The sequence below is a fragment of the Elephas maximus genome, chromosome 19 (assembly GCF_024166365.1).
Source record: "Elephas maximus indicus isolate mEleMax1 chromosome 19, mEleMax1 primary haplotype, whole genome shotgun sequence".
Classification (NCBI taxonomy): Eukaryota; Metazoa; Chordata; class Mammalia; order Proboscidea; family Elephantidae; genus Elephas; species Elephas maximus.
In genome coordinates this window covers 32,716,863-33,847,757 of record NC_064837.1, presented here as the reverse complement: position 1 = coordinate 33,847,757, position 1,130,895 = coordinate 32,716,863, and the positions used below count along the sequence as shown (strand labels likewise).

Genomic DNA, 1,130,895 nt, shown 5'->3' with positions numbered 1-1,130,895 from the left:
TGACCCTTTGGTTAGCAGCCCTAGCACTTAACCACTACGCCACCAAGGTTTCCTTTTTAGTTTTTGTTGGTTTAGTATTTGAACATGTTTGGTAGAGGGTCAGTGAAAAAGGGAGACCCTCAAGGAGTTGGAGTGACACAGTGGCTGCAACAAGGGGTTCAAACATTGATTGCGAAGATGGTGCAGGACCGGGCAGTGTTACGTTCTGTTGTACACAGGCTCCCTGTGAGGCGCAACCGACTCCAGAGCAGCTAACGACAGTATTTGCCCTCAGTTTAGGTTGTACAAAAAATACTTTTTAAAAATAAGCATCATTTGGCGAGATCATGATTATCCTCGTCTTTGTATACGTCTTGGCAAAGAAAAAACTGGTCTCCGGAGGGGTAGAAGGTGGGTAAGCCACAGTGGAGGTAGAAGGAATCCGGGACTGGAGACGTCGAGAGCGTGCCCCCAGCGGAATCTGGCCATCGGGAAAAGCCTCGGAGACTTAAGGCTTGAATACTGTAGCCAGTTGTCTTAGAACCGTTTCGCCTAATTTGCCTCACAGTCTTTGATACTCCAGCTACTGTCAAGTTCGGAAATTTAAACTGAGTGGCACTAACGAATGCTCAGAGAACTCGGCAAGGCGTTTCCTTTTCGTTGCTCTACAAACTTTAAGAGTGAGATTTCGGGTTTCCAAGGAAGCTGGTGCCGGGGTGAAATCACCGATTTCAAAAGTCAAGCGGAGAAAGCGCTTTCCCTTCAAAGCCCAAATATCTGCGGCTGCAGCTCACTTTTCTACTGATTTACCTTCCGGTGCCGCCAAGTATCTTGGGGCTCTTCTTATCTCGGAGGCGTGGATTGGGTGTTCAGCGCGCCCGCCGACTATTTTTGCGCCAGGATTGGTCGCTTGATTTCCGCTCTAGATGGGTGATTGGCTGTCAACTCGCTCGGCGATTGGGTGCTGGGAGTCGAGGGGTGGGAGGCGGGAATTCTTCGGAAACGGTGTTGCTGAGGGGGTTTCACAAGACTTGGAGCGGAGAAAAGGTAAAGCCGCCCCGAATCCGGGATGAGGAGAGGGGAGTAGCGACCCCTGAGGAAGGGGGAGAGTGGAGGCTTGTGTCCTTTCGTCTCTGCCAGGGCTCCGCATGATTTGCTCTCAGAAATCGGCGTCCTTTTCTCCCGTGCATCAGTATTGCTTCGGTTTTCCTCAGGACCGCCAAGCCTGTCTGTCCGAGGGGGGGCGCCAAGCCTGCCGGGGGGGGTGCCTTCTGTTTTTGCCCAAGTCCCTTTGCAGGCCCATCGGTGTTGACTGGATCACCTGGTCCTTGGGGATCACAACTGCCTGTGAGAGGAGGGAAGCGTGGGGAAGAAAACCTGGGTAGAAGGGGACCCCTTCCCTGCCGCCCTGGAGCGGTGATTAGCCCGGGTTTCCGTGTTACCTCTTGGCGGGAGGGGGCGCCAGGAGGCGGTCGGTTCGTTTGCCCTTTCTGCAATGTTGCGGGGAGAGCTACCCGTGTACGAGATGCGCGTTGCCACAGCTGGGCTGGGATGGATAGATTTCTAGGTTAAAGCTGAGTTACTACGGTGGCCTTGAGTTGTTGGTTCGCACTGAGGTTAGTATTCCACCAAATCCCGTTCTTAGAGCTTTATAGAAAGAATCACAAAACTTTAGAAATGGAAAGTACTTTAGTAGAATACTGGTTCTTAACTTTCGGAACAACACAAGCTGTGATTAGGTTTATTACTGGCTTCATAATCTGTTGTATTGCTGTATTATAATTTAACCATCACTCCACCCCTAGATTGAAGTTACCATTTTTTCGCTACTGCAAAATAATTCCTCAATTGATAACATTTTCAGCTTTTGTTTTCTCTATTTTCAGTTATTTCCTTAAGATATATTTATGGAAGTGAGAAATCTATGGACTTTCTCCTCAGAAGAGTGCAATCATGCACAGAAATTTCTGCATGCAATTTCAAGAGGTCACAGTTTCTGAATTACCCATAGAGATCCGAGGTTAAAAACAGTGGTTAGAGGAGGCGGCATTAAAGTGAATACTTTCTCTGTGTCAGATACTGGATTAGGCACATTCTGTACATTATTTAATTCTTAACTCAGTACTTGACTAAATATTATTAATATACATGAAAACCTTATCAGGTAGTTAGTATTATTGCCATCTTACAGATGAATAAACAGGCTCAAGAGAGGTTAACTGTGTAACATAGTGGAATTCAGATTTAGGTCTGCCTTGCTCCAGAGCCCATCCTCTTTCCACCATACCTTAAACCAAAAACCAAACCCACTGCCGTGGAGTCCATTCCGACTCATAGCGACTCCATAGGACAGAGTAGAACTGCCCCATAGAGTTTCCAAGGAGCGCCTGGCAAATTTGAACTGCCAGGCTTTTGGTTATCAGTCGTAGCACTGTACCTTACCTTACTGACCTTTAAATAAGAATTATTGAGCACCCTCTATGTTCCAAGGCACTTTCTTCCTTACAGCAACTTTTAAATTAAAGATTATTACAATGAAGGGTCTCAGTACAGAGAAGTGAAAAGACATCTGAGTTGCTGTCAGACCTGACCTAGAATCTAAACTTCCCGACTGCTGGTCCACAGCTTTTTCCTTCTAACCAGAAGACTGCAGAAAGGAAAAACAGAAAGGGACAGAATAGGAGGAGAAAAAGAGTGGTGCTATGGAGTTGGAAAGATCAGGAATCTCTCTCTATAGATCGATTATATCTGATCAAATTTGTAATAAGAGCGCATGTTTAATTGGGTACCTAATGTCCTTTTAGCACATTATTTCATTTAATCTTTGTAACAATCCTATGAACCAAAAAAAAAAAAAACCAAACCCATTGCCATCGAGTCGATTCTGACTCATAGTGATCCTATAGGACAGAGTAGAACTGCCCCATATGGTTTCCAAGGAGCCGACCTTTTGGTTAGCAGCCATAGCACTTAACAACTGTACCACCAGTTGTTTCCACAATCCTATAAGGTAGATGCTATTACTGTCCTTATTTTACGGATGAGAACACCAAGGCCTAGGGAAGTAACTCGCCCAAGGTCATACCACTAATACATGGCGGAGCAGGGATGCAAAGCCAGACTTGTCAGACTACAAGGCCCGTGTTCTCCAACGCTGTGATTTTATGTTTGTTATTTCCTGTTGTGTTGGCTCTGACTCATGGCACCATTGTGTACGACAGAACAAAAAGTTGCCAAGTTTTGGGACATGTTCCTGATTGTTGGTGTGTTTGAGTCCATTTGTGGCTATTGTGTAGTGCTTTCCAGCTTGAAGGGCTCATCTGCCTGTACTATGTAAGACAATGTTCTGTTACGTGTGTTAGTTATCTAGTGCTGGTGTAACAGAAATACCACAAGTGGTGGCTTTAACAATGGAAGTTTATTTTCTCACAGTTTAGGAGACTAGAAGTTGAAATTCAGGGTGCTAGGTATAGGGGAAGGCGTTCTGTCTCTGTTGGCTTTGGAGGAAGGTCCTTGTCTCTTTGAGCTTCTGCTTCTAGGTGATCTTTGTGTGGCTTAGCATCTCTCTTCCCCCAATATCTCTTCTCTCACTTCCTTGTTTAATTTCTTTTATATCTAAAAAGAGATTGATTTAAGATACACCCCACACTAATCCTTTCTCATTAACATAATAAAGGCAACTCATTCCCAAATGGGATTATAACCACAGGTATAGAAGTAAGGATTTACAACACACATTTTTGGGAGACACACTTCAATCCATAATGTATTTTCATTGGCTGATTTTCAGAAAGAAATTGCCAGGCCTGTCTCCTTGGTCTGTCTTAGTCTGGAAGCTCTGCTGAAACCTGTCCACCATGGGTGACTCTGCTGGTATTTGAAGTACTGGTAGTATGGCTTCCAGCATCATAGCAACACTCAAGCCACTACAGTATAACAAACTGACAGAAACTCTTTTGCTTCTATTTGTTTTGTTTATATATTTGTTAATTCCAGTTTTTATTTCCAGACTTCTATCCTAGTGTTGATTGTCTGGTTTTCTTTGAGTATCGTAGTTTCAATATTGATTTTTCATTTTTGTTGCAGTTGGGAATCCGAAATAAATAAGAAAGCATGATGTCTTCAGTATGGTCTGAATATACAATTGGTGGGGTGAAGATTAACTTTCCTTGTAAGGCTTATCCATCACAGCTTGCTATGATGAATTGTGTAAGTGATTTTTAGAAGTTTTAAGTCTTTATTAAGATACAGATGCTTGTGATCCATAATATATTTTGAGTTTGACTGCATTCATTTTCTTAGATAGTAAATGGATTGGGAATATTTTCTCAGCTCATTTGGAAGAACATGAAAAAAAATCTAACCTTTGGCAAAATAAATACTCTTGATCACTAAACTGTATATGTCTGTGGTTAGGAGGCAAAGGAGAGCATTGTAAGAAATGTTCTCATTCATTTGGAACATCTATTTACTAAATTATTGCTTTCAACAAAGTATTTACTGTCTCATACACAGAATACTTTGTTTTTTCACCATTAATTTTTTTTGAAGTATTTTGATCATACAGAAAATTAACATGCAAACTTGTGTAAATCAACTTTCCTGCTTTGTTAAATCTTAATATTTTAGTATAATGTCTTGTTTGCTAGTAACAGAGGTTACCAGTATCCTCAATTTGGTCTTTATCTTTCCCAGCATATTTTAATGTTTTTATTACATATGTATGTATCCATAAATAATATATAGTATTATTTTACATATTTTAAACTTGGTGTAATGTTATGATACTATGTTTATCTTCCTGCAGAACTTGATTTTTTTGACTTAATGTTATTTTTAAGATGTAGCTCTTTTGATTGTTGATACATTTTAATGACTGTATAGTATTCTATTGTTATGAATATACCAGAATTTGTCCATTTTTCTATTGATGGACATTTAGATTGTTTACATTCTTTTACAATGACGAACAGTGCTGCTGTGAGCTTCTTATACACGCTTTCTTGTGTTCATGTGGGAAAGGTTTCAACGATGTACCTAGGACTGAACTTGCTGGAAGTGGGCATCTTCAACTTTACTAGAAATTTTTGTACAAATGGTTATAACAGCGTACACTGTCACTAGCAGTATCCCCCATTGAGTTTTCATCAAAGATATTCATAGGTATTAGTGTTTTGCAGACATGAAGATATTTGCATAATTAAGGCACAGATTGCTTTCTTCATTTTTTTCTCTCGTGATTGATATACTTGTAAGTCCCATGTAATTTCAGGGAGAGGCATAAAGGAATAAAGTCCAGATTTAACTAAATACTAGTTCTTTCTTTTCATATTGCTGTGTTCCTTGGAGTGCAGCCTCACGTCTTGCTATTTGTACTTCTGAGGGAGAGAGACCCTAATAAAGTAAAATGCTTATTGATTTTTTAAAATTGTTTTTGTGTTAATAGATTGTCAGAGGATTAAACAGTAAGCAACATTGTTTGTTGGAGAGCCCCACAGGAAGTGGGAAAAGCTTAGCCTTACTTTGTTCGGCTTTAGCATGGCAGCAGTCTCTTAGTGGTAAGTAGTTGGTTGATACCTTCAAGTTGCCCACTGGGACCTGAAAGTACTCTTTATTCAGAATGGTTCAGCCATGTTCTAGTTAATTTAAATATTCTCTTTTTAAGATATTTCTTTATAAAAAATATTTATACTAGGTTATATATCTTCCAAAAGAGTTTCAATATAGGAAAATATATTTAGTCCAAAAATAATGTTGAATATAATTTAGTCTTTTATGTGATGATTCAAAGAGTACATAAGAATCTTGGAATGCTTAGAATTATGAAAATAATTAGATGATAATTTGTATGTAAAATATGTAAGAGATGGGACTGTTACAGTGCTATAATATATACTAAAAGTTTTTTTTTTTTTTGAGTAAATGCTTTAATATATTTGTTTATCTGTCCCTTCCTCATAACATTAGCACATGGGATACATATATAAAAAAATTCTAGTTGAGCTTTCTACTTCTTTGGATGCCAGATAAGCAGAAGTTTATTGTAATGTTATTTGTGTGAATTCATGTTATTTTTATTACTTTTACTTTATTTGGTAAGAAATGCCTGGCAATGTTTTCTTTTATTGAAAAACTATGTAATCTACATAATGAATTTGAAATACAATATTGGCGGTATTTTAGTTACAAAATCAGATGGCTTTGGCCTAATGTATTAGGAGAATTTGAAGTTAATCATGGGGGGTTGTGTGTGTGTGTATACATATATATATATTTTTTTACTGATAAGACTGTATTAAAAATAAACTAAATATTTTATACATTATTGGTGGCCCATTTTGATTGTTGAGTTACTCTTTGGGAAAAAAATGAGATTATCAGGTAGTAACTTAAACTTTTAATGGGCGAGCTCTGAAAAACAGAATTAGTAGTGTTTATGAGGTGCGAGTGGGAATATGATATCAGTACTATTTACAACAAGTAAATTATTTTGCTTTTTTTGGTATATTTGAAATGTAGGCCTATTAAAATTCTATATTATATTTGGAATTAAAATTTACCCATTTTATTGAATTAAAATACTAATCTTAAAATGTATTTTGATACACTTTTGAAAATTGATACATCAAAAAACATGTTTCTTTTTGAAGTAAAAGTGTAAGGAAGTGTAAGTGAGAAATGATTTAACCCCTAGTTTACATTATTATTTAATATCTTGAACTTTCAAATTCTCCCTTTAGGGAAATAACAGTAATTAGGAACGTTGTTTAAGTATTCGTTTCAGTCCTTCTGCTTGATTTTTAAATGTATCTCAGTATGAACCAATATTTGAATAGCTATGTTTTGATTACATTCTTAATCTTGATCTATTAGATTTTTATAGACTAATTATGATAAATTCTCTATAAATGATTACTGATATAAAATTGTTGATAAATTCTCTATAAAAGTTTCTGGCATAAATGTTTCTCCCTGTCCTAATTTGATGCTGCAGATAGGGTGACCAACTTGTCCTGGTTTGCCAGGTATTCTCTTGGTTTTAGCACCGGAAGTCCCATATCCTGGGAATCCCCTCAACCCTGGATAAACCAGGATGGTTGTTCACCCTGGCTGCTGACAGAGATGAATTTTTTTATCTTAGACATATTATAAATCAAGATTCTTTACTTTTTAGGGAAGCCAGTGGATGAGGGCTTAAGTAAAAAGGCTGAAGTACCACCATCATGTAGTTGTACATGCCATTCAAAGAATTTTCCTAACAATGACATTATGAACCCAGGAACATCACACCATTTTGGTAGTCCAAGTACACCACCTTCTGAAAGAAATATCACTTCATCAACTTGTCAAGGTAATTTATATTTTGTTTAAGGCCATTGGTATCTATAATAGGAGCCTTAATTATTGCTGTTACTTAGGTAAATTAGATTAGCACAATTGATTGTGCATTTCTGGATAATTTCTCTGGAATTATTTTAAAACAACACCTAAAGTGGTCAGAAACCCTTGGACTGTTTCATCTGTAGTTTGACTTAATTTATTTGGATATTTTTTGAGGAAAACAAGGCAAAATAAATAGTATTTAGAAATTAATGTTATACGTAGTCAGTACTGTTAGTTATATATTAGAATCCCCTTACAAAACGTACTGATTTGTATCTTAAAACATCTAATTAGCCTCTGTCTTAGTTATCTAGTGCTGCTATAACAGAAATATCACAAGTGGATGGCTTTAACAAAGAGAAGTTTATTTCGTCATAGTAAAGTAGGCTAAAGTCCAAATTTTTAGGGTGTCAGCTCCAGAGGGAGGCTGTATCCCTCTGTCAGCCTTGTCATCAATCTTCCCCTGGACTAGGAGCTTCTTTGTGCGGGGGGCCCGGATCCAAAGGGTGAGCTCTACTCCTAGCACTGCCTTCTTGGTGGTATGAGGTCCCCTGGTCTCTGCTCACTTCTCTCTTTTATATCTCAGGAGATTGCCTCAAGACACAATCCAATTTTGTAGATTGAGTCCTGCCTCACTAACACAACTGCCGCCCATCCTCCCTCATGAACATCATAGAGACCAGATTTACAACATATAGGAAAACCACACAATACTGGGAATCATGTCCCAGCCAAATTGATACATGCATTTTTGGGGGGACATAATTCAATCCAGGACAGCCTTATTCATTTATTCCTGATGAAGTTTGCCTGACTTTCTGAGGCCAGTATCCTATATGAATATCAGGTGGGTTTTAAGTGTGATCCTTACACAAAAAACAAACCCGTTGCCATCGAGGCAATTCTGAGTCATAGCGACCCTATAGGACAGAGTAGAGTTTCCAAGGAGCACCTGGTGGATTTGAACTGCCGACCTTTTGATTAGCAGCCGTAGTTCTTAACCACAGCGCCACCAGGGTTTCCAAGTGTGATCCTTAAGTAGTTCTTAATAGATTTATTTAAGAGAAATATATTAAGGATGGCATGATTATGTATGGTTTTTATCTTTCTTCTGCCTTTGACTATATGGAAAGAATTAACCACTGTTTACCCAAGCCAGAAACCTAGGAGACATCCTGGATACTTCGTTCTTCCTTATCCCTCCATGCAAATCTCCATCTCCATTAATACCACCCTAGTCCAAACTGGCATCATCTCTTGTTTAGAGCATACAGTCACTTCTTTTCCTGCATTCGTTCATGCCATTCCTTAACTAATCACTGACAGGGAGAAAGAGGTTGCCATGATTGGTTTAAGCATAAACAGTATCCACTTCCTAATATCACATATGGAATCAGCACACAACTCTGTGGAAGAAGGTAGATGCTTGAACTAGAGTGAAGTTCTATTAAGAATGAGGAAGAGTCTGTTAACCTAGAACTAAAACCATTCCCAAACCCAATTCTTCAGAGAAAGATTAGACTGTACCATAAAACACAAAATAATAACTCATGAAGAGTGTTCAAATAGATTAAAAAAAAAAAAAACTTTTTTTTTTTTTTTTTTTACATGAGACTAAATGGGCAGCTCGTGTCCAGAGGTGGGGTGAGAAGGCAGAAAGGGATAGGAGATAAGTGAATGGACAAGGAAACCAGGGGTGGAAAGGGGGAGTGTGCTGTCACATATAGGGGTTTCACGTAGGGTCACATGACAATATGTGTATAAATTTTTATATGAGAAATTAACTTGAATTGTAAACTTCCACCGAAAGCACACGCACACACAAAGAAGAATGAGGAAGAAAAAAACAAACCCACTGCTCTCAAGTCGATTCTGACTCATAGTGATCCTATAGACCAGAGTAGAACTGCCCCTTAGAGTTTCCAAGGAATGCTTGGTGGATTTGAACTGCTGACCTCTTGGTTAGCAGCCATAACACTTAACCACTACGCCACCAGGGTTTCCGAATGAAGAAGAGGCAGGAGAATAGATCTTGGATAGATGACCAGTTGTGTGTTCTATACTATGTTGGACCTCAATCCTTTTGGCTTTCGTTCAGTTCCTTCTAAGGGTCATGCTTTCTCCTGCCTAAGAGCCTTTGCTTGTATTAGTCTCACTTTTGAACGAAGTGCCATCTTCAACTTGTTATCCTACTCTTTTTTAGATTGAGCTTAAATGTCACTTTCTTGGGGGCACCGACCCTGACTTTTCTGCCAGATTAGATTTGATCTCCCTATTATATGCTGTTATCTTACTGTGTACCTCTCTTTCATAACACTTGATGCAGTTTGTATTATACAAGCGTTTGTGTGCGTCTTTTACCTCTGGGGAAAGCAGAGACTATTAAATCTCTTCTTCTCCCAGAGGACTATATCCTTCACAAGGTCAGGGGCTAATAAGATATAACCCACATAAGAGAGTACACAAATCCTTAGTGTTTATAGCTTAACAAATTTTCACAAAGTGAACACACTGTGTACTACCTATACAACGGCTGATATTTTTTTTTTGGAAATGGTTTACCAGAACTTTCATGGTGCCTCTGAGTGGACTCGAACCTCAAGCCTTTCACTTAGAAGCAGAATGTGTTAACCATTTGCACCACCCAGGGACTCCAACATTCTTGTTAACACTTGATGTTTTCAGTCCTTTTAATTTTAGCTGTTCTACATGTGTGATGTTTTAGTTGGCATTTCTCTGGTTACTAATGAGGTTGGGCATCTTTTTATCTGTTTTTTGGCCATTTGAATATCATCTTTAGTGAAATGACTATTCGAGTTGTTTGCCCATTTTTCTGTTGGGTTTTTTCTTACTGATTCCTAGGAGTTTTTTTTTTTTTTAATCTGGATACATCTCATTTCTTTTAACTTTGTATCTTGAAGACTTAACTCCTCCATTATACTTCCTGCAAGTTTCCCTGCTGTAAAGAAGAGGAAGATACGCCTTTTTGTATATCCAGATAATGTGATTTTTGTTTTTATGAATTCAGAATGGCCTCATTTGGCACATGGCAGTTCACTTTTTCTAAAACTAAATTGTCATTTAGGGTAGACATTCCCTAACTTTTAATAAGCCAGCAACCCTGTACAAGTTAACTTTGATTTATTTGGGTCCGGGTTTCTCAGCAGTGGCACTATTGACATTTTGAGTGGGATAATTATTTGTTGTGGGGGCTATCCCGTGCATATAGGATGTTTAGCAGCATCCCCGGCCTGTGCTCACTAAATGCCAGTAGCACTCCCCCATCCTATTTGTGACAACCAAAAATGTCTCCAGACATTGCCAAGTGTCCCCTGGCATGGTATATGTGTGTTGTCATTGTCACGGTTGAGAATCACTGATCTAGGTTTGTTTAGTGATTGTTTTACCAGGCTAGCTAGGAAATTACAGAGCTCAAACTTACATGTGTTATCTAAAATATACAGCAACCTTACAGGACGGAGTAGAACTGCCCCATAGGGTTTCCAAGGAGCAGCTGGTGGATTTGAACTGCCGACCTTTTGGTTAGCAGCCACCAGGGCTCATATATATATGTATATCAGATATATATATATGCAAAGGACTAAGAAGAGTCAAGATACTTTTGAAGAAACAGGTCAAGGTCAGAGGACTTGATCTACCAGATATCCTGTATCTTACCGGATAGCTACCAGATAAAGCTGTAGTAATTAAGACCATTCAGCCGTGGCACGGTGATAGACCAATGGAATAGAGTAGAAAATCAAAACTCAGGGCCATATATATCCAGAAACTTGATTTTTTAAAATAGAAGTTCCACGACAGAGCAGAAGGATAAGGAGGGACTTTTCCATAAATGGTGTTGGGACTACTGGATGTTCATACAGAAAAAATTGAGTTACATTGAGGCTGGGCCACTCACTAACTATGATATTGGGCAAAGTATTTGACTTTTTTTAAACCGAGGATTCATATTTGTAAAGTGGGGGTACTTAGTATTGTTTCGTGATTTAAGAATTCATTGATAACCTCGAGAATGAACTTTCAGTATTGTGGGATTAATAAACAATTTATAGGAGCTTGATTCTACTGTATTTTTAGCCTAAAGAGTATTAAGAAGGTTAGTAGGAAAGGAACATTGAGACATTTTGTAAAGAGAGATTTTTATAGAAATGAAGTACATTTTCTTGAGAGAATTTTTTAGTTATATTTCTTAAACCATGGTATTGGTATGTTTACAAAAGCATAAATCTATTTAAAAAAATAAAAATTGGGCTTTTCCTATTGAAAACGTATTTCTCAAAATATATCTTTGTTAGAGTAAACAGAATGGTAAGGAAGTGCTTTTAAGCATGTTTAGCTTTTCATACTTTAAACCATGTTATGGTATTTTTAGAAATAAGTTTTACCTCTTGGTCTCAATTTTCTTTTAGAAAAATTGCCTAAGTTATCTATGCTAATTTTTTATGACTTTTTATAAAGATTCTCCTGAAAAAAACACACTGGCTGCAAAGTTATCTGCCAAGAAGCAGGCATCTGTGTGCAGAAATGAAAATGATGATTTTCAAGTAGACAAGAAAAGAATTCGCCTCTTAGAAACTACACAGCAGGTAAACAGAGTTTATGGGCAGTGAAGTAATCCAGTTAGTTATATCTGAACAAGGTAGTCAAGTATCGATCAAGTTTTCAATGGTACCTTTGGAGATTAGTTGGGTCATGTCACAGACATAGTTCAACGGTAGTTTGTTGCAACTTCATTTTATACAGTTACTTGTTACAGAGGAGTTTGTAATTACTTCAGATTATTCACAGGAATGTGTCATTAAAGTGAATCTGCATGGTGCTTGCTTATATATTAGGAATTTGACAGTAAAATATTTACTTAAGGCAAATCATGTATATTGGTAATATAGGTACTTTATACTTTTCAACTCATTTGTTCTTTTTATCCAATAATGACATCTATTGGCCAAAACACTTTTGATATGAATATTCATATAATGATATTTTTGGTCTTGACAGTTTTAGTATATTTACAAAGTTTACTCTTATTTATTGATTTATTGTATTGCTACATGATAAGATACACGTATTTCTAAAAATTATTAGAAGACTTGAATTACCAGATATTTTAAATGAAGTGTGCTTTTCATTGATGAGCACAGTGTTTCTCACAGAATTCGTAGGGAGACTAGGATTTTAATAGACTCAGTTGCAAATATAAAAGGTGATTTATTAATTAGCATATAATTTGTAGGTAAGTGAGTATACTGAAAAGATTTGCATTCTTATATAGTTTAGATATTTCATTCATAGCCTTTATTAATAAATAAACGTTGTTTTTAGAAATAGAATAGTTTCCTTATTTTTGAAAAAGTACCATTCCAAATGAAGTATGAACCTATAGAGATCCACCACCCCCCCTGACAAATGTGTACCTAGAGTTGGATCTTGTGAGGTAGGGCCCAACATAAAAATTTTGTTCTCTGACTTTGTTGGCTCTTATTTCTTTTTTGGTAGGGATGGCATTATCACTAACAAAAAAACCAACCTCTTGCTGTTGAGTCGATTCTGACTCATAGTGACCCTGTAGGACAGAGTAGACCTGCACCATAGGAGCGGTGGTGGATTCAAACTGTCTACCAACCTTTTCGTTAGCAGCTGAGCTCTTAACTGTTGTGCCACTAGGGCTCCGGCATCATCACTAGAAATGCTTTATTTATTTATTTTTTTACGTATAGCTTAAGTAAACAGATTTTCGGCAAGTAGGAAAAGCAGAGAGACAGTTTGGAAAGAAAGCTTAATGTTATTATAAAAGAAATTTTAAGCAAAAGACAACTTGAATTATCAGATATCTAGTAAGCAACAGTAATAGTAGTAATCAAGTGATTTATTCTATCATGTAGGAAGTCTTGAATATTTATATTAAATTCATTCTGAGTTCTTTTCAGTGCAGAACAAGGCTTCAAATTTTGATTTTTATTTTCCAATTAGATATGTAATTGGACCCTGCTATAATCCAATAAATAGTTAGTGCCCATATGGTGGGACTATTTTATGTGAAGATCATTTTACACAACTGTAATTTTCATATGTCATTAATTAAAGCTATTTTGGCCGCAATTTAAGAGGTATTACAGAATCGATTTGACGGCACTGGGTTTGGTTTTTTTTTTTTTGGCTGTGTTCTGTATTTCATTTAAGTGTTATAGTGAGGTGCCTATTTGTGTTTTTAAAAAAGGTATTTGACTATTGCCAATTAGAAATAGTTACCGTTTCTTTTTATTTTATGCAGAAAACATCCATAGAGCTATTTTGACCTTTGTGAACAACTAGCCTTTTTAGTTTATATTCGACTTCATTTTGGTTCTGTGTTTACAGATTAGAAAACGTCATTCTTTTGAAAAGGAAGTACACCATTTGGATGCAAAAGTTGCTTCAGGAAAGGCAGTAAAACTCAACTCTCCATCAGGAACCACAAACTCCTTTTCTCTACAAACTGTATGTATTTATGCCATTGTTCAGCTTAAAGAAAGGTGAATTTGCTAAATCCATTTTTGAAAAAAAGAGGAAGAAAAGTATAATATAAAGAACGCTCTCTGCTTCTGATATGTGAGGTGGTAAAATCCCTATCCTCTCTGTGCCTCAGTTTCCTTGTTTATAAAATGAGAGAACAGGACTAGAGAGAGAACTGGAAATTCTTTTCCTGTTCTATATTCTAATGTTTGTAAACTCCACTTCCCTGAAGTTCTTTCTGTATCCTTTAGGATAGTAGTTCTCAAGGAATGGTCCAGCAACCTCTTGAGGTTCTTGAGATTTTTTCTGGAGGTCTTCAAGGTCAAAACTGTTTTCATATAATAGTATTCAGATGCTATTTGTCTTTTTTACTGTCTTGGCATTGGCCCTGATAGTACAAAAGCAATGCTGGGTATATTTCCTGGTGCCTTAGCACAAATCAAGGTAGTGGCACCAACCTGTATTAGTAATATTTTCTGCACCATTATTAACTCACATTTTTTTTTAAAGCCGATTTCATTCAAGAATGCTCTTGATGGAGCAGTATAAATTACTTGAAAGAATGACTGACAGATTAACTATGGTAATTCTTGAAAATGAATAAAGTGAGCCTGATAGTATTTGAGCTTTTAAGTAAAAATCAGAATTTTGAAAACCTTGCGTATGTCACTGAGCTTAGCAGTTTTCTGATGAAATTGTTGATGATATCAGTGGTGAATGTGACGTTTTCAAGTTGTAAATATGTCAACATTTGTAAAATTTGCAAAACTCAGTGAGCCAAGTATTTTCGAAATGACCAGTGCATGATACACAAAATCATGCTTGGAAAAGATCCATGCTAAGTGCAAGATCGACCCTGGACTCCGTGCCCCCCACCCTCTTCTCTCTCAGGCAATTGCAGATTTGTTTTCAATCACTGTAGATTAGTTTATATTTCCAGCATTCTGTATAAATGGAACGTTGTTGTGTGCTGCCAAGATAATTCTGACTCAGTGATCCTATAGGATAGAGTAGGTTTTCCAAGACTGGAAAACTTTATGGGAGCAGATCACCAGGTCTTTTCTCTTGCAGAGTGGCTGGTGGGCTCACACTGCTGACCTTTCAATTAGCAGCCAAGTGCTTAAGCATTGTGCTACCATGTATAAAACCCAAACCAAACCCACTGCCATCGAGTCGATTCCGACTCATAGCGACCTTATAGGACAGAGTAGAACTGCCCCATAGAGTTTCCAAGGAGCATCTGGCAGATTTGAACTGCCGACCTCTTGGTTAGCAGCTGTAGCACTTAACCACTATGCCACCAGGGTTCCCCCACCATGTATAAAAAAAAAAAAATGTATAAGGATTCCTTATATTCTGACCCATGACAGCTGCGTGTATTATAGAGTAGAACTACTCCATAGGGCTTTCTTGTCTATAATCTTTATGGAAACAGATTATAAGAGTTCCTTATAAATGGAATACCAAAACCAAACCTACTTCCATCAAGTAGATTCCTACTCATAGTGACTATATAGGACAGAACAGAACTTCCCTGAAGGGTTTCCAACGCTACAATCTTTACGGAAGCAGATTGCCACATCTTCCTTCTGCAGAGCAGTTGGTGGGTTTGAACCACCAACCTTTTGGGTAACAGCTGAGTGCTTAACCACTGTGACACCACAGCTCCTTATACATGGAATCATCTCTGGTAATTTTTGAATGGATTCTGGATATTGTGAATTTTACTTTTTTGGGTGCTGAGTATTATTGTATTTTTATAAATACTCTTGAGTTTTGTTATACGATGCAGTTCAGTTACTTGGAATCAGTTTGACCCTTTTGAGTCTTGCTTTTAAGATAAGTTAGGTGGGACCAGAGCAGGGTTTAGTTTTGGGCTATTACAATTGAGAAAAGGTGTTTCTGAGTCCTCTACCTAATGTCTCATAAATTGTATGGTTTTCTAATCTGGCTGGTGAGAACAGGCACTGTTGCCGGGCCCTGTGTGAATGTCTATAATAGTTTTTGGGGGTTCTTTCTCCTGTCTTGCGTAGTTTCCTCACTGGCATGCTCTGATCAGTAGTTTACTGCATACTTAAGTGGAACTCTGCAGATTTCCAGAGTTTGTTCTTTGTGCAGTTCTCTCTGCTTTAGTTCTCTTCTATGAACTCCAGTTGCCTTGGTCCCTGGACCCTCAGCAGTGTCTCTTCAACTGAGGGAGTCCTGGGAATCCCAATGCCATAGCCTAGAAACTCTATCAAGACAATAAACTGGCGCAGTCATAGCGCCTACCTCATTTGTTTCCTGTTTATCAGGGATTACTCTTTTTCCTTTCCTGATGTCTAGTGTTTTTTTTTTTTTTTTAATTTTTATTGTGCTTTAAGTGAAAGTTTGCAAAATCAAGTCAGTCTCTCATACAAAAGTTTATATACACCTGGCTATATACTCCTAATTGGTCTCCTCCTAATGAAACAGCACACTCCGTCCCTCCACACTCTCTTTTCGTGTCCGTTCAGCCAGCTTCTAGCCCTCTCTACCTTCTCATCTCCCCTCCAGATAGGAGATGCCAACACAGTCTCATGTGTCTACTTAATCCAAGAAGCTCATTCTTTACTAGTATCATTTTCTATCCCATTGTGCAGTCCAATCCCTGTCTGAAGAGTTGGCTTTGGGAATGGTTCCTGTCTTGGGCTAACGGAAGGTCTAGGGACCATGACCACTGGGGTCCTTCTAGTCTCAGTCAGACCATTAAGCCTGGTCTTTTTGAGAATTTGGAGTCTGCATCCTACTGCCCTCCTACACCCTCACGGGTTCTCCATTGTGTTCCATCAGGGCAGTCATCGGTTGTAGCCAGGCACCATCTAGTTCTTCTGGTCTCAGGCTGATGTAGTCTCCAGTTTATGTGGCCGTTTTTGTCTTTTGGGTTCATAATTACCTTGTGTCTTTGGTGTACCTCATTCTCCTTTGCTCCAGGTGGTTTGAAACCAATTGATGCATCTTAGATGGCCGCTTGCTAGCGTTTAAGACCCCAGACGCCACTCTCCAAAGTGGGATGCAGAATGATTTCTTAATAGATTTTATTATGCCAATTGACTTAGCTGTCCCCTGAAACCATGGTCCCCAAGCCCCTGCCCCTGCTATGCAGGCCTTCAAAGCATTCAGTTTATTCAGGAAACTTCTTTGTTTTTGGTTTAGTCCAGTTCTGCTGACCTCGCCTATATTGTGTGTTGTCTTTCCCTTCACCTGAAATAGTTCTTATCTACTATCTAATTAGTGAAAACCCCTGTCCCTCCCTCCCTCCCCGCTCTCCTAACTATCAAAGAATATTATCTTCTCTGTTTAAACTATGTCTTGAGTTCTTATGATAGTGTTCTTATGCAATATTTGCCCTTTTGCAGCTGACTAATTTCACTCAGCATAATGCCTTCCAGGTTCCTCCATGTTATGAAATGATTCACGGTTTCATCATTGTTCTTTATCGATGCATAGTATTACATTGTGTGTATATACCTTAATTTATTTATCCATTAATCCATTGATGGGCACTTCAGTTGCTTCCATCTTTTTGCTATTGTAAACAGTGCCACAATGAACGTGGGTTTGCATATATCTGTTCATGTAAAGGCTCTTATTTCTCTAAGTTATATTCCAAGGAGTGGGATTGCTGGATCGTATGATAGTTCTATTTCTAGCTTTAAGTGAAATTTTACAAATCAAGCCAGTCTCTTACACAAAAATTTAAAAAAATTTTTTTACTGTGCTTTAAGTGAAAGTTTACAAATCAAGCCAGTCTCTTACACAAAAACTTACATACACCTTGCTACGTACTCCCAGCTGCTACCCCCCGCCCCCCGCCGCCATGAAACAGCCCGCTCCCTCCCTCCTTCCACTCTCTCTTTTCGTGTGCATTTCGCCAGCTTCTAACTCCCTCTACCCTCTGATCTCCCCTCCAGGCAGGAGTTGCCAACATAGTCTCAAGTGTCCATGTGATCCAAGAAGCTCACTCCTCACCAGCATCCCTCTCCATCCCATTGTCCAGTCTAATCCCTGTCTGAAGAGTTGGCTTTGGGAATGGTTCCTGACCTGGGCCAACAGAAGGTCTGGGGGCCATGACCACCGGGGTCCTTCTAGTCTCAGTCAGACCATTAAGCCTGGTCTTTTTATGAGAATTTGGGGTCTGCATCCCACTGTTCTCCTGCTCCCTCAGGGGTTGTCTGTTGTGTTCCCTGTCAGGGCAGTCATCGGTTATAGTGGGGCACCATCTAGTTCTTTTGGTCTCAGGCTGATGTAGTCTCTGGTTTATGTGGCCCTTTCTGTCACTTGGGCTCGTAATTACCTAGTGTCCTTGGTGTTCTTCATTCTCCTTTGCTCCAGGTGGGTTGAGACCAGTTGACGCATCCTAGATGGCTGCTGGCTAGCGTTTAAGACTCCAGACGTCACACTCCAAAGTGGGATGTAGAATGATTTCTTAATAGATTTTATTATGCCAATTGACTTAGCTGTCCCCTGAAACCATGGTCCCGAAGCCCCTGCCCCTGCTACGCTGGCCTTCAAAGCATTCAGTTTATTCAGGAAACTTCTTTGCTTTTGGTTTAGTCCAGTTGTGCTGCCTTGCCTATATTGTGTGTTGTCTTTGCTGTCACCTAAAGTAGTTCTTACCTACTACCTAATTATAGAAAACCCCTGTGCCTCCCTCCCTTCCCCCTCTTGAACCATCAGGGAATATTTTCTTTTCTGTTTAAACTGTTCCTTGAGTTCTTATGATAGTGTTCTTATGCAATATTTGTCCTTTTGCAACTGACGAATTTCACTCAGCATAATGCCTTCCAGATTCCTCCATGTTATGAAATGATTCACGGTTTCATCATTGTTCTTTATCGATGCGTAGTATTCTGTTGTGTGAATATACCGTAATTTATCCATTGATGGGCATCTTGGTTGCTTCCATCTTTTTGCTATTGTAGACAGTGCTGCAGTGAACATGAGTGTGCATGTATCTGTTTGTATAAAGGCTCTTACTTCTCTAGGATATATTCTGAGGAGTGGGATTGCTGGATCGTATGGTAATTCTATTTCTAGCTTTTTAAGGAAACGGCAAATCAATTTCCAAAGTGGTTGTACCATTTTACTTTCCCACCAGCAGTGTATAAGTGTTCCAGCCTCTCCACAACCTCTCCCACATTTATTATTTTGTGGCTTTTGGATTAATGCCACCCTTGTTGGAGTAAGATGGAATCTCATTGTAGTTTTGATCTGCATTTCTCTAATGGCTAATGGTCGTGAACATTTCCTCATGTATCTGTTAGCTACCTGAATGTCTTCTTTAGTGGAGTGTTTGTTCATATCTTTTGCCCGTTTTTTTGATTGGGTTATTTGTCTTTTTGTAGTTGAGTTTTTGCAGTATTATATAAACTTTAAAGATCAGGTGCTGATCGGAAATACCATAGCTAAAAACTTTTTTCCCAGTCTGTAGGTAATCTTTTTACTCTTTTGGTGAAGTCTTTGGATGAGCATAGGTGTTTGATTTTTAGGAGCTCCCAGTTAACTAGTTTCTCTTCTGCATTGTTGGAAATGTTTTGTATACCATTTATGCCGTGTATCAGGGCTCCTAATGTTGTCCTATTTTTTCTTCCATGATCTTTTTCATCTTAGAGTTTGTATTTCGGTCTTTGATCCATTTTGAGTTCGTTTTTGTGCATGGTGTGAGGTATGGGTCTTGTTTCATTTTTTTGCAGACAGATATCCAGTTATGCCAGCACCATTTCTTAAAAAGACTGTCTTTTCCCCATTTAACTGACTTTGGGCCTTTGTCAAATATCAACTGCTCATATGTAGATGGGTTTATGTCTGGATTCTCAATTGTGTTCCATTGGTCTATGTATCTGTTGTTGTAGCAGTACCAGGCTGTTTGGACTACTGTGGCAGTATAATAGGTTCTAAAATCAGGTAGAGCGAGGCCTTCCTCTTTGTTCCTGATGTCTAGTGTTTTAAAAACTATTGTTTCATATATTTTGTTTGTATTTTATTTTAGTTTTGAAAGCCTTGTAGTAGAAGTCCTCTCAGAAGCTTTTAATGTTAAATTGTCTCTATTATAGTAAACTATGTGTTTAGCTTTGCGAGCAAGTATTTTCTCACTAGTTTTCTTTCACAGTACCTTGTTTTCTTCATTAAAAAAACAAAAACAAAAACCTATTACCATTGAGTTGATTCTGACCCATGACGACAGCGTGTGTTACAGAGTAGAACTACTCCATTGGGTTTTCTAGTCTATAATCTTTATGGAAACAGATCACCAGTCCTTTCTTTCATGATGCCACTGGGTAGGTTTGAACTGCCAACCTGTAGGTTACTAGTCAAGCATGAACTGTTTGTGCCACCCAGGAACCTATTTTCTTCATAGCCTGTACGATTATCTGAAATTATTTGTTTACTTGTTAATTATCTATCTGCCTGGTTAGAATGTAAAGTCAGTCTTTTTCATATGTGTCCCTGGTGCCTAAAACAACAGTATATGACAGATATTACTTGCTCCGTAAATATTTGTCAGTTATCTCTTGTTGAATTCTTACACAGATACTATTGTTCTTCCCATTTTGCAGATAAAGGAACTGTCTGAGAAGTAAGTAACTTGCCTAAGGTTACAAAGTTGTTAAATGGTGGAGCTAAATCCTGCCTAAGCAGTCTGATTCCTGGCAAATGCTCTATTATACATTCTCTCTAAAATACCTCTCAGATGTCCTGGAGTCATCTAAGCAGGGTTCTAACACCAAGATAAGGAAAGAAATATTACATAGGAGCCTGAAGGATAAAGAAAGCAAATGTAGAAGAAGTGATTAGTAACAGTTAAAATAAGAGAGAGAAGCAGGATTTTTTTCTTTGAATTGGTTAAGAGATGGACTCTGCAGTCAGACTGCCTGGGTTTTAATTACAGCTCTGCTGTTTACTAGCTGTGTAACCATGATTAAGTATTTAAACTTTTACTACTTCAGTTTCTCCATTTTAAATGGGGATATTAATAGTACTTACCTCACAAGCCTGTTAAAGGGATCAAACAAGTTAATACTTATAAAGGTCTTAGGATATATCGGGCACATCTTAGAGTTTGTTAAGTGGTAACTGGTGGTGGTGGTAGCAGCAGCAGCAGCAACAAATAGTTATATTTTTGTAGTTGTTATCTTTAAATGCTGCAGATAAAAGGTATTATGTAATATTGATTAATAATAGTATTAATTCTGAGGAATTAGGCTTGTTGTTGTTGTTAGGTGCCCTTGAGTCGGTTCCGACACATAGCGACCCTATGCACAACAGAACGAAACACTGCCTGGTCCTGCGCCATCCTTAAAATTGTTACGCTTGAGCCCATTGTTGCAGCCACTGTGTCAGTTCACCTCGTTGAGGGTCTTCCTCTTTCACGCTGACCCTGTACTCTGCCAAGCATGATGTCCTCCAGGGACTGATCCCTCCTGACAACATGTCCAAAGTATGTAAGATGCAGTCTCACCATCCTCGCCGCTAAGGAGCATTCTGGTTGTACTTCTTTCAAGACAGATTTGTTCGTTCTTTTGGCAGTCCATGGTATATTCAATATTCTTCGCCAACACCACAATTCAAAGGCATCAGTTCTTCTTCGGTCTTCCTTTTTCATTGTCCAGCTTTCACATGCGTATGACGCGATTGAAAATACCATGGCTTGCGTCAGGTGCACCTTAGTCTTCAAGGTGACGTCTTTGCTCTTCAACACTTTGAAGAGGTCCTTTGCAACAGATTTACCCAATGCAATGAGTCTTTTGATTACTTGACTGCTGCTTCCATGGGTGTTGATTGTGGATCCAAGTAAAATGAAATCCTTGACAACTTGAGTTTTTTCTCCGTTTATCATGATGTTGCTCATTGGTCCAGTTGTGAGGATTTTTGTTTTCTTTATGTTAAAGTGCAATCCATACTGAAGACTCTGGTCTTTGATCTTCATTAGTAAGTGCTTCAAGTCCTTTTCACTTTCAGCAAGCAAGGTTGTGTCATCTCTGTAACGCAGGTTGTTAATGAGTGTTCCTCCAGTCCTGATACCCCATTCTTCATATAGTCCAGCTTCTTGTACTATTTGCTCAGCAGATAGATTGAATAGAGGTGGTGAAAGAATATAACCCTGATGCCCACCTTTTCTGACTTTAAACCAATCAGTATCCCCTCTTCTGTCCAAACAACTGTCTCTTGATCTATGTAAAGGTTCCTCATGAGCACAATTAAGTGCTGGAATTCCCATTCTTCGCAATGTTATCCATAATTTGTTACGATCCACACAGTCGAATGCCTTTGCATAGTCAATAAAGCAAAGGTAAACATCTTTCTGGTATTCTCTGCTTTCAGCCAGGATCCATCTGACATAAGCAATGATATCCCTGGTTCCACATGCTCTTCTGAAACCGGCCTGAATTTCTGGCAGTTCCGTGTCGATATACTGCTGCAGCCATTTTTGAATGACCTTCAGCAAAATTTTTCTTGTGTATAATATTAATGATATTGTTCTATAATTTCCACATTTGGTTGGATCACCTTTCTTAGGAACAGGCATAAATATGGATCTCTTCCAGTCAGTTGGCCAGGAACCTGTTTCCATATTTCTTTGCATAGACGAGCGAGCACCTCCAGGGCTGCATCCATTTGTTGAAACATCTCAATTGATATTCCATCAGTTCCTGGAGCCTTGTTTTTCGCCAGTGCCTTCAGAGCAGCTTGGACTTTTTCCTTCAGTACCATCGACTCCTGATCATATGCTACCTCTTGAAATGGTTGTACATTGACTAATTCTTTTTGGTATAATGACTCTGTATATTCCTTCCATCTTCTTTTGATGCTTCCTACTTTGTTTAATATTTTCCCCATAGAATCCTTCACTGTTGCCACTCGAGGCTTGAATTTTTTCTTCAGTTCTTTCAGCTTGAGAAATGCTGAGCATGTTCTTCCCTTTTGGTTTTCCATTTCCAGCTCTTTGCACGTGTCATTATAATACTTTGTCTTCTCAAACCGAAATTTGAAATCTTCTGTTCAGTTCTTTTACTTCATCAATTCTTCCTTTTGCTTTAGCTGCTTGACGTTTGAGAGCAAGTTTCAGAGGCTCCTCTGACATCCATCTTGGTCATTTCTTTCTTTCCTGTCTTTTCAATGACCTCTTGCTTTCTTCATGTATGATGTCCTTGATGTCATTCCACAACTCGTCTGGTCTTCGGTCACTAGTGTTCAATGCATCAAATCTGTTCTTGAGATGGTCTCTAAATTCAGGTGGGATATGCTCAAGGTCATGTTTTGGCTCTCGTGGACTTGCTCTGATTTTCTTCAGTTTCAGCTTGAACTTGATATGAGCAATTGATGGTCTCTTCCACAGTTGGCCCCTGGCCTTGTTCTGACTGATGATATTGAGCTTTTCTGTCATCTCTTTCCACAGATGTAGTCAATTTGATTTCTGTGTGTTCTTTCTGGCGAGGTCCATGTGTATACTTGCCGTTCATGTTGGTGAAAGAAGGTATTTGCAATGAAGAAGTCGTTGGTCTTGAAGAATTCTATCGTTCAATCTTTGGCATTGTTTCTGTCAGCAAGGCCATATTTCCCAACTCCTGATCCTTCTTCGTTTCCGACTTTCGCATTCCAATCACAGGTAATTATCAATGCATCTTGATTGCATGTTCTATCTATTTCAGACTGCAGCAGCTGATAAAAATGTTTTATTTGTACATCTTTGGCTCTAGTGGTTGGTGCATAAATTTGAATAATAGTTGTATTAAGTGGTCTTCCTCGTAGGCATATGGATATTATCCTATCATTGACAGAGTTAATGCTGCAGATAAAAGGTATTATATAATATTGATTAATAATAGTAATATTAATTCTGAGGAATTAGGCTTATTGCTAAATAAATATTTGTATAATTGTTTTTTAAAGATATTTATAACTGAAATCTGCCTGTTTAGGGTTAGACCACTTAACCATAAGCAAAGCTTCCATGCTCTTGGCTGAGTAACTTAATCTTAAAGACAAGTTCTTTGACTGGTTTTTCCTTTTGGCTATGTAGTATGTTTCATAGTACGTTGATACTATGGCCTCCTCATCGGAGTAAGGTGTAACTATATCTGTGTATCTATATCTTTATATCAGTTTTATTTTTAAACCAGAAATTAAATGTTTTCATCCTGGGCTTAAGGTGGCATAATTCTACATTTATTTAGAAATACAGTAATTTTTCATAGGTGGGCCATTTATTACTCATAATGTTAAAGGTATGGCTTTCTGAACAATTTTTAATAAACTTGAATGAGCTAAATCTCTCCATTAAATCTAATAACTCAAATGATAACATTTTACTAGTGTGATACAGGTGATATATGCCATGCTAATTAAACACTAGTAAATTCATTAGACATCAAAGCACTTTTGCAATGAACTCTGATATTTGTTGTTTTGTTGGTAGTCTGTAGTGAACAGCAGAGTATATGATGTACTTCTATGCACTTTTTGAATATTTAGGGAAGAAAACCCCACAAATACTTAGAGAAAATGGCTTATATTTTTAATTTGACTTTTTTCCTTCTAACAGAGAAATAGGATAGTTATAATAGAAATATGATTAGTACAGATTATATAATTGTAATGAATGTGAATGTCTTTGTTTTGTAATTCAGTAAATGTTGTAAATTTTAGTGAATTGTTAAAAAAAAAGACCCTGTAGTTTTGGCTATCATCATAATTTTAAAAGCTTTTGACTTTTTTTGCAAATTTCATGTATCTTTAGCATTGAACAATACATCTAGTTTTTCAGAGAACCAGAACTGATCATCTTCATGAATATAAGAAAGAATAATGGGGATATAAGTAGAAGTAATTTATTCAAAGAAAGGGTTCTTTGGGTATTGTAGAGGAGTTTTTCTTTTTTCCTTCTAGAAACTTTACTTTGGTTGCTGGTATAACATTACTTAGTCTTTGCAAGGTGTCTTGTTATAAATCACATAAGTGTTTTTTGTATATTATGGAATAACTGATTTTGTAAAGAGGTAGAAGAAAAAACACATAGTTCCATGCATACTAATTTCATAAGATTTAATATTTTACAGCAGCGTCTGATACTAGTTTATCAACGAAACTTTTAGATAAAGCAATTGAAAAAATGCAGCCCATTTTATGGAACTTTTCTTATGTTGACAGTTCTTTTATCCTTACAAAGGTAGAAATGTTATAGACTTCATACTTTTAAAATCTGCAGTTGTATTATTTTTGACATACTTTCCCTCATAAACGGGGAGCTCTGGAGGCATAGTGGTTAAGAGCTCAGCTGCAAACCAAAAGGTCGGCAGGTCAAATCCACCAGCTCCTCTTTGGAAACCCGGGGGCAGTTCTACTCTGCATGTAGGGTTGCTATGAGTCCGGATCAACTCTACACAATGCGTTTGATTTTTTGGTTTGGTTTCTTCATAAATTAAATGAAAAATTAGTTTAATGCTTTTTGTAAATGTGACGTTAAATTTTTCAGGTATTTCTTTCAAATTTTCATAATATTAGAAAAATTTAGTTTCTGACATAACTGGTTGGGTTGGAGAATTGGGTAATTGTCTCTATCTTCCTATTATCACCAGTCTCACTATCTCTTCAAGTAAAAAAATGAATGTCAGTCACTTCTCTTATATAAATTATCTTCCAGTATCTACTGTTTGTTCCTTTTCCTTATGTTTTAGATTCATTTTCTAATACAGGTAATTTGTATGTGGAAGGTCTAGTCGGGCATAAGTCTCCACATAGTTTTAAGTAAATTATGGCTAAAAAAAATTATATTTTTTAGTATGTTATCATTCTGGTGTTACTTTGTTCCACCATTCATAATCATTTTTTTGAGAATTTATATTCTTTTCTTTAGTAATTCCTTACAGTGGGCAAAGTATTGTCACAGACACATTGTTATGCTTGTTCCTTATTTTAATTTATTCATAAAATAAATACTAACATTCTCTATATACTTTAATAAAACTAGTATCGTTTGATTTTGTACCAAAACTGTTGCCATCGAGTTGATTCCAACTCATAGTGATCCTGTAGGATAGAGTAGAACTGTCCATAGGTTTTCCAAGGAGCGCCTGGTGGATTTAAATTGCAACCTTTTGGTTAGCAGCTGCAGCTCATAACCACTGTGCCACTAGGGTTTCCTTGGTTGCATTTATTATTCTTTTAATTGATTACTTTTGCTTGGTGTGTTGAAGAGACTTGGGGCCAGCAGAGTGCGCTGTTGACGTTTGGATAAAGTCTTTGTTGATGGGGGAGACCTTGGGCTGTTATATTCCTTTTTCTTTCTCCTGTACACCAGCCTTTTTTTCCCCCCTTTCTTTTTTTTAAACTATTTAAGATGTTCTCTAGCATCTCAGGAGAAAATGACCAGAATAATTTTCTCGAAATTATTTTACAGGTCATTTTCTCACAGTTTTAATTTACTTTTATTTACCGTAACTAACATAACTGCCTGTATAGTAATATGATGCTTGCTATGTATCAAACACTCTTCTGAACGCTTTAAGAAATATTAACTCACCTGGCAAATACAGGCTCAGGTGAGTTAATGCTTATTGTCAAGTTCTTTTAACATATTTGCGGGTTTGACAGTTTTCAGAATAAAACAATTAAAAGAATTTAAGTCAATCCTTGTAACAACTCTGTGACTCAAAAAAACCCCAAACCCGTTGGCTGTCCAGTCAATTCCATTTCTAAATTTTTTCATCACCCTTAACAGAAACTCAGGGAGCCCTGATGGTGCAGTGGTTAAGTGCTTGGGTGCTGACTGAACTGAAAAGGTTGGTGGATCAAATCCACTAGCAGCTCTATGGGAGAAAAGACCTGGCAATCTGTCCCCATAAAAACTACTGTGTAGGAAACCCTGTAGGGCTATTGTGAATAATTTGCTGTGTTTCTAGTCTTAAGGTTTAAGCTAAGGTGATTGATCTTCAGCCTTTTTTCCCCATAAAATAAACATCGAAAGACATACGTTTCCCTTTTTAGCACTGCTTTATCCACATCCCACAAATTTTGATGTTGTGTTACTTTTTTTGTAATATCCCTTGTGATTTCTTTTTGAGACAAGGTTTACTTAGAAGTCTAAATAAACACTAAATAAGTGTTTTTCCCCCAGGTATTTTCCTCTCATTGACTCCTAATATAATTTTGTCTGATTAGAGAACATATTTTATATGATTCTAGTCCTTTTAAATTTAATCTAGCTTGGCAAATTTGCCATGAGTTCTTGGAAAGAATGTGTGTTCTGTTATTCAGCATTGTTGCTGTTAGGTTCCGTCAAGTCAGTTCCAACTCATAGTGATGCTATGCACAACTGAACGAAACACTGCCTGGTCCTGCGCTATCCTCACAGTTGTTGCTATGCTTGAGCTCATTGTTGCAGCCACTGTGTCAGTCCATCTCGTTGAAGGTCTTCCTGTTTTTCGCTGACCCTCTGTTTTACAAAGCAAGATTTCCTTCTCCAGGGATTGATCCTTCCCGATAATATGTCCAGAGTATGTGAGACAGTGTCACCAACTTTGCTTCTTAGGAGCATTCTGGTTGTACTTGTTCATTCTTTTGGCAGTCCATGGTATATTCAGTATTCTTCGCGAGCACCACAATTCAAAGACGTCATTTCTTCTTTGGCCTTCATTATTCATTGTCCAGCTTTCACATGCATATGAGGCAATTGAAAACACCATGGCTTGGGTCAGGTGCACCTTAGCCCTCAAAGTGACATCTTTGTTTTTCAACACTTTGAAGAGGTCCTTTGCAGCAGATTTGCCCTATGCAACGTGTCTTTTGATTTTTTGACTGCCGCTTCCATGGATGTTGATTATGTATCCAAGTAAAATGAAACCCTTGACAACCTCAGTCTTTTCTGCATTTATTATGATGTTGGTCATTGGTCCAGTTGTGAGGATTTTTGTTTTCTTTATGTTGAGGTGCAATCCATACTGAAGGTTCTGGTCTTTGATCTTCATAAGTAAGTGCTTCAAGTCCTCTTCACTTTTAACAAGCAAGGTTGTGTCATCTGCATAATGCAGGTTGTTAACGAGTGTTCCTCCAATCCTGATGCCTCATTCTTCTTCATACAGTCCAGCTTCTCAGACTGTTTGCTCAGCATACAGGTTGAATGTTGTTGTTGTTAGGTGTCGTCGAGCTGGTTCCGACTCATAGTGACCCTATGCACAACTGAACGAAACACTGCCCAGTCCTGTGCCATCCTTAAAATCGTTGTTAGGCTTGAGCTCATTGTTGCAGCCACTGTGTCAATCCACCTCGTTGAGGGTCTTCCTCTTTTCCACTGACCCTGTACTTGGCCAAGCATAATGTCCTTCTCCAGGGACTTATCCCTCCTGACAACATGTCCAAAGTATGTAAGACACAGTCTTGTAATCCTTGCCTCTAAGGAGCATTCTGGCAGCACTTCTTCCAAGACAGATTTGTTCGTTCTTTTGGCAGTCCATGGTATATTCAATATTCTTCGCCAACACCACAATTCAAAGGCGTCAACTCTTCTTCGGTCTTCCTTATTCACTTTCCAGCTTTCACATGCATATGATGTGATTGAAAATACCATGGCTTGCGTCAGGTGCACCTTAGTCTTCAAGGTGACGTCTTTGCTCTTCAACACTTTGAAGAGGTCCTTTGCAGCAGATTTGCCCAGTGCAATGCGTCTTTTGATTTCTTGACTGCTGCTTTCATGGGTGTTGATTGTGGATCCAAGTAAAATGAAATCCTCGACAACTTCAATCTTTTCTCCATTTATCATGATGTTGTTTATTGGTCCAGTTGTGAGGATTTTTGTTTTCTTTATGTTGAAGTGCAATCCATACTGAAGGTTCTGGTCTTTGATCTTCATTAGTAAGTGCTTCAAGTCCTCTTCACTTTCCACAAGCGAGGTTGTGTCATTTGCATAATGCAGGTTGTTAATGAATCTTCCTCCAGTCCTGATGCCCTGTTCTTCTTCATATAATCCAGCTTCTCGTAATATTTGTTCAGCATACAGATTAAATAGTTATGGTGAAAGAATACAACCCTGACGCACACCTTTCCTGACTTTAAACCAATCAGTATCCCCTTGTTCTGTCCAAACAACTACCTCTTGATCTATGTAAAGGTTCCTCATGAGCACGATTAAGTGCTGGAATTCCCATTCTTCACAATGTTATCCATGGTTTGTTATGATCCACACAGTCGAATGCCTTTGCATAGTCAATAAAGCAAAGGTAAACATCTTTCTGGTATTCTCTGCTTTCAGCCAGGATCCATCTGACATCAGCAATAATATCCCTGGTTCCACATCCTCTTCTGAAACCAGACTGAATTTCTGGCAGTTCCCTGTTGATATACTGCTGCAGCCGCTTTTGAATGATCTTCAGCAAAATTTTGCTTGTGTGTGATATTGATGATATTGTTCTATAATTTCCACATTTGGTTGGATCATCTTTCTTGGGAATAGGCATAAATATGGATCTCTTCCAGTCAGTTGGTCAGGAACCTGTCTTCCATATTTCTTGGCATAGACGAGTGAGCACCTCCAGCGTTGCATCTGTTTGTTGAAACATCTCAATTGATAATCCATCAATTCCTGGAGCCTTGTTTTTCACCAATGCCTTCAGAGCGGCTTGGACTTCTTCCTTCAGTACCATCGGTTCCTGATCCCATGCCACCTCTTGAAATGGTTGAATATCGACTAATTCTTTTTGGTATAATGACTCTGTATATTCCTTCCATTTTCTTTTGATGCTTCCTGCATTGTTTAATATTTTCCGCGTAGAATCCTTCACTATTTCAACTCGAGGCTTGAATTTTTTTTTCAGTTCCTTCAGCTTGAGAAACGCCGCGTGTGTTCTTCCCTTTTGGTTTTCCATCTCCAGCTCTTTGTACATGTCATTATAATACTTTACTTTGTCTTCTCGAGAGGCCCTTTGAAATCTTTTGTTCAGTTCTTTTACTTCATCAATTCTTCCTTTTCCTTTAGTTGCTCCACATTTGAGAGCAAGTTTCAGAGTCTCCTCTGACATCCATCCTGGTCTTTTCTTTCTTTGCTGTCTTTTCAGTGGCCTCTTGTTTTCTTCATGTATGATGTCCTTTATGTCATTCCACAACTCGTCTGGTCTTCGGTCACTAGTGTTCAATGCATCAAATCTATTCTTGAGATGGTCTCTAAATCAGGTGGGATATACTCAAGGTCATATTTTGGCTCTCGTGGACTTGCTCTGATTTTCTTCAGTTTCAGCTTGAACTTGCATATGAGCAATTGATGGTCTGTTCACAATTGCGCCCTGGCCTTTTTCTGACTGATGATATTGAGCTTTTCCGTCATCTCTTTCCACAGATGTAGTCAATTTGATTTCTGTGCATTCCATCTGGTGAGATCTGTGTGTATCGTTCCCGTTTATGTTGGTAAAAGAAGGTATTTGCAATGAAGAAGTCGTTGGTCTTGCAAAATTCTATCATTCGATCTGCGGCATTGTTTCTGTCACCAAGGCCATTTTTCGAACTACTGATCCTTCTTCTTTTTTCCCAACTTTTGCGTTCCAATCAGCAGTAATTATCAATGCGTCTTGATTGCATGTTCAATGAATTTCAGACTGCAGCAGCTGATAAAAATCTTCTATTTCTTCACCTTTGGCCCTAGTGGTTGGTGCGTAAATTTGAATAATAGTCATATTAACTGGTCTTCCTTGTAGGCGTATGGGTATTATCCTATCACTGGCAGCGTTGTACTTCAGGATAGATCTTGAAACATTCTTTTTGACAATGAATGCAACAGCATTCCTCTTTGAGTTATCATTCCCAGCATAGTAGACTATATGATTGTCTGTTTCAAAATGGCCAATACCAGTCCATTTCAGCTCACTAATGCCTAGGGTATCGATGTTTATGCATTCCATTTCTTTTTTGACGATTTCCAATTTTCCTAGATTCATGATCTGTACATTCCAGGTTCCGATTATTAATGGATGTTTGCAGCTGTTTCTTCTCACTTTGAGTCATGCCACATCAGCAAATGAAGGTCCGGAAAGCTTGACTCCATCCATGTCATTAAGGTCGACTCTACTTTGAGGAGGCAGCTCTTCCCCAGTCATCTTTTGAGTGCCTTCCAACCTGGGGCACTCATCTTCCAGCACTATATCAGACAGTGTTCTTACCGTGGGGGTTTGTGTGTTGCTGTGATGCTGGAAGCAGCTGCCACCGGTATTACAGATACCAGCAGGGTCACCCGTGGAGGACAGGTTTCAGCTGAACTTCCAGACTAAGACAGACTAGGAAGAAAGGCCTGGCAGTCTACTTCTGAAAAGCATTAGCCAGTGAAAACGTTATGAATAGCACTGGAACAGGTTGAATAGGTATGGTGAAAGAATATAACCCTGACTCACACCTTTCCTGACTTTAAACCATACAGTGTCCCCTTGTTCTGTTTTAATGAATGCCTCTTGGTTCATGTACAGATTCCCCATGAGCACTATTCAATGTTCCGGAATTCCCATTCTCCACCATGTTATCCATAATTTGAAATGATCCACACAGTCAAATACCTTAGTATAGTCAATAAAACTCAGGTAAACATCTTTCTGGTATTCTCTGCTTTCAGCCAGGATCCATCTGACATCAACAATGATATCCCTTGCTCCATGTCCTCGTTTAAATCTGGCCTGAATTTCTGACAGTTCCCTGTGTATAAAGTGCTGCAGCCGCTTTTGAATGATCTTCAGCAAAATTTTGCTTGCATGTGATATTAATGAGATAGTCTGATAATTTTTGTTTTTGTTTTCACTGGGTTTAGTTTGATAATTTAATAAGTTGCATAGTTTGATAATTTGGAAACCCTGGTGGCTTAATGGTTAAGTGCTACGGCTGCTAACCGAAGGATCGGCAGTTCTAATCCACCAGACGCTCCGTGGAAACTCTATGGGGCAGTTCTACTCTGTCCTATAGGGTCGCTATGAGTCGGAATGGACTCGACCGTACTGGGTTTGGTTTTGGTTTTTTTGTGGTCTTTCTGTGTTTAACTTTTTTTTTTTTTAAATAATTTTTATTGTGCTTTAAGTGAAAGTTTATGTTTAACTTTTTTGAGGAACTGCCAAACTGTTTTCCACAGAAGCTGTACCATTTTATAATCTCACCAGCAATGGATGAGGGTTCCAGTTTTTCATATCCTTGCCAATACCTTTTGTTTTCCATTTTTTAAATCATAATCATCCTAGCACATTTACCTGATGGCCAGTGATGTTGTGTATGTTTTCATGTGCTTGTTGGTCATTTGCTATTCTCTTTGGTGAAATGTCTGTTCAAGCCCTTTGCCCACTTTTTGATTGGATTGTTTGTCTTTTTTGTTGTTAAGTTGTGAGTGTTATGGATATGGAACCCTTATCCAACATATGGTTTCCAAAAATTTTCTCCCAATCTGTAGGTTGTCTCTTTAGTTTTTTGATAAAGTCTTACAATTTAAATCTGGAAATTATTCTGGTAACTAGTATGAGTTATGAACATAACTTCTTTTTCAGAGTTGCCACCCAGTTGCTCTAGTATCACTGATTGATTAATGTTTCTTTTGCCTGGTGATTTGAGATGCCACCTTTATGCCTTCAGGATATTCTAAATTCCTAATGTATGTGGGGTTATTTCTGAACTTTCTATTCTATTTTCCATTGGCCTATCTAGTTATAGGCCAGTACCACACTGTTTTGATTATATTGTAGCTTAAAATATTCTGTGTATCCAGTTCCTCCTATTTACTCTTACTCTTTTAAAAAAGTATTTTGGTTTCTTGCTTGTTTATTTTTTTACGTATGTATTTTAGAAAGGAGTCTTGGTAGTGCAATGGTTAATCACCTGGCTGCTAACAGAAAGGTCAGTGGTTCGAACTTATTAGCATCTCTGCAGGAGAAAAGACCTGGTGATCTGTTCTCCTAAAAATTACAGCCTAGGAAACCCTGTGGAGCAGTTCTTCTCTGAAATATGTCACTACAAGTCAGAATTGGCTCGACGGCACAAAACAACAACATATGTTTTAGAATTAGCCTGTCTAGTTAAAAAATATTCTTGGTATATTTTTATAGATTATTTGAGGGAGAATTGACACCTTTGTGATGGTAAGTCTTCCTATTCAAGACCATGCTATATGTTTCCATTTTTTTTTCTTTTTTCTTTCCTTGAATAGTATTAAACATTTTCTTAATAATTTAAAAAATCTATTGTTAAGTCGATTGCTAGGTATATTATCTTTTATTTTCTTGTAATTGTGTTTTTTTTTTCCTATTCCTTTTTTAAATTAGTTGTGGTATTCTGTTTATTAATTTTGTACGCAGCCACATTACTGAATTCTCTTATTATTTTTAAGTTTCAGTAAGTTTTCTCAGATTTTCAAGTATACACTTGTGTCTTCTGCAAATAGTGATAATTTTACTTCTTTTGGAGCTTTATGTATCTAATTTCTTATTTGGATTGTATTGGGTAGTATCTTAAGAATAAGTGTTAAGTAATAAAGATAATAGATAGAATGACCATGTAATTTATTGTCCACACAAGGGCACTTTTGAGAATGAAGGTCAGGGTTGGGGGGGGTCACTATTAATAATTAATCTGAAACAACAGGTATTAACTAGAATTGTCCTGGGAAGTGTGGACACATTTGTCTTATTGAAGGCCTTAAAGAATGCTTCTAGTGTGTTTCCCTATTAAGCATGATACTGACTTTTTGAATACATATGTATAATTCTATGGCTGTCCAGTTGATACTGACTCACAGTGACCGTACAGGACAGAGTAGAACTGCCCCATAGGGTTTCCAAGCTGTAATCTTTACGGAAGCAGACTGCCACATCTTTCTCCTGCAGAGTGGCTGGGGAGTTCAAACCATCAACTTTTCGGTTAGCAACTGAGTGCTTAACCTCTATGCCACCAGGGCTCCTTGAATATGAATATGTATGTGTGTATATGGAAACCCTGGTGGTGTAGTGGCTAAGTGTTACGGCCGCTAACCAAGAGGTCAGCAGTTCGAATCCACCAGGCGCTCCTTGGAAACTCTGTGGGGCAGTTCTACCCTGTCCAATACTATGAGTCGGAATCTACTCGACGGCAGTGGGTTTTTTGGTTTGGGTTTTTGTGTGTGTATATATGTATAGAAGTATGTATATATATGCACACAGATATGTGCACACACATTTATAATTCATTGTTTCAATATTCATTTAGTGAGATTGCTCTCTTGACATTTTTGGCAAAAGTTCATTTAGGTCTTGTTTGGATCACTGTTAGGCTTCTTTATAAAAAATAATTTTAAACTTCTCTTAGTTTTAAAAAAAATTTATTAAGGAAATTTCATACATAGAGGCACAGAGGACAATATAATGAACCCCCTTGTAATCATTATTCAGCAATTAACAGTCTTTTGCCATTGAAATGCAGCTTTGTTTTTTCCTTTCTTTTTTCAGGTGGTGAGGGAGGAGAGAGTGAGGGACTGGAGCATTTTAAAGCAAATATCAGACATCACCATTTTCACCCACAAATAATTTAGTACATATCTTTTACAGATTAAGCCTTTAAAAAAAAAATAGCAATGACGTCTTAAATATAACATTATAACTAAAAGAATTTACAGTAATTCTTTAATTTGTCTCATATGTAGTCTGTGTATTGCTGTCCTTGATAGTTGCAAAAATGTCATTTTAGAGTTGGATTTTTTAAAAATCAGAATCCAAACAAAATCCATACCTGACATTTCTCTTACAAGGATGCCATTTATGTGTTTAAAAAACTGCATTATTTATCTTGTAGAATTTACTCTATTCAGGATTTGGTTAATTGTATTCTCATAGTATCATTTAAGATAGTCCTCTATCCCCATATTTTCAGTACAGATAGTTCTAGAGATTGAATTAGATTTAGGTTTGATTTTGTTATTGTTTTTCCTCAAGAATAACGCATTTGTTGTTGTTCATAGGCCTGTCGAGTTGTTTTTTGACTTGTAGAGATCCAATGTGACAGAGTAGAACTGCCCCATAGGGTTTTCTAGGCTGTAATCTTTATGAGAGCAGATTGCCTTGTCTTTTTTCCGCAGAGCCACTGGGTAGGTTTAAACTGCCAAACTTTTGGTTAGCAGCCGAGGGCTTAACCATTGTGCCACTAGGGCTCCTTAGAATAATACTTAGTGCCATATGTTTACTGTTACATCATTCAGGAGGCAAATAATGTCCAGTGGTCCTTCTTTATAATAATAGATCAGAATTATGTTTTCATGCCATTTAATTTTCTTATACAATATTATTTTTATTGTGATGAAGATATACATAACAAAATATGGGTCAACTGAACAATTTCTACATGTACAATTCATTGACATTGATTACATTCTTTAAGTTGTGCAACCATTCTCACCATCCTTTTCCAAATTATTCCACTACTATTAACATAAACTCAATGCCCCCTAACAAAAACTCACCCTTTGCCTCCCCTTGTCTCCCACTCCTGCTAACCACTAATAATCTTTGGTTTCTAGATATTTGCTTATTTCATATAAGTGAGATGATACATACAATCTTTTTGCAACTGATTGATGTAAATGATAGTGTATGCCCTAAGAAATCTCAGCATGATATTTCCGAGGTTCATTCATGTTGTGGCATACATCAAGATTTCATTTCTCTTTATAGCTGAGTGTGTATATACCACATATTCTTTATCAATTCATCGGTTGACAGATGTATCAGTTGTTTTCACCTTTTGGCTATTGTGAAAAGTATAGCAATGAACATTGGTGTACAGATTTCTGTTTGCATTCCTGTCTTCACTTCTTTTGGGTGTATGCCTAGGCTTGGAATTGTTGGATAATATGGTAGTTCTGTGTTCAACTTTTTTTTTTTTATTGTACTTTAGATGCAGGTTTACAGGGCAAGCTAGTTTCTTGCTAAACAGTTAGTGCAAATATTGTTTTATGACATTTGTTAACAAACCCACGACATGTCAACACTCTCTCTTCTTGACCTTGTTGTTGTAAGGTACCATTAAGTCAGTTCTGACTTATAGCAACACTATGCACAACAGAATGAAACACTGCCTGGTCCTGTGCCATCCTTACAATCATTTTTATGCTTGAGCCCATTGTTGCAGCCACTGTGTCAATCCACCTCATTGAGGGTCTTCCTCTTTTTCACTGACCCTGTACTTGGCCAAGCATGGCGCCCTTCCCCAGGAACTGATCCCGCATGACAACATGTCCAAAGTATATAAGACACAGTCTTACCATCCTTGCTTCTAAGGAGCATTCTTTTTGTACTTCTTCCAAGATAGATTTGTTTATTCTTTTGGCAGTCCATGGTATAGTCAATATTCTTTGCCAACACCACAATTCAAAGGCATCAGTTCTTCTTTGGTCTTCCTTATTCATTGTCCAGCTTTTGCATGCATATGAAGTGATTGAAGACACCATGGGTTGGGTCAGGTGCACCTTAGTCTTCAGGGTGACATCTTTGCTTTTTAACACTTGAAAGAGGTCCTTTGCAGCAGATTTGCCCAATGCAATGCATCTTTTGATTTTTTGACTGCTGCTTCTATGGCTATTGATTGTGGATCCAAGTACAATGAAATCCTTGGCAACTTCAATCTTTTCTCCATTTATCATGATGTTGTTTATTGATCCAGTTGTGAGGATTTTTGTTTTCTTTATGTTGAAGTGCAATCCATTCTGAAGGCTGTGGTCTTTGATCTTCATTAATAAGTGCTTCAAGTCCTCTTCACTTTCAGCAAGCAAGGTTGTGTCATCTGCATAATGCAGGTTGTTAATGAGTCTTCCTCCAATCCTGATTCCCCATTCTTTTTCATATAGTCCAGCTTCTTGGATTATTTGCTCAGCATACACATCGAATAGGTATGATGAAAGGATACCACCCTGACACACACACCTTTCCTGACTTTAAACCACTCAGTATCCCCTTGCTCTGACCGAACAACTGCCTCTTGATCTATCTGTGATCATGAGCACAATTAAGTGTTCTAGAATTCCCATTCTTTGTAAAGTTATCAGTAATTTGTTATGATCCACACAGCCAAATGCATTTGCATAGTCAATAAAACACAGGTAAACATCCTTCTGGTATTCCCTACTTTCAGCCAGGATCCATCTGACATCAGTAATGATATCCCTGGTTCCACATCCTCTTCTGAAACCAGACTGAATTTCTGGCAGTTCCCTGTCTATATCCTGCTGCAGCCACTTAATTTTGCCTACATGGGATATTAATGATATTGTTCGATAATTTGTGCATTCAGTTGGATCACCTTTCTTGGGTATAGGCATAAATATGGATCTCTTCCAGTCAGTTGGCCAGGAAGCTGTTTTCCATATTTCTTGGCATAGATGAGTGAGCGCTTCCAGCGTTGCATCTGTTTGTTGAAACATCTCAGTTGATATGCTGTCAATTCCTAGTGCCTTGTTTTTCGCCAGTTCTTTCAGTGCAGCTTGAACTTCTTCCTTTAGTACCATCAGTCCCTGATCATATGCTGCCTCTTGAAATGGTTGAACATTGACTATCTTTTTGGTATAATGACTCTGTGTATTCCTTCAATCTTCTTTTGATGCTTCCTGCATCATTTAATATTTTCCCCCATAGAACCCTTCACTATTGCAGCTTGAGGCTTGAATTTTTTCTTCAGATCTTTCAGCTTGAGAAATGCTGAGCATGTTCTTCCCTTTTGGTTTTCCATCTCCAGCTCTTTGCACATGTCATTATAATTACTTTGTCTTTTCAAGCTGCCCTTTAAAATCTTCTGTTCAGTTCTTTTACTTCATTGTTTTTTCATTTTACTTTAGCTGTTCACCGTTCAAGAGCAAGTTTCAGAGTCTCCTCTGACATCCGTCTTGGTCTTTTGTTTCTTTCCAGTCTTTTCAGTGACTGCTTGCTTTCTTCATGGATGATGTCCTTGATGTCATTCCACAACTTGTCTGGTCTTTGGTCATTAATGTTCAAATGTGTCAAATGTATTCCTGAGATGGTTTAAATTCGGGTGGGATATACTCAAGGTCATATTTTGGCTCTCGTGGACTTGCTTTGATTTTCTTCAGTTTCAGCTTGAACTTGCATATGAGCAGCTGATGGTCTGTTCCACAGTTGGCCCCTGGCCTTGTTTTGACTGATGATATTGAGCTTTTCCATCTGGCAAGGTCCATGTGTATAGTAGCTGTTTATGTTGGTGCAAAAAGGTATTTGCAATGAAGAAGTCAGACAGGGAATTGCCAGAAATTCAAGCTGGATTTAGAAAAGGACATGGAACCAGGAATATCATTGCCGATGTCAGATGGATCCTGGATGAAAGTAGAGAACACTAGATAGATGTTTACATGTGTTTTATTGACTGCGCTAAGGTATTCAACTGTGTGGATCATAACAAATTATGGAGAACGTTACCGAGAATGGGAATTCCGGAACACTTAATTTTGCTCATGAGGAATATGTACATGGATCAAGAGGCGGTCGTTTGAACAGAACAAGGGGATACTGCATGGTTTAAAGTCAGGAAAGGTGTGCATCAGTGTTATATTGTTTCATCATACCTATTCAGTCTGTATGCTGAGCAAATAATCCTAGAAGCTGGACTATATGAAGAAGAATAGGGTATCAGGATTGGAGGAAGACTCATTAACAACCTGGATTATGCAGATGACAGAACCTTGCTTGTTGAAAGTGAAGAGGACTTGAAGCATTTACTGATGAAGATCAAAGACCCCAGCCTTCAGTATGGATTATACTTCAACATAAAGGAGACAAAAATCCTCACAACTGGACCAGTAAGCAACAACATGATAAGTGGAGAAAAGATTGAGTTTGTGAAGGACTTCATTTTACCTGGATGCATTATCAACACCCTTGGAAGCAACAGCCAAAAAATCAAAAGATGCATTGCTAGGGCAAATCGGCTGCAAAATACCTTTTCAAAGTGTTGAAAAGCAAACAAAGATGTCACCTTGAAGACTAAGGTGCGCCTGACCCAAGCCATGGTGTTTTCGATTACCTCATATGCATGCAAAAGCTGGACGATGAATAAGGAAGACTGAAGAAGAATTGGTGCCTTTGAATTGTGGTGTTGGCAAAGAATATTGAATATACCATGGACTGCCAAAAGAATGAACAAATCTATCTTGGAAGAAGTACAACCAGAATGTTCCTTAGAAGCAAAGATGGTGCAACTACGTCTCACATACTTTGTACATATTATCCGGAGGAATCAATCCCTGGAGAAGGACATCATGCCTGGTAAAGTAGAGGGTCAGCAATTGACACAGTGGCTGCGGCATTGGGCTCAAGCATCACAACAGTTGTGAGGGTTATGCAGGACCGGGCAGTGTTTTATTTTTTAGTGGAACTGGTCGCTATGAGTTGGAACCGACTTGACGGCACCTAACAACAGCAACAACAATGCCTAGTGATTGCGAGCATTTCCTTATGTGTCTGTTGGTTGCTGTAATATCTTCCTTGGTGAAATGTTTGTTGATTTCATTTGCCCATTTTTTAATTGCATTTTTCGTCTTTTTGTTGTAGAGGTGTTGTATTTTCCTGTAGATTTTAGAGATGAGACCTTTGTGTGATTTGTAATAGCCAAAAATTTTTTCCCAGTCTGTAGGTTCTGTTTTAACTCTTTCAGTGAAGTCTTTTGATGAGCATAGGTGTTTAATTTTTAGAAGATCCCAGTTAACTAGCTTATCTTCTGGAGTTTGTGTATTGTTGGTTATGGTTTGTATCCTGTTAATGCTATGTATTAGGGCCTCTTGCAATGATCCTATTTTATTTTCTATGAACTTTATGGTTTTTGGCTTTATATTTAGGTCTTTGATCCATTTTGAATTAGGTTTTGTGTAGGGTGTGAGGTATCAGCCCTGTTTCATTTTTTTGCAAATGGACATTCAGTTTTGCTAGCACCGTTTGTTAAAAAGACTGTCTTTTCCCCATTTATGGACTTTGGGCTGTTGTAGAAGATCAGGTGACCATAGGTGGATGGATTTACATCTGGGTTTCTACTTCTGTTCCATTAGTCAATGTATCTATCATTGTACCAGTACCAGGCTGTTTTAACTACCGTAGCTGTATAATAGGTTCTGAGGTCAGATAGTGCAAGTCCTCTTACTTTATTCTTCTTCTTCTGTAGTGTTTTACTTACCTGGGGCTTCTTCCCATTCCATATAAAGTTAATGATTAGTTTTTCCATTTCTTTAAAGAATATTAGTGGTATTTGGACCAGGATTGCATTGTATCTATAAATTGCTTTGGGTAAAGTTGTCATTTTCAGATTGTTGAGTCTATCTATCTATGAGCATAGTATGTTTTTCCATTTATATAGCTCTCTTTTGGTTTCTGCAGTAGTGTATTGTAGTTTTCTTTGTATGGGTCTTTTACATCCCTGGTTAGATTTTTTCCTAAGTATTTTTTTTTAGTGGCTATTATGAATGGTATTGCTTTCCTGATTTCCTTTTCATTGTTCTCTTTATTGGTGTATAGGAATCCAACTGATTTTTGTATGTTTATTATGTATCCGGCTACTCTACTGAATCTTTCTATTAGTTTCTATTAGTTCTCGTGGAGTCTTTAGGTTTTCTATGTATAGTATCATATCATCTGCAAATAAGGACAGTTCAACTTCTTCATTACCAATTTGGATGCCCTTTATTTCTTTTTCTTGCCTTATTGCTCTAGCTAGGACTTCCAGGACAATGTTAAACAGGAGTGGTGATAAAGGGCATCCTTGTCTTGTTCTTGTTCTCAAGGAGAATGTTTTCAGCCTCTCTCCATTAAGAATGATGTTAGCTGTTTGTTTTGTATAGATGCCCTTTGTTATGTTGAGAAATTTCTCTTTTGTACCTATTTTATTGAGAGTTTTTATTAGGACTGGGTGTTGGACTTTTTCGAATACCTTTTCTGCATCGATTGAGATGACCATGTGATTCTTTCCTTTTATTTATGTGGGGGATTATGTTGATTGATTTCCTAATGTTGAACCATCCTTGCATACCTGGTATGAATCCTACTTGGTCATGGTGTTTTTTTTTTTTAAATATATAATGCTGAATTCTATTGGCTAGAATTTTGTTGATAATTTTTGCATCTATATTCATGAGAGATATTGGTCTGTAACTTTCTTTTTTGTGGCGTCTTTGCCTGGTTTTGGTATCAGGGTTATTGTGGCTTCATAGACTGAATTTCAAAGTATCGCTTCCTTTTCTATGCTCTGAAATAGTTTGAGTAGTACTGGTTTAAGTTCTTTTCTGAATGTTTGGTAGAATTCTCCAGTGAAGCCATCTGTGCCAGGGCTTTTTTGGGGGGGAGTTTTTTTGGGTTTTTTTTACCTTTTCATTCTCTTTTGTTATGGGTCTGTTCAGATTTTCAACATCATTTTGTGTAAATTTAGGTAGGTTATGTGTTTCTCAAAATTTGTCCCATTTCGCCTAGGTTTTCAAATTTGTTGAAGTATAGTTTTTCATAATAATCTGTTATGATCCTTTTTATTTCAGTTGGGTCTGTTGTAATGTCCCCCAATTTCATTTTTATTTGGGTTATTTGCACCCTCTCCTCTTTCTCTTCTGTCACTCTGTCACTTTGGCCAGTGGTTTGTCAATTTTATTGATCGTTTCAAAGAACCAGCTTTTGATTTTTTATTCTTTATATTGTTTTTCTGTTCTGTAATTCATTTATTTCTAGTCTGATCTTTATTATTTCCTTTCTTCTGGTGGCTGTGGGTTTTTTTTTTTTTTTTGCTGTTCTCTTTCTGTTTGAGTTGTGTAGCTAATGCTTTGATTTTATCCTTTTCTTTTTTGATGTGTACATCTATTGCTATAAATTGAACTGTGAGTATTGCATTTGCTGTGTCCCAAAGGTTTTGGTATGATGTATTTCATTGTATTCTGGAGAATTTTCCATGTACATTAGAAAAGAATGTATACTTTGTAGCTGTTGGGTGGAGAGTTCCATATATGTCTATGAGGTCAAGTTGGCAGATTGTGCTCTTTAGCTCTTCTGTATCTTTGTTGAGTTTCTTTCTAGATGTTCTGTCCTTTACCAAGAGTGGCCTGTTGATGTCTCCTACTACTATTGTGGAGCTATCAATTTTTCTTTTCAGTGTTGTTAGAGTTTCTTTTATGTATTTTGGAGCCCAGTCATTAGGTGTGTAGATGTTTATTACGGTTATGTTTTCCCTTTAATCATTATATAGTGCCCTTCTTTGTTTTATATGGTGAATTTTGTTTTAAAGTCTGTTTTATCTGAGATTAGTACTGCTAATTCTGTTCTTTTTTGGTAGCTGTTTTCTTGATATATATTTTTTCCATCCTTTGATGTTTAATAAATTTATGTCTTTGTTTCTCAGGTGTGTCTCTTGTAGACAGCATATTGATGGATCCTGTTTTTTGTCCATTCTGTCACTCTCTGTCTCTGGATGAGTGCATTTAGGCCATTTATATTCAGTGTAGTTATTGATAGGTGTGAGTTTATTGCAGTCATTTTATAGTGCTTTTTTTGTGGTGCTGACATTTTCTTTGTTTCTCTTACTCTCCTGTGCTGAATTCCTTTTGTTTGTGGCTTTTTTTTTTTCCATTTCTTTTGCTTTTGTAGATTTCGTTTTTACTGAGACTTTATGTTTTTCCTCTTTATTTTGATGAGTAGGTTTGTTAACTTTCTTTGTAGTTACCTTGAAATTTACCCTTATCTTCCTAGGTTTGAACCAGTCTATCGTGACTTGGTATCGCCTTGCCTTCCCCTCCATTAGAAAGCTCTATACCTACACTGTTTATTCTCTCTTTTATTGTTCTGACCTCGTTGTCATTTACAGATTAACCTCTCTGGTTCCCTGTTGTAATTCTTTTGGTTTTAGATAGTCCTTGAGAGTTCATTTCCTAGGTTGATATCTGGCTCGTGCAATCTTGCGTCCTAGGTTCAGGCTGTGATCTGCTGTTGTTTGTTCTCAAACTGAAGGACTCCCTTTAATAATTCTTATAAATTTGGTTTGGTTTTTACATATTCCCTTAATTTCTGTTTATCTGGAAATGTCCTAATTTCACCGTCATATTTGAACAAGAGTTTTGCAGGATATATTATTCTTGGTTGGCAGTTTTTTTCTTTCGAGGTTTTGTATATGTCATCACATTGCCTTCTTGCCTGCGTGGTTTCTGTTGACTAATCAGAGCTTAGTCTTATTGTTTCCCCTCTGTATGCGACTTTTTGTTTTTCTTGAGCTGCTCTCAGGATTCTTTGTCTTTGGTTTTAGCAAGTGTGATTATGATATGCCTTGGTCATCTTCTTTTAGGGTCTATCCTATATGGGGTTGAGCTTCTTGGGTGGTCAGTTTTTCATCTTTCATGATATATGTTCAACTTTTTGAGGAACTGCCAAACTGTTTTTCGTAGTGGGTGTAACATTCTATGTCATTTTTCGTGACTGTATTGCATTCTAAATGAATGACTGTTTTGTAATTTGTGTTTATAATTTCCTATAGCTGAATGTCTAGGTAGGGGTCTTTTTCATTCATTGTACTAGTTACTCAGTAGGTTTTATTATATTGAAGACTCAGCGCCTTCTTTAATTTAGGAAAATTCCCTTTGTTACTTCAACCCTTCTATTGTTTTCAGCAATTAGATTTTTAATCTCGAAGGATATACTATTTTCTTGAATACATTAATGAGAGTTTAGTTTTTTGTCTTTGTCATTTTTTTCCAAATGACCCCTAAGTAATATGAGTTTTAACCAGAGTGAATTTTCATTTGTTTTACTGTGGTCTTTATCTCTTTTAAGCTGTTGGTTTTCTCGTATGCTGATCATCTGTAATCATCAGTTTATATTTAAGGCAGAAGGATTGGGTTGTGGGTGTAGGCTTTTTTCAGCTTTTGGGTCAATTGAATGTTTCGTAGCTAGATATTGGAACATAGTAAAGGCAAAAGTATTTTTTTAATTAGGCAGGGAACTGGTTATGAGGCTGTGGGCCTTTCAGAAGTGAGAATGAGGTGGACTGAATTCAGAGAAGTTAACACCTAAGCCTGCATTCATCCTAGAAGCTTAAGCTTTCTCATATATTTTATTCTGTTTCTTTAGAGAAAGAGGCATTTGGTGTCTACTAACTGCCTGCAGTTCTGTAACAGGGAGTGGAAGAGATAGGTAGGGATGCTCATTAGGTCAGTTTTCCTGCTTGTCAAATCAACCCTACTTATCACTCTCTTCCTTCATTGTACCTGCTAACTGAGTAGGGTTCCATTGAGCAAGATGGTTCCCAACTCCCTTTAGCACCAAACCTTTTGCCATCAAGTCTATTCCGACTCATAGTGACCCTATAGAACAGAGTAGAACTGCCCCATAGGGTTTCTAAGGAGCAGCTGGTGGATACAAACTGCTGCCCTTTTGGTTCGCAGCCAAACTCTTAACCACTGCACCACCAGGGCTACCCTGTTGGCACACTTGCCATGAATTCCATGCCCCAGTTTTATCCACCTGTTTTATTGTTAGCTGCTCCTAAATTTCTAGAAATGTGTTGAACTCCTTCATTTATTGGTGAATCCTTCCTCCGTATTCTTGGTTGTTATGGCTTTATTCCTTTTTGTACTTCTATACTAGGAGTTGGAAACCCTGGTGGTGTAATGGTTAAGCACTGTGGCTGCTAACTAAAAGGTCGGCAGTTCAAATCCACCAGGTGCTCCTCGGAAACCCTGTGGGGGCAGTTCTACTCTCTCCTATAGGGCTGCTATGGGTCAGAATAGACTCAGTGGCAAAGGGTTTGGTTTTTTATTTTTGGTATACTAAGAGTTGGCAACTTTAATGATCACCAGACAGGTGACATGAATGAATGAAGGAGGCTAGTATAAGTGCATGTGATTACATTGTTTGAGTGACAGGGAGTGTGATATCTGAAGAGTATGCCCTATCTAAATGTTTACTCAGTTGACTCAGCATTGGCTGATTGCTTCTCTGAAGGGATGTAGTAGGCCCAGTGCTGCCAATCATCTAGTTTTTCAAAGAAGCCAAAACTGTGGATTTTCATCTCACAATTTTTAAGTGGTTCAGATTTTTAAAACCCTGTGCGGCCATTCAAAACACAATTGTCAACCAGAGACATTTTTTGTGGGCTGCCAGTTTCAGACCTCAATTGCAACCTAATTTTATTTCAGTGGTGTTTTAGGAGGGATGGCAGGCAAATGTGTGTGCCTAATCAATCTACCATATTGGACTAGAAGTCTCATGGCTCCAGTTTTGATGTATTAATCTTTAATCCATGTGTAAATTATTTTGTTGTAATGTGGGAAGTAGGATCTAACTAATTTTTTCCAAACAGTCATTTGTTTAAATATTAATCAGATAATTTTCTTAGTGATTTGAAATGCCAGCTGACTTAATCAGAGGTGGCTTGTTTACAAAATAGAAACTCACTCAAAGATCAAGCAGGAGATACAGCTGTCCTCATTGGAATGCTGATGTTTTTAGGGAGCTTCTCTGTTCTTTTTGGGGCCTCAAGTGTGTCATCTCTGCCTCTCTCTGCAGAGTTTTCTCATTTTTTTCTAGACTGGCTTTTCTGGTCATTTATCCTCTTTCATATGACCTTTTGTGACATCTCAAAAGAGAAGGCTTAAAGTCTATGAAATGTTCTGGTTCTGTTCCCTGTAGTTAATAATTCAGTCGTAATGTCCCGAATACAAATTCCTAGGAAAGTGAATCTACCGTAATTGGTCTTACAAGTTAGGCATTCCTTCCTGATCTAATCAGTATACCTGGGAGTGTGTGTAGGCATGCTCATGCGTTATTAATGTGGGTATTGAGTCTACTCTTTCAGTAGGGGCTAGAGAGGATGTGCTGTTTTCAGAGAAAAGGGCTGGACACATGTCCACATAGGTCCCTTGTGCAGCATCTTTATTGTATATACTAAATTCATACACGTGTAAGAATATATGTCCTCCTTATCTTTTTCTAAAAGTTTTTGGTTATTCTTTTACTGGTTTATTTTCTAGATTAAATTTATTTTATTTTTTAAATGGTATTTTATTATGTTTTCAGTGAAAATTTACATAGCAAATTAGGTTTCTATCTGACAGTTTCTACGTAAGTTGTTCAGTGACAGTTACATTTTTCACAATGTGTCAACATTGTCAGCATTCTCATTGTGTTCTGGTTGTTCTGTTTCCAGTACTCTAGTTTCCCTCCCTCTCCCATTGTCTTCTCATCTTTGTTTTAGAGTAATTGTTGACCTTTAGTCTCATATAGTTTTTTAATGGATTTTCCCATCCTCATAGGTAATATCCTTTGTGTGCCAATATGTTATTTTGCTAAAAGGTGATCTCAGGATATTTTCGGTGGAAGGTTTAAACAGTATTTCGGGGCAGTAGTCTCAGGAGTTCTCCAGTCTCAACTGGTCCAGTAAGTCTGGACTTTTTAAGAATTTGTGTTCTGTTTCATTTTCTTCTCTTGTTCTATCCGAGTCCATCTGTTGTGGCTCCAGATTAAATTTAGAAACACTTTTCTTCAGATTGCAAAAAAAAAAAAAAAAAACTCTCTGGCATTCTTATTGGAGTTAGATAAAGATTAGAATGAAAAGCTTACTAATCTACAGAAATTGTGGATCTCGTTTTTATGAGCTGCAGCCCTGCAGAACCTGTTTTACATGGGAACAAAGTTTTACAGTATACTTTTACCTTTTGTTCTCTAACTTGAATTTACAGAGTTAACATAAACATTTCACATACACAGGCACACACACAAACACACATACACACACACAGAGTGACCATTGCAAACACTATAGGATCTAAAACCTTAGGTAATATTTCAGAGCTATGCTGTCTGATACGGTAACCATTAGCCACATGTGGCTATTTATTTAAATTAATTAAAATTAAAAATTCAGTTCCTCAGTTGTGCTAATCACATCTCAAGTGCCTGGTAGCCAAATGTGGCTACTGCTGAGTATATTGAATAGTACAGATGTAGACCTTTTCCATCATCACAGAAAGTTCTAGTGAGTAGTGCTTTTTTAGAGACTTGTATTGATAATACCAAACCCAGTGCCATCGAGTCAATTCCGACTCATAGCGACCCTACAGGACAGACTAGAACTGCCCCATAGAGTTTCCACGGGGCGCCTGGCGGATTCGAACTGCCGACCCTTTGGTTAGCAGCTGTAGCACTTAACCACTACACCACCAGGGTTTCCGTATTGATGATAACTTACATATATAATTTTAATAAAGAAACAAAAACCCCTAATATATAGGCTTTGTTTATAACATGTTGGTCAATATGTGGAAGATAACTTGATAGGATAACTTTTGTTTTCTTATTTAAAAGTTAGGTTATTGAAGAAAGTTTGAAATATACCAAAATACAATAAAGGAGAAAATAATCACCAACATTCCAAGGGATAGGATTTTTTAAAAGCCTTTCAAAGTATAATATATAAGTGCACATAAGTGTATAGTTGAATTTTGACCAACTAAATAATACTTCTACATCTTTTTTTTACCACAGTTTCTCTCTTCCTGAATTTTTTTTCATTGTTATAAAAGTATATATAACACAACATTTGCCAATTCAACATTTTTCAGGTATACAATTTAGTGATATTAATTACATTAATCATGTTGTGCAACCATCACCCCCAATCATTGTCAAATTTCCCATCACTGTAAACAGAAACTCATGCTTCCTAACACTGATCCCCCATCTGCCTCCCTCCTATGCATGGTAACTGCTAATAAACTGGTCACTAGACATTTATTCTTTTTTTATATATATAATTTCTTTTATTTTTGTTGTTGAGAATATACAGAGCAGAACATACACCATTTCAAAAATTTCTACATGTACATTTCAGTGACATTGATGACATTCTTCAAGTTGGGCAGCTATTTTCACCCTCCTTTTCTGAGTTGTTCCTCCTCTATTAACATAAGCTCACTGCCCCATAATGTTCGTATCTAATCTTTTGAGTTGCTGTTGTCAATTTGATCCCATATAAATACATCTTAAAAGAGCACAATGCTCAAGGCAGACATTCTTTACTAGGTATTCTTATTTCTTGTAAGTGATTGCCTTTTTTCCTTCAGCAGATGTTTTCAGGGTTCATCTATGTTGTAGCATGTATCAAGACTTTATTTCTTTTTATGACTGAGTAATATTCCATTGTGTGTATGTACCACTTTTTGTTTATCCATTCATCTGTCGTTGGACATTTAGATTGTTTCCACCTTTTGACTATTGTGAACAGTGCTGCATTGAACATTGGTGTACATGTGTCTGTTTGCATCGCTGCTTCAAGTCTCTTGGGTCTATACCTAGGAGTGGGATTGCTGACTCATATGGGATTTCTATGTTTAACTTTCTGAGGAACTGCCAAACTGTTTTCCACAGTGGCTGTACAATTTTGCATTCCCACCAGCAATGGATGAAGGTTCCATTTTCGCTACATACTTGTCAGCATTTGTTGTTTTCTGTTTTTTTAACCTTAATCATCCTAGTGAGAGTGAAGTGATATCTCATTGTAGTTTTCATTTGCATCTCCATAATGGCTAATATGTCGAGCATCTCTTCATGTGCTTATTGGCCATTTGTATGACTTCTCCAGTGAAATGCCAATTCATATTCTTTGCTCGTGCTTTAATTGGGTTGTTTGTCTTTTTATTGTTAAATTGTAGAGTTATTTACATATTCTGAATATTAAAACTTATTGGTCCCTGAGGGACCGAGTTACTGGGCTGAGGGCTGGGGACCATGGTCTTAGGGGACATCTAGCTCAGTTGGCATAACGTAGTTTATAAAGAAAATATTCTACATCTCACTTTGTTGAGTAAATCTGTAGGCTTAAAAGCTTGTGAGTGGCCATCTAAGATACATCTACTCATCCCACCCTGTTTGGAGCAAAGGAGAATGAAGAAAACCAAAGACGCGAGGGAAAGATTAGTCCAAAGGACTAATGGACCACAACTACCACAGCCTCAACCAGACTGAGCCCAGAACAGCTAGATGGTGCCTGGCTAGCACCACCTACTGTTCTGACAGGCATCACAATAAAGAGTCCTGGACAGAGTGGGAGAAGACTGTAGAATAAAATTCAAACCCACAAAAAAGACCAGACTTACTGGTCTGACAGAGACTGAAGAAACCCCGAGAGTATGGCCTCCAGACACCCTTTTAACTCAGTACTGAAGTCACTCCTGAAATTCACCCTTCAGCCGAAGTTTAGACAGCCCTATAAAACGGTAACACATGTAGTTCAACCATGTATACGAGACTAAATGGGCACCCAGCCCAAAAGCAAAGACAGGAAGGCAGGAAGGGTCAGGAAAACTGGATAAATGGAAATGGGAAACCTGATGTCAGGAAGCGGAGAGTGTTGATACTTCGTGGGGTTGAGAACCAGTGTCACAAAACAATTTGGGTACTAATTGTTTAACGAGAAACTGATATGTCCTGTAAACTTTCACCTAAAGCATGATTAAAAAAAAAAACTGTATCAATCATCTATCTATCTATACATATATATAAAACCTTAGCGTGTATGTGGGTCCCAAAATTTTTCTCCCATTCCGTAGGTTGTCTTTTCACTTTATTGAACAAAAATTTTTTATTTTGATGAAGCAATGTATTTATTTTGTCTTTTGCTGCTAGTACTCCAGGATTCTTTTTGATTCATATCGTGATTGCCTGGATTCCATAGTCTTGTGGTTTTGTTCAAGAAGGACACATAAAAATGTTCGTTATTATATCACATCAAGAGGTACATGATAGTAATTTGTCCCACTACTGAGGATGCAAAGTTTAACCACTTGGTCAAGGTGGTGACTACCAGATCTCTCCGTTGTAAAGGTACATTTTCCTCTTCTAATTAGTAAGTAATCTGTGGGGTGATACTTGGAGACTATGGGAATATTCTGTTGCTCAACAACTTTTCCCCCACTAATTTTAGCATCTGTTTATGTAGGCTGCCTGAATCATTTACTACATGGAAGTTGCAAAATGGTGATTTTAAAAATTCTATCGTTCCATTTACATTTATTAGCTGACGTTCTTCTGTAAGGAAGAGCTGTCCCTTTTTCTCTCCCTTTCTCATCTTTGATTCTTCTTAAACTGAGAATTCTTATGGAATAAGATTGTTCTAGTATAAATTTAGATGAAAATTATACCCTTTAGATCATCCTTGATTAATTCTACTGAAACAGACTTTTCAGAAACTGGGGCAATTGTGTTAAGGAATCTGCATTTACACTAGGCAAGAAAGTAAACAGTAAGTGGAGAGTAGGGTAACACACACTTATGGTATCAAAAAACAACCGTGAAAAGGATCTGTCTTAATGTGCTAGCCCATTGCAGTTTAACATATTGCTTACAACCTTCACAATAGAATTTGAGTGACTTCAGTTACACATTCCAGGAGACTGGCAGTCTGTTACAATCAGAGTCTGAACCTTAGAGCAGGCTAATTTACAGCGATGGGATGAAGAAAGTTGTGGATTTGTATTACACACTCTCACCTGACACTGTATCTGATCCCTCTAGCTGCTGATTGACATCTTGAATGAGCTCTTTGAAGCAAGTTCCAGCTTAATTAAAATGTTCGCTTGGTTAGCAGTGATCTGTGAAAGCCTGTGATAAATATTGAATCAGGTTCACCTGCTGGTTGCTGTGAGTGGATAAACAGCTGCTTTGTGTGGTTTAATCATGAAACTGATGGCAGAGCAGTACTACTGTTTGAATTTTTTAAAAAAGAATACTTGAAAAGCTATAGTTACGTCACTTTTGCTATCACTAGAGTGTGTGCTTATGTGAGATTTATACAACATTCAGTAACTATTTAGAAGCCTTGACAACAGCAAATGGTTGATAAAGGTTAATAATAAACCCTCTTTTTTGTGCCTCAAAGATCATAATATAATTGTATACTCATTGTCTTTTTGCCATTAGCTCTTTATGTGTCAAATTTTTTGAAATAAAGAAGAGCAATAGTTTGCTTTTTTTGCCTAGTTAATTTAGTTCATTGTAAGATTTAAGGTTATGAGGTCCAACTTCACAAATTTATTGTGTATTTTGTGGCAACTTGAAATCTTTTACATTGTACTTTTTTCATCTGTAAAATGAAGTTAGAAATCAACATTTGTGAACTATCTAAGTATTTTGACCTTATGTTAATATTAGGAAACTATGACAAATATTAAAATAGAAATGAGTTTACAAGCAGTACAGAATAATTTATCAAGTTATCTTCTTTTGACTGTCAACTTGTTTTGTTTCTTTACAGAATAAATGTGTCTTCCATTTGATTTCCATTATAAAGTGAGACATAAATTCTAAAACAAAGCCACCACCCAAATCAGTCACAAACCTCTTTGAGCACCTAATAAAAGTTAATGGACTCTCTTTTTAGACGTGCACACAAAATTGTGTCTGTAGCTTCTGGCAGATCTCAGACCCTCTACAACAGTGCATGGACTCTAAGTTAAGAACTCTTGTTCTGATAGATTAGGTTGAAAATTGTTGGTGAGGAGGGGTTAAGGTGAAAGCTATTCTGTCTTATGGTAGGCATTAAGCGGCTAAAGAGAAACCAGAATATATTTGATGTATTATGTTTCTTTTGCAGCCCTTGTAGCATTTTTCAGGTATATTTGTGAGGCATAATTCATAGCTCCAAGGATTATCTGCAATAGTGGGAATTTGTAATTCTCTACCTAAAGTTTTTATATTATTATTTCTATTATTAATTTGTTTGGAACTTTATTGGGAGAATAAAATTTTGTTTGTCGTATTCAGCCTGCTGAAAGCATTTTTTTTTAAACCTGTCTACATTTTTTTCATTGAAGCACTTAACTACTGACCATAAAGGGTGGCAGTTTGAACCCAACAGACATGCCTCGGAAGAAAGGCCTGGTAATCTGCTTCCAAAAAGTCACAGCCGTGAAAACTCCATGGAGCACAGCTCTACTCTGTAACACATAGGGTTACCATGAATCGGAATCCGCTTGATAGCAACTGTTTTTTGTGTTTTTGTTGTTTTTATAGTATTCCATTGACTGAAAAACAAAAACAAAAAAAACAGTATTTACCCATTCTTCTGCTGATATAATTAGCTTGCTTTCCTCACTGTTAAAACAGTATCGCAATGAATATTTTACTCCTATCTGTCTTGATGAGCAGGAGTTTCTCTAGTATATATACTTAGCACTGATTCGCTGCATAGTACTAATGGTTTATGCACTTGGCTGCTAACCAAAAGATTGGAGGTTTGAGTCCACCTGTAGGCCCCTAGGAAGAAAGGTCTGGTGAGCTACTGAAAAACCACTTACTGGAAACCCTGTGGGGCGCGATTCTATTCTGACACACATGGGGTCACCATGAGTTGAAATTGACTTGACAACAACCGGTTTTATACGTAGCACTGTCATACAGAGTGAAAGGAGATATGTATCTTAAATTTTACTGGACTACCACTTATTCTCCAAAGTGGATATAGTATTTGAATCAGTAATGTATGAGGATTGCTTTATTTCCTCTCCAGCACCCAATCTGGTAGATGTGAAATGGAATCTAGTTATGGTTTTAATTTGCATTTTCCTAATTACAAGTGAGATTGAGCATTAATTAGGTTGGAGATCTTTTCAGATGTTGATTGACCTTTCAGCTTTTCTCTTCTCTGACTTCCCTGTTCTTGGCCATTCTTTGGGTTTGTCTTTTTAAAATTGATTTGTTGGAGCTCTTTATGTATTATGGATACTAATCCTCAGTTGGTTCTATGTATTGCAAATACCTTCTCAGTCGGTACCCTTTTTTTTTTGAGGGCCTGTCTTTTTAAATAGAAGTTTTACATTTTAATGTGTATTATACTTGTTTACACTAAATTAATTTTACATTTACATTGAAATAGAAATTTTACATTTAATGAGAAGCTTTACATTGTATTTAAATACATTTTAACAATTTCAGTCTTTTGTGCTTTTGGTGTATTATTTACGAAATACTTCCCTACTTTTACCTCATAAAGATATTTTCCTGTGTAGGGACAGAGACCACATGGCCTGCAAAACCTAAAATATTTACCATTTGGTCTTTTATGGAAAAAGTTTCCTGACCCTTGCTCTAGCGTCTTTTATTGAGAGGTCCCCACCCACCCCAGTAGAACATAGGAGCCCTGGTGATGCAGTGGTTAAGAGCTCGGCTGCTAACCAAAAGGTTGGCAGTTCCAATCCACCAGCTGCTCCTTGGGCACCCTTTGGGGCAGTTCTACTCTGGCCTATAAGGTTGCTATGAGTTGGAATAGGTTCAATGGCAATGACTTAGGTTTGTTTTTTGGAATAGAACATAAAATGAATCATGTTAGAAAATGCTGTATTTTTTATGTAACTAATACATGCCTTCTACGTTTGTTGGCCAACCACAACCTTCCCCTTTGAGATATTTTCCTAAGTGCTGCTATGCTAATTTTTTTTACATCTTGCTGTAAAAGAACAATTAGCATAGGACAGACGCATACCTCGTGGGAGGGCGTGTTATTTGTATAAGAATATGGCATTCAGTTTAAATATTAATAAGTTGAAGTAGTTTTTGTGAAGTTTATAGCTTAATCTTAGGAATATTTTATAATTATGTTCGGAAAATAATGTACTGAGAGACTAACCTTAAACAGTTCCTTAATTCATGAGTGAGATTGCTAATTGATAGACTACAAAATCTGTAGTTTGTAGAACAACTAAAGAGTAAAGCACTCATTGTCAGTAAGATGAGGTGAGATCTTGTCATTATCTTGTGTTTGGTTTGGTATAGTGGGAATTCTAAAGGTTTTTGAATGAATGAATGAAATGAGATAGTACATATAAAGTACTTAGCACAGGTACAGCCTTAACAAATGATAGTTGTAATTCATTTAATGAATATACAAACTATGTGTCAGTCACAGCTAAAATGACTGAAAGATTAGCATCACAAAATTTTTTAACCTGGAAAAATAATGAATTGTCATGTACTTTCTCTTTTAAAAGCTAACCTGTTGTTTTTGAAGTAACTTTTTGATACCCAAAACCAAAAAACCAAACCCAGTGCTGTCGAGTCGATTCCAACTCATAGCAACCACATAGGACGGAGTAGAACTGCCCCCATAGGGTTTCCAAGGAGCGGCTGGTGGATTCGAGCTGCTGACCTCTTGGTTAGCAGCCCTAGCTCTTAACCACTGTGCCACTAGCTCCAACTTCAGATTGTGTCTATCAAATAAATAAAACATGATGAATAGGTACAATAGTTGATTTAGGGACATTAATCATAGTCCATCAATTAAAAATAAGTTTCAGTTATGTGCACAGCACCATGCTCAGTGAATGAGATAGTAAAGAATTACGGAACATCGTTGAGGTCCTCAAGGAATTTGCAGTGTGGTTGGAAAGACAATATATGTACGTGTGGAAAGTTAAGGAAAAATATGTTACTGTTTTATTGACATAGATTTCCCTTTATTTCACGTAATAAGCTTCTTTTTGGTCTCTTTTTTCCTTTTTTTGTGTATTTCTTCCTGGCAGTGAAATTAGTTTCTAACTATTTCTTTATTCTTTTCCACTTCTAAAAATATTTAATCACCATGCTTATTTTTAACTGTATTTAGGTATGGAAATAATTTTTGTGTGTATGGCGGGGAAAGATTGGAGAAAGTAACGAAACTTTAGAAGTTGACATTGTAGTATCTTATGCTATTTGAACTTCTAATTATAGCAATCTGAAAGAAATAGTGGTGAAGAGTTAGTCTTTGGTTTTAAGATTATATCTTCTAATCCTATGTAATTTTTTCAAAAAATTTAGTATCTGCCCTTATTTAGCAGGATGAGAAGGAATAAAAAGCAATTCTTAAGTACAAGAAAGTTTTTCTAAAAATCCTTCGTTGCTGATCTTCTAAGTACGGTTTTGGCTATTGCAGATTTCAGATGTATTTTTTAAACAGTTGAGTCCTGCATATGGAAATAATAACAGCAGTCACACCCACATGTATGTATCCTTTGTGTTTTTCTTTAAAAGATAATATAATTTTGCTGTTATTTGGTTGGGATTCCTAGTTTTTTGCTGAAGTAAAAGAACTCTAGACAGGTTCTAGCTGAGAGTTCAATTCTGCCACTTGGTGTAGCCACTTACTTGTACCTCTTAGAGATTACAGGTTTTTAGGAGCCCATGAGTTTTATTTCCCTTAACCTTCAGATATACTGGCTGAGAGTGAATATTTTAAAATTTGTTCTCCCATCTCTTAAAACAGTCTCTGTAAATTTCAAGAGCAAAAGCAAAAAGAGAACATTCCTATGAAAGACAAATCTTAACATTTGTAAACAGGTGCTTCTGACCGGGAGAAATACTTAGAGATATAAAATTATTCATCTAATTATTTCAGGACTCCTATATCAAATAATTTTAGAGAGAGTCCATGAAGTGTTAACCTGTTAATCGGATCGGAGGATGTTCTCACCTCCTGTCACTATCATTGAAATCATTTTTCTCGCTTTCCTGTAGCATTGAAATTTGCTGATTATAAGTACAAATAATTCTCTTTTGTTATTATATGAAATGTCTTTTTGAAACTCTGTTCTGTCACATTCAGTTTTTTCCATCTTCCAATGTGATTGTCCAAATCATTTAAATAGAAACTTCAATAGAAGTCACTTCTGAAGAAATAATTCTTCTTTAATAATGCAAAAGAAAAAAAATTAACTTCTTAGTTTCTATCTTCTACTTCCGAAACCATCCATTGAAAAACCATCTTTTTGAAGAGTCTGCCTCAAATTCATAAATGATGTAATTTCAGAGCGCTTTAAAACCTAACAAACAAGCAGGAACTTGTTTAAGTAAAATCAGCTGTGGTTTATGATTTTCTCAATTATGGAATGAAAAACAAGATTTAAGGTACCTGCTTAAAGCTGCTGTAGTGGGAGAAGTTTTCTGAAACCAGAAAACTTCCTAGTCTTTTGTTGAAGTAAAAGAACTCTAGACAGTTTCTAGCTGTGGGATCTTTTGATTTTGTTAGTACAGCTACAAGCACAACATTTTAAGATAAGCAGACCTTTCATTTAAATTATTAGTGCCAAATCCACCACTTTTACAAATAAAAAAATGTGAAATACAGAGTAGCAGGTTATAAAACTGCGTAATAACATTTCTTTTTATTTGAAAATATTTACATGAAAGATATATATATATGTGTGTATTATATATATATATATATATATATATATATAAAGATCTGTAAGTTATACACTAAGTTATTCGTGGTAGGGGAAGTTGACCTGTTGTCTGTTTCTGTGTTGTTTGAATTTTTTGTCAGGAAAAATTTTGATTCCAAAATTAAGAGTGGTTGGTAAAAAAATTAAATGGCACTGATGTTGAAAATTGTTACATCCAAAAAAAGTAGGTTGTCCAAGCCTTGAGAAAAAGTTTTATTGAATTGCTTGACAAAAGTCCACTTTATTGGGTTACCTTTTTGCTCAGATATATTTCCATATAGTGTGTAATGATTCATTGGACCCTAGCATTCTTATGTTCAGAATGAATTTAACTGTATCACGAAGAGGAGAAAAGGTGTAATTGAGTGAAAAGATTGCATTATGAAAAAGCACACTAATTCTGCTACCTCGAGTTACATTAATTCTTTTAGTATGCTAATTAATTAATGTGATAATTTCTAAGACCAAAAAGGGATTGAGTCAGAAATACATGATATAACTTGCATTCCGTTTTCTGTGTGACCATAAATTGTTGGATTTTGCAACATATGTAACATACACCACATGTCAGCTGTTTCCTGCCTCCCTGTTGACAAGAGCCCCATTCATAACTCTTCTTTTTATCCTTTCAGTGAATAAGTAATTATTCAATATAGAAGGCAGGATATTTGGAACTGGCTATTTAATGTGGCAGCAGTCGGTAATGAAATCTGCTGTTACTGGCAACCTGAGAGGGGAATGTAACAATTCCAGCATGGCTGTAACTTTATCTGCTCTGACTGACTGTTTATTTGGCACATCAGTGAACCTTTTATCCCAGTGAGTGACAGCTCCAGAGGGGTCACATTTACATCCATTCTATCATGTATTGTAATATTTAATGGCGGACAAGGTTGAGCGAGACTGGGGAGTAATTTGAACTTGCTTTTTCACTGAGTTGAGGCTAAAAGACAGCTTGATCCCCAGTATTGTGGTGTAACATGCTATGACTTAGCATTTGTTTGTGAAGGCTAATCTTACTGATTACAATTAAAAAAAAAAAAATCTTCGGTCAGGTAGAGTATTTGTTCTCCTAAACTAAAACTCTCCAGTACAAATTCTTTTAAAGCTACTGTGCAGTTTAGCTTTTTTTCTCATCTTGACCATTTCTATAAACTAACCATTTCTCAGCATTTGTCTTAAACGAGCCTTCATTCTATCTCATTTGGTGTAGTAATTGAGGCTGAGAAGTGAGTAATTATTCAGAACCTGTGGGCTCTAATATATAGCATTAAACTTTTTTTCTTTTAATTTCTAAGAATTTAGAAATGGGAGAGAAAAATCAAGGTAAATATTAACTGCATTCCTGATGTTCCATATGGTATATTTAAGAGGACATTTATATAACTATTTCAATTATGAAGTTGAATTATGAGCGAAATTGTCCAGGAAAAACTATCCTGAATGACAATTTTAGTGATAGGTTTGCATTCCATGACAGGTCATTGAATTTCAGATGTACTTGTTCCACACAAGCAGTCTGCCTTCGTTATTAAATATTAATATTTTGCATTAATTTTTGTATCTTTGCCAGGGAAGCATTTTTTCGTGATACTTTAGATTTAACTTATTTCTATTCATTTGTAAACTATGTTTAAAATGCTTTTGTTAATTAGTAAGTTATGGGATATTTAAGTAGATTATGCTCTTAACGAAAACAACACCATCGACTCTAAACTATAATATCGAAAAGTTTGCAATGAAACTTAAGCAAAACTTAAAATAGTTCTCCACTCTTATCATTATTATAATTTGTGAAAGGGGAGAATTAAAATGTACTTAAAACTGAAATTAAAAACTGGTATGTTAGAAAGCAGTACAAATATAGAAACATCATTTATAACTTAAAAACCTATTTGAAATGGAATTTTCAGGTTTTTTTTTTTCCACGCAAGTTTTAAATACTGAAATTTGTCTTTGGCATTTGTGATTCTTTACTTTTAGGTTTTGATTCCATGAGAAGTTTGATAACATTTTTTTTATGGTAGTCCTGACATTAATTTTTCTTTCCTTTGTCACAGCCCCCTGGCCACTGTTCTAGGTGCTGTTGTTCTCCTAAACAAGGAAACAGTCAAGATTCTTCAAATGCCATTAAGAAGGATCATGGAGGGAAATCGAAGATACCCAAAATATATTTTGGGACACGCACACACAAGCAGATTGCTCAGATTACTAGAGAGCTCCGGAGGACAGCGTACTCAGGGGTCCCAATGACTATTCTTTCTAGCAGGGATCATACTTGTGTCCATCCTGAAGCAGTTGGTAACTTCAACAGAAAAGAAAAATGCATGGAATTGCTAGATGGGAAAAATGTAAGTAAAGTTATTTGGTTTTAAAAAACCCAGTGCCATCGAGTCAATTCTGACTCATAGCGACCCTATAGGACAGAGTAGAACTGCTCCATAGAGTTTCCAAGGAAAAAAAATTAAGGCTGAAAAGATTCAAACTGTACAATACGTGTTTTATATGTACATTTCCACTGATAATTAAGTACTTGTAAAAATCAGATTCATTGCTAGTATTGGTATTTTTTGAAAAACTTTTACCATAAGAAAATCTTTATTGTAGTTTAAAATGATGGGTTTTGGCCCTAAAGATTGGTGGTATTTAATTCCTTGAAATTAATTTTTATTGTAGTCAGATGTCTTCTTACTATCTTCTTTTAAAATCTAACAAAAATAGTCAAACATGGATGATGTCATATACAGAGGTAAAAGTGTTTAAATGACTCAGCTTAATAATGTTTTACATATTTGAAAATTTTATTTAGGTTCTCAGTAAAATTTGAGATGTTTTTTAATTTAATGAGAAATACAATGATTACCTTGTATCATAATTCTGATTAGTTCAGACTTCTTTTCAAAAATATTAAATTATTAACTTTAAAGAGATGTTGGAGATTTTGAAATTTGTCAGGAAAATCTAGAATAAATGAATCTAGAGCAGATGGAAAAAAGGAAGTCTTTCTTACTAAAAACTTAGATAATTTTAAAATAGTTTTTTGAAAGTATTAGTTTGGGAATCTATGTACCAGGACGATAACTAAGTTACTCTAAAGTTTCAAGTCTGGAATTACACCAGAAATTATCAGTGAACTATAAATTGGTAGTATATGAAACAACCAATGGTATTTTATTATTTTTTGGAGTTGTTCTGTCTTTCATTAGTATGTTATTATAGTTGGTTCTACATAAAAAACTGAGTTTTATTTCATTAGTTTATCATCTCCTTACCATATAACATGAGAAGTTATTTTGTATTACAGTTTTTATCCTCAGTTTTTAAAAATTAGATCCTAATATTTTCAAGCTTTATTTGGGGATATTCAAAAGACACTTTAATAAATATTCAAACATTATGAGAATATGAACTATAAGTACTAAGGGCTCCAGTGGAAAAACTTAAATGACTTGTTCAGAGCCAGAAAGAAAAGGCATAATTACTGAATCAAAACCATTGTTGAAGGTCTACAATCAGATTAATTTTTTTTTAAAGTTCTTTCTAACTAAGGAATTGTGAAATGCCTTCATTCTATATATTTAACAAGTGCTTTTTAAGGAGCCATAAAAATATTAAAAAATCAAATGTTAAAAAAATATAATGAAATAGAGAAAAAATTCTTCATGATAAAACCCCAGAAATGTCATGCTTAAGTAGACACATTTCCATAAGTGGGTAACTGATCTGCTGAATTCCTCGAATGCTTGGTAACCAAAAGGTTGGCAGTTCAAATCCAGCAGGCGCTCCTTGGAAACTACAGGGCAGTTCTGTTCGGTCCTGTAGGGTTGCTATAAGTCAGAATCGACTTGAGGGCGATGGGTTTGGTTCTTTTTAGTCTATGCAAGAAGACTTGGCTGGCGTTGTCATTATCTTTTTTTTTCCACTGCGATTGAGAAGATTATTATGTAATTTGTTATCCCCATATAAATAATTGAAGGTATCTTCTTGTGGTTGTTTGTCTTCACCTAATTGCTTTCTCAGAATCTTACCTCATGGGCATACATGAACATTGCTTTTCTTGTTCCCAAGCCCTCAGGGTAATTTGGAATTGTAATGAGGGCCAATTACAAAGTCACCATAGGTGTCTGTGTTTACTATGGCTGGATTACCAAGCGAAATGATAAATAGATAACTGACAGTTTGAGTGAAAAGAGTTTAAAGTGTGATAACGCTTCTGTTGACAGACTCCCCTCAGGGTTGTGTTACACTGCTAAAATGGATGAGCTTTTCTGGTTTTGCTATCAGCCTGCACAGGAGTGTCATTCTAAGTGCCCTTAAAGTGTAAACTTTCTGATTTTTTGGCTTGATCTAAAGGCACATGTGTTTTTGTTCTCTGTTCTCTTTACTAAAGGGCCCCTATACTGGAAAAGTAATGCACTTTTCTAATTTTTGTTTCAACTAAGGAAAAAATAATCTTAACCAGAGGCAGAAATTTATATTTGAATAAGTAATACTGTCACATGGTTCAAAATTCAAAGGTACAAAGTGGTCTGTAGAGAAGAATTCTCTCACTCCTGTCCCCAAGTCACTTAGTTCTCCTTGAAAGTGACCAGTGATACCATTGCTCTCTTATATTCTGCCAGACATATTTTATGCTAATATCAGTTTAATCAGGATAGAGCTACAACAAACAACTTTAAAATATTTTTTTCAAATTAATTTGGGGTATCTGGAGCTCTATTGACTTGGAGCTCTATCTGAGTCAACTGATACAGTTTCTTTAAAATAGTTGTGATTATAAATATGGTATAATCAGTCTTTTCTGTAAAATATTTGCCTTACGATTTTAATGATGTTCCTAAAAATCTGAAATGAGCTTGTTTTATTCCTTCTATTCTAATATTGATTTACATTTCAGTTATACGTATTTGTTTTTAGGGAAAGTCCTGCTATTTTTATCATGGTGTTCATAAAATTAGAGATCAACACACATTACAGACTCTCCAAGGGATGCACGAGGCCTGGGATATAGAAGAACTTGTCAGCCTGGGGAAAAAACTAAAGGCATGTCCATATTACACAGCGCGAGAACTGATAGAAGATGCTGACATAGTGTTTTGTCCCTACAACTATCTTCTAGATGCACAAATAAGGGAAACTGTGAGTGTATATGTAAAATTTATATAACTTTTTTCCTACTTACTGAAATATAAGTGATATATGTAAAAGCTTTTAGATGTTTTAATATCTTTACTGTATTTTTTGCTTTATATTTAATTTATGAAATGTATAAACAGATTGAATTACTGAAAATATATTCTAAGGTCTATTAACTGAATTTTAGACCTAGTTATTTTAATTTCCAAAGTGATAAGTATTTTTAAGTACCCAGTCGCTAAAGGGGAAGACTATAGCAGTTTCTTAACCTCGGAATTATTGACATTTTATGCTAGATAATTCTTTGTCATGATGGGTTGTCTTATATATTGTAGGATGTTTAGCAGCATCCTTGCCTCTACACACTACATGCCAGTAGCATCCTCACAGCTGTGGCATCAAAAGTGTCTCCAGATACTGCCAGATGTCCTCGGGGTGGGAGGGAGGGCAGCAAAATTGCCCTCGGTTGAGATCCATTGAACTATCACTCTTTCCATTTATGAATAGTAGAAAGAATTATTTTGAAACAGTTCCCTGAATAAACTATGTTTTGAAGAACATATATTGGGAGAATATGCTTACATGTGCAAATTGTGCTTTCTGGGCTTTTGAGAAATAAACTGTTGATAGCATTTGTGTTTATTTGCCTGGTTTATCTTAGAGATATCCATTTGTTACAGCATAAGACAAAAAGTGAGGCGCTTGGTACATTAAATTATTATTCCTCTTTTTATTATTGACTACACAACTCTTATTAGCTTTCTGTTTTTTTAAGTTGAAAATTAATAGGCATTGTGTTTATTACCTTGGGCACTGGTGATTCAGTGGTAGAATATTTGCCTTCCGTAGGGGAGACCTGGGTTCAATTCCTGGCCAGTGCACCTCAGCCACAGCCACCAGCCATTTGGCAGTTGAGGCTTGTGTGTCGCTGTGATGCTGAACAGGTCTCAGCAGTGTTTCCAGACTAAGATGGACTAGAAGAAAGACCTGGTGCTCTGCTTCCCAAAAATAAGCCAATAAGCCAAACTCTGTGGAGCACACTGGTTTGTTGTGCATGGGTCGGCATGAGTCAAGGGCCAGCTCCACAGCAGTTCACAGTAACAACAACAACAATGTTCATTACCGTACAATCCGGCCTCTTTGCTGGGTCTTTTCACTCTGAATCATTGTACATATCAGTGCCAGGTCAGTCTTCGTAATGTTACTTTTATTACATTGTTCCCCTGCTTAAAAATCTCCAATTGCTCAGTTTGCTCATGGAATTACATTCCTATTTCTTAAGCTTACATTCAAGGTGAGCAATAGTCTGATCTTGATCTGCCTTTTTAGCCTTCTCTGCTACAGAACTCTAACCTGAACCCTTCAAAAATTCCTTCATAGTCTTTTGAGCATACCGTGTTCTTTCCTATTTCTTTGCTTTTGATGACACCTCTGTTGAAATGCCCTGCCCTCTCTTTGTCTGTCCAAATCCTACTCATCTTTTAAACCCTAGGGTATTTCCTATTTTCCATGGTTCTTTCTCAGTCCTCTTCAGCTCTCTGTGTATTATTAGTTCCTCAAAAATAATTCATTGGCAATTGCTTTGTACATTTCCTTGTTGTATCAGTCAGGGCTCTTTCAATTGCCAAGTGACACAAACCCAACTTAAAAAGACCTTAAGAAAAGACACTTGACTCTACCTTCTTTATGATGGTTGTATTCTTAGGCAAACTCTTTCCCTGTGGGAACAAAGATAACCATGAACAGCTAGCTAACCTGGAAAAAAGAACATGATCTTATATTGTTGTTGTTGTTGTTAGTTGCCATCGAATCGATTTCAACTCATAGTGACCCACGAAATTACTCTGATTGCCTTAGCTTGGGTCACGTATCCATTCCTGAACCAGTCACTGTGACCACAGAGGGATGGGCTATGAGCCTACCCCTGTTGTGAGAGTGATGATGTCCCTTGGTTAACAGTCCTGCCAGCATCAGATGGGGTTTGGGAAAGAGCAGTTCTCATAAAGAAGAGTGGTGGGACAGACTAAAATGAAACACATATACTTCACTGTATTAGTATTTTGAGGCACATTTCAATCTTGCATTGCTAGTTTTAAAGGTTTTCACTGTGTTTTAAAAATTATGTTGGAGACTCCATCATAGTGGGATTTTTTTTTTTTTTTTAATGTGGTCAGCAGAGTGCTCAGCTGCTAACCCAAAGGTTGGAGGTTTGAGTCTACCAAGCAGATGCCTTAGAAGAAAGGCCTGGTGATTTACTTCCTAAAAATGAGCCATTAAAAACCCTCTGAAGTACAATTCCACTCTGATACACACGGGGTTGCTATGAGTCAGAGGTGACTTGACGACAACTGATCAGTTATGTAGCCTGCAGTGCCTCGATCCAGGCTCACTTTACACATATTTTTTGGTTGATAGGTTTGCGGAGCGTTTTGGGATTGAAAAATGGGAAACACTAATGTTGAGCTGATATTATTTGGTTGGCCCGAGTGCTTCAGAAGTTTTATTTAAGACCTAGAATCAGTTACTTATATGATTGGCACTTGCAATATTAGCTTATAGTATAAAATTTTAAATGAAATATCTTGTCTGCTGCTGTTAAATTAGGCACTGCCTTTGGCTGAATGTTTTACAGGAAAATTCTTTTATCTTACAGATGGATATCAACCTGAAAGAACAGGTTGTCATTTTAGATGAAGCTCATAATATTGAGGACTGTGCTCGGGAATCAGCAAGTTACAGTGTAACAGAAGTTCAACTTTGGTTTGCTCGAGATGAACTAGATAGTATGGTAAACAATAATATAAGGAAGAAAGACCATGATCCCCTCCGAGCTGTGTGCTATAGTCTCATTCAGTAAGAACATTTGTGTTATCAGTGTCATTTGTGCTGCATTGTATTAAAAACATGTTTTATTATTTCAAAGTTAGTAAATTTTGATTAACTAGACTACTTGGTAAATGAGTTGTTCATTGCCAATTAAACTTTTAAAAGAAGGCTAGTCTAACTTTTGTCTTATTCAGAACAATATAATGAACATAACTAATTCTTTATTGAAATTGTAAATCTTATTCCTAATTTAGCAGGATAATTTAATAGCCCCATAGGATATGTACAGGACATTGAGTTGACTATAAACTAGCCAGGGTTTTAGTTAATGTTATTTTAAAGTTCAGGATTATGGCTTTTTTTTTTTTTTACATTTATCACAATGTGTGAACATTCTCTTTAACTGTGTTCTGTTTGTTCCATTTCCAGTACTCAAGCTTCCTTGTCCTCTTATCTCATCTTTTGAGCCAGTTTATCTGGCTTTTTTTTTTTTAAATAAGAATTTGAATTCTGCTTCATAATTTTTCTCCCATTTTATCTGGGACCAACTATTGTGACCCCTGTCAGAAGGGTCTGTGGTGGTAGCTGGGCACCATCTAGTTCTTCTGGCCTCAGGGTACATGAGGTTGTGGCTCATGTATACTTGTTTCTTCTCTCAGCTTTTGATTGCTTTCTTACTATTTTGCTCCCGGTGATTAGAGACCTGTAGCTCTGTCTTAGATGGCCACTTGCAAGCCTTTAAGACCCCAGATGTAACTTACTTCATTAGTATGCAGATCATGATTTTTATGAACTCTCTTATGTCAGTTGATTGAGTTGTCCCATGAGACTGTGACCTTAAGCCTTCAAACTTCTAATACCAATCTTGTAAGGCATTTGGTTATGTTTGAGAAGTATCTGTATATGTGTCTTCAATGAATATATGGGCCTGAACCTGCATGTTTATACTTATACATACCTATAGATACTTCTCTGTGTTCTACCTATGTACCCATATACCAATTTGCCTATACCCATCCATATGTGCTCAAACACTTGTTTTTACTTCGATTGTGTTGTGCTCTTTACATCCACATTTGGTGCCACTTTTCCCATCACTAAGATAAGTAGTCTCTACAGTATAAAACATACTTTCTCCACCCCCCTTATCTCCCTGGTAACTTCCAGGGAACATTGGCCCCTATATTTATCTATTCTTGTCTTCTTATAAAAGAGGGATCATACGGTATTTGTCCTTGTATACTTGACGTATTTTGCTTAGTGTTATGCCCTTCAGTTCCACACGTTATGATAAGTTTCCCGGACCATTGTTTTTTTATGGTTATATAACATTCCATTGTGTGTATGTACCACAATTTGCTTATCCATTCATCCACTAACGGGTACTTTGGTTGTTACCATTTATTTGCTATTATGAATAAAGCAGGTATGCACATAGGTGCATATATATGTTTGTATCATTATTTTTAGGTATCTGGAGTATATCCCTAGGAGTGGGATTGCTGGATTATAAGGTAGCTGTATGTCTGGTTTTTTGAGAAAGTGCCATAGTGTTTTCCATAGTGATTGTACCGTTTTACAGTCCCACCGCAATGTATAAGGGCTTCAATCTCCCCATATCATCACCAATATTTGTTGCTACTATTTTTTTATCAGTGCCATTTTAGCTGGGGTAAGATGGTTTCTTCTTGTAGTCTTGATTTACATCTTTGGTGGCACAGTGGTTAAGCATTTGGCTGCTAACTAAAAGTTCAGCGGTTTGAATCCATCAGCCACTCCTTGGAAACCCTATGAGGCAGTTTTACTCTGTCCTCTAGGGTCTTTATGAGTCGGAATCAACTTGACAGCAATAGGTTTTGTTTTTTTTTTTCAAATAACTAATGATCGGGAACATCTTTTCATATGCTTGTTGGCTGCTTGGATGTCCTTTTTGGTGGGAGTTCTGCTCGTGTCCTTTTCCCATTTTGTGATGAGGTTGTTTGTCTTTTTGTATGGGTTGTTGCAGATTTCTATAGATTTTAGAGATTAGACCCTTATTGGATAAGTCATTTTTGAAAGTTTTTTCCCAGTCCGTAGGCTGTCTATTTACTTTTTTAATAAAATCTTTTGGTAAACATAAGTTTTTATTCTTTATGAGGTCCCATTTATCTGTTTTGTCTTCTATTCATGTATTTGTTGTAATGTTTGTTATTATATTTTTACAAAAGATTAGGTTCCATAGTTTTCTCTCAGGAATTTTATGTTTTCCTCCAGGAATTTTATGGCTTTAGGTTTAACATTTAGGTCTTTAATCTATTTTGAGTTAGTTTTTGTGTATGGTGTGAGGTAGGGGGTCCTGTTTTATTTTTCTGTAGGTGGATATTCAGTTTTGCCGGCACCATTTGTTAAAGAGACTGTTTCTGTCCCACTGAATGGACTTTGACCCCTTGTTGAAAATCAGTTTTCTATAGACAGATGGGCTTAATTCTGAGTTTTCAGTTCTGTTCCACTGGTCTGTGTGTCCATTGTTGAACCAATACCAGGCTGTTTTGATTACAGTGGCTGTATAGTATGTTTTATATCTGGGAGTATGAGTCCTCTTGCTTTGTTCTTTTTCTTCAGTTATTGCTTTGGCTGTTTGAGGGTTGTTTCCTTTCCATATGAAGTTGGTCATTAGTTTTTCCATTTCAGTAAAGAATGTTGTTGAGATTTGTATCAGGATTGCATTGTATCTGTAGATCACTTTAGGTAGAATTGACATTTTCGCTATATTAAGTCTTCCAATCCATGAGCACAGGATATCTTTCTGTTTTTGTAGATAGTGTATAGTAGTACTGTTTTATGACTTTCATTGTATAAGTCATTTGTGTCACTGGTTAGGTTAATTCCTAGGTATTTTATTGATTTGGGGGTTATTGTAAATGATATTGTTTTCTTAATTTCTTTTTTGGAGTCGTCTTTGTTAGTGTAGAGGAACCCAACTGATTTTTGTGTGTTAATCTTATACCCTGCAACATTGCTAAAGTCTTCTGTTAATTCCAGCAGTTTTCTTGTGGAGTCTTTAGGGTCTTCTATGTGTAGATCATATCATCTGTGAAGAGAGATAATTTTACTTCTTCCATTCCAATTTGGATACCTTTTATTTCTCTTATTGCTCTGTCTAGGACTTCCAGTATAATGTCGAATAAGAATGGTGACAGTGGGCATCCTTGTCTCGTTTCTGTTCTCAAAGTGAAGGCTCTCAGCCTTTCTCTGTTGAGTATAATGTTGACTGTTGATTTTGCATATATGCCTGTGATTATGTTGAGGAGTTTCCCTTCTGAGTGTTTTTATCAGGAAAGTATGTTGAATTTTATTGAATGCCTTTTCTACATCAGTTGATATGATCATATGGTTCTTTTCCTTTGTTTTATATATGTGGTAGATTACACTGATTGCTTTTCTAATGTTAAACCACACTTATAATACTGGTATGAGTCCCACTTGATCATGGTGTATGATTTTTTTGATATGTTGCTGAGATCTGTTGGCTAGAACTTTGTTGAAAAATTTTGCATCTATGTTCATAAGGGATATTGGTCTGCAGTTTCTTTTTTTGTGATGACTTTGCCTGGTTCAGATAGTTCTCTCTTTTTTTTTTTTTTCGATTTCCTTGTTAAGTCTCTCATTTTGTTCCTCCATTTGTTTCCTGATCGCCACTATTTTGTTTTCTGTGTGGTTTTTGCTTTCTTTGAACATTATTTAGCACCATAGTGTGAAAATTATGAATTTTTGCATTATCCTGGTCTCCAGAGGAGAGATTTCCCCTTTTTTTCAAGTTTTGTTTTGATCGTGCCTTCTTCTCTTGTGATTTTGTGTGTTTTACCACCTTTGTTGAATTTGGGCTATTTTGTTATCTTTTTTTTTTGTTTTAAATTTTGTTTTCTGCTTATTGTGGGGAATGTTTCTGATTGGATGCCCTGATGATGCAGCAACCAAGCTCCCACTGCCAGCCAAAAGGCCAGGGCCTTCACCCACCGGCTGTTCTGCAGGAGAAAAATGCGACAGACCACATCTGCAAAGACTGGGAACCCCACGGGGCAGCTCCCCTCAGCCACACAGGTTCGCTATAAGTCAGAATGACTCAGTGGCAGCAGGCTTGGTATCTTCTCCTGAGAGCCACTAGATGGCATTCTTATCCTTAGGTTTTTTTTCAGTGCTGGTTCAGGAATTCTGGATGTTTGGTCTCTGGGATTTAGTATGCATGCACGAAAGGGAGGGTTTTAGCTGTTCACAGACACTGATGTACGTGGTAGAGCACGACTTTCCTGTGGTGATGGTGTGGGGGTCTATCCTTCTTTCCCTCCACTGAGCTCCTGCACAGGCACTCCCGTGGTGTCCCGCTGTGGGTTGTTTCTGTGTCACCTGTCAGTCTGAAGTATTCCCCTTGCCCTGCTGTCCTTGCAGTTTCTCCCAGTCCTAGTGCTCGTCCATCTCAGGCCTCAGTGAGATTCAACAGCACTCTCATGCAGCACCACAATTCCCCTTCGCCCCCTCCCAGTTGCGCAGCATGGCCAGCTTGCACTGCCTTGAAAAAATTCAGGATAGAGCTTCCTCAGACAAGCTCCTTTTCTGTGTTCTCTGTTTGGAATGTTACCCAGCTCCATCCCAAAATGGTTGCGATGAGTGAGCGTTCCCGATGTTAGCAAGTAGGATCTCCTGGCTTCTGTGCCAACCCCATTCCTCTTCTTCCCCACATCTGGACTCATCCTAACTGTACAATACCTCAGCTGCCCTCCGGATTTCTGAGATTTCAGTTTGTGGTTTTTTAAATCATTGTTCAGTGTGCTAATTGCTGGGGGAGTAAACAGGAGTGTCAACTCACTTCGCCATCTTGCACCGCCTCCTGGATTATGGCTTTAATTTATTGCTTTGTCCTCCATTTTGAGTAGGATTCTGATTGATGAGTTTCAATTAATCAAGATTTCAATAATCTAAAACAATAGATTTAGTTCTAATTTTATTAAAAGTTGCATCAGATAATTTCCCTCTCATTAGACATTAGGTTGTGAACTAGAATCTCTTTATCTTAGGAAAACCTCCTGCAAGCCCACATCCAATTTTATTTACTACAGGATTTTTCTGTTATTCAGAGTATACTTTAAAAAATAAAAAATTTGAATATTGTACAGTCACGTGTTTTGAACATAAACAGTATACAAATTTATGCAATAAAAATCTCCCCAACCATTTCCCCATCTGCTTAGTTCCTGTCCCCATGAACAAACTTATTGTTTAGTGCATATTTATACATACATAAACCAATATAGATATATTCTCTTATCTCCTTTTTTTACCCAGATGATGGCGTACTATACATATATTTTTCTGTATCTTGGTTTTTTTCACTTAGCAATATAGCACATCTTTCCATATCAAGCCCTGAAGAGCTTTAACAGTTTTAAAAAATGGTTGCTTAGAATTCCATTGTATGGACGTATAATAATTTACTTAACCCACCTCTATTTAATGTATATTAAGGTTGTTTCCAGCCTTTTGCTGTTACATTGCTGTAATGAGTAACTTTGAGCATACAGTGTTTCATATGCTTGCATATATATCTATAGGAAAATGCCTACAATTGGAATTGTTGACTTGAAGCACAGATGTATTTGTAATTTTGATAGATACTGCTGAAATTTACACTATATGTGGATGATTTGGGGGACTAATTTATACTTTTATAAGTAATGTATAGGAGTGTTTTTCTAGCCTGCTAGGTGAAAAATGGTATTCCAGTGTAGTTTTCATTTACATTTCTTTTAATATGAGTGAGATTAAGCTGGTAACATAGTGGCAACGGTTCAGCTGCTAATCAAAAGGTCAGCAGTTCGAATCCACCAGGCGCTTCTTGGAAACCTTGTGGGGCAGTTCTACTCTCTCCTGTAGGGTCTCTATGAGTCGGACTTGATGTGACGGCAATGAGTGATAGGTGTTGGAAGAGCTTTTCTGTCAGTTTTAGACATCTCTGCCATTTTTTGTTTTTCTTGTTATGGATCTTTTTAAAATAGATTTTTAGAAGCTTTTTATGTTTTAGAGAAATTAATCCTTTGCCTGTTATAAGAGTTGCAAATACCTTTTCCTTCATTTTTCTGTCCATTGTGTGTCTTCCTTTATAGTGTTTTTGCCAAGAGTTGTCTATAGTTGCTGAGTCTGTTTTTTCACTTTACATCCTTTGTCATCATCCCAGTGATGCTACTGTTCGTATAGTTGTATCAAAACTTCTTGTAACTAGGTTACCAGTGAACTCTATATGGCCAAATCCGAAGGTTATTTTTCTGCTCTTACCATACTCAGTCTCTCAGAAGTGTTAGATGTTGTTAGCTACTGCCTCCTTGAAAAGCATTTTCGTCTGAGCTGCCAAGGCATCTTCTGGTTTTCCTCTTCCTTCATAGGCCATTCTTTCTCAATTTCTCTTGATAATTCTTCTTATTCAGTTTGATGTTTAAATGTTGGAGTGCATCAAGACTTGGTCCCGGGACGTCATTTTTTTTCTAGCTCTGCACTTTCCCTAAATTACATAACCCCATGTCTCAGCCTAGAATATAATCTCCAATATTAAATAAAATAGAGAGGCCCTAATCTATGTCTCTAGCTTGTCCTTTTCCAGTAATGCCATTCTCATACCTCCAACTGTCTACTTACATCTCTATTTGGATATCAAATAGACATTTCAACTTCACATCCAAACCAAAACAGAGCTCCTTCCCATTCCCTATCTACTGTTTTCTCCCTGTCTTCCCCATCTAAACAAATAGTACCAACCAGTTGCTCCAATAAAAAATCTAAGTGTTATCCTTGATTACTGCTTCACTTCATCCAATTCATAAGTCAACCTTACAGGTGTCACCTGCACAATATATCCCAAGTACACTAATTTCTTTCAGTCTCCTTGTCTATCATTCTAGAATCATATCTCACCTAGGATACTGTAATGGCCTCCTAACAGGCCTCTTTCTTTCACTCTTGCTGTTCTCCTATAATCCATTCTCATTTAGAAACTGGAATCATTTTTTTAAAAATTCAAAATAGGTTCTCTCCTCTTACTCAAAATCTTCCATTTAAAGCCTTTCTATTGTGCTTTAAATATTAGAATCCAGATTCCTTGTCCTGGCTTAATATGATCTGGTTCTGGCTCATCGCTCTAACATGGTCGCACTGTTACTCCTTTTTGCCCATTGTGCTGCAACCACGCTGGCTTTCTTTCAGGTTTCAAAGAAGGAAATTTTGTTAACTATCTCAAGATCTTTATACTGTTCCTTCTGCTTGGAATGCTCTTTGTCCTGATCCTCCTATGACTGGCTACTTTTTGTATTCAATTGTTAGTGTCATCTCAGAGAGAGCTTCCTTGACATTCAACTTAAAGTGGCAATTAGATTACCTTACCCTAGTTTATCTTCATTATATTGCTTATCTCTACCCAATACTTTGTTTTTGTTTTCTGTGTCTATTTCTTTTTCTCTTTATTAGAATGTAATTTCCATCAGGATAGGGACCTTGTCTATTTTATTTACTGCGGTACATTTCCTATCCGGAACAACCTTTGGCACGGAGACTTAAACACTTACTGAATGTATGTATGTCTGTGTGTGTATGTTGATGAATGTATTTATATATTTTTAGTAATCCTCTTTTTTGTGTTAATATGTAACACTTTAATTTCTTCCCTAGGTTCTTTTGCATTTCCTTTTATGTGCATTTGGCATAAGCTCCTAAGACCTGGGTCTCAGTTAAAGGTTATTTTGGGGAGACTAGTCAAGTGAATCATTCACAAAACACAGTTGGGAAATCATGTGTATGCTTCTCTTTTCTGAATAAAAGCTTACTTTTTTAGCTATATAAATATTTATTTTGCTATATGAGAAGTGCATGCTTTTTGAAGGTTTCTTAATTAATCAACATTGGTATCCTAAGAGCTTCAGGGAATATGGGTCAATGTATAACAATAATGGCAGTCACTGATGGGATTGTTTCATTTGTTCCAGCTGGTTAGAAGCACACTCTGAACACCTTGTAGAGAGGCACTATGAGTCATCCTGTAAGATATGGAGTGGGAATGAGATGATCTTTCATTTACACAAAATGGGCATCACTTCTGCTACTTTTCCCATCTTGCAGGTAATTTTTTTTTTAGCTCTGAAATTCATGTAGTGAATTAGAAGTGATTTTATAAATATAGCAATTTAATTGTTTTTAAGTTTTATTTTATTCTCTCATTAAATCTTTAAGTGATGGTAAATTATGCTTGGAAAAATTAGCATTATTTAGTTTGAAATAAAACTTAAAGAGCTTAATTGCTTTGTTCAGAACTAAAAGGTGTCACTTTTAGGTTATAAATTAATTTCACCTGTTATAAAAGTAGTATGTTAAAATTTTGAAAAAATAAAAAGGAGATAAGAAATTTATATTTTGTTTACCTTATTTTAGAGATTATAAACCTGGAGTTCATGGATAGAGATCATGAGTGGGCTTTAGCATATTGTGTGCACAATTTTATGAATATGTACTTTTGTACATTTTTCTGGATAGAGGTTTTATAACTTTCATCATATTCTCTAAGAGGTTTTTGAATAAAAAAGGTAAGAATTATTCCTAATATAATTACTACTAGCATTCAGGGCATGTGAATATTAAAAAAATAATTTTTAAATAGACTATACTTGGGAACCCTGGTGTTGTAGTGGTTAAGAGCTATGGCTGCTGACGAAAATGTTGGCAGTTCGAACTCACCAGGTGCTTCTTGGAAACTATGGGGCAGTTCTTCTCTGTCCTATAGGGTCACTATGAGTTGGAATTGACTTGACAGCAACTGGTTAGTTTGTTTGTTTTTTAATACTTACAATTTTTGTCTTGCATTTTTTAATACCATGTGGTATTTTTCCATAATGTGATATCTTTTCATAATCTTTTTTGCATAAAGCTTTTACATTTTAAAAGTTAGTCATCCAAAAACCAAAACTAAACCCAGTGCTGTCGAGTTGATTCCGACTCATAGCGACCCTATAGGACAGAGTAGAACTGCCCCATAGAGTTTCCAAGGAGCGCTTGGTGGATTCGAACTGCTGACCCCTTGGTTAGCAGCCTTAGCACTTAACCACCACACCACCAGGGTTTCCCGAAAAGTTAGTCATACCAACAATAAAATGTATAAACAAATTGTTGTAAACTGTGGTGTATAAGGATACCCTAGTGGCGTAGTGGTTAAGTGCTATGGCTGCTAACCAAAAGGCCGGCAGTTCAGATCCACCAGGCGCTCCTTGAAAACTCTGTGGGGCGGTTCTACTCTGTTGTATAGGGTCGCTGTGAGTCGAAATCGACTTGATGGCAATGGGTTTGGCTTTTTTGTTTTTTGGTGGTGTATAAAATGGAATACTACAAAGCAATGAAAAGGAACGAACTACTGCCATGACAACAATGTAGACAAATCTTATAGACATAATGTTGAGTGAAAGAAACCAGATACAAAAGAGTACAAACTGTATGATTTCATGTTTATAAAATTTAAGAACAAACAAACCTAATTATGGTGATGGAAGTCTAAATACAGTTACCACTTGGGGAGGGGGCAATTTGGGCTGGGAAGGGCACAAGAGAACCATCTGGGATTCAAGGAATGTTCTATATCTTGAATGGATGTTAGTTACATGGGGGTGTGTGTGCATGTATGTATATATGTTTAATGAGCTGTACACTTAAGTCTACTGTATATATTATACTTCAATAAAAAATATACAAATAAAATTTATGTTCAAAGGAAATTAGAAAATACATAAAGGAACAAAGAAAAAAAATGACTCATGAACACAAATATGACATTGTTAGCATTTTTTGTCTACCCATGCCTTCTATGCATATATTTGCTTATTATATTTCTGATATGATACATGTTTGTTTGTAGCTTCTTTCATTTAACAATATGTTACGACTACTTTCCTATTTTAGGAGCTCTGGCGGTGTCTTTAAATGCTCAGCTGCTAACCAAAAGGTCAGCAGTTTGAACCCACCAGAGGCTCTGCAGGAGAAAAGAGCCGGCGGCCTGCTTCCATAAAGATTACAGGCTGGGAAACCCTATGGGGCAGTTATACTCTTTTCTATAGGGTCACTATGAATTGGAATCGACTTGATGGTACATGACAACAACAATAACAACACATTTTTCTATTTTAATAACATTATTTCACATGATTTTTAATTGGAATATAGTATTTTTGTGAGTGCTCATGCCCTAAATTATTTGATTAGTATTTGAAATTTAAATCATTGTTAGTTTTCCCGGTATAATAAATAATTCTGATATGAACATCCTTGAAAGTATATCATTGTACTTATCTTGATTATTTTCTTTGTATACCCCAGGTACTAATGCTTTGCCAATTATTGCATTACATGTACATTCTTGTGTCTATGGCTTACCTGGTTATTTAGGGTATTTTTTCCAAAGGTTCTTAGTTTTAGTGCATTCAGATTTGTCAGTCTTTTTCCTTTACGGATTGTGTTTTTTGAGTTTAGATTTTTAAGCAATATTTCCTTATCCTGTGCTATATTTTCGGAAACCCTGGTGGCATAGTAGTTAAGAGCCACGGCTGCTAACCAAGAGGTCGGCAGTTCAGATCCACCAGGCGCTCCTTGAAAAACCTGTGGGGCAGTTCTACTCTGACCTATAGGGCTGTTATGAGTCAGAACAACGGGTTTGGTGCTGTATTTTCTTCTAAAAGTTTTAAAGTCTTTTAATAAAGATTTTCAGTCTGCAGTTTATTTTTGTTAATATTGTGAAGTAAGGAATCCATTTTTTTTTCCTATATGTATAGTTGAATTATCCCAGCACCATTTACCAAGTAAGTCTACCCATTTCTCTATAATTTATAATGTTACCATTGCTCATATCTAATTTTCGTATATGTGTGGATTTAATTCTGGACTTCTGTTCAATGAATCTGCTTATCTGTCCTTGTACAATATTAAACTTTCTTATTTAGTATTTACTATAGCTTTTTTTTTTTTTTTTTATAGCTTTAGAAAAATGCCGATATTTGGTAGGGCAGATAGCCTCACCTTGTTTTTTCCTTCAGAATTATCTTGGCTCTTCTTGGCCTTACTTGGCCATTCGAATTTTTGAATTAAGTTTTAGATTTCCATGAAAAATTGTGTTGGAATAATGATTGGAAATGAATTGAATTTATGGATTAATTTGGGAAGAATTGATGTATTTAAAATATGGAGCTTTGCCATTCATAAACGGGATATAGTTCTTCATTTATTTAGCTCTTACTATATGTCTTTTAATAAAATTTTATTTTTTTGAAGACTGAGATATTTTTGGTTGGATTTATTCCTACGTAGCTTAAAGTTTCTATTGTTATTACAAATCGTATATTTAAAAAATTGAATTTTCTAATCATTAGTGTATATATAAGAATGATAGTTGATTTTTAGTTACTTACCCAGGAGTTTCTGGGAGACGCAAATGGTTAAATGCTCTACTACTAGCTGAGAGGTTGGCAGTTCAAACCCACCCACAGGCTCCTGGAAGACAGGCCTGGCAATCTACTTGCAGAAGATCTCAGCCTTGAAAACCCTTTGGAGCAGCTCTGCTCTGCACACATGGAGTTGCCATGAGCCGGAATCGACTTGACTACAATCAGTTACCACAACAGCAATCTTGTAGTCAACCACCTTGTTCAATTATCTTATGATTTTATCCATAGATTATCTTGAATTTTCTGTGGAGATAATCCTATTGTCTATTAGCGATGACCATTTTATTTTTTTCCAATTCTTTCACATTTTATTTCTTACTGCGCTAGTTAAAATTGCCTCTACAATGTTTATCACAAGCAGTGATAAAGACATCCTTGTCTTGTTTCTTACTTTAAAGCAAACGTTACTAGTGTTACACCCTTAAGTAAGATGTTTGCTGTAGGTTTTTTTTTTTCTTAATTTTTATTATTTTATTAACAGCTTTTTTGAGCTATAGAAGCCCTGGTGGTACAGTGGCTAAGTGCTCAGCTGCTAACAGAAGGGTCGGTGGTTCAAACCCACCAGCCATTCTGTGGGAGAAGGATGTGGCAGTCGGTTTCTGTAAAGATTCAAAAAACCTGGTGCCTTTGGGTCATTTCCAACTCACTCATAGAGACACCATAGGACAGAGTGAAACTGCCCCATGGGATTTCCATTGCTGTAATCTTTGCAGGAGCAGACTGCCACATCTTTCTGCCACGGAGTAGCTGGTGGGTTTGAACCACTAACTTCTTGGTTAGGAACTGAGCGCTTAACCATTGTGCCATCAGGGCTTCTTCCGTAAAAATTACAGCCTTGGAAACCCTATGGAGCAGTTTTACTCTGTTCTGTAGGGTCACTGTGAGTCAGAATCAACGTGATGGTAACAGGTTATATATATATTTTTTTTTTATTGAGATATAATTCACGTACCATAAAATTCACCCTTTTAAAGTGTTTAATTCAGTGGTTTTTGGTATACACACAGAATTTTGCAACCATTACTACTAATTTCAGAACATTTCATCACCATCAAAGGAACCTTGTACTTGTTAGCTGTCACTCCCCATTTTATCTTCCCCCACGCCCTGAAACTACTAGTGTACTTTTTGTTTCATTGGATTTGCCTACTCTGGACATTTCATATAAATGGAAAAACACAGTATGTGGCCTTTTGTGACTGGCTTCTTTCACTTAGCATAATGTTTTCAAGGTTTTCCATTCTATGAGTGCTGTAGGTTTTTTTTTTATAGGTATCTTTTATTAAGTTAAGAAAATTTCCTCTAATCCTGGTTAGCTAAAAATTTTATCATTATGATTATTGAATTTTTAAAGTTTTTACCAAAGCAACATGCATACATAATTTAGAGTCAGTTAATTCTTATAAGAAAAGCATCCCTCAGCACCACTCTTTCTTACTACTAATTTTCATTCCCTAGTGCCACATTCAACTCTTATAGTGGTTTATTCTGGTGTTTACAGCATTTTTCTAAGTAATACATAGATTCTGCTACTCTTGAGTTTTCTATTTTAGATGTTCTCTATTGAGAACATTTTCTTCCTTCTCTGCCTCTTTGCTGCCTCTCTCCCTTCCCCTTTCGCTTTCTCCCTTCTCTGTTTTCTCAGCATAGTAACATCAACATTCAGTGTGTACGTTATCATGAATATATATTATAATTTATGGTAGTAAAATCATGTAACTTACTTGATTACATTTTTATACAACTTTATGTTTCCTATGGAGTAATAATTATCTGGGTTCTTTTTTTTGCTTAGTTTTCTATTTATTCCCCATCCTAGCTGCCAAGTGTTCAGGAAACCTATCTGGAAGTGAACTGGGAGTAGTCTCATTATTCAGCATATAGAGTTTAATTTAGGGCTTCTATTTTTATTGCAATGCCTCACTTTCAGTAGTTCAGAGTCTCTATAGTTTAACAGAGTAAATTAGCAGTGTTCTGTCACTATTGCAGAGAAATACTAGCCTAGATGAAAGATTCTACTGAGGGGACTTGATTTTTTAAAAAGGAACAATTTGAAACTTGTATTTCATTAAACATTTGCAGGGCTCAATATTTTTCCAAGTTCATATTGTCTCTTTCTCTTTTGTTTTTTAATTTCTTTTTGAAAACTCTTCTGTTTGTATTCTTTAGTGTTTTGTTCAGTGGAGACTGATTTTTAGTTTTACAGATTTATATTATTTCACAATATATCTGAAAATTAAAGTTTATCTGACTTCATTTAAGTATTTTCCCACTTTATTTTCACTGAACATATATATTTTATTGTCAAACATGAGGATTGTTACTAATCTCTTATTGCTTCATTTCTCAGTTTTCTCCTTTACAGTGTGGGGAAGCATACTTTTGGTCTTCTGTTTGTCTTAAATAATGCCTGCACTTCCATCTGTATTAAAACTGTATGAACCATGTTGAAACTAATGAGCCAGTTAGCATGCGTTTTGTATTTAGCATATAGTGTTTCCTTGTGTCATTTTTTTTTTTTTCATTTTGCTTGTCATATAGTCACATTATCCTCAGCATTGGAGTTACTCCTAGGAGGTAATTTGGCATTTACGGTAGCACATCATCTCTTTTAAGTCCCAAAGAAAAACCATTTGGTACATTTCTACTTCGTTCACTACTTTTGAAGGTTTTTTTTAAAAATCCTGATTGCACAAAGAAGTAACGAACCTCCTAAATGTCTAACTTACTGAAGTGTTTTTTAACTCTGAGGAGAATTGGGCTTATATGGGAATCCAGAATGCATTGTTGGTGCTTATCTATTAATGATGTTCACCTACAATTTCAATGAGTATTTCATTTGGGTTTTATTATAGTTTTGAGAAGTCCTCCCCTCCTCCACATTGCACTTAATATGGTAATTTCTTATAGGGACATTTTTCTGCTGTCCTTCAAAAAGAAGAAAAAGTCTCATCAGTTCATGGTAAGGAGGAAGCAAGAGAAATACCTGTTATCAGTGCTTCAACTCAAGTAATGCTCAAAGGACTTTTTATGGTGCTTGACTATCTTTTTAGGCAAAATAGCAGGTAAGTGAAGATATCTGATCTGTATTTTTCTTAAAACATTAGTCTAATTGGGTGCTAATGTGTTTATTGCATACTAGTGGTTGAGAAAGTAGGAGAATCATGAACAAGTGGTATAGATATTATGTGTTTGCTGTTATTGACACAGACTCAAAGCAGTTGAAATTAGTCCTTATTTATTAAAATGACTATTGAAATCAGTAAATTAATACATTGAGTTAATTCAGCATTAAATTCATAGTGCTCCACTACTAAGTTTAAGGACTAAAGGCTATGAATTTTCTTTTAAATATGGTTTTGATTTGTTTCTTCCAGTGTCGGATGTCTTTCCTTTTGTATGAACCCTTTTTTTAAAAACCCCACTCATTGCGTCAAGTCGATTCCGACTCACAGTGACTCTATAGGACAGAGTAGAACTGCCCCACAGAGCTTCCAAGGAGCGCTTGGTGGATTCGAACTGCCAACCTTTTGTCTAGCAGCCATAACTCTTGACCACTATGCCACCAGGGTTTCTGCAGCCTCTATTTAGTATAGCGGAAAATGAAAGGCAGTCAGTTTCCCCTGTCGTACCCCTCGTTAAGAGTTCTTGGGTGGTGCAAATGATTAAGTGCGAGACCACTAACTGAAAGGTTCATGACTGGAACTCATCCAGAGGAACCTTGGAAGATAAGTTTGGTGATCTGCTTCTGAAAGGTTATAGCCTTAAAAACTCTGTGGAGTGCAGTTCTGCTCTGCAGCACATTGACTCGATGGCAACAAGACCCCTTGTTAGAGTATTACCTGGTTCCAGTATTTTTATAAAATTCTCTCCACAGATTGTTGTGTACCTGACCTGAACGTTGAGATCTGATCTCCCCAGAGGTGAAATTAACAGTAAAATATTATAATGAGGAGAAGATACGGGATACCTTTTTTTATTCTCTTTAAGCCTAGATGTTTATACTCTTTATTGGAAGGTATTATGAACTAGATGGGATCACAGAGATCATCTGGTTCATTAAAATGTCTTCACTGAAAACAGAATAAAACTGAGATCCAGATTTTAAAAGACCTTTAAAATTTTATAATTAGCTCCTAAAACATTCTTGACTTTCTGTAAAAAATTCTTTCCATTTTCCCATAAAAATAAAAAAACTGTAACCGACGTTTTAGTTTCGTTAACAGTAATATTGTTTTCTGTTTTATAACGAATCACATAACATATAGTACAAAGAGCTCTGGACAGGGAGTTAGGCAGCCTGGGTTTTAATTGTTTGAAAGTCGGGATGGGAAGTGGGTGGTGAGGGGTGAATGGTTAGATTAGATGATTTCTAGTATTCCCTGTAAGAGTGAGTTGATTTTATGATTTAATGCTTAATTTGTATCAGAATTACTGAATTTAATTAGTTGTGGGGGCTGTTGGTGGGGAAAATGTTATCTCTGAGTGGAAAGGTAACAGCACTCTCAATTAAATTTTAGTAGTTTTTATATTGTATGTAGGTGGAATATTATATGTTATAAAATTCCAGTATTTAATTACCATCATCTTTTCATCTAGATTTGCAGATGATTATAAAGTTGCTATTCAACAGACTTACTCTTGGATAAATCAGACTGATACTTCAGATAGAAACGAGTTTTTTGCTCTACCAAAAAATAAGAAACGCTCTCGACAGAAAACTGCAGTTCACGTGCTGAATTTTTGGTGCTTAAATCCAGCTGTGGTAAGCCTATTATGTTGTAAATGAAAGTTTTTTTCCTTTTGCTCAATACTGATAATTGAGTGAATGTGTTTGACTCTTCTAAACATGATTTTATGTATCAAATATTGTTTCCTTTTAGGCCTTTTCAGATATTGATGAAAAAGTTCAGACAATCGTTTTGACATCTGGAACATTATCACCGATGAAATCCTTTTCATCAGAACTTGGTGTTACGTTTACTATTCAGCTGGAGGCTAATCATGTCATTAATAACTCACAGGTTTGTACTTTTTTTAAGGTGCTCAGACTTTCTACCTAAATATCATTCTGTATAGTAATCAAATTAAAAGGTACCTGTAGTGCCAGCAAACACTGGTAAAAAGTCAACATTTCAGTTTTAAAATAAAAGAAAATTACCAGTTAGTTGATATAATCAACAAAAGGAATATTAATAAATAGCATTCCTTCAACCCAGTGAATAAAAGTACACATTTTGGATGTGGACACAGTATTGCAATACTTATTTGAATAAATTTTAGTTTTTTCTAAGAAAATTAAAAACAGAACAAAAATTGGGATTCTTTACTGTAGTTGCTGTTGTATAATTATTGGTTTATGTGTTTCTGTTTTCCATTAGACTATGGTATGTCTTTATTCTTTTTACATCCTCAGCCTTCCTTCATGCCTAGATTTATACCTGGCATTTAACAAGTGTTCATCACTTGGTTGTATATCTGAAATGGAATTAGAAGTACTCTTATGAGTCCTATGACTTAAGATTTCAATTTTTATAACAATACCTTATAAATGTTATTTTAATTTTCTGAAGAATGTTTAAATTGTCATTTTCATTTTATGGAGTAATTTAAAGTTGTCAGCTACTAATTGCTTAACACCACCTGTCTGTGTATCTAATACAATTTAAGTTCTATTAGAAAGTAGTCTGTAGACATCATGACACTTTGCTGTTAATTACTTTAGCATGTCTTTTCTAAGAACAAGGACCTTATCCTACATAACCACAATAACATGATTGCACTCAAGAAATTTAATATTAATACAATAGAGTTCTCAATCCAGATGTATAGGTAGGGGCATTTTTTGTTCTCACAATTACTTGGGAGGAACTACTGGCGTTTAGTAGATGGGGCCCCAGAGTGCTAAGCCTTCTTTATAACTAAGAATCGTGCTTCCCAGAATACCAAGTGCACCTGTTAATAAACATTGCTATAATAGTTTTTTTTTTTATAAAGAGTAGCAAAGAAAAAATACTTGTTCCCCATTTTCAGGTTGCTTTCTTGGAAATCTATGGGGCAGTTCTACTCTGTCCTACAGGGTCACTATGAGTCAGAATCAACTCAGTGGCTTCAAGTTTTTTTCTTGGTTTCTTTAAAGATACAAATAAATATGGTAAGTAATTAGTAAATTCAGCATACATTTTCTCATAAGAATGTTACTGTAGGTTATAATTGTGTCTTCATCTAATGTACAAATACCCATTTAATGTGTAATGTTGCTGGTTTGTTAGAATAATGTAGTTGTTCAGTTGTATTCTGTTGTACTATAATGTTTTCCCACAACTTTTTATTTTGAAAAATTATAAACTTCAGAAAAGTTGAAAGAATAGTATAATATAATTAATATTTTTATACCTTCATCTAGATGAATCAATTGTTAATGTTTTGTAATATTTGCTTTTCTTTCTCTGTGTATATGCGTGTGTACACACATATTTTTGGATAAACTATTAGAAAGTAGTCTGTAGGGATCATGACACTTGGCCCTTAATTACTTTAGCATGTCTCTCCTAAGAACAAGGACCTTATCTTACATAACCACGATAACATGATCACATCCAAGAAATTTAATATTGATACAGTAGAGTCAATTTTCATATTTCCCTGATTGTCCCCAGAATGTCCTTTTTTTTTTTTTTAATTCAGAATCCAGTCAAATATCATACATTGCATTTGGCTTTCAGATCTGTTTAGTTTTTCATCTAAAACAGTTTTCTTGCCCTCTTTGTTTCTTTCATAATTGTTGTTTTTAAAGAGTCCAGGTTACCAGTTATGTTGATGACTGTTTTATAATCTGGATTTGTCTGATGGTTTCCTCATGATAAGATTTTGGCAAGAATACTAGATAGGTGAAATCGCTACTTCCCATTTCATTATATTAGGAGTCACAAAAATATCACTTTGTACCCTTACTGGTTGATCATTTGGTTAAGGTGGTGTCCATCAGACCTCGCATTGTAAAGGGATATTCTATGGGTTGATGCTTTGAGACCATGTAAATATACTTTTACACAGTGGTTTTAGCATTTATTGATGATCCTCACCTTGTATTAGTTATTACATTGATAATTGCAACATGGTGATTTTCTGAGCCTGTCATTCCTTCTGCGTGTGTTAGCTGGGCATTCTTATGTAAAGAAGAGCTCCGCCTTCTGTCTTTTTATAAAGTATTAGTAAAGACTCACAGTTTTGTCTTTTATTTTAATTCAGAGTGTTATAATTCATTATAATAATTAAAAAAAAAATTGGGTGCTCAGCTTGTCCTAAATTTTGCCTTCAAACTCTTCTGTTCTTTTAACCTGTCCTTCTTAGTCTTTGAGTACTTTTTTCTTCTGCCCCAACAAGAAAGGCTCATCTTATATTTTTCCTGTCCCAGATACTAGTCTCATCTTATATTTTTCCTATCCTAGATATTAAAATCAGCCGTTTCTCCAATGAGCTTGGTTTTTGTGTGTGTGTATATATATATATATAAATTATATACGTGGTTCAGAAGTTAAAACTATGTAAAAAAGTATATTCAGGAAAATCTTAAGTCCATTCTTATTCCTTTACTGTGAGGTTTTCAACTGTCGTTTCAGTGGTAACATTCTTTCCCTCTGACCAGAAACAGGGCAGCCAGGAAAATACTTATATTCCCTGATGTAGCTGAGATACACGCTTAGCCTACTGCCTGCCCCAAATGAAGTAAAGAGAATATATCCCAGCTCTCTGAGTATGTCAGCATCTTGCTATGACCTTTGTGGCCAGTTACTCAATGTGTAGTGGAAACAAATGAGGGTCAGTTATTTACATCCATTCAGAATTCTGTGGAGGTCAGTACATGAAAATATATAAGTAGCTACATAAAGAAAGTATGTAAGAGTTAAGTTTTCTGCTAACATTGGCTAACATAGCTCGTAAGCTGACTTTATGAACATGATGGTTTTGAAAATCCAGTCTTTGCCCTATCTCGATTTATGATTCTGTTAACAATTTTCAGAGACCAGCGTGTTTACTAGAATGATAAAATTGACTACAACCATGTGAAGCCCTAACTTTTGTATTAAAAACCAATGCTTTAATGAACCTTGTAAATTAAATTCAAAATATTATAGGGCTGTTATCTTTTTCAACCATCAGTATTTGGATTACCTTTAGATTCCTAGTAAAGTTTGTTCTTTCTCCTAGTCAAATTAACTAGACTAAGGCTAGATCTGTATGAATGTGCAAATAACTAAAATTTGGTGGGTCTGATTTTCTGTTTGAGCACCAGTGAACTTGTAAAAGAGTAGTTCCTGTCATTGTTAAGTCTTAGATAATTACATGTTGCAGATCATACCCCCTGCCCCATGTTTTGGAATATCTGATTCTATTTTGGTGTATGGACCTGAAGTATTCATTTTGTTTGATCATTTATTCATCCAAGAAAAAAATTTTACATGCTTAATTTTGCAAAGCTATTGAGGAAAGAGATAAGTAAAACCCTCTTTGCCATCAAAGAACTTTCATTGTAAGAGAATCAGTGATCTGCCTAGACAAAACTTTTATAAGTTAAATCTATATAAAATTAACTAAAGGTAATAAGAAAAAAATAGCATTTTTTAAATAAATTTCTTTTAAACTTGCTTGCTCTTGTTTTGAGATATATGTAATTAAGGCTCCCAACTAAATGGTAATTTGCCTGCCTAGTTTAGACATAACTCTAATACTGAAATATTCATTTTCTAGGTTTGGGTTGGCACCATTGGATCAGGCCCCACAGGTCGGAATCTCTGTGCTACCTTCCAGCACACTGAAACATTTGAGTTCCAGGATGAAGTGGGGGCACTTTTGTTATCTGTGTGCCAGACTGTGAGCCAAGGAATTTTGTGTTTCTTGCCATCTTATAAGGTAAGGGAGTATTTGTTGTATCTTTTGCCTTTAAAAAATCACATGAAATTACACTGATAAGCTTGCTAGTGTCAGAAGCAACAGGGAAACAATTATATAGTAGTCCCCTCTTATCCACAGGGGATACATTCCAAGACTCCCAGTGGAAGCCTGAAACCACGGATAGTACTGAACCCTATATATACTGTTTTTTCCTATACATATATACCTATGATAAGGCTTAATTTATCAGTTAGGGACAGTAAGAGATTAACAACAATATCAAATAAATAGAACAGTCATAACGATATACTATAATAAAAGTTATGTGAATGTGGTCTCTCAAAATATTGACTGTACTCAGCCTTCTTCTTATGATAATGTGAGATGATGCTATTTTTTTTTTTCTTTATTAAGTCAAGAACTTTCATTGTTAAACTTAAAGGAAGCATTTTATGGCTTCTCCTTGGATTATACAAATTGCCAGCATCACTACTCTTGCACTTTGGGGCTGTTATTAAGTAAAATAAAAGTTATGTGATCACAAGCACTGTGATGCTGTAACAGTCGATGTGATAACTGAAAGGGCTACTAAGTGACTAATGGGTAGGCAGCGTATACAACGTGGATACGCTGGACAAGGGGAAGATTCACGTCTGGGGCGAGACACAAGATTTCATCATGCTACTAAGAACAGTGCACAGTTTAAAACTTACAAATAGTTCATTTCTAGAATTTTTCGTTAAATGTTTTCAGGCTGCTGTTCACTGTGGGTAACTGAAACCGTGGATAAGGGGGCCTACTGTAGTTTTCTAAACATGGTTTCACTTATTTATTGATTGACTAAGATACCAAACCAAAAATCAAGCCTGTTGCTGTCAAGTCTGTTCCAATTCACGGCAATCCTATTGGACAGAGTAGAACTGTCTTTTAGTGATTCTAAGGCTGTAATCTTTACGAAGCAGACTGTTACATCTTTCTCCTATGGAGCAGCTGGTGGGTTTGAACTGCCAGCCTTCTAGTTAGCAACAGAGTGCTTAGCCATTGTGCCACCAGGGCTCCCTTTGGCTAAGATACTGCCTGATTATTCTATCACTGTTTTACTTAAAAGCCTAAAAGACTTAAGCAATGTTATATAAGATGACTGTTTATATGTACATTATTTTTGTTATTAGGGGCAACTTAATATTTTCATAGTTGAAGGAAAATGAGCATTCTTAATTATACTTTTGAATGGTTAAGTAATCTGAATCTAAAGCCAAACTGTTTCTGTTGTTGGCTATCTTTTTGCTTCATGCATCTAGCCAGAAAAAAAATTAGTGATGTTTTCTTGTTTTTAGAGTCACTCTGGTTTTTAATAATATTTTCTTGAGTTAAATTAAAATTACATAATACATTTTGATTCTCCTGATATTCAAAGTGGAAGCCCTGGTGGTATAGTGGTTAAGAGCTACGGCTGCTACCGAAAGGTCAGCAGTTTGAATCTACCAGGCACTCCTTGGAAACCCTGTGGGACAGTTCTACCCTCTTCTGTAGGGTCGCCATGAGTTGGAATCTACTCAGTGACAACGGCTTTTGGTTTTAAGATACTCAAAGTATAGAAGCCACAGATAATATCCCACTTAATCAAAATCTAAGGTAAATTCCAATGTAGCGAAGTGGCGTTTCCTTTTATTTTTTCATAGGAAGTTATACATCTAAGGATAGAAGCAGAAGCAAGTATTATATTTGAATGACAGTGTTGTACTTTTGGCTCTCCTACTGTCTTTCCATCTATAAAAAGTGGTGTGGCATCAGACCTCGTCTAACTTCAAGGGGAGGGAAGAGAGTCAAGATCAGCATCAGCCCAAGGCTGATTCCCATTAGGTGGAGGTCAGACCTACCTCCATTCTCCAGACTTTTTTTTACCAGTTCTGACACCAGCCATCCCTCCCATGACACCCTGTACTTCTCTGCTGGGTTCCATAAGTCTTTGCAATGGCTGCACAGAACTCACAGACCATACTCATGATTATGGGGTTTACTAGGGAAATAACAGGTTACAATTCAGGATCAGGACCAACTTGGAGGTACAGGAACAACTCAGGATACAATTCTTCGACCAGGACTTCTTCTCTGCCATGCCCGCAGGCAGGCCTCAGTCTTGGCCCTTGGCCCTCACTCTTGGCCAGGCCTCTACCCTGCCCAGGCAAGTATTACAAAGCTCTTTAACTCTGCAGATAAGTGCCCTAAGGCACCCCACTCCACCAGGAAGCCGCCTACCCAAAGGCGCTCAGCTCTGTCGCTACATGGATTGGTGAACCTAACCTGCTGCCTGCTGGTCCCTTGCAACTGCCATCTCATGCCATCTTTGGTGTTATAGCTCTGTCTCTCTGTGTTGTGGGTCTAGTAGGTTCTCAGTACAGGAAACCTGGCTGCTCTTCTTTTTTTTTTTTTTAATTGTGCTTTAGGTGAAAGTTTACAGAGCAAATTATTGTATCATTAAACAGTTAATACACAGATTGTTTTGTGACATTGCCTGCCAAACCCACAATGTGTCAACACCCTCCTCTTCTCCACCCTGGGTTCCCTGTTTCCTTTCCTCTAGTTTCCCTGTCCCTTCCTGCCTTCTCATCTTTGTTTTTGGTCAGGTGTGTCCATTTAGTCTCGTACATATGATTGAACTATGAAACACATTCCTCACGTGTTATTGATTGCCTTATATACCTCTCTGATCTTTATCTGAAGGATGAACTTTGGAAGTGACTTCAGAACTGAATTAAAAGGGTGTCTGGGGGCTATACTGTCGGGATTGCTCCAGTCTCTGTCAGACCAGCAAGTTTGGTTTTTTTGAATTTGAATTTTTGTTTTTCATTTTTCTCCCGCCCTGTCCAGGATCCTCTATTGTGATCCCTGTCAGAGCAGTCGGTGGTGGTAGCTGGGCACTATCTAGCTGTTCTGGGCTCAGTCCAGTGGAGGATGTGGTAAATGTGGTCCATCAGTTCTTTGGACTAATATTTCCCTCTTGTCTTTGGTTTCCTTCATTCTCCTTTGCTGTAGCCAGGATGGGACCAGTAGATGTAGCTTAGATGCTACACACAATATTTGGATGTAGAACATTTTCTATGTTATGCCAGTTGAGCTAGATGTCCCCTGAGACCATGGTCCCCAGCCTTCAGGCCAGTAACTAATCCCCCAAGGAGTTTGGATGTGTTTGTGAAGCGTCTGTGACTCTGCCTTGGTCAAGTTGTGCTGACTTCTCTGGTATTGTGTACTGACTTATCCTTCACCACAGTTGCCACTTATCTACTATCTAGTTAGTGTTTTTTCCGTCCCTCTCCTCCTCTCTCTTATAACCATCAAAGATTGTTTCTTTTTGTGTGTCTCATGCACTATTTGTTCTTTTGGGATTAATTTATTTCACTCAGCATAATGCCCTCCAGATTCATCCATGTTGTGAGATGTTTCGCAAATTCATCATTGCTCTTTATCTTTACATAGTATTCCATTGTGTGTATATACCATAGTTTGTTTATCCATTCATCTGTTGATGGGCATTTAGGTTGTTTCCATCTTTTTGCTACTGTGAAAAATGTTACAGTGAACATGAGTGTGCATGTGTCTATTCATGTGACAGCTCTTATTTCTCTAGGATATATTCCTAGGAGTGGGATTGCTAGACTGTATGGTATTTCTATTTGTTGCTTTTTAAGGAAGTGCCATATCGTTTTCCAAAATGGTTGCAGCCTTTTACATTCCCACCAGCAGTGCCTAAGAGTTCCAATCTCCCCACAGCCTCTCCAGCGTTTGTTATTTTCTGTTTTTTTTTTACTAGTACCCTCAATGTTAGGGCAAGATGGTATCTCGTAGTTTTGATTTGCATTTCTCTAATGGCTAGTGATCATGAGCATTTCCTCATGTGTCTGTTAGCCACCTGATTGTCTTCCTTGGTGAAGTGTCTGTTCATATCCTTTGCCCGTTTTTTTTTTTTTGTGTGTGCTTTAAGTGAGTTTACAGCGCATTAGTTTTTCATACAAATGTTTATATACACATTGTTATGTGACCCTAGTTGCTATGTGTACAATGTGACAGCACACTCTCCTTCCCACCCCGGATTTCCTGTGTCATTTATCTAGCTCCTGTCCCTTTCTGCCTTCTCATTTATCTACCTGAACTAAGAAGCACATTCTTCATGAGTATCATTTTATGTCTCATAACTGAAAAAAAAAAACCCAAGCCCATTGCCATCAAGTTGATTCTAACTCATAGCAACCCTATAGGACAGAGTAGAATTCCCCCATAGAGTTTCCAGGGAGTGCCTGGTAGATTCGAACTACTGACCTTTTGGTTAGCAGCCATAGCACTTAACCACTATGCTACCAGGATTTCCATTTTGTCTCATAGTCCAGTCTAATCTTTGAAGAGTTGGCTTCGTGAATGGTTTTAGCTCTGGTTAATGGAGAGTGTGGGGGCCATGTCTTCTGGGATTCCTCCAGTCTCAGTCAGACCATTAAATCTGGTCTTTTTACATGAGTTTGTGTTCTACACCGCACTTTTCTCCTGCACCATCAGGGACCCTCTGTTGTGTTACCTGGCAGGGCGGTCATTGGTGGTAGCTGGGCACCATCTAGTTCTTCTGATCTCAGGCTGATGGAGTCTCTGGTTTATGTGGCCTTTTTTGCCTCTTGCACTGATATTTTCCTTGGGTCTTTCGTGTTCATTCTCCTTTGCCTCCAGGTAGGTTGGGACCAATTGATGCATCTTAGATAGGCCCTTACTAGGTTTTAAGACTCGAGGTGCCACTTGCCAAAGTGGGATGTAGAACATTTTCTTAATAATCTTTGTTGTGCCAGTTAACCTAGATACCCCCAGAAACCATGGTCCCTAGACTCTCGCCCCTGCTACACTGTCCCTTGAAGTGTTTGGTTGTATTCAGAAAACTTCTTAGCTTTTGGTTTAATCCAATTTTGCTGACTTCCCCTGTATTGTGTATTGTCCTTCCCTTCACCTAAGATAATTCTTATTTACTAGCTAGTTAGTGAATACCCTTCTCCCTCCCTCCCCACTGCTGAAACCATCAAAGAATGTTTTCTTCTGTTTTAAACCTTTTCTTGAGTTCATATAATAGTGGTCTCATACAATACCTGTCCTTTTGGATTTACTAATTTCACACAGCATAATGCCTTCTAGATTCATCCATGTTATGAGGTGTTTTGCGGATTCATTGTTGTTCCTTACCGTTGCATGGTATTCAATTGTGTGAATTTACTATGATTTGTTTATCCATTCATCTGTTGTTGGGCACCTAGGCTGTTTCGATCTTTTTGCTACTGTGAACAGTGCTGCAGTAAATGTGGGTGTGCATATATCTAGTTGTGCGATGGCTCCTATTCCTCTAGGATATATTCCAAGGAGTGGGATTGCTGGATCACATGGTAGTTCTATTTCTCGCTTAAGGAAGTGCCAAATTCATTTCTACCAGCAGTGTGTAAGTGTTCCAGTCTGTCCACAACCTCTCCAATGTTTATTATTTTGTATTTTTTGGATTAATGCTAGCCTTGTTGGGGTGAGATGGTATCTCATTATAGTTTTGATTTGCATTTCTCTAATGCCGTTGCCCATTTTTTAAGTGGATAATTTGCCTTTTCATTGTAGAGGTGTTAAATTTTCTTATAGATTTTAGAGATTAAAACTTTGTTGGATATGTCATAGCCAAAATTTTTTTTTTTTGCAGTTTGTAGGTTCTCTTTTCACTCTTTGAGTGATATCTTTTGATGAGCATAACTTTAATTTTTAGAAGATCCCAATTATCTAGCTTATCTTCTGGTGTTTGTATATTGTTTTAGTTATGATTTGTGTCCTATTTATGCTGTATATTAGGACCCCTAGCGCTGGTGGCATAGTAGTTAAGAGCTTGGCTAGTAACCAAAAAGTCAGCAGTTCAGATCCACCAGCTGCTCCTTGGAAACCCTATGGGGCAGTTCTACTCTGTTCTAAGGGTCATCATGAAACTCGACAGTAATGGGTTTGTTTGTTTTTTTTTTTTTTTTGGTTAATGTTGACCCTGTTTTTTCATCTATGATCTTTATAGTTTTTGGTTTTATATTTAGGTCTTGATAAATTTTGAATTCGTTTTTGTGTATGATGTGAGGTATGGGTCCTGTTTCATTTTTTTTACAGATGAACTTCCGGTTTCACCAGCACCATTTATTAAAAAGGCTGTCTTTTCCCCACTTAGTGGGCTTTGGGCCATTGTCAAAGATAAGGTGGCTGTAGGTAAATGGATTTACATCTGAGTTTTCGATTCTGTTCCATTGGTCAATATGTTTGTCGTTGGCTACTGTGGCTGTATGGTAGGTTCTGAGATTAGGTAATAGGTAATATGATGCCTCTTACTTTATTCTTTTTCTTCAATAATACTGTTCTTATTCAGGGCCTCTTTCCTTTATATATAAAGTTGGTGACTAGTTTTTTCATCTCATTAAAGAATGCTATTGGTATTTGGATCAGGATTGCATTGTACCTCAGATTGCTTGGGTAGCATTGACATTTTCACAATGTTGGGTGTCCCTATTCAGGAGCATGGTATGTTTTTCTATTTATGTAGGTCTCCTTTGGTTTCTTGCAAGAGTGTTTTGTAGTTTTCTTAGCATAGGTCTTTTACATCTCTGGTTAGATTTATTCCTAAGTATTTCCTTTTCAAAGGTCTCTTTGTTGGTGTATGGGAATCCAACTGATTTTTGTATGTTGATTTTATAGCCTGCTACTCTGCTGAATCTATTAGTTCCAGTAGTTTTCTTGTGGTGTCCTTTGGTTTCTCTAATTATAGTATCATATCATCTGCGAATAGGGATAATTTTGCTTCTTCCTTACCAATTTGAATGGCCTTTATTTCTTTTTCTTACCTTGTTGCTCTAGCTAGGACTTCCAGCACTATGTTAAATACGAGTGGTTTTAAAGAGCACCCTTTCTTTTTTCCATTCTCAGAAGGGGAATGCTTTCAGCCTCTCTCCATTGAGAATGATATTGACTGTTGATTTTGTATAAAAAAAAAAAATAGATGCCCTTTATTATGTTGAGGGATTTCCCTTCTATAACTATTTTATTAAGTTTTTATCAGGAATGTGTGTTGGACTTCATCGATTTGCCTTTTCTACATCGATTGAGATGATCATGTGATTTTTTTATTTATGTGGTAGATTACATTGATTTATTTTCTCATGTTGAACCGTTCTTGCATACCTGGCATGAATACCCACTTTGTCATGGTGTATTATTTTTTTTTACATGGTACTGAATTCTGTTGGCTAGACTTTTGTTGAGAATTTTTACATCTATATTCGTGAGAGATATTGATCTGTAATTTTCTTTTTTTGTGGTATCTTTGCCTGGCTTTGGTATCAGGGTAATGCTGGCTTTATAGAATGAATTTGAAAGTGTCCCTTCCTTTTCTATGTTCTGAAGTAGTTTGAGTTGTATTCATATGAGGTCTTCTCTGAATGTTTTGTAGAATTCTTCAGTGAAGCCTTCTGGGCCAGGACTTTTTTTGTTGAGAGTTTTTTTTTTAATTACCTTTTCAACCTCTTCTTTTGTTATGGGTGTGTTCAGATCTTCTACCTCAGCTTATGCTAGTTTAGGTAAGTAGCGTGTTTCTAGAAATCTGTCAGTTTCCTCTAGGTTTTCAAATTTGTGGGAGTACAGTTTTTATTTATAAACTCTTCTATTAGTTTCAGTAGTTTTCTGGAGGATTCCTTAGGGTTTTCTGTGTATAAGATCATGTCATCTGCAAATAGAGATAATTTTACTTCCTCCTTGCCAATCTGGATGCCCTTTATTTCTTTGTCTAGCCTAATTGCTCTGGCTAGGACTTCTAGCACAATGTTGAATAAGAGTGGTGATAAAGGGCATCCTTGTCTGGTTCCCGTTCTCAAGGGAAATGCTTTCAGGTTCTCTCCATTTAGAGTGATGTTGGCTGTTGGCTTTGCATAGATGCCCTTTATTACGTTGAGGAATTTTCCTTCAATTCCTATTTTGGTAAGAGTTTTTATCATGAATGGGTGTTGGACTTTATCAAATGCCTTTTCTGCATCAATTGATAAGATCATGTGGTTTTTGTCTTTTGTTTTATTTATATGGTGGATTACATTAATGGTTTTTCTGATATTAAACCAGCCTTGCATACCTGGTATAAATCCCACTTGATCGTGGTGAATTATTTTTTTGATATGAATTCTATTGGCTAGAATTTTGTTGAGGATTTTTGCATCTATGTTCATGAGGGATATAGGTCTGTAATTTTCTTTTTTTGGAATGTCTTTACCTGGTTTTGGTATCAGGGAGATGGTGGCTTCATAGAATGAGTTGGGTAGTATTCCATCATTTTCTATGCTTTGAAATACCTTTAGTAGTAGTGGTGTTAACTCTTCTCTGAAAGTTTGGTAGAACTCTGCCGTGAAGCCATCCGGGCCAGGGCTTTTTTTTGTTGGGATTTTTTTGATTACCATTTCAATCTCTTTTTTTGTTCTGGGTCCATTTAGTTGTTCTACTTCTGAATGTGTTAGTTTAGGTAGGTAGTGTTTTTCCAGGAATTCATCCATTTCTTCTAGGTTTGCAAATTTGTTAGAGTACAATTTTTCGTAATAATCTGATATGACTCTTTTAATTTCAGTTGGTTCTGTTGTGATGTGGCCCTTCTCGTTTCTTATTCGGGTTATTTGTTTCCTTTGCCGTATTTCTTTAGTCAGTCTATCCAATGGTTTATCGATTTTGTTAATTTTTTCAAAGAACCAGCTTTTGGCTTTGTTAATTCTTTCAATAGTTTTTCTGTTCTCTAATTCATTTAGCTCAGCTCTAATTTTTATTATTTGTTTTCTTCTGGTGCCTGATGGATTCTTTTGTTGCTCACTTTCTATTTGTTCAAGTTGTAGGGACAGTTCTCTGATTTTGGCTCTTTCTTCTTTTTGTATGTGTGCATTTATCGATATAAATTGGCCTCTGAGCACTGCTTTTGCTGTGTCCCAGAGGTTTTGATAGGAAGTATTTTCATTCTCTTTGCATTCTATGAATTTCCTTATTCCCTCCTTGATGTCTTCTATAACCCAGTCTTTTTTCAGGAGGGTATTGTTCAGTTTCCAAGTATTTGATTTCTTTTCCCTAGTTTTTCTGTTATTGATTTCTAGGTTTATTGCCTTGTAGTCTGAGAAGATGCTTTGTAATATTTTGATGTTTTGGATTCTGCAAAGATTTGTTTTATGACCTAATATGTGGTCTATTCTAGCGAATGTTCCATGTGCACTAGAAAAAAAAGTATACTTTGCATCAGTTGGGTGGAGAGTTCTGTATAAGTCGATGAGGTCAAATTGGTTGATTGTTGTAATTAGGTCTTCCATGTCTCTATTGAGCTTCTTACTGGATGTTCTGTCCTCCGAAAGTGGTGTGTTGAAGTCTCCTACTGTAATTGTGGAGATGTCTATCTCACTTTTCAGTTCTGTTAAAATTTGATTTATGTATCTTGCAGCCCTATCATTGGGTGCATAAATATTTAATATGGTTATGTCTTCCTGATCAATTGTCCCTTTTATCATTATGTAGTGTCCTTCCTGTGTCAAGTTTTTGAGGAACTGCCATTTGGGTCTGGCCTAATCACATGAGCCTTTTAAAACCAGAGAGTTTTCTCTGACTGGTTGTAGAAGAAGGTAGTGGACCTGTAATAAAGCAAACATCCATGCTGGAAAATGACTAGTTAGTGGAGGGGGCACGTGGCCATCTAGGATCTGAGAATAGTGCCAAGCCAATAAGTAGCAGGTAAATAGAATCCTTCATCCTACAGTCACAAATAAATTAATTCTGCCAACAACCAGCGAGCTTGGAAGAGAATCCAAAGTGCAAGATGAAAACCACAGCACTAGCTGACACCTTGATTTCAGCCCGTTGAGACCTTGAGTACAGAATCCAGTTGTGGTGTACCTGGACACCTGATTTATAGAAACTGTGAGATAATAAATAGGTGTTGTTTTAAGCTACTGAGTTTGTGGTAATTTCTTATGCACCAATAGAAAACTAATGCAGCACATGTGTTCATAGTGTTCTGCTGCTTGGAATCCACCCATTGGCTTTTTTATTATCCAGAAACTTTGTACTCTATATCCAGGTCAAAGATCTACTGCTCTGTTAGTATTAGGGGCTACTACTCTATATTATAGCTATCATAGTACTTACCACATTGTATTTTAAGTATTTTCGTTTTGTGTCTTGTCTACTACATTGCAAAGTAGTACTACTTCCAAAGCTCATCTTCAAGATTTATGATAACAGGTTTCAACCAACTCAGGTTGGCAGTACTTGAAAACGGAAACATTTTAGAAACATTATAGTGGCTGCTTCTTATTCATTGCCTTGTTTCAGCCTAGAGTCTACCTAGATTCTAATAGTGCAGTGCAGGAAAATTATAGTTTATTTACCAAGATTTTACAGAAAGACTAGAATTGAATTGTCTTTTTTTTTTTCTGCCTGCAGTTAATCCAACTCAGGTAAGGAATGGAACATATGAGTGAATTTGGATGAATAAATTTATTCATTCAGATTTCAGCCAATACTTAATTCTAAAACAGCAAAAACATTCAAGTATATACATTTTAACCTAATGGTTTCATTTCAGACATTGATGAACCAATTATATTGATGAATGAACAAATTCAAAATTTGTGTTTCAAAGAATTATTAATTTGTTCCATACATAAGTAGCTATTGGGCACTTACTGTTATTTCTTTAAGAGACGTCAACAAAGTAGATTGTCATGAGGAAATGTACGAGTTATTTCTGAAATTCTGTTTTATTCGAAGTTTTTACTTTGTAAGTAACATTGTGTATTTTTATCAGAATGTATCAATAAGTGATTCTGTAAGTAAATGTGTCAGGTCTTTTAACAGATTTATTAAGAGGAATGCTCTTTTTCAGAGAGGGCTATAGGATCTTTCCTTTCCATTTAGATAGCCAGCACTACAAAGGATCTTACTTCTACTTTCGGACAGTATCCCTCCATATTAGTCCTCAAAGTGCACTAGTGACTGCATCAATATTGGTTGAAAGTTTGATCCTGAAATATAACCCAGCCTCTTGAGGTGAAGATGCTGAGTCAGATATTACAAAAAAACTAGAGTATAGAAAATTGTTTCAAAAGAAATTCATATTTTTAATTTTCTCATATTTTATTTTTAAATACAGCAAGAAGTAAGAATATACCCATTTTTACTGTAAGGTTATAAAACCACTACTTTCCATTTTTATTACTATTTAAAAGGAGCTGTACTTTACTTCTTACATATGCCACCTGTAGGTACCTATCAACTGAATAATAGAGAGTAAACATTTCCTAAATATTAGTAACTCATGAAATGAATAGTGAGGAATCATCTTCAGCTGGAAAAACGTGACGGATTTTACCTATGAAATAAATTCTGTGAATAAGATTACAAAAGATGGTAGGTAGTCTGTTTAGGCAGGTCTATTAAAAGCATTAAGACTTGAGTACTGGCCATTAAAGTGAGTAAATGGCAATATTATAAAGTTAAACACATGCCAAAAAACATTTTCCAGAGGTCTGGGATTGTAACAATACCATTAATGAGGGCAAAGAGGTCCTAATGCAATTTGCACTTTCTAAAGTTTCAAAAAGAGGTTCTCAGTTAGTGCATTATTAATGTATGGAACATCTGGAACTGTGTAAAAGCTGTGGACATGGAGCACATGCAGGATTTCCCCAGCAGGTTGTGTTCTAACCGACTGCCTCCCGAGCAAGATACTGGTTTTAAGTTTGAAAACGTAAAATGGTAATATCCAGATAAGGCATAAACATTCCAGAGTGTCTGTTAATTTGTAAAACCTGACTAAAAACCAAAAATTGTCTCTGAGGTTAACAGATCCAAGTGATGTGACCACCAATTAGTAAATTAAATCATCCATATCAATATACGTGGACTAGTCTCTGTATGTGAGTAGTATTTGCCTTATATGAGCTTTTAAGTATTTTATAACAAAGACACCTCACATTTTTCATATATGTAAGTCTTAAAATCCAAGAGATGAATCTATATCTGTACTTTTCTCTAAGGTATTTGACTTTTTAGGTGCCAGCTGGGATACTTAAAAAATTTAAAAATCAATTTAGTTATCTGTGTGTTTAGTTATTTGTGTGATTTCTCTGGCAAGGTGGAAATAATTAAGATGTATAAATGTGCAATTTGAATGTCACCTGCAATGAGAATGGAAAAGCTGCAGGCCTAAATATTTTGTTATCTAAAACTGAAAATTTGGTACAGGCCATTTTCATGGAAATAATCAGTATGTTTTTGCTATACAACTGTACTCTGAATTTACATGTAGCTCCTGTATGATCTTAAAGGGAAGGCTTTTAAGGTACTTAAAAAAATCTCCACTGAAGAAATTAAACTAAAATGTTGTCTTATAATCACCAAATTCCCTCTTTTTCACAGTGTTCCTTTTAACTCCTTACCTGAACTAAAACCTGGGTATACCCAGAGGACATGCTACCTCCTTGTCAGCCCTTGTAAATTGTGGCTGTTTTTTGTCTCATGACCTGTAGTACCTTAGGTTTCATATCCTGTTTGCTCTCCATTGTTATTTCTAAACCTTTACCTCTACATTTTCTTCTTTGAAAAAAAACAAAAAGAAACAAGCAAAATAACTGACCAACAAAAAAGTCTTATCTCTGAGCTCATGCCTTTTAATCATATCCTTTCCCCTCACCTTTATTGTCACCTTACAAAACACCTGACTACTCTCTTTTTATTAAAACTTTGGCACCTGATTTTATAGATTATTTTTCATCCTCTTTCATTATTTTGGACCTTTCTTCTTCATTCATGTATTAAATTCATTCGACAAATATTTATTGAGCACTTTCTGTGTGCCTGGTAATATTCTGGGCACTTGACAATTAGCAGTGAGCAAAACAGATGAAAATAATTTTCCTTGTAGAGATTATATTTCAGCAATAAGAAGCAGAAAGATACATAATACGTAAAAAAGGTATATAATTGGTTAGATGGTGGTAACTGCTATGCAGAAAAATAAAACAAAGAAGGAGGAAAAGTGAATTCTGGGAAAACAGGGAGAGATAGCTTAGAATTTTAACTGGATAGTTTGACCTAAAGGAGGCGAGGAAGCAAATCATTCTGATTTCTGGGGCAAGAATGTTCTCTGATTTGTTTAAGCAACAAGGAGGCTAATGGGGCTGAAGCAGAATGGGGGTGGACTAGGGGAAGTAGTTAGAGATGAGGTCAGAAAAGTAGCTCGGATAAAATGCCAACAGTAAGGATGTTGATTTTATTCTAAGTGTAGGAAGCCGTTGGAGGCCTTAGACTTAATTTGAAAAGAATTATGCAGACTGCTTCATGGAAGATGGACTATAGGGAGCATAGGAAGAAGCAAGGTGACTCTTTAGGAGTCTGTTGTAATAATCTAGTGAGAGATGGTGGTAGCTTGGGTCATTGAGGTAGCAATGAAGATAGGGAGAAATGTCTGAGTCTAGATAGATCTTGAAAATGGTGCTGGCAAGATTTGCTCATGCATTGGATGTGCAATGTGATAGGAAAGGATAAAGTTTTCTTGCTGGACTGTTTTTGTTTTTTTTTTAAATTTGTATTATCCCATTATTCTCATTTATATGCATTCTTTTAGTTACCTCTGTGTTTTTGATTTCCCAATTTATTGTTGAATTCTAAACTCTTCTGTAAGTACCATGCCAGTATGTTCAACTGCTAGATCAACATTTGAATTTGGTTGTCTCCAAGGCAACAAACTTGTAATCTTTCTTCCCAGTCTTGGTCTTTTTCCAGTGGTGCTTATATAAATAAATGGTACCACAGTCTATGTTTGGATTAATTTGATACCTGCCTAGGGGGCATCTTTGAATCTTTTTCTCCCTTTCCTGTCATATCCAGTCTACCACTGTATCTTGTTAATTTAAAATCTTAAATATTCTAAAAATCTACTTGTCTTTCTCCAATATAACTTTCAGAAAGATAAAATCATGACTCAAAGGAACTATAAAGCAAACACCTGTAAAAATTTTAATCAACTTATTGAATGTTGAGGGAACCAATTCACAGAGCATTTAAGGTGCTAGGTATTTGTTATAGGCAATTCCAAAGGACTATGTATAAGGTTACTGGCCTGGCTACACAACTGGTTAGTGTATTATAGACCAATAAGTCATGCTCTTTGGGGTTGTCTTTTTCTCCTGGACAGAAATTATTTGCATTTCTACTGGACAAAAATATACAGGTTAACATACAGTTTTACTAAGTCTGGAACCTTAATCAACAGTAAACAGTAAATTGAAAAAGTGCATTTCCCTAGATAATCCTCGTGTGGGCCTTTGCCTGCATATGAAATCGAAAGTTTGTGCCACGTATCTTTTTGCCTTATTGTTAAATTTTGCGTAATTTTTCTTAACACTTTCTAATTCAAGCCACCTCTACTCTGTATTACTGAATTAGTAGCCTGATAGTACCCAAACTCCTCCTAATTTGTCCATATTATCACCAGAGAAATTTTGCTTAATCTTTATGTTTTTTAATTGTGAAATATAAATGTATTTGTATAAGTATATAAAACTAATATGTACGTTTTCTCTTTTTAATTGAATATGTACATTTTAAATGATAATAAAATAGCATCTGTGTATCCACCACCCGGAAACCCTGGTGGCATAGTGGTTAAGTGCTACGGCTGCTAACCAAAGGGTCGGCAGTTTGAATCCGCCAGACGCTCCATGGAAACTCTATGGGGCAGTTCTACTCTGTCCTATAGGGTCGCTATGAGTCAGAATTGACTCGACGGCACTGGGCTTGGTTTTTTTTGGATCTACCACCCAGCTTAAGAAATAGGATTTTACCGTTATATTAGAAGCCTCCACATCCCCCTCTCCATTCACATGCCACATCCCTAGAGATATTAGTTTTGCTCGTTTTAAAAAATAGTTTTATTTATATGTATATATGGTTTCTTACGGAAACCCTGGTGGCGTAGTGGTTAAGAACTACGGCTGCTAACCGAAAGGTCGGCGGTTTGAATCCACCAGGCACTCTTTGGAAACCGTATGGGGTGGTTCTGCTCTGTCCTATAGGGTTGCTATGAGTTGGAATCAACTCCACGGCAATGGGTTATGCATTCTTAAGCACTGCATTAGTTTTGAACTTTATATAAGTGGAATCATTATGTTATTTATCTATAATTTCCTTTGTTGAATTCAGCATCGATAGGGTTTGTGATTTGTCATTCTTGATACGTGTGATGCTAGTTTAGTCATTTTCACTATTATGTGGTATTAATTTTTATGAATATATCACAATGTAATTATTCAGTCTGCTGTTAACCGGGGACTTTCAGTTGCTTCTAGTGTTTGGCTATTAAAAAGAGTGCTGTTGTTCATATCTCCTTTTGTAAATGTACTTATTTGTAGGGTATAACTCAGAGTGGATTTGCTGGATCATAAGGAATGCATATGTTCATCTTTACTAGGTGTCTTCATTCCCTAGGGCTGCCCCAGCAAAATAGCACAAAGTGGTTGGCTTTAAAGAGCAGCAGTTTATTTTCTCACAATTCCAGAGTCTGAAATTCCAAATTCAGGGCATTGGCAGGGCATTGTTCACTCTCTGTTGGCTGTAGGGGATGATCCTTCTTTGTTGGTAGCCCCGAGTGTTTCTTGGCATTCCTTAGCTTGTAGATGAATTCTCACATGGTATCTTCCTCCTGTGTGACTGTGTTTCTGTGTCCGTTCTCATCTTCTGTAAGACAGAACAGATTAGCATTAGGACCCACCTCATTCCAGTCTGACCTCCTTTACCTTAAATGATAACCAAAGAATAACCCTATTTCCAAACAGGGTCACATTTCACAGGTGCAGGGGCTAAAATCGGATGGTTATGGGGAGGAAAGAGGTTGAATAGGTGAAGCACAGGGGATTTTTTAAGGCAGTGATAATGTAGCAGTGGAAACAGGACACTGTAAACATTTGTCAAAACCCATAGAACCTACAGCATGAAGTGTGAACCTTAATGTATATAAATTAAAAAACAACAACTACATTTTTAGGAGATCGTTGACCCCAGTATGAAATGCAGACTGTATATTATAAATGTATGGTATAACCTCACTGAATAGGGGGTGGGAGGAGGGAGGTGCTGGCCTAAGTAACTCTGGAAATAGATAGGCACTGTAAGACTAGAGACAAAAGGAACTGTACATAAGCACTTGACTGTAGCTAATAAAGTTATTTCCATTGGGAGGAAAAGTTAACAGTTCTGAAACCATAGTACATATATGCTGAAATTAAACGTTCAAATAATTGGATGACAGATAATAGGAGTCAGATTTTTTACTGTTGGAGTAGGAAGTTACAGACAAGTGAAGGGAGAGAGCTTGAATGATCCTTATGATACTAGATGAAAGCTGGAGACATCAGTATGAACTCACATTTAGCTTACTATACAAATATATAGAAGTAATTATAAAAAAATATATATATATATTCAGGTTAGTATACTGCAGTGTAATGGATATCTTTGTGTGGCATTTCTCGCCATGGCCTTTGTAACTCCCACCCAGGTGATTGTGTGGGACTCTGTGATGGGGGTAATTGTCACCTACCAAAAGAATTGGTCAGTTTTGACATCCTTCTCAGTTTGAAATGAGCCACCTCAAAGGCAGGACAGAGAAGTTCCCACCACCAAGGAAGAACAGCCAGGAGCAAGCACATCCTTTGGACCCGGCGTCCCTGTGCCGAGAAGCTCCTGGACATAGGACACAGAGAGAGAGAGAACTCAAGAAGCAGCAGCAGAGCCCCGGTAGCAGAGACCCGCAGGAGACAACACAGTGGGCTTCCCGGCCCACAGAGTGAGAAAGCTGAGTGCTTTTGGACAGAGACTGTGGGCTAGGAAGAGGCCTGTGAGGAAGAGGCTGTCCTGATGGAAGAACTGTATCTTTGAGTGTTTTTGACCCTGAGTTGTAACCTGTTACTTCCCTAATAAACCCCATAATTGTGAATATAATCTGTGAGTTTTGTGTGGCCATTGCAATGAAATATCGAACCCAGCAGAGAAGTAGAGAGTGCCGTGGGAGGGCGTCAGAGTTGATAAAAATGGCAGAGAGAGAATATGTCTGACCTTCGCTTCATAGCAGTCAGCCTTGGGCTATTAATCTTGTTCCTCCTTTTCCCTTGTGAAGTTAGAGGAGGTCAGATCCACCCCCCATGCTTGTTTACATATACACAGATATTTCCTAGCTCTCTCTACTCAGAGGGCCTGGAAGCAAGGACACTGGGGTAGCAATGAGCATATCCAGTGCTCTAATCTTGATTTAGAATACCATTCTCCAATAGATGGAAGCAGGGATGCTTGGAGAAATGGCCGATTCTAGAACTGGGGCAGGAAATATGCAAGATGAACCTGGAGAATCTTGGAGTGTTATAAAGAGGTGTTTAACAAAATGATGGGGATGTATCAAAAGGACACATGAGCCAACTGAAAGAGCTCCTAATGGCCAAAGCTGGAGCAATATGAGCAACAAAATAAATAATATATTGGGTTATAATCCAAAGTATAAAATAAATATCCATGAGTGTATAATGTTATAAAGAGGATATTTCTACATATGCATTTGTGTGTGCTGCAAATTTATCATGTATGTTATAGAGCACAGAGAGGGCACAGTTACGAAAACTTCCTAGCCATAACCAAACACTTGGAAGGACAGAGTCACTGGGCTTGATGGTTTAGGATCATAATCTTGGGGGACATCTGGGTCAATTGGCATAACATAGTCCGTAAAGACAGTATTCTACATCGTACTTTGGTGAGTAGTACCTGGGATCTTAAAAGCTTGTGGGTGGTCATGTAAGATACAACTATTAGTCTCTTACCATCCAAAGCAAAGAAGAGTAAAGGAAATTAAAGTCTCAAGGAAACAGTCCAAAGGACTAATGGGCCATATGAACCACAGCCTCCACTAGCCTGAGACCGGAAGAACTAGATGGTGCCTGGCTTCCAGTACCAAATGCCGTGATTGGGATCACAGTAGAAGGTGCCAGACAGAGTATGAGAAAAATGTACAGCAAAATTCAAATTCATGAAAAAGACCAGACTTTACTGGTCTGATAGAGACTGGTGGAACCCCCAAGACTATGGCCCTTAGACACTCTTCAAACCTGAAACTGAACCCACTCCTGGAAATCACCTTTCAGCCAAACAATAGACAGTCCTATAAAGTGAGCATTAACAGTTGTGAAGAATATGCTTCTCAGAACAATCACCCACACCAGATCAAAAGGGCAACATTTGCCCAAAAACTAAGTTCAAAAGGCAGGAAGGGGCAGGAAAGATGGGTGAATGGAAATGGGGAAATCAGGGAGGAAGTGAGTAGAATGCTGACACATCAAGGGGCTTGCAACTGTCATGAAACAAAATGTGTATAAATTGTTGAATGGGAAACTACTCTGTAAACTTTCACCCAAACCAAAAAAAAGAAAGATATGATTGAATAGATAAATAAATGGGGGAAGATGGGCAAATCTGGTCCAGAGAATTCCAAATAATTTATGTAGATAGACTCTCCCCTCAAGGAAGTGGAGCATACCTTCCCACCCTGTAAGAAGAGTCTGATATACTTGGTGACTTCCTTCTAAAGAGTACATTATGGAAAGGGGGAAGAAGAGTAACTTCACAGTGGAGAAACCTTATAAATGCTACCTCAGTTAGTTGATTAAGGTAATTTCATCACTGATAAGTCATGTTACAGTGTGATGAGAATGGCATTTCACTTCTGTGGTCTTCCTCCCCAAGGCCTGTAGCCCCTGTCTAACCATGAGAAAAAAGCACCAAACCCAAATTGAAGGACATTCTACAAAAATACCTGATTAGTACTCCTCAAAACTGTTGAGGTCATCAAAAACAAGGAAAGTCTAAGAAACTTTTGCAATCAAGAGACTAAAGAAGACAAGATAAATAAATGTCATGTGGTATCCTGGATGGGATCCTGAAACAGAAAAAAGACATTAAGTAAAAACTAAGGAAATCTGAATGAACTGGACGTTAGCTGATGTATCAGTATTGGTTCACTAGTTGTGACAAATGTACCATAGTAATGTTTACAGTACCACTTGCCATCGAGCTGATTTTGACTCAAGGAACTCTTATGAGTGTCAGAGTAAAACTGTACTCCATAGGATTTTCAGTGGCTGATTTATTGGCAGTTATCTCCAGGCCTTTTTTGTAAGATACCTCTGGGTGGATTCAAACCTCCAACCTTTCAGTTAGCAGCTGAGCACATAACTGTTTACACCACTTAGGGACTTCTCTGTTAACAGTAGGGGAACTAATATGTAATGAGTAATTGAATGAATGCACAAGCCATTTGATTCCTCAGTTGATTCAGGTTTGCCTAACTGAGGCAAACATATGGCTGACATCTTTTTCTGTATCTTCAGTTTCAGGATTTCTGTGCACAGCTCTGAATACTGTCTTATGTTGAAGATTTTTTTGCACTTTCTGTGCATTGGTGAGATACTTTGATTTAGTAACAGTGCATATTCAAAAAGCAAATCTTAATAGCCATCCGAGGAGACCTGGTGCCTCAACAGTTAAGCGTTCAACTGCTAACCGAAAGGTTTGCAGTTAGAATGCTCTCGGTGGCTCCACAGGACAAAAATGTAATGATCTGCTTCCATAAACAATACAACCTAGAAAACCCTGTGGGGCAGCTCTGCTTTGTCACATTGGGTCACTGTGAGTTGAAATTGACTTGATGGCACCTAATAACAGCAACAACAGTAGACAACTAATGAAGCATTCAAATAGAAAAGAGTTTTAGATCAATGATATCAGAACCCATTGCCTTCAAGTTGATTCTGACTCACAGCAACCCAATGTGACAGAGCAGAGCTGCCCCATAGGGTTTCCAAAGAGTGGCTGGTGGATTCAAACAGCCGACCTTTTGGTGAGCAGCTGAACGCTTAACCACTGTGCCACCAGGCCTCCTACAGATCAATGACAGCCCTACATTTTTACCTAATAGCATGGTGTTACTGTGAATTTTTATTTTTATTGATCAGGGAACCCTGATCAAAAGTAGCAATGAGCTATTTTACTGACTACTGCTAGAAAATTGATTTTATGAACTTATTAAAAAGTTTATTTCTAAAAGTAAATAAGGTTAAAATTCTAAAGCAATAAACCATCTTATAAAAAGTGATTAGTTTTTGTTCTCTAAGGAATTTTTTGGAGCTTCTTGGTACTTGGGTACATTGATTTTTTTAGTAACTTGTCCATATTTCATAGAACTTTGACAAGTAGGTAAAACAGTTCAACTTAAATCATAATAATCTCTAGAGCTTTCATCTTTTTGTTCATTTCAGGTGTTTATTATTCTATTTTCTTTGCATTTATTGTGTTTTATTTTTTAGTTTCTTGAAAAGAATGCTCAATTCATTTATTTTCAAAATTTTAAAATGTTTTTCAGAGTATATTTCTAAAAGAATACTGCCTTTGTTGCATCCCACACATTTTGAATTGTGGGGTGCTTTCTGTATCACTCAGATCTAATGAATTAATGAATTCTACTGTGTTTTCCTCTCTAAACCATATTTTTTTAAGAGTATGACTTTTGGTGTTGGGCTTATATGTTTGCTTTTTTTTTTTTAAACAACTTTACATTATTGACTTTTATTCTAAAGCCACATTGTTATTAGACTATGTGGTCAATATGATCGAGTTTCTTTGAAATTTGTTGGCAGTCCCTTTATAATTCTAGTACCTTTTTTTTTTTTTTTTTAATGTTTCATTTGTGCCTATATATTTTCTACTTCTTGGCTGCCTGAGGCTTTTTATCTATTTATACAGGCTATTAATGATGATCAAATTTTCAAACAATGAGCTTAGCTATCTATGCCATCAGTAAAATGATCTTAAATAATCTTCATTTAAGGATTCTTTAGTTAAGAATGTAAAGAAACTTCACCTTCGTTTAAAGAGACTACCCAGACAAGTTTGTTCAGTTGGACAGCAATATTCATTTTTTCTTTCTCGTTTTTAGTTATTAGAAAAATTAAAAGAACGTTGGCATTCCACTGGTCTGTGGCGTAACCTGGAGTTGGTGAAGACAGTCATTGTAGAACCACAGGGAGGAGACAAAACTGAGTTTGATGAGTTACTGCAGGTATACTATGATGCAGTCAAATACAGAGGAGAGAAAGGTAATTGAAAATAATTTCATAGCCAATGAAAAAATATTTTTTATCATACTATAAGAAGAGATTGGTGTTGTTAGAATTCTACTCATGTTATCTTGCACTTAAGAGAAAAATTATATTTTATAATCCTTCGTGAAAAGAATTCACTCATTTTTTTTTTTTTTTTTTTTTGAGTGAATTCTTTTCACCAAGGATTATAAAATACAAGACGGCACTGGGGTGGGTTTGGTGAAAAGAAAATAAGTAAAGAAATTATTTTATTTAGAGTTGTTCTCTTATGAATAGTTTCACTTGGGTATGCCAGTTCAGCATAAGAAACAGCAAGCATTCAGATATTACCCCCCAGTCTTCCTTACATCACTTGAAACATTTTGTGGAGGAGTCGAGATGCATAAATATCTTCCTTACTAGCAAAATGAACCCTATGTTTTGATACAAATAATATACCTTGTGCTTATATTCTTATATAAAGTAAGCTTGAGTTTTTAAAACATAACAAGAATCAATTTCAAAGTTAGAGAAATTACTATTAGCTGATAGTAATAATAATAATAATTTATGAACGATGCAACATCATAAAAGCCCACTGCCATCAAGTTGATTCCGACTCATAGTGACCCTATAGGACAGAGTAGAACTACTCCATAGGGTTTCCAAGGCTGTTATCTTCACCGACGCAGACTGCTGCCATCTTTTCCCTTGGAGCAGCTGGTGGGTTCAGCCAGCCTTTTGGTTAGCAGCCGAGGGCTTAACTGCCGCACCACCAGGGCTTCTTAGAGCATAATTGTTATCTTCTATGATAAGATTATGTGTGTGTATTTTAACAAGCGTGTGCATGTTTTAAATACAATATATTGATTCAGTATGTATATAGTACAAATTAAAGCTATTCTGAGAACTTTCCTTTTTAATGGTGAAAGTAATCATTGTAATTTCAGTTTTTATAAGATAATATTATTGGTTATAATTGCTCAGTTCATATGCAAGTTGCTACTGGGATGTGGCTTTACTTTCTGCTAGGAGATTCGCAGTTTGTAAATTTATTTCTACGATATTCCATCTAAATGTAATTTTGTTTCAGGTGTTTATTTAAAGACATTGAACTTTTGAAACTTTTATCTCAATAGTGTTTGGTTTTCATTTTTTGAATTTGGTACTGTGATTACTTAATCATCATTTTCAAATTGTGGATAATTTTGAGTGTGCTTTTTAAAAGGCTTTTTTTTCTGTTGTTTAAGATGGAGCGCTCCTGGTAGCTGTTTGTCGTGGGAAAGTGAGTGAGGGTCTGGATTTCTCAGATGACAATGCCCGTGCTGTCATAACAGTAGGAATTCCTTTTCCAAATGTGAAAGATCTACAGGTAGGCCATCAAAACCTTAATAAATAAAACTTATAACAACACAGAAGTCATTGATTTTGTGTGAAGTTAATTATACATTTTCTTGTATCCTCAGACGTTTTATTTTAAATCTGGTGAATCCGAATGAGTGAGAAAGGTTTAGTAGATACAGGTTTATTTTATTTTTCGCTTATATTGTCTTTAACTGAACAAGAGTGATTCTGAAATTGTGATCCATAGGTCAGGAGCATGTCTGGGAACTTGATAGAAATGCAGATTTTCAGGCCTACTACATCAGACACTCTGGAGGTAGAGCCTAACAGTTTGTGTTTTATCAAGTTTTCAGTCACAGACTTACAGGGATCCTGCCCCCCTCCCCTGCCCCCCGGGAATTCTAGGGCTCCTTTCTGCCTAACTCCCTATCTCTCCAGCACCCTTCCCTGCAGATTTCAGCAGCTCCAATCTCTTCCACCTCAGCTCAGCAGGGTCACTGTGCTCTGCCTGTATTCTAATTCTCTGCACTGTTGTCAGAAAATTATTCCCAGGAAGAGAACTTGGAATTACGGGGTTTACCTAATGAATTTCCCTTATCTCCGGTATTACAGTTCTTTGCTGCCTGGTATTTACTCCCTGAAAGCAGTTGCTTTATCTGTTTTGTTATTATTTATAATGGGAGGGATATTCATAAAACAGTTACCCCATCTTGGCCAGAAATGGGAGTTTGCCTCGTTATCACTGATTGTTTGCTAACCATTATATTTGGAAAACCTTATGGAGGTAATCTGAGGCCTCAGATGGTATTATTTTCTACCAGGCAGGATTTTCTTTTATTTCGTACAGGCATTTGAAGGTGCTAGTAATCTGAGACAAAGGCTTGAGGTTTTCTGGCCACTGAGTTGACTCCATCGAGTACAATCTATATCCGTCCTCCCAGGATTCAATCTGTTAGGGTCTCATACCAGAACAAGAGTTCTTCCATGAAACAGTATCTTCTTTAATTGTCAATATTTTACTAGGCACTGTGAGTTATATGATTTTTACTTTTATTTCCTAAGCCATAGCAGTCCTTTGGTAGCATTAGTATTAACAGTAATAAACAGTATTTCTCTGGTTAGCCCCTACCTCTTCCCATAACTATGGAGCTCTTCAAATTTTCTAAAAGTCTTCAGGGGGTGTCTCATCTGGCTTTCTCTAGATACCAGAGCCTGCATTGAGGGCACTGATGGCCATGCCCAGAGCTGAATCTCTTATTTTAAAAAGGCTAATGTTGCCTCTGACTGCTGCTACTGCTGGAGTAGTTGACATCCACTCAAGAAGACTATTGTGTCCACCATCATCAGCATGAGTGCTGTATTCCACTGAAGCTGTGTGTTGCCGATGGCTGTTGGCACTGGTGCTATCTTATCCTTTTATGATTCACTCATTATTGCACTAATGATGCCTTGTTAATTTTCCTCTTTTTGTACCACGCTCAGTTGCATTGTTTCCAAGGTCTTACATATAATTTTCCCCCCTAGAATTAGCTCTGTCAATTTTTGTTTGTATCTCTTTCTTTCATGGACCTACTCATGAGTATTTGAAAGCTGAAAAAGAAGATAAACTTTATGGTTATACTAAATATTATACTCACAGAGTAACAAGGCCTGAAAGGATTCAGATCAAACTCATAATGGTGATTGCATCTGAGAAGAGAAGGGAATGATATTGGGAGTAGTTATCAAAAGGGAATTTAACTTTTTCCATAATTTTTAAAAATTCTGTTGTGTTTTAGGTGAAAGTTTACAATGCAAATTAGTTGCTCATTCAAAAATTTATACACATTGTTTTCTGACATTGGTTGTCAGCACTGTGTCAGCACTCTCCACCTTTCCCTTTGCACCTCGGGTTCCCTGTGTCCATTTGTCCAGTTTTCCTGTCTCTTCTTGCCTTCGGGCAGATGTTACATTTGGTCTCCTATACTTGATTGAACTAAGAAGCACGTTCCTCACGTGTGTTGTTTGTTTTAGTAGGCTGTCGAATCTTTGGCTGAAAGGTAAAATTTGGGAGTGGCTTCAGTTCTGAGATAACAGGGTTCCTGGGGACCATAGTCTTGTTAGTTCCTTCAGTCTCTGTCAGAAGTCTGGTCTTTTTTTGTGAATTTGAATTTTGTTCTACATTTTTCTCCCTCTCTGTCCAGAACCCCCTATTTTGATCCCTGTAGAGTGGTGGGTGGTGGTCACCAGGTACCATTTAGTTCTTCTGGGTTCAGGCTGGTGGAGGCTGTGGTTTATGTGGTCCTTTGGACTGATGCTTTCCTTGTGTCTTTAGTTTTCTTCATTCTTCTTTGCTCTGAACGTGATGGACCAATAGATGTATTTGTAAGCTTTTAAGACCCAGACACTATTCACCAAAATAGGATGAAGAACGTTTTCTTTATGAACTATGTTATGCCAGTTGAGCTAGATGTCCCCAAGACTATGGTTCCTAGCCCTCAACCCCCAGGAACTCAGTCCTTCAAGGAGTTTGGATGTGTCTAGGAAACTTCTCTGGCTTTGCCGTGGTCAAGTTGTACTGACTTCCATGTGTGTTGTCTTCCCATCACTAAAGTTAACACTTGTCTATTATCTAGTTAGTGATTCCGCCCCCCACCTCTCCCATCCCTCATAACCATTAAAATTGTTTTTTTCTGTATGTAAACCTTTTCTTGTGTTTTCTATAACAGTGGTCTCATACAATATTTGTTCTTTTGTAATTGACTGTTTCACTTAGCGTAATGCCCTCCAGATTCAGCCATGTAGTGAGGTTTTTTGAGGATTCATCATTGTTCTTTATCACTGCATAGTATTCCATAGTACAACCACAATTCTCCTTAGAAGCAAGGATGGCGAGACCATGTCTTACATACTTTGGACATATTGTCAGGAGAGATCAATCCCTGGAGAAGGCCATCATGCTTGGTAAAGTACAGGGTAAACGAAAAAGAGAAAAACCTGCAACAAGATGGATTGACACAGTGGCTGCAACAATGGGCTCAAGCATAACAACGATTGTGGGCATGGAGCAAAACCGGGCAGTGCTTCCTTCTGTTGTACGTAGGGTTGCTATGAATTGGAACCAACTCGATGGCACCTAACAACAACAGTATTCCATTGTGTGTATATACCGTAATTTGATTATCTATTCATCTGTTGATGGGGACTTAGATTGTTTCCATCGTTTTGCTATTTTGAATAATGCTGCAGTGAACATGGGTGTGTGTATGTCTATTCATGTGACGGCTCTTATTTCTCTAGGATCTATTCCTAGGAATGGGATTGCTGAATTGGGTGGCATTTCTATTTCTAGATTTTTAAGAAGGTGCCATGTTGTTTTTCATAGTGGTGGTACCATTTTACATTCCCACCAGCAGTGTATAAGAGTTCTAGTCTCCCCGCAACCTCCCCAACATTTGTTACTTTCTTTTTTTTTTTTTTTATTAGTGCCAGTAATGTCAGGGTGAGATGGCAACTCATCATGGTTTTTTTGTTTGTTTGCTTTGTTTTTTTATTTATTGTGCTTCAAGTGAAAGTTTACAGATTGGGTCAATCTCTCATGCAAAAACTTCTACACATCTTGCTATGTACTCCTAGCTGCTTTCCTCCTAATGAGACAGCACATTCCTCCTCTCCACCCTATATTCCCCACGTCCGTTCAGCCAGCTCCTGTCCCCCTCTGCCTTCTCATCTTGCCTCCAGACAAGAGCCGCCCACATAGTCTCATGTGTCTACCGGAGCCAAGAAGCTCACTACTCATCAGTATCATTTTCTGTCTTATAGTCCAGTCCAATCCCTGTCTGGAGAGTTGGCTTTGGAAATGGTTCCAGTCTTGGGCTAACCATAACCTCCAGGGACCCTCTAGTCTCAGTCAGACCATTAAGTCTAGTCTTTTTACCGATCGTGGTTTTAATTTGCATTTCTCTCTGGTGGCACAGTGGTTAAGAGCTTGGCTGCTAACCAGAAGTTTGGCAGTTTAAACCCACCAGCTGCTCCTTGGAAACCCTACGGGGGCAGTTCTACTCTGTCCTGTAGGGTCACTATGAGTTGGGATCTACTCGATTGCGATGGGTATGGGTAATGGCTAGTGATTGTGAGCGCTTTGTCATGTATCTGTTAGCAGCCTGAATGTCTTCTTTGGTGAAGTGTCTGTTCATATCCTTTACCCCTTTTTTAACTGGATTATTTGTCTTTTTGTTTTGAAGTGTTAAAATATTCTGTAGATTTTAGAGATTAGACCCTTGTTAAATATGTCATAGCCAAAAATTTTTTCCCAATCTATAGGTTCTCTTTTTGTTTTGGTGAAGTCTTTTGATGAACTTAAGTGTTTAATTTTTAGGAGCTTCTAGTTATCTAGTTTCTCTTCTGGTATTTGTGCATTGTTGGTTATGGTTTGTGTTCTCTTTATGCCATGTGTTAGGGCCCCTAGTGTTGTTCCTTTTTTTCTTCCGTGCTGTTTATTGTTTTAGATTTCATGTTTAGATTTTTTATTCATTTGTGTATGGTATGAAGTATGGGTCCTATTTTATTTTTTTATAGAGGGACATCCAGTTTTGTCAGCACCATTTGTTAAAAAGACTGTCTTTTCCCCCATTTAATGGCCATTAATATTATCAGGCCTACGTTATTACACTAATGCTGCTTTGTTAAAGTAGAGAGAATCCCTTTCCAATCTTTTTCTTCCACACTCAGTTGTGTTGTTTCCAATGTCTTATATGAAATTTTTTCCCCTAAAATTAGTTCTTTCCATTTTTGCTTGTATCCTCTTTCTTTCATGAACCTACTCATGAATGTTTGAAAGCCGGAAAAGAAGATAAACTTTAAAAAAAAAATAGTAAATATTTGAATACTGGTTGTACTAAATAGTAAATATTTGAATACTAAATAGTATTTCAATACTAAATAAATTCACATCAAAGTCAAAATAGTGATTGCATCTGAGAAGAGAAGAAAGTGATAGTGGGAGTTATCAAAAGGGAATTTAATTTTTTTTCCATAATTTTTTTTTTTAATATTTTTAAAGCTTCCAAGAAAATATGGTGAAAGTACAGGTGTTTATTATGTTACTCTTTATACTTTATTTTGTTTTTAAATCATTAAAATTTTTTTTTTTCCATGTTACTTGAGAGAAAAAAAGTCACATTTCCCTTGTGTTTTCTCCAAGCCCACCCACCTGCAGTGATTCTGGGCGTTGTTTTTGTACCAAGCTTGAATTCTTTGTGCCGTCTTTCCTCAGGATAAGTTTTTCCCAGACAGCATCTCAGTCTGGGAAAGACACCTGGTGGTCTGCTCTGACATTCCTCAGTCATGGTCCTGCTTGTCATAGTACTGTTTGTCTGAATCCCAATGGTTCAGGTTACATAAAACAGTAAAATAACAGAAATGTCAATGAGCTCTAGATGGAGAAAGGAGGGTAGTTATAAAGGAGTTTCCTGGTGGCTCCAGGAAGAGGGAGAAGTAATCTATGTCTGTCCTCCCAGAAGCACAAACTTGGTTAACAAAAAAAGCTGACTCTTATCAACTGATAAAATAGCTGGAACCAGACCTTTCCCACTGCTGATAAGGAAAAAGGCCTATGATGTTCTACAGTGAGAACTAGTAACTAGTCTCTCATTTGTATTTTCATTTGCCTTTTTTAAGACGCATACTACACTGCCTTCATTACATTATATTTTAATGATAATAAATGTTTTATTATCTGTTAGATTGTGTTCCTTGAAGACAGGGACAATTTCTTTAACATCTTTGTATCTCTATAGTTAAAATATTTCTTTGGAACATAGCGAATGCTCAATAAATGTTGGTTGAATTAAAGATTAAATGAGGGTTTAATGTAAGTTATTAAAATTATATATGGTTTTGTTGTTTGTTTAACCTGACATTGTTATTTAAAACAACTCCTCCATTCCTAGCAACTTTAATTGAGGCATATGATCCAGCCTCTATCCATAGTTAAGGATGTTGTTGCTGTTGCTGAATCAGCTCTGACTTAGGGGGACCCCATGTGTGCAGAGTAGAACTGCACCATGGGGTTTTCAAGGCTGTGACCTTTCAGAAGCAGATCGCCAGGCATGTCTTTCGAGGCACTCCTGGGTGGATTCACACTGCCAGCCTTTTGGCTAATAGTCAGGCACTTAACTATTTGTGCCACCCAGGGACTCTTATAATTAGAGGTATGAAAATATTTAATCAGACTAAAACAGTGGCTAATGTATACTGAAAATTCAAAAATTATAATGGTCATAATGATTATTAGATGATAATGAATAAGGTGGTAGTAAACATTAATATGACTTATAATGAGGTAATAGTTTCCACAGGTCATGAATCCGGGCATGGCTTAGCTGTGTCTTCTGCACAGGGTTCCACAAAGTTGCAATCAAGGTATTGGCCATGTTGCGCTTTCATCCAGAGATGGGGTTCTCTCATTCAGGTTGTTGGCAGAATTTCGTTCCTCATGGTTGTAGGACTGAGGTCACCTGTTTTCTTGCTGATTCAGCCAGGGGCCACTCTTGGCTGCTAGCGGCTACTCACAGTTCCTTGTCTTGAAACCCTCTCATGGGCCATTAAGCAACATAGCAGCTTACTTCTTCAGGGGCAGCAGGGTAACTCTCACCCCCGTCTGCTAAAGCACAGTCTGATATAACTTAACATAACCACAACAGTAACTATCCCATTACCGTGCCACATAATGTAACCTTATCAAGGGAGCAGCAATCCCTTCATCCTTGCCGTATTCTTGATTGTCTAGATGCAAGTCACGGGTTCTACTGTGCAAAAAACAGGGAATTATACAAGGCAGGACTTTCTGAGTGTTGCCTTACAGTTAGTCTGCCGTACTCTTCTCTACAATGAGATAATGAGCCAAATGATCTTCATTAAATGGCTCTTCCAAAACTAAAACTATACTTTGAATAACTTGGCCTTAAAGTTGTACTTTTTAGGTTTTTTTTTTTTTTTTATATAGTAATACTTAATCTACTAAGCAAGAAAAAGTAGAAGCTGTTTACAAATGGAAACTTTAAATATTCAATTTCTTCATCTTTTTGTATTATTTCACTTGAATTCATATTTTAAAAGGTTAAGATTGGTGTCTGAGTTAGAAAAGTGATTTGAGTGGAGAAAAAAGGGCAATGACATTAACTTTATTATACTAATTTTTTTTCTTAAATTTGAGAAACAGATTATGGAAGTAAAAATTAAAATACATTCTAAAATACTAAGTTCAGACTCTTCTAGTATCCATGGCAGAATTTGGCTTTTAGAGAAGGAGGAAAATGTATTTTAGAGCCAAAAATATGACTTCTTTGGCTGTGACCAGGATTTCCTCTTCCCACCTTGGGGACTAGAAAATAGAGGTAGGAAAATTTCATTTTAGAGCCAAGTGTGACTTGTTTAGTTCAAGTCATAATTTATTGCACATACCTCAGGGACCTGAAAATAAAGAAACCCACTATGAAATGTTGATAATGGCCCACTCTGAAGGGCCAGCATTAAGCTAACTTTCCCAATGAAGATTTTTTTTCACTTTTCCCAGATGCTTCTGATCATTCTACAAGGACATATTTAATCATATAATAGTTACAAAGAAAACTTTCTGTGCACTAAACCAAGGTATTTGAGGGGCATTAGAGTGAGCCAAGGCCTTTATGTGACTAGAGGCTGGTAGAAAAGTATAACTCAAAAGTTGTTTACTTTTCATACAATCAAGTTATAATGGTAACAAGGCTGATCTTCTAATGAATATCTAAAGTAAATCCTTGGCCAGTTATTATGATGTCTAAGTACAGAAGCCTTTGCTTTTATATTCAACCGCATCTCAAATTGGTTGCATGGGCATAGTTTGTAATACATGAGGCATAAGATTTTCTGTTTAAAAATTGCCTTTTATCTATATTCCTTAGCATAGTTGAGTAGTATACAATGTAATTCCCTTCATGGGTAATGTGCCATGACTCCTTTGGGGAAAAATTTATTAAACCAAAGTATATGGCTAAAAATTTTAAAACTTTAAAAATACTGATGTGGTATGTTAGATTTTTGTAATCGATTTGATAAATTTTATGGTAACATTCAATATAATAAGCATTATATCTGTTTTTATAATAATTAAAATAATTTATGAAGATAATAATTACATTTTATATTTATATATTATTTCCTTTGGTAGAAACAGTGAGATGAATTACCAAAATAGATTTTATTTGGAAACTTTAAAATTCAGATAGTGATCTGATAAGCTATGTTAGTATTGGTGTAATGGCATTTAATAACCATTGTGAATTCCATTTTTTGTTAATTAAGAAAATTTCTCTCAGCTCTGAATGTATAGTCATTTGAATATATTAATTTTTTTAAATTATACTCATGATTGAAAAATACAGGTGTCTATTTTAGTTTTGTTACATTAGTTATCGACTTCTAGTTTATTTTATCAACTTTATTACAAACACACACTTACAAACACACTTATATATATCTATAGGCTTCCATTGTTGGCATTTTATAGCCCCAAAGGTTAACAGTACTAAAAAAATAGAGTACATTAAACCAGTGCTTCTAGGTGTCAAAATATTGTCAGATGGTAGCACTAGAATTCTTTTTTTTTTTAAATAATTTTTATTGTGCTTTAAGTGAAAGTTTACAAATCAAGTCAGTGTCTCACATAAAAACTTACATACACCTTACTACATACTCCCAATTACTCTCCCCCTAATGAGACAGCCTGCTCTCTCCCTCCACTCTCTCTTTTTGTGTCCATTTTCCCCAGCTTCTAACCCCCTCTACCCTCTCATCTCCCCTCCAGGCAGGAGATGCCAACATAGTCTCAAGTGTCCACTTGATCCAAGAAGCTCACTCCTCACCAGCATCCCTCTCCAACCCATCGTCCAGTCCAATCCATGTCTGAAGAGCTGGCTTCGGGAATGGTTCCTGTCCTGGGCCAACAGAAGGTCTGGGGGCTATGACCACCGGGGTCCTTCTAGTCTCAGTCAGACCATTAAGTCTGGTCTTATGAGAACTTGGGGTCTGCATCCCACTGCTCTCCTGCTTCCTCAGGGGTTCTTTGTTGTGTTCCCTGTCAGGGCAGTCATCGGTTGTAGCTGGGCACCATCTAGTTCTTCTGGTCTCAGGATGATGTAGTCTCTGGTTCATGGGGCCCTTTCTATTCTTGGGCTCATAATTACCTCGTATCCTTGTTGTTCTTCATTCTCCTTTGATCCAGGTGGGTTGAGACCAATTGATGCATCTTAGATGGCTGCTTGCTAGCGTTTAAGGCCCCAGACGCCGTTCTTCAAAGTGGGATGCAGAATGTTTTCTTAATAGACTTTATTATGCCAATTGACTTAGATGTCTCCTGAAAGTCCCCAGACCCCTGCCCCTGCTACACTGGCCTTCAAAGCATTCAGTTTATTCAGGAAACTTCTTTGCTTTGGGTTTAGTCCAGTTGTGCTGACCTCCGCTGTATTGTGTGTTGTCTTTCCCTTCACCTAAAGTAGTTCTTATCTACCAACTAATAGTACTAGAATTCTTAATTCCAACAGACTTCTTTTTAAGGAGAATGTTGTTCCTTCAGTTATTCTTGTTGTTTTGACAATTATATGAATATCCGTGAACAGAAAAATGAGAGCAAGAATGCAAAGAACTATAGTATGTTCAGACAAACTTGATTTCAAAAACAAAACTTTCTTGATATTGAAATTTTATTGTGGTAAAATAAATATAATGAAAAATTTGCCATTTCAACCATTTCCAAGTGTGACAATTACCTTCACAGTGTTGTGCAGCTGTCACCACTGTCCATTTCCAAATATTTTTTTATTACCCCAAATAGAAACTCAGTACTCCTTAAGCAATAACTCCCGTTCCTCCCTCCCCCAGCCCTCATTAATCACTAATAAACTTTTGTCTATGCATTTGCCTACTCTAAATATTTCACATACGTGTGATCAACATTTCTCCTTTTTTTAAAAACATTCATCCTTTTGTGTATGGTGTATTTCACTTAACGTGTTTTCCAGGTCCATCCATGTCATAGCATGCATCAGATCTTTATTTCTCTTTATGGCTGAATAATTTTCCATTGTACGGATGTACCACATTTTGTTTATCCATTCATATTTTGATGAATACGTGGGCTGTTTTCAACTTTCGGCTATTGTAATAATGCTGAAATGAACATTGGTGTAAACGTACCTGTTTGAGTCCCTGCCTTCAGTTTTTTTAGAGTTTATACCTAGGAGTAAAATTGCAGGGTCATATTGTAATCGTATGTTTAACTTTTTGAGGAATCACCAGTTTTCCACAGTGACTGCACCATTTTATGTTCCCACCAGCAATACTCAAGTGTTCCAGTTTCTGCACATCCTTACCAACACTTGTTAATTTCCTTTTTTTCTAATAATAGCCATCCTAGTGGGAGTGAAGTGACATCTCGTTGTGGTTTTGATTTGTATTTCCCTAATGACAAATGAAAGGAGCTCTAGTGGCACAGTGGTTAAGCGCTTAGCTGCTAACTGAAAGATTGGCAGTTTGAACCACCAGCCACTCCATGGGAGAAAGATGTGGCAGTCTGCTTCTGTAATGATTTGCAGCCTTGGAAACCCTGTGGGGCAGTTCTGCCCTGTATTACAGGCTTGCTGTGAGTCGGGATTGGCTTGACGACAGTGAGTTTTGGTTTTGGGAATGACAAATGACGTCGAGCATCTCTTTATGTACTTACTAGCCGTTTTTACGTCTTTGAAGAAATGTCTATTCAAATCCTTTGCTCATTTATAATTGGGCTATTTGTCTTTTTATTGTTGAGTTGTGGGAGTTCTTCATATATTCTGGGTATTAAATCCTTATTATATGATTCCCAAAATTTTTTCCCATTCTTTAGGTTTTTGCTTCACTGTTGATAAAGTCCTTTGATGTACAAAGTTTTTTATTTTGGCAAAGTTCAATTTATATATTTTGTCTTTTGTTCCTTATTCTTTTGGTGTCATATCTAAGAATCCTTTATCAAAAGCAAGGCCCTGAAGATTTACCTGTATGTTTTCTTTTAAGAGTTTTATGGTTTTAGTTTTTATATTTAGGTCTTTGATCCATATTGAGTCAATTTTCCTATATGGTGTGACGTATGGGTCCAACTTCATTCTTCTCTACATGGAGATCCATTGATGCCAACACCATTAGTTGAAGAGACTGTTCTTTTCCCCATTGAAAGGGCTTGGCACCTTAACACTTTTGCGTAGATTCATATATTCCTTTTGAATTATTTTAAAATTATAATTATGTTAATGATCTTGAGTATTTCCTCATTTGTTTATTCATTCCTTTAACAGACTTTTACTAAGAGCCTTGTTGTTGTTGTTGTTAGGTGCCGTCAAGTTGGCTCCGACTCATAGCAACCCTGTGTACTATAGAATGAAACACTGCCAGGTCCTGCGCCATGTGCACAATCGTTGTTATGCTTGACCCTATTGTTTTAGCCACTGTGTCAGTCCATCTCATTGAGAATCTTTTCCTTTTCAGTGACTCTGTACTTTACAAAGCATGAGGTCCTTCTCCAGGTACTGATCCTTCCTGATAACATGTCCAAAGTATGTAAGATGTAGTCTTGCCATCCTTACTTCTAAGAAGCATTCTGGTTGTACTTCTTCCAAGACAGATACGTTCATTCTTTTGGCAGTCCATGGTATATTCAGTATTCTTCGCCAACACCACGATTGGAAGGTGTAAGTTCTTCAGTCTTCCTTAGTCATTGTTCAGCTTTCGCATGCATATGATGTAATTGAAAATACCACAGCTTGAGTCAGGCACACCTTAGTCTTCAAGGTGATGTCTTTGCTTTTCAACACTTGTTGAGGTCTTTTGCAGCAGATTAGCCCAACGCTATGCACCTTTTGATTTCTTGACTGCTGCTTCTATGGGTGTTGATTGTGGATCCAAGTAAAATGAAATTCTTGATAACTTCAGTATTTTCTCCATTTATCATAATATTATTTATTGGTCACATTGTGAGAATTTTTGTTTTCTTTATGTTAAGGTGTAATCCATACTGAAGCCTGTGGTCTTTGATCTTCATCAGTGCTTCAAGTCCTCTTCACTTTCAGCAAGCAAGGTTGTGTCATCTGCATAACACAGGTTGTTATGAGCCTTCCTCCAATCCCGATGCCCCATTCTTCTTCATACAGTCCAGCTTCTTGGATCATTTGCTCAGCATACAGATTGAATAGGTATGATGAAAGGATTCAACCCTGACGCACACCTTTCCTGACTTTAAACCACGCAATATCCCTTTGTTCTCTTCCAACGACTGCCTTTTGATCTATATACAGGTTTCTAATGAGCATAATTAAGCGTTCTGGAATTCCCTTTCTTCGCAATGTTATCCATAATTTGTTCTGATCGACACAGTCAAATGTCTTTGCACAGTCAGTAAAGCACAGGTAAACATCCTTCTGGTATTCTCTGCTTTCAGCTGGGATCCATCTGACATCAGCAATGATATCCCTGGTTCCATGTCCTCTTCTGAATCTGGCCTGAATTCCTGGCAGTTCCTCGTTGATGTACAGCTGCAGCCAGTTTTGAATGGTCTTTAGCAAAATTTTACTTGCGTGTGGTTTAATGATATTGTTCGATAATTTCCACATTCGGTTGGATCACTGTTCTTGGGAACGGGTATAAATATGGATCTCTTCCAGTTGGTTGGTCAGGCAGCTGTCTTCCAAATTTCTTGGCATAGACTAATGCCTGCATCCAGAGCTCCATCTGTTTGTTGAAACATCTCAATTGATAATCCCTCAATTCCTGGAGCCTTGTTTTTCGCCAGTGCCTTCAGTGCAGCTTGAACTTCTTCCTTCAGTACCTTTGGTTCCCGATCGTACGCTAGCTCTTGAAATGGTCTAACGTCGACCAATTCTTTTTGGCATAATGACTCTTTGTTTTCCTTCCATCTTCTTTTGATGTTTCCTGTGTTGTTTAATATTTTCCCCTTCGAATCCTTCACTATTCCAACTCAGAGCTTGAATTTTTTCTTTAGTTCTTTCAGCTTGAAAAATGCCGAGCTTACTCTTCCCTTTTGGTTTTCTATCTCCAGCTTTTTGCACGTGTCGTTATAATACTTTACTTTGTTTTCTTGAGGCACCCTTTGAAATCTTCTGTTCAATTCTTTTACTTAATCATTTCTTCCTTTTGCTTTAGCTACTCAGCTTTTCAAGAGCAAGTTTCAGAGTCTCTTCTGACATCCATTTTGGCCTTTTCTTTCTTTCCTGTCTTTTTAATGACCTCTTGCTTTCTTCATGTATGGTGTCTTTGATGTCATTCCACAGCTCCTCTGGTCTTCGGTAATTAGTGTTCAACGCGTGAAATCTATTCTTGATATGGTCTCTTAAATTCAGGTGGGAGATACTCAAGGTCATACTTGGGTTCCATGAACTTGTTCTAATTTTCTTCAGTTTCACCTTGAACTTGTATGTGATCAATTCATGGTCTTCCTGCAGTCAGCCCCTGGCCTTATTCTGACTGATGATATTGAACTTTTCTGTAGTCTCTTTCCACAGATGTAGTCAATTTGATTCCTGTGTATTCCATCCGGCGAGGTCCACGTGTATGGTTGCCGTTTATGTTGTTGAAAAAAGGTATTTGTAATGAAGAAGTTGTTGGTCTTGCAAAATTCTATCATGATTTCTGGCATCGTTTCTATCACCAAGGTCATATTTTCTAACTACCGCTCCTTCTTCGCTCCCAACTTTCGTGTTCCAATCACCGGTAATTATCAATGCATCCTGATTGCATGTTTGATCAATTTCAGACTGCAGAAGCTAGTAAAATCTTCAATTTCTTCATCTTTTGCCTTAGTGGTTGGTGCGTAAATTTGAATAATATTCGTAATTACTGGTCTTCCTTGTAGGCATATGGATATTCTTCTGTCACTAACAGCATTGTACTTCAGGATAGATCTTGAAATGTTCTTTAAGGATGAATGTAACGCCATTCCTCTTCAAGTTGTCATTCCCAGCATAGTAGACTATATCATTGCCTGGTTCAAAATGGCCAATACCAGTCCATTTCAGCTCACTAATGCCTAGGATGTCAATGTTTATGCATTCTATTTCATTTTTGATGATTTCCAATTTTTCTAGATTCATAGTTCATACATTCCATGTTCCAATTTTTAATGGATATCTGCAACTGTTTCTTTTCATTTTGAGTTGTGCCGTATCAGCAAACAAAGGTCCCGAGAGCTTGACTCCATCCAGGTCATTAAGGTCAACTCTACTTTGAGGAGGCAGCTCTTCCCCAGTCGTCTTTTGAGTGCCTTCTAACCTGGGGGGCTCATCTTCCGGCTCTATATCAGACAATGTTCTGCTCCTATTCATAAGGTTTTCACTGGCTAATTCTTTTCAGAAGTAGACTGCTGTGTCCTTCTTCCTAGTCTGTCTTAGTCTGGAAACTCAGCTGAAACCTGTCCACCATGGGTAACCCTGCTGGTATATGAATACCGGTGGTATAGCTTCCAGCATCACAGCAACACGCAAACCCCCACAGTATGACAAACTGACAGACACGTGGGGGTACTAAGAGTGTATTTTGTACTAAATGTAATAGATGCAAAAATGAACAAGATGCTATCTGTACACCTGTGTTGTCTGTAATTTAGTGAAGGACATGAATGTATAACAGGCTGATTTAGTGAGTGAGGATCTGGGTGCTCAGATGTATAAGAAAAGTGAAGTTGAACAACACCTTTCACCCTCCATCATGATATCCATATACTTTCACTACTTTGCCTAAATGGGGTAGAAGATCTAGAGAGATGAGAATTGAATCTTGTTTACATTGAGATTCAAACATACAAACTTTTGATAAAATGGAATGGCACTATCAAAGGCCAGATTACATGACTATTCAGATTATAAGAAGATTATTCAGATTATAAGAAGACTATTCAGAATAATCAACCAAATATTTTTAGGGTAGAGTTCCAGCTACAATGATAGACTCTGAGGACACAATGATGTACTCCACAAACTGCCCCTTGTCTTTTGAAGCTTACAGTCTAGCAAGGAATATTGACATTAAGAAACAATTGTAGTTCTAATGAAAATTATAAGGGAAAAAATCCACAGGAACCATGAAAATATACAACAGGATCTTGACCAAGTCTTTTAGAGTCAGGAAAGTCTTTCTGAGGAAATGCTATTTAAGTTGGCACAGGAAAGAAGGCTAGGAGTTAGGTAGGTGAACATCGATAAGGGTATTTTCAGCAGAGAAAACAGCGTATGCTAAGTCCCAAGGTGAGGAAGGGAATAGCAGTTTCCCAGAAAAAAAGGAAACTGAGGTAGAGGGTAAGTTGGGGAGAATCGTGTGAATAGAGGCTGGAAGAAGTCTGGAGGAGCCAAATCACTTAGGGTGGTTATGCCATTGTAAGGATTTGGGCCTTTATTCCAAGCTCTAGGAAACCAGATCCAGGAACAGAGCCTGAGATCCTAGTGGAATGGAGTTCTGGTTATAGTGTAGCATCTGATACAGAAACCCACCTGGATCTGGTCCCCATGGTAACACATGGTTTTTGTTGGGTACTGTTGAGTCAGTTCCAATTGTGGCAACCCTGTGTACAACAGAATGAAATACTGCCAAGTCCTGTGCCATCCTTACAACCATTGCTATCCTCACTTCTAAGGAGCATTCTGTCTGTACTTCTTCCAAGACAGATTTGTTTGTTCTTCTGGCAGTCCATGGTATAGTCAGTATTCTTCACCAACATCGTAATTCAAAGGCATCAATTCTTCTTTGGTTTTCAATATTCATTGTCCAGCTTTCACATGCATATCAGACAGTTGAAAATATCTTGGCTTGGGTCAGGTGCACCTCAGTCATCAAGGTGACATCGTTGCTTTTCAACACTTGAAAGAGGTCTTTTGCAGCGGATTTGCCCAGTGTAATACATCATGTGATTTCTTGGCTGATGCTTCCATGTGCATTGATTGTGGATCCAAGTAAAAAGAAATCCTTTACAATTTCAATATTTTCTCTGTTTATCATGTTGCTTATTGGTACAGTTTTGAGGATTTTTGTTTTCTTTACGTTCAGGTGTCATCCATACTGAAGGCTGTAGTCTTTGATCTTTATCAGTAAGTGCTTCAAGTCCTCTTTGCTTTCAGCAAGCAAAGTTGTGTCATCTGCATATCGCAGGTTGTTAATGAGTCTTCCTCCAATCCTGACGCCCTGTTCTTCATAGAGTCCAGCTTCTCGGATGGTTTGCTTGGCATACATATTGAATAGTATGGCAAAAGGATACTACCCTGATGCACACCTTTCCTAATTTTAAACTGCTCAGTATCCCCTTGTTCTGTTCAAACAGTTGCCTCTTGGTCTATATACAGGTTTCTCATGAGCATAATTAAGTGTTCTGGAATTTCCATTCTTCGCGGTGTTACCCCTAACTTGTTAATGATCCACACAGTTGAATGCCTTTGCATAGTCAATAAAGCACAGGCAGACATCTTTTTGGTATTTTCTGCTTTCAGCCAGGATCCGTCTGACATCAGCAGTGATATCCCTTATTCCACATCTTCTGGATTCGGCTTGAATTTCTGGCAGTTCCCTGTTGATGTACTGCTGCAACATAATGGTTACCCCGGGGGAAATGGCAATGTGTGTAAAGTGAAAGGGCTATAATACAAACTCTTAACACTTTGGAGTCCAGCACTTGCTGTTGGAATTGTTGGAAACACTTAAATCACAGATAAGGAAGAAAAACCTTGTCACCTCTAAAGGACTAGAATAAGTTTACACTCAATTATTTAAACCATTTTTCCTCCTCAAAAATTTTTTTTTCTCCCAGCTCTCTTTTTTTAAAAGATAGTTTGGCCAAAAGTATTATTAAAAACAGGATCTAAGTATATTTTGAAATCCCAAAATTAAAATCTAGTTTAAATCTAAGTAAACTGCCTGGATTGACAACTTGTATATTTGCCTTGGGCAGTGAAAAACGAGATAACGAAACCCTTTGTTCAGATCTCTCCTGAAAACAAATAAATAAATGGATGAATTGCTGAAGTTTTTTTTTTTTTTTTAATTCTACATATGTCTTAAAGGGATATTTTAGGGTTAGATGAGGAAATATTTAAAATCACTAATTTTTGAGCAAGTTTGCTTAATAACCTTTTCCTTTATTTTTATTCTAATGTTGATGTCATTATATTTCCTTAGAAAGAAAGCCATGCCTGAATATATCTAAGTTAAACCTTTGGATAATGAATAAAACAAATAATTCCTTTCATTTTGATTTTTGAAAATTTTTTCTTTTTTTTTTCCTTTTCTTGCATTCTGGTTTTTGGAAAGAATAAGGAAGAAGTTTGTTGACCTTTATATTTTAGTTTTGCTCTCAAAGCAGGTTGAAGGCTTTAAAAAGTGAAACTATCACCCTGGGGGCTTGTAAAGTTAATTGACACTTAACTAGTCCTGTTGGCACAGAATATAATCATCAGCACAACCTGGAGGGAAGTGGTGAGATTGTTTTTTAGCTTCTCTGATAATTAAAAAAAAATTTTTTCAGAGAAGAATTGTGATTGTATTGTATTTTAATCAATTTACGTATTCAGATTGCCTTCAAGCCTACAAGGTTCAAATATGTAGTGGGTTTTGGATGAGTGTGTCGCAGGTTTTTCCTATTGTAAGGTAAAACCGCTCTTGATTGAGAACCACTGCTTTATAGTAAAATGAACATATGTGTATTGTGAATTAAAGTGAAACATTTGCATTTATTTTTAATTTTTTTATCAAGTTGAAAAAAGTCCAATAAAGCTTTTATAATCGCCTAATGTGTATTAAATACAGTAGGTGGCTTCTTGTAATAACATCAGCCCTTTGGCTTCCAGTCCTTGCTTCTGAGAGGCAGTGACTTTCACTTCTTTTAGAAAGCTACTTCATCTGGTTTTTACCTTTTTGGAAACCCTGGTGGCGTAGTGGTTAAGTGCTACGGCTGCTAACCAAAGGGTCAGCAGTTCGAATCTGCCAGGCACTCCTTGGAAACTCTATGGGGCGGTTCTACTCTGTCCTATAGGGTCGCTATGAGTTGTAGTTGACTCGATGGCACTGGGTTTGGTTTTGATATTTACCTTTTTATTTTATATTTTATCTTTATTTAATCAGCTTTAAACATTAACCATTAACTCCCTATATGCAAGATAAGGATTTTAGCTCACTCCACCTTTCCCTCTAATATCCTCCCGATATAGTTATATCACAATTTTTATTAAATCCATAGTCAATATTCATGTTATTATGACTATGAAAATATTGTTCACTGTAGTCAAATGATTCCACTTCCCTTCTTCAAGTTTATTTTTTGGAGTTAATAATTGTTGTTAACTGCCATCGACACCGACTCATGGCAACCTTATATACAACAGAAGGAAACATACAAGGCCCTGCACCATCCTCACAGTCTCCAACATGTTCTGGCTATTGTGCCAATCCATCTCACCAGGAGCTCCCATACCATCTTTGGCCCTCTGCTTCATGGAACACAATGTCCCCTTCTAATGTTTGGTACTTCCTGATGATGTGTTCAAAGCAAGTGAGTCAGACAATGTTTTGTTGTGATTGGAAGGTTCTCACTGACTAATTTTTGGAAGTAGGTTGCCAGGCCTTTCTTCCTAGTCTGTCTTAGTGTGAAAACTCCACTGGAACCTGTTCACTGTGGTGATCCTGCTGGTATTTGAAATACTGGTGGCATAATTTCCAGCATCATAGCAGCATATAAACCACCAAAGCACAACAAACTGACAGATCAGTGGTGGGGAGTTAATGATACCCACCCTTTTCCTTTTGCCTTTTAAAAGATCTTTGTCCAAATAAATTTTCTGTTATCCTCCGATAGCTCTTTAAAACAATTCTCAATACAGTTTTCTTATCAAACCTGTCAGATATTTATGTTAATTTTTCTCCTCCCTGAATCTCCTGATGTAATTCAATCAGAATTAAGTTGCTGTCTAAGCCTGCTTAGCAGTTGATATCCTGAGATTTGCCTTTACGGTTATACTAGGAATTTGATTTACCTTTCTTCAGTGTTGGATTCTCAGTTTTCTGGGTCTGAGATTTTCCTCTTGTTTCTTTCCCTTTCTTCTTTATGGTACATATCCTCCAACAGTTTCTTTATACCTCCATTTTCCTGAGCCTTTCTGGACTTCTGCAGGTTGGATTGGCTTGTTTCCCATCAGTAGCTCTGTGGGTACTTCAATTTGAACTTTTGCCTCTCTGCTTAGTCATTTACAATTTGTCCATTTGTGTTCCACAGCATATTTTGAGTTTTAGGGTTACAGATGTCTCTTAGTTTAATTGAAGATGGAGATGGCTCTTTAATTTTGGGGTCATTTTTGAAATGCAAGGGAAGAAAAAGTGCTTTTTTTTTGGTCTTTTGAAACCAGGAGTCTGTATTATTTTCAAAGATATAACATGAATTTTCAAAGTGCTATGATCCCATATGCCTTATTCCCACACTCACATGTTCACATTTGGGAAGTTCTCAATCAGGTATTTCTAACGGTTTTTTAAAGGTAGAAAATAATAATATATATATTTTTTAAATTGGATGTATATTTATATTTAGAAGATCAGTTTGGATGTGATTATAAGACTCTATATGGAAAGAACATGCTTCATTTGTTGAGCTGTGGAGATAAGTGGAATTTTAAGGTTTCAGATAGATTTTTAGTATTTTCCCAGTATTTGTTATCATTTCTCTTATATGCATACTTTTTCTTGCTCATGTTTGTTTTTATATGTCACAGTGCTTAATAATTTGAATTCTGAGACTGACACTCCTCTCATTGGGTTTCGCTTCTACTTTCTATGCCTGCCATCAGTACCAAACCTTTATGAAACTACCCTCCTTCCCCATTCCGCTTCAAGCCACATTGCTTAGTATTGCATTTGCTGGCATCCACAAGGCTTTTCCATGAGAGATCTTGCCATATTCTAGGAATATGTGTATGTATGTGTATATATATATATATATGCAGGTTTCTGTCACTTGCTGAATGGAGTACTGTTCATTACCCTTAACAAATCCTATCTCTCTTTTAATTGTTGTAAAAATATAGGTAATACAGCATTTGCCAATTCAGTATTTTTTACATGTACAATTCAGTAAAACTAATTACATTAATCATGTTGAACAACCATCACCAATATCCTTTTTTTTTTAATTCACTCCTTAGTTTATGGTTCCATTTATAGCATCACACTGATTCTTCCATAAGATTGTATTTCATTTTGTTAGTTGATATTGCTTGAAGGGTTTATTCATAATTATTGGGCTCTTGGTATGTGATTTTAACAAGGGAGGCTCTAGATTGTTAGGTAGTTGAATGAAATAATATTTAGACTGGTAAAGGATCAATCATGGACTCACTCTCGTAGATTACACCACTGAAATAAAATATTTTATATTCTCCTTTCAAAAACAGCTCATAGGTTGTAAAGTGACTGGAAAGTATTACGAAGGGTATTAAAGAATACTGATGTTAATTAGGAGTCCCTGGGTGGTGCAGATGACTGATGTGCTTGTGGGATAACAGACGTGTGGAGATTCCAGTCCACCCAGAGGGACTCAAAAGAAAGGCCTGGCGATGTGCTTCTGGAAAATCAGCCACTGGAAACCCTATAGAACATAGTTTTACTCTGGCATACGTGAGGTCGCCATGGGTCCAAGTAGACTCAATGGCAACTGGTTTAATTATTATTTCTCAGAAAGTTTAAAATCAATTGTAGAAGTTATTTAGAAAAGGGTTTATTTGAAAGCTGTTCTCTGTGTCCTGCCAATGTACATATTTTCATTGATATTTGACAGAAAAGTAGCTACTCCATTAACAGAAGGAATGTATTTTATAAGTCATCCAATTATTATTTATAAGCCACCTAAAACAGTCCTTCAGAAAGTTAGTCCAGGTGATAAAACCATGATTTGGGGCAAACAGCCTGAAGTAGTGACTAGATGGCCCTCGTAATCTCTGTCAGTCCTATGGCTCTTTATCACATACATGGAACAATATATTACGAAAGAATGTAAAGGCTACCCAAACCTACTTTGAGTTTCAGAAATATGGTATAAGTAATGACTTTCTAGCCCATTTATCTCTGTAATACGGTGCTTCATTGTTTCATGTTCATTGTCATTTCTCCAACCAACTTTGTGAGGTAAGGTTGGCAGGAATTTTTTTCTTCTTTTTACGGAGGAGGAATCTAAGAAAAGAAAATAAATGCAGGTACTGTGACTTGCCCAAGCATGAATAAAAAAAAACAAAAAAAGTTTTTTTTTTTTGCCTACCTAAATTGCTGCAAGTCTATTTACTCTTTTAAGAAGTTTTTAACTTATCCCTTTATATATATGTATGTTAAAGTTTCTCGCATGTCTTAAAGTATAAACAGTCTTTTAGAAGGAAAATGTTAATTTCTACTTTTTCTTCTTTCCTCTTAACAAATTATGTTTGCAATTAAAACAAGCTAGTATCTTATTTTTCATACTGACAAAGAGATGTTTTTGCATTATTGTTATTTAAAGCACTTATTTGGGAGTGTTTAAATGTTACCAAGTAACCGATAAACAATCCTAGGTAGAAGCTACAAGCTAAATTATAATTATTAGTAAGGCTCGTTATGTTGAAAATAGGAGATACCTGATTTGAGGGGAACATATTATGTTCTATTTTTTATATTTGAAAATTTTAGACTATTTCTTTTAACACTAACAATTTATAACATAAAGTTTAATATAGAATTCTCAGTAAAAAAGTGTCTCCTCCAAAGTAGCCTTAAAGCGTACATGAGATAAGTTAGATCACTATTAATTAAAAAAAAAAGTCATAATTCTTATTTTTTGGTAGATTGTAGTCAAGTCCTAACATGACAGGAAACATAAGTAACAATTGAAAACAATTTTTAATGTGCTTTTTTTCTTTTTTTTTTTTTTTTAAGAGCTTAACTTCTTAACTCTTGGCAGAAACCCATTTTTCTCTGTTAAAAAAATTATACTATATTTGGTTAACACAGTGTTGCAGAAATCTTGAAAATATGCCAGATGAAATAAAACCAGCTATATTCCTTTTATCTAGCTGAATCATTTCACGTATAAAATCTTATGCTGAGTTTAGAACTCTAACTATTGGAATTTATATTGTGATACTTACCCTGATAAAAGTGTTTACACTGTGATGATATGGAGTAGTGAATGTCTCTAATGCCCATTCTCTGTCTTTCAGATTTGGTTTGCTATAAATGTTTAGGTTTTAGGTTCTGTATCTTGGCTAAAGATAAAACTATTCTTCTTGAGTGTTTGCTAGACAATGTGTTTATTTTTACTGAAGCAAAGTTTTCTTAATATTTTTGATTAGTAAGTTTAGCTGTTTACCTGTTCTTAGTCTTATTTGGGGGCTTGAACTTTTGTCTTAAAGCTTACATTGAAGAAAAATTATATTCTGCCTGTGTTGATTACTTTCAGGAAGGCATTTATTACTGACATCATGTGCATATTTATAGGAATTGGGATAAAATCCATCATCATTCACGTGCAGTAGTAGTAAAGTGAAGAGATGCATATATAGGCCCAGCTCAGATTTATCCCACCATTTATTTCTTCAGAAGCCACTTTTAAAACTTATAAAAAGTGACTCTTGAATAAAGCTGTTTAAGACTAACTTGGCGTTAACCAAGTTGAAAAAATAACCTAAATTTCAAGATTGTGACCTAAATTTCTTGTTGACATATGCAGTATAATTCTTTTGGCTATTTTATATCTTCTGTTACTGCTGTAAGCAGGTTGATGATTGTCTCCAATAAAGTCAACGTATGGAGGACTTAAAGAACTTACTGTTTCATCTGAAGTATGTTACAATGTAATGGTAAAATTAGAATCCAAAACATTACTTCTGCTTCTGTGCTACCTGTCAATCAGATATTTTTACACAATTCTATAATTATTAACTCAGTCTTGATTATCTGTGTCTTTGCTATTCAGGGTCTCACTTCTACTTGTATCAGTCTGGTTAGCTTTTGATGCAGATATATTTTCATTTGTCTACAAATGACCCTATTCATGGTGATTTTCATTTTGTGTTAACTTTGAACTCCAATTATAGAAGGGAAAGGTTTTGTGAAACAATACAGTATCTGAACCAGTGGCTCACAAACTCAAGTGTGGGGCTAAACAAATCATTTAAATGAACGAGCTAGTTTAGGACAGTGGTGAAATAGCCAAGTTTTTATATAATGTCAAAAAATTAGATCATTTTTATTTATTTATTTAAACACAACTGTGGGCCTTTGGTTTGCAGCGTCTGATAAAATAGTTTGCCTTCTCCTTTGTGTTCATGCACCGCTCCAAAATTACATGTACGCTGATTTGTCAGGGTGGGAAGCTAGTAGTTTAAACTCCTTCCAGAGTGTACAATTAAGCGTAGCTTTTTTTCTATTTGGGGAAAGTCTTGTAAAATGTATGTGAAAAGTAATGTTAACTGGTCTAAAAGATCATCTTTCCAAACCACACTTGAGCTCAGTTTATGGTGTTTACTTTCTGTCAAAACACAGAAAAAACATTCACAGTTAACTTCCATAATATAAAATGTCTGTCTCATTAGGCATTAAAGAAGCATTGGTCAACAGGTATAATGTTAGACTCTATAACTAATGTGAATGTGGGCATGACCTCCCAAATAGATCAAAGACTAATCTCTTTGACAGTTACAAAATGGCAAAGCTCGCCATGGGCCTTTTGCTGCTGCACTGAAACTGTTTGTTTGGAAAGCATGCCTGAGGGATAAGGATGTGTTTATAAGGATGAGCAGGTAAAAGTAAAAGATTGTCTTTTGACATTTCAACTAATCCCTTCCAGCCTTTGGTTTACTTAACATTTAGCCTATTTGCTGGCAGGAGAAACTGGCTTTTTCACATATGCTATATGTCATTTTAAATTGGGCATTGATTTTCATGCCTGAGAATCCGTAAGTGTACAGTGAAATAGATTCTGATGTCATTAAAATGAGGCGTACTGGCTTTCTCACTTTTCTAAACCCTTAGTTGTATTTTCCCTTATTAAATGTGGTACCCCAAAGACAGTTTTTTGTTATCTATTTTTAAAAATCTGTTTCTTTATATAATAAAAATGTTTCAAAATTAGCCTCAACATATATATCTCATTTCAAAACTTTTTAAAAATCTTTCAACTAAAATAATTCCCCTAGGTAAAATATTGAAAAGGGTCATTCAGATTGTAAAAAGTATTTGACACTTTGCAAGAAATTGAAATAATGTAGTCATGCAGAAAACTTAATTTACTTTAATGAAAATAAATAATAAAAATAAAATGAGAGGTAATTTAATCTAATAGTTGCTGTATTTTCTCTAAATATTGCATTTATAACTAATACTTCCTACAGCAGCTATTATCATAGGAAGAATGATCATTATAAAGTTAGTCTGCCTGTGGTGTATGAAATTTTGAAAACCCCTAAGCTGTTATGTCTGGCAAAGGGTGAATGCCAAATTTCTTTGAAGAAAATGCTGTAAAGAAACTGCTTTAGTTACGTTTTGAGAAATAAGTAGGAAATGTATATTTTTCCCCAGTTGGATAGAATTTTTGAACTATTTTTCTCTTCAATCTTCAAATATTATGATCTACTTTATTGTTGAATTTTCAGGAATTATTTTTACATATTATCTAATGTTTTCTATGGTGCCATATTATTTATTATTTATATGACTTCAAGAAGAAGTCATCTATGGCACTTAAAGAAAAAATTATTTTCTTTATTTTCTTGTTAATAAAGTTTTCATTTAGAATTTGACAGATTCTCTTTGAAGGGATATGAAATAAAATTTCTTACCTACCAGTTTGAAAGTGACTTATCAGAAGTGTATTTATTCTCTACCTTTCTGTCAAGATGTCCTTGGTTTAAAAAGGTTAATACAGTGAGGCCTGTGAGAGCTAGAAATTGATGGGACTGCCTTGTTTTTCTGGGTCTTGCAAGTTTTCTGCCTTTGACAGGGTGCTTACAACTTTTTTGTCGCTCTCTATTAAGAATTCTGTCTCATAAATGCCCAGTGAGTTTTCCTTCTCTGACAGGTTTCCACCTTACACGGGTTCCAGCTTTCACAAGTTTTACTGTAGTATTATAGACTTTATTGTAGACTCTTGAATAGTTTTATAACTTGTTGAAACTATAAATTCTGTTAATTTATCTCAAAGGGCCACCAGTTTTCTGAGAAGGTAACTCTTTGCAGCTTTAAGCTGGTACTACAAAAATAAACTGTTTGGTAAATCTGTCCAGAAATGCTCTATAGGGGTTATTGTTTAAAGCTGACTAATTGAAGGGAACAATTCCTCCTGTATCATATTGTATTAACTAGTTGCTAGGAATCAAGAGTCCATTTCTGTGAGCTTCCAATACCAGCGGTTTGTCGTGAGTAAATTGCTGTCGTTGAATTTGAGAGCCATTTTTTACTTAATTTAATTAGATTGTTTTCTTCATTTTTTTTTCCTCTTGATTTCTTTAAGATGTATGACTTTTTATTATGGTAAAATATACTTAACAAAATTTATCATTTTAACTGTTTTTGAGTGTGTAATTCAGTGGTGTTAAGTACATTCATAAAATTGTATAACCATCACTACAGCCTATTTCCAGATCTTTTTATCATCCCAGACAAACTCTATACCCATTAGACAGTAACTCTTCATTATCCTCTCCCCCTTTCCCAACTTCACATGCATATAAGGTGATTGAAAAGACCATGGCTTGGATCAGATGCACCTCAGTCATGAAAGTGACATCTTTGCTTTTTAAAACTTTAAAGAGATCTTTGGCAGTAGATTTGCCCAATGTAAAATTCTGGGTATTAACCCTTTGTTAGATATATGATTTGCAAATATTTTTCCCATTCTGTGAGTTATCTTTTCATTCTCTTGATGTCCTTTAACGCAAGAAGTTCATAATTTTGATGGAAATCCAGTTTATCTTTTTTTTTTCTGTTATTGCCTGTGCTTTTGGTGTCATATCTAAGAATCTGTTGCCACATCAGAGGTCACGAAGCTTTTCCTCTATGTTTTCTCCTAAGAGTTTTATAGTATTAGCTCTTAGATTTAGGCCTTTGATGCATTTTGAGTTGATTCTTGAATATGGTCTGAGATCTTGATCTAGCTTTATTCCTTTGCATGTGTATATCCAGTTTTCCTAGCAGCATTTACTGAAATGAATAGTCTTGGCACCCCACTGAGTAGTCTTGGTACCCCATTGAGTAGTCTTGGCACCCCACTGAGTAGTCTTGGCACCCTTGCCAAAAATCGGTTGACCATATATATGTGAGGGTTTCTCTATGGGCTTTCTAGTCTGTTCTCTTGGTCTGTACATCTATTCTTATGCAGAGACCCCTACTGTTTTATTTTTGTAGCTTTTAATAAGTTTGTTCTTTTTCAATATTATTTTGGTTTTTCAGGGTTCCTTGAAAATCCATATGAATTTTAGAATGGGCTTTTACATTTCTGTAAAAAACACTGCTGGGATTTTAATAGAGATTTCACTGAGTCTATATATTGCTTTGGGTGGTATTGTCATCCTAATAATATTAAGTCTTCCAATCCATAAACACTGGATGCCTTTCCATTTATTTAGATCTTTTTTAATTTTGTTCAGCAATGTTTATCAGTTTCAGTGTATAAATCTTTCACCTCCTTTGTTAAATTTACTCCAGTATATTTTATTCTTTTTGATGCTATTGTAAATGAAATTGCTTTTTAAAATTTTTTTTTCAGTTTGCCCGTTGCTGGTGTATAGAAGTAGAACGGATTTTTTTTTTTTTTTAATAATTTTTATTGTGCTTTAAGTGAAAGTTTACAAATCAAGTCAGTCGGTCACATATAAGCTTATATACACCTTACTCCATGCTCCCACTTACTCTCCCCCTAATGAGTCAGCCCATTCCCTCCTTCCAGTCTCTCCTTTCGTGACGGTTTTGCCAGTTTCTAACCCTCTCTACCTTCCCATCTTTGCTGAATTTATTGGCTCCAACAGGTTTGTGTGTGTGTGTGTGTGTGTGTGTGTGTATTCAGAGTTTTCTACATATAAGATCATGTTATCTGCAAGCAGAGACCATTTTACTTCTTCTTTTCCAATTTGGGAGCCTTTTGTTTCTTTTCCTTGTGTAATTGCCTTGGCTAGAACTTTTAGTACTATGTTGACTGTTGTTGTTAGGTGCTTTCGAGTCGGTTCCGACTCACAGTGACCCTATGTACAATGGAGCAAAACGCTGCCTGGTCCTGTGCTATCCTCACAACCATACTGTGTTGACTAGAAGTGGTAAAAGTGGGTAACCATGTCTTGTTTCTGATCTTAGGGGAAAAGCTTTCAGTCTTTCATCACTGAGTATGCTGTTAGCTGTGGGTTTTTTATATATGGCCTTCATCATGTTGGAAGCCCTGGTGGTGTAGTGGTTAAGAGCTACGGCTGCTAAGCAAAAAGTTGGCAGTTCACATCCTGTCCTACAGGGCTTCTATGAGTCAGAATCAACTCAACGGCAGTGGGTTTTTGGGTTCTTCATCGTGTTGACTCAGTTTCCTTCTATTCCTAAAATATTGAGTGTTTATATTATAAAAGGGTGTTGAGTTTTGTTACCCAAACCTTTTTTCTGATCAGTTGAGTACTTTTTATTCATTGAGATGATTGTGGTTTGTTTTGGGTTTTTTTTTCCCCCCTTCATTCTGTTAGTGTGGTGTGTTACTCTGATTGATTTTCGTATGTTGAACCACCCTTGCATTCCTGAGTTAAATTCCACCTGGTGTACAGTGTATAATCCTTTTAATATGCTGCTGAATTTGGTTTGCTGGTATTTTGTTGACAATTTTTGAGTCTATATATATAAGGGATGTTGATGTACTTTTCTTGTCATGTCTTTGTTTGGCTTTGGTATCAGGTTAATGTCGGCCTCATAGAATGAATTAGGAAGACTTTTCTCCTCTTCTATTTCTTGGAAGAGTTTGAAAAGGATTGGTGTTAATTCTTCTTTAAATATTTGGTAGAATTCACCAGTGAAGCAATCTGGTTCTGGGTTTTTCTCTATGGGTATTTTTTTTTTTTAATTACTGACTCAATCTTCTTACTTGTTATAGGTCTATTTAGATTTTCTATGTCTTCTTGAGTCAGTTTTGGTAGTTTGAGTGTTTCTAGGAATTTGTGCATTTCATCTCGGTTGTCTAGTTTGTTAGAGTACAGTTGTTCATAGTAGTATCTTATAATCCTTTTTATTTAAATAAAATCGGTGATGTCCCCACTCTCATTTATGATTTTAGTAATTTGAGTTGTCTCTCTCTTTCTTTCCCTCCCATTTTTTAAAAAGTCAACCTAGTTAAAGGCTTGTCAATTTTGTCGATCTTTTCAAAGAACCAATTTTTGGTTTCATTGAGTTTCTGTGTTGTTTTTAATTCTATATTTTGATCATTTTGAAAATATTCTACAGTCACTTTCTTAATGCAATATGAGTCTAAATGAGCTTTGTGGCCTTTTAAATTCCACAGTCTGATTTAAATTATTCTATTTTTATGTGCATTATTCTTCAACTTGCTCTTTTCAGTTAATATATTTTGCTACCTTTCTATATCAATATAAATAAAATGGACTGGAGCTTGAACCTGTGTTCTAGAAGGAATTTTTCAAGTATTTAATAAGATCCTTTATAACCTGGAATGTCTCTAATTCATAGCTGAAAAAATATAGATGGTTCTACATTGTAAGACACCTAGCAATTTGCTTTGAAATGCTTCAGGGTTCCTTCTCCCTAACATATATACATACAGGAATACACGGGCAGGGGTAGATATTTTAAAAGATTGGCAAAATATTGACAATATTTGGGTAGTGGAGGTATATTAAAAAAAGTTTTTTTTGTGTTTATATAAAAATTTCCATAATAAGACATTAAAAAAAAATTCAATATAGAGGGAGTAACAGAGACCAGATTTACCCTCTAAACCAACTAAATGAATAATTCCTTTTATAAGGATCAGTTCAAAGCTGGTTCCTATGAGGTGGAGGTTAAAGATGTCCCAAATATCCAGCTTTTCCAAACTGCTGTACCACTCTATCATCTCTAACATCAACTATTCTCTCTCCCCAGAGTACTCTCCCTCTCATCTTTGGGTTCCGTGATTCACTACAATGCCTCACAGAACTCAAAAACAGTATGAAGAAAATGGCTCACACAGTTGTGGAGGCTGGCAAGTCCCAACTCCGTGGGTCAGTGGTAGGCTTCTTCCAACACCCTTGGCTGCAGGGGCTACGAACCCAAACTGGCAGTTCAAACCACAGGCTACTGGCTCACAGGCTGCAGAAGCTAGCTGATCAGGTCAGTTGATAGGCCGCTGGCCCACAGGGCCGTGGAGGCCAGTGAATCCCAGAATCGGCAGATCAGACAGCAGGCCTCTCACCAAGAACCAGAGGTCAGCTGATCACAAACCTGATGTGGGATCCAAATGCAGAGAGAGAGCCCTCAGTCACCCACACATATGTCTTAGATTCTGGTCACACTCCAGGGAAGGACGTAACTTAAGTAAGGGTGGGACTGGAGTCACACCCTCCTGCAAGGCTGTAACCCAAGGTGTACCCTGCACCGATCCTGCCTCATCGACATGTAGAGGTCAGGATCCACACACATAAAATGGAAGACAACCATATAATATTGGGAATCATAGCCTAGCCAAGTTGACGCATAACCCCAACCATCACGGCTGCGTATACCTTATTGGCATAGTCCCACTCAGTCATTGTGTGTGAGTCACAAAAACTATGGCTGGCAGAGCCATATTAAGTAATTCATTACACCGCAGGCCATCCCCTGGATCTCCTAAACACTGACCCTTTCATACTGGAAGGATTAACTTCCCCTTCCCCATCATTTTACCAGTCCAAAATGGTCATTAACAATTAGTCCTTCAGTAGGGCAAAAGAGTCCTAAGGGTGAAATTACGCAGATAGTAGCCATTCAGACCTGCTGCAGGTGTCCGTCTGATTTGATCAGGTTCTCCAAAAGTGTATCTCGTCTTTACCTTTTCTGGCCTCTGGTAAAATTTATCTTAACTCCCTTGCTCTGAGTCTCTCTCTAGTATCAGCATAATGTTAGGTTTCCCCCACTGCATAACCCATTAATTCTTTCCTTTACCTTCAGCTATTATTTCTCCTTCCATCCATTTGTCATTTATTTGTGCCCAAACTTTTCCACTTTGGGGAGGGACATCAGGTTCAGGTGCTGTACTAGACCAAATTGCTGGTAGCAAGACCAGTCTAGCAAGTTCTTCCCCTCAGTCCACTCCCATTCATGTTGGGTAGGGTTACATAGCTACAATACTAGTGGGCTATCTCACCCACTAGGCAATATGGCAGTATTCACTGTTGACCCCAATTTTGCCAGAATGGGCGGGGGGGTACAATCCATCTCATCAGGCCCTTGGGAATTCTGACATACATGTTCATGTATGGGTATAATTACAGTCTCTTGCTTAGGGGTCACTCCTGCTTCTGGCACCCGCAGCTGCATCCCTGGTCCTGGAACCCAGCATCCAGTAGGAAAAAAACAATTTTAGGTGATGTGGGGAAGAACTGTACAGTGGCACCAGCATCCTCACCTACCCTTCTTCCCCAAATCCTGCAGATAAGCATAGGAGTCTGTCCAGTGGTGATCCTGTCTTTGTCCCTCTCATGTTAAGTGTGAGCACACACTCATGAAGGCCTGTGAACCAGCCCTTAATGCCTTTACCCTCCCCCCCATTTTAGATAACGAATGTTTTAATTGCCCATTCCAATTCTCTTTCAAACCATTACTCTAGGGTGGTATGCAACATGGTACGTCCACTTAATATGATGTTTCTTGGCCCATTGATGCACCCTGTGGGCTGTAAAGTGTGTTCCTTGGTCTGATGAAATATAATTTGAACTAGGAAACTGGGTGAAATTATGAAACAGTGGTTTTCAGACACTGACTAATAGACAAAACAGGACTGAGATCCTTGAGAGGAAGGAAAGAAACAAAGTGAGCCCTACATTTGCACCAGATTATCTCCTGAAGGCAGCTATCAGGCTACAGAGCAGAGAGAGGAAACCCAAACAGGCCACACTGAGTTGAGGAGACAGAGAGAACAATTCAGGGAGGCCAAGGCAGCTAGAATTTACAGAGCAGAGTGCCAGAGAGAATGAAGGTGCACAGAGAGAAAACTCCAGATTAGCACACGCATGAGAAGAAACTACCCAAGGCCAGGAAAAAGAGTAAGCAGAACAACTCCTTGAGCTCACAAAGGGCTGGGAATAGTTTCTGTTCCCACCAGCCAGAGTAAAGAGATCTCATAATACATGGGGCATTGGATACAATCATCAGAGTAGTATCACCTTTGTAAACCCAAAAAAAAAAAACCAAACCTGTTGCCGTTGAGTTGATTCCAACGCATAGCGACCCTATTGGATGGAATAGAACTGCCCCATAGAGTTTCCAAGGAGTGCCTGGTAGTTTCGAACTGCTGACCTCTTGGTTAGCAGCTGTAGCACTTAACCACTATGCCACCAGGGTTTCCATCACCTTTGTAAAAAAAAAATTTTTTTAGTAGGGATAAATTAGCTCTAGACTTAAGACTGTTGTTGTCAGGTGCTGTTGTGGTTATTCCAACTCATAACGACCCTATGTACAACAGAACAAGACACTACCTGGTCCTGTACCATCCTCTCAATCATTGTTATGCTTGAGTCCATTGTTGCAGTCACTGTGTCAATACATCTCATTGAGGGTATTCCTTTTTTTCGCTGACCCTCTGCTTTACCAAGCATGATATCCTTCTCCAGGGACTGATCCCTCCTGATAATATGTCCAAAGTATGTGAGATGAAGTCTTGCCATCCTTGCTTCTAAGGAACATTCTGGCCATACTTCTTCCAAGGCAAATTTGTTCATTCTCTGGCAGCCTGTGGTATATTCAATATTCTTTACCAACACAATTCAAAGGCATCAATTCTTCTTTGGTCTTCCTTATTTATTGTCCAGTTTTCACATGTATGTGAGGTGATTGAAAACACCATTGCTTGGGTCAGGCGCACCTTAGTCCTTAAAGTGACATCTTTGCTTTTCAACATTTTAAAAGAGATCTTTTGCAGCAGATTTGCCCAGCGCAATGTGTTGTTTTTGACTGCTGCCTCCATGGGCAGTGATTGTGGATCCAAGTAAGATGAAATCTTAAAACTTCAGCCTTTTCTCCATTTATCATGATGTTGCTTATTGGTCTACTTGTAAAGGTTTTTGTTTTCTTTATGTTGAGTTGTAATCCATACTGAAGGCTGTGGTTTTTGATCTTCATCAGTAAGTGCTTCAAGTCCCCTTCACTTTCAGCAAGCAAGATTGTATCTTCTGCATATCAGGTTGTAATGAGTCTTCCTCAATCCTGATGACCCATTCTTCTTCATATAGCCCAGTTTCTTGGATGATTTGCTCAGCATACAGATTGAATAAGTATGGTGAAAGGACGCAACCCTGACGCATACCTTTCTTGACTTTAAACCACGCAGTATCCCCTTGTTCTATTTGAGCGACTGCCTCTTGGTCTAAGTACAGGTTTCACATGAGTGCAATTAAGTGTTCTGGAATTCTCGTTCTTTGTAATGCTACCATCATTTGTAATGATCCACACAGTCCAATGACTTTGCATAGTCAATAAAACACAGGTAAACATCTTTCTGATACTCTCTTTTTTCAGCCATGATCCACCTGGCATCAGCAATGATATCCCTTATTCCACGTCCTCTTCTGAATCTGGCTTGAATTTCTACCAGCTCCCTATTGATGTACTTCAGCAACTGCTTTTGAATAATCTTTAGCAAAATTTTACCTGTGTGTGATATTAATGATATTGTTTGATAATTTCTGCATTCTGTTGGATATCCTTTCTTTGGAATGGGTACAGATATGGATCTCTTCCAGCCAGTTGGCCAGGTAGCTGTCTTCCAGATTTCTTGCCATAGATGAGAGAGCACTTCCAGTGCTGCATCTGTTTGTGGAAACATCTCAATTGGTATTCCATCATATCCTGAAGGCTTGTTTTTCACCAGTGCCTTCAGCGCAGCCAAAACCTTTTCCTTCAGTACCATCAGTTCTTGATCACATGCTACCTCCTGAAATTCGCTGCACGTGGATGAATTTCAAAAGCATTTAGACACAAGATATTATATACTATATAATAACATTTACATGAAATTCGAGCAAAGGCATAACTATAGTAACAGAAAGCTGATCAGTGGTTGCCGGCGTCAGCAGTGGGGGAAGGGGATTGGCTGCGTAGGGATAAGAGGTAACTTTTTGGGGTGATAAAAATGTTCTGTATTATGACTGTGGTATTGTTTACATGACTGTACATTTGTCAAAAGTTATCTACTTGCACATGGAAAATTTGGGAATTTGTGAATTGTATCTGATGAAAACTGATTGAAATAATCACATAGCTAATTATATGCATGGGGGAATTTAGGAAATGTAAGAATTTTTTTAAATGTTTTAAATGAATGAAGAAAATTCAGTACTGGAAAACAGAATAAAATCTCTATCCTAGTAAACCAGCACCAGGTTTTAGTGTCTGTCAGTTTGTCATGCTTTGGTGACTTGTGTGTTATTGTGGTGCTGGAAGCTATGCCACTGATATGTCAAATACCAGCAGGATAACCCGTGGTGGGCAGGTTATAGCAGAGCTTCTAGATTAAAACAGATTAGGAAGAAAGGCCTGGCTATCTGCTTCTGAAAATTAGCCAGTAAAAACCTCATGAATCACAACAGAACATTGTCTGATTCACTTGCTTTGGACACATTATCAGGAAGGATCAATTGCTGGAGGATGTTTGGTGAAATAGAGGGCTAGCGAAGGTGAAGGAGTCCCTTGGTAAGATAGATTGGCACAATAGCCACAACAATGGACATGAACATGCCGGCAATTGTGAAGATGATGTTGAACATAAGGTTGCCAAGAGTCAGAGTCAACTATCTACCTGCAGCTATCTATCTGCACTAATAAAGTGATATTCAAAATGTTAGAAGTTAATATGGTTTTTAAGACTAATTATCTACTGTATTTTTAATATACTTTTATTAGGTTGAACTGAAGCGTCAGTACAATGACCAGCATTCAAAATTGAGAGGTCTTTTACCTGGTCGTCAGTGGTATGAAATTCAAGCATACAGGGCCTTAAACCAGGCCCTAGGTAGGTAAGTGGAGTAAAATTTAATATGTTATCATAATATTATCTGTGACCAGTATTATATGTGAAGCTAGTGTTGCTACTCTGCTGCTTATGATAAACTTGGTAAAGCTTAACTGGAACCTAAGAACTGGTATGTTTTCAATGATAGATGTCACAACTGGAAGTTGAAAACAGTAAATAGAATAAATCAGACTCAAAAGAAAACTTGAAATTTGTGAAGCTTAAAGAGGCTTTATGGTGGATCAAACAATAAATGGCATACAAATGTGCTCAGTCAATGTTTATTAAAGGAAGCTCACCCCCAACCCATAAAAGTTTTGTCTTGTGAACATCAGAACCCAGACGATGATTTTACAGATACAAAGAGACCTCCCCTGGTGAGGGGGGACTGTCAGAAAACAAAAATGATATATCAGCCAGTGTGAGGAGGTATTCAATTTCCAAAGTGTACTTGAAGTCATTGAAGGTGAGTGGAATCCTTGTAGTTGTTAAATTACTTTTACAAAATACAAACACAAAATCTGTTATACTGCCCAGTGAGGTCTTACAGTTGCATAGTTTTTTATTCTATGTAAAGAAGGCAGATGACATGAAAAAAGTCATATTCATTTTAATATCATTTCTGAGGCTTAGATAACAATGTACATTTCACACTTTCCAATGCTGTCTGCATTTATCTTACTGTGTAATTATTGTTGGTAGATAACATTGAATTGGAAGAATACTGAATAATTATCAAGAAAGTAAACATAAAATAATAGTTACTTTAAAAAAAAATAGAAATGGGCAGTAAAGCATTTTAGTAAATCATTAAAAAAAAAAAAAGAAGGGTTAAAATAAACCATAGTCATGATACTAAAGATTTAATACCAACTAAAATGAAAATTTAATTATAATACTCCATTTTCTAAGGATTCTGTACCATTAAGATTTGTACTCAATCACCATTTATACCATAATTTCATATTGTAGGACATCAACATCCATTTTATTTAAACACTGTTATAATCTCTATTTATGAAATTATAACTAAACACAGTAATAATTTTTTCTCAATGAAACCATTAGGCATTCAGATAATGCAAATAAAACAACATAGATTAAAAGTACATCATAAAAACATGATCATTTGGCATATTTGCAGTTCAGCCAGAAGATTCCCAGCTAACCATAATCTGACCTAACCAAATCTGGTATTTAGGTTTTTCTCAAGTATCTTGTATAACGAAATTAGCCCATTTGCACAGAAGCAGACCAGATGGTATTTGAATTCAGATTTGCATACACCTGACGATATATGACTGCAAGGGCTGAATTTAAGTCCCAGAACACTTCACCCACTACATTTCCATTTCTGTTGGCTTTTATTTCAGTGTGATATTCTGCAAGTCTTTTCCTTCAAACTGAGTGATTCAGTTCTCTGGTTAACCTACTGATATCCTACTGTCCTTTTCTGCCTGGAAGTCTCACTGTACTTGGCATGAAGTTGCATTGCAAATCATTCAAGTATTTTATCTGCTTACATTGTGTCTCTCTGTTGAGTGACCTGTTTATTTATTTTTAATTTTAATACTCAGCCAGTAATCTTCAGGACAGAGTGAATATATATTTAAAATTCTTCACTTTTAATCACTATATTCAACTTCAGGGAAATAAATATTCTTACCTCAGTTTATTTTTTTTCTTTAAGCGATGCCTTAAAATTCAAGAAACTATTCAAAGCAAAAGATATATTTGTAACCTACTTTGTCATTTGTAAACCTTTTTCACATTATTTCATTTTAATTCTTCCTTTATCGCTTCCAATAGCAAGGGATGTTGGTACTCCATGTTTTATGTGATTACTTAGAAAAAAAACCAGATTGAGAGAGATTAAATTACTCATCTAAAATCACATAGCTGCTCAATGGCCCTTCCCATCCTGCCAAAAAAACCCAAACCCATTGCCATTGAGCTGATTCCAACTCATAGCAACCCTATAGGACAGGGTATAACTGCCCCTTAGGGTTTCCAAGGAGCAGCTGGTGGATTCAAATTGCCAACATTTTGGTTAGGAGCTGAGCTCCTAACCACTGTGCCACCATCTTCCCATCTTGGCCCCACCTAATTCTAAATCCTCAAGGCTTGGTTTTTCAGCCTTACACCCTAACTTCTATCCACTACATTTCTCACCATCCTTTAAACATACCATATCCTTTCATCGCTCTCCGCTTTGGCACGTATGTTCTCGTGCACTTCATTTGGCGAATTTACCAATCAAACCCTTGTTAAAGGTCATGCCCTTTATGGACTTTATTTATTTCTCTATCTAGAGTTATTTACTTCCTCCTTAGTAAACCCATAGCATTTAATACATTAATACCTCATTGTATTGTCATAGTCTGTTTATATATCTGTCTCCCTCTCTAAACAAGGATTATGCATTTTTGCATTCTCAACAACCAGCAGTTCTTGGGGCATAGGTGCTGAATAAATGCTTGTAGAGTTAGTGAAAATGCTAAATTTAGTGCTTTTTCCAGTATCCCACATTGCCCAGAGAGCTTCTGGAGCTTAAAAACATGCTTTTCTACAATTTAAAAAGGCATGTTTGTTATATTGACATTTAATACTATGCTTTTAATATTTTATTAATTAAAAAAGAAATGGAGAGCCCAGCTGTCATTTTACTGATTTTCAGGGAAGCAATATCAACATACAGCAGCTTGTTATGAAAGAACATATCTTTTTAAAAATCAAACAAATATTTTATATCATTTGATAAAACTCATACACAATATGAGTTGATTGTCAGAAAAGGTGATGGTACTCTGAGTCACTTTTCTTATAAAGAATGTATCTAAAAGGTCTAAAGTAAGAAATAAATTGAGTTTTAGAAATCTTTATCTTTTTTTTTTTTTTTTTCAAGGCCATATAGGACTTTAAAGAGTGTTTGAAGTAATATATGCCTATGAAATGTAATAACAGCCTTCGGGAATATTCCAGATGGTTTCATGACCAGGTTACAACTGCAGTATGAGTTTCCTAACTGGTGTGCTTTACTAAAAGTATAATCTTTGTCTCACATGGGCATAATTTATTTGAGCAAGGCAGTATGAAAACAATGGAAAAAAAGAGAAAGTGAAACCTTTTTCTCTGAACTGTTCTGTTAACTTAAATGCCTTTCTGCCATAGGATGCTTTAAACAGAACCAAGGTGGAACCAAAATAGTGGCACCCTGGCTTTCCATTGCTTTTCAGCACTGCTGTTTAATGTTGCCAATATCCATCTACTTCCTACCCTGCCCAATTTTATAAATGGATGCCTTGGAACCTGTAGATTACTTTGATATAGTATTAAAAAAAAAAAAAAGGATATCATATAAAATTTAGATTTTTAAAGTTTCTCTGAAAAAATTGGGCATTTGTGTTAATCTCTACCCCTTCTCAAAATCCAATGGCAGTAAAGGGATAAAGATATCAAACTATAAAGTTAAAAAGAATGGGAAAGGAGACAATAGCAAGTGAGATTGTGTCAACAATTTTTAGAGCTAGAAAGCAGGTGAGTCATTCAGGTGAGTAACTGAATGACTTAGCAGGCAAGAGAAAGCTGAAATTTAAATCTGTAGTAGTAAAAGCAACAAGAACCTCAGATTCGTGCCTGGAAAAGCTTAGGACTTGAGGGTACTCTAAAAGGGTCAGTGAAGTTTAAGTGTCAATCTCCTTTTAAAAAGGAAGATTGCTTGCAAGTTAGTTTCCACCGTTAGAAGCCCCCTCCTCATCCAGGCTTACCCTCTAGAGAGGATAAAGCAGAAAAGCTTTGTATTCTTCAACACCAGTCATAGCTACCAAAAAAAAAAAAAAAAAAACCAAACCCATTGCTGTTGAGTTGAGTCTGACTCATAGCAACCCTATAGGACAGAGTAGAACTGCCCCATAGTTTCCAAGGAGTGCCTGGTGAATTTCAACTGCCGATCCTTTGGTTAGCAGCTGTAGCACTTAAACACAAGGGTTTCCACAGTCTCCGCTAAGGATGTATTAAGGATGCGGATTAAGAAAAGTCTACATACTGAATGTGAGGACCTCATCCATTTTTTTTTTTTTTTTTCTCAGCTCTGACTGGACTTACATTCAGTCTTACATTTCCAAGGCAGGAAAGTATAGTATTTCTTTCTAGAGAAAGTGACCACCCCAAGAGCAAGAGCCTACAGATAGTAGTAATAAAGTGGCTTTGTTCCCACCAGATTACCCTACAGTGAAACCTGCTGGTTATATGCCCCACCCATACATACAGAGCTGCCAATCAGCATTTTAGTGGCTTGCTCTTAAATAAGTGCAGAGTCTCTACCAGATATTCAAAGAAAGTCTCTAACATGAAAGACAAAGACTTAAACAATAACAAAACAATACAAACAAAACAAGAAGAAGGGTGGGGGGACTCAAAGGCAATAGAAACAACACAATAGAATACAACAAGGATTGGAAAACTTTTTCTGTAAAGAGCTGGACAGTATGTATTTTAAACTTGGCAGGCCAGTTACCATCTCTGTTTTTTCTTTAATCCTTTAAAAATATAAATACTATTCCTACCTTACAGGCTGTACAAAAACAAGTTATAGGCCGAATGCCCTGTGAGCTGTAGTTTGCCAACTCCTAGGATAGAAAACTTTTAAAAAAGTATCAGTAATAGCTACAGAGAAGTAAGATGTTGCCTCCATGAAACAAGATCAGAGAAGAAGAAAAAGCTTTTGGAAATTAACATGATTTTTAAATACAGAATCGGGTTTGGAAGATAAAATTGAAATTGCCCAAATCAAAAATTCTCAGAATTGAAGGACATGATATCCTGATTAAAAAGGCTCACCCAAGCACAGGTAAAGGGGTGAAAGCTACAAGGCACCTCACTGAGCAGTTTCATAATACCTGGGATACAGAAAATGTCCTAAAATCTTCCAGAGACATAAAAGACAGGCCTCATACAAAACACAGGGAATCAGAAGGGCATCAGACTTCTCAAAGCAACCCTGGAAACTAAAAGATAATTGAGACTTGTCTTCAAATTTTGAGGGAAATTTTTTAACTTACAATCTGAGTTCTCTACAAGCCAAACTATCAATTAAAGTGTAAAACAAAATAAAGCCTTCCAGTATGCAAGGACCTAAAATATTTGCTTCCAATGCACACTTTCTCAAGATGCTACTTTTTTCATCAAAATAAGAGAAATATCAAGGATACATGAAACTGGAGTTCTGATCAAGAACAGATAAAAAGATTTTCCAAAACAATTGGAAAGGGAAGCTCTGAGATGAAAGCTGTGCAGAAGACCTAGAGAATTATTAGTTCAGATTGGTTCCAGAGGATAAAGGGTTTGACCATATCGAGAAGAATTTTTATAACTTTGGCAAAGTTGGGGGTTGAATTAATGATAGAAACTGATAGATAATTAACTAATAGAAATTAATAGATAATAAATGGTAGAAATTAATGACAGTTATTAACTCAGGGGGTGGGGTGGTTCTTGTACAAGAAAGACACTCTAACCATAGTGCACTACACGGCTCAGTTGTAAATGGTATTCCACTGAATATTCAGTTACGGAAAGATTGTGATATACCTGTCTTATGAGGATGGAGGGAGTGGTGAAGTATCAGGGGAATAAGAGAAGTAAACATCTTCCATAGGCTGGAATCAATACATACTTTCTAAAGTTGAAAAACAGAAGTAGTAGTTGTATAAATGTTATTTACAAATATGGAGGTAAAAAACCAGAACTATCTAAAATGTTTTAAAGTATTTCAAATATTCTAAAATATTTCAGAAGCAATCTTCTGAGGAGTGGGAATTGGAGATGGCATGGAAAAATTCTGTTTTTCATTAAGAGTATCGTAATACTGTTTGACTTTTAAACGTGTATTACTCCAATGCCAATTAAAATTTAAAAAGCTAAAATTAATTTTTTAAAAATAGCCTGGGGTTTCAATTCCAGGTAAAATTCTAGGAGCTTCAAAATAAATAAAGTAAAAACAAACAAATCTGTAAAGAGTAACAGACAAAGCTACAATTATAGTTCAAGACTTCAACACTCCTCGATAAAAAATCTCAGTAATAGCTAGAGCTGGTAGACAGAAAACCAGCAGAGATATAGAAGGCTTGAGCAACATTATCAACCAATTGGACTGAATTAATATTATAGAGCATTTCTTCCAACAATAGCAGAATAAACATTCTTTTCAAGTACACATGCAACATTTACCAAGGTAGACCATATTCTAGGTTATAAAACAAACCCTAAGATGTTTTAAAAAAACTGAAATCATACTAAGTATTTTCTCTGACCATAGTAGAATTAAACAAAGTAGAAGTTAATAACAGATAACAGAAAAAGTTCTAAATACTTGGAAAACAAACAACATACTTTTTAAATAACCCATAGGTCAAACAGGAAGTCTCAAGGAAAATTATAAAATATTTTAAACTATATTAAACTAAAAATCAACATATCAAAATTTGTAGACTGCAGCTAATGCAATGCTCAGAGAGAAATTTATATCATTAAATGCTTATATTAGAAAAGAAGAAAGGTCTGAAATCAATAATCTAAGCTTCTATGTGAAGAAGCTAGAAAAAGAAGAACAAAATAAAGCAAATAGAAAAAAGGAAATAAAGATAAGAGCATAAGTCAGTAAAACTGAAAACAAAAAACAACAGAGGAAATCAATGAAACTAAAAGCAGGTTCTTTTGAAAAGATCAGTAAAATTGATAAACCTTTAGTAAAATTGACCAAGAAAAGGGACGGGCGGGGGGGAGAGGGACACAACAGTATCAAGAATAACAGGTGATATTACTACATACCCTGTAGACATTCAAAGGATGATATGGGAATACTGTGAAAAACTACACACTTAAATTCAACAACTTGGATGAAATGGACCAATTCCTCAAAACTCACAAACTACCAAAACTCACCCCAGATGAAATAGATAAAGTGAATAGCCCTATATCTATTAAAGAAATTGAATCCATAGTTAAAAACCTTCAGGGGAAAAACAAAACAAAACAAAACCTCAGGCCCAGATGATTTCACTGGCAAATATTACCGAGTGTTTAAGGAAATAATACCAATCGTACATGATCGCTTCCAGAAAATGGAAGATGGAACCCTTTCAACTCATTTTATGGGCCCAGCATTATACTGTTACCAAAACTTGAAAAAGACAGCACTAAAAAAAAGGGGGCAACTACAGACTAATATCCCTCATGAACCTAGGTGAAAATAATCCTCAACATGTTAGCAAACTGGGTGAAATCAAAGAAAATAGCAGAGTAAAGGACCTCCAAAAATTCTCTTCTCAAAATCAGTAACAGGCAAAATTATCAGAATCAAATTTTTCAAAACTCTGAAAATTAATCAGAGACTTACAACATTCCAGGAAGCATTTATTTGAGAAAAGTGGCTGAATCTCAGTAAGAACAGTGAATTTTGTGACATGTCAGCTTGCCCTATTTCCATCCTTCTCTCTTCATGTTCAAGGTAGCCTTAAAAACCAATAGCCCGCTATCATGGTGAAAGCCAGCAACCTGGCAGTCACTGAAAGAGGTGTTATGGGGTTGGAGCTCATTCTTAGAAAATATGTCGTTATTAACCTCACTGGAAGACCCCACTTACAAGGCTATCTTTATTTGACCTGACATGGAGCTCACTCATGCAGTTGTTTACCTTCATGGCTGCCTGAGATGGTAGATGACAGTTGGGGCAAAATAAGAAAACCAGAAAGCAGAAAAGGAAAAGCTGGGAAATGAGATGTCCATGGAGGGTTTAGAACGGGTCAGACATATTCCTGGGAATCTCCTGGGGCATATATAGGACTGTATGACCAGGAATGGGATCATATGCCATCATACTAAGGAAAGACCTCAGAAGCCCCTAAGCTCTCATCACTGGTTGACCTTCAGGCTCTGCGCAAGGAGGAAGTGAAGAATAAAGCTGAGTTGTTACCTGCAAGGTAAAGGGTTGAATGTGTCTCCCAACACACACACACCTACGCAGAACCCCTTGGCAAAGAAAGGGAGACTTACTATTTCAACATATTTAAGGAAATCTCTGTCCAGTTATTAGCTGATTACTAAGCTAACCTAGATGAGAGTTCAGTGACCACACACACATATAAAAAAAAAAAAACCCAGACTTTCCAGAATTATTTCAGAAAAGCCATTAAACAAATAACAACAAAACAACAACAATAGCAAAAACTTTGAGGACAGGAAGAATCTGATTTCCATAGTTGCCACATCATATTCTTTAAAATGTCCAGTTTTCCATTTTACAACATGAATGAATCTGGAGGGCACTATGCTGAGTGAAATAAGCCAATGACTAAAGGACAAATACTGTATGAGACCACTATTATTAAAAAAAAAAACAAGAAAAGGTTTACATACACACAGGCACACACACACATACACACAATCTTTCATGGTGACCAGGGAGGGGAGAGATGAGGAGGAGAAATCACTAACTAGATAAAACCCATTGCTGTCGAGTCAATTCTGACTCATGTTGAACCTACAGTACAGAGTAGAACTGCCCCATAGGGTTTCCAAGGAGCACCTGGTGGATTTGAACTGTTGACCTTTTGGTTAGCAGCTGTAGCTCTTAACCACTACACCACCAGGGTTTCCAACTAGATATTAGACAGTGTTAACTTTGGTTAAGGGAAATATAGCCACAGTATAGGGGAAGTCAGCACAACTTGACCAAGGTAAAGCCATAGAAGCTTCCTAGGCCCATCCAAACACCTTGAGAGACCAAGTTACAGGGGCTAGGGACCATTTTCTCAGGGGACATCTAGGTCAATTGATACAACATAGTTCATAAAGAAAGTATTCTCCATTCTACTTTGGCGAGTAGTGTCTGGGGTCTTAAAAGCTTGTGGGCAGCCATCTAAAATACAGCTATTGGTCCCATCACATTCTGAGCAAAGGAGAATGAAGAAAACCAAAGACATACGGAAAATATTATTCCAAAGAACTAATGGACCATATGAACCACGGCCTCCACCGGCCTGAGCCCAGAAAAACTAGATGGTGCCTGGCTACCACCACTGACCACTCTGACAAGGTTCACAATAGAGGGTCTCAGACAGAGCAGGAGAAAAATGTAGAACAAAATTCAGATTCACAATAAAAGGCCACACTTACTGGTCTAACAGAGACTGAAGGAACCCTCGAAAATATAGCCCCCAGGCACCCTGCTAGGCACCCTGCTAACTCAGAAGTGAAGCCACTCCCAAAGCGCACCTTTCAGCCAAAGATTAGACAGGCCTATAAAACAGACAATAACACACCTGAGGAACGTGTTTCTTAGTTCAATCAAGTATATGAGACCAAATGGGCAACACCTGCCCCAAAGCAAAGATAAGAAGGCAGGAGGGGGCAGGAAAACTGAAGGAATGGACACAGAGAACCTGCGGTGACAAGAGAAAGAGGGAAGAGTGCTGACACATTGCAGGGATTGCAACCAATGTCACAAAACAATTTGTGTATAAATTTTTGAATGAGAAACTAATTTGTGCTGTAAACTTTCACCTAAAACAGTAAAAATTTTTTAATAAAAATGCCCCATTTTAAAGAACAACAACAAAAGACAAATGCAAAGAAAGAAGAAAGTATAACCCATACATAGGGAAAAAGAGCAATCAACAGAAACTGTTCCTTAGGAAACCCAGACATTGGTTTAATGTATTCATTTAATAGACAAAGACTTTAAATCATCTATTGGAAATGTATTTTTTAAATATCTACCAGTCGTCAGTTTGGGAAACCCTGGTGGTGTAGTGGTTCAGTGCTAGGGCTGCTAACCAAAAGGTCAGCAGTTCGAATCCACCAGGCGCTCCTTGGAAACTCCACGGGGCAGTTCTACTCTGTTCTATTAAAAAAAAAAAAAAACCGAAACCAAACCCAGTGCTGTTGAGCCGATTCCGACTCATAGCGACCCTATAGGACAGGGTAGAACTGCCCCATAGAGTTTCCAAGGAGCCCCTGGTGGATTCGAACGGCAGACACTTTGGTTAGCAGCCATAGCACTTAACCACTACACCACCAGAGTTTCCACTCTGTTCTATAGGATCGCTGTAAGTCGGAATCAACTCGACAGCAAGGGTTTTTTTTTTTTTTAACTCTTCAGTTTGTTGTACATAATGTGGTGGCTTGCGTGTTGCTGTGATGCTGGAAATTATGCCACAGGTATTTCAAATATCAGCAGGGTCACCCATGGTGGACAAGTTCCAGGGAAGCTTCCAGACTAAGATGAGAAAGAAGGATCTACTTCTAAAAAATATTAGCCAGTGAAAACCTTATAAATAGCAGCAGAACATTGTAGGACATAATGGTGGAAGATAAGCCTCTCAGGTTAGCCAAAAAACCAAACCAAACCTGTTGTTGTCGAGTTGATTCCTACTTACAGTGACCCTATAGGACAGAAGAGAACTCCCCCATAGGGTTTCCAAGGAATGACTGGTGGATTCATCTTTTTGATGATGAATGCAACGCCATTTCTCTTCAATTTGTCATTCCCAGCATAGTAGACCATATGAATGTCCAATTCAAAATGGTAAATACCAGTCCATTTCAGCTCACTAGTGCCTAGGATGGAGCCCTGGTAGTATAGTGGTTAAGAGTTACAGCTGCTAACCCAAAGGTCAGCAGTTTGAATCCACCAGCCACTCCTTGGAAACTCTATGGGGCAGTTCTACTCTGTCCTATAGGGTGGCTGTCATGAATTGAATTATGTCTCCCCAAAATATTTGTCAGCTTGACTAGTCGTGATTCCCTTGTATGATTGTCTACCATTTTATCTTCTCATGTGATTTCCCTATATATTGTGAATCCTATCACTATGATGTAATAAGATGGATTAGTGGCGGTTACATCGATGAGGTCTACAAGATTAGGTAGTGTCTTAAGCCAGTAACAGCAGGGTCACCATGGTGGAATACACAGAAATCAAATTGACTACATCTGTGGAAAGAGAAGATGGAGAAGCTCAACAACATCAGTCAGAACAAGACTAGGGCCAACTGCAGAACACACCATCAATTGCTCATACGCAACTTCAAGTTGAAACTGAAAAAATGAAAACAAGTCCATGAGAGCTAAAGTACAACCTTGAATATATCCCACAGGAATTTAGAGAGCAAGTTTCAGAGTCTCAACTGACATCCATTTTGGTCTTGTCTTTCTTTCTTGTCTTTTTAACGACGTGCTCTTGAACATAGAGCAACTAAAGTGAATGGAAGAGCTGAACAGAAGATTTGAAAGGGCAGCTCAGGAAGACAAAATAAAGTATTATAATAAAATGTGCAGAGAAGTAGAGTTAGAAAACCAAAAAGGAAGAACACACTTGGCATTTCTCAAACTGAAAGAACCGAAGGAAAAATTCAAACCTTGATTTACAATATTGAATGAAGCAGGAAGCATCAAAAGAAGATGGAAGGAATACACAGTCACTGTAACAAAAAGAATTAGTTGATATTCTACCATTTCAGGAGATAGCATATGATCAAGAAGTAATGGTATTGAAGGAAGAAGTCCAAGCTGTACTGAAGGAATTGGCAAAAAAAAAAAAACAAGGTTCCAGGAATTTACAGAATACTAGTTGAAATGTTTCAACAAATGGATGCAGTGCTGGAAGCCTGCACTTGTCTATGCCAAGAAATTTGGAAGATAGCTACCTGGCCTACCGATTGGAGGAAATCCATATTTGTGCACATTCCAAAGAAAGGTAATCCACCAGAATGCAGAAATTATTGAACAATATCATTAATATTATGAGCAAGTAAAATTTTGCTGAAGATAATTCACAAATGGTTACAGCAGACATCAACAGGGAACTGCCAGAAATTCAAACTGGTTTCAGCAGAGGATGTGGAACAAGGGATATCACTGCTGATTTGCGATGGATCTTGGCTGAAAGCAGAAAATACCAGAAAGATGTTTACCTGTGTTTTATTGACTAAGCAGAGGAATTCAACTGTAAGGATTATAACAAATTATGGATAACATTGCAAAGAATGGGAACTCCAGAACAATTAATTTTACTCACGCGGAACCTGTACATACACTAAGAGGCAGTCATTCAAAGAAAGCAAGGGGATACTGCATGGTTTAAAACGAGGAAACGTGTCTGGATTGTGTCCTGTCACCACATTTATTCAGTGTGTATGCTGAGCAAATAATCCGAGAAGCTGAACTTTATGAAGAACCTGGCATCAGAATTGGAGGAAGACTCATTAACCTGCGATATGTAGATGACACAACTTTGCCTACTGAAAGTGAAGAGGACTTGAAGCACTTCCTGATGAAGATCAAAGACTACAGCCTTCAGTATAGATTACACTTCAATAGAAAGAAAACAAAAATCCACACAACTGGACCAAGAAAATACACCATGATAAATGGAGAAAAGATTGAAGTTGTCAAAGATTTCATTTTACTTGGATCCACAATCAACAATGTCCATGGAATCAGCAATCAAGAAATCACACACTGTATTATATTGGGCATATCTGCTGCAAAAGACCTCTTTAAAGTGTTGAAAAGCAAGATATCACTTAGAGGACTAAGGTGCACCTGACCCAAGCCATGGTGTTTTCAATCACCTCATATGCATGTGAAAGCTGGGCAATGAATAAGGAAGATTGAAAAAGAATTGATGCCTTTGAATTATGGTCTTGGTGAAGAATATGGAATATATCATAGACTGCCAGAAGAATGAACGAATCTGTCTTGGAAGAAGTATAAATGGAATGCTCCTTAGAAGCAAGGATGGTGAGACCTCATCTCACATACTTTGGACATGTTATCAGGAGGAACCAATCCCTGGAAAAGGTCATCATGCTTGGTAGAGTGGAGGGTCAGTGAAAAACAGGAAGACCTTCAACGAGATGGATTGATGTAGTAGCTGCAACAGTGGGCCGAAACATAGCAACAATTGTGAGGATGGCACAGGACTGGGCAGTATTTCGTTCTCTTGTACATAGGGTTACTGTGAGTTGGAACCAATTCGATGGCACCTAACAACAACAACAAGAATGTTTTAAATATGTCCAAAGAACTAAAGAAACAATATCTAAGGAACTAAAAAGAAGTATGAGAATGATGTCTTACAAAATAGAAAAATAAAAGGTAGAATTTATTAAAGAAAGAAGGACAAGTAGCAGCAGCAAATAGAAAGTCTAGAGTTGAAAAGTACAGTAACTAAAATGAAAAGTTCACTAAAGGGCAAAATTTTGCTGAAAGAAATCAAAGACCAAAATAAATGGAAAACATTTTGTATCCATGGATTGGATAATTTAATATTGTTAGGAGATCAGTACTACTCAAAGTAATCTATAGATTCAATCAATCTCTATCAAAATTCCAACAGAATTTTTTTTTTTCTATAAATGGAAAAGCCAATTCCAATTACTATAAAGCTACAGTAACTAAAACAGTCTGGTACTGTTGAAATAATATACATATGGATCACTGGAATAGAATTGAGAGCCCAGAAATAAACCCATACATCTATGGTTATAATTAATTTTCAAGAAGGGTGTCATGTCCATTCAATGGGATAAGAATAGTTTCTTCAGTGAATGATGCTGGGACAGCTAGGTCTCCACATGCAGAAGAATGAAGTTTAGCCTATACCTCACACCACATAAGAAAACTAAAATGAATCAATGATCTAAATGTAAAAACTAATATAGATACTTGTTCAAAGGAGATATACCAATAGGTAATAAGTACATGAAAAGATGCTTGATGTCATTAGTTATCAGGAAAATGCAAATGAAAACCACGATGAGATACCACTTCATACCCACTAAGATGGCTATTATCAGAAAAAAGAAAATAACAAGTATGTATATACCAAAAACCAGTTGCCACCAAATTGACTCTGATTCATGGCTACCTCACATGTGCCAGAGTAGAACTGTGCTTTATAGGGTTTTCAGTGTATGGTTTTGCAGAAGTGCATCACCAGGCCTTTCTTCCGAGATCCCTCTGGGTGGACTCGAACCTCCAATGTTTTGATTAGTAGTGAACGGTGTTAGCTGTTTCCACTACCCAGAGACTTCTCAAACTGCCTAGGCTAGATATACTAAAAAAGACAACCATAACAAGTGTTGGCGAGGATATGAAGAAATTGGAACCCTCATACATAGCTGATGGGAGTGTAAAGTAGTACAGCTGCTTTGGAAAACATTTTGGCAGTTCCTCAAAAAGGTAAACATCTAGTTACCATACCAAAACCAATTGCTGTTGAGTAAATTTCTACTTGTAGTGATGCTATAAAAAAACAGTTACCATTAAAAAAAAACCACAGCCATCCAGTCAGTGCCAACTTATAGTGACCCTTATAGGACAAAGTGGAACTGCCCCATAGAGTTTCCAAGCAGCGGCTGGTGGATCCAAACTGCAGACCTTTTGGTTAGTACCCAAGCTCTTAATCACTGTGCCACCATAAACAAAAAATTCCAGCCCTAGGCATATGCCCAAGGATTAAAAACGTGTTCATATACAAGCGTACACACAAATGCATAGCAGCATTATTCAAAATTGGCAAAAAGTAGAAACAACTCAAATGCCCATCAACTCATTAATAAATACATAACATTTTATCCCTGTAATATTATCCAGCCATATAAAACAACTCAAATGCCCATCAACTCATTAATAAATACATAACATTTTATCCCTGTAATATTATCCACGATACAATATGGGTGAACCTTTAAAACGGCGTGCTGAGTGAAGGTAGGCAGGCACAATAGGCCACATGTATGATTCTCTTTGTATGACATGTCCGGAATAATTAATTCTATAGAGACAAAAAGTAGATTAGCAGTTGCTAAGGGTTGTGAGGAGAGATTAATGGGAAGTGTCTTCTAATAGGCATGGTTTTTTTTGGCGGGGGGGTGATGAAAGTGTTCTGCAAGTAGTGATGCAGTTTGCAAAACCTTGTAAATATACTAAAAACCACTGAATTGTACACTTAAATTTTTTATTGATCATTTTAAAATAAAAGTATTTATTAAAAGAATAATGTACCGTGACCTGTCGTGGTTTATCCTAGGAATGCAAAAAAAAGAAAAACTACAGGCACACCTCGGAGATATTGAGGGTTTGGTAAAGCGAGTCACACGAATTTTTTTGTTTCCCAGTGCATATAAAGGTTATGTTTACACAGTACTGTAGCCTATTAAGTGCTGTAACATTGTTTAAAAAAAAAAAAAAAAGAATATACCTCAATTAAAAAATACTTTATTGCTAAAAAATGCCAGCTATCTTCTGAGCCTTGAGTGAGGCGTAATCTTTTTGCTGGTGGAGGATCTTGCCTCGATGTTGATGCCTGCTAACCGATCAGGGTAGTGGTTGCTGAAGGGTAGCGTGGCTGTGGCAATTTCTTAAAATAAAACAACAATGAAGTTTGCCACATCAGTTGACTCTTCCTTTCTTGAAAGATCTCTCTGTATCATGCTACGCTGTTAGGTAGCATCTTACCCACCGTACAACTTCTTTCAAAATTGGAGTAAATCCTCTGAAACACTGCCACTGCTTTATCAACTAAGTTTATGGAATGCTCCAAGTGCTTTGTTATTATTTCAGCAGTTTTCACAGCATCTTCACCAGGGGTAGATCCCATCTGAAGAAACCACTTTCTTTGCTCATCCATAAGAAGCAACTCTTCATCCGTTAAAAATTGCAGCAATTCAGTTGCATCTTCAGGCTCCACTTCTAATTCTAGTTCTCTTGCTGTTTCCACCACATCTGCAGTTACTTCCTCCACTGAAGTCTTGAACCCCTCAAAGTCATCCATGAAGGTTGGAATCAACTTCTTCCAAATTCCTGTTCATGTTGATATTTTGTTCTCCACCAGTGAATCACAAAAATTCTTAATGGCATCTAGAACGGTGAATTCTTTCCAGAAGGTTTTCAATTTACTTTGCCCAGATCCATCAGAGGAATCACTATCTATTGCAGTGATAGCCTTATGAAATTTTTTTCTTTGATTTTTATTGTGCTTTAAGTGAAAGTTTACAAATCAAGTCAGTCTCTCATACAAAAATTTATATACACCTTGCTGTATACTCCTAGTTGCTCTCCCCTAATGAGACAGCACACTCCTTACCCCCACTCTCTCTTTTTGTGTCCATTCCACCAGCTTCTGACCCCCTCTGTCCTCTCATCTCCCCTCCAGATAGGAGATGCCAACATAGTCTCATGTGTCTACTTGATCCAAGAAGCTCATTTTTCACCGGCATCATTTTCTATCCCATTGCCCAATCCAATCCCTGTCTGAAGAGTTGGCTTTGAGAATGGTTCCTGTCTTGGGCTAACAGAAGGTCTGGGGACCATGACCACTGGGGTCCCTCTAGTCTCAATCAGACCGTCAAGCCTGGTCTTTTTACAAGAATTTGGTGTCTGCATCCCACTGCTCTCCTGCTGCCTCAGGGGTTCTCTGTTGTGTCCCCTGTCAGGGCAGTCATCAGTTGTAGTGGGCACCATCTAGTTCTCCTGGTCTCAGGCTGATGTAGTCTGTGGTTTATGTGGCCCTTTCTGTCTCTTGGGCTCATAATTACCTTGTGTCTTGTTCTTCATTCTCCTTTGCTCCAGGTGGGTTGAGACCAATTGATTCATCTTAGATGGCTGCTGCAATGTAATTCTTAAATAGTAAGACTTTAAAGCCGAAATTACTCCTTGATCCATGGGCTGCAGAGTGGATGTTCTATTAGCAGGCTCGAAAACAGCATTAATCTCCTTGTGCATCTCCTTCAGAGCTCTTGGGTGACCAGGTGAACTGTCCATGTGCACTAATATTTTGAAAGGAATCTTTTTATCTGAGCAGTAGGTCTCTCGACAGTGAACTTAAAATATTGAGTAAACCATGTTGTAAACAGGTGTATTGTCATTCAAGCTTTGTTGTTCCGTTTACAGAGCACAGGCAAAGTAGGTTTAGCGTAATTCTTAAGATCCCTAGAATTTTTGGAATGGTGAATGAGCATTGACTTCAGCTTAAAGTCACCAGCTGCGTTAGCCCCTAACGAGAGAGTCAGCCCGTCCTCTGAAGCATTGAAGCCAGGGAGTGACTTCTCTCCAGCTGTGAAAGTCCTGATGGCACCTTCTTCCACTACAAGGCTGTCTCGTCTACACTGAAATTCTGTCGTTCAGTGCAGCCCCTTCATCAGTTATCCTCGCTGGATCTTCTGGGTACCTGGCTGCAGCCTCTGCATCAGCACTTGCCGCTTTACCTCGCACTTTGATGTTATGGAGATGGCTTCTTTCCGTAAACCTCATGAACCAACCTTTGCTGGCTTCAAACTTCACTTCTGCAGCTTCTTCTCCTCTCTCAGCCTTCATAGAATTGAAAAGAGTTAGGGCCTTGCTCTGGATTAGGTTTTGGCTTAAGAGAATGTTGTGGCTGGTTTGATCTTCTATCCACACCACTAAAACTTTCTCCATATCAGCAATAAGGCTGTTTCACTTTCCTATCATTTGTGTGTTCACTGGAGTAGCACTTTTTATTTCCTTCTAGAACTTATGGGTTAGAACTTTTCCTTTGAACTCACAACTTGGCTGTTTGACACAAGAGGCCTAGTTTTTGGCCTGTCTCGGCTTTGGACATATCTTCCTCCCTAAGCTTAATCATTTCTAGCTTTTGGTTAAAAGTGAGAGACGTGCAAGTCTTCCTTTCACTTGAACACTTAGAGGCCATTGTTGGATTATTAATTGGCCTAATTTCAATACCATCATGTCTCAGGGAATAGGGAGGCCCAAGGAGAGGAAGACAGCTGGGGGAAGAGCTAGTTGGTGGAGCAGTTAGAACACACACAACATTTATCGATTAAGTTCACTATCTTATATGGGCACAGTTTGTGGTGACCAAAAACAATTGTAATAGTAACGTCAAAGATTACTAATCACAGATCACCATAACAGATATAGTAATACAGAATAAAATTGTGTCCAATGTTGCAAGAATTACTAAAATGTGACACAGAGATGTGAAGTGAGCACATACTGTTGGAGAAATGGCACCAATAGACTTACCACAGACCTTCAATTTGTAAAAAATGCAATACCTGCAAAGCACAATAAAGTGAAACACAATATAACAAGATGTGCCTGCACAAAATCTTATCAATCAGTGCAAAAAAAGATTTTGACAAAATTCAACATTTATTCATGATAAAAACTCTCAGCAAACTAGCAATAAAAGATATTTACATAAAACTACAGCTAACATGTTGGTTAAAGTAAAAAGTAATCTGTGGCTAAGAAAGAAGGTCTGAAAGTATTTTTCATAGTTTTCTTGACTTTCAAAGTGGTATGCATATAACATATATGTATACACACACATATGTATATATATGCACACAAACATATATTCAATAGTTGGCAAAAGTGGAGGATTTATTGTAAATCAACTTTAATACATTGTATTGAATAGCTGCTGTATTCCTCATGATAAAGACTTTGATTAAAGGATGTATAACTGACAAATTAATTGATTTTCTAAATCTTCTGTCTGGGCAACTATAAATCTGACTTTTTTTGTATGCACTTTAGGTGAAACTTTATAAAAGAAATAATTTCTCATTCAACAATTTATACGCAAATTGTTTTGTGACATTAATTGCAATCCCTGCACACCCTAATTCCCCGTTTCCATCTGTCCGTTTTTCCTGTCCCTTCCTGCCATCTTGTCATTGCTTTTGGTAGGTGTTGCCTTTTGGTCTCGTATATATGATTGAACTAAGAAGCACGTTCCTCACGTTTGTTACTGTTTGTTTTATAGAGCTTCCTAATCTTTGGCTGAAGGGTAAACTTCTGGTATGGCTTCAGTTCTTTGTTAAAAGGATTTCCGGGGTCCACATTCTTAGGGGTTCTTCCAGTCTCTGTCAGATCAGTAAGTCTGGTCTTTTTGTGTGTGTGTGAATTTAAATTTCGTTCTACATTTCTCTTCCTCTCTGTCCAGGACCCTCTATTATGATTCCTGTCAGAGCAAGCTGGACACCGTCTTGTTCTTCTGGGCTTAGGATGGTCGAGGCTGTGGGACTTCTGATGCATTAGTCCTTTGGACTAATATTTCCCTTGTGTCTTTGGTTTTCTTCCTTCTACTTTGCTCTGGACAGGATGGAACCAGTAAATGTATCTTTTATACATTTTACTTTGGTATGCCAGTTGACCTACATGATACCCACAACCTTGGTCCCCAGCCCTCAGCCCTAGTAACTCAGTCCCTCAGAGTGTTTGGATGTGTCTGTGAAGCTTCTGTGACTTTGCCTTGGTCAAGATGTGTTGACTTCGCCTATAATGTATACTGTCTTTCTCTTCACCAAAGTTAACACTTATATACTATTTCGTTAATGATTTCCACTCCCCAACCCTCCCATCTCTCATAACCATCAAAGATTGTTTCTGTGTGTAAACTTTTTCTTGAGTTTTTATAATAGTGGCCTCATACTGTATTTGTCCTTTTGTGATTGACTTATTTCACTCAGCATAATGCCAAATTTTTTTTCGAAGTCAAGTAGGTTCTCTTTTTACTCTTTTGGTGAAGTCTTTTGATGAGCATAAGTGCTTAATTTTTAGAAGAGCAACCAGTTACCTAGTTGATCTTCTGGTGCTTGTACATTGTTAGTTATGATTTGTCTCCTATTTATGCCATATATTAGGGCCACTAGCATTGTCTCTATTTTTTTATTGTTATAGGTTTTATATTTAGGTCTTTGATCCATTTTGAATTAGTTTTTATGTATGGTGTGAGTTATGGGTCCTGTTTCTTTTTTTTTTATACAGATGGACATCCAGTTTTGCCATCACCATTGGTTAAAGAGACTGTCTTTTCCCCACTTAATGAACTTTGGTCCTTTGTGAAACATCAGCTTACTGTAGGTGGATAGATTTACGTCTAGGTTCTCGATTCTGTTCCATTGGTCTATGCATCTGTTGTTGTAACAGTGCAAGGCTATTTTGACTACTGTGGCTATATAGTAGGTTCAGAGATCAGGTAGCGTGAGGCCTCCTACTTTGTTCTTTTTCAGTAATGCTTTACTTATCCAGGGCCTCTTTCCTTTCCATCTAAAGTTGGTGATTAGTTTTTCCATCTTGTTAAAGAACGCTGTTGTTATTTGGATCAGAATTGCTTATATTTGTAGATTGCTTTGGGTAGAATCAACATTTTCACAATATTGAGTATTCCTATCCATGAACATGTATGTTTTCCCATTTATGCAGGTTTCTTTTTGTTTCTTACAGTAGTGTTTTGTTTTCTTTGTATAGGCCTTTTACATCCCTGGTCAGATTTATTCCTAAGTTTTTCTTTTTTTTTGGATGCGATTGTAAATGGTATTGTTTCCTTGATTTCCTTTTTGAAGTTCTCTTTATTGGTGTATAGGAATCCAACTGATTCTTGTATGTTTATCTTGTATACTGCTACACTTTTGAGGCTTTCTATTAGTTCCAGTAGTTTTCTTGTGGAGTCTTTGGGGTTCTCTACATGTAGTATCATATCATCTGCAAATAGGGATAGTTTTACTTCTGCTTTCCCATTTAGATGCCCTTTATTTCTTTTTCTTGTTTGCTCCACCAAGGACTTCCAGCACAATGTTAAATAGGAGTGGTGATAAAGGGCATCCTTGTCTTGTCCCCATTCTCAGAAGGAATGCTTTCAACCTCTACCTGTTGAGAACAATGTTAGCTGTTGGTTTTGTATAATGTTGCTTATTATGTTGAGGAATTTCTCCTCTATTGCTATTTTGCTCAGAGATGTTATCAGGAATGGGTGTTGGACTTTATCAAATGCCTTCTGTGTGTCAGTTGAGATGACCATGTGATTCTTTCCTTTTATTTATATGGTGGGTTACATTGATTAATTTTCTAATGTTGAACCATCCTTATGTACCTGGTATGAATCCCATTTGGCTGTGGTGTATTTTTTTTTAATATGATGCTGAATCCTATTGGTTAGAATTTTGTTAAGAATTTTTGCATCTCTATTCTTGAGAGATATTGGTCTGTAATTTTCTTTTTTTGTGGTCTTTCCCTGGCTTTGGTATCAGGGTTATGCTGGCTTTATAGAATGAATTTGAGAGTATTCCCTTCTTTTCTATGCTCTGAAATAGTTTGAGTAGTACTGGTGTGAGCTCTTCTCTGAATGTTTGATAGAATTCTCCAGTGAAGCTGTCCAGGCAAGGGCTTTTTTGGGAGTTTTTTTAAATTACCTCTTCAGTCTCTTCTCTTGATATGGGTCTGTTCATATTTTCTATCTCAGTTTGTGTTAGTTTAGCTAGATAGTGTGTTTCTAGAAATACGTCCGTTTCATCTAGGTTCTCAAATTTGTTGAAGTACAATTTTTTATAATATTCTGTTATGACAGCTGGGTCTGTTGTAATGGCCCCCATCTCATTTCTTATTTGGGTTATTTGCTTCCTCTCCTCTTTTTGCCAGTTTGGCCAGTGGTTTCTCAATTCTGTGGATCTTTCCAAAAAACCAGCTTTTGGTCTTCTTGATTTTTTCTGTTGTTTTTCTTTTCTCTATTTCATTTATTTCTACTCTAATCTTTATTTTTCCTTTCTTCTGGTGGCTGTTTGTTTCTTTTGCTGTTCTCTTTCTATTTGTTTGGATTGTAGGGCTAACATTTTGATTCTGACTTGTTCTTCTGTTTTGATATGTGTGTTTATTGCTATAAATTGACCTCTTAGCACTTTTTTTGCTTTGTTTCAAAGGTTTTAGTGTGATGTGTTTTCATTCTCATTTGATTCCAGGAATATTTTTATTCCCTCTTTAATTTCTTCTATTACCCAGTTGTTTTAAAGCAAGGTGCTATTCAGTATACATGTATTTTATTTTTATCCTTGCTTTTCCTGTTTTTGGTTTCTACTTTTATGGCATTGTGATCACAGAGAATGCTTTGTATTATTTTTGATGTTTTGGATTTTACTCAGGGTTGCTTTGTGGCCTAAAACGTGGTCTATTCTGGAGAATGTTCCATGTGTTTTGAAAAGAATGTAACTTTGCTGCTGTTGGGTGGAGTGTTCTATATAGTCTGTGAGGTCCAGTTGTTCAGTTTTGGCCCTTAGATCTTCTGTGTTTCTCCTGAGTTTCTTTCTAGCCATTCAGTACTTTATCGAGACTGGTGTGTTATAGTCTGCTACTATTATTGTGGAACTATCTATTTTTCTTTCCAGTGCTGTTAGAGTTTTTTGTTTTTTGTTTTTTTAATGTATTTTGGAGCCCTGTCGTTGGGTGCCTAGATATTTATTAAGGTTATGTCTTCTGGGTGGATTATCCCTTTAATCATTATGTAATGTCTTTCCTTATCTTTTATTGTTTATTTTGCCTTAAAGTCTATGTTATCTGAGATTAGTACTGCCACTCCTGCCTTTTTATGGTTACCATTTGCTTTATAGATATTTTTTCCATCCTTTGATTTTTAATACATTTATGTCTTTGTGTCTAAGGTGTATCTCTTATAGACAGCATATCGATGGGTCATTTTTTATCCATTGTGCCAATCTCTGTCTCTTTATGAGCTCATTTAAACCATTTACATTCAGTGTGATTATTGATAGTTATTAGTTTATTGCTATCATATTGTTGTGCTTTTTTCGCGGTGCTGATGTTTTCTTTGTTCCTCTTACCCTCCTGTGCTGATTTCCTTTTGTCAGTTTTCTTTTCTTGTGTTATTGTAGCTTTTGTGTTTACCGAGTCTTTTATGTTTTTCATCTTTTTTAATTTTGATAAGTAGGTTTGTTAACTTTCTGTGTGGTTACCTTGAAATTTACCTTTATTTTCTAAGTTTGAACAGTCTTTTATTAATTGATGTTACCTTGACATCCTCTCCATTTGGAAGTTCTTTACCTTCACTGTTGATTCCCCCTTTAATTGTTTTGACATTGTCATCATTTACAGATTGATGTTTCTGGTCCCGTTTTACGTCTTTTAGTTTTGTTTTATTATTGAGAGTTCTTTATCTAGGTTGCTAGCTGGCTGATGTTGTCCTGTGTCTTAGACACCAGCTGTCCTCTGATGTTGTTGGTTCTATCACTGAAGGACTCCCTTTAATATTTCTTGTAAGTTTGATGTGGTTTTTGTAAATTACCTTAATTTGTGTTTATCTGGAAATGTCCTAATTTTGCCATGTTATTTTCAGGATATATTATTCTTGGTTAGCAGTTTTATTCTTTCAAGATTTTATATGTCATCCCACTGCCTTCTTGCTTGCACTGAAGTAATCAGAGCTTAGTCTTATTTTTTTCCACTTTTAAGTAACATTTAGTTTTTCTTGAGCTGGTCTCAGGATTCTTTCCTTGTCTTTGGTTTTGGCAAGTGTGATTATGATGTGTCTTTGTGACTTTCTTTTTAGAGTCAGTCCTACATGGGGTTCATTGAGCTTCTTGGAGGTCAGCTTTTTGTCTTTCATGATATTTGGGAAGTTTCCTGCCAGCAAATTTTCAACAATCTTCTCTGTGTTTTCCATTTTTTCCTCCTGTACTGGAACAGTCACACTCAGATTTTTGCTCTTGATTGTATCCCACATAATTCTTAGGTTTTCTTCGTTTTTCTTTATTCCTTTGTCTGATTTTTCTTCACACAAAGTAGCGTGCATATATTTGTCTTCAATCTCACTAATCGTGTCTTCTAGTTTCATATTTGCTCCTAAAACCTTCTGTTGAGTTTCCCATTTCTGAAATTTTTTTTAATCTTTTAGATTTCTAATTGCTGTTTTTGTGTGATTTCTAATTATTTTCACATTTTATTCTTGTATTATTTTCTTGAATTCTTTTATTGGTTTGTCCTTGTTTTCCTTGATTTTGGCTATGTTTTCATTGGTTTTGTGTATGTTTTCCTTAATCTCTTTCCTTATCTCTTGGAGAGTCCTGAATATTAGTCTTTTGAATTATGTATCAGGTAGTTCCAGTGCATTTTCTTCTACTGAAAGGTCATCTGATTCTTTATTTTTGTCATTTCCTGAAGGCATCTTTTCCTGCTTTTTTATGTTTTGATATTGTCGTTGTCTCCTAGACATTAAGGTATTATTTTCTTTATTTATTGATTGTATGTTTGTTGTTTGTTTTGTCCTGGTTTTTTGTTTTGTTTTGATATGTTAGTGCAGGCAGGCCAGGTACGTTTTGCTGCATGCTCGCCTGTGGGCACGATAGTTCTCACCACCATCTCCAGGTAGGCAGAGAAGCAACAGGCAGAGTGAGCCTGCTTTACTGTACACTGGTTTGGCGAGGTGACTGAGGGCAGACTGAGTGGGCATTGTCTGTCTCCTGGTGTTGGTCCATCAGGTGGTGGTATCAGATGAGGAGTGGTATGGGCATGCTTCCCACTGTTCAACAACAGGTCAAGTGATGGGAGGGGGACAGTGCAGGCCCAGTGTGGTAGCTAGCCTGAGCGCTGGAGGTCCTCTAGCTGCAGTGGCATGTTGGGGCCCAGCTGAAAGGGGGGCTTGCATACAGGGCTAGGTGGGAGCGGTGAGAAAGAAAAGAGAAAGATTTTAGAAAGTAGCTGGCATGTGGGGGCTAGGCAGACCTGGGAGCTGGCAGGGTGGTGGGGAGGTGGCATATGAGGCTAGGTGGGAGGTAGAAAGAAAAGAAAGTAAAAGAAGAAAAAGAAAAGTGGTGGTGTGATGAGGGTGCAGCAGACTCATGGCATTGGCATGCCAGTTGCTGTCCAGCCGCAGGGCACAGCGGGGTCTGGTGGCAGGACGTGGAGGTGGCATACTGGGCTAGGTCCGAGGGAGAAGGAAAAGGAAGAGAAACAAAAACATAATAATAAAAAAAACTGGCGGCGCAGTGGGGGCCAGCAAATGGGGATGGGGTGGACCCAAGGGCCAGGTGGAAGGGAGAGGACGTGATGTGCAGAGTTAGGTGGGAGGGAAAAAAAAAAAAGGAAAGAAGAGAGAGAAACAAAAGCAAAATAAAAGAAAGCAGTAGTGGGTGGGGGCAGGACAGATCTGGGATGGCCATGGGCCAGTGGTTTTCTCACTGAGGCAGCAAGGCATGGCCCAGTAGGATGGGGTGAAGGGGGCATTTGTGGCTAGGTGGGAGGAAGGAAGGAAAGGAGACAGAGAAAAGGAAGAAAAAAAAAATGCTGACATGGCAAGAGCCGATGGGTAAGGGTGGGGCAGACCCAGGGGAGCCACGTGCTGGTGGCTCTCTCAGTGTGCAGTGCAGCCTGTTGAGAAGAGGTGGAGGCACAGGGGGTAGGTGGGTGGGAGAAAAGGAAGGAAGGGAAAAAGAGAGAGAAAAAATATATGTGGCCCTGAGGAGCCAGCTGGTGTGGGCAGGACGGGCTCGGGGTGGTGGCGAGCTGGTGCCACTCTCACCAAGCAGCGTAGCACGGCATATCAGGAAAGGGCGGAGACAGCACAGGGGGCTAGGTGGGAGGGAGAATGAAAAGGAAGAAAGGGAAAGATTTAAAAAATGGCACTGAGGGAGTCGGCTGGTCAGGGCAGGGCAGACCCGGGGCAGCAGTGAGCCCAGTGTCTCTCCGGCTGAGCAACCGTGGTCCACTGGGAAGTGGTGAAGGCAGCATACAGGGCAGAAGGGTGAGCGATGGGGAAGCATCTTTTTTTGGTTACCAGGGGCTCTTTCTCCTGTTGGGAGCTCCTTGAAGTTGCGTTCTCGTACGCCCTCTTTGGGGTCATTGCTTGCTGTGCTCCAAGATGGCAAAGCTGTGCTGCGTTAGCTGGTAGGGAATCTCGTTTTAGCTCTCCTTCTCTGTTCTCTTTCAATTTCTTCTTCCATTCAGTGCTTGATCGAATTCTTTATCCCTTAATTTAATGCTTAGGGATCCAGGATTGACGTTTGTATCTGTTTTACTTAGTTTTTCGGATTTTTGCGGCAGAGGGGCAGTATGGTGCTTCTGTCTATAGCACCGTGTTGACTCCACCTCCTTAAATCTGGCTTTTTTATTCCAGTGTTACATTTAATTGATATTTCCCCCTTTTTTCTTGTAGGTGTATTCGACACAAAAATGATTGGGGAGCTCTTATTCTAGTGGATGATCGCTTCAGAAGTAACCCAAGTCGCTATATATCTGGTAAGAGTCTTAGCTGGGATTATAATATGAACTAGTAATAATCTGTGGCATTTAATGGTTTTTTTTATTTTTAAGCCAGAGAATTGGAATTACTAGATCAGACATGAAAGATTTACATTAACTGTGGAAATCTAGCCTTTCATGCTTAGGTGTTTACAAAAAATCTTTATAGGGAAAGGATCTGGTTACCTATCAATATAGTGTTAAATCAATTAAGATTCTTCAGTTTTACGGTATATGGGATGTGGTACAGTTACATAGTAGTACTTAAATTTTTTAGCATTGCTAAGGAAAAAAGCTGTTCCACAGAAATCAATTTCCAAGAATTCTTAAGTTTTTACATTTAAGCACACAAGCACGTTTCTTTTGGCTGCTTAAGGATTCTTTATTCCTTTGTTCTCTGTTATGTGAGGCACCCTGGTGGGGCAGTGGTTAACACCTGTTGTGTTTATTTTGTTTGTTTGTTTAGAGATACTTCAGTTGTTTTAGAAGTTATATTAATCAGTGCTCAGTATTTTCTGAAAGAAAAGAAATCACTACTTCATGTAGTAAGATCAAGTCAACGGTCAGGTTTTTTTCCCACTTAAATCAACAAATATTATGTAATTATGGTTTTTATCCAGCAAGTAACACAGTCCCTTCAGAGTTGATACCAGGAATTCATCTGTTGTCAAAGGGTGAAGGATATACTTGCATCTTTACTATTACCTTTAAAGATAAAAAGTTCATACTGCACTATTATGAAGAGATGGTAAATTTTAAATTTGTTTCAGATAGCTGTGTATGGTTATGGACTATTCTACCTTTTCCATTTCAGAGTGTAATTGCTAGATATGATTTGATATTAAAATATATCAATCTGGATTAAATCAGAAAATATTGTTTTATTCACCCTCCTACCTCTTTCCACATAAAACAAGGAATTGAACTTAGATCAACGTATAACTAAAGGCAAAAATGTTAAGTGTTCATATTTAATCAGTAGGTGGAGCTCAGATACTTTCAAGTTTTCAAAAGCAAACAATGACATACTTAAAAGGCTTTCTTTGATTACAAAAAGGTAGAAATGAAAAGGTAAATACAATACTAAATTTTTTTTCCATTTTAGAGAATTTCACATTTTTATTTGGTATAATTATTTTCCCCCAAGCAAACAAAAATAAAGAACTTTAAAAGATCCACTTATTTAATTTTTTTTTTCTCTTATTTAAAAGTCTAGGACTTAAATTTTTACCTCGTGGTTCAAATTTGTTGAGAGGTCTATTGATATAAATATTTTGCATTGTATCTGTGTGCTTTTTACTTGTTTTCCTGATACTCATAAATTGTGAGTTTTCTTATTTGCTGTACTAGCACAGCAACATACACATTTCTTCTGATGACTGATTTTTGTTTAAATGTAATCTGCATAAATTTAGATTGATAGAAAAAGTCCATTTAAAAAAAACACTAAAGGAATGCATTTGAAACGGAAATATAGTGGCTAAAATTGCTTGACGCTCTAATTTGTCTTTCTCTGAACTTACCATACTACAGTAACTTTTAAAACTACCCCCAAAAGATGATGATAGTTTTAGTACCATCAGTAGGAATTATTTATTTTATAAAAAACCAAATAACTGATTCTGAGTTTCAATTTAAAGTGAGCCATACTATAAAACATCCTATAGTCTTAATGTGGTTCATTTTTATGCAGTTTTCTTGAGTCACAAGTCAGATTATGTCTGTTACAATTTATTTCTATATTAAAAAATATATAATAAAAGATCAGAATAGGATATGATTTGCCCATAAAACACTATTATTTTTTTCACCTTCCGGAACAGTTTAAGATATATTTGGAATTTGAAGGGGAAAAAAACACTAGAAAACTCTGAAATTGAAGTCTTAAATTTATTTTTGTAAAAGAAATCAAATTTCGAAAGTCGGGATAGAAGATTATATTGTTTTACAACTTCTAGTTTTCTCACAAAAAAAAGAGAGGCAGTTTTTTATGGGAAATAATGGTGCAATTAAATTTGCCATGTTCCTCAGTTATTCTCAAGTGTAGAATAATGTGTTTCCCTCTCCTCTTCTCCCACTGCTCCTTCTCTTCCTCCAATTGTCAATCAACGCATATAAAGATAAATGTTACTGATGTATGAGCATATTGTATGTACAAACATAAAAAAGGCAGGAAAAATATTGAGAACTATATTTTATAAATGCGAAATAGATTATTAGAAAACTTATCTAGGTCTTAGCTTAATATAACTCTTAGTACCTTAATAACTAAGTAACTAAATTATCCTCCCTGATTTTACTTTTTTCTTTAGGACTTTCTAAATGGGTACGGCAGCAGATTCAGCACCATTCAACATTCGAAAGTGCACTGGAGTCCTTGACTGAATTTTCCAAAAAGCATTTAAAGGTCATTGATGTATCCATACAGGACAGAAAGTCTATACAGGACAGTGAGTGTATAACTGAAGTGGCCCGTTTGAAGGACAGCACCCCAACCTCTTTATTGGAAGCAGAAAGTCATCTGTCACCAGAAAATCCTTGGGAAGATGATATAAAAATGTGTGTCCAGGAGCGTCAGTGTCCTAAAATGATAACTAAAAATTCATCACCACCAAATGGCACCATCTCCAGAAAGGAGAAAGGTATGAAATGTTCTGCCCATGTACATTTGATAGAAAAGTCTTCTGTTATTTTTAGTGAAATGAAACTTATTGTGGTATGGTTTAATTCCCTTAACTATGTTGTTTTATGATATGTTATCAGAAAATAATGAAAGAGTATGGTGTATTGGAATGGGAACTAACTTTTGCCAGGATACCTGAGCATATTTTCTGATTTGCCACTAACCATATTTGCCACCAACTAGCTTTGTGACCATAAGCAAGTCACTTAACCTTTGAGTCTTGAAAGAAACAGTAACACCTACATAGCGATCTCCCCAGGTTGTGAAGATCAAATAAAATAACAGATATGACAGCATTGTAAAGTACTATACAGATGGTAGGTGTTTTTCTAAAAAAAAAAAGGCTATGTAAAAAATTGGCCTAATTTACAGATACTTCTCTTGCATGAATTTCTTAATTCAAGAAGATGAGAGTGACTTAGTAATAAAATATTTCAAAATCTGTTAGAATATAATGGTCTGTATCAGTGGGTGGCAAACTATTGCCCATAGTCCAAATTCATCCTGCTCTCTGTTTTTGTAAATAAACTTTTATTGGAAGACAGCCACATCCTTCTATTTACATATTGCTCACGAGCAGAATTGAGTACTTGTACATATTGCACTCGAACAATAGAATTGAATAGCCACAACAGAGAACATGGCCTGTCACAAATCCTAAAATACCTACTCTCTGGCCCTTTGCAGAAAAGATCGCCAACCACTGATCTATATCTTTGAATATAATTTTAATTGTTTTAATTCATATATCATGGTAGCTTACTATATCAATTTTTAAATATTTATTTTACAGTATATGCTTCTATCCTAAATAAATGTCATAGTGAATTCAAAACCATTATATTGATAGGAAACCTAGATTATAGTTCTGGTCTGGGTACTAACCAGTTTTATACCTTTGAGCACATAATTTAGCTTTTCTGGTTGTCAGTTTCCTTATTTATTAAATAAGGGAATTAATCTAGGTCAGATTTTCTCACTGTTAGTAGATTTTCAAGGCAGATTTTTACAGCCTATTCTCTCCTTTTTTGGAGCCCTGGTGGTACAGTGGTTAAGAGCTCAGCTGCTAACCAAAACATCAGCAGTTGGAATCCACCAGCTGCTCTTTGGAAACACTGCGGGGTAGTTCTACTCTGTCCTGGAGGGTAGCTGTGAGTCACAGTCAAATCAACGGCAATGGGTTTTATTTATTCTCTCCTTTAATCTGTCTTCTTCCTCTTCCTGTTTACCTTCATTTTCTTATTCAAGCCCTTAGGTCCTTGGTGTGGAATTTGATAGTTTACAAAAAAAAGAAAAAAAAAAAGTTTACCGGAGAGCATTAAAAATTGGGCTAGGAAACATTGGAGTATCCAATATTCCTTTAGGAGTTTGCATTCTGTGCTTTAAGCTCTAAGATAGAAGTCTTGTTACTACTGATTGTGGGCTCTGCATTGTATATCCTATAGAGTTAAAGTATTTCTAATAAATAATCATTTTAATAGAACGATTTTTATATTGCCTAGGGACAGGATTAAAAGCTTTTGCCTTTTTGTATTCATAGATGATACAGTATTATCAGGAGAGTCTGTCCAGGCAATGAAAAGAGGGAAAACGGTGATTTCGAGATCCACAAGCCCAACCTTCAGCAAACAAGCAAAGAGAGTTAGTTGGCCTAGCTTCCATTCTTCTGGACAGTATTGTACTGGTAAAATACTGACTGCAGCACCTGAGCTCAGGACTTCAGAAGACTGTACCTCTAGCACTTCTACTATCAAAATAGAAAAGATGGAAAGTAAACCTGTTTTGCCACTCACTGATAAATGTGAGTCCTCATCTCTGACAGTAAACACATCACTTGAGCCATGCCCTCAATCGGAAATCACTGTTGCACCGATAAAGACTGATTTTGCTCTTACCGAAAAAGATCATCCCAAACGGCTGCTCTGCTGTGAAAAAACACTGAATCCGGACACTGAAATGTCTTTCGTAAGTGAAGAAACTAAACTTTCTACTTCAAATAGATCTTTTGAAACAGAAGCAGAAGATGAATCTGTCTATTTTACACCTGAACTTTATGATCCTATAGATATAGATGAAAAGAAAAATGAACCAGTTGAAACTGATGGAATCAGTACACTGGCTGATAATTCAAATTACATTTTAGCTGAAGACGTTTTTGAAGATGAAACTATGAAAGGAGAGGATTCAGTCAGCAAAATGAAAGCTGAGGATTGCTCAGACACAAAATTGAATAGAATCATACATATTGAAGAAAGTAAAATTGATAAACATTGATGATAATATAAAAACAACTATATAAATGAGTCGGATCTTGGAAAAACTCATGAGACAGAAATAAAGAACTTTAAATAGTCTCCTTCCAAAAATAAAGGTGCGTTCCTGGTGTTAGGTGACAGTACTTAACTTTGAAGCTATAAAAATATGTCATCATGCTTATATATTAAACTTGGTTATAAATAACAATTTACAAATTGGGTAAGTGGTTTACTTTTTTAAAAATTTGAGAGATATTTTTCATTTTAATTCATTGTCATCAGATTTTCAAAAGTATATTTTATGTTCAGAAATGTAAGTTTTACTATTCTCAACTTTTGATAAAGTGATTCATACAAAATATTTTCTTCCAACAAGTCTTCCTTAGTAAATGTGGTATAAACATAATCCACCTGAAAGATGTTTAGTGTTTTTTAGGGCCGTGTAGACTTCACATAAATATTGTATTTTATAGACTTCTTCATCCATTTGTTTTCATACATATATAAAAATTAAAAATCTAACCTAGTCATACTTCAGCCATATCTCACTGTAACTTTTACCACAGATCAGCCTGAAATTTTTTAGGAATCAAACTTTGTCTTGAAAAGTTTATCTCCCTATTAAACTTGCCTATTTATAAATAACAAGAAAACTTAAGTAAACATCATGCACTTTTTAGTTCTTTTTTTACATTTTTTGTTTGATAAATCAAAATCAAGCATGCTGTAAACAAATTTATGTAAAGTTATAGAATGCCAAATGAAGGACTCCAAATGTTTTATCCTAATTATTTAGCTTCATCATTGTGGGGGAATAAATGACATGTTCTGGTATAAAGGCTTTAGTTATGCTACTCTTGAGATACAAAACTTCATATATAAATTTGGTAAGCACCCAATTATGTAACTGCAGCTGAATACGTTCTCTTAGAGCACAGCAAGCATTTCTCTGAATTTTGGCTCTGCTTGTATTTTTGTAAATGAAGCTATGCTTCTGATCGTGGTGTTTATAAAAGATGCTCTTTTCTGATATCATTCTAAAAGTACATTCATGGATCTTTTTCTGAGTAGCATCTTGTTCAATGGATATTTAGGTGTCTTGTAAGTGATTTTTTTTTTTTTTTTTTTTTAAATTTTTATTAAGCTTCAAGTGAACATTTACCATTCCAATCAGTCTGTCACATGTAGGTTTACATACATCTTACTCCCTTCTCCCACTTGCTCTCCCCCTATTGAGTCAGCCCTTACAGTCTCTCGTTTCGTGCCAATTTTACCTTCTTCCCTCTTTCTCTATCTTCCCATCCCCCCTCCAGTCAAGAGTTGCCAACACACTCTCCCGTGTCCACCTGATTTAATTAGCTCACTCTTCATCAGTATCTCTCTCCCCCCCACTGACCAGTCCTTTTCATGCCTGATGATTTGTCTTCGGGGATGGTTCCTGTCCTGTGCCATCAGAAGTTCTGGGGAGCATTGTCTCTGGGATTCCTCTCGTCGCAATCATACCATTAGGTGTGGTCTTTTAATGAGAATTTGGGGTCTGCATCCCATTGGTCTTCCGCTCCCTCAGGAGTTGTCTGTTGTGTTCCCTGACAGGGCAGACATCGATTGTGGCCGGGCACCAACTTGTTCTTCTGGTCTCAGGATATTGTAGGTCTCTGGTTCAAGTGGCCCTTTCTGTCTCTTGGGTTCTTAGTTGTCGTGTGACCTTGGTGTTCTTCCTTTGTCTTTGCTCCCGGTGGGTTGAGACCAATTAATGTATTTTAGATGGCTGCTTGTTGGCATTTAGGACCCCAGGTGCCACAGTTCAAAGAGGGATGCAGAGTGTTTTCATAATAGAATTGTTTTGCCCATTGATTTAGAAGTCCTCTCAAACCAAGTTCCCCAGACCCCAGCCCCTGCTTCGCTATCCTTTGAAGCTTTCATTTTATCTCGGAAACCTCTTTACTTTTAATCCTGTCCAATTAGGCTGACCTTCCTTGTTTTGAGTGTTGTCTTTCCCTTCACCCAAAGCAGTTCCCATCTACAGATTGATCAATAAAAAGCCCTCTCCCTCCCTCCCTCCCTCCCTCCCCCCTTTGTAACCACAAATGTATGTGTTCTTTTCCGTTTTTTCTATTTCTCAAGATCTTATAATAGTGGTCTTATACAATATTTGTCCTTTTGCAACTGACTCATTTCGCTCAGCATAATGCCTTCCAGATTCCTCCATGTTATGAAATGTTTCAGAGATTCGTCACTGTTCTTTATCGATGCGTAGTATTCCATTGTGTGAATATACCACAATTTATTTACCCATTCGTCCGTTGATGGACATCTTGGTTGCTTCCAGCTTTTTGCTATTGTAAACAGAGCTGCAATAAACATGGGTGTGCATATATCTGTTTGTGTGAAGGGTCTTGTATTTTTAGGGTATATTCCGAGGAGTGGGATTTCTGGGTTGTATGGTAGTTCTATTTCTAACTGTTTAAGATAATGCCAGATGGATTTCCAAAGTGGTTGTACCATTTTACAATCCCACCAGCAGTGTATGAGAGTTCCAGTCTCTCCGCAGCCTCTCCAACCTTTATTATTTTGTGATTTTTGAATTAATGCCAGTCTAGTTGGTGTCAGATGGAATCTCATCGTAGTTTTAATTTGCATTTCTCTAATGACTAATGATCGAGAGCATTTTCTCATGTATCTGTTGGCTGCCTGAATATCTTCCTTAGTGAAATGTGTGTTCATATCCTTTGCCCACTTCTTGATTGGGTTGTTTGTCTTTTTGTGGGTGAGTTTTGACAGAATCATGTAGATTTTAGAGATCAGGCGCTGGTCTGAGATGTCATAGCTGAATATTCTTTCCCAGTCTGTAGGTGGTCTTTTTACTCTTTTGGTGAAGTCTTTAGATGAGCATAGGTGTTTGATTTTTAGGAGCTCCCAGTTATCGGGTTTCTCTTCATCATTTTTGGTAATGTTTTGTATTCTGTTTATGCCCTGTATTAGGGCTCCTAGGGTAGATCCTATTTTTTCTTCCAAGATTTTTATCGTTTTAGTCTTTATGTTTAGGTCTTTGATCCACTTGGAGTTAGTTTTTGTGCATGGTGTGAGGTATGGGTCCTGTTTCATTCTTTTGCAAATGGATATCCAGGTATGCCAGCACCATTTGTTAAAAAGACTATTATTTCCCCAATTGACTGACACTGGTCCTTTGTCAAATATCAGCTGCTCATACGTGGATGGATTTATATCTGGATTCTCAATTCTGTTCCATTGGTCTATGTGCCTGTTGTTGTACCAGTACCAGGCTGTTTTGACTACTGTAGCTATATAATAGGTTCTGAAATCAGGTAGGGTAAGGCCTCCCACTTTCTTCTTCTTTTTCAGTAATGTTTTGCTTATCCGGGGGTTCTTTCCTTTCCATATGAAATTAGTGATTTGTTTCTCTATTCCCTTAAAGTATGACATTGGTATTTGTATTGGAAGTGCGTTGTATGTATAAATGGCTTTTGGTAGAATAGACATTTTTACTATGTTGAGTCTTCCTATCCATGAGCAGGGTATGTTTTTCCATTTAAGTGTGTCCTTTTGAATTTCTTGTAGCAGAGTTTTATAGTTTTCTTTGTATAGGTCTTTTACATCCTTGGTAAGATTTATTCCTAAGTATTTTATCTTCTTGGGGGCTACTGTGAATGGTATTGATTTGGTTATTTCCTCTTCGGTGTTCTTTTTGTTGATGTAGAGGAATCCAAGTGATTTTTGTATGTTTATTTTATATCCTGAGACTCTTCCAAACTCTTCTATTAGTTTCAGTAGTTTTCTGGAGGATTTCTTCGGGTTTTCCATGTATACGATCATGTCATCTGCAAATAGTGATAGCTTTACTTCCTCCTTACCAATCTAAAAATCTGGATACCCTTTATTTCTTTGTCTAGCCTAATTGCCCTGGCTAGGACTTCAAGTACGATGTTGAATAAGAGCGGTGATAAAGGGCATCCTTGTCTGGTTCCCGTTCTCAAGGGAAATGCTTTCAGGTTCTCTCCATTTAGAGTGATATTGGCCGTTGGCTTTGCATATATGCCCTTTATTATGTTGAGGAATTTTCCTTCAATTCCTATTTTGGTGAGAGTTTTTATCATAAATGGGTGTTGGACTTTGTCAAATGCCTTTTCTGCATCAATTGATAAGATCATGTGGTTTTTGTCTTTTGTTTTATTTATGTGATGGATTACATTAATGGTTTTTCTGATATTAAACCAGCCTTGCATACCTGGTATAAATCCCACTTGATCAGGGTGAATTATTTTTTTGATGTGTTGTTGGATTCTATTGGCTAGAATTTTATTAAGGATTTTTGCATCTATGTTCATGAGGGATATAGGTCTAAAATTTTCTTTTTTTGTAATGTCTTTACCTGGTTTTGGTATCAGGGAGATGGTAGCTTCATAGAATGAGTTGGGTAGTATTCCGTCTTTTTCTATACTTTGAAATACCTTCAATAGTAATGGTGTTAAGTCTTCTCTGAAGGTTTGGTAGAACTCTGCAGTGAAGCCATCTGGGCCAGGACTTTTTTTTGTTGGAAGTTTTTTGATTACCGTTTCAATCTCTTTTTTTGTTATGGGTCTATTTAGTTGTTCTACTTCTGAATGTGTTAGTTTAGGTAAGTAGTGTTGTTCCAAGAATTTATCCATTTCTTCTAGGTTTTCAAATTTGTTAGAGTACAATTTTATGTAGTAATCTGATATGATTCTTTTGATTTCATTTGGTTCTGTTGTGATGTGGTCCTTCTCGTTTCTTATTCGGGTTATTTGTTTCCTTTCCTGTTTTTCTTTAGTCAGTCTAGCCAATGGTTTATCAATTTTGTTAATTTTTTCAAAGAACCAGCTTTTGGCTTTGTTAATTCTTTCAATTGTTTTTCTGTTCTCTAATTCATTTAGTTCAGCTCTAATTTTTATTATTTGTTTTCTTCGGGTGCCTGATGGATTCTTTTGTTGCTCACTTTCTATTTGCTCAAGTTGTCGGGACAGTTCTCTGATTTTGGCTCTTTCTTCTTTTTGTATGTGTGCATTTATCGATATAAATTGGCCTCTGAGCACTGCTTTTGCTGTGTCCCAGAGGTTTTGATAGGAAGTATTTTCATTCTCGTTGCTTTCTAAGAATTTCCTTATTCCCTCCTTGATGTCTTCTATAACCCAGTCTTTTTTCAGGAGGGTATTGTTCATTTTCCAAGTATTTGATTTCTTTTCCCTAGTTTTTCTGTTATTGATTTCTAGCTTCATTGCCTTGTGGTCTGAGAAGATGCTTTGTAATATTTCGATGTTTTGGATTCTGCAAAGATTTGTTTTATGCCCTAATATGTGGTCTATTCTAGAGAATGTTCCATGTGCGCTAGAAAAAAAAGTATATTTTGCAGCAGTTGGGTGGAGAGTTCTGTATAAGTCAATGAGGTCAAGTTGGTTGATTGTTGTAAGTAGGTCTTCCGTGTCTCTATTGAGCTTCTTACTGGATGTCCTGTCCTTCTCCGAAAGTGGTGTGTTGAAGTCTCCTACTATATATGTGGAGGTGTCTATCTCACTTTTCAATTCTGTTAAAATTTGATTTATGTATCTTGCAGCCCTGTCATTAGGTGCGTAAATATTTAATATGGTTATGTCTTCCTGATCAATTGTCCCTTTTATCATTATATAGTGTCCTTCTTTATCCTTTGTGGCGGATTTAAGTCTAAAGTCTATTTTGTCAGAAATTAATATTGCTACTCCTCTTCTTTTTTGCTTATTGTTTGCTTGATATATTTTTTTCCATCCTTTGAGTTTTAGTTTGTTTGTGTCTCTAAGTCTAAGGTGTGTCTCTTGTAGGCAGCATATAGATGGATCGTGTTTTTTTATCCAGTCCGTGACTCTCTGTCTCTTTATTGGTGCATTTAGTCCATTTACATTCAGCGTAATTATAGATAAGTAAGTTTTTAGTGCTGTCATTTTGATGCCTTTTCATGTGTGTTGTTGGCCATTTCATTTTTCCACATGCTTTTTTGTGCTGAGACGTTTTTCTTAGTAGCTTGTGAGATCCTCATTTTCATAATGTTTAACTTTGTGTTTATTGAGTCGTTACGTTTTTCTTGGCTTTTTTCTTGAGTTATGGAATTGATATTCCTTTTTGTGGTTACCTTTTTATTTACCCCTATTTTTCTAAGTAAAAACCTAACTTGTATCCTTCTATTTCGCCTTGTATCACTCTCCATCTGGCAGTTCAATGCCTCCTACATTTAGTCCCTCTTTTTGATTATTTTGATCGTTTATCTATTGATTTCCATGATTTCCTGTTGTGTGTATTATTTTGTTTATTTATTTATTTTTTAGAATTAGTCTTAATTTGTTTGTTTTTGTGCTTTCCCTGTTTGAGTTGCGTTGATATCAGGACGTTCTGTTTTGTGACCTTGTATTGTGCTGGAACCTGATATTAATGGTCATCAGGCCAAACAATCTCCTTTAGCATTTCTTGCAGTCTTGGTTTAGTTTTTGCAAATTCTCTAAACTTGTGTTTATCTGTAAATATCTTAATTTCTCCTTCATATTTCAGAGAGAGTTTTGCTGGATATATGATCCTTGGTTGGCAGTTTTTCTCGTTCAGTGCTCTGTATACGTCGTCCCATTCCCTTCTTGCCTGCATGGTTTCTGCTGAGTAGTCTGAACTTATTCTTATTGATTCTCCCTTGAAGGAAACCTTTCTTTTCTCCCTGGCTGCTTTTAAAATTTTCTGTTTGTCTTTGGTTTTGGCAAGTTTGATGATGATATGTCTTGGTGTTTTTCTTTTTGGATCAATCTTAAATGGGGTTCGATGAGCATCTTGGATAGATATCCTTTCTTCTTTCATGATGTCAGGGAAGTTTTGTGTCAGGAGTTCTTCAACTATTTTCTCTGTGTTTTCTGTCCCCCCTCCCTGTTCTGGGACTCCAATTACTCGTAAGTTATCCTTCTTGATAGAGTCCCACATGATTCTTAGGGTTTCTTCATTTTTTTTAATTCTTTTATCTGATTTTTTTCCAGCTATGTTGGTGTTGTTTCCCTGGTCCTCCAGAAGTCCCAGTCTACATTCTAGTTGCTCGAGTCTGCTCCTCTGACTTTCTATTGCGTTGTCAAATTCTGTAATTTTATTGTTAATCTTTTGGATTTCTACATGCTGTCTCTCTATGGATTCTTGCAACTTGTTAATTTTTCCACTATGTTCTTGAATAATCTTTTTGAGTTCTTCAACAGTTTTATCAGTGTGTTCCTTGGCTTTTTCTGCATTTATCCTAATTTCATTTGTGATATCTTTAAGCATTCTGTAAATTAGTTTTTTATATTCTGTATCTGATAATTCCAGAATTGTATCTTCATTTGGGAAAGATTTTGATTCTTTTGTTTGGGGGGTTGGAGAAGCTGTCATGGTCTGTTTCTTTATGTGGTTTGATATGGACTGCTGTCTCCGAGCCATCACTGGGAAACTAGATTTTCCAAGTAGTCAGCTAAAAAAAATGCAGTCAGATCCCTATCTGAATTCTGTCTCTGGCTCCGGGTATTCGGATGTTAATGGGGTCACCTGGGGAGGGTGGGGGAGGGATCTGAGAGCTAGGAGTGTAGCACCACAGAATATAGAGCTGAACACCACGTTCACGCTCCGCCCCCGTTCGCCAAAATCCGGGCTGGAGGGGTCCCTGGCTAGGACACTGCTTTCCTTGCTCGGAAACCAGTCCCTTCCTCCTGGGGACTTCCTCCGGTGCGCGGCACCGCTCGTGGGCACTGGGTGGGCGTTTCCCGCACGAACGGGTGGGCTCGCCCCCAGGGTCTATTCAGGCGATTATAATTAGATCCCGCGGTCACGCCCCGCTTGTGCGCGTGCCCAAATCCCAGCGGGATGACTTCCGGGTTGAGACGCTGCTTTCCCTGTTCGGGAACCAGTCACTTCCTCCCCGGGACTTCTCCTTCCGGAGCGCCACACCTCTCGCGCGAACTGGGTTGGCGTCACCTGCACGGCCAGGTGGGCCCGCCCCCTGGGTCAATTCAGGGCAATAAAAATGGACTCCGCGCTCACGCCCCGCTCGTGCGCACGCCCAAGCCCCAGCAGGGCGGCACCCCGTCTGAAACGCTACTTTCTGCGCTTCGGGACCAATCAGTTCCTCCGCACGGCCAGGTGGGCCTGCCCCCTGGGTCAATTCAGGGCAATAAAAATGGACTCCGCGCTCACGCCCCGCTCGTGCGCGCGCCCAAGCCCCGGCAAGACGGCACCCTGTCTGGGATGCTACTTTCTGCGCTTTGGGACCAATTAGTTCCTCCCGGGGACTTCTCCTTCCGGTGTGCCACACCTCTCGCGCAAACTGGGAGGGCGTCACTCGCACGACCAGGTGGTCCCGCCCCCTGGGTCAATTCAGGGTAATAAAAATGGACCCCGCGCTCATGCCCCGCCCGCGCGCGCGTGCGCGCGCGTGCCCAGATCGTAGCGGAATGGCTCCCCGTCTGGGATGCTGCTTTCCCTGTTTTGAGACCAGACACCTCCGGGGATTTCTGCCTCTGGTGTGCCGTGCCACACGCGCGGACTGGGTGCGCGTCCTCCCGCACGAACGCGTGGGCCCCGCCCTGGGGTCACTCCAGGGAAACACAGCTGACCCCCCCGCGCGCGCGCCCCGTCGGCTTCTCGCCTAACTCCCGGCGGGACAGCACCCCAGCTGGGAGGCTGTTCTCCCCCCTCTCAGATCAGTCACTGCCTCCCGGGTGTTTCTCCCTCCGGCTGCGCCCCTACGCCGCCTGCGCTAACCTACTAGGCTTCCTCCCGGGATGGGTTCGGGGGGGAAGGGGTGGGCCCCCTTTCTGTGCCGTCTGCCCCCCTGGGCTCTGCCCCCGATCGAGCTCCGAAGGTCACCTGCCCGGTGCGCTGGCTCCTAGTTCTGAAAACAGTCGCTGTCTGCCCGTATTTGTTCGTCCTCCGTCTCTAAGTCTGTGCTTGTTCAGAGTTCATAGATTGTTATGTATGTGATCGATTCCCTTGTTTTTCCGAGTCTTTGTTGCAAGAGGGATCCGCGGGAGCGTCCACCTAGTCCGCCATCTTGGCCCCCCTCCTTGTAAGTGATTTGAATTGAAATTTTATGAGCTGTTTGTGTGGTCTGTTATTTTCAAGCCAAAATTCCCCATAATCAGATATGTTTTACATTCATTCACAGAAAATGAATTATTATATAGACATATGTTTACTTTTACTTTAATCACATTTAGTTTTAATACAGCTTGTTTCTATAACATGGATGTTACAACTGTAAGCATAATTCAGTGAAATTTAAATTGATTATTTACCAGTTGGAAACACTGGTGGCATAGTGGTTAAGTACTATAGCTGTTAACCAAGAGGCTGGCAGTTCAAATCTGCCAGGCACTCCTTGGAAACTCTATGGGGCAGTTCTACTCTGTCCTACAGGGTTGCTATGAGTCGGAATCAACTCGACAGCAGTGGGTTTGGTTTTTTTTATTTACCAGTTAAAGAGTTCATCTATACCTTGGGATATATTCTATCCCACCTAGTGTTAGATATTTTTCTTAGTCGATAGGTGAGTGGTAAGTTAAAAGCACTGGATTAAAAAGTAATTTTTAAATTGTTTTGAAAGCATGCAACCATTCTCCCTTTGGTATTATTCTTACAACACATACAAGGGTAATGAGATAGTGGAAAGAATACCATGTGGAAAGCAAGAGACTTAAGATCTACTCCTGGCTCTGCCACTAATTTGCTAAGTCATGTTGGCAATCACCATGGGAATTAGTTTCATCTGTGAAATACAGAATTTAGTACTATAAAGTCATGCAAATCCCTTTCAGCTTTAAAATTCCATAATTTAAAGGATGATTTGTTGATATTATACTCTGAAGTCAATTTTCATTTGTTTTTGTTCTATAACGCTTAAAATAAAGCATGCCATTTTGTAGAAAAGGTGAAATGACTCTACCTTTAGAGAACAGTTGTATGAATATGTACATGATAACTTCAGAAACTAGGTATCTATTTTAACAATGCTGCCATTAAAACATTTTTGAGATTTTTAAAATTACCTTTTGAAGAATTGGTAAACTACATGAGAAAACTAAGCACATTATAGTCTCACCTTAGTATTATTTCCCAACTTGATCTCAAATACCATCCCCTTGCCCTAGATGTGATTGTTAAATTCTTTTTGAAATCAAATTCTCTCAGAGACTAAAAATTTCCATTACTGAAAACGTTCGTAGATATGTTCCGCAAGCTTCAAAAATAATTCCAAAAGGTATTTGAAAAATTTTGTGAGATGGTATCACCACTGAAACAGGCGTATGAACTCCTCAGGTCATGACTTTGATCAGGATGATATTATAAGAAGTAAACTACTGGCTTATCTAGAGTAGAATAGACCATTTTCATTATTGGTAATACGCTTTGTAAGAGTTATCTTAGAGAGTCAAATAAGTTAAAACAAGTAAAAGCATTTAAGAAAAATATCTGGCACATGACAAGCTGTCAGTTTTAGTTAATCAATCCCTTTTGGAGATCCAGAGTACACCCTTGCTTTGTATGAAGCTTTCCTTAATTCATAGATAAATAAACAGGTAGGTAGGTAGATAGGTAGGTAGGCAGGTAGGTAGGTAGGTAAATAAACTGATAATAAAGAATTGACATGTAGTAGAAAGGAAAATTATTTGGTTTATTTTTTAAGGTTTTTGAGATGGATAAAACAAATTGTTTATCAGATAATTTGTCTTACACATTCAATGTATATGAAATAATTAATATGATACTGAATTTATTCAAGGGCTGAAAGTATGTAGAACATACAGGCCACGAACTAGGAAAACTACCATTTGGAGAAAGGGTTTTATTCATGGAAGAAAGGTATAATGTAAAGAGTAGATGTTTCATGACTTGACATTTAAATTTTAGGTGAATCATTTAAAACTTTCTGGAATCATGTTAGAAATAAATGACAGCTCTTACTAAGGTACTACTATGTATTTAATTATTACATGGTTTTAAAGTTCAACATACAGCTTTGTTTTAATTCTTCCTTATAATTTTTCTATTCTGAACATTTTCAAAAAGCTTCCCATATTATTTTTCTCAATATGATTGTCATGTTTTTCTGTAGTAAAACACATTTAAGATACTTAATTTTAAGACTGCTTATAAAACTGGCACAGGGTATAAAACTCCTTCATAAAATCAAAGTGCCTAACTTGAAAGATTGCTTATTGGTTCTATAGTCATTTAATCTCTTAAGTGATAGCATTCTTTTTGTATTTGTTTGCCACACAATTATTTTTACTCATGTCCTTTTTATTCTCAGATTTCTCAATGAGATACATAAGATTTTACTTTAACTTTTATGAATTCTTGTAGTTTCTTGTCTGTTCCTGGGGTAAATTCAGTCAGTCTTTTGTAAATAGAAAGGCAGCTTTAATACTAAAAAGTTTCATAACAAAAAAAAAACTTCAGACCATATTAAACAATATCTAAGAAAGCTAAAGCACTTAACATAGAATATATATTTAAAAAAAAAAAAAAAACTGTTGCTGTCAAGTCAATTCCAAGTTAGAGTGACCCTATGGGACAGAGTAGAGCTGCCCCACAGGGTTTCCAAGGAGTGGCTGGTGGATTTGGACTATCTGCCAACTTTCTGGTTAGCAGCCAAACTCTTAACCACCATGCCACTATACGGCTATGAAATATACAATAAAGAACATCACTTCAAGAAATGGAAATTTAGACAAATGACCCAGGCTTATGATGCTCTAACTCTAAATGATTTTCATGTCTACAAAAAAAAGAATTTTTTTTTTTTTCTTAAGGTTTCCTTTGATAGAACCATTAGTTGCCTGGCTTTGTCTACTCCTCATTGGAGCCTTGGTGTAATATCTATGGGATCTGAGCCCGTGGATCACCTTATTTTTGAGACCACCTGTTAGAGATTCAATTATGTTCCCCAGAAGTATGTATTGTAAATCCTAACCTCTGTGCCTGGGGTTATAATCCCATTAGAGAATAGGTTGTCTTTGTTATGTTAATGAAGCAGGATTAGTGTAGAATGTATCTTGATTCAGTTTCTTTTGAGATACAAAAAAGATTAAACAAGCAAGCAGAGACAAGGGAAGAGAGATGCCAAGCCACATGAAGATTGCCCAGGAGCAGAAACTCAGAAAAGACAAGGACCTTCCTCCAGAGCTGATAAGGAAGACTTTCCATAGAGCCAGCACCCTGAACTGGGACTTCTAACCCCCTAAACCGTGAGAAAATAAATTTCTGTTTGTTAAAGCCAACCATTTGTGGTATTTCTGTTATAGCAGTACTAGATAACTAAGATACCACCTTATAATTAGTTGATTTCAGTAACTAAACCCCCTTGGACTAGGTCTAAAACACCCATCTTGTCCATATTCCACTCTGTAATGAACAGGTTTCAGTGTATTGGGAGGAAAACAAAGGCTGTATGAAACTTACTGTTTCCAGAAGTTAACCTTTGAAAATCTAACGGCAAATACTGATTGACACCTATACAAAACCAACAGCCAACATCATTCTCAATAGAGAGAGGCTTAAAGCATTCTCCAGAGAATGGGAACAAGACAAGGATGCTGTTTATCACCACTCCTATTTAACATTGTGCTGGAAGTCCTCGTAGAGCAATATGTCAAGAAAAAGAAATAAAGTACATGCAAATTGGAAAGGAAGAAGTAAGACTATCCCTATTCACAGATGATATGATACTGCACATAGAGAACCCCAAAGATTACACAAGAAAACTGCTGGAACTAATTCAGCAGAGTAGCAGAATACAAGATCAACATACAAAAATCAGTTGGATCCCTATACACCAACAAAGAGAACTTTGAAAAGAAAATGAAGAAAACAATATCATTTATTGGTGTTGTTAAGTACCAAAAATAAATGATAAATATCATTTATAACCCATAAAAAATAGCTCCTAAAAAGATAAAATACTTAGGAATAAATCTAACCAGAAATGTAGAAGACCTATACAAAGAAAACTACAAAACATTATTGTAAGAAACCAAAAGAGACCTACATAAATGAAAAAATATACCATGCTCATGGATAAAAAGACTCAACATCGTGAAAATGTCAATTCTATCCAAAGCAATCTAAGATATAATGCAATCCCAATCCAAATACTAGCAGCATTCTTTAATGAGATGGGAAAAACTAATCACCAACTTTATACGGAAAGGAAAGAGGTCCCAGATAAGCAAAGCGTTATTGAAGAAAAAGAACAAAGTAGGAGGCCTCCCACTACCTGATCTCAGAACCTACTCTACAGCGATGGTAATCAAAATAGCCTGGTACTGGTACAATAGACACGTAGACCAATGGAAGAGAATTGAGAATCTAGATGTAAATCCATCCACCTATGGTCAGCTGATCTTTGACAAAGGACCAAAGTCTATTAAATGGGGAAATGATAGTCTTTTTAACAAATAGTGCAGGCAAAACTGGATGTCCATCTGTAAAAAAATGAGACAGGACCTATAACTCACATCATACACAAAAACTAACTCAAAATGGATCAAACACCTAAATATAAAACCTAAAACAATAAAGATCATGGAAGAAAAAATAGGGACAATGCTAGGAGCCCTAATAAAACCTGCTGCTGTCAAGCCAATTCTGACTCATAGCGACCCCATAGGACAGAATAGAACTGTCCCATAGGGCTTCCAAGGAGCACCTGGTGGATTCAAACTGACCTTTTGGTTAGCAGCAGTAGCTCTTAACCTCTATGCCACCAGGGTTTCCAGGGCCCTCATATAAGGCATAAATAGGATATAAACCATAAGTAATAATGCACAAACACCAGAATATAAGCTAGATAACTGGGAGCTCCTAAAAATTCAACATTTATGTTCACTAAAAGGGTACAGACTGAGAAAAAAATTTTGGCTATGACATATCGAATAATAGTCTAATCTCTAAGATCTATGTAATACTTCAACACCTCAACAAAAAGACAAATAATCCAATTAAAAAGTGGGTAAAGGATACAGACACTTCAACAGAGAAGTATTCAGTCAGCTAACAGACCCATGAGAAAATGCTTGCAATCAGTAGCCATTAGAGAAATGTAAATCAAAACTACAATGAGATACCATCTTACCCTGACATTGCTGTCAATGAAAAAAAAAAAAAAACAGAAAATAGCAGGTATCGGAGAGGTTGCGGGAGGATTGGAGCTCTTACTCAGTGCTGGTGAGAATGTAAAATGGTACGACCACTATGGAAAACAATGTGACTCCTTAAAAAGCTAGAAACAGAAATACCATATAATCCAGCAATCCCACTCCTAGGAATACATCCTAGAGAAATAAGAGCCATCACTCAAATAGACATATGCACACCCATGTTAAATGCAGCATTATTCACAATAGCAAACGGATGGAAACAACCTAAGTGCCCATCAACAGATGCATGGATAAACAAATTATGATACATGCACACAATGGAATACTGTGCAGTGGTAAAGAACAATGTTGAATTTGCAGAACACCTCACAACATGGGTGAAATCTGGATGGCATTATGCTAAGTGAAATAAGCCAATCACAAAAGGACAAATATTGTATGAAACTACTATTATAAAAACCCAAGAAAGGGTTTACACACAGAAAAAAACAATCTTTGATGGTTACGAAGGATGAGGAGAATAAATCACTAACTAGATAGTAGACAAGTATTAACTATGGTGAAGGGAAAGACAATACACAATATAGGGGAAGCTGGCACAACTTAACCAAGGCAAAGTTATAGAAGCTTCCTAGACACATGGAAACACCTTGAGGGACTGAGTTACTGGAGCTGAGGACGGGACTGTTATCCTGGGGGACATCTAGGTGAGTTGGCATAACATAGTTCATAAAGAAAATGTTCTACTTCCAACTTTGGTGAGTAGAGTCTGGGGTCTTAAAGGCTTTTAAGTGGCCATTTAAAATACATCTATTCACTGAAACTGTTGCCCTGAGAGAATCTTTAAACCTTAAACCAAAAATACCCCCTGAAGTCCTCTTAAAACAATAGTTTAGCTTAGCTATTAAAAAAGTTCTGTCTTGAGCATTATGCTCTTTTAAGAACTATCTATATGGGATCAGAGAAACGAATCACCAACTTCATATGGAAGGGAAAGAAGCCTCGGAGAAGCAAAGCATTACTGAAAAAGAAGAAGAAAGTGGGAGGCCTCACTCTACCTGATTTCAGAACCTATTATACAGCCACAGTAGTCAGAACAGCCTGGTACTGGTACAACAACAGGCACATAGACCAGTGGAACAGAATTGAGAACCCAGATATAAATCCAACCACATATGAGCACCTGATATTTGACAAAGGACCAGTGTCATTTAATTGGGGAAAAGATAGTCTTTTTAACAAATGGTGCTGGCATAACTGGATATCCATTTGCAAAAAAATGAAACAGGACCCATACCTCACACCAAGCACAAAAACTAACTCCAAGTGGATCAAAGACCTAAACATAAAGAGTAAAACGATAAAGATCATGGAAGAAAAAATAGGGACAACCCTAGGAGCCCTAATACAAGGCATAAACAGAATACAAAACATTACCAGAAATGACGAAGAGAAACCAGATAAGATAACTGGGAGCTCCTAAAAATCAAACACCTATGCTCATCTAAAGACTTCACCAAAAGAGTAAAAAGACCACCTACAGACTGGGAAAAATTTTCAGCTATGACATCTCCGACCAGCGCCTGATCTCTAAAATCTACATGATTCTGTCAAAACTCAACCACAAAAAGACAAACAACCCAAACAAGAAGTGGGCAAAGGATATGAAGACACACTTCACTAAAGAAGATATTCAGGCAGCTAACAGACACATGAGAAAATGTTCTCGATCATTAGCCATTAGAGAAATGCAAATTAAAACTACAATGAGATTCCATCTCACTCCAACAAGGCTGGCATTAATCCAAAAAACACAAAATAATAAATGTTGGAGAGGCTGCGGAGAGATTGGAATTCTTATACACCGCTGGTGGGGATGTAAAATGGTACAACCACTTTGGAAACCTATCTGGCATTATCTTAAACAGTTAGAAATAGAACTACCATACGACCCAGAAATCCCACTCCTCGGAATATACCCTAGAGAAACAAGAGCCTTCACACAAACAGATATATGCACACCCATGTTTATTGCAGCACTGTTTACAATAGCAAAAAGCTGGAAGCAACCAAGGTGTCCATCAACAGATGAATGGGTAAATAAACTGTGGTATACTCACACAATGTAATACTACACATCGGTAAAGAACAGTGACGAATCTGTGAAACATTTCATAACATGGAGGAACTTGGAAGGCATTATGCTGAGCGAAATGAGTCAGAGGCAAAAGGACAAATATTGTATAAGACCAGTATTATAAGATCTTGAGAAATAGTATAAACTGAGAAGAACACATACTTTTGTGGTTACGAGGGGGGGAGGGAGGGAGAGGGTTTTTTACTGATTAATGAGTAGATAAGAACTGCTTTAGGTGAAGGGAGGGACAACACTCAATACATGGAAGGTCAGCCCAATTGGACTGGGCCAAAAGCAAAGAAGTTTCCAGGATAAAATGAATGCTTCAAAGGTCAGCGGAGCAAGGACGGGGGTTTGGGAACCATGCTCTAAGGCGACTTCTAAGTCAATTGGCAAAATAATTCTGTTATGAAAACATTCTACATCCCACTTTGAAATATGGCATCTGGGGTCTTAAATGCTAACAAGCGGCCATCTAAGATGCATCAATTGGTCTCAACCCACCTGGAGCAAAGGAGAATGAAGAACACCAAGGTCACACGACAACTAAGAGCCCAAGAGACAGAAAGGGCCACATGAACCAGAGACCTACATTATCCTGAGACCAGAAGAACTAGTTGGTGCCCGGCCACAACCGATGACTGTCCTGACAGGGAGCATAATAGAGAACCCCTGAGGGAGCAGGAGATCAGTGGGATGCAGACCCCAAATTCTCATAAAAAGACCATACTTAATGGTCTGACTGTGACTAGAGGAATCCCAGCGGGCATGGTCCCCAGACCTTCTGTTGGCCCAGGACAGGAACCATTCCTGAAGACAACTCATCATACATGAAAGGGACTGGACAGTGGTTAGGAGAGAGATGCTGAAGAAGAGTGAGCTAATTATATCAAGTGGACACTTGAGACTGTGTTGGCATCTCCTGTCTGGAGGGGGGATGGGAGGACAGAGAGAGTTGGAAGCTGGCAAAATTGTCACGAAAGGAGAGACTGGAAGGGCTGACTCATTAGGGGGAGAGCAAGTGGGAGTAAGGAGTAAGATGTATATAAACTTATATGTGACAGACTGACTTGATTTGTAAATGTTCACTTGAAGCTCAATAAAAGTTAAAAAAAAAAAAACTATCTATATGGGATCAAGTTGACAACAGCAACTAGAAAGTTTAGATGGGAAGTTTAGGGGGAGTGAGTATATATTAATGAGGGAGGAACAACTCAAAAAGGGGTGAGAATGGTTGTACAACTCGAAGAATGTAATCAAGCTCACCAAATTGTACGTGTAAAAACTGTTCAAAAAAAGAATGTTGACAGATTGTGATAAATGTAATGTCACTGAACAATTTGTGTGAAAATTGTCAAAAGGAACCTAACTTGCTGTGGAAACTTTCACAAAAAACTCAGTAAAATATTATTTAAAAAAAAAAATACATCTATTGATCCCATCCAGTCCAGAACAAAGGAGAATGAAGAAAACCAAAGAGACAAGGAAAATATTAGTCCAAAGGACTAATGGACCACACGAACCACAGCCTTAGTCTAGAAGAACTAAGTGATGCCCAGCTACCACCAACAACCACTCTGACAGGGATCACAATAGAGGGTCCCGGACAGAGCCGGGGGCAGGGGGGCTGGGAATGTACAACAAAATTCAGATTCACAAAGACCAGACTTACTGGTCCAACAGAGACTGAAGGAAACCCTGAGACTATGGCCCCCAGACACCCTGCTAACTCAGAACTAAAGCCACTCCTGAAGTCCACCTTTCAGCCAAAGATTAGACAGACCTATAAAACAAACAGTAACACACGTGAGGAATGTGCTTCTTAGATCAAGTATGAGAGCAAATGAGCAACACCTGCCCAAAGGCAAGGACAGGAAGGGACAGTAAAACTGGATGAAAGGACACGGGGGGTCCAGGGTATAAAGGGAAAGGGGCAGAGTACTGACACAATGTCACAAAACAGTTTGTATATAAATTTTTGAATGAGAAACCAATTTGTGCTCTGCACTTTTACCTAAAGCACCGTAAAACTTTTTTTTTTTAAAGGATATTTGTTAACGTACAATCAGGTAGATATTTTAATCGTTTTTTAAATAATAAATTTGGTGGGATTTTTTTTTTTTTGGCTCCTTTCTTTTTTAAGGAATTTTATAGAATTTTTATTATCTCATGGTTTTCCCCCAAAATTTCATCATTTCACACTAAATTATTTTACATCAGTATTTACAAAACAAAGCGCTTCATTTGGCTCCTTACTTTTACAAAGTACTAAATTATACAAACATGTCATTTGTGTAAACTAAGTTAGGTGCCATCATCTTTTATGTAATTCCTATATAGTCAAAAAGTTTTAAAGTTATTGAATACTGATTGTTGTTATTTTGGATGGAGTATTGTCTTTCCAAAATTGGTGTATTTTTCTTTTAATGTTATAGCATTCACATTTAGATGTTAACTATCCTTTCAAATGTAAGTGACCTATCTTGCCAGTCAGGACTTCATTGCATTGCTTGTGGAGCTGAATTGTCACCTAAAAAAGGAGGTAAGGACTACAAAAGCTTACTTTGTGCCTTCCTTAATATCATTGTTGGAGATTGGGCATAACCTTAAACTAAGAAATTATTTACAATATTAAAAAACAGAAAAAAAGGCATTGCCGTCAACTCGTTTCCAACTCATAGCAACCCTATAGGACAGTAAAACTGCCCCATAGTGTTTCCAAGAAGCAGCTGATGGATTCAAACTGCCAACCTTTTGGTTAGCAGCTGAGCTCTTAACCACTGTACCACCAAAGCTCCAATTAATGTAAATTATAGTAGATTGATGTATTAATTATTTCCGTATTTCAGTCTTTAAAGTTAATTGACAGTATGCATGGGCTTTGTTACCATTATACTTGGCAACATGTTCCAATTCCACTAGCTGTCTGAGCTACTTTGGGGAAGTTATCTCTCTGAGCTTCTGTTTTCTCATCTCAAAATAAGAATAAATTTAATTTCGTGAGAAACAGATAAAATGTTACGAGTATCAATATCAAGTGCATAAAATATATAGAAACCTTTTTTTGCATCAGGCAATGAGAAAGACAACATAATTTGGGATCAACGGAAAGAAGGAAATATGCCATCCTTACTTCTAAGGAGCGTTCCAGTTGTATTTCTTCTAAGACTTACTTGTTCATTCTACGAGCAGTCCATGGTATAGTCGATATTCTTTGCCAATATCATAATTCAAATGCATCAATTCTTTTTTTGTCTGTTTTTCATTGTCCTGGCTTTGCATGCATATGATGCAATTGAAAAGAGTATGGCTTTGGTCAGGCACACCTTACTCATCAAAGTGACAGCCTTGCTTTTTAGTGCTTTAAAGAAATCTTTTGTACCGGATATACCCAGTGAAATACGTCGGCTGATTTTTTGACTGCTTCTTCCATGGGCATTGATTGTGGATCTTTTACTAGTAAGACTTAAATGTTGTGATAATTTAATTTTATTTTTGTACCTCATATTTTTATATCTTAAAATGTGTGACATTGCAAAGAAAGAAAAAAAAGTTATCAAAGGAACATGGGTTCCAAGGAAAACATTCTATGTAAGATCCATAAGGACAGCGTTTTTTGTTTGTTTTTTGATCTGTGGTATTTACTGCTGTCCTCCCAATACAGTGTTTGCTGACTTAAATGAATTGAATGGAGCATTCTAATATTGATGTATTTATTTCTATCAGGACCATATCTTATGATACCTGGTTCTCATATATACCTACATCATTTGACACATTTCTAGACTCTAGCAACCTTTATCTTCTCAAAATTTTTAGTTCTTATTGCTTTATCAGTCTTTAAATCTGTCACATTTTCTCTGTTCCAATTCATTGAACCTTCATCCTTTGAGTTTTGGGACAAAAACTGTCTTTCCTTTTTCTTTTATTCTCAAGGGTGTACTTTTACCAGAAATAGTATTCTGACACAGTTGGATTCTAAACTATTAATTGTATTTCACATCAACAAATTTATTAGCAATAATGTAAGCTTTTTTTTTTTTTTTTAAGCCTTTCAATCCTATTATCCCCAGGACAAAATTAATTTTTCTTGCCTGTGTCCCCATGTAATATTTATTATATGATATTGTTTTTAATTGTATACAGTTCTGTCTCACATTCATTGTATTTGGCATTGCTCTTTCATCTGTACAGTGTTCCCTTCCTCTTCTTTACTATAAAAGGATGGGGATAGTAATAGTAGTAGTGTCAGAACATGTCTAACTTCATGGAGGATAATGAGAATCACAGTCAGCACAAAGGCGATTCCTATGAGGTGGAGGTCAGATATACCTCCGCTCTCCAACCTTTTTACTGGTTCTGACACCAGCTGTCCCTCCAACGGCACTCTCTACTTCTCATTTGGGTTTGATAATCCATTGCAATGGCCACACAGAACTCATGGACCATACTTACACTTAAGTGGCTTATTAAGGAACAGGGTACATCTCAGGATCAGAATCAGCAGACTACAACTCAGGATCAGGAAGCATGTAGGCAAAGTCTCCCTTCTTCAGTGCAGAACAGCTCTCTCAGCTCCTCCTGAACCTGTCTGTCACCACTGGCTCTGCTGCTGGGCCCCTTCTGGGCCTCTTGCTGTCTTCAGTGTTATTGCCCTTGACCAGTGTTACAGCTCTTTTAGGAGGTACCTTACCTCTTTTCTTTCTGCTTCTTCCTGCTGCTTCTCTTCCTGCTTCTTTCTGTCTGAAAAAACCTGCGGGACTGGCTGCTTAAATATACAAACTTCTTGCATGACACAGGCATGACACTCCCATAAAAGCCACAAATTTACCAATCCCCTCCCAGTAGGCCACAGATACTTTATTTGCATAGCAGGTGACAACTCACCTCATTTGCAGAGTCTATTGACCAATCCCTGCAAGGTGCATACCAATCACAGGGTAGGCTGCAGCCGAGGGCCAGGCAGAAAGTATCAAACCATCCTTGTTCTCAGGTTACCAAGGAAATGTCAATCAACCTGGACAAAAGCCCTTGGGGGTAGCAAACTAGGGCAAAGGTAACTCCTCAAGGTGAAGGGGGAAAAATCTCTCAGGCTGTTTTTCCAAAGAACCAAGGTAAAAGGCCTCCATACTTACCTTGCAAACTCCTACTCATCCTGAGAAATTCCACTAAGGCATTATTCCTCTTGAATTTACCGTGTCTTCTGGAAAAAAAAAAAAAAAAATTTTTTTCCAGACTGGCTTAAGTGTACTTCATCAGTATTTTCTTGCCCCCTACACCCCAGGGCATAACTTCAGCATATTTTCAACACTGTTGTAAGTTGTCTGTTCTCTCTTCTGTCTCCTTAAGTTTACACAAGGTAAGACCTTGTTTGTTTTTGCCATCCTTGCATCTGGTAGCATGTCTTATACATAGTGAATGCCCAATTTGTGGGACTGTGCACTTCCACAGATTGAACTGAACCATGCTATCATGAAAATGGCTATTATTTAGGTGCTACTTTGGTTCGTTTGTTATATTGTTCATTATTACCATTTTAGAATTTTAGACTAGGCAAGTACTTTAGAAGTCATCTACTTGCATCATATTGAACATGAGATAACTGAGGCCCAGAGAGATTTAGTACCTAGACCAAGGTCATGTTGAAGGTAATGTACTACAATGTTTGTTTTTAATGTACTGTAGTTCATATTAACTTGATTTTGCCACTTTCCCAAGGCATTCTTAGTGAAAGGTACAATTTTAGATAACCAAAATGTTATCAAATTAAGACATTAAGAATCCAGTCAATCACATTCTTTATGACTACATCAAGCCATAGAGTTTATTATGAGGAGTGGTATGTGTTGATTATGGCTTTTAATAATATATTTAACTGTTTCATTATTACCACTGTGTGCAATGGCCAAATTACCAAACTCTCTATAGAGTTGTCTTCTGATTGACTAACATGCACACACACAAACATGCCTTTATACATTACTGCACTCAGCAGTTTTTTTTTTTCAAAAGTTGATATACTTGGTAGTGTAATATGCCTCTTCTAAATCTTTTTCACCATATTTATTATTAGGAATTTTTTTTTTTTAACTTTTTCCAAGAATACTGGACTGATAAAAATCCAAAGAATCTTCCTGAATGTTAAATTACATTGCACAAAATCCCATTTCCATTGCTCAAGTGAGTCAGAATACAGATCAGAAGAAGAAAACTTATTTTATGTCATCAGTGACAGTGCTGCTCTTAGCCATTTAAAAACCACATTAATGGTTTATCAGACTTAAGTGAAGAATAAAGGTAAATTTACTTAATGTCTGTTCTTCTTCCTCGTCTAAAGCCTTCAAATTTAAGTGAGGCATCTTTTTCATTTTCATGTGATTTCTGAAATGGAAGCAATTTTAAAATTGCTTTTTGAATAAGTTCTGCTATTGTAAGAACTGCAAAAGAAGAACAAAGTAAAACAAGATCTCAAACTCGATTTGTACAAAACAAATGTACGAATAAGAAATGTTATGTTAGGACAAACCAGGTATCGATCCATCTGTGTCTGAGAATGACTCCCAAAAAACATTCCAAAGGCACACAGATCCAGATCATGCTTTGGTAAGCCCAACCTGGGGAGGAAGCAACCTGCAAGATAAAAGGGACAAGATTCCACCAGCTGGATTACTAGTTGCCATTGAGTCAGTTCCAACTCATGGAAACCCCATGGATGTCAGAGTAGAATTGTGCTCCACAGGGCTTTCAATAGCTGATTTTCAGAAGCAGATTACCAGGCCTTTCTTCTGAGGCACATCCAGGTGAACTTGAACTACCAACCTTTCAGTTAGCCCCTGATCACAGTTAACCGTTTGCACCATCCAAGGACTCCACCAGCTGAGTTAGCTGTCCTAAAAAAAAATGGAATGGATGCTTATATACAAAGAACTCAGAAACTTAAATCCTTTTTTCTTTGCATAAATACCTCTCAGATTGCGTACTACCCATTTGCAGTTTCCCAGCCTCCACTCAGCCACTTTCAAGGCTGCTCATCATGGCCATTTTTATTCTGCTAATACCTGTTTCTAGAGTTGGATAGAAGGGACTAGGCTACACATTATAATTTGTCCCAGGCCCTGCAGTCACCCAAGAACAATCCTAAACTCCACTGATTTCTAGAAGCAGTATGGCCAAAAGGAGCATATTAATTGTCTTTCAAAATGCTGACTTCAGATAACCCAACATATATTTTTCTATTTTCAACATCAATGAATTCATCTAAACTCTCTTTTCTACATATTTAAAATCTGAGGGTAACCAGTCCTATGATGATATCCATTCATTCAACATTTAAGTATAAAAGACATTTGAAACTGTAACTGGGATTTTTCCTGCTGCTATCCCCTCAAAACTGGACCATTCATGACAAATCTGAATGTTTACTTTGGTTACAAATGTCTGCAGAAACATCTGATCAGATCATATGGTTCTAATAATGTTCCCTTTAGTCCACTGCAGCTTTGACCAATTTCAATATTTTTTCTGGAATTGGAAATTCTTTCTTGTGGGAATGTACTCATTTAGCAAAAAAATGAATATGTGGTTGTTAATAATTTTTTGGCTTAGTGCAATATGGAAGATTGTAAGAAGGTTTATGTTCTTTATTTTTTTTTAGAACTACAACTTTATGTAGATTCATAGTCATATTGCTATATAAATTCTTCCCGTTTTCCACTTTTTACCACTGAGCTTCAAGTGGGAAACTATGTTGTTATTTTTCTGCTAAACTACTTCATCCAGTATCTCCTCATTCTGAGTTTCATTTCCTCATTTTCTTCAATGAACAATGACTTCCAAGCATAAATGTAATTCAGTCCCAAAAGAGATGAGGGAAGTTGAGTGTGTAATAGATGTTCTTTCTTGGTCTGTTGTCTTCCGTCTGCTATAACTGATCACTTCTGTTGTATAGCACCAGTAGATCCTACAGAAGGTACCAAAAACCAAACCAAACCCATTGCAATCCAGTCAATTCTGACTCATAGCGATCCTATAGGGCAGAGTATAATTGTCCCATAGGGTTTCCAAGGAGCTGCTGGTGGGTTCGAACCGCTGACCTTTTGGTTAGCAGCCAAACTCTTAACCACTGTACCACCATGGTTCCAACAGAAGGTAGCAAGTCCTTATTTAGAAGTCCCTATAAGTCATTCCCCCTACGTGTCTGTCAGTTTATTGTACTGTGGGGGCTTGTGTGTTGCTGTGATGCTGAAAGCTATGCCACCAGTATTCAGATACCAGTGGGGTAACCCATGGAGGACAGGTTTCAACTGAGCTTCCAGACTAAGACAGACTAGGAAGAAGGACCCAGCAATCTACTTCTGAAAAGCATTAGCCAGTGAAAACCTTATGAATAGCAGCAAAACATTGTCCGATATAGTGCTGGAAGATGAGCCCCCCAGGTTGGAAGGCACTCAAAAGATGACTGGGGAAATGCTGCCTCCTCAAAAAAAAAGTCGACCTTAAAGATGTGGATGGAGTAAAGCTTTCGGGACCTTCATTTGCTGATGTGGCACGACTCAAAATGAGAAGAAACAGCTGCAAACATCCATTAATAATCAGAACCTAGAATGTATGAAGTATGAATCTAGGAAAATTGGAAATCATCAAAAAAGAAATGGAATGCATAAACATCGATATCCTAGGCATTAGTGAGCTGAAATGGACTGGTATTGACCACTTTGAATCGGATAATCACATCGTCTACTATGCTGGAAATGACAACTCGAAGAGGAATGGTGTTGCATTCATCATCAAAAAGAACGTTTCAAGATCTATCCTGAAGTACAAAGCTGTCAGTGATAGGATAATATCCATACGCCTACAAGGAAGACCAGTTAATACGACTATTATTCAAATTTATGCACCAACCACTAGTGCCAAAGATGAAGAAATAGAAGATTTTTATCAGCTGCTGCAGTCTGAAATTGATCGAATATGCAATCAAGATGCATTGATAATTACTGGCGATTGGAATGTGAAAGTTGGAAACAAAGAAGGATCAGTAGTTGGGAAATATGGCCTTGGTGATAGAAACAATGCCGGAGATTGCATGATAGAATTTTGCAAGACAAATATCATCAGTCAGAACAAAGCCAGGGGCCGACTGTGGAACAGACCATCAATTGCTCATACACAAGTTCAAGCTGAAACTGAAGAAAATCAGAGCAAGTCCATGAGAGCCGAAATATGACCTTGAGTGTATCCCACCTGAATTTAGAGACAGTCTGAAGAATAGATTTGATGCATTGAACACTAGTGACCGCAGACCAGATGAGTTGTGGAATGACATCAAGGACATCATCCATGAAAAAAGCAAGAGGTCACTGAAAAGACAGGAAAGAAAGAAAAGACCAAGGTGAATGTCAGAGGAGACTCTGAAGCTTGCTCTTGAGCATCGAGCACCTAAAGCAAAAGGAAGAATTCATGAAGTAGAAGAACTGAACAAAAGATTTCAAAGGGCCTCTCCAGAAGACAAAATAAAGTATCATAATGACGTGTGCAAAGAGCTGGAGATGGAAAACCAAAAGGGAAGAACACGCTTGGCATTTCGCAAGCTGAAAGAACTGAAGAAAAAATTCAAGCCTCGAGTTGCAATAGTGAAGGATTCCATGGGGAAAATATTAAATGATGCAGGAAGCATCAAAAGAAGATGGAAGAAATACACAACTCATTATACCAAAAAGAATTAGTCGATATTCAACCATTTCAAGAGGTGGCATATGATCAGGAACCGATGGTACTGAAGGAAGAAGTCCAAGCTGATCTGAAGGCATTGGTGAAAAACAAGGCTCCAGGAATTGATGGAATATCAATTGAGATGTTTCAACAAAGAGATGCAGCGCTGGAGGTGCTCACTCATCTATGCCAAGAAATATGGAAGACAGCTTCCTGGCCAACCGACTGGAAGAGATCCATATTTATGCCTATTCCCAAGAAAGGTGATCCAACCGAATGTGGAAATTATACAACAATATCATTGATATCAAACGCAAGCAAAATTCTGCTGAAGGTCATTCAAAAATGGCTGCAGCAGTATATCGACAGGGAACTGCCAGAAATTCAGGCTGATTTCAGAAGAGGACGTGGAACCAGGGATATCATTGCTGATGTCAGATGGATCCTGGCTGAAAGCAGAGAATACCAGAAGGATGTTTACCTGTGTTTTATTGATTATGCAAAGGCATTTGACTGTGTGGATCATAACAAACTATGGATAACACTGCGAAGAATGGGAATTCCAGAACACTTAATTGTGCTCATGAGGAACCTTTACATAGATCAAGAGGCAGTTGTTCAGACAGAACAAGGGGATACTGATTGGTTTAATGTCAGGAAAGGTGTGTGTCAGGGTTGTATTCTTTCACCATACCTATTTAATCTGTATGCTGAACAAATAATACTGAGAAGCTGGACTATACGAAGAAGAATGGGCATCAAGATTGGAGGAAGACTCATTAACAGCCTGCGTTATGCAGATGACACAACATTGCTTGCTGAAAGTGAAGAGGACTTGAAGCACTTACTAGTGAAGATCACAGACCACAGCCTTCAGTATGGATTGCACCTCAACATAAAGAAAACAAAAATCCTCACAACTGGACCAGTGAGCAACATCATGATAAACGGAGAAAAGATTGAAGTTGTCAAGGATTTCATTTTACATGGATCCACAATCAACAGCCATGGAAGCAGCAGTCAAGGAATCAAAAGACTCATTGCATTGGGCAAATCTGCTGCAAACGGCCTCTTCAAAGTGTTGAAGATCAAAGATGTTGCCCTGAAGACTAAGGTGCACCTGACCCAAGCCATGGTATTTTCAATTGCATCATATGCATGTGAAAGCTGGACAATGAATAAGGAAGACCAAAGAAGAGTTGACGCCTTTGAATTGTGGTGTTGGTGAAGAATATTGAATATACCATGGACTACCAAAAAAACGAACAAATCTGTCTTAGAAGAAGTACAGCCAGAATGCTCCTTAGAGGCAAGGATGGCGAGACTGCGTCTTACATACTTTGGACATGTAGTCAGGAGGGATCAGTCCCTGGAGAAGGTCATCATGCTTGGCAGAGTACAGGGTCAGCAAAAAAGAGGAAGACCCTCAGCAAGGTGGATTGACACAGTGGCTGCAACAATGAGCTCAAGCATAACAACGATTGTGAGGATGGTGCAGGACTGGGCAATGTTTCGTTCTGTTGTGCATAGGGTGGCTATGAGTCAGAACTGACTCGATGGCACCTAACAAGAACAAGTCATTCAACAACTAGAGCTCTTCCTCCACTGAAAACTTGGAGTTTTGCTCACTTTATACAAAAGTCAGTCACAACGTAATTAAGGTTGTGGTTAAAAGCTACAGGTGCTAACCAAAAGTTTGGCAGTTCGAATCCACCAGGTGCTCCTTGGAAACTCTGTGGCGCAGTTCTGCTCTGTCCTGTAGAGTTGCTATGAGTCGGAATTGACTAGACAGCAACCGGTTTTGTTGTTGTTGTTGTTTTTTGGTTGCATATTTGAGATTTGGATTTTTTGGTAGATTGATCAACTGAAGAAATGGAGAAACTTTTCGTCCTGAGGCCAGATGTATAACAGTGATACCAGTTAAAGAAATAATACCACTTCCATAGATGTAGTACAATGTGGAAGGTTCAGCAAAATTTCTTTGTTATTTCTATATGCTGAGGGAATATTTGAAATTTTAAAAAGTTCTTTTAAAACAGCTTTTTCTTAGGAATAACACACATTTTCAGGCACTGTCCATGTACCTTCTATTACAGCCTCTGTTATGGGAACCCCCACGCATCTGTCAGTTTGCCATACTGTGGGGGTTTGTGTGGTGCTAGAAGCTATGCCACCGGTATTCAGATACCAGCAGGGCCACCCATGGAGGACAGGTTTCAGCTGAGCTTCTAAACTAAGACAGACTAGGAGGAAGGACCTGGGAGTCTACTTCTGAAAAGAATTAGCCAGTGAAAATCTTATGAATAGCAGCAGGACATTGTCTGATACAGTACCGGAAGATGAGACCCCCAGGTTGGAAGACACTCAAAATACAACTGGGGAAGAGCTGCCTCCTCAAAAAAAAAGTCAACCTTAATGACGTGGATGGAGTCAAGCTTTCACGACCTTCATTTGCTGATGTGGCACAAGTCAAAATGAGAAGAAACAGCTGCAAACAACTACTAATAATCAGAACCTGGAATGTACAAAGTATGAATCTAGGAAAATTGGAAATCATCAAAAATGAAATGAAACGCATAAAGATTGATATCCTAGGCATTACTGAGCTGAAATGATCTGGTATTGGTCATTTTGAATCAGACAATCATACGGTCTACTATGCCAGGAACAACAACTTGAGGAGGAACGGCATTGCATTCATCGTCAAAAAGAATATTTCAAGATCCATCCTGAAATACAATGCTGTCAGTGATAGGATAATATCCATACGCCTACAAAGAAGACCAGTTAATATGACTGTTACTCAAATTGGTGCACCAACCACTAAGGCCACATATGAAGAAACTGAAGGATTTTTACCAACTCCTGCATTCTGAAATTGATCGAACATGCAATCAGGATGCACTGATAATTACTGGTGATTGAAATGCAAAAGTTGGAGATGAAGAAGAAGGATCAATAGTTGGAAAATATGGCCTTGGTGATAGAAACAATGTTGGAGATTGCATGATAGAATTTTGCAAGACAAATGACTTCTTCACTGAAAACACCTTTTCTTACCAACATGAACGGTTACTATACACATGACCTTGCCATACAGAGTACACAGGAATCAAATGAACTACATCTGTGGAAAGAGAAGATGGAAAAGCTCAATATCATCAGTCAGAAAAAGGCCAGGGCCAGCTGCAGATCAGACCATCAGTTACTCATATGCAAGTTCAAGTTGAAACTGAAGAAAATCAGAACAAGTCCACAAGAGCCAAAATGCGACCTTGAGTATATCCCACCTGAATTTAGAGACCATCTCAAGAATAGATTTGATGTGTTGAACACTAATGACCGAAGACCGGACAAGTTGTGGAATGACATCGAGGACATCATACATGAAGAAAGCAAGAGGTCACTAAAAAGGCAGGCAAGAAAGAAAAGACCTAAATGGATGTCAGAGGAGACTCTGAAACTTGTTCTTGAACATCGAGTAGCTAAAGCAAAAGGAAAAAATGATGAAGTAAAAGAGCTGAACAGAAGATTTCAAAGGGCAGCTCAAGAAGACAAAGTAAATTATTCTGATGACATGTGCAAAAAGCTGGAGATAGAAAACCAAAAGGGAAGAACAGGCTCAGCATTTCTCAAGCCGAAAGAACTGAAGAAATAATTCAAGCTTCAAGTTGCAATTCTAAAGGATTCTAAAGGGAAAATATTAAATGACTCAGGAAGCATCAAAAGAAGATGAAAAGAATACGGAGTCACTATACCAAAAAGAATTGGTTGACGTTCAACGATTTCAGGAGGTAACGTATAATCGGGAACCGACAGTACTGAAGAAAGAAGTCCAAGCTGCACTGAAGACATGGGCAAAAAACAAGCCTCCAGGAATTGACGGAATACCAACTGAGATGTTTCAACAAATGGATGCAGCACTGAAAGTGCTCACTCGTCTGTGCCAAGAAATTTGGAAGATAGCTACCTGGCTAACTGCCTGGAAGAGATCCATATTTACGCCTATTCCCAAGAAAGGTGACCCAACCAAATGTGGAAATTATCAAACAATACCAGTAAAATCACTTGCAAGCAAAGTTTTACTAAAGATCATTCAAAAGCAACTGCAGCAGTATATTGACAGGGAACTGCCAGGAATTCAAGCCAGATTTAGAAGAGGATGTGGAACCAGGGATATCTTCTGATGTCAGATGGATCCTGGCTGAAAGCAGAGAACACCAGAAAGATATCTACCTGTGTTTTATTGGCTGCGCTAAAGCATTCAACTGTGTGGATCATAACAGATTATGGATAACATTGCAGAGAATGGAAATTCCCAAACACTTAATTGTGCTCATGAGGAATCTGTACGTGAATCAAAAAGCAGTCAGTCATTTGAACAGAACAAGGGGATACTGTGTGGTTTAAAGTCAAGAAAGGTGTGCGTCAGGGTTGTATTATTTCACCATATCTTTTCAGTCTGTATGCTGAGAAAATAATCCAAGAGCCTGGATTATATGAAGAAGAATGGGGCATTGGAATTGGAGGAAGACTCATTAACAGCCTATGTCACGGAGATAACACAACCTTGCTTGCATAAAGTGAAGGGGACTTAAAGCACTTACTGATGAAGGTCAAAGACCACAGCCTTCAGTATGAATTACACTTCAACATAAAGAAAACAAATCCTCACAACTGGACCAATAAGCGACATCACGATAAACAGAGAAAAGATTAAGATTGTCAAGGATTTCATTTTACTTGAATCCACAATCAACAGCCATCGAAACAGCAGTCAAGAAATCAAAAGACGCATTACTTTGGGCAAATTGGCTGCAAAATACCTCTTTTTAAAATGTTGAAAAGCAAAGATTTCACCTTGAGGACTAAGGTGTGCCTAACCCAAGCCATGTGTTTTCAATTGCCTCGTTTGCATGCAAAAGCTGGACAATGAATAGGGAGGACCGAAGAAGAATTGACACCTTTGAATTGTGGTGTTGGCAAAAAATATTAAATACACCATGGACTGCCAAAAGAACAAACAAATCTGTCTTGGAAGAAGTATAACCAGGATGCTCCTCAGAGGCAAGGATGGTGAGACTGCGTTTCACGTACTTTGGACATGTTGTCAGGAGAGATTAGTCCCTGGAGAAGGACATAATGCTTGGTGAAGTAGAGGGTCAGCGAAAAAGAGGAAGACCCTCAATAAGCTGGATTGGCACAGTGGCTGCAACAATGGGCTCAAGCATAGCAACAATTGTGAGGATGGTGCAGGACTGGGCCGTGTTTTGTTCTGTCGTGCATAGGGTTGCTGTAAGTCTGAACCGACTCGACGGCACCTATAACAACAACATAATGGGACAGAATACACTCTCATGTTTTTTATATAATCAAAGTTCCATTTTAAAATTAACCATTGTTAAAACTTTGAAAGCTATCATTTCACATTTAATTAATAGAGACAGGTTTTCTCATTGTATATTTGTTAATAGTATTCTCAGTTATGCATGATTTTATTTGAGAACAAGGAGTTACATTTTTGTCTTGAAAAAAATTTCTATTTCTTAGAGAGGCAGTAAGTCAAAGGGACGCACATGAGCTTTGGATTCGGGCATTTTAAAACCCAGCCTGTCACTTTCTAACTTTACCTTGAGCTCCCCAAAACTCAGTTTTCTCATCCATAAGATGAGGAAAATAATACATCACAGAGTTATGATAAAATTAAATAATAAATGTATATAGTTTTCATTAGCAAATGTAAGCCATTATATATTACTCTTTTTGTTAGGTTATTTTCTATACTCTTCTATACCATGTTAGACTAAAGATTCCTAAAGTTGAAATTTTCCTTTAAAAAAAAAAATTAACTAATTTTTTCAAAACCATATTATCCATTCTTACATCCACAATACTCTTAGACCTTTACAAGTGAAATTGAGACATTGAATCTGGTAGTTCACTGTTTATGAAAGGGTTTTTTTTTTTTTAGGCATGGAGACAGGTTTATCTTTAAATGCCATCTGGAATATGAAATAATGTTCTTTATCCAGCTACTTACAGTGTAGAAATTGTATCAACCAGTCGCTATTCCCATGTCCTTTAATTGGGGCTGAAATAACTGACCCCAGAAACATTGCTGAATCAAGGGTAAGCTTATATCATTTGTTCCTGAAATTTAGTGTGATGCTGCATATGCATAACTACATGTATGTTATGCCTGAAGATATATAAGGTATTGCTTTGCTACAGATAAATATGATTAACAAGGTCCATTCTCTTATGGATAAAATGTATATAGAGAGGGAGAATGTGACACACTATTCAAGATAAAATACTCCTAGATATCATTCTTTACTAAGTTTGACATTAAACTCTAAGTGTCAAAACCAAAACTAAGAAGGCATTTGTAAAGAATCATGGCTGCATAGAAAAATTAGGCTTGACCGAGCTTCCATACTGCAGTGAAATTACTTTAAAAGCTTGCATTATAAAGTAATCCTGTCTGTCTCTTCGTGTGTTTTTTAATTTGCTCATTTAAGTCTAATCAGGATTGAATGTACATTGGAGACAAAGACATGACCCAAAGATTAGCCTTGTAAAATAAAGATCAGATTTCCAACTCAATGTTAACTGCTATTGCACATGCCTACTGCAAGCATATTCAAAGTTATAATAGTAATATAAACAATTTGGTTCTAAATATAGTCCATCAAATGATGGTAGTCCTTTCAGCAAGTATGTTTTCTGAATAAGAATGGATATATTCTTGAAGTACTATGAATGACTTTAATTTTTAAAATATCAAATCCCACACAACTAACTGTAGTATGGTTTAAAAAAAAAAATTTTTTTTTTTTTTTATTGCAGTAAAGTATGGTGGTTAAGAATGTGAACTGCTTGGTGTGTGACTGGTGGGATATCAAATTCTGCTTCTGACTCTTTACTAGCTCCATGAATTTGAGAAAGATGTTTAACCTCTTTGCTTTATTTTTGTGCAAAAATGGGGAAATAATAACACCTAACTCATAGGCTTGCTATGAGAATTAAATGAGTTAATTCATATAAACCACTTAGAACAGTGCATGGCATAATGCAAGAGCTCAGTAAATATTAGCTAGCAACAACAATCATAATGATAATAATGATGTATTAATATTGATTTTTCTTTAAAATGAATCCTTTAGTTATGAAACAGCACATTAACATTCACTAACCCAACATTAAATAATGTAATTAGAAGGTAAAAATGTTTTCCCATTTCAGTGTTTACATTATTTGATGATAGCTAGACATATGAACAAATTCAGCTATAATATTCCTGTTTTAGCATCACAGAATAGTATCATAGTCCCTTAGCAACAAAAAGTGCTCTACTGCTATGGATTTTACAAGGTGAGTCTCAATACACATTCAGAGGAAATACCATTTTTAAGTATACGGTTAAATGACTGCTCACAGGAAGAGCATAGTTAAGTGCTATTCCTTTGTGGGCTGGTGAATTATTACTTACAATTAATACTTCTCTGTTGGGAAAAAAAATAGAGCTTGTCTTTCTTCCAAGGAAGGTAAAATTGGTAGTATGAGAAACTGAATAGTTCTGGCAGGATTGTATATTTTAGTTTTAAAAATTTACTCTTCCCAATTGGAAATGGAATGAAGATTTTGTAACAAGATTTTGTTCCATTGACTTGCCTGATAAGAAATTTAGATAAGAGGGTTTGGCCCTATGATACTGCCTTCAACCATAACCTTATTTTGGTGGAGATCATTGGGAATTAATTTTCAAATATCATTTTCTCTTTTATAGTTATGCCCATATCATATCCATCCATAACACACTCTTAGTAAGTTAGGAAATTATGTCACTGCTTATTACATATGTTAACTGAACATAATCATCACATATTTTCCTGAGAAGTAGCTTACTTTTTATTCTCTTGTTCAATCTTACCTATTAAAAAAAAAAAAAAAAAAAATTTTTTTTTTACCTATTAGCATACCAAAATTCATATGTTACATGATCTCAGAACCTACTATACAGCCACAGTAGTCAAAACAGCCTGGTACTGGTACAATGACAGAAACATAGACCATTGTCACAGAATCAAGAACCCAGATGTAAATCCATCCACCTTTGATCATCTGATCTTTGTCAAAGGACCAAAGCCCATTAAATGGGGGAAAAGATAGACGTTTTAACAAATGGTGCTGGCAAAATTGGGCCGGGTCCCCTTGGGGCCATGGTGGGTGGTGGGAAGGACTCCGGAGCTGGTGGGGAGGGGCCTGTGGTCCAGGCTGTGTACTCTGGGAGCTGCAGTGGGCAGAGAGAGGGGCCCAGAGTCAATGGGAGGGGGAGCCTGGGTCCAGGCTGGGACCTCTCAGGGCTACAAGGAGGGGGTGGGAGGGGTCCTGACCCAATGGGAAGGGGCCTGGGGCCCAGACCCAAGGCCCCTTCCAGCTGGATCTGGACTCCTCATGCCACCCACCCGTGGCCCCAAGGGAACCCAGCCAGGACTCCCTGCCCCTTCTTGTTGGCTCCAGACCTTCCAGCTGCCTGCCATGGCCTCAAGGGAACCCAGACCCCAGGCTCCTACCCACTGGCTACAGACCCCTCCCACTGCCCACCACATCCCTGAGGGGATTCAGCCCAAACCCCAGGCCCTTCCATGCCAGCTCAGGACCCCCACAGACTGCAGTAGCCCCACGCCAGCCTCCAGCATGGTTCACACTGCAGACAAATGACCTATCTCCACACCTTTCCTTCCTGCCGGACCTGCCCTGCTGCACCATATCTGAGTGACTGGCCCTGCACACCAGGACAAGGTAGTGAGAACTATTGTGCCCACATATGAGCAAGCAACAAAATAAACTCAGCCCACTTGCCCAACATAATGAAACCAAACAAAAAAAGCAGGAGAAAACAAACCTACTATAATAAATAAAGAAAATAATACCTGAGTGTCTTAGAGACAGCAGACAATACCAAAACATATTTAAAAAGAAAAGAGACAAAATGGCTCCAGTAAGTGACCAGAATAAAGCACCAGTTGTCCTTCCCGCAGAAGAAAAGGCACTGGAACTACCAGATAGGGAATTCAAAAGTTTAATATTCAGGGCTGTCCAAGAGATTAGGAAAGAGATCAAGGAAAATGCAGACAAAATCATGGAAAACAGAGACAAAACCAGCCAAAATCAAGAAAAACACAGAGAAAGCAGTAGAAGAATTCAGGAAAATACTACAAGAGCAAAATGTATAAATAAATAAATAATGAGAAACTATACAAAAACAGCAATTAGAAATCCAAAAGATAAACAACAAAATTTCAGAAGTGGACAACTCAATAGAAGGTTTTAGGAGCAAATATGAAGCAACAGAAGACAGAATCAGTGAAACTGAAGACAGATCCACTCTGTTTAAAGAAAAACCAGAGAGAAGAATGAAGAAAACCTAAAAACCACGTGGAATACAATCAAGAGCAAAAATCTGTGCATGATTGGAGTTCCAGAACAGGGGAGAAAATGGAAAACACAGAGAGGATCACTGAAGATTTCCTGATAGAAAACTTCCCCTAATAATATGAAAGATGAAAAGCTGCCCATCCAAGAAGCTCAACGAACCCCGTATAGGATAGACCCCAAAGAAAGTCACCGAGACATCAAATCACACTCACCAAAACCAAAGACAAAGAAATAATCCTGAAAGCAGCTCAAGAAAAATGAAAAGTCACATACAAAGGGAAAACAATAAGACTAAGCTCTGATTACTCAGCAGAAGCCATGCAGGTAAGAAGGCAATGGAATGACATTTATAAAACCTGGAAAGAACAAAATTACCAACCAAGAATAATATATCCTGCAAAACTCTCACTGAAACATGATGGCAAAATTAGGACATTTCTGGATAAACAAAAATTAAGGAGTGTGTAAAAACCAAACCAGACTTAAAAGGATTATTAAAGGAAGTCCTTCAGTTACAGAACCAACAACATCAGACAACAACCTGAATCTAGGACACAGGGTCGGTATCAGCTAGATACCAACCTAGGTAATGAACTCTCAAGGATAAAACAAAACTAAAAGATTCAAAACAGGGAGCTAGAGAAGTCAATCTGTAAATGATGACAATGTCAGAATAACAAAAATGGGAATACATGATGTAGTCATAGAACTTTCAAATGGAGAGAAAGTCAGGATAATATGAAGTAATAAAAAACTTACTTAAACTTAAAAAGGTAAGGGTAAATTTCAAAGTAACCACAAAGTTAACAAACCTACTCATCAAAAAAAAAAAGAAAGAAAGAAAAACATGAAGTCTCAGTAAACGCAGCAACTACAAAAATGAAAGAAGCAAACAAACAAAAAAATCAACAAGCAAAAGGAATCCAGGGCAGGAGAGTAAGAGGAACAAAGTAAACATCAACACCACACAAAACAGCACTACAAAATGACAGCAATAAACTCACACCTATTGATAATCACACTGAATGTAAATGGCTTAAATGCACCCATAAAGAAACAGAGAGTGAAAGAATGGTTAAAAAAAAACCAATATGCTGTCTACAAGAGACACACCTTAGACACAAAGACATAAATGTATTAAAAATCAAAGGATGAAAAATATATATATAGCAAACAGCAACGGAAAAAAAGCTGGAGTGGCAATACTAATCTCAGATAAAATACACTTTAAGGCAAAATTCACCACAAAAGACAAGGAAGGACATTACATGATGGATTAAAGAGACAGTCGACCATGATGACATGACCATAATAAGTATCTATGCACCCAATGACAGGGCTCCAAAATACATGAAACAAACTCTAGAAGCACTGAAAAAAGAAAAAGACGGTTCCAAGACAATAGTCGGAGACTTAAGCAGATCACTTTTGGTAAAGGACAGAACATCTGGAAAGAAATTCAGCAAAGATACAGAAGATCACAAGGCCACAATCAAACATCTTGACTTAATAGACATATATAGAACACTCTACCCAACAGCAGCAAAGTATATTCTTTTCCAAAGCACATGGAAAATTCTCTAGAGTAGACCACATCTTATGCCACAAAGCAGTGCTCAACAAAATCCAAAACACTGAGATAATACAAAGCATCTTCTCTGATCACAACATAAAAGCAGAAATTAATAAAAGGCAGAGCAAGGAAAAAAGATCAAATACATGGAAACTGAATAACACCTTGCTTAAAAACCAGTGCATATTAGAAGAAAAAAAAGATGTAATTAAAAAATTTCTAGAATCAAATGAGAATGAAAATACATCATGCCAAAACCTGTGGAACACAGCAAAGGCAGTGCTTGGAGGTCAATTTATTGCATTAGGCACACGCATCAAAAAAGAAGAAAGAGACAAAATCAAAACGTTAGCATTACACCTAGAACAAATAGCAAGAGAACAACAAAAAAAGACCACAGCCACCAGAAGAAAGGATAGAAAGCCACCAAAGCAGAAATAAATGAAATAGAGAATAGAAAAACAACAGAAAGAATCAACAAGACCAAAAGTGGGTTCTTTGAAAAGACCAACAAAATCAACAAACCACTGGCCAAACTGACAAAAGAAAAACAGGAAAGGAAGCAAGTAACCCAAGTAAGAAATGAAATGGGGGGCATTCCAACAGACCCAAGTGAAATAAAAAGGATCATAGCAGAGTACTATGAAAAACTGTACTCCAACAAATTTGAAAACCTGGAGAAAATTAACAAATTTCTAGAAACACACTGCCTACCTAAACTAATACAAACTAGGGTAGAAAAGCTGAACACACCCATAAAAGAGAAGAGATTGAAAAAGTAAAAAAAAAAAAAAAACTCCCAACAATGACAAAAAAAGTTCTGGCCCAAAAAAGTTTCTGGAGAATTATACCAAACATACTCAAATTATTCCAGAGCAGAGAAAAGGAAGGAATACTCTGAATTCGTTCTATGAAGCCAGCATAACCCTGATACCAAAATGAGGCAAACACCACAAAAAAGAAAATTACACACCAATATCTCTCATGAATAAAGATGCAAAATTTCTCAACAAAATTCTCACCAATAGAATTCAGCACCGTATCAAAAAAATAACACACCATGACTAAGTGGGATTCATACCAGGTATACAAGGATGGTTAACATTAGAAAATCAATCAACATAATCTACCACATAAATAAAATAAAAGAATCACGTGATCATCTCAATTGATGCAGAAAAGGCATTCAATAAAGTCCAAAACCAATTCCTGATAAAAACTCTCAATAAGATAGGTATAGAAGGGACATTCCTCAATATAATAAATGGCATCTATACAAAACCAACAGCCAACATCATTCTCAACAGAGATAGGCTGAAAACATTTCCCTTGAGGACGGAAACAAGACAAGGATGCCCTTTGTCTCCACTTCTATTTAACATAGTACTGGAAGTCCTAGCTAGAGCAATAAGTCAAAGAAATAAAGGGCATCCAGATTGGTAAGGAAGAAGTAAAACTATCCCAATTCACAGATGATATAATGACTCCACAAGAAAACTGCAGGAACTAATAGAAAGATTCAGCAGAGTAGCAGGATACAAGATCGACATACAAAAATCAGTTGATTCCTATACACCAATAAAGAGAGCTAAGAAAAGGAAATCAGGCAAGCAATACCATTTATAACAGCCTCTAAAAAAAAGAAAATACTTAGGAATAAATCTAACCAAGGACATAAAAGACCTATTCAAAGAAAACCACAAAACACTACTGCAAGAAAGCAAAAGAGATTTACATAAATGGAAAAAATACCATGCTCATGGATAGGTAGACTCGACCTTTCAAAAATGTCAATTTTACCCAAAGCAACTACCAAATACAATGCAGCTCCAGACTGAATACCAACAGCATTCTTTAACAAGATGGAAAAGCTAATCATTAACTTTATATGGAAAGAGGACCCAGATAAGTAAAGCATTATTGAAGAAAAAGAACAAAGTAGGAGGTATCGCATTACCTGACCTCAGAACCTACTATACATCTACAGTAGTCAAAACAGCCTGGTACTGGTACAACAACAGACACAGTGACCAATGGAACAGAATCCAGAACTCAGGTGTAAATCCATCTACCTATGACCACATGATTTTGACAAAGGCCCAAAGTCCATTAAATGGGAAAAACACAGTCTTTTTAACAAATGGTGCTGGCAAAACTGAATGTCCATCTGTAAAAAAATGAACAGGACCCGTACCTCACACCATACACAAAAACTAATTCAAAATGGATCAAAGACTTAAATATAAAACGAAACACTATAAAAATCACAGAAGAAAAAGGAGGGTCAAGGGGGCCAAGATGGCTGACTAGGTAGACGCTACCTCAGATCCCTCTTGCAACAAAGACTCGGAAAAACAAGTGAATCGATCACATACATGACAATCTACGAACCCTGAACAACAAACACAGATTTAAAGAGTTGACCTGAGTGACAGAGATGGAGAACGAACAACTACAGGGAAGCAGCGACTGTTTTCGGAGCCTGGAGCCAGTGTCCCAGTCAGGTAACCTTGGCGCCGGGCTTAGGACTGGGCGCAGGGGAGCTGAACACGACATCTGTGACGGCTCAAACACAGGGCGCAGCCCTAGCCTCCTGAACTGACCCCGGGAGGGGGCCCAGCCGGTCCGCGAGGGTGGCACAGCCACGCGGCTGGTGGGAGGAGAAGTCCCCGGGAGGCAGTGACTGGTTTTGGAGCCGGGAGTGCAGCATCCCAGCCGGGGAACCTTGGCACCGGGCTTTGGACTGGGCACAGGGGAGCTGAACGTGGCATCTGGTCACGGCGCAAACACAGGGCGCAGCCCTACTCCCCTGAACTAACCCCAGGAGGGGGCCCAGCCAGTCCGCGGGGGCGGCATGGCGAGGCAGCGACTGATTTGGGAGCCAGGAGTGCAGCGTCCCAGCAGAGGAACCTTGACACTGGGCTTTGGATTGGCAGCAGAGGATCTGACCGTGGCTTCAGCGGGCCAGACCCTCGGGGACAATCTCCACACAGCCAGCACACATAGGCGACATGCCCCTCTGGAATCTCAGATAAAATAGTCATCCCAAGCAAGATAAGCAACTTTGGCTATATTTCGGGGTGCTACTCTCTGCTGTTTTTCTGAATCCTCCCCTCCCCTTCCCAGGCGGCTTCATTAACATTGGAATTTCCTGAGCCAGAGGGAGAACAGCTCCGGCTCCGAGGCTTTGCTTTTCCCTTTTTTTTTTTTTTTTTGGTCTTTTCCTAACCCATTCTTCCGGCCTGAGAGAAGCAACCACAAAAAACGCAGGGACCAAAAATCCTTCCCTAATTGGACTAAAAACACAGAACCAGCTCCAGCCAAGCATATATGATCCAAATCTTGGGCTTTCATCCTTACAGGGAACAAGGTGGCTGTTATAATTCAAAGGCAGTTCTGATAGGGATCTGACTGCATTTTTTTTAGCGGATTTACTGGAAAAACAAGTTCCCCAGGTCTGATATCTCTGCTTATTCAACAGAGCCCTCCCTAACTGACCCACAACAGGGAACTGAGGGCTGAAGCTCCCCCCAGACAACCTAGCCTCTTGCCTTAGGGGTCTAAGGAGGGTGACACCTACCAATCAGTAGAGGTACTTGCATTGGGGGCCTAAGGTACAGCTGCAGAGCCCTTCCACCAAGGTGCTATAGGAATAGAGACACACCTACCTCACTGACACTTGGGGGAAGCCTGTCATCATCCTGCCCCCCCCCTGGAGTGTAAACCCCAGCTGCTAATAGAATCTGGTGCACACAACTACCACGACTACTTCTCGAGGTGGATAGGTGTTAGGGTGCAGCACACACTTGATGACCCAAAATCAGATTCTACTCAAGAATAGTGAATAGACTCAGGCATATATACCTGGCAACAGCCCAAACCAGCTGGTAATAGGTCATGAGTAAGTCAAGGGCTACAACAAACAAGACAGCACAATCTAGTAGCCCATCCACGTATATTGAAAGAAAACAAAACAAGACTCAGTGAGCAAATATAGAATAAATCACTACTATATCTTAGTGATGGCTCGGAGACAGCAGTCGATATCAAACCACATAAAGAAGCAGATCATGACAGCTTCTACAACCCCCCAAATAAAAGAATCAAAATCTTTCCCAAATGAAGATACAATCCTGGAATTATCAGATACAGAATATAAAAAACTAATTTACAGAATGCTTCAAGACATCAGGGTTGACCTCAGAAATGAAATAAGGCAAACTGCAGAAAAAGCCAAGGAACACACTGATAAAACAGTTGAAGAACTCAAAAAGATTATTCAAGAACATAGTGGAAAAATTAACAAGTTGCAAGAATCCATAGAGAGACAGTATGCAGAAATCCAAAAGATTAACAATAAAATTACAGAATTAGACAACGCAATAGGAAGTCAGAGGAGCAGACTCGAGCAATTAGAATGCAGACTGGGACATCTGGAGGACCAGGGAATTAACGCCAACATAGCTGAAAAAAAATCAGATAAAAGAATTAAAAAAAATGAAGAAACCCTAAGAATCATGTGGGACTCTATCAAGAAGGATAACTTGCATGTGATTGGAGTCCCAGAACAGGGAGGGAGGACAGAAAACACAGAGAAAATAGTTGAAGATCTCCTGACAGAAAACTTCTCTGACATCATGAAAGACGAAAGGATATCTATCCAAGATGCTCATTGAACCCCACTTAAGATTGATCCAAAAAGAAAAACACCGAGACATATTATCATCAAACTTGCCAAAACCAAAGATAAAGAGAAAATTTTTAAAGCAGCCAGGGAGAAAAGAAAGGTCTCCTTCAAGGGAGAATCAATAAGAACAAGTTCAGACTACTCAGCAGAAACCAAGCAGGCAAGAAGGCAATGGGATGACATATACAGAGCTCTGAAGGAGAAAAACTGCCAGCCAAGGATCATATATCCAGCAAAACTCTCTCTGAAATATGAAGGCGAAGTTAAGATATTTACAGATAAACACAAGCTTAGAGAATTTGCAAAAACGAAACCAAAGCTACAAGAAATACTAAAGGAAATTGTTTGGTCAGAAAACCAAAAATATCAGATACCAGCACAACACAAGGTCACAGAACAGAACATCCTGATATCAACTCAAATAGGGAAATCACAAAAACAAATAAAGATTAATTAAAAAAAAAAAAAAGCTCAAAACAGGGAATCATTGAAGTCAATATGTAAAAGATCACAATAATCAAAAAGAGGGGCTAAATACAGATGGCACAGAACTGCCATATGGAGAGGGATACAAGGCGATATAGGACAATACAAATTAGGTTTTTACTTAGAAAAATAGGGGTAAATATTAAGGTAACCACAAAGAGGTATAACAACTCCATAACTCAAAATAAAAGCCAAGAAAAACGTAATGACTCAACAAACATAAAGTCAAATACTATGAAAATGAGGATCTCACAATTTCCAAAGAAAAACGTCTCAGCACAAAAAAGTAAGTGGAAAAATGAAATTGTCAACAACACGCATAAAAAGGCATCAAAATGACAACACTAAACACTTTAAAAAAAACACTTATCTATAATTACGCTGAATGTAAATGGACTAAATGCACCAATAAAGAGACAGAGAGTCTCGGACTGGATAAAGAAACACGATCCGTCTATATGCTGACTACAAGAGACACACCTTAGACTTAGAGACACAAACTAAAACTCAAAGGATAGAAAAAAATATATCAAGCAAACAATAAGCAAAAAAGAAGAGGAGTAGCAATATTAATTTCTGACAAAATAGACTTTAAACTTAGATCCACCACAAAGGATAAAGAAAGATAGTACACAATGATAAAAGGGACAATTGATCAGGAAGATATAACCATATTAAATATTTATGCACCCAATAACAGGGCTGCAAGATACATAAATCAACTTTTAACAGAACTGAAAAGTGAGATAGACACCGCCACAATTATAGTAGGAGACTTCAACACACCACTTTCGGAGAAGTATAGGACATCCAGTAAGAAGCTCAATAGAGACACGGAAGACCTACTTACAACAATCAACCAACTTGACCTCATTGACTTATGCAGAACTCTCCACCCAACTGCTGCAAAGTATACTTTTTTTTCTAGCGCACATGGAACATTCTCTAGAATAGACCACATATTAGGTCATAAAACAAATCTTTGCAGAATCCAAAACATCAAAATATTACAAAGCATCTTCTCAGACCACAAGGCAATAAAAGTAGAAATCAATAACAGAAAAACTAGGGAAAAGAAATCAAATACTTGGAAAATGAACAATACCCTCCTGAAAAAAGACTGGGTTATAGAAGACATCAAGGAGGGAATAAGGAAATTCATAGAATGCAACGACAACGAAAATACTTCCTATCAAAACCTCTGGGACACAGCAAAAGCAGTGCTCAGAGGCCAATTTATATCGATAAATGCACACATACAAAAAGAAGAAAGAGCCAAAATCAGAGAACTGTCCCTACAACTTGAACAAATAGAAAGTGAGCAACAAAAGAATCCATCAGACACCAGAAGAAAACAAATCATAAAAATTAGAGCTGAGCTAAATGAATTAGAGAACAGAAAAACAACTGAAAGAATTAACAAAGCCAAAAGCTTGTTCTTTGGAAAAATTAACAAAATTGATAAACCATTGGCTAGACTGACTAAAGAAATACAGGAAAGGAAACAAATAACCCGAATAAGAAACGAGAAGGGCCACATCACAACAGAACCAACTGAAATTAAAAGAATCATATCAGATTATTATGAAAAATTGTACTCTAACAAATTTGAAAACCTAGAAGAAATGAATGAATTCCTGGAAAAACACTACCTTACCTACCTAAACTAACACATTCAGAAGTAGAACAACTAAATAGACCCATAACAAAAAAAGAGATTGAAATGGTAATCAAAAAACTCCCAACAAAAAAAAGCCCTGGCCCGGATGGCTATACTGCAGAGTTCTACCAAACTTTCAGAGAAGAGTTAACACCACTACTACTAAAGGTATTTCAAAGCATAGAAAATGACGGAATACTACCCAACTCATTCTATGAAGCCACCATCTCCCTGATACCAAAACCAGGTAAAGATATTACAAAAAGAAGAAAATTACAAACCTGTATCCCTCATGAACATAGATGCAAAAATCTTCAACAAAATTCTAGCCAATAGAATTCAACAACAAATCAAAAAAATAATTCACCACGACCAAGTGGGATTTATACCAGGTATGCAAGGCTGGTTTAATATTAGAAAAACCATTAATGTAATTCACCATATAAATAAAACAAACGACAAAAACCACATGATCTTATCAATTGATGCAGAAAAGGCATTTGACAAAGTCCAACACCCATTTATGATAAAAACTCTCACCAAAATAGGAATTGAAGGAAAATTCCTCAACATAATAAAGGGCACCTACGCAAAGCCAACAGCCAACATCACTCTAAATGGAGAGAGCCTGAAAGCATTTCCCTTGAGAACGGGAACCAGACAAGGATGCCCTTTATCACCGCTCTTATTCAACATTGTGCTAGAAGTCCTAGCCAGAGCAGTTAGGCCAGACAAAGAAATAAAGGGCATCCAGATTGGCAAAGAGGAAGTAAAATTATCTCTATTTGCAGATGACATGATCTTATACACAGAAAACCCCAAGGAATCCTCCAGAAAACTACTGAAACTAATAGAAGAGTTTGGCAGAGTCTCAGGTTATAAGATAAACATACAAAAATCACTTGGATTCCTCTACATCAACAAAAAGAACATCGAAGAGGAAATTACCAAATCAATACCATTCACAGTAGCCCTCAAGAAGATAAAATACTTAGGAATAAATCTTACCAAGGATGTGAAAGACCTATACAAAGAAAATTACAAAGCTCTACTACAAGAAATTAAAAAGGACATACTTAAGTGGAAAAACATACCTTGCTCATGGATAGGAAGACTTAACATAGTAAAAATGTCTATTCTACCAAAAGCCATCTATACATACAATGCACTTTCGATCCAAATTCCAATGACATTTTTTAAGGTGATGGAGAAACAAATCACCAACTTCATATGGAAGGGAAAGAAGCCTCAGAGAAGCAAAGCATTACTGAAAAAGAAGAAGAAAGTGGGAGGCCTCACTCTACCTGATTTCAGAACCTATTATACAGCCACAGTAGTCAAAACAGCCTGGTACTGGTACAACAACAGGCACATAGACCAGTGGAACAGAATTGAGAACCCAGATATAAATCCATCCACATATGAGCAGCTGATATTTGACAAAGGCCCAGTGTTATTTAATTGGGAAAAGATAGTCTTTTTAACAAATGGTGCTGGCATAACTGGATATCCATCTGCAAAAAAATGAAACAGGACCCATACCTCACACCATGCACAAAAACTAACTCCAAGTGGATCAAAGACCTAAACATAAAGACTAAAGCGATAAAGATCATGGAAGAAAAAATAGGGACAACCTTAGGAGCCCTAATACAAGGCATAAACAGAATATGAAACATTACCAAAAATGACGAAAAGAAACCAGATAACTGGGAGCTCCTAAAAATCAAACAGCTATGCTCATCTAAAGACTTCATCAAAAGAGGAAAAAGACCACCTACAGACTGGGAAAGAATTTTCAGCTATGACATCTCCGACCAGAGCCTGATCTCTAAAATCTACATGATTCTTTCAAAACTCAACCACAAAAAGACAAACAACCCAATCAAGAAGTGGGCAAAGGATATGAACACACACTTCACTAAAGAAGATATTCAGGCAGCTAACAGATACATGAGAAAATGCTCTCGATCATTAGCCATTAGAGAAATGCAAATCAAAACTACGATGAGATTCCATCTCACTCCAACAAGGCTGGCATTAATCCAAAAAACACAAAATAATAAATGTTGGAGAGGCTGCGGAGAGATTGGAACTCTTATACACTGCTGGTGGGAATGTAAAATGGTACAACCACTTTGGAAATCTATCTGGCATTATCTTAAACAGTTAGAAATAGAACTACCATACGACCCAGAAATCCCACTCCTCGGAATATACCCTAGAGAAATAAGAGCCTTCACACAAACAGATATATGCACACCCATGTTTATTGCAGCTCTGTTTACAATAGCAAAAAGCTGGAAGCAACCAAGGTGTCCATCAACGGATGAATGGGTAAATAAATTGTGGTATATTCACACAACGGAATACTACGCATCGATAAAGAACAGTGACGAATCTGTGAAACATTTCATAACATGGAGGAACCTGGAAGGTATTATGCTGAGCGAAATGAGTCAGAGGCAAAAGGACAAATATTGTATAAGACCAGTATTATAAGATCTTGAGAAATAGTATAAACTGAGAAGAACACATACTTTTGTGGTTACGAGGTGGGGAGGGAGGGAGGGTCGGAGAGGGTTTTTTACTGATTAATTAGTAGATAAGAACTGCTTTAGGTGAAGGGAAGGACAATACTCAATACATGGAAGGTCAGCTCAACTGGACTGGACCAAAAGCAAAGAAGTTTCCGGGATAAAATGAATGCTTCAAAGGTCAGCGGAGCAATGGCGGGGGTTTGAGGACCATGGTTTAAGGGGACCTCTAAGTCAATTGGCAAAATAATTCTATTACGAAAACATTCTGCATCCCACTTTGAAATGTGGCGTCTGGGGTCTTAAATGCTAACAAACGGCCTTCTAAGATGCATCAATTGGTCTCAACCCACCTGGAGCAAAGGAGAATGAAGAACACCAAGGTCACATGATAACTAAGAGCCCAAGAGACGGAAAGGGCCACATGAACCAGAGACCTACATCATCCTGAGACCAGAAGACCTAGTTGGTGCCCGGCCACAATTGACGACTGCCCTGACAGGGAGCACAATAGAGAACCCCTGAGGGAGCAGGAGATCAGTGGGATGCAGACCCCAAATTCTCATAAAAAGACCATATTTAATGGTCTGACTGAGACTAGAGGAATCCCGGCGGTCATGGCCCCCAGACCTTCTGTTAGCACAGGACAGGAACCATCCCCGAAGACAACTCATCAGATATGAAAGGGACTGTGACAGTGGGTCGGAGAGAGATGCTGATGAAGAGTGAGCTAATTATATCAGGTGGACACTTGAGACTGTGTTGGCATCTTCTGTCTGGAGGGGGGATGGGAGGATAGAGAGAGTTGGAAGCTGGCAAAATTGTCACGAAAGGAGAGACTGGAAGGGCTGACTCATTAGGGGGAGAGCAAGTGGGAGTACGGAGTAAGGTGTATATAAACTTATATGTGACAGTCTGACTTGATTTGTAAACGTTCACTTGAAGCTCAATAAAAGTTATTAAAAAAAAAAAAGGAGGGTCAACACTAGAGGTCCTAATGCATGGCATAAAAAGAATACACACCATAACTAACAACGCATAGACACCAGAAGATAAACTAAATAACTGGGAGCTCCTAAAAGTGAAACACTTATGTTCATCAAAAGACTTCACCAAAAGAGTAAAAAGACATCTACAGACTGGGGAAAATTTTTTTGCTGCAACACATCCGACAAGGGTCTAACCTATAAAATCTATATTTTAACACTTCAATAACAAAAATACAATCTGGTTAAAAAATGAGCTAAGGAAATGAACAGACACTTCACCAAAGAAGAAATTCAGGTGGCCAACAGACACATGAGGAAATACTTGTGATCATTAGCCATCAGAGAAATCAAATCAAAACTACAATGAGATACCATCTCACCCTGACATTACCGGCACGAATCAAAAAAAAAAAAAAAAAAAAACAACGGAAATTAACAAATGTTGGAGAGGTTTGGGCCCTGATGGCACAGTGGTTAATCGTTTGGCTGCTAACCAAAAAGTCAGAAGTCCAAATCCACCAGCTGCTCCGTGTAAACCATATGGGACAGTTCTACTGTCCTATTGCTTTGCTATGAGTCAGAATCGACTCAACAGCAATGGGTTTGAACAGAAGAGGTTGCAAGGAGATTGGAACTCTTATGCACTGCTGGTAAGAATGCAAAATGGTACAACCATTCTGGAAAACAATATGGCGCTTCTTTAAAAAGGTACAAATAGAAATACCATATGATCCAATGATCCCACTCCTAGAATATATCCTAGAGAAATAAGAGCCGTCACATGAATAAACATATGCACACCTGTTCATTGCTGCATTATTCACAATAGCAGAAGATGGAAAAAACCTAAGTGCCCATCAACAAATGAATGGATAATCAAACTATGGTACATACGCACGATGGAATACCACACAGTAATAAAGAACAATGATGAATCTGTGAAACATCTCACAACATGGACGAACCTGGAGGGCATTATGCTGTGTGAAATAAGTCAATCACAAAATTAGACCACTATTATAAAAACAAATGGAAATATTTCTACACAGAAAGAAACAATCTTCGATGGTTATGAAGGAGGGAGGGAAGGAGTGGGGAAGGAAAAACATCATCTAAATAGTAGATAAGTGGTAACTTTGGTAAAGGGTGAGACAGTACAGGATACTGTGGAAGTTAGCACAACTTGAGCAGGGCAGAGTGATAGAAGCTTCACAGACACATCCAAACATCCTGAGAGGCCAGACTACTGGGCTGGGGACCATGGTCTTGGGGGACATCTAGATTATTTGGCATAACATAGTCTATAAAGAAAATTTTCTAGATCCGACTGTGGTGAGTAGCGACTGGGGTCTTCATAGCCTGCAAGCGGCTGTCTAAGATACATCTACTGGTCCCATCCTGGCTGGAGCAAAAGAGAATGAAGAAGACCAAAAACAAAAGGGAAATATTAGTCCAAAGGATGAATGGACCACAACTAACACAACCTCCATCAGACTGAACCCAGAACAACTGGGTGGACCCAGCTACCACCACCAACTGCTATGGCAAGGATCATAATAGAGGGTCTTGGACAGAGCAGGAGAAAAAGGTCGAACAAAATTCAAATTCACACACACACACACACACAAAAAGATCAGGCTTGCTGGTCTGACAAAGACTAGAAACACCCCAAGAATATGGCCCCCAGACACCCTTTTAACTCAGTACTGAAGTTTTTCCTTAGGTTCACACTTTAGCCAAAGATTAGACAGGTCTAAAGGGCCAACAATATCACATATGAGGGACGTGCTTCATACTTCAATCATGAATACCAGACTAATGGACACACCAGCCCAAAAGGAAAGATGAGAAGGCGGGAAGGGGTAGGGAAACTGGATGACGGGAAACTGGATGACTGGAAACAGGAAACCTGGGGTGGAGAAGGGGAGAAGGTTGACATATTGCAGGGCTGGCAACCAGTGTTACAATACAATTTGTGTATTAACTCTTTAATGAGAAACTAATTTGCTCTGTAAACTTCCACCCAAATTGCAATACAAAATAAATTTAAATAAAAAGGCAACCCACAAAATGGGAGCAAACACCTGCAAATGATATCTTTGGTAAGGGTCTCTATCCAGAATATACAAAGAACTCTTATAATTCAAGAGCGAAGAGCCCAGTTTCTTAAACGGACAAAAGATTTGCATAAACCAGCTACCTCCACCAACTAGTCTGATAGGAATCACAATAAAGGGTTCCAGACAGAGCAGGAGAAAAATGCAGAACAAAATTCAAGTTCACAAAAACAAAAATAAAAAAACTAGACTTACTGGTCTGACGAAGACTGGAGAAACCCCGAGAGAATGGCCCCCGGGCACCCTTTTAACTCAGACTGAAGTCGCTCCTGAAATTCACCGTTCAGCCAAAGATTAGACAGGTCCATAAAACAAACAATAACTCAAGTGAGGAACGTACTTCATAGTTCATTCATGTATATTAGAATAAATGGGCACACCAGCACCAAATAAAAGACTAGAAGGCAGGAAGGGACAGGAAAACTGGATGAATGGAAACAGAGGAAGCTGGGTGGAGAAGGGGAGAGTGTTGACACAACCCAGAGTTGACAACCCATGTCACAAAACAATTTGTGTATTAATTTTTAAAATGAGAAACTTATTTGCTCTACAAATTTTCACCTAAAGCGCACATACATGTGCGTGCACACACACACACACACGCGAAGATTTGCATAGATATTTCTCCAAAGAAGATATACAAATGGATAAAAGCAGTTGAAAATATGTTCATCATACTTAGTCATTAGTGAGATGCAAATCAAAACCACAATGCAATAATGCTTAATACCTGCTAATAACCCTATAAAAAATAAAAAAGACAACAACAAGTGTTGGCAAGAATATAGAGAAATTAGAACCCTCATACATTGCTGATGAGAATGTAAAATGGGGCAGCTGCTTTGAAAAGCAGATTGGCAGTTAACTGTTTTCTTATTGAAGAAATCGTAGAGGAGAACCGGGAACTGTGACACTCATATAGTCTTCGAAGACAGAAGTGAGATTCCTGTTTGGTTTCCATTTTCAAAATAACTTAATTTTACAATTAAAATTTATAGTTCCAATATCAAAGTATAACACAGTAAAATTACCAAAGAACGCTAATCTCAAAACTCCTTCATGTGGCACATTATCTACAGGGCTACCATAGGTGAGTAAAACCTACTAGATTTTTTTTTTAATTAATTTTTATTAAGCTTCAAGTGAACATTTGATTTTTTTTTTTTACTTTTTGTTATAGAAAATTTCAAATATATATGTACAAATTACCTTAGTATATTGAAACTCCTTATACCCATGACCCAAGCTTAGTTATCAAATCTTATTTCACTTATAACTCTACCCACTTTCTTCATTCTATATTATATTGAAGCAAATTGAAGATATTGAATCATTTCATCTATAAGTATTCCAGTATTAATCTCTAAAAGATATTGCCTTTAAAAAAACCATAATGTCATTATCATATCTTTAAAAATTAACAGTAATAATTAATATAATCAAATATGCAAGAAGATTTCAAATTTCCAGTTGTCTCATAAATATTGTATCACCTTTATTTTGAAGAACATTTTCAATGTATATAAAATTCTAGGTTGGCAGTTCCCCCCACCCCAGCACTTTAAAAATGTTATTCTATTGTTTGCTGACCTCTATTATTTCTGATGAAAGGCCCACTAGTAGTAGTCTCATTCTACTGTAAGTAATATACCTTTTGTTCTTACCATTTATAATATTTTTCTTTTTATCTCTGGTTTTCATCAGTTTGACTATGATGTTCCTAGGTATGATTTTTTTTGTTGGTTTGTTTGGTATTTATCCTTCTTGGGATTTTCTGGGATTCTTGGATCTAAGGGTACATTTTTTTAATCAAATTTGGAACCATTTTATCCAGTTTTGTTCATATTATTTTTCTGCCCTGCTCTCTCCTCACCTTTTGACACCCAATTACATATCTGCTGGACATGTGTTAGCCCCCACGTGTCTGTCAGTTTGTCTTTCCGTGGGAGCTTGCATGTTGCTGTGATACTGGAAGCTATCCCACCAATATTAAGATGCCGGCAGGGTCACCCATGGAAGACGGTTTCAGCTAAGCTTCCAGACTAAGACAGACTAGCAAGAAGGACCTGGCAGTCTACCTCTGAAAAGAATTGCCAAGTGAAAACCTTACGAATAGCAGCAGAACATTGTCTGATATAGCGCGGGAAGATGAGCCCCCAAGCTGAAAGCACTCAAGAGACGACTGGGGAAGAGCTGCATCCTCAAAGTAGAGTCGACCTTAATGATGTGGATGGAGTAAAGCTTTTGGGACACAACTGCAAACATCCATTAATAATCAGAACCTGGAATGTACGAAGTATGAATCTAGGAAAATCGGAAATCATCAAAAATGAAATAGAACGCATAAACATCGATATCATAGGCATTAGTGAGCTGAAATGGACTGGTATTGGCCATTTTGAATCAGACAATTATATGCTCTGCTATGCCGGGAATGACAACTTGAAAAGGAATGGCGTTGCATTCATTGTCAAAAAGAACATTTCAAGATCTATCCTGAAGTGCAATGCTGTCAGTGATAGGATAATATCCATATGCCTACAAGGAAGACTAGCTAATAATGACTATTATTCAAATTTATGCACCAGCCACTGAGGCAAAAGATGAAGAAGTTGAAGATTTTTATCAGCTTCTGCAGTCTGAAATTGATCAAACATGCAATCAGGTTGCATTAGTAATTACTGGTGATTGGAATGCGAGAGTTGGGCACAAAGAAGAAGGATTGTTAGTTGGAAAATATGGCCTTGGTGATAGAAACAATGCTGGAGATCAAACGATAGAATTTTGCAAGACCAATGACTTCTTCATTGCAAATACCTTTTTTCACCAACATTAACAGCAGCGAAAAAAAAAATTTTTTTTTTTTATATACATGGACCTCACCAGATGGAATACACAGGAATCAAATCAACTACATTTGTGGAAAGAGACAATGGAAAAGCTCAATATCATCAGTCAGAACAAGGCGAAGGGGTGACTATGGGACAGACCATCAATTGCTCATATGAAGAAAATCAGAGCAAGTCCATGAGAGCCAAAATATGACCTTGAGTATATCCCACCTGAATTTGGAGACCATCTCAAGAATAGATTTGACATATTGAACACTGGTGACCGAAGACCGGACGAGTTGTGGAATGACTTCAAGGACATCATACATGAAGAAAGCAAGAGGTCATTGAGAAGACAGGAAAGAAAGAAAAGACGAAGATGGATGTCAGAGGAGACTCTGAAACTTGCTGTGAATGGTCAAGCTGCTAAACCAAAAGGAAGAAACGATGAAGTAGAAAAACTGAACAGGAGATTTTAAAGGGCGGCTCGAGAAGACTGAAGTATTATAATGACATGTGCAAAGAGCTGGAGATAGAAAACCAAAAGGGAAGAACAAGCTCGGCGTTTCTCAAGCTGAAAGAACTGAAGAAAAAATTCAAGGCTCGAGTTGCAATAGTGAAAGATTCTATGGGGAAAATATTAAACGATGCAGGAAGCTTCAAAAGAAGATGGAAGGAATGCACAGAGTCATTATACACAAAAGAATTAGTCAACATTCAACCATTTCAAGACATAGCATATGATCAGGAGTGGATGGTACTGAAGGAAGAAGCCCAAGCTGCACTGAAGGCATTGGCAAAAAACAAGGTTCCAGGAATTGACGGAATATCAATTGAGATGTTTCAACAAATGGATGCAGTGCTGGAAGTGTTCATTCATCTATGCCAAGAAATTTGGAAGACAGCTCCCTGGCCAACTGACTGGAAGAGATCCATATTTATGCCTATTCCCAAGAAAGGTGATCCACCTGAATGGGGAAATTATCAAACAATATCATTAATATCACGAGTAAGCACAATTTTGCTGAAGATCATTCAATAGCGGCTGCAGCAGTATATCAACAGGGAACTTCCAGAAATTCAGGCCAGATTCAGAAGAAGATGTGGAACTCAGGATATCATTGCTGATGTCAGATGGATCCCGGCTGAAAGCAGAGAATATCAGAAGGATGTTTACCTGTGTTTTGTTGACTATGCAAAGGCATTCAACTGTGTGGATCATATCAAATTATGGATAACATTGTGAAGAATGGGAATTCCAGAACACTTAATTGTGCTCATGAGGAACCTATACATAGATCAAGATGGAGTTGTTCGGACAGAACGAGGGGATACTGAGTGGTTTAAAGTCAGAAAAGGTGTGCGTCAGGGTTGTATCCTTTCACTGTACCTATTCAATCTGTTTGCTGGCTGACAAATAATCCAAGAAGCTGGCTATATGAAGAAGAACGGGGCATCAGGATTGGAGAAAGACTAACAACCTTTAAAGTGCTGCAGAGCAAAGATGTCACCTTGAAGAGTAAGGTGCCCCTGACCAAAGCCATGGTATTTTCAATCGCATCATATGCATGCGAAAGCTGGACAATGAATAAGGAAGACCAAAGAAGGAGTGATGTCTTAGAATTGTGGTGTTGGTGAAAAATATTGACTATTCCATGGACTGCCAAAAGAACAAACAAATCTGTCTTGGAAGATGTACAACCAGAATGCTCCTTAGAAGCAAGGATGGCGAGACTTTAGACATACTTTGGACATGTTGTCAGGAAGGATCAGTCCTTGGAGAAGGACATCATGCTTGGTAAATTACAGGGTCAACACAAAAGAGAATATCCTCAACGAGACGGATTGATGCAGTGGCTACAACAATGGGCTCAAACATAAAAACAATTATAAGGATGGTGCAGGACCAGGCAGCGTTCCGTTCTGTGGTACAGAGGGCCGCTATGAGTTGGAACCGACTCAACGGCACCTAACAACAACAACAGACATGTGGTATTGTCTCACAGGTCAATAAAGTTATGTTTATTTTTGGTCAGTGTTTTTTTCTCTTTTTGCTTCAGTTTGGGTAGTTTCTATTACATATCCTTCAAATTCATTCATTTTATGCAGTTTTTAATCTGTCAGTCTCATCCAGTAAGGTTTTTATTTCAGATATTGTATTTATTATTCAGCATTTAAGAGTTCTATCTTTTTCCAGTTTCCATATATCTCCTGAAATTCCCCGTTTCTTTACCCATTATATCTTTTCCAAAATTTTTAGCATATTTAAAGTCTGGTAATTCCAATATCTGGTAGTCTGGGGGATTATTTCAATTGACTAATTTTTTTGCTCTTAATTATTGGGTCACTTTTTACTGCTTTTTAACATATCTAGTTTTTATTGTATACTGGACATTCTGGATGATATGCTGTAAAAAAAAAAAAAAAGACTCCAAATTCTGTTATCTTCTTCTGAAGAATTTTTATTTTTTGTTTTTTTCCTAGCAGGCAGTTAAATTACTAGAAGATAATTTTAGTCTTGTGAAGGTTTGGTTTTCAACTTTGTTAGAGCAAGACTATTTTTATTTTGCCCTTAGTCCTGTGATGTGTCCCTTACTTGGTAGGTATACTCTTCTGGTGCTTAATAGGAAAGTCCAAGTGTTCCTCTAACTTAGTGGAACTTGAACTCATAGTTTCTTAGGGCTGCCATAACTAAAATACCTCAAAGTGCATGGTTTTAAAGAACAAAAATTTATTTTCTCACAGTTTTAGGGGCTAAAGTCTGAATCAGGGTCTTGCTGTGTTGATTCTTTCTGTGGCCTCTTTCCTAGTTTCTGCCAGCTGTTGGCAGTCTTTGGCATTCTTTTGGTACCTATAGATGCATCTGCCTCCATCATCACATGATATCTATCCTTCTCCTGTGTGTCACTCCCTTTTTATAAGATACCACTCAAAAGAAATTAGGACTGTAAGTAATTATTACACTCATTGCCATGAATCAATTCCGACTCATAGTGATCTTATAGGACAGAGTAGAACTGCCCCGTAGGATTTCCAAGGAGTGGCTAGTGGAGTCAAACTGCTGACCTTTTTATTAGCAGCCTGAGCTCTTAACCACTGTTAGGTATATTTACACAAAGAGAATGAAGGAACTACAACTATACTCAAAATGACTGAAAAATATCACAGACATAATGTTGAGAGAAAAAAGCTAGACACAAAAGAGTTATATATGATATCATTTAATTTATATAGTATCCAAAAACAGGCAAAAACCAATTTACTGTGTTTGAAGTCAAGTTAATGTGCTGGGAGAGAGGGATCTAGTGACTGGAAGTGGTCTCCAGGATGATGTTTCTTGATGCTGTTTTTTTATCTCGTTACTGGCTAATGGCTGTACTCACTTTGTGAAAATCCTTTGAGCTGTTAATCTATTATTTCTGTATTTTCTAGATGTATGTTATACTGCAAAGTTTTTGAGATACAACTTGTGATATCCTCATCTAACCTCTTCTATACTCTATTAAAAAAAAATTATTAAGTAGTGATTATTTAAGAAGCAAGCATCAAACCTCCCTGGATCCAAAGCATTTTAGGAACATGAGTATGAGTGAAACAGTACTTACAAGTTTGCCCACAGTCATTGGTAGAAAAATTTATCAATGGAATTGCTAAGTCTCCTGTGACATGATTTTATCATGCTCTCAGTGTTTAAAGATCAAACCAAAGTGATTTAAAACTTCTCTAAAAAATTACATACATTTAACTCATAAAAAAATCTAGCCTATTGTTTTCATAACTGATAGACTAATCAGCTATTGAAAAGGTAGGCTTTGAATAATAAAGATTTTGTATTTTTTTAAGGGGGATCCATGTTAACACATTTGATAAACTTTTGTCTTAATGCGCCTTTCTGGAATACCAGTCTGACCTCAATCTTAACAAAGCCTTAGTTGATGATGTTTGCTTGGTCATTTTCTCAGTCTGTGTGTTTGTTATTGAATGTTAATCAGATTCATCATTAAAGATTTCATCTGCCACGTAAATGCATAATTGGCTCTGTCTGAGTGGCTACCTTTTGTCTTGAGCAGATTGCTAAAACTGAATTAAGCATCATTAGACCAAAATGATGACCTTATTAATTTGTCCTTTACTTGTTTTCCAGCAGATTTGGTCTTATTAGTATGCAAAAGCACTATAAAGAACAGCCTTAGAAAAAGCTCATTATGAGTTTCTTTCACTTTATAGAAGGCGTTTATGACAAAAGATGCGCAAAATAATTGCTAATTGTGTTTATTATACTGTTTCTTTTTGTTTGTATGATACACCACCTTTCAGAAGCATGTGTTAAAAGCAGTACAAAAGTGGGAAATTTGTAAATTGAGCGCTGCTCTTCCAAGTCAATATATTTTATCATCCACTTTTATTGATGAACTACTACAGAGGAAAAAAAGATTAAGTATACTACTTAAATTGCATGTTAGTTTTCCCTTAAATGAATCAACAAAATAGAAATAAGCAGAAACTAATCATGAATATATATAATTTTTGAGCAAAATATTTATTAAATCCACATTTCCCTAAAACATTTTTCATACAATTGAATTTACTGAGGTTCTTCAAATATATGATCCACAGAATTTTATTTGTAAAATAATCACCTAAGTTTTTGATTTTACAAAAGAATTATATATAATGACATCTATCTTGTTCTACTTCTGTTTTTCTTGTGATATGGTAGGTTTGGTGGAAATGGAATTCTTGAAATTGGCTGTCATCTGTGATCTGACGATTTCATCATAATTGGTTTAAACAGGATGTGCTTCATACTGATGTCCAGAAGATCTTTGGTAATCTGTCTGCCCCCGGAGCTGAGACTTGGCCATAAATGAAGTTTTTGCAGCCTCAGAAATGAAATCTTCATCCAGTAAGGGTTCATTTGGGCTTAGCTCTATAATCTGGTTTAAAAGTTAGAGTAGACAGATTTAGATGGTTATCCTTCACGTTTCCTAACCAGTACGTTTAAGGGGAAGATATTTATGTTTTTATATTTTATCAAGAAACTGAATCCTCTCAAATTCATACATTGCAAATTACCTTAAACCCAAAACCCGGATGAGTTATTATCAAATATTTTATAAATAAGGCATTTACTGTTGGCTATACTAATTATTCCTATGATGTCTAAGAGAAAATATTCACTCTTTAATGGAAATATTCTGGTTGTATCTGAACCAAATTTTCTACAACACTATAAAACAGAACTGGCTTATAGAGTAGGTGATCGTTAGTCTAAATAGGCTTAGTTTCTGAAGTGCCAAAAGAATTCATTATGAGGTGAAAAGCAGTACAATATTAAATTCAGTGACATACCATCTGTTTACAAAAGATAGTGAATATTAATTGAGATAACCTAACTAAAACACTGCTCCAACAAATCTGATTAATTGACCACTTTTCTTTCAGTGCTGGATTTTTTTTTTTTAAGTTGCTCCTTGATTGTACAATACCGGTTTTCATCCACTTTGGCTATCTCACCTTTCCCATATAGGACTCATCTCCTTTGTGAAGCCTTCCCTTATTCTTGTGGCCACATTCATCCCTTTCTTTTGTGACAATGCTGCCTGTCTATTCTATACATTTAACTGCTTAATTGTATACAACCTTCGATTCTTTAATTTGTGTAAGTCTCCTATTCCTCTTGAGATGTGCTCTTCAAAAACAGCAACTCTAGCATGGATTAAAAAAAAAAATTTTTTTTTTATGTACTCAATAAATGTTTATCCAAGTGAATTATACATACCCAACAGTGTGTTTTTCCCTTCCCCTTCTCTAAATTAACTACACATCTATCATTCCTGGTGTTATTATTTTTTTATTGCTTTTTAAAATAATTTTCCCGAAGTATAAATATCTATCCTTGTAGGTGGAAATATGTATGTACTATGTATACAGTGTATTCATACAATTCATATAACAATCAATAGTGTAATTTTGTCAAAAGGCAAAGACTCCTAAAATAAACACTAACAGATACTGGGTAACTGTTAACAGAGTCTGGTTTTTTAAATCTAATTTTCAATGGGAAAGCCCCATTTTTCCTCTGATTTCAAAATGGAATTAACAAATTTCTGCTACTACTGAGCTCATAGAGATGGCATAATGTATCAGCATACTTTGAAACTTAAGCATGTACGACTGTACACTTTCAAGCAGATATAGAATATGTGTTCAAGTTATAGTTGACGCAGAGGTGGCTCACTTACCTAGAAAGAAGGTATTTGCAAAGCACTTATTTCTCTAGCATGCTAAAGGCACTCTGATGGGAGCTAATTTCATATCTGTTGTAGGCACCAAAATTCATGAAGAGCAAAAATCTAGGTAGAGCACAAGAAAAAGGAAAGACTTTAATTAAAGCAGCATATAACAGTCTAAAAGGTCACCTTGCATATGAATATGAATTACACTAGACATGACCAAAGTAATCAGAACTTTTCTCAGAATTTTGGAATTTAAGACAGTTACGCTAAAATATGTGCCTATTGCTCAATATTAAGTTGAACTATGTGAAATTGCCAATATTTGGCCTTTTTATTTAAAAAATGGCAATTTTATATGGCTTAGCCCAATAGTGTTAATGTATTGATTCATATGATAAGGTTTCATATCAAGAACAATTTTCTTGATGTTCCAATGAGGCAAGGAAGCAGGCTAAACGACTTGCCCAGGATCCCAGTGAGACAATCAAGACTTTACTCAAGTTTTGTTTTTTCTAGCTTGCCTACTATGTATCAACCAGCCACATTACTTTCATCATTGGTATACTGTATTAGCTATTCTTTAGAACATTACCTAAATCACCTCAGAACTCAGTGAATATTAATTTCTAGCCTGTACTTATATACTTAGTTAATACTCCTCTTGAATGAATACTGGTTTAGGAATCAAAAACCTGGGCTCTCATCTCAGCTTTTCCATTGTAGTTTCCTTAAAATCTAGATGAGAACAGCTTCTGGAAGACTAATTTCTTTACCCAAAATTTCTGTGAACTTTGTGGGTGTGGTTGGTAAGTTTCCATATTTACCATAAAATCCAAGCCTCTGCTGAATTTGTTCAGTTTACAAATTATTTCCTCTTCCTCCTGTAATGTCCCTGTCTCATATTGTGCTAGTAATCCAGATACAGAATTTGCCCCGTTCCTAAATATCCTTTAAAAGAGAGAGGAGAAGGAGAAAGAATACCGAGGAAAGGGAGGAAAAAAGGAGAAGGAAAGAGAAGAAACAGGAGGAAAAAGATAGAACCACCTTATTTAAGGAATCTGTGTTAAGCAATAAGCTGCTAACCAAAAGGTTGGCAGTTCAAACCCACCAGCCGCTCCACAGGAGAAAGATATGGCAGTCCGCTTCCATAAAGATTACAGCCTTGGAAACTTTATGGGACAGTTCTACTCTGTCCTATAGGGTCACTGTGAGTGGGAATTGACTCAAGAGCAACGGGTTTGGGTTTTTTGTTTGTTTCCTTGTTAATATGCATAGTGGAAGGTCCCTGGGTGGCGCAAATGGCTTGTGCTTATCTACCAACCAAAAGATTGGCAGTTTGAACCAATCTTCCCCCCAGCCACACCACAGAAGAAAGTCCTGGCAGTCTGCTTCCATAAAGATTACAGCCAAGAAAATTCTATAGAGCAGTTCTACTGTGTAGCACACGGGTCATCATGAGTCAGAATCAATTTGATGGTTTTTGGATGTATGTAGCAGGCTTTACAGCAGGCTTGGAGAGAGAGCAAGATTTAAATTGAAAGAGTATACATCAGATCGAATAGTGAGCATCCCTATTCTTTAAAGGTACCTCAGTGACACCAAGGGAGCCTAATATTCCTTCTCCTTCCTATCTTTTCTATTCTTTCTTCTGCACTACCCCTGTCTTCAAGTTCCTGCTCATTTCTAACGTAGGGCAGTTTAGCCATCACTTTCTTCGCTTTAGCTACGCATGTTCTCAGAATCTCATTTTTTATCCCCCTGTGTCCTATTGAGGTATTTTTCTAAGTAAAAATAATTGTCCTTCTAAGAAAAAATAAATTGTTTTAGCCAAAAGATAATGATTTAAAAAAAAAATTATTGTGCTTTAAGTGAAATTTTACAGCACAAATTAGTTTCTCACTCAAAAATTTATACACAAATTGTTTTGTGACAGTGGCTGCAATCCCCACAGCGTGTCAGCACTCTCCGCCTTTCTACACCGGGTTCCCTGTGTCCATTCATCCAGTTTTCCTGTCCCTTCCTGCCTTCTCATCTTTGCTCTCGGGAAGGTGTTGCCCTTTTGGTCTCTTATACTTGTTTGAGTTAAGAAGCACATTCCTCACGTATGTTATTGTTTATTTTATAGACCTGTCTAATCTTTGGCTAAAAGGTGGACTTCAGGAGTGGCTTCAGCTCTGAGTTAGCAGGGTGTCTCGTGGACATAATCTCGGGGGTTCTTTCAGTCTCTTTCAGACCAGTAAGTCTGGTCTTGTGTGTGTGCATGAATTTGAATTTTTGTTCTATTTTTCTCCTACTGTGATCTCTGTCAGAGCGGTAGGTGGTGGTAGCAGGGCACCATCTAATTCTTCTGGGCTCAAACTGGTGAAGCCTGTGGTTCATGTGGTCCAGTAGGCCTTTGGAATAATATTTTCCTTGTGTCTTTTGTTCTCTTTATTCTCCTTTGCTCCAGATGGAATGGGACAAATAGATGTATCTTAGATGGCCGCTCACAAGCTTTTAAGACCCCAGACGCTACTCACCAAAGTAGAATGTAGAACATTTTCTTTATGAGCTATGTTATGCCAATTGACCTAGATGTCCCCTGAGACAATGGTCCCCAGCCCTCATCCCCAGTAACTTGGTCCCTCAAACTGTTTGGATGTGTCTAGGAAGCTTCTATGACTTTGCCTTTGTCGAGTTGTGCTGCCTTCCCCTATATTGTGTGTTGTCTTTCCCTTCACCAAAGTTAACGCTTGTCTACTATCTAGTTAGTCATTCCCCTCCCCACCCTTTCCCTTCCTCGCAACCATCAAAGAATTAATTTTTCTGTGTGTAAACCTGTTCTTGGGTTTTTACGATAATGGTCTCATACAACATTTGTCCTTTTGTGATTGACTTATTTTACTCAGCATAATGCCCTCCAGATTCATCCACGTTGTGAGATTTTACGCAGATTCATCATCGTTCTTTATCCTTGTGTAGTATTCCATTATTTGTATGTACCATAATTTGTTTATCCATTCATCTGTATATAGGCACTTAGGTTGTTCCCATCCTTTTGCTATTGTGAATAATGCTGCAATGAACATGGGTGTGCATGTGTCTATTTGTGTGATGGCTCTTGTTTCTCTAGGATATATGCCTAGGAGTAGGATAGCTGGATTGCATGGTATTTCTATTTCTAGCTTTTTAGGTGCCATATCGTTTTCCGTAGTGGTCGTACCATTTTAAACTCCCACGCAATCGCTCCAACATTTGTTATTTTCTGTTTTTTTTTTTGGCTAGTGCCAGTAATGTTCGGGTAAGATTGTACCTCATTGTAATTTTGATTTGCATTTGTCTCATGGTTAATGATTCTGAGCATTTCCTCATGCGTGTGTTAGCCACCTGAATATCTTCTTTGGTGAAGTGTCTGTTCATATCCTTTGCCCAATTTTTAAATGGATTGTTTGTCTTTTTGTTGTTGAGGTGTTGAAATATCTTATAGATTTTATAGATTAGACCCTTGTCGCATATGTCATAGCCAAACAATTTTTCCCAGTCTGTAGGTCTCTTTTTACTCTTTTGGTGAGGTGTTTTGATGAATATAAATGTTTAATTTTTAGGAACTCCCAGTTATCTAGTTTATCTTCTGGTGTTTGTGCATTGTTAGTTATGGTTTGTTTTCTCTTTATGCCTTGTATGAGGGCCCCTAGCATTGCCCCTATTTTTTCTTCCATGATCTTTATTGTTTTAGGTTTTATATTTAGGTCTTTGGTACATTTTGAGTTATTTCTTGTGTGAGATGTGAGGTATGAATCCTGTTTCGTTTTTTTACAGGTGAACATTCAGTTTTACCAGCACTGTTTGTTAAAAAGACTGTCTTTTCCCCTTTTAATGGACTTTGGGCCTTTGTCAAAGATCGGCTGATCATAAGTGGGTGGATTTACGTCCGGGTTCTCAATTCTGTTCCATTGGTCTATGTATCTGTCGTTGTACCAGTACCAGGCTGTTTTGACTACTGTCACTGTATAGTAAGTAGGTTCTGAGATCAGGTAGTATGATGCTTCCTACTTTGTTCTTTTTTTTTTCGATAATGCTTTTTTTTATCCAGGGTCTCTTTCCTTTCCATGTAAAATTGGTGATTAAATTTTCCATCTTTTTAACGAATGCTGCTGGTGTTTGGATCAGGATTGCATTATATCTGTAGATCACATTGAGTAAAACTGACGTTTTCATGATGTTGAGTCTTCCTATCCATGAGCATGGTATGTTTTTCCATTTCTGTAGGTCTCTTTTGGATTCTTGCAATAGTGTTTTGTAATTTTCTTTGTATAGGTATTTATCTACCTGGTTAGATTTACTTCTAAGTATTTTATCTTCTTATGGGTTATTATAAATGGTAATGGCTTCCTGATTTCTTTTTCGAAGCTCTGTTTGTTGGTGTATAGGAGTCCAACTGATTTTTGTATGTTGATCTTGTATCCTACTACTGTACTGAATCTTTCTGTTAGTCCCAGTCATTTTCTTATGGAATCTTTGGGGTTCTGTATGTATAGTATCATATCATCTGCAAATAGGGATAGTTTTACTTCTTCCTTTCCAATTGGATGCCCTGTATTTCTTTTTCTTGACTTGCTGCTCTAGCTAGGATTTCCAGCACAATGTTAAGTAGGAATGGCGATAAAGGGCATCTTTGTCTTTTTTCTGTTCTCAAAGGGAAATGCTTTCAGCCTCTTTCCGTTGAGAATGATATTGGCTGTTGGTTTTCTATAGATATCCTTTATTATGTTAAGGAATTTCCCTTCTATTCCTAATTTAATGAGAGTTTTTATCAGGAATGAGCATTGGACTTTATCAAATGCCTCTCTGCATTGATTGAGGTGATCATGTGATTTTTTCTTTTGTTCTATTTATGCAGTGTATTGATTTGATTGATTTTCTGATGTTGAAGAATTCTTGCATACCTAGAATGAACCCCACTTGGTCGTGGTGTATTATTTTTTTGATAGGGTGCTGAACTCTATTGGCTGGAATTTTGTTGAGAATTTTTCCATCTATATTCATGAGAGATATTGGTCTGCAATTTTCTTTTCTTTTCTTTTTTGTAGTGTCTGCCTGGTTTTGGTATCAGGGTATGTTGGCTTCATAGAATGAATTTGGGAGTATCCCTTCCTTTTCTGTGCTCTGAAGTAGTTTGAGTAGTACTGGTGTGACTTCTTCTCTGAATGTTTGGTATAATTTTCTGGTGAAGCCATCTGGGCCAGGGCTTTTTTGTTATTGTTGGGAGTTTTTTTTTTTTTTTTAACCTCTTTGGTCTCTTCTCTTGTTATGGGTCTATTCAGATTTTCTACCTCAGTTTGTGTTAGCTTAGGTAGTTAGTGTGTTTCTAGAAATTTGTTCATTTTCTCTAGATTCTCAAATGTGTTGGAGTACAATTTTTCATAGTATTCTGTTATGACCCTTTTTATTTCAGTTGAGTCTGTTGTAATGTCCTCTATCTCATTTCTTATTTGGGTTATTTGCTTCCTCTCCTGTTTTTCTTCTGTCAGTTTGGCCAGTGGTTTGTTGATTTTGTTGATCCTTTCAAAGAACCAACTGTTGGTCTTGTTGATTCTTTCCATTGTTTTTCTGTCCTCTGTTTATTTCAGCTCTAATCTTTATTATTTCCTTTCTTCTGGTGCCTGTGGGCTTCTTTTTCCTACTCTCTATTTGTTTGAGCTGTAGAGCTAATGTTTTAATTTTGGTCAATTTTTCTTTTTTGATGTGTGCTTTTGTTGCTATAAATTGCCCTCTGAGCACTGCTTTCACAGTGTCCCAAAGGTTTTGGTATGATATGTTTTCATTCTTATTTGATTCTAGGAATTTTTTGATTCCCTCTTTAATTTCTTCTATTACCCAGGTGTTTTTAAGCACGGTGTTATCACTTTCTATGTATTTAATTTTTTTTTTTTTTTCCTGAGTCTTCCTGTTATTTATTTCTGCTTTTATGGCATTGTGGTCAGAGCGAATGCTTTGTATTATTTCAGTGTTTTGAGTTTTATTGAGGGTTGCTTTGTGGCCTAAAATGTGATCTGTTCTGGAGAATGTTCCATGTGTATTGGAAAAAAATGTGTACTTTGCTGCTGTTGGGTGGACTCTTCTGTAGATGTCTAAGAGATCAATTTGGTTGATCGTGGCCTTTAGAACTTCTGTGCCTTTGTTGAGATTCTTTTTAGATGTTTTGTCCTTTACCAAGAGTGGCATGCTAAAGTCTTCTACTATTATTGTGGAACTATTTCTTTTTTCAGTGTTTTCAGAGTTTGTTTTATGTATTTTGGAGCCCTGTTATAGAAAAAAATCCAGTGCCATCATAGATATTTATTTGAGTTATGCCTTCTTGGTGGATTGACCATTTAATCATTATATAATGTCCCTCCTTACCTTTTATGGCAGATTTTTGCCTTAAAGTCTATTTTATCTGAGATTAGTATTGCCACTCCTGCTCTTTTTTGGTTGCTGTTTGCTCGATATATTTTTTCATCCTATTATTTTTAATATATGTATGTCTTTTTGTCTAAGGAGTGTCACTTGTAGACAACATATTGATGGGTCGTGTTTCTTTTTCTTTTTTTTTCCTATCCATTCTGCCACTCTCTGTCTCTTCATGGGTGCATTTAAGCTATTTACATTCAGTGTGAGTATCAGTAGATATGAATTTATTGCCGTCATATTATTGTGCTTCGTGTGTGTGTGTGTGGTGCTGATGTTTTCTGTGTTCCTCTTACTTTCCTGTACTGAGTTCCTTTTGTTTGTGAATTTTCTTTTCTTTTGTTATTATAGATTTTGTGTTTACTGAGTCTTTATGTTTTTCTTCTTTTTTATTTTGATAAGTATGTTTGTTAACTTTTTTGTGGTTCCCTTGAAATTTACCGTTATCTTCTTAAGTTTGAATGAGTCTTTCATTGATATTGCCTTGACTTCCTCTTCATTTGAAAACTCTATACCTACACTGTTTATTCCCGCTTTTATTGTTTTGACTTTGTCATCATTTATAGATTGACACCTCTGTTTCCCTGTTTTAATTCTTTTAGCTGTTTTATTACTGAGAGTTGTTTACCTAGGTTGGTGTCTCGCTGTCCTGTGTTGTAGACTCAGGTTATTGTCTGATGTTGTTGATTCTCTAACTGAAGGACTCCCTTTAACATTTCTTATAAGTTTGCTTGGTTTTTATGAATTCTCTTATTTTCTGTTTATCTGGGAATGTCCTAATTTCACCATCATATTTGAGAAAGAGTTTTGCAAGATGTATTATTCTTGGTTGGCAGGTTTTTTTTTTTTCTTTCAAGATTTTATATATGTCATCCCATTGCCTTCTTGCCTGCATAGTTACTGCCAAGTAACCAGAGTTTAACCTTTTATTTTTTCCCTTTTGTATGTAACTTTTTGTTTTTCTTGAGCTGCTCTCAGGATTCTTTCTTTGTCTTTGGTTTTGGTGAGTATGATTATGATATACCTTGATGACTTTCTTTTGGGGTGTATCCTATATGGGGTTTATTGAGATTCTTTGATAGTCAGCTTTTTGTCTTTCATGATATTTGGGGAGTTTTCTGCTAGCAAATTTTCAACAGCCTTCTCCGTCTGTTTTGGAACTCTGATCACACACAAATTTTTGCTCTCGATTGTGTCCCACATAATTCTTAGGCTTTCTTCATTCTTTTCTGTGATTTTTCCTCAAACAAAGTGGCTTCCATGGATTTGTCTTCAGTCTCACTGATTCTGTCTTCCATTGTTTCAAATTTGCTCCTAAAACCTTCTATTGTGCTGTCCATTTCTGAAATTTACTTGTTTATCTTTTGGATATCTAGTTGTTGCTTTTTTAATGATTTCTAATTGTTTATTTATTTTGAAATTTTGTTAAATATGATGATTTTTGTCACCTTGCTACAACAAAGTGAATTTGGACAAGCCACTTGTACTCTCTAACACTTAACTTTTTCCATCTGTACATTGGGGGTATCCTACCTGATTTCCCGGTGTCTGAGGTAATAAATATCAAATAGGATATGTTTGTGTGTATATATAAAAGTGTCATGCAAACTATAAGGATCTATACTCATTAAAGAGCTTTCATGTGGAAGGGAGCATAGTATCAATAACACTGAATTTCATTTGAGGAGGACATGTGCTTACTATGTGTAAGATACTTAAAATACATTATTTATTTCTCACAACAGTATTAAATAGTCATTATCACCAATTTTACATATGAAGAAACTGAGAGAAATGCCAGGTAATTTGCCCAATGTCGGATAGCTATTAAGTAAGAGAGTCAGGATTTAAACCCAAGTCTGATTGCCTACAAAGCCTTTGGGTTTGTTAGTTCATTTATTTGTTTGTTTTTCATTACGTGACACTGCCAGATTGAGCTACTAGGTTACACTCTTTGGCAAGTCTCCTAATTTATCAAACCTTCAGGTTTTTTATTTGTAAATCAGGAATAATACCTGTGCTGCCTACTTCACAAAAATTTTTAGGAATCAAAGGAAGCACTTTGAAAATCTGAAGAAACATTTAAATTTAAGTAGTAGTATTCCATTAAGAAGAGGTAGATGCAAACAAAGTGAAAGTATATACACATACTTTAGTGAAGAAAATTTAGAATTCAAATGAAGATAATTGGGATTATTTTGTTGAGAGCCAAAAAAAAAAAAAAAATTATGTGACAATTACTTCAGCCTTTAGGGTGTCTTTGCAGCATGGCAGTCAGATCTCCCTGACCATAGGATTATATATCTGTACTTTCTGCATGCTTCTTTTATGTATGAGAATAAAAAGCAAATCATAAGACATCAAAATTACAATACATAATTTAGTCAAGAAAGTCAGTTCTAGACTATGTTCTGCAGTCAGCACTCATTCAGCTTAGGATCCTAAATCATCTATATTAACGACCCTGAGTCATTAAGAAATATTGAAACTCAGGGGACATAGAGTTCAATTGACACACTATACTTTATAAAGAAAATAATCTACATCCTACTTTGGTAAGTAGTGTCTGGGGTCTTAAAACCTTGTGAGCAGCCATCTAAGATACATCTACTGGTGCCACCCTGTGTGGAGCAAGAGAGAATGAAGAAAACCAAAGACACGAAGGAAGGTTAGTTAGAAGGACTAATGGACCACAGCTACCTCAGCTTCCACCAGACTGTGTCCAGCACAGCTGGATGGTGCTGGATCACCAGCACAATAGAGGCTCCCAGACAGAGCTGAAGAAAAATGTAGAACAAAATTCAAACTCACAAATAAAGTCCAGACTTCTGGTCTAACAGAGACTGGAGAAACCTTGAGAGCATGGCACCTGGACACCCTTTTAACTCAGTATTGAAGTCACTCCTGAGGTTCACCTTTCAGCCAAAGATTAGACAGGCCTATAAAACAAACAATAACACATGTAGTTCAACCATGTATACGAAACTAAATGGGCACACCAGCCCAGCGGCAAGGACAAGAAGGCACGAGGAGATAGGAAAGCTGGATGAATGGAAATGGGGAACCCAACATCGAGAAGGGAGGGTGTTGACACGTTGCAGGGTTGGCAACCAATGTCACAAAATGTATTGTTTAATGAGAAACTAATTTGCTTTGTAAACTTTCACCTAAAGGACAAAAACATATATATTGAGAGATTGTAAGTATACTCACTATCTCAGGAAGTGTGAGATATAATAGAAATATTTATATCAAAAAAGGGTTAAAACACATATGTGGAAAGGTTTTAAATACCAACATTTATGTACTCAAGAATTCTGTGTTTGAGGACCTATACCAATTAAGGGACAACTTGGTGGCCTAGTGGTTAAGTGCTACAGCTGCTAACCAAAGGGTCGGCAGTTCGTATCCTCCAGGCGCTCCTTGGAAACTATGGGGCAGTTCTACTCTGTCCTATAGGGTCGCTGTGAGTCGGAATGACTCAACGGCACTGGGTTTGGTTTTTTGGTTTATACCAATTCAGGTGGAGCAGTGATTAAGAGCTCCTCTGCTAACCAAAAAAGGTCTGCAGTTCGAATCTACCAGCTGCTCCTTGGAAACCCTATGGGATGGTTCTACTCTGTCCTATAGGGTTGCTATGAGTTGGCATTGACTTGACAGCAACGGTTTTGGTTTTTTGGTTTTATACCAATTAAGGAGGAGCCCTGGTGATGCAGTGGTTAAGTGCTAGGCTGCTAACCAAAAGGCCAGCAGTTTGAACCCACACAGCCACTCTGCAAGAAAAAACGAGGCATTCTGCTTTTGTAAAGATTTATAGCCTTGGAAACCCTGTGGGGTAGTTCTACGCTGTCCTATAGGGTCGCTATGAGTTGGAATCGACTCCACGGCAACTTTTTTTATATACCGATTAAGTAAGAGTTTTCTACACTTAGTTTTCCGTTGAAATGGTGAGATTTTTCTGTCTTTTAAGAAAGTTAGAATTTTTCTGAATTACAGAATTATATACCTCACTATATAGATAATGACAACTGAAATTAATAGGATTAAAATCGTTGATGGAATAAATGCTTACGATGTTTACTGTTAAAAATATATACTATACTAACATACAAAATTCTAGCAAGACCCTTTAAGCTTTAAATCAGTTATGATTATATATTATTACTTTGTTTGGGATGTCCAGGTAAGTAAAGGAACTTTAAACAAGTTTTGGAAACATGAATGTATGTGTAATTTTTCTTTGATCATTATATTCTATGACAGGAAAACTTTACAAAAGAATGTGCATATGTTTTTTACTGGCTAATATATATGTAGTTGTATTTGGGCCACTGGTTAGCTTCAGCCATTATAACTTCACATTTTCTGTGAAATCTATGAGAATAAAGCTGATGAATTTTGCCACTTAATAATACCCGATTATGTTATGGTGCAATACAATTATTAAGAAGGAAAGTTCATTTTATTTTAGAAATTTTTTGTGTTTGATTTAAAACGTCACATGCAGCTTTCTAGGGTGCTTAAAAATTAATATTTTTCCATACTGTTTTTTTGTAAATTAATTTTCCTCTCCCTCTCTAGTTGAAACTTCAAGACTGTGTAGTTCTAAACGTGAAAGCAAGATGTATTTAAGGCCTGCAAGAACAGCTGCTAAAATTAGAAATTAAAGATTGAAAGGTTGCGTATTCTGATGAAGAATCGTTGAAGTGGGCCTGTATTTTATGCTGATTGTTCATGTACTTAATCCTGATTGTGTTACCACTGACCCCGCTTTATGTAGTAACAAAATACAAATCACTTCTTTGTTATTGGTGTGGGAAACACTTCGGCTTTGTGGAAGTGAATTCAAAACATCAACAAACAGAAAAAAATAAAAGGATTGCTTCCCACATTGTAAAACTTGCATAAATTATAAAGTTAAGTCATTTGATTTCTCTGCAATCCATTTTTTTTTTATATCAAGGGCATTAAATTTTATAAAAGTTGAAAACAGATTTCTCCCAAGAACTTTAGCTACATAGTATATCAGAAAAATGAATAACTTTTAACAATAGTTTGAACAAATAGTAAACTGGAGACAAATAGAACTACGTAAACCTCAATTTGATAACATATATTAAGAAACTTATAAAGAATTATGAATCTTGCTGATTTTTATTCAATTTATCCAACAAATATTTATCAAGTGCCCACTATATACTGATTACTATATTAGGCATTGGGGATACAATGGGGAGCAAAATCAAATACTGAAGGTTATCATCCAGTGAGGGGCAGACATAAATCTAAAAATCATGCAAATAATACATAAATACAAAACTAACATAAATATTATGAAAAATATAGGGGAGCTATAAAAGGTGCCCCTGGCCTAATATGGGAAGTTGGAAAGACAGGTCAGGGAAAATGTTTCCAAGGAAATGAAATGACCTTTGTCATGAGATCTGAATGATGAGTAAAAGTTAACAAAGCAAATGGAATGGGAGTGTTGTCAGTGAAGAGAGAGTTCCCAATAGAAGGAACAGTGTGTTCAGAGATCAGATGATGGGAGGGAATCAAGCACTTTTCAAGAAAAATGTCAGGTGTAGTTGGAGAGCAAGAGAGAACAATGGAAGATGAAGTTGAAGAGGTAAGCAGGGCATAGCCATGAAGGACCTTGTAGATACTGTTAAGGATTTTGGACTATATCTTAAGAGTTACATAAAGCCACTAAAAAGTTTTAAAACCAGAAAGACAATCAGATTGAAAAAGTTTGCTATAATTGAAATGTGGATGGAAGATTGGAGATGGGCAATGAAGGATGTAGAAAAACCAGTTAGGACGCTATTGCAGCTATGAGCTGAAGTATGTCTATTGAATTTCGTGACATAGACGTCATTAGCAACTTTATCAAGAGCTATTTCAGTGGATTAAGACCAGTTGTCTTCAAGTGGCTTTCAACTCATGGTGACCCCATATGTGTCAGAGTGGAACTGTGCTCCACAGGGTTTTCAATGGCTGATTTTTCAGAAGTAGTTTTCCAAGACTTCCTTCCAGGCACTTCTGGGTGGACTCAAACCTCCAGTTTTTTGGTTAGTAGCCAAGTACATTAACCATTTGCACACCCAGGCATCCTTCAATGGATTAATGGGATGAAACTAAAATGAAGTGTGTTGAGGAGTGAGTAGCAGGTGAAGAAAAGGAGACAGTGATTATAAACTTCTTTGAAAATTGTGTCCTCATTAACTGGAAAAGGGAAAATCTCTATGAATTTGAAGTGAAAAAGACTTGAACGTGTTTAAATGTTGGTGGGAAAGATCCAGTTGAGAAGGAAAGGTTCAAGATACAGGGATAATTCATCGTGTAAGGTTTTGAAGAAGGCAGAGGGATATAGAATCCAAAACCTAGGTGGGAAGATTGGCCTTAGGTCTATGTATAGAGGAAAGGAGGAGAGGATGAATGCAGAAATAGGCTGTATTGAGAATATATTTGAAAAAAAAACAACTTTTTTTTTATATATATAATAAATATATTTGAATAAATCTGACAAATCTTGTGACTTTAACAGCTCTCAGCTATAGGTGCAGCCTCACATATAAATGTGCAAAAAATGGCTTGATAGTAGTGGAGCCGAAAGGCTCGTTCACACAGAATTTGCTAAACCAGTATGAAAAAGGGACAGAGACAAGGATATTAGATATTGGCTCTTATTGAAATGTTGGGCAATGAGAGTCTAAGATAGATAATGAGGGTAGTGAAGAAAATAGTGACTGAAAAGAAGAGGAGAAAGTAAAGAGGCTAGTGGACTAGAAGAGCCATAGTGGGAGAATATGAAAAGCAAGCTATAACTGGAGTAAGTTGTGGTCTGAGAATGATACGCCTGAAATCATGATTTTTGGAGATGGAGCAGTGGAGTAGTTTAGAATGGTGAGAGTGTCCCTTGTGTGACCATGGGAGTTTTGGCAGAGGTAGAGTGAAGGAAAGCATCAGAAATGAGGAAGAAAATAACTAAGAGGTCTGAATAATTGGATAAATTGTTCCTGTGGGTGTTGAAGTAACTCAGGATGATGGCAGCATTTTGAATGGAGAGGAGTATGGTGAGCTAAGTGTCAAAGTTGGAGGGGAAGAAGATAGTATAATTGGATGACATCAGCCTCAAAAAGCAGGGAGTTTTAAAAAAAATTTTTATTGTTGTTTGTTTTTACAAGGTGGGGAGAGTAATGCTGAAAGAAGAATATAAAAATATATATATATAGGAGTTTCTAAACTCACCTTTAGATTCTCTACCTGAGGAATATGGTATAAGAAATAAACATTCATCATTTAAGAAGGATGCAGATGAAGCAGTGACCTCAGCCAGGTTTCAGATAAGCAAGGAGATACTTTTTTTTGTTTTATTTGTTTGTTTTACTGGGTAGAGGAGTTTGCTGATTGCAGAGTCACAGTTTCAGAGGGCACGTCAGAAAAATTTTGGATGTTGGAGATGGAACAGAAAGATTACGGAGCATTATAAGATGATGGGGTGGTAGAAGACAGATTAGTTAGGTGGGAGTGAGAGACCTCCACTTTGGGATTCATAAAGAGAGAATAGGGATAAGAGTCATGATAGATTTACTCTCAGCAGTTTCTTTGAGAAGGATAGGTGGGGAGTCTCTTAGCCAAAGCAGTCAGCTCACTCACAGAGAAGTGATATTGGGCCCAGTAGTGATAAATAATTTGTGGTTTTAACTTGTATTCCATGATGTCTAATGAGATTGAGTACATTTCCTTAGGTTGGTTGGCCATTTTGATATCCTCTTTTGGGAAGTATCCATTTAAGTCTCTACCCTGTTTTTCTATAAGGTTGTCCATCTTATCTATAAGGTTTGTAGAAGTGTTTTAGGGGTCAGTGGTGGTTCAGTGGTAGATTTCTCGCCTTCCATGTGGGAAACCTGGGTTTGATTCCTGGCCAGTGCCCCTCATGAGCAGCCACCACCCATCTGTGAGTGGAGGCTTGCGTGTTGCTATGATGCTGAACAGGTTTCAGTAGAACTTCGAGACTAAGGCAGACGAGGAAGTCTACTTCCAAAAATCAGCCAATGAAACCCTGTGGATCACAACAGTCCAGTCCCCAACTATTCATGGGGCTGATGCAGGGCCAGGCAATATTTTGTTTTGTTGGTCACCAAGAATCAGGGGCCAACTCAACAGCAGCTAACAATAACAGAAGTTCTTGATATAATCTGGATAGAAGCCCTTTCACAGTTATTTATGGTACAAACATATTCTCCCATTATATGTCTCAGATTTTCACTTCCTTAAGGTGTCTTTAAATAAACAGAAGCTCTTAATTTTAATATAGTACACTTTATCAATTTCTTTCTGTATGTTTAATGCATTTTGGATTGTGTTTAAGAAAGCTTTCCCTATCCCAGTGTTATGAAGATAGTCTTTTAGATTTTATTGCTGAGCTTTGTTTATTGCTTCACCATTCACAATTAGATCTTTAGTCCACCTACAATTATTTTTTGTGTATGGCTTAAGGTATGAGTTAATACAATATCCAGTTGCCCCAACACCATTTATTGAAAAGCCTATCCTTTTGCCAGTGCTCTGCAGTGCCACCTTTGTATCCATGTATTGGTTGATCTAATTCTGGGCTCTCGATTTGCTTGCATCTGCCTACTTTTCTTTTCTTATGCCAGTAGTGCCAAAAAAAAACAACTCCACTGCCGTGGAGTGGATTCTGACTCATAGTGACCCTAGAGGACAAAGTAGAATTGCCCCATAGGGTTTCCAAGCCTTTAAATCTTTAGGAAGCAGACTGCTATATCTTTCTCCTGCAGAGTGACTGATGAGTTCCAACCAACAACCTTTCAGTTAGCAGCTGAGCACTTTAACCACTGCACAATCAGAACTCCTTTATGCCAATAGTACATGGTCTTAATTACTCTGCCTTTATAATAAATCTTGATAACTGTAAAGTAAATATTCCAACTTCTCTTTTCTTTCAAGATTGTCTTGACTATATTTAGCCCTTTGTACTTCCATATACATTTAGAAACCAGCTTTGCAATTTCCAGGGAGAGAGAAAGGAGGGAAAGACAGAGTGGGGAGGGATGGAAAGAGAAGGAGAGAGAGAAGGGAATTTGCTGAGGTTATAATTGGGTTTGCATTGAACCTATAAGTCAATTTGGAGAAAATCAATAACTTTACACATTTAAGTCTTTAGCCCATGACATGATAAACCTGTTGCCGTCGAGTCGATTCCAACTGATACTGATTCTATAGGACAGAGTAGAACTGCCTCATAGTGTTTCCAAGGAGGGCCTGGTGGATTTGAACTACTGATCTTTCGGTTAGCAGATGTAGCACTTACACTATGCCACCAGGGTTTCCATGAGCATGATATATCCCTATATTTAGTTTTGCCATGTTAACTTCTTCTTAATTTTCCATTTAAAGATATTGCACATATTTTATTGAATTTTTTCCTAGGTATTTTTAATGCTGTTGCAAATCATATCATTTGTTGTTAGTAAATAGAATTATACTTACTTTTTGATATTGACCTGGTATCCAAAGACTTTGGATTTTAAAATGTATAGTTCAGTGACATTAAGTACATTCATAATGGTTCTGTTACATTTTACTTTATGTATTTAATGATCCAACTGGGAATGCGCTGCTATGCTTTGGGAAGAAAGAGTTCATTGCTAAGGAAATGTAGGACCTGAGTAATGTGTACCATCAGAAGCCTGTACAGAACGTCCTGAGGGACTGAGAGTACTGGAAAGGGGGTGGAATATTAGGCTGAAAAAACGGTCTACTCAATTTTCTTTTAAGAGTTTTATAGCTCTTACATTTTGAGTTAATTTTTGTATATGACGTGATGTACAGGTCCAAATTAATTCTTTTGCATATGGCTGGAAACCCAATGAGACAGTTCTACTCTGTCCTATAGGGTTGCTATGAGTCAGAATCAACTCAGTGGCAATGGGTTTTTGGGTTTTATTTGCCAATGACATGACCTTGTACCTAGAAAATCCTAGATCCGTTAAAAAACTATTAGAGCTAATAAAGAAGTTCAGCCAGTTGCAGGATACATGATAAATGTATAAAGATCAATTGTATTTCTATACAGTAAACAAAAAAAAACCCAAACCTGCTGCCATCGAGTCAATTCCAACTCATAGCAACCCTATAGGACAGAGTAGACCTGCTCCATAGGGTTTCCAAGAAGTGGCTGGTGGATTCAAACTGCTGATCTTTTGGTTGGCCACAAGAGTTCCTTCTATACACTACTAATGAACAATCCAAAAATGAAATTAAGAAAACAATTTCCTTTGCAATAATATTCAAAAGAATAAAATGCATAGGGATGAACTTAACAAAAGAATTACAAAACTTATACACTGAAATCTACAAAACGTTGTTGGAAGAAATTAAAGATTTAAATAAATGGAAGTATACACCATGTTCTTGGATTGGAAGGCTGAATATTGTTAAGATGACAATATTGTCCAAACGATCTCCAGATTCAATACAATCCCTTTCAAATTCCTAATTGGCTTCTTTGCAGAAATTGACAAGATGATACTAAAATTCATATGGAAATGCAAGGGACCCAAAGTAGCCAAAATAATCTTGCAAAAAAAAAAAAAAAAACAAGGTTGGAGGAGTCATACTTCCTTATTTCAAAACTTACTGCAAAGCTACAGTAAACAAAAACTGTGTGTCATTGGCGTAAGAATAACATTGATTGATGGCAAAAAATGAGAGTCCAGAAATAAACTCATATATTTATGGTCAATTGATTTTGACATGGGTGCCAAGACAATTCAATGGGGAAAGCAGCTGCAAATGCTGCTGGTACAACCGGATAAACCCATTGCCGATTCCAACTCATAGCAACCCTATGGGACAGAATAGAACTGCCCCATAGGGTTTCCAGCCATATGCAAAAGAATTAAGTTGGACCCCTATATCACATCTTATATGAAATTAACTCAAAATGTAAGAGCTATAAAACTCTTAAAAGAAAATTGAGGTGTAAATCTTCATGAGTTTGGATTAGGCAATGGTTTTTTAGTTATGACACAAAAACACAAGCTACTGAAGAAAAAATAGACAAATTGGACTTTATCAAAATTTAAAACTTTTGTGATTAAAAGGACACTATCAAGAAAGTGAAAAGACAACTCAAAACTGAGGGAAAAGATTTATAAATCGTATATATGGTAAGGGTCTAGTATCCAGATTGTATAAAGAATTCTTGCAACTTAGTAATAAAAACACAAATAACCCAATTAAAAAGTGAAAAGGTTTAGGTAGGCGTGTCCCCAGAAAAGATAAACAAATGGCAAATAGCACATGAAAACTTGCTTATCATCATTAGTCATTGTCATGGATTGAATTGTGTCCCCCCAAAATATCTGTCAATTTAGCTGGGCCATGAATTCACAGTATTGTGTGATTATTCACCATTTTATCATCTGATGTGATTTCTCTGTGTGTTGTAAAACTGTCTTTATGATGTTGATGAGATGGGATTAGCAGCAGTTATGTTAATAAGGCAGGACTCAATCTACAAGACTGGGTTGTGTCTTGAGCCTATCTCTTTTGAGATACAAAAGAGAAAAGTAAGCAGAAAGACACGGGGACCTCATATCACCAAGAAACAAAAGCTAGGAGAATAGTACGTCCTTTGGACTCAGGGTCCCTGCACTAGGAAGCTCCTGGACCAGAGGAAGATTGATGACAAGGACCTTCCTCCAGAGCTGACAGAGAGAGAAAGCCCTCTAGTGGAGTGACACCCTGAATTTGGACTTTTAGCCTACTAGACTGTGAAAGAATAAATTTCTGTTTGTTAAAGCCATCCATTTGTGATATTTCCCATTACAGCAGTACTAGATAACTAAGACAGTCATTAAGAAAATGCAAATCAAAACAGCAATGAGATATAGAAACCAAAGATTATTAATGGATACCAGGGGTAGGAGGGAGGGGAAAAGGGAGAGTTTTTATTTGGGGGTATTGAATTTATGTTAATGGTAGTGGAATATTTTGGAAAAGGGTAGCGATAATGGTGGCACAATATCAAAAATGTGATAAATGTCATTGAACTGTAAATGTGGAAATTTTGTGTTGGTGAATGTTTTGGTGTGTATATTTTCACCATAATATATTTTTTTCCAAAAAATTAACATACCCAAAATGAACCTGTTAAAATGGGTAGTCTGTCTTAGCTATCTAGTGCTGCTATAACAGAAAAACGACAAGTGGATGGATTTAATGAAGAGAAATTTATTCTTTCACAGTTTAGGAGGCTAAAAGTCTGAATTCAGGGTGCCAGCTCTAGGGAAAGGCTTTCTCTGTCTGTTGGCTCTGGGGGTAGGTCCTCGTCACCAATCTTCCCCTAATCTAGGAGATTCTCAGGTGCAGGGACTCTGGGCCCAAAAGATGCACCCTGCTTCTGGTGCTGCTTTCTTGGTAGTATGAGGCCCCTGTGTCTCTCTGCCCACTTCTCTCCTTCATATCTCAAAAGAGATTGGCTTAAGACACAACCTAATCAACCTAACTGAGCCCTGCCTCATTACCATAACTGCCAATAATCCCACCACATTATCATAGAGGTTGGATTTACAACACCTGGGAAAATCACGTCAGATCACAAAATGGCTGATTACAGAATACTGGGAATCATTGCCTGGTCAAGTTGACACATATTTTGGGGGGACACAACTCAATGTATGACAGGTATAATCAGAGATGGATAATAACAAGTGCTGACAAGGATGTGGAGATACTGGAACCCTATGGTACAATGGATCACTTTTGAGTGGCCTTTCTTCCCATGGTCTTGTAACTCCCACTCAAGTGATTGGGCAGAACTGTGCAAATAAGGTAATTGTGACCCACCAAGGGGATTTGCCATTCTGATAAGCTTAAAAGAGAGCCAATTCCAGAGCAGAAGGAAGATCCCATCAACACCAAGGAAGAAGAGCCAGGAGCAGAGTGTGTCCTTTGGACCCAGGATCCCTGCTCTGAGAAGGTCCTGGAATTATAACGATGAAGATGGTGGGAAAAGGCCAGCAGAGAAACAGAAGCAGAAGAAGCAGGAGACTGAGTGAGAAAGCTGAGTACCTTCAGGCAGGAAGCTTGCTGGTGGAGTAGGGTGCCTTTGGGCATTTACTGGCAGAGCTAAGAGAGCTTTGTAACACTTGCCCAAGCACAGGAGAGGCCAAGAGGCCAGAGAGAAGTGTGCCTGTGGGCACAGCTGAGAAAAGTCCATCCTGATGGAAGAACTGTATCCTGAGTGTTCCTGAACCTGAATTGTAACCTGTTACTTCCATAATAAACCCCATGATCACGAGTGCTGTCTGTGAGTTCTATGTGGCCATTGCAATGAATTATCGAACTCAGCGAAGAAATAGAGAGTGCTGTGGGAGGGATGGTTGATGTCAGAATTGGTAAAGATGGTGGAGAGAAGAGGTATGTCTGACCTCCACCTCATAGGAATCAGCCTTGGCCTGTTGATTTTGATTCTTCTTCCTCCTTGTAAAGTTAGAGGAGGTCAGACACCTCCACCATGCTGTTTTTTACCAACCCTAATACATTGCTAATAGGAATGTAAAATGGTATAGCTGCTTTGGAAAACAGTTTGGCTATTTGCTAAAAAGTAAAACATAAAGTTACCGTATGACTCAGCAATTCTACTCTTAAGTATATAATCAGGAATTGAAAGCATATGCCCACACAAAAACTTGCAGATAAATGTTCATAGCAGCATTATTCATACTAGCCAAAAAGTAGAAACCCAAATTTTCATCAAATTATGAATGGAGAAACAGAATGTAGTATATGCGTAAAACAGAATATTATTCAGCCATAAAAAGAAATGAAGTACTGATTCATGCTACAACATGGATGAACCTTGAAAACATGCTAAATGAAAGAAGCTGTAAGATGCCACATATTGTATGATTTCATTTATATGAAATGTCAAGAATAGGAAAGTAGATTAATGGTTGCCTGGGGCTGAGTAAAGTAGAAAATAGAGAGTGACTGCTAATTGGTACAGTATTTCATTTTGGGGTAATGAGAATGTTCTGGAAATAGAAAATGGTGATGGCCGCATAATTTTGTGAATATACTAAAACCCACTGAATTGCACATTTTAAAATGGTGAATTTTATGACATGAATTATACCACAATTTTTTAAAATTAAGAAAAAGAATCTTACAGATCTATCCCCTAAAAAAAAAAACTAAGGCCTACTCAAATGCTCCCTTTCCCTGAAGTCCTTGTCCAGTCCTAACTTCTAAATTTTCTCCTTTAAGAATCTCCTATGTGTTACACTTTCCTGGGATTTGAGGGCTGTGCCTTTTTTCTTTAATTGTCACCTACCACCTAGTTAGGTGATTTCTTAAAAAACTAAATGTGTACTTATTATATGACCTAGCAATTGCACTGCTTGGTTTTTTATCTCAGAGAAATGAAAACTTATGTTCACAGAAAACCTATACGCAATTGTTCATAGCAGGTTTATTTGTAATAGCCCAAAACTTGGAACAACCAATATGTCCTACAATAGGTGAATGGTTGAACAAGTGTAATATGTTTTTATCATGGAATAATACTCAACAATAAAAAGGATGGACTGTTGATACACACACAAATTGGTTGTGTCTCAAGTTCATTATGCTAAATGAAAAAAGTCAGTTTCAATCATACACACTATGATTTATGTAACATTTTTGAAATGACAAAATTATAAAGATGGAAAACAGATTAATGGTCTCCAGGGATGAGAGATTGTGGTTGGTAGAGAAATTGGGTGTGGCTTTCAAGAGGTGGCATAAGGGAGATCTTTGTGGCAATGGAATAGTTCTATACCTTAACTGAGGTGGTGGTTACACAAATCTACACATTTGATAAATAGCATAGAACTATATACACACTTTATACCTATGCCCATTTCCTTGTTTGATACTGTAATATAATTATATAAGATGTAACCAATGGGGGTAACTGGGATACACAGGACTTCTCTGTACTGTTTGCCACTTCCTATGAGTCTTTTTTTTTTTAATAAAACATTTTTTAAAACTCAGTCAATGTAATTCACCGTATTAATTGATTAAAAAAGAAAAACCATATGATCAACCCTGTAGATGCAGAAAGAGCATTTGGAAAAACCCACCATCCATTCATAAACATTCTCAACAAACCACCTGAGAAAGGACATCTGTGAAAAACTTACAGCTAACAACATACTTAATTTGGTGAAAGATTAAATGCTTTCCTCTAAAATCAGGAGCAAGGTAAGGATATCTGCTATCTCTGTGCAACATTCAATTATATTCAACATTGTACTGAAGGCCCTAACCAGTGCACTGAGGAAAACAAAATTAAAGGCATACAGATTAGATAGGAATAAATGAAGCAATTTTTATTGACAGATAACATGATCATCTATGTAGAAAATCCTAAACAGTCTACAAAAAAGCTGTTAGAACTAATCAGTATGTTTAACAAATTTTTCAGGATACGAGGTCAATGTACAAAATTGTGTTTTTATATAATAGTATTTCCTTTAGCGTTGGTCCATTGGTGATGAATTCTTTCAATGTTTAGTTTTCTGGAAATGTCTTATTTCATCTTAATTTTTAAGAATATTTCCACTGGGTATAGAATTCTAGGTTGGAGTTATTTTCTTTAACCGCTTTGAAAACAGCAATCTATTGTTTTCTGACTTCCATTGTTTTTGTTGCAGTGTCATGTGTTATGTGTCCTTTTTTCCTCTAGCTACTTTTAAGGTTTTCTCTTTGTGTTTGGTTTGCCGCACTTTTGCTATGATGTTCCTAGTGTATTTTTCTGTATATTTATCTTTTCTGGGGTTCGTAGCACTTCTTGAATCTGTGACTTGATATCCTTTGTGAGTTTCAGAAAATTATCAGGCATTATCTCTTCAAATATTGTCTCTAGCCCTTTCTATCTCTTCTCTCCTGAGATTCCAAAATGAGTTCCATGACTTTTGTACTGAACTTATTCCACAGTCACCGGAAGAAACTGCCTCAAAGTGCCCTAGTCTCTCAGTGTTAATATTTTTTAGACTATTATGCCGTAAGTGTGTGCATACCGTATTGTTAGTTGTTGTTATGTGCTGTCAAGTCAGTTCTGACTCACAGTGACCCTTTGTACAACAGAACAAAACACTGCCCAGTCCTGCAACATCATGACAATCACTGCTATGTTTGAGCCCATTGTTGTAGCTACTGGGCCAATCCATCTCATTGAAGGTCTTCCTCTTTTTTGCTGACCCTCCACTTTACCAAGCATGATATCCTTCTCCAGGGACTGGTTCCTCCTGATAACACCTCCAAAGTATGTGAGAAGAAATTTTGCCATCCTCCTACTTAAGGAGCATTCTGGCTGTACTTCTTCAAGGCAGATTTGTTGGTTCTTTTGGCAGTCTGTAGTATATTCAGTATTCTTCACCAACATCATAATTCAAATGTATCAGTTCTTCTTTGTTCTTCCTTATTCATTGTCCAGTTTTTGCATGCATATGAGGTGATTGAAATTACCATAAAAAATAATTCCTTACTTAAGACTGGATAACAAAGTTTCTAAATAGCTTTCAAAAGAATAAATATATTTCTGTCTTTGTGCCTTCTTGTGAGTTAATTGGATGCTTTCACTTTAAAAAGGAAGCATCAATCTCAAATACTGTTTTGATACTTAAACTGTGTTTCACATACATGAGCTTCTATTCACCCACACTTATGGAAAAAGTCTGTATCCTTCATTTATTAGTAACAGTCAGGAGTATATGGTTGCAGACGCATATTTCTGTTTCAGCTTTTGTTTGAGCAGTTTCCAAAACATCATCCTATAGCTTTTTAGAATCTGTGCCAAATTCAGCTCAGATTAAGTTTCTTTTGTTAGAATTTCTTTTTAAAGCATCTGGATCAAAAATCATATACTTGTGCTGTATAGCAAAGGAACATTTGGAAATCATCAGAGAAATCATAATAGAGGATGATAGTACTGTATGTTTTTTCTCAGGGTAAGTGAAAGCTGGAACAAAAAAAGAATTTTTATTCAGAATTTAGAAAACACTAGGTTGATATTGTTAAAAAATTTTCAGCAGCCGATAGTGCACTTTGAAAGTGATATTATTCTACATATTATTGTTCCTAAAACTATCATGCAATATTTCTAGGTAAAAGTAAAAATTTCTGCCTTTTACCTAGTTTAAAAGTTACAAACACATGTGTTAAGAAAACATGCAAGATTAAATATTTTCAGCTAAACATCATAATTTTATTTTGTTTTTTCGCCAAATCTGAATTAGAGGCCTAATTCACCCTTTCTATCATTTTGACAAACAGCATTCATTTGAGGAAAGAGATTGTCCTAGATTTGGTTTAGATTTCATTAGATGACAATAATCTGTCTGTTCTCCTAAAAAGAAAGACCCATTTTTTTATTTTAAAAAAAAACCTCTGAGCCTTAAGTTTCTAATCTAGGATATTGTGTCATTTTTTTTAAATAGGCCAGAATTTCAAAATAAGTTTTAGAACTTTTATACCTGTGAAATAAACCTGAATCTATGGTTTGTAAGCTTTCCAGTTCATTCTAAAATGATTGATGGGTTTTGGAGAGATCATTTGACTATCCCATATATTGCCATGAGAAGGTACATTGAGGTTGTGGTCTGGAAATCCAAATGATTTAGTGGATAAGTTCCAGACTCTGGAACCAGAAGAAAAGAGTTCTTTTTCTGGCTGGAGTCTGACCTTTGTCATTGCTTCCTTCTGTGCCATTCTTAAAATGAGAAATAACTCTCTCCTCTATGTTCACTTCAAAAGGATGGTGTGAGACTATGAAATCACCATGGTACATCACAACCTAAATGTACCTTCTCGTAGGATAATCAGATGATCTCTCCCATCAATCATGAAATTATACATTGACAATTTTGTTGCTAATTAAAATGTCTGTAGTTCTTATTTTTGTGAATCAGATCTTTCAAATTGATACAGCTGTTTTTCCAAAATCCTTAATATGTATTTATTTTTCCTTATCTCATTAGCCAAGGAACATGTTAGAGAAAAGGTGGGGAGAGCCTTCAGAGAGTAAGGAAATGCACTTTTCCTTCTTTATACCCTACCTTATCTCCACCTTAAAGACACGACTAAAATGTGATGTCTGAAATATATTCAGCAATGAAGTTTTTATTGATTGATATAAATATGTTTAGCTTTGTTCAGCTGAATACTGCTGGTAGGAGTTACTGGCGTATGTAGTACATTATCTTATTACACTCATTTTATGGAAGCTGATCCTGATGGGACAGTGGAAGGAGAACTTACTCCAGCTTTCTGGAAAAGCAATTAATCCTACTGCTTATGTAGCAACCATGTCTTGGATCGCATAGGCTTGCTGGCACTCCTTCTCCTTTTATTAAAACAAAAATGCAGCTGCTGACCAGAAGTGCAGCTCTACAAGTAGGGCTTTCATCATGTTGGTAAGAGATTCATATCCAGGGTTGACATCATTTCAGCTATGGCCTTTTCATTATTAAAGTTTGGGATTTCAAGTTTGTTTATTAAAGATTTAAGGCTATGGGTTAAATCACCAAATCGAAATCCACTTATTTTCTTAGACCGTGATAAGGGGATCAGGTGTGCTGGAAAATGTATTTTTCAGATTTTATCACCAGATGAGTTACTTTAATTGTGAAATGCATTGTATTATAAAGAAGCTGACATTTATTTTTTTTCCTAAATCTTTAACATTTCTTCTTTGTAAGTAACTCTCTACATCCCTCAGTTTCTAGTAAGTACAAATAGCAAATGTTTTAGAGCAGTTTATTATTAAATGTTAGTAAAAATAGTGGCCAGGACTTTTACTTGGCCCCTTGTGGCAACTTTACTACGTACTTCATCTGTTTCTCATCACTCTCTGAAACTGATAATTCTTTGAGACATGGGGCATTCACCAATGTTTACAAAGATTTTTAACTCTCAGTATAGTCTTGGGCTAACGGACCCTCTTAATCTGCAATCCAGTTTTTTCCATGGCAGTGCATCTCTTATTGTAAAAATGAAAATTAGCAGAATGCTTTTTACCTAGGATTTATATTAAATTCCATTTTAAAAAGCAGGATTGCAATGTGTAGTTAACAAAGAGTTTTACAAAGACATAAATGAAACAGAAAGGTCCAACTGCAATATACTTTATATTTTCTTAATTTCTAATGTTTTGTGCTTTTGGCATTTTAGTTCTTATTTTCTATTAAATCATAATCTATTGGGCTTCACTTTGACCTCCATAAAAATCATTGTAGTAAAGACAGTGAATATGTATACCATGGTTTTATTCTCATGTCCTGTACATTCTGCATATGTATTAGTAGACAGTTGTTTTATTATTAATCTTGTGGTTCATTTTGTTATTTAAGATGAAAGGAAGTTTTAGAAAAAGCGTCTAGAGTAGGGGCTGTGACATCACTCTGACTTCTTTAGAGACAATTCAAATTTAGTTATGTATTGCAGGAAGTCAGATGGGAATAAATCCAAAAGTTTACAATTCTTAAGATAAAAGTCTTTGTGCTGCAGTTACAAATTCGTGTCATTGGAATAAAAAACATAGATCTTTTAAAAAATAATTTTGATAGAATTTTACATGCAGTGGTAATAAATAAACGACAGTCATATTGGATAAATCTTTTGTGGGAGTTTCAATTTGTTTCTTTCTACATCTACGCTTGTTGTTATTAGGTGCCATCGAGTCGATTCCGACTCATAGCGACCCTATGCAGAACAGAATGAAACACTGCCCTGTCCTGAGCCATACTTAGAATCGTTGTTATGCTTGAGCTCATTGTTGCAGCCACTGTGTCAATCCACCTCGTTGAGGGTCTTCCTCTTTTCCGCTGACCCTGTACTCTGCCAAGCATGATGACCTTCTCCAGGGACTGATCCCTCCTGACAACATGTCCAAAGTATGTAAGACACAGTCTCGCCATCCTTGCCTCTAAGGAGCATTCTGGCCGCACTTCTTCCAAGACAGATTTGTTCGTTCTTTTGGCAGTCCATGGTATATTCAATATTCTTCGCCAACACCACAATTCAAAGGCGTCAACTCTTCTTCGGTCTTCCTTATTCATCACCCAGCTTTCACATGCATATGAAGTGATTGAAAATACCATGGCTTAGGTCAGGCACACCTTAGTCTTCAGGGTGACATCTTTGCTCTTCAGCACTTTGAAGAGGTCCTTTGCAGCAGATTTGCCCAATGCAGTGCATCTTTTGATTTCTTGATTGCTGCTTTCACGGCTGTTGATTGTGGATCCAAGTAAAATGAAATCCTTGACAACTTCAATCTTTTCTCCTTTTATCATGATGTTGCTCATTGGTCCAGTTGTGAGGATTTTTGTTTTCTTTATGTTGAGGTGCAGTCCATACTGAAGGCTGTGGTCTTTGATCTTCATTAGTAAGTGCCTCAAGTCCTCTTCACTTTCAGCAAGCAAGGTTGCATCATCTGCATAACGCAGGTTGTTAGTCTTTCTCCAATCCTGATGCTCTGTTCTTCTTCCTATAGTCCAGCTTCTCATATTGTTTGTTCAGCATACAGATTAAATAGGTATGGTGAAAGAATACAACCCTGACACACACCTTTCCTGACTTTAAACCAATCAGTAGCCCCTCGTTCTGTCCGAACAACTGCCTCTTGATCTATGTAAAGGTTCCTCATGAGCACAATTAAGTGTTCTGGAATTCCCATTCTTCGCAATGTTACCCATAGTTTGTTATGATCCACACAGACGAATGCCTTTGCATAGCTGATAAAACACAGGTAAATATCCTGGTATTCTCTGCTTTCAGCCAGGATCCATCTGACATCAATGATGATATCCCTGGTTTCGTGTCCTCTTCTGAAACCAGCCTGAATTTCTAGCAGTTCCCTGTCGATATACTGCTGCAGCCGTTTTTGAATGATCTTCAGCAAAATTTTGCTTGTGTGTGATATTAATAATATTGTTGTATAATTTCCACATTCGGTTGGGTCACCTTTCTTGGGAATAGCCATCTACACTTAACTAGGTTTAAAGACCCATCGATGGGGTAGTGGTGGTTCAATGGTAGAATTGTCATTGTCCATGTGGGAGACCCATGTTTGATTCCTGGCCGGTGCACCTCCAACTGTCAGTGGACGCTTGTGTGTTGCTATAATGCTGACCAGCCTAGTGATCTACTTCCAAAAAATCAGCTAATGAAAACCCTATGGATCACAGTGGTCCTATCCCATTGCGTATGTGGTTGTGTGAGTCTGGGACCACTTGAGGGCAGCTAACAACAACAATGAACACCCATGATAAATGGCTACTTATTTGATACAGAATCGTAATACTCTGATTCCAGTTTTCTTGTTAACTTAAGCCTCACAAAGTAAATAACAAACAGCATACAGGGCACTTGAAATACAATTTCTCCCCACCAAAAACTATTTTTCAGTTTTAGCCAACTTATATTTATATCTATGTCACTGTAATTTGCTAACCAAAGATCAATTTTCTTCAGCCACACATTGTTGATGCCAGAAATGTAAATCTGAATACTAGACTTTCATAAGCCTGTGCTCAACATACTTATTCATTTATTATTAGTTACCATCGAGTTGATTCCGACTCATGGGGACCTCATGCTTATCCATAGTATAGTTCAAATTACAGAGATAAGATTTTCTCTAAAATAGTTTGATGCTTAAATAACAATATAATAATGATTGTGTTGTGTATGTTACATTACCAGATTTTACTGGCCCTTTGGTTAATATTACTTCCTACTGACACTACAGAGCCCTGGTGGCCCAGTGGTTAAGAGCTCAGCTGTTAACCAAAAGGCCGGCCATTCGAACCCACCAGCTGCTCCTTGGAAATCCTATGGGGCAGTTCTACTCTGTCTTATATGGTTGGGACTTGATGGCAGTGGGTTTGGGTTGGGTATTGACACTACAGACTGCCTTATGAAGAATGAAAGAATGACACTGTCCAAATCTTACAGATATGGAAACTGAGCAACCATGCTGTTTTTATTAGTGTAAGGATGGGAATTAAATTTAGATTCCCCACTAAATTCCAAGTCTGCATATCAATTACTATAATAGATGCACTGTTGTTCTCCCAAAATAATCAGAAGTCTCAAAAAGGTGTGAGATTGATAATACAGGAATGACAGAGCATTAAGTTTGAGATAAGGTTGCGAACGCCACCAACAGAAGAAATCAAGAATGATTTTTTGTTTAATTTTCTTTCATCAGCAACAACTGTCACTTTCTTTCAGTGGAACTGGCAAATGCAGCAAAACACACAGTTCTCAAGAAAGTAATAAATCTAAATATTTTAAGTAGAAAATGTGACAGGCGAGTGAAATTATTCCTGTGTTTTAGAATAATATAGACCATTAGAAGAGAGGACCAGTCATCTTAGAGGGAAAATTAAGATTAAGATAATCTAGCAAAAATTATCTTTATTTAGTTTTCTAAATTTCTTCTAAAGCGATGCAATAAAGAGAAACAAAGTATACTTTTTAATTATGTACCCCAGAAAGGCATATATTAAACTCTAAATAATCAATTACATAAAATTATAATATATGTTATATAATTTTCATATGTTATATACTTGGTGTTGTGTGTATGTGTATTGTATATACATATATACCAGGAGTGGGAGGAAAAAAGAAAAAGAAGGGGGAATAAATAAATAGAATGAAGGAAAAACCCGAGATTTTACAATAAGTCATAGGTAGAGATTAGACTATGAGGGCAAAAATACATCTAGATTTTTAAAAAACAGGTAAACATTGTTAGAATTTCACAATAGATTATTTATCATCTACTATGTGCTCAACCCCCATGTGTCTGTCAGTTTGTCGTACTCTGGGGCTTGTGTGTTGCTGTGATGCAGGAAGTTATGCCACAGGTATTCAGATACCAGCAGGGTCACCCATGGATGTTTACCTGTGTTTTATTGACTATGCAAAGGCATTCGACTGTGTGGATCATAACAAACTGTGGATAACACTGCGAAGAACGGGAATTCCAGAACACTTAATTGTGCTCATGAGGAACCTTTACATAGATCAAGATGTAGTTGTTCGGACAGAACGAGGGGATACTGAGTGGTTTAAAGTCAGAAAAGGTGTGTGTCAGGGTTGTAGCCTTTCACTGTACCTATTCAATCTGTATGCTGGCTGACAAATAATCCGAGAAGCTGGCTATATGAAGAAGAACGGGGCATCAGGATTGGAGAAAGACTAACAACCTGCATTATGCAGATGATACAACCTTGCTTGCTGAAAGTGAAGAGGACTTGAGGCACTTACTAATGAAGATCAAAGACCACAGCCTTCAGTATGGACTGCACCTCAACATAAAGAAAACAAAAATCCTCACAACTGGACCAATGAGCAACATCATGATAAAAGGAGAAAAGATTGAAGTTGTCAAGGATTTCATTTTACTTGGATCCACAATCAACAGCCGTGAAAGCAGCAATCAAGAAATCAAGAGATGCATTGCATTGGGCAAATCTGCTGCAAAGGACCTCTTCAAAGTGCTGAAGAGCAAAGATGTCACCCTGAAGACTAAGGTGTGCCTGACCTAAGCCATGGTATTTTCAATCACTTCATATGCATGTGAAAGCTGGGTGATGAATAAGGAAGACCGAAGAAGAGTTGACGCCTTTGAATTGTGGTGTTGGCGAAGAATATTGAATATACCATGGACTGCCAAAAGAACGAACAAATCTGTCTTGGAAGAAGTGCGGCCAGAATGCTCCTTAGAGGCAAGGATGGCGAGACTGTGTCTTACATACTTTGGACATGTTGTCAGGAGGGATCAGTCCCTGGAGAAGGTCATCATGCTTGGCAGAGTACAGGGTCAGCGGAAAAGAGGAAGACCCTCAACGAGGTGGATTGACACAGTGGCTGCAACAATGAGCTCAAGCATAACAACGATTGTAAGGATGGCGCAGGACCAGGCAGTGTTTCGTTCTGTTGTGCATAGGGTCGCTATGAGTCTGAACCGACTCCACGGCACCTAGCAACAACAACAACATGTGCTCAACAGTATACTAGTAAAGGAAATGAAGAAATTTAAGACACGGTCCTGGCTTTCAAAGAATGTAAAATCCAATGGGAGTGTTGATGGTATAATTTGGGAACGGATAAAGGTGATGGTCGATGATGAATATAATTATTGTCACTGAACTGTACATGTAAAGATTATTGAAATGTCACATGTTTTGTTACATGTATATTTACCACACACTTACACACACAAAAGATCCAGTGGGAGCTCCAAGGGCCAGATAAAGTTAAGCTGATATTTTGATTCGAATCCTAATGTTAGGCTGGAAGTTCTCCTTCATTTGTCTCTGCCCTTTGGACATTAAAGAAAACAGCTTAGGAGAAAGCACTTAAAGAAATACTTAAATTATTAATAGGGATACATTTGCAAGAGGTAAGATTTCTCATGCTCTTTCGATACTATCAAAATCATTTCAGATAACATCAGAATTTGATATGAAGACTTTAAACTTAAATTTTGGTGAATGCATTATTATCAGAGTTGTATAGATCAAAATTGTTTTACAATAGTGAAATTGTGGTCAGTTTGGGGCATAAAATTTGACTTTAGATGGCAAAGTGTAATGAAATTAAATTTATGTCACTATTTTTGTTTTCTTTTTATGGACTAATCATGAATCTACTGTATCACTTAAGTTAGCTCAACAGCTGGTATTGATGAAAAGATGCTGGTCTTAATCCCTAGTAAGGACAACTATAATGAACCCAGTGAAATATGCTGAAAATTTTTATAAGTCAAATCATAATATACATGTGAATTTGTCAAAAAGAATCAATAAATTAGTGGAGACAAAGTTGTGGAACTCTGAGACTAGAGTTTTGAGATTATTCTATCATTTGTTTTCAAGTTTTTTCAAGTAGCTATTTAAAAATTATATATGGGCTGTATTTACGTATCTTAGGTAGGTAGGTATTTTGCCTCATTTGTTAGTAAAAAAATCAAAGATTCCTTACTAGGAATCTTTTTTTAATCTGATAGTTTCTGGATGTGAAGAAAAATCGGGTATGATGATATTAATTTGCTGTTAACTAATGTCGTACAACATTGCTAAATGACAGTCCATCTGTCAAATTAACATCATGGCATTCTACTTGTTATTTTAATATGTTATAGAGGATGAAGTGTGTTTTTTAGATATGTTTTACATTTGCACGAAATAGTGGAAAGTACAATATATTATGTGCCTGTGCCCTGAGGAGAGTTTTTAACAAAAATAATTGAAGGTAATAAATCTTACTTCCTTTCCCTGTGTTGCCCCCCACCCCAGTATACCTTCAGAGTTATTGTATCTCTTACACACAGCAAGCCTTCCAGATAGTGACAAAGGCTGAGCGCTGTTGTGTGTATTATAGAATAAAACCCACAACACCTGCCCAAAGTTAGCTTAGCCCTGGACCATTGACTTCACAAATACCCTCTATGATGATTTTTTGATGATTTGGTCCCCTTTCCTAAGATCGAAATGTGCCTTTGAATGATGCAGCTGTTGAACATAAGACAAGTTTTTCAAATAATTAGGAACATCTACAAGCTAATAAATCTCTCCTACAGTTTTAATTTGATTATATACCTGGTAGGTGTTTTTCCTTAAGATTGTGTGTATACGGGGGGAAGGGGGAGAATGCATGATTTATAATGTGTTTGAGTTTTGTTAAATTGTCATAAGCAGCAGTGATAAAATTTGGTGCAGAGAAGTGATGCAATTCATATTTGATATATAACTTATTATTATCTTTAATCATGCCTTGATTTTGCCACATTCCCCAATGTGAATTTTTAAAAGTTAAAAATGATTCATTTTGAGACATGCCATTTTAATAACTGGTGTTCCTCATAATGCTTTGTTTTCATGTGTAAATATGCACTACAGGTGATTATTGTACAAAAGACAGTATCTTTTAAAAAATGATTTTAGGGTTTGGTAGCCTTTGTGTAACATTATCCAGATTATTTTCAGCATATATTTAAGTGTGACAATATATTGTGAAAAACAAGTTTTTAAACTATTTAAATGGAATACTTTTCAACAAGAAATAATGATGCGAATGAAAACTAATCCAATATATATTAATGTAGCCCAGGCTTGCAATATTGGTTTATCCATTAATTTTCTTAGCCCAAGTCTTTGTTTAGTGGGAAGTCATCTCACAAAGTGATGATAGATATATTTTACTCAGAACTGGTTAGACAAGTCCAGCATCTTGTACTTTCCACACTCAAAACTGTTTGGTTAGGAAGCATTGGCTATAAATGCTTGAAATCACAATTTGAGAAAATTGTTCATGCTCTTTCAATAGCAGAAACCTTTTTTTTTTAACTTCCAATGAACTAATTAGAACATTTTAAAACCTATGTGGGAATGAATTTTCTTCATAATTTTAGCTGTCATAAAATTCTTATGAAATAATTTCAGAATAGATTTTTTTAATGGAAACATTTTACTGATTTTTCACATTTAAAAAGTAATATCTTTTTGTTCTAAAAATCTCAAAAGTAGAAATTTCACCTATAATCTCAGAGAAAACCATTGCTAACACTTTGTTGTTTATCCTTCTAGGTTTTTTTTTTTTTTTTACAAAACAATTTTTTTTAATTTAATTATACTTATACACTGTACTTTGCAACCTGCTATTTTCACTTAATAATATCGTGGTTATCCTTCCATGTCAATATATGTCAGTATTCTACTACATAGGTAAACCTGTTAACCAGTTGCCATCGAGTCTATTCCAACTTGTCTTATAGGACAGAGTAGAGCTGCCCCATAGGGTTTTCAAGGCTGTAATCTTTATAGAAGCTGATTGCCAACATTTTGGTTAACAATTGAGTGCTTAAGAACTGCACCATCAGGGCTCCTTTGTAGGTAAGCTACAGTTTCTTTCATAAATCCCTCTACTGATGGACGTTTAGATTGTTTCCAGTTTGGGGTTATTATAAACAACATTGCATTTATTTGATGATTTCCTTGGAATAAATTTATAAAAATTCAAATTTTTGGATTTAAGTGTTTCTCTATTTTAAATTTTTTTAGATATTGTCGAATTGCTTTCTGAGTTATATCAATATACAAATTACAGTGCAAAGAACAGTGTACACCCTTACCCACTGTGTATAATCCATCTTTTTAATATTTGCCAGTAAGATAAAATAACAATTATGACTTGTTTTAAGTTAAAAGTTACAAATCTTTAATTACTGATGAAGCAGCATACCTTATATGTTTACTGACAATTTTAGATTCTTAATTTGTGAATTACCAGCTCATGTGTGCCTTTTCCCTATTTTTCTAAGTATTCACTTTTTTCTTATTGATTTGTAAAACAAAACAAAAACAAACCCGTTGCTGTTGAGTTGATTCTGACTCACAGCTACCCTATAAAAGGACAGAGTAAAACCGCCCCACAGAGTTTCCAAGGAGTGGCTAGGGGATTTGAATTGCGGACCTTTTGGTTAGCAGCCGAGCTCTTAACCACTGCACCAGATATTAATCCTTTGTGTATGATACGTTGAAAGTTTATTTTTTGACTTAATTTATGTCATATGGTCAATTATGTGATCAATTTTATCAGTCTTTTTATTGATAGTTTCTAGCTTTGATTCATGCTGAGAAAAGTCTTACCCCAAGATTATGACAATAATATTCTTTATTTTCTAGTGCTTTGATAAGATAAACTGCACGTATTTAAAATGTACAATTTGGCAAGTTTTGACATATTTATAACCCATGAAACCATCAATACAATCAAAATAATGAACACATTTATCACTTCAAAAAGTTGTCCTGTGCCCATTTGTAATCCCTCTCTCCCACCCCTTTTTCCCCATCCCACCCACGTTTTCAGACAACCACTTATCAGCTTTCTGTCACTGCGGATTAGTTTGCATTTTCTGGAATTTTATATGAATGGAATCATACAGTATTTTTGGCAGGGGAAACTGGCTTCTTTCACTCACCATAATTATTTTCAGATTCATCCATGTTGAATGTCACAATAAATAGTTCATTCCCTTTTATTGCTGTATGGCTATACCAAAATTTGTTTTTCATTCACATGTTAACGAACATTTGGGCTATTTCCAGTTTTTTGGCTATTACAAATAAAGCTAGTATGAACATTCATGGGGAAACCCTGGTGGCGTAGTGGTTAAGTGCTACGGATACTAACCAAAAGGTCATCAGTTCGAATCCACCAGGTGTTCCTTGGAAACCTGCTGGGGCAGTTCTACTCTGTCCTGTAGGGTTGCTATGAGTCAGAATTCATTCAATGGCAATGGGTTTGGTTTTTGGTTTTTAACATTCGTGTACAAGTTTTTGTATGGACATGTACTCTCACTTCTCTTGAGCAAATGCCTGGAGTGGAATGGCTGGATCATATGCTAGGTGTATGCTAAGAAGCCCTGGTGGTACAGTGGTTAAGCACTCAGCTACTAACCAAAAGGTTGACGGTTTGAACCCACCAGCTACTCAGTGGGAGAAAGATATGGCAGTCTGTATCCATAAAGACTACATTCTTGGAAACCCTACGGGGCAATTCTACTGTGCGCTATAGGGTTGCTCTGAGTCAGACCCCACTCAACAGCAACAGGTTTTGTTTTTTACCGGTATGCTTATCTTTTTTAGAAAGTGCCAGACTGTTTCCAAAGTGGTGGTGCCATTTTACATGCCTTCCAGCAGTGTATACATTCGCTTTGCAAATATTTTCTTCCAGTCTGGGGCTTGTGTTTTCATTCTCTTAACAGTGTCTTTCAAAGAGCAGAAGCTTTTGACTTTGATAAAACCTAATTTGCTGATTTTTCTTTTATGGATCATGCTTTTGATATAATATCTAAGAAATTTTGTCTAAACCCAGGTCCCAGAGATTTTTCTACTGTGTTTTCTTTTAGAAGTTTTAAAATTATTGGTCTATGATGTACTTTGAGTTAATTTTTTTTATATGCTGTGGCGTATCAGTCCAAGTTTATTTTTTTATGTGGTTTAAGCAGATTTATTTACACATAAAAGATGCTCAGAGTAGGTGGTCTAGCAATGGCACAATAGCTCCATGAATAGTCAAAACCAAAAAAGAATGTTGCCATCCAGTCGATTCCGACTCATAGTTCTACTCAGAGTAGAACTGCCCCATAGGGTTTCCAAGGCCGTAAATCTTTATGCAAGCAGACTTCCACATCTTTCTCCCGCAGAGTGGCTGGTGGTTTTGGACCACAGACCTTTTGGTTAGCGGCCAAGTGCTTAACCAATGTGCCACCAGGGCTCCTATGAAATGGTCAGGGACTCTAAATCTTTATGACTCTCTGTTTGAACCATTATCCTCATGGTTCAAAATGGCAGCTAGAGCTCTAGCTATCAGCGTATGTTCTAAAATTCACGATAGAGGAAAGAGGCAAAAACAAAAAAACAAACAAGAAAAAAGGTGTGTCCCCTCTCTTTTTTGTTGTGCTTTAAGTAAAAGTTTACAAATCAAGTCAGTCTCTCATACAAAAATTTATATACACCTTATTATGTACTCCTAGTTGCTCTCCCCCTAATGAGAGAGCACACTCCTCTCCACCCTGTATTCCCTGTGTCCATTCAGCCAGCTTCTGTCCCCCTCTGCCTTCTCATCTCCCCTCCAGACAGGAGCTGCCCACATAGTCTCACGGGTCTACTTGAGCCAAGAAGCTCACTCCTCACCAGCATCATTTTCTATCCTATAGTCCAGTCCAATCCCTGTCTGAAGAGCTGGTTTTGGGAATGGTTCCAGTCTTGGGCTAAGAGAAGGTCTGGGGACCATGACTTCTGGAGTTCTTCTAGTCTCAGTCAGACCATTAAGCCTGGTCTTTTTACAAGAATTTGAGGTCTGCCTCCCACTGCTCTCTTACTCCCTCAGGGATTCGCTGTTTTGTTCCCTGCCAGGGTAGTCATTGGTTATAGCCAGGCACCATCTAGTTCTGGCCTCAGACTGATGTAGTCCCTGGTTTATGTGGCCCTTTCTGTCTCTTGGGCTCATAATTACCTTGTATCTTTGGTGTTCTTCATTCGTCTTTGCTGCAGGTGGGTTGAGACCAATTGATGCATCTTAGATGGCTGCTTGCTGGCATTTAAGACCCCAGACGCCACTCACCAAAGTGGGATGCAGCATGTTTTCTTAATGGATTTTATTATGCCAATTGACCTAGATGTCCCCTGAAACCATGGTCCCAAGACCCCCACTCCTGCTACTTTGGCCTTCGAAGCATTTGGTTTATTCAGGAAACTTCATTGCTTTTGGTTTAGTTTGGTTGTTCTGACCTTTCCTGTATTGTGTGTTGTCTTTCCCTTCACCTAAAACAGCTCTTATCTATTATATAATTAGTGAAAACCCCTCTCACTCCTTCCCTCCCTACCCTCGTAACCATTAAAGACTATTTTCTTCTGTGCTTAAACTATTTTTTGAGTTCTTATAATAGTGGTCTCATACAACATTTACCCTTTTGCAACTAATTTCATTTGGTATAATGCCTTCCAGACTCCTCCATGTTATGAAATGTTTCACGGATTCATCCTTGTTCTTTACTGATGCGTAGTATTCCATTGTGTGAATATACTGTAATTTATTTATCCATTCATCCATTGATGGGCACCTTGGTTGTTGCTTCCATCTTTTTGCTATTGTAGGCAGTGCTGCAGTGAACATGGGTGTGCATATATCTGTTCGTGTAAAGGCTCTATTTCTCTAAGATATATTCCAAGGAGTTGGATTGCTGGATCGTATGGTAGTTCTATTTCTGGCTTTTTAAGGAAGCACCAAATCGATTTCCAAAGTGGTTGTACCATTTTACATTCCCACCCAGCAGCATATAAGTGTTCCACTCTTTCCACAACCTCTCCAACATTTATTATTTTGTGTTTTTTGGATTAATGCCAGCCTTGTTGGAGTGAGATAGGATCTCATTGCAGTTTTTATTTGCATTTCACTGTGAGCATTTCCTCATGTATCTGTTAGCTGCCTGACCAAGTTTATTTTCTTGTATATAATTATTCCAGCAACATTTGCTGAACTGAGAATCTTCTCCTCACTGGATTACCTTTACACTTTTGTCAAAAATAAGTTATCCGTACATGCGTGAGTTTATTTCTATTCTGTTCTATTTATATGTTTGTCTATCTAGACAGCAATATAATACTGCTTTCATTACTGTAGCTTTATAAGACTTGAAATTAGGTAGTGTTAATCCTCAACTTCATTTTTTTTTAAAGCTGTATTGACCATTCTAGGTTGTTTGCATTTCCAAACAAATTTTAGAACCAGCTTGTCAATTAATGCAAAAAAAAAAACCCAGGAATTTTGATTGAGATTTCACTGAATCTATAGATCATTTTAAGGAGAATTGACATCGTAAAAATACTGAGTCATCCAAGAGGTGTATCTGTCCGTTATTTAAGTCTTCCTTAATTTCTCTCAGCAATATTTTGTAGTTTTCAGTGTATAGCTCTTGCACATCTTTTGTCATATTTATTGCTAAATATTTCGTATTTTATGCTATCATAAACATGTTGGTTTTTATTTCAACTTCTGGTGGTTGTTAATATTTAGAAATAAAACTTTTTTATATTGATCTTGTATCCTGCAACTTTGCTAAACTTATGTATTAGTTCTAGCTGCTTTTTTATATATCCTGTTGCATATTTTACTTAGATGATCTTGTCATCTGTGAATAAAAACAATTTTAATTCTTTGTTTCCAGTTAGATACCTTTTATTTCATTTTCTTGCTCTATTGCACTGACCAAAACCTGCAGTACAATATTTAATGGATATTGTGAGAGCAGATAAACTTGTCTTGCTTCTTATCCTAGGGAGAAACACTCAGTCTTTCACCTTTAAGTATGATGTTAGATGTAAAGGAAAAAAAAAAATTTTTTTTTTTTTTTTTTACTTCATAAATTCATTTGTCAAGTTGAGGAAGTCTCTTTTTATACTTATTTTCTGAGAGTTTTTATCAGGAACGCATGCTGGAATTTGCCAGGTGCTTTTTTCTGGTCTTTAAGATGATCACATGGTTCACTTTTAGTTTGTTCATATGATGAATCACACTGATTTATTTTTTTATGTTAAACCTGCCTTGCATTCCTGATATAAACTCAACTTTGTTATGGTATATTGTTCTTTTTATATATTGATGGATTTGATTTGCCAAAATTTTGGTGACGATTTTTACATCTGTGTTCATGAGGAATATTTATGTGTAGTTTTCTTATAATATCTTGGATGGAGTTTTGTGTCAGAGTAATGCTAGCCTTACTCATAGAGTGATTTGGGAAGAATTCCTTCCTCTTCACTTTCCTGGAAGAGTTTGTGTAAAATCGATATTTTTTTTTCATTTAATGTTTGGGAAAATTCACAGTGAAGCTATCTTGGCCTGGAGTTTTCTTTGTAGAAATGTTTTAACTATAATTTCAATTCCTTTAATCAGTATAAGGCTATTCAGGTTACCTAATTCTTCTAGAGTAAGCTTTGGTAGGCTGAGTCTTTCAAGGGATTTTTCCACTTAATTTACCAAATTTATGGTCATAAAATTGTTCATGATATTCCTTTATTATCTTTCATTTTCTGAAGGATCTATAGTAATCTACTCTCTTTTGTTCCTGATCTTGGTAACTTGTGTCTTTTCTCTTTTTCTCCTGATTAATCTGCAGTGTGGGAGATAGTTTAGAGAGACAGTCATTTAGGGCTTTGTGTGAGAAGCTTGCTCTTCGTCCTGCAGGTGATGGGAAGCTATTAAAGAACCATAAGTATAGAAGTGACATGATCAAATTGGTGTTTTAGAGAGATGAGTCTGGCTACAGTATGGACAATAGTTTAGAGGGGGCAAGACCGGGGACAAAAGGATCAGTTAGGAAATTATTGCAAACACCTAGGTAAGAACTGATGAGAGCCTGAACTAAATCAGTAGTAGTGATAATAGAGGGGACAGATTTGAGGCATATTTTAGAGATTAAATCAAGGACTTAGTTATTTAGTAATTGCTTTAGTGTTTTTTTTTTTTAGTGTAGAAATTGATGGTGAGGGTAGGAGAGGAGATTGTGATGACTCTCATCCGTCCATCCTTCCATTTATTCACTCAATCATTTGATCCAAAGATAATTCCGAAAGATCTTCTTTAAGTCAGATACTCTGCTGGTGCAGTGGTGACCAAAACTCATTTGGTCCTGACCCTCATGAAGCTTATATGTATCAGGGGAGCAGGACAATATGCAAAAATTGCATAAATTGATATATAAAAATTGTGATAACTACTATGAAGGAAAGGAACAGGGTGCTTTTAAAAAGGAAAAGATTAAGAGATGAGGGAAAGGCCTCTTTTAGTGACAGTTCAGGTGAGACCAGCATAGGAGTCAGCTGGGTTGATAGTTGACTGGACAGAACTAGTCTAGATTGGGGGTTTGGCATGTTTGAAGTCCCTGAGGTAAATAGGAGCTTAATCTTTCTGAGAAATCAAAAGGAAGCCACAGTTGCTGGAGTTCAATGAAAAGACACCCTTCCTAGTTATAAAAATTATGGTCTTTTCATCTCCCATCCCACAGTCACCTGTCAATGCAACACTTAGAAGCCATTTCAAGTGCTTTCTTAATACTGCAGTTTCCTTTTCTTACTTATAGATGGGATCTGAACCATGCTTTAGTTTGCCTTATCTACCCATTTTTTTTTTTTTTTTTTTTTTTACCCATTACCGTCAAGTTGGTTCAGGCAAGTGAAGTGCCTGTTGCTATCCTTTGCCCATTTTTTAATTGGGTTATTTGTCTTTTCATAGTTGAGTTTTTGCCATATCATATAGATTTTAGAGATCAGATGCTGATTGGAAACGTCATAGCTAAAAACTTTTTCCCAGTCTGTAGGTGATCTTTTTACTCTTTTGGTGAAGTCTTTGAATGAGCAGAGGTGTTGGATTCTTAGGAGGTCCCAGTTAACTAGTTTCTCTTCTGCATCGTTAGTAATGTTTTGTATACCACTTATGCCATGTGTTAGGGCTCCTAGCATTGCCCTTATTTTTTCTTCCATGATCTTTATTGTTTTAGAGTTTATATTTAGGTCTTTGATCCATTTTGATTTCGTTTTTGTGCATGATGTGAGGTATGGGTCTTGTTAAATTTTTTTCAGGTGGATATCCAGTTACACCAGCACCATTTGTTAAACAGACTATCTTTTCCCTATTTAACTGACTTTGGGCATTTGTCAAATATCAGCTGCTCGTATGGATGGATTTATGTCTGGATTCTCAATTCTATTCCATTGGCCTAGGTATCTGTTGTTGTACCAGTACCAGGATGTTTTGACTACTGCGGCAGGATAGATAATAGGTTCTAAAATCAGATAGAGTGAGGCCTCCCGCTTTGTTCTTCTTTTTCAGCAATGCTTTACTTATCCAAGGCCTCTTTCCCTTCCATACGAAGTTGGTGATTTGTTTCTCCATCTCATTAAAAAATGTTGGAATTTGGATTGGAATTGCATTGTATCTATAGATTGCTTTTGGTAGAATAGACATTTTTACAATGTTAAGTCTTCCTATCCATGAGCAATCTGTGTTTTTTCCACTTATGTAAGTCTCTTTTGGTTTCTTGAGGTAGTGTCTTATAGTTTTTTTTTTTTGTATAAGTCTTTTATGTCTCTGGTAAGATTTATTCCTAAGTATTTTATCTTCTTGGGGGCTACTACAAATGGTATTGATTTGGTGATTTCCTCTTGGATGTTCTTTTTGTTGGTGTAGAGGAATCCAACTGATTTTTGTATGTTTATCTTGTATCCTGATACTCTGCTTAACTCTTCTATTGTTTCAGTAGTTTTCTTGAGGACTCTTTAGGGTTTCTGTGTATAAGATCATGTCATCTGCAAACAAAGATACTTTTACTTCTTTCTTACCAATCTGGATGCCCTTTGTTTCTTTATGTAGCCTAATTGCTCCGGCTAGGACCTCCAGTAAAATGTTAAATAAGAGTGGTGATAAAGGGCATCCTTGTCTGGTTCCCGACCTCAAGCAGAATGCTTTCAGTCCCTCTCTATTTAGGATAATGTTGACTGTTGGCTTTGTATAAATGTCCTTTATTATGCTGAGGAATTTTCATTCTATTCCTATTTTGCTGAGAGTTTTTATCATGAATGGGTGTTGAACTTTGTCAAATGCCTTTCCTGCATCAATTGATAAGATCATGTGGTTCTTGTCTTTTGTTTTATTTATATGGTGGACTCCATTCATTGTTTTTCTAATGTTGAACCATCTCTGCAAACCTGGTATGAAACCCACTTGGTCATGGTGAATTATTTCTTTGATATGTTCTTGAATTCTATTAGCTAGAATTTTGTTGAGGATTTTTGCATCTAAATTCATGAGGGTTATAGGTCTGTAATTTTCTTTTTTTGTGGTGTCTTTACCTGATTTTGGTATCAGGGATATGCTGGCTGCATAGAATGAGTTTGGGAGTGTTCCATCCTTTTCTATGCTCTGAAATACCTTTAGTAGTAGTGGTGTTAACTCTTCTCTGAAAGTTTGGTAGAGCTCTGCAGTGAGGCCATCGGGCCCAGGGCTTTTTTTTGTTGTTGTTGGGAGTTTTTTGATTACCTTTTCAATCTCTTTTTTTGTTATGGGTTTATTTAGTTGTTCTACCTCTGTTTTTGTTAGCTCAGGTAGGTAGTGTGTTTCTGGAAATTCATCCATTTCTTCTAGGTTTTCAAATTTGTTAGAGTACAATTTTTTATAGTAATCTGATATGATTCTTTTAATTTCTGTTGGAATTGTAATATCGCCCATCTCATTTCTTATTCAGGTTATTTGCTTCCTCTCCTGTTTTTCTTTTGTCAGTTTGGCCAATGGTTTATCAATTTTGTTAATTTTTTCAAAGAACCAGCTTTTGGTCTTATTAATTCTTTCAATTATTTTTCTGTTCTCTATTTCATTTAATTCTGCTCTAATTTTTATTATTTACTTTCTCTGGTGCCTGAAGATTTCTTTTGTTGCTCTCTTTCTATTTGTTCAAGTTGTAGGGATAATTCTTTGATTTTGGCCCTTTCTTCTTTTTATACATGTGCATTTATTGATATAAATTGACCTCTGAGCACTGCTTTCTCTGTATCCCAAAAGTTCTGATAGGAAGTGTTTTCATTCTCATTGGATTCTGTGTATATTCTTAACAACAACAAAATAAATAAAAGTTTTTTTAAAACCCTGTGGTGTGCAGTTCTAGTCTGACACACATGGGGTTGTTGTGAGTCAGAGTCTACTTAAAAAAAATTAATAAAAGCAAATAATTTTTGAACTATGTGCCAGGTACTGTTCTAAGTGCTTTCCATATATTATCTCATTTGTAAGATATGAGTACATTTTAATATGTAGCTATAAACCCTATGAGGCAGTTCTGCTCTGTCCTGTAGGGTCTCTGTGAGTTGGAATCAACTTGATGGCAACAGGTTTGGTTTTTTGGTTTATAGAGAAAAGAGTGTAAGTCAAAGCACAAAAGCCTAACTCACGTGTCTTATCTGTACAAAGGAGGGGTTGGGTTAATATGTTCTCATTCTCAAATTGACCAGGAAAGGATTTAGATTAGATTGTTTGGAGAACTAAAACCTTGTGACTGAACGGAGGTATCCAGAAACAGATCTTCGTCTTCTTCTTTTTTTTTTTTTTAGCACATTCTATTTTGGTTGTTTTTTTTTTTAACTATTATTTGTTTTATGGATGTAAATATATATATAATGCAACATTTGCTAATTTAACCTTTTTAACATGTACAAGTTAGTGACATCAATTACATTAATCATGCTGTGTAACCATCACCAATCTGTTGCCAAATTTTCCATTGCCATAGACAGAAACTCGATGCTTCCTAAACAATGACTTCCACATCTTCCCTCCCTCCTGCTCCTAAACCCATTGCCTTCAAGTCGATTCTGACAGTCCGTATACGTTTGCCTATTCTAGATGTTTCATGTGAATGAGATCATGTACTACTTGTCCTTTTGTGATTAACTTACTTCATTCAGCATAGTGTTTTCAGGGTTCATCCATGTTGTAGCGTGTATCAGGACTTCATTTCCCTTTATGGCTGAGTAATATTACATTGTGTGTATAAACCACATTTTGTTTATACATTCATCGGTTGATGAACATTGTGGTTGTTTCCACTTTTTGGCAATTGTGCACAGTGCACAATTCAACGGGGAGAAAAATACATGTGTTTGCTTGCATTGTTGCTTTCAAGTCTTTTGAGTATATATGTAGGAGTAGAACTGGGGGGTCATATGGTAGCAGAAACAAGATCTTTTGTTAAATTTACACACTGTACTAGAAAAAACTAGATTTTGAGCTATTTGACTCATGGCAACCCCCTGCAAAACTGCCAGGTCCTGAGTCATCCCCATGATTGGTTCCAGGTCAGACCATTGTGATCCATAGGGGTTTTTTTGGCTGATTTTCGGGAGTACAGTAAGTCCCCATGTTATAAACATCTAATCAGGCAACTCGCACTTGCCCTTTAATGTTATGTAAATTTGCCCTCATCTTGAAATGATTCAGCCAACAAATTCTTCATCACAATCACCTTCACTTGCTGCACGTGCAGATTTTAAATCATTGAAGAGGCTTCGAACCTTTTCTTGCGCTAACCCAAAACCCATTGCATGGAGTCAAATTCTGACTCATAGCGACCCTATAGGACAGAGTAGAACTGCCCCATAGGGTTTCCAAGGCTGCAAATCTTTAAACAAGCAGACTGTCACATCTTTCAAAGCTGGTGGGTTCAAACCACTGACCTTTTGGTTAGAAGCCGAGCGCTTAACCACTGTACCACCAGACCACCAGGGCTCCTTTTCTTGCAGTGAAGTAAGACTAGATGAGAACTGTAGGCACCTGTTCTGACTTACCTACAAATTCAACTCAAAGACACATTTAGGAACGGATCTTGTTCATAACCAAGGGACTGCCCGTAGATTACCAGGCATTTCTTCCTAGTGTGGAGCTCTGCCAAAGCCTGCTCAGCATTGTAACAACACACAAGCCTCTGCTGACACATGGGTGGTGGCTGCGCGTGAGGTGCGTTGCCAGGAACCGAACCTCAGTCTCCCTCCCTCCCAGACCACCACTGCTCCCATGGAGTTATTTTACCAACGTATAATTCTCCTTTTTTTTTTTTTTTATAATTGTCCACCTGTGCATAGTTTTATAAATCTCAACAAGTAATGAAGAAGTTTTTTTCCCATTCAGAGAAGTTAAGTATCTTGAGGATGTGTTACTGTTCGTAAAACAAGAAGTACAAGGAAGAGAAGACTACCTTCCCAAGCCGTAAACGCAGGAAGAAGCCCTAAACCCTTGGGTGGTAACAACAAAAGCAGGAGTTTACTATTTCATCACAGAATGCAAGAGCATAATTTCCGTTTATACATGTAGAAAAGATGAGACATGACACTTAGACAAGTTGTCTAATGCTACACAGAAATTGGTATTGAACTGTGGATTCAATCTAATTCAGCTAATATATTTGATCAAATGCAGTTAGAATAACTTTTCAAGTAGCTAAACAAGCAGAGGATAGAATTTGTAGCTCTGTTAATTTTTCTTAATTTCACACTACTGTATCCTGCCTGTAACCAAGCAAGCTGTCATTTTAAGCCCAGAGTCAGCCTTTCCACTACAGTGCTGTGAATCCCTGAGGTATATAAATTAAAGCTAGCCACTTATGGAGATCTCTTTGGGACCACTTAAGGTTTATTTTTTAAATAATAATAGGGTTTATTTTTTAAAAAATTAAATCCAAAGTGGTTTCCCAGAAGTTATGTATAAACCTTCATTAGGTACATTTTCCATTTTGAATTCTTGTGGATGAGAGCCAGTAGGTTGGTGAAGCCAGGACCACATACCGCAATATACTCAACACTTAGTATTTGAATCTTTCATGCTTTTGGCTGGGTATAAAGCAGCATCTTTCAAGCCAAGTGAGAATAAAGGCAGAAAGCTTTTGTAGGTAAAACCACCAGTTTTAATAAGACAGTAAAAATAAATGATGCTTATGACACCTAATCCCAGTTTTTGATTGCTTGAGAAGAAAACGCGTTTATCTTTGGTGGCTTCGGAGGGGTGTTTGGCAACCAAAGAAACTGCACAGCTTTCTTTACCCCTTGCTTTTTGTCTCTCAGATCTTTGTCTAAAAAATGCCAACGTTTCTGTCCTGGTAACTTGCTGGCCTGTAAAGTGACTGCTGATGTGAAGCTTGTCCTATGGTCTCTTCTATATGCAGAATGATTTCACTGAAATTCAGTGGGGTGTATGTGTGTGTATACACATTACAGAAAAAAAAAAAAAACACTGCCATAGAGTCGATACCAACTCATAGCGACCCTGTAGGACAGAGTAGAGCTATCCCAGGAATGACTGGTGGATTCCAACTGCCAACGGTTTGGTTACCAGTCTGAGCTCTTAACCACTGCACCACCATGGCTCCATACATGTGTATACACATATATGTATGTATACACATATATGTACGTATATATAGACATATATATATACACTTCTATTTGTTTTTTTTTTAATCATCAGACCTAATCAGTTTAGTAAACAGGCAATACTAATACATATTTATAGTAACTAAAAATCCAGTTCAGAAAACAGTAATATAAATTGGAATGGAAAGGAGCCTGAGGTGGCATCTTTTCCATGTTGCTTTGCTGTTGCTCTCTCTGGGAAAGTGCTGCGTTCATAATGTCTTCGGGAGGGTGATGAATTGCGAAAATTGTCTTCTAGTGATATTCTGAATTTCAGTGAAATCGTTCTGCGTATAGAAGAGAACGTAGGAGAAAGCTTTACATCAGCAGTCACTTTACAGACCCAGCAAGTTACCAGAACAGAAAATTTGGAATTTTTTTAGACAAAGATCTGAGAGACAAAAAAGCAAAGTATAAAGAAAGGTGTGCAAATTCTTTGGAAGCCAGCAACCCCATCTGGCCTTTATTTATATTCTTTCTCACTGGTTACATTGTTTTTGTGTTGTTAGGTGCCGTTGAGTCGGTTCCGATTCATAGTGGCCCTGTGTACAACAGAACGAAACACTGCTGGGTCCTGCGCCATCCTCACAATTGTTGCTATGTTTGAGCCTGTTGTTGCAACCAGTGTCAATCCATTTCTTTGACGGTCTTCCTCTTTTTTGCTGACGCTTTACTTTGCCAAGCATGATGTCCTTCTCCAGTGACTGGTCCCTCCTGATAACATGCCCAAAGTACCTAAGATGAAGTCTCGCCATCCTCTCTTCTAAGGAGCATTCTCACTGTACTTCTGGTTACATTTGAAGGAAAATTTTCATACCATCAGAAAACAAAATCCTCAATATCTTCATAAATTCAGACTTTATAAACTGACCAGGAGATTTCAGAGCAATAACAAGCGTTTTAATAACGGAAAACAGAATTCCAAACAAGGAATTTGAAAATCAAGGGAATTCTTAGAGTGTTGATAAAAGGTACAGATATGAAGATTTAAAGAACTGAAAGAACTGATTTCCCACGGAGAAACTGAGAGGCTCCTGGAGTCGTTCTTTCCCTGGCATTCGTGCTGAGTGGTATTCTGTTTTGTTTTGTTTTTCCTCTTCTTGTAACCCCTGGAAATTTTTCTCATTTGGCAATTGAAACTAATTATATTCTGTTGTTCATTGCAATTAGAAAACTTTGTTCATTGAAACACAAAATTTATGTTCATCTAGAATTATTATATTTCTACTATGAACCAATTTGCTGTCATTAAGTTTAAATCAAAATATATCCATGAGTCATATAATTTTAGTTCAAATAGAAATTCCATGACTAAAATTTAATTTCTCAAAAGATGATGATGCGAAACTCTTCTCAGCTCCTAGAATTCAAGAAAGAGAAAATTCACTAGCAGCTCCCTGGAAAATGCTTGGGTATTTAGCTTCGCTTCTTTTTTCCTTACTTTTGCATTTGCCCAGGAACATTTATGCAGTGTGGGGTAAGAAGAGAAGAAAACTAGGAACTGGAGAGACTGGGGTCTCGTCCAGAGTTCGCCACTTACTAGCCAAGTGATATTGGACAGATTATTCAATCTTTCTGAGCTTGTTTTAAAGTTCATATAATGGGGACAATACACTTATTCTGCTTTCTTCATAGGCAAATTGTGAGACTCAAATAGCGTGATTGAAAGTTCTGTGTAAAGAGTAAAAAAGTGTCCAAATGAAAAGGATTGTTACTATATACAAAAGTATATATAACTATTAAGTAAATAGTGCCGGAACTTTAAAATGTAAAGCTGATCATACTATTTCCCTGAGTATTAATTTCCAGTGGCTCCCTTTCGACCACAGGATAACTTTGGAACCCTTTATCATGCCATAAAAAAACCTTCAGCAGATTTGACAGCTTATCTTCCACCATTGCCCCATACAGGCATGCGTGAGCTACATTGACCTTCTCACTGTTCTGCATGCAAACCTCACTCATTCATGTTGCCAGTTCTCACTCAGAGCTGTTTCCCCTGCCTGCTAGGTGATTTCTCTTTATCTGTCACACTTCAACTTACATGGAAGGCAGTAGAGAGTAGTGGTTAGGAGCAGTTAGAGTAAAGCAGATGTAGGTTCAAATTACTGCTCTGTTTCTTGTTACCTAATATGACCTTGGACAAATTAATTTAATTCTCTGTGCCTCAGTTTCTTCATGCTAAAAATGGAACTATAAAATCTACCTTATAGGATTGTTGTGAAAATTAAATGAAATTATATAAGTAAAAAGCATATTATGATGTCTGACACATATTAAGTGGTCAATGAATGGCAGCTAGTTATTTTTATTACTATGTATTTTTAAATGTCCACACTACCTTAGTACAAGAGCTGTTCCCTTAGCTTCATAGCACTTTTTTTTATTATAGTCTAATAGCACTGTAGAAACATATCATAACAGCTTTTAAAATGACACTACTGTTCGCTTGTTTATTTATTTACTTACTTGTGTACTTATCTATTTATGGTATTTTTATTATGAATTATAATACCTTTAGGAAAGTGCTTTAAAAATGCATTAGGGCTTCAAACCAGTTTGTTCTGATTCGAACTCCTGCTCAGAATTTGCCTTTCCATCCCAGATATACTGAATCAGAATCTACATTTTAATAAGATCCCCAGGTGTTTCTTATGTATAATAAATTTTGAGAACCACTGCTCTACTAGCAGAAACCCTGGTGGCATAGTGGTTAAGTGCTATGGCTGCTAACCAAAGGGTCAGCAGTTTGAATCTGCCAGGCGCTCCTTGGAAACTCTATGGGGCAGTTTTCTACTCTGTCCTATAGGGTCGCTATGAGTCGGAATTGATTCGACGGCACTGGGTTTGGTTTGGTTTGGTGGCTCTACCAGCGGTTCTCAGAATTGGTCCCCAACCAGCAGCATTAGCATCTCCTGGGAACTTGTTAGAAATGCAAATTCTCAGCATTGGTTCCAGCAGGAACAAACTGATTCAAAGCTCTGCATATTATAGTGAATAATTATGAGTGAAACCCATGTGACCACCTGGGCTGAATTGTTTTATTGTCAAATTGATTAATCTGGGAACTGTGTTTCCCAGAATCTCCTTCCCTGCATGGTTCTGGTTTAGAGTTGGCCAAAAGAGTAGCTTGTGCGAGATTTGGGAGGCAGGGGTGAAGCAGCAGCCATCACTCTCTGAAGGTCCTGATGTTAGTTTTGGAGACAGGGAGCTGCAGAGGTCCAACAGGTTCCAGCTTGTCCTTGTTCTTTTCTACTCCACATGCCACACTTCTTCCCAGTAGTCACCCCAGGCCCATTGCCAGATGATTGGCTGCAGACCCACGGAGGTGACAGCTTCCCATAGAGTTCTCTGCTAGTTATCCCTTTGCGGTCCCATATCGGTAGCTGAATATGCTTGCCTTCTCAGACAGACCTCCAACTCCCCCTTGCAGAACTTTGCTTCCTCAGCTTCTCCCACAATTACCTAAGGTCTAACTCCTGTAGTAAATCCCTATTCCACAACTCAGAGTGGTTCTGGTTTCCTGATGGAACTCTGACTAAGGCACCATTATCCAGGTAACAAAAATAGAAATCACTAGTACCTCAGAGGAGTCTCTGGGTGGTGTGAAGTTTAGCATGCTCAGCTGCTAACAAAGAGGTTGGCAGTTTGAGTCCACCCAGAGGTGCTTCACAAGAAAGGCCTGGTGACCTACTTCTGAAAACGCAGCCATTGAAAACCCTGTGGAGCACAGTTCTGCTCTGACACACACGGGGTCGCCATGAACCATAATCTACTTCATGGCAACTGGTAAGCACTCCAGAAGCCCCTTCCCCCATGTGTCTCTTCTTGATCGCACTCCTCTCCTTTCTCCCAGGGGTAACATGATCCTGACTTTATGGAAGTCATTCCCTTGCTTTTCCTTACATTTAACTACATGAGTATGTATGCTTTTCATTATATTGTACTACATGTATACGTATGCATGTATATAGTTTAGTTTTATTTGTTTTCGTTGAACTTTATGTAAATGGAACCATACTATATGTTTTCTCTCATGCTATGCTTTTCTCGCTCAACATTAAATTTTTAAGATTCATTCATGTTGCTCTGTGTAGAGACCTAGTTCACTAATTTTCACAATATGCCACAATTTATACATTCTATTTTTTAAATGATTCATTTATGTGCCTCTCTTCCTAGTTTGATTATAGGAACTATGTCTTATTTATCTTTACGTCCTCCTCCCATTCCACTTCTGTTCAACCCAGCACATAACACGGTGCTTACCTACCTCAGCTAAGACCTCAACACTGCCTTACTGCCCTACTGTGTCTCTTTAATCATCATTTCCTTTTCCGATGCAACAACTGTTTGAAATCTTTTCCATTAGCTAAAAACATTTAACTTTCTTGCCTTCCCTTTGCTCTCAGCAGATGGCTCCTCTAGTTACTCAGGAAAAATTAGATGTTATCAGAAATGAACTCCTTTGACTTTGTGCCACCAAACCTAAAAATCTACCTGCCTCCCGTATCTATCTTTTCCTCTTTCTCTCCTATTTCAATGAAACCTCTAATCCGAGGTTAATTGCTCCACAAGTGTTATGGGGTTCCATTTGTGACTATTTCTCAGAGTCTTTATTATCTTTCCTCTTTCCTTTATATTTAACTATTCCTTCTAGAATTTGAAGAAGCAGGTGTAGCTCAGTGGCAGAGCGTGTGCTTAGTATGCAAGAAGCCCTGGGTCCAGTCCCCAGCACCTCCATGTATCGTTTGGAAACCCTGGTGGCATAGTGGTTAAGTGCTATGGCTGCTAACCAAGAGGTCAGCTGTTCGAATCCACCAGGCGCTCCTTGGAAAATCTATGGCGCAGTTCTACTTTGTCCTATAGGGTTGCTATGAGTCAGAATTGACTCGACAGCAAAGGGTTTTGTTTTGTTTTGTTTTTCGGTCTAGAATTTGTTCAAGACTCTTTAAGACATATGTATTTACCTACCCACCAATTATTGTAATCTCTTCAGCTGCTGCACTGTCTTCTCCCTCATAGTCAAACTTCTTGAAAGAATTGTCTAATTCAATCTTTTCATTTCTTACTCTTCAACCCACTGCAGCCTAACTTCCTCCTGAACCATCCCCTGTAACTAAAGTAACAACTGTCTTGATTAACCTCTGTTTAAACAACATAATGCGAGTTAACTGATATTCTCCATTGCTGTATAAAACATACTGATTGGTGCTTACGGCACACTGGAAGCTTACAGCTAATATGCTGCTGTCTGCTGCACTAACGGATTTCTGTTCCCACTACATGGGATTACCAAGAATCAGTTGTTTGTTCACCCTGTTTATGCCAGGTATATTTGTTACTGGAATTACCTAATTTAACCAATTATTGTATAAATCATTACATAATTGTTATATGAAATACAAGAAGTAAAATAGTTGTGTCCATGAAAATTAAATTGAATGCTTTAGAGAGACTCAAAAAAGGTTAATTGCTTTAAAATTTTCCGTTCAGTTGTAGTCATCAAGAAAAGGTTGGGGGAAAATCATAAATACCTAGAAGGGTTCCACACTCAGATTGCTTTACAAGCACTTTTAAGTTCTTGATTTATTTTAAAGAAACGAAATCAGGAAATCTTAGACAATGCACTTATGGTTATGATTTATGCTGAATTCCAGTAAACCTTACCCAAAGAAAAAGTTTAGGCCCTATCTGGAAAGATGGACAAAATAAACGTACATTTATATGCTTTAGGTTAAAATAACATGTTAAAGAATATAAAAATTCTTTTTTATAATTCTCCAGTTTAACCACTTTTTCAGTGAACTGACCAATTCCCAGGTCCCACTCAACTTATTACCTAAGAGGGTTTCTACTTTTAAGGAGCCCTTGTGGCTCAACGGTTAAGTGCTCAGCTGCTAACTGAAAGGTTGGCAGTTCAAATCCACCCAGCAGTTCTACGGGAGAAAGACCTAGCAATCTACTTCTGTAAAGATTACAGCCAAGAAAATCTATAGAGCAGTTCTACTCTGTCATATAGTGTTCCTATGAGTCAGAATCAACCCGACAGCATCCAACAACAACACTGTACTCTTGTCTGTATCATCTATAATTTATAGTCTCTAAATCCAACAGGTAAGTTTCAATTCTTGCTTTACTTGACCTTTTGGCAACATTTTTACACTATTGACAACTCTTTTTGAAATGCTGACTTTCTTTGATCTCTTTGCCACCATACTCTCCTGGCCTTCTTCCTTCTTCACTGGCTTCCTCTCAGTTTTCTTTGTGGGCATTTCTTCTTCTGCCAAGATCTTAAATATTGGTGTATTTCAGGGCTGTTTTTACTCTACACACTCACCTTAGGTCATCTAATTCATTCCTGTTGCTGGATGACAAGTCTATTTTTCCAAGTCCAATCTTTGTTCTGAGACACAGACTTCCATATCCAATCACCTACTTATTAACTTTACTTGCCCCACTGGCACCTTAAATGTGCCAAAACGAAAACCACACCCATTGCCGTTCATTCCATTCTGACTCATAGTGACCCTATAGGACAGAGTAGAGCTGCCCAATAGAGTTTCCAAGGAGTGCCTGGTGGATTTGAACTGCCAGCCTTTTTGGTTAGCAGCTGTAGGACTTAACTACTACACCACCAGGGTTTCCACCTTAAATGTAGCATATCCAAAAGTGAACTAATAATCTCTCCCCCACTGGATAATTAGAACTCCTTCCCCTGCATCCTCAGTTCAGTGAATTGCACCATAATACCCCTAATTCCAAAACCAGAAGCTGGATAATCATCCTTAACTCTTCCCTGTCCCTTACCCGAGGTATCCAATAACTCCTCAAGCCCCGTTGCTTCTACTGCTGAGCATTTCTCAAATCCTTGCACCTTTCTCCACCTCTACTGCCATCATACTTTCCTAGATTTTTGCAATAACCTATTAAATGGCCTCTCAACCTCCAATCTTTCTTCTCTCCAATCCATTCTGCAACCAGAGTTGCGTATCTTTCTTCAATGTATGTACAACTGAAATAGTCTGAACACCTTGTTGTTAGGTGCTGTTAAGTCAGTTCCAACTCGTAGCAACCCTATGTACAACAGAAGGAAACACTGCCTGGTCCTGTGCCATCCTCACAATTGTTGCTATGTTTGAGCCCATTATTGCGGCCACTGTCAGTCCATCTAATTGAGGGTCTTCCTCTTTTTCATTGACCCTCTACTTTACAAAGCATGATGTCCTTCTCCAGTGAGTGACCCCTCTGATCCCTCTGATAACATGTCCAAAATATGTGAGATGAAGTCTCACCACCCTGACTTCTAAGGAGTATTCTGGCTGTACTTCTAAGACAGATTTGTTTCTTCTTCTGGCAGTGCATGGTATGTTCAGTATTTTTCACCAACACCATAATTCAAAGGTGTCAGTTCTTCGGTCTTCTTTATTCATGGACCAGCTTTCACATGCATGTGAGGTGATTGAAAACACCACGGTTTGGGTCAGGTGCATCTTAGTCCTAAAGCAATGTCTTTGCTTTTTAGCACTTTGAAGAGGTCTTTTGCAGCAGATTTGCCCAGTGCAATACGTTGCTTATTTCTTGACTGTTGCTTCCGTGGACGTTGATTATAGATCTAAGTAAAATAAAATCCTTGACAACTTCAATCTTTTCTCCATATTTCATGATGCTGCTTATTGGTCCAATTGTGATGATTTTTCTTTTATTTATGTTGAGGTACAATCTATCCTGAAGGCTGTATTCTTTGATCTTTATCAGTAAATGCTTCAAGTCCTCTTTGCCTTAAACAAGCCAGGTTGTGTCATCTGCATATCACAGATTGTTAATGAGTCTTCCTCCAGTCCTGATGCCATGTTCTTCACATATTCCACCATCCACATTATTTGGTCAGCATACAGATTAAATAAGTATGGTGAAAGGATACAACCCTAAAACACACCCTTCCTGACTTTAAACCATGGGGTACCCCCTTGTTCTGTTCGAACGACTAACTCTTGGCCTATGTACAGGTTCCTCATGAGCACAATTAAGTGTTCTGGAATTTCCATTCTTCACAATGTTATACCTAATTTGTTATGATCCACACAGTTGAATGCTTTTGCATAGTCAATAAAACAAAGGTAAACATGTTTCTGGTATTCTCAGCTTTCAGCCAAGATCCTTCTGACACGAACAATGATATCTCTCATCCCACATTCTGTTCTAAACCCAGCTCGAACTTCTGGCAGTTCCCTGTCAATGTACTGCTGCAACTGCTTTTGAATGATCTTCAGCAAAATTTTACTTGTGTGTGATATTACTGGTATTGTTTAATAATTTTTGCATTCTGCTGGATCACTTTTCTTTGGAATGGGCACAAATATGGATCTCTTCCAGTTGGTTGGCCAGGTAGCTGTCTTGCAAATTTCTTGGCATAGTTGAGTGAGCACCTCCAGCACTGCATCTGTTAGTTGAAACATCTCAACTGGTATTCTGTCAGTTTCTGGAGCCTTGTTTTTTGCCATTCCCTTCAGTGCAGCTTGGACATCTTCATTCAGTGTCATTGGTTCTTGATCATATGCTACCTCCTGAAATGGTTGAACGTCAATGAATTGTTTTTGGTACAGTGACTCTTGTGTATTCCTTCCATCTTCTTTTGATGCTTCCTGCATCGTTTAGTATTTTCCCCATAGAATCCTTCAGTATTACAACTTGAGGCTTGAATTTTTTTCCTTCAATTCTTGCAGCTGGAGAAATGCTGAGCATGTTCTTCCTTTTTGAATTTCTAACTCCAGGTCTTTGCACATTTCATTATAATACTTTGTCTTCTTGAGCAGCCCTTTGAAATCTTCTGTTCAGCTCTTTTACTTCATCATTTCTTCCATTCACTTTAGCTACTGGACATTCAACAGCAAGTTTCAGAGCCTATTCTGACATCTGTTTCGGTCTTTCCTTTCTCTCCTGTCTTTTTAATGACATCTTGCTTTCTTCGTGTAGGATGTTCTTGATGTCATTCCACAAGGTGTCTGGTCTTTGTTCATTAGTGTTTAATGAGTCAAATCTGTTCCTGAGGTGGTCTCTAAATTCAGGTGAGATATACTCAGTGTCGTATTTTGGTTCTTGTAGACTTATTCTAATTTTCTTCAGCTTCAGCTTAAACTTGCATATGAGCAATTGATGGTCTGTTCTGCAGTCGGCCCCTGGCCTTGTTCTGGCTGATAATATTGAGATTGTCCATCATCTCTTTCCACAGATGTATTCAATTTGATTTCTGTGTATTCCATCCAGCAAGGTCCATGTGTATAGTTGCTGTTTGTTACTGATAAAAAGTATTTGCATTAAAGAAGTCACTGGTCTTGCATTATTCTATTATGTGATCTCTGGCCTCATTTCTATCACCAAGGCCATATTTTCCAACTACCAATTCTCCTTTGTTTCCAACTTTCACATTCCAATCACCAGTAATTATCAATGCACCTTTATTGCATGCTTGATCAATTTCAGACCGCAGAAGTTGGTACAAATCTTCAGTTTCCTCACCTTTGGCATTAGTGCTTGGTGCATAAATTTGAATAATAGTCGTATTAACTGGTCTTCCTTGTAGGCATATGGATATTATCCTATCACTGACAGCGTTGTACTCCAGGACAGATCTTGAAATGTTCTTTTTGACAATGAATGCAATGCCAGTTCCTCTTCAATTTGTCATTCCTGGCATAGTAGGCCATATGATTGTCTGATTCAAAATGGCCAATACCAGTCCATTTCAGCTCACTAATGCCTAGGCTATTGATGTTTATGTGTTCCATTTCATTTTTAAAGACTTCCTATTTTCTTAGATTCATACTTTGTACATTCCACATTCCTATTATTAATGGATGTTTGTAACTGTTCCTTCTCATTTTGAGCCATGCCACATCGGCAAAAGAAGGTACCAAAAGCTTCACTCCATCCATGTCATTAAGGTTGACTCTACTATGAGGAGGCAGTTCTTCCCCAGTTGTATTTTGAGCGCCTTCTAGTCTGAGTTGTTCATCTTCTGAAACTATACCAGACAATGTTCTGCTGTTATTCATAAGGTTTCCACTGGCCAATTTCTTCAGAAGTAGAATACCAGGTCCTTCTTCCTAGTCTGTCTTAGTCTGGAAGCTCCACCTGAAACCTGTCCACAATGGGTGACCCTCCTGGTATTTGAAACACTGGTAGCATAGCTTCCAGCATCACAGTAACACACAAGCTACCACGGTACCATAAGCTGACAGATGTGTGGGGCTGAACACCTTAATATGGTTTATTAGACCTTATATGATCTGGTCTCTGCCAATCTTCTCCTGCTATTCCCCCAACACTCTAGCCATACTGAACTTCTTTCAGTTCAGTTTCTACAACAGAATGCTCTCTTGCCCTCTAGCTTTACATAAGCTATCCCCTCTACTTTGAACACTCCTACTCATCTTTCAAATCTCAGCTTTAAAGTCACTTCCTCTGGAAAGCTTGCCCTGACCCATAGACGAGGTCAGGTCTCCCTGACATATGTTTCCATCACACATCTCTTTACCGCTATTATTTGTTTAATATGTCTTCCTGACTTTATCAGGGTAGTGGCCATGTCTCTCCTATTCACAGCTGAATCCCCAACCCAATATTCATCACATAGTAGGCTCTCAACAGACAGTTGTTGAGTGAATGAATTAATAAGAAATTGACAATAAGTACCACTCAATATTTGCTTGCTGGTTGAAGCAGTCTTAAAAACAAGTATACTACAACTTGCTAACCAGAGGAGAATTCTCCTCAGTAAACTCATTGCCATAGAAGATGTTATTACAACATCTGCAATTCTAGGATTCTTTTTGGAATTTTCTTCAGACCATGTGATATATTCTCCTAAATACCCTGGATATTGGTAAATATTCACTCTCTGAGATTGGGTTTTATTTTGGAACCAGGAAAATCATTCATTCACCAAGATGGGCTTTCAAAGAGGGGAAAAATTATCGTGACTACAAATTAATTAGTCTGATTTTTTAATATGGCTCATAAACTGGGTCATAAGGCAATTCTAGAAGAGAGCTTCCTAAAATATTTGGAGTAATACCAGGATTGTTAGAATGTTTATATAGCTTCCTAAGGGGACTACTTTGCAGTGGGCATTGCCTATTTAGATGTATACAGTCCAGAATTTTTTTTTTAGTCATTCTTGATTCCTTTAGACATGTTTTCTCACACAAATTTTCTCAAAGCTTCAAAAAGACCATGATATAGTAGATAGAGCCCAAAAATTATAAATAAATGTCATTCTTCATCATCATAACTGTGAACATTTAGTAATGTACAAAACACAAATTAGTCATCATCATAAATTGGCCGTATAACGCTATGAAATAAGCTTACTATAGTCCACCTACTTCAGCTACCTCCAAAATGGTATGAAATATAGAATAATCTTTGCCAACTATGACAGCTCTCCAGGGTACCAACCACTGTGAGATTGTGTTGGCTCTGTTTATTGGAGGTAATGAGTGAGTCCAGCGTTCAATGGCACAGATAACCCATTGCTGTCAGGTTGATTGCGACTCATAGAGACCCTATAGGACAGAGTGGAACTGCCCCATAGGGTTTCCAAGGAGTGCCTGGTGGATTTGAGCTGCCGACTTTTTTTGGTTAGCAGCCAAACTTTTAACCACTATGCCACCAGGGTTTCCTTCATATTCTAGTCAGACATCATGAGATGTCACCAGGAATATCACATGCAAGAACAAAGCTAGAGAAATAAATCTACCTTTCTTATTAACAACAATAATAGATTTTATTTACTTCCCCCACTATGTGCTAGAAATTAAGCTAAGTACTTAATATCCAAGTGTTATTTTTCATATCAGAAACAAAGCTAAGAGAGGTTAGTTTGCCCGTTATCAGACAAATAGCATTTGGAAGAGTTAGACTGAGAACTCTGGTTTACATGATTTCAAAACCCAACTTCTTTCCACTTCACTCAGAGTACATACTAAACTGGAAGCAGATCATCATCATATGCAGAGAGGGTACATTTTAGATTTCACCTCTGTCACTCTGATTTTTTTTTATGGCCCATCCTTTCACTAGTGTGTCAGTTTTTTGGCAGCTTTCCAAAAACCAAAACGCATCGCCGCTGAGTCGATCTGACTCATAGACCCTACTGGACAGAGTAGAAGGGCTCCATAGAGTTTCCAAGGAGCACATGGTGGATTTGAACTGCCGACCTTTGGGTTAGCAGCCGTAGCTCTAAACCACTACACCTTGGCAGCTTTGCCTTCTTTAAATACGGTTCAGTGTTTTCAGTTGAGTATTTTTATCTCAATTGCTTACCATAATTTTGAGCATCTTCTATGTTCTTAACTATCCTTGAAGAGCTATGCCCAGCTTCTAACTTCATTGTCCAAAAAGTTGTTACTGAGGCTCAGATCCTGCCTATCCTCAGACAACCTGCACTATAGAAACTAACGCTCCATGATCTTTGACTCCAAAGAATGGTGGTACACCAAGCCTTCTCTATGGCGGATTTGTGTGTGTGTTTTAGGGGTAAGTTTACAGTGCAAATTAAGTTTTCATTCAAAAATTTTATACACAAATTGTTTTGTAACATTAGTTGCAATCCCTGCAATGTGTCGGCACTCTTCCCCTTTCCCTTTCCACCCCGGGTTCCCCGTGTCCATTTGTCCCATTTTCTTGTCCCTTCCTGCCTTATTGTCTTTGCTTTTGGGCAGATGTTGCCCATTAGGTCTCATATACTTAATTGAACAAAGAAGCACATTCCTCACATGTGTTATTGTTTGCTTTATAAGCCTGTCTGATCTTTGGCTGAAATGTAGACTTCAGGAGTGGCTTCGGTTCTTGGTTAGCAGAGTGTCCGGGGGCCTATAGGGACTTTTTCTTGCCACATGATATTGAGTCTGATATGGAGAAGGGAGCTTGATAGAACATTTCCATCTAGCAAATATAATACCTGTACCTCATCCAAGTACAGAATCTAATTTGGGTTTGGAGATTGCTACCAGACTCTGTCAGTCTCCCAGGGAATGCATTGGCTTTCATAACATTTGTCGTGGTCCCATCTAAATTGTGCCATTATGTAGGATGCTTTTGATGGGGGCAGGTTCAGTTACCACTTTTAACTTGGTGCCCTTGATAAGGTTCTTGGAGGGAAGAATGATTTGTCTTGGGTAGGTGGGTTGGCACATTATCTCTGTCTTCTGGCTTGATACTTGCAAAATGACTGTTACACAAGAGCTATTAGTGCCCAATGACAAGGAAAGGCCCAGCTAGAGGAAATTAGAAAGGAATTAGTAAAGCTTTGTTTCATAAAAATCAGCAATGCATTAAAGTATGTACCAAACCATAATTTTTTTTCTACCTGTTTAAAGCTAGCACACTTTAACCTCACTTTCTTGAGCTTCTCCTCTTGTCTGTATTTCTGATTGATTTTATGGAGTTTATTTGAAAGTAGTAGTTTCTAAGTCATCATAAATTTTAACTCCTCATCTGTCTGTCACACTTCATCATGACTTATTTATTTATTTTAAGTATCTCTTAAGTCACCTCTGTGTGTAGAGCTCTTGTATAGAGCTCTTTTTCTGGGCCCTAAAATTATATTGAATCCTATAAGCCAAGCTCTTTCTTTTCAAAGACTCTCTTAGATTGTAATGGTAACATTATAAAACCCGTTGCTGTCAAGTCGATTCTGACTTACAGCGACCCTACAGGACAGTGTAGAACTACCCCATAGGGTTTCCAAGGCTGTAAATCTTTTTTTTTTTTTTTAAAGCAAAGAGAGTTTTATTTGGCATATATTCAAAAAGGCAAAAGTGGATAGTGGACAAGCATGTTGCTAGAGCCATGTCTACCCGAGTCCAAGGAAATATTACAGAAGAAGCAAGAATGGGAAAATAGATAAGCATGCTGCCACAGTCCTGTCCGCACGAGTCCAAAGAACATGACAGAGCCGTCAATGTATATTAACATTAAAAAATGGGCAAAACCATCGAAAGCTTCACCTTTTCACAGATTGGCTAGAAACTGTGATTCTACATTTTGAATTGTGTTTCTTAACTATCGTTGGTACGGGTTTCAGTAACGAGAGTCAGGAGGGTCTTCATTGGTCCAACAAATTTTCTATTCACCAAATGCTAATTGAAAAAGGTAAGTGTGAGAATTCTTTTGTGTTCTGTTTGATTGACTTTATGTGAAAAATTCCCTAAAAGATATTTTTCTTCCCTAAAAGATAATTTCCAAGATTGTCCCATCTATTGTCTTTATATCTCAGGGCCCAGTTAATATGTCCTTGTGAATCCAGCTCCAAGCTGGGCCACATTCTCTATGCTCAAGGACAGGGAATAATAATCCCAATATTATTTCCTGAATCATTCCCTCAATTTGTTTGGAGACTGGAGATAACACATTGATGAACAATACCTGGACTTAGTCAAGCTCCAAGGCAGCCATGGTGGGCTTTTTAAACTCATAGTGCTGGTTTTTCACCGGATATCACTTGGTTGTTTTCAGGGATATAAGGAACAATCAGAAAGAAAACATGCAATGAGAAAAACTATTAGGGAGCCTTGAAATTTCTGTTCTAGCAGATCTCTCTCCATCCATGTATTTATACACCACCTTGCTCAGAGCAGCTTACAGTATTACCTAATTTTCCAAGAGTTTTTGGAAAGCAATTTAGCTGCAGGAATTATCATTCTCACCAAATATACTAGGAAACTAAGACACAACAGGATTTGTCCAAGGTCTAATGACAATTATAAAAACATCTTGGTATCCTGACTCCTGGTTAATTATTTACTAAAAATAAGTGGGTTTCTAAGGAGTTTTAGCTACCTGCCTCTTACTTATCTTTTAATATGCCTAATTCTCCCTTCTTCCTTCTGTAAAGCTTAAAGTGTGGAAAATAAATCCCAGGATATGGTGATTAGTGATTTAAAAAAAAAAAAAAAACTTGTCTACTAAAGAGGAAACCAAAGGAGGGACACATGAACAAAAGGTTAAAGAAAACTAACAATAATTTTCAAAATTGTTTTACTCTAAATCGGTGTCTTTCCATCTTTTTTTTTTTTTTTTACCATGACTCACAGTAAGAAATACATTTTATCTTGACTAGAAATAGTTATCTTCACAATGTGCAATGCACTTCGATGCTATACTAAAACCAAAACCAAACCTACTGCCATCAAGTCGATTCTGACTCATAGCAAACCTATAGGACAATGTAGAACTGCCCCATAGAGTTTCCAAGGAGCACCTGGTGGTGCTTAGCGTGTTTGAATTCATATTTTATTATATGACTCATCTGGGAATGTAGAACATTTTGTTTACCAGCTATGGATCATTTAAGAGGCAACTTTTCTGAAAATTTATACCCAGTCTTTTAAACAAAGGAAATGGAACAAAAGGTATTCTAATTACAGTTTTTATAACAACTTTTTCAAAAGAAGGAAGTTATGTGTACTCAACATTGTATATTTTTAGCATGCTGAAGAGTTTTTTCTTAGGTTGCCTCTTCTCATTTATTTCAGTGTGATAGTCCAAAAACAAAGACTTTTTTTTTTTTTTAATCAACTAGTGTGAATTTTAAATAGCAGGTTTCTGCTTTCTCAAACCATTTGAATCAAATTTATCTGTTCTTCTTCATAGAGCATATCACAAGTGGGTTGCAGCTGACTGCTTTGCAAACTGGAGTTTGGATTCTACTAACCATTCCAGTGTAGGATTCCTATCCAGTATCTGGGCTGCTTCAGTGCTGCACACACTGAACACGGCTTCAGCACAATTACTTAAAGCTCCCTCAATTAGAAATTGCAAGGTAACTGTCAGCAAACTTGTATAATGTAGACCAGTCATGCATCTGGAAGAATTCATATGTGTAACAGATTAAATACCTACATTGTTTTCTCATTTTGAAGCAAATATGTTGCTTTTATGGCTAATGGAAAAATCAAGTGTTTCCTTTATCTTGGTTTCAAAAATACACATACAACAAAGCATATCTCAAAGTAAAAGGCATGTTTAAAAATATCACAGTTAGGAAGTAGATGAAATAGCTTTATTTTCATCAGAGTGAAACTTTAGCATCACTTTCAAGACTTGAAATATAAAAATCATGAGGGATTGATGGCTTTTGAATAAGCAACATAACTGCTATGCATAATGAGCTTTATTATCTGGAAAGCCTATTTAAAACTCACTCTTACTTCTAAGCAATATTGTGTCATATAGTAGACAATGGACCAGTGAGGTATAGGAGGCCTGGGATTTGGTCCTACCTCAGCCATTAACTGATAATGTAATTTTGGGTTGATTTATTTAACCTTGCTAGGCCTTAGATTCCTAATTTTAAAAATGAAGGTGTTGGACCTCATGGTTTTCTAAATTCCATAGTATCTTGGGAACAATTAAGTTTGAGATAGTTATTTAGTATATGAACATTAAGAAACAGGAATTAGCCACTCTTCTTCTGACATTCATTGTTGAGTATCTAAACCTGTTGCTGTTGAGTTGACTCCAACTCATAGTGACCCTACAGGACAGAGTAGAACTGCCCCATAGGGTTTTCAAGGAGCATCTGGTGGATTCAAACTGCTGATCTTTTGGTTAGCAGCTGAGCTCTCAACCACTGAGCCACGAGGGCTCCATTGAGTACCTAGCTTCATGTAAAGGAACCCTGGTGGTACAGTGGTTCAATGCTAGCCTGCTAACTGAAAGGTTGGCAGTTGGAACCCACCAGCTGCTTCACCAGAGAAAGATGTGTAGTCTGCTCCCGTAAAGATTACAGCCTAGGAAACCCTATGGGGCAGTTCTACTCTGTCACACAGGATCTGTGTGAGTTGATAGTGCACTATCTTTGCCTAGATGCAAGAGTTTAATAAATAGTTAAAAAAACAAAAAACTCTGACCCTTGCTTAGAAACTAACAGAAAGGAGGTTTCTAACAGTCTATTCTGATTACCTAGGCAACACTGTGATCACTTCACTAAAAGAATAAATCGTGTAGAAAAACACATTAACAAAGACCAAAGAGAGTAATAAAATAAAATCGGGTGCTCATCCTCCCATATCAGTGAGAAAAGGCAATGTGTTTTTATACAATTGAATTGAACAAAAAATGATACTAATTTAGAAACCAGAGAGTGAGGATGGTGACCATCTGGAGCTAAGAAGTTTCTTCTCCATGTAATCACAGTGATGACATCATTCACAAGTGGCAGAACATAGTAAAGCATTTATCTTTTATTCCACAAAATGTGTGTTTTATGTATAAACTAGTTGTTGTTAAGTGCCATCGAGTCGGTTCCGACTCATAGCGACCTACAGCACAACAGAACGAAACACTGCCCGGTCCTGCGCCATCCTTACAATTGTTGTTACGCTTGAGCTCATTGTTGCAGCCACCGTGTCAATCCACCTCTTTGAGGGTCTTCCTATTTCTGCTGACCCTGTACTCTGCCAAGCATGATGTCCTTCTCCAGGGACTGATCCCTGATCCCTCCTGACAACATAAACTAGTATGGGTAGTGTTTTTATTCTGAATCTAATGATATGCTTCTTAAACGGTTTTCTTATTTTTGCCTTGTTTGTACATCACTTTGAATCCTGCCCCTGGGTCTAACAAATTACTTGATGCCATTGTAGGTAGATGATATTCTTATTCCCAAATTGATAACATATGCCAAGATTTTCTGTATTGCCCTCAGTAAACATACTTCTGAGGGTATTCTTGACCCGGATCCCAATGAGAGCTCCGAATGCATTCCTTCTCAGATAATGCAGTGAGATCAGCACCCACTGTGATTCCCTGCTCCCCCTCCCCATGCCTTAAAAAATTAAATATACTTTAGAGAAATAATATGATCTTTTACCTATAAATATTCACATACAGTAGAGATCTAAATGAGATAAATATTATTCACATACGGTATAGATCTAAATGAGATTTGTGAAATAATATGAGAAGTTATTTAAAACAAAAGTTGAAGCATTATTGACAATAAAGTTCACCAACTTTAACCTCTCTAAGAATCTACATAAAAAAAAACACAGTGCCACCGAGTTGAAGAATCTACATAAAAAATTTTTTTTTTTTTATAGAGCCTTCAAATTCCTCAAATTTCTGCCTGTTCGTCTCTTACATAATAACTTGTCCAACTGAATCTCCTTTCAGACACTTACTCTTGAATTAGTTCCAAGATCAGTTTCAAGGAGTCCAGGTTAAAGGTGCTGATTTCTGATTCTTGATGTTTGCCCCCTAGATCTTGGCTTCAGACACATTTGTAAACTGAACATCAGTGCTAAGATACAGGCTTAGGCAGAAGCTGCAGTGCATTTTTATTTAGAGTATATTGGCTATTTGTCCATTCATTCATTCATTCTCTCACTCATTCGGTAAGTATTTACTGAGTGCCTTCATTTTTCCCTTTGTGTTAAGCATTTAGGATATAAAAATGGAATGGACCCTTCCTTAAGAGTTATATTAGAGTCATGGTAGCATTAAACTTAATATTTAGCAAGGTAAATGTGATTTAATAGCTGTTTATTTAAAAGCTGGAATCGACTCAACGGCAACGGGTTTTTTTAGTTGTTATTCCATTCTAACTTTTGCTTTAAAATAATTTTAGATTCCCATTGTACTTTTGAGTCCTACAGTTTAAGAAAAATGGAGGGAAACGGTCTCTGCCAACAGATGTATAAGGATTGGAACTTGAATGTTATTTATTTAGAAAGAATTACAATAGGTATGAGCTCAGAGACAGTACACACTGCAAAAGCAAATATAATTATCAATAGGGCACACAATGGAAGATTTAACTGTGTACACAACAGAAATAGTCACTTTCCACCCTAGGCGGGGCTGGTTGTCTTGTTAAAAAGAGTCCCAGTTCTAATGAAAAGCAAATCCAGTGATCAAATGCCTTCCCAGCTAGAGATTAGCATGGGTGTTTACCTTCAACAGTCTTTCTACTCAGGGCATAAAAAATGGCATGTTAAAATGAAACAACATTGTGTGTACCGAGAAAAGACGGTGCCGCTAAATGGTAAGGTAATTCTTATTCAAACTAAAAATGTCTCTTTCTTTCATTCAAGTTGAGTCATCAGAATGTTCCGTATTATGCTTAAGCCAATAAAAGGAAGAAAGAATAAAATATTCAGAAGTAAAACATGTCCATACTTACACGGTTTCAAGTTAGAAATGGTTGGTTAATTATCTTACTAAGTTACTGTCTACGATAATACTTAGTGCTTTGAATTTCTGAAGTGCTGCACAAATATTAGCAAATTGATTCTTACAACTGTCTTTAAAGCTTGTTAGTGTTGTTGCTGAGATTTCTAAGGCAAAGAGAGAATAAATAAATAAAATCGCCTAGTTCAACAAATCATTTCAATGAGTGTACACTGGGCTGGAGGGACTACAGCAAGTTCAAGATACCCTTAAGTGAATTAGTGCTGTTCTGGAGGCAAGATATGCACTTCTGGTACAATTAGGTAATAACTCAAGATTAGACATGAATACATGCCAAAATAGACAATAAATGCTACAGATCAGAAAAGAGGGGTTTCTTAGGGTATGGGAGGGATTAATATAACACGATTTGATCTTACACCCTAACTATCTCGGTAGTTACTTTCAGACCAGGAAGTTGATTTCTCTTCCTCAGCTAACACTAAAACATATGTAATATACTACCTTTGCACTCAGAGGCAGTTACTTCGGCCTTAAAAATGGATGCAGCCTTGCTTGTCAACTTTTCCAAAAACAAAAGACAATAAAACACCAGCCATTCCCAGGGGCAGATCTTAAAAATTAGAGAAATGACAAGAAATTTGGAAAAAAGAGTTGAGCTGGGCACTGTGCAGTATTCTACATGAGCCATGAAGCCCCACACTCCTTTTTACATATAAATTAACTCATTCATGAGATTTCCAAATGCATACTTTTGACATATGGTAAGAGTGTAAACATACTGGATTTATTTCAGAGGAAGAAGTAACCTGATTCATTCAAACAGTACCCCAGAATTTATTCAGTATGTCAGAAGTCACAACTTCTTTTTATCACTCTGGATTCACAAAATTACATCAGAGGAAGATATATGCCTAGTGTGATTGCTCCCAGACATTCATTTTTCTTCCATCACGGATTTGAAATAATACTAAAAAGTCCACTTGTATTTGGGTGGGTTTTAATGGCACTCATCCAGAATGATTTCCCACTGAATGTTATGCCAAAGCTGTAAAACAATAAGGATATATCTTGACACCAGTAATTTTCTCTCTGGTACCTAAAAATTCAGACTCTTCTGTTGATACAAGTCCTTTCCAAATTTAACTATCTATCTCGTATTATTTTTGTGAGGTGAGGATAGGAGTGGTGAGAAGGAAAGCATAGGAGTGAACATGTGGAAAATCAAAAGAACGTGAGACACTGCTTAACAATAGAAGAGTTCTAATAACAGCAATAATGGTATTCTTACATTTTGAAATAAGCGACGCAAAATTCAAAGCATGGTTTAGTTAAACACAGAGAAAGTATATACTGGAATGAAGTCAAGTACCTGCCAAAGAGTAAATCTTCATTCCTTTTCATTAGGAAGAGCCCCTCCCATGCACACTTGTCACCACACTAATAGGCAGCAGGAGACACTGTTGCACTGTGTTTTCTTCCCAGCATGAGAGGCCTAGGGATGAAGTGAGAGATCATCTGCTCCTGAATATGGAGAAAAGAGCCCATTTTTACCGCAAGGATTTAATGTGATGTTGATGGTAAGTGACATGATCACTGAAAACAGATGCCATATGGAGTCTCATTGATTGACGTGCAAATCTCTGACAGCAGAAACCCAGGTTGTCAGTTTGCCTTCATGGTTGTCTTATTGAGATCTAGTCAGGAAAGGATTCTCTTTATTTCTAATGTTGAAATATGAATCACACTGACAGAAGAATAAAGAAGTCTTCTTTCCAGGCTCACTATTCGCAAAGTGTAAGCAACAGGGGGGATTTCTATAAAGGTGAGACTTGGGAGTTTCAAAATCCCCCTGAACAAATTCTCTACTTTAAAATGAAGAACATTTTCACTTAATCGTTCACTAGGACCTGTTTTCCTGCTCAAAACAATGTTTTATTATCCTTTTAGGTGGTTGCTATTACTTTAAAAGTGTTTGATATTCTTCCATATCTATATGTGACAACTTTGGTTACTTTGGGATTTTGCGAAATGAGGAATTACGTCCCCTCATGCTTTTGTATGGGTTTAGATGCTGCAAAATTACAAAGAGAAAACATGACTTCACCATGTGCAGTAAAAGAGGGACTGACTTCAATTAGGAAACCTCTCAGAAAGGTGGAGCCTCTCCACCTGAACTAAGTATGGGAGACATGTGCAGTTTGGTTTTAATTGATACAGTCTGATCAAGCAAATCAGAGGAATGAAGTATTTATAAGTTTTAGAGTGAACGGTATTCTTTAGAATCTCAAAGAACTATATGTTATGTTAGATATTAATCGTACGTGATTCTGTAAAGAAAAGCCCTTGGCAATGACATGAAAAATTATGGCACTGGATAATGTGATGTAGTAGAAAGGTATCTGAACCCAAAGCCCCTACGTCATTCCAATGGTAGATTCAACTGATACTTTCTGTGTTTTTTGTTTTTTTGGTGATAAAATACATATAACATAAATTTGTCATTTTTAGCCATTTTAAGTATACATTTCAGTGGCATTAATTACATTCCCAATGTTGTGCAACCATCACTACTATTTCCAAACTTTTTCATCACCTCAAACTCTGTGCCCATTAAGAAATAACTCCTCCTCCCCCTCTCTTTCTCCCTCTTCTCCCGCAGTCCCTGGTAAGCTCTTTTCTACTTTCTGTCTCTATGTATTTGCCCATTCTGGATATTTCATATAAGTGGAATCATACAGTATTTGTCTTTTTTGTGTCTGGCTTATTTCACTTAGAATAATGTTTTAAGGTTCACAGTGTTTAGTGGTTAAGAGCTATGGCTGCTAACCAGTCGGCAGTTCAAATCCACTAGGTGCTCCTTGGAAACTCTCTGGGCAGTTATACTCCGTCCTATAGGATTGCTATGAGTCAGAATTGACTCAATGGCAACAGGTTTGGTTTTTCATGTTGTAGTATGTATCAGAACTTCATTCCTTTTTATGGCTCAATTATATTCCATTGTATGTACATACCACCTTTTGTTCATCTATTTATCTGTTGATGGACACTTGGGTTATTTCTACCTTTTAGCTACTGTGAATATTGCTGCAGTGAGCATTGATGTACAAGTATCTGTTTGAGTCCCTGCTTTGAGTTCTTTGGCGTATATACCTAGGAATGGAATTCTTTAACATTTTCAGAAACTGTTAAATTCTTTTCCACGATGGCTGTAAAATTTTACGTTCTTACCATCATTGCAGGAGGTTTCCAATTCCTCCACATCCTTACCAACACTTGGTATTTTCCTTTTTTAATAATAGCCATCCTACTGATTGTGAAGTGGTGTTTCATTGTGGCTTTGATTTGCACATTCATAATGACTAAAAATGTTAGTATCTATTCGTGTGTTTATTGACAGTTGTGTATCTTCTTTGGAGAAGAGTATATAGAAGTCCTTTGTCCATTTTAATTGGGTTATTTACTTTTCACTTTCTGGGTTGGTTTTTGATGGGTTGGTTCATTTCATGTTTATTTTAATAATAAAATATATTAAATATTTTCCTACTCTGAAAGCAATACATATTGTTCATTAAAATTGAATAATAGAAAAAAATTCACCCATATAGTCTACTACTTAAAGACAGTATCTTTTTCTGTACATAGATTTTTATGTATTTTTTAATATACTACATATACAGTTTTGTATCCTGCTGTTTGAACTTAACACTATATCATATTTTTTCTTAAGATCTCCGAAATTTTCTTATATTAGCTAAAATGATAATCATCAAATAACATATTATGATATTCTTAACCATTCCCATACTGACGTTTATGATTTCTTATCATAAGTGGCGCCCTGGTGGCATAGTGGTTAAAAGCTCTGCTGCTAACCAGAAGGTAGATAGTTGGAATCCACCAACCTCTCATTGGAAACCCTATAGGGCAGTTCTGCTCTGTCCTGTAGAGTCTCTATGAGTCAAAATTGACTAGATGGGAATGGGTTTGGTTTTTGTATCATGATAAGTAATGCTGCAAGGAACATCTGTCTGTGAAATTGTATCTCTGGATCTTGGTTTATGTCTATATAATTGATTCACAGATATAGAATTAATAGGTTAGACTATAAAAACTTTCCAAAAGTTTTTGATAGAATCCACGAAATTATTTTCCAGAACAGTTGTTTCAATTTATATTCTAGCAGAGTATGATGGTTTTCATTTCATGACTCATTCAAGTGGCTGAGAGGATGAAAAGTTTTGGTTGGGAAATCAAGAGACTGATACTCCATCTTACTCTTTCGCCAACTTGTTGTATGACCTTGGACAAATTACATAACCTCTTTGGAGCTCTACTTCCTCTTCAAGAAGGCCATTAGATTTAACTGGATTATCTCTAAAGTGGTTCTGACATTAAGATTCTTTGGTGCTATCAGAACCATCTTCCCAGAAAGAATGACCCTTCTAAGTACTCCTCCTTCCAAAATCCAAATGGAAAGTACCAGCAATATTTATTCCAAAACTTTCAGTGAGTTCAAATCTATATTGCTATACTGGTATAACATTCATGGTCCTATCCAGGTTTACTTTAAAGAAATATGATGAGAGCATAACTTTCGCATGATCATTTTGTCAGTTAAACAAAAACAGATGAAAGTTATAACAAAGAATGTTTTAAAAATATAAATATACTCCAGAACGTGCCAAATTATGCCCTAAGCTTTGTAGTATAATGGTCACTGGTTTCAGTGCAGAATTCACACAAAACTTAAAGATCAGAATTTGGGACTTATAACCACAAAACAGCATCACCTTATCTGGGCTGCAATTAACACTGTTTATTTCACTTTTGTATATACTCTTAAATATGGTTCTAGCAACGGAAATAATCATATATTACTTCTAGCAGAATTTTCTTGCAGAATATTTAGATTTTTTTAAACAACTTTATTGAGATATAATTTACATACCATAAAATTCACTTTTTAAAGTGCACAATCCAGTGCTTTTTAGTATATTCACACTGTTGTATAACCATCACCATAGATTTGTTTTAAAAATACGAAAGTGTCTAGACAATATACCAATCGCTTGCTTCTGTTTATTGGATCGTTATTCTGTATAATTTTTTTTTTCAAGACCTTATTTGGTTATAATAATTAAAACAGTTCAGAGTTAATAAAATAATTTGATGTGTGTTATGGACACATTTTCAATTTAATTTGAACTCCATCATCTACCAAATCCTACTCAGTAATCTTAATTGTTTACATACATATAGAAAAAAGTATGTGTTTGATGGTTTTACAATCTGATAAAAGATGAATGAGAGGCTCACAAGATGTCATGTTTCTAAATTTATTTTAAATATTTACAGTCATTTAAAATTTTTGCCTTCCTCCATTTATTTATAATTCTAATAGATGATTAAGAATATTTACGCATAGTGAAAAATAATTGAAAGTGATAGAGGGATAATAGCTGTCTTTTCTCTTCAAGGAAACCCTAGTGGTGTAGTGGTTAAGTGCTACGACTGCTAACCAAAATGTCAGCAGCTGGAATCCACCAGGCACTCCTCAGAAACCCCGTGGGGCAGTTCTACTCTGTCTTATAGGGTCACTATGGGTCAGAATTGGCTTGATGGCAGTGGGTTGGGTTTTAGTTTCTCTTCAAACCATGAAAAAAAATTTTTTTCTTGTATCTTGAGAAAGCATAGGCATGATTCAAAGTGATAAATAATAATGAGACATTTATATTTTACCCTAAGCATTTCATAAGATTGATTGTGGAAGAGTTAACTAGATTTTTATACATAAGCCTTTGCAATAACATTGCTAGTGATTTTTCTTAACTATTTCATAAATAAGCTGAATAACTTAGTACTGCATTGAGTGACTAGTAACTTGTACTACTGAAGCTATAAATACATAGTACTACCATTTTAAACCTTTTCTCCTTAACATTTAGTGAGCTTTCCAATATAGTATTCTCAGTTTTCTTCCCCAGTCCACCTCTTAAGAATTGAAAAAGTTGTCATAGATTATTTTCCACTATTCAGTTTGAAAAATTGACACCCATTTTACATATGGAAAATTTGAAGTAAACCTTTCACTACCCAGTGCCGTCGAGTCGATTCCGACTCATAGCGACCATTTAGGACAGAGTAGAACTGCCCCATAGAGTTTCCAAGGAGCGCCTGGCGGATTCTATCTGCCGACCATTTGATTAGCAGCCGTAGCACTTAACCACTGAAAGAGGGAGACCTAACATTCTTGCTAAGACCTCAGTGCAGACCTAAATGATAAGAACCTGCACTCTAAGTGTTTATACCGATTCCTTAAAATGACTGTGAATAAGTCATTTAACCCTTACATATCTTATTTTTCTCATCTGCCAAATCAGAGTAGAATGGTTTAATTATATGGTAGTCTAAATACTATGATGACCAAAAGCAGTTGTGTATCACTAAGTGATTCTGTATATTTTGTATCTCAGAAAGACATCAACAAATTAATATTTTTAATATGACCTATAACTTCTCCGTGGTATCTATAGTTTAGATTCATAGAGTTCAACTCATTTGAGAAATGAGTTGAACTCTATGAATCTATAGTTATTAAAATGCTCTGAAGGAATAAACTAACATAGATTATGATATTTTAGAGAGATTATAAATGTTGATCTTTGTTACTTTGTTTTTAAATGAGCATTGAGATATACAGAAAGCAAACTTAGCTTGAAAATAAGATGACTCATAATGAGACATAAGAAAATTTCAGAAAAAAATTGTAAGACAGTAAGCAGAAATCAAATACTTAGCTGACAGAAAACAAACTTGGAAACAAGTTGGGGATGATTTTCGTTTTTATAAAATTGGTTAGTTATTTTCAGGAATGTTCTGTGTTTTATAAATGTGATTTGTATATTAGTTGGATATTAATTACTGAGGCAGCATTGTCCTCTAGAAAAAAAGCCGATGCCCTCTGCAGCCCTCTTATTTCCTTCTGCTTGCTGTCAAAACATGAGAGAAAGGACAAAACCTAAGGCAAATTGGTCAGGGGAGCAATACTGTGAAATTCTGACCAAGGCACCCCTGTGGGCTGAGTCACCTGCTTGTGTGTGACTATTTCATAGCTTCACTCTGAAGTGAGCTTATCTCATCATTACAGTATACAAACAATTCTTTTTAGAAGTTTTCTGTGGTGATACCATCTGACAGAAATGTGTGCCTTGGAAATCCAGGAAAACTCATCCAAAGTGAGAGAATCATTTGCCTGAGACTTCTTTTGAACTGAAACTCGGATGGGTTCCTTTAGTAATTCAAAGAAACTTTAGCCAAAAATTCCTTTGGAACTAATGACTACCTCCTTACTCACTGAAGCAATTTTAAAGGTTATTTAAAGAGTATGCTGATTGGATAGGACTTAAAATTGTCATTTTTAATCATTTTATCAAAGGATTTGGAAAATTCTGGCTGTAGATGGCAGCATCATACTAACTCATCCTTTCTAAAGCCTCCCATCGCTGATTTGTGAAAAAGAGAAAAGCTCTCCTGCCTGAAGGAGTATAGTTCCTTCATTGAGAACCGCCACAATTTTTCTTTGTTGAGAGTGAAAACTTCTCTCAACTCCTCAAGCATCCACCTCTAAATTCACTACAATCAGAACTCTCATCCTCAAAGCTTTGGGCATGTACCTTTAGGCTGTATGGCTTGGGAAACACAATAAGAGTGTATTTTATTAGAGCTTCTGAAAATACCAATTGTAGGGCCTTTGAAAACACACAGATTTGTCAGCGTTTCACATTAATGGGTCTTTTATTTGTTTGTTTTTCTTCCTGATTTATAGACAACACCCCATTATAGAGGCAATATATCTTCATTTAAATAACTTCCAAGTTATTTATGACTAGCAATGACTTCGAGGCTGGGGTATTTTACTTTGTTTTATTTTTGTTAACAAGTTCACTTTGGTGCTAGTGATAACTGTAGAGCCTAAAATAAAAGCAATTTAAGAGCTCTCTAGGTGATCGGAATAATCTGAGTTAATTGCATGACAGACTCAAATTTTCCATGAAAAGTCCTTTTTCATTTCCAGCTATATTCTACTAACTTAAGTTTATAACAAAATAAAGTAATAAGTAATCAATCAATACATGTTATCAGAAAACTCACTAGGTGCCAGACACTATGTAATACTCTTTTATATCTTTTTTTCATTTAATCCTGCTACAAACCCAGTTTTTCTTATTTTGCACAGGAAGAAGTAAGGGCAAAGGTAGTCAATGACTTGCCCAAGAGATCCACATTTATGCCTATTCCCAAGAAAGGTGATCCAACCAAACGCGGAAATTATCGAACCATATCATTAATATCACACACAAGTAAAATTTTGCTGAAGATTGTTCAAAAGTGACTGTAGCAGTATATCGACAGGGAACTGCCAGAGATCACAGCCGTGTTCAAAAGAGGATGTGGAACAAAGGATATCCTAGTTGATGTCAGGTGAATACTGGCTGAAAGCAGAGGATACGAGAAAGATGTTTACCTGTGTTTTATTGCCTATGCAACATCATTCAACTGTGTGAATCATAATAAATTATGGATAACATTGCAAAGAATGGGTGTTCCAGAACACTTAATAATGCTCATGAGGAACCTTTACACAGATCAAAAGGCAGTCATTCGAACAGAACAGCGGGACACCTCGTGGTTTAAAGTCAGGAAAGTTGTGCGTCAAGGTTGTATGCTTCCACCATACCTATTCAATCTGTTTGCTGAGCAAATAATCCGAGAAGCTAGACTATATGAAGAAGAACGGGGCATCGGGATTGGAGGAAGACTCATTAACAACCTGCGTTATGCAGATGACACAACCTTGCTTGCTGAAAGTGAAGAGGACTTGAAGCACTTACTAATGAAGATCAAATGCCATATCCTTCAGTATAGATTACACCTCAACATAAAGACAACAAAATCCTCACAACTGGACCAATAAGCAACATCATGATAAATGGAGAAAATATTGAAGTTGTCAAGGCTTTCATTTTACCTGGATACATAATCAATGCCCATGGAAGCAGCAGTCAAGAAATCAAAAGACACATTGCATTGGGTTAATCAGCTGCAAAAGACCTCTTTAAAGACAACCTCTTTAAAGATGTCACCTTGAAGACTAAGGCATGTCCAACCCAAGCGATGGTGTTTTCAGTTGCTTCATATGGATGCAAAAGCTGGATGATGAATAAGGAAGACTGAAGAAGAATTGACACCTTTGAATTGTGGTGAAAAATATTGGATATACCATGGACTGCCAAAAGAAGGAACAAATCTTTTTTGGAGGAAGTGCAGCCAGAATGCTCCTTAGAAGCAAGGATGGCAAGAGTACGTCTCACAAACTTTGGACATGTTATCAGAGGGGGTCAGTCCCTGGAGAAGGACATCATGCTTGGTAAAGTGGAGGGTCAGCAAAAAGAGGAAGACCCTCAATGAGATGGATTGACACAGTGGCTGCCACAGTGGGCTCAAGCATAACAAGGATTATGAGGATGGTGCAGGACTGGGCAGTGTTTCGTTCTGTTGTACATAGGGTCGCTATGATTTGGAGCCAACTCGACGGCCCCTAACAACTACAATTGGGTTAAGTTAATACTTCCTTCTTTATACTCCCACAACACTGTTCCTACGTTTATTAGTGCACTTAGCAGTTTGTTTTACAAGTAGGTGTGTACATATATGACTGTTAAACTGTGAGCGCTTTCATACTAGTCTTTGAGCATGAAAGTCACTGGCAGTTCCTCAGAAATGAAAACAGTAGACACTCAAAATGTTTATTGAGTGAATGAACAAATCTTAGTTATCTGAGTTCAGAGGGACATTAAAAACAATGAATTAAGAAGAGAAAAATGAGAATACAAGTATGATAGGCATGCTGATTGTAGCAAAAAAATGACAACTCTCAGGAAGGGGGAGATAAACAAAACAAAATGTATAAAATATAAACAACTAAAAATACCAGTCTGGGATCATTTGCTGTGGAGTCAAGCATTTATCTCAGTGGACCCTGAGGTGGCACTGTTACTGCACAATACAACTGATACTAAGAGTAATGACCCTGTATCATTATAAAATCATTTACAGTTTTTTTCTGTATGTTTAAGAAAGCACGGTGGCATAAGGATAAACCTATAAATCAATGGAATAGAACTGAGAATCCAAAAATAAACTCATGCAACTGATTTTTGACAAGAGGGCCAAGACCATTCAATGGGGAAAGAATACTCTCTTCAACAAATGGTGCTGGGACATCTGAATATAAAATGCGAAAGAGTGAAGTTGGACCCTGTGATGTTTAAGATTGTGTGTCAACTTGGCTGGGCCATGATTCTCAGTGTTTTGGCAGTTGTATAAGGTTGTAATCATGTTCTTCTTGAAATTTGATATGTGATCACTCCCATGATGGAATCTGCTGAGTGGTACTGGTGGGAGTGGGGCCTGTGGTGGCTCACCCCCCCTCAGCCTTCATCTCTCCTCCTTCCACCACCTACTTCCTTCCTGCTCGCCTTGCAAATGTTGCTGGCTTGTTCTGGATCCAGCAGCTGTTTCCTGTGTGACCTCTGGTTCTTGGGACTTGAGCTAGCTGATCTTCACAGCCTGCTTGCAAAAGTCCTGCTCCCCAAACTGCCTATCTTGGGTTCACCAGCCCCTGCAGTTAAGTGACTCAGGAGAAGCCTTGCAGCCTTGCCTGCTAACCTTTAGGATTCCTCGACCATCACAACCTGTGAGCAGGAGCCCTGCTCTCTAACCTGCTCATCTTGGGTTCACCAGCTTCCATGACTCTGTGAACTGGGAAAGGACTATATCCTGATCCAAGTACTTGTGATGTTCCAACCCCTACAATCACGTGAGCTGTTTCCTTAATATAAATCTCTCTATATATATTTATACGCATTACTGGTTTTGCTTCTATAGAGAACCCAGCCTAAGACAGACCCCCTACTTCACACCATATAAAAATTAACTCAGAATGGATAAAAGATCTAAATGTAAGAGCTAACACTATAGAATTCTTAGAAGGAAACATAAAGGTAAACCTTCATGACCTCAGATTTGGCACTGGATCTTAGAAATGACGTCAAAGGTACAAGCAACATAATTGGGTCTCTTTCAACTTGACCATATAAGAATCTTACCGAGAGAATTAAGTGATTTTTTAACTTTAGCTAGCATTGATTAGGATAACAATATGACCCTACCTAATATTTTTTAATTTAAGCTCAATCTTGGTAAAATTGTTAAGACTCCTAAATTACTCAAACCCATTGGTTTCCCACTTTTTCCTAATTCTAAATTAGACTACATGGTTTTGAAAGCTGGCCTTTTTAAACCCAGCACAGGCAATGGTAACTAATCCAAGGGCAATTGTTCCACATGAGTGCATCAACCTGCGTCAAACTGAATCTGACATTTTTCTAATCTCTTAGAATTGCTAAGAATAAAGGCACGTAACTTTCCAGAAAGAAAAGGGCACAATCTGTTATTTTAACTATATGTTGAAGCTACAGTAGTTGTTTAATATGCTGACTATAATGAGTGATTTTATGACTGAATACCAATTGAGATGTTTCAACAAACGGATGCAGTGCTGGAGGTACTCACTTGTCTATGTCAAGAAATTTGGAAGACAGCTACCTGGCCAACCTACTGGAAGAGATTCATATTTGTGCCCATTCCAAAGAAAGTAATCCAACCGAGTGAGGAAATTATTCAGCAGTATCATCAATATCACACACAAGTAAAATTTTGCTGAAGGTCATTCAAAAGCGATTGCAGCAGTGTATCGACAGGGAACTGCCAGAAATTCAAGCCCAATTCAGAAGAGGACGTGAAACCAGGGATATCATTGCTGATGTCACAAAGATCATGGCTGAAAGCAGTGAATACCAGAAAGATGTTTACCTGTGTTTCATTGATTATGCAAAGGCATTAAACTGTGTGGATCATAACAATTTATGGATAACATTGCGAAGAACAGGAACTGCAGAACAATTAATTGTGCTCATGAGGAACCTGTACTTAGATCAAAAGGCAGTTGTTCAAACAGAACAAGGGGATAATGTGTGATTTAAAGTCGAAAAAAGTGTACGTCAGTGTTGTATCCTTTCATCATACTTATTCAACCTGTATACTGAGCAAATGATCTGAGAAGCTAGACTATATGAAGAAGAATGGGGCATCAGGATTGGAGGAAGACTCATTAACAACCTGAGTTATGCGGATGACATAACCTTACTTGCTGGAAGTGAAGAGGACTTGAAGCACTTACTGATCAAGACCGAAGACCACAGCCTCCAGTAAGGATTGCACCTCAACATAAAGAAAACAAAATCCTCACAACTGGACCGATAACATACACCATGATAAATGGAGAAAAGATTGAAGTTGTCAAGGATTTCATTTTACTTGGATCCAAAATCAATGCCTGTGAAAGCAGCAGTCAAGAAATCAAAAGACTCGTTGCACTGGGTGAATCAGCTGCAAAAGGCCTCTTTAAAGTGTTGAAAAGCAAGATGTCACTTTAAGGACTAGGATGCACCTCATTCAAGCCTGTTGTTTTTATTCGCCTGATATGCATGCATTAGCTGGGCAGTGAATAAGTAAGGAAGACTGAAAAAGAATTGATGCATTTGAATTATGGTGTTGATGAAGGATACTGAATATACCATGGACTGCCAGAAGAACGAACAAATCTGTTTTGGAAGAAGTACAACCAGAATACTCCTGAGAAGCGAGGATGACGAGACTTCGGCTCACGTACTTTGGACATGTTATCAGAGGGACCAGTCCCTGAAGAAGGACATCATGTTTGGTAAAGTGGAGAGTCAGCAAAAAAGAGGAAGACCGTCAACGAGATGGCTTGACACTGACTGTAACAATGGGCTCAAGCATAACAGTAATTGTGAGGATGTCAGGGACCAGGCAGTGTTTCATTCTGTTATACATAGGGTCGCTATAGTCGAAACAGACTTGATAGCACCTAACAACAACAACAATAATTGCCAATTTTCTACTGGTTAGTTTTTTTGTCTTGGAAGAAGTACAACCAGAATGCCCCTTAGAAGCAAGGATGGAGAGACTACTATGTCTTATGTACTTTGTACATGTTGTCAGCAGGGATCAGTCCCTGGAGAAGGACATCATGCTTGGTAAAGTACAGGGTCAGCGGAAAAGAGGAAGACCCTCAATGAGATGGATTGACACAGTGGCTGCAACAATGGGCTCAAGCATAACAACAATTGTGAGCATGGCGCAGGATCTGGCAGTGTTTTGTTCTGTGGTACATGGGGTTGCTATGAGTCAAAACCGACTTGACGGCACCTAAAAACAATAGTTTTTCTTTTGATCATTGATTTGTAGGAGTTCTTTATTTATTCTGGGTACAAATCATCTGTCAGTCACACATTTGGCAATCTTCCAGTTTGTTCATTGTCTATGTTTTTAACAGCTTTATTGAGCTATAATAAATATACCACACAAGTCACCCATTTAAAGTGGAAAACTCAGTGGTTTTTCATATATTTACAGAGTTGTGCAACCATCACCCCAACAATTTTAGAACATTCTTCATCACCCCCAAAAGAAAAGTCATACCCATTAGCTGTCAGTTCCCATTTTTCCCTAAACTTCCACTCTCCCAGCCTTAGACAACCCCTAATTTACTTTCTGTTTTTATTGTTGTTGTTGTGTCCTGGTGTTGAGCCCTGGTGGTGCAGTGGTTAAGAGTTCATCTTAATGAACTCTTAATCGGCAGTTCAAATCTACCAGCCACTCCTTAGAAACCCTATGGGGCAGTTCTACTCTGTCCTATAGAGTCACTATGAGTCATAATTGACTAGATGGCAATGAGTTTGTTTTTGTTTTGGTACCAATATCACAGGTCTTATTATTTATGTATTGCTATTCTTTTTATCTAATAGGGCAAGACCCTCCTGCTTACTCTTCTTCAAAATTATCTTGGCTCATTACTCTTCTACAAGGTTCTTAGTATCAGTTTAACAGCTTCAACATTAAGCCTGCCAGAATAGAGATTTTGAATTACTTTCCTCACCATATATAATGTCATTTAATTAAAAAAAATAATAACCCCATGAGGTATAGATATTTTTTTAATTAATTTTTATTAAGCTTCAAGTGAACATTTACCATTCCAATCAGTCTGTCACATGTAGGTTTACATACATCTTACTCCCTTCTCTCCCTTCTCTCACTTGCTCTCCCTGTATTGAGTCAGCCCTTTCACTCTCTCGTTTCGTGCCAATTTTGCCATCTTCCCTCTCTCTCTATCTTCCCATCCCCCCTCCAGTCAAGAGTTGCCAACACACTCTCCAGTGTCCACCTGATTTAATTAGCTCACTCTTCATCAGCATCTCTCTCCCCCCCACTGACCAGTCCTTTTCATGCCTGATGAGTTGTCTTTGGGGATGGTTCCTGTCCTGTGCCATCAGAAGTTCTGGGGAGCATTGTCTCTGGGATTCCTCTAGTCGCAGTTATACCATTATGTATGGTCTTTTTATGAGAATTTGGGGTCTGTATCCCATTGGTCTCCTGATCCCTCAGGAGCTGTCTGTTGTGCTCCCTGACAGGGCAGACATCGATTGTGGCCGGGCACCAACTAGTTCTTCTGGTCTCAGGATAATGTAGGTCTCTGGTTCATGTGGCCCTTTCTGTCTCTTGGGTTCTTAGTTGTCGTGTGACCTTGGTGTTCTTCCTTTGCCTTTGCTCCAGGTGGGTTGAGACCAATTGATGTATCTTAGATGGCCGCTTGTTGGCATTTAGGACCCCAGGCGCCACAATTCAAAGTGGGATGCAGAATGTTTTCATAATAGAATTATTTTGCCCATTGACTTAGAAGTTCCCTCAAACCAAGTTCCCCAGACCCCAGCCCCTGCTCCGCTGACCTTTGAAGCTTTCATTTTATCCCGGAAACCTCTTTGCTTTAGTCCAGTCCAATCAGGCTGACCTTCCTTGTATTGAGTGTTGTCTTTCCCTTCACCCAAAGCAGTTCTTATCTACTGATTGATCAATAAAAAGCCCTCTCCCTCCCTCCCTCCCTCCCCCCTTTGTAACCACAAAAGTATGTGTTCTTCTCCGTTTTTTCTATTTCTCAAGATCTTATAATGGTGGTCTTATAGAATATTTGTCCTTTTGCCTCTGACTCATTTCGCTCAGCATAATGCCTTCCAGATTCCTCCATGTTATGAAATGTTTCAGAGATTTGTCACTGTTCTTTATCGATGTGTAGTATTCCATTGTGTGAATATACCACAATTTATTTACCCATTCATCCGTTGATGGACATCTTGGTTGCTTCCAGCTTTTTGCTATTGTAAACAGAGCTGCAATAAACATGGGTGTGCATATATCTGTTTGTGTGAAGGCTCTTGTTTCTCTAGGGTATATTCCGAGGAGTGGGATTTCTGGGTTGTATGGTAGTTCTATTTCTAACTGTTTAAGATAACGCCAGATGGATTTCCAAAGTGGTTGTACCATTTTACAATTCCACCAGCAGTGTATGAAAGTTCCAATCTCTCCGCAGCCTCTCCAACATTTATTATTTTGTGTTTTTTGGATTAATGCCAGTCTAGTTGGTGTTGAGATGGAATCTCATCGTAGTTTTAATTTGCATTTCTCTAATGGCTAATGATCGAGAGCATTTTCTCATGTATCTGTTGGCTGCCTGAATATCTTCTTTAGTGAAATGTGTGTTTATATCCTTTGCCCACTTCTTGATTGGGTTGTTTGTCTTTTTGTGGTTGAGTTTTGAAAGAATCATGTAGATTTTAGAGATCAGGTGCTGATCGGAGATGTCATAGCTGAATATTCTTTCCCAGTCTGTAGGTGGTCTTTTTACTCTTTTGGTCAAGTCTTTAGATGAGCATAGGTGTTTGATTTTTAGGAGCTCCCAGTTATCTGGTTTCTCTTCATCATTTTTGGTAATGTTTTGTATTCTGTTTATGCCCTGTATTAGGGCTCCTAGGGTTGTCCCTATTTTTTCTTCCATGATCTTTATCGTTTTAGTCTTTATGTTTAGGTCTTTGATCCACTTGGAGTTAGTTTTTGTGCATGGTGTGAGGTATGGGTCCTGTTTCATTCTTTTGCAAATGGATATCCAGTTATGCCAGCACCATTTGTTAAAAAGACTATCATTTCCCCAATTGACTGACACTGGTCCTTTGTCAAATATCAGCTGCTCATATGTGGATGGATTTATATCTGGGTTCTCAATTCTGTTCCATTGGTCTATGTGCCTGTTGTTGTACCAGTACCAGGCTGTTTTGACTACTGTAGCTGTATAATAGGTTCTGAAATCAGGTGGAGTGAGGCCTCCCACTTTCTTCTTCTTTTTCAGTAATGCTTTGCTTATCTGGGAATTCTTTCCCTTCCATATGAAATAAGTGATTTGTTTCTCTATCCCCTTAAAATATGACATTGGTATTTGGATTGGAAGTGCGTTATATGTATAGATGGCTTTTGGTAGAATAGACATTTTTACTATGTTAAGTCTTCCTATCCATGAGCAGGGTATGTTTTTCCACTTAAGTATGTCCTTTTGAATTTCTTGTAGCAGAGTTTTATAGTTTTCTTTGTATAGGTCTTTTACATCCTTGGTAAGATTTATTCCTAAGTATTTTATCTTCTTGGGGGCTACTGTGAATGGTATTGATTTGGTTATTTCCTCTTCGGTGTTCTTTTTGTTGATGTAGAGGAATCCAAGTGATTTTTGTATGTTTATTTTATAACCTGAGACTCTTCCAAACTCTTCTATTAGTTTCAGTAGTTTTCTGGAGGATTCCTTAGGGTTTTCCATGTATACGATCATGTCATCTGCAAATAGTGATAGCTTTACTTCCTCCTTGCCAATCTGGATACCCTTTATTTCTTTGTCTAGCCTAATTGCCCTGGCTAGGACTTCAAGTACGGTGTTGAGTAAGAGCGGTGATAAAGGGCATCCTTGTCTGGTTCCCGTTCTCAAGAGAAATGCTTTCAGGTTCTCTCCATTTAGAGTGATATTGGCTGTTGGCTTTGCATAGATGCCCTTTATTATGTTGAGGAATTTTCCTTCAATTCCTATTTTGGTAAGAGTTTTTATCATAAATGGGTGTTGAACTTTGTCAAATGCCTTTTCTGCATCTATTGATAAGATCACGTGGTTTTTATCTTTTGTTTTATTTATGTGATGGATTACATTAATGGTTTTTCTGATATTAAACCAGCCTTGCATACATGGTATAAATCTCACTTGATCAGGGTGAATTATTTTTTTGATGTTTTGTTGGATTCTATTGGCTAGAATTTTGTTGAGGATTTTTGCATCTATGTTCATGAGGGATATAGGTCTAAAATTTTCTTTTTTTGTAATGTCTTTACCTGGTTTTGGTATCAGGGAGATGGTAGCTTCATAGAATGAGTTGGGTAGTATTCCGTCTTTTTCTATGCTTTGAAATACCTTCAGTAGTAATGGTGTTAAGTCTTCTCTGAAGGTTTGGTAGAACTCTGCAGTGAAGCCATCCGGGCCAGGACTTTTTTTTGTTGGAAGTTTTTTGATTACCGTTTCAATCTCTTTTTTTGTTATGGGTCTATTTAGTTGTTCTACTTCTGAATGTGTTAGTTTAGGTAGGTAGTATTTTTCCAAGAATTTATCCATTTCTTCCAGGTTTTCAAATTTGTTAGAGTACAATTTTTCGTAGTAATCTGAAATGATTCTTTTAATTTCATTTGGCTCTGTTGTGATGTGGTCCTTCTTGTTTCTTATTCGGGTTATTTGTTTCCTTTCCTGTATTTCTTTAGTCAGTCTATCCAATGGTTTATCAATTTTGTTAATTTTTTCAAAGAACCAGCTTTTGGCTTTGTTAATTCTTTCAATTGTTTTTCTGTTCTCTAATTCATTTAGTTCAGCTCTAATTTTTATTATTTGTTTTCTTCTGGTGCCTGATGAGTTCTTTTGTTGCTCACTTTCTATTTGTTCAAGTTGTCGGGACAATTCTCTGATTTTGGCTCTTTCTTCTTTTTGTATGTGTGCATTTATTGATATAAATTGGCCTCTGAGCACTGCTTTTGCTGTGTCCCAGAGGTTTTGATAGGAAGTATTTTCATTCTCGTTGCTTTCTAACAATTTCCTTATTCCCTCCTTGATGTCTTCTATAACCCAGTCTTTTTTCAGGAGGCTATTGTTCATTTTCCAAGTATTTGATTTCTTTTCCCTAGTTTTTCTGTTATTGATTTCTAGCTTCATTGCCTTGTGGTCTGAGAAGATGCTTTGTAATATTTCGATGTTTTGGATTCTGCAAAGATTTGTTTTATGACCTAATATGTGGTCTATTCTAGAGAATGTTCCATGTGCACTAGAAAAGAAAGTATATTTTGCAGCAGTTGGGTGGAGAGTTCTGTATAAGTCAATGAGGTCAAGTTGGTTGATTGTTGTAAGTAGGTCTTCCGTGTCTCTATTGAGCTTCTTACTGGATGTCCTATCCTTCTCTGAAAGTTGTGTGTTGAAGTCTCCTACTATAAATGTGGAGGTGTCTATCTCACTTTTCAGTTCTGTTAAAAGTTGATTTATGTATCTTGCAGCCCTGTCATTGGGTGCATAAATATTTAATATGGTTATGTCTTCCTGATCAATTGTCCCTTTTATCATTATATAGTGTCCTTCTTTATCCTTTGTGGTGGATTTAAGTCTAAAGTCTATTTTGTCAGAAATTAATATTGCTACTCCTCTTCTTTTTTGCTTATTATTTGCTTGATATATTTTTTTCCATCCTTTGAGTTTTAGTTTGTTTGTGTCTCTAAGTCTAAGGTGTGTCTCTTGTAGGCAGCACATAGATGGCTCGTGTTTCTTTATCCAGTCCGTGACTCTCTGTCTCTTTATTGGTGCATTTAGTCCATTTACCTTCAGCGTAATTATAGATAAATAAGTTTTTAGTGCTGTCATTTTGATGCCTTTTCATGTGTGTTGTTGGCCATTTGGTATAGATATTTTTAACCTTATTTTACAGATGCGAAAGTGAGTAAAGCATATGACCTTTAATGCAAAGATTTTTTAAATTCCATCACTTTGTCCCCTGTAAGAATCAATGGTGTAATAAATTTTGGCCTTGTGTTTTAGTTACCCAGTGCTGCCATAATAGAAATACCAAAAGTGGGTGGCTTTAAAAAACAGATTTTCTCACAGTTTTGGAGGCTGAAAGTCCAAATCACAGTCTTGACCATGATCAAGACCAAGATGCTCTTCTCTCCTAGTTTCAAGTGACTGCTATATATCCTTGGCATTCCTTGGCACCTGTCTTTCCCCATGTGTGTTTCTATGTCTTTTCTCCTCTTTTTATAACTCAGAAGTGATTAGGTTTAGGACATATCCTACTTAAATAACTTAATGACTTAAATAACATAACAAAGAAAACTCCTATTTCCAAACAGGGTCGTACTTACAGGTACAGGGTTTAGGATTTCAAACATATTTTGGGGAGCACAATTCAATTCTTAACACCTTGAAATCACATTGGTCCCCATTCTGGTTCAGCCATTTATTTCTTGAGTAGCTTTGGACAAGTGACTTTGTGTAAGTTTATTTCCTTGTCTAATGGATGGAGTTATGAAAAAAGATTTTAAATACAGAAAGGTAAAGAAATAACATAACAAATACCCCTCCAGATTTAACAATGTTAACATTTTCCTATATTTGCTTCAGTTCTGTTTCTCAAAAATAAAATCTTACACATACAGTAGAGATTTCTTTTGTATCTCTGCCAGATCCCATCTAATGGATAGGTTAATATCTCATAATTACCCTTTATGCCTTGATTTTCCTTGACCCAATATCTTGTTAATCACCATGGTTTCCTTCTTCTTTATATGTCTTAAATGTGCCCCCCCCCCCATTTCTTGTGATTCTCTCCCATACCCTGTCCAGTTACTTATCATTTTATGGCTAAACTTTCACAAACGTCTCCTAACTTGGTCTTCTTCCTTTTAGTGCCCCCTGCTCCAATCTATCCCTCACGATGCATGAGGTCCAAAAGTCCACAGCTTAATGAGGAAGATAAATGTACACCAGTTGGGGACAGTCCTCTACTGTGTACTTCAGAGTATCAGAGCAGAATTCTTACAGACCTGTGAAAGTAACTACTACAGTGCAGTGGCAAAACTACCTTCGATATGTATTGGGTTCCTATTGAGCTGCTAACCAAAAAAGGCCAGCAGTTCAAATCCACCAGCCGTCCCTGGGAAACCCTATGGGGTAGTTCTACTCTGTCCTATAGGATTGCTATGAGTCAAAATTGGCAATAATTTTTTTTTTTTAATTCATATTAGTGTGTTTTGTTTGTCTTCAGCAGGGAACATGCCAGTTTCAGGTTGAAATATGACTATGTTTTCTTCCTGAACTAATAAAATACTGAGATCACTGAAGTTTTTTCTATATATTGAGACAACTCAGTAGTTGAAGTTCTCAGGGTAAGGGAGAAAAGAGAAGCTGTATCTTGCATGTGGGCAAAGCTAGAGAGGGAGATTAAGGACTGCAAGATAGAGAGATCCCACCTCTGGCTGTAGACTGGAATTGGAGAATGGGGGAAAGGTGAGAAGATGGAAAAGGGGAGACAAGAACATGAAGCAGACTAAATGATTTGTAGTGCAGCCCTGTTTAACTATTTCAGCAGTTGAAAACACCAAGAAATCAAGGTAGTATATGACATAAAAGGCAGTTCTATAGTCCAAAAATACGTCTAACTACCTTCTACATACTTTGCTGTTACTGCTAGGATTACAGAATTTAAGTTATGAGATACAAAGCATTCAAAGGAAACCATGGCTGGAAGGTAAAGTAATCTTTGTTTAAATATATTCCAATTTCTGGAAAATATTGCTCATTTACCTAATCTATGCATTTATGAAAATTGACACTATTGAGAAATGTAAGTACATTCAAAATACTTAAAAGATGTTGTGAATAAAACTATAAACTATGTACATAACCATGTAAAGTCAAGCGTATGGGCTAGAATACAAGCCATATTTACATCAGAACTTTCAAAGTTGTATTCTTACCCCAATCCTTAGCCCCCAACCATATTTGCTTTGAGAAACCAATTTAATCAGGGAGTGATCTTAAGTGTTTAACAATTTTATACATTCTTTAGGTTCCCCCTACACCTCAGTTTAGTCTGGCTACTTCTCATAACCCATGTACTTGTCAAAGGAAACCTCTCCTCTTGACTCAAAGTAGACATTTGTTCTGTCCCGGAGTGTAATAATGCATGTCTCTGATCCTCTCCACCCCTCTCCCCTCTATCCACATTTTGACCTCACATTGTCAGCTACAAGAACTCAAAGATGGACCAGAGGTTTGGCTCCAGTTGATATTTCTGGCATTTGGGCCATTAGGTTGGCAATTCATTTATGCATCTTTCTGGCTAAATATCCCTCAGGATCTAACGCAGTAACAGTATTTTCCTGGGTGGTACCTTTTGTTGTTGATCTTTGTTCTTATTTTACTCTGTGAATCACTTATGCTAACATAGGTGTGGTTAGGTAAAGACAGAAGAGATTAAAAAAAAAAAAACAAAAACTAAATCTGAACCTGTAGAAACATTCTATTTTCAGTGCTTAAAGACTTGCAAATTTGTAATATTTCTTTCTGGTTTCTTTCCACGGTGAGTATTGCATCTGGATGTAAAAAAATGAAAAGATACAGGTAGAGGTAGAAGGGGAATGTTTCCCAAGAGCCCAAGATATCTAAAGTACAGATTTGCTTTTGAGTAACAAAAATGAACATGAAGCACTTAAAAGAAAACAAAGATACTTGTTCTTAAGTAGAATTAGTCACCAGAATTTTGTAGTACCTTTCAAAGTGTGTTTCTTTTTTGAACTTTAAATTAAATGTAACCTGGGTTAATTAGCATGCAGCTTCTTGTCTTGGAGATCAACACATTTAAAAACAGGGTGGAGAAGTCAATGTCAATGTTAATCTAGGGTGTTGGAGACTTCTTTTAGCTCTAAAATGCCTTAAATTACCCGACCTACCAGCTATATAGAAAAAGAAGTGTTTGTTAAGGAACTTTTCAGCTTGTCTTGCCTTCATTTTCATTGTTATTTAGTTTTCAGAGAGATAATAGTTCCTAGTAATAATTGGTTCCAGTGAAAAGAAGTTCAAAGAAAATTGAAAATATATTTTGAATAAGCTCAAACAATTTACAATTTATATAGAATGCAGTACTGTTCATTCTGCACTCTTACTCATAGGTAATATTGTTTGATCATTGTTAACATGTTAGGTACAAGATCAATGATTTCTGCTGGATAATACCTTGCGCTTTAAAGTATATTTAGTGTTTACTTATCTCGTTTTAATGTGGTGAAGTCATAATACCTAAAAGAGAATATTCACTGGGCCCATCTCTTGGGTTACACCCATTAATACAAAAGTTGTAATGTTTTCCAAGATGCCTTCATTTAATTACCAGCTATGCTGAACTTTTCACAAGTTGCATCAATAGTGAGTCACTTAAATAAAAATCCACCAATGTATACAATAGAACAAAAGAAGGGGTAAAAGAAGTATCAGCCTCTAGACAGATGTAGAATTTTCAAAAGGTACAAAGAAATAACCTTTTGTCAACTTCCCATCCTATAGAAAGCTGTGAGAAAGAGCGTCTATACTATGCAAACATTAATAGAAAATTAATATTTCAGCAGGTGTGCATGTTGCTTTTTAAATTGAACACAGTAATCCTTTGATCATGTCTCTGAAAGGGTTTTCTTTCCCAGATTTGTTGTGACAACTTTTCTTAAAGGTGTAATTTCACTTTCTGAAAATTTTTTGATATCCTTATTAGATTTTCTTTTTTAAGCCCATAAAAGTGATTTGGTAAGTAATTATTAGCCATGGTGAGAATATTTGTCTGGCTTTTAGAATTGGATTCGAACTGCCAACCTTTTGGTTAGCAGCTGTAGCTCTTAAGTACTGTACCACCAGGATTTCCTTAGATAAATTTGCTAACTTGTTATTAGCCACATGATAAACCAATATTAAGCTTTATTATAGTCAGAATTATACTTCTTCTTGTAAGACTATGAAATATTAATATTATAAAGTTCACTAATCAAAAAATATTTTCAGTATATCTACTTTATAGCCAGAACTAGGCTGCGTTCTGTGGAAGATACATATAAGAAAAGATCAGTGCCTTCAAGTAGCTTACAGTTCTAGTTGAGGAGATGACATTAACATATATATTTATACATATATACCAAACCAAACTCGTTGCCGTCGAGTGGATTGTGACTCATAGCGACCCTATAGAATGGAGTAGAACTGCCCTGCAGGGTTTCCAAGGAGAGGCAGGTGGATTAGAACTGCTTATCCTTTGGTTAGCAGCCAATGCTTAACCACTGCGCCACGAGGCGCCATATACATATATATATAAACATAGTATGTGTATGATTAAAGATATAAATGACCCAAAATAATATTTCATTAATAAAATAATTGTCAACAATTAGAGAGGTTATTTTTTAAACTATATTGGTTATATATATTGTTGGTCTTATATTATGGTGGTTTGAGGATGTCATCACTGCAAAATGTTTTTAACAGTTTCACTTTTTACCAGGTTTTGTCAGTGTCCTGCAGATATAACCTAAGAACTAAACCTCTACATCCCTATTACTAATGTTCTAATTCCAAGCTCCATCACATCTTGCCTTCTAGCTAGGCTGCCTGCCTCTCTCTCTAACCTTACCCTCTCCTATATCTATCATCCGCACTGCACCAGACCAATCTGCCTAAAACTTCCTGTTTAAAATTCTTCAGTGGCTCTCCATTGCGAGCTGAATAAAACCCAAGTTCTTTAACCTGCATATAAAATCTCTGGCACCCCATTGCTCGATCTTATCTTCTGTGTCTCTCCACCTAGAATTTTTTGCTCCAGAAATACTGAACTTTCTGTTGTTACATAAACATAGCATGCTGTTTCATACCTTGGTGCCTTTTTTTCTATGTTTCCTCTACCTGAATTGTCTTTACTGTGAATCTTTGCTTGGCTTATTCTCACTCATCTTTTTTAAGACCCAATTCAGGCATTTTTTTTTCTCATGAAGCCCTAAGTTAAACTTAAAAGTCCCTTTCTCTGTGATCCTGTAACAATCTCTGCAAAACTCTATTCGACATATTATAATGAAATTATTTATTTATATATGGGGGTATGTCTTATTTCATTTTTGTAACATCAGTACTTAACATTAAACAAGACTGAATGCATACATTTGGAGGTGTTCTGGAATAAACATACAATAGTTTAGTGTGTGTTTTTTCCTGTTTATAGCTTTACCATTTTAGCTAAGTGAACTTGGGCAAACTACTTGCTTATTTGAAACAGTTTTTCGTCTATAAAATGAAGATAATAATAATAAAAGTTAACATCTATTAGGCACCAACTATGTTACAGGTATTCTTCTAAGGACTTTGCCTTCGTGCACAATAATGTTATGACATAGGTAATATTATCATCCCCATTTTACAGATAAGAAAACTGAAGCATGAGAGATAAGACTTTTGACCATTTTGCAGCTAAATGGTGAACTAGAATTCCAACCCACCCAGTTTGATTCCAGAAACCATGCTTTTAACGACTACACTGTATTGCATTTCAGGAACAAAGTTATTGGGAAGACTGAATGAGATGCCAGTTAAGACACCTTGTGAAGTACATAACAAACCAAAAAACCCAGTGCTGTCGAGTCAATTCTGACTCATAGTGACCCTATAGGACAGAGTAGAACTGCCCCATAGAGTTTCCAAGGAGCGCCTGCTGGATTCGAACTGACGACCCTTTGGTTAGCAGCCATAGCACTTAACTACTATGCCACCAGGGTTTCCTGAAGTACATAATATTATGCAAATAATAATAATACCTCCCATTTTTGGAACACTAGTGTGTGTTGAGCTCTGTGCAAAGTAATTTGCATGTGTTAGTTAATTTAATCTTAGGAATTATTGGCATCTCCACTAAAGATAAGACAGTCAAAGTAGAGACAGGTTATGCAGTAGTAGATGGTAGAGCCAGGATTCAAGCTCAGCAGTCTGGGTCTAGAGCCAGCAAGCTTTAACAGAATTACGCTGCCTCTCAAGTGCTAAAAGAGCTAGTTATTATAAATACAGTCTCTGTGTTCTCCCTGGTGGCGAATTTTGATACAAAAATCTTCCCATTATATTGTATGTGTCTGAGACTATATCTTCTTTAACTGAAGTGGGTTTATTCCATTTGGACCAGAAGAAAGTGTTACAAAACAAAATATACCTGTCGTGTAAGTGAGGACTTTCAGGATTGGCACCTATAAATACCTGCTTGCCTCTTTAATATACATGTGTTTAAAGATAGGGGCACACATATATTAAATGTACTTATGCACATGTTGTAATCAGTAAAGGAAGCCAATGAAAAATGTAGTTGTGATTTAGAAGCCAAAATGCCCAGTTCATTATCTAATTCATTACTTCTTAAATAAGAAACACCAGCACTACATCCTTTTCTGAAGAATTACAGCCTGAGAAATAGCCAGAGACATATTTTTTAAAAAACCTAAGTTGGAATTCACAGCTTAATGGAAATAGAGAGATATGAACTCCAAACACCCTGGCTTTATGGGGCTAGGTGAGAAAATAGAGTAATTTCATTTTAGTGCTGGTTTTTAACATTTCATTTCCTTTTGTAAAAGTAGTTTGACCTTTGTGGAACATAGAAAATGTAAAAGAACTGAAAAAAGATCCAGGACTTCTCTCCTATCCTTCCAGAACCATCTTCTCCAAAGGATCCTAGACTAGACCACTTGCTTTAGTATTACTCAGCTGTATTCAGATGGGTGGGCTCATATATCCTAATGGCAAAAATGCTAAATGAATCTCCTGCATGAGATACCTGCAGCATAATGTTGTCCCTAGCACCTATAAAAAATATATATATTTGGCATAATATGGCATATTTACCTAACAGCTTGCTGCATGCTTAATATGTAAAGTTTCTTTTCATGACTGTTTGTTTCTGTTGGACTGTATGTGTTAAAAATAATATAAGGTCAAATTCCATAGGAAAGCATGGTTCTGATTGAATTTCCAGTCCCAAAGTCTGGACTTAAGCCAGTAGGATCTGGGACTGTAGCAGGGAGAGTATGGCTTGCATTGCAGTACTCAAAAGTGACTACTTAGATTAACTAGTGGTGAGGATAGGTTTAGAGCGGTATTTCAACGAAACTAATTAGCCAGACAGCAAGATGTGGCAGAAAAGTGGCTAAAATATATGCTACCTCTGTGGAAGAGAGCTAAAAGAATGCACCAGGAAAGGGTAGAAATAAGTAAGATACGTGCTGGAGGCATAGTGAGAAAATTTAGCTTCAATACATGCCTCATGCTATAAAAACAGAAGTAAAAGCTCTTAAAAGTGATTTCAATTAGATTAAAAGGGTTCAAGTCCCTAAATATAGGTATAATTTTAGGAACTATATAATTTTTGATGAAATTTATTTTAGGCAATGTTGCCCTCAAGCCCATTTTAGAGTACAAATTAAGATATGAAATCTATTAAAAAAAAAAAAAAGATTGTATAATGTGCTCTAAACTACATCGGTCTAAAAATTATTCCCTGAAGGAATGTTTCTTTCCTTCTTTTTTTTTTTTTTTTTTTAAATATCTTCTTGAACTAGATGGTGCCCGGCCACAACCGACGACTGCCCTGACAGGGAGCACAACAGAGAACCCCTGAGGGAGCAGGAGATCAGTGGGATGCAGACCCCATATTCTCATAAAAAGACCAGACTTAATGGTCTGACTGGGACTAGAGGAATCCCGGTGGTCATGGTCCCCAAACCTTCTGTTGGCCCAGGACAGGAACCATTCCCGAAGACAACTCATCAGACATGGAAGGAACTGGACAATGGGTAGGATAGAGAAGCTGATGAAGAGTGAGCTACTTGTATCAGGTGGACACTTGAGACTGTGTTGGCATCTCCTGTCTGGAGGGGATATAGGAGGGTAGAGAGGGTTAGACACTGGCAAAATTGTCATGAAAGGAGAGACTGGAAGGGTTGACTCATTAGGGGGAGAGTAAGTGGGAGTATGGAGTAAGGTATATATAAGCTTATATGTGACAGATTGACTTGATTTGTAAACGTTCAGTTAAAGCTCAATAAAAATTATTAAAAAAATATATCTTCTTGTGTTTTGGGAGAAATTTTACATAGAAACTTAGGTGGTTCTCACTTAACAATTTCTATACATAGTCAGTGACATTGGTTATACTTGTCACAATGTGTCAGCATTCTCATTATTTCCATTCTCGTTCTGTTTCCATTAATCTAGCTTTCTTTTCCCTGCACCCCCCTTCACCTTACCTCCTCATCTTTGGTCTAGGGTAAACATTGACCTTTAGGTTTCATTTAGATGATTGTTTAGAGGAGCACAGTATTCACGGGTGTTAGTATTTATTTTATGAGCCGCTCTGTCTTTTGGCTGATAGGTGACCACCAGGAGTGGTTTGAGTTCCAAGTGTAAAGGGCATCCCAGGGTGATAGTCTCAGGGGTCCCTCTCGTCTCTACCAGTCCAGTAAGTCTGACATTTTTTCAGAATTTGAGTTTTGTTCTACGTTTTTTCCCCATTCTATCCAGGACCATCTATTGTGTCCCTAGTTGGAAGGGTTGGTATTTGTAGCCAGGCACCATTTAGTTCTTCTCATCTCAAGGTAGGTGAGGCTATGGTTCATGTAGACTATTAGTCCTGTAGACTAGCTTCTTCTTTGAGTCTTTGGTTTTCTTCTTTCTCTTTTGATCCAGATAAGTAGAGACCAATAGTTGCATCTCAGATGGCTGCTCGCAAGCTTTTAAGACCCTAGATGCTACTCACCAAACTAGGATGTAGAACATTATCTTTATGAGTTACGTCATGCCAGTTGAGTGAGTTGCTCCCTGAAAGGATGTTTCTTATCTTTTTAATTTCTTCTGTAAAACATCCAGCAAAATGTATGTATTCCTGTTGACACTTTTTGAAGTAAACAATGCTATCATACAAAACAATCTGCCTAAGAATACTACCCTTAAAATATGTATCACGATTGTGAATGTGATTGTGAACTTGGTGACTTGTCTTATACGGCTCAAATAATCAAGATTTTAACCATTGTTTCATCACCCTCATGTTTGATTTTTGTCTATTGGACTTAAATTTCCACTCTGGAACACTTTCTTTCAGTCATCTGCCTGGAATGCCTCTTCACCTTTTCAGTATAACGGAATCCTAGTTATCTTTCAAGGTATAGGTTAAATATTATCTCCTCCAGAAAATCTTCTCCATTCTCCACCCTCCCTATTCTTTCCAAACAGAATTTTATCCCTTACTCTATGGCTCCATAAAACCTAGTACTGCTTCTACTACAGTCCTATTACAGTATTTGTCACATTATATTATAGTTAGTAGGTGTCTTAGTTATCATGTGCTGCTATAACAAAAATACCACAAGTGGGTGGCTTTAACAAATAGAAATTTATTTGCTCACAGTTTAGGAGGCTAGAAGTCTGAATTTGGGGTGCAGGATCCAGGGAAAGTCTTTCTCTCTCTGCTGGCTCTGGAGGAAGGTCCTTTTCTCTTTGAGCTTCTGCTCCTGGGTAATCTTCATGTGGCTTGGCATCTCTCTTCCCTCATCTCTGCTTTTCTTGCTTGCTAGTTTAATCTCTTTTTTATCTCAAAAGAGATTGACTCAAAATACACCCTAATCTTGCCTCATTAACACAATAAACATAACCTAATTCTCATTGATGTAACCTAATCCTGCCTCATGAACATAATAAACACAACCCATTCACAAATGGAATTCTAACAACAGGCAGAGGTTAGGATTTACAACACGTGTTTTGGGGGGACACAATTCAATCTGTAACAGTACACATTTGTCTTTCTCTAAAATTAAGTGTAAGCTACTTAGGTTAGGGACTTGAGGGCAGGAACAGTCTTATTTATCCTAGAACATCTACTACCCCCCCACCCCATGCTTGAGAAACTAAAAATATCTTTCACATGGATGACACTTAATGTGTTTTGAAACTAAAGGATTTCAAAGTAGAAATTTTTCTCTGGAGCAAAAAAAAATTTTTGAATCTTTCCAAACTTTTTCTTGCTTTTTTATTTAACCAGGTAGGCTGCCTATTTGCCCATATTCTCCACAATGTAGATATGAGCTTTTTCCCCTTATATCTACAAATCTCTGTATAAATTCTTCTCATTATGAGATTGGGCTTGTTTCTTTGAATTTATTTATTCATTTAAAAAGTTGTGTTGACTGCCTACTATGTGCCAGGCACTGCTGAAATTTCATCAACATTAACTCCTCATTTTTCCAAAATGTTGACAAATATCCCCTGTTGTCATGGTTGTTAAGTGCCATCAGGTCAGTTTCGACTCATAGCGACCCTGTGTACAACAGAACAAAACACTGCCTGGTCCTGCGCCATCCTCACAATCGTTTTTATGCTTGAGCTTATTGTTGCAGCCACTGCGTTAATCCATCTCATTGAGAGGCTTCCTCTTTTTTACCGACCTTCTACTTTACCAAGTATGATGTCCTTCTCCAGAGACTGATCCCTCCTGATAACATCCAAAGTATGTGAGACAAAGTCTTACCATCCTTGCTTCTAAAGAGCATTCTGGCTGTACTTCTTCCAAGACAGATTTGTTCCTTCTTTTGGCAGTCCATGGTATATTCAATATTCTTCGCCAACACCATAAGTCAAAGGTATCAATTCTTCTCCATTCTTCCTTAGTCATTGTTCAGGCACACCAGGGCTTGGGTGAGGCGCACCTTAGTCTTCAAGGTGACATCTTTGCTTTTTAACACTTTAAAGAAGTCTTTTGCAGGAGATTTGCCCAATGCAATGGGTCTTTTGATTCTTGACTGCTGCTGCTTCAATAGGTGTTGATTGTGGATCCAAGTAAAATAAAATACTTGACAACTTCGATCTTTTCTCCATTTATCATGATGTTGCTCATTGGTCAAGTTGTGAGGATTTTTGTTTTCTTTATCTTGAGCTGTAATCCATACTGAAAGCTGTAGTCTTTGATCTTCAACAGTAAGTGCTTCAAGTCTTTTTCACTTTCAGCAAGTCAGGTTGTGTCATCTGTGTAATGCAGGTTGTTACTAATCTTCCTCCAATCTTGGTGCTGCATTCTTCTTCATATAGTCCAGCTTCTTCATCATTTTTATAACATTTTACAGCTTACACTTTCACAGTTGCCAGTTCATTGAAGCTTCCAAAAATAAAGTAGATATTATTATTTTCTCATCTTTTCAGGCCTTTCTTAGATTCCCAGCTTCTTTCTTTGAAGAATGCCTGTCAAATCACAAAACCTAAGATCTCTAAGGGACCTTAAAGATCATCGAGTTCTCCCCTTCATCTATCAGACGAGTAAACCAGGATTGTCGCATTTTACTTAAAAAAACAAAAACCAAACCCGCTGTCGTCGAGTCAATTCTGACTCATAATAGTGACCCTATAATACAGAGTAGAACTGCCCCATTCAGTTTCCAAGGAGTGCCTGGTGGATTTGAACTGCCGACCTCTTGGTTATCAGCCATAGCTCTTAACCACTATGTGACTAGGGTTTCCTTGAGTAAAATGAGATCTGGACAGGTAAAGTGACTTTTCTTTCACATATTCTTAATAAATGGCAGAATCTAAACTGGAATAGAATCTGTCTTCTGAGTCTTGGTTCAATGTTCTATCTACTACCAATATTGCCTCTAGGACAAAAAGTTTCAGTATATCACCCTCATTTTTGAGAAATTCTGCTTACCCATTTTTGGGAAAAACGAGTTCTAAAACAGTTTTGTAAATCTCTTTGTTTTTGTCATAGTCTTCTTCCCGGATTTCTAGTCTCTTTTTTCTACTCTTTTGTCTGCATTCACTATCTGAAATGAAACTTGTACACACCCGTACCATGTGTAACAACCTTTTTTAATGCAATTTTCTCTCTCTAGTGGATTTTATCTGAGTATCTACCTCATTAAGCCTTATTTTTTTCCCCAAATATCCCAATTTTGGGGGCCTTAATTTTTGTATTCAATATTCAAGTAGTTGGATAGTTTTATAGTATTTACCTGTCATGGATTGAACTGTGTCCCCCAAAAGTATGTGTCAACTTGGTTAGGCCATGATTCCCAGTACTGTGTGGTTGTCCTCCACTTTGTGATTGTAATTTTATGTTAAAGAGGATTAGGGTGAGATTGTAACACCCTTATAAGGTCACATCCCTGATCCAATGTAAAGGGAGTTTCCCTGGAGTGTGGCCTGCACCACCTTTTATCTTACAAGAGACAAAAGGAAAGAGAAGCAAGCAGAAAGCGGGTACCTCATACCACCAATAAAGCAGTGCAGGGAGCAGAACACATCCTTTGGATCTGGGGTTCCCGCACAGAGAAGCTCCTAGTCCAGGGGAAGATTGAGGAGAAGACCTTCCTCCAGAGCCCACAGAGAGAGAAAGCATTCCCTTGGAACTGACACCCTGAATTTGGACTTCTAGCCTACTAAAGTGTGAGAAAATAAATTTTTCTTTGGTAAAGCCATCCACTTGTGGTATTTCTGTTGTAGCAGCACCAATAACTAAGACAATACCCGAAGGTCTGATGAACTATCTGAGTATTGTGGTTTGTGGGTTCAATTGCCCAGTACTCCTGCTTTGCTGAAAACTTAGAGAATTTTAAGCTGGAATGAATTCTTAGAGTTACTCAATGATTTTGCAGATAAGGAAAATGAGCATCAGTGAAAAAAAGCTTGCCTAAATTTATAAAGCCTGGATCCAAATCTAAGACTCTAACCATGTTCTTTCTACTACATTGTATTGCTTATTGATCAGAAATAAGAAAAGATCTCTGAATAAAGGCAAGAGCATTGACTGAGGACAGAGAAGGGAAACCAAGGAGTTTATACTGATGAGGCCCCAAACTTTATAATCTTTCTTTTTCTTCTAAATTTTATTTATTTTGTTGTTGTTGTTGAGAATATACCCAGCAAAACATATACCAATTCAACAGTTTCTACATGTACAGTTTAGTGACATTGATTACATTCTTCAAGTTGGACAACCATTCTCACTCTCCTTTTCTGAGTTGTTTCTTCCTCATTAAAAAAAACTTGCTTCCCCCTAAGGTTCTTATCTAATCTTTTGAGTTGCTGTTGTCAATTTAATCCCATATAGATAGTTCTTAAAAGAACATAATGCTCAAGGCAGATCTTTACTAATAGTTAAGTTAAAGTACTGTTCAGTTTTAAAATGACTTCAGGGGATATTTTTGGTTTAAAGTTCAAAGATTATCTCAAGGCAGTAGTTTCAGGGGTTCATACATCCTCCATAACTCCGGAAAGTCTAGAGTCCATAAGAGTTTGAAATTTTGTTCTGTTTTTTCTCCGTTTTGGTCAGGATTCTTCCATAGAATCTTTGATCAAGATGTTCAATAATGGTAGCCAGACACCATCCAGTTCTTCTGGTCTCATGGCAAAGGAGGGAGTTGTTCATGGAGGCAACTAGCCACACGTTCCATATCTTCCTCCTATTCCTGACTCTCCTTTTTTCTCTGCTGCTCCAGGTGAATAGAGACCAACTGTTGTGCCTTGGGTAGCCGCTTGCAAGATTTTAAGACCCCAGGCACTATGCAATGAACTAGGAGGTAGAACAGAAGCACTAAGCATGTTATTAGACCAATTAACTGGGTTGTCCCACGAAACCATGACCCTAAACCTCCAAACCAAGGAATAAAATTCCAAGAGGTGTTTGGTTGTGCATAAACAGCCTCAGCAGCTACTTTTTTTTTGGTCATTGTTGTAAATAGATTTATCACACAACTTTTGCAAGTTCAGCTTTTCACAGTTGTGCAACTTTTTAATAGCAATTACAATAATTGGCTGTGCAGCCCTGCCCTTAATCAATACAATTTTTCCATTATCTTTAACCCTCCTTTCCCTGCTCCACCCTCCCCTGTTAACCACTAATAAATTTTGGTCTCTATACATTTGCCTTTTTTTGTCTTTTTATGTAAGCGAGGTTATCCGATAGTTGTCCTTTTGTGACTGACTTATTTTGCTCAGCATGATATCTTCGAGTTCCATCCACACTGTAGCGTGTATCAAGACTTCATCTCTCCTACTCCATTATATGTATGTCCTGCATTTTGTGTATCCATTTATCTGTTGATGGGTATTTAGGTTGCTTCTACCTTTTGGCTATTGCGAATAGCGCTACAGTCAACACTGGTGTACAAATCTCTTTTTGAGTCTCCGCTTTCATGTCTTTTGAGTATATAAGGAGGGGAGAGTTGCTGGATCATATTGTAGTTCTATTTTTAGTTTTTTGAGGAACTGAAACACTGTTTTCCACAATGGCTCTATCATTTAGCATTCCCACTAGCAATGGATAAGCGTTCCAATTTCCCCACATCCTCACCAACATTTGTTATTTTCTGGATTTTTTTTTTTTTTAAATCTTATCCATCCTAACCCAGTAAAAATCCTAGTAGGAGTGAAATTGTGGTTTCGATTTGCATCTTTCTAATGGCTAATGACGCTGAGCATATTTTCATGTGTTTGGTGGACATTTGAATGTCCTCTTTGATGAAATGTCTATTGAAGTCGTTTGCCCATTTTATGATTGGTTTTTTTTTTTCTTTTTGTTGTTAAGTTTTATATATTTTTTGATTATTAGATTCTTGTCACATATGTGGTTTCCGAAGATATTCTCCTAGTTGGTAGCTTGTCTTTTCACTTTTTTGACAAAGTCTTTTAATGAACAAAAGTTTTTCATTTTTATGAGATCCTGTTTATTTATTTATTTATTTTTGTCTATTGCTTTTTGTGCTTTTGTTATTATATTAGATGTTCCATTGTTGAAGGCTAGGCCCTACAGCATTGTCCTTGCTTGTTCTAAGAATTTTATAGTTTAGTTTGTACATTTAGGTCCTTAATCTATTTTGAATTTGTTTTTTTATATGGTGTGAGACATGGATTCTGTTTTATTTTTCTCCATATGAATATCCAATTTTCCCAGCACCATTTATTGAAGAACTCTTCTGTCCTCATCAAATGGATTTAGTACTCTTGTCAAAAATCAGTTGACCATAGATGTGTGGGTATATTTCTGGACTCTCAATTCTATTCCATTGGTCTATGCATCTATTGTTATACCAGTACCAGGCTATTTGATTACTGTAACTGTATAAAACCAAACCAAGCCTAGTGCCATTGAGTCGATTCCCAATCATAGCAACCCTATAGGACAGAGTAGAACTGCCCCATAGTTTCCAAGGAGCACCTGGTGGATTCGAACCACCGACCCTTTGATTAGCCGGTGTAACACTTAACCACTACACCACCAGGGTTTCCTGTAATTTTTATAGTACATTTTAAAATCAGGAAGTGTGAGTCCTACTTTGTTCTTCTCTTTTAGCATTGATTTAGCTATTTGGGGCCTCTTGCCACTCTATTTCAGTAAAGAAGGCTGTTAGAAATTTGATCAGTATTGCATTGTATCTACAGATTGCTTTGGATAGTATTGACATCTTAGAAATATTAAGTCTTTCAATCCATGAACATGAAACATCTTTCCACTTATTTAAGTCTTTTTAATCTCTTTCAGCAGTGTTTCATAGTTTTCATTGTATAAGTCCTTCATGTCCCTGGTTAGATTTATTCCTAGGTATTTTATTTTCTTAGATGCTATTGTAAATGGAATTGTTTCCCTAACCTCCTTTTCAGATTTCTCATTGCTGTTGTATAGAAACCCAACTGATTTTTGTCGACCTCGTACCCGGCAACTTTGCCAGATTCCTTTATTAACTCTAGAAGTTTTCTTGTGGACTCTTTGAGACAAACTTGATCATCTTAAACTGGCCAAAAATCTAAACAATTTGAAAATTCTGTTTGTAAAAATTGACTTTAATTTGCAACTAAATTTGGGAAATTCTCCAGAAAAGCCGGGAAAACTTTATTTTCCTATTCCAATTTATCAAATTATATAAAATGTAAGCATTTTTTTTGTAAGGAAAATGATATTTTCTGGCACATCTATGCCATTCTGTCTTTAAACGCAAGCCCTATTATTCTTTTCATGGAACATTATATGGAAATACTGATAGTGCCTTAGCTGAAACTGGTTGAACTTAAACAGTATGTGAATGCTTTATAATTTATTAACAAGATTTGAGCATAGAGGTTGATTTTTGTAAAATTTGGTTCTGTGAGACAGAGCCTTTTGCATTGATTTAGGATAACTAAATTTAGTCTGAAACTTTCCAGACTTGAGAGCATTCACATTTTCATAGCCTACTTGTAAATCATCTTTCATTTGGAAGATTTAAAGACAGGCTAAAGACTTAAATCTTTTCACTCACCTTCCTAACTAGGAAAAGCCTCTGGATGAGCCTTATTATGGTTTTTCCTAATGGATTAGAACAAACAGTTTGATAGTGCTCAAATAGAACAAATACCATCACAAGGAAAACAACTTTTTCCTCGAGGAGTTAAATGTAAAATTAGGTGTCATTATAAGGCATTTGGAAGACGTTTTAAAGCAGTCTAGCCTGAGCAGGCCAAGCCGCTCAACTGTAATGGGCAGCAAATCAAAACCAGAGTGCTAGGCTTGTTGTTCTCCTATTTGTTTTGCTTCATTCTGCCTGATTATTTTGGCAAAGTTAAGCTGAAACAGCAATGCTCTGAAGTTCTGTAAATTTAAGCTTTTAATTAGGTAAAAGACTCTTTTGCAGCCCTTGTTGAGTGCTCGTTTTGTGTTTGGAATGCTTTATTCCATACTTTGGTATGTTTTGAAAAGAGCTGTGGTACTCTGAGCTGATTCTTTCCAGTAGCCACAAAAACCCGCCAAGGGTCTTTCTTCTAGTTTTATCTGTTCAGACGTTGCTCTGTAGGGGCCTGGTGCATTTGGACATCTCTGGGATTTTCTGCACATTTGTACTGTTAAATGAAACCTGGATTCTGCTTAAAGTTAACTCTGATAAAAAGTTTTCTATTAAATTTTTTTTTTAATTAATTAGCACTACCTAGTAGGTTTTTCTTGCTTCTTATGCAGCTAGGTCTCAGAAAAGGGTATTTTCTACTTACTTTTCACCAGTATTTTCTCAAATTCTTAACTGAGTTACCCATGTTTTCGTATCTGTGGTTTTAACTGAGAAATAGAACACATGAGAAAAAAAATACCAAATAACGGTACGAGACTATGGATGTGTGGGTTTTTTTTTTTTTTTTAAGAATAAAAAGTTTTATGCTCTTTAAATTGGTATGTTTCATTTAGATGAAAAAAAAAGTCTTTAAATAGTGCTCTTATATACTAGGGCATTAAAAAGCTAGAGTCTGCCTTATAAAGAATTTACTTAAACAATGTAAGAATTGAGAGGGAAAGTTGGATCAGAATCAAACAGGTTAAGTGTATGTGAAAACATATGTCATTATTAATGTTTTTTGGTGTAGTTAAAGGAAATACATAAATCAGCTTCCTTCTGAAATAGGAAATATATTGCTTATGAGTTAGTAACCACATTTAGAGAATACTACTATTTTTAGTTAGAATCTGGTTTGCTTCTTACCTGGAATTTAACATTTATCTATGTTAAATAAAAAGCATTCACTCTTATGAAGATGAATCCTAAAGTATGTGTGTCAATATTCGAACGTTAAGAATGTCTACCAAAAAAATTACCTCCTACAGACAATCTTATCACTCTTATTCTTGTGAAACAGGTGTCTGAATTGATTCGGGAGCTTTGGTTTTATTTTTGTCAGTGTTTAATTTCCTGTCATGCAGATGCACTTAGTGTTATGAGATTTATGTGATTAAGTGTGCAAAATGACAAACAAGGTTGTCTGGTGCTCGTCTTCCCTCTTCACCCAACTAATCACATTTGAATCCTGGGCTCTGTCAGTGAGTGAGTTCCATGCCCCGTAAGCTGCATTTATCAATCGAAACACTTGATCTGCATATGACCACATTAGTTACAGCAGAAAGCTAAGATAAAAGTTACAGTTTGGATTTAGGAAGACGTTTTATAATCCTAGTTGGAAATCTTTTTCTTAATCTAAGCATCTTTCACCTGGTTATGTTGACAGCGCAATCCCGCTCAAGTACTTCAGCTTACGTGGGAATCACACCAACGTTGCCAAGATTTAAAACCTCAAGAGAGGTAAACTGGTCAAGACTGTATCCTCTCATAGCAATGAGGTTACTCAGAATACAGAATCATTTATTCTTAGAAGCTGCGTGTTCACAGTGAAGGCTTCTGACACCAGTACTTTAGTTTGTATATCTCCCACCTGTCCTTTACCTGACACACAGCCAAAGGATTTGAGGTGATTAATTGCTCTCTCTCCAAGGTGATGATTACCTCTCTGCAGGTACTATCATCCTAGTGTATTAGTTGTAGTAATGATGGATTTATGTAACAGTGTCTTAGGGAAGATTGTAAAGTATTTTATGCTTATTATCTCCTCCCTTTGAGGTACAAACCAGAATTGTTATTTACTGCATTCTGGTGGCAAAGCTGAAGCACTGTGTTTAGAAGACTTTTCCTAGGTCCCACTGATAGGCAGTGGCATAGCAAGGTTTAGGTCCCTGTTCTCCTGATTGCTAACCCACTATTCCTTCAACTAGATTGCTCCCTCTTCATTTTTCAAAGTAAATTAAAGCCATTAGCTCTCACATTTTACCTCAAGCTTTGCAAACAACAAAATCTCTTGGCAATGTGAAAATACATTGATGTACTAGCTTGAATTTGTATTATTCCATATGATTTTCTTCATGTGGCTTGACATACCTTTTTTAACAAAAAAAGTTTGTGACAAGGTGACCTAACTCTGAGTCCACAAAGGTGAGGTATGTGAGCTATTGAACTTTCTTCTGTATAGAGTACCTAAATGCATATATTGTACGTTGCGAATGTGATTGGATGGTGCTAGTGATAGTGTGAGCCTCCTTGACGTTTTTGCAACTTCGGTTTCTCTCGTCCTGAATTTTCATAGAATCCTTTCTCTCATCAATCCCTGTACGAAACCCAAGCCCCTCATGACTGTCATGTGTGTGTGTGTGTGTGTGTGTGTGTGTTTGACTGTGAGAGTTGACTAAGCTCTTTTGTAGTATTATAGAACCCCTTACACAAAACAGATTATGCCTTTGGTGCTTTATGTTTACAACCCAGCCCTCTAACACCCAATTTCTTTTGTCAACATTAAACCTAATTTGACTGCCTTTGTTGTGATAAAAACACAATCCAATGAAGACAAGAATTTGGTTTGACACATTTGGCTTGAAAATGTTGTTGATAAAGGGTGCCACCTAGGCATATTTTTTAACACAGATTTCTCTTACTTTGAAGTTATTATTTAATCTGTTCTTTAAAAAACGAAAGGAAAAGAAGGGAAACTAAGATACATTGAGCATTAATTTTGTGCCAGTCTCTGTGTTGTATTTTTTCACAAATGCTGTTTTATTCAAACCTTGTAAAACCTGCAAGATAATTATTATTTTTCCCCATTTTAAAAGAAGAAAAAATTAGGACTCAGAGAGGTTAAGCAACTTGAAGAAGTTACTTAGTAATAAGCTAGTAAATAACAGGGCCCAAATTCAAGGCCTAGTGTGTCTGATAGTTATTAGCCAAGCTAAAGCTAGAGAGACCCATAGGTCAATATAATTGCTATCAATAAATATCATGGAAGGAATGGAACCAAGGCTTCCCAAAGTGGCAGGCTCACTATATAAAGAGCCATGTCCATACAGACATTAAATATAAGCACAAAATAAATCTTTTCCAACCCTATAACTTGTGGCATTTGAGAAAAGCTTCTCACAAAGGCCCCGCATTAAAAATAATTGTACTGTTTTAAGTGGGATGCAGGCCCCAAATTCTCATAAAAAGACCAGACTTAACAGTCTGACTGAGACTGGAAGGACTCCGGTGATCATGGTTCCCAAACCTTCTGTTGGCCCACTGCAGGAACCATCCCTGAAGCCAGCTCGTCAGACATGGATTGGACTGGACAATGGGTTGGAGAAGGATGCTGGTGAGGCATGAGCTACTTGGTTTGGGTGGACACTTGAGGCAATGTTGACATCTCCTGCCTGGAGGGGAGATGCGAGGGTAGAGGGGCTTAGAAGCTGATAAAATGGTCACGAAAGAGAGAGTGGAAGGAGGGAGCGGGTTGTCTCAAGGGGGGAGGGAAGTAATTGGGAGTATGTAGCAAGTTGTGTATGGGTTTTTGTGTGAGAGACCAACTTGATTTGTAAACTTCCACTTAAAGCACAATAAAAATTATTAAATTATTAAAAAATTAAAAAAAATTGTACTGTTTTAAAGTCTTCTAAGATAAAAAAAAAGAGATAACTGTGAGGAAATCTGAGGGAAAATGGTGGCTTGGCAGAGTCAAGTATCTTTTGGACTGAGACTTTGTGGGAGAGTAAATTATAGAAGAACCTGGTGCTTTTAATCAACAGTTCATCACCTGAGTGAAGAAAAAATAATCTGGCAAGGGAATATTTCTATTGACCATTTTGCATTTCTAAGCAGTAACCATTTTAGATACAACTTTTTTCTCTAGAGGCAGTGAATAGACAGAAGAAAACTGTCTCCCCATCCTAAAGGGTCTAAGCATAGACTGGAGTGCATTAGATAGTAGATTACTTCCAAACCTTAGCATCAATGGATTTTAATTCTGTGAATATTAAATTTGCCTTGTAATTGTACTCAGATCCTAAAAACTTAAACAAACAAACCTGTAGTAATCAGGCCCAATACAGATTCAAGGCCAGAAGACAGAACTAGGGTGCTGAGCACCTGGAGGTGAAGAAGTAGTTCCAGGAAAAGGAGGAGATCTAGATTCTACTGTCTGAGCATTGGCACAATGGTTCAGCATTCGGCTGCTAACCAAAAGGTTGGCAGTTGGAACCCACCAGGCACTCTCTGGGAGAAAAATGTGACAGTCTGCTTCTGTAAAGATTTACAGCCTTGAAAACCCTATGAGGCAGTTCTACTCGGTCCTGTAGGGTCACTATGAGGCAGTGAGTTTGGTTTGGTTCAGTGGCACAACTATCTATGTGCCTCTGAAAATAATTTCTGAACTTTAGCCAGGCTGTAGATTCCCTGTGCCTGGCTGATATTTTTCTGAATATTTAATTCTAATATAGCAGCCATGCATATTCTCAACAGTAGAGGTCCTCAGTACATAATTCTTCAACTAAGATGCTGAAAAATGTTTCCACCCCTGAATTATTTGGCATTTATGGTTACTTGTGGAGCTTAAGTCGTTTTATGGGTATAATAATCTATTTTACATCATTAATAAATGAAAAAATTGTAGTCCTTATTATCTGATCTTGGCTTAAAATTTTACAATCTTTCATAACAGCTGAAATAATGTGTCAAAAATGAGTTGATTCAACAGTGAAATATTTGAAAAATATATATAAACCTTTCTCTTGAAAGTTCGGAATAAAAAGATCATGAGAAAACGTTTAGAGAAGATTTTAATGTTTCATGTGATTAAGGAAAACAATGAGTTTTTTCTTGGAAGGGAGTGGTTCTTGTTTTCTAAAAACTGCCACTTATCGTCTATTATGTATAGAACTACAGAGTTACAAGATATTTGGAGGGGCTTTTTTTTTTTTTTATGCCAATGTTTTTTAATTGAATTTTCAGCTTGTAAACACAATACATTAGGAATACCCTTACTTAACCCTTCTTTTCACCAAAAGCTGGCATTGTCCTTGACTCCTCCTAATCCCTTACTGTGGGTATCTAAGCAGTCATGATACCATGATTGGCATCATGGCAATGCCATGTGTTACAGAGTAAAACTGCTTCATCAGGTTTTCCTGGCTGTGATCTTTATGAAAGCAGATTGCCAGGCCTCTCTTCCACTGCACCACTGGGTGGCTTTGAACCACCAACCTTTAGGTTAGCAGCTGATCGCAAACCAGTTGCACTACTCAGGCTCCTAAGCAACCCCTAAATCTTATCAATTTTACCTCCCATATATTGTTTGGACTATTTCCCATCTCTCTAGTCCCCACTGTCACTACCCTAGTTCAGGCCCTTAACTTAGCTATAGTAACTGTCTTCTAACCAATTTTTCTATTTCTAGTCTCACCTCCTTCAAAACCATTCCCTGCATATTTACAAAACCACTTTTCTAAAATGCCATTTCCCTGCTTAGTACTTGCAGTGGCTTGTTCATCACTGTTGAATAAAGCCCAAATTTCTCATCATAGTTTGCAAGTTCCTTCATAACCTTTTCCCTAACTACTTCTCTAGCTTTATTGCTTCCTGCTCCCCTGACCATAGCCCTCAAGTCTCTGTTCCGACATACACTGAACTACTTAGATTCTTCCGATGCATCAGACTGTTTCTACTTTTCCTGTCTTTGCATGTTGTTGTTCTCTCTGACCTTACTATTCTTTCTCCACTTACTCCTTGCCTGCCTTACAAATACCTAACTTCTTCCTTTAAGAAGAAAGTCTTCTGCTTTGTAAAACCTTTCCTGAACTTCAGGCAGGGCTCACCTTCTTTGTGCCAATACTCTACTGTATATATTCCTCCCCTACTATGCTCCCCATATCATTTTAGTTATTTTTCTAGCTAGACCAGTGGTTCTCAACAGGGGGTAATTTTGCCCTTCATGAGACATTTGGCAATGTTTGAAGGCATTTTTCATAGTCATAACAAAGAAGGGGAATGTTACTAGCATCTTGTGCATAGAGGCCAGAGATGCTACTAAACATCCTACAATGCACAGGACAACCTCCTCCAACAAGAATCATCCAGCCCAAATGTCAGTGGTACCAAGGTTGAGAAACTCTGTGTCACACTGTAAACTTGTGTCTTTTTTCAACTTTGGATTCTCAGAACCCAGACCAATGCCAGGCAAAAATGCCAGGCACTAAATAAATACTGGTTGAACGAGTGAAAAATTCCAGAGAAGGAATTCTGAAGAGAGCACTAGTCTCTTCCACCCAAGAATAGAAAAATAAGATTTCCAAATTCAGGGTGCCACCTCCACGGAAAAGTTTTCCCTCTCTGTTGGCTCTGGGGGAAGGTCCTTATCATCAATCTTCCTAGGTTGAGGAGCTTCTTAGTTCAGGGACCCCAGGTCCAAAGGATGCACTATTCTCCCGGCTCTTGTTTCTTGGTGGTGTAAGGTCCCGCTGTCTCTCTGCTTGCTTCTCTCTTTTATGTCTCAAAAGAGATTGACTTAAGATGCAACCTAACCTTATAGATTGAGTCCTGCCTCATTAACATAACTACTGCTAATCCCATTTTATTAGCATCATAGATTTACAACACAGAGGAAAATCACACCAGATGACAAAATGGTGGACAATCACACAATACTGGGAATCATGGCCTAGCCAGACTAGCAGATATTTTTGGTGGACATAATTCAATCCATGACATTCCACCCTTTAGCCTCCCAAAATTCATGTCCTTGCCACCTGTAAAACACGTTCACCCCATCATATCATAGCAACACTCTTAAATCAACTCCAAGTCCAGAATCCAAAAATTCCTTTTCATCAGTGAAATCGAGAATACAAGTTATCTGCTTCCAAAGTACAATGGTGGAACAGCCACAAACTAGACATTTCCATTACAAATGGGAGAAACTGGAGGGAAAGAAGGGATAACAGGCACCAAGCAAGTCAGCAGAATACATTACATTAGCCCTCAAGGCTTGAATATAACCCTCTGTTCTCTGAGACTATTTATACAATGGCCTTGCCTTCCAGACTGTAGGTAGTGGCCACACCCTGCTAATTCTGAGTTGACACCCCTTTGCCCTGGGCTTCAGCTCCATCCTCCAGGCCCACTAGAACAGCAACTCTACTCCTTCAGCTTTCGGCAGCCCCAGTCTCCTAGTCCATCTGAGTGGCGACTCCACCCTTTGAGGCTGAGGCAGCTCTGCTTCCTGTGTTCCTTGTCTCTTCACCATCTGCTTCCCAGTTCCTTGGCCTCTCGGTCTCTTGGGCCTCACCACCTGTGCCTACCCTGCTTGGGCAAGTGTTCCAAAGCTCCGTAGCTCCACCAATAAGTGCCCGGAGAAACCCCGCTCCACCGGAAACCTCCTGCACAAAGGCACTCAGCTCTCTCACTCTGTGGGTCGGCTCCTGTGCTGTCTCATGCTGGTCTCCTGGTTCTGCTGCTGCTTCTCACTGTCTGCGCTGTCTCCTGTGTATCAGCTCTCCTCACTTCTTTCTGAGTTCTCACCAGAATTGTCTTTGACATCTATAATTCCACCAATAGTCTCTTCAAGGCAATCTAGGCCTTTACTGTTTGGCATTTTAAAACTCTTCCAGCTTCTATCCATTCACAGTTTCAAAACTGCTTCCACATTTTAGGTATCTGTTAGATTAGCATCCCACTCTCTTGGTAGGCAGTGTTCTCCATGAGGCTGTATATGCTCTAAACCAGCATCCAGTATATGGTGCTGTTTCTCCCACAGCCAGGATTCATAGGTCCAGGAAACAAGGGGTGGAAATGGGAGTGGCATCTCTCACTATTTCCTGTAGTGACCCACTCACAAAATTTTTGCTTCCTGTCCTCGCGACCTTATGCTGTGCACGTCTAGAGGTCTTAGCTACAAAGGGAGGAGTGCTCCAACCTAGAGACACATCACTGATTCCATTAAACTGGAAGCTAAGAATCCCACCTGGCCACTTTGGGCTCCTTATGCCTCTGGATCAACAGGTGAAGAAGGAAGTTACCATGTTGGCTGGTGTGATTGATCCTGATTACCAAGAGGAAATTGGACTGATATTACATAATGGAGGTATGTCTGGAATTCAGGAGATCCCTTAGGGCGTTTCTTAGTACCACCGTGCCCTGTGATTAAAGTCAATGGAAAACTACAGCAACCCAATTCCAACATGCCTACTAATGGTCCAGACCCTTCAGGAATGAAGGTTTGGGTCACCTCGCCAGGCAAAGAACCATGACTGGCTGAGGTGTTTGTTGAGGACAAAGGCAATAAGGAAAGTGTGGTGGAAGAAGGTAGTTCTAAATACCAGTTACGACCATGTGACCAGTTGCAGAACCGAGGGCTGTAATTATTATGAGTATTTCTTCTTTTTTTTTTTTTTAAGTATTTCTGCTTTGTATGCGTGCATCAAATTTATTTACTTTCTTCACATATAAAATATAAGACGTAAACAGGGCTAGTGCATTTTCAGTTGAATGTGTCATGTTAGGCTCAAGCATGACTTTCTAATTGTCTTTATTCAGAGATTTTGTATGGTTTAAGGAGATGCATACAGGTGCCAAGTTGACAAGGGATGGACTGTGATGGTTAAGGTTATGTGTCAACTTGGTTGGGCCATGATTCTCAGTGATTTGGCAATTGCATGATGTTGTGATCACTTACATGATGAGATTTGATATAATGTGATCACCTCCATGATGGGATCTGCTGTGAGTAGCCAATCAGTTGAAAAGGAGTTTCCTTGGGCATGTGGCCTGCATTGAATATGAGTGGACATCCTGGCAAGGCTCATGGGTTTTTGCTCATGGGATCCTGCAGCTGGGTCCTGTTCATCTGACCTCTGGTTCTTGGGATTTCAGCTAGCAGCTTACCTTTGATCTTGCCTGCTGGTCTTGGGATTCTTTGATCTTTGCAGCCTGTGAGCAAGAGCTTTGCTCTCTGATCTACCGATCTTGGGTTTGTCGGCCCCTGTGGCTACTTGAATCAGAAGACATCTCTATCCTGACCAACAGCTTGGGATTTTGCAGCCTCAACAACCATGTGAGCCATTTCCTTGATATAAATCTCTCTCTATATATACTTATGTGTTTTACTTCTCTAGAGAACCCAGCCTAAGACAGATGTCAAGAGACAAAGAACAATATCTCAATGTAATGAGGGAAAAATATTTTAAAATTAAAATCTTATTCCCAGTCAAATTAACATTTAACTAGAAGAACAAAATTAAGACATTTTCAGACACAGTAAGACTTGGAAACTTATCACCCATAAACCTCTCTGAGAGAATTACTAAAATATGTAACCTAACTTCCCCCTGCCACACACAAAAATTCAGAAGAATATGAGATATAAGAAACAAATGATGCACAAAGAAACAAAACGTAAAGATAAGTTTATATGATGTTCATGCATAGTGAAAAATAATCAACCACAACCTGCAATTAAAATACCAGATGATTTCAACATGGAAGGTGGAAGGAACAAAAAGAGAGTAGAAGGAAATGAATGAATGCTGGCCATGACTCTTGGAGGTCTGTGGATATATGCACTAATTGATAGAAAAAAAATGATAGAAAAACCAGAATTTTTAAATCAGTGTTAAAAATATAAGAGTAACCATTAGAAAAAGTTGAATATATGATTTCCAAGATAATAAAAGAAAAAAAAGGAGAACTACGTCAGTCCAACCAAAGGAGTAAAGAAGAGAAAATAAACAATAAGAAATCATTGTAAATAGAAAACAAAATAAAGTAGCGGGCTTCAGTCTAAATATACCAATAATCACAATAAATGTAAAATGGTTAAATTTCCCAATTAAAAGATAGGAAACCCAATTTGGTTTTTAAAAATCTTACCATAGGCTGTTTACAAGAGACACATATAATATAGAATGGTAAAGAAATGGAAAAGCCCTTGTAAATGCTAACAAATAGAAAGCAGATACCATAATATTAATTTCAGCCAGAATATTTGTTTCAGTCTAAAAGCTGAAAAGCAACAAAAAGGACAAAGAAGGATTCTTCATATAGGTAAACAAAGTCCAACTTTTTAGTAAATTAGGAATATAAGTAAACTTCCTTAACTTGATAAAGTTTGTCAGAAACTTATAACAAACACATAAGCTTTTCTTCAAAGTCTGGAATGACATAGGATAACCACTATAACTACTATTTAAGCTATACTGAAAACCAATATAATATAAAAAGGAAAAGAAATTAGAATAATAAATATTGGAAACAGATACAAAAGTGTCATTGTTCACAGACCACATGATAATCTACTTAGAAAAATCCACTATAAGAACTAATAAAAAAATGTAACAAGTAGCTAAATAAAGATCAACATGGAAAAATTAAATTTCTTGTATCTCAGTAAGTACATGAAATAGATAAATTCCTAGGAATAAAAACAACAAGAAAAATGTATGAACTGTATAAAGGAAACTATTGAACTTCAATGAAAATCACAAAAGAAGAATCAACAAAGATAAATGCCATATTCTTGGATTGGAAGACCCAACGTTGTAAAGATGTCTGTTCTCCTCAAATTAACCCATAAATTTAATGCAATATTAACTAAAATCCTAATAAACATTTTTCATGGAACTTGACAAGCTGATTCTAAATTATTTGTTCAAGAGAAGCTGAAAGAAGCTGCAAAGAACTACTTGATAAAGAACACTGAAGGGAGAATTGCCCTAAAAAAAAAAAGCCATTGCCATCAAGTCAAATTCTGACTCATAACAACCCTGTAAGACAGGTTAGAGCTGCCCCATAGAGTTTCCAAGGCTGTAAATCTTTACTGAAGCAGACTGCAGCATCTTTCTCCCACAGAGCAGCTGGTGGGTTTGTACCACTGACCTTTTGGTTAGCAGCTGAGAACTTAACCATTGCACCACCAGGGCTCCTAGAATTGCCTTATCAGATATGAAATCATACTTTAAAGCTATGATAATTAAAACATTATGACACTGGGGTAGGAATATATAATTAGATCAATGGAACAAATGGAGAGTTCAGAAACAGACACATTCATATAAAGGAACTTAGTTTATGATAAAAAAATGGTATTTCTAATCAGTGAGGAAATAATGAGAGATAATTAACTGTCAATTTATAAAAATAAAATCAGATCACAACCTCGCATCAAATACAAAACTAAGTTCTATGTAGACTACAAAGCTAAATATGAAAAAATCAAAGCTGACTATCAGAAAAAATATAGGAGGCTATGATAAGTTTGGTCTGTAGAAGTCCTTCCAAAGCATGATATAAAATCTAGAAGCCATAAAATAAAATAGCTTGACAGTAAATGAAAACTTCTGTATAATTGAAAACACATTGTTTTTTTTTTTAAAGTGACACAAGTGTAAGCTTTTATAAAAATTTTTGTGAACTGTATACTTAACATCTGTGCATTTTAAAGAAAAAAGTGCATTTTACCATGTATAAATTATATCTTGATTTTTTTAAAAAATTACAAGGAGAAGATACTTGTAACATATGTAATAAATAAAGAATAACATTCAGAATATAGAGTACTTTATAATACAATTGGAAACCCTGGTGGCGTAGTGGTTAAGTGCTACAGCTGCTAACCCAAGGGTCGGCAGTTCAAATTCACCAGGCGCTCCTTGGAAACTCTATGGAGCAGCTCTACTCTGTACTGTAGGGTCACTATGAGTCAGAATCGACTCGACGGCACTGGGTTTGGTTTGGTTTATAATACAATTAGAGAAAATTATAAACAGTAAACAGGGCAATTGACAGAAGAAATAGAATTGACCAATTAACATCTGTAAAGATCAGATGCACTAGTAATCAGGAAAAGGCCAATACAACCAACAATGAGATGCTACTTTTTGCTAATCTGATTGACCAAAATAAAAAATATATAGGTAATATCCAATGTTGGTGAGTGTGAGCAGTAGGCACTCACATGGATCATTGAGATCTAAAAACCCAAAACGAAACTCATTGCCATTGAGTTGATTCCGATTCACAGCCATCTTATAGAATAGAGTAGAACTGCCTCATAGGGCTACCAAGGAGGGGCTGGTAGATTCCAACTGCTGACCTTTGGGTTAGCAGCCAAGCTCTTAACCACTGCATCACCGGGGCTCCCATTGAGAGCTAAAAAAAAAAAAACACCCATTGAGAGCTAGTGAAGTGTAAATGAACTTTGACAGGCAATTTGACCATTTGAAAGGCAATTTTAAGTGCTATCAGCCTATTAGTTCAGTTTCTTCATTCTCATCCTAGATAAATACTTGCACCTGTACACACTGATACATTAAAAAAAAAAACATGCATGAGGATATTTACTGCAGTATTGTTTATGATACCAAAAAACACAACGGAACAATCTAAATATTCATGGAACTGACTCAGTAAACTATGATTCTATAGATGCATGGAATACAATCCCATTTATGGACAAAAAAATCAAAACTTTATAGAAGACAAAAATGTGTAAAAAATATGAAGTTATATTTTATTATAATAAAATATTATATTTATAGCTTAATATTTGTACTATGTTAAGATACAAATATGTAGAAAATGGTCAGAAAGCATAAACCAAAGTATTTATAGTAGCTACACCTTGGAAAGGGAGGGGAATTGGGGATAAGATGGAAGAACTTTTAATATTTATACTATATACTAATGGATTTTTCTTATTTTGTGAGAATGTTTCCTATATAAATAATTTAAAATTTACATAAATGTTTAGAAATAATACCCTTATTATAAAAGCAATACATGTTTATTATAGGAAATTTAACAAAGAGACTGAGCATAAGAAAATAAATATTAGCCTATAACCCAGAAATAGCCACTATTAACGTTTTAATGTATAGCCTACCAAGCTTTTTCCATTCACATATATGCATATTTTTAATAAAAATTGTATTGCATATTGTGACAATCTTCCCTAACATGAAACACTTTGCTTACAATATCCTTTTTAAAAGGGTATATATTTGTTAATTTGTTCAATAAATACTAGGAATACAATGGTGAATAAGAATATAACGTATTTAATCAATTCCTTATTGCTGAACTTTTAGGTTTTCCCCAATATTTTACTATTATATGTAGTGTTGAAATACCTGTATAACTAAACTCTTATTGTTATTATTTCCTGATATTAGACTCTTAGACATGTTATTGCTGGATCAGAGGTACTGTGCATTTTCCAAGCCTCTGATATGTATTTCCAAAAGCCCTTTAGAAAACTATTATTTACACACCAGCAGTACCGGAGAGTGCCAGTTTCCCAGGGCCCGGATCAGCACTGGATATTGTAATTTTTTTTAATTTGAATTTGATAAGTAAAACCTGGTATTTTGTTGCTGTTTGAATTAGTCAATTATTTGATTATGAATAAGTTTAATATTAGTGATATTAACCCTTTGACATTACGTTGCAAATCCACATAAATTATTTAGCCCCCAAGCTACAAATTGAGATTGAATTTGATTGCCTTTATAGATCTCAGTAATATTAGCTGCCACTATTAAGCATGCATTATATATTTAGTGTGTGTATATACCAAAAATAGCAGTACCATTTTGGCTTGTGATTGACTCATATACTCTTTATAAAAATGTAAATTTCTTTTCAATTAATAATGTTTTAAAAATCAAAATGTTTTCTGGAAAACTCCATTCTTTGAGAAAGCTTTCTTTATGAGAGATTAAAATCTTCTTTAGACTTTTACATGGATTAAGTTTTAAATTAACATAGAAGAATAACAATATGAATCAATTTGATCAAAGAAAAAGTGTCACTAATTATTTAAACAAGACACTTACAACAGGGATTTAAAGGCAAAGAAGCGGATTTCCCTTGCATGTGGATCAAATCAGAAGTATCCCATAATTGACTCTTTACAAGACCCTGCTTCAGTATAATGGACTAGATATTAAAGCTCTAAGTATTTAAAGCTAGTTTCCGTCTTTCTCTAAATGGAGACTCGCCGCTAAGAGCTATTTTACAAGTCTGACACATTAGCTGCATCTTGGGGAAATACATACACTGGCTTTGCTTCTATGGTCCGGAATTTCAAGTGCTTTCAATAGTTAAATGGTGTGAAATGGGTAGCATTGAACCTGTGAGAAGCAATGAGCGTCTTAAAAAATAAATTCCAGATGGGAAGGTAGATGGGAGGGATATATAGATATTGTAATGGTTCTTTTCAATGAATTAATTCTAAAAAATGTTTTTTTTGGTTTTTTTTCTGTATTTTTAGCCAACTTATTCATGACTTTGGGAGAAAATTGTAAATTTCCCCCTTCTATTATTTAACATTATTTGGGAACAAAGAGGTTTTTGTAAACTGTCGCTGTCAGATCAAACACAGGAGTAGAATAAAAGGAGTCATATAAGGAGTATTTTATAACTTTCTTACAGCAGTAAAGTCAAGAGGGTCAAGTCAAGACCATAGCTCTTCCATACAGTGTAATGTTAGATTAAATAACTAACCTCTTCATACTTCAGTATGCCCACCACAGAATGGAGTTTCTGTTACCTACCACTACAGTATTTTATTCAGAGAAACATGATGCGTTTTAATGTACACCCAGTGTTTCCACCTTATAGCATCTTTAGTAGGCCACATACAAAATAACCCTGAAGAAGCATTATAGTCTAGTGGAAGGGTTTTAATGTTTGCCTAGATGTGGATTCAAAGCCCAAACTGCTGCTTGGTAAATGTATGACCTGGATCCAGTTACATAAGCTGTCCAAGCCTCAGTTTACTTGTTTATAAAACAGGGATAATAGCTCTATCTTTAGGAATGTTAAGAGGATTATGCAATTTGATGGTTGAAAAGTGCTATGCAGAGTGGCAAGTTTGTAAGCCCTCAAAAATTATAGCTATTATTATTTATAGTAAATGCATATTTTTCTTCACAACAATCAAAATATTGGGCTAAGTGATACCAAAAAGGGGTCCTGTTCTGACACCCAAATACTGGCCATTCTTTCTCTCATGCAGAGTACAGAATGTTGGGAAATATATGCCTGCTTCTACCATCCAATAGAACAAGTGGAATGGAGTCAAAGCAACACCCTCAGAATGGGCTTTTAGAGCTCTAGCTTTGTATCTTCTCAACACAACTGCAATAGCCAGCAGCTCAAAGGTACTGCATTGCTCCATTAGAGAGAGAGTGACATTGGCCAATATGAGGAGGGACTCACTCTGCAACTCCCATGGCTCCATTTGGCAGTAACTACTCACAAGTGAAAGGTGCTGGATGAGTCAGGATAGGGAACTGGCTCTGATTCTAGTTAAAGTTCTCCATGTTTTCATTACCAACTCCCTCTTTATGGTTTAGATCTTGGCTATAGTAAACTCCAGATTGAATAAAAAAAAAATAGACGCCTCAAATATACATCTGAGACCAGCATTTAGCCTTAAATAGCTGTCAAGTCGCCTGCAGATGCATTTTTTGAAATGGGGCATAGGAAGGGTTTTAGGAAAAAAAACAAAGTCAGGCGTCAAGCAGCCTCACAAATCATTTTTACGTGGCTTCCTGGACCTTTGTTTTTAGCAAATCCTTTAACGGGGATCGACTCATTTGTGTATTTCTTCAAAGGAAGGATTTTGCAGGTAGCTAGCTCTTCATGAGGCCTGCTGCCTTCTAGGGTTTGGAAGAAAGACAGTTTTAAAAGAGTAGAGATGTTTATTTTTGAGAAGTCACTATTTGTACCTGTAGCCATTAGCTCAGTGACTAAACTGCTGGCAGTCTCTGGAGTAAAAGTATCTGTCTGCGTAGTCCTGTAACTCAGCACTACAGCTTTGAGATCCCGGGACGGAGCTGGAGGCAAAACTGTGACGTCTCAGGATCTCATTAGCACTATTAATAAATGGACTTGGTTCCATGTTAACCTAAGAGCTGATTGTATCTTATTTTATAAATATGAATTCTATCGTACAATGTCTGCTTTGAAAGCAAAACAAATTAAACGTTATGAAATAATTTTTGTTCCTTCATGTTGAGTTTTTGAAATAAAAATATAGAAGTAATTTAGATGGCAAGTATGCCTCTAACTAAGTTAAAACATAAGCAAATCCACTTAACCAAAAAGCCAAATTTATTCTCATTTTATTAGGCAGGTGGTGTACATATTAGATGATTTCCCTCTCGGGTTTTACATTTATTTCATGTGTTTTTCTCCAAAGAACAGGAGTTATTCTGTCAAAAGTGGGGAGGTGAAACCTCGGTTAAGGGGATACTGCAAATTCTGCCCTTTCAGCAGAAGTAATTTATAGTTTCATAATATTCCAGGGTTTCTCTTTGTCTTTTACATGACAATTTATGACCAAGCTATTTTCATGTTTCCCTTACTCCTTGCTACAAGCCTGAACAAATAAACTGTGTGTATACAGGGTCTGTTTCCCCATGCTGTTTTCCAGGTATCATTATTTTTCCTTCCCTTGACATAAACTGAATTCTGCATTGCATTATTTTAATCCAGAAGGCGTATAATATGAAACTTAAGTGGTGAGAATGAGTTTTTGTGTTATTTTGCCTGAAATTGTTCTCCAGAGTAATCTAATTATTAAAATCCAATATACTGAATATAAAAAAAAAAAAAATTCTTAGCTGTCCAGAGATCACCATTAAAAGAAGAAGAAAAAAAGAAACAGTTGCTGCCAAGTCAGTTATGACTCATAGCGACCCCTTGTGTGTCTGAGTAGAACTGTACCCTACAGGGTTTTCAAGGCTGTGAACTTTCAGAAACAGATCACCAGGCCTTTTGGTTATTTAGTTTATATATATATATAATTATATATATATACATATATATAAAATTTTATATTTTTCTGTAAGTATAAAATCTTTCTTGTATCTAAAGAATAACTTTTTTCAGTAATTATATATCTGCCCTTGGATTTTTAAAAAAATTTACTATGACATCTACAAAATTATGTAAAAATAATGTAACAAACACCTCTTTACCCACTGCCTAATGTAAGAAATGAAACATTAGCAATAAAATTGAAACCCACTAGGTACCCCTCCCCCAGCTGCATCTGCCTTCTAATCTGTTAGATGAGGGAATGTGGTGTTTATTGTTTCCAGGCATTTCTGTATATATATCAACTCTTAAAAACTTTATGTAAATGTTATCATAGTATGTATATTCTTCTGCAACTTGCTTTTTTCCTCTCAACATTTTGTTTCTGAGATTTGTCCGCATGAACATGTATAGCTTTGACTTACTAGTTTTCACTGCTCAAAAAAAAAATTTTTTTTTTATGGTATTACATTGCATAATTATACTGCAGTATACTCATGAATTTCTTGTCAATGGACATTTAACCCGTTTACTATTTTTTGCTGTTATTAACATTGCTAATATGAGCATTTTTGTGCTCATCTTTTTGTGCACATGTGCAAGAATTCCTCTAGCTCATATCCCCAAAGTAGAACTGCTGGGTCGTAGTGTAAATGCATAGTCACCTTTCCTATTTATTGCCAATTTATTTGCCAAAGGGGTTGAATGAAATTACCCTCCTTCTAGCAGGTTTTACAAGACTTTGTTTTTGTTAATCTGCTGGATGTGAAATGGTATCTCATTTCCCTGATTACTTAGTGAGGTTTAATAGTTGTTGGTATGTTTATTGGCCACTCGTATTTCATCTTCTGTGAAATATATGTTTATATTTTTGCCCTTTTTTTGCATTATTCATACACATTTGTCGTAAATTCTTTCATATGCTGAGCACTTATTCTTTGTCAGTTTTATGTATTACAAGTATTTTTTCTGGTCTATGTCTTATCTTTTCACTTTTCTGTGATGGGTAATTTGATAAACTTAAGTTTTAATTTTTAAAAGAGTCAAATTTGTCTATCTTTTTTTATAGTTTATGATTTTGTTTGTTAATTACTATGATTTTATAATAAATCTTAATTTTTTTGTGGGATAAATTTTCCCACCTTGTTTTTCTTTGAAATTATACCCTTGGGTTTTGAAAGTACAGTTATTCTTGGCTTTTCTAATAGTGTGATTTTATTTTGAGTATAGATTTCTAGCCATCTGACTGAATGTATCTTTCCAGAGTTCATACCATAACAGAGTCCTCTCCTCTGTCTCTGCTCCTTACCTACCCTATCTCCATCCTAGCCCCTCTTCTACATCCTCTGATTGTCAGAAAAGCATAAAAATTATGATTATCTCTAGATTGCCAAATAAATGGTCATTTGTTCTATAAACAGTCAAGAATCATAGACTCTTAGAATTTTAATGCTAAAAGGAATTAAAAAGATCATTGGTTTAAACCCCTTCATAAATGGTATGAAGATTGACTTAATGGTTAGACTGGGACTAGAGGGACCACGGAGGCCATGGTCCCATGACCTTCTGTTGGCCCAAGACAGGAACCATTCCCAAAGCTAACTGTTCAGACAGGGATTGGACTAGAATAGGGGATGGAAAATGATACTGGTGAAGAACGAGCTTCTTGGATCAAGCGGACACATGAGACTATGTTGGCATCTCCTGTCTGGAGAGAGAATGAGAGGCCAGTGGGGGCCAGAAGCTGCCCAAATGGACATGAGGAGAGAGAGTGGAGGGAAGAACTGTGCTGTCTGATTGGAGGGAGGGCAATTAAGAGTGTATGGCAAGGTGTATGTAAATTTTTGTATGAGAGACTGACCCGATTTGTAAACTTTCACTTAAAGCACAATAAAAATTAATTAAAAAAAAATGATATGAAGATTGAAAAGAAGATTTAAAAAGTTTTAACTTATAAAGCAATAGAAAATAATCCATGATCAACTCTAAAGAGTATACGCTTTGGATTCAGGCAGTTCTCCTTAATATCTACATTATTTAATCTCTCTAAATCTTGGTCTACTTGTCTGTAAAATTATCTCACAAGGTTTTTGTGAGAATTAAATGTAAAGTATCCTGCATGATGCCTGAAATATAGTAGACATTTACTATTATTCTTTCTTCCCTGTCCCCCTCCCCATCTTTACCCTTGCCCATGATGATAAGCATACTACTTTTTTTTTTTTATGACAGTATAGTCTTAGTGGATTTGAGAAAACTTCCCAGAGGAGTTGATGTCTCAGCTAAAACTTGAAAAATAAGTAGTAGTTAAAGGTAGGGAAGAGTATTCTAGGCCCAAGGAACAACACATGTTTGTTGTTCAGAGTCTGGGTTCCTTTTGTTTAGGCTACAGCTATCTTCTCATAATTAATGAAGAAAAAGGCTTCCAGGGGCTTCCCTCAGGCTGTATACTGTGGTGATGGGTTGAAACAAAGGAGTTATCCTAACTCCTAATGAGTTTGGGACTTGAGTTTCTTGTTAAGCATTTCAGGTGGATGTGTTTGAGCAAAGGTGGTATACAGGAACAGATTTCAAAGCGTAGTCTGCAGGCCCCTAAGAGTCTCCAAGATCCTTCCAGGGGAGTCACAGGGCAAACCTGTTTTCTTTTTTCTTTTTTTTGTGCTTTAAGTGCAGGTTTATAAATCAAGTCACCCTCTCGTACAAAAACTTATACATACCTTCCTATGTACTCCTTTATTATTCCTAGCTGCTCTCCCCCTAATGAGACAGCACACTCCTCCTCTCCACCCTGTATCCCCTATGTCCATTCAACCAGCTCCTGTCCCCCTCTGTCTTCTCATCTCACCTCCAGACAGGAGCTGCCCAGATAGTTTCATGTGTCTACTTGAGCCAGGAAGCTCACTCCTCACCAGTATCATTTTCTGTCTTATAGTCCAGTCCAATCCCTGTCCGAAGAGTTGGCTCCGGGAACGGTTCCAGTTTGGGGCTGACAGAAGGTCCACGGACCATGACTTCAGGGGTCCCTCCAGTCTCGGCCAGACCATTAAGTCTGGTCTTTTTATGAGAATTTGAGGTCTGCATCCTACTGCTACCCTGCTCCATCAGGGATTCTCTTTTGTGTTCCCCATGAAGGCAGTCATCCGTTATAGCCAGGCACCACCTAGTTCTCCTAGTCTCAGGCTGGTGTAGTCTCTGGTTTATGTGGCCCCTTCTGTCTCTTGAGCTCATATTTACCTTGTGTCTTTGTGTTCTTCATTCTCCTTTGCTCCAGGTGGGTTGAGACCAACTGATGCATCTTAGATGGCCGCTTGCTAGCGCTTAAGACCCCAGATGCGCCTCACCAAAGTGGGATGCAGAATGTTTTCTTAATGCATTTTGTTATGCCAATTGACCTAGATGTCCCCTGAAACCATGGTCCCCAGACCCCATCCCTGCTACTCTGGCCTTCGAAGCATTCAGTCGTATTCAGGGTTTCTTTGCTTTTGGTTTAGTCCAGTTGTGCTGACCTCTCCTGTATCGTGTGTTGTCTTTTCCTTCACCTAAAATAGTTCTTGTCTACTGTCTAGTTAGTGAATACCCCCTCCCTCCTTCCCCTCCCTCGTAACAATCAAAGAGTATTTTCTTCTGTATTTAAACTATTTTTTGAGTTCTTATAATAGTGGTCTCATACAATATTTGTCCTTTTGCAACTGACTAATTTCACTCACTGCCTTCCAGATTCCTCCCTGTTATGAGCTGTTTCACGGATTCATCATTGTTCTTAATTGTTGCATAGTATTTCATTATGTAAATATACCATAATTTATTTATCCATCCATCTGTTGATGGGCACCTAGGTTGTTTCCATCTTTTTGCTATTGTAAACAGTGCTACAATGAAAATGGATATGTGTTCGTGTGAAGGCTCTTATTTCTCTAGGATATATTCCAAGGAGTGGGTTTGCTGGATTGTATGGTAGTTCTATTTCTAGCCTTTTAGGGAAGCGCCAAATCAATTTCCAAAATGTTTGTGGCATTTTACATTCCCACCAGCAGTATATAAGTGTTCCAGTCCCTCCACAACCTCTCCAACATTTATTATTTTGTGTTTTTTGGATTAATGCCAGCCTTGTTGGAATGAGATGGTATCTCATTGTAGTTTTGATTTGCATTTCTCTAATGGCTAATCGGAAACCCTGGTGGCATAGTGGTTAGAAGCTACGGCTGCTAACCAAAAGGTTGGCAGTTCAAATCCACCAAGCGCTCCTTGGAAGCCCTATGAGGCAGTTCTACTCTGTCCTTTAGGGTTGCTATGAGTCAGAATCAACTCAATGACATTGGTTTAATGGTTAATGATTGTGAGCATTTCCTCGCGTTCGTTAGCTGCCTGAATGTCTTTGGTGAAGTGCCGGTTCATATGCTATGCCCATTTTTTAATTGGGTTATCTATCTTTTTGTTGTTGAGTTTTTGCAGTATCATGTAGATTTTAGAGATCAGATGCCAATTGGATTTGCAGTAGCCAAAAACCTTTTCCCAGTCCGTAGGTAATCTTTTTATTCTTTTAGTGAAGTCTTTGGATGAGCATAAGTGTTTGATTTTTAGGAGCTCCCAGCTATCTAGTTTCTCTTCTAAAACCTATTTTCTTAATACTAAACCAAAACCAAACCAAACCCATTGCTGTTGAGTCAATTTTGACTCATAGAAACCCTATAGGACAGAGTAGAACTGCCCCATAGAGTACCCAAGGAGCGCTTGGTGGATTCGAACTGGAGATCTTTTGGTTAGCAGCTGTAGCACTTAACCACTATACCACCAGGGTTTCCTTCTTATAACTACTAAGACATTATTTGCCTTTTTTACTATGTTGACATTTGCAGTGATAGCTCAAAAACAAAGGTAGTTAAAACTGCTATGATCAATTTGTCGTAGTACTCACTGCATTCTTTGACAGCACACACTCACAGTGAAACAAATAAATAAACAAAAACAAGTTTCATCTCAGACTATCCAGTAGAAATTATTATTTTTATTAAATCTCATATCTTGAGCACTCAATCTTTTAATAGTCTATGTGACAAAATGAGAAATATGCATTATGCACTTCTGCTTCACCCTAAAGTAAGATGGCTATCTCAAGGAAACGCGCTTGTGTAATTATTTGAGCTGTGCTAAACTAGCAGCTTTTTTTACAGAGTCTTATTTTTACTTGAAAAAAAATGACAGACAAATTACGGTTACTCAGATTTGGCAAACACTTTCTCAATGATGACAAAGGGAGCCTGTCATTTCAAGAAAAACAAAAGTATTTGTTGCCAAAGATAAAATTCTAGCTTCCAAGCAAAAATAGAATTTTGGAAAATTTTAAGACATTTTTATCACATAAATGGTGATACATAATAACAAATGTGATTTTTTGATATTATAATGAAATGTGTCAACATTTGGAAGATTTGCACAACTCATGAACCAATATTCTCCAAATTACCAAATGCATGATGTTACAAAATTATTCACGGGCAAATGGTCCATTAAAATTGCATGAGAGACCAGTGATTTTAAGGAAATAAGTACAAAAGTTTCACTGAAAACATTTCAGGTTCTACATTGCAATTAACCTTTAAGAAACTGCCACTTACCAACTTTTGGTGTAATATCAAAGAAAAAATAGTCACAATTATATCAAAAGGCCACTTAAAACACTCTTCCCTTTTCCAACTATATGTATGCATGAGGGTGGTTTTCTTCATATGCTTCAGTCAAAACAACATTTCACACAGATTAAATGCAGAAGCAGATATCAGAATCCACTATCATCTTTTAAGCCAGACATTAAAGAGATTTGGAAAAATATAAAGCAATTGCTATTTTTTGTCTTGGGAAATCTTTTTTTTTTTTTTTTTTAATAAATATGTACTTATGTTCACATGTAATAGGTTTTTTTGTTTTTGTTTTTTTCATGAAGTAATCCACCAAAAGCCAGTTGCTGTTGAAACTATTCAACTCAGGGCAACCCCACGTGTGCAGAGTAGAACTGGGCTCCATAAGGTTTTTAAGGCTGTGAACTTTCAGAAGCAGATCACCAGGCCTTACTTCTGAGGCAGTTCTGGGTGGATTCAAACCACTAACCTTTTGGTTAGTAATTGAGCACTTAACCATTTGCACCACCCAGGGACTCCTCATGACTTAATAAGTTTTTTTTTTTTTTCTTAGTCTTTGTTTCTACTATAGTAAGTGCTGATAGGTATAACCCACATACACAAGAACTCTTTGGGGTCCTCAATAATTCTTAAGAGTAAAGGTTCTTGAGACTGAACAGTTTGATAACTGCTACTTTTGAGGTAGAAGAAACTTTGGGATAGAAAGAAGAAGTAACAGAATTAAAAAAAAAATTAATTAGGGATAATGGAATTAGAATTAGAGGTAGGTTTGAAAATGGTAGGCATCCAAGCTATGAATTAGTATGGTTGATGGATTATGTTGAATTAGGGCAGGACTATGACACATTAAAAGCAGCACAGTGTTGTAAAAAAAAATTACTGGAGTTAGAACTGATTTCTCCTTCTAATTCTTCCATTAAGTAACAGTTACTTTAAGTCAAGTAACTAGAAGTCACTACCTTTTAGGGGTGCCAGATTTAGCAAATAAAAATACAGGACACCCAGTTAAATTTGAATTTTAAATAAACAAGGAATAATTTTTTAGTATAAGTATGTCTCAAATATTGCGTGGAATTCAAATTTAACTGGGTGTCCTGTATTTTATCTGGCAACTCTACTTCCTTTTCCAGGTCTTATTTTCTCATAAGTAAAACGAAAGTGTAGAATAACTTCCTAGTCTATCCTTGGACTGGTGCTGGTCTGTAATGATGAAAAGAGAAAAATTAGAGATACATAGTGTGTTTGCGTGCATGTATTTACACAAAGTTGCAAACTGCCTATATTGAGAAAGCCTGTTGTTTATTTTGAGGTTATTCTTCCTACGACTTTGGTGGTGTTATGATGTTCTTTCTTTCATGAGATAACATGTATTGTTTTCCTAATGTCTTTTTTTTTTTTCTTAACAAGTTTATAGTTAATCCTTAAAATTGTTTTAAAATTTTACTTGTATATAAAATCCAAAAGATTGGAACCCACAGCACTAGATGGTGTCTAAGTTTTCTCCCAGCTTTCACATTCTGTGGACTTTGCCTTTGCAAATCTGGAAAGTGAAAGGCACAGACTCTTTTATCTGACATTCTATGTGACTCTAATATAATTTCTTTTCTAGGCGACACATTCCTCAATATGTAATACAGAGAGAATAACTCTTGCTCTTCTCCTCCTTACTGTTAGATGGTGCGAGAGGGAATGAAGTCATGTCTGGAAAATACTTCGAGCTCTTCAGAGAAAGGCCTAGAAAGGGAGGGAGGTACCATTACCCTGTATTAGGAGCCATAGTTGAGTTTTCAGGATGAACTGAAAAGCTGAGAATATGTTTAAAGTATTGTTTTTGATTTGCACATCTTCAGTTTGATCCTTAGCATGTTTGCTATGATTCCAAGAATTTTGTGATCTTAGTTCAGTGTTGACATTTTATGTCCTTCCCAGCACTCTAAGTACTCTTTAAGGAATGTGTGGTTAATGTAGTAGAGAGAAAAATCCAAAATCACCCTGAATCTGAGAGCCAAAAAGTACAGTCTTTTTATTGAATCCAATACTGGCCTTAAACAAACATGACTCATTTTTCTGAAAACACCTGTTGTCTTGGTTATCTAGTGCTGCTATAACACAAATACCACAAGTAATGCCTTTAACAAACAGAAATTTATTTTCTCACAGTTTAGGAGGCTAGGAGTCCGAATTCAGAGTGCTGGCTCTAGGGGAAAGTTTTCTCTTTCTGTCTGCTCTGGAGGAAAGTCCTCATCTCTTCTGAGCTTCTGCTCCTGGGCAGTCTTCATGTGGGTTGGTTCTTTTATATCTTTTATAACTCAAAAGAGATTGACTTAAAACATACCCTACACTAATCCTGTCTCATTAACATAAGAAAGACAACCCATTCCCAAATGGGCTTATAACCACAGGCATAAACCAAAAAAAAAACCAAACCCAGTGCTGTGGAGTCGATTCGGACTCATAGCAACCCTATAGGACAGAGTAGGACTGCCCCATAGAGTTTCCAAGGAGCGCCTGGCAGATTTGAATTGCCGACCCTTTGGTTAGCATCCGTAGCACTTTACCACTACACCACCAGGGTTTCTACCACAGGCATAGAGGTTAGGATTTACAACACATATTTTTGAGGGACACAGTTCAATCCATGACACCTGTCAACTTAAAGCATGTAAGAAAGACAAAGGCAAAATCCTCAAGGTTCACTGAATAGCTAAGTCAGACATTTGTATTCTTCCAGAGGTTGTGGTTGTTTATTTTTCCATACAATTTCTTACACTAGCCTTTCACTAAAAATAAAAGCTACATATGATGCATCATGGGCAGAGAATTCTTGATCCAAAGCCCAAGAGATTACCTGATTTGATATTCCACATACACTGTATTCTCAACCAAAATAGACTTCTTTTTAAAGAGAGTCCAATTTCCAATGGGTTTAACCTAGAAAAACAGCAAAAAGCTAATAAAAGCTCGGGGCCTGGTCCAAGGAAAGCATTGTGACTGCTACGCGTTTGGAGGCCTGGCCCAGTGGAGAGGTTTGGAATAGCTGCCAATTCCTCTAGTGAATTTGTTGTTCTCTAGGATGTGGGATGGGGCACCTGGTAGACTCTTGGTAAAATTTTTGTTCAGGGATAAATTATCCTTGACAGCTTTTCTGTATTTCCAAGCCTTGGAATAATTGAAGTACTGGAGTTGTTAACAGACTTAATCTTTGAAAATAAAGGAAGAGTGTGAGTATGGAGATAACATCTTCTCTAGCTTCTCCTACTCACTCTTCACCAAGCAAATTAGGATTGTGTTCATATTTTGTGGCACAGCTAAGAACCACGTTTCTTCAGAGAAACATAAGTACCTGGAGTAATGCCTGCCACTCACCTATCCTCTACCATAGTATTCCAAGGGATTTTCAGGTGTTTTAACCAAGAGGTATAATCTGCAACCTCTATTCAAATTTGAGTTGATTCTTCTAGTATCAATAGCAAGTATCAGATGGGTAATGACCTTTTCTTGTCTACTTTTCCTAAAGCCCCATATTTATAGGATCTCTGAATCCAGTGCTTTGTTTAAATTCTTCTGTCAGATTTAGCCACTTCTCACATCTACATATATTATATGGTCCAATCAGGAATTTCTTCTTTCTTTTCTGAAAGAAAGGAGGGTTTCAAAACTCACCTCATCTCATCTGATTGACTGAAGACAAAGAACTAATACAAATTTGACTGTCAACAAAATACTAGTAAACTGAATCCAGTAACATATAAAAAGAATTTTATACCATAACCAAGTAGAATCTATCCCAGGAATGCAAGGTTGGTTCAGCATATGAAAAGTAATTAATGTAATACATCATATCAACAGAATAAAAAACAAAACCATATGATCATCTCAATAGACAACAGAAAAAGCATTCAACAAAATTTGACACCCTTTTCTGATAAAAATATTCAGGCAACAAAAGTCACAAAAAATTTTATGTATTAATTGTTTAATTAGAAACTAATTTGCTCTGTAAACTTTCACCTAAAGCATAATTTTAAAAAATTGTTAATGAAAAAAAAAATCAACAAACTAGGAATACAGGGAAACTTCCTCAGGCTGATAAAGGGTATCTACAAAAGCCCATATCTAATGTCATGCTTAATGGTAAAAACTGGATCCTTCCCCAAAGACTGGGAACAAGACAAAGATACCCGTTTTTGCCACTGCTATTCAACATTATACTGGAAGTTCTAGCCAGGAAATTAGGCAAGAAAAAGAAATAAAAGACATCCAGATTGGAAAGGAAGAAATAAATTTATCTTTGTTCACAGATGACATGATCTGATACATAGAAAATTCTGAGGAATCCACTAAAAAACTATTAGAAACAATAAGCAAGTCCAACAAGGTTTCAGGATACACAACCAATATATAAAAATCTACTGTACTTCTATACATTATAATGAACAACCTGAAAATGAAATTAAGAAAACAATTCTAATTACAATAGTATCAAAAAGAGTAAAATATTTAGGAATGAATTTAACAAAAGAAGTGCAAAACTTACACTCTGAAAGCTACAGAGAAATTAAAGAAGATCTAAATAAATAGAAAAATAGCTCATCTTCATTTATCAAAAAACTTAATATTGTTAAGATGGCAACACTCTCCAAATTAATCTACAGATTCAACACAATCCCTACTAGAATTCCAGCTGGCTTCTTTGTAGAAATTGACAAGCCAGCTCTAAATTCATATGGAAATTTGTTTTTTGGGGACCCCAAAATAGTCAAAACAATCTTAAAAAAACAAAGACTCACCTCCCTTTTTCAAAACTTACTACAAAGCAACAGTAATCAAGATACATAGATCAATGGAATAGAGTGGAGAATCCAGAAATAAACCAGTGTGTCCATTGTCAACTGATTTTGACAGGATGCCAAGACCATTCAATGAGAAAAAAATAGTCTTTTCAACAAATAGTGCCGAGTCAGCCGAATGTTGTTGTTAGGTGTGGTCAAGTCGGTTCCGACTCATAGCGACCCTGTGCACAACAGAACGGAACAGTGCCTGGTCCTGAGCCATCCTCACAATCATTGTTATGCTTGAGCTCATTGTTGTAGCCACTGTGTCAATCCACCTCATTGAGGGTCCTCCTCTTTTCTGCTGAAACTGTACTTTGCCAAGCATGATGTCCTTCTCCAGGGACTGATCCCTCCTGACAACATGTCCAAAGTATGTAAGATGCAGTGTCGCCATCCTTGCTTCTAAGGAGCATTCCGGTTGCACTTCTTCGAAGACAGATTTGTTTGTTCTTTTGGCAGTCCATGGTGTATTCAATATTCTTCACCAACGCCGCAACTGAAAGGCGTCAATTCTTTTTCGGTCTTCCTTAGTCACTGTCCAGTTTTCACATGCATATAATGTGATTGAAAATACCATGGCTTGGGTCAGGTGCACCTTAGTCTTCAAGGTGACATCTTTGGTTTTCAACACTTTAAAGAGGTCCTTTGCAGCAGATTTGCCCAATGCAATGCGTCGTTAGATTTCTTGACTGCTGCTTCCTTGGCTGTTGATTGTGGATCCAGGTAAAATGAAATCCTTGACAACTTCAATCTTTTCTCCTTTTATCATGATGTTGCTCATTGGTTCAGTTGTGAGGATTTTTGTTTTCTTTATGTTGAAGTGCAATCCATACTGAAGGCTGTGGTCTCTGATATTCATTAGTAAGTGCTTCAAGTCCTCTTCACTTTCAGCAGGCAAGGTTGCGTCATCTGCATAACACAGGCTGTTAATGAGTCTTCCTGCAATCCTGATGCCCCGTTCTTCTTCATATAGTCCAGCTTCTCGGATTATTTGCTCAGCATACAGATTGAATAGGTATGGTGAAAGAATACAACCCTGACACACACCTTTCCTGACTTTAAACCAATTAGTATCCCCTTGTTCTGCCCGAACAACTGCCTCTTCATCTGTGTAAAGTTTCCTCAAGTGTTCTGGAATTCCCATTCTTCACAATGTTATCCATAATTTGTTAGGATCCACACAGTCGAATGCCTTTGCATAGTCAATAAAACACAGGTAAACATCCTTCTGGTATTCTCTGCTTTCAGCCAGGATCCATCTGACATCAGCAATGATATGCCTGGTTCCACGTCCTCTTCTGAAACCAGCCTGAATTTCTGGCAGTTCCCTGTCGATATACTGTTGCAGCCGTTTTTGAATGATCTTCAGCAAAATTTTGCTTGTGTGTGATATTAATGATATTGTTCTATAATTTCCATATTTGGTTGGATCACCTTTCTTGGGAATAGGCATAAATATGGATCTCTTCCAGTCAGTTGGCCAGGATGCTGTCTTCCATATTTCTTGGCATAGACAAGTAAGCACCTTCAGCACTGCATCCATTTGTTGAAACATCTCAACTGATATTCCATCAGTTCCTGGAGCCTTGTTTTTCACCAATGCCTTCAGAGCAGCTTGAACTTCTTCCTTCAGTAACATCGGTTCCTGATCATATGCTACGTCTTGAAATGGTTAAACATTGACCAACTCTTTTTTGGTATAATGATTTTGTGTATTCCTTCCATCTTCTTTTGATGCTTCCTGCGTCAAAAGAAGCATCAAAAGAAGATGAGACAGCTGGAGAGCTACAGGAAAAAAAAAAAAAGAATGAGGTTGGACCCCTGCTTCATAACATTTACAAAAATTAACTCAAAATGGATCAAAGATGTAAATGTTAAAACTATAAAACTCAGGGGTAAATCTTCATAACCTCAGATTTGACAATGGATTCTTAAGATAAAACACCAAAAGTACAAACAAGAAATGAAAAAATATATAAATTGGACTTCAAAATTAAAAACTTTGTACATTAAAGGACACCATCAAGAAAGTGAAAAGATGACCCACAGAATGGGATTAAAAAAAAATTCTAAATCATATTTCTGATAAAGGATTTATATGTAGAATTTATTACAGGTTGATAATGAAAAGACAAATAATCCAATTTAAAAATGGTTAAAGGATCCGAATAGACATTTCTCCAAAGAGAATACAGAGATGGCCAATAAGCACATGAAAAGATGCTCAACATTATTAGTCATTAGGGAAATGTATATCAAAACCACAATAAGATACCATGTCACACCCACTAGGATGGCTAGAATTAAAAAAAAAAAAAACATGGAAAATAGCAAATGTTGAAGAGGATATGGAGAAATTAGAATCCTCATAGAGTGCTGGTAGGGATATAAAATGGTGCCACCACTTTGGGAAACAGTCTGACGGTTCCTCAAATTGTTAAACATAGAGTAACCATACGACCCAGCAATTCTACTTTTAAGTATACACCCAAGAGAAATGAAAACATATGTACACACAAAACTTGTAAATGAATGTTTATAGTAGCATTATTCATAATAAGCAAAAGGTTGAAACAAACCAAATGCCCATTAACTGATGAGTTGATGTGGGATACCCACACAATGGAATATTGTGAAATAACAAAAATGTAGATACCCACACAATGGAATATTGTGAAATAAAAAAAATGTAGATACCCACACAATGGAATATTGTGAAATAACAAAAATGTTACAATACGGATGAACCTTGAAAACATTATTCCAAGTGAAAGAAGATAGTCATAAAAGACCACATTTTATATTATTCCCTTTATATAAAATGTCCAAAATAGGGCAATCTTTAGATACAGGGAGTAGTTTAGTGGTTGCCTAGACTGGATGGCACTCAAAAACAACAAGGGCTGGGGGGGCGCTAGGAGCGGGGAAGGACAGCAATAGCTGAAAGGTACAAGGGTTTATTTTTGAGTTGATGGCAATATTCTAAAATTGACTGTGGTGATGGTTGTACAACTCTGAATATACTAAAAATCATTGAATTGTATACTTTAATGGAAGGAGCCCTGGTGGCACAGTGGTTAAGTGCTGGGCTGCTAACTGAAAGTTCAGCAGCCACTCCTCAGAGAAAGATGTGGCAGCCTGCTTCTGTAAAGATTTACAGCCTTGGAAACTCTATGGGGCAGTTCTACTCTGTCCTACAGGGTCACTATGAGTCAGAATCAACTCAGCAGCAATGGGTTTGGGGTTTTTTTTGTTTGTTTGTTTATACTTTAAATGGGTGAATGATATGATGTGTGAATAATATCTCAATAAAGCTGTTTTAAAAATACATCAGTGGACTGCCCTGACAGGGAGTACAACAGAGAACCTCTGAGGGAGCAGGAGATCAGTGGGATGCAGACCCCAAATTCTCATAAAAAGACCAGACTTAATGGTCTGACTGGGACTAGAGGAATCCTGGCAGTCATGGTCCCCAAACCTTCTGTTGGCCCAGGACAGGAACCATTCCCGAAGACAATTCATCAGACATGAAACGGACTGGACAATGGGTAGGAGAGAGATGCTGATGAAGAGTGAGCTACTTGTATCAGGTGGACACTTGAGACTGTGTTGGCATCTCCTGGCTGGAGGGGAGGTAGGAGGGTAGAGAGGGTTAAAAAAGTAAAAAACTGGCAAAATTGTCACGAAAGGAGAGGCTGGAAGGGCTGACTCATTAGGGGGAGAATAAGTGGGAGTATGGAGTAAGGTGTATATAAGCTTATATGTGACAGACTGACTTGATTTGTAAACGTTCACTTAAAGCTCAATAAAAATTATAAAAAAAAATACATCAGTGACAGACAGGTTTATAATTAGAGTACCTATTTCTGTTATTAAGGAGCCCTGGTGTAACTGTTAAGTGCTTGGCTGCTAATCAAAAGTTTGGCAGTTTGACTTATGCTCATCAAATCAAAAAAACAAACGAACCCATTGCCATCGGATGGATTCCAACTCATAGTGACCCTATAGGACAGAGTGGAACTGCTTTTCCATAGGGTTTCCTAGGAGTTCCTGGTGGATTTGAACTGCTAAACTTTTGGTTAGCAGCCACAGCTCTTATCTACTACGCCACCAGGATTTCCATGCTCATCAAAAGACTTTGCCAAAAGAGAAACTCCACCACAACCCACTGCTGTCAAGTCGATTCCAACTCATAGCGACCCTAAAGAGAAACCACAGACTGGGTAAAAAATCTTGGCTATGACAAATTCAACGAAGATATAATCTCTAAAATCTATAGAAAAGTCCAACACCTCTACAACAAAAAAACAAATAATCAAATTAAAAATGGGCAAAGGATATGAATAGACACTTCACCAAAGAAGACATTCAGGTGGCTAACAGACATGTGAGGATATGCTCGAGATCATTAGCCATTAGAGAAATGCAAATCAAAACTACAACAAGATACCATCTTACCCCAACATTACTGGCACAAATCAAAAAAATAAAATAACAAATGTTGGAGAGGCTGTAGGGAGCTTGGAACTCTTATGCACTGCTGGTGGGAGTGTAAAATGTACAACCATTTTGGAAAAGAATATGGCGCTTCTTTAAAAAGCTAGAAATAGAAATACCATATGATCCAGCAATCCCACTCCTAGGAATATATCCTAGAGAAATAAGCCATCACACAAGTAGACATATGCATACCCATGTTCCTTATGGCATTATCCAGAATAACAAAAAGATGGAAACAACTTAAGCGTCCATCAACAGATGAATGGATGAACAAACTATGGTACTTACACACAATAGACTACTACGCAACAATAAAGAACAATGATGAATCTGCAAAACATCTCACAACTTGGTTAAATCTGGAGAGCATTTTGCTAAGTGAAATAAGTCAATCGCGAAAGGATAAATGCTGTATGAGACCACTATTATAAAAACTTACGAAAAGGTTTTCACAGAGAAAGAAACAATCTTTGATGGTTATGAGGGAGGGGGTTGTTGGGGAAGGAAAAACACTAACTAGATAGTAGATAAGTGGTAACTTTGGTGAAGGATAAGAGTACACGATACTGCGAAAGTCAGCACAACTTGCCCGAGGCAAGGTCATGGAAGCTTCATAGACACATCCAAACTCCCTAAGGAACTGAATTACTGGGCTAAGGGCTGGGGACCATGGTCTCAGGGGGACATCTAGCTTAACTGGCATTACATAGTTTATAAAGAAAGCATACCACATCCTACTTTGGTGAGTAGCATCTGGGGTCTTAAAAGCTTGTGAGCAGTCATCTAAGATACTCCACTGGTCCCACCCCATCTGGAGCAAGGGAGAATGAAGAAAACCAAAGACACAAGGGAAAGATTAGTCCAAAGGACCAATGGGCCACAACTACCACAGCCTCCACCAGACTGAGTCCAGCACAACTAGATGGTGCCCAGCTACCACCACCAACTGCTCTGACAATGATCACAATAGACGGTCCCGGACAGAGCTGGAGAAAAATGTAGAACAAAATTCTAACTCGCAAAAAAAAGATCAGACTTAGTGGTCTGAGAGACTGGAGAAACCCCAAGAGTATGGCCCCCAGACACCCTTTTAACTCGATACTGAAGGTACTCCTGAGGTTCAACCCTCAGCCAAAGATTAGACAGGCCCATAAAACAAAATGAGACTAATGGGCACTCCAGCCCAGGGACAAGGACAAGAGGGCAGGAGGGGACAGGAAAGCTGGTAATAGGGAACCTGAGGTCAAGATGGGGAAAGTGTTGACATGTCAGGGGGTTGGCAACCAATGTCACAAAACGTTATGTGTTTTAATTGTTTGATGAGAAACTAATTTGTTCTGTAAACCGCCATCTAAAGTACAATTTTTAAAAAAAGTTAAGTGATTTTAACCCAACTTTCAGCTCTGCCGGAGAAATACCTGGCAATCTGCTTCCATAAAGAATGCAACGAAGAAAACCCTATGGGGCAGTTCTCTCTCACATTGGATTGCTATGAGTCAGAATTGACTCAATGGCAACCAACAGCAACAACTTCTGTTATCACAAAGCCAAATAAGAAAGCATCAAGTAATAGTTCTCCAAAGGTTGGAAGGAAGAAAGGAAGGAACTAGGGGAGTGAGGGAGAAAAGAAAGAAAAGGGGAAGCTCAAATCTGAAAAAAAAAAAATAAGTGAAGTACAAATCAGAGCTGGCTAGAATCAAATCACTTTACACAGGTTCTCATCTCATGTGTCAGAGTTTTTTTAATATATCACAGGGGCTTCCTTTGTTAGTTTCAAGTCCTATGTTTCTTCACACTTTTAAAATTTTTGACCAAAAGGTAAAGAGTTTACTTAGTGATAATCAGACAAGAGAGAAGATGCCTCTTATGTGCAGGGATTAAGGGTGGAGAGAGTGGTTAAAATCCACAAATGTGTATTGACAGCCTACTGTGTGTTTTTGTACTAGACTTTGTGAGGAAAACAAAAATGAATTAAATATTATATCCTTGCTTAAAAAAAAAAAATTTTTTTTTTTTTTTTGCTCATAGGGAACTTACAGACTCTAGGAGAAATTTAACAGAGTAAGTGGCCAAGCTGTTTGGGATGGATAGATAGCGGGAGGTGAGAATATCTACTCTGAAGTTTCCTGGAAAATTTGCATGTTTCACAAGGTTAAAAAGATTAAGAAACACTAACCCAACTGGTTATGTTCCTACACTGTGTGACAGAAGACTCTTTTTTACTTCTCTGTTCAGGTCAATTTAAACTTTCAGAGTTTAGACCCTTCAACAAATGTAAAAAAATCTGTCTACACTATGTGGTTTCTCCTTATAACCTCCCCCCGCCCCCATTTTTTTCTCTTCATCATCTTGTGTTGCTTTCCCCACATCTAAATGGAGGTGCTAGAGCAGAATTCTTCCTGACCTTGGTGATATCCAGCCCTATCTCTTAGGACAATCATAGTTTACCCATTGGAGTCCCAAATTGGCCACTTTTTGCACGTAGGTTTCTGTTGCTGTTTCTTTGTTTCCTTTTTTTTTTTTTTTTTAACAGAGCCAGTAATGTTCTGGATGACTCTGCGGTTAACTCTGGTCTGACCCTGCACCTCAGTGGTTTTATTAGCTGTGTGCTTGGCTCTGGGATCCTCTCTCTAGTTATTGTCTTTATTGAGACTATTTGTGTCTCCAGCGAATCTCTCCTAAATCCCTGGCTGTTATCTGGCCTGGGTATGTGTGTCTACGAAGTGAGTGCATTCTTGTCTGAAGTATGTCCTGACTGTCTCTGATAGCAGCCATTGCTGACCTAATTTTACTAGGTACTCAGATTGATATGATTAAGATTAATGAGGCTTAGTCTCAGTCATGAACCTATTCAAGGATAAACTTGTAAATCCAATGAGTTCTGAAGATGACTAGTTATTACTTACCTTTCAACCTTTAGGAGATTTGTGGGCTGATTTGCAACTACTCCTTTCCCCTCCCAACAATATCATTAGAAAGATGTCATGAAAGATACTGCTTCTACACCTCTCAGATTATTATCCATAAAAGTACACTTTTTAGGAATAATAACTCATAAATTATATGTATGTATTTTTTTTATAGGCACAAGTTCTACTAATGAATGCCGATTCAATAAAGTTATTGCCACAGATGCAGGACAGCATACATCCCGATTAAAAATTGTGCAGCTGTCATGATGACTATGACAAAATCCTTACTCAACTGGATTTGCTTGAAAATGTCCACTGAGATGACCACATGAGATCATCTACAAGAAAGACAGACACGAAAATGACAAAATTACACTAATGGAAAGATAAAGTTAGGAAAGGTGTGAGGATTCTTATATAGTAGCTCCTTTATTATTATTATTAGGTTTCTGGTCATTCTGGAAAGCCAAGTTTTCCAGGTAGTTGGGTACTTACCATTTAAGCACACTTTTCTACCAGAATAACCAATGCACATTTCCCAGGCTTCTTAACAGTTATAAGTTAATCTTTTTTCAATGACTCAGAGCCATCCCCTAGGAAAGAGGAGGCAGCACAGCAGTGAAAGGAACACAGGCTCTGAAACCAGCAGATCTGCGTTTGAACACTGGCTCTTGTTCTTCATAGCTACGTGACCTCAGGAAAGTTTTCTTAAGCTTTTTGAGCTCCAATTTCTCATCTGTAAAATGGGAACGATAGAATCAAACTTAACAGTGTTGATATGAGGATTAAGTGATAACGTAGTGGTTTTTGTTTCTTCATTCTGAAATTCTTTTTACAAGTGAAATCTTATGCAGAGTCCCATTATGGACAAATAAAAATGCAAATGCTCTGAGTTTTTTAAAATCATTGCATCTAGCACAGAACCTGACACTTAGTAGGTGCTATTGAAATGATAGCAGTTATTAGTATTAGCATCACTTAATGTGAAGCTTTTTTTAAAATTCTTATCTCTGCTTTTTAATGTAGTTTTCTATGTCCCACTATCAAGCTGTCATCTGTCTCTTCTACTGTAATCATGGGACTTGCTCACAAAAACCCTTCTCCCATCTTTTAATTCATTGTTCTCTTCTAATCAGCTCTGGGCTTAGAAACCAGGCAACCATGATTTAGAATTATGTGTAACATAAAAGCAATCAAGTTCCACATGAAGGTTTTAGACTACTTCTGTAAGATACACAATCATGTACTTTGGGCTCATTCTTTGTAACACAAGTGTTGGCTTTTCCGAGATCTTTTATAAAGACAGGGTGGTGCAGTAGAAAGAGCACGAATTCTGGAGTCAGACAGACCTAAATCTGAATCTTAACTCCTCTACTTGTTAGCTGTATAGCATAGGGCAAGTTATTTAATCTTTCTGAACCTCAGATTAACCTCCTGTAAAACAGAGAAAATAAAACCTTTATCATAGAATTAAGGGGATTAAATGAAGAAATATATATAAAACATATAACAGAGTCCTATACAGTAGGTGATACATAAAGCTTCGTTCTCTTTCTTTACTTCTCCCTTTGTTTTGCCATTTTCCTGGTTTTTAGCTGTGTTTCTGGGTTGATTAAGTTTCTGACTTGCTCAGGTGAGATATATAGTCTGCTGGCAGAAATTATGGAATACGTCAGGAGAGGAGAAGGCTGAAACCAAGAGAAACTGAGTGATGGAATATGGCTATAATTCCCCACCCACAAAAGAAAGAAACACCCCAGAATGATAAGGCAATTTTGTGAAGGCCACAGCATAAAAAGTCAATAATGCAAATATTAGTAAAACATGTGCAATGTGGTACAACCTTAACCAGGCACTATTCTGAGTTGTTTGTCTCATCTGCAAATTTTGACATCAAAGTCTTCACTGTAGTTGTGAGCTGAAATCAAACTGATTTAAGTGTCATCAATAGTTAAAAGGTTTTTTGTTTGAGCTCAAGATTTCATAAAGACTTTTCAAAGAATCTTTTGTGAATGACTGTGTTTTATAGAATAAACCATATTTTATTAAATAGCTAATTTAAACATAAATCTATAAATATAACTATAAAAATAAATAATATAGTTATAATATTAAGCACCAATCCCTTTAAACTAAGGAACTGATGAGATGCTTCCTGGTCTCGTTCAGACCCTCTTCTTCAGTTGTTTGGTAGTGCACTATCTCCTAAGTCACCTCTGTGTCCCATGCTGTCTTGTATCCCTCACTGGTCTAACTTGTTCAAACACTTCTACCTAATTGTGGAGAATTCTCATCTCCTCTGTCTGCAATTGCTCAGTTTGGTCTTCAATTACAGTCCTTTTGAACTGTATTTCCATAGCACTAGAAAAACTGTTCCCCATCTGCTCCTGCCTAATTCTAAAGCTATAACATATGAAGACTCACTTTCTTTCACTGTAATTCTGCAAACTGCATGCCATCGCCACCCACCCTCTATCTTGCACAGCCTCGACACCTCTTGCTCTCGCTCTCGCTCATGTGCTTGTGTTCTCTCACTTTCTCAGTTTCTTTCTTTGTTTTTTAATAAGAGAACAGTTTCCAGGTTGGAACAACCTAAAAAGGTCTCCTCCACCGTGCAGAAGAAGTTATATTTCTGTCTCACATACCTTCCTTTCTAGCCTAGCAAACTAGAGTTTTATTGTTTAATTATTTCATGCCTACATCTATGTGAACATCACATATCTCAACAAATTTTACTGAATTATGAAAAAAACCTTTTCTAGTTGTTTCCTTTGTTTTTGTGATATTTCCATTGTTTTCTAATTATATTCTAATCATGGATTAAACAGTTTTATAAGAAAGTCTCTGAGGAAAAGAAAAATCACTAAAGCTGAAGTGAATGAAAGTATGAAAGAAAGAAGAGTTAAGTTAGAAAGCTCAATTTAATTCAAAATTTTAAAACTTATATGCTCGTCTGAGCTTTACTGTACCAATTCCAAGGTACTTTCTGGGGTCCTTAGTGACAAAGAAATGGGATAAATGATAAAGAAATGGAATAAGTGAGTCATTTTTTAAAGGTGTTAAATCAGTTTTTTAAATTAAGAACCCATAAGGTGATAGACATACTACCATTATGACCAGTCATTCCTTCTAGCTCAGTAAATCTATAGAATAGTGAAAAGAGCAGCAAATTTAGCGTGAAGACATTGTTCAAGTCACTTAATCCTCCTGAGCCTCAGTCTGTAAAATGGAGATAACCTATGTTATAGGTATGCTCTGATTAAACTGTTTTAAGTTTTGAGACTATACACTATAAAGCATGATGCAAATAAAATGACTATTTCGAAACCATCAATTTCCGTTCTTCTTTCCTTTTCCTTCAGGTTTACTCACATACAGTTCTCCCAGAGCTAACCTTTTTCATTCCGAACCCTGCCTTTTGATTCAAGGCAGAAGTGCACAGCCCTTACCTAATACTCACCTAGTGAGTGCCAAGCACTTGCATATATTACCTCATTTAATCTTCAAAACAACCCCACGAGGTTTATACTGCCAGGATTTGAATCCAGGCAGTCTGACTCAAAGTCTGCATGGTTAAAGCCTACTGATTCAAAATAACTTTCTAGAAGCAATCAATACCTGTCAGTCTGGCTGTCATGAAGGAAAAAAGCTTTAGATGGGGTTTTCCTTTCAGGAGTGTGCAAAGTCAGCACTAGCCATTAGTAAATCCAGAGGGAGCCCTGTATGCCCTAGGAATGGTGCCCTTTTGCAGTCAGGGGAGGGATTCACAAGAAGTTGGCAGCTGGCCCTAAAAAGAATGTCCTGGAAGCAGTGCCTCTCAGGGCCACATGGAAGATTTGAGGCAGGAGGGTCTGGTAGACAACAGTCCAGGGCAGCACCAGAGAGCTCTGAAACCAGCAAGGCTTCTATAGGCTGGGCTGTGCAGCCAGTCCAGGCCTAACACTGAACCTCTCCAGATGGGCCCGTATCTGAGCAGCCTTTCCCAGTGGGCCAGAAGGAGGCTTGGGAAGATCTGAGAAGGCCCCGAAGTTTTTTTTTAAAAAAAAAAAAAAAAGGCTGGACAGGAAGCTTCCTAGCACAGCAGAGGCCAGTGGCAACAAGAAGAGAACACTGCCCTTACCAGCACTTGACCTTCTACAAAGTGCAAAGATTGTGTCAGCATTTCCATTTTAAACCCCTAATTTCACAGGTTTACAACTTCAGTCATAAAAATTCACTCTAGGCTGAAGTTTGGCATCCAGTCTCTCAGCTGTTTTCAAGCTGCGTTCTCAAAAATAGTCATTTCTAGTTTCAGACATTTGTTGGGACTTTTATAAATACCCCAAGTCTTCATTTAGTAAAAACTGATCTCTAAGATGTTGGTCTACAATGCGGCAAAGGCTTGCTTCTGTGGATTTGCAGAAAATGTGTTTTGAAAAAAATATTCTACCAAAAATATGGCTTCCCTACACATTGAAATAGGGTAGTGAAAGTAGTTGGGATCTAACGTTACGCATATTCAGGGTAACATGTCATGCATGTGACCTTGCTGCTGCTCGCTGCCAGGGGCTGGAGGTGTCCTCGTCTTAAAAGACACTTGAATTGCCAACTGGAAGCAGTTTCATAGGGGGTTGAAGTCAGCAATCCATTCTGGTTTTAACAGGTTAAGTGACCTTACTCAATACGCATTTAAACTTCAGTTTTCTTTGTTTATATAAATTAGTAGGGGAAAAAAGCCACACCTGTTGCTTTCAATTCCAACTCACAGCAACCCTACAGGACAGAGCAGAACCAAGACCGTAATCTTTACGGAAGGAGACTGTCACATTTTTCTTCTGTGCAGTGGCTGGTGGGTTTGAACTGCTAACCTTTCAGTTAGCAGCCAAGAGCTTAACCACTGTGCCACCAGGGCTTCTTTTTGTTTATAAAGTGGGGATAATTATACTTTCCTTGAAGTGTTGGTATAAAGAGAAGAGGTCATCTATGTCAACACAATCTGACACATAAGAGTAGCAACTTAGTGCTAACGCAGAGAAGTGAACATATCTTAGTGATCAATTAGTCAAAAGCCCTCTAATCTCTTCATTTTAAGATTTCTTCTCTTTCTACTCTTTCTCTAATACCTCTCACTGGCCACTGAGGCTAGTAAAGACATTAAAAAAATTAGGTAAGTTGGGAAATAAATTCCCAAGAGAAAGCTCCCAAGAGTAACATTATAAATCCCAATGTTTGAGACATCAGACACGTGACAAAAACAAACAAACAAAAACCTTTGCCATTGATTCTGACTCATAGTGACCCTATACAAACCCAAGCCACCCACTGCCCTAGAATCAGTTCCAATTCATAGCGACGCCATAGTGTTTCCAAGGCTGTAAATCTCTATGGAAGCAGACTGCCATAACTTTCTCTCACAAAGCTGCTGGTCATTAGCAGTCAAACACTTAATCACTGTTGCCACCAGGGCTCCAACTCTATACAACCAAAACCAAACCAAAGCCGTTGCTGTTGAGTCAATACCAACTCATAGCTACCCTACAGAACAAAGTAGAACTGCCCCATAGGGTTTCCAAGGAGCGGCTGGTGGGTTCAAACTGTCAACCTTTTGGTTAGCAGCCGAGTTCTTAACCACTGTGCCATCAGGGCTGTATGACCCTGTACAAGGAGCTAATAATTCTACAAGTATGGCAAGGGCCCCAAAGAGTTGTGAGAGAACTATTTTTTTTAATTAATACTCAGGCAACTTGGCTCTATAACAGCCTCCTTTCAGGGAAGTTGAGGAGTCTGGTCTTTTCAAGTACTACAGCTTTGGCAGCTTAAGGCTGAGGCACAATGACAGAAACTCAAGCATATGCTGTATCTAGCTGAAGGAAGAAGAAAAAAAAAAAAAAGCAAGGGTAGCCACAATTTAGGGTCTCCCCATCTCTGGGCAGTAGGTTGCCCCTGGTTCCCAAACAGGCTGAGTGACTTGGGGAGTGAAGATTTATCCCAGAGGAGAAAGGGAATGACTCTGGGCGCCAGGTATGGGAGCAGGGAGAGGAATCCCTGGCTCCAAGCCCAAGCCGCCTACGTGATTCCTATCTCTGGAAACAAGCTTTCTGTGAAGAAAAGGATTTTCAGAAACATCTTCATTAATAGAGGTATTGGTGGTATGTCCATGGAACATCTGGGGGTCATTCAAACCTGAAGTTTTACTTTTTAAATATCAATAGAAAGCTGCAGATCTACAAGCAGTTAACAATCCTACCTACTGCTGTCTGATCCTTTTATCCGCTGCTAATTCCGTTCCAAAGTAAAAAAAAAAAAAAGCACTTGATAAATACTAACTGCTTACAAAACCCAGTGCCCTCAAATCGATTCCAACTCATAGCGACCTTATAGGACAGAGTAGAACTGCCCTGCAGGGCTTCCGAGGAGCACCTGGTGGATTCAAACTACCGACCTTTTGGTTAGAAGCTGTAGCACTTAACCACTATGCCACCAAGGTTTCACTAGGGAGGGGAAATTAGTTGGGCAGGGGGGAAGCCAGTGCATTTCCAGCCCTTAATACTATTTTTCTTCATGTTTTTGAATTACTATTATTATGCCCTCAAAGAACTATATATAAAGTGTATATTATTGTTGTTAGGTGCCATCGAGTCAATTATGACTCATAGCAACCCCGTGTACATCAGAACTAAATACTGCCCAGTACTGCACCACCCTCACAATTGTTGTTATGCTTGAGTCCATTGTGGCAGCCACTGTGTCAATCCATCTCATCATTGAGGGTCTTCCTCTTTTTTGCTGACCCTCTACCAAGCATCATGTTCCTTTCCTGGGACTGGTCCCTCCTGATAACATGTCAAAAGTATGTGGGACGAAGTCTCACCATCCTTGCTTCTAAGGAGCATTCTGGCTGTACTTCAACCAAGACAGATTTCTTTGTCCTTCTGGCAGTCGAGGTATATTCAATATTCTTCACTAACAGCATAATTCGAAAGCATCAATTCTTCTTTGGTCTTCCTTATTCATCGTCCAGCTTTCACATGCATATGAGGGCGATTGAAAACATCTTTGCTTTTTAACTCTTTAAAGAGGTCTCTTGGAGCAGATTTGCCCAATGCAATGCCTTGTTTGATTTCTTGACTGCTGCTTCCTTGGCTGTTGATGGAGGATCCAAGTAAAATGAAGTCCTTGACAACTACAGTATTTTCTCCGTTTATCATGATGTTGCTTATCGGTCCAGTTGTGAGGATTTTTGTTTTCTTTATGTTGAGTTATAATCCATATTGAAGGCTGTAGTCTTTGATCTTCATCAGTAAATGCTTCAAGTCCTCTTCACTTTCAGCAACGAAGGTGGTGGCTTCTGCATATTGCAAGTCATTAATGAGTCTTCCTCCAATCCTGATGCCTTGTTCTTCTTCATATAGTCCAGTTTCTCGGGTTATTTGCTCAACATACAGATGGGATAAGTGTGGTGAAAAGATACAACCCTGACGCACATCTTTCTTGACTTTAAACTACACAGTATACCCTTGTTCTGTTCGAACGACTACCTCTTGGTCTAAGTACAAGGTCCTCGTGAGCACAATTAACACTTCTGGAATTCCCATTCTGCAAAATGTTTATCCATAGTTTGTTATGATCCGCACAGTCAAATGCCTTTACATAGTCAATAAAACACAGGTAAACATCTTTCTGGTATTCTCTGCTTTCAACCAGAATCCATCTGACATCAGCAATGATATCCATCATTCCATGTCCTCTTCTGAATCTGGCTTGAATTTCTGGCAGTTCCCTGTCGATGTACTGCTGCAATCGCTTTTGAGTGATCTTCAGCAAAATTTTACTTGTGTGTGATATTAATGATATCATTCGATAATTTCCACATTCTGTTAGATCACGTTTCTTTGGAATGGGTACAAATATGGATCTCTTCCAGTTGGTTGGCAGGTAGCTGTCTTCCAAATTTCTTGCATAGGCAAGTGAGTGCGGTAACTCTGTATATTCCTTCCATCTTCTTTAGATGCTTCCAGCATCATTTAATATTTTCCCTCTTACCAAAACAAACAAACAAACCCGCTGCCTGTAGAGTCAATTCCAGCTCATAGTGACCCTGTCGGACAGAATAGAACTCCCTCATAGGGTTTCCAAGGATCATCTGGTGGATTCGAACTGCTGGCCTTTTGGTTAGCAGCCAAATGCTTAACCACCGTAGAATCCAGTATAGCAACTTGAGGTTTGAATTTTTTCTTCAGTTCTTTCAACTTGAGAAATCCCAAGCATGTTCTTCCCTTTTGCTTTTCTGTTTCCAGGTCTTTGCACATTTCATTATAATATCTTACTTCGTCTTCTTGAGCCACCTTTTGAAATCTTCTATTTAGCTCTTTTACTTCATCATCTCTTCCTTTTGCTTTAGCTGCTCTACACAAGTTTCAGAGTCTCTTGTGACATCCATTTTGGTCTTTTCTTTCTCTCCTGTCTTTTTAATGACCTCTTGCTTTCTTCATGTATGATATCCTTGATTTTATTCCACAATTTGTCTGGTCTTGAGTCATTAGTGTCCAATGCATCAAATCTATTCTTGAGATGGTCTCTAAACTCAGGTGAAATATACTCAAGGTTGTACTTTGGCTCTCGTGGGCTTGTTTTAATTTTCTTCGGTTTCAACTTGAACTTGCATATGAGCAATTGATGGTCTGTTCCACAGTCAGCCCCTGGAGTTGTTCTGACTGATGACATTGATCTTTTCCATCATCTCTTTCCACAGATGTATTCGATTTAATTCCTGTGTATTCTATCTGGCGAGGTCCACGTGTATAGCCACCGTTTATGTTGTTGAAAAGAGGTAATTCCAATAAGTAAGTCATTAGTCCCATAAAATTCTATCATGTGATCTCCGGTATTGTTTCTATCACCAGGGCTATATTTTCCAACTACCAGTCCTTCTTCATTTCCAACTTTCTCATTCTAATCGCTGATAATTATCAATGCATCTTGACTGTATGTTCAATCAGTTTTGGACTGTAGAAGTTGGTAAAAATATTCAATTTCTTCATCTTTAGCCTTAGTGGTTGGTGTGTAAATTTGGATAACAGTCATATTAACTTGTCTTTCTTGTAGGTATATGAGTGTTATCTTATCATTGACAGCATTGTACTTCAGGATAGATCTTGAAGCGTTCTTTTTGATGATGAATGCAACGTCATTCCTCTTCAATTTGTCATTCCTGGCATAGTAAACCGTATGATTTTCTGATTCAAAATAGCCAATACCAGTCCTTTTCAGCTCACTAATGCCTAGGATATCGATGTTTATGCATTCCATTTCATTTTTGATGACTTCCAACGTGTCTGTCGATTTGTTGTACTTTGGTGGCTTGTGTGTTGTGGTGATACTGGAAGCTTTGCCACCAGGATTTCAAATACCAGCATGGTTACCCATGGTGAACAGGTTGCTGCTGAGCTTCCAGAATAAGACAGACTAGGACGAAGGACAACTTGTGAAAGTCTACTTATGAAAAAATTAGCCAGTGAAAACCTTATGAATAGCAGCAGAACATTGTCTGATATAGTGCCAGAAGGCAAGCCCCGTAGGTTGGAAGGCACTCAAAATATCGCTGGGAAAAGAGCTGCCTCCTCAAAGTAGAGTCGACCTTAATGACATGAATGGAGTCAAGCTTTCAGGACCTTCATTTGCTGACGTGGCACAACTCAAAATGAGAAGAAACAGTTGCAAACATCCATTAATAACCAGAATGTGGAATGTACAAAGTATGAATCTGGGAAAAATGGAAGTTGTCAAAAGTATATATTAGGTATAAAGAAAAAATCAAATGAAAACTTATGTACCTAAAACACAGGCTAAGAAAAAGAACACCACCTATATCACCAAAGACCTCTTGTGTGCTCCTCCCCCATCAATTCTACTTCCTCTTCCCTGGACATGACCCTACCCTGAATGTCATGTTTATTACTCTTTGACTTTTCTTTAGCATGTGGCTCATCTATTTAAGAGCATATTCCTAAACTGTGTTGTTCACTGTTTTGAACTTTATAAAAATGATGACGTACTGAGTATATTCTCCTGTCATTTACTCCTTTCATTCAATATGTTTGCAAGATTCATACTTGTTGATGTGCATGGCTGTAAGTCATTTGATTTCACTGCTGTATCATATCAAATTCTATGACTATACTAAAATGTATTTAACCATTCTCCTCCTGATAAATATCTGGATTGATTCCAGTGTTTTGCTATTGCAGACAATTCTGCTTTGAGCACTATGGAACCTGCCTCCTGGGGAACATAGTTTATGTCTGCTGGGTCATAGACTTTGCATATCTTTAGCTTCCCAAACAATGCCAAATTGTTTTCCAAATGGTTGTGCACAACCACCAAACCCCCAAACCAAACCCTTTGCCATCAAATGGATTCTGACTCATAGCAACCCTATAGGGTTTCCAAGGAGCAGCTGGTGGATTCAAACTGCTGACCTTTTGGCTAGCAGCCAGGCTTTTTAACCCTGTGCCACCAGGGCTCCACACAACCACCAGCAGTATATATTTGTTCCAATTGCTCTATATCCTTTCTATTTTGGTTTTATTTAACGTTTTAAGTTTTGGCAATCTAGTGAATGTGAAATGGTATCTCATTGTGATTTTGATTTGCATTTCCCTTATTTCCAAGGAAGTCGAGCATCTTTTCATATGTTTATGACAGTCATATTTGTTCTTTTGAGAAGTGTCTGTTCGAGTCTTTTACCCATTTTCTATGGAATTGCTTGTCTTTTTCCTTTTAATTTGTAGAAATTCTTCATATATGCCACACCTTTGTCACTTGATGTGTTGGAAATATATTACTGACTTGTCTTTTTGCTTATTTATGCTGACTTTTGATAAATGGAAGTTTTAATATAGTTTGTTAATACTACCCAGATTCTTTTCTTACACAATTGCTTCTCACCATAGGAAAAATAAGCTGGGATTTATTGTTAGGTGCCGTCAAGTCAGTTCCGACTCACAGTGACCCTATACGACAGAGTAGAACTGCCCCATAGGGTTTCCAAGGAGCACTGGTGGATTTGAACTACCAACCTTCTGGTTAGCAGCCGAGCTCTTAACCACTACACCAAAGCTTGAATTTATTTAACCCCTAATGAGTGGCTCCCTTAGCCCCTCTCTGGGTAGTGTTGGTTGGGAGGAATCTGGAGTCCATTCAGCTGGTTTTACTGTGGCCAAACGCCTCCAAAATGTACAGGCTTTTGTTGATAACCTTCACCTGTTCTGGGGGACTTCTGCTTAGTGTCAAACAGCCATTAGGACCTCAAAAAGATTTTTTTGTTCCTAAGTGCCGGTGAGAAATTGTAAAAAGAAATCTTTAACCTTACTTAAGATTCACGGTGATACTACAGAGTTGAACAATCCTGATATCTAAACAATTTCCAATCCTTTTCCACTACGTAATCTCTCAGGGCCTCAGTCTTCTTGTCTGTTACATGAAGATCACTGAAGATCACTGCACCTGCCTTACTCTCTCCTAAGAATCAATAAAATGATACAGATCAGGTGTCTACTTGACACGCAGCTCTCAACAAACATTTGTTCCTTTCACCTTAGGAAGGGTAGTCTGTGAACAGCAGCCAACCTGTTCAGCCCATTTGTGATCTTTGGCCATAAAACTTTCCTCCACCACTCTCCTCAAACTTACATCCACGCATTTGGTCTATTTGAAGACTATAGTAGATAGGTTTTTGTCCCAGCATCTGATGTTATGTTAGCACCGTTTGCTTAAATATTCCAACTCAACTCACTTACCATGTTCCATATACAGTCAAGCATCACTTAACATCCATGATAAACTCTGCGAAATAGGCCATTATGTGATTTGGACATTGTACGAACACCGTATCATAAATAAAGGTCCTTTCAGTTACTGTTAGAATAAGGAGGTTTCGTCCATTTTAAAATTTTTCTGGGGAAAATAATTCCTTCTACAATTAATTTATCTAAGGTTTCAAAAAATTCTTCTGCTGCCTTCGCATCAGAAGACTCACCATACGCTTTCACGTTACACAGCAAAAAGCGTTGTTTGAAGAGCTTGAACCAGCACTCAGAGCTAGCACTAAACTCAGTATCATAGTCTGGTCCTGCTTTTTCTTTGAGCATTCCGGACAAGCTTTGTGCCTTAGCAGTGATCATCAGTGTGCTGAAAGGGATTCACTTTTGCCTTTGGTCCTCAATCCACATCATTAGCAGTTTCTCCATGTCTGATATTGGTGTCCTTCACACATTTTCATTAGCATTGTGGCTTTTAGAGAAGCTGATTCTTAGAACAGCTTGGAGAATTTTTTTTTTTTTTTTGAGGATCATGGTGATTGTTGAGTACAACATGCCTAAATCCGCTACATCCCATTCTCCGATCGGGATTTCTGAACTCTATTATAACCTTATGGGACCACGGACTATATGCAGTTGGATGTTACCTGAAGGGACCTTATGCAGAGTATCACTGTATTTTTTAAATGAAAAGCCAATATTATTTTTATAAACACAAAAACTTAGGGAAGACCACTGAGGACAAAGTTACCATTGAACATTCTGATTTTCATTATGTTAATCACAGAATTTCATTCACAAATGTCACTTATTCCCTCTCTCTCTCTCTCCCTCTGCCCCCCTTCTCTCTTTCTCACACACACCTTCCTACACAAGTATTTCTTAGTTGCCACCATCTACTCAGAGTTGCCAGCTATGGCCAGAATGAATCAGGTGGCAGTTGCAGTGGTGTTTTGGTTAAAAAATTACAATTCTGTATTTACTCTTCTTTATGCAGAATTCAAGGAGCCCTGGTGGTGCAACAGCTAAGCACTCAGCTGCTAACTTAAAGGTGGGCGGCTGTAACCCACTAGGCGCTCTGTGGGGGAAAGATACAGCAATTTGCTTCCATAAAGATTACAGCCTTGGAAACCCTTTGGACCAGTTCTACTCTGAACCTATAGGGTCACTGTGAGTTGCAATTGACTCAACATCAACGGGCTGGGTTTGGTTTTGGTAGGCAGAATTCAAGAACTTTGTAAGGTTTTTTGCCTCTATTGGCCTTTTCACCGATTCACCTCGTCCTGGCTAGCACCAGGGCGTGTGATCTTGGTAAAGTAATGAAATGCCCTAGTACTTACACTGCTTATTCTTTCTTTAGACAAATTTGTTTTCCAGTAAACAGAGCAATTCAGGATCTCAGCTATTCTTTGTAAGCCATTAATTCCTTTAGTTTATAGTCTTTCCTGCTCGATGAGTTGTATTGATTTATCAGTTTCTCATTCTAAATTACTTCAACAAATTCTTCATTAATTCATTTAATCAATAAATGGTGAATGTTAAGATTACTTTTAAAATGTGCTCTTAAATTTACTATGCAGAAGTCATTGTAACAGTTTTAGTAACTCAGCGTATTTAACTGTTTGTCTTGATGTACACATTACTTTTATTTATATATGCATTTAGATACTTCTATCTCATTCTACTTTCACTAATATCAAAGCCCTCCCTCCTACATGGTGATTTTCTGTATTTCTGTTTTCTTAGTCTGAACTCCAATAGCCCTTTGCATGTACCCCTCTTGCGGCATCTATCTCACATTGCTTTGTATCAGTCACGATTTTACCTGTGTTATCTTCCCCACTAGACTCAGTCCAACCCAAGTATCTGCCTGCCCAAAAATCACTTTCTTCTGGTATCCTCAAGGAAAGAAGGTTTATTTCAAGGGCACAATCCTGAACTATCCTTCCTCCACACACTGCTACTACCAGGCACACTGACCTCAAGGAGGGGTGATGTGGAAGGCTGCACTTCTCATTAATGCCTTCCCCTTAGTTTCCTTCAGCCCATTTACACAAGGCTGTTATGATGGTATATTTTTGTTGAAAGTTTGGGGGAGTCATAGAAGGGCTATATCACAATAAAAATGCTTAAGGGAATTCAAACAAATGGGTATAATGGTTATTATATATTATGTTTATAATTTGCATTTTCCTGATGACTATAGAAGTTGGACACCTGTTCATAGAAAATTTCTGTTTTTGGCAAATATAGAAACATACAGAGATAACCTGAAAATGCTCCTGCTCTATAAACTTCTGAAAGATAGATTAAATATAGCAATTTTCCCTTAAATACATAGCTGAGCTTGCAAGAAAGTAAAAAAGAAAAAATCCTCAAAGACCAAAAACGCAAGAAGAACTAAAAACAGAGTTGTAAGTTCAGTCTGATACTTCAGCCACCTGGGCATAGAGAGCTATCTTACTGTCCTAGTTACCTAGTGATGCTGTAACAGAAGTACCACAGGCAGATGACTTTAACAAAGAGAAGTTTATTCTCTCACAGTCCCAGTAGGCTAGAAGTCCGAACTCAGGGCACCAGCTCCAGGGAAGGCTTTCTGTCTCGGTTGGCTCTGGAAGAAGGTTCTAGTCTTCAGTCTTCCCTTGGTCTGGGAGCATCTCAGCATAGGAACCTCAGTTCCTGGCACTGCTTTCTTGGTGGTATGAGGTCCCCAAGTCGCTCTGCTCGCTTCTGTCTTTTATATGGCAAAAGAGATTGGCTTAAGACACTATCTAATCTTGTAGCTCTCAGTATAACTACCACTAATCCATCTCATTACATCATAGTGATAGGGTTTACAACACATAGGGAAAATCACATCAGATGAATAATTGATAGACAATCACACAACACTGGGAATCATGACCTAGCCAAGCTGATAGATATTTTAGGGGGACACAATTCAATCCATGACACTAACCAAGGGGGTTGAATTTTTTCTCTCTCCTTCATTGGTTAATGATTGTCTTTTTTTAATAAACATTTTTTAGTAAACTTTTTTGAAGTGTAATGTGCATACAAAAATTGCACAAAATAATTGTAGAGACAGCTTGATGAATTTTCACAAAGCGAGCACATCCATGTAACTGGTACTCATAACAAGAAACAGACTTTTACCAACACTCTAGAAATCTCCCTCGTGCCCCCACCTCATCACTACCCATATCTCCAAGGAAAGCCTCTATGCTGACTTCTAACAACTTCTAATGAATTTTGCCTGTTTGAACTTTATATGATGAAAACACATAGTCTGTACTCATTTATGCCTGGCTCCTTTTACTGAACATTATGTTTGTAAAATTTATCCATACTTTTGCATTTAGTTGCAATTCATTCATTCTCATTGCTGTGTAATGGATCAGTGTATGAATATACCACAGTTTATTTATCCTTTCTACTGCAGATGAACATTTGGGTTGTGTCCAGTTTGGGGCTATAATGAATAGTGCTGCTATGGGCATTCTTGTACATGCCTTTTCGTTAGCATGTGTATACTTTTGGGTATATACCAAAGAGAGAAATAGTTTGGTCAAAGGATATAGTCTTATGTTCCTACTAAACATAGTATTAGAATACTGTCAAGCAGTTTAGTAGATACTGACAAAGTTTTCCAAGTAGTTGTATTAATGTACATTCCCACCGGCTGTGTATAAGGCTTCTACCCACATTCGATATCGCTTGTCTTTTTTTTATTTTATCTTTTTTATTTAGCAATTTTGGGGAAGGGGTATAGCGGTACTGAGGAGCCCTGGTAGCTAAAGAGCTCAGCTGCTAACCAAAAAGTCGGCGGCTTGAACCCACCAACTGCTCCACAGGAGAAAGCTGTGGCAGTCTGCCCCTGCGAAGATTTACAGCCTTGGAAACCCTATGGGGCAGTTCTACTCTGTCCTATAGGGTTGCTCTGGGTCCTATGAGTCAGGATTGACTCAACAGCAACCAGTTTAGCTTTTTGTTTTTTACAGTGGTATTGCATTGTGGTCATAATTTGCATTTTTCTGATGGCTATTGAATTTGAGCACCTTTTCACATGCATCTTAGCAGTTTAGATAACCTTTTTATATGTTCTGTATTTATTCTTTATATAGTCTGGATTTGAGTCCTTTGTCAGAGTATATATATGTATATCTTCAATATCTTCTATTCTGTACTTGACTTTTTATTGTCTTAGTGGTATCTTTTGATAAACAGAAATTTTAAATTCAATATAGACTAATTTATCAGTTTCTTCCATTATGATTAGTGCTTTTTGTGTTCTCTTTAAGAAATCTTTGCTTACCCCAAGGTCATGGTCCATGTTTTCTTCTTTGTTTCACATTTCGTATTTAGATTCATATTTATAGTTCTCACTGTTGTTGTTGTTAGCTACTGTTGAGTGGGCCCCTGACTCATGGTAAGCCCATGTACAACAGGATTAGACAACTGTGATCCACAGGGTTTTCACTAGCTGATTTTTTGGGAAGTAGATCACCAGGCCTTCCTTCCTAGTCTCTCTTAGTCTAGAAGCTCCACTAAAACCTGTTCAGCATCCCGGCAAGGCAGAAACCTCCATTGACAGATGACTGGTAGCTGCACTTGAGGTGCATTGGCCAGGGATCAAACCTGGGTCTGCCACATGGAAGGCAATAATTCTATCACTGAACCACCACTGCCCCCATAGATATCATATAGATTTCATATTTAGATCACAATCCAGCTGGAATTTATTTTCTGTTTGGTGTGAAGCAGAGATCAAAACTCCATATGGGGTTTTTGTTTTGTATGGATATCCAGTTAACCCAGCACCATACTTTTCCATTGCAGTATCACTTCTTTCATAATTCAGGTATCATAAATGTCCGAATGTATTTCTGGACTGTCTGTTCTGTTCCATTGGTCTATTTGTCTGTCTTTGCAACAGCATCATACCGCCTTAATTACTACAGCTTTGTAATAGGACTTCTTATCTCCTAGTATAAGTCTCCAGGTTTCTTCTTCTTCTAGATTGACAGAGGCTTGAGTTTCAACTGACATATAAGAACAGGAAATGAGGTATTGAGTCATATGAAGTAGAGGAGTTGATATTGAGACTCATGAATAAGCCAGAACTCTCAAAAACACTCACCCAATGCAAGACAAAGAAATTTCTCTTAACTACTGGCCTGTCCTCCCTTGGGTTTGGAGTTTGAATTTATACTTCCTATATAGTCTCTAAGTATCCCCAAGCTGAAAAATTAACACACAATGTAATCCTCAAAAGAAAACAAAACTGTATTGAAGGGATCAGGCAAGAGATAAAGCCAGGTTTAGGACGAGTTTTACAAAATTATAAAACAGTGGAAGAAAAAATCTGTTGTAGAATATTGGTAGACCCAATAAATGACAGAATTAGGCCCTTCCCTAAAACCTCAGATAATAGAATTATCATCTAGGGATTATTTTTAAATATGTTTAAAACAAATACATAAAGAGAAAAGATCAAAAATATCAGAAAAAACAAGATTAAAAAAAAGATTAAGCTGACTTGAAAAGGAATCAAAAAGAATTTCTAGGAATGAAAAATAAACTCATTGAAATTGAAGGTATTCACTGATTCCATGAAAGTGGAAAGTTTTAGTTAAATAAATGACTAGAAGCATAAACATGACCCCTGATTAATTGTCCTTTCCAACTTTCCAACCTTTCCATTAAACAACCTTCCATCTTTGCTCGTGATGTGTTTAATGCTAACAGATATGGAATAAGTGAAATGGTCTGAAGAATGGGCTGGGCATCTGTACCAATTCATTTCCAGGGTACTTATCTGTCTATCTTAAATGTTAAATTGGGCATTTTTCGTGAAACACCACCAAGAGGGTAATGCTCAAAGATGACCCAGTGAAACAGAAATTCACAGGGAGCTTCCTGGCTGCTAAACAGTTAGCATTGAAGGGTTTTTTGATGCAATCAACTCGACGGCACTGGGTTTGGTTTTTTTGGTTTGGTAAGCAAAAAGACCCCCCTCTGGTCTGGGTCAGGCTTAGGTTGTTTTGTAGGCAGCTAACATAATTCTGCATATTTAATCTCAACACGTTCTCCAATCTGGAGCGTGGAACCAGCACAGGTTTTGGAGTCAGATCTGGGTTTGAATCCTAGTTCTACCACTTACTGCTGCATTTGGCCCCAAATCAGCATTGTCTCCCACCTCCAGGACCCTTGGCAAAGCCCGGGCGCACAAAATGGATGTGCTTTTGCCCGAATCCTAAGGATCCTCATGAAGTAGTAATAGTAGCTACTAGTTACAACCACCCACGTCAGTCATTGTCCTAGACGTTTCATATACATTATTTCCTATCAAGTCTTCATGACAGCCCTGATTATTTATATAAAATCTCAAAAACCAAACCAGTTGCCATAGAGCCAACTCCAACCTATGGCAACCCCCTGTGTGTCAGAGTAGAACTGTGCTCTGCAGGGTTCTCAATGGCTGACTTTTCAGAAGTAAATGGCCACGGCTTTCTTCTGAGGTCCCTTTGGGCAAATTCAAACTTCCAACCTTTTGACAAGCAGCCAAGAATGTTAACTGTTTGCACTACTGAGAGACTCCATATAAAAAAAAAAAAAATACGATATGTAATTTCCCCGTTTTTAAGTGAAAAAAACTGAGACTCCATTTATTTGCCCAAGAGCACGTGCAATGCAACCCGTTGCTGTCAAATTGATTCCAACTCATAGTGACCCTGTAGGACAGAGTAGAACTGCCCCCGTAGGGTTTCCAAAAAGCAGCTTGTGGATTCGAACTGCCGACCTTTTGGTTAGCAGCTAAGCATTTAGCCACTGCACCACCAGAGCACTTGTAAAGAGTACCAGAAATGAGACTTGAACGTATGCCTGTTCTAGGTTCTTCCCATGATACTATGTTGCCTGACTCGTAGCTTATAACAAGTACTTTCTACATTCAGCTTCCTTCTGAAAAAACAATGCATTTTTCGTAAAACTTTAAACACTTAAAAGAAAATAAAAAGGCTCGGCTGATTTTTCTCCTAGGCGGGCTCTGTGGTCTTCATGACAGCCATGTTCCTGTTGCAGGTCTGGCTGCTCCCCTCAGCTGTGAGAGTTGCTGCCGCCCTTCTGTAAACTCCTCATCCAGGAAAGGCTTTATTGATGCCGCCTTCAAAGCCAAGGCAGCCATCTGAGAAGATGGAAGAAACCAGTAAAAGATGGGATTCTGGGGAGCCATCCCAGGTAGAATCGTGTTTTTATGCACAAGCACATTTGTAGGGCAAATTTGGTGTACTCATAACAGGCAGTTAATGAGTACAAGTGAAGTTCAGTTCTTTGTGTAAACAAGAGAGAGAGAGCATGTGTCTGAATATAATTCCGACTGTATCCAGGTCATTTTAGAGCTGGTGGAACTCTATTTGTCTTAGGAAATCTCGAAAACTTTTATAGGGAATTCGGAAAATATTTTCGGCCAGCAGGAAAGATAAAATCCCTGCATACAAAGTACAGGCATGGGCCCAGAAACTGAACAGACTGCTGTAAAATGCCCATTTAATAAGGCATTAAAATGCCTTCGACCTGGACACATTAAAAAAAAAAATAAAAAGAGCTATGAAAACAAATACCATTCAAATAATTAGGATCTTATGCCTGAGGCCAGCCTTGATGCCAGGCAGGGACTTCCCTGCAGGAATCAGAGCTGAGCCTGATCTCCGAAAGGAGGAATCAACCAAGACAAAGGAAGCTCTGAGCCTGGGTTTTCTCCCAGCCCCGTCTACAGCCTGCCTCTTGATACTGAAGGCAGCACATCCGAAATAGTTTCCCTCGCCAACATCTTGGGTGACTTTACAGTCCTGTGGTTCAAACGGGGGTTCCTTGCCCCTCGAGGCTTGTTGACCTGCCTTCGAGAAAGCCCGAGGGCAAGTTCCTAAGGATGAACTTGAAGCTAGGCAATTGGCATTGTACCTTTCTGCTCCATGAAGAATAAGGAGACATTTGAAGGCTTGCTCTATTGGGTAAATATGCTCCAGATTGGCGTAAGGGTTGGAGAGTGAGCATTTGTTTATGAACATAGCTGGGAGGGAAAAAAAGATGTCTTTTCACTAGTTCCTGCAAACACGGAAGCTGCCCCAGAGCTATTTCCTGCCCCCGTAGATTCTGAATAGTTGATGGCCAGGCGCACAGCAGCTCATTTCATTCTCCTGGGGTAGTTCCAAAGGACTCCAAAGTACAGAACTCCAGAAATTTGAAAAATAAAGGACTTGTCCTCTTATTATTTCTGGAGTGATTGTTCTTTTGGGAGTACCAGTATTGTATGTGGGATTGGAGCATAATAACTACTATGAAGTGATGCTTATCAGGTCTAATTAAAGGAACTTTTATAAAATTGAATTTTAAATCAGACTGTGTTAGTGGTAGTTGACAGCACCTTTATTTTTCACCTTGTCTACCTCTTAAAATATTCTCATATGTTACCGATGAGTAACTTTCCTTAAAGAATCCTGTAAAGAAACTTGTTACTATCTGAATATATTTCTCATATTTTATTCTTCCTCCTGTGTATTTCCTTTTATCCTAATAGATTATAATCACCAGCAAAATTAGAAAATGACAGAGTGGAGAAAGGGAAATGGAAAAAAGAAAGAATGAAAATGACATAATTAAAATCTATGCATTTTCTGGGGTTAATTTGAACTGGACAAGTTGGTTTTGTTTTGCAATACAAAAGAAAAAGTCAGGCCTTAGAGCCTAAGGCTTTCATTAAATTCAGCTTTGGTGAGTTCTAATAATACAGTGGTTTATTAACAGCATGAAAAATGTCATTGCGGAGGACTTCCCTAAGCAGCAGCCTCACCTCTTGGGTATGACTCATGCTTCCTCCATGGCCGCCCAAGCTGTAAAGTTCTGGGCAGGATATTTAAGGTCCAGTGAACCAGCTCCTTGCATCTTTCTTGCCATTTGGCTGGGATCACGTACCTATTAGCAGCCTTGCCATCCAGAGCAGTAGCTGGACAGCAAAAGTGAGAGAGGGGCTGGATGCTTAGGGCTCTTGTAAATGATGAGTCCAAAATAGTAGCGTAAAACTTAGAATTTAGTCCCCTGCAGGAGTCTGCTGGAGGAAATGAAAGGATCGACAACATGAGAGGAGCACTGGGCCGGATTGTTGCTGACCACAGCCACAGGCTTTTTTGCATGTGCTGGAAACTGACCTCGTCAAAAGCTGAGGATGCAGGCAGGGCAAGGATAATGATAAGGCAGTGATGATACTGCATCATTCAGCCCTCAGAGCTGATGAGGCTGGTCAATACTTACCAATCCTTTCCCCTCCTTAGTCTATAAAAAGCAGGGGTTTTTCATGAAAATGCAAAAATGAACATGAACTAGTACTAATTGAACCAACAGGAAGCTTAATACTTTCAGTCTCTTTGATTTCTTACTAAGTATTTTCATTCAAAAGCACCTCATTTGGCCCACGAACTAAACCTAGGAGGTTGGCAACACAGTTATTACTCACCCCTTTGTGTAACTGAGGAAATGGAAGCTGAGAAAGTTTGAGGAACTTGCCCAAGGCCTTTGACAAGTTAGGGACAGAGCTGGGACTTACGACAATAGATTGAGTACCAACGTCATTGAACTTGGAAATGGTCTTTGAATGAAGGAGCAGAAAACCCAAGCTGTCCCCTTGGAGGAAAACCCTTTCCTAAAGGTCCTTAAATCTTGTCCTGAATCCTGGACAAACCCCAAACTCTTGGAAGTATGAGGTGCTCAGAGGGCTGGAAAGACCAAGCAGGATTCTTCCCAGCATGGCCCTCCCGCCCCCTCTGGCATTGTTTGCCTAACATGCATGGATCTAGGCTTTGGCATCTGGTAAGAGAGGCTTAACTGTGAGACAGGAGAAGCAATAAAATCCTGAAAAGCAATAAAAGGAATTTCTCCGGGGGGTTGGGGGGAACTCTCACATCTTTTAAGCATCTAAAATGAAACCTGTGCAGACTGGCACCCCGTGTTGGGGGTAGGGAGCAACTCGAATTGCGCATGTATTTTATCTGCATTATCACATACAATCTTTTCTCTAACCTTCTAAGATAGGTAGTACTTTATTACCCCTTTATTACCCCTTGTCTTAGTTATCTGGTGCTGCTATAACAGAAATACCACAAGTGGATGGCCTTAACAGAGAGAAATTTATTTCCTCTCAGTAAAGTACGCTAAAAGTCCAAATTCAGGGAGTCAGCTCCAGGCGAAGGCTTTCTCTCTCTGTCGGCTTTCTCATCACTCTTCCCCCTACTAAGAGATTCTCCACACAGGAACCCCGGGTCCAAAGAACGCACTCTGCTCCCAGCACTGCTTTCTTGGTGGTATGAGGTCCTTCAACTCTCTGCTTGCTTCCCTTTCCTTTTATCTCTTGTAAGATAAAAGGTGGTGCAGGTCACACCACAGGGAAACTCCCTTTACGTTGGATCAGGGATGTGACCTGAGCAAGGATGTTACATCCCACCCTAATCCTCTTTAACCACAGGAAGAGATTATGATTTATAACACAGAGGAAAATCACAAAATGGAGGACAACCACACAATACTGGGAGTCATGGCCTAACCAAGTTGACACATATTTTGGGGGGACACAGTTCAATCCATAACACCCATAAATAACATGTGTAGAAAAACGGTTCACAGAGATTAGGCGTATGCCTAATAAGTTGTGGCACTCCAGGCCCGTTCTCTTTCCACTACCTCACCCTTCCTCCATCCAAAGCTCCAATAAACATGTCTGGTAGGTACACAGGAGCACCAGAGGCCCCAGCCTGCAAACAGAGCCTCCCAGTGACTTCTATATCACCCAGTAGTCTCCACGCTTTTTTGATCTCGCATCCTTCAGCAAAAATCTTTTAAGCACATGTCCCCCCATCTATTATTTGTCATTTATAAATTATGTATCTATCCTACCTTATTGATCTAGATATTAGATATTTGAAAAGGATGAGATTAAAATAAATAGGAAAAGAAGTTCTAGTATTTCTTTCCCTTACCCTACTTTGGAGAGTCCTGCTATAGGTAACAGAGCCCCACTGTAAGTAAGAAATTCATGCTTACAAACATTATTTTTGGAATCATAGTTCTTTAGTGCTGGAATGGACATGAGGCGCTGCTTGGAACAAGGAAAAGGAGCACAGAGCCAACATGTGACAGAACTAGAACTAGGACCCACATCTCCTCATATCCAGTCCCAAGCTCTTTTCACTTCTCTGCACTGAGATAAAAAGAAGCCAAAATCTCATATTCTTGGGCTAGAAACTTAAATGTGCATCTCCAGTGTGATAAGCCAGAGCTTAATGCCTGAGCCTCCAATGCTGTGTCTCAGGTAAATTTGGATCCATCAACTGCCCTGGGCATTTCAGTTCAGCCACAGAGCATGTGCGGCAGGCTATCACCACATGGGGTCTGAGGAGAAGGAAGACTGTGCTGTACTGTACTTGATGTTATTAAAAGCAGCTCACACAGTTTCCATCATCCCTAATGGAGCCACGTCATTTTACAGACCCAGCCTTTGCTGTAGGCACCCTAACTAGGAAGTCTGAGTGTTAAGAAAAAGTGACTTCAAGCCTCTTCCAGGTCATGACATTGTGACCATGAACTGAAAAGGCAAGGAAAGAGCACCATGACTCTGCTACCCCAGCCAAGTGGGGCTTGGGCCCATCCCCAAAAAAACCTTTAGACTGAAGTTGCACTTGTTAGAGGTGCCTGGTTCTTTATGGACTCTGTTATCTTGGACCAAGCTAACCCAGCCACATGGAGAGGGAGAGACCCGTTGCAACAACAAAAGAAAGATAGCCCCCCTCCTTTGATCAGTCCACCTTTCCATGAGGAGGAGGGCAACAGATGACCCAAGTTCATGGCCCAGATGTGGTGGGCGGAGGTGATTATAAATTATCATCCTCTAAAAGGGTGATACTTAAAAGGGTGACCCTCTGCCATTTTGTACCCTGCGAATCATAGAGTTACTTTTTATACTTTTTTTTTTTTTAATTAATGAACTCAAAATCACTAAAAGTAAACACATAAAAATCTATTGGACCCAGCAGCCCAAGAGGAAGGGGGTCAGGTGAGACTGGTGGTGGGGTGTATGGTAATAATGCTGGTAGGAATGGCATCCTGTAGAAAGAGCAAAAGTTGTGAGTACAGAGACTTGGATTCGAAGGCAGGCCTGACTCAGAGAATAACCTTGAGCAAGTTTCTTCACCTCCCTGGCCCTCAGTTTTATCCTCTGTTATCCTCTGTTCACACAATTCCTTACATACCAAGTTGTTGAGAAGTTTATTGTTGTTGGTGTTGTTAGTTGCCATCGAATCTATTCCGACTCCTAGTGACTTAACATGTGCAGAGTAGAGCTGCTCCATAGGGTTTTCAAGGCTGTGACCTTTCAGAAGCAGATTGCCAGGCCTGTCTTCCAAGGCACCTCTGAGTAGATTTGAACCACAGACCTTTAGGCTAGTAGTTGAGTGCTTAACTGTTTGTGCCACCCAGGGACTCCTTGGGAAGACTGTGTTGTTGTCGTGTGCCGTTGAGTCGATTCCGACTCAAAGCATCACTACATGAGAGTAGAACTGCCACATACGGTTTCCTAGGCTGTAATCTTTATGGGGAGCCCTGGTGGTGCAGTGGCTAAGAACTGTGGCTGCTAACAAAAAGGTTGGCAGTTGAAATCTACCAGCCGCTCCTTATGGGGTAGTTCTACTCTGTCCTGTTGAATCTTCACGGGTTTAGTCTTTATGGGAGCAGATTGCCAGGTCTTTTCTCCTGCAGAGCCACTGGCAGGTTCGAACCGCCAACCTTTCTGTTATCAGCCAAGCACTTAACCATTGTGCCACCACTGCTTCTTTTCAAAAGGTTAGAAATAATATACATTTGAGTGCCAGGTCCAATGCCTGATGACTGATTATTTAAAAACGAAGTGTAAATTCTATTTTTCTTTTCTCATTTTATACTTGGGAGATTCACATCCAACACTTATTTTCCGAATCTGGAATAAAAGCGAAGCTCTTCCGTTAAAGGAGGTAGTAAAGAAGGAGGGATCTAGCATTTGTTGACTGCCTATCAGAAACCCTGGTGGCATAGTGGTTAAGTGCTACAGCTGCTAACCAAAAGGCCAGCAGTTCAAATCCACCAGGCGCTCCTTGGAAACCCTGTGGGGCAGTTCTACCCTGTCCTGTAGGGTTGCTGTGAGTCAGAATTGACTCGACAGCAATGGGTTTGGTATTTTGTATCAGAACATTAGGGACAGAGACTGTGACAGGCCCTTTCACATACATTATTTTAATCACCCCAATCCCAAGAAACAGATACTATTAGGTATTTTCTCCATTTTATTGACATAAACATGGAAATTATGTCTTTGCTTAAAGGGACAAGTCAGTAAGTGGCAGCGCCAAGTCTCGATCCTAGGTTTTCTAGCTCAAGTTGCAGAGTTTGTCCTACTACCTTGCAGATGCTGAAGTACTACTTCAGTGAGATAGCATTTACCCCTTAGGGGAAAGTGGGAGATCCAAGGGTGCAAAAGCCAGCTCCTATTCTTGGTAGAAAGGTAGAATAGAAACTGTAGCAAAACAGATCTTGAGTCACAGACTCCCAAGGCTAAAACAGGGTTAAGGAATACCTGGCCCAAGCTTCATCGAATCTGCAGCCTTCACCAACTGAACCTCCAAGGGCCTGCTGCCTTAGAACTCCTTGTTTTTGAACAGTCCCACATTCCAAAGAGCCCCAGGTGGGGCTCTGCCTTAGAGAAGGCAGAGACAGCAGCCCCCAACCACATAACCCAGCCTTGCACCTCAGAACTGGGGGTTTTAGACAGCTTTTATTGGCCTGAGCCTTTCTCCTGTTGGATGTGTCTCTAAAATAAGAAAGGAGGACTGCTGGAAAAGTGTCTGGGAGGAACCTCCATTCGCCCAGTCATAAAATAAGAATAATATTTAACCCCTTCCACGTTAGAGTGTTGCTATCTAAGTGCTACAAATTATTCACTAAATTACATCCAAAGGAGCCTCCCCATTGCTTAAACTCAAATCTAAAGAAGCTTTATGTTAGAGCATCCAAGGAACTCATCTAGTTTAATGGCTTATCCGCATGTAGGATGGCTAGTGATGCATCTGCTATGTCCCACGTTCCACACGGGCACCAGCTAGCATTGGGACGGAGGCCAAGCAGTGAAGGGATGAAGGACTAAGGAGCACCATCATTTCCTGAGCATGCATCCTATGCAAAGCTCTGTGCTACAGGATTTAGAGGGAGCAGTGTTTGTCGACTTTGTTGGTTTGGTTTGGTTTTTTCTCTTCTTAAGGGAGAGATAAGGTCAGTCCCATCATGGAGTAGGCAGGGTGGTCTCCTATGGAAGGATCTGTGAGATGGAACAATCTGGAATGTCTGAAGGTGGGAGAGGTGTAGGGACTCAGTGGGAAGGATGCTCATAATAGCTATGATCCAGGAAGCAACTGGGTATGAAGACAGAGAGCTGTCAGAAAGACAGTCACGCTCTGGGAGCAGACCTATCAGTGCATGAGGGTGTTCAGAGAATCTGTGACCCAGAGGATGGGCTGCAGAAGTATTCTGCTTCTGGACCGCACCCATAATGGCACCTAGAACAGAGGACTCAGGCCATACCCAGTTAATGGCAGGGTCACCAGTGAAGGCAGCACTCCTGTCCTTGAGGCAGCCTCATGTCTTCTGCTTTGGCAGTTCCCTGCTCCACATGCCTGAACAGTTGCACATCCCATGAGCCACACTTTAGTGCCTAGGAGTGTTGCTCATGACAACCCAGAGCTCTAAGGCCTCACACAGATAACATGAGGAAGTAGGCAGCCCAGGCCCAAGGATTCACCACTACAGCAGAACTGTCAGGCCTGGATGGAAGAGAGAAAAGTGTACAAAGACTTAAGTGTTCTTTAGGAGGTAGAATCTGCATAATTTGGCAAGTGTGTGGGATGGGCAGGTAGGAGTTGAAGAAGCCAGCAATGACACCCAGGTTTCTGGCTTGAACAGCTGGAGGTTGGTTGGTGGTGCCATTTACCCAAACAGAGAACATAAGGGGAGGTTTGGAGCGGATGATGCATTTAGATTTTAATAGAGTGAGTTTGAGAGCCTAGCATCTCTTAAGCAGAGAGGTCCAGGAGGCAATCTCAGGAGAGGGAAATGGGGCTGGAGATTAGACTTGAGAGTCATGGGTATATGTTAGTGAAAGAAGCCATGGGAACAGATGGCATCACCTAGGAAGAGAAGCCAAAGCCACAAACCTTGAAAATAGCAGGTGCCTAAGAAGGAAAGAATAGAGTCAGGAGGAAAACAAATAGAGTGAGGCATCCCATGAGTCACAGTCCCCATCCACTTGACCAGTTCTTCAGCAGCGTGAACCATGTGCCAGTTACCACCGTATTACCATTTGGGCACAGTTTCCTTTTTTTTTTCTTCAGGTATTTCTATTCCACCAACTCATTTTTTTCTCTAACTGAATCTTTTAATTACAGAAGTAATATATGCTCATTGTAACAAATTGAACAAAACAGAGATGTATAAGGAAAAAGCTCATAACCTCCTCCTAAGCCTCCTGAGGAACCATTATAACAGTTCCTTCTAAATTTTCTCTGTGCCCCTGACACACACATACACTCACATACACACACAGACTCACGTTTTGTACACATACACACCACATCAGACACACATCACATCACACACACATACTCACAAACATACATCACACACAGGCACACACACTGATTCATACATCATACACACACACCACATACATGTCTGTACACACACACAGACTCACACATATTTACTCCTACACACTACCCACATAAACACAACTTACACATACACACCCAGATTGGGTTTTTGTTTTTTATTTCACACAAATGGGAGACCATACATATTACTCAGAAATTTTTTTTTACATTGTATGTAGATAGATAGATATATGATATCATTCATTCTCTTCTTAATTGATATGTAATGCTTTAGAGTTTGGCCATGCCAATTTTTTTTTTTTTTTCGCATTTTAAAATATTTTTGAGATCATTCTCTATATTACAATCCTCTTTTTTCACTTAGTATTAAATCCATTTCCCACATCATTAAACACTCTTTATAAACGTAATCTTAATGACTGCATCATATTCTAGAATACAGGTGTATCATAATTTACTTAGCCATAATTTACTCTCTGCCACTTTGAGCCCATTAAAAATAATGCCACAATGAACATTATAGACCTTTAAGCTGTGTCTACATTTCTTGTTATTTTCTTTAGAATATGAACACCTTGAGAGTTTTTGGCCACGCTACCAAATTGCTTTTTTCCAGAAAGACTATAACAGTCTACGCCCCCATTGGCAATGGCTGAAAGACACACCTCACATCTTTTCTCAAATGTTTCTTTCTTTTTTTTTTTTTATAATTTGTTAAGACAAAAGCTGCATTTTATCATTTTAATTTGCATTTAGATTATTAGTGGTTAGTTTTGTCCAATTATCCATTTGAAATTCCTTTTTTAAGGATTATCTGTTCACATGTACCCATTGCTCTGGTTTTCTTAGTCAGCCCTTCCTCCCTGATCACCAGCCTCCTGCCCCAGCCCTGAGCCCTCCTCCTCTCAACCTGGACAGCAAGCCCTTTTCCTCCTGGCTCTGCATCCCTTTGCCATCTGTACACAAGCCTCTTCCATCTTCTCTACAGTCCCCTGGCAGGTCTCTCTAACTGCTTCTGTGCCTGTGAGGGTTGCTTGCTCTGCCCCTCCTCAAAAAAGGAACAGAATAACCAAACACAAGCCTAGAATTTTCAAGCAGGCTTCAGCAGCCTGTCTTCTGACTTGGGTCAGTGCTGATAGGCCAGCAGACACACCAGGGGCCCTTCCTGCCATGACCTGGGCCCAGGTAAGAGTAGGGGGCCCACAGCTGGGGCCTAACCAGCTAGGACATTGCACAACCCTGTTTCATCTTTCCCATTATTTGACTTGGGCTTTAATTTTCACAAATTATACAATTTGGTGGTTTGGGGTTTCTATAGGAGAATTTCTGTGATCCTCAGAGCAAGGAGGCCTGTTTGCCCTCGTTAGAAAAGAGGGACCCTGGACGCTCTGCAGACCCCGTCAGGCTGTGGTAATAAGCAGGGGCTGTTTGAGCTGCAAAGTGTAAACCTGGTCCTTCTTAGTGAGACTTCGCAGAAATCCCACTGGAGATTTTTGTGCCCCTGCCCTGTCTACTTTCCTTCATAATGATAAATGGCGGAAAAGAAAACTATCTAATCTCCAAACTGCTTGCTTTTTTTCTACTCTTTCTTCAAGGAGAGAGGGAAGAACACAGTCACATAAAACAGAGTCCTTCATCGCCTGCTTCTCAGGAGACAGCTCTTTCCCTTTTCATCCCAGGCCTGTTTCTGATCTGTGATGGGCTCGCACTGAAAGCTCCAGCCTGGCCCTCCCTAATCAGCTGCGACAGACACTGCAGTTGCTTGGGTTGCCCATCGAAATTGAATTGATTACCTGGCCCCTTTACCATTTTGTTCTGCGCACAATTGCTTAATAGCTGTCACCTTGGCTTTCAGTCCCGGCTGGCTTCAGGCTGACTGGTTCCTATTACTCAGGATGGCCACTGCAAGTTCATCACCTTTACAGGATGTCCCTGATTGATTCCTTATGCCTTGGAGACCTGTAATATATTTGCATGGAGGGAGGTTGTTGGGGGACGGAATAGAAATCTCTTGCCCGCAGGAACTGCCAGGTTTCGCTAAGGGGCTGGCCATATTTGAATCATTACCTGGGCTTCTTGTCAGGCGTCTGGCCTCTGCTGACATCGCTGCTAATGAATTTGTAAATTTTTTAAAAATACAAAACAACCCAGCCTGTTAGAACCTTTGCTGTCGCCACCTGCCACTTGAGTGGGGGCAGCAAACTGAAACAGCGCTTTTCCGGATTTGAGCTTGTGCTGGTCTTTGAAATGACAATCTCTCCCTCCTCCCCCTGCCCCCAGCCTTCCCCTGCCAGCCAAGCAAGAGAACTGGGGGCTCGGAGGGAGACATCTTTCAAGTGAAATCCTTTGGCTGGGAACTACTTCAATTAGACAGCAGGGGGAATGTTAACATGCCCTCCGGCCTTTTAAGTGGGTTTTAATTTTATGTTGTAAGATAAGACACTGCAAAGCTGGGGCTGCTACTCCTCCAGCAGGCTCCATTAGTGGGGCGAGCCAGGGCCTCTTGACCCCCTGAGGCCCAGCCTAGGCTGGAAGCTGGTTTGGTTTTTTAACAATTTGTCAGTCTGACCCAGCTTCTCAGTTCATTTTCCCTTTCGTTATTCCAGGCTCGTCTGTTATTGGAGGGCAGTTGGGTGCTGCTGAGGGGCCTAGCTAAGCTTCTCCACAGTGGTCTGGCCCTGGGCTGAGGGCAGAGCCCTAGGAGCTGCCTGCCTATGGCCATGAAGCTGAACGTTAATCGTTTTTTTTCCCTTCCCAGGCAGGCACAGCAAAAGCAGACACTTTTCATGTGGCAGGTTTCTGGCCCGATGATGTATGACCTGTTGGCGCTACTGAATGGTGCCCTTTGTTCCAGGGTATCCTATGTGCCCCCTTTTTATTGAGCTGTTGATTCAGAGGGGCAGGAAAGTTCCACAAATCCCACTTCAGGCTCTGTTCTAGCCATACCCAGATGAGGAAGCCCAGGGAACTCGTGCTTCCCAGAAACCTGGTAGGAAGCTGAGGACTACCTAAAAGCAGAACACTTCTCAAGAAGTGACTTTCTGTACTTTGGACTCAGTCAACGGTGTGTCTACAAAGAGATCTGGACACACACTTAGCTCCCAGACCTCTGCCTGGGGCTCTAGAAGATCCTCCTAGAATGGAAGCTCCCAGTATAGTCTTCGCCCAGAGGGAAAGAGCAGAGGAAATTGAGTTAGGAAGATTCCTCCTTCTTCTTTCTTGTCCCCTGAGCCAAGCTCAGTTAGGTTTTCCTCTGTGACCAACAAGCCCAAAGTGGGAGCCAACAGCTAAGGGAGGAAGAAGCTTGGCCTTCTGACATGGGGAGGACTCAAGGGGAACATTTTGCCCAGCAGGAAGTCTCATCTTATTCCTGATGAAGATTTAAAGGGCATCCCTTTACCTTTGCCTTCTCTTCTCCTGGGTTCCCAGATCAACCTGCGGTGGAGATGGTGGATGACGTTCAGCAAGTGTGGGAAAAGAGCCATGAAGGGAGGGGGCCAGAGGCACCGGTTTGTAAAGAGGGAGTTCCAACAGCACCTTCCTACACCTGCTTCCCTTCGAATCTGGGATAAGCCAGAACTGGGACTCCATTTTATCTCCTTTTTCTCCCTCCATCTTGAGGGACCTGGCAGTGAAGTGGGCAAGTGGAGGGCTCTGACAGGTTTTGACTCATCCTTTCTGGGGTAAAGGTGGCTAGGTGAGCTCACACATCTGGCTGCTCCAGAAGACCACAGGCTCTGACTCTAACTTGCTCTTCAGTTCCTTTTTCAAGCAGCAGCACAAATCCCAGCAAGAATTCCATACTTGTGAGACCAAAAACAAAGACCCAAAACCAAACCCATTGCCGCCTAGTCTATTCCAACTCCTAGGGACCCTATGGGAGGACGGAACTGCCCCGTAGGTTTCCAAGGCTGTAAATCTTTATGGAAGCAGACTGCCGCGTCTTTCTCCTGCTGATGGGTTTGAACCACTGATCTTTCAGTTAGCGACTGAGTGCTTAGCCACTGCACCACCAAATTGCCATGGTGTGGGCTGATGGCTAAAAGGTGACAGGTTCTTGCTTACTGCCTGCCCTGCCCTTCTGGGGTCTTTGTGAACCCTGGAATCCAGACCCGTAATCTGGGAAGTGGCAATGAGATCAAAGGTACAAGTGCTTCCTTGGTTCTAAATTACTTCTCTCTGAGCCCATCGTACAAATGCTCAGAAGCACTGAGGTTCTCACCTGGTCCTTGAGAAAAAAAAATACAAGCAAAAGAGGAGGCAGAGATCACTGCTGAGCCAAGAAATGACAAGTCAGTAGTAAAAAGCATCCACACACTTCATGGTTGTAAAATGGCTTTATGTTCCAATATGTAAAATAAAATGCTCATGCTATATAACAAAACACTTGAAGTTCTGTATCACCTGTTAGCTAACGTGGTTTCTAATAAAACTTTATCTGTAATGTGTGTGTGTATATGTGTGTGTGTGTATATATATATATGCTTTATCAAATAACCATTCTTTTTAACATCAAAACATGTAATAAAAATTTAAATAGATATCTTTCCAAATACCCCTACAATGTTCATTTTTATTAAGTTTATTCATTTTTAAGAAGCAAAGCTGAATTTGACATGTGGCCTGCATTTGTGATATATATATTTATTTATTTATTAATATAATATAATATATAAATAGCTATTCAGCATGCAAAGAGTTTAGTGATTTCCCAAATTTTATTATAGAGTTCACACCAGCCACACAGATGGTCTGGTGATGTTCAATGCTAAAGATCTGGGCTGAGGACTTCAGATCTGCCTCATTGAGAGAAGAATTATCTGTGCTCCTCTGGGCTCACCAGCTGAGTTTTCTGGAAGAAATGAGTATTTTCTCAATTCTCTTTTTTATTTCTGTTGGATTTTCTTGCTCCAGCAGCGAGGATTTTTGGGGAGCAGAACAGGCTCTGGAGATGCCTGGCAGCAGTTCCAATGTAGTCTCCTGGGGATGTTGCTAGGTGAGGTGTGTTTCATAATTGCCAGTCATAGGATGCAGATGGTGCCTGAGAGGCTGAGTCTTGCACAACAGAGACAGTGAGAGATTGGGTGTCGGGGACCAGGCAGGCGGGAGGTGCTTTGTACTTTACGACAAAACCTGAATGATGACAGAAATGCTATTGGTTGCATTTTACCTGCTCTTAAAGGGGGGGAAAAAAACTTAAAAAATATCCATCAGGTGGCACTTAGCACATGATCTTTCTGAAAGTCATCCCTCAGACCTCAGGGCTCCAGGGATCAATTTCGAGGCCACTAACTAAGCAGTCAGCTCTACTCTCAGACAACATTTCGTCAGGCTTGGCTAAGCCCACCTCTCAGTCTCACAGAATCTCCAGAAGCCAAGGGTGTGTGTATCCTGCTCCCAAAACAAGATTCTCAGCTCCCCTTGCCAACAGAACTCTAAGATGTGCACAGAATTCTTCCCACCCCAGCAATGAGAATCTTCCCCAGCTTTTCCTGTGGAAATGACCTCACCACCTGGCCCCTGAGTGAATCAACGATTGTATTATAAAACCCCCCAAAATAACTCACATGAACCCTCTACTCCCATTGCAACCATGGGCATGGTAGAGATGTCAGACACCAATGGCCTCAGGGCCTGCGGCCAATATCACTTCTTTTATCATTGCTTTTTTCTTCTTGTCAGGGCCTCAGTTGTATGTCAGAAAATAGATGCTCTCCAAATATATGCACATGCGTGCACGCACACACACGCACGCACACACACACATTTTTGGAAATTCCTTTCTGTGAGGGTTTCTTGGTAGTGCAGTCCACCCACAGAGGTTAACTGGATTAACATGGTCCTCTGTCTGTCTGGAAGATATAAGAGTCATCCATCAGTCCAGTTCTCTACAGTCCCCATTCCTGAATGATACTGTAAGGAAGATTCCCGGGACAAAGAGAAACTCTGAGAGTAGAGAAATTCATTGGCAGCATTCAGGTGTGGAGAGGGCGGTTTCCTCTCACACACTGGAGGGAGGCCACGCTCTCTTGGAAATGAGGTGGTGGGCCCCCGCTCCCGGACCTGAGATTGTGAAAGCTGATTGTAGACACTGAAGTGGGTGTTTCCTGGTGGCTGGGAGCTCTGAGCAGAAATGGTAGGCAGCCGAGGCATCATGGTGGTAGCGGTGAAGTGCGTGGGGAAGGGCTGGTAAGGCACAGTCTCCATGGTCTGAACGCTATAGTTGGTGTATGGTGAGACAGACGTCCACATGTTACAACTCAGTGGGGGTGGGGGCAAGTCATCCACCCCCGACACCCCGGCAATCTCAGGCCCTGAACCTGAGTACATACAGGCTTCTCTTGGGGTCACCTCACTACAATAGGAGGGACTCAGCATCTGTTGGTCATAGGGAGGGGGAGAGCGGAAATAGTGATCCTCCCCTACCGAAGAAGGAGCTTCCAGATAGGATCTCTTGCAGGGTAAGTCCAGGTGGCGAGCACTGTCTGCTGGAAGACAAAGAAACCTCAGGAAGAGTCATTTTGACCAGCCCAGGTCCCAGAGCACCCTGCCGGATGCCAGGACAGCCTACCCTTGTCATGCAGGGGCCACCTTGCCCCATGTTGCCACAGCACTCCCAGAACCATTTTAATCAGCTACAGCTTTTAAAAGGTGGCAGCAGCAAAGTGGTTAGATTATGGATTCTGCTCAAAGGCCATGGGGGACTCTACATTGCTGACACTGCATCATGTGTTTCGTCAGGCAACATACAGCATTGATCTTTTGCCAGCCTGACTCTAGGGGATGGTAAGATGCCTAATGTACACTGGTATTCTTAGGCTAGATCCACCCTGGCCAAGGAAAGTGGAGGCAATAACCAGGCCAAACCAGGCCCAGAGGCCACATCTGTCTGAATTTGCCAGAAAAATTAAGGCCACAATATTTCTGCCTCAGTCCTCAGCCTTAGCAAGCCAAAGCTACTCATAGGGATGTCGCTATTGCTTTTAGAAGAGGCAGATAGGAAGATAACTCTACACACATTCAGAGAAGACACATTACATTGTTATTACACAGATTCCAACACAACATAAAATAGTCTACAAAATTAAGAAATGGACCTGACAATAAGTAAAAAGGGTGACTTGTACTTTTAAGGCTAACCTGATAGTGTTTGGGGAAAGATGACAACAGCTGCCCCAGATCATGCAATTGTATCCTTCTACATCCTCAACCATGAGGGCTTAACTATCTGGAGTGACATGTTCTCTCCTGGGATCCACAGATGGCCCAAGCCTGAAGGCTTGGGGAGCAGCCCACTCAACAAATTTAAAAACACTTGTCCAGTGGCTTCTCTTGGCCCCCCTCCTCCTGTTTTCTCTAGGGATTTATTCTGGGAGCTGTGTGTGTACAACAGGGAAGGTGGCCTGGGGGAGGTGGCCTAGGGGAGGAGGAAGACCGAGTTTGAAGGCCTGTACTCACCTCTCCCCTCTTCCCCGCTCTGGAATCATCTTCCCTCTACCTTACCCAGCTCTTTCATTTATTCCTCACTCATCCCTCCTCTCCATCTTCTCTCCGAATTCCTCCTTTCCCTCTGCACTAAGCTGTTGGACTTGGCAGGTGGCCCAGTCACGCTAGGTCAGGAGTTAGCAAACTTTTTCTGTAAAGGGCCAGGTAGTAAATATTTAGGGTTTGTGGGCCATACAGTCTCTGTGGCAACTACTCATCTCTGCTATTGTCACAGAAAGTGGCCATAGATAATACATAAACAAACGGCTATGGCTATGTTCCAATAAAACTTTATTCACGGATATTAAAATTTGAATTTCATATAATGTCACAAAATATTATTCTTCTTTTGATTTTTAAAACCCATTTAATAATGTAAAAATATAAAAAACACTCTTAGCTCATGCGGTATACAAAAACAGGCAGCAGGCCAGACTTGGTTCAAGGGTCATAGTTTGCTGACCCCTGCTCTAGGTCACTGAGTTCTAATAGAACTTGTCCAGGGATTACTCAGAGCTTTGCCTAGATGGCCCCAGAGAGCTAGACTGAGAGAACGTTCTGGATTGTAAGCCAAAGTCCCCAAGTTCATTCTCAAGAGATTTACAGTGGCCCTGAGGGGACTTCTGCTGGAGTAACACTAATTGCCCCTGTTCTGTAGATGAAGAAATTGAGATCTGGCACCAGAGCACTGACATTCTAGTGCCCAGCTCAGGGCTCCTTTTCTTCATAAAAAGGCCCAACACAGCTCTGTGGCCTGCCTTCCTGGCCCCCACTCTACATCCACAATAACACATTTCAACTCTCAAAAAACTCTGCAGATCCTGGTGTGATAGTGGGGAGAGCCCTTTACACATGACTCCAGGTCATCCCTGCCCTGGGACTGAGATTGCTTTGATAAATGACAGCCCCAACCCAAAAACCTCTGGACTGAAGCTTCAGCCACCTCTTGCACTTCTAGGCACAGCCCAACTGATCTGCATGTCTTTTGTCACCACATGGAGGCTCTCAAAGCAGTGGCCACAAAACAATACCTGGAGCTGGAGAAGAGGACCAGTGTTTGGGGACACCAAGACCATAGTTGTCTGTGTGGCCTCCAAGACTACATTAAAGGAGAGAACCACCATCCCTGCCCTGGGAAAGATGGCCTTGAGCCTGTCTGTGGCTTCTAACCCTTCAGGCTCACTCTCCCAGGCCACACAAGTAACCAAAAGTGTGTGTGTGTGTGTGTGTGTGTGCGCGTGCGTGCACATCCACATGTCCACATAGACTCCTATGTGTACCGGGGAGTGTTTGTGGGGAGAAAGTCATCCCATCTCTGATTCCAGACCAGAAAAGAGCTACCTCGTCTTTTCAGGCAGTGATAGAAGAGGCTTGAGTCCCTCTGGGCTGGGAAGGTGTTGAGGGGAAGGTCCTGGGGCTCAGCCGCAGCAAACTGCATGTGAGCACCATTTTCATACTGGTAGTGCTGGAGGGCCTGGTGGGCACCATGCAGGGGGCTGACATCAGGCTTGGCCGAGAGCTGGGTAGAGACGAGCCTCTGCCTCATGATGCTTTTGGAAATCACAGGATATTCTTTGCTGAAGGGGTGGGGAGGACAGTGAGAGAGAGACAGAAGAGAGAAAAGACACTAAGGGTTACTGAGTCCATGTGCCTGAACCCAGTTCACCCACCCTACCCCCAGGCCAAGGCAGCCCCACCTCTGTAGCCGGGCCACACGGAGGTCACTGTCGTCACTGCCCCGGAATCCCTTGGCAAAAGGGTTGTTCTCAATTTTCAGCTGTGTAATCTGCCAGGGGAGGACACACAGGAGAGTCGCTGGGAGGAGAGCAGAAATGGACTGGCCTCTGGCCCTCCTCTACTACCCAGGAACATTCAGAACTCATGGCAGGGATGGGAAAGCTGCATCCCTGAGGGTCCTCAGGGTGGGGACCTCAGTAGCTCCTCCCCACCCCACCTCTAGGCTTGGTTTCTCCAGCCCCTCTGAAGAGAGTGCAGCAAATATTCAGTAACTTGCTTCTCTTCCAGGGTGGTTCTCCTACCTCCTCAAGCCCCCAACCCCTCACCCCCATCTGTCAGACCTTCTTTGCTCTGGCAGTGACTCAGAAGAGGAATTTAGAGACAAGATGGACAGGAGGGATGAGTGGGGGTGAATGAGAAAGCTTCATTAGTGAAGAAGCGTCCAGAGAGGGTAGAGGGGAAAGGTGAGTGCAGACCTTTAAACTCAGAGAAGCCACCCACCAGCCCTGAGCCAGTCCAGAGTCATGCTGGGTCCTCCTGGTTCTTGCCATTCACATCTGGCTCATCCCTGGCTCTTATCCATCCTACTTGCTCCAGACCCTCCTATTCTTTCTCCTGCTCTCCACCCACACTGCACCACCTGCCTTCAGTCCCCCATCATTCTCTCCTGGATGCCTGTAACCCCTTCCCCATGAGCTTCTGTTCATGGTGTCCTGGCAGTGCAATTGCCACATCTGACTGTCACACTTCTGACTAAAATGCCCTCTGACCCTTCCTCACCTGACTCTGCCCACCACACCAGCCCCAATGCACGCAATGTGAAAAGCACCCTGAGAAGGAGCATGGGCAGAGGTGGAGAGGCAGGAGAGAATGACCTGCTCAGATCAGGAGGTAGTTTGGGATGGTCCATCTGGAGCTGGGGAGGGGCGAGTGGTCAGGTGGAAAGTAGGCTGGGACATCCAGACACCTCTGACCACAGCCTGGGAAGGGCCTCCAGAGGCACAGTCCTGCTGCTCTCACACAGTGGACAGTGCTCCTAGGCTGCTCTCCCAAACTCCCTAGGCCTAGAATCCTACCTTTGGGTGCGCCAAGAGAAAGAAGATTGTACAACTCGGAGCCTAACACTCAAGCCACAGGGCAGGCTCCGCACTCCCAGTTTTTACACTTGCCAACTTTGTCCATGCTCCAAAGCACACGGACCGTAATTTCTTGGTGCTAGAGACGTATGAGTCTGCTCATTATCCCATTTGCTCACTGCTCTGAGGGACGCTCCACGTTTCTGGGTTCCCTGCACTAGGCCTGCCTCCGTCTCAGGGTCTCACGGGCTTTCCTTCCCGCCTCTGTGTAGGGCGGGTAGAAATGCCAGACCATGCTTGCTGGGGGGCTGAGGAGTCTGTGGCTGTACCTTGTGGTTCTGGTAGGAGGTCACAGAGATGAAGGAGGTCTCTGGGAACACGTGGGTGCAGAAGGCTGTGTTTTTGGAGCCAAAAGCGTTGTTCTCATCAGCCTTAACGATGTGCAGCCGCGGCTGGTACTTATGCATGGAGTTGAGAATGATCTAGAAGAGAAGGGTCTCACCCTGAGCTCCAGGGTCCTGCCCTCCGGCCCTTGGCCTCACCCGGCTGGCCCTGGGCTCGCTTTCACGCTCCTAAAAGGCCGGATCCAGGGCCTGACTACCAGGACGGAGCCCAGAAAGAGCCTAAAGCTCTAGCACTCAAATCCAGCCTCCGGGATCCCCACGTAGCCTCTCCGCTCCAGCACCCAATGCCCGGCCCCTGAGCCCCCCGCTGTTACAAAGTCTTTCCCTGTGGTCACACAGACCCCAGGATCAGTCCTTAACAGTTTAGAAGCCCCCGATGAGCCTCAGTACAAGGCAGCAGAGGGATTTCTGAGTTGAGGTCAAAAGGCCAGGGCACCGCTCACTCGCTGTGTGACCTCAGGCAAGTCACTCAACACTTTGCGCCTCCATTTTCATATTGTAAAATACTTAACTTACCTCCCTCAGGTTTTTCCCCTCCAAGCTGATCTCCCCCTTGCTTCTCCCTCTCGCCCCTACGTCTTCTTCCTCTACTCGCCACCCTCCTACCTCCTCTGACGGGTGACTGCCTTTCCTCGAAATGCCAGCTGTGAGAGCTCGGCTCCCTCCGCCCACGTTAGTCAGCACCAAAAGCAGCTTCATGGCCCAGAGTGTTGCAGACTTGGGGCTGGGGAGAAGCTGAGGACAATGTTCCACTCTGACCTTTTTCATGTAGTTATTCATTCACTCATTTTCAGCATTCACAGAGGCCTGCTGCGAGAATGCTGGGGAGACCTGGATGCACCCTGCCCTCAGACTTCCGAAATCACAGCCTGGAGAAACTCCACCATGGGCTGGAGACAGGCGAAGTTCCTAAAATAATGCCAGAAAAGGCCAAAAACCCCAGGCACCCAAAGCTCCCTGAGGATACCTGGGGCTAAAGGGAAGGCCGGTCCCCCAGCCAAGCAAGCCTTAAGCAAAGAGCCCAGGATGCTCTACATCAGGAGCCCCAGGGAGTAACACACAGTAGTTGCTGCTCCAAACCTGCTTCATTTGGCTGCACCCCACAGTTGGTGCCATTAAAATGTATTTTTTTATCGTTGACATTTGCCAGACGCCCTCCCCATTGGAGGCAGGACCAGGAATTTGGGGCATTTTATCAGCTCTGCTCCTTTTGTTAACCCTTTGGCTTCTCTCCTGGACAGGCTAGGCTGGCCCTCAGGTCCCTTTCCCCATGAGCTCCTCTCTCTCTACCCTGGGAGTGCCCCTTCCTGGGCTGGCCCTGCTGGCTCCCACCCTTCCAGCTTCCAGGGGACCCAGCCTGCTGCCAAGCCTAGTGAAAGATTTAACCCTTGGGTGTTCAGAGCCAGAGCAAGGCCAGAGTCAGGGCTCTCCCACAGCAAGCCTCAGCCAAAGCCTAAGTCTGGGAAGGCTCTGCTCTCATCCTGCCCTGGAGCCAGGGACAACCCAGACAGCAGGCTCAGCTGAGGAAGAGGGTGGGCCAGGGAAGACGGTGAGCTGAGAACTGGCCTCGCTGGGCTCTCCAATTTGACTGGGCAGCTCCATCCAGCAGAAAGTAGCCTTTCTGACTCCTGCTCTGGCCTCTCCCTACCTCAGCACTCAGTGACAAAGCCTCTGGACCCTCTTGGGACAAGTGCAGAACTTCTAAATCCAAAATCAGGCCCTGCAGCCAGGGACCCACTGCCCAACTGAGGGCCTGCCAGATAGGAAACTGAGTGAGACTGAGTGACACGAGTCCTGCCCCCGGGGCTCTGAATGTGTCTCTTTCCAGGAGCCTGGGACATTCCTCTGGGGAGAGGAGCTGAGTCTTGGGAAATACCTCCCAGGCCACTTGGGTTATGTCATCATCCTGCCTTGTTCACCAAGCTGTAGGAGCCCACAAAGAGCCTAAGTTCCCTGAGGCTGCAGCAACTGAATACTTGGTCTAGATATGTTGTTGCTGTTAGGTGAAGCCCCAGATCACTATCTCTGCGCTTTTGCACATGCAGTTCCCTCTGTTGTCTCGGTCTTCCTTTCTATTCTCTCTTACCTTTAAGGCCTATCATCTCAAGGTCCAACTCTTCTAGGAAGCCTTCCCAGATTACTAGGGCCTGCTCTGAACCCCCAGTTCCAAAGCTTCCTCCCCATTTATTGTCTGCTTGGCTGTTATACTGCCTCCAATAGGCTTCCTATTTGTTCTTGTCCCTTCAATTATGTTGCAAACTCCTTGAGAGAAAGGGCAATGTATTTTATTCTTTTTGTACCTCTAGCCTCCTTTGTGCAAAAACAGGATCTAGTAAGTGAAAGGCAGGGTCATGGGAGTGGGAAGACCTGGGCCATGACCACGAACTCTGTAAGAACTTAGGCAAGTCCCTTCCTCTCTGGTCTTTACTTTTCTAACTAGAAACAAGATAATCTCTAAGGCATTTTTCTGCTCAAAAGTCGTGACTAGACATTTGTACAGACAATCTTCCCATGAGCACTCACACGCTTCAGCTCCCCGGCAGTAGGACCAGCCCCTGGACTCTGGCTCTACTGGGGGGCATATAGGGAGAATGTACACAATGGGCTGACAAAACCCAAAACAGATGCCACAGACACCTGTGCCCTAGTGAGGCTGTGCTGCCCCGTAAGGACACCTCAGGACAAATGGCCCTACCCCTGTGACACCTAGGCAGTCACAAGCTGTAGTAGTACAGCCAAAGCTCTGAGCAGCAGCAGTGGTTCTCCCTTCTCACTGTCACCCACCTCCAGGTCTAACCAGTGACCAAGTCCTACGACTATCTGTAAAACAAAATCCTCTCCATTCTCTCTACAGCCTGGGCCCAGCCCCACCAATCCTATTGGGTTGCTGGGACAGCCTCCTCCCTGTCTCCATCCACTTCCTCTCCATTTTCATCCGCTACACGTCAGATCAGGTCACCGCACTGCTTGGAACGCTTCTGGCGCATCCAGGACGACTGTATGTTCCTTGAAAACAGGGCCCTTTATATGTGCTCCTCTTGCTCTCCTTCCCCCACCACACCTGCCAGCATTAAGGTCTCAGTAAATGCCTTATATTCACAATGCCACCTTTGACGAGTCCCTCTTGCCCCTTAGGATAAAGGCCAAACTCCCCAGCCCTTTAGACAAAGTCTCTGATGTCAGGAGTGGAAAGAATGCCAAATATAGGGGAGAGACAGCCTGGCAGGGAAATCTGAAAAGAGAGAAACTGCCAGACCCTAAGAAGTCCCTGGGTGGTGTAAACGGTCAACATGCTCGGCTGCTGCTAACCAAAAGGTTGGAGGTTAAAATCCACCCAGAGGTGCCTCAGAAGAAAGGCAAAAAAAAAAATCATCCATTGAAAACCCAGTGGAGTACAGTTCTACTCTGACACACATGGGATCACCACGAGGTGGGAAACACCAGAGCAACTGGTTAATGCGAGCAGGTAGGAGTCACTGAGGGAGGGGTGTTGGTGTGTGCAAATCCTAGCCACAGAGAAGTCAAGAAGGGCCCAGAAGCCTCTATGGATTTCTGCCTACCAGCTGTAAGTCCTGAGCAAGGATTTCTCCTCTCCAGCCATTGGGGTTCCCATCTGTAAAGTGGAGCCTTCAACTGAGAGGTGCCAAACACCCCTCCCAACTCTGACAGTGGAACCTGGACAGGTTCCACTCCTTGAACCAATGCAAATATAAAGTAGAGCCTCAGTACCATCAGCCCAGGAAAAGGTGAAACCAACCCAGTGACTCACATACCTGGCTTTACTCAGAAGTTCCTCAGGCACCACATTATACTCCTCAGCCATGGTTTATACTTGTTGCAGAGGATATTGGGCCAAATGGACCAGCCACATCAACGAACTACAAGACTGGTCCTGCCATCATCACTGTTTTACAGAAATGGGATTCATTATATTCTGGCTCCAATTCAGAAGCCTGTTTTATTTTAACAATTGCGATAGTGCCAAACATCCATCCTCTTAAGAGATCAGCATAGCGTGCTTGGTCAATGAGGCCCAGATTTATCTACGTTAGAACTACAGAGCACTAGAGTGCGGAGAGGCAGACCTTAGAGATCATTCTAGTCCAACTCCCTAATTTTACAGATGAGGAACAGGGGGCGCATAGTGGGAACATGACTTGCCCAAGGACAACAGCTGGTTGGAGGCAGGGTCCTGAGCAGAATCCAGATGCCCTTTAAGAAAGCACACCCTGTTCTCAACACCAAGCTCAGTAATTAATAATAAGGTGTTAATCAAACACTGTAAAGGATATGTATTCACCAGGTCCTATTGACCATCACAGATCACAAGACATCTGGATGCTAGCCACACAAGAGTGGGGATAATGTCCATTTTGTCATATATGAAAATCAGATTTTACCCTGCATAATTTTACTTTCTAAGACTACCTTCTCCATCATCCTTTTTGCCCTCATCAACACTGCAAAGAGATGAGGACAGAGGTAGGATCTACAGCTTAAAAAAAAAAAAAGGAAAGGAAAGAAAACTGATATCCAGAGAGGTGAGTGACTAGCCCAAGGAAAATCCAAAACAGAACTGAGCAGTCAGCCCATAAGCTACTCGAGAAGCCTTGGCCAGATAGATAGGCCTTAGGCTCACACCTAAAGGCCAACCCTGGAGTCTCATCACATACAGCTCCTTGCCTTCTCTCACAGTAACTGCAATAATACCAAGTGTTTACCGAGCATTCCCTATGTGCCAGGCCCTATGCTAGGTATTTTACATGTATCATATAATTAACCTTTACAGCATCCCTTTAAACTCCAGTTGCCGTCAAGCCGATTCCAACTTTGGCGGTCCCATGTGTATCAGAGTAGAACTGTGCTCCACAGGGTTTTCATGGCTGATTTTTCAGAAGTAGATCACCAGACCTTTCTTTCGAGGTGCCTCTGAGTGGGCTCGAACTTCCAACCTTTCTGTTAGCAGCCAAGGGTGTTAACCATTTGCACCACCCAGAGACTCCCCCTGTAAGACAGGAGTATCATTACCCTCATTTTAACAGATGAGTGACTGAGGCTCAGGGAGGTGAAGGCATTTGCCCTACATCAGACAACTGATGTGAGGCAGAGCCACCTGGCCGGGGAGGGCTGGGCCTAATCTGGAATTCTGTGGGGCATCTGTATCCCCTAAAGCACCTGGCACAGGGCTTGGCACATTGTCAGGGCTCAGCAAATGTGGGAAAAAAGAAGAAAAGAGGGGCATAATAGCTCTGGGTCTCACTGGCAAGTTGAAAGCACAAGCTTTGGGGAGATATCAGCCCCTGGCTGAGGAAATGCCTTCTCTTTCTAAATCCCACCCCTTCAATAGATTCACTCATTCATTTACCAGGCACAGTGCCAGCCACTAGGACACATAGTGATTAAAAACCTCATGGCTGACTATCTAGTGGAGAAATCATACAGGAATCAAGATAGCAACCAAAACTAAGTGGTGAGAAATGTAGTGAAAGAAAAACTACATTTATAACATGGACAAACAAGATAAAATACCTAACATGATGTGTGTAAGACCTTATAAAGAAAACTATTCAAAATATGCTTTTGAAGGACAAAAAGGACTTGAATAAATACACAGATATTCCTATTAAGTCTCTCTAATTTAATAATTTAAAGTAATTCCAACAAAAATACAAATAAGAATCTTTTCTTGCCATGTCAGACACTTATGAAGTAGGAGTAGTTAAAGAACTGACAATAGATACAAATTCAAAAGGGAATTTAGTATACAGAAATACCCAAAATCAAACAAAGCCCATTGCCATTGAGTCGATTCTGACTCATAGTGACCCTACAGGGCAGAGTAGAACTGTCCCATAGGGTTTCCAAGAAGTGGCTGGTGGATTCAAACTGTTGACCTTTTGGTTAGCAGCTGAGCACTTACCACTGAGCCACCATGGCTCCATGTAGAAATTGAAAGAAAAAAAAAAACACTGCTGTTGATTCCAACTCCTAGCAACCCTATACAATAGAGTAGAACTGCCCTATAGGGTTTCCAAGGAGGCCCTGGTGGATTCAAACTGCCAACCTTTCTGGTTAGCAGCCATAGCTCTTAACCACTACGCCACCAGGGTTTCCATACAGAAATAAGGTATCCTAAATAACAGGAAAAAAGAAGACTGTTGAATTAATGGTGTCAGGACAATTGGATGGCTCTCTAGGGAAAAAATAAACGTTGAAGTCATGTATGCCTCATATTGAATAATAAATTCCAAAAGGATCAATGGTTTAAATGCAAAAATAAATCCATAAGAAACTGGAAGAAAATATGAGAAAATTCTCTTATATGTAAGGAATAGATAGGGCGTTCAATTACTCAAAATTCAGAATCCATGAGGAAAACACTAATACAGTCAACCAAAAACTTTTGCATGGAATACTCCTCTACAGAAAACAAAAGACAAATGACAAGCTGGGAAAATATGCACAACTTATATCACAGGTAAGTCTTCCGAATTTATACAAACTCCTAGAAGCTGACAAGAATAGAAAGAGCAACAATCTAAGAGAAAAGCAAGCAAAGGATAAGAACAGCAGTGCACAGAAGAGGAAATACATAGAAAAAGACATTTAACCCTACTTGTAATAAAGGAAATGATAATTAAAAACTAAAACAGAGATGTATTTTTTCCCTATCAGACTGGCAAAAATCCAAAACTGCTCTCCCACCCTGTTGGTGAGGCTGCACCAATGGTAGGAATATACATCAGAACAACTCCTACACAGGACAATTTGGCAATATTTTTCAAAATTACAAATCCAAATACCCTTTGAGCCAGCAATGTATCGCACAGCTATACTTGGCACAGGCATAAAATGACATATGTGCAAGCTTATCCCAAAGAGCAAAAAATAGGAAACACCTAATTCCTTGAGTAAGGGACTGGTTACATAATGAATGGAACAATCTTGCAATGAAATTCTACAGAGCTGTAAAAAAGGAATGAGGAAACTCTCTATGAATGGAATAATATCCAAGATACATCTTAAGTTCGCAAAGCAAGATGTAAGAAGTGTTTATAATATGTGACCTTTGGTGTATAAAAGAGGGAATTTGAGCTTATGTATTCATACCTGCTTGCATATGCATAAAAAATGCTGGAAAGAAATTAATAACAGGTGGTTACCTGTGTCGAAGGTTGGAAGAAACTGGATGGATGGCAATCGAGTGGAGAAAAACTTCTTCGCATACATTTTTATTTATTCGCTGGTTTATTTCTGAATCATGTGAATGTATTTCCAATTCAAAATTAAATTTTAAAAATACAAACAAGTACAAAATTATAACTGTGGCAAGTACTAGGACAAGAAAGTACACGGTGCTCTAAGAGTTTATATAATGGGGACCCTGAACTGTCTCCCCGATCCGGCATGTGAGTTCAGATTCCGAGGCTAAGGAGTAATTACCTAGGTGAAGGGGGTGGGAAGATCAACCTAGGCAGAAGCTGTCCTGAAGCCAAGAAGGAGGGGAAGGAGGCGGCGGTGCACTGAGGGAACTGTACACGTGCTACTTTGTGTCTGAGGAGCTGCAGCTCACACCCCAGCCCAGGGCTAACTCACCATCTTGGGCAGTCAGACTCACTGTGTCATTACCCATAAGCTGGCCCTTCCTCCTCAGTAACGTGGAAGTCCTGGGACACGAGTGGTGGTGAAGATGACTATCCTCCTTCACACACAGTCTCACACACTCACACACACACACTAAGACACCAGCATGAGGGCACGTTAGGCCCCTGTGGCCATTTTCTCCCTGCCTTCAGATCAGGAGAAATGCAAGACGCACATGTCAGCCCCCTCTGTGTCCTCTGCACTCGGTGCAGACCCTACCCACAAGGCAGTGAAGCCCTCCTAGACTTCCTGAAGCCCAATAATTGTTGGAATCTTATTCAGAGGAGGAGAAGAAGAAAAACAAGCAGCTTTTCCTTCCATTACATGGTGGCCTGGCACAGGACCCTACAGGAAGGATGGCAAGTAAGAGGGGACGACGGGCAAGCAGCCTCTGTAGCCAGCAGAACAATAGAAATGGAGCTGAATTTGGGCTACTGGTGGCAGCTGAGTCCTGCTCTAGCCACCCTCAACTCTCCTACCTCCGCCTGCCTGCCCATTCTCTGGCCTTGCGCTTACTCCCAGAACCCACTGGTCGTACTCTGAACCTACCCCCAAGAACAAGGGGCTTTGCTGGACTCACAGCAACAACCCACAAGGAGTTTTCTAGTTGGAACCCAGTCCTGTCTTACAGGAACATCTGTCCATATTGTCTGAGGGCCCCACCTGCCTTGTGGGACAGGTTTCCAGGCCCAAGTCTCCACCTGGAACCTGGATCCTTCTCCTGGACCCTCAGCCAATAGATAAAAGCAGTGTGTGTGCTGAGAGGGGGATCTTAGGAGATAGGGAAACTAGTAAAACACGGACCATCCCAAAATGGCTATACTCTACCTCCCCTCCTCCTACCCCACAACCAGGATTCCCTTCTCCTTGAGGACTTTACACATGGGGCAGATACATGGCCTCTCAGCCACCCCTGGAATGAGAAATAGGGCAACTTGGACTCTGGGATCTCTAAGCTAGAAGGACACTGAGTTCACCTGGCAGACCCTAAGACTATGCCACAACCAATCTAACTGGCACTCACTTCACCACATGGTCCCAGTCCCAGCTCCCAAGGAATGATCCCAGCCCTCTCGGTGGGGGTAGTAGAGGAAGATTGCCCATGGAAGATAGCTACTAAAGTCCCTGAGATACTGTGAGGACCCCAGGGGAAAATCCAAAGTCCATTTGACTGGAGAAAGTTCACTGAGGTTTGGAACATTTTAGGTAAAACTGAAAAATGCAGAGGTGAGTTGTGCTGAAGGAAGAGTTTTTAGGGGGCAAGTTCATAGCATAAGATGGCTCTTTCACAGGCTCCTGCACTGAGAAGCCAAGAAGGGTGACTCAGGGAGCACACCACTCCCACAGGCACAGGCCCAGAAGCAGAAAGACAAGGTCCAAAAGGCCTGGTTTGCCCTGAGATGTCTAGGAAGTTAGCTCAGCCTCCACAGCCCTTGCCTGGATGGCCAATGGCTGCTCTCCCTCCAGTGATGCTCCAAATGGCTGAAGACATGACACTAGAGCCCTGGGTACAGAAAGACAGGTAGAGAGGCAAAAAGAGCGCTAGACTAGGAGTCAGAATGTATGGGTCTAAGCACCTAGCCCAGCTCCTTCCAAGCTCTATACTCAACCCAGTGGTGTGTCCCATGGGGTCTGTGTGTGTGTGCAGTTATGGGCAGACTGTGCCTGCCAACTTGGGTCCTCATCCTCCCACTGCAGAGGCCCTCCCTGACTTTTCCAGGTTGGTGCCATAGCCTGGCCAAACAGAAGAAACCAGGTAGGAGTCAACCAGGAGCAGTCTTGGACCAGGATGGTGCCCAGAAGACCTGGGAGCCCCCTCTGCCTCTCAGTGAAAGAACCCTGGGGTTCTACCTGAGAGGTTGGGGCTGCAACCCCACATGCCACTGTGCATCTAGGCACCTCGATGCTCTGGCCACACACACAGCAGGATCTGCCTGCCCAGCATGGGAAAATCCAGTACATGGACTTGCAAAACAGATAAGTCAGGAGTTAATTACATTCATGAAGCATTCTCCAGGTTGCTTATTTATAGATCACCAATGTCTTAGAGAGAGCTGAACAGACTCAGAATTCAAGTTAGGAGCTGCTTGCCAGTTACACACCAATCAATTAGAAATGAAGCATTGCTGGGGTTTTCCATGAGGAACTATGATTCACAGAATCCTGATTTGTACACAACTCCCCAGAAACAGAACTGAGACATAGAAGAGGAATACACCTGCACACATCCCCACCCACCACACACACACTACTCGCACCCACAACACAGGCAGCTGCACCTAGCAGCCTCTGCTGTACCCCTCACCCCACCCACCTCCACCCCGTGCTTCCAGGGGAACCATGGGTAGCCTAGCGGGGCGGGACCCGTGCCCTGGCAGATAATACCAGGTCCCCAGGTTTCTGTTTGCCACACACTTAAGCTAAAAATTTCCACATAAAAAGTTCCTTTCTGAGGGCCTTCCAGGGCCAGATGGGGAAAGAATGAGCTTCAGCAGCCTGGATGAGGCGTCAGCAGCAGCATCCCTGGGGCTCCAGAATCTCTCTTGTGAGAGCCAGATCCCAGGTCAGGCCAGGAAGGAGCTGACACAGGAGCCAGGGCAAGGCCTTCCCCTCCAGAGGGCAGGCGGCTGTCAGGCCAGGCAGACAGTATGCTGGAAAGAGGGGCTTCAGAATTCATCAGTGACCCTTTCCCAAAGGTTTAGTTGTCTTATATTACGCTCTGGCAAGACCAAGTTTTGGGCAACTGCAGAGAGATCTGGCTCATCATTACTGACGTCATGGCTGCCATTTATTTAGTGTCCCCTACGTGCAAGTGCTTTATGCATATTCTCCCATTTAATCCTCACAGTCACAAAGGTACATATGGTCATCTCCATTTTCTGGCCAAGGAAACTAAGGCTCACAGAGGTTAAGAAACTTGCCCAAAGTTACCCGCCAGTAAGCGGTAGGGGAAAGACTTATAGCTGGCTGGTGAGACTCAGAAGGTTGTGTTCCTTCCACAAACTGGCCCAGCAAGTGCCAAAGCCTGGAGCTGGCTCCCTAGAGTGGATGCTCCCACCCCCAACACTGCCAGGACTTGCCCACAATCTTACATGGCCGAAGGGGTCCAGATGGTTGTTTGTCAGCTTCAGTTTCTGGAAGGAGACCAGCTGCCGCATCCAGTGGGCCCCAGTGGCAGGAGAATCCGGGTGGACATACAGCCTTCCTGGCATGGCTGGCTCAGCCTTCCCTGCCACCATCCTGCCAAGAAAGCAGACAGAGTGGTAGCAGCTGATTACCCTGGGGTCTGGTGATACCCAGATGCCTTGTCCCCTCTGGGAGCAAATCCCCATAGACCAGACAATGGTCCCATCACATTGTCAATTTAGGACTCTGGGGATGGGAACGAGGAGCTGAGGCAAAGGTAGTGAGAAGGGGATAGCAATTCTGAACCTCTCTTATCTCACTGCAGTAGAAAGGGAAAGGGAGATGATAAAGAAATGTGATTATTTGGCCGACTGGTTCAATTATAAAGACACTATGGCAAGATCTAGGCACTTCTGTGTGTGTGTGTGTGTGTGTGTTATATTTCACAATTTTTAAATGGTATATATTATGTTACTTAGAAGGAGCTTCTCAGAGGACTTAGACAACTTTCGAATTGCTTGCCCCCAAAACAATGGCAGTAAATTAATTGGTAGTTGTGCCTTCAGCCAAAGAGTCTGCTCTGAGTGCTAACCCAGCCAAGAAAGAGAAGAAATAGAAAAGACACATCACCCTGCCCAGGACCTGACCACCAGATCCTGCCTCTTCGCCAGCTCTTCCACTCACTCACCTGAACAACTGCTGACTCCTTTATCCCTCTCTCTCCTTGAGCCCTATCCTGAGCTCAGAGGGCAGATAAGGCATTAAGGAGTTGGCTTCATGAAAAGTAACCCAGCATTTATTTACCAGGCCTCAGTTTGGTTTTGCCCCTTACTCTGCTTGTCTCCCTCATTCCTTTGCCAAAGGGTCATACCACCCAAACACCCAGGCAAAGCCTCACTCACTCAGGACAATGGATGTGCAGCCAAACGAAGATGAAGGGGTAGCTCAAATAGAAGGTGGGTTAATAATAGGAGAGAGCTGTCACACACCAGGTAACTGGACCCTAAGGTATCCAAGTCTCCCAAGAAAACAGTTCCCATCATCCTGGGCCATGCAGCCCTGCCAGAGCTTGACTCTGCACATGTTATCCGTCATCCCAGCATAGTCACCAAGTCTCGATTGTCCATGGATGTGGGTGTAGGCCCTTGGAATCTACCAAACAGCCAAACACTGCAGCTCATTTTCAGCCTCCAACCCCAGCCCCACCTGGGGCAGGTGTACAGACATCTGCCGACCCTCCCCAGCCTCTGCAGTCCCAGTTTCAGGAAGTGGACCCAAGGCTGTGGATCTGGGCACTTGGACAAACTGGCTAATTCTTAGAAGAAATATTAGGTGGGGTGGGGGAGGTGAATGGAAGAGCAGTCAAAGGGAAGGCTGGTGATGTGGTGAGGGTTCCAGGCCTCTTACCATTTGTTGTCACAAAACTTGTAGCGGTGATCATCGGCAGGGACGATGTCAATCAGTAGGATGTACTTGGTCTTGGGGTTCATGCCTGTGACCTTTACCTTGTAGCTGGGGAACATCCTCCTGGGGGAAGCCAAGGGGTGAAGTGGGAGGTGTGGACACAGCACCGGGAAAGATGGCACAGAGTGAGAGAGAAGGAGCAGAAGGCTTTTAAGAGGTACTGTCCTTTTTAGCAAGAGCCCTGGTGGTGCAGTGGTTAAGCATTCACCTGCTAACCGAAGGGTCAGTGGTTTGAACGCACCAGCTGCTCCATGGGAGAAAGATGTGACAATCTGCTTCCATAAAGATTACAGCCTTGGAAACCCTGTGGGGCAGTTTTACTCTCTCTTATGAAGTCACTGTGAGTTGGAATGGACTCGATAGCAGTGGGTTTTCTTTTTTTTTTTTTTTTGGTCCTTTTAGCAAGAGATCTTGGCACTGGTCATAGCTGTGTGGCCTTGCACAAGTCACTTTTCTCTGGGTCAGCCTCCCCCTGCACAAAGAGAGGGTTGAGCTAGCTGCTCTCTCAGGGCCCCTGCAGCTCTCAGTCTGCGTGTCTGAGGAAGGTTAACGAAGTTTTCCAAATCCAATGGCCTCACCACCCTAGCCCCCCACTACCCCATAATTCCCTAAGATTTAGGCCTGGTGACTGAGCAGCTGAAGCACAGAGTTCCTTGTCAGGATTGTGAGACAGGAATTTTGACACCAACTTGGCAGCCTTTATTTCCTTCCTGTCCTTTGCCAGCTAAAGTTCTGGGATGCCATTTCAGGAGGCTGGCACAGATGACCTGGAAGCCCCTGTCAGCTGCTTCCATAAACCATGAGATGCCTCTTTTAGTTCACTGATTCTGTGGAAAACAGGAAAGTGTTGATAAAAACCCTGCTTGGTCTTTGTATTCCTTAGGTGTGCTTAGCAGAGTATTTATCCTTGTGAACTCCTCCCTTGGGCCTGCTCATACTAACTGGGTGTCCAGGAGCCTCGAGGATAAGAGCCCACAGCCCACAGCCTGGCCCTACCACTTACTAGATGTGAGGCTTTGGGCAACTTACTTGATTCTCTGTAGTTTGGTTTCCTTAACTCTAACATGGAGATATATTACTACCTATCTCATAGATTGCTGTGTGGATTAAATAAGTCAATTTATTGACTGTTACCACTGTCCCCCAGTGTACTCCACCCTCCACAAACCAGTGGTATGAGCTACATCTATGAAAATGGATTCACCAAAAAACAAAGTTTTCCAGTTCCTACAGCCCATGCTGAGGCTGCCCAGGACCCTGAGACTCAGGGAACATTCTAGAAAAAGGCTTCTCCAGACCTCTCAGCACATACACAATACAACAGCAAACATGCCTGCAAGGGGATAGCGCCCTCCCCTGGTCATCAGGCCCCTAACACAGGCAGACAGAAATTCTTCACCATCCTCCTCAGACGCCCCTCTTCTCCTAACCGGTCTTCTCCAAAGAAGACCACCCCAAAAGAGAAGCAGGATCCAACCTAACTAAAGGCCCTAAGAGAAAGAAGAACCAGCTCCTCTGAGTTGTGATACTGCCCAACCAGTCCACTCTAGGAAAGCCATCGGGTGCTCCTCTCTGCCTCTCACTAACCCGAGAAACAATATAGGGCCCTCAAGAGAAGCCGTCCTAGACACCTTACAGATGAATAGAGTTTCCAACTTTGTCAGCAGTGGTACCAGCGTACCCAGACAGAGAGGGCTTCCAAAAAGAATCAAAATCTCCACAAGCTGACTGAGCCTACATCAAGCCCAGGCCAGGCCCCTGAGGTTGGGGATTCAATTCCACACCAAGCCCGGGCCCCATTGCTGCCCCAGTCTGTGCACTCCCTCTCATGCTGGAGGAAAGGCCAGTGTGAGGTCTGTGTGTGAGTGTGTGTCTGCATGAGCACATGATGTAAGTGCGCATGTGTGTGTGCTTGCGTGCCTGGAGGGAGGAGGGAAGTTCTAGCTGCAAGTCTAGGGAGTTATAAACCTTGTGGAAGAATTTGTCTCAGATGTCAATTGAAAGCATTTTCAAATGTCCACCCCACCCCCTCCTCGCTCAGGAACCCAAGCCTGCCTCCAGCTTACCAGCCTGCCTGCCCCTGGCCTGGGGGCACAGCTGGGGCCTGCACCACCCTCTTCCTGGCCTGAAGCAGAAGGCAGGGAAGGTAGCAGTTTCATCACCTCCCCCCTCTCCAGGGGAAGGCAGAATCTCGTCCCCTTCAGGGCGCCATTTTGTAACGGCTACAGAAGCAACCACAAAATGCGGCAGACCTGGCTGTGTCTGGGCTGGCCTGGCATCATTGCCCTGCACTTAGCCTGTCTCTCCTGTAATCACTCCAGGTGGCAGCAGCAGAGGGTAGACATGGTCTTTCAGGGGGGAGGGCAGGAGAAAATGGCTCCCTGCCACTTCACAGTCTTCATAACCTAGGCTGCAGGGGTCTAAGGGGCCCTGTTGTTCCCCTTCTCTTCCTCCCCACTACACTTCACCTCAGCAGCATAGGAGGCCAGGTTGACATTGACTAAGTGCATTTCAAAAGGCCTTTAGGAAGCCTGTGCTCTGGCATGGAGCAGGTATCCTAGTACTTGGCCTTCCCAGGAAACTGACCATAGACCAGATTCCTGACTGATAATAGCCTCAGGGGAGGTGTTGCTGTTTTTGGGGTGGGTGGGTGGGTGGGTAGGGAGGGAGGGGAATTCCTAGCCTCAGCCTCCTCTGTCCACCAATTCCCCTTTTCCTGGGGCAGCAGCCCCCAGAATCCAGGGGGAAGGGTAGGATATCTGCTCTGATCGGGGAGTTTAAAAATCCTCTGCTCCAGGCTGAGCTGACCAGCTGGGAAGCTCCATTGCCTTCATGGAAACAGGTTTCTCAGTTTGGCAGGATCCAGTTCCGGTACTGCTTCTGGACCATGGAGAACACACTCCACTGTGACCCTAACCAACCACTAGTTGCCCTTCATTCTGAGTCCAACTCATGGCAATTCATGTGTTGCACAGTAGAACTGTGCTACATAGGGTTTTCATAGCTGTGACGCTTCAGAAGCAGATCACCAGGCCTTCCGAGGTGCCTCTGGGTGGGCTCAAACCACCAGCCTTTTGGTTAGTAGGCAAGGGTTCAGTGTGCACCCCTCAGGGACTAGGTACCCTCATTTCAACACCCAGAAGGATGAAGGGCCAGCCCAGGAGGAGGAAGGGCTGAGTGTGTAGGTGAGACATGCCTCCAGCCTCCACACACCCCATAGACCTTCTGCCCAGGCTGAAAGGAGAATTCACAGGCCCCTTGTCATCTGCCCTTGGTTCCAGAAAAGACTAAAGATGGAACTCAGAAGTCCCAGCATGGGAGTGTTCGCCAGGTCAGCACAGCTCTGGGCTGTAAGGCACTGTAATGTTCTCTCTAAAGGTCCCCACCTGGCCTGCTCCTGAGCATCCTAGTGAAAGAGCGCTCTTTTTTTAAATTATGAAGCTCTTTGATATAACCTGAAAACCAACCCCTGTGGGGTCAACAACCCCTTAGTTGGTCAAGGAGGGAGGGCTAAAAAGGGAGGCACTGACCAGAGCCGCCTGTATCCCACTGAGCCCCCGCCTGCCACACCCACACTCCTTCTGCTCTGTGCCTACTCCTTGCGTTCCTCACCTTCTTCAAGCCCCCCAAGCCGTCTCCCTGGGCCCTCCACTCTCTCCATGGCCCGGCTGGCGAGCTCTCTCCCCGCGCCCCTACTCTCCTTGCTCGCAGTGAGCCCTCTCTCCACGCCTCCACTCTCTCCTTGTGCCCGGTGAGCCCTCTCCCCGCGCCTCCTGCTCTTTCCAAGCGCCCTGCAAGCCTTCTCTCTGCGCCCCTCCGCACACTTTTCGTGCGTCCTGTGCTCCTTCTCCCTTCGCCCCACGCCCCCCCCCCACCACCTCGGGTTCCCGTACACCCCCCTCCCCGGCAGATGGGGCGCTTCCCCAGCACACGCGGAAACGGCCCCGCCGGGGGAATAAACAAGCCGCCCGCCCCGCCGGGAGGAGATGAAAGCCCGGGGTTTCTCCTCTGATCATGAAACAGGCTCTGAAAGGGTGCGGGGCTGCAGCCTTTATCTACTTCATACTTGGAAATGGTTTTAGAATGAACTGCTAACATAAGCTTCCTCGGACGTGTCTCGGTGTCCAAGGCTTGAGGGCGGGGGCGGGGGGCAAGGGTTTCGGAGCATTTTGATTTTGGCAACAAACCCGTAAATGCGGACTCGCTGCTGAGCCCAAGTTACAGCTGGGCTCGGAGAGCCGCCGGGCTCCCGCGCCAAAGCGGTGGCCAAATCATGGCTCTGACCTACTCGCTCCCCCGACCTACCTCGAGGGCCGTGAGGAGAGAGAAAAGCGGATTTAGGGCACCCGTCAAATTCTCTCCGTCGGGTCTGGGACCCCAGCCCCGGCCCGGCTTCCCCAGGGACATCCCGGGGACCCAGGAGCAGCTGCATGTGCCTTCCTTTAAATGTAGGTGAAAAACCAAATCGAAGGGGTGAGAAGCCTGGAGAGTGCTTGGGAGGATAGGGTTGTAGTGATTGCGGGGCACATAAGAGGAGTTGTGGCAATGTTGGTATTACTTTAAGGTAGAGTTTCTTTATCAGGGTGATGGTTACAAGGGCTGTCTACTTCGTGAAATTTCGTCAAGCTATACACTTTTTTTTTATACACTTATAATTTATGCCCTCTTCTGCAGGCATGTTCCACGTCAATAAAATTTACATTTTAAAAAATTATATGGACACAGGTCTTGGAGCCAGCCGGGACTGAGAGGAACTGGTTGCAGGAAAAGGGCAGGGTCTGCAGAAAACCCCACCTGTCTTGCTGTACCTAATGTCTGGGAGTCTGATGGAAGAACTCCGGGCATGTTGGGGAGAGGCCGAGGAGCCCAGCAACCAAAACGGGCCACGGGGAGGGGGGAGGTGGTGAGAGCGCTGAGGCTGCCCACACAGAGACCAAAACTTCTGTAGCCAAAATGATTTCTGAGAGCAATAACAAAGCAATGGAATTTATTTCCACTTTACACCAAAAAAGAAAATGTTTTCTAATTCACCAAAAGCACTTTTAAGAGAGATTTTCCCTGGATGAGGGGAGGAGGAGCAGGGATGAGGGTGCCTGGAATGGATGCAGTTTTGGAAGGTCAGTTGCTTCTCTTCGATTTTTCTTTTTAAGGCACTTCCTTCTGATAGACTTTTGCTTTCAGAAAATACTTTAAAAAGAGATCAAAGCACTCTCTCCCCATCCCACTTTTCCAGTGTCTTCAACCCTTACTTCTCTTATCACCCACGCCACTGGGCTCTGACGCTCTGTATACAGAGTGAGGGCAATTGGCTTTGAAGCCCCGGATTAAGCCAGGCCAAATCCTTGCCTCAGAATAACAAACAATACAGGTTCAACAGGAGTTCTCATCGGTAGTTCATTTTTCAAACGCAAATTCACTGTCACTAACACAAGCAACATTGAACTCAACAGGCTATGAAGGCTGATAGAGGAGATTTATCTGGTGGCAAAACCGTGACCTAGGAGTAGGGCGGTCAGACAGTTAGGAAATTTTCATTTTGGGGAGGTTTATATTTAAATTTTTGTGGAGCTTACTTTTATCTGTGTTTGGAAGAAAATGCAGTTTCTCACATGGATCAAGCTTGGCAGGGACTAGAGGGGGTGGACGTGAAGGGGTGGAGAGAGGGATCTGCTCTCTGCAGTTAACAGCATGGACTCTGGTACTGAGAACTGGTCGTCAGGGGCAGAGGACAGGGACTGACTGAGGAGGGGCTTCGTCTCATTTTATATCTGACATCACCAGGGTCCTTAAGCATTCAGACATTGATGTCTCACCTTGTGGTGGCATTTTATTCACCAGATCAAGTTGTTTAACAATTTAAAGTCACTACCCAACTTTTTTTTACCCAATGAAGGAGACCACTTTCTCCTTTGGCCTTCAGATCTTCAAGGACCTAAAGGGCTTAAAGCAGATAGGAGGCTTGTGACCCTAGAATTCAAACTGGCTTGAGAACCTTCTGGCTCCCATCCTCCAGGTCCTGCAACCAGATAGCAGTTATCATGCCCTTAACCAGCCAGGGTCACAGGGGACAGCAACAACCCTACATTAAACAGGGACTCTGTAAACAAGCAATCATGAGAATCTCCCAAAGTTGGGGCCTTATTCTGGGAGTGGGGTGCATCATCTGCTCGGTTAGGGTAGACCTGGAAGTTGCCTAACCCTGCCTCTACCTACATGAGTCAAGTGCCTTCCCTTCTCTGGGGTTTGGTTTATGTTCTCTCAGTTCCTCTCCAGCTCTAGCAGTCTAGGAATCTATGATTCAAGGTTCAGGGGAAAGGTCCAGGCCATCTACCGAGAAGCGAAAGTGTCCCAGGAAACACTCAGTAGAGTCACAAAGAGTTAGGGGACTAGGGAGAGGCGTGGACAGCATGGGGAAGAGCAGCAAGCCCAAGCAAAGCAAGCCGCATTCAGAGGCCTCCTGTGAGGGAGGAGATGAGGGGAGGGAGGGGGACAAGGCAACCAGGGCGGTGAAAGTGGTCTTTGAAGACGTGATTTGGGCTATGCAGGAGGATAAAGGGCCTCTGAGAACCCTGTTGGGGGGGAGGGGGCAGGGAGAATGAGGCCAGTGACTTAATGGCTAGACCTGGTGCAACAACAACTTTTTGCCAGAGGAATAGAAGGCTGTGATGAATCTATAATTGGCCAACATCATCACAGCCATTTTTGAATTATTACCATTATTCCCTGAGGCCCATCTCTAGGCCTCTACCAGGATCAGGCACAAACATCTGCCTGAAGCTGATCACCTCTGGAAACCTGTGTGAGTGTATGTGTTGGGAGGAAGGGAAGGAGGAGGACCTATGCAGGTGCAGGAAACCCCATGGAGGAGAACCACAAACGCCTTTTGTTTAGAATGGCAGAGGCCCGGCATGCCCAGAGAACTTACTGGCCAATCATTTTCAAGAGAAAGTTATTTCTGCTGCCTAAAAATGGAAGTTCTGAGTCTTTCTCTTTCTTCTTTCCTTCCCTGCACCCCAGCAGGCACAAGAAATAAATCCTCCTCTTCACACCTGTAATCCACTTGACAATTTACCAAGCACAGTTCAAATGATTGCTTGGTTTGAGCCTCACAGCAACCAAAAAGGAAGGGTGGCAAGTAGGTCTACATCATCATCTCTATTTTACCAGACAGCACTGAGTCACAGCGAGGTTCAGTGACTTGTCCAAGTGCACTCAGCTAGGAAGCACCAGGGCTTGTGTCATCAGGACCCCCACTGCCATGACCCTCCAATGCACGCTCCTTCCTTATCGCCAAAATGCACCAAATGCAGGCCCTGAAGTTTCCCTGCTCCCTCCCCTGATCAAGACCTTGGGTGGCTACGCCACCTCCCTGACGAAGGCACAAGGGTGACTGAGTGCCCAGACCCTCAGCCCCAACAAACCAAAGGAGAATAGGCTGGCCAGTGAGCAGAGACAGGAAGGACCACAGCACCCCTACCCTGCACACAACAAACCACTGGCTTTTTGTTTCCTTTGAATGGGCACCATTCCCTAAGCAGTTCAGCAGAGATCTCTAAAAAGTAGAAGATGCTGAGTGGATGCCAGTCATTTCTCTAATTATTATGAATATTATGAGCTAACAATCACTGCCTACTGACCTGTGCCAGGAGCTGCACTCAGTGCTTTCCATATAACTGTTCGAAGTAGAACCTATCTTTTACAGATGGAGATTGGGACGGGGCAGAGACCTTTCAGAACCTTGCCTAAGGTTATACGGATAGAAGTAGCTGAGCGGGAACTGGAAAACCCCACAGCCTGAGCCCTAGATGCTTCATGATGGTATTATTCCTCCGAAAGCCCAATTACAGGCTCTCGGCCAGCCAAAGGAACATTTTCACACCTAACCTGTCTCCAGGGGGCCTAAATTAAGTGTGCGAGTATGCAGAGGAGGCGAGTAGGGAGGGAGTTCCTGAACCTGAACTTTCCAGCTTCTCTGCCTGCAGCAATCGTCCTTCACCTGATAACCTCTCGGCCCTATCCCTGCCCCACCCCAGACACTCCAGCGAATCCCAACCGTCTGTGTCTTCCTTCTCTCGCCCTCTCCTCCCTGTTCTCTCCCACAGACACCAGCGCATTTTAAAGATGTTTCCACTTTATAAATCATCCCTTTCTGGCAGCCACCCCGAGAGCTGCTCCCCAACAGCACACGTGCACATACACACACAGAGAGCCCAGTGGTGCTGAGGAGAGGGCTAGAAAAAGAGGAGCAGCACCCATGAGATGGGAGATCTGGGGTCCATGGTGCCCCCCAAAAGTTATGGAAAAAGGAAAAAAATCATCCCCTTCTTCCATTTGCTGAGAGGCATCTCCCCGGGGTTCCCAATCCATGTAATCCTGAGAAATCCTCCACAGGTCCCTAAAGGAGGGAAGACAAAGTACCCCCTCAAGGAGCAAAAGGTGCCAGAACAGAAACTTGGGGTTCCGATCTGTGTTTGCATCTCATTTACATAGTGTTCTTCTCCCCTGTCCATCCTGACCCCCAGCTTCCTGGACAGGTAGCCCCCTGCGGCCCCATGCCCAGTCTGAAGTCGCAGGGGAAAGTAAGGCTGTGAGGCCAGAGGAGTGTCAGAGGGGACTCTCCCAGCCCCCCACACTGCGGATGGAGAGGACTGCTAAGAGAGCCCTCTGGAGACCCCACTGCTCCCACCCCTCCTCTCCTGAAGTAAATCTCCCAGCGCTGACCTGCCCGCCTTGGTGATGATCATCTCGGTGCCCGCCTCGTGGAACTTCTTCCAGAGCTCCTTCTCATGCAGCCCCACCTTGATGTTCTCGATGGTCTGGGACAGAAAGGAGAAGGACTCATGTCTCCCTGGCCCACGGCTCCGAGCAGGGCGCTCTCACGCAAGCCCCGGGGGGCTTAGGGGACCAAGCCCTCGGAAAGAAGCACAGGGCCCCAGAAAGCGTTTAGAGCACTGCCAGCCCCGGGCACCCACGCCTTGCGATTTCGTTTGACAAAATTATTTTGTACCATTAAGGAATTTTTAAAAATTTAATCAGCGGCTGAAAGTCCCTCCTTCGGGGCCGCAGCTACCGATGTGACGCAGAGGACATATATACTGACCCTGCCAGGTGGATGACACACTCTTACACAAATATCTACCGAGAGAGGCGCACACTTCACGTGGCGGGAAGGATCCCCAGGTTTGCCGGCAGACGCAGACACTGGGAGCGGCGCCCACACCTTTGGCCAGACGCGTACCCACAAACACTGCACACTGGCCATGGGATGCACTGCAGATTCCCTTCGTTGTGACCGTCGGGCTTTCACCCTGAAGCCTCACTGACGTCCCGTGCGCACCGCGGAAAGGTCGGCTCTTCCTGCAGATCCCAGGCCGCCACCCCACCCTCTGGGGTCCTCGGGGCTGGATACTTAGCCTGGGGTCACTCTGCTGCCTCAGGAGTCTTCCTCCCCCTCCTGTCCCAGAGCAGCCCCGAAGACTCAAAGTAGAGGAGGGACCAAAAGCCTGAGAGAGCAGACCCTGTCCAGGGGAGGACGAATAGACCGTCCTGGGAGAACAGAGAGGTCCCCCTGGAATGAGTCCTGCCCACAATCGGAAGTAGCGACCGCCACAGGCAGACCTGCCGACACGCGGACGCCAGACCCTACCCGACGGCGGCGCGGCCTACCTGTTCGGCGGCGGCGGCGTTGGCGACGTCTGCACCGGGGCCGGGAGGGCTGCCGAGCGCGGCTCCGCCAAGGCCCGGCGCGGCCAGCGCGGGCTCGGGGGCGGCGGTGGCGTTGCCGGCGCTGGCTTCGCCCAGCGCTGGGCCCGGGGCCCGGAAGGCCTCCTCGCTCTCCGACAGGCCCTTGTCCTGCAGCATCTCCTGCAGACACAGCACACACGGAGTAGTCGCCCAGTCCACGCTAGCCAGAGGTCCCTCGGCCCGCTTCGTGGGCTTCTTGGAGGGCGTGGAGACCGCTGGGCGCACGTGGACCCCGCCCCCGCCTGAGATGGGGGAGGGAGCGACAGGGAGGGAAGGACCTTCCTCCTGCCTCCGGGTTCTGGACCCCCAGGGTCTGCCTGCAGTTCTCTGTCTGCCTGCCCTGCTGTGGGGCTGTGGGGGCTGTGTGATGAGTGGTCCTGGGGGAAGGACCGCCCTCTCGGCATTGCCCCAGCGCACCCCCAGTCCCTCCCTCCTGCTGGGCTCCAGTGGGTCCTGAGGCCTGGGCCTTCTCTGCTGTTCCCTAATAACTGGGGCCCAGGACCCACTCTTAGCCCAGGGCAGCCAGGACACTTCCCAGGCAGACCGAAGAGGAGAGCCGGGCCAGAAGGGCAAGCTCAGGCTCTTGTGGCTGGGCTTCACACCTGTAGAGATGGCCTAGGGCAATCTACCTGCACCCACTCCCTCAGATAGCACTCCAGTAGAGACCCCCCTGGACAGAGGGCTTTCATTCCTACACATTCCTGCTCCCACAAACACCCTCTTCCCACATAGGTGTACACATCCTCCCAAACAGCCTCCTAGTCACCCAAACAGCCATTTGGCTAAGGCTGTTCTGATCCAGGTACTGAACTCAGGCCCTGGGCTTCCCAGCCTAGCCCTCACATTCACAGCGGCTGGCTCACCCTCTCACGCATTAGCCCCAAAGGGCTCCAGTTTGAACCAGTGGGCTAAGCCCACACCACTTCCAACTTAGAACCAGGCGGTTTGAGTGGGTCCAGCTCACAGGCCTGGGCGTAGCTATTCTTCCCCCAAGTGTCTGGGCCTATTCACTCCCTGCTCAGGTGGCTTGTTCCTGCCTACTACTGGCCCTGAAATACAAGGATGAAATCCCAGCCTGCAAGGATGGGCCTGTCCTGCCTCTATCAGGCGTGCAACCCTGCTCTATCTCCACTTCCCCTTTCTACCTCACTGTTCTTCCTTCCCCCTTCTTTGGGAGGGAGCGGGGCAAGTTCTCCTAGGGCTTTATGTATGTCTGACTGGCTCTTGCGTCTGATTGTCCCCCTTTACTACTCCTACCTTCTTTCCACTCTCCCCTGGATCTCTCTGCACATCCCAAGGCCCAGGCCCCTGTCTCACCCTGTCTACTGGCCTCCCCAGCCAGGGCCTAGACTTCAGCTCCCAGGGCCTCGCTAAGTAAACAAGCCAAGTGCAACCGAAGAGATAAAAAGGGGCCGGGGCCAGCCCGGGCTGGGAAAAGCCCATAAAGATAAGGCTGACAGCCTCGGTCCTCGTCCTCCAGCCACAGCCTGCAGCGAGCAAGAACTCACAGGGCAAGGCTAGCGACGGCCTCAAACAGCGCGCCGGTTCCCAGATGGATAAAGGGGACCCTGCACGCGTAGGGTAGTTGCGCGTTCGGCCCGGCGCTGGTTTTTGTAGCCAAACGCAGCCTTGTCAGCTCCCCACTGTATCTGGAACTCAGCCGGAATGGCGGTCCACAATCGGCTCCGCAGGGCCAGGAGGAGGGGCCGCTCGCGCTTTGCAGGCCTGCCCGCTAGGTCCTTTGCCGCGCACTTGTCACGCCCGGGACCGTACCGCGGCATGGTCCGGCTCGCGCCACAAGCTCCCGGTCCTGTCCCGTGCCCAGCACGTCCGCAGCCCGTCACTCAAGCACGAGACGAGGGCTGCTGCGCTCTCCTACCCCTCCTCGGGTTCTTCCTCTTCCTTTTCTCTCTGCCACCGGGCCACATACCATCTTCGCGACAGCTCTGCCTTGCCAGAGCTCTCCGCCAATTTCGTCTTCTTCCCGACCGGCTGGCCTAGGGCGGCCGTCCCTGCGCCCCCCTCCCCCCCATCCTAGAACGCTGAAGACGCCAGCACTGTCGGGCCACGCTGGTCCTTCGCGGCGACCCCTCCGCGACGCGGCCCACCAGCTCCGCTCCCCTTGCGCTTGGGTCAGTTGCTTCGGCTGCCTCGTTTTCCAAGGAGGATAGCATTTTTCTTTCCACCCCTAGATCACTGGTGATATTTCTCTTGCATTAGCGGCGTTGTTAATATTTTGTACTCTTTTAAATATTTCAATTATCGCTAGTATTAGAGTACTATTCTGGTAAATTCAGTAACATTAAGAATATCTTTCCTATCACATAACGAATTATTATTTTGTAATACTGGATGTTTAAAGGACTGGTCTGTTTTGTTATTTTGTCATTGTTACATATTTTGTTTCCTTCCTGTCACTGCTCCATTATAGCTGGGCCTCCTGGCACGTTACTAATACTATTACCAATATCTTGGTAATTATTAATTACAGTATAGTGCCCCAATAGGTCATGTTCGTCTATCCTCATTTTTATGTTTACTCTGTACCGCTAAAATGTTTCCGTTGCTGGTTCTTCATTCTATTTATATTTCGTTAGTGTTCCAGTGTTCCAGTAACTTTTTATTTATCATAATTTTCTTCGCATCCTATTAACATTTCTTGTTGTTTTGCCATAATTTTTGTGGGGATTGTTCATAATACTCCAGGTATTCTTCATCACATCATTACAGTATCTTGTCATTCTGTCATTATTTGTATTATACTGATCTTATTTCACTGGTTATTTTTCATCACATCATTACTTCTTGTTACTTTGTCATAATTTGTAATTTTGCTGTAGCTCTTGTTACTCTGATTACTTTTCATCACTTTGGTACAATACTTCTTATTACTCTGCCGTTATTTATAATGTTGTGACTATTAATACCTTGGTCATAAATTGTCATATTACTCTAGCAATTCTTATTACTGTGTCTTGCTATTACTATTGGTCTTAAGATTTTCGTTAATACTTGTTTTTAATAGTTCTGAATAGAATGATAGTATTCTATCAATACTACTAACAGTATTACTCTTAATAGTATTTTTCATTGTTCAGCTTTTTCCTAGTTTTCTTTAGCATTTGTTATCCTTATTATTGACTTTAATATAATAGCTTTTATTACATTGTTCTTACATTTGGAGTTACTCTGACCTTATTTATCCATTTTAAAGTAGGGTTACTACTTTTACTGGATTCTGAAAGTGACTGTGACTATTTAAAAATTCCAGTGCGCCGCTTAGCCTTCTTTCTTTGATAATTGCTCACATTCTGGTAATTCTTGATCATCAATCGTTACTTATATATAATGTTCCTTGTTTCGGTTTTGACGAGTCTGTTGCCCAAAGGTTCTGAAATCCAGGGTTCTGATCATTCACATTTCTACATCGATATTTGCCACCGCTACCGGGTCCTCTTCTTTGGCCTTTCTGATTCTGCAGACACCGACTCCAAGGCCAAGGTTCCGCCTGTCGCAGCTTAACCTTGTTCCCAAGGCGCTGTCGTTTTTACACTGTTATTGCGTCCCTGGACCCCATTCTTCCCGTTACTCAGGGGAGAGGAGGTTTCGCTCCTCAGGGCTGGGAGTCAGGCCCAGGCAGCGGCCCGAGATGAGGCACATCGCCGCCTCCTGCCGCCTTGGCTGCCCTGACCATGGTCCCATTACTCGCTCCCTTTCCAGCTCATCCTCCCCTGCAGCCTGACCCTGGGCTCCGGGTGGCCCCAGGCTCACGCACCCAACTCACCCTAACTGCGCTGCGGCATGCGGAGGCGCCTGCGGCCGGGGTCCACTGCAGGCTCGGGTCCGAGGAGCGCGGGACAGCCGGGGGCACCGCCTCGAGGCCGCTGGGTCAGGGTCCCGCCGCCCGCCGCGCCCTCGGGGCCAGACGCATCCCGGCTCTGGAGCGGGCCCTTGATCTCCGAGGCTGCACTTTGGGGCCTCAGCTCCCTCGCCATCCCTCCCTCCCTCGGAGCTCCCCCCACCCCCGCCAGCTGACGTCGCCGCTGTCAATCAGTCAGCGCCCGCCGCCCCCCGCGGGGGGGCTCGAGGGTCCCCCGGCTCCGCGGCCCCAGGACCCCAGCCGGAGCCGCCCGTCCGCTCCCCACTGCGCGGCGCGATGCCATCGCCACGGTCCTTGGGCCCCGCCAGCCCGATAGAGACTGGCAGCCCCGCATGGTTTAGATTAGAGAGGCGGGAAGCGAGGGCGAGCGGCCCGGTCGCGCCGCACCGCTCCCACCCGGGGTTCGACAACTTAGAACTGCACGCCCGGCGCCGCCGCGCGGCCCGTCACTGGGCGCCAGGCGGCCGGGCCTGGCCCACGCTGGGGCCCACTCCCAGGCAGCCGGCCTCCACCGAACCCTGGGCTTCCGGCTCCGCACCCGCATACACCTCCTGTCAGAGACCCGCTCCCGTCCCGCACGCAGTTGATTTGTAAGCCCATTTCCCCGGTTCGCAGGCGCGCGCACACAAACCCTCTTGTTCAGCCAGCTCACGGGCCTCACAGTCACACTGTTTTACCGACCATGCACTCCACACACTCACACCTACGAGCTCCATCCCGCGCCCGCTCATGCTCCCGGCTCCGGGCACTGTCTGGCACGTTCCTCTGCTCCCCGGCCCCTCCTCGTCCCGGCCCAGCCAGGCAGCGGGCGCTGGACCGGTTCTGGACGTGCCTCGGAAGTCGGCTCGTGCAGTCACAGTGAGGGGAGGCCCTCTGCTCCGGCAGGATGGAGGCCCGGAGGAGAGGCAGCGGTGCTGGAGAGGTGCTCGGCCTCTGCTCAGGCTTTGATGGAGCCCTGGCCGGGCGGGAAGGTGCCAGGACTCGTCAGTGCTGAGGGCCTGGACCCAACAGACAGAGCCCAGTCCCGCGCCTGCCTTAGTCTAGGGATCCTAGACGAAGGAGCGTCCTTATACCCAGCCAGGCTGGCCTTTGTGCCTCAGTCAGGCTGGCTCAGTCTTCTAGGCCTCCCTGCCTGGCCTCTGACTGGCCATCAGTCTGACTCCAACTCCTATCTTCACTTCCCTCTATTTCTCTGTCTTCTCTATCTCCCCACAGGACCTTGGGGCCCCACAGACAGACCCAGCCTCACAGCCTGTCATATGCCAGGAATACTAGGGCAAGGATGTGCCTGCTCACCCATCCTCAAAGGTACCAGAGTCTTCTGTCACCAAGGATTCCCAGATTAGCCCCTCAATTCTCAGCATAGGCTACAGCCCTCTCTGCACTAGTGTCCCCAACCTCTCCAGTCAGCCTCTGTTCCTTCCCAGATTCTGATCTAAAAATCAGATTGAAGGGAACAGGACAAGGAATTTCTTTCCCTCTGGTTACTACTTTCACTCTATTCTGAAATTAAGTGGCAGTCCGTTTAGTGTGCTAGGAAATGGAAAGCCAGCATCAATGCCCGCGGTCCCCCCCCCCAACACCCACACCTTCTACTCAAAGAAGGAAGCAAAATACCATCTTAGAAGAGCTAGCTGCTGCTGTTGTTGGGGAACTTGTAATCCATCTCAACAATGGGCAGACTGTTCAAGAATCCCTATCACCCTAACCAGTACCAGAGCTCCGTCCCCAGCTTCCCTTCACAGCTCATCTCATTCAGTCCCAAACCAGGGAGGGGAAGTAAGGTCCCAGAAGAGTGGAGAAGCTTAATCCTCTCCAATCCGCCTCCTTCTGGAGTGGAGAAAGGGAAGGCCCTGGTGTTTCAGGAGAGCCCTTGGGAGCCATGTTTCCTGTGTCAAGGGAGAACGGGATGACTTGTCTCAGCTTCTGCTCCCAGGCTCCCTCCCATGCCCTTCTCCAACAGCCTGTAGGGAAATCCCTTGCAAGTAACTAGTACAGACCAACCAACTAACCACTGGGTAGGACAGTGAACAAGGAGGGTAGTGAATTACCAGGTATTATAGGAAGACTGGAGTTAGGCCTCACTCTGGAAATAATTTGTTGACAGTTGTTGGAGGAAGTTTGTAATGAGATTGTCCAGTGCAGCTCTTTTAAAAATACTAGACTAGAGCTTTCCTATAAGTACAAAGCTTTCTGGAGACTCACAGGAGATAGTCTAAATTTAATGCAGGGTCAGAATGGAGTCATGATGATGTGGAGAAATGAGATTGAAAGGGACAGGCAAGGTTTTGGCAATGAGAAGGAAGGGGTAAATCAGCTAGAAAGCAAGCAAGAAAGAGAGGTTTTGTACACACATTCCCCATTACTAGAATGAAATACCTTATTTCACTGATTCCAAGACATATTTTTCCATATTTTAACATCTCTGAGATTGGGATGCATGTCATAATCAATGGTGTGTCATGGTTTAATTAGCAGCGTTTGTTTCTTCTTAGTGGTACATTTAATAGAGCAGCAAATACTGATGAAATACAGTATTTGCTGATAAATGATCTGTGAAGAAAAAAGATTAAATCTTTTCCCAAAACTGCTTTGAGGAGCTCAAAATACAAAAACCCTCTTCAACTAGCTAAGCAGTAAATAACTGTAACCAAGCATCTATCACACTGACTGTGGCTCAGAGGAAGTGCTCAGGTTTGGTGTCAGGCTGATCTTGGTTTTGAAACCTGGATGTGAATCCTAGCTCACCACTAAGTAGCCGCATGACCTTAGGCAAGTCTCCCAACACCTACGTAAAATGGGGATAATCATACCAACCTACTAGCTTAATGCAAGCATTGGTTAATGCGTGCAAATGCCAGCTATGTGGTAAGTGGTTAATAAATGTTAGTTCCAAGTATTCTTAAAATGTATTTTACCTCATTTCTTTCCCAAATAGGCTTAAGGTGGTTTATAACCAAAATAAGCTAATAAAAATACAAGTAGAAAGAAAAATTAGGATGAAGGAAAAAGGAAGAAGCATATATGCTATCAAGAAGTGTTAATGAAGCTGGTATAATTAAGAGCAATACTTGGCTGACTAACAGCAGGGCAAGACGGTAGTTCTCCCCTTCAGAAATGTGGCAACAAAACAATTCTTTGAGGAAAGGTAGGGGAACAAACTTTGCCCTGGCCCTAAATTTGAGTGTTAATTTCTCACAAAGTTTCATTCTTATATCTGTACAGTGTTTTATCAAGTGATTTCATAGCTACTATCCCATTGGGGCAGTTCTACTTTGTCCTATAGGGTCGCTATGAGTCGGAATCGACTCAATGGCAGTGGGTTTGGTTTTGGGTTTGGTAACTCCATATTATCTCTATTTTATGGATGCATTCATCCAAAAAATATTTATCAAGTGCTTACTATGTGCCAAACACATAAACATTCTGTTAGTTAGCCAACTGATTGACTAGGCAGTTACTAACTGCAAATTCACTAATAATGACCTGCAAACTCACTAATTAAACACCTAAATAACCAATCCCAAAGGGAGCAGGCACTGTAGGAAAAGCTGGGGAATTCCAGGTAGCACAGGAAGGTGGGTTGGCCAAAGCCTAGTATGGGTTTGGTTGGCACCATAGTGTAGTAAAAAAACAATTAAAAAAAATTTTTTTAACCTAGGTTTTTGGAGCATTTAGTAAATATCAATACCAAGCCCCCACCCCTGACCAACTGAGTCAGAACCTCTGAGAGCAGTACCAAACTGGAAAACACTCCTGTTTAACAATCATGAAAATGTGATTCCCTGCCTTCCTAGCTACCAGTAGCCAGGGATGGTCGTGTGATCCAGTATGGGCCAATGAGGCCTAAGCAGAAGTCTGGAGGGGAGGAGGGCTGTGGGGAAGCTTTTGCTTTCTCCCTTCAGGCAAAGACACTAACAGTCTTCTTTTCCCCGTGGAGCAGATCCTTAGAGTTCTCACCCTCTAGAGACCTTGAGTCAAGAAGTAAGTTAAGATGACAACACCACCCAAAGTGATACACGGGTTCTACACTACCCTATCAAAATCACAATGCCATTTTTCACAGAAATAGAAAAATCCATCCTAAAATTCATATGAATTTCAAAGGACCATGAATAGCCACAACAACATTGAAAAAGAAAGTTGGAGGACTCATACTTCTCAATTTCAAAACTACACAGCTACAGTAATCAAAAGAAGATGATACTGGCATAAAGGAAAGATACATATCTTGAGTGTCTGTATGTGTCCTTGTGCATGTGTGTATACCTTCCCATCCAAATCCAGGAAACTAAATCCCTCTCTACTCCCTTCCCAGACACTTGCTCTGTGCTAAGGCCTGGGATGCTTTTTAAGCCCCCAAAGCGAAAGGCTGGTTGAGGCAGTAGTGAATTTCTCTGTCCCTTGTGACTTTACTGTTACCCAGTAGCCCTAAATCTTAGTTTCAGATTCCCCAGCCCACATCCCATTGGGATTATCAAGCTCAGGACAGCTGGGGGTGGGGCAGGAGCTTGAGCTCATTCTGGGAAGTTGGAGAATTCAGCAGGGGGGACGGGTAGTAGGTGGCAGCTGCTGCTGCTGCAGGTGTTTCCCCTCACACCACAGATGCAGGTCTGCTCACCTAACCTCTCGCCCTGGCCTCCCAGGCCTTCTTCCACAAAAGAGAATTGGGTAACTTCAGTTAAAAGGAACTGAGGACTTGGCTGGCCTGGCCCCTGACCTGGGTGAGCTAAGCTGGTCTGTGCTCCCTCAGAACTGAGGACAGAGGCAGTGATTCACCAACAGCACAGGTGAGTCTCTCATGTAACTCTCATTGGAGACACCACAGAGTTGTTAAGTCTGGGTTTTGCATAGGCTGGGCTAGCAGTCTAGACCTTCTGTTCCAGAGTCCCTATCTGCAGGTGGAATCTCACTGCAAGTCAGACGTTTCTTCCCCATTACACCACGTGCTCCCGGATGACCACTTCCTTCCATTTCCTCCAGTAACACTGCTCTGAAGTACTGTACACGCTCATTTTACTGTCTCTCTGAGGAAGGTACATCTGCTAAGGTTGTATTCAGTGAAAAAAATTCCTAAATCAGAATTTATTTAATTATCCACCCCCCCCCCACACACACACTTTTCATTTTCTTCCTCTGCTCCATTCATCCTGAATACGGATAATCCAAAATTGGCTCTTAATTTAGTTTCTCAAGGATATTATTTTTGAACAAGAGGCTGAAATAAATTAGATTAAAAAATGAGAGGTTAATCCTTAAACCAGAGCTATCCTGTGAAGTCTTCTTAAAACCAAACAATAGTTCAGCTAATGCACGAGGCAGATTTTTTTTACTAGTTAAGCTGAACTATTCTGTATGGAATCAAGTTGACAACAGCAACTGGAAAGATCAGACAAGAACCTTAGGGGGCAGTTTATGTTAATGAGGAAGGAACAACTCAGAAAAGGAGGGTGAGAATGGTTGTACAACTCAAAGAATGTAATCAATGTTGAAACTGTTGAATTGGTGTGAGCTTACTGTGTATATTCTCAACAACAATAACAAAATAATTTTTTTTTTTAAGTGAGAGAGGATGCGGACTATCAGAAAGCCCTTGGAATTTTAAGCCAGAAAATTTGACCATGGGTTCTCTGTGGGCTGTTACCAAGGGACCCAGAGCATGATCAGCTTCGTGTCTCTATTTCCTCTTCTGTAAAATGAGTTTAATAATAACAGCCACCTCCAAGGTATGGGAGGAGTGATGCCACATTGACAAAAGTGCTTTAAGGGTTCAGAAGAATACAAAAAAAAAAAAAAAAAAAAAAGACCTCACTGCCATGGAGTCAGTTCTGACTCACAGCAATCCTATAGGACAGAGAATTGCCCCATAGGGTTTTCAAAGCTGTAATCTTTACAGAAGCAGACTGCCAAATCTTTCTCCCAAGGAGCGGCTGGTGGGTTTAAACTGCCAACCTTCTGGTTAGCAGCCGAACGCATAACCACCATACCACCAGGACTCTTTATAGCTAACATTTATCGAGCACTTGCAATGTCCCTGATAGGACTCTACAAGTTTTATGTGCATTATCTCATTTCAACCTCACCACCCTATCAGGTGGATACTATCATAATCCCCACCTTACAGAAGAAGAAATTAAGATTAGGTCATTTGCCCAAGGTCATACAGCCAGGAAGTAAACTCAGGATTTGAACCCAAGTAGTCTGAATCTTCAGCGCCCATATTTTTAATTACACTGCTCTACAGTCACTTTTTTTTTTTTTTTTTTACAGTCCCTTACTTACCCAAAGCCTGTTTCATTTGCTAAACAGGGATAACATTAACATCTTCATGCTCTGTACCCTGCTAACTTTCAGCAAGTAGCCACTTGAAGAAGGTCAGCAAAATCCACAGGAGTGGGTTTCTCATTCACCAGGACACGTTGTTGATGGAAAGCATTGTACACATAAGACTCTACTGCAAGCTTTTCATATGCAAAGATGGTGTTATGGGCCTTTTTAGCTGAGAAAACAGCCTTGGCCTAAACGGCAAATGCTTGACTAACCCAGGTGCAAAAGGAGCTAAGGATAAATGCGCTTTCACCTGGAATAAAATCTTCTATAACACGCAATAAGGCAAAGAACCCTTCTCCCTCCACGTCTTCTCCCCACCCCAGATCCTTGGGCACAAACCACCACCCTGGTAGTCTGGCCCTGGATGTCAAGGGGATAACGCTGTAAGGTTTGCACACTGGGCTCACAGCACCATTCTTCTTTCTTTCTTTGAGTCTGATTCTTTATTATGAACGTACCACACAAACAGGAAGCCAAACGACTCAGACTCATTGTAACAATGCTGAATGTTTGCTGACACCAACAGCAGACACCTCCAAGGTACCTTCATCTCCTTCACATCTAAATGCCCTTCTCTCAGTTTGTACCCAGCTCAAACTTCTTTTCCACTCACAGTCCCAAGAAGCTATCCTGGAGTTCCCTAGCTGCCTCTGTCCCATTTCACCTCTACCCTTCCTCTCACTGCTGCCTTCTCCCTGAACATCCCTCACCAGTCTTGGGCCTCATTCACCTCAAGTTGCTCTCTGTGTTTCAATCATAGATTTTTAAATTCCAAACTCAAAAGGGCAGCACAGTAGAAAAGGGAATGGAAGAAGACTTGACGTGGGCATGTGTGAGAGGATTTGGGGGAGGGTTCCTACTCACTACTCAGTGACCAAACCTTTCTCTAGCATATTTCCTGAAAGGAAGAGGCTGAGTGAGCCTCAGACCAAGGGGAAACTGTTCCTTTCCTCCAAGATCCATAAGGTCCCACAGTCCACAAATCCGAAGGCTTCCTTCAACTAGTTAATGTTTGGGAAGTGCCTCCCAACATCTCTCTTCAACCACTCCTGCTGCAGTTGGTCCTTTCACTGCCTCTGAGGAATCAGAGGCACGCTAGTGCTCTGTTAAACTGGTCAGACCTCCACATAAGAGTTTCCATTCCCTCCTTCAACCCCTGAAGCTGGGTGGAGAGGGCCAATGAGCCCTGTGCCGGGTAGCTATGTCAATGCCTGGAGCAAGCAAGGTGCAGGCCCAAGTCTGTGCGTTCCTGGGAGGCAGGGCCCAAGGCTGTGGCTCCTCCAGAATTGGACAAGCCATAGAAGGGGAGGGCAGGAAGGAGTGCCTAGGCCCGACCCTGTGTCCTTGCATTTTCTTAAGTTTCTCCTTTGAACACGTTCCTTTATTTATTGGGCCTCATTTAACCTCAGCCATGTCCTCCTGGGATCATTTATTTGGTAACTGACACTCAGCCTGCTCTGGCATTAACCTCATAATCCTATTGATTTCCTCCAAGCAAGCTGGGGGTTTTTTCGTCTTCCTGGGTCCGTGGGGACTGATTCCCAGCTCTGGTCATTACCAAGGAAGAGACTCCACGCTGGTAAGAGGCCTTTTCAGAGCTCAGAGGACCATGTGGGGGCTCCTTGTTCCCACTTAGCCCCTTCGCAGGCTGCAGGGACACAAATTCATAAGGTGGCATCCCTCACTTAAACGCGACGGAAAGCGGCCGAGCAACCGCGGTTGCTACCATTGGAGCTCCCTGAGTGGCTACTAAGGCCGTCCTTCAGCTAAGAGAGCCTGAGCTACACCAATCGCTGCTTCAGTTGTTCCGGAACCCCACCCCTCTCTGCCATCTTGGATTCTGGAGAGGCAAGGGGTCCAATCGTGGAGGGGGAAGATGGTTAGGGCGGGGTTAAGGCCCGGGGCTCACGCCCACGTGGTTGCCGGGCCTGCGCCTTCCCGCCACCTGCAGCCGGGAGCCTGGCCCCTGTCGAGCTGCAGCTGCGACTCCCAGACACCACCCCAGCCCGTCGCCAGGGGATTAGTGTCCGTCTGTCGGTTGGGGAGGCCTCAGTGGGGGTTGTCCCAGCTCAGACTAAGGCCTCCACTTCGTCCTTTCCCAGGATTACCCCCTCCCCAGACTCCCGCTAGGTGTGGAGGGGCTTGTTTTTTGGGGGTCTGAAAGCCTGGGGTGCTGATCTCTCCCAGAGCTGAGGGGTGGAGTAACGGGAGCCCCCCCTCCCCCCCACCAAGCCTGAGCCACATGTGCTGGGAAGTTCATTTCCCCTTGTTTTGCAGAACGGGCTCAGGGATTGACCCCGGGAGTGACCTCAGTGTCAGGAGGCATTAATGATCTCCATACGGGCAATAAACAGGCAGACCGGCTGGCTTGGTGTGGAGGTGCCCTGGAATGGGGCCGCCTTATTAGCCTCACATTCTCTCATGGGTAAAGGCTTAATTAGTGTGGGTTCCCTCATCTGCCTCCTCCTCCCCCAAGCACCCTTGAGCTCCATGGGAACATAATTGGAGACACTGAGGACCTCTGGCTGGTTGCTCTGCTTCTCATGGACCTCCTCAAGAAGCAGCCTCTTCAGGCCTCAGCATAGCCATTTGTCCACCTTTGACGGGGCTTCCAGTTTAATCCTGATCGGTAGTCTCCCTTGTTTTTAAAGACCAAGTCCACAGCATTCCAAGTCAGCTCACTTTTTTGTCCATCAGAATCCAGCAATAAGGCCATTCTGTTCTTTAATTTAAACCCCTCCTGACTGAGTTTGAGCCTGTTGAACCTCATTTTCCTGAAGAGCAAAGGGAGAGAGCTGGTGACCACCCTTTATGTCAGAGTCCCCCAAACAGTCTTTAGCATCCACCTAGACAATTACAAAGCACATTCTGATATATTACATCTCTCTGTCCAAATCCGTCTCCATCAGGGAGGTCACTGGTTCTAGGCTTATCTCTTAACCTCTTCCGGCATCAGTTTCCTTATCTGTACAGTTCATTTAAGATTCAACAAACACTACGTACTAGACAAGGAGCGCTGGCAGCACAATGGTTAAGTACTCGGCTGCTAACTGAAAGGTCGGTGGTTCGAACCCACCAGTGGCTCCATGGAGAAAAGACCTGGCAATTTGCTTCTGTAAAGATTCTAAAAAACGAACAAAAAAAAAGCAAACACATGGCCATCTAGTGGATTCCAACACTACAGTGGAGAGTAGAACTGCCCCATAGGGTTTCCAAGGCTGTAATTTTTATGGAAGCAGACTACCAAACTTCCCCATCACACACACACACAGTGCTGCTGGTGCAATGGAAGCTAGTGGCCAAGGGCTTAACTCTGCACCACCGTGGCTCTGAGGGCTCCTTCCATAAAGATTCCAAAACCCACTGCTGTTGGAGTCAGTTCTGACTCATAGGGTCTCCTAGACTGAAATCTTTACTGGAGCAGATTGCCAGTAAAGGTCTTGAGGCTGGTGAGCTCGAATTGCTGGTCTTTCTTCTGTTGGCAGCCAACTGTGTAACCATTGTGCCACCCATGTTCCAAGTACATGTATGTACATTTACGATTTTAAGAGTTTGGATAAGTTTTTCCTTAATTGCAAAACTTTTCTAATTTATCTTAACCTATAATCTTTGGCTGTGGTTTCCCTTGCATGCCTGTGTGTTTGTGTGTGTGAGGACACCTAGTTTGTTCCCATGAATCGTTGTTAAATGCTTATTTTGTTTTGTTTGATTCTTTCCCTTTATTAATCTTCAGAATAATGAATATGTGTCCCAGCAACTTTCAAAAGCAACCAATGAGTTTTTTTTTTTATTTCCAGCATAATGAACTCTTATTTGTTTTAATAAATGCTTTATGGTTGGACATTTAGGTTATTCCAAATATTTGCTAATACACACAACACAAAGAAGAAATAATTAGCTACCAAAAAATTAGAAACTCAATTTCAAAGATCCTGAAAAGATGGACAGAAATTCTTAGAGACATCTGAAGGCTATAAAACCACTTCACAAGGAACAAAAATACTAATACTTTAAAAACAGTGGCTGTGGATATTAGCTTTCATCACTTCACAAGGCCACGCTGCTGATCAACCTACTTTTGGCCAACCACCTGGAGCCCACCTGCCCCACACATCTCCCCGTGCTAACCTGTTATATTGTGTATTCCTGGGTACGCATCCAGGCTCATGCACAGGTCCTACCTCTCTGCCTGAGAGCTACAAAAGAAAGTGGGATCCTCACATGTGAGGCTCCACCTGGTGCCCAGTGCCATTTTGCCTGACACTCCCCATCCCCTCCACCTCGGTGCTCCCATCATGCCCAGTTGTTTGCAGTTCCTGGTACAGTTGAATATGTCATTCTCTCTGCCCAGAATTGCCCTCCTCACACCTGTAAACCCACCAGGGGAAACTCCCATCTTAACTGCCTGAACTTTGTGTTTTTTCCATAGCCTTCATCTTCCCTGACCTTCACAACAACCGTGGGAGGTAGGCAAGGACAGGAACCTGTACCCAATGTCTGGAGGAAGAAACTGAGGCACAGAGGTTAAATGACCAAATTATAAGCAGAGCCAGGCAGAACTAGAACCCCAGGGTCTCCCTTCTTCTTCCCTCCCCTTGTGCCTGCTCTCTGCTCTAGCAACTTCAGTGAGAGATAACTGACCTGAGGACTGTTGCCCACTTTTCTCTTACCATGCTTGACCTGGTGCATGGAACACCTCTTCAAGGGCAGTTGTTCCTTGCATCTGCCAACAAAAAAGGAAGCAACTGAGAGCTGAGGGATCCCAAGCTTCTCCTCTCCAACAACAGCTTCAAAGCCTTGGAGTTCAGGTCCAGACACTAAAGTAGGTCTGAGAAGAAGCTAATGGCAAGGCCTAATGCACTGGGGGCCATGGGTACAACCCCAGATAGCCTAGACCAGGGTTTTTCAAACATGACACTATTGGCATTTTGGGCCTGATAATTCTTTGTTGTGAGGAGCTGTCTTGTGCATTGTAGGATGTTTAGCAGCACCCCTAGGCCTCTACCTAATAGATGCCAGTAGAAAGCCCATCCCAGGTTGTGAACCAAAAATTTCTTCAAACATTCCCCAATGTCTCCAAACACCCGTTTTAGTGGGAGTGTGTTTGTGTGTATGTGTGTGTGAGAGAGAGAAATCGCCTCCTGTTGCAAACCACTGGACTAGATTTTTCAGGACAATGTCTACCTTAGCTGCATTATTTTCAAGAAAAAGAGTTTACTCAGCATGTAATGTGACTTAATTTGTATATGTCTCAGATACTTTGAACATGCTATCAGGGGAGATCAGTCCTTGGAGAAGGACATCATGCTTGGTAAAGTAGATTTCAGTGAAAAAAAGGAAGACCTTCAATGAGATGGATTGACCCAGTGGCTGCAACAGTGGGCTCAAGCATAACAACAATTGTGAGGATGGCACAGGACTGGGCAGTGTTGCGTTCTGTTGTACATAGGGTCACTATGAGTCGGAAATGACTCGAGGGCACCTAACAATAACAACAAAGGACTTTTCACATAGATCACTTCACAAATTCTTTATCAGTCTCGGGGAACATCTAGCTCAGCTGGCATAACATAGCTTATAAAGAAATTGTTCTACAGTCTACTTTGGTGAATAGCATCTGGGGTTTTAAAAGCTTGTAAGTGGCCATCTAAGATACTCCACTGGTCTCACCCTATCTGGAGCAAGGGAGAATGAAGAAGACACAAGGGAAAGATTAGTCCAAAGGACCAATGGACCACAACTACCACAGCCTCCACCAGACTGAGTCCAGCACAACTAAATGGTGCCACTTACCACCATCGACTGCTCTGACAGTGATCACAATAGAGGGTCCCGGACAGAGCTGGGGAAAAATGTAGAACAAAATTCTAACTCACAGGAACAGGAAAGCTGGTAATGGGGAACCCAAGGTAGAGAAGGGGAGAATGTTGACATGTCGCAGGGTTGGCAACCAATGTCACAAAACATTATATGTATTCATTGTTTCATGAGAAACTAGTTTGCTCTGTAAACCTTCATGTAAAGTAAAATAAAAAAATAAAACAAACTTTGTGCAATCCAGTGACATCCTGTGACTAGTATATTACCATGTTAGACTCAAAAAAATACAATAAACTCATGAAAAAAAAATCTTTATCAGATATGATGTCCTGATTTGGAATTTTAAAATATGGTTCCTGTAACATATGCACAAAGACAGGACAGTTATTCTCTTCTGAGGGAAGGAGAGCAGCTAAGGCTTGAATTCTTGCACTCTGCCCAAAGGCTTGGCATCCTGGGGGTGTGCCCAGTCAGCCTTGGGAAGGGGGTCTAACTTCTGACCCTGAGGTGCCGGGTCATGTCAGGCCATGAAACAGACTCTTTCTGAATGTTCTGTCCCCACTTGTTGGTGTGCTGGGGTTTTGCCCATGAAAACAAAATGGCTGCCTGCAGAGCAGAGAGTGCTGTAACCATGGTGACCACCTTTCCCTGTCTGAGTTAGCAGAAGACAGAACTTACCCCACTTCCCCAATCCTAGCATGGGGAATGTATTCACTAGTTTTAATAGGTTATTACTGGTCAGAAGACCAGAAGCACTGGGAAATAGAGGGTCTAAATAAGGAGCCCTGGTGATGCAGTGGTTAAGGGCTCAGCGGCTAACTGAGAGGTCAGTGGTTTGAACCCACCAGCCTCTCTGAGGGGGCAAGAACTGGTGATCTGCTCCTGTGAAGATTATAGACTAGAAAACCCTATGGGGCAGTTCTACTCTGTCCTACAAGGGTTGTTACGAGCCAGAATCAACTCAATGGCACCTAACAACAACAACAATTGAACCACTGACATTGTTTGGCCCAAGTTGCAGAAATGCTTCACAAAACTTCACCCTTCTGAAAAATGGCAGGATTGGGGGTGAGGGAGTTGTTTTCTATTTCTCCCAGGATGGATCCAAAGATCAGGAGCTTCTCCTGCAGAGGGAGATATTTAGCTAGATGGGGAACTTCTCCTGGGAGATAGGGCATGAGGCTCTGGAAATGGAGGAAAAGAGCCATCACTGGCTTCTTACTGACCAGAGACAGGTAGATGGACAATGGGTGGCCCTCCACCTTCCCTTCTAGCCCAGAGTTGGCTTGGGTGGCGATTCCCACCTAGGGCTGAGGTGGAGATTAAGTACTTTCTCTAAACTTATCTGATCCTAAGATTTATCTAGGCACATGTTAAAAATACAGATTCTCAGGCCCTTCCAGCAATTCTGACTCAGTAGGTCAGGGATGGAGCCCAGATGTTTTTAATACTTTTAAAGAGTGCCTCAGGCAAGGTTGGAAACACTGAGGAGGCAAATTCATATTCTTCGCCCTTTGCATATCCTTTTCATTCCAGCTCCCCTGTCTCTTTGAGAACTTGGCAAGCTCAGAGGGAAAACCCTGGGCTTCTTGAGGGCACAGGCTGTGTTATTCACCTCCCAGTGCCAGCCAGATGCCTCCACAGAGTTGGTACATATTTGTTGACTAAGTAAGTTCTCAAATAGACCCCTCTACATGCAAAACATTTATCCTATTTTTATTGAAGTAGAAGATGGAGTATTTAGGGTCCCTAGTTTCATAGAAGTTTCTACTTTTTAATCATCTTTATCGAGGTATAATTTACATGCAATAAATCACATCCATTTAAAGTGTCACTTGGATGAGTTCACCTAAGCACATTTCCAAGGAGTCGTGGTGGCACAACAATTAAGAGCTTGGCTGCTAACCTAAAGGTTGGCAGTTTGAACCCACCCAGTGGCTTCACAGAAGAAAGATTACAACCCATAAAGATGAAGGCCTAGAAAACCTTATGGGGGCATCTCTACCTTGTCACATGGGTCGCTATGAGTCAAAACCTACTGAATGGCACACAACAACAACAACCACATTTCCATCACCCCCCGGAGTTCCTTCCTATTCCTTTGTAGTCAATCCCCCTCCACCCTCAGCCCAAGTAACTTCTGGTCTTCTTGCTCCACTGAAGATTAATTTTCATTTTGTAGAATTACATGTAGGTAGAATCATAGAGCATGTATTCTTTTGTGTCTAGTTTCTTCCCTTCAGCATGATGATTTTGAAATTCATCCATGTTGTTGTGTAGGTCAGTAATTGAGTCCCTTTTATTGAAGAATAATATCACATTATATGGATATAATACAATTTGTTTTTTCAGCCACCTGTTGATGGACATTTGTGCTGCTCCCAGGTTTTGGCTATTGTGAATAAAGCCACTAAAAGTGTTTATTCTATCATACAAGTTATTATGTGGACATACATTTTCATTTCTCACCAAATCTTCTGGGGTAGAGGTGGCCAGGAGCAGGGACATCAGAAAGAGCCCTCTCTCCCTCGTCCATCCATCAACAAACATTTAGTAGGACTATGATGTGCCAAGTGCTGCACTGCAGTCTAAGAAAGCCAGGACAAAGAGGGCTTTCATTGAGGGTGAGGTGTGGTCAGCACCGTGGTGGTGGTGGTGGTGGTGGTGCCCTCCACAGAGGGGGCCCAGTTCAGCCAAGGAGGCAGAGAGGGTGTCAAAAATCTTCAGACCACACTCTACCTACCGAGAAGGCTTCATTTAGAATGCAGATGTGTGAGGGAAAGTTTTTAATGGCTTAGAGGGAAAGACTTCTTAACTAAATTATCATATTTTTTTCCACTCAACACCAAGGTAAATTTCCCTGAGAGATGGGAGTTTCCACTGGGAAGAAAATGGAAAGGTGGGCCTATGGACAGATACTTACTGGAGAGTGAGCCTGGACAGAGCCTCACAGTGGTCTGGACAAACCAAAGGAAGGTGCATTAGTTTCCTGGGCCACATAACAAATCACCACAAACTTGGTGGCTTAAAACAGAAATTTATGCTCTCACAATTCTGAAGACCAGAAGCCTGAGATCAAGGTACTGGCAGGGCCACGCTCTCTCCAAAGGCTGTAGGAAAGAATCCTTCCTTGCCCTTTCCAGCTTCTGGTGGCTCCAGGCATTCCTTGGCTTGTGACAGCAAAACTCCAATCTCTGCCTCTGTCTTCACCTGGTCTTCTTCCCTGTGCATCTGTCTATGTCTGTGTCCTTTCTCTTATAAGGGCATCAGCCATTAAATTTAGGGCCCACCCTAAATCTGGAATGATATCATCTTGAAATCCTTAACTTCATTACATCTGCAAAGACCCCATTTCCAAATAAGATCACATTCACAGGTACTGGGGGCTAGGACTTAGACAAGTCTTTTTGGGGGCAAATACTTCAACTCACACAGAAAGTGAGCTCCCAGGAGTGCAAACAGCTCTGACCCAGAGGTTAATAGTAATAAAAGCCAATATTAGTAAGAGTTTCTTATGTGCCAGGATTTGTTCTAAGCACTAGACATAGATTATCCCACATAATACTCTTGGCAATTCTATGAGGTAGGTATAATCTTCAGGTCCAATTTGGTAAGTTAGGAAACTGTGGCACCAGAAGCTTCATTAACAAATTCAAGGTTGCACAGCCAACAAATAGCAGTCCAATCCCAGAACCACCACATCATTTTACCTGCAGCAGGTGTTGAAAATAACTGCATTCTAGAGCAAGCTCTGCCCCTAGAAAATGCTTGGAAACCTTTCTCCTAGAGGGCCCTTGATGAGAGGGGATGTCCCTGGGAGCAGAAATGAGGAGAGTGAATAAACCTCATTACAGAAGAGCAGCTGAGGAAACTGGGGATGATGGCTAGGTGGGGCTGGAGGTAAAGGGAGCATGATAATAACCTTTAAATATGTGGGGGATCCCCACCTTCCACCCAACCTTTCTCTCTCCTCTTTCACATATAAAGCAACAACTTCCCTACAGATTAATGAAGACATTCAAATAACCAAGAGCCAGTCAAAACTGCCCTGTTTCTAACCATTGAACTAGTTCAAATCTGGAACAAGTTACCAACCTTGAGAGGTGGTGAGCTCCCTGTCATGTGCAGTGTCCAAGCAGAGAGGCCAAGGGATGGATTCCTGGTTCAGTATGGCAATTGGAGTCAAATGACATCAGAGACCCTTTCAACCATGGAGCGGGGCTAGTAAAGGATCTTGTCCAAGAGTGTATCTGCCCCCCACCCCCGAGTCAGGGCATCCTGTCTGTGACAGCTGATAGAAGGGGTACTGGGAATGGCTTGGCTATCAACAGGAATCTAATTCTTCAAGTGGTGTTTTAACTCAACACTTTAAAAGGTGGCAGAATGATATTCTGGGAATAGCTAACAGACCTGCTTTTATTTATTTATTTTTTAAATTGTGCTTTAGGCAAAAGTTTACAGAGCAAATTAGTTTTCTCATTAAACAATACATATGCCGTTTTGTGACATTGGTTGCCAACCCTGCAACAGGTCAACACTCTCCCCTTCTTAACCTTGGGTTCCTCATTTCCATTGGTCCAGCTTTCCTGTCCCCTCCTGCCTTCTTGCCCCTGCCCCTGGGCTGGTATGCCTATTTAGTCTTGTATACATGTTTGAGCTACATGTATTATTGTTTGTTTTATGGGCCTGTTTAATCTTTGGCTGAAGGGTGAACCTCAGGAGTGACTTCAGTACTGAGTTAAAAGAGTGTCTGGAGGCCATACTCTCGGGGTTTCTCCAGTCTCTGTCAGATCAGTAAGTTTGGTGTGCTTTGTTCATTTGTTTGTTTTGTGTGAGTTTGAATTTTATTCTACATCTTTCTCCAGCTCTGGCTGGGACTGTCTATTGTGGTCCCTGTAAGAGCAGTCAGTGGTGGTAGCTGGGCACCATCAAATTGCGCTACACTCAGTCTGGTGGAAGCTGTGGTAATTGTGGTCCCTTGGTCCTTTGGACTAATCTTTCCCTTATGTCTTTGGTTTTCTTCATTCTCCCTTACTCCAGACAGGGTGGGACCAGTAGATGTATCTTAGATGGCTGCTTACAAGCTTTTAAGACCCCAGATAGGATATGGAACATTTTGTTTATGAACTATGTTATGCCAATTGAGCTAGACGTCCCCTGACACCCAGACCTGGGTTTTTATCCCAGCTGTGTTTCTAGCAAGTTACCTAATCTCTCCAAGTCTCAGTTTCCTAATCTGTACAATGGGAAAGTTATACCAACTACACCTGACCATATGCAATCTGTCTACCCCTCCCCAGTCACGATAGCACCACCTACCACAGCCCTGTCCCATCCTCTTACTACAGGGATGAGCATGTGACCTGGACAATTATGCTTGCCAACCTCTGTCCTCAGAATGAATGAATATCTGGCCTCTAGGGAGCAAAAATCAAAGTCTTACCAGGTAGTTTGCTCTGTGCATAGAGAGAGGGCTGCTCTCTTCCCCTGGGTCTGCTCTAAAGGCCATCTGGGCTCAGGCACCTCAGGCATCTTTCCTGCTGTGTGGGGAAAACATACCTGAGAGCTGAGCCAGAATAGACAGGGGTGGGGTTAAAAGCTGGAGCTAATGAGAAACAGCCCACACTTATTTGACTACCTGGATCCAGCTGTGCCTAAAGTCCACTCCTGCTTTCATCAATTATATGGAGCAAAAATTCCGCTTTTGGTTTAAGCTGGGCTTCTGTCAGTTGAAACCAAAAGAGCCCTGACCAGTATATCTTTCTGCAGAGCAGTCGTGTGGATTAAAAGAAATCATTGCAAAGTACCTGTCACTTAGCAGGCATTTTGTGAGAGGCCAGCAAGCATGGTCTCTATATAAATGTAGCTGACAATAGTGGTAGGTAGAAATGGGTTGCTTTATACCAGTGTTAGGAGAAGCAGGCATGTGACCCCAGCTGGGCCAATCAGAGGGTTTCTCTGGAATGATTCTAAGGGAAGCAACATGGCAATTTCCTTTCCTCTTGGGCCAGTAACCTGGATTTCTGTAAACCACAGCCACCTGCATCCAAGCTCCCTGTCACATGAAAAATCCTGTCTGTGCTAGGAGAGGATGAAGCCAACACAGAGAAAAAGAAATGAGGGGTAAGTCAGAGAAAGAATGAGGGGGCCAAAGGCCTTCCCAGCCCTGGCTCCCAGCATTCCAAAGGCCAGCTGCTTCCTCCCCTGCACTGCCCGGGTTTCGTGTGAGCCAATAAAATGATCTTTCTTCAGCTTGAGCTGGATTTCAGGACCTTGTCACCGGAGGGTTCCATACTAACATGCCTCGAGGCCAGCTGAGGTGAGTCCATAAAAGACCCACTGAGCCACCTCAGAAGCTGGGACATCTGTCTCTCATCTCTGGCATGCAGAAGTGCCAACATCCTTTCCTGTCAAGCATCTTTTATGTTCAGTGTCTGAAGCAGAATGAGTCCTGGAGAGGGACAGGCAGGGCCAGTTCAGGCACCAATGCCACACTTGAATGCCTTCTTCAATTGTTCTTCAATTGCCATCTTTCAAGCCCTTTGACTAAACTGCTGTTTTGTCTACAAACAGTGTTCTAGACAATAAATGGACCTGTTGTAATGATTACACAGCTAACAAACCTGCTTCCCTACCTCCTGCCTAGGTTATGAGAGGTGGGTCACGTCCCCCTTTCCCTTGGTTAGGTGGGGTGAGAGCATGAGTGGTCTGGGCTGAGCCCCCGTAGCAGATTTGGCAGGTAGAGAAACGCCCAGGCAGAGCACCTAAGTGATACCTGGTTATGGCCTCAATGACACCTGGTCCACCTCCCTGTAGCCTCAGTGACACCTGGTCCACTTCCCTGTGGCTTCAGTGATACTCAGTCCACCTCCCTGTGGACTCACCATGTTCTTCCCCCACGTGCCCAGCACAGCACCCAAAGTTTCTTCGTTCATTTGTTCAACGAACATTTACTGAGCACCTACGATGTGCCAGGAGCAATGATGCAACAATAAGCAAAGGAGACCGATGGAAATTGTAAGCTTGGCACCTGGAGTCAGGCGGGCCCCTCTCCCAGCGAGGCCACAGGGGAGGAGCACTTAGAAAAGCCTGGGCGGAGGTGGGAGTGTGGGGAAGGTCTGGAACATAGGGCACCGTGGGCATTTAGGAGGGGTCCTGAGGACAAGCTACATGGATGCCACAAATCAGTCTGAAGCTTGGGCTGACAGGAGCAGGATCTGGCCTTGATGTGAGCAAAGGCAAGCTCACCCTGCAGCTCAGCTGCTCTCGGGAAGGTGGCACTGTCGGGGGCAGAGTGGGGTGCACTGAGGGAGACACTCTGGGGAAACTGAGGAGCACTGTGGGAGGCCCTAGGGGGCCTGCAGGGGCAGAGGTGAAGAAAACACAGCCTGCTCCAAGGTTTTCAGTGGGGAGAAAGGCACAATGTGTGTCTGTCCTCAAGGCCTTTCTCTCAGAACTGCCAACCGTGAATGTAGTTCACATCTTTCCCTAAGCTGGGGTTGGTGCCTCTTTCCCCATACAACCCCAATCCCTCCCCCTGGCCTTGAGAAGTCTCCCCCGTCTTTTCAGGTCACCTCTCACAGGAAGTCTTCCTCGTCTTCTGGCAATGCTCCTGTACCTCCTCTGTGCCAAGAGCCTGCCCCTGGCCCAAGGTCTCTGTCCCAGAGAGCCCAAGGTGGTATAGAAGGAGGTACCAGGATTGTGGGAACCCAAGATTGCAGGGAGGAGACCAGAGAAGGCATCATGAAGTAGAGGAGGACATTTGACCTGAGCCTTGAAAATAATGAGGCATTTAGGAGAGGAGGGCAGAGGGCATTCCAGGTAGAAGGAATGTGGGGTTTACCCTGACTTGGTGGAAGAAGAAACGAAAGCCCTTTGTTCTCATCTCCCTGTGGACTCAGCATGTTCTATCCTGTGCTTGTCTGTGGGCAACCTGAGGGCAGGAATAAAGGCATGCTCCCTTGGGACCCCACAGAGTCCTGGGAGCAGGGAGCTCTGGGAGAGTGTTGAATGGGACACATAGAAACCTCCCCTGGCCCTCAGCTCCTCCTCCTGGGTCAGCTTGTCTTTTGTGAGGGTTCAGAGAAGCACTGAGCACAGCCCATTCCCTCCACTCGGGGCACAATCAGGGCAACCACATTTTCTCTTTCCCCTGCAGAATAAGCAAACACGAGCCTTACAGTGGCCTATTTTAGAGGTTAGGAAACAGGATCAAGGGGTCAAAGTCACAGAGCTAGAGGTGCAGCTGGAATTTGAACCCAGGTATTTCTGGCTGCACAAAGTCCGTGCTTTTATTCACTCCCCTCAGTGCTATTGGCTTGGCAGCAGGACCTAGCCAGAAATTAAAGTGGAGAATGGCCGGGATCCCTGGAGGCAGCAGCCAGGCAGGCTAGGAAACTCTGACTTGTAACAACCCTCAGGCAGAAGCTGTGGGGCTCCAAACCTAAGCCAAGCCCTGGACCCCAGGTCTGGACAATTCCAGACCGCCACCTAGTGGTAGGAAGGAGCCACTGTCCCCACAGCCTACACTGCTCACACGTGACAAGGATCCAGCTGGGTGGGTCACCAGTCCCCACACTAGGGCAACACACGCTCCCTGGGCTTGGTTCCTCAGGAGAGAGGAGCTCTCAGCAGTAGCTCAGTCTCCCACCAGGGGCCTTTTCCTCAGCCCAGACATCCCAAAGCACAATCCCCTTGGGTCACTGGCTATTCAAACTCCCCAGGCCAGGCCAGATTTCCCAGGCTCAGGGGCTTTGAGCCTGTAACCCCAGAGGCAGAAGGGGACTCCATCATAGGCGGTCTGACCCCCCAACTCTGGTAAACTCAACACTGGCTGCTGCCCAGGGCCAAGGGGAAATTGCCCCGGCACTAGATGGCCCCCAAGTCCCTAACCTCAGCCTTCCCCAGGCTCCTCAGAAGGCACAGAAAATCAGCCTTCGCTATGCACCAGGCTCTGAACCCAGCACTGCTATGAACAGCATCTCTCTTAATCTTCAAACTACACCATGGACTAGGTGCTATTACCTCCGTTTTCTAGAAATGATGGGGGAAGGGTAAAGTAACTTGTCCAAGGTCACATGTTCACTGAATACTAACTATAAAACTCTGTGTGGGCACTATCTCAGAAGGGTAAAGGCCAAGGGGAAACTTCCTGGAGAAGGCAGGCAGAGCATTCTGGGCAGACGGAAGGGCAGGTGAGGCCCTGAGGCAGGGTGAGCAGATGAACCTAAAGCTGGGCCACTGGGCAGTGGGGTGGAGGTCTGAGATGGGTAGGGTGCTGAGGTGCGGGACTCATACAGGCCCCCACTGCCAGACTAGAGACTGGACTTGACCCGAAGAGCAGGGGAGGCCTTTGGAAGATTTTAAACAGGGCGGTGACCTGATTTCATCCTCATTTCAGGAAGGTTCCCTTGCTGGTACAGGAAGGATTGGAGTGCAGATGTGCTGGGCAGCTCCCCTAGGCCCCAGTTAGATAGGCTTGTCCTGGAGTGTGTGTGCGTGCGTGCGTGCGTGTATGCGTGCGTGTGTGGGTGTGTGTGTGTGTGAGGGAGAGGTGTCAAGGCCATTGCTCCAGGAAGGGGGATCAACAGCAACAAAGCCCCAGAGGCCAGAAGATGCCAGACTCCCCCAGGGAACAGAAATCCCCCAGTGCAGGGGCTTGGGGGCCTGGAAACTCCTCCTATAAGGTCAAGTCCTCAGGTAAGATACACTCCCTCTCTGAGCCTCAGTTCCTTAGGAGAGCAAGGAGCCCCCATGGCTAGGACTGAGTCCCTCAGGAGCTCTCTGCAGCAGACTCCAAGTCTGCTTCAGGGCCTGGGCAGGAGTATCCAGGAAGGGCAAGGTGTGGGTCCTGCCTCTGAAGGGTGCACTTCATTCATTTATTCAAAAAAACCCAGCAAAAACAAACCAGCTGCCATTGAGTCAATTTCGACTCACAGCAACCCTATAAGACAGAATAGAACTGCCGCATAGGATTTCCCAGGCACAGCTGGTGGATTCGAACTGCTGACCTTTATGTGCCACAGGGGCTCCATTCAGCACATGTTTGTTGAGCCCGTCCATGTGTTAAGCACAGTTTCAGGTCTGGGGACCCAGCAGTGCGGAAAAGCAGCACCAGCCCTCCTTGAGGGAGCCAATGGTCTGGGAGACAGAGACGTTAAGCAAATTATAACTCACCCTAGAGGAGGGTGGAGAAGGACTAGGCCCCTGCAAATTGGGGGTAGGGGGAAGCCTGAAGCCAAGTAAGGCCAGGCTGGGGGGCTGGTAGCTGGACTGGTATTCTCTGTGGAAAACCACCCCCACCAAGGGTCTGTGTATGGACATGTCTCTCTGTGTGCATGTGTGTCTGTGTGGTGGGTGCACATGTGTATCTATATGGGATGTCTTTGTGTGTGCATGTAAGTCTGAGCATGTGTATATTTTTGCATGTCTGTGTGTAGCTATGTGTGTGCATGCCTGTGTGTGTCTGCATGTTTGCACGTGCTTGTTGGGTGAGTATGCCTCTGTGTGTCTGGGGGTCTGTATATGTTGCATGTGTGTGTCTGTGGGTGGGTGTTTGGTGATGTGCCTGTGTATGGATCACCATGTGTGTGCATGTTGGGGGGAATCTGCATGTGTCTGTGTGTGGGTGGTAGAGTGACCTACTGTCCAAGTTTGCTCCGAACTGAGGGCTTTCCCAGGACATGGGATTCTCAGTACTAAAACTGGGACTGTCCTGGACAAAACCAGGACAGTTGTGGGAGGCCAAAGTCTGGGGCAATGTATGGTGGGTTAACCAGCCCCTCTCAGAAGCGAATAAGAGCCAAAGTTGGAAGAGGATGAAGGAACCAATCAGCCATTCCAGGGCTTAGTAACAAAAAGCCCCACAACAGCCCCCACCGAGCGCTGGGCCCCACAGTGCCCAGTGGGACTCTCAGGCTCCGGGGGCTTAGAACAGAAACTCTTAGGGCTGCAGGAAAGGGCACAGGCTTAGGGTTAGTCAGACCTTGGTGTGACCCTGTGGCCTGTTTCTTAGCAGCTATGTAACTTTGGGCAAATCTAAGCCTTGGTTTCCTCCTCGGTAAAATGGGAGTAATCATACTGAAAAAATGTATGCTCAGTGTTAGGCACCCAGTGGGCACTCCACAGTTCCTCCTGTCCGGCCAAAGACATGGACCACAGAGCCAGAGGGCAACGTAGTCTCTTTGCAAGAGAAATAAGTAAAAATGAGAGCAGTAATAACAATAATGGGAGCAAACGTGAGTCCTGCCTTCAGCTGAGCATGCAATATTGCAGGTGAACTTCTCAGCAATCCTGAGAGATAGGCCCCTGCCTCCACCGGGATCTCTGGCAGGCCCAGCTGAGCTGACATAAAGCCGGGCAGCAGCCCTCCCCCAGTCCTCTGGACGTGGGCTCTGAGTCAGGCTGCTTCTCCCACGGATACACCTCCTACCCGGGCCATACGGGGCTCAGCATGGAGAGGCAGAGGGCGCTAGCCCGGCCTCTTTGCCCTTTCCCAGCGGTAAGGCTGACTCTCACTCATCATCACCTCATCAGCTAACATTTCCAAGGGCCCGGCCCATGGGATTGTGAAAGAGCCCTGTCCTTTATTTACTGGATGACCTTGGACTCCTCTCTTCACTTCCCTGAGCTTCAATGTCATCATCTGCGAAATAGGGGTTCATAACCTCTACCCTGACAGTGAGGATTCAGTGAGAGGCAGCATGTGCAAGTGCTCTGAGCACCAGAAAGCCTCCACACAGGGAAGGCATTGGCACATTGGGTATCCCAGATTCGGAGGGCACCCTTAAGCATGTATGCCTGCACGTCCTCCATGGGTATCCCCTTCTCTCTTTGGGGAGAAGTCACGCAGTCAGTCAACGACCTGTGGAGCTAGGTGCCAGACAGAGCCAACCCCCAAACCCACCAGTCCCTTCCTCCCCAAATGAAGTTTGTTCCCAGGTGGAAGGTAGTGCCAGGGAAGTGATATGCACACCCCACAAGGAACAGAGGCAGCTGGAGCCAGCCGGTTCCCTGAGGGTTTCAGGACTTGGAATGTAATTTCCTAATTGGGAATTCATCCAGGCCACCCGCTCTGCCCCCTCCCCAAGACTCTCAGCAAAAACAGCCAAGGTCCCTAAGGGCCTGCGAATGAACCCGCCTGTCTGCCCTGACTTCGGCTTCCTCAAGCGTTAAATGGTTGTGTAGTCTTTGCCTCTTGTCTAAAGATGTTGAGGCTGGGGGTCACTGGGAACTGGGTCAGGGTCAGCTGATCATTCACAGATCAATTTGATTTTAGTCCAAATCACTTATTTAAAAAAAAATTTTTATTATCCTTTAAGTGAAAGTTTACAAATCAAGTCTGTCTCTCATACAAAAATTTGTATACACCTTGCAATATACTCCTAGTTGCTCTCCCCATAATGAGACAGCACACTCCACTCTCTATTTCCGTGTCCATTTGACCAGCTTCTGACGCCCCTCTGCCCTCTTATCCCCCCTCCAGACAGGAGCTGCCCACGTAGTTGCATGTGTCTACTTGATCCAAGAAGCTCACTCTTCACCAGTTATCATTTTCTATCACATAATCCAGTCCAATCTCTGTCTGAGGAGTTGGCTTTGGGAGCGGTTCCTGTCTTGGGCTAACAGAAGGTCTGGGGACCATGACCTCGGGGGTCCTTCTAGTCTCAGTCAGACCATTAAGTCTGGTCTTTTTATGAGAATTTGAGGTCTGCATCCAACTGCTCTCCTGCTCCCTCAGGGGTTCTCTGTTGTGTCCCCTGTCAGGGCAGTCATAGGTTGCAGCCAGGCATCATCTAGTTCTTCTGGTCTCAGGCTGATGTAGTCTGTGGTTTATGTGGCCCTTTCTGTCTCTTGGGCTCATAATTACCTTGTGTCTTGGTGTTCTTCATTCTCCTTTCCTCCAGGTGTGTTGAGACCAATCGATGGATCTTAAATGGCTGCTTGCTAGCGTTTAAGACTCCAGACGCCACTCTCCAAAGTGAGATGCAAAATGTTTTCTTAATAGATTTTATTATGCCTGTTGACCTAGATGTCCCCTGAAACCATGGTCCCCAAAAGCCTGCTCCTGCTACACTGGCCTTCGATGCATTCAGTTTATTCAGGAAACTTCTTTGCTTTTGGTTTAGTCCAGTTGTGCTGACCTCTCCTGTATTGTGTGTTGTCTTTCCCTTCACCTAAAATAGTTCTTGTCTACTATCTATTAGTGAATACCCCTCTCCCTCCCTCCCCGCTCTTGTAACCATCAAAGAATATTTTCTTCTCTGTTTAAACTATTTCTTGAGTTCTTATAATAATGGTCTCATACAATATTTGTCCTTTTGCAACTGAGTAATTTCACTCAGCATAATGCCTTCCAATTCCTCCATGTTATGAAATGTTGCATGGATTCATCATTGTTCTTTATTGATGCATAGTATCATAGTATTCCATCGTGTGAATATACCATAATTTATCCACTCACCCATTGATGGGCACCTAGGTTGCTTCAATCTTTTTGCTATTGTAAACAGTGCTGCAATGAACATGGGTGTGCATATATCTGTTTGTGTAAAGGCTCTTACTTCTTTAGGATATATTCCAAGGAGTGGGATTGCTGGGTCATATGGTAGTTCTATTTCTAGCTTTTTAAGGAAACTCCAAATCGATTTCCAAAGTGGTTGTATCACTTTACATTCCCACCAGCAGTGTATAAGTTTTCCAGTCTCTCCACAACCTCTCCAACATTTATTATTTTGTGTTTTTTGGATTGATGCCAGACTTGTTGGAGTGAGATGGAATCTCATTGTAGTTTAGATTTGCATTTCTATAATGGCTAATGACCTTGAGCATTTCCTCACGTATCTGTTAGCTACCTGAATGTCTTCTTTAGTGAAGTGCGTATTCATATCCTTTACCCATTTTTTAACTGGGTTATTTGTCTTTTTGTAGTTGAGTTTTTGCAGTATCGTGTAGATTTTAGAGATCAGATGCTGACAGGAAATGTCATAGCTAAAAACTCTTTCCCAGTCTGTAGGTAGTCTTTTTACTCTTTTGATGAAGCCTTTAGATGAACATACGTGTTTGATTTTTAGGAGCTCCCAGTTATCTAGTTTGTCTTCTGGTGTTTGTGCATTGTTAGTAATGTTTTGTATACTATTTATGCCATGTATTAGGGCTCCTAGCATTGTCCCTATTTTTTCTTCCATGATCTTCATTGTTTTATATTCAGGTCTTTGATCCATTTTGAGTTAGTTTTTGTGCATGGTGTGAGGTATAGGTCTTGTTTCATTTTTTAGCAGATGGATATCCAGTTATGCCAGCACCATTTGTTAAAGAGACTGTCTTTTCCCCATTGAACTGCCTTTGCGCCTTCATCAACTATTAGCTGCTCATACCCAGTACCCAGTGTGGTCGAGTCGATTCTGACTCATAGCGACCCTACAGGACGGCTGCTCATATGTGGATGGATTTAGAACTGGATTCTCAATTCTGTTCCACTGTTCTATGTATCTGTTGTTGTACCCGTACCAAGCTGTTTTAACTACTGTGGCAGTATAATAGGTTCTAAAATCAGGTAGAGTGAGGCCTCCCACTTTGTTCTTCTGTTTCAATAATGCTTTACTTATCCAGGGCCTCTTTCCCTTCCATATGAAATTGGTGATTTGTTTCTCACTCTGATTAAAAAATGTCATTGGAATTTGGATCAGAATTGCATTGTATCTGTAGATCACTTTTGGTAGAATAGACATTTTTACAACGTTAAGTCTTCCTATCCACGAGCAAGGTATGTTTTTCCACTTACATAGGTCTTTTTTGGCTTTTTGCAGTAGTGTCTTGTAGTTTTCTTTGTGTAAGTCTTTTACGTCTCTGGTAAGATTCATTCCTAAGTATTTTATCTTCTTGGGGGCTACTGTAAATGGTATTGATTTGGTGATTTCCTCTTCGATGTTCTTTTCATTGGTGTAGAGGAATCCAACTGATTTTTGTATGTTTATCTTGTATCCTGAAACTCTGCTGAACTCTTCTATTAGTTTCAGTAGTTTTCTTGAGGATTCTTTAGGATTTTCTGTGTATAAGATCATGTCATCTGCAAACAGAGATACTTTTACTTCTTCCTTATCAATCTGGATACCCTTTATTTCTTTATTTAGCCTAATTGCTCTGGCTAGCACCTCCAGCACAATGTTGAATAAGAGTGGGGATAAAGGGCATCCTTGTCTGGTTCCCATTCTCAAGGGGAATGCTTTCAGACTCTCTCCATTTAGGATAATGTGGCTGTTGGCTTTGTATAAATGCCCTTTGTTATGTTGAAGAATTTTCCTTCTATTCCTATTTTGCTGAGAGTTTTTGTCATGAATGGGTGTTGGACTTTGTGAAATGCCTTTTCTGCATCAATTGATAAGATCATGTGGTTCTTTTGTTTTATTATATGTTGGATTACATTAATTGTTTTTCTAATGTTGAACCATCCTTGCATACCAGGTATGAATCCCACTTGGTCATGGTGAATTTTTTTTTTTTTGATATGTTGTTGAATTTTATTGGTTAGAACTGTAACACTTATTTTGCAGATGAGGATTCTGGGACCCAGAGAAGAAAGTGACATTGTCCAAGGTCACACAGCCAGAGGCAGAGCTCAACCTTGTACTTATCTCCCGTCCAGTTTCCTGCCAATCAGCTGCCTCAGCAGTAGATTGACATGTAGATAATTATTAAATCATCAAAGGTTTGATCCTATCCTACATTATAAATTGAAGGGGAAAGGAGCTGGAAGTCCAGAACAGGGAAGACACCTGGTCAGGGTCACACAACAAGCTGGTGACTGTGTCACTGTGGAAATGACTTAAACTGGTGTTGACTGGGCTGCTGTTTAGCTGCATGCCCTTAGGAAATGTGTGTAGGGTTGATAATAAGGGCGATAACCTCCAAAGGTGCCAGCCCTCTTGTAGGCACATTAAGTGGAAAGCAGGCTTCCAAATCCCCTGCTCCAACCCTGGTGCTCCCCTGCCACTGGGCCTCACACCCACCCCTACTCAAATTGGACCCAGAACCTTAGTGGGAGAAGTTCTCTGGTTGGCCCCTGGGCCCTCTCCTTTCCCTGCCACCTCCCACTAGGGCAACACAGACCCAAAGCCTCCCCTGAGCCTCTCACCTAGGACCTAAGGGGACAGGACCCCAGGTAAGCAGCTCCACCTGCACACCACCGCACTCCAACCCTGAGGACTGGGTAGGGGGTGCTGAGGAAGTGGAGGTGAGCCTAGGTGGACCTTGTGGCGACCTGAGCCTTGGGTCCTGCCCATCGGCCGGAAGCGGCCGTCATCCCAGGCCCTGCTGGTTGGAGCCGCTCATCCGGCCATCCCAGCCCGCAGTCCCACTTCCGAGAGGCCGTGTAGGCCGGAGTCAGGCGCCCCAGCCCAGCCGGGCACACAGTAGACTTCCGGCCAGCGTTTGCTGCGGGGCCTCGCAGGCCCGGGAGTTGGCCCAATCCTGAACCGTTCGCTCCCGTCCATGTGTTCACAGCCCCAACCCGGAGCTGCATTCGGGCTCCGCGGCAGACTCGGTCCCTTAGATGCCGGTGTCAGTCTCTGGCCTTGGATCTATGTCAGTCAGTGGCTCTGGCTCGGTGCCCTTCTCACTGTCAGTCCACCTCCCGGGTCTAGCGGGGGCGCGTTGTCCGGCCGCTGTCGGGTCTCTGGCCTAGAGCGCCATCTCGTGGACATGTGGGGGAGTTGTCGCGGACAGGGCGGGCCTCTGGTTCCCTTTAAGTCCGGAGCTGCCGGCGGTGCCTGGAGAAGGAAGGGGCCGGGAAACCAGCTACAGCCGTCGGTTCCGGGAACCAGGCGGTTCGGACGTGGGGCGCTGCCTCTGTGCCTCGGAAGACCCCAAAAGGAGTTCCATAGGGCTAAACAGAGTCGCAGGCGCGCTACGATAGAGGCACCTACAGATTCAGCCAGGCTGCACTGGCGAGGACTCTCTCCAGGGAGTGCCTGGAAAGGACCCGGAGCTCGGTCTCCCTCTCCTTTGCATGTCCCTGGGCGCGCACTGGTCCCCCTTCCACCACCGCCCAGTCCCAAGGGCGTGTGCGACCACAGGGCGCTCATCCTGTCGTCGGACTCCGCTGGGATCTAGGACCGGCCAGGAGGAGGAAGGGATTGGATTTGGGGTCCAAAGGAGGAAGGCGGGCTCAGAGATTCAACCCCGGTCTCCTGGCAACTAAATCCCTTGAGCCGTCCGATTCCCGGAAAGTGGCGGGTCGGGCCGCGAGCTGGGGTATTCACGTGCGGATGTTCTTGGGAGGGGGAGGTTGAATGTGCCGGTCTGGGCCCCAGGAAATGCCCTGGCTGGACGTTCGCGGTACCCTGGGGAGGGCAGGGCCAGGCCATCAATGCTCGTGATTTCGTCCTCGGCGGCATTTGCTGGGGGGAGGGAGAGAGAAGGAATGGCTTGAGGGCTCGCAAGACTCGGATTAGCCCAAGAGGAAATAAGGCCTCAGGTGGAAACCCTGGTGGCATAGTGGTTAGGTGCTATGGCTACCCGCTAACAACCCTACTAACCAAAAAGTCTGCAGTTTGAATCCACCAGGTGCTCCTTGGAAACTGTCCTATAGGGTCGCTATGAGTCGGAATCCACTGGACTGCAATGGGTTGGGTTTTTGGTTTTAAGTCTCAAGTCTCAGGAGGGTTAAACGTCAGGACACAATGTTTAAACACTGGACTATTAGCCAAAAGGTTGAGTTGGAATGGACTCCATGGCAACTAAACTACAACATCAACAAAGGTCTGCTCTCAGCTGCTATTTCGGAAAGGGCGGTTCCAACTACTGCGGCAGAAAGGCCTGGCGATCTGTTGCCATAAAGACTGTTGTTAGCTGCTGCGGAATGGATTCCAACTCTTAGCGACCTCATGCGCTACAGAGTAGAATCGTTCCATAAGGTTTTTTTTTTTTTTTTTGGCTGTAATCTTAATGGAAGCAGATTCCCGGGCCTTTTCTTTCCTGGTACCGATGGGTGGGTTCCAACGGTCAACCTTAGGTTAGCCAAAACCTATCAAACCCGTTGCCGTGGAGTCGATTTGGACTCATGGCAGGCCTGCAGGACAGAGTAGAACTGCCCCAGAGGGCTTCCAAGGCTGTAAATTTGTATGGCAGCCGACTGCTACGTCTTTCTCCAGCCAAACTGCTGATGGATTAGAACCGCTGACCTTCGGGTTAGCAGCTGAGCTCTTTAACCACTGCAAAACCAGTACTCCTCTTTACGTTAGCAGTGAAGTGCAAACAGTTTAGCAGTGGAGTGCAGGTTGTGTCGCCACAGCCAAGAAAACCCTCTGGAGCCGAGTTCTACTCTGTAGCACATGGAGTCGCCATGAGTGGCAATAGACTCAGGGGCAACGGATTTGGCTTTTTGTTTTAGGTCCCGGGATCCAGGCAGCTGAGCCGCTAGGGGTCTCACGGAGCCACCCACACCCACACTCAGTTCCCCTGTGAATTACATTTAACAATCCCACGCTGACACGCACACTTCCACTCTCAAACCCCACACTCCCAATACACAGCCTCCTACGGCAACACACCCAGTCACCAACAGAGCTCAACGCCCCCTCAGTGCCCATCACCCCAACGCACGCCCTGCCCACAAGCCCGAGCGCTGTGCTCCGCCGTCCAGGGCTCGTGGTGCCAGTCCCTGAAGGGTTAAAGAGGCCTTGGGGCACCGCAGCGGCGGGTATGTGGGGCGCCTGGGCTAATTGGCGACCCCAGGGACAATGGGGGCCGGAGGCAGGGGAGACGGGTGGCCTAATTGAGCCTGAGAGCGGACTGGCCTTTGTCTGGGACAAGGCCCTGCCGCCAGCCGCAAGGTTCCGCAACCCCACTCACGCTTGCAGCTGGGGCTCCACCGAATGCCTTGGAAGGCGACTCCGGGAGGGGACGTGTGAGCCGGGGGGGATGAGGCGGGGGGTGGGGGAGCGGGGAAGGCACGGGAGGAGAACGAATCCAAACTGTTCTCGGGGACTGGGGGCCTCTCGAGTCCCCAGAGTACCACCCCACCTGGCCCAACGCTGCAGCAAGGACAGTGCATCGCGGTCTTCGTAGCTACCCTTCTCCCCCCTCCATCTGCTCTCAGCCCCTCCCGCAGCCCAAAGCCCGTGCTGCCCCCTGGTGTCAGCAGCACCGTCCGCTAGCGGCTGCGGACCTGCAGCTCTGCCCAGCTCTCCTTTTCTGGTCATGCTGAAAGTGAGAAGCGGGAGGAAACGAACGTGCTCCAGCTCTTCGAATTTTAGAGACGCATTTAGCCCAAAGCGACCTAGGAATAGCACGCTGTCCAAGGGAAAGTCTATTTGAGCGGGGAAAGGGGCTTCCAGGCCCCGCCTAGCTCCTGAACGGTTTTTTCTGGTTCTGACCGCAAGTTCCAAGCCCTACGTGCCCTCGGGAGGCTGGGGCAGGGTCTTCTGGACCCTCCGGCTCGTTCAGTGGTCAAGCCCCCCGCCAGAATTCAGTGTGGTGTGGAAGCAGCTCCCCGCCCTCCCTGAAGAGGCAGATACTGTTCTCTATCCTTGCATATGCGTCGGTCCACGAAGGTGCGCTGGGCCACGTGGAGGCGTGTATACTGTCAGTTCTCCCCCCACCTTCACCCTTACTCCATCCCACCGTCCTTGGTGTCCCTGGTGAGTTGGGGGCCAGTCCTTGTCCCCGCAGTGCCCAAGATGGGCTGCCAGCTCAGCCAGGGCGTCAGAAAGGAACCCCGAAGGCTTCAGGAGGAGGGAGGGGGCTTGGAGACACCTGCTAGCTGGGTGAAGAGGGGGAGGGAAGATGTTTCCCACTTAAGCTCAGTGGATGCAGGTGGGGGGAGAACAGGGGAACAGTCCTTGCAAGGGTAGGCTGAGGAAAGGACAGGCCTAATGGAGACTAATACAGTGGGACACCTAGCCCAGTCCGTTATACTGGGGGAAAGTGAGGCAGGGAAAGGAATAAGCTCATTGGTTCACACTGTCCACACCCCAGGAGAGATTTAGATGAGTTACAAGGAAGAACTTTCAGGCCAGACATTGCAACTCTAGTCAAAAGCCGTGTTATGGGGAGGCTGTTTCTTTTTGAAGTTCACGAGGCAGAGAGAAGGGAAAGGATTCTGGGGTCCGTGGTAGCTGTGGCCAGCCGTGGCCCCCTCTTGGGAAGGGAGAGAGGGATCAGGGAGCACCTACCTTCCCAGCCCCATCCACCAGAGGCCCTGTAAGGAATGCATTTCCACTAAGCACCTCTCCCCTGAGACCCCAGGAGAGGTGGGAATTCCCCCCAACGGGTGCCCTATTTCCGACTTCTGGAGTCGGGAGTCCGGTCTACTCCGCTGTGCTTCGCCTGGCTCCGGCTCCCGGCACAAGGCACGAAGTGACTGGAGTGACCGACAAACCGCGAGTGGCCAGCAGAGGGAGCCCGGCCAGCTTGGGGGCTGTGGGGGGCGCGAAGCCGCCCGGCGCCTCCAGGCCCAGCCCGGCCCCTCGCCGGCGCCGCCCGTCCCCCGCGGCCCCAGCCGCGTCGCGCCCCCGGGGTGCAGCTGCCGCCGAGCTGGGGGGGGCGCCCAACCCTCGGTTCCCTCCCTCCAGTCCCTCAATGTGTGCCAGCGGCGCCCCGAGCCCCTCGCGGCCCACAGAGCGCACAGCGCCGTTCACTTCGCATTGCAGCGTTTTATTGTTGTCTCGCGTTTTTGCCGTTCCGTTCTCGCTCCGGAGCGAAAAGTGAAAACCTGAGGTGGAGCCCGCGGGCTCTGGCGAGGAAAGCCCGGGCGAAGGGGCCGAGAGGCCGGCGGGGTGGAGGCTCCTCCGGGGCGCAGGGCCTTCTCCCGCGCCAAGAACCCCCAGCCCTGTACAATATAGATGCTCATGTAAAATGAAAAAAAATTAAATGCTATGAGTTAATCTCTAAATATTATGTACACAGCAATGTACACCTTTGAATAAATTAATACCAATTTGCATATTCTGGGAACCTTACAGCTTATTTACACAAATTACCATTTATTTCATAAATATCTTTTTTTTCCCTGGGGACTCAAGGCAGACATGCCACTCCTTCCACTGACCCAGGGGTGGGAGAGGTGTCTATCTTTTGGGGGAGGAGATGGTGGGACCAAAAGGACAGGGCTCCTCCTTATAGTCCCAGCTCAAGTCTACACTGACTTCAATCTTCACTGACCCCAGCACCCTCCACCCCAGCTTCTCAAGCAGTGCAGGCTGGAGGCCAGGGGCTTTGGGGCTGCATCCGAAGTGCCCACCCCTAGCCTTTGCCCCTGCTGGCTCCCGAAGGAAACTCTGGGCCGGGGATAAGGCCTTCCCCACTGCTCTGGGGGACCCAGAGAGGGCCCTGGCTGGTGCCACCATTACGCCGGAGCAGATCTGGACCAAGTCCACTGCTCCAAAGCGACTGTATTCCCGGCAGCCACATTCCATGTTGAAGCCCAGGGAGGTGTCCCAGGCCCCAGTTGGCCGGACAGGGCTCCATTCCAGCTGCTGCAGCCCACCTTTGCGCCTTTATTTAAATAAATACCCATTCTGTGCTGTACACGTCCCAAGCAGCAGGGGCAGGCAGCCCGGGAGGCCTGCGTGGCAGCAGAGTGGCTGGCTGGGCAGTCCCTCATTTGGGCGACTCCCGGCTGGGGGAGAGGGCTCTCTGGCTCTCCAGCCCACTCACCAGTCTCTGGATGCTCTGCAGTTCACTGGCCGCCTCCTTGGCTGAGCCGCTGGGCGACAGGGCACCACGGGGTGGGGCCCCCACTTTGCGGAGAGCCAGCTCTGGCAGAGGGCTGGGCTCCCGGCTGTTGCCGCCCGCAGCCTTGGAACCCTCTGCCGCCAGCCCTGTGGTGAGGAGGCTAGTACTAGGTGGGATGGTGACCGGGATCTGGTAGGGACTGAAGCGCAGGCGGGGCCGGGCACTGCCCAGGAAGGGGCTCCGGGATAGAGAGCCAGCGGCGGCAGCGGCTGCAGCGGCAGCACTAGTGGCCGGCAAAGCGGAGGCCGCTGCCGCAGCTGCAGCCATGTAGGTGTAGGGATAGGGGAAGAGGCCTCCGAAAGTGGGCATCGGGATTCCCTGGAGAAAACAGAATGGGGCAAGGGTTAGCCATGCTGCCTGAGCTGTTTCTGGGAGGGTGGGCTGGGAGCTGGGAGGTGATGCTACAACCGGGAATTTTTTGCCCTGCTGTTTTAGGAATATAAAATGGAGCTCACCTAACTACAGTCCCAGGCAGCACAAATAAGCATAAGCCAGTGTGCCTCACCCCCAAGCCTTAGGAGAGGAGCACACTTCAGGCTGGGATGCTAAGGCCTGGGGCCATCAAGTTCTGTCCTGGGCATTATAGTGGGGGTAAGGGGAAGGACATTCCAGGGGTCTGAACTACCGTAGACAAAGGTCTAGAGGGAAGAAACAGAACAGGCATAGGGCCTGGTGGCAAACAGGCAGATTTGCTGTTTTGGGAGGTGCTGTTCCCTTAGAACGCTGTCCTCTCCACCTCTCTAACTGCAGATGCTCCAACGCGCTGTGGAAGTCACAGGCTGGAGTGGAAAGCTTTGTAAATTCTCCTGTCTGCCCACCAGCTCAGGGGGCTCCTGCCTGGGGCAGGAGAAGGGAACAGATGCCAAACAGTTCATAAATTGGCTTGTATGTTCTACAAAGACTTCCTAGTGGCAGCTGCAGAGGGAATGCAAAGTCTTTGCCTGTGGAGAGCACAGTGGCCAGAGAACCCTGGGCCAACATCACCTGAGTCCATGAGGTTCAACTTTTGGATTGTCTGTCCTTTGAGATGATGGCTTACTCCAAAGAGAGAGAAAGAGTGGTGGGGTGGTCTAACTATGCTTCTGGAAAATCTCAGGCCTAGCTTAGGCAGGGAGAAGGAAAAGTTGTCTTAGTCAGGAGTGGGGCAATAGCCTTCCTGAGAGCAACAAGCCCTATGGGGCATTTCAGACCTGGCATCTCAGGTCAGAAGGAAGGAAGTGGGCTACAGATTTCCCAGACTTTGGCTCTACCTGATGGTAGAGGGCCGCACTGGCCTGGGAAGTTAACCGCCAGTGGCTACACCAAATGGTGCCTCCTGAAAGCTGGGAGCAATCACCCTCACCTTGCACCTGCCCTGACTAGAAGTCCTGACTTCCCTGTGGTCTCTGTGATGTCCCTTATCATCACCAAAGTTTGTCTAGGCAGAAGGCATCACAAACATACAGAATCAAAGGTGCACTGACTCCCATCCTCCTCAGGGACCCTCTCCAACCCAGAGCCCCAGATATGTGATGTTGGTGCCTCCAAAACTCCACACACCCCTGACACTGAGCTCTGTTTAAAACCCATTTTAGAATGCTCCCCCACCACACACACACTTTAAAAATATTTGCAATTGAACCAAAGGAGCCTGAACTCCTATTATCCCTTCCCCTGCGATAAGATCTCAAGGGTTCAATTTGCCGGAAACCTCAGGGGGAAGAAAATGAATGAAGAGATTCCAAATCTTTCCGCAGGGAATATTCCACCCAAGCAACTAAAGAGGCTGCTTTCCCCATCTGATCTCCTTATTTTGCCGATGGCTATATTTTAATAAACTCTCCTGGGAGTTCAGAATTTCATCCAGGGCCTGGGGAGCTGAGGCCCCCTTCCTTGAGCTGTGGCAGGGGTAAGAGAACTGGGGGACTTGAGGTAGGGGAAGGACCGTCCCTGATCTTTGTCATGGTGGAGGACTTCCCACAGGGCTTGACAGGGGACAGAGGCAGTTGGGAGGTGGAGCATTTTAGTGGTCAATTGTCCAGAAAATATTGCAAATTTTCCTCACTCTTCATCTAGCCATCCTGACCTTTCAGGGACTGAGAGTGAATCACGCAGGGGCCTCTATTCCCAAGAAAAATTTCCTAATGCTGGGAAAGTGTGTTTCACAATGCCAGGAGCAGCTCCTGTCTGTTAGAGCAGGGGGAGTCTTGATGGGCATCTTGCTCGTTGCTGTGGTCACAGGGAGGAAATTGAAGCCCACAGAGGGATAGAGACTTGCTTAAGGTCACACAGGAGTCAGAAGTAACCCTCTGGCCAGACTCTGGACTTGCAGTCTTAGTCTCCCGGAACACAGGTGTCATGGAGAGCGTCAATCCGGCCTCCTCTGGGCAGAATTCTTCCCGCTGGAGGCTATGGCACCCTTAAGCCCTATGCCCACCCCGGCTACCCATCTCGCTCCTCCTCCCTCCATCGTGCTGCCACTAGATCACAGGCCTTACCTGAGATGCCAGCATGTGCTGGGAGAGGTGGAACGGGAAGGGCGCGGCGGTGCCTGCCGCGCCGGCTGCAGGGCCCAGCCCACCTGCGTCCAGGCCCGCGGCAGCCCCGGGCCCGCCGCCTCCACCATTACCGCCGCCACCCGCCACCGAGGCCAGTAGGTGGCCCATGCCCATGGCGGAGAAGGCGCCGGGGCCCATGGCAAACTGTCCCGGGTGCAGGAAGAGCGGTTGGCCGGCTCCCAGGGGCCCGAAGAACTGCTGCCCGTGCAGGTGGCCGGAGAAGGCCAGGCCAGGCAGGTGTCCCGCGCCCAGGGGGGATGCACTGTCCGTCTGCACTACCAGCGGCGCCAGGCCTGGGTCCTTGCCCTCGCTCAGCTCCTTGCGCCCCTCGTCCTTCCGCCGGCTCTCGGCGCGCTCCTTTTCCAGGCCCCGCAGGCCGAATGGCCGGTCTCCGACGCTTTCGGGCGGCTCCTTGCCAGACTCTGGGCTGCGCCGCTCTCGAGCGCGCTCGGGTTCGCTCAAGCGACGGGGGCTGGCGCCGTCCAGGCCCGGGCTGCGGCCCAGTGCGGTCCTGGACCGCTCCTCGCCCAGCCGCTCAGGCTCGGGGTCGCTGTCGGCTGCGCACGACTTCTCCTCGGCTGCAGAGAGAGAGAACGGGTCACAGGGGCCCGGGTAGAGACAGACCAAGCCCTCTCCCGGTGCGTGGGCTCCTTCGGGGAGGCTTGTAAATGCCTACTCTTGCGAGGAGCTTCTAGGTCCTAGTCGGGCCGGGGGCAGCTGTAGGTCACCTGTTCCAAGACCCGTTATGTACAATGGAAGGAATTGCGCCCTGGAGAGGAAACCTCATTACCACAGAGTCATGCAGCGCTGCAAGGGTCCAGGCTCGATGTCCAGGCGGATCTTCTAGCTACCAGGGACCACCCTCACAGGAGAGTCCCGGGGTGGAAGCCCCAGACCAGACACACCGGCTGACGCTTCCCCCACACTTTAAGAGTAACAGGCCACCGAGCGAAGGGGCAGCCCGGCGCCCTGAGGAGACCCTCCAGTGTCTCCCCACCCCCGCGGTCCAGCCGTCGGATCCTCACCTCGCGCCCGGTGCAGGCGCGGGGGACTGGGCGCTACGCCAGGAGAGGGCGGCGGCTCCCGCGCCGGGGGAGGGTCGCAGGACGAGGCGTCCGACTCGGCGCCATCGCGCTCGGGCTTGCAGTGCTCCTCGTACAAGCGCAGAGACGGCAGCGTCAGTTGCTTCCTGGGGACAAGCGGAGGGAGCCATCAACGGAGGCGCACCTTCCGGCAGGTCCTGCTACTCCAGCACCCGCCGCAGGGCTGCCCCGCACACCCCTCACCTTTTCTCCCGTCGGCCGTTTCCGGTGTCCCTGAAGCCCTTAGCGAACGGGTTGTTGTCGATCTTCAGCTGCGTGATCTGCGGGAATGGAGGGGGTTGCCGCCAGGTCAGACTCCCTGGCGGGGGGCTCCCGGAGTTCAGCGGCTCACTGCAGCCCAGGTGACACCGGGGGAGAGTTCACGCAGTACCCGCCCACCAGGGCATGCCTTAGGTTGGAAAGTCCCCAGCCGGAAGGCAAGGTGAGACCAGCGGGCGGGGCTCGCGGAGAGCCACTGGGTCTCTGCTCCAACAAAAACCTTATTCGAGCAATAATCCCCCAACACGCATACGCAGGCCCAAAGCTATTGCACAGAGTGGAAATCAGCCTAAGCATGCTGCACACAGCCCGAGCTGTCACGCAGGTTACACAAACTCCGCACTTGAGCAGGCGTGCGCAGGGACAGCAGAGCACACAGAGCCTACCTGTACATGCAAAAACAAATCACATGCACGGGCCCACGCACACGCAGGTACACAATGAACAAACAAGCGTCCACACGTGTCCAAGGCTCCCCAAATGGCGCACGCATACTCATAGGCACACACAGAAAGAACGACCAGCACGGACACTGGTACACTCTCGTTTACACACGAGAAGGAACACTAATTGGCACAGGCCCAGTGGGGAGAGGGGGCTTTGCTCCCCTAGCAGGCAGCAAAGCAGGAAAGCGTTTTAACGGATCCAGCCCCTGGACTTGACTCAGGGCAAAATAGCCTGGGGTGCTTTGGGGACTGTGTCACCTGGCCCACGTTTTGGCTCCCTCAGGAGAGTGAAAACTGGGCCTTGAGTCCCTAGTACCGGAAGAGCCTGGGCAGATTACCGCAGACGCCCTCTCTTCATTTACATTCCCATCCCCAAGACAAGAAATAAACGAATAAAATATACAAATGTCAGCGCGGGCCCCCTAGCCTCTGCTAATTGCTAAGCAAACATCTCCACCCGAAAGAGCGCCCAGCTGTTCGGAATCCCAGGGGAGCGTGTGCGTACATGTGGTGGGCCTGGGGTGGGGGTGGGGGGCGGAGGTGAAGGACTGCGGTGGGTGCTGCGCCTACGGATACGGATACAAGACTTGGTGCTGGAGAGAGGGCCCTGAGCGCGCCGGGAGGGTGCGGCGGATCTGGGAGGGTGTGAGTGGAGAGTCAGACCCTGCACGTGTGCGGAGTAGGTGCAGGGTCTGGGTCCGCCGCCCTCTCCGCACACCTTGTCGTTCTGGTAGGCAGTGACGGCGATGAAGTCTGTCTCCGGAAACACGTAGGTGCGGAAGGTGCTGTAGGGCAGCTTCAAGATGTCGTTGGCTCGCACAATGTGGAAGCGCGGCTGGTACTTGTGCATGGAGTTCAAGATGGTCTGCGGGGAGGGTGCGGGTCAGCCAGCAGTCCCCAGCCTTTAGCATGAACACATCCACTCTCTGGGGGCTTCCCCCTTCCTCTCCATCTGGGTCTCTTTCGCGGTTCTGCTTTTTCCCACCCTGCCTTCCTTATTTTGTCTCCTGTCTTCTCTGCTGTTTTTCTCACCTATATTTCTTTTTCTTCTATTTTTTGGTCTCAGTTTTTTTTTTTTCTCATAGTTCCTCTCTCTTTTTCTCTCATTTAAAATTTTTCCACAGTTGAAAACCAAACCAAAACAAAAAACTCTGCAAACCCACTCATTGCTAAGCTCCTAAAAACCCAGTGGAGAAAAGACCCCCGACAACTTCAGAGTGCTGCCTGACTGCCCTCCCTCGGGATGGGGGAAATTCCCTTTTGCCCCATGAACTCTTAGCTTGCTGGAGCCTTGACTAGGGAAGCAGGGTAGAAAGGAGTGACCTCCCCGAACCACTCCTTCAGGAGGGGCCCTCAGCGTGTGGAACGATGCAAAGATGGCCCTCAGGGAGGCTCTGGAAGGGGCTGATGTAGCTTTTAAATCCTTTCAGATAGTGCGAGGACATGAATCTTAGGGAACGGCAAGGGACAAGCCAAGGCCTTGGACAGGTCTTCCAAGCACAACACTTAACAGGCCAAGAGCGGGGGTGACCTCTCCTAGCCCAGGGGCTGTGCTATTTGCTAGCCCCATTCTGAACCTGCCTCCTGCCTGGCTCTGGAAGGCGTGACCCTTCCTTGTGAGCAATTTGGAGCTTCCTGGCCACAGACCCTGTCATCTCCCAGCCTTGGGGAGTGGAGGCCTGGAGGGCTTGGTAGGCCACAGGGCTTTGTTCTGAGCAAGGGCACTCTGGGGGTTCCTCAAGCCCTCTCTGCTGGAGAATCATCCCGCCTCCTCACTCATCCTCGACTATCCTCCAGGCACTGGTGCGCAGTCTCAGACCCCCACCCCCACAGCCACAAACTCACGAAGCCGTGCTTGTCCGAGATGTTGTTGGTTAGCTTCAGCTTGTGAAAGGCTACAGGCTTAGCCATCCACTGTTCGCCCGTGGCAGGGCTGTCCGGGTGGATGTACATGCGTTTAGGCATCTCTGGATCGGCCTTGCCCGCCACCATCCACCGCGAGTTGTGGAACTTATAGCGGCAATCATCAGCGGCCACAATGTCCATTAACAGAATGTATTTGGCCTTCTTGTCCAGGCCGCTGACCCGCACCTTAAAGGGGGGAAACATCCGCCTGCAAGAAAGGGAAGGTGGAAAAGCCATTGGAACCTGATTTTTCTATGCCCAGAACCTCTCTCCCCCTTTTCCTCCCCGCACCAACACTGCCTGGAGGTTCCCATCTGTATTTCCCTATTACTACTGCTCTGTCCCCTTATCGTTGGCCGATTGACCCCACCTGTAGTTATTACTCCTTGGAAATCTCATTTCTGCCAGTCAGACCCTAGTTTATAAGGTCAGATGCTCAGATCTGGGGACCGTTTTTTTTCCGATTTGAGATGAAAGCTGAGGCCCAGGAAATAAATCTCGGCCCTTTGGAAATGCATGCCTTGCTCCTGAATCTCCCTGAAATTCGTTCAGGGGGAACACCGGCCTGGGACCGAAGCTTCCAGAAATAAATTCGGAGGGCGTTTTAGAAAATGGGCTACAGAGTTGAAACGGGGACACTGACCCTGCCGTTCGGGGGAAGAGGGTAAGCCTGAGACCTGGATTCTCGGTAGCTGGGTCCGAGGGTGGAGCGCTTGGGGACTACCGCTCTCTTCTGGATTTAAGGCTTGGAGCGGCAGGCGTGTCCAGGGCCCCTCGCGCCGCGGCCGGGACCAGGCTTCCGGCTGGGTCAGGCCGCGGAGCTCCGCAGGCCTGGGGCTTGCTGCCCGGAACTGAGCGGCAGGCGGGAACCGACAGGCCGTGCGGGCCTAGCGGGACGTGGGTCCCACTCTGAGCCCCGGGGTCGGAGCAGAGTCCGGGAGATGCTGCATCTCCCCGGAGCGCCAATCTGGACCAAGAGGCGGGAAAGCGAAGCTGCCGGGCTGAGGGGCTCCGGCCGAGACCTGCCGGGGCCGGGCTACTGGGCCTTCTCTGCTTTGGGACTCAGAACTGCTGCAACTGTTCTCTAGCAGTATGTTTTCGTTTTATTTTCATTCGGGAGATTTTGATGTTTTCGTTTTAGAAAATTCGGTCCAGCGCCAAACAAGAAAAGTCAACTTGGGTGTCTGTGGAAACGAAGGGTGGCACCCGGGCTGGAGCCGGGAGCCGCCGGCCGCCGGCTCTGCGCTGATCGGTGCTGTCCGGTGCCCCCGCCCGTTCGCCCGTGCCCCCGCCGGCCGGCCAGCCGGCCGCCCTACCTCCCGGACTTGGTGATGACCATCTCCGTGCCAAGCTTATGGAACTGGTCCCACAGCTCCTTGGCCTCCAGCGTCACCTTGGGATCGTCCTCCACCTCGTCCTCGGGCTCCAGGCTCTTAAGCGAGCGCAGATGCGCGGCGGGCGGGTGCGGGCCAAGTGCCGAGACGTGCAGCCCCGCCTCAGCCGCCGCTGCTGCAGCTGCCGCTGCCGCCGCCGCCCCCGCCAGGCCGGGGTCGGGCAACGGCTTAGCCAGCGCTCCTGGCGGCAGCGCGAGCGCGGGGAAGAAGGAGGGCTGCGCCGCCGCCAGGAAGGCGGACATGGGGAAGTCGGCGGGCCGTGGCGCGTGGAACGGGTGGTAAGCCATGGCGCTGGCCGCCAGCGCCGGCTCTCTCATCGGGACATCCGGCTCAGGAGCCCGGGGGCCGGGGCCGGGGGCGCGCAGCTCGGACCCCCGGCCCGGGCGGCGGCGCGTGCGTAGGAAGGGCGACCCGGTGGCGGGCGCGGAGGCTGCTCCTCCTGGCTCCCCGTCTGGCGCACGGTTAGGGGCGCTGGGCTGTGGGAGCGGGGGTGGCGGGGGCTCGGTGCGGGGCTGGGCTGGGCTTGCCCGCTCCGGCGCCGGGGACCACGCGCGACTGGTTAGATCTTGTCGTGATCTCTGGAAAACTGTGACTATCTCACATGTCCTGCCCTGCTCGGATCCCCTGCGCTAACGAGGCAGGCCCCCCTTGATTGCTGATTTTACGCTTTTTGGACCAATTGTGGGTCTCCGGGGGCGGGGTTTTGACAGCTCGAGCCAAGCTTGGGCCGAGAGGGGGGGCCGGGGAGAAGGTGTCGGAAGCCTCAGCAGTAAGAAAACATGTCAACAGAATAAAATATTAACCAATGACGGGCCGGCGGGCCCCGAAACCCCTCCCCCTGCCCCGGCCCCCACCCCGCAGCCCGCGCAGGCGACTGCCTGAGCTGGGACGGGAAAGCGCGGCGCGCTGGCCCACGACCCTACCCACCGAAAGGGCCGGAGGCGGGGGGCGCGGGCGTCCCAGGACCTTCGGGAAGGACCCTCAACCGCACGCCGGCCCCAAGTGCAAAGCATTGACACCGCCTAGAGAGGAGAGGGGGCTCCCTTCTTCTCCCGCGCCCCGGCGGTCCGGCCGCTCTGGTCCGTGCCCCAGCCTGGCCTCCGACCCCGCTCCCGGCCTCGGCGCCGCCCGGGGCCCCTGCGCTCCGGAGGAAGGCGGCAGGCGCTGGAAAGCGAGGCTGGTGAGCGGGCGAGTCGGGAGGGGCGGGCGGCCAAGGTCCTGGAGCGGAACCGAGGTGGCGGGAGCCGGTGAGTGGAGCCATAGCCGAGCCCTAATGGGGCCGGCCCGGGCGGGAGCTGGACGTGGCCTTGCGCTCGGAAAACTCAGGGACCCCCTAGCACACAGGAAGACTCAGGAGGGGCCTGGAGTCTTGGCAGTCCCTGGACTCAGCCAAGTGTCCGACTGCGTCCGCGATTCAGCCCTGAGGCTCCCGCGGCCTGGAGAGCAGGTCCTCGAGGCTAGGAAGGTGGGCACACCTTCCACTGAAGACAGGGCTGCGCGTCGCGGACTGGTTGTAGCCTCCGAATTCTCTACCCGCGACTGAACGAATTTTCGCCGCAGCCGGTACCGGAGACGCAAGTCTCCCTCAGCCTAAACATCGTCATCCTTTCTCCTCTCCCCCTTACTTTTCTATAGTTGGTTTCCGGCTCTCCGAAACGCCTGTCTCCCGCGTTCAGCAATTCTAAGTAACCCGTGTGGGGGTCCGGGTGTGTGAGCGCACCTGTGGTTGAAACGCCCCACTCTCCGCAGCAGTCTTCATACTCAGGCAGCCCCAGTATTTTTGCGCGTTCGCGCTTTAGTGTGTTAGTGTGCGTGTGGGAGAAAGTGAGAGATTTGGGCCCTGTATGGTGCCCTCCACGGCGTAGGCTGGTAAAGTGGAGCGGTCATACACCTGCCTCCAACCGGCCAAGGGTGCCGACACTCGGCTGGTGCCTGTTTGTCGCGTTCCGAAGGACAAGACAGACTCTGCAGTAGCCACAGGTGACACGCCTGTCCGCATAACGAATCCAAGTGCGGGTTAGTCCAGCCAGTGCAGGCCCTGTGTCTGCGTGGTGGGCGCACACTGCTCACATCGAGCAGTTACCCAGGCAGCCTGCCCGGCCTCTGCGCCCACCCAGTAACAGGGCACCTAGTCGTTGAGCTCTTGGATTTGGCAAGTAAAAGCCCAGATTGCCTCTGGCGGTGAGCGTTAGGGTCAGGCGAGAAGGGTTTGGCCTCTACGACCTTTTTTTCTACTTTTCGGAACCGGCCCTAGGGCTCTCGCAACTGCCTTACACCACGCACAAGTGGGCGCTGCCGCCATAGAGTTTTCTTCACGACCCTGCGCTTGGCTGGGTCGTTCCTCTTAGAACCTCGTCTCGGCTCAGAACGAATCTTCGACTCCGCGCCGCGCAGTCTACGCAGCCGGAGCAGGATCCGTTGCGGCTTTGCGAGGCAAAGTCCTGCCGCTTCACGTTAGGCGGCTGTGGCCCCTCGGGGAGGAACGTGTGTGGACACGTTTGCTCGATCAGTGAGGTGCCCAGATAATAGACAGGGTAGCGCTCCTTAGCCGGACCATCCGGGCATGGTCCTGGGAATCCATAGATGTGTTTGCCAAGTCGTGTGTGTGTGTGTGTGTGCGTGCGCGCGCGCGTGCGCGCATACACGTTCTTTCGGTACTTGTAAGAATGTGTGTACACCTAATGGGTGCATTTTGGACATTTTCCCAGGAAGAGTCTGTAGTTGGTCCAGGGGTCTGAGGCCCAGAGAGTTTGAAATACGCTGGCCTGGGTTGTTTGCCCAAGAAACCCCAAGAAACGGCTGCGAATGTGCAGCAGCTGCATTTGGGGACCTTGATTCCACCTAACCACAGCCACCAGTCCTGTCCTACGGCGGCTACGGGCTTTTTCCTGGAGTCCTGCTCGGTTCCTAGGTAGCCCCTGAGGGACCCTACCTTCTGTCCTGTCACCCCGCAGTCACCCCGAGGTCCTGCTGCAGACCCTCCCAAGATTCTGAATAGACCCTCCAGCCAGACTCAGCAAGAAATACCTTTGGCTCGTCGAAAACCCGCGCTGGGGAGGACCAGGCGACCCCGGAGCGGCGCCTTACGGCGTCCGGCTTCCCCTCGGCCCCTCCCTCGCCTGGGCCTAGCTCCCTCCTCCTTCCCGGGAACAAGCGCCCCTGGGGGGCTTCTAGGGGGCTGAGAGTGCGTGTCTCTTTAAGAGGCCCCGGGGGGGCGCCTCCCGGGCCGCCTGGGGCTGCAGGGGGAGGGCCCGGGCGGGGGCGGCTGGCGCCAGGCGGCCGAGGCTCTACAACAAAGCTCCGGCCCCTGTCACTCCGCATCGGTCGGGTCCGGCAGACGGGCGGGGGACGCGCGCTCAGCCGCCCCTCCCTCTCCGGGGCAGTCCTGGGCCGGGGCGTCCAGCGGGCGCGGGCCTCGGGGGCTCCCGCCTACTGCGCGTGCTCAGTCCTCTCCTAGCTTCCCGCAACAACCAAATCATGCAGGGACCGTTGGGGCCCGGTGGGTCCCCGGTTCCTAGCCGGGAGGAGCTGCCCATCGGTCCTTTGGCCCTTTAACCTCCCGCGGGGCCAGGGGACACTGCTGGGACATTTCCCGGGTTGCGCCTTGAGGTCGAAGGGGTCCCCGCCCCTGTCAGGGTGTGTGTGTGACTGAGCATGGATGTACGTGTGCCCGCGTGGAGTGAATGGCGGGAACGCTCGGGAGTGCGTGGAGATGTGGCAGAGGGGACACCCAACGGGCTAATGCGGCGCTGACTTATGCTGGTACAGAATGCGCGGCGGTATATGACTGTGGGCGTATGTGCCCAGACCGAGTTCGGGTGACGTGTGTGAGCCTATTCCTGTGACCAGCTGTAGGGGTGCCACTGGGCGCGTCCATCCCCTCCTTGGCAAGTTGCGTGTGTGTGGAGCGAAGACACCCCCGCGGGCAGAGTTGTCCTCGGTCCCCCGCTTCTCCGGCCTGCTCGACCCGCGCCTCCCGGAGCCTTGGCGCCAGCCAGCCCCTGTTTAGCGGCCTAGCCGGGCTCCCCCGCTGTCCTTGGTCTGGCCGGGGTGGGGGCCGCGGCCTCGGTGACCTCGGCCCGCAGTGGTCCCGGCTGTCCCGGCCATTTAGACAAATTGCGGCTGACAGGCGCGCAGCCTCTCTGGAGCCGCCGCCGCCCGTCGCCTTCCTCCAGTCCCAATTACCCTGCGTAAGGTCTGGCCAACTGGCTAGGAGAGGGACGGCGCGACCCCTTCCCGGCCACGATGTGGCCCGGGCCTCGCGCCAGGATAGGCAGCGGGATTATTTCCTTCGGGTGGGCACAGAGAAGTGCCTCCGCAGCCACGGCCTGTGTGGCCCAGACCCTAGACTTCCAGGCTGATGCCAAGGCAAGGCCCAGCGGGACAGGCCCGCCCTAGGGGAGTGTCGTTCTGGACCTGAAGCCAAGGTCACGCGGCCGAGAACCGAGGCTGTGTCCCAGCCGGACTTTGGGCTACTTTCCCATAGTTTTGGTGATCCAGAACTCTATTCTTTGCTCTGGGATCCAGGTTTAGCGGGTCGCGGCTGTCCGCTGAGGACCCAGGGGTCGGTGACCGTGAGGCGCGGATCTGTGAACCTGTGTGTGCGCTCGTGGACGGGCGAGAGATCGTGGGTGCGGATGCCTGGGATCGAGGGAGCGTGAATGGGGCACGCGGTTGCGTGGCATGAACGCAGGGCTAAAAGTTCAATAAGGATCCCAAGCATGAGCCCACCTGCGCGAGAGGGGCGGGGCTGACCCGCGCGCGCTCACCAGGCTCCTGATTTGCTTTCAGAAACGTTTTTTAGGGAATGGGGCCGGGATTCCCGCGAGTGGCTTCAGGGGCAACTCGCCACATATACAGGCTCCAGCTGTGCCGCACCCACCCTCCCTCTCCCCGTCAAGTAGCAACCGGTCAGTTTCTGTGCGTTGGATCACCCTTTGCCTCTCTGACCTGCAGCTTTCCGTTTGCATCCCTCAGCCTCGTGGCTCCTCCCGGCATGCGGTGTTCCCCTTCGCCCAGTTTACAGATTCAGACTCTGAAGCCCAGGGGTGCAGTAATTTACCCAAAGCCACATAACTACTGGTGGCAGAGTTGGGATGGAACCCCCGGAACTTCAAAGACAGCAAGCCTGAATCCACTTATTAGAAGGTGGAGATGTTATTGCGGTCAAGCTACCTGCACCTGCTCATCCAACATGGTGTCACTAGATAACTTTTCTACAGCGTGCCCCCATCCAGGCTTTAAATACAAGACATTCAAAATGCCTGCCAAGCTCCCCCATCCCCCTTTCCAGTTCTAGGTCTGCAGGAGGGGGCTGCCATCCCAGTTGCACAGGGGTGGGGAGCAGCTTCAAAGGCAGTGAGGGGTCCAGTTTGGAGGTTTGAAGTGGGGGAGGTTGGGGTGAGTAGGATTAAAATCCTGGATTGTGTGGGGGCCCCAAAGTCAGCTTCTAAGGGAACTGGCTGGGCTAGGGAGACAGGAAGGTGCAGATGGGGTCAGCAGACTAGCTGTGTGACTTGGTAACCTCAGGCAAGAACTTGCCCTTCTCTGGGGCTCAGGCTTCCCATCTGCAAAATGAGGAAGACCGAACAGTACTGACTTGGGTACGTTGTAGCTTAGAGACAGTCTGGTCTGCGAAAACTAGCAAATCAGCACTGAGAAACCATCTCCAAGTCCTGGGCTGGCAGCTGCCTGGTCTAGCTCTGCTTGCTTCCAGAGGAGCTGACACTGGAGTGTTTGACAGCGTGTGCCTGAATTTGCCTCGGGACCACTGGGCCTTTTCTCAAATCAATCCCAGACAATGCATCACTTCTTTGAGTTGCCGCCCCAGGTCCCATCAGCCTCCCGGCAGACCGTGAAGATATTTTTCCAACTCCATGAAATTGAGAGGGAGTCCATAGTAACTTGCCCATTCAGCAGATAGTCCTGTGACAATCAACAAGGTCATGAGGCTCCTTAAGGTCACCTGGTAGGACCACAGTTAGAGTCATGTTTTGATGGCCTCCTAGGTGATGCCCTTATGGAGGTCTGCTGGGGCTGCTGCAAGGTGAGGTGGAGATGGCCCTGGAGGTTATCTGTAGAGGCCAAAAGACTGGCTGCTCCAGGGCCGCTGAACAGTAAGGTCCCCCACCCTGTGGCCCAGATCTCACTTCCAGCTGATTATAGGCAGGGTCCATAACATCACCAATTAGCCAGGGGCCAGGCCCAAGGCCTCTCTGATAACCCCAGCTCTAGTGGCAGCGCCACGGGACCAGCTTATCTGGCCTCTTATTCTCCCCCCTCCCCCACATACTCAAAGAGTTGCCCTGGCTGTGAGCAGATGAATAACCAGATTGTCCTGCAAGCTCAGCCAGCAAGTCCAGCCCTACACCCACCACTTTCCCTGACTGGAGGAGGTCACAGCTGTTTTGCCCCCCTGGAGGGAGAGGCTGGGCCAGGCAGGACTCTTGACTCTAAGCTGCCAGCTGGTTCCCTGCGTAGCTGCAGAGAGCTCCTTCCTGACTGCAAGGCCTTTGCCCCATTTGTGTGCCCTAGGGGGTGGGTTCAGAGGGGTTCACCCACCCTAGAGCTCTGGACACATCCCCAGGGAGCCAGACCATGGGCACCAGGTAGCCTGGTGGCATCCTCCCTCATTCCCTTTCGACTGCAACACTGCTCTGGTTGGGGGGTAGAGGCTATGCCAGTCACACCGATGTCTCCAGTTCAGCTGAAATGAGGAGAAGCTACAGCTCCTCCAACCACCCCGACTGGCTTATGCCCAGGCCTCCTTAGATTTCTCACCCTGCAGGCTCCTAGGCAGGAGGGACCGGCTCAGGCCACCCTATGCTGGGGCCGTGTATCCTGCTTACAGAGCGTAGTGTGATTGAGGCCCCTCTTCTCTCAACATGCCCCACTGATCTGGTGAAGGGAACTGAAGGTTCGATCTTTCCTCAGGTGCCAGGATGGGATGCGGTGTGTGTAAACGGGGCAGGAGTCCCAGGAGCTGCCCTAGCTATGGCTGGATTGTTGGATGGGAAGGCTTGTCTGTGAACTGAACTCTTGGCTGTTACATTAAACTTCACCTGAAACCACACCTGGCTCAGTGGGTTTCCTTCAATCTCCAAGGACTCCCTCGTGTCTCTGGGAAGGGTGGGCCAGAGAAGGCAGGGAGAGACTTGCTTAGTCTTCTTCCTGCTCAACAGATTTTACTCCCCCTGCTTGTGCCTCCTTGTTGCTTTAGGTCCAGAATTGGGAAGAGGGAGGGGAACAAAAACAGGAACTTGTCACCCCAGATTTCATGAGAGACCCATTTCATCTGACCCCCTTTCCATCTTCTGGGTTTAGAAAGACAGATGCCTCAAATATAAGGCCAGAGGCTTAGTGGAGCTCTCCGGCCCAAGGAACCACTTAGTATGTCAAGGACCTGACTGGCCTTGACCACATCTAGGGAGGGTACAAGCCTGTAGTGACCCAGAATTCACTGGCTCTGGTGATAGGCAAGGAGGCTGGATAAGGGCTTACATTAGAGCCCACCCAAATTCCAGAGCAAAACTTCTCCTTCTCATTCCTACCCCCTCGGTGCCCTCCCACTCCCCGCCATTGCACAAGAGGTGGTGGGGTGTTGGGATCAGGGCACATGGTCAGGCCCACAGGATTCTGCTCAGCCTTTGGGGAGGATGCTGACCCCCCAGTAACTCAGGGATGGATAGATGGACACCAATCGCAGCATGATTTATTGGACAAGACATGCACTTTTTGACAGGGCCTCAGTAACCAAGGTTTCCTTCACTGAACAGTACAGGACCAGGGTAAAAGGGCTTAAAGAAAGACAAACTCTTCCCATGAACTGAAAGGGAAAGGAGGAAGGTGAGACTTCTCCTTCCCTAATACTCTGGGCCTCAGTTCACCTCATGACGGGAGGGTGGTTGACCAAGAGAATCTGGGAGCAGTGTGTGTCACAGCCAGAAGTGGGCTGGGGCTGAGGCTGTCCTACTCAAGATCAGAATGCCCAGCTGGGCCATTCACCCTCTCCCCACACAGGCCCCAAGATCTGGGCACTGTCCCAGGCCCCCTGTGGGTATGGTTAGGAGATACAGAAATGATCCAATGCAGGACATCATGTGCAAATGGAGGAGGGGGACTGAGCTTCTGTAGCTTCTCGTGGCCACAGTCCTGCTGACAGGTGTGGCAGAGGTCAAAGGGCGCCAAGGTGCTTTGGAGAAGGGTCTCTTCTCGATCCAGGTAGGGTGGATGGCTGTTGTCAGTAAGCTCGGGGAAGATGGTTGATGAAAGAGGAGCAGAGACTGAAGGGCAGGACCAGAGGGGGGCTTCTCCCCCTCCCTCCAGCAGGTGAGTGGGCCGGACAGTCAGAAGCAGGTTGCTGGTACCTACGGGAAGCTGGTAGGGAAGAGGCTGAGGGGCTGGCTCTCATTGGTGGGAAGTGGAGATCGATAGCCATCAAAATTTCTTGGGATGCTGCCGCTGGTGGAACCTGAGCTGTTACTCAGAGTCTCGATGCTTCCCTCTCGCTGCAGTTCTGCAAGACAGGAGAGGGCCGGGTCTGGTCAGAGTGGGGTCTGGAGGGTGGACACATACCCTGGTCCAGGCTGCCCGCCTTGAGGCACCAATCTGGATCCACTTACATCCTTCCGCAGGGGGGATCCCCACCTGCTCCCCACATGGCCCAGGTGGCAGCATCACAGGGAAGCTCAGCTGGGGGAGGGAGAAGCTCCCTTGGATGGCAGGCTTCAGTTTTAGACCAGTCTTCCCTCATTGTGGGGAAGCCCTTTAGGCTACCTATATGGCTGCCCAGCTGATCTGTCTGGGCAACACAGGGCATGTGCCTGTGCCACACACATACTTGTGCTCAGCCAGCATTCTCCCCAGCTCCATGGTGTCTCCTGTCCTGGAGCTACAGGTCAGGCAGGCAGGAAGAAGCCAGTGCAAGGAAAGGACCGCAGCCTCCTTGCCTGGTCTGTCCTTACCTCTCCTCCTCTGCTGGCCTACCCCTGGCTTAGCCACTCACTTGCTCACTCATTTTCACCCTCACACTCCACCTGCTGGCCAGGCCTCAGTTCCTCTTTGGCACCTTCTGGAAAGTGTCCTGTTTCCCTGCAGGAGGGAAGGGCTGGTTTGAAGGGGGCCTACTCCATTGGAGAAAGAGTCCCTAATTACCTAGAGTACCTCCTTTTTCCTCCTCTTCTTAGCCTCCAGGTCTCCTGGAGGCCCCTCAGAATGTACATGCTTAGAACGGACCTTAAAAGCAGGCAGAAAAGCTCCCCCCCGCCCCCCCCCCCCCACCCGGCCTCTATACATCCATGTGGCCATCTTGGAAACACAACTTTCTCCATCTCAGTAAGCTGTGGGCACCTGAGCTGCCCCACCATCTTTTCACCCAAGATGTATACACGGTAAGTGAATTGGAGAGAGATTTCCTTGCTTGTCAGATGCAGGGGAAGAGGAATTACTTCTTAGCTCTTTGAAGGTGGCCAGTTTACTTACCCTGCTTTGCAACCCCTCTTACTGGGCTCTGAGATGTGGGCACACACATCCCTGGGCTGTTTCTGGGAGTCTGCTCCAAGCCAAGATGTGATGACCTGCAGCCTATCCTTCTCCAAGGCATTGCTGCCTGTGACTGAGGGGGTCTTGCCTGTCCACCTCAGGACTGCAGGACCTCAAAGCAGTCATTTGAAGTCAAGGTGTGCTCTAATATTAAACTTATGTGGCCTAGCTTGAGGCCTGTACCTCCTGTCTGCACCAGCTCCCAGGCCCTGCCAACATACACATGCAGCACAGCTGGGTTTGGTTGGGGAATAGGTCACAGCCTTAGCTCCTGGGCTGGCTAGTGCCAGCCAGGAACTAAACACTGGCCCCCATTCCCTGAAGGCTACCCCAAAACAATGAGGTTGCTCAGTAGTAGTAGCCACAGCATTGGGGTTGGGGGAAGGGTGAGGAGTTTGTGTTGTCCTCCCTCAGAGTCTCAGGAAGGCCTCTGGCGCCAGGTCGGAGGTCCCACAGGCTGTACCAGCCATGCCTGGGCCTGGCCCCAGGATGGAAGGGTGTCTGGGACACCAAAACCTCTCAACAGATAAGAAGTAGGGAGGAGGGAGGCTGTGGAGAGAAGCTAATGACCTGGCTATGGTCTCTGATATCCAAGAGACACTGCCCCTTTGGGCCCCAACCCTGGGATAAGTCAAGAACTTTCTGGATATGGATAGAAAACAAGGCAGGTGGCTGCTGGGTGTGATCTCCTCTTCCCTGCTCATTCTTCAGTCTCGCTCTAATTTGGGGCACAGGTCATTGTGCCAAGAGGGGATGGAAAAGCAAAGAGCAGACCCTAGGGATTCTATATGGAAGCTCCAGACTCCAAGAAAGCTCCTTCTACCCTGTCCTCCTGCCACAAGCAAGCCAAGTTTGTGGGAGAGCTCCAAGGCCCCAGTTTGGTTTCAGAGGCTACTGCTCTCAGGCAGGGCCATCCTGGCACTAGGGGACGCTGACAGCAGGGCCAGGAGGGCAGGAGAGAGAAGCACCACAGTAGCAAGAAAGACAGGGACTTCCTTAGGTCCTGGACATCAGGCCCTAGGGAGAAAGCCCCAGATGAAGGAGCAGGAGAGGCCATTAGTGTGGGGAAGGGTGATCCCTTTCCAGAGCTGAGGGACAGGTCCAATGATCTTGATGCAAAATGCCAATGTGGTCACCCTGCCAAGGAAACCTGAGCCCAGAACCAAGCACGGTATCTGCAGCACGGCACCTGCAACACCCTCAGCAGCCCAGTGACCCCACTGCACGAGTCGGGGTAGATGCACCCACCCCATCATGTCACACCACAGGGACCGTCACCAACAGGGTTTACAAGATGAATTTGCTTTTCTTTGGGGCTGGGTGGAGCCTGAGCTGCCTTCCTCATGGTTTCTCTTCACCAATTGTTGTTAGGTGCCATTAAGTCAGTTTTTGACTCATAGGGACTCCATGTGAGAGAGTAGAACTGCCCCATAGGGTTTCCTAGGCTGTAATCTTTGCTGGACCAGATCACCTGATCTTCGTCCTGAGGAGTCGCTAAGTGGGTTTGGATCACCAACCTTTTGGTTAGCAGCTGAGCACTTAACTACTGCACCACCATGGCTCCTCTTCACCAATGAGCCCTGGGGTGAGATGGAAGTGGGCACCCCACTGACCAGGGTGATCAAGGCTTCCCTGACTTTATCTCTTGCACATCTCCGTAGCCTCGTCTCTCCACTCCATGGTCAGTCAGGTCTTTACTTCCCAGGTTGGGATAATTTCAACAGCTCCCTACTGTGGGTAGCCGGTCTGTGTTTTGAGGTATCTAACCTTCAGGCCACTCCCCCTCTAACCCATCCATGTCACAGCCAACATGATCTGTCTTCAGCACAAACCTCATCCTGCCTTCCCTCTGCTAAAAAACTTCCGGTGACTCCTAGTGGCCCTCGCTATAAGGCCTAAACTCCTCAGCACTACAAAAAGGCCTTCCATGACCTCTCCCCCAGAACACACTGCTCCAGGGTTACTACTATATCTGAACGTGTGCAGTGCCTGGACCTCTCCAGGCTGCGGTAGACTGCTGGGCCTGTGGTCTGCAACTCCAGCTGACTGACAGCCCATCACAGGCTCCCTTAGCCCCAGAACGCCTACTCACCTTCCCAAGCTTAGCCCATTACCCTAGTAGAGATGGCCAGGCCCCACTTTGATCCCATGTCCCACACTGACTCCTAGCCTAGGCCGTCTAATGCTTTGTGCATCACTTGCTCATGAGTGTCTCCCATCTAGACACAAAGCCCCTCAGGGACAGGGTCTGTGCCTTATTTGTCTCTGTATCCCTAGTGCCAACCACAGGACCTGGAAAATAGTGCTCAAAAGAGATTCCTTGCATGAATGAATGAATGATGTGGTAAGGGGAGGTGGGGCTCATTCTTTAGCATGGTTCAGTAGTAAAGACCAGGGGCCTGGCTGATCCTGGGACAGCCTCCTGGGTACTTTTTGACATACCTTCTGTCCAACCCCTTTTCTCCTCTTCCTGCTGAAGACAGGAAAATGAGTGTGTGGGAAATGGAGGTGGATCAGGGGGCACACAGTTTCCCCGCTTCAAGTCACCCCGGCCGCCCAGCCCTAGTAGCAAGCGGCAAATGGAAATGTGTGGCCTTACCTTCCTCCATCCCGAACGCATGCTTTGTTACTGTTGGGTTGCTCACGGGCGCTGGGCTGTTGGCATTGTTTTTTTTTTCCTTTTTTTTTCCCTTTTGAAAAGAAAAGCATTGAGGAATCTTTTTGGAAAAGATGTGGACAATGATTGAGAAACATATTGATCTCTGCAAGCAGGTGGAGAGCGAGTAAGGAGGCGTGGGGTGGTCACACTGGGAGGAGGAAAAACTTGGAGCAAAGTCTGCAGTCAAGGAGGACAGTGACATGCATGTGGAGGGGGCTGGGGACTGACCCACCTTGGGGCCCCAGAGATGGAACTGTGTGACCGAGTCAAGACCCCCTTCAGCATGGGGGTGGGGGAAGAGGAGCCACACACTGAGCTCGAGGAACAGCTCTGGGAAGAGGGAGAGAGGAGGGCCTGGGCCCTTGCACTGCCAGATGGGGCCCATGCAGGTGGGCTGCCGGGACAGAGAGGAGAGGGGAAGACAGGCTGCACAGTCCTCAGGGACACCTCCGGGCCTTCTGACTCACTGGCTTGTGACTGGTGGCCCAGCTCCAGGCTACTGCCCTCCTCCACGACTCCCAAGACCCCCAGGTCTGGGCAGCTCTCCTGCAGCTGAGGTGGACTTGTGGGGAACATCCACCAGAAATCTGCCAGGACCACGAGAGAGGGCTGGGGCTGTGTGGCTGGGAAGTAGGGAGGCATCCCCAGCAGCCTTCCCCCTTAGTAGATGTAGATTCTGGTCCATGGGGAAAAATTAACTAAAAGAGGTTGTTTTCCAGGTCTCAAAGTAGGGTACAAGGATGAGAAGGAGTACCTTCCCGATAAGTGGCTGGACCCATTCAATAATCTTATCCAGACTTCATGTTCTCCGGAGACTTTGTGTCCCTGGAAGGTGGAGACTAGTCTCCCCATCTTGCAGACAGTAAAACCAAGGAGCAGTAAAAGGCCATTAGCCCTGGGCTGTGCAGTCCATCTGAGAGAAGTGGTGCTGGTGCAGCCACAGGACCAAGATGTTGACAACTTCAGGATCATTAAGGCTGGGCCCAGCCTCCCACCACTGGCTGTGCCCCTCCATTGCCTATTAGCCCTACTGGAAATAGACCTGTTATGCACAGCTGCCCCTCCACGCCATGGGCCAGGCTGGGTAACTTCCAGGGGGATACTGGGACAACGGAATGAGCAGCAACTAAAAGGGAGGAGCCTCAGCTCCCGTGAAATAAGTGAGAAGACAAGAAAGCTCAATCCTTATGTTGGCCCATTGATATGGAGCCTGCCCAAATTCAAAGACGTCAGAGAGGGCAGAGAGAGGCTGGTAATTCCATTGGGTAGAAACGACCTTGGCTACTGGGAAGTAGGTGCCAAGAGAGACACAGGGAGGTCATTCTCAGTGTATCTGGGGAGACAGGAGCACGGCTGCCAACAAAGCTTGCCCTACCCCAGGGCTGGGCGTGCAGGAGGGCGGAAGCCTTTCTGAAGCTGCTTACTCCACCACAACCCCTGCCCCTACCCCACAGCGGCCATACTGCAGCCCCTCTGAAAGGCCAGAGGAGTGGAGGCTGACCTTTGGGAGTTATGGATGGTTGTGACGAGGCAGGGCCTGGCCTGGGGCAGAGGCAGAGCTGGAGGCAGGAAGAAGACGCCTGCTCTTAGGATGCCTCTCCTTGGCACCAGAGACACATTTGGGGGGTAGGGCATGAGGAAGCCCTGTTCCCGCCTCTCTCGGTGCGGCTTTTCCCTCTGGGATGTTGGTCCCTAAGGTTGCTTCACAAGGTTCCCCTGGGACTGTCCTCTCTCCTAAGTACAGACCCTGCCCTCTGTCCCTTGAGGCCACCCTGCACCTGGCAAGGCAGGGGCTTCTCTGTCTGGGGAGGAGCCCTGGGGCCTCTGGATCTGGGAAGGCTCCTTCTCTGTCTCCCAGCTGCTATGGTGAATTATCCGGCTTCAGCCTGCCAGAGACGTAGCCCAAGTGCTGGGGACAGGCTGGACAGAAGGGACGAAGGCTTCTTTTCACTCATAGCCACCCTACTCAGTACCATGATCAGGTCTCTGGGGAGGGGGTGAAATACTGAGGACACAGGACCTGAGGGAAAGCTGGTGAAGACCAAGGGGAGGAGGGCCCTGCAGAAGGCCAGGTGTGAAGTCCTACTTTGGGCTTGGCACTCCCCAGGCTTCTTCCAGGGTGCACAGTAGTGGGTATAACTGGCCATTCAGAGACCCTGAGGGAAGCCCCTTTGGCTCTGGTAGGTGGGGGCACTGTGCAGAGCCCAGGTCCCAGAGGGAGGGGTAAGTGCAGTACTCTGTTGTGTGTGTGTGCTCGGGGAGAGTGCCTCAGACCCCTGATGCAGCCTCTGGGCAGCTCCGGCACTTCCCCCACCACAAAAGGGACAGTGTCTACTGCCTGGCCCCCCTGGTTTCCTCGGAGGCTCCAGCCAGCCCTGTTATGTCCATTTAGAGCCTCATGATGCTGCTCATTAAAGGGATTAGCAGAGTATTTTTATTGGGCTCTGGCTGCAACCACACACCCCGGTCTCAAGCTAACCACCCAGGCTGCCTGGTGGGAGCAGGATTGTACCTCAGGGTTGTGTCTTACCCTGTACCCACAGTTCTACCACTTCTGGCAGTGAAAAGGGACTAGGCCCCATCTGGCCTATTCTGTTGCCTCAGAGGGCCTGGGGTGGGGGTGGGGTGGGGTGGGGGGCAGTGTCTGCCCAGATTGGTGGAGTAAGTGTAGGGAAGTGGTTCAGAGTATAGGCTAGGCTCCGGCCACCTGTGGGACTTTTGATAAATCACTCAACATCTCTGTGCCTCAGTTTCCTGAATGTGAGGATAATGCCTACTTCACAGAGTGATTAAACAATGCATGTAGAGTGCATCACAAAGTGCTTCAAGCTTCCACTCAGCAAATGGACATTGTTATTACTGTTACAATCATATTAGTAATTGTGATTATCCATAGGACTCCAGGGTCCCTCTTCACCTTCCCTCCCCTATAGATGTCTCTGCTATCCAGGCCCCACTAGCTTGGCCTCCATTGGTGCTTGGGAAGGATTCTTTCTTTTTAATCAAGAAATGGCCCAGGGAAGAAGACAGCAGATGTGTGTTTACAGCTTTTCATTTCCCTCCTTGTTCTTTGCAAATACTCTTCCAAGCTAGAAAATAAATCTCCAACCCTGCTGACATGCATTGATTTTCCCTCCTGCATCCACCTCCCCGTTCTCCCACTGTAGCAGGCACTGTGGTCAAGCTCCTTGCCTGAGTTGGGCTCATCGGCACTCCAGGGGAACGGTGGACACAGCAGCCAATCACACTGCCCTATCTTGACCAGTGCTGGCTCAAATAAAAAACAGCTCAGTTCCCTTCTGCTGTGAAGGTTTCTAGGTAGGAAATGGGGGAAGGTGAGGGACAGCCCTCTGACTAAGAGGCTAGGAATTTCCAGTACCTTCCCTTGATGTGATATATGGGGAAGGAACCAGGGGACCACAGGGCTATTACATGTTCAGCAGAGTGACCCAAATGGGGTCTGTCCCAGGGAACCAACTTTGTCAGCAAGGGGCCTGCAAACAGGGCCTGGGACCAGCTGTGCAAACTGGGGCTTGGAGAGAGGGGCTATGCAGGGTTGGCAGCTTCCTGGTACTGGAACCAAGAGAGATGGCCCAGATGTCAACTAGGAGGTGGACACTATGGACATAGCTCGGGGCTGCTTGTCTTACACCAGTTCTAGGCCTGGAAGATGGATGTCTGTTCAGCAAGACAGAGACCAGTTGGCTGAGATTGCCTCTGGAAACCCAGACAACCCTTCAGAGACCACACTCTGGTCTGGAGCCAGCCTCAGCCCTACGGCACTTTTTAGGAGGTTAAAAGTGCAGCAGTTAAAGGAGGCAGCCTACAGGGAGGCCTTGCTTTTCTCCATACCCTGCCTCCCTCTTCCCTTCCCTCTCCAAGCTCAGCCTGAAGCCTTCACAACCTCTCACCTTCGGCCCCTCCCTCAGGCTTCAGAGCTGGCAGAGCTGCCCTGGCCCACTAGACCAGGGATTCTCTTTGTCTATCTACCTGCAGTGAGGTCTTGGGAGGACAGGCTCTGGGGCTGGGGGAGACCGAGAGGGAGCCACCTTTCTCCTCCAGCAGGGCTTTTTGTTCCCTTCCCAGACATGTTTGAGGAAGGGAGCAGGTCAGTTTCTCAAAGCTGAGGGGCCAAAGATGAAACAGCTTCTCCTTCTTCTGATAACAAGATCCTGGTTTGGGCTGCGGGAACCAGGCGTAGATGAGAAGCAGGGCTAACTCTGGCCCGGTTATCTCCAGGGCTTAACGCCTCTGCCTTAGCACAGAGCCCTGGCAGAGAGACGCTACATACTGCTGGTGATCTTAGCCCATACATAGGCTGGTGCTCCCGAGAAGAGGTCTGTAGGCAGGCAGGCACCACACTTCCCTGGCCAGAGTCTTCTACAGGGCTCCCACAAAAGTGTTTTCTTTCTTCCTGGCCCATCTCCTGTTCCTGACTCTGGCAGGTACTGAGAACTGGAACATAGCTGACTGAAGACAAGACTGTGTAGCATGCCATGCTCAGTCTCTCAGCTCCAACCATGGAAGGTAAATTTCTGGTGCTCTGGGCTTAGGATACCGGGAACTGCTTCCCTTAGCCACTGGAGCCACACACAGGTGCCTAAACCTCAGCAGGAGGTAGGGGAAGACCTGAGGCCTAGAGGAGACTGAAGAACCTCCTGGGAGTCCACTGGCCTCTAGAAGGTGAAAGTTGTGGCCAAAATTTAGAAAGTGATGAGGTGAGACAGGCAAGCAGATGGCCCTCTCTGCGCATTAGCCTCCACTCAGAAAAGCTGGGAAAAGGTCACGTCACCTTTCTTCCCCCTCTCCCCTTCCCTCCAGCAGCCCAAGGGGATGTTCTCAGGCCTCTGCACCCTGTTCATGACGGTGGGCCAGAGTGCCATTAATACCATGAGGTAGGGGCTAGAGGTCAGCTAGATCCATGCATCTCTGGCAGGCCCAGTAGGGATGGGTGATGATGAGAAATGTGAATGTTGGAATGTTGGGGAAGGGAGATGAGAAGTAGGAAAGAGACGGGGAGGGAGACTTGAGGAATGAAGGATGGACCAAAGGGGTGATGGTGGAGAAAAGATGAGGGATACTCAGGAGGGAGGGCTAACAGGCCTTGGGGCCCCTGTCGGAAACCTGCTCCATGTTCCTCCGTGCTACTATCTCTCAGTCCATCCGACCTCCATCAGCTGGAACCAACTGTGTATGGAGGAGGTGAGGAAGAAGGCATTTGATTTTCATGCAGAGCAGGTTACAGCCCAGCCCCAGATTTTCCTTCACAGCCTTTGAACTGCTGATGAACAATGATGGTGGGTGGAGTCTGAGCCAGAGGGTGTGCCAGCCTGGCTGAGGGCTGGAGCTTTTTCCAGAATCCTTCCTATGGTGGTCATGGCCCTGCATCAATCCCAGGCAGGGAAGGACTAGAATGAGGAAGGCTGATCCACTCCACTCCCAGGAAACCCATGTCACCCAACCCCCCCTCCACCGCCCAAGTCTCAGCTTCAAGGGAGAGGACAGAATCACCCACCTGGACCACTCCGACTGGTACCCCATGCCCAGGGACCCTTGCAGTGCCACTATATTAATGTATCTTTAAATCCTGACCAAGGCAGAGGACATCATCCTGTCACAACACATTGTATACGGGGACTGAAAAGGCTTTGCTGACTGCGCTTATGTCTCCCTGGTTTGGAGATACTTTACAACCCTGGCTGAAGCCAATGTTTAAATCAGCCAGGTGTGGGAGAAGCCTGGAGATTGAACTCCCCTCCCTGTGGCTGGCCAGGAGGAGGAGTGCTGTATTAGGGGGCTGAGACATTGCTCTAGCCCCCCTTCTCTCAGAGACATGCTGAATGGCCTGGGCAGTCACTTCACTGCTCATCTTTTGAACAGGATGAGAGGGTCTGTTCTAGCAACTTCACTGGGCGTGTAAGGCTCTAACAATAAAAGGGTGGGAAAGGGCTTTAAGAAGCAGAACAGGCATTAAACACTTGTAAGGGAACACCATTCTCGTAGTGGCATTTGGATTAGGAAATAAACCCTGCCATCTCTGGTGTCTTAATGAAGCAGGCAGAGGCACCAGGAGAAGTGCCCCTCACCCAGAGGTGAGGATGAAATGCCCTTTCCACCCCCAGTTCCCTGAAACACACTTGTATAGAATGTCATTTAATATAGACTCAGAGCTGGCAGCACAGTGGACCTAACTCTGGTGTCAGAGAACACCCAACCAGGTGGCTGCAAAATGCCTTCTATGTGTGTCTGCGTGTGGGGTACGGGCGCTGGTGAGGGGCTGTCTCAGAGGTTGGAAAAAAAACCCTCTCTGGGGGACTACGAAGAAGAGACAGGGCTTGGAAACCCTCCCTTTGAACCACTTGTCTGGCAGCTGCCCTTGATCTGCCTGTCTCCTCAAGTCCGGCCATGAGCTCCCAGGCAGGGGTCTTCTTGAGCTATCTCCAAAGCTATGAGATAGCACAGGGGCCTGCAGACTGCGGGAGACACTGCTCCCTGAATGCTGCTGGCCTGACAGGCCAGAGCCACATCTGGTTCTCATTCAAATGTCCAAATGTAATTAAATTCTCTACAACACAACGGAAGAGTTTGGCGAGATGTGGCTTTTCCCCTCTTCCATCGAGTTGAACAGATCACTGTCTCTCATTCAGTGGTTGACCCACTGCCCTCTCTGCACTGGCCTGTCCTATTCTGCAAAGGCAAAGGCCTGTGCTATTATCTGCTTTCTAGAGTTTATGGGGCTGGGGTCAGTGTGGGACACACAACCCCCCCACCTCACACGCACATACACTGTTCCACTTGCCACCTGAGAGGATTAACAGCTGAGGCCAAGGCAGCAGGCTAGCTGCTGAGCAAGTTAGTGCATGGTGGGTTGGGGGTGGGGAGGTTGGTTCCTCCAATCCTCCTGAAAGGGTCTCCACCAGCTCACAGGAGATGGCTGCTAGACCCAGGCTCACCTCAGTGACACACTAGTGTCTTTCCTTGCACTGCCTGGATACAGGGGTGTCCTCTAATATCCCGCAAGGGGATCCGTTCTTTGCAGTTCCTCAAAATAGGAAGCGCTTGAGAGTTGTAATTCTGGAGTCTTTGGCATGAAGAGCCCTTACTTGAAGCTCATATGCTCTGGCCTGGCCTAACAGCCCCTCTGTGGGAAATCAAGCTTCCTACAATCAGGGCAGGGAGAGGCAAGCCTCCCCACACCTCTTATCTCTCTTACCTTGCAACCTCAGGACTGCTATCCCTGAGCCCGAGCCCTGTGCACCTCTCCCCCACCCTGCCGCCAACACACACAGAGCAGGAGGGCATGAGAAGTGTTTGGAGGAATGGAGGGAGAAGGCCAAGTGTGACGTCTGGGCTCTCAAGGCAGCTCAAGGACCCCCATGTCTCACAGGATTGTGTGTCATTTCTGGCCTGTAGGGGTTAGGAACGAGTTAATGGACAGTAGGGTCCAGGGTGCAGTCCTCTGTGAGAGGGAGGGCGTCCTCACTAACCCGAGGCTTCGGTGCTGTTCCCTCTCAGCCTCTCATTCAGGACTTCTCCATACTAAAGCAGAATATTCCCTAGACAGGGCTGCTTTTTCCAGCGTCACTTCCCAACTGAGTATCTTCAGTTTATGGTTCCTTTTTACTTAGGGATTTATGACTTTCATGGTAATGGGTTCCATTCTACTTCCTCTACGCCTATTTTTCTAATCACTGTGGTACAGGCTTTATGAGAGTTTCTTAATAAGTGGGGGGCATTTTTTTCCTTTTGAAACAAACTGTGCTGCAAGTTAATGACTTATAGTGGGTGTAGATGCTACCCAGAGCCAAAGGGGGTTGGGGAAGGAATAAGTGGGGTGGGAGTAGGGTAGTCTTCTAGATTATATAGAGCTAGCTGTATTGAGGTTCCTTTTAGCCCCTTGGCCACCTCCAATGCTAGAGTCCCATGTGCTGCTCCCAAACATTGACACCGGAGAATGAGAACCAAGTACAGGCACACATGGTGTGTTTGCCAAAGAACATGTACCCAGGACAGGCACTTACACGCTCAGTTTGGTTTGAACCAACCAATTCCAGCATCGCTGACCTGGCTCTAAATAGGAATAGTTCTCGGTATCTGTTTCCAAAATAGTGAACTTTAGTTTTTAGCTTAATTTCTTGGTAGTATTTTTTTTTTTTTATTTAGGGCCAGGTCTACATGTCTGGTAGCATTTACATAAGTGAGTCAGGTTTTAAGGAAACTAACCAAGTTCTTGGCCCAGTTGTTGTAGGCCAAGCTCTAGCAAACGGAATAGCACTAGGGGCTGGGTCTCTGTTGCCCACTTTAGGTCCCAGCCTGTGCTCTCACACTGGCAGACTGTGGCAAGGAGGGAATCACAAGCCTCAATTAATTGCTGTGGTGCCGCCTGTCCAGATGAAAAAGGCTGGGCTGCTGCTGGGTTTGCCTTTGTGCTCTGTTCACAGGCTGGCTGCTGGTGCTGGGGCTCTATTCATTATTCAATTCAGCTAGCTCAGACGAGCCTTTCCATTTGCTCCTCCAGGAGGAATAACAAACCTAGAAATGCAATTCCACTTTGGTGTATTAAGATATTGATTTGCCTGTCGAGTGGAAATGCATTTGTTCTGTCAGCCCTCCCGTGGGTGGGAAGGGGTTAACCAAATGTTTATCACAAGGCTGGCTTCAGAGTTGAAAGTAATGTGATCAGTAATGAATTTTGTGTTACATTAGGTTGTATAAATGGACAGACAAGCGCAGACAACAAGTGGCCAGGAGTCGGGGCTAATCTAATGATGTAAAAATAGAGACAGCACCAATTATACTAGGGGCCAGCTCCAGGCTCCTGCAGGGACTGCAAATGAATAGGTACAAATCAAATTACTCACTAATAGACGCACTACAAGAGGGGCAGTCAATGGTAAATGCATTAGAGCCTAGTGACCTCTCTGCTCTGCACAGCAGAATCCGAAAATTTGACTTCCATCTCAAAAATGGGGGGCAGGGAGTGGAGTTCTCAAAGGAACTCTTGTTGGGTGAAGGACAGCAACTGCTCCCCATCCCCAACCAGTGCCTGGCCAGAGCACCTCCTGTCTGAGCTGACTCTTCTCCACACTCCAATGCCTCTGAAGCCTGGGCACCATGGGGTAAGTAGGCAACCTCTTGAGGGACAAAAAGAGCAGTGGGACAAAGCCTTCCCTGCAGGCAAAGACAGGAATTACATACCAAAACACTTCACAGCCATGTGTCTCTCAGGGGTGATGTTTTTTACTGCTACATCAAGGGGAGTCTCTGTATTGAAAATAAAATATTTCTTTAAAGAAGATCAGAAATGGACCTTGAAGAGAGCAGCAAGAGCTGAGATCAAAGTGAGGAGATGTCACAATCTGGTTTGACCACTGAGAGCTTTGCAGAGGGTATTCATGGTCTGTTCCACCAGAGTCTGTTCAGCGGCACAGCAGGTCTAGGGTTTTACACAGTTCTCACCAGCCTAAACCGGTACCATCCTTCCCTCTATTCCTCCTCCCCAATCCAGACTACAGAATTCCTACATTCCTGCCTGCTGCCTGGGGCTGGGGTAGGGAAGGGTATGGAAGTAAAGCCAACATCTTGGGTAGCCCCTCAGGTTTTCTTCCTCCTCTTGGGTTCCATGGATTTGGAAGCCACGGCTGAACTTCAAAGCTGCCTGGCAGCGTGGCTGGGCTGCTTGGGCAGAGCGTGGAGACGTGCTCAAATGCACTAACTGCATACTCATATTCAGCTGTCAGTGGCTTGGGGATGAATAAAATATGAAACCAGAGAAGCTCCAAACCTCCCAAGGACCCAGCCCATGCTTGGATGGAGGCCGGGCCCTGGTAGGCCTAGCCCACACTCCCCCGACCCACCCCTAAGGCCAGCACCAAAACAGTCACACACATTAAAGTGGAGATGGCATGCCTGTCCTGGCCAACTGGAGCCTGGAGATGATGGGAACATGCCAGTGAAATGAGCACAGGGGGCACAGAATGGAAAAAGTCATGAAGCAACTGGATGGCCATTCTCCCCAAACTCGATTAAGTGCACAGAGGGATGGAACTACAAGCTATTGAACTACACTAAATAAAACATATGTGGGGGAAAATTTGGGAAAAGTCTGTGAAGCCTGATGCTGAGGGATCAGCCAGCAAACTTAAAAATGTCTCGTGCAGTGGGCCTGTGGGTCCCTGAGGGCAGGAGTCGGGTAGAAAGAGGAGTAAGCAGGCAGAAATCACCAAAAGCCAGAGGTTGGGCAGCTGTTTTTGGTATGGGTATACCCAAAGGCCTCCTTCTATTAAATTCAATCAGATTAGCTTGGCTTGGTCTTCTTTAGGACAGTGCTTTCTTTTGCTTCTAAGAGCTGAAGCTCAGGATTCCTAAAGGACCAGAGGGTCATTTCCAGCTTTCATTTTCTGTGTGGCTGTGCCTTGCTCTGTTACCTAGACCATTTTCTGAGGAGGCAGAGGTGCAGAGGCAGGGAAAGACGAGGATGTAACCATCCATGACCAGGTTCAACTTTGTTCAGATCTCACACCTCAGAGAAAGGTCACTGGTTAAAAGCAAACTCCCTGGCAGAGGAGGAGGAACAGTCAGAAGCCCTCCCTTTGGTTAACCATTTACCTATGTTAATCCCTCCAGAGGAGGGCCCCTGCTCCAGGGTCCAACAGCCCTCCCCATCCTTTTGTCCAGGCCTGTTAGTTTTCCACAAGCATTCTTGGCTCCATGTTGGGGGCAAAACCCGGAAAGGGGCCTTTGAAGGATCACCAGGGAGAGCACACCAGTCCTTCCTCCTTGTGGTTGAAAGACATCAGGCAGCCTCGGTTAAAAAGTTCAAAGTAGACTTTAGGCAACTAGGAAATGCACAGAGGTGCTTCCCAGTTCTAAATTCCTATTATATTCTGCCTCTGGCTGAGGCTTCCAGGAGCTGTAGTTGAGACAGAGACAATCTACCTAGAATCATATTTGAGACCTAGCCAGTAACCAGTGTGTCTTTTAAACACAATATTTTTCCCATTGCTCTCGTTGGCTTTCATTTACCTCTCAGAGACCATAAAAGCTCATCCAGTCATTCAGCAAACATTGACTGAGGCTCAGCGAGCATGGCTTTCATTCTGGATGGTAGGCAGGGAGAAGGCTGGATGTTAGAGCTAACACAGGTGAGTCAGGCTCAGTCAAAGGAATCAGAAGAGTGTTAAGACACACTCATGGCAGTATGGGTGAGGGAGGGACTGAAGGTACCACCACAGTTGGCCCTTCCCCCAGGGTGTGTAGAAGGGAATCAGCTACTGCTAGTTAGTGGAAAAGGCAACATACACTACCCATCCAGGGCCAAGTGTCCAGGGAGTAGGTGGTGTGGAAGTCCAGAGGAGAGAGCCCGGGCATTTGCCTACATGGCCAGGAAAACTCCACAGAGGAGGTGAGATTTGAGCTTGGACTGAGGAGATGAGTAGGCAGAGGGGAAGGGCAGCAGGCACTTTAGGAGGGCGAAATGGCTTGCCGGCAAAGCCAGTTACCAGGGTGTGTGCTGGGGATGATGGGATTGTTCTGCTGGGTGACATGCTTGCTTGAGGGGTGGTAGTGAAATGTGAAGAAGGGGCTATTGTGGAAGGGGAAGTAGGAGGTCAGGACGGAAAGAGAGGGTGGAAAGGCCTGTAAGAGATGTGAAATATCACAGCAAGGAGTCTAGGATGTAATGTGGAGGCACTGGACACTTTTGGAGTAGGGAAGTGGGACAACAGAGAGCAAGTCCTGAAAGTGAGAGTCCCCTTCCTCTACTGGATCCCTTTTATTCTGTATAAAGGGTAGGAGTAGCTGGTATACTTTTCTGGGCAGGTAAGACTGACAGGTTCTTAAGATCTGGAAACTTTTCCTAGATAGCTTCATTCCACACCTTTTAGTTGTTATCTTCGACAGTTCACTATAGATCTTTGCTTTCCTCATTTGTAAATTAAAAAGAGTAATGTGTAGCTGGCAGTGTTGTGATGATTAGGGGATATTTATGTAGAAAGCACAGAAGTCTCTTGGGAGGTAGTGTCTACTGTTATTGTTGGAAGAGTAAATGAGATGATATATACTCATTGCCATCGGGATGATTCTGACTCACAGCAACCCTACAGGACAGAGTAGAACTGCCCCATAGTGTTTCCCAGTCTGTAATCTCTACAGAAGCAGAATGCCACATGTTAATGCCACATCTTTATGCCACAGAGTGGCTGGTGGGTTTGAACTGCTGACCTTTCAGCTAGCAGCTGAGTGCTTAACCACTGTGCCACCAGGGCTCCTTTCGAGATGATATATATAAAGTGCTAAAGACAGAAGTCAGGGCACACAGTAGGTGTAAATGAGACTATGAGAAATAGTAGGTGTAGTGGGTAAATATTTACTGGTTTCCCTCTCCCATTTCATTGAAAGGAACCCAGAAGGGTAAAGGCACTTGCCCAGTGGTCACAGACTTCACCCCATTTCTTGAGGAGGACTTCCAAATCCTGCTGAAAAGAAAAACAAAACAAAACAAAACAACATTCTTCCCAATGGTAGAGCCGGGTACTGGGAACTGAGAGGACCCTCAGATTTGGCCTTTCCTACCAATGGAAAGGAAACCCTGGTGGCGTGGTGGTTAAGTGCTATGCCTGCTAAGCAAAAGGTCAGCAGTTTGAATCCACCAGGAGCTCCTTGGAAACTCTATGGGGAAATAGCTAGGAATAGGCAATCTGACACTGAATGAACTGAGACACAAATAGCAACACCAACCATGCCACCCCTGCTACAGCCACCACCGCTATTCCACACTCACTGGCAGCAGCTGCTGTTATGGGGAGTTTGCAGTTTTATCTTCACATCCTAGAAAGACCATGCCCAGTGGGAAGGGGAACAATCCCGACCTCTGCTTGGTCAGCTCCGCTAGGTGGGCCCCAACGAGAAGCTGGGGGTAAGAGCGAGACAGAAACAGACCCAGAGTATAGCACTTCTCTAGGGCAACAGTGTCTTCTCTGTGGTCTCAGCAGAGCATGGAGGGAACTAGCAGATGTCTACAGAAAGCCTGCCCACTTGCCTGATGCAACTATAGTGAATGCTTGGGCCCAGGAATGAGGTTGCTGAGACAAGATATTGAAAGCATTTGGTGAAACCACCATAGAAGGAGGAAAAATTCAGGGCCCATTTCGGCAAAGCAGAGGAAAAGAAGCTTGGTGCCTGGCTAAGTTGCCTGAATAACATTGTTGCTAAGGAAGAGGAGGCAACTGCAGGAGCAACAGACAATAAGGGATACTAAACAGAGAAGCCCAAACAGAGCCTTTAGGCAACAGAGCCAGGCCCAAGACAGAGCCAGCCTTGAGGAAGTGAGAAAGCCTAAGGACGCGAATCACCCTCACCCTTCTAGAGGAGGTAGAATGGGGCTCTAGGCTGGAGGGATAAGACTTGGGGAAAAAAATAAAGACTGGGATTTGTGGGCTGTCATACTGGGGCATCATTGAGAGAAGAGAGGCCAAAAGACTAACCCTTCCCAGGGTATTTGGTGTAGACACCAATTTCGACTCATATAGAGGCCATAGGAAGAGGAAAACAGAAGATCCTATGGAAAGATCAAAGCAGCCTGGTCGTTGTGTGATGGCAGGTGATAAGACCTACGGGGCTATGAAGCCACAACTGTGAAGACTGCCTCTCCAGCCTATACAGCCTCTGGGTTTGCTTAGACTAGGAACAGGGTGGCTAACCCAAGATCCATAGAGGTGACTCACTCTTCAGGGTGGCAACCACTTAGAATCAGAAAATCTCAGGGTTGGGGAAGGGACCTTAGAGGTCCCACAAATGTAAGTGTCACTTCTCCAGCCTCCTTGAGGATTCTGTTGTGAAAGTAAGCCGGGTTCCTATTTTCATGGCCTTGCAGGGAATCAGGTCACCATGGTGCAATTACCCTGGAGCTAGACTCAGTCAAATTCTCCCTTTTCAGCTGAAGATTTTTTATCTGTGGAATGGAGAAAATTCTAGCAATTGCCACATCTTCTGAATGGTCTGTAAAGTCCAATGCAGCCAGTCAGGTTTTAAATGATCACTGATAATTATCAGCTTTGGATATGGGAATGACCAAAGAGTAGGGGTGTCTGTCTAAAAGGGAAGAAAACCCAAGTGTCTGCAATTATCCTCACCTGATTATGTGGTACCTTATGATGGGAGGGGATGTGGTCCCTACAGAAAAGGCAGCCCTAGCACAAAATGTTCCCACCCCTCAGCAGTGGGGCAAGTAGGAGTTCCAAGCCCATTGGAAAAGCTAGTCCAGGGGTGGAGGGGTCCTGACACACTGGGTTGATTGTCCTTGTACACATGTGGATAACTCCAGTAATAATAGCTAACATTTATTTAGAGTTTAATTTCTATAGTCCTGAACAGAAAGACGTTATCAGCATAAAAAATAATGCGTTTAGTTCATCTTCTGCAAAACACAGCCAATCATCAGATATGCTAAACTAACTTGGTGAAGCTCCCTGTGACTGTTTAAAACTGTGTGTAATGTTCACAACTTGCTTTTAAAGTTAAGGAGGAAAACAAAGGCATTTTAATAAGTAAAAGTCACATCTGATAGAAATCTTTGAAAGAGCTTGGGTTGAAAATAATTTTAAAGCCTTCTCTGCTGAGTAATTAATATGCAAACAGGAAAACTCAGAGGATTCTGCAGAACGAACTAGAGCATTGGTTTTCATATGGTAGGCTGCAATTCATCAATATATTAGGAAATCAGTTTAGTGGGTCATGACCACATTTTTAAAAAGTGAAATAAAACAGAAAGTACTAGATTTCATTGACTATAAAATCATTTTGTGAAAGTTTTGTATATTTGGGTGAACTGGGTCAGGAAGTAAAAAAAAAAAAATTTTTTTTCTCTTTCAGGAGTACTTTGTTTTTCACTCTTAACTTTTTGTTTTAAGAATTGTCAAACCTCAGAAGGGCTGAATGAATGGAACAATAAATACCCATATATCCTTCAGCTAGATTCATCAATTTTTAATATTTTGCCACATCTGTTTCTTCTCTCTGGCTCACTCATTCTCACACGCACGTGTTTTCTCTCTTTTCTCTACTCTGAAATTGTATTTCTGACAGAAGGTGAGAGACAAAGATTGAGCCTGTCATGTGAACCCCAAGAGTAACTGCTTCTGGACTAGAACAGAGTTGATAAAAAGATCTCAGAAAAGACGACGCCTCTTTCCTACTTTTCCTGGAGAATGAAACAAGGAGCCCAGGACCATGGGAAACAATAGTCCTGAGAAACAGACAATCCCTCTTAACCTTGGGAGCAGACTTAGTGAGCTCTTCAGAGCCCACGGCAGCAAAAGGAGGCTTGTCCGCAACAGAGACGTGTCAAGAATACTTTAACGATGATGATCGGGACCTGCGAAAAAGGCAGGCAGGTTTTGGTAGCAGATGTAGGAGAATGCAGAAAGACAAGGTTTAGCTAAGTAGTGACTGAAAGAGTTAAAGTCAAAGACAGTCTAACATGTACTCAGGTGTTCTCTGTGTGTGAGAGTTTATCTTTACCTAGACGCGAAACAATTGATGTAAGGAAATATTTTGCTTATTTTAAAAATTTGATTTTTCTAGAAAAGGCAATAATGAAAGGAATGTCTGCTAAGCAGGAATTAGTCAAGTTAGAGGAGGGGGCTGTAGAGACAGCATTCCAAGCAGAAGGCAAAGTATGTGCAGAGGCCTGGCAGGCAGAGAGCATGAGCGCTTAGAAACCCTCCAGGGAGTTCAGCTGGGCTGCAGCTTCCCCAGAGCAGCAAGAGATGAACCTGGAGAGGAGGGCAGCGGCTGGTCATGAAGGGCTTTGTACACACTGAGATGTGGTGAACCTGGGTTGGGGGAGAGGAGTTCAAATTTGGGGCATATGGAAATGTTGGCAGGTGACTGGATAGATGGTTCCAGAGATCAGGAGAGAAAGCCAACCTAAAGAATAGTTGGAAATTATTCATTTATGGATAGTAATTGAAGCCACAGACACAGAGGAGACTGCTGTGTACAGAGGGAGAAGAGGGTCAAGATAGGACCTTGAGAATATACTTAATGGGCCTAAAGGGGAGGAAGACCCAGAAATGGATCACCAAGTAGCCAGAGGCACAAGGAAAACCAGGAGAGTATGTAAAACAGGAACCACAGACAGAGCACTTTAAAAGCACAGGGCATGGTTAACAAGATCACTCTTGAAGTAAACCAAACTTGCACGACAGAGGAAAGACGTGTGGCTGCTGGGGTCTTTAGGACCTGGATGGCAGAAGTCAGAGATTTCTCACACGATGATAGTCATTTTCTCTCTGAGAGATGGTAAGGTAAGGAATTTAAAAAGAATGGGGAAGTTTGAAACAGTATTCATGAGGAAAGGAAAAGGACTGATTTCAAGATGATAGACGGAGCCCATGTAATATACTAAATAGCAATCATAGAAAAAAAAAATACAGTCATGTTTGAAAATAAGAACACAAATTCTTAGTGGCCCAGAGACCTAAGGATTCTCTAAGAGAATGAACACAGGCTAGATGTCACAGCAGTAAGCAGGTCTGCAGCAGAACTGCTGACACCTAGGTTAAATGGAAAAGAATTGATTGGCTAGTTACTGCATGCCTACTATGTGCTAGACACTGTTCTTTGCACCAGCCTCTGCTGAAAAAGATGAGTGCAGACGGAGGATGGTATAAGTGGGGAGGCTAGGAAAATACATGACAATAACGGCGTTCGATGGAGAGTAGAGACCAAATATTTGTAGAGGCACCAATCTAAACAACTGATTTTTTTTCAGCAACCCAGGTATAAGAACAGAGAAAAAAAGTTGATTGACCTCGGACTGGAGTTTTGCTTAACAGACACGATGGAAGGGTAACAGGAGCAAGGGGCATGAGGATATTAGCAAAAAGCATTTCAGCCAGTTATTTTTGAGCTGGTCTTATAAATCACACATGTGATCTAATTGGATTAATTGATCAACAGCCACGATGGAGGACAGAACTAACACTGTCTCATAGGTTAATCATGTTTCAAGACAGCTTCTCAATTTTTGGAGCCCTGGTGGCACAGTGGTTAAGAGCTCGCCTGCTAACCAAAAGGCTGTCAGTTTGAATCCACCAGCTGCTGCTTGGAAACCCTATGGGACAGTTCTACTCTGTCCTATAGTGTTGCTATAAGTCGGAATCAACTTGACAGCAACAGGTTTGGTTTGGTCTCAAATTTTAATATGCATAATTGTTGTTGTTAGGTGTAACGATGGTGCTACTACTGGTCAGTAGACTACCCTGTGCATGTTGTCGATTCTGACTTACAGCTACCATAAGTCAGAGGAGAAGCGCCCCATAGGACTTCCTAGGCAGTAATCTTTATGGGAGCAGATAGCCAGGTCTTTTCTCCCCTCGAGCAGCTGGTAGGTTCAAAACTTCAACCTTTTGGTTAGCAGCGGAGCACTTACCCATTGTGCCAACAGGGCTCCTACTCTTTGAATAACCAACCAAACAAAAAAACCCATTGCTGCAAGTCGATTCTGATTCATAGTGACCCTACAGGACAGGGTAGAACTGCCCCACAGGGTTTCCAAGGAGCGGCTGGTAGATTTGAACTGCTGACTTTTTGGTTAGTAGATGTAGCTCTTAACCAGTGCGCAACCAGGGCCCCAACTCTTTGAATAGGGAGGTTTTATAAGGGTTTGCCTTATTTTTTTTGGAGACCTGATTTGCCTTCTAGTATGGCTTATCAGTGGTATGCTGGAACTAGCCGACTAGCCCACCGACATCATGTTGATAGAATGAAATTGGTCATAATAGGAATTTTTACACTATGGAAATCTGCTAATGCTACAAATCAGGGCTTTCCCTTTGGAAAGGTTGTTGTTGAACATTTACTGGGACACCACTGGCTAAACCTTTATAATAATGAGACATGCTACACTATGAGCTTCAGCGTCAGGGGTCATAACAGCGAGTTCTGAGTTGGCCTCTGCTTCATTCATAGTTGACAAAGAGGCCATCAGGCCTGACTACTATACAAAATGAAGTGCCTGCTACAAGGCATTAAAAGCATTGACTTATCTCTGGTACATCGGAGTACCTAACAGAGGCAAACACTTGATGTCACCCTATCTGTTTGTTCTGTGAGTGACCTAGAGAAGTAGGGTTGTGGGAAGAGAGAGGGGCTGAGAGGCTGCTGTGGGCAAAGGGTGACCTGCTGGAAATTTTTACCCAACTTGCACTGTATGTATTTTGCTGGATATCTCTGGGCCCTATGCTGGCACTGAGATGTGTGTGCCTCACTAGCTCTAGACTGGCATTTCAAGGCCCTGGACTGCACTACCAGGTTGATACTTTATTTGGAGTCGTAAAATGTGGAAAGCGATTTTCACCAATGGTAGAGGGAAATGGGTTAATTTCCATAATATTTGCTTTACTTACTGATCTTTGAAATAGAGGGTGGGTTTTAAAAAATAAAACTTACATCTAATGTGGTCAAAGAAAACCAAATGAATCCCTGTTGGTGACAGTTTAGAGAGGAAAATGAAGTCCCTCTGCTCAAAGAGGGTCATGCGGTTTTAATTTCCTCTCTCTCTATTTCTTCTATTTCATGAACCAGCTTAAGGCCACAAACACTCTCCTCAATCTCTCAGCTGTCTGGCAGATGAATTGCTGCCAGTTTTGCCCAGGTTACTAACTATGCCCGGCTGAAGCTCCACAACTCAGGTTGAATGCACCTTCAAATCTGCTTGCTGGATGAAGCTGAGATGCTCCGGGGCTTCTGAGGAAGGCAGCTGGAAAGGCAGCTGATACAGGAGGTTCTCTAGCCCTTGGAAGAGGCAGGCTCCCGGAGACTGCGTCTAACTAGTGATGCCAGGCTCCAGTTTATACGCCTGAGGCTGGCAAGTGGCCCCAGGGATGCAGGGGAAAGGCTGTGCTATGGGCAAGGCTTAACCAGTTGCTATTAAGTCACCTTCAACTCATGGTGACCCATGTGTGTCCGAGTAGAACTGTGCTCCGTAGGGTTTCCCATGGCTGATTTTTCAGAAGTAGACTGCCAGGTCTTTCTTCTGAGGCACCTGTGGGTGGACTCAAACCTCTAATTTCAGTTAGCAGCTGAGTGCATTAACCCAGGGACACCATGAGCAAGGTTTAGGAAGGGAAAAACTTTCCTCTGTTAGGCTAGCTTCCAAGAAAACTAGGTTTAGAGCCCCAGTAAATGGCATGCAGGTGGTAGAACAATGGTATGATGACACATTACCCACAAGTTGGGGGTTTATGATTGGGGTGGGGTGCTGGTGTGCACATATCTGTGCATGTGTATACGTGAGGGTGTTACATCTTCCAAGGTCTTCATCTCCTTTCTTTCCAAGGCAGAAGGGGGTGTAGAAGGGAACTGGTCCTCAGAGATGGCTGCTTCCTCTGGCCTGATAAAGAGCTTCTCTAGCTCTACCCAAACTCCTTCTCTTCCTTGCTTACATTCATCCATTCCATTCCGCTCATTTGCCAATTATTATACAAGTACTAAGGGCAGGCCACTGTAGAGACAGATATGAGTAAAACATGTCTCATCTCTCGGACAGTGTAGGAATAGAGACTGGCATGAGGATGGTGAAGAAGAGAAGGAAAGTTTAACTGCTAAACCCAAAATCTAAAAGACTGAAGGCTCCCAGGGGAGTGAGCCTGTGTGATAATCTCAGGCATTTCAAGCCTTGCAAAAAAGGCTTCAACTCTCTAAATCTTGTTGGCCCTGATTCCTGCCCCAGGGTTCCAGGCAACTCCTCACTGGGATCCTTTTTCCAGACATGTGGAGTAGCGATGGAGCAGCTCACAGTAAAGAATAATATTCCTCAGAGGACTCAGGCAAGCAAGAGAGGGAAGGCCTCCAGCCAGGGGTCTGATAAGCTCCCCCAAAGTTACCATTGACCTCAGAAAGCTGGGAAGAGGCCTGCTGGGGCAGTCTTTCTCAGGCACAGAAGCAGGGCTGGAGCAGCCCAGATATCTGGAGCAGCCCAAAACTTTGTGAGCTGGAAAAAGGGGAGGCAGGCTGTGTTGTAGTTGTGTGGAGCTGGAAGAACTGTGGTCTTTCCTGAGTGCATGCTTGGGTGTGCGTGTACATGCGCTTCCTTGGGGCAGGGCTCTCTCAACATCTAGGGATGTCTTCTGATTGCTCTATGGAGGTAGGAAGTCACTGCAGTCCCTAGTTGCTGGACTTTCTCAAGAGGCAAGAGTGCAAAGGGCAAAAGGCAGCCTAAGGAAAGGCTGTCTGGGGGCTCGAATTAGCCCTTTTTGCTTTATGCTTGTTCCCTCTCAAGTCGGCAGGCCCCATTGATGCTTGCCAATCTATAAAGCCCCAAGCATGCCAGAAGAAGGTGTGTTACCTGGACTTCAGTTCCTCACTGCCTAAAGGCTGTTACAAAACTCTGTGACTAGTGCTATCCCTTCACCTGGAGAAGCTGTCCTTCTGGGAGCCACTTATACAATACAACTGTGTTTATCCTGGCATTTTTGTATGTGTTATTCCATGCAGAAGGTGTCAACTCCACTGGAAACTCCCTATGTCACAGTGTTTCCCAACACCAGAGGGTTCCAAAATGGACAGCAAGCAGAGCCCTAGCTAAAGAACAAATGGTTAAAATAAGCATAACCCGTTGCTGTTGAGTCGACTGCAACTCATAGCAACCCTAGAGGACAGAGTAGCACAGTCCCCACCAAAGAGGCTCTATATCAACACATGCCAGTTGCGACCAAGTCAGGCTAAAAGTCTGATGCCAGCCTTTACCTGTTCCGGATCCCACAACGTCCCGGCTTGGTGACTCAGCCATGGCATCAGCAAGCCGCTCCCGGAGGCCCTCCTCTGTGTGCTCCATGGAGGACATATGCCTCAGCCCAAAGCCCTCTGGCCAGCTCCCGCATACCTCCAGCAGGGTCACGCTCCGGTCAAAGGTACCTGTGGCACACATGGGACATCTGACATTGAGTCTGCACTTTCAGAGGGTAGGTTGTTCTTTTTGTCTACCCACCGCCAACTCCCCTCTGTACCCTGGGTTCATTTCAGCCCTTCTGCAGGGTGAATGAAGGGCAGAACACCATGGGACACGTATGTGCAGCGCAGAATACAAGCGCTCATGCCCTTGAATCAGGGTGTGTAGAGCTTATGAGGGCTCCTTCAGGTTACTGTGGCCAGTGGTTTTCTGAAGATCTAGAGGGTTCCTCTGAAGTCCTGAGGGGCTGCTTCAGGACTTGTGACTGGGACAGGAAATCCCCTTCTCAGGTTCAACCAAAACACCTTTACTTTTCTCTTTGTGATACAATGGCATTCCTCCTAAAACATCATTTAAAGAAAGGGTTGCATTGATTAAGTTGGAAAAAAAAAAAAAAAGGACGCTTTCTAAACCACTATATCCTATAACCTATATCCAACCTCCTCATTTTACAGCTGAAGCTCAGAGATGTTAAGGCCCAAGATCAAACAGCAAGTTTGTGGCTAACTTGGCCCAAGAAGTCAGGCCTCTTGATTCCAGTCTGGAACTGGTTCTACTCTACTGCATATAGTCTTCCAGCTGCTCAAGGACATGTGAACAACTTGGGTGCCATTTTGGAGATGCCAGCAATAGAGTTGGGTGATAGCATCTTTAAGCAAGAATCTTTCCTTAATCTGAAGCTGCTCCCCAATTCTAGAAAGTACGCGATGTTCTGCTGAATGCCAAGATTAGATTTTGCATGCAAGATCACTTCAAAGTCCAAATTTAAATTACTCTACTTTATTATACAGCAAGTCTTCTGTGAAAGCTTGTTTCATCCACTCTCCTTTGGAAGGAGATTATAGTCATGCTCTGTTGCTTTAAGCACATACCATTTCCCCAGCGATTAGGTAACCGAATCCACTGCATTTATTGGGCTTGGTTCCTGCCAGCGCTAGGAAGATGGGGAGAAATGCAAATGCCAATGTATCCCAAAGTTAAAAGTACATGAAACACGTACTCTTTATCAGGCCTTGCTTCTCCTCTTTGATCAGCCGTCAGAAACTATCTTCCCTAGGCAGTCAGGACTGGGCAGTGTCAGCACACACTCTCTGCCAATGACAGGTGGTAATAGAGAGGGTGCGAGCCCCAGCCCCGGCAGGCGGCCTTGCCTCTGATAATGGCCAAAGCACTGAGGTGATAACCGTTAGTAAACACTCCGACAGCCGCGACTCCATACATCAGCAAAGAGGACCAGATAATCCTGAACTCCCCTGACCAGACAAAGGCCCTTGGCCAGCCTGCTGGGATTTATACGTGGCAAGGGTCACTCCTGGCTCCTGAATTTCATCAGCCAAGCTTGGTTTTGATTTATCTCTTGACTAATTGTAGCGTAGATTCCTGGCACTGGGAGAAGGAGCAGCATCTACAAATGCACCTCGTCAATAAGAGGCCCACCCTAGGAGTGGGTTGCATGGGAAGAGCCTATCAGGTGGAACTCAGAGGATGGGGAGCTGTCCTATGCCACCTCTCTCTCCATCAAGGAGGATCAGGAGGTGGGTCTGGGGAGCCAGGCACTGGGCAGTGGGGGTGGGGTGCTCTGAGTGTCAGTCGATCCTCCTAGTTGGAACTGTGCTAGAGGTATGTACTGGCAGTGTCATACCCAGAGCCAACACCTAACCAACATTAAAAAAAAACAACGTTAGCAATGATTTAAAGGTGTCCAGGTCTCAAAGGACACACAGCTTTTGATACTACTGCCAACTCACTCAGTGATGTTAGGTAAGTCCCTCTATCTCCTTTTTTCCATCTTTTAAGTGGGACTAATAACTCCTTGCCCTGTTTCAAAGAAGTGCAGGGATTAAGAAAAGTTCCTGCCAAGAGTCTGTGCTTTCTTCTAGGGCTGCCCCAGTCTTATTTGATGAGATCAAGAGCTACAGCATCATTGTTTTGTTCTGAAGGGTCTGCCTGGGATGCCTATGCTTGGTGATTTCCAGAATAGGGAACTGTAATAAATGTGGGCGCTCCTCCCCCCTGTACACTTTAGAAGGCAGCCCCCACATGGGCAGAGAGGTTTCAGAGCCCGTGACAAGGACAGGGTGGTTGTCTCTAAAAGGGAGCACAATCAGTGTTTACACTACTATGTTTAGAGAACAGGGCAGGTAAGCTGGCAGCAGGGCTGGGAGGAATATCAGAAGTCAAATGAAAACAAATCTAGAAAAATTTTATAATAAGAATTTAGGTAAGAGGGTGGGTCCGGCGCATGGCAGATGGTAAAGGATAGAGGAGTATGTAATATTTGAAGGGACAAATCAACAGTACGTAACAGAAAAAGAATCAGGAGCTACTGTTATAGCAGAAAACAGAAATACACCTGGATTTAAATATAGGCTGTACGCATACTAGCTGTATGACTACAGGTGTGCGTCTTGCTTTCTGAGCCTCTAATTTCTCATCCATAAAAATGTAAAAGCAATTCAACCCTATAGGGCTTTTTGTGAGGATTGAATTTGATAACTGCAAAAGCTCCTGGCACATAGTAAGTGCATAGCGTATGTTAGTAACAATAAACGAACACAGTAAAACCTGTGAAAGTCGGAACCGGTGTAGGACGAAAAATTATCTGACAAGGAAAATTCAAACATTTTCCACTAGAACGAGTGATACAAAAGTGGTAAGAATGCACCTTGCCAAAGGTAGAAAACTTGCAAGACCTGGAAAAACAAGGCAGTTCCGCTGAGTTCCGGCTCTCACAGGTTTCACTGTAACTTTATACCACTTGAAGTATTCATTATAAATTTTGATCATCACAATGGTCCTGAGAGATAGTACAGACATACTATCCAATTTATGGAGGAGGAGCTGGAAGCTCAGAGAGGTTAAGTGACAGGTTCAGCCTTTAAGTGACAGACCTGAAACACAGCCTCCTAATTCTTAGCTTGGAGCTCATGCTATCAGCCAGACACTGCTTCCCTTAGCAGCAACCTGCAGTGGAGAACTGTTACATGTAGAAATCATCTCTATCTTTCCTAACTTGAGAACTCCTGTCACCTTCAACCAATGCCTTTAAAAATCTTTTCCACTTCCAAACAGCCCAAGTTCCTTGGAGTATCACTGTAATGCTGAGGAGTCTATTGGATGGCACACAGAAGAAAAAAAAAAAAAAAATCAGTGGAAGATCTATTCTCTATTGGCATGGGCACTGCTAGGAGGTTGTAGGTAGGAGGGGGCAGATACAAAAGGTGTGTAGCAAAGGAGCACTCAATCGTTTCTATTGTCCAGAGAAGCCACAGAGAGGATACAATTAGTGGTTCTGCTTATCCTAGCAGAAGGAGTCCCAGCAGAGGCATGCAATATCCCCCTCCTTGTCCTTCCCTACCACCCCTGCCAGCCCAGAAGAGGACAGCGAGAGAGCTCATGGAATCTCCCAGCCTCGGAGTAAGAGAAAGCTGCAGGTGTTCATGTGGCAGCAGGGGCTGGGCTAAGAGGCCAAGCCCTTGGAGGGTGAGGTCACCTCTGGGCTCTTAGGAAACTGCCTTTTTTCCTGCACATCTTGTCAGTGTTGACGGCACAGCTATCATTCATCTGGCCGGCACAGAGACACTCCATCAGATGGGCTGGCCCTTTGAGTCCCATTAAGGGGGAAAGGGTCAGTTTCAAGAGGGAGAAGATGCTCACTTGGTGCAGGCTGCTTGTAAAGCACAAAATGTACGTACTTAGCAACAAAGATCTTTTCACTGAGGCAATGCTCTGCTCTTTACAAAGCCTTCTCACGTTTATTATTTCAGTTAACTCACACATTCATCAAATATTGATTAGTGTCTGCTAGGACATGAGTCAAGCACTGTATGGAAGAATGGGGACAAAGAGTAAGCAAAAAGAAAATGAAAAAGAAAAGGAGCTCATGGGCCTTCACAAAACTCTAGAACTTATCACCATTTTACAGATTTACATTTTACCGTGGCTGAGACAGGTGAGGTAACTTAAGGTCACTGGTTCTAAGTAGAATAGTCTTCCTTCAGAGCTGCCTCCTACCCAGCAATTCTCTGAATACAACCACTTTTCAAGATTCAGTTCACGTCTCACCTGCTCAATGAAGGCTTCAGTGACTACCCAAGGTATAAAGGGCGCTCTTCCATAAACTCTGATTGTATAAAAGGTTCTTTTACCTTTTCGGGTGAAACTGAGGAAAGCTATGAACTTACACAAAAAAACATATGCTTGCATACATAAAATTTTGCAAACGATTTTGGGGTGTTCGCAGGTGCCTCTGATGCTCATCTTTAGATCCCAGGGCCTCAATCCACTTCTGCCTTATATTGCTTTCGTGATCTGTTTTCCAACTAGTTTAGAAGCTTCTGGAGGGCATGAATTCCCCCATAATACTAAACACAGGACTTGGTATACTGCACTTGCTCAAATGTGTTTGCTTGTTGACCCGTTAGGACCATATGAGATAATGGACACTCACTTCAGAGTCACTACCCTTTGAGTTGGGTACCAGAGTCTAAACATCTAGGGCTAGACTCAGGAGAAAGCGATGGAGGCAGGAAAAAAGGAGTTAAAATTAAATAGGAGAAAGGAAGAAAATGTTAAATGTGCAGAAAACAATGTCACAGTTTCACTCTACTGCCTTCTGTGACACCTATTTTGGAATGGAGATTCTGGAAAATGGAGAGGACAACACGATCTGCCTGGGATGGCCTAGAGAGCTGGCCTCATAAAGTTGAGAGAGAATCCTGCTTCTCAACTTGGCATCCTGAGTTACACTCTCCCCAGGGAAGAAATGGGTCAGGTTCTTGGGTTTCACAAACCCATTAAAGGCATGCTGTGACAGCTGGTAAGCTGGCAGCTTCTGGGGTGGGGAGGAGGGGGGATAGAGGAACATGTGCTTCACTTTTTGTACACCACTGTTAGGGGGCATGGAAGCCCAGGGGGTAGAGATGGAATGGGGTAAGAGGGATGTTCCTCTAAACTGATAGTGTCTAATCACACCCTTGCTATTATGAGACTGTGGCACAGCCTCCACTTTACATCAATTAGATTTAGAACTCTGCTAAAAGCCTGTTGATCAGATTTCTAGCCACTGGGGAGACCAGGTATCAAAAGCAAAACCTGCCATTAAACAATGCTTTTTAGGACGTAAGCTCTTCTGGGTGAGAGCTCATGATAATAATGATGTCCATGATAACTAAGAAATGATCCCAGGCATGATGAAGGCAACCACTAGAGAGCCTCCTAGCCTGCTCTCCAAACCAACTCACCAACCTAAGCTTTAGAATGGTGTGGTGGACAACTGGACTAAACCAAAGCAAACAAGTTTCTTGAATAAACCAAATGCTTCAAAGGCCAGAGTAGCAGGGGCAGGGGTTTGGGGACCATGGTTTCAGTGGACGTCTAGGTCAACTGGCATAATAAAATCTATTAAGAAAATATTCCAAGGACACAAGGTAATTATGAGCCCAAGAGACAGAAAGGGCCACACGAACCAGAGACTACATCATACTGAGACCAGAAGAAATAGATGGTGCCCGGCTACAACCGATAACTGCCCGGACAGGGAACACAACAGAGAACCCCTGAGGGAGAAGGAGAGCAGTTTGATGCAGACCCCAAATTCTCATAAAAAGACCAGACTTAATGGTCTGACTGAGACTAGAAGGACCCTAGTGGTCATGGCCCCCAGACCTTCTGTTGCCCCAGGACAGGAACCATTCCCGAAGCCAACTCTTCAGACATGGATTGGACTGGATGATGGGTTGGAAAAGGATGCTGGTGAGGAGTGAGCTTCTTGGATCAGGTGGACACTTGAGACTATGTTGGCATCTCCTGCCTGGAGGGGAGATGAGAGGGTAGAGGGGGTTAGAAGCTGGCAAAAGGGACACGAAAAGAGAGAGTGGAAGGAGAGAGGAGGCTATTTCATTAGGGGGAGAGTAATTGGGAGTACGTAGCAAGGTGTATGTATGTTTTTGTGTGAGAGACTGACTTGATTTCTAAACTTTCAATTAAAGCACAATAAAAATTATAAAAAAGAAAAAAAAAGAAATTCTGCATCCCACTTTGGTGAATGGTGTCTGGGGTCTTAAACGCTAGCAAACGGCCATCTAAGATGCATCAATTGGTCTCAACCCATCTGGAGCAAAGGAGAATGAAGAACACCAAAGACACAAGGTAATTATGAGCCCAAGAGACAGAAAGGGCCACGTAAATCACTGACTACATCAGCCTGAGACCAGAAGAACTAGATGGCGCCTGGCTATAACCGATGACTGCCCTGACAGAGAACACAACAGAGAATCCCTCATGGAGCAGGAGAACAGTGGGATGCAGACCTCAAATTCTCGTAAAAAGACCAGGCTTAATGGTCTAACTCAGGCTAGAAGGACCCCGGAGGTCATGGTCCCCAGACCTTCTGTTAGCCCAAGACTGGAACCATTCCCAAAGCCTACTCTTCAGACAGAGATTGGATTAGACGATAAGATAGAAAATGATGCTGGTAAGGAGTGAGCTTCTTGGCTCAAGTAGACACATGAGACTATGTGGGCAGCTCCTGTCTGGAGGGGAGATGAGAAGGCAGAGGGGGACAGGAGCTGGCTGAATGGACACTGGAATACAGGGTGGAAAGAAGGAGTGTGCTGTCTCACTACAGGGAGAGCGACTAGGAGTACATAGCAAGGTGTACATAAATTTTTGAATGAGAGTGACTTGATTTGTAAACTTTCACTTAAAGCACAATAAAAATAAATAATAATAATTTTAAAAAATGGTGTGGTGGGGTGGGGAGAACTCCTTTTTCTATGCTATAGGTTGGTTCATACAAGCACAGGCTGAGAACATTAGCTTCACTTGGTACTTGCATGTGGCCACAGGCATTTCACCAAATATATACCATGTCATAACAAACAGATTGGTTCACTGTGGGAGGGCAGGTAGGTTGCCAGGATATGAGGACCCTATCTGATTCTCTCAATCCTTTGGGGTGGTTTACAAGATAACCATAATCCTACATCCACAGACTTGGTACAGAGCAAAGGGCCCTAGACCCTACCAATCATTTATGACTTGGATATCTAATGCTTACCAAAATTTTGATAATCAGTGTAGCATGTTTACTCCATATTCACCCATTCGGCTATGGGGTTTCGGTTTGGGGGGTTAGGTCGTTTTTAAAGGATCCACTACTCCATTTAGGGGCTGATCTGAACAAAGAGAAAGGAAAGATACCAGCAAAGCAAAGAAACTTCTTAGCTAAGGTTGGAAACCTTGGGGATGAGGACCTCATCGTGTGCCAGGTGTGGCATGCACATCTGCTCTTACTAGTGAGAAGGGACTACTCACTGGTCAGAAGTCTATGACCAGTTTGCCATGCATGGCCAAAATATCAAATTGTCCTGAGCCAGGGAGAAGGAGTTCAATGATAACTGAGTCACTAGGAATTTCTTTGCAATTTAACATAGAGTACTAGTTTGAAAAATGGGCCCATTTTCACAACTCCAGTATACAATTACGATGCATACTTTAAAGGTTAGACTATAGGTTACAAATCAAGACATCTAGGCTATAACTGGGATTCTCCATTAACTTTTCTGGTGGCTTTGGGCAAGTCATTAATCCCCTCTGGGTCTTAATTTCCCTATTTACCAAAGGAGAATAAATGAGTGACTCCCTTTTAAGGTTTCACATTGGCACTAATAATTTCAATATAATTAATAATAATACACTGGCAGGGTAATGGCCACAATGTGAAATGATGCTTGAGTACAGAGTAAAGGCTACCAAATTTCATTTTCTATGAACCAGGTAACATACTCAAGCTGTCACACCACAATAGTCTTGCTTTTACCTAATTAAAGGCATGTGGCAAGCAGAAGACCTGCAGTTCAAGCGCCAGCTCTGTTACTTTCTCACTGTATGACTTTGGGAAAGTTATTTAACCTCTCAGGACCTTGGTTTCCTTACCTACTGTAGCGGGTTGAGTGGTGTTCCCTCACATCACAAAGATCTGTTCACCCAGAATCTCAGCTCATGACCTTATTTGGAAATAGGGTCTTCGTAGATGTACTTAAAGATCTTGAAACAAGATCATCCTGGATTTAGCTGGGCCCTAAATCCAACGACTGGGATCATTATAAAAGAAAGAAGAAGAAGATCAGAGACACAGAGGACAGAAGTTCATGTGAAGCAAAGGCAGATAATTGGAGTTAAACCGCCAAGGAACTCCGGGAGCCACCAGAAGCTAGAAAAGGCAAGGGAGAATTCTCTCCTGGGGCCTTAAGAGGAAGTGTGGGTCCTGCTGATACCTTGATTTTGGACTTCTGGCCTCCAGAACTGTGAGAATAAGCTTGTTGTTTTAAGCCACTAAGTTTGTAGTTATTTGTTATGCAGCCCTAGGAAGCTAATACACCTATAAAACAGAGAAATGAATATTTGCCCTCCAGGGCTGTTGTGAGCATTAGATCAGATAGTACGTGAAAGAGCGCTTTATAAAACCACACAGGGCCATTCAAACATAGAGGATTACCTTAGGGCTCTGTGAACAGCTCTTCTTAGGGGCAGCAGGAGTCTGTGAAAGGCTTTGAAAGTGAAAAGTGATTGAAGAAACCTCTGGGCCAGAACACCAGGATCCTGGGCTCCTCTATCATTAAGGCTAATTAGTTATTATGTCAGTTATATAGCAAGGGCCCTTCATGGGGAGTCAAAGCAAGTTAAGTGGGTATTCGTACCCCACTTTCCTGAGGATGCCTGCAGGGGGCACAGAAGGGCAGGGGAAGTATCCTTTTTTGCTCTGATAAAGGTTAGGCCTCTTACCTCCCCAAGATCTCCACCACATCTGAGTGTGCGGACAGCACATTTCAGCTCCCCGAATTCTTTAATAAATAAACAGACTCACACTCAACAAGGCTAAGGATGAAATGAGATAGACTGTTGTTGGTGAGACTACTACTGATAAAAAGTATCTGAAGGATAACTTAGAAAAATGTACTAAGAGTCCTTTAAAAACATGCCCAACTACTGACCTAGGGGCTCCACTTGCAGAAATCTAACCCAACTACGTAAATAATCTAAGAAGCCAATGAACCTTTCATGCACAAAGATGTTCACTGCCACTTTAACACAGCTTTATAATAGTGCATTTGTTAAGTAAATTTCATGCTAGCAGTAGAATATTAGGTAGTCATGAAAAAACAATGCTTATAATAGGGAAAATTTCTTAAGATAAATTAAAAAAGCAGAACAGAAAATTATATTGCATATCAGGGAAAAGTGTAAAAGAAGCATAGAAAAATAATTTAAATGATTCATGGCAAAAGTTAACTACAGTTGCTTCTGGGTAGTTGGGTTATGGGAAACTTTTCTTTTCAGTTACTTTATATTTTTACATATATTTCCTAATCGGTAAAAACAAAAACAAACAAAAAACCTAAGGGAAACAAAAGAAAAGGTTGGGAGAGGAAAAATATGCCCTACAACAGAAACACTCATGCTGGGACCTGAACACTTGTAAGGACCGTGAGAGGCGTGTGAGGGGAGGCCTGGCCTGCTGAGTTGTTTCTCCTGTCAAGCCCTGTGCTGGGCCCTGACTCAGCTGGGAGCAGGCAAGTCTGGATCTCCATAGCCCAAGTTTGACTCTTCTCCCAGTGGCCATGGTCTGCTGCACGCAATGTTGACTCATCCCTGTGTATATATAACATAGTTCTTTTAAATTCATATCGGGAATGTGCACCAATTTGCGTGCGAAAAATGGCAGAAACAATTCCACCTTTGTACAAATTTCATACCTCAGACCAGAAAGGGCTAAAAGGACAACTCTGGAAGGAGTCAAATTTTTAAATCAAGTCCCTTTACCTGTCACCTTGGCTCCCCCCGACCCCACCCTCTCCAACTATCTTTTGGATAAACAGGACACAGCTTCCTAGGAGACACCCTTTCATGATTGTCAAGGAATGTCTAAGCCCTTCACACATCATCATGAGGTCACTGAGCAGGGCCCCTGCAGTTTGCCTGTGAGCCTGAGATCAGTCATCACCGCAGGCCCCAATAAGGAGAATTTCAACTGGCTCCACACTCAGACCAGACTTGGAGGTGCCTTGGAGAACAAGCCCTTCCCAGTGAGACTGACACTGTCATTTCCCAGACTGGAATCCCAGAGGCCCTTTCCTCCTCTGCTTTAAGTCAGGGGAGAAGAGAAGAATCACTTTGCAGCTAGCATGCAATGAAAATATTTCCATCAGGATGCTCTGGCCTGCTTCTGGGGGTGGAGAGAAAATTTACACCAGCATATTCACAGACAGCTCTGTTACAGGACTCCTAGAACAAGGCTCAGAATACACTGCCAGACAAACTATCCCCGGAAAACTAACAACCCCTGGAGTGGAAAAACTTCATGGAACTGTATCTCTCAGACAGCAAGCACACAAACTGGGTTTCGTAGGACAGTCCTGATTCCAAATAATTAGCCCTGTGCTCAGATATCAGGAAAAGGAAGAGAACTAACATCTGAACGCCTATTTTGTGCCAGGCGTGGCTAGCCACTTACCTACACTACCTCATTTAAGTCATCCCAAAACTTCTGTGAGGTTGGTGCTATTGTCCTCATTTTTACAAATCAAGAAATTGAGGCAGACAGCACAACTTGTCCAAGGCAAGGTCACGGAAGCTCCACTGACACAGCCAACACCCTGAGGGAGTGAATTACTGGGATGAGGGCTGTGGGGACCATGGTCTCGGGGAACATCTAGCTCAACTGGCATAACATAGTTCATAAAGAAATTGTTCTATATTCTACTTTGGTTAGTAGCATCTGGGGTCTTAGGAGCTTATGAGTGGCCATCTAAGATACTCCACTGGTCTCACCCCATCTGGAGCAAGGAAGAATGAAGAAAACCAAAGACACAGGGGAAAGATTAGTTCAAAGGACTAACGGACCACAACTACCACAGCCTCCACCAGACTGAGTCCAGCACAACTAGATATTGCCCGGCTACCACCACTGACTGTTCTGACAGAGGTCACAATAGAAGGTCCCAGATAGGAATGTAGAACAAAATTCTAGCGCGCACGCACACACACACGCACACACGCGCACACACACACACACACACACACACCAGGCTTACTACTGGTCCGACAGGGGCTGGAGAAACCTCAAGACTACGGCCCCCTGGACACCCTTATAGCTCAGTACTGAAGTCACTCCTGTGGTTCACTCTTCAGCCGAAGACTAGACAGGCCCATAAAACAAGATGAGACTAAATGGACACACCACGCCAGGGGCAAGGACGAGAAGGCAGGAGGGGACAGGAAAGCTGGTAATGGGGAACCGAAGGTCGAGAAGGGGAGAGGGTGGACATGTTGTGGCAGTGGTAATCAATGTCACAAAACAATATGCATATAAATTGTTTAATGAGAAGCTAGTTTGCCCTGTAAACCTTCATCTAAAGTACAATTTAAAAAAAAAAAAAAAGAAATTGAGGCAGACGAAAATAAAATTTTTGCCCAAAATGACAGGGTACAGTTAGGACTCGAACCGAGGTTTGTTTATCCGGCTCCAAAGCCTGTACTTTCCCCACTAAGACCCCTGCTGAATTTTGATTTTGACAATATACCTGCAGTACCAGTAAGGGGTTTTTCAGCCCAGTCTTCCTAGTTTAGAATTTTAAATGGTTCTTGTAGCTGGGCAGCTGGGGCAGGGGGCACCAACTGAACTAAAACCCTGTGTTCCTCTTAGAAGAGTTTTCTGCGCTCCACAAATAAACCAAATGTGGGCTCTCAACTGAGGAGAACTTTGAAGTCTGAAACCTGGGGCCAAGAAGTCCTCTGTTTTATTAACCAAAGAAGATATTTCTAAAACCATCAGATTCATCAGGACTGGATTTCATAAGCGAAACCTGATATACACACAGACATGCGTGGCTTGTCCTTTTGGATTATATTTGACCTTTTACTCTCCTCTCTGAGGATCTGCATTTCCTCAGAGTGAGACCTCTCTGCTTCCCCAGCTGGCAGAAGTGTCTTGGAGGTCCAGCTTTGCAGACCTGGACCCCCATTGGTTTCAGGTAAGAATTTCAAAGGCAAAAGGGGGATGGGTGGGCAAATTGGCTCCCATTGCTATTTGCTTCTCTAAGCCCCATGGGCATGGCTGTGAGGCCCCACCTATTATTGGTTTTGTTATTTTGGTTATTTTGTTATTTTGCTATAGTTAGTTAGTCACCTAATTATCTGGGTTTGAAAACGGTGCCCCCAGTGTGGGTAACAGGCATTTCCATTTGGACTGTGTGGTCAGCCTTCCACCTCTCTCTGCCATCAAAATCTATCAGCTTTCACTCCAGAGGGCAAGCCTGTACTGGATTTTCAGGCACAGGTTTGTGGAATGATGCTTTTGGCCTGGCCTGCCATTCTGACATGGAGTCTGGTATAAAGCAGAATCCCTGCTTTCCAAGTCCTTATAGTGAAATCATTGCGCAAAAACTTGGTCTCAGGATCTAAGTGCAAGATTTAAGGAACAGTGCTGCTTTGGACAACAGAGTGAGCATTTCCTGGAGCTGGGTGGTTGAGGACAGTTTCTATCAGGCCTTGAGGCTTGGGGTGGGTGGAGGACATTCCACAATGGGATAATAATGGTTTGAGCAAAAACATGAAGGCATGGATGTTACTCACTTGGGGGCAGTGTGTAGAATCCACTGGAGCAGGAGTTCTTAATAATAATATCTTACAAATTTTTATATAATCAGTATATATTTTCACATAATTATTTCATTTTGATTGTGGGAGCACAACAACTTGTAACACAGGCAGGACAAACACTGTTTACTTTATAGATAAGGATACTGAGGCTCAGGGTGGTTAAGTGACTTCCCTCAGTTAACTTTCTTGCCTCACAGGATAGTTGTAGAGCCATCTGTGAAGGTCCTCAGTGAACAACTGAATATGCCGCAGAAATACTGCCATGGCCACCTGTGGTGGGGAAAACTGGAGAGGTGGGCTGTGATGGAATCGTGGCATGGACTGGGAACTTACCTTGCTGAAGACCTGACCAGAGCTTGCTCGGGTCCCTTGTCTTAATGGACTTCTCTGACTTTCAGCCTTATTTCCTGCTTTTGCAGTCTGTGGGGGGTGGGGGTGTGGGGAGGTGGGGCTTCATTTGGTATCACTTGAACTCATCACACAAGGTATGTTCAGGGCTTGTCCCACAGCTCAAGCTGTGGGGTGCCTGGGAACTGTCATTTCCTGCCTTGATATGTCAAAGTATTTGTTTGGCCTTGGCCAGTCACACTGACTCAGCAGCCCAGGCATGGAAAATGGGGAGGCTGTGGGGAAAAGTTCAGAAGCTGCAGGAACACATGGTGTGAGCAACAAGGCACAGCAATCTTAACAGTGACAATGATCCCTTACATTGTACACTGCTTTACCCTTTACAAGGTGCTTTCACAGGCATTTTCTCCCTTAGTCCCTACAACACCCCTAGGGAGGAAGAGAAGGTACACTATTACTACCGCCCCCTCCCCCTTTTCACAGCTGAGGAAATAAGTTCAGGGAAGTTAAGCAAGGGGCAGAGCTTAGATTTCAGAACCCAATCCTGTGATCTGCACCTTTGCTACTCCAGGTGTGGCCCGAGGACTAGCAGCATTGGCATCACCTGGCAGCTTGTTAGAAATGCACCAGACCTACTAAATCAGAATCTGCAGTTTAATAAGATCTCTGGGTTATTTGTATGCACATTAAGGAGCACTGCTTACACTGCAATCCTCTCAAGCGTTTTTCAGCTGTCGGTCCCTTAGAGCATATTATCTATCCACTCAAAAACACCTCTCTGGTGGGTGGTGCAAACGGTTAAGCGCTGGGCTGCTAATTGAAAGGTTGGGGTTTGAACCCACCCAGTGGCTCCGTGGGAGGAAGGCCTGGCAATCTTCTGTAAGAAAATCCTACCAGGCAGTACTTGTTACATGGGGTCGCTATGAGTTGGCATTGGCTTGGCAGCACCACACCCACACGCACGCACGCATGCACTTATTTAAAGACAAGGAAATTAAGACCCAGGGAGGGGATGGGACATGGCCAGTTAATGACAGAAGCAAGACCAGACAGAACCTTGGCCTTGAAAATCCATCGTGGTTCTATTACATCAGGGTGCTTTATCAAGCCGACATTCAACTGGTGTTTTCCCTTTCCTTTCCTTTTCCCTCCCCACTCCATGACTCCAAGCCTCAAACTGCCCTCAGCTGCCAGTCCCTTGCCCTCCCCCCTCCATTCCAGCTTTGTGTTAAGTGTTAACACAAGTTCCAGGGACTTGGGATAACACTCTATTAAAGCAAAGGAAAGAAGTTCATACCTCCTGCTAACAGTCTAGGAGCCAAGTGGGCCTGTGGGGAACACGGAAGGGCTTCCTGTGCACGGCTGCAGAGGGTCAGGCCACAGTCCTTCAAAGAAAGGTGCTGGCTCAGGTTTGTCTGCCCTTCACCCTCACAGATCTTTTTCTGTAGGAGAGGGCTGGGGAATCCTTGCCCCCCCATTACAGGAGACTGCTTCCAAAACCAACTAAACTCACTGCCATCAAGTCAATTCTGACTCACAGTGACTCTGTAGGACAGAATAGAACTGCTCTACTGGGTTTTCAAGGCTGTAAACCTTTATGGAAGTAGGCTGCCAAATCTTTCTCCTGTGGAGTGGCTGGTGGGTTCAAAGCTTGGACCTTTTGGTTAGCAGCTGAGTGCTTTAACCACTGTGCCACCAGGGTTCTTGGAGACTGCTTAAAAAAAAAAACCCAAACCCATTGCTGTCGAGTCGATTCAGCCTTATAAAATGCCCACTTCATTAGTAAGTGTGATAAGTGTGAAAAATGTCCAAATAACTGTTAATCTGGTTACGATTTCCCTTCAACTCATTGGTCTCATTTTGTGCCAAGTTTGGTGCCTGTGGGTAAAAGGATTCCTGAGGCCAGGATTCCCCCTCTTCCCCCATTTCTACTCCACTGAGGCCAATCAGGATGTTATTAACTTCCCTAGCTGAGAAGCAAGTTCAAAAGGGCCAGTAGAGACTCCTCTTACCCATTCCCTGTGTAAGAAATGCCAATTTCTCCCATGAGGAGGAAGCAACATATTTTGTTTCTGCAGCGCTGAGGCGAGGAGCAGGTTTATAGAGTCAGCCCAGAAGGAGCGTGTTTGTGCGTGTGCAGAAACCAGATTCATCCACAAGGGGAGGGGGAGCCTAGACGCCCAGGGGCCCCTAGGAGGGGCCTGGAGACCCCCCGTTACTGTGTCACACACACATGGACCTGTCATCTAACTGTGAGTTAGTGGGAACAGCTGAACGAAGGAATTAATTTCTCAGTGTGCTTCATTTGATTTTTAAAAATGCCTTTAGGGTTGAAATGCCACTAGAATAGTTTTCTCATATTCCTCAGATTGTAAAAAAATAAAATAAAAATGAAGCAGTGTTTTTTAATAGAAACACCTACTAAATAGCTCAATGAACTTGTAAATTGACCAAAATTCTTCTAGGTAAGTCACCAACACCCTTCTGGGCTTTTCTTGAAAATGAAGAGGCCTGGATATGGTTCTACAGTTCTGATGTGGGAGGTGGCACTCCTGCTCATCCCTCTCCTTCTACCTCCTCCGCTGGGGTCTATCCTCAAGGCCCAGCAGTAGTTGCTTCCATCCTTTGAATCTCTTCTCTTCATTTAAAACCAAACCAACTGCCATCGAGTCGATTCTGACTCGTAGCAACCCTACAGGACATTGTAGAACTGCCCTGTAGAGTTTCCAAGGAGCACCTGGTGGATTCAAACTGCTGAGCTTTTTGTCAGCCGCTATAGCACTTAACCACTACGCCACGACGGTTTGCTCTCTTCATTTAGCACCTTCTTGTATTTCTAAATAGTGTGAGATGGAGGATGGGGCAGATCCTTTGGACAGATGAGGTGGCTATAAGGTCTCTAAACTAATAAGCAGTGGCAGTGTCTCAGAGGCATGGTCCATTGCTGGAAACAGCGGGAAACTGAGTACTTGTTCTGGCTCTGTTGTGCAAGTCACTTAACCTCTTAGAACCTCAGCTTTCTCTACTGTAAAAAAGGAATGGTAATGCTAGTTGTCCTGCATAATTCTCAAAATTATGCTAAGATCCAAATAACAATGCTTGTGACAGAACCTTCAAAACTATAACATGTGATCTGTCTGTATATAAAGTACTGATTTTACTCTCAGACCAGAAGCTAGGTGGTCTTAGGCTTGGTGTTCTGACTTCACTCCAGATCCTTTGAGAGGTACGGATAATGATTGGCTTCTTGAAGATGGGGATGCCCAAATAACTCAGCACACTGTGCATTTCTAAACAGGGAATGTTAAACACCAACCATGTGTTCACTGTAGTTTCAATATTACACAAGATATTCAATTGCTGCCCTCCAGAATTAAATAGTGCTCACCTTTAAGTTATTCTGATGTCCCAAAGATATCTAAGAACCTAGAAAGCCCAGCACATAATAGGTGCCTAATAAATGCTTATTGAATGAATGAATAAAAGAACACACCTTCATTACATTTTGAACTGAAGCGTTCATAGAGAGGGTCTGAAAAGAAGCTTGTAAGGGCATTTCTCCACCACCCTCCTACCTCCAGGCAGCACTGTCCTTAACTATCTCAGGTTCTAAAATAACTCCAGAAGGGAGAGGTCCCTGTTCTCCTTAGAGACACATCTCTGCGTTTTCTACCTCAGTAGGTCCCTCATCCCTGCAATATTAAAATATGTATAGTTAATGTTTCTGGCTATCCTGGAAAGAGAATGTCCCAAAGCCAATTGTTTAGGGAAGGTCATTTATCTTGACTATTCATTAATAAGTGAAAATATTTGCATTTCTACAAGTATTTGAATTTCACAAATCTGCAATTTCACGTAAAAGGCACAGGTCCTCTGAGCCATTTCCTAATGACTAATACATACCTTTGGTAGACACAAAAGATCTTATTTACAAAATTACTCTGGAGAATAAATGTATTAGGCATACTTCATGAACTTCACTGCGAAGACACCAACCAGTGTCAGGTATTAAGCTTATAAACAAGTAGTACCAGCTCCTTCTATGGCAGTAACCTGAAAATTTCTTATTTGCCTCTTCCACATTTTTTAGTAGTCAGCTTTTTAACATGTGATTTTCTTTTTTAAAATGCTGGACTGCATTCAGGTCCTAATTCCATAAAATGGAACGGGCAATTGGACTGTCTATACCAGAGGGCAGTGAGGGTCTCCGTTCTAAATGCTTTCAGAGGAGTAGAGCAGGACCAATTACCTGTCTAAATGCAGGATTTCCACTGGATTTCTGAACACTCAGAAAGTTGCTCAGAAACTCTTAACTCCTTTAGGTCAGTGGGTTAGCATTTCTTTCCTTCCCCACACATTTGAGGGGTTCACGACACAGTCCCATCAATAACAGAGGCTCATAACTATGGGGATTCTCAAGAATCTTAGGTCGGAATCTCTATGTGGGGGTAAGAAGGTGGGACTGTGATCTGTGTAGTCTTCAGAGTGTCCCCAGGTTATTATGAAACGCACCCTGATCTGAATCATCATTCCCAGGCTCCCACAATGAGAAGCATCACCTGGGGTGATTTTTCAGGACCTTCTGGAATTCCAAATCAGCGGCTCTGGGATAAGGTCTGACTCTTACCAGGGAATTTTGGGAATCACTACTCTACGGCACCAAACCAAAAAACCAAACCCACTGCCATCGAGTCCATTCCGACTCACAGTGACCCTATAGTTCTATAGAGTAGAATTGCCCCATAGAGTTTTAGGGTAGCAGGTCCTCAAATCTAGCCTTAAGAATCACCACCCAAGATTGTAAAAGCACATGGCTGTCCTCCCGTGATCATGGCAATTTAAGTGTGGCCATGTGCTGCCCTGTGGGCAACCCAGATGCTGTAAAGGAAAGCTGACTTCATTGGGAAATTGTTGACTACTCCCATCCTTCCTTAGTTTCCTCCCTACCTCTGTGACCACAACCAAGTGTTGCTCAAGGCCTCGCTTTTGCTCCTTCTGCTCCTAAATTTTGGTGTTTTTAAGGGTGCCCTTTTCTCTTCTTTCTCTATATACACTTTTCCTGGGTCATCTCATTCACTCCCATAGTTAGAACTACCACCTACATGCTACTGACTTCCACAACTGTACCTCTAACTCTATTCTCAGCTGGGCTCCAAATTGATTTACGTAAGAACCAAACATCTTCATTTGGATGTTCCAAAAGCACCTCGAAAGCAACATGTCCAAAACAAACACATTACCTCTTCAAAACTTCCTCTTCCTTCTCTATTCCCTACCTAAGTGAACAACAACACTGTCTTCTCAGCTGCTCCAGCCGTTCCAGATCCCTCCCTTTCCTCACCCCCAAATGCAACTGATCAGTAAGTCTTGTGGATTCTACTTCCTAAACCCTCTTGAAGGCATGCCCCTGACTCTCCACAGCCACTAAGTTTAGACTCCATTAATTCTCACTGGGATTACTGGAACTATCTTTCAACTGGTCCTCCTGCCCCTTACTATGACTTCCTTTTAAGTGCCACCAGAGTGACATTTTCTATAACAAAAATTTGAACATTTTACTCCTCTGTCCTCAGGATGAAGTCAAACCTTCTTAGCGTGATTATCTACCATCTGGCCTCTGCCTAGCTTTCCAGATCTCTATACATTATGCTCTACCTTGCACCTTGTCCCCTACGCTTCTGCATCTGCTGCTCCCTCGGCCTGGGATATTCTTCTTCCCCATTCTTGAAGACTTAGGTCAGCTGGGGAATCCTACTACTCCCTTTCTGGGTCTGACTTATGAAGTCTTCCAACAGATGCTCACAACATCCTGGGCTTACCTTCAACATAGTACTACAGTGTAATCAATTCAACAACAGATACTTATTTGGTATCTATTACGGTCCAGCCACTATGTTGGGTGCTTGGAATTCCTGATAAAGGAGACAGACTACAAACAAAAGCAGCAAAGTATCTTGTGGTCTATCTTTCCCACTAGACTATTAATTCCTTAAGAGCATCATCTGCTTTTTTTGTTTTTGTTTTTAAATCTCTATGTCTTCAAAGTGTAGCATAGTGCCTCAGTGACTGAAGCCTATAGCAAAGGAAAAAAGGTTGTTTAACCTGGACTAGAGAATAAGGGAGCTGTGACTCCAGTACTCAAAGTTTTAAAAAATGATCTTATGAAAAAAGGAAAAGGTCATTCTTTGTGGCCCCAAGGGGCCAAACAGGACACAAAGGGAAGAGACAGGGACTGGCATATGTATATATGTATTTTTTAATTGTGCTTTAAGTGAAAGTTTACAAATCAAGTCAGTCTCTCATACAAAAATTTATATACACTTTGCTATGTACTCCTTGTTACTCTCCCCCTAATGGGACAGAACACTCCTCCTCTCTACCCTGTATTCCCTGTGTCCATTCAGCCAGCTTCTGTCCCCCTCTGCCTCCTCATCTCCCCTCCAGACAGGAGCTGCCTACATAGTCTCATGTGTCTACTTGAGCCAAGAAGCTCACTCCTCACCAGTATCATTTTCTGTCTTATAGTCTAGTCCAATCCCTGTCTGAAGAGTTGGCTTTGGGAATGGTTCCAGTCTTGGGCTAACAGAAGGTCTGGGGACCATGACCTCCGGGGTCCTTCTAGTCTGAGTCAGACCATTAAGTCTGGTCTTTTTTACGAGAATTTGAGGTCTGCATCCCACTGTTCTCCTGCTCCATGAGGGATTCTCTTTTGTGTTCTCTGTCAGGGCGGTCACTGGTTGTAGCTAGGCACTAGCCAGTTCTTTTGGTCTCCGGCTGATCTAATCTCTGATTTATGTAGCCCTTTCTGAAGGACTGGCATATTTAAGATCAACATGAGACTCTTAAACAATTAGGGTACCAAGAGGACAAGGTGTCTGCTGCAGTAGACTCAAGACTCAACCCAAGAATGACCTCTTCCACCAAACCTTCCTTGAGTCCCCTTGGGCCAGAAATCAATCAATCCCTCTGCTGCATCCCCTCAGAACCTGCATACCCTCTGACCTGAATACAAGGTGTGTACTGGATTGTGATGAAACAATTTGCTTTCACGTCTGCTCTTCAACTTAGCACTGTGAGCATTTTATTTTTCTATCTGCAGAGGCTATCAGACAGTACAGAAATAGTTAAAGACTCAGGCTTTAGGTTTCTTGTTCTATCATTTAATAGTTGCAAAACCTTGGGAAAATTACTTACTTCTCTTGGCTCAATTTATACATCTATAAAAATGGGAATAATAAAAAATATTAAGACTTAAATGAATGTGTTCGGCACAGAGCCTGCCATATAGTAAATGCTTAAATCAATCAATCCCGTTGATCCTCACAATGACCCTATGAAGTTTTCTATTTCACAGAAACTGTAGTATTTGTAGTATAGATAGACTTTGCATTAAGCCATAGAGCTAGACCCAGAGGCCAGGTCTTTAGATATCTCATATAGTATTCCTTTCAGGCATTTAGAAAAAAATTTGCTTCCTGATTTTTCAATCATGCTAAAGTGATCTGACAATAAAAGGAAGCACTTTCTTCTCCAAGGGAATGCAAATGTTCTTTGTGAATTACATCACCTCTCCCAAAGGAATTATCTTACCAATCAGGAAAGAATTTCAGAGCTTACAAAATCTGTCTAGAACAGTCCTACTCATCCTCATCACAGGACTCTATAGACCTTCTAAGTCAATCCTCTGCTTTCAAAGAGGAATGTGGCGCCTATACCACTGTCATCTTCTCAACAACAACTTCTGCTAAATGTTAGGAAAGTGTGACATTCAGGTGCATAATCAAACCAACACCCTTACTGTTGTAATTCACTGACCTCCACACACCAGTGACTTTCACCTTCACTCCAACAACCCACTCACCTGGAACCTGTCATTGTCTGAAATCAGCGCTTCTAGTATTTTAAGCTCAGAAGTCCCACATTTTGATCATGAAACTTGGTATTTGTCTAACTCCTTCACTTCCTTATTCTTACTAATTATGCTCTTCAACCTAATTGAGCCTGCCAGCCCCTTGAGCATTCTCTATTATCCCAATCAACTGCCTTCCTCCTGGTGACACTTCTTCACTTCTCAGCTTGGTGTTCAAGGCTCATCAGTCCAATAATACTCTCACTAACCCCCAGCCACTCCTCCTCCTGGTCTATCTGCTACTCCTGCTTTGCCAGATCCATCCAGAATGATCCAACCATCTAATTCCTCTGCTCCTGCTCCTGGGCTGCTGAGCTGTGCTAGAGAAAATCACATAATTTGTGTCAACTGGCATCATGACAAATTTATCAGCCAAGCCCTCTCTGATCCTCAACCTTTTTTGGCATTTGTTCCTGGTCAGTTCCCTCCTGTATTTCCCCTTCTTTTCAAGCTCCCTAAACCTGTCACAATTCTCTCCCTCATCCTTAGCAGATGACCTGCCAACTAACTGCCTTTGAGATTTCCTTTGAGTTCTTTCTTTTAAAGATTCAAAAGTCCATGCATCTTAAAAGCGACCCAGTGTAGGAGTGACAAGCACAAAACACAGCCCCTAAAGAATCACCCAGCCAGCCAGTCAGGCATAGCAGAAGTGGAGTCTCTTCTGATAAGAGAAAGCAGGAGTAGGAGTGTCGGCTGGGAACAAGAGAACAGCTCTTCCCACCTTTAGTTTCCCACTGAATACATTCTAGAGAGTTTTCGATTTTGCCCTTGTCACTTCTATTCTTCATCAGATAGCTGGTGCTCTGTGAGGCCAAATGGCATCCTAATGTGGAAGAGAAACATGATTATGGCAGGCAAGCCCCTGACCCAGGTGGTGGTTCATAATTACCCCGTGCTTCCTCTAGATGATAAAGGACAAAGCAGCTATTTCACCTGTGAGATTTGTATATCAGAAATAGTTATTTCCATATAAATGGGAATATAGTCATCCCATAATCAGAAAATATCCAGAAAATACAAAGAGGGGCTAGAGTGACATCTTAACTCCTTGTGATGGTTTCCAAGTTCCTTGATGACCTGGCCCCTGCCCACTACTCTGGTCTCATTTCTGTCCACTTGCTCCCTTGCAATAAGCCACAATGAGCCTCTTTCAGTTCCTCCAATGTACTATGCTTCCTTTCACCTCTGAGCCCTTGCACACAAAGTTCTTGCGGCCTGAGATATTCTTTCTCTGCATCTCTGCCCTGTTCATCCCTTGAAAGAACTTCTTCTGGGAAGCCTTCCCTGGCCCATCACCAGATTGATCAGGTGTCCCTGCTAAGTGCTCCCATAGCAGAGCACCCTGAACCTATCCTATTACAGAGCTGAATACACTTTGCTGTTATTGCTGGTTTGTCTGTTTTTCCTCTTCTAGAATATAAGCCCACAAGGGCAGAGATATCATCTATCTTGTTCTCTATGGCATCCTCAAAACTTAGGATCCATCTTTAATGTGTCTATCCTGGTCTCAGAGAATTAAGGATTTTAGATGTCAACAGCACAGTAATACCAGTGCACAGGGGAAGAAAGTCCCAGTGAAGATGAAGCTTAGCCTAAGAGGTAATCAATATCAAGAAGACCTAGAGATGAATACTGCAGGCTTTACGATGCAATGGCTCCAACCTTCAGCACAGGGTCTTGGATAAAGAGGCTCATGTGTAAGACAAAGGAAAAGCAACTAGTAAGAGGTATGGCCCTTTCAGGCCCAGGGGACTTAATCTCAAGGGATGATTTAGGCAGGTGAATTTAAGTTCCTCAAAAAAAAAAAAAAAAGAATTTTTTTTTTTTTTTTTAAGCAAAGAGAGTTTACATGTTTCAGTTTATAAAGGAGGCCTCTCTCAGACTCATCTACAGTTCTCTCCTGAATTGACTGGCGCTTTGGTGCTGGTGTGGCCTACATCCTCAGCCTGCTCCCCAGGTTCCTGGCCCTGGTCTACTGCTCTCTGATCTTATTACTGTCTCTTGCCTGTCTTAGCCCACTGAGGACCTTTCTTGCCGACCAGATTTCATCTAACCAACTACACGCAAACCTGTATCCAGTCAGGCCACCAGTCCTGTTGGGAGGACCCGACTCCATCACTCTAGGGACTAAACAAAGCACTGGACTTTCTGGAAGGAAGAGGAAGTTATATGTGTAAGTGGGCGAGGGAGGAGAGGAGCCCAAACAGAGAAGGTGTAGAGTTGAACTTAATAAAGAACACTGACACAGATTTGATTCTCTCTGTACAGACAAAATACCCAACTGGTACTGTGTTTACAGGAATTAAGCTACTTTTGATATAGACTGAGGATAATTACAAGTTCCTGGAGAATAACATTGAGATGGGAATCTGTCAGAAGAGACATCTGCTCACACTCAGACCTGGTAGAGGAATGGTAGTGGGATAGGTTAGTTATCTTGCTATTTAGCTGTTTGGCACAAACCTCTGCATACATTCCCTCAACTAGTACTTCTCAACTAGGGGTATGTATTAGAATCAACTAGAGAGTTTTTCAAATATGTTGAGGTACAAATCCCATCCCAGACCTTAACCCAAATTTCTTGGGCACAAGATTAGAGTCTGAGCATCTGTGTCTTTCAAAAGCTCCCCAGGTGACCCTGAAGCACTCCTTGTTACTATAAACCATGACTATAAACCGTGACAAGATCTCTGCTGTTGTCTAGGTCACTGTGTCTGCCTGAGACTATTAGCACTTAGAAAGCAGGGCACAGACCTGTGCAATTCTCTCTATTCAGAGGCCACTCTCGTGGCATATTCAACTGGGCGCTCAATAGAAGGGCTTGTTCTGCTGGTCCAGATGGCATTTTTAGAAACATCACCATTCCCACCCTGTGGGGCAACAGCCTTGGCCAATATGCTTATGAAGGACCATGGCAGAGAGAGATGATGGAGGCATTTGGTGCCAATCCTCCAGGAACTGACCCTCCTCAGTGGCCCAGCAGGTTGGGAAATGAGGATGAGGTAGCTAAGAAGAGGTTACTTTCTAGAGTATACAGGGATAGTCCCATTTTCCTTCAAAAGAAAGTAGCTTCATCCAGTGCATGGATAGAAACCCAAACCCCTTCACTGCATTTTTTTTTTTAGTGTATCGTTCATTTCGGTATACCCAGCACTGTAATAGGGAATCAAACACACGTTTGCTAAGTGAATGAACAATTGGGAAGCTCTGAAAAACACTTGTCCTTCTTCATGCTTGGGCCCTCTCTGCCTATGTGAATGACTTCCCAGTGAGGAAGGATGGATGGCGTAACTTGGCAGTTGGGAGATTCCTAGACTTCCATACTTCCCCATTCACTGTGCCTGAGAATCAAGAAGGAAACAACATTATTGAGAAACAAGTCCTGAATCACCACACTAAGTTCTTGATTTTTTCGCAGCCAATTGCCTGTCTACATCTCATATCACTTTTCTGTCAATCTTTGCCTTAAAACTAAAATGTGATATTATTCCCATTGAAGAATTGTTATCCAAATCATCCCTGAGAGGGAATGCTTGCTTGTGTCCCATTACTGGCTCCCAAGTTTAAGATATTTTGAGTATCACAGAGAATGGCCATTAACCTCTAGCTGGATCTGAGAATGCCAAGAATAGGCCAAATGATCACCAGTTTCCTGGACCCATCTGGGTGCTGAATCTCATCCTCTGGAGGCAGCATGAGAACAACAGTTGCAACTTTGAATCAAGTGTATTTTTGTTGGGTCTATGTGAAGACTGCTAGCCTCCTAAAGAAAGGCAGTGTGATGTGGAAAGAGCATTGGACTTGGAGTCAGAAGACCTGGATCCATCAGCAATGAGCTGAGTACCGCTGCATGAACACTTCACCTCTGTAAGCTTCAGTATCCTCATGTGTAAGATGGGGATAATAATATCTGCCCTCTTTACTTGACTGCATTGTTGAAGGAATCAAATAAAATAGAAAGTGTACATAAACGCTCTTTCTCTGTAAATTCAAAAGTATGTATTTTGAGAAACACTACGCTCTGAGGACACTGCCTCCCTAGCAGTCCTCTCCTGTGCTAGCTGATTTCTTTCCCACATCCCTTATACTCGGGGTGGAGGTAATGTCCTTCCGCTATTCACAGATGTAGACTTTCCTTCTCTGTTCCGTAAAACTGCCAGCTTTGGTTTTCATATTATGAGATGATGCCACCCACTACTGCTCATTGTTATTGTCCAGTACCTTCCTCCCCCAGTCACACCTCTTATTTTAGCTCCTGGTTCATTGTCACTTTCTTCAATACTAACCCTGTCATAATTTACACAGATGATCCTTCCAAAAGCCTCCTCACTTCCACTGCTCTTTTCCTCTACCTCTGCCACTCATTGCTTCAGCCATTCCTTTGACATAATTAACGATAATTGCAAACACTTTCACCACCTAAATTTCAAATATCCCACTCTAACCATGACCTCTTGTCTTTCTGGTTTTCTCCCTCTAGTTCCCCAATTCCAACAATCCTTTTGCCCCACTGCGGCTCTAAAGTTTATTGATCCTACCCACTTTTCAAGAAGCCCTGGTGGTACAACGTTAAAGTGCTTAGCTGCTAACTGAAAGGCTGGCACTTAGAACTCATTCAGGGGTTCTGTGGGAGAAAGACCTGGTGATCTGCTTCTGTAAAGATTACAGCCAAGAAAACCCTATGGGGCAGTTCTACTATGTCTCATGGGGTTGCTATGAGTCAGAATTGACTTGACGGCACTTAACAACAACGGTACCCACTTTTCGTCATCCCTTATCCCTCTCATGTCCTCTCTTCCCACTATATTCAATTGTAATAATCAGTCCCTTCCACACACCCTCAACTTCTGCACTCCTCTTTTCCTTTGCTACACTTGCATACTGAAGCCACAACCTTGTTAAATCCAACTCTCTGTCTACTCCTGGTATCTATGCAATTATTTATAGCTGGGGGAAAATAAAAAAAGGACCCCATACTAACTGATTTTACTTTAAATTTATGATCGCTAACTTCAAATGGACCTTAATGCTGCCCTCTAATCATGTTTCCTATTCACTCACTCTCCTAAATGATTATTTCATATTTTCTCCTTTTTCCTCAAACTTGCAACATTCTCGCTTTCAGCTGAGGACTTAAATGACTACTTCACCAAGAAAACCAAAGCCATCAAAAGGGAACTTAAAATCCTACCACCACATCTGCCCACCCACCTGCATCTGAGTACATCTATTCTACCTTCCCTCCTGTTATTATGGTTGCACTGCTTTTGCTCCAACCCTATGCTTAATCTCTCCACCTATGTACTAGATCCCATCCCCTCTTGTCGTCAGTAATTATACTAGTGTTTCTCCCATTAAAAAAAGAAAAAACCTTTTGACCCCAACTCCTCCTCTAGCTACCATTTTCTATCTTTCAACTCACTCCAATCAGGTTTTTGCCCTCACCACTCTACTGAAATTCCTTTTCCAAAGTTACCAATGACCTCCACAATGCTAAGTCCCACGGCCACTTCTCAGTTACCACACTATCTGATACTAGCAGGTCAAGCCTGCATTTGACAGAATTGATTCTCTCTTCACTTTTCTTCCAGGACACAACACTCACCTGGTTTTCTTCCCATCTTTCTGGCTGCTACTTCTCAGCCTCTTTTGAAGACTATTTTCCTCAGCTTCTCAGCCTCTAAATGTTGAGATCCCTGTGTTTACAGCAAAGCTATGGTGTGGTCAAGAAAGGATTTGAAAGCCAAGGGAAGTCTTAGTTTGAGCTACTTTGGCCCCCCATCCTCCTTGTCTTCCCATTGTATCCTTATTCACTGAGTCTGAAGTGAGCCAATGCCTGGAGAGGTTCTCACTCACCAACCAAAACACTGGCTTTTCAGATGTGACCAGAGGATGAAGGAGGTGGACCTGGAGGTGAGATGATTAAAAAAGATCAAGGGCAGGGGGTAACTACCACCATCAGTATCAATATTTAGGCTGAGAGCTATGGAACATGATTGCCAACCATAAGCTTTTGCATCCTCCACTAAACAAACTTCCCAGGAGGTCACATGTTGCCTCTTGAACTGGCAGATTGAATAATAGCATCCAAAAAAAATGAGAAAATCAGATGGGCTTTTGCAACCTTTTTTTTCCCCTTTGGCTGACTGAGAAATGGGATATGGAGAGGGACGTGACTGCCACGAAGGAGATAAACAAGGGTTCGTTTTGTTATTTTTTCCTTTTTGTTTTTGGTAAGGGCACCAGATAGGCTTCCCATTTGAGAACTGATAATGATTTGCCTTGGGACACTGAAAAAAAAAAAAAAAAAAAAACTTTCCACAGTGTCACAGGGGAAAATGTATTTTTCCTGGGAAATGGAAAAGGCATTACTCAGGGTGAGGAGAAAAGGAGCTACTCCCACACAAGCCTGGATTGTCAGAGGCAATACTGACTGGCTGCCTCCTACCTCTAGGATGGGCCTTCTCCTTCCAGGCTGAGTTTAGCCTGACTCAAAGCTCCAAAAGCCCCTACCTCCACTCAGCAAACAATGCCAGAAAAACATCTGCTACCCCTAACCTTCCACTTCCCAAAAGAAATGATTAAAAAGTTAAAGAAATACTTCCATATGGAAGAATCCTATCCCAACAGGTCACCACAAAGACACTTCAAACACAATAAAACAGGAAGAGCTAAAAAAAGCAGAGAAGTTCACAGAACCCACACAATCTTTTATATAGGAAAAAAAGTCACCCTGGGTAACTTTACACAGTTCAGAAAACCATTTGGCAGTCAAGTGTGTCCTTAATCTGTTCAATTTGCTTATTATAGTAAAAGTTTAGAAGAATTTGAGAGTTGGTAGCCAAAAATACGGCAATAATCTCTATTCCTAAAGTAAACTCACCAAGTGAATTAACTTCTTCAATTGATATATTTCAAAGTTTAAAGTGTCTCTGCCTACCCACTCCTGACATGGAGACCGGCCACAAGAAAGAGGTGGATATTTAAAATCAGAGTCACTTGAGTGGATTTATGATTATTTATCCAACGAATATTTATTGAGCACCCAAAATAAGCCAAGCCCAGTACTAGTCACTGGGATACAAAATTAAGTGTGATATGCAACTTTTTTTTTTTATGCAACCTACCTTCCAGGTGCTTAGGATGGATATTGTTGTTCCTCATGCCGGAACTCGGACCTAACAGTAGTAGAAAAACCAAAAACTAAACCCGTTGCCATCTTGTCTATTCTGACTCATAGCGACCCAATAGGACAGAGTAGAATTGCCCCCATAAAGTTTCCAAGGCTGTAATCTTTATAGAAGCAGGCTGCCACATCTTTCTCCCATGGAGCAGCTGGTGGGTTCAAACTACCAACTGTTTGTTTAGCAGCCAAGTGCTTTAACCACTGTGCCATCAGAAGGAGGGACTGAATGTGAGCAGCAGGGAGAGGCGGCACAGCAGAGCAAAGAGCACAAGCTTTGGAGTCAGCCAGTCTGGCTGTTTAAACCTTAGGCCTGCCACTAGCTGTTTGGTACTGGGCAAGGTTCTTCACTTCACTGAGCCTTGGTCTCCTCAAGTATAAAAAAGGGATAGAACTATCCTCCTGGCGGGGTTGGTATAAGGATTAATGGAATTATATGTAGGCACTCCAAAGTTGTTGAACTGGGAGACATTTTCTGTCTCTAAAGCACTGTGAAACACTGAAAGGCTTCAGCAAGAACCTTGTGGGCATTTTAAAGCCAGAGGAGAGGGAGTGGGCAAAATATGATCTTTAAGGACTGAGAGTTAAAAAAAAAAAGAAAGAAAGAAAAAGGAAACAACAACAACAAAAATCCCATGATATTCAGTTTGGATGTATTAGAAATATTATTATTATTATTATTTTTTTAAGAGTTACGAAAGCCGAGGCAGTTCACAGGACGTTTGACAAATCAGAGGCTGAGGTAAGCCTGTCAGGACCTTGGCAGAATGATGACTGGGAGCACTTCGTTGTTCCGAGGGGAAGATCTGCGGCTGAGGACACTGGGCAAAGCTGAGTCTCTCATCGAGGAGGCTGCAGGCTGACTTCTTCAGCTACCTCCCTTGGGCCTTAAATTGCTTCCTGAGGCAAGGACCCCAGCTATTGGTTTATTTACAACAGGAAGAAACAATTACCTTGGAGAACACTGAGTCATAGACTCCACCATTACCCAGGAACACTGGCACTCTCCATTAATAACCAGCAGTGCCTCCATTTAAAGACTGCCATAGCACTCTTTCCTACTCCACTGTGGTGAGGTTATTCAAAATAAAGTATAACAATCAGAACAAACAAATCTGTCTTGGAAGAAGTACAACCAGAATGCTCCTTAGAAGCAAGGATGGCGAGGCTGTGTCTTTCATACTTTGGACATGTTATCAGGAGGGATCAGTCCCTGGAGAAGGACATCATGCTTGATAAAGCAGAGAGCGGGAAAGAGGAAGACCCTCAACGAGATGGATTGACACAGTGGCTACAATGATGGGCTCGAGCATAACAATGATTGTGAGCATCGCGCAGGACCGGGCAAGGTTTCGTTCTGTTGTACATATAGTCACTATGAGTCGGAACTGACTCGATGGCACGTAACAACAACATAGCAATTAAGAACCTGGGAAGTATAAGGTTCTTTTCAGTTCTGTCACTGCCTTTTTTGTGTGACCTTGGGTCAGGCTTTTATCCTCTTTGGGTATTCATGCCCCCAATCCAGCTTCCCCAGAAGAATGTTGTCAGTAATGTTAAAATAGATGAATACAGAAAAATCCTTAAGGATGAATGAAATGAGGCACCAGAACAGAGTATAAAATCCTGTGACTGTGGGGAAGCCAGGCTTAGAAAGGACACAGAACTCCTACCAAACTGGCAAGTCAGATTACCTCTTAGGTAGGAATTGGCAAGGCTGCTGCCAGTGTAGCTGAACTGGGGGTAGACATAGGTGGGTGAGGTTTCTAGGAAGGCCCACAGAGAACAGGAGAAAAGCCTGAGGCTCTATGGGAGGAGACTGACAAAGACAATGAAAAAGAAGCCTAAGGGAATGCAGGCTGTCTGTTCTGATATTTAATATCCAAGAACTAAAGCAGAAGAGGTGCAAAAAGCTTAATAGTATTTGTAGTTCAAATTAAAGCGTTCAAAGCCCCGTTATAGAGCAGGATAATGTATGCAATGACATCTGGGACTGTAATCAGCAAAGCGCTTTCAAGAGCTGCCAAAGCAAACAGCCAAATAACAAATCCACTTTACAGATCATCAATCTGGTCCTGGACTTGCCAAGGTAAATAGTACAAGGCTGAAGTTTGCTTTGCAAACCAGGGAGCTGAGAGTTTAGCAAGGCCTTGATCCAGAGCAGCACCGTTGGGGCAGGGCCTCTGGAGCTTCATTCGCATCAGGAAAGTTGACAAGCCCTACATCTAAGCAGAAGCACAGAGAGGAGGCCAGCAGATCGGGCTCCCCATGGAGGAGTGTGGGCGAGACCTGTGGGGGTGGAGTCTACAGACAGTGGGCCATCTGGCCGACTGCCAAAGCTGCCTGCATGGGCAGTGCCTTCTCAGTTGCCCATTCTTCTGACCCAGGTACTTTGCTTCTCTGGCCAGGCTGGAGTTTATGAATTTCTGAGAAGAAAATACAGCCAAAAGTTGCCTTTTTCTCCCTTTCTTTCAGTCTCTATGAAGGGCAATTAATCCCCAATGCCCGAAAGGCATTTCTTAGAGAAGTCAGTCAGCATTCACAGGAGACGGTGTGGCCCTGGGAATGGGGATCAACATGGATGCTCTCCAGCACTACCAGGCTCCCAGAAACCCTTACTCCCTACTGCTTCTGAGCCTTGAGCTGCCCTGAATGAGGCGTAGGACCCTGGGGTAATCGCTGAGGACACTCACAGCCTGAGAGTCATAAGTGGAGAAAAAGGACCCAGATCCAAGAGACCCCAGCCTCTCCTTTATTTCAGCACCAATGCTAGCTTTACCAGCTCAGAAATACAGGTCGCTGCTCTTCCTCCTCCACCCAAAACTATCTTTATATAATATGCTCTAGTGCCTGAAGAGCGAGAGAAAGGAAATTTGTAATTACAAATTTATTTATGTGATTATTTGTTTAATGTCTGTTTCCCCTACTAGACTGACCTAATAGCTTCATGAGTGCCCAGTTCTCTCCACTGTGGTATCCTCAGGGCCTAGCACAGTGCCTGGCACACAGGAGCCCCCTCAATAAATAATTGGTAGCTGAAAGGACACATGACTGAGAACTACCATGCACTGAGCACCTACTGTATGCTGGGTAATCATCTAGACACATTCACATGTACTTTCTCATGAGGTATTATTATTGTCCCCATTTTCCAGATAAGGAAACCATGGCCCAGAAAACAAATAAGAATTTAATTAAACTTCCTTCAATGTGTCAACATTAATTAATTGGTAACGATAACTCTCTTGGTGAGGACGTAGATGCTCAGATGGTCCCCGTGTCTTGCATCTTTGTATTTCTCTGTGTGTAGGGTACAGAGAAGCAACTAAAGAAATATCTCTGTTGATGGACTGGCAAAGATTAGTAGCATTTCCTCTGCTTATTTCTTAGCATGTTAAAGATCTAGGGGGAAAACACAGTTTTGGGTGAGAGAGGAAGAAGAGGTAGTCCAGATAATTTAGGTGCCTTGATGAAGGACACATTGTAAATCAGTCCTGGAAACTAGGATGGACATGCTAGGCCAGAAGGGGAGTGCAGCCCTTCCGCCCCAGGGGAATTTGCTGCTTTGAATTTACATAACACACACAAGGCCTCAGGACTTTCATGCAAGGCGACTTGGCTAAAATAGAGCTCCCTAAAGGGATGTTTGACCATCTCAACTAGATGAAAAAGAAATGGGCTGAAAATGATGCAAGGCTACAAGAGGGGGTAGTGACGTGGCTAAGGAAGAACTCTTTGGCCTGCTCTAGGTGCCCGTGGGGTAACAAAAGTGCCAGAGCCATTAGTGCTTTATTCTAGAGTAACTGGGGTCCTGTGCTGGATGCAGGTTGGGTTCTTCCTACCCAGAGACCAGCTTCTGCTTAGGAAGTCCAAAGAGTAGTAGAGATCTCAGCCTCAGGGTATTGGGTCAAGACCCATAACTAGGTTGGGCACTTACTAAACCAAAAACCAAACTTGTTGCCCTCGAGCCAATTCCAACTCATGGCGACCCTGTGTGTGGAGAGTAGAACTGTACTCCACAGGGTTTTCTAGGCTGTGATCTTTCAGAAGCAGATTGCCATGCCTTTTTCCCAAAGCGCCTCTGGGTGAATTTGAACTGCCAACTTTTCAGTTAGTAGTTGAGCACTTAACCATTTGTGCTACCCAGGGACTCCTTAGGTACTACTAAGGCAGTAAAAATAGTAGCTACTGTTAGGAGCTGAGCCTGAGGAACTTATTTTTCCAGCAAATAAATACAACCCAATATTCTTTGTGGCTCCCTTGTTCTTTTGCGATCATCTATTATGTGTAAGACACTGGCTTGATGCTTAAATATATTATGCCTAATCTTTACAACATAACTCTGTAACAGGTTTTACCACCCCATTTTATAGATAAGAAAATTGAGGCTCAGAGAAGGTCATCCAGCTCACCCTTGCCTCCCTCACTCTTTTCTATGGCTTCGTAGCATTCTAAGAAATAAAATATTGATCCCTACATCCTCCTTCCCTCAGCAGCTTTCAACGGAGATAGTTTTGACATGAGCTGGGAAACCCTTCGTTGATGTTCCTACTGTACCCTGATCATCTGTTTACACATCTGTCTCCCTTGTTAGACAGTGAACATGTGGAGGGCAGGGATCATATCTAATTACCTTTCTGAATCTCTAGGGCCTCTATTGGGTTCTCACCCAATTGTATGTTGGATGAATAAATGAATACATGCACTATTTGCTCCTCATAAATATGGTTAGCAGTGGCTCCAACCCGCTGAGGAAGGAAGCTGATCTCTAGGATGCGGAAGGGAGAGGAGGTAATTTTTGGTAAAGTAGGAAGTCCACAGACCTAGGGGGCTCCTTTCCTGAGAGGTGCACGTTGCCTGGCTAAGAACTGGGCACCCTGTCCTACTGGAGACTCTCAGAAAGAAGGAAGCGCTAGGTGGCAGTGACCAGTCTCTGTCAGGCCACCATGCAGTTTCTGTTCAGAGAACCCCTTCTTCTCATGCTTCACAGGACCCAAAAGAGAAACCCATCGGGGTGCCTCTACACAGAGCCTTTTCACAGAGAGGAGGCCTAAAGGTACAGCTACTCCTTGCAGAGTCGGCCAGTGGCTCAGCTCCAGAGCCTGGTGGGCTGGGCAGCAACTCTCTGTACTTGTTTGAGGCAGCCTCACCCTTCTCATGAGAGGTCGGGACCCAGACACTGAACTAGACAAACATGGAGGAGATTATCCCAAACATGCAGAAGAGACAGACCAGCACATGATGACACATGGAAAAGGCTAGTTTGGTACAAATCGAAAAAAGTACACCACCCAAGCCCACCATGGGCTCAGTTATAGGCAGACAAAACTCCTGACAGCCCCAGGGACTGACTGGAACTGGCGGGCTAAATTTTCTAAGTCAGGATTCAGAAGGGGAGTCACTTCAGGCCAACAAGCACAAGCTGTATACCTGCTATGTGCTCAGTATACACTGACAAGCCCACATCAGACTGAAATGACAAGAAATGGTGCTAAAACGTGTTCTTGGTTCATGGATTCCCTTCACAAGGACTTTCCTTTCACTTTTCCTTACCCCCATGGGTGGGATGCAAGAAGATTTACATCACTTGAGCCTCTTTCTTGAGGTTAGAGTTGCCTTAAACCAGTCTGGGCTTATACCAGGTGACCTCCTGGTGGACAGTAAAGGGACTCTAGAATAAAGGGGTGGGGCATCTGCCTGCTTTTCAATCCTCTCCCCCCACAAGGTAATTTCAGAGGCTCCAGTGTTCATACACTGTCAGAAACTTCCAGATTCAGAACAGGATGCCCTGGAGTGAAACAGGCCAACAGGGTTTCCTAGATATCTTATAAAAGGGCAAGTTCTCTGAAGATCAACAGGAAACTTTGGAAATTGACCAGTCAAAGAACTCACCTCCCACTCCCAGCCTCCAGTATCACCATCTTCTACTCCTTTATGCTGAAGGTTTTAGGGGTTGCTATCATTTCATGTACATTTCCATTGCCTTTCAAAGAAGATTGGAAGGCAGGACAGGGTCTTATATGCTTCTTTCTTTTCTATAACATTCAGCACCTGTAGTAGTAGGTTTTCAATAACAAGTTGTATTTTGTTCAACAACAAACATGTGTTGAACACTTACTATATGCCTGGTACCATGCTAGGCATTCCTGACAAGACAACAGTGCACATCATTCCTTACCAAAAGAGAGGCCCTTTGGGTGGTGGCCACACCTGGTCCATCAGGGAGATGGCATAATTATTTCACCATGACTATTAAAAAAAAAAAATGACTATAGAGTGTCAAAATTGGAAGCAACCATTCAGCACCATCTGCTGGTTTTGCAAAGGACGAAACTGAGGTACAGCAAGAGCAAGTTAATTTGTCCAAGGTCATGCTATGAGAAAAGTGACAGTGCTGGAATTAGAACTCAGGTCTCCCTCCCAGGTCAGTGCTGTCTGAGCCCTCTGTGCACTTGAGGTGTTTCCTGTGGCATGGGTTATTGACGGACGACCAGGTAGCCTGGGAAACTCTGGGAGGCCGTGACTGTGGAAGTCTGAGAAGCTACTGGATCTTTGGATATAGAATATGAATCTCAGCTCCATCATCAACTTAGCTAATTGGCCACAGGCTTACATGTCTATCTCCTCCATAAAACCTTCCAACGAGAAGAACAGCTTGCTGCTCAATGAATTAAGGCCTGCATTTGGAAGCCCAACCCAGGAGTGAATACTTGGGAAAGTAAGGAACTACTCAGTGAGCCCCCCTTCATGGAATCAAAGGCTTTTCAAGTTAGAAGAAACCATGGTTCATCTAGACTAAATTCTGAACCACAATCACTTGTTTCCTTGGCAATTTTCCCCCTCTCAACACTAAGTTCCTTTAGGCCAGGGACCATGTCTTATTCACTTTCTTATCTTCAATGCCTAACTGCCTGATAAAAGAAAATTCTTAACAAATGCTCATTAAACAAATACTCTGAACTTGATAACCAGGAACAGCTTTCTGGAAGAGCTGGCGCTTGAGCCAGGCCTTGCAGGACCCATGAGCGCAGCTAAGTCACCCAGGTAAGTAGTATCCAGAAGAGCTATGTTCCACAACCAGTAGCTACTCCCACCCTTTCACTTTTGCTCTCTTTTAAAAACCCTTGTTATTTCTAATTACAAAAGTAATATGTTAACCATAAAATATTTTAACTGTATAAACCACATAAGACAGTGAGAGATCCCTATATTTTCACTTCCCCAGAGCTAATCTTATTAACTGAGATTTATGCTTATACTAAGTAGCCCTGTTTGGCACAATGGTTAAGTGCTCAGCTGTTAACTGTAAGGCTAACCTACCTAGTGGGTCTTCAAGAAGCAGTCTACTTCTGTAAATATTACAGCCAAGAAAACCCTATGGGGTAGTTCTACACTGTCACATGGGGTCGCTATGAGGAAGAATTGACTCAGTGGCACTTAACAACAACAACAAGATGCTCATTCTAAACCCACTGCCGTCGAGTCGATTTCGACTCATAGTGACCCTACCGGGCAGAGTAGAACTGCCCCATAGGGTTTCCAAGGAGTGGCTGGTGGATTCGAATTGCCTACCTTTTGATTAGCAGTTGAGTTCTGTTTTTTTCCCCCATGGGATCATATTATTCACACTCCTTTTCAATTACTTTTTATAAACATAAAATATTATTTTTAATAGCTACATGCTGTTCCATGATATGGACATTCAAAAATTCACTGTCACCTACTTCTAATTTTGATTTTTTGCTATTACGAAAGTGCTTTTACCTTTACATTAATCCTTCTACATATACTGTGTTTTTGTAGGATAATTCCTAGAGATAAATTGCAGGGTCAAAAGGAATGAGCTATTAATATATAATATTTACTGCAAAACTGCCTCCCAAAAAGGGTATACCAATTTACACTTCCACTGACAGGGTCTGGATGATTAAAACAAACTTTAAAAAGTCAACCTCTACTGCCAACCTACTGAATGTGACTTTTGCAAGAGTTCTTTGGCCAGTTATGCCTCATTTTCCAACTGCCGTACCTTCTCATCCTTGCACAATACACATCTAGCTGTAACTCTCAATATAGTCTCATCACACTTCTACTACAGTCATGAACACTTAAATTTATTACATTAAGCTATAAATGTCTCCTGGGCTCTGTAGTCCCATTGCCTCTCTAAATAGACTCTGAGATCCCTAAAGAAAGGGACTGGGCCTAATCCATCTTTTTATCATCTCTCATTTTATCTCCTCATCCTTCCCCAAGGAAACACCTAACCCAAATCTCTCTTCTGAGCTCAAGAACCATAGATCCATCTGTGGACTCAACATCTTGACATCTCCACTGGAACCTCAACATGTCCAAGTCTACTTCTCCATATGACTGGCGACTCTCAATGAATGAATTCACTCAGTAAAATGGGGTGGAAACTTGGGAACCATCTTCTCCTCTTTCACCTACCTATATCCTTTCCATCGCAAAGTCCGGTTGATTTTATCTTCTAAATATCACTCAGAGTTGTCCACTTCTGCTTGCTACTGATACTAGCCTAATCCATCCCATCATCTACTTGACTTCTGTAATAGTCTCCTAACGAGTGTCCTGACATTCACGTTTGCTCCCTTACAATTTGTCTTCCACACTACAGCCAGAATGATCTTTTTAAAACTCAAATATGATCATATCACTCCCTGCTGAAAACATATCAATGCTTCCCATTGCTTATAGGATAAGACCAAAATCCTTCACGTGCACAGCAAGGCCCCACTGTCTTGCCCATGCTATTCTCCCCCTTAGGCTCTGAGCTTTAGCCACGCGGTCTTTCTTTCAATTTCTTGATCATTTCCCTCACCTCCACCACCCCTGCCCCCTCTGCTGACCTATCTAACCCATTAGAACTTAGCTCAAATGTGACTTCCTTGGGGAAACTTTCTCTGAATGCCCCTTTCAGATGCTCTCATACCACATAGTATTTTTCCTTTCCTAATTGTTCACACAGTTTGTAATCACATACTTATTTTTGAGATTATGTGATGAATGTCTGTCTTTTTCCCCTCCCTAGGCCATAAACTTCCCAAACTCCATTGTGTCTGAACATAGTGAATTTAATAGTCCACATTAAGAGCATTCAATAGGTATCTGATGGATGTTGAATTAATGAATGAATGGTACGCACCTGGTAATGTATGACAACATGATTTTTCAGTCTTTTTTCTGTCAAGGCTTCTCCGCTGGATATTTTAGCCAGATTTAATCCGGATACAGATATCCCGAGTTTTTTGGTGGGGGCGGCATTTAACATGACTGGTTCCCAGATGAGAGTTTCTAGGGATCACCCTATCCTGTTTATCCTGCCACAAAGATCAGCAGAAGTGGAGACCCTTTTTTCAAACACACCTCCTAAAAAGAGTGCCTGCTTGTACAGTGGCCCATCTCTCTGCTGCTAAGCAAGTCAGGCCTGTTACTCCTGGAATCCAGCCAGTCATTCTTTGAAAAGGAATCCCTGTCACTTTAAGATTTTAGTCCTTTGCTTGGGCCATATATCAATGGTCCCTGCTGCAGTGGCTATGCTGCCTGCTGCTCAAATTTGTCCAATTAGACACAGTCCCACAGGGTGGAATTTGGTGTGAAATGTGCCTGCCACTGACCAAGAATGAATTGGTGTGGTAACCCTGCTGCTTTGGAAAGGCCTCAGTAAGACAACACAGGTCTTCCCAGGAATGGCTCACCACCACTCTGGACAGAGGGTCAACTTCAGGGTCACCCTTCCTATCTCAAGTGTGGGTCACCTTCCAACCCTTATGAGGCCTGACAACTGTTCAGGCCAGGGCAGGGCAGGGAGAAGCTGCCTCAGAGTATGTGTGGGGCAGGGTTGAAGTTGAGGGGCAGACCCCACAGATAGGAAAAGGGCAGGGTGCTGTTCGTATGGCTGGTTACTTGCAATCGTCTCCCTTTCGGCCACAGAAACACAGATTCTGCCACTCCCTAAGTGTGACTGTGATACAGCCTGTGGTTTGTGCTGCGGTTCCAGAGACACAGAGTCAAACATTCAAAAGCTTCTGATGAGCAACGCAGGTGGCAGCGGGGAACAGGAAGGGGTTCTTCTAAAGCACAGGCAACCTGCCCATGATGGGACCCTGGTGGAAATGAGTGTAGTATCTTAAAAACAAAACAAAACAAAAACCTCCTTTGCTGTAACTCTAATTTATTTTAAAAATGATTTTTATCTAACTTATTTTAAAAATCATAAAATCATTCTTACTCGCTTCAATTCGCAGAACATTAGGCTTTTGAACAGGGAGAAACTTTAGAGATCACCTAGCCTAAACCCTCGTTTTATAAATGGGGCAAATGAAACGAGAGAGAAAATGATTTAAGGAAGGTCATACAACCAGTCACTGGAGGCCTAGGAGCCACGCTGCTGACTGAACCCAGCTCTTGCCTTCCTGTCTAGTGTTGCCTCTTTTTGGGGGCTATTTCAGTTTGATTGTTAACACACAATCAATTCTGAACCAACCTGGGGAAAAAGCAGCTCTGGCTCTTCCATCTCTGAGTCAGAATACTTGAATTCCAGTTCTAGTTTTCTCTGCATAATCAATTCACTTAGCAGCCGTAGCCTTTGGTTTTGTCAACGCATATGATGGGGGGGAGGGGGGAGGGTTGGACGGTAAGTACTCCAAGGTCCTTTTGGTCTCCAATTCATTCATTCATTTAAACATTTATTGAGTGCTCAGCAAGTGTCAGGCACTGGGGACACAGAGCTACAGAAAGGTACAGTCCCTGCCTCTGGAGGCATTCTCAGTCTGATAGGAAGAGAGAGCTTCCTGTGTGCTAAGTGCTCTAGCAGAGGCTTACACAGATGCCCTGGGAGCACACAGGAAGGAGGCCCCAGCTCAAGAAGTTCTAGGATTCCAGATGGAAGGCAGGGTGAACATGATGTAAAAACCTCAAACACCTCACAGACACTAACAGTTCTAATCTTGTCTCCCACTCATCCTTTGACAATGAGCTATCATTTTTCTCCAGGGAGAATGTACAAATAAGATGGTAAAAGAGAAGAAACAAAGAGCTAACTCATCTATACAAGGACCAAGTGGGCCATGGATAAGCGAGGGCTGCCTGCTTCTGCTGGATAGCTTACAAGCAGTGGAGCACAGGAGACAGGCTGCCTGCTTCCTGGGGATTCAGCACCACAGTGATGAATAGACTCTGAAGCCCCTTGGAGGGAGTGGGGCCTACTAAGGAAACAGAGACCCACCTTTTGACTGAGATGCCATATGGAGGAAGAAAAGGGGGAGCTTGGTCACCCAATTCCCTTCCTAAATAGCCAGCATCACCTCCACCACTCCCACTCCCAACGTTTATATTTTTGAGAACATCTAAGATATTTCTTAAAGCACTTTTACGTCATCAATCAATTTTCTCTTCCAAACTAATTCTCCAAGGTAGGAAAGCCTTGTGTTATCATTTTGTTCTGCACAGGAGAAAACTAGACTCCAAGGTAGTTCAGGGCCACTCCTTATATAGCTTTCTAGAGAGTGTCTGAGCTGAGACTAGAACCCATGGCTTAAACTCCCCTATGTCAGTCTGTACTGCACTACTTCCATGCTGTCGCTGAGTGCTCCCCATATATTCATATTTAACCAGTGAGATTTAAAGAGGAAAAAATAATCAGAATGGGTTATAAATGAGTCCTTCCCCCTAGGGAAATTTGGGCTCAAGACAAAAGTCTTCTCTTCTTTAAAAGACTCCCCTTTGTAAAATGAACAATCTGGCCCGTGGTCATCAGCTGCCTGAAAGACTGCTGGGTTACAGTGAATTTTCCCATGTGATGCTAAATCCATGTGACCACTATCCTTTTTAATTTTTTTTTTAAACTTAGCAGCTCAATCAAATTAATTGTGGTGCTTTCAAAAGGCATCAAAATAGCTACAACTGTCCCTGAAAAGAAGGAAGGCGCCTTGTTTTCAGGAAAAGATGTAAAGTCCTCACCCTAGGGTACTCAAGCAGATATCTATTCCATGACAAATCCCCTCTTTCTTCCAGAGTCTCCTTTTTTAAAAGAAAGTCTTAAAAATATCAACATCAAGACTATACTCTCAGCTTAATTCGGGCCAAATTTTATTTTCAGCTTTGAGTAACTGGGAGTTCTTTATGGCCAAGGACAAAAAAACAAGAAGCTGGAAAAACCTCATTAAAAAACTAACTAACACAACTCACTTGTTTGAAACGAAGTGGATGCAGGAGAAAGGAAAGAAGGGTGGGCGGGAGAACAAGGCCATGTTCTTGGCTGAGCTTCAAGTCTGAAGAAATGTCCTAGTGGAATCACCGATGAGTTTCAGTCTCACTCCCAAAAGGATGAAGGAAGGCTTGGAGGAATGGGTGTAACCTCAACAGGCAATACTGGTCCTCACCAAGAGTAATGAGAGAAAATTCTTTCTGTTTTTAAAAACTGCTCTGTTTGGCAGCTCCCTAAAACATAGTCTCCCAGAGACTAACACCTTCCTTCAGAGTGAGCCCCTTGCATTTGTGCAGACTTTCAAATTAGTCAAGTGCTTTTGCATGCATGAGCTCATTCTTGCCTAATAGCAAACTGAGAAAATAAGTGGGGATAGATGCTGTTATCTGTATTTTACTGACGAAACAACTAAGGGGAAGCTCAGAGAGCGTTAGTGATTTTCTGAAGGTTACACACAGTGCAAAAACTAAAATCCAGTTTTCCAGAGTTCTTCTCTCTATTCTTTCCTTTCCCAGCTTAAAGCTGGACCAGAATGCAGACCACTACATCAGTTTGGTCCTTAGAGTCTACAGCAGCTACCAGAGCAATTTGCTGTTCATTATTCCTAGGGCTAGCTACAGTCTGAAGAATTCTTCATAAGGCCCAAATGCCAACCCAAGTGACAGTAAAGCATGGTTCCCTGAGGGCGAGGGAAAAAGAGACAAGGGCCCAGTGGCCTGAAGGGCTGTTCAGATGGCCCACAGAAGGAAAAGGCTTTCAAACCACAATGTCCTACCAGCCTGGGCCAAAAGGCCTCTCTTTGGGGGTCATCACCTACTCACCATCACTGTTTTTGCTCATGCATTTCCTCCAGGCTCAGGATCACAATCAAGTTCTTTGAAAATGGAGGTCACAAGCTTCCCAAGAAGCCAGAGGATAGATGGGTGCAGGAAGATGGGGTGGGGCAGGAGGGGTGCAAGTCTGTCTCTTGTCAAATAGAATAAGCACATCTTTGTCCTTCCTTGGGTTAAGTAAGGTGCTACCCATTTTGTTTCAAATCACATCTATCCAGAGGATTCATTGGTAAGGAAACTGAGACCCTGTCTTAAAACAAATGAGCAGAAAAGGGAAGTTTGAAGAATCAAATTTCTAGGTATGGTTGTAAAGCTCATCAGAAAAAAGGATAGGTGGCCAAAAGACACTAGAGTAAGGATTCCGAAGACATGAGTTCTAGTCTCAGGCTTATTATTTATCAATTGTGTGATTTGGAAAATACTAAAGTCTCTGGACCTTTTTTTAAAATTGTGTTTTAAGTGAAAATTTATAGTTCAAGTTAGTTTCTCATACAAAAATTTATACACACATTGTTATGTGACCCTAGTTGTTCTCTCTATAATATGACAGCATACTCCTCCTTTCCACCCCGGATTTCCCTTGTTCTGGACCTCTTTTTTTTTTAATCTGCAAAATGGACTCATAATTATAAAAAAAAAAATAGGGAGTAATAATCCCTGCCTATATCATAGTATGCTGTAAGAATCATCTGAGATAATACATATGAAAACCCTTTGTAAATGTTAAAGCATTATACACATGTTATAAATTATTATTATGACTGACAAGCTTATTATACACATTTTAGGCAGATTGAAGAAACTCTCTTTGCCTATTAAGAAAATATATGAAACATCCAAAGCAAATACTGGAAAAAGTCTAATTGTACCCTCTGGGTCCTATCACTAAAGCAGGTAAACGTTTTGTGATTTAAGAAAAGCAGAAGAGAAATGGGTTGGAAAAAGACCTTGTAGTCAAATATATTTCCACCAGTATTTGCTGGCTGAGAGTCCAGGGGCCTAGTGAGGAACTCAAGTCTTTTTTATTCATAATGCAGCTGTCTAGGAATAGACTGCCTGCTGCAGAATAAAAACTGTGGCTTTGGCTCTGCCAGTTACTAGCTGTGCACCAGAAGCAATTTACTTAGCCTCTCTGGACCTCAATTTCTATTTCTGAAATATAGGGATGAATATATCTTTTTGTGCAGGGTTGCTATAAAGATTTCAAATTATGCATATAAAGTGTCTAGCATAGAGCAGATGTTCACTATCAGTGAGAGCTATCTTAAATATCTCCTAAAATGTTAGAAAATTCTAGTGGTTTGCCAAAGTAGATATTAAAAAAAAAAAAAAAATCTAAAAGCAGTAGCATGGTACCATAAAGAAGACCTGCGTTACTAGTTATGAGACCATGGGTAGGGAATAGCTTAAATTTCTTCATCTGTAAAATGGGAGTAAAACTGTACTATCTATGTAAGGATTACAAGAGACAAAGTATGAAAAAACTCTCGCATGCCAGGCATATAATAAGAGCTCAATAAATGTTAGTTACAGGGCACAATTTGTTTTCTCAATCCAAATGACCCCTTATCTCAGTTCACTATGTTTGAAATTTGCTTGTGCAGGTAACATAAAGGTATTTCATGGATTTTTAATTTCATCTGCTAATTGTTTCTCTGGAAACCCTGGTGGTGTAGTGGTTAAGAGCCACGTCTGAAAACCAAAAGGTCTACAGTTCAAATCCACTAGGTGCTCCTTGGAAACTCTATGGGGCAGTTCTACTCTCTTCTATAGGGTTACTATGAGTTGGAATCGACTCGACAGCAATGAGTTTGGTTTTGGTTTTGGTTTTGATTTAATTGTTTCTCTAGGCCTATACGGCTAAGGGAGTCCTGGCGGCACAATAGTTATGTACTTGGCTAGTAAGGGAAAGGTTTGGTGATTCAAACTCACCCAGTGGCTACACAGGAGAAAGATCCAGAGATCTGCTCCTGTAAAGATTATAGCCTAGAAAACCCTATGGAGCAGAATTCTACTTTGTTACATGGGGTTGCTATGAGTTGAAAATCAACTTGATGGCACTCAACAACAACATTAAGGCAAGGTATAGATACACAAAAGTGGCCAATTTTTTCTTGCCCCATTTAGAAAATGTTTTTGGTTTTTCCTTCTATTTGGCAAATTGTCTAGGGCCTTGAATTTAAAATAATGGACAAATTTAGTATTAGCGACAGTGTAACAAGCATTTCAGAATGATTCTAGATAGGTAAACATCAGAGTTACAGGCATGTCTTCTGTGTCTCAGGTACGTTCTCATCTGTCTCTTTATTTCCTATTCCTACTGATGCCATTCTTGGCCGCTTGTACCCTCGAGAGTTATGCATACACTGTCACTGTGATGCCTGCTTTCATAATCTAACCCAGAAATTTCTCTGTCCTCTCAATTCCCATCTTGCTTAACCATCTCATCATATCTCATCTCCTTAGATGAAGTGGATCTCATTCCTAGGCAAAAGCAGTAATGTAGAGTTAACCAATAAATGTGTGTTGACTAGCTATTTCTGTATCAGAGGAATGGAACTGAAGGTTAGCATAAGTGTAAAGATAAGCCTTTTCCTTCAGAAATGCCTCATAAAAATGCATAGAAAAATAGGTTGCTTCCTGAAAATTATGGGTTTATATAGAAAAGGAGATTTAAAATCCACCTTCAATCCATACTACTTTTCATTCTAATTGAATTATAACTATTTAGTCTGGAGGGACCAGTCCCTGAAGAAGGACATCATGCTTGGTAAAGTAGAGGCTCAGCAAAAAGAGGAAGACCCTCAACAAGATGGACTGACACAGTGGCTGCAACAGTGGCCTCAGACATAGCAACGATAGTGAGGATGGCACACGACTGGCCAGTGTTTCATTCTGTTGTACATAGGGTGGCTATGAGTTGGAGCCGACTCGATGGCACCTAACAACAAGAAGTCTGACTAAAGGCTAAAACAGATACAGTACTGCAAAAATAAATTACTTTAGTCAATGTCAAAATGACAAGCCTTCAAAAATTTGTGGTTTATTAAGAAAAAAAAAAAGATCTCTTAGACAGATAGATGGCCTAGCAAACTTTTGAATTTAATCTTGTGATCTACTATAACAACAAAAGGTCTCTATGGTATATTAAGCAAATTTATAAGAATATAATCAATATATTTCAGATGTTATTTAATTATAATCTTTAGTGACAGAGGCAATATGAAAACCTAGCAGCAACATTCTGACAGCGGAATAAATAAATAGATATAATTATTCCTATACTAATCCCAGCAGAATTGTAAATTATCAGGTCAGACTGTAGATCTGAGTTCTAAGGTTTCCTTAATATGACAGAGTTTGATGTAGGAGGTGTCATATCTCCAATATTATGCCTTTTTATTAGAATAAAGGGCTCTCTGAGGATTTCAAGTTCAAACAGTCACAATGACCCTAGGCTCCCCTCATATTACTAGCATTCCCAGCTCATGGCCAACCACTGGGATACAAACAGAGAAGCACTGTGGGGAAGGGTGTAGGCCCGAGGCAGAGGCAGGAGCAGAAGCAGAAGCAGGAGTGGAGAATAACTGCATTCTCAGAATCTTGGAATCACAGACTGTTAGAGGTGGAAGGGACTTCAGAAATCCTCTAGCACTTAAACATCATATTAAAGAGTGGGAAAATGCAGATCAAAAAGAATGGACTTGTTCAAGCTCACATGGCTTCCTGGTATAACCAGATCAAAACCTAAGTTTCATGATGCACGGTACAAACCTCTTTCTATGTTACAACAGGAAAGAAAGCAATTGCTGATGTGGTCAGCTAGAACATAGTCAGTATAACTGTAGCTATTATCATACCAACAGGAAGGAATGCACTCTCCAGCCAGGGCCATAAGAAATTATAGTTAACATTTAACATTATGGGACCAACTTCAAAGGCACTCCAGCTGGACTCTAATGGGAGATGAAACTGCTAACACTAGCAGAAAATTGCAGGTGGACAGCTCTAGCTGGAAATAGCACATGTCCTCAGAGCAGGAGTACTCTTCAGAAGCACCAACACAAAGCTGCTGCCTCACCACAGGGTGGGGAGAGCTGTGGGAAATAACCTTTAATCTGTTTGGTTCAGCATGTTACTAAGCTGTTAACGCTACATAGAATTGTCCACACTTGCCATTGGGGGTGGAGTGGGGATAGGGTATGGCTGTTGATGACAATAGGCAAGGGAGATGGTGCTGTCAGGGTGGGCTTTAAGAAAGACTATATTTCTTAAAGAGTCCTGGTGGCACAGCGGTTAAGAGCTTGGCTGCTAACAAAAAAGGATGGCAGTTTGAATCCACTGCTGCTCCTTGGAGCCCTATGAGACAATTCTACTCTGTCCTATAGGGTTGCTATGAGTTGGAATTGACTCGATGGCAGTGTTTTTTTTTTTTTTTTTGGTATATTTGTTTACAATAGGAAAGGAGGAGAAGAGATGAGAGGGCAAGAGAGGAGAGGAGAGGAGATGGGTGCTGCTCAGTTGCCACCAAGGGGTGTAGACAAGATACTGCAAATCCCTCGACCTGGGATGGAGAGTTCAATTTAGACAAGTCAGTTAATTCTGGAATCTTATTTCCTGTCTCAAAAAATAGGTAGGATTCCACAACAATAAAGAATAACGACGAATTTGCAAAACATCTCACAACATGGATGAATTTGGAGGACATTATGCTGAGTGAAATAAGTCAATAGTTAAAGGACAAATATTATATGACGCTGCTATTAGAAAGTAACAACAAAAGGTTTATACACGGGAAAAAAAAAATCTTTGATGGTTACCAGGGATGGGAGGGGGAGGGAGAGAAAATTACCAAATAGATAGTAGGCAGGTGTTAATATTGATGAAGGGAAAGGCAATACACAGTATGGGAGAGGTCAGCACAACACGACCAAGGCAAGAGAGGACACTGAGAGGAAGGCAGGAATAAAGGACAATTACCATAACCACTATAGCATAGACAATGCTGCAACAATAGTATTAACAAACAATAATTTACAAATGGATACATAGATATACCAAGAGGTGAAGGAGCGGGTAAATGACCACGCCCACCAGCATATATAGGTTTGGTGGTGAAAATTTCTAAATACATGACTGTAGGTGCTCCTCATATATTAGTGTAGACAGGAGAGCACACAAGTGGCACAGTCAGAGAAACCTTTCAGACATAACTAAACTCCTCACGGGATGAAGTTCCCAGGCTCACAGGCAAAGGGCCATAGACTCTGGGAACATTTATGTCAACTGGCATAAGACAGTTCTTAAAAACAATGTTCTACATCCTACTTTGGTGAGTAGCATCTGGAGTCTTAAAAGCTTATGAGCAGTCATCTAAAATACAACTATTGGTCTCTTCCAGTCCAGAGCAAAGGAGAGTGGAAAAAACCAAAGACTCAAGGGAGCAATTAGTCCAAAGGACTGACGGACCACATGTGCCACAGCCTACATGACCCTGAGACCAGAAGAACTACACAGTGCCCAGCTACCACCACCGACTACTCTGACTGGTATTACTACAGAGGGTCCTGGACAGAGCAGGAGAAAAATGTAGAACAAAAGATCAAATTCATAAAAAAGACCAAATTTACTGGTCTAACAGAGAATGTAGGCACTCCCAAGACTATGGCCCTAAGATACCCTTCTGACCTGAAACTGAAGCCCTTCCCGGAGACACCTTCCAGCCAAGTAATAACTCACTGCTGTTGAGTCGATTCCGACTCATAGCGATCCTACAGGACAAAGTAGAACTGCCCTATAGAGTTTCCAAGGAGCACCTGATGGATTCAAACTGGCAACCTTTTGGTTAGCAGCCACAGCTCTTAACCACTACGCCACCAGGGTTTCCAGCCAAACAAAACAAGCCCCCCAAAAATAAAGCCCCAAATACAAACAATTACACCCGAGAGGAACATACTCCTTAAAACAATCAATTTTAAGAGATCAAATGGGCTCATGGAAGCTCCACAGACACATCCAAACTCCCTGAAGGACCCAATTACTGGGCTGAGGGCTGTAGGAACCATAGTCTCCGGGAAGATCTAGCTGAATTGGCATTACATAGTTTGTAAAGAAAACGTTCTACATTCTACTTTGGTGAGTAGGGTCTGGGGTCTTAAAAGCTTGTGAGCAGCCATCTAAATACTCCACTGGTCTCATCCTATCTGGGGCAAGGGAGAATGAAGAAAACCAAAGACACAAGGGAAAGATTAGTCCAAAGGATTAATGGATCACAATTACCACAGCCTCCACCAGACTGAGTCTAGCACTGACTGCTCTGACAGGGATCACAATACAGGGTCCTGGACAGAGCTAGAGAAAAATGTAGAAAAAAATTCTAACTCACAAAGAAAAAAAAAAAAAAAAAAGGACCAGACTTACTGGCCTGACAGAGACTGAAGAAACCCTGAGAGCATGGCCCCAGACATCCTTTTAGCTCAGTAATGAAGTAATTCCTGAGGTCTACCCTTCAGCCAAAGATTAGACAGGCCCATAAAATAAAACAAGACTAAAGGGGCACACCAGTCCAGAGGCAAGGACTAGAAGGCAAGAGGGGACAGGAAACCTGGTAATAGGGAACCCAAGGTCGAGAATGGAGAGTGTTGAAATGTCATGGGGTTGGTAACCAATGTCACAAAACAATACGCGTACTAATTGTTTAATGAGAAACTAGTTCTGTAAACCTTCATCTAAAGCACAGAAAAAAAAGAGAGAGATCAAAAGGGCAATATGTGTCTAAAATCAAAGACGAGAAGGCAGGACGGGGTAGAAAATCAGGACAAAAGGAAAAGGGGAACCCAGGGTGAAAATGGGGAGAATGCTAACACATTGTAGGGAATGAAGGCAAGGCCACGAAACACTTTATATACAAACTCTTGAATGGGAATCTAATTTGCTCTGTAACTTTCACCTAATACACACAATTTAAAAAAAAAAGAAGAAAAACAAGGTGGGAGAAGCCATGACAAAAAAAAAAAAAAAAATTCACCTGCATTAAACATCTGGCCACAGCCAACATTTTAAACACAGGATTGATTCCACTTAGCAGGGAAACTGTCTGTCCCACATATCCTTTTTTTTTAGTGGGTTCTAGTCCCCTCTTCCTTTTTTTAAGTCCCTTCTATGAGCCCTGGTGGCACAGTGGTTAAAGAGCTCGACTGCTAACTAAAAGGTCAGTAGTTCGAATCCACCAGCTGCTCCTCAGAATTCCTATGGGGGCAGTTCTACTCTGTCTTCCAGGGTTGGTCCCTTTTAGTCAGGGCATGAGTCCTTGCGTGATGGTGGAATGAGAGGAGGACAGGGGCAGGGACAGAGCTCTGGCAGCAGAGTATGTCTCTGCCCCTGTCCTCATGTGTATCCTGGGCAACCTGCAGCACAGACATTGCCCTTGCTGTCCCTTCACTCCTTGATTAGACATGGCAGCCTGCAGCATGGTTTTGGCTGGGGCATTCTGTCCTGCTCTGCCTGGCTCCTCCCCACCATCAGCCTTCACATCCAGGTTCTTCACCCAAGTTTTCCCTTATGTGGGTAGAGAGGAGGAGATTCAGCTTTGGGTCATTCTGGTCAGAGCCCTGGGCTGGCTCTGACAGTATGCCTCTGTCCCTGAGGACAAAGTGACTCGATCTGAACACTGGGTCCCTGCCTTGATAAGCTTCAGGTCTGTAGGAACAAGACTGTGCCTTACTCTGTCAAATATCATGCCCCATGCCACCTAAAGGAGCCCTTCTGAATTCTCAGCTTATTAGGTCTGATTGTCAGCTGCCCGGAATGCTGGTCCACTCCACTGTCCCTGACCTCTGCACAGAGCCCTCTCCTAGACTACCCATTACTCAGCTACCTATGAGGACCTCCATATTGTCAGGAGCTACACCTCCCACGGCCCAGACACCAGGAACTGTCTAGTTCATTGGGCCTCACACTCAGTACAGACCCACAAACAAGCGGGTGTTTGAGAAAGGCTTTGAGCTCATACTGAAAATAACGATATCAGCAAATGAAAGGATAAAAGCACGTGATACATTATTTAGGAAATGCCGCCTTTCAGCTGTTTTCTGATGTCACATTGTATACCGCATCCTCCGGGTAGGGTCTGGAGAAGAGTTACCTCTCTCACTGGCTCTTGTGCTTTGTCTAAGCTAGTGAGGATGGCAGGCAGGTGTCGAGCAGAAGCGGCTTAAAAGCCTGGCAATGCAATGCACAAACCGATCAGATACATGAGGAATTCCTTGAGGGAAAACAACTAAATATAAATCTAACATATAACCATATTAAGTTTAAAGGTAAGACACAACTCTTTTGAAACCTCAAATTTTTAGGGAAATAAAATAGTAAATGTAATTCTTGTATATGCTATACTATTAAGGAGCCCTGGTGATACAATGGTTAAGTATTTGGCTGCTAACCGAAAGGTCAGTGGTTCAAACTCACCAGTGGCTCTGGGAGAGAAAGACCTGGCAGTCTGCTTCTATAAAGACTTACAGCCTTGGAAACCCTATGGGGCAGTTCTACTCTGTTCCATAGGGTCGCTTTAAATCGGAATCAACTCCATGGCAATGTTTGTTTGTTTCTTTGTTTTTCTGCTATACCATCTCAGAATTGTACACGAGCCTTCCAAATTCTAATGATATCATCAGTGTCTGAGGTGTAAAGGGAATTTTGGATCAATTTGAGAGTAACAGTTCCACAAAAGAACTGGCAATGGTTGGAGTTAGCTTATCGCAAGAAATCCATTGAATACATGAGGAATTCCTCGGGGGCAAATAGCTAAACATAATTTAAGTTGAAACTGTTAATTTAATAAACCTAAATGGCAGGAATTGTTGTGTATTGCCCTGAGGAACTTAGCAGAGCACACACACAGTCTTGTATGTAAGCCTGAGTAGGTGTTTGACTACAGAGAGAAGTGGACCACACCATTCAGTCTGAGGACCTGGAATTCTTTTCTGAAGAATTCACCTCTTCCAACTTACATTCTTTCTGGCTCTCTCTCAAAAGCTCCCTCCATTCCACCCTCCTTCCCCACTCTCTCTTTCTTCCTTCCTTTCTTGTATCAGATACTAATTACACATTGTTCTACGATATTATCTTCTGCAGCTCTAAGATGACATCTTAGGCTCTCCCTCAAAATATATCACCTATTCAGCACATTTTCCCTAAGCACCTGCTACCTACTAGACACTATTCTAGGCACTGGAAAATCACAGACAAAAAGATAAAGTCCTGGTCCTTAAGAAGTTCAGTGAAGAGAAATAGGTGGACAATGGAGGTAGATTTAACATACTAACCATGGAAACCTCTTTACCTACCAAGGGATGAGGGAGAAGATTGTGCAAAGGTATTGTTTACTTGAGCTGACTCGTGAAGGAGAAGCAGGTGGTCATCTCGCATACAAAAGGGAAGAGGTGAGAGAGTAAGTAAGGGGACATCTCAGGGACTAGCATGAACAAAGGTAAGGGGGAATCAAACAGCCTAACGGATTCAGGGAACTACAAGTTATTTGTCCTGGTCAGAATCCAGGACCCCCAAGGGTGAGTGTTGAGGAGTGAGGCTAGGGAGTCCTTGAGGTAAGGGGGGAGGCAGCAGAGTGTCACTGGACTTCACGGGCCTGTAATCCTCTCTCTCTCATTAACCATGGGACTCTGCTGTTCGGGAAGCTTGACGCCTTGAGGTGAGAGCAAAGGCATCAAGACTGAGAGTCTGGTTTGAGGCCGTCTGTATGCCCTCCTGTGCCTCAGAACAGGGAGTGCAGGCCGAGATTAGCCGAGGTGCAAAAGGCATGCCATTGAAATGTTTGGGAGAGGATTAAAGGCATGTTCCTTAGATGAGTGAAGAGGAGTTCCAACATCAGACATACGCAGTTATCGCTAATAACATTCAAATTTGGAATTCCCTCTGGTGGCTGAAATCAACACTTCCCACAAATGAAACCTGGACAATTATGATCTGTAAAGAGCATTATACACTCCTTGTGTGCCCAGAATATCAGGTTAGCAAGCTGAAATAATTAAACATCAGGCCAGCTGTTTTAGGTAATTAGGTAACATTTTTCATTTCAGAGACCACACAACACAGAGGAGAGAATATAGAGATAAGACTTGTGTTTTGATTTACTGAATCTCTGCTGCAGATAAAGCCCAGCTTTTTGGAATTCTTTGGGCAATTACTATTTCAGGCTTGGCAAGAACTTGAGTCTGAAAGTAACTATTGGGCTTGTCTTGGCAAGACTCAAAGTCACTGTAGTTCTAAGGTTGTCCCAGGCAGCGGTAGAGGGGAAAGTCAGTGGCAAAGAGGCCAGGAACTGCAGAGCCATTAGGAGGGTTGTTGCAGGCTTGGAGCTTAGAAGAGGCCAAATTTGGTCCTCCCACAACACGTTCTTAGAGAGGGAATGTGGTCAGATGGTAAAGGCGCTAGTTAGGATTCTGTGGTTCCCTTCCTGGCATCTGTTCTTGTCAGTTCTGCAGGCACTGCGTACACTCCCTGCCTTAGTGTCCGTTCCTGTAAAAGAAGAGGAGGACTGAGCCTTCATATGTCTGGGGGGGGGGGGAATGAAAGAGGTGTGACTGGCAGGTTGCCAAATGGTGCTAGCTTAGTTCACGCTGCAGGCGGGAGGGGAATGGGTATTAGAAGAAAAATTTTAATTCCTTCCCTGCCACTAACTGACAAAGCGACTTTGGTCAAGTCACTTCCCCTGTCTGAGCCTCAGTTTCCATTGCTTTAAACTAGGGAGCTGGAGTAGACAAGATGATCTCTAAGGCCCCTTTTAGTTCTGACATTCTACTATTCTAAGATGCCAGACAAGATAAATTGCTGGGCTGAAGGCAAGCAAGATTTTCTTTGAATGGAAAAGAGAAAAAGCCTGTGTGCTGCCAACTGACTTCCCCCACAAGATTCTGGAGCCAACACTAAGTATGGGGCAGGGAGAGCAGGGCAGTCTGAGGAGACAGCAGGCCCACATGTGGTCACTGGCTACACTGTATTGAAACATCTCTTGCTTGAGCTCTTCCACTTAATTGGGAGCTTGCCTTTCCAGTTGTGTATTTTTATCCTACGCCCTAGAAACCAAACCATTAGGTTTGTAGCCAAAGGCCACTTCTTGTTTAATCGTTAACTGCCTTGGCACTGTGGAGCTCTACCCCGGCCGGGAAGTCCTCACCCAGATGCCGCAGCTCTTCAGCAAGCGGGACTCGGGGGAGGATGCTAAGCTGGACCAGAATTCAAGTTCTGTACTCCAACTGTGGAAATAAATCCCCTACATTGTCTGGCCCACACAAATCTCAGTTCAGCCAGGCCTCTCCTGTGGGGTTTCTCTGCTAACAAAATGCTTGAGATCAGCAATTCTTTTCTACTCTTACCCACTCTCAGTGAGGAGCCAACTGGGCTATTCCTTAGACTCCACTTTCCATGTCTGAAATGTGGTTGAAAACTAATATTCCAGATGTTTCCTCATATTTTAAGTGGAACCACAGATTAAGCTTCCTGCAGGAAGGCAGTACGGGACAGTGGAAGGAGTACAGTCTCTGGAGTCAGACAGGCGTTTGAATTGTGGCTTCCCACTTTATAGCTGTATGGCCTTGAGAAAGTATTGATTCCTTGAACCTCGGTTTCCTCCTCTGTCAAAACAACATCCATTTCTTCCACTTGGCAGTAGCCTCCATGAGTACAAAGGCTGTCTGTTTTGTTCATCACTATGTAGTCTAAACCCAACACGCAGTAGGTTTCTCAATAAATGCATACTGAGTCAGTGATTAAAAATCTCATAGGATTTTAAGGAGAGAAAGATTAAAGATGTGAAGTGCTTAATCCTGTACCTGATACTTGGAATCACTTAGTGCTTATTCACTAGTCTGTAGTACTTGGGGACACAGTTCTTCTACCTGCGTGAGATGGGTGCTCAAGGACTATAAGACCTTAGTTATGCCCATTTAAGTTATGAAGAGGCTACCTCGTGGGAGAAAAGACAAGCATTTAGGAAGTTCTTTGATTTGGGGGTATTTTCCAATATAACCAGTGGTGACCCTGACGCTATTGTTGAAGCTCACTCTTTGACAATGGAAAAAGAAGCCAATCAGATACAACGCCACTGATGTCACTGATGGTGGCAGAAGGTCCTTCAGTAATGCTCATGGCTTCCTGGCCTTAGGGCCTTCCAAGGAGATTCATAAAACTAGACACAGGCATGGAAACCAGATTCCCTGGGCCCCTGGTACACTAGACTATTGTTCCAGGACAGAAACAACTCAGAACAAAATGGTGAGTGGGATTTTCCTTGCATGGGCCACAATACATATGTTTGTTCAAGAAAAAAAAGTTGGAGCAAGAAGACATGAATGTCTGCTACTAAAGAAAAGCCTGTTTGTGCCAGCCACAGTGGAGAGATTGTTCAGAGAGTTCATCCTGAAAGTCCAATTACCCCAACAGCATGGTCAAGGTCAGTATCATTTTGGAGTATGCCAACAACTCCAGCCACTTCAGTACCAGACGTGAATTACACAGGGTATTTGCCTCTGGAAGAATTGGTCTCCAGTAGACTTTCTAGCTCACTTGGGCTATCAGACACTACCTTTCTCCTTGTTCCCTTCCATTTCCTTGGGCAGACCTGTCTAATGTATACCTCCAAAGATTCCAAATAACCATAACATCCAGAATTCTGGATTCATTTTGTTGAGATCTGGATTGACTGTTAACTACAGGGTAAATTAGGGAGAAGAAGAGACACTATGATGTGGCAAGGGCCAATACCCCTTAAGGATGACCCAAGGCCCAGATCTGAGAAGGAAGAGATCAAAAGATTTTCTGTTCCTGCTTTGTTTTTAACAGAATCCTAGAAACTACAACAATCTGGAGAAGTACAAGTCTTAGGAGGCTGAGATGTGAAGTGACCTATTTACCTTAACACTTGACTTAAAAATGTATCTTTTAAACACAAGATGCCAAATTACTTTCTGTCCCACATTTCAGAGGGATTTGAGAGCAACAATTTACCTCACAAACTCTTTAAGCAGCTCAGAAATTAGTCCACACTAATTTCTCCAAGCAGCAAATAATGTATCCTAACCCTGGTGGTGCAATGGTTAAGAGCTTGCTGTTAACGAAAATGTCGGCAGTTCAAATCCACCAACTGCTCCTTGGAAACCCTATGGGGCAGTTTTACTCTGTTCTGTAGGGTCGCTATGAGTCCAAATTGACTTGACAGCAACATTTCTTTTTTATATGCAATTAAAAAACAAGTAGCTAAATTTTTCACAGACCAAAAAGCCTGAATAGAGATCAGAAATTTGGACTTTGAAAGATGCAAACTCCATCAATCATGGCAAGATCCAATCTTGGAGTGGCGCCATGACACAGAATTTGCAATCTCTGCTGAGGTCAGTTATAAATTTTCTCAAAAGAAAAATAAGTGTACATCAATGTCATAAGGTAAATCTATATGTGCTAATATGAAAAGCAAATTAGACTTTCTGTATAGTATGAGCTTAAATGAGAAAAAAGACAAATGTATATTTTTATACATATATACAATATATGTGAAAATAATAAAATATTAATAATTGATAACACTTACATAACATTTACTGCTGGGAAGTATTTTCTGGAGGTTTGGGGAAACAGTATTTGAAGTGTTTTGCACATATAAACTCATTGAATCCTCACAACAACCCTAGGATGTAGGCATACTATTTTATGAAGAAATAGAGGCACAGAGAGGTTAAGTAATTTGTCTAAGACGACACAGTTGGCAAGAGGCACAGCTGGGAATTGAAGTCAAAGTGGGCTGTTTCAGAGTCTATGTTCCTATCTACTAAGCTAAACTGCCACTGATGTCCTGAATGATACTCATAAGCTATTCGAAACATAGACTTCCCTGTATGCACTCTACCTGCCTCCCAGCTGCCTCCCCAAAACACACAGCAGACAGATCAATCGAATTGTATTTATCACAGTATTTACCACTATAATCATCTCAATATACCAATCGCTAGAACTAGACTGTGAACTCTTAGAGGGCAAGGTAGGTAGGCCTATTCTTCTTTATGTCTCTCACACCTCTAATCTTTGGTTCATAGTTTGGCTTAATACCTGGGCTCAGGGAAATTCCAGTTTCTGAGATATGGTTCATACACATGCTAGAGAGAGATGAGAATTTTTTAAATGGTTTCATTCCAGATTATTCAAAGGAAACTTTAAGTTAGGGGTTTTGGAGCCAAAGGGATGGGAGCTTGTATGAGTATAAGCATAACAGGGAGCCAGGGCTGGGAAGCTGGAAGCTGGGAAAAAGAAGAGGAGTGATATCCTTTGATCCATTCACCAGGCAAACCCATGGCAATTCCCACTGATAAGTGAGAACCAGAACCAGGTTCATTAACCTCTGTGTTCTTATATTTTTTATTATCAACCATAAGAAAGTCAACAATTAATTCCTGCTACTTGGCTGGAAGGTGGCTTCCTTATTAAGGAAACACAAGGAGGTCGCCTAAATGCTGCAGCCTTTTTTAAGGAAAAATGCTTTAAGCATAATTCTCTCTGTTAATTTTATACCTTCATTTAGAACCACTGACTTTCTCATTCGCTAGTGTCCATGGCTTGCTTTTACAAATTGCCATTGGACTTCATGGGCCTCTTCTTACAAGGGTGTGCAGACTCATGGGAAGCTCTGGTCTATCCTCTTGCTATCCTGTTCTTCCTCTTCAACCCGTAAACCTGCCACCACTTTTCCACAGTGGCTGCTTCACAATCCAAAAGCACTGAGGCCACTTCTCCAGCTCCAGACTTTGCTTCGAGTACCTGTGCATGTGTGTGCTTTCTTTGGGAAAGAAGAGGCACTTCCGGAAGAGGAGGCAACACCTGTCTGAGATGGCAACTGTTCTTTCTCAGAAAAAACAAACTAATCAAAATATTCTTTCACTCTACGATGAAGGTGGGAAGCAGAGGGTCAGTAAGGCAGGGAAGGGTCAGGGACACGCTAGCCACGCCATAACCCATCTGACACCTACTTTAAGCCCATAGGTATTCCCCTCTAATTGACCCCTTGCTACTTCTACAAAAGGACAGTTTGGGGAACGACGCTATAGAGTTTAGTATTTAAGCATTCTCATATCTCCCCATACCAGTTCCCTCAAAAAATGTACACTGTCTGCCTACAATCTCTCATTATCCTAGAATGAATGGGGAGGAGAAGAGGAGACTCTGGATATCTTTTCATCTTGAAAAATTTCAGAGATGTTTGCAAATCAGAAGAGAATTATCTAATTCCCCTGTGAGTATCCTCACACAAGCTAAGGTTCTTTTTTCCCTCATTACTAAATCCAAGGCTGAAAGGAACATTACTCCTTGTAGGGGGAAAATTTAACCCTTGTTTGGGACAAGAATAATAGACTGTAAAAGGAAAAAGGATTCTACGATGAAAGCACTCAGGATAGGACAAACAGGCCCCTAGAGTCTCTGCTGGGGGAGTCCACATGGCCGGATAGAGGGGACACATATAATATTCCTCCAACCTACTTATATAACCTACTTATGCTTTACTACGTAAACTTTATAAGTATAATGTTGGCAGATTGTGGTGCATAAAAAAGTAGCTGAAAAACTCAAACCATAAATAATGCCAAGTAATAAAGGAGGTGAATGTTTCTGTTATTAGATTCTTTCATTGTATAAATCTGTTTAATAAGCTGGCTAGGAATCACTGATAGAAAACAGACTTAGTATGGTGTTACAGACCAACCCGTCCTAAAAGGCCAGTATGGGAATTTGTGCCAAGTTATATTTTTTTGTTCTTAACCAATGCAACTTAAACTGTAATTGTTGTTTCCTTGTTCAGAAATGGAAAATGTCTTACGAGGCTCTGTTTGGAGGGGACAGAAGGCATGCTCAGTGTCACAGAGCTCTCCTGCCCACCTTCCTTCCATAACCACTGCTCCCCTGCCCCCTAATACTCATTGTTTTGAAGGCACTTTATGGTATTTGCTGATCGCGCAGCCTTTGTCTTACTATTGGGGATCTGTGTATGATTCCTGCTTTTTAGAATCCTATTTCTTAACATTTATATGTGTGTGTTTAAAAAAAAAATCCTTTCAAATGTCCTCCTTTTGACCCAAGACCCATGGCAACCACTTTGGCTAAAGAAATTCATTCAACAATAGAGGGGGTGGGGAGGGGGATGTGGTAGGATGTGGGGGGAAGGGAGAGTAGAATGGAAGTCTCTGGGGTCACATTCATCTTCCAACACTATGGTTTCCAACAGCTTGTTGATGTTTTTCTGGGGTTAGTTACTATCATCATGATGGGCTGTAAAATGAAACACTATAAACTAGCTGAAGGCTTGAGTAGAAATATTTGCCAAATGGCATAAACAACAACACCGGGAGTCCCACATTCTCAGCCACACTTACAAAGCTTGGCTAATTGTACCCACGCTGTTGTTTACAGCATTGTGATGCATAAACTCCACTGACTGGCCAGTCTAGTTCCTGACCCTAGTTCCCAGGTCCCTTTTCAGGAGGCCCACACACAGCTCTCTTCCAAGGGTTTGCTAAATAGATAAAACAGAAAGTAATTGGATGAAATAGATTATTTATCTGCCCAATTTAATTAGTGTTTGGAAAATTTTAGTCTCAACAGTATAATGATACATCATTTGGAGTTGCTCATATAAGATTATTTGCGTTATATTTGTAACTGTTTGTCAGATATTTTGCTACGCATTTTGCATAGGTCATATGAAAGTATCTGATAGAGGTTATTGTAAAAAATTAGTTAAAAGTTTGAATTAAACATGGATCCTATGGTTACTTCCCAAGGACTTGGGCATTAAATCCTTAGGAATGTAACCCCTTCTAGAATACTTTACATAGGAAAAAGAAACTCATTGTAGAGCACTTTGACATGAAATTAATTAGAGGCCTTTCTATAGTTTCTCAGGTGCATAGACCCACCGCTGTTGAGTCGATTCTGATTCATGGTAACGCCACATGTTATTGAGTAAAATTACTCCACAGGGTTTCCTTGGCTGTAATCTTTACGGAAGCATATTGCCAGGCCTTTCTTCTGCATATTTATATAGTTTCTTTTTTTAATTAATGAGATAATTTATTTTTTTTCCAAAATAAATCTTCAAAATCTGGTATGTATATTGTGATTTTACGCTCATGATACATCTCAATTCAATGAATTTTCATTGCAAATACTTGACCTGTATTAAGGTTTTATAAAATTTACAGCTGAAAAAGAAAATTCACATACCCAAATTGCTCCAAACATACTTAAACGTTTTTCTTTTAATTTTTTTTTATCGTACTTTAGATGAAAATTTACAAAGCTAACAAGTTTCCCATTAAACAAAATATTGTTTTGTGACATTGGTTGCCAACCCCACGACATGTCAACACTGTCCCCTTCTCGGCCTTGGGTTCCCCATTCCCTGCTTTCCTGTCCCCTCCTGCCGTCTCATCCTTGCCCTTGGGCTGGCGTGCCCATTTAGTTTCGGTTTGTTTTATGGGCCTGTCTAATCTTTTATTTCTGAATATTAACTTATCTTGCCAAAACCTCAGAGTGGAAGATAGAAATTATCCCTATTTTACACAGGTAGATACCAAACACAGGGGATGAAGTTTAAAAGGACCTCTTACACGTTTGTAAAAGGTTAAAGAAAGTTAATTCAACATTTAATATACTTATAGCTGTGCTGGGTCACTATGAGTCGGAATCGACTCGATGGCACTGGGTTTCTGGGTAAGTACAATGGGAGAAAGAGTGGATTAGATTATTCTCTAAGCTACTTTCAAAGAACTTGAGTAAAGCTCTAGTAAAAATCTAGCGAAAGTAGGGTGGAAAAAAGATGGGAAAAATAACAAGTAATATCCTTTATCCCCCCAAAGTGAACTAAAAACTGGCAGAAAAACTGCCTCTGGGAGAAACAACCCTCAAAAAATCTCATGGCTGGGGTAGAACTTCCCTGTATTCTTTGTGACTGTGGAAATGGGAAAATCGACATTCATCAAGTACCAACTCAAGGCTGTAACTGTTAGCTCAGTCCCTCCTTTTCTAATTCTGTGGCTTGTGGGGAAATAAGCAAAAGAAAATCACAGGGACTCAGTAGGAATGTCTCTGATGAACACTGACAGACCTTTGAGAGAATTACGGGAGCTGAGGAAACTGGCCCAGAGGCTCTAATCAACACCAAATGGGCCAAGAGACCCAGACTTGTTCCTAGAAACATCCAAAGCCAAGAAAAAAACTGAAAGTTAAAAATAATCATTCTACTTAAGCCTGGAGAAAAACTCAAAGTTCCATGAAGCAACGATTAATAATGGTTAAGATCAACAGGTAATAGTACCTACGAGCTTATTTTCAAAGAAATATTTTAAAGAAAATTTCCTTAGTTATCTCTAAGAATTAATATTTGATGATAAGGATTAAGTTCTACTTCTTAAGGTGAGTTTTGTTTTCATTTAAAAACAAAACAAAGCCTGCTCATCTCTAATAGCTACATCTAAGGCTGAAGCTTGCTAATAAATAGTTATAATCAAACCACCATTACAGTGCCAAACTAGAGTTGTAGGCAGAATTTCCATAAGGAAATAAAAACATCATATCCAACAACAGAAGGTCCCATATATGCTATTAACCCTACTTGTTCTTTAAAATTCAGGTCCAGAGAATCTACGGAATATACCCAAGATCACAAAGCTGCCATGCCAAGAAGGGAAACCAGGACTAGGACTCAGGTGTACTGCTTTTTGTACTATGCCACACTGTTTTCCCTCACACAGGATTTGATGCTTTATCATGTTGTCAATTCTGTTTGAAAACTGGAAACACATTCCAACACACTGAGGCCACCTGGCATCCTGGCTTACCTGCACTGAGGTACAGTCAGGGGATAAACTTCAGGGTCAAATTCAGTAAAATAAGAGGGAAGCACACAGACCTCAGGGATTATCTCTTGCTTTCAGTTCATAATAACCTCTTTCTGGCAGGACCATGACAGAAAAAAATAATACCAACACAAGCAGTCATCATTATTGACTACCTACTATGTGCTAGTAACAAATATTCCCTCATTTGATCCTTACTACAATTCAGTGGGTAAGATACTATGCAAGTTTACACAATAAAGTGGTAACCAATGGATTTGAATACAGGTATGCCAATCTTTCAAAGGTCCTGCTCCCTGCAGTATGCCAGGCTTTTCTTCAGCTGGGCTCAGTGCTGTTTTCAGCTCACTGCCCCACTTTGCCATGTGTGATTGGTGCTCTGCTGCATTTGTTGTTCCTCACACTATACTGAAGAGAAAGGAAATGGTTTACCCAAATCAGCAGTTAAAACAGAGTTCAATTGATTACTGATTATCCCTTGGGGTCACCTGACAACCCCAAAAGAGTCTTCCCCACCCACTGACTAATGTGAATATTCCATCTTTAGAGAAATAGAGCCCTGTAAAATTTGGAATCCTTCTAAGAAAGGTCACACTTGAAGATGTGGCAGTTTGCTTCCATAAAGATTACAACCTGGAAGAGACATGGTGGAATTCAATATACTGTGGAAGTGTCTATCTGTTTCAGGTATATTTGGGTATGTACAGCATTCTATGAAAGCCCACAGGAGGTATAACTAGTAAACTTACCTCTCTTTTCTTCCTCCCTTTCCTCCCTCCCTTCTTTCTTTCCTCCTTCCTTCAGATAGGATCAGATCAGGCTTCTTAGAGGAGGTGACATGTGCTGAGTATCACAGTATAAGTGGAAATGGGAAAACAAAGGTGAGAGGGCACTCTAGGCATCAGACGCAGTATGAGCAGATGTACAGAGGTATAAAATAGTATGACTAATATGGGGAACTACAAGAAATCTGGTGGTGTTGAAACATAAAATTCAGGAAGGCAGGAGGAGGTTGGAGCTGTGGATTTAGAGGCCAGGCCAAGGAGAGCTTTGTAGACCATGCTAAGAAGCTTAGATTTTATACTGTGGGTAAACAGGGAGCCTCTGAAAGACTTTAAACAGGGCAGTGATATGGCCAGAGCAGCAGTGTCACTGGATAGATAAGTGCAAGTCAACGTTCAGGTAGGAAGACCATATAATTGTATAAACGAAGCAATGAACTAGGTAGTGGTAACAGGAATGGAAATAAGAAAGGACAGATTTGGGAACTATATTAAGGTGGGAAAAACCAGGAGGAGCTGGTGATTTATCGGATGTGGAGAAGTGAGGGAAAAGGAGGCAGCAGTGAGGATGACACCTAAATTTTCATTTCAAATTGACAGGGTGGATGGCGGTGCTACCAGCTCAGATCAGGATTCAGAAAATAATGACTAACAGCATTGTCGGGAGTGGAGTATGGTTAGAAATGGGTTAGGCTAATAACCCCATTCTAACCATAACAGTAGGAAAATTACGCCTACTCTTCATCCATCCAACAAATATTATTGAGCACCTACTAAGGCACAGAACTTGGTGCTGGGGTCACAGAGATGACTTGTCAGCCTCTGCTTTCCAGGAACTTATAATCCAGTAAGGAGTCAGAAACATCAGCAGAAAATCATAGACCTGTGTGAGAAGTGATCAATATAGAGGCAACAAAAGGGGTGTAGGGACACCTATTCCACCTCAGGCCATGCAGAAACAGGCAATGGAAGAGTGGGTGAGCACTGACATAGCCTGTACCCTCTTCCTGTGGACTGGTCACTCCCTACTGCACCGCCCTCCCCTAAAAAGAATCCAGTACAGTAATGAGAAATGACAGCAGGAGGAGAAAGCAACAAAGTCCAATTAACAACAGGTGGTAAGGCTGTCAGTTCAAATCAGCATCCTGGGAGCCAAGCAGAGATGGCACTGAATCTAGATCAGTATTCAAACTCTATTAAACCTAAAACATTAATTGCTCAGTGAAGCCTGTGTGTTCCTTCTCACCCACTGGATGTTTCTCTGGCAGTTTAGAAGTTCCAGGCTGTTGCTGTGTCCCCAAACACAGGCACTTGTTTACATTCTTTCCCTACTCTTGTAGATGGAGGAATCTTTTTCCTTTTTTTTTTAGGCAGCTCAGAAGATGGCCACCAACTGGACCTCCTGTGGCAGTGTGCTTAAGGAACTATAAAAAAAAAAAAAAAAAACTATGGTGCCCCATAAATCCTCTCCATTTTGTCTCAATAAGATGACATTCAAATATTATTTAAAAAATCAATAATATCCCCAGCTTTGCTGTATCAGCAGAGCTGCTGAGCACATAGGACAATGGCTGTAGTGCATACTGATCCATCTCAGAGGTCCCACTGTTGGGAAAGCCTTACCTTTAACGTCTAGTCAAAAGGCAGGCTGGGGGCTCATCACAAGTTTGCTTGCTTTGAATAGCCTAGAACCCACGGATCGCTAGATGGCTATAGACCATCTTCTTTCTCAAAACCCTTATTGCAAAGATGAAAAGCTTAGGAAGTTATCTAGACCCTATATCCTCTGAGTCTATGGCCAGAACCATCCCCTCTCATTGCCTCTCTTCCACAAAATTTGAATTACTACAGACTTATCTTGGGTAAAAATACACCCAGTGACCATTGCTGATCTTATAAATGAAGGGACAAATAGAGTAAGACTGCCTTTTCTCTCAGTGCTCGGGAAACAAATAACAACAACAACAGAAAATACATGGATTCTAGAATCTTGTCACTTACTCATTAATGTAAGCTAAGCTCCCTACAGCTTAGTTTTCTTAGCAATAAAAAGGGAATTGTAATGATATGGGCCTTGCGAGACAGCTGTGAAGATTAAATATTATAGCCTAGGGCTCTTGTCAGTGAAGAGACTACCTAAAATTAGTGTAAGAAAATTCTGCATCTTAATTTCCAGTTCTTAATTCATAAATTTTAAAGAGGACATGCTATTCCTTAAGAGTCTAAAAATTACCATGGTAAAAAAGCAGGAAAATTTGCATTTCATTATTGGAATGGTGTGGTTAGCATGTTGAACATTCTATTAGATGGTACCAATTTTCACATTAAGTGGACATGAGTTATTGCTGAATACTTGAAGCTGTCTCTGGAGAATAAGACCTCACAGCCACATAAATGGCCAACTCAGATCCCATGGTATGTCTTGATGTGACTTTAAGAAACAAAATGAGAAATGCCAAGTTATATACCAGAGACAACAAGGGAAGCCTGCAGTGGGGGAGGGGAAAATTCTGACTCTTTCTCCTGGAAGGGCAAGAGGTAATAAACTGATGGCATGTGCAGAGAATCTCAATTTTTTCTTAGCGCTAGTTGAGAGAACTAGCCTTTCCCGAGCAAACACATTGGGCCCTTGCAGGGTGAGGACTGAGTCCAAAGTGGCTCTGACTTGCCCAATTGTAAGGTTGACTGTCTTCTTTTTCATTTACCACTTTAAAAAATGCTTTATATGAAGATGTGAAATTGTAGTACATAAATTTATGAGACAGGTGGAGAGGGAACAAATTTCCCACATTGCAAAAGAATCTTTTTTTTTTTTTTTGCTGAAAGGCCCTTGAAAAATTGTAATCCCATGCAGAAATTGTCAGCTTGGGGTCCACAGGTCCCCAAAAGATCCATGAATAGAATTTAGGTGGTCTGTGGATTTGGCCAGAAAAAAAAAAATTTACACCTATATTTTCATTAACCTTTACCTGAAATTTAGTACTTAACACCAATTATGTTGCAATTTCCATCAGAGACTGAAAAACTTATTCTGTAAAGGAACAGATGGCAAATATTTTAGGTTTGCCACCCATATGATCTCAGTCACAACTAACTATTCTACTCTGCCGTTGTAGTATGGAAGCAAGCATAGGTAATATATAAATGAATGAATGTAGCTGTGTTCCAATAAAACTTTACTTATGAAATGAGTCTTTAGGCTGTAGTTTGCCAAACAAGTCATGTACACATTACGACTTGGTAATTATAGTGTGATTAGTTCTAATTATTTAATATGTTAAAAATAAGTACATATATTGCCGTATCATAAATATGTTGGCATTTAAACTATTTAATTATATTCCTATTCATTTTATTTTATGCATTTAAAAATATTCTCAGAAAGAATCTATAGGCCTTACCAGACTGCCAATGGTCCACGGCACAAAGAGATTAAGATGCCCTACCACAGATGTAGTTAAGTGCTTGTTTACAAATGACTCTTGGGCAGAGGCTAGAAGCAATGGGGAAGAGGAAAGCTGGAAGAACAAAATCAGGGTGGTAGAAGGCACTGTCGATTAAAGCCAAACAGACATGAAACAAAAACCTCTCTACACTTTTTATGGCATTTGATGGGAGAAAAAGAATCATTTTCCCTATTTTCAAAGCCAGCACAAAGGGAGGTCCACATCTTGTACGTTTCTCCTCTATTTGTTTAAGACGGTCACTCAATAGTCCCATCTTTTATTTCCATGCTATTACTTCTTGCTGCCACACATTTTTCTTAAGTGTTTATAAATGAAATCTGTTACTTAAGCAAATGGATTTATATATATCAAATTAAAACTTGCCTTACTGATGATTTCCTTCCCTAAATGTCACCTGGGGAGCAAGTCTTTTTTTTGGACTTTTTTCTTTCAGAAACCTGAAGTTGAAGGGGAGGATGTGGAGACCAGATACTTCTCTGTGTCTGACCAAGGTCAAAGCTCTATGAAAATATCCTTAGGCTTTTGGGACTCTAAAACCAACTGGGAATATACGTGGCAAGTTACGTCTTTGCTTTTTCATAGAAGGCTGGCTGTTTTGTTCCTTTAGTATAAACTGTATTTACTTCTAATAAAGCAACAGCAAAATATAATGTGAGGAGAAAGCGCCTTCTGCTTAGTTCTGTACTAAACAGCTCTGGGTTACATTTACAATTTTAATAAACTGATTTGTCAAAACTGTCAGAATCAAGGGAGATCATCTGGATACCAGATGAAGAAAAATATCTGTAATTATAAGTTGTCCATTTTTTCCCTTTCATCTTCTATATATGTATCTGTGAGCAGCTACATATTTTCATGCACATACATACACATAAATTTTAAATCATTAAATAAAAAAAGAGCCTGTCATAATAGAATTCAGGAAAGCAGAAAATACAGTTCTCCTGGGATACCAGTGGGACTTGAAGGCTAAGCTGTGTTCCCCCCATCTTAGGACCAACATCCTCTTGCTGAACCATTCTGTCAGAGCCAAAACATTTCAGTCTCATTACCACCTAGATTGTTCTCCTTGCCTGATCACTCACTTGCTAGGTGACTATAGGCAAGTAACCACATCTCTCTGGCTCTTAAGTATGTGAAATAAAAATTCTGATGCATGTTAACTGTCTCAAATTAAGAGGCACAAGTATGTAAATGAGGTTGTTCTGGTAAAGAACCCCAAGTTCTCTGAAGAAAGATGCTGTGAAATTACCATATATTGTCATTAATTAATTCAAATATCTCATCCCCAGTTTCATTAGAATCCCACCTTTTGCTCTGTAAGTTTTAAATTATGAAATGTAGCTACTTTCAATTGGAAGGCAGCCTGCATTTGAGGCATGGAAACCTCTGTTCTCACAGAAGGGGTGAGAAGGATGAGTGGAAAGATGAGGGATGCAGCCTGAGAAACAGAAATGGGATGAGCGTATATCTCACCTGTTAGGTGGTGGGACATCTCCTTTGGAGGCCTGGATTATGGCTCCCTTTTGGAAGAGTTTGGAAAGGCAGTGGGCTAGTCATCAGTGATTTTTTTCATTATTATTCTCAGGGTAGAGAGTTTGTGCTAGAGAATCAACTCACATGGAGAATGAAGATGCTGGAAGCGAGCTACTGTTAACAGTGACAGAAGGACCAGGGCATTTTGGAGAGTTTCCATATAGTAGAGCTGAATGACCTTTTCATTTCATTTTTATTTTAAGATTGATAAGGAATGCAGTCTCTAGATGAGGCTAGCTAGGGAGCTGACTTTTTTAGAGGAAGGAAGGGGAGCTGATTTTTAAACCCCTGACATTCTAAACGACCCCTGCCGGGTTAAGGGCTGCAGTGAGTGTCTCTGTGGCAATTTTCCAGCCCTGCTACACACAAGGAACAAAGTGCTGGGAAGTACAATTTATTGAAGTATTTTTCTGATGTCCAGGGCCTGTCTCTTTGGTGAGTGAGAAGAATCTGTCATTCTAAACAAGGCTAGCAGTCTTTTCAAACCAGGAATGAACACAGATATAGAATGATCCTAGAGTGACCTGAGGAACCTGCTAGGATAAGGTTCCTTCATTTTCTAGAAAGAAAGCTAAGGGCTAGAAAGGATAAGTGACTTGCCCAAGGCCCCACAGTGAGCTACTGATGAAGCTGGAGGGGGGACCCCGGTCACTCTCCTGACTTCTAACCTAGAGCTCATGCTACAGCTCAATGCTAATCAATGGTTCTTCTTTGACCCTATTCCCTCTGGATGATCTGGATAAAATGTCTTAAAAAAAAAAAACAAAAAACTCAACAACAGTAAAACAGTTGACTATAGAGAAGAGTGGAATATGTTACGAATAACGGATGTAGTAAAACATTCTTGAGAGCCTGGCCATTGGGCAGAAGTTATTCTCAGAGTGAACACAAACATCTGTCTTTTCTCTAGACTCCCTATTTTACCCTCTCCATTAGGCATGGCTTGCCTCGTTTTATCTCTTCCCATCAACCACTGGGGACGCACATCACACTAACCTCCTTTCTAGCAAGAATACCTGGGCTTGGCTTTCTCTGTAGCCTTTCTCCTTTGCCTAACTCCATAGGGGTCTAGGTCTCTGTCAACTGTTGCTTTAATCATTTATAAATTTGCTTAAACATTTGGTCAAATTTTGGAAAAACTCTTAACAGGAAGGTTTATGCTAACTGCTAACTTTTCTTGGAGTTGAGAGTTTCCACATGCCTCCCTTCCCCACCCCCCACAAATAAATCACCAAGGTTAGTGAGACAGCTTAAGCCAATAAAGAGAAAGTCAAGGGGTATGGCTTTGGCCCTATTTCTCTTGGTTGTTCTTAAATTCAGTATGCTCCAAAGTAAAAATATCTTCTCTTCTCCACCCCCACCCTCTTCCTATATGAATGGCACTGCTTTCTACTAGTTGCCAAGCCAGAACTTGGGTATCATCCTAGACTCCTCCCTTTTTATTACATTCTGGATCCAATTAACCCTCACAGAAGCCAGAATTTTCTCTCACATTTTGGCACCTCCTCTCCATTCTTACTACCATTACTTTACTTGAGGCATTCATCACTCCTCACTTAGATTAATACAGTTAGTACCTGACTGGTTTTCCTGGATCCAGTCTCACCCCATTTCAATTCACTTTCCATACTGTAGCCAAAGTGGTCTTTCTGAAACACAGATCTGATCATACTGCCTTGCTGAAAATCCCACAGGGACTCACCAAGGCCTTTCGGATAAAATTCAAGCTCTCTAGAACATATCAGAGGAGAGGGAAAGAACGCAGGCTGGGGAATGAGGACTCTGGCTGAAGTTGACATCAATGTCATGGCTTGGGCCGAAGCACTCTGTTTCATCTACCTTTATTGAAATGTCTTTTTCCAAAAAGAAAGAGAATCCTAAAGAACAATCTCCCCACAAGAAGACCAAAAGTTTAGAACAATAACATAACTGTCTGTTTTGGAACCACTGTGGTCGTTGCACGCCGTCAAGTGGATTCTGACTTGTAGTGATCCTACAGGACACAGCAGAACTGCCCTCTACGATTTCTAAGGCTGTAAGCTTTATGGAAGCAGATTGCCACACCTTTCTCCCTGGGAGTGGCTGGTGGGTTAGAATCCCAACCCTCCGGTTAGCAGCCAAGCGCTTAACCACTTAGACATCAGGGCTCTTGGAATCACTGGGAAACATCAAATCATAGTGGCCACGTTATTTGCCTTTGCTGATTTTACCAACATTTGTCCCATCAAATTGTCATTAGGGCTACCCAAAGTAACCACCAGGAACTTGGAGAACACAAATAACCTCTGGGTACAGGCCTGGGGGAATGAGAGAGTGGTAGAGGCAGGCATGTTTTGCTTCATATGATGATGATATACAGTTAGATTCTGTGTCCCTAGGAAGAAATTCTAGCAGAGCTATTTCACTTAATATTGCAAAATAAAACTCATTTCCAGAAAAGAACAAGAAATTTTCCATGCCCCTCTTGGGCCAATGTGTGAGTTGTTGGAGCAACTGTTACGTTTAAAATTTTGATGGTCTGCAGAAATTTCAAATGGCAACAACAGACATCTCAACAAGACTAGTCTTTTAACTGTGTGGTATCAGAAACAGGCTTTATTTTGTCTAATGACCTAGACAAAATAACTGTCATATGAAGGTACTGCCTTGACTGTTGGTGGCAGCAATCTCACAGAAAAGGGAGCTCCCCCTATTACCTCAGAGACAGAGAGACAGATACTCTTCTGACAAAACTTGCTCAGTCTGTCCTTTGCCTTGGGGATAACTCTGGGCATTGTTAGTCTCAGAGATAGGGGTTCTCTATTAACCCTCCTTCCAGGAGCCAGACTGCTCTTTGGCAGAAGTCTCCATCACCAACACCTCCTTGCTGCCATCACCTGCTTCTTATAAACCACTTCACTTGAGAATTAAGTTTTAGGAAGGAAGAAAAACGTTGCAGGTTGCTAACCAGGCAGGCTAGTAATCCAGCATGATCATTCCAGATGTTGGGACCCACTTAAACGGAGTTCCTTGTCTGGATTGCCCATCTCAGGCAGCTTATTATGCAGCGTGCCCTCCTAAGGTTTAAAGATAAGTTACAGGGGAAGCACATTCCCCAATCAAGACTTCATCACCCAACAGGGGCTATTCAGAAGGTGGGATTCCCAGCTTGTCTCCTCCATAAGGTGACACCAAGACCTTCCTGTCAGCCACAGTCTTGAGTAGTGATATCATCAAAAGCTTTGGTCATGTGGGTGAAGGCAGTCTTTGTTTTCTGATTTGTTGAGGTGACTGAATACTTAACTAACCTGCCATGCTCTAAGAACCTCAGGAGCAGAGAGAACTGTCTTAGCAGCAAAGACCTCAAAAGTAAGAAATGAACCAGAAGTCTTAAAAGAACTTGTCTTATGTTGTTTGGAAAAGACTGATGTCTTCTTAAAGCCCAGCTGCATCAAATTCAGGCTGAACCCCAGAGACTGGGGTTGAATGGAACCTGGCAGAAAGGACTGGAATTGCTTTATCGTGTTTACATGACAACACTGTCTTAAGAAACCTGACAAACTATAGGGACAGGAGAGATGGAACAGATGAGTACCCAATGCAATCAGGCAATTCTGTAACACAGTCTAGGACCAAGATTCAACTGTGTTAATGACTCAAGGCCTTTCAAAGGCAGTTTGCCCAAGAACACCTGAAGTAGTGTGTTAAAACAGCACTAGACAAAAGCTCTCTATTTCTTATCCCTCCTCAAACTTCCTGAACTCATACTACCAGTGTGGAATTTTTTAATAACAAAAGGAATTCCAAATACCACGCTGTAGCTAGCATAACTCTGCTTTCTCCTTCTATGGCTTAATCAAAAGTTTAAAGATACTTAGGATGGGTGACTTTTCCCAGGTTGGTTGGAAGTTCCTTGTCCCTCAAATAAAGAGGTCTGTGAGTATGGGTACATTATAGTCTAATTTCTACTACCTACCTGTGGGCTCAGAATAAACACATAAGACACTACATTTCAAGTCTCTTTTCAAGCTTAATGAGTAACTCCGTTAAGAGTTTATTTACAGAAGTTGGAATCTGTTCTGTACATTTATTTTCTTTTTTAATATCAATTTATTTTGGTGACTAGAAGAAGCAAGAATTAAGTGTTCTATGAGTTAACTGCTTTGACCATAGGCATGACAATCTACTTTCCAGAAAAATGAGTTGCTACTTCCAGTAGATCTCCTGAGTCCTAAGGCACTTAATGGAATTTAAGCTTATGACCATATGTAAAAAAAAATATGTAGTTCCCATCATATCAGCAGCAACATGGTCTTTTCTCTTTTGTACTTGACTTTTGTGGCAACAACTAAGTGTTGTGACTTGATATCGTAGAAATACCTGGTTCCCTACAGCCATCACTTCCAATCAGTTGACAGAATAAGAAGACCTTGTTCTGTCTTCTACTGGAGTACTCTGCTCCCTCGTTTCTCTCATCTTAAAAATGAGTCAGGAGACTTAAATTAGAGGCTCTTACCTTCTTTCTTCATCTCACATCTGATATATATGCATCTCTACCATTAGGGTCACTATGAGTTGGAATTGACTCGATGGCAATGGTTGGTTTGTTTTTTACCATTAGTAAAAGTGGGAATGATTTTTACATTGGGGTGGGGAGGTAAGGAAGGAGAGAAGAATTTAACAGCGTATCTTGGATTGGAGAGGTAGGGGGATTTTCTCAAATTATAAGTGAGATTTCCAGCCTAAAGGATTTCTAATGTCCCTTCTAACTATAAAACTATGACTGCCACCACACCCCACCAGTCCATCCCTTAATCAATCTCTCCGTTTCTTTCCTGTGAGGTTGAGGCCGTATCTCTTTTAAGATTGCTGTTATTGTTGTTAGTTGCTGTCAAGTTGATTCCAACTCGTGGTGACCCCATGGGTGTCACAGTAGAACTGTTCCAGAGGGTTTTCCAGGATGTGACCTTTAGGAAGCAAATCTCCAGGCCTGTCTTCTAAGAAGCCTCTGGGTGGGTTGGAACTGTCAATCTTTTGGCTAGTAGTTGAGTGTTAAACCATTTCTGCCACCCAGAGATCTTTCAAGATTACATCAATAATATTTTCTGCTAACATACTGGTGGTCCCTGAACATGCTCACAGAATATGAGTTCACAGGAGCTCTTCTGGTTGCCAAATTTTAGCAGTAATTCGCATTTATACTTTGAGAAATCTTTATAAAAAAATTATACACATGTACCATCTAATACCAAAAAAACCCCACCAAACCAAACCTATAGCTGTAGAGTCGAATTCCGACTCATAGCAACCCTACAGGACAGAGTAGAACTGCCCCATAGGGTTTCCAAGGCTGTATATCTTTACTGGAGCAGACAACCACATCTTTCTCCCATGGAGCAGAGTGGCTGGTGAGTTCGAACTGCTGACCTTTCAGTTTGCAGCTGAACGCTTAACCCCTGTGCCACCAGGGCTATACCACTTAATACATTTGTCAAAAATAACTCCTATAAATGACTTTTTCTGGCTTGTATGATTGCTGGTTATTGCTTAAGTTTGTACGATTTAATTGGATTTTTTTAATCACCAAGGGTTCAATTTTGCAAATATTCTGTACGTATTGATGAAAACCAGAGCTCCCCAGGCAGATTTTTAACCATGAAATTCGTATACTTCATTACTTACATGACATCACGTGACTGATAGCTCACAAGGCTGTGTACGGTAACTCGTTCATCAAGTACAAGTGCTGGGTGTGAGATTAAGGGATTCTCTGTATTCTCCCAAACTCCCTCTACTGCCCACTCCACAAGCATAGGACCCTCACTTCTTTTCAAATCAAACTAGAGAATCGTCCTTTTCTCTTAATTGTCTGCAAACATACCTGAGAGAGACAGAAATACAAGACCTGGTGTAAGAAGGTTCAGTGGCAAAGAATGAAAGTGGGGGCAGGGTGAAGTTGGAACTCTTCTAAAGAAAACACTGAGGTGATCCTAGAATCCTATCCCCTACAGGGGTGGGTGGGTGCCAAGTTCTGCATTTCTCCTAAATGATCCCAGCAGCTGCAGTACGTTATATGTGGCAACTCTTCTAGGATCTGAAAGGGTTTTCAAAGTCATGCTGGCAGCTGCCTCCTGTCGCCCCACTCTATAATGATTGAACCTCTTGTTCCTTTTATAGAGTTGTTCTCTCCTAATAAAACACTAAATGCTGGTCCGAGCAACTGTTCCAGAATCACTGGATATAATACTCCCTCCCTCTTCCTCCTCACCCTACATGCCTTTTATTTCCTAGTTACAATGGACCCTGTGTAAATTGCTCGATCATGGAATCACAGCGGTACAGGCATGCACACATGCTTGAAAGTGTGCACACACAAACGTACACACAGGCACCATCAAACCCATTTCAACCAAACCCAAACTCCACATCCATTTCCAGCTATTTTAAGAGCTGCTACTTTAAAACTGGGCAGCTATCCTAAACACATGAAAGCATACACGAAGCACAAACTGCCATAAATGAAGAACCGCAATTCATTGTGTCAGGAGCCTGCAGAGGTGATACCTTCAAGCTGTTTGTCAGAATAAAAAGCTGTGACTTGTCAGCTTTTGGATGGGAAGCATTGCAAAACAAGCCATTTTTCCCCTGGCAAATATGAACCACATTTTAAAGGTGTGAACCCCTTCCAAACTTCAAAATGCAGATGGAAACACCACCATACGGATCTAGGAAATCAGCTCATAAAGGGTTTCTAGCTCATCTCAAATCTCACAATCCTTCCCCAAGCCATAACCTGAGAGCTAAAGAAGGCTCAATTCCCTTTCCTACCTTGAGCATAAAAAAACAACAACCCAGTGCCCTCGAGTGCCTTGAGCACAGCAAAACTTAAAGGTGGCCTTTCTTTTGAAGGGTTCATGACTACTTTAATTCTATATTTTATATTTAAGATTTTAAGTGTCTCAAGAGCAGGGTGCTGGGTTATTTTGCTTTTAAACCAGCAGCGAACAAAATGCCTGATACACAGTAAATGCTCATGAAATGTTTGCTGAATAAACAAATGAAACCCTGAAAACAAAATGGACTTGGCTGCTGGATGCTTGCCTAAAACAGACAAAATGAAACAGTCCCTTGAACACATTTGTTCCCAAGATTTTGAAAGCTTTTTGTTGGGCTTTTTATAAGGAAATCCTACCTTCTTGAAATACTTTCTGTTTAAGAAATAGCCATTTGACTATAAATGTAATACAGAGAGAAGCTTCAGGCTCTAATGGATAGTAAACAAATTAGAGGCTCCCAACTTCTCTTGAACGTTTATCCTTAAGATTTCTCTCAAAATATAAATAAAAATGTTATAATTGGTGATTTAAAAATTTAAATCACATTATGTAATTTTTATTTTCTTTAGTATTTACTGAATGATTTTAAAAAGTACTTACAGAGCACTTTATGAAGACTAAGGAGCCCTGGTGATGCAGTGGTTAAAGAGCTCAGCTGCTAATCAAAGGGTTGACAGTTCAAACCCCCCAGCCGCTCCTCAGGAGAAAGGTGTGGCAGTCTGCTTCCGTAAAGATTACAGCCTTGGAAACCCTATGGGGCGGTTCTACTCTCTCCTATAGGGTTGCTATGAGTTGGAATTGACTTGAAGGCAGTGGGTTTATTTAGGTTGATTTATTCTTTTACTATTACGAAAATTTTCAAAAATCTGTAAGTAGAATGGTACAATGAACCTCATATACCCATCACTGGCTTTAACAATGATCAATTCATGGCCACTCTTGTTTCATCTATATAAATTAGTTCTTAAGTTTCGTGACACTCAGACTTTTGCCTAGAGCTCCTCAATTAGTTTATAATTACTACCAACTTTTTAGTTTTGAGAAACCTCCCACTCAGAAAGTGGAAGTTTTGAGCCAAAATATGATATTTGACATGGGGGCAGCTGCTTGAAATATGTCTTCATTAAAGTCAGATGGAGATAAGCTCAGTCTCTGCCTCCAATGAAATCCAGCCAAAGTTTGCATTTTTTCTTTCAAGTTTAAAAGTAGAACTCTTTCCACCACCTTACTTCCCTCGCCCATGCTCCTTTCTCTCTCTCTTACACACACACACACATACACACACTCTCAATACCATAGTTTCTGAAAAACTTAATTAAGAGTGTGTTCCAAGATCTTTTGGTCATTAGCACTCATACCTCCTGTTTCCAGTCTCTGAACTCACATACTTTGAAGAAACCTAAAGGCAGGGACATGGGGCAAAAATAAACTACCAAACAAATTGATTTTAAGGAACAGACCTTTATACATCTTTTCATTTTTATGGCTTAAGACGGTGCAAAAATGTTACTTACTCCCTAAACAGTTATTAGTCTCTGTAATGTAACATAGCAGATACTTTCTAAATCCTTTTAGCCTTCTCCCCCTTACTGGAAAGATCATCTTTTTTTTTTTTTTTTAATTTCAAAGTGGATTTAATAAAGAAAAGGAGTGCTGTTAAAGTAATACGTGAGGCTTTGACATTAAGCAGTGCAACCCTGCGGAGTCGGCAAGAACAGGGTCTCTAATCTCCAGTGATTTATAGAGGCTCTTCCTTCATCTCCGTACTTGGGGAGGGCCAAAAAGTTTAGAGACAGCCTGGCGTCCCTCTTACTCCACACCACTAACTCCTGCTGGCCAGTCTGCCTGCTAAAACTTTTAACCTGTTAGCTGCCAGCTGACAGCACACGCATTAAAGCCCGTTTATTTGCTTTCTGAGGATAGAGTGGTTTCATATTGCAGTAATGCACATGGAGGTAAACGTCTATGTCTGATGCTGGGAATTTATAAGCAAAGAGCAAAAGGGAAGCAAAAAGCCAAAGTGGACTTATTTGAAGCTTTTGGGAAATGGTCAGAGAAAAGCCCCTTTTCATGAGCGAGCAAGAATTTACTGGGTCAGCACCTCCCTCCACCACCCCAACCCTTTGAGTGGACCAGCTGAGTCATGGTGGCTGCACTCTCCTATGCAACGCTTAAAAATGAAAATATAACTCAAGGTCAAAGTCGAAGTTACAGAACATAATTAGAAAGATCAGACTGCATTAAAAGTCTCAACATTAAGAGTGGACTAAGGGGTGGGAAGGAAGAGAAAGAAGGCATTTGTACTAGAGGAACAGTGCATGCATAGGCAGGGCAATGAGGCCTCAATGATCCCTCCTGAATGAGAAGGACTTTTGGATTGATGGGGCGATAGATAAATACTACGTGCACGTTTCCTCACCCTGTACCCCATCCTCTCAAACCAACGTCTTCTGGTCCAAAGTTCCCCTTAACGTCAAGGCACCCTGCATAATACCAACCACCATCCGAGCCTGACCCAGGATTTGATGGTTCTGAGTACAGCACTTTCCCCCAAGGCTGAGTACAATACTTGTTAAGAGGATTAGCAGGTGGGGAGGTAGCTTCCTTCTAGGCATCTCTGCATCAAAAACCATCCTCTGCTAGGCCATATGTTGTGGTTATCTTAAACCTGGCTCCTTGTCTCTATCAGTCAGATAAAAAAGGACTCCTCTTAATGGAGAACTTAACTTAGTCAAGGTCTTGGCTGAAATACATCTTTAAAAAGATCAGATCACCACTGTTTGCCAAAAGGCCTGGCTGGGGATGTGAAGCAAAAATCGCATGCCTATCTAAAGCTAGGACATTCTGCAGCAGGGATGGCCCTGGGGCAAAGCCCTTGTGTTCGATAAGTTCGGGCCCTTGCTGCCTCACTTCCTGGACCATGCCTGACAAAGAAGAGTACAGAGCCCTTCTTTAAGAGGCTTTTTGGAATCAAGTACACAGTTCAACAAGTAAGACTGACAAAGATCAATATCGCTTACTTTAGGGCTGGCAGATGGCAAGTCAAGGTCACAAAATTCGCAGTCATAGTAGCAACAGCAAGCAGTAAAAGACCTTAGTCTTTCCCTATCCACAGTCCATGTTATTTAAGTGATCTAAGAAGTTAGTTGAGTACCCTCATTTGACTGGGTGAGAGTGGGGGGGGAGACTAAGACAGAAACAGAAGTGACTTGCTCAAGAGCATACAGCCAGCTGGTGAGAAAGTCAGCACTAAAGCTCAGAGCTCCTGACTCACAGCCCACTGTTGTTAGTTGCCATTGACTGATATTACAGGTAGCCCCCAACTTATGATGTACTGGAGTTACAGCAAACTACACTTATGAACATCTGTTTTTGTTTTTTTGTACATCTTATTAATAATATGAACTATATACAATGTTAAAACATAACTGTAAGTTTATATATAATGTTTCCAACCCCCAAAGTCAAATAAAGATCAGATTTATAAAAGTACTGATAATAAAAGGCAGTAATACTGAAAACTAAAAAAAAAAAAAGAGGTATTCGACTTACATCAGAACCAACTTAGAACTGGAACATAACCCCGTTGTAAGTCCAGGCCTACCTGTACACCTTGATCAATAATAATAGCTGTTATGAGCCAGAGCTCTAGAGCTATCAGTCTTGAGTTTCAGTCCTGGTTCTTCTACATCTCTGAAGTCTTTGGCAAGTTCCTTAATCGCTTCAAGCTTCCGTTTACTCCTCTTAAAATAGGAATAATAACTAAACCTATGTAACAGAAATGTTCACAACCAGAATGCTCCACAGAAGCAAAGATAGAGAGGCTTCAGCTTGCTTACTTTGGACATGTCATCAGGAAAGATTAAACGCTAGAAAAGGACATCATGTTTGGTAAAGTAGAGGGTCAGCAAAAACAAGGGAAACCCTCAATGAGATGGACTGACACAACAACAGAGTCAAGCATATCAACAATCATGAAGATGGCACAGGATGTGTTCTGTTATACATAAGGTTGCCATGAGTCAGAGGTGAATCGTAGCAACTAACAACAATAGAAATGTTGTGAAGATTAAATGAAAGAATGAGCAAAAGCACTAAGATCCACCAGCACATAGTGAGTACTTAACAAATGTTAATAATTATTTTATTGTTGCTGTTGTTATTATTACTAGTTTTTTTTCCTTTAGAAACCCATGTTTGGTCCCACTCAGGTGAAACAAATGACAAGCTCACATTTGTGGAACAGCACATGGCCCTCAAGCAGACTCCAAGCTGCTCTGAACCAATGCAGTATGGCAGATAATTTTCCCCATGACAGCCCACCACCGTATGCTTCCTTATTCCTGCCATAGCACATACCACACTTGGTTGTAATTTATCTATATATAGGTCTGTTCCCCAACTAGATACAGCTCTTTAGTGTAGATGCCATGGCTTATTCCTAGTTGCATCTCCAGTGCCTGGCTTAGCAGGCAGCCCACAAACATTTACTGAATGAATAAATGAATGAATATAAAGGGCCCGGAAAACATTGCCTTTCTGGCTCTTGCCAGAATTTCTATAGTATAACTTGTCTAAATATGCTGCCTTCTCACTCTGGTAGGCCCAGGGCAGAGTTTAGAGCCCAAACACATTTACAGTCCAACTTCTTTGGAAGGTGACAGGCTCAAGGAGATCTTCTGTGATACCCTGGAGGACTCTTTCACAAGAGTGTGAAATGAATAGTTAACTCATTGCACCTCCTAACAGCATTCCCACAGATCTGGGCACACTGCTAGCACTCTGTAAGTGTGAAAATCCCTATTTCGTCATGTTATTTTTTTTTATCCTGGCACTGAGCAGCAGCATGCTAACGTGAGAATATCTGGAGAAACCCCTACTAGGAGAATTGTTGATGGCATACAGGGTGATAAGCACTATGTCACATTCCAACTGTGATGGCCCATTTACCAGGCTCCCACTAACCAAAGGCCTTTCTACATGCCAGACTTCACTAGCCCAGGAGTAGAAGCTGACATCAATACAAACCCAGCTACTGTTGCTTCATCTGGTCCTGACGACTGTCAGCTACAGATTCAGAGAATTTATAAGCAAGAGGAAACATGCCCCTGTATCCAGGCTTACCACCGGCTAGTCACAAAGACTCGCCCTTTGAAATACTGCAAAGCAACCCCAGAGGAAGATGTGTGTAGAATTAAAACTACTTTTAGCAGCCTGTCAACTCACCCCACACACTGGAAACGCTTTAGGGAAAACTTTCCACCAGTTGTTTCCTTTAATGAAACGTTTCTGGTCTACGAGTAACAAAGGTGTCATGATATTCTCATTGCTAAGGCCTGGTGCTGGTTTTTTAGGTTTGAGGTTCCACAAGGCAAACTCCAATATTTACTTAACTTCTTTTTTTTTTAAAATAAAGATAAGTTTCCCAAGTCTTGAAAATCAAAAGTAGTGGGGCTCTAGGATTTAGAGGACTAAAGTGGATTCCCCCAAAGTAGGGACCAGAAATGGGAAGGAAGATGTCAGAAAGAGGAGTCTTAGCGCAGACTTTTTACCTCTGGAAAACTGCAGATCACCAAGCTCTAGCTGTCTCTCCCCATCCTGGATAAACATGCCTTATCCGCCACCCACAGCACTTCAGTTAGTAAAAGGATTTAGGAGTGAAATCACACTGGAGTGAAGTGTGATCCTAATTTGCAGTTAATCAAAGCCAATTAGAGATACATTATTTACACAAACCCCGTGCATCTCAATTATGCCTAGCACAGTCCAGGATGGTCAGAGTCCAGACCTTAATGCTGCTCAGTTAGAGAAGTAAACGTTCTTCACTGAGTCAATCCACCAGTCTCTCGTTTAGAGTCTATGGGTAAACCCAACCAAACATGAACAGTCTTTCTACTGTAGGGCCAAGAAAGCGTAACTGACACCTGTTGGAAATCAGCAAAAGACAAAGGTTGAGTATTCAGACCTGTGGCTACTCTGAGCTGGACAAGTAGCACTCAGTTCTCTCTTTTACACACATTTCGTAGCACCTACTTCGTCAGACACTAAGTATTATATTTGTTTCCTCTTCCTTTTTGGCTTTTTAGCAAGAAAAACCACAACCTAAGAGGGCAGGCATAGCAAAGAATCCCAATTCAGCTCTCAGGTGATACTTTTCAATATTCTGGTTCAACTGGCCCTTGGTCTATTGAGTTGGAAGCAGTTTCAGGGTAGGCGGTTTGAATCACTAAGAGGCAGAATAGCCCCCAAGGTCAGCAGCCAGGCAACAGACCAAAAGAGAGCAGCATAATTTGAGTAGAATAAACCAAAACCAAAAAAATGAAGGTCAAGAATTTAGGGCAACGAGGCTTACAGAAGCCTGCAGACTAGACAGCCAGGAGAGGACCTTGGGAACAACTGCTGGAGAACTTCACTCACCCATCCATTCAACAACTATGTGCTAGGCATTAAGCTAGTTGCTGGGGAAGCTTCTCCTGCCCTTCCTGATGAGGTGTCAGGCAAATCCTCTCACTTAACTGGTGAACAGGGGCTCTCACAGCACAGACCTGTCACCTGACATAGCTCATTTGAAGGCCCCTCCTCCTCAGGTTGATAACAATCCAGTTGGCCTTCAGGGAACAAATGAAACAGTTTTAAGTACCCAGGCCAACTGAAAAGCCAGTTAGAGTGAAGCCTAAACAGCCCCCTCCAAATCTCAACAAAAGAACGATAAAATGAGCAGAGAAAAGACACGGAACTGTGGACTCCACCGCTAATTCCAAGTAAGGCCCAGTACAACTATATCTCTGCAGCCCAGAAACAGCAGTAGAGCTCTGCAAGGCTTCAGATCGTAACACCAAAGGTACATTTAAATCTGCAGGGGTGCGTTAGTTCAAGTTCTAATCACTCAAAACAATTTACTTGTTAAACCTCGTTTTGGTACAAATACCCTCTAAATTCACTTGGCCATCCCGTTGTCACATCTGCCTCCTCCCAAGGAGGGACAGAGGGGGAAAATGACACACATATAACGTACAGTGTCGGTGGGTCAATTTATCAATGAAGTATAGGAAGCCGAAACTAAATGAGAACCCTACAGCACGTATGCTCGCATTTATATCAAAAAATAAATAAAATCTCTGAAGAGGTTAGGCAGCACCATTGATCAAGCCCTGGATGCCAAATTGTGTTCAACACATAAAGGAGCAAAGTGGAGTGCAATGACCATCCTAATTTATGTAATATACTATTATTAATAACATCATAATATTATCTAGAGTTAAGATGTCATGGGGTGCTTTATTTTTAACTCCAGAGGGGGAAAGATCAAAGGCAAAAATCCTTCCATTTGTTAAAATTCATTTAATTATACACTTAAGATCTTTTTTTTTTCAGATCTGTGCATTTCATGGCATGAAAAATACACCTCAAGAAAAAAATGTAAAAAAAGAATATTTTTGGTAGATAAAGGGATGGTATAATTTGATCAACTCCTTAAAACAAGACGGAAACAAATCAACAAAAATAATGTACAGTTCTTCTCTAAATGAGATATAGAAACTTCTGGAGGAGTCTGGCCCACAAGTTTACTGGTTCCCTTCTATTTCATTCACCCGAACTCCACTTATCAACAGGGACCAATCCAAGCATGACTTTCTATAACTTACTGGACATTCACCATGTCCTTGGAGACTTCATAGGTCAAGCTAGAAAATTTTCCCTCACTGACACAGGAAGTCAGATTTGTCTAAGATTAAACCAACTTTAGTTCCCAAAAGATTTTCGCCTTTGAATTCTTTCAGTAATCAAAAGGACTGTATTCTCTGTCCTTGCATATCGACCAAAACTCCCTGGGCACTTTTCTAACCGACTAGTTTTGATGCTTGGGGAGCACCTCTCACCAGAGGCCCAATTCTCCCCTCCCTTTTCAGCTTAGTTCCCAACCAGGAGAATCAGGAAAGACTTCACATTGGTACGGTACTCCCAAGGAAGCAATAAAGAAAATTTTACATGTATTAGGTTTGTTTTTTCCTAGAGACTAATTTTATTTTGAACCTGAGACCACTTAGGGAGGAAAATAACAGAAACATATACAAATGTGATCACTGACAAAATGTAAAGGCTGAAAACCAAGTCTACAGCTGTCCTTTCAGAGTATTCAGCTCAAGAAGAAGACCTGTGAAAAGACAGAATGCAAACTGTCCTGTGTGCCCTACTGCCAATAAAATACAATTGGGAAAAAGAAATACAATAGGAAATCATCACATTAGTAATTAAGAAATTGTTGCAAATAATCACACTTTAAAAGGCATTTTCTCACGTTTTCTTTCATTTAATCTTACTTGATATTCACAAAGTCCAAGAGGCAGGAACACAGTAGCTAACTGGTTTGTAAATGTTACAGTTGGTAAATGAGGTTTCCTGAATCCAAATTCAGCATTTCTTCTACTACATGAAAGAGTTGCTCTGGAAAATATTTCTGAACATCTATCATGTGCACAACTTTCTTATAAAAAGGAAGTACAGACAAGAAGTACCACGAACATGCTAAAAAGATATTGACTGACAAACTGAGGAAATATTTACGATACATATGAAAAATTAAGTGCTCATTTTTCTCAGTATATTTAAGCTCCTCCAAATCAATATGAGTAAGACTAATAAACTATTAGAAAAAATGGGCAAAGAACATGAGCAGAGAATAAAATAAACATGACATTTAAATATGTGAAAGGAGAAATGCAAATTGAAACTACAATGAAATCATACCGGCAAAGCTTGAAAAAAAATCTGATAACACTGTATTGGCAAGGTGTGAAGAAATAAGAACTCATATTGTTGGTGAAAGTATAAGTAGGTATAATGACTACGAAACAAAATTTGGAAATACATAATAAAGTTATAAATCGACATATCCTTTAACCCGGGAATTCTACTTCTAGGAACTAATTGCATAGTTACACTTATACGAAAGCTCAAAGAAGTATATAAAAGGATATTTACTTTGGCACTGTTTATAATGACAAAAGATTTAAAATCATCTATATGTCCAAAAACAGTGGGTTGTTATAAAATTACAATAAATCTATGCAATGGAAAACTAAGTTGTCTCTAAAAGCAATTTTATAAACGCTAAAAATTAAACAGTCTCCAAGATATACTGACATATAATAAAACTCAGGTACAAAAGAGTGTGCATGGTAGGGTATTCTTTGGTATAAAGAAAAAAGGATCTTTGCATGTACACAGAATATCTTTGAAATGGTACGCTGCAACCACAGGGAAAACTTGGGGCAGGGCTGCTCAATTTTCTGTAAACCTAAAACTGCTCTAAGAAAGGAAGATAAAATAGATATTTTTCAGACAGACAAAAGCTGAAATAATTCTAACCAGCATATTGATATTTCAAGAAATGTTAAAGGAAGTTCTTCAGGTCGAAGGAAGATGGTAGCAGATTGAAACTCAGATTACACAAATGGATAAAGAGGGCTGGAAATGGAAGGTACTGGAGGATGTATTCCATCAAAATGAAGAAGTAGGGCCAAGAAAGAAGAATACATAGAATGTAAAAAGACATAGGAGATCTACCTATTACAAGTGTGTGAGGCAAAGGGACTCCCTGGTATAATACCGAAAGAAGATCCATAAAGAACGCGTCGTTATTGCTGGAAACTGCCGAGTTATTTTCGACTCATAGTGACCCCATGTGACAGAGCAGAACTGCCCCATAGGGTTTTCTAAGTTGTAATCTTTACAGAAGCAGATCACCAGGTCTTTCTTCCATGGAGCTGCTAGGTGAGTCCAAACTACCAATTTTTTGGTTAGCAATAAACAGCTTAACCATTATGCCACCAGGGATCCTCGTTTCAGGCACACAGGACAACAAGTCCAGAATGAAGCAGATATCAAAAGAGATTTTAGGAAGCCAAAATCGATACAAAACCTAAACAAGAATAAATCTAATTCTGTGAAGTCTGATACTTAAAATATTGGAACTCTTCTTTGAGAAAAAGGATATAAAATTAAGATAAAAATAAGTTATAAAAGTTAATTTTTACTTAGAATGAGAGATCATAACAAATTACATATTTTAAAAAGCTGACAGAAACCACAACTGTCACAAAATCCAGAAAAAAATCCTAGTATTTTTATTAACTACCTTCCCTCAGTATCTATAATTCTTATTATCCTATATTTTTGGCTGCACAGTCCTTGGTTACCTCTGCAGATGACAATGCCTTTGTAACAACTTCCTACAGAAAAAGAAGATATTTCAGTCTTTCCTTGAAAAAATAATTTGAATCTGGAAAAAGGAAGGCAAAAGAAAACTAAAAAATGTGGCAGTGGTGGAGAGGGAGAGAGATGAACACTATTACTTTTATTTTTCTATAGCTCTATCTTCCCAACTGGACTGAGGCTGTATCTTGAACACAGTGTCTGTGTCTTACTCATTTTCAGGTTCGAATAATGAAGGGAATACTTAGTTAAAAGAAAGTACTGAATGAATAAATAAATGTGAAACAGGCAGGGATGGAGCAATTAGAGGTACAAACAGTTCCCAAGACCATCTATGACCAGAGATACTGAATCTCCAGTGAATGACAGTGTCCTATCTGGGGCCTGAGTGACATCTACAAGCAAGTAACAGTTTCTCTCCAGACACAAAATGTAGGACGTGGTTTTAAATATTCAGAAGATACATGACCCAGCTTTTTTGGGTTTTTTTTTGGAGGGGGTAATGGGTTTTCAGAGACCTCTGAGCACACACAGACCTATATAGGATGGGGTCTTGGACATACGGGAAAATAAAACAAAGGAGAGCAAAATCTTCTACCCTCTGGTCATGTTTCAGGTCAGACAGCCTTTACTTACATAGCCCCTCCTGGTTTTGCTTTGGAAAATTCCATGTTTCGCCTCCGTGCCGCTTCCCTCCTTGAGTTCAGAAACAAACTGTAAGCCTGTGGGTATCCCATGCTTCCTGCCAATGATTACACTTTTTGGCAATATGGCATTCATTCATTTATTTCCTCACTCACTCACGAACTATGGCTAAGTGTTGGGGCTTCAAAGATAAAAAGACATGGTCCTACAAACGTTGGTTATTGTTGGTATTAGCTGCTGTCAAGTCAGCCCCCAACTCATGGCAACCCATGCACAATGGAATGAAATGCTCTCTGGTCCTGCACCATCCCCATGATCAGCTGCAGATATGACTGTTGTGATTCATTGGGATTTTACTTGCTGATTTTCAGAAGCAGATCGCCTGGCCTTTCTTCCTAGTCTATCATAGTCTGGAAGCTCTGACGAAATCTGTTCAGCATCATAGCAACATGCAGGCCTCCAGTGATAGAAGGGTAGTGGCTGCCCATGAAGTGCATTGGCTGGGAATCAAATTCAGGTCTCTTGTATGGCAGGTGAAAATTCTACCACTGAACTGCCCCAGCTGTTTGTAAGGGGGCTGAATATTTCTGAGGGACCAGTCAACCTTGACATCACTACTTAATATCATTTAATATACCCACCACTGTGGCAATTGAAAATGTAGCTTTTGTATTGTAGTGGAGAGAAGAAAAGAAGAAAATCTTAATTTGGGAATTCTGGGTCTAAAAAGAAAACATGGAGGGTCCCCTTTTGAATGTATCTCTGGCTGGAGATAGTTGATCTCTAGCAACGGATGAGTGTGCGTGTGTGAAGACACTGTTTATTCTAGCCTTTGTGCAATTTACAAATTGAAACAAATAATGGTGGAGACATTTGCAGCTATGGAAAAAGGGTGTTTACAAAGTGGGAGAAAATAGACTAAATAGGCTTAGATTACAGAAAATTTCTAACACGGCATGGGATGGACTCTGCAAAAACAGAAGGTGCAAAGGGCTATGAGTCATACTTATTGTAGCAATTAGATCTTTAAAAAAATTTCCGAAATATGTCAGTTTCAAAAAACAGTATCTATAAGCAAGGTCATCCTGGTAGCCCTGGGGACACTGGACAGAAAATTTTCCTAGGCCTCTTGTTTTATCTCCTCACCCTTTGATATAGCTTCTCAGATACCAGGTCCAGTGATAAATCATTCAAGCCCAAGGTGCTTCTCACACTTTCCTTTGGAAATTAACTCTCTTTTCCCAAGCCTATCCTCAGAGGGAATTGCTCAGGATGAGTTTCTTTGTGAGAAGTATGCAAGGAAGACTATCCTCTTAAAATTGACACATCAGCCGTTTTCTTTGTTCACTAATGATTCGGATCTCTTTTGACTTTAACTCTCTCTTAAAACCATTTCTTTTACCCATTGTACAGTTTTTTAGCCCCAAAACTCATCAAATGACAGAAGTAAAAACGAGGCCAAATCCCAAACAAAAACCTTTACTTACGAACTTGGTTCTTATAGAAGTGTTCATATGATAAGCATCAAATTGCTTATAAATGATCAAAGGAGGTTTTCCTAGAATCAATATAATTTTAATGAAAGTGAGGAAAAGTCTCCCCCATGCAGAAACTGACGCTGACTACAAAGGCTTTCATATCTTTTGTGTGCGTATATTTTTTAATTATTATTTTTATTTGATTATGCAAACTCTACGGGCCAGTTCTACTCTGTCCTATAGGGTCGCTATGAGTCGGAATCAACTGGACGGCACTGGGTTGTTTTGGGTTTAGGTGAAAGTTCACAGCACAGCACAAATTAGTTTCTCATTCAAAAACTTATACACGAATTGTTTTGTGACACTGGTTGCAATCCCCACAATGTGTCAGCACTCTCCCCCTTTCCCTTTCCACCCTGGCTACTCTGAGTCCATTTGTCCAGTTTTCCTGTCCCTTCCTGACTTCTTCTCTTTGCTTTTGGGCAGGTGTTGCCCATTTGGTCTCGTATACTTAGTTGAACTAAGAAGCATGTTCCTCACGTGTCTTCTCATTTGTTTTATGTTGTTATTGTTAGCTACCATTGAGTCAGCTCTGACTCATAGTGACTCTGGTGTACAAAAGAATGAAACATTGCCCAGTCCTGTCATCCTCATAATGTTGTTAGGCTTAAGCCCATTGTTGCAGCCACTGTGTCAATCCATCTCGTTGAGGGTCTTCCTCTCTTCAGTCGACACTCCTTCTCCAGGGACTGATCCTTCTTGATAACATATCCAAAGTACATGAGGCAAAGTCTCACCATCCTTGCTTCTAAGGAGCATTTTGGCTGTACTTCTCCCAAGACCATAATTCAAAGGCATCAATTCTTCTTCGGTCTCCTTGTTCGTTATTCAGCTTTCCCATGTGTGAGGTGATTGAAAATACCATGGCTTAGGTCAGGTGGACCTTAGTCCTCAAAACGACATCTTTGCTTTTCAATACTTTAAAGAGGTCTTTGCAGCAGATTTGCCCAATGCAATCTGTCGTTTGATTTCTTGACTGCTGCTTCCATGGGCACTGATTGTGGAGCCAAGTAAAATGGAATCCTTGACTTTGAACTTTTCTGTTTATCATCATGTTGCGTATTGGTACAGTTGTGAGGATTTTTGTTTTCTTTATGTTGAGGTGTGATCCACACTGAAGGCTGCAGTCTTTGATTTTCATCAGTAAGTGCTTCAAGTCCTCATTCTCAACAAGCAAGGCTGTGTCATCTGCATATGCAGGTTGCTAATAAGTCTTCCTCCAATCCTGATGCCGAGTTCTTCATACAATCCAGTTTCTCAGATTATTTGAGGAGCATATAGACTGAATAAATATGGTGAAAGGATACAAACCTGATGCACACCTTTCTTGACTTTAAACCATGCAGTATCCCCTTGTTAGTTTATAATCTTTGGTTGAAAAGTGGACTTCAAGAGTGGCTTCAGTTCTGAATTAGCAGAGTGTCCAGAGGCCATAGTCTTGGGGAATTCCTCTAGTCTCTGTCAGACCAGTAAGTCTGGCCTGTTTTTGTAAATCTGAATTTTGTTCTACATTTTTCTCCCACTCTGTCTGGGACTCTCTATTGTGATCGCTGTCAGAGTAGTTGGTGGTGGTAACTGGGCACCATCTAGTTCTTCTGGGCTCAGGCTGTTAAGCCTATGGTTCATGTGGTCCATTAGTCCTTTGGACTAATCTTTCCCTTGTGTCTTTGGTTTTCTTCATTTTCCTTTGCTCTGGATGAGACGGAACCTTAGGTGTATCTTAGGTGGCCACTCTCACAAGCTTTTAAGACCCCAGACTACTGACCAAAATATGATGTAGAACATTTTCTTTATGAACTGTGTTACACCAATTGACCTAGGTGTCCCCCGAAGGCTTTCATATCTTTATAAAAACAATAATCAAATAGCAACTCTTATTAGAGATGATGAAGGGAAATATTTTAGAATCGATGAAAGGCGATGCTGGGTTTTTGCAAGATGGAAACATTTATATTTTCTAGGGGAAGGGAAGGGGATAATGATTCCCTATCTCAGTTAGCAAAAGAAGGTGCAAATTCCTAAGTGCCTATTATAAAAATAGTATGGTCAAAGATTATTTTATGATAAAGGTAGGGCCCAAAATCATTTAATCTTTCTTACAGAGAACCCAGGACAGTACTACATGCATAAAGGCTGGGAATACTACTTGATGAAAAGAATGATGGGTTTATACAGTGAGATCCTGAAGTTCATTTCTTTATCAAGTGAGCCTATTTTACTAATCACTGAGTCTGAACATGAATTGGCAATCCCCACTTAAAATCAACATGAATCGTAGCCAAGACCAGATTGTAGAAACTAGGCCCATGGAAGCAGAAATTTGGTCTAAAATATTTTCCAAGTGAAATGCTGAATATTGACTAGTCTTTCTTCTTCCTTATGAGTTTGTATCAATCCTAAGGGAGGAAGCTAGAAATGGTAGAAATTTTTGCAAGTTATCTGTAATATTTTTCTGCCCCTGGGAAGGGCTATGGAGCCATGATAGCACGGTGGTTAACAACTCGGCTACTAACCAAAAGGTCAGCAGTTTAAATCCACCAGCCACTTCTTGGAAACCCTATGGAGCAGTTCTACTCTGTCCTATAGGGATGCTATGAGTCGGAATCGACTCGACAGCAACAGGTTTTTTTTTTTTTTTTGGTTGGGAAGGCCTATGCCTATTAAGCTGAGAAAGATAAATTCTAAGACTATAATCAGTCAAAAGATGAGGTTCTGTAAACTTGAGAATACACTCTCTATTTTCATCGCTCTTAGAACCAGGAAATTAATTCTGATATGTAACATAAATTCCTTTTGATAAATTTAACTCTGTATCTTTTGCAATGTCCCTATTAGAGTGGAAGAGGTGAGAGGAAGAGAAAAAAAAACAAAAAACAAAACTAAAACAGAAAAAGGATGAGGAAAATTACTGAATATCCCGGTGAGGTGAGTAACTAAGGCTCAAAGAGGTTAAGTAACTTAAATAAGGTCACACATCTAGTAAGCAAAAAAAAAAAGAATTTAATCCACGACTGGCTGCCTCCAAAAACTACATTCTTTCCTCTACAAGGCAATTTCTTCCTATCATATTTCCAATATCCTTTTTACGTTTTTTAAAACCTGGCCATAGCTAAGTGCTTAGCTCTGCCTCTTTCCCTTTTTGGCTCAGATTTAAAAAAATGTTTTTTCAAAGTATACAGCATTATAGGTAAAGGGGAAATTTCTGTGTACCCTGCCCCAGCCCCGTTTCTCCTTCCTGCCCAGTATCATGCTATTTTTATTCTTTTCCAACCTATTTTTTCTCTCTCAATGTTCTCAAGACTTATCTATGTGCTACATAGAGCTCCAGTTCATTCATTTTTGCTGCCGTACAATGAATAGATCATGAGTTCTAATCCATTCTTTTGTTCATCTGCAATGAGAATTAGTGTATAAGTCTTCTTTTATATACAAGGCAGAACTTCTCAGGAATATACACCTAGTAGCAGGGACCCAGTTGATACTGTCCATCAGGATGTCAGCCAAGGTCACCTTGAAAATAGAAAAAACCTGTACCAGATAATCTCTGATGGCTCCTTCACATCTGCTTTCCAGTTTTCTCCACCTAGCTCTATGCTCCATGAGGCTGATGTCATCCTCATAGAGCCTCATCTACTGGGTCTCTTCATCCTGAACTTGGCCAGTGAGAGTCATTGGCAGGAGAGGTGACATAGGCCAAGTTATTTACCCCCTCAGCTCCCTCACAGCTGGGCCCAGGTTAGTAATAGCTGTACCTCTATTAAAGGCTAGTCTGGTGGGCCTCTCCTAAAGCTATAGCTATAGCTACAGCCACAGCTACAGCACTCTCCGGGTTCTGTTAACTGATAACTCTTTTTGCCCCTTCAGACCCAGCGGTACTAAAGACATCTTGTTTCTGCTAGCTTACAGTGTTTTGCCTTCCCCTGTTGGTTTTCCTAAACTTCGACCTTCATTAACTCTCTTCAGTAAACCTTTTTGTACATGCCACTGATTTTTATTAGAATTTCATTTCATTTCTCGATTAATTTGGACAGAATGGGTAACTTTAAAATATTGAGTTTTCCTATCCATTAACATGTTGCACACATTTATTTTGGTCTTCTTTCATTCCTTCAATTTTGTTTTATAAATTTTACTGTAACAGTTTTATACGCCTTTTCTAAGGATTACATATAACTAGTTTCCTTGTGCTTTTTACTGTTATTGCAAATAGGATCTTTTTTTTCTAATTGTTTGTTCTTGGCATGTAGAAACATCAATTTCTGTATCTAGCAATCTTGTTTATAATTAATTCTAAGAGTTTGTTGATTCTCTTGGATTTTCTCTGTAGCAAATCAAATCATCTGACTTCTTTCTTTCCAATTCTTACACCTCTTATTACGGTTCGTATTTCTTTGCATGGGTTAGTACTTCTAGTACAATGTTGAGTAGAAGTGGTGTTAATTGACATCCTTGTCTCATTTTCTTAGCTTTCTTTTCACTAAGTAAAACCACCTTAAATGCTAAAGTCACACCTCCCAGCTTCCATTTACCTTTAAAGAACTACAGTCTATTCTTGTTATTCACTGTAGGTATGGTCTATAAAATTGCTGCAAACACTGATTTAGCAAATACTGAACCAGCCTTGTTTCCATCTCAGCTGGGAACGAACACGTTGGGTGACTCCAGTTTTTCACTGCTTTGTGCATGTTTGTAAATGACTGAAAGCACCACAACTATTGATTTTAAGGTTACAAATAAATTTTAGTGAGTAGCAAATTCACAGACATAGAACCCTGGAATAATGAGGATTGACTGTATATTCAAATTAAAGTACTCGGGAGTCGCATTAGACAAAAAAATTTGCTTTACTGTTATGTGCCCTAGAGAGTATGATATCACCTTCTACTATAGAGATGAGAACTCTAAGCTGGAATAGCCTTATGTGAGTTGTAAGCCTTGGCTTGGATATAGTCAATTTAAACACAAAGGTTCAACCAATTCCTGTATAAGCGGCCACTGATTCATCAATTCAAATGATTTAGTATTTTAGCTTTTGAAACTAGGGGAAAAACATGCAGAAAAGAAATAAACAGCTCTGTTTTTAAATGAATGTAATAACAGAAGAGTAATGAGGTTGGAAAACAGATGTGGACAAAGGGAGAGCTTGTGCTACAGTGTGGCCCACACAATCTGGGAAGGAAAGATAAAAAAAAAAAACAAAAACAACTTTACAAGCTGTTTTGAGTCTTGAATTAAAAGGAGTAATCAAGCAAGGCTGATGTATAAAGGGTCAGGGTGTAGCACCCTGCAGCAGAGAATAAGCAGAACTCCTTTCCCTAACTGTCCCCTGCCCAGCTAAGTCTGGGAAGGAGGATTTTCCTGGGGAACAGCCTCTCTGAACAGATTCTTGATTCACTGTTTAATAATTGCCATCAAACCTCCCTTCCCTGACCACCCCTGCATCCCCAGGGAGGTACTTCCCTAATGGGTTGGCCCTTTTTAGTCAGGTTTTAGTCTCTGGCTCTTTATATTCTGACATAGTCACCTTGGTCTCTTTCTATGACTTCCAGGCAAAATGTGTCAAATCAGATAAATGTATTAGATGCTGATTTGGGAGAGCTCTCATTCTCTAAATGATTTCTTCCCATTCCCTTTTCACCATGTTTGTCTCCTAGAGTCAATTAGAGTGTGTATAATAAAAGAATTCCTTGAGCATCTCGAGAGTATCTAAATCGTTAAATAGAGGTTTGTGTGTGTGTTTTACTTTAACAGTACAAATACAGTAGAGCAGTATCAAGAGGTAAATGCAGCATACTGGTAAAAGGAAGATAAAGCCTGATCCTGTTTCCATGGAGATTAACCACACAAAGATAATTTTCCTCTGCTCCTATGGCCTTGTTATTAATGGGGTCTTAGAATTGTCAGATACTCATCAGTTTACCAAACTATGTTAGTCTGCACATACTGTCTCTCAGAGTGGTACTGTGAGAAAGCAGTCTGCTGCAGTTGTCTGCCTCTGCCTCTGAAAGCTTTCAAACTCAACTACTGAAGTCCAGCCAGCATCTAATTTTACCCGTGAGTTCCAGGAGAGAGTAAAGCTGGTGGGAAGATTACAGAGTTTCTTGAAGCTCTGACCTACAACAGGAAGAGAATTGTCAGCCTTCATGTCTCTCACCCTAAATCCCAAGGAAAACAACAGTGGCAGGGCATTTTATAACACATTCCCATTGTAAAATTGCATATTTCAGAAACATGATGCCAGCTCCCTCATTTTCCATAGTCCTTGTGTTAGTATAAACAGCTGACCTTAAAACGAGTATTTTTACTTAAGCTTTTCAATTCTAATTTGTCTAATATAATCAGGCTTCTCTGGGTTTTCTTATAAAAAACATGAAAATCTATTGTTTTCAAATTGGCTAATGCTGCTACACATTTAACTCAGATCGCCGCATTAATGTCCTGGGAATTTCTGGTAATGTTCGTGTGAAATACCACAGTGATTCCAGAGTTTCAGGGGCATTTTGAGCTTTCTGTAAACAGTGTAGAAATAGGGCTTTGAAGTTAAAACTTGGCTTTGGCATTAGTAAACTGTTCAAACCTTGAGCAAGTTCTTAACTTCTCCAACATCATCTGTAAAATGGGTATAATAATACCTACCTTAAAGGGTTGCTACAGAGATTGAGAGCAATCTATTTTAAACAGCCTGCACAGGGCTTAACTCATACAGCAGTTCAATAAACAGTAGCTAGTGTTATCATTATTATTTACTACCACAACAAACTGGTCCAAAGTGATAGGACGCATATCCACAATCTTAGTCAGCAAAGATGCCACCGAGTGACATCACTAAGGAAAGAGATGACCTTAGGTGCCCCTAAAAGAATAGGAGGCTCAGCAACAGAAAGCAGAAGTGATAGCAAGTGTCTGGTGTCCAGGGAGATCTCCAATATGATTGTTTCAGGCCAGTAATGGACTGCTGCCCACTGTAAGGCTGGTGACCTGGGAAAGAACATGAGCCTCTTCTTGGAGGTAGGCTGATAGAAGGGAAAAAACAACAGAACCAGCTCCCATGGCTGGGAAACTTAAATGGCTTCATTAAAATTCTTATGCCAACTAACTTGCTTTCAGAGTCGCAGTTCACATAGTACCACATAACCTAAGAATGGACCATGACTTGGGCAACCTTAGCTTCTCCAATGTTATACAGATAACCCGATGTTCTCAACCCCTATGGATAGCAACTGGCAGCTGCTATGTTATTAAAGTCAAAGGTGGACACTAATAAAAAAAAGAACCAAGCACAAACCATACCAGAACACTGATCATACCTGTGGGTCATTATCTGGCTGAATTTCAGTGTTCTCAAATACTGCTCTGCCCTCAAGAAGAAGAAAGCAACACAGATTAGTTCTGTGAGCTCTGCTTGCTCTCCCCAGCCTCTGCCAAAATAAATACAAGGGAAGATCATACTAACTACCAATTACTAAGCATCTACAAAGTACCAGGTACCACTGCTAATCCATGCCCATACCACTACTGTGCCTACTAAAGGGAACATTTTAGAAGGCACTCAGATACTGGAAAGCTTCTTCCATATCCAATAGAGAATAATGAGTTTACTTCTGGCATTAAAACAAGCTGTTTAGGAGAGAAGGGCAGTACATACTTAGACCCTCGGGTTTAAGAAGGAGACTCATCTTTTAATCAGAAATGAAACAAGAATCCCCAAGAGCTCAAGGCTCACCACAACATCTGTCAGTTTAGAAATGGATTAATAAAATTAAGAGGGATGGTAAAATCTTATCTTGGGGGAATTATAAATCCAAATCCATATGCTAGAATAAGATGAGGTAGTCAATTGCCAATATTTAGCTAGGGTCCTGTGGTTCTTACTTTAAAAAGTATAAGCAGTGATACCTGGCTTACCAAATAAACTACAGAGGATGTACGCCAATCCATATTATACTGGATGAGAGGCACGTGGGAGACGCAGGTTCGATTTCTGGCCAATGGACCTCAGGCACAGCCAGCACCCATCTGTCTGTAATGGCTTGCGTGTTGCTATGATGGTGAATGGGTTTCACCAGAGCTTCCAGACTAAGACAGATTAGGGAGAAAAGCTTGGCGATCTACTTCTGAAAGATTTGCCATTGTAAACTCTATGGATCACAATGCTTAATCCACAACCGAGCATGGGCAAGGCACAGGGCCAAGCAGTATTTCGTTCAACAACATTGTATTAGGTAAGTCTACTAAAATGTATTATCAGTAAAAACACTGTTTAGGAAAGCATAGCAGAAGGGGTGAGCATCATTTGAGCATTATGGTTTTCTTCCTATTTACTTAATCCAACAAACTTTATTTTTACTAAGACCAAGAGAAAAACTAATATTTATTAAGCACCTATTCTGTGCCAGGCACTCTACCTATTGTTATATTTAATTCACACAATAATACTGTGAAGTAGGTATGATTACCTACACTTTATAAAGACTCAGAAGGTGCAGTTATTTAAGGTAAACAGATAGTAAGGAAGCAGCAGATGGAGGATTCAAACCCAGATGAACCTGCCTACGAAATCTGTGTTTTTTAAACCATACCATGTAGCCTCCCAGGAAACAGGCTAGACATTGTGGACGATATCCAGTGGCAAGAAGTTACAACTCCTTTCTGCAATGAGTTTAAAGTCTGAGAAAAAAGATAATAAAGATACTTAAATAAAGGCAACCTAAGGTAAAACATGAAAAGTACCACATGAGAGCACTAATTATTAAAGACACAGATATCCATAGAAAAAGAGATAATTTCTGACTGGAATGATCAGAAGAGGCTGCAAGGAGTAACTGGCATTTGAGCTAAGCCCTGAAGGATGGCAGAAATTCTACAGGTGGCTACAGCAGAGTGTATGAAGAAAAGGAGGGCCTTACAGAGAAGGGGAAAGTATGCATAAAATATTAAGGTAAAAGGCATGCTTCAGACATGACAATAATTACACTTGCCATGAGCAAAGGGTTCATCTAAGGTGGAAGTGTGAGATAAGGCAGAATACACTAGTTTGAACCAAAGTGAAAATGGGAAGGAAACTTCTATTTATTGGATTCCTATTTTTTTTTTTATTTACACTAGGCAATGTGTCTGTGTCATTTAATACTCACAAGACCCCTTTGAGGTAGTCTGTTATTCACATTTGTATAGATAAAGAGATAGGTCACGGAGGTGACACAGAGTCATATTTTAAATTATCTGAATGATTCCAAATTCCCTGTTTTTTCTAGTACACTATATTACCTCATACAAGACATTAATGAATTTGGATTTCTATTATTTGAAGGTGACAACACATCATTAATGTTTTTGAGGGGGAAAATATTTCAACGTGGTCAAAACATTTGCTATTCTGGGACAAAAAAGAAATTTTCCTGGGGCCACTGAAGTGCTCTGTTCAAAGGAACGTGACTTGGTAAAAAGTGTTCTTGAATAAATGAGAACATGGGTTGAACACCAGAGTTTTACCTTTTATTAGTAATGTGATTTTAGATGAGTTTCCTTCTTTAAGCCTTACCACCTCACAGGTTTAGATTTAAGAGATAATATGAGTAGAAATGATTTGTAAGAATAAAGCATAACGTAAATACAAAAAAACTCCAAAATTTTTTATTTTTGGAGATAAAATACCTCAGGAGAACCTGAGTTCACCCCCAGGAATTGCTCAGACATATATTTATGTGCAGTACTATGGTCCAGCCTTCATGGTGTAGGCTGCTCAAAGGCCGTCTACAGGGGCTGGGACCTGAGGAGACTACCAAAGTCTTGTGCCATGGGATACAAACAATCCTTAAACCCTCAGGACACTTTCGAAATTGCCTCCAGTTCACCTCTCCCTCCTACTCATTCCTGTTAGGCCCCAAGACTCAATGGTCTCAAAGACAAGAACTAGGAATCAACCTTGGACACTCAGCGCTCCATGGGTAAAGACCAAACAGTCTTTATGCATGTCTTTTGTATTTAACAGCTAGAAAATGGCAGACTTGATGACTCTATGTAGTCTGGTCTAGTTGAAAGCCACACTGAAGGCAAACATAGTACTTTCATGTTAAAAAGGAACCCTCAACTACATAATTTAGCTTACGACTACCAGCACGAAGTGAGAGTAGGGTAGGAAACATTTACTAACAGTAAAAACTAGAGAACAAAGCCAGAAAATAGATACAATACACTTAGGAATTAGAGTCCCAGGAAGAAAACAAAACAAAAGAAACAAAAAATCCTTCAGTTTGACCAGACTCAATTTCCAGAAGGAAAAGGACAGTATGGAATCTCCTATCATTAAAGTTTAGGAACAAATTTGATAAGAAAACCATCAGGGCTCTAAATTTCCTATGGTCATACCTATCCACTTATTATTTTATTAGGTGTTACTCACTGAACATCTGAATACATCACCAAGATTTTATTGCAAATAGCTCAGGGAAAAGAAAGCTGTTGTAAGGTTCTCCAAGTGAGCAGCTGTATCAGGAACAATTTAGTCTCAAAGTCCTATACATACTGTCGTCGAGTGAAAAAGAATTTAAAAGACTTCCAAAGAATGAGTGTTGTAATGGATAAGGCTTCACTCAATACATAGTACTTAAGCCAGCTACACAGAGAAAAGCACAAAGTCAAGTCTATTCCGCTTTCAGGGCCCAGACCGATACCACCGGGTGTGAGGGTTTGTTCATCGTGGCTCCAGAGAAAGACAGAAAGACTTAGGAGTACTGATGATTTTCGAAAGTCTCTGCCCTTGGGTAGTCACCGTGAGTTTCCAACGATGCGTTCCAGCCAAACTGTCAAACTAAGGAGAAATGTAGGAAACTAGAGTGTGGAACTGAAGAAGGTATATTCTGGAAGTTTTCCACAGGCTATAAGGGAAAGACACTTGGGAACGCTCATTCAAGCTCTCGTCTTTTCTTGTCAGGTGACCCTGAGATGAGTAATTACCTCCTGAGTTTTGGTTCTGCTCTTTGGCAAATTAGGAATGAGATTAGCTGGGAATGGTATTTTTGACAAGCACTAGAGAAGAGAAAACTGATAATTTCATCCAGTTCTCGGGTAGAGATGGGGATGGAGAATCTGTTCCAATCTCTGGTGGCTCCAAACAGAGCAAAATTTGAAACTTCAATAAGTCATTGTCTCTTTCTGTGACAATTACAGCTCTTGGAAAATTTGCCTTAGTGCCTTCAGAGCAGGCTAGATTAATGAAACCAAAGACAGACCCAAAGAGGAAGGTACCAGGAAAAAGAAAATGGAATGACACAATTTAGGTGACCTTAGGGTTGCTTCAGTGTAACCAGGAATTATCAGAACTTAAATGTTTAAAAGAGAAGAGCTAAAAATAGAGGTTGGGTGAATTTTAAGTTAATTTTTTCTAGGTAAATCTAGGTTTTTGCTGTTGTAGCATTATTGTTTAGATATGAAAGACCTCTCCAGCAACCAAATAGTATACTTAAAACAGTAAACTTTTCTAATCTTACCCATTACTTCATCAAACATTCTAGAAACACAGGAAAACTCATTCGACATGAAAGCAAATGAGAAACAAGAGCTCAAGGAAGAGACAATTGAGACAGCAACTAAGAAAGTGTTTTACCTTCTAAACCAGTGGGACTTCTATTAAGCAAAGAAATGTGCTTGTCATAGTTGTTTAAGCAAGCTGAAAGTAAGGAATACCTGGACCTGGGAGAGCCGGTGCACCGGCCCCAGGCCGGCGGCTCAAGCCGGGAGCGGGACCACGTGGGCTGTCGGCGGCCCAGAGCCCCGAACCTGTCCAGGCTTCCAACCTGTTCGGCGGGAGTAGCAGTAGAAGTACTCTTTAGAAGTATTATGTGAGGCCTCAAAGGCCACTGCTGTGGGTAAAAAAGAGTAACAGCCCCAAAGAGTTAAATATCTTCAAGGTTTTAAATAAAAAACAAACATCCATTAACTTTTATAGGGGATTGTTCTCTAATAACACATAAAGAAGGAGGCTGATTCTCTTGAATTTTCTTCAGAATTGTCTCTATGCTTGACTAAGGTACAAGGTCTCAACTAGCGATTTAAATAGGGTCACAGTGGGTCTGATGTCGAAGAAAGAGAGGCTAAAGGATTTGGGTCTTATGGCTGTTATCCTAAGGCTCTTTCTCCTGCAGTTTTCTTTTTATATATAAATTAGACAAGCACTCTATTCAATTACCCAGTTAGGCTAGCAAGACATAAGGCAAGTCACTTTATCTGAGCCTCAGCTTACCCACATGTAAACTGAGGAGACTCAATCATCTCTAGAGTCCCTTTCAACTAAAATTATGTAACAAAGTTAGAAAAGCAAAATAAGATAAAATAACAATAAACAAACAACGAAATACCTCTAAACCTCTGCTCCTCCGCTGGAATCTGAGGACAGGACTGGTCCAGAGGTATTCATGACTAATCATCCCCTTTACTCTGCCCCTTCAATCTTGGGTCTGACAGTCTACTAGTGATGGACCTGATGCATCACATGACCTAAGGCTAAAGTACTGAGGGTGACTGCTCATACAGCACCAGTAGTAATAACAACAGAAATGATAGCAATAATGCTAGTAATACTATTATTAATACTAATAACTAACACATGGGTCAGGCACTGTAATTATGACATATATTTATTCAATTAATCCTTACAACAACTCTATGAGGTAGACACTGATATTAGTTCCATTTTGCAGACAAAGAAGCTGAGGCTGAGCCACAGAACAGTTGGGCAAGTAGTAAGAGCAAACAGTATAGCAACAGTCATTGGACAGCATCCTGGAGCCAAAATTCAAGGGAAGGAAGGTCCACCAGGCTCCCAAACAATGTAACAGGCTCCAGTGTAACAGGAAAGAGCTGCATGAGAAAGAAGGCTTTTAGACGGTGAGGTGGAAGCTAGTGGGTCTAACAGACTGAGAGCTGAGGGATTTGGATTCCACTATTGGTCACTATGAGTCGGAATCAACTCGACGGCACTGGGTTTTTTATTGACTCCGCCACTACAGTTGCAGGCAGGTCAATTTCCTTGTCTGTAAGACGAGGGCAGAGGATGAGATAACCTTTAAGGCCTCTTTCAGCTCTGACATTCTCCATGATGGACCATGTTCCATAAGGACTCAGCAATGTTTGATTCCCAGGCTTTTTTTTTTCAAGTTCTTCATTTCTATTTTAAAAAATTGCATGTTCCCGTGGCCCTGGAATGCCTGCCTCCGGCCCCTCTGGAGCCCTGGGTTATGTGAAAGCAGCCGTGCCAAGCTGGCCCATGGGCGGGGCTGAGTCTTCCTGGCTGGCTTGTGACATGTTCCTGACGTACTGTGTGGTCAAGGAGCTGGAACTGGGGGGGCTGAACAAGGGCCAAGCCTTGCACTTCAGCTTCCTGACCTGGCAGCCATTCAGAGAGACCCTGCTAAGTGCTATTTCCTAAATACACTCTCTTTTCATAACAATCTTACCACATTGCTTTTCTTTACAAGCGCTCTTAAAAAAGGGAACTGGACTCCTTCTGGTTAATCTACACAGACTACATTTGGAAACCATCAGAAACTGAACTCTAAACAAAACGTTATTAATGTGTTGTAATCTGCCCTCTATGTTGCAGATGAAAAGAAAATGTTTTATAGTTTCAGAGCATACGTTTTAATTGCCTTTTAAGAGTGCATATACTTTTAGTACTTAGTGTTATAAAACTGTAGTATCTGTTTCTTGATAACTGTTGAGTGATCTCAGCTATTTTTATTAGTTTTTTTTTCCTTATCCTTTTCTCTCTCTTTCTCCTAAACTGCCACCCATGTAAAGCTCCTTTAGATCAAGCTTGATATAAGGCTGCCATATTTGGGATCTTCATTATAAGCAGCTTCTTTACAACCTCCACTTCACTATAAAACACTTGTTCCTGAAAATGAGTTCAATAAACAAAGATGGAGTGGGTAGCTTTGTCTAATAATCCAGTATAGCTGGGAACTGAGCAGTCTAGCCTTTTCCCAGTTGTTATTGCTTTTTTATGGGGGCCAGATAACCTGCAGAGATCTGATGCTCTTGCTACTTTTCTCAACTGTACAGCCCTGTCCCAAGAGACTAACATATCAGTCATCAATCCAGAGGTCTCAAGGGCAGAGTCTTCAACATACCAGGATTCAGTCTTTTTCAACAAGGATTCCCAAACACATTAGAATTAGGTCTGGAGTTAACAGAGGGATTGGACTCCCCACCAGTTTGTCACCAGGCCAACAAACTTTTGGAAGTCCAGGTCACTCGACAAAGTCTTCAGGGGCAGAGGTCTCCACTGTCTCACCTTCCAGTTGGGCAAGCGGTGCCCACTCTTGTACTAACAAGACTCAATCATGAGTTCACAGGAAATGAAATGATCTTTCTAAGTGTTTCTTTGCACGGAGCTGGGGGCATGAGGGTGTGTTTGGCCATCTGAACTATTAGCTAGGAGGAAACAGAATTGGACATTGGTCTCCTGAGTGGTCCATAATATTAAATACATCTACTGGTGTGAAGCACCACAAAGGCAGACACAAATTATAAAACATTTCCAGGATTATCCAATGTAGGATAAGGTTTAAAACACTAGATTCACAGACTTCTTGAACCAGACATGACCCGTAGAGATTATTTAGTTCATTGCTCATTTTTAGGTGAGGAAATTTAAGCTGAGATGGGCAGTGATTTGCTCAAGGTCTCATAGCTTATAAGTGTCCAGAACTGAGCTTCCCCTGGGTTCTAGTTCTCCACACTGCCTCTTCACCACACCTATAGCGTGGAGATCAGTAAGTACAGGTGATGTCACAGAAGGGAATTCCCCTTAGTAATCTAAAAATGGCAACCTGTGAGGTTAATTTCAACTTCTTTTTGGAGATAAGCATCTTTCTTATCTCAGACATTAACTCAAATGCTTCTTATGATGTCTCCAGCGCTTCCCTAATGCCTTCATGACTCACTGGATATTATGGCTTGATACAGTACAGAGCTGTGCTCAGTTATAACCTTAGTTTCTAAAGCAACTTTTCATGAAAAAGAAGTCCCCCTCTGAGTTCTCCCTCCATCCAAACCCACACAATATATTTAGAATTCTTATTTTCACAATATGTCAGATTTCATACTGTGTCAAGGAGTAGTTGTTTGTAACTCTCTTTTTTATCTTTAAAATTATCAGAACCTATATTTTAATCTAGGTTTTCTTTCCTATCTTCCCTTTAATAACCTTTTACTTCATATATGTCCTCAGGAGGATAAGTGAACTAGGAACACTGAGATCTTATGTGTGTCAAACTGCCTACAGACAATCATGAGGCAAAGCTTTCTACTGGGCCCCAGTGTATGAACTTTCCTGAAATTTCCACTGAACAAACCAAGGAGAAAGGCTCTTGCGTCTTAGACCTTCTTTAGAGAGAAGGAAGGCAATTTCATAACCTTTTCTAGTTCTACAATGGCTGCTGTTATTCAGTACCTTGTTTTTTGATCCCCTTCAAGCCTGCTTCCTTCAATCTATGGTTTTTCATCTTTGGTAATATTTGAACACCCTGAGAAATCAGCTCAAAAGAAAGCTTAAAAAAATTGGACCATCACATTCATTTTCATATTCCACAGGTCTATTAGCTAGATACAGCAAGTCTTTCACCCTTTTGACAGATCACAGATTAAGGTGTGGTAGTTATACACATAAGGCAGAAGCAGGTAGTTAAACACCCTTGGCAATAATTCCTACTACCACCATTTCACAGCCCCTTCTAAAGAACTAGAATTCTCTTATGAGGTTCCTGAAACAACAGGGAAAAAGTTTTCCCCTAGACCAGGTACAGGAAAGCCCTTAGATCCCATAGCTTTTACATTTATTTGGGCTTCTACAACAAACTGTTTCTTTAGCCAAGGACATAATTCTGTTGGAGTATAAGAGTCTATCTCTGCTGCTGAGATCTCTCTCCTTAAGGTTTCAGCAATACAGTGTTTGAGTGTGTTGCATGACCTTTTGTGCTAGCCAATAAGCCTTTGGAGGATTAATGTTAACTTTTCTCATCCTAGTTTAAGGAGTGCTTTGCTTTGGGAACATCAAAAAAAGGCACAGGCCTGTGCCAAATACCCAGTCTAGCAGTGCTGATATTGTTTTCAAGGCCCTTATTTTAAAAACAAAATTTTTAATTTTTGCGGGATAGTACAGGTAGTAAAAAAAAAAAAAAAAAACCAGTAGAGGTAGTAGGGAACATATATACACATATATGTGTATTTATGTATATGTATATAAATGTTTATATGTATATAAATACATAGAATACATATATATTTATATACATATAAACATTTATATACATATACACAAATACATATATGTGTATACACACATGTATATATATACATATATATGTGTATGCACACACACAAGGTCCTCTCTTTAAGATCAAAGAAGAAGAAAGTCTTAAGTTACAAGTATTTGAGAGTACACTACTTTAAACTACTCCAGGTGAAAATACTGCTTCAAACTTGTTAACCTGTAGATTTTAGGTAGTCACTCATCTTGTCCTATGTACCTTATATACCAACTACATTTTGCCTGTATCTACTTATTAATTATTGTAATTGCAAAAGGAGTTTATGCCCTTTCAATCAGTTTAATATCAGTACCCTGGACTCTACAGGCTGTAAAAAAGTAATTCCTGTTCTACTTTTAGTTGAAATTACTAAGTAAACACAGAAATAGAAGATCTAGAAAGAAATACAGCAAACTTTTAATATTGATAACCACGGCCACCTCTGTGTAAAAGGATGATGGATGATTTCTACTTTTCTCTTTACACTATTCTGTATTCTTTCAATCTATATATATTATACTTGTAAAATTACAAGGGTACTACAAATAATATTGTTTAAAAAAAAAAAAGTCGTGGAGACCAATATGAACTAAATAGAATATTCAGTGAATTAGTGGTTTCATATATGTTAGGAGCATTAGAACCAGGCTATCAGGATTGGTCATCTGCCACAAAGCCGACTGGATAAATACCCACAATGACATACTCTTCAAATGACCATTCATGGACTCAGGTCACTGCTACTTCTTCCCTGCTAAGGACGCAAAAACCAGTCAAGTTCTCACCACATGGCCTTTGCCCTCTAGTCTTACATTCTACCACCCTAGGTCTTAGCCTCTGTGGGAATTCATGCCAGGCTGGGGCTTAGAACCTCAATTGCCAGTATGTTTATGAGCTATTTTCTTTGAAAGGTCCTGGGAAATAGATGGTAATCATTCTAAGTGTGTTCCCATAAATTTCCATTTTTTTAAAAAAAAAAGTAGTATCAGCCACAAATCTACTCCTTTCCCCAAGGACAAAGAAAACAGAGAGAAATTGAGTAAAATCACCCAGTCCAACACAGAAGCAAAAATAGGCCTGTAAGTGCTTCAGTCTTCAGAAGGACTCAAATAGGGCACCATCCAAGATGGATACAAAGAAATAGGATCAGAAGACGTTCCCTTGGCTATTTTGATGAGGAAGAGATTCAAGAAGTCCTCATAAAAGCAGAAAGCTCTCCAAAAGAACTTATTCAAAAGAGCTTTCCAAGTCAATATCCAAACCAATGAGATGTGGAAAAATTCAGAAAAGCATCCCAACAAAGTACCCTAACTCCTTTTTGCAAACCCACAACAGGTAAATGCAAAGTTTCAATGTGATGGCCTTTTAAAGCAGCAAGTTGCAGCCACAAGTGTGGTTGTTCTTCCAACATTATTTTCTTTGGGAAAATTACATGGATGGGTAGGGAAGCAAACCCAAGAGTACTACAGTTTACAAATCCTGAGGCCCGGGAGGAAAGATGCATGGAACCCAGGAGGCAGGGTACCTCACGGTAGATGGGAGAAATCTACCCTTTATTGCACAACATGGCTAAGGTCTCCAGTCACTCATCAGGTAGAGTATGCTGCTCTATATTTGCAAAACTGCTCAATACAATTACACTGGCAAGGCAAAGGAGAAACATCTGCTCAAGTAGGAGAGCAGCTGTGGTCAGCAATAAGGCAGCTGGCACACGGTCAATGCTGCTCTTGCTAGTAGGTGGTATTGTGGTAACCAGTAATTACTTTGGAGAATTTCATGGAGTCAAGGATAACTAAATGGACAAAGAACATTTTATTTTACTTTCTATCTTTAGCACAGGAGCAAAAATCGTGACATGTACAGAATTCAGAAGCCGAATGCAATCCACATTTTTATGGGAGAACTTTTTACCTCAAAGACTGGAAACCCTTAAATATAAGTATATCAAACAGTATGTGCTTGACAAGTGACCTCTCCACTCATTATTTCTGATTGAACAGTTCCTGTACATTACATTAGTCTTTAAGTGTTTCTTTCTGAAAGATACATTATCGAATACTCTAAAGAAAATGTGAAAATTATATTTAGCAAATCAATAGGTGGTACAAGTTTAAAAAACCTGATCTTTATCAAATTTGCATGATATCTTCAAAGTTAAATAACTTTACACTGAGTGGGAACTGGGGTATAAATAAAAATATGTTCAGTGTATGCAGTTGTGATAATTTTTCATGAAGTGATGAATGTTAGACAGTAGCAGTTAAAATATACTGTACTTAAAAAATTAAACACTTGGGAAATAACCTTTCAGCCACTGGAAAATGACAAAGTCTAAGACATTTCAATCAAGTTAATTTCAGCATCAAAGCAAAGCGTTTTTCCCAGCAGAAACTATATGAAAAAACAAATTAACCAAAATGGGTCTCTGAATGATGGGATAACACCAGGGCATAAAGAGAACTTTATGATTGCTTGTCAATTAGGTTATTTCACACACACACAGTCAAAAGCAAAACTAGCTATTTTAAATCATGTCAGGGCTGAATGGTTGATAGATACTGTATTAAAATGAAAGCATGGCTTACATTTAAAAAAGAAAAGGAAATTCTTTTAACAAGGAAGAGAGATAACCAGCAGAAACTGGCATAATTCAGATACACAGGTTCCAAAGAGGTGATACTCGTGGGCCGTGTCCAAAATGTTACTGGATATGCTATCCCCAGTCTACTGACCATGAGGTCTCCTACAACAACCCTGGATAATCTTGGAAGTATAGAAAGAAACCCAGGAGACCACCTTCAACCTATTTTAAATCTAATCGTGACTCAACCATCTCCAGAACGCCACCTTAGGCAGATCAATTCTGGGATTGTGTCAGGTGTGGTACTCTCCTAGGACAAAAAGTAATCCCTGGCCAGGGTAAGAGGGAGGCCAAATCTGGGTGTTGGGAGACCAATGTTGTAAATCTCAGTGCTGTCTCTCAATTACTATGGTACTTGGGTGGGTCACCTGAACCATCAGGACTCTGGTTTTTTCACACATCAGAGGTGGAGGCCTTCCAGCTTTCCCATTATGCTGAGCCCACAAAGAACTGGCCCCTAGACCCTAAATTCAGAGCTGCCCCATCAGTCCCACAGCCCTCATGACTCCGCGTTAGGCAGTAATAAGGCACCTAACGATCTCCTGTTTTTTTTTTTCCAATGAGACCTTCACAACCATGAAAAAGAAGTACTAAATTTAGGAGTTCTTTCAGGAATTGCTTTTATGATAGCCAAATATCTCATAGTTATGTTAAAACCTGCCATCTAAACCCGCTGAATATCCAGCAGAGAAATACTTCTACAACTTTGATTTCTACATATAAAATTTTCTACCAGAGATGCCAGGTCATTTGGGAACAATTTCACTTTTTAAAATAAGTTAATTTTGTAGTCATCAATATTTACTTAAATACTGTCTAAAATTACATTGCCTATTATGCTGCATTTAGAAAGATGAACAGTGAAATCACAAGCTACTATGTAATTACAGTTACATCTTAAAAACAATTCTCCCTACCTGTATGTTCCGTTTTGTAAAACAGAGACTAAATGAAGTCTGAGCATTAGGCAATTTTACCACTGAAGTAAAATAATCTTCTGAATTTTACCTACTGCTATTCTTTTGTGACACATACTTTTTTTTTTTTTATATAACTTCCAGTCACTATATCAAAACTGCCTCATCCCTCAGCTATATAAAATAGAAGTTATTTTCCAACAAGTCTTTAGTTATCACTTCCTACAAGATGTATGTTTTAGGCTGGGAATGGGACTATATAAAAGAACTTAGGTGAGATGAACTTTATTTCCTACACTCTGGGGCTATGTTTACCAGAAAAATTTAGCTAATCTCCAGCAGCACAGCTTTTCGGGTTTAGATTTATTATCAAAACACAAATGCTTCTGGAAAGAGAGGTTAAGCAATACAGTAAACACAGTATCAAGGAAGACAGGCATAGCGCAAAAAGCATCGTTTTGGGAGCCCAGCAAACCTGGGTTTGAACTCAGGCTTAGGTATTTCCTAGCTGTGAGTCTTGAGCCAACTATTTAACCTTTCTGAGCATTAGTTTCCTCTTCTTTAAAGATGCGAAAACAAACTGTATTGTACAGCATTTGCGAGGAATTAAAAAGATTACATCTGTAAAGTGTTCAGCCAACTGCAAGTCCTCAATAAATGCAGCAGGTACTACAGGGTTGCTATGAATTGGAATCGAGTTGATGGCAATGACTTTTTTGGACTACTACTACTTACTGGCAGCTAACAACAACAGCTATCACTACCACCACCACCACTACTACCTCAACTACTACTACTACTTCTAAGATAGTAGGGAATTAACAGGCGATTTTCAGGGCCCAGAGGAAATTGGACAAAGGACTAAGAGGAGGCAAAAGGGGGACAGAAAAGGAGAATGGAAAGGTACAAGAAAACAACTAAAGAAATACTTTATTCACTCCTTTGCAGAGGAACGGCATGAGTCTAGTCACAGGCTACAGTTAACTTGTTGAATAACAAACTGCAAATAGTTCTCTAACTCAAATTTAGCAAATGAATGAAGGCCCTGAAAATCAGGATAATAGTACATACGGGTATTCTCGATTTAACCAAACATCAGTCACTTCTAAGTCTTCTTAAATTGTCTCTATATTTTCTTGAGATGCACTTGTGGAAAGTCCTACTCAATATAACTAAATGAATCAACAGTAGTTTTCACGGATTTCTGAATTTGGGTCTGGCACTCCATTCCTGGTGGTCTTCCATGGAAAATACTTTCTTATTCACCCAGCAGTTTAATAGAGTTATAATATAAATAATTCAAGGAAGATACGAGGTTATAAATGAAGTTATCACGAATCTGTTTGGAAGAAACTGGGGTTAATTTGTGAAGGCAAGAAGGGAAGAATAATTTTTAGAGAATTATGATTAACATTAGTCCTTCAACTCAACATTAGATCAGGAAAATTGGGATAAGCCTATCTAAGCAAAACGCAGGCTGACTGGGAAAAGAGAGGCTTCAAACATAAATTTTCCCTTTAGCTCCCTGAATTCCATGCTCTTTGCAGTTCAGGTGATTGTAACTATTGACTTTGCCACAGCTCTTTGCAATAATTTGTATTCAGTGATGTCCTTTTAACTGGAGGAAGGTTCTAGGCATCACAGTCTAATTGATGAGGAAGCTCTTGTCATGTCTAAAGTGTCTAATATGAAGAGAGGAAGGTTGGAGTCTTGCCCTGGCAACATTAACCAGACATGGACTGGGGCTTAAATAGACCTGAAAGTTACGAAAACACCACTATAAATGTCTTTATCTGCTTTACGGCACAGTGATTTGTCAAAGGGCTAACCAGGACATATCTAAAGGTCTCTTTTGGGTCAGATCCTGATATTTACACTGTCTTTCTCATGTTCTTGGCTTCTTTCTCTTGGATAACAAGAGTCATTTCTGGTTCTGGTTATACTTATCACTGGGAAACCATCCCCCGTTAATAAAAACAATGACAACTTATACCATTACCATGAAGCACTAGGTGACATTCTTAGAGAAATTAAGGATTTACTCAACAAACTTTTTTTTAACACCTACTATATCTTTTTTTTTTAGGAGTCCCTAGGTGGTGCTAATGGTTAACGTGCTTGGCTGCTAACTGAAGGGTTGGCTGTACAAGTCCACTCAGATGTGCCTCAGAAGAGAGGCCTGGTGATCAACTTGTGGAAAAAAAAAAAAGCCATTGAAAACTGTCATGGGCTGAATTATGTCCCCCCAAAATATCTGTCACCTTGGCTAGGTCATGATTCCTAGTATTGTATAATTGTCTACCATTTTGTCATCTGATGTGATTTCCTTATGTGCTGTAAATCCTATCACTAGGATGTGATAAGATGGATTAATCACAATTATATTGATGAGATCTACAAGACTAGATAGTGTCTTAAGCCAATATAAAAAGAGAGATATAAAAGAGAGAAGTGAGCACAGAGACAACGGGGACCTCATATGGCCAAGAAAGCAGTGCCGGGAGCAGAATGCATCCTTTGGACCTGAGATTCCTGCGCTGAGATGCTCCCAGACCAAGGGAAGACTGATGACAAGGACCTTCCTCCAGAGACAACAGAGAAAGAAAGCCTTCCCCTGGAGCTGGTGCCCTGAATTCGGACTTCTAGCCTACGGGACTGTGAGAGAATAAAGTTCTCTTTGTTAAAGCCATCCACTTGTGGTATTTCTGTTATAGCAGCACTAGGTGACTAAGACAAAACCCCCTGGAGCACAGTTCTAGTCTGACACACACGGGGTTGCCATTAGTCAAAGTCAACTCAACAGCAACTGGTTTTTACTACGTGTTAGGCATGGTTAAAGGTTAGTAGTGAAAAAAAAGTTAAGTACAACTTCTGATCAGGTTTTACCTCAGAACTATTACTTTATTAGTCTTATTTACTTTCTCTTTCATCATTAGATTAAACAGTTTGCTATTGTTCTTACTGTATGTGTGTTTTAAATCACAGCATGAGACTTACTGAGTAAGTAAGTAGAGACCAACAGAACCAAAGGGAGATGTAGGCTTTGTCACTTGCTCCCACACACAAACCTCACAAATAAGTAGTAATAGCAAATTTCTCATGGGATGTGTTGGAATCACTTTCAAATAGTCAAACCTCTAATGTTAAATCTATCTATCAGTATATCTACTCTACTGAGGGTCCCCAAAAGAAAGCCTAAGTGAATGGTATTTAAGGGTTGGATTCTTTCGAGGGTGTGGGACAGGGAGTGAGAATTGAGGGTGAGGGTGCAGAAGATGTCGCATGACAAGAATCCTCCCATGCCCAAGAAAAGCAAAATTCCCAACTAAGAGTAGTGCACTCAAATCGAATCCAATGTCTAACCTATTTTTTTCCCTTGATTTCTTCAAAATCATTTCGAGAATAACAACCTTTGGTACCTTTTACGAATGTTTCTTTTTTAAGGGAAGATTTGGGTTAAGATATACTTCAGTGTGCTCGAGATCAACTGAAAAGAAATGGGCCCTTTAGTCACATTACCGACCTAAGTAAATAAACAGTCTACTGAATAAGATTAAGACAAGGTCTGTTTTGAAGTTCTTAGGGTCTATGTGCTGACCCTAAGAGCATCGGCTACAACTTGTTCATTCTTAACACTGTGATATAACAGAAAGACTATGGATTTTGGACTTAGAGGAACCTGGGTTTTAAAGCTTGTCCCTATCACTTACCTTCTCTTAGGCTCAGTTTTTCTTTTTTTTAATCTGTGTAATAAAAATTATATCCTGCCTGAGAGGGTTGTTGTGAGGATAAGAAATAAAACATAAATTCCTGCAGGAGTGCCGATCACAGCAGGTATTCGATAAACGCAGGCTGCGGTTATTATCATTATTAGTGCCATGGTTACAGTTCCCAAACATCCGCAAGACGCTTTTGTTGTTGTGAGATGCCATCAGGTTGACTTTCGACTCATGGCAACCCCATCTGACAGAGTAGAACTGCCCCATAGGGTTTTCTTGACTGTAGTTTTTACAGAAGTAGACGGCCAGATCTTTTTCCTTTAGAACTGCTAGGTGGTATTCAACTGCCAACCTTTTGGTTAGTAGTTGAGCGCTTAACTGTTGCACCACCAGGGATCCTTGCATAAGATGCTTTTTGTTATCTTTTTGTTGTCAGGAGCCGTTGAGTCAGCTCCGACTTATAGCGACCCTATATACAACAGAACAAAACACTGCCAGGTCCTCCCCCATTCCCACAATCGTTGCTATTATTTGAGCCTGTTGTTGTAGCCACTGTGTCAGCCCATTTTATTGACGGTCTTCCTCTTTTTTGCTTACCCTCTACTTTACCAAGCATGATGTCCTTCCCCAGGGACTGGCTCTTTCTGTTAACATGCTCAAAGTCCATGAGACAAAGTCTCACCATACATGCCTCTAAGGAGCATTCTAGCTGTACTTCTTCCAAGACAGATTTGTTCATTCTTCTGGCAGTCCATGGTCTATTCAATATTCTCACCAATACCATAATTCAAAGGTATTAATTCTTCTTTGGTCTTCCTTATTCATTGTCCAGCTTTTGCATGCAAATGAGGAGATTGAAATATGGCTTAGGTCAGGCACACCTTAGTCCTCAAGATGACATCTCTGCTTTTTAACACTTTAAAAGAGGTCTTTTGCAGCAGATTTGCCCAGTGCAATACATGGTTTGATTTCTTGACTGCTGCTTCCATTGGCATTGATTGCAGATCCAAGTAAAACAAAATCCTTGACAACTTTAACCTTTTCCCCGTTTAGCATGATGTTGTTTATTGGTCCAGTTGTGGGGATTTTTGTTTTCTTTATGTTGAGGTGTAAACCATACTGAAAGTTGTAGTCTTTGATCTTTATCAGTTAAGTGCTTCAAGTCTTCTTCACTTTCAGCCATCAAGGTTGTATCATCTGCACATTGCAGGTTGTTAATGTGTCTTCCTCCAATCTTGATGCTGCATTCTTCTTCAAATAGTCCAGCTTCTCAGATTATCTGCTCCGCATACAGACTGAATAAGTATGGTGAAAGGATACAACCCTGACTCACACCTTTTCTGATTTTAAACCACACAGTATCCCCTTGGTCTGTTCGAACAACTGCCTCTTGGTCTATGTGTAGGTTCCACATGAACACATTTATGTGTTCTAGAATTCCCATTCTTTGCAATGTTATCCATAATTTGTCATAATCCACACAGTGGATGCTTTTTTTAAAGATGTTTTTACCTACATCACAATACCTGTCACCAGGAAAAATGTTACAGCTTTCAGAGAAAACTCCCATCAAAATATTTTTATTACACACATACTAAAAATTCAAGTAAAGACTTTCAGGGCTGTGAACTTCCAACACAACAGTTATGTCTTCACATACCTGGGTATTCTTTTAAAAATAAATTCACATTTAAAAGGTCAGGTTGTAAAGCCATTTGATTAAAATAGTAATAAAAGAGTAAACATTAACTCACAATTTCTCCTTTGGTCTTTACTATTCCAAGTGTTATCACCTCCAGAATAAGTTGCACCTTAAGACAATTTAGGATTATCTTGATTAAAATCTTTAAGTTCTTAATTTTAAGTAGGAAAAACCTAATCTCCAAAAGCCAAGTTTAATACTTTTAGCATGATCAAGATCTTAACAGTTCCGTGTTATCCTATTACTCCTAAAACATTAACACATTGAAACATGATCACCCAGAGTAAATGAAGTTTCCTTTTTATATTAATCTTAATATAAAATACAAATGATTAATGTTAGAAAAGAAGAACTGCTCACCACTGGGCCATCCTAATTTGCAAAAGCACTATGAGTTATAGAAAGCTTCTCTCTAAAATTTCAACAGTCTCCTCAAAGGTTTCAGAGTTATCTGTTAAAGGCCTTGCAAATTAAATCCCAAAATAAACTGAGAATCTGTACAGCTACAGTCACTATTTCAAACCCAGGCTTTCCTCTTGGGTATCTAACTATCCTTGACGGTGCTGTCACCCAAGCTAAGATCTGCTCTCCAGCTTCAACATGCAGAGAATTTGGTTTAACCCACGCAACAGGTAAGATGTTGGTGCAAATTAACTCACATTATATACACTGTGGAACCTGCTACCTTATTCACTTTTGCTTTCTGTTTCAAAAATGAGCTCCGTAAATAGCTCATCAGCATTGATCTTCCCCTAAGAAGGGTAAACCCCAACCTATATTCTGTACATAGGAAGGTCTGGCACAAAAGCACGTCACGTTGCTTCTACTGTTACAAATGTCAGCTAATAAAAAAATCTTAAGTATCCAAGCATTTGGACTTCTTATATGCTTGTCTGGGCTGTCTGCAATGTCCATTTCGATTTTTGCTATTTCTAGCCATGAAGCTATCACAGAAGTTGGCCTCAGGGTACTGAGAAGAAATCTGGCTTCCACCTCTGGGACACACGTCTCAGTGCTCATGTCTGAATGACCCTGCCAATCACCCCTCCCAGAAGCCACAAGCCGGGCTTACAATAACAGAGTATATCAAAGAGGACAGGAAAGAAAACAAGGCAGTGGCAAGGTCAGCAGAGGATAAGAATATGGTGAAGATGTCCTGTGGAAGCTGAGAAATGGAGAGCTATATTATACCAACGGTATCGAATGTGTTTTTCAGAAAAGGCAACACCATAAAGGTGTAAGACCTTAACTGCTAAGGTCAGCTCTCTACTACCATAACATCACTATGAGAAGTAGGAGAGCAGATTGTCTTGTTATGGCAGAATTGGTCAAGAAGAAATACTGTTGTTCACACAAACTTACTGCAACCCACACATCTAAACCAACTTAGAGTGGTGATCATTATAATTACTTTTTCCAATATGAAGATCATTTCACTCAAGTAATTGTCTTCACTATAACCATCCAGTTAAGGAATAGTAGTGATCCGCTAGAGTTAAGCTTCTTGTCTCCATCTAAAAATAGGCCAAATACATTCTGCATTATCAGAACAAAAAGTCAGCAAATTTATAAGGATCTGTGTAGAAAAGTAGTTAAGAGCTGAGGCTGTAGTCAGCCTGAGTTTGAATCTTGACTCTGCCCCTTACAGGCTGTGTGACCTTGGGCTAAAAACTTAGTTTCTCTCAGTCTCAGTTTCCTTAGAGAATTTAAAGAGGATTCAATGTTCTGGCACATGATAAACTTTCATTATTTGTTAACATATGTAAAGACAGCTGCATAAAAAAGAAAGAGAACCTGCATGGCTTCTTCTTGCTTTCCCAAATAAAGCCTATGCTCTTAGGCCTGGCATTCTAAATCCGCGACACGTAATTCTCAATCTACTTTTTTAGCCTTTTCGCTTGCTACTTCCCTTTGCATCCACCATCCAACCTACCTTCCTCTTTTCCTTTGTGCTCATCCCTCTGTACAGAATCACCTTTAGAGCTGCCTTTAAAGTGGCTTTATAGTCAGCCACCTCCTTCAAAGTCAGCTCAAACGCTCCCTTCTCCAAAAAGCCTTTTTGAAATCTTCCCTATGCTCCTCCACTAAATTACTCATAATAGTTTGTAACCTTTTTGCAACTGATTATTTTGTACCACATATTATAGCCATTTGTACACAGAGCATCTAGCAAGGGCTCTGTCCATAGCAGCACTCAATAAATGTTGGTTAAAGGAATGAGTAACAATGATTATCTCCATAATACGATTAAAAAAAAAAATGAGCAACTCATCCTGACCCTTCCACTTTCCTACAGAACACCATGACAATGCCGCTGCCTCATTAACTCTGGCAGGATGGGAGACAGGAGCTGCCAGGAGCCTGAGCTGGGATAGTTGGCACTTTTCTCTTTGCACAGTTCCTTACCAGGAGTTAAGCTGAGTCCTGGGGAGATAAAAATCTCTGGTTTTATTGTTTGGTGAGGTTGCCTGACAAACGAAGATCCAGCTGCAATTGTAACATCGCAAGCTCAGAAGGCGCCAAGTTTTACTAACTATAATTTAACTGGTCTGACTGCTGTAGTCCAAATTCTTGTTTGGATAATCAGCCTTTGTTTGAATACGTTCAAAAACAGCACAGTCCAGCATTAGCCTCTGGGTATGTCATGTGAGCTGATTGCCCTGTGGCTCCCAGTAGCAGAAACTCATACACAAGAAGAGGATTATTTTCCTAGTATTACTGTTACGCTAACATGTAATCAGTCCTTTCCCCCCAGTCTCCACATCTCTTCCACAGCCTCCCCCAACCTTTTTTCCCCCTTGTCCTTCTTTCTCTCTCTCTCTCTCCCTTTTTTTTTTTTTTTACAATTCAAACGTCTCCTTTCCAAGTTCAGACAAAGTTTAAAGGTGAAAAGGTCAAGAAAGTTTCATGGCTGTGGCTGTTTAGAATAAGGGGTAGAACTAGCCGGGGTCTCTAGCTCAGCATCTACCAAAGACTCAAGAATCTCATATTTCACTATACTTCTGCAGTGCACAGTTGCCTTGACACAATCTGTTTGGAATGAAATTAAACCCTTGTTAATAATTTTTAACATAATAGAATAATAATAATTCTACCTGTAAAACAATCGTAATTCATACATATGCAACTCGAGTGGCTCATTGGTTTGCCAAAAAATCTAAAGTTTTAAAACAGTATGTTTTAATTGACAGGCACTCATTTGGGATCTTCCCAGCCTGCCTACCTGCAAGACATTTGGCCATCACTGGCCAAGGCAGGTTCTGGAATCTCTTTCCTTTCCTGTCACCTCTGCCCTGGCCTGGCATTCTCAAAGAGTGCAAATAAGTTAACACCGTCAAAGTGCTTAAGACAGTGCCTGGCTGAGAGACAGTGCTGAACAGTACTTGCTATTAATATTCTTTTGGAGAAATCTAAACTCAGAGGTACACCTCTCACAATCAGAAGAAAAGCTGCTGGTGGGAAAGGCCAGGAATCAGGAAACGCCAGGACGATGTAGGTAGTGATATGTTGCAAGTGTGAGACTGAAGTGGGAGGTCTAAGCTGGTCTGGAATTGCAAGTGTAAATCTGGTCCCAGGAGCTCCTGCATTGCGAGAGGGAAGCCCACCAGAGGAGAAGGAAACTCCTCTTCCTGGGAAGGAGATCTGTTTATTTTGCATTTAACAACAGCAAAGGAACACTTATTGAAATATTTCCTGAAAGGCTAAAATTTAATCCTACACAACAGTTTAGTATTGAATCTGCAAGGTCTTAGCTGACATGACAGGTGGATAGCAGAGCACTTCAGACCTGGCTCCCATCAGAGACAGAGACGTGGGGAATTAAGAAAAGCCATTCTAGGCCAAAACTCCAAACTGCTCAGCCAAAAACAAAAAACAAAAAAACCAACCCACTGTCATCAAGTCCAACTCATAGTGACCCCGTAGGACAGAGTAGAACTGTCCCATAGGATTTCCAAAGCTATAATCTTTAAGGAAGTAGATTGCCACATCTTCCTCCTGTGGAGTGACTGGTGGGTTTGAACTACTGACCTTTTAGTTAGCAGCCAAGTGCTTAAACCACTGCACCACCAGGGCTCCCAAACTGCTCCGCAGTGGTACGGTAATCTAGAATTTGAAAGAGGAGAAGAAAAAAGAGGGACCTGTCTACCAATAGCCAAAAGTTGGAAACAACCTAAATATCCACAGATAAACAAAATGGGGTACATACATACAATGGAACATTACTCAGCCATAAAGAGAAATGAAGTCCTGACATATACTACAACATGGATGAACCTTGAAAACATTATGCTAAGTGAAATAAGTCAGTCACAAAGGGACGAATATTGTATCATCCCACTTACATGAAATAGGCAAATATATAGTGACCAAAGCTTATCAGTGCATACCAGAGGTGGGAGGGAGGGAAAAAGGGGGAATCATTGCTCAGGAGGCACTGAGTTTTGTTTTAATTGTAGTGGAATGATTTGGAAAAGGACAGTGGTAATGATAACCATAATCAATGTCACTGGATTGTATATATAAAAATTACTGAATTGGCAAATGCTTTGTCATATACAATTTTACCTCAATAAATTAAAAAAGCACAGTACATACACACAATGGAATACTATGCAACAATAAAGAACAATGATGAATCTGCAAAACCTCTCATAACATAGATGAATCTGGAAGGCATTATGCTGAATGTAATAAGCCAATCACAAAAGAACAAACACTGTATGAGACCACTGTTACAAAAATTCATGAAAAGGTTTACACACAGAAAGAAACAATCTTTGTTGGTTATAAGGGAGGGAAGGGAAGGAAAAACACTAAGTGGTAACTCTGGCAAGGCAGTATACAACATTAAGGGAGTCAGCACAACTTGACCAAGTCATAGAAGCTTCATAGACACATCCAAACTCCCTGAGGGACCAAATACCAGAGTGAGGGCTGGGGACCATGGTCTTGTTCTACATTCTAGTTTGGTGAGTAGTGTCTAGGATCTTAAAAGCTTGTGAGTGGCCATCTAAGATATAGTCTACTGGTCCCATTCAGTCTGGAGCAAGGGAGGATAAAGAAATCCAAAGACACAAGGGAAAGATTAGTCCAAAGGACTAATGGGCCACAACTACTACAGCCTCCACCAGAGTCCAGCACAACTAGATGGTACCCAGCTATTACCACTGACTGCTCTGTTAGGGATCACAATAGAGGATCCTAGACAGGGCTGGAGAAAACGCAGAACAAAATTCAAACTCACAAAAAAGACCAGACTTACTGGTCTGACAGAGACTAGAGAAACCCAGAGAGTATGGCCCCTTGATACCTTTTTAACTCAGTACTGAAGTCACTCCTGAGGTTCACCCTTCAGCCAAAGACTAGACAGGTCCATAAAACAAACAATAAAACATAGCTCAACCATAGTCAAGACTAAATGTGCACACCAGCCCAGGGGCAAGGACGAGAAGGCAGGAGGGGACAGCAAAGCTGGACAAATGGAGCCCAGGGTCAAGAAGGGGAGAGCATTGACATGTCATGGGGTTGGCGACCAATGTCACGAAACAATATGTGTATTGACTGTTTAATGAGAAACTAATTTGTTCTGCAAACCTTCCCCTAAAATACACACACACACACAAAACCCATGAAGGAGATATATGCTAGTACTGGATGAGAATGTTTGGGAGGTGAGGGCTAAGGGTTGAAGGTATATCATCACCGGTTCCTCTGTACTCTTGCTCCATGCATTCCGTGACAGAGGAAGTGCATTTCTGTTGTGAGTTGCCATAACTTCTAACAGTCATATGTTTAGATCTGCTAGTTTTTAATACCCATGAAAATTGTCTTCTATTCATTTAAATCTCTCATGCTGCAATTTAATTTTTTTCCTCCTGGATGTGAGTATGGGGTAAAAAAAAAAAAAAAAAAAACACTGATCTTAATAATTCTCAATTCACGTTATTTAGAATTATGGAATGCCAAAGCTGGAAGAGCTCTTAGAGAAAGATCAAATAAACTAGAGAAGGGAAATGTTTCAGGGGCCAGAACTGGAGCCAGACAGGTATTCTCTCCCTACCCTCCATTAAAACAAGCATCTCTACTTATACCTGTTTTATATATGGGCTACTGCAGAAAATTTCATAAGAAAAAAGGTTCTGTTGTTAGGGGTGGGGATTAGGAGGAAGATCTGAAAACCAAAGAGTTGGCCCAATCCTTTCATTTTAAAGTTAAAGAAATATGGGACAGGGAGGTTGTGACTTGTACGAGTTCCTTCAGGCAGTTGGGGTCAGAGGTAAGACCTCTCCAGCCTGCCAGTCTGTCTGCTCCACCTTTTTAGGGAAGTCCTCCACTTACCTGTGTTCTGATCAGAATACTGCAACCTAAGGAGAAACTCTTCTTAGAAATATTTAACTAGCATAATAGATGAAATTAACAATCATTTTTAGATCTGGACGATGAACTACAAGAAGCCTGGTTGATGGCCATCTTAAGTTGTAAAATCATTTCTGTGAAAGTCATTAGCCACAAAGTGTTCTCGGCAGCTCAGATTTTACAACGAAACCTGTAAAAGCCTGGAGTCAAAACTCTTCCCTGGGGCTCAAAGGTGTGAAACTTTCAAAATGAAACTTGGGTATTCAGAACCCTTCCAATCAGCTCTAATCTTCACCACCTCCTTCCCATTATCCTTCAAAGAGTGTTGCTAGATAATATGGAAGGAAAAAAAAAATTATTTTTAGCCCTTTCTTAAGTGGTAACAAAGTTTATCACACTCCTTACTCAAATTAGTCACACAAGTTAGTCCCAAGGGAGAGCAGTCTGGCTACAGATCGTTGGAAACGAATGACTTCTTGGAGGCCTAAAACAAACACTTAGGCACAGGGTTCCATCTGGAAATACAGTCAAATAGAAGCAAATTCCATGAAATTCCCAAACGATGCAAGCAACATAATTTTGTATCTTCCAATACCAGTTCAGGCTAGCTGCGATGGTCTGCAAAATAGATACAGTATTCTAAAGTAATAATAATTATAATATTTCTAATACAAGGGTTGAGGATGCTAATGATGCAGCATTGGAGAAGAGAGAGAACAATCAAGACTGAAATAGGACCTACAGACAATTTTCTACCCTTTTGATTCTTTTTCCTCTTAAGAAAGAGAACACATTGATCCTCAGGATGAAACCCAGAGGGGAAGAAGGAAATAGGAAACTGGTTCCCAGAATAAAGGCTTTCCTTTGGACTATGGTTTTTACAGATTTTCTTCACAGTCAAGTTGTTCAGGGCAGGACTAGCACATTGCCCATGAAATAGGTTATATTCCAAGGTTCCACCATCAAACTGCTATGAATACAACAAAGGTTCCCAACTTAGACTGTTTCTGTCCATAAAAGGAAAACAATCCCCCCGACCCCTCTACCAACCACACACGATACCGGATAATGATTTTGAGGAAAAATCAGCTGTCCCCTTTTTTTGCTAAAACGTACCTAACATTCTTGTGACTGAAGTACAGTTACATATAGTACACATGCCTCTCCAAAATTAATTGCTTCTAAACTATCTTGGAAACAAAACACATGAATAGCACACAGCCACTAACTTTGTAGAACGTTTTATAACTTCCCTTCTCATTCCTTTTGAAGGCAGGACTTCTTAATGCCTAGCATGGTTTTACATTATCAATTTGGGACTCAAGAAAGACATGGGATAGAAATAACTTTTCTACTTACCAGTTGTATGACCTTGAGCAAATGCCTGAACTTTTCAAAACCTGTTTCTTATCTGCGAAATGGGGATAAAAGAGAGCAATAAAAAAATATAACCTCTACCTGTGTTTTTGTGTTATTGCAGTTTCGGGGGTATGTAGTGGTGGGCCAGGGAGAGCTGTTTTACTTGAAAATTTTAGGAAAAAAACTTAAGTAAGTTAAAAAATAATACATATTCAAACAAACATATATATTATGGAAGAGAATTTTAAGGCAGCCTCCAGTTTCAAGGAAATTTGAAGCTGCTACCTGGCAAAGTTATGGCTCCCTATCCCCAACCTTTAAGTTAGCAGACAAGCATTTAACCATTGCACCACCAGGGCTCCTCCTCTGCTATTGTGGTTGTTATGTGCCAATGAGTTGATTTCGACTCATGGCAACCCTATATTACCGAGCAGAACTGCCCCATAGGGTTTCCTATGCTGTAATCTTTCCGGGAGCAGATTGCCAGGCCTTTTGTCACGTGGAGCTGCTTGTGGGTTCAAACTGCTGATATTTTAGTTAGTAACCGAGTACTTAACCATTCCTCTGCTATTACCCCTCCCATCCAGTCTATTCCAACTCATAGTGACCCCACAGAACAGAGCAGAACTGCCCCATAGGATTTCCAAGGAGCAGCTGGTGGATTCGAACTGCCGACCTTTTGGTTAGCAGCTGTAACTCTTAATCGCTGAGCCACCAGGGCTCCTCTCTGTCATTAAATGGAAGTTTTAGAAGCACAAGAATATGGTTCACAAATTTGGACTAGGGCTGCCTGAAAGGTCGGGGATAGGGAGCCATAACTTTGCCAGGTAGCAGCTTCAAATTTCCTTGAAACTGGAGGCTACCTTAAAATTCTCTTCCATAATATATATGTTTGTTTGAATATGTATTATTTTTTAACTTACTTAAGTTTTTTTCCTAAAATTTTCAAGTAAAACAGCTCTCCCTGGCCCACCACTACATACCCCTGAAACTGCAATAACACAAAAACACAGGTAGAGGTTATATTTTTTTATTGCTCTCTTTTATCCCCATTTCGCAGATAAGAAACAGGTTTTGAAAAGTTCAGGCATTTGCTCAAGGTCATACAACTGGTAAGTAGAAAAGTTATTTCTATCCCATGTCTTTCTTGAGTCCCAAATTGATAATGTAAAACCATGCTGGGCATTAAGAAGTCCTGCCTTCAAAAGGAATGAGAAGGGAAGTTATAAAACATTCTACAAAGTTAGTGGCTACGTGCTGAATATAGTAATTCGGAACAAAAAATTGGTCTGAGACTTACAGGTAACAACGTGTGTTCCTTAAGACAACATTCAATGATTTGGGAAAAAACTTTAAAATACATTAATGCTTCTAAATCTTTTTAAAATACATTATAAATTATGGTTTCCTGTTAAAGCAGCTTCTCTGGTGAAAGATTTCAATGTGTCTACTTGGGAGTTTCCCTCATAATTTCTCAACACAACTGAGGCTTCAAAGAATTTAAATGCAAAATAATCAAAGATTTTCAGGAAATTGCTGAGGGTTCAATTAGCAGCCAGGTGACTAGTCCTCCAAATAGGAGTCACGCTTGCCAAAAAAAGTAAGGTACTACTGCTGGTTTCACACTGGTCCTTGGTGGTGAAGCAAGATACCTGGGAATGGGTGTAAAGAAAGAGCCTTTCTCACTAAAACAAGATGCAAAAGGTTGGAAATCAGAAAGGAGAGTCTCCAGGTGGGAAGGGATTCTATGGCCACACCTGTGGCCAAGCCTTTTCCTGGGGGTTTACTCATAAGAACGAGAGGGGAACCCCAAAACAGTGTTTCAGAGTAGAACTGTTCCATGGGGTTTTCATGGCTGCAGTCTTTCAGGAAGCAGATTGCCAGGCCTTTCTTCCAAGGTGCCTCTGAGGGGGTTCAAACAGTCAACCTTTTGGTTAGTAGTCCCGTGCTTAACCTTTCGTGCCACCCAGGGACACCTAAGTAATAGGCAAAGTGTTGCCAACACCACTGTATCAGCTGTTCTTTCCTTTACAGAGTTTCGAGTATTTGTAAAACTCCCTTTCTTTAGTTGACCTTAGTGCAAATTTCACATAACACCAAGGAGAAAGAAAAAAAAAATCATTATAGAAAACAAAGCTATGCTTCTCATTTACAGGTTTCTGATTCTAAAACTCCCTCCTCAGAGCAGCAAGAACTTTACTGAGTTCAGGCCAGTGTATTCTAACCCTGATGGACTGGCAAAACTAACAAAACTTTTGCCTGATTTCTTCCGTTTTGGCCCCCTGCCCTTTTCATAGCCATGTGACCTTGGAGGACATAAGGTCTCTCTTGCATCCAGTACTGGGTCTATTGTTTAAAAGCTCATCTCACTCTATTCAAGGGCAAATATGTACTAACTCCTCCCTAAAGCCCTTTTCTGTTTCAATCTCCCCACAGTCCCTAGGGTTCCTCTGTCCTCAATTTTAGTTTCTGGTCTGAGGAACTTGTCTAGGTTATAACAGCATTAGTGACTAACACCCACCCATAGAGGCCAAATGAATGACCTTAATCTGGAGTCCAGCGATGGATTTCAGAAGAGTCTGGAAATCCTTGAAAGCGTAAGGAACGTTGTGTGTGTCCAGGCATCTGCACATGTTTTCTGGAGAGGATTTATAAATTTCACTAGGTCTGTGGCCCCCAAAGGTTAAGAAGGCTGACTTAGCCTTTCCAAGTTTAGATTTAGAATGTGTGCCCCAACCTGAAATTCCTCTCCCAGTCTTCTTCATCCCATCACATCAGGAAGCCCCATCAGAGCATATTTTATTTTATGCATAATCTGGCTACCTGGCCTTCTGGTCCTCAGGACTAGAAGTAGCAAAGTAAAAGGAAAGGGCTGATGTACGCAGGCATACTGATACCAGTAAGAAAACATGTTATCTCAGTTCCCTCATATGTAAAACGGACACAGGTAGTACTCGACTTACAACGGGGTTCCGTTATGACTCCGTTATAAGTCAGTTCTGATGTAACTTGAATATCTCATTTTTTTTTTTTTTAGTTTTCATTATTGCCTTTTATTATCAGAATCTTTATCAATCTAATTTTATTTCTCTTTGGGGGTTGGAAACATTACATATAAACTTCAGATACGCGGTGAAACATCGTACTTATTACCAATAATAAGATGTACAAAAAGAAAATGGAGGTGATAAGTGCGATTCGCTATAAGTTGGGGACTACCTGTACAACAGCTATTTCATAGGGATGCGGTGAGGATTAAATGAGGTGTCCCACGTAACGCTATGTGCAGCTGGTACATATAAGGGATTTCCTTCTCTCTCTCTTTCTCATATACAGTTGTCAGGCTTGATGGCGAAAGAAAGAAAGGAAGAAAAATTACATAAAATAACAAGTACTATTTTGCATCCGAGCAAAGAATATGACATTTAAATAACACAACCTTAAAGATCGAAGGCCCAGTACAATGTCAGATGCTCATAATGAGTTGTTCAACACAATTCATCAAATAACAACAGCATGCCTATTATAAGCTAGGCCCTGTCCTGCATCGAAATGCATTCAATATGTTCTGTTTTAGGAAATGAGCAAGCATGAAATCCACTTGAGAAAGATCTTCATACAAAAAGCTGAAACATTATTTGAATATAATACTTCTCCAACTATACCAAAAGAGACAACATTAATATAAGTGCTTTAAATATTGCTGATCTTTTTCTGAAAAAGTTGGAGTTACCAGTCAGTATCATAGGACAAATATTTCCTGAATTCTCTATAGAGGATTTGGGACATAATAGCCAGAAAGTGAAAATGCATTGTGGTAAGCAGCCATCTTAGAAATCATGCTACATTTTTGAGCTTAGAACAAGTATCAAATCAGAATTAATGTGTGATAGGGGAAAAGTAAACCTTAATTTGCAAAAGTACAATCATATATTCTGTGGATGAAAATATACAGTTGTCTCCATGATGCCCCCTGTAAAGAATATAGATACTTTTAACAATCACTAATAATTAAAATAGCCTACTTAAAATGGTTCTACTCATTTAAAGCAGGGATAGATACCCCCCCTTCATCACTGTACTGAATCATACTAAGGTCTTAGGTGAAAGGAGAAGCCAGGAGGGTCAGCTGATTACACATGCATCATGTACAAGCACACATAAGTGTTTCTGGATTGTAAGGATAAGATGCTCTGGGCTTAATATTGCTCCTCAGTCCAAAGAGATGTCAAGGTCTGGTTTCAATTAGATGGTTTAAGCTAGTAAAACTACATTCATAAAAACACACTTAAAGAAGAACTTAAAAGTAGGATAATTAAGATGCTGAGGAAACTGATGAATTCCATTTCTCCCCCAACCCTTCTTTTTTTGTCCCCCAATTACTTGCTGTCCATTTGAAAGAAGAAAAAGGCCTCATGATTTTATGAATTAACCAACGGTGGCAAAATAAAACAAACCAATCTAGAAGAATACTGACAAACTGGGCACCGGGGCTGTGAATCTTTGGGGAGGAAGTGTACAAGTTCATGACCTTTGACATGGTGGCCACTGGCTAAAACCAACACAGGCGTAAAATGTAAACTTCAGAAGCAAATGAAATTAGATCAGTGCTGGGAATTCAGGCCAATGAGGTAACTATTATATTTAACATGTATCTGCATTCTTCAAAGGTTGCTGGGCCTGACCAGAAAGGCTGGCATGGTCAGCAAAGCCTAAAGGGGAGACGAGTCTCATTTCTCTAAAAAAACGTCAAAGCAAAATTCACATGTCTACCAGGATGGACTTGCTACCGGTGACTGTTTTGATTCTATGTAACTGATGACAAATCTCCTGTGGCTGACGGAGAACAAAATTTATTTGGATTAATTTCTCTTGACATCTCATAAATATCTGTAAGTGGCAGCTAAAGGATATCAGCATGGAATGACTTCTGAGTTCAATCCTAAGGTCTCTCTCTTTGGGTACTTAAATTCAAAGGCAACAGAGTAGAAGCATGTGGTTCCAAATGTTCTAGCTCTGTGAGGCCCTTCACGGCAGCCACTGGCAACACGTAGCTACTGAGCATTCGAAATGTGCCTAGTCTGAAGTGAGATGTGTTATAAGTGGAAGAGATAAGTTAAATTTCAAAGACTTAGTAAGAAAAAAAGAATGTAAAAAATTCAATTACTCATTTTTTACATTGACTAAATGTTGAAATTATCGTTTACATGCCATATTTTTATGCAAATAATGCACACCTTCTACATTTGTTTGCCAGTGGCGCCCTCCCCCAATGAGGTATTTTCATAAGTGCTGATATATCAATTTTTTTTTTTTACATGTTGCTGTGAAAAAAATTAGCATAGTGTACTTGCAAAAATACCTCTGGACGGGGGAAGGCAAGGTTGGCAAACAAACATAGAAGCTCCTGTTATTTGCATAAAAACACAGGACACTGGATTAAACAACACGTATTATTAAAATTCATTTCGCTTGCTACTTTTTACAGATTAGAAAACTGAAATACAAAGATAATAAGAAACATGCCCAGGGTCATAGAGGTAAGAAGCAGTGGAAGCAAGATTCAAATACCTACTTACTCCAAAGTTGCATGGACTGACTTCAAAGTATTTAAAGCCCTTCACAATCTAGTCTAACTTGTTGTTCAAACCTTATCTTGTTCTCTCCTTGTCACACCCTGTCCTACAGAGAAACTACCTGCTCTTCCCCATAGGTACACAAGCTTCCTGACCACCATTCTGCCTGGAATGACTTCCTTCCCCTATCTCCATATAACAAAAGTCAGCTCAAATGATAACTCTTCCATGAAATATTTCTGAAACTTCAAATGGAAATTTATTTCCCTTTCCTCTGACTGTCCCTGCTACATCACCTAGACTTCTGATATTATTTTATAGTCAAAGGTGTACTTAGTCTATCTTCCTGCCAGCAAGAACATTGATTTGTACATCTTTGGACCACATATGGCATCTAGCACATTCATTCATTTCATAAATGAATGAATAAATAATAAAGATATAAGAAAAAAAAAAAAACTGCTTTCTTTACTCAATAAGGTTATAAAGCAAATACTTTTTTATCCTCAATCAGAGATGGTAGAAGAGAACTGAGGAATGACAACTTCATTCTCACCCACCTCCTTCTATTCAAATCCTAGCACATGATGAGATTTAACAGACATCCTTCAGACAAGATCAGGCTGTGATCAGGTTCTAGTTCTATTGTCTGGTTGACAACTAGAGCAACGGCATTACAACTGCAAAGAGCTCAGATTTAGGAAATCAGCTGTTTTACTTGAGCTGAGTCTTTCATTACATGGCCACCTCACCAAAGGCCCTCAGAGATTTAAATATAAATTTCTCCATTTGGTGTTCTAAAAAATCGAGATATTCCTCCTTGCAAGTGTACCCTACTTGCCAGTTTTGAATTTTTAAATACTTTACATCATGACAAGATACGCTCCAGTCCTTTATAATGACTCGTGGTTAAAGACATCTTTTAGCTAGATATTGGCAAGTGGTATATAAAGTAGAGAAACGCATAAGCATGAAGAGTATCCAAGGGCAGGTAGAATGACTAGGTCAGGAGATTGCAAGCCCTCTAGGACCTGATCAGAGGTGTCTACTAACTCTGTAATTGTCTTGCATATTTGTAAATAACAGCTCTGCATCCTTTCACTTACTGAAAGCAAAATTAATATTTGTAGGAAATGTTTTCCACAATTACCAACTGCAGTTGTCATTAAGAAAAGGGAGACATTGCAAGTTTTCACTCATTATAGTCCTTCAAATTTAGGGAATTAAGCTACTGAATTTGGAACAACCAAACTAGGGAATGAGAAAAGTCCAGTGTGGAGTGATGCTATCAATGAGGGAATCCAAAAGGGCTAGCTCTTATGCAGCTAACAATTACAATCCCCATCTCCAGAAAAGCAGCAAACATGAAAGTAGAGGAAATCACAAGCACAGGGGAGCAGCAAATGATTTCATTCAAGGCAGCTGACTGAGGCAAAAAGGAACGTCAAGGCAAAAAGCAAAAGTCCAACAGGCAGAGGAATCAACCTGGAGTTGCAGAGCTGCCAGAGCCCTCCTTGACCAAGAACAATGGTCACTGAACACAGATAAAAGATCACCAAAATACAAAGAAAACTATAAAACGCTACTGTAAGAACCTAAAGGAGATTTACATAAATGGAAAAACATTCCATGCTCATGGTTTGGAAGGCTTGACATTGTGAAAATGTCAATACCACCCAAAGCAATCTATACATATAATGCAATCCAGATTCAAAATCCCAATGACATTCTTTAATGAAATGGAAAAAGTAATCTCCGATTTTATATGGACAGAGGCCCTGAATAGCTAACGTAACACCGAGAAAGAACAAAGTAGGAGGCCTCATACTTCCTGCTCTCAAAATTTACTACATAGCTATGGTAATCAAAACAGCCAGGTACCGGTTCAAAGACAGACACGGAGACCAATGGAATAGAATTGAGAACCTAGATGTAAATCTATCCACCTATGGGCAGCTGATCTTGCACAAAGGGTCAAAGTCCATTCAACGGGGAAGAAATAGTCTCTTTAAGAAATGGTGCTGGCAAAACTGGACATCCATATGCAGAAAAATACAGTATCCATACCTCACACCATGTACAAAAACTAACTCAAAATGTATCAAAGCTAAAACTATAAAGTTCCTGAAAGATAACACAGGGTCAAAACTAAGGGACCTAATTTTTGACATAAATGGTCTATCAAACACAACTAAAAATGCATGAATGAAAGAAGGTAAATTAGATAACTGAGACCTCCTAAAAATTAAATAATTATGCTCATTAAACAACTTTACCAAGAGAGTAAAAAGAGAACCTACCAACTGGGGAAAAAAATCTTTGGCAATGACACAGCTGATGAGGGTCTAATCTCTCAAATAATACAGAAAACTTCAACAACTCAACAACAAAAAGACAAACAATCCAATTAAAAAAATGGGCAAAGGACATGAACAGACATTTCACCAAAGAGGATATATAGGTAGCCAACAAAGATATGAAAAGTTGCTTGTGATCACTAGCCATCACTAACCATTAGAGAGATGCAAATCAGAACTACAATGAGATACCATCTCACCCCTGCAAAAATGGAACTGAGAGAAAACAGAAAACAGCAAATGCTGGAGTGGCTGTGGGGGAATTGTAACTCTTACATTGCTGCTGGGATTGCAAAATGGTACAACCACTAAGGAAAACAGTATAGTGCTTCCTTAAAAAGCTAGAAATAGAAATACCTATGATCCAGCAACCCATTCCTAGGTATATATTCTAGAGATGTCAGAACAGTGAGTGACACAAGGAGGCATACGCACACCTATGTTTATTGCAGCATTATTCACAATAGCAAAAAGATGGAAACAACCTATGTGCCCATCAACAGATGAGTAGATAAACTGTGGCACATAAATACAATGGAATACTATTCAATTATAAAGAATGGTGAGAAGTCCACGAAACTTTTCATAACATGGGTGAATCCGGAGAATATTATGGTGAGTGAAATAAACCAATTATAAAAGGACAAATATTATATTGTCTCACTTTTATAAAAAGTCAAGAATAGGTATATACATAGAAAGCAATGTTCTTTGATGGTTATCAGGGATAGGAGGTAGAGGGAGGGGGAACTGCTTTCTAGATAGTAGACACTTGTTTTTAGTGACGGGAAAGGCAGTACTCAAATATGGGTGAAGTCTGCACAACTTGTCCAAGGTAAATGAAGACACTAAGAAGTATGCAAGAATAAGAGACAATGTTGGTAAAAGCTATAACATACAATTTTGCAACAATAATAACAACAACAAAAAACATGGGTGGCTACATAGGTAGATACATATGCATACACGTGTATAGGAAGGGATGTGTGAGTATAGGGCGTACATGTATAGGTTTATCTGTAGGCATATCTATACACCTGTTTATCTGCTGTCTTAGTCATCTAGTGCTGCTATAACAGAAATACCCCAAGCGTATGGCTTCAACAAACAGAAGTTTATTCTCTCATAGTCTAGTAGGCTAGAAGCCCAAATTCAGGGTGTCAGCTCCAGGGGAAGGTTTCCTTTCTCTGTTGGCTCTGGAGGAAGGTCCTTATTGTCAATCTTCCCCTGGACAAGGAGCTTCTCAGGCAGGGACCCCGGGTCCAAAGGATGCACTCTTCTCCCAGAGCTGCTTTCTTGGTGGCATGAGGTTCCTCTGCTCACTTCTCTCTTCTATATCTCAAAAGAGATTGGCTTAAGACACAATCTAATCTTATAGATTGAGTCCTGCCTCATTAACATAACTGCCATTAATCCCATCTCATTAACATCATAGAGACAGGATTTACAACACACAGGAAAATCATGTCAGGTGACAAAATGGTGGACAATCACACAATACTGGGAATCATGGCCTACCCAAGTTGACAGATATTTTTGGGGGACACAATTCGATCCATCACATGTGTGCTGCATATATATTCATATATATAATAAACCACATATGGGACACAGTTACAAATACTTTCTAGATATAACCAAACACCTCATGGGATTGGTTTACTGGGTTTGAAGGCTTGGGACCATAGTCTTGTGGGACGACTCAGTCAATTGGCCTAACATAGTTCCTAATGATAATGTTCTACAACCTAGTTTGGTGAGTAGCATCTGGGATCTTAAAAGCTTGCAAGTAGCCATCTAAGATATAACTATTGGTCTCTATTCATCCAGAACAAAAGAGAATGAATGAAACCAAAGACTCAAAGAAGGAACTAGTCCACAGGACTAATAGCCCACATGAACCATGGCCTCATCGAGCCTGAGACCAGAAGAACTGGAAGATGTCCACCTACCACTACCGACCTTTCTGACCAGGGACACATTAAAATGTCCTGGATAGAAAGGGAGAAAAATTTAGAATAAAACTCAAATTCCTAAAAAAGGCCAGACTTACTGGACTGATAGAAACCAGAGGAATTCACGAGACTGCTGCCCTAAGATACCCTTTGAAATTGGAATAGAAGCCAAATAATATATTAGCTTATAAAATAAACAATATCACCTGTGAATACTGTGCTCCCTTAAATAATCAACTATAGAGACCAAACGGTCAATATTTACCCTAAAACCAAGATGAGAAGCTAAGCAGGAGCAGGGAAGCTAGAGTAATGGAAACAGAACAAACAGAATGGAAATAATGAGAAAGTCAACACATGTGAAAAATGTAACCAATGTCATTGGACAATTTATATAAAAATTGTTAAATGGGAACTAATTTGCTATGTAAACATCCACCTAAAACACAATAAAATATATTTTAAAAAAAGATCACCAAAAATAAAAAACTACCACTCACCATGTGACGTAAATCACTCAAATCAGCACGAAAACAGAATAAATTAACAGTGATACCTTACTGATAAGCTACAGAGACATAGGCTGGAAATTTCACAGAAAGATATATCAGGGAAGATCCACAAACATCTTTACCTCAGGCAGAATACAGCTGAGCAACTGCGAAAAGAAGAATGCCACTACCTCTTTTTCTTTTTAAATAGACATAGAATTCTAGACCAGAAGAAATCCTGGAGACCATCTCTTCCAACTCTCCCATTTTGCGGAGAAAACTCAGGCTTAGATAAAGGAAGGACCATCCCAAGACTGTGCTACTTAGTCAAACCTAGGTTTCCTGATTTTAAACTGTTAAAGAGAACATAAGTCTTCACAATTGAGATTTGTGGTTTGACAAACTTTGGGATGCTCTTTCTTTCAAAGGTTTATGCTAATTCCTTATTTTTATAATTTCTTTACAGCTCCCCATTACTTTGTCATGTCTTGGTTTACTGATTTTATTTTGCCACTATATGTCGTCTATACTTGTATCTATGTCAGTATGATTGCTAAAAAATTCTAATGCTAAGTACCTCATACACCCGAAAGAATTATAAATACATTCATTGAGCACCAGGCATGCGTATTTCCCTCCTCCTTTTTTTTTACTTTTATTGTGGTAAAATATATGTAACATAAAATTTGCCATTTTAACCATTTTTAAGTCTACAATTAGGTAGTATCACCAGTATCTATTTCCAAAGCTTTTTCATTACCCTGAATAGAAACTCTGTACCCATTAAGCAGTAACTTTCCACTATCCTTTTCCCCCAGCATCTGGTAACTGCTAATCAATCTACTTTCTGACTCTTTGCATTTCAGGCATGTGTAGAAACACATGTAACAAAATATGTGCCACTTCAACATTTTTTGTGTGTAAAATTCAGTGACATTAATTATGTTCTTCATGTTTTGCAACCATCACCACTATCTGTTTCCCAACTTTTTCATCACCCTTAACAGAAAATCAGTGCTCCTTAAGCAAGAACTCCCTCTGCCCCCCTCCCTCCTAACCCTGGCCTCTTTTGTTTTGTTCTTAACAGTAATAGTAATACCAGCCCCTATTAATCAAGGCTTTACCATGTGCCAGGAACTGTGCTATAATGCATTATGTTATTTAATCCCCAACAATCTTATGAAGTAAATTATAATTCTCATTAGAATTTTCATTTTATAAGTGAGAAAACTGAGGCAAAGGGAGGTGAATTCACTTGCAAGTTAGTGATGTAGGCAGTTAGCTTTCTTTTTAAACTCTAGGATTTATACTCTTAACCATTACACTCTCTCACAACCCATATTCTGTGGCCTTTCATTTATACTATGCAGCCTCTTACAGCTTTCTTTATTCGGTACCTTGCAAAGGACCTCAGACATAAGCCTTAATAAAGCCTTTTTTTATGGTCTCAGTTGGGGTAACAATTCCAGTAGTATCGCAGCAGTAGCTCTGAGAGAGGTACCCAGGGTAAACAGGTGTGGGCCTTTTCAAGAATCCGTTTCACAATGTGTACCAGAGGTGTACTGGCTTTTTTTCCTTCCAACCTTGATAATCAAATTTTTCCCTTAATAGCTAAAGTCATGCCTCTGCTGGTGACAGGAAGTTAAGAATCTTACATCTCTGAAGGACAGATGATAACCCACTACTATCAAATCTAGATTGGGAAAAGGAGGTTGTTAAATGGCCCTAAGTGTCTGAAAGGAGATTTTCCTCAGGCAGCCAGAGAAAAGTGTGGAGAGCGATAATGATAAAAACCAATTCTAAGTAGGTAGAGCTTCAAGTGAAGGGAGTCTCTAGGAGGAATTATTCTTAGATCTTCTTTAAAAAGAACCAGGCAAACTACTGTTTTTATGGCCCTGAGAAGGGAAACTAATAGAAAAAGTACAGCAGCTGATGTCTGTACCGCTACCTCCAGACACTGGAATTCTATTATAAACTATAGGCGAACACAGCCACTTTTTTCTTCAGGAAGCCCCTGCAGATTAGACTGAGCTCTTGTATCTCACCATAACTTTATTATTGTGGTCCCCATTTCTTCTTACCATCAGTTCCCTATTGCCCTGGGGCACAGATATCAAGAACTGTCTTCAGTACCACAAGCTGGGAGGTTAACATAGTAAGTGTCATTTCTTCGCCTCATTTCACTACCTCATTGTCTTAGCAAATAGAATTAAGTAAACGAAGTAGATACGCATCTCCTTTCATCCTAAGGTTTGGGGTTTTAACTTATTGTTGTTAGTTGCCGTCAAGTCAGCCCCCAACTCATACTGACCCCATGTAAAAAGGAATGAAACACTGCCTAGTCCTGCACCATCCCGATGATAGGCTGTGAATCAGACCTTACTAGACAGTAATTCAGTCACTTTGCTACATCTGAAAATCAAGTAATGGAACCAAAGCCAAGAATGTAGCACTAATTCATTGTGCTTTAATTCTTGAAACATATTCAATAGTATAGAAAATCTCAGGATATCATGAAATAGTCAAGAATTTCCTTCATATGGAAAGGTGTTTCCCTCTTTTGTGTGTCTTCCAGCCATTAAATAAAACTCTAAAATATGGGTAAGCTAGAAAACAAGGGCTCTGGGCATGGCATTCTCCAAATAGATTTTGCGACTCCATGAAACGATAGTTTAATGGCACACCAGTATTTTTCTCTGAAAGGTTCTGGGAATGGCAGACTTATTGCTGGTTAGATTCTGTCTTTTCCCTAAACCGCCCCCGCCCCCCCCCGCCCCGTTTTTCCTACCCTCAACAGGATGGGAAGAAAACGTCCTTAAGAGACCTTTCCTTTTTTATATTACGCAATCTCATCTCTGGAATTCAAGTCCTAGTACTGCTCAGCCCAAATAAGAAGTGCTTGTCACCAGGAAGGCGGCCATCTAAACAAGCAGCAGCTGGATGAGAAAAGAGGGCATGTCAGCCCAGAGCAGCAGAGAGGGTTTCTCACGGCAGCTATTTGCAACTCTCCAAGGAGCTACAGAGGCTGCCCATTAAAACCCTGTTAAAACACTTCTGATGTTGTCAGCAGCAGAGAGCTGAAATAGCACAGTGATCGCTGAGATGCTATCTGCCTCAAGCAATTCAGTGGTACTGTCAATACCATGAGCAAGAAGGTACAAGATAAGCAACAACCTAATTTCTACATCAAAATTCCATAAACACCCTGAGCTGGCTGCACTAGTAATGTGGGCACAGACACCAAGCCAATGGACCACCTTGGGGAGGGAGATACCTTCATACTAAGATGTGCTACAAAAGTCCTGAACCTACACATTGCTGGATTCTCAAAACTCCCAAGGAAATATGGCCAGAAAGGATTTAGCGGAATGTTTCTTCTCTCCAGGGTACCTTTGGGCACCACTTGAGGCATAGGATTTCTGGATAAGGTTCTTTTCTCAGGGGTCTTATGTTCAGAAGACAACTCACTCCACCATCATCTAGCCACCTTTGTCTCCCATGAGAAGGGCCAAATCCTACTGAAAAGGCTAGAGAACCCACCTGATTTTGCACTTTGCTGCTCTGCTTCAGATTTCCTATGAAAATAGGCTAGTTACAGAGATCAGTCAGAATCCTAATTCCAGAGAGCCTTCCTTTGTCATTAAACACAAAAAGAAAGATTTCTTACAGCTTTTTTGGATTCAAATGACACTATTTATGTTGGAAATAACAGTATATACAGATTAATTCTAAATCTTTTAGAAGCACAGGTCCCAGTATCATTCCATTCAGCAGCTCTTTCTTTTGATTGTCCCATGACTGACACTGGGTGATAGGTAGGGTGACCATATACTCCATTATCGAAACTGGTATACTTTGGAGGGTGAAATGGGTACTACTAATAATTAAACTGGTACAACAAGCTAAACTGGGACCTAGACAAATTAGGACTTATGGTGACCCTAGCTAAGTCCCTGTTCTCACTATAAATTGAGATGTGAAAACTTCTGTGATGAGATATGAAATGAATAAGTAGATGGAATGTTCAGCCCATCAGTTAGAGGGCTTGCCTGGCTATTTGAACCACAGTTTTCATACAGACAACTGTGCAGAGCTAGCCCTGACTCTCCACAGAGAGAAGAATAAAGGCATTACCAAAGTATAATGCAGTCTCAATTGCCCACTGACTGCTTTATATGCAGGATCCTAGGACAGCGAGCAACATGTTTCCATGAAATTTAACTGAGGTCAAGAGTATGCTGTTCTCAGATTCCTTTTCTCTGGCTCTAACAGACGGAGTAGGGCTTGGCCATTTTCTACTTTAACGGGAAAGACAAATTTAAGGCAATCCCAGCAATCTAAGGAGAATTCAGACTTCAGTCAGTCAGCTAGGGAAAGCAACAGTACATAAACTTCTGGATGCTACTGATCACTGTAGTAATAGGCTCACAGCAACCTAGAGGTGGGTAGTAGGAAGAGGAGCTTCAGACTAGGGAAGTTAGTGCAGCAAGCTCCATGAGAAATGAGAGAAGGGCTCTGCTCAATTTAATCTCTCACGACCCAACATTAAGTATTTCTCCCTTTAAGCATCTCAGTTCTCCTTGTTCTGGCTAGATCAAGATTGTGATACTACAACTAGACTGTGAATAATAGGGGCACAGCAATATTAAATGGAGTGCTACTTGGAGAAGATCAGATAACACCAACAATTGTGGTGGTAACTAAACCAAAAAAACCAAATCTGTTGCCGCAGAGTTGATTCCGACTCATAGTGACCCTATAGCACAGAGTAGAACTGCCCCCTAGGGCTTCCAAGGAGTGTCTGGTGGATTTGAGCTGCCGATCTTTTGGTTAGCAGTTGAACTCTTAATCGCTGTGCCACCAGGTAACTGTTGCTGTTGTTGTTAGGTGCCGTTGAATCGGTTCCGACTCATAGCGACCCTATGCACAACAGAACGAAACACTGCCCAGTCCTGAGCCATACTTACAATCATTGTTATGCTTGAGCTCATTGTTGCAGCCATTGTGTCAATCTACCTCATTGAGGGTCTTTTCCGCTGACACTGTACTCTGCCAAGCGTGATGTCCTTCTCCAGGGACTGGTCCCTCCTGACAACATGTCCAAAGTATGTAAGACACAGTCTTGCCATCCTTGCCTCTAAGGAGCATTCTGGCTGTACTTCTTCTAAGACAGATTTGTTCGTTCTTTTGGCAGTCCATGGTAGATTCAATATTCTTCACCAACACCACAATTCAAAGGCATCAACTCTTCTTAAAAAAAACTCTTCTTAGGTCTTCCTTATTCACTATCCAGCTTTCACATGCATATGATGCAATTGAAAATGCCACGGCTTGGGTCAGGTGCACCTTAGTCTTCAGGGTGACATCTTTGCTCTTCAACACTTTGAAGAGGACCTTTGCAGCAGATTTACCCAATGCAATGTGTCTTTTGATTTCTTGACTGCAGCTTCCATGGCTGTTGATTGTGGATCCAAGTAAAATGAAATCCTCGACAACTTCAATCTTTTTCTCCGTTTATCATGATGTTGCTCATTGGTCCAGATGTGAGGATTTTTATTTTATTTATATTGAGGTGCAGTCCATACTGAAGGCTGTGGTCTTTTGTCTTCATTAGTAAGTGCTTTGAGTCCTCTTCACTTTCAGCAAGCAAGGTTGTGTCATCTGCATAACGCAGGTTGCTAATGAGTCTTCCTCCAATCCTGATGCCCCGTTCTTCTTCATATAGTCCAGCTTCTTGTATTATTTGCTCAGCATACAGATTAAATAGGTATGGTGAGAGAATACAATCCTAATGCACACCTTTCCTGACATTAAACCAATCAGTATCCCCTTGTTCTGTCTGAACAAGTGCCTCTTGATCTATGTACAGGTTCCTCATGAGCACAATTAAGTGTTCCGGAATTCCCATTCTTTGCAATGTTATCCATAGTTTGTTATGATCCACACAGTCGAATACCTTTGCATAGTGAATAAAACGCAGGTAAACATCCTTCTGGTATTCTCTGCTTTCAGCCAGGATCCATCTGACATCAGCAATGATAGCCCTGGCTCTACGTCCTCTTCTGAAACTGGCCGAAATTTCTGGCAGTTCCCTGTCAATATACTGCTGCAGCTGTTTTTGACTGATCTTCAGCAAAATTTTGCCTGGTAACTAGCCCATATTAATTATCAGTGGCCAATTATAGGAGTGCTCATTCAAAAGCATGAAGGCCACCTAAACAACAACAACAAAAAACCAAGCCAGTTGCGGTTGAGTTGATTCTGACTCATAGCAAACCTACAGGACTGAGTAGAACTGCCCCGTACAGTTTCCAAGGAGCGCCTGGTGGATTTCAAACCACCGACATTTTGGTTAGCAGCTATAGCTCTTAACCACTACGCCACCAGGGTTTCCAAAGGCCTCCTAGAGGGGCAATAAACCCAGCCACCAAGATTCTGTTAGAGAAGGTGGATACTTCTCTTGTATAGTTTATTTTGTGTCTAGCACTAGGCATTTTTAAAAAAATAACTTTCAAGAAGGGGAGGAAAAAAAGGTTTAAATGAGTAAAGGCAAAGCAGTGTGGGACGCTACATAATCATGAAAAACATTCCCCAAGTAAATCAACAAGTCTGAGGAACCTGCCTAACAATATTAGGTCTGGAGACCTAACTTGGGATAAAAATGTGGAATTCTGGAGTGTGCCAAGGTTCTGGGAATATGACCTCCATTTATTTGCCCATTCCTTCAATATCTTCAAATAACCACTGCAGAGGAAAAAGCATTTCTGCTCTTCATTCCTGTTTATCTTTTTCAAGAAATGTTTCCTATAATTTATATCACTGGGGCAGGCCAAACTAAGCCACAATGTTTTCTGAATCACAATATGCCTACCAAATGCTTCCAAGCCATTCTAAGAACTGGAAATCATCCAGGTGGGAAAAGAATTTGTTCTTTTCAGGAATCCAGATTTCTACTATCACAATAGGCTGGAGGGCACTTTGAAAAAAAAAAACAACTTTAAAACAAGCACTAAATTTAAACCACATATGGTGGGTAAACAACTTTGGAGATTGAGGACCTGGAATTTAGATAAAGGAAAATCTACATGAAAGTGTTCAAATTAATTGTTAACAAAATACACACTTAAATTCTGTATCCTGATGTAGATGGAACAGTATATTTAAGAAATGAACTTATTTTGTATAAAGTCAACAAATATTTGTTGAATTGCCTACTTCATAAAAAAAAATTTTTTACTTCATAGGTACAACAATATATGCTATAGTACTACAGAGCCCTGGTGGCGTAGTCATAAGAGCTCGGCTACTAACCAAAAGGTCAGCAGTTCGAATCTACCAGCTGCTCCTTGGAAACTGTATGGGACAGCTCCATTCTGTCTTACAGGGTCACTATGAGTTGAAACTGACTCAATGGCACCTAATGACACAGCATAATCCTACATGTGTTTTAATTTGATATTTCCTTTCTGAACTGCTAAGATTTTTCCTCTAAACTCCTGTTCTGAGCAGAGCCAAGAAAGAAATTTCCCCTTTAATACCGTGTATACTTCAGTTTATACTTCAGTTAAGGAAAATCTGACAAAAATGGTGATATAAATCCCAGTGGGAGCACCTTCTGTTGTAAATCAACACCACCCTAAATTCATTCATGTATTTCAGGCCATGCTCAATTTCTAGACATCCCATGATGCCCTAAGGAATCTCCTTGCTAGTTTAGATTTTATTCATAGGAGATGAGTAGAGAAGCTTCATGTTGTGCCGCCTAATCTGAACCGATACTATACCTCCAGAGGAAGGGAACTGGCTATCAGAGAATAAAGTATACAGTCAGTAAAATATTCAGCAAAGTATGGTGGATTATAAGAGATCTACTACTGGGGGAACCACCCAAACAATACATTTGAAAATATTAGAAGAGTGAACTTAGATATTACACTCTGAAAAGCAAAGAGAGCCCATTAAGAGAGGGGGTTTTCAAGTTTGGCTGTACATTACACTCATCTGTGGAGTTTAAAAAATACTTGCTCCTGTGCTCCAACCTCAATTGCCCTAACTATGGTTTGGATATTGGTATTTTTAAAAGCTCCTTAAGGAAATCTAATGTGCAGCCAAGGTTGAGAGCTACTGCACCAAGAGGTGTTGGTACTGACATTTAATGGGATAATTATGAATATTATGGACTGAGGGTTAGCAAATTAAGGAGGTGAGTGAGAAAGAGATAGAAATTGGAGAGGTTTATGCTTGGTAAAGTAGAGGATCATTGAAAAAGAAGACCCTTAACGAGAAGGATTGACACAGTGGCTGCAACAATGAGCTCAAGCTAACAACGATTGTGAGGATGACGTTCCACTGAGAAAACCTGCTGCCACTGAGTCGATTCCAACTCATAGTTACCTTACAGGACAGAGTGGAAATTTCTCATAGGGTTTCCAAGGCTGTAAATCTTTATGGAAACAGACTACCACATCTTTCTACCTTGGATCAGCTGGTGGGTGCGAACTAATGAACTTTTGGTTAACAACCAAATGCTTTAACCACTGTGCTACCAGGAGCACTCTCTCTTCAGGAGAAAGATATGACAGTCTGTTTCCGTAAAGACGACAGCCTTGGAAACCACATGGGGCAGTTCTACTGTGTCCTAAAGACTCACTATGACTTGGAATTGACTTGATGGCAATAGGTTTGGTGTTGGTTTTTTTTTTTTTTTAACTCTAGAGCCAACAGTATAACAGACATTAGTTCCCACTCTACGCAAGTGGAGCACTGCATACAGGTGTCTGAAGACTTACATTCAGATGCTGTCTGCATTTCTCAAGCTATGTATTAATAGGATTACTACAGACCTATAGTGAAGGTCAGAAAAGCGGCAAGACTGCACCGTCAAAGGCAGAAAAGCTGCAAGACCTGGAAAAACAAGGCAGTCCCATGAAGTTCCGGCTCTCACAGGTTTCACTGTACATTCTTAGCTAGAAACGTAGTTCAGAAACCTCACAAATTATGAAACTGAGATTCAAAGGTGAGTGTCGAAAGGACAGAGAGGTGGTTAAAGACAAAGGCAAGTAAAAGCCCAGATCTCTGGATGTGCCATCCAGAGCAAGAAAAATCAACTAAGTTCTCCTCTTTTGCTACTATGATGTCAGTTACTCCGGAAATACTTTCCCTAACAGAATGGGTTTCAAAAGAGGTTTATTTCTCTGTCAAAAAAATTAAAGTATTAGACCCAGGTGAAGTGTATCCTTGTCTTCATTTTCAGAAAGCTACCTACCTGAATTGAGAAAAACTAGATCAAGCCAAAGAGTACATTAGATAAAACTATAATAATGGACAATATGTGACATTAATCTTTGTTATTTATATTTTCAGCTTATCTATACCAGCTATCAAAAAAGATTCTGATTAGTTCCTTCAGTTTTACCCAGTGAGTATAAGGGACATGCAGGCTGTATTTCTTTTTCTTTGCAGGTAAGCCTGCACTTTAAGTATATGCAAATGGTCAATCTCCTGAGATAAAACCAATGAGAAACTTATTATTGCTTGAGACTTCCTGACACTTGCGTAGTACAGTAAAACCTGCAAAAGCTGGAACATACGTAAGGCAGAAACCTGTCAGAGAGGGAAAGCTAAAATATTTTCCACTGAAATGAACGATAGAAAAGTGGCAAGACTGCACCCTGTCAAAGGCAGAAAACTTGCAAGACCTGGAAAAACAAGTCAGTCCCGTGGAGTCCTGGCTCTCACAGGTTTCACTGTACATTCTTAGCTGGAGCATGTCCTTTAGAATAGGTGGCTTTCATTATTTTCCAGAAGGGCCACTGGCTTGTTAAAAAAAAAAAAAACACTGTAGACCTGGTTAATTCAGAAGAGTAGTTCCATCAAAATACAGTCACTCCTCAAACTTATAGACATGGTTAGATTCCAAAGACCATGTTGTTATGTGAAAATCAGGGTTATACAAAAATGGAGGATTTTTTTTTTTTTCTGTTTTCAGACCATCCATTTGTCTGACTTTTTATTTAGAAAATATGATCATAGAAATAATAACAGCTAAGATTTACTGATGTGCTCATCACTGTGACAAGTCAAGTTATGGATTATTCCTCTGCGGAGAAGGAGGCTTGGAGGAGATAAAGTTAGATAAAGCCGGACTGTGTCAATGGAGGGCCCATGGCTTATGCACTTCACCTTCCTCCTGTGCTGGGTCAGAGCTTCCCTTGCAGGGGCATCTCCAGGACTCCACTCCCAACCCTACAAGCCCTGCCTTCACAATCCTGGGGCCTGCCCTGCCCTCCAAAGAGTCACTGAGTCTCAGGGCTTCCTGTGAGGGCACTGGGAGCCTGGTCATGCAAGTGGCACCAAGGTAGAGGCTTCAGGTCCCGTTCAGCTCACTTTGGAATGCCATTAAACTCGCATGCATTTCTTCCAAACTCCCTCTCTGATGCCTCTTTCTTTCTTCCTTTCCTACCCCACAGAAATTTTCAGTTACAGAGCCTTAGGCTGCACAGGCACTGGGAACCCAGAATAGGTGCCCACTGACTTGGGGCTACCTACAGGTCCACCGAAAGGCCATGGCCATGGAGGAGGCTGCCCCCGCCCATCCATGGCAGCTGGACAGGTGGCCCGCTGGCAGGAGGGAGCAAAGGTGGAAGGGCAGCAGAGCCCAACTTCCGAGAGGTTGCCAGGAGACCCTCCTCAATGGAAAGGATGCTCTGCAGCTGTTGCTGTGCCATGACTACCACCCTCGTTAATACGGAAAACAGTCAGATAAATATTCGGATAGTAGATTTTTTACTATTGTTGTAAATGCAAAAAGTCAGATAACAAGATAGCTGATAAGTGAGGAGTAGGGATATACCTATAGCGGGAATGAGCTTTGAATAAGCCATGCAAGAAGTCTTGTGAGGTTAGGTAAGTCTCTACCTCACTGTTAAATCAAGCTGTCACTTGTAGCTACCATTCTTCTTGCCCTTCACTTTGGGAGGCATTTGGCTGCCATAATTCCTCACTCGCTGTAATGGATTGACTTGTGTCCCCCCAAAATATGTATCAACGTGGTTAGGCCATGATTCCCAGTATTGTGTGGTTGTCCTCCATTTCATGATTTTAATTTTATGTTGAGAGGATTAGGGAGGGATTGTAACACTACCCTTACTCAGGTCACCTCCAATTCAAGGTAAAGGGAGTTTCCCTGGGGTGTGGCCTGCACCACCTTCTGTCTCTCAAGGGATAAGAGGAAAGGGAAGCAAGCAGAGTTGGGGACCTCATACCACCAAGAAAGCAGTACGGGAAGCAGAGTGTGTCCTTTGGACGTGGGTCTCTGCACCTGAGAAGCTCCTTGACCAGGAGAAGATTGAGGATAAGGACCTTCCTCCAGAGCCAACAGAGAGAGAAAGCCTTCCCCCCTGGAGCTGATGCCCTGAATTTGGACTTGTAACCTACTAGACTGAGAGAAAAGAAATTTCTCTTCGTTAAAGCCATCCACTTGAGGTATTTCTATTATAACAGCACTAGATGACCAAGACACTTGCTTTCCCTTTATACTGTATTATTACAGGCCTTTCTCTGTATCCTTTTGCAATTCCCAAAGGACAGAAGCCAGAGTTTAATATCTCATTCAGTTCTTCCTTTCCTTGCTCCCTTACAATCACATGCTGGGAGATGCTATGGTTTGATATTTAAAATGCACTAAACCTGTCCAGAAAATTCAAAATCTGTGCGTTCTAATCCAATCTCTGCCATAAATGTCTGTTGATCTGTCCTTCTGTCTGTACATTCATCCTTCATCTCTTACTACTTTCAAACACAATTGGGATTTTTTTTAATATGCAAATAAAACACAGGTAAAGGTTAGAAAGAGAGATGAGATACAACATAGAAGAGTGGAAAAGGTAGACAATTCTTTTAGGAGCTTGAGGTGAGATGGTTCTTCTACCAGTTTTGCTTTAAATGTCCTGTCAATTAAACAAATGATAAAATTCTCTTCATGACTTATTCTTCTCATATGGAAAATATATGGAGGCGGGGCCAAGATGGCAGAGTAGTCAGACACTTCCAGTGAACCCTCTTGCCACGAAGCCCTGAAAAAGTAAGTGAAAGATTATATTTATGACAAGCTAGGAGCCCTGAACATCGAAGGCAAAGTTAGAAAACAGACTGAGTGGCAGGGAGAGGGAGAGAAGGTTCAGCAGCAGAGAGGAGTTGCCGGACCTAAATCCCCCGGAACCCTCAGGCACCATTCCCCAGAGCAACTGGAGCGGGCTGGTGGTAGCGTTCAGCTGCAGTTTCCTCAGGGAGAAACAGCCAGCCGCACAGCCTACTCACACCTCCAGAACCAGAGAAGAACAGCGCTCTTGGCAAAAGCCAAGTACTTGCATATATTTTACCGTGCCCCCAGCCCCCAAGCTGGCTTCAGTGGCTGTCAATTTCCCTGGGCCTGAGACAGGTCCTGCTGCGTGTCCTGAGCCATTCTCCTGGCCTTGGAGAAGTAATTAATTCACAACTGGGGGAAAGATAATTGGCCAGCTCCACTGACCTGGGGAGCTCAGGACAGAAATGGCTCCTGTCCCAGCATAAACAGTCCATGGACCTTGAATACCTCTCCCCCTACATGGACTTGTGTGGGCCTATTTCAGGAGAATAGGCCGGTGTTGGCAGACTGCAACTGTTTCAGCTGTGCGGTAGAGAGGTGGATGTTTGATGTTTGATGCCGCTTTGCCTATTAAACAGGGTACTCACCTACCCACATCAGGGGCCTAAGGACTGGTAGCTCCACTCAGGTCACCCAGCCACCCATGACGGGGGTCCAAGGAAACTGGTACCTCCCAGTCCTTACAACCAAAAGCATTGGGTACCCATGGTCCATCTGCAGAACCCACCCACGTGTGCACTCTAGGGAACAGGGACGTGCTTTCCTCACAGACACTCGAGGGATGGTTGTCAGCCCCCTGCCTTGTTCAGAGCATCACCCCCTGCTGCAACCAGATACCGGTTCCTATACCAATCACTCCTGCCCCTATAAGACTTTAGGACACAGCCTGTACCACACACTAATGACCAACTACGTGAACACCTGAGCTGAATCCACACAAGAAAAGTGAACGGACTCCTGGGCTCGTACACCTGATAACAGCCCTAGCCATCTGGTGACAGGACGTTAGAGCTTCAAAGGCAAAAATAATCAAGCTAGCTCACTCAAGCAACCTATCTGGGCAGATCAAAAGGAAACAAAGCAAGAAGCTAGGATACAGTAAGCAAAAATAAAATAAACTAATACAATAACTTATAGATGGCTCGGAGACAACAGTCAATATCAAATCACATAAAGAAGCAGACCATGATTGCTTAAACAAGCCCTCAAAACAAAGAATCAAGGGATCTTCTGTACGAAGGAGCCTTCCTGGAATTATTGAATGCAGAATACAAAAGATTAATATACAGAACTCTTCTTCAAGACATCAGGAACAAGATCAGGAAGGAGATCTGGCAATACACAGAATAAGCCAAGGAACACAGAGATAAAGCAATTGAAGTAATTAAAAAGGTTATTCAAGAACATAACGAAAAAATTAATAAGCTGCAAGAATCCATAGAGAGACAGCAATCAGAAATTCACAATATTAACAAAAAATTACAGAACTAGACAACTCAATAGAAAGTCAGAGGAGCAGAACTGAGCAAGTGGAAGGCAGAATTGGTGAGATTGAAGATAAAGCACTTGGCACCAATGTATTTGAAGAAAAATCAGATAAAAGAATTAAAAAAAATGAAGAAACTCTAAGAATCATGTGGGACTCTATCAAGAGAAATAACCTATGAGTGACTGGAGCACCAGAACAGGGAGGGATAACAGAAAATACAGAGAGAATTGTTGAAGATTTGTTGGCAGAAAACTTCCCTGATATCGTGAAAGATGAGAAGATATCTATCCAAGATGCTCATCAAACTCCTCATATGGAAAATATATGGATAATAATTTAACAAGCAAAGGAAAGTAACACCTACTTAGGTGCTGAACTGCACTACCTTAAAGAAGGTAACTATCTGGTCAGGATTCAATTCCAAAACATAAAAGCCTTTGCTTTTAAGTGTTATCCAAATTAAGGATGAACTGTCAAGAAAGGGAGTAGGACTTGAACGATATATACATGTAAGTGAATTTCCCCCAAAAGAGCCATTGAAACAATGCTAGCCAAATGCTCAAAGAGAGGCTGAGAAATGGAAATTGAAAACTAGCACTGAGTCTAATAATTGTCTCAGTTATAATTATGGCTGGTGTAACCTCACTACCTAAAGCAAGGTCCACAAAAATGAAGGCATCTTAGCTAACTCTACCAGATTGAGTATATACACACAAATATATGTTATATATATGTCAGTATGTTCAAGTATGTATGTATATATGTATCTAATTTTATTCCGTGACTTTTGTTTTGCTAATATAGCAGACTTTAAGTACAGAATTTACAGTTTATAATGTATATTATCTTATTTTAACACTATTTGGGTTTCAAAAGAGGATCTCCTTCCAGTGGAACAGATCTTTTCACAGTTACACTTTTTATGAAGCAAGATATGTATAGTCTTTAAAGGGCAACAAGTTGAGGATATAAATCTGTTAAGTCTAGAATATTCTTTTTGAATTTTACAAATGACAGAAAACAATTGTGTACCAGTTCTTTCAAACATTAGCTGCTTTGTTGCTCCTCAGAGAATTATAGAAAAGATTATTTGCAACTCTTCACATCCCTAGAAAATATTCATATTCTTCAATGAAATTAACTTCCCACATAGTGGATACGCCCACACAGCACAGTGCAACACTGAATGAGAAGGATTATAGTCAGGTCTTTGACAATATTGACTTTATACTAAGGCTGTGCTCTGGTGGGCAGCTTTCCCTTCACATCTATGCCTGAAGATTATATCCAGTCAAACATACTCTGGACCTTCACATGAGCTGCTGAGTGGTTATCTGAGTCATCAAATTTCACGTGTGGGAATAGACTGGTATAAGGAAAATGATGGTTCCCTTGCTGAAATGTCAGAGACTTTTTCTTTTTAATGGAGAAAGTACATGGACGCAAAGAAAAGATTCTGAGTCTAATGATGCATAATTCCTACCAGACCAATGCACATCTGCAAAACCAACCTCAGAAGATCCTCCTGCCTTTTGCAGCCATCGCTGCTGTTCTGGATATTGCTCTTTTCAGCCAATGCCTCTTACATAGAGCAACATTCACTTTAAATCAGTTTTCAAACAGCTACTCAGCCAAGGGAGGCCAACTCAAAAGGGCTCAAATTGGGCAGCTCAGGAATCTGCAACCAGTGAAATGGTGATAGAGGTCAAAAGAGACCCAGCGGTGGCTCTCAAAGAGGCAGGAAAGTCTCTGGATGTTTAAACCTTTTTCTGAACAGTCTTCCAGGTCACAAGTGCGGTCAATAAGGAAGCACGAACATGTGGTAGCCGATTGGGTTATCAACTGAACTAACAAGATGGTGGCTACTGATTGTGGAGGGTAAAAAATGAAGGGGAGCTGGTTCCACCACCACTCTTTTGGGAGGGTTTAATGTCATTCTTCTGAATGAGCAAGAATGCCTCAGAATATTACTCTCCACAACAGCCTCCTCTACCCTCCCCTCTCCTTCCCACTGTTAGGCCTTCTTTCCTTTCTTCCACCCAATGCCAGGACTCTGGCCCAGGGAAGGCTGTGGGCAGCTAAGACCCTGGCTTAGCTCCATCATCTCTGTGGGTGTGGGTCAAGCTTGGCCTGAGATAGTTTAGACAGAAAATCCTTTGAGTTCTGCTAAATGGGGCCTAAGTATTCTTTTATTTCCCCAAGATACCCAATATCTACCTGTAAAAAAGAAAATGCGTGTGTAGAGTGGGTTCCAATTCAGCACTCCTGGCTACGAGATGGGCTGGAGAGTGTTTCAGTAACCTGAAAAAGCTCCTTCCCTCTCTCCCCTCATTCATGTATGTTAGCGCTCAGGATTAGGGAAACACTTTGTGATCCTCTTTAATAGCTACCCTTGAAATTACCCTCTGTTAAGCAGTTTACTAGTGTTGCCACCATGCTTAGTACCTAGCCACAGAGCAATTTCTAGGATAGACCCGAGACTAGAATTAAATGAATTTCAGTCTTTTTACTGATATTATTTTGTTCTTGGCCACTAGGTATGAATCAGGAAGAAATTTAGAACACTTACTTCGTACTGTTGGCCTTATCTTTTAAGACTTGACTCCAATATTCACTCCTTTATAAGTTCTGGAAATCGTTTAAGAAAATATAAGGGAAAATTGCATCCAAAGGGAGAGTCAAAAAGTCTTTCTAATACAAGCTCACAAATTTCCTTATTATTTAAAACGATTAAATCCATTGTACTTTCCTTCCTTTGCATGATAGGATGACATTAACTTCCACTGAAGTGATATTGTGAGCACATGGTAGGTCAGTAAATACCAATAATCATGATGATATATGGATTAATTTTACCCTTCTTTGTATTCTGTCCTTTTGTGAATCCTGACATTTCCCCTCCCAAACCTGGTAAACTTCATGTTTTATTAGTGAACTCTCCAGATCTTTCCTGTAGGGGCTAAAGATTGAACCACACTCAACTGGGTCTCTGCTCAGCCTCTTTAAGAAGCGGAGGCAGCAGCTCTCCTACAAAATGGTCCAGTGAAGCCACCCAAAAGGGTGGGTTGATCTTCATAAATGGACAGGAAACACAAAAGACTAATACTGGGCAGATGACAGATTCCTTAACTGGCCTTCAAGATACGAGCTGTTCTATTAAACATTGGGCCATTATGCTGGCCGGCCATCCACTTTAAACCCCAGAGTGATTAAAATGCTGGCAGGAAATGAAAGCTCCCTATTGAAGGTCCTTCCCTGAGGTCCTAATTTCAAACCAAATTTTACAGCACCACACAGGAACAAAGGAAGCCCAGTCTTCCAAGTCTTCTTTTTGTCACTTTGGACAAAGACACCCCCTCATACTCCTCAAAGAACAATGGCCTCTGTAGAGCCACAGCCACGCCAAGAATGGGCACAAACCATACAGAAACACATTTTAAAAATACATTTTACACTGCCCTTGACATTTCAGATAAATAGAAACCACTGCACTGAAATTCCAAGTATTTCATCCTTTCCCTCCACCCCTCCCCATCATAATGAGAATTTTCCTATTCTCCCAATCTACTTGATCTTTAACATTTTTGCCTCTGTGAATGGAGGACACAGTGGAGTAGTCAGATAAATTAACTATTCAGATAATTGCATTTTATTAAAATCTGAGAAAATCACAAGATTTTCACCCACGGAAAAAAGCAAGGATGCCTACAAATCTTTTTTACTTGACACATCTCCAGAGCCATTCCTTCGCCACAGGCCAGTATGAGCAAGCCAGGGGAAATATATTATCAGATCGGGATTTTTTTTTTTCTTCACTAGCTGTTGTTTCGGGGTGGCCTTTTTTTTTTCCTTCTTCAGCAAAAACAGCTTTTATGTTTTTACTGAACCACTTCAGATTCACTCTTCCACACAGTGGATGTTTACTTGAATTTGGCAGGCTGAGAACAGCTGGTTGTTTCCTAACGAATGGAACATGAGACCATATGTTTCAACATTTAAGCAATTTTGAACCAGAGGTATAATTCTGAGTGTCCTTTGTTGAAACTGTACATTAAATACCCAAAGGATCTGAGCTATACAAGAGATACAGCCTTTTTTTTTTTTTTTAGCACCTTTTCCTTAGCAACAAAACCACTCTACACCACTTATATCATAGACTTGTACCGCAAGCTTGCAGAGAGTGCTGGTGAGCTGCTGATGGCTCTGCTTCAGGCGTAAGCTGTATTGTAAACAGGAAAAGACAGCTAAGCAGACTTTTTCCTTCTAATTCTGTTGGGGAACAAAATGTATCTCTCTCTAGGGGAGCATATGACAACAACATGGATACCCACTTTCCTAATATAAGTATGGACCTAATCGATTTATAAAAGGGGAGAGTCACTCATACCAGCCTTTAGGATGACCTGTGCTTTGTTTTGCCCTCTTCTTTTTTTTTTTAGCATATTCTCAAGTTAAGCTAGGCTAGTGAGATTCAAGTTAAAGTCCAGTGGAGGATAAGAGATGTCCAAAACAGAAAGAAGACCCTGCAGCTCTTTAATGAAACTTACTATCATGTTTCTTTTATTTGGTGATTCGTTATTTATCATTAATACTGCTAACAACTAAATTATGGATTTAAAGTCAATCTGAGTCAGAGTCTTAGCAGGGCTTTAACAGAGCATCAAGAAGAAAATGCTCTTGTCCCTGAAAAAGACAGTCCAGCTTTAGAAAAACTAAAATATTGCGAAAATTAAAATATCTGTAAATAGACAATACAATTACTAAGTGACCAAGCCCAGGGAAGTGGAATAAGAAGATACTAACCTCTGGAAGGGAAATCCTGGTGGCATAGTGGTTAAGAGCTATGGCTGCTTACCAAAAAGTTGGCAGTTTGAATCCATCAGGCGCTCCTTAGAAACCCTATGGGGCAGTTCTACTCTGTCCTATAGGGTCACTATGAGTCGGAATGGACATCACAGGAACAGGTTTGGTTTTTTTTTAAACCTGTGGAAAGTTGAAAGTTCGTGAACTATTCTCATCTTGAATCTATATTTGAAATAGCAAGTCGAAGTTAATAAATTCTTACTAGAACATTTTCTAAAAGATTAAATGAGAGTGGTTTAATCAGAAAAATAAGAGGTAGAACCATAGGAGGTTATTTCTACCCCAGATTCAGAGAGAGGCATTTCTTTAGCCTCATTTTAGAGTTCCTTCATGCAAGTAGTCTTTTTAAGGTTCTGCATTTGTAATTGGTTATGTTTTTCAAAGAGGACTTTAAAACTAGCCCTATGTATTATCATTACTAAATACTTTAAAAATAACATATGAAGGTGATCAATATTACTTCCTAAGTTTTTTATTTTCCCCAGGTTCTTATATGAAAGTAAGATTAATAAGACTTTCCTTCCTATGATTCCAATCAAGAGCAAGGATCTTACCGAGAATTTTACAAAGCCGATGTTTTCTCCACACAATAGGGTGGTAGGAAGGGTGCCCAGTGATTAGGAACATACCTACTAAGCATCTTGGTTTGAATCCAGCCTCAGCATTTCTAGTCCTTGTAACCTTTCTTTAAATCAGTTCCCTCATCTGTCAAACAAGAATATTAACAGTACCTGTGTCCTAAAGTTATGGTGAAGAGTAAATGGATTAATACATACCTGGCTCTAGAAATGTTATCCATTATTATTAATCTGAAGACAGTAAAAGACAAGGCACATCTATGTACTGATATGTACTGACAGGGAAATGATGTCTAGGATATATACTCCTAAGAGAAAAACACAGGCTGGAGAAGAGTAGATATAGTAGATGAGGACAGAAAAGGAAAATGTTGCTTATATGTCACTTGTTCCTCTATCCCCTATTTTGGGATTTATATAGAATTCACCAAATTAAAAAAAAGAAGAACTTGATAGAATCAAAGTAAAAACTAATATACTTATAGAAAAAAAAAAAAACTACCCACTAACATAAAAATGTAGTTTTAGTTAATATTATAGCTATTCATTTATATAGTTCCACAAGGAATAACGTAATCTACAGAGATATATACAAACCAAGATGAAATATGACCTCACTTATTGTAAAACATTAAGAGAAGTTATTGCCTGCACTAAGAAATCATCTAGATAGCTCAGATTCAGAATATGGAAACACTGTGGACAGGATGCAGTATCTCCTGTTACTACAGAATGCCCTAGGATGCCCTGAGCATGTTTGCTGTTCTCATGTCTAGTCACACCCCACTCTGTGTGCCAAGGTGCACATCACCAGAGTTAATGTATAAATTTTAGTTAAAAAACGAAGGCAAATGTATGGTTCAAGGTCTTGTTTTAATGGTGATGATTTGATTGTCTCAAGTAAGGCTTCTGCCAAGATTATGACTTATCCCATGCATCTTGAATTGTGGGAGGCTCACTCATTCATTCATCCACTCAACGAACATTTATTAAGTGCTTATACCTAGAGTGCTAGAAACAGAGGAGCCTAACACAAACTTTCATTGGCTAGAACCTGTGGAAATATCCCCAGATAAATGAAAGAGAAGTAAAAGAGAACTCTTATCCAGAATAAATACGCTAGTTGCTTTTCTCAGTTGACTCTTTAGTTGGGAAAGAGATACCTCTGTTTTTCCTTTAAAAGCTCAGATTCTATTGGTCTGATGGGTACATATAGCTACACATTGGGGCTATAAATTATCTTCTAGATTGAGCGTAAAGGCTGTCTTTACGGTTGCATCTGCAGTTAAACTCTGCTCCTGAAACAGTTCACATTTTAAGACTATAAAGACAATTCACCTATCAAGCATTTGGATAAAACTAGGTACACTGCACAGATCCAACAAAGCTTAGGAAACTTTATTATAAGAAAATGGCCATTTAAAGATTAACCAGAGTGATAAACATGCTGGGAAAGGGTCTAAAGAACATAAAGAAGCTTATTCTCTGATGAGCAGCCCTTTCTCCTGCCCCCTTCACTCTAGGCCCATGGCAGGGTTAGAAGGCACTACAGCATGTGGTAGCAATCACAAAGACCAATTTGTTCTGAGCATGTCAAGGTCAATGACATTATGGCTGAGGAGAATGTCTTGAGCACTGGGAGTCTGCAGTGGTTCCTGAATGTCACACAGGATCACCTATGGTGTTTGCCATTTTCTTTATACTAGCTCTCTCAACAGCTACCTTCGTTGTAGAGTTAGAAGTTTGCTGAAATGAAAATACCTCATTCTGGTGGTCTTCTGTTGGTCAACAAATAAATGCTATTGATGTTGACAATGTGGGAGGCCCACCAGGAAATCCAGCTGCATTTGTTGAAATAAAACAATCTTTCCTTCCTAAAACATACTTTATCAGGAAATTGCTTTCTGGCTGTATTCAATTTAAGACATACTCTGTCTGTTCTGGCTCTAGAAGACAGAAAAGGAGAAAAGAAATAATGCTTGTTTTGTTTTTCCCCCAGTGTCAACCTATTTTTGATAATTAGAAAAGAGAAAAGTAATAATTCTCCTTCCATCTCCCTGACAGAAAAGTTTCAAAGAAAGTCTCTTCTTTATAAGGGAGTCTTATGGCTCTGCCTTCACTGTAAGAGTAGACTGAGGAAACAGAACAGAATATGGATATGCATTGCATATTTATTAGAACTTGCTACCTAATTTCTTTTCAGTATGGATGAGACGTTAGTCTTTGATTTCGGATGTATTAAGGTTTCCTATTTTTTTGTCCTATCACCCTTTAATTTTTCTTCAAATTGTTTTGATGTCAATAAGTACCGAGGCATTTTTTCAACCTCAATCAACGTAAAGACTGGATAATATAATGGCAATTAGATTCAAACAAAATAAGCCTGGCTTATGTTTTCAAAGGCAGTTATATTCTAAGGGTACAAACTCTTTAAGAAAGTTACAGTGATGGAGCAACAACAAATTTTGTTATTTTTAACATGGGTATTTTAGTATAAAAAGATTCCACTCAATGTTTCCCAAATTCAGTGTTTCACATAATTCTCAGTCTAATGTGAATGTGGGAAAAAAAGACAAATCCAAACATAGAATATTATTTTCAAAAAATAGTGAACTAAATGTAAAGTGTGATATCTAGATTTTTCTGAACTTGTTCACATGACCTTCATTCTATTTATAGAAATGTAGCAATTCCCATTTGTATATAGAGCAATACCTTGTAGGAGAATTTGGTTTAGCACAAATAAACTTGGCGAAAGTGTTGACTTAAAAATAAAACACTGAAAGAGGAGGGAGGGTTTTTTGCCCCCCTCTGTGAAAATTTCCGGAAAAGTTGTAAACAAAGGCAGGTTTGGCTCAAAGACTGAGTGATTCTGGTGAGCTGAGGAGGATGAAGAGTATATCAAACCTCCCAGAGTGAGGAAATGTTTGTAAAACAGTTAGTAAATCACAGGCAGCTAGGGTCACCATGCTGAACAACCCCGGGGACACACTGCCAAAACCCCAGCTGTGAAAGGAGGGGGCTGGGCACCGCTTCACAGCTTGAACCCCATTCTGAATGATCTCTTGGTTCCATTCTCTGCCCTTTCCCCTTTGTCAATGCAGAACTCTGATAGCTACGTAATTAATTCGCTCTGGGCCACAGGGCAGTGCTGACTATTCCCTGTTGAGTGCCAAGGTGAGGATACTAGAACACTGAAAAATGTCCTCTGCAAAGTGATACTGATTGAGCCTTTGGTCCTAGGGACAAGGCTCAAAGTTCCAGCTGGGAAGAAAGAATCACACTCAATCTGGAAAAAAAAAAGTTTACAAGGATGAACAGAAGGCAAAATACGTAACTAGAAGTTTCCACGAATTTTTAAATGTCTTTTCAAGCCTTTTTGATCACGATTCTTCCTAACTATTCTATGACACATCTGTTAATTATTCATTTCCTGATTTTACCCAGATGGCAAGGTGGAAACTGTTAAGCTCTTCATAAGCTGCCTCTTTTGTACTCCCCTTTCCCCTCAGAAGTCAGGAAGACAAAAATAAAATAAGAATAGTAATGAAGAACTGCTAAGGGGGAGATAAGGGGAGGATGCAACTGGGGAGACTCTTCTCAACTACTACAGATAGAAACTTCTTCCTGACTGGATTGGACATTTAGTTCTATTAATTAATTAATTAATCAGTTGATTTTCTCTGCAAAAGTAACTTAAAAAAAAAAAAGTTATATTCTTTCTTCACACCAAATTCAGTCTGCCCACACAGAGACTATCACTATGAACTTAAACTAGAATGTGAAAGAAGAATAAGTATTAATGGCTGTAAAAAATTCTTAAAATGAGAAGCCTGTATCCGCTGATTACAACCAGTAAAGACCAAAGATGGACATAGTAAGAGACTTACATTAAAAAAAAGAAAATGCCTTAAAATTATGAGAAAACTCTTTCCTTTTAGAACTAGGAGCTACAATTTTTCTGTTTGTTTAAAGAGGGAGGTAATAAGCACAGGCATCAGTGAACTTCTCCAGTAATCATACAAAATTTAATATGAGCCCTGATTCACAGCAGAGCAACACTGCACAGTCACAATGCTGACACCATAAACATAAAAACACGTTTAGAGAAAATTCAGTATCTTGCTTACCTAAACTGAAATAGGACAGATACATAAGGGTAATCTTCACTGCTGAAGGGCTAATGAGTTGGTATATGAGTTGTTCAGGCTCTTTCTCCTATTAGTGGATTACTGTTTTTCCTTTTTGAATATTCAAACCATCTATGAGCAACAAGACATGTGCTTTTGAGATGTTTTTCTGGGTTGGCACTCAGTCAGTCACACTTTTAGCTCGTCTCTCATAGTCTCTGACAATGACAGGTGATGCTACATAATTTCTCAGTTTTGCTTTGTAAAAAATCAACTTGGTCTATCCAGAGATCAAATAAGATTCAGGATTCCACAGTATCTTATTCTAACTAATAGGGCTGGTTGGCCCAGACAGCCCCTGGTGAAGAGAAACAAGGAAAATGAGAAGAAAAGTATACTGTTTGTTGAGAGCTTTAATAAATATTTTAAGTAATGCTTCAAGTCAGTTGAGAAAGCACGGGGTGCGCAGTCAGATCATAATTAGCTGTGTTACATCGGGAAAGTCATTTCAGATGTCAGCACTTTTGCCATCTGCAAAATGGGGATAATATTGTTGACAAAATTAAATGTGATGCTTCTGGAAAGTTCCTGGAAGGGTGTCTGGCACATAAAAAGTGCTAAAAAAATGTTAGCTTCCTTCCTCCTGCCTCTTCCCCATATTGGAGTGCACAGGAAAGCCTTTCTTAAAAAGTCAGTGGCTTTTTCTGATCGAACATGGAAGGAATGTACTACATGAAGGGAGCCACACCACTGTCTCTCACCATTAACCACAACCGGGGCAAACTCTCCAGGGCTCCAAGTCTCTCACCTCCTATAGCACTACATTTGTTATGGTCTAAGTCAAAGACACTCCTTTAAGCCTCAAAGCAGAGAGTGTACCCCCCCCCCCATAAACGGACTGATTCAAACTTTGGATATTTTGCTATTTAAACATATTGCTCACAGCTCATGTTCTCAGCTTGAGGAATTACTCTTGGATCCTTTCTCCAGTGGCAATGGATGGTTTCCACATTACATTATTTGTCCCGTTATTCAGCTGGCAAACCAGATCAAATCAAATCAAATCGAGAACACACACACACACACACACACACACTTCAGTGCTCTTGTGAGTCAGACAAGTGCGTGATTAATAAGGGATGAAATATGATTACTATTCACAGGCCTCCTCAGTCTGACTTTGCTACTCCTAGATACTTGTGAATATCAGGTAACCCACATTTGAGAAGATACATTGCTGTTGTTGGGTTTAGGTTTGGGTTAAAGTTTATCTTAATATTTTTTAAAAGCATGATCTCATAATTTTAATAAAACTTTTTAAAAGACAATGGAATAATGACCTATAGGTTTTTGTTTTGTTTTGTTTTTTTGTTTTTTAATTTGTCCTCTTCGCTTGAAGGATGAGTAAGGATCAAAGACAAACACCTGTTCTCCCAAAAAAGGACACAGAGTTCTTCCTTTGGCTTTGAAATCCTATGTAAGAGTTTTTTTCTTTTCACTCTTATGGGGATTCTTGGGCTGAGGGAGGGGAGTGGAGTGTTATCATTAAAAAAAAAAAAAGTGCATTTTCTAAATCTATTTTGCTTTTCAGTACCTGATTACTAGGCTCAGAGAAATTTCTTCATTTGGAGAATTGTAAATTGAGTCTAAATATATCAGGCCCTACGGGTATGGCAAAGCAACTAAACCAAAATATTAGCTGACAGGGAAGCAAGATAATAGTAAAAAGATATTAATGTAATGAGGGAGTTAGCCAGCTAGTTAAATACCTGAGCATATCTTACTACTACCACAGTTGAGAATCAAAAGAGATATGCGCCAGTCCTAAGGCCTGTGGAATAGCAATGTTTCTGTGGCTGTCAAGTATCAGGAGCCAGGAGGCTAACATTCTAGACCCAGCTCTGTCACTGATTTACTACATGGCCTTGGGCAAGTTGAGGCTCTTTTCTGATGCTCCCATTCTTCCACTATGAATTGAGGATCATAATCTCTAAGTTGCTGTGGCTATAAAATAATAAATGTGATGATTCTTTGTCGACAATAGTTTCATAACAGTGTTAGTTGTAATAGGCTAACCAACTAATTTTATTAACCCACTTCTCATTCACTCAGACCACTCTGACTCCCTCTGTTGATGTATCAAGTGAGCTGCCTTGTGACTTAAAGATTCTGTCACTAAGTCAACAGTAAGTTCTAAGTTTTTTGTTGTTGTTTTTGCTTCTAAAGAGAGGATGAGAAACAAAGGCACTCTACTTCAAACTGGCTTAGTCAGGATCCGATTTTGTTCAATTTTTCCCAAGCATGTTTCTATTTAAAATCATCTTTTTGCATTATTCTGGAAGAGAGAATAACTCTTATCCAAAATTGGTGTTTCCAATTTCCTTATATAACAAGGCTTGAATGTTGTAGAGGAAGTAGGCAAAAACTAAGAAGGATCAAAAACCAAGAGACCTATAACCTGTAAGGTTAAGAGGTTATGACCCCAGGGCCCTGCAATAAGGTAGAGATCTAGAAAGATGTTTTCAGGTAGTTTCAAGCAACCTTACTTTAACTGGGCTTTTTGAAAAGGAACAGAGATAGGATCTAATGCTGAGGATATTATTGGCATGAATATACTTACAAAGATCATAGAGATCCCAGCAAAGTTAAGCTGTCACTTTTGTTTGAGACGAGAACTACATTATTAGTAATTCATTACCCTTAGGGTTCAGCGCTTAAAATCAACATTTGTCTACCCTGAAAGTATTTCTTTTCACTTGTTCATCACAGTTATTATACCATGTCACAAATTAGAAGGAAAAAGACATAAATTAGATAACCATGATAAATCTCACACATCTAAACAATGGTGTCAGTCACATTCTAAATTTGGTTGTGAGAGGTACTATTTGGCATTAAATTAAGGCAGGGAAGTTACAGTCAGAATACTGCCAAGATGTCATTAATGTAACAGCACACATTGGTTTCCTCCCTCTCTTTTTCTAAGGTTTGAGAAGGATGTGGTTGTTGCTGTGGCAGTATGGAGAGGAAAGAGTGTGGCTGGCTGGCAGCATATACAATCCATACAGTAGAACCGATATAAACGTATGTATTATGTGGTTGTACATGGTGCACAGATGGCTAAAAAGAGAGAGAGGAAGTGGAAAGAAGGAGTATCTTCCTGGTATATCTCAGCAAGACCACAGATGTATTATAGCTTGGTAAAGGTTAAGAAATATAAAAATAAGAGGTAAGAACTGCCTTAACTAAGGGCAGACTCTCCTGGATACATTTTTTTTTTTTTTTTCCACTAAGGATTCCAGGAGAAAGAAAATGTTTGTTTCAGTTATATATTACTGGTAGTCAGAGTAGGAAAAAATATATTAAAAGTCTTTGGAGCTTGTAAACATAAATTAAAGGCATTAGTCATCAGGGAAGAATCAGTGATTTCTAAGTATCATTATCTTAAAAGCTTTAGAAGCATGCACCTTTCAAACTTCTAATTACGTTAAGCTAATCTGCATCAATCTAGGGAAACGGTTAGACTTTCAGAGTTAGGAAATTAAGCCACTAGTTCTTAAATTCTGAGCACACCCCTAAACTTCAGTCTTGCCTTTATACTTAATGTTATAGATAAATGTTAAGGAAAATGTTTGCGAATTGATCAGTGTATTTAAATCAAATAGAGTAAAAACAAATGCACAGAAACTGAAAAAAGAACATGGTAACAGAAAAAAAAGATGGTATGAATAGCAATGACAAACTAGTCAGAAACACCTTTGCCATTCTCTCCTTCTCCCACAAAACATAAGTTATCTATCGGGTAAATTAACGTAAGAAAAAGTACAAATTTTTAGTTTAAAATGGCTACAGGTATCACAGAAGAAAACATTTAAATAAACAAATGATCTGGAAACCAGCATTTCCTGTACTTTATTTAATTTCACATAAGCAAGCATCCATCGAGTACTCATATGTGTCAGACTTGGTGGACACAACTATGAATAAGATCTAGCTTTACTGCCTTCAAAAGCTTAAAATCTAGAAGCACATAGATGGAGGGGATAGACTTTTAGAGCCAACACCTAACATATTCACCTTATTACTTATCCATGGAAATATCTGGCCAACACATAAACTAGAAACCACCAAAATTACTTATAAAATGTTGACACTTAAACAAAACTTGTGTTGATACTATAGGGCCATGGAACAAAGAAAAGCAGAAAGCCAGTAACTATACAATCCATGCGGGCATATCTGGGAACAGCAGAAAGCTTTGATAATTTAAGTCTTCTGTAGGCCTTTAGGAAACCCTGGTGGAGTAGTGGTTAAGTGCTACGGCTGCTAACCAAAGGGTTGGCAGTTCAAATCCACAAGGCACTCCTTGGAAACTCCATCGGGCAGTTCTACTCTGTCCTATAGGGTCGCTATGAGTCGGAATCGACTCGACGGCACTGGGTTTGTTTTTTTTGGTTTGTAGGCCTTTATCCAGCCTGGCTTGACACTATGCTTCCTCAGTGCAGGATTCTCTGTACGTGCAGCTGGAGCATGCCTACCTGATTAAGGGGTCCACAGCATCCTCCAGCTGCACATTCTGCCTTTCTGGATCTCCACTACACTGGCAGTACGCCGAAAGAAGGTATCTACGATGATTACTAATTTTTTTTCTAGTTTTGACATTCTACGAAAAATGAACAAATCAGTTTTAGAAGAAATATAAACAGAGCGCTCCTAGAAGTGAGGATGGCAAGACTTTGACTGGCTTACTTTGGACATGTCATCAGGAAAGAGCAATTGCTAGAAAAGGACACCATTTTGGTTAAGCAGAGGGTCAGCAAAAATGAGGAAAACCTTCAATGAGATGGATTGACACAATAGCCAAAGCAATGGGCTCAAAACATACCAACTATCATGAAGATGGCACAGGACTGGGCAACATTTCATTCTGCTATACAGGCGGTTGCTACGAGTCAGAGCTGCCTCGATGGCAGCTAGTAACAATTCTCTGAGTAAGGCTAGAATGCTTGTTTCAGGCAGATCACTACAGGAAAGAAAATGCATTATTTAACTTCTGTGTGAGACCAGCACATTCTCTAAGACAATGCCTTAATTTTGGCAAAAGACCCTGATTTATGTTTATGCACTCCGACATCATGAGCTCATGCTACACCTAAAATATGTATTCATTTTGTAAGCTTTCCCTTAGCAAATACAAGAAGGCTGGAGAGAAGGAAAGTGCTGCTTGCCATTCATTTGGCGTCAGCAGAACTCTCCACTATTAGGAAGAGGCAGCCAATTTCTAGACAATGAGAACAAATTCTTCATCATCATTGTGGTGTCTTTTCTTTTACTATGTCACTCTGGAAGAGTCTGAAAGTCTTATACTCTCCTCCTTTGCCTCTTAAAGCATCAACAGGTTATAAAAATAATACTTTGCCTCATGGTATGCAACCTTAAAATGAACCCAGGAAAATGGTACTCGTTATTCTGTTGGATATATTTGATGTGCAATAACTATGTATTATAAAATAAATCAAATTACAAAAATGAACCCTATCCCTTGGATAAAATTCTGGGAGTAAGCCAACACTACAATTATTATCTTCTCTAGCATTGAATGTTCTACATAAGTGTTTGGAAGATGTAAACAGGACATAAATCTGAGATTGGTTCTTCAATCTGTCTACAAATAACCATGACATTATATATAAACTATACTTTAGAGCATATATGCTTTCTGTTTAAGCAGTTAAGAAGTGTATTAGACACTATGATAAACAGAAAGAACGGAGCGTGAATACCGATAAATGCAAGCCTTCCGTCTCGGAAAGTCTTCACTTATTTGATTAAGTTAGGTGAAAAACAGAGCAGTCATGCTTGTAGCCTTTCTTCCTTTTCCCTTTCCTCTCCTCTTTTCATTTCTAATGCGAATCGGAAGTCTATGTGGAGCAGTCTGGCTAGCCCCAGTCTAACCTCCCCATCTGGAAGGGGACTAACCAGCCTTGGGGCTACTTCCAACCCTTCCCAGCTGTTGGGTTGGGGTTTTTTGTTTTTGTGGGCTTGAGAAAGCATATTTATATAAATGATTGCCATATCCTTTGCCAGCTGTTGACCCTGCTCTTGTCCCGGTTGGGGCATGGTTTTCATTTTTAGCGGCCACAGACTGGAACTGACCCCGATAGAGTTAGCATGCTATGCAAACAGCTTTACGCGCTATTGCTGTGACAGTCCAGACAATGGATGCACAGTGTAATCCAAGGGACCGGTGTTTCCCTTTGGGCAAATGTCACAGAATCCAGGGCTAGAAGTATCAGTTGAAAAAATAAATTCTGAGATTCACTGTGTTATAGAATAGTTTCAGACTGCAGTGATTTCAGCTGGGGTCAGAGCAAGAATTCACCAGCAGCAGCAAATGATAATTTTCACTTGGAAATGGAAAAAGTTCTCTAAACAGATCTACAGAGGGCAACTGTTGTCTCTAAGGTTATATGAGAGGTAAAAAGAAGCTACATTTCCAGTTTTAAAACTATGTATATATGCTTCGGAAACCCTGGTGGCACGGTGGTTAAGAGCTATGGCTGCTAACTAGAAGGTTAGCAGTTCGAATCCACCATGTGCTCCTTGCAAACCCTGTGGGGCAGTTCTACTCTGTCCTATAGGGTCCACTCGACGGCAATGGGTTTGGTGTTATTGGTTTGTAGTAATGATCAAAAGCCCAAACTTATTTTTGTTAAGGTACGAGGATCTAAAATTTTTATTAGATTTATACCAGATGCATACATAAAAACCAAACCAAGAACCAAACCAAACACATTACCGTCAAGTGGATTCCAACTCATAACGACGCTATAGGACAGAGTAGAACTGCCACATAGGGTCACCAAGGCACAGCTGGTGGATTCAAACTGCTAATCTTTTGGTTAGCAGCCAAGCTTTTCACTGCACCACCAGGGCTCCTAAGGATAGCCAATCAGATCATTCCTTATGATCTTTATCCAACAAGATAAAATCTCCTTAATCTGTTGATAATTGTAGTCCCAATGAACTAGAAAGTTTAAGATATAAGTCTCAGGGAGAGTGGGGTTGGGGGGAGAGAGACCCACAGAGATAAGAGGGAAGAGTGTAAATAATCCATTAAGGATGATTTTTCCTGGACAACCAGTATTTCATCTGCAGTTAAATGCGGATAAGAAAATAAAGAGCAAATCTTCACAACTTGCATAAACTGTATCAAGTCCCTCTGGCTATAAGCATATGTGAATAATAAAGACATTTAAATAAAAAGAAATTGATTGTTAATGCTTAAAGTGATAGAAAGGCTAACTAAACAGAAGATTTACAATATTAGTACTTTATAAAACCAATGATTGCAACAGATTATTATTTACAGAGCCTAATTACAAAAAGACAAATAGCATGATAGCTTGTTAAAAAGAAGTCCTGTATTAGGCTTTCTCCTCCTTTTTTTTCAATCCTACAAGTTGACTGGCTATGGCAGATGGAGGCTGCCATACATAACTAATTAAAATGTGAACCCCATCTTAGAGGTCAGAATAAAAGTAGTTGACAAATAGGGGTAGCTGGGATATGAAAAGTAAAAATATTTCCTGATACAAACCCATTGCCGTTTCCTGAAACAAGCATTTGAAAACCTTTGAAAAACAATTTGAAAGGAAATTTAGCCTTTGAATTTAAGAGTCACATACTTAGATCATCTGTAACACGCTCTGAAGTCTGAAGTCTGGGATTGCTTTAAAGGCAGCTCAGAATTTCAATCAGCTTTAGCACGATGAAAATTTTCTCAAGAGCTAGGAGAATTAACGGATGGTATGTTTGAAGCCTCTATGAACCCTGATTAACTAATGACAGAATCTGTGAAATCACAAGGCAATATTTCCTTTCTCTGACTCAATGTATTTGTAATCGTGAGAAAAGCAGATAAAGCCATTTGTTGCTTACAGCAGAACCTGGCTGAAAATTTCACATGATTAGTACAATCTCCGGATACACTTTTTTTGTAAGGAGAATTTTTAAAAAATTCAATATGATATCCCGTTTTTTATATTTATTTTCATTATTGATACATTGGGGACTTATTTCTACCATCTTATTTCATATGATTTCTTCTTTCCTGCCTTCTACTGTACCAATAGTTTCCTATAATCATTTTTGACTCTTTATTTGGAAGCCATAAATTACATTTCTATTCTTTTAATGGCTCACTCTTCTGTTCTTATCACACTGTTGTTGTTGTTAGCTGCTGAAGAGCTGCTCCCAACTCATGCAGACCCCACACACAATGGAATGAAACACTACCTGGTCTGCACCATCCCCACAATCAGTTGAGGATTGGACCATTGTGATCCACAGGGTTTTCCTTGGCCGATTTTTGGAAGCACATCATCAGGCCTTTCCTCCTACTGCATCTTAGTCTGGAAGCTCTGCTGAAACCTGTTCAGCATCATAGCAACAGACGGGTGGTGGCTGCAAATGAGGTGCCCTGGCTGGAATCTGAATCCGGGTATCCTACATAGAAGGTGTGAATTCTATCACTGCCCCAGTGTCTAATCTTACTCAACACCTCAATATTTCTCCTGAACATGCTTTAATTTTCACTGAGCATCCCCACAGCTTTCTTGTTATTACTGTCTGGGGTTTTGTTGTTGTTTATAGGTGCCGTCGAGTTGGTTCCAACTCATAGCGACCTGAAGCTTACCTTCTAAGGCTGTCTGTGTCCTCCCCCACCTGCCTAGGCAAGCAGCAGCTTTCTTTAGTGTCCATTTGAAGTCAGGACCACCCTTTCAAAGATAGTATTTGGCCTCAAAAGGGGAACTCCTGCTTCCCAATACCCTGCAGAAGCCTAACTTGCAGCCACTTGAGCTAATTTTCAGCTTCCACAGCCTCTGCCTCTCAGACCCTTGCATTTCTGTTCCAGTTTTGGTTCATGGAGATGCTTATCTTACTTTTGAGTTTTATCATATCTTCTAAATTTTTTTCCTTTTATTTTTAAAATATTTATCATTCCTATGTATTTGGCAAGGAGATTGCCTCAAGTTATGGGCTTATAACATCATCTTGACTGAAAGAGTTCCCCACAACCAACTTTTTACTATTACTCTTTTTTAAGTCACTCATATTTTGATTTTCCTTTAAGCCAAATGGGCATTATCATTGCTATTTTGCAGATACTTATATACACAAGTTATGCTAAAAGTCTCCTATCCTCAAATGAGTTTTTAAGAATTCTTTGATTTAAGTAATGAGCTAAAAACACTCAAAATATATTCCCTTAAATGACCAAAACACACGAAAAAATATTCGACATTTAAGAAATATTAATTTAAAGGAAAAGACACCACTTGTGCATACTGGATTGGCAAACACACAAAAAATGTTATTTGATATTGGGAGAATATAGGGAAATCATTCTCTTACATTGAATATGGGAGTATAAACCTGACTACCTGTTTGGAAAGTGACTTGGCAATATATATATATAACCCCCTAACAAAACACATGCTGATTGAGCCAGGATTCTACATCTAGATATTTATCCTGAGGAAAAATCACATAAATGTGCCAAAATGTACAAGGAATTCATTGTTTATAAAATCAAAAATAAAAACAACGCAATCAAAGATAATAATAGTGAAACAAAAAGGAAACAAAATGTTCATTAATAAGAGACTTTAAATAAATTATGGAATACAATACAGCCATTTAAAAAATACATACACACAGAAGAGAGGTAAAAGGTTAAACCAAAATGTTATCCCTGGAAGTATGTTAACAGGTGACTTATATATTCTGCTTTTTTTGTTGTTGTTGTTATGGCATTAAATTTTTTTTTTTTTTTGCTAGAGGCCTATGTATTTATATCCTTGTAAACAGTAAAGATTAAATGAAGGTGGTATTGTTAATCAGGTGCCGTCGAGTCAGTTCCGACTTATAGCGACCCTATATACAACAGAACAAAACATTGCCAGGTCCTGGCCATCCTCACGATTGTTGTTATGCCTGAGCCCATTGTTGCAGCCACTGTGTCAATACATCTCATTGAGGGTCTCCCTCTTTTTCATTGACCCTTTACTTTACCAAGCATGATGTCCTCCTCCAGGGACTGGTCACTCCTGATAACAGGAGGGTGGGCGGAATAATTTTTCTTAAATGCATGGAAAGCAAAATAAGGGAGGCTAATATGAGCTTGAGGCTGATCAACTTGATGCATCAACTGACTGTCTATATATGCAAATATCCCCATCTTCCAACTATTTTTACCTGTTCCATAAATCTGAGCTCTCCCTCTTTCTTTTCTAATCTCCTCCTCCTTCCTCAGGATCTTAATCCATCAGGCAGCCTCTGTCTTCTATTTTTAATTCCTGCCTAATTTCTGCATTCATTCCTTTAAACTATAAATATGCTCACGTTTTTAAAAAGGAAAAAAAAAATTCTCTTAAAAATGACACCAAAGAAGATGTGATATTCCATGTCTATTTTCTCATCTCCTAGTCATTTCTATTCACTACAGAATTTGTGGCAATGTGCTTGTCATCTTTACTGCTATACTCAAACTATTCTTAGTAAATGGATATTTCTGTTCTTATCTTCTAGGACCATTGTACTATCCTATATTTAATGACATTGTTAATTGAAATTCACCCTTCTTTAACTTCCGGAAGGTGCCCTGGTGGCACAATGGTTAAGTGCTCAGCTTCTAACCAAAAGACGAGGGAGAAAGACCTGGTGATATGTTCCTGTAAAGATTACAGCTTAGGAAACCCTGTAGGGAAGTTCTACTCTGTCCTATAGGGTCACTACAGGTCAGAATTGATTCAGCACACAACAGCAAGATAACTTCTGGTGGCACTGCACTTTCTGGATTCTCTTCTTTCTTCTTTAGCAACTCCTGAACAGGACTGTAATTCTTTGCAGGTCTGTAATATTCTACTGTTGTTCAGGGCTCTGCCTTTGACCCACTATTTTTCTTACTCTACATACTTTTCCTTTCATCCACTATAGCTATAGGCTGATAACTTCCAACTCTTTACTTCAGTGCCAGGTAGTCTGCCCTTAGTTGTCCCATAGTACATCAAGTTCAACATTCCTAAAATGTATTGTTTCCCATTAAACCGCTTCATCTCTTATAGTCTCTCTTCCACTTAATTAGCACAGACAGAAACCTGGTTTCATATTAAACTCCTCCCCCTTCCTCATGCTGATATACAATTACCATGACCTGACAAGTTTAACTCAACTTTCTATTCCTCTCTATTTTTCTCCTTTCCATTCCATTTACCACTACCCTAGGTGAGGTCAACACTTCCAGTGGCTTTACTGACTCCAGTCTTCACCTTAGGGCAGTTTGAACACACCAGCTGTTATGCAGTAGAAAGACGTGGCGGTCTGCTTCCAGAAAGATTTACAGCCTTGGAAACCCATTGGGGTAGTTCTACTCTGTCCTATAGGGTCTCTGTGAGTCACAATTGACTCAGCAGCAATGGGTTTTTGGGTTTGTACAGCTATCAAATTGCATATTAAATGCAAGCCCAATGATATCATCCCTCTTCCGCTTAAAACACTTTTCCATTCCTTATAGGGTAAAGTCCAAGCTCCTTAAATAACATGTACAATGCTCTAGATTCATCTCTTAGGACTTTCTCTCTAGGAGTTAATATTACAGCATCACTTACCTCCTCAGCAGCCCTTTAAATAGATCACGCCTTTTCTTGCTTCTACATCTTCATGAATGTTGTCTTTTGTACTTGGATTGCCATGGACTTGACTCCTCTCCATTCCAGGTGTCCCATCTCTAGAAAGCCTTCTTTAAATTTCCTCTACTTTCTTCAACTCTAAGTATGCAAAGAAGACTATTCCTTTTGAAGTTTGCTCTTTCATGAAATGAAGTTGACTTTTCATCAAATAGTTTTAATATGGAGCCCTGGTGGCGCAGTAGTTAAGTGTTGGCTCGGCTGCTAACCGAAAGGTCGGTGGTTAAAACTCACCAGCCACTCCAAGGGAGAAAGATGTAGCAGCCTGTTTCTGTAAAGATTACAGGCTTGGAAACCCTATGGGGCAGCACTACACTGTCCTAAAGGGTCACTATGAGCTGAAACTGACTCAATGGAAATGGGTTTTTTTGGGTATAGTTTTAATACATTTGAAATTTCTACATATAAACTTTATTTTCCCCACTTTTGTTTTACTCATTAAGCTCAACACTGCACTCTGAAAAGTCTGCATTAAGGACCTTCCCTTGCCTATGGTGTCCTGCGCCCATAATATTTTCATTATATACTGATTCACAGGCTACAACCTACGGTTAATGTTACAGGGAGAGGGAAAAAGAAAGAGAATCACTAATAACAATAAAGTTTTTTGAAGGCAAGTAAAATCTCCTTCTAGCAATCAAATAGATGTTAGGAAACTCCTAATAATAAAGAAAAGTTAGAGAAAAAAAGACCTAAAATATACTTTGATCCTAGAGGAAGCTTCTGGTATACACTGGAATATAAATTAGGAATTGTGTGGAAAACCTCTTGTAAGAAATTGCACACAGAACACATTTTACAGTAAATATCTTTACACACAGATGGTTTTCAAAGATGTTTGATGAAACTACAATGTAACAGGTGATAATTTTTGCTAAAGGGTAGAGAGAAAAAGGAGGCTTAGATATTAGAGTACCAACCAATAAGATCCTTAAAGTTAAATAACACCTCTTGCTAGTTTGGGAGTTAAAGACTGTTTAATAGCAAGAATAGAAAGGAGAGAAACTTTCAGGGGAAAGCACATCCCTGAAAGTCTGAAACTTGACAGTGTATTGGATAGTTTGGCAAGTAAATCTGTGAAAAAACTCCCAAAGGTCCAAAAGTACAGAAAATATAGGCTGCATTTGTATACTGAGAGATGGACATTAAGATACAAAATTTTACAAATCTTAGAAAACATCAACATTGGTGGACTAGGAAAAGAGGCAAGAAAAAGGCCCGGTTTTGCAAAAAAAAAAAAAACCTTAATGATAAATTTAAATACATGAAAAACAGATCACAAAGGAAAAATTTTCTAAAATTGGGCAAGATTAATTTGGCATTTTACACGAAGAGAAGGAAATCTGTTAAAAAGGAAGAAAAAACTTAGCTGCTAATCTTAGGTTAATAGCAAATGACCCCATCCACTCTTAACCTCAAAGATTGACCTCTTGACCCACAGTCAGTGGCCCTGTTCAGAAACATGTTGCCACCAGAGTAAATAAAAAGGGCACATAACGTGCTGAAATTGTTACTGCTAATGACAAGTGACACACACTTTATATTGCCAATGAGTAAAGCCATCAATAAATAACCCTAAACATGTATGGCAACGTCCTCCTGGAATTTAGTGTCCTGTCTGGTGTTTTAAATTTTTATTATTTATTTATTTATCTTGGAAAGAGTGGTTAAAATTATTATCCTTAGTTCTGGGTATTTTAAAAGGAAAATTTTAAATGGACTATAAAAGCAAGGGAATAACCACATGGGTAGGTATGTTGCTGAGTCGCGCTACTCAATAATTCACATCCACGCTCTCTTCTGCTGGTTTGATCTATACTAAAAGACAAATGGTAGGAGAGGAGTTTCACGGACATACCACTAATTCTAGCCTAGAACGCATGTCAGACATATGAAGTCCAGAGATAAGAAACTCTAAAATATTCTGAGCATTATGAGTGAGTTACAAAGATCTCTAGTGAAGGCTCTATCCTGATGTCTCTGATAACACAGAACATCTTAGACTTGGTTTAAGTCGTCAAGATGACTATAAAAATCAGCCATGTAGAAACCCACAGTACTTCAATACGTCGAAAATTCAAAGTTTCACACTTTGAGCTCCCCAATTTAGAAGTAAGGTTTGCTTTAGGTCTTCCTCCTGACCCAAGTGACTAGTATTTATTGCAAAAAACATTTTCGGAAGGATAAAGAAACTGATAATACTGGTGGCTTCTAAAGAAAGGAACTGAGTCGCTGGGGGCAAGGGTAAGAGAGAGGCATTTCAGTATGTTCTCTTTAGTGTCTTTTGAATTTCCTAAAAATAAACAAGAAAACAAAAATCCAAATGAATAAAAAAAAAAAAATCTATAACCAACTTTGGAGCCCTGGTGGTGTAGTGGTTAAGAGCTTGGCTACTAATCGGCTACTAACCAAAAGGTTGGCAGTTCAAATCCACCAGCTGCTCCTTGGAAACCCTATAGGGCAGTTCTGCTTTGTCCTATACGGTCACTATGAGTCAGAATCAACTCAATGGCAACAGGTTTGGCTTTACAGGTTTTTAACAACCAAATTCAGGAAGCAGGAAAAAAAAAACATATTCAAATATGAAAAGATATGAATTAGAGAGTTAAGCAGTATAAATTTGCATGTACATGCTACTAAAATAGAGATAAGATATAGGGACAGATAACTATTTTTTAATAAATCTTAATACAGTAGGTTAAAAATTATTTTATAAAATCTGTAAGAATCCGCACATAAGATACAATGGGAATAAACAATAATTTAATGGCATGGAAAGAGAAGGGATGCTATAATTTTTCAAAGTAACTGGCTATTAGATGGAAAAATAATAATTCACCCTCCATTCTATCCATGCCTCTTCCCCAAGGAATTCTATTTAGTAAACTTACAGATGAAACCAAATTGAGCATACACAATTGTGTGTTGTGTTTTTTCTTATATTTTATAACGTTCTTGTTATTAGGCATTTCCGATTTGAAGATGAGATAAAAAGTGAAGGACTTTTAGCATAATGTTACAATTAATAGCCAAATAAAAGCATACAAAATAAAATAATCTATAATTCTCAGAGATAAAATTAAGTTACATGTAACTGAAAAAAGGTAACCAGTGTCTCTCAATTTCTAACTCAAATTTTTATTTTTATAAAATGTTTTCTGCTTTAAAGTTGTTCGAGAGTAAAAGATGCTTTGCCAAGTTTTTAATTGATTCGTTTTACACTCACAGGGAGGATAACCATGATTTGTGAAAGTATTTTTTTTCTGTCTTGCACACATCTCTCATTTGTCCATCTTAATTCAATTAAAGGAAATAAGGACAGTTTGACCGATGAATGAACCATATTTTAACCGAGGACACTTCTATTTAAACTGGAGTGTATCAACCACTGTAATTGTCAGTTAGTTACTTCCGATCTCTAACTTTTGTTTTGAGAGGTCACAGCATGGTCATGGACACGAGAAGAACTTATTAGAATACAGATAAGTATTTAAACCATCAGTGCATTAGTCATGCAAAGAAAAAAAAAATTTAATCATTACTACCTTATATGGAGATAACCCAACCCCACTAGCAGCCTTTGCTGAGCTAAAGGCATATAAATTCAAACACAATATAACTTTCATTATTAGGAAAAGTAGGCATAACTTTTATCATGCTGGGCTTTGTAGGTTTGCGTAGAGTTGTTTTTGTAATTACCTTTATAAAAAAGGGACATTAATTTATGTTTCATTAAACTCACCCATTTTAAGTATAGAGTTTGAAGAGAATTCTTTCTTTTTTTGAATGAATATAGTGTGTAATCATCACCACAATCAAGATACAGAACACTTCCATCACCGCAAAAAGTTCCCTCTTGCCCCATTGAAGTCAATCCCCTTTTCCTAACTCCTCACCCCTGGCAATCACTGATCTACATTTTCTCTGTAATTTTGCCTTTTCTAAAGTTCCATATAATGTAATCACATATTATGTAGTCTTTTATGTCTGTCTTCTTTCATTTAGCAAATGCTTCTGAGATTCATTCATGTGGCTGTGTATATCCATAGTCCCTTCCGTTTTATTAAGTAATTTTCCATTGAACAGATATAGCACAATTTGTTTATCCCTGAACCAATTGATAAATATCCAGTTTTTGGCTACTATAAACATACAATGAACATTTGCATATAAGTCTTTGTATAAACATATGTTTTCATTTCTCTTGGGTAAATACCTACAAGCGCAATGTCTGTGTCACATGGTAGGTGTATATTTAACTTTACAAGAAACTGCCAAACTGTTTTACGAAGCCGTTAAACCACTTTGCATTTCCAGTAACAACATATACGGGTTCCACAGTTTCTCCATGTTTTCATTGACACTTTGTATTACCAGCTGTCTTAATTTTAGCCTTTCTAGTAGTGACAGAGCAGCTTTTTACGTACTTATTTGTCATTCTTTTAACTTCCTTGGTGAAGTGTCCGTACACTCACCCATTTTTAAGTTGAGTCATTTACTTTCTTATTATTGAGTTATAAGAGTTCTCTATATATTTTGCATACAGTGCCCTAATTAGATGTATGCTTTGCAAATATTTTCTCCCAGTCTTTGAGTTGCTTTTTCATTTTCTTAACAGTGGCTTTCAGAGCAAACATTTAAAACTTTTATTTAGTCCAATGTATTAACAAGATTTTAATGGTTCAAGGTTTTGTGTCCTATCTAAAAATCTCTGGCTTATTTAAGAACACAAATATATTCTCCCATGTTTTCTTCTCAAAGATTTATAGTTTTACCTCTTGCATTTAGATTAATGATCCATTTAGAATAAATTTTTTGTATAACTTTACCTGTGATTTCACATGGGCAAATTACTTTTTAAGTATTTATCTTAGCAAACTTCATGTACAAAAATATAACAAACATATGTTTATAACATTGTTATGACTGCACTGTACACCACTTAGCTTGAAGCGTCACACGAATTAAAATAATCTGTTTATTTTGAACTACAGAGATAAAGGGAAATTTCTTACTAACTTGGAACAGCATGGATTTGTAAATACATTTATCTAAGAACCACATTTAAGACCAGATTTAGGCCTTTGTTCTTATGACCTATTTAAATTTTCTTATGGTGGAAAACTCGGCAATTGACATATGAAATAGTAAATTTTAAAGTAATGTTTTCCTTTCTAAAAACAAGAACCAATTTACTTCCTAAAAAATAATTTACTGTTTGAGCATTACCAAAAATGACGAAAAGAAACCAGATAACTGGGAGCTCCTAAAAATCAAACACCTATGCTCATCTAAAGACTTCACCAAAAGAGTAAAAAGACCACCTACAGACTGGGAAAGAATTTTCAGCTATGACATCTCCGACCAGCGCCTGATCTCTAAAATCTATATGATTCTGACAAAACTCAACCACAAAAAGACAAACAACCCAATCAAGAAGTGGGCAAAGGATATGAACACGCACTTCACTAAAGAAGATATTCAGGCAGCTAACAGATACATGAGAAAATGCTCTCAATCATTAGCCATTAGAGAAATGCAAATTAAAACTATGATGAGATTCCATCTCACTCCAACAAGGTTGGCATTAATCCAAAAAACACAAAATAATAAATGTTGGAGAGGCTGCGGAGAGATTGGAACTCTTATACACTGCTGGTGGGAATATAAAATGGTACAACCACTTTGGAATTCTATCTGGCGTTATCTTAAACAGTTAGAAATAGAACTACCATACAACCCAGAAATCCCACTCCTCGGAATATACCCTAGAGAAATAAGAGCCTTCACACAAACAGATATATGTACACCCATGTTTATTGCAGCTCTGATTACAATAGCAAAAAGATGGAGGCAACCAAGGTGTCCATCAACAGATGAATGGATAAATAAATTGTGGTATATTCGCACAATGGAATACTATGCATTGATAAAGAACAGTGACGAATCTGTGAAACATTTCATAACATGGAGGAACCTGGAAGACATTATGCTGAGCGAAATTAGTCAGAGGCAAAAGGACAAATATTGTATAAGACCACTATTATAAGATCTTGAGAAATAGTATAAACTGAGAAGAACACATTCTTTTGTGGTTACGAGGGGGGGAGGGAAAAAGGGTGGGAGAGGGTTTTTTACTGATTAGTTAGTAGATAAGAACTGCTTTAGGTGAAGGGAAGGACAATACTCAATACATGGAAGGTCAGCTCAACTGGACTGGACCAAAAGCAAAGAAGTTTCCGGGATAGACTGAATGCTTCAAAGGTCAGCAGAACAAGGGCGGGGGGTTGGGGACCATGGTTTAAGGGGACTTCTAAGTCAACTGGCAAAATAATTCTATTATGAAAACATTCTGCATCCCACTTTGAAATGTGGCGTCTGGGGTCTTAAATGCTAACAAGCGGCCATCTAAGATGCATAAATGGGTCTCAACCCACCTGGATCAAAGGAGAATGAAGAACACCAAGGTCACACGATAACTAAGAGCCCAAGAGACAGAAAGGGCCACATGAACCAGAGACCTACATTATCCTGAGACCAGAAGAACTAGTTGGTGCCCGGCCACAACCGATGACTGCCCTGACAGGGAGCACAACAGAGAACCCCTGAGGGAGCAGGAGATCAGTGGGATGCAGACCCCAAATTCTCACAAAAAAACCATACTTAATGGTCTGACTGAGACTAGAGGAATCCTGGTAATCACGGTCCCCAAACCTTCTGTTGGCCCAGGACAGGAACCATTCCCGAAGACAACTCATCAGACATGAAAGGGACTGGACAGTGGGTAGGAGAGAGATGCTGATGAAGAGTGAGCTATTTGTATCAGGTGGACACTTGAGACTGTGTTGGCATCTCCTGTCTGGAGGGAGGATGGGAGGATAGAGAGAGTTGGAAGCTGGCAAAATTGTCACAAAAGGAGAGACTGGAAGGGCTGACTCATTAGGGGGAGAGCAAGTGGGAGTACGGAGTAAGGTGTATATAAACTTATATGTGACAGTTTGACTTGATTTGTAAACGTTCACTTGAAGCTCAATAAAAGTTAATAAAAAATAATAATAATTTACTGTTTTAGGTGAAAGTATACACAGCAAATTAGGTTCCCACTTAACAATTTTTATACAAATTGTTCCATGATATTGGTTATAATTTCCACAATGCGTCACCATTTTCATTTCTTCCATTCCATTTTCCTCGCATTCTATCTGGGACCTTCTATTGTGTCCCTGGGCAGTAGCAGTAGCCAGGCACCATCTAGTTCTTCTGGTCTCATGCTAGAAGAGGTTGTGGTTCATGTGAGCTATCAGTCCTACAGACTAGTTTCTTCTTTGAGTCTTTGGTTTCCTTCATTCTCTTTTGCTCTAGACAATCAGAGACCAATAGTTGTACTTTAGATGGCAAACTAATTTACTTTTAAAATGAAAGGGAATTTCTTTATGGAAGAGTATAATGGCAAGATTGTTAAATTGACATTCAATACCTGGGAAGGAGAGTAGGAGAATCTTGAAAGAAGGTTCTTCTATTAAGAAACCATTTCTTTAAACAACTTAACCATCAATGAACTTAACCATCAAGGAAAGACCAGTTGATTAAAAAATAAGAATGACAACATCACAACTTCCCTCCAAAATGACAAAGAAAATAATGGTGGAAGTTGGTGTTCACCACATAGCCAACAATTTTAAGCCAAAATAAAGGCTAAGAAAGTCAAATTAGAAGGGATCTACAGCCAAAAGAAGACAATCTTAAAAATTAAAGGAACAAATTACTGATACATATTTACAACACGGATGAAAACATTATGCTAAGAAACTAGAATCCAAAGACTATATACGATCTGATTCTATTTATATAAAATTTCCAGAAAAGACAAATATTTAGAGACAAAAAGCAGATCAATGAATATATGGGGCATGGGATGTGAGAAGGGATTCACTATTAACGGGGACAAGGGAACCTGGGGTGACAGAAATGTTCTGACACAACTGTGGTGATGGTTGCATAACTCCATAAATTTACTAAAAAACTATTATATTGTGCACATCCAATGGGTGAATTTTATGGTACGTAAAAAAAAATTTTTTTTTTTTAAATAATAATTCTATCTTTCGATTAGCAGCCAAGTGCTTAACCACTGTGCTACCAGGGTTCCTCTATGGTATGTAAATAATAATTATATCTTAATAAAGCTATAAAAATATAACCAGCAAAGAGTAGAAGGTGGGAAGGCATGGATCAAGTAAGTTTGGCAATATATTTGTACTTGTTGAAGCTGGGATAATAGGGGTTTCTTATACTATTCTTTTCCCCTTTGTGTATGTTTGAAAAATTTCAAAATAAAAAGCTAAAAAAAAAAAAAATCAGAAATGCATAACCTACACTCAGTCCTTCCCCTGCAAAGAAACAAAATACTAGATAAAGACTGCTTAGCGGCCTCTTAGTAATTTGGGGGCGCTTTCACAAAACTTAGAAAGACTGGAAACTATGACAGCATTTTTATTCAAAAGAGTAAAGTAAGGCTAAGGCTTTTGGTGTCAGAAATGAAATACGAAGCAACTAAAAAAATTCTGAGCTTTGCTAACATGCGCTTCAACTCAACAATGAAGGAAAACCTATCATAGGAAAACCATGCTGGAGAAAAGTCATATTGCAGGGTCTGTCTATTTTGGTTTTAGAGTTATCTCTTGTCACCCAGTGTTTCACTCTATGTAAATTATCAGAATAAGAGAAGCAGAATAATATATTCAATATATTGATTGCCAGAAAATACCTTCTATCATCTACTGATATTCTAGCTAGATACTTCCAGGAGGAGAAGACAGCGTGTCTCCAAGAAAAGAGAGGAAGGAATTATACCATTCTTCAGGAACCAGCGCTGCTGCATATACAAACAGACGGAAATGATTTATCTGGCTGTGATGTACCTCACGTAGAAGGGACACAGAAGGAAAGAACCAACTGTTGAAAGAAAGAAGGGGCTTTTTTCCTTCATTCATAATAATTCGAGGCTTCAATCTCTGTTTTTTTCAAACAAAGGAGTTGAAAGTCATGGTCAATCACCAGACTTATGACTAGTCGTATTTGACTCAATGGCAACTGATTTTTATCATTTCTGGAGTCATCGTTCTTCAGGTTTATCAAAAGTTGGGAGATAGGACTAAAAGAAAATAAAAGTGAATTTCAATATACTAAAGACAGGGAGGCTTTTTGTAAAATATATGATTAAACAAAGGGTTTTTATTCTTAATACTTACAAATCCTTTAGAGAAGAGACAAAATTTCCAATAGAAAAATGGGCACCAAATGTGAATAGGCAGTTATAGTAGAAATGCAAATCCAACAGTGAAATTTGCCAGCCACTGGCAAATACGAAAAAAAAAAAAAAAAAAAAAATTAACACCACCATATTTTGGTGAGGCTGTAAAGGAAACAGCAAAATTTCTGTTAAAGGGAATATAGTCAAAGTTTCTGAAAATTGATTTGGCAAAATGATACACATTTCATTTAAGTCAGCAATTGAACCTCTAGGAATTTATCCTATAGAAATAACTATACTAAAGAAAGACGTATAAGTAAAGATTTCACACCAGTGTCATTAATAAGAGCAGATATATAGAGAGATATACATAGAGAGCAGTCTGGAAAACTACACGACAAAATGGTAACTGCGGCTCTCTCTAGAATATGGGGTTTTGGGAAAACTGCAACATTATTTTTTCTTCATGCTAAGTTTTCAATAATGAGGAAAAACAGAACACAGTTAAAACTATTTTCATTTAGGGGGAAAAAAAAAAAGAACCAACCAATTAATCGAGCACCAGTCATTTACTCTCCATCGATGTCATTAAGGTCAACTCTACTTTAGGATACATCTCTCCACCAGTCATATTTTGAGCACCTTCCAATCTGAGGGGAAACCCTGGTGGCATAGTGGTTAAGTGCTACAGCTGCTAACTAAAGGGTTGGCAGTTCGAATCCGCCAGGCACTCCTTGGAAACTCTATGGGGCAGTTCTACTCTGTTCTATAGGGTTGCTATGAGTCAGAATCGACTCGACGGCACGGGGTTCTGGGTTTCCAACCTGAGGGGCTCATCTTCCAGTTCTATATCAGGCAATGTTCTGCTGCTATTCGTAAGGTTTTCACCGGCCAGTTTTTTTAGAAGTAGATCACCAGGTCCTTATTCCTAGTCTGTGTTAGTTTGGAAGCTCTGCTAAAACTGTCCAGCATTGGTGACCCTGCTGCAAAAGACCTCTTTCAAGTGTTAAAAAGTAATGATGTCACTTTGAAGATTAAGGTACACGTGATCCAAGCCGTGGTATTTTCAATTACCTCACATGCATGCAAAAGCTGGACAATGAACAAGGAAGACCGAAGAATTGATGCCTCTGAATTACGGTGTTGGTGAAAATATTGACTACACCATGGAGTGCCAGAAGAATGAACAAATCTGTCTTGAAGAAGTACAGCCAGAATGCTCCTCAGAAGGGAGGATGGCAGGACTTTGTCTCACATATTTTGGACATGTCCCTGGAGAAAGACATCATGCTTGGTAAAGTAGAGGGTCGGCGAAAAAGAGGAAGACCCTCAATGACATGGACGGACACAGTAGCTCCAACGATGGGCTCAAACATAGCAAGGATTCTGAGGATGGTGCGCAGGACTGGGCAGTGTTTCGTTCTGTTGTATATACAGTGGCTAGGAGTCGGAGCTGACGCCATGGCACTTAATAATGATAACCTTTACTCTCTTAACAATTTTCTACTCCATACCTGATTCTTCATACCCACCCACCACCCCTCCCTTTTTTCCTTTCATCTTCCTAACTATGCCCTAAAACTGTTTTGAAATTTTTGGCTTCTTTTCTCTCTCAGGGCATCTTCTCAAGTCTATAAATGCATAGTTTACTAACACAGTGGGTATATATCACTGTTTGAGTAAATAAAGGAACTTAAGCAAACGTGTATCTCAGACAGCAATAAAAAGATGGTCGTCACTGAATAGTGTAATTGCCTACTTTATCATAATTTGACAACTCAGAAAGAAATACTAATTTGCAGATTTTTTTTTTTCCAAAAAAGAAAAGAAATAACTTCAGACCACAAGGAAATGATGTGTTAATATACAAAAGATTGTTTCTGGGTGTACTGATCCATAAGATTGACCTAAGATGCAAACAACACACCTATAGCAATGAGTAACTTCTCAATTCTTGAACAGGCTATAAGGAGTAACTCCTGACAACTCGGTATATTGTTCTGATCTATGTAGAATCCTTCATTTGACCAGTACCAGTGGGTCTGCAGAGTTTTAGGCCTTACTAGATAAGCAAGGGCTCAGGCTAGGTTTTAAATTATCTTTTCTCCTTTACCAGTCATGACAATTCATTAAAATGTTTCACCAAATTGCCATTATCTGTTATGGACTGGTTCAGCTTCTGGGAAGACAATGACAAAAGGTAAGGCCCTGCCCTCATGGAGCTTATAGTCTATCTTACTGGCTCTACATGGTTATCCAAGTGTTGCATAGCCAGAGTAACTTTATTCTGTGCCTAAAGCATAAACCCTATAGCAGGCAATGCTATTGGTGAGGTCTGCATGCTGCTTTCTGCTCCACTGTACAGATAGACAGTATGGTAGCAAGCTTCAGTCATCACTTGCTGTCTGTCATGGATTGAATTATGTCTTCCCCAAGAGTGTGTATATCAGCTTGGTTAGGCCATGATTCCTAGTATTTTGTGGCTGTCCTCCATTTTGTGATTGTAATTTTATGTTGAGGGTTAGGGTAGGATTGTAACAGCACCCTTACTCAGGTCACCTCCCTGATCCAATGTAAAGGGAGTTTCCCTGGGGTATAGCCTATACCACCTTTTATCTCTTAAGAGACAAAAGGAAAGAGAAGCAAGCAGAGAGTTGGGGACCTCATACCCAAGGAAGCAGCACCAGAAGCAGAGTGCATCCTTTGGACTCGGGGTCTCTGCGCCTGAGAAGCTCCTTGACCAGGGGAAGACTGAGGACAAGGACCTTCCTCCAGAGCCAACAGAGAGAGAAGGCCTTCCCCTGGAGCCAACGCCCTGAATTTGGACTTTGAGCCTACTTTACTGTGAGGAAATAAATTTCTCTTTGTTAAAGCCATCCACTTGTGGTATTTGTTACAGCAGCACTAAATGACTAAGACACTATCCATACCCAAACTGGCTCCTCTGAGTTGTTTCCTCTTATTTGTAGGGCAGACTTATCCTTTAGGCGGCCTACCAATCAACTCTGAAATATTCAGGGGGCAAGTGACAATTTTCACTGTTTCTCTCACATCCTCTGACATCTCTCTCTAGTTTGGATCAAAATATAAACCACAATATTTCTACCCAGTGGCTCCCAGTTTAACAGTATAATAGCTCAGTTTTTTCTTATTTATTACAGCATATTGCCTGAATGGTTTAATCTCTTGTCTGTGGCCATAATCTTCTTCTGTTTTGGTTTATCTTCCAAGATTTTTAAATGAAATAATACATCACCTTCTCGACTCCTCATTAGAAACAGAAAAGAGAATATTGGAAAGCTCTTGGAATTAATACACAAAAGTACAAGGGCTCCTCTGAGCTTTTAATCGGTCCTTTACAACAAGCACCCTACACTAATAATTTAAATGACTTAATGATGTTTAGCAAAAAACAGGAGCATTCAATCTGCTCTCACCCTCTAGAATATCTTCAATACTGAGAATCCCAAAGAAACACTACATATGTGCCTGTAAGGAAAATCCTACACAGCTACAGCTTCAAGAACATATTTTTCTGAAATATGGCAAATACAAAGGAGTCTCCATGACATACAACTGAGTATCCTGCTGAAAGCATCTGAAGTGAGTCCTTCCTGATGGTACCACAAGACCTGGAACAAGTTGGGCTGCAAGAAAAGGACAGCGACATTTCACCTACAATTTTCAAGTTAACAACAGAAAACCCTTTCTGCTCTCTGCAGCTCATAAGCTTATTTTTCTGTTAATGACAGCACACAGCAGACAGATCTACTTTTTCTGCTTTTCTTTCTTGTAGAATGATTTCCCTAAAGCCAACGTTGGGCAAAATGCCACTAATACTGCCATAAAGCTCCCGCAGTGCTTCAAGGGGGAGGCCAGAGATGGAGGGTTAGGAGGTAATCAAGCTTACAGATTAAGGCTTACTAAAGCTACAAGATGAGCACAGCTCTTGGTGTTTATTAACTCTTCTAGCACTGAGCACTCCTCCCCCACAAAGCACAATGGTCTGCTCATCAATGGACTTCAAAGGCGGGCCTGCTTTGACTTTAGGCTTCTAAGAGCAGCATCTCTACTGGGGTTTTTTGTGGTGTCCACCAGAGTCCGGCAACAGTTCCTGCTTTTCTGTGTAACATTAAAATTATTCATGTCTAAAAACAATGGAATTTTTCTATCTACACAGTGAAATCTGAGGACAAAGGATTGCAGATATTATATAAAAAGGTGCTTTTTTTCTGTGATAATGAATCTAGAATAGAAAAAAGTTTAAAACCCAAAAACAACTGTTTTAAGGTCAAAGAAAAACATGACTGATTATAACTTTGAATATAATATAAGAGCTGTTTATAACAGCACCTTCTCTATTAATCTACCCAGGCTGAGATTTTCTAAGGATTTTTTTTTTTGCATAAAACATGCTAATGTTGGACTGGCTGACCCAATTTACCTAGTAATGGGTCTCAATTATCCGATGCATTAAACTGAACCCAACAACTCTGTGTCTCTCCCTTGAATTTCCCAACTTGTGTCCAGAAAAAAGAATAACATCATCTTTTAGAATTCAACAACTATAGCACTTCTGGAAAAAGCAGACTGTCATTACTTTGCAGACCTCCAGCAACTTCATGCTAGGTACCCGGGCTTCATTCGTTATTCTCACTTTTTGACATCTTGAAGGTATATACCCAGGTTGTTAAATCTGGGGATACTAATTCCTGAAAGATTAACACAAGACTGGCTATTTGATACGCACCTTGCCACTTGCTTTGATCTTAAGCCGTGAAAAATTTTGCACCTCTGTTTGATCAATTATATTCCTTACCCTCACAGCTAACTTAAATATTATGTAAATTACTCAGATGAACAAAAACAACTCACGATTATGGCATTGTTAAATGAATTAAATAACAATGACTATAGCTTCCCAATCATAGTTTGAGACAGATAAATTTGTACTTTATTGATAGCAGGAACAGAAAGTCCTAATCACTAAACGCCAGCACAGTCTGGTTTCTGTAGGGTAATGACCCATCTCTATATTCAGAACAACAATCTCATTCATCATAATTCACATTAAAAAAAAAAAAAAAAAGGAGAACTCTAGTCAAGCTAATGGAGGAAATGTGTGAAAAGTGATTGGATGGGTAGAACTCTGTATGCAGCTGGAGGGTCCTAATTGATTATATTGTGCTGCAACTAAGCCTTCTGCCTAGTACATCAGATCTTTATCTAACTGCATTTCAATTGATTTTCACTGATAGTCTTCTTTCTTATGTCTAAGGCTTAAAGTACTAAACTAATAAAAGGATAAAAGACTTTGTAATACAGATTTCAAAATATAATGTTCAAGCAGGACTTTCATGGAATTAAGAAGGCAGTTCGGGTGTGTATAGCCCACCAAACCTACAAAAGCCAGAATCTGTGAATTTGGGAGGTAATTAAAACAAAATGCTTAGGATTTGAGTCTGTATTTGAAGAGTCTAAAGCAAAACACTAACCCAAACATTCAAAGACAAGGGATATTTCTATTCATGGCTTGCTTGTGAATAATAATAATTAGCTATGGATTAATGAAGAGAGAGAGAACTTAAGGGACAAAAATCAATGAATAAATATTAAATTGTTAAACAGCTTTGCTTACAAAATGACTGGTTGATAAATTTACACAGTCAACACGTGCCTACTGCTCATTTTATGATAAAACCAAACGAGCCAAACCCATTGCTGTTGAGCTGATTCAGAATCATAGCAACCCAAAAGGACAGAGTAGAACTGCCCTATAGCGGCTGGTAGATTCAAAATGGCGACCTTTTGGTTAGCAGCTGAATGCTTAACCACTTCGCCACCAGGACAGAAATGTAGGAATAAAGATTTTCCCTTTAGTAGCTGTTACAAGTGTTCTCAATACATCCATTCTAATGGATTAGTCCAGAGTCAAAATGCTGAAGATTTGGTTGTCTCAATAAACAGTGATAAGTTTGGAAACAAGTCAGAGAATGGCTAGACAATATTCAACTTTCAGTTGGAACACTTGCTGGATTAACTGGTATACTAAACCAGAAATCTGAAAAAACATTGCTGGGCAGAATTTACAATGAGGGTATGAATATCTATCCCTGATAATTTATTTTGACAACTTTACTGAGATTTAATTGACATATAATAAACTGTGCATATTTAAAGTACATCATTTGATAAGTTTTGACAAATGTGCACATTCATGAAACCACCACGACAATGAAGATAATGAACATATTCATAATTCCCAAAGGTTTCCTTAGCCCTTTATTGATCTCTCCTCTCATCCATATTCAGGAAATCATGCTCATTTGGTTTCTAGCAACATAAATGAGTTAGTATTTTTTTATAATTTTGTAAAAGTGAAACCACACAGTAAGTATTTTTTGCTCTGGCTCCTTTTACTCCGATTAATTATATTGAGATCCATCAACGTTACGGCATTTATCAAAAGTTCATTCCTTTTTGTTGCTAAGTAGTATTCCCTTGGATGGATATACCACAATTTGTCCATTTACTTACTAAAACGGGCATTTGGATTGTTTCTAACTCTTGGCTAGAAAATAAAGCTGGCATTGAACTTTCAGGTACAAATCTTTATACGGACGTATGTTTGTATTTCATGTTTAACATTTTAAAAAGCTGGCAAACTGTTTTTCAAAGTGTTTATATGACTTTATATTCCCACCAGCAGGGTCTGAAAACTCCAGTTGCTATGCAGCCTCGCTAACACTTGCTATGATCAGTATTTTTAATTTTAGACAATCTAATCGTGTACTAGAATCTCATTGTTGTTTTGATTACTAACTCCCTAAAGACTAATGATGCTTAGCATCTTTTCTCATCTGTATTTCTTCTTTGGTGAAATCTGTTCAAATCATTTGCCAATTTTTTTCTTTGGCTGTTTGCTTTTTTATTGAGTTTTGAGGGTTTATATATTTACACATTCTGGATACAAGTCCTGTATCAGACATGTAACTTGAAAATATGTTCTTCCAGTGTGTGGCTTGTCTTTTCAGTCTATTAATGGTGTCTTAAAAAACTTTTTAGTTTTTTAAGAAGAACAGAGGCTAAGAAACTAAAGTTTCATTTATTTTCTCTTATTGTTTTTCTGTTTTAATTTTATTGTTTCCAATTTGATCCTTATACTAGTTTCTTGAGATGGAACTAAAGTCATGGATTTAAGACCTTCGTTTTTTTTCTAATATAGAAATTTAGAGCTATAAATTTCCCTTCAAGTACTGCTTTAGTACAGCCTACAACTTTTGTTAATGTTGAGTTTTAATTTTCATTCAGTTCAAAATAATTTCTGCTTTTCCTTTTTATTTCTTCTTAGATCCATGAGTATTTAGAGGTATGTTAGTTTCTAAATATTTGGTAAATTCTCCAAATATTTTGTGGTTATTGATTTCTAATTTAATTTCATTGTGGCCAGAGAACATATTATTTAAATGCTTTATGATTTAAATCCTTTAAATTTACTGAGGCTTGCTTTATGGTCCAGGATGTAGTTTATTTTAGTAAATAATTTTGTGTACACTTGAAAAGGTGTCTTCTGCTCTTGCTGGGTAAAGTTTTTAAAAATTTTTAACAAAATTAATGTCAATTAGATTAAGCTGGTTATTAGTGTTACTCCAGTCTTCTGTATTCCTGCTGATTCTTTGTCTACTTCTATCAATTATTGAGAAAGGGGTGTTGAAATATCTATCATTGTGGGTTTCTCTACTTCTGTTTACAGTTCTATCAGCTTCAGATATCTTGAAGCTCTGTTTATCATCAGGCACATAAATATAAATTGACCCCTTTATCATTTTAAAATGTCTCCTTATTCCATAATAATATTCTCTCCTTTGCTTATTAATATGCTTGCTTTCTTTTGATTAGCATGATACACCTTTATTTCCATCCTTTTACTTTTAACCTGTTTGTGGGTTTCTTGTAGGCAGGATATGGTTAACTTTGCTTTTTTATGCAATCTGACGATTTGTTTTTTTAATTTAGTGTTTAGACCATTTAGATTTAACAGGATTTTTGATATGTTGAGTTTAAACTTGCCATCTTGCTATATGTTTTTAATTTATCCATCTCTTCTTTCTTCCCTTTTATCTTTATTTTTCTGCCTTATTTTATATTAAATAAGTATTTTTATGATTCCATTTTACCTCCTTTTCTGGTTTATTAGCTATAACTGTTATTTCGGTGATAGTTTTATGGTTTATAGCATATATCTGTAACTTATCAAAGTCTACCTTCAAGGAATATTACACCACTTCATTTATAATGTAAGAACTTTACAACAGGTGCTTCCATTTCGCCTTTCCTGACCATTCTGCTATTGTTGTCATATATCTTCCACATATGTTACAAACATCCAATACATTGCTACGATTATTGCTTTAAAAGTCAATTGTCTTTTTGAGAGATTTAAAAAATAATAATAAAGTCTTTTTATTTATCCATGTAGTTGCTAATTCTGGTAGTAGCCATTCCTATGTGCAGATGCAGATTTCCAAATGGGGTCATTTTTCTTCTGCCTGGTATTTCCTGTAGTGCAGGTCTACTGTGAAAGAATTCTTTTAGCTTTTGTGTGTCAAAATAAGTCTTGGTTTTGTCTTTGTGTTTGAAAAGTATATACGTGTTTTCGGTTATAGAATTCAAGGTCAACTGTTTTTTGCTTTGAGTACTTTAAAAATATTGCTCCACTATTTTGTAGCTTACATTGTTTGACAAGAAGTCTGCTGTCATTCTATGTTTGTTTCTCTTTATTACCGGTTTTAAGCAAATCTAATTATGATGTGCCTTGGTATGATTTGATTCATGTTTCTTGTGTTTTGGTTCGCTGAGCTTCTTGGATTTGTTCGTTTTATAGTTTTCGTCAATTTTTTTTTCTGTATTCTTTTTTAAATCTCTCCTCCTCTCCTACAAGGAATTCAATTACATAGATATTAGGTTGCTTTAAAGTGTTACACAGCTCACTGATGCTCTGTTCATATTTTTTTTAGACTTTTACCACTCTTACATTTCAGTTTTGGCTATTTTCTATTGCTATGAATTCAAGTTCACTATTCTCTTCTTCTTTAGTATCTAATCTGCTCTGAATCATATCCATAATATTTTTCATCCTAGACATTGTAATTTTCATCTCTAGAAGTTCAATTTGTGCCTTTGTTTATATCTTCCAGATCTCTATTTATTATGCTCAATCTTTCCTCTAGCTTCTTGGATATACATATAGAATACTGTTTTAATAACTGTTTTGATGTGTTTATTAACCCTATTCTGTGGCAACTTTGACTGATTTTTGTCATCATTATGGGTCATATTTTCCTGCTTCTTATAGTATATCTGGTGATTGTTACTGAGTTCTAAGTTTTGTGAATTTTACATTTTGGGGTGTTAAGTATTTTTGTATTCCTATAAATATTTTTCAGCTTTCATTCTGGAATACTGTTAAGTTCCTTGGAAACAGGTTGCTTCTCTTGGGTCCTGCTTAAGCTTTGTTAGGTGGAACTGGAGAAGTTAAGTCTAGGCTACTTTTGTCCCACTGTTGAGACAAACCCTTCTGAGTATTCTGCCCAGCTGCCCTTGAATTATGAGTTGTTCCACTCGTGTTGGTGGGAATAGGAACTATCCCTAGCTTTGTGTGAGCTCCAGTGAATATTGCCTCTAATCTTTTAGGTGGTTCTTTCCTGGGCTTTGGGTAGTTTCTCACACATATGTGCTCGTCAGTAAGACTTATGAAATATCCTCTGTAGATCTTCGGAGGGCTCTCTCTTTCCTGGTACTATGCCTTATAACTCTAGCCACATTGGCTTCCCCAGACTCCAAGCTCCTTCTCTTCAACTCAAGGAGACTGCTATGCTCCACCTGAGTTCACCCTCTCTACGCTATGTACTGGCAAAGATTTGGAACAGCTTACTTCATTTGTTTTACATCTCTCAAAGATCACTGTGCTTCACTGTCTGATGCTCAATACCTAGAAAACCACTGTATCATATAATTGTCCAGTTTTTTAAGTTGTTTTAGGTGGAAGCTTAAGTCTGGTCTCTGTTATTCCATATCACCTGGAACCAGAACTCTACATCCTTGAGAATTTGATTACTAAAACACTGAAAGAACCTCATTTTAAGTTGGTTTAATCTGTGAAATGGTACAATAACATGCATGAAAAGAAACTACCACAGCAAATCTTTTGGCTATAAGCATTTACTGAAGGGGGAGGAAAAAAAAAAAAAAAAACCACAAACCCATAACCATCAATTTGATTCTAACTCATAGCAACCCTATAGGACAGAGTGGAGCTGTCTCATTTACTGAATGCCTTGTAAAATTCTGTGTACTCTATGTATGGAATACCCCAGTAATGCTTAGAAAATAAATATTTATTGTTTTGCTTTTAGAAAAATAAAGACAGAAACTAGAAGAAACAAAAATGATTTTAAATGACCTAAGTAAAAATGGTCCACGGATATTTTTGAATTAAAAAACTCTAATTCATTATTACCACCGTCTGATTTTCCTGATTTTATATTTATTTATGAAGGTTGGTGTTAAGAGTTTCTAAAGTACACTGATGATTCCTTAAAGTAAAAATAAATAAATCCTGTCTCATAGCACATTTAAGTTACGCATGTGAAAAACCCTGAACAAAATTATTACCCTTTCTTCATTTTAGGATTCTTAAAACCTGTTAAGCTTAAAATGGTTTATCATTTTGCTTTAAGTAAAACACTTTAAAAGTCATTTTAATGTAGGCTTATTAGTAATTTATGGTCAAAACAATTTATGGTGCTGTCTAAAAACTGTAATGAAATCAGTATTAGAATTGTTAAGATATTTCTTGATTGTGAGGCTTAAAAATTAGCATTAAATACATTCCAGTTTTTTATAATGTGTTAACTAAAAGCACAATGATAATCCCTGTCTATCATCCCTCAAAACAGATGATAATTTTGATGATTAGGTTAGGCCCCTTCCTAATCTTTCCATGGGTGGTAGAGTGTTTATCCACACTCACACCTTGAAAGATGAGATTTTCCTTTGGTGGGCATTAGGAAACTAGCCAACATGACTAGAAATAGGCTTACCCTACTCTAGATCTTTCAGCATCAACTCCTATTACATTACTCTAGGACGTTATTGGAGTAAACTAAGTCACTCCCAAACAGCACTATATTGTAATTATAATATAAGGTATATATAAGGTATGATCAGTTATGTTTGCCATGACTATAAGCCCTCAGGAAAAGTTAATGAACTGAGGCTGACCTTGATCATTGACTCAGATCCTATGGCACAGGGCAGTACTTGCTCCCTCTCCCAAATTTACCAACCTTTGCTACAACAGTAATCAATTTGCTGTCTTGATCTCTCAAGCATATCATACGTTTTCGGATCCATCATTAAGCCTCAAACTTGTGGCCTAATTAAATTACTGAGGAAAGACACTTTGGAATGTCAGACTTCAGCAGGAAGAAAAATTAGAATATTTGAATACGGTGACTTAAAGAAATGAAAGAAAGATAGAGGGGGACAGATTGGAAAAAAGAAGTCAAGCCTGACCTAGCGAATGAAATAAGTCTATGTTCAATTTTGTCAGTGGGCATAACTTTCCATTGCTTCCAGTGAATGACAAAAGACAATGGGGAAATCAAATTTTTTCTCCCGTCAGGAAGCGGGCAATGCCATACTATACCAAAAAAGGCTCAGTATCTGAGGCACCAAAGAGGAGGGAAAGTAAACTCACAGTTATAGAAAATATGAGAAAGTATGTCTAACCAGCAGGTGTCTAGGATAGTGAAAAGTAGGCATGGGGAACAGAAATGAGATTATAAAGCATAAAGGAAAACAGGTAGTAATCATGAGAGCACTAAAAAACAAAAAGGAAATCACAGCACTTTCCTTTGCATGGAATACCCTTCCAAACACCACCACTTGCTTGTTTAAATCAGTCCCCTACAAAAAGTCCTAGTTCCCATAAACAGTATGTCTCCTCCCACCTCTGGGTCCCTATAGCACTGTATTTATATAAAGCTCTTCTGCAATGCTTAAATCTATTCAGCTCCATACATGTCTACCCCATTAGACTGTAAACACTTGAGTCAGAGGACTACCTTTTACCATATCTAGTACATCATGGGAAACCCTGGTAGTGTAGTGGTTAAGTGCTATGGCTGCTAACCAAAAGGCTGGCAGTTCGAATCTACCAGGCGTTCCTTGGAAACTCTATGGGGCAGTTCTACTTTGTCCTATGGGGTCACTATGAGTTGGAATTGACTTGACATCAATGGGTTTTTTGTAGCCTAGTACGTCATCGCCAAGGTATTGCAGGAGGCCCAAGAAACAGCTGCTAGATCATGTCAAAAGCTTCAAAATTCTGATGGCGAGATTTCATTTCACTCTTAATAATCTATCTACAGGTCGAGAAGATAGTGTATTGTAATTCAGGTAAAAGACTGGCAGTGAAAAGATCTGGATTAGAATTCTAGATCTGGCTATATCTTGCTGTATAACTTTAAGACTGCATATTAATCTTTCTGAGCTTCACCTTTTTTTAAGGTGGTGGGACTAGATAAGGACTGGGCTCTATTGGTGTTAAAATTCTAAGACTACGATTCTCCTTTCTCTGAATGCAAAGCATTTACTATAGTACCATTAATTTTGCAATTAATCATAAAAGGACTTGTGGTATTTTTCAATCTTTAATTCAAATGTATTTATGCCTCATCGTTCCCAATTAAAACTCCTTGAATAGAGAGTGGAACAATGCATCTTACACGCTGCTAACAACACAGTAAGCTTTCAAGATTTACCTGTTTCACAGAATGAATGGATTCTTTAAGAAAATGCATATAGGCCTGTAAGCTAACATTTTGAGTACTTGGGGGGAAAGAATGTGATGAAGCTATCAGTTGTATAAGCTACTTTATAGGATAAAGATATTCCATGAAAGAATTCAAAGCTTCTGCATTTTGATAATCTGCTAAAGGAGCTCCTGGGAAAGGTGTTTTGTTTTGTAAGAATAGAAAAGACCTGAGCAGGCAGATCATTTAAACTAGCAATAATGGGGGAAAAATTATCATGAGATTTGGTTTTCTTTGCTCAGTTAAAGTTGCAATTAGCCACTTTTGCTATGATCATTGTCATCCTAAAGATTTATGAAGTGTCACATGGTAAGGCTTTGACATCCAGTTCTACCACTTAGTAGCTATGGTGAAGTTACATAACATCTCTGAGCCTCAATTTGCTCATCTATAAAACTAAAAGACAAACAACAACAAAAAACTTCCTACTGCTTTGAGTCTTTTAAAAGATCAGTGGAGGTAACGTAAGTGAATAATATTTTTTCAATCATGTAAATGCCCAAAGAGTGCCTGACACTACTGAAAGTACACGCAGACAAGCTCAACACTGGTAGGAACTAAGAGAACCCAGCTTTATGGGTGAGTGTGTTCTAATTCCTTTAGATCCCAGCGCTCTTCTTGGGAGAAAAATCTCTAATTTAAGTGCTCTGGGCAATGAAACGTATCAGAAAACTGTAAAGTGAGTAAAGGGCATAGAAACCAGTAAGAATCTAATGTGTAGAAACTGTCATTGCATGACTTCTGCCAGGGTGGCCTGCTCAGAACTCTGCTTCTTTGGCAGACAACTCCATGGTGGGGTTTATTTGGTTCTGCTTTCCCATAAAAGACCAGGAAATAGGCCCCAACCCCATGTTGGGGTTAACAGAACATTCTTAATAATAAAATACCAAATCTACAATATGCAGATACTAACTTATAAGGGGAGCCCCGATGGTAAAGTGGTTAAGAGCTAAGGCTGCTAACCAAAAGGTAGGCAGTTCTACTCTGTTCTACAAGGTCACTATGAGTCGAAATCGACTCGATGGCAATGAGTTTTTTGTTTTGTTTTGTTTTAACTTATAATGAACTAGAAACTGAGGAAGCATGCTTAGTACAAAGGCTATACTGAATATAATTTAATATTTCCTTGATGATTCCAAAGACAGCTCAATACCTTGTCACTGTTTCACAATTACCATACATACAATTCCATGGTACTAATAGCTATACCTATCCCCCCCCCCAAAAAAAAACAAAGTTAAGTCTTTATCATTGATTTCAGCATATAACAATATGGCTACTTCAATTAAATCTTTGGTCTATCTTTTTTTTTTTCACTTTGACTCCTATATTAATGGAATATTACCACTTCTTAACCCATATTCATGAAAGTACTCTGGAATGAAACCCTTAACTAAACTGGGAAGCTCCACATTGGAACAATATGCTGTACGTATGCCTTCGAACCTAAAATATCTTGGGCACTGAAGTTTTAAGAGAATAGAAACAATCCCGTCTTCTGATAGTTAAGAAGAGTTGATTCCCAAAATTTCAGCATAGAAAAAATAGCTTATTGAGTAACACTTACGTGTGCTGTAATGCTTCCACTCATATATTGGGAGCAACAACATATACTCCAGTAAATCCATTCTAGGTACTTACTATCAAACCATGCAAGAGGTACTCAACAAAAATCTGTCGAATAAAAGTGAATAATACAATGTTGCTCTAATCTTTCCCAAAGCAAGCCTAAACTTAAAGAAATATATATAAAAGTATATGTACATATCTACGTAAAAATATTTTTTAGTTATTTAAAGGTGATCAGAAATGGTAGGACAAATTATAACATGTCAGTCCTCTTAAATCTGCCAACTAATAGGAAAAATCAGGGACAGTAAGGCAATAAATAATACTGCCTTCTTTCTCATATTCCACCAGGAATGGTTCCTCAGGTTCCAGCCTTGGCTAGAGATGTAACTCCTCCCCAAGGAGGGCACCGTGACATGGAATCAGTTTCAGAAAGAGAAATATATCCCTGAACAGGTTTACTTATTATTTTTGTTTTAAACAACAAAAAGCTGAAAACTGCAAAACGCTATCAGAGACGTCTGCTAAAATAAATGCAGAGTCCAAAAAAATCAGTGAACCATACCAGTAAGGTTTATTACTGGGATCATTTTGGTCTCACTGCTGTATAACAGACTACATGGGAAAAAGCAATAACAAATTCTGTCAGGACATCTTCAAACAAGATATGGTGTGTGTATCTGTCCTTTCTCTACAGCCATACCATGAGAAAAGTCCCTTTTGGTGGAGGCAAATTCACATGAAACACCTATGCGTTGGGAAGAAAAAGAAACACAGCTGGCAGGAGGACTTCTCCAATTCCATTTGGGAGCTCTCCTCTCCTGCAGAAGGATTCTCAAACTACCTCCTACCACTCAGTCAGAATCTTGATCAGGCTTGCCCTTCTTATGTGAACCATACACACCCCTGTAAGAACAGCGGCTTCATACACATTAAAATTACTGTCTGTTTATTACTTGGGATATTTTCCAATAAGAGATCTTCAATTTTTACTTACGTAAAAAAAAAAAAAAGGTGCAGGACAAGCATATATATACATTTCATCTGGGGTAGTGATATCATCCACATAGAGACCAAACCTTATATTCTATCAGCCAAATCTACAACCAGTCTGTAAATGTAAATCAGCTCTACATTTATCTGGCTATTAAGCACAAATTTAGGATTTCTTAGTAGAAGGAATCCAATTTCCTTATGGCATTAAATGTGTGCTTTTTTCCTCTGAGATAGAAGTATAATTGAATTCTGTCCATCATACAAATCAGTGCAGCTCATCTTTGTCCAGCAATCATCTTTGTAAAGACCAGAGAAGGCAATACTGATGCTTCTCCAGTACAAGCTACTGTTAAATATGAGCTGAGGAGAATGCATTCAACCAACAAGATGGCAACTGAGGCACCATGAAACCAGATGTGGGAAGGCGGCACTCACCTAGCTGCCACCCTTGCTCTCAGCTAACATTGCCTGTCCAGGTGGCCTGCTAACCATTACTAGATTGTTTAAAATAATGACATCGTCTCTCTTTTCCTTTCATATGTATGTACACTGAGGTACGAAATGAAAGAATCGGGGCGGGGGGGGAAGCAGTGAAATAATCACACGATCAATCAAATACTGCTAAAACCTACAGGCACATTTTGTGACACTGTCTCCTTCTTTTAAAGAATAAATGGAAAAATACTGTGCACTATGCTCTGTGATAATGAAATAAGGACAACTGCTTTAAATTAAATGCAACAAGTAGACCTTGTAACATGACCAAAATCCATCCCAGGCTTTTTCTAAATTCCAAATGCAACTAGAATTCCTCTTTAACAATATTCAGCAAGAAATGTTTAACACTTTTCCTTTCATAGATTTCCTGTAATTATACATTTATAACAAAACGTGGATTTACTTGGCAGCCAAGCCAAAATGTTTCATATTGCTTTTAGATTGCAACCCTTGCTGCTGAAATACAAAAAAAATACAGTACACTAAAAATGAAATAACTTTTCTATTTTAATGTGGTTATAAGCTTCCTGCTAGGCAGCAAGCTAATTGAGACTTTTGATGTTCGCTTTTTTAAAGACATGCTATCCTTCATCATCTGTAGAGTATTTTAATGATAGCTCTCTTACAGTGTTCCCAAACTTGACAGAAAGAAAGGATGGGGGGGGAGTTGGAGGGGAGGTGGGAGGATGAAGGCCACTTTATCAAAGTCAATGGAAATACAAGGTATTAATTATGTTAAATGAAGAAATATGGGCATTTGGTTACTTTTGTGGGTCAGAAATATTTTAATCTGTTGCTGCCAGACAGCTGCCTCTCCCTAAGCCCCTCTGCATTTATATCAGCTGCAGGAACACATCAAAGTTCCAAAAAGTGAGGAAAGCAGCCACCAAGAGGGACGTTTCCCCCTGGCCTCCACAAGGTCACAGTTTTAACTAGAGCAACCGCAGTGTTATCCACTGCAATCAGTGATAAGGCCATGACCTTTTTTATATTTTGGAAGCATAGATGTTAGAAAAATTGCTAAACCCTCAGCCCAATTAAAAAAAAAAAAAAAGGCCCTACTGAATGGAAAATAAAACTTCCGTGATATTTAGAAAACAAAACAAATGGTGTACTCAGTTGCTCCCAGTCAAAGCAGAGAGCTGATCACACAGACTCAGCTGACTGGGAAGCTTTGCTAACTGCCAACCACACTGTGGCAGAAGTACAGTTAAAGGGACGGGAAACCCAGTTGTCTTCCACAATGCCCAAACAAGTTTTAGTGAGGCAATGGATGGAAATACTTCACATTAACAGTTACGAATGCCAACAGCAATTCTTTAAATGAGACATATTCACTATATGACAACTGTAGGGACTTCTGTAAAGTCACCTCGTAAAATTAAAAACAAAAATTACTCAGACTGCTTTTATCAGTTTTTCTGTGTTAAGAAGTCAGGTCATTATAAATTATAAGAATTCTGGGGAAAAAAAAAAAAACAAACCTTGCTTTATAGCATGAAAAGCAACTTTTTAATCAACTGTATTTATTAGCACTTAATTTATATCTTTGAATCTAGTAGTATATACAGATTTTGGACAACTATATTCATAGATGATTCTATTTTCAATACACATTTCTATTTAAATCAAAGATAAGTAACATATCTTTTTCATCTACTTCAATAGCAGAAAATTCTCACAGGAATTAATTTAACCTGTGCATACTACTTTAAGGAAACTAATCCTTTGCATATAATATACAGACAAGCAGAATTTATCTGTTCTAAGAGTGGGTGTTGAGAGTAATCCCAACGGTACATTTTTAAAAATAGGAATGAATCAAAACGAAGCACAAATAAACCAGGTTTGTCTTTAACATTACATTAAGGTAGAGAGGAACAATAATAAAACAAACAAAAAAACCCCACAAAAACCTAAATCCACAAGACTCTAGTGAAAAGACAAAGAGGCCCTCCCTCTCTCGGCCTCTGAAAAGAAACGGGATGAAGCCAAGAGCCTGTTTCACTACTGTTGAGTCATTTGAAACTTACTCAAACGTTTGCGCTTCCCTATTGTTGTCCCCATCTCCTCAAGTGAGTTAAAAATACACAAGATTTCTGTACAAAGATACGCACTACAGAGCTGCCTGTAGTTTTTGTCACCTTTTGGTTTTTTTAACAATTAAAAAAAAAATCCGCACACGATAGTTCAGGCTTACAAACTGGTTTTAAGTCAGGCATAAAATGATTTCGAAGCACATTCACCTGCAGCCATTTCATGATTTTCTTCCTTATTTCACATACTACTTCTTGGAATAAAAACTGAGTGATAAGAAATTTTACTTTTGTTTCTAGTTAATTGTTGCTACAGGTAACATCTACCCCACAAGGAATTTAAACTAAATGAAATCTCTCTAGCTGATACTTGGTATACCATCTCTGATATTAAAGCACAGCAACATTTAATTCTGAAAATAAGCAGAGGTAAACATATTGATTTTCTGTTCCTATGTGTAATTCTTACTGAGTAATCAAAGGCAAAAAAAAAAATACTCCTAGCTGAGACATGGAGAATATAACTATCTTAGACTTTAAAGGAAAAAATTATAAATATATACAGATTCATAAGATTTTCCTTTAAATGAGAAAAATTATGGTTACATATATTTTGATTCGTTGGTATTAAATTGTGTCAAGAAAATACACCAGGTGATATAGAATTTTCCCTTACATACACACAAGAAAACTGATATATTTCTGACAGTAAAATATATGAGTTTTATGTCAAATCTTTGAGCTTTTAACATTTTATTTGCTTTCTTTTGTATTTCAGTAAGTATTTTTAAGATATCTAAGACCTACATTTTAAACAAATGTAGTAGAACTAGTCTAGCTCATGCACCGATGTCTAATAACAGAATTCCTTTATTATTAGGGCTTCCTTACTGTCTCCTCTACTATCTCCCCTCACCTTGTGAACATACCTGTTTCAATCACCTGCTATTTGTGTAACTTGAATTTTATTAAGACATAAGTATTGAAATTATTGAAAAGTCAGGATGAAGATACCTGATCTTTGATGCAGTGTAAATGCAATCTGTCTAATTGCTGTTTAAGATTCACTACCAAAATTGCCAATAATTATAATACCTACAGAAATTTAGTAAAACACTTTTGAAAAAGGTACCAGCCATATAGTCTAACTTGCCTTTAAAAATTACTCAGAAACTTAACCACATTAAAGTGGTTGATGTTGGATTGAGGCTAAAAACAAAGAAAAAACAAATACGCACCACAAAGTCATGCACGTATTCTATCGTTCTTTCTAAAAAATGACTGAAACAGTTGGATGAACTTGAGAAACACTTGGCATAAAAATACAGGTACTAAAGTTACAAGACATTTGATGGGTCATTTAAAGAATAAGAAATCATCTTTCAGCCGTTTGAAGGATAAGGAAATAAATCCCTTCCATGAAAGTTGAAAAAAATATCTGAGTATAGACAAAATATCCATGATTAAATAAAACTTTAGGTGACTGAAACTGACTAGCATTTTACAATATTAATGCTAATGGTTCATCATAGTCTTGTTTGCGTGTTTAACAGCTCCCATTAACAACAACAACAAAAAAAGGATTGAATACAGGAAGGAGGAGCAAGCAGAAAACTAAAGTCATACATGGTAAGGAATAGAGATAGAAGAAATATCAAATCAGCCTGAAATATACAATAGGAGTTTCCAATGTTGGGTCAGGAAATAAGGTAGTTAGAGAAAAGTTGCCGTCTAAAGAGAAAACACTTTTAGGAAATGGCAAAATTAAAACAGAAGTAGATATGTAAAATAGATGAATGAAGACAAGGTCTTCCTGCACCAAGGGAGTTGTTTAGGAGAAACAGTGTCCGTTTGTGGCCAGCGATAATACTTTCCATTCAATACAGTTTGCAGCTTGCTGATTCATATGATTGCAGGCTGGCGCCCTGCTGGCGAGCCTCTCCACTGAAATTAAATCCACTCTCTTCAGTTATAAATTATAATGCTCTATAAACAACACTCCCACTGGGAATGGGGAGAGGGAGAGAAAGAAAGGAAGAGAAGGAGAGGGAAGAGTGGAAAAAGAGGGAGGGAGGGAGGGAGGGAGAGAAAGAGACGGAGAGGGGGAGAGAGCGTTTCTACACAGTCCACTCACTGTTTAATGTTCTGCTCTTCTGCAACAAACAAGGGGGAGTAAGCCTTCCACAGACAGCACTCCTGCTGTAATTCATACACTGTTTGATGTAGAGCCGAGAAAGGAAAGTGGGATATAATGTGAGTCTAAGAGGAAAAGCACTTAGAAATCAATGAGTATGCAAGAAGAAAAGATAAAATAGATTTGATACATGGATTTTTCAAATCTATCACTGAATACATCTTTGGAGTCCTAAGGGAGAAGCAAAATAAAATACAATCCTTGAATTGTACTTAGGTAAATTAGATCTGCATATTGTATATCTTTTGCTATACAAATCAATCAGAGGTATTCACTCACGATGCACTCGGAAAGGTAGATTCACATAGGAAATCAAAGTTAAAAATAATCATTCCAAAGCAGCCCTAGACAAGGAGTCAAGAGCAAAGAGAAAGTTCAATGATTTGATCACCACATCACCCAATTATACTATCCACATTTTTTCCTGTTTCACAAATACCCACTTCAGAATTCAACGCTAAATTTGACAATTGTTTAATGTTGTGGAATTTGTTTTGAAAAAGAGTTGGTTCCAAAAAGGAAAACAACTGCAAATATACAATTTATTAGCTGAAAAACCCATGGAAGAAAGAGTCAATCGTTGAGCTGGTTTGTATGCACCAGTTTCAGGGCACTAACTTATATCCATGTTTCAGATTTCTTTTGTGTGTATGTGAATCTTTTTTAGGAGTGATTTATGCCCCAAACCGGGGTAGAAACAATTATTATCATATGCCAAAGAGAATTCCAAGGGCTCACATCCACAGGTTACTCATCAACTACAGAAAGACACAGTTCTATAGGAAAAAATGCCTTTCAAATAAATTTCTTACCAAATGGTGAACCTGAACATAGAAATAAAAGGTGAGGCAGGGGTTAGAGAGCGGATTGGAAGAGGGAGGTAGGAGGTGGAGGAGAGAAGCAAGCTCATTCAAATCTAGGCTTGAATGTGATTTAGGAAAGGCAGCAACCTACAAAACTGAACATGCATTTCAGGTGAGGAAACTCAATGAAAACAGAAATTACACTAACCACAAACTTCCACTTCACTATCTTATTTTGGCAGACCGAACGTTGCTCTGATCCCCACCCTCCCCCAACCCCAAAGTAACAAGATAAAAGAACATTCCAGCTTTCTTCTAAAAGTCATACAACGAAGAAGGAAAGAAAAGGTGACTGGGATTCCAGTTTTAGACCTGAAGCAATTTTACCAGGCTAAATTCCAAACCCTAAAAAAAAGCTTTGAAATTGAAACATTGATCCGAAGCCTTAACCAGAGAATTAGGCTTAGTAAAAACTCAGATTTTACTCTCTCTCTCTCTCTCTTTTTAATGTGTCTGGCTGTCTGTCTGTCTGTGTCTCTGCTTTTGGCTGTGGTGCATACCAAGTAAATTATTTGCTGATAGGTGAATCTCAGCAAATGCTTTTCTTCCTTTGAATGCCTGCTGAGCTTGTTGGGAAAAGTCATTTAAGTCACTTAAAACAATCCCTTGAAAAGTAGAACTCAATTCTGAAATAAGAGTATAACTTAGAGCTTAAAAATAAATTAAATAAAGGAAACATTAAAAGATAAATGGAGCAGGATGCTCTATGGCTGAGGTAATCTGAGTGGAAAGGGAAGGAGGAGGGCTACGTTAATAAATGATTAAAAGGCCTTAACAAGGGCCTATCAGGTTGACCAGGAAAGCATTCTTCTCTTCGGCTCCGCCTTGAGACCACCTTTTTTACATTTGTTCTCAATGCTGATCAATATGGTTTTCATTTGCTGATTTCCATAATGCCATATGGGATCTACCAGCCTGACATAATGAAGCTAGAAAGAGCTGAAGTCATTTGAACATTCTCGCTTGCATGACTGTCGCCAGTTCACCAAATGCCTGTTATCTGAAAGCTAATATTTTTCTCTCTTTTTTTTTATTGACAAATACCAGAGGGTTTTGTTCCTAGACAGACATAAAAATTCAGCCTTGAGTGGCAAATTAAAATTAAGTTTTACACTTTCTCTCTAGCCTTTTTTTTCCCCCACCACTCTAACCAAATATAAATTTGATTAAGTAGAGAAAAAAAAGATTTAAGTGTGAATTACCCATTTCTGAACACAAATGCTCACTTCTGTTGATAAAGCAATAACTTACAAAGAACAAAGTGCAAATACTTTATGATGTCACCAAAGCCTCAGGACATATTTATTGTCCCAATTCAAGTTTTCCTATAAATATATCACTACAGTTGGCCCACTACTATTTGTCTGATAACTTTCAACAAAATTCATATCAAACTGTATATTTATTAATGTTTTGCTCTCTGCCAAACTTTCTTAAATCCATGCTCTGGCATGGAGAAACTGTTTTTTTTTTTAAATCATATATAAGCTTCTTATAGTTGCTGCCCCCACACACACACTGTGTAGTAAAATTAGTTTGTTGAGGTCATCTCATTTGAGTAAACCATGCACCAGCCTTCCACTATGCCTGAAATGTCTCATTAAAAATTGGATTGTTTACTGGTCACTTTTTCATACCCAAAAAACAATTTCAAGGAAAAGTGCAGAGAGGAATATTTCTGAAACAACTTTTGCCAAAAATAAAAAAGGTAGTTGCATTTGATCAAAAGAACAATTCAACCTTGCATTAAAAAAACAGAAATACATTTTGTGCCAGCACATTTACCTACAATAAATTTTATTCCTTTTACATTAAACACATTAAATAATATTCTGGTGATTTAATGAAGCCATGTTTTAGTTCTCAAGAATCTGAAAACCCACGGTGGCAGTTTTGTCTGGAGCATTTCTTTTCCTTTCTTTTCTTTTTAAAATACATGGTCATCCAGAAAAGGGCATGCTGGCTCAAAACAAAACTGAAGGAAGGTAATGTAACAGGACATCAAACAGCCAAATGAAAGGTCCTACAAAAGAACAAAGTGGTACTGGGGGATGAACACCCTGCTTATCTACTCAATGTGTGCTTCCCTTCTCTAAAAGAACGAATTGTGTTTTCTTCTCCTTTCTCTTAAGTCCTTTATCAACAGTGAAAGGATATTAAAATGACGACACCTTTAAACTGGTTAGCTCCACAACATGGATTTTTCAGGTTTTTTGTTGTTGTTGTTGTTGTTGGTTTTAATTCCTTTGGAAAACTGTAGGAGATTCTATCCCCAAATGGGAAGACAAAAGTTCTGACATCACCATATTACTAAAGAATCTTATTATGAATGCTGTTAAATTCTGATACAATAGTTAATAATGAGGTGAACAGTGAAAGTAAGAAAAAAAAGTATATATTCCGCTGGCTAGTTTACTGTTACAATGACTCTAAAGGCATACAATGGTAGAGAGTGCATTTCAGGGACATTTTTTGGGCTCTGAGATTTTTGAATTATGATAAAAACATAAAGAATAAAGAAACTCCAGCCTGTTTTAAAAGTGCCAAGCGACCTTCTCTTGTGAATTCCAAATTAAGTAAATCTGAGAAGTTACATTACATTGGGGGCTTAGTGAGGTTGGACAGATTGTGTAGACAATTCTGTCTCTTTGACAGTCACAGTAAAAACAATGAATATCAGGAAACAGAGATAAAAGGTAATCTTGCCTAGATATGAACCAGGGAGAAAGGCAAGAGTGATATTCTCAAAGTCTAGTGGAACTGGCAGCACAGTACTCTATGGAAGACTTAGCTATTAACATTTTACTTTACTTGAACCATAATTACAACCCTGTGAGGCAGATCAAATTAGCACTATCCTACATCACTGCTTTATGGTAACAAATAGGTTAATCAGAATGGTTCAAAAGAGTCCCATAAAACGTAGATCACAATCATTTAGACTTCTGAAGTGAGGTAATGGGCAGGAGGAGTGGGGGTGCATCAGAAGAAGGCTACTTATTTCCAAAAGATATAGGACAAGAAAGGGAGTTCCATGTACAATTGACAGATCTTGTAAGAAGGTTCTTTTTGGTTTGTAAGCTCAGGAGAACTGGAAAAATTATAAGTTAGTACAGGATGATAGAAAAAAAAATTAAGAAAAGGAAACGCACACAAAAAAAGCATTATTCCTTGAGATGTCCCGACAGTACAAAAATTAACAGTTCAACAATAAGTGGCTCCAGCATAGAAAGAAGAAAATCTCTGGGAGGCTGTTTCTAGATCCCTTGGCTCAGCTAAGGGAATATCTTTCAATGCTTTCCAGAGGGAGGTGTACCCTACAAGCTAAAAAAAAAAGAGGGCCCTTTTCTCTCCAAAAGGAAAATGACCAGAAACCTGCTGTACTGGGATGCCTGTGGTCTGTCTTCATCGCCACTATATCCACAGCACTTGCAAGAGTGCCTGGTGTAGTTATTCAAAACATACATGCTGAATGCTGGAGATCCTTCGAAGCAATGAGACGATTTGAAGAAGTCCTGAGCATGTTAAAAAAAAAAAAAAAAAAGTAGCAGTAAAAGAAAAAATAGTAGGAGCAAGAGAAAATATTATTATGTAGGAGAAAATAGTAGTAGTACTAGTAGTCACTGTAGCTTTAAATTACAAGCTGGAAATGTAGGTAAAATCCGGTTGTCTAGATGTGGCTACATAGAAATCTGTGGCTCATGGGCCTTATCAGCAGTAGAGATTTACTCACCCTTCAACTGGGCTCCCAGGGAACTCTGAACTACAAAAGAAGGTCTCAACAAGGGTGGAAAACAAAAACCTTGAGTAAAGGAAGGATTTATAGTCAAGTTTAGCAAGTGAGAAATGAAATGATGAGGTAAGTACCTTATTAGTAATGCTAAGGTCAAGACCAGGTCGGAATGGGTTAAGACAGAAGAGCCCTGTCAAACGCCCAGAAGCAGTCTGGCAAGGTTAAAGACATTTTAAACTTGGCCTCAGTTTCCTCAACTCTAAACTGCTAGCTACCAAATCTAATTATTAGAAGTTATACAAAAGCTAATCTAAGTGTAAACGATTAGTAGGAATTGATGAGGAGAGTTTGAAGGCAGGTAAAGGAAAGACTTTTATTTTATTTCTTGGTCTTTTGTGAATTCTACTCTGGTAGCAGAATTTCTATTTCTAAAAGAGGTAGGGCTCTGTCAAACATCTTGTATGGTTGTTCCCATTTTTTAGTCCACATGGGTGGTGGTTATTATTTTTAATGTATTCCTACTTTAGTAAGTCATAAATAAGCTTACCTATTCAAATGACCACAATATATGATGAGAAGTAGCACACTGACCCATGAGCAGCAAACACCCAGAAGGCAATACTTAAAACATAAACTGCCAACAGCAGCCTGATCAGGTTTCATAAATCAGAGCAGCAGTGGCCCTAAAGAGTGGGAATGAGAGCTCCAGTAATTGCAGCCTTCTGTCTGGGAGCATACTGTAAAAATAGCCACAGTAAGCAATCCTCCTGACCAATCAATAGACTCCTATTAACCTCCCGGCCAATTACAGGATGATTGGCTAAGCAAACAAAGAATTACTGGCTGTTTAGTTGGGACTTTATTCTGGCCTCTCTCTTCCCCTGTTTCTCATTCTGTTCCTCCTCTCCTCCCTACCCCCTTTCCTGTTAGGAAAAAACATCTGCAAACACCTGATATTCATCTAAGTCTCCGCAGTTGTACAGTCTTGTTAAATTGTTACCACCTTTTCCACAAGCAGTTTTGGCAATTAACCTCATGGCCAGAGACTTCAAAGAAAACAACTGTTGAGTTTAACCTCTCTGAGCTACCATAGATTCTTTTATGATTTTTCCTGAAATGCTTTCATCCAGGGAGGAAAAATGCAGACTGATAAAATTAATGTTTATTTTAATATTTGGTTAATTTATTAAGAAGACAAACACCATAGACATTGACCATAACAGGGTGCACTCACTTCTCAAGTCGCCACAGAGTGGGGTTTTATTTTAATTTACATTCCCAACACATGTGTGCTTCTCTGCTCTTCCACAAATCCTGCATTTGCTGGAATCCAAGGATTTGATACATTTGACCCTTTCTTGCCCCTGTTCACAAATCTCTCCTATGTTTCTCAAAACTGTTTAAAAGTTCAGAATGAAAAATGTATGTAAAATTAATGCTAAGAACCAAAGTTGCCATTAAAAATCTATTTCCATTTTATATTTTTACCCTCACAGATACACTTTTTACATTAAAAGCATGGATAATCCCTAACTCTCGGGAGAATAAACTACTAGCAATAAAGATCAAAATATACGACTGAACAAGCAGCGTAATTCTTCTCTAGGAATCTTGTGGCCTCAGAGTTTTCAATGCAATCCGTGCTCTGTGACCAGCTTTTTACAGCTGTATTATTATGATAATAATGGACCTGATCTCACCAGCTGAAGGCAGGTTTGTAGAGGTGTGTTAACTCCTTCAGACCACAAAGTCCATTTAGAATTTGAACAAAAGTGATTAAATATTTAACGAGTTGATAATTTTGTTTAGGGCCTGGCTTTAACCAAACAGCATGGTTCTGCTAGTACTATCGCCAGCATCACCCCAAGGAGTCTGGGACAGAAGTGGAGGAATCACAGTTAGTAAGGTAGGTTTTGTTGTGAAACAAACCTGGGGTAGAATTCCACTTTTGCTACTTATTAGCTGTGCTGTAAGCAGACAAATACAAATAATTACACCTATCTTGTATGGATGCTATAAGGATAAAATGCGGTTGAGCGTATATGCACAAGTAACAAACTTTTATTTAGCCTATACTGTTTTAAAAATCAGGAAATATCCAAAAAATTTGAATTTGCTGCCTCTCTTTCTTGACTAAACGGAAGGTCTGGCAACACAGAACCCGTGTTTCCTCAATGGCTACACGGAAAGAGTAGAAGCAGCAAACTTAACCGCAGATAATGTGCTATAGCCCCTGCTACTTTACACCTAGCCATAGTAGGCATCTAAGCCTTTGACCCTTGCATGAAATGGTTTACCACAGAGTTTGGCAGAGTGTCTGGCACATAATGCTTGGCACATAGTAAGAACTCAATAAAAGGTAGCAATTACAAGAGGATCTACTCCATCAAGTAAAATCAGGTGATTCTAAAATTGAAGATGCTTTCATATACATATCAGCTAAACATTTTACAAGGCAGAGAATAAATCAAACCCTGGGAATAATTAAAAAACTTCCACATCATACACATGCCATTTTCTAAGCCTTTTTGAAGTCTTTAAAAAGAAAAAAAATCTTTTTTTTTTTTTTTGAAGCCTTTACTTACCTAAAATTCCTTTTTTTAAGCCAACTCCAACCCATTGCTGTTGAGTGGACTCTGACTCATAGTGACCCTAGAGGACCCTATGGATCTGCCCCCATAGAGTTTCCAAGGCTGTAATCTTTGCGGAAGCAAACTGCCACGTCTTTCTCCTGGGGAGCCACTGGTGGGTTCAAACCGCCAACCGTTTGGTTAGTAGCCGAGCACTCAACCACTTCAAAATTCCTTTAGCACCTATTTATTTGTAATACTGCTTTGGCATTTAGCACATACTATCTATCTTGTATTGGTGTTTGCCTTGTTTTATGAATATCCTCCATCTCCTACCAACCTGTAAGCTCCTCAAGTGTGTTTCTCAAAGTTCTGTTGAAAATATAAAATTACCTCTAATTCAGGCAATTAGAGGCCAGTCTGAAACAAGGAAAAATGTGAGTTATACTTAAGAATACTTGTTAAGAAGTAGAAGTCTAGTAGATCTAGTTTGATGTAAGAAATGTCTGTAATTAGGAGTGCTGTACACAACATGTGTAAAACTGTTTAAAATTTTTTAGTTTTCTTCGGTAAGTGAATGTTCCCCTCTGAAATATCATTTAAACAATCAATTTGCTTAACAAATTTTATCCGCAGATAACTCAAAGCTCAACCTCAATTTATCATAATCATACATTCTAAACTGTTGTTGTGTGCCGTCAAGTCAATTCTGACTAATACTGACTTTATACGACAGAGTAGAACTGCCCCCCATTGGGTTTCCTAGGTTGTAATCTATGTGGAACAGATTGCCAGGTCTCTTCTCCTGTGGAGCAGCTGGTGTGTTTGAACTGCCCACTTTTTGGTTAGCAGCTGAGCGCTTAATCATTGTACCACTAGGGCTCCTTACATTCTAGGATCCAAATTATGAACCTGACTGTGTCATCACCTACAATCCCACCATTTTACTGTGACCGTGACGGCTACAGGAAAGAAAGCGGTGAGCACAGTGGAAGAGCAAAGCCTAGAATTCAAATATGCCTATCTCAGGAGTCTATCATTTTCACTTCAATTATATTTTTACTTTCAAAGCCATGAAAATACCCTATTATTTTGATTAAGTTTAGACATCTGGGGACGGAGTAGGTTGAAAACCTCCTAAGAGGTCAGTCGTTTTAAGAGATCCATGTTCAAAAGTAATTTCCAGACTGACCCAAACTGGTAGACAAGTATGTAAGTGACCTTGTGCTAGGGAACAGTTCTGTACCAGCTGTCTGTCTGGAGTAGATTCTGGACAGGAGGCTGAGTTGTCTATAGAGGGTTGAGGGGCTGAAGGGGAAAGGACAAAAATATGTGACTACCAAAAAGAAGATACAAGGCAACCTCAGGTTCCAGGAGTGCCTTGGAAGCATCCAGGGAAGGTATTTGGTGGTTTCTGCAGTTTTTTGTTGGTTGGTTGGCAAACAAGAGGCCTGGGCTGAAATTTGTGAGGGAAGAAAGAGATGAAATGTGTCATATACATGAAATTTAAATCAAAATCTAAAACTTCCTCTGTCCACTCTTGTTAAGAGGACTTTCATATTAAACAGAACTCTCCAGAGAAGAAAAGGGTTTCTGGTGATTCTCATGGCAATATTTAAATTTTTAATTTCTTATTAACTTTTGTATCCTTTGTCAACTTAAGTACAAGGAGGAGGGCTATTTGTGCTGAACATTTAAGAACACTTTTAAAAAGTAACACTGAATGACACTAGGGTCTGGTGCTATGCTGTACAGTTCAATGAACTCCTGCACGGTCAGCAAGATGGTTGGAAATGCCTCTTTCCGTCTGTTTTTCATCTCTAAGTCTGTGTACTCAGCAGAGTGTGAAGAGAGCCTCTCTTCTCTGCAGAACATTCTCCCAGTGGTCCTTTCCCTAACCCCCCCCCCCCACCCCCACACCCTGATTCCCTCTCCATAGCCCCTGCAGCAGAGAACAGGAACTAGAGCAAATGCTTTTGTGAATTAAGAGATCTTGTGAGCGTAAATTTGGTCAGGCTGCGCCTTTCTGCAGGCCAGACCCTGCTGCTGCCCCAGGATGTGAACTGTCAGTTTGCATAGCTGGTGATGAGTTGCAGAACCATCAGCAAAGGTGAAGACGGCAGAAACAAGAAAGATTCAAGACTGGTGGAAATCATTTCACAAGGAAAATTTCAGCCATCAGTGGGAGGAAGCTTTGAAAAATGCTGCCATTTCCGAGTCAGAATGAAGGAAAAATTAAATTACTGCCGGTGAGGCGAGCCAAAGTTGCATCTCCCTCCAGGGAGAGTTTTGATAATGGTAAACATTTGACAGCTGGCCTGGAGTTGTTATCTTGTTCTAACAGTTGCTATGGTCTAAATGAATATTTCTGATAAGGAAACAGAAAGAAGATTTTAAACACGTTTATATTTTTATGTTTTAAGGCTTATGGAGGGAAGCCAAACAGGTTTAGAACAATTTGTCACTGAGGGCCGACTCAAAATGCTGTAATGATTCTGGTCTGGGAATCTTACCAGCATCACTATTTTAGTTAATCTATATGAAGTAATTCTTTGATGAAAATCAACTTATCAAGAGAAGATCTTTCACCTTTAGCTTCCTTAGGAACTCTTAAGACAATTCTAATAATTGACTTGGAGGAGCCAAGAAAATAAAGGGTTAATTAAAGCAAACTTAAAATATAGGCTAAAGGAGAAATAAATATTGTGTTATTACATAACTAGACATTGAAGTGTTTGAGGATCAACAATTTTAAAGAAAACTCAATCTTCCACAGAATTTATTATTTTATGAAAAACATTGAGCCAAACATCTGAGAAAGGTAACAGATAAAGTAGCCAAAATTTTAAACCTCAAAAAAGAATACTCATCAAAAGGGGGAAAATGCAAAACAGAATTTCAAATTATTATGGACTCCAGACTTCCTAGAGCCATGAAGGTAGGACGAGCCCCTGAAAGTGTTGCCTTGAGATAATCTTTAAACCAAAAATATCCCCAAAGTCTTCTTAAAACCAAACAATTGTTTAGCTTAACTAGTAAAAATTGTCTGCCTTGAGCATTATGCTTTTTTAAGATCTATATGGGATCAAACTGATAACAGCAACTCAAAAGATTAGATAGAAACCTTAAGCGGCTGTGAATTTATGTTAATGAGGAAGAACAACTCTGAAAAGGAGACCTAGAATGCACACCTCAAAGAATGTAATTAATGTCACTGAATGGTACATGCAGAAAATGTTGAATTGGTGCTATGTTTTGCCGTGTATATTCTCAGTAACAATAAAATAAATACAATAAAAAAAATGGATTTTGGGGTGTCTGAGGCTTTTGTGAGCTTTTGTACCAACAAAAGATGTAGAATGCCTGCAGGGATATTTTATTACAAAACACTTGCTCAATTACCATGTATAGGATGAGAAAACAAGTCTGAGTTATTGTCTGAAATGTTCCAGGTCTTCACAGGCAATGGATTTGTCATGGTATCTAGACACACATGCAGAGGGACCAGAAGAGATGGGAGGGAGGCCTTAAATGGGTTTGCTGATAGTCGTGTCTTTAGAGAAAGAATTGAAGTCCTGAGAATACCATAACCCTCTTACTCTACCCAAAAACGAATTACCTGCACCCCTAAATCTAGTTGTTTTTTTTTTTTTAATAAAATCTACTCTGCCTCTGATAGAGGCTTAACTAAGGTATGGCAGGTAGGGCACGTGACCTGGGCGCTGCTCAAGGAGGGGTGCTAATGAGCAGTTTCTATTGGCCATGGAAGTTTCCACTGAAAGCTATGAGAGATTATTTAGCAATTGAAAACTAATTGCCATAGGTCCTATTTTCTGTAGATAGGCCCCTGGCTTTTGACATTCCACTAGATGTGAGTTTACCACAGGGCTTGGAACCGGGTTCATTTCTGTTCAAGCCTCTGCTGAGAATTTGCATTTCTAACAAGTTCCCTGCTTAGAATTTGCATTTCTAACAATTTCCCAGGAAGTTACAAATAAGAAACACCTTGAAATCTTGATAAACTGTAGATTCTGATTCAGTATATCTGGGGTGGACATACAAATCCTAAGCATTTGTTAGAAATGCAAATTCTCAGCAGGGGTGTGAGCCAGAGGGAACCAGTTGGAAGCTGGTTTACCAGCAGCAAAATAGGTCAATGGCAGAAAGCAAAGACAAAAAAGGAGTCAGGAAACTTCTCCTCTGGAATAAATAAAACCTTAAAACTTATTTTCAGAAAAGTTTTATAAAATCTGAAATTACATTATTACTTCATTAAAATGTAATTGGCATAAGGTTATGGTAATTTAGTATTTAACATTCAGAAACACAAATTCATCGAGCACCTACTCTATGCTAGGCATTAATGATATCAGAGGTAGGGGTCCAGTCTCTCTCTTCAAGCAGTAATAGGGCTCATAAGCCAAAGGCATCAACCCACCTAATTTGTAGATATTCTTTCTGTGATTACTTATACTTCAGAATGCATTTGTAAGCATTATGTCCTGACCCAAAGAAAATTTTACCCAAACTCCTTACCACTGTTTTTCCTTAAAAAACAAAATCTGAAAATCTACCTTTATTCTTATATTTGTGGGAAGTAAGAGTTTCATTATTTTTTTTCTCCCCCAGGGACCCTTCCGTGTCTTAAAATGAAAGTATATAAATCAGTATTAAACTATGATATTTTGAGAATGTTTTGAAGTAAGGTTAAATTGGTGTTAAAAACTTGTGGTGCAATCAGTCACTTCTAGCCATAGCCTTTGTGACTCCCACACAATGATCGGGTAAAAAAAACTATGCAAATAAGATCCTTGTGGCCCACCATGGGGACTGAACAGCTTGTTGCTAATGCAAATAAGATACATGAATTCTTGAGGGAATGGGACCATGCAAATAGGGTGTATGAAACAGAGGATTGGTCAGTTTTGTCATCCTGCCAGGCTTAAAAGAGGGCCAGTCCCAGAGCAGAGGGGGAGCCTCACTACCACCAAGAAAGAAGAGCCGGGAGCATCCTTTGGACTCAGGGTCCTTGCACTGAGAACCTCCAAGAACCAGGAGACAGAGAGCTGTAACAACACCTGAAACAATACAAGATGGCGAAAAGCAGTGGCAGAGAAACAGCGGCAGCAGAACCAGGAGACTTACTGGCAGGGTGGGGTGCCTCTGGGCACTTATCTGTGGAGCTAAAGAGTTCTGTAACACTTGCCTGAACAAGGCAGAGGCCTGGCCAGCCCAAAAGGCTCAAAGGGCTGAGGGGCCTAAGGCCAGGGAGACGCCTGCCTATGGGCACAGCCAAGAAGCTGCCCTGACTGTATCCTGAATGGTAGCCTATTACTTCCCTAAAAAATCTCATAACCTTGAGTGTGCTCTATGAGGACTGTGTGGCCATTGCAACAAATTATGGAACCCAGCAGAGAAGTAGAGAGTATTGTAGGAGGCACAGTTGGTGTACAAACTGGTAAAAAGGTTGGACAGAGATGTGTCTGACCTTTGCTTCACAGGACTCAGCCTTGGGCTATTGATGCTCCTAAGGAGTCTCTCTCCTTCCCCTTGTGAAGTTAGACAGGAGGTCTGATGCCGCCGCCTCGTCATTTTTACAAAACCCTACTAGTGAAGGCTAAAATAACAGTCTGGCCGAACAGTCTTAAGTACAGCTGCCTCCAATTACTAAGTACATCCTAGCGATGTTTTTTACTAACAAGAAAAATGCAAGCAAGTCACTGAGTTCAAAAACAATGTCAAAGAGAAGTTACTCATAAAAGAAATTAGATAGATTAATACTGTAGCCATACAGGCAGCTAACAGTTAACCTTACCTTTTGCGCTGCACAAGTTGAGTTCTTTAACAATAATCAGAAAAAGAGATGATGGAGATTCTAAGAGGGAACCAATTCTAGAAGAAAATGCTTCTTTTGACGAATACATTCCAAAAAAATTTGGAAAAGAAAATATATCTGATCTATTACAAAATTATGGAAACAGTGTTTTCAAACAAATTTTTTAAAAAACTTTTTTAGTGGAGAATTTTGAACACACACCAAAGTAGACAGAAAAGTGTAATAAAACCCATGCATCAATCATGTAACCCCCAAAACCATCAAACCATGGCCAATCCTTCCTCATCCACATCCACTTTCCTCCTCCTGTATTATTTTGAAGCAAATCCTAGATGTCATCAAATCCATTTTTTCAGACACAGTACATGAAAAAGCAGAGACCCTCCAAGAATGTTATTCCACACTGACTGACTCTTCCTGTCTTCACTCCCACCCCCAAATGAGAAAAAAATTTTACGATAATCTTCCCCCTAAAAGGGCATTACTGTATTACTAATACTAACTAGTATTACCTAGTGGACTATACAAACCTAGCTAGAAAGCTCCTCTCAAATAAATACACAGGCTTTTTATTTAATATGAGGGCCGATGACCTCCATGTACCCATCAATTCTCATAATTCTCTGATTCCTCTATGCAAACATCTGCTTTGGGCCAGTGGCCCTCTATTACTAAAACCGGGATCACATCATCGGGCACCAAGGAATTGTTTTAAGTATAGTATAGTGGTGGTTAAGACATCAGCTTTAATCACAGAGACGTGGATTTAAATTTGGTTCTGCCAATTACTAACTTTGTGTCCTTGGGCAAGTTACTTAACTTCTCTGAGTCTCTGCCTCATCTCTAAAGTTGTAAAAATAATAACTACCTCACAGAACTGTCGAGAAGATCAAATGAAAAAATGTATACAGAAAGAACCAAGAAGCTTAATGGTAAACAGGGGCTCATTTTTTCAAATTAAGGTATTGAGAGGGTACGTTATGGGCGAAAGCAAGATGGGAGAGAGGAAGTGGGTGTAAAAATTCTTCATTTTTATAACTCTTATCCTCAACTAATTTCTTTCATGAACTTGAGTATCTCAGTATGATTATTTAACGAGGACTTTCATTAAGTTCATAATCTAAAACATGAGTGATTCAATCTCTTCATAAGTATCTATCCTTAAAAAATCAAATGTCCCATATACAATATAAAGGACCTTGGTCGAAGAATGTAATATTTACATACCTGAGTAAGAACTCAGGGTAACAGTGGATGAACTCCCACCTACACCTTGTCTAAATTAATCAGCCCAGTCAATATGTACAGGTGAACCACTGTAAAGCAAAGAGAAGAGAGTACTAGTAATGAAAAGTAGGAGCTGCAGCAATGGCTCTCTCCCTGGCTTCATGCCTACCCTGTTTCACTATTATATTTTTAAAGAGATCATTCAAATGAACCAAGGGCATGGGAAGGCATGCTTTTTGCTTACTTCACATTTGTCAGGACACTCGCAGATTAGGACAAAATGTATTTTAAAACATGTACTATCAAACCACTACATTACAATCTGTAATGTGTACAATTATATAGTGATTTCTTTAGGAAAAGAACTGACATAAACGTTCTATGGAAGAACTGTTCATTAATTTCAGATCTACTCTTTCCCTCTCTTCCTGCTTCCCCTTCTTTCCATCTCTCCCTCTTTCTTTTGCATTCCAAAGTTACATAAAAGCTATATTAAGATAGCCAAATGCCAGACAGCTATTTCTGCCCAAAGGTTAGCAACTTTTATGTGGGTTAACAAATTGAACCTCAGTTGGTGTCATTCCATGGTAAATGTCTGTGATAACCACTTACCTAGGTTACTTTTCTTCAGACTTTTACCCCTATATTCAGTCTAACTGCCAGAATAAGCTTCCTAAACTGATGACTTACCCACCTCAAAAACCTTTCACTCCGTTTGCTGCTCCAACTCTTCTCCATCACTTTGCTTTCAGTCTGGCCCTAACTTACCTTGACAGTTAGATCTTCCACAACTTCCCTTACATATCCTTGCTGTATATTCAAAGCAGACTCTTGTTCTTCCCCAAATTAGTCCAGTATGTATGTGTCTTGCTGCTTTTGTTTCTTGCCAAAAGAAGTCCCTTTCCTCAATCTTCCCCTGTCAAAGTTTCACCTATTCCTCAAATTTTAGCTCAAACGGCATTTTTTTTCCATGAAACTTTCTCTGATTGCCACAGTTAGAACAAATCTTTCCCTCCTTTGTGCTCTGAAAGGCTATGGTCTGGCTTGGTTACTATGCTTACTGCAGTTTTACTTTTATCAGCTGCATTACAAGTTTCTGGGAATCAGGGAGCATGCCTTTTTCATTTTTTGCATCCCCTACAGCATGGAGTTTGGTGACTTTCAATCACATTGAACACTGCTGCACATTTGAGATTTAGGAAAACTGTCAACAGTAACATTCACCCCTTTTCTGATAAGCAGTCCACTCAAAGAATCCTTTGAAGGAAATTTCTTAATTAGCTCACCAACTCCTGGAGAGTGTGCTTTCTGCTTTAGACAAAGCTTGCACTGAGCCCGTCTCATATTCTCATAGAATACAAAGGGAACGGCCAATTCTTCCCTGACAGAGTGAGTAAGAAACCAAAGGAAGACACATGTGTAAAGGGAAACACCAAAACCACAAATATGGAAACAGTATTTCTGAACTTCTTTTGGCCAGATCACAGACATCTTTAACCTTGTCGCACTTTCTTAAACAGAACAAGTCAAGAAATGGGGACGGAAAAAAAATCTTTATACATATTAAAAAAAAAAAAAAACTCCAAGTTTTTAGATTAGATCATCTGTAATCCTAAAGAGAAAAAGATGTAATCTTTAGGCATGAGAATGTATCCATTATTCAGAACGTCTACCACTGGTAATTCGACAAGGTATGTGCAGGGGGAAAATAAATATAAATAAATACTAAATTAATAATAATTCTTGAAAATCCAAAAATAAAACAAGCTCATCTCTGTCTCCATTATAACTGAGGTGCTTTTCTAGATCTAATAGATTTAGTGAACAAGCAAAAACATAAGGTGGGTTTACATATAACAGCTTGTTGAAGATTATAGCTAATTTAGGATGGTATTTGAAAGAAAATATTTCTTTCACCTTTTTAAGAATGTATTGCTGATGAAAAGATATGAATTTACTGTCAGTTTTTTCTTCTCATCTTCATAATTAAAATCTCACGGGTATGAAAAAAAATTCTAAGAGATTGTATCCTCTGAAAATACTCAGCTAAAATGCCCAAAGAAGAAAAATTTTTGTTTCCTACTAAATTCCTAAACTCAGCTGTCATCTGCACCTAGAGCCAAAAAAAAAAAAAATTCCAGTAAAAATACTACAGTTTTGACCAACCAAAAGTCTTACTCCAACAATATTTCTTAAACACCTAAAACAATCAAATACACCACATTACCAATTTTATTTCTCAATGTCTCAACATTTCTCCCTAGATCAATAATTTATTCCTTTATCACTAAAACAAGTCAATAGAGCAATGCAAAACTGGATGTTCATAAATGTTGAAGTAACATTGGAATGTGAGTTTACCCCCTGTGGAATAATTTTGTCCTTCCACAAGTCACATAACCAAGGCACAAAAGGAACCTTTTGATTTGTACTGTGAAAGCAGACACTCCTATACTCTCCATAATTGACTGCCATGACTGAAAGGGGAGGTGGTACTAGCACTTAATGGATAGAGGCCAGGGATGATCCTCCAGTGTATGGGACAACCCTCTCAAAACCAAAAAAAGAAAAAAACCAAAACCATTGCTGTCGAGTTGATCCTGACTACAGGACAGGGGAGAATTGTCCCATACAGTTTCCAAGGAACACCTGGTGGATTCAAACTGCTGACCTTTTGGTCAGCAGCCATAGCATTTAACCACTACACTACCAGGGTTTCCAACGGGATAGCCCTGCCACAACAAAGAACTGTCCACTTCAAAATGTCAATAGTGCTGAGGCTGTGAAAGCCTGTTCCAAGGATACAAAAATGAACAAGAGACGATATCTGTCTTCAAAAAGCTTACTGCCTGGTGAGGGAGAAAGACAAGTAAACAGCTATAAAACAATGTAGAAAAACTACTATGTCCAGGATGGATACAGGTTGCAGAGAAGAAGAGCGGATGCTTAAGTCAGTCACAAAAGGACGAATGTTGTGTGATTCCATGTACATGGACTATCTAAAACAGGCAATTGTAAACAGACCTTAGTGTATGCAGAGTTAAGTTTATTAGTGGTTACTAGGGGCAGGTGGGAGGGAGGGGGAGAAAGGGACTCATTACTTAGGAGGCACTGAGCTTCTGTTAAGGGTGATATAAAAAATATGGAAACGGATAATGGTGATAGTTACACAACATGATGGGCACAATTAACGTCACTGAATTGTACCTGTAAAGAATGTTAAAGTGGCAAATGTTTTGTTACATATACATTTACTACAATAAAAAAAGTAAGATGGCAAATTTTGTTACATAAATTTTACCACAATAAAATTAAGAAAAAAATTAAAAAAAATTGGAAGACAATTTTCCAGGAATTTGCCAGAGAGACTCGGGATGGAAAGGAATGATTTCACGGAGATATACAGTATAGGAAAAAGGAAAACACTGAGATATGTAGAAAGCATGTCAAAGTCTAAAAAGTGCTGGTGTCATGGATTGAATTGTGTCCCCCCAAATGTGTCAACTTGGTTAGGCCATGATTCCCAGGATTGTGTAGTTATCCTCCATTTTGTGATGGCAGTTTTATGTTAAAGCGGATTACCGTGGGATTGTAACACCCTTACTAAGGTGTGCCCTGCACCACCTTTTATCTTACAAGAGATAAAAGGAAAGGGAAGCAAGCAGAGAGTGGGGACCTCATGCCACCAAGAAAGCAGTGCTGGGAGCAGAGTGTGTCCTTTGGACCCAGGGTCCCTTCACAGAGAAGCTCTTAGTCCAGGGGAAGATTGATGACAAGGACCTTCCTCCCGAGGTCACACAGAGAGAAAGTCTTCCGCTGGAGCTGACATCCTGAATTTGGACTTCTAGCCTACTAGACTGTGAGAAAATAAAAAGCCATCCACTTCTGGTATTTCTGTTATAGCAATACTAGATAACTAAGAGGGCTGTATGTACAGAATGGCTACAGCTGAAGTTCCTTACCGGAGAAGGAGAGAGAGAGAGAATAGGAGTATGGAAGATGAAGCAGGAGAGGTATGCAGGAGCAAGAACATAAAGGCTTTGTATGCCATGCTAGACAAGAGTTTGGATCTTATCACACAGTGGTTGGTAAGTTTTCTGTAAAGGGCCAGATAGGAAGTATATTAGGCTTTGTGCGCCATATGGTCTCTGTTGCAGCTACTCAACTCTGCTATCATAGTGCAAAGTCAGCCACAGACAATATGTAAATAAATGAACATGGCTGTATGCCACTGGAAACCTTGGCGGCGTAGTGGTTAAGTGCTACAGCAGCTAACCGAAAGGTCAGCAGTTCAAATCCACCAGGTGCGCCTTGGAAACCCTATGGGGCAGTTCTACTCTGTCCTATAGGGTAGCTATGAGTCGGAACCGACTCGACGGCAATGGGTATAGTACAGTATGTGTTCCATTAAAACTATATTTATGGGCACTGAAATTTTAATTTCATATGATTTTTGGTGTCGTATTATTTTTCTTTTGATTTTTTTTCCTACCATTTAAAAACATGAAGACCATTTTTAGCCCATGGGCTGTACATAAACAGGTAGTGGCAGGAGTTTACTAAACCCTGCTGTGGTATATATACTGGATTTCAAGGTGTTAAATTAACTGGTCAGATTAAAAACGATGTTGAGCATTTCCCTTCAAATCTCTGGAAGTACTGACCATCTTCTTGTTATTTCCTGCTAATAAACAAGTACAGTTGGGCCTCTGTTTTGTTACTAGCTTATTTTAATACTTAGAGTGAGATGGTATGCTACTTCAAAGGGGGAAAAATTTACTTCAGGCCGTTGAATGGTGAAATGACATTTACTTACTACACATATAAATTTCTTAATAATTAGTGGGCATTTGACACTGATGAAATCTGATTAGTGTAGCAAAGCCAGCCTTAAACTAGCTCCCCAGTACCGAGAGAATACATATTTGAATTAAGGGCATTAGGGTATATGTGACAAAAACTACCAAGTATTAAGAAATGTTCGTGAGTATTAAGAAACCAGCTCTGTATTTACACTAATCTGTTAAATGAAGATAATACCAACTACCTCATAGTGCCACGATGGATAAAAGAGAGTGCTGGACACATAGTAGGACAGGTTGCTCTGTCTACTGCAGATAGGCCTGATTTTACCAAGTCAGATTCTACTGGGAACGTTTTATTTGGAACTAAATTTCAAGATAGAAATCTGATTAACATGAATTCAAATTGTGAAGAAAATATATCAATTTTACTAAGCTTTTACTAACATTTTAAAACCTGTGTAAGAGAAAAGTACAAAGTACATTTGTTTTAAAACTTCCTGCTTCATGGTCCAATTTTTTATTATTTTTAAGAGCCATTGTCTTAGTTATCTCGTACTGCTATAACAGAAATACCACAAGTGGGTGGCTTTAACAAAGAAAAATTTATTCTCGCACAGTTTAGGAGGCTAGAAGCCCAAATTCAGGGCACCAGCTCCAGGGGAAGGCTTTCTGTCTCTGTCAACTTTGGGGGAAGGTCCTTGTCATCAACTGTCCCCTGGTCTAGGAGCTTTTCAGCTTAGGGACCCTTGGTCCAGAGGACATGCGCTGCTCCTAGCTCTGCTTTCTTGGTGGTAGGGGGTCCCCATCTTCCATGCTTGATTCTCTCTTTTATATCTCAAAAGAGATTGCCTCAATATATAACCTAATTCTGTAGATTAAGTCCTGCCTCATTAACATAACTGCCTCTAATCCTACATCATTAACATCATAGAGGTTAGGATAATCACATGGGATAGTCACATCAGATCACAAACTGCTGGACAACTACACAATATGGGGAATTTGGGGGACACAATTCAATCCATAACAGCCATGTACTGTGTCCTATTATAACTAAAGCCATTTGAAATCTAAACAACTGTCCTTTGGGTCTCTGACGTAGCTGACTATAAGCAATTCTGATTCTGTGGTCTTGGGATGTTACTTAACCTTTTTTAGGGACAATACAACTAGGTCAACGACTGAGGATTAAATAAGCTGTTTGTAAATTTAGTTACATAATGCCAGGCATATACTATATGCTTGATCAATGTCATTATTAACTTGAAATCTCATTATAGTCACTATTTCAGTTTCTGGCTAAATGTCCCACCAAGACAGAGTTCTTCCAATTTTATAATAACCAAAAGTACCCAAAACAAAACCATTGTCATTGAGTTGATTCTGACCCACTGTGACCCCACGTGTTACAGGGTAGAACTGCTCCACAGGGTTTCCTTGGCTGTACTCTTTCTGGAAGCAGATTGCTAGGCCTTTCTTCTGTGGTGCTGCTGGGCAGATTTCAACCACCAACCTTTAGGTTAGTAGAATGAGCGTAAATTGTTTGTGCCACCCAAGGGCCTCAATTTTATACTTTTCTATAATTCTAGAACTAAAAGTATCTAGAAATTTCACTGTCCAACAGTCTTGTTTATAAATAGATCAACTGACCTAAGTCGTACAGGAAGATATAGCTTGATATAAAGACAGAGGGCTCTAGAGTCAGACAGGCCTGGTTGTGAGTCCTGGCTTCACCAGCCCATCAGCTGTGTGAATTTCAGCATATTACTTAATTTTTCAAAACCTCAATTTCCTCATTTAAAAAAGAGGGACTAAATGAGATAGTGCTCATGAGTTAAGTACTGAGCACAGTGCCCAGCATGTGCAAGAACTCAATTAATGTTCGTTACTATTATTAATCTTAAAACCCCAAACCAAACCATTGCCGTCGAGTCAATTCCTACTCATAGTGACCATACAGCACAGAATAGAACTGCCCCATGGGGTTTCCAAGGTGTTAATCTTTAGGTAAGCAGGCTGCCATATCTTTCTTCTGCAGAGGGACTGGTGGGTTTGAACTGCCAACCTTTCAGTTAGCAGCCAAATGCTTAACCTGTGCACTACCCTTATTACTGATCATAGTGTTCCTGATATCATAAAATTATATTTCTTCTCTTCATTTTTTGAAGAAATGTATGTAAATTGCTCCTGATTTTATTCTGAATTCGATTCCTATCTAACCATACTGGCCAGACTGAAGCAGACTATTTAAAATATTTATTTTCCAAGTCAAGCAAACTCTACGTCCTCTCCCTTTCTGTCTGTGACTCCTTAGTTAGTGTACCCTTTGTTGCGGATTGAGTTGTGTTCCCCAAAAATGTGTGTCAACTTGGTTAGGCCACGATTCTCAGTATTGCGTGGCTGTCCAACAGCTTGTGATCTGATGTGATTATCCTATGTGTTATAAATCCCAACCTCTATGATGTTAATTAGGCAGGATTAGAGGCAGTTATGTTTATGAGGCAGGACTCAATCTATGGGATTTGAGTCAATCTCTTCTGAGATATAAGAGAGAATTGAGCAGAGAGGATGGGGACTTCCCATCACTAAGAAAGCAGAGCCAGGTGCAGAGCATGTCCTTTGGATCCAGGGTCCCTACACTGAGAGGCTCCTATATCAGGGGAAGATTGATGACAAGGGCCTTCCTTCCCCCAGAGCTGACAGAGAGAGGAAAGCCTTCTCCTGGAGATGGCGCCCTGAATTTGGACTTCTAGTCTCCCAAATGGTAAGAGAATAAATTTCTCTTTGTTAAAGCCATCAATTTGTGGTATTTCTGTTGTAGCAGCACTAGGTAACTAAGACAAAGACACCCTTCAATTTCAAATTAACTTGCACACTTCCAATACTTCCATCTTTGCTTCAAGGATCCTGGGAATTCATATGTAAAAACCCTGTGCTAAGTATATCTGTGGAAAACTTTGCTAAAGTCTATATGGTAAGGAAAAAAAGATGGTGTTTTTGGAGATTCCAGGCAGTTGTGGGCCAATGAACTTCAATGAAAGTACCCTTCCAATTCATTTGTTTCAAGAGGCTAAGGAAATAACTTATTTCCTTTTCCCTCTTTTCTATCTGGTTTCTCTGATGTGTTCCCAGATTCTCAAAGAAAGATTCCAATATCCATGAAATCTTAATATGCCTGTCTTAAGCCAGGAAAAATAAAGAACACTATGCCAGTATTTAAGACTGGGGAAGAGTCCATCAGTACTTGAGGGAGAATTTGGTTCATTCTTAGAAATTACTGAAAGAGTCTTTCTTCCCCATTTAACAGGGAAGTAATGTCAAATTGCTCGACTTTGCGTGGAATTCTACTACCACGGAGCATGCCCATGAAGTAATCCTACGAACTTGGCAATTAGTCCAGCAGCCTAAATCTTCATCTCTTGCCAGACCGGCTGTAGTAATTTTTGGCATTTTCTGCAGACCTTGTACTTGACATCATTTAGCCTAGACTCAGACCCTGACCTTGCCTTTGTAGTTGGGGAAGAGTTTAATCTTTTCAAGAGGGAACCAATCTCAACAGAAACAACCTAAGTGTGAAAGGTCTTATCCAATCCTTCTCTCAATGTGTGCTCTTTACTCTTTAATGCTGATCTTTAATCTCAGATGTTCATTAGACTAGGGTAACTGCAAATACTCCCTTATATCTGAGAAACATTAAAACCATAATTTCTTATTGTTCTTTTTTGCTTTGAGAAAGAGGTAAGAATTCCAGAAAGGCCATATGGGTAACTTTAAACGCTCATCTCATATTAATGATTCTATCTCTTTATCAGCTTTGTTTATGTGACTGGATTAGATTTAAATTTTCCTTTAGCTGTGAATATTTGACAAGGTTCCCTAGGTACAGTGAAACTTTCTCCACAAGAAACCACTACCTGTCTCTGGAAATCAAATGTTTCAGTAGGTCAGATCATAAATCAGGGGTAATGACATTTTCTGAACTTTACTTGGATTCTCTGATTTTTTGTTGTTGTTGTTGGCCCACATAGATATGGCAAGCTGATTTTTATTTATAAGGCTTCGTTGTTGTTAGGTGCCAGGTCTTTCTCCTAAGGAGCCACTGGGTGGGTTTGAACTGGCAACCTTTCAGTTAGTAGCCGAGTGCTTAACCATTGCACCACCATTGCTGTTGAGTCATAGTAATCCTATAGGACAGAGGAGAACTGCCTCATAGGATTCCAAGGCTATAATCTTTACAGAAACAGACTGCCGTATCTTTCTCCCATGGAGTGGCTGGGTGGGTTTGAGCTGCCAACCTTTTGGTAAGCAGTCAAACTTTGAACCACTGAGCCATCAGGGCTCCTTATTCATAAGGGTAGGGGGTTTTATTTTCTATTTCTTTTGTCTTTGCTTCTCTCCACATTGCCTCCTCAGCATTTAATAGAGTGTACCACATTAACTGGGAATGCACAGTGGTCTGTTCTTGCTCACCAGAACATTTCATAGCTTCCACTTCACCTTCCTCCCTCTCTTATTGTTCCAAATATGGTATTTTGAACATTCCATGTAGTTCAGAAACTCACTGGGTAAGCCTGTCACGATTTTTTTTTTTTTTCTAGCATTTACTCCAATGTTAGGAAATCTTCTGAAAGAAAACAGAATTTTGGTTAATGACGGCAGTAGATAATAGTTCACATGGCCACAGATGGTGGGACTACTGATTTGCTAGATGTCCAAAGACCCAGGTTAAGCAATAACCCTCACCTACAACATTCCCAACTAGACTTAAGTAACTTTGGAATGGTGTCTTTACCATTCCAAAAAGTACCAGATATTGAACTTTTGACCTAGTTGTGATTATAATTACCAAGTGAACAGAAATTTGTTTTTCCACTGGCATTCTATTCTGTCTTGTGAAAACATGAAGAAGGTGATTATAGGTACCTAATTTTTTTCAATATCAGATTTAGTAAGAATTACTGAGAAAAATAAGGGCAGAAGTGTGATTTAATGATCTGAGAAATTAAGCAAAAGTGTCAAGTCTGAAGAATTTAAAAATGGTTATAGGTCAAAGCATTAAAAACTTATTTGGAGATGGAGTGGCTATAAGGGGAACATGGTGAGGTATCTGCCAGGGGTTAATTGCAACCCTGCATGAAAAGCAGTTAACAAGTGAGAATTAGAACACCCAGGAGGAAAAGAAAAATGTTTCCAGTGCCATGAGAAATAAACAACAAAGGAGAAATATTTCCTTTGGCTACCACTACCTCCTTTCCAAAAGCTCAGAGGAGCTATGGGGAATGCCAAGGACTGGTTTTCTCTCAACTCCCTCTGAAACATTTGTCTTCATTACCACTCTTTTTAATCAGGGCTCCTTCATGAGTGTTTCTGCTCAGCCCCTAAGGGGCAGCTCTGGTCTGCGATAAATCAGAATCCACACCGCAAGTCACTAATCGGCACTCTTAGGGAAAGAAAAACAGTGAAGGGCAGACCACTATGGGCTGAAAGGGCCTGGAGGCCCACAGGCCTCAAGGAAGAAAGGACTTTAGACAGAAATAGTAAGTCAGGGAAGTGAGCAGGACTCTGATATTTAAGATTTATTTAAAAGTCTCAAAACAAATTGTTCACACTTAATCGTAAAAGTTGGGAATATAATTTCATTTTAACAATGTAAAATAGATTATGAATTTGCTTAATGAATTGTAATTTGTACCTTAAGTTTTACTAAATTTGATATCTAATTCAAAACTTAATAAGATCAGGACAGAGAGAAAGGAGATGAAATAAAATTAACTCTCACCTCTTTTTTCAGTAATGTCACTGAGAAATAAAACAAAAAAATCCCAGGTAAGAAACCTCAAATTGCTATAACTGTTGCTCTGCTTATATGGAATTAGAATCATAAAATTATAAATGCATAGTATTTTTTCACTGGCAAAGATCTTAGACGTAATCTAAAAAAGATTAAACAGACTTGCTAAAGGTCAGCACAGCTGATAAGTGGCAGAGTTTAGTCTAGAACCTAGGACTCCAAACATCGTATTCAACTAGAGGCCTTATGCATAAGTCACATACTGAACTAATACCACTTACACAGAGGTAACAAAGTGGAGAAAAGAACAGAATATGAGTCAGGAAAGTCCACCACTTACAGGTTTACCTTGGCTAAGTCACTCAAAAGTCTGAGTCTCAAAATGGGGGTTTATCTATAAAATGGGGGTTACATATTTTCTGTATGTAATATGGGGGGTCTGGTGCCCCATAAATTTAAGGTATTGTCAAATTATTACAAACAGTATTCACGGGCTGAAAAACAGAATTCTTGTAAAACAAAGAAAATTCACTTTTCATAGGAAGTTAGACCTAAACCATGGCAAATGCTTCCAGAAGTCTTAGATAAAAGCTCTGATTTGAAATCATCCCCAATTTCAAGCGGACCATAGCCTGGCGTGCAAACGAGCAAGCTAACTCATCTTAAGTCTATGACTTCCAAAACTGATGCCAACTTTCTAATGCCAAACTTAAAACCTCCTTTGTATATACCTATGACAGAAGTCTCCTTTATATCTATCTGCCTGCGGCAGGGTGCATTTCGCATGGACTCTAGAAAGAAATCATGGATGACAATTAGCCAAATACATGATTCTATATGGCAGTAAAGGGATCTCACCCTGCCTAGGGGCCAAGAGTCACTCTTGTTCCAATTTCTTGGGCATTATATTGTTTTTTGCCTGTGAAAGTTAACGGCATGACAATGCCATCTCGCCATGGGCTGACAGACCTTGTTCTATGCCAAGGAACCTCCTCTAGTGCAGAGTCACACCTAGCCAAGAAGCATTAGTACCCCCGAACTATATTATTAAAATATAACTGTCAAAAAAACCAAACCAAACCCAGTGCTGTCCAGTCGATTCCGACTCAAAGTGACCCTATAGGACAGAGTAGAACTGCCCCACAAAGTTTCTAAGGAGCACCTGGAGGATTTGAACTCCCGACCCTTTTGTTAGCAGCCGTAGCACTTCACCACTATGTCAAAGGGTTATAGCATCCATCAAATTGAAGAACACTTCCTGAATGTAACTGCATGGAACAATCAGCTTCCTGCTTTCCCGGTTTCAACCAGAACCCTTGTCCATCACTGACTCTGAGATAAGAAAATCTCATAAGACCTCAGAAGCCAGGATCTGAAAAGCTTGGAACCCAACTGAACTAGTAAGGAGGTCGATATGACTAGAGTGGAGGTGCTTACAGAGGGGATAGACAGGAAGCATTGCTAGACTTTGGAGATTCAAAACGTTTCAACTTCATGTTGAAAATGGAATACTGAGGTATCTGAGAACAGGAGTTACATGGTAAAGGCAGTATTTGAAGAAGAAGATTCTACAGGATAAACCAGGGAATGTGGTGGGGGTCAGAGAGACTGATGTTTGTGGGGCCAATGTGTTGGATACTGCTGCACTGCTGCAGTGTTCAGGCAGGAGATAATTAAGAATCAAGTTCCTTGGTTTATACTGATTACTCTTTTAGATATAAGAGAATTAATGATAATAAGGAAATTATACAGATTAATTTCTCATAATTAACTGGGAAGATTTTGTTTGTTGGTTTACAAGGAGCTCCAGGAGTTAAAATTAAGAGAACTTATATAATTATTAATAAGAATTTGAAAGCACTTCAGAAAAAAAGTATTTCTAGTAAATTTGGAATTAGTCCCATAAACTCAGTAAAGGAGAATGTGAGTCTTTCAGCTGTCTACCAAATATGTGCTTAGCACAACTGGACAGATGCTTTCAGAGCATCATCCACATGGTCTCTCTTGGACCTGCCAGCTGTCTGAGCCACGAAGCAGAGTGTAGGTGATGATGCTGTGGAACACAACACTACCTTTATAAACAACAACAAAACAAGAATCATCTCTGGCCTAGAGAAAAGTGTGGGCTGCATTTGTTAAGTACACACATGAAATTTTTTTCTTTTAAATTTGGCAATTAAGCCATGTATTATTTAATGATCTTCAGTGAGAAATGACTAAGTCTGCTTTATAAACAAAAATGGCTTCTGTAGACCCAGAAGAGTGGCTCAACAGTGGAAATAAATGAAATTGTAGTTCCTAAAAAACAGGTAAGGAAGAACATTCTGAAGCCTGTGGGGAAATTAAGTTGTCAAACAAAGGCTTTAAAAGTGAGGACCTATAGCTCCTTAATGGAACACTCTTCTCCAACATCACACAAAGCCAAGCGCCCAGCCCAGGGCAGCAAAGCCCCTCCTTCAAGAAAGGGGAAAGCCCTGGAAGTTGAAAATCAAGTCTAGCTGCTATAAAGCAGCCCCTCTCAGTCACATTCTCATTCCTGACAAATACCCACCCACCAGCAGGCCTGGGAGACACATGGCGACCAAAGCAAGCTGTCAAAACTTATAATTATAAAATGTCCATCTTCCAAAAGCACAACCTTTGCTCGATACGATGTTTTTTTTGGAAGACAGCTCTTCTGAGAGCTATAAAATGGTGGCTAAAATTGAAGAGGTTAGCTCTTGTGGTTAAAATATGCATGTTAAAAATGTAAAAGTGAAAAAGTGAATAATGATGGCAGAATGTTTTATCAAAAACAAACCATACAACAACAGAATACACCAACTATGTTCCTCTACTACAAAAAAACTTCATATTTTTTAGCATTCCTTGTTTGAAAAAAAAAGAAAATTGGACTTAAGTTATTTGGCCCTCCTGCTTTAATTTCCTTTCTTATTCTCTAACCTCAGGTGGCTTGCCTAGTGCTACATGGCCTAGGCTACATATAAAGTTAGCAGCTCCTTGCCTGATCTCTTGATCCTCTATCAAAACAGTGTTTTCAAAAGTGTTTCCTGTCTAGCTCTGCCCTTGCGTGAGTGTTTTCTTGGCTGCATCAGCTGCCAAATTAAATCCCTTTGGTAGAAAACTGCAGAGAACTCAGTATAGCCCTGTCCCCCTCTCTACCTTAGGCCTGACATCCGGAAGTGACTTGGGAAGTACTCTAATGGTTACCAAATTTTGGGGAATTGATTTAACTTTTCTAGGCTAAACATGTGTTTAGGAGAGACTGCATCACTAATCATCACTTGACCTTGTGACAGACCAAAAGTTGCTGATTTTTCTTTTTTCCTGAAAAAAAAAAAAAAAAAAAACAACAACAAAAAACAACTTTTACCCGCTAGTGCAATGATGTAAATGCAAAATCATGTTGTAAGGCAACTGCAAACATGCTGATTTCCAGATGTTTGACAAGACAGTGCAGCAACAATACGAAGGAGGGTTAACAGTTTCTGCCACAAACTCTAGGTTACTTTCTTTCTCTCTCTTTCCACACATGCATGTGTGCGCACACACACACACACACACAAACACACTTCTTAAAAGGGAATTTTATTTACATAGCTGTCAAAGAGGAGAAATAAAGGTTTGTCCATTACTTGTTAAATTCCAGTCCCTCAACTATGGATAAAAAGATCTTTGTCTTTGCAACACAGACAATTTTCCAAATCTATTACTATTACTGTCTTCAGCAATAACTAAAGTGTGGTTTCGTTTAATGTATACTTACCGGTGCGCCACCTTTAATTTAAATAAGTTTGCACACAAGTCCAATAAGATATAACCCTTGAATGGAGCTCTGCAAATTTTACTAAACATTTCTCCCCCCTCACCCCACTGCCATTCTTCCCCCCTCATCCCCCTGCTTCAGGTATCAACCTTAGACAAAATCTTACACACTGTAAGTAAAAACAACATTGCTCAGGCTGTCCTTGCTGCTGGGCTTCTTTTTTATGTATTGATCTTTAACTCACACTATTTCTGGTGGAAAATTTCTAAAAGAAAACCAGATTTACTTGTCAAATTTACAGTATTGAGGAATCTCTAATATGAATGGACTCTTTAAAAGAAAAGCCAAACTTTAGGTAATTACATTCAAGTTCCTTAATCACATTTTCTGAGCTTAATGCAAACTGTGGTGTTTCTTTGATGAATCTCTTCTCCAGAGCCACATGAATGCAGTACACACCACAAACTCTTCCTTCGAGGGGTATCTAACGTAAGGACTCCCCCTTGGCAAAATATTATTTCAAGTGTATACTTCTTAAGTTTTCTTTTTCATGCAGTTAGAAGCAGTATATATGTATTTATTCCACCCTCCTCATTTTGTAGACCAAAAAAAAAAAAAAGGATATAGATTATCTGAGGAATATTTGCAAGCATACAGTTTACCAACAGTGGTAGACAGGATTGCAGCTCAACAATATTTTCTTCTTCCTCATTTCAGGGCATACAGGAGGATTATACTTCCCCATCCACTGAAAGTTCTAGTCTACCACTCTCCAAAAGAACTTTCTGTGATGATGGAAATGTTATACATCTGGCGCTGTCTAATATGGCAGGCACTGGTCACATGTGTCTATTGAGAACTTGTAACGTGGCTAATACAACTGATGAACTGAATTTTAAATTTCATCTAATTTTATGACTTAAATTTAAACAAGCACATATAGTAGTGGTTACTATATTGGACAGCAGTGTTCTAGGCAATGAGTTGTGAAAAGATATGGCCAGTATGAGACCTCCAGTGAGTTCTGCAGTAATTCAATGGCAAAGCCTTAGTCAACCTGGGACCGTGAGTGGAGATGACATGGAGCAGAGACCTCTGGAGCCTGTGAGGGGCATGTGGTGTGAACAAGAAATAAGTCTTTTTAGTTTTAAGCCACTGAAATTTGGAGGGTAACCGGTTACCTCAGCATAATCTAGTTTATCCTGACTAATACACCAGTAAAGATAATAATAATTATAGCCCCTTTATTGATTTCCCACTATGTTCCAGGTATAAAAGTTATACTTTATATGCACTAAATCTAGTTCTTATGACAACATTGTAAAACAAATATTATGTCCCCACTTTCCGGGTAAGAAAACTATGGCTGGGGTATTTTAGATAAAGTGCAATGTTTGCAAAGCTAATAAGTTATCAGAACCGGGTCTGGGACCCAGATCTAGCCTCATCTGTCAAGTAATGTTTTCTGGTCACACCAACTTTACCAATAAGTTAGTTGGAAAAGTCGCTAAGTATACAAGAAAGAAAATATAGCAAATATCAACCTTCGTGAAGACTCTGTATGAGTCAAACTTTACCTCTGTGAAAATGTCAAGCTCTCACTTTATGTAGTGGGCTGGAGATGTAGCTGCTCTAGAAGACTAAAACTATCCTCTAAAGATGTATCAGAAGAGCCCTGGTGGCACAACAGTTATGTGTTTGGCTGCTAACCGAACAGCTGACAGTTCGAGCCCACCCAGCAGCTCCACAGGTAAAAAGACCTAGTAATCTGCTCTGTAAAGATTACAGCCAAGAAAACCACAAAGGGCAGTTCTACTCTGTCACATGGGGTGGCTATGAGTTGAAATCGACTCAACAACAAAGATGTATCATAATGTAAAACTAACTGCCTGACCTGAGACAATGGGTGAATAACTTTAGGCATTTTATCCCCTGCTTGGAAAACTGAAGAAGAAATCTTACCATATTTTATATTCTTGTTACTGTGAAAGTAATTCCTCTACTCAAAGTAGTAAAAATAAGTCTTGTTAGTAATATTTTTCCCACAAAGGGAAAATTCCCTAGTCATGAAAGAGTTAAAAGAGACCAAAATTAGACACAGTTCATGTTAAAGGTTAGAAGAATAATCAGTCATTTGAAAAACACTACATAAACATTTTTCCGGATGTAATTTTCAGTCCAAGGATACATTTCCCAGTAGAAATCAGCAGCTAAAAAGGAAATCATTTCGTCTCCATAAGTGCCAAATTGTATCCTGATTTTTCCTGGTCTGGCTCAGCTTTCAAAACTAGTGGTTCAACTTCTGCAATCTTTCACCCAATGACTATGTAAACACATCTTTATAAGACAGACATAATCCTTGGGTGGGCCAATTCATGTTGGATTATGAAAATACTTAAAATACAAAATCATATAATGACTGTTGTCCTTTGGTTTTTCACTAAAAGGAAGGAAAAATTCATTTAAAATTGGCAGTGGTTTATATGAAGATAACATGACACATATACATTACTTTCTCTTTTTCCAATATCTCTGAAAATAAATATTACTGATGATTCATTGCCTCCTGTATTTTGACAATATGTTAATTAAGAATTTGCAAATACACCTCAAATGTATTCATATGCCACGATGCACCACACAATCAGAATTAAACTCTTCACACCAGGCAGGGAAAAATTCTCACCCTTGGAAGTACTTCAGATCTTTTCTATTTGGTCAGAGGTTATAGAAACATTAGTTTTAAGGATAAAGTAACCTTAAATAAAAACCAAAGGATTCATTCAGATTTATTACTGCCTCCAATTCATATACATCTCTCATTATTCAGAGTTTCCCATAACACAATTCAAGAAGAATTTCAACCCCATAGCTGAGAGAAATCATAAATTTTAAATCTTTATAGAAAGGTAAACTCTGTTTTTTCACTTCTCCCTAGAAATCTAGAGCTTGTATAGTTAACTACAAAAGAATCATGAAAAGCCTATCTTCAACATTTACCATGTGGAGGGGAAGAATTTCAACTTTTCCTCCAATGGATAAAGTTATGTAAAAGAAGACATTTGGGGAGTCTATGGAGAGTACAGAATAAATTATAGCTATGAGAGCTGGAAAAGTCTGGTAGAACATTAAGGGATTTTCACATCTGTGTCTATACATTCATGTCTTGGGAATAATGTATCTCCAAAACCATTCACAGAAATATGTTGTAAAGTACTCTTTCCTTCAGTAAGCAAAACTTAAAGTTGCAGTCGCCAACGTTTTATTTTCATCATTTTTGTTAAGAATTACTTCAAATATCCATAATATCATACTGATAAAAAATGATTTCTGATAGTATTATTATAAGCAAAGAATTTTAAATAGCTTACTTCTACAACTATCTCTACAAAATTTATAGTATAATAATCTATGAAAAATTTTCTAATGGCTAGATTATTCTTTCATCCTTCCTCCTGAGAAAACAAACACGATATTGAAGCGGCACGAACAGCCTGTAGGCATAGATGGAGCATAATGCACATTTTTTCTTTCATGTGCTACAACAGGCTGTTGAATGATACACTTTTGTAGCACAAACATTTAAATTTCAAACTAAAAAAATTTTAATGGCATACAAGGACATACTAGAAATATATCTTCCTGTTCAACTGAGTGATTCTGCCCAATCCGGCATGAACTATTTCAATATTTTCATTTAATTTTAATTGAGGGACTTAAAACTTTAAAGTTGTTTACCAAAATTTAAAACACTTCAGTTCTTCTGAAAAGAATATACACATATACAGGCATTCAAAACTAAAAATTAAAGGTTGATTATTTCAATCTAGCTTTTTAGTTGAAATATTTTGCATTCTTTTCTCCTATGAAAGCCATCATTATTTGTAAGTGAAGAAAGAAAGGCGAATTTCTCTTACTTCTCCCCACTCCTCACTTTGCCATTGTCACCTGTATCTATTTCCAGGAAGCCAATATTCATTAGGGTTAATCTGCCTACTAAATGAATAAACAAAGGATTTCTCTGTCACTCAGAGGCCAGGTGAGCTGATAGCATCTCCTAACACAGAAAATCATCTGTACCGTACAGCTCAGGAAATTACCTGCTGCAATCCCACACCTGGGATCATTTGGCAGGCAGGCTGTGATGTTGAGTAATATACGGAAAATGGACTATAACCATTTTTTCAAAGGACCAAAAGTCTCCCATATTTTAGAACAGAGGAACATTTTTACGTAATTAACTGTATAGCTCATCAAGGATAACTAATGGGGGGGAAAAAATCAAGAGACTTTTCCACGTTTTTGTTCCCCCAAAGAAACAATGGTGATGTAAGAACTGATGCCAAAATACCAACATGCAATGAAGTAAGAACTGATGCAAAAATATCAATTATTCTGTGGATCTCTGATATTTTAAAAATAACATAACAATTCTATAAAAGAATATAGTTAATAAAACCAAATAAGAAGAACACATTGTTATATTACAATCCCTACTTTTATATACAGATCAACTAAGTAAAGCTAGTTGACTTCGGTGATTCATCAATATGCTGGGAAAAGAATCCAACCCCCATTATTTATTAGTATGTTAAATTGATAACAGTCCCTTCCTATGTTTCCCTTTGCAAAGCAGAATCCCAGGTCTTGCTTCCCTACAGAAATAATTTTTCCAACTCCATGATCCAACAGGAAATCATTGGTGGTAAATAAACAAACGTAAAATAAAAGTGACAGAAATGAGGTCAAAGATATCTCTCTCCAAATGTAAAAACAAAAAAAGAAAAGGAATAAATATATTGTAGATACAAATTTTAAATATTTGACAGTCTGAAAACTATGTGGTGTAAGCAGATAAAAGAGCTGGGAGACTGATTTGATTAGGTACATGACACTGAAGCAACAAAACTAATTTACAAAACTCAGAAACTCATAGTGATTAGCAATATTACCTTCTCAAAATTATGTTCAGTCCTACAGGTGGCCTGGTTGTGATAGAGAATGAAATAAGACCAAATCTTTTGGGCTGTTGGCCAATGACAACCAACCAATGTACTATCCTTGACACATCGGCCATTAAGTTGCTGACCCTGGTGCTAATTCTTTACACGATTCTTAATAATATGCTTAAAGAGACAAATTATTATGCAGATTATATACCATTCTCGAGAGGGCAACAGAAACCGGAATAAAAAAGACTTAGGAAAACAGTTCATCAGCATTTAATGAGTTCCCATCGTACGTCAAATCCCACATGAAACAGGACTGGATTTGTGCAACGGTGATAAAAAACAGATATAGTCATTGTACACAGTATGTGTTATCATTATCATTATTCTGGAAAGAAGAATTTCTTCCCTTTACAAGATTTCCCTGGTTGCTTTTAAACCGAACATGTCATACATGATATATGCAAATCATCAGATACTGCAAAATCATGCAGAGAGGTGTCCATTTGGGGGACAACACTATCAATGGGGAGCAGTGAAGATGAGAGGGACTCTGGGTGACATGTTCATCGCACCTAAAGAAAATGCAGAGAAGAGAAAAATAAAAAGGACTTAACCAAAATATGGAACCTTTCCTAGTGTTTATCTGTTGAACTAGGTTTTCTGAGATAAGCCATTTAAACATAAATCAAAGTAAATGCAAAATATATGTGAGTTCCAACAGCCAACAGCCATTTGTACTGACAAGAGATGCCACATACATGAATGCATTATTTCTGAATTTATTTTTACTGAGAGGGTTTTTTGGTGTATGTGGGAAAATTCAGCATGTCAGTTTAAGGAAATGTATATGATTTCCCTTTCAAGATCCTACAAAAACATATGGGAGCAAGATAATGTTTGTCCTGACCTGCCAAAATCCTGTGGAGATCATCTCAAATCCACATCACATTCCTGACTACTAATGCTCACACTGTGGCTTTTGCATTAGCAGATGTGTGAAAACTCATGTACTCAGGGAACTCCCTCATGGCTTCACATCTAGAGAAGCTACTCTACAACAGTTATTTCAGCCAAAAGCTGAATTGGTATTTCCAAGTTAAGTATACCTTCATTTAAGCCAGTGTCTGGACAGAAAAATTTAACTGAAGGGTTTTTTATCTGGCTCAGAACCAAGAGGAGCTGGAGTGAACGTTAGACAAATTTTCAGGAGGACTTCCACTCCCAATCCTAAAGTCAGATCAAAGACTGGTAAATATTTCCTCAGTCATGTAACAACTACTAACAATCAAAGGTTCCCATTTCAAATGCATTATTGGAAGAAGCATCCATATGATTCCAGTCATGATTTAAAATTAGGAGGGCTGTTCAACACTGTATCTAGTTCATTATTTGGGCTGTGGAAAAAAATCTGCTGAAAACATTAAGGGAACCAAACTATCACTGCAGCCTTCCTATTTAAAAAAAAAAAAAAAAAAAGTTTCTGAGCCTTATAAAAGTAACACAAGCTCACTGTAGAAAACTTGGGGAAAATTTAAAGAACAAAGGTAACTATCCATAATCCCATAAGTAGTGGTCACAATCTTAATTAGACAAAAAACAATAAACAAGACCAAAAAAACGAAAGGACCCCTAGAAATGTTCAAGGGCTTATCAAGTTTACAACAAAGCCCTAATAATTATGAACACCCACATATCAAATAATATAGCATTGACATTATATAGCAAAACTACCAAAATAATTGGAGAAATAAAGAATATTAGTGTCATGAGATTTTAATTTGCCTTTTTCAGCCGATGACATATATAGCCACCGCCCATCTGTCAGTTTGTCTTACTGTGATGCTGGAACCTAATGCCACCAGTATCTCAAATACCAGCAGGGTCACCTACGGTAGACAGGTTTCAGCAGATCTTCTAGACTAGGAAGAAAGGCCTGGTTATCTACTTCTAAAAAATAAAAACCATGGATCACAACAGAACATTGTCCAACTTGCTTGCTTTGGATATATCATTGGAAAAGACCAATTGCTGGAGTGGGACATCATGTTTGGTGAAGTGGAGGACCAGTCCTGGTGAATGAGACTTCAGTGAAATGGACAGGCACAAAGCTGCAACAATAGGCTCAAACATGCTAGTGACTGTGAGGATGACGCAGCACCAGCCAACATTGCGTTCTGTCGTACATAAGGTTGCCATGAGTCAGGGTGACTTGACGGCCGCTATCTATCTCTATTTATATATATGAAATCAGAAGCTACTAAAAACAACAACAATGCAATTAATGAAGTAAATCTAACTGATGTAAATGTATGCAGACCCCATAGGGCTTTCAAGGCTGTGACTATTTGGAAGCAGATTGCCATGTCTGTCTTCTGAGGCACCTCTGGGTGGGTTCAAACCACCAACCTTTCAGCTAGAAGTTCAGTGCTTAACTGTTTGCGCCATTCTTTCTATGTTCAAAATACATTTGAAAATTTTTGTTAAAGACAAAGAAATTTTTATAATACTTAGTCAACTTCTTCAGAAACATGATGCACTTATTATTCGTATAATTGATCTCTATCATTCTGTAGGGTTTCACGTTTTGTTTGTTTTAATATAGGCTTTATATATTTCTTATTAAAAATCAAAAACCAAACTTGTCATCGGTCAATTCTGACTGACAGTGACTCTACAGGACAGAGTAGAACTGCCCCAAAGGGTTTCCAAGGAGTGGCTGGTGGATTTGAACTGCCAACCTTTTGGTTAACAGTTGTAGCTCTTAACCACTACGCCACCAGGGTTCCATTTCTCATTAAGTTATTCATAAAAATTTTGTTTTTCTGTTACTATCAGAAACAGAATATTTTAAAAGTACACTGATAGTTTTTATTGGCTTATAGAAACAGTATGGATGCTGCATATTTATCAAGTATCCTATCAATATAATAAGCTATTTAAAAGTTGATGTTCTTGAATTTTCTACATCAAAAATAATATTGTCTGTAAAGGATGATTTTGTAAAGTTGTCTGTCTTCTTTACATTTTATATATTACTGCATCGCCTGAAACTTCCAAAGTAATTGTATAATAATGGTCAATAGCATGATAAACTTTTTTCTGGTTTAAGATAGCTATTCTTTATTATTTAAAGAATATTACTTTCTATTTCTGGTTACCTCAGAATAAATTCATAGTTTTCACTGGCCAGTTCTTTCAGAGTAGACTGCCAGGTCCTTCTTCCTAGTCTGTTTTAGCCTGGAAGCTCCAGTGAAACTTGTCCACTGAGGGTGACCCTGCTGGTATTTGAAATATCAATGGCGAAGCTTCCAGCATTATAGCAACATGCAAGCCACCAGAGTAGGACAAATTGACAGACACGTGGTGGATTGTGAGGATGGTGCGGGACCAGGCAATGTTTCGTTCTGTTGTACATAAGGTCACTATGAGCTGGAACAGATTTGACAGCACCTAACAACAACTTTTTTTTTTTTTTTAACAACAACAGAATAAATCTCATGAATAAATGCTGAATTTTATCCAATCCTCTTTCAACGTCTAGTGGGATTATTATATTTTCTTATTGGATATGCTGATATTATATATCACAACAATAGATTTTCTAATATGGGACATATCATATTTGGCCATGATACTTGTCACAGAATGAAATGTGTCCCCCAAAAATATGTGTATCAATTTGGCTAGGCCATGATTCCCAGTATTGTGTGACTGTCCACCATTTTGTCATCTGATGTGATTTTCCTGTGTGTTGTAAATCCTGCTTCTGTGATGTTAATGAGGGGGGATGGGCAGCAGACCTGCTGATGAGGGAGGACTCAATCTACAGGATTGGGTTGTGTCTTGAGCCACTTTCTTTTAGGATATAAAAGAGAGAAGTGAACAGAGAAACAGGGCACCGCATACCACTAAGAAAGCAGCACTGGGAGCAGAGAGCATCCTTTGGACCTGGGGTTCCTGCACAGAGAAGTTCCTAGTCCAGGAGAAGACTGATGAGAAGGACAGAGACAGAAAGCCTTCCCCTGGAGCTGACGCCCTGAATTTGGACTTCTGGTTTACTTTACTATGAGGAAATAAATTTCTTTGTTAAAGCCATATACTTGCGGTATTTCTGTTATAGCAGCACTAGATAACTAATACAGTGTTCTAATGTTCAGTTTGGTTTGATGGTATTTTACTTGGAATTTCTGCATCTAAATTCATATATAAGATTGATGCACAGTAGTCTTTTCTGTATGTGACGTTTATTAGGTCTTAATCATTCATTTAAAAAAGCCTTTCTTATAGGGGCTTAGAAAAATCCTGGTTACTTAATGTCCTCAATAGGTGTTAAAAAGTTCCTCAATGCTTAATGCCATTTATTATGAAGCAGGAAAAGGGAAGAGACGAACAGACCGCAAGCACAAAGGTGAGATAATGGCTTCCACATCGCTTGACTGTCAGCCTTAGTTGGCGTGAAGTGTTGTGTCTAGAGACTCTCAACCAAGCAACCATTTAAAAATATATAGAATATTAAAGTAATGGACAAACATAGGAACTGCAACTTCTCGGAAGATAATTTAAAAAACATACTGCATCTTTTTTTTCTGTGTTAATCTGGAATAAGAAACAAGAAAACCAGGTTAGAAAAAAACTATCAACATATATTTCAAATAGTTATCCTTACTTTGGTAAATGCTGTTGAACATTTCTATAGCTCACTGGTGTCCTCAAATTCAATACTAGTTTGCAATAGATTCAAAATTACCATTTCACATTTCTTCTCTAAAAAATAAAAGAAAAACTATATCATGCTTCTTAAATTCTTCACAGTAAATAGTACTATGGGTTTCTCCCCAGAAAAACAAATAAATACAAGATGCCACTGTACTTATTACTCTTGAATTAGAAGCCATAGTTACATAAACTAAAATTGGCTCCACACTCCTAACAGCAGTAAACATCTAATCTTATAGTTAAGAAGAATAACAACAATAAAAACAAAATAAGCAACCAAAAAACCAAAGACCAAATAAGAATCTACATAGTGACCTGGAGAAAGAAAATACTTCTTTCTTTGCAGTAGATGCTTGATTTTATAAACTACGTTATACCCCAATATAGAACAAATCCGGAGCAAGCTGCTCACTTATGTATATATTTTTTTCATATACATACAGATGGACATATACACACACATTTGTGTTGAAACATTTAAGAGTAATTCCAAAGCAGATTCCACGTGGGGGAAGATGAAGTAGATGCATGTTTCATTATTCCTCCTACTAAGTACAACTAAGAACCCTGGGCATTACATACAAAACAACCATAAAACACTGAAAAGTAGAGAAAAGAAGGAAGACTGGCTAAGGACCACAGAACGTGAGGGAGGACATGTTAGTGTTTCCTGAGTTTCCTTTTTGTCTTGTATATTCTAGATTTGGAGCCAAAGAAGCCAGCAAACTGAAAATGCCAATGGACCCAGCCCAAAAAAAAAGTCCTACCAAAGCCTTATTGCTGTAGTCAAAGGAACAGAAAAGGGGCACCCTAGCAAGACAGAAAGCTGACTTTGAGGGCCAGCAAAGTGGTTCTGAGTATCAAATAGTGCGTTCCTTTTTATTGTTGAGTAAGTAGTCTGTTGTGTGGACAAGTCATTGTTTAACTGTTCACCTAGTGCAGGACATTTTGGTTGTTTGTAGTTCTTGGCTATTACAAGTAAAGCTATCAACAATCAAGTACAAGTGTTTGTGTGGATATATGTCTTCATTTCTTTGAGATAAAGGCCAGGAATGTAACTGCTAGGTCACATGGTAAATACATGTTTAGAAGAAACTGACAAGCTATTTTCCACCAGCAATGTATGACAGATCTATTTTTTCTGCATTGTTGCCAGCATTGGGTGTTGTCACTATTTTTTATTTTAGCCATTTTAATTTGCATTTCCATAATGGCTGATGTCTTAGTCATCCAGTGCTGCTATAACAGACATACCACAAGTGGGTGGCTTTAACAAATAGAAAGTTATTTTCTCACAGTTTAGAAGGCTAGAAGTCTGAATTCAAGGTGCCAGCTCTAGAGGCAGGCCTTCTTTCTCTGTTGGCTCTGGGAGAAGGTCCTTGTCTCTTTTCAGCTTCTGTTTCTTAATTCCTTGGAGATCTCATATGGTGTGGCACCTATTTTCCCCTACCTGTGCTTTCTTCTCTGTATCTAATCTGTTCTTTTTATATCTCAAAGGTGATTGCCTTAAAACACACCCTACACTGATATGGCCTCTTAGTGTAACAAAGAAAACCCATTCCCAAATGGGATTATAAACACAGGTACAACCAGTTGCCCTCTAGTCCATTCTGACTCACAGAGACAGAGTAGAACTGCCCCTAGGGTTTCCAAGGCTGTAATCTTTATGGAAGCAGATTGACACATATTTCAATATGTGGCAGCCTAGCACTTAACCACTATCCTACTAGGGCTCCTTCCACAGGTATAAACAAACAAACAAACCAGACCTATTGCCCTCCAGTTGATTCTGACTCATAGAGGCCCTATACAACAGAGTAGAGCTGCCCCATAGGGTTTAACATTCCTAACAGAGGGCTGATAAAATAATTTATGGAACAGACAAAAAAAACAAAACCAAAACCAAACCCACTACAGTTGTGTTGATTACAACTCATAGCGGCCCTACAGGACAGAGCAGAACTGGCCCATAGGTTTCCAAGGAGTGACTGGGGGATTTGAACTACAGACTTTTTGGTTAGCAGCCCATTCCATGGAAAATATAGTCCTTAAAAACTGGCAAGGAAGGATGTTCATGAGACACACACACACACAGAAAAAATGTTGGAAATATATACATCAAATGTTCATCTTTATTTGCCATCTCTAACCCCTGGCTACCAGCAACCTGTTTCTCCACCTCTATACATTTTTCATTTTGGGAATGTTAAATAATGGAATCATACATTATATGACCTTTTGAGACTGTTTTTTTTTTTTTTTCACACGGCATAATGCCTTTGAGGTCCATCTATCTGAAAATGGATCATCACGGATATAAATGGAGAACATAAAACTAGAAAACTTACAGAAAAAGAAATAGGAGAAAATCTTTGAGATATAAGGCCAGGCAGAGAGTTCTTAGACTTGACACCAAAAACACAGTTACTAAAAGGAAAAATTGATAAATTGGATTTCATTAAAATTAAAAACTTTTGTTCCGTGAAAAATCTTGTTAGGAGGATGCAAAGCTATAAAGTGAGAGAAATATTTGCAAACTATGAATCTGACAAAGGACTAATATATAAATATATAAAGAACTCTTAAAAATTTAAAGAAATTCCAATTACGAAATGGGCCAAAGAATGAAGAAACATTTCACTGAAGAGTATATACAGATGGCAAATAAACAAATATATTTAAAATGATTTTAAATCATTTTTCTTTCCTATTTTAGTTTTTGTTTTGCTTATAAATTCTAATGTTTCTAAAACAATGTAAAAAATACATTTTAAAGTATAATAAAAATATAAAAGATAAAATTCCTCACATATGAGAGACCTTAAAATCAGTAAGAATAAAAAGACTCCAAAGGCCGATTAGAGCCCCAGTGGCATAGTGGTTAAGAGTTCAGCTGCTAACCAAAAGGCAAATCCACCAGCCGCTCCTTGGAAGCCCTGTAGGGCAGTTCTACTCCGTCCTATAGGGTTACTATGAGTTGGAACCGACTCAAGGGCACCTAACAACAACAACAACAACAATGCTGATTAACATTTTTTTCAATATTCAATCTCAACAGTAATCAAATAAATATAAATTAAAATAATTACTCTTTTTAGTCTACCAAACTGAAGTCCTAAAATAAAGGCCAGTGTTATCAAAGCAAGAGGAGGAAATGGGCAATGCCAAACTCAGCTGAATGGAGCATAAATTGGTACAACTTTCCATAAAACCCATTGCTGTCCTGACTTATAGTGACCGTATAGCACAGAAACCCCACAGGGTTTCCAAGGGTGTGATCTTTATCGATGCAGACTGCCACATCTTTCTACCGAAGAGTGGCTGGTGGGTTCGAACTACTAACCTTTCAGTTAGCAGCTGAGTGCTTAACCACTGTGCCACTAGGGCTCCTTGGTACAACCTTACTAAGGGCAACCTGCAATATGGAAGTATCAAAAGACTTAAAAATATACATATTCTGTACACAGAATTTCCACTTCTAGGAGTTTATCCTAGAGAAATAATCAAAGATGTCCATAAAGATTTATATACAGGAACTTTATATATTCTAAATTAATATGATAAAAAAATAGAAATAACCTATAAGTTTAATGATAGATGACTAGATAAATAATTAAGATGATATAACCATGAAATATCTGTTTTCGAAAATATTTAATGACTTGAAGGAAATCTGCTGATGACATAAGTAAAATTATAAAATATTGTTTATTATATTGTTAATTATAAAACTTTTTTTAAATAGAAAAAAGAGGAGGCATCTAGAACTAACACAGCAAAATGTTAAGAATGACAACCTCTGCGGAATAAAGCTGGGTTTAAAATTTTCTTCTTCATACATTTCTGTATTTTCCAAAATTTCTAGAATAAATGTATACTTAACAGTCAGGACAATCTTTTAAATAAAGCACCAGCATCTGACAAGGGACTTCACCAAACCTCCCTAGTACTCTTTCTTTTCCAAAGTGTACCAATGCTGAATCTCTCCCACCTCCCCTTTTCTTTCATTCACACTGAAAGCAAGAGGTATAAGAACCCTGCAGGTTTTTTCTCTAATATCAGCATAGTCACACTTTTTCAAGGATCTGCTTTTCTAGCCACACTCTACTTAACTTTTATTGAAAACCTCACAAATGAAATGAGGCTCCTCCTACATTCTTCTGTGACCATTTGGTTTTAAGAAATTAAAGGCTTGAGGAAAGTAAAGTCCAGGTTTTAGGGTAAGCCACCTGGATGGAAAACTGGACTTGTACAAGGCAGGTTTCCAAAGTACTATGCCCTGCAGCAGGGTAGTTTCAATAAACATAAGTAGGGAGTATTTAAATAGCACCCAATTTACTTTTTATTCTCATAAAAAGAGAGGGATGAAAGAGGTAGAGGTACAGATATAGCTCCATTAAAAGCCACAGCTGAGCCAACAGCAGGGAGGAAACCATGGAGGTCACCTGAAGTATGTATTGTACAGCCTGTGATGATAAAAACTTCACAACTTTTTCCGATTCTCAGCTAATTCTAGATTTATAACACAATTTGGTACCCTATCAAAGGATACTACAAGCTTCAGCCAGAAAACCCTTAAGTTTTCTCAGTGGTTATTCCTAGAACCATCAGAAGCTGTAGGTCTAATGGGTTTACTTTGAGAATGTTTTGCTCTAGGCTGGGCAAAGTTACTGTGGTAAGTACAAGGTAAGACAAAAGTTTTAAGTATTATTTTTATGGAGAGGGGAAATATTTTTCATTTCTCTAAAGCCTTGAGACACCTTGGGAACATGAAGATGCTTATAATAGAGTCCTTTAATGAAGCAGGTATAGATAGGGGCAATGCAGGGAATTTCTCACAAGGCGGCATGTAATTCTTGATTTTGAGCTTACAGGGTTGACAGGATCCTAAGGGAGACTGTTAGTTGATCCAATGGTTGATGAAGTATGAGATTATGTGTGGATTTGAAAAACATAAATCTCAACCCCCCAAAGTTGCTCAAATAGTAGTCATTAATATAAGCGTTTGTCCTATGTTCCACAACCAAAAGACTCAAAAACCAAGTCCATTGTGTTTTGTCCTTATTTTCAATTTGACAGGAAAGGTTCCTTTAAGATAACAGCAGAAAAGTGTGTTTTATGTAATCCATGGTCACTGACTTGCCTCCTAAAGGCCTGGAATTATGCTTAAAGCTCTAAGCATCTTTGCTGACATGAGTGTGTGGGTAAGGAGGTGGAGTGGGAGAGAGGACATCGAGCCCACCCAACTCCTGGAATTTTTACAAAAAAGACAAAACTTTCCAAGTGAAATAGTCATTTTGGTAAATGAAACCATTTGTAACTTTAGAGCAGTTTTTTCCTTCCCTCCAAAGTATCATAAGAAAAATCCACACTGTGCTCTAATAGGCTATAAAGCTTTGGTTTAAAGAAGGGTCAACAAGAACTAAAACCACTAATGTCATACTTGTTGAAGCAAGAGTAGAGGGCAGTGAAGCTCCAACACTTCAGGATCCCAGGGAAAAGTCACCAAGGCTAAAAACGATCTGCCCAATTTGTGCCAAGAACAAAGTTTTACAGCCAAGTTAAAATCCACTGTGCATATAAGGCCTGTTATAAAAATGCTGACATATTCAGTACCTTTTTTTTTTTTTTTTTTGGGAGAGTCTTTCCTTTACAGATATGAAACAGGCTTATCAAAGTAGGAAGTCAAAAGCTGGGAAAGAAACTGAAATGGAGTGGGGGGTAGGGGGAGAGGAAGAGTAAAAGAGAGAAAAAGATCAAGACAGAGTCAAAACAAATGTAAACAGCCAGTCTAACATGCTCAGTAGAGAGATCTACTCCACTGAGAGAAGAAATGGCTCCATTTCTTCACCTTTCTTAGGCTGAGAAAAATGGTATTTACATGTAAAAACAAATATGACTAAAGTCAAATTCATGTGGGCAGAACTATATTGAGTTTTTTTGTTTAAGGAGAAGAGGCTTGAGGAGTAAATTCCTGATCCTTAAACCCACCAAAGCCTCATGATTTTTTTCAGTTAACTTCAGCTCAATAGAGGCTGCTGTTGTTGTTGTTGTTAGCTGTCCTCCAGTCAGCCCCAACTCACAGTAACCCCATGGACAACAGAATAAAACACTGCCTGGTCCTGCACCATCCCTATGATCGGTTGCAAATCAGATCATTAGGCCTTTATTCCATAAGCCCATCAGTCTGGAAGCTCTGTTCAAACCTCACCATAGCAACACGCAAGCCTCCACTGATAGATGGGTAGTATCTGCCCAGGAAGTACACTGGCCAGTATTCCAACCAGGGTCTCCCACAAGGTAAGTGAGAGGTACCTGGAGTTAAAAAGCAAAGAATTCCCACATACTCATTAAGCCACAGTCCTTTACAGGACGGTCAAAAGTGCCTTAGACTACTGTAGATGTATCCAAACAATGTACAATCACAAATTTTGGACACAGAAGGAAATGTGAACATCCAATCTAACAAACTTATTACAGGAATCACCTAAGGTTTAGTCGACTAATTTTTATACAATGGAAGAACTGGATGGGATGGGGGGAGGGGGTTAGTAATTTATGGTATTTAGACCCTTGTCTGAAAAATATCTGAATCTAATCTGTTATTACTGAAACTATCATCATATTAAATCAATGTATTAAAAATGTATCTTAGAAACAGTTAATGGTGATGGTTGAACAACATAATGAATGTAGTATTTAATGTCACTGAACTGTTACACGTGAAAACTATTGAAATGGCAAATGTTTTGTTACCTATATATTTACAATAAAAAAATTAAAATAAAAAATACTAAGCAGATATTCAAAATGTATTTTAATATACAACCCATCGCTGTTGAGTTGATTCTGACTCATGGCAGAGTAGAACTTCCCCACAGAGTTTCCAAGGAGCACCTGGTAGATTCGAACTACTGACCTTTTGGTTAGCAGCTATAGCACTTAACCTCTACACCACCAGGGTTTAATATAGAGCTATGTAAAACATGCTCAGGACAGATAAATTCACATCTTTTGAAAAATATAAATTACTAACAGTATCTTCACCTCATGGGATTTTTGTGAATAAAGGAGATTCAAAAAAAAAAAAAAGATAATGCATGTGAAATCCTTAGCACAGTGTATTAAGCAATCAAATGTTTCTAATACCACTATTAGTTCATCATATAGCACAGAAACTATATGGGTTGCATATAACTCAACATTCAAGTAGAGAGGTTAAATATACTATTTACTTTTAATTCTGCAACTTTTCAAGAATAAACCAGTCCTACTAGGTTGTCTTCAAAAGTAACCAAAAAACAGAAACAAAACCAAAACCAAAAACAAAACCCGTTGTTATTGAGTTGATTCAGAGCAACTGCACAGGACAGAACAGAACTGCCCCATGGGGTTTCCAAGGCTGTAATCTTTAGAGAAGCAGACTGCCACAATCTTCTCCTGCAGAGCAGATGGTGGGTTTGAACTGCTAACCTTTCAGTTAGCAGCCAAGCATTTAATCACTGTGCCACTAGGGCTCCTTTTCAAAATGAGGCACACAATTCAAAAATTATATCAATTTACATTAATTTTCATGATCACAACTCAAAATAATTTTTGTTTTTGTTTTCTTTTTTTTTTAATTTTTATTGTGCTTTAAATAAAACTTTCCAAGTCAGTCTTTCATATAAGGGTTTATACATACCTTGCTATATACTCCTAATTGCTCTTCCCCTAATGAGACAGCACACTCCTTCCCGCCACTCTCTCTTTTTGTGTCCATTTGGCCAGCTTCTGACCCCCTATGCCCTCTCATCTCTCCTCCAGACAGGAGCTGCCCACATAGTCTCATGTGTCTACTTGATCCAAGAAGCTCACTCTTCGCCAGTATCATTTTCTCCCCCATAGTCCAGTCCAATCCCTCTCTGAAGAGTTGGCTTTCGGAATGGTTCCTGTCTTGGGTTAACAGAAGGTCTGGGGACCATGACCTCTGGGGTCCCTCTAGTCTCAGTCAGACCATCAAGTCTGGTCTTTTTACAAGAATTTGGGGTCTGCATCCCACTGCTTTCCTGCTCCTTCAGGGGTTCTCTGTTGGTTCCCTGTCAGGGCAGTCATCGGTTGTAGCCAGGCACCATCTAGTTCTTCTGGTCTCAGGCCAACGTGGTCTGGTTTATGTGGCCCTTTCTGTCTCTCGGGCTCATCATCATCTTGTGTCTTTGGTGTTCTTCATTCTCCTTTGCTCCAGGTGAGTTGAGACCAGTTGATGCATCTTAGATAGCTGCTTCCTAGCATTTAAGACCCCAGACGCCACTCTCCAAAGTGGGATGCAGAATGTTTTCTTAATAGATTTTATTATGCCAATTGACTTAGATGTCCCCTGAAACCATGGTCCCCAAACTTTCGCTCCTGCTACGCTGGCCTTTGAAGCGTTCAGTTTATTCAGGGAACTTCTTTGCTTTTAGTTTAGTCCAGTTGTGCTGACCTCTCCTGTACTGTGTGTTGTCTTTCCCTTCACCTAAAATAGTTCTTATCTACTATCTAACTAATGAAAACCCCTCTCCCTCCCTCCCTACTCTCGTAACCATCAAACAATATTTTCTTCTCTGTTTAAACTATTTTTTGAGTTCTCATAATAGTGGTCTCATACAATATGTCCTTTTGCAACTGACTAATTTCACTCAGCATAATGCCTTCCAGATTCCTCCATGTTATGAAACATTTCATGGATTCATCATTGTTCTTTATTGATGCATAGTATTCAATTGTATGAACATACCATAATTTATTTATCCATTCATCCATTGATGGACACTTTGACAACTCAAAATAACTTAGTCTCTGCCAACGACATCTAATAATGTGCATATAGCTACTTTTGTACATGTTAATAGTACTGAATTCATGGAGGTTCTTTGTTAAGCTCTTTTTCTATTTTTGAAACCATATATGTTAAAGCAAACTACAGTGAAAATTCCACCATTAACAGCACGAGTTGACAGAGGTAATATCCACAGCCATTCAATTTATGAATATATTGATCATATCAACCAAATAGAGGGTAAAACTTAGCTACCATTTTGTATATGAAAAAACAGAGCCATATAATGGGGCAGTTAAAGGTCTAGTAGTTCGCAAGAATTGATGGACAAGAAAAGCAAAGTCTCAGTCACTTCTCAGTTAAAGTCTCAATTATTTCTCTGGTCTACTTTTCTATCTGAGGTCTTCCTTTTAAATTTATTGAAAAGCCAAATATTATTCTGAAGTTGAGGATGTATATCTGTATACACCATACAAAACGAACCAGAGTAATGTGAAAACACAAGTCCAGAGGATGGGATTTAACAGCTTCTTATAAGTTTCAAAGTGACTAAGCGCTCTTAGATCTTTATAGCAATAAATATTGTATTGTACCAAGGCCCATTGGGAATCCCCACTCATATGCTATTCCATGACAGAAGATCAAGGTGTCAGGTCCATTTAGAATCAATGAATTTTTGGCTTGTTTTCAGCTTTAATCCTCATTTTGAAAAAAGCAATTAATAGCATTTATAAAGGAAATATAATCACATTGCCTTCCCCTCCCCTCCAAACATATATACGCTATATAGGTACATATATAGAGAGAATGAACTGTAGGTTTCAAATGCTGGTATTCCTTTAGTTTGCATTTCTCACAGTAGACAGAAAATGTGACCTTGGGCAACCACCATTCTTAGTGGAAAGCCTTTTTCAGCTCAAGAAACCATTACCTGATTGATAGCTGCTTTCCTAGCTAAAAAGAATGCTTACTGAGCTGCAGGGAGACCTAGGTGAGCCACAAATACAAGTGTTCAATCATCAAAGAGTTTTTTAGCCAAATGCCCCCTTAAAACAGAGGTGCCATTCAAGAATGGAGGTGATATATTTTGTGATGTATGTGAAGCACATACTATATGATAAAAGGAATAAATAAGGATAATGTCTAAGTCAGGTATACATCCTGCTACCTGCTGATTGTATGAACTAATAAATCAAGGCCTGCTATCTTGGTTGAGATGCTGTTCAATGTCCTGGAAAGAGTGAAGATTTCACAGATTCATATCTTTGTTCTATCATCTACTAGCTATATGATAAGAGACAAGTTACCTAACCTCCCTTAGCCTCAGATACTTCATTTGCAAAGATAAATAAACAACCAAACAATAACTTCCATAGTAGCTGTCAAGCTGAGAAAATCCGTTAGGTGTTTTTCATGAGTAACACATGAACATGGTCCAAAACACCATATAGGGAAAACAAGGTCTCCTTCTCACTTCTGTTACCTAGCCACTCAGTCCCTTTTCCTGGGAGGCAACTACTGTTTCCAGTCAAATGGGAAATTTTGGTTTTGATGTCTTATGCTGAAATACTGACTTCATTAACATTTATTGAGTGTCTATCATGTGTCAAAACCATTCAAGGTGCTGTGGGGAATACAAAGATGACCTCATAGTCTAGAATGGGAAATGGTACACAACTAAGTTTAATATGAGGTGATAAACACAACAGTAAAAGTTTAAGAACAGAAGAGAAAGTAATTAATCAAGAGGGTGGATTGGGATAAAGTGTAAGATTAAGAGCAGGTTGTAAGGCATTTGAATTTTCAGGCACCACACCAAAATACCAATCAGGTTTCTCTGACTTAGGCCCTCTGATTCAGGAACCAGGCCCTACCCATTGCTATAATAACTCTTATTAGGGGTGTTCACTCATGACTGAGAATTTCTGACATAGGAAAAGGAAACAGTAGCCTGATGAGAAAATGTCAAAGGGTTCGCTGTGGATCAGGTAAGTGTCCTGTTTAGGTAGAGAGAAACAGAAGGCTGAAAGAGTCTTCTTTTTCCAATCATGCAAAATATTCATTATTTCAAAACTATACACCCTCACGTAAAGAGGGGATTACTAGCTAGAGGGTGGGTAGATAGATTCAACTAAAGTTTCAAGTGCGGCTTTTGGTATTTTCTATAATTTACTCCAAAATCTTAACCCTGAGCTTTTACAGAATAACTGTTGTTGTTAGGTGCCCTCGAGTAGGTTCCAACTCATAGCCAGCCTGTGTACAACAGAATGAAACACTGCCTAGTTCTGTGCCATCCTCACCATTGTTGTTATGCTTGAGCCCATTGTTGCAGCCATCGTGTCAATGCATCTCGTTGAGGGTCTTCCTTTTTTCTGCTGACTCTCTACTTTACCAAGCATTGATGTCCCTCTCCAGGGACTGGTCCCTTCTGATAATATGTCCAAGGTATGTAAGACGAAGTCTCTCCATCTTCGCTTCTAATGAGCATTCTGGCTGTACTTCTTTCAAAACAGGTTTCTTTGTTCTTCTGGCAGTCCACGGTGTATTCAATATTCTTTGCCAACACCATAATTCAAACACATCCATTCTTTTTAGGCCTTTCTTATTCATTCTCCAGCGTTCATATGCATATGAGGAGATTGAAAACACCATGGTTTGGGTCAGGCGGATGTTAGTCCTTAAAGTGACATCTTTGCTTTTTAACACTTTAAAGAGGTCTTCTGCAGTAGCTTTCCCCATGCAGTGCTGTTGTTTGATTTCTTGACTGCTGCTTCCATGGGCACTGATTGCGGATCCAAGTAAAATGAAATCCTTGATAACTTTAATCTTTTCTCTGTTTATCATGATATTGCTTATTGGTCCAATTGTGAGGATTTTTGTTTTCTTTATGCTGAGATATAATCCATACTAAAGGATGTGGTCTTGATCTTCATCAGTAAGTGCTTCATCAGTAAGTCCTCTTTGCTTTCAGCAAGCGAGGTTGTGTCATCTGCATATGGCAGGTTGTCAGTGAGTCTTCCTCCAATTCTGATGCTGTGTTCTTCTTCATATAGTCTAGCTTCTCAGATTATTTGCTTGCCATACAGACTGAAAAAGTATGGTGAAAGGATACAACGCGGGTACACACCTTTCCTACCTTTAAATCACACAGTATCCACTTGTTCTATTCAAATGACTGCCTCTTGATCTATGTACAGATTCCTCATGAGCACAATGAAAGTGTTCCAGAATTCCCATTCTTCGCAATGCTACCAATAATTTGTTATGATCACCAAGTAAAATGGGTTTATTTAAGACTCAGAATGCCATTTAGTACAACAGGAACCAATTCTACCGTGTCTCACAGTGCTACCTACGAGACAAGACACTAAATTGTAATGAGGTTACCAAAATTTTGGCAATTCTTCAATAAAACTTTCTGGCTTAACGGAATTTAGGTAAGATCCCTATATACCAATAGCCTGGGTCCATGTATAAGATAGTCTAGCTTAAAAGAATACTTCAAATATCCCTAAAATGGCATGTCTGAAAGTTAGCATAGTTTAACCAGAAAGACAAAAGCAAGTAAATTCCTTTTAGTGGATGCTGTCAGTCTTGACAATGGATTTCAGAAAACAAGAACTTGCTATAGTTAATGCTTTATAAGGACAATCTTAAGACAAACATTTTCATGCTAGCCTAACAGACCAAAGCACAACTGAGTTGAGGGCTATATCAAAGATGAGAAACATTCTGCTAAACCATAATGCTGCTTTAAAAGAATGTCATGGAAGATAGCTGGAAACACTGCAAAATATTTCAATTAATCATACAGTTTACCATAGGCCCAAACAAAGAAATAGTGATCATAAACAGAAGCCCTTAATAAAGGATTCCAGGTCAAGAATGGGTTTTCCAGGTGCAAGTGAGGTAATTAAGATAAAGACTTGTCATTATCAATGTTTAAACATTTTATGATATATATAAAGCCATATGTTCTATCAGAAATCAACAATGTAACACATAGTATCTGCTCTGTGGCAGGCACAAATATCAGGCAGGGGAAGATACAAAGATAGCCATTGTTCATGGAGAGCCCTCTATTACAAGGCATTGCTTTTCTACTCTTTTTCCAAGGCATCCTACACATAGAATAATCCAATAATAACGCCATCACACATACCATTTCACAAGTATCTTAAAGTCAAGCAGTGACAGAGCAATCAGGATTCACATCTATTGCTAAATCATTTATGCTCCCATTTTTAGTATTTTCTTGTGGCAAAGCTATCACAATCACAATGTACCCTAAACCCGCTGGAACGAATAGTGACTTAAGAATTGCTACCAGTGTCGTCATCTTCTACTCACTCCTGCCCATGGATCATGGATGCCACAAAATTTGCTTACCAAATTCCTTTTTTCAGCATACCACTTAGCTGGAGAAAAAGCTCAAACTCAAATGTGTTATTATTTAAAGCCTCATTTGAAATTTAGGTATTTGGGCCAGTGAAAAAAAATTCTACTTTGGTATTAGAAAAAACACAATCACAAGCTGTAGAATAGTAAAGCCACAACTTTTGCAAGATATCGGGATCACTTCAGAAGGGAGTCCTAAAACTTCAGCACCCAAACCCCTAAAGATACAATGTTCTCATCGTATAAGAATACCCTGTGCTGTGATTATTATGAAAGCTTCTTAAATACTATGAAGAATAGAAAGAGGGACAAAGCTTCTATTTTTCTCCTCCCTATTCACATCTCAGCCCCCAAGTTCTGAATATGAGCATTTTCTGTTAACAACAAGCTACCTTTATAATGTCCACATAATTATAGGTTCAGGTCAAGAACTCCAGACCATATTGATTACATCTCTATGCAATAAGGACCCTCCAGCACTATTTGTATCCACTATAACAGGGACAGCTTTTAAGTATCTGTGACACTAAGAATTTTCAGTCCTATCAATGCCAGAAATGGAAAGCCAATGACCAGTCAGGCCTGTCAGTTGTTGCCTGAAGCAATAAGAACAAGCTGGGAATTTATCACACTGGAACTTCATCTGCCAGCTGCATTCACACATTTTCACCACCTGAATAGTTGATTCTCTTCAACTCCCACATGGCTCATTTCAGCACACAGTGTTTTGAAATGAATATTTGATCAGACAGGATAGAAAGAGGTTTGGACTTATCTGAGGTGTCACCATAATGCACTTTAAGTAACTCTTAAGTATCAGGAGCTAGGTGTCTTGTGTCCCACTCATTGCATATTTCTGATATGGGCATGCGATCCTAATTAAGGAAGATTAAATAATACCTAGTACATTGCTGGGCACATGGCTGTTTAAATAAATACTAGTTTCTTATCTCTTTCACTCATATCTATTGGTAAACATCCTGAGAATTCCTCATAGAGCTCTTCATTATTGGGAGGAAGGGATTTTACACTGCCAAAGAAATTTAAAATTCACTCTGCTAATTTTCTAACGTTTATTTTTATCAAAACTCCAAAGCATCACCCAAATAGTAGGCTTATTACAATTGCTTCATTGTTTTTGGATTTTAACATTTTGACTGATATACCTAGGTGTGATTTTCTTTGCATTTATTCTACTGGCGGTTCACTGAGCTTCTTGGAGCTTTGTGTTGTTGTCTTTTATTAATTTTGGAAAATGCTCAGCCAGTCTGTCTTCATATTCTTCTGTCCTCTTCTCCTTTTCTTCTGTATGTATTGCGATTACACATGTTAGACTGATATTGGTCCACATACTTCTCATAGCATTGTTTTATGTCATTTTTTTTCCTCTCTCTGATTCAGTTGTGATAATTACTTGTTTTTGAGTTACTGATTCTTTCTTCTCCTGTGTCCAGTGTGCTGTTAAGCCCATCCAATAAATTCTTCATTTCAAATACTATATTTTTCAATTCTAAAACATCCATCTGGTTCCTTTATGGACTTTGTCCATCTTTTTCTCATTCCAATATAGGCAACTGCCTCAGTATGATACAAAAAACCTTCAGCCCACATTATATTTAATAGTGAGATATTGAACAATTTCCCCCTAAGGTTGAGAAGAAGACAAGGATGTTCAGCATCATTACTTGTATTTAACATTTTACTGGAGGTCTAAGAAAACGTAACAAGAGCAGAAAAGAAAAAAGGTATAAAGATTGGAAAAAAATAAAACCACCTTTACTTGCAGATGACATGATTGTATAACAGAAGTAATCTACTAGAATTAGAAGTTAGGTTTCTGGACAAGTTCACTATAAAAAAAAGAGTTTATTATATTCTATACGCTATGAAGAAACACGTGAAAATGAAAAAAAAAATACACTATAAGCAACAGTATCAAAACATCAATAGAAATAAATTTTATGAAAGATGTGTAACACTTCCATGTTGAAGTTTACCAAATATTAAGAAAAATTAAAGAAGGCCTAAACAAATGGATAAATAAATAATAAATGGATAGCTATTGAAGGTTTATAGATTCAATGATACAATATTTTTAAGATGTCAATACTCCCAAATTTGATCTAAAGATTCAATGAAATTCCAGTCAAAATCTCATTATGATTTCTATAGAAATGAACAAGCTCATTATTTAATATACATGTACGTGAGTATGTGTGTGCGTGTGTGTGTGTGTGTGTGTGTGGTTTCCAAAGACTCAGGACTCTTTTGTCCTCTAAAAAATTATTGAGAACCTCAAAGAGCTCTGGTTTATGTGGGTTATACCTATTGATATACACTATGTTAGAAGTAAAACTGAGACATTTAAAAAATATTTATGTATTAACTAATTAAAAAAACAACAATAAATGCTTTATGTATTAACATAAATTACATGTTTTTTAACTTTTTTTTTTTGTTTATTGTGCTTTAAGTGAAAGTTTACAGCTCAAGTCAATTTCTCATACAAAAGTTTGTATGCATATTATTATGTGACAGTAGTTGCAATCTCTATAATGTGACAGCACACTCCCCCTTTCCACCCCGGGTTTCCTGTGTCCATCCAACCAGCTCCTGTCCCTTCCTGTCTTTTCATCCTGCTTATGGACAGGAACTGCCCATTTGGTTTCATGTATCTGTTTGAACTAAGAAGCACAGTCTTCACGAGTATTATTTTATGTTTTATAGTCCAGTCTAAACTTTGTCTGAAGAGTGGGCTTCGCAAAATGATTTTAGTTCTGGGTTAACAGACTGTCTGGGGGCCATGGCTTCAGGGGCTCCTCCTGTCTCAGTCAGACCATTAAGTCTGGTCTTTTTACATGAATCTGAATTCTGCTCCACACTCTTCTCCCACTCCACCAGGGACTCTGTTGTGTTCCCTGTCAGGGCGATCATTGATGGTAGCCAGGCACCATCTAGTTCTTCTGGTCTCAGGCTGATGGAGTCTCTGGTTTATGTGGCCCTTTTGTCTCTTGGGCTAATATTTTCCTTGTGTCTTTGGTGTTCTTCATTCTCCTTTGCTGCAAGTGGGATGGGACCAATTGACATATCTTAGATGGCTGCTCACAAGCTTTTAAGACCCCAGATGTCACTTTACCCTAGTAGAATGCGGAACATTTTCTTTCCTTTTTTTTTTTTTTTAATTTTTCTTGTGCTTTAAGTGAAAGTTTACAAATCAAGTCAGTCGCTCATATAAAAATTTATATACATCTTCCTGTATGCTCCTAGTTGTTCTCCCCCTAATGAGACAGTACACTCCTTCTCTCACCCTCTATTTCCATGTCCATTCAGCCAGCTTCTGTCCCCCTCTGCCCTCTCATCTCCTCTCCAGACAGAAGATGCCCACATAGTCTTATGTGTCTACTTGATCCAAGAAGCTCACTCCTCACCAGTATCATTTTCTATCTTGTAATCCTGTCCAATTCCTGTCTGAATAGTTAGCTTTGGGAATGGTTCCTGTCTTGGGCTAACAGAAGGTCCGGGGACTACTACTGCCAGGGTCCTTTGAATCTCAGTCAGACCATTAAGTCTGCTCTTTTTACAAGAATCTGAGGTCTGCATCCCACTGCTGTCCTGCTCCTTCAGGGGTTCTCTGTTGTGTTCCTTGTCAGGGCAGTCATCAGTTGTAGCTGGGCACCATCTAGTCCTTCTGGTCTCAGGTTGATGTAGTCCCTGATTTATATGGCCCTTTCTGTCTCTTGGAAACCCTGATGGCGTAGTGGTTAAGTGCTACAGCTGCTAACCAAGAGGTCGGCAGTTCAAATCCACCAGGAGCTCCTTAGAAGCTCTATGGGGCAGTTCTACTCTGTCCTATAGGGTTGCTATGAGTCAGAATCGACTCTACGGCAGTGGGTTTAGTTGGTTTTCTGTCTCTTGGGCAGATTGAGACGAATTGATGCGTTTTAGATGGCCACTTGCTAGCATTTAAGACTCCAGACGCCACTCTCCAAAGTGGGATGCAGAATGTTTTCTTAATAGATTTTATTATGCCAATTGACCTACATGTCCCCTGAAACCATAGTCCCCAAACCCCCGTCCCTGCTATGCTGGCCTTCAAAGTGTTCGGTTTATTCTGGAAATTTCTTTGCTTTTGGTTTAGTCCAGTTGTGCTGACCTCTCTTTTATTACGTGTTGTCTTCCCCTTCACCTAAAATTAGTGAATATCCCTCTTTCTTCCTCCCTCCCTAATCTCATAACCATCAAACAATATTTTCTTCTCTGTTTAAACTATTTCTCCAGTTCTTATAATAGTGATCTCATACAATATTTGTCCTTTTGCAACTGAGTAATTTCATTCTGTATAATGCCTTCCAGATTTCTCCATGTTATGAAATGTTTCACGGATTCATCGTGGTTCTTTAACGATGTGTAGTATTCCATTGTATGGATATACCATAATTTATTTATCTAGTCATCTGTTGATGAGCACCTTGGTTGCTTCCATCTTTTTGCTATTGTACACAGTGTTGCAATGAACATGAGTGTGCATATATCTGTTTGTGTAAAGGCTCTTGTTTCTCTAGGATATATTCCAAGGAGTGGGATTGCTGGATTGTATGGTAGTTCTATTTCTAGCTTTGTAAGGACACGCCAAATCAATTTCCAAAGTGGTTGTACCATTTGACATTCCCACCAGCAGTGTATAAGTGTTCCAGTTTTTCCACAACCTCTCCAACATTTATTATTTTGTGTTTTTTGGATTAATGCCAGCCTTGTTGGAGTGAGATGGAATCTCATCGTAGTTTTGATTTGCATTTCTCGAATGGCTAACGGAAACCCTGGTGGCATAGTGGTTAAATGCTATGGCTGCTAACCAAAAGGTTGGAAGTTCAAATCCACCAGGTGCTCCTTAGAAATCTTATGGAATGGCTAATGATCGTGAGCATTTCCTCATGTATCTGTTACCTACCTGATTGTCTTCTTTAGTGAAGTGCCTGTTCATATCCTTTGCCCATTTCTTAACTGGGTTATTTGTCTTTTTGTTGTTGAGTTTTTGCAGTATCATATAGATTTTAGAGATCAGATGCTGATCAGAAATGTCATAGCTAAAAATTTCTTCCCAGTCTGTAGGTAATCTTTTTACTCTTTTGGTGAAGTCTTTGCATGAGCATAGGTGTTTAATTTTTAGGAGCTCCCAGTTACCTAGTTTCTCTTCTGGTGTTTGTGCATTGTTAGTAATGTTTTGTATACTGTTTATGCCATGTATTAGGGGTCCTAGCATTGTCTGTATTTTTTTCTTCCATGATCTTTATCGTTTTAGATTTTCTATTTAGGTCTTTGATCCATTTTGAGTTAGTTTGTGTATGGTGTGAAGTATGGGTCTTGTTTCATTTCTATGCAGATAGATATCCAATTATGCCAGCACCATTTGTTAAAGAGACTGTTTTTTCCCCATTAACTGACTTTGGGCCTTTGTCAAATATCAGCTGCTCACATGTGGATGGATTTATGTCTGGATTCTCAATTCTGTTCCACTGGTCTATATATCTGTTGTTGTACCAGTACCAGGCTGTTCTGACTACTGTGGCAGTTAAATAGGTTCTAAAATCAGGTAGTGTGAGGCCTCTACTTTGTTCTTCTTTCTCAATAATGCTTTACACGTATCCGGGGCATGTGAAGTTGGTGATTTGTTTCTCCATCTCATTAAAAAATGTTGTTGGAATTTGGATCGGAATTGCATTGTATCTACAGAGAACCTGTCAAACATATAGTGGCGAATACAGGGTTTCCAAATTCCCAATACTCTCTTGATAGCTAGAATTTTATCACTGGTAATAAATATTATCACTTGTTTCCCTTGAAGTAACAAGTTTACTTAGTTTATTTCAGAGAAAATGTGGGCCAAATACCCAACTACAAATAAAGAGTTTGCCAGTTGTTCTTTCAAGTAAAGCTGGTATTCCATGAAAATAGTTGCTGGTTCAGTTCACAATACTAACAATCACAAAAGTGTTTTTCCTTAAGACAACTATTGTGCTTTATGCAGTAGTTGTACATTGATATATAGAATATTAAAGAAATACCACAAAAGAATTAAAATTAAAAAAAAATTTAATGTATTTATGAAATTTAATAAAATGATTTCTTACTGCTTTATCAAAGACATTTTTAGGTGAATAAGGCTTTTAACTTTTTTTTTTAAAACTGTGAATGGGTAGCAGTAACTGTTAGTACAATTTGGTGCCACTGCCTTTACTGTGCAAAGATGCCAGAAGTTTTATCTACCATTATTTCTGTACCACCGGTGTTAAATATCAACACAGGACAAAAAAGAAAGACAAATAACGACTTAGTATTAATATAAAAATAATTTTGACTTCATAGGCCCCTTGAAAAAGCCCCAGAAACTTCCAGGAATCTGTGAAGTATACTTGGGGAACCTCTAGTATGTATGTATGTGGAAATGTAAAAAATCTAGCATAGCCAAGACAATCATGAAGAAGAACAAAGGTAGAAGCAGTGAAGTATTAGATTTCAAAACTTGCTAAAAAGCAACAGTAATTAAGCTAGTATGGTAATGGTTAAAGACATATATAGATGAATTCAACAAAATACAGAATCTAGGGGTCGGAAGGTCATATGATTTTTGAAAAAGCAATTCATTGAGGGAAAGAAATACCTTTATGAGAAATAATAATTGAGCAACTGAAAGAAACTAAACCTTGATCCTTGCCTCAAAGACCTAAATGTGAAGGCCAAAATGATACAATTTATAGAGCAAAGTATGTCTTCAGGGCTGGGGGAAAGGGAAAATTTTTTTGTGCTAAACAGAAAAAAAAAAAAGGAATCATTAGACTTATAAAAAAAAAAAAGATGCCATTAAAAAAACTGAAAAGGCAAGTAAGTAATTGGAAGAAAATATTTGCAATACATATATCTGACAAAAGACTAATATGAGAATATTTAGAGAACTCCTAAAATTCAATAAAGACAATAGGTCCCTCCCCCTACGCCCCCCAAAAAGGATGAAGACTTAAAAGTACATTACAAAAGAAGATATCCACGCAAGCCGCCATCCAAGGCACAACAATTGGTGTCTATTTGCCTGAAGCAACAGAGGAAGGAGAGTCAGGAATAGGAAGAGGATATGGAATGTGTGGCTAATTGATTCTATGAAGAACTGCCTCCTTTGTCATGCGACAAGAAGAACTGGATGGTGCCCGGCAACCATTACCGAACATTTTGAGTAAAGGTTCTGTAGAAGAATCCTGATCAAAAAGGGGAAAACACAGAACAGAACTTTAAATTCTCATAGACACCAGACTTTCTGGAGCTAAGGGAACTGGATGAACACCTGACTGCCCTGAGACAGTCTTTAAAACTTAAACCAAAAATATCCCCTGAGGTCTTACGACCAAATAATAATAGTTTAACTAGTAAAAAAAGTCTGCCTTGAGCATTATGCTCTTTTAAGAACTATCTATATGGGATCGAAGTGACAAAAGCAACTCAGAAGATTAGATAGGAACTTTAGGGGGCAGTGAATTTTCGTTAATGGTGAAAGAACAACTCAGAAAAGGAGGGTGAATCAATGTCACTGAATTGTACATGTAGAAATGGTTGAATTGGTGTACGTTTTGCTGTGTATATTCTGAACAACAACAACAACAAACATGATATCCAATAAGCGTATGAACAGATACTTAATATCATTTAAGTGCACATCTACTAGGATGGCTAAAATAAACACTGACAATATGAAATGTTAATGAAAATGTGGAGCAACTAGAATGCTGATACAAATGCAAAATGATGTAGTCATTTTGAAATACTTTTTGGTAGTTCCTGATAAAGTTAAACATAGGCCTACCTTTTGACCCAGAAATTTCAGCCCTGGGTATATGTCCAAGAGAAATGAATGCATATGTTTAAAAAAAAAAAAAAAGTATACAGGAATATTTATAATAGCTTTATTTATAATAGCTAAAAGCTAGGAACAATCAACAGTGAAATGGATAAACTGTGGTATATTCACAAGCTGCAATGATAAAAAGCAAACTATTGATATATGTAACAACTGAATGGGTTTTAAAAACTTTAACTTGAGCAAATGAAGCTAGACATAAAAGAGTACATACTGAACGATTCCATTTATATGAAGTTCAATATATGGCAAAGTTAATTTATGATGATAAAAGTCATAGTAGTTACCTCTAGGTCAGACTAGAAGGGGTACAAAGGAAATTTCTGATACGATAGAAATATTCTATATGTTGATTTGAGTGGTGTTTACATGGGTATATAATTCATTGAGGTGTAGGATTAAGTGCATTTTTACAGTATATAAATTACACCCCAATTTTAAAAACCCTCTTCAAAGGTGACCCAAAGTATAGATTTATAGACTTTTCAAGCTGCAAGTGACTCTGGAAATAACCTGGTTGAATTAACTCATTTTATGGAAGAGGGCACTGAGTATTGAAGTGATTTGCCAAACAGGCAGAGCTGAGACTAGAACCAAAGATTTATAAGTTGTTAGTTATCATTCTTCTCACTATACCAAACTTCCAGAACAAGGCTTTGCCCAGGGAACAATTATTTTCACTTTGATTATTTGCTTTAGCTTTTCTGTGACAGTTCTCAACAATATCCAGGGGGATACCAGGAGCTCTGGTTCTTACTAGTTGCCGGGGTGAGGTCCCAGGCTGCTTTTTAATTGCCCACTGGGCTTACACATTCAATGGAGAAGGGCTCTTTGTTTGTTTCAGAGTTTATAGATAGCACCTATAAGCATAAGCTTCTCAGGCTCTTAGACACATTTAAAACAGTGTGCCATTAACAGTTTGACACTCATGTCACTAAGACGAATGGAATTCCCGGTTCAAGGCTTAAACAAATTCTAATACTGCCCCCAATATTGTCCCTCTGCCACCACGGTCACATGGACTAAGTTACATAAACAGTTCAGCCTTATGTTAGAGATGTAGTATTAAAGGTACAAAAAAAAAAAAAGTTGAATATTTTGGCCAAAAAGTCTAATATAAATACTTGGTGCCTGATTTATCAACAGTGGTGGAATTTCATCAATTCCTTCTCAAAATGCTTAGGAAAGATTTAAAGTCATGTCAAGGACTTAGTGCTTGCAAAAGCGAAATCACAGGCAAGGTTTTAGCTGACACAAAGATTTATTCAAATAAATAATGTGTCATCAGAAGAAACCTTCCCAACAGCCTCTTCATTTCCGTTTACAGTTTCTTCATCTACAAGCGGAACCATCATCACTTTTTTCTCAATTGTGCTGAGCTGAATTTTTTCACACTGTTAATTTTACTTTGATCTTCTAACTTCCTAAAAATATTAGAAAGGAGAATGAGAGGTATATTTAAATTAGAAGGAGAGAGATGTGGCTGAGCACTTTCCTTATGAGCATATTAGGTCTTTTCCCTATGTTCTTAATCTCTAAAGTTTACTTTTCATTTTACATAGACAGAAGATGTTCAGTAGATTATAGCTGATAGTTTATGCATTAGTACAAACTGCCTCATTTCTAATAAAAAAGTGAATCTTAATATGAATATCCATTAAATGCTTCAAATACAAATAGGGTCAAAGTAAAATTACTGACCTCCTTTTTCCCTTCAGCAGGACTGTTCACAGGTCAGGAATGAGCTTTCTGTTTAATTTCACCCTTATCCATAATCCTCTTACTTATCCCACATAGGCTTTGAGTGTTCAAGGTACATGTATGCCTGGAGTTTTCGTCACTTTATAATCACAAAGAATATGAGGAACTCTATTAACTGAAAACTACATCATTTATTCAAAGAAATGTCTCACCATTTCTAAATAACATTATAATACAATGTTACAGCTTTTATATCTGGGATTGTTTTATGATTTAATTTGAACATATCCCTGCCAAGAGTAAACAAATTTTTGTCCAGACAACCTTAATATCCATTTTAGAGATGTAGAATAGAATGCACAGGTATGGAAAATGATTTGCTGAAGGTTTCAAGAGCATGATTATAAGTCATGACATCAATTCTATTCTGATCGTGGGGCTACATGGCCTTGCCATGGAAGACTTAATGGTATCTCTTATAAATCTGTTTGCTTCTTACCACCAGCATCTCTATGCATTTGATGCTTTAAGATATAATAACTAAGTTTCTCTGCCTCAGATTAGAATGGCAACTGTAGATACCATGGAAATAAAATTGCCAGAAATACTCTTCCCCCCGTGCATGAGAATCATCTCTGTAAGACAAAAAGCATGCCTCTATAAGAACTTCCCTTTAGTATGGACTTGACTGTAAGGTAAAATGAAATCATCTACTTGTTGCGGCTCCAACCATATTTCCCTAATTATAAGGATTTGTTTTTATTAAAGGTCTGGCGCACCAAATGCCAAATACACAAAACCTGTTGCCATTCAGTCAATCCCGACTCATAATGATCCTACAGGACAGAGTAGAACTGCCCCGCAGAGTTTCTGAGGCTGTAAATCATTATGGAAGCAGACTGCCACATATATCTCCTGTGGAGCAGCTGGTGGATTTGAACTGCCAACCTCTCAGTTAGCAGCCAAGCACTTAACCACTGTACCACAAATGATCATTACAGAATCAATCAAGCCAAACCAGTTTGGAATTTTAACAGTATAATTATCTTCCATAAACAAATTAGTTTCATGGTGGGTAAAATTAGGTGCTCAAATATTATTAGCGGAATTAATTTCTCAGAAATTATTTAGATTACTTCAACTCTATAACAAAAGCAATATTTTCCTTTAAATCAAGGCCAGAAACAAATAGTGGGTCCTAAACCTTGTTCCTATTTATTGAAATGACTGATGTAATACTAATATCTTAGGTGCTCAAAAGGATAAGAACTCATTTTACTTGTCTGTCACAACTGTCCTTCCCTCGCTGTTATCAACCTTAGGAACTTACATAAATGCTGCTCCCACCACCTCTTATAACTTTCTGTCTATAAAATTTGTACTTGATTAGAGTTTACCAAAGATGTCTCATTTATAATGGATAAGAGTTTGACAAAGATGTCTGTCTGCTCTTCATACAGGTCAGGCATAAGTTTGTCTTTCAATCCCAGTTGCTTTGAGCTCTTTCTTAATTACAAACCATGAAAAACAGATTCAAGGTGAACAGATCCTTCTAGGATCTTCGTTTTTATAACCCAAAAGCAATGAAAGATTCTATTAAGTTACCCAACAGGTACAGAGTATAAGTCACCAAAGAATCTGATAAGAATCTCAGCCAGCAATCTGAGAAACCAAGTTCAAGAGGAACACTGTCAGCTATCTTTCTGCTTTCTTTTCAGAAGTCCTACAACTTCATCAAAGAATAGCACAATGTTATAACAGGCAAAGAATGAGAAGAAACTCTTAGATACCTAACCAAAAAGAATGTACAGGGAAAAAAGCTAAGAAGTTTATAACCTGTCAAGGGAATCCTTGGGGTGCTTTGCCTAGTAAGACCACGGGTACTGGTGTTAATTAGTTAGACATGGGGAAAATTGAGCAGTTCTCTCAAAGTCTATTGTGCTAGGTAGCCTATGTCTAAGAACAAAGTCTTATTAACTGTCCATTTCCAGAATGGTCTTCTCTTTGGCTCAGAAGGGAACATCTCACAATTATCCAAACCCCAAATCTTAGGCAGGATAGTATTTTTGGATCACCAAAGATAAGGTGACACAGATGTTGTGGGAATATCTGTTCATCAACCAGTCACAGATTTCCTGAGTCTAAAATATACATATTGACATATAGACAGGACAAAGGTAACTAAATGTATGGAATTTACCCTTTAACTAAATCACTGAAGTTAATAAGCAAAACCCATGTATTTCAGGGAATGTGTTTCTATTTGAAGGTGTGAACCAGAGATATACCAGACGATTAAAAAATTGTGAAACGAGGGTTTCTTAGGAAAAAATAGCACAATGCTCTGATCTCTTTTAGTTTTAGATTAATATACAGGTATCTAAAAGATAAAATGTGATCCCAAGGTTTAAATAACATATTTTCACTATGAAAATTGTAACTGTCAAATTATTTAATTATGTAACATTAAATTTTAAAGTCTATGAGAAGTAATTATATGAAAAATAATTATACCACCACCAGGTTAGACAGACAGAGCAAGAACTGTCACTAAAAAGGAGGGAAGGCTATAAAATGTGCCATGGGAACAATGAAAAAGACAATACATTTAGTCTTAGAAATTGCTGGAAGGTAAGACAAAGCAATGAAGCCTGATAAGAAGAGGAGCCACACTGATCATATCTCTAAGCAACAGACAATCAAACCTCGAGATAAGCATCTTCATAATATGCAGCTGACTCCAATGCATGGGTCATAATCAGAGAGGCACTTCCTGATTGAGGAGCAATTATAAAATTTTATTAGACTCTTTTTAATAGAAGAATCTAAAACAGAATCTTCCCATAAATTGTTTTCATAAAGAAAACAAATGATTTAGCTGCTCCCTTGTTAAACGTCAGTAGAAGTTTGTTCAAACAGTGGTCCCATTAGACAAAGCAGATGGTGTTTCCCCAACAAAACATTATTCGCACACTTCAAAACTGTGTTTAACAACATTTGCTCCTCATTCAAAGGGATCCAAACCACTTGGGAGGTAGACGAAAAGAGAATTATTCACAGGGGTAGATCACCCAGAAAGCAAGGTAAGCACAGGCTTACTTGTGCTTACTTACTAATCTGTAGTGAGCAATTTCACATGTTTTTCACCATATCATAAGCCCCTGCTTACCTTGCTTGCTGGGTCATCTGCCCCTGTCAGAAATTGTAAATTTGAAAAGGGGCTATGATTCTGTAGGAAGATACTGTGAGGGTGGGAGAGCGATGCCAGCGATACCTAGAAGCAGAATCTCTGATGTGGTGAATAAATGTGAAATTATTCACTACAGATGATCTTGCAAGCAAGGTAAGCACTACGCTTACCTTGTCTATTGGATAACCTGCCCCTGATTATTCATAAATTTCCAGTTCCTCTTCTACAGGATTTCTCTAAGCAACACACATGTTTCATTGTTTGGCTGTCTTTCAGAAAGGAGCGATGGCTTTCTGGACTGAAAATTGGCCTAGAAAAGTCAACGGGAAGGCTTAGCCACACAAAAAGCCCTTCCCTACTCAAGAGACTGGTTCTTTCAGGCAGAGGCTACGCACTTAAGAGCAATATCCTAGAAACTCCTACAATGGAACTGTGAAGAAAATGTAAGTAACCCAAATTCCTTTTTCAAAAATCAATTTAAAAACTTTTCTTGCAAGAGAGATAAAGAAAACTATGGTACAATAGCTCACTGATGCTCCTCTTTGTTGAGTGAGGCAACTTCACAAAGAGTTAAAATTGAGACAATGATACACATGGAATATTATGTCAGACTGTAATATTGAATATGACAATTTCTAATAATTCAAGTTCACATATGGTAACTGCTTTAATGACATGCATTCTTGTTAGCTAGTCACTATCCTCTCAAAAACATTATAATCTGGCAGTTTAAGAATGTTTAAAGACTCCAACCAGGACTACTATTGTAAACTTGAACAACAGGCTTTAGATTAATGTACATAATTTCCAGAATTTGCAATTGTCAATGATAATTCCAGACCAGAAGGATGTGTTAGCATTTTCAGATCAAGAATATCAAACGGGTTTACTGTTTAAGTCATGTATATCCCTATCTCATTCAATCCAGGGAAGCAAGGCTAGAGACACACATTTCTGTGCTCATTTCCAGGGGCCAAGCATGGTTACCAAGTTAAAGCAGAGGAACAATTATGAGTCCTCTAAAATACAAGTCTACATTAAAAATGTAGGCATAGCCCTAGACAGTGCACAGTGGAATGAGGCACAAATTACAATCCACTGACCAAAAAGTCAGAAAAAAAAAAAAAAATAGTGCCAAAAAGTCAGAAAGCTAAGAAAATGTATAAAATCTCTTAGCTTCATAACTTCAAAACATAACCAAAGACAGAGTCAGAAATAGAAGCTTTGGTCTTTTAAAAGTGACCTTCACAAATCAATTTTGTGTTTGCTTCCAGTTTCTTTTACTGTTTAAGCCTCAATCAAATCAGCAGTCTCTAGGGATTCGGAAATCACTATAGATTAAAATCCTCTCTGACTCAACTGTTTGACTAATGCTAAGTATTTAATAATTCTACCTGTGAGCAACTTTTTTGGATGAAATCCTGCCATGCGTTTGTGTTATCTTCAGATGCTCCCCAGCTGCACAATAATGTAAGGTATCACTGTCCCTATTTTCTTTATTATTAAACTTAGAGATGATTAAAAAAAACCATTATTATTACAAACAGATCTATTATGTAGCAGCCTAGTAGAATGAAAATAGTTTTACTATACTGATATAGCGACTATCACCTACAAAAGCAAAGATCTGCTTCCCAGTACTAATGATACATATTCATGGCTTGATTCCAGGGATAGGAAGTTAATAACTGTGATAGATAGAGTTAAGTTAATGAATTTCCAAACTTTATGCTTTCAATAATAAAACCATTCAAGCTATAGCATTTGGACTCTACTTCCACAGATCGGGCACTCTGATACTCAACAGGTTGAGTAAATTGAATCCATATATTGTATTTACGTTCTCTGTCAAGGTTGCTTCTCCACATTTGAGTGATCAAAGGCAAAACAGTCATCAACCCTGTAGCCTTCAATACTGTGTTCATTACATTTAATCAAGTGCCAACTCTACCACATCATTCACCAACCTTAAGAATGTTTAACTGCATGGCATTGTTTAGCAACAAATGTAGGCAGAGTACTGTGTTAAAACATACTCATACACACACACACACACACCCCAAAACAAAAACAAACAGGTAGGTAAATGAATATCACCCTGCGTATTGTGCAAGAAAATAAATGAAAAAATGCATAGAACCACCCCCAGTAAACATTTGGGGGTGGTTTTCTACCTGAGGCAGCATCAATCACTGTGGAAACTCCCCTTCGATCAGAGACTGGACGGGACGACCCTGGCATGCTGACTGGGTCAGAGCGGACTGGTTGGATCCTGCAATGTAATTTAATTTAATTCACATATGTTACTGGCATCAAAACTGCTGCTTGCTACAAAAGACCTTAAATCAGGAGTGCTCGAATAGCCCAATGCATTAAAGGACCATTCATTCTAAAACCAGACAAGCAGGGGAGCAGCAGTCTCTAATTCTTACACAAGACTAAAGCACTGCAAATAGTCTCTCCGTACTCCTTCTAACTTATCTTGATATTTTATTCAATTTTTAAGTAAAGAATTGAAAAGGTAACGTTATTTTAAAGGGTGAATTAAGTAGAATGGGAGAGAGTAAACAAAATTCTTTATTCTGAGATGTATGGCTTTTACAAGGGATACATATGAAGAATTTTGAGAATCCTCAAATCCATAAATACCACCACAGATACTAATGCCCTCTGTAACATGCAGCAATGTATGACTGAAACTATTAAGTTATTTCTTTAAAATCCTTAATGGAAATTATTTCATACATGACAACAAGCATAGGATAAAACGTTGTGTTGGGATGTGGCTGCAGAGGGTTTAGCTAGGATCACTACTAACAAACTGAGTTAACCTCATAACATTACCAATTAGCACAGAAGATTCAATTACAGCTTCAGCAAAACAGTAATTCACTACAAACAATTTCAAGTTCCATGAGAATTACAAATCGATAAATGCCAAGGGTCTAATTCCAGCTGTATTAGAATAAAAACTATCAACACAAACATCTTTGTATGACTAAAAGATATGAGAATTCCAGGCAACTTAAAGGAATAAAAACTTGTTATGATAATATATATAAGCATTTTTTGGTAATTAATTTAGCAAATAAGTATTTGCTAAATATTAGTCATGTGTCAGTATTATTCTGGGAGCAAGCAGGAAAGAAAACATGAAATACTAGGTCTATGTGCAGACATTCGGTAAGAGATACAAACATACCTGAGGTGGTGCAAATGAACACTAAAGTGTGAAAATGTAGATGAGAGAAGCACAGAATGAGGAGGTGGGGCATATATGCACAGCACACAGCAGACAGAGAAGCTCTAGTGGATCTGTAATAGGAATTGGATTGTTAAGAGTAATAGGAAATCTACATATGGAGAGGAGCAAGAAGTACACCTTAAGTGCAGGATTAGCACAAGCAGAGCCTTGGTTTGGGGACTAAGCATGATAAATGCAGGGCGTCTTGCGAAGAATGGTTTGGCGGAAACATGATTGGTAGTGGTGGAAGATGACAGGCTGGTAAGCAGCATCAAACAAATTACAGAGGCCTAACTAAAAAAAAAAAAACAAAAACTAAGAAGCACTGAATTGCAGAAAAAGGGAAGATCTTGGGAGCACAATGTGAAAGTATGTGTGTGTGTGTTGTGAGAAAGAAAGAAATGGGAGAGAGGCATGAGATGATGCAGTGGATCTTTAAGAATACAGTACTGAAAGTTGAAAATATTTATATACAAATATGGATCACTGCTGTAGTGGACAATATGGTTCGCTTCCAATATCCATTTCACCCCAGCCTATTTTTCTTAGCCAGTCATGGTAACCCCACTAACCCCATGCAGGAACTAAGCAAATTTGGGGCAGTGAGAAGGGGGAGCTATGCGTGCATAAAAACTCATTGCTGTCGAGTCAATCAATTCTGACTCATACCAACCATATAAGAAGTAGAAGTATAGGAGTAGAACTGTCCCACAGGGTTTCTAAAGGGTGGATTCGAACTGCCAACATTTTGGTTAGCAGCATTAGATGGGTAACTTATTTGAAGTTTATGGAAAAAAAGAGTTCTTGTTCTTGAAAGCAATAGGAAGCTAGCCAGTTAGATATGTTTAGTTCATCCAAAGTAAAGGCCCCTCTTCTGGTCTAAACAACTTTTTATGTGGGCTAATAAATGTCCTTATTAATTCAATTTACATTGGGTTTTCTGAGTGATCCAGATTTGGGGGTAAGGCATTAGTTGGGGCTATACATGAAACAAGGTTAGCCATAAATTGAGATGCTGAAGCTGGGCAGCAGACAAATGTGAGTTTATTCTAGTACTATCTTTACCTTTATATACGTTTGGAATTTTCCATAATAGAAAAAGACAAAAATAAAAACAAGCTGGTTGGGGTAATGGAAATGTTCTGGAAATAGTGGTGATGGCTTACAACATGCTGATATACTAAAACCCACTGAACTACTGACTTTAAAACGGTGAATTTCGTATTATGTGACTTATGTCTCGATTAAAATAAAATAAATAAAACAAACTAATAGGTATAACCAATTTCTCTGGAGCGAATCTTGAACGGAAAATTAGGCTCTGCTTCCTTTACATTAGCTGTTTCTCAGGTCTGTTAATACTTCATTGGCCTTTTTTACATTTTAAGTCTCTGCTCTAGGTATGGAGCTACTATGAGGGTAACCTGAGACTGATCCCCTTATGGATATAACAATAAAACACTCTATTTGCTGTTTCCCATTTTGGTGAGGATGTAGACAGACATCCTTACAGGGTCAGTTAAATTAAAAAAAAAATCTGAACAAGGACTTCACAAGCTAAAGGTGAGAAAGTAAGGCCAATGGCTATAGTGCTTTTGAATCTTAGAGAAATGTAGGAGAAGCAGAGGTGAGAAGCTAGGGTAGAGTGATAGTAAGCAAGAATGAGAAGAATTAGGGTTTCTAATTGGATACTAAGATGAAAATCATATGAAAAGGATACTTATAGTTGAATGTTTTTTCCCATTAAATCTGTAATGAAGGCTAAGATCTTAACCAAGAGACTAAATTCTCAAATATTGAATGGAAATTACAAATGAAATCAAAAGAAATTTATAAACCTCCTGCCTGACATAAAAGTTTCTAAAGTTTCTATAACCCCAGTAAACAGAACAATATTCTAATCAAACACATACGTTTAAAGTCATTTAGAAGAAAGATGCAGCATTAGATGAAATATAATTGGAAGATGATACCAGCATCAGAAAGATCAGGTAAAGAGGCTGTAACCAGACTTAAAGCAGTGAGAAACAAGGCATCATAAACTCGGATGGCTTTAAAAAGTGTACTAAATACTTGATCTAGTGAAATATAATTCGAAACACAAATATTTATTGAACCCGAGAGAGATATGAAGAAATGATAGTGAATCACAAGTAACAGTAGACATAAGTCTGCAACACGAAACTGTGTCAAAAGGGGAAATGTAAATATTATTTTGGACGCTCATTTCAAGAGAACATATTAACCCTGTCATTCAAATCACTCCCTAGCTCTTGTTTCCTACCTGAGACTGTTGAGATCAAGATCATCTGTATCAAAATCCAAAAGGGGCTGTGGAGTATCACTCGGACCATGTGACTGCAACACGGATGAACTGGATGATATGACTGTGGTTTGGCCTGAGGGATGGATGGTTTTGAACTGGAACTGCGGACCCATCCAAAGACGTCTGTGCGGTCCAGTATGTGTTACAATTTCAACCTGGAAGAGAATAGGAATCATGAGGTAAATGTATTATGACTTCCCTTTGAGAGTCTTTCATGATCCCATCCCATCCTTTCTCTTAATGCCCACATTCTTTAAGAAGCCCATCTTTATTGCGTGGGAGAGGGAACAGGAACCACAAGCAAAAGGTGATAATCACAGCCTCTATAGACATTCACTATATCCCTCCAATAGTTTACATTACAATAAACAACCAAAGAAAAATATACATTTTGTATATATATATGAGTGTAAATATACACACACACAACACAAAAATCACATGAAAGTAAAAGAACTGGTTGCTTGCCTCATGTAACTAGTGTCTGCTCCCTAGGGACTATCTTTTCATATATTCTAGACAGTATTTTCCACTTTGTGGACATGCACTGAAAATTACACCTATTAATCCACAGATTAAAAGTAATTCCTTCACTGAGGATCAAATTCATGATAAACTTGAAGTTATTTCTGAAGTATCCAAGGAAATGAAAAGGTCTGAAATAATGTTTAATACCCCAAATCAGCTGTTATAGATTGAATTGTGTCCCCCAGAAATATGTCTTGTGAATCCTAACCTCTATGCCTATGGGTACAATCCCATTTGAGAATGAGTTTTCTGTTATATTAACGAGGCAAGATTAGTGCAGAGTGTGTCTCGAGTCAATCTTTCACAAGAGATACAAGGAGCAAGCAGAGATGGGCGAAGATAGACGCCAAGTCACATGGAAATCTCCAAGGAACCAGGAAACAGAAGCTGAAAAGACAAGGGCTTCCCCCAGGGCTGATAGACAGAGAGAGCCTTCCCCAGAGCCAGCATGCTGAATTCAGACTTCTGGTCTCCTAGAACTGTGAAAGAATAAATTTCTGTTTGTTAAGGCCACTCACTTGTGGTGTTTTTGTTATAGCAGCACTAGATAACTAAGACACCAGTTTCTTTCCACAAGTAAATATAATATTTACTGTGCTGCCCCCAGACTCCACTGTTGAAATGAAGAAATTACTATATATTTTCTCTCAAACTGGATTTTTGTCTTTGAAACACCATTACTTGTTAGTGTTTTCTCAACTATCGCAAACACTGCATAGGCATTTTAGGTACTGCAAACAATAATACCAAAATGCTTTATGAATTTCATGCTCTTTAGCAGAGCTAGGGAATGTTGCCAGTATTATATTAAACATTGTAAAGACAAGGCTGGAAGTAGAAGCCAATAGCAAAACCAGAAACTATACATATTACATGATTTTACAAATGAGCACCCTAAGTAAGAGGTCAAATATGGACACCTTTGGTGAAAGACTGTGTTTTAGTGTCTTGTAATTGTTACATCCATACTTGTGCAGTTACTTTATAGAACTGACTTCCCATGTACCTTATTTTTGCCCTCAGTTCTTTCAAATTTAATCACAGTTGTATGATTAATTCTTAACAAAACATAACTGAAAAGGTTCACGGAGTGTAGCTCTGTGTTTATGACCCTGTAAGGGCAAAAGCATCATGGTCTTGGAACAATATTCACATTCCCACTAATCATAGGAGAAAACTACTCAGATTGAAGACAGTGATTTCTGACTCAAGTAGTTGTATTCAGCAATGTAAATTAGGCCACAGATAAAGCATTCTGTGTATTTTAAGCTCAAAATCATCAGTGTCACAGAGCCGAGAGGTAAACAGATGCCTGTGCAATTTCACTGAGGCGATGGCCAGATGTTCCTGTTCACTCTCCTGTTGTGTGCACCACAAACATATTGTATGTAGTTTCACACTGACAGCATGCATTACCCCTTTTTCTAATTGAAAAGTTGAAGTGAAGGACAGTGGTTTCTTTGCCAGTATTCTATTATGAAGGGCAACATTTTGATTCTGAAAACAACACATGCACTTTGGGTTTATCTTGGTTTCTTCGAGAAAGGATGAACCTCCATATGCCAAGAACTGAGGTATCAACCCTCCTTCAAGGAACTTCCTGTGAGTATTTTTGGTGTGATGAAATGTATGTTACCTAGTAAAGGTCTGATTCTCCAGTTTCCAGATTCCATTTGGTTTTCAGGCTACCCTCTCTGAGAAAGCAATGAAATGTCAACTGGCCGCCACTTTTTCTGAGGCACCTGTCTGATGAAAAGCCACCAGACTGGTAATCTGAGACAGGTCATTAACTTCACCAAATGATGTCAGACTCAAGGCAGACATAACAGCATTTGTAATGAAGTCTTTTGTAATCTCATCGTTTTGAAATCTCCCCAAGTTTCTTTATTTCAAAGCCCTTGAGATGAAGGCAGCTTCACCTGGCAAGGGCAATAAGGGTCAGCTGAAGGACTGGCTAGAGGCTACTGCAGCATTTACATAAGTTTAGGAAAGAACACCCAGTTGTACACAATTAGGAACTGTGCAGAGTGGAATGCTGAATTTCTATAATGAAACTATGAACCCAATCCTCAGAAAATGTTGGCTCCAGAAAATTAATCTCAAAGAGCATGAATGGCTTCACTGTTTAAAGAAGGTCAATTCTTTTTTCATTTATTTTTACCCTGTTGAAAATGTGTTCCAAGGTTGTTGTTGCTGTTGTTGTTAGTTGCCACTGAGTAGATACAGACTCATGGCGACCCCAGGTGCGTGACAGTAGAACTGTGCTCCATAGGGTTTTCAAGGTCTGAATTTTTACCAGTAGACCACCAGGCTTTTCTTCTGAGATACCTCCGGGAGGTACAGTAAAAACACATTGTGTATACTTTCACACTGACAGCATGCATTACTGTTTTCCTAGTTGAAAAGTTGAAGTGAAGTGTTCTAAGGAGTCCTTCTAAACTCCAAGGTCCTAAAGAGTAGAGATAGATTGTTTGAAAGATATGCATATTTTATGCTCTCAGTATGAAAACTAATGTGTATATATATATACAAACACCATATTCATTTTATTGTCTCTCTGCATTAAAAATTTTTCATAATTATTGGCGTGGGGATACATATGTTGTATGTGTGTGCATATAACATATGTATCCCCACGCCAATAATTATGAGAAATTCTTAATATGGAAAGACAATTGATGAATTCTTGGTGATCTTGCAAAGGGTTACCAATTCCTTCCACTTTGCTCTAAGGAAAAAAAACTTAAAAATCTGAGAATAGAAATAGACAATGGATATCTGCTTTCTTTCACTTTAATTCCCCAAGCATTTCAGAGTTTTACCTGAGAAAGCCATTCTTCATCTTCCTGTCCACTATGGTCAGAAGCTAAACTATCATAAGATCCATGCCGAGTAATGGGACCAGGACTTCCAGGAGGAACCACTGTGGGAGAAAGATTTAAACAGATTTAAACCATGTTAAAACATGTAGTAGAAAATGGATGTGGGCACACATTTTTAGATGTGAGCATCTGGGATACTGTCGTGATTCACAAGATAAAATACGACAGTTAAAGCACAAAGCCTAATCAAACAACTATTAAACTAGAAAGACTGACATTCTAGAAAGACCTCCAATCAAAAGTATACTTAAAAATATCTCTAGGAATTTAGCAAGGATATATATCACTATAAACGAAATAAACAACTAAATTCATCTTAACAGTACAAGTATATTAAATAGCAGTGATAAAGCTATTCATCCATGTTATTACACATGCAATAGCCTTGAAAACTAAGTGTATTTACCAGCCTCCAGGATGTAAGATATTTCAATCACCTCCAATTAACAAAGCAACTGATTTGATGCAGTTCTCATAAGTTGGGAAGAAATTTTTAAAACAAATGTAAATACTAAGAATCTTTAAAAGACCTATTTAATAGTTTCATATAAATAGGAAGTATAAAAATGCATTTTTAATTAAAAAACACTTTCATTTCCTGAAAAACCTCACTTACTCAAAGAAATATTTCATTTTCTTGGATACTTCAGTAGTTTCCCTGATTCTTAAGCAAGCCTATAATACAGGCTTAAAGTCTGCTTTCTCATACAGAGGAAACTTAGTGAAAGCATGAAAATGATTCAGTACACATTTACTGAGCTACTACTACGAACCAAATATTATGCTTCAAACTATTAGCCTCTTCTTTGAAGGTATCACGTCATTTTATTATGCAGAGAAATCAAGCAATGAAGTACTGGGTGGGGGAGGGCGAATAGAAAAAGAGGAGGTAACAGTAGGAATAAGTATTGTTTTACTTTTTCCTCCGAGATGAACATTAATGAAATTTGGAAGAAATAGAAAAGAATGAAAACAGGAAACAGAGTCAAAATTTCTACCACCCAGCAATATGTGTACCTACAGCTATAGGTACATTTTCCTTAGGCTAGCTTCCCAGAAATGAAGCCTAAGGATGTATACATTTTTAAATTTCTTGATACACATTCCTGGAAAGAGTGATACACTTCTATGAGCAGTGACTAAGAATGCCAATCTCACTGTATTCCCATCAGCCATGGTATTTTTGAAGAACTAAATCTTAACATTGAAACAGACACAAACCAAGTAACCACAGTATAACCTAGGGCAGGATTTTAAAGAACACCTACTCACCAAAAGCCTATCTTAACATATGAGGAGAGGTGAAATGGCACCTAACCCAGTTAATTACTTACCAGAGGGGAAAAAACACTATTTTACAGTGTAAGATTTGCAGTGGTTAAAACTTTTAGCCACTAAACCCAGTACCCAAAATGCTGTGCTACAAAAGCGTGATATTTAATGATATCATGAAGAAAAGAATACGAAAATGATTATTATTTAAGCAACCACTTAGAAATAATTTTGGTGCATACTGCAAAGTTGAAAGGTAAACTGACATTTTCAAAAGGCTGAGTTGCCTTCAAACCATTTGTTGAATAATCACTTCCTTCTGATTTGTCACCTTTAAAATATAAAAATCTTAATACAGGTTTAAAACATATTATTTGAATAGAACAAAAAGATCCCTCAAACCTCTACTTCTTAAATACTAGTGAAGGTGAGTATGGACTAATACCTAGAGGTCAGGACATGCTTTGGAAAGCAGATAGAGCAGAGAAGGTATTAACGGGGTGAGAGAATAAGCCAGGCAGGTATCTGAGGGAAAAGTGTTACAGACAAGGAAAATAGCAAGTACAAAGATTCAGAGGCAGAACATCAAGGGAATGTTTCAGTAACAGCCAGTAGGCAGTGTGGTTGGGCGCAGTGAGCCAGGCTGAGCAGAAGAGAAGTCAGAAAGGCAAAGGGGGCAGGGCAGGGTAGGGCCAGCAAATTGTTTTTTTTTTTAATTTTTATGTGCTTTAAGTGAAAGTTTACAAATCAAGTCGGTCTCTCATACAAAAATTGATATATACCTTGTCTGGGTGTGGATATACTCCTAATTGCTCTCCCCCTAATAAGACAGCACATTCCTCCCTCCACTCTCTCTTTTCCTGTCCACTTGGCCAGCTTCTGATCCCCTCTGCCCTCCCATCTCCTCTCCAGACAGGAGATGCCAACATAGTCTCATGTGTCTACTTGATCCAAGAAGCTCACTCTTTACTAGTATCATTTTCTATCCCATTGGCCAGTTCAATCCCTGTCTGAAGAGTTGGCTTTGGGAATGGTTCCTGTCTTGGGCTAACAGAAGGTCTGGGGACCATGACCTCCGGGGTCCTTCTAGTCTCAGTCAGACCATTAAGTCTGGTCTTTTTATGAGAATTTGGAGCCTGCATCCCACGCTCTTCTGCTCCTTCAGGGGTTCTCTGTTGTGTTCCCTGGTCAGAGCAGTCATCGGCTGTAGCAGGGTACCATCTAGTTCTTCTGGTCTCAGGCTGATGTAGTCTCTGGTTTATGTGGCCCTTTCTGTCTCTTGAGCTCATAATTACCTTGTATCTTTCGTGTTCTTCATTCTCCTTTCCTCCAAGTGGGTTGAGACCCATTGATGCATCTTAGATGGCCGCTTGCTAGTGTTTAAGACCCCAGATGCCACTCTCCAAAGTGGGATGCAGAATGTTATCTTAATAGATTTTATTATGCCAATTGTCTTAGATGTCTCCTGAAACCATGGTCCCCAAACCCCCACCCCTGCTATGTATGCTGGCTTTTGAAGCGTTCAGTTTATTCAGGAGACCTCTTTGCTTTTGGTTTAGTCCAGTTTTGATGACCTCTCCTGTATTGTATGCTGTCTTTCCCTGCACCTAAAATAGTCCTTAACTACTATCTAATTAATGAAAACCCCTCTCCCTCCCTTCCCCCTCTCGTAACCATCAAAGAATGTTTTCTTCTCTGTTTAAACTATTTCTTGAGTTCTTATAATAGTGGTCTTATACAATATTTTTCCTTTTGCAACTAATTTCACTCAGCATAATGCCTTCCAGATTCCTCCATGTTATGAAATGTCTCGTGGATTCATCATTGCTCTTTATTGATGCATAGTATTCCATTGTGTTAATATACCATAATTTATCCATTCATTTGTTGATGGGCACCTTGGTTGCTTCTATCTTTTTGCTATTGTAAACAGTGCTGCAGTGAACATGGGTGTGCATATATCTGTTTGACACTATGTACAGCAGAACAAAACAATGCCCATCTGCACCATCCTCAATCATTGTTATGCTTGAACCCACTGTTGCAGCCACTATGTCAATCCATCTCATTTAGGGTCCTCCTCTTTTTCACTGACCCTCTACCTTAGCAAGCATGATGTCCTTCTCCAGGGACTGGTCTCTCCTGATAACACGTCCAAAGTACATGAGATGAAGTCTCGTCATCCTCGCTTCCAAGAAGCATTTCGGCTACACCTCTTCCGAGACAGATTTGTTTGTTCTTCTAGCAGTCTTTGGTATATTCAATATTCTTCGCCAACACCACAATTCAAAGGCATCAATTCCTCCGCAGTCTTCCTTACTCACACTGTCCAGCTTTCACATTCATATGAGGTGCTTGAAAATACCATGGCTTGAGTCAGGCTCACCTTAGTCCTCCAAGTGACATCTTTGCTTTTTAACACTTTAAAGAGGTCTTTTGCAGCAGATTTGCCCAATGCAGTACATTAAGAACATTATGGGAAGCTATCAGAAAGTTTCAAGCAGATCATGGCAAGGAACAGACTTGCTGGTCTGGTGGAGACTGGAGGGATCCCTGAGACTACAGCCCTAAGACACTCTTCTGAACTGGAATTGAAGCCATTCTCAGAGATCACCTTTCAGCCAAACAATATACAGCCCCATAAACAATAACACCTGAGAGGAATGTGTTCCTTAGAGCAATCACCTAAAGAAAAAAAACAAAACAAGATAAAAAGTACAACATTTGCCCTAAAGCAAAAATGAGAAGGCAGGAAGGGGTAGGAAATCCAGACATAAAGGAAATGGGGAACCCAGGGTGGAAATGGGGAGAGTGCTGACACATTGTGGGGAATGCAACCAATGTTGTGAAACACTTTACATACAAACTATAGAATGGGAAACTAATTTGCTCTGTAAACTTTCACCTAAGGCACAATTTAAAAAAAAAGAAAAAAGTTTTAAATAGAAGTGAGATATTATACCCTTGTGTAACTAACTAGTACCCAATGTGTATTTTCCCAAGAGTTTTAGGTTCTATATATCCTGAGCCTAGACTGGTACCAGTCACAGAATAAGCACTAAATAAGTATTAAGTGGATGGAACGGAGTTTTCAGTTCTGGACTAAGTAATAGCACCACAATGGCTGGTCATTTCAAACCCATTATTTATCCAACAGGAAAATGAGAACTATAAAATACGATATATGAATTGGCTTCAAAATAATCCAGTGGCGGGAATGGCGGTAGGGAGAAGGATTATACATGAAACAAGATGGTCCTGAGTTGATCATTGTTGAAGCTGAATGATAGGTATATGAAAGTTCATTATACTACAGCTTTTACTTTTGTGTATGTTTGGAATCAATTATAGTAAAAAAAAAAAAGACAAATCCCTTCTGCCCTCATCTGCATTCCAAAGGAAATGGTAAAGATACCAAATATACATCTATGAAAAAATACCATATATCTGAATCCCAAATTTCCATATCGCAATTGTAAAAAGGATTCCCATACCTTTTGTTAGCTAAAAAATAATTCTCCAAGTAAAAATTCTTGTGATGAAGAAGATGGGCAATATAAAAAAAATGGGTCTGGTGGGATGATATTTTTAAACATCAAGTAAATAGTCTCCTCTTTCCTCCATATTTCCTCATGTTCTAAAATTTCCCACAGTCCAGGTAGAAAGAATACTCCTTGTTCATTGCCTTGGGAAAGGAATGACATACGAGGCCATAAGGAAAAAATAATCCAAACCTTTGAACCAGGAATAAGAAAAGATTGAAACAAAGTATGGTAATTAAGAGCAAAGCTCTAACGACCTCATTTTTAGAAATTACGTCCTGAGATTGCAGCAAGACTGGTAAAGACAGAAAGGGAAAAAAAGAATCCCCAAGGAGGGATAGGGAATGACAGAAGGGCTCTGGGGATCCAACATCTGTGAAAAATTATACCTCCATAGATAGAGTACAGGAAATGGCATGAGATTCCACATGGAACAAGAGTAGAAGAGGTATCCACATAGCACTTCTGCACACCTATATCCGTGACAGCCTCACCAAGTTCCCCATGGCTTGGGTGAGAAGAATATTTTCTATGTGCCCAAGAGTATTGGCAATATGGCCCAGAATACTGACAGGCTCAGAAAAGGCTTTTCAGTAGAAACAAGGATGGATGCTGCAGAGACTTATCTGAACCAATGACCTGGCAGGGAATTAGGACATCTGAGTGGTGACAATGAAGACAAGATGTCTCCAAACTCCCACATCTCATACATTGGCACTCTATAGATCCCATTGAATTGGAGGGCAGTACAACTGACTAGAGGGCAGTGTGATTCAGTAGAAGAATTCTTGCCTTCCATACCAGAGACTCCAGTTCAGTTCCCAGACAATGTACCTCATGTGCAGCCACCATCTTTCTGTCAGTGGAGGCTTGCTTGTTGCCTTGATGCTGAACAGGTTTCAGCACAGCTTCCAAATTAAAATGTACTGGGAAGAATGGTCTGGCAATCTACTTTTGAAAATCAGCCAGTTAAAACCATATGGATCACAACTGTCTAAGCCACAACCAATCATGAGGATGGTACAAGACTAGGCAGTGTTTCATTCTGTTGTACACAGAGTCACCATAAGTCAGAGGGGAACTTGACAGCATCTAACAATAACAACATATTGTCTGAGATAAATTTTTCCACATTCTGTAAGAATGGAGGCTCCTAAGAGAACTTCAGTTTATTTATACAAAAATAAAGTTACACATCCTGCAAATCTGAGTTTAATGAACCAAGATACCTACCTGCTGCACAAAGAAAAATATTTAATATATTTTATACTTAGTAGCTGGTCTTAGATAATTAATAAACTAGGTACAGGAAAAGGAGATGGAATTTGGAGATAAAAATCTCTGTCATGTTCTATTCTTACCTATAGTAATTTCCAAACATGTCTATCCACCTAACTAAAAATGATACACTGCCTATTTACTTTAGAGAATACATCTTCAAAAGTACTGGCTCTGTACACAGGCATTTGATAAGTACAGATCAAGGAGTAAGAACAGGATGAACAGTTCATTATGACATAACTGTGAGCCAGACTTTGTTTATAGTGTGTTGTCAGGAAAGCAGATGATGCTTCTGGTGAGTAAATAGGAACTAAAAAACAAAACAAAACAAAAACAGAGCATATTTTGCTGCCTTGTATGTGTGTGTATTATATATCTGTATGTGTAAAGCAAACAAAAACAAATTTGCTTCAGGGAAAATTAGTTTTGTTAACCTAAACCCCAAATACTTCCAAGTCTGTAAAGCAACATAAGTAAAATTATGAAAGAAAGTCTGAATGCCATGTAACAAAATTTCTAATATTCCACAACAAAGTCATTCATAATACAACTTTTCAAAACTATGAACAATTTGCAAGAATTATGCTCTCTGGTTTTGAATTTTTAGATGTGTTCTGCGACATAAGGATCAAAGGTAGAGAAATTATAAAAAAATTCCCACAGAGAATACAGTATTTATGAGTTAGAGAAAGTTAAAAGTATTGCTTTACGTGCACTGAAATGTAGATACAAAGTATTAAGTTAAATTAGAATTATAAACATTGTATTAAGAGATGTCTAAAGTGACACCCTTGGGTTTCTCCAAATCCCCATCTATTTAACACTGGTTCATTGAATGAATATAAGCTATACTTGGAGGTTAGGACATGTGAGTTTGAATCAACGTTCCAAGAATAGGTTAATCCTGAAGAAAGTTAATCTTCTTGCATTTCAGTATTTTTCCCCCAAAGAATGAAACTATATCCCCAATTTCAAAGAATCAAATACTATGGCCAGTTCTTCCTGAAACAATCCAAAAGAAAACAGCTAGATCTCAGTTACCTAAACACATTGCAGCAAATCTAGCCTTCTAATTAGAAAACAGAAGAAAAGTTTTTATCACTAATATATTGAATATACTTTATATATAAGGGTGAGTAATTATATTCGGCATGGTTTGAGACATTCAGAAAAAATTTAGACCTTCTAACAATGGAGTTTATAAGCAGAGTATATAAGGTCTAGGTGTTGCTTTAAGATTAAAGAGGAAAAAGAAGAATAATTTGTTTCCAGCACTGTTAGCTTTTAAACCAATGACAGAAGAAACTTTGACAATGAAAATAACAGCTGAAAGACTACCTGCATACAGTTTATAAGCATCCTCTTTACAGAAACTAAAACAAAATATAATGCTGAACATTGAGCAATTCTTATTTATGAAAGCAATTTGGTTACGCTCTGTTCTTGTTCCCTTATTCCCTACATTTCTTGAACTCCAAGTAATAAATTCTCTTAGCTGTGGCTCTGGAAGCTTTAGAGGACGTAGCTGATTAACTACAGGTTCTGCTGCTAGTGAACTCCATACTCCCAAGCCTAGCAGATGGTAGGTAATAAGCTGTTGTACTCTCTGAAATGAATCTCAATGCTGTTAGTATCAGGGACATCTGCTATTCAAATAAGGGTAAAAATGCTGATGCAAATTCTACCTACTTTTATATGTGAGATAACCATATAGCTATCTGCTTTAAACTTCTATTGAAAACCTAAAGTAGATTCATATACTGAATGCACAGAGCTAAAAAGAAACTTAGAGCGTCTTTCAACACGAATTAGCAAAGATGGATCCAATTGTTTGGAGAAGTGAGTGTGAGCTGGGTGACGCTAGCAGCTAAGTTTTCTGTGGACAGTGGAATTAAGTACGTATGCTTCAGATTCAAGACCAGATACAGCTCACGTTTTCCCCTCTACTTCCAGATCCCCACCCTTCCCCCACAAACAATAAAACTGCTACCAAGCCGAAGTCTTTAGTGGAGGCCTGAGGGATGAATAATGTTGTGCCAGCATATTCAGTCCTTTAGGTTATTTAGGGGAACAACATTCCTATTTCTAGCAAAAGAGAAATTTGCAAGTTCTATGACATCATGCTGCCTTGAATGAAACAGCTCAGGCTCAAAGTTCACCCAAAGGCCAAGAGTGATAAACTCTCATTGAAGGACAAACATCAATATATTTTTGGGACTTATTAAAAACAGCATTTATATAGCAATCATACAATTGGTGGTGGGGGGGGGGGTGTAAGTGGCTCTTTACCAAACTCTGTTTCTGATCAGAAATCGCTCAGGATCCAAGAAAGAAATTCTGCTTGGGAATGCCGTTTCTTACTATGGAAGTGAAAAGCTGAAAAGACAAATAATGCAAAAGCAAACCGGGCAAAGGCTTTTCCCAAGAACAAGTAATTCATAGAAGAGGAAATACAACAGGCAACAAACACATGTAAATAGTAGTAATGAGATTTGCAACTTTTAAATAAGTTATTACCCATAAAACTGGCAAAAATTAAAGTCAGACCTTTTTTTAGAAATCATTTTTAAAAAGGAAGAAGGCTCTCAAGTTAAAAATAATACAACTAACGACCTTAAGAAATGGCAGCACTCAACTACACACTCTTGTAATAATTTATCTACTAAAAACATTCTTATTAAGGGAATGACTCTATTTCTACGGAAGTCTAGAAAGAAATGGCCTCTCCGATTTATAAATGTTGGAATTGAAATGTAAAGGAACTGACAGAATTTCACACATTCACACAGTACTTAAGCAAAAGCAGTATGTAGCACGGGCTATTCTTTTTGTTAGGAGCCATCCCTATACCAAGGCAACAACAGCTGAAGTGTTTGTTACTGTACGAAAGGGGAACAAGCTTTACCGGCTTATATATTAGAGGGATCAATGATCTTCCTTGCACCCTGACCCTGCAGCACCATAGATGTTCTCTGATTAATTATTAAAGTTTTCTAACAGTCATTCATTGTACCTCTCTGGTTTCACTTTCCTTTTATTCCACATTCCCAGAAGAACAGTCACAGGCAATATATAATTAGAAAAATGACATCTCCTCATTGCCTATGAGATAATACACTTCACTAAATAGCTGACCACTCTGGGTGCATCTTCCTCTTTCCCTTGTCTCCTTTCCCTACCCCCAAAGTTGCATGCAGTATTCCCGCAAAGGACATAAACTAAGGTGATTCCTGCTGTCCTCAAGGTCATGTGACATTTACCATTTGAACAAGTTATACCTGGAGGTAGTGTAGCAGGGCTCATAGTTTAGGACCGTACATATCTCACAAAATGGGGAGAAAGAATAAAATGTAATGGCTTCACACTATCAACCAAATAAGCTACTCAAACTGTCCCATTATACTTCTAAGAACAGATTTGCTATAACAACCCCTTCAAAACATCTGCAATTAAGGTCAAGGTGGAGTTTATTTACCAAGGAAGATGTACACTCGTAAGAAATACAAACCAAACCTGTTGCTGTCAAGTTGATTCCAACTCATAGCAACCCTATAGGACAGAGTAGAACTGCCCCATAGGATTTCCAAGGAGCAGTTGGTGGATTCGAACTGCTGACCTTTTGGTTAGCAGCTGAGCTCCTAACCACTACATCACCAGGGCCCCTAAGATTTACACAATATCTCTTTAATGGGTAGTACTGCAACTCAATTGATAATACAATAAAACAATAACAGCAGGATAGCTAGAAAAGTAAGTCCACCCTCACTATTTTAAAGGATTGTATCATGACTGCATAATTCCTTGCTTGTAGCTTGTGGATAACAACTGTGTTTTGTCACTGGGTATATAATCTACCCAGACATTTAAGTCTAAATAACAACAAAAACATTCTTATTGAAGCTCACTGTTAAAAACTGTAGACATTAGTGTCACAATTGCTTCCTGAGAGGGTAAGAGGATAGATATAACAGGGAGAACTTATTTTTCACTGATCATTCTTTGGAGCTCTGGTGGGGAAGTGGTTAAGAAGTCAGGCTGCTAATCAAAAGGCAGACAGTTCAAATCCACCAGCGGCAACTTAGAAATCCTACGGGGCAGTTCTACTCTGTCCTATACGGTTGCTATGAGTTGGAATCGACTCAATAACAGCAGGGTTTTTTTTGTTTGTTTGAATTCTTTGGTAGCTTTTGAACTGTATATACCATGTATGTCTTTAAAAATTTACATGTATAAAAAGATGTGGAAAATATTGTATGATCTCACTTATATGAAATACCTACAACAGGTAAATGTAGATACTAGTTTACTAGTGGGAGAAAGGGTCGAGAGGGAGGCTTAGTTTAGTTTAGATGATGACTGTGATGTCACTGAATTGTATGCATAAAAAATATCAGATTGGAAAATGTTTTGTGATATATATATATTTCACCACAATAAAAAAATTTTTTAAAAAGTTGTAGAATAAGTATACTGCAACTAATATAGCCAGTAGAGTCCATCCACAGTCAAGAAAGGAAAGTAAAAAAATAAGATGCATATCAATGGATGATTGAAATCAATGCATGAAACAAAAGTCGACCTTATTATATATACTGGGTCATGTATTTTTTTTCTTATTTTTTTAGGTTCACTGATTTGAAAAAAGAGGGGATAGAAATGGGAAGATGTTCTCTCACTTCCTTACATGGCTCTTTTCTCTCTTTCTCACTTCCCAGGACCAAATTTTAGGGAACTACTTAAAACACATGGTAGTGTGTGTTTTTGCTGAGGGGAATGACTATTTGCTGGATGCTTGAAACTCATCATACTCCTGATTTTTTGTAGAATTATGTGCTGTAATCCTTCAATAATGGCAACTGTATTCTCACAGCTAAGCCTGAATGTTAGGTGCATTTTTTCAAGAGTAATCAATTCTTCATTCTAACTTCAGGAACTCTAAGAATATTAGCTACTCTAAAAGACTAAGATGAATATAGGATATTCAGAACCTATTGTGAACTGACATCCAGAAGGTAAAGACTCACTGCCTTTAATCTTTAAACTGTGTTCAGTCATCAACGTACCAGTTTGCACATGTAGGCAATGGGCCAGTTATATTAAACTTCCTGTTCTCAGTCCCATTTACAGTGGCATAATTAAAGAGCAACGAGTCTAATGTACTCAGTCCAGCATCCACAATAAAAACTGACAAACAAAAAAGAAAGGGGAGGGGCTATGTGCAAATGTAAAAATGGCAAAAATAATTTTTGCAAAGAGTTAATGCAGCTCTTCCATGCTTCATTTATTTTCTAGTCACATACTAGATAAATCCAGATCATTATACAGCAGGAGGAATTAAATACAGATTTTCTCCTGCCTAAGCAAAAGAGGCAAAGTCCCTTGGCATGGAAAGTTAAAAGCTTTTTAGACCTGGAAGACTCCAACATCTTCAACCTATACGTGGGAGTATAATTTAAAATCTTTCTAAACAATCACTAAGGATCTATGACATGTTCCATAAAATATAGAAATTAGATGTTCAAGATTTTACCACTAAGTCAGAAATTCCACAGAATCAAGAGGATAGGGGAAAGAACGAGACAGAGAGCATTATCCCACAACCACCTTAGAGTTTTCTCCCTCTTTCCAGATATGAGAGAATCTGTCAAGGTTTGTTCTTCTTTTACTACGTCACAGTGGCAAACTCCTGGAAAGAGTTATTTCTACAAATTCTTACCACTGCCTCACCTATGTATTATGTAATGGTAAACCAGGTTTAAAAAAAAATTCTTTAAGTCCTTATTATGAATACTAAAGTATTTATAGGTAAAAGGACAGAATAAGTCAGCTTTCTTGTAATATTTCACATCCCCCCTATCAAAAAAAAAAAGATTTTAAAAGAATAGAACAAGACTGGCAGAATGCTGTTTTATTTTTGATGTTGGGAAATAGGTAGATTTGTTGTACTATCAACTGTACTTTTGTGTGTTGGAACATTTCTATAATAAAAAGCTCAAGAAAAAAAAAGTATATGAATGTTTAAAAAAAAAAAAAAACCTAAGAAACATTCTTTGGACTGCAGACTGACGCAGAGTAATCTTGACTCTCTTCTTGGCTACGGTAGGAGATACAGGAAGTATTCAGTATCATTCAGAGAACCAGAGGTGCCTCAGAAGAAAAGTCAGAAGATTCACTACTGAAAAATTAGTCAGTGAAAACCCTGTGGAGCACAGTTCTACTCTGACATACATGGGGTTACCATGAATTGGAATCAACTTGATGACAAATGGGTTTTGTTTACTTTAATCGAAGAATCCCTCCCCCCCCCCCCCCCCCAAGCACCTTACCTGCGGGATCCATCCGTGTTAACACCTTTAGCTCTGGTATACTTTTGATTGTTGTACAACATTCACTTTTTATTCTTTACCACAAATTGAGGTGGTCCCTCTTTCCCTACTCTGCTCTCTTCCTTCCTTCTTTCTCTTTGATCTTTCTTTTCTTTCTTTCTCTTTGTTTATTTGTACATTCTTTCTTTCATTCCTTTCTAAAAGTTTTGGAAGTTACCTAATTAATATGGTATGAATACATGTTTATTATAAAGAATATGGAGTAAAAAAATCTTCCTCACTAACTGACATAGTGAACAAAGGTTCCAGTGATAATCTCAGAAAATAAAATTTCCTTCTGGCATTTTAGCAGTCTAAGGCGAGAGTCTTATCTCTTAAAGCAAAAGTTGCAGAGTATTTAGGCATCTACGGAAAAATTATTCGCAGAGTTAAGCCATTCAGGATACACTGGGCACCAAGAAAAACTACTTTCACCAGAAGTCCTTTTAACACAACATGAGGAGGTTACAGACGTTCAAGAAAGCTTCACATGTAGTGACAGAATAAACAAAGCACTTTGCCTACCACTTCAGGTTTCCCTGTAATATCCTTGAGGAATATGGACTATTTCATTCTAGAAAACACTGATTTGTTGGTTTCATATTGAAAAGTATATACAAGATAATCATGGATGGACCACTGGCACCTGGAAAAGAGCCCCGGAAAGCAGCACGGAGCCCAAGAGAAGAAAAAATCATTAGACTAAAAAAATTCCTTATAAGTAAGGAAGAAGCCCCGGTCATACAGTGGTTAAAGCGCTTGGCTGCTAACCAAATCTCAGTTCTGACCCCAGGCTTAACAGTAGCCACATAAAGTTTTAAATATAAGTGTGATTAGTGATGCTCTTCATGTGGTCATAAAACACAGAGAAGGTACAGCAGGAACAGCAAGAAATGGACTGAAGGCATAAAGGCAATGAAGGCATCTCAGTGTTTCCCATCCCTCCACTTAGTTCCACAAAAATCACAAGGCCAAAAGCCTCCTGTCATATGACAACAATAAGGAAAACAGAATCATTTTTCAAACTGTAGAGAGTTAGTCTGCGGCAGTCACCTACCACTCTTACATCTCAGTCACTGGGTTGGTTACCTTTAATAAGAGAGGTCACGAGAAAAACTCCCCCCCCCCCGCCAAAAAGAATAAAAATTCAGTGATGACTAAAACTTAACAAAATTAAACTTTCAGAAATCTAAAAAAAATCAGAATTCAATAAACAATCTATTAAACATGTAGGCTTCATAATCAGTGTGCTCAGAAAGAGGCTCAATATAAAAAAGTAGCTATACTAAAGACATGGGACTTTTATTTTAAAATACAGTGAAACCTGTGACAGCTGGAACTGGATGGGACTGCCTTGTTTTTCCGGGTCTCCCAAGTTTCCTGCCTTTGACAGGGTGCTTACTAGCACTCTCTATTAAGAATCCTACCTCTTTTTAGTTTTGAGTTTTCCTTCTCTGACAGGTTTCTGCCTTACAGAAGTTCTGGCTTTCACAGGTTTTATTGCATGAAATATTAAAGAGTACAGGAAGAACCAAAGTCATATAGACATTAATTCGAAGGAGGAAGGAATTTCTATTAGGTACTTCTCGAAATAAAGAGTGGTTCAAAAAGGTTATGGAAAAAATATTTTATATACAGACTAGTATAGGTTAATTTTTTCACTATTTTAAAATAAGGACTCATTAGCAAAATACTAGAAAATCTTGTCACTATATAAAAATGTGAAAGAAAGTGATACTGCAATAACCTTAACTTCTGATGTCTAAGCTGATTTCTTCCTTCTCCTTTACCATGTGCTTGTTCTGAATTTTCTTGAGTTTCAGGAGAAGTTATATGATTCTAGGGCAGAGAATCCCCAACATATGAAAGTTAAAAGGGATTTTTAATCCCTTAATTATAATTACAAAGATGAGGAAACTGAGGCTTAGAAATAGTGAGACTCATTAAAAGTCACAAAGTTAAAGTAGGCAGAACCATACACAACTAGATTTCCAGTTTCCTAAGTAAGCAAAAAACCAAATCCATTCCCTCTGAGTTGATTTTGACTCATGATGATGCCATGTGTTACAGAAGTCTTGCCTGTAGTCTTTACAGAAGCAGAATGCCAGTTCTTTCTTCCACAGTGCTGTTGGGTGGGTTATAAACATCAACCATTCAATTAGCAGACAAGCAAAAACCATTTATGCTATCCAGGGACCTTTTATAAGTAAAGGCCCTGCTGTATATAAACTTACTCTCATGTAGTCACAAATAACTAAGGATATCTGGGAAATAATATGAGCATATAAGCACAATAGGAACAAACTGAGATGCAAGTGAGACATGAGCAGAAAGGCTAACCTACAGGGTTTCCCTGATATATTGTATCTTTTCTGGCATATTTTTAAAAACTATTATGTAGTCTGGAAAGCCTGAAACACTATCTTCCCCCCCCCCCGCCCCCCATGCTGGGTAAATTTATTTTGAACAAACCATTGCAGATGAACATTAAAAACAAAAACCCCACAGCTTGCTGGCAACTGTTGCTGTTGTTAGGTACCACTGAGTCGGTTCCTATTCATAGTGACCCTAGGTACAGCAGAACAAAACACTGCCCAGTCCCATGCCATTTTCACAATCTTTGTTGTGCTTGAGCCCACTGTCATAACCAGAGTGTTAATCATCTCATTGACAGTCTTCCTCTTTTTCAATGACCCTCTATTTTACCAAGCATGATGTCCTTCTCCAGGGGTAACATGTCCAAAGTACGTGAGACAAAGTTTTGCCATCCTTCCTCCTAAGGAACATTCTAGCTGTACTTCTTCCAAGACAGATTTATTTGTTCTTCTGGCAGTCCATTGTATACTCAATATTCTTTGCCAACACCATAATTCAAAGGTATTAATTCTTCTTTGGTCTTCCTTATTCATTGTCCAGCTTTTGTAGCATCTGAAAATACTATGGCTTAGGTCTGGTGCACCTTAGTCCTCAAAGTGACATCTTCACTTTGTAACACTTGAAAGAGATCTTCTATAGCAGATTTACCCGATGCAATGTGTTGTTTGATTTCTTGACTTCTGCTTTCATAGGTGTTGATTGTGGATCCAGGTAAAACGAAATCCTGGACAATTTCAATCTTTTCTCCATTTATCATGATGTTGTTAATTGGTCCAGTTGTAAGGATTTTTGTTTTCTTTATGTTGAGGTGTAATCTGTAGATACTGAAGACTGAAACTACTCTCCCTCTTTTGTCACTTGCTTAACATCAACCTCTCCTCAGACATCATTTTCCTCAAGAAGCTTCTCTGCTTCCCCTCAAGGCCAGTCTATAGCAGGAGCTCTTCCTTATGCTTCTTTAGTGTCCTGTTTGTAACTCAGTCACAGCACTTACTTACCTGTGTCTCCCGCCTCTTTTTTTAAACATTTTATTGTATTTTAGATAAAGTTTACATAATAGTTTTCCACCTAATAATTCATACACAAATTGTTACATAATATTGGTTGCAATCCCTGCAATGTGTCAGCACTCTCCGCATTTTCACTCTTCCTGTTTCTCTGCCCCTTCCTCACTTTTGCAAATGTTGTTCTTTTGGTCTCATGTAGTTGATTGTTCTAAGGAGCACTTTTCTCATGGCTGTTACTGTTTATTTCATAGGCCTGTCTATTATTTGGCTGATAGGTGATCTCTGGGAGTGGCTTCAGTTCCATGATAGAAGGGTATCTTAGGGCCATAGTCTCTAGGGTTCCTCCAGTCTCTGTCAAACTAGTATGTCTCGTCTTTTTTATGAACTTGAATTTTGTTCTATATTTTCTCCCACTCTAAGCAGGACCTTCTACTGTGATCCTGATCAGAGCGTTTGGTAGTGGAAGCCAGGCACCATCTAGTTCTTCTGGTCTCAGGCTGGTGGAGGCTGTGGTTCATATGGGCTATTCATTAGTCCTTCCGATGAATGAAACATTATCTTTTAACAACAAAAACTATTTTTTAAATTATTTAAAGGACAGTAGCTAAGAGCAGGCTTCCTATTAATGACAAAGAGGTGGAGATACACATATAAGCAATGCTTTTTTTTTTTTTTCAATACAGCAGAGATTTTTGTTTTAACAAAACTCATATTTATATGATTACCTTTCTTATGGTTGAGAGCAGCTATAATTAATGGATTTCCTTCCTTCTCCTAATGCAGCCATTTGTCAATTCAAATACAGAATGTCCAATCAATTTTGATGTATTTAGTAAGCAATTTGTCAAATGGTGCTATAATCCAGTTAATATATTAATTCTTGTCATGGAGAGGGTCCTGACAACTACACGGTTTTCCATAACTAGTTTGGAGAGAAAAATCTGTGCTGAAATTCAATGGTCATTCTTTTGGAGATAACAATTCTGTGTTTCAATATCTGAGAGCTTGAGTAGCACTAGCACATCACTTAATATGAAACTGACTTTGTCAGAATAAAGACACTTTTTATTTATATTTATAGTAGACAGTGTAGCTGCTAATTCATTGTAATAATTGAGTTTCTTTGAATTCCTACACTCTCAGATACTTCCAGTAAAGTGAGCATGCCAATATATGGAACAATAAATGAAAAATATATAAGCTTCTAAGAGAGGAACAGGGCTTTATTAATGCAAAAGTATACATCTTAAACTTAAAAAATACTTTCATAACACATTATTCCCTTTCTCCAAGTTTTTCACATGATTTGCTAAAGAAATGGTTCTCAATCTTTTATTATTCCAATCCCATCATACTTCAGGTAGATGACAAACTCCTATCAGTACATAATTCACACACGGTGCTAAGACTACCCATAGACAGTTATTGGTAAAGTCAAGATACCAACTCATAGAAACCTGCCCTTCAGCTGAGACAGTATGAACCTCTAGAAATGCAGTTTTTTTTACTTTCCATGTATATTTCATTCACTAATCACTATCCTATCTCCATCTTTTCCCAAGTCTATTTAATTACTAGGAACTGGAGACAAGACCACTAGATTTACAGAGATGTCTGCTAGGTGATCCAATTCGTATCACTATAATGACCAAGGAAAGGTCAAGTCCTTTTCCAAACTTCCCAGTGGGAGATTTGGTCACTACCAGTTTGGGCAGAAAAGGCTAGAAGACAGGTTCTTGACAGGTCACAGGTAATATCCAGAGCCACCCGAACGTATTTGGTAAATGATTTCTGAAGACAATGGCTCTCTCCATTCACTATACCCAAATCTTTTTATATTTCTCTATCTCAAAATGCCAAATCAGAGATGAAGACAAACCATTTCTAGGGAAAAAAAACAAAAACAAAAGCCTGAAAAACATGGCAAAAAATTTTTTTTAGTAATAAGAATAAGAAACAAATAATAAAAAAGAAAAGCACTACATTCAATTTCCAGACATTAGGCTCTGCTTGGCCCATTTATGAACCATGTAATAGCAAAGAAAAGAAAATTTGCCAGAGCAATTTGATCCAAGGCTGTGTATTTATTAAAAAATCTGCAATGTATACTATTCCTGCTGACAACCAGACAACCCATTGTTTCATGCATCTGCTGAGAGAGGTGCCCTATGTGTCAAAAAAGCACACGGAATATTTTTCAGTGACCTAGGGGGCAGAGGTCATCTATTATAAATGGATAATGAGACCTAATGCAGTGCTCTGAGTATGGGCAAAGAAAGGGTCTATGCATAGCCCCTGGTGGATTGGTCATTCAGGCTTTTATTTCCTCTGCACACTTAATGGAGTCAAACAATTGACAGAAATTCTATAGAGAAGGCTGAAACTGAGAGAAACGACTGTATTCTAACTCTGAGAGACCAATACAAATAGTGGCCCTGAAATGGCGCCAGAAATCCTGTTACCACTAACATAATAGACAGCTCTAGCATTCACCCTAAATTCCCATTTAGTCATTTGTTGGCAATTAACCTTACTGATGGAAGTGATTGCATATCAAACCATAAGCTCCTGCCAATATCAACCCATTACATTACTGCAGGTAAGCAGAGATAGACCATTCCATATTAGTGCCTTGTTTTTGGAGAAAAGGAAACAGAGGCATTCTCGTGCCCTCCATCCCCTACCCCAACCACCCAACTGACAAAAGGCACTTTCAGAAACATCAGTATCTGTATACAAGAACCTTAAACTCAGGTAGGATAGAATAAACAACATCAGAAGTAGTGGTGCCAACAGATTGTTTTCCTTTAGTCTATCAGAATCAATATCTTATCCCAGTCAAATCTGTCACTCCAATGAGAATAAATATTACTAGCATCAATGGAAAGGAATGCCTACTCTAAACCATACCTCAAGAAAGCAGGTCATAAAACAACCAGAGGAACATCAAGCTATGATTATCACACACGATTTTGTAAAATACGGTAAAACATTTAACAGTACAAAACAACTCTTTCTAGAAACTTCCCTTAAAATTGTTTCATTTCAATTTTAAGAACAATTATTAGGAAGGTGGTTTAGCATGTAATTTTTAGGGGGGGTGAGGGCCAACTGATAAATACTAAAGCATATGCAAAAATCTGCAAAAGAAGAGAAAATGCCAAGATTCACTTCAGAATGGCATACAGGCCATTAGGCTGCAACTGAAAGGACTTTGATATTGAAACATCTCTGGAATAACTCAGCAATGACAAAAAATCAGTGAACACTTCCATAGGTCTGAAGATCTCTGTAAAGATAGGGGTATCAATAATGAGAAGTATGGCTTCCATAATGAAAAAGAAAAAGAAGAAGGAAAAAAAAAAGTAATCTAATCCAAACTGTTCAAACCATCTATAAAGCTTGCAGACTCTTGATAATACATAGATTTAACTATGTGGAACCTTATAATTGAAGAAGATTTATTTAATTTCATAATATCCCCCGAGTTATACAACAGACAGGGTCAAGATGTCTCAACATTTTAGTTTCTTGAAGAAAAACACCATTCATTTCACTAAAATAATTTCTCTATGGAAGTCCATGTCAGTTGATAAATATAGGTATAAATAAGTGAAATCCTTAAATGTAATTCAACCTGAAGTGGTTTCTTACCTACCACAAATATTCAAACCTGGACAGAGCAGCATGACACACCCTATGGCTGACAATAGACCATAAACACTCTTTAAACAAGCCCTACATTACAAGTTTCCTCTACAAGAAAAAAAAAATCTTTCTTCCCCTTCCACCCTACCCACTCTTGGGCAAATATTTATTATGGACAATGCAAGGAAATATTGTTGAGTACCTCCATCACACTTGGTACATACCACAATAGCAATGCAATCCAGGATGTTAGGTTAAATCTAAAGTGACATTTGAGGGAAAGCAGCTCAGAAAACTGTTGCAGATTTAATTGCTTTTCCAGGGCACTGACAATGACTATCGTAGAGAAAGACAATAATTTTTTATTTTGTATCACTGCTCTTCTTGGGGGTGGAGTTAGGGGAGGGGTCCATGAATTGGTACCAGTAATATGAACAAAGTATATCACCACTGTAAATTTAATGAAACAACAGTTTAGTTAATTATTCCAAAATGACTTCATTCAAACTTTATATTAGAAGGAAACATTTACTCTTTCTATTCTCAGGTTGTAGTTGGTAGGCTAACAGCACAAAATTTAGTTGTGAATCAGGATCCCTAGAATCTAAGCCTAATTAATTAAGCTGCTGACTTTTAATTTTAGTACTTGTATATATATAAGACATTACTACTTGTCTGTCAGTTTGTTGTACTGTGGCGGCTTGCACGTGATGTGATGCTAGAAGCTATTTCAAATACCAGCAGGGTTACTCATGGTGGACAGGTTTCAGTAGCGCTTCCAGACTAAGACAGACTAGGAAGAAAGGCCTAGTTTTCTACTTCGAAAAATTAGCCAATGAAAACATTATGGATCATAACAGAACACTGTCCAACTCGCTTGCTTTGGACACGTCATCAGAAGCAACCAATTGCTGGAAAAGGACATAATGTGTACTGAAGTGGAGAGTTAGTGAGGGCAAGCGAGACCCTTGGTGAGATGGCTTGGCATAACAGCCTCAACGATGGACTTGAATATGAGGATGATGCAGGACTGTTGTATATAAGGTTGCTATGAGTCAGAGTCAACTCAATGGCATCCATTCGTCCATCCAATCCATCCATCCATCCATCCAGTCTGTCCGTCCATCCATTCAGTCCATCTGTCCATCCATCCATATATCTATTAGACAAAGTTCAATTTCAATACTATCCACTTCAGTGTAAAGACTGAAATAAATGTGCTGATGAAGTCCAAGGGATTAGTAAAGCAGTAACATTTTTAAAAAACGGATAAATCCATAGAGAGGTCAGCTTTCCAAGTCAAAACTGACTTAGCTCAGGGGACAGCGAGCTCAATTGGCATAACATCGTTTATAAAGAAAGCGTTCTACAGCCTTCTTTGGTAAGTAGCATCTGGGGTCTTAAAAGCTTGTGAGCAACCATCTAAGATACTCCACTGATCCCAGCCCATCTGGAGCAAGGGAGAATGAAGAAAACCAATGCCACAAGGGAAAGACTAGTCCAAAGGACTAATGGACCACAACTACTACAGCCTCCACCAGGCTAAGTAAAGCACAACTAGATGGTGCCTGGTTACCACTACCAACTGCTCTGACAGGGATTACAATTGATGATCCCAGACAGAGCTGGAGAAAAATGTAGAACAAAATTCAAACTTACAAAAATAGACCAGACTTACTGGTCTGACAGAAACTGGAGAAACCCTGAGAGTATGATCCTGGACATCCTTTTAACTCAGTACTAAAGTCACTGCTGAGGTTTACCCTTCAGCCAAAGTTCAGAGAGGGCCATGAAACAAAGTGAGACAGTGCAGGGGCAAGGATGAGAAGGCAGGAGGGGACAGAAAAGCTTCTAATGGGGAAACCAAGGTCGAGAAGGGGAGAGTGTTGACATGTCATGGGGTTGGCAACTAGTGTCGCAAAACAATACGTGTATTAATTAAGGAGGAAATAATTTGCTCTTTAAACCTTCAACTAAAGCACAATTTAAAAAAAGAAAGGAAAAAAACTGACTTAGTTCTCTTTAGTATGAAAAAACTAAGATTTGTCAAATCAACATTAATAATTCAAAATAATGTTTCAGTTGGAACTTCTAGGATGATTAATTCAATCCATGCCTCTCGTTCCTAATTCCCAAAGCATCTTCCCATGACTTCCATTATACCAAACCAAAAAAACCAAACCCGTTGTCATCGAGTCGACTCCGATTCATAGCGACCCTAAAGGACAGAGTAGAGCTGCCCCATAGGGTTTCCAAGGAGCACCTGGTAGATTCAAACTGCCGACCTTCTGGTTAGCAGCTGTAGCTCTTAACTACTATGTCACCAGGGTTTCCTCCATGACACCATTCTCTTTACTCTTTCCTTCTAATTTTCTTGCTTTTGCTTCTCATATATTGCCTTCTTAGATGCCATGCTGTCTAGTTCCATAATAGGCCCTCATCACTTCTGTCTACATTCTCTCTGGGATAAAATTATTTCGTAGAAAGCTTACTTCAATTACCATCTATACACAAAAAAATCTCAGAAAGGACTGCCTATTTCCCAAGCCAGTCATCTTTTACTCATCACTTTTCCTGAGTCTCCTCATTTAATCCATGAAGTCCTACAGATGCAACCTCCTAAATTTCTCTGAAATTCATCTACTTCTTTCCATGCCCACTTAAATTATCCCTACTAATAATTAACTTCTTCCTTCTTTTGAATTGCTATGCCAATTAATTTGTGCTATCAACGTAGCACTTACTGCATTTTGTCAAAATTACTCATATACATGTTTTTTATTTGAATTTACATTGATGAGATATCACTAAAGAGTGGAAAAATCTGTAGTTGGAATATAAATTAGATAGTTAAGAGTCAAAGTTGGAAAACCAGGGTTTAGCTGCGAAATTCAATTGGTCAAAGTAGAACTAAAAAAGGGAGACAAGGTAAGGAGTGAAAAATAAAGTCAGCAGAATTGCTATAAAGGAAGATCAAGACAACTTGTAGGATTAAGTTTAAAAAATAATTATAATCACTTACTCCCATTTCTGGCCACAATGAAGTAAGAAAAAAAAAAAAAGACTATATTTATATTAGCTCCCTATTAACTAAATTATCCCTAGACAATAGGCTGTTTGGGGCCCTCCATCACAAAGCTTGAAAATCTTGAATCAAACTGATTCCAAATAATTTGAGCACATCCCAAGAAGAGAGCATAATCCACCACTCAATCAACTTTAAATTTAAAATGCCCAGCATCCAATCAAAACAATCAGATACACAAAGAAGCAGGAAAACATAAACCATACCCAGGAGAAAAAAAATCAATGAATAGGAAAAAAAAGAGAGAGAGGAGAGATTAGGTCAAAAGAATTATCACACAGGAATGCTAAAACAGCTATGATAAAATGAATGTTCCATATGTTCAAACATGCACAGGATGAGGAAACAAAAGATATATAAAAGACTCAAACGGAACTTTTAGAGATGAAAAATATTGTTATCTCAAATGAAAAGTACATTGAATAAAACAACAAATTTGACACAGCAGAACAGAAATACTGATACACTTAAAGATATAGCAATAAAACTACCCCAAAATCAGACAGGAAAAAATAAGGAGGAAAAATGAACAAAGAATCGGTGAGCAAGGGTAGTATCAAATGGCCAACATATATGTAATTAAAATCCCCAAAACAGGGAAGATGAGTGGCAGAAAAAATATTTGAAGATATAATTGCATTAAAATTTCCAAACTGATAAAAACCATAAACCCACAGATTCAATAAGGTCACAAGCCCCAAGCAGAAGAAAACCATACCCTGACACCATGGTTTCCCCAATTTTCTCTATTGATTTTCTGGGTGAAGGGGCGGCAGTAAAAAATTCCAGGAGGATAGCTGATTTCCTTCAGTACTTAAAGGAAGTCTGCTATCATGCTTATCTCTGTTCCTCTTTATGTTACATGTCTTTTTTTCTCTAGCTGCTTTTAAGATATTTCCCTTTATCATTAATTCTTCATAATTTGATTATGATGTACCTTGGTATGGCTTTTTTTTTTTTTTCCAGGTTTCTTATGCTTGAGGTTTGCTGAGTTTCTTGCATCTGTGGGTTGGTTTATACTTTATATCAAAATTTGGAAAATTCTTGGCCATTTCTTTTGTTCTGCCACCAAGCACCTGATTACAAGTACATATTGTCCCAGATCTGTGATACTCTTTTTAAAATCTTTTTTCTTTCTGTTTCATTTCGGATGATTTCTCTTGTTGTATCTTCAAGTTCGATAATCTTTTCTTCCGCAATTTCTAATCAGCCCTTAATCTCACCCAGTGTAAATTTTCTTCTCAGATGTTGACATTTTCACATCTAGAAGTTTGATTTGGGTCATTTCTTTTTCTTCCTCATGTCTCTAATTAACTTTATGAACATATGCAATACAGTTATAACACTGAAACCTGACCCTGAGTGAGCACCAGGCACTGTGCCCTCCAAGATTTTCAGTTGGTTGTTCCTCACCCTTGGGTAGTTTCCTCACATCTTTCAGTATTCTGTTAAATGCTAGAAAGGGACCCTTTGCAGATCTCCAGAGTTCTTTCTCAATACAGGTCTCTCCGCTCTAATATCCTGTCCAGCAAATTCTGGGACAGTAGTTGGCAAATGGTAAATACCTTCAGACTTAGGTCATACTATCTATCACTATATTTTCTTTGGTGGGATCTGTCACTATTAACTCTGTGGTTACAGGTCAAAGAGGTAACAGAAAATATGTAAATTAAAGGGCATGGCTGTGTTCGAATGAAACTTTATTGACAAAAACAGTTCATGGTAGTTTGCTCAGACCCACCTGAGCTTCCATGGTCTTTGTGGACTCTAAGTTTTTGTCTCCTGAACTGAGAGAGTCTTCCAGCTTCCACTTGGGTTCCCCCTCACTGTGAAACAGTCTGGAAACTCTTTCAAGGCAGTAAACTAGAGCAATCACAGTGCTGCCTCATTTGTTTCCTTCTCATCTCTCAGGAAGCACTGTCCTTGATTCCCTGATGTCCAGTGACTGGAAAACAGCTGTTTGATGTTCATTTTTTCTGGTTTTTTTTCCCCCCCTCTTTTTTTCCCTGAGTTGTTTCAGGCAGGATGCTAACCTAATCCTTGTTAATCCATCTTGGTTGGATGCTATCATTCAACTGGAAGCTCAAGAAATAGGCAGTGAAACCTAAAATACTTAATGTTCTCAAAAAAAATTGAAACATATAAGAGGCTCTTCCCTACTTTTCTATAATGCCTTTGAAAAACAGAGGAAAGCAATTATAAGGAAATTCTATGGGTCCCGTTCACCTTTCTATAGTGTACCAAAGCCATATTTCTACTGAACAGTCTTTTGATACCATTTAACAAATAAACCTCAATAAGCTTAGGGAGTAACTTCTGACATACTGGTAGATTATCTAAGAAAGAAATTCAAAGGCTGATGCCCCAAAAGGCTAGCTAACATCAGCAACTTTAAAACACTGCTGCTGCCAAATCACCCAAGAGAAAATGAGGAAACATTATTTTTCCCCCAAATAAAATCTTCCCACGTCAACTCGAGCCCTGATTTAATTTACAATTTTGGAAGCCCTAAAGCAGACTAAAGAAAAAGTTATTCTCTACTTTGGGATCATACTTAAAAGCTGGTGATGTTTGTTGGTCTGTTACAATGTTTATCTTTATTTTTGGCAAAGAAAAATACTTAAATAAAATGCTTACCTTAGAAAAGCTAATTATAGTATGCAATTATTATTTGAAGGAAGAAAAAATAATGTTAACACAAATATTGCTAATCTCCTATACTGTAATCTCTTTATAAACTATTCCCAAGACTTCTTATGACCAAGGCAAAACAACTTTGGGATATTAGATTCTTGACTTTTACCTAGTTTGCTGAGCAATATCACAAGATTACATTCTGTTTGTACATATAAATCAATTAATTGACTAGGCTGAATCACATGAAATTGGTAATATTTGATCATTTTTTCCAACCCCAAATGGAAATTTTGTATGTTCAACCTAATAACAAAAAAGTTATCTTCACCTCTATTGTAACCTCCGTAAAAAGAATTCTACTATCATGCAATCTATGGTATAACAAAATTCCTACATTTCGGTAATTTTACTCAATTAGTTTAGGTGGGACTATCATTAAGAATATAAAATTTGAGGTGTTTACCTACCTCACTTTAAAATTAGGTAAGAAGCTTTTAATTTCAGATTCCCCTTTACCTCGCCACCACACAAGCTTTTGCCACATATACAGAACGCTGTTTATCAACTAGAAGTGTATTTATTATGATTACAGGGATAGAAGGGGAGTGGGGATTCCTTGAACATCCTGCTCTCCTCCTCTCTTCTCCCTCAGACAAAATCCCTTTCCTATTTCCATTTACATCATTCTTTGTCTACTATTATTATAATTTCCAGAGTTTACACAAGTCTGCTTCACTTGATCCTCAGATTCAAAAACAACCAAGAAAATGCTTATAAAATCTGTATAGTCTGCATTACGGTTACAAGACTTCCTAGTTTCTAATCTATTCTAAATAGTTACATTTGAAAATACTTTTAGAAATATATTTATCAAGAGAGTCTTTAACTTGGGAAATAAGAGGTGATTTTCAATACGGTTAAGTAAAGCAAAAAAGTTTTTGGTACCATGTACAGTATGCTCTTGTTTTAAGAGGTCATGATATCATTTCAAATGGTTTCAGTGAGGAGAACTGGACAGAAAGCGAGAGAATGATGACAAAGTCTTCTTACTGAGGTTCTCACTTGGTGAAAGGGTGCAACAGATAGGCAGGTAAAGGCATTCTCTCTAAACTGGTGCCAGCACTGCTTTTACAACTGTATTTCAGGCTTTTACTTCTCTGACCCAGATGTCCATGTTTTACATGTTTAATTGCTTCAGTCATGTAATATACTGGCATGTTCAGGACTGTTAATCAAATAGCCTGCTTTAACATGTGACTTTTCTTTATGTAAGAGGACCTAATTTTAAAACCCAGGCTAATTTTGTGTCTCTACCCCCTGATGGAAAGAAGCAATATAATAATTATTACAGAATTACCTGTCTCTTAGGTATTGTTTTGTACCTATTAAATTATGTCTAGAATAACATTCACAAGGGTAAGAGAAACCTTATTAATTACACTTAGTACGTCTGTCACTTATGTAACAGATACTACAACACAGTCAGAATCAGTATTCCATTATGAATGTGAGTACTGAAAGAAGCTTGAAAATTTTATTAAAGACCCTAAAGCCAATTGTTCAAAAATGTGTAGCTCTGAGATAATAAACAAAGGTATATAATGATGCTTTATAGTTATGTATTGTTTAATAGTTTTTAAGACAACTGTAGCATCATTTCATTTATCTCCATAACACCTTTATGAGAGAGCAGGTGTTAAGAGGTGGTTTGGAACTAGAGTCCATGCCTTTTCATCCTTATCCCAATGCTCAGTCCACCTGGAATTCAAAAGATCCCAAATGAAACATCCGTGGATCATCAGTGACTCCTTCCTTTCAAATTGTCCCTAATTCTTTTCTATTCCAACACTTCAGTACCTCACAGGTTTGTCTTACCTTCTCTGCAATACAGTCTTAATTAAAATATTAACTATACATGTGAAGATTGTTGAAATGGGCAATGTTTTTTACCCACATACACACCACAATTTTAAAAATTGCAAAGAAAAAAAAAACAAAACCCTCTCATCTTGCTCCAGGACCAAAGAGCCTCTGCTCTCTACTCCCCTCCTCTGAATCTCCTACTAAAATGCTGCTACAGTGAATTTTCTAAAATGCAATTCTGATGTGTCATTCCTATGTTTGAAAACATTTGATGGCTCCCTCCTGCCTACAGTAGTTCTTCAACTATGCACCCGGGGATTTTTGTTGTTCTAAGAATTTATCAAAGGTGTTCAGAGGAGCAAAAATCAAATAACGGCAATCAGCTTAATTTACCAGAATAAAAAGATTAAGGGATAGAGACAGTTGCATTCTTAAATATTTGGGACTTCCTACTGTTTGTCTACTAAAAGTACCTAACACGTATCAAAATAACAAAACAAATATTAACTCTGAAAGAGTCAACTATGCTTAATTCAACAATTGGTTAATTATTGTCCCTTTAGAAGGTAGTAGAAAATGTGCTTATGGTTTTAATTTGATAAATATGAGTCATGTTTTGTCCAGTTCATATGACAGAGTTAAATATAAGCTTAGGCAACCTAGAGTCTAACAACTTCCATGTATTCTGCTTCTTGAACCAATCTAAGAACTGCTGGCCTGCAGAATCAAGTCCCAATTCCATGGCATGTCCTATGCTCCTGCTTCTAATCTATCACTCCTGTTCCAACTTCTTGCATATACTCTATCCTCTCTGCCTGAAATGCCCGTTCTTCTAGTTTTTTATCTGAGGAAATCCAATTTGTCCTTTAAGCCTCAGATTATATATTAGCCCTCTGTGAAGCCTTTGGCAACTTAAGTCATTACTCTCATGGCTCACTGTATAACCCTTCACTGATGCACCTATCCCATTTATTTTACTTCTTTTATTAAACGCCTGTCTCCTGAATTAGATATTGAGTTCACTGAGGACAGAGCATTATATTATTTACCTTTAATCACAAATGTCTGACACATAGTAGGCACTCAATAAATACCTGCTGGGAAGAATCAGTGAGTTCAGCTGAGAGAGCAGGACTCCTGATTATTTATTATAATTATGGAGTTTCTTAACCATAGAGCTTTTAGCACTTCATATCTGTTTCCAATATTATATATAACACATTATAAACATTACATACAATAGTTCTAGAAAGCTTTTAATTCATACTTTATAGTACAGCCAGGAAAGAAAATAAGTTGAATACAACAAAACCTCATAAGAAACATGTCAATGTTGAATTTTGGGAAATTTCTTAAAAACATGCAATACTCAAGCCATCAAGTTAAATTACAGATCCAGTCCATTCTAAAAAACTGAATATAATTGCAAAGCATTTTTAATTCTATGATCACAAACTAGGTAATAAATATTAAATTGTCCTTTAATGACTCCCATTATAAAAGACATTATATCTAGTTCAATGTACATTTTCTCCTTAAGTAAAAAAGAACCTAGTCAGTCTCTACCAACTTTATCACTTAAATACACAAGAGAAAAACAAACAAAAAAGCAATGGAGTTATCATATAAAAAAAGACAAAACTTCTCTGGCAATCATTACTGCATTATTGAAAGTAAAATTCTATCAAAAGAAAAACCTGCTGGCAACAGTTTTCATGGTAAAAAGTTCTTAAGTTTTTCTCATGTTAGAAATAGATACCGAGCTTTATGAGACTATTTATTATATGCCAGTATCCTCATTTTAATTTTTGATCCTATCAGATATTCCCTATAATTTACCCACGTCATTCCTGGGAGTAAGAGCGGCCAGAAGCTGTTCTTAACATGTGCTACGGCTTATGATTTACATTTTATTAAATATTTTACTTGCCTGAGCTTGACTGTTTAAGGCCTTTGGCCTATGGACAGTGCTAACGTGCATGGCTGCTTCAAAAGTCAGCATTTTAAGATGAAATCTGAAAACACCATATGGAAGAAAAAAAACAATCAGAACTACTTACGGCCAGCAAGCAGGAACTGATAATACTGTACTGCATCTGCAGCGAGGAGCAGAGGGTGGTTTGCATTAAATGGTGGTTGCAATTCATTCCATTGGGGGGTTCTAAGGAAATAGTAGAAGAATATTAATATTTAAGCTTAAAAGATGGGATGTAAATCGCCAATATTGTCATCACTTATAGACACTGATATAAACTCACACAATCTGTGTAATCATTAAAATGAACTGGTTGGAGTGCTGAAACCTGAAACACAAGGCCATCTGCTTAAGATGAATCAAAAGGTAGCGGTGAGTCAGACAGATTACATGTAGCAGGTACTAACCTAATAGCAGAAGACTTTCCAATAGAAAAAGGCTATCGGAACATTGGACAGAGTGTGTGGAGTTGGAATATTACAAACAAGTAACTAATTTTACTTAATTTCTGATCACTGTTAAAATTCTATTTTTAGAATACGTGTATATTTTAAGAGAAAATAAAGTAAAAATATTTTTTAAAAGCCCACAGCTGTATAGACGGATGACTTATTATAGACCTAATTATCATCTGAGCTCCAAAATAAACCACCCGTTTCAACAATGACGGTGTTGTATTTTAATTAGATCTGCTCACTCCTAAATTGCTTGACAAATCAGATATTGATCAGATCAATCCAAAAGCCGTAAAGTAATAGTAAAGAATCCTGGAGCCTCTAAAAATCAATATAAGAATATTTTAAAATGTCAAAAGCAGAGGGATCATTTCCATATCCATTTTTGTCTGCTTCCTTCCATACACGTCAGGAACAATTTTTCTGTCTCTCCTGGACAATGCACTATCTTGAGCTATTTCCAGGTTTTTATTTCTCCCCCTTTGTGCTAGCTTGTAAAGATGCTAATCATTATGCACTTTTGGGAAAGACTCTGATTCTTAATAAACATTTTTACAGCGCTCAACCATTGTATCTTGTGGAATCACTTCAAAGGAAACATTCTAATCTATTTATATTAGTTTCTATTTCCCTTAACAGCTGCCTCAATGCTACTGTGTATTTTTAGTGAACATGAGACTGGAAGGAGGGGAAGCACTGAGGCCCTAAATGCGGGATGGAAAAACAAGTCCAAGGGAAGGTAATAGAAAAGATCAAGGAAGAAAAAAGTTCAAAACGAGGTAATTTCCCAAGTATATAACCAAGAAAACTAAAAACATGAGTTTATATAAAAACTTATAAATAAATGTTAATAGTAGCATTATTCATGATATCCAAAAAAGCAGAAACAATCCAAATGCGCATCAATTTGAATGGATAAACAAAATGTGGTAGAGTTATACAAGGAATACTATTCAGCCATAAAAAAGAATGAAGTATTGACATATGCTACAACATGAATGAAGCGTTTTGCTAAGTGAAAAAAACCCAGACACAAAAGGCCACATATTATATGATATATAGCATGGCCAGAAGAGGCAAATCCATGGAGACAGAAAGTAACTGGTGATTGCCTAGAGCTGGAGGGTTGGGGGGAAATGGGGAGCGACTGCTAACAGGTACAGGGTTTCATTTTGGGATGATGAAAATGTTCCCAAATTAACTCTGGTGATGGGCCCACAAACCTGTGAAATTCGTTTTAAAGGAGTGAATTTTATGGTACGTGAATTATATCTCAATTTAAAAAAAGGAATGAGTTATTGATACATGCAAACACAGATTAATCTCAGAATAATTTTTGCTGAATGAAAGAAGTCAGACAAAAAAGAGTTCATATTGCAGGACTCCATTTGTATAAAATTCTAAGAAAACGCAAAGTAATCTCTAGTGACAGAAAAAAAATCAGTGGTTGCCTGAGGCTGAGGGCAGGAGAAAGAGATCACAAACGGGCCTGAGGGAACTTGCGGGGACGGACATGTTTATTACAGTGATGGTGGTAATGGTTTCACAGGTGTATACACACATCAAAACTTACACAACTGTACAGTTTAATATTTATGCCTCAATAAAGTTGTTAAGGAAAAAAAAAAAAGGAGGTACTACCTGACCAGAGTCCAGCTGGCTCGAGGTGATGTCATCATCTCCAGTGGGGTATCATCGCTAATCTTGGGGGCAGTGCTAAGGGGTCGTGGCTCCATCATGTGCTCCACTAAGGTCCCATAGCAGCTGATAATGTAGAGAGATTCAACTACAACTTGTTTTGACTGATCTACGAGAGAGAGAAGCAGAGCCTAGATGTGTGGTGATGGCATAAAGGGAGCACAGCTCATTGTCACAAGTTACTGACTTTGTCCATCTGCTCCTGAGACTGCTCAGAGAAGAGGAGAAGGTGAGGCATTTTTCACACCATGCCTGCTTCTTGCCTAATGACTGCCTCATCTAAGTAGATGCTAATGAATTTGAAAAGCTCTATGTTTTCAAAATATTTTCAAATTTTAAACTATTTATTTCAAGAAAGATGCAAATATACTCAAAATTCTAACATAGTGAAACAACAGTTTATAGTCTTTTGTATTTCTCTGCAATGTAGTTTGGCCCACATTATGAAAACAATGTTAGGTGAGACAAGGAAGGCAATGCTATATGGACTAAGCTTTGGTTATACCGGATGTACCAAGTAAACTGCATGGAAGGCTTCCTGTATCCCTAAATCAGCCTCACTTTTCATCTCTCCCTTAGAAAAGTTTCCCTTTCAAATTTCTGGATCAAAACAAACATACAAACAAAAAACATATGTGTTCCCTCCCCAAATCCTCTTATTTCTTTTCTCTCAATGGGATCACTGCCTGCCCCGCCCCCTTCCCCCCACTGGAAACGAGTATCAGCCATATTTTGAGAGATAAATTGCTGAATATGGATTTAATCAAATGACTTTATAAGGAATACACATGTCCTAACTACCAAAACAGGTTTTGTTCTCTATCTCAAGTTTTACAGTAAACCTAGGAACATATAAAATCACTCATGAATGCTGGGTGGGTCACCTTATCGCTATGCTGGACGAATCAATTACAGCTAATTTGAGAAAATGACTAATGACCAGCCAGGGGAATATAAAAGAGTAGCAAGTTAAAAGGGTAATTAGAATAGAAGGGAGAAGCATTTGAAATCGAGCTTCAGAGAAGGTTTTAACTAGTAACAAAAAGTCCTTTCGATAGCATCGCTGAAGCTAAGGAGGTAACAAAAAAATTAAGATTGGATAAAGAAATGGAAGGCTTGTGTACTTTACTTGTCCTCTTCCACATAGGAAAGAAACCTGCTGTACCCAAGATCCTATTACCAAGGAAAGGGTCACTGAAAGGCGATAAGAAGGGAAAGGGTTGATGTCTGACTGCCAGTATGAAGCATAAGGAGTGCCATTTTGTCAAGAACAATGCAGTGTGTGGAACTAGTCAGAGAAGTGCCCCACTAACAACAAAGTTTGTGACCTATTTTTATAGTACTAAAATAATGAAGGGAAAATTATAACATTCAAAATTATATACCTGGTCTATGAATGCAGGCATCCTCTTGTATGTACCCACCCACTGCCATCAAGTCGACTCTGACTTATAGCGAACTCATTGGATTTGGAGCCGCTGGTGGCTTCAAACCACCAGCCTTTTAGTTAGCAGTCAATCGGTTTAACCACTGCACCACCAGGGCTCCTTCTTGAATATAGAAACAATAAGTAATTACCTACCAAAACAGGAATTATATAAACATTTTAAGTACTGACCCCGGTGATTGAAGCACAGATACCCAGTGCCATCGAGCACAGATAAGAAAAATAATACTGTATCAATTCAAAGGAGCAATGGTAGCCATAAAAAAACAAACCAAACTCGCTGCCGTTGGGTCGATTCCAACTCACAGCAACTCTAGGACAGAGCAGAACTACTCCATAGGGTTTCCAAGGAGCGACTGGTGGATTCGAACTTCTGACCTTTTGGTTAACAGCCAAATGCTTAACAACTGTGCAACCAGGGCTCCAGACCATAAAAGATATCCCTTATTTCTCAATGCCAGCCTATGTTTACCTTTTAATTTATAATCCAGTGGAGCCGTTGTTGTTTAAAGCAGGATTTAGCATTAGAAGACCTGGGCTAAAACTCTGATTCCATGACATACTAACTAGTATTTTGGCAGAGATATTTAAACTCACTGATCTCAAGTTCTCTAAAATAGGGGTAAGGTAGGTTTTCCTCTCCATACTTCAAAAGGTTGTTGTAAAGCTTTAATAAGACAATGGTACGATGCTGGCTTGTAAAAATGTAAAAGCTTATACATAGTGTTGAGAACACCTGTAGACTGTCACCAACGTAACAAAGCGATAGCACGTATTGAATAATTCATTTCCTGTCTGTAGTGAGAAGATGGCCTTCCTTCTTGACTAGGCTTAAGCAGTTGAGGAGAGACACGCTAACTGAAGGTAAAATTTGGATTCCATGCTATTGGGTTCAGGATTATTCAAAGGGTATCTGCTAGTAATGTTCCTCAAGAAGTAAAAATTACAAATGGCAAGTTTGAACTTCAATAAAAATACATACCTTTTTCTCTTTTCAGACCTGCATTATTTGCAAACCATGATCTGGATGTTCCAAAGACAGCAGCCACACAAAATTCTCCGCCCATCGATTTGCTGGGTGAAATTTGAGGAGGTGGTTTAACTTTGCTTAAAAAAATAAAATGATAGTAAAAAAAATTACCATGGTGAAATCAGTCTTCTAGCAAATGACAGATTATCCTTTAAATTCCATCCCTAAAAATTCAAACCCTCCAATGCTGACATGCATTTTGCCTGAAGTAATGCCTGGTGATGTGTGGCTATGTTCTGGAGTAAAAGTAAGTTATATTAAAGTTCCATGTCTTATCAGGAAAGCAATTTTCCTGATAAATAAAAATTAACTCCTTTTTGAGGTATGTGCTGGTAAAATCCCAGTCACTTATTGTCAGATGGACAAAATTCCCCTGGAGAGTTCAAGGTGGAGCAACAAAACCAGCATAAGCATCTCACAATAACAAAATGGTTTATCATCTGATTTGATACATCCAGTGTGGGACTGACAGCACAGGTGAATGAAGACAGCACGTATGAAAATCACCAGATGACGGAAGGAAGCCTTGAAAATTCTCTCAGCCACAATACTCTATAGAATTAGACAATGTATGGGGAGAAGATCTAATAATAAGCAGTTACTTTCACTGGTCTATCTGTTATTAATTTTTCTTCTTAGATTTGTGAAAATAATGTGTTTGTTTTTGTTCAAAGAAAAGACTAAGGCAGAGTTAAATACTGACAGCCTATGTCTGAAAAAGCCTCTCAAACATAAATCTTTTGTTTTAGTTAACTTCTGTTATTTCAAATAATTACCATAAAAGTACTTTTTTTCTTACTTTTTGTTTTCCCCATGTGAGCTTTCATGGCCTCAATTTCTAATACCAACCTTCCACGTTCTTTCAAGTTTTCTGTATTTGTGTTCACTTCTGATTTATCAAGGGCTTTCCTAAAGCTCACTAGCAATTTTTCCAACCACCTTAAATAAATGATATTATTTTCTCTAATTCATAGACCAGAAAATAGCCTCACTGCGCTCTGGCCAAGAACACGGCCCAGTCAGGGTACAATGGATAGCAGAGCCCCAGTGTTTCCACAGAAACTCTGATGGCGTAGCGGTTAAGAGCTACAGCTGCTAACCATAAAGGTTGGCAGTTCAAATCCACCAGGTGCTCCTTGTCCCATAGGGTCACTATGAGTTGGAATCAACTAGACGGCAACGGGTTTGGTTTAATGTTCCCATGTCAGTCTGCAATGTCAAACAACATTAGTTTTACCTTCTTTGATTCACTTCCCTTTATCTTTTAAAAAGTGTGGTGGGTGGAAAGAGATTGGGTTTGGACTCAGGAAGAAACCTGAATTTGAATCCCAGTGTCGCCACTTATTAGCTGTGTGATTTTGGTTGTTACTAAACTTCTCAGAGCTCAGACTACAAATATGTAAAACAAAATTAGTTATGCCTGCCTTACAGTGTTACTTCAAAGATTATAATATTCCTTTGGTTCTCAAAGTGTGACTCCTAACTAGCAGCACCACAAGGGAACTTATTAGACATGCAAGTTTTCAGGCCCCACCCTAGACTTACTGAATCAGAAGCTCTGGGGGTGGAGTTCAATAGTCTGTGTTTTAACAAGCACTGGAGGAGATGCTGACGAAAGCTCATGTTTTAGAGCTACTGAATTACGTAATGCACGTAACCCTCCCCGGGCACTGCTCTCCCATATCATGGTGCTCAACACGTGTTAATCCTCTTCTATATATAGCCCACAGCCCTCATCTAATTTTAAAAAATCAGAGTTTGCTATGATCACGTCAGTTTTCCAGTTCCTTATGACATTAGAAATAGTCTTCCATGTATCTTACTTCCCAAGCCTCCTATTACCACATCTTTCCTCTTGAGAAAGCAAAAAGTCTGGAACAGAGGCCACTGTGATTGGTTCCTTTAGTCTCCCCTCTGTACTAAATCCTCAGTAATGCACATTGCTACACTTATCCCCAAACAAATCACATCCATGCCAAAATTACCACTACAGACAGACCTCCACTGGCAAGGAATGAAGACACGGTGGCGGGGCGGAGGGGCGGGGGGGCAGTTTTCGTGTAGAAATGAACCAGGTTCTACAAATACTTTTCCTTCATAGCAACATGTCCCACAACTGCAATAAGTTTAACTCCAAAAAGGGACACTCCGCTCCACCAAACAAAAATCCATCCTCCCCTTGATAGGTCAATGATAACAGAATCCTTAGTTCTGGTTATATGCTCTCTGTTGCATTACACCTTAGAATGTAAATTTTCCTTTAAAGCCTTTATTTCCATCACTGAGCTACTATCATTAAGCTGATAAATTCCAGTAACTGGCAACTTTGAATTTCCACTAGTCACTTTTACCCCTGAGGGTTTTTGAGAGTTTGGCAGGAGGAAAGGAGCCATTCTAGAATTTTTTTAAAGGTGTTTCCAATTGTGCAGACTATGTGCTTTTACTGCTCTTATTCAACAACTCCTTATACAAGAAACACCATCAGGGAACAATGATACTACAATACACAAATTAGCCTTACAGGTACAAAACACACAATAATGCTTTTGAGAAAAATAAATTCAAAGATCTTTGCAAAATACTGGATGCTATTTTTTTTTAATCACATGATAAGCAACAAGATAGAAAACAAGTGAGTATGCCATTTCTTAAGAGAAATGTTTCTCTAAATTATGCATCCTAAATTGACTTAAAAGATAGTTGCCACTGGCCTGGGTGGCCACCTTTCTAACACAATTATAAAGAGCTGAAATGAGATAGGACACCACTTTAGTCTTTGGACATAAAAACATATTGTTTCTTTATTAGCTTACAGTCTAATGAGTAAATGTCAAAAGCTAAAATCTCTTACACTTCTATAGTGTTAGATTTAACTCAGTTTGTGAACACACAACTAAAAAGTATCAACACAGTATCATTTTAAATAAGCTCATTATCTCCGCTGTTGTTAGTTGCCTTCAACTCATAGAAATCCTGCAGAGAATAAGTATTCTATGGTAAATGTAAAGAATTATCATTATTATTCCTATACTTCATTATTTCTTCTTTTTCCTCTGGTAAGGCCTCAATAAATCTCAGCAGTAGAAGTTTGTGTTTAATAAAAAATCAAGTCATGAAAAGACTTTTCACTGCTGCAACTAACATGCTACTTGCTACATGACGTGTTTATTGGGTATAGAATATATTCGGTGAACACCTTTATCTCAAGTTATTTCTGTCATCAAATATACATTTGGGATGACTATAGTATGTATGAGAAATAGAAATTTTAAACATATTTAGAAAAATAAAAAAGGAGAAACAATCTAAAGAAAATAATGCTATTAATAAAGTATTTTTTACATGATACACCCAAAGAAAGAAAACTTAACTTCAGTCAATTTGCCCTTTGGAAAAGACCAAGTCCAGGAATGCAGGAAAGGCAGAATGGCTTTTCAAAGAATGTGTGTCAGGGATATTATCATGTATGAACTTTTCCACAATGTCCCAGAATATTTCTATTTCAAAATAAACTTTTACTGGAAGAAGGACAAAGTCTTGAAAATTGATGTGTATGTGAAGCAGAAAGAAAAAAGTGTTAGTCTTATAAATCATATTTACTTATTGTGAAAAACATTTATATGATTTCCACTAATCCTTTTAGGAAGGCATTCCAATAACAACCTTTTTAATTTTTTTCTTTCTTGCACTCAACCTATCCTTTTTGTTCTCCGAAGGGGCCTTAATAACACCATTACAAAACATTTGCAAGTTTAAAAATAATTCCTCTGGTTGTTTAGAGGCCTTCCCTCACTTATTCATTTATTTAATTAATACTATAAATAAAATAACATTGCAATTTTTATGGGGGACCAGAAATTTAATTGGACTCTTTATATGGATGCAGTTTTTAAAATGGTTATACACAAGAATAAAATATACTGATGGTATTGAGAACTCCTTCTTTTGACTCCCCTTTAACCTGTTAGCACATCATATATAGCCCCATGTTCAAAAATTAAAAATTCTCCTAACCTTTGGACAAAATGTAATGAAACAATTGAATGAATCCAAACTTTCATCATATCAGGCAAAATAATGACCATAAAATATCATACTTACTAAACCTGATACCACAGAACAACTTAATCAAAAGAAAAACAAATGAAAAACCAAAACAAATGAATACGGTGCTAAATTAAAAGCTGGGCATTTAAGTCTTTTTCATTTCTTATGAAGAAGGTGTAACCACCTAACCAGAGTTAGTGAAATTATTTTCACTAACAACAGAAGTTATAGGGATATTAATTAACATTATTAGATCTTTAAAAATACTGAAACCAAGGCTATTGAAGTTTTCCATTTTTCCCCCACTGACTTTTACTGTATTATGTAATCCAAATTTAACTGTAAACAAAGAAAAATGCAAAACTCTAACGAGATCTGCTTAAAAATAATAGGAAAAGAATCTCCATCTAGATGATTGTACCACGTCGCATAAAGGAGGATGTACATGTCTTTCTGTGGATGACATGAAAAGCAGCGATGAGGTCATGTGTCTCGTTCAGGACACAGACATGGAAGGGGGTAACATGAGATAGAAGCACCATTTCTTTTCTTTTCAAAAACATACAGTCAATATGTCAGCTGAAGATTGATGTAAGAAATACAGGTGGTATTATGTCCTCCTGTTAAAGAAAAATATTTTTTTCTTTGTAATTTCCACTATGGTTAAGCTTTTAAAAAGAATTTATAAGTTTTTTCTCACTCCAAATTTTATTTTTCTAAAATAAGACCTAAGGAGGGAAACTGAAAGCATTATACTTTAAATAATCAAGATATTAATAATCTATCTAAAAAGATTTACACAAATTTTTCTTCAAGGTCTAACAGATTTATATAAATTTGGCAGATGAGATTCACCTTGACATATAAGTATTACCTTCAAAACATAGTATCATAAAATTTTAAAATCTTTTTTAAGAGAACAGGATTAGGTTAAACGAATTACTCAGATATAGATCAAATACTCTTAGAGAGTCCTAACTAAAACTTCAAATATAATTTGATACATAAATTTTAATTCTTACTTAAAATTAACCTCATTTAATACAAAGATACTTGAATAAGAGATATATTCAAATGGACTACTTTTGCCCATACTATGATGTACATATTTTTTTCTCTTGATGACCAATTTAAAAATAGCAGTAGCTTAAACACAGCAGGAGCTCAGTAAATACCTGTTACTTATTTGTAATATTTGAAGCAAAATTGAGTTAAAATAATTTGTACTGCAATTGGTTCTATTAAAATCTCTGTATCTGAAAAAGTATGTTGCATGTGTAATTATTTAAAATTTTTAATATGGTCATTCAAATGCCAATATCCTAGTTAAACAAACAGGGTATCTAAAATTACTAAAATGTCAATGATGGTCTATATAGTTAACTTTTCCTACATTTTTCCTACCTATTTTGTTATCAAAAGCAAAGACACTATTTTAAAACTGCCTCATCTAAAACTGCATGAATTTAAAGAACTAAACCAGTTTAATGAAGAATGAAGAAATAATAGGGATTCGCATCTACCAAACATAGAATCTCGGGTAATTACAAATGTTGCAGCCTCAAACTAATAAAACTATTTGTGTGAAATGTACATTTAAAGAGAAGCTGTAAAATTTTCATTCACATCCAAATACATCTATTACCCTACAACTGGAACTACTATAAGCATATTTATTTCAGAACAGTAAATAAAAACATACTAAATATCATGGAAAAATAGCAAAAACTACTAAAACAAAGGAGCTGTTTAAACAACATGGAAGAAGTTGTCAAATTTATATTCATTTTGCTGCCTTAATTTGAGGTTTCATTAAAATCTTAATGGAAAAAACATGCGCCACTAGTGAAGCAACGTATTTTCATGGAGGACTTTTTAGTCTAGTGTAAGTGACTGAAAACGAGTTTCTTGTGAGCTAACGGTGGCATCAAACAAACCACAAAGCAGTCTTCTAAAAGACAGCCAATGATTTAAAAGTCTACTATATTTCATATATCCCTTTCTTTAATCTGGCTCTTTTAATCTTGTTTCAACCTCAAATCATTTCTAGTTGACAAGTGCTTTTGCTTAAATTTGAGAGGTACGTAAGCTGTTGAAGGAATGGACTTTTCTCCTTTAACATACAACATTTGTTACTCCATTTTATTTCCACGGTAAAACTTAGATCTTTGTTAACATACTAATACTCCTTTCTTTGTACTCAGATTAAGGATTTTACCCTAATTTTATCTAGTTTATCCTAAAATTTAGTCTACAAAGAAATGTTGTCAGATGTCGAACGTGTCTTTTAAAAATCGACCCCTCACTGTAAGCTCCTAAGTAAGATCCGTGTATCTTATTTGTTTGATTTGGGAGAAACCTGTCTAACAAAAAAAGCATAAAGATTAAATTGCTTTTCATGGAATTTATACTCATTTATACCCTGAATTTGTTTAAAATAATTTTGCAGTATGTGTCCTAGTTATGAGGCTGCCTTTTCAAGGAAGAAATTTCTATGTTGACTTGTTTTTATGACTCTATTCCTACCTGATAATGAAATTTTCAGATGTCCCTGCAGCATATGAACACTGAAATTAGTCTGTGTCAAAATAGAACCTAGTTTAAAGAACTATTGAAGTTTCTTTTTGTCTGAGAGAGACAAAAGTGGCGGTTTCTTTTTCCTGGCAGAGCAGCACAGCGTGAACAGTCCTCAGCAGCACTGAGGGGAGAACGACACGTGGACGTGCAGCAGTCTGTCAAGTCTTCTGACTACCTCTGTAAAATGGATATGCCTTACATTGCCGAAAACTTTCTTCTGGCTCATACACTCTTAAGTAAAAACCATGATCCAAATTAAAGAGGCTTTTTTTAAAAAACAGTATAATTTTTCCTGTTAACAGAAAAAGTGATAACAGTAGTAGTTAACATTTATTGAACAGTGCATGCTAGATGCTGTTCTAAGCAACTGAAATGCACCTACATATATATTTAATTATCACAATGAACCCACAAGGCAGGTGCTACTACTAACTCCACTTAAGAAACAAAGAGATTTTTAGAAAATTACCAAAGATCTTATAGCTAGTAAGTATGTGAGCTGGAATTCGAAACCCAGGCACTGTGATAACAGTGCCCAGACTCTTAACCATTATGCTAAACATAATAAACCAGGTTCTCATACATTTAACGTCACATCTTTACATAAAGAGTATTAAATATACTCTGTTTCTTTACTATAATCACGTTTAAGACTAACAAAACTATAATATATTCATTGTTATAAACAGATTTACTAAACAAATTATAGTGAATAACCACCAGTAGGTGCTAATAATTGAAAATAATAAATTATTTAATAATTTTTACATAGAAATATAAATTTATTTACTATGTAGCTCCTTAAATACCTAAGCTATTCAAAATAGAACTGTTATCTCTTTACCAAGTAAAACACTGTAAGACTTTTTAATAGGGCATTTTGATATATCTTAAATGTGCTTATATTTCAAAAGAAATCACGTTTAGCGTGATATGTATGGAGCTTCTATCGCTTTAATAGTAATTAAACTTGAGTGTTAGCTTTGTCTGGTCACATACATCAGCATTATGAGGGGATTCTTCTGTTTTTTTTTAATCACTGATCAGTGATTTTTTTTTTTAACTTTTCAATGAATGAAGTAAAACCAAGAAAATTGTTTTCTTAAAGCTTAGCTATCAACATTCAGGTACCACCTACAAATTATTCAGTAATTCGGTGCATCTATCTGTGATCAGGCCATGCAACTGAAAACAAAATCACAAAACAGAGTTACATTTTGAGAGGACAGCAAATGAATTAGGCATGCGGGACTGAACTGGGACTCACCATGGAGCTTTTATGGAAAAACAGCCTGCTCCAAACAGATAAGGCCTTCATGGAAAAGGGGGGAAAATGCACAAAAAATTAGAGGAAAACTCATAGAACATTAACAAATACATTGCATATCATACTGTTCGAGAGTGTGGATAAAAATAATGAAAAGATTAATAACCATTTGCAATGCTGCTGTAGACAGTGGAAAATCAGATCTGACTGATGAACGGAATGATGTGTGCACAAAGTTAGGGATTTCAAAATTTTCTATTTCTCCCCCTTTTCTGGAGCAACCCTATAGGACTCCTAGGTTAAAATAAAATGAAATCCACTGCTGAGGGCCCTTTAAAACAAAGTACAAGCTAAATGGAATAATCAGATGGAGAAAAGAGTGGGATCAGTAGCAACAGATAAGTGGCTGACACAAAATGTGGAAAACTAGCTGAAGACGGCTGATTAAAAAACTTAATACAGTATTGTTTCCTGTTCACTAGCGAACAGTCTTGGAGCCATTGAAAGAAAGCATATATTTTTAAAGATTTTTTTTTTACACTAAGTTGAACCGCATAATGCCGGCCAAAGGAACAAACACTAAATACAACTAGTATGATTTTTCTCCATTTTTGGTCACATTCCAGGAAATGAGCATGCCTATTAATAATGTTATAAGAGGTGAGCTTCCTCTACCTGGCCTGTACCGGGCTAGGTTGGACTACAGTAAACTAAAACTACAACTGCTTGTTTTAAATACAACTTGGGATACAAAGCCAGGCTTCAAGGTTACACATATTTCTTCTTAAAATTCTGTTCACAGCATTAAAGAAATGCTATGCATGTTTGAACACAAAGAAGATTGACTGATTTAATTAAATCCAAAACAAAAATGTTACTGTAGCATCTAACATTTGCAAGACTTAACGAATGGAAGAGGCGAGTACACTGGTAAACTTGGATATTTCCTTCTTCAAATTTGGTGCTAGGGACATTTAAAAAAATGCTGCTAATTAGCATTATCTTCCACTGAGTCGAATATATTTAACTACAAACTGAAACTTAAGGAAAATCTGCAAAAGCCGGAACATGCGTAAAGGAGAAACCTGTCAGAGAAGGAAAACTCAAGTATTTTCCACTAAAATGAGTGATAGAAAAGTAGTAAGACCACCCCCCAGGAAAGGTGGAAAACTTATGAGACATGGGGAAAACAAGACAGTCCTGGCAAGTTCCAGCTCTCACAGGTTTCACTGTACATGTATGCGTGTGTGTATGTATGTATACACACACACATATATACACACATACATATACATACACACACACAATTGTGTGCACACACCCACACACACATACATATAAAACCTATAGAGCCAGTAATATGTTTTTCCCAGTTTTGGTTTGTTTATATATAAAAAGAAAACATATGTTAGCCATACAAATGATATACAAGCTTTAAAAAAATCACCTAGACTTCTTTCTAGGCAATAACAAAGTGTTAGCAAGAAAAGGATCTCTCTCTAGTCATTTCCTTGCCCCATGACCCCAAAATGCACTGTAACTCTCCAGACACAGCAGTAAACAGGTAGTAAACAGACAGGGTAGTAAACAGGCCTGTACAAAATAGCATCACTGTCAAGCTTAATGACAATGAGGTTCTCATTATTCACAACATAACCCAGTTGTGTGAGTTAACAGTTATCCTACTTCAACCGAACAAGGATCCACTGGTTCACACAGCACAGGAAGAAGAGGATGAGGAGCTGCTTTGGTATGCACACTTGGCACATTCCCAGCTATATTCACCCACTGTCTTGACTTTTCCCTCCCTACTCGTACAAACTGGACCTCTGCCACTTGCATGTAAAAGAAGACCACAAACACCAAAGAATTATAGTGACTGACGTAACTACTGACTTTGTATGGTTAATGTCAGCTGTTCTTTTGAAATGTGCCTGCTTCATCTTTCCTCAGCAAAAGAATGAAAATATAAAGTCACAAAGGACAAGTCCCTGATCCAGCTGTCTTCACCTAAGACTTCTTCCTCCCCCTCCAAAACCCAACCATAGTAGTTCTGCATCAGAGAGAGATGGAAGTGGGAAAAGAGGGAAGAGAACATGTGAGGGGGAGGATATGCTGCATTAAAGATTGTCTCTATTGACACATGCAACTGAAGTTACTCTACCCAGATCTTCATCTGTGTTCTTCTATCATTATTAAGTTTTAGCAGGATTTAACAATCCTTTTATATAAAACTTGCTCACTTTGTCACAATTATGTCTATGTTCAGCTGCATTCTGATTGAAAAACTCCAGAACTGGTCAAGAGGCTAATATACCAGGAATATTTATTACAGATTTATTTATAGGTCACTGTGAAATGGCTTGGCTATTGGTTCTCAAAGGGTTTCTTCTGGAAATTTTCAGGAGACATGGAAGAATTATGTTTTATATCATACCATTAATGCTATTTAAGTCTTTAAAACTCTAATTCATGTGGTTGAATGCCACACAGAACAGACACTACACCACAAAGTCTTAGGTCTTACTAACTGAAAATAAGGCAAATGTCAAGATTTTTTAAATATAAGGAAAAAAGTAAACTAGATTTGATCTGAATATACTCAATTCTCTATAATCGGACTCTACTGCTAAAAATTAGTAACAATTCTGCTCAATAATTTTCAGAGATAAAGAAATAGTTGAAGTCTAAGAGTCAAATTCCACGAACGCACTGACTATCCTATTTTTAATTGCTAATGTCCTGTGAGAATTCACGTGCTGCCACATAACAGACATGAAAATGACTCCATGTAAATGTTAAATATACTGAATAGAGAAAAAGTAGAGGAAAAGGTTATGCCACATTACGTTAAACATTAAAGTGAAGCCATACTTCTCTAAAAATGAATTCTAGCAATGCTAACGGCTATGCTACGTTCTATGCGTTCTCTGTTAAGCTGCAACATTTCCCACATGAATGTGAGCAAATTATTCTTATATCATTTTCAAGCTTCTTTTAATCTTTCATTAAATTCAATTTTAATTGCTTTCTACTGAGGACATTAATGGCACTGTTTGTCCTCAAACAATTGATTTGTAGGGCAAATTGAAACAGACAAGTAAATTTGAGATATACTTGACATGCAAATTTAAATTACATCCTCAAGACGTAAATTATTTTCCTTAGAAAAACATCGCTAATATTCTAATTCTACCCAATGTGGTAAATGAGGCTAGCATAAAAAGATGATTCTACACTTCTGCAGAAAGTCATACTTGCTGACTTTTAGTACAGCATATGCAGCAGACTTCATCCCCGCCAAAGACCCAGATTCGGTATACTGTAATAATCATAGTGTGGTGTAATGTACTCTACTGATTCGGTATACCGTAATAATCATAGTGTGGTGTAATGTACTCTGCTGATTCGGTATACCGTAATAATCATAGTGTGGTGTAATGTACTCTGCTGATTCGGTATACCGTAATAATCATAGTGTGGTGTAATGTACTCTGCTGATTCGGTATACCGTAATAATCATAGTGTGGTGTAATGTACTCTGCTGATTCGGTATACCGTAATAATCATAGTGTGGTGTAATGTACTCTGCTGATTCGGTATACCGTAATAATCATAGTGTGGTGTAATGTACTCTGCTGATTCGGTATACCGTAATAATCATAGTGTGGTGTAATGTACTCTGCTGATTCGGTATACCGTAATAATCATAGTGTGGTGTAATGTACTCTACTGATTCGGTATACTGTAATAATCATAGTGTGGTGCAATGTACTCTGCTGATTTAGCACAAACATCAGAAATTCAGATTATGGTAAATATGTTGCACCTGTAGACCTAGCTATATGCATTCTAATGAAAATGCATTGTTTGATATCTGGATCCAACATTCAGAGCTTAGCTATCAAGAATCGACATACAATCAAGACAGGGCTGGGAGGTGAAGAATTATCATCTGCTATTTTTATTGTACCTGGTGGGTTTTTCTCCAGTCACTCCCACTTATTTCTCAGAATGTTGCCTATGAGATTCGAGGTTCAGTCCAAACTACCTATACAAGCCAAGATCCACTACCACCACCAGTTGCCATTGAGTAAATTCTGACTCATGGTGACCCCAGGTGTGTCAGAATAGAACTGTGCTTCGTAGGGTTTTCAATAGCTGACTTTTCAGAGGTAGATGGTCAGGCCTTTCCTCCTAGGCACCTGTGGGTGGACTCGAACCTCCAACCTTTCAGGTAGCAACTGAGCATGTTAACCATGTGCACCATTCAGAGGCTCTGAAGCCAAGATAGACTTACTGAATTAAAAGAAGGAATGAAGCTTCTTCAAGACCTACTATATGCCGATGTCATTTATTCCTTCAGCAAGATATGATGGCAGATTTCGTCTACAAATTTTGACTAGTAATGTTCAAATAAATGCTATTAAATGCTTCCATTCCAGGATTTCTAAATAATAAGAGCCATCTATGTTATCTAAACGGAGCAATTGCTCAGCACTGGCCTAGGGCTCACCAGTGAGTGAGGGTTTAGAAATGCGGTAATGGAGTCAAAGACCTGGTGAGGACTCACAGAACTGTAAGAAACTGAAGGAACTAAGGCCTAATTACGTGGGACACACTAGTGTTAGGTGGCAGGACCAAGAGGAGAAGCCAAGTTTTCAGATGCCTAATTCAATGTTCTTTCCATTACACTACCTAACCCACATCTCCAGATGGGGCCCAAGATTCCTAAAACATACTTCTAATTGTGCCCAAAGAAGTGAATAAATATAAAGATGAGATGGGGGGAAAGAAGCAAGAAGCTTCTTCTACTCAAGGAAAAGGAACCCTGGAAAGGGAAAAAAGCACCTTATGTTTACTTCATTAAAAAATGTCAGCTACCTAAGAGCAAGAAAGTAACTTCATTCTTAATTTTTGTGTTTTTTATTCCTATGAAACTACTCTGAACTCTTTCTGAAACTTACTGTTCTCTGCTTATGCTTACAAAATAATAAGTATATATAAGTATTTTTAGTATTTAAAGCAGATGGAATTAACCATACTGATGAAAAATTTTGTTTTATAAACTCTCACACAGAAAGCATTAAAAAAAAAAAAAACTTGAATTATTAATTAAACCAAACATCTACGAAACTCTGCTTGATAAATACCTACCACAAAAACCTAACATCCAAAACATGGAGTAAGATCTAGCAGCTAGTTTCACATTTAATAGATGAAAGAGAGCAGTTTCTTATTTATAAGTGATGAAAACATGATGGAGATGGTAAAACGGCTTTCTAATCCTCCAGTCTAAAGAAAATGGGTTCTGTGTGAATAGGTGATATGCAGTGACTGTTAAAGACAAATTATTTCTAGCATTTTCTTCTGCCCTCATCAATGTACCGCTGTGGGGTTAAGCAACAGCTGTTGCCAAAACAGGCCTTATTTCCTCCAAGTGCTGCTTCAAGGTCCTGAACAAGAAGGTGTAAATACATCTGTCTATTGCCATTTGTAGTCCTCCTGCACGTCTTGGAGTGAGACAGATGGTCCCTGTCCTGTTTAAATGCTACGCTGCACAGGCTTTCAGGGATACGTATTTCCAAAAATAAGAGAGCAGATGTTAAATATGGTAAGCACACGTTTTCTCCCCTGAAGGTTTGAGTCAAAGCTTCTATCTCCACTTAGATATTTAAATATTGGATCCCAAACATTCCTTAGAAATCTCTGCTGCAGAAATTTAACTTCTTTATGCCAAATAACTGCAACACATAACAAAAAAAGCTGGTATAACCTAAGAAAGTACATAATTTTATTAGATATATTACCAGGTATACTGTAAGTATTCATAAATTTTACATCTATAAATGGGTAGGCTCTGTGTTTGCCTTCTTCATAATAGATGTGAAATACCTCTTGTTAATTTTATTTTTAAAATACTATGAGCTTAAAGGGTAAAGGGTGTTCTTCTGAGGTGATCAAAAAGTTTTTAAACTAGAGAGAAATGGTGGCTGTACAACATCATGGATGCACTAAATTTGTATACTTCAAAATGGTAATTGTATGCTGTGTAAATTTCACACCACTGAAAAACAAAAACAGTAGAAAAGGAGTTTCATAGAAACAAAGTTAGAGTAAGTGAGAATTTCCAGAAGAATGAAAAGAGACCTGGAAAATGGAAACCCCATGTGCCTATTATCCTAATGATCATAGTGTGGCAATCAAATTTCTCAGTAAGTACAATAAAATTTAATGGAAATAATTAATGCAAATTAACTTACTGAACTCTTGAGAATTGGTCAGAGTAAAAATTCAAAAAATAAATAAAACCTTTAAAATCTAACAGGCTGAAATGGTACATTGGAATTTGCTTCAAAACTCGGTACATGTCAAAAATGGAAATTCAGGGAATTCTGTTCTAAAAAAATGAATTACTTTTGACAAGGCAATATATATATATTATAACGTAAGCTCTAGATTTTAGGATAATAAGACCACAAATTATATTCTGAATACTCTGTGACCAAATCTTTGCTTGAGTTACAGTAAAAGAATGGTAAATAAAGTCACAACAGTAACTTCTGGGTATAATCAACAAATCCTTCTTAAAGTGTCTTAAGGGTATTAAACTTTGTAAACTAGCAATGGGCAAGTATAAGTTAGGACCACCGTCATCAATGAGTTTATTGGTCACTGTAATCTGTGTTAATAATAAGGAGAAAGCAATTCAAGTCTCGAGTTGCAATACTGAAGGATTCTATGCGTCAACTACTGAATGATGCAGGAAGCATCAAAAGAAGATAGAAGTTCATAAAGACAATGTTCTACATCCCACATTGGTGAGTAGTGACTGGAAGCTTGCAAACAGCCATTGTAGATACAACTATGGGTCTCTTCCCATCCAAAACGAAGAAAAGTGAAGAAAGTCAAAGACTCAAGCAAGGAAACAGTCAGTCCAAATTACTAAAGGACCACATGAAGCACAACCTCCCCTAGCCTGAGACTAAAAGAGCTAGATGGTACCTGGCTACTGCTACCATCTGCTCTGATCAGGACTACAACATAAGATCCTGGACAGACAGAAGACCAAACTTACTGGTCTGACAGAGGCTGGTGCAACCCCCAAGGCTATGGCCCTTCAACACCCTTCAAACGTGGAACCGAACCCACTCCCGGAGATCACCTTCAGCCAAACAATATACAGAACCATAAAGTGAACAATAACACCCACGAGGAGCATGCTCCTCAGAACAATCAACCATACAAGACCAAAAGGGCAGCATTTGCCCAAAAACGAAGTTCAGAAGGCAGGAAGGGGCAGAAAAGATGGCCAAATGGAAACCGGGAACCCAGACAGGAAGTGGGTAGAGTTCTGTTACATTGAGAGATTGCAACTAATGAAACATTACATTATATAATGTAATATAACAAAATGTGTATAAATTGTTGAATGGAAATCTAAATTACTCAGTAAACTTTCACCCAAATCACAATAAAATGTTCAAAAAATAAATTAAAACAAAAGTCACAAAGAAAGAAAAAAAAAAAGATGGAGTACCAAAAAGAAATAGTGGATGTTTAACCATTTCAGGAGGTAGCATATAATCAAGAATCGATGGTACTGAAGGAAGAACTCCAAGCTGCACTAAAGGCACTGGTGAAAAGTAAGGCTCCAAGAACTGACAGAATACCAATTGAGATGTTTCAACAAACAGATACAATGCTTGTCTATGACAAGAAATTTGGAAGACAGCTACCTGTCCAATTGACTGGAAGAGATCCATATTTGTGCCAATTCCAAAGAGTTCCATACTTATTTAATCTGTATGCTGAACAAATAATTAGAGATGCCGGACTAGAAGAGGAATGTGGCATCAGGACTGTAGGAAGAAAGGTGATCTGATAGAATGTGTAAATTATCAAACAATATCATTAATACCACACATAAGCAAAATTGTGCTGAAGATCATTCAAAAGCAGTTGCAGCAGTACATCATCAGGAAAGGTGTGTGTCAGGGTTGTATCCTTTCACCATACTTATTTAATCTGTATGCTGAACAAATAATTAGAGGTGTTGGACTATATGAAGAAGAATGTGGCAACAGGATTGGAGGGAGACTCATTAACAACCTGCAATATGCAGATGACACACCCTTGCTTGCTGAAACCAAAGAGGCCTTGAAACTCTTACTGATGATGATCAAAGACTACAGCCTTCAGTGTGGATTATACTTCAACATAAAGAAAACAAAAAAACTCACAACTGGACCAATAAGCAACATCATGATGAATGGAGAAAATATCAAAGTTGTCAAGGATTTCATTTTACTTGAGTCCACAATCAATGCCCATGGAAGCAGCAGTCAAGAAATCAAATCACGTATTGCACTGGGCAAATCTGCAAAAGACCTCTTTAAAGCATTAGAAAGCAAAGATGTCACTTTGAGGGCTAAGGTGCACCTGACCCAAGCTATAGTATTTTCAATCACTTCATATGCATCTAAAAAATTTACAATGAATAAAGAAGACCGAAAAATTGATGCCTTTGAATTATGGTGTTGGTGAAGACTACTGAATATACAGAATGAACAAATCTGTCTTGGAAGAAGTACAGCCAGAATAATCCTTGGAGGCAAAGATGGCAAGACTTTGTCTCGCTTTGGACATGTTACCAGGGGGACCAGTCCCTGGAGAAGGATATCATGCTTGGTAAAGTAGAGGGTCAGCAAAAAAGAGGAAGACCGTCAACAAGATTGACTGATACAGAGGCTGCAATAATGGGCTCAAACATAGCAATGACTGTGAGGATGGCACAGCATCAGGCAGTGTTTTGTTCTGTTGGATACTGGGTTGCTATGAGTCAGAACTGACTTGATGGCACCTAACAACAACAAAAAAAAGGGGTGGGGTAATTTGTGGGGCACTAAAGTTCTGCCACAAGTAGAAAATTCATGACAGACAATAATTATAAGAAACAAAGGTAATAAAATTAGTTTTAAGAACTCTTCTTCTGATTATTGTACCATGGGGAGGTAAGAGAATGTCCTTGTCCTTAGAAATCACACACTGAAGTGGGCAGAGATAAGGGGATGTTTGTCTGCAACTTACGCTCAATTTAGGAAAAAAAAAGAAGTGTGCGTCTTTGCGTGTGCGTGTAGACTGAGTGAGAGAATGAGAATGATAAAGCAAATATTTTAAGCTGTTAACACTTGGAAAATCTGGGTAGACAGGAATTCTTTTTATTCTTACAACTCTGTTGTATGTCTGAAATTATATAAAAATAAAAAAATTAAAAACCGAATGCTCACTGTGGCCAAATATGAATTAATCTCTCTAAATACTTCAATACAGAACATGTTAAAAGGAATTTAAAAACTTACAGAAATAAAATGGCTTGAGGATTGAGTTACAAAGCCTATGATACATTTATTTTGCACTAATATTAATTTTAAAGCATATAAAGTAACTCAAAATCATAGCACTTCATAAATAAGTAATTATGAAAGTGTCCATAACATGGACCACAGTATACATGGTCCACAAATCGGAGAAACTATAAGCACATTTTTAAAAAGAAAAAGAAACACATGGGAAGACATCAGGTGTTCAATAGTTTCTATACCTTTTACATTAAGGTATGGAGAGAGGAGAAAGCAAGCAAGGGATTTTATTTTTTTATTCTGGAAACTTTAAAAAATAGACAGTAGATAAGTGGAAACTTTGGTGAAGGGTAAGACAGTACACAATACTGGGGACGCCAGCACAACCTGTACAAGGCAAGCTCATGGTAGCTCCATAGACACATCCAAACTCCCTGAGGGATCGAATTTCTCGGCTGAGGGCTGTAGGGACCATGATCTCGGGGAAATCAAGCTCAACTGGCATAATATAGTTTATAAAGAATATGTTCTACACTCTACTTTGGTGAGTAGTGTCTGGGGTCTTAAAAGCCTGTGACTGGCTGTCTGGGATACTCCACTGGTCTCACCCCTTTGGGAGCAAGGAAGAATGAAGAAAACTAAAGACACAAGGGAAAGATTAGTCCAAAGGACTAATGGACTACATCTACAATGGCCTCCACCAGACTAAGTCCGGTAAAACTAGATGGTGCCCACTACCATCACTGACTGTTCTGACAGGGATCACAATAGACGGCCCCGGACAGAGCGGAAGAAAAATGTAGAACAAAATTCTAACTCAAAAAGAAAGACCAGACTTGATGGCCTGACAGAGACTGGAGAAACCCTGAGAGTATGGCCTCAGACACCCTTTCAGCTCAGTAATGAGGTCATTCCTGGGGTTCATTCCTTCAGCCAAAGGTTGAACTAGGCCCATGGAACTAAACAAGACTAAAGGGGTGCACCAGCGCTGCGGCAGGGACTGGAAGGCAGGAGGGAACAGGAAAGCTGGTAATAGGGTTGAGAATGGAGAGTGCTGACATGTCATGGGGTTGTTAACTAATGTCATAGAACAATGTGTATACTGTTTGATGAGAAACTAGTTTGTTCTGTAAACCTTCATCTAAAGTACAATGAAATATATATATATATAAAAGTAGTATAAGTAATATAACGACACCCCATGTAAGCATCACCTAGCTTTAATAATATCAGCTTATGACCAATCTTACTTCACCTTTTAGATTCACTTCTTGCCCCTCTCCCAAAATATTTTGAAATAAATTCTAACATATCATTTTATCCATAAAGCTCCAGTCACTATCTTAGAGATATATTTTGAGGAACCTATTAGAAGAGCTAACATGTTAAATTATAAAACAGTATACCTCCTATGTTTCACAAAACAAAAACACCCAGAAACAAAATACTAGAATATGCCTTTATGTCTCCAGGAGCCTTTCAATCTCTTTATCATAATCTACTCACTCTGAACGTAAAATTAAACTCCAGAAGAACAATTTTGAATATTCTTTCCCACAGATTCAGAAAAAAACGGGCAAAAATTCCTTAGTACTTGACAGACTTGTACAATGCTTGTTTGAATTAAGAAGATACAATTATGTTTTTCTTTTTTAAAAAGATACAATTGTGTATTGTCTGAATTCAATGAGTGAAAGAAATAATTTTAAAATCATGATTCAAGATTTAGTCCCATTTTTATTTGGTTCTACATCACAGAAATTTAATGTCGTACAAAGAAACAATGAGCTAACTGTAAATATAAGTGCTAAATTTCATAGCCACTCCTATCTTCTTGGAGCCCTGGTGGTACAGTGATTAAGAGCTCAGCTCCTAACCAGAAGGTAAGCAGTTTGAATCCACCAGCCATTCCTTAGTATACCTATGGGGCAGTTCTACTTTTTCCTATAGGGTCACTATGAATCAGAACAGACTTGACAGCAACAGTTATTTTATTACCCAACTTCTTATTTTAAAATAAAGAAACTAAAAGAGAAAGGGGAAGTAAAAAATTCAATTTAAAATTAAACTTCTACTGAACACAAAGTTAAAAAGCCAAGATCAATTAAAGGAGGTACAGGCCAAATTATCTGTGCCACAAAACGTCTAGGTTTGTTATATTTTCCTTTTTTCTCCCCTTTCTTCTCAATAGTCCTCAAACTCCACCTAAGAAAAGTAGAAGGTCAATTTCTAATAGTGAAATTTGGAGCCCAAAGATCTTGTTCCCGAGAAGAATGAGTATTTCTCCTCACAAAAGTGATTTCAGGGAGCCCAAAGAAATAATAATGTTATATTCCTAATAGGTAGAAAATTTTTTAATAGCTAAAATAAGCATAAAATTAAAAAATCAAGTGAGTTATTCAAAGCCCTTGAGGATGTTAATGACCAACTGAATAAAACTCAAATCTTAGGCTTTTAAACACTACCCGTAATATCACAATGCCCTCACGCTAATGATCAATTATTGTATGTAAATTATACTTCAATAAAGTGACTTTTTAAAAAGAATTACGAACATGGTCATCACCTAAAGTACTCGCCTTACTTAGTATTTGTGTCAGACAAAATTTGGGATTCATTACGAATCCACATCACGTTTTCAAGTGCGAGAAAACGAAACAGTACTTTAAGGCAAAGCCAGAAAGCAGTAAGTACAAGACTGAGTAGATGGCTCTGGTTTGTGCTAGCCAATACTGGTTTTCACAACTTGTCACTGCTTTGTTTTTTCTATGAATGTGTGCACATGGTTCTTTGTGTGTATGTTTGTGCAAGCTCTATACTTTGTATTCAATCTACTGCAATTAACTCTCATGTGGGCTGGAAATGAAGAACATAATCAAAGCCACACAAAGAGAAAGTATGTTTTATTTTTATGCATTCAACTTTCTAAAATAGCTATTAAAAAATATGAAGCTTGATGCCTTACCCTGTTCGTTTGGTGATGGTCCCCAATGTCATTGGCTGCTTGATTTGTGCAAGAGGCATCACTACCATCAAGCTGGGGAGAGGAGACAGGCGAGGGTTGCCAGGGTTGTTGTTGGTAAAATTGTTGTAGGAGTCTTGGCTGTTCAGTTTCCCTACAAAGAAACAAATAAAGAAAATCATCAACAGAAGCTTTCCTATCTCTAATAGCTTTGCAATGACTTCACTATTCATTTAAGAAAGGTATGTAAAGTACAGTTGGTCCTAGAAGACTCACAGTTATATGGATGATAAGAAACCAAAGGATTCTGTTAACACCAAGGATGCTTTGATTATAAACATTATTTGGGGATGTGGGGGTGGAGAATATGGATAGATGTTAGATAGTTATACAAATAGTAAATTAATAATTTAATTATAATTCGATAGTATTATTAATAAACATAGGCTAGTAAGAGAAAGTAAAATGGGAAGATCTAAATTAGTCTAGAGGAGTAGTGGGGAGTTTCCCTAAATAACTTTGAGAGTAAGGGGGTGGAGAATATGGTAGCCACATGTGAAGGTTCTGACAAAGTATGACACAGGATGAGGCTGACTAAAAAGTCAAATACATGATTTGCAAGTACATTCTCTCATTCTGTGGACTGTCTTTCCACTTTTTTGACAGTGTTCTCTAATCACAATTTCCAAAATTTTCAATTTTGAGGAAATACAATTTATCTACGTTGACCGTGCTTTTGATGTTGTATTCATTGCATAATTCGTTGCATAACGCAAGATCACAAAGATTTAGTTCTATGTTTTCTTCTAAGAGTTTTATAGTTTTAGCTCTTACATTTAGTTCTTGGATACATTTCTTTTTTCTGTATTATCTTTTTTTAAATAATTTTTATTGTGCTTTAAGTGAAAGTTTACAAATCAAGTCAGTCTGTCACACATAAGCCTATATACACCTTACTACATACTCCCATTTACCCTCCCCCTAATGAGTCAGCCCACTCGCTCCCTCCAGTCTCTCCTTTCGTAACCGTTTTGCCAGTTTCTAACCCTCTCTACCCTCCCATCTCCTCTCCAGACAGGAGATGCCAACACAGTCTCAAGTGTCCACCTGATACAAGTAGCTCACTCTTCATCAGCATCTCTCTCCAACACATTGTCCAGTCCCTTCCATGTCTGATGAGTTGTCTTCGGGAATGGTTCCTGTCCTGGGCCAACAGGAGGTTTGGGGACCATGACTACCGGGATTCTTCTAGTCTCAGTCAGACCATTAAGTCTGGTCTATTTATGAGAATTTGGGGTCTGCATCCCACTGATCTCCTGCTCTCTCGGGGGTTCTCTGTTGTGCTCCCTGTCAGGGCAGTCATCAGTTGTGGCCGGGAACCATCTAGTTCTTCTGGTCTCAGTATGATGTAAGTCTCTAGTTCATGTGGCCCTTTCTATCTCTTGGGCTCATAGTTATCGTGTGACCTCGGTGTTCTTCATTCTCCTTTGATCCAGGTGGGTTGAGACCCATTGATGAATCTTAGATGGCCGCTTGTTAGCATTTAAAACCCCAGACACCACACTTCAAAGTGGGATGCAGAATGTTTTCATAATAGAATTTATTTTGCCAGTTGACTTAGAAGTCCCCTTAAGCCATAGTCCCCAAACCCCCACCCTTGCTCCGGTGACCTTCGAAGCATTTGGTTTATCCCGGAAACTTCTTTGCTTTTGGTCCAGTCCAGTTGAGCTGACCTTCCCTGCATTGAGTATTGTCCTTCCCTTCACCTAAAGTAGTTCTTATCTACTAACTAATCAGTAAATAACCCTGTCCCACCCTCCCTCCCGACTCCCTCTCGTAGCCACAAAAGAATGTGTTCTTCTCAGTTTACACTATTTCTCAAGATCTTATAATAGTGGTCTTATACAATATTTGTCCTTTTGCCTCTGACTAATTTCACTTAGCATACTGCCTTCCAGGTTCCTCCATGTTATGAAATGTTTCACAGATTCGTCACTGTTCTTTATTGATGCGTAGTATTCCATTGTGTGAATATGCCATAATTTATTTAACCATTCATCCGTTGATGGACACCTTGGTTGCTTCCAGCTTTTTGCTATTGTAAACAGAGCTGCAATAAACATGGGTGTGCATGTATCTGTTCGTGTAAAGGCTCTTATTTCTCTAGGGTATATTCCGAGAAGTGGGATTTCTGGGTTGCATGGTAGTTTTATTCCTAACTTTTTAAGAAAACGCCAGATAGATTTCCAAAGTGGTTGTACCATTTTACATTCCCACCAGCAGTGTGTAAGAGTTCCGATCTCTCCGCAGCCTCTCCAACATTTATTATTTTGTGTTTTTTGGATTAATGCCAGCCTTGTTGGAGTGAGATGGAATCTCATCGTAGTTTTAATTTGCATTTCTCTAATGACTAATGATTGAGAGCATTTTCTCATGTATCTGTTAGCTGCCTGAATATCTTCTTTAGTGAAGCACGTGTTCATATTCTTGGATACATTTTGAATTAACTTTTATAAATGGTATGAGGTACCTAGGTGTTCAACTTCAGTGTTTTGCATGCTGGATATCTAGTTGTCTCAGTACCATTAGTTGAAAAGACTATCCTTCCCCTTACTGAACTGCCCTGGCAGTCTGGTTGAACATCAATTGGCTATAAATGTAAGGGTTTATTTCTGGATTTTAGTGATGAGTTTTGATACAAGCCCTTAGTCAGATTCATGATTTGCAAGCATTTTCTGCCAGCCTGTGGCTTGTCTTTTTTATTCTCCTACTGGACTTTGAGTGAGCCAAAAAAAAAAAAAAAAATGGTGATGAAGTCCAACATTAATTTGTTCCTTTTGTACTTGTGGTATTGAACTGAAGAAATATTTGCCTAACCCTAGGTCACAAAAATTTTTTCCTCTGATTTTTATTAGATTTTAAAATTTTACATTTAAACCCTAAAAATCAAATCCTTTGCCATTGAGTCGATTCCAACTTGTAGCTACCCTATAGAACAGAGCAGAATTACCCCATAGGGTCTCCATGGAGGGGCTGGTAGATTCAAACTGCCGACCTTTTCTCGGTTAGTAGCCACAGCTCTTAACCACTATGCCACCAGGGCTACTATTTTACATTTAGGTTTATGATAAGTTGGATTAATTTTTTTGTAAAATATAAGATGTGAGTCAAATGCTATTTTGTAAATATAATAATGGACATAAACTTGTTGCCATTGAGTCAATTCTGACTCATGAGGTCCCTGGGTGGCACAAAAAATTTGTGCCCAACCTAAAGATTGGTGGCTCAAACCCCCTGAGTGGCACCATGGAAGAAACTCCTGCTGATCTATTTCTGTAAAGATTATAGTCGAGAAAACCTTATGGAGCAGTTCTACCCTGTAAAACATGGATTCACCATGAATAATGGACATAGGCCCAAACAAATGAAACAAAAATCTCTCAAGTTTAACTAATGTTTACCACAACCTTACAGAAATGGGTTGAGGAATTTTTCTGTTTATTTTTTAAACCGTGCTCTCAATATACTACCTATAATGTCTATTGCTTCAATACTGCAATTTTTGAAGTCTGGGGCAAGGCAGGACCCACTCACGCTTTTTTAATTTTTTCCATTGAACTGATAAAGCCTGCCTAACGACAAATTTCTAAACTTTGTTGAGAAATCTTATGCTAATTAGTATTGCTCGCTTAATGTAAATAGAACTCATATCTGGCCACTCAAAGGGCAGAGACCAGAACATCAAAAGAGAATATACTATATTCTGGAGCAGAAGCACCCATTTGGACATTTGTTATTTCTATATTATTTGTTGTCACCACCTTGCAAGCTATAGCTACAAAATGCAAATACACTACAAATCTCACCGACAGGAGGGTATGAAATGTAAAGGCAAAAAACACAAGAAAGGAAACAATGAAGAAGCCAGCCTCATTATTACTGCATCCAAGTGTTTTTCAGATACGAGCCACAGGGAATTAAAAAGTTTAGATCATTCCACTTGGTTTTTCTGAATTTCCGTAATGCTGTGAAATGCTGACTTTATCCCCACTCCAATAAAGGTCATACTGGGAATTTAGGTTCCTAAACAACCGATGCCTTCTAAAATAGGTATTATACACACCCTTGGACAAATCCACACATAACGAACTGAAGACAAGGCTTTAAAATTCGAACTCTTATAACCTCAGTTCAGTCACCTTTCTCCAAGGAAGACTAACAATATTAAAAAGTCTTTGTCACTGGCTGTAATGCCATAATGGCTTTTCAGGAAGACTACAGACAGAAAAATATTAATTCGTTTTCTTTCTAAAGACAGTCAGTGCATTTTTTGCGCTTCTTCAATGAGTCATTACATACAACGAAACACTGTTTTCACCTGTATGTTGTCAATATTTGTGTGTGTGTGTGTGTACACTTTAGATGAAAATTTACAGAGCAAATTAGTTTCTTATTAAATAATTAATACTCATATTGTTTTGTGACATTGGTTGCCAACCCCACAGAATATTAACACTCTCCCCTTCTCAGCCTTGTATTTCCCATTTCCATTCATCCAGCTTTCCTGTTCCCTCCTGCCTTCTTGCACTTACCCCTGGGCTGGTATGCCCATTTAATCTTGTATACATGGTTGAACTACATGTGTTACTGTTTGTTGTATAGGCCTGTCTAATCTTTGGCGAAGGGTAAACTTCAGGAGTGACTTCAGTACTGAGTTAAAGTATGTCTGGGTTTCATACTCTTGGGGTTTCTCCAGTCTCTGTCAGACCAGTGAGTCTGGTCTTTTTTTGTGAGTTTGAATTTTGTTCTACATTTTTCTCGAGCTCTGTCCAGGACCCTCTGTTGTGACCCCTGTCAAAGCAGTCAGTGGTGGTAGCCAGGCACCATCTAGTTGTGCTAGACTCAGTCTGGTCGACGTATGGTAGTTGTGGTCCATTAGTCTTTTGGATTAATCTTTGCCTTGTGTCATTTGTTTGCTTCACCCTCCTTTGCTCCAGGCAGGGTGGGACCAGTAGACGTACCTTAGATGGCTACTCGCAAGCTTTTAAGAGCACAGACGCTACTCATCAAAGTAGGATGTACAGCATTTTCTTTATAGACTATGCTATCCCAGTGGATCTAGGTTGCCAGCCCTCAGCCCAGAAACTCAGTCCCTCAGGGAGTTTAGATGTGTCCATGAATCTTCTATGACTTTGCCTTGGTCAGGTTGTACTAACTTCCCCAGTTTGTGTACTGCCTTACCCTTCGACAAAGTTACCACTTATCTCCTATCTAGTTAGTGTTTTTCCCTCCTCACCCCTCCCTGCATTGTAGCCATTAAAAATTATTTCTTTCTGTGTGTAAACCTTTTCAAGAATTTCTATATGTTGTCAATTTCTACAAAAAAGCCAGCTGGGATTGCACTGAATCTATAGATCAATTTGGGGGGCACTGCCATCTTAACAATACTAAGTCTTCTTACCCATAAAAACGGGCTGTCTTAATTTCTTTCAATATTATTTGTTTTCAATGCACAAGTTCTGTACCTCTTTGGTTAAATTTGTTCCTAAGTACTTTATTTTTTATAACACAACTTATAAATGGAATTGTTTTCTTAATTTCATTTTCAGATTGTTCATTGCTAATCTACAGAAATACAAGTGCCTTTTGCATATTGATCTTGTACCCTGCAACCTTGCTGAACTTGTTTCTTAGCTATAATAGCTTCTTGTTGATTACTCAGCATTTTCTATATTCAAGACCATGTCTTCCTCAAATAGAAATAGCTTTAAGCTTGATGCCTTGTATTTTTTTAATTAACTAATTCTCCTGGCCAGAACTTGTAGTATAAAGCTGAATAGAAGCACCAAGAGCAGACTATGATCCATTTTGAGTTAATTTTTGTATATGGTATGAGATATGGGTTGAGGTTCACCATGTTTGCTGTTTTAAATATGAATGTTCTATTATTTTAATCACCATTTTTTAAAAAGATTAAGCTTTCTCCATGGAATTGTCTTTGCACTTTTGTCCAAAGAACAATTGACCTTACATGTATGAGTCTCTTTCTAGATTCTGTTGCATTGATTCATGTCTACCCTTTCAACAATACCACATTTTCTTGATTACTGCAGTTTTAGAGTATCAGTAATTACCTTATGTCCCAGTCCAGTGTTTATAATTCAACAACTCTTCTTTACAAAGAACATCTTATTGACCTAAGATTAATTTTAAATCAATGCTTTACTTTTGATAAAAAATTATTTACCCTACTATGCAGCTAGCAAATAATGTGGTACTTTATAAATATTAGGCACACTAAACTTTTTTTTTAGTAATGTGAATCAAGGAGACAAATTTATACAGACAACAAGAGAATCTATCTAAAAATGCTTCTTAATTAATATATTATTTCCAACCATTGCCCCACCAAAACTTCTTAACGCAAACTTAAAACCAAAAATCCATGGCCATCGAGTCTATTCCGACTCACAGCACCCCTACAGGACAGAGTAGAACTGCCCGACAGGGTTTCCAAGGAGCAGCTGGTGGATTCAAACTGCCAACCTTTTGGTTGGCAGCTGAGCTCTTAACCACTGTGCCACCAGGGCTCCAAGGACTAATAATAGAACATTATCAAGGTAATGGGTAGAGAACACAAGTTTAAGAACTCTGAGGCTGCAATGAAGACACTAACAAGATGAGATCAAGCAAAGGTTTCAATATTCATTCTTTCATTTCAAACTTTTTGAGCCTTGTTGGTATCAGGTTATATTCTAGGTCTCAGAAGAATAATTTCAAGGGACTCACAAAGAGCTTATAACACTATGGGGCAGAAACACATATAAACAAAAAATAAAAATTGGGAGAAAATATGCTAATAAAGATAGCTGCAAAATGTCTCAAGAACGAAGAAGGAGGCACTTTTTTATAATTTTAAAGTATTGGGAAGAACGTAAAAAGGGAAATCAGGTATACAAATTTTGACCACAGAAGGAGGAACCTGTATCTTCTTACCTTTGTTTTTCTAGAAGAAAATAAAGGATAAGATGAGAGACATATGAACGACGACATCAGGATAAGATGAGAGACGTATGAACGACGACATCAGGAGGTAGTAAGATAACTCAGACATAAAATCTCAATAGCTGACACAAAATGAACTACATAAAAAAGACAAATTTAAAGAAGAAAGTGGAAGAATTTCAAGTTTAGACTCAATAAATCAAGTATACAAAAATATAATGCCCCCTTCTATTCCTTACAGTCCATGGTTCTGAATGACATTCCACTTTCTTCTCTCCTGGATTTTCCTCGAAAATTAAGTTAGAATCTAACAAACTTCTTCAGATTTATCTTCTAAGAGACTGGAGGATCAATGTAGGGGCAATGTCACACTAATATATAATAGCTCAATACATATTTGCAGAACGAATGAATGAAATATATTTTCCCACATCCAGGAGGCAGAGAAAAACAAGGCCTTATGATCTATAAATGAAATTAATGTTGGAAGAAGACTCAAAGTACCTCAAAAGACAACTGCAGTCCACGGATCTCACTATTCTTCTTGGTTTCCTTTTGATTGGCTCAGGAGCCTAGACTTGTTAACTTTAAGAATAGGTATCTAGACAATTAATTTGGTTTTATAACAAGACCGAATATCCAAGCTAGGGTGGTTCATTACACCTGAAGTCTCTTAACACAATGAGGTTCAGGAGAAAGAAGCTTGTAGTATACCAAGTCTTAGAAGTAGGTAAGTCCCTCCCCTATTCTATGCTTCAATTTCTCTTTTCACAAAGGACTGTAACACTATTTCTTTTCTCCAGCTCTCATGAATATATATGACAACAATAGTAAAATAAAAAAAATTTGTGAGATATTTAAGAGAAGTTACTACATAAATGCTAGATGTTACCTTCATTAACACTTCCTTATTACCCTTCTCTTTTTTGTTTTACTGTATTAGTACAACAAAAAGAGCGGTAGTAATTTAATTGCAGTTTCAGAAATGGATTTCATAAAATCTCAAAATACATATAATATTTCACACATCATTATACTTTAAAATTCCAGCTGGGACAAGACCTGTAAGTGACAAATGCCACGAGAATGGATATTCTCACAGTATTTCTGGCACAACCAGACAGAGGAAGTCCCAAAAATCTCATGAGAAAATAAGCTCTTCTAAGACTCTCTTACCAGTTTTTCGGGCTTACTCTATATAGATAAACTTTGTCTAAGCCTTCAGGCTTTTGGGTCTTTATCCAAATCCACTACAGCTTTGATCCTTTAGAGGTTTACCAGTCCCCAAGATAGATGGAGTCCTCCTGGGGAAAAAAAAATCCCAAGGTCCAATAAAATCGTTTCTCAATAAATTAAAACAGAAATTCTATTTGGGAATAGAGGGTCATCTAAAAATCAGAAGTTTAAAAACTTCTCTTGATGTTCAAAGCTATAATGTTCTGTTTTTAGTTGTTTGCTGCACTTATTGTTTTTAATGTTGTAATACAAAGCACTAAACCAGGAGTAAGAATTGGAGTTCACTTTTGGGTTCAACCACTGACTTTCTGTGTTTATCTTCAACAAGTTTTCATTTTTGCAAATGGAATTATGAATACAACAACCTCGTGTGCCTGCAGGTACCTTGAACTTTGAGGAAAAGCTCTCTTAATCTCCCTACTAACACATATATGTACGTGTTTTTTTTAACACATAGTACCTACCACTGGCTGTGTTTAGGTTTGACAAGGTATGATCTGTTTACTAAAACTTTGCTAACTTTATCTTTTCATTTATTTACTGCCCCAAATTATGTTTTCCCAGACATTCCATCCTATAAAAACAAAGAGGAAAAATGGATTAGGTTGTGGATAAAAGCGAATGGAGAAGATAACAATGGGCTTTGTTACTACACTGGAGGAACAGTCTGTCAGGTCAGCTTTGCAGAGAAGCATATTCCCTAACCAGTCATCATTAACAGGCTCACTTCCACAGGAAAAAAGAAGACAAGAGTCTGAAAACTCCGGACAAAAGAAATCCCTGCAGACAAAGTAAAAACAAATTAAAAGACCCATTATAAAACACAGATGCTACAATGAAAATAAACTTTCCAAGATTTACTGGGCTTTGACAAACTTGGACATTTGTGGAAAAGACATCAGCAGCAACTCCCAGGTAATGCGGCTGCAGAGCTAGCCTCCTTTCTGTTTTATCTTCACCCTCTCTGCTGAAGCTGCTGGCTTGGTATTCTTAGCTTCTGAAGGCTGTGATGTGAGAACATGTGAATGTGGCAAACTGCCAGCTGCAAGGAACGTCTAAAGCCAGATCCTGAAATTGTCACCCATTTCAGTTACTATCAGTGTATCAGAGTAACTGTGTGTGTATCTGTGCGTGTGCTTGTGTATTTCTTCTTAAATACAAACAAGAAGAAAAAAAAATGATAGATAATATATGCCTCCTCCCCCCTTCTTAAAATTTTTCTATCCTACAGACTCAAATACCATATTACAAACCAAAGCAAATGAAATCAGTTAAAAAAAAAAAAAACATTAAGCAGTCAAGAGATCAGCGCTGTACATAAGAAAGTGCCTTAAAACAACATCATATCAATGAGAACGGGGAAAAATGTTTGCTGTAAGTTTCTAAAAGCACAAGCTACAGGTTGTTACTAACGGGATCAAAAGATGGTTCTTTAGGAACAGAAGGTGTGAGAAGAGAACTACAATGGAATAAAGTGGACCAAATAGAGCATTTGGAGGATAAAGGAGGAATGTTTCTTTTTGTCATCAGGAACATGGGATAAACAGGCATAAACATGGCAAACCAGTGTAAATTCAGTTTTACAGTGCATTTGTAAAAAGGAAAAGCACTAGGCAGTGCTGACAATGGCTTGTGGGAGAGCATTACATATAATCTTACTTTCTCATCCTTATCACAGAGAGTCCCTTTTCATCTTAGACACTCCACTTTCCCAAAGTTTTACAATAACTTTACAAGTCAATATTCTAGACACCACTCGACGGCAGCAGGTTTTTTATAATTGTATCAAATAAATTCTGTTCTCATCCCGTCTCCACACGCTTATGCACAAGATTGACTCTTGTTCTAGGATATGGGCCTCCCAGTGTCCTTGGTCCACTAACATTTTGAACTCTTGCATTTTGAACTTGGATTCATGAGGCACACGGGGAGCCAATGACAATGTGATTCCCTGGCACCCCTGAGGAGCATCCTGTTCCCAAATAATTCTTTATCTGTGTCTTCATTCCAACATCTTCCCTTCTCTAAGACATGTAGATACTCTATTCCCTACCTTGTTTACATCTTTCCAGAATAAAAATTGAATACTAAGTTTAATGGGGATCTTTTTTGGGGGTGGGTGCTTTTTGCTTTCCCCAAAAGACCAAAGCTTTTGGTCTGCTTTTAATATCCTGCTGTGGAATTGAAAGGGATAAAAATCCAAAATATACCAAAGGGTTTAACTAAGTTAACTCTGTAGTAGAAAAGTGCCCGACTCCTTGACTCTTCAAAAAGAATACAATGGTAGCTTGTTTGGAAACAATCACTGGGAAGCTGGGCTCCGAAAAGTTAAAAACACTGCTTAGCTCTTGCTTGCCATCTAATTAACTTGAAAGCTGTCTCAACCAAACACTCCATAATTATTTAATCAAAACCAAATAAAATTCTTTCACAATATATAAAAAGTATCCTGCGCAGTGGGAATTTCCTGCATGTGGGTTGTTTTTGGTTGGGTTAAGAGTCTCTGTCTTTCACTCTTTCTTTTTCATTTTTTTCCCCCGTCCTAGATGAGAATGACAAGCTTCCCAGCTGCAGTTCCAGGACTTTCACCCTCCTTTTTGACCTTTTCTCAGGCATGTTCCAGTATAATCTGTAATCTACTCAAGTAGGAAGAGGAAACAGCAGCGCCCTGGTGAGAAACAGGGCCTTCTGACCCACATACCAAACTGGGCGGAAGCAATGCTTGTTCACGGTAGCCAAGGAGAAGAGAACACACAATTAAAAGAAAATGAATAATATATATATGTATATATTTTAAAAAGACTGTTATCACAACCACCAAACAGTTTATGTGATAAAATTTAAGACTGAACGAGTTCAAGGACAATTTTTACTATGCATTGACTTCTTTCTCCCTTATTAATTTTTCTTGGGCAGCAAATGGTAAAAATACTACATATCTGGACGCATTTCAAAGCAAAAAAAAAAAAAAATTGATTTTTTTTCTAGGATTAATTCACATCACACAGAAATCACTAAAGGTACTTTGGCAAGAGATGGGGATATAGGAAGAGAACAGAAATCTCCCACAAAATGGAGCTGAAAACAAGAATCCAAGTTTCTGCAAAATGGGGACTGAGGTTATTAATAATATTGTCATTAGCTCTTTTCACTACATACAAAGCAGCCTGCCATGGAGCTTTGTACTGGTGCTCATTAAATGTCAGTACAATTAAAACTGCACTTTCAAGAGAATCAAAACTGTACTGATTATATTAAATGAATAATTATATATATTAATAAATCATTTTATTCCTATTCTGAATATAGTTCTCACCTGGTAAGTATTAACTTAATGTACTGGCTACTATTACATGTAAAATTTTGATTATTTTTCTTCCCTTAAGCTAAAATTTAAAAATTTTTCAAAGTTAATTCATAAAAATTAAAAGTCTAAACAATATCATAACTGCTGCTAAAATTATAAGTAGTACAAAGATACTCCAGCACTGCTCCAAAAGGGTGAAGCAGGCCTTCAACAGGGAATGTCAAAGAGCCAAAGAGGCAAAGTAAGCCTAGAAAAGGAGATGAGATTAAGAGTTAGAAACAATATTTATAAGATGTAAGTATAGAAAACGGGGAAAAATAATAGAAGTGGTGAGAGAAATTCTACTGAATTGTTGCTATGTTTGAGTCCCATTGTTGCAGCCTCTGTGTCAATCCCTCTCATCAAGGGTCTTCCTCTTTTTCGCTGACTCTCTACCTTACCAAGCATGATGCCCTTCTCCAGGGACGGATCTCTTCTGATAACATGCCCAAAGTACTTGAGACAAAGTCTCACCAGCCTCACTTCCAAGGAGCATTCTGGCTGTACTTCTTCCAAGACAGATTTGTTCTGCTCTTCTGGCAGTCTATGATATATCCAACATTCTTCACCAACATCATAATTCAAAGGCATCAATTCTTCTTCAGTCTTCCTTATTCACTGTCCAAATTTCATATGCATATGAGGTGACGGAAAATACCATGGTTTGGGTCAGGCACACCTTAATCCTTAAAGTAACATCTTAGTTTTTTAGCACTTTAAAGAGGTCTTTTGCAGCAGATTTGCCCAATGCAACATGTCATTTGATTTCTTGAAAAATCCTCAGAATGAAAAAATCCATATAGCAGTCAGTCAACAATTCAAACCCTTAATCTAGCATCACTTAGACCAAGCTTGGAATAAAATAAGCTCCCCAAAGTATAACGCTTCATTGAAATTCTTTCTTGAAAATACCGTACAACCAACTATCCCAATCCTATCCTAGCTCACGATGATTTTTGTATCATGTCAAAGAGGAAACTGAAAAACTTCATTGTTTTAGGAATAAGGAGAAGACACGAAAAATTATATGCTTGATTAAATACATACAGCTAAAGCGGTAAACATACGAAGATAAAAGTATTGAGAGATGGTTTTGAAATAAAAATAAACACTCTATTCCAAGATGAAGTACTGAATTGCAAGACTTAAAGTGCATTTTTTGGACTTGGAAATGAAAGGATTTAATTGAACATTTGCAAAACTTGCCATTTCAACTGCATTAAACATTGTAGACTTGAGGAATAATTAAATATTAAAATCAAAGTATTTTCTGTTGAACAACATAGTAGAAAAATATAACCAATTAAAATAAAAAACATAATAAACCAAAATAGCAAAGAATCTCCTCTCCCCATAACACCCCCCACCCCACCCCCCGCCAGCTGCACACACCCCTCCCCACGGAAGCCTTTCTTTTTTTTACCCATGACTGTTAAGGATATTTTCTGGCTCTATTTCAGCATCATGACTCAGGTCATGAGAAGTGTCAAAGATGCATTTCCTTCAGATGGGAAAGAGCAAAAGATTTTAATAACCATACAAAGATGGGAGTACAGTACATTTTTGACAACAGGGAAGATAAAACCTTTTATATTCACATATATTTTATTTCCAGCTTAAAAACATCTAAATATCTTTAATCAAAATATGCTTACATACTGCACTTAAGAAGAAAACAGGAAACCCATATTCAATGTAGCTGCCCAAATTATCAACAGTTCGTGAGAGAACTGTTCACCCAAAAAAGAAATCAAACTCAGCATGTCATAATGAATATTAATAAATAGTTCAGCTACTTGTCTTCTAAACTTACTTTTCCAAACGCAAAACTGTGAATTTACCTATACATTAAAAACTCCTTTTATAGAAATTCCTTGAGAGTGAGAACCACAAAAAGGAGTGACATCGTGGCCATGCCTGGGCATACACAGCGTCTGAGAAAAAATGATTCTGAACACAGAAAATGGCATAGCCTATTTCTTCTGAAGCCACCACCAACAACGTTTCTCTCTCATGTGTCTCATTCTAGCTTCAATATTCTCACCTGCAAAAACACATCATCCAATGTTGCCAGCTCTTTCAATGAACCTTAAATCCCTTTCCTTTTCTCATTCAACTCCAAATTCAAAATGTCATTTATTCTATTACGCTAAGAACCATCCCAGTTTCTATTTCTCAGTATGTGTACCCTTGGCATAGTCCTGACCCCAATCTCCTTACCCTTTTGTAGTTTGCAGCTATGAACCAGCAATTGAATTTCTAGTTCCTGGTCAAATTTTAAGCTCCAGACTACTCATGTCGGATACTTACAAGTCTGATATAATTTCTAAATCTGTTTATGTGAGTTAATAATTCAGACACTGATCGTTACATACTCTGAGAAGGCTAATCCCATTCTCTTCTCCCTTTCTAATTTTTCTCAAAACCAAATTTTGAAAAAAATATTTCAAGCCCCTCTTTTGGTAAGTACATGGAGAAATGAACATGTAATCACTTCACTAAGACCAGTATTTCACCAAACTCATATTTCCACATTTGGAGAAGTAATTTTTACATTTATTCACCTCAGCAAATAAATATACAAGCTCCAAGTTTCCACAGAAATATTTCTATTTAAATGAAATTCAACCAGAATTCTCTTAATTATCTTTCTTAATGGAAAAGTTAGCCAATAGTGATACGTATCTACTTCAGAGATCTAATAAAAAACCAAAAACCCAGTGCCGTCGAGTCAATTCCGACTCATAGCGACCCTATAGAACAGAGTAGAGCTGCCCCATAGAGCTTCCAAAGAGCGCCTGGCGGATTTGAACTGCCGATGCTTTGATTAGCAGCCGTAGCACTTAACCACTACACCACCAGGGTTTCCCAGAGATCTAACAGGTACTACAAATCCTCTTGGTATTATTAGGATAACCAGATTAAAATAATGTAACTCTTTCAACTCCCTAGAAACTAACTGCGAGGTGCACTGCCAACCAGTCTCCACAACCCCAACCCTACCCCAACTAAGGATAGAAGGTTTCCTTCTTGGGACGAATAGGGCTTCCAATCAAATCCTTACAGCTTACCTTGAATAAAAACAAGAATGATCAGCCAAGAATACTGACATTGAAGTCAGGATTTTGGTTTAAATGGTCTGAGATGGGGCCTAGGCATCAGTGTTTTTTTAATCTATCCAGGTTAATTATAATGTTCAGCCAAGATTCAGAACCACTGCTCTAACACGGAAAAACAAACAAATAGAAAAAGGAACTCAGAGGAAATGGAGATATTGCAAGGAGCAAAATATCACTTCACAAATTATCTTTCAAAGAAATGAACAATATTACATCTATAAGAAAAGGATGTTATAATAAAACATGCAAAGAAAAGAATATTATAAACACGTAGCAGAAATAAAAATGCAATAAGAAGGTTGGGGAAACTCATAAAGTAAACAAAGAGACAAAGACAAAAAGATGGAAAACAGAAAAGTAAGAAAATTAAACACTCAATGGAAGAGATAAATTATCCAACTAACAGGATTTCCAGAAAGGAACAAAAGAGAAAACAGTAGGGAACAAACTATCAAGAGTCTGAAGAAGAGGCTTCTAGGGAATGAGACCTGAGATTGAGGAGGGGTGGGACAGGGGAGAACAGTTTTTCATTATAAGATTATGGTATTCTTTGAAATTTAAAATAAATGTATATCTTGAATAACCAGTAAAAACCCATTGCCATTCAGTCAATTTCGACTCATAGAGACCCTACAGGACAGGGAAGAACTGCCCTATAGGGTTTCCAAGGAGTGGCTGGTGGATTCGGTCTGAGCTCTCGACCACTGAGTCACCAGGGCTCCATTTCTTCAATAGAAAATAAAAATTATATTTAAAAAGTAAACAAAAACAACGGAAGTCCAACCAAGGTTAACAGAAAAGTAGAGATTAACTTTCAGTGCTATTATATGATTCCTTTAGGCCAAACCAAATTAACCAAATCCATTGCAGTAAAGTCGATTCCAACTCATAGCGACCCTATAAGACAGAGCAGAACAGCCCCATAGGGTTTCCAAGAGGCAGCTGATAGATTCAAACTGCCAACCTTTTGGTTAGCAGCCGAGTTCTTAACCACTGCACCAGCAGGGCTCCTTTAGGCCAGTGGTTCTCAAACATGGTCCTCTGAACCCGGGGAATCTCCAAAACCTCTCAATGAGGTTTTCGAGGTCAAAACCATTTTCAAAATAATACGAGACTTTTTCACTCATACCAAAACCAAACCCACTGCCGTCGAGTTGATTCCTACTCATAGCGACCCTATAGGACAGAGTAGAACTGCCCCATAGAGTTTCCGAGGAACGCCTGGCAGATTCAAACTGCCAACCTCTTGGTTAACAGCCACAGCACTTAACCACTACACCACCAGGGTTTCCAGTACCGCTAAAAAGTACACACTGGAGTTTTCCAAAGGCCATATGATTTGTGACATAGTAAGAGGTTAAATGTAGGAGCAGATAGGATAACCCAGTTGTCTTCTGTTGAGAGGGACATTAAAAAGATTTTCAAAAATATAAAACAATGCCACTTTTCTCAGTAAAAATTTGGTTTTAGAAAATAATTCTTTACATAAAACAATGTTATTTATGTTTATGTGTTCATATTTTAAAATAAAAAATTTACGTTTCCATTTTATTTCTATCAATAAATATGGAAAAGATAGAACACACATAAAAACACTTTGGGGCCTTGAGTAATTTTTAATATACAGTTTTTAAGGATGTAAAATTTTTCTAAAACCAAAACCAGTTGAGAACCACTGCTTAAAAAAATTAGCAACCACTAATTTAAAACATTTAATAAAGCTGTATCTTAATAACGCCTCACTGCTGGGGTTTAGTCACTCTGGTACAATAAAGAATAGAGATAACAAGTCCTTGAATGGCAACATACAGAAAATCAAAGAATGGAATTTTCAGAACACAGTGACACCACTTACTCAAGGGATATAGCCAAAAAATTTGCCTCTGTTCAACTGTGAATTCCGTCATAAGAGTTAGGTATCTGGATGAAGTACTCAAAAAGGATATTAACTGATAGGAATATGTTTCAAAAGTCCAATTTTCTAAGAAGATTTTGAGGAATAAATCACAGAAAACATAATAAAAGGGAAGCTGAGCTGTTATGTGCTCTGCTGAGACATCAGCATCCATAGTGCACCAGGTTCATGGCAGGGTTGCCATGATTACGATCATAGAAAAGTTGAGAAAATATTGCCCTCTAGAGGTAGGTCTCATTAACCATTTAAAAACAAAACTTTTAAAACCTAGAATCCATGATATAACAAAGTAAAAAATACATAGAAAAAGGCAAAATATTTCATGAGCAGTAACAATGCAAAACAAGAAAATTCAAGTTAGCTTTCAAATTGCTCATTGTTTATCTGACATTTAAGGGCAAACTTTCAGAGACAAAAAAATGCGCCATTATTCTAAAGGAAGTAAAAAAAAAAGGAAGTACATTTAAAAAAATAAAATATCCACATAGGGTTTAATTAGTTTTATCATGCTAATTTATAAAGTATAATTTAGAGATAATATGATATCTTGAGTTCTCAAAGAGACCCAACAGGTTATTTATTTTCCTCAAAAACCATGTTATCTTTATTGATTAGATGGTTTCTTATCTTTATTGATTAGATGGTTTCTTCAGTTATTGCTTCTTAAATGAAGGCAAGTTGTTTTCAGGAAGGTATGATGAAGTCACTCTTTTAATCTGCTTTCCTGAAAGAACTTATCTGGTCACTCTGAGAAACTATAGAAAGTGACATTAAAATATTTAAAGTACGCAGGAGTTTGGTGTTTAATAAACTTTAGACAACCTTTTTAAAAAGATGATAAAAAAAATTATAAGACAACAAATTCACCAGGAAAATTTCCTTAGACTTGAAAACAACAAATTAGAAATAAAATTGCAGCTAATCTAAATAAAGTACTTATACTGAGTAAAAACCCAGGTACTAAACTAAGATAGCCTAAAAGAAAGATTTTTCTCCATTTAAAATGTATATACTATTTATATACTCTTTCATATGAGGCATAAAATTTAAAGCAGAGCTACAATGCATATGATTGATTTTTCTTGGCAAAAATTAAAACATACAAATGGAAACTTCAATCCACAAGTAAACAGTGATGTGGAAAGAGAAGTCAAGAAACATCACATTATTATTGATTGTCTTAAGTAGGTGAAACTATATAAGGCTGAAATGTGTGGTTGCTTTGTATTTACAGTTGTGATGTGGTCTGTCTCAAGAAAACTACTGATCAGCAAAAGTAAATAATTACAAGAAACCATCAAATAAAGGCTATAAACAGAATCTCTGAGTGGTAAAAAGTATGTATTACACAGATGCTAAAAAGAAAAGTAATGTTGCCAGTTATTCAAAAGCACTTTACTGAAAAATGGAGTCCTCAAGTCCAAGAAGTCAGAGGCCTTCTCCAAAGGCTGAGAGTCTCACCAACTACTTCTTATTTGGGAGAAGCAGAATCTGGAATTCAAGTGCCAAAAGCTGTGACTCAAAAGATTACTCCTCCTATGAGGACCAAGAGTTAACTGGAAGGGAGAAACTTCCAGGAACCCTTGGGAACTACAGAAGTATATCCAAATCCCTCTGTTTACACCATGGAAATAGTGAAAAAATAAATTCCTAACAGCCCGATGACAGAGTGGACTCGATATTCTTGAACCTAAAATGGAAAACTATTTTATAAAATAAAGGAATGCAAAGGCTCATTAAAAGCTAGATTAATTCCTATATTCTGGAAGTGCGGTATTAAAAATGTGCAAAAACAGACTAAAATGATAAAATAATACTAGTAACATTTTCAGTTTTGTGTTATAGTCCTCGTTTCAGAAACATCTCAAGTAAATCTAACAATACTGAGCCCAATAATGCTATAAAAGCCTGCACGAAATGGTAAGTTCAAAATTACATTTAATTAACTCATTATTCAATCATTCATTTATTCTGTTTTGTACACAAGAGGCACTCTACTAAGAAAATGAAAAATGAATTAGTTCTAGACAGCTCCTCTATAATAACAGTGACAACAATAATATTAATTGTTGTTAGGTGGCATCAAGTCAGTTCGGATTCACAGCAACCCCAGTACAACAGAACAAAACACTGCCTGGTCCTGTGCCATCCTCGCAATCATTGTTATGCTTGAGCCCATGGTTGCAGCCACTGTGTCAATCCATCTCCTTAAGGGTTTTCCCCGACCCTCTGCTTTACCAAGCATAGTGCCCTTCTCCAGGGACTGGTAATATATCCAAAGTATGTGAGACAAAGTCTCACCATTCTTGGAGCTTCTAAGGAGCATTCTGGCTGTACGTCTTCAAAGACAGATTTGTTCTGCTCTTCTGGCAGTCCATTGTATATGCAATATTTTTCATGAACACATTTCTTCTTTGGTCTTCCTTATTCATTGTCCGGCTTTTGCATGCATGTGAGGTGACTGAAAATACCATGGCTTGGTCAGGTACACCTCAGTCTTCAAAGTGGCTTCTTTACTTCCTAATGCTTTAAAGAGGTCTTTTGCAGCAGATCTGCCCAGTGCAATACATCATTTGATTTCTTGACTGCTGCTTCCACAGGCATTGATAGTGGATCCAAGTAAAATGAAATCCTTGACATTTTCAGTATTTTCTGCATTTATCATGATGTTGCTCATTGGTCCAGTTGTGAGGATTTTTGTTTTACGTTGAGGTGTGATCCATACTGAAGGCTGTAGTCTTTGATCTTCATCAGCAAGTGTTTCAAGTCCTGTTTGCTTTCAGCAGGCAACGTTGTGTCATCTGTATATCATAGATTACTAATGAGTCTTCCTCCAATCCTGATGCTGCATTCTTCTTCATATAGTCCAGCTTCTTGGATTATCTGCTCAGCATACAGATTAAATAAGTATGGTGAAAGGATACAATCCTGACACACACCTTTCCCGATTTTAAACCACATAGTATTCCCTTGTTCTGTTCAAATAACTGTCTCTTGGTCTATGTACAGGTTCTGCATGAGCACAATTAAGTGTTCTGGAATTTCCACTCTTTGAAATGTTATCCATAATTTGTTATGATCCACACAGTTGAATGGCTTTGCATACTCAATAAAACAGGTAAACATCTTTCTGGTATTCTCTGCTTTCAGGCAAGATCCATCTGACATCAGCAATGACATCCCTCATTCCACGTTCTCTTCTCAACCTGGCTTGAATTTTTGGCAGTTCCGTGCTGATGTACTGCTGCAACCACTTTTGAATTATCTCCAGCTAAATTTTACTAGCATGTAATATTGATTTTATTCAATAATTTTCACGTTCTGTTGTCCTCAATAGGATAGTATCCATACACCTACAAAGAAGACCAGTTGATTCGACTATTATTCAAATTTTCACACCAACCACTAAAGCCAAAGATGAAGAAACTGAAGATTTTTACCAACTTCTGCAGGCTGAAATTGATCAAATATGCAATCAGGATGCATTGATCATTGCTAGTGATGGGAATGTGGAAGTTGGAAACAAAAAGAAGGATTGCTAGCTGGAAAATATGGCCTGGATGATAGAAACAACACAGGAGATTGCATAATAGAATTTTGCAAGACCAACGACTTATTCATTGCAAATGCCTTTTTTAACAACATAAACGGTGACTATACAGGTGGACCTCGCTGGATGGAATACACAGGAATCAAATCAACTACATGTGAGGAAAAAGACGATGGTGAAACTCAATATCATCAGTTGGAACAAGACCGGGGCCAACTATGGAACAGACCATCAATTGTTCATATGCAAGTTCAAGCTGAAGCTGAAGAAATTAAAACGAGTCCATGAGAGCCAAAATATGACCCTGAGTATATCCCAGCTAAATTTAGAGGCCGTTTCAAGAACAGATTTCATGTACTGAACACTAATGACCGAAGACCAGACTAGTTGTGGGATGACGTCAAGGACATCATATATGAAGAAAGCAAGAAGTCATTAAAAAGGCAGGAAAGAAAAGACTAAAATGGATGTCAGAAGAGACTCTGAAACTTGCTCTTGAACGTACAGCAGCCAAAGCAAATGGAAGAAATGATGAAGTAAAAGAGCTGAACAGAAGATTTCAAAGGGTGCCTGGAGGAGACAAAGTAAAGTATTATAACAAAATGTGCAAAGACCTGGAGTTAGAAAACCAAAAGAGAAGAATGCACTTGGCATTTCTCAGGCTGAAAGAACTGAAGAAAAAAATTCAAGCCTCAAGTAGTAACGTTGAATGATTCTTAGGGCAAAATATTGCACAATGCAGGAAGCATCAAAAGAAGATGCAAGGAATACACTGAGTCACTGTACCAAAAATAATTACTCAATGTTCAACCATTTTAGGAGGTAGCATATGATCAAGAACAGATGGTATTTGAGGAAGAAGTTCAAGCAGCACTGAAGGGACTGGCAAAAAAAACAGGGCTCAGGAATTGACAGAATACCAACTGAAATGTTTCAACAAGTAAGTGCAGCACTGGAGGTGCTCACTTGTCCATGCCAAGAAATTTGGAAGACAGCTACCTGGTCAACCAACTGGAAGAGATCCGTAGTTGTGCTACTCCAAAGAAAGGTGATCCAACGGAATGCGGAAATTATCAAACAATATTATTAGTACCATGTACTAATCCTGCCTCATTAACATAATAAAGACAACCATTCCCAAAGAGGTTAGGATTTACAAAACATATTTTTGGGGAATACAGTTCAATTCATTAACACCCAGTCTCCTAGAGGACTGTTTTCCCACACGCCCCCTTCTGCTTAAAGCCACACCATCATAATTCCCCATTCCACTAAGAAAACAGAGCAGGCTTTCAACTCCTCTTTTCCCTTCAACTGTTCTCCATTTTCTTTCTTCCCTTCCCATCAATGCTCCTTGAAAGGCTTGTCAGTACTGGTCTCCAGTTTCTCTCTTCCCTTTCCTACTAAAATCTACTTCCATCAGGCCCCCACCAAAGCCACTCTTATCAAAGCCACAGGCCCTCTACATTGCTAAATCTAATGGTCTTTTATCTTTTTCTCAATCCGTATCTTAATTAACCTATCAGCAGCATTTAACACTTTAATAACTTCTTTCTCTCTGAATAAATTTCTTCACTCAGCTTCTAGGATTTCTCATGAAGTTTTCCTTCTACAATTGTTGTTGTCAATTGCCAGCTAGTCGATTCTGACTTCACGTGTGGCAAAGCAGAACTGTGCTCCCTACAGTTTTCCAGGCTGTGACCTTTCAGAAGTAGATTGCAAGGCTTGTCTTCTGACGCAGCTCTGGGTGGGTTCAAACCACCAGCCTTCCAACTAGTAGTTGAAGGCTTACCTGTTTGCTCCACCCTACTTCACCTATAGCTGTCCTCATTTCATTTGATGGCAACCCCATCCTTCTGCTTTTTCAGGTCCATTGTCCTACTAGGCACCCTTACTTCTTTTCTCTCATCCTTGACATCCAATGTATTGGAAATTCTCATGCCCTACTGTTAAAATATATCAAGAATCCAATTACTTCTCATAACGTAGCTCAAGCCCCCATCTTCTCTCACTTGGATTTTTACAATACTTTCCTAAATGGTGTCACTAGGTTCCATGCTTGTCAACCTACAGACTGCATTTTCAATATAGATCTCAATATAGACACAGTCTTATCGTTTCCCTCCTATTCTCAAAACCCTCCACAGCTTCTCTATCTCCCTCTGAGTAAAGGTCAAAGTCTGATGTGACCTGGCCACAGTACCTCTCTAACTTCATCTACTATGCACGTTGCACACTCTGCTCTAGCACGCTGGCCCCCATTCTGTCCCTTGGATACACACCAGGCTGTTCCTTCTGCTTGGAGCACTTTCCCCAGATGACTTTCTCCCCTACTTCTATCAGGTCTTTGCTCAAATGCCGTCTCTTAGTAAGGCCTGAAGGAAGCATAATAACTTTAAATTACTATCCTCTCCCAGGCATTCCCTATTCCCCTTCTTGGTTTTATTTTTCTCCATAGCACATTAAACTACCTATCATACTATATAATTCATTTATTTATTCTGTTTATTGTTCATCTCGCTCCACTAGAAAGTCAGTGGGGGCAGGAACTTTTTTTCTTTTGTTCACTGCTGAGTTCAGAACAGTGCTTGGACGTATTAAACGTATTAAATATTAATTAATAGCTGTTGAACAAATGAATGTATTTTACAGATACTGACACAAAAAGCAATGACATCATGAATGAAAATTTTTCATTCTGAAAAGTAGTGATTTAAATCTAAGTCATTTTTTATAAAACAAATTCTAAAGATCGTTCAAAAATCTGGCTCAGAAGTCTTAGAATCTCCATTTTACCAAATACTATGTGACATGCCAAGATACAAAGACAAACAAGGAAGGCGATCTAATGGGTGACACAGGCATGTCAATGAATAATTATATATGATAATATAATAAAAGTATATACAGAGTACCAATACCTAGGCTATCACAGATAACACAACATCAAGGAAAGGCTTCAGACAGGAAAGGATATTTATGCTAGATCATAATCAAGTAAGGTTTTACCAGGCATTCAAAGATGTAAAGATTATTTCAAGTAGAGAAAAGTGTGGATACAGGAAAAGTTCCAAGAAATGGCATATTCAGGGAAAGGTATTGAAATATAGGTGTGGTGGAACAAGATGCTAGGAATAAGATGGGCCAGAAAGACCTTCTGTTACGTTTTAACAGTAGGATGAGACACTGAAAGGTTTTAAGCAGAAAAGTGGCAGATCATATTTCTATTTAACAAGAAAACTTCTCATGATAGTAAAAATATAGTGCTTGAGGAGCCAAGAAGCCATGGAGAAAAGGCTAGAGACTACTGTAACGTACAAGGTGAGAAATGATGCTCAAGGGTATTTAATAATTGTTGTGTCATAGACTTCCTGGATACTAAAATGGAAGTATACGGACTTTCTCAGAATAATACTTGCAAATGCATGAAATTACAAAGGAAACCAATTATACTGAAATACAGTTATTAAAATGCTACCATAATATTTATAATAATTTAATATAAGATGAATTTTATATAATAATATACATTTCAAAGAAGTGATGAGCATAAGCAATATTTCAAGATACATATTTTATATATAATATGATATAAAATAATTTGCAGTTTTATTGGCAACAGTCACAGGTACTGCTAATATTACTATCGTATGTTATCTACATTCATAGTAAAAAGAAATGCTCAATTTCGTTAGAGGAAAGTGAATATGAAGATTTTTTTTCCTGTCCATGTTCACAGACCCTAAGTTAAGAACGCATCTAGACTAAGGTCCAGACAAAAAGACAGAAAATGAAAGAGATATTTAGAAAGTATATATTTAAAATAAATAAACATCCTTCACTAAGAAAAAACATGGCAGGCAGATAAAATAATCCTAACCTAAACTGGATTGGCTCCAGAGAATAAAGAGGAAATAACCCTATATCAACTGTTATTTAACAGTTTCCTTTACTTTGCTAAAAAGAGCACAAACAAACAACGGTAATACCGCCAAAGCATGATTCATTTTCAAGATGAATCCCTCCCTGTTCAAAGGTTTACATTGTTTTTGACCAGCATCAGACTGTTTACCCACACAAACTGTAAATACATCATTTTTAGAACTAACCAACAACAATTCCTGTTCTGTTTTGACATGAAAGGTACAAGAAGAATACGAAGAAAAATCACCATCACTCTAATGTCTGTACTTCAAAAATGAGAAAAACTATGAAGAGTAGCGGGATCAAATCTTTAAGACAATAAAAATTTAACACATGTTAAAGGAAATCTTACAATTAAGTACTACAATACTGTCCAAATATCTTGAATCTCTACCTGAGACTTCTTCTGTTAGCTTTCTACAAAAATATGAAGAATGGAATTGCTGGATCAATGTATCAATATTATTCACCTATTGTAACTTATGTACCACAGGAATGCAAGATGTTAACAGGAGAAACAATGTGTAAGGAGAGGGGATATACTGAAACTCTCTGTACTTTCTGCACAATATTTATGTAAACTGCTCCAGAAAATAAAGTCTATTAACAAAAATATGAAGAGAGTTGTAAAAGCCACAAAGCTAAGAAAAAAACCGTATATTTCAACTCAGAAATCCAGTATTGCTCTTCAAGTGTTTCCCCTTTTACTGCTGTTAGCTGCCATTGAGTTGATTCCAACTCATGAAGACACCATGTGTATAGGGTAGAACTGCTTCACAGGGTTTTCAAGGCTGTGTGTGACCTGTTGGAATAAGATTGCAGGTCTGTCTTCTGAGGTGCTCCTGGGTGGGTTCAAACTTCCAACCTTTTGGCTAGTAGTCTAGTGCTTAACCATCTGTGCCACCCAGAAACTCCTATTTACAAATGACAAAATTCTTCACTGACTGACATTTTGTATCCTTCAGCAGATGTAATAAAAGCTACTTGTGGACAGTCATTTAATGTCTGTCTTTGCCCTTGAAGTATGAGATTCATGAGGATGTCAGTGACTTTAATTTTGTGCCCAAAGGACAGCACAACACCTGGTACGTACTTTGCCTAATAGAACAGAAAGAACATGAAGTAAAAAGGAGCTCGAAAGAATATTCTATGAAGATGTGTAAATGTAAGGAATATATATTCTTCTTAACTTTTCCACCAATTCATGTATGGTTTCTCTTGTTGACCTGGCTGCCCCACATGCACACTGAATCTTTCTGTATAAAGTCTTTGTGGAAATTTAAGTTAAGGGAAATTTTTAAAAGTCCTCAAAGAACCTATACTATATACCAAAATATACAACAAAATAATTTACATCCAAAAATGTAAATAGTTATTTATTTAAAAAAGTTATTTCTGAGGTAAAATTTCTTACAAATAGCTGAAAATATTAAAAACTTACGGCTTTCTAAACCTTATTTTTTAAAAATAAGTAATTTCTAAAATGACTTTTCATCTAGAACTGATTCTAAAAGGTTTTCACACTTGAAGATCATGGGTCACTAAGGCAAATACATACATTTTTCTTATAAAAATAATCAGGCCAAAGAGTAAAGCGTGATTTCAGAAGAAAATAAAACTCCAGTTTTTTGAGTTATAGTATTTTTCCCTGTATTCCATTTACCACTATGTATTTTTTCAGTCTACCTTAAAACTTCCTACAGAAAATATATACCTGGAACTTACTAGATATTGCAAAAGAATATGTTTTTCAAGCAGAAGTTAAAACAAATAAGGATTCGTTTCTGTGGTAGTCATAATCTCCATATATAAAATTCCCTATTCTTGAAAACACAGGACGGTCATCAACCAAGGAGAATCTGCAATGCTCTAGAAAAAGTGTCATCTGATGTCAACCAGCTTTTTAAGTCTTTCTGGTTGGAATGAAATGGTACAGCCACTTTGGTAGTACCTACAAATTTAAGATTCCCATAAGTTATGACCCAGCATTTCCACTGAGAAACAAGTATACCAAGTAACAAGTTCTAAACTGTTCACCGAACCAGTATATATAATAATCTCAACTGGAAACCACTCAAATGTCCAACAGAATACCATAAGAGTAATGAAAATAAATTAACTACGGCTACACACTTCATATGTATACAACATGAATGAATCTCAAACATAATTTTAAAAGAACCTAAATATAAAAGAAGATGTAGTCTATGACTCCATTTGTACAAAAGTAAAACAACAGTGTTGCAGGTTACTTCTTGGATTAGAACTATTTTTAAAAAGTAAGGAAGTGATTAACATAAAAGTCAGAATCATGATTTACTTTAATGGAAAAGGTGCACAAAAGGGGAATTCTGGTAACATTTTATTTCTCAGTTGGGGTGATAGTTATACAACGATTCACTCTGAGAGAAATTACTGAGCTATGAACATTTTTTTCCTGCAATTTATCAGTAGAAATCCTGTTATTGCCGTTGTTACTTGCCATTAAGTCAATTCTGACTCATGGTGACCCCATGTACGCAATTTAGAACTGTTCCATAGGCAGATCATCAGGACTGTCTTCCCAGGCATCTTTGGGTGGGTTTGAAAAGCCAATCTTTTGGCTAGTAGTTTAGTGCTTAACAGTTGCACCACCCACAGGGAGACATTTTAAAATAAAATACGATGCTGCTCTATCTAAAATATAGATGACTCATGAGTACTCCTTTCTAACAATGAGTATTTCTTAAAGACCTATAGTACTAGCCCTCTCTAACAATTAATATTCCTCAAAAAGCTACAGTGCTGGTCTTGGCTAAAAAGAGCATATTTTAGATATGAGGATCAGTTATGAAAACAGTCTCAAACTTTATATTCCAGGTACCCCTTAAATACTGAAAAAGAGAGGGAGTTCAAATAGCATTGTACCAATCACCATTACTATATTAGCCTCAATTTATTAAATGATTTAATAAACTAAGAATGTCCCAAAATGAGCCTAAGATCTTATCTATGCATGAACAGATTTTTTTTTTTTTTTATCCCAAATCTATAAATTAAGATTCGGGGGAAAGAAGATTGTAAGGGACAGTGAGAAAGAGAAAATTAAGTTTACCATGCAAAGGTGAGCCAGACGGGCTGCTCGACAGGCCTGGAACAGGACTGCAGCGGCCCCCTTGCTTAGACGTCAGTTCTTGTTCAATTTCTTCCAGCCCAGCACTTTTCTGGAAACGGCTCATGCGATTCACTACTCGCGGTGACATATGTGTACGAACACAAGGCTGGCCACCATAAGGGTTGATGGGGAAAACATGGGAAGTCCCCCGGAGCGTACTGACCACAACCCAGCGACAGTCATGACTGAAGCAGATGTCTTGTACCTAAAAATAAGATAAAGAAAGACACAGCAATGGATGACACTACTTGTATTCATTTAAGAATATCACATATCACCAAACAGGAATAGAAACAGTTGCCTCGTTGGCAAATTTACTTAAGGTCAGGTTATAAAGAAATTTTGTTCTGTAATTGTTTCACACTGATTGCAAATTGTGATGGTTAATGTTATATGTCATATGTCAACTTGGCTAGGTTATGATTCTCAGTGGTTTTGACAGACACTATATAATCAATGAAAACCCTGTTGGCGTAGTGGTTAAGTGCTATGGCTGTTAACCAAAAGGTTGGCAGTTTGAATCCGCCAGGCGCTCCTTGGAATCTCTACGGGGCAGTTCTACTCTGTCCTATAGGGTTGCTATGAGTCGGAATCGACTCAACGGCAGTGGCTTTTTCAGGTATGTAATCACCTTCCATTTTGTGATCTGATGCAAGCAGCCAATCAGTTGAAAAGAGAGTTTCCTTGGGGGTGTGGCCTGTCTCCAGTAAATAAATGGGTATTCTGGCAAAGCTCGCTCCCTTTCTGCATTCTTCTCGTAGCTTGACCTCTAGTTCTTGGGATGTATACCTGCAGAAACCTCTGGCCTGCTGCCAAAATCCCCATAACCCTGTGAGCCAGTAGAGGTCTCCAGCCTCCTACCTGACCTGTAGATTTTGGGATTCTCACCCCTGCAACCACGTAAGCCAGTAGAGGTCTTTAGCCTGTTGCCTGACCCACAGATTTGGGACTTGCCAGCCCCTACAATTGCATGAGCCATTTCCTCACAATTGCGTGAGCCATTTCCTTGAAATAAATTTCTCTCTATAGATATATCTACATACACTTCACTTGTTTAGCTCCTCTAGAGAACCCAGACTAAGACACTAATCAAAATTCTTTATTGGAATTTGAGAAGATTTAGAGCAGGTTTTGAATTCTGTCCCTTGCTGTAGACAGAGCCAATACAAAACACAGAACCTAGGCAGTTTCATCCTATTGGCCTATAAAACTATGAGCCAAGATATGAGTCAGGTCCTTCAACAAATATCTTTGGGCACCATGCTAAACGCTACAGACAAAGAGGAGAAACGGAAATAATCCTTGTGCTTAGAGACTAACAGGAAGAAACCCATGTAAGAAATTTACGATACTTCATTGTAAGACTACTGCTAGACAAATATCTCATTTTCAATACATGGATAAACCCAACACGCTGCCCATTTTGACTACTATGACATGTCCAAATGAGACATTAATGTTATTATTAAACAATCTTCTGAAAAACTGAGAAATTTAACTTCTAGGAATTCTAGTATTATGGGTAAAATGTCATTCCACAAGTATTTTAACCTCTGTAGTTTTTTTTTAGTTTAGTCAGAAACGAGCCCTGGTGGCACAGTGGTTAATGTGCTCAGCTGCTAACCGAAAAGTCGGCGGTTTGAACCCACCAGTCGCTCTGCAGGAGAAAGATGTAGCAGTCTGCTTCTGTAAAGATTTCAGCCTTGGAAACCCTATGGGGCAGTTCTACTCTGTCCTCTAGGGTTGCTATGAGTCAGACTTGACTCGATGGCAAAGGTTTTAGGTTAGTCAGAATTGACTTGATAGCAACTAACAACAATAATTTGCCGACACTGCAGAAGTTGTGCAGTGGTAGAATTCTCACTCTCCATGTGAGAAAACAGGTTAATAGTGATCGGTTGAAAAACATGATTAACATAATTAATGTCAATGAACTGTACATGTGATGATTGTTGGAATATCAAATGTTTTGTTACATGTATTTACAACAATAAAAAATGCTAACAAATTTTTAAAAAACAAAAGCAGGAGAAAGGGAAGGGGTCAGACAAAGAAAACTGAAAACAGAAGCAAGAGAACAGAAATACAACACCAGAAGAATTCAATATATTATCAAATGCATTTCTACATACCCGAATCAAATACATAAAGGAAACTGTCTTTAGGCTTACTGAGTAATTTGTGTTCCATTCACAGCGGGACTGAACCATGTTATCTAAAACCTTCTACCAAAACACTTATAATCAAGACCACTGCCTGGTCTGTCAATGAAAAGGGGTTTCCTCCTTTTATTTTAGGAATACTTTCTGATGTGAGTGGTGTTAACTATTACTATCAAGGCAGAAAGACAGAATTCCACCTAACTGCTTACTTAGAAAACTGCTATTAGAGAAGTGATTCTGCTCTCCGACCTTGAAGGCCCATCAGCACACACAATGAACAGAGAAGGGTTACTGAAGATATTAGGTATCAAGAGAACTAGAGAAAGTTTAATCCTTTAAATGATATTACAGAGGATAACACACGAAATGCAAAATGATATAATTGCTGGTACATCAAACTAACTGGATGGTTTTTCAAACATTATTAAAAACAAAATAGACTATGCAGGCTGGCAAACTAGTAATAAAGTCATGATATCACCTGCATGGTTTTGGATCTTAATTTTGGAAAGATATCATCTTCTAGTAAACATTTTCTCAACATAAAACAGGAGGGCTAGATGGGAGTTTTACCTCTGATTTAGTTCTCAGTATTAAATATCATGAGAAATCACATTTACTATGTACAGGTTATGTAATTACGATACCCAAAGTTAAACAAGCACAGGTACCTCTTGCTCTCCAAACTCCTGCTCTCAAATTTAGGAAGCAAACTGATCTTTTTTTTTTTTTAACTCTCACTATTCACTGTCCTGAATTCAGGAACTAAGCAGATATGTACAGCAAAGTATATACTAGATGTTCAAATTTAAAAATTCTATTAAACTGAAGCATGGACTATCAGAGTGAGACAAGTGCTGGTTTCTTTTAAAGGCTGACAAGCTTATTCTGTGAAGGTCCAGATGGTAAATATTTCAGGATTTGCAGGTGAGGAAGTAAAATCAAGAATACTATGTAGGTACTTTTATAACAAGAGAAAAAACAAATTTCCACAACATCTTTACTGATGACATTAAAATAACATACAATAACATTCAGTGTAATTTTTTTGTAATATAGGTCTATTAATGGGAAGACAAGAATTCTGTTTCAGAGCACGTAATATTTCACTTAATTGGGGTTCAAAGTGAATGTACCTTGTCCTCAGATAGATTACAGTGCTTATCTATAAAAAGTATTCTTAACTTCTGGGTCGTATAAAACAAGTGCAGGCCCACATTTGACCTGTGGCTCTTAGTTTGCCAATCCCAGTTTTAAACCATTATCATATTGGTCAATGTAGTCAAGTCGGAGAAGCATAGGCCTCAAAGTAGAAAGGGCCCCTGAAAATCTAAGGTCAAATAAAAAAAAAAAGGAGTAAGAAATCCTCAGACCAGTAAGTACTGTCCCTGTAGGTTCCTCTGTAGGGTCCTCTACAGGTACAAAAAACCTTCCCATGGAAAGAATCCTTACAAGATATAAGATAGAAACATGAGATCAGTGAAATTAAGGTTCTCCTCTAAATTCATTAGCAAGCAGGTGTTTTCTTTGTAGGGTGAATATAGCTGCACTATAAATTTTACTACAAAAATAACACGATTATTACCAAAAAATCATTTTAGGAAATAAAAAATCACACACATGCATATTAATCCCACTACCCAGAGACAACTATTTCTTAGTATCTTGCAAAACATCCTTCTAGATGTCTCAATGCATAAATGGATTTTTATATATATGTCATATAATAACACATTGCCATCCAATCAATTCTAACTCACAGTGACCCTATAGGACAGAGTGAAACCGCCCCATAGGGTTTCCAAGGCTGTAACATATTTTTACATAAATAACACACGCTGTCTACGTTTGTTTGCCAACTGCTTCCTCTCCCTGCAAAGTATTTTCATAAGCGCTGCTAAGCCAATTTTTTTACATGTTGCTGTAAAAAAATTAGCATAGTGTGCTTACAAAAATATCTCACAGGGGTAGGGAGTAGTTGACAAACAAACATAGAAGGCACACATTATTCGTGTAAAAATATGGTAATCTTTACAAAAGCAGACTGTCACATCTTTCTCCCATGGAGTGGCTTGTAGATTCTAACTGCCAATCTTTCAGTTAGCAGCCAAGCACCTAGCCACTGCACCACCAGGGCTACTATATCATATAATACATATATAGACACATGCAGAAACATAGCCACACACACATACAATTTCACATTAGAGAGCTGTACATGCTGCTCTATAAGTTATACTTTTCACTAAACAATGTGTCAATAAATACAAATCTATGGTATAATTTTAAATTTAAATGGCTACATTGCATTGTTTTCTGAGGATAACCATAATAAATCAAACTCCTACTATAATACATTTAGTTACTTATAATTTTTACTTTTTTTTTTTTTTAAGGTTGAGTTAAATATTTGAATCTTGGCACTCTTTTCTTGTCCACTTTTCAGCATAAATTCCTAGAAGTGGAGTTGTTTGTTAAGAAGGCATACACATATATATTTTAATACATATTGCCTAACAGCCTTCTAAAGAATCTATACCAATTAAGATTAGAAACCAGCCAATTTTGAAATGTAAATAATCTATAAACTTAAATGTTATAAAAGATGTGAAAGCACATAGAAGTAGTGTTATGAGATCTTACATGTCATTATAGGCTCTATCTAGAGCCTGTTTTTCATAGGAAACGTATCTATCTACAGGCACAATACCTGGCTCTCTACGGCCAAAGAAGAATTTGTAAACTACTCTGTACCTTGAGTTACTATATATAAAATGAGAAAAATAACAATACCAATCTCATGAATTGTTAGGAATTAATGAATTATAGGTAAAGCACTTAAAGCAGTACCTGGTAGTTAACAAGCACTGTACAAAGATATTTTCTATTATGATCATTATTACCATAAAAATAAGTCCCAAATTTGTCCATACTTCACTGTTTTCACTACTACCAACACAGACTAAACCACTATCATCTCTCCACCAGGTTACTACATTAATTTATTTACTAGGCTCTTAATTTGAGATCACCTATAAGCAACATGAAGTGGTGAAGAGCTTGCCTGCTAACCAGAAGGTCAGTAGTTCAAAACCACCAGTTGCTCCTTGGAATCCCTATGGGGCAATTCTGTCCTATAGGGTTACTATGAGTCAGATTCAACTCGACAGCAATAGGTTTGAATTTTTTTTTTGGGGGGGGGGGGGCGTCAAAAAAAGAAAAAGTAGATAAACTGGAATTCTTCAAACTAAAAACTCTTCAGTATCAAAGGACACTATAAAGATAGTAAAAAGACAACCCGCAGAATGGGAGAAAATATTTGCAAATCATATATCTGATGATAAGGGTCTAGTATCTAGAATATACAAAGAATTCTTATAACTGAACAGTATTAAGACAAATAATCCAATTAAAATGTGAGCAAAGGATTTGAATTGACATTTCTCCAAAGAAGGCATACAAATGGCCACTAAGCACATGAAAAGATGCTCAACATCATTATTGCTGTTGTTAGCAGCCACTGAATCTGCCCCTGACTCATTGCAATACCATCCACAATAAAATGAAAACGCTTTCTGGTCCTGCACCATCCCCATGATCGGCTACAGGTCAGACTGCTGTGACACACAGGTTTTGCGTTGGCTGATTTTTGGAAGTAGATCACCAGGCTTTCTTCCTAGTCCACAGTAGTCTGAAAATGGTGCTGAAACCTGTTCAGCAACACAGGAAGACGCAAGCCTCCACTGACAGATAGGTGCTGGCTCTGCAGGGAGTACACTGACCAGAAATCAAACCTGGGTCTCCTGCGTGGGTGGTGAGAGTTCTACCACTGTACGCCACTACCCACTAAGTGCTATAAAAAAAATAGTGGGGTAAAAATGTCTTGAAGAGGGCATGGTCAGACCAATTCAGGGGTGGGAGTCAGAAAAGACTTCATGGAGGGGGTGGTCCCCTTTGACCTAAGTCTAGGAATATACGGGTGTGACTCCTTAGGCACATCAGCAGTGGGAAGAGTATCCTAGGAAGAGGAAACTGCACGGGCAAAGTAACCAAGGTCTAAAGAAGTCTGGCCCGATGGGGCAGTCTCAGGCAACGCAGCAACACCGGCAGACGGGGTAGGTGTAGGCTGGGGGCAGTGCTCAGTGCCCGGGGGCAACTCCTACATCACACCAACTAAGTGAATAAAAAATTCTCTGTAGTTGTTACTGTGAATCTTGCACATGCAGGGAGTGCCTTTTTTCCTACATATTGTACCTACATGTTGTATGATTTCATTTATATGAACGTCCAGAACAGGCAAAACCACAGAGAGAGAAAGTAGATTAGTAATTGCCAAGGGTTGGGAGGACAAATAAGGATTTCTTTATGGGGTGGTAAATATGTTCTGGAATTTGACTGTAGTAATTGATACACAACTTTGTGAACATAGTAAAAACAAGTGAATTGTATGCTTAAAAAGGCTGAACCTTAAGGTAGATGAATTATGTTTCAATAAAGCCGCTTCTTTTTTTTTTTTTTTAAATGAAAGGAATACTAACAAGATAGTTTGCTAAAAGGGAAGTTCCACAGCCTCTTTTTACACTTTGTGGTTTCATATAATTAGCCCATCAGTTCTTAGAGATACCTCCACTATCCCGTGCTCAAAGGAAGATAACCAGCCGCTAGGAAACCTAAACTAGCACTTTATCTGTGGCCACCTTCACTCACTGCACATCTGGGGTTGGGTTAGACAAGGGAATATAATACTGGTAAGAAGTATAACCAGATGTTCTCATTAAATAGTTTCCCTTCATTGAGCATAAAAGTGTAGCATAGGAAGACAAAACCTCAATCAAACAGGACCTAATTCAGTCTAAGAATCCTCATTAGGACACTCAAAATGACCAATTTAGAGTTTTAAATACACAAAGTCAGAGTTATTAACTAATAATAAAAATAAAAATTTACAGAGTGCTTTATTCAATGTTTTGCAAATTTACATTAGGTGATATAATTTACTGTTCCTTAAATGGTTCCTGTATTACTTGGCATATTTATAACATCGCTCACTTGTTTCTCATTGTAATGATATAAAACCTGGCTATCAGAAACCAATCAGGCCTCTTGAAAGCTAATACATTTATACATACTGTTAACCATATTTCAGCAATTATTAATTATACAAATATTATTTGGGCAATCTGATTTATCCATTTTAAATATACTATTGATTTGAGAATCCAAAAATACAGTATTTGGAGCAGCAAAAATCTAATATGGCAGACATATACATTCATATGGAGACCAAAATTTTTAAAAAGTGTTTTCAATTACATACATTTTATCAAAACCAAAAAGCATATTTAATTCACAAAATGGAATGAATTCAAAGTACACATGAAAAACAAAAATTTGAGCATTAGAGTTAAATGTTACTACATTTAAGTGTTCCATGGGTACAAAAAACGGTTAAGTGCTTGACTATTAGCTAAGAGGTTGGTGGTTCGAACCACCCAGAAGCACCTCAGAAGACAGGCCTGGAAATCTGCTTCGAAAGGTCACAGCCTTGAAAACTCTATGGGTCAGTTCTATTCTGCACACGTGGCATCACCATGAACTGCAATCAACTTGACAGCAACAACAATTAGGTAGCTTCAACAATTAACAATTCATACACAAACTAGTCTTATATCTCACCCCACTATTTTGGCCAGTAGAAGTTTGTTGCATTTCCACATGAATTTTAGAGTTAGCTTGTCAATTGTACCCAAAAAAGGCTGCTGGGATATTAATGAGAATTTCACTAAATCTACAAATAACATCATAACAATAAAGTATGTTCTGAACCACAAACATGGCTTAATGCTCCATTATTTAGGTCTTCTTTAATATCTTTCCACAATGTTCTGTAGTTTTCTCTGTACAAGTCTTGCACACTGTATGTTTAGTATTTCATAGTTTTAAATGTATTGTTGCTACTATGTAGAAGTCTAATTTTTGTATATGGATCTAGTATCCTGCAACATTATTAAAATCACTTATTAGTTGTAACATTTTTGTAGAATTCATCAGGTTTTCTACAAAGAAAATCGTATCATCTTTGAATGAAGACACTTACACTTCTTCCTTTCTGATCAAGACTGTGGTTCTTTCCCTAGCCTCCTCACAACTACGCACTGAACAATGAATACTCAATTAGATGAATACTCAAGGGGGCCCCTCTGCAGATCTCAGGGGCTCTCTCCTCTTGCAGCCCTCTTCTCTCTGGTACTCTGTCCAAAGGATCTATGTCCTTGGTCTCCCTGGCCTTTCAGCTCCATCTCAGTAACTCAGTGAGTCTGCAGCTCCACCTGGGTTCCCCCTCCCTGGAACATGTCCTGAAAACTCAAGACAGTAAGCTGGGACCCTGACCACTTCGCTCCCATCTTTCAAGGATCACTACCCATCATTGCCTCATAGTGTCTGTAAAACCACTGTTTTTTCCATCACTTCGCTGTTTCTGCCAGGAGGGTACATTTAGGCCCTCCCAGAAACGGAGGCCCCAATATTGACTTTTTATCTGGCATTAACCGTTTCAGGTGCGTTGCTAAATGTTTGACATATGTTATTTCTAATAATTCCTCAAATCAATCCTATGAAACTGGTATTAGCTCCATTGTAGAGATGAGTAAATTGAAGCTTGGGAAAGTAGATAACTTGTCCTTGGTTATGTAATTACTAAGCAGCATCCATGTAGAAAGAGGGGCTAGGAAGAGGTGGAATGGAGTATGATGGTTAATGAGTAAGGGGTTTACTTTGGTGGTGATAAAAATTTCTGAAATTAGATAGTGGTGATGGTTGCATGACTCTGTGAATATGCTAAAAACCACCGAATCATACGCTGCGAAGGCGTGATTTTTATGTTATATGAATTATATGTCAATATAAAAAAAAATGTCAATATAGCCAATATTTTGGGGGGAAAAAAAAAGAACACACATGACCATAGGGTCATGCAGAGGGTTGCCAGGTTTAGCAAATAAAAATAAAGAATGTCCAGTTAAAGCTGAATGTCAGCATAAGAAGGCAGTATTTGGGACATACTTGTACTTTAAAAAGTTACTTGTTTTTAACTGAAATAACCATAAAATGGTATTAATTTAATAATATAATCAGATTTTTCCCCCTTGATTAAAGATATTAATCATTCTATCTTGCAGTGCTGCTCTGATAATAGTAAATGTGATGCTTTTAGACACTTAATCTCATTTACAGATGTTTCAAAGCAAGTTTGCCATTTACCAAAAGGAGCATGTTAACTACAAAAGTGACGGCTTGAGTGAGACATTTTGGAGATACATTAAGAAAATATTTGTAAGATTTATAGCTCATACGCTTTACTGTTAAAACAAGGAATATTTTTCTTACTGCATATGTGCTTTATGAGGAAAATTACTGTCAGATGCAGATGATACTCCAAGTCACAGGCCACAAAACAACTTAATTCAACATAATTAGATCCACATACTTGATTTTTTTTTCTTTGCCTGATTAAAGTACCCTCAGAGTTCCTTAAAAAATCCAGAATGACATAATTTTGAAGTACTAAAAAGGTTAGCTAGTTCACGTGCCATAAAGATTTCCTTGTCAGTGTTGCATTCTATAGATCAGTTCAAAATGATTTTCAGTAGAATCTTACAAAAATTAATTTCATGGGCCCTAACTAATTGAGGTTCTTTAGATTTTTTTTTTAATTTTATTTTACTTTGTTGTTGGTGTTGAGAATATACATAGCAGAACATATATCACTTCAATAATTTCTACATGTGCAATTCAGTGATTGATCACCACTTTTTTACGCAAATAAAGTGAACCTTCTGCATTTGTTTGCCAACCACACCCTCCTCCCATAAGGTATTTTCATAAGCGCACTATGCTAATTCTCTTACAGAAACATGTAAAAAAAAAATTGGCATACTGGTGCTTATGAAAATACCTCATGCGGGGGGCGCAGTTGGCGAAAAAACGTAGAAGGCGGCATTATGTGTGTAAAAATAGGTACATTCTTCAAGCTGTGCAACCATTCTCACCCTCCTTTTCCAAATTGTTCCTCCCCCATTAACATAAACTCACTGCCCCAAAAGTTTCCCATCCAATCTTTTGAGCTGCTATCATCAGTTTGGTACCATATAGATAGTTCTTAAAAGAGCACAATGCTCAAGGCAGACATTCTTTAGTAGTTAACCTGAGTTATTGTTTGGTTTTAAGAAGACTTCAGAGGATATTTTTGGTTTAAGGTTTAAAGATTATCTCAGGGCAATAGTTTCAGTGGTTTACCCAGCCTCCATGGCTCCAGAAAATCTGCATTCCATGAGAATTTGAAATCCTGTTCTGCATTTTCTCCCTTTTAATCAGGTGAGGTTCCTTACACCCTGTTGTTTGGTGTTTAGAAAACCCCAATCTTCTAAGTTACAGAGTATGACCTAGAGCAAAATCATTACAATAATTTCTATTTCGTTTTCTAACCTGTCAAATGGGAGTAACATTAGCAGCAGCAAATGCTTGCCAAGTACCTACCACATACAAGACACTGTTCTTGACTTCTGTATCCAGGTTGGAATGGTAGGTATATTAAAAGATAAACGGTGCAAATACACGCAAGGTATCAAAAATCAGTTTTAAATATTCAAAAACCAGGAATTTATAGCTGAGGTAGAGAATACCAATGACTAGTACAGACCAGGACAGGATTTGTAAAAAAAAGTTAAGAAATGAAATATGTTCAGCAATATACTGAATATTTAAATCTTGACCTAAAACACACCATTTTGTTCAGCTGACATCTAATTTAAAACTTACATATAAAAGAAACAAAACCATATAGTGACTAAATCAACAGTATGCAAGCTAGTTGTGCCAGAAATTAAGTGTTGAAAGAATGATGGAGATACGTCAAAAGAACAGAGATGCCAAGTTAACGGCCTCCCAATGGCCAAATCTGGGACATCTTAATCATTAAAATAATGATAAAATAAAAATGATAGCAATGTATAAACCCAAACAGACCCACACCAGGCACATTATCATCAAACTCTCAAAAACCAAAGATAAAGAATCCTTAAAACAGTAAGAAAGAAGCAAATTGTCACATACAAGGAATCCTCAATAAGGTTAAGTGTCAATTTCTCCTCTGAAGCCTTGGAGGCCAGAAGGCAGTGGAATGACATATTTAAAGTGCTGAAAGAAAAAAAGCTGCCAACTAAGAGTTTTTTATCTGACAAAACTGTCAAGTATGAGGGTGAAATTAAGATATTCCAGATAAAGAAAAATTGTGGAAGTTTGTGATGACTAGTCCTGCACTATAAGACATGCTACAGGGAGTTCTTCGGATAGAAGTGAAGGGACACTACACAATAACTTAAAGATGTGTTACAGAAAAGAAAGATCTCTGATAAAAGTACTCTCATGGGCAAACATAAGGGACAATTTTATGGTAGTTTTGGTTAGTAACTTTAAGGTGTTATATTCCACATACAAAAGACAAATACATGAAAGAATTACAAACTTATGCTACTGGGCAAACACTGTATAAAGATGTAATTTATGGTAACAACTACATAAGGTAGAAGGAGCAGTCTAAGAATAGAAATTTTGCATGTTACTAAAGTTAAGTTGGTATCATTTTAAGCTAGGTTGTTATAATTCAAGTTGTTAAATGTAATCTTCGTGGTAACCACAAAGAAAATACCTAAAGTATGCACAAGAAGGAAAAGAGAAGGGATTAAACCAGTTCATCACCAAAAATCAGCTGAGCACAAATGATGGCAGTATTTGAGGAAACGAAGGGCAGATAAGGTATAAGACATACAAAAAATACCAAAATGGCAGAAGACCTTCCTTATTGGTAATTACATTGAATGTAAATGGATTAAACACTCCAATCAAAAGACAGAGAATGGCAGAATGGATAATAATGCATGACCCATCTATACACTATCTACAAGAGACACATCTTAGACCCAAAGATACAAATAAGTCTTCTCCATCTACAATGGAATAAAATTAGAAATTAATAGCAAAACTAGAAAATACACAAATATATAGAAATTAAACAATACACTATGAAACAATCAATAAGTCAAGCAATAAATCAAGAGAAAAATCAGACAATACTTAGAGTAAAATGAAAATGAAAGAACATTTCAAAACTTATGCCAATGAGGCACAATTTATTATTTAAATGAAACCTCAGTATTAATGGACACAGGCAGGTAGACAACTAATCAAAACACAAAGTAACAAGTGTTATTATGCAGTTACAAAACAAGTGACATAAGGAAGAAAGGGATTAACTCTACCTGGATAAGAAAGAGAGGGAATAAGGGAATTTTAACACGAATATGCCATAAATGAAAAGCAGAAGTCATTATCCAAATAATACACTTCTAATCTGAAATTTTAAGAGAAAGGTCAGTTTCCTTAAGCTCAACAGAAATTTAAGACATATTTATAGTAGGCATTGTGCAAATCAAAAATAGATATAATAAATAGTCTGTACCCTCAACAAGGTTAATATATTGCACGTATTCCCTCCAGAGGGAAGAAATTAGGCACTGTATATATGAGAACTTGAGTATCACTGTAATTAATCATAAATGGAATAAAATTTACACATAAATGATAATTTGCCTGATGGCAGCATTAGAAGAAATAAAAGATACTGCTTTAGCGACTGAAATTCAGTTCTCCGGGTCTCTCTCACCTAGGAGCAGCTGGTTTGAATAAAATGCTCAATGGTGATAGTTTAGGAAACTTGCTCAGTGCCAAAAGCTAAGATTTCCCAATTTAACTGAAGAATAAAATATCTGAGATGAAAAAAAAAAGCCCAAATCCATTTCACATATGCAGCCTTTTCTGGACTGTAGCAATGAGAAACAACAAAGGAAAAAAGTAAGGTAGAGGTTTAATGATTCCAGATTTATTCATTTTAGTTACAAGCTGACAAATGAATTCAAATAGGACTTAGACCATGAAAATGCCAAGATGCTACCAATCAATAGATGAGGTTTTTTACTTATTATTTCTTGGAAATACATGGCTATTAAGAAGTATCAGAACCTCGAAAACATTATGCTGAGTGAAATAAATCAGTCTCAAAAAGACAAATATTATATGATCACTCATATATGAAATAGCTATAATAGGTCATTTCATAGAGACAGAAAGTAGGTTACAGATTACCAGGGTCTTGGGGGTGGAAATGGCGGGGGCGGGGATGAAGAGTTATTGTTTAATGGGTAGAGAGTTTCTATCTGGGTTGATGAAAAAGGTTTGGAAATAGCGGTGATGGCTGCACAACATTGTGACTGTAATTAATACACTGAACTGTACACTTTAAAATGGTTTAAATGGCAAATTTTATGTTACATATATTTTATAACAAAAGAAACACCTGGCTCTCTAAAAGAAAAAAAAGGGTCCCTGATTTGTAGCATTTGCTGATTTCCATTATGTAAATACTTCTACCATGGATGATTTTAACAATGAGGTGTTAACCTATTACCTGTGTATTTATTGGGTAAGAAACGGGATAAACATTTATTAATTATCCCACTCTACCACTGAGAATAATTATTTTCTCACTAGAAATAACTTTAACCTCCAATGCGATGTAAATGACTGGCTAGATTAGATGTCATACTGCACAAAGAAAAGACTTTCTAAAAAAAGATACAACTTACTTTGGCTTCAGTTTCTCCCCTGTGAAGAGTATATAGGTGATGGACAGCACTTTGTGATGAGGACCAAGGATGAGTCAGAATTTGGAAGACATGGAAGTCGTGGCCAAGGGTGTCTGTTGTGACTAGAAGCATTCCTGGAAGACAAATAGGATAAAAATAAAAATGATTATGTATATGGGCAAAATATTTTTAAACTATTAATCACGCTTTAAAATATTACTACAGGAAAAATATTACTGAAGATGTAAGAAGCTTTCTAAAATAAAAAATTAAAATGTTTTTTCCTATGCAAATACAAAATCTAGTATCCCATCAATACAGCAGCACAGTGAGAACACTAGATGTACAGGTGCTATGACACATGGCTTCTAGAATGACAGGTCATTTTAAAAAAGATAATCATGGAATCAGCAATAACAGACAAAAGAAAACAATAAAGCCAAAGGGCATGACAATAGCAATTGCTAACATGCATAGGCTTATATATAAGCAATATTCCAAATGATTTCCACCTATTAAATAACAATACTCCTATTGTTGTATCACTTTTACAAATAAACAAACAGAGGCACAAAGAGGTTAGGAAATGCATCCTTGACACACAGCTAAGAAATGACAAACGAGACTTGAAACTAGTGGATTAATTTGGTTTTGTATGGAAAAAGACATGTTCAATCCTGTGTAGAAATGAGGAACTGAGAATGAAAAATATGCTGAAAATTATTTTTTAAGAAACAATCTATGTCTTTTCTTTCTCCTTAATAATACATGGCTAAGCTTTATTTTATTATTTTATTTTTTTATTAGGAAAACAAGTTTGTTTTAAGATCAGTTCACCAACTGTTTATAGTGAAGAAGGGGAACACTTAGCTTCTCTAATATCTGGCTTCATCTATGAGTGCTCTAAGACTGCTAAAAACAAACTTGACAGTCATTTTCATTTATTGTAAATTGACATTGTCTTACTTATCAAAGTAATGTGATAAATCATCTCACTTCCAGCATTGTGAGTTGCTTAAATAATTTTAACATGAAAATCAGATTATAAGAGCAGCTGTTAAAAGATATATCACAATCCATAGAAGCGCATGCGATTTTAAACATATCAGAGGTCTGAAGCTTATTTTTTAATGTCATTAGAACTAGAGTTTAGCATGCAGATGAAAGAGAAATGTAGACAATAAAAAACTGCTGTGGTATTTAGAACATCTGCAAGCATTTATTTAGTGCCTCTCATAGTCCTTTTTTTTTTTCATTGTCTGCGACTGTGTTACAGATAGAAAGATAATGACTAAGACATTGCCCTCAAGGAGCTCACAGTCCAGTGGGGGTATAATAATAAACGTACGATATATACAAAGTACTATTGGAGAACACAGCAAGGAAGACAACTCAGAGGATTTAAGAAAGGCTTCATGGAACAGACGGCATACAAATTCACATGCCGATGAGGCAAAGGTGAGGAAAAGCCTTCTAGAAAAAGAAAAGGACAAGTAAAAGACATGGAAGCAAGAAATGTTGTTTTGTTAGGTAATGGTTGGCTGGGTCAAATTGTGAAGGAGCCTGGAAAGCTTGCTAAAAAATAATGGTTTTATTCTTTGGTTCTGAAAAATACCACGTAGGCAGATTTTTTTTTTAACACTTATTTCTGATCTCCCGTAACAGAGATGGTAATTCAGCAAGTCTGACTAAGGAGCCTTTTAAAATGTGACTCAGATGATTACGAAATATATGATCAGAAACAGAGAGCCATCGACTATTTTTCTGCATGACTTGAAAGGGTTTAGAGAAGTGACTGAAATAAATATGGAGATTAAACTGAAGACACAGAACCAGAAAACTGACTTACAGAAGTAAACAGCTAGGCAGAAGCAAATGAAAATTTCAGTTGAAAAAGACGAACAAGGATAAATTGAGAAATACATTCTAGGTACCACAAAGAGAAAGCAGTCATTAACTTTTGTCGAAAATAATGCTGCCCAGATAACACCCTCAACCTTCACTGAATTCTGCCTTTCTTCCCCTTTCCCATCCCTAATCTCATATTCTCACCATAAAATGAGTTTGTTACCTATTTCCATCTCTTTGCTTCGGGCTTATTTGCTCTACTTTGACTTGAGCTTCTTAAGATAGAAACCTCGATTCTTATTTCAGGACCTTTCTTCTTTTCCAGAATAAGTATTCCACAAATCTTAATGTGCTCCATTTTCATTTACATTCAGTTTAAATTTTTTTTTTTAATTTCGAGACTTCCTCTTTTACTCATGAGTTATTTAAAGGTGTGGTATTTAATTTCCAAATATTTAGATATTTTCCAGATATCTTACAAACACTGACTTCTAGTTTAATGCCATTATGACAAGGAATCACATCTTTTAAATTTGTTAAAGTTTGTTTCATAGCCTAGAATATCATGGTAATCGTTTCATGTGCATTTGAACACTTGGGAATTCAACTGTTGTTGTCAGGTGACGCTGAGTCACTTCCGACTCATAGCGACCCTACGTGCAACAGAATGAACCACTGCCTGGTTCTGCGTCATCCTCACAACAGTTGTTATGCTTGAGCCCCCTGTTGCAGCCACTGTGTCAATTCATCCCATTGAGGGTCTTCGTCTTTTTTGCTGACCCTCTACTTTACCATGCGTGATGTCCTTCTCCAGGGACTGATGCCTCCTGAAAACAGATTCAAAGTACGTGAGATAAAGTCTTGCCATTCTTACTTCTAAGGCACATTCTGGCTCTATTTCTTCCAAGACACGTTTGTTCATTCTTTTGGCATTCCATGGTACTTCAATACTCTTCGCCAACACCGTAATTCAAAGGCATTAATTCTTCGGGCTTCATTATCCAGCTTTCACATGTGTATGAGGTGACTGAAAACACCAGGCTTGGGTCAGGCACATTTCAGTCATCAGATGACATCTCTTCAACACTTTAAAGAGGTCTCTTGCAGCAGATCTGCCCAACGCAATGCTTCATTTGGTTTCTTGATTGCTGCTTCCATGGGGAGAGATTATGGATCTGAGTGAAATTAAATCCTTGACAATGTCAATATTTTCTCTGTTTATCATAACGTTGCTTGTTGGTCCAGTTGCGAGGACATTTTTTTTTTTATGTTGAGTTCTTTATGTTTTTTTCTTACGTTTTTATTGAGGTGTAATCCACACTAGAGGCTGTAGTTTTTGATCTTCATCAGTAAGTGCTTCAAGTCCTCTTCATTTTCAGCAAGCAAGGTCGTGTCATCTGCATATCGCTGGTAGTTAATGAATCTTCCTCCAATTCTGATGCTGCGTTCTTCTTCATATAGACCAGCTTCTCAGATTATTTGCTTGGCATACAGACTGAGTAAGTACGGTGAAAGGGTACAACGCTGATGCCCACCTTTCCTGACTTTAAACCATGTGGTATCTCCTTGTTCTGTTTGAATGACTGCCTCTTTATCTATGTATCAATAAATTCAGTTTAATTGATAGTTCTGTTCAGGTGTTCTAGATCTTTGCTGATTTTTTAACTTATTCAATTACTGAGATAGGAATTTTAAAATCTCAAAGTGTAACTGTGGATATGTTTATTTCTCCTCTGTTGTATCAGCTTCATAAATTTTGGAGGTTTTTTTGTTAGCTATGAACATGTCTAGGATTGTTATGGCTTCTTGGTGAATCGACACTTCTATCATATACCACCATTTTAATCCCAGTTACTTTCCCTGTTCTGACATCTATTTTTTCTCATGTTAATATTGTTACTCCAGCATTCTTTTGATTCGTACATGCATGGTATATATTTTTCCATCCTTCTGCTTTAAATCTATCAATAGATGGGGTTCTTTTGGACAAAAGGTAGTTATGTTCTAGTTTTTTGTTTGTCTGCATGTGTGTATTAGCTTTTTGGCTGTATGTCCTTAAGTTTTCCTTACTTGTTCTAGGGATTATGATATACATACCTAACTTTGTGTGTGTGTTCATTTGTATTTTGTCCAGAGTTTATAGTTGTTTTCTGTGGGAAGGATGATTTGTCAGCTTACTCCTTTAACTAAGAATCAAAATATTTTTAAAGACTATTTTTAAAAGAATATCTTGAATGGTTAAACAACATAATGAACATATTTAATGTCGCTGAAATGTACATGTGAAGGTTGTTCCAAGAGCAAATGTTCTGTTATCCACATATTTACCAAAATCTAAAAATATATACTTTTCTTGTTAAAAGAAAAAGTGTAAAAGAATATGAAGCAGTCATGGAAAAATAAGATAGGCAGTTAAATGGGAAGACGAAGTATATTTAATTTTGCTATTTACTTGGCTAGTCTAAGTGACTACAGCTCTAGCCACTACTTCATAGTAAAAATCACACTAGTGTCCTAGATATTTCTAAGATAATATAGTTCAGATGTTGAGAAATGTCATTGCTTGAAATCTACATCAGCCCTGTAACAGTTTCTATAAACTGTCCCCCATTTCACACGGTGCTATGATCATCAGGGACCCCTGGTGGTGCAGCGGTTAAGAGCTATGGGTGCTAACCAAAAGATCAGTAGTTCAAATCACCAGCTGTTACTTGGAAACCATATGGGGTACTTCTACTCTGTCTCATAGGATTGCCACGAGTTGGAATCAACTTGACTGCACACAACAACAACATGGTCATTAGCATACTTTGTATTTTTTCCTTTTTGTTGTTGTTTTCAAATAAATCTCTAAGATTGGGCATGTATGCTTCATTTTCTTTTTGTGGGCAGTATTTTTCCACTTCTAACTTTTTACTGGGTTATAATAAGTTTTCAATTATCACAACTCCACTACTATATTCTGATTCTGCCTTCTGACAACAGAATTCTTTTTTACAAACAATTCAATAGAAGCATCAATCTTACAGGAAATCAGATGAACTTGCATTTATAACATATACATTCTCAATAAACTGCAGATAAATTTCACATTACTTTTAAAATTATATAAAATCTTATTCTGAGTGAGCATTTTACAAATAAGAATACCAATTGCTAAATCCAGACTATAATATTACCGTCTTACATATGAATGATATCACAGATGAACACTTCTCAATATGGCATTAATCTCACTATAGTTAATGACCTGAAAAACTACTTTAAATTTTTAGAGAAACAGCCCAATGAATTTTTTATACCTATTATCTTCTGTATACCCTATTTCAAACATTTTTTTTCCCACTCCTTCATGCAAATGTGGCTTTTATAACCACCAATGAGCTCACTTTTTTCACAAAAATTTACAATAATGTAAAAAATTAAAAGAGCAGAGAAGAAAGAACACTGTGGGATTACGCAGTCACGCGCTTTCTTTTAGTTTACAATTTCCTCTTTCGCACACATTCTGTTAGGGAAAATAACAAGCTTTTTTTCCTCTAGAAAACAAGTTAAAAAGCACATATACATAAAAGGAAAAACTCGTACAGAGTAGACTGTGGCTTGAGAACTATTTATGCAGCATCAGAAGACTAAACCAGACTCTGGCCTGGCCATAAACTAAACCCACGCCCCAAATGAGGTGCCAAGCCACAAAAAGCATTTGCGTCATCTGGGAATACAAGGAAAAGAAGGACTTCTAATTATAGGGCCTGGAAGCGGAAGCCTAGAGCGATTAGCTGTTTAGGCGCTGCTGTATGTTTATCTGGAAGCTTCCTCTCTCTCACTCTCAGCATCAAGTTTGATAGATGAGTGTTAGCCTAAAGGGTGGAGACTGAAGCTGCCGATGGTACATGGCGTTCTCCAAAACCTGAGGTAGCTAGAGACTGAACATTAAGGCTTTTGTGGCCTCATAAGAACGTAAGTCTTTTCAACTGGGCGTCAGCTGCTTAGCCTAAAAGGCAAAATTAAAGAGTAGCAAATCTCCACTGTGCATATGCTATAAAATCTTGGAAACATGAGTAGGTTTGTCTTTTTTACCATAACCTATTTATAACACCTATCTAATTGTATGGTTCTTTAACATGTGCACACGTGTGAACTGGAAGACAAATTACCAGCTATTCACATTCTCTTTCAAAAGAGCATGAACACTGATATGGTGGGTCAAATTAAAATTTTTACAGGAATTCAGGTTGTTTACCTCAAAATAATTTTAAAATCTTGGTCTTAATTCTTGTTAATTTAATATTTTCCCATCAATACTTGCATAGATTAAAAAAAAAAAACAAACACCGAACTCATTGCCATCGAGTCAATTCTGACTCATAGCAACCCTATGGTTTCCAAGAAGCGGCTGGTGGATTTGAACTGCTAACCTTTGGTTAGCAGCCAGGCTCTTAACCACTGCACCACCAGGGCTCCACTTGCATAGATAGAAACCTATAAATTACTTAATTATCTTTTATGTTTACTACCCAAACCTGTAGATAAATGCTAAAGGAAAGAAACAGAATCCTAGTACTGACAGTACTAGTAATGTCCTCAGATTAAACTATAATAATATCATAGTCTATTAAAGTCTGATTAATAAAATCTTTAAACGGAATATGAATACTTGAAAATAAAGGTCTTAGAGTGACCATATGAGCAGCATCAATGTTAACATTTCTCAAGCTTCTATTAGCAGTATTTAACATTAAAGATGCTAATACGCAAATTCATCAATGTATTCTTACACTTTAGTGGCCCAGAAGATATTAAATCTTTATCGAACTCACACTTAACAAAACCCTGTTAAAGGTATTGAAATAAACACTATAAAATGAGAAAAGGAGATGATTTATTTGATCCCTTTCTATAGTTGCATATATTCACAACCAACAAAAACAAGAATGAAATCTTTGCTGATGCTCTTACTTACTTGCTCCATGTGGAAAAGTCTAAAATCAACAACTGGTTTTCTAATTTACTTGTTCTATTTTTTAAACTTATTATTTCTATCTTCCTGAAGTTAGAAAGTGTTCCACATTTTAATGTTTTATTTTCTTTCTTCCTCTTTACCGAAAATGTTTAGACTTCTGAAGACATCTTTAGCCATATCCAATGAGTAGTCCAATGTTTATTATTTTCACCAGTCTACAATTATAACTTCAGTGTCTTTTTTAATCCAACAGAAATTTAAGAGAGTGGTGTATGTCTGTTATTTTTCCAAGAGCTTGATTTTCGGGGTGGGGGGCAGGGATCAATGCTGGGATCCACTTTGTTTTCTAAAAATTTATTAAACTTTATTAAGATGTAATTTATATAAACTAAATGCACTCCACCTGTCCTAGACAACTGGTGATGTTTTCTGTCATTATAGATTAATATTGCCTGCTTTAGAATTTCATGTAAATGGAATCATACAATACGTACTCTTAGCACAATTATTTTTGAGACTCATCATATTAATGCACATAAAAGTAGTTAATTAATTTATGTATACCACTGAGTAGTATTTCGTTTTAAGGCTATACCACAATTTATGTATCCACTCACCATTTGTTTTTAGTTTTTGGCTATTGTGACTAAAACACCAAGAGTTTATTCTTATATATTAAATGTTTATATTAAAACATTCAAGTACAAGTATCTGTGTGGACATATGTTTTCATTTCTCTTGAGTAAATATTTATGAGTGGGATTGCTGAGCCATATTTTAAAGGTATGCTTAACTTTAGAAGAAAATACTAAACTATTTTTCAAAGTGGTTTTATCATTTTACATTCCCACCAATAAGGCAAGAGGGTTACAATTGCTCCATAGCCCTCAAGACATCTGGTATTGCCTGTATTTTTTTTTTGTTTTATTATTTATTTTTATTTTGTTGTCATTCTTCCCCCCCGACCCCCCACCCCCACCCCCCCAAATGGATCTTTCAGCTTTTCTGGCACCACTTCTTGGGAAATTATACTTTCCTTAATGAATTACTTGACACATTTGTCAAAAATGAAATGACCATTGAGTTTGGTCAATTTCTGGACTCTGTTTTGTTCCACTGATCTATGTCTATACTTACCTAAAACCATCCTTTCTTAAGCTTTAGAGTAGACCTGAAATTCAGGTTTAGTCTTCAAAATTTATTCTCCTTTTTCAAAATTGCTTTCAAATTTTTTCAAAATTATCCTTTGAATTTCCACAGGAATTTAGAATCAGCTTGAGTTGATTATTTTTTGTTTAAACAAAGTTAACCATTAATGAATAATACTAACATGAAACACTACTAGCATATCAAAGCATAAAAGTAAAAAAAAATTTTTTTTTACGAAAAACGGTCTATCATAATTAAATGAATTTTTTTCACCATATCATATTGTAACATGGAAGGCCACTAGTATGGGGAAAATGTTCAATTTCTTAAATAAAGCAGTGTAACTGGGAAAACAAGAATTATAAGTTTAGGAAGATAAATTTGACTCATAACATTATTCAGAAAACAAAGTCACACAGTCTACAGTTTTATATCTCAAAATGGCCTTTGAAGCAAGATGCTTGGTTTCAAATAACAAATTTAATAAGCCTGCAGGCAGTGAGAAATCTGAAAATAAGACATATACAACAAACTAACAGCATTTTAATATTTAAAAAAAAGAGTTGCTGTATAGGGAATAAATGAATTAAAACGTCTAGTGATAAAACACAGTTGGCTTGTATTGTGTACGAACATGATGCTAGGCACTCTGAACCAAAATCTATGGGTATCTACACAGCAGAGGCAGACATAACTGCCGTCAAAGAAAAATTACACACACGCAAATAGTGCTAAATTAATGTCACAGGCAATTATTGCTAAAAGCTCATAACGAAGTACACAATGTGCAAAGGTTAAGAGGAATTTGGTAAGCTTAGAGAAGGGACGAGAAAGTGAATTGTCATGAACATGAGAAGACAGGAAACAAAAGTAAAGAAGGCGTGTTTGGGGATATGAGACCAAACCATTTTTTTGGAAGAGATTTTTTACCTGTCAGGGCTAGAAAATATAATTTGAAAGGTAAATATGAGAACTTTGAGAGGCCATTTAGTGTACTTCAGTGATGTGTGAAACAGAACTTTGAAAAAAATAAACTTTTTGAGTGGTGCTTCTAAGGATGTATATATAAACAAAAATTCACCAAGCTGTACCCTTAATATTTGTGCAACTTATAATAGGTAAGATACAGTTCAATAAAATTTATAAAAAACAAAAACAAGGGTGGAGGATAAGATAAACTTGGTGGTTATATATAGAGTACAGAGGAAAAGGAAAACACGAAATGCTAAATAGACCAGTTAGAAAGTTAAACACTTGAGTAGCCACCCATCCCCATGATAAAAAGATTAAAAACTCAAAACACAGTAGCAGTCAAATAAAAAATACAAATACATAAAATAAAAAGAGTCTATCAAGATATATGGTAAGGGAATAAAAAGGGGGAAAATAAGTCTTAGACTTCCACCTTGGCCAAAAGGTTGTTCAAGGTACCATGAACCATACATTCTATAGCATATACCATAATTATGGATAACATTGCAAAGAATGGGAATTCCAGAAGACTTAATCGTGCTCATGAGGAATCTGTACATAGACCAAAAGGCAGTCATTCAAACTGAACAAGGGGATACTCAAACCCGCTGCCATCAAGTCACTTCCAACTCATAGCAACCCTATAGGACAAAGCAGAACTGCCCAATAGGGTTTCCAAGGAGCAGCTCGTGGACTTGAACTGCTGACCTTTTGGTTAGCAGTCAAGCTCTTAACAAATGCATTCCACCCAGTGCTCCAAGGGTATACTGCATCAGGGCTGTATCTTTTCATCATATTTATTCAATCTGTATACTGGGCAAATAATCCGAGAAGATGCACTACTTGAAGAAGAACATGGCATCAGGATTGGAAGACGACTCATTAACAACCTGTGTTATGCAGATGACACAACCTTGCTTGCTGAAAGCAAAGAGGACTTGAAGGACTTGCTGATGAAGATCAAAGAATACAGCCTTTGGTATGGGTTACACCTCAACATAAAGAAAACAAAAATCCTCATAACTGGACCAATAAGCAACATCATGATGAATGGAGAAAAGGCTGAGGTTGTCAAGGATTTCATTTTACTTGGATCCACAATCAATGTCTATGGAAGCAGCAGTCAAGAAATCAAAAGACACATTGCATTAGGCAAATCTGCTACAAAAGACCTCTTTAAAGTATTAAACAGCAAAGATGTCACTTTGAGGACTAAGGTAGGCCTGACTCAAGCCATGGTACTTTCAGTTGTCTCATATGCATGTGAAAGCTGGACAATGAATAAGAAAGACAGAAGAATTGATGTCTTCGAATTATGGTGTTGGTAAAGAATATTGAATATACCATGGACTGCCAAAAGAACGAACAAATCTGTCTTGGAAGAAGTGTAGCCAGAATGTTCCTTAGAAGCGAGGTTGGCAAAATTTCATCTCACATACTTAGGACACATTATCGGGAGGGACCAATTCCTGAAGAAGGACATCGCGTTTGGTGAAGTAGATGGTCAGTGAAAGAGAAGAAGACCCTCAATGAGACTGACATGGTGGCTGCAAGCACAGCTCAAGCACAGCAACAACACTAAGGATGGCAGAGGACCAGGCAGTATTTTATTCTGTTGTACTTCGGGTTGCTATGAGTTGGAATTGACTCGCTGGTACCTAACAACAACAACATGGCATATACATGAGACTATAAAAAAAAAAAAGAAAAGACTATAACAGACCTGAATTAGCGCTCTAGCAAGGGAGATCACAACCTATGTAACGGATGATGATTAGACAGAAGAGAAAATTTTTTAAAAATACATTATCTGCTAAGTATTGTAATCCAAGTTACCCTTCAGTTAACACTTCCATTTAGAATATATTGGCAAATATAGCAAATTAACAAATGTCTTTGGATATTAGGCTTGATTACCTACTTAAACAGATTGAAAACATGATGTCTCTCTTTTTTTAAAGAGAGACAAAAATAAGACAAACCCAAGAAAAATCAAAGGAACAAAAAGGAAACCAAAAATTCAGTTTACCTTTTTTATTACTTCTTCTAATTGTTGGTACTTGAAAAACTCAACTACGATGATATTTATCAATTCTGAATAGCAAAAAATATGGACTACTTGTACCCTCACAGCATTCTATAAAATGCTGTTGAACTTCAGATGCACAGAAGGATTAATTACACTTTTCAGTTTATGTCACACTATTATCATGAATTTATGCAATAACCTTTGTTTAACTGTTTTACATTTTCTCTTTTATGCTCTATTCCTGTGTCCATTTCCCATAAGCATCTCTTTTCACCAGAGGTGCCTACTCTACTGTATGTAATATGTGTCCTTTGAAACATATGCATCCTTGAGAAATACTTGGAATGTTTTCAGAGTGATGTTCAAAATATTTAATGTATAGTAAAGGTAAAGACCAATCCTAATCAGGACAAGGAAATAAGCCCCAAACTGGGGAAGATCCAGGGCATTCTAGAGGAGAGGCAGGAGGAAGAGGGCACAGTAGTTATTTGGCAACAGATATTCAAGTACTTCAGTATCTGACAAACCAGTAAGGTTGTACTGATACACAAAAGTTGAAGCCAGCCTTGGCTGCTTTGTGTATATGTACTCGCTATAGATACTTTCATTACATTTTTCAAACTTTAGTACTATGCTTATATTGTTGTAATATATTTGTTATAGGTATATCTGTTGTAGACAGCTATATTGTTACAGCTATTTACGCATGCATTCACCTCATTTATTCATCATTCAACATTAATTGACCACCTACTTTGGCCAGGCACAATTCTAGAACTTGGAATATATCAATGAACAAATCAAAGATCCCAGCCCTCATTCAACTTACATTCTTGTAGAGACAGATAATTAACAATAAACATAACAAATGAGTTATGTTAAGTGTTATACAAAAAAAGGCAAAGCAGTTAAGAGTGAGAGAAAGTGCTAGTGCTGTGGCAGCAGTGGTGGGGAAGAGGTAGGGTTCCCCACTTGTTGATGGGCAGCCAGGATCCAAGGCTGTATTATGACTTTTGTGGGCCCTACGCATTTTGGCCTTTGTGGGCCCCCTCCTCCATGAAAAATTTTAAAGTTGTATTTTATGACAATATTAGTTGGTTTAAAATGTATATTAAAGTATTTTCATTTATGTAAAAGTTTATATTTTTGTTTTGGCTTTAAAAGAAATTAAAACATTTTGGTGAGACTCTGAATGTACTCTGGACTCTAGGCACTGTGCCTACTGTGCCTAATGGATATAGCAGGTCTGCAAAAGTTCCCTCTAGCTCTGTCAATGTGCTTGCTGTACTAAACATCCAAAAGAAATAATAGTTTACAACATGATCAAATAACTAAAAATTAAGTTAATACTGAAATATCCTCTCTTACTTGCAAAATTAAAAATATTATCACCAAAAGAATAATAGATGCAATGCAATAAAGTCTTAGATGTTATAATTACTTACAAAATAAGAAAAATCCCACCTCTCAAGTCAGTCATAACTTTTTATTTTAATGGAATACTGGTCAAAACCTTAAAATTATCTGCATCCATGTGCCCCCCAAATATTATGGGTTCTGATGGAAGGGACACTTGCTAAACCTTCAACAAGAACCATACACTACATATATGTATTCCTATTACATTAATTTTAACAACGTTACCTAGAAAGACATACAATTACAGTCCCAGAATCAAAAGAGAGTAAAGACAATTCTTCAGGGAGTATTACATTAAAGACACCACTTTACAAGATGAGGAAACAAAATGAGAGTAACTACAAACCTACAATGGAAACATCCCTTCTTAAAACTAAAAAAATAAGAAAGGCAATAAACTCTTCAGATGCCCTTTGTATAGTCAGTGATATGTATACGTGACTGGTGGTGATAAACCAGAAGCTATCAGATGAGAGGAAAAATGTCAAGCCACGTTATTCAGTAAATCTGTGAGGCATTATAGATCCTAACAAAAATCAAGACAAGGTATTTTTCTAACCAGTTGCTTTGATCAATGAGAAAAACTTTTCTGCAAAAAAAAAAAAAAAATCCAATTTAAACTTCTTTAATGATTAACCCAAGACCACCATCACCTTTCATTATACAGCATTTAAGTAAACAGATGAATTTCAAGTCTGTTAAACATTCAGTCAAGCATCCAGAGGGGTATATGTTTAATCTGTTTTACTACAGACTGAACATTCATTTTTCTCTTATTACTGGATGGAAAAGCTCTTTCCCGGCCAAGGAGGGGTAATTATTTAAAATGTAGATGTGCTGAACTTCACAGCTCTCAGCTGCTCAGCTGACAAAAGTAACACCTTTGGAAAGCAGATCAATTATTTACTCAATTAAAGACAGAAAGTCTATTTTAGGAACATCGCCATGTCAGAGAGTTGAGGGTTTTTTATGTTTCTAAGTTCCAATCTTTTCTTTTCTGTCTTCTTAAAGACCTTTTGCTTTTTTCAAGTATGATGTCATCCCACAACTCTGTCAAGGATTTCACTTTACTTGGCTCCACAATCAACGCCTGGGGAAGCAGCAGTCAAGAAATCAATCGAAGTATTGCATTGGGAAAATCTGCTGCAAAAGGCCTCTTTAAAGTGTTCAAAAGCAAAGGTGTCACCTTGAGGACTAAGGTGAGCCTGTCCCAAGCCGTGGTATTTTCAATCACCTCATATGCATGTGAAAGCTGGACAATGAATAAAGAAGACCTAAGATGAATTGATGCCTTTGAATTATGATGTTGGTGAAGAGTATTGTATATACCATGGTCTTCCAGAAGGTGAATAAATCTGTCTTGAAAGAAGTATCGCCAGAATGCTCCTTGGAAGCAAGGATGGCGACACTTTGTCTCAAGTACTTTGGACATGTTATCAAGAGGAACCAGCCAGCCCCTGAAGAAGGACATTGTGCTTGGTAAAACACAGGGTCAGCGTAAGATAGGAAGACCCTTAATGAGATGGTTTGACACAGTGGCTGCAACAACAGACTCAAACATAGCAATGATTATGAGGATGGTGCAGGACCAGGCAGTGTTTCGTTGTGCTGTATGCAGGGTCAATATGAGTCTGAACTGACTCAACAGCACCTGACAACAACAAGCCCGAAGAAGCAACAAGCATGTCCTAGAAGAAGTACAGCCAGAGTGCTCCCTGGAAGCCAGGATGGTGAAACTTCCTTTCATATACTTTGGACATGTTATCAGGAGGGGCCAGTCCCTGGAAAGGAATATCATGCTTGGTAAAGCAGAGGGTCAGTGAAAAAGAGGGAGAACCTCAACGAGATGGACTGACACAGTGGCTGCTACGGTGGGCTCAAACGTAGCAACGATTGTGAGGATGGCACAGGGCTGGCTAGTGTTTTGCTCATAGGGTACACAGGGTCACTATGAGTCAAAATCAAGTGAAGGACCTCTAACAACAAAACAAGTTTCAATCTGATTAAAAAAAAACAAAAAAACTCCCTTCTTGAATGTCAAAACCAGTATGTTTAAGCAATCTAGTGTCTTCAGTTAGGATACTTTTATTAATATACCACATATTTATTAATTTACCACATATTTCTATATTAATTATCTCTATGTGCCCACCAAAACTAACCCAAAAGTGAAAAACATATTAAGGCATTCTCAGAATAACAAAAACAGAGAAAGCTCATCACTAGCAGATCGGAACTACAAGAAATACTAAAGCGGATTCTTCAGGCTGAAACTAAAAGACACTAGAAAGTGACTCAAATCTACACAAAGAAATGAAAAGCACTGGTAAAAGTAACAATATATCCAAATATAAAAGAGAGTATAAATTATTTTTGCTTATAAATTTTTTTAATTATGTAAAATACAACAGCACACAGCAAAAGGAAAAGATAGGAAATAGAGCTACACTTTAAGAAAGCTTTGGTATACTATTTTGTATAGTATTGAAAGTAAACTGGAATTACTTCAAACTGCATTGTTTAAATTCACATGCTAATTGTAATCACTAGGGCAACCACTAAATAAATGCCTCAAAAAATATAGTAAAAGAAACAGTAAGGGAATTAAAATAGCATACTAGAAAGTCTCTCTTTAATACAAAAGAAGGCAGTAATTTAGAAATACAGAAATAAAAAAATAAGCTATATGGAAAAATAAATAGGAAAATAATATTGTTAAATATAGGAGCGAAAACTACAAAATTCTTCAAAGAAAATAGTGGTAAATTGTCATAACTGTAGATTAGGCAATGGTTTCTTACATAACAAAAGTACAAGTAAAAAGAAAAAAAGATAAATTTGATTTCATTGAAATTAAAAACTTTTGTCTTCAAAGTACATCATCAATAAAGTGAAAAAACAATACATTGAATGGGAGAAAATACTTGCAAATCATATATCTGGGAAAAAAAAAAAAAAAAAAAACCTGTGGCCATCAAGTCGATTCTGACTCATACCGACCCTATAGGACAGAGTAGAACTGCTCCACAGGGTTTCCAAGAAGCACCTGGTGGATTCGAACTGCTGACCTTTTGGTTAGCAGGCAAACTCGTAACCACTGCGTCACAGGGTTTAGTATTTTATATAAAAAAATCTTATGGTGCAACAATAAAAAGACAAATAACCTCATTTGAAAATGAGCAAAGAACCTGAATAGACATATTTGAATTGGCCAATAAAAGATGCTCAACATCATTAGCATTAGGGAAATGCAAATCAAAATCACAATGAGATAACCACTTCACATTCATTAGGATAGGTATAACCCAAGAGATAGACAATAACAATTGCTGGCTATAACAAGTATAGGGAAATTAGAGCCCTCATATATTGCTGGTGGGTGCTTAAAATGGTGCACCTACTTTAGGAAAATGTTTGGTAATTTCAAAAATTAAAACCATATGATTCCACAATTTTACTCCTAGATATACACCCAAGAGAACCAAAACATATACTCATACAAAAACATGAACAGTATGATCATAGTAGCATTATTCACAATATATAAAATTCCAAATAATTAGAATACATAAAAAAAAAAAAAAAACCTCTAAAACAGGGTTTTGTTGATGGTTGCACAACTTGGTGAATAAACTAAAAACCACTCAATTGTACACAACCCAAATGCCCATCTACAAATGAATGGTAAACAAATTGTGGTGTAACTGTGTAATGAAATACTACTCAGCAATAAAAAGGAATCAACTACTGACACATGCAACAATGTGGATGGATCTCAGAATAACTGTGCTGAGTAAAAGAAGCCACACACACAAAAAGTACATATTGTGTGATTCCATTTATATCAATTCTAGAAAAGCAAACAAATATATGTTGATAGAAAGTAGACTGGGTATGGGGAGAGGGGATCAGGTAAGGAAAGAGGGAGGGATTACAAAGGAGCAAAAGGAAACTTTTAGGGGTGATAGATACATTCATTGTCTTGATTGGGGCAATGGTCTCATGGGTGTATACTTTTGGAAAAATCTATCAAATTGTATACTTTAATATATGCAGTTAAGGTATGTCAATTATATACAATTTTAATATGCCTCAATGTTCCAATGAATCAAGTAAATATACATCCTTGACTCAGTTTTAACAATAGTATACTAATTTATACTATTCAATGACAGATCTGTACTTTAACAGATTTCTCAATAAAATTCTCTTCTTTGCCTAAGAAACAAAAAAGGGCAAACTCCAGAAAGCTTGTTTGTATAGTCTACAAAAAGCATTCACTAGAAATGTTTCTCATTGTGTTCTTAAATAATCGAAAGCAACAAATTTACACCACTCATATTGAATCTGTCCAGATCTAAGCAAGGGCATTTCTCTGGCACTTCTAACCAAATCATAAATGCTACCATTAAAACATTTGTTTTAATTCTGGCCTCAGAGTCACAGCTAATAAACAAGAATGGAAATGAGAAATTGAAAAACAAACTGAATGCAGCTGCTAAACTAGAAGTTTCACAGCTTTATTTAATGGCAGCCCTTAACTTCTCTTCTGAATAGGTTCCATACAAGATAGGACTGCATGCCAGTGAGCCAAGTAGCCTATGTTTTCTCCTGAACTCATTTTGCAGTGTTATGCCATCATGTACATTTTATAGTATTTTTAACGTTTCCCAGGAGGTGGCCAACAGGTCTTGTTTATTCCTGAATTTTGTCATCCAGAACTTTTTATAATACTGTCATTGATAAATTTGTCTCACTTAAAAAAAAAAAGCCTAAAAGAAATGTATTATACTCTTGAGTATAGTAGTGACACAGGTAAACTGGTTTTGAGAAAGATCAGGTTTAAAAACAAAAAGCACACAAATCAAATTAGATTAAGACTTATTAAAATAGCCTCCTTGGGTTTTTTTGTAAGTTTTGTTTCATTTTGTTTGTTTCTTATAAATGAACTTACCTAACCTTGTAAAAAGTGTTCTAACAAGCACCATTATTATTACTGGCACCACTACATAACCCGTGAAAATGCCTTTAACTAAACAGAGAGAATTATTAGAGGGTCAATATAGTTTGAACATCTTGATATAAATAATTTTAGAAGCACTATATGGGGAAAGGAAGACCTGGGAGAGGGGTTAACACAAGATCTATAGTTATATTTTCAGAAAAACCAACTTAAATTATATAAAATTATATACCTTGGTACAAAATACCAATTAGTAAAAGTTCAGAACAAAAATATTCAGCCAGAGAACAGAGAACTGCCTAGTTTCATAACATCACATTTTCTAATTACAATTGTAAATTTGTAGAGAACAATTTAAATGAAGAGTGATAGAAAATGCATCATTTGATCTCCCAATGACATTTTAAAAACTCTAACATTAAAAATTAAAGAAAAATAATCACAACTACTGAAGTATCCATGCACTTACTACTAGCAGTATAGACTCCTGACTAAAAAAATGTAGTCATGATAGACTAAGTTTTATATCTCAATCTGAGAAGGTTAGGATAAAAAAAGAAATTTGATCCAGAACTAGACAAGGTAAAAAAAAAAAACAAAAACGGTTATCTCCCAATGAGAGAAAATACCACCAAAAGTTACTTTACAGAGCAGGCTAAGAGCAGCCATGGCTAAGTTCAATGCCCTTCTGTAAAAAAGCTGGGTAACTAGTGACCAGTACTTGCTAAAAATTTTTAAATCATTGAGAATTGATATTTTATATATACTTGTCCATAATCAGACAAGAACAGTAAATATTCAGGGTAAAAAAAATGCTCAGAACTTAACAGTAAATAACTAAGATGAACTGTAAGCAATTTCAAGAAATTTTTGTCTTACAGTTTCTAGAAAATACTGTGCAACCCAACTGTGTGATTGGTAGCTGAGGTTTAAAACCTTTAAACAAGTACAATGCATTTACAAAATAATGAAGGAATGAAGACACAGTGAAAACCATTCGGGCTACATAACAAACTAATGAATCCACTGCATAGGCTCTCCTTCACAATCTATGTCAAATATGTCCTGTTTTTCTTGCCTCATTTGTCCAACTAATATTTATATATGTTCCAGGCACTGTATGATTATTTCCTAGCTAATCATCTTTTAGGTCTCAGGTTAAAACTTATTTCTTTTTGAAGGAATTTTCCCAATACCAGGCTAATACTCATCCCTTAAGCACCCTGTCCTCACTCCACATAGGGCTTTCCTCCCTTGTTTTAAGTCTCTATTTACTTACCTGCATCCACCAGCACACTGTTTCTTATTAACTGAACCAGAACTTAGCCAGTCATTGTGAATGCAGTTACTAGTTAAATAACTACAGGAAGACTTCCAATGTGTTCAGCTGAAACATGTGAGATCACAACAAGCTTCAACATTTTGATAAGGAGCAATAAAACATTTTAGTGCCACGGGCCCTTTTAGCAGTATAGTGAAGCTTTGGAACCTGTTTCTCAGAATCATATATTTGAAAAGACAAAATAGTTAAGATTTAAAAAACTGTCATATAGTAGTATATATGCATCTTTAATATATTAAAAGATAAGATCTACCATTATTTTGAAGCATAACCCATAAGCAGAAAATTATATAATAGTAAGACTATTATAATGCAAAGCCATAGACAGGGAAAATACAGCTTCCAATGTCAGAAGCACTTTAACTAGGGTCATATGAAATATACACTATTACAAAGGAGTTTTGACATAACAGATGGAATATCAAAATGAGTCATACTGGTTACTCCAAGCAGAGTACTCTAAGTGACATAACTTCCAGACTGTTTCTTCAAATTTAATTCCCACAATCTTCAGAGCATTTCAATAAATCTTTGTCTTCATTAATAAAATCACTCCAATCACTACAAAAATTTTCCTCTATTTATCAAAAATGACTAATTAAGATACTAGAAGGAGGATTATTCAAAGTGCTCTATGTTATCCTCTTACTATCATTCTCTTATTTGAAAACTGAAATGAGAAATAAGATGGGTCTTTCCCATCAATTTTGAGTGACAGAATCATTTCTGAAGAATAAGATAAAAATGACAGGCTCCTCAGATGCACCAACAAAACAGATTACATCTGACAAGATTATAAGTTCATAAAGACTATCAGCCTTGAAAGGAAAAGAGTGATTTTATTTTTTATTTAGAAACAAAGTATTTTAAAAATAACTCATTTTCCACCACTGGAAGTGCTGCACCAACTCCTTACTACAAAAATTGAAAATTAAAGGAAAAGAAAGAATTACGCATTTATCCTGACTTTATACACAGGAGAACTGTGGTCCATTCCCAGTTGATGAAAGAGAACTATTTTACAAAAGTATATATAAAAGTATAACACCTAATAAATGCAAAAGAAATGACAGAATTAGAAAATTCACCATTAGACAACCTTCAATGTAACAAAACTATCAAGTAAAAAATTGTTTCAGGAATGAAGCCAAAATTACATCTCTGAGATTACTTGCTAATCTTCACAAGAAAAACCTACCTCTAGCATGTAGATATTTGATGGTCAGTACATTATTCATGTGATCAAATACAGTTTCACAAATAGGGAGACAATCTTATATAATGTGTTGCTGGGATAAAAGTGATGCATATATACAGTATTACTTACAAAGTTTCTTTAAAAAAGAAAAATTCTTAGTCTGAATCTATTCAAGCTTTAACTGTAAGACCTAACTTCGAGTTAAAGGAAATCTAAGTGATAGAGGAATAAGAAAACAATATCGCAATGGGGGAAAAAAAAAAAAGCTGACAAAACAAGAATTTGGACAATATAACTGCTCTGAACATTTCAAACGAAAAAAGGAAGAAGCTGTATACTAGACAAAAAGGATCCAAAGAGACATAACAAAATGTAAGGTATGAACCTTAATTAGATCGTGGCTTGAAACAGTCATTAAACACATTTTTGGGATAACTGGGAAATATCTGAATAACAACTGGATATTAGATGATATTATAAAATATTTTTAATTCTCTAAAAAAAAAAAATAATCATTAGTTATGAAAACCCATGATACAAATGGCAACAAAAGGACTTACCACTTGTATTAAAAGCCATACAGCACACTGGCTTCTCATGAGCAGGGAAGTGGGCTACAATACCATCACTGTCAGAATCCTCACTCAGAAGCACCTTCCAAAGGAAACAGACAAATGGAAATTAAATGTTTTCTGACCAATAATTGAACTTGCAGACTATACACAACTATTTCACAATATTACTGACAAAATAACAAACTTCCACTCTATTGGAAGGTTGTTCTTGTCAGTAGAAAGTGAGAATACCATTTTAGGAATGAGGAAAAAGATAACATGCTCCCAGCATGCTCCAAAACAGTGGGTTGACATGTCTGTAGATGGCAGAGATAATTACTTTTTGAAATATAGTTCCAGGTAAATGAAAAGCATAAAATTGGCTATTTTCAAATTCTTTATAAAATATAATCACATAGGGCTTCACTGAAGGGCAGGAACATATAGTTCTTATTGTGGTATGGACTCTGCTGAAAAATAAAAAATTTTGCCCACTATTTCAATTAGAAGAACTCAGAAGAGGGAAAAGTAATATAGTTATTAATAATAATAAATTGTTAAACACAAAAACATCAGCCATAAAAACCCCTATGTTAAAAAGTATAAAAGGTGTGGTTTTTAGAATCATTCATTCTTTTTTATCGTTGAAATGTATTCCATTGTATGGGGATATGGCTTTGTTGATTCATCCACCAATTCTTGGGCATTTGGATTGTTTTTGATATTACACATAATGCTGCTATAAACATCTACATACACATCTATATGTTGACATATAATTTCATTTCTCTTGAGGAGATACTTAGAAGTTCAATTATTCAGTAATATGGTTAGTGTGTATTTAGCTTTTAAGGAACCACTAAACTGTCAAGGTAGCTTAGCCGTTTTATATGCCCTCCAGGAATGTATGAAATTTCCAACTTCTCCACATCCTTTCCAACACTTTGTATTGTAAGTTTTTGAAATCATAGGCATTTTATTGAATGAGTACTTATATCTTCCTGTGGTTTTAATTTTCATCTCCAGAATGACTAATGATGACATGCAACTCTTCATGTGCTTACTAGTTATTCATATAGGTTCTTTGGAGAAATGGCTATTAAAATCGTTTCCCCATTTTTAATTGAGTTCTTTGTCTTCTTGTAAGTGTTGGATACAAGAACTTTATTTGATAAATTGATTTCTCCCAGTCTAAGGTTTTGCTTTCCTTTTTTAAAAGTTATGTATTCTTCAGGGAAACATTAAGTTCAAATGAAGTTCAATGTTATTCACTTTTTCTTTTATGGTTCATACTTTCAGTGTCATATATCCTAACCACAGATTTTCTTCTATTTCCACCTACAGGTATTATAAATTTAAAATAATTTAAAAATAAAATCACAATTCCATTATTACACCTAAAAAAAAAAAAAACAGTAATTCTTGAAAATCCTCAAATACACAATATTAGTATGTATGTATGTGTTTTTTCCATAACAGAAATTTTAAATATATAACACTTTGACAACCTTGATTCATCCATCGTCTTGTATCTTTTTGCTGGAGTATTTTAAAGCAAATCCAAGGAACTATCTTATTTCATCTATACATATTAAACAAGACAGACAAAAAAATCAGCAAAAACTTATTCTGAGAAGCAAATGGAAATTATAAAACTGTTATCACAGTAACTGAAAAAATGTAATGGACATATTTAACATAAATTAGACACAGCTGAAGAAATATTTGAAAAACTGGATACAGACCAAAATAAGATATCCAGAAAGAAAAATGGAGTGACAAAAATTTAGAAAACACAGAAAAGAGCTTAAGACATTTAGAGGAAACTGAGAAGGACACACATGTGCAATTGGTCTTTCAAATATGAATGGGGCAAAAGCAATATTTGAAAGCTGGTTAAAGATAAAAAGTCAAAAGATCCAAGAAGCTCAAAATTCCAGCAGGAAAACCACACTTATGCTTATCATAGTAAAACTGCAAACTAAAAGCAGATGGAGAACAAAGATAAAACACCTTCATAAAAGCAACAATTAAAACGAGAGGTAAAATCACAACAGAAAACAGTCAATGAAATGATATATTTGAAGTGTTTCTAAAAAATAATGTCAATAATGTTAATGAAATAATCATATCAAACAAAAACAGAATTCATCAAGAGAATACCTACAGAAAAGTAAATAAAAGGGTACTCTTGGCAGAAAAAAAATATTCCCAAATAGGAGCTCGATTAAGCAAGAAAAAAAAAGAGTAAATATGAGAAAAAAGGCTAAATGAATATCAATAATATTCAATAAATCAGTTTAAAGATATACAGAGAAAATTTTTAAAAGTACTATAATGTCATTTAAGAGGAGATGGAATAAACGGGGTTGAAGTGTTTTCAGGCCTTGCACCATCTGAGATAAGCTTTATTCACAATAGCAAAATGCTAGAAAAACAAAATGAATGCATTAGCCTTTGATAGAACTAGGATGAAATTATCATCTCTAGAGCTCCACTGTCCAACAGAACTTCCTAAGACATTGGAAATGTTCTACAAATCTACCATGCAATACAACAGTCACTAGCGATGTGGTAATTGAGGACCTAAAATGCAGCTAGTGTGACGGGGGAGCTAATTTTTTAAATTAATAACCAGATGTGACTAGAGGCTACCATATTGGACACTGCAGCTCTAGAGGAACCACTAAACGAATAGTGCAAATTATCATTCAAAAATTTATACACAAATTGTTTTGTGACATTGGCTGCAATGCCCGCAATGTGTTAGCACTCTCCCCCATTCCCTTAACACCCCAGGTTCCCTGAGTCCATTGGTCCAGTTTCCCTGTCCCTTCCTGCCCTCTTGCCTTTCCTTTTGGGCAAGTGTTGCCCATTCGTTCCTGTATATTTGATTGAACTAAAGAAGCATGTTTCTCATGTGTGTTGTTGTTTGTTTTATATAGGCCTGTCGAATCTTTGGCTGACGGTAGAATTCAGGAGTGACTTCAGTTCCGAGTTAGCAGGGTGTTCACGGGCCACAGTCTCAGGGTTAAATATTTTATTATACATATGTTACCAGAATTTTTTTTTTTAAGGATGCATTCTGAACTACTTTTCCAACTCGTCTCTTTTTTCTGGTTACATTAGACCTTTAAAAAATTTACTAGTACCAGTTGCCTATTCATAGCAACCCCCTGTGTGTCAGAAGAGAACTGCACCCCATAGAGTCTTGTAACAGCTGCCTCTGAGTGGTGTCAAACTGCCAAACTTTCTGTTAGTAGCTAAGCACTTAACTGTTCGTGCCACCCAGGGACATCCTTCAAAAATATTAGATGAGGCAAAAAAAAAAAAAAAAAGAAGAAAAACACCATACACACATACAAATATTGCTCTCCTTATACGAGCAATCTCCAGGAAAATGAAGTAAGCCAACATTTCCATAAAGACTAGGTCTTTGCTTTAAGAGACATATTGGTATCCTCTTTTTAAATGGCTTTGAGATACAATTCACATACCATACAATTTACCCATTGAAGCTAGATAATTCAATAGTTTTTTCAAACATTAGTATATTCACAGTAAGGTAACCAATATCACAACCAAAAGTAGAACATTTTAATTACCTCAAAAAGTCACTCTCTATTTCCCCTGAAACCTCCCAGCCCTAGGCTACCACTAATCTACTTTCTGTCTCTATAAATTTGCCTAATCTAGACATTTTTCATAAATGGAACCATAGAATATGTGTGGTCTGCTGTGACTGGTTTTACTTTGCATAATCTTTTCAGTCTATCCATGTTGTAACATGAATCAGTACTACATTTCTTTTTATGGCAAAATAATATTCCATTGTATGAATCTACCACATTTTGTTAACCCACTCATCAGCTGATGGACATCTGGGTTGTTTCCACCTTTTGGCTATTATTAATAATACTGCTGTGAACATTTGTTTACAAGTTTTTTATATGGATACACGTTTTTATTTTTCTTGAGTGTTAGACCGAGGTGTTGAATTGCTAGGTTACATGGTAACACTATCCTTAATTGTTTTGAAGAAACTGCCAGACTATTTTCCAAAGAAGCTACACCACTTTACATTCCCACCAGCAATGTATGAGAGTATCAATTTCTGCACATCTTTGATAACACTTGTTATTGCCCATCTTTTTTATTATAGCCATCCTACTGGGCGTGAAGTAGTATCTCACTATAGTTTCAATTTCCAGTTCCCTAATGACTAATGAAGTTCTACTATCTTTTCAGGAGTTTACTGGCCATTTGAGAAATGTTCATTAAGTTATCTGTCCTTTTATTACTGAGTTGTAAGAGTTCTTTTCACTATTTGTCTGTCAGTCTGTCATACTGTGGTAGCTGGAAACTATGCCACTGATATTTCAAATACCAGCAGAGTCACCCATGGTGGATAGGTTTCAGTAGAGCTCCAGGCTAAGACAGACAAGGAAGAAAGGCCTGGTAACCTATTTCCAAAAATTAATCAGTAAAACCATATAGATCATAACAGAATACTGTCTCGTATATAGCTGGAAGATAACCACCCTAGGTTGGAAGGCACTCCAAATACACAATGCCATGTTTCATTTTATTGTTAATGGGGTCACCATGAGTCAGAGCTGACTTTACAACACCTAACAGCAAGAGTTCTTTATATATTCTGGATACAGTCCCTTATCAGACATATGATTTGCAAATATTTTCTCATTCTGTGAGTTGTCTTTTTGCTTTCCTGATACTGTAAGACATTTTAACTTCTGAAGTTCAAATTACATTAGCACTTTTAAAAATATAAATGTCATAATTTTTTTTGAAATACACTGAACCCTTTATCAGATGATGTTATAATTTTTGCTTCAACCGTTAAATATAATTTTAAAAACTGATGAGAGGAAGGATAATCTATTACATACAGCACTATTTTTTACCCATTCCATTGTTCTTCTTCTTTCCTTTCTCAAGTTCAAAGCCTCCTACTGCTATCATTTCCTTGGAAAACTTCCATTAGGCATTCTTTAAGAGTAAATCTGCTAGTGACAAATTCATTTAGTTTTCCATTTTCTAAAAATGTATGTTTGTTTCTACTTGATTCCTAAAAGATATTTTCTCTAGATAGAGAATTACTGTCAACAGTTCTTTTACTTAGGCAGTTTTTAACTTTTAATAATAAAAATTTGGTATTTCTCTGATATTGTACTTCAGCTATATAAGATGTCAGCATAAGGGGAAAGCTAGAAAAAGCTGAGTTAAGGGCACATGGATATATTTGCAACTTACTAAATATACAAATGGTCCCTCTCTGCGACTCCACTCATCGCAAGATAAATGTAAATTAAAACTATACTGAGATAACATTATCATCTATTAGAATGGGAGAAATTCAAAAGCTTGTGATATACTGTTTTTATTTTTTAATTTTGAAGTAGTTACGGACTTATACCAAAACAAAAACCAAACCCCCTGTCATCAAGTCAATTCCAACAACCATGAGTCAACAGCAATGGGTTTGGTTTTTGTTTTGGTATAAGTTCGTAACTACTTCAAAATTTTAAAAACTGTATATTGCAAGCTTTTGTATTTCTCCTATTCTGATAGGTGATAAATAGTATCTCAGTATAGTCTTAATTTACATTACAGAGAGGGACCATTTGTACATCATTTTTTTTTCCCTGTGAAATATTTATTCCTGTCTTTTGCCCCTTGTTCTACTGCTTGATCTTACAAAATTCCCTTTCCTTTCCCTCTCTTCTTATAGAACCAGGCACTTTAGAACTGAATTATCACTTTGCCTAAAACATCAAATCATTAGTACCAGAGATATTCGAATACAGTTTTCCTAAGACATAATCTTTACTCACCACTTAACTAAGCAGGCTGAACCCCTAAATATGTATTAACAACTTGACTATACTAAAACAAAAACAAACAGTTTAATTGATACAAGATGGATAAGCCAGCCTTTATTGTCTGAACAAGATGGACAAAATCATTAAATTATTATGAATAACATTTGCTCTCAGGGCAAGAAATAGCTCGTTTATATATCATCATTCTGAAGCCTTTTTTGTTAATTAGAGATTTCCCCACCTTGCTAAATAGTAGTTACTATCCATTATGACTTCAATTATATAAGCCTGTAAAGGCAATTATACCACTCAACTTATCCTAGGCAAGAAATGCTTCTAAATAAAACATGAAAAGTAACAGATAAAAATGGACACAAAGTCAATCAAATCCATTCTGCCTTAATGCAGTTACTAAACAATGATCCTGTCATCATAAAATCAAACGAATCAATTTATCATCAGAAGGATAAAGAGTCAAATTTCATACACTACCACTGTAAACATGAAAATATCTTTATTAAAGGCTCAATGGATTTAAACAGCAAAAGTCAATGTAACATCAGCCTTACTACCCGAGATATATGAGGAAAAGAAAAGACATTACAGCTAAGGTCAAACATCAGTGGAAAGAGCTAAAAGTGATAAATCTATGACATTAACCACTGCAATCCAAAAAACAGCCTCATACTCCAACTGAACTATTAATCATGGACAAAAAAATGTCCTCCTGACAAAAAACAGATTCACGTTAATAAAAGAAAGACGGTCAGTATTATACTCTGAGGGAATCTTGGTGCTTTGAAAATATTTATAATTCTTTTAAAATGTACATAGCAACATACCTTTTATTGAAAATAAATTTATTTTCTGTTTTATGGTGGATTTTTAAAATCAAGTTAAATTTTCAGAATATGTAATAAATAGAAATGAAAATAGATTATAGTCCCCAAACAATAATATAAAATATAAAATATTTCATGGTCAACAACATGAGATTGTAACTTTTAAAAACTAACATTCCTATAATTTCTATTTCCTAATAAACATCTTTTAAGTGTTTCAAGTGTTCCCAACACATCAGTCACAGAGAAATGAACTTTGACAACTCCAAGACCTAGCCCATTTACATATTCCTAAACTCACTTACTGAAAATTCCTGTTTAAAGTCATAAAAAGTTAATGAAGAACAGGAATGAAAAACCAAACCACATATGAAAACATAAATTCTTATGCTATGGTTTTAATTATTTAAACTTTTTTCTAATAATATATTCCTATGGCAGTCCTTGAACTACGAACAAGTTCCATTCCTAAGTCAGTCTTTAAGTCGAATTTGTATATAAGTCAGAACAGTCAGGAACAGTTCCTATCTAATGTCAGTTGTCAGTAAATCAAATGTTTGTCTTAGTATACAATATATAGTGAATCTTTCTATGCATAAAAAATACTAAAAAACACTTCCAAATACACTAAAACATCTTTAACATAACAATACAGTAATAATAATAATAATAATGTTTTGATGGGTGTCACAAAGTAGTGCCCGTTTGTTATTATGAAACATTGCATGTACCTCAAGTTTTTAATATAATAAGCTTTACTGGGGTTGGTTCATAACTATGGGTTGTACGTAAGTCAGACGTTCATAACCCGGGGACTGCCTGTGCTTCAATATAATGAAATAAATTCATATATGAGTTTTACCTCTTGATTTAACCAAAAACATTGAGAGAACATTTTCTATCCTTAAATAGCCACAAATCTCTGTCAACAAGTGCTACATCTTTAAAAGGCTTACAATCACCAAACTAGACAATGTTGATGAGAGTTATTTCTTCACAATAAATGTGGGTGGCCTTGTAGATGAATTAAGAACCGAGGATCAAAGGTCCAAAGAAAATACTTTTTGCTTTAATACTCATAAAACCTAACGGGTTTGTATATTTAATTCCAGTTTAAAAAGAGAACCTCTGTATGTATCTATCCACTTCAATCTATCTACTTCACTTAATTAACAGAATGAAAAAAAAAAAAAAACTCATTACAGTGAAGTGAAAACTTTGCTAGTGCTTCATTAAAAAAGAGTTTTAGACAAGGATAGAAGCCTGTATGTAACACATCTAGGGAGCCCTGGTGGCATATTAGTTAAGAGTTTGGCTGCTAACCAAAAGGCTGGCAGTTTGAATCCACCAGCCCCTCCTTGGAAACCCTGTGGGGCAGTTCTATTCTGTCCTATAAAGTTGCTATGAGTTGGAAATGACTCGATGGCAATGGGTTAATATATCTGGTTAACCACAAAGTAAAGATGGGGGAGGAGAGAATTACTGTTATTCAGATTTCAAATAAAATATGACAGTCAAATTCAATAACCCCGAATTTCAAAGTTATTCTCTTTTAATTGCAGTAAATGAAACATTTTCTTGAAGGCTCATCTGATCTTACTATAGGAAAAACCACATAAGAAGCTGCCAGATATAATCATCTTTCATCAAGATGTCGATCCATGTATAGTGGAAATTAATTTTCTCAAAACTTACAATATTTAGGATTAATACTTTAACGCTCACATTGTTTCTAAACATTATGCTCTGAACACAGAATTACATATGTTGTTATACTCTCTATAAAACTAAAATAATACATATTTCCAAAATGTTGCTCTGCTCTTATTTACTCGAGGCATTAATTTCAGATTGTTTTTTGTAGGAATGATCATAAACTACTGGAATAAAATTTAAAAAAACCTCTTAAGAAATATTTCAAAAACCAAGACAAGACTATGATACAAATAATAATAATAATAATAATAACGTTCATGAGTGTCAAAGGGAAAAATCAGAACCCAATTACACTCGGGTTTTTTTTTACCAGAAAGATTTAAATGCAAGCATAAAATGTTTTCTCGTGTTTATAATCATTCCTCCTAAATGTTTCTGTATCTATGTTAAAAAAATATTACAACTACTTTTTTGTTTTTATCTGATGATACAAGATTTTATAATAAGCTATTACCATGTATTCTAATCAGAACAAGGGAATACTGCATGGTTTAAAGTCAGGAAAGGTGTTTGTCAGGGTTGTATCCTTTTACCATACCTATTCAATCTGTATGCGGAACAAATAATCCGAGACACTGGACTATATGAAGAAGAACGAGGCATCAGGATTGGAGGAAAACCCATTAACAACCTGCGTTATGCAGATGACACAACTTTGCTCACTGAAAGTGAAGAGGACTTGGAGCACTTAATGAGGAAGATCAAAGATCACAGCCTTCAGTATGGATTACACTTAAACATAAAGAAAACAAAAATCTTCACAACTGGACCAATAAACAAAAAAAATTTTTTAAACATCATGATAAATGGGGAAAAGATTGAAGTTGTCAAAGATTTCATTTTACTTGTATCCACTATCAACACCCATGGAAGCAGCAGTCAAGAAATCAAATGATTTATTGCACTGGGCAAATCTGTGGCAAAAGACCTCCTTAAAGTGCTGAAAAGCAAAGATGTCACCTTGAAGACTAAGGTGCGCCTGACCCAAGCCATGGTATTTCGATCCCATTATATGCATGCAAAAGCTGGACAATGAATAAGAAGACCGAACAAAACTTGATGCCTTTGATTGTGGTGTTGGTGGTGAAGAATATTGAATATACCATGGACTGCCAAAAGAACGAACAAATCTGTCTTGGAAGAAGTACAACCAGAATGCTCCTTGGAAGCAAGGTTGGCGAGACTACATCTTACACATTTTGGACACGCTGTCAGGAGGGATGGGTCCCTAGAGAAGGACATCACGCTTGGTAAAGTACAGGGTCAGCAAAAAAGAGGAACACACTAAATGAGAGGCATTGGCACAGGGCTGCAGCAATGGGCTCACGTATAACAATGATTTTGAGCATGGCGCAAAATGGGGCAGTGTTTCATTCTATAGTACATAGGGCTGCTATGAGTCAGAACCAACTCAACAACATCTAACAGCAACAACATATATTCTGATATGCTACACTGAGATTTCATGTGTGTGATTTTTTTTGCTATTTATAAGAAAATGACAATATTTATCTACACTAATTTTTATATTATTCACTAATTATTATTTCCCTCCCAAATATGTAAGGTCTTGTTGATTCCTTTTATGAGCAAGCCTCAGCCTTAAACAGCAATTTTTAGTCTTATAATTTAGATTATAACAAAGATCATTACACAAAAAAATGAAGTGGCATTATGAAAGGAACAGCATAAAGAGAAAGCATCATTTATTTATAAATAAATATTCTGATAAAGAGAATTCCTTAGAACTTCAGCTTTATCTTCAGGTTTGAGATATCTATAATGTTTGAAATAACAAGTTTTAACATGCTAGTACCATTATTATTATTGAAAAAATTCTAACCTGAAATAATCTCAATTACTAGAATTCCAAATTAATGATCTCTTAGGCCTAGTACATTTTGGCTGATATTGATCCCAAATGATAGTCAGTCCACCCTCTTCTTGAAATACACATTGCATGCTCTTCTTACCTGGCCCTCTCCAACTGTTTCAGTGTCAATAACTGTGATTATGCCTGGGACCAAAGGACTCCGTCGTGAATTACTATGGATGGCAACATCATCTTCTGTCACACCTGAAGGCAGGGTGCCTGTCAGCTGGGTTACCACTTTCCCAACCATTGTCAGACCAGTTTTCAATGTCTATGGAATAAAAGGCAAAATATATGACTTCACATCAGTATTTGACTTCTAAACAGAAATACACATTCTATTAACTCTCATATTCATTATATTAAGAAAGCCTTTATATACTTACAATTTTTCATGTAGCAGTGGTTTTAAGAGAATTATCACAGAAATTCAGTCTGACTTTTATTGCAATCTTGAATTTTAGTTAGAAAACCAGTATTAGTTCCAGAATAAAGTTAAAGGTAAATAATTAAAGAGCTTCGTTCCACATGAGGGTATAAAATTTTATATATTTTTCCCCTCCCCTTAATGTATATATCTTAAAATATGTAACATTGTAAGAAGTGGCACTATATGATGTACTATTTTTTTTTAATATTCCAAATCAAATTTTATATCTATTTTCTAGCATAAAAAAGGCTGAGACATTGGTAGAATAAGTAAAGCTTGCAAAGTAAAGCTATAATGTGACACTATATAATATTGCATGTCAAGATTTGGTATGTGTAAAATTATCTTTGTTCAAGATACTAATTACTAGATAAATGAAATATCATAAAATTAGCTAAAAGGATTCTTTTCTATCTTGTAACAGAAAATTCAATGCAACGGTTCTAATATGCTATTTCAAATTAAAGATGATATTTTACTATGTATCAGTTGCATGCCATTCAAAGAAAATAGATTAGTCATGTGTGAGTACCTTTTCTTTTATATAAATGTCATAATCTGAATATTTTCATATGCTTTAACAGAAAGAAATATTTTTTAAAGCAACCATATTTTCATCTAAAGGGAAGAAAGCTGAAAGACAAAACTATGTAACTCAGACAGGTTAAAGAAGAGTGTCATCATCAGAGCCCAAGATATGCAGCCTAGATTACATGGCCATATTAAAAATAACATTATATAATATACATGCATCCAGAATTAAGTACATTCAAATTAAAGTATATTCAGATATACTTTAACTTCAACATAAAGTATATAAAGTCCAAAAGTATGAACAGTAGCGCCAATACAACAGACTACAAGGGTTTTAAATATACGGTAACTCTTTACTAATTATGGGGAAAAAATAACCTTACCTATATTCTAGCATATGCTATAGCTAAATTTTAAAATATACACTATTATATACATGGTATTTCAGATCGTAATTTAAAAAGGGTGTTTGTTTGTTTAAGACCCAATTTTTATTTAAGCAACATCTGGGCTGAAATTAAATTATGTGACAACATAAGGATGGAATTGAAAAAGTGGTATTTACTAAGAAATTTTCCATTAAAACATCATATAACTGACACTAACAATGTGTGCACTTTACTGTAATTATGTTTCAGTGGAACGTTTACCATAGACTAGGGACTAATCAAGGCTTTTAACTATATAGATTTCCCCAGTTCTACAGAGAGAAAATTGGGGCTAAAGAAGTTAAGTAAAATGGCAGCTCAAACAGCTAGCCAATGACAGAGCCAGAATTCAAAAGCAGGACTGTGTGTCTCCAGAGCCTAATTTTTAAATCTCCATCCTACACTGCCTTTCAATCTGTTTCTGTTATTACTCATGATTTCACACTTCATGAATACAGAGCATAGTCAGCGGTCCTACCCAGATGAAGTTATTTGGGTTGGACAGCATCAGACACATCAACTGGAGGGCCAATTAATTGAAAGCTAAATTATCTACTACTCAATTATTTTTTAGATGTATGATGGGGGGGGGAGGAAAAAGAAAACCATAATAATGTATCCTATGAATACTTAAATAAAATGACCATCAAAGTCATCTACTGGATTCAAACAAAAAGATCACATACAGCTGAAAGAAACCATGAAAAAGCCACAGATCAATTGTAACTGTTTTGTTTAGTGCTAAAAACTCAAACTGCAGTGATTATAAAACACATTAGCGTTCATCAATTAGCAGTCAAATGTTTGCTTCAATAATTCACAAGAAATGACTTACACAAAGTCTGTTAGGGTGTTGTCAGGAAAGCCTCTGAAGGACCAACAGAATCAGGCGCCACAGTGTATTGATGTCAAGAGCTGGCCAGGAAGCCTGATTAACCTCTGAGATGCCTCAGCTGATGTACTTATTCCATTAATGCTAATGGTGATGCTCCCACTTAAAGGAGCTATCCCTTTATCAAAGGAATGCCTTTTAGTTTTAGTCTTCGGTTGCGTATAGTCCCCATTTGCCCCCAAGCCTATTATTTCATGCTCTTGTACCAATGAATAGGAATAAAACTAAAAGGGCCCCTACTAGAAGAACTAGAGCACACAAAAAACAGAAAGTAATGTACCAAAGCAAACAGTAAGATAACAGGAAAAGTTAATATAAGAGAGATAGGAAAACGCACCATGAAAAAATGAGGGGACAAAGTGTATATTTCATAGTCAAAGGCTCATTTTACATGAAGAGTTATTGATATTTCTAAGAAAACAAAATTATAACTATCAATGGGGCCAACTTATTATGTGGTGAAAAATCTAAACCCAAAAATTAACAGGCAGCAAATCTACAGTAAGTGGCAAGATAGTACTACTCCTGGTCATAACTCATAAACTTTCAAAACAAAGCCTAATATGGCAGGTGAGGGAAGAGTGCTGGAAGTTCTCCCCATTAGTAAAACTTTGCCTTTATAAGGAATGTGTTTCAATGCTGGAATCAAACAAATCCATAGGAATTAGTGTTCTGAAGTAATATATAATGTTGTCACTTAACAGTTTTTACATTTCACAGTAATTTGTCTTTCCAATTGATTTTAGTGGTTAGGGTGTGTACCTGATGATATCCTCAAATCCATACCTCAGAAAAGGTAAAGGCTAATCAAAAATTAAAATATAAAAATCTAATTTGGCCAGATAGAGATAATTTAGATTGAGTGTCCTTAACCATCCGAGGTATCTATATTAAAGTTCATTACATTCCTTATTAGCTAAAGTACTCGCAGAACTAATCTGTGATTATCAGAGGCTATAGACGAAAGTGTGAGATAATCCATTATGACCTATAGTTGAAATTAGCATGAAATTTGTTCTGTTCTCTTGCAGGCAGATTTGCCAAAGTGTCACTTGTCATCTTTAACCTTTCCCATGTCATATAAGTTGTCCTCCCAACCCATTAGTGCTAATGGTGCTGCTCTCACAAAAGCTGTTAGTTGTCATTAAGAAGTTATCAAATAACAAGAGAAAACAGAGGCATTTTTATTAAATCAATTTACCACACTGAAGTTAAAATACATTAAAGGAAAAATCAAATAAGGCCGTTAATGAGGCAAATAGGAAACCCACACCAAGATTTTATAGGTTATCAAAGTAATCTAATTTGAAAAGTTAAGCAATTTCAATATTTAAATTTTCCCTTTACTAACATAGAGAATTTATCACTTTTATATTAAATTGGCAATTAAATTGTTTTTAAAATCAAAGGGAAAAATCTAAAAGTATAAAGAAAGATTAATTTTAAATAATACTTAGAAATCCAGAAAATATTATTTCCACAAAGGAGCTCCAACTACTAATACAATTAATATGTTTATCTTAATAACGGCACTGAGAAGAAAAAAATTTTTAATTAATCCCTCTATCTAACAAAATGGTTACATAACCTCAATGCAGCAACACAGGAAGTTGTCATCAGAAAGAAGAGATAAACGGTTACTCTTTTCAAAAAAAGAGATTTAACATTTAATAATAAAACTATTTTAAGATAAGTATTTTCTTAAACAGCATATACTACATGGCTTTTTACATATTTTCCATATTAGACCTCAAAAAATGCCTTTTTACCTAGAAATTAAAGAAATGGTCATAAATCAGAAGAAGTTTTATTTTCTATTGGTGACAGACTAGATACAAACAATTAGAAAAACTGAAGGGGACATTGTTGTTGTTTGTTTTTAAGCCTTCTTGGAGACATTAAATATTTAACAAGATAGTAAAGAGTAACTGGGTCAAAATCAAAGAGAAGAAGGGAATCCTGATAAGTTAGCTGGGCATTTAGGCCTAGGGGCATTTAGGCCTACAGGCATTTGCTGATTTTGGAAAGGTCTGCTAAAACACTAAGTGGTGCTTTTGACAGGTTTCAGGGAGGAGGAGGAAATGTACTGGCAACAGAGGTCTGCTGGGGGGGTCTACCTGTTGACCTTACCTCAGTGCTTTGGGTTGGGACATAAAGGGATATACACTGGAAGTAAGAGTGAACCTGCAGTAAACAAAACTTCACACCCATTGCTGGTCAGTTTCATTTAAATAACCTCAATCCCTAAAACTGGATTAAGACAATCCCAGACTGCAAGTGCTCCAGAAGTCTGGCAGAAGATAAACGAAGACAATATTCTAAGTAATGAGTCCTGGTAGGGCAATGGTTAAGCACTAGGCTGCTAACCAAAAGACTGGCAGGTTGAACCCACCCAGCAGCTCCTTGGGAGAAAGACCTGGCGATCCACTCGCATAAAGATTACAGCCTAGGAAACCCTACGGGGCAGTTCGACTCTGTCACATGGGGTCGCTGTGAGTTGAGATCAACTTGGCAGCACCTAAGAACAACAACAGCCTAAGTACAAAATTTTTCTAAAAACAATTTTTGAAATAAAATTTCTGGAACACAATGAAAAATTATCAGGCAAACAAGGGGTCAAGACTCCATGAATGAGAACCAGCAAAAACAACACACAACAAGGGACCCAGACAACGGAATTATCAGAAATAGACTCGAATTTGACCATGATTACTACGTTTTACAATTCAAGAAAAATGGAATTGCAGAGCACTGGGAACTATCACTACAGGCAGTCCCCGGGCTGCAAATGAGATCTGTTTCTGAGTGTGTCTTTAAGAATTTGTAGGTAAGCTGGAACAGATGCACACAGTTCTTACTTGGCCTTACTTTATGGCGTTGCTATGAGTCGGAATCGACTCAATGGCAGTGGGTTTGGGTTTCGGTTTGGGTTTGAGTTAGAGCAAGAAAAGGCTTGAAGCTTTTTCAGTGATTTAAAAGCTGCACGTGCAGCTAGTGAAGGTGATTGTGTGAAGAATCACAAGGTGATTGTATGAAGAAGGTGAAGAATTTGTTGTGAGTAGGGGTGAGTTTAACAGTCTCAAAGCTAGGGCAAATCTACATAACATTTAAGGGCAAGTACAAGTTGTAAACTGGATGTTCATAACCCAGGGACTACCTGTTTTTACTAAATGATTTTACCAATGAATACAAGTTGGATTTTATCAAACACTTTATGAGGAACATAACACTTGTCAAATTTTGGTACCACAGTGATACAGCATCACAGAACAAGATCAGGTATATCACTTTTTCTAATCGCTGGAAGAGTCTTTGTAATATTGCCATTTTAATTCTTAAATGTTTGATAGAATTCTACAGAGGTTTCTAGTCTTGAAGATGTCTTTGTAAGTTTGTATGTCTGTTTTTCAAGGAGATTTTTACAAAAAAAAAAAAAAACCCAGAAAATACATGTATTACAAGTGTACAACATAATAGATTTTCCCAAGTGAACATGCTAATATAACAGGAGTATAAGGAGTTCTTTCTGGGAACATATGCTTAAAAAGTAAAGTAAGAATAAAGGTGCACAAACATTTTTAGAAAAAAAGGTATGAGATAGATGACTAAAATAAGGCTTACTTAATAAGCTGTGAAATGTATAATTGATAATGTAAGAGTAACAAAAAATACTTAAAATTGTACTATTTAATTACAGAAGTCACTTTGATGTAGTTATTATGTAAAACTGGAACTGCTGTATACCTTAGAAGGCTAATATAAACCAAAGTATATAATATATAATACACCTCACTAGGAGAAACTACCATGGGAGGGGGGAAAGTCATCTTAACCTCAGAATCTTTTTCTATATAAAATATGCACACCTTGGAAGTGAAATGAAGAGTCACTTTATTTCTGGTAGTAGCTTTGGCAATATTTTGTTTTGTTTTAAAAATTTTTTATTGTGCTTTAAGTTTACAAATCAAGTCAGTCTGTCTGTCACACACAAGCCTATATATACCTTATTACATACTCCCATCTACTCTCCCCCTAATGAGCCAGCCCGCTCCCTCCTTCCAGTCTCTCCTTTCGTGACCATTTTGCCAGTTTCTAACCCTCTCTAACCTCCCATCTCCCCTCCAGACAGGAGATGCCAACACAGTCTCAAGTGTCCACCTAATACAAGTAGCTCACTCTTCATCAGCATCTCTCTCCAACACATTGGCCAGTCCCTTCCATGTCTGATGAGTTGTCTTCGGGAGTGGTTCCTGTCCTGGGCCAACAGGAGGTTTGGGGACCATGACTACCGGGATTCTTCTAGTCTCAGTCAGACCATTAAGTACGGTCTATTTATGAGAATTTGGGGTCTGCATCCCACTGATCTCCTGCTCTCTCGGGGGTTCTCTGTTGTGCTCCCTGTCAGGGCAGTCATCAGTTGTGGCCGGGAACCATCTAGTTCTTCTGGTCTCAGTATGATGTAAGTCTCTAGCTCATGTGGCCCTTTCTATCTCTTGGGCTCATAGTTATCGTGTGACCTTGGTGTTCTTCATTCTCCTTTGATCCAGGTGGGCTGAGACCAATTGATGCATCTTAGATGGCCGCTTGTTAGCATTTAAGACCCCAGACACCACACTTCAAAGTGGGATGCAGAATGTTTTCATAATAGAATTTATTTTGCCAATTGACTTAGAAGTCCCCTTAAGCCATAGTCCCCAAACCCCCGCCCTTGCTCCGCTGACCTTCGAAGCATTCGGTTTATCCTGGAAACTTCTTTGCTTTTGGTCCAGTCCAGTTGAGCTGACCTTCCCTGCATTGAGTATTGTCCTTCCCTTCACCTAAAGTAGTTCTTATCTACTAACTAATCAGTGAACAACACTCTCCCACCCTCCCTCCCTCCCCCGTCTCGTAACCACGAAAGAATGTGTTCTTCTCAGTTTATACTATTTCTCAAGATCTTATAATAATGGTCTTACACAATATTTGTCCTTTTGCCTCTGACTAATTTCACTCAGCATAATGCCTTCCAGGTTCCTCCATGTTATGAAATGTTTCACAGATTCGTCACTGTTCTTTATCAATGTGTAGTATTCCATTGTGTGAATATACCATAATTTATTTAACCATTCATCCGTTGATGGACACCTTGGTTGTTTCCAGCTTTTTGCTATTGTAAACAGTGCTGCAATGAACATGGATGTGCATATATCTGTTCGTGTAAAGGTTCTTATTTCTCTAGGGTATATTCCGAGGAGTGGGATTTCTGGGTTGTGTGGTAGTTCTATTTCTAACTTTTTAAGAAAACGCCAGATAGATTTCCAAAGTGGTTGTACCCTTTTACATTCCCACCAGCAGTGTTCCAATCTCTCCACAGCCTCTCCAACATTTATTATTTTGTGTTTTTTGGATTAATGCCAGCCTTGTTGGAGTGAGATGGAATCTCATTGTAGTTTTAATTTGCATTTCTCTAATGGCTAATGATTGAAAGCATTTTCTCATGTATCTGTTAGCTGAGCTTTGGCAATATTTTTAAAGAAATTCCAAAATATGCCTTCTGCCTCAGAAGTCCAGAAACAGAGAGAGTGATAGACATGATACAAATATAAGAAAAATGTTTTCAAAAAAATATTTAAATTAGGTATAATGATAAGTTAAAAGAGCAAAGTACGATATATGGTATTGAATTGGAATTGTTTCTACAAATTACATGTAAGTAATTTCATATATTACATGGTTGATATACAAAAACCTGTGAAAGCCAGAACCTGTGCAAGGTGGAAATCTGCTCTATCCACTAAAACGAGCGATAGAAAAGTGTTAAAACTGTACCCCGTCAAAAGTGGAAAAGCTGCAAGACCCAAAAACAAGGCAGTTCCATCAAGTTCTGGCTCTCACTGGTTTCACTATATACGTACACAGACACACAAAAAACTATCAAAAAATGACTGATACACACAATACTATCAAGAAATGGGTGATTTTTATGTTCATGGCTATGTTTTTCCTTCATCTTCCAAATTTACAACTGTGAACATGAATAAACATCACAATCTAGCAAAAACAAACAAAAGTAAATGTTACATGTATTATTCAGGAGCTAGTGGGAAATTTTTGTATATTGCCAGGGCTACCACTGAATTCCAATCAACCTGTTGGTGAGCAATGGCCTATGACAAATTGACTGGATTAAGGTGTTGTCATCAATCTCATTTGTTAGTCTAAATATAGAAGACATCAGTACCTGCCTCACAGTTCACAATATTGAGGGTAAGGTGTGGGCAAGTGTCATCCATCCCATAACTGAAAATAACTCAAAATGATAATACAATGATCAATTTAATTGTATGAGGCAGATCAATCTAAAAGAGATGAGAACAAAATCTCATTGATACTTTGTGAAAACACTACACACTTACTAAATAACACTGAAGATGTTGACTAATTATTCTGCCTTAAGTTTTTCTTCTTTGAAATGACCATCGTAATTTTTGCATACCCGTACCTGTTGCCATTGAGCCGATTCCGACTCACAGCAATCCTATAAGACAGAGTAGAATTACGCCATAGGGATTCCAAGGAATGGCTGGTAGATTTGAACTGCCGACCTTTTGGTTAGCAGCCAAATTCTTAACCATGTATTTTTGCATATACAATGGAAAAACTGATCTTCATAAAAATTTCTGAAATCTAAAATGTATAGTACTGTAAATGTAAAAACTTGTTCATTATTTTCCCTTTGAATGAAAAATATGCAATGCTTCTCCCATCAAAACAAGGAACACATTCTAAAGCATATGGTGTAAGCATTTATGACCAATCTTGAAGTATTTTTGTATTTGTTTTACATAAAATAGTGTGACCTTTGATTCCTTCCCTGTGGTTTGCTTTAAACTGTATAGTTTCTGTATAGTTGTGCTTTCCATTACACACTGTCATCCCTATTATTAGACCTGTTTTGCTGTACACTTCACAATTCAAAAGGATACCTTATAATCAGCACAAAGTTTACCAGCCGACATCAAAATTAAACCCCCACACAAGAAAATAACTCACTTGACAAACATGCTGGGGGGAGCCCCCTGATATGAAAGAATCTTTGAATGTGCCAGGGGTTTGGTTAAAGTTTTCTTGCCTTCTGCCTCAGAAGTCCAGAAACAGAGAGAGTGACAGACATGATACAGATATAAGAAAAATGTTTTCAAAAAAATATTTAAATTAGGTATAATGATAAGTTAAAAGAGCAAAGTACGATACATGGTATTGAATTGGAATTGTTTCTACAAATTACATGTGAGTAATTTCATATATTATATGGTTGATATACAAAACCCTTACTCTTTTTATATCAAGAAGACTCAAAAATGTCCAAAGATGCAAAGGGGTATCAATGTAGGTAGATCACAAAGAATCCAAAGTCACTCTTAAAACATGTTGAAGCTTCTTTCAAAAGTAGTATTAATTACATAACAGCCTTTAATCTAGCTAACATCTTAAATATTTAAAGTAGGGTAAGTATAAACCCTATAATCATTACAATAGAAAATAAGTATTATTTATGAACCTGGAGACATTAAATACCAAATCATTTAGAAACCAATACTCATGATTGGCAAAATAATTCTGATTTACTTCTGAAAGTTTACTACACATTTGTGAATGAAAACAGAAGGGACAATCTCAATACGATTCAGATGAGAAACCTGATAATCACTCCACATGATCACTTCTCCCAGAGACTACTGAGATACTCACTTTAGCAGCACTAATGACTGTGGCAGTATAAGACTGAATGTTGTCTCCACAGGCTCCACCACGGGACTGATGGCATCGAATCAACTGGAAAAAAGAGAGAGAGAAGCAGAAAGTCATTTCTTTAAACTGTTTAACTCAACAGGCTATTAGGAGAGAGTTTATTTACCATGCATAATGGCGGTGGTAGGTGGGAATGTTTGCATGAGTGTATTTCAGACAAACAGCTAAAAGCTCTGCTGAGACACTTTTACCCTTTTTTATAACCCACTGGTGCCACTCACGCAGTTTCATGCTCAACTACAGTTTTTAATTACAAGATGAACAGTCTTTAAGAATTCATAAACTCTGAAATGGTAGGATTTGGGGCTGGCAGCCTTTCCACAAATAAATTTTAAAAACATAATCAAAGGACTTAGACATGACTTCCTAACATTAAATATTTGACATTCTAGCAAATTGGATGTTTTGTCCTCTTAATTCCTCTATAAAGACTGTAAAAGGAAACAAATTTTTAAAAATAGACAAAAAAGACTTTGCCATATATCCATTTTCAACTGTCAGTGGAAAAGTGGCACGTATTATGCATAAATCGACCACAACACGTATAACTGTCCACTTCAGAGAACTTAGTACTTTTAGCATTAGGAATAAAAAAGGTATGCCCTTATTTGTGCCGGACATAAATAAGTTCTCCTGCCAATTTTCTAAGCAAATCACTAGTTCAATATGGATGGTTCACCCAGCTGCTGAGCAATAAACCAGGATTAAATTCCCCACTGGTCTTACGCTTTCTATATTCGACCAGAAAAAAAAAGTTTTATATCTATAAAAATATGGCCAGATTTTTTAATCTGACTTAAAAAAAATGAGTGAACCCTAATATAAACTATGGACTTTGGTTAATAATAATATATTGATATTGATTTATCAACTGTAACAAATGTACCACAGGAATGAAAGATGTTAATAATAGAAGAAACAGTGTACAGAAGGGGTGGAGGTATCTGGGAAATCGCTGTAAACCTAAAACTGCTCTAAAAAAAAGTCTATTAGAAAATGTTGTCAGAAGCATCTAAAAGAAATAAGATAACAAAAGTAGAATAGTACCACATAGTAAAATGAATTTTTAAAGTACCTGGAATTCACAAAAAATTCACATCTCCCAAAATTAAAAAAAAAAAAACTTCACGTAATTCAAAACCATGTCCTTTGCTAAAGATCCGAACTGCTGAACTTTTGGCTACCAGCTGAAGGTCGCCATAGCTCTTAACCACTGCACCACCAGGGTTCCTGAAGGTTGTCATATAATCCGTTTATCCTTTTATTCTAAATTTAAAATTCTCTTCATCATTAATATTGTTGAAAAAAATTCAAAGGGGTATTAATACATTATAATACAAGGGAACACCTTTTTAAAGTATATTAGATGTTAAGCTATTTATTAGGCAATCTCTGTTATGCCTTACTGAGTGGTTGTTTAACTAGATTTCGTGCTGAGTGGTGAGAAATCTTCCAAGTGACAGGTGACCAGCAAATGTTTTCATGAAGGGCAAAGCAAGAAGTTTGAAGTGATTGTTTTGTCTAATAAAAAAGAATCTCTATCTCACGCACTGTTTCATTCACAAATACACATTTGAAGAATTATGAAAGCTATCCCTCTGCTGCCTCCTGCTGCATGTGTGAGGAAAAACAGTATTTTGGAAATGCCATCTTTTCCCTGTTTCAGGTAACTAAAATACTTAGGGACAAATGTGTGAAAATAGGCAACATCCTTCCCTTTTCAAATCAGCTAAATCTGACTTAGCATTTCTACATAAAATTAAATAGACCAGAATTCATGGCCTAAAATTCAGCATCAGAAATGGGTTGTATCTTGGTTAATCTAACTTAAAGATGAGTCAGAATTTTCTGGAATGCAAAAACTCTTAGCAAATGGACTAATTTCCAGGAAATATGGTTAAGTAAAAAAGCAATGTGTAAAAAAGCATATATAGTATGCTAGCTTTTACAAAAGAAGGGGAAATACAAGCAAGTATGTATTTAACATAACTATAAAAATAAATGTATTCAATTACATATCAAATGAAAGCCATAACCATAGGAAGGAAGGAAGGGAGGGAGGGAGGGAGGGAGGGAGGGAGGGAGGGAGGGAGGGAGGGAGGAAGGGAGGGAGGGAGGAAGGGAGGGAGGAAGGAAGGAAGGAAGGAAGGAAGGAAGGAAGGAAGGAAGGAAGGAAGGAAGGAAGGAAGGAAGGAAGGAAGGAAGGAAGGAAGGAAGGAAGGAAGGAAGGAAGGAAGGAAGGAAGGAAGGAAGGAAGGAAGGAAGGAAGGAAGGAAGGAAGGAAGGAAGGAAGGAAGGGAATGAGGGAGGAAGGCATAAGGAAAGGAATGAGGCAGGGAGGAAGCAATGAGGGAGGGAGAAAAGGAAAGGAGGGAGGGAGGAAGAGAGGGAGGGAGGGAGGGAGGAAGGAGTGAGGGAAGGAAGGACTGAAGGAAGGGGGAAGAAGTGGGGAGACTGAGACAGAAACAGTGACAGGAAGAAACAAAGAGAGACATAAGGAAAGACAGAGAGGGAGAGGGAGAGACATGGAGAGTAAAGACTGTATGGGTGTTATTTCTGGTATTGGTGCTATTTGAACTATAGCTATTTTTGCAAGTTTATTATAGGTGTTCTGAGTTTAATATATATTTTTAAACAGAGCATTGAAAAACAAAAATCCCTACCAAGATATAGGGCTTCTTGATTAAAATATTAGTCAAAGAGCATTTTCACTGACTTTAATAGAAAGTGTCTGTCACTCAAAAATTAAAATTCAATTTTCTAATTACACACTCAGCCCAAAAGCTCCAAAACCAAAACAAACAAACCCAGTGCCATCAAGTCATTTGCAACTCATAGCGACCCTATAGGACAGAGCAGAACTGCTACATAGGGTTTCCAAGGCTGTAATCTTTATGCAAGCAGACTGGCACATCTTTCTCCCAGGGAGCAGCTGGTGGATTCAAACCGCTGACCTTTCAGTTAGCAGCCAAGCACTTTAACCACTGTGCCACCAAGGCTTCAAATTGGTAATAAATACTAGCTCTTATTTTTTTTTTTTTTTCTTATGGAAATACTATGGAAATGTTTCTTCCAAGGGTGACACAGCTACCTGATTAGCAAATTCCTTGTGAATTCTACTACATTTTCCAGTCTCTGTGTATGAGATCAGATATTATTGACATGTCAAAGGCAAAACAACTGGCATCCATCCAGGGTACGCATCTATGAAGGGAGCTCTTTCCCCTTGAAAACAATATATAGCTATTTGCATAATACCACCAATTGTAAATGGGCAGTTTCCCACATGTGAGAATACGGCTAAAACACCAAGGGACAATTTATACATCTTCTTCTAGGATGTGTTCAGCACTCATCAGAGATGTATTACAGATGTGAATATTAGAAAAAGTCATTATGTCATCACACTGAATTATATGCCACTTGTCAACAAAGTCTGAAAAGAGTAATTTGGAAAGAAATATTTTTTATGAGATACACTGGAAAATTAAGAGGATAGAGCATAATACTGCACTGGCTGTAACTATTTGTTACAGACAGAATTTTGAATAAAGTATCAAGGAATTCATCTACAAAAATACTTTACTTCAATGGTCTGATTGTGTATATTCCAGAGGCTAGTGAAAAAAAAAAAAAATGGCTTCACCAAATAATATCTTTACTTACCACATCGTGATATTATCATTTGTATTACTTCATATTGTTTCCAAGATAATTAAATAATCAGGTAAAGATGAAACAAAAAATACTAATCCTCTTTGAAGTCTCTAATGAAAAGGATTTAACCTTCTTTTCAAAAATCCAAATTTAACACTTGTCTTACAGGGACATTAAATAAAACTCTCAGTGTATAAATATAGTATCTTCACTCACATTAATAGATAAGATCAGTAATTTCCTTAGTAAAATAAATGGCTAAACTATTATTTGGATCTGATTTTAAGCATACACATAAAGTCAACTAAATTATTCTATGCCTTAGCTCCCCAATCTACTGATGAAGGCAGAGGTCACTTCTGACACAGTTTCTAGCTTCACCAAAGCCACTGATTTTTTAATACCAGTACTGTGGTAAGTTGGAATCCACTTCACAGCAACAGGTTTGGTTTTTTTTTTTTGGTTGCTGCTGTTTTGTGATAACCCTAATGCTGTCCTTTGAGATTAATAGAGTGAACTACTCTATGCAGAGCCTAGAAAACTAAAGTTCTACAGAGTCAAATGTTTCTGAATTCTTAATAGAGTCCAAATACTGATCAAAAGCAAGAAAGGAGATGCGAAGATAATGGATTACACGATTCCAACCTAACGAAACAAAAACTAAACTAGTAAATTAAACATTAATTTCTGGTCGGTAATCACCTATGGAGCATAGGTATCTACAGGGAAAATCTTTCAAGACTCACTCCATCACATGTAACCCAAACACTGGTCATGCCTTACCTTGTTTTCTGCATAAGCAAGCCAGCGGCTCCCAAGAGCAATAGGATTCATGTTTGGCCCTGGACAAGGATAGCAGCCTGAAAAAATTTGAAATGATAATATTGAGAACTTCCTTAATAACTCTTCTGTTGGTGATTATTATGTTGGCCAGAAAAATTTAAAAAAAAAAAAATTTTTTTTTTTAAGTTTCAGATAAAATTCCCATAATGCTAGTCATTATAGTTAACTAAGGGTAAAGATTTCTTTTTTTCCCCTCCTTTTTTTTTCTACATAGCCTGATTTTGATTCTGTTCTAATAAGAAACAGATTTGGAAACAACTGTTAATCACCTTTAACAAAAAGTGGGCATTTTATATAGTTATTCCTAGAATAAGAGAGAGATGCTAATAGGAATCATTTAAAAATCATGAGTCTGTAAATTCTTAAGCAGAAACATTGAGAGAAGATAAAATGGGGTCAGGAATTTAAGAGAAAAAGATAAAGACAACTATCAGATACACACACACACACATACTATGGTAGAGAAAAACAAAAAAAATTTTTTTTAAAAAAGGAAAGACTTGCATGGGGGGTCAATGAGAAGAATAAACTAAGGATAAAAAATAGTCACAAAGGGTGCCTCAGTATAAAGATGTTGGGGAATCATTTACACAATCCTAAATATTACACTAAGCACTAAATTTCATTATTCTTGCTTCCAGTCCCAACCAATAACAACACTACAAAGAAGGATTATTTTGTGGTTCTATTCTTTCATCAAGAATATATTAAATATTCCTGACAGTGAACAACTTCCATGCATGGGAAGTTCAAAACCAACTTACAGAGTTCCACTAACAAAGACACAACACAACTGAATGGTGTCTGTCATTCAGAGGCTGTCCTCTCTCCTCCTGGCTATGTCAATGAGGTTCCTGAGTTTCAGGGTCCTCATCCGTGACTTAAACAAATAATATTTTATTGTCTCACAAAACTGATTTAAAGAGACAACTCAAAAAAGACTGCAAAGAATTCAAAGAGCACAAGAGATTGACGTAAAGAATCCCTTTAAACACGCACAATCTAAATGCCACAAATCAACCAACTTGATCTCACAGACATACACAGAACATGCCACCCAAGAGCAGCCAAGTATACTTTCTTTTACAATGCACATGGAACATTCTCCAGAATAGACCCCATATTAGGCCACAAAGCAAGCCTTAACAGAATCCAGTACACTGAAATATTACAAAGCATCTTTTCTGACCATAAAGCCATAAAAGTGGAAATCAATAACAGAAAAAGCAAAGAAAAAAAGTCAAATACATGGAAACTGAACACCTTGCTCAAAAACTACTGGATTATAGAAGAAATCAAGGATGGAGTAAAGAAATTCACAGAATCAAATGAGAATGAAAACACATCCTACCAGAACTTTTGGGACACAGCAAAAGCAGTGCTCAGAGGTCAATTTATAGCAATAAATGCACACATACAAAAGAAGAAAGGGCCAAAATCAAAACATTAACCCTACACCTTGAAAAAATAAAGAACAGCAAAAGAAGCCCACGGGCACCAGAAGAAAGGAAATAACAAAAATTAGAGCAGAAATAAATGAAATAGAGAATAGAAAAACTGAAAGTTAACAAAACAAAAAGCTCGTACTTTGAAAAGATCAACAAAATCGATAAACCACTGCCCAAACAGACAAATGAAATACAGAAACTTAAACAAATAATCAGAATAAGAAACGAGATGGGCAATATCACAACAGACCCAACTGAAATTAAAAGAATCATAACAGAATACTATGAAAAATTGTACTCCAAGAAATTTGAAAACCTACAGGAAATGGACAAATTTCTGGAAACACACTACCTAGCCTAAATTAACACAAACAGAGATAGAATAACTAAACAAACCTGTATCAAAAGAACGATTAGAAAAGGTACTTTAAAAACTCCAAGCAAAAAACAAAAAAAAGCCTTGGCCCTGACAGCTTCACTGGAGAATACTAACAAACTTTCAGAGAAGAGTTAACACCAGTACTACTAAAGGTATTTCAGAGCATAGAAAAGGATGGAATACTCCCAAACGCATTCTATGAAACCAGCATAACCCTGATACCAAAACCAGGTACAGACACCACAAAAAAAAGAAAATTACAGACCAATATCCCTCATGAACATACACAAAAATTCTCAATAAAATTCTAGCTAATAGAATTCAACAACATATCAAAAAAATAATTCACCATGACCAAATGGGATTCACACCAGGTAATCGTTCTGCATTAGAAAACAATCGATGTAATTCATCATATAAATAAAACAGAAGACAAGAACCATATGATCTTATTGATAGATGCAGAAAAGGCATTTGACAAAGTCCAACACCCACTCATGATAAAAAACTGCCAGCAAAATAGGAATAGAAGGAAAATTCCTCAACATACTAAAGGGCATTTATACAAAGCCAACAGCCAACATCATCCTAAATGGAGAGAGTCTGAAAGCATTCCCCGTCAGAACAGGAACCAGATAAGGATGCCCTTTATCACCACTCTTATTCAGCATTGTGCTAGAGGTCCTAGCCAGAGCAATTAGGCTAGACAAAGAAATAAAGGGCATCCAAATTGGTAAGGAAGAAGTGAAAATATCCCTATTTGCAGATGATATGATCTTATACTCAGAAAAACCCAAAGAATCCACAAGAAAACTACTGGAGCTAATAGAAGATTTCAGCAAAGTATCAGGATACAAGATAAACATACAAAAATCAGTTGGATTCCTCTATACCAACAAAGAAAACTTCCAAGAGGAAATCACCAAATTAATACCATTTACAATAGCCCCCAAGAAGATAAAATACTTAGGAATAAATTTAACCAGAGATGTAAAAAAACCTATACAAAGAAAATTACAAGACACTACTGCAAGAAACCAAAAGAGACCTACATAAGTGAAAAAAATACTCATGGGTAGGAAGATTCAACATTGTGAAAAAGTCTATTCTACCCAAAGCGATCTATAGATGCAATACAATCCTGATCAAATTCCAACGACAGTTTTTAATGAGATGGAGAAACAAATCACCAACTATGGGAAAGGAAGAGTTCCCGGTTAAGTAAAGCATTACTGAAGAAGAAGGACAAAGTGGGAGACCTCACACTACCTGATTTTAGAACCTATAATACTGCCACAGTAGTCAAAACAGCCTGGTACTGGTAAAAGAGATACATAGACCAATGGAACAGAATTGAGAATGCAGATGTAAATTCATCCACCTATGAGCAGCTGATATTTGACAAAGGCCCAAACTCTATTAAATGGGGAAAAGCCAGTCTTTTTAACAAATGGTGCTGGCATGACTGGATATTCATCTGCAAGAGAAATGAAACAAGACTCATACCCTATACCATACATAAAAACTAACTCAAAATGGATCAAAGACCTAAATATAAAATCTAAAATGATAAAGATTATGGAAGAAAAAATAGGGACAATGCTAGGAGCCCTGATACATGGCATAAACATTATATGAAACATAACTAACAATGTACAAAGACCAGAAGAGAAACTAGATAATTGGGAGATCCTAAAAATCACTCATGCTCATTAAATGGCTTCACCAAAAGGCTAAAAAGACAACCTACAGACTGGGAAAATATTTTTGGCTATGACATATCCAATCAGGGTCTAATCTCTAAAATCTACAAGGTACTGTAAACCCTCAACAACAAAAAGACAAATAAACCAATTAAAAAACGGCCAAAGAATATGAACAGGTACTTCGCCAAAGAAGACATTCAGGTGGCTAAGAGATACATGAGGAAATGCTCACGATCATTAGCCATTAGAGAAATGTAAATCAAAACTACAATGAGATACCATCCCACCCCAACAAGGCTAACACTAGTAAAAAAACACAAAATAATAAATGTTGGAGAGGTTGTGGAGAGACTGGAACACTTTTATACAGTGGGAATGGAAAATGGTACAACCACTTTGGAAATCGATTTGGCGCCTTCTTAAAAAGCTAGAAATAGAAGTACCATATGATCCAGCAATCCCACTCCTTGGAATATATCCTAGAGAAATAAGAGCCCTCACACAAATAGATACATGTACACCCATATTCACTGCAGCACTGTTCACAATAGCAAAAAGATCGAAACAACCTAGGTGCCCATCAACAGACAAATGGATAAACAAATTATGGTATATTCACACAATGGAATATTATGCAATAATGAAGAACAATGATGAATCTGCGAAGTATCTCATAACATGGATGAATCTGGAAGGCATTATGCTGAGTGAAATTAGTCACAAAAGCACAAATATTGAATGAGACCACTATTATAAGAACTCAAGAGAAGGTTTAAACACAGAAGAAAACATTTTTTGATGGTTATGAGAGTGGGGAGGGAGGGAGAGGGGGAATTCACTAACTAGATAGTAGACAAGAATGATCTTAGGTGAAGGGAAGGACAACGCACAATACAGGGGAAGTCAGCACAACTGGACTAAACCAAAAGCTAAGAAGTTTCCTGAACACAATCAAACACTTCGGAGGACAGAGTAGCAGGGGTGGGGGTCTGGGGACCATGGTTTCAGGGGATATCTAGGTCAACCGGCATAACAAAGTTTATAGAGAAAATGTTCTGTATCCCACTTTGGTGAGTGATGTCTGGGGTCTTAAATGCTTGTGAGCAGCCATCTAAGATGCATCAAGTGGTCCCAATCCACCTGGAACAAAGGAGAATGAAGAACACCAAAGACAGAAGGAAAATATGAAGGAAAAAAAAAAAAAAAAACAAAATCCAAATCCACTGCCGTCGAGTTGATTCCAACTCATAGTGACACTATAGGACAGAGTAGAACTGCCCGATAGAGTTTTCAAGGAGCGCCTGGTGGATTTGAACTGCCGACCTCTTGGTTAGCAGCCGTAGCACTTAACCACTACACCACCAGGGTTTCCCAAGAGATGAAAGGGCCACATAAACCAGTGAGTCCATCAGCCTGAGACCTGTAGAACTAGATGGTGCCTGGCTTACCACCAATGACCACCCTGACAGGGAACACAACAGGGAGTCTCTGATGGAGCAGGAGAAAAGTGGGATGCAGAATTCAAATTCACATAAAAACACCTGGCTTAATGGGTCTGACTGAGACGGGAGGAACCCCAGAAGACATGGCGCCCGAACTCTCTGTCAACCCAAAACTAAAACCATTCCCAAGCCAACTCTTCAGACAAGGATTAGACTGGACTATAAAACATAAAACAATACCCATGAAGAGTGTGCTTCTTAATTCAAGTAGATGCACGAGACTAAATGGGCAGCTCCTGTCCGGAGGCGAGATGAGAAGGCAGAAAGGGATAGGAACTGGCTGAATGGACATGGGAAACGCGGGGAGGAAAGGGGGAGTGTGGTGTCACATTATAGGGACTGCAACTAGTATCACATAACAATATGTGTATAGATTTTTATATGAGAAATGAACTGTAAACTTTCACCTAAAGCACAACTTAAAAAAAAAAGAATCCCTTCAAGTCCTGGCTTAACATTCCATAAGTATCTCGTTAATTTTTCAAAAATGTTTCTCTCTAAAATGTACATCTGAGGATCAAACCGAGGTTACCTATTTCATTGTTTATGTCTCAAGTTGGAATCTAAGTTTATACAATCAGGAGACAGACAAGATTTCATCACAATAACTTTTTTCCTCCTTTTGTAAAAGATAGCCAAATTATACAAAATACATGAACAAAACAGCAAAAGAGAGTATCAACCGCATTATAAGCTGCAGCAGTGACAATACCCTACAGAGCAGTTCTCAATCTATGTTATTGTTCCTATGGAGAAGAGAGTTGTCAATGTATGTCTAACAGCTGACTCTAGTAAATCATTACATGTTTCAGGCATTAGTTTCTTGAGTCCAGGAAGTTAGAATACTGCCAAAGGTTACAGTGATATGACAGTTCATCGTTTCTGGGATTTTTTTTAGAACAGTTTTTGTGGGTGATATTGACATAAACTGCACATATATAAAAGGGTATAATTTGATAAATTTTAACATATGTATGGATCCACAGATAGTATTTTATTCAGAAGCATCTTTATCAATAAGAAAAAGAATAATTAACTTCTTTGACATTTACAGTCAAAAATACATGTTCTATGATAAATATTTATTATTTTTATCCATCTATTTTCTATCTTTTATCTAGAGGGATATGTAAGGCCAAGGATTTGTGCCTGTTCTGTTCACTGCTAAATCTCCATTACCTAGAACAGTATCTGACACACAGCAGATGCTCAATAAACGTCTAATTACATTAATCAATACACATAATCAATGCATTTATTAGGCAATGTCAAACAATCAAATTCTCTATGTAAGTTTTCCAAATATCCAAATAGCACGCACTTCTAAGAGCCAGTTCTTTCATTCTCAAGACGTTTATTAACTGAAATATTTCATAAATGTATATAACATGCTTCCCTGTTTCAGAAAGCCTTTGAGTAGCATTTGGGCATCACTGTGACTATGTCAGTATTGCTGTGCTCTTAAGTACTAAAGAAGGACACAGGGCTGTTGGCTCTATTACTGAGCAGTTTTTAGTTCAGCTCCCTGAACTGCCAACTATTTTGAAAGCACGCCTTCATTTTGAAAAGAAGACAATGACTGGAGAAAAATTACATGAGTCATAAAATAAAAGGTATAAGCCTTCTTATTTTTGTTTGCTTCATTGTTTAAAATTTTTTGTTTCTTCCGGGATTTGAAGTTATGTATTTGGTAGGCTTTGGGTTTCTAGAACTCTGACCTACAAGTAATGTGACATTACTATATCCATACACAAGACACTGTAATACAAAGTGTGTACTTTTTAGATAATAAATTTCATTATTAGACTCCTACAGAGTAAACTAATCTTATTCATACGAAATAGACTTAATTTTATAAATGTGTATATACACACATATCCCATAGAAAACTTCAGAGCTGAAGAAATGAGTGTAAATATGGTTCTGTAAGGAAGTTTTCCACCTTTTAAAAACTCTCAAGAAAAACAGAACTAAATGTCCTCAAACCTGTGAATTGTGGCATAACATTACCAGTTGCCATGGCGTCAATTCCAACTCATGGCACCTCCATGTGTGTCAGAGTAGAACTGTGCTCCATAGGGTTTTCAATGGCGGCAGATTTTTCCAAAGTAGATGGTCAGGCCCAGAGATTCCTCTAGGTGGACTCTGTACCTCCAGCCTTTTGGTTACCAGCCAAGCACATTAACCGTCTTTACCACCCAGGGACTCCGACATCTCATTATAGGTAGTTAACCTTCTTAATTAGCTTTTAAAAAGTCAACATAATCCAACTATCAATTCTGATAACCACTTCAACTTCATGAGGTGTTAATAAATACATTCTCCTTTCTCCAAATACTAAAGGAACCTAAGGGAAAATATAATCTACAATTTTTCATTCCACTTTTTTAAGTTTGATGTTTTTAGAAGCTCAGTGGACCTCAAAAATTATAGTGTATTGGAATGAAAACCAAATTGTTTTTACTGCTCTCCAAAAAACATTTTATAGCTAGAATCAGCAGAACATCAGCCACTCAGCACTATCTCAACTTTATAAGTATGACTCTTTTAAAGATTAACTTTTGCCTCTAGCTAATCTTTGAAAACTAGTGAGGGGGAAAAAGTGAACCTCTACAAGGCTAAAATAATTCAAACTTGCTTAAAATATCTGTGAACTAAGTAAGGAGGCCTGGCTGTTAAAATGACCCAAGTTTCCAAATTTAAATAAAAACAAAATCCAAGAAAAGCACACTAAATGAAGACCCTTCCATTAGGAAAGACTTTGTTCCAGTAATTAAGACGGCACATGAGAGTGATGCAATTTTAGACGGTATCATCCCAGTGATTGCTCCAACAGACAGGTGACCTGAACTCAGTTTGAAAAACAGAAGATTTAACTACTCTGTAATACTCTGTCTTATTTTTCTTGGCAAGGTCAACTCAAAAATCTTCAGACCTTTCTTTAAAAAGTAGATATCCACATTTACAACTGAATTATTTTCAACAAGAATGTCAAGTTCATTCAATGGGGTAAAATAGTCATTTCAACAAATAGTGCTAGGACAAATGGATATTCTCACACAACATACAAAAATTAATTCAAAATGGATCAAAGACCTACATGTAGGAGCAAAACTATTAAACTCTTAGAAAACACAGTAAACATCCGTGACCTTGGATTAGGCATAAATACCCCAATTAAAAAATGGGCAAAGGATCTGAACAGAAATCACTCCAAAGACGTACAAAAGGCCAATAACACAATAAAAAGACGCTCAACATCATTAGTCATCAGAGAAATCCAAAATGAGATACCACTTCATTAGATACCACTAGGACTAGATACCACTATCATCTATCAAAAAGACGACAGATAATACCAAGTATTGGTGAGGATGGGGACAATATGGAATTCTCATACACTGCTGGTGGGAATGTCAAATTACACAACCACTTTGGAAAATATCTGGCGGTTCCTCAAACAATTAAACTTAGAGTTACCATGTGCCCAGCAATTCCACTCAAGTACACACTCAAGAGAAATAAAAACATATGAGATGCAAAAACTTGTACACAAATGTTCACAGCAGCATTACTCATAATAGCCAAAAGATGCAAACAACCCAAAATGCCCATCACTAATGAATGGATAAACAAAATACGGTATATCCACACCATGTAATGTTATTCAACCATAAAGAAGAATGACGTTCTGATACATGCTACAACATCGAAAAACCTTGAAAACATTATGCTAAGTGAAAGAAGCCACACACAAAAATTCATATATTGTATAATTCCATTTACATGAAATGTCCAGAATAGGCAAATCTATAGAGACACATAATAGATTAATGGTTGCCTAAGGCTGGGGGGAAACCCTGGTGGCGTATTGGTTAAGAGCTATGTCTGCTAACCAAAAAGTTGGCAGTTCGAATTTACCAGGAGCTCCTTGGAAACTTTATGGGGCAGTTCTACTCTGTCCTAGAGGGTCACTGTGAGTTGGAATAGACTCAAAAGCAACAGGTTTGGTTTTGGTTTAAGGCTGGAGGAGATGGAAAGATTATGGCTACAAGTTACAGGGTTTCATTTTGGGGGTAAGGAAAAATGTTCTAATATTGATTATGGTGATGGTTTCACAACTCTGTGAACACGCTAAAAGCCACTGAGTTTATACTTTTAACAGGTGAATTGTATGGTGTATGAAAAGCTGCTTTTTTTTTTTTTTTTTAAAAAAAAGCAGGTGTTACTAAATAATAATCCTAGAATCTTCTTTGTATTGGTTACTCCCTAAAAAGTCTGATGAAAAAATCGGGGACACCCTCCCCAGAAAAATACACATGAATATAAAATACTGAATACCATTTCAGAGATTTATTTGATCATCTTACAGCTTACTGACAAGCCTCTTATATGTATCCTCAAACTAAAAATGATCCTGGATCTCACAAGAACACATGAATCCTCTCTCACAAATGTTACCAACTTGTTTCCAAATATAAAAAGCAAAGCTCTTCTTTCAAATATTAAAAACATTTTTGTGTTTTAAAACTCCCATTTGTTATTCATTGTTAGCACTGATAACGGACACCCATACTAACACTAAGAAATAACACTAGGAATTGAAGAGGTAATAATATTTTTCCTACGTAAAGCAAAAACAGAAGCCAGTGGAAAGAGCTTGCTTGCTCCCCTGAGACTTCATATCTACATTTCAATTTACGGACAGTGCTAATGACATCTATCAGTCTTTGTCTTTTGTTTTCTTAACCATACCTGGGTTTTAGGTTTCCACATCAGACAGCTGCTCAAGGTCACCTTTTCTGTACAGCCAAATACAAAGGTGTGTCCTGTCTCATCATATTGGCTGTATTCCCTTCCCAGTTCTCTATCAGATCTCTTTACTTGTTCCTTCCACCCTTTGGCACAAATTCCCATGATGCTTGCTCTGATGGGCACAGCTGTCTCTACTTATTTTACAGTTTCTTCATTGTATTTATACATACCTATGGCACTCAGAATTGTATTATACAAGAATTTTTCAAATTATCTTAGATATTAAGTGGTTGCATGATCAAAAAGAGTATCCTCATTAAGTGGAGAATTTGTCTATATTATTGTCACTTTCTTTGGACAGTGCTTACAGGCAATGGAGAAAAACTACATGGCATAAGCAAATGGACTGCCAGCAATGCTATCACAGTATGCCTTGCCTGCCCCTTGCCCCAGATCTTCTGTCCCTCAATCTCCTCTTCATTGTACAGGCAAAACCAGCATACACATAAGGGATATCGAAAACTCAAATTTGGAGAAGCACACATAATTTGTACAATGCCTCTTTCCACCCACCAAGTTTCAGTCTGTGTAAAGGAGCTGGGAGAGGATGCAGAGATTAGAGAAAAATAAGGCAGTGGCACCCTTTAGTCCTTGATATGAAAAATCAGGTCATGCCAAATTTTTTTGAAACTGATGATCTAAATCACTTAGGTAATTCAAATAAGGTAAATTTCTTAATAAAAGTACTTACCAAATATCATCAATCTTACCAACCTAAAACCACATGTGTAATCTGATTCCTAGGGTTTTCAATTGAAGTAAAATATTCTAATTTTTTAACTGTACTTTTAGATGACAGTTTACAGAGCAAACAAGTTTCTCATTAAACAACTAATATACATATTGTTTTGTGATATTACTTGTCAACACTACAACATGTTAACACTCTCCCCTTCTCAACCTTGGGTTCCACGTTACCAGCTTTCCTGTCTCCTCCTGCCTTCTCATCCTTGACCCTGGGCTGGTGTGCCCTTTCAGTCTCATTTTGTTTTACGGGCCCCTCTAATCTTCGGCTGAAGGGTGAACCTCAGGAGTGACTTCATTACTGAGTTATAAAAGTGTGCGGAGGCTATACTCTCGGGGACTTTCCGGTCTGTCAGAACAGTAAGTCTAGTCTTTTTCTTTTGGTGACTTAGAATTTTGCTCCACATCGTTCTCCAGCTCTGTCTGGGATCCTCTATTGTTTTCCCTGTCAGAACAGTCAGTGGTAGTAGCTGGGCACTATCTATCTAGTTGTGCTGGACTCAGGCTCTGGTAGTTGTAGTCCATTAGTCCTATGGACTAATCTTTCCCCTCTGTCTTTGGTTTTCTTCACTTTCCCTCGACATAAATGATTGAGCTTTTCCATCATCTCTTTTCACAGATATAGTCGATTTGATTCTTGCGTATTCGATCTGGTGAGGTCCATGTGTATGCTGTCACCGTTGTGTTTTTGGAAAAAGGTATTGGCAATGAAGAAGTCATCGCTCTTGCAAAATTCTATCATGCGATCTCTAGCATCGTTTCTATCACCAAGGCCATATTTAACTACCGATCCTTCTTCTTAGTTTCCAACTTTTGCATTCCAATCACCACCAATTATTAAGGCATCTTAATTGCACGTTTTATTAATTTCAGGCTGCAGAAATGGGTCAAAATCTTCAACTTCTTCACCTTTGCCATTAGTGGTTGGAGTGTAAACCTGAATAATATTAGTATTAACTGGTCTTCCTTATAGGCATATGGATACTATCTTTTCATTGACAGTACTGTTCTGCAAGATAGATCTTGAAATGTTCTTTTTGATGATAAATGTGACATCATTCCTCTTCAATTTGTCATTCCCAGCATAGTAGACCATATTATTGTTTCATTCAAAATGTCCAATACCAGTACATTTCAGCTCACTAATACCTAGGATAAAGATCTTTATGCATTCCATTTCATTTTTGAAAACTTTCGATTTTCCGAGATTCACACTTCATACATTCCACATTTTGGCTATTAATAGATTTTTGCAGCGGTTTCTTCTCATTTTGAGTCATGCCACATCAGGAAATGAAGGTCCCAAAAGCTTGACTACATCCACATCATTAAGGTCGACTCTACTCGGAAAGGGCATCTCTTCCCCATTCTTATTTTGAGAACCTTCCAACCTGAGGGGCTCATCTGCAGACAGTGTTCTGCTGCTGTTCATAAGGTTTTCACTGGCCAATTTTTTCAGAAGTAGACCACCAGGTCCTTCTTCTTAGTCTGTCTTAGCCGGGAAGCTGACACACAGTAGGTATTCAATAAATATCTGATAACTAAGTATTTAAATAGATGCTATGTATCAGGAGACTCAGCATATACGATTGGTAATTCCCTAGCCATACCAAAGATGAGATCCTTTCCACAGAATTATTTCTGAAGCAATGTAGCACATACATATGAGAAGCTCCAGACAAAGTTCGCCTCAGCTTCCATGGTCAATTTTAGAACTTAAAATACAGAGTACAAAGAGGCAAAATTTTTCAGACTGTATTAAAAAACAAACAAAAAAAGGAAACCCTCCAGTTTCTGCTTCACATTTTCAGTCCTAGACAATCGGACAACCATTAACCCTTCAACTTTCAAAACAAAACCCAAGACCAAATTTTACATAGAAAAATATTTGTACACTTAGTCTATAAATCCTTTACTGCTTGAAGTCTTACTAACGCAGAGTATCTTAACCCATCAGAACACTACATAGGTAAAAAGCACAGATGGTACAAATGAACATTTATGTGCTAGCAAAAACCTGGCACAAAGAAGGATCCTCATCTTGGATTTGTTTCCTCCCACTATTTTCAAGTACCAAAAGAAATCACCAGATATTGAAGAAGCTAGAAAAAATAAAAATGGGCTAAAGCTAGGAATCCTGGGGTGGGGGGGAGGGGAGATAAAACAAAAAATCAAGCAAGGACAACTTTCCTCTATTACCAGAAAAGCTGAAAAGCTTTTACTAAAAACTGGAATTTCCCCTTTAAAGTTAACATCTCACAAAGACCATGCTTTTTCATCCAAGAAAACTTCAGGGTCCTTACTCATAAGGAATGGTAGAGATTAAAGTTTAGATCCTGAAGTCTACACTTATTGCTGCATTTCTGGGCAGTAGTAGAAGTTGTGAGGATTAGAAAGGTAGGGAGTTTTAATTCCTGATCCATCATATAGAATAATCCAGTTACCTCCTCAAGTATGTACGTTAACTAAGTAATTTAATAACTGTTTTGAAAGTATAAGAAATAGGTAAGTGAAACTAAATCCTAACTACTTAAATTTTTTCATACAAAGAGAAATTGAGGAAACACGGTATGTAGCTTTCTCGGTAACATAAAGAAATGTGTTGTTAAGTTGAAAATACATCAAAAAATTGTAGAACTGAATCTGAGGACATCCACAGAATCACAGGAATATCATCGCAAGGGAAAATCCATAAAGCACTGACAAAAATCTAAAATTACAACTATTTTGCTAACTCTTTCAAGTAAGAAGTATAAACTCAAATGCATATGAAAGAAAAGAAAACAATTTGGTACCTACTTGTGACAAAGAATTTTTTTGTGAAAGTACAGCTATCAAAGGCAGCAATTTTCTCCTGCAAGACTACGACGAGGATCCTAAAATTAGGGGGAGGGAAAAAAGACACCAAAAAGAAAAAAAAATATGAATGTGAAATTTCATAAAGTAATTCATGAATAAGTTAAATTATCGAGAAGAAAACAAATATCTACTAACTCAATTAAAAAACAGAGGCAAAAACCAACATTTCTTGTAATATTTAGGCTAGAAAAAAAGGTGGAAAATATTTTTAGGCAGGATAGGGATAGTTAAAAGGAGAAATGTGATCAAAATAGAATAATCTCAAAAATATTTTACTCTAAATAATTTTTATTATAAATCTAATAAATCAATCAACTATTAGCCATATACTAAAAGTGTTTTTCCAATGACAGCTCAGAGTCATGGAATTAAATATAAAATGGATTTATGTAACCTGTTACTTAATAGGAACGCTGGTGGCACGGTGGTTAAGAGCTCCGCTGCTAACCAAAAGGTCGGCAGTTCAAACCTACCAGCAGCTCCCTGGAAACCCTCTGTCCTACAGCCTCGCTATGAGTCAGAATTGACTCCATGGCAACAAGTTTGGTTTTTGCCACTTAAAATGACTGCTGAATTTCCCAACAGGAGGGCGGGGGCAGGGGGGTAGTGGTGGTAAATTAAGGCAACTGCTATTCAGTGTAAATGCATTATATCTGACCAATTCAGCGTATTAAAATTTAACCAGAATCAATACAAATCACATTTTTCCTAGGGCCAAAGATTTATAAATTATTGGGAATTTTTAAAGAAATGAACTGCTAAAGTACATCCAAAATACACTCATTTTTTAAAGGTTAAAGTACTGCTACTTGCAAGATATTAATATAAATACCACATTTAATGTTATTTCAAAAGATCAAGTGGAAAATTATAACCCTTGTTTAATATTTGAGGCAGGGAAATCTGAGCAACAGTGCTAGTAATGGGAAGAAAGAAAATGTCAACAATCTTCACATGTACAATTCAGTACATTACCATATTTTTTACACAGACAACATGCACCATCTACATTTGTTTGCCAACCACTCCCTCCTCCCCGCAAGGTGTTTTTATAAGTGCTGTTATGCTGATTTTTTTACATGTTGCTGTATAAAACATAGCATAGCACACTTAAGAAAATACCTTGGGGTGGGGAGAGCAGTTGGCAAACAAACGTAGAAGGCACACATTATTTGCATAAAATACAGTAATTATGTTCATCATGTTGTTCAACCATCACCCTTTTACATTCCCAAATACACACCACCCTTAACAGAAGCTCAGTGTCCCTAAGCATGAGGACCTTCTCAAACACCTTTTGTCACCTCTCCAAACCTGAATTTTCTAATGCAATTTATCTACCAATCCAACAACTAATCCCCCACTTCATTCAGCAGTTTAAAAGTTGTCTCTATCATGGCATATATATTGGTATTGCCGAAAGTGTCTTTCATAGAGCAAGTTTTTAATTTTAATGAGATGTCACAGCTAAGGATTTTTGCTTAACCCAAGGTCACAAAGATTTTCTCATATGTTTTCCAGTAGAAGTTTCATGTTTTATGTTTTACATTTAAATCTATCATTAATTTTGAGTTAATTTTTGAGATGTCAAATAATTTTTTACAAATATATTTACCACAATTAAAAAAGAAAATGTCACATTTAACACATATGCTTTGTTAATTTGCTGATGCAGAACATAATCTTTCACATATCTGAAAATACATAATTATGCAGCCCTAGTACTTACATAAGAATCCAACAAACCATCAGACCTAGATTACCAGGGTTAAAGTGAAGCCATGAAGAGAAGGTGGCAAGCTCAAAAGGGGAAAATGCAGAAAAAACTAATCAGATAAATAGGTTTTCAAAATAATACAGTAGCCACTCCCAAACAAAGAGTCACATGCAAAAAAATTCTGTAAGGAAGGTTTAATTTACAATTAAGTATAGAAAGTTCAAGAAACCCTGATGGCGCAGTGATTAACTACTTGGCTAATAGCCAAAAGGTCACTAGTTCATCCCAGTTCAGTCATGCATGGCCAAGGAAGAGAAATCTGAACAGACACACATGTTTAATAAGCCCTGCTAAAACCCTAATCTCTTTCTTAGAAACTAGGGCAACATATGCATTGCATAGCAACCAAATCTCTTGCCCATCAGATTTTGAGCAGAGGCAGAAACAGTGGTGCGCCACTCAAAAATGGCAACCAACACCACCACTTTGAATGTCTGTCACTGTCACATTCCTGCCAATAGTCCAATCTCACATATTGGGCTCCCAAAAGGGCTCTCTACGCCTCTTCTGAGTGTCCCATTCCACAGCTTTGACCCACAGACTTTTCCATTCTTGTTATCATTTCAGTTCATCCAAATTGTAAAAATTCAGGTCTGTTCCGGTTTTACTTCATTGGCCATGACTGAACCAGTTCAAACCAGTATGAAGCCCTGGTTGAAACATACCCGCTACTCCATGGGAGAAGGATGTGGTAGTCAGCTTCTATAAAGATTACAAGCTTGGAAACCCAATGGGGCAGCTCTACTCTGTCCTATAAGGTCACTATGAGTTGGAATCGACTCGATGGCAATGAGTTTGGTTGGTATGTAAGTTCAAAAGACTACGTATGCCAAACTGATGATTTGCATTTTTCCTTGATAACATTTTCCTCATTTTCAATCTCACTTCTATTTTTCCTACTATTCACAAGTTATATAATCATTAATTACTTATGATAAGCAAATTGATGAGTACTAAAAAATAACTGTCTTGATTTTGCTATGTACTTTATACTTACTAAACATGTATTAAATAAGGCACATTTATTACACAGCTAAAATAAAAAGAAATAAATGCAAAAATGCTTTTTGTAAGAAGAATCAATTCTAACTGTATTTTCATGTATATCATCCAACTGCAAATTTGACAAAAACCTGAGTTCACTTCACAGTCTTTAGTTCCTACATCTTTTTATTTAAAGTGTGAGTTTAAAAAATAACGAGATTTTTAAAAAATTCTGCCTTCATTAAGTAGCAAAACTAAAGAAAAGGAGTTTACTATAATTATAATACATACGGAAATACTTTGTAATAATAAAGACTACAAGACTTTCCCAAAAATAGAATTCATAGAGAACTGGAAATGACTTCAAACTCATCAACATAAAACAACCAGCTAACTAGATACTTACATGTGATTAGTATTCAAAGTTACATGTGATGAGATTTCAAAGGGAAGAGGAAAATTGAGCTTTAAAAAACATTAAGAATTGTTTCATATCAAATTATTGTTCCTTCCTCAACATAATAAAGGTCATCTATACAAAACCAAGAACCAACATCATTCTCAACAGAGAGAAGTTAGAAGCATTCCCCCTGAGAATGGGAATGAGACAAGGATGTTCTTTACCATCATTCCTATGTAACATTGTGCTAGAAGTCCTAGCTAGAGCAAAAAGACAAGAACAAGAAATATAGGGCATCCAGATTGGAAAGGAAGAAGTAAAACTACCCCTATTCACAGATTATATGTTTCTATACATAAGGAACCCCAAAGATTCCACAAGAAAACTACTGGAACTAATAGAAAAAATTCAGCAGAGTAAAAGGATACAAGATCAACACAAAAAAAATCAGTTGGATTCCTGTACACCAACAAAGAGAACAATAACATTTATAATAGCCTCTAAAAAGATAAAAACACTTAGGAATAAATCTAACTAGGGACAGAAAAGGCCTATTCAAAGAAAACTACAAAACACTATTGCAAGAAACCAAAAGAGACCTACATAAATGGAAAAACATACCATGCTCATGGATAGGAAGACTCAACACTGTGAAAATGTCAATTCTACTCAGAGCAAAATACAAATACAATGCAATCTCAATTCAAATACCAACAGCATTCTTTAACTAGACGGTAAAACTAATCACCAACTTTATATAAAAAAGAAAGAGGCTCTAGATAAGCAAAGCACTACTGAAGAAAAAGAACAAAGTAGGAGGCCTCACACTACCTGATCTCAGAGCCTACTATACAGCCACAGTAGTCAAAACAGCCTGATAGTGGTACAGTGACAGACACATAGACTAATGGAGCAGAATCAAGAACCCAGATGTAAATCCATTCACCTGTGGTCAGATGCTCTTTGCCAAAGGACCACAGTACACTAAAGGGGGGAAAGAGTCTTTTTAACAAATGGTGCTAGCACAATTGGAGGTCCAACTGTAAAAAAAAATGAAAGAAGAGCCATACCTCACACCATACACAAAACTAACTCAAAATGGATCAAATATGTAAATATAAAACCTAAAACGATAAAGATCACAAAAGAAAAAATAGGGACAATGCTAGCGGCCCTGATACATGGCATAAACACAATGCAAACCATAACTAACAACGCACAAATATCAGAAGAGAAAACTACATAATTGAGAACTCATAAAAATTAAACGTTTATGCTCATCACAAGACTTCCAAAAGAGTAAAAAAGAGAATCTACAGACTGGGAAAAAAATTTTGGCTACAACTTATCGGACAAGGGTCTAATCTCTAAAATCTACAGAATACTTCAACTCCTCACCAACAAAAAGACAAATAACCCAATTAAAAAATAGGCAAAGGATATGAACAGACACTTCACTGAAGAAAACATTCAGACAGCTAACAGATACATGAAGAAATGCTCACAATCATTAGCCGTTAGAGAAATGCAAATTAAAAATACAATGAGATACCATCTCACCCTGACATTATTGGCACGCACCAAAAAGACAGAAAATAACAAATGCTACAGAGGCTGCAGGGAGACTGGAACTCTTATGTACTGCTGGTGGGAATGTAAAGGGTGCAACAACTAAGGAAAATTATATGGCACCTCCTTAAAAAGCTAGAAATAGAAATACCATACAATCCAGCAATCCCACTCCTAGGAATATGTCCTACAGAAATAAGAGCCATCACAGGACTTCAGACAGGGATTGGACCGGACAATGGGTTGGAGAGGGATGTCGGTAAGGAGTGAGCTTTTTCCATTAGGTGGACACTTGAGACTATGTTGGCATCTCCTCCCTGGAGGGGAGATGAGAGGGTAGAGGGGGTTAGAAGCTGGCAAAATGGACACAAAAAGAGAGAGTATAGGGAGGGAGCGGCTGTCTCATTAGGGGGAGAGCAATTGGGAGTATGTAGCAAGGTGTACATAAGTTTTTGTGTTAGAGACTGACTTGATTTGTAAACTTTCACTTAACGCACAATAAAAATTAAAAAAAAAAAGAGCCACCACAGGAATAGAATATGCACACCCATATTCACTGCAGCATTATTCACAATAACAAAAAGATGTAAACAATCTAAACACCTATCAACAGATGAATGGATAAACAAATTATAGTACATACACACAATGGAATGCTACACAAAGAAAAAGAATAACAATGAATCCGCAAAACATGCCAAAATATGATTAATCTGAAGGGCATTATGCTGAATGAAATTAGTCAGTCACAAAAGGGAGAATACTGTATGAGACCACTATTCTAAAAACCCCAGAAAAGATTTACAAACAGAAAAAAACAATCTTTGATGGTTATGAGGAAGGAGATGGGTGAGGAGGGAAATCACTAGATAGTAGAAAAAAAAAAAATAGTAGATAACTGCTAATTTTGAAGAAGGGAAAAACAACAAACAGTATAGGGGAAATCAGCACGACTGGACCAAGGCAGTTACAGAAGCTTCCTAGACACATCCAAACACCCTGAGGGACTGATTTACTAGGGCTGAGGGCTGGGGACCATGGTCTCAGAGGACATCTAGTTCAATTGGCATAGCAAAGTTGATAATTCAAATGTTCTACATCCTACTTTGGTGAGTAGTGTCTGGTGTCTTAAAAGCTTGTATGCAGCCATCTAAAATACACCTACTTGTTCCATCCCATCTGCAGCAAAGGAGAATGTAGAAAACCAAAGACACAAGGAAAACATTGATCCAAAGAACTAATGAACCACAGCCTCCTCCATGCTGAGCCCAGAATAATCAGATGGTCTCCAGCTACTACCACCAACCACTCTGACAGGGATTACAATAGAGGGTCCCAGACAGGGCAGGAGAAAAATGTAGAACAAAATTCAAATTCACAAAAAAAGACCAGACTTACTGGTCTGACAAAGACTGGAGGAACCCCAAGACTATGGCCCCCAGACACCCTACTAACTCAGAAATGAAGCCACTCTTAAAGTCCACCTTTCAGCCAAAGATAAGACAGGCCTATAAAACAAACAATAACACCTGTGAGGAACTTGCTTCTTAGTTCAATCATGTATACGAGACCAAATGGGCAACATCTGCCCAAAAGCAAAGATAAAAAGGCAGTTAAGGCACAGGAAAGCTGGACGAATGGACACAGGGAACCTGGGGTGGAAATGGGGAGAATGTTGATACATTGCAGGGATTGCTACCAATGTCACAAAATGATTTGTGTAAATTTTTGAATGAGAAACAAATCTGTACTATAAACTTTCACCTAAAGCACAATAAAATTAAGGCCATATTAAACAATGTCTAAGAAGGAAGAAAACACTTAGCTTAGAATATCTATACAGCTATGAAATATACAATAAAGAACATCACTTCAGGAAATGGAAATTTAGGCAAAAGACCCAGGCTTACCATCCTCTAGCCCTAAGGCATGCTCATGTCTACAAAAAAAGGATCTTTTTTTCTTAAGGTTTCGTTTGATAGAACCATTAGTTGCCTGGCTTCTGTACTCCAATGTTGCCTCATTAAAGAACAAAAAAATAAAATGATTGTTCCTTATATAGAAATATAAACCATTTTCATAAAGTTATGGAGGATACTCATAAAATTAATGAAAACAATGTTATACATATATCTTCATGAAAATTAAATGCTATGATTAAAAAAATCATAATATGAAAAATATAATACAAACCTAAACCAAAATGAGTTTATCTGAGCAATAAAAGTCCGAAATAAATATGAGAGTAAATTGTTTATTAACTCATATTGTTCAATTACAAATCACTTAGTCAAAGCTATAAACTGTATGTAAAAGGAACTGTATGTTGGAACCAAATTGTTCACAATGTCAATATTTTAGTAAATGTTTTATTTTTAAATCCTGAAACCAAGAATTACTAGTATACTAAAATAAAGTTTGAAGAAACGATTTAACTTCAATTATTACACAAAATTGAGTTTGCTTACAATTTGAAAGATATGGTGAATGCTAAACTTTATCAGTAGGTGTATTTCATTAATATCACACATCATTTTACATAGGCACCAGCAGTTCTAGCTGTTCTATCTCCTCAAAAACACTTAGTACTGTCAGTCTTCTTGATTTTAGTCATTGTAAGGAGTGATGACCAATGAAGTTCAGCATCTCTTTAGGTCTTAACTGGGCATTGAAATGTCTTCTTTTGATATGGGTCTGTTAAATTTTTTCTGTGTTTTGTAACTGTGTTCTTTGTTGTTACGGAATAATAAATTTGCCACACATGTTCATGTTTATTTTACATACATAAAAAAGTATAAATAATAACCCTATAAAGGATATAATATGAGATGTTAAAAATACTCAGTTGAAACAAAGAACCCCAAACCATCTCACCAACATACTGCATCCCTTCCAAATTCCCATTCACAGAAGAAGAGGCAGATTCCTTCTTGGTGCATGTAATATTTACTTTGATCTCTATTGTTTCTTTGTAGACAATGTTTGGTATAAAATATGAAATAATGAGACACAGAAAAAGTAAGGAAAAAATGACCCATTTTCCTTAGAACTAGATAAAAAGATGGCCCGAATGTTGTAATTATCAGACAACATTTTGAAACAAATATGATTAGTATGTTATACGCTAGTGAATTTGAACAACATCCACAAATAAACAGGAAATATTACTAGCCAGAAGCATACAAGTAGCCACATAGAAATGCCAGAAATGAGAAGATTCACATATGAAAAAGCCAGTCAATGGGCTTAATAAAAATTATTCTACCTGAGATACAAAGAGAAAAAAGATAAGAGAAAACTGAGAAAAGGAATAGTCTGATATAAAACATGCGTGTTAGAACAGAGCAAAAAAAAAAAAAAGTAGACATAAAATGAGAATTTTCCAAAATTAAAGAAAAAAGCAGAATAAGTACCAAAAAAAAAAAAAAAACACATTTAGACACATCATAGTAGGGAAAAAAGAAATTTACAAATAGGGGAATAATAATAAAATGATAGCTGATTTCTTATTAAAAACAAAGCTAGAAAAAATTGAAAATAGACAGTTTGAAAGGGTTGAAACAAAAAGATTCTCAATAACCAAAACTAGTCTTCAAAATGAGGTAAAATAAACAAATTTCCAGATAACCAAAAACTGAGAAAATACACTGCTAACAGAAGTGAACTATAAGAAACACTAAAGAATATCTTTCACACTGAAGCTAAATGACATGGTTACTTAGATATATAGGAAGGAATGCGGAGCACTAAAAACAGTATATATATGGGTACATTTTTATTTAATATGCATATCTATTCACTTCTCTTCTTTTTTAAACATACAGTATTTAACCAGGAGGTTGTCAGACTGTGTAATAATCCAAATAGACTGTGCCTATGAAAGAACATTCAATTCAAAGACACAAATAGCTTAAAACTAAAAAAATGGAGACAATATCTACCGTGCAAATAGTAACAGACCTAAAGGGGCAATATTAATACCAGATAAGAACATTAATAGCAGGAAAATCGCTAGTGACAAAGAGGGACTGAACTTAACGATAACAAGACCACATAACGTGAAAACAAGTCAAATGCATATATATCCAGTGACAAAAATTCAAAATACATGACTCAAACTACACATATTTTCAACCACACATAGAACATTTTCCAGGAGAGATGATTCACTGGGCCCTAACAGAAAATGAAGTACACAAAACCCATGCTGAACATAAATTATCAAAAATGACTAAAAAGAAACAGTCTGAATTATGTTATTTGAATTTAAAATTTTTTAATCAGAAATTAAAATATACCACATACACACACAAAAAGACAAACATAGCTACATTGGTAAATTTTCTGAAACATTTAAGGAAGAAATAAGAACAATTCTATGAACACAATTTCAAAAAACAGACATAACAAGAAAAAGAAAATTATACTTCAACATCTCATGAAAATAGATGCAAAAATCAAATGCAGTAATATATAAAAAGAATTATATATAACAACAAGTGGAGTTCATCCTCAGATGGAAGAATGCTTTAACATTTTTTAAATCAGTCAATATAATTTACTGTATTAACAACCTAAAAATGAAACACAAAGTCATCTCAATAGCTACAGAAAAATGACTACTAAATTCAATACCGAATCAGAAGAAAAAACTGCCAGTAACTAGGAAAGATAACCCCCTAATATTGATAAATCTTTTTTAAACAACAACTAAAAACAAAACTACATCTCTAGCTGTACTGATCAAGAAAAAAGTTACCTGTATCACCAGATATCATATAACCATTAAATTGACAATAAGGAAACATTATAAAAAAATATGCTAATAAATTAGACAACTTAATGGGCAAATTTTTTGAAAGACACAAGTTACCAAAACTGGAACAAGAAGAAAATTTTAAATCTAAATAATCCTTATCTATAAAATAAACAGAATTTATAATTGAAAGATCTTCTTACAAATAAATCTCATGCTTTTATTTTTCATGTTTAAGGAGCCCTAGTAGCGTAACGGTTAACCGCTTGGCTGGCTACCCAAAAGGTTGGTAGTTCAAACCCACCCAAAGGGTCTGTGGGAGACTCAGTGATCTGCTTCTGTAAAGCTTACAGCCAAGAGAACCATATGGGCAGTTCTACTGTCACATGGAGTGGATACAGGTTGGAACTGACTCAACGGCACCAACAACAACAACATCTTTCATGTTTAGCTTTATGGTCCATCTGGAATTGATTATTTTCTGTAACGTTGGACTCAAGACTCACGTTTTTCTATTAATATACGAATAGCCAATTGAATGAGCAACATTAATTGAAAAAAAAAAACTGGTCTACACTGATATCTTAATCATAAATTACATTCCACATCAATGCTTATAGTCCTTACCACACCTTATAAGATGCTGTACCCTTATAATAAATGTTGATAATATAAGTTCTCCCAAGTTTTTATTCTTTAAGATTATATTGTCTATTCTTGTTCTTCTTGTTCCTTTGCATTTCCATGAACATATGGGTGAAAAAAAAAAAATGAGAAAATATGACCAAATAGTGATAACTTTTAAATGATGAACCCTCTACTCCTTCTTTAATTTCTATTAAAGTTTTCTGAGTAGTGGTCTTATACATCTTTCATTGGATTTATTCCTAGGACTGTAACAACTTTTTGATATTATCCTAATAAAAATAATAAAAAGTGTCAATTTTTCAAAATTTGGCATTGTATCTGTTTATAATTGCATATGGAAATATAACTAATTCCAGTAAAAAATATTGCTAGATTATTAATATCAATAATTTAAGATAACTCACCCTCATACAGTATTAAGTATGTAAAGATCTGCTGTTTTATTTTCTTATAAGTGATTTGCTCCTCCTGAGCCTCAGTGTTCTCAAATCATTAATCATATATTAAATTTCAAGGTTTCCTTGGTTCTATTTGCAGATTTCCTATTCTTTATCTATTCAGGCACTATCATCAAATTGTTTTAATGCTAGAGCATATGGATGAATTATACTCTTATTATTATTCTTTCTCAATGTTAACTTGGATATTCTGAACACTTATTTTTCATGCATATTTCACTGCATCAATGAATATTTATTAAGCACTAAAATTCTTCTGCTTACAAGTTCACACAAGTCAGAGTATTCTGATTACTGCTTTGACTCCCCTGTCCATTATGGTAACCAAGCCCACCTTGCCTTTGATTGAGTGTTGCCAGTTGGCCCCTACTACCATGGGGTCCAATCAGCCCCATTGTAGTTAGGTGTCTTAACTCAGTTAGACCAGCTTTCACTGTCAAATACGACTTATACAAAATAGCAATCACAACAGTCTTCAAGGAAAAGTTATTGCATCTGGCCCCTCCCACAAAGGGGGAGGGACAATGCATGGTGGGTCGCTTTGGATTTTGAAGGCAACATATTCCCCCATTTGGATGTGCTACTCCAGCCTACTCATCAAGTGACTCAAAAAGCTGCTAGTTCTGAGTGGGGCCCAGACCAAGAGAAGGCTCTGGAACAGGTTCAGGCTGCTGAGCAAGCAGCTCTGCCACTGGGTCATATGATCGGGCTAATCCAATGGTGCTTGAAGTATCAGCAACAGAGATGCTGTTTGGAGTCCTTAGCAGGCTACTGGTGCATCGCAGCGCAGACCCTTAGGATTTTGGAGCAAAGTTCTGCCATCCTCTGCAGATAACTACTCTCTTTTTGAAAAACACCTTTTGGGTTGTTACTGGGGCTTAGTAGAGACTGAACGCTTAACCATGGGACATCAAGTCACCATGTGGCCTGAGGTGTCCATTTATAAACTGGGTGTTATCTGACCCACAGAGTAATAAAGTTGGACGTGCACAGCAGCATTCCATCATTAAATGGAAGTGATATATATGAGATCCGGCCCTGAGCAGGATCTGATGGCACAAGTAAGTTGCATGAGGAAGTGGCCCAAATACCCATGGTCTCCATTCTGTCACATTACCTTCTATCTCACAGTCTGTACCTATGGCCTCATGGGGAGGTCCTTACGATGTGTTAACTGAGAAAGAGAAAACTTGTTCCTGGTTTACAGATGGTTCTGTGCAATATGCAGGTACCACTTGAAAGTGGACAGCAGCAGATCTACAGCCCCTTTCTGGGACCTCCCTGAAGGACAGTCGTGAAGGGAAATCCTTGCAATGGGCAGAACTTTAAGCAGTGTACCTGGTTGTTCACTTTGCTTGGAAGGAGAAATGGTCAGACGTGATTCGTGGGCTGTGGCCAGTGGTTTTGCTGGATGGTCAGTGACATGGAAGGAACATGATTGGAAAATTGGAGACAAGGAGGTATGGGGAAGAGGTATGTGTATGGACCTCTTTGAGTGGGCCAAAGAAGTGAAGATATTTGTGTTTCATGTGAGTGCTCACCACAGCAGAGGAGGATTTTAACAGTCAAGAGGATAGGATGATGCATTTTGTGAAAACAATTCATCCTCTTCCCCCAACCACTCCCATCACTGCATCGCCTTGGATCCAGGGACTCATTTCACAGCAAATGAACTGCAGCAATGGGCCCATGCTCACGGAACTCATTGGCCTTACCATGTTCCCCACCATTCTGAAGCAGTTGGCTTGATGGAATGGCCTTCTCAAGACACAATTATGACACCAGCTAGGTGGCAATACCTTGCATGGTTAGGGCAATATTCTCCAGGAGCCTGTATACGCTCTAAACCAGTACCCAGTGTATGGTGCTGTTTTTCCCATGGCCAGGATTCATGGGTTCAGGAATCTAAGGGGTGGAAATGGGAGTGGCACCACTTACTATTACCCCTAGTGACCCACTCACAAAATTTTTGCTTTCTGTCCCCACAACCTTATGCTCTGTGGTTCTAGAGGTCTTAGTTCCAAAGGAAGGAATGATCCTACTTGGAGACACATCAATGATTCCATTGAACTGAAGTTAAGAATGCCACCTGACCACTTTGGGCTCCTTATGCCTCAGGATCAACAGGTAAAGAAGGGAGTTAGCATACTGGCTGGTATAATTGATCCTGATTACCAAGAGGAAATTGGATTGATATCACATAATGAAGGTAAAGAAGAGTACGTGTGGAATGCAGGAGATCCCTTAGGGCGTCTCTTAGTACTACTATGCCTGTGATTAAAGTCAATGGAAAACTACAGCAACCTAATTAGAACATGATTACTAATGACCCAGACCCTTCAGGAATGAAGGTTTGGGTCACCCCACCAGGCAAAGAACCACAACTAGTTGAGATGCTTGCTGAGGGCAAAAGGAATACAGAATGGGTGGTGGAAAAAGGTAGTACTAAATATCAGTTATGACCACATGACCAGTTGCAGAAACAAGGACTATAATTGTTATGAGTATTTCTGCCTTGTATATGTGTTCACTGTACCATGTTGGGTGCCAATATGGCTTTATAACTGTCTTTATTCAGAAATTGTGTATAGTTTTTAAGGAGATGTGTACAGGTGCCAAGTTGACAAGCAGTGAATTGTGATTGTTAAGGTTGTGTATCAGCTTGACTGGGCCATGATTCTCAGTGGTTTGGCAGTTATGCAAAACTGTAATTTGGCAGGTGTGAGATGATGCAATTACATCCATGATGAGATCTGCTGTGAGTAGCCAATCAGTTTAAAGGGAGTTTCCTTGGGGGTGTAACCTACATCAAATACTGGTGGGCTCTCTGGCAAGGCTTGCAGACTTTTGCTCGATCCGGATGCTGCAGCTGCCTACTGTTCACCTGAAATCCAGTTCTTGAGACTTGAGCTAGGAGCTTACCTGTCATCTTGCCTGCCGATCTTGGGATTCATCAGTCTTTGCAGCCTGTAAGCAAGAGCACTGCTGTCTGACCTGCTGATCTTAGGTTTGTCAGCAGCTGTGGCTATGTGAATCAGGAGACGCCCCCAGCCTGACCCACGGACTTGGGATGTTCCAGGCTCTACAAATGTGTGAGCCATTCCCTTGATATAAATCTCTCTATATATTTATATGCTTTACTAGTTTTGCTTCTCTGGAGAACACAGCCTAAGACATCGTACGTTAGAGCTGAACAAGCAAAAATGAACAAAACAAAGTCCCTATTCTGCTTGGACAAGAAAGATGATTAACAAATGAGCCAGTAAATACACAATACTGATAAATACAATATCTATAGGATATTGTACAATATTTGTAGCTAAGGAGGCCAAGTATTATAGGGCTTTAAAGGCACTAACTATATGGAGGACACTGGTGGTTCAGTGGTAGAATTCTCACCTTCCATAAAGGAAACCCAGGTTTGATTCTCAGTCAATGCACCTGTTGTTGGTTGTCTGTGTGTTGCTATAATGCTAAACAGATTTCAGCAGAGCTTCCAGGCTAAGATGGACTAGGAAGAAAAGCTTGGTGATCTATTTCTGAAAATCAGTCAGTGAAAACCCTATGGATCACAACAGTCTGATGTACAACCATGGAACCAGGAAGTTTCACTCCACCGTACATGGGGTCACCATGAGTCAGGGGACAACTCAACAGCAGCCAACAACAACAAGGGCCACTGTAAGGAAAGCAACCCAGAGTTTGGGACAGAAAAGTAACATTATCTGACGTATACTTCAAAAGGAAAATTGTGGTTCTATACTGAAGAAGAGTCTCCATGGGAGCAAGCATAATTGCATGCAGGGAGATGAGTTGAAGATTATGACAGTAATCCAGGGGAAACATGATGGTGGCATAGAGCAGCAGGGTGGCAGTAGAGGTATTGAGAAGTAATCAGATTATGAATTTAATTTGAAAGTAGAGATGATCAGATTTGACAGTGAAGTGCATTAGGGATGGGAAAGAAAAGGGGAGTTAAACACGGCTCAAAACCAAAATGTATGAGATAAAACTACAAACTCTCAGAAGAATATAGGTGTGAATCTTCATGACCTTGGATTAGACAATGGTTACCTAGACATGACAGCTAAAGCACAAGCAATGAATGAAAAATTAGATAAAAGTGGACCTTCATCAAAATTAAAAACTGTTGTGATTCCGAGGACACCATCGAGAAAGTAAAAAGACAACCCACAGAATGGGAGAAAAAGTTTGTAAAATGTACATCTGATAAGGGTCTAGTATCCAGAATTTATAAACCCTTACCCTTTAAGTCGATCCCTACTCAGAGTGACTCTACAGGACAGGGTAGAACTGCCCCATAGGATTTCCAAGGAGCACCTGGTGGATTCAAACTGCTGACCTTTTGGTTAGAAGCCAAACTCTTAACCACTACGCCATCAGGTTTCAGAATATATAAAGAACTCTTCTAACTCAAAAAAAAAAAAAAAATAGACAACCCAATTTAGAAAATGGGCAAAGAAATGACAGGAACCATTCCCAAAGCCAACTCTTCAGACAGGGATTGGACTGGACAATGGGAGAGAAAAAGATGGTGGTAAAGAATGGGCTTCTTGGATCAAGTAGACATTGAAACTATGTTGGCATCTCCTATCTGGAGGGGAGATGAGAGGTCAGAGGGGGTCAGAAGCTGGCAGAATGGACACGAAAAGAGAGAGTGGAGGGACGGAGCGGGCTGTCTCATTAGGGGGAGAGCGATTAGGAATATATAGCAAGATCTATATAAAAAACGGTGTATGAGAGACTGACTTGATTTGTAAACTTTCATTTAAATCACAATAAAAGTTTTTTTAAAAAATGGGCAAAGAATTAAAGAAATGCAAATCAAAACTACAATGAGATTCCATCTCACTCCAACAAGGCTGGCATCAATCCAAAAAACACAATAAATGTTGGAGAGCTTATGGAGAGACTGGTACACTTATACACTGCTGGTGGGAATGTAAAATGGTACAACCATTCTGGAAATCCATTTGGCCACCTCCTTACAAAGCTAGAAATAGAACTACCATTTAATTCAGCAATCTCACTCCTTGGAACATATCCTAGAGAAATAAGAGCCTCTACATGAATAGATATATGCACACCCATGTTCGATGCAGCACTGTCTACAATAGCAAAAAGATGGAAGCAACCAAGTGTGCATCAACGGACGAATGGATAAATAAATTATGGTATATTCACACAATGGAATACTACGCATTGATAAAGAACAGTGATGAATCTGTGAAACATTTCATAACATGGAGGAATCTGGAAGGCATTATGCTGAGTGAAATTAGTCAGTTGCAAAAGGACAAATATTGTATGAGACCACTACTATAAGAACTCAAGAAATAGTTTAAACAGAGAAGAAAAAATTCTTTGATGGTTACGAGAGTAGGGAGGGAGGGAGGGTGTCAGGTATTCACTAATTAGATAGTAGACAAGAACTATTTTACCTAAGGGAAAGACAACACACACTACAGGACAGGTTAGCACAACTGGACTAAACCAAAAGCAAAGAAGTTTCTGGAATAAACCAAATGCTTCGAAAGCTAGTGTAGCAGGGACAGGGGTTTGGGAACCATGGTTTAAGGGGACACCTAGGTCAACTGGCATAATAAAATCTATTAAGAAAACATTCTCCATCCCACTGTGGGGAGTGGCATCTGGGGTCTTAAACGCCAGCAAGTGGCCATCTAAGATGAATCAACTGGTCTCAACCCAGCTGGAGCAAAGGAGAATGAAGAACACCAAAGACACAAGGAAATTATGAGCCCAAGAGACAGAAAGGGCCACATAAATCAGAGACTACATCAGCCTGAGACCAGAAGAACTAGATGGCGCCTGGCTACAACTGATGACTGCCCTGACAGGGAACACAACAGAGAACCCCTGAAGGAGCAGGAGAGCGGTAGGAGGCAGACCTCAAATTCTCGTAAAAAGACCAGACTTAATGGTCTGACTCAGACTAGAAGGACCCTGGAAGTCATGGTCCCCAGACCTTCTGTTATCCCAAGACAGGAACCATTCCCAAAGCCAACTCTTCAGACAGGGATTGGACTGGACTATAAGATAGAAAATGACACTGGTGAGGAGTGAGCTTCTTGGATCAAGTAGACACATGAGACTATGTGGGTAGCTCCTGTCTGGAGGGGAGATGAGAGGGCAGAGGGGGACAGAAGCTGGCTGAATGGATCCAGAAACGCAGGTTGGAGAGGAGTGTGCTGTCTGTCTCATTAGGGGCAGAGCAATTAGGAGTATACAGCAAGGTGTATATAAACTTTTGTATAAGAGACTGACTTGATTTGTAAACTTGCACTTAAAGCACAATAAAAATCTTTAAAAAATGGGCAAAGAACTTAAATATATATTTCTTCAAAGGTATACAAATAGACCATAAGCATATGAAAGAATGTTCAACATCATTATTCATTAGGGAAATGAACATAAATACCACAATGAGATGTCATTTCACACCCACTAAGATGACTATAAACAAAAAAGGAAATATTAAGTGTTGGAGAGGATGTAGAGAAACTGGTCAATTTTCCAAGGATCACATTAACCCTTCAAAATACATAAACTCAAATTTTCTTTTATTTGCATATTATTTTCTAGCATTATAATTTAAATTATTTACTTCTATCCCATTTTTTTCTTCTTTAGAAAATTTAATTATGTGCTTGAATTATCTATGCCTCTCACTTTGTTTCTGTGACTTCATACAAATTTTGGGCTCATGACAACTCATGAGTAGGAATTTCCCAGACAAACGATAACAAACGATTCTATGGAGATAGCATAGAGGGGGTTGGGTGGTTTACTCAAGTTTCTTTTTTCAAGATCACGCTCTTCCGACATGTAAAAGCCGATTTTCTTTCAGAAATGGTAGGTTTGGGATGGTGGGGTTGGGGGCTGGTCAAATCTCAGTGTTGATACCTGTTTCAGTAAGGCTTACTTTTTACCTTCCCTTTATTATACCTGTTTATTTATAAACACTTTCCCCCCAAAATTGCCTGCCCCACCCTGAGAAGTAGTATTCAAGACCACATCTGTTCCTGCACACTTTCAGAACCCCCTCCTTTTGGCTCTTCAGTGCTTTAAACTACTAGGTCTCTGATTGTTCTCACTATTTTCCTTCTCCGGGGCAAACCCTGTTTCTGAAAGAAAATCAAAGTTGATTTTATCTCTGATCTACATCAATTAAATCCTCCCAATACACTCCTTTCTTTCATACTAGCCCCACCTATCAGCTCTTGCATGGGTAATTGAACAATCTCTGCTGGTCTCAAATTTGACATTTGTAATCATAGTATTCACTTTTGCATAGCTATGAGTTAAGCTCCTTTTATTGAGCTGCACATTTTATGGAGAATTAGAAGCAATTCAGATTTAACCAACTGCTATCAAGTCAATTCCAACTCATAGCAACCCTATAGGACAGGGTAGAACCACCCCATGGGGTTTCCAAGGAGCTGATGGATTCGAACTGCCAACGTAAGCCAAACTCTTAACCACTGTACCACCAGGACTCCAGGATCACACTGGGCCTGTTTTTTTATGTGTATGTGCAGAAACTTTGTAGTATCCTTTAAAAAAAAAAAAAAGCCACATGAAATCTAGTTAGCCTCATAGGCTATCAGATATAGGTGGCTGTAACTATCCAGAGGGAACCAGAGACTCTTTTCTATTAACATAAATACTTAAAAGTATGCATTTTTTCAATTGATCTCAACCCACCTGGAGCAAAGGAGAATGAAGAACACCAAGGTCACACGACAACTAAGAGCCCAAGAGACAGAAAGGGCCACATGAACCAGAGACCTACATCATCCTGAGACCAGAAGAACTAGTTGGTGCCCCGCCACAATCGATGACTGCCCTGACAGGGAGCACAACAGAGAACCCCTGAGGGAGCAGGAGATCAGTGGGATGCAGACCCCAAATTCTCATAAAAAGACCATACTTAATGGTCTGACTGAGACTAGAGGAATCCCAGCGGCCATGGACCCCAGACCTTCTGTTGGCACAGGACAGGAACCATTCCCGAAGACAACTCATCAGACATGAAAGGGACTGGACAGTGGGTAGGAGAGAGATGCTGATGAAGAGTGAGCTAATTATATCAGGTGGACACTTGAGATTGTGTTGGCATCTCCTGTCTGGAGGGGGGATGGGAGGCTAGAGAGAGTGGGAAGCTGGCAAAATTGTCACAAAAGGAGAGACTGGAAGGGCTGACTCATTAGGGGGAGAGCAAGTGGGAGTACGGAGTAAGATGTATGCAAACTTATATGTGACAGATTGACTTGATTTGTAAACATTCACTTGAAGCTCAATAAAAGTTAATAAAAAAAAAGTATGCATTTTTAAGCAGAATCTAATATTTCAGGCATGTATTATTTTGCTCTTATTTTTTTGGATAATATACAATTTTGGCTTTGATTTTCTTTTCTCAAAACTGGCTAATACTTTAAACAAGTAAGAGGTAGAGTTCCTTTTCTGTTGTCATTTTATTGTTTTCTAGTATATTCATGTATTTGTAATATAAGGAAATTGTGATATAAAATCAACATAGTGTCTATTACAGTTATATTATGAAATGTAAAGGAATAAAGATTATTTTGAAACATTTCTTACTTTCCAGAAACATGCTTTTCAAGCATTTTGATGATACCTCATAGGAAAAATACATTTCATATTATAAACTAGTAAACACACAGAAATAGACATTATAAATATTAAAAAAATGATGTTTTAAATATATACATATGTTTCTCAAAACACTACTCAATTGACTGTTTACTCAAATATTTGTTTCCAATTCCAATTTATGTTTTAAAATGCTGGTCATGACCCACTAAGCTGAATTCAAATTCACTAACAGCTCAAAAATAAAAGTTTGAAAACATTGATAGAGAAATCTTAACAGCTACTCCAAAAAAATAAAAAAAAACAAACCTACTGCCGTCAAGTCGATTCCAACTCACAGCGACCCTATAGGACAGAGTAGAACCGCCCCACAGAGTTTCCAAGGGATGCCTGGTGGATTCGAACTACCGACCTTTTGGTCAGCAGCCGTAGCACTTAACCCTATGCCAACACCTACTCCATTTGGCAAAATTCAAAAGGTACTTCACCCAAGATACCATTTTATAAATAAACTTTATGGTCAATGTAATTAGTAGAACTCTATGTGTCTAGGATGTATGTTATCTTATGAAGACACAGACAAAAAAAAGCTTACCTCTTGTTGCAGTGGAGGTCATAGATTGGTGTTTTAAACTGAATGGATTTGACCATCTCCCCAGTGCGAAGTGAATACAGATCCACACAGCAGTAAGGAGGGCTTGTGCTAAAAGAAGATAAGAGCTACTATTAAAAAAAAATGGGTGAGGGGAACAGTAAATTCTACATTTCCTTATTAACATGGTATTAAAACCCCTTATAAAAATAATTACAGCAAATTGATTCTAAACTTCCAAAGAAGGATCATAATATATCTAACCCAGGGATATAAAATTAGGGGAGAAATATAAATATCATCCACCTAATTAACATTATATAGAAGAAAAATCATATGATTATCCCAATAAGTACAGAAAAGCATTTGTTAAAATTAAAATTTAAAACATGATAAATATTTCCTTAATCTGATTAAGGGAACCAACGTTAAAAACAAACACTATTAAACATCATTCATAACTGTGACACTGAAAGCTGTCCCCCTAAACTCAGAAACTAGACAAGAATGCTCACTATTAACGACTTCTATTCAACATTATATGAAGGTCCTGTGCACAAGGAAGAAATAAAGCTGTCATTATTTGCAGAGAACTTGATTGTGGAAGTACAAGACCCAATTATATAAATTCTGTAAGCAGAAAACTACAAACAGCCCCACAATACAGACAAACCGTAAGAATTAATATGTAAATTTATCACGGTCACTGAATACAGTGTTAATACATAAATGTCACCTGTGTTTTTATACACAAAACCAAACAATTAAAAAATGATATTTTAAAATAATATAGTATACAGGTGCATCAAAAACATCAAGAGCAGTGAACACCATGGGACAGACCCAAGGAAAGATTTGTAAAACATTTACACAAATACATGTATGGTGGAATATCATGCAGTTGTAAAAAGGAATGAAGTTCTCACACATGTTATGACACAAATGAATCTTGAAGACATTATGCTAAGTGAAATAAATTAAGTTAGACATAAAAGGACAAATATGGAATGATTCCACTTACACGACATACTTGTAATAAGCAAATTCACACAGATACAAAGTAGAATAGAAGTTACCAAAGGCTGAGTGAAGCGGAGATAGGGAATTATTGATTAATAGGTATAGAGTTTTCTGTTTGAGATGACAAAAAAATCTGGAAATAAATAGTGATAGTTACACAAAACTGTGAATGCACTTGACACCACTGAATTGTACACTTAAAAAATGTTAATATGGTAAATTCTACGCTGTGTTTTTTTACCAAAATAAAAATAAATTAACTAAAGACAGATAGGCATCATATTTAGAAAGACATTTCACTAATAAAGATACATAAATAACAACTAACCATGTGAAAAGACAGTCAACATCACCAGTCATCAGAGAAATGCAAATTAAAACCTCAAAGAAGCGCTGTTGGGTGGCACAATGGTTCAGTAACTAGGCTACTAAGCAAAGGTCATCAGTTCAAATCCATCAGACACTCCATGGGAGAAAAGAATTGGCAATCTGCTCCCATGAAGATTACAGTCTGGGAAAGTTCTACCCTGTCATACAGGGTCACTGTGAGACAGAATCAGCTCGATGGCACTGTAGACATTGAATTGTTGGGACAACAACAACGAAGGATACAACTGTATCCACTAAAAAAAAGACTGCCAATATCAAGTGATAGCAAGAAAGTAATTGAAACTTTCATACATTTCTGTTGACGATCAAAAAAATCACTTTTAAAAACAGCAGTTTCTTAAAAATCTAAACATACCCTCACCATATGTCCCAGCAATTTCTCTCTTATTTATAATAACAAATACTGGAAACAATTCGATTTCCATCAGTAGGATATATTGTGATATATTGATACAATGGGATACCATTCAACAATTAAAAAGAACAAATTAATCACCCATTCCACAACATAAATCTCAAAAAAATTATGCTTAAACATCAAAATAATACAAAGCAGGGTCTTAAAAGCCTGTGAGCAGCCATCTAGGATACTCCACTGGTCTCACTCCTTCAGGAGCAAGGAAGAATGAAGAAAACTAAAGACACAAGGGAACGATTAGTCCAAGGGACTAATGGACCACACCTACAACAGCCTCCACCAGACTGAGTCCAGTACAACTAGATGGTGCCAGCTACCACCGCTGACTTGTTTCATAGGGATCAAAATAGAAGGTCCAGAACAGAGCTGGAGAAAAATGTAGAACAAAATTCTAACCCCAAAAGAAAGAACCAGACTTGCTGGCCTGACATCGAGACTGGAGACACCCTGAGAGTATGGCCCCCGGACACCCTTTCAGCTCAGTAATGAGGTCACTGCTGAGGTTCACCCTTCAACCAAAGATTAAACAGGCCCATGGAACAAAACAAGACTAATGGGGCGCACCAGCCCTGGGACGGGGACTGGAAGGCAGGAGGGAACAGGAAAGCTGGTAATAGGGAACCCAGGGTTGAGAAGGGAGAGTACTGACACCTCACAGGGTTGTTAACCAATGTCATACAATAATGTGTGTACTAACTGATGAGAAACTAGTTTGTTCTGTAAACTTTCACCTAAAGTTCAATTTTAAAAAGAGAGAAAAAAAAATAAATACAAAGCACTGTCTCTGATCACAACATCATAAAATTAAAAATCAGTAACAGAAAAGGTAAGGGAAAAAAAAAACATGGAAAGAATAATACCTTGCTTGAAAACAGCAGGGTAATAGAAGAATCAAAGAGGGAACCAAAAGATTTCTAGAATCAAATGACAATGAAAACATACCACACCAAAATCTTTGGGACACAGAGGGCAATTTTTAGCAACAAATGCACGCATCAAAAAGAACAAACCAAAATCAAAATGCTAGCCCTACGACTGGAACAAATAGAAAGAGAACAGCAAAAGAAGTCTACAGGCATCGGAAGAGAGAAAATAATGACGATTAGAACAGAAATAAATGAAATAGAGAAAAAAAAACAAAAAGAATCAACAAGATCAAAAGTTCATTCTTTGAAAGATAAACAAAATCAACAAACAACTGGCCAAACTGACAAGAAAAACAGAAGAGGAAGCAAATAACCCAAATAAGAAATGAAATGGGGAACATTACAACAGACCTAACTGAAATAAAAAGGATCATAACAGAGTATTACAAAAAAAATGGTACTCCAACAAATTTGAGAACCTAGAGGAAATGGACAAATTTCTAGAAACGCACTACCTACCTAAACTAACAAAAACTGAGATAGAAAAACTGAACAGACCCGTAACAAAAGACTGAAGAGGAAATTTTGAAAAATTCCCAGCAATAAAAGCCCCGGCCTGGCCAGCTTCAGTGGAAAATTCTACCGAACGTTCAGAGAAGAGCTCACACCAGTACTACTCAAATTATTTCTAAGCAAAGGACAGAATACTCCTGAATTCATTCTATGAATGAATGATAGCAAAGCCAGCCAAAAACGCCACGAAAAAAGAAAATTACAGGCCAGTATCTCTCATGAATATGGATGCAAAGCTTCTCAACAAAATTCTAGGCGATAGAATTCAACACCATATCAAAAAAATCGCACACCACGACCAAGTGGGATTCTTACCAGGTATGCAAGGATGTTCAACATTAGGAAATCAAACAATGTAATCCACCACATAAATAAAACAAAAGAATCACATGATTATCTCAATCGACACAGAAAAGGCATTTAGTAAAGTCCAACACCCATCCCTGAGAAAAACTCTCAGCATTAGCCATTAAAAAAAAAAAAAAAAAGAAATGCAAATCAAAACCACAATGAGATCCCATCTCTTTGTGATATTACTGGCACAAATCAAAAAAAAAAAGAAAATAACAGATGTTTGAGAGGTTGGGGGGAGATTAGAACTCTTATGCACTGCTGATGGAAATGTAAAATGGTATAATCACTATAAAAAATGATATGGCACCTCTTTAAAAAGCTAGAAATAGAAATACCATACAATCCAGCAATCCCACTCCTAGGAATATGTCCTAGAGAGATAAGATTGTCACACAGATAGATACATGCACACCCATGTTCACTGCAGCATTATTCACAATAGCAAAAAGATAAATATATATATGTATATATAAGTGCCCATCAACATACGAATGGATAAACAAATTATGGTGCATACACACAATAGAATTCTACGCAACGATAGAGAACAATGATGAATCCATAAAACATCTCACAATATAGATGAATCTGGAGGGCACTGTGCTGACTGAAATAAGGCAATCACAAATGGGCAAATACTGTATGATACCGCTATTACATACGGAAAAAAAACAATCTTTGATGGTTACGAGGGAAGGGACTGGTGAAGAGAGGAGATCATTATCTAGATAGCAAACAAGTGTTAACTTTGGTGAAGAGAAAAACAACACACAGTATAGGGGAAGTCAATACAACTGGACCAAGGCACAGTCATAGAAGATTCCTAAACACCTTGAGGGACCAAGTTGTAGGCCTGAGGGCTGGAGATCATGGTCTCAAGGACAGCTAGATCAACTGGCATAACATAGTTCATAATGAAAATGTTCTACATCCTACTTTGGTGAGTAGTGTTTGGGGTCTTAAAAGCTTGCAAGTGGCCGTCTAAGATATGTCTATCAGTCCTATCCCATCTGGAGCAAAGGGGAATGAAGAAAACCAAAGACACAAGAAAAATATTGGTCCAAAGGACTAATGGACTACATGATCAACAGCTTCCACCAGCCTGAGCCCAGAGTAATTATAATTAGATGATGCCTGGCTATCACCACAGTTTGCTCTGACAGGGATCACAGCAGAGGGTCCCGGACATAGCGGGAGAAAAATGTAGAACAAAATTCAAATTCACAAAAAAAAAAAAAGACCAGATTTACTAGTCTGATAGAAACTGGAGGATCGCTGAGACTATGGCCCCCAGACACCCTGCTAACTAAGAACTGAAGCCACTTTTAAAGTCCACCTTTCAGCCAAAGATTAGACAGGTCTATAAAATAAACAACATGTGAGGAACACGCTTCTTAGTTCAATCAAGTATATGAGACCGAATGGGCAACACCTGCCCGAAAGCAAAGACAAGATGGGAGGGAGGGACAGGAAAACCAGACAAATGGACACGGGAAACTCGGGGTAGAAAGCACGAAAGTGCTGAGACACTGCAGGGATTGCAACCAATGTCCCAAAACAAGTCCCTTTATGTAAAAATCTAGAAAAGGCAAAACAATAATAATAGGAAACAGATAAGCAGTTGTTAGGGGCCAGGGATTAAGGGAAGGTATGGAGTGCAAAGAGGCAGAAGAAATTTTTTGGAGTAATAAAAATGTGTCATATCTTGTATACAGCTGGCAAAACTGGAGGGAGGGAAAGAATCTAGTGAAACACAAAATTCAATCTCTAAAATTCATACAAGGCAAAAATTCTTATTTTATTCCATTCCTATGCTGAGAAGGAATGAGTTAATAATGAAGGAAATCTAACATTTTGCCAGACCAACTGGGAGGGAAACAGCTTGTCACTTTCAATTAGCAGCTCATTACGGCTAGAGCAAACTGGAAACTGCAATTCTGATCACTTCACTGGCATCCACACAATGTCACGACTAAGATTCTTCCTGTAGAGAGCCCTCAGTAAAAGCAGACAAAACAAATGCTATGAAGGTTCAGTTCAGAACTGACTGAACAAGGCCTGGAAGAACTAAAAGCTCTATTACTATATGGAAAAAAAAAAATCTCTCGTTCAATGGCTGAAAGAGAAAGATAATTCTTTAAAACAAGAGCCTTTACAGAGTCACACATTCATAGAGCCATCAGCGTACTTCCTGCCAATAACACAGTTGTGTGCATGCCCGACATATCCTTTTGTGCTTTGTTTTCTCTTTTTTAAAACATTTTGACCATTCCCATGGGACACAGCAAGACAATCCCAATTTTAGTAAAGGGCTGGCTGATAAAAAAAAATTACACCTAACGCAGTCAGTAACCATGCTCCATAACAGAAAGGACACATGTTATAACAAAATATACAGATAGGAAACAAGCATTTACTTTCTATACATATGACGTAGGAAAAAGTGCTTCAGGAACATAAAGCTATAACTTCATATTAAAGACAAACCTAATAGTTTAAGGAAAAAAATTTCTTGTAGGCATTTTGAGAGAAATTTAGAAGGTGAATAAATCTATTTCAAGTAAAATCAAGGGTTGGAGGAAAAGCAGAAATATTACAATTTTTATTACTAAATGGCTGTTTAAGGATCTTTAAAATGTGCCCAACCTCCCTATCCTTTGCAATAAGTATCAAGATGCAGCGTACAGTTACTTTCTATTTTTCAAGATAAATATAAAACAGAAATGAATGCAAATTCTCCTTAAGTGACCTTTTTCCCCCTAAGTAACTTGTTTTATAGTGAATTACCAAGCATGTGTATTGAAATAAATTTTACCACAAAAATCTGTTCCCTATTTTACATCTGACTTGCATCTATAAAGGAAGTTATTAAGCTTTTTTTAGGGTGGAAAAGTCCTAGTTTTGAAATATTACAACAGCCAAAGCTATAGAATTTACACATTTAATTCATTTCAGTGAAGAAGGCCGATTACAACTATTTAAAGAACTAATTTCTTAAAAATGCTTTCACTATTGAAAATGAAATGGTAAATTAAACAATTATGAACCATAAACAAAATAGTTAAACAGGGTTTCTTAAAATATCTTAAAAAGAAAAATATTGAAAATGTTGTCATACAGAAATAAATACTAAGAAAGCACTAAACATTTTCATCTGAAAAAAAAAACTAGTTTCAGAACTAGACAAATAATTATACTTACCTAAAAGATATTCTCAATATCATCTCTCAATAATCATATATGTCTTAAATTATTTATTCTTTAAATTTCTGAAAATCTATTAACCTACCACCTATATTCTTCCTTTCTCCATTTAATAAATAAAAAATAGGTTGAGTCTTCATTATAACCCATATCATCAAATCTTAAGTCACAGGCATTTGCTATAAAAAGCAATAGAAAAGATGGTATCTCTTTGCAGACAGCGCCATTAAACCAATTACCACATGAGAATTAGAAAATGTTTTTGTAAAAAAGGATTTCCTAAAATTAAAACATAGCCTTCTTTTAAGAAAGTGAACAAGCACAGACATTTCACAGAAGATACACAGATGGCATGATTAGCCATTAACCACCGTAGTTGAGTTGATTCCGACTCATGATGACCCCTATAGGACAGAGTGGAAATGCCCCATAGGGTTTCCAAGGCTGTAAATCTTTATGCACGCAGATTGCCACGTCTTTGTTCGGGAAAGCAGCTGGTGAGTTCGAACCACTGATCTTTCAGTTAGCAGCTGAGCTCTTTAACCACTGTGCCACCAGGGCTCCTGATTAGTAGAGAACTATAAAATGAAACCACTAAGAGGTATCACTACACATCTATCAGAATTGATAAAATTTTTAAAAGTGTCAATAACAAATACTGGTGAGGATGAGGAGAAATTGAATCAATCATATAATTGCTGGACAACAGTTTAGCAGTTTCTTATAAAACTAAATATGCAACTTGCATATGAACCAGTAGAGTGAGAAGATAATAAAAAGCTCACTGAAGAATACATGAGAAAATATAGCAAGAGGTAGAGGATGATGTAAAGCAGAAGGTCTTTTTAGTTTACATATAGTGGAAGAAATGTAACCATGTTGGAAAATGCACTAAAAGGTTCCAATTAGAAGGGAGAAGGTGGAAAAAAAAAAAAGAAAAGATTTTGTAAGCTTCCTTATATGGCTAAATGGAACAGAATCCAAAGACCAAAAGAAAGAACTGGACTTTGATCATGGAAAGGATACACTCTGTACTAAAACAACAGGACCTTAAGAGGTACGCAGGCTTGATAGCTTAAAAGTAGAAAGATGGAAATTGGAGCGAAATGGAGAAGGGAAGGTATCAAACACCAGTGAGCTGACTACAAAATTGGCAGTATTGACAGACAATGCTAAGGGTCCAAAAGAGGTTAATGATCATAAATCTGCCCTGTAATGTGACTTTATATGTTGCCTGGAATTTAAGCATGGAGATCTGGCAAACTGAAACAATGAATGGACAGCAGGGCAAAGAAATTTAGGCCTAAGCTGCAAAAGCAAAATGAAGAAAAGGGCAAGAATTCAGTAAGGTAGAAAAACTGTAATGTCTGGAGGGTTTGAAAAAAAAAGGAAAGCCTGAATTTACAGGCAAGAACAAAGTAGAATATATTTTTATAAAGTTTATAGCCATAAAAAATGCAGCACTGAGGAATCTGCAAAAATAAATAATTGAAAATATAAATTGCAGGATATTTGTGTACCTTATTTTTATGCAAATAACACGGGTGTTATATTAATCTGTTTTTTGCTAAGCATGCAACCTCCCCCTCCCCCATATTTTTTCATAACTGAGTTAGGCACAAGTTACATGTGTGGGCACATAATTTACATGGGCATGTTACATACGAAAACGATGGTATTCGTGATGAACACTGATCTGTAATTTTTGTTTTTCCACTGTCTATCTGGTTTGGTATTAGAAAAATACTGGCCTCGTAAAATGAGATGAGAAGTGTTGTTTCATATTCTATTTCTCTTAAAGAGACTTCATAAAATTCGAGTTAATTTTTCTTTAAATGGCAGCATTTTCCTGTGAAAACTTCTGGGCTGGGAAATACCTCTTTTGGAAGACATTTAATTAAAAATTTGATCACCTTAGTAGTTTTAGAGCTATTCACATTATCTATTTTTTCTTGCTTGGGTTTTAATAGTTTGTGTTTTTCAAGAAATTAAACCATTTCTTCTAAGTTGCAAAAAAACAAAGGTAATTTTAAATGTGAGTTCCAGAATTTTTGCATCTGTATTTATGAGGGATATTGATCTGTGGAAACCCTGGTGGCGTAGTGGTTAAGTGCTACGACTGCTAACCAAAGGGTCGGCCCTTCGAATCCACCAGGTGCTCCTTGGAAACTCTCTGGGGCAGTTCTACTCTGTCCTATAGGGTCGCTATGAGTCGGAATTGACTCAATGGCACAGGGTTTTTTTTTATTGATCTGTAGTTTATTTCTTTACTGTGGTCTTTGATTTGGGTATCAGGTAACACTATCTTCATAAAATGAATTAGGAATTAGTCTCTCCTCTCCTATATTTTGGAACAGATTGTGCAGAACTGGTGTTATTCTTCTTTAAACATTAAAAAAAAAAACATAAGGTAGAGTTTATCAGTAAAACCATATGGATCTGGAGATCTCTTTGTCGGGAATTTTTAAATTACGAATTCAATTTTCTTGATAGTTATGCGGCTACTCAAATTATCTATTTCATATTGGGTGAGCTGCAAAGTTTGTGTTTTCCAAAGAATTGGTCCAGTTCATCAAAGTTGTCAAATTTATGTGTATACTGTTTTGTAGTATTCTCTTATTATCCTTTGCATGGCTTTAAGTTGTCATTCCAAATATAGATAATTCGTGTTTTCACACAATTACATAGTATGATACCTGTTGTTACAAATATCCAGTAATAACAGGAGCATGTTGTTGTTATTTGGTGCCGCCAAGTCGGTTCTGATTCATAGCCATGCAATATACTACAGAAGGAAACACTGCCCAGTCATGCACCATCCTTTGAGGTCACTGTTGCAGCCACTGTGTCAATCCATCTCATTGAGGGTCTTCCTTTTTTCACTAACCCTCTATTTTACCAAGCATGATGTCCTTCTCCAGGGGCTAGTCCTTCCTGATAACATATCCAAAGTACATGAGATGAAGTTTCGCCATCCTCGCTTCTAAGGAGCATTCTGGCTGTACTTCTTCCAAGACAGATTTGTTCATTCTTCTGGCACGCTGTGATATATTCAATATTCTTTGCCAACACCGTAACTCAAAGGTGTCAATTATTCAGTCTTCCTTATATAGTATGATACCTATATATCAACAATTCTTCAGACAAACTACAGCGATATCCTCCCAGCTTGAAATACTTGCTTCTTCCTCTGAAATCTCAAAGGACCTGCTAGCCCATAACCAACAGAAAGAGAAATGTCCCACTCTGTCCTAAATGACCATGCTCTTTAACACAAGGGCCCTCCTCCTAATTAGACCAGAATAGGTATCTGACCCAAGGACAAAAAATTCACAGGTTGGCATGAAGTGAAAACCCCTATTCATATAGAGACAACCACAATCAAGTTCTGTGTACATCTCCCCTCAATTTTTCTCCCAAGACAAAATGACCAACTTCTGGGACTTTGAGGGGAGAAAACTAGGGCACCATGGTGGGAACACAGATGGTTATTTAAGTCCACACTCATCTGATGGTTTCTGTAGTCTTAAAAATGACAGAAAAAAGAGTAAAGTAGATAATGAGTCAGTAGCAACAGGAAGAGTCCTACTGTCGAGAGAAATTAGTCTCAGCAGTTTTACTGGCCACTGTACACTTCCAAACTATATTCCAAAATCTCTGAAGGATGGCAGTCCTAGGTTTACTATGATAGAAATGTATTCTGCTCTTACTTTATAATATATTCTTATTATTCTTATTAACAATTTTGTGAGTATACTAAAAACCACAGAATTGTACACTGTAAAACGGTGAATTTTATAGTATGTAAATTTCATGGTGTACAGAATCTCAATTGATGAAAGAAAAAAAAACCCAGAAGACAAGTAAATTCTATATATATTAGAAATATATATAATTTCCATTTCTTAAATATTATTTTAAATCACCCCATTTTAACTGTACAATACAGTCAGTCCAATGTATACAGTCACATACCCCCCAAAACCATCAAAATTTAGTTTTCAACATTCTGCATCCCACTTTGGAGAGTGGCATCTGGGGTCTTAAACACTAGCAAGAGGCCACCAAAAAAAAAAAAAAAAAAGCAAGAGGCCATCTAAGATGCATCAATTGGTCTCAACTCACCTGGAGCAAAGGAGAATGAAGAACGCCGAGGTCACAAGATAATCATGAGCCCAAGAGACACAAAGGGCCACATAAATCAGAGACTACATCAGCCTGAGACCAGAAGAACTAGATGGCGCCTGGCTACAACCGATGACTGCCCTGACAGGGAACACAAGAGAGAACTCCTGAGGGAGCAAGAAAGCAGTGGGTGCAGGCCTCAAATTCTCATAAAAAGACCAGTCTTAATGGTCTGACTGAGAAGGATCCAGGAGGTCATGGTCCCCAGACCTTCAGTTAGCCCAAGACAGGAACCATTCCCAAAGCCAACTCTTCAGACAGGGATTAGATTGGACTATGGGATAGAAAATGATACTGGTAAGGAGTGAGCTTCTTGGATCAATTAGACACATGAGACTATGTGGGCAGCTCCTGTCTGGAGGGGAAATGAGAGGGCAGAGGGGGTCAGAAGCTGGCCGAATGGACTCTAAAATAGAGAGTGGACAGAAGGAGTGTGCTGTCTTATTAGGGGGAGAGCAACTAGGTGTATATAGCAAGGTGTATTTAAATTTTTACATGAGAGACTGACCTTGATTTGTAAACTTTCACTTAAAGCACATTCAAATTTTTTTTTAATTTACTTTCCATCAATCCAAAATTTCTCCCATCAATTTCATATTATTTTACTAGCATATTAGCTGTACCTCTTGCTATTCAATAAGATAATAGAATTAAAAACAGGGCTGTGATTAGGAAAGATATCACAAAAGAAGGTATATAAAACATTGCCCTCAATTAAAGCTTACTAGAATGATAAAATTAAAAAGATTGCCAACATCAATCTTGATGAAGTTGCAGAATAACTTGTCTCATATATTGCTGGTGGGAATACAAAATGGTTCAACCACTTTGGAAAACAGTATGGCAGTTTCTAACAAACTTACCCTACAAACCAAATTCACTCCTCAAAACAGAAATAAAACACACGTCCACAAAGCCTTGTACACAAATGTTCACAGTAGCTTTATTCATAAGAGACAAAAACTGAAGAACACAATTTCAGAATCTGGAAGAAACTCATACATGGGATACTATTTGGCAATAGAAAACTACAAATTACTAATTCATACAGTAACATGAATGAAAGAATTCAGAAACAATGGGGTATATACTGTATGATTTCACTCACATGAAATTCTAGAAAGGGGTAAAATTAATATATCTGTGACAGAAAGAGAGCCCTGGTGACACAGTGGTTAAGAGTTCGGCGGCTAACCAAAAGGTCGGCAGTTTGAATCCACCAGCCACTCCTTGGAAACCTTATGGTGCAGTTCTACACTGTCCTATAGGGTAGCTGTGAGTCGAAATAGACTCGATGGCAACAGGTGTGGTTTATTTGTTTCGTTTGATGACAGAAAGTATACCAGCAGACTCCTGTGGGTGATAGTAGTGAGAGAGTGACTATTACTATCTTGATGGTGGCAGTGGTAACAGGGCTGTAAATATGTGTATTGTTGTTGTTGTTAGTTGTCATTGATTCCTACTCATGGCTACCCCATATGTACAGAGCAGAACTACTCCACAGGGTTTTCAAGGCTGTGATCTTTCAGAATCAAATTGCTATAGGGCCTGTCTTCCAAGGCACCTGGGGGTGGGGGTGGGTTCGAACCGCTAACCTTTCAGCTAGTAGTCGAGTGATTAACCATTTATGCCACTCAAAGTGTAAAATGCATCAAATTGTACCCTTAAAATACGAATGTAAATTAGACCTCAATAGCATTGATTTTTTTAAAAAATAAAATTATACAAAAACAAAAGTTGCCTATATAGTACTTCAGTACAATTTAGTAAAAGGCCGCCCTTCCTTCAGGTAAATAAAGCTTGGGAAATTTTAGGCAGGCTTTCAACCTCCATTCACTCCATCAACCAATGCCACTGTGCAGTGAACAACCAGCCCAACCATGTAACAACGTGTCATGTAAGCATAAAACCAAAACCAAACCCATTGTTGTTGAGTTGATTGCGACTCATAGATATATACCATAGGACAGAGTAGAACTGCTCCATAGGGTTTCCAAGGAGTAGCTGGTAGATCTGAACTGTCAACCTTTTGTTTAGCAGCTGAATGCTTAACCACTGTGCCACCAGAGCTCCTCATGTAAGTATGCACCTAAAAAACAAAACTAACAAAAAACATAGGTTACTATATTAGGAGAATAGAGAAGGGTAGGTGATGGTGTGGGTTTTATATACTCTGTGGGAGCCCTGGCAGTGTAGTGGTTAAGAGCGCAACTGCTAACCAAAAGGTCAGCAGTTCAAATCCACCAGCCGCTCCTTGGAAACCATATGGGGCAGTTCTACTCTGTCCTACAGGGTTGCTATAAGTCAGAATCAACTCGATGGCAAGGGGTTTAGTTTTCGGGTTTTATATACTCTATGCCAGGCTAAAATCTTTGCCCTGATTGAGCATAATCTAGTAGGTGAAGACAGGTATAAACACATAAATAAGAAAAATAAATTGAGTCTTAGATGTTGGTAAATGATACCGTCGTGGGTTGAATTATGTCCTCCCAAAAATGTGTGTATCAATTTGGCTGGGCCATAGTTTCTAATATTGTGTGGCTGTCCTCCATTTTGTGATTGTAATTTTATGTTGAAGAGAATTAGGATAGGATTGTAACACCCTTACCCAGGTCACATTCCTGATCCAACATAAAGGGAGTTTCCCTGGGGTATGGCCTGCACCAGGTTTTATCTCTCAAGAGATATAAAGGAAAGGGAATCAGGCAGAAAGTGGGGGGACCTCGTACCACCAAGAAAGCAGCACCAGAAGCAGAGCACATCCTTTGGACTCGGGGTCCCTGCACCTGAGAAGCTCCTCGACCAGGGGAAGATTAAGGACAAGGACCTTCCTCCAGAGCCAACAGAGAGAAAAAGGCTTCCCCTGGAAACGACATCCTGAATTTGGACTTTTAACCTTCTTTGCTGTGGGGAAATAAATTTCTCTTTGTTAAAGCCACCCACTTGTAGTATCTCTGTTATAGCAGCACTAGATGACCAAGACAGATATGTATAAAGAAAACACAGTAATGAAAACCAAAACCAAACCAAACCCAGTGCCATCGAGTCAATTCCGACTCATAGCGACCCTATAGGACAGAGTAAAACTGCCCCATAGAGTTTCCAAGAAGCGCCTGGCAGATTCGAACTGCCGACCCTTCGGTCAGCAGCTGTAGCACTTAACCACTATACCACCAGGGTTTCCACAATAAGGAAAGAGGATAAGAAGTCCAGGACACAGAAGTATGCACATCATGGTCCATAGAGCTGTATGAGGGCTGGAGAGCAAGACAATTAGAAACAACCTAGAAGTATTTGTTTCTTTATGACGAAAACAAACCTGTGAACAGGCACAATCTATTGTGACTGTGAAAACATAGATAAGGGCAGTGAGACTGTGAGTGTGGGCAGAAAAGCAGGAGAGCACACCTTGTCAGGAGTATGGTAGGGGCACTTCCTCTTAACTTCAACCAAAGATGATACGAAGGCTAGGAAAAAGGCATTACCTCTAGTAAACGATTTAAATATAAAGATATAACAAGGATCAAAAGTTTCCTTACGCATTTACCAAATGAAGTAAGGCTGTCCACTACAAAACAGATATAAGGACAAAATTCCATTGCAATCAAAAGATTGCTTATTTTAAAAGGTTATTATCCGACGATCTGTGGTTAAAGCAGTGATAGGATATACCCATCACACACTTTTGTAAATGAGTCACATTAATCCAAAAACTAGTTCCAAAGTAGAAAACTATACATTGAAAAACTTCTTGGGCATATACATGGAAGTAGAATTGTTAGACATTAGGTAACTCTATGTTAATTTTTTGAGGAACCATCAAAAAGTGCTTTCCATAGCAGCTGCAGCAATTTACATTCCCACCAGCAATGAGTGAGAGTTTCAATTTCTCCATATCCTCACCAACACCTGTTATTCTTGCCCTCCTTTATTTTTATAATAATCATCCTACTGTGTATGAACTGGTGGCATAGTTGTTAAGAGCTATAGCTGCTAACCAAAAGGTCGGCAGTTGGAATCCATGAGGTGCTCCTTGGAAACTGTATGGGGCAGTTCTACTCTGTCCTGTAGGGTTGCTATGAGGGTGAAGTGGTATCTCATTTCAGTTTTGATTTGCATTTCTCTGATTACTAATGACAATGAATACGTTTTCATGTGCTTATGGACCATTTGTGTTCCTTCTTAGGAGGAATGTCTGTTCAAGTCCTTTGTCCACTTTTTCAGGAGGTTGTTTGTCTTTCTGCTGTTGGGTTGTTAGGAGTTCTGTCTCTCAAGGTTTGTTTTTCAATTTTTTATAATCGTATGTTTTTATTTACATTCACATAGATTTTCTTTATTAAAAATAGTCATTTAACTGGACATTTGTTTTCAAAATAGTTCTTTTATATAATGCAATAAGCATCACTTTAAAGCAATGTGAAATATGGCTTTTATGATTTCAAATTTCTAAACATAATACCATTTTCCTTTACAAAGACTTTTATTATTTTCACTCATGATATCTAACAGATTGAACCAAAATTAGGAAAAGCGGAACAAAATATTTGAGAAAGTGACATTTTCCAAGAATGTGCATATATAAGTGAAACACAAAATAGCAAAGACATTTTAAATCTACCACAAATTGTAAGAAGCATGGAAACACTTATTTTTAAATGGAAAAAGCTGCACAACCCTCGACATGTGTTACTGGACCTAATCCTTTAAATATAAGAGGAAAATTTTTGATAGTATTACATTATTTGTATTCTTCAGCTCCTAAAGAACAAAAACCAGTTGGCCTCATTTTTTATTAAGTAATTAAAAATAAAAAGCAAAGAAAATGGAAACTTAACCAAACTTAACCATATTAAAAGCTAAATTTGTGATTAGCCTGGTTAATAATAACATTTTCTTCTGCAGGGTTATGAATAAACACAGAATAATTAAACTTTCCAACACTTCCATAACTTGAAAGTGGTATAAGCAATGCTTTTATATGGGGAGAAAACCAGAGCAGGAAGGAGTAAATAAATCGTTTCAAATAAAAATTGAGGGTAATGTTAGAATTATGGCTGAAATCAGATGTTCCTCTTTAAACTAAAATAAAACAAAACAAAACAAAAGCAGTTGCCTTCAAGTGGATTCTGACTCATGGAGATCCCACATGTTCAGAGTACAACTGAACACCATAGGGTTTTCTAGGCTGTGGCCTTTCAGAAAGAGATCTCCAGGCCTTTCTTCCAAGGCACCTCTAGGTGGGTTCGAACTATGAACCTTTTGGTTAGTAGTCCAAAAACACAATAAATTTATATTGAAAAAAGTTAAATTCCTATCATATGCAATTAAATTCAAAGGTAAGTTTAGGAATATTCTCTCCCTTTACATTCAAATGACTTCAAGCTGAAGCTGATCTTATCAATCATTAACCCCCCACCTTTCCTTTGTTCTCTATGTATACAGACCCCTCTCTTCACGAAAACTGTGCAGTGCTTTATATTTTTATTTACTGCTACCCAGCTCAAGCTGTATTATTCCTCATTAAAACTCCTTTTCTTTCACTCCTAACACAGTATGAGATTTTTTTCCTTGACATTTCTGGTGTCAGAAGCAGGACTTTGAAGGTGCATTATCTTTAACGATTCCTGGATCCCTGGACAATCCAGACATGGACATGGTACCTAGTATGCCACTTTGGGCTCTCCGCTTCCATGAATTCTTGGGACTCATTTAAGGTAAAAGACCTCTTGAATCCAAGATCTGCTCCCTTGCATTGGTAGCTCTTCAAATTTTATTGTGGATTTGTTTTGGTTCTTGCAAACAGAAGTTTATTTTGATGTAACCATCACTATAAGATAGGAAATGCTGTGTCTAAAGGAGATTTGGAGCCACCTTCTGGTACTGCTCACTACACCTCGACAAGCATTATGGTCGCTTACAGTGCATATGCTTGTCTGTCTGGCGTAACTTCACTTGAGACAGTTTGGAAAAATCAGTGCCCACTTTGGGGTTCTTTTGATTTAAGTTAACTTTTCTGCACAGAAAGTTAGAGAACCGAGGCTCCCAGATTAAACCGTCCCAGTGGGATGTCTGTTTTGCCTGGTATATTGAGGTCTCTAAAAGACATCAAGACAGTAAAACTACTTCCCTGTAGGACATTGTCTCTAAATTAACTAAGCAGAATAAAGAATTACAATGTCAAATTTCAGTTTCCATCCCTTCTGCTCCCTGACAGCTGTGACCCCTTTATGCCCTTCTTTGCCTTCCTTCTCCTCTGATAACAGTTCATCTGAAATTTCCCTTTTTCCCTAAAAACCAGCAAATAAGCCCTTATATGAAATGTCCTTTAAAATTAGCCCTAGCAGTGATGCTGAAGATCCCACTCCTATCACTTTTTCCCCACGGACACACTCAGAATTATCTAGTATTCTGAAAGAATGAGGACCCCTACAAATTTTCTAAATATTTTACAAATTTTCTAAATATTTTACAAATTTCTAAAGAATTTAAAATCCTTGTTGAAGCCTACCAGCCTGTGCTCCTTGATTTATATCAGCTTGCTCATGTGATTACTGGCCCAGGGGAAACCCAATTAAGGCTAGAACAGGCAGAATGGAATATCCCAAGGACGGTTTAGTCTGAAATACTGATAAAATGGCCACTGTGCTGTTGGAGGACTCTCAGGTACTGAATAAAAAATTTCTGAAGGCTATCCCAAAGGCCTTTTCTCCACTAACTGATAGGACTAAAATTCACTTCTATAAACAAAATAAAGATGGGAGTGTTTATGATTATCAGACTTGGCTGCTTCATAAGTTTTCCGAACACTCCGGACTCAATTTGATTGTGCCTGGTGCCTCCAGCACTTTCAACGTTGTTTTCATATCCGGTCTTAAACCTGAGGTCTCAGCCTTAGTAAAGTGACATCAATTAGACTGGGAGACAGTTCCTATTGTTGAGCTAACCAACTTGGCTACCAACTCTCCCAGGCTCCTGAGGTTTTAAGTGTTTCTAAGGCTAATAAATTAATGACCCTTCAGTAGCAACAACTACAATACCCCAGTCAAAAAAAAATGGGAACCTTTCAATGGCGCAAAGGTGGGTATTTTTACTATTGCAAAAAACCTGGCCATTGGAAAAACAACTGCTATAAGTTCAAAATTCAAAAAGATTTCTCTAAACCTCTGCCAAAAAATTCCCAGTATCCACTCAAACAAGAAGCAAAAAAAGGAGTAGATCCCATCATACAAGATTTCCTTTCTAAATGTTTAATTGTCTCTTGTACCAGCCCTTGTAATATTTCTGTTCTTCCAGTGAGGAAACCAAATAATAGGGGCTGGAGATATGTTCAAGATTTGTGTGAAATCAATCGTATTATTATTCCTATATTCCCAGTAATCACTAATCCTGATTTATTACTTTCCAATGTCCCCTTAGATGCCACTTATTTTATGGTACTGGATCTTTGCAGTGCCTCTTTCAGTATCCTGTGCATTCTAAAGTTAGTATGTGTTTGCTGGGAAAATCAACAATTTACTAGCACTGTAATGTCCCAAGGATTTACTGAATCTCCCACCTATTTTTCTCAGATTCTGCATGCAAATCTGCAGTCTTTACAATTAACAAACAAATCCACATTGCTGCAATACATTGATGATTTACTAGTTTTCTCAATCTCCAGACAAGTCTGCCTCGATGACATTATAGCTTTATTAAAACATCCGGCAGTTGGTGGACATAAGGTATTCAGAGAAAAGTTACAATTGACTTAGCCTTCTGTTAAATATCTTGGTCACCTAATTTCTGCAGAAGGCATCTCTATTAATCCTAAATGGAAAGAAGCTATTCTTGTCTTTCTTATACCCAAAATAAAGAAACCGCTATGGGGGTTTCTAGGATTCTGTGGCTATTGTCAAATCTGGACTCCCAATTTTTCTTTGTTGGATCAACCTTTATACAAATATCTAAAAGCCTCTCAGCCAAATTCATTTGAAATTGCACCAGATGGTCGCGAGGCCTTAGTTCAATTAAAAGGGGCTTTAATGAACACACCTGCTCTAACTACCATCGGGATTTTTCCTTATTTGTACATGAAGTATCTGGAAAAACTGTAAGCATACTAACTCAAAAACGTGGAGGACAACAAAGACCTATAGGTCTACAGCCTCCCTGCTATGACTGCTAATTCCAAACTAGTGGAAACCACAGATATGATGCTGGGAAACTTTTTAGTTGTCTATGTCCCCATGCTGTGTCTGCCTTACTTAAATCTGCCTTGGCACATCTTTGTGCCAGCAGACTCACCTTCTATGAAGTTCTCCTCCTGGCTGCATCTAACATTAGACTAAATTCTGTGGCCTGTTTAAATCCAGCTACTCTTCACCCCAAAACTAATGAGAAAAACTATCCTACATAGTATTGTCTAGACTTAACTGAGCAAATTTTAACCCCTCAGAAAGACTTAAAAGAGATCCCTTTAACTAATTCTATTTAAAACCTAATCCATGAAATACTGTACTTCAAAATCATTGGACTCTTCACATAAAATCATGCTGGTTTCATAGGCTTTCACCAATGATCTTGTTATTTAATCACCTCCTTTTTGTCTCCTTGGGTATTTTCATCTTGACCTGTATCATTCTGTTCTGACTGTGAAAGGTGCCTCGAATGTGGCCTTTTCTATTAACATGTTCTCCATAAAACCTACTCACCCTGAAGATGACCCCTATTATCTCAGAAAGGTGAAGAAAATAATTTTTATTAACCAAAACTCCTCAAGAAAACAAAGTTCTTGCAGAACAAAGGCTACTCCATTGTGGGTGATAAACACATCCTAGCAGAGCCTTGATCAAAAGGGGGAAATGTAAACAGAAGTTTCAAATTGGAGGTACTCGAGTCAGACTAAGAATGACAGGGCTGCCATGCATTCCCAGAAAGCAAAAAGTCAGGATGTAAACCATTTGTTCATGGGAACAATGTGTCAAATGTAAACAATCTTTTCTTAGGAAAAATGTGTATGACTGCAATCGTGTATAACCAAACCAGCTGATTATACACCTGGCTGGTAACTCACTCCCTCCTAGCCAAGTGGCCAACCTTTACATTTCAAATGACTTCAAACTGAAGCTGACCTTATCATTGATCCCTCACCTTTCCTTTGTTCTGTATGCATACAGACCCCTCTCTCCAGTTGAACAGTGGAATGCTTTGTATTTTTACTTAGTACTGCCCAGCTCAAGCTGTAGAATTCCTCAGTAAAACTCCTTTTCTTCTACCCCTCACAGAAATCAATTTGGCACTTCCTTAAAAAGCTAGAAATAGAAGTATCATATGATCCAGCAATCCCACTCCTTGGAATATATCCTAGAGAAATAAGAGCCCTCACAAGAATAGATATATGCACACCCATGTTCACTGCAGCACTGTTCACAATAGCAAAAAGATGGAAATAACCTAGGTGCCCATCAATGGACAAATGGATAAACAAATTATGGTATACTCACACAATGGAATACTATGCAGTGATTAAAAACAACAATGAATTTGTGTTTAAACACAGAAGAAAATATTCTTTGATGGTTATGAGAGTGGGGAGGGAAGGACAGGGGAATTCACTAGACAGTAGATAAAAATTATCTTAGGTGAAGGGAAGGACAACACACAATACAGGGGAAGTCAGCATAACCAGACTAAACCAAAAGTTAATAAGTTTCCTGAATACAACCAAACACTTTGAGGGACAGAGTAGCAGGGGCAAAGGTCTGGGGACCATGGTTTCAGGGGACATCTAGGTCAACTGGCATAACAAAGTTTACTAAGAAAATGTTCTGCATCCCATTTTCGTGAGTGGCATTTGGGGTCTTAAAAGCTAGCAAGCTGCCATCTAAGATGCATCAATTGGTCCCAGCCCACCTGGAGCAAAGGAGAATGAAGAACACCAAAGAAACAAGGAAAATATTAGCCCAAGAGACAGTAAGGCCTACATAAACCTGAGACTCTCTCAGACTGAGACCAGAAGAACTAGATGGTGCCTGGCTACCACCAATGACCGCCCTGACAGGGAACACAACAGAGAGCCCCTGACGGAGCAGGAGAAAAGTGGGACGCAGAACTCAAATTCTAGTAAAAAGACCAGACTTAATAGTCTGAGACTGAACGGGCTCCAGAAAACATGGCCCCCAGACTCTCTGTTAGCCCAGAACTGAAAACATTCCCAAAGCCAACTCTTCAGACAAGGATTAGACTGGATTATAAGATATAAAACGACACTCATGAAGAGAGTGCTTCTTAGCTCAAGTAGATACATGAGACTAAATGGGCAGTATTTGTCCGAAGGTGAGAGGAGAAAGTAAGAAGGGATATGAGATGGATGAATGGACACAGGAAATCCGAGGTGCAAAGGCAGAGTATGCTGTCATATTATAGGGAGAGCAACTAGGGTCACATAATAATGTGTTTATAAATTTTTGGATGCAAAACTAACTTGAACTATAAACTTCCACTTAAAGCACAATAAAAAAATTTTTTTAATGAATTAAAAAAAAAGATGGGAGGTTAGTTTGCATTTGAGTGACTTAGTTATAATACTAATAAAGCTCTAGTTTGAATGAATTTTGATAAAGCATTTGTTGTATGAAGAAATATTAACAGGTAATGGCCAAAGATATATTATAATTTGGGGCTCAAAGCATATAGCAGAGGAAAGGGATCCTTTTTTTTCCAATCAAGAAACTGAAAGACTATTCTCTTCATCCCTGAAATGAAGGGAATGGGCCTTCTATATAAGTCTAAAAGTCTTCTAAAAGGCAGGGACTTCTATAGCCAGTTTCAGGGTTTCTGTTGAGTTTTCCAGACCCCCACATACTGTTAGCAACGAGCTTTCACTGTTTCTAGGTGAATTCACCTCACCAAACTCAACTGATTTTGGAAAAGGGGTCAAACGCCATTCAATGGGAGAAGAAACAGTCTCTTTAATAGATGGTGCTGGCAAAATTGGACATCCACTTACAGAAAAATGAAACAAGATCCATACCTCACACCATACACAAAAACTAATTGAGGAAAATGGACTAAAAACCTATTATTAAACCTAAAATTATAAAGTTCCTGGAAGATAACATAGAGACAAAACTATAGGACCTAATTTTTTTTTAAATATACACTGTCAAATACAACTTAAATGCACAAGCAAGAGAAGACAAATTAGATAACTGGGACCTTTAAAAAATTGCCATAACCCACCTGGACCAAAGGGGAATGAAGAACACCAAGGACACAAGGTAATTACGAGCCCAGGAGACAGAAAGGGCCACATAAATCAGAGACTACATCAGCCTGAGACCAGAAGAACTAAATGGTGCCCGGCTACAACTGATGACTGCCCTGACAGGGAACACAACAGAGAACCCCTGAGGGAGCAGGAGAGCAGTGGGATGCAGACCTCAAATTCTCATAAAAAGACCAGACTTAATGGTCTGACTGAGACTAGAAGGACACCCAAGGTCATGGTCCCCAGACCTTCTGTTAGCCCAAGACAGGAACCATTCCCAAAGCCAACTCCTCAGACAGGGATTGGACTGGATTATGGGATAGAAAATGATACTGGTGAAGAGTGAGCTTCTTGGATCAAGTAGACACATGCAACTACGTGGGCAGCTCCTTGTCTGGAGGAGGGATAAGAGGGCAGAGGGGCGTCAGAAGCTGGTCAAATGGACACGAAAATTGAGAGTGGAGGGAAGGAGTGGGCTGTCTCATTAGAACGAGGGCAATTAGGAATACATAGCAAGGTGTATATAAATTTTTGTATTAGAGACTGACTTGACTTGTATGCTTTCACTTAAAGCACTATAAAAAATTTTCAAAAATTAAAAAAGAATTGCCATAGTTTTATGCAACTAATGCATACAGTCTACATTTTTTGCCAACCACACCCTCCCCCCAAGAGGTATTTTCATAAATGCACTATTCTAATTTTTTGCAGCAACATGTTATTATTATAAAAAATAATGCTCATCAAAAGAGTAAAAAGACAACCTACAGACTGGAAAAAAAAAATCTTTGGAAACAACATATCCAATAAAGGTCTAATCTATAAAATATATAGAAAACTTCAACAACTCAGCAACAAAAAGACAAACAACCCAATTTAAAAATGGACAAGGGACATGAACAAACACTTCACCAAAGAGGACACTGAAGCAACCAACAAACACCTGAAAACATGCTCACAATCACTGGCAATTAGAGAGATCCAAATCAGAACTACAATGTGATACCATCTCATTCCTGCTAAAATAAAAAAAAATAGTACTGATTAAACAGAAAACAACAAACGCTGATGAGGATGTGGCAAGAGTGGAACCCTCATCTACTGCTGGTGGGACTGTAAAATGGCACTACCACTCTGGAAAACCATATGGTGAATCTTCAAAAACCTAGAAAACATTTTTTAATGGTTACAAGGGTGGGGAGGGAGAGCGAGATGAATTCACTAACTAGATAGTAGACAAGAATCATCTTAGGTGAAGGAAAAGACAACACACTACAGGGGAAGTCAGTACAACTGGACTAAACCAAAAGCTAAGAAGTTTCCTGAACACAACCAAACACTTTGAGGGGCAGAGTAGCTGGGGCTGGGATCTGGGGACCATGGTTTCAGGGGACATCTAGGTCAATTGCCATAACAAAGTGTATTAAGAAAATGTTCTACATCCCACTCTAGTGAGTGGCATCTGGGGTCTTAAAAGCTAGCAAGTGGCCTTCTAAGGCACATTAATTGGTCCCAACCCACTTGAAGCAAAGGAGAATGAGAAACACCAAAAACATAAGAAAAATATTAGCCTAAGGGACAAAAGGGCCACGTAAACCAGAGATTCCATTAGCCTAAGACCAAGAACTAGATGATGCCTGGCCACTAATGACAGCCCTGACAGGGAACACAACAGAGTCCCTGACTGAGCAGGAGAAAAGTGTGGAGCTGAACTCAAATTCACGTAGAAAGACCAGACTTAATGGCCTGACTGAGCACCTAGTGGCGCAAACATGAGTACTTCTTAGACTTAACCAAACACCTCACAGGATTGTTTTATGGGGTCTGCAGGCTTTGGATCATAGTCTTGTAGGACAGCTCAGTCAACTGACATAACGTAGTACATGACGTTTATGTTCTACATCCTAGTTTGGTGAGTAGTGTCTGGGGTATTAAAAGCTTTCGAGCAGCCATCTAAGATACAACTATTGGTTTCTACATCCCGAAACAAAAGAATAAGAAGAAAACTAAAGACTCAGAGAAGAAACTAGTCTACAGGACTAACAGCCTATAGGAACCACAGCCTCATCTACCCTAATACCAGAAGAACCAGATGGTGCCCGGCTACTACCACAGACTGTTCTGATCAGGGCCATAGTACATGGCCTATTTAATTTGTACTATTTAATTTAACCCTTACAATAGGCCTGTGATGTAGGTAAAATGTTAGAGTTAAGTTTTTCTTTAAACATTTGATTCCTTTTTCAACATAAAAATCAAAACTTTAATAAACAGTGTGGTGCGATTAATTACTTTTGTGTGTGGTCTTTCTAGCCATGTTCTTGTAATTCCCACCCAGGTGATTGTTTGATAGGGTAATTGTGGCCTACCCGGGGGATTGGTCAGTTTTGCCTTAAAAGAGAACCAATTTCACAGCAGAGAGGAAGAGCCCACCACCACCTCCATCACCACCAAGGAAAGAGAGATCAGCAGGAGACACCGCAGCTGAGACCTGGCAGCAGGAGATGGCGTGCTAGGCTTCCCGGCCCACAGAGAGAGAAAGGTAAGTGCTTCTGGGCAGAGACAGGGCCAAGGAGAGGCATGCCTTTGAGCACAGCTGCGGAGAGGCTATCCTGATGGAAGAACTGCATCCTGAGTGTTCTCGAGCCTGAATTGTAACTTCCCCCAATAAACCCTATAATTCTGAGTATGGTCTGTGAGTTCTGTGTGGCCATTGCAATGAATTATCCTACCCAGTAAAGAGTGCTGTAGGAGGGACGGTTGGTGTCAGAATTAGTAAAGACAGCAGAGAGAGGAGGCTTGTCTAGCCTCCACCTCACGGGAGTCAGCCATAAGCTGTAGATTTTGGTTCTCCTTCCCCTTTGTAGGGTTGAGGAGGTCAGACACCTCCCCCATGCCGTTTTTATAATCGGTAATAAAATATCAGGAAATGTTTGTACTCCTACCAACAGCAAAGATTTCAAGTCTTTATATTATTGATATTGATATACTAATGGATTAGGAAAGTCATCCACAGACAGAAGAAAACAAAGATAACTAGCTTAAATGAAGATTGAAGCTGCAATCTTGCCTTTGGTAGCATCAAGTTTCCAAATAACCAAACAGAAAACAAACAAATCTGCCCTTGGTATTCATAAAGTACATATTACAGTTAGCCACACTTGCAGGATAACTATTATGCTGTATTGTTTGAAAGTAATAACTTGAGACACTAAATCTCGCTTGTAACCTTCTAAGCATTAGGTTTTTCAAATCTGCTTCTTGAAACAATTCTTTGTAGAGACATATGTAAAAGGAAAAAAAAAAGAGCTTATATCTATATATATAGATATCTAGGAGATATTTCAAAAAATAGTTTACTATATTTTAGAAGTTATATGAATTTAGTTCTACTGTACATTTCTTTTATGACATTCTTTTGATAGACAACACTTCCTTATAAAATAAGGAAAAGGCTGGCATATGAATACAGAAGAGCAGAGGCAAAAAACATCAGGCAACCTATTAAAATTTCAGTTAATGATTAAGAAACATGTGATAAACATAAATACAGCTCCCTGAAAAAACATGTACAGTCAATTCTGGGCATGATATCATGAAAAAAAAACTATGAATAGTAAAAGAATATATTAAGGACATTTATTAATTGGTTATGGTAGAAACAATAATGCTCCAACAAAACAAAACAAAACCTTGCTTGGATTTATTCTCCTACAAAACAAACTAATTTATAACTACTCATCTGTTATGGAAAAGAAGAAAATACAGAATCGTTTTTCATATCAACAGATATGTATAACCAAAGTTTAACTGAAAAATATGAGATCCTTTAAACAAGAGTACTGAATTCTGGTTCAACTCATAAAATGATGTCAATTATACCAATTTTTGCCAAGCAAGAACACAGTCCAAATTCTATACTGTATAAAAGCATGCATGCTTTTATTACTCTAATGCTACCCTAAACTTTATAATCTATCATGAAGTTTAAGTATAAAAATGAAATCAATAGAAACTATTAAACATGTCGAAGAAATCAACAGTTTATCACAGGACCTGAGACACACTGAGAACTGTAGGAAAGTGAAAATAGATTACACTTAAACTCTACTCCTCAAAAAATTGTTTAACCTGTTTCAGTTATAACGAAATAGACCAAGAAACATTTTAGAAAAGGATGTGTGTAAAAATCAAGCACTTCTGGATTATTTCCCTTCTCAGTGCTCAACTGGTAAAGCACGAAAATATCAATACATAACAGCAACAGAAAATTCGAACATTTGCTTATTTATTTTAGTAGACAGCAAAACGTACAGTTCTAAATCAATACTTCTTATTTGACTTATTGTTAAAGTACAACAAAATCACTATCCTCACACCATAAACTATATTTGTTTTGAAATTGGGAGGAATGTTTGTATTCAGATTAGATGATTTTATACTCCATAATTTGTGATATACCCACATCAGTATAATTTCTCTATCCTATGTTATTACAAACCAGAAAAAAGCAGATAGCCTTTAAATACTTCTCATAATAATATGCAAAGCTATTTAGGGTAAAGTATAGATTAAATTGCATCAAATGTCTAAAAATCTAGATATGGTTAAAACCTAATTAGTTTTCAAGTTTTAATATCACTACAACAATAATGTAGTTGGTCATAAAAGATTACCTTTCATAGTAGACAGAAAAATAAAATGTTTTAATTATCTGGCTTCTCTTATAATAACAAGTAAAGGCAGGTGAAATGGGTGGGAGGAGGAAATCAAAGGAAGTCAAGCATAGGACCTTACCAAAAATATCAAAATGTTGTAAAATACATACATTACATCCAATGTAGATAATTAAAACTTTGAAATAATTCATTGAAAGTAAAACCATATAGTTGCCTTACCAATGATTAAAAAATTTTTATAAACATGTGTACCAAACAAACAAAAATTATTTGTAATGTAATTTGAAACTCAGCAAATCAAAGAAATAGCCCTCACTCACAATTAGCAAATGAAACTAATGTATCACAGTAGTCACAGACGCAACTATAAACCCAAAACCAAAAAAAAAAGTTAAAGTATACAAAATGCAAAATATTAAGTTTATACTGGAACAATTTGTAACCAATGCTTAACCACAGCAAGATGTGAATTTCTGTCAAGATCTCCTAAAAGATTGTAGATTTCACCATGGGGAAGAGAAAACACTTTTTTTTTTATTATTTCAAATATATTGTTTATTGCTCAGTAACCCCAAAAAAAAAAAAAAGTCATAGCATTTTATATCTAAAAATTTAACCTATTCCTATAGGACAAACAGAAACCCTGGTGGCGCAGTGGTTGGGAGCTATGGCTGCTAACCAAAAGGTCGGCAGTTCGAGTCTACCAGGTGCTCCTTGGAAATTCTGTGGGGCAGTTCTGCTCTGTTGTATAGAGTCGCCATGAGTCGGAGTCGACTCGACAGCAACAGGTACCGTAATGGGTATAGAACAAACCAAACTGCCAAAATATCTACATGTGAAAAACCACGATTTTATCTGCATCACAAAACAACAGTTCAACAGGGTTTTCTCTTTTTCAAATTAGCTAAAAGGTGTTGGAGCTGGTGACAAGAGTTAGCATAAGCCTTAAAAAATGAAATGACCACAGAAAACCCAGAATGGAAGTACTCAATGTTCACACATTGTGAAGAATGTAACCAATGTCATCCAATAATTTGTGCAGAAATTGTTGAATGAGAACCTACACTGCTGTGTAAACCTTCACTAAAAACACAACAAATAAATTTTTTTTTTTTAATTAAATGACATAAGGGCAGACCATTTGAAATTTGGATTGTATTGGAAAATATAAAATGTATGGTCAATGTACTAATCCTATATATAGTATAGAAACACTTCTTTTAACAAGAAGGGATGAAAAGCAGGTGGTTTTCAGAGAACGTCAAGAAATTCTTTTTATTTCAAAAATGTGTACAAGAGGCCAGAATGGAATCATGTAAATTTCAGAGAGATTAAAAGGAGATACTTCCTAGGTTCTAAGCTCGGTCAAATGGAAAAGTAAAATACAAGCTGCAAAATCACATTTCTACTCTCAGGTTTAAGCAATTTAATCGTTTATCAGTTTTAAGATACAATGAAATTCATTATCATACTTTAAGATCCAAATTATCTTAAGAAATAATCATAAGGTCTCTTCTTGCCAAAATAACTCCTTTACATATTAAATCTAAATTTTAAAATAAAGGAGAAACATTTAAAAAAAAAAAAAAAAAACCTACCTTGGGCTAGCCTCAGTTCACTGGATCTATGTCACATTGATTTATAACAGTTATTTCTTAAAGGGGAAAAAAAGCACACACAGATGCAAACAATTACTCTATTTTTGTAGGCAACAAGTGAGGTGGGTGGTAACTGAGAAATTTTTTAAAAATCCTGTCACAATATTCTGCTTTTTCTTAAGAAACCCTCCTCACACAACAAACGTTTGCCACATCAGAGAATTTCCAGGGCCTGAAGCACCACTTTGATTCCAGACCGCTGCAGGCATTAGCGGGAGGTAATTAGGGTAAAAAGTTCAGCCGCAGTTCCATGTCTAGATTCCTGCCAGAAATAAATTTCCTTTCTATTCACTGGTTTCTACTGTACCCTCCCTAAGAATCATATTGAAAACACATTTATCTTTGTAGAGTTTGTTCCTTTTCTAATTAACTCTATGGCGTTTACAGTGTCTAATAATTTAAAACGGACCCAATAGCAGCAGTTTTGTCTTTAATAGTGAAGAGATGTATTATCATCTTTCCTATACTGCTGCTTCATTTGACAAGTGACTCACAGAAGTGTGCACTGCAGCTGTTCTCATCAAGCTCTCTGGTCATCATATACTTAGGTTTTATGTCCTTGTTTGGGAAAGGTGCATGGAACAAACTGACAAAGAGATGCATTCAGAATATGTTCTCTGAACATTTTTCAAGGAAATGAAATGACTGACCAGAAAACAAAGTTTATACCACATTTGAACATTTATAAATTAGGGGGAAAAAAATAGAAAGGGGCAAGCAAAATACTGCTCCTTTTCTGTATCACTCTCCCCATTCCTCTCTACAAGCACATTCAAACACACACACATACGCACACACACACACACGTGCACTAAAAAAACTAAACCCACTGCCATCGAGTCGATTCCAACTCATAGCAACCCTATAGGACAGGGTAGAACTGCCACATAAAGTTTCCAAGGAGCGCCTAGTGGATTCAAACTGCCAACATTTTGGTTAGCAGCCATAGCACTTAACTGCTATGCCACCAGGGTTTAAACACATGAAAACAGGCTCTAAATACTGTGCCAGTTATCTCACATGAACTGTTTTAACCCTCTTTGGATGTTGTGTTCGAAAAACAAATATAAATGAATTTAGTTGAATGAAAAGAAAAAAACCACTTGTTACACTGTTTCACAAAAGATAAAATCAGTTAACATAAAATAAAGACGTAACAAATTTCAAAAGTTTTAAAAGTGAAACAAAAAAATAGAACACGAGCATTACACCAAAGTACTACCAAAATTAAATCATGTCTTCAAGATATTATACTATTGCAATAACTATATTACTGATGACATAAAATTTATTTTTTAAATAATAATTTGTTCATAAGCATAAAAAATACTTCAAAAGATTTTTATTGTTTCCATGTTTTTCAGCAAGGCGTTTTTCCACATCTTTTCAAGCTACCTTCAAAATATTTGGCCCACAGCATCCTAAGATACAACTAACAGGCTTAAACAAAGAAGTAAGCAACAAAAGTGTGGTCTCCTTTACCACTCTGCAAAGACCACAAAAACCAGGATCTTAAAGCAGCTAAATAAAAATAAAACCACTAGATATCCTCTATCATTTCACTTAGCATGACCTTTCTCACAAAATAACCACAATATCCTATTTGTACTGGGTAGAAGAGTGCCCCACTTCCAAATCTCATGTCATTCCCAAAATCTCAGAAATATTTGGAAATAGGGTCTTTGCAGAGGTAATTAGTTAAGAGGAGGTCACACTGGAGTAGTAGTTCCCATTGTTGTTAGTCGCCAGCTTATAGCGACCCCATGTACAACAGAACAAAACATTGCCCAGTCCTGCCTCATCCTCAATCATTGCTGGAGTAGGGAGGGCCCTAAATCAAATATATCTGTTGTCCATATAAGAAGAGACATAGAGACACACATAAAGGGAAAATGGCATATGACAATGGAAGCAGAGATTGGAATAATGCATCTACAAAACAAGGAGCAACAAAGATCACTGGCAATACCAAAAGCCAAGAGAGAGAACCTCCAGAAAGGAAACCCTATCAACATCTTGACTTCAGACTAGACTCCAGAACTATGAGAGAATAAATTTGTTGTTTTAAGCCACTCAAATTGTGGTACTTTCTTATGGCAGCCCTAAGATACGAACACAAACCTTGGTACTAGGGAGTGGAATGCTGCTATAACAAATACCTACAATTTTGGAAGTGGTTTTGGAGTTGGATAATGAGGAGAAGCTGGAAGAATTTGGAGATGCTTGATAGTAAATGCCTTGACTGCCTTGAAAAGACTTTTGGTAGAAATATGAATAATAATGGCAATGCTGGTGAAGGGTCAGAAAGAAGTGAGAGATCTTTAGAGAAAGCTTCTTTGGCCTTAGAGAATATATATATCATCATAAACAGACTATGGCTAGAAATACGAACATTGAAGGTCCTTCTAGTAAGGCCTCAGAAGGAAATGAGGAACATGCTATTGGACACTGGCAGAAAAGTGATCCTTGTTATAAAGTGGCAGAGAACTTGGTTGAATTATGTTCTACTGTCTTGTGGAAAGCAGAACTTGTAAGACACGAACTTGGATATTTAGCTCAGATTTCCAAGCAGTGTGGGAAGTAAAGCCTAGTTTCTCCTTGCTGCTAGTACTAAAGCTATAAATTGAGGAAGGAATCATTAAGCAAAAAGAAACCAGCACTTAATGATTTGATAATTTCTTAGCCTATCCAGATAACTTATCTTGAAAAAGGGCCAACAGTGTGGCCTAAAGAGATTAGGCTTATGTCTTATGGAACCAATCAACCAACCCAGCAGGAACACTGCCAGCTTAGACTTAAGGGGACATAGATAAGATAAAATGAAGGCAGTCTGACAGGCTTCTGCAGATAGGAAAGAGGCAGATAGATTTAGTGTTATACTTCAGAAAAGGGAAGAATAATGCCAAGGGTGTTTGGAGGCCCACAAGACTGTCTCTGCTACCACAGGCCCAGGTATGGTTCCAGGAGGCAGGATCACCATCTCCTTGGTTCCAGAAGGTGAGGCCGCCTCCTCTATTCCAGAATACAAATCTTTTTATGGTAAGTATGTCTTATGCTCTATTTATGGGCTATCTGCCTACCTTAAAGCCATGAAGATATTTTCATGTTATTTTACAAAAGTTTTGTTATTTTTTTTCCTTTACATAGGTCTACATTCCACCTGAAGTTAATTTCTGTACAGTATGATATAGGGGATAAGATTCTTCATTTTCCATAAGACTATCCAAATGACCCAGAACCAAAGCAAAAACATCATCCTTCCCCCTCAGCTCTGCAGTATCATGTTGTTATTGTTGTTAGGTGCCGTCGAGTTGGCTCTGACTCACAGAGACCCTATGCGCAACAGATCAAAACACTGCCCAGTCCTAAGCCATCCTTATAAATCGTTGTTATGCTTAAGCCCATTGTTGCAACAACTGTGTCAACCCACCTAGTTGAGGGTCTTCCTCTTTTCCACTAACCCTGTACTTTAACAAGCATAATGTCCTTCTCCAGAGACTGATCCCTCCTGACAACATGTCCAAAGTATGTAGGACGCAGCCTCGCCATCCTTGCTTCTAAGGAGCATTCTGGTTGCACTTCTTCCAAGACAGATTTATTCGTTCTTCTGGCAATCCATGGTATATTCAATATTCTTCGCCAACACCACAATTCAAAGGCATCACAATTCTTCTTCGGTCTTCCTTATTCATTGTCTAGCTTTCACATGCATGTGATGCAATTGAAAATACCATGGCTTGGGTCAGGCGCACCTTAGTCTTCAAGGTGACATCTTTGCTTTTCTTCACTTTAAAGAGGTCCTTTGCAGCAGATTTACCCAATGCAATGCATCTTTTGATTTCCTGACTGCTGCTTCCATGGCTGTTGGTTGTGGATCCACGTAAAATTAAATCCTTGACAACTTCAATCTTTTCTCCATTTATCATGTTGCTCCTCACTGGTCCAGTTGGGAGGATTTTTGTTTTCTTTATATTGAGGTGCAATCCATACTGAAGGCTGTGGCCTTTGATCTTCATTAGTAAGTGCTTCAAGTCCTCTTCACTTTCAGCAAAGCAAGGTTGTGTCATCGGCATAACGCGGGCTGTTAATGAGTCTTCCTCCAATCCTGATGCCCCATTCTTTTTCATATAGTCCAGCTTTTTGGATTATTTGCTCAGCATTCAGGTTGAATAGGTACAGTAAAAGAATACAACCATGGCGCACACCTTTCCTGACTTTAAACCAATCACTATCCCCTTGTTCTGTTCGAACAACTGCCTCTTGATCTATGTAAAGGTTCCTCATGAGCACAATTAAGTGTTCTAGAATTCCCATTCTTCGCAACGTTATCCCTAATTTGCTATGACCCACACAGTTGAATGCCTTTGCATAGTCAATAAAACACAGGTGAACATCCTTCTGGTATTCTGCTTTCAGCCAGGATCCACATGACATCAGCAATGATATCCCTGGTTCCACACCCTCTTCTGAAACCGGCCTGAATTTCTGGCAGTTCCCTGTCGATATACTGCTGCAGCCATTTTTGAATGACCTTCAGCAAAATTTTGCTTGCGTGTGATAGTAATGATATTGTTCTATAATTTCCACATTCGGTTGGATCACCTTTCTTGGGAATAGGCATAAATATGGATCTCTTCCAGTCAGTTGGCCAGGAAGCTGTCTTCCATATTTCTTGGCATAGACGAGTGAGCACCTCCAGTGCTGCATCCATTTGTTGAAATATCTCATTTGATATTCCGTCAAATCCTGGAGCCTTGTTTTTCACCAATACCTTCAGTGAAGCTTGAAATTCTTCCTTCAGTACCATCGGTTCCTGATCATATGCTACTTGAAATGGTGGAACATCGACTAATTCTTTTTGGTATAATGACTCCGTGTATTCCTTCCATTTCCTTTTAATGCTTCCTGCGTCATTTAATATTTTCCCCATGAAATTCTTCACTATTGCAACTCAAGGCTTGAATTTTTTCTTCAGTTCTTTCAGCTTGAGAAACATCCAACGTGTTCTTCCCTTTTGGTTTTCCATTTCCAGCTCTTTGCACATGTCATTATAATACTTTGTCTTCTCGAGCTCCCTTTGAAATCTTCTGTTCAGTTCTTTTATCAATTCTTCCTTTTGCTTTAGCTGCTCGACATTCAAGAGCAAGTTTCAGAGTCTCCTCCAACATCCATCTTGGTCTTTTCTTTCTTTCCTGTCTTTTCAATGACCTCTTGCTTTCTTCATGTATGATGTCCTTGATGTCATTCCGCAACTCGTCTGATCTTTGGTCACTAGTGTTCAATGCGTCAAGTCTATTAATCAGATGGTCTCTAAATTCAGGTGGGATATACTCAAGGTCATATTTTGGCTCTCATGGACTTACTCTGATTTTCTTCAGTTTCAGCTTCAACTTGCATATAAGTAATTAATGGTCTGTTCCATAGTCGGCCCCTGGCCTTGTTCTGACTGATGATATTGAGCTTTTCCATTGTCTCTTTCCATGGATGTAGTCTGTTTGATTTCTGTGTGCTCCATCTGGTGAGGTCCATGTGTATAGTCGCTGTTTTTGTTGGTGAAAGAAGGTATTTGCAATGAAGAAGTCGTTGGTCTTGCAAAATTCTATCATTTGATCTCCAGCATAGTTTCTATCACCAAGGCCATATTTTCCAACTATTGATCCTCTTCTTTGTTTCCAACTTTCAGATTAAAATCACCAGTAATTATCAATGCATCTTGATTGCCTGTTTGATCAATTTCAGACTGCAAAAGCTGATAAAAATCTTCTATTCATCTTTGACCCTAGTGGTTGGTGTGTATATTTGAATAATAGTCGTATTAACTAGTCTTCCTTGTAGGCGTATGGATATTATCCTATCACTGACAGCATCATACTTCAGGATAGATCTTGAAATGTTCTTTTTCATGATGAATGCAACACCATTCCTCTTCAAGCTGTCTTTCCCAGCATAGTAGACTATATAATTGTCCAATTCAAAATGGCCAATACCAGTCCATTTCAGTTCACTAATGCCTAGGATATCGATGTTTATGCGTTCCATTTCATTTTTGACGATTTCTAATTTTCCTAGATTCATACTTCATACATTCCAGGTTCTGATTATTAACGGATGTTTGCAGCTATTTCTTCTCATTTTGAGTCATGCCACATCAGCAAATGAAGGTCCCGAAAGCTTTACTCCATCCACATCATTAAGGTCAACTCTACTTTGAGGAGGCAGCTCTTTCCCGGTCATCTTTTGAGTGCCTTCCAACCTGAGGGGCTCATCTTCCAGCACTATATCAGACAATGTTCCGCTGCTAGTCATAAGGTTTTCACTGGCTAATACTTTTCAGAAGTAGACTGCCGGGTCCTTCTTCCTAGTCTGTCTTAGTCTGGGAGCTCAGCTGAAACCTGTCCTCCATGGGTGACCCTGCTGGTATCTGAATACTGGTGGCATAGCTTCCAGCATCACAGCAACACACAAGCCCCCCCAGTACGACAAACTGACAGACACGTGGGATATCATAGTTATCATAAAAATGAGCGGATCTGTTTCTGGACTGTCTATATGTTCTATTAATCTATTTGCCTTTCCTTATGCTATTGTGATAATGACTTACTATGTCACTTCATAATAAGTCTTGATATTAAATAGTGTAACCCCACTAACTTTGTTCTTCAAGACTGCTTTGACTATTATTGACCCTTTAAATTAATAACCATATACATCTTGGACTCTGATTCATGATCTTGAGGGACATAAAAAACACTAATCATAAACATGGCTTACATTAAAACAACTCCTACATGGTTGCATAACTTGAAGAATATAATCAATGTCACTAAATTGTACATGCAGATATTGTTGAATTGACGTATGTTTTGCCATACATATTCTCAACAACAAAAAATAAAATTTACAAAGAGAAAAAAATCAATAAAGGATTGATACAAAAAAAAGAGAACTTCTACAAATGATTAATTAAAAGAAAAAAAATGCAAGAGACTTGGATTACACCCTTCACGAAAAAGGATATCAAAACAGTCAACAAACTTATGAAAAGATATTCAGATTCATTACTCATCAGGAAAAGTCAAATAAAATGAAATACTAATATATACCTGTCAGTATTGCTAAAATAAAAGACTAATTTTGAGGGTTGAATTGTATCCCCCCAAAAGATATGTTCAAGTCCTAAACCCCAGAACATGTTAATGTGATCTTATTTGGAAATACAGTCTTTGCAGATATAATCAATTTAAGATGAGGTTATACTAGATTAAGGTGGGCCCTAAACCCATGACTGATATCCTTACAAGACAGAGGGAAATTTGGACAGAAACACACAGAAGACAGACATGTGAACTCAGGGGCAGAAACTGGAGTGACACCTTGATCTTAGAATTCTGGTCTCCAGGACTGTGAGAGAATAAAGTTTTGTTGCTTTAAGTCACTCTCTTTGTAGCACTTGGTTACAGCAGCCCTAGGAAACTTGAAAATGTCAAGTTTTCACAAAAAGTCGTAAACTGGAACTCTTATGTACTACTGTTAGGAAAATGAATTTGTAAAATTCATTTTACAAACGGCTTGGCAATATCTAAAAAAGCATAACTTAAGATCCAGAAGTTCTACTCCTTGGTATATAAACCAAACAGAAATGGCATGCATGTACACCAAAAGAAATGTACAGAAATATTCATAGCTGCATTATTCCCAATATCCAAAAGAGAGCAAACTATACAAAAGCCCACCAACAACACATATCACTGCTCTGCCCAAACTATCTAACCAACTTTTCTAGTATTTTTTACATAGTACTTATTGCCAAATTATGTATTTTGCTTCTTTGTTTATTGTTTCTCTCTCCACACTAGAATGTCAGCTCCATCAGTGCAAAAATTTTAGTCTCCTTAGATCAGGGTTTTTCAGTCTTGGCACAATTGACATTATGGGCTGGATAATCAGGGCTATCCTGTATAATATAGGACATTTAGCAGTAAGAATTCATCTCACATAGTTATCAAGAGGAACCAGTCCCTGGAAAAAGACATCATGCTTGGAAAAGTGGAGGGTCAGGGAAAAAGAGGAACGCCCTCAACAAAATGAATTGACAGAATGTCTGCAACAATAGTCTCAAACATAGCACAGACCGTGAGGATCACGCAGGACTGGGTAGTGCTTCATTCTGTTGTATACAGGGTCGCTATGAGTTGGAACTGACTTGACAGCACCTAACAACAACAACAAAAGCAACATCCGTGACTCTACCCACTAGATGCAGGTAGCACCTTCTTCCCCCACTCTAAGTGTGACAACACAAGTGAAAGTGTTTCCAGACACTACCAAGAGTCCACTGGAGCTCAAAATCACCCCTCCCCTTTCCCACTCAGTTAAGAAGCACTGTCTTAGATTACTATTGGATTCTCATCATGTGTAAGAGTAGCTGAAACACAATAACCCCAAAAAATCAAACTCATTGCCAACGAGTTGATTCTGACTCATAGTGACCCTACAGGACATAGTAGAACCAACCCATAGGGTTTCCAAGGAGTGGCTGGTGGATTCAAACTGCCAACTTTTTGGTTAGCAGCCAGGCTCTTAACCACTGCGCCACCAGGATTCCTGACACATAGTTGGCACTCATAAATATTCATTTCAAAAAATGTACCCTGAACAAACCGCTACCATGTTTATCAACAACAGCTGCATGGACTGCTAATAGTCATGAGAAAAATGTAATTAGGAGCATCTACCTATAAACAAGGACCCTGTTTATAGGTTTGGGGAGGCACGATTGTCAAGCACTCGGCTGCTAACCAAAAGGTTGGCAGTTCGAACCCACCACTTGCTCTGTGGAAGAAAGATGTGGCAGGTTGCTTCCAGAAAGATTTACCACCTTGGAAACCCTATGGGGCAGTTCTAATCTGTCCTATAATGTTGCTATGAGTCAGAATGAACTCAAGGGCAACAGGTTTGGGTTTTTTTGGGTTATCCACAAATGTATAAATGATGTTTTTCTGAAAGTCAGTTCTATTTAAAGCTACGTAAAATAAATCCTTACCCTCTCATAGAAATTATTAAGAGAAACTATGTCTAATTTTCACAAGTTTCAAATCAGAGTATTTTTGATGTCTAAAGACTCACTGCCTTGGGCAAATCAGCAGTCAAGAAATCAAATGATTTATTGCATTGGGCAAATCTACTCAAAAAAGACCTCTTTAAAGTGTTGAAAAGCAAAGATGACACCTTGAAGACTCAGGTGCGCCTGATCCAAGCCATGGTATTTTGAATCGCCTCCTATGCATGCAAAAGCTGGACAATGAATAAGGAAGACGGAAGAAGAATTGATGCCTTTGAATTGAGATGTTGGCGAATAATATTGAATACACCATGGACTGCCAAAAGAATGAACGAATCTGTCTTGGAAGAAGTACAGCCAGAATGCTCCTTAGAAGCAAGGATGATGAGACTTTGTTTCACATGCTTTTGACATGTTATCAGGAGGAATCAGTCCTTGGAGAAGGACACCATGCTTGGGAAAACACAAGGTCAGCAAAAAAGAAGATCCTCAAGGAAATGGACTGATGCAGTGCCTGCAACAATGGGCTTAAGCATAGCAACAACAGTGAGCCTGGCCCAGGAATGGGCAGTGTTTCATTCTATTGTGCAAAGGGTGGCTATGAGTTGGAACCAACTCGCTGGCACCTAATAACAACAATAGGGACAGGATAGTAAGAGAAATTGTCGTGCAATCACTACTGCTACTGGACTGGAGCCAAACTGTCTACATTCTAAACCTTGTTCTACAAATTCCTAACCCTTAGGAAAACTTTGTACCCCCGTTGTAATTCAATTTCTTCACTTATAAATTTGGTAAACTAAAAATTCCTACCTCACAGAGGATAAATGAGTAGTAAGTGAGATAAGGAATGAAAACACTTGGAACACTGTCTGGAAATAGTAACTGCTCAATAAATGTAAACCATTTATCACACTTGTTATTACTGTTGTCATTGTTATTACTTCTAAATTCCTCCTTGGAATAAAAGGAAAAAGATACTCAAATAAAGGAAGTTCTTTGAGATTACTGCCTAAATGGTAGGATAAATGATTTATAGCTAACATTTTAAAATTACATATACAATGTTCAAACATGTTAGTCCAGTAGCAGGAGATTACTTATATCCCCCCGAGGCTGTGTTATAGTTTACCCTGTCAATTATATCCACATACTCTTTGACAGACAGTTAAGGCAAATTAACCTTCTCAATTAGTGAGATTTATCAGGGTTTTATTCTAGCTAAAATTCACACAGTTACATCAATAAAAGATTTTCAAAAGAATTGTTGAAAAATACACCACTTGGAAACTGTCATAGGTCTCCATAAAGGATTGCTGAATTTTCTTCTCCAGTTTTCTCTTTAGGATATTCACAAAACCATCAGTAATCTCTTTTCACGTTTATTCACTGTGCCCATGCTCTTTTTCACTAGAATACGCGTCCTGTATGGAATTTCCACAAAGTCAGAATCTATGCAGATGTTCTTTCCCTTTCGGTTTTCCTTTAATTTGCAAATCTTGTAATCTAAGCCTGAAGTTGACTGAACCAATATTTAAACCAGTATAGCAATATCAGCCAAAAACTCAATCTGTTTTCCATTTATATGTCAAGACTACATCCTTTTTGGTGGCTGAAAAAACTGTTGGTTTGAAATGATTACACAGAGAAACTGTGCAAGCCTTTTAGAAGTTTTATGGACTGGTTCTAGATGGAAAGCTTTACTTTGAAAATGCCTTTAGCTTAAGTTGAAGAGCAAAAGGAAAAACAACTTTAAACTCAAGGCTCCTATCTTTATATGTTTAACTATATATTAAAGACATCTTAAACTATACAATAGCGAAGTATCTGCCAACAAAAAAAAGAAAGAAAGGCCTCACTGCTATTCAATGAGGCTTATTACATAGAGACCTGCTTCTTCTACTGAGCAGCAGGAGGGGCAGGAGGGATGTATTACAAAAGGGACATAGGAAAACTATTGTGGTTGATGGATATGTTCATTATCTTGATTGGAGTGATAGCTTCATGGGTACAGACATTTGTCAAAATTCATCCAACAGTAAACTTTAAATATGTGCAGTCTGCTGTGTTTCAATTGTGCCTCAAGAAATACACAAACATGAGCTTCTGTGGGGGATATAAACAAATTACCATTTTCCAGTGAAAGCTAAGAGTCCCTATTCAAGTCTGACACACCTGTTTCAAGCCTGACACACCTGCAGTACAAGCACTAAATAACTCTCAAATGCCATTGCTTCTTACCCTTTTTAACTTCTCTGACTGAAATAACACTCCGAAAAAAGAAAAAAACAGACCCATTGTCGTTCAGTCGATTTCGACTCACAGCGACCCTATAGAACAGAGTAGAACTGCCCACCAAGGAGCACCTGGTGGATTCGAACTTCCGACCTTTTGGTTAGCAGCTGTAGCTCTTAACCACTACGCCACCACAGTTTCTGAAATAATACTAGGTGCACCTAATATGGACCAGGCACTGTCCTAAACACTTGAAGACAGTGCCTCATTTAATTTTACAAGAACCCAGCACAGTAGTTCTATACTACTACCGCTTTACAGATGAGGAAACTGTTGAATAACGTATTCTAGTTTATATAGCTAGTAATTCATATCCAGGTCTGTGTGCCTCCAAAACCTTTGTTCTTTCCTTTATTCCATACTTCTGTCCTGGATTCAGGAGTGTGAATTAATATTACAGGGTACCAACCATAGGCTAAGCCTATACATGAAGAAAAGCATAGAACACAATATCAAAACCAGATTCATTAAAAATAAGTATCACTGCAGGTAGAGTTCCTCTTAGATTAACACTATAAAAGCTGCCAGTGAAGGCCCAAAAAGTCAGTTTGTATGTATTTTGTATGGCATAGGTTCTATACTGTAATGATGTTCTATGCAAAAAGAATTAATGAAATTGTAAATTTTATCGTCTTAATGTGTATGCACGATTAGCAATGTTTACATTTTGAAATAAAATTTATCATTCATTAAAAAAAAAGTCATCCAGAATATCATAATGTCAACATTTGTTTCAGTCTCCTTTCTTCAACTATTTGTTATAGACTATACTGTGGCGATCTTTCTTTATGTCAGATATCTAGGTACTTTAAAATTTCCTGGCTAGTAGCCCAAGACAAATAAATAGATCCATATATCGGTATACATAACAAGAAATGGTGATGCTTCTCTAAACAAACATAGTCAGAGAGAGCCCAAAATTACACCTGTGGCCCAAAGCAAGGTTGAAGCAGCACTGTTCAACAGAAAGATAATGTGAGCCCTATAAGCAATTTAAAATTTTCTAGAAGCCACATTTTAAAAAGTAAAAACAAATAGGTAAAACTAATTTTAATACTATATTTTCTTCAACATAATATACCCACAAACTATTTCAACATGTGGCACTAGCCAGGTTTCAAGTGCTCAGTAGCCACGTGTGCTTGGACAGTACCAGAGGGGGATTTCTACCTGCTAATACTTAGATATATAGATACTAAATAGAACATGTGAAGCACGCAAAGAAAAGAAATATAATCTCAACTCCTTGTAATGAGGGATTTCAATACTTAATTTCTGAATAAATGTTCAAACACTGCTGTGGGTTCTTTCTCACTGGACTTCTATTAAAATCCAGTAGAATCACATGACAAAAATTAGATTTAGCTCTTGGAAAACATGCAATGCTCTTTACAATGCTTCTATGTGAAACATATACTGTAGTAAAATGGCTGAAGAGATAGTCCCATTTTAACAGATTTGTGGCCACTTCTCGTTCTTAACAAGCTTATAATCAGATATTCACAAATATCCCCCTGTTCTTCAATATACCAGCATTCTCTGACACAAAAACATTCCAAGTTGAGAATGAGATTCTGAGATTAGGTAACAGCACATAATGGCCTATCATAAGCTTTAAATTTTTTTCATTTATGATTAATATAAAAAATATACATTAATAGAATATTTATTCAAATTATAATCATAATTTGGAATTACATGCCAAGTAACAGACTTGTTATTCAGTGAATCTGACAATCATTACCTCCAGACTTCTAATTTACTTAATGGCAAGCTTAGTTATTTGGATTAACCCACCTACAGATAATAAATAAAAACTTAAACAAAACATTAAAAATATTCTCATAAAATGTGTTTTATTATCACAAAACAATACGTTAATATGTTTTATTAACAAAATAGTAAAGAATTACAAGATCCAAATCTAAGTAAAGGCAAAAAAAACCCAAAGAAGTAAGCCTGCTTTTGCCATGCAGATTTGCCAATCCAAAGAAACAACTGCTTCAGTTATGACAGCTACCCAGGGCAACAGTACAAAAGTAAAAGCCCCCACTACCACCACCATAAAAAAAAAACCCTACCCATATTAAGCTGGAATCATAAAACACAAGACCCTCAGGGTAAAGGTGATCAAAAGTATATTGAACTCTTAGACTGTGGTCAAGGTTTGCATCAACTGGTAGTTCAAGAAAACCTCTGACCTGTAATTTGGGCTGATGTGATTCCAGACTACTAAGTTCTGCTTGCCCTTAACAGAAGCAAATGAAAATTCTTTCTGGAGGAAAGATCTGTGTACATCATCACAGATCTCCAATTTTTTTTTTTAATAATGTCTCAAATAATATGACCACTGTACAGTCAAAGATAGCCAGGCATATAAGGAAATAAGGAAGAAAGGGAGGTATGCCCACTGTGATGGTTAAGATCATGTGTCAACTTGGCTGGGCCATGATTCTCAGTGTTTATGTGTGATCATTCCCATGAGGAGATATGCTATGAGTAGCCAACCTGTTGAAAGGGATTTTCCTTAGGGATGTGGCCTACATCCGAATATAAGCAGAAGTTCTGGCTTTTTGCTTGCTATGGATCCTGCAGCTGCCTCCTGTTCATCTGACATCCAGTTCTAGGGACTTTAGCTATCACCTTATCTACCGATCTTGGGATTCTTTGATCCTCACAGCCTGTGAGAGGAACCCTGCTTTCCAACCTACCAATCTTGAATTTGCCAGGAGGAGGCCCACATCCAGCCAGATTCTGGGCACACCTCACTCCTGTACTTGTTCAGGGGCAGGTACCAACTGCAGGCTACAGCAGATGGGAAGTGGCCAGGGACCCATGCACCCATGCACCCACCCAGCATATCAGAAACAACACAAAACAAAAATCAAGACGAAGCAAACATACAATCAGCAGAGAAATGCCCCAAAGACAACAATATCAAATCACATAAAGAAGCTGGACAAGATGGTTCAAGCAAGTGACCAAAACAAAGGGCCAGAAAATCGTCCTGAGAAAGAAATGGTAATGGCACTATCTCATAAGGAATTCGTGTGTATATATATATATATACACATGCATGATCCTCCTAGAATCAAGGAAAATAGACAAAACCAAGGAAAACACAGACAAAGCTCTAGAAGAATTCAGGAAAATACAAGAACAAGTTGACAAAATGGGCAATTAGAAACCACAAAAAACAACAAGAAGAAATCCAGAAGATTAACAATAAAATCTCAGAAATAGATAACACATTGGAGGGACACAGAAGTAGAAATGAATTAATGCAAGACAGGATCAGCAAAATAGAGGACAAATCACTTGATACTGATTCATTTGAGGACCATTCAGAAAAAAAAGAAAAGAAAATGAAGAAAGCCTAAGAGTTATGTGGGATACTATCAAGAGAAATAATTTACGTGTGATAGGAATTCCAGGACAAGAGGAGACAAAAAAAAAAACATAGAAAATTTTTGAAGATTTACTGTCAAAAAACTTCCCTAATATCACGAAGACAAGAAGATATCCAATGAACCCCATACAGGATAGTGCCCAAAAGAAAGTCACCAAAACATATCATAATCAAACTTTGTAAAACCAAAGACAAAGAAAAAATCCTGAGAGCAGCTCTGGAAAAATGACCTGTCACCTATAAAGGAGAACCAGTAAGTCTTACCTCTGATTTCTTGGCAGAAACCATGTTGGTAAGAAGGCAATGAGATGACATATATAAAACTCTGAAGAAAGAAAACATTGCCAACCATATATATATCCAGCACAAATGTCTCTCAAGTATGACGGTGAAATAGTACACTTCCCGACAAACAGAAATTTGTAAAAACCAGCCCAACCTTACAAGAAATATTAAAGGGAGTCCTTCAAACAGAGAAACAACAATATCAGACAACAACCTGAGTTTAAGACACATGACAAACCACCCAGATACGAACCAAGACAAAGAATTTACAAAAAATAAAGCTAAAAGACTGGAAACAGGGAAAGAGACATCAATCTGTAAAAGATGACAATGTCAAAATAAAGAGACAATAAATAGTGTAGCTACATAACTTCCATATGGAAGTCAAGGCAATATCAAGATATAACAAATTATTTTAAATTTAGGACTATAAAATATAAAGGTAAGTTTCTGGGTAAGCACAAAGAAAATAACAAAACTAATCTCCAAAATAAATAAAAGAAAACCATAGAGACTCAGTAAACACAAGATCAACAACAATGAATGAAGGAAATGAAAAGAAAATCCATAAACAAAAAGATTTCAGTAAACTACGCAGAACAAAGAAACTGTCAACACCACAAAAAAAAAAAAAAAGGCACAACAAAATGAGGGCAGTAAATACATACCTATCAATAATCAGGAAACCTTGGTGGCCTCGTGATTAACAGCTACAGCTGCTAAACAAAGGGTCGGCAGTTTGAATCTGCCAGGTGCTCCCTGGAAACTCCATGGGGCAGTTCTACTCTGTCCTATAGGGTCGCTATGAGTCGGAATCAACTCGACGGCACTGCGTTTTTTGTTTTTTTTTAATAGATAATCACACTGAATGTAAATGGATTAAATGCACCAGTCAAGAGACAGAGAGCAACAGAACGGATAAAAAACATGACTCAACATGTTGCCTACAAAAGACACGCCTTAGACACAAAGATAAAAATAAGCTAAAAATCAAAGGATGGAAAAAAATTGATCAAGCAAATAATAACCAAAAATGAGCAGGAGTGGCAATATTAATCTCTGGTAAAATATACTTTATGCCAAACTCCAACATAAGAGACATGAAGAGTAGTATATAATGCTTAAAGGGTCAATACACCAACAGGACATACCCATAATAAATATTTACACACCCAACAACAGAACTCAAAACATACGTTAAAAAAAAAAAGTATTGAAAAGGGAAATCGGCAATTCCAGAACAACAGTAAGAGACTTTAACACACCAATTTCAATGAAGGACAAAACAACTAGAAAGAAACATAAGAAGATCTAAACATCACAATCAAGCCAATTGACCTCATAGACATGTACAGAATACTCCACCTAACAGCAGAACAGTAAACATTCATTTATAACGCACATGATTTACTCTTCAGGATAAGACCATATTTTAGGCCTCAAAGCAAGCCTCAATAAATTAAAAAATGATGAAATAATCAAAGCATCTTTTCAGATCACAACTCTATCAAATCAGAAATCAGTAACAGGAAAAAGAGGAAAAAATCAATTACATGGAAACTGTATAACACCTTGCTTAAAATACCACTGGGTAAAACAAGAATTTAAAATGAAATTTTAAAATTCCTAGAATCAAATGACACTGAAAATACAACATACCAAAACCAATGGAACATAGCAAAAGCAGTGCCTGGGAAATATAGCAATAAGCGCACATATTAAAACAAGAAGATAAACTAGATAACTGGAAGTTTCTAAAAATTAAAATTTATGCTCATCAAAAGACATCACCAAAAGAGTAAAAAGAGAAATGTACAGACTGGGGAAAAAAATTTAACTACAACACATCAGACAAGGGTCTAATCTCTAAAATTAATAGAAAACTTCGCCACCTCATCATCAAAAACACAAACAATCCAATTAAAAACTGGTCAAAGGAAATGAACAGACACTTCACCAAAGAAGACGGTCAGGTGGCTACAATACACATGAAGAGATGTTCACGATCATTATGCATTAGAGAGATGCAAATCAAAACTCCAATGACACACTATCTCACCCCAGCAAAAACGGCACTGCACAAAAAACAGGAAACAACAAATTCTGGTGAGGTTGTGGAGACACTGGAACTCTAATACACTGCTGGTGGGAATGTAAAACAGTACAACCACTATGGAAAACAATATGACGCTTCCTCAAAAAGCTAGACATACAAATACCATATACTCCAGCAATCCAACTCCTACGTATATATCCTAGACAAGAATAGACGTATGCACACCCATGTTCAGGACACCATTATTCAAAATAGCAAAAAAAACGAAACAACCTAAGTGCCCATCAACAGATGAAAAGATAAACAAATTGTGCTGTGTACATACAATGTAATACTACATAACAATAAACACTAACAGAGACGGAGGCGGAGCCATGATGGCGGAATATACAGACGCTTCCAGCAAGCCCTCTTTACAGCCAAGACCTGAAAAAACAAGTGAAACGAGTATATTTTTGACAAGCTAAGAGCCCTGAGCATCAAAGGTAAACCTAGAAAACGAACAGAGGGGCAGGGGGAGGAAGAGACGGTTCAGAAGCATAGGAGTTAACGGACCTGAATCATGGGGAGCCCTCAGGCACCATTCCCGGAGCAGTGGCAGCGGGGTAGTACTAGCGTTCAACTGCAGTTTCCTCAAGAGAAGCAGCCAGCCACACAGCCTACTCACACCTCCGGAACCAGAGAAGAAAGCTTCTCTTGGCAAGAGCTAAGTACTTGTGTGTATTTTACTGCACCCCCCCACCCCCCAACCCCACCCACCCCCCCCACTCCCGCTCCCAAGCCAGCTTTAGTTCCTGAATTCCCTGGGCCTGAGATAGGCCCTGTTGAGTGCCTAGAGCCATCCTCCTGGCCCTGGAGAAGGAAAAAATTTACCATCCAGGGAAAAGATAATTTGCCAGCTCCACTAACTGCGGGAGCTTAGGACAGAAGCGGCTCCTGTCCAGGAATAAGCGGTCTGTGCACTTTGAGCACCCTTCCCTTCTGCATGGACCTGTGTGGGCCTATTTCAGGAGAACAGGCCTTTGTTGGCAGACTCCAACCGTTTCAGCTGTGCGCTGAAGTGGTGGGTGTTTGATGTTTGATGTTGCTTTCCCTATTAAACAGGGTCCTCACCTGGACACATCAGGGGCCTAAGGACTGGTAGCTCCACTCAGGCCACCCAGCCACCCGCAACAAGGGTCCAAAGATAACTGGTACTTCTCAGTCCTTACAACCAAAAACTTTAGGTGCCCATGGTCCGTCCTCAGAACCCACCCACCTGCACGCTCTAGGGAACAGGGATGAGCTTTCCTCAGAGACACTCAGGAGTTGGTTCTCAGCCCCCTGCCTTGTTCAGAGTATGACCCCCTGCTGCAATCAGATACCAGTACATACACCAATCACCCTTGCCTCTCTAAGACTATAGGACAGAGCCTGTACTACACACTCAATAATCAGCTACCTGGACATCTGAGCTGAATTCATACCAGAACACCGAATGGACTCCTGGACTGATATACCTGATGACAGCTCTAGCCATCTGGGGACAGGACATCAGAGCTCCAAAGGCGAAAACAGTCAAGCTACCTCACTCAAGCAACCCATCTGGGCATATCAAAACAAAACAAACCAAGAAGCTACGACACAGTAAGCAAACATAAAATAAACTAATACAATAACTTATAGATGGCTCAGAGACAACAGTCAATATCAAGTCACATAAAGAAACAGACCAGAATCACCTCAACAAGCTCTCAAAACAAAGCACCCAGGGATGTTCTAGATGAAAGTGCATTCCTGGAATTATCAGATGCAGAACACAAAAGGTTAATATACAGAACCCTTCAAGACATCAGGAAGGAAATGAGGCAATACACAGAACAAGCCAAGGAACACACAGATAAAGCAACTGAAGAAATTAGAAATCACCAAATCAATACCATCAACATTTACGAATAAATCTTACCAGAGATGTAAAAGACTTATACAAAGAAAACTACAATACACTTCTGCAAGAAACCAAGAGACCTACATAAGTGGAAAAACATACCTTGCTCATGAATAGGAAGAATTAACATTGCAAAAATGTCTATTCTACCAAAAGCAATCTATACATTTAATGCAATTCTGATCCAAATTCCAACAACATTCTTTAATGAGATGGAGAAACAAATAACCAACTTCATATGCAAGGGAAAGAGGCCCCGGGTAAGTAAAGCATTACTGAAAAAGAAGAACAAAGTGGGAGGCCTTACTCTACCTGATTTTAGAACCTATTATACTGCCACAGTAGTCAGAACAGCCTAGTACTGGTACAACAGATACATAGACCAATGGAACAGAATTGAGAATCCAGACATAAATCCATCCACATATGAGCAGCTGATATTTGACAAAGGCCCAAAGTCAGTTCAATGGGGAAAAGACAGTCTCTTTAACAAATGGTGCTGGCATAACTGGATATCCATCTGAAAAAAAAATGAAACAAGACCCATACCTCACACCATGCACAAAAATGAACACAAAACGGATCAAAGATATAAATATAAAAACTAAAACAATAAAGATCATGGAAGAAAAAATAGGGATATCGCTAGGAACCCTAATACATGACGTAAACAGTAAACAAAACATTACTAACAATGCACAAACACCAGAAGAGAAACTAGATAACTCGGAGCTCCTAAAAATCAAACACCTATGCTCATCCAAAGACTTCACCAAAAGAGTGAAAAGACCACCTACAGACTGGGAAAAAGTTTTTAGCTATGACATTTCTGATCAGCAGCTGATCTCTAAAATCTACATGATACTGCAAAAACGCAACTACAAAAAGACAAATAACCCAATTAAGAAATGGGCAAAAGATATGAACAGACACTTCACTAAAGAAGACGTTCAGGTAGCTAACGGATACATGAGGAAATGCTCACGATCATTAGCCATTAGAGAAATGCAGATCAAAACTACAATGAGTTTCTATCTCACTCCAACAAGGCTGCCGTTAATCCAACAAACACAAAATAGGCTGTGGAGAGATGGGAACACTTATACACTGCTGGTAGGAATGTAAAATGGTACAACCACTTTGGAAATTCATTTGGTGCTTCCTTAAAAAGCTAGAAATAGAACTACCATACAATACAGCAATCCCACCCCTGGGAATAGATCCTAGAGAAATAAGAGCCTTTATACGAACAGATATTTGCACACCCATATTCATTGCAGCACTGTTTACAATAGCAAAAAGATGGAAGCAACCAAGGCGCCCATCAACAGACGAATGGATAAATAAATTATGGTATATTCACACAATGGAATACTATGCATCGATAAAGAACAGTGAGGAATCTGTGAAACATTTCATAACATGGAGGAAACTCGAAGGCACTATGCTGAGTGAAATTAGTTGCAAAAGGAAAAACATTGTATAACACCACTATGATAACAATTAAAGAAATAATTTAAACAGAGAATAAAATATTCTTTGATGGTTACGAGAGTGGGGAGGGAGGGAGGGTGGGAGGGGGTATTCATTAATTAGATAGTAGATATGAACTATTTTAGGTGACAAGAAACAACACACAATACAGGCAAGGTCAGCATAAATGGACTAAACAAAAACCAAAGAAGTTTCTGGAATAAACCGAATGCTTCGAAGGCCACGGTAGCAGGGGCAGAGGTTTGGGGACCATGGTTTCAGGCGACATCTAAGTCAATTGGCATAATAAAATATATTAAGAAAACATTCTGTATCCCACCTTGGACAGAGGCATCTGGGGTCTTAAACGCTAGCAAATGGCCATCTAAGATGCATCAATTGGTCTCAAACCACCTGGATCAAAGGAGAATGACGAACACCAAGGACACAAGGTAATTATGAGCCCAAGAGACAGAAAGGGCCACATAAATCAGAGACTGCATCAGCCTGAGACCAGAAGAACTAGACGGTGCCCATGACTGCCCTAACAGGGAACACAACAAAGAACCCCTGAGGGAGCAGGAGAGCAGTGGGATGCAGACCCCAAATTCTTGTAAAAAGACTAGACTTGATGGTCTGACTGAGACTAGAAGGACCCTGGTGGTCACGGCCCCCAGACCTTCTGTTGGCCCAGGACAGGAAGCATTCCCAAAGCCAACTCTTCAGACAGGGATTAGACTGGACAATGGGTTGGAGAGGGATGCTGGTGAGGCGTGAGCTTCTTGGATCAGGTGGACACTTGAGACTATGTTGGCATCTCCTCCCTGGAGGGGAGACGAGAAGGTAGAGGGGGTTCTAGAAGCTGGCGAAATGGACACGAAAAGAGAGTGGAGGGAGTGAGCAGACTGTCTCATTAGGGGGAGAGCAATTGGGAGTCTGTAGCAAGGTGTATATAAGTTTTTGTGTGAGAGACTGACTTGATTTGTAAACTTTCACTTAAAGCACAATAAAAATTAAAAAAAAAAACAATAAACAATAATGATGAATCCACAAAACATCTCACAACATGGATGAATCTGGAGGACATTATGCACAGTGAATTAAGTCAATCACAAAAGGACAAACATTGTATATGAGACCACTATTATAGTCAAGAAAAGGTTTACATTCAGAAACAAATATTTTTTGATGGTTACCAGGGATGGAAGGGGAGACAGGGAAAAATAACTAGAGAGCTGGCACATGTTTACTTCAGTGAGTGCAACACAATATGGGGGAAGCCAGCACTACATGACCAAGGCAAGGAAAGACAAGAAGAGGTACAAAAGAATAAAAGACAGTGACGGTAAATACTATAACATATACAATCCTGCAATAACAGTAATAACAAATAAGAAATTATGAGTGGATGCATACGTAGACAGGTATTGTGAATAGGTATGGGAGGATGTATGGGAGTACACTCACATGCATATATAGGTTTGGCTGTGGGTATTTCTAGACGCATATTTGTATGTTTTGCATGTATATTCATATATATAATAAAGTCGACAGGAGGTACCGCCATGAAAACATCCTAGACACAACCAAACACCTTGTGGAACTAAGTTACTGGGCTTGAAGGCGAAGAGCCACAGTCTCAGGGCACATCTAGGTCAGTTGGCACAACATAGTTCACAAAGACAACGTTCTACATCCTACTTTAGTAAGTAGTGCCTGGGTCTTGAAAGCCTGTGAGTGGCCCATCTAAGATACAACTATTGGTCTCTTTCCATCCAGAGCAAAGGAGAGTGAAGAAAACCAAAGACTCAAGGAAGCAATTAGTCGAAAGGACTAATGGGCCACTGGAGCCACAGCTTCCACTAGCCTGAGACCAGAAGAACTAAATGGTGTCTGGCTACCACTACCAACAGCTCTGATCAGGATCACAATAGAAGGTCCCGATTAGAGTGGGAAAAAAATGTAGAACAAAATTCGAATTCATAAAAAAGACCAGATTTACTGGTCTGAGAGAGACTAGAGGAACCCCAGAGACTATGGCCCTTGGACACCCTTCTAACTTGGAACAGAAGCCACTTCAGGAGATCACCTTTCAGCCAAATAATAGACAGGCCTATAAAATAAATAACACCCATGAGGAAAGTGTTCCTTAGAACAACCATCTATATGAGAACTAAAGGGCAACATATGCTCAAAAGCAAAAATGAAAAGGCAGGAAGAGGCACGAAAACCGAAAACCGGATGAATCGAAATGGGGAACTCAGGGTGGTAATGGGGAGTGTGCTGACACATTGCCAGGATTGCAACCAATGCCACAGAACAATTTGTGTATAAACTATTGAATGGGAAACAATTTGCTCTGTAAACCTCCATCTAAAGTACAATAAATATATAAATCTGAGAAAATGTATAAGTAGGAGAGATTAAAAAAACACCAACTTTAAATAAGATTTATGTGGAGGGGTCATGAATATTAAAACTTGGCAAAAACTTCTCCTGAGCTGGCACCAGAGCGGAGTGGAGAATGGTAGGAAAAATGAGACAGTAGAATACTCCTAGCATATATGAAATCACCTATGATTTCTTCCCAGAAACAGGGGGTTCCACCCTGAGTAAGGAAATAAAATTCACTTTACGCCACCACTGTTATGAAATACCTATATTAGTGCCTGTTTTCGCTAACCGGAAGACACCTGAAGAGGATTTTCACTTTTACTAAAAAAGTCAAAAACGAAAATAGTGTTCAGAGTTTGCTTTGCAGAGAACTGTTACAGAGGCAGTGTTTACCCCAGCAGCGAGAGAGGCATTACCAAGCTTCTTCCCCAGGAACTATACTCAGCATCTTAACATTAAGCTGCCGTAGCTTTGAACTCTGTCTATGAGCATCTGTGCTTTATTTTGATTTATTTTCAGGGTCTGGGAATGCTCAATAAATTTTCAGGGGATAAGAATGTGGCAAGGCCAGTGATATAAGACGTAGGGAAAGCATCCGAGAAGCAGCACATGAAATGTGGGATGTTTCCCTGGGGAGCTTAGTGGTAAAGGAAAGAAGAAAGCAGCTAAAGGTAAGTAAGGGTCCTATCAGAGAATCAGAGGAGGGACTGAAGCCATTGCCCCAGGTGCCATTTCTTAAGGAAATCACTATACCTACAGATGAAGGCACATTTCAACTAAGAAATCAAGTAGAGCAACCCAACCTCTATACCTCAATAAAATTGGCTGTTATTGCCGCCCCAGAAAAATCATACTGAGGTTATCATCAACAGAAAAAGAAATAACATTCACATAATACTAAAAAAATAATAAAACAGAAAGAATCAATTTTTTTTATCTTAATCAAAATACTATACCCTGGACAAAAAATAGAATATTCTAACATAAAACAATTACATATACGTGTATGCCCCACTTGTTGTTAGTGCTGTTGAGTCTATTCTGACCCACTGCCTCACTTAGCAACTTTAATCTGTTCCAGAAAACTGCCACTAAATGAAAATGCATTTCATTTCCATTATTTTTAATGGGGGAAACTGTATGGAGTTCTATACCAATAGTGGTTTAGGACAATAACCATTTTATTTCGCATAAAAGCATGTCTATACAAAGACTTAAACATTAATATTCATAGCAGCATTATGTGTAAAAGCCCAATCCTAGAAACAAACCAAAAGCCTATCAACAGGTAAAAGGAAAAGCAAATTGTGGTATATCCACACAATATAACATGAGTCAGTAATAAAGGGAATGAACTAGTGACACAGGCAAGAAGATGGATGAATCTCAAAATAAGTAAGCTGAATAAAATAAGCTGGACCAAAAAAAAGAATACATATTATATGATTCCATTTATACAAACCACTAAAAAATGAAAATTAATTGATAGTGACAGAACGTAGATCACTGGTTGCCTGAGAAAGAGAAGCAAGGAGAAATGGGAGGAATGAATTACAAAGGGACATGAGGAAACTTTGAGGGGTGACAGGCATGTCTATTATCTTGTTTGTGGTGATAGTTTCACGGGTGTTTACATACGTACAACTAAACACACTGTACCCTTAATATACATATCATTTATTGTATGTCAATTATACCTTAAGAGCTGTTAAAAATACGTGTGTGACACACCTATTAAAACTTTTTCTGCTACAATTTATAATTCTCAAAGGGGGGATGATGTTAGTATATCAAGGAAGTCACATTAATAAATAAAATTTACATTTTAATTTGTTGTGCTGCAATTTAATAGCAATTGAATATAAAATACACCAATTCAAATGAGTGCAAGAAAACATGAAGAACCATGTTCTTATTGGTTCCGTTTAGCCAAGTGCTCAAGCTTGAAAGTGCTTACAGTGTTTCTCTCAGGTCTTTATTCACTTTGACCTACATACAACCATTTTGGTAGGCCATTCGAGATTTCTACCAATTTCAGGATTACAAGGGAATATTCAACAATGTTTGTAAATACTATTTCACATACCACTTAGGTGTGTAATAGATCAAATGCTATATTTTAAAAATAAACAAACAGCTTTCCCATGATTACAATTTTACATGATAATATAAGTACCAGTTTACACTAACAGGCCAATCTTACCCACTGAGATTTGTTTCGAGTGTTTTTTGAAACTCTGAGTCAACTGTATAAAATCCTGACTTCCTGCCTTATCCCACATGATACCTAAAAATTTGTGTTAAGTGATTAAGTGACCTTGGGTCATGATAAATATACATAATTAACAACCATGCTAGTCCTTCTTGAGACTAAAGGCAGTCTTAACATTTCCAGATATACGAAAAATAGAGAATGCAGTTAAAAAGTTGCCTGGGCCAAACACAAACACGACAGAATGAAGTTTACCTGATATGTACCTCCTTAAAAAGAATCCCTTCGAAGGACAATACTCAATACATGGAAGGTCAGCTCAACTGGACTGCACCAAAAGCAAAGAAGTTTCCAGGATAAACTGAATGCTTCAAAGGTCAGCGGAGCAAGGGCGGGGGTTTGGGGACTATGGCTTAAGGGGACCTCTAAGTCAATTGGCAAAATAACTCTATTATGAAAACATTCTGCATCCCACTTTGAAATGTGGTGTCTGGGGTCTTAAATGCTAACAAGCGGCCATCTAAGATGCATCAATTGGTCTCAATCCACCTGGATCAAAGGAGAATGAAGAACACCAAGGTCACACGATAACTATGAGCCCAAGAGACAGAAAGGGCCACATGAATCAGAGACTTACATCATCCTGAGACCAGAAGAACTAGATGGTGCCTGGCCACAACCGATGACTGCCCTGACAGGGAGCACAACAGAGAACCCCTGAGGGGGGAGGGCATCAGTGGGATGCAGACCCCAAATTCTCATAAAAAGACCAGACTTAATGGTCTGACTGAGACTAAAGGAATCCCGGCAGTCGTGGTCCCCAAAACTTCTGTTGGCCCAGGACAGGAACCATTCCCGAAGACAACTCATCAGACAATGAGTAGGAGAGAGATGCTGATGAAGAGTGAGCTACTTGTATCAGGTGGACACTTGAGACTGTGTTGGCATCTCCTGTCTGGAGGGGAGATAGGAGGGTAGAGAGGGTTAGAAACTGGCAAAATTGTCACGGAAGGAGAGACTGGAAGGGCTGACTCATTAAGGGGAGAGTAAGTGGGAGTATGGAGTAAGGTGTATATAAACTTATATGTGACAGACTGACTTGATTTGTAAACGTTCACTTAAAGCTCAATAAAAATTATTAAAAAAAAAAAAAAGAATCCCTTCACAGTAATAATGTCACCTTATTTCCTTGCAGTTTCATTACATCCATAATCAGATGAACAGGTGAGAGGGCCCTGAAGATAGATCCTGCCCACAAAGGATTCAGGGTAACATCAGTTGGAACTCATTAACTAGTACAAAAACAACCCCATCCATCATAGATTAGACATGTTTTTTTCCTGGCTTCCCTGCAAGTATCCTTGCACATAAGCACTAGGTATATAAACATTCACCCCCCGTTACTGTATGCAAACCTCTACCTGGTGACACTGTCCATCCCAAGAATCTTGGTGTCAACCTTCCGCCCACCACGACACTACATTTAACTTTCACATAAGTAAGTACCCTAATAAAACCTTGTCTGATAAACATGGCTTTTACCGCCTCTGTTTTTGGATTCTGACCTGTGCCCCTCAGAGCCACTCCTGCTGCTGCTCCAGTGGGGTGTGACAAAAGAGATCAAGTCTAGCATGCTCTGATAGCTCTAAGATAATACTAAAGTACAAAAGCACATAAACCATCCATGATATTAGGTTTCCTTGTATGCAGATCTATCTCATACTAAAAAACCTCTATGCCAATCTGGGCTCTCATACAAATGGAATCCCAAAGATGTGAAAGCCCATTCTTGGAAAGCAGTCAAGATAGCCACACAGCAATGGTGGAGGACACGGAGAAAAAAAGAAGCCAGAACACCCACAAAATGCCTGAAAAATGCCAGAGAGATGGGCAAGCAAAAAACTTGGTGCCTGAAGGAAGACCAAAGAACCGCTGGAAAAGCCCACATCTTTGATCAGAAGAGACTGGAATCAGCATAAATCTATTTTAAGCCTGTAGATGTAATACCAGTAAAAGGTGTAATTCCATCAGACCTCATAGATATAACATGATGAGAATCAGTCAAATTGGAATTGCTTTCTACCAGACGTAAGGACTCTGGAACATTTCATGACAAAAAGAAAAGTTACCCAAGCAATCCTCAACCTAGTTCTATTTAACACAACCCATATTTGCTTTAGACACCACTTCAGGAGCATGAAACTACATTTAGACATCCCAAAAGTAATTATTGCTTTAGGTCAGTGGCTCCCAAATACTAGTCCACAGACTTCTGCCAATCCAAGATGACATGTTTGGCATTTTGTAGCAAAATTTAAAAACTATTAATATTGTAAGCTAACTGTATTCTACCTAATGAACAGAATTTAATTTTGAAATCAAGCCCATTTTCCTTTTCTTACTATCAAAATCTTTTTGTTTTCTTCTTCAAGGGAAAATTAAGCTGTAACAGATAGTCATTTGTGTTTTTTAATGTTCTTATTTGGCAAAAAAAAAAAAATGTTTTTAAATTTCCTGACCCTTAAAATCCAAAAGTTTAGAAACTATGGCCATAACTGTTGCTGTCAAGTTGATTCTGACTCATAGCAACCCTACAGGCTCTATGGCCATAGAGTACCCTGTATAACAAGAGATGAGGTATTCCTCACCAACTGAAATAAACAAATATTTTTTGTACTCTTCCAAGAATCTCCTACTTCATATCATGAGACAGTTAAATTATATGATCTTCAAAGTACCTTCCACTTACAATATTCTACGACTCTCATGTTGTAAAAGTGTATAATTTAGGCCTTTAATATATTGGATTACACATTCTTTAAGGTCTGTAGTCAGCTGTTGAATAATGCCACTCTTTTGTTACTATTCATAGAAGCCAGCAAAATCCTAACCATAAACAGCTGCATTCTAGGAACTGTTTAACACATAAAACACAATGAACCTTGACAGTGTATATTCCTTACATACTGCCCATGTTTCTCCTACCTCCCTCAAATTATTATACAAGACACTGACTTAATCCTTGCATCAGTACCACAATAAACATGATGTTTCCAAGACCTCAAATCGCTTTTCTAGAATGATGATGGTGCCGTTTCTCACAATAATAATAACACATTCGTGAGTTTTTTCCATATGGGGATAAGTGTAATATGTTTATTTTTAAACAATAAAAGATGAGGAAGGACAGGGATTCTTTCCACAGCAATTTTTCTCCTTCTTTGAATTATAATTTATAAAAATAAAAATTATACATCAAAAAATAAGTCCTCAATGGCTTTTTCCAAGAATAATTTGATAGGCAAAATTGTGAATATGAGCAGTCAACAAAGTACAAACCAGCTGGTGTTCACTAAAGCATTTGCCAGGAGATGGGAAGCAACTTGGAAAACTGAATTTCTTCAATGAAAGCACGGGAAGGGTCCTACAATTTTGTGCACTACTCGTTTTGATGAAGATATCAAAATTACAGGTGGAAGCTGTGGAACAGAAGACTCAGAAGAGGTGTAGTGAGCCTTTTCTAGAGCCTGACACGTGAGATGGATTATTGCCAGGACTGAAGAGAGCAAGGCATATTTGAAGTGGTACAGTTGGCTGCCATCTTTGAGCAAGGCACTGCTATTTCTGGCTCTGTGCAAAATCCAACTGGCAAGAGATTTGGTTGCTATGGAACACATATGCAGCCTTTGTTTTCTAAGAGGGAGATTAAGTTTCTAGCAGAGCTGCAACCCACAATTTTTCCTGTTCCAGTTATAGTTCCGGTTCACCCAAATTTTAAAAATTTCTGTCTGTTCTGGTGTCACTTCCTCCACTATGACTGAACCAGGAAGTACCACTTTGAAGCCTTGGTTATTTTAATATCGACAAGGAAACAAAGTCAGACAAAGACAAAAATCTGCATTCTCCAGTGCATGTGACATTAAACAACATCTCAAACATCCATCACATGATTATGTAGGCTTTCCCCATCTCTATTTGATTTACTTAGTCACTTCTAAATTTGCTATCTCTTAATTATTCTTCTACTTGTTCTATTATTTCAATTTTTTCCATTTGCACACTCAATGGTTTCTCACACTGCCCATTCATGCCCTTTGAACTTGACCTCTTAATTCAAAGTATCTTGAACACAATCATACTCCCTGTCATGCGGCACTATTTCTTCAAGTGCCTCCCACTTTTTGTCACCTTATTAAAAAAAATTGGGGGTAGAGGAGCCCTTGTCCCTTTTTGAAGTAACTTTAGACAAAAGCTGGAAATATTGCTTTATTAAATAATAATGTTTCTTAAATTAGATTTTTTTATTTTTCAGTACCCATGGTTCTTTGCAAATTACTTCTATTATGTAAAGGAAATCTTCTTTGAATTCACTAAACAATGTGTTAAAGTAAAGAAATAACAAATGGGGGAGGTGCCTTTCTACCCTGAAAAATACTAAATAATTAAGTAGCTATGTAGAAGTATACATGACACTGATTAACTATATTCCATTTCTGTAGAAATGCTATTGCAAAATACGTATATAACAACAACTTTCCTGAGAAGTTACTGCTTAAATACAACCTTATATAACTAGCACTGTGTGTGTGTATGTGTGAGTGTTTTAATATACATAAACCAAAAAACCAAACCCACTGCCATCGAGTCGATTGCAACGCACAGCGACTCTTTAGGACAGTGTAGAACTGCCCCATAGAATTTCCAGGGACAGCATGGAGGATTCAAACTGCTGACCTCTTAGTTAGTAGCCGTAGCACTTAACCACTATGCAACCAGGGCTCCCTTAACATACATAATGAAGAAAAAAAAAGATTAAAATCAAACACAACAAATACTATTAAGGGTACTCCCTTTTTACACACTAACCGCTTTTCGTTGTATATATACAGTAGAATCTGGAAAAGCTCAAATCTGTGTAAGGTGGAAACCTGTCAGAGAAGGAAAACTCAAATATTTTCCACTAATAGAGAACAACAGAAAAATGGTAAGGCTGCACACTGTCAAATTCAGAAAACTTCCAAGACCAGGAAAAACAAGGCAATCCCATCAAGTTCTGGCTCTCACAGGTTTCACGGTATGTATGTATGTGTATGTATATAAATACATACTACATTAATATATACAACATTTTAAAAGCTCATGATTAAAACATTTGAAAAGTTCATGTTATCAATATATATTGTGATACACTTATTTAAAATTTAGGCTGGCTTTTTATTTCCATTTTGCATGTTAAGTACCCTTCTGAAAGATTGTGACATAAGAGTAAAAATCTTATATATATCTACAGAACAGAAGTATTTCCCAGTTTTCCTTAAAGCTAGGAGTTCTGGAGTTAAAATGTGATCCAACTAAAAGAACAATACCCATCTTGAGGTCATGAGAGAAGGAAGTCATAGTCTTAGAATATCAAAGCAAGAAGGACCCTAGGTCACTAATAACATCATAGAAACATTTTATTAGCCCTAGATGGCCTTCCCACAGCCTTCTAATTACATGATTTGTTTACACCCCTGTAACCTCCTGATAGGAAAGGTCACCACAAACCTGAGACCTAATTCATTATTACCCTTTGAGAACAATATTATTTTCACTTAATAGATGGAAAAGAGAAAAAACATTTGACTTTATGCATAAAGTCATTGGTACTTTGTTATCTTAGTACACAGCACTCTCGTTGTCACAAATGTAGCCAGCATGTAGAATTAACAGCATGCATGCTTGGGTTTGAATCCAGAGCTCCAACATGTGAAGTCAATGCCTCAGTTTCTTAATACGTAAAATAATGGTACTTATTTCATAGGATTGCTGAAAGCAATATAAAAGAGAAAATTTATGCAACACCTTTAGAACAGTGCCAGGCACATGCTACAGCATCAATAAATATTAGTTACTCTTTTCATTTGTTTGTTTATATTATTATTACCACCAAAAAGTAACTTCTATTCTACTGTAAAAAGGCCATTGTAAAAGTGATTGTATTAGAAACATGTAAACTAAAAAAAACATATTTCTTAATGATGCTAATCTTCTATTTCAAGAATATATTCTGATCTATTGCTGGCTTTCCTTTGCCTCCTGCTATCATCCTGCATATGAGAAAATAGTGATAAGAGAAATAATAAGGTGAGTGCCTGCATCACAGAAAACCCTAAAGAAGTTTTACTTCTTTTCCCTTCTTTCTTGTAAAAGCATACTGTTACGGTTACAAAGATATCAAAGTTCCCTCTGGAATAATAATACAAATAGTTCATTTGTAATCATGGTTCAAAGACTTTTTAAAGACATCCTTACCCAGAAGATCCAATGCTCTTACAAACACCAAGGAGGGGTCTTTTTTCAGCAAAGTTGTCACACTTTTGAGTACCTGATAGGGAGCATAAAATAAAACGTAAACTTCGAGAAGTGCTCTTCTATACCTCTTATTATTTTCACACTCTCAAAATATTTACAGCTGAAGATATAACAAAATATTCACTATAAATTGGTATAATTTATACACTTGCCTGAAGAAAAAGTAGAAAACATAAATTAACCTATAGCCAGTAAAGAAATTGCACCAATAAGAGCCATCACATGAATAGGCATATGCACACCCATGTTCATTGCAGCATTATTCACAATAGCAAAAAGATGGAAACAACCTAAGTGCCCATCAGCAGATGAATGGATAAACAAACTAGGGTACATACACACAATGGAATACTATGCAACAATAAAGGACAATGATGAATCTGCAAAACATCTCACAACATGGATGAATCTGGAGGGCATTATGCTGAGTGAAATAAGTCAATCATAAAAGGACAAAGAGACCTGTATGAGACCACTATTATAAAAACACATGAAAATGTTTCTGTACATAAAACAACTATCTTTGATGGTTACGAGGGAGGGGAGGGGTGGGAAGGGAAAACACTAACTAGATAGTAAATAAGTGGTAACTTTAGTGAAGGGTAAGACAGTACACGAAGCTAGGGACGTCAGCACAATTTGACCAGGACAAAGTCATAGAAGCTTCACAGACACACCCAAACACCCTGAGAAACTGAGCTATTGGTCTAAGGGCTGGGAACCATGGTCTAGGGGGACATCTAGCTCAATTGGCATAACATAGTCTGTAAAGAAAATGTTCTACATCAGATTGTGGTGAATAAGGACTGGGTTCTTAAAAGCCTGCAAGCGGCCATCTAAGATACACCTACTGGTCCCATCGTGGCTGGAGCAAAGGAGAATAAGAAGACCAAAGACACAGGGAAAGATCAGTCTGAAGGACTAATGGACCACAGCTACCACAACCTCCACCAGCCTTAGCCCAGAAAAACTAGATGGTGCCTGGTTACCACCACCAACTGCTCTGGCAGGGATCACACTGGGGGGCTCCAGACAGAGTAGGAGAAAAATGTAGAACAAAATTCACATTCACAGAAAGCATATATATATATATACACACACACACACATACACACACACATATACACACACACATACATATATACCAGGCTTGCTGTTCTGACAGAGACTGGCCCCCAGACACCCGTTTAACTAGGGACTGAAGTCACTCTTGAGCCTCAGCCAAAGATTAGGCAGGTCTATAGGGCCGACAATAACACAGGTGACAGATGTGCTTCATAGCTCAATCATATATATGAGACTAATGGGCACACCAGGCCAAAAGCAAAGACAAGAAGGCAGGAAAGAACAGGAAAACTGGACAAATGGGAACAGGGAACCTGGGGTGGAGAAGGCGAGAGTGTTGACACATTGCGGGGTTGGCAACCAATATCACAAAACAATTTCCATATTAACTGTTTAATGAGAAACAAATTTGCTCTGTAAACTTCCACCTAAAGCACAATTAAAAAAAAAAAAAACTGCAACAGCATTTTAAAAATCTTTTGGTTTTTGTTTTGTTGGCAGCAAAATACTTGCAGACCACATATTTGACAAGAGATTCATATCTAGAATACATAAAGTACTCTCAAAACTCAACAGTAAAAAAAATCTAATTAGAAAAGGGGCAAAATAAATGAAGAGACATTTTATTGAAAAGAATATATAGATGGCAAATAAGCACATGAGAAGATGTTCAACATTACTAGCCATTGGGGAAACATAAATTAAGGTCACAATGAGACACCACTAAACACCAACTAGAATAGCTAAAACAAGAAACTGTGACATTACAAATGTTACAAAAATAGAGAAACTAAGCTGTTGGAAATGGAAAATGGTACCATCACTTGGGAAAACAGTATGTCAGTTTCTTAGAAAACTAAATATGCATTTACCATACAACCCAGAAATCACAGTTTTGGGTATTTATCCCAGAGAAATAAAAATGCATGTCCACATAAAACCACTACACAAATGTTCACAGCAGGCTCATTTTTTTAACAGTCAGACGTCCTTTGACAGATGAATGGTTAAACAAACTGTGGTACATTCCCTACTGTGATGGTTAAGATTTTGTCCACTTGGCTAGGCCGTGATTCTCAGTGTTTTGGTAGTTGTATAATGTTGTGAACACTTTCCTGTTGAAATGTGGTATGTGATCGCCCCCATGATGGAATCTACTGAGTGGTACCGACAGGGGTGGGGCCTGTGGTGGCTCACTGCCCCCTCAAGCCTTCATCTCTCTGCCTTCTGCCATCTACTTCCTTCCTGCTTGCCTTGCAAAGGTGGTTGACTTGTTCTCGTTTCAGCAGCTGTCTCTTGTCTGACCTCTGGTTCTTGGTACTTGAGCTAGCAGCTTACCTGTCCATCTTGGGATTCACCAATCTTCACCACCTGCAAGCAAGACTCCTGCTCCCCGACCTGCCTATCTTGGGTTCACCAGCCCCTGCAGCTAAGTGACTCAGGAGAAACCTTGGGTCTTGCCTGCCGACCTTGGGGATTCCTCGATCGTCACAACCTGTGAGCGGGATCCCTGCTCCTCAACCTGCTCATCCTGGATTCACCAGCTTCTGAGGCTCTGTGAATTGGGAAAGGACTGTATCCTGATCCAAGGACTTGGGACGTTCCAACCCGTACAATTGCGTGAGCTGTTTCCTTAACATAAATCTCTCTATATATTTATACGCATTACTGGCTTTGCTTCTCTAGAGAATCCAGCCTAAGACACCAACCAAGGAGTACCACTCAGCACTATAAAGGAACCATTTACACACAAAAAACTGGGATGGACCTCGAGGGCATTATGCTAAGTGAAAAATTCCATTTCAAAAGGTCATCTATTATATAATTCTATTTATATACCAATCTTGAAATGTCAAAATTATTAAAAAGATGGAGAATAGCTTAATGGCTGCCAAGCATGAAGGATGGTGGAAGAAAAGGCAGTATGACTATAAACGGGTAGTATGAAGATTTTTGTGGTGATGGAATAGTTCTCTATCTTATCTGCAGTGGTCGTTACACAAATCCACACCTGAGATAAAATGGCGTCAAACTATACACACACATTGTACCAATGTCAATTTCCTGTGATTCTCCATATTATCAAAAAAAAAAAAAAAAACTGCTTGCTAGAATTGATCTGTTAGTGTTTTTCTGTAATATTAAACAAGTTCATTTTTGCTCTCCCTACAATGTAACTGCACACTCCTTCCCCCTCCACCCTATATTTTCTGTGTCCATTCAACCAGCTCCTGTCCCCTTCTGCCATCTCATCTTGCCTCCAGACAGGAGCTGCCCATTTAGTCTCAAGTTTTATCTACTTGAGCTAAGAAGCCCACTCTTCACCAGTTTCATTTTATGTCTTATAGTCCACTCTTTGTCTAAAGACTTGGCTTTGGGAATGGTTTTAGTTCTGGGTTAACAGGGAGTCTGGGGGCCATGTTTTCTGTGGTCCCTCCAGTCTCATTCAGACCAACAAGACTGATCTTTTTACTAGAATTTGAGTTTTGCACCCCACTTTTCTCCCGCTTCATCAGGGACTCTCTGTTGTGTTCCCTGTCAGGGTAGTCACTGGTGGTAGCTAATAGGGTCTCTGGTTTATGTGGCCCTTTCTGTCTCTCGGGCTCATATCTTCCTTATGTCTTTGTTGTTCTTCATTCTCCTTTGCTCCAGGTGGGTTGGGACCAATTAATGCATCTCACATGGTCACTCCCTAGCTTTTAGGACCCCAGCCACCACTTACCAAAGTGGGAGCCAAAACATTTTCTTAATAAACTTTGGTTATACTAATTCACCGAGACGTCCCCTGAAACCATGGTCCCCAGAAGCCCACCCCTGCTACTCTGTCCCTTGAAGCTTATTAACATTCAATGTTCTAATAAGAAGTCTACAAGATTTTTAAACAAATTTATTACTATGTGTTGAGAAAGGATCAAGAATATGCTTGTTCAAACATTAATTTACTATGGATTGTGTGTTGTTATCCCTGCTAACAAATTAATCAGATTTCACAATTAACAATATGACTTTTGATCCAAGTACAAGTTACAAATTAACTGGTCCAAAGCCTACAATATTTATGTTCCAAATTAATTATAACTGAACTTCATCTAAACAAGGCCAAATCTTCACTCCTACATACTTTACTAGGTATAACGTGAAAATGTCTCACATCAATAACTTCACCTTCAACAATACCTATTTTCCTTCTCCTTCCTGGTCTTTACAAGGTTTTTACAGTTTGCACCTGAATTATAAGCACTGTTTTGATATTTTGATGAATGGAACATCATGTCTTTAAAATGCAAATAATACTGGCAAGAATAGTTTGATTGTTTTGCTTTTTTCAAACCTGAATTGAAGGACTCCATTTGTTTCCACTGACCTAGTGGGGTATATCAGTCCAGCAGACTTTGCTCCACAGAAGGCCAACCAGCTGACACCAAAGATTTATATTGTTCAGGGATACTCAGAGAAGATAAGCCAAGCAAAATTTTTAAACTACAAAATAAAAGCCCTAACTTGAGGGCAGCATGACCTCCAAAGCACCTACTATCCACAAAAAGAAAAACCATACAAGCAGAAAAGACTAGAGACTACAATAAACAAATATTAACAAAACCTCCATATTTAAGGCATGTCTTAAAGTAAAAAAGATTTTAACTTCAGATTTAGAAAACTATGCAATAAAATGTTAACTCTGTGTTAAATAATTATACTGTATACAGTTTGAATAACAATTTCTAAAGTGTTAGTATAAAAATTCTACCATCTCATGAACAATGTAGCTATTAACCTGATTTTTCATCCAGTATAAGTAGCAGCATGTACTCTCCATGATGCCTAATGGAGTCATCACCCTCGTATAACATAATCCTCCAAATTGTAGAGGATTAACTTTTTATATATAAAATTGTGTATTTATTTGCATGCAGAATAAGAAGAATGACGTTACACACACCTGTTCTACAGCATTTAACAGAATGCAGCACAATGATTGAAATGAAAAGCGGCTAGCCAAATCCATCAAATATAAAAACTATTGCAATCCTGTTGCAAAGTCCTTTTGTTAAACTCCTTTTATTCTAAATCCTTTTAATTCTGTCCTATAACACTAAAACATTTATAAAAAGCTTAAAATCCTAATAAATCGCACAATTAAAGTAATGAAAATGGGCTGGCCCACCAACTCACAAACTCCTCTCCCACTCAACAAAATTCAAAACAGCCTGCATGTCAGAAAATGTTAAATAATATCCCCACTATGCACACCTTTGTACATTCATTTAAACCAAAGAAATTAAGCTTTCAGCCTTTAAGATTTTCAAGACTGCAAGCAGAAACCACTTGTGCCTGGGTCCAAACCCAGATCTAGAGGCAAATAAAGATCCAACTGATAATGAAATATTCCAACTTCACACTTACAATGTTAAGGATGGTATCTTGAATATAAAGATCTTATACCAAAGAATGCTAACAGAAATTTATTTTTCCTGACAAAGTCTTTTCTAGAAAAAATTCACTTTATCAGCTAAACCATTCCCAAGTCTTCATTTTTTTATTTTACTAAAAATATTTTCTTAAAAAAAAAAAATTTAATTCATCCATTTGTCCATGTCCAATCTTACTTACAGAGTCTGCCAATGTGAGTTTTCTAGTTGTAGTCAATTTTGCGGGGATCTAAATTTTGACCAGAAAGTTTGATTCTATCACTTGTAGTCAAATAAATTTTATTGTGTGTAATTTTAGATTCTGTCAGTTTTCTTTTGTGCTACACATTTCAAACAATAATCTCCACTAAAAACTGAATAATCTCCATATTTATTTCTTACCTAAAACCAAAGAAATGTGAGCAATTTTTTGAGACAGAAAAGAGAAGAATGAAGTGAACATGAGATGAAGAAAGAAATAGGAAAACAGGCAGCTGCCGAGGATGCAGGCACCACCAACCAACCACAAGAAAGCAAACAGGACATGAATCTTATTGTCTTGAATTGTTTTACCTACATATGATCAGCAAAGAAGTCTTTGCCATTTGCCTCAAATACCCAAAATGTATATACACATTTCAGTCTCCACAGTGACTTCAGTAAGTTTAAAATATTAAAAAAATACATTTTTTTCAAAATTGCTGGTTTCACCACCTTCCTGCAAAGCTTATATGTTAAGTATATGAAGCATCTATTAACTTTTTTTTTTTTTTATTAACATTTAGAGGCATCCTATTATTTCACTTTGATGATCAGGCCCTTTGTGCTCTTCCACAGATCAGACTCATCAAATGTTAATAAGAACCAAATCCGAAACTTCCATTTCACAGATTAACCCATAACCATTGTCGCCGAGTTGATTCCAACTCATATTGACCCTATATTACACAGATTAGTAAATGGATGTTGAGAGATTTAAAAAGTTGTCCAAGTTGTTGTGATACTAAATGCCACATCTGAACCTGAAAGCCATCCCAGAATTCTTTCCTCTGCTACTCTTGCTAACAGAAAAGAGCTGTTCTGAGAAAAAAATACATCACTAATGCCTTCTGCAAAGTATAAATAATATTAATAAAGGCTAACATATTTAATCCCTTAGTGTTTTAATGCTCTCATCTGTAAAAGGGAGATAATTACCAATACCACCCACGGAATTGTTGAGAGGATTAAAAAATATACTATATGCAAAGGACTAAGAATGGTGCTAGAACATGGTAAGAACTCAATAAACGTGCAATTAAACTTTATGGAGTTAGAGGTGATGACAACTCTACTATGTTGAATCCATTCATTTTTCTGGTAAAAAATTCTCTTCACATCCTTGACTCTTTTCTCACTCTCCTTGCCTAACTCTCTCTACCTTGCTCACTTCTGCACCCACACTGGCCTCATTACTATGCCTCAAAACGCCAAGCATACTCCTGCTTCAGGAACATTGCACATGCTGCCCTCTCTGCGTGGAAATGCTCAGTTATCTCCTAGTTAGCAGCATGGCTCTCTTCTATCGTGTACACTTTTTTCGGGGTTCGAACCGCCACACTTTTAGTTCAGCCAAGCACTTAAAATAGGGCTTCCTTATACTTTTTTTAGATCTCCTCAAATATTCCCTAATCAGAGAGGCATTCAAGACCACCCCATCACTCTCTAGTTATCTTGATTTTTTTTTCTTCATAGCACTTATCAGAGCCTACATAATGCATATTCGACTGTTGATTTCCACCACTCCTCTGTCAGTGTGTTGTACTGTGGTGACTTGCATGTTACTGTGATGCTGAAAGCTAGGCCACCAGTATTTCAAATACCAGCAGGGTCACACATGGTGGACAGGTTTCAGCTGAGCTTCTAGACTAAGACAGACTAGGAAGAGGGACCTGGAGATTTACTTCTAAAAAATTGGCCAGTAAAAAACCTTATGATTAGCAGCAGAACATTGTCTGGTATAGTGCTAGAAGATAAGCCCCTCAGGCTGGAAGGCAATCAAAATACAACTGGGGAAGAGCTGCCTCCTCAAAGTAGAGTCAACCTTAATGATGTGGATGGAGTCAAGTTATCGGTACCTTCATTTCCCGATGTGGTACGACTCAAAATGAGAACAGCTGCAAAAATCCATTAATAATCGGAATGTGGAATACATGATGTATGAATCTAGAAAACTGGAACTTGTCAAAAGTGAAACAGAATGCATAAAGACCCATATAGTCATTAGTGAGCTGAAATGCACTGGTATTGGCCATTTTGAACTGGACAACCATATGATCTACTACACCAGAAATGACAAATTGAAGAGGAATGGTATCATATTCATCATCAAAAAGAACATTTCAAGATTCTTCCTGAAGTATAACCCTGTCAGAGATAGGATAATATCCGTATGCCTACAAGGAATACCAGTTAATACAACTATCATTCAAATTTACGCACCAACCACTAAGGGTAAAGACAAAGAAACCGAAGATTTTTACCAACTTGTGCAGTCTGAAATTGATCAAACATGCAACCAAGACGTGCTGATAATTACGGGTAATTGGAATTAAAAAGCTGGAAACAAAGAGGGATCAATAGTTGGAAAATATGGCCTTGGTGATAGAAATGATGCTAGAGATCTCATGGTAGAATTTTTTAAGAACAACAACTTCTTCATTGCAAATACCTATTGTGAACGACATAAATGGTGACTATACACATGAACCTCACCAGATGGAATACACAGGAATCAAATCAACTACATCTGTGAAAAGAGACAATGGAGAAGTTCAATATCATCAGTCTGAATAAGGCCAGGGGCCAACTGCGGAACAGACCATCAATTGTTCATATGCAAATTCAAGTCAAACCAGAAAATAATTAGAGAAGTCTATGAAAGCTAAAATAGGACTTTGAGTATATTCCACCTGAATTTAGACCATCTCAAGAACAGATTTAAACTGAATGCTTCAAGGGTCAGCGAGGCAAGGGCAGGGGTTTGGGGACTATGATTTCAGAGGACATCTAAGTCAATTGGCAAAATAAATTCTATTAAGAAAACATTCTGCATCCCACTTTGAAGTGTGGCATCTGGGATCTTAAATGCTAACAAGCAGCCATTTAAGATGCATCAATTGGTCTCAACCCACCTGGATCAAAGGAGAATGAAGAACGCCGAGGTCACAAGATAATTATGAGCCTAAGAGACAGAAAGGGCCACGTGAACTAGAGACTTACATCATCCTGAGACCAGAAGAGCTAGATGGTGCCCGGCCACAACAGATGACTGCCCTGACAGGGAGCACAACAGAGAACCTCTGCGGGAGCAGGAGAACAGTGGGATGCAGACCCCAAATTCTCATAAAAAGACCAGACTTACTGGTCTGACTGAGACTAGAGGAATCCCGGTGGCCATGCTCCCCAGACCTTCTGTCGGCACAGGACAGGAACCATTCCCGAAGACAACTCATCAGACATGGAATGGACTGGACAATGGGTTGGAGAGAGATGCTGATGAGGAGTGAGCTACTTGTATCAGGTGAACACCTGAGACTGTGTTGGCATCTCCTGTCTGAAGGGGAGATGGGAGGGTAGAGAGGGTTAGAAACTGGCAAAACGGTCATGAAAGGAAAGATGGAAGGAGGGAGCGGGCTGACACATTTGGCGGGGAGTAAAAGGGAGTATGTAGTAAGGTGTATATAAGTTTATATGTGAGAGACTGACTTGATTTGTAAACTTTCACTTAAAGCACAATAAAAATTATTTATAAAAAAAGAAGAAGAGATTTGCCGCATTGAACACTAATGACCAAACAACAGACGAGTTGTGGAATGACACCAAAGACATCACACATAAAGAAAGCAAAAGGTCATTAAGATAGGAAAGAAAGACAAGGCTAAAATGGATGTTAGTATAGGCTTTGAAACTTGCTCTAGAATGTAGAGAAAAAAAAGCAAAAGGAAGAGATGATGACGTAAAAGAGTTGAACAGCAGATTTCAAAGGGCAACGCCAGAAGACAAAGTAAAGTATTATAATTAAATTTGCAAAGACTTGGAGTTAGAAAACCAAAAGGAAGAACACCCTTGGCATTTCACAAGTGAAGGAACTGAAGAAAAAACCCAAGGCTCAAGTTGCAATATTTAAAGATTCTTAGGGAAAAAAAAAAAAATTGAATGATGCAGGAAGCATCAAAGATAGAAAGAATGCACTGAAGGTGTTGACAAAAAACAAGGCTCCAGGAATTCATGGAATGCCAGATGCAGAACTGGAAGTGCTCGTGTGTCTATGCCAAGAAATTTGGATGATAGCTACCGACTGGAAGAGATTCACGTTTGTGTCCATTCCAAAGAAGGTGATCTAACAGAATACAGAAATTATTGAAAAATATCATTAGTATCATACACAATTAAAATTTTGCTGGCGATCATTCGAAAGCAGTTGCAGCAGTACATTGACAAGAACTGCCAGAAATTCAAGCCAGATCCAGAACAGGACATAGAAGGAGGGATGTCATTGCTGATGTCAGATGGATCTTGGCTGAAAGCAGAGAATACGACAAAAAAGTTTACCCGTGTTTTACTGACTATGCAAAGGCATTTGACCGTGTGGATCATAACAAATTATGGATAACATTGCAAAGAATGGGAATTCCAGAACACTTAACTGTGCTTATGTGGAACCTGTACCTGTACCATGAGGAACAACAGACCAAGAGGCAGTTGTTCAACAAAACAACGGGATACTATATGGTTTAAAATTAGGAAAGGTGTGCATCAGGGTTATATCCTTTTACCACACTTATTCGGTCTGTATGCTGAGCAAATAATCTGAGAAGCTGGACTATATGAAGAAGAACGTGGCATCAGGATTGGAGGAAGACTCATTAACAACCTGCTATACGCAGATGATACAACTTTGTTTGCTGAAAGCAAAGAGAACCTGAAGCACTTATGGATGAAGGCCAAAGAATACAGCCGTCAGTATGGATTGCACCTCACCATAAAGAAAAAAATTCTCACGGCTGGACCTGTAAGCAACATCATGATAAACAGAGAAAAGACTGAAGTTGCCAAGGATTTCATTTTTACTTGCATCCACAATCAACAGCTATGGAAGCTGCGGTCAAGAAACCAAACAACTTCCTGCATTGCGCAAATCTGCTGCAGAAGACCTCTTTAAAGTGTTAAAAAGCAAAGATGTCACTTTGAGGACTAGGGTGTGCCCAACCCAAATCATGGTATTTCCAATCATCGCATATGCATACCAAAGCTGGACAATGAATAATGAGGACTGAAGAAGAACTGACGCCTTTGAAGTATGGTGTTGGTGAAGAATATTGAATATATATCATGGACTGCAAGAAGAATGAACAAATCTCTCTCAGAAGAAGTACAACCAGAATTCTCCTTAGAGGCAAGGATGGTGAGACTTCATCTCATGTACTTTAGATATGTTATCAGGAGGGACCAGTCCCTGGAGAAGAACGTCATGCTTGATAAAGCTGCAGTTCAGCAAAAAAAGAGGAAGACCCTCAATGAGATGGAATAGCACAGTGGCTACAAGAGTGGGTTCAGGCATACCAATTGTGAGGATGGCGGTGTTTCACTCTGTTGTACCTAGGATCACTATGAGTTGGAACCTATGCGACAGCACCTAACAACAACATTGTTGATTTATTTTTCGGTCTCAGCACTCTCAAATGTCTACTCAATGTTCATAACAGCTTTATTCATAATAGCTCGAAACTATATTCAACCCAAATTTCATCAACAGAAAAACACATAAACTGTAGTGTATTCAAGGACTACTACTCAGCAATAAAAAGGAAAGATGTACTGATAAATGCAACAATATCAAGAACAGGGAAAACTATTCTTTCTGAGGTAAAAGAAATAAGAACAGTAGATGCCCTGTGAAGGTGAGAAGGGTCACTGGGAGAAGACACAAAGAGAACTCTCTGGGGTGATGGAAATATTCTTTATCTTTATAGGGGTATGAACTACAAGAGTAGATGCATCTGTCAAAACCCATCAAACCGTCTAAAACGTCAATCTGTGCACTTCTCAATTGTAAATTACACCTGAATTTAAAATTTTAAGCAAATAAAAAATATGTTCAATGGAAAAGGATATAAAATTGTACATATTACATTAATACTGGTTGATTAGAGTGGTAATGCTAGAGCTTTTTCCTTTTTTAACCAAAATATGACAAAATATTAATAGTCTAGAGGAAGGGCATGCAGGTATTTATTATTTTACTCTTTCAACCTACCTGAACATGTACAAAATTTTCAAAATAAAAAGTTGGGAAACAAAACAATAGAAAGTAATCCAATTCATTCATAATGGCAATTAATTCAACTGCCAATACTACAACATAAAGGGTTAACTAACAAGTTTTAACCTGACCTGTCTGGAGAAATGTTTCCTTAAAAAACAGCTTACTGGTCTCTATTTTTTTAACTGATTTTTCACTGATGAACTACAAACAAAAATACAAATGTCTAACCCACACAAAAGCCAAATAATGTTGTCATTTGTCTATGACTATTGCCCATGATTATACTGAATTTTTTACATATTTCCGGTCATATCATACGTGGATATTTCACATTTGCAAGAGACACATATCATATATATTTTTACATTCTGCTATATAGTCTTTTTTCCTCCTTTTTTCTCTTATTTCCAAGTAACCAATATTAATATCCCAAAATTACTTCTATAATTTTATCCATTCAATCACAAGCAAAATATATGAACTGTTAAATATAGCAGAGATTTTTTAGATATTTGTTTTACAAAATGAGATCAAAGTATACACATTTATTTCCATCTTATTTTTATCACTCAATACATCATGTAAATCCCTCCAGGTCAACAAATATACATCTAACTCATTTTTTAATATCTGCATAATATTTCAAGGTATGGCTATAACACAATTTACTTAACCATTCCTACTGATGTGCATTCAGGTTGTCAGACCACAGACATTCTTGTGAATATATTCTTCTGTACTGGTACTTTTGTTCCTATAAAACAGGCTTTTAAAAGAGAAATTGCTAAGCCAAAGGACATGTGTGGAATTGCTAGATGTACTTAACTTTAATAAGTATTACTGAGTTACTTTCCTAAAATGTTTTTAAAATTCACATTCCCCCCAAAACTTATAAGAATATACTCATGGCTGCAAAAAGATCATTGTCCAACTGCAGGCCTCCTGCTACATTTACAGTCAGTGCTTGGCCTCTACTCAAAAACAAGAGGTTCTCTCCCCTCTTATGGATTATCTGTGTCCCCCCAAAGATATGTTAAAGTCCTAACTCCCAGTACCTGTGAAAGTGACCTTGCTTGGAAATGCAGTCTTTGAAAATGTTATCAGTTAGCATGAGGTCATACTAGAGTGGATCCTAATATGAGTGGTGTCCTTATAAAACGGAAGAGACACAGAGGGAAGATGGCCACGTGAAGATGGGGCAGAGATTTAGAGTAATGCATCCACAAGCCCAGGAACTGCAAGGACTGCCAGCTGCCACCAGAATCTAGGAGAAAGGTATGAACAGCTTCTCCCTCAGAAGGAATCAACACAGCCGACACCCTGATTTTGGACTCCTGGCCTTCAGAACCGTGAGAAAACAAATTTCTATTCTTATAAGCCACCCGATTTGTGGTATTTTGTTAGACCTGCCCTAGGAAACTAAAGTATCCCTCGTTTATTTTTTCATCTATCATTTTATTATTTGTATGGACTTAATGGGTTTCTATTTTTAAATGGTTCATAATTTATTATTAAACTTAATTACTTTGTGGGAGTGCCTTCAACATGGCTCCTGTGTCCATGAGAAATGCCCCATCTTTTTTTTTTCTTTTAAACAATAAACATGTTTATTTAAAGTGTAAAAAAAAAAAGAATATACTCACATCAACACTAAGAATTATGACTCATGGAAAATTTCTTTGGTAATCTTACATATGGACATTTCTTTTCTACTACATTCCCAAATTGTAAATGTTGCAGCCCTTTAAAGAACATGTCTAACATCTTCAATGCAAGTTTCTGAACTTCAGCTTGCTACATGCCTTAACTGCATTATTTAATATAGAGTTCTGACCATATTCCAGATGTCTAGGAACTTTTCTGGCACCAGTTCTACAAGGGAGTAATGCTTTATATTGTACTACATTTCTATGCTCACCCAGCCACATCTCATCTACCCTCCTCATATTTAAGCAAACTCTCTGTGGCCCACTTCTCATCATATGATACAACTGCCCATAAAGAGCTCTAAAAAAGAAAGAGAATAATATAAAATGAAAAACCGCAACAACGAAAAGGCAGAATTAACCCCAAACTGTACATATGACATTATCTCACAGTTTATATGAATATGGAACCTCTATACAGATTCTAGGAAAAATACATTTAGTTTATAAGAAACATGCCCAGGAAGAGAAGGCAAAGAAGTTTATGATGAGAGAGCTCCGTTATAGGCTAGCCCCTAGTCTTCTTTCTAGTAGAGACAAAAGGAATTTACCTTCACTAAACCCTGGTGGCATAGCGGTTAAGTGCTACGGCTATGAACCAAAGGGTCGGCAGTTCAAATCCGCCAGGCACTCCTTGGAAACTCTATGGGGCAGTTCTACTCTGTCCAATAGGGTCGCTGTGAGTAGGATTCAACTCAATGGCCCTGGATTTGTTTTTTTTTTTAAGTTAATATCTTTCTATTACGAGAACAGAAGTAAAATTGCATTAGCAAAACCCTTAGGACGCTTACGAAAAATCTGTATTTTACGTAATACTTATGCATGCACTTAAGGACATGATATTTAACTGCCATAACATGTTAAACATTAATTTAGAATTTCCAAAAGACCAACTAACATGTTTTCTATTCTCAAGAATTGATAGGAGCAGAAGCAATATAGTAAACAGAAATAACACAGGATTTGAATTCATACAGACATGGACTTCAAAACCCATTCTTGCAACTAACTGGTCTTTAACCATAATTCTATACTTTAGTTGCCACAACCGTAAACTGAAAATAGTATCTATCTTATACACAGCAAGTGCTCAATAAAAAACCCATAAATGGTAGCTATTATCATAACCTAGGAAAGCCCATAGTGGTTAAGTGCTACAGCTGTTAACCAAAAGGTCATCAGTTTGAATCCACCAGGCACTCCTTGGAAACTCTATGGGGCAGTTCTACTCTGTCCCAAAGGGTCACTATGAGTCGAAATCAACTCGACAGCAATGGGTTTGGCTTTTTTTGGTTATTATCATAACCTAAGGTGAAATGAAGGAGAATTGATGTGAAACAGTAGTGAAACATATAACACTTTAACTATAAGCTCAAATATAGCAGGCAAGTAATTATTCAGCAATAATTATAGACCTCACACTGTGATACGAACTATTTGAAAGGATGTAACAGATAAATAAAAGTATTTTTTTTATTAACTTTTATTGAGCTTCAAGTGAACGTTTACAAATCAAGTCAGACTGTCACATATAAGTTTATATACACCTTACTCCATACTCCCACTTGCTCTCCCCCTAATGAGTCAGCCCTTCCAGTCTCTCCTTTCGTGACAATTTTGCCAGCTTCCAACTCTCTCTATCCTCCCATCCCCCCTCCAGACAGGAGATGCCAACACAGTCTCAAGTGTCCATCTGATATAATTAGCTCACTCTTCATCAGCATCTCTCTCCTACCCACTGTCCAGTCCCTTTCCTGTCTGATGAGTTGTCTTTGGGAATGATTCCTGTCCTGTGCCAACAGAAGGTTTGGGGACCATGACCACCGGGATTCCTCTAGTCTCAGTTAGACCATTAAGTATGGTCTTTAAATAAAAGTATTTTTAAAGGCATCTCTCTTCAGCAGGAAGTTCTGGGCTACTTTAAAAAACTAGTACACATCAAATAATAAGAATGAAAAGTAAATGGTAGGCACCTAAAAAGGTCGGAGAGATCACCTTTGCTTGGTTGATCAGAAAAGTTTCATGGAGAATGTCAAATTAGAGTTGGTCCTTGGAGGATAAGAATATTTAAATAGGGAGACTAAAGAAAATAAAGCACAGAGACAGGAAAATACAAATGAATTAATGTATGCTCAAAGTCCAGGTAAAATAATAAATGACTTATTAAATTGACTCATGAAAAATAAAGTTGATGAGGTAGGACTGGCCTATATTTTAACATTAAAACGGAGTCAATTTGGAACTAAAGGTGATAGACAACCAACCCTTAGTTAAAAAAACAGTAATAAATATATATACACACACCCATGCGTGCTTTATTGCGCTTTGCAGATATCACTTTTTTTTTTTTTTTTACAAATTGAAGGTTTGTGGCATTCCTGCATCGGGCAAGTTTATCAGGGCCATTTATCTCTGTGTCACATATTGGTAATTTTCACAATATTTCAAAATTTTTCATTATTATTATATCTGTTATGGTGATCTGTGATTAGTGATCTCTGATGTTGCTATTGTAATTGTTTTGGGGCGCCACAAACTGCACCTATATAAGATGGCGAACTTAATAAACCTTATGTGTGTTCTGACTGCTCCCATCTCTCTCCCTCTCCTGGGGCCTCCCTATTCCTTGAGACATGGCAATATTGAAATTAGGCCAAACAACCCCACAATGGCCTCTAAGTGTTCAAGTGAAAGGAAGAGTCACACGCCTCTCACTTTAAATCAAAACCTAGAAATCATTAAGCTTAGTGAGGAAGGCATGTTGAAAGCCAAGACAGGCCGAAAATTAAGCTTCTTGTGCCAAACAGTTAGGCAAGTTGTGAACACAAAGGAAAAGTTCTTGAAGGAAATTAAAAGTGCTACTCCAGCGAACACACAAATGATAAGAAAGCTAAACAGCCTTATTGCTGATACGGAGAAAGTTTTAGTGGTGTGGATAGAAGATCAAACCAGCCACAACATTCCCTTAATCCAGAGCAAGGTCCTAACTCTCTTCAATTCTGTGAAAGCTGAGAGAGGTGGGGAAGCTGCAGAAGAGAAGTATGAAGCCAGCAGAGGTGGGCTCATGAGGCCTAAGGACAGAAGCCATCTCCACAGTATGAAGTGGAGAAGCACCAAGTGCTAATGTAGAAGCCACAGCAAGTTATTCAGAAGATCTAAAAATGGAAACCCTGGTGGATGAAGGCGGCTCCACTAAACAATAGACTTTCAGTGTAGATGAACCAGCCTTACATGGGAAGGTGCCATCTAGGACTTTCACAGCTGGAGAGAAGTCAACGGCCCTATGCTAAATCTACTCTGCCTGTGCCCTATAAGTGGAACTACAATGCTTGAATGACAGTAAATCTGTTTATAACCCGGTTTACTGAATATTTTAATCCCACTGTTGAGACCTACTGCTCAGAAAAAAAGACTGCTTTCAAATATTACTGCTCATTGACAATGCACATGGTCACCCGAGAGCTCTGACTGAGATGCACAAAGAGATTAATATTGTTTTCATGCTTGCTAATACAATATCCATTCTGTATCCACTCAAGGAGTAATTTCGACTTTCAAGTCTTATTATTTAAGAAATACATTTCATAAGGATATAGTTGCCATAGACAGTGATTCTTCTAGTGGATTTGGGCAAATTGAAAACCTACTGGAAAGGATTCACTATTTTAGATACCATTAAGAACATTCGTGATTCATGGCAGGAAGTCAAAATATCAACATTAACAGGAATTTGGAAGCAGTTCATTCCAACCCTCATGGATGACTTTGAGGGAGTCAAGTAGAGGGAATAACTGTAGAATTAGAAGTGGAGCCTGAAGATGTGACTAATTACCACAGTCATGATAAAATTTTTAATGGATGAGGAGTTGCTTTTTATGGATGGGCAAAGAAAGTGGTTTCTTGAGATGGAATCTACTCCTGGTGAAGATGCTGTGAACATTGTCCAAATGACAACAAAGGATCTAGAGTATTACATAAACTTAGTTGATACTGCAGCAGCAGGGTTCGAAAGGACTGACTCCAATTTTGAAAGAAGTTCTACTGTTGGTAAAATGCTATCAGACAGCACTGCATATTACATACAAATCTTTCATGAAAGGAAGAGTCAATCTATTCAGCAAACTTCATTGTTTCTTATTTTAAGAAATTGCCACAGCTACCCCAACCTTCAGCAACCACCATCCTGATCAGTCAGCAGCCATCAACACTGAGGCAAGATCTTCCACTAGCAAAAAGATTATAATTCGTTGAAGGCTCATATGACGGTTAGCATTTTTAGCAATACAGTATTTTTTAACTGCAGTATGAACATTATTTTTTAGACATAATGTTATTGCACACTTAATAGATTAGAGCATTGTGTAAACATAACTTTTATATGCACCAGAAAACCAAAAAATTTGTGTGACTCACTTTATTGCAATGTTTGCTTTATTGCCATAGTCTGGAACTGAACCCACAATATCTGAGGTATGCTTATCATATCATATCATATATCATATCGTATCATTAGTTGTTGTTGTTATTGTTGTTAGGTGCTATCAAGTCAGGTCCAACTCATAGCGACCCTATGTACAACAGAACAAAACACTGCCTGGTCCTGCGCCATCCTCACAATTATTGTTATGCTTGAGCCCATTGCTGCAGCCACTGTGTCAATCCATCTTGTTGAGAATCTTCCTCTTTCACTGACCCTCTATTTTATCAAGCACAATGTCCCTTCTCCAGGGACTGAACCCTCCTGATAACATGTCCAAAGTACGTGAGATGAAGTCTCACCAACCCTGCTTCTAAGGAGAATTCTGGCTGTACTTCTTCCAAGACAAATCTGTTACGTTCTTTTGGCAGTCCATGGTACATTTAATATTCTTTGCCAACACCGTAATTCAAAGGTGTCAATTCGTCTTTGCTCTTCATTATTCATTGCCAGCTTTCACATGCACATGAGGCAATTGGGTCAAGCATACCTTAGTCTTCAAGGTGACATCTTTGCTTCTAAACACTTTAAAGAGGTCTTTTGCAGCAGATTTGCCCAGTACAAGAAGTCATTTGATTTCTTGACTGCTGCTTCCATGGCTGTTGATTATAGATGCAAGTTAAATGAAATCCTTGACAACTTCAATATTTTCCCCGTTTATCATGATGCTGCTTATTGGTCCAGTTGTGAGGATTTTGTTTTATGTTGAAGTGTCATCCACACTGAAAGCTGTAGTCTTTGATCTTCATTAGTAAGTGATTCAAGTCCTCTTCACTTTCAGCAAGCAAAGTTGTGTCATCTGTGTTTTATATATATATATATATATATATAAAATCATGTCTACAGAATATTGAAATAGCAGCGTTAGTCAGGATACTTCTGACAAAAACAAACCTGAGATACCTGGGTCTTAAGCAGAGTGGAATGGAGACCTCAAACTTTATTTTTCTCTAAGTCCTTTTCAGTTTCATTGAAATCTTAGACTCAACTCGTTAATTTTTTCAAATTTGGGTAAGTCTGACATTATTACTATGGTTCTCAACCAGAGACAATTTGGCAATGTGCTATGAACACTGTCATGACCTGGGGTGGGGGGTGGGGGGGCATTATTCATTATACTGTCAAACCAGAAAAAACCTGCAATGTCCATTAACAGTAAAACAGATGTATATGTATGATATAAACAGATGTAAAACAGATGTATGATATATTAATATCAAGTATGATGTATTAACACAGTGAGTAAACGCTATAGAGCTTGTCAAACTATTTCTTAAAAGTCAGATAGTAAACAGTTTAGGCTTGCAGGCCATAAGGTCTCTGAAACAACTACTGAACTTTGCCAACTTAGTGCAAAAGTAGGCTTGGGCAATATTTAAATGAACAGGCGTGGCTGTGTTCCAATAAAACTTTATTTATAAAAACAGGCAGTTGACTGTGGGTCATAGTTTGTAACTCATAGTTGGCTCTACATCAGTAGCGCCAGGGATAACTTTGGCACCTCCACCCCTGGGAACATTTGGCAATGTTCTGGATGCACTGTTGGTTGTCGCAACTGAAGGGAAGGGGTGCTACTGACCTCCAGTGAGTAGAGGTCAGGGATGCTGCCAAACATCCTGAAATTACACAAGACAGATGCCCACAATGAAGAATTATTTGGCCGAAATGTCAACAGTGCCAATGTTGAGAAATGCTTCTCTATAGCAACGAAAATGAATAAAGAAGATTCACAAAAGAAATGAATATATTTTTTAAAACATAATGCATGGATAAGAAGCCACATACAAAAGAATATATATGCTATGGTTCCATGTATAAACTAAAGTGTAAGATTCATAAGGACAAGCATTTTTGTCTGTTCAGTTAACTGCAGTCTCTCTAGTGTCAAAAACATTGTCCGGCACATATTAGAGGCTCAACTAATATTTGTGAATAAATGGAGGCAGTTATTAGAGTACACAGCTAAAAGACTAGTTTTTGTCATAAACCCTGGGATTATTTGACATTTAAAACTATGTACATGAACTATTTCTAAAAAACAAAACTTAAATTCAAATAAAAAGGTGGCTGCTATTAACTGAATATATCACTTAGGATTGTTCTGTCCTCTTTTTGAACTACTTCATTATAAATGAAATGTCCCTCCACATCCCTAATATTTAATACTCCTTGCTCTGAAGTCCTTGCCTGATATTAACACCATTATCCAGCTTTCCTATGATTAGTGTTTCCATGGTATAACTTTTCTATCTTATTAAACATATAGGTATCTTTGTATTTAAAATGCATTTGTTATAGACAGCATATAGTTGGGTCTTGCCTTCTTATGGATTAACTGAGGACTTTTAATATTCTATTTTATTCCTTCCATTGGCTTATGAAGGAGCCCTGGTGGTGCAGCAGTTAAAGCACTTGGCTGCTAACCGAAAAGCTGGAGATTTGAACCTACCAGATATGGCACTATGCTTCCAAAATTTATAGCCTTGGAAACCCTATGGGGTTCGAATCCACCAGGCACTCTTTGGAAACTCTATAGGGCAGTTCTACTGTGCCCTATAGGGTTCCTATAAGTCAGAATCGACTCGACGGCAGCAGTAGCAGGTATAGGGTCACTATGAGTTGGAATTGACTCGAGGGCAGTGGGTTTTTTTGGTTCATTGGCTTATGAGCTCTTTGGTTTTCATTGTTGTTTGTTTCTGTTTTGTATTTTAGTGGTTGCTCTAGGGTTAAAGAGCCCTGGTAGTGCAGTGGTTAAGCACTCAGCTGCTAACTAAAAGGTTGGCAGTTCAAAACCACCAGCTGCTCCACGGAAGGAAAGATATGGCAGTTTGCTTCTGTAAAGATTTATAGCCTCTTCATTGGTTATTTCAGAAAACTGGCCTAATATCACTGTTTGTGTTTCTATTTTACTTCCTAGTTTGCTTTATGGTGCTGGGATCTTAAAAACCAGATGGTGCCCAATTACCATTTATTGTCTTTGATGAAAGATTCTATAGCATTGATCCTATTTTTTCTTCTATGAACTTCATGGTTTTTGGCTTTATATTTAGGTCTTTGATCAATTTTGAGTTAGTTTTTGTATATGGTGTGAGGTATGGGTCCCTGTTTCATTTTTTTGCAGATGGACATTCAGCTTTGCCAGCATCATTTGTTAAAAAGACTGTCTTTTCCGCATTTGATGGACTTTGGGCCCTTGTCAAAGATCAGGTGACCATAGGTGGAAGGATTTACATCTGAGTTCTCAATTCTATTCCATTGGTCAATGTATCTGTCATTGTACCAGTACCAGGCTGTTTTGACTTCCTTAGCTGTACAGTAGGTTCTGAGGTCAGGTAGTGTGAGTCCTCCTACTTTATTTCTTCTTCAATAGTGCCTTACTTATCTGGGGCTTCTTCCCTTTCCCTATAAAGTTAATGGTTAGTTTCTTCCATCTCTTTAAAGATGGCATTAACAGGATACAAACCACAAACAACAAGACGAAAGCTCCAGAGGATAAGCCAGATAACTGGGATCTTCTAAAAATTAAACACTTGTACTCCTCAAAAGACTTCACCAAAACAGTAAAAAGGAAACCTACAGACTGGGAAAAGTTCTTGGCTATTACAAATCAGACAAAGGTCTAATCTCTAAAATCTACAAGAAAATCCAACACTTCTACAATAAAAAGACAAAGAATCCAATTAAAAAACAGGCAAAGTAAATGAACAGACACTTCACCAAAGAAGACATTCAAGCACCAAAAGACACATGAGGAAATGCTCAGGATCTCCAGCCATTAGAGAAATGCAAATCAAAACCACAATGAGATACCATCTCACCCCCCTGCATTACTGGCAGAAATCAATAAAACAGGAAATAACAAATGTTGGAGAGGCTGCAGGGAGATTGGAACTCTTGTGCACTGCTGGTGGGAATGCAAATTGATACAACCATTTTGGAAAATGATATGGTGCTTCCTTAGAAAGCTAGAAATATAAATACCATATGATCCAGCAATCCCACTTTTAGGAATATATCATAGAGAAATAAGAGTCGTCACACGGACTGACATATGTACACCCATGTTCACTGCAGCACTGTTTACAATAGCAAAAAGATGGAAACAACCTAGGTACCCATCAGTAGATGAGTGGATAAACAAACTGATACATACACACAATGGAGTATTACCAAGCCAAAAAACCAAACCCAGTGCCGTCGAGTCGATTCTGACTCATAGCGACCCTACGGGACAGGGCAGAACTGCCCCACAGAGTTTCCAAGGAGCACCTGGCAGATTTGAGCTGCCGACCCCTTGGTTAGCAGCCGTAGCACTTAACCACTACACCACCAGGGTTTCCAATGAGGTATTATGCAACAATAAAGAACAAAGATGAATCTGTGGAGCATCTCATAACATGGATGAATCTGGAGGGCATTATGCTGAGCAAAATAAGTCAATCACAAGAGGACAAATATCATACGAGACCATTACCGTAAATACTCATGAAAAGGTTTACATACAAAAAGAAACAATCTTTGATGGTTACTAGGGATGGGAGGGGTGGGGACAGAAAAACACTAAAGAGACAGTAGATAAGTGTTAACTTTGGTGAGGGGTAAGACAGTACACAATACTGGGGAAACCAGCACACCCTGTACAAGGCAAGGTCATGGTAGCTCCAAAGACACATCCGAACTCCCTGAGGGACCAAATTTCTCAGCTAAGGGCTGTGGGGACCATGATCTTGGAGACTATCTGCTCAATTGGCATAATATAGTTTATAAAGAATATGCTCTACATTCTACTTTGGTGAGTAGCATCTGGGGTCTTAAAAGCCCGTGAGCAGCCACCTAGGATATTCCACTGGTCTCGCCCCTTCAGGAGCAAGGAAGAACGAAGAAAACTAAAGATACAAGGGAAAGATTAGTCCAAAGGACTAACGGACCACATCTACAATGGCCTCCACCAGACTGAGTCCAGAACGAGATGGTGCCCGGCTACCATCACTGACTGCTCTGACAGGGATCACAATAGAGGGTCCCACACAGAGCCGGAGAAAAACGTAGAACAAAATTCTAACTCAAAAAGAAAGAACCAGACATTCTGGCCTGACAGAGACTGGAGAAACCCTGAGAGTATGGCTCCCGGACACCCTTTCAGTTAAGTAATGAGGTCACTCCTGAGGTTCACCCTTCAGCCAAAGATTTAACAGGCCCATGGAACAAAATAAGACTAAAGGAGTGACTGGAAGGCAGGAAGGAACAGGAAAGCTGGTAATAGGGAACCCAGGGTTGAGAAGGGATAGTGTTGACACATTGTGGGGTTGTTAACCAATGTCATAGAACAATGTGTGTACTAACTGATGAGAAACTAGTTTGTTCTGTAAACCTTCATCTAAAGTACAATAAAAAGAAAAAAAATCATCTATAGGAGGCCAAATGGTCAAAAATTACTCTAAAGCAAAGATGAGAAGGTAAGGGGACAGGGAAACTAGAGTAATGGAAATGGTACAGCCAGAACAGAATGAATGAGAATGACAACACATAGTGAAAAATGTTACTAATATCACTGAATAATCTGTATATAAATTGTTAAATGGAAATCTGATTTGCTGTGTAAACTTTCACCTTAAATTTGATAAAGTATTATTTAAAAAAACAAAGATTCTATAGCAAGATCATGATGCGAAGGAGGAGACCATGAAAGAGTTGTAATTCTCATGGAATCCTGACTTCTGGCTTTCATAGAGGCTAGGTAACCCACACAGGTTCTGCCTTTGGGTATCCTTTTGAACCTTGAGTGTTGAGAAAAAAACTGGTTTCTGAAGCCACTCTGAGTCAAACAACAAACAATAGTCCAGATAAACTAGCAAGGCCCTTTTGCTCTGGGAATTGTACTTTTTTGGAAGAATTCAGCCTGTTTTGGGAAACTGACTCTAAAGATCAGACTGAGAGTTATATTTAGGTAAATCAGTAAATAGTTTAATTAGTCTTCAAGACAGTGCTATATGAAATACCTGTCTCATGTTTGTAATCAAACTCTCACCCTCTTACTATGCAGAAATTTATGTATCTTAAAGAACCATGTTCTTAGAGGAGATCAACCTCATGGCTCAGACTCCACTTTGTTTTAGATTCTACTTCTGCTTTTGAGATAGTGACCCATTACTGTTAATAGGTAAACCAAGGAGGGGCAGCTTGCCCTCAGGGAGAACACTTAGCATGTTTTAAAGAGATTAACCGAAGACCTCCAACAGGAGAAGTCCTTCCTGAATTATCTTGCTAATCATAAATTCTCTAATGGAAGCTTGTTTGTCACATGTAAATTTTTGTATACCTTGTTTCCTCTAGACAAACTTTGAGTGCCCTTTATGGATATATGTTTTTGTGTGGTAGAGCCAACTAAACTGATTTAGATGATTCCTTTCCAACTGACAGTGAATTTATGTAGGCAATCTCTTGTTTAGGTTCCTGGTGAATGAATTACATTGGGAACTTTAAGATTACCTTTAGATGTTCATAGTAATGATGCTAGTAAATATTAGAAAAATAATGTTAAATTGTTATACTTGGTAAAATAAAAGAAGAAAACTCACTGGTCCAATATTCAGGGTATGGTTGGTAGATTTAATTCCTACTTATGGTATTTAAAAAAAAAAAAATACCATATAGTTGAATTGGAAAAATCTTTAAGAAATATATCAATCACTATGGGACAAATAACAGAGGAAGATGCTAATGGGATGGAAACACTCTGACCTCATTAAGCCAAAGTGACATAATATAGCACAAGAGCCTTACATTTTTTTATTAGTCCAAGAAAGTATAACCTGTGCTGTTGCAAATGCCTCTTATTGCATTTGGATAAATAACACAAGAGGAGTAGAACAAGGTATACACAGAATTAGACAGCAAAATACTTGGTTATATACTGTAACACCCTTACAAACACCAGACTTATTTGGTTGGTTACCGTCAGGAATAAGTACATGGGCTAGATCACTACTGCAAGGGATAGTAATATTCTTAGTCTTAATTTAGGAAATAATATTGGAGTCATTATTCCCTGTCCTTGAGCATAGCTGCTGGGCTCACAAAGACACATCCCTGGGCCCTGAGGTATAAAGACAACAGCTAAGATAATCTTGGAAAATATCTCTTAGGGAACCTTTCAGGTAAAACAGAACACAAAAGACTTTCCACTTTTATCTTTTTCTATTAACATTTAGTGAATAGAAATTTGTTGGGCCAGTGAAAACCCTCCTGACTGTCCTTACTGAAACCTGTATCAATGATTGTTGAGAGGAACAATTCAAAATGCAGGATCCCAGTTTCTAGCCAATCTGTGAACAGGTGAAGCTTTTGATGGTTTTGCCTATTTTGTAGCGTTAATACATACTGGTAACTCTATAACGTTCCTTGGATTCGGGCAGACATGGCTATGGCAACATGCTTGCCCATTTTCCCATTCTTGCTTATTCTGTAATATCTCCTTGGACTCAGGCAGACATGGCTCTGGCAGCATGCTTGTCCACTTCTCAACTTTTGCCTTTTTGAATGTATGCCGAACAAAACCTTCTTTTTGCTTTACTAAACTTTGTGATATTTTTACTCTACAACAGTCTGCATCCTGATAATATTAGGCGTAATAAAATTTATCTTCTATTGTCTTAGACACTTGAAAGGTAAAAGAAGGCCTCAGGCTAAAATGTTGATGCATTCTGGCAATGTGATTGATGAGAACATTGCTCTTACTTAGATCCTGGTGAAGAACCAGATGGTACCCAGTGAAAAACCAGCACAGGAGTTTAAAGAGCCCACAATACCCACCATCTAGGGGCTCGACTAAGTCCAGGTATTGATCATTGATGTGTTATCTCCAATCTCCGATCAAAAGGAGGGAAAGATTTGGGAAATAATATTGGAATCACTATTCCCTGCCCTTGAGCACAGAGAATGTGACCCGGCTGGAGCTGGGCTCGCAAGGATTCACAAGGACACATCAACTGGGCCCTGAGGTATAAAGACAATAGATAGAATAATCTCCACCAGCCTGAGACCAGAAGAAGGAGATGGTGCCCTGTTAACACCAATGACCACCTTGACAGGGAACACAATGGACAGTCACTGATGAAGCAGGAGAAAAGTGGGGTGTGGAGCTCAAATTCACGTCAAAAGACCAGACTTAATAGCCTGACAGGGATTGGGGGAACCCTCGAAGCCATGGGCCCCGGACACTCCATTCCCAAAGCCCACTCTTCAGATAAAGATTAGACAGGACTATAAAACATAAAATAATACTCATGAAGAGTGTGCTTCTTAGTTCAAGCAGACACATGAGACCAAATGGGCGTCTCCTGTCCGGAGGCAGGATGAGAAGGCAGAAAGGGAAAAGAGCTGGTTGGATGGGCATGGGAAACACAGGGTGGAAAGGGGGAATGTGCTGTCACATTATAGGGATCACAACTGGTGTCACATAACAATATGTGTATAAATTTTTGTATGAGAAATTAAATTGAGCTGTAAACTTTCACCTAAAGCACAGTTTAAAAAAAAAAAAACCTGTTGGTATGGAGTCAATCCTGACTCAAAGCAATGCTGTAGGACAGAGCAGAATTGCCCCAACAGATTTCCAAAGCTGCAATCTTTATGGGAGCAGAATGCCATATCTTTGATTCGCCAAGTGGTTGGTGAGTTCAAACTGCCAACTTTTCAATCAACAGCCAAACACTTCAATCACTGTACCACCAGGGCTCCTTAAAATATCTATACCAAAAGCCAAACTTGTTTCTGTCGAGTTGATTCCAAGTCATGGTGACCCTATGGGACAGAGTAGAACTGCCCTATAGTTTCCAAGTAGCGGCTGGTGGAATCAAACTGCTGATCTCTTTGGTTAGCAGCCTGAGCTCTTAACCATTATGCCACTAGGGTTCCAATATATCTATAGATAATCCTATAATTAGCTGAGGAAAGTATCTTAAAGAGTATAAGCCTACAGTAGCTCTGCTCTGAAAAAGGTACAAAGAAAGCTGACCTTGAACGTAGAAGCAACAAAGAGGCTAATATACTCCTGGTCTCAGTGTCCTCAAACTCTGATGTTAGCGATATTAGGGAAGCTCTGGACCACATATTTTAGGTGAAATTATTTTCTAAATAAATTATTAAATATTGTATTAAAAGGTCTATTTTATCACCAATAAAGTATATGAGAAAGTGTATAAGAAACCACCTATGGTAATGACAAACATGAAGTTTTTTTAAACATCTGGATGTTTTTCAAAAATACTATGACATGTGCCATGTTCCTGTAACCATGTCAGAACTTTGTCTCATCTCTCATTTTTGAAAGGTCTATATATGTTAAATAACCACCAAGAATATTTTTCAAAGAGAATCACACCATCTTATATGGTTTAGAAAAGCTCACAATGAATGGTACAATAATGTGGTTAGACTGCATTAAGACAAATTAAGAATGCTAATACTGTATTAACCAAGAAGTGTACTAAAAGAAATAATTAGATGTTTATTCAGTATCTGCCATGAAAAAATTACTTCAGATATAAGAAAATTTTACACTAAATATGTATTAATACATACATAACCCATACTTACAGCTTACACCCAACACACATGCATAAACCACTCACTCCTCAAGTCTAGTCAACCCTAGTCAGATGCTAGGGTTGATCTTTTTACACGGAGGTAATTATATTCTCTTATAAAGAAATGTAAAACCACTTATGCCACTCAGACATCAAATATATCCACTACTAAGCTCTGGAGATTTTTTCAGTTCCTTTGAAGATTTACAGACTCCAGGGAACTAAATCTTGTTGAGTAAGCACAAAGTTCTTGATGAGTAAGCACCAATTTCCCAAGCGTAACATCTGATAAAAAAAAGAACAGAAACACAAAGTTCATAATATGTATATGGATCTCGTCTACTTTGTGGCAAATTATTCCTGAAGAAATTATTTTCCTCCTCTCATTTGAAAATAGAGATTTACTCAAATACAGGGTATGATTTTATTAATTTACGTTTCACTCCACCACACAATGAAGCAAGCACATGAATGATTTCAACAAAATTCATATAACTAAAAACATATTCTGTTCTATGGCAATATACTGAGGTTGAAGAAGGGAAGAGAGAAATAAATAAGAAAATTATGAACTCAGGACAGGACGTATTAATGGTCATAGGTTTATAGCTTTGCTGAGTTTTTAGATATGACACCAAAGGCACACATGATATAAGAAAAAAAAAAATACTCTGGACTTCATAAAAACAGAGGTTGAAAACATAAGCAATGAACAGAAAAGGTCTGTAAATTACATATTCAGCAAAGGACTTGTACCCAGAATATAGAAAGAACTCTTTAAACTCAACAATAATTATCAAAAGACATTTCCCAAAGAGGGTATTTGCTGCCAGTTGCCACTGAGTCAGCTCGGACCCCTGATGACTCCATATGTGTCTGAGTAGAACCATGCTCCATAGCATTTTCAGTGGCTGATTTTTCGGAAGTAGATTGACAAGTCTTTCTTCCCAGGTGCCTCTGGATGGACTGAAACCGCCAGCCTTTCAGTTAGCAGCACGTTAAGCCTTTGTGCCACCCAGAGCAAATACGCACATGAAAAGATGTTCAACATCATTGGCTATTAGGAATTGGGAAAGGAGGAGTAATGGAAAAAATCATGAGCTACAATCTTACCTTCAAAATCTGAGAGGTAGTAAGAAAGAAGGACTGGAACAAGGAGAAAGAAAAAGAATATTCCAAGAAGTTGAGCATAGAGGGGATTTTGTGGACGATGGACAGTGACTCCCAATCAAAAGGTACGGGGACCTAGGGTAGGTAGAGGTAGGGGTGGAGAGACAGGTAAATGTATAGAACAATACGGAGAAGAGTGAGGATGAGAGATGACGTATAGTCTTGCACCTCTTGTGGTAACTGAATCAACTGCCTAAGGAACTTAATCATATTGGTTTCAAATTAACTGTGGCAAAGCTTTAAGTATAGTGTGGAAGGGAAACACCAAGACCACACAGAATTCTGGAGCCACTTCTTGCCTCCTACTAGTGGTGGTGTGGAGTCCCTGAGGCTCCCTCTTGAAGCCTGCTAGCTTTTAGCTTCTTTATCAATGAAAATTTCAAAAAACTTTGTATAGTTTACTTCATTTATCCTCATGATATTCCTCCAAGGTAGGTAAAAGAAGGACTTATTACTATTCACTTTTAAAGATCTATAAAATTAAGATATATAAAGAAAAACTACATGCCTAACTTAAGATTATACTGTAGCAGCTCTTTAAAAACTGTGAACAAAACTATCAAGAGCAGATGTTGGCTATATACATTTAACCTTTATTCTGGTTGCAGAAAATATAGATATGCAGTGCTTCAAAAATTCAGAACTCAGTCAATACTATTAAATTTAAACCACTAATAAATTAAGGATCATAACTTTATCCAAAAAAAAATATATATTTTAAGGAAAAATGTATGGACAGAGAGGTAAGCCTTCTCTTTAATTCTTCACTCTAAACTTTTTTTCTTACTTCTGATTCTTATTTCTAATTCTCATCTGTGATTCTTATTTCCAACACAGTAAACACTGCCAGTTTGCTAGAAGTATATTTAGTTTCTCTTGTTTCCACCTTTTTTATCTCTAGGTTGGGCACTGAGTGCAACGAAAATCCGTTGCTTTTGAGTCAATCCCAACTCATAGCAACCCCATGTGTTACGGAGTAGAATTACTCCATAGAGGCTCATTTGGAGGAGAGAGCTGTAATCTTTTCATGGAAACAGGTTATCAGCACTTTCTTCCCCAGTGCTGCTGGGTGGCTTCAAACCACCAACTTTAGGTTAGCAGTTGAGCACAAACCATTTGCACCACCTAGGATCCCCTAAGAGCAAAGAATTAGATCATTAATAATCTTTAGTTTATTTCTCTTGGATGGATGGATGGAACTACTAAACTAATGTTCAGACTTTAATAATACCATAGTTCAAAGGCATCAATTCTTCTTCAGTGTTCCTTATTCATTGTCCAGCTTTTGCATGACTTGAGTGAGGCATACTTTAGTCCTCAAAGTGGTATCTTTTCTTTTTAACACTTTAAAGAGGTCTTTTGTCACAGATTTGCTAACTATAAAGCTATATAAATTCACTTGGCCTTAAATTAGATTCTTTCCATGTTCCACAAATCAAAATAATAGAAATTTCAAAAAATCCCAAAGTAAACTCATACAAAGTACAGTCACAACAGCAAAAGGAAGAAATTCAATTAAAACTAGGTTAAACAGTAGGTGCCAAGAAGATAGCTCATATGATAACAACTGAGGTCCACACATCTTGTTTTTAAAACTAAAAGCATCATGGAGAAAGGGGAAAAAAAAAAAAACAATGTCACTCACTGAAAGGCAAGAATCATAGTACTCCCTTGATGATAGTAAGAGGGAAGGGAAAATGTAAGACTCCTTTACCTATTCATGAGATCAAAAGAAATAAAGGAATCCCTTGGTGTGTTTTTATCTTTTTCTTTTGCTACTACACTAACACCAGACAGAATAAATACTGTTAAAGCTACAGTACTTATTAAAATTCTTCTATAATATTGTATCTTTCAAAGGGTCTCAGATGTTCACTTCTCTAAATTTACATTAAATTTTAAATTGTCCTGCAAATACCAATTTTAGATTTATCTCTTTTCTTTATTTACAGAAATTCATATACAACTTTTACTATGCGTTAGGTACTATGCTAAGGAATGTTAAGGAATATTACATAAAAATTAGAATTAAATCAAAATACTAAACTTATGTTACTAACTATACAGTGACTAGATTCATCCTCTTGCCAGAAAAATGCAAAAATAGATGAAATATAAGGAAAAAAAAGTTTTCAGACATTGGACAGCAGGCAACACAAGACAGTGATCCTTGAAACAAAGGAAATAACTGACAACAGGCCTATGAATGTAATGCACTAGCTTAGTGACTTTCACCCACAGTGGCAGAGGTGAATAGTTGCAACAGAGACTATATGGTCCTTAAGTCAAAAATATTTACTATCTAGCCCTTTAAGAAATGTTGGCAGACTCCTGCTGCAGACTAAAGGCTATTACAGGGAAATCTAACAAAGACTAAAAGCAGAGTTGAAATGACCAGATTATTGCCAAGTGTTATGGATTGAATTGTGTCCCCCAAAAATATCTGTCAACTTGGCTAGGTCATGATTCCCAATATTGTATGACTGTCTACCATTCTGTCATCTGGTGTGATTTCCCTATGTGTTGTAAATCCTATCACTATGATGTTCATGAGATGGATTAGTGGCAGTTATATTGATGAAATCCACAAGTTTAGATAGTGTCTTAAGCCAATCTCTTTCGAGATATAAAAGAGAGATGCAAGCAGAGAGACAAGGGGACCTCATACCACCAAGAAAGCAACACCAGGAACAGAGCGTGTCCTTTGGACCCAGGGTTCCTGCACAGAGAAGCTCCTAGTCCAGGGGAAGATTGATGACAAGGACTTTCCTCCAGAGCCAACAGAGAGAGAAAGCCTTCCTCTGGTGCTGATGCCCTGAATTAGGACTTCTAGCCTACTAGGCTGTGAGAAAATAAACTTTCATTTGTTAAAGCTATCCACTTGCAATGTTTCTGTCATAGCAGCACTAGATGCCTAAGACACCAAGTAACTGTCCCAAACATAGCCCCCAAAATACTTAACGAAATACAAGAACTTCTATCCCTGAGCAATATAAAAGTCACAATGTGTAGCATCCAATCAAAAATTTCTAGGCATGTAAAGAAGATGACCCATAATAAGGAGAGAAATCAATCAATGGAAACAGATTAGACAAAGACATTAAAATGCCACAATAAATATACACTCCATTTATTCAAGAAGGTTGAAGATAAACCTGGAAAATATTTCTCTCTCTCTCTCCCCCACATACACACACACACACACACACACACACACACAGATACACATACATGCATTTTAAAACTTCTAGAAATGAAAAATATCATGTCTAACATGAAAAATACCCTAGACGGGATCAACAACATATCAGACACTGCAGAACAAAACATTAGTGAATATTACGAGGCAGGAATAGAAACTATAGGAAACAGAAAAAAACTGAAAAATATGAACAGAAAATAAGTGAGTTGTAAAATGGTATCAAGTGCACTAACACAAACGTAGAGGAGAAAAAGAAAAAGGTTTGAATAAATAATGCCTGAAATTTTTCAATTTCTGGTAAAAACAATAAAACCACAAATCCAATAAGCTCGCCTAATCCCAAGCAGGAAACCCTGGTGGCGTAGTGGTTAAGTGCTACAGCTGCTAACCAAAAGGTCGGCAGTTCGAATCCACCAGGCACTCCTTGGAAACTCTATGGGGCAGTTCTACTCTGTCCCATTGGGTCGCTATGAGTCGGAATCGACTCGACAGCAGTGGGTTTTGGTTTAACCCCAAGCAGAAGAAACATGACGAATACCATACCAACTGTAAAAATAGTGTGGCGGAGGCAGCAGACCTCCTCATCTAACTTCATGAGGGGGAGAGAGAATCACCAACAGCACCAACAACCTAAGGTTGATTCCTATGAGGCAGAGGTCAGACATACCTCTTCTCTCCAACCTTTTTAGCAATCCTGACACCAGACGTCCCAACCACAGCACTCTCTGCTTCTCTGCTGGGCTCAATAATTCGTTGCAATGGCCACAAAGAACTCACACACAATACTTATGATTATGGGGTTTATTAGGGACGTAGTAGGTTATAATTCAGGATCAGAAATGACTCAGGATACAGTTCTTCGATCAGGACAGCCTCTTCTCAGCTGTGCCCACAGGCCGCTCTCTCTGGCCCTTGGCCTGGCTTCTGCCCTGCTCAGGCAAGGATTACAAAGGTCTTTAGCCCCTCCAATAAGTGCCCCAAAGCACCCCACTTCTCCAGTAAGCCTTGACTCGAAGGCATGCAGCTCACTCACTCCATGGGTCAGCAAGCCTAGCTCTGTCAACAAGTGCCTGGAGGCACCCACTCCACTAGCAAGTCTCCTGTCTAAAGGTGCTCAACTCTCTCACTCCGAGTCAGGTAGCCTAGCTCTCCCGCATGCCCAGAGGTACCCCACTCTGTCAGCAAGTCTCCTGCCAAAGGTGCTCAGCTTTCTCGCTCCATGCACTGTCTCCTGCTGGTCTCCTGGTTCTGCTGTCTGTACTACTGCTTCTCACCACTTTGCTGTCTTCAGTGTTACAGCTCTCTCTCTGTCTCCTTGGTCTGGGTAATCCCACCCAATCTTTTGGTGGGAGTTACAAGACCATGGCAACAAAGACCATACAAAAGTGATCCATCACATCGCAGGCAACAAATTATAATCAAATTGCTAAAAACCAGTGATAAAGATAAAATCTTAAAGGCAGCCAGAGAAAAGACACATTACATCAGAGAAACAAATATAAGAATGACACAGGATTCTCATCAGAAACAATGCAAGCGAGAGCACACTAAAGTGACATTAAAATACTGAAAGAAAAAACCTGTCAACCAAGAATTTTCTTTTCAGAGAAAATTTCTTTCAAAAATATGAGTGAAATAGACATTCTCACACATAAAAGTGATGAAAGAATTCATCACCTGTAGACTATCACTACAAAAAAGTGTTAAAGGAAAACGCTTCAGGCACAAGGAGAATATCAGATGGAAATCTGCATCTACATAAGGAAACGAAGAGCATCAGAAATGTTAAGTTAAAGGTAAAATGTAAACGGCATAAAGATCTAATTAAAAGGCATACAGTGAAATACCGGATTAAAAGAAAAAGATTCAACTACTTGCTGACTACGAGAAATGAATTTTACACATAAAGACAATCATAGGTTAAAAGTAAAATGATCAATAACGCTATTCAAAAGAAAGCAGGAGTGGCTATATTAGTAATAGAGTGAGTAAGTTTCAGAGCAAGAAATATTACTGGGGATAAGAAGCATCATTTCCTAACTATAAATGGGCCAATTCATGAAGGGGACATTGTCATCCTACATGTTTTTGCTCCCAAAAAACCAAAAGCCAAACCCATTGCCGTGGAGTCATTTTTACATGAAGTAGAAACTGACAGAATTACCAGAAAAAAATAGGCAATTATTTTGGAAGATCTGCACAACCTTCTCTCAAAAACTGATAGAACAACAAGCACAGTGTCAGTAAGGATATAGAAGACTTGTGTAACACTACTAAAAACTGTATCTAATCTACATTTACAGAAACAAGAGAATACACATTCTTTTAAAGGGCACATGGAATGTTCACCAAGAGAAATTATATTCTGAGCCAGAAAACTGTCCATAAAACAAATTTGACACTTAACAAGACTGAAGTCATATAAACTACGTTTTCTGATGACAACAAAATTATATCAGAAATTAATAATAGAAACCTATCAGGAAAATCGCCCCAAATTTTGAAAATAAAACAATGCCCTTTTAAATAACCCATGGGTCAAGGAAAAAAAAATCACAACAGAACCTATAAAAAGGTTAAACTGAATGAAAATAAAAACACAAAAAGCAGGGACTATAAAAGAAAAGTTCAACAAATTGGACTTCATCAAAATTGCGAACTTTTGCTCTTCAAAAGACTATTAAGGTAAGCCACAGGAAGAGAGAAAATATTTGTACATATTTTACATATATCCAAAAAAGAAATCGTACCTAGAATGCTTACAACTCATTAATAAGAAGATAATGAGCAAATGATTTCAAGAGCCACTTCTCAAAAGATATACAAATGAAAAATAACATAAGACGCTCAAAACCTTTAGTCATTAGGGGAAAAGGACATCAGGAATGCAAACTGGTACAGCCACTATGAAAGACATTTTGGCTGCTTCTTATAAAGTTCCAACATAAGTCAAATCTTTTTTTTTTTTTAGTTTTCATTATTATTATCAGTATCTTTATAAATTCGATATTTGTCTTTGAGAATTGGAAACATTACACATAAACATTTGCAAGTGAACATCTGACAATGATAACATCAGCAAATTACAGGCTTGCAACACTGTATATAGTACATAATACTAATGATAAAATGTACAAATAAAAAAACTGACAATCATTTAAGTGTGGTTCATCGTAACTCGAATACGTCATAAGTCAGGGACTACCTGTATTGAGTTTTGCCTTTCACATCTAGAAATGAGTTATGATAAATGAACACAGATTTCCAAGACCACAACTTGTCTATTCACTAAAAAAAAAAAAAAACCCACATTCTTTACAGTTCTACAATAAAAAGCATTTAAGCTGTACTGATAGTAATCAGTATCTCCATTACAAGTCTGTTTATTTGGGTCAGAATCATTAAGCTCACGTGTAATTTAGTAGCTTCATGTTACACTTTGTTTTTATCTGATTCCAGATATCAGTCAATAACCCTTTTGATGTACTTTTAAGTGTTTATACCAAGCCACGTAAAAAGGAACCAACGTTTCTTTTACAGACTTGACTTGATTTAAGGTGAACAAATTTGGATAGGCTGTAGCAGTCTTTGTGACATACTTCATCTCAACAGCTTCAAATTTTAAATGTACTAAGCTAGGACACTGGCTTTTCTATAATTGGTCCCCATATTGACTATTTTCATTGCTTTTTTACCCTTAAACTAAACAACAATGATGGTATATATAATGAAGCAACATACTGAGATAACTGAAGTTAGTTTAAGGCCTTCAAAATGGACAAACCAGAAACACAGCTACTTTTTTCATGTATTTCAATGATACACAAGTGTGTGATATTTTGCAGTCAGAGAGGTAGCCTAGAAATTTAAACACCTAGATTTGATAAAAGTATTTTCCTGGTTTTTTTTTTTTTTTAGTAGAAGAACCATGTACTGGGAGACAGTAAGGCCTAAGTGGTTAAGAGGTGAGCTTTTAAAGTTCAAATTCCAGCTCCATCACTTATCAACTATGTGATATCAACTATGTGACTTTATGCTAATTACTTAGTCTTTTTGAGCTTTAAATCTCCTAACCTGCAAAACAGAAAAATGGCACTCAACTCTGCAGAATAGTGGTAAGGTGGTGATAATGTATATAAACACCTAGAATGTCAAAACATCAAGCATTATAATTCACTTAATTTATAAATTTATTTCCACTGTTTTCTCTTTGGTAGACTTCCTCTCACTATAGCCCTCAGAGGAAAGGCCCTAATCACAAGGTACAAATAGGTATGAACTGAGAATACACTTAGATTAAGTTCTCTTATACATTACAAAAACTCAAGAAGCAGCACCTCTAAAGCAGACATTCTTCCCTGGAAGCACTGTTTCTCTGACCAAAGCATTAAAGAAATTTAAGACAAACGAAACATATGTTTCCAAGTTATAATCTACCTAAATCAATGGTTTGGCAAAATATTGTAGTAAGCAAAATGGTCACAAGACGAAAAGGCCCCAGTCATAAAGACTACGTGTATTAAAAATATATACAAGGCAAACGGAGAAGTTACTAGAGCAGAAAACATTAGGGAATCCCTAAATCTCACAGTTTAGCCAGTTAAAATGTCAATAAGCCTGTTTCCTCTTCTTTGTAATATACTGCTGATGACTGTAAGCAAATGTCAGTTGGCCTACTTTGGAAAGTTGCTTGAGTTTTCGTTCAACAGACTTAGTTTGGTTTCTTTCCTAAAGAATTTACTTATATAAACATGGTCATTAAAATTTTACAGCAAAATCTTCGGGAGAAGTTAATCAAAGTTTTGAATTCTTAAAGTTGAGCAAATCAAACAGCTTTTCTTTGAGCATGATAAAAACCACATTTAAATAGCCTGAAAAGGATGAAACAGGTAGTTATATTGAAAGCCAACAGTTAGAAAGTGCATTCTATTTGAAAACTTACCAAAAAAACAAATGAAGAAGTAGTTCAAAGTTGATGAACAACTTTAAAGTTGTCCTCCTCATGTTTGTGTCTAGAAAAATAACCTTAGCCATTCATATTATTAAAAAAAAACAACACTAACAACTAGGATTCTTGATTGCAGGAGTGGGCTGTTTACAAAAGTACAAGCTTCAGAAAATGCTTTAGCATTTTTCACGCCAATAGGAATAAAAAGTTTTTTTTCAGCCTTTTAAAATTGAGACACAAAATTGTGAATTCCATGCCTAGTGGAACTAAAATTAATAGTACTTTTTAGACATTAATACTGGAAATCTACAAAAATAAGCTGACTGCTCAAAGTTTCAAAATTAGTACCAGAAATTTCGCCCACTGACATTTCAGCAAACTGTATCTCCAAAATCCTCTTCCATTCTCTGAAAAAATGTGTTGGCCTATGACAAGATATTCCAAAACATTCATAAACAACAAACGTTTGGGTGCTCAGTACATCAGAATCCTAAAGAACAGGGTTGATTCTTTATTTTTAAGAAATCTGGTTAAAGTCCAAGGCCAAAAAAATTGTCTTTCTCGATAACCCCTAAGGGGACAGCATAAGCACAGGGCTAATATAATTTCCAATATTTACAAGCTGTATTAGAATCAAAAGCAGTGCTACCCATTTGGTCACGGGTAAATGATAAACAACCCTTTATATAAAGAGAGAGGGTTCTAGTTTCTCTTTTATGAAACAATGAATCAATTCATTTTGCGTGCCCCCCATATGACAGATACTATGTAAAACAATGCACAGGATTCAAAGATTAGTAAATCATAGTTCCTGTTTCCAAAGAGCTAACATTATAGTAAGGAAAAGTCAAAATTAAAGGAGAAAATAATATTTAAAAAAAAAATTTAATTAAACTTTAAAGGAGAGTCATGTGCGCCACCAGGGCTCCTTGATTTTAAATTACACATGGTTAAATACAGAAAGCTTTTCTTAACATGAAACTGAAGACAAAAACCATAAAAGACTGGTAGATTTCACCAAATAACAACCTGAAATTCTGCAAACAAAAGACACCACAAAATTGAAAGACAAATATATGAAGTATTTAAAACATATAGGACACATATTGATAATAATATCACTAATAACAAGCAGATAGAGCGCAAATCAAGAGCAAAGAATGCAAACAAGCATGGTAATAAAGAGTATAAATGGCAAACAATATGGACAGATTCCAAGCTCCCTAGTAATAATCAAAGATCAAAAAATTACAAATTAAGTGGATTTTCCTCCATCAAAGATTAAAAAGATCCATAAAGCTAGTACTAGAGAGAATACGGAGAAAAAGAATTCTCATGAATCAATGTTGGTATACTATCTCTGAGAGGCAATTTTTTGACATGCATCAAAATTTTAAATGTACATATCCTTTGACCCAGCAATTACCCTTCTAGAAGTTATCCTAAAGATAATTCCTTGTGTAATTTTTTAAATGTACACATATGCAAGTACATGGTAACACAGTGTGTTATAGGAAAAAAGTTGGAAACAGTATTCTATACAATGGAATGGTACACAACTTTTACCAATGATGAAAGAAATTAATAAGGTTTGAAATGGAAAGATGTTCACAATATAAACTGTTATGAAAAAGCCTACATACAAACACACACATGCACACAAACACACATACCCATGAGCCAATATATGTAATACATGCAAAGAATGTGAATTAAACCAAAGGCATAATATAAATTGTTTTTATGCATATGTAAAGAGTTACTGGAAAAAATACGGAAATGTATACACTAAGCTGTTAATACAAGCCACACAGTACACACTCAATGTCTGGGGAAGAAAGGAAAGAAGTAAAAAAAAAAAAAAAAGTAGTCTGGGTTTATCTCTGATAACAGAATTATGGGTATTTTTACTTTCTACATCTCACTATTCCTTGGAATTGTCTCCTGTGATTCCACTCTTCAGAGATAATTGTTATCAGCACAAAGTCTATAACACTACAAAATTTTAATTAGTATATTAAAATACACATACTAATATATTTTACTGCACAAATGAGATGTTAAGATACTATCTTGCAACTTTCTTTTTTACTTGGAATTAGCTTCTAGAAATACAGATTTTTTGAAAATAATTATTAACATTTTTTTTTTATCTAATGTAAGACTACCAATTGATTGATCATAGCTTTATGTAACACTGTGTTGAGAAATTCTAAAGCAAATCTAGGGTCACGAAGAAATTGATCAAGTATGATACCCCAATGCATGTTGACTTGAGTAAATGTCCATTAAATAGAATGCCAACCTTCTGTGGGATAAAAGGACAGCCAAATCCTTCAGAATTTTACTTACAGTTAGGGGACAGACTTTTCAGAAACACAGAAAGGGAACTTTTCTTCCAGATCATAACTTATGGAAGATTACACCACACAACAATATTCAACAAATATTTATTAACACTTTGTATCAAGAATTCTATGAAGTACTGAAGGTATGAAAAAAGCCTATATATCTAGCAAGTAAGAGTCAAATGCGCAATTAAAACTAAAAATAATAAGTGCCATGGGCACACATACTACTGACAATGGGTAATGAGGAGGCAGGGTTAGAAGGGCAAGAGCATTCTAGAAAAGAATACAACAAATGCAAAGCACTAGAATCAAGAGAATGGATCATTTGAAAACATGAAAAAATTCAGTATAATTATTCTTACAAAGGGGTTTTCTTGAGGCAGGGGAACAGAAGTATGGCAGGAGATGATGCTGGAAAAGTACTCAGGGAAGGGATCGGGTCATTAAAGACCTAGTGAACCTGTAAAGCACTGCTGCTAAATTATGAATCCTAACAATTTGTGGATTCCTTTGTATTTTCTATATATACAATCAAATCATCTACAAATAAAGACAATTTAACTTCTTTCTCTCTAATTCTGACACCTTGTTTTGTTTTTCTTGGATAGAACCTGCAGTGCAATGGTAGAGAGAAGCAGTGATAGAAGTCATCCTCAATTGATCAAGAAGGCATTCACTGTGTCACCATTGAGTATGATGTTGGCTGAAGATTTTTTTTTTGTAGATAACCTTTTGTTTTGTTATCAAATTGAGGAATTTTCTTCCTATTCCTAGTTTGCTGAAAGTTTTTATCATAAATGGCTGCTGAATTTTGTCAAAGGGTTTTTCCACATCTATTGAGATAATCATATGGATTTTTGCCTTCATCCTGTCAAAGTGATAAATCACAGGGATTGATTTTCAAATGTTAACCAACCTTGCATTCCTGGAATAAATCTCATTTGGTCCTGACATATAATTCTTTTTATATATCATTGGATTCTATGTGCTAATATTTACATGTAATTTATACCAGTAAGGAAAAGAAGAGAGGGTAGGTACACAGGTGGGAAGAATTAGAAAAACCTGATAGCAGAAACAAACTGTTCTGTAGAAGAGTTAGTAAACCACATTAAGACAATCTCCCCAAAAAAAGAGCAGAAAGGAAAAATAATTTTTTTTTTTTAACTTGGAAGGGGGTTTAAAAAACCAGCCAAACTAAAGCCATTGCCACTGAGTCTGTTCTGACCCACAGTGACCCTATAAGACAGAGCAGAACCACCCCATAGAATTTCCAAGGAGCTGCAGGTGAATTCAAACTGCCGATTTTTTTGGTTAGCAGCCGTAGCTCTTCTTAGCCACTATACCACTAGGGTCTCCTGGAAGGGAGTTTAACAACCAAATAATATAAGTACCAGAAAGAGAGATCAAAGCAATCTCAGGGGAGTAAATCGTAACAAAATATTGAAGAAAATTTCTCAAAACTGCAGGACCCGCATTTCCACATTGAAGAGGCCTAGGATAATGGATGAGCCCAGATAAAGTACCGCAAAATTTCAGAACTCTAGGAAGAAAGCAAAGATTCTACCATCTCACAGAGAGAATAAACAAGCCACATCCAAAGAAAAAGGCATCAAAATGGCATCAGAACCTTCTACCGTACCACTAGACGAATGCCATCAAAACTCTGAAGTAACATTATTTACAAATAAGTGTTTGACACCAAGAATAACTATCCATAAAGAGTCAAGAAAGAATAAAGATCTTCTCAGACAAACAAAGGCTCCCACACATCCTCTTCAGGAAGCTACTAACGGATTTATCCCAGCAAAATGAGAGAACAAAGCAAAATGAGTAAAAGAAAGGTTCCCCAGAACTATTTTTCATTACAAATTTTATGTGATCAGTTACAGGTATAATTTTGATAAAAAAATAAATACAAAAAACTAGTCAAATGAATAGGTGACACAAGTAATTTTTTTGAGTTACATAAGAACACTTACCTATATAAAATTATATTTTAAATCTAACAGTACCTTTCTTAAAAGTCTATTATAGTAGAGGAATAAATCTATTGTTTTCAAATAGATAAAGTAAACTAAGCCTACCTTATAAATAAAATTCTACTAGCAATATTATCTTTTCATGCTTTGATGTATTTCTGCCCAAAGTAAAAGTAAAGTTGAACATTAAAAACTGGTATAAGCGTAAGGGTTTCATAAATAAAATGAAGGAGTGAATTACATATGCAAGAAATAAAGACACAGCAGAGTCCTCTAGTAATAAGTTCTTCTTGATTCCATGGAGGAAACCATTCAAAGAGAAAGCTGGACATCCCAAAAAACATTCTAGAAAAGAATGTTTACAGTCTCCTTTGTCAAAATATTTCACCAAAATGCACACGCAAGAGAAAATAAAGAGAAAGAGAGAGAATGCATGCTAAAATCTGTATGAACCATATAGTTCAATAGCAAAGGGGAAAATCTCCACATTACTGGAGGATATTGTTGCCTCTACACTTTCCATTTCATTCAAGCTGCTTTAATGACTAAATTAATCCCTAAAATTACTTTTGAACAATCACATGTTAGGAATTTTCAGTAAACATCATTCTCACCAATTAACTGGAAGATTTTCCAGTTCAGGATAAACTTTAAAAACAGAACTAAAATATTTTAATGCACTCTTTTAAAAAAAGATTTAGAAGTATTCAAACAAGTTTAATATATTTTTTGTGTACATATGAAAATGTACCTGAGTGAATACAGGCAAATTATGAGAAAATACAAACTTTTAAAAGCTCCAGGTATTATTTAACCATCCAAATAGCAGACTTAACTTGAACCTATATTTGAATTTTTTTTAAATAAACAGAAAAAACACAATACTTCAAATACAACATGAAGAAGTATTAGCTATTAAAAGAGAGCTGCAAAGTCACAAGCCCTGACATGGGTGGAGATACAGACAACAGAGTCATCTAGAAGACAGATAATAGTGAAAACCAAGCTCTCCAAGACAGTAAGTGTAGGGAGAGAGGAGGGGCAAAGCCAGGAGAAAAACAAAGACTTGGGGAATACCCAGAGAAGAAAGTTAATCCAGAAACATAACAAAGGGAAGAAAGATGCCAGTGAAAGCCAAGAGAGAAGAGGGCTTCAAGAAAGAGCCAGCAAAGTCAGAGGCTAAAGAGAGATCAAAGAGAATGAAGATAAATCAAAACCACAGCAGAAAGTGAATGGCCATATTGAATTGGTTAAGATTACCTATTTCCATCTCAACCGACAGAACTAAAAGTTTGGTCTTAGGGGGAGGAGGGAAAAGGGAATAGACACTTGGAGGAAGACAGACTTTAGTTATCATTCTTGGTGTCTGTAGTCCAAGACCAACAAAAGAGAAACTCTTTCTGAATGATTTGTTTTTCCTTAAGGGCTCCACTCACCAAACTGTGGAGCAGGCAAGATTCTAGCAGCTCGAATTGGGCCGTGTCGAACAGAGAAGAGTTCCTGTGCTTCCCCACTGATCTGTATAAGAGAAGACAAAAAAATTCAGTAAATAAAGACTCAGGTCCTAACATTATTATTTATGGTTGGCCAAACATATAAAAAAAAAATCTTTTTTTAAATACATATTAAGTACACTCAAATCTCCAATCTCCATAAATATTTTTGGAAAATTATAAGAGTACACGCTCAACATGACCAGGTACCTTCTGGAAGTCAGTAACTTTTATCTTTATTAACTACTACACGTCTGTTCAGTTCCTGCATAACTGTCTTCCATTTTAGAGCTTAGCAACTATGATTTTTTTAATTAATATTCAGTTTTCCATGTCAGAGAGAGGTAAATATTCTTAGTATTCTGAAAAGCTGATTTTTAAACACTGTAGCAACTTTAGCAAATATGTTGTAGTAAGAGAAAAAGCAGAGCATCTAATATTGCAAATACACTCAAGCAGAATGTAATTGTAAGTTCCAGTCATGGTTCTCCAAGTAAGTAGCCGTTAACCTGGAGTAAATCATTTAAGCTATAAAAGCCTATATTCTCATTTCTAAACTGAAAAGGTAAAGCTGCTAAAAAACCTGAAGGATACTTTTAATCTCAAAACTCGATGAAGAAGAAAGGTAAATATGGCAGCATCTTTAAATGTCATCATTTTTATCACTTTCTGTATACTGTATGAATGCCCATTCATTTTGAGTAATACCAGATTTATTCCTCAGGCATAAGGAATACGGTATGCTATTAATCCAAAGAGTAAGAAGCGTATGCTAATATATGTGTCAAGTGTGAAAGTAAGCGCCTTTCAAAAATGGTGGCTCAAGAGAACAGTTTGCTGCTGAACTGAAGTGTTAAACTGATTAAATTAGTATTAGTTAAGAAAGGCTCTCCGGACTAACAATAAATGGTACTATAGTTCTCAATTCATCTTCATAATCATCTAGTATTTGATGGAATATATAATATCATATAGGGAAAATGGCAAACATTATAAAACAAGTTCTAAACAGAAAAAAACCTACGACAGATAAAGATACAGATCTGGTAAGAAGCACACTGATTTTTTTTTTTTTTTAATAGACCTGCCAAACAAGCAGTTCAAAATATCAACAATGTATACATTATGAAGTAAAAGACTTATAAATCTTCTCATATTAAACTATAAATCTGGAGAGCTATCCTTTAGATTAGGAGTCCCTGTGTGGTTTTTGGGGTGTGGTACCTGCTGTTAACTGCTGCAACCCCAAAGTTGGAGGATGCAGGGGATGTCAGGCATGCTAGACTCTTAGGACTAATTCTGAAACAATAGCACCACCTATCACCAATTAAACATACAAAAGCTACAAACGAAGTATAGTAAATTTTAAGAACCTATTTACTATATAAATGCCTTTGTAAAGTTCAATTAAATTCTTCCAAATAAAAATAATGGCCATTATATATTACAGTTCTTAGGACTACATTTTGTTATTATGGAACAGCATTTAAAATTTAGAAATAGCCATAAAAGGTCATTTTGTTTAACCTCCTACCCAGTGTAGGTGCATTCTCTGAAATATAAAAATTACAGTCTCTGATTTTAAGCACACATACTATAAAAGGTATGTATGTCAACTGCCTAATCTAATTCCATTACAGATGCATTAATGGCTATCTCTTCCTACCTGACTCATGAAATTTTAACAATAGCTAGAAGAATAAAAAATCTGCCAAGTCATTTAATTTTTGAAAATAAGTTGTTTCCTGGACAACGGATTAAATAATAGCTTTCTCTAATGTACATTATTTCTATTAACAAGGAAATGAAAATAAATTACAATACTGTAGAACATGCACTGAAACTATAATTCAGAGTAATAAAAGATATTTCTCACTTGTTACACCTATAACAAATCATACTATTCTAACTCAAAACCTATCACTCTTTACTATCATTTCCATATGCCAGAGGCCTAGCATTTAGTTTCAGGTTCTATCAAATAAAGCCTTAACATTAAAAAAAAAAAAAACCCTAAACATACTTAACTGACCTGCTATACTCAATTATACTGGATAATAAAAAATTAAACAAATCTGTATTGGCATTGGAAACCCTCGTGGCATAGTGCTTAAGTGCTATGGCTGCTAACCAAAGGGCTGGCAGTTTGAATCTGCCAGGCGCTCCTTGGAAACTCTTATGGGGCAGTTCTCTCTGTCCTATAGGGTCAGCTATGAGTCGGAATCGACTCGATGGCACTGGGTTTGGTTTTTGGTTTGGGTATTGGCATTATCATAATACACTAAAGGTTTGTTATCACTGTATTTAATACACAAGCGCTTACTTTGTGAAGAGGTTTTTGAAAACATTTTGAAATCTGAACACACCATGCTTTTCAGCATAACAGCTTTCAAAACAAACCGAAATGCCCTATTTTGTTCTAAGCTTCTTTTCTAAATGCCTCCTTGTAGATACAGCAACAGGTGAAAAAAAAAAAAAAAAACACTACAACTGATTGTAAAATGCATCTAACATTTATTACCCAACCTTCATTACCTCTAAGCTAAGGCTCTAGAATCTTACTGAATTGTAAAATAAGAGAAGGGGTAAGAAACATTCTGCCACTATAGATATTTATGCATATGTTAAAGACAGGATCGTGCAACCTACTGAAATTAGAAGCATAATTCTAAGTTATCCTCTGTGAGTTACAAATCTCTAGCTTCCCAGAGAAAAGAACTCTTCAAACAGTATGTGCAAATTCTACATAAGAATATCATCTGAACAGAAACAGCGCTAACAAAGTATATATGGAGAGACCATATACATTTCAGAAAGGATGGACGTGTCCTTACAGACTCTGCCTTGGTGCTTCTCTAAGCTGCCTCTCATAACTTTATGCAGCATGTTCACTAGTAATGTTTTGCTTTCAAAGAAATGAGTGTCAAAACTGATTACGTTAAAGTAAAATTTAAAAAGGCTTTCAGAAGTGGTATTTTAAGTTTCTTAAAAAGAACTGTTATTGAAAATGGCAAAGAATCTCAGAGATCAGGATTTTATATATCCTGAAAAGAATTACCAGAAGCTGTAAATTCACTTTTAAACCAACAATAACAATAAATACAAGACCAGAACTACAAGGAAGGAGTGTAACAAGCAACGTTCCAGCTTCCTGGCAAATGCAGCAACTTGGAGAGAGGAGTGAACAGGGAGGAAACCTCTCCAAGAGCTCCTCATGGGTCTCTGCCTTTGTTCTTACTGGTATGTTAATTTCTGATGACAGACTTTTGTTGTTTGGGGCATAAACCGGACGTACCAGTTTGGAGGCACAATAACGAGAACAAAGAATGATTTGTTCACACCGTAGGAAAAAAATCTTTTCCAACCATAGAAAATAGCTTTCGCATGGTGAAAATATGCAAATTACATACCAAACCAAAAAGGCTGGGGGGTGAGGAGCACACGTTTAGAATCTTACAACTCAATCTAAAAAATCTAAGGCAAAGGAAATTATAACAGCCGAGACAACAATACACATATACAAATGGTTATAAAAGTTCTGGGAAAACTTTAGAAGTGTTTTCAGAGAATTTTAAAAGTAAGTGAAAGTCATCTAGGCCTAAGAACCAAACCTGTATCTTAAATCTTGATGTCTTTTCAAAGACTTTCTGACTACAAAATAGAAAATCCAATCAAATACCACGGACAATAAAAATAATGCTCTACAATACCACAGAACTGGAACAGGCATACACATTCACACCTCCACCTGACACAAGTCAAAGTACTCGCTGTGGCCTGAAATTGATTTTGGTGGGCAGAAGGGAGCAATCTTTTTATTTGCAGATAACATATATACAAAAAATATACAAAACATGAGTATGCATACATTTTAACGAGTTTTCAAAGTTTATATACCTTTGTTACCACCACAGACATCAAGAAACAGAACATTCTGGGTACTGAAGTTCCCTCCACTCCACTTCCCAGTCACTAACATCAACCCAAGAGTAACCATAACCAGTATCCCAACTTCTAATATTTTACATAAGCTTTACTTGTTAAATGGATCACATTATGTACTCTTTTGTGAGTGATTTCATGGCTTATCATTATGCTTATGAAATTCATCGATACTCTTCCTTATGGTTGTAGTTTCTTCATTTCTGTTACTATATGGATTCCCATTATGTGAAAACACTATGATTTATCCATTCTACTACTGACTGACGGACTTCTGGGTTCTTTCTAGTTTGGGGCTCTTAAGATGTCAGGAAAACTGTGAAATAGTTTGAAATGGGAAAAAGATTATCAGGTGTTCTTTCAACGGATTATCAACAATTATCTAGTGGACACTTTGGAGTTATCTGATTGTATAGGGATCTGCACTTTTGTCTTCAATTGGGTTATTTTACAATTTTATAAAGTGTAAAAAACTGGTAGTAACGCAATTAATTCTTGTCCATAGAAATGCAAATTAGTATTGTCTGGTAGATAATAAATTGAATTTCACCCTATGACAAAGATGATTCCAAACAATACAGTTAGTACTAACAGGATATTGTATGAATCCCTGGGTGTCCCAAATGGTTAAGCACTGGACTACTAACCAAAAGGTTGTAGTTCAAACCCAACCCGAGGTGCCTCAAAAGTAAGGCCTGGCAATCTGCTTTTGAAAGATCACAGCGTTCAAAACTAAGGAGCACAGTTCTACTCTGCACTCTTGGGGTCAATGTGAGTCAGAATCTACTTGCCTGCAACTAACAATAATGAGGATATTAACCAGGTTTGTGTCTACTAGCAAATTCATTTTAACATTCATCAACGGCAGCGGGTTTTTTTTTTTTAATATATGTCTTCATATCCTCCTTTGAACTCATTGTAACAACTTGCCTAATACCTCATTAATGAGCTGAATAAAATCTACGATACATGTTCCTTTATAGTTGTAGGAGAGCCATGATTATAGCTTTTTGAAAATAACAAAGAATACAGCTATGAATATTCTTGCACATGTCTTTTGAGGAGTATGCATATGCATTTCTTTTGGGTATATATGTAGTAGTGGAACTGCTGGATAATAGGGTAAGCACATGTACACCTTTAGTAGATCCTAACAAAGTAGTTTCCCAAAGTGATTGCGCTGATTTCCACTTCCACCAGCAATGTATGAGAGCTCTATCTGCCCCATATCCTAACCAACTAATACTGTTGTCAGCCGTTCGAGAGGATGTGTAATGGCATCTCACTATGGTTTTAATGTGCATTTTCCTCATGACTCAGGAGGCTGACTGAACACCTTTCACATGCTTATTGGCCACTTAGTTATCCCATTTCAAGGAATGAAGACCTGGTAGCACGGTGGTTAAGAGCTCAGCTGCTAACCAAAAGGTCAGCAGTTTGAATCCACCAGCCACCCCTTGGAAACCCTACAGGGCAGTTCTACTCTGTCCTATAGGGTCACTATGAGTCAGAATTGACTCGACGGCAAGAAGTTATTTCATGGAATATCCATAAAAGTCTCTCGCCCTATTTATCGAGCTGTCTGATTTTTACGAAATTATGGATTTACATCTATTATGCCTGGTGAATGATAAATCAGTCTCCTCTGGAAAAGTAACTCTGCCTCAAACTAAATACTTTATGGCAGTGGCCCTCCATCAGGACAGATGATGTAAGCCTTTTGTACCAAAGCACTCCTGATTTCCAGGAGTAGAATATGATATGATAAACAGGATAGAATATGAATGAATTTCAAGACCTCATTTCAATAGCTCTTGAAAAAGGCAGAGCTTTTTGTTCCTAATCAAATTCATATCTTAATTCTAAATTCAGTAATAAGCACTGGGTCTATCTTTTGCTTCTACTAAGGTAGAATGGCTAGATTATAGCACCATGATGTCCCCTGAAGTAGAAAAATATTGACAGTAAAAATTAACACAGAGACAAGCAAAGTAAATTCAGTCCCTGTTAAAGACAGAAAACATCCAAAAATTTATCTTTCCCTATAACTCAGTTGAAATACAAAAGATAATCTGATTACTAGTTCTTTTTCTTGATACTTTAACAAGTTGTCACCTTTAAAATGAAAAAAAAAAAAAAAAACTCTTTTTAAGGTAGTATTTTACCTATTTTTTGAAAATGACTACAGTATACATAGCTAACTATTTCCAAGGCTGGGAATATGAATTAAAAGACCAAGCCAACAGACATGAAAGACAATAGGAAAAAACTCCTCACATCCATCTCAAGTACACCTTGCCTTTCAGTCAAAAATACCTTTCATGATTAATCCAAGGGACTGGAGAAACCCTGAGACACCCTTTCAGCTCAGTAATGAAGTCACTCCTGCATTTCTCCCTTCGGCCAAAGATTATACAGGCCCATTAAACAAAATGAGACTTAAGGGGCACACCAGCCCAGGGGCAAGGACTAGAAGGCAGGAGGGGACAGGAAAGCTGGTAATAGGAAACCCAAGATTCAGATGGGAGAGTGCTGACATGTCGTGGGGTTGTTAACCAATGTCATAAAACAATATGTGTACTAACTGTTTAACGAGAAACTAGTTTGTTCTGTAAACCATCATCATTTAAGGTACAATAAAAAATAAATAAGGAAAAAAATTTTTTCACTTCATATTCCTCTTCTTATATATGGGTAAATAACACTTCTGGTTCTACCTGGGAACAATAAGCAACCAATACCTGACACAAGAGGGAGCTTCATTCTTATTCCCAAAACCATGGCCTGTGGGTAAGTGCATAGAATATGCCAGGTCATCATTTACAAATATCACACATAAATAACATTAATGATTCTAACACAGGGAAATGTTCTAACAGCAAGTAAACTGGAGTTGTGTTTATTAAGCTATATGAATCTGCTAAATGAGTCTGATAATATCTATCTAACAGGGCAGCGACAATGATTAAATTATGTATTTAAAAGTGCATGACATAGATGTCATTAAATAAACAATAATTAAACTAAGAAAATATCTGTTGAATCAATGAATAAATGACTTTGCATCTATCCATATCAGCTTGCTAAACTGGCAAGAATAATGACTAGCCTCATTATTTCCACCGTAGTGGTACTTAGCCTTGGCCCTACTGTTCTCAAATCATGTTATTTAATAACTAGAAATATGTTATAGTACCATTTCACAGAACACATTTTGGTACAACTCAGTTCTTGACCCAACAGATATATTATGTCCTATGCTGTATGGCACTGGTTTTTTTTTATATTTTACAGCCCTCAAGAAAAGGACTATCGCCAAGGTGGTAAGCAATATCTCATCTATGCAGCCTTTTCCACTAATCTACAGACTCCTACTCAAGATCAAACCAGTCTATACCCTCTAGCAAATATTCCACACTTATTCCAACTTCTATGCATTTATATAATGTTTTTAGCTTTTAGCTGCAACATGTTTTCTTTACGACTAGTTATTTAAAAGTAGCCAATATAAATATACACGTCTATAAAACAAAAAACCCACTGCCATGGAGTGAATGCTGTCTCACAGCGAGCCTACAGGACAGAGTAGAACTACCCTATAGGGTTTTCAAGGCGTAATCTTTAAGGAAGCAGACTGCCACATTTTTCTCCCGCAAAGTGGCTGCTGGGTTTGAACCGCTGACTTTTTGGTTGGTAGATGAGCTGTCAAACACTGAGCCGCCAGAGCTCCTTGTATAGTTATCAATCTTTTCTATTTGTGTCATTCATACTAATCATACAGACACAACTGAAATGAAGTTCCTTAAAAAGAGTCTTTTTTTTTTTTATCTTGAAAAGTAACACCAATAAAATTTTTGAATTAGAAAGAAAAGGAGGGAGAAATATGGTCATTTTAGTCAGGAACTCAGTTACTAAAGCAACAAAAGACCTTACCTGTCTACACAAGTGGACATTGTAACTACAAAGCAATCTCTAATAAGCTGACAGCCTCGCCCTAGAATCACCCTGTGAGTCAATCTGGTGATATCTGTTCATTTAGGAGATAAGAAAACAAGAAAAAAAATTGCAGACCTAATGTTAAACTGACCAGCCCAAAGAGGCATTAAGCTCTCCTTTTAATACAATGCACTCAGAACAGTTTTTAAACTCAAGTCTCTTTGCTCTAACAAGTTACTGCCAGTTTGCTATTCTGTGTTACAGTTCTGCTCCAACAATTTTAAAAAACTTAAGATAGCACAGCTCGGGGGAAGTATTCTTAATAGAAAAAAGCAGTCTTTTTGAAAGTTCCTAAAATTAAGGGAAAAAAGGGAGACAAGTTTTTGCCTTCCTAACCACAAATGCTTCAGTTAATGTCAGAGTGTCAGTATCTCCATAACCGTCTCTGTATACCAGCAAAGAAAAAAATGCAAACCACAAAAACCACCTAAAATGCATATTTGTGAGAACTAACAACTTATAGAACAGATATTTGCTAACCACATAAAGGAGACTGCAACCCAGTCTGTATTTTGGTCTTGACACTAAATTCAAAATACAAAATTTGAGGCAAGACGGAAGTGAGTTTCAAGAACAATATGAAAACCACAGAACCCAAATAATGAATGGAACTTGTAATCATATTTTCATACTTCTAATTTTTGCACACATAGACAGGAGTATTTTAAGACTACTTTAACCTTTCCCCTTCAGTCTGATTTTCGAAAAGGAAGATCAAAGAAGAGCAGTTTGAACTCACACGTTCCTCCCGTTATGCAACACAAATTTAGACATTACACTTCAAAACCCAGCCATTACTTCAGCACCCACCAATCCAAATATCATTCCAGTCCTTTGAAGCAGACCTAATGGTATCTTCCATTTGCAAGTAACACTTCTGTAGTCAAAAGATCTTACTCAGGGTAGATGTTAATGTAAAACCACTCAGACTACACAGACACACACGCCTGGAGGCAGGCTGGAAGGTGTTCAGAAGTCAATGTAACACCATTACTGAGAGTGTCAGCCTAGCAGCTGTCATAAACACTTCATAATCACTCAGACACACAAACTGGATTCCCTTTAACTCATTATTTTTATTACATGCTGAATAGGTGTCCAACTGAAAAGAGAAAACAGTACCCAAGATAAGCCAATTTTGGCATATATCCTTTTTCCACTTTTAAAAGACTTAGTTTGTTATATTTTGTTGGTATTGTAAGCCTATCCTGGTATAGCCTGTTGATTAAAAGAAGATCATTTTGCAATAGATACCTAACCAAGGAAAAACCAATTATATTAAATATAAGCCTAATATTTTTTCTCCTACAAAATAGGTATCCTACTAACTTGTAAGATTGGCAACATGATTAAAAATGACTGACAATACCAATGGTAGCAAGTGGAACAACTGGAACTCTCAGATATTGGAGACAGAAGTGCATAATGGAACCAATGTGTATCAAAAGGAGAATAGATAAGCTGTGGTATAGTCAAACAGTGGAATAAAACACATTGATAAAAATTAAAACACACAAAACATGATGAATCTAAGAAATAAGGTGACAAAAAACTATGCAAGCCTAAAAGAGTATGTACTACATGGTTATATACACACACACACACACATATATATATATATATATGAAGATCAATACAGGCAAAACAAATCTATGGTCAGAATAGTCATTACCTAGGGGAATGGTGAGAACTGACTGGAGAACTTTCAGTCAGTGAGAAAAATGTCCTACATTTTGTTCCCAGTGGTGATGGTATATGTGCATACAGACACACAACATACATACATAATAGAAAAACACACACACATGAGCACAGGAGAAAAGTCATTGAGTTAAACCTGAGACTTGTACCTTTTATGGTATGCATATTTAGTCTTAATTTTTTAAATGTACAGACTGGGAGAAAGTATCTACAAAACATATCTGATAAAGGACATAAATCCAAAAATATACAGTGAACTCTTAAAACTCAACAGCAAGAAAACAAACAATCCAATTAAGAAGTAGTCAAGGATTCTGAAAGTAACCTCAACACAGATATACAGATGGCAAATAAGCACACAAAATAATGCTCCACATTACATGTCATTAACCAAAACCAAACCCACTGGCATCGAGTGATTCAGTCTCATGGTGGTCCTATAAAACAGAGTAGAACTGCCCCATAGGCTTTCCAAGGAGTGCCTGGTGGATTCGATCTGCTAACCTTTTGTTTAGCAGCCAAGGTTTTAACCGCTGCACCACCAAAGCTCCTTTATATGTCATTAGCAAATTGCAAATGAAACAACAATGAGATATCACCACCTCCTATTAACCCCCCCCCAAAAAAACCCACCTATTACTAAAATCTAAAACACTGACAACATCAAATGCCGCTGAGGACGTGCGGCAACAGGAACTCTCATCTGAGGCTGTGGGAATGCAAAATAGTAAACCCATTCTGGAAGGTAGTTTAGCAGTTTCTTAAAAAACTAAACACGTCTTACCATACGATCCAGCAATCATGCTTCTAGGTATTTACCTCAATGAGATAAAAGCTATGTCCACACCAAAACCTGCACACAAATGTTCATACCAGCTTTAGTCATAATTGCCGAAAGCCGGAAGCAACCAAGACGTTTTTCAACAGATGAATGGAGAAACAACCTGTGGTTCATCCGCACAAAAGGGATTATTTAGCAATAAAAAGGAATAAGCTATCAAGTCACAAAAAGACCTAGAGGACCCTTAAACGCATATTGCTAAGTGAAGGAATCCAGTCTGAAAAGGTGATATACTGTGATTTCAACTATATGACATTCTAGAAAAAATAAAATGATAGAGGCAGCAAAAAGATCAGTGGTTGCCAGGGCTTGGGCAGAATGGGAGAAGGGTGAGTAGGTGGAACACAGGAGATTTTTAGGACAGTAAAACTATTCTGCATGATACTGCAATGGTGAACACATGAAATTATGCATTCATAGAACTATACAACACAAAGAATAAATGTAATCTATATAATGTAAACTATGATCTTCAGTTAATAATCATGTATCAATATTTGTTTAATTCTAGCAAATGTATCACAACAACGCAAAACCTTAACAGGAGAAACGGGGAGAGGAATACATGGGAACTCTCTATACTTTCCATTCCATTTTTCTGTAACCCTAAAACTGCCCTATTCCATCAGACTATTCAGATGGGAAATAATATATATATATATATGTGTGGAAAGAAATATTTTTTTTACCTAGTATGGGAAAAAAGTTTATTCACAATAGCAACCAAAATATCAAATATCTGAAAATAATCTTAACAAGAAGAGTACAGGGTTTCAAAAAGAAAAGCTGTAACACTTTACTGAATAATTCAAATAAAGCCACTGTGTCTTAAGATAAGAAAACTCAGTATTGTAAAAACATCAGTCTTCTCCAAATTAATCTACACATTTCTGATAACTGCAATCAAAATCTCAGTAGAGGGTTTGGGAAGAATTTGATAAAATGAATCTAACATTAATTTACATAAATAAATGTGCGGAAATCTAAAAGAAAATCAGGGTGGGAAGACTGAATTAGAGCAGGAGGTGCCTGCCATATCAAATATGAAAAAACACTTTTTAAACCTATAGTAATTTTAGCAATAAGGTACTGGTATAAACAGAGCAAAGAAACAGAAGAGAAAATCCAATTGGTGTTTCAAGTCAGTAGGAGAAAGAAGTTCTTTTCAAGAAATTATGTGGGAATAATTGTGTTCTTTTGAAATGACTTGGTTACTGAAATATTGAAAACATTAAAAATTTCCATATGTCAAAAATACTATATAATGTAAATATTTACAGGAAAAAAAAGTAACTCTACAGTGATGATATCTGGCCCCTGTTACATTAACCAAATCATTAAACCTAATATTACCAATATCGAGACAAACCAATATCATGTGCATCCTGCTAACATCAATGAGAAGGATCAATGCAGTGGTATTTCTGCCAAAATAAATAAATAACCTAAACCCAGTCATGAGGAAAAAGCAGCCAAACACAGAGCTATTCTACAAAATAACTCTCCTATGGCACAGTGGTTAAAAGTTTGGCTGCTAACCAAAAGGTCGGCAGTTTGAATCCTTTGGAAACCCTACGGGGGCAGTTCTACTCTGTCCTACAGGGTTGCTATGAATCGGAATCAACTTGACAGCAACAGGGTTTTATGCTCTTTTTAAAACGTCTAGGTCAAGGAAGAAAACACTGAGGAACTGATCCACATTAACGTAAAAAAAACCAAAGATACACTAAATTGATACCCTGGATTGGATCCTACACCTAGAAAAAAATCATAACTATAAAGAAAACTATTAGGACAACTGATGAAATTTGAATATGGAACACGGATTACATAAAAGTCCTATGGGTGCACCTGACCCAAGCCATGGTATTTTCAATAGACTCATACACATACAAAAGCTGGACAATAAAAAAGGAAGGCCGAAGAAGAACTGACGCATTTGAATTATGGTGTTGTCAAAAAATACTGAATATACCACGGACTGCCAGAGAACGAACAAATCTGTATTGGAAGAAGTACAGACAGAATGTTCCTTTGAAGCAAGGATGGCAAGACTCTGTCTTGCTTACATTGGATATGTTATCAACAGGGGCCAACCCCCAGAGAACATCATACTTGGTAAAGTAGTGGGTCAGCGAAAAAGAGGAAGGCCCTCAATGAGATGAGTGGCTGCAACAATGGGCTCAAACATACCTACTATTATAAGGATGGCACAGGACACAGTAATGTTTTGTTCTGTTATACATGGGGTCACTTTGAGTTGGAACCACCAACAACATTGTACCAAATGTAAATATCCTAGTTTTGATAATTGTGCTGTGGTTCTATAATATAATGTGCATGTTCTTAGGAAATATACACTGAATTTTTAATGGAAAAGGATATGATTTCTCCAACTTACAAATGGTTCAGGAAAAAATTACATGCATAAATAGATAAAAATATTGAGAATATTGATAAACCATAATTGGTGAATCTGGGTAGAGGATATATGGGAGCTCCTTGTAGTTGTCAAAGGTTTTTTCTGAAAGTCTGAAATTATTGCAAAATAAAAAGCATTTTAAAAATCCCACAACGAGATCCCAACATATACCCAGTAGAATGGCTAAAATTAAAAAGACTGACAACACCAAGTATTGATGAGACTGTGGAGCAAATGGAATTTTCATACATTGCTGGTGGGATTACATGTTGGCAAAACCACTGTGGAAACTGTTTGGCAGTATCTACTAGAGTGAAACATACACCTACCCTAACAATTCTACTTCTAGGTCTACTCCCAGGAGAAATGAGTATATATGTCCACCAAAAGACGTACATGAAAAGTTCAGAGCTGCTTTATTCATAAAACTTCTAAACTGAAAACCAAAATGTTTATCAGCGGTGTAATGAATTTTTTTAAAAGACAATGCATTCATATGATAGAATACCACACAGGAAAAATAAGAACAAATTACTAGTACACATAATAATGTGAATGAATCTCACAGCCATAATGTTAAGGGAAAGAAGCCAAACATAAGAGTACATCCTGTGTTAACTATTTATCATACTTTTATGAAATAGCTGAATAGGAAAAAAAAACTAAATCTATGGTGAGAAAAGTTATAATAATGGTTAACTGGGGGGTGCAAGGGCAGTATTGACTGGGAAAGGGCATGAGGGATCCTTCTGAGGTTCTGGAAACATTGTATCTTAATCTGGGTGATGGTTAGGAGGTTATTTACATACACAAAAATTCATTAAGCTGTATGCTTAAAATTTATGTAATTTCCTGCATGCATATAGAATAAAATTTACAGCAAAAGAATAAATGCCTTCCACAGACTCAAAGTTTAGCTGTGTCCAAAGAATATCTTCTGTTTTAGAGTAGAAAAACATGAAAAATATTTTAAACAAGAAAAAGTTCAATTTATACTAATAAATTTAAACTCACAAAAAGTGGACAGTCTATGCCAAAGCAACAAAAATACAATAAATAAACTCATTATAAGAACACAAGGAAATAATCAAATTTCAGATGCAAGACTTCTCCAAAGTGGTAATTATGGGACTTCATAAGGAATATACTGTAAAAAAATTTTCCTCTACCAACATAGGTAGATTACAGAAGTTATTTCAACATTATTCATCATTTCTGCTACTATTCATTCCCTGACATCCAATTCCCTTGCACTACATATGATTACAAAGCCATTCATTATTTCTTTTTCTAGTAAAAGGTTAGATCAAACAAAATAAGGCCCTATTTCCAACAAGGGCAATTTTTTGATTGGGCTCATGTTATGGGTTGATTTGTATCCTCAAAAAGTTGTGTTGATCTATAGGCATATGTCTACACATTTGTGTGTGCTGCATACATATCTACATATATAACAAACCACACAGGGAACAGAGTTATGGAGGCTTCTAGACGTGTCCAAACAACTCCTGGGATTGGTTTACTTGGTCAAAAGGCTTGGGACCATAGTCTCAAGGGACAACTTAGTCAAGTCGCATAGCATAGTTCACAAAGATAATGCTCTACTTTCAAGTTTGGTGAGTAGTGTCTTGGGTCTTAAAAGCTTGAGAGCTGCCATTTATTGGTCTCTCTTCTTCTTTTTCTATATTCATATGGAACAAAAAGATAATCAAAGAAATCAAAGGCTCAAAGAAGAAACTAGTCCAAGGGACTAACAGCCCACACAAACCACAACCTCTTTTAACCTGAGACCAGAAGAACTAGATGGTGCCCAGCTACCACCACTGATCATTCTGACCAGGGACACAACATAAGGTCCCTGGCAGAATGGGAGAAAAATGTAGAACAAAACTCAAATTCCTAAAAAAGGCCAGACCTACCAGACCAACAGAGACTAGAGGAACCTCTGAGATTATCACCCTAAAATACCCTTTGAACTTAGATCTGAAGCTATTTCTGCTAGGTCATCTTTCAGCCAAATAATAGGCTGGCTTATAAAATAAACAATATCACCCATGAGTAATGTGCTTCCTTAAACAATTAACTATGATGAGACCAAACAGTTAACACTTACCAAAAGCAAAGATGAGAAGGAATGGAAGGGAAAGGAAGCTAGAGCAATGGAAATAGAACAAACAAAATAGAAATGATAAGAATGCTGACACATTGTAAAAATTGTAACTGTAATTGTAACTCAATGGCACTGAACAATTTGTATAAAAATTTTTAAAGAGGAACCTAATTTGCTGTGTAAGCTTTCAACTATAACACAAAAAAAAATTATTAAAAAACAAATAAATATATTTGTGTGTGTTGAAATCCTGATCCCTGGTACCTGTGAATACGACCTTGTTTGGAAATAGTCTTTGAAGGTGTTATTGGTTAACAGTAGGTCACACTGGAATAGGTGGACCCTAACCCAATATAACTCATGTCCTTATAAAAAAAAAAGGAAGACACACAGAGACAACCACACACAGAGAATGAAGTCGGCCATGTGACGACAGAGACAGAGACTGACCAAAAAATTTTCGGCAAGGACTGTGAGGAAGTACAGGGACGGATCTTCCCCTACAGCCTTCAGAGAGAGCATGGTCTCTCTGACTTCAGAATTCTAGCCTCCAGAACCTGAGACAACACTTTCTGTTGTTTTAAGCCACCCAGATTGTGGTACTTTGTTACAGCAGCCCTAGGAAACTGATACAGCTAATTCAAACTTTGTCTGCTTACCAGTGTATCCAAAATTCTTGATCTTGTACTGCACCCAACTGAACGCATAACAATTGTTTCCTGGCTAGCAATCTCAACATGACAAGGTCTACTGGCACTCGACTTCTCATAAATAATAGGCTGATGGATATTTACCTCAAATATGACTTGTATGTTTTGCAAATATTTCCTTTCAAAAGCAGCTGTACTTTTCTTAGCTCAATGTGTTAGTGACACCTAGTGTCACATTTTTGAAGTACACACAAAGCTCCAAGAAAACAAATGCTAACTTTAAAGGCTAAAATATACTATTTCATGCAGTTCAACTGCCATCTTCTAGGAGCTGTAATGAAAACATTTTCAAGAATTATTTTTTAAATATTAAGTATTTCAAGAGAAGATGAGAAAACTAAGCAGCCATTTTAAGAGAGTAAAAAAAGGGTTTGGAAAAATACCAGATGACTTTAAATTTGAAACTTTTCTCATATAAGACACTATAAAATGCATGTTTTTCCCTTCCATAATTTTTTACACAATGTAAATCTAAATGTAATAATCAAATTCTATTTCTTCTAAAACTACACCATCTTGCATTAAAGGCAGTACCAACCCTAGGTCAAGAACTTGGAAACATCTTTTACAACTCTTTCTTCCCTTCTAAATGTCTTATCAGTTAACAAAGTTTTCTGTAATACTCTCACAAACAATACCTTAGTTCACCTCACACGTAGATGATGTTGCAACTGACTCCCTGCGGCCACCACAAGATCAGTCTTTACTAAATACTGCTTTGGAATGTATCTGCCACTGGCTGAAACATTAAGTCCAGCTCCTCAGTCTGCAATTCAAACTCCTTAAAACTTGTACATCCCATTCTATCCCCACCTACAGTGTAACAACCTTTAAAATGAATGTTAATAATCGCTGGGATACTATTTGTATTAAATGAAATAGTACATGATTGTGCAATGTCTAAAACACACTCATCGTCATCAACAACTCCTCCTAGAACTGGATGTCCTATTGATAGGGGTTCTATCAAATCATTTGTTATGAAGAACAATTTTTTGTTTTTGTTTTTAATGTAGTTTTGCTTTTTTAATTTCCAATCTGGCACAATTAGATATTTTTGTACACTACAAACTCACGAGTTTGGACGATGTACACTGGCAAATAGCTATAAGCCAAAACAAACCAAACCCTTTGCTGTCGAGCCAATTCTGACTCATAGCGACCCTACAGGACAGAAAGAACTGCCCCACAGAGTTTCCAAGGAGCGCCTGGTGGATTCAAACTGCTGACCCTTTGGTTAGCATCTGTAGCACTTAGCCACTATGCCACCAGGGTTTCTGCAAATGGTTATAGGCTTCCCAAAAGCCAACTCCCATTTTCTGTATTTACTCCTTGCAGCCAGTAACAAATACGTCACTGACTGTCACCAGTTCCTGGACCAGCACCAGTCCATAGTCCACACTTTCAGAACTATTTAAAACCAAACTCACTATCTTTCCACCCAAATCCGCTCCTTATCATATCTTTTCTATTTTTATAAGACATATTATTGTCTACCTCTGACTAAAATCCTCCAATGACTTCTAAAACTCAATTTAAAAAAAAATTTTTTTAATGGACAAAAAAACTGTACAGGTAACTAAGTCATAAAAAAAATACTAATGGCCAACAAACACATAAATAAGGGAAACGGTAATTAAAACAACAACAGCTAAAATTATAAAGGTAGACAGTACCATATGTGGTGAGGTTGTGGAACAACTGGAATTCTGAGATATTGTTGGTGGGAATGTAAAATGGCATAACCAATTTGGAAAAAGATCTGGAAATTTGTTTAAAAAAAAAAAACTAAATATATTCCTATCCTATGTAGCAGCAATTCTACTCCTAGGTTACCTAAAAGAAATTAACGCATGGGTTTACAAAAAGACCTACATATTATGATCCCAGCAGCTTTATTCATATTAGGCACAAACTGGAAACAACCCAGCTGTCCATCAATAAGTTACACATTCCAATCCATACACTGGAACACTACTCATCAATAAAAAGGAGCGAACTATTGAAACACAACACGGGTGAATCTCACAAACATTATGCAGCATGAAAGAAGCCTTACGCAAAAAGAATACATAGTGTAAAATGATATAGGAAGACCTAGAACAAACAAAACTAATCTACACTGGAAAAAAATCAGAAAACTGGTTGCTTCTGGGGAATGTGGAAGCAAAAATTGCCTGGAAACATGCACAGGGGGAATTTATTGGGTGATGATCATATTGTATATCTTGTATATAATACCTATCTTTTGTTTGTTTGCTCTATGTAGGATCATTTTGTTGCTTGCTGTTTTTCCTGTTAGGTGCCCTCAAGTTGGTTCGGACTCATAGCGACCCTATGAACAACAGAATGAAACACTGCCCAGTCCTGCACCATCTTCACAACCGTTGTTATACTTGAGCCCAGTGTTACAGTCACTGTATCAATCCATCTCATTGAGAGTCTTCTTCTTTTTCAATGGCCCTCTACTTTACCAAGCATGATGTCCTTCTCCAGGAATCGGTCCTTCCTGATAACATGTCCAAAGTATGTAAGATGAAGTCTCACCATCATTGCTTCTAAGAAGCATTTGGTACTTTTTCCCAGACAGATTTGTTTACTCTTCTGACAGTCCATGGTGTATTCAATATTCTTTGCCAACGTCATAATTCAAAGCCATCAATTCTTCTTCGGTCTTCCTTATTCATTGTCCAGCTTTCGCATACATATGAGATAACTGAAAAACCCATGGCTTGGGTCAGGCACACCTTAGTCTTCAAGGTGACATCTTTGCTTTTCAATACTTTATAGAGGTCTTTTGCAGCAGATTTGCCTAATGCAATGCGACTTTTGATTTCTTGACTGCTGCTTCCATGGCTGTTGATTGTGGATCCAACTAAAATGAACTCCTTGACAACTTCAATCTTCTCCCCGTTTATGATGTTCTTGCTTATTGGTCCAGTTGTGAGGATTTTTGTTTTCCTTACGTTGAGGTGCAATCCATACTGAAGGCTGTGATCTTTGATCTTCATCAGTAAGTGCTTCAAGTCTTCTCCACTTTCAGCAAACCAGGTTTTGTCATGCATAACGCAGGTTGTTAATGAGTCTTCCTCCAATCTTGATGCCCTGTCCTTCATGGAGTCCAGGTTCTGGGATTATTTGATCAGCAAACAGATTGAATAGGTATGGTAAAAGGATACAACCCTGACACACACCTTTCCTGACTTTAAATCACACAGTATACCCTTGTTCTGTTTGAACAACTGCCTGTTGGTCTATGTACAGGTTCCTCATGAGCAGAATTAAGTGTTCTGGAATTCCCATTTGTCACGGATTGAATTAGGTCCCCCCAAAAATATGTGCATCAACTTAGTTAGGCCATGATTCCATGATGGTGTGGTTGTCCTCCATTTTGTGACTGTAATCTTATGTTAAGAGGATTAGGGTAGGATTTTAACACCACCCTTACTCAGGTCACCTCCCTGATCCAATGTAAAGGGAGTTTCCCTGGGGTGCGGCCTGCACCACCTTTTATCTCTTAAGAGATGAAAGGAAAGAGAAGCAAGCAGAGAGTTGGGGACCTCATACCACCAAGAAAGCAGCACCAGGAGCAGAGCACGTCCTTTGCACCCGGGGTCCCTGTGCCTGAGAAGCTCTTCAACCAGGGGAAGATTGAAGACAAGGAACTTCCTCCAGAGCCAACAGAGAGAGAAAGATTTCCCTTGGAGCTGATGACCTGAATTTGGACTTGTAGCCTACTCGACTGTGAGAGAATCTTAAAGCCATACACTTGTGGTATTTCTGTACAGCAGCACTAGATGACTAAGACACCATTCTTTGCAATGTTATCTATAATGTGTTATGATCCACACAGTCGAATGCCTTAGCATAGTCAATAAAACACAGGTAAACATCTTTCTGGTATTCTCTGCTTTCAGCCAGAATCCATCTGACATCGGCAATGATATCCCTGGTTCCACATCCTCTTCAGAATCCGGCTTGAATTTCTGGTAGTTCCCTACTGATATACTGTTGTAGCTGCTTTTGAATGCTCTTCAGCAAAATTTTACTTGTGTGTGACATTAATGATACTGTTCAATAATTTCTGCATTCTGTTGGATCACCTTTCTTGGGAATGGGCACAAATATGAATCTCTTCCAGTCGGTCAGCCAGGTAGCTGTCTTCCAAATTTCTTGGCATAGACAAGTGAGCACCTCCAGTGATGCATCCTTTTGTTGAAACATCTCAACTGGTATTCTGTCAACTTCTGTACCCTTGTTTTTTGCCAATGCCTTCAGTGCAGCTTGGACTTCTTCCTTTAGTACCATTGGTTCCTGATCATATACTACTGCCTGAAATGGTTGAATGCTGACAAATTCTTTCTGGTATGGTGACTCTGTGTATTCCTTCCATCTTCTTTTTGATGCTTCCTGTGTCATTTAATACATAGAATTTTTCACTACTGCAACTCAAGGCTTGAATTTTGTCTTCAGTTCTTTCAGCTTGAGAAATGTTGAGCATGTTCTTCCCTTTTTGTTTTCTATCTCCAGCTCTTTGCACGTATCATTAGAATACTTTACTTTGTCTTCTCGAGCCGCCCTTTGAAATCTGTTAAGCTCTTTTAATTCATCATTTCTTTCTTTCACTTTAGTTACTCTACATTCAAGAGCAAGTTTCAGAGTCTATTCTGACATCCATTTTTGTCTTTTTTTTCCTTCTTGTCTTTTCAATGACCTCTTGCTTTCTTTATGTATGATGTCCTTGATGCCATTCCACAACTCATCTGGTTTTTGGTCATTAGTGTTCAACATGTGAAATCTATTCCTGAGATGGTCTCTTCAGGTGGGATATACTCAAGGTCGTACTTTGGTTCTCATGGACTTGTAGAAATTTTTTTCAACTTCAACTTTAACTTGCCTATTAGCAATTGATGGTCTGTTCTGTGGTTGGGCCCCAGCCTTGTTCTGACTGATGATGTTGAGCTTTTCCATTGTCTTTTTCCACAGATGTAGTCGATTTAATTCCTGTGTATTCCATCTGGCGAAGTTAATGTATATGGTCACAGTTTATGTTGGTGAAAAAAAATATTTGCAACAAAGAAGTTGTTGGTCTTTCAAAATTCTATCGTTCAATCTCCGGCACTGTTTCTATCACCAAGGCCATATTTTCCAACTACCAATCCTTCTTCTTTGTTTCCAACTTTCACATGCCAATCACCAGTAATTATCAATGCATCCTGACTGCATGTTCAATCAATTTCACACTGCAGAAGTTGGTTAAAATCTTCAATTTCTTCATCTTTAGCCTTAGTGATTGATGCATAAATTTGAATGATAGTTGTTATTAACTGGTCTTCCTTGTAGGCATATTGATATTATCCTATCACTGACAGTGTTGTACTTCAGGATAGATCTTGAAATGCTCTTGACAATAAATGCAACGCCATTCCTCTTCAAGTTGTCATTCCTGGCATAGTAGATTGTCCAATTCAAAATGGCCAATACCAGTCTATTTCAGCTCACTAATGCCTAGGATATCCACCTTTATATGTTCCACTTCATTTTTGACTATTTCCAATTTTCCTAGACACATTCCATGTTCCACCTATTAACGGATGTTTGCAGCTATTTCTTCTCATTTGAGTCATGCCACATCAGCAAATGAAGGCCCCAAAAGCTTGACTCCATCCGCGTCATTAAAGTAGACTCTACTTTGAGGAGGCAGCTCTTCCCCAGTCATATTTTGAGTGTCTTCCAATCTGGAGGGCTCATCTTCCGGCACTATATCAGACAATGTTCCGCTGCTATTCATAAGGTTTTTACTAGCTAATTCTTTTCAGAAGTAGATTGCCGGGTCCTTCTTCCTAGTCTGTCTTACCTTGGAAGCTCAGCTGAAACCTGTCCGTCATGGGTGACCCTGCTGGTATTTGAATACCAGTGGCACAGCTTCCAGCATCGCAGCAACATGCAAGCCCCCACAGTATGACAAACTGACAGACGAGATGTACATATACAGCTTTGATTAAAAATGTTTAAGAATTTTAAGCAAGAGTACCTATATTTACCTTACGGAAGAGAGGAAATCACACTGTTAGGCACGGTGGCAAAAACACCTATACATCCAGATGATGAGCATAGTAAGTAATCAGTCTTTCTTATGTTGTACCAGATATGTTGAAAGAAGGAGTCTGACAGCGTGAGAAAACTAGAACTCTGGTGTTTTCCTGAAGCCATCTCATATACAATGTAGAGCTGGGTGAAGAGATGGGGATTGGGTAACGGAGAAACTATTTATGCCAGTCCTACTTCTTAGCTAACTCTACTTAACTATATTCGTAGACATCATCTAAGCCTCATCCATGTTTTGGTACTTCATAAACAGGCAATTAAAAAAAATGTTTAACCAAGATATGCTTATTTTCTTAACCTGAGTCTCACAGGCGGGACAGTTAAGTAAAATCAAAAGAAAGGAGCCCTGTGCATGAAGTAGAAACAGAAACAGGGCTATGGTTTGGACACAGATTGACTTTCTGTCTACTCACACTTACTCAAAAGCAAATGTAATTTTATAGTTCGCAAAAATCCAGGAGAGCCAGGATTATTTCTAGGTTGACCAACATAGTCTCCCTGTCGTCTATCACGTAACATTTACATGATTATTGAATAAATTATTGGTGATGAGCAAATGTTAAAAGGGTGTAGATAGAGTAACAGGTAGCATTTGCAGTCGTCTAAAAAAGATAACTATGAGAATCTGAAAGTACAAATGAAAAATAAAACTGAATGATGCCAAATTACTTGCATGACGTATCTTCTGCTATCATGTTTGGGAAGCAATGAAGCATAGCTCTTAGATCACGGGTTTTGAACCTAAAGTTCAGAACTGGGTTGGAATTCCAATTCCACCTCTTACTAGCTGTCTAGCTTGGGATAACTACTACTTCATAGTATATATTAGATGAGAAAATGTGTATAGAAAGCTATTTGCACATAGTAAGAGCTTAATCAATGGAACAGAAGGAGCTTGTTTCCCCAGGCAGCCTCCTAATTCTTGAAACAGTGCCCACAGGATGACATGTCTACAACAGCATACAACTAAAAAAAACAGCTGCCATCAAGTCAATTCCAGAGTAGATCTGTACACCATAGGGTTTTTTGATGGCTGATTTTAACTTGTCAATGAAAATTACATGAGAAAAGATTCTTCAAGCCTCTCAAAGTACAATCGGAATAAAGACCTTTATATTATTCAGAGTTAAACACAAGTCAGCTTTAAATCCATCAAAAGCAATACTTCTAATTACAAACAAAACAAGTGGGCAATAAGGCAGCCTGAGTACCACTAAAGGAATGTGCTCAATCCAGTCAACACCCCTAATCACAGGACTCAACCTTCTTGTTATAGCTACAGCTTCTTCTTTGCCTTCAATTTTGTCAACATACAGCATAATGGAACTGCAGTATATATTCATAAGAAAAAGTTACATTTACAAAATTCTTTCTTCTGATCACAACCTGGAAATATTTCTCTTGGTAGGAAAAAAAAAATGCTAGATTTTAAGTCCTTTGTGCAAGGTCCTTTGGCTGGGTACTTAAATTACCAAGAACATTACAGGGCCTTGAAAAATGACAACTACACATGCCAAGATATGTGATTCATGACATAGCAGCAGGATTCTTCTACCTCTCCAAAATAAAGCTAAGCTTTTGAAATCAAAGGAATCAAAAACCTTAACCCTAAATACCAAATAATGTGTTACCTAATTTTATAGTTAGAATGGAAGACCAAAGTTCATCATAAGTGATTTATCAAAGAAATGTTTTCTTAATTAAGATTTTAAAGGGTGATAAAATCCAAGGTTTTGTTAATAATCCTGGCCAATGTTCCATTAGAACTGAGGTAATATATTTTTGCTTACAAATGTTTTAAGAAGTAATCATATTGCCCAAAAGACGAATAACGACAACAACAAAAAGATTAAAAAATGTTGGCAAAAACAGACACATTTATGTAAGGGGCTTCAAACAAGTTTGGTGCATGCCTTTATTAAAGCTACAAACTCAAATTCTATTGACCCTGAGTCTCCAACTGCAAAAGGAACCACAGAATAGAATTCTCTGTATCTGCTGGAGAGTTACTATATTTATACTGTGCCAAACACTGAAATGTAAATGAACAGGCCAAAATATGCGGTCCCCACTATACCTCACCAAGCTGTTCTGCTTCCTCCCCTCTCCATCTTTTAGGTCATTTTATTTTTGGTCTTCCCAAAGAAGTACACATAGAAGCCAGGACCTACTAGGCCAATATTAGGCAATCTAAAACAATGAAGAAATTATTATACAGCTGTAAAAGTGAATGACAGAACAGACATTTCACCAAAGAGGTTACTCAAATGGCCAACCGACACATGAAAAGGTGCTAACATCATTATCCATCAGAAAAATGCAAATCGAAACCACAATGAGATATCATTTCACTCCCACTAGAATGGCCGAGATGGGAAAAAAAAACCTACAGTCAGCTGATTTTTAAAAAAGTCCCAAAGTCCATTAAAAGGGGAAAAGACACTCTCTTAAACAAATACTGCTGGTAAAACTCGATGTCCATCTGTAAAAAAAATGAAATAGGACCCGTACCTCACACCAAACACAAAAACTAATTCAAAATGGATCAAAGACCTAAATATAAAACCTAAAACTATAAAGATCATGGAAGAAAAGAATAGAGACAACACTGGGGGCCCTAATATATGGCATAAATAATATACAAACCGTAACTAACAATGAACAAACACCAGAATATAAACTAAATATGTGTGATCTCCTAAAAATTAAACACTTATGCTCATCAAAAGACTTCATAAAAAGAGTAAAAGGGGAACCTACAGACTGGGAAAAAAATTTGGGGTTCATCACATCCAACAAGGATCTAATCTATAAGATACTTCAATGCCTCAACAACAAAAAGACAATCCAATTAAAACATGGGCAAAGGATATGAACAGACATTACACCAAAGAAGACATTCAGGTAGCAGGCAGACACATGAGGAAATGCTCACGATCATCAGTCATTACAAAAAAAAACCCAGTGCCGTCGAGTTGATTCCGACATTAGAGAAATGCAAATCAAATCTACAAGAAGATACCACTTTAACTGGATATTGCTGTCACTAATCAAAAAGACAGAAAATAACAAATGTTGGTGAGGTTGGGGAGCAAATGAAACTCTTATACAGTGTTGGTGGGAATGTAAAATGGTCAACCACTTTGGAAAATGGTATGATGCTTCCTCAAAAAGTTAGAAATAGAAATACTATATGATCCAGCAATCCCACTCCTAGGTATACACCCTAAAGAAAGAAGAGCCGTGACACAAATAGACACATGCACACCCATGTTCACTGCAGCATTATTCACAATAGCAAAAAGATGGAAACAACCTTAATGCTATCAAAAGTTGAATGGATTAACAAAATGTGATACATACATACAATGAAATACTACGCAATGATAAAGAATAATGACAAATTCATTAACCATTTCACAACATGGATGAATTTGGAGGAAATTATGCTGACTGAAATAAGTCAATCACAAAAGAATAAATATTGTATGAGACCACTACTATAAAGTAACAACAAAAGGTTTACACACAGGAAAAAAGGTAAAAACATTCTTCGGAGGTTACTAGGGACAGGAGAGGGAGGGAGGGAAACTACCAATTAGATAGAAGACGTGAGTTAACTTTAGCGAAGGTAAAGGCAATATATAACATGGGGAAGCCATTACAACATAACCAAGGCAAGAGAGGACACTAGAGGAATGCAAGAATGAAGGGAAGCTACAGTAACTACTATAGCTTAGACAACCCTGCAGGAACAGTATTAACAACAATGATTTATGAATAGGCAAATAGGTTGATAGATATGCCATGAGGTGTGGGAGGATGTAAGGGAACACATCCATCAGTAAATATAGCTTTGGTGGTAAATATTTCTACATACATGGCTGTAGGTGCAGCACATATACAGCACACAAGGGATATGGTCAGGGAAACCTCTTGGACATAACCAAACACCTCGCAGATGAAGTTCTTAGGCTAGAAGACAAAGACTATAGACTCGGGGAACATCTACACCAATTGGCACAACATAGTCCATAAACACAATGCTCAGTGTCCTACTTTGGTGAGTAGTGTCTGGGGTCTTAAAAGCTTGCAAGCAACCACCTAAGATAAGACTACTGGCATCTTCCAGTCCGAAGCAAAGGAGAATGAAGAAAATCAAAGACTCAAGGGAGCAATTAGTCTAAAGGACTAATGGATCACATGAACCACAGCCCACATGACCCCAAGACCAGAAGCACTGGACGGTGCCTGGCTACCACTACCAACTGCTCTGACTGGGATCACAACAGAGGGTCCTGGACAGAGCAGGAGACAACTGTAGACCAAAAAAATCAAATTCACAAGAAGACCAGACTTATTGGTCTGACAGAGGCTGGTGGAACCCCTAGACTATGGCCCTAAGACACCCTCTGACCTGGAACTGAAGCCATTCCCAAAGACCACTTCCCAGCCAAACAATAGACAAGTACATAAGATAAAAATAAAACCAAAAGGAATCATACTCCTTAGAACAATCAAGAGGGTATTATCCAACCAAAAGCAAAGATGAGAAGGCAGGAAGGGGTAGAAAATCAGCACAAAAGAAAATATGGAAACAAGGGCAGGCATGAGGAGGCTTCTGACACATTGTGGGGAATGAAATCAAGGTCACAAAATGCTTTATGTACAAACTATTAAATGGAAAACTAATTTGCTCTGTAAACTTTCACCTAAAGCATAATTTAAAAAAACAGAAAATAACAAATATTAGAGAGGTTGCAGGGAGATTGGAACTCTTATGAACTGCTGGTGGAAATGGAAAATGGTACAATTATTATAGAAAAGGATATGGCACTTCCTTAAAAAGCGAGAAATAGAAATACCACATGATCCAGCAATTCCACCCCTAGGAATATTCCTAGAGAAATAAGAACCATCACACGAATAGACACATGCATACTCATGTTCACTGCAGCATTATTCGCAATAGCAAAAGGATGGAAATAACCTAAGTGCCCATCAACAGATGAATGGATAAACAAATTATGGTACATACCACAATGGAATACTACACAACGATAAAGAACAATGATGAATCCACAAAAACATCTCATGACATGGATGAATTAGGAGGGTGTTTTTCCTTTTTAATAATTTTTATTGTGCTTTAAGTGAAAGTTTACAAATCAAGTCAGTCTCTCACACAAAAACTTACATACACCTTGCTACATACTCCCAATTACTCTCCCCCTAATGAGACAGCCCAATCTCTCCCTCCACTCTCTCTTTTTGTGTCTATTTCACCAACTTCTAACCCCCTCCACCCTCTCACCTCCCCTCCAGGCAGGAGATGCCAACATAGTCTCAAGTGTCCACCTGATCCAAGAAGCTCACCCCTCACCAGCACCCCTCTCCAACCCATTGTCCCATCCAATCCATGTCTGAAGAGTTGGCTTCGGGAATGGTTCCTGTCCTGGGGCAACAGAAGGTCTCGGGGCCACGACCACAGGGGTCCTTCTAGTCTCAGTCAGACCATTAAGTCTGGTCTTTTTATGAGAATTTGAGTCTGCATCCCACTGCTCTCCTGCTCCCTCAGGGGTTCTCTGTTGTGTTCCCTGTCAGGGCTGCCATTGGTTGTAGCCGGGTACCATCTAGTTCTTCTGGTCTCAGGATGATGTAGTCTCTGGTTCTGGTGGCCCTTTCTGTCTCTTAGCCTCGTAATTACCTTGTGTCCTTCGTGTTCTTCATTCTCCTTTGATCCAGGTGGGTTGGGACCAATTGATGCATCTTAGATGGCTGCTTGCTAGCGTTTCGGACCCCAGACGCCACTCTTCAAAGTAGGATGCAGAATGTTTTCTTAACACATTTTATTATGCCCATTGACTTAGATGTCCCCTGAAACCATGGTCCCCAGACCCCTGCCCCTGCTACGCTGGCCTTCGAAGCATTCAGTTTATTCAGGAAACTTCTTTGCTTTTGGTTTAGTCCAGTTGTGCTGACCTCCCCCGTATTGTGTGTTGCCTTTCCCTTCACCTAAAGTAGTTCTTATCTACTAATTAGTGAATGCCCCTTTCCCACCCTGCCTCCCTCTCCACTCTCGTAACCACAAAAGAATGTTTTCTTCGCAGTTCAAACTATTTCTCAAGTTCTTATAATAGCAGTCTTATACAATATTTGTTCTTTTGCAACCGACTAATTTCACTCAGCATAATGCCTTCCAGGTTCCTCCATGTTATAAAATGTTTCACAGATTCCTCACTGTTCTTTATCGATGCGTACTATTCCATTGTGTGAATATACCATAATTTATTTATCCATTCATCCGTTGATGGGCACCTTGGTTGCTTCCATCTTTTTGCTATGGTAAACAGTGCTGCAATAAAACATGGGTGTGCATATATCTGTTCGTGTAAAGGCTCTTATTTCTCTAGGATATATTCCAAGGAGTGGGATTGCTGGATCGTATGGTAGTTCTATTTCTAGCTTTTTAAGGAAGCACCAAATCGATTTCCAAAGTGGTTGTATCATTTGACATTCCCACCAGCAGTGTAGAAGCATTCGAATCTCTCCACAGCCTCTCCAACATTTACCATTTTGTGTTTTTTGGATTAATGCCAGCCTTGTTGGAGTGAAATGGAAGCTCATTGTAGTTTTGATCTGCATTTCTCTAATGGCTAATGATCATGAACATTTCCTCATGTATCTGTTAGCTACCTGAATGTCTTCTCTAGTGAAGTGTCTATTCATATCTTTTGCTCATTTTTTAATTGGGTTATTTGTCTTTTTGTAGTTGAGTTTTTGCAGTATCATGTAGATTTTAGAGATCAGGAGCTGATCAGAAATGTCATAGCTAAAAACTTTTTCCCAGTCTGTAGGTAGTCTTCGAACTCTTTTGGTGAAGTCTTTGGATGAGCATAGGTGTTTGATTTTTAAAAGCTCCCAGTTATCTAGTTTTTCTTCTGCATTCTTAATAATGTTTTGTATACTGTTTATGCCATGTAATAGAGCTCCTAACATTGTCCCTATTTTTTCTTCCATGATCTTTATCGTTTTAGATTTTATATTTAGGTCTTTGATCCATTTTGATCTTATTTTTGTGCGTGGAGTGAGGTATAGGTCTTGTTTCATTTTTTTACAGATGGATAGAGTTAGGAGGATTTTATGCTGAGCGATATAAGTCAATCGTAAAAGGGCAAATACTGTATGAAATCACGATTATAAAAACTCAAGAAAAGGTTTACACACAAAAACAATCAATCTTTGATGGTTACTAGAGAGGAGAGAGGTGGTGAGGGGAAATCATTAACTAGACAGTAGATAAGGGTTAACTCTGGTGAAGGGAAAGGCAGTACAAAATATAGTGGAAGTCTGTACAACCTGACAAATGCAAAGACATAGAAGCTTCATAGACATATCCAAACACCTTGAGGGACCAAGTTACTAGAGCTGAGTGTTGGGGACCATGGTCTCAGGGGACATCTGGGTCAATTGGCATAACATACCTCATAAAGAAAATGTTCTACACCTAAGATACATCTACCAGTCCCATGCCATCAGGAACAAAGGAGAATGAAGAGAATCAAAGACACAAGGGAAATATTAGTCCAAAGGACTAATGGCCCACAAGTACCACAGCCTCCACCAGCCTGAGCTCGGAACAATTAGATGGCGCGTAGCTACCACCACCAACCACTCTGACAGGGATAACAATAGAGGATCCTGGACAGAGTGGGAGAAAAATGCAGAACAAGATTCAAATTCACAAATAAAAGACCAGACTTGCTGATCTGACAGAACCGGAGGAAGCCCAGTGACTATGGTCCCCAGACACCCTTATAACTCAGAACTGAAGTCACTCCTGAAGTTCACCCTTCAGCCAAAGATTAGACAGGTTTATAAAACAAACAATAATACAGATGAGGAATGTGCTTCTAAGTTCAATCATGTATGCGAGACCCAATGGGCAACACCTGTCCAAAAGCAAAGACAAGGATGCAGGAAGGGTCATGAAAACTGGACAAACAGAAACGGGGAACCCAGGGTGGAGAAAGAGACAGTATTGATACATTGCAGGGATTGCAACCAATGTCACAAAACAATGTGTGTATAAATTGTTGAACGAGAAACTAATTTGTGCTGTAAACTTTCACCTAAAGCACAATAAAAAAAAATTTTTAAATAATAAAAAAACAGAAAATAACAAGGACTGAAGGAGATGTGGAGATATTGGAACCTTCAATCACTGCTGGTGAGAATGCAAAATGATATAGCTGTTGTAGAAGTTAACGTGCTCAGTTGCTAACTGAAAGGTCAGAGGCTCCAGTCCACCTACTGATGCTTTGGAAGAAAGGCCCGGGGATCTATTTTTGAAAAATCAGCCATTGAAAACCCTGTGGGACACGGTTCTACTCTGACACACGAGGGGTCCCCATGAGTCAGAATCAACTCAAGGGCAACTGGTTTAATAGAGTCACCATGAAGAAAAATGAAATCTTGCATGTAAAGTGACTAGTACAATTCCTGGCCCACCATACAAGTCATTTAGGGCACCTTCTATTTGCTACTTGCCCAGTTTGAGGTACCCAGTAGGGTGTTGCACACACAGCAGGCCCTTAGCAATTGCTTGTAAAATAAATGATTGAGACCTTACTAAAAGTATCTCCTGACTTCATCTAAGCTAGGTTGGCAGTTCAAGTCCCAAGGGTACCTTGGAACAAAGGTCTGGCAGTCTACTTCTGAAAAATCGGCCATTGAAAACTCTATGGATTTTGTTGTGCGTATATTCATCTCAATAAAAAGGAAAGAAAGAAAACCCTATGGCAGCAGCTGTACTCTGACAGCAACTGAGTGGGTCTGGGTAACGTGCTAGAATTCAGCCACCTTCATACTTACAGGGATGCTCCAGACCTGCATTCCATCACTGTAGCCAATCATAATCAGCAAAGGCGGCTCATTCCCTGTGCTATGTATTTCATGAAATTCCAGATTTCTTGACGTGTCTGCATTAGAGTTCAGTAACAAAGAGGCAAATTACAAAGATACAATGTCAATAAGAAAACAACTACATTTCTTTAATGTCATTAGGGTAACAATTACTTATATTATTCTTTCAATAAAAATCAAGAGCAGAGGTAACTGGAAAGCATCACTTAAAAGAAAATGAACAGGAAGGTGAATTATAAAACTAGCAGTTTTTTTTTTTTTTAAAACGGAGTGTCTACAATTATCAGCACAAGTAACGTTTTAAAAATCAAATCCTCGCTAGAGAACCAGGAATCATAAAGATCAGAAACAAAACCACCTATAAATGATAAATGAAATGAAATATTTTGCTAAAATTAATTAAATGTAAATATGAAGTATAATCATCTAGGATTTCTAATATTTGTAAATTTACCAGTGGAAGAAAAATTGTGTTCCTTTAGGTATAGGAATTAGATCCTGACATGTCTGAAGAAACTGGGATATGATCCACTACAAAAGAATTATGTGTACTTGTACAATCAACTTGTCCAATTCACATCAGTGAATATTACACATCTGCTACATAGTCATTATTATAATGGTAGCCTTATTGTTGAACAAAAATATACACCTCAAAAATTACTAGTTCAAACACGCTATCCTCAATAAGCAGCTAACTAAAAGGTCGGCAGTTTAAGTCCACCACCTGCTCCTTGGAAACCCTACAGGGCAGTTCTACTATGTCCTATAGGGTTGCTGTGAGTCAGAATCAACTTGAAGGCAAAGGTTTTGGTTTGGTTTGGGTAGTTTCAGGTCACAACCTCATCTTACAACAAGCTTACTCTACTACTCCCATTGTGATTTATTCTCTGACTTCATTAGGTCCACTGACATCTCTATCTTCTCTCTATTCCTTATGCAGTTGCCATCTAATGGATGGCAACCCCATGAGTTGCAGAACAGAACTGTGCTCCACACAAGTTTGGAAGCAGATTGCTAGGCCTTTCTTCTGAGGTGCCTTTGGGTGAGTTTGAACCACCAACTTTTCTGTTAGTAGTCGAGCACTTAACCATTTGTGCCATCAAGGATCCTTTTCTATTTTAGTTCCATCTTAAATTTACTCTCTTCCCATCTCAAGCTCATGAACAATCATTTCAGTAACTTCTACTAATAAATATTTTTCTTCCTTATTGTGGGGTCTTTGCATGGCACTCAACTAGCAAAACTCATAGATGAATCCAACTACCCACTTTATCCTAGTATGTTCTATGGCAACCAAGTATTGCTAGAGAAAATAAAAAAAAAAAAATCACAAAGCAGGGCAGAGTAGGTACCATTACAAATTAATTCATCCTCACAAACTCAGGTGGATCCTCAAAACTACATGACAAATTTACTCTACTTTCTAGAACTTATTCTACAACTTCTTCAGTAGCTTCCTTACACGTTCTTCGTCCTCTTCCATTCTGAGCCCTGCCCCCATGCAGTCCCTCCTAACTAAGCAAATAACCTGTCTTACATAGATTTCTAGGCAAATTAGAAACTTCCTGTTACCAAAGACCTTCCTGCATCTGTACCATTCTCATCTCATTTCATCCTATTTCAAACACTTCTCTTCTGTCTAAAGTAAACTTCCACTCATACTTTGGATCCTATGCTCTCTCACCTTCTCAGGAGCCTTCTCCCAATCATTCCTTTCCTATATCTTCAACTCTTCCTTCACTACTGGGTACTTCCAATCAGCACTTAATGCTCAAGTGCCTCCTACCTTTAAAAAGTAGTTATATAAATCAGTACTAGGGAATTTTTTAAATCTAAGTGACAAAGGTAAAATTTAAAAAGCTCTGAAAGATAATATAGAAAAGTATCTTCATGACCTCAGTATAGGGAACAACTTCTTAACAGGATGCAAAAAAACCCTTAGCATAAAAGACTGACTTCTGTTAATCATGAGCCACCTTTACCAGAAAAGGGAAAAGGCAAACCACAGAGACAAGAGGCTTGCAACAAGGATTCATCAAGAACACGTAACAATTAAAAACCAATATGAAGAATAAAAATTTTAAAATATATATGAAAAAGACAAAACACTCATTAGAAAAAAAAAAAATCCACTGAGAAAAATAAAAAAGAAAAAAAACTTAAAAATAAAAGCACTTCATAAAAAAGAATACCCAAACAATCAACATGAGAAGTGGCTCCACCTCATTTACAATCAATGAAATGCTAATTAAAACCACAATAACAAAACCAAGTGTTGCAAGATGTGGAACAAAGGAGATCATTCATTCATTGCTGGTAAGTATAAATTCAAGCACCTGGGTGGTGCAAACGGCTAATGCCCTCAGCTGCTAACTGAAAGGATGGACGTTCAAGCCCACCCAGAGGCACCTCAGAAGGAAGGCCTGGAGATCAACTTCAAAAAAATCAGTCATTGAAAACCTTGTGTAGCACAGTTCTACTCCGACACATACACACAGGGTCACCATAAATCCGAATCAACTTGACAGCAACTGGGAACTAGAGTTTTAAGCAGTATGATCACTTTGGAAAACAGACTGGTAATATGTACTCAAGTTGAAGATACATGTGCTATCATGGATTGAATTATGTCCCCCAAAAAAGCTGTGTATCAACTTGGTTGGGCCACGATTCCCAGTATTGTGTGGTTGCCCTCCATTTTGTGATTGTAATTTTATGTTTAAGAGGATTAGGGTGGGATTGTAATGCCCTTACCAGGTCACATCGCTGATCCAATGTAAAGGGAGTTTCACTGGGTGTGGCCTGCACCACCTTTCATCTCTTAAGAGATAAATGGAAAGGGAAGCAAGCAAAGAGTTGGGAACCTCATACCACCAAGAAACCAAAGCATATCCTTTGGACCTGAGGTTCCTGCACTGAGATGCTCCCAGACCAAGGGAAGATTGAGGACAAGGAATCTTCCTCCAGAGCCAATGGAGAAAGAAAGCCATCCCCTGGAGCTGATACCCTGAATTTGGACTTGTAACCTACTAGACTGTGAGAGAATAAATTTCTCTTTGTTAAAGCCATCCACTTGTAGTATTTCCATTATAGCAGCACTAGATGACTAAGGCACGTGCTTTTGACCAAGTACTTCCGCTCTACGTATATACCAAAAAAAAAAAAAAAACTCATTGCCATCGAGTCGATTCTGACTCATAGCGATCCTACAGGACAGAGTAGAACTGCCCCATAGAGTTTCCAAGGAACACCTGATGGATTCGAACTGCCAACCTTTTGGTTAGCAGCTGCAGCTGTTAACCACTACGCCACCAGGGGTTCCTTCTAGGTACAGACCCATTAGAAATGTGAACATATTTATACCAAAAGACATGCATAAGACTATAAGAATATTATTAGTAAAGAGTCAAAAACTGGAAACGACCCAAATGTCCATCAACAGGAGACTTGAGAAACACACAATAGTACTATATTGATACGATGGAATACTATTCAGAACTGAAAAAGAATGAACTGCTACTATACAATATACAGGGATGAATCTCAGACATAATGATTAGCAAAAGAAGCCAGACATAAAAGACTATACACTGAATTGTTCTATTTATACGAAATTCAAAAAATGAAGCAATTAGGTGGGAATATTCTATTGCTTGCCCTGGGTGATGGTTACACAGGTTTTAGATTTGTAAAATTCATTGATCTATACATTATTTTGTGTTACTTGCCATAAATAAATACAGTTTTAAAAAATCATAAAGCAATTAAAATCCCTCTCCCTTCACTTGACTTCATGATTCTCCTACCCTTTTAGCAGCTAAATTTCTCAACTGAATTGTCATCTCTATTTTCCATCTCACATTCACCCCTGAATTCAGTTTAGAATGGTTTCTGCCCGCAACACTCCTCCCAAATGACTTTTGCTTTCGTCACCAATAATCTCCAAGTTGTTAAATCCAATAGACTGAAGCACATCTTACTAGACTACTCAAGAGTTGTAAGCAATGCTTACTTTTCCTCCTTAGAATACTTTCCCTTAGTTTCCAAGGCATAACCCTCTCCCAGTTTTCTTCCTAATTCTCTTCTTCTCCATTTCCTTGCCTGGGTCATTCTTTTCTACCTAGCCTTTAAATGTTGGAGTTACTCAAAACTAATTCCTAAACTCCCTTTTCTTCTTATTATAATACCCCCCCGCCAGATGATCTTGTTCTACCCACTGCTTCACTTACTACCTGCTGGTGACTTCTAAAGGAGCTTTTACCAGCAGATTAAAGCTTTTGGTTAAAGCACTTGGCTGCTAACCAAAAGGTCGGTAATTCAAACCCAGGAGCCACTCCTCAGGAGAAAGATGTGGCAGTCTTCTTCCATAAAGATTTACAGCCTTAGAAACCCTATGGGGCAGTTCTACTCTGTTCTATAGGGTCGCTATGAGATGGAATAGATTCTACAGCAACAGGTAATGTCTAAATACACTGGTATGTTCAATAGCTTCCTCAACGTGACATTTTGGATGTCTCAACAGAGACCCCAATTCAGCTCACAGGTCATGGATTCCTCCCAAAACCTGCTCTTCCTCAAGGGTTTCCAATCCTGATGAATAGCATCATTATCAAGCCAGTTGCCAAACCTAGAAGCCACCTTCTTCATCCCCTCTAGCAGTAATGCATCATCAAAACCTTTTGTATTTCTAAATAGCTCCTATTTCTTAAACCAACACCCTGTCCCAACTACAACACCTACTCCAAAAGCCTAACTGGCTTCCTATATCCACCACTGCTCCCCCAAGCCCTGCACTGCAGTCACAGCTCTCTTTTTAAAAAATGAGTAAAATAATGGTGCCTTGTACTATGTTGCTGACTTCCTGTTGCTTCAGGATGAAGACCAAAATCTTTAACAGATCATTAGCAATTTTTTAACATCTACTCTGTTTTGATAGGAATTCACTGGTATAAAGTTAATGGCATATTATTCAATATCTAGTAAAATCTTCAGAATTATAGACACTAGGCATAATTCTCTTTAGAGCTTACAGTGTAATGGTGTTTTATAACTTGTGTGCTTTTCCATACGCCATCTCACCTGACACATACGAATCCTGTTGCATATGCAGAGCAGGGTTTAACTTCATTTTATCATTGACAAAAACAAGTTGGATATAATTTACTCAGAGGTGAATGACAAATCTTAAGGCTCTTGATTCTCAATACAGTTGTCATGGACTGAATTATGTCCCCCCAAAAAGTGTGTATCAATTTGGCTGGGCCATGATTCCCAGTATTCTGTGGGTGTCCTCCATTTTGTGACTGTAATTTTATGTTAAAGAGGATTAGGGTGGGATTGTAATACCCTTACTAAAGTCACATCCATGATCCAATGTAAAAGGAGTTTCCCTGGGGTGTGGCCCGCACCACCTTTTATCTTACAAGAGATAAAGGAAAGGGAAGCAAGCAGAGAGTTGGGGATCTCATACCACCAAGAAAGCAATGCCGGGAGCAGAGCGTGCCCTTTGGACCTGGGTTCCCTGTGCAGAGAAGCTCCTAGTCTGGAGGAAGATGGATGAGAAGGCCAACAGAGAGAGAAAGCCTTCCGCTGGTGCTGATGCCCTAAATTTGGACTTTCAGCCTACTTTACTGTGAAGAAATAAATTTCTCTTTGCTAAAGCCATCCACTTGTGGTATTTCTGTCATAGCAGCACTAGATAACTAAGACAACAGTCATCTATCTACTGCAACTACCACCTTGATTAGAGGTTATTACTTTTGGAGGGCCTCAAATGCCACATTTTTTAAATTTTAGATTCTGCTTAGGCACTTTATTGTGCTATTTTTCTTTCTCTGGATGGGATATAGCAGACTTCATTTTTCCTTAAGGAAACTATTAATTTTGTTAAAATTTTATATTGATCTTCAGAACTTTTATAATAATCCTTATTTTTTTGCTTTTTATCTTTTCATCCTCTCTTATACAATCACTGGTTCTTCTATCCCTGACTGTTCTTTATCTCCTTTACTGGTTTCTTTTTTCTTATTCCACCCCTAAATATGAACTTTACAGTCTTTCCTATAGAAACATCTACCATTCCTGTGTGGTCTTAGCCAACTAAAATGCCTTCCTCTAATTCACTCATCCTTTAAAACCTTGTCCAATCTTAACTTCTCCATGAATGTCGCCCATTACTACATTCAGTATATTCTCTCTCCTTAGAATACTGTTCGCAATTGAGGGGGAGAACCACTGGGTTTTTCTGCTCAGACCTTGAAAATCAAAGTGTGAACTGAAAATGAACATTTCCTCCCAAACCTACTTCTTCTGTGTTGCATGTACTTATTAACAGTAGCAGCAGCATCCTCCCAATACCCAGTCTAGAGACTGTGGAATCATTCTTAGTAGATGCGAACTAGGTGCATAAGGATAAAGGTAGAAAACATTTCAGCCATAGTGGCCCCTGTGCATAGATACTGAGGCTTGAAAAGTTGTGCCTTTAACAACCTGAAAAGATGAGTGAGGTTGGGGCACAGCTGGTAAGTGAAGATAGTTAAAGGGAAAGAGGCATTTAAGGAAAAAGGAGTATGAAGCACTTGTGGGACATTTAAGTTAAGATGTGTAGGAGGTAGCTGATAAGGGGAGCAAGTACACTAGAGTAATAGAGCCCTGGAGCAGCTACTCATTTCATGTTCCTCACGTACTTCCTACTCCTTACCTCCCATTTTTCTGATAACTGATGTTACCCTTCACCAAGCACAGAGACAGGCACATAACCACCTGAGCCAATTCTAGTATTACATCCTTGGCCACAGTGACTATTCCAACAATGAGCGGCTGACTCAAACTGAGCCACCTGTGTCTTCCAGTGAACACTCCATCCTCTTTGATCACATAACTTTAAAGGTATGAACAGAGAACTTCGTGAAACCACCACTCCAACCACATTAGCAAAATCAAATAACAGAAGCAAACATTCAGAGAGAAGTAGTGACAAGAAATGGAGAAAGACTACATGTGTTACGGCCCTGCTCTTTCCAGGTATATAAGTTAAAAAAAAGAAAAACCCTTTCTTACTTAACCAATCACTTGAAACCGAAAATTAAAAAAGACATGCTGAATATAAAAACTGACATCATAAGTAGAGTACATTAGAACTGGCCAAATCAGGATAGGCTAGTGGGTGGTAAGAATTTCCCTTAAAGACTAGAAAGTAGGCAGTTCTTGTTATACTGTAGTAAACCTGCTGATTAAACTGATGTATCTTGGGACACAAACTATATCCCCACCTATAGGGAATTTGTTGCGGGGGCGGGGGAGTCAGGATATTAAGGTGCTTTGGCTACATTTTACACCTTTTTCACCATAGTGTCTCAAAGAAACAAGCTATAAATCAAGGTATAAATCAAGTTTTTTTAAAAAAAGGTATATAAATTGAAAACAGAAAGAGAACAGTCACTATGATACAGCTGTTGCTGGAAGCCATCAAGTCAATTCTGATTCATAGTGACCCTATGTGATATGAGTAGATCTGTCCTATATGGTTTTCTTGGCTGTGATCTTTATGGAATCAGATCTCCAGTTCTTTCTCCCCTGAGCCCCTTGGTGGGTTCATACTGCCAACCTTTCTGTTAGCAGCCTAGCACTTAACCATTGCACCTCCAGGGTTCCTATTATGATGCTAAACCAAAAAAAAAAAAAAACCAAACCCATTGCCACTGAGTCAGTTCCAACTCATAGCAACCCTACAGTACACACTAGAACTGTCCCATAGGGTTTCCAAGGAGCGCCTAGGGAATTCAAACTGCCAACCTTTTGGTTAGCAGCCGTAGCTCTTAACCACTACACCCAGGGTTTGGTGACATAGTGGTTAAGAGCTACGACTGCTAATCAAAAGGTCGGCAGTTTGAATCCACTAGGAGCAGCTTAGAAACCCTATGGGGCAGTTCTACACTATCCTCTAGAGTCGCTATGAGTCAGAATCGACTCAAGAACAATGGAATGATACTTAAGGGTAGGTTAATGACACCCTCTAATGAACTCCAATGGAATGTATCTGAGAACAATGGGCATTGAACTAGCATAAATTCTGTTCAGAAAAAATAATCTCAAAGTCTAGAAAGTTCAACACCAATGATTATTTTACAGTTATAAATCCTATACAACTGACAAAACTTGAATCAATAACTTCCTTTCTAAGAAATTTTTAACTTACTTGGATTTAATAAAAGTTTAAAGCTAAGCACTCTTAGTTCACAAGTGAAGACTTCTACGATACAATATTAGTCCTAATGAAGTTTCTGTAGTGTGGTTATGTTACTTTTTTAATTACCAAAAAAAACTTATTTTGAAAACTAAAAAGTCATTTTAAAAGAAAATAATCTGACTAAAACAAGGGTTCTCTTTTTGAAATAGGTCAACCCCAAACACACACTTAATTCATATGTCCCAAAAACATTAATGCCATACCGTTTAAATCTGCATTTTCAAATCTGACCCAGACTATCTTCTCCTTTTCTTCTGTTAGAGGTGTCCCACTATAAGCCTGCATAGTAAACACAAACATTAAAATGAAATTATTTTACAGCTTTAATATTACTGATGTTCAAAACAGAGTGACTGAAATAAAGCCAGTCCTACCCTTCAACAATTTGATCACCCCTAGGATTTTGGTAAAGCACATTTTGGAACATTATTACTCACAAAGGAAGTTATCCAGGACTCTGACCTAACATAACAGCCTTAATTAAAAAAACAGAAAACTTTTGAACTTACTAAGGAATTGCAAAAACCTAAAATACAGTGATCAAAGTCTGTATGAAGCATCCCTATAATTCAAATGCATCAAAAAAACTAAATCACCCCTAAATTGAACAACAAATAAGAGGGCTTAGGACATAAGCAAAACTATCACACTTATCTACTTAGTTCCTAGGAGTTTAGGATCAGACAATTAGCATTTTACCAAGACTTTCTAAAGAGTATTACTTTTTCAGTTTCTTATCTAGTTTCCAGAGTCAACCTATCAGCTAGTTCCTGTAAGTCTGAAAGGGTCACAAAGATAAGCATACACATCTGTGAAACCTTAGGAGAAGTGTCAACAGTACTAATCAGTATTCAGAGTGAATCATCTCTGTATAAAAAGCACAAAATTAAAAAAAAAATTGTACATACTTAGAAGCTTTCAGAGTGTCAATAAAACAGCTACAATTTTTTTTTTTTTTTTTTTGCAATTATAGAGTGGAATTCAGTTCACAAAATATTTAGTACAGTTGCTATCAAGTCAGCTCCAACTCAGGCAACTCCATGTGTAACAAAATGAAACTCGTGCCTGGTCCTGTTCCATCTTCATGATTGCTGGTATGCTCAAGTCCACTGTTGAGGCCACTGTGTAATTTGAGTGTCTTCCAACCTAGGGAGCTCATCTTTCTGCATTCTATGGGACAATATTTGGTTGTGATTCATAGGGTTTTCATTGGCTAATATTTGCAAGTAGGTTACCAGGCCTTTCTTCCTAGTCTATCTTAGTCTGGAAGCTCTGCTAAAACCTGTCCATCATGAGTGACCCTGCTGTTTATTTGAAATATTGGTGGCATAGCTTCCAGCATCATAACAAGCCACCACAGTATCACAAACTGACAGATGTGTGGTGATATTTAATATACACTACATCAAAAGCAGGAAACCCTGGTGGCACAGTGGTTAGAGCTTGGCTGCTAAACAAAAGGTAGGCAGTTCAAATCCACCAGGTGCTCCCTGGAAACCCTATGGGGCAGTTCTACACATAGGGTTGCTATGAGTTGGAACTGACAAGTTTTTTTTGTTTTTAATATTAAAATCATATAAAAACTACCATCCCAAATACAATTTGTGTTATACCCCAAAACCAAACCAGCTGCCACTGAGTCAACTCCAACTCATGGCGACCTCATGTGTATCACAGTAGAACTGTGCTCCACAAGGTTTTCAATGGCTGGTTTTTGGAAGCAAGCAGATCATCAGGCCTTTCTTCTGAGGCACTTCTGGGTGGGCTCGAACCTCCAGCGTTTTTATTAAGCAGCCAAGCACATCAGCCATTTGTACCACCCAGAAACTCCCGTTATATACCAAAACCAAAACCAAACCACTTGCCATCAAGTTAATTCCAACTCATGGCAACTTTATGTGCATCAGAGTAGAGCTGTGCTCCTGCGGGTCTTCAATGGCTGTGATTTTTCAGGAGTAGAATGCCAAGGCCTTTCTTCCAAGGCATCTCCGGATGGATTCGAACTACTGACCTTTTGGTTAGTAGTGCTTAAGTGTTTATGCCATCTGCTTTAAACTTCCATGCTGACTTACAACTTCCATACTGTACCAAACAAGGTCAATGGTTACTGACTCACAAAAGACAGGCTTATCCTAGTACAGCTTTAAGTAAAATGATCTTATACAGCCTGCATTTCAATTGTCTTTTTTAAAACAAGTGACTTGTATATAGGGCAATTGATACCTTTAGGGAAAACCTGCATTAGAACCAACTAATTTATCAACTTCATCTTCAATCTCCTTATCCTCATCTTCCTTCTTGGTCATGTTCCTTTCATACTTGACAACTCTATTTTTTAAATAAACTTTTTATTTTGGAGTAATTTTAGATTTACAGAAAAGTTACAAATACAGTACAAAGAGTTCTGATATATTCCTCACCTACTTTCCTCTAAGGTTAACTATCCAATGTAATTTATTCCTACATTTGTCAAAACGAAGAAACCAACAATGGTACATTACCATTAACTAAACCGCAGACTTTATTTGAATTTCACTAGCTTTTCTACTAACGTTCTTTGTCTGTTCCAGGATACAATCCAGGATATCACATTATATTAAGACAAATTTCTTTTTTCCTACATCAGGCAGGCTCTCCTTATAATTATTTAAATTTTCTTCAGAGTAGCAGTCTTGTCATAAGACTACTTGTCAACTGAAGTATAATTCAGGAATGAGGGATTTTCCTAACTCCTTTGCAACATCTCCAAGATGCTCGTTGATTTCTGATCGATACTCAGAACAACTGAAGAACAAGGTTGAAGGAGACCTTTCAGTCCACTGGGACTTCTCAACCTCTCTTTTTTTCCCCCCTGCTTTCAAGGGGAAATAAAGCTTTCATAACGAGACTTATATGCTTTGTATGTCTTCAAATTTTCCCTTCTCCTTAGCAGACATGGTGGTCTTCTCTTTACTGAGCATTTTTCAGAAAATTCTGTGAAGGTGACGGAAGCACTGAAGCATCTGGGTAATGCTTCTTATGCTCCTTCCTGCAGGTTTGCACAAAGAAGACGTGTAGTGACATTTTTTCTCAGTTTCTCAGGATCTCCTTTGCCCATGTTTAGATATTTGATTCTCCGTGAGGCAGAGAATCACCCAACATCCATTCAGCTTTCACTTGCCGTCTTTATGGACGTCAATGTACTACCATATGAAGTTTTTTCTATTTTTCCAGTGCTTCTTTCTCCTTCAAACAAGAGCCAACTGCTCTAGCCCTGTTAGAGTCAAAACTTTAATTCCAATACTGACTAGATTTGTTTACTCCTCCTTTTATACCTTACCCACTTTCTAACACACATACACACACTCATAAGCACAAAGGTATTCTTGAATTTTACAAAAGGCCCCTGAAAAAACACGCTCTAATCACTGTTTAATCACTGTAGATACCACTCTGTAGGTTGCTTTGTTGTTTTATCTCTTCATTGCAGAGAAAATAACTATCATAACGTGCTGTCATCAAAAGGATAATTTTTAATTATAGAAAATTATTCTGTAAGGATCATTTGTCATAATTTCCTTGATTGTTACTGACATTTGGGCAGGCTACAAATTTTGAAAATGTGAAAATTTCATACAACACAAAAATAGAAAGTTCTGAGCTTATACTTTCTTCTTTATTGAATCTTTTTAAAATAAACTTTTGTAAGTGGGATTACTATTTCAAAATGTCGTGCTATACTGATACGCTAAGGCTTCTACAAGCCAACAATGCTACCATGTGACCCCAATTAGAATTAACTCAATTGTAATAGCTGAAGAAACTGATACCCAGTTCAACAATATATTCTTTCTTTAGGGTGATGCTTGGAGACCCAGAAAATAATTTCTAGGCTCCATGATTTTGACTCCCAGAACAAAGCAGGAGTTGGAACATAACATCAGAAGAAAATACCAGTTTCCAAATGGCTGACTTCAAAGTACCAATGAAAGATTTTCGATTAAACACAGAAAAATGTCTTAGAAAGCTCTGTTCCCATGGCAAGCAGACAGTAAAGAAAATGCCTAATATAACAAAAAGTTACTTCTATTATTGCTTCCCTAAGTGCCTATGTTTGATCATTACAGTTAGAACTTGTAATATCATTGCCTCCTCCGGTTATCTCAACTACTGATCCTAAGTAGTGAATCTCCGTCTCCGGTCCTGGATCTCTAGCCTCTTCATGCTCTCTTCAAAAAAGAACACTTAATAACCATTTTTGCTTTATTTTATGCTTTCCATACATTACATTCTTTAAGCATCAAAACAAATCCATGATGCCTATGACAATTATCTCATTTTACAGATAAAAACACTGTTTAGAAAGACTCAGTAACTTGTCCAGAGCTCATAGGATGTAGAGCTGGAATACAAAGGCAGATCTAACACCAAGTCTATGCTCTTAATCAGTACACTACCTGAAGCATAATATGCAAATTGTAAATTCATGATTTATCTGCCAAATAAGCAAGTACCTACTATAATCCCATGGCCTCCACCACATTCTCACCAAGTTATCAACCTTGGATTTTATTCTGCTCTGCACCATGATTCAAATGGCATCTCTTTCATAAGGCTTTCTTTGATGTCTTCCAACTAAATTTCATTTTCCTTCCTCTAAAGGACATCAACTTGGTAAAGCAAGGGATCAGAGAAAACAAGAAAAACCCTCAATGAGATGGATCAACACAATAGTCACAACGATGGACTCAAATACACCAACAATCACGAAGGCACAGGACCGGCAAGGTTGCCATGAGTCAGAGTCTACTCGACGGCAACTAACAACAATATGCTACCATGGAACTTGGTTTATATCCTGTTATGGTACTTACACTTGGCCATGAATTCTAGCTGTTTATCAATTCTACTAGACCAAGGGTCACCAAATCCAGTCCACCTTGTTACTGAAACATAACTATGCCCCTTCCTTTACAGAAACAGCAGAGTTGAACAGTTGTGATAGACATTTTACAAACTATAAAGCTTAAAATATTTACTATCTGGCCCTTTACAGAAAAAGTTTGTCAATTCCTGTACTAGACCATGAAGGCTTTATAACAGCACAGTGTGTCCTCTAAACTTAGCACAGTGCCTGATCATAATGGGTGATCAATTAAATGGTTGCTGCCTGAATTTCTGCTTTCTTTCCACAGCAACTAGAATAATGACTTGCATACAAGAGACAGCCAATATAACATTGTAGAATGAATATTCTAAGTCTTAGATCCATGCCTACAACTTAACATCCATAATTACTACTCTAATCCCAATCTTCACAACCATTTACGTAGATTATTTTTAACGCCTGTTATCCCCTTCCTAATGCATAACATTCATAAAAATTAAATTAATTTCCTAGCTTCCAGAATTTTTATTCTATCAGTTTTTAGTGCCTCTATTCTCTACCTAATAGAAATTACTCATTCTGGTATTCTTGTTCCTCTAGCAAATTCTCCAACTACTCCCTCAAAGCTTCTGACCACAGCCTCTCTCCTCAGGCCAACAAAAACTGCTTGCAACACAGGGTTACGACTAGGACAAAGTGTCTCTGTAAAAATTTGATAAAGAAGCCCTCGAAAAAAAAACAAACCCACTGCCATCAAGTTGACTTCCACTCACAGTGACCCCATTGGATTTCTGAGACTATGTATCTCTACAGAAGCAGACTGCCACACTTTTCTCCCAAGGAGCCACTGGTGGCTTCAAACCACTAACTTTATGGTTAGCAGTCAATGACTTTAACCACTGAGCCACCAGGGCTTTCCAAAGGGGCCCTCTAGGGGAAGACAAATTATTGAAAAAAAGCCCCTTCCTTGGAGTTGTAACTTTAAGACAAGGTCCAGAGCTTAAGGGAAGCGATTTAGTTGCATTTCACGGGAACAAGTCGGATTTCAGCCCCAGTTGCACTCTTTGCGTAAAGAACAACATGCTCTACCACCATAGCAGCCCTGTTGTTTACCATATCCAGCTAGCCAGTTTCATTCAACATTAAACAGCCAACCTTTCCATTCATTTCAATTAAAACCTCAGGAACCTCACTCTTTCACTTCTTTCTTTGTTCAGCATTCTCTTACTAATTAAATATTCAGTCTGTGCTATCATGTGTAACAATTACTGATATGTTGCTACTAGTTATCTCTGGTTGTTACAAACAGTTTGAATTTCCATGTTAACCAATAAAAGTAAGTTATTTGTTTTTCCTTACATGCCTGTGAGAGATCTTGTCATCATGACCTATTTTCATTAAAGTTGACTGAACATAATACCAACATTCCTTAATGAAAACAGTTTAATATGACTGAAATATAGTTTGTATAATACAACTGAAATCTAGATTTTGGGCTTTTCTAGGACTCTCTCATAAAGCTAGGACACTGGAATTATGAATGTCATCTTTCAAGAGCGTAGTTACAGACACCACGGAAGTCAGAGGAGACCGTCATTACCGCTAAGGAGAAAATACCCAAGCCTCTCCCTTGAGGACTTCCACTGGATCAGTATTTCCCAAAGATTCCATTTCACAGGAATCACCAGAGACACTTACTACAGCTACAAACTACTGAATGCCACCTCCAACCTACTCAGTCGGACTCTCCATGAGAGAGGCCTGAAAATTACTATTCTTTAACAAGTATGCCAAGTGATACTTATGTTGAGGCAACAATGAACTAGAGATGATCCCAGTAGGGCTGTTCTCATTCTTTATTCTCACATTTATATATAAAAGGAACAGTAAGAGGCTTACTCTCTTGGGGCTATGCACTCAAATCTTTACTCGATCAAAAGCTCACCCAACTCAAGATAAAAATGCTTCGTGGGAGTGAAAATGTAAAATATACACACACATATGCAACTCTGGTTTATTTCAAAGGGAAAAAATTAAATTTCAAAACATAAAAAAAACCCACTGCTGTCAAGTCAATTCTGACTCACAGCAACCCTATCAGACGGAGTAGATCTGCCTCTAGGGTTTCTGAAACTATAAATCTTCATGGAAGCAGACTGCCACATGTTTTTCCCATGGAGCAGCTGGTAGGTTTGAACTGCCGACCTATGGTTAGCAGACAAGTGCTTTAACCACTGTGAAACCAGGGCTCCTTTTTCAAAACATAATAGCCCTAATTTCCACCACCTGAAAAGACTACATGGTATACAGAAAACACCAATGCTGGAAAAACAAATTAGAGTAACAAGTTTTCATGACTGGCATAAAAATACTGTTTGATATGAAAGTAGAAATAGATTTGTGCCCAGGTATAATATCTGGTTGAACTGTGCCCAGGAAACCCATTGCCGTCAAGTCAATTCTGACTCAGAGACCCTATAGGACAGAGTAGAACTGCCCCATAGAGTTTCCAGGGAGTGGCTGGTGAATTTCAACTGCCAAACTTTTGGCTAGCAGCTCAGCTCTTAACCATTTTACCACCAGGGTTTTGGGGTTTTTTTAAATAATATCTAGTTCAACGAGATGGACTGACACAGTGGCTGCAACAATGGGCTCAACCATAACAACAATTGTGAAGACGGCACAGGACCCAGGACTGGACAGTGTTTCATTCTGTTGTACACAGGGTCGCTATAAGCCAGAATCATCTCAATGGCACCTAACAACAATAACAACAGTTAATAAAATGCAGAGCTTATATTGCTCTTCTCACTTCAGACAGGCAATACTGAACTAGGACAAGAGAAAAAGAGAGATTTTGGAAATAGAAGCCAACTAGCAAGTCCCTAGGAGTCCTGGTGGCACAGTGGTTAAAGTGCTCAGCTGCGAACCAAAAGGTCAGCATTTCAAACCTACCAGCCACTCCAAGGGAGAAAGAGGTGACAGTTTGCTTTCGTAAAGATTTATAGCCTTGGAAACCCTGTGCAGCAGTTCTACACTATAGGGTTGCTATGGGTCAGAATTGACTCGACGGTAGTATGTTTGTTTCTGGGGGGATCAGAGAGTCCCAAAGGAGCCCTGGTGGTGCAGTGGTTAAGCACACAGCCAATAACTAAAAAGGTTGGTGGTTCAAACCCACCCAGCAGCTCCGCAGGAGAAAGACCTGGTGATCTGCTTCTATAAAGATTACAGCAAAGAAAACCCTATAGGACTGTTCTACTCTACCACGTGGGGATATTGAGTCCAAAGTGACTGGAGAGCATCTAACAACAACACAGAGACCTGAGTCTCATCTTTCAACTAACATCTGACCTTAATTTCTCTTAGAAGAAGTCCTGAGGAATATTAGTTGTGCCAATGTCAGCACAAAACCAAAGCAGAGCTACACAATAACTAGTACAGTTCTACCCTAAAAATGCCCAGAATGCTAAAACATCAAAAGCCTTTCTGAAATTGATAATACTAGTGTCGAGTTTAGAAAACAGAACATTTCAGAGCTTCCTTGGCCAAAGGAAAGCACATATAGACACTGACCTGTGGCACAACATCCTGTAGAAAAGTCACAACACTTTCCATGTAGGACTGCTCTCTGGAAAAGAGTAAAATGGAGAAAAATTATCATGGCGGCTTAAGACAAAACAGAATACGGAAAAGCTCTACCTACAAGCTCTATAAATCGTATATTAAAACAAGAAAAAAGGCCTACTCTTATCACCTGATAATTCTGCTTATCTAATTTCCAGTTTCATAAGCCTTTGTGATATTATAAAATGCAAATGACAGAACAACCAGATAGGGAAGTCACAAAAATAAGCCAAAGTTAAAACACTGAAAATAGGGAAACTGAGATGTCAATATTTAAAACAAAAAAGAGGGACTAAATAATGTAGTCATAAAACATTTATATGGAAAGGAAATTACAGTGATATCAAGAAATAAAAGATTGGTTTAAACTTATTAAAATAGGGGTAAATTTTAAGGTAACCGCAAAGGAAACTAACAATCCTACATCTCAAAATAAAAAAGAAGAAAAATATAAAGACGCAGCAAATACAAAATCAACAGTGAAAAAGATGAAAAGAAAATAAAGAAAAACGACTCAGCACAAAAAATTAAGTGGAACAAAGAAACTGTCAACAACACACACACACACACAAAATACATCAAAATCACAGCACTAAACCTATACCTATCAATAATTACACTGAACATAAATGGACTAAATGTACCAATAAAGAAACAGAGAGTGTCCGAATGGATTAAAAAACACAATCCCTCCATATGCTGCCTATAAAAATGCAAATGAGCTTTTAATATTTTTTAACATTATCTCTTCTTAAAAGTAATGTTCTCCTAATTCAGTAGAGATAACTTCTAAGTCATACTTAAGGAGTAATGACAGAAGACCTGGCTAAGGCAGGACCTTTCTCTCGAGTCAGAGCAGAAGAATGCCCTAGTTAGAGCAAGAAAAACTATTGCTGTTGACTCAGTATTTAGTTATCTTCCCTTTAAATTGGTTATGAACCTAGTCCCTTACCTGTATGTAGCAAGATGAACTTGTATTTTGCTGCCGGTACAGGCACTAGAACAAGTAACTAAGAAGTCCTCGTAGAACTTTTGGCATAGACACGGCAAGGGAAAATATTAAAATATATCAAAGTGAGGGGGAAATTAATACTTAATGACACTAAATTAAGATATTTTAAATGGGAAGTATATAAAAATAAGCAAGTGGAAAAAAACAATTTCTTCAAAATACCAAATCAAATTCATTTCAGAGAGATGTAAAAAGTGCATATGAAGAAGATAATGTGAGTTACCCCAAATCCTACAAAATAAAGCAACATACCTTAGAGACCTACAAAGTTTGATTTAGGCCTACCTCTCCAATTTCATTTTTTTTGCCACTCTCCTTACTCTGTTTCAGTCATAGGCAACTTTAGTTCCTAGAACACCCCAAGCTCTTCCTTCTGTCTGGATTGTTCCTTCCCATACTCCTTCCTTCCTTTCAGATTTCCAGCTTAAGTGTTACCTCCTCAGATAGGCCTTCCCTGACAGCCTTAAGTATATTTCTCCTTTCCATTCTCTATCATAGCACACTGAGTCCTGATCACAACCTATAATTATTTACTTGTTTACTATTTCCCCACTAGAATGGCAGTCTATTACAGGAAGGAACCCATCTCTCATATTTATCTTGTATCTCCAGAATCTACAAACCAATACTTAGGCATGGAGTAGATGCTCAAGAATTATTTGTTTAAAAATGCTGAATGAATGAAAGAGCAACGAAGACACTAAAATTATGTACTGCAAAACAAAAAGCAATACATTTTGAATACCACATGCTAAGGCAGCACAGAACAGTGGTTAAGAGCCCAAACTCTGGAGACAAACTGCCTGGCTTTGATACCAGCTACATTTGTTGACTATGTAACCAAGAACAACTTACTTTTTCTCTGCTTTGGTTTCCTAATCTGTGAAATGAAGATTAAAAACACTACCTAACTCATACCTAACAACATGCTTAACTTGTTGCATGTTCCATAGGTTGCAAAGAAATATAGTCCTGGCAAATGCAGGAGGAAAAAAAGGAAGTATTACTATGGTGAAATATCACATTATCCAAATAGTCTGAGAAGGCAATCTTTATGTAACATGCTAAACTGCCTAAGGGAAATAATCCAAAAATGCTACAATTCTCCTAAGAGCATTTTAAAAGGCATAAAACAAGTTCCACCTCCTTACTTGGGGTCTCCATGGTCCACCCCAACCTAACTTAAATACGCCAACTTCCCTACATCACGCTTTATTTTATTTATGCAAATACCTTGCCTTTTCCACCTCTGTTCACTCCATTCTCTTAGCCTAAAATGTACCCTTGATTCAAAGTGGCCAAATTCTATTCAGCCTTTAAAGGTTCAATACAAATGTTACCTTCCTAACAAAACCTTTTCTGATCATCACACTAAAATACTCCCTTCTAAATTCTTATGCCATTTTATTAGCATCTTTATTTTTATTGATTATAGTGATTTTAAGTCTACATATTTTAAGACCACATTAGATTGTAAGTTCCTAGAAAGAATGTTAAAGAATGCCTCAAGTACAAAAATGTACTCTCTACAGCTTTCTGCATGAGACCTAGATTAAGAAATATATTTTACATCACAATCTAGTAAACACATACATATAAATATATCTGTGTGTGTCACAAAACAACTAATTTCTATTATGTTTGATTTCAATTTTTAATATAGACCCTAACACACTAAATTGATTTAATGACTCACTAAATTCATTAAACATGAAGTTTGAAAATAACTCTTCCTTAGGATTTCATGCATTCTATCAATGTGCAATATACATCAATTTGTCCCTCCAATAATTCCTTTTATTTGGCCTTGGCATTGATATTTACTCATCTTGTAAAGCCAAAATTTAAAAGATCTTACAAAATGTGCTCACTTCAGCAGCACATATACCAAAAAAAAGAAAAAAGATCTTATATAATTAAGCAGTGTTGAGAAAGGAAATCTGAATATTCTGAGTAATCATTTCTTCAGCTATTGGGATTATCTGAAATGTGCTTACGTGACAGCCTGGGGGCGAACCACAACTCCCCCAGTACAACGACTGGGTCTTCTAGGGGAATCTGTAGCCATAGTTTCATTCACAAAACCTGTTTCCAGAAGAAAAAGATAGAGAAAATGGATCATTTTGTGGATAGAAAAAAGGCTTATGTCTGATCAATAGAGGTCCCTTGTCAAAGAAAGCCAAAGCCGTAGGTAATTTACCAAGCAATTCCTATTACACCAGAAAAAAAGAAAAAGAGGAAGAAACAGATAAAATTTTCTCTCACATTACCCTGAGGTTTTAATACAGGGCTGGTCTCAAAACCACAAAACTATTTAATATTCTTGGTAGTCCATTTGGTCTATTGTTAAAGTGGACAGAAATCACATCATTGGAAGTTTTGCACAGGATCTCAAATGAAAACAAATGTGCTACTTTTGTAACCCAAAATTAAAGACTTAACTGAAACTTTATGTTGAGGTAGTGAAATTGTACATGGTACAATATTTCGACAACCAGCGGCAATACCACTCTATCTTCCAACTAAATCTGTTGGGAATCCATGAGTAAGACTGCATGGCCAGTAATCAAGTAAGATTTTTAACCTCCTCCCCCCGCTATTGTAACCCAATGACTAGGGTCTAAATAAAAACTAATATGATATTGTTGTTGTTGTTGTGTGTCCTCGAGTCGATTCCCATAGGGTTTTCTAAACTGTAATCTCTACGGGAGCAGATCGCTAGGTCTTTTCTCTCACCGGAGCCGCTGGTGAGTATATGCTGTTAGAAGTCCCTTATCCTTTGCTGTCACATCACTAAACCCTGATCCTTGAAGGTCTAATGGCCATCTGAATCACTGAGGAGTTTTAAAGAACATGGACAGTCTATTGGTTAAGGTGAAAGAAGGACTGACAGCAATATTAAAGAGCTCTTACAGAGCTCAGGAAAGCCCGCAGCCTGGAACTAATCTTGAAAGCCCCTAAAACCATCATTTCCAAGTAGGAAGCATTCTATCATCTTATTTTAAAACTCCCAAATTGGTGATCCCACCTCCTACAACCAAAACACCTTTTGCCTCAAATAGCCCAGCTTACCCTTCCTCAGTGGTTACCTTCACCTCCAGTCGCTCAGTCCTCTCATTTCCATTCCACCCTTTCTTTCCAGAATCATAGTCTCCCAAACCCTGTCCTTTAAAGGCCCTGTCCCCTGAGGACGACCCTCTAGCCCCTCAGGCCCGGCTTTCCTGAAAGACACTCGCACGACACTACCCACTTAACCTCCACCGCGGAGCCACCGATGCCCCCGGCCGCCCTCTGGCCCCTGGCCCTCCCCCCTCCCTTTTCAGTCTCGACACCTCTCCCCCATCGAATCCCTGTCAGCCAAACCCTGTCCCCTCACGCCGCCTGCCCCTCGTCCTCTCCAAGCCTCCCCAAAGCCACAGCCCCACCAGCCCTCTCACCGGCCTCCCGCCGGTAAACGCTGCTCTCCGGCTCCAGGCTCAGTGTTTGGAGTCTCTCTGTCGTGATTGACGGCTACCACTTCCTACCACGCCTCGGCGGAACTACCTTTGTAGCCAATCCCAGGGGCAAACTGGCTAATGCCGGGCACCGCCCTTGGAGGTCAGCTTCGCCAACCAGCAAGTAGAACAGAGGCGGACCCGCCTCTGGAGTTTATCCAATCCGCTCGGGCTGGGAGGAAAACACAACAGTATGTAAGTTCGGGTGAAGCCGAGCTGTCAGGTTCGGTTGCGATCAAAGGCAAATGGGGAGGAGCTATAAACATGCGTATTTTCTTTGCAGACTGCACCTTCGTGGCTTTTTCAAAAAATCAACATGCTCCAAACTCCAGTCCACCTTACCCGGGCGTCTCAGTTTGGGAACCGGAGGACAGGAGAACTGGTCTGTTTACATCGAATTCTCGCGACAGCTGGTTCGAAGCGCAGAGCACGTGGACATGGCAGCTGCCAATCACTTTTAGCTGGCCACTCACTCATCCCGAACCCGCCTTCTGCCCCGCCTTTTTTGTTGTGTTTATCTTCCGGGACCCTAGGCTGGCACGACCCTGTGGGCAACCCTGGAGCCAAGGAGGGGTTGATTCTAGTTAGGAGGGCGGCCGGTAATCTTGTCAATTTGAGCTGGAGTTGTGGACCACACCTTATTCCTTTCTTACCTCAGTTTCCATCTCCCTTATCTTTGAGGATTGAAATCTCACCGGCCGTCTATGGTGGTAATAATTGTTATTGATATAATGAACGCCTAGCACAGTCCTAACCGAGCTTTTAATATGTATTATCACATTTAATACTCACGACAGTCTTATGAGGATATGGCATATTTGTAGACATATTGTTTGTAACGAATTGGCTGATACAGCAGTAAAAATAAAAAAGGTTTTAGCACGTTGGAAGAGGATATTGTTTTGTAAAGTACCTGACGAGACACATGCAGTTTATCAGGGGCTGGGTATATAGCTGTGGCCAAGAATCCACCCATTTGCTCGATCAGTGCCAATAAATACAACACCCAAGTGTCTCATTTATCAGTCTAATATTTGAATGTTGACTAATAAAAACTTTTGTATGTTCATCTTTCACTCCACAAATTCCTGTCCTGATCTGCCTTTTAAGATTTTCTTCCTACATTAAACCCACTAAAGAAGAGATCTTTCCAATATTCTAAATTCCTCTTTTCTGATTCCTGTCTATCACTGGCTTATTTCTCTGCCTTCGAAATGTTTGTTTGGGTTTTTCCCTTGTGTATATTTCATTTTCCCTAACTAGAAAGTTAAACTGTTCATAGACATTGGTAGACTAAGGCTTTCAAATTGTTCTCTCTCCATCAACACTTAACAGCCCTGAACACATTTGTTTATTCAACAAATATTTGAGTCCCTATTAAGTGCTAGGAGGCCCTGGAGACAGGCAGTGAACAAATCAACCAACATACTTACCCTTAGCCAGCTAATTTATATTCTGGTGGGAGGACAGAAACACACAAGCAGAAAAATTCAAGTACGTACTGTTAAATGGTTGCCAGGAGGGATCAGTCTCTGGAGAAGGACATCATGCTTGGCAAAGTACAGGGTCAGTGGAAAAGAGGAAGGCCCTCCACGAGGTGGATTGACACAGTGGCTGCAACAATGGTCTCAAGCATAACAACGATTGTAAGGATAGTGCAGGGCTGGGCAGTGTTTGGTTCCGTTGTGTATAGGGTCGTTATTAGTCGGAACCAACTCGACAGCACCTAACAACAACAACAACAACCGTTAAATGGTAAAGAAAGGAGAGAGAGAGAAGGAAAAAAAAACAGGTAAAAAGAGGTGAGAGATGCCTGGGGGTAGTGTAGCAGGGAATGTCTCTCAGGAGATAACATTTGAACAAAGAACTCCATGAAGTATGTGAGAAAGCCGCTCCAGAGAAAGAACAGCCCAGACAAAAGGTAAAGGAATGGCCTAAAAAGGGAAGGAGTTTGGGGGAAAAACAAGAAAACCAGTATGGCTTAAGCGGCATGAACTAAGGTGAGAGTGACTGCAAACCAGTTAGGAGAGGTAAGTAATGGCCAAATGGAGTATGGTCTTGTACAGAATACTAAGGAGTTTCAATTTTGTTCTAAGATAAGAATCTATTGGAAGATTTTCAGTGTCATGATCACATTCACATTTTTTAAAGGTTACTAGAGAATAAACTGTTGGGGGATAAGGGGACAACAGTGGAAGCAAAGAGGTTGGGAGGCTGCTTCAGTAGATCAGGTGAGAAATGAGGAGGCCTAGAACTTGGCCTAGAATTGAAGCAATACAGGTGATTAAAAAAGTCAATTTCAGAATATATTTGGAAAGGGAGAATTAAAATGACTTGATGATGGATTGGATGTGAGGTGGAAGGAAAAGCAAGAATCAACATCGATGTCTGCGTTTTGGGCTCGAGCAACTGAGTAATGCCATGAATTTGTGCCCTTACAAAGATTTCGTCCTTTGTAAAATATACAAAGAATATGAACTTCAGAGGATTTTTGTGAGGTGTAAATAAGTTTAAAGTTTTTAGAACCAGCTAGAAATTTCCTCAAATGAACTACCAACTACTTCTATCCAGTTTCTTCTCCATGAAGATGGTGTGAGATTCTGTGATGAGCCTTCAGCTAGGGATAAAATAAAAGCTACAGTAACCGTATTTTTTAATGGAAGTAACTTGTGGATACTCAGTACATTTATAGCCAGCTTGTGATTAATACATGGGCACACTCCTCACAAACTCTTCTTGTGATGGAGGGATCAGACAAGAAACTCCTTTGTGGTAGGAAACGTGACTTCGTGGCCACGGTTCTTTGTTTTTCCAACTGAGGAGCCCTGGTTGCTCAGTGGTTAAAAGTGCTCAGCCGCTGAGCTGAAAGGTGGGTGGTTCAATCCCACTAGCTGACCCAAGAGAGAAAGATGTGACAGTCTGCTTCCATAAAAATTTGCAGCTTTGGAAACCCTAAGAGGCCATTTTACTCTGTCCTATAGGGTCACTGAGTTGGAATGCACTTAACTACAACGGGTTTGGTTTGGTTACCATGTCCCATTATCACTAGTGACTAAAACTGCCTCTCCTATTGCCCTGTGGATCAAAGACAAAAGTCCCCAGAGAACAATCAGGGAACTATCTATATGCAAACCACATTTCAAGGTCAGCTTGTACTTTGTTGTGTGTTTTTGTTTTGGAATGATTAGGATTCTTTTTTTAGCCTCAAGCAAGTCATTGCCTCACTTACCCTGGCCACCAAAAACAGTGGGATCATTATCATGGAATTTCAACAGCACTGAAATAATCTCTTTTCCTGTGGTTAATATTTTAATTATATTATATTTTAATTAATAATATTAATATTTTAATTTTCAGTGAAATAAAAGAAAAAACAGGTAAAATGTATTTCTCTAAAATCCTCTGTGAAGTGAAAATGTATTAATTATTCACTATATAGACTACAATGCATTCTATATTAGATTGTAATTTTTGAACACTATCTTTTGCAGTAATTTCCTAAAAAATAGAATTCAAAAATCTGTAGAAGAGCAAAACCAACATAATCCAAGGTCACATCTCCTCATATCTAATTACAATTGTGCCTGCCATTTGTCTGTCCTGCATATTAGTAGAAGACTGTGGTTTCTAAAACAGTATTTTCCCACAATTTCTATTCAAGATTCCAAGTTTTTGCAGTTGCTTATTATGTGGGTCCTCTCAGTTTAACCCATAGCGCTCTGAAGTCCCACTCTGCTCAGTCTCACTTCCAGGCCTAAAGCAGGTCGAGTAAACTTACTGAAGACATGCATGGTAATTATTTTCTTTTTTTTTTTTACATCCTCTGAAGCTAACTAGTAGTATCTATAATTTGGCCATATAATTTGTTATCCTAACTAGGCCACTTTTGTGAAATGATAAACCTACCCACTGTACTCTATTTAAAACTACACCAAATGCAAACACAGCAAACAAGCAAAAAAACAAAACAGGATAAACCAGGACTGTCCCAGGCAAACCATGAGGTATGTTCACCCTTTATCTATGACACATTAGTACTACTTTGAAACTGCTTTCTAGTTGATTAATGTATAATTCTATTGTCTCTCTAGCTAAAATGTAAGCTGATTAACAGAAGGGATTATTTGTTCCTTTTCTATTCGCCATAATGATCTGTTCACTAACTGGAACATTTATGTGTCAAAACCCCGACTGTTTATCTTGGAACCTGGACCTGACTAGTAAAATTAAAGACACCAGAAAGCAGAACTACGAACGAGGACCAAAAATTAGTTTAATCAACTATTTGAATAATACCCAGGGCATGATTTACCTTTCGCATATACACATCACCCTGGATAAAAACTCCTTTTAAACCTGAGAAAGCAATTCATAGTAACAGCTTTGAGAAGCTAAGCATTTAATAAAAATAATATTAGCTAAGATTTATCAAGCTTGATGTGTCAGTCACTGTACTGTTATTATCTACATTTTGCAGATGAGGACTGAGACAGGAAGATTTTTAAGCTGTTTTTTTCCTAGACTTAGGGCAGTGGTGAAAGTTGTTAAGTTACTGTAGAGTCGATTCTGACTCATAGCGACCACAAGTGTGCAGAACAGAACTGCTCCATAGGGTTTTCAAGACAGTAACATTTAGAAAGCAGATCACCAGGCCTATCTCCTCTCAGTGGGTTCTGTCAACCTTTTGGCTAGCAGTCAAGCACTTAGGCATTTGCCAAATGCAGGGACTTCTGTGGTGGAAGTACATGGCACCTAAAGCCCTAGCTTTGTGGCTAGAGGACTGAAAAGGAGAACCTCAATGAAGAGGAAAGTATCAGGAACACAGCAGAGAGGAAGTTCAGGAAAGTGACCCCATAAATGCCTTAGGCATGGATCTCATCCTAATCAGCATGCCAAAGACTGAGAACTGAACTGGCTGATAGATCACTGCCCTGGTCTCAGGCTAGCTGATGGGTGGTGCGTACAAGGGACAGATAGATTAGCACAGCAGAGGCTTTGAAAACTAAACTGACACTGGACCACAGCCCAAAGAAGGTGGCTTAGAACTTGCAGCATGAACCTAACTAGACCACCTATTAAAACAAAAAATATCAATATTCTCCACAGGAGTTAAAACCCAGGGTGTCATAATATTCAAAATGTCCAGCATGCAATCCAAAATACATGGTATACAAAGAACCAGGCATCTGTTGACAGTTTTTTCCAGTTCACAATGGATAAAACCATCGACAGATGCCAACACCTAAGTGACACAGATGTTGGAGTTATCTGACAAACACTTTAAAGCAGATAACTATAAAAATGCTCTGGCAAGCAATCATGAATGCTCTTAGCATGAATGGAAAAATAGAAAATGTCAGCAAAGAAAGAAGAGTCTAATGGAAAATTTAGTAGTAAAAAATATAACAAAAGGAAAAGCAAAGGTTAAAAAAAAAAAAGGAAAGAATGCAGTGCTGGAAAAAAACATTTTCAGAAAAAATGGTTGAAAATCTACGTTTGGTAAAAGACACGAACTTACAGGTTTAAGCAGTTCACCAAACCCCACACAGGGAAGCCCCAAAGAAAATCACACACAGATACATCTGCTGAAATTAAAGACAAAGAAAAATAATAATACCAAAAGCAGCCATAGAAAAATAACACATTACCTAAAGAAGATAATTTGAGTAACTATAGACTTCTCATCAGAAACCATTGAGACCAAAAGTGGCACGTTTTTTAAAGTGCTGGAAGAAAATGATACCAAAAGGAAACTTGGAATATCAATGAAGAAAGAGCAACAGAAATGGTAAGCAAATATAGGAGACTGTTCTTCTCCTCTTCAGTTATTCAAAATATATTTGATTAGTGGTAGCAAAAATTCTAACAGTGTCTGGTAGGGTCTGATTGATATATAAGACAACTATACCATAAAGAGAGGGTTAAATGGTGGTAGGATTTCTACATTCCATGTGAAATGATAAAATACTAAGACTATAAAAAGTATGCATATCGCAATCCCTAATGCAAGCATTAATACTGCCAAATTTTGTCTCAAAAATTAAAGTTTTTGACTTTTGTTAGTAACCTAGTATATTTAGGGGAAAAGTTTTCACAAGAAGTGCTTTATCCCGTTAGAGCCATCATCCAGGTATCTATGATGAAAAATAGCATTATCCATTAATGCGGTTACCAAAACATGCCTATTACACAGCTTACGAAAGCAGTGCTAGCCTATATTTTACATGCTTAATGCTTTTAACTTCTAGTGCGATAGCCAGCCTCCAAGACAGTCCCCAATGCCCATATCCTAGTATTCATGCCCTTGTGTTGTTGCCTCCCACATTCTATCAAGTTTGGTCTATGTGACCAGTAAAATATAGCAAAATTAATGGCATGACATTTCTGAGGCTAGGTTATAAAAGACTTTTGTGACTTCTGCCTTGCTCTCTTTGGTATTGCTTGCCATGAGAGAAAGTTAATTGCCATGTTGTAAGCAGCACTGTGAAGAGGCATATGTGGCAAGTAACTGAGGCCTCCTGTCAACAGCTGTGTGAATGAACCTTGTGGGAAGCAGACCCTCCAGCCTGTCAAACCTTCAGGTGGTTGGAACCCTGGTTGGAATCTTGACTTCAACAACAGGAGACTGTAACTCAGCTAAGCCACACCCAGATTCCTGACCCTAAGAAACTGTAGAGATAATGTTTGTTGTTTTAAGATGTTAAATTTTGGGGTATTGTTACACAACAATAGATAACTAATAAATTATTTAATTCTTGAAGCCTAAGATAACATAGATCAAGAATTATTAGTCTGTGAAAGTATTGAAAAGAACCAGTATGTGGACCCAGTTATACAATGGCATAGTTAAATATCATATCCACTGACTACACTACTAAGGAGCCCAGGTGGCACAGTGGTTAGGAGTTCAGATGCTAACCAAAAGGCCAGCAGTTCGAATCCACCAGCTGTTCCTTGGAAACCCTATAAGGCAGTTCTACCCTGCCCAGTAGGGTTGCTGTGAACCAGGATTGACTCCACGGCAATGGGTTTGGTTTGATTTTGGTTTAGAATGCTAAAGAACAAGGAGGCCCTCTGATACACTGATGTGGAAAAATCTTCAGGACATAAACACATGAGGGCTTTTCATTATGTACTGTTTCATGCCTCATGAGTTTTCTATCATGCATTATACTACTGACTGATGTTTTACATAGGCAAATAAAGTTAATACTCATAAACCGGTTGCCGTCAATTCCGACTCATAGTGATCCTGTAGGACAGAGTGGAACTGCCCCGTAGGGTTTCCAAGGAGCCGCTGGTAGATTCCAATTGCTGAACTTTTTGTTAGAAGCCATAGCTCTTTAACCACTGTGAGTGACACCAGGGCTCAAAATAGTAATAAAAAAAATCAAAACATTATTTGTGATCACATAACATCTTCAACTTCCTAAAAAAAATAAGCCTAGCCTCAGCCCTAAGAACAGATACATAAAAGAGCTGATTTTAGCATTTGCAGTTACCTATTTCAAACTAAAAAGGTTTTCAAAATTAGATCCTACTAGTATGATATGGAATTGAACTCTACTGCACAAAAAAATAATGCGATGTATGAAAGAATTAGTGTTATGACTTCTTTATATAAAAAATTGATTGGAAAAATAAAGATTATGTAATCCCGTATTCTAATCAAATAAAAAATTTAATTTCATGTAGTTATATGATTATTTTCTTTAGAATCACTGGCAGAAAAAGTGGAAAGTAGTTAAATGAATTTTCTTTAGTATACATTCAGATTTGCTGAATTTCTATTTGGTGCAGCTATGACGGTATCATAGGTCAAAAAGATGGAAAAATCCTTCACAGTTAATTGACTCCAAAAGTGCCTGCCAGTTGATGTCTTTTCCTTGGAAAGATCTGATAAAAATAAACTCTTCAGTAACCAAAAATCCTCTTCAAAAAAAACAGCCACAAAATGTTTTCCCTAGACCACCATTCAGTCCTCCTACGGAAAGCTGGCGTGCTCGCAACTGCAGTTTCTGGCATAGTGTAAGTGCACAGAAAAGCTGAATGAATTAACTCTTCAATCTCTTAATGAATTAAAATAAATAAATTTTTAAAAATTCCTTATTGTAGAACAGTTTACCACCACAAAATGCTATACTCTCAGTGTTTCAGCGTTAGTTCCTCTGTCTTTTCCTATTCCTGTATTACCAAAGTATAGTGTTTCATTCATTTTAAATTGCTATGTAATATTTCATCAAATGCTTCAAATAAGCCATAACTGATTTAACCATATTCTTATTGTTGGATATTTAGCCTGTTTCCATTCTATATTGAAATAAAAATTCAAAATGTAAAAAAGAACATTAGGTGAATTTAAGTTGTTAATGTAAAGTATGATCAAGGCACAACAGAGAGGTAATATATACCATTAAACCAACAACAACAAAAATCCAGCAACATCAGTAACAGTTCACTGATTTATTAGATGAACAAACATATACCCATATAGTCAATAAAACTGTACGATATAAAATAATTTAAGAAATGTTGAGAATTAGCAGCACCATCCGTTATTGAAAGAGCAAGAAAAACTTCACATATTTTAAGCCAAACACTACAAGGGAGTTACTACTTTTAAGACCTAATAATGCCACTGAATGTCTGGGATGATTGAGAAGGGCATTTTTTTCAGGCAAACAAACCTCCTTTTTCTCCAAAATAGGGATTTGGTGAGTTTATCTGATGATTAATATTTTGGAAAAATGCTACTGAAAGAAGAGATACTGCATAGTATTTTAATTGGGACAAGGAGGCTAACATCCAGCTACTTTAGCATGGCTCAACACTTCTGCTTCTATGAAAATTTTAGTTCTGAATTATTAAATTAGAAATAAAAAATATTTTTTTAAAAGACGCTAGTAGTCTCTAAGAAACATTAAGTAGAACACAGGTCACTATGAAAATACATTACTTTTCCAGTTTGCTTAATAATTTAGTTTAAAAAGTTGCCTAGATCGCATCACAAGTGGCTTATACAAATGTTTTAATATGCATTTTAAAAAGTTTAAACATATTTCTAACAGAGTCTTTTGATTTTTTTAAACATTTAGCCCTGTTGTCACAATTACTGTGTATCAGAGTAAGAGACTGAGTTTGTGTAAAGGATACAAATTTACACACATTTTACAGCACTTTATACCCTAACATCTACAAAATTCACATTTATAATACAAGCAAGTACAAGGCTAGGATAAAACTGTTGAATTCCAAAAAGTGAAACTATTTATACCGTTTTTCTCCCTTTAAAAAAGTTCAACTTCTGCAACAATTTCAAAAAACCCTCTCATATCCTAAGTTTGGAAAAACCCATTTCCCAGCTATATTTCAGTAAACACAAACAGTTTTTCGGTGCTGATGTAGTAAGGGATTTCCAATTTTCTTCTGACCCCTAAGTCTGCGTCGCATGGTAAGTTTAACAGAGTTCTTTCGCTGCGAGGTTGTGGGGAGGCTTGCAGACTGAGCACCGCTACTTCGACTCAAACTATTTCGTTTATGCTTCTTCATAAGGGGGCCAGAGTTGGATTCTTCCAATGTCCTTTTAAAGTTTGCTGGAGGGGTTCTTTCCACTTCTTGGGCTTTCATTTGACCAGGAGTTGACATCTTTAAGTTTTTTTGGTCCATGATAGTGTTTGTTGAATTTGTAGGCACAAGGCCAACTGACAGACTATTATTCAAGGAATCATGTATCCTTAAAGTCAGGGCTTTAGTGCAATTTTCCTCAAGTGGCTCTGGATCTTTTGAGGGTATGACTACAGCCTGGACATTCCCTCGAGCTATCTCAGCTGGGATCTCTAAAGAATTCTCTGAGAAGGCATTACTACGAACAAGAGCAGGTATATGGTCCTTAGAGTTCAGTCTTGGCCATGGATCCTCCTCCAGTGACTGAAAAACAAGGAAGTAAAGTAAGAAATCATTTATCCTAGAATTCAACAAATCCATGGCATGTAGTATTAGGATCTGCATGATGCTATTAAGATGGGGGAAAACGATATTCACTCGTGAATTTACTCATTCATTCAACATATATTTACTGAATTATGTGTAAGCCTCAGTGGGGGAGACCTGGGTAAGAAAAGGCAATATACAGGTAACAGTTACAATGAACCTCGCCTTCAGGGTAATAAAATCAAACCAACCCCAACCTGTTGCCGTTGAGTCAATTCCCACTCATAGCAACCCCATGGGAGAGAATAGAACTGTCCCATAGGGTTTCCAAGATGCAGCTGGTAGATTCAACCGCTAACCTTTTGGTTAGCAGCTGAGCTCTTAGCCACTGCAAGACCAGGGCTCCTCAGGGTAATATAGAAAATAAAACATAAAAAACTAATCTATCCAAGTAGGTTAAAATTCATGTTATCACAAGTATTTTCTATCCACTGCCAGGTAACCAAGAAAGAAGATACGTTACGAAACAAGATTTCAAAACAGACTAAAAATAACCATAAGCACACATTTACTCTACCACTGCCCTTACCCATTCATTCTGAACCCAAACATGAAAGAGATCAAGAGTACCATATCCCGTTTACGTTTTTTTTCACACATGCCAACAACAAAATGCTGTTGAAATAGCTCTAAACGTTTTGTACAAATGGTTTATTTATTGTATAGGGACCATGAAAAAACTGCTTTAAGAAGCAATTAACATCCTAATTTTCTGGTAATTTAACCATTGTAGGGGAAGAAAGATTCGCACTAGGAAAAATGACAAATTTGGTTGGCAATTGTTTGTTTTTTGGCAATTTCCTACTTCCTATTTCCTACTGAATTTTAATTTCTGAATATTTGGAAGTGTGGAATATGTGAAATCCAAATATAAAAGCAACTTTGTCATAATGGAAACTTAAATGAATGTAGTTTTTCATCCATCCCCCAAACACTGGCCACTGCTCTGTGATTTGAGAGAAGCGGGGCAGTGGGGCATATGGGACCCTGTGGTTAGGGCAACTCTCAACTGAAAATACAAATGAAAATCACCTGGGGAACTTTCAGGTATTTGTTTAAAAAAGCATCACAAGGTGATTCAGATATGTACCACTGCTTTAGAGGTACTGCTCTAGATCTACATATATTCACAATATCCTCCTATCTCTAGACAAAAAAGAACATCCCATCAAACTCAAACCTTCCAAAGCAGTAATATTTTATAAAATCATTGTCTTAATAGTTTCTAAAAAAACAGGATTGAAGCATATATGCTCTCTCTCTCTCCCAGCTGTGTAACATATCCCTCAAATGGATATGCTCTTAATCAAATTCATTAAGATATGCATATATTCTGGAAAGCCTAAGTAAACCCTTTAATAGAGTGGTAACTGAAGAAGACACATTACCTAGTCTTCCTTTAGTATAAAATTCCCTAGGAATAAACACTCTTCTAAAAATTGCTATATAAAAGTATATTCATAAGAATGTTTGCTTTAATGAGTCTAAAGGCAAATTGAAGGCATTAAGAATCTAGAATCTTGTTTCTAAAAGAATCTCAATCTAACCATCGACATGAACATGCTTTACTGAAAAAAAAAATACACTGACTTTAGGTCTAATGGAGTTTGGAGATAAGAAAAGGACATGGAAATCCTACTTCTTAGTTTGGTACAGCCCAAAATACATGGCTTCTCTTTTTTCTAAGAATATATTCTTTCTTTCTGAGGTCATTGGTTCACCTTTAAATTTCATGCTGCAAGGTATTATTCTTATCTGTTGTTGTTGGGCCACCAATTTTATTTCCTAGTACAGATGGTGAATTAAGGATAACAGAACAGTCTCTGCTCTAGAATATTTACATACCACCTTTAATAATATCAACAAGAGTTGTATTTGAGTTTATTCCTTTGGCATTAGGTTGATTCAAATGCCTAACCTAGTCATAGGTATATTCCAAATAATCAAAGAAAAATATATCTAGTCATAATTATTGACCAAGAGTTAATGCTACATTAATACAGAAAAAGAAATTGCAACATGACCAAGTAGCAGATAAATTCTATAGAGAAAAAGCTTCCTACTTTTTACTAATCGCACATCACTAATTTAGGCACAAGAAAAAGGTACTCATCAAGCCATTTATAGGAACAAAACATATTGCTTTAGTATGGATAACAAGGTTAGAAGTTAGAAGAAATTTCTTTAAAAAAGAAAAACAGTGGAACGTTTTCAGAGTTAACACAATTTATTGCAATTTCTGTTGTGCTGTGTCTTTTTAAATTCACTGATTATTCTGACACTACAGGTGCGCTGGCTTCTCTTCCCCCCACTTCCTCCTTGAACTTTTCCTTTTCCTTTTATTGGCATTCTGTGGGAATACATTGCATCTGTTAGCACAGGCTACTGCTTTTTTAGACTTACCCAAATTAATTATTTGTATTGCTAAGCCTTTTCCCAAGTTCATCAACATATATGTGATGTAGAAAGATTGTCATTGTCTTTGTTGGGTGCCGTCAAGTCATTTTCGACTCATAGCAACCCCATGCGACAGATTAGAACTGCCCTATAGGATTTTCTAGGCTGTAGTCTCTACGAGAGCAGATCACCAGGTCTTTTCTCTCACGGAGCAGCTGGGTGGGTTTGAACTGCCAACCTTTCGAATACCAGCTGGGCACTTAACTTTTGTACCACCATGGCTCCTGTAGAGATTACCCCTTAAAAATACATACTTTAAAAGTAAAAAAAAAAAAATTTTATGAAGACAGTCCTATAAGCAACAAGATCAAAGTAATTGTGGTTTATGAACTACAGGTTCTAACTAGCTAAAACAAAATTCCTGAAGATGTTCATGCCATCTATCCTGTAATCTAATCTAATCTAATATACAACTATTTACACATTGTGCCTACAACACAACTCAGTTAACTACTGATTTTCTCAGAGGATTTTCCCTTTCTTCCCCATCCCTCCTTCCTATACCTCTTGGCTTGCAAAACACAGATAAATTTAGTTTTACTCTAAAAAAAGGATGGAGAAAGAAATGTGTGCCATAGTGTTGTTTCACTTAAACAGAGGTATTTCTGCTATATCCGCCCCAAAACGAAGATCTGTTAATTTCCATTAGGATTCAAACAGAAGTGGAGATGTTTACACATAGACAAACCTAGTCTCAAATGCCTAATCTAAATATGAATAAGTCTTAAGGACCATTCAAAATTAACCAAAATGTCATTATATTTATCTAAACTAAACACATTGCCATCCAGTCAATTCTGACTCATAGCGACCCTACAGGACAGAGTAGAACTGCCCCACAAGATTCCCAAGGAGCAGCTGTGGATTCGAACTGCCGACCTTTCGGTTAGCAGCCAAGCTTTTTAACCACTGCGCTACCAGGGCTCCTATATTTATCTAGATGCTATAAAACATGGAATAATTATAACAATGAAATTAATCTGAGGGACTTTTGAGTACCCACCTTTAAGACAATTATGGTAAACAAAACAAAAAACAATTCCTTCGGCAGAAATTTGCCTTTATTATTTGTCAGGTCAGAGCCAATAATACTGATTATTCTGAATGACTAAATATTTTCCCATATTTGGGTGTGGTCAGTTGGTTAACAAATAATCATGCCTGCATATAAATTACTGTACAGGTAGTCCATTCCATCAACTCCATAACTCTGTTCTGACATAAGTCAAATACTTCATTTTTTTGTTGTTAGTTTTCATTATCGTTGCCTTGCATTATCAGTAGCTTTATAAATCCAACAGTGTTTTAAACAGTAAATCATAAAATTGAACATCTGGGAGTTAACATCAGAGAATAACATCAGCAAATTACATGCTGCAACATACTACCAACAGTGAGATTTACCAAAAAAAAAAATGACGGTTATAAGCACAGTTCAGTATAACTTGAATACGTTGGAGACTACCTGTATACATAAACCTGCTATTCTTTGATAAGAATAATAATACCAACGTATTAGACAAATCGTTATTTCTCAGAATTTTAGAAATAATTTTTAAAATATAAACTTTACGTACAATTTTACTAACACCAATTGGCTGACTGCATTAATTTTTATTTGAGGTCAATATTACAAATATTCACTTCTATCCCAATATCCTCTGTCCCCTCCCCCTCCCCCTCCCCCCACCCTAAAGTCTCCTTCTCTATTCTGCCAAAAGGTCAGTTATTCAAAGACATTAGAAAACATGAAAGTTCTGGATACAGAATGTGAATACAATTCACATTCAATATCCAGAAATAGGGAATTACTCAAAGGAGCATAAACTCCTTCACAACTTTGATAAGAGAATGAAGGAACTTCAGAAGGTTCAAACTGCATTATTCAAGGGTTTTCAACAAAAAGAATGCTTTGACAAGAGATTCCTTTAAAAAAAATCAGTACAAAAATAAATGATTTGTCAATTCTTAAATGGAAGTAAAGGTTCCACATAAGGAAAATTAAATTGCCATATATATGTGAAGTGAAAGGAAACAAAGGAGTAATAATAAAATTCCCAGTACTGACTACAGGATCACAATACCCAAAGTTAAAGTTCTTTGTGCTCCATAGCTTTGACACCTCAAAAAATTGCCTGAATATAAACCAAAAAAAAATCAAACCCAGTGCTATTGAGTCGATTCCGACTCATAGTGACCCTATAAATATACGACATGAAATTCCACCTTGTTCCCATTTTAATTAATGGTCAGTCTTCTGAAAACACATTCTCAGAAGGCCAGTCAGGCTTTGTATTAAAGAATTTATTAAAATTACTAATTTTTTGTAGGGAAAAATTGGTATGAAAACATAACCAAGTATTTGCGTTCTTAGCAAATCAGTAAAAGGGAGATATGGTACTCGTTTAAATTTGCTTGTTTCACAGCATATCTTAAACTCATTCAATATTAACACAAATAAGAAACAGGAATGATGTAATACAATGGCAAACAGTTCTAAGGTCTGATACCCTAAATCTAATTCAATCTTGATTTATAAGACTTTGTTCAAACTGTTTAACTTCTCAGTCTTACTGTCTATAAAATGGGAATAATAACTGCACTATTTACCTCCCCAGATAATGACATTCAAATGAAATATTATATATAAAAGTGCTTCATGAATTTTTAAATGCTTTACAAGTATTCATAGTACTGGAAGGGGATCAGGAAATCCCAAACATGAATATTCTTCAGAGACCACATCTAATCACCTCTCTATTACGTGCTATGCACACAGCTGGCACTCATATTAGTACTGGTGTGAAGATAGCTCTCTCACAGTAAGTTACCTGACAAAGATCCATCACTTTCTTGAACCTAGTTACCAAGTCCTATTATACAAAGAATTTGAAAACCATTTTCAGGCAACATTAACCAAAGAAATTCTGACTATTAAAACAGAACTTAAAATATTACAGATCTATATACCTTGACTGGTGGTGTAGAACAGGGGGAAGGAGTCATCACACAGGTTTCTTGACTATTATAGGAAGGACTATCAGTCAGGTTCAGATACAGCTCATCTTCATTGGCAAAGCTGCCCTGGAGGTCCGCTCCTGGAGAGATGCAGATTACTATGGCACTAGTATTATCTGCTCGGAGCATACGCTGCCTCCACCGGCCTAGGGCTCGATTCACTAGCATTTTGGCACAAGATTGTCTGTGCTCACCCTGTATTTACAAGAATAAGCAGAAAGAAGATAAGAAATCAGATTTAGTTGTTACCACATCTGAATCAAATTAAAAATTGGATGTTCAATATGGAAAAAAAGTAATAAAAAAATTCCAAAATTTCAATCATTATCCATACTTTCCATAACTATGTTAAAATAGTACTGCTCTAAATTTTTTGTTTTGTTACAAATACAGAACATTTTTAAAATACAATAAAACAAGGCTTTATCATGTGCCTAAATTTCTTCCATTTATTTTTATATTTTTGGTAACAAGAAACTTGGTCTCCACTGTAACTTTAATTTGGAAAAGTTATATAAAAATTAGGGAAGCTCAATCTAAAATGGGAATTAAACATTAAGTTATTATAGATGAGCATTATTCAGAAACAAGATAAACAGGCACAGCAAAAAACCTCATTGCAAAGGGCCAATTTCCTCCTCAATTAAGAGCTTCTGCAATTAAAAGACAACATTTAAATTAAAAGGCCAACATTTACCCCAGACTAAAGATGAGACGGTAAAGGGAGACAAGAAAGCTAGATTAATGGGAACAGAACAACCAGGATGGAAATACTGAGAATGCTAATACGCTGTGAACGTCACTGAACCAATGTCACTGAATAATATGTACAGAAATTCTTAAATGAGAACCTAATTTGCCATGTAAATTTTCTCCAAAAACACAATAAAGTATTAAAAAACAAAAACAATGACCCAAAGTAAAAATTGCCAAAGGATATGAACAAAATTCAGAGATAAGAAAACACAAAGGCTCTTAAATACATGTAAAAATGTTTACTGTCACTCATATAAGGAAAAAGGCAATACGGTAAGTGGATAAGACTAGGGGAAAAAACACTCAAATGATCTCAGGTCACAGCAAATAATTGTGGCTTAGCATCACACATGGATTCAAAAACTGCTAAACTTAAAGAGCAGAAATGAAAAGGACGTGCTCTTCATGTCTAAAAAGAGTACCTCTAGAAATAATTCAACGATAAGGATGAATGTGAAGTGTTTCAGAAGAAAGGTGTCCTGAATTAAAAGTAGGAATAAAACCTTTAAATAATATTTTATATAATGTGATCAAAAATAAATTAATGTATGAAAGTCTTTGACTTTCACCTGTATCTCTGAAGTTCATATATTCAAGCTGAATAGAGCTGGTTGTTTTGTTTCGGGTTTTTTTTTTTCACCTTCTCCTTGGGAAAATCAAGATAAAACTTGGATGCCTTTCCATCTGCTTCAAATTTCTGAAATTATTTTGCAACACGGACATCTGTTCTTTCAGCATTTGCTACAATTTGCCTAGTGTCTGTTTTTGTAGCCATATTTTAAAACCAATTCAACTGCTTTTATGATTACAACTGATTCAAGCTTTTTATTACTTCAGGAATCAATTTTAGTATTTCACATTTTTCTAGAAAACTAGCCCTTTTGTCTAATTTTTCAAATTCATTGGCATAAAGTTGTTCTAATATTATTGTGATTCAAAAAAATCTCTATTTTTAAGTGGAGTCATGTCCACTCTTAAGCTTCCTTTTGTGCTTCTTGGCTTGTTTTAGAAAGATAATCATCCCTGGTTTGCCTTTTTTAAAGAACTATCTTTTGGTTTTCGTGAATTTCTCTGTCATTAATTTCTGCTCTTTATTATTTCCACCCTCCTATTTTTTTTTTTTTTTTTTTAGATTTCTTCGGATGTCCTTTTTCTAACTCCCTGCCTAAATGGATTACCTAGCTCATTTTCTTCATAGTAGATCGTTTATTTATATAGTGTGCTTTTCAGGAGTGATTTTATTTTTCCTGTGGGAATACCACGAGCCCTGGGTTATGGACGCATCATTTTATGTGTTGCAAAAGAAAAAACACTGCCAATTAAACTACGATGCACCAAGTCATCAATCAGAGAAGGCATTTCAATTTCAGAGATGCTATAAGTTGTGAAGAGATGATGAAAGGCGGCATCAATCTCTAAATCATGAATCTATCACATCCCCCATGGCACATGTTTCATCACTCTCCAAGCACTGCCCACTGAGGACTCACTGAAGGGCTCTCTAACCTTTCACTTTTTCAGTGCACCTCTGCTTCACCTCCCAGGAAAGCTCCATGAAACAGTAATCTATATAAGCTATCTTCACTTCCTTACATTTTTGTCTCAGCCCACTAGGATCCTGCTGATCTGGCTCCCCCAATATTGTGTCCTTTTCTATTCTTCTATTATACATTCTCTCTACATTATCTCATATATTGCCCTATAACCAAAAAACCAAACCCGTTGCCATCAATTCTGACTCATAGCCACTTGATAGGACTGAGTAGAACTTCCCCTCAGGGTTTCCAAGGCAGATTGGAAGCAGATTTTTCTCCCATGGAGCAGCTGGTGGGTTCGAACCACCGACCTTTCGGTTAGCAGCCAAGCACTTAACCACTGTGCCACATACTGCCTGGCTTCATTATATATTGCCATAGCTTTACCTAACTTCTGTTAACTACCAAATTAGTATTTTCAGGCTTCTCTTAAATATTTATAAATACCTACTGCTACCTGGATGAAACACAGACACTTCCAACTACAGGCATGCCTACATCTGAACTAATTGCCTACCCTCCCAAAAAATATCTCTTCTTGATAATCATTCTACCACTCACTTCAGTCAGCAGTTTGGGTGTAATCTTTTCTCCCTCCTTAAAAACCCACCTTCTGCCAATTCTAACAGCCATATATTTATTTTGTATTCTTTTTCTTTTTTTAACTATCACTGCCTTAGATCAAGCTTGCAAAACTTCTCATTTGAAATACACCAGCAGCCTCTAGTGAGGAAGCCTAATAGATCATTACTACTACCAGATCAGAAACACTGCCAAAAAGGAAAAAATTAACATGTGAAGTAAGGTGATGGGCCTGATAATGACTCCACTTATCAAAATTCACCTTCTTTGAGGATCCTTCACTAATCATTGCTAGCACCCATTCTCTTTCATTGCCAACCTTGCAAGAATTTAATTTTATTAAAGGCAAAAGTTTTTCTTTTTCCTATAGCTTTTAATAAATAGGTCTCTTCACATCCATTACCATCTATCATCTGTCTTCTCTTCCACGCTGCAATGAGTAAGTCTTCTAAAATGCATATCTAAAATGCAGCTTTTCAATAACTCTCAACTGTCTGATGATAAAGATTTAACTTCATAACAGACCACGACAAAACCTTTTTGCCTCATCTCCCATCACTTCCAAGGCATCCTATCCTCCAGTCACACCACTTATGAAATGTGAGTGTATTACCTTCATCAAAAAGGCCTTCTTGGCCTTACACATTGTATTTCCTTTGCCTGGAAAGCTTCTCTCTCCTCCCTTGACTTATTTACCTGGAAAATTCAACCCCACCTTTAAGACTTACTCAAATATCATTCTCCTCCATGAAACTTCTTTATGTAATCTCAAGTTTCCTATACTGTCCCTCTCAGTTTTTATACACTTGTTCTAATTACTGTTATATGGGTGATTCCCTCAATACTCGTTTCAAAAACATATTTTCTTACATATGAATAGGTTCTCTTCAATCCACCACAAAAGGGCTTTTGTCTCTATCATACTGCTGAAATGTCTGTCTGTCTCTCTCTCTTTTTCAGATCACTAAACAATTTCAACTCCAAGAGAAAAAATAGTCTCTTTTTTAACAATCTTTCTTTGATATCTGATACCACTGTCCACAGTGCAAAGGCAACATGCTAGGATCTGAGGTTGAGATGAACTAAGACGTGATTCTTAGTTTTAAAGAACTGACAAACTAGTGGGGTTAATGTTTATATGTTCTATTTGCAATAATACGTAAGTGCTGACCAAGGACCATATTCTGTTTACTTTTGCACATGCCTAGTACCTGATATGTTAGTTGAGTAAGTGAATGGAGACAATTTGAAACAGGTTCAAATTGCCTCCTTTTCACCTCAAAATATAGCTTTACCATTCCTCCCATCTTACAGAAAGACCTTTTTTTTTTGCAAGGATAACCTATCCCCTTGTGCTTTTGTTTCCAGCAGCTTCCATGTTTCTGGACCTTCATTCTATCAATATCCTTTATTTCTTTTGCACTGTCAAGCTTTGTCTTAACTACAAAACCCCTTTCAAGACCCTCACTATCTTTGCAAACTAACAGTGGCACACTCCCTTGTCTTCTTGAAAAAGTACTCAACATTCACTACATCTACTTCCTGGGCTCACAGAGTACTCCTTCATCACCACTTATAATCTGGTTTATGCCCTCACCACTTCTTTTGAAACTCTTCATACTTACTTGAAGGTCACTAATAAAAGATCCTAACTAAAAAATCCAATACCCTATTCTCATCCATCTGCCTCTACTTCTTTATAGCATTTGACATTCCTGACTACCACCCCAAAATTCTCTTTCCTTGTCTTCTATGACACTCTGCATTATCCAGGATCTCCTTTCTTCATCTATTTCTGCTCTTTTCTGAGAGGCTGAGTTATGGTGACCAGGCAACAGTAAACTAAAATGAAGAGGAAAACAATTTTCAAGCTGAGTCAGCAAGCAAGGAAAAAGATTTTCTCATTGTTAGATGTTTCTAGACATACAATTGATTAGGAAAGGCTAGGCAACATAGAGTTACCATGTGACCCAGTAATTCCACTCTTACGTATATATCTCAGAGAATTGAAAACAATGTGTACACAAAAACTTGTACACAAATCTTTATAGCAGCATCATTCATAATAGCTAAAAAGTAGAAACAACTCAAATGTTTATCAATGGGTAAGAGATAAACAAATTACAGTATAATCATACAATGAAATATTATTCAGCCATAAAAAAGGAATGTAAGTACTGATAGATGCTACAATGTGGATGATCCTGAAAACATTATGCTAAGTAAAAGAAGCCAAATACAAAGCCCACATAGCGTATGGCCCCATTTATATGAAAAGTCCAGAAGGCGCAAGTACACAGAGACAGAAAGGTCAATTAGTGGTTGCCGGAGGCTGGGAGTAGGTGAATGACAAGTGGCTGGTAATGGATATGGGTTTGGTGGAGGGGTTATGAAAATGTTCTGTAATTAGATAGTAGTAATGGTTGCACAACATTATGAATATACAAAAAATTACAGAATTGTATACTTTAAAAGGGTGGATTGTATAGGATGTGAATTATATCTCAATTAAAGAAAAAAAAGGACTGGAGTTTCACAGGCCATAAAAGTCAAGGGATGTTCATACTGGTCAGTGATTGTGTGTTTTATTATCTAGTTTCCTTTATTTTCTGTCTCATTCCACTAGTGATCAGAAACTGCAAGATCTATGTTTTACCTATCTCTAAAGGTAAAAATATTAAAGGTAAAAAACCAAAACCCATTGCCATCGATATGATTTCAACTAATAGCAACCCTACAGCATAGAGCAGAACAGCCCCATAAGGTTTCCAAGGAATGGATGGTGGATTCGAACTGTCCACCTTTTGGTTAGCAGCTGTCTTGGTCATCTAATGCTGCTATAACAGAAATACCACAAGTGGATGGTTTTAACATAGAGAAATCTATTATCTCACAGTCTAGTAGGGTACAAGTCCAAATTCAGGGCATCAGCTCCAGGGGAAGGTTTTCTTCCCCTGTCGGCTCTAGAAGAAGGTCCTTGTCATCAATCTTCCCTTGGTCTGGAAGCATCTCAGCATAAGAATCTCAGGTCCCAAGGACGCGCTCTGCTCCTGGCACTGCTTTCTTGACGGTGTGAGGTCCCCATGTCTCTGTGCTCACTTCTGTCTTCTATATCTCAAAAGAGACTGGCTTAAGACACTATCTAATCTTGTAGACCTCATCAATATAACTGCCACTAATCCATCTCATTACATCATGTGATAGGATTTACAACACACAGGGAAGTCACATCAGATGATAAAATGGTAGACAATCACACAATAGTGAGAATCATGGCTTAGTCAAGTTGACAGATATTTTGGGGGGACACAATTCAATTCATGACCGCAGCTGAATGCTTAATCACTGCACCACCACGACTTGTACAGGTAAGGTAAGATAAATGCAAAAAATTATCCAAGGGGAGGATTTTGAGTTCATATTCAAGGCCCCTGACAAAAGTACTAGAGCAAAATTTAGACGACAACATCAAATTATTGAGTTACTTCTCACCATCAAGCATTTTTTCTCCTCTTGGTCCTGGCACATTGAGATGGCATCTTGAGGTGGAATCATATTCCAGAGTCCATCACTACCCAAGATAATATACTTGTGCTTCTGGGGGTCAAGAGTGTGGACGCTTGTGTCTGGTTCAGGTGACACAACAAACTCACCGCTAAAGAAATCATAGCTCCACAAATCACCTGGGGGAAGGAAGCAGAAGAAGCAAGACGTATTATTTCCAAACCAACGGTAGCACATTAACAGACTAAAGGAGTAAATCTACATGTTCATCTTAATAGATGCAGAAAAGCATTTGATAACATTCAAAATCCATTCATGATAAAAATGCCTAGCAAATCCTTTGCAATCTTCCCTTCCAACCTGGTCCTGCCACAACAGCTCCTGCAAAGAAGAATGGCAAGAAGAACCATTCTGCTATCAATGATGTGGTGACCAGAGTGTACCATCAACATTCACCAGTACATCCATGGGGTAGGCTTCAAGAAGCATGCCCCTTGGGCATTCAAGGAGATTCGGAAATTTTCCACGAAGGGGATGGGGGTGCCATATGTGTGCACCGACATCAGGCTCAACAAAGCTGTCTGGGCCAAAGGAATAAGGAACATCCTACACCATATTCATGTACGGTTGTCCAGAAAACGTAATGGCGATGAAGATTGACCAAACAAGCTCTAAACATTGGTTACCCATGTCATGACTTTCAAAAACCTACAGATGGTCAATGTAGATGACAACTAACAGCTGCTGATGAAACAGTTATAAAACTGCCTTCATGTGAAAAACAAAAAAACTTCCTAGCAAACTAGGAATAAAAGGGAACTCCCTTAACCTGATAAAAGAATATTCATCAGAAATCGATAGCATCTTACTTAAAAGTAAAATGTTCAGGCGGCTAACAGACACATGAGAAATGCTCACAATCGTTAGCCATTACAGAAATTCAAATCAAAACTATGAGATACCATCTCACCCCAACAAGGCTGACACTAATCTGAAAAACACAAAACAACAAATGTTGCAGATGTTGTGGGGAGACTGGAGTTCTTATGCACTACTGGTGGGAATGTAAAATGGTACAACCCCTTTGGAAAACAATTTGGCACTTTCTTAAAAAGCTAGAAATAGAAATACCATGTGATCCAGCAATCCCACTCTTAGAAATATACTCAAGAGAAATAAGAGCCATCACGCTAATAGAGATAAGCACATCCATGTTCATTGCAGCATTATTCGCAATAGCAAAAAGATAGAAACAACCTCAATGTCCAACAACAGATGAATGGATAAACAATTTATGATACATACACACAATGGAATACTATGCAACAATAAAGAACAATGAAGAATCCTTAAAACATCTCACAACATAGATGAATCTGGAGAGCATTATGCTGAGTGAAATGAGTCAGTCACAGAAAGACAGATATTGTATGAAACCATCAGTACAAGAACTCGGGAAAAAGTTGAAACACAGAAAAAAGCATTCTTTGATAGTTACGAGGGTGGGAAGGGAGTTGGAGAGAAAATCACTAACTAGATAGTAGACAAGGGTCAACTTTGGTTGAAGGAAGGTCAACCTACAACACAGGGGAAATCAGCACAACTGGACCAAAGCAAAAGCAAGGAGTTTCCTAGACACATCCAAACACTTTGAGGGACAGGATAGCTGGGACTGAGGCCTGGGGACTATGTTTCAGGGGACATCTAGGTCAATTGGCATAACACAGTTTATAAAGAAAATTTTCTACATCCAACTTTGGTGAATAGTGTCTAGGGTCTTAAAAACTTGCGAGCGGCCATCTAAGATACAGGTATTTCTCCCATCCCACTCTGAGCAAAGGAGAATGAAGAAAACCAAAGACACAAGGAAAATCCTAGCCAAAAGAACTAAAGGACTAAATGAACCAGAGACTTCACCAGTCTGAAACCTGCAAAACTCGGTGGTGCCTGGCTACCACCAGTGACTGCCCGGACAGGGAACACAACGGAGGGTCCTGGACAGAGCAGGTGAAGAATATAGAACAGAATTCAAATTCACGTAAAAAGACCAGACTCAATTAACGGTCTGACGTAGACTAGAGGAACCCTTGAAACTACACCCCCCAAATGCTCTGTTAACCCAGAACTGGAACCATTCTTGAAGCACACTCTTCAGACAAAGATTACACAGGACTATAAAACAGAAAATAATACAAGTGAGGAAGTATGTCTTAGTACAATCATATATACGAGACCAAATGGACAGCTCCTGTCCAAAAGCAGAATAAAAAGGCAGGAAGGGACAGCAATGGGACTAATGGACACCGGGAACCTGGAGTGGAAAGGGGGAGGGTGCTGTCATATGTGGGGATTGCAATCAATGTCGCAAAACAATATGTGCATAAATTTTTGAATGAGAAATTAACTTGAGCTATAAACTTTCACCTAAGGCACAATAAATAAAAGTAAAATGTTAAAAGCACTCCCTTTATAAACAATAAGAAAAATATGCCTGCTATCATCATTCCTCTTCCAATACTATACCAAAGGCCCTTCCCACTGCAGTAAAGTAATAAAAATTAAAAATAAATGAATTAGAAAGAAGAATAGAAAACCATCATTATTTGTAGATTTTTACATGGAAAATAAAAAAGAAATTATTAGAATAAGAAAGTTTAACAAGGCTGTTAAATACAAACCCAACACATAAAAGTCAACTGTATTTCTATACAACATCAAAAACAAAATATAATTTAAAAAAATATTCCATTTGTAAGAATAAACCAGATGTAAGGTACAGCAATAAATTTAACAAAAAGTATGGGGTTAAGAGGCTCTTTCAGATTTGTTTCTTCCTTATGTTCTGCCTCTGCCCTAGGGGTAGCGGCTGCACCTTATATCTGCTACTCCTGTGCTCTTACAGTTCTCTTCCCCCTCACTGAGTCACCCCATTATAGTTAATAGCTCTCTGTATCAACCTTTCTTTGTTCAAATTACTATGTGATTTCTGTGCCCTGATAGGATCTTCACTGGATCCTGACTGATACGGATATGCATTGTTTTTTGAAACTTTTGGTCATGCATAAATACGTATGTAAATATGTACTGAATCACAATACAAACTGTATTTCTTACTGTGGCTCATAGTAAAAAAAAATTTAAAGATTCTTGCTTAGGCAATTTCATCCATTCCCATAGCTTCAATTACCTCTGAAACAAAGTTTATGACTCAAATCCACATGTTCTGCTCATTTCCATTCCTCCATCTCAACTAGTCCAAGGTACTATCAGCTGTCACCAAGACTACTAACACAGCCTCCTAAACTAACTACAACAACTTTTGTTTCTTCTAAACCATTCTTAACACTACAACCAAAACCATCTTTTTAAAACACAAATCTAGTTATATTCTCCCACTCCAACCCTGCAATAGTTTACTATTGCTTTTAATAAATGACACAACTTTTTACCACAGCCTGTAAGATGCCTATTTTCTCATTTATTCTATGCCTCTTATTCCTGTATCTCTGTTCAGTCACAGCTCCTTATATTCACCATGCTTCCTTCTATCACAGAGCTTTTCCCAGATGTTGTTCCTATGTCTAGAACACACATTCTTCCTCTCTTAAGTTCTAGTAATTCTTCAGCTATCAATTCAAACATCACTTTTATAACCTCTCTGGATAGATAAAATAATCCTAGTTTGAGCTCTCATTAGCACATATACAGTGCTTAAAAATTGCAGTTTTTCAGTTCTTTTTGTGATCATTTGATGGATTCCTATACCCTTCCTTAGACTGTAAACTCCATGAGGGCAAAGACCATGTGCTTGGTACAGACAGCACAGCACATGTTGCACTCTTTCTAAATACTTATTCAAGGAATAATGATTTGCAAGGCTCACATGCAATTCCAGCAGGCAGCCACTAGAAGGCACCTCTGCTACATCTGTACTGGAGTAATTACCACTCTGATCAGTGCCTAAATGGTGCCAATTTTGATAAGCAAACCTCTTACCCAGAGATCTTACCAGAGTAGTAGGTCCTAATCCTAATCCCTTTTGGGTAGTATCTTAGAAAATGGGAAGGACAAGGAAACAGACACAGTAAGGAAGACACCATGTGAGGAAATGTCTACAATCTAAGGAACGCCAAGAAATATCAAGGCCTTTTTTATCAGAAGTGGAAAGAGATAAGAAAGGATCTTCCCCTAGAGCCAATAGAGAGAGCACAGCCGTGCTTATGCCCTGAATTTAGACTTCTAGCTTCCAGATCCGTGAGACAATTTCTGTTCCTTAAAGTCACCCACTTCGTGGTGTTTTGTTACAAATAGCAGTAGTAAATCTAAAACTTTACCATTTCTGGACTACAAACAACAATTGACTATCACCTTCTCCCCAACTTTTCCTTGCCAATAACTGGAGGCTCAACTGTATCACCTGCTTATACTATGAATAAATGACCTGGGTAATGTTGAGCAACTGTCTTCTAGTTCTGCAAAAATCTATAAAATACGTAAAGTGCCTAAAATATTGCAACTGGTCCCTAAATTATGTCCTCACCCCCAATTTTTTTTAATAATTTATTTTTGTTGTTGTTGAGAATATGCACAGCAGGACACACACCAATTCAACAATTGCCACACATACAATTCAGTGATGTTGATTACATTCTTTGAGTTGTGTAACCATTCTCACCCTCATTTTCTGAGTTGTTCCTCCTCCATTAACATAAACTCATTGTCCCCTAAATTTCCTATCAAATCTTTAATGTAGCTGTTGTCAATATGATCCCATATAAACAGATCTTATAAGAGTACAATGCTTAAGGCAGGCATTCTTTACTAGTAAAACTAAACTATTGTTTGGTTTTAAGAAGGCTTCAGGAGATATTTTTGGTTTAAGGTTTAAAGATTATCTCAAGGCAATGGTTTTGGGGGTTCATCCACCCTACATGGCTCCTGAAAGTCTGGATTCCATGAGAATCTGAAATTCTATTCTACATTTTCTCCTTTTTGATCAGGATGCTTCTATAAAATCTTTGATCCAAATATTCAGTAATGATAGCCAGGCACCATCCAGTTCTTTTGGTTTCATGGCAAATGGGACAGTTTGTTCATTAGAGGCAATTAGCCACACATTCCATTTCTTCCTCTTACTCCAGACTTTCCTTCTTCCTCCGGGGAAACGGAGACCAACTGTTGTGCCTTGGATGTCTGCTTATAAACTTTTAAGACCCCAGACACCACGCAATGAATTAGGAGGTAGAACTGAAGCACCAAACACATTATTAGGCCAATTATCTGGGATGTCCCACGAAACCATGCCCCTAAACCTCCAAACTAAGAAATCAAATCCCAGTTGTTTGGTTGTACATAAGCAGACTTGGCAACTACTTTTTTTTTTTTTTTTGGTCGTTGTTGTGAATATATCTACCACACAACTTTGCCAATTCAACTTTTTACAGGTGTACAACTTATTGACAGCAATTATATTAATCAGCTATGCAACTCTACCCTTAATCAATGTGATTTTCCATCATTGTAAACTGAAACTTATAGCAATCACCCCCTGGCTCCCCATCCCTCCATCCCTGGAAACCACTAATAAACTTCAGTCTCTACACATTTCCATTCTTGTCTTCTTATGTAAGTGAGGTCATACAATATTTGTCCTTCTGTTATTTCACTCAGCAGAAACTCTTCAAGCTCCCTCCATGTTGTAGCATGTATCAAGACTTCATTTCTTTTGTGGGCTGAGTAATATTCCATTGTACGTATATACCACATTTTGTTTATCCACTCATCTGTTGATGGGCATTTAAGTTGTTTCCACCTTTTGGTTATTGTGAATAGTGCTACAATGAACATTGTTGTACAAGTATCTGAGGCTCTGCTTTCAAGACTTTTGGGCATATTCCTAAAAGTAGCATTGCTGGGTCATATATTAACTCTATTTTTAGTTTTTTGAGGAACCACCACATTGTCTTCCACAACGGTTATACCATTTTATACTCCCACCACCATTGGAGAAGGGTTCCAATTTCCCCACATTCTTGCCAATATTTGTCATTTCCTGTTTTTTTTTTTTGTTTTTTTAATCTTAGCCATCCTCCCATTGCCAACTCATAGACCCTAAAGGGCAAAGTAGAACTGCCCCAAAGGGTTTCCAAGGCTGTAACCTTTACATAAGCAGACTGCCACATCTTACTCCTGCAGAGTGGCTGGTGGTTTCAAACTGCTGATATTTCAGTTAGCTGCTGCTCAAGTGCTTAACCACACTGTACCACCAAGGCTCCTCTTTAGCCATCCTAGTGGGAGTGAGATGGTATCACACTGTGGTTTTGATTTACATCTCTCTGATGGCTAATTATGTTGAGCATCTTTTCATGCATTTGGTCTTGCTTCTATTTTTTCCCCCTATAATCTTATCCATATACCATTTAAAGTAATCCTTTAAAAACATAAACTAGATTGTGTCACTGACCTACTTCAATAATTAACAATAATAATAACAGCCAACATTTATAGAGCACTTACCATGTGCCAGGCACTATTCTAAGCACTTTACATGTATTATATCATCCAATACAAAAGTATGAGGTAGGTGCTATTATTACTCTCATTTTATGTATGAAAAAAAGCCATGTCACAAAAGATTAAGTAATTTGCCAAGGTTGTAAAGTAGCAGCATTGGGACTGGAATCTAGGCATTTTGGCTCCAAAGTCTTATCTCTTAACCATTATGAAATACTTCCTCTACTACTCTTCAATCCCTTCTCAATATTGTTTAAAATAAAGATCAAATTCCTCACCATAGCCAATCCTTAGAGCCATAATGTCTTCTTCACCAAATTCCTTACTCTGGGCTATATGGCCCTTTATAATCTGGTAAGCACCCTCATCTCCACCCTCATTTTACATCTGTATCTCCCCTCTCACACTGGCTTAATTCCTGTTCCTCAAAGACACCAGGTCCTTTGCTGCCTGTATTACGATTCTTTGCTTGCAAACAACAATATCCACCTCAGGTAACTTAGGTTAAAAATGCAACTTAGAAGAAAATCAGGTAGTTTACAGAAGAGGCAAGAAGCTAGAAAACTAGGTATGGAAACAGAGCAGACTGAAGCAACCAGGCAGGAAAACTCAAATATACCACCGGAACAATGGCCTCAGGTACCCACTGCGACTAAGATGAATTCCAGTCAGTTTTTTATTTTTGTTCTTAGTAGATTTAAAATTCAAAGTCTTGTGATAGAGACTCTGATTGGCCTACCTGTGTCATATGCCTGCCCTTTTATATGTTTTATAAAAGTACACTGAATAGGAAAGTCTAAGAGTGTACACAGTAGGAGAGATGTAATTTCTCAAAAAGAAATTGGGGTGTCATATAGCAAATGTACCCTAATTGCCTAAGGGCTTTTTTGCACTTTTTTTTTTTATGGCTCTGCTTTGAATATGTGAGGGGTCTATTTCCCTTAACCCCTTCTCCTCCTTCAGGTATCACTCAAATATCACCTCCTTAAAGAAGGTTCCCTGACCATTCTCTCTAAAGTAGCCCTCCCCTGCCACTCCACTATCAATCACACCAATTACTTGTGTATTGTTTTACTTAAATCTTTTATACACTTTTTAGAATGATTTTCTCATTGGTTTACTTGTTTACTGTCTATCTCCCTCCACACACACTAAGATTATAAGCTCCACAAAGATTGAGGCTATGTTCATTATCATCAAAGATAAACAAGTGATAGTATACGGTAGGTACAATGAGCCTTTCAAAATGTAAATCAAATGATGTTATTCCTTAACTTAGTGTCCCTTAATGCTGCCCACTGCCCTCCAACTAGAAAATAAACCCCTGCCATGATGTGGCCCTGTTTAACTCACCACCTGAGCCATATTGGCCTTTTGAAAATGCCTAAAACATGCCAAGCTCTCATTTTAGGAAACATGTCTGGAATATTCTTCCATGGGATCTTCGTATGATTAGCTCCTTCTCAGTCTCCAAGTCTCAGTTAAAATAACACTTCCTAAGAGAATTATTTCCATCACACCATCTAAAATAGTTTTTCCCTTCTAAATTATTGTTTATCACAGCACCCTGTTTATTTCTCTCATAGTGCTTCCTAACCTGTAATTATTTCATTTATAAGCTTACTTCTTTATTGCCTGTCTCCCCAACTACATAATCTTGCTTCATGAGGATAGACAGAATATCTGTATTATACGTCCATAGCCTAACATAACGCCTGGCACCAAGTCAGTATTCAAGTGTCTGTTGAATGAAAACAGAGAATGAATAAATTGGTGTTTTCTAAGAGAAATTTTATTTAGAAAAACTATCCCAATCTAGCACAGCAAAGGTAAGGTATTTCTATAACTAAATTTTCTAGTCTTCCCTCTAAAGCTGGGTAGGCCAGAAAATAACTATTTTTACTTTGTTATGAACAATTTACCTTGGTAGCTAAAGAAAAAAGAGCTTTGAAGACTCTTAGAGGAAATATGATGGACTGAAACAGGGAAGGACATTTGAAAATAGTGTTAAGGGTAACATCAAGCCCAGACATACATATACTTCCCTAAGTATAGATAGGAGTTAGCAAAACATTGAACATGACTCATGACCAAAGCGCAACTGGCACTGACATCCATCCTTAGCCTTTTCCCCAATAAGGTTTTCGTACATTTAATATAACATCTGATCTTATCTCTACTCTCATCACGTGCCATGTAAGGACTTAGTTCTCAGTCTCCTGTCTCATTTTACCATGTTCTATTGTAATAAATCCACTGTGATTTCATCAAACATTAAGTCCTTCTTACCAAGTGCTCTTGCTACTGCCAGAAAAGGGATTTGGTCAATAACTGTGCTCCTTCGTACAGGTCCATTGTGAGTGAGTCGAGGTCGTTTCCAAACTACACGATTCACTCCAGACTTGTTCATCACACTAAAAAATAAATAAGAGTTCATATAAATACTCGAAATGACTGAAAATAACAACTAAGCTATATGTGTTAAATAACTAATAACATATTACAAGATAATGACTTATCTGCTTCAGATACAAAGATGTACAATGCAAAATTCCTCTTGAGAGAGGAAAGACAAAACAGAGTTCATTAGAAGGGGAGAATCTGAAGATTACTGTAGGCGGCCAGAGACAACAGGATGGAAATAACGAGGGGGAGAAAAGAGTAGATACCATGTCAAAGGACAAAGTACATGGACTTAAGTAAAATATAAAACAAAATTGGGGGGGGTACGGTGGGGAGGAAGAACAGCTTATATGGA

The 1,130,895-nt window shown here is 39.0% G+C and overlaps 5 protein-coding genes and 1 pseudogene across 12 annotated transcripts in view; 2 read left to right on the top strand and 4 right to left on the bottom strand.

Annotated features, from left to right (window-relative positions):
• Positions 1 to 982: 982 nt before the first annotated feature.
• BRIP1 (BRCA1 interacting helicase 1) lies at positions 983 to 172,456 on the top strand. 2 transcript variants are annotated; one of them, XM_049860997.1, is made up of 20 exons: positions 983 to 1,026; positions 4,066 to 4,188; positions 5,426 to 5,537; positions 7,154 to 7,330; positions 11,842 to 11,969; positions 13,741 to 13,860; positions 58,138 to 58,428; positions 60,995 to 61,216; positions 63,867 to 64,066; positions 72,043 to 72,175; positions 78,445 to 78,599; positions 80,134 to 80,299; positions 80,418 to 80,558; positions 84,286 to 84,447; positions 105,515 to 105,674; positions 106,910 to 107,031; positions 141,168 to 141,280; positions 167,267 to 167,349; positions 169,665 to 169,994; positions 171,576 to 172,456. In XM_049860997.1, exons 2-20 carry the CDS (start codon positions 4,093 to 4,095, stop codon positions 172,307 to 172,309), a joined length of 3,645 nt encoding a protein of 1,214 aa, XP_049716954.1. In that variant the 5' UTR covers positions 983 to 1,026; positions 4,066 to 4,092; the 3' UTR covers positions 172,310 to 172,456. The 2 variants fall into 2 exon arrangements, with proteins under 2 accessions (XP_049716954.1, XP_049716955.1); XM_049860998.1 differs by lacking the exon at positions 983 to 1,026 and adding an exon at positions 1,510 to 1,595.
• Positions 172,457 to 398,099: 225,643 nt separating this feature from the next.
• Positions 398,100 to 431,844, bottom strand: TBX4 (T-box transcription factor 4). 6 transcript variants are annotated; one of them, XM_049859534.1, is made up of 10 exons: positions 431,397 to 431,844; positions 426,738 to 426,935; positions 425,793 to 425,887; positions 417,015 to 417,134; positions 415,574 to 415,721; positions 404,763 to 404,915; positions 403,318 to 403,406; positions 402,962 to 403,197; positions 400,562 to 400,623; positions 400,052 to 400,352 (listed from the first exon to the last, which is right to left on the bottom strand). In XM_049859534.1, exons 1-10 carry the CDS (start codon positions 431,424 to 431,426, stop codon positions 400,137 to 400,139), a joined length of 1,347 nt encoding a protein of 448 aa, XP_049715491.1. In that variant the 5' UTR covers positions 431,427 to 431,844; the 3' UTR covers positions 400,052 to 400,136. The 6 variants fall into 6 exon arrangements, with proteins under 6 accessions (XP_049715486.1, XP_049715487.1, XP_049715488.1 ...); XM_049859535.1 differs by having other exon boundaries at positions 400,562 to 400,620; positions 431,397 to 431,843; XM_049859529.1 differs by having other exon boundaries at positions 398,100 to 400,623; positions 431,397 to 431,841.
• A 32,009-nt stretch (positions 431,845 to 463,853) lies between these two features.
• Positions 463,854 to 472,821, bottom strand: TBX2 (T-box transcription factor 2). Its single transcript, XM_049859528.1, has 7 exons — positions 472,143 to 472,821; positions 470,767 to 471,034; positions 469,640 to 469,786; positions 468,401 to 468,477; positions 468,140 to 468,303; positions 467,055 to 467,692; positions 463,854 to 464,895 (listed from the first exon to the last, which is right to left on the bottom strand). The coding sequence occupies exons 1-7, from the start codon at positions 472,535 to 472,537 to the stop codon at positions 464,443 to 464,445; spliced, it is 2,142 nt and encodes a 713-aa protein (XP_049715485.1). The 5' UTR covers positions 472,538 to 472,821; the 3' UTR covers positions 463,854 to 464,442.
• Positions 472,822 to 480,602: 7,781 nt separating this feature from the next.
• BCAS3 (BCAS3 microtubule associated cell migration factor) lies at positions 480,603 to 1,099,777 on the bottom strand (the record flags this gene model as incomplete). Its single annotated transcript, XM_049861336.1, has 27 exons — positions 480,603 to 480,735; positions 484,360 to 484,450; positions 493,618 to 493,683; positions 505,171 to 505,338; positions 764,632 to 764,729; positions 767,986 to 768,182; positions 771,378 to 771,478; positions 800,574 to 800,674; positions 802,585 to 802,750; positions 805,071 to 805,195; positions 813,010 to 813,054; positions 825,337 to 825,487; positions 852,523 to 852,787; positions 866,444 to 866,577; positions 886,887 to 886,980; positions 897,255 to 897,425; positions 907,170 to 907,253; positions 911,670 to 911,746; positions 925,123 to 925,199; positions 945,025 to 945,132; positions 1,005,023 to 1,005,095; positions 1,047,723 to 1,047,804; positions 1,078,484 to 1,078,590; positions 1,086,989 to 1,087,064; positions 1,095,226 to 1,095,280; positions 1,098,286 to 1,098,373; positions 1,099,726 to 1,099,777. Coding segments are annotated over 27 exons (2,889 nt in total), but the record flags the coding sequence as incomplete, so codon positions are not given.
• An 8,467-nt stretch (positions 1,099,778 to 1,108,244) lies between these two features.
• Positions 1,108,245 to 1,130,895, bottom strand: part of PPM1D (protein phosphatase, Mg2+/Mn2+ dependent 1D) — a 48,581-nt gene continuing 25,930 nt past the window's right edge. For both annotated transcript variants that reach the window (XM_049860794.1, XM_049860793.1), the window contains exons 3-6: positions 1,130,427 to 1,130,551; positions 1,121,613 to 1,121,803; positions 1,115,200 to 1,115,442; positions 1,108,245 to 1,109,709 (exon numbers count right to left, since the gene is read on the bottom strand). In XM_049860794.1, the coding sequence (XP_049716751.1) occupies positions 1,109,152 to 1,109,709; positions 1,115,200 to 1,115,442; positions 1,121,613 to 1,121,803; positions 1,130,427 to 1,130,551 (1,117 nt within the window). In that variant the 3' untranslated portion in view covers positions 1,108,245 to 1,109,151. The remainder of the gene's footprint in view (positions 1,109,710 to 1,115,199; positions 1,115,443 to 1,121,612; positions 1,121,804 to 1,130,426; positions 1,130,552 to 1,130,895) is intronic.
• On the top strand, positions 1,121,903 to 1,122,362 carry LOC126062559 (60S ribosomal protein L31-like; annotated as a pseudogene).

Bases quoted from the DNA above. Each gene is read 5' to 3' on its own strand.
- BRIP1 (XM_049860997.1), top strand. From the start codon at position 4,093: ATGATGTCTTCAGTATGGTCTGAATATACAATTGGTGGGGTGAAGATT. The intron at 78,600-80,133 runs GTAAGTGAAGAT...CTTTTCATCTAG, and splicing joins CTTTTTAGGCAAAATAGCAG to ATTTGCAGATGATTATAAAG. The intron at 105,675-106,909 runs GTAATTGAAAAT...CTGTTGTTTAAG, and splicing joins CAAATACAGAGGAGAGAAAG to ATGGAGCGCTCCTGGTAGCT.
- TBX4 (XM_049859529.1), bottom strand. From the start codon at position 431,426: ATGAGCGGGCGCGGGATGGAGCTCGTAGGT. The intron at 425,888-426,737 runs GTAGGCCGCGCC...TTTCTGTCCCAG, and splicing joins ACGCCGCCGCCGCCGAACAG to ACCATCGAGAACATCAAGGT. The intron at 403,198-403,317 runs GTGGGGCTGCCT...CCACCCCTTCAG, and splicing joins CGTGTGGCCCGGCTACAGAG to CAAAGAATATCCTGTGATTT.
- TBX2 (XM_049859528.1), bottom strand. From the start codon at position 472,537: ATGAGAGAGCCGGCGCTGGCGGCCAGCGCCATGGCTTACCACCCGTTC. The intron at 471,035-472,142 runs GTAGGGCGGCCG...CCTTTCTTGCAG, and splicing joins GTCATCACCAAGTCCGGGAG to GCGGATGTTTCCCCCCTTTA. The intron at 467,693-468,139 runs GTGAGGATCCGA...CTCTCTCTGCAG, and splicing joins GCGCCTGCACCGGGCGCGAG to CCGAGGAGAAGTCGTGCGCA.